At 41.5% G+C, this 1,153,433-nt stretch overlaps 8 protein-coding genes and 3 long non-coding RNA genes across 17 annotated transcripts; 6 read left to right on the plus strand and 5 right to left on the minus strand.

Annotated features, from left to right (window-relative positions):
- Positions 1–76,857: 76,857 nt before the first annotated feature.
- On the minus strand, positions 76,858–84,720 carry rbm7 (RNA binding motif protein 7). Its single transcript, XM_067971025.1, has 5 exons — positions 84,503–84,720; positions 83,761–83,923; positions 82,852–82,942; positions 81,718–81,820; positions 76,858–80,265 (listed from the first exon to the last, which is right to left on the minus strand). Exons 1-5 carry the CDS (start codon positions 84,593–84,595, stop codon positions 79,834–79,836), a joined length of 882 nt encoding a protein of 293 aa, XP_067827126.1. The 5' UTR covers positions 84,596–84,720; the 3' UTR covers positions 76,858–79,833.
- Positions 84,721–95,128: 10,408 nt separating this feature from the next.
- On the plus strand, positions 95,129–103,690 carry smfn (small fragment nuclease). Of its 2 annotated transcripts, none has more exons than XM_067971026.1 (7): positions 95,129–95,462; positions 98,804–98,887; positions 99,019–99,096; positions 100,909–101,020; positions 101,526–101,634; positions 102,353–102,406; positions 103,192–103,690. In XM_067971026.1, the coding sequence occupies exons 1-7, from the start codon at positions 95,172–95,174 to the stop codon at positions 103,325–103,327; spliced, it is 864 nt and encodes a 287-aa protein (XP_067827127.1). In that variant the 5' UTR covers positions 95,129–95,171; the 3' UTR covers positions 103,328–103,690. The 2 variants fall into 2 exon arrangements, with proteins under 2 accessions (XP_067827127.1, XP_067827128.1); XM_067971027.1 differs by having other exon boundaries at positions 95,131–95,450.
- A 1,413-nt stretch (positions 103,691–105,103) lies between these two features.
- On the plus strand, positions 105,104–115,395 carry LOC137301315 (mth938 domain-containing protein-like). The gene is made up of 4 exons (XM_067970770.1): positions 105,104–105,271; positions 108,656–108,797; positions 110,097–110,192; positions 115,009–115,395. Exons 2-4 carry the CDS (start codon positions 108,666–108,668, stop codon positions 115,147–115,149), a joined length of 369 nt encoding a protein of 122 aa, XP_067826871.1. The 5' UTR covers positions 105,104–105,271; positions 108,656–108,665; the 3' UTR covers positions 115,150–115,395.
- Positions 115,396–118,645: 3,250 nt separating this feature from the next.
- LOC137301503 (CXADR-like membrane protein) lies at positions 118,646–210,766 on the minus strand. The gene is made up of 7 exons (XM_067971028.1): positions 210,398–210,766; positions 148,021–148,178; positions 137,634–137,838; positions 133,406–133,573; positions 131,346–131,468; positions 130,179–130,320; positions 118,646–125,609 (listed from the first exon to the last, which is right to left on the minus strand). The coding sequence occupies exons 1-7, from the start codon at positions 210,432–210,434 to the stop codon at positions 125,324–125,326; spliced, it is 1,119 nt and encodes a 372-aa protein (XP_067827129.1). The 5' UTR covers positions 210,435–210,766; the 3' UTR covers positions 118,646–125,323.
- Positions 186,359–189,651, minus strand: LOC137301504 (uncharacterized). Its single transcript, XR_010958303.1, has 2 exons — positions 189,594–189,651; positions 186,359–186,708 (listed from the first exon to the last, which is right to left on the minus strand). It is a non-coding gene; the product is annotated as an uncharacterized lncRNA (long non-coding RNA).
- A 123,158-nt stretch (positions 210,767–333,924) lies between the features above and the next one.
- LOC137301505 (protein Aster-B-like) lies at positions 333,925–892,472 on the plus strand. 5 transcript variants are annotated; one of them, XM_067971031.1, is made up of 22 exons: positions 333,925–334,060; positions 565,502–565,576; positions 606,976–607,002; positions 773,297–773,504; positions 808,889–808,909; positions 847,491–847,575; positions 850,315–850,418; positions 854,137–854,232; positions 856,150–856,230; positions 857,210–857,325; positions 858,240–858,396; positions 861,651–861,828; positions 862,506–862,544; positions 864,436–864,579; positions 867,468–867,586; positions 868,085–868,227; positions 870,228–870,331; positions 871,872–872,075; positions 873,085–873,175; positions 881,416–881,523; positions 882,925–883,045; positions 885,935–892,472. In XM_067971031.1, exons 1-22 carry the CDS (start codon positions 334,035–334,037, stop codon positions 886,019–886,021), a joined length of 2,334 nt encoding a protein of 777 aa, XP_067827132.1. In that variant the 5' UTR covers positions 333,925–334,034; the 3' UTR covers positions 886,022–892,472. The 5 variants fall into 5 exon arrangements, with proteins under 5 accessions (XP_067827132.1, XP_067827130.1, XP_067827133.1 ...); XM_067971029.1 differs by lacking the exon at positions 333,925–334,060 and adding an exon at positions 517,793–518,521; XM_067971032.1 differs by lacking the exon at positions 333,925–334,060 and adding an exon at positions 544,351–544,414.
- Positions 892,473–904,459: 11,987 nt separating this feature from the next.
- On the plus strand, positions 904,460–911,624 carry LOC137301319 (uncharacterized). The gene is made up of 3 exons (XR_010958274.1): positions 904,460–904,510; positions 911,264–911,361; positions 911,540–911,624. It is a non-coding gene; the product is annotated as an uncharacterized lncRNA (long non-coding RNA).
- scn3b (sodium channel, voltage-gated, type III, beta) lies at positions 911,242–931,946 on the minus strand. The gene is made up of 6 exons (XM_067970771.1): positions 931,892–931,946; positions 922,804–922,967; positions 919,625–919,850; positions 917,253–917,391; positions 914,570–914,668; positions 911,242–911,307 (listed from the first exon to the last, which is right to left on the minus strand). Exons 1-5 carry the CDS (start codon positions 931,944–931,946, stop codon positions 914,602–914,604), a joined length of 651 nt encoding a protein of 216 aa, XP_067826872.1. The 3' UTR covers positions 911,242–911,307; positions 914,570–914,601.
- On the plus strand, positions 911,624–942,344 carry LOC137301318 (uncharacterized). 2 transcript variants are annotated; one of them, XR_010958273.1, is made up of 4 exons: positions 911,624–911,730; positions 941,553–941,634; positions 942,066–942,142; positions 942,233–942,344. It is a non-coding gene; the product is annotated as an uncharacterized lncRNA (long non-coding RNA). The 2 variants fall into 2 exon arrangements; XR_010958272.1 differs by lacking the exon at positions 911,624–911,730 and adding an exon at positions 933,113–933,175.
- Positions 942,345–952,887: 10,543 nt separating this feature from the next.
- LOC137301268 (potassium-transporting ATPase alpha chain 2-like) lies at positions 952,888–1,013,219 on the plus strand. The gene is made up of 23 exons (XM_067970726.1): positions 952,888–953,019; positions 962,926–962,985; positions 968,129–968,332; positions 969,604–969,717; positions 972,293–972,427; positions 973,221–973,338; positions 974,492–974,760; positions 976,210–976,408; positions 976,659–976,663; positions 978,897–979,001; positions 981,631–981,765; positions 987,642–987,834; positions 988,604–988,779; positions 994,548–994,684; positions 995,414–995,564; positions 997,286–997,454; positions 999,220–999,374; positions 1,002,251–1,002,374; positions 1,004,897–1,005,042; positions 1,007,539–1,007,672; positions 1,008,235–1,008,336; positions 1,009,895–1,009,986; positions 1,011,994–1,013,219. The coding sequence occupies exons 1-23, from the start codon at positions 952,888–952,890 to the stop codon at positions 1,012,020–1,012,022; spliced, it is 3,084 nt and encodes a 1,027-aa protein (XP_067826827.1). The 3' UTR covers positions 1,012,023–1,013,219.
- On the minus strand, positions 1,013,051–1,019,732 carry LOC137301269 (uncharacterized protein CXorf65 homolog). The gene is made up of 5 exons (XM_067970727.1): positions 1,019,627–1,019,732; positions 1,017,546–1,017,662; positions 1,016,814–1,016,888; positions 1,014,825–1,014,932; positions 1,013,051–1,013,118 (listed from the first exon to the last, which is right to left on the minus strand). The coding sequence occupies exons 1-5, from the start codon at positions 1,019,730–1,019,732 to the stop codon at positions 1,013,051–1,013,053; spliced, it is 474 nt and encodes a 157-aa protein (XP_067826828.1).
- Between the last annotated feature and the right edge of the window lie 133,701 nt (positions 1,019,733–1,153,433).

Below are 1,153,433 nucleotides of genomic sequence, written 5' to 3' on the forward strand. Positions count from 1 at the left end.
ACAGGGTATCTGGGGAAACTTGGCAAAATGTACCAAATTTCAAAGTAATCTTTGGAGTGTGCACGGTATTCCAATAAAGATGTCAGAAGATTGTAAAAATAGAATTAAAAGATCCATTCCAAAGTGCTCATTTTCTCCCAGTCTGATAAAATACACATAGCAAAAATGGAGAACTAAATATAACAGTCAACAATCTAAACTGTGCAAAAGCTCTCAGTTCCTCCTGTTGAACCATCAATGCTTCCATTGAGATCCATTCACATTTCTTTTGGCATTTCCATCAGAACACTCCTGAGAGTATTAGCTAAGCAGTGCATTTGAGGCAAGTATACCCTTGCAAAGAAACAAATGTTCTTTTATGCAATCTATTTAAGTTCAGTCACCTGACTAAGAAAGGAGACCAAGAATTTGTTCCAATATTCAATGCTTTCATTACCTGAAATCAGTGACAACAGTGTGGAAATTATTGTATAGACATTGAGGACAATTTTAACCTAACTTGCCGGGCGGTAAACCCTCGGGATAGGGTGGAACGCCAGTTTTACACCCTGCCCAATATTACTCTCCACTGACTTCAATTCTATATCCTATATCCAACACAACAAAATTACATGTTGCAACTTTAAAGAAAATATTCACTACAGAAATATATAATAGGGTTCAAAATGTTACTATTTTGAACTATTTGCCCTTTTTTTAGGATATTTCCCTCACCCCCATTATTGGGTCTGTTTACACCACACACCATCCTTCAGCCAAAGAGACAGCTAAGCTATCTGCTTCCTTAACTCTATCAGCGCTGGTCTGAAGCCAGCCACTAGGAGGTGCATGAGAGCAGCCTGGGGTGGTGATACCACCTCTCTGGCAGTGAGCAAATGCCTGACCTTCACTCAGTGGGATCGATTTTCACTGCCTTCGCCTGGCGTTATCGGGGCGGTAACAGCTTCAAGATGGGACCAGTGGCCTTACCGCCCCCTTAACATCGGTGATGTGGCCGGCTCCATTTTGAAAGGGGCCTACTGCCTGTTTCAGGTGATAGGCCCCTTTTAATGTGGAAGTCGGGGTCCTATGACTTAAATAGGGTTACTGCCACCTCCAGAATCCCAACCTCTGTGATCACAACTCACCCCCACCCCCTAAAACTTACTTTGCTGGTTGTTGCCCTGGCCCGATTTTAAGGCCTCAATCCAGCGAGCCGCACCGGGACGCTTGTTTGGCGCCTCACAGCCCTCCTTACAAATTTGAATGAGGCGAGGGCCTCAAAACCGCGGGGAATCTCTTCGCCACTGGAACGGGCGGCTGACCAGCATGTTCCACCGGCCGGTTACCTAAAAGTTAAAATCCACTCCAGTTTCTCTCCAGAACTAGGGGCTATAAATATAAGATAGTCGCTAATAAATCCAATAGAGAATTCAGGAGAAACTTCTTTACTCAGAGTAAGAATGTGGAACTTGCTACCACATGGAACTATTTCAAGCGAATAGCATAGATGCATTTAATGGGAAGCTAGATAAACAAATGAGTGAGAAAGAAATAGAAGGGTGTGCTGAGAGGGTTAGATGAAGTAGAGTGGGAAGAGGCTCGTGTGGAGAATAAAAATACCAGCATGAACCAATTGGGCCGAATGGCCTGTTTCTTTGCTGTAGATTCTGTGTCATTTTATGTAACGGGAGTTACTCAGTGTTAAGACTCATGAACAGGAGCCCCTCATAGTATCACCCAACCAGTTTGATTTTAATCCCACCATAAGTAATTTTGCACTATATCATTAATTATAAATTTAGAATTTGATGTCCTTTATAGTAACACTGTAGTTGAGCAGAAAACATAAGAGAACACAAAGGAAATATATTTAATACATTTACTACTCAATCTCTCATGGCATTACTCACAGGGAATCAAGATCAAGTGAAGTGTTGAGGTCAAGTAGGACGAGAAGATAATTGGACCCAGGCAGAGGCAAAAGAAGGGGCAGAGGCAGATGGGAGGGGTGAGGAGGGCAGGGGAGTGGAGCGGCCAAAGAACTCCTCAGTGAGGGGAGGTACAGGTGGCCACAATGATAGCTGGTGGAAAAGGGGAGCCATCACAAAATGATAGTGCCATGGATTCTGATCACCAAGAATTATGGTCAGTGGGGGAGGGGGAAGACACAGAGGGTTATTGGATCTCCAAAATGATTCTCTGAGTTGGGGAGGGGTGGTGTGGGGAGAGAAAACATTGGGTCATCATGTGAACACCTTGCAGGGGGATTAGGATCCTTCTGTGTCATCCAGTAATGAACTGCAAGCTGGCTGACAATATTATTGCAGCAGCTTTGGGTACAGAACTAAAGTTAGCGTGATGGCAGTTTATCATTTTAAATGCCTGTCCAAGCACCACTTACAATTGTTGCATTAATTGCAGCTAATTTAAAATGAACAAAATAAGGAACAATTGAAGTGGAATGTTGTAACCCACCTACTTTTTTTAATATATATTTAATTGATGAATGCCAAATGGGTGAAGCACTCCCTTAGAGACTTTTTCCTTTTCTACTAAGTTTAGTGTTTGTAACAACAATGACATGAAGTAGTTCCAGGTAAAGGATGGCATAGGTTGGTGGTAATGTTGGGGTTGGTAACACTGTATAGTAATGTTGCTTCCATTCCATTCCCCGAGCCATTCAAGCTGCTGCTTCAAATGACATTGCCGTCCCCTGCTTTTCAGTTTGAGTCTTCACAGAATCGTACCATTCTGACATTTTTTTAAGTACTGAAGCTACCAGAGCTCAATTTCATTACTGTTTTTAATCAATCCCCACTTCTTTCTTTGACCCATCCCCAAACCAGCTACTTAAAATATACATACTCGGTCGACAACTTGTCATGTCCCTTGAGTTGTAGGACGTGAGTTTGCACTTGTGTTTGCTACATAATGAGTTACCTGAAAGGTCTGGCACTTTCCCACCAGAAAATTAGAAAAAATGTCACTCTTGAATTCCTAGCAGTTGACTCAAGAGCAGCAAGGGCAGAGGCATAGCAGCAGGTCAATGTTTGAGATAATGGTTGTGGCATAGGAATACTTAAAATAAAAGGCAAAAAAATATTGGGATGAAAAGAAATAATTGTGGAACAGAAGTTTCCATGAAGTAAACCATTGAGTTGATTTATGACCAATGGTGTCCCATCATTATTCTGTTTCAACAGTTTTTATCATGTAGGTTCTCTGAAGAATTTTTGGAATGAAAGAATTTTAAAAATGGGATAGCAAATTTGATCTCATTTAGGGGGGTAAAACGGGTGCAACAAGACCCATTTTCAGGGACCAGTGCCAGCGACCCAAGAACACCTGGAAGATGTCCAACTCGTAATTTGGTCAAGCTATTTCTCAGGTGTCCCTTGCAGCCACCTAAAATAGGTGTTAGGTAACACATATGTAAATGACGGGCCTAACGTCTGTTTTCGGTCCCCTTACAGGTATTGGTTAGCGATGAGCAGGTGCTGGCCTATCCCATTCTAGGCAGAGTGCTCTCCCAATTCCACAGTATTCGCAAATGCCCCACCCACTCTCATTGCTAGCCCCTCCCTCCCTCCCCCCCCCCCCCCACCCCCGTTCCCCTGTTTTGGGAATTACTTCAGGGCTGCTGCCGGTGAGGCAAGAAGCCCGACATCCTTGTGGACAAAATGGGTGAACTGAATGTGGAGGCATGACAAGCGCTGGCAGCTCACCCAAATTAAGCAACCGAGGCCAGTTTCAGGTGAGCCTCAGGCCTCCCGGTTGGGACATGTTAATTGTATCTGTGATTTATATCAATCAGTGGTAATTATATTCAAGTGGTGGGTATCAATTGGGAGTCTCTTATATCCTTTTATAGGAGGGTGTGTAATGTTGAGCTGGGTGAATAAAGGCTTGGAAGCAACTGAAGACCAGGCTCTAGTAGTCTATCCTTCACCGCCTGGCTATCCAATTTATAACAGGGCACACGCTCCATATGCCCAAAAATAGTGATTTTCTACCACCATGGTCTTTCCTGTTCACAGAAAACCAGCATTTGACAGGGTGGCACAGTGAGTTGGACTCCAACTAGCCATGCCATGGACAGGTAGAGTTTGAGGTTTACCTTTGCAATTCCTTACATAGTGACTCCTAGATCTCAATTTTTTTTGTTGTGGTGAAACACCCAGCAGAACTCGGGCACTTTCCCATGAGGAAGGAGCAATAATTCCCTAATCACTCCCCTACACTACCAAGTGATTGGTCATAGAAAGTCATTGCCTGAGTCCTGGGAGTGCATCATCCGACTGATCTTTTTGGTTAGAATGGTCAACCTAGCCTAAGGAGATGAAGAGGGAGGAAAGTGAGACAATACAATACTTTAAAAACCCATCTGAATTCAGGTAATGTGGCTGCCTTGGATATTGGTTAATTTTAAAATTGTTTCTATTCGATTGGACATCTCAGAAACAGTCTGTCCAACCACATGGTCAACTTTTGGTTCAGATACTGTAGTTAACATATTATAAGGAATACTTGTTTTACTATATCAAGCGATCGTACAATGATAGTAGACAATTGCAAGTCGGACTGACTAATTGTTAAAGTTGAATTGTTCCCCATCCCCTCTTCTGTTTCTCTTGATTCCACAGGAGGCCTCCAGATACACATGGTGCGACTGCTGTACCTGAGAGTTTCGAAGTACTGAGAGATCAGCGTGTGCGAAAGCCCAAGAAGGCAGCCCAACTCACTTCAAAGGCACGGCGAAAAAACAGTGAGTGACATGTTGAGCAGAAACAAGGCTGAACATTAGGGATCATTTTGAGGAAGATCTGAGTATTAATGAATAATGCATTCAGACCTCATCAACAAGTTATCCTCCGAAAGATTTTAAGAGTCTGTTTTGTACCTTTAGGATAGCACAGAAATTAATAGCTCTTAGGCCTCAAAATTATTTATTTACGATATCAACACAGAAGCACTTCACACATTCATGTGACATTCCTCTATCCACTATTTTAACATATTGACTAATCCAGTTATTGTAATTAAGTTAGTGCTTCAGTTGAAAGACAGGGCAGAGAAATGTGTTGTAAAGGTATTGGGTGTTCTTATAATAATATCTCAAACAGTTATTCCTAGGCTTTAGTTCTTATTGTTTTGACTACAATCACAGCCCTAAGAATAAGGACAAGATTTATATCGACACAAAGGGCTTATAATGCAGATTTCTTTTGGTATTTTTGCTAAAATAGACCTTTTGAGGTGCTTTGATCAGTTTGGTAGGTTCTACACAAGTATGACTTGCCTTCATCTGATTAAATACTCTGCTGAATTCATTATGGAATAGGGTTTCCAATGGAGAATTGGTCTAACTTTTACTTCAGAACAAAATCTAAAAAAGCATCAAGCAAGCCACATTGAACAAGTCAAATCTGCCCTAGTCAACTATCCTTTAATCTTAGGAATCTATGATTTCTCAAAATTTAAGCAGAAAAATTTGGCTGGGTTTGGTCCACTGCGATAGGTTATGTAGTGGACAAAATTTAATGGCAAAATTCCACTCTAGTACAAGCATCTTCTATCCAATTTTGTACATGTAAGTCTATTGATAGCTTACATCAAATAGGGTACCTATTGAGTAGTTTGGATGTGTCTAGAACATCATGGGGTGGATTTTCATCAGCTCTGCTGGTCAGGAATGGTACTGTAATGCACTAAAAACTGTGGCACATCACTAACCACCTTGTGTGCCATATCCTGGCTGCCAGCATTTTGGTAAGATCCTTGATATGAGCGGCCCACTCGCCCGCCAGAAACAGACAGGAGTCTCATTAGCCCATGCAAACTAGGGTTCTTTGACGTCAATAGGACCACAACGCATGCACTGGCTGATGGTGCTTGTCACTGAACAGCCTAACCAGCGGACTTTAAATGGACCATTGCAGGGCGCTCAGGAAAGTTCAAAACAAAAGGTTTGTCAATGATTTTTGTGGGGTCGTGAGGAGCATTAATGTTCCTCATGGTTCCACGAAAATCAATCCCAGTGATGCCCAACCCTCCACAGCCCTCCCCGGAATCACTTCCCCCCTGCCCCCACTTAACTCACCTGGACCTGCTGAGATCCACAGTCGAGGCACTGGATTTTTGGGCCCCTCCGATCAGCTTGTGCATTTCGAGCAGCTCATCGGTGGAATGGCAATGAGTTCCAACCATGAGAATTTGTCACACCTCTCACCGGTGACTTTGGCCGCTGCCGATATCTACCAAAACCGAACATTGGCCCCTATAATTCCCATTTTGCAAAATATTCAGGGTTTTTTTTTCTGCGTTTCTCTTTCTACCCTCTTGGTCAGAGATTGTTGTATCAGGCAGAGAGGCCTATAGTGGGTCAGAAAAAATGCTTTTAAATGGAAGGAAAATAAGTAAATATGTAGCATAAAAACTTGCAGTAAAAGTCTGTAGCAAAGTATCCACTATAATGTGGACTACTTTAAATGCCCAGCATCATGCAGTTTAGCTGAGTTTTCAGTCTAAGTCTGCAGTTATGCTGCCAATTTTGGGTCAATTTGAAGCAGTTTTGGGTACAAATGTAAGTAGCAGTATAATTTCAGTGTCAGATGCTGATATAAGACCCAAGGACACTAAAAGCAATCAGCATAAGACCCTGGCAGGAGGCTGTCTCACATCAGTTCAAGGTCAGTATAATTACACCCAGATGAAAAGCCAAAATAAGTGTCCAGGTAATCCATTGGACTGCATGGGACCTTTTAAAACTTTGTATGGAATCGATGCCCCCCCACGGAGTTCTCCTTTCATTAAAAATTAGCGACCTAGGAAATAGAGCACTGTGCATACATCCACACACGCATATGCAGAACTCCTTTCTAGATGATTTAAATGTGACGTGGATGGATAAGCAACTAGCAGTATAACTCTGGTCTGCCAGCTGTGCATCGTGCTTCACAGAGGCGGGCTTGAGACTGGAAGTTCCAGTGTAACTGCAGCCTGCATTGTTCCTAAAACCAGACCTATGCGAAATATTCTCAACCCGTCAATTTTTATGGTTTCGGTAGGGAAAGAATTATATTTTCTTTTTGGTAATCCAATAGATCTGCCTGCTCAGCAATTTTTGTAATACATATTTGTGGCCTTTCTCACGTGAAATTCAACCCTACATAATCCATCTGTTCACCCTGGCTAAACCCAATTGTGTTTTCAACATGTTAAAAATCTAATGTATTGCTGCATATTTTTGCCATGCATTAATTGAACAGAATGCTCCGTTGAGTAGAGCAGGGGATGGAATTTCCACAGGGATTCCCCAATCTCCTGGCGTAACTTCAGCAGAAGTTCGATGGAAACCCCTAGAGAAATGGCATAAACGGCCTTTGACACCGATTCTCTGCCGAACGTACAGCGGGCGGTCATGCGAAACCTCTACAGAAATTACTGCCAAAGATCTCCTGATACCATTAGGGCTTCTAACATTTTTAATTTAATGGTTTCACCAATAATTTGGTAGTTTGAGACTGTCCAGTTATATAAATTTTAACCCAAAGCTCAAGGAAAAGAGAAATCCAGTCTTCAAATCATAATTAAGAAAATGATTCCCAATTTTGATTCTTTTTACCTTATGTAACTGGTCTATGGTAAGAAAGGCATAAGTTGTTGTCAAATTAATTGTATTTTTTCACTTAATTCCTCACTGCATCCCTCCACCACGCAGCTTTCAGCATTTCATCTAATTGTTGGCTTCATTTTGGATGCTTAATTCTATTTCCTGAGAGGAAATATATTCCTCTTAGAGTCTGTTCTGTTTTCTTTTTTTCCTCCAGTTGTCCCTTCTGACACATTACTTTCCCAAAGGCAGCAACTCATGCGAGGGTTCAACTTCACAAGTGATGGCAGCCCTTCAATACTTCACTCAAGTGGCTATTCCTCATATGAAACTAGACTATGAGCAGCAGGGGATGATTTAACTATGTGAGCCATCACCGCCTAGTCTAATCCTGTCCTCACCTATAACCATAGAAATGTACAGCACAGAAGGATTCCATCCGACCCATCGTCTCTGTGCCAGCTCTTTGCTACAGCAATCCAAAACTAATTCCACATTCTGCTTTCTCCCCATAGACCTCTCTCTTCCTCTAATTCAAATGTGTGTCTACTCGTCCCTTAAAAAATGCATTGGGCTCTGCCTCAACTATTCCCTGTGGCAAAGCATTCCATGCTCTAACAAAATTATTGTAAAGAGAATACTCCTAATCCTTTACTTTCTTAGTGGAAATTTTAAATAGATGACCCCTCTTTACTGACTCCCCAACCAGAGGTAATAGTCTTTCTTAGTCACACTATCAAAAGTCTTGATAATTTTAAAAATCTCTATTAAATCTGCTCCTAGATTCTTCTGCTCCAGTGGAAATAGTCCCTGTATCTCAAGTCTCTCCTCATAACTATAATTTTTCATCTCTGGCATCATGCTAGTGAATTTAATAGAATCTGACAGCAATGTGTGCAAGCTTACATAGGAACAGGAAGAGGCCATTCAGCCCCTCAAGACTGTTCTGCCATTCAATTAGATCATGGCTGATCTGTATCTTAACTTCATCTACCCGCTTTGGTCCCTTAACCCTTAATACCCTTGCCTAACAAAAATCTATCAATCTCAGTTTTGAAATTTTAAATTGACTGCCCCACCGCCGCAACAACTTTTTGAGGGAGAGAGTTCCAGATTTCTACTACCCTTTGTGTGAAGATGTGCTTCCTGACATCACCCCTGAATGGCCTAGCTCTGGATTCTCCCACCAGGGGAATTAGTTTCTCTCTATCAACCCTATCAACTCCTTTAATCATCTTAAACACCTCAATTAGATCACCCCTTAATCTTCTATTCTCAAGGGAATCCAAGTCTAGACTATGCAACCTGTTGTCAAAATGTAACCCTTTTAGTCCCTGTATCATTCTGGTACATCTGCGCTGTACCCCCTCCAAGGCCAATATATCCTTCCTGAGGTGTGGTGCCCAGACTTCCAGAAAGGGTAACTGGATATTGACCATCAAGAAAACCCTGGCCATTTTCCCCCTCCTAAACTGAAGATGCTGAGACCTACATCATTACCTTTCTTGACTGAAGTCAGCTACTTAATGCAGAACAGGCTTTAAGCCAAGGACCTTCTTGGCCTACTGGTCTCAGAGCCACGTAATGAGCCATCAAATAAAACCTGTTCTCAAACAGGCAGGTGATAACGATTCTGTAAATCCAAAAGTAGATTTCAGAGAGAACAAAGTCTTACTTTTTTATAAAGTAAATAACCAGAACAATTGAAATGGTGCACAAAATTAATTGCTATAGGAAAGTAAAAATGTTGGCTTTTGAAAGCTATTTTTTTAAAACTAACAAGCTACCTGAGTTAACTGGAATAAGTTCAAAATGGATTTGACGTAGTCAATTGTGAATATGTGTAAATACAATAGAAAGAGGCATGTTTAAGACTGCAGAAACATGCCACTTGCAACAGCTTTGCTTAGCTTTGTACTCATCAATACGAGGGCTGCTATTACTGGGGGAATTTATGTCATGCTGCTGCCTATAAGTCTCTCTGTGAAAACTATCATACCATAAGAGTGCTTATTGCTGACATGTTTGGTTCCTCTTTGTACCCAGTATCATTATCAATCACTCCAACATCAGTTGTCACAATTGGTATAGGCAGTGTAGAGCTTCTTCTGTGCTGCCCCTAAAATATGCTTCAGTATTAACCTCAAACTCAGAACAGCACCCTTAACTGCACTGCCATAATAGTTACATTTTCTATATTACCCACTCTTCAGGCATCTCTGGATAAGAATATCCAATTAATTTTGAGCTGCAAGCAATTTTGTGCTGTGGATCTATGCCCGTGAGGAAATACATGAGATTCCGCAAGCTCATTTCATTTAAGACCCTTAACCGCCATCAGATAGAGATTTTCAGTTCTCCCTCTGGGCTGGCTTGAGAGGTTACACTAAGCAATATTGTGTCTTGCCTTCATATTCATGTACATACTCTATACCTCTGCCAGTGGTATTTACATCTGAAAGTCAAACCTTTGCTTGCACCAAGTGGCCAGCAATGGTTAAAGTAAAAGATTACCAATTTATATAACGTTAAAAAAAACATTAAAAATGTGAATTTTGATTAATCAATGCCAAATTGAAAGTTGGAAGTGATTGATTGATTATAGCTAATTATTGCATCTTTCCACTACAGTTGGCCAGTATTTGCTTCTTTGACTAGGCAAGAAGATCTTGACAGCGATGAATGGCTTAGTGAAAGAAATCACAATACAGAGTGTGAGAGAATGGCTCAAAGATTTAACTTCTTTAGCACATTCTCTCTTAAAGGAGATCAGATGGCCGTGGCATGATTTCTATCAGAGGAAAGGCTGTGCAATTAATAGCACAATTCATGTTTTGCAGGCCAAGGTCACATCGCGCGTAAGCACCAAGTTGTACTTCAAACCTTTGGCGATGCGACCAAGGTCTAGAAAATAAGGTATTGCGCAATAATCTCTAGACAGTTTCATCCTTGCATGCTTGCTTACATTATCATTTTTGTTGCAATATTACCATCTTTCCAGTTCTGGGGTCATAAAAAATAGAAGCAGGAGTAAGCCATATGGCCCCTCGAACCTGCTCCGCCATTCAATCAGATCATGGCTGATCTTTGACCTATAAGAACATAAGAAATAGGAGGAAGACACTGTAAATACAAAACAGCTCAATTCATACTTGGAACTCAGTCTTCAAATCAGAACAGAAGTATTTAAACAATTTATGAATTTTCTATGGCTCAAATATATTGAAGCTTAAGTGACTTGCTTTCACTTACAACTCTAGTTGCACTGTTCTCTTATTTTCATGAGATTAAAGTTCACCCCTTTGACTTGAATAATGAGGTCAGCTTGATTTTGCATTTTCATCAACCAGTGAAGGTACTCAGTATATAGTTCCATTGACAGCTCTCTGATATGGTGCACTGTTCTAACTGACTTTGTAATATAATATACGTATTTTGGAGTACATGCTTGTGACCTCAGTCAGTATAAAGTATTCAGTAGTAGTACACTAAGTCCTAAAGGCATTGAATAATTATTGAGGATGTATTCTAACATTTTTTTCTCGCTGTTCCAATTGTTTTTCTCCACCAGTTAAATCCACCAATTGGTATCTGTATTTTCTGATATAGCCTTACAATCGTGTTTTAGTCTTCACCATCAACACTGTGGGAGGAAGCCAACATCATATATTGTTAAGGCAGAGAGCTCTCTGGTTCAACACAGGTTGGGTAGACGTATCCACTGTCTTGCTGTTGTATTTTACCTTCAAAATTAGATAAGAGGCAGGTGTTTGTAGATAATATCAAATAAAATCAGGATTTATCTGTGCTCAAAACTCAACTTTGTTTTAGCCATCCTAAAATATTCCCCATCCTAGGTCTTGCCACCTATTGGATTTTTAAGACATGATAAAGATTTGAGTGACCGGGGGACGTAACAGGCTGGTGAGTTCTCTGTATCAGCCAAGCTATCATATAGAACTGCTGAACAGAAGCTTAGTGCTTCCTTAGAGGGCGAGAGGAAAAGTTGATATACTGGTTACCCTGAACAAGTGTTATGCCTCCCTTCCTAGTAGGCAAATACAGAACGACATTGGCATAAGGTTGGGAACAGACCTGGCCATGAGGCAGGATAAAATGTATGACAAAGGCTAAAATAGAAACAGCTAAATGGCGGAGAATACAATATTACAATATCTTAATAGTTTTTTTTAAAGTAAAATATTATCTCAGGAAAACTTTTACTTTTTCAGTAACTCCTAAAGGCATTGAATAATTATTGAAGTTATTATTCTAGCATTTTTGTCTTGTTGATTCCATTGTTTTTCTCCACCGGTTAATCCATCAATTGGCATCTGTATTTTCTGATATAGCTTTACGATAATGTTTTAGACTTCACCATCAGCACTGTGGTAGAAAGTTAATACCTCCTGGATCTATTCTCCCAATTCAAAGTTGTAAATTTGATCCCTAATTGGTGCAAGTGCACGAATCTTTCATTAAAATAACATTTGAGGCTCCCCAGTACTCAGTTAGTACAGGCAGTGTACAACTGAATTATAGAGCCCCAAAGGTCCTGGGATTCATATGCTAGATTAGCTGACCTCTACCAGGGCAACAGTCGAGACTCAACAATTGGCTTTATCACCCCAGAGGTGGGGAGAGAAAATTTAGTTAGGGTTCCCAATTATGATTACTAATCAATATGCCTCTTTAAATGTTGGATGATGACAGGATTAGTCTTAGTTGTGATGTCCCCTATAATCCAATAATCTCCCAACACTCTATGTAGGCTCATATATGAAGAATGGTCACTTGGGCAAGATGCTGGAGGGTTTCTGGTGCACATGGTAGCCTAACCCAACAGCAGTCAGCACCTTCACCAGAGAAGGGGAGAAAATGAGCAAAAGTGGCTATTGAATATTGATATCTACCAGCAATGTGCATTTGTAATAATCCAACTCTTTCTACCGCAAAAATATTATGTTGCAGACTTAATTCCTACAATTTGTGTTGTCCCTCAACCAGCTGCTATCTCTTAGCAAGGAGATCCAAACTTAATTCCTATCTAAAGCAGTTAAGGCCTACCACACGCACAGCTATCATTGAGATTTAGTTAGTATCTAATTAACTTCTTTTTTTGGTCAGGTTTTCCAATCTCACAGGTCCAGCAGCCCAGTGAATCTCAGGTTCTCCAGCCCCAAGGCATTCTCTACCTCCAAAAGAAGAAGAGACACTCCCGTCAGGACCCTTTTGCTTATTTTTCTGCCATGAAAGAAGAGTTTCACAAGTACAGACACCAGCCTGAGGATGAAAAGGCCATTCTGGATAAGGTGGATCATGAAGAAAACCATGGGCAGGCAACCCTGCTATAGTAATAGTTATTAGTTTAACAAAATTCTTGACAAAATTTGTGAATCTGTGTACAGAATGTGTTACTCTGCTCAGAGAAGTCGAGTACAGACCCTGTGGAAGAAGTTGGCTTTGTGGTCTCAGTTGTGTAAACAGCAGTGCTACAGTGCTATTTTCTTAGCTACCTGCTCCACAATTAAAAGTATCTGCACCGTATTCGTATATATCCCTTGAAAGGTCTACTGAAAGGATGGCAATATTTTGTTTTGCCAACCTACTTAGTTTAAGTGCTTAAAAAAATTGGTGTGAAGATACATATAGTTTGTAATAATTTTATGCCAAGAATATGATAACACATCTAATTGGGGGACATTTCTCTACCCATCAATAACATCATATCCCCTCCAAGATGATTTCATAACATCAATGTGACAGGTCAGTCAATGATGGCGTATATCCTGTGAAATGGTATGTGTGTTTTCACAGATCTTGCTGCTTTTTGACGTCGCAGTTTCTAATAAGTACATGTGCTCAATCTCATTTTACCACTTAAGATGGCACCATGACAGGTGCTGAATTTATTGTTTTTGTACAGCACATCTGAACATTGAAGTAAAACTTCACATACAGTAAGATTTATAATGCAAGTTTAATGCTGAATGGCATATGCTTGCTGTGGTTTATTAATACTCTTCTGCCCCTTATTATTTCTGCTGTAAAGCCCCAGCACTTATTTTGTTAGCCTCTATTGATTAAAATAGATTCAACAAAATTGCCATTGAGCATTAAGCATTTTAAAAGCCACACTGCTTCAAGGTGGTTTTAACTTACTTTTGGGTTTTATGGTTTTCTCTTTTGCTCAACACCACAGTTTTCATAGTTGAATATTCTGTGAATGAGACAAACTGGATTTAAAAGGTGTGGACGAAGTATCAAAAATTCATCCAGTGTTGTAGAGCATTCAGGTAAATACAGATAAGCAGGTGAAGGAAATAATTTGATTACCTTGTTTAAGATGGTGTTAAGACTGTTACGACAGGATTGACAATCATATTCTTCAAAATATTATTCCGGTATTTCTCTTCTAAAGCCTGCATTTAGTCGTGGATTAACCCATTAGCTTCGTCACTGGTACCGGTCAGATTCCTTAATTTTATATTTGGTACTTTACCAAAAGTGTTTGTTGCCAGAGTCAAATGATCATAAATGGGCTAATTCAATCCTTTCACCTATTCCTGTACTTACAAAGATCTGTAACAACCTTTACACAATCATAACAGCAATAAAGGAGGTTTTTGCCCAGGCAACTGAGTTCTATCACTGGGACAGAAAATCCCTTCATTGATCCTGTAACCTGTTTAGCCACGTGTGGCGATCACGGCTGGTATTCGCTAACACAGAATTGATCTCCATACATTAGGAACTGGTAACCAATCTGACTGCTTATGTTCATTTTTTATTAACCCAGCTAATATCCTGTACTTAAGGCTATTGTCATTATCAGTGCCTACTTGTACGGGAACCATAATCCAATTACCTGTTTGGATTATTTGGCTTTCAATATCCAGTCAGAGAATTTTATGTCAAGGCAATTGACTTGATATAGCAAAATCAAAATTGATTCAATGTTGCAAAGTTGAACCTCGTCAAATATTGCAAATTCAAAACTGATTAGATATCGCAGCTTTGAAGCCGATTTGATATTGCAAAAGCAAGCTTAGCCTGTCACTCTCTGACGTGATTCAGACATGTATTAGTAAAATGTGAATGGACAGTTTCCATTGTCACAGGAAATCTGGCGTTTAATAAACTAGCAATCAGAAAATAAATTATTCAGCTTTAGCAGCTTTTATAATTAAATATTTTTGGGAGAAAGTGAAGTGAGAAGAGACGAGGGGGCATTGATATAAAATATAATTGTAATAGCCGGAATTCACTTTTTAGCCCCTTCTATCAGACTTTAGTAATATGCAAGACTTGTTAATGCACATTGACCTTTACACTTTCGCAAACCTATACTTAGGAAGGCCCCAGGTAGCTGTAACCTGTCCCTCTTCGTGATGCTGCCTTTTACTTTTCAGTTAGCAGCATTTCTTTGTGTGGATCCTGTGAACAAAATGTGCATCAAACCGATGCAGTTCGACAAGGATTTTAGCGCAATTCTAAAACAATGCTCAGTAATCAACAGGAAAAAGGAAGTTTCAACCTGCAACTTAATGTTGTATCAGAACTCTTGCACAACTACAATTGGCCAATAAAATGCTAATTTGCAATCATTTTCATCCTTCCTATATACTGGCTGGAAATTGCAAAAGCGTATTTATTCCATTAGTCTGAATAATATTGTCCAGTATGGTGACAATTCACAGCAGTGAAGTCAAATATTCTAATGTTCACTAATCATTTATGGCCAAATCTTGTGATTTGTGAGTTACACTGCAAAACCTCACTTACAATGTAAACATGATCGCCCTTGGAATAATTGTTGATGATGCATTGGTATCCTTTCAATCTGTCAAAGAGAGGTATGAATGAGATGCTCATGAGTTCATGGGAGTGGCCCATTTGTGAAAAAACTGCCGTAACTCAATGTTTCAGGTGGGATATCCAATAAAATAGCCTGCAGTGATTTAAATGTGTGGGAATAGGACTCCCATCTTTTTCTTGGTTCACACTGTTGTGCTATAGACAGCACCTGTTAAAATCTAAACAGTGCAATCTGAGATTTCTTTAACATCAGTGTGGATGGTATGAATGGAACACTTGTTAGTGAATGCTGGCTTGCGAGAGTATCCCACTCATGACATTCTGCAATATTTTTAAGAAACCTTTGAATAATTTAAACCAAGAGACGAGACCTATCCGTCATATCATTTAAATGTGATCAGTACATCCCCAGTGTCAAAAGATAAGTGCAAATGTACTTGAATAATGACTTCTTGCTTTGTATTTAATTTTTTTTGGCTTGGTGTGGAAACATTTTTAAAGAAAAAATGTTTATTCAGGAAAAAGTACTGAAATTGATAAATATGAGATATATTTATAGTACTGTACAGCTAGTGTGGCATCTGCCTCAAAAATGTTGGCTAGGGACATTTTCTCTTTGTAGCAAAAATCTTTATGTACTGAGACGTTCATTTTTACAGATGCTTTATTAATGATGCATGCAGCTCGAAAGTCAAGTATACTTTGAGAGAAAAGTAGAGGAAAATTAAAGTGAAATTAGCCTGGGAAAAATGTATAAAGGAACTAAACTGTAGGATATTAACATAGTTGTTGTTTAGCAGAATGCTTCTGCTGCATGGTAAAGCTTTGGGATGTATTTGCTGATGTGGGAACTAGGGAATGAAATGTAGAAGACATTTTTTCGAGGTGGTTGGCATTTCTTGTTCAACATGCCGACAGCTTGTTGAAATAAATGGAGGAGTTCTGAAATTAAATGTGTATATAACATACGCACAGTGTAATATCCTAGAAATAGAGGATGTGAGTGTGGACAAGACCATCAATCTGGAGGCAGCGCTGGTATCTCAAAGTGATGCCATGAGCTTGAGTTTCAAAGCCATTACAATTGATTGAATTTTGTCTGTTGATACTGAACCAAAATGTGCAGCGCCTTGTGGAATTGCTCGGTGGGGTGATAAAATCACACTCTATCCGCCTTTTCCACCTGCCTGTTCTGGTTATATCTAACCTGACAGTACTTTTGGATTGGAAAATTGCAAATGTCACAACATTATTTAAGAAGGGAGGGAGAGAGAAACCAGGGGGTAAATTTTAACCCGGAACCAGGAAGAGAGCGGAGAGGGGGGGAGTTCCTGATGAAAAATCTAGAAGTACCGGTTTCCCGGATGTCCTGACGATTTTGACGTGAGGATGTCTTTTATTTTTTTTTTTGTCGGTTTCCCGCCCAACAGGCCAGCCAGATTGACGAGCTGGCCGTCAGTCGGACGGGAGAAGAGCCAGGAAGCAGATGCGAGCAAGTAAGTCTTAGATGATGGGGGGGGGGGGGGTTGAGGGGGGTGGTGGGGTCAGTCATGGGGGGATCGGGGTCAGAAGTCATCAGGGGTCGGTCGTCGGGGGTCAGCCATTGGGGGGGGGCAGTCATTGGGGTGTCAGGGGTCGATCATCGGGGGTCGGTCATCGGGAGGGGTCTGGGGTCATCAGGGGGGTCGGTCATGGGGGGGGTCAGAGATCACGGGGGTGATTTTAGGAGGCAATTGCGGGTGCGTTGGGTGCGGGGGGGCTCCAAAAATCACTGAAATCCCATTCGTGTTCGGAAGCCGACTTCTGAGTTTCCTAGGGGCCCACCTGTGTGCACGGGTGACCCAAAAATGGAAGTCCATTCGGCAGTTAAAGCTGATGGGATGACAGTTAAAGAGCCAAATGTACCTCATTGAGGTACTTAAGGCACTTTACCTGTGACAGATTAAGTACTTAGAAATATTTTTAACTTCAATGGGCAGCTTACCCACTGCTTCTGATTCACGCCTGGTGAAACCAGGTGTGAAGGGCCAAATCAGGGAACAAGAAGCTAAATAAATTAAATAAAAAGGAAGTGAAAACACTAAATGAACCTATCTTTGCACCCTGCTCTGATGTCCGATGTCTCCCGCTCCGATGTTCCCCTCTTCACCCCCCCCGATCTTCCCCCAATGTCCCCCTCTTCACCCCCGATCTTCCCCCGATGTCCCCCTCTTCACCCCCGATGTCTCCCTCTTCACCCCCGATCTTCCCTCGATCTTCCCCTCTCCCCCCCAATCTTCCCCTCTCCCCCCCCCCCGCCCCCCCACAACCCAGTCTTCCAGTCCAGCACCGGATCTTCCATTCTCCCCCACCCCGGTCTTCCGTTCCAGCGCTGGATGACGTCTCACTCTCTCTCTTTCTCTCCCCCCACCCCTCGCATTGCAGCTCCTGACGGCAGCCAGCCTGTCAATCAGGCTGGTTGCTGGGCGCGAAACCTGGAGAAGACGTTAATCATCAGCAATCAACATGCGATTGTAAAATCGAGCCCCATAGGTGGGCTTTTGGGCCGAGAGGAAACACTCCTGCTCCTTCGGGCCCACAAGCAGTGCGATAAAGGCACTCACCTGCTGCTTTGGGCCTTCTCCCCTCCTCTCACGTGGTGTGAAGCAGAAGACCCGGGAATCCCAGCCCCCAGTAGTTAAAAATAAAAAAGCTGTAAAAATGGATGCCCGCAGCCTCCTTGACAGCTTTGGCTGACCAACCCGCCTCCTAAGAGTGGGCTGGTCACCTGCCACTCGTCCCACCTCCGTTTAAACCGGAAGTGGATGGGTTGGAGGCAAGCTGGGGTTGGATTTTAATTTTTTACAATTTTTACCTTCCCACCCGCCCCCAACCCACCTGTTCATGGGGTTAAAATTTAGGCCTAGGTAACCACAGACCTGTCAGCTTGATATCAGTTGTGGGGAAGTTACAGGAATCTATCATCAGAGACAGAGTGACTGGACAAGTTGAATTTTTTGAGGTGGTCACTACCATGGTGGACAAGGGAGTGTCTTTGGATGTTGTCTATATGGACTTCCAGAAGGCCGCACAATAGATTATTAGTAAAAATGAGAACACACGGAATTAGAGGTAACCTTGTGACATGGATTGGTAATTGGTTGGGAGGTAGGAACCTCAGGAAGGATATATTGGCCTTGGAAGGGCTACAGCTCAGATTCACCAGAATGATACCAGGGAATTAAGGGTTAAATTATGAGGCTAGGTTGCATAAACTTGGCTTGTATTCCCTTGAGTTTAGAAGGTTGAGGGGTGATCTAATCAAGGTATTTAACATGATTGAGGGATTCGATAAGGTAGATAGAGAGAAACTATTTCCTCTGGTGGGGGAATTCAGAACGAGAAGGCATAATCTTAAAATTAGAGCTAGACTACTTAGGAGTGAAATCAGGAAGCACTTTTTCTTACAAAGGGTAGTGGAAATCTGGAACACCGTCCCCCCAAAAGGTTATGGATTCTGGGTCAATTGAGATTTGCAAGACTAAGTTCAATAGTTTTTGTTGGGTATTGAGGGATAAGGAACAAAGGCGGGTAAATGGAGTTGAGGTATAGATGAGCCATAATCTAATTGAATGGTGGAACAGGCTTGGGGGGTTGAATGGCCTATTCCTGTTCCTGTCTGATTCCTGTGACACTTTGAATAATTTTTCCTCAGTTACACAGGCAACTTGTACTATCCACACACAATTGCTTTCCTCTAATTGAAGTGGTACGGTGAATGGGCAGGCCTGCAGAATGCCATGCTGGGTACACCTTGCAACGCACATAGTGGTGGGCTGAATTTTGAAGGCTGTTGGAACAGTCAGTGCATGCTGTACACAAATAACTTTCACAGAACATTTTATACAAAAGAGGAGTCAATGTATACCACTTGGGAAGTATGAAAGGCAGCATTAGATCCTGAGAAATTATCTCAGCTCCTCCTTAAACTAATACTACTGTAGGGAGAGTAAAACATGTTAAATGCAGCAGCACTGGTCATGATTTTTATATATTAGATGGTCCTCAGCTGAGGAGCGTACGGTAGAGAAGAGAGTTATTATGGAAGTAAACACATAATGAAAAATAAAATCATTTGGAATGGCCTGGTGGGTTTCTAGGTGGAGAACTTATTTCACTATCACAAACTGAAGAATTGATGAAAAGACCACTAGGCTCAGCAATCTCATCCCCTTTTCAGAGATCAACCTGTCCAATCACTGTACCATCAATTCCTTCTCCATCCAGAATGTCTCAGCCTCACTTATACTGTCCACTTTAATGGCCTTACTTGGTCATTTATTTTAGAACTCTGTTATTCTTAGGGTGAGAAGGTTCCACCTGACTTCTCTCCTTACTCCTATACGCCTCCTACTTTTTAACTCATGTCACTATTTGAGCCCTTTACTGTAATGAACAATTTGCTCAGATCTGTTCTGTCGATTCCATTTAGAATCTTGAAAACTTCAATTCCATCCCCTTGGGTTCATTTTTCCAAAGAGAACTTCTTTCGCTATTCCTTCTAACTTAAATTCTTAATACCTGGAATCATCTTTGTGGTTCATCTCTGTACCTGTCAAGGGAAATCATACCTTTTCCTGTAATTGGGTGGCCAGAACTGCACAGAGTGTGGTAAATGTTACTATTTAGTGTTTCCAGCATAGAACTTCACAAGGTGGGAGCACATTTCTGGGATTCAGGTGCAACAGTCGGCATGGTGATTCGTGGCTGACCTCCACATTTGTGGGATGCTCTCCTGTTGCACGAGGCTCTGCGCAGGAATAATTGTAAAAATTATGCCACTATTCATCAGGCAACTTTCCTCCCTCTTCATGAATAAAAGAAAATGTGAAATAACTCTAATATTATTTTAATTGCCGATACCAGCTTCCCATTATATTTTTTAAATGGACCAATGTTTTCTTTCATCCTTTGTTTATTGTGAATAGATTTGAGTAACTTTTCACTGTTAGCTGAGATGCATCTGTTTCTTTGGGCTTCTCTTACTACAGTTTTTGCTTTTTTTGTTATATTTTACTCAATCCTAATTGTACATTTTGAAAACCTTCTGCTTATCACCAATCCTGTTCTTCACATTCCCACTCAACCACATTGGCATGCACTGCCCTTTGACTAATTTTGCCACTTCTACATTTACTTTTCTACTGTAGATCTCCCAACTATTATTGTATGCCAATTGACTAGTTTTAAAATTCATTTTATATTCCTTTGAAGTCTGTTCTTTTAAAGTCCAGTGTTTTTGTGTTATTGTTCTTTTTGAATATCCTCACAAGCATTTCAGCACAAATAATATTATGATCACTGGATCCTAGATGCTTCCTTTCTTCTACATTCTATATTACATATGTATCATTATTAAAGATTAGATGCAGAATAGCTTCTGACCATAATGGCTGTTCAACAGAATAAGAAAGCAATCCTTTACCACCCCTAGAAACATGTACTGCCCCTGAGCTTTTCCTCTGTTTTCCCAGTCAATATTTAGGTAATTGAAATCTCCATGGTTAATGTCCTGACCTTTTTATAGACCTCTCTGATTTGGCCTGGCTTATGCACTCCTCCTGTCCAGAAGATCTATAAAAATAATAAGTACCTTTTCTATCCTTGACCTCAATCCACACTTTCTCTGCAGCATTATTCAAGACACATTTCATTTGAATCTCTTACCATTACCTCCTTCCTTCTTTCTCACACCTCTACTTAGTCCTTCAGTTCCCTATGCTGCACTGTTGCCTCATCAATTTCACCTTCCGCTCTCAAAATAATTTTTGGCTTTATCCAAAATTTAAGGTTGATCAGTGTATCCAGAGTACAAATCCAAGGAAGTCATGCTAACATTCTATAAAGCATTAGTTAGACCAAAGGCCCTTGGTTTCACTGGATCTCCTTCATCTCCCTTTCTATTCCTACACAATTTTCTGTCTCCAGTTCATATAATTTCATGTCAGTTTCACCAATCTGGGAATATATTTTTTTTCATAATTATTGACAATTAATGACAAACAAGAAAATTTCGTTCTCAGAAACTGTATGTTTTAAAGGCACGGTGATTCCAATGATTTAATCAGTGGGTCATTAATTACAAGGAAAAACAGGGGATCCACGTTTTTCTTTAAAAGAGGAATTTCACCCTCTGTCAGACAGAGAGTGATAACAGGGTAGATTTTCAATTTGCCGCCTGGGCGTAAAACTGATGTTGCGGATCAGCCGCCCGTTATAAACACCACCCAATTTTCATTTTCATTAAATCAAAATTACTAACTAGCTTAAATCCATTAAAATTTTTGGTTTATTAAATAAGCAGGTCACATTTAATGTTTCTTCATGCAGCATATCATGGCATTTTGAGGTCATTTTGCCCTTGTATCCTATTGGGTTTCTCATCTACAGTATTAAATACATGGAATATCATTGTGTCATAATCAAATTACTGTACAGAAAGGACAGCAACTGAATGTTATGTGTTCTTTGATGACATATTTCAGAACTCCTTTATTTTCAACAAGAATTGTGTGAGGAAATTGCTCAGAGAATCAGTACTGTTTGCTTTTCATTATTAAAAGAAAGGCATCTGAAATCATAAAACCGAAGGGAAGCTCTTGTTGAATAATGTTTCTCGCTTGAGATGTTTCCTGTGGAAGCTGCCGTTTGTTCAGCAAATGCCACTTGCCTTCCACCTCACCTTTTGTGTCAAATTTAAACCATTGCAGAAACGTATTTAATGTGCAAAGACCTCTCTGTGAAGGGGCAGTCAGTGATTCACTCACTGCCAGCATGTTGGGGATGTTGCCTTGACGACATCATGCTGAAACTTATGAGTTGTTGTTTCTGGAGGGCAGCAGAGGTAATATTTCATGTGTATGTTCCCAGGCTCTGATTGTTACCTTATACAAATTGAAACAGCTGCAGAGTACTGAAGATTATTAAAGGGGGGGAGTGACAGTCACTTTTAGTTCTTATTTTATAAGGCATGAAAGGATAGTGTTTGGCAGAGGCTTAGGAACAGTTAAGCTGCTCAGTCACCTCCATTGGAGAATCAGCTGCCTAAAAGGGGGGGGGAAGGGAATAATTAAAAATGGGAGAAATATCAATTGAGACATCTAAAAACAGTTCAGTTTCTTCAAGGTAATGGCAGGGAAGCTAGCCGAGATCACAGTAGGCACTGTCTGCTCCCATTTCCGATTGAAATGGATAAAAAGGGAGAGTCTTGTGCATTCATGATCTCGATGACAGGCACACAATAGTATTGCTCAGATACTACTTTTACAGCTATTGGACTGTGTGGAGAAAGATCCATCTTGATTCCATTATGCTGCATAGTGACTGAAGAACGACTAGTTGTACATATTGGAGAGAAAAAAAGTATTTTTCTGTTGCTTGTATTTCACTTTGTTCCAGAAATATAAAATCATAATTTATTTTATTTTTCTATTTGTTACTGAAGTTGCTGATTGAAATACTGTAACTTAGAAAAAAGCTAATAATCAGTCACTTTTTGCTCTTGGATATTATTAGCTCATGTGGTGTGTAGGGCACTGTTGGCTTATGTGAAAATAATCACATATCGAAGCTAAGAATCAAAAGCTTGGGATTCAAAAGCAATCCTTTTTATTACTAGTGGAATATTAGTATATTTCAAAGCAAAGCTAGGTTATTTTTGCTGTGTTAGAAGGTGAGGAGTCTTATTCAGGGAGAATGTATAAGGCAATAATATTCTGATGAATAAGTGACCAGGAAATGGAAGTGTGAATGGACAAGGCCTAAACAACACAATGTTCTTCCAACAGTCTTCTCCTGCTGGGTGTTGGACTAGCAAATCAGCTTTCTGCATGACTTTAACAACTAGGCCTTCGGTCAATTTATATCACAAAAGCATACTATGTAGCACTTTTTTGTTCCTTCTGGAATGATTTGGTAGGCAGCATAGTCTGTTAGGTTCCTGTCCTTTAACCTCGGTGGGCTGAATTTGAATCCAGTCAAAAGGTAAGGTGATAGGCACAAGGGTCTTGTAAAAGTATTTTTAGCAGTCGTCCCCCAATTCCCAGTGGACATGTGTTTCCAGCTCAACTCTAATTTTGTATTTTTATTCCCAGAACACCCCAGCCTGTGGCACAAACTCATTAAAGGAATTTCAAACAGCAATTTACTGTAAAAAGCAATGCAACTCAGGTACTGAGTAACCACCTCACCCATTGGACTGGTGGATTGGAAATTGCCAAGTCTCATACTGTGGTTCCTTATTCAGTAAACCTGTACTTACAGTTGTTCATCCTTCAGTCTTCCTTAGTCATGGTGAAACATTTAGGGGGTAATTTTAATCTAATCCGCCCAGCTGTAAAACTGACAAGATTGAATCGGCTGCACGTTTTTCACGGAAAGTAAAAACGAAAGTAAAATGGGCGTCAATCTGATCCTGTCATTTTCTCGCCGGGCAGGTTAGATTAAAATGGCCTCCTTAGTCTTTGTGAGACTTCCATCCTCGTAACAGCCAATAAATGCTGAAGCTCGTCATGCGCAGCTGACAGACTCAAATGTCAGGCAGTCCTGGAACTCACTATAAGGTAGCTTGTGAACAACTGCACCGTCAGGATATGGGATGAATCTCCTCTCTCTGATGGCCGTAAGGGTTCCAAAATTAAATCAGCTTAAGCTGTCTCATCCTAGCTCCATGTGAGGAGGAATTCACAACACAAAACTACCCATAATTTGGTGTTAATCGTGTCTCCAGAAATGCTACATGGTTGACTAGTGTAGGAAATGGAAATGTCACAGATCAATGTCTCACCTTACATTGTCCTTCATTTATAATGTTTTATTCAGCACACAGATTTTTCTAAATGTGTGGTCTTTGTAATCTTTGGTTGTATTGTCATAATGTAAGTTCCCTGAGAGTTTTACGTGGAAAGCTATGGAGGGAATAATGAATGAGACAGGCTAAGCTAGTTGACTGAGTAAAAGAAGCTTCAGCCGCTGTCTGTCATTGTCCATAGGATTTTACTCCATATGGAAGAAAACCATAATGTACAGTAATTAGAATGTAGCTTTTTTTTCCCATTTATAACTTATTTATGTAAATTAAAAATAAGAAATACTTATCTCTTTCTGACCATTGGTAGCGTCAATCTATTTTACAACATGGATCAGGCCTCTCTGTGTTGTAGAATTGCGAAGGAACAAAAGCAGTGGTGTGAGCCTCATGTCTCCTCGTCATCACCTTACTAATAAAAAGCTGACCCCCACCCCCCCCCAACAAATCAGGGATCGTTATAGAGATACATATTGGAAACATTCCTCAGCTTTTGCTCTCATTGCCTTCCTTCCGTTAAGAGGAGCTACTTTGAACGTGATGTATAGAAAATGTTAGATTGTGCCCATCATTTCACGATGGGTGTTATAGGGATCGGTTTGCATGACAGGAATTCCTGACGCTTTTGTTTTTAAGAGAAACACTCTACCACTTCCTTTCGCCAAGAGAAGCAAAGGACCAGTTTGAATGGAAATAGTTAGGACAGGCCCCTTAGAAACTGATATCCAGTGTCTGAGCTAGTGTTTCATTCTTAAGGGACAGTTTAAGGGGTTTGTCTCAAAATGAGATTGCTGTATTCCCACTGTTCTTAGCATTGCTGAAGAAAAAGAATTTTAAGATCCTGGCAGTGCCCAAGCCCCTGCCAATTGGCATATGTTTGCAACAATATGAAGAGTGTATATTTTGCCCTTTTTCCACCCCTTACGCTATCTCTTCTGATAGATACAATTCATGCTGGATTCTATTTCACAGCCTCTGGAACCTCATCCACGTGGCTATTCTTTACATGCCAGTCTGGACAGTTACTGTCGGTGAACTATGTAAATGTGAGGCATCATAGCCAAGCACGATCCTGTCCTCACTTGATGTCCCTACACACACGCATTTCCAGCAAGATTGCTGAATAGACATCAGGAGCAGCCAACTGATTTCTCCACCCCACCCCCCAACCCATGAATGCTGAGACCGATTATAGTGCCCTCCCCTCCCCCTGCACTGCCAATCTGGCTGAGATCAGCTAACTGCTTAGCACAGACCAAGGGTTAAACCTGGAACCTTTCTGGTCTGTATGGCTTAGTGCCTCTCCCCACAATGAGCCATCAGGGGGTACAAAAAAACCATATCTGGATGGGCTTGTACAGTCATTACTCTTACACAGTTTTCTCATACTGATTATCAATTACAGTAACTGATAAACGATGTTGAAAATGTAAAGTTGTTCAGCTAGCGATAATTTTGAACTTGAATTCACTTCCTTAACAGCTATTGTCTGTGTCTATTAAACATTACAGAAAATGTTCTATACTGAGATTGATTTCACAAAGCTGTATGGTTTTCAACTGAATTTGATTTATTAATTAATCTTCTTGGTGCTTGTTGTTATTATAATGAGTCACATAGGACTTTTTTTTTAAGAAAGAGAAACTGTCACCTTTTCTGAGCCATTGAAGCTGTATTTCATTATTTGTATAAAATCTACAGAATTTTACGACTGACTGTTTTAGGAAATTCTCCAGCTTCTTTTCAAATAGCCAGGATCCCTTTGTTGGTTTGTGAGGCCTTCACTCAAAAACTGTTCCAAGTCAGATTGTTAGAAACCATTTTGCGAAGTTCTCCTGCATTCCCTAACTCTTCTTAGCGCGTCTTTAAGGAAGTCAGTTTGAACCCTGGACATCTATCTTTGCAAACCTTTTTAAAAAAGATGGTGATATACTTCTGCAATACAACAAACTTCAAAGTAATTCAAGTATCTGAGTCTTGGTGAGAACGCTGGCATTGGAGCAATGTGAAAAATCCTGATTTTAATAGTTTTAGGGCTTTTAAAGACTGACGAATTCATGGAATAAATATACTACCTATCAGTGTCTTCATTCATTTATATAAACATATAAAGCTATTACAGAATATTATTAGAATAAAGTATGCAGTGTGTGAATTGTTTCAATTTTTGTGTCATGGAGTGCTCTGATGAAATTGGATAGATGGCATATTTATTCTTTGGAATTGGAGGATGGGATTTGCTTCAAAACATTACTATAGTCTACAAAAGCTTTAAAACTCAGCCTGTGAGACCAATAAAGGTATCCTGAATGTAAATGAGTATAATCACTGTTCTAAAATGTTTCTAATGAGTCTGTTTAAAAAGCTGTGATAAAGATATCCATCTATAATTTTTGCAGAAAAGTGAAATTTTGTTTAGCAGCTTACATGCAAATGTGTTTTTGATACACAGTCTGCATAAACCAGAAAAGTGTGTGCTGTCTTTTTATTGTAATCGTGGACTTAATTTTAATACAGATGATGATATTCAGTATCATAATTGGTCTCTTGGAGAAGCCAGCTTGATTTATTCAGGACCTGCTGTTGAGTCACTGAAGGTTTTACTGTTTCATATTGATCCATAGGGAGAGATACTGTTTGGCTAAAATAACACTATCTGAACAGTATATAGACCATATTTTACTGTATGTTATTGAAATAAAAGACCCGGGTTGTTCTTTTGCGTTACTGATGATTATTTTCACTGCAGCCTATCACAACTGACCCACTTGCAAATCTTAAATGAACGCAAGTTCTCTGTTCCCATTATTAACTGAGAAATGTGTTCCAAGTTAATCTATCTAGAGTAAAACTTCTTTATGGTGTTGAAATGTATGGGCTGACACCTCCATTAAAATGACAACTCACACGACTGCGTTGAGCCAATTTTTGCACAGTGTAATTTCAAGACCTCTTTTGTGATTGCGACTTCTCCATCACTGATGCCCACTGCACACATTTCAAGTGTTGCAGTTAGTGTCGCAATATTTGCCCCCCCCCCCAAAAAATGTGGTCTATAGACTTTAATAGTTTTATTTATCAATGCTTCACTCAGAATATCATCACCTTGTACAACAGCAAACTTTTCTAGAGATAATCGTAAGCACAGTTTTGCAGAGACATTAACCCTCTTGATGCTAATGCTTTAACCCCACATTTAGCAAACTATATCATTGCTGAAAATGTCGAAACAAATCAGCTATATTTTCCAAATTCTTTTTTTCAGGAGGATAATTATAAAAAAAAATATTGGTTTAAAATAATTTTATAGTTTTTTCTCTGGTTTATAAACTTAAGCAATGTGATGCACAAATTTTGTACTTTTTAAGGCAGGAGCGAGACACTGTCTGTTGCGTCACTGCATGTGCTAAGCTACCAGGAAGGCTTCACAATGATCTTAAGGGGGGGGAATTCCTGTTTCTGGCTTCCTTAACATTGGCATTGCGCAATAACATTGCCTACAAAATGGCAACTGGAGGGTTAATTGAATCAACTTCAGGTATTACTGTTGGGATCATTTTTTTTTCCAATAAATGCAAAATGTTTGTGTGTATGATCAAAACAAAATGGTGCTGTACCAAAGCCTTATCTGTAGAATATTTACGGCTATATATCCTACTTGGGCTCTTAGCCTCCCTCTCCTTCCCCAACCATATAAAATTGAAATCTATGTGGGAATTATACAGCGGACTGCCGGATTACCTGGATTGGGTGCAGGACATACAGGGAATAGTTAAACAAAAAAATTAGCTCATCATAAGATTTACAAGTAAGTTGTCTAAGTGAATGATTGCCTATCTGGATAGGGTTAGATGAAGAGGGGTGGGAGGAGGCTCGTGTGGAGCATAAATGCCGGCACAGACCAGTTGGGCTGAATGGCCTGTTTCAATGCTGTAGATTCTATGAAATGTTAGGTAATTAGAGATTTTTTTTTTAAAAGAGAAAACTCTTGATACACAAAAAAATGTAAATAAATGTCCAAATTTGAAGAGAGCCATTAGTGACCAGTGGATACTATGTTTATTGTTGGTTTAAAATTGCTTTTAGAGAATGTATAATAAACACATTTACAACTGAAGGAGGAAATGGTGTTTTACAGTTTAATTTGAAGAACAGATTACTGAGATCCTCTCGACACCCTGAAGTTCTCTGTCAATTGATAATGGGGCCTGATATTTTAGTGTGTTTTGGTTTATTTTGTTTTCCTTGTAATTCATATGTTCTTTAATTTGTTGGGTGATTCTGTAATGGAGATGGCTCCAGTCAGTAGTGTGTTTTCCCGTTTCCAGTGAGTGCCATCCTGCGTCATTCTGTCGAGGCAAAGATGGAGTTTTCCTGCCCTTTTTTGCTCCCACTGTCAGCCACAGATAGCAAGTGAGTGGGTGCATTGTAACATTGGATATTGAATAATTAAAAGTCGGATATGTATAGTTGATAGTCTGGTTCATCCCAAATTTTTGTTATTCTGTTTTTGGGAGAGTTACATAAAGATATTTTGTTTTTCCCATTTCTGCAACATGTGCCCATGCCTCCACCTTCAGTCAAGAAGGCAAGGTGGCTGCCTTCAATGCCACTTTGTGATTGGGTTACATGTTTACATGAGCCTAGCTCTGCATGATGGCCCTCCTATTATTTCCCTATCATCACCGTGAATGATGCCTTTCTGCACAGCATTCTGCTTAGTATCCCACCAGTGGTTAACTTGGCACTGAGTGCAACTGAATTCTTGTGATGGAATTATTCTAACTTGAACCCTATGACTGGAACTCCCACTCTCTATTAAACAACTTTAAAAAAATCCAATTTAGACATTTTTAGGCAGAACCTAAGCAAACAAGAATCAAAACATGATCTGTGCACTGAGAAAAACTTGAAGAAGATGTATAATTTAGATACATTTATAGTTTTCACAGAACTGTTGGATCCAATTACCAAAATGGAAGTTGTCCATATAATTGCTATTTACATTTCAGTCTATATTAATTAACAATAATTATATCTGTTACTAACTTGGTATATTTAATCCCAGGTTTTCCAATCTTTGATGTTACCACTTCCAATAATATTTCAAATGCACACAGTCAGTAAAAGTTTTTTTTCCTTCCAAGCAATTTTTGTAATATTTTAATATTCAGACACATAAATGTATACATTTTTTCAAATGTATGCATACTTAACTAGCTACATGTACATATACACATATATAAACACATCATTTTCTTATTTCCTGTAATAGAATCCAATAAGAAAAAAAGAACCAAAAGCAGAATGAGGAGATTTATTAGAAGAGATTGGAACTGTCCATTGTACATTGAATTTCATTGGCCAGATATCCTAAAATAACAAAAGTTGACTAGCATCTCCATACATCCATTTTAAAAGATTTTTGCATTGATCTGTTACACTACTCATAGCCCATTTTTATACAGTTTCTGTCGTAACCATTTCTTTTATATTTTTTCACATGTATTGCTATGGGTTTTGCATTTGATAGCAAATTTGCATTTGATAGCAAATTTCTCACCTTTTAGCAATACTCAAGAACTCATCCTTTCCCTTTTCATGGCTTTCTCCTCCCGAAGTGTTGACATTATAGATTCAGACTCACTATCACTGTTAGCTTCATTGCATACATTGTCTGTATCTTTCATTTGTATGACATAAAACAGACTTGTATTTAACTCTGCAAGTCTTTGTAAATGCACACGACTGCAGACATTGCCCCAAACCAACTCATCAGTCTTCAACTCGAGCCTTGTCTCCCACTGATCTTTGATGTTTAAATTTGTTTAAAGCAATAATTTGCAAACTTTGGACAGTAGTTGACTGCTATTTTTAATCTATTTGGGAATATGTAATTTTAAGACATTCACCATGGAGAAGGTAGACTTTAATAAAACTGGCAGACTCCTCAAACAAGGCTATATTTATACTTGCAAATCCTTTATTTCTAAATACAGTTTTCAGTGTTATTTTCTGAACACAGTTGTGTGTCTCTGCTTTCCAAAGTGACTGGGATTTTTTTTAGTTTATAACAGGTAAGGATGGACTGATGAGATTGCTTTAGTTAGATCCACTTAATGTGAAATTTGCCAAAATAAAAGAATTTTGAGATTGCCCCTGAACATAAACAGGCTATAAATGTAGGACAGCCCATTGATAGAAGCGTGTCACAACACAGTAACAGCAAGTGGATTCAGATGATATCAAACTGCAAGAGAGTAGGTGGAGTGGTTTATCAAACCCGTCTGACACCCAGAATACAATACTGCTTTGGCAGAGCAGGCTTGAGGGGCTGAATGGCCTACTCCTGTTCCTGTGCTTTGATAGTGAGGAGTACTCATCATTTTACTAAACCTAGTGTTGAGTGAGTATTTCCCGATGTGAAATAATTTCTCAGCATCACGTGACTCACACTGCAACAATAATGGACTTTTATTTCCCTGAATGTTAGAGAAATAGCAGACCTCATAGGCTGTGTGCACAAAAACATACACACCTATGGATAATCACAAATAACTCCCTATCTTATGAGTTCTAAGTAAGATATTCAATTAAGAATCGTATCTTCTGGCTGTGGTGTCAGGCACTTACAGTAGCAGGTGGTACTGGCAGTCCAGCTAATGTTATTTTTCAAATACCATTTTATTTATTATGCTCCGTAAGGATGGGGGGAGTCCTGGTACCCAACCATTTCTGAATATTTCAAACCTGCTATGTAATTGATCAGAGTAAAAATGCTGCATGTTCATGACGAAATGTGTGTGCTCGGCTAAGAACATGTGACAATTTGTGCATTGTCAAAGAAACAATAGTGGACATTTAACTGAAAGGTAGTGTGGGAACTACTGTGTGGACATTTTCAGCTGCTTAATTCCCATGTAACATTATACTGCTTCAAAAATGTTTTGTATTTTGATATAATAAATCTTTGCAAAAAAAGCCTTAGTGTGTGTGAAAGTCCCTTTGTTCTTAGTTTTCTTATCAGAAGACATTAAAAATACAAAGTTGCATAGAGGGATTGTATATTTGCCAGGAGAATAAAGTGGCTGTAACTTGGTCCTACCCTACAGTGGATTCCAGGGGCACCAGGGTGAAGGTGACAAATATTTTGTAAAGCTGAATCGGTTTATTCTGCAGTGCAAGCAGTACATTTGCTCAACACTATTCCCAGATTTCACTTGTGTCCTTTAAAGAGTCAAAGCTGGCATGGGTTACTGGGGAATAAGTTCCTGTAATGCACAGGTTCAGTCCACTATATAAAAAAAGAACTTTCATTTATATATCATTTTCTTTTATGATGTACCAAAACACTTTACAGCTAATTAAGTACTCCTTGAAGTGCAGTCACTGTTGTGATGTAGGAAACGAGACAGCCAAATTGTGCACAGCAAGGTCCCACAAACAGCAATGAGATAATGAGTAGATAATCTGTTTAAGCAATGTTGGCTAAGGGATAAATATTGGCCAGGACACCAGGGAAAACTCCCGCTGCTCTTCTTCGAATAGTACCACAGGATCTTTTACATCCACCTGAGAGGGCAGATGGGACCTTGGCTTGATGTCTCATCCTAAAGACAACACCTCAAACATTGCAGCACTCCCTCAGTAATGTATTGAAGTGTCAGCCTAGATTTTGTGCTCAAGTACCTGGAGTGGGACTATGAACCCACAACCTTCTGACCCAAAGGCAAGCATGCTACCACTGAGCCACAGCTGAAAGCTCCACTAAAAGCATCCCACACAGACCACTGAAGTAAATTGGTATTATAACAGTCACACTGTTTCTTGAATTTCAAAGCCTTGGCACAATGTGAATTCTGTTCTTCCCTGGTTTTCAATTAATACTCAAAATATATAGGGACAGATAAATAGTTCTTGAGAAGCACTTTAGCAAACCAAACTACTTTAAACTCCCTGGAGTTCTTGGAACCACCCTTGACAAAGGTCAAGGGTGGTTCCAAGAACTCCAGGGAACCTTGGATGTCAGGGGATATACGAGAATGGATTAGGAAAAAAAGGAGGGCTTTTGGCAGATACAAAAGGCTAAGGACGGAGGAAGCCCTAGAGGAGTACAAAAAGTGCAGGGGGATACTTAAAAAGGAAATTAGGAGATCAAAGAGGGGCCATGAAAAAACTCTGGCGAGCAAAATAAAGGAAAATCCTAAGATGTTTTATAAGTATATTAAGGGTAAGAGGATAACTTGGGAAAAAATAGGGCCCATTAGGGACAAAAATGGCAATCTGTGTGTGGAGCCGGAAGATGTAGGAGGGGTTCTAAATGAATTTTTTGCATCTGTTTTCACTATGGAGAAGGACGATGTAGACATAGAAATACGACAGGGGGACTGTGATATACTTGAACATGTTAACATCGAGCGGGAGGAGGTATTGGCAGTTTTAGCAGGCCTAAAAATGGATAAATCCCCAGGCCCGGACGAAATGTATCCCAGGCTACTGTGTGAGGCAAAGGAGGAGATTGCGGGGGCTCTAACACATATATTCAGAACCTCTCTGGCCACAGGGGATGTGCCAGGGGACTGGAGAACCGCTAATGTAGTACCATTATTCAAGAAGGGGAGTAGGGAAAAACCGGGGAACTACAGGCCAGTGAACCTAACATCAGTGGTAGGAAAATTATTGGAAAAAATTCTGAAGGACAAAATTAGTCTCCACTTGGAGAAGCAAGGATTAATCAGGGATAGTCAACATGGCTTTGTCAAGGGAAGATCATGTCTGACTAATTTGATTGAATTTTTTGAGGGGGTGACTAGGCGTGTGGATGAGGGTAATGCAGTGGATGTGGTATACATGGATTTCAGTAAGGCCTTCGATAAAGTCCCGCACAGGAGACTGGTCAAGAAGGTACGAGCCCATGGAGTCCAGGGTGCCTTGGCACTTTGGATACAAAACTGGCTTAGTGGCAGAAGGCAGAGGGTGATGGTCGAAGGTTGTTTTTGTGACTGGAAGCCTGTGGCCAGTGGGGTACCACAGGGATCTGTGCTGGGGCCCTTGCTGTTTGTGGTCTACATTAACGACTTGGATATGAATGTAAAAGGTATGATCAGTAAGTTCGCTGATGATACAAAAATTGGTAGGGTGGTAAATAGCGAGGAGGATAGCCTCAGTCTGCAGGACGATATAGATGGGTTGGTCAGATGGGCGGAACAGTGGCAAATGGAATTTAACCCGGAAAAGTGCGAGGTGATGCACTTTGGAGGGACTAACAAGGCAAGGGAATACACAATGAATGGGAAGACCCTTAGGCACGACAGAGGGATCTTGGTGTGCAAGTTCACAGATCCCTGAAGGCGGCGGAACAGGTAGATAAGGTGGTAAAGAAGGCATATGGGATACTTGCCTTTATTAGCCGAGGCATAGAATATAAGAGCAAGGAGGTTATGATGGAGCTGTATAAAACACTGGTTAGGCCACAGCTGGAGTACTGTGTGCAGTTCTGGTCGCCGCACTACAGGAAGGATGTGATCGCTTTGGAGAGGGTGCAGAGGAGATTCACCAGGATGTTACCAGGGCTGGAGCGCTTCAGTTATGAAGAGAGACTGGGAAGATTGGGTTTGTTTTCCTTGGAGCAGAGGAGGCTGAGGGGGGACATGATTGAGGTGTACAAAATTATGAGGGGCATAGATAGGATGGATACTAAGCAGCTTTTTCCCTTCGTTGAGGGTTCTATAACAAGGGGGCATAGATTCAAGGTAAAAGGCAGGAGGATTAGAGGGGATTTGAGAAAGAACTTTTTCACCCAGAGGGTGGTTGGAGTCTGGAACTCACTGCCTGAGAGGGTTGTGGAGGCAGGAACCCTCACAACATTGAAGAAGCATTTGGATGAGCACTTGAAATGCCATAGCATACAAGGCTACGGACCAAATGCTGGAATATGGGATTAGATTAGACTGGGCTTGATGGCCGGCGCGGACACGATGGGCCGAAGGGCCTCTATCCGTGCTGTATAACTATGACTCTATGACTCTATAAGATAAGCTTGTATGCAAGGGAATCTTATACTAAATAAACATATAGAATTGTAACTCATCCGGTTTTGGAATATATAATCCAGTTTCTGAAGGAGCAGACAGGAAAATTTCTAAAATGTAAACTAAACACCAAGGTCCAATTTTTCACCCACAGGTGTAAATTCTAAATCCTACCACAATGGGGAATTACTACTAGCACTCACTTTTCCAGCACAAGCTCATTTGCATCAACAGTCACAAATACAATTGCAGACTCGCATAGATGTAAGGAGGGCGAGGGAGCCAATTTTGGCGGGAATGGAGTCGCAGTGAGACCAAAATCATTGTGCAAAACTTACTGCCCAGTTCCCGCCAATGTCTGAGCTGCTGCTATATAGGTCCATCTTCATTAACAGCAGATTCAAAAGTTGCTGAAGAATCTGGAACATCTGATGACTATTTGATCTGTTTCTGGTTACTACTACATTACTAAATTATCCGTTGGTGTATTTCTGCATGCTTAATCAAAGATTAACAGGCAGTCATCGTGCTAATCATTTTAAGATAATGGGGCCTAAAATTCATCGGGCCATTATCTTGTGTTTACACTGCGACTGCGCCCAACGTCCTCCAGTGCTGACCCTGCCGGAGTTTGTAGGGTAAGTGGGAGGGCATTTGTATGGGTCAGACAACCACAAGCGCCCCTATCTCTGGTGCTTGTGATTGTCTGACAAGCGTGTGTCTCTGGCACTCGCCAACCCATACCTGCTGGAAACTCTGATGCCTACCTGCCAGTGCAGGGAAGGGGAGTTGCCCCTGAGCAGGAGGGGCAGCCAGCCAGAATATTAAAAACAATTAAATTCTCCAGGGTTCCAGGCTGTTTGCTTGGCATGGACACTACCAGAGGGGCTCATGTACATCTTTGTAGATGTCATTATGCCGTCACTCACTTGGTGTACTGCTAACCATTTACCTATACATCACTATGCCCTTTAAATGAATTTCTATCTATGTTCCAGTGCCTAGCACCCTGAGTGCCTGGACGTGCTTTGCACTTGATATCCTGCCGATGTCAGGGATTGTGTACAATTCGTCCCAATTTGAATACATTAATGGAATTCTCACTTGTTTCGGATGGGAGCCTCTTCCACTGGATATAATCACATTTGGCTTATATATGCATGGTATCCTTTAAGCAGCTATTTTTGAACGGTGGCATTGAGTTCTAATTTAATCACATCTCTATCTTTCCTTCTCAATGGAGGAATATTAGATGGTTAAGCCATTTCCAGCATCTATTTCTGCAGGTGCTTTACTGCCACCACACCGCTGGCTTCCTCCTGTCTCTTTTTTAAAAAGTATATTGATAACAAGAAGCAATTTTCTTTGGGGATTACAGGTGGAAGTTTAAACCTCAAAGCTGGAGAATACTTTTTGCATTGATTTTTTTTCATTAGTCCTCACCGTTGGAAACCATTACTGCTGATTTCAAGGGCCTGTACTTCCACACAGCCACAGCCAGCCAAGGGAACACTACATCTGATCCACGTCACCTGTGTATACATAATGCTGCCACTATATGCACAACAGAAATCAATTCCATGTCCCACTCTCATCCTCCCATAGGTGATCAGATACATGGCTTCATTTTAGCACCCGCTATCGGGTGCGTTCCTGGCGGGGGGGGGCTCCGAAAATCGGGGAATCCCGCAGTGGGTCGGGAGCCCGGCTCCAACCCGCCCACTTCCGGGTTCCCCACAGACGCGCCGACGTGTGCGCGCGCAGCCCCCGCATGTGGGAATCCCACAGGCAATTAAAGCCAGCGGGGTTCCACTTAACAGTATTTATCTTGCTATTTCAGGTCATTAACAGACCTGATTAAGGGATTATGTGAGGAGGGGTGGGATTTTACAAACAACTAGGACTGTTTCCCGTACTGGGGGAAACACTCCCAGTTGAAATGGACGTGTTGCAGCTGTCAGCCTGTGGCAGCTGCAAAGGTCCATTTGACAGGGGGGGGGGGGGGAGGGGGGAGGGGGGAGACCCTCACTCATTGCAGGAGGCCACTCTGTCACTTGGGACAAAGTTTGGCCTCCACCACCCTCCTCCTGACAAGAAAATTCACCAACTTGCACACTTACCACGGGGTCCAGAGACATGTACCTACCTTGCGGACCCCCTCAGATGCACATCTTCCGGATGGGGGCCTCCGTAGCTGCAGTCATGACTTCCTCGGAGGACGAACAGCATCACCAGCCTCGCCATCCACGCCGTCCACCTCTGACACGTGAAGCTCCACAACAGAGTGCTGTGACACATCCACCTGCACAGCAGGAGGGAGGGCAACCGCAGAGAGAGAGATGCGTCGCAGAGGGCACTACCCTCGTCACAGGGTCCACAGACCGAGGCTCAGCTTCCTGGACCTCTCTGAGCAGCAGTGCACACGGAGGTTCAGAGTCACTCGACATGTAGTCGTGGACATCTGCAGCCTCCTTCATGCTGAGCTGCTCCTGGCTGGCCCGAGCACCATCTTCTTACCTGTCGCTGTCAAAGTCACCACTGCCCTCAACAACTTCTCCTCCGCATCCTTCCAGGGTGCCACCGGGGACATCGCCGACGTCTCTCAGCCGTCTGCACAAAAGAGCCCTGCAAATACACCTACACCCACTCTGAAGTGACGCAGTGGCACAAACCAGACAAGATTCACAAAGATGTGGCAGTAGTGGTGCCAATATAATATGTAATGTGAGTTGGTCAGAAATTCAATATAAGTAAAAACCATGACAAACCCTCAAACACCCTTGTGCATCCCCTTCATGCTCACGACACGTTTGCCTTACGCTTCCTACTGCACATATGTGATGAATGCCCTGTGGCTGCAGCACAGGTAGTGGCAGGTTGAGTGAGGCTGACCGTGAAAGAGATGCACGAGAGGGTGAGTATGAGATAGAGCCATGAGATTGTATGAGGATTGGGTTGAGTGGTAGTGGCGGGATGAGTACTGGCGAGGTGAGTAAGTGCAGGTAAGATGAGGAGGAGCTTTGAGTTGGAAGAGGGGTGATGTGACAGAGTAGTGTTGGCAGTGCAGAAGGAGATGTGGGGTGGGGGCGGTGATGTGGCAGATGGAGTGTAGGGGAATGAGTAATTGTACTCACTTTGGCTGACCTACTTAGGTCATTGGAGCGCCTCCTGCACTGTATGCAGGTGGGCGATATGTTGGTGGTGCAGGTGACCTCCTCTGCCACCTCGAGCCAGGCCTTCCTGGTGGCAGAGGCAGGCCGCTTCCTCCCGCCCGCCGGGGGTGGTGGGGGGGGGGGGGGGGGGGGGGAAATCTCTGTCCTCCCCCTCCTCCTCATCCCATCCAATGATACCTGGAGTGAGGCATCATTAAACTGGAAGCAGCCTTCCCCCTGGGCTGCTCTATGCTGTAATTTTTTCTATTTATTGCAGCATGTGTCAGTGGAGGACTGCCCCTTTAAATAGAGCTCCTCCAGCTGACAGACTTTACTGCGCATGCGCAGCCCGCCCGACACGCAGATCAGCAGTGGGGAACCCGGAGGACCAGGTAAGTGGATCCAATTAGGCTGCGATTGCGCGGGGGGCAGATTGATTTCGCCGGGCGCGTTACGTACGCGCCCAATAGCCCCCCCCCCCCCCCCACGAACCCGCAGCCCTGGTAATATCGAGCCCTTTATGTTCCAGTTAAGTTTGGACCAAGTCAATGCTATCCTTGCTCGAAGTCAACACGTACATTTTGCAGTAAGTGTCACTAAATGTTGATCAAAAATGAGAAAGCTGGCCAATTTCCGCCATCCCTCCCCAACTCCACTCCCTGACCCAAAAGTAATCAAGCCAAATTGCATTGTCCCTACTGCCATCGTGGGTAATATCAGCTAACTCAGCATCGACCAGAGATCAAGCCTGGTCTGTATAGGACTAGACAGACTAGATGCAGGGAGTCCAGAACCAGGGGTCACAGTCTCAGGATATGGGGTATACCATTTAGAACAGAGATGAGAAGAAATTTCTTCACTCAGTGGGTGGTGAACCTGTGGAATTCTCTACCACAGAAGGCAGTGGAGGCAAAGTCATTAGATGTATTCAAGAAGGAGATAGATATATTTCTTAATGCTAAAGGGATCAAGGGATATGGGGAAAAAGCAGGAACAGGGTACTGAGTTAGACGATCAGCCATGATCATTTTGAATGGCAGAGCAGGCCCGAAGGGCCTATTCTTGCTCCTACTTTCTATGTTTTTCTATGTATAGCTCAGTTTCACAATGGATGACAAACTGAGCAGCTGAGCCAATGGGGGAGTCGGGGCTGTAATTTTTGATCAGCTGACCTTCCTGGAAATTTTTTTTCTGTGGTTGTTAGAGCTCGTCAGATCATTAAATAAATTGGAGCACTCTTTCAAAGACCTGGCACAGGCACAATGAGCCAAATAACCACCTTCTGTGCTGCATCATTCTATAATTCCATGATGCTATAAAATTGGTGATGAAACTGCAAATTTTAATTACTTAGAAAGGAATTTCCCAGAGTCTTCTTTTCCTAAATTGGCATAAGATTTTTTTTTCTCTTTTTTTTTGCTTCTCCCAGGAGCTTACATGATTGGAGGGGGAGGGGATGTTGGGATGGTTGCAATGGTGCGTACAAGTTGCATCATGACAGGACGGTCTTGATGGAGGAGCTGGTCTTTTCTGGTCCTTTTTGTATGTTAGTATTAGATGGAGCATGTTCAATTGGCCTTTACTTTTTTCCGTACTTTCCTAAGTATTCATGTAACCCCTTTTAATGAGTACTTACTTTTCCAAATTCAGTGAGAATATTGATGGATTAGAATATAATTACAATATTACCAACATTCATTGAACTAAATGTAAAACCAAAAGAAAACTGATCAAATGAATTACAACAAATGGCGCTTAAATAGAGCCTTTAACATGGAAAAACGACACAAGGTGCTTCACAAAAGAAAAACAGGTGCTGAGCCAAAGAAGGAAAGGTTGGGGGGGGGGGGTGGTGAACTAAAGCTTAGTCAAAGAGGTGGAGAGACAGAGGGGTTTAGGGAAGGAATTCCAGAGAATGGGATCTAGATGGCGAAAAGCATGGCTGCCAATGATGGAGCAACGGGAGAGGGGATGCACACGAATCAGAGGAATGGAAAGTTCAGAGAGGGGTTGTAAGACTCGAGGAGATTATAGAGATAGGAAGGGGGGAGCCCATGGAGAGATTTAAATGCAAGGATAAGAATTTTAAATTTGATGCATTGGGTGACCAGGAACCCATGTAGGTCAGTGAGGACAGGGGTGATGGAAGAAGTGGAGCTTGAATTAGAATAGAATATGAGCAGCAGAGTTTTAAAAGAGCTACAATTTACTGAGGGTGGGAGATGGGTGGGTGCCCAGGAGACCATTTGAGTCTGGGAGTAACAAAGGTATGAATAAGGGTTTGAGCGGTAGATGGGATGACTTGGGGACGGAGACTGTCTTTGTGATGGATAATATATGGGGTTACAAACCCAGCTTGGGGTTGAATGGGACACCGAAATTGCGAATAGTCTTCCCCCCCGGTCTGAGACAGTGGCCAGGGAAGGGGATGGAGTCAGTTAGTAGCTAGTGAGGACAGAGAGGTCAAGGGTGGGTTTTTTGAACAGGACGGTGATGAAATTAGAGGAAAAAAAAATCTTATTTGATAAGCTTCAGGTTATAAATCCACAGATTAGACATGGTTGATTCTAGACTCACATGGATTGATCATTAATGGTGGGGTGTGGCAAATCTATCCTAGCCACAACAGACTGGATCTCCCTCCACATCCCTTTGTACTTTCATTAACTATTTATCCTGTGCTGCATTCCCTAAGGGGACGGCTCATGTTCCATCTGGTTCAGTGCACTCTCCTTTTGTCTCCTTAAACCAAATTGATACACTGCCCCTCTCTATTAAAAAGCACAGGTCAATGAAAAATGTTAAATATCATCAACCTGTCTAATGGCTTTTGACAAATATACAAAAATATTTACATATATGTTATGCGTCTAGCAGTGAATTACAAGGTGGTAATGTGGTTCTGTTGGCATTTAATAACTTCTTAACCTTCATTCTCATAGTTTACGATTAGTTGGTTAAGAATTTTCAGCTATAAAAGTCACCCTATGGTGTAAACACTGTATTCACGGACCTTTTACTGACTGGAGAGCATCATCTGTGAATTTTTAAATTTACACAGGATCTTTGAGAAATGGAAATGATTCTTGTGAATTTTGTTGATCTGGTGGCAACAGGGCATTATCAGTGCTGTCCTCAAACAGTGGAATGAAGTGAACTTCACACCTCTCATTAGCTTTTATTAAAGTCTTGAATCCTTAGCCATAGCTCCCAACTATCTTGTTAGTTCAGAGGTGCTAGTAAACCAATATCACTTATCTCGGTTATTTAGTACGCTGCTGAGGGAAAAAAGGTAAAACTTGTCCTTAAATCCAACCTCCATTTGTCACTGTAAACAACCCAAACTCTCACGTTTTTAGAAGATCACAAGAACATTCAGATAAAAAGAGTACCCTTCAAACCACTTGATCTCATCCTTCTAGAATAACAGCTCTACCATCCTCTCATTAGAGGATCTATTTCTTTCTTATAAGAGTTCTAAGGTCAACCTCAATCATTCTTCCTGGCAATTTGTTACAGCTGTTGGTCTGCCTCTGTGTAAAGAAATACTTTGATGTCTGTGCTAAATTTCCCTTTCAGAATCTTAAACCTGTGCCCTCTTGCCCTTGTGCCCGGGTATATCCCCCACTCAATTGATTACAGGATAGTTGTAATAAATATAAAACGCAAGTTGGCCGAATGATGTTAAAGGCCCAAAGACATTGCTCCTTAACCCAAATCAGAAGCAAGCGATGATTAACACTGATCTGTCCCTAGTTTACATAAAATTCTCAGTGATGTGATGATTCATTACTTTATTATTGTAGGCACACATTGAAAATGCAGGCCAGATGCCTAGTCTTTAAGTCGGGAGGAAACTGTATGAGGATAGTTCCAACATTTGCACAGAACCTACCTCTTTCATCCAACCAAACATTTCTTTTCTATGTGGTATACAATGTCTGGTAATACACTTCCCGCAAGGATGTTCCTTCCTAAATATGACAACTGATGAGAGCTGCTCTCTTATCCTTAAGTTCAACAATTCATCATTTCCTCACAATGATTCATTATAAAAGGCATGGCAGCTGAACAAGTAACTGTCCTCTTCACATTTTCTGTTTAATTAACATCTCCCATAACTAAACTCCAATTGTACAGTTACATGTTAGAACAAGAGAATGTCAGCAAATAAGAAATGTAAGTGTATGGTAACCTAGATGCGGATTGGATTTCTAGCATTTTATTTGGTTTTAGTTCAGATTTCCAGCATTGTCGATTTTACCTTTTTAACACATCAGGTAACAGTGCATATGGAAAAATAATCATTCATGTCGACAGGACTTGATTCTACCTGAGGCACTCATGAATTATGTGGAAGGCATAACTCAGTTTACTTTCCGTAAACAACTAGTTATACTCACGTGTGTGTGTGTGTGTGTGTGTGTGTGTGTGTGTGTATGTAGGTATATAGATATATATATATTCATGAAGGTTTTGGAAAGGGCAGTTTTTAGTGGTAATGCTTTATTGGTAGATAAATTGTAAAATAGGACACCAAGATCTGTAGGTACAAGCAACTTGAGATTTATGTAAAGTAATATAGACATGGATTTAAACTTTACATATGGCTCCTGAAGCTCCATGATATGCATTATATGGTCCACAAAGACATAACGCTCAGACAACTCTGCTAAACAGGATTGCAGTTCCAGATGCAGATCATTGAACAATCTAAATCAATAGTTTGGGAACTGCGATGGATCCAGCATTTCTACATTTGCTTTCTCTCATTTTCAATTCTTTCCCAGGAAACAAAAAGATACAAAAATGTTTAGTAGCTCCTCTTCGCTTGGAGAACATAAGAATGTCAGAACCAGATAATCCTGCCCACCCATCATTGAGATTCTCATTCAAGACTATATTCAAATGGTGAAACTGTGCACTAACTCGTTATATTATACGCCTTCAGTGTTGTGAATCTCCTTCTCAGGTTTGAAGCGATAGGGATGAAATTTGACTTGGGCGGGGATGCTAAACAAGTGGTATTGCATGGGCCACCTGTTATATGCCCAGCTTGATACTCAATTCAATTGCAGTCAACAGAACTAGAGTATAATGGGTGGCTGATATGATACCGTCCATTTTGCATTACCTCTCCAGATAAATTTCTACCCCTATGCCTTCTCAAAAGGTTCCAGTACGGTGGGATACATTCACTGTATAATAACATTGCTCAAGAATTGTTACATAAATGATATGTGCTGCAGCCATGTCATAAGAAGATGAAACTTCGGGAGAAAAATTCTGTAACAGAGCTTCCACAAGCATTTTAAATGTCATTTTTCACTAATCATAGTTGTTAAGCAGTGCTCATTTGTCACTTGAAGGAGAGAAAAAAAAACAAGGCAGAGATACTAGCGGTGACATGTTGAGCCTATAATTATCTAGTCTTGATTTTCTGCAGAGATACCTGATTTGAATATCCTGTCTTCACTGACATCTTAATGGGGTAATATCAGTGCTGGCTTGAGTTCTCTAAATAAGTTTACAATCCATCAGCATTCTTCAAGTGACCAACTTACCCACACAGTTCATCAATGGAAGAATTAATTTAGCCTTTTCAAAAATTCCATGTTTGACCTTCAAAGAAACTCAACACAAAATTGCTCTGCTGTAGCAGTGAAAGAGTATGGATCTTTTAACAGAAGTGCTCATAAAAGGGCTGACTTTCACCACACACTTTGTTTCCATGTTCACCTCAGCTTCTTCCTCCAAAAGGTCTATATTGCACATTTGAAGCAGAAACGGATATAATTTAAGAACATAACAAATCATGCAATAAGGGACACTTAGCTCACAAATCCCACTCTTTCCACACACCATGTACAATCTAACCCATCATAAATTCTACCCTCCACAGATGACAACAATAATACATGAATCATCATGTACCATGAAGTGTTTAATTATTTCAGTATATGTTTATAATTTTACCAACCAAATATTTACCTAGCTCTTTTGTGATGGAGTTAACATGTTATCAGCTGCTTTTACTGAATGCCTATCTCACAAATTCTGTAGAGGTAAAACTTTCAACCTCCACTCTCTCCTTAGATTCATTGGGACTGATTTTCCTCTTTGGGTATAAGTCAGTTCTAGGGTCCATGGCTCAGTTGCTAGCACTCTCACCTCTGAGTCAAAAGGACGTGTGTTCAAGTCCTGACTACAGAGACTTGAGCACATAATCTAGGCTGACACTCCTGCAGTAATGAGGAAGTGCTGCACTGTCAGAAGTGCCATCTTTTGGATGAGACGTTAAATCAAGGCCCTGTCCGCCCTCTCAGGTGGACATAAAAGATCCCATGGTACTATTCGAAGAAGAGCAGGAGGGTTCTCCCCGGTGTCCTGGCCAATATTTATCCCTCAGCCAACATCACTAAAACAGATTATCTGGTCATTATCTCATTGCTGTGTGTGGAACCTTGCTGTGTGCAAATTGGCTGCCAATTTTTCTACATTACACCAGTTACTACACTTCAAAAGTAAAACGCTTTGGGATGTCCTGAGGTCATGAAAGGAGCTATATAAATTAAAGTCTTTCTTTCTTTCGGTGGTTTGGAACTGTTTTTAATCCCACAAGAATCTTAAGCACAAATAGCACTTAATTCTCCAGTCTAAGCTAATTGGTACAATTAATGAGAACTCTTGGTCCAAACTCATATGGGCCTAATGATGATACCAGTAGTGGGAGAGAAAAATAATCTGAAAGCGGAATTTAAAGGGATGGTAGCAATTAAAAGTATGTCATAATGTGGGGACAAAAAAAAAATCAGAAAGCTTTAACCTTAAAAGGTATCCTCAACCCCTCAGTAGTCTTTTCCAAGGTTGAAGGGTAAGGAATTAAGAACTAGCAGGCAACAATGAAGAGAAAGAGAAAGACAACAATATGTGTAGGCATGAGTCTGAAGGCAAGTGACAGAGCAGCCCAGCACCTGATCCCTTGTTTGATATCAAGATTTTGGTGCATGAAGTAGCTACAAGGAGGGATGTCCTCTGTGTCACTCCATAAGTCAGCATCCCATACGTCTTCATTGTTAATTATATGATTTGTATCAATTGGGGTTAATTGTATTCAGGTGGTGGGTATCGACTGGGGACTCCCTTGGATCCTTTTTATTGGAGAGCTTAGCTAGAGTGTGGGGTGTGTAAGAGGAAACTCTGTGAATAAAGGCTTGGAAGCAACTAAAGACCAGGCTCTAGTATTCTTTCCTTCACCACATGGCAATCCAGTTTTAACATTCATTACTGACAAGGAGGTGCAGCCAAGTTACTGATCCTGCAAGTGAACCTGTTGTAAGGTCACCACAGATGTCCTTGCAGCAGGTGGAACAGCTTTATATCTGCCTCTCTGCTGACCCAGATAATCGAGAAAATGGGTACCCGTGCTGTTCCCAGCTAAGTGTGCCAGGGCTTGCAGAAATAATTGATGGTATCTTGGCAGCTATGGCCAAATAGGCAACATTGGCTCTTAATCACCCTGGCATACCTTCTTTCATGCAGTACCATGTAAAACAGGACATGTGATTAAGGAGCTTTGGAAGAACCTTCCATCTAACAGTTAGTGAAGCTACTGGGTCTGCTGGCAGAGTGTCCTTTGGGAAGAGCAACTTCCACCAGCACAACATCTGCCAAAGCATCTCAACCTAACTCCCTGTTGGATGGCTGCTGTAGGCAAAGTGGTGCTATATAAGGTGGTTGCACGGAATGTTGTTTTCTGTGCCTCTCCATGTTTCCAACCCATTAGGCCAACATTGCAACATATCTGCAAGGAGGTAGTTTCAGGTGAAGAGACCATTACTGTCATTTGGTGTGCCAGCTTCATGCTACATTGTAGCTGCTGGTGTCTTAGCACCTGATGGTAGAGCTCTGCTCTGGTTCTCCAGGTTGATGGCACTTTGGTAGCTATGGCCAATCAGGACTGTTGATCACCCTCCCATACCTTCTTCCATGCACAGCCACTGAAAACATGACATTCTGTGATTGGAGCTTCTTCCAACAAAGCATTCAACGTTACAGATAGTCATGTTTTAGTGATGCCATTGGGCTGGATGTTCAAGCTTCCCTTGGCAATGGGTGCCTCCACACACACAAATCATCCACCAAAAAGAGGTGTGTTCACCTCTGTCCGCAAATGCAGGTGTGCAGGTACTTGTAGGTTGACCAGATCACCTGTCACGCAGCTTAACCTGTCTAGGATTGGGGCTAGTAATGGTGTCAGGAAAATAAAATAATTGATGCAAGAAAACTTAAGTGCCAGCAAAAATACATTAAAAAAAGTGAAGAAAAATGGTTGAAAACATTTTTACATTACTGTGTTCTTTAAATGAGCAATCCCAGTTCACATGGACATAAATATAAATGTACATCCCCACCAACATTAATATTTAACTGAAGCACCCATCTGCCCCTGTTGTCCCCAGAAATAGACATATGAGGTAAAGTGGGTGGAAATCCAGCATTATGAAGTTCCACCCACTTTTCCAATCAGGAATTTACACCATAAATGTGGCAGGCCAGCTATATATTTTTTTTCAAATCTAGGCTCAAGGTGTGCAGACTTTTACATGTTTTTATATGTGAATTTTGTTCACTTTATTTTGAGTTTAAATTTTCCTCCCCCAGAAGAGATGTGACAGGTAGGTATCAACCCAGTCATACTGTCCATTATTGGCCTTTAACGATCTTCCTCCTCCATCAGGGAAAGTTCTGGCCATGAAGGTGAGATAGCAACTGAGTATCTACGGAGTTGAACTGGTGCAGTTCCAATGTTGCTAAACGCACCTCACAGTATAAAGGGATCGATTTGGCACAATGGGAACCAGGACAACAACAACATTGACAACCAACAACTCACACTTTTATAGCACCTTTGAAATAGCAGAGCAAATTGGGGATCAGACTCAAATAGGCATTGGGATAAACATTAGAGCAGGTAGTCAAAAGTGCTGCCGAAGACATAGATTTTAAGGAAACTCTTGAGGGGAGAGATATAGAAAGGCAGAGGGGTTACATAAAAACATAAGAAATAGGAGCAGGAGTAGGCCATATGGCGTCTCGAGCCTACTCCGCCATTCAATAAGATCATGGCTGATCTTCGACCCCAACTCCACTTTCCCAGCCTATCCCCATGTCCCTTGATTTTCTTAGTGTCCAAAAATCTATCGATCTCAGTCTTGAATATACTTAATGACTGAGCATCCACAGCCCTCTAGGGTAGAGAATTCCAAAGATTCACAATCCTCTGAGTGAAGACATTTTTCCTCATCTCAGTCCTAAATGGTTGACCCCTGGTTCTAGACTCTCCAGCCTCTCAGCATCTACCCTGTCAAGCCCTCTAAGAATTTTATATGTTTCAATGAGATAATCTCTCATTCTTCTAAACTCCAGAGAACATAGGCGCATTCTACTCAATCTCTCCTCATAGGACAACCCTTTCATCCCAGGAATCAATCTAGTGAACCTTCATTGCACCCCGTCTAAGGCAAGTATATCCTTCCTTAGGTAAGGAGACCAAAACTGTATACAGTACTCCAGATGTGCTCTCACCAGAGCCCTATATAATTGCAGCAAGACTTCCTTACTCATATACTTCAACCCCTTTGCAATAAAGGCTAACATACCATTTGCTTGCTGCACCTGCATGTTAACTTTCTGTGATTCGTGTACAAGGACACCCAAATCCCTCTGACTACCAACATTTCTTAGTCTCTCACCCTTTAAAAAAATATTCTGCTTTTCTATTCTTCCTACCAAAGTGGATAATTTCACATTTCCCCACATCATACTCCATCTGCCACCTTCTCACCCACTCACTTAACCTGTCTACATCCCTTTGCAGCCTCTTGGAATCCTCCTCACAGCTTACTTTCCCACCTAGGTTTGTGAAGAGAATTCCACAGTGCAGGGATGAGCTGGCTGAAGAGTCTGCTAGCGATGGTGGAACAGAAAGATGCATATAATAAACCAGAGTCAGAAGTGTGGAAGTATAGGGTAGGGGAGATATTGACAGAGGTTGGGTAGAATTAGGCCTTGGAGGGATTTGTAAACAAGGATTGGGAAATCAGTGCTCTAGGGAACAGGGACCCAATGGAGGTCAATGGTGACAGGGGGTGGTAGGTGAGTAGACTTGGGGTGACATAGGATAAGGCCAGAATTATGGAATATAAAGGGGAATAAATAGGATAGTAATGGTGACTGTGGTACCCTAAAATCTGCCCTATGGTTTAAATGGGGCAGGTTCCAATGTATTGTGAACTAATTATAGAACTGCTCAGATGGAAGCAGTTCTGCAATATAAATTCAACATTACGAAATAGGCATCAAGGCGTGATCCCTCCTAATTGTCTTCCCCATTAATTATTGTTGGTCTGGAATTCTCTCCTCTCAATATTTAATAAGGTAAAATTCTGTCCCTTGTCTTTAAACTGCCTCCCGTCTTGTAGTAATGAGCATGTTATAACGCTGTGTGACAACAACAAGACGACATTATGCAAAGCAGAGCCATTAACAAAGGTTTCTCACAGATTTACTTCCAAACATTGTGTTATAAGCTTTCAGCATTTCATACTTTCTGTGGCACTAAATTTAGAAAGTAATTTCTAGGTAATTACTGAAATCCATTAACAAAGTAACTAAACTTCAAATGAGTGAGTTCACAATGTTTAGGGTGAACAACTGATGCATAATCTATTTCAGAAGCATGCAACAAAACTAATTGCTGTACATGTGTGAATATAAAATGCCCTGTAGCCACCAAGGATCTCACCTACCCCTCTAATACCCTATTTGTAGCAACAAGCAGCAGCCAAGACATTTGGTTCCCATGATTAGCCATTAAAAAAATTGTGATTTTCCACATCCAAGTTTTTATACCTCATTTGTATTACAGCACTCCAATTTAAATGAAACAACATACAGGTGAACCAGACAGCAAATTTTTTTTAAATATAGATGTCCTTTATTGCATTTTTTTTTTAACATGTCCTATAATGTGGAGATATTAATTATTACATTTTCAATGAAATTTCATTACCACAGCAAATTGGCTTGCCTTTATCCTGCCTTTCTCCTTCTGGTTTTGGGCAAAACAAAAACTGGTGGCCCTAATAAATGTTTCTTGAGCCAAAAGCTGCATTTGTGGCGTTATAATTTTAATAGGGACCCTTCACTACTGCTCAGGGTTGTGAGATAGCCCTGTCTCCATAGCTGCAGTGGAAAACACTCAAAAACCCCACAGACAGATAAACTGTGAACAGAGAATAAGAAAGAAAGAAAGAAAGGACAAAAAAAATACATTAAGGCCACTTGGCTGTCTCCTGCAGCCCACACAATGGACATAGCTCATTGCAATTAGACACATTTACATTTCCAGAAACAAGACAGCACCTAACTTATACAGCTTGCAACTACGTGGATGGTTCAGCTAATTAAGACAGTGAGCAGCTGAGCCATATCTTTCTAGCCACAAGTTTACTTTCAGTTTGGAGCCAGCTGTATCAGTCTTGGGCATCAGGAGCTGACACCACTAGCATGGGTCTTAGCACAATACAGAAGCAGTTCAAGCTGAGTTGGCTGATATTAGTCAGCGTAATAATAGGAGTACTACAGTTAACCTCAGCACCCCTTAGGTTAGGGAGCAGAAATTCACCTGGGTCTCTCCTCCTAGTCACTATCCAGTGACTCTGTGTGTTTTTTGTTGGGTGACAAGATCAGGCCTACCTATGATGCCCTCTCTTTCATCCAACAGCCTGCAGCACACAATATCCAGGCTCAAATCTGGGCTAGGTACTGGAAGATGACTCAACCTACATCCCAGGAAGTAGTCTGGAACAATGGAGGGAAATGAATTGCCAAGAAAAGGAGGAAGATTAAAGTAAATGGCTTGCAGCTGAAAAACTCACCCCTAGGAATTCTCCAATAATGATAGCTCTGAAAGCACTCAGCCAGAGATAATAATGAGTGGAGTGTGAGGATGCCCAATAGCCTTTAAATATTGCACCAAGGGGAATGCAGTTCATGGAGAATGCACAGCTGTTCTTAATTGCCTTACTTTACCATCATTAAGGCCCTGCATGTGTAAGAGCCTGAAGGGCAAGTGCAGTTTTCCTGAGGCTGCTGACAGCTCTGTAATTTCTTTAGCACATAGCAGGTTCACTTAGAAGCTCTGTGCCTGTAACAACGATTGGAATTTCAATAAAACACCTTAAATATATTTACACTGGGTTCTTGAACCCTTCCTTTGCTACAGCTGGAATCTTGAAGTTGAGCCCATTTTTCACTTTGCCATTGATTTCTATGAGATGTAATCATCTGGTGCTAGCTATGCAGTTGAAGAGTTTGGGTCAGTCGGATTACATTGAAGTGAATACCCAAACCAACAGCCTCGCCTTCACAGCACACTGCTGTGAATACCTTAGCAGTAGAAATGCACAGTTATCAAGTTATAAGAATGAGTTTCAGTACAATTATTGGGCAGCCTTACCCTCAACTCATAGGGCTTAATTTTACCTCCGCTGCCCGGCGTAAAACAGGCGGGGAGCAGTTAAAATGGAATGGGAAGCTTATCCACTCCATTCCTGCCCTGATCTGGCCAACTGCAATTTTAAATTGTAGGCGGTAAGGACACCTGCCAAAAGCCGGTGGGGTCCTCCTTTAAATATACAATTGTAAACAATTTTACAACACCAAGTTATAGTCCAGCAATTTTATTTTAAATTCACAAGCTTTCGGAGGCTTCCTCCTTCCTCAGGTAAATGTTCAGGAGCTTAAATATACAGATCGGGCTCCGTTGATGTCATTGGAGCCCGACTGCTATTTTTACCCGCAGCCTGCGCAGGATAACAGTGGTCGCTTCCCCACCAGGCCAAAGCTGTTGTGATCTGGATCCAGGGTCAGAAGAGGCCCATGTAAGTGTAAAACTTTAATTTTTAACAGGCTTCCTTGTGGGCCTGGAGGAGCACCTGACCACGATTCCCCTCCCCGAACCATCCAATGCACTTATGCCAGGGACCATTCCCTCAGGTCCCGGGTGGCAGCCCCCAAGCGGCCTGATTGTAACAGCCAGGCAGCCGCTCTCTGCTGACTTCCCACCCGTTTTGGTTGGGAAGTCAGCAAGTGGCATTCAAATGAGGCCCAGCCGCTAAAATCAGCCAAGCATCTCTGCTATCGCTCCTTCACCCGCTCCCAGACTGGCCAACTGCTCGCTAGGCCGCGTTCCAGCCCAGGAGTAAAAATTAACCCCATAGTTGCAAATTTTTGAAATATTAGAAGCAAGATTGCGACTTACGGTTTTTTGGAAGCATTTTTTATACTGAAATGGTTGCATTTCTCACACATTTTTAAAAATGAAACAGAACAATATGCAATTGCCCTTAATGCAAATATCATATAAATTGCACATACCAAAAATCCTTGAGGCCTTGCAATACTTTGTGCGATATTAATGTTTTATTATAGTTATTTAGCAAATTTGTATGAGATGTTTTGTCCATTTTAGCAGAGGATGTGTTATGTATTTGTGCGCTTAATTTCAAGGCCTCTGAATTTTTTTTAAATGAGATTGAATAGCTGTGGTTCTTGTGGCCTTCTACCCAACTCTCCAGGGTAGGCACTGGTTCCTCTTTCATTATTAAGTTGGTACAGGTCACTAGCCACTAGGTAAAAATAAATGGAGGTTATCGAGACAGAGAAAGACAGGTTATCAATCAGTACAGTCAGGCCACACACCGAGATGGAAGCAATCTCGACAAATCACCTAATGCTTCGTGCTGCATATGCCTGTGCAAGGTAATTTGAGTCAAATAAACTGTCCTGTTTCACAGAAATATTTATGACTTTTTAGAGAAGCTGTTCATTACTGAACCTGGTAACAGTACATATTTTCTGTCAGTTTAACATCATTTGTGGGGAAACTACTGGAGTCTATCATCAGAGACAGAGTGACTGAACACTTATACAGGTCTCAGCTAATCAAAGAGAGTCAACATGGATTTGTGAAAGTTAGGTCATGCATGACCAACCTAGTTGAATGTTTTTGAGGAGGTCACTAGCGTGGTGGATAGGGGACTGTCTATGGATGTTGTCCATATAGACTTCCAGAAGGCATTTGATAAGGTTCCACACAAGAGATTATTAGCAAAAATAAGAACTCATTTATCAAAAGGCTATTGATGCTAGGACAATTGAAATCTTCAAGACTGAGATCGATAGATTTTTATGGGGTAAGGGTATCAAGGGAAATGGAACAAAGGCAGGTAAATGGAGTTGAGGTACAGATTAGCCATGACCTAATAGAATGGTGGAACAGGCTCAAGGGGATGAATGGCCTACTCCTGTTCCAATGACCTGAAGCTACATCTCTCCCAATACCTGGTAATGCAAATTGCGAGAGAAATAAATCACAGCCATATTTGTTGCATTTATCCTTGCACAAACATTATATGAGTGGAGGATACATAAAGAAAACATTTGCAGAGAAGAAACATAAATCTGCAAATTTGAAGACTTTGTTGATGTGGGTTTGTCTCCTTATCGCCTTGATGTGCTAAGAAGTCCCAATTTTTATGAAAATTGCCATATAAAAGCTGAAGATATCTAGGGAACTGGAGTTTTTCCTTAGTATTCTGTGAAGTGCCATGGGTTGTTTTTTCACATTAAAGGAGCTATTTAGATACAAGTTGTTGATGTGGGTTAGCCCCGAGCCTAGATTTTCATCTTAGATGTTTCTTTAATGCTGGCAGTAACCCATATAAAATAATGCCAATTGGAAAATCTAGATTCCAGTTTTTTATTCAGGTTTAAATCTAACCAAGATTGATGGGATGAAAGTTTCCTTAGCCTGCTACTTAACATGGAAAGCTTTTGTTTTCAAATGGGCCATTGGAGATTGGCAGCAAGCAAATCATAGGAGTAATAATTAAAAAAATAATATTTGTATAATAAAGGTTCTAAATTGGGGGAAGGCCGATTTTAATAGGATAAGGCAGGATCTGGCCAAAATGGACTGGGATCAGCTGCTTGTAGGAAAATCCGCATCGGAGCAATGGGAGTCTTTCAGAAGGGAGATTGAGACCATACAATGGCAACATGTTCCCGTAAAGGTCAAGGGTGGTTCCAAGAACTCCAGGGAACCTTGGATGTCAGGGGATATACGAGAATGGATTAGGAAAAAAAGGAGGGCTTTTGGCAGATACAAAAGGCTAAAGACGGAGGAAGCCCTAGAGGAGTACAAAAAGTGCAGGGGGATACTTAAAAAAGAAATTAGGAGATCAAGGAGGGGCCATGAAATAACACTGGCGAGCAAAATAAAGGAAAATCCTAAGATGTTTTATAAGTATATTAAGGGTAAGAGGATGACTAGGGAAAAAATAGGGCCCATTAGGGACAAAAATGGCAATCTGTGTGTGGAGCCGGCAGATGTAGGAGGGGTTCTAAATGAATTTTTTGCATCTGTTTTCACTATGGAGAAGGACGATGTAGACATAGAAATACGGCAGGGGGACTGTGATATACTCGAACATATTAACATCGAGCGGGAGGAGGTATTGGCGGTTTTAGCAGGCCTAAAAATGGATAAATCCCCAGGCCCAGACGAAATGTATCCCAGGCTACTGTGTGAGGCAAAGGAGGAGATTGCGGGGGCTCTGACACATATATTCAGAACCTCTCTGGCCACAGGGGATGTGCCAGAGGACTGGAGAACCGCTAATGTAATACCATTATTCAAGAAGGGGAGTAGGGAAAAACCGGGGAACTACAGGCCAGTGAGCCTAACATCAGTGGTAGGAAAATTATTGGAAAAAATTCTGAAGGACAAAATTAGTCTCCACTTGGAGAAGCAAGGATTAATCAGGGATAGTCAACATGGCTTTGTTAAGGGAAGATCATGTCTGACTAATTTGATTGAATTTTTTGAGGGGGTGACTAGGCGTGTGGATGAGGGTAATGCAGTGGATGTGGTATACATGGATTTCAGTAAGGCCTTCGATAAAGTCCCGCACAGGAGACTGGTCAAGAAGGTACGAGCCCATGGAATCCAGGGTGCCTTGGCACTTTGGATACAAAACTGGCTTAGTGGCAGAAGGCAGAGGGTGATGGTCGAAGGTTGTCTTTGTGACTGGAAGCCTGTGGCCAGTGGGGTACCACAGGGATCTGTGCTGGGGCCCTTGCTGTTTGTGGTCTACATTAATGACTTGGATATGAATGTAAAAGGTATGATCAGTAAGTTCGCTGATGATACAAAAATTGGTAGGGTGGTAATTAGCGAGGAGGATAGCCTCAGTCTGCAGGACGATATAGATGGGTTGGTCAGATGGGCGGAACAGTGGCAAATGGAATTTAACCCGGAAAAGTGCGAGGTGATGCACTTTGGAGGGACTAACAAGGCAAGGGAATACACAATGAATGGGAGGACCCTAGGCAAGACAGAGGGTCAGAGGGATCTTGGTGTGCAAGTTCACAGATCCCTGAAGGCGGCGGAACAGGTAGATAAGGTGGTAAAGAAGGCATATGGGATACTTGCCTTTATTAGCCGAGGCATAGAATATAAGAGCAAGGAGGTTATGATGGAGCTGTATAAAACACTGGTTAGGCCACAGCTGGAGTACTGTGTGCAGTTCTGGTCGCCACACTACAGGAAGGATGTGATCGCTTTGGAGAGGGTGCAGAGGAGATTCACCAGGATGTTACCAGGGCTGGAGCGCTTCAGCTATGAAGAGAGACTGGGAAGATTGGGTTTGTTTTCCTTGGAGCAGAGGAGGCTGAGGGGGGACATGATTGAGGTGTACAAAATTATGAGGGGCACAGATAGGATGGATACTAAGGAGCTTTTTCCCTTCGTTGAGGGTACTATAACAAGGGGACATAGATTCAAGGTAAAAGGCGGGAGGTTTAGAGGGGATTTGAGAAAGAACTTTTTCACCCAGAGGGTGGTTGGAGTCTGGAACTCACTGCCTGAAAGGGTTGTGGAGGCAGGAACCCTCACAACATTCAAGAAGCATTTGGATGAGCACTTGAAATGCCATAGCATACAAGGCTACGGACCAAATGCTGGAATATGGGATTAGAGTAGACAGGGCTGATGGCCGGCGCGGACACGATGGGCCGAAGGGCCTCTATCCGTGCTGTATAACTCTATGACTCTATGACTCTATGTATGTATATAATGCCTTATCACATCAAGATGTTTCAAAACACATCTCACAAAGAATTACTTTTAGAGTGCAGTGACTGTTGTTCTGTAAATACATTTCCTCACAAGTCTTTTTGCTCTTGTGCAGCTTCTTACTGGGTGGAAATTGCAGAATCTTAGGTACCAGCTTGGTAATCAGCCCTCTTCATTGGGGAATGATTAAGTGTCAGCTTGACTCAGTTGATGGCACTATCACCTCTGAGTCAGAAGGTCATGAGTTCAAGCCCCACTCTAGGACTTGAGCACATAAACTAGGCTGATACCTCAGTGCAGTAGTGAGGGAGTGCTACATTGTTGAAGGTGCTGTCTTTCAGGTGAGATGTTTTGCCAAAAGATCCCATGGCACTGTTTGAAGAAGAGCAGGTGAGTTCTCACAATACTCTGGCCAACATTTATCTCTCAACTAACACCGCCAAAAACAGATTATCTGGTCATTTCTCTTTTTGCTGTTTATGAGACTAATTTTCCATTTTTTTTGTTAAGGGTGAGATTTGTTGTTGCAAACAAATTTTTTTCTCCTTTACCTTTGTTTTGGTCTCCCACCTGCTGCTGATCGTAGGGAGATTTTCTTGCTTCCAGACATGTGCCAATGATGTAGACAACCTCATCAAGGCGCCATTCTTTTGATGAAGGGTCGTACCCAAAACACAAACCTATCTTTCTCCTTCAGATGCTGAATGGCCTGCACTATGCTTCTGGTATTTTGTTTTTGTCCAGCCATCTAAAATTCTCTGTGTATCTCATTGAGGTCCATCTGTTAGGTGGACTACAAATGGTGACACTGGATCAAATCCAGATCTCCATTGCCTTTAAGTATGGATGTCCACAGTTTCAAAAACTTAAATGGAAGTAATTTCATTTTTCAGTCACCTGCATGTTTTATTGCTACACTGTCAGAGCTGCCATCTTTTGAATGAGAGGTTTAAACCGAGGCCCCGCCTGCCCTCTCAGGTGGATGTAAAAGATCCCATGGCACTATTTCGAAGAAGAGCAGAGGAGTTCTCCCCGGTGTCCTGGCCAATATTTATCCCTCAACCAACATCACTAAATGCAGATTATCTGGTCATTATAACATTGCTGTTTGTGGGACATTGCTTTGCACAAATTGGCTGCAGCATTTTCTACATTACAATGGTGATTATACTTCAAAAGTACTTCATTGGCTGTAAAGCATTTTGGGACAACCTGAGGTCATGAAAAGTGCTGTATAAATGCAAGCCTTTGTTTTTTTTTTCACAAAGCCTCAAGCTGAATAATAATTCCTAAAAGATGTATTCCTATCACTGGACTGAGTATTATGTTTAAGCACTATTAGATGGCACTGAAACACTTGTAATATGGAATAGTGCGGACCTCATATGGGCTCTGTAGTAGTCTTTCTGCATTGCATCAAATGTAATTACGCAGCCCTGCTCTAGATATGCTGCAGGACTGTAACGCTTGTAAAATTTCAATCAGGACTGCAAAAGGTATCGAGCTGCCACAGAGCTCTGCATATGCTGCATCTTTGTAGGTTCAACCGTCTTTGAGAAATAAATTGACTTCTTAAGATTTGCAGCACACGGCTGTCTCCTGAGGTTCTGGCCCTTGAGAATTTTAGCTGTTACGACTCAAGAATAATCAAAGACATTTATTGAGCATTATTCTAAATGACAGAATGTTAATTGGTTTCTGAATGTTATTTGCAACAAAATTACTAATATACATCCAAAATACTTCCAGGCTTCTGGTGTGATGAAAATTAATCTGTTTATCTTCTATCTTTCCAATTATATATGTTACTCATCTCTGCTGCATTCTGTATTGTTGAAAATAATTGCATCAAAAGATATATTCAAACATTAGGTAAAGTGATTAAATTGTGCAATAATTAATTAATTTTATAAATCAACAGAACAGAATTTTCTACATGTTTCTTTATTGCTCGTGTCTCAATAATGAATTTAGAAGGTTACCAGAGTTCAGGGTGGGCAGTCACTCTGCTTTTTCTTCCTGTGTCTGAGCACCCAGAACAACCATAAAACTGCACAGATAAGAAGAAAATCTTAGTGCGTGAGGTTGGTTTGGGTCTGTTTTACAAAAAAAAAATTAAGCCAATTGGACTTCAGTCATCATTGTTTTAAAATATTATATTATAAATAAATTCAGCAAGTCTTCTAATTTCATATTGCAAACTGTGGGTATTTTCAATCTTGCAACTTTATGATTCCGGTAGCTATGGTAACACACGGAAATTAGAATAATGCTTGGACTGTTAACAGTCTCAAGAGAGAACAAATTTAAGAGCTAACCAAGCTACGTAAACACTCCCGTACCAGCTGGAATGCAAGGAGATCTATTCACCTCCTTCATTTGAAAAAAGAACTATACAGTTGATAAACGTGTTGCATCTTATTTTAATTATATTATGACAGGAACTGATCCCTATAAGATTCAGGTTAGCAATTTGTCCTGCTGGCTAAGGATTACCAACCCATTGATACAAATATTTTGGATAGAGTGCACATTTAAATAGAGCTCTTTTTCAGGTCATAACATGCTCAGTTATTTAACAATGCAAGTTAACATAAAGACAATTTCCGCCCTTTATAAGTTTGACAGAACAATCCAAATGTGTTAGAAAGGCAGAACAAACTTACATTTACTTGCATTTATGTGTTGTCTTTCATGTTCTTAGAACGTCCCAAAACGCCTCAGAGCCAATTAATTACTTTGGGAGTATTGTCATGTAGATAAACAAGGCAGCCAAATTGCACACTGCAAAGTCCCATAAATAGCAAATGAACGACCAATGAATCTGTTTTTTGGTAGTGTTGGTTGAGGGAGGAATGCTGGCCAGGTCACCAGTAGAACTCTCTGCCCTTCTTCGAATACTGCCATATTTTGCATCCACCTGAACAGGTGGGCGGGGCCTTGATTTAACATCTCATCCAAAAGTGCAGCACGACCTCAGCACTGCATTAAAGTTTTAGGCTCGATTCTGTGCTCAAAGTCCTAGTGCAGGGCTTGAATCTACCACCTTCAGACACAGAACTGAGCCAAACTGACACTTCAAGAACATAGTGGAACCTTAGGCTGAGAAATCCCTATGAAGAAGGGGAAGGTGGAGCCCCTTGTATGTGTATTCACATATGCGCATGGAGCACAGCTCACTAGCTGCTGACTGCGGCCAGTTTCTACTGCTTGAGAAGAACTATTGGAACAGTTGATCTTTCTCAATCAATAGTAATCGAAAGGTGCCCTGGCCTGCTGGAGGACTAACATCTTTAAATAAACCTGCTAATAAAAAGCATGCCACTGGTGCAAAGCGAAACTGATGGAAGAACCCTCCTGGATATCAATACCAGCTCACGCTAATCTGAAAGTCACTGCATTGCAAATTTAGCCTGGCACCAACACCAATGTGCAGCTTAAAAACAGCATTAAACTAAGCTGTGAATCTGTAGATGTAGTCAGTATTTTCAAATGAGAAATTGAATGTTTAAAGGGGATCGAAATCCCAATAATGATGCCTTTCCTTTCATTGAATGTTTATCAACTTTTCTTATGCCTTTAGTCAGAACATAGTATTTAAGCCACAATAATGCATGTTTCTCAATATATATAAAAATATGATGTATATTCTATATCTAATAGAATATATATAATGGAGCTATATATAGAATATATATCATTAAAATTATATATAATATATATATATATATAGGTTTCCTGCAATATCAGCAAAAGATTATGGGTAGGTGATTCCATTTTTGCCTCAATTCCTGTATAAACTGCTCAACTCATGGTTGATTTAATTCTCATTTAAAGGGGTAACATATTCATGAAAAGTTACTATGCAAAACTTTGTTTACAAAAACACATTGCAATGACTAAAACTGCACTGTAACAGATCGCTATGTCACTCACATCCTGACGAAAATGATGAATGACCTTCCCCCAAACAAAGACAGGTTTAGCAAATACTTTTTAGCAAATACAGCATCCCTTTAAGCATTGAAACTAATGTCACAATTTTTGGACTTCACAGGAGAACTTGTAGCTCTCAATTAAATCATATAAGTCTATAGAGAGTCTTTTTTTTCCAAGTTTGAAAAATTTCTTAAGAACTGGAGATCAGACCAACATTGACATTTGGTTTCATTTAGGGTTTGTTTATGAGTGCATTACAATAAGAATTTGAAAATTATATGTGGAATTTATAGCATATTATAATATATATATTGAAATACATGCATTGTCATATTTAGGGATTGTTTTACAGATTTCACAGTTTAATCTTTGCCTATTGAATGATTTAACGTATTTAATAATATTTCCATAGGGACCACTGAATCAATTGTTCCTTTTCAAGCTGCTGCGCAGCGCAAACTGGTTTCCGTTGTTGGAAGCTTGAACGTCAAATCACGCCAGTCGGATTTGTTCAGCAGCCCATCTGGACGTCAAGTTCCTTTATCACTTTCTTTGACATTGCTGATCGCCTTATGCTGAGAAACAAAAAAGGAACAGCTGTGTTTTCTTTCCAAAGTCTTTCAAATATTTCTTGTCCAAAAAAATGCAATGTAAGAACTTTTGGAATATCGAGTTGGCAGGATCAGTTTCAAAAAGTGTTTCTCTGAAATGAAACGTGGATTTCCCACTCCTGACAATTAGCCTCAGCCTCCCAGGGCTGGGAAGGGTAAAAATCAGCCTGCTTCCAGAGCTGATTGCTATCCAATGACTTCTATTGGAAAGTGGCCATCTACGGTACCCTTCATTGGCCTCAGTTATAATGCTAGCCACAGTCAAATAGCTATATGTATTAAACTGTGTTTTGATATAATGAATAGGGAAAGACTATTTCCTCTGGTTGAATGGTCATCAGTTTAAAATTATCACTAAGAGAGTGAGAAGTTAGGGGAAATTTCTTTACATCGAGGGTTGTTGGAGCATGGAGTGGTTGAGGCAGGGACCACTGTCTCTCTTAAGGGAAAATTGTATAAATATTTGAAGCAGTAAACGATACAGGGCTATATGGAGATAGAAAGGCAGTGAGATCAGTTTTCAATTGCTCTAGCAAAGAGCCAGCGCAGACATAATGTGCCAAATGACCTTCTCTTCTGTAAATGTTTGTGGTTCTATGACAGCTGATGCTCAAATTACAGCAAAGAAAATGGATGAAGATTCAGCACTAACTGTCTGGGTTCACACATGAAGAGTGGCCAATTGGACAAGATATACATCAGCAAGTGTCAGAGCCTTCATTAGAGGAAGAGGAGAAAATAAATTTAGCAATGTTGTGTGAGAGGCTTAGTCTTAATGTGCTCAGGTTGTGATCTTTTTGATGTTAATATCATGAGTTCTTAGTTTCCTATCTGCATTGTTAAAAAAACTACTCTTTTATCTTTTCCTTCAGAATCTTCAATACCTAATTCCTGCTGCCAGCTCAGTATTTGTTCTTCAAACACTGCAAATCCAATCTCCCAAACCTGTCCCTTAACACAATGATCAAAATCCATGACTCACCCTTGTTGTTCTTTGCCCTCTCTCCAATACATCAATGTCTTTCTGGAACTATGGTAATCAGGAGTGGTTGAAGTATTCTGAGTGCCATTTAAAGTATTATAGAAATTTAACAGATAAAAAGAAAACTGCAAGTAAAGGAACTCTAAAATAAAAAAACAGAAAATGCTGAAAGTGTAAAGAGAAAGAGAGGTTAACATTTAGGTTGTATTCCTTCATCAGAACATCTGTTGTTATGGAGATCTATCAAATCTCCTGTGGCATTGCTCATGCCTTATGCTAAGTAAGAGGATATGCTATTTGTGACAGCAGGACCAAATCATCTAATGCACAACATCTTATTGTATAGTACTAGAATATCTGCAGTTGTGTTGTCCATGATGAATTAGAGAACATGCTGTTTTATAACAAAAGGGGTGTTGTGCCATGTAATATAATGTATTATCAAAGCACTAATTTATGGTGGCAGAATAAAGCAAATTCTGTTTACATTATTTGGTATTCTGGGATTTCCATCAGCATTTTGGGAATTGAATTCTGCAACTGTTCATTTTTCTGCAAAATCTGTAAACTTCAGGTGTCAACCTTGACTCACTGGTAGCAGTCTCGCCTTTAGAGTCAGAAGGTCATATGTTCAAATCCCACTCCAGAGAGTTGGCCATATGATCTAGCTGATATTTCACTGCAACACTGTCGGATGTGCTATCTTTTAGATGAAATGTTAAACCAAGCACCTGTCTGTACTCTCAAGTAGATGTAAAAGATCCAATGGCACTGTTTGAAGAAGAGTAGGGAGTTCCACCAGTTTCCTGCCAACATCTACTTCTGAACCAACATCATTAAAACAGATTAACTGGTCATTTATCTCATTGCTGCTTGTGGGACTTTGCTATGCACAAATTTACTTCCATGTTTCTCTACATTACAACAGTGACAACACTTCAAAAGTATGTAAATCCTTTATTGAATTATTCTTTTATTCATAAATGATTGGCCTTTATTTTATATTTATTCCTGTATCTATATGTATTTACTTTTTATCCAATACCTCTTTAAAGCTGAGGATATACAACAAGTTGGTATGCAGGATGTATCAAGTTGGTGGTAGGTACTTGGGCCCGAAAATCTCAAGGCATCATTTAGGCTGGTGTTGTGCCCTGGAGGTGGGAATTCTGCCTGCCCATCACCTACAGCGCTATCCCCAATTGGCCCCTCACAGGGTCAGCCCATATAAATATCCACAGGCATTTCCATAGCACAACTCCTGTGTAAAACGGGAGAAATGCATTGGGGTGAAAACTATTGGTGTGGCCTTCAAATAACCAGAAATGGCTGAGGATTACAGCAGCAGGCTGGGGGAGCAGCAGGTAAATAGTGAACCTTGTGCAAGACTGAGTTGGTGGGGTGGGTGAGAAACCAAGATGTCTGTTGAAAACAGTTTGAATTTTTTTTTGTGCAATTTGTTTTGTTTTATAATGGTTGGGGGCTGTTCGTTGGTAGTTTTATCTTAACAGTTTATTAAAGGAAATTATTTTTGAGCAGTTGGCTTATAGTCAATGGGATAGTTGAGCCAAACAGTATCATTCACTTAATAAACAATAGTTTATGATTTTCTGGGGTTTTTTGAATATGATATCTGAGCTAATCAGGATTTCTTTCCACTACAGATTCATTCTCCACCCTAAGGACATTTACCACACCCTACAGATATACACTTGACGCAACTGTTTCCATTAAATGGATGTTCACCTTTTTACATGATCTGCATTTCAGGGAATACACCCTAACGTTTACACGGTAACTGACAGAATAGAGACAGTTTCAAGGAGTTCTGTTCACAATCTGATCAATATCTTTTATGAAGACCTTCTTATCATTTCAAGCACTTTTTAAAGTCATGTGTATTGTCAATTGGATAGCTTTCATCCACTATCACAAGTACATTGTCAAAAATACTGCAGTAATCTTGTTAATCATTAAGTCCTTCTCTTAAACCCAGATTTGCTTCCACTTACCAGTTTAAGAGAATTGCAAAAACATGATTTCCAACCATAGAGACTGCTTGAATAGCAAGTTACTATAATATTGGAAGGAATGCAGGACTTTGAACTTAAACACTTGTAGACGAAAACTTGTAAGAACACTGGGATCAATACCCTATCAAGAATATTTATTAAGAGCACCAGACAAAACCTTAACCCCTTCACCTTAACTCTTACATGGAACTGTCTATGCCTAGGAGTTAATGATGCCTAAATTTGGCTCACCAAACTATTTTACATCAACCACTTCAGATTGTATTAGCATATACACTCCTCCGGATCAGAATGCACAAGCCAGTGGGTGAATGAATGAACCTTTTCTTTCCAATTATCAAAGGTCAGAAAATAAAGCCACAAACTAACCATTGTTTTTTTTTATCTTAGTATCATACTTAAACTTAAACATTGAGTATGCAAATAATTAGTAGATAAGGTTAATTGCTAAAACAAATAACATAGGTTAGAAAGGCAGTTCAGTTATGTCATAGTAAGTAATTGCTTACTGTTTATCAATTTACAGCTGAGATTAATTTAGAATTAGACTCCATAGATAGTTGACAAGTTAACAGTATTAGATAGTCAATCTATTGAATACATTAAAGTCTATATGCTTGTAGATAGCAGCGTTTCCAGAACGTATAGGAACCTCATCCTTATGAGCTGGCATGGATGTATTGGTTGTCTTACCTTCCTCTGGAAGGATGGTATTAGCCTTCTGAGACATTAGACTGATGAACCTCTGTCTGTACAGTTCGTGTCCGTTCATCCTGGATCCTCTGCTCCTGGGTAAATTCACCTTTTGTACTGGTAGCTTTTTCTGGATTAGTTGGCTTAGATCTCACCTCCCTTGATCTCAGGGAGATGTATATGTAAGTGACACACTTAAATCTGCCTGTAGCTGGATGGTATAGCTGTACATTCTTAACATCTGTATCCTTTCTCGCTCTCTGTCGGAAACGCACTTTCTGATTTTACGTAGGCCCCCTTCTACACATACTAGACAAAGAACTCCTACACTTTCTACTACAAGAACTACTAAAAGAACTAAAGCTAAACTAAGAACTAAGGAGTGAGAACTGATGACTTTTGCATCAAAAACACCATCTTTTTCTGTAAAGAAATCTCATCAATTCTATTGACCAATCTGAGTAACACATGTTAGAATAGTTCAACCCTTTGGTGTTAAGTACCTCACACAGCCATGTTGGTACCCTTGATGACCTCCAGCTCAATGAAAGAACTGACACCTAGACATTCCAGGTCTCTTGTTTACGCCCTAGCTTCTCAGGTCTTTGATCATAAAAGGTCTCACAGATAAAGCAGGATATCTTTATGTCCCCCTTAATGAGCCATTTTCAAGCCTGTGGTCTTGCTGGTTTGTCTTCAATCCCTGGTAAGAGTTGTTTTGAAGCATAAGCCTTCATGGTTTAATTAGCATTAGCCCTTTCCTTTCCTATCATTCAGTCCTACTACTGACTCCATTTTGAGGCATGCTTAGGGCATTTCCCCTACAAACTGTAACCGAAAATTCTGATCTTATCATTTTAAACTATAGTCATTTTGCACATAAAAGATTTTAAATCATCTTACCAGTTACATTTAACTGTGCATTCTGTAAAGGAGTACAGAGCCTGTCGCCACCTGTTATACCAGCTCCCTTCATTATAGCGTTAACTTTGCTTAGTCATAATGCTTGGTAGAATTGATTTGCTCCCATGCTATTTATTCAATTATGTAACTCCCTCACAGACTACCATCTGCTAACAAATTGGAGAGAACCTTTTTCATAATGGCCCGGATATTCCTCTGAGCAGTGAACGAACGGCACCTGCCACTTGTTAGACTTGCACTTACCCATAAACTTTTCTTGTTTTTTTCACAGCAAGTTCCTCTCATTGGGCGGTGAATCCAGCATGGCGCCCTCTCCCAGGCATCTGGGACCTGTGTGAACTGGACGAGCAACTGTCTATCCCCTTAACCAATCGAATGAAGCATGCAAAGAGTCAGAACCAGGATAGGTTTTTTTTCTTCATTCATGGGATGTGGGCGTCGCTGGCGTGGCCGGCATTTATTGCCCATCCCTAATTGGCCTTGAGAAGGTGGTGGTGAGCCACCTTCTTGAACCGCTGCAATCCGTGTGGTGACGGTTCTCCCACAGTGCAGTTAGGAAGGGAGTTCCAGGATTTTGACCCAGCGACGATGAAGGAACGGCGATATATTTCCAAGTCGGGATGGTGTGTGAATTGGAGGGGAACGTGCAGGTGGTGTGGTTCCCATGTGCCTGCTGCTCTTGTCCTTCTAGGTGGTAGAGGTTGTGAGTTTGGGAGGTGCTGTCGAAGAAGCCTTGGCGAGTTGCTGCAGTGCATCCTGTGGTTGGTACACACTGCAGCCACGGTGCGCCGGTGGTGAAGGGAGTGAATGTTTAGGGTGGTGGATGGGATGCCAATCAAGCGGGCTGCTTTGTCCTGAGTGTAAGTTAGAATAATGAAATCAATGTCCGATTAAGTACAGAAAGTAAAATAAAGAGCGGGTAAGAAATATTGAATTAAGAAACTGAGATAAAAGAGACAGAAAGAAAAAGTAAAAATATAAAAATTTAAAACATTTTGTTTAAATGTCCAACAACCATTAAAATCTGAAGGAATGAAACTCCATGCTTGTAAAAGTTAATTTTCAGTGCCGGTGAGGTTGTTTGGCAGCCATTAAGACTTACCGTGCCGTTAAAAGTGTGCTTAGACTTAAATAACTTGACATACCTTTTTTTGCCGAAATTAGTTTGTATCCATCAGGGCAGTGCAGGAACTTCATGCTGTCCCATTCCTTTGAACGGTGAGTCAGCCGGCGAGATGTCATTCTTGCGGAGGAGCAGGCCATCTGATAGAGCAACTTACGGATTCCAACTTTGACTGCACCTGTGCGGTCGCCGGAACTTGCTGCACCAGATGCACAAAAATAAATGTGAATGCTGTTAGCCTTGCCATTATTTTCAAAGCAAAATCCGACCCATTATAACACCACCAATCACTTACAACAGATATTTTGGATAATAAGTCAAAACTGCCAGTGGTAGTGAGGATGGCAACAGGAATGGATGAAAAGTTGAATTCTCTTAGTAGAGAGGACCTTGTTACATTGCAATCATGACTTTATCCCCAAATGCAGTAGAACTGTGTGACTAGAGCATGAATGGAGGACTGCTTTAAATTTTTGTGCAAAATCAAACATTTTCCCACTCAGTTTTCAGAGATCTGGTAAGACAGAGGCTGAATGAAATTGTTTCCCCTGGCAATCTTCTTGTTTTGAACTTATTTTAGAGTTTGTTATAATCCAAGGTTAATGAAAAGAAATAACTGTTTCAGTTTAAAACAATATATAACATAGAGGAACATTCAGAAGTTCTGAGCCCTGCTAACAAATTGCTATTCAGTCTCTCTGTCTGGCACTGACTCACAAACCAGCCAGCTAGATACTGATTATTAAAGGAATGTCTCTGAATCACATACTCAAATTATATGAAATATCAGTACTCACTGAAGTAAAGGAACTCTATAAAAACTCATAACATATCATTACACTCGCAACATAATTCTGCCTAACCAATACATAAACATAACATTTCTATTTCCCACTGTTTAATTTTATGGCCTCTCTGTAAGGTAAGGGAAAAATTAGTCTCAATTAATACAAAATTTGAGGCCAATTTGTATTGTAGACTCGTGTCTACTGGGAGCAAAATTCAGCCTGCTCAAAGTAATATTACTTAGAGCCTTAATAGCTGTCAGAACAACCTATTGTCTCTTAATAATGAGTTAGATTTAAATCCAAGTACCATAGGCTGTACAATAATTCATTTATAAAGTTAAACCATATCCATTATTCCACAATATTACTGTCCGATGTCACCACACCAAAATCAGCACTTCTCAGTATTCTCCGAGAACAGGCAATATCTTATAATCTCTCTGTGGTTATATGATTGTCTATTTCCTAAAGTTTTATCATACGGGTTTTTCTACATGAGGATATGGTGTTAAACTAAGGAAATGTAATGCTTCAAGGATTAATCTGCCAGTAAGGACTTTATTCCATACTTTGTTCATCTAGTGAGGGATGCAAGACAACAACTAATGGAAAGTATTATGTATTCAGTGAAGAGCGTCTGTATTGGGATTAGTGGTATTAAGGTGGTGCAGTCATTTCAAGGTCTTAGCATGAAACTAATCAACCTTCTATTAGTATTCAGATTGCATAGTGCTAGAATGCAGCGACTTTGGGAATGTTGCCAGCTTTTAGTGAACATCAAGCTGAACCCTTGCAACAGTAGTGTCTTTTCTATGTTAAAATATTACCTCTGTTCCCTTGATGTGCAACTGCAATTAATATTATCGGAGGATTGAGAAAACGTTCATCTATTTTATTGATAAATACTTAGCCAGAATATATCAGGAGGGTAAAATTTGTTATACAAAAGCCTGATCATTTAAAATACCAACTTTGTGTTACAGTCCATTATATAATTTCAAAACCAAACTAGATTTCTTTTAAGGGGCATGTGTATTACAGGTATAAATTTGAGACTGGTACCAGCTTAGAGCAACAAGGAGTTGGCAAATCCAAATTATACTGCTGGCTCCATGAAATCATCTAGTCAGAAAAAGCATGATTGCACAGAGCTCATCCTAATACCATCCAGACTTTAAGCTGACAGATGATCCATTGGTTGCCTCCTAGATGTTTAAAAGCTTGAATTTTCTCTCAGCACCATCTGCAGCTACACTAATTTCTCAAGTTGTAGCACATGAACCAGCCTGAAATGTTATACTGCGGCCAATGCAAAAACAACTTTGCACCACTTGTTAAAATGCAAAGTTGTGACATTTCAGAACTTCATTGTCACCACTTCTTTTGCATTGATTGCGAAATGTGTATTGTAAGTTCCCTATTGCAATATAATAGTGCTTGTTCTCATGTTCTAGTTTCTCAAGGTTACAGCACCATAGACTGGCCTGAAATGAAACCATTTCTTAACTAGCCTAATTGTAAATTTCCTGTTCTCTTATTTAATATTTTATTGCCTCATCTCTGTGAGCCTAAATGGCATCCTATTGTATTCCTGCCATCATTCCATCTGTTTCTCATTTGTTGTATATTTTCTGAAGTAATTTACTTGTCAGATGCTTTTATTTTCCTTTTGTGTATTTGTCTTGTCTTGAATTTTCTTTCATTATTTCTTTTGTATTGCTGTTCATTGTATTAGCCCTGCAGAAATTTTGTCAAATCATTAATTCTGTTTTAATGACTAGTTTAAAAAAATACTATAAATAGATTATATTTAGTACCAATATTTTAATATACAATATTTTACATATTTGTTTTTATTTATCAATTTTCTCCCTTCCATTCTTTCATAAAGGTGCTGACTGATGCTGAGTAAGTTTCCACAGGCATCAGCTACCATGCAACACATCACTTTGGTAACCTATCACCCCTGTGCTCGCTGACCCACATTGGCTCCCCATCCGACAATGCCTCGATTTTAAAATTCTCATCCTTGTTTTCAAATCCCTCCATGGCCTCGCCCCTCCCTATCTCTGTTAACTTCTCCAGCCCTACAACTCTCCGAGATCTGGGTGCTCCTTCAATTCTGGCCTCTTGTGCATGCCCACTTTTCATCGTTCAACCATTGGCCGCCGTGGCTTCAGCTGCCTGAGCCCTAAGCTCTGGAATTCCCTCCCTAAACTTCTCCACCTCTCTCTCCTCCTTTAAGACGCTTCTTAACACCTACCTGTTTGACCAAGGTTTTGTCCCATCTTAATATCTCCTTATGTGTCTTGGTGTCGAATTTCGTTTGATAACGTTCCTGTGAAGCGCCTTGGGACATTTTACTATGTTAATAAATGCAAGTTGTTGTTGTTCATGACAATGCATGTTGGCAAATTATTTGATTGTGGTAGTCATCACAAGGAAGCCTGGTCCTATCCATATGTACATATTACGGCAGGATTCACTGGATAGTAATCAGGAATCAGTAATCATGGCTGAATTTTTTTGTCTCCTTAGTCTTGGGGTATTTAAGCCAAATGTAGTGCCCATTTAAGCAACCTAGCTGAGATAGCTCATTCAGCACAGACGACAAATCAGACCTGGGACCCTCCTGCTATCTATTGTTCAGTTTCACAATCCATAATCTTTTTTAATTAATTGTTCCATCGGGGGTGGAACAGCTTGTGAAACACAGGAGATGGCACATGCAATAGTGTCTCCCAAATATAAATCCATTCAAATGTTATTCCTTTAAAATGGTAAGTTTGTAAAGAATATGCAGTTAATAAAAAAATTCAAAAAGTCAAAGGGGAGAATAACTGGGACACTCATAAAATATGGAATATATATTAAAAATGCATCAAATTATGATACAATTTTACATGGTGCTTCTCAAGACACCTTCCTGTACCAGCTATGCAAAGAATTAAATGCCTCCACATGCCTTTAAAAAATATTTGAAAATCCTCCAAGAAATTTAAGATATTGCCCTTTGGTTGCAGCGCACGATCCTTGCAACTTTCCATTCAGCAAGTGTGTTCTGATATCTAGGATAAGTGTTCTTGAATGGTCAGGAACATGGACATGATCTAGAATATGAAATATGTATACATGTCAACTTATGGTAAGGGGTGAGTTAATATCATTATCCAAGCTAACTGTATCTAAATTATGTTGCAAGGCAGTAACACAGTGGGGTTCAGATCACATCAAATGTCAAAAGCAAATGCAACAAATGATCAATGTGAGACTCTGACAACTACTATTCCCAACGTTGCTTATGCCAAAGCTCATGGAAGCCATTGTGAATGAGAAATCCTTGCAATAGCTCAATTGCAACAGTCTACTACTTGGTTACTAATTTGGATTCAGAGTAAAATCTATTGATTTTCTATCTCTAACAGCTGTAGAGCCTTTGATAGAATATGACATCCTGGCCTCATTGAAAAGTTGGTTTTTGGTGTGCTGTTGAGTTGGACAAGCAACGTGCACAGAGCATTGAAATCTCAGATCGATAAAGAAATATTCATCTTTTTGCTGCAACACCCACGGTGATCTGTCAAGTAGTCTCCTTTGCCCCACTGCCTGTTCTTTATCTTCCTCAGCAATCTGGTGGGTGTCATCAATAGTGACAGTTTCTTTCCTGATGTCGCACAGTGGTTAACTGCCCATCTGAAAAATGGAATCAGTGCACATTAATACAGACAAATTTGGACAGTGGGTGGACAAATGTGTGTTATCTTCGGTGCTAACCAGGCAAGTCAACAGCTCTATCAAGAGAGACTTAGTTGTGTTGCCTGTCCACATCTACTCCATAAGGGTGCCAATCTCTTTTCAGTTACAAACGTTCAGTTCATTGATCTACACCAAGACAAACAACTCACAAAGGTGCTGTAAAAGCTAATAGAAGAGTAGGAATCCAGAAGCAAACTCAGCCCAGTTACCATCATTGTTATCATTGGTATTCTACAAAGTCTGTGTCCAATCCGTGGTGAGATGTTATAATTCTGTGTGGCAGACTGTGGAGGAAAGACATTTTTTTTACTCCTGAACTTATCACTGTACTAATCCATGAGCCTGTTCCATATACCCTCAGCAACACTGAAGGTCTGTGGCCAGCGTATCAGTCCTTCAGAAAATCATAACTACAGCAGTATCACAAGGATTGCTGGTAATTAAACCTGTGCGCCAGGAACACAACAGCTGCTGCGGGCTCACCTCACCAATTGGCAACAATCTGAAAAAGGCAAAATTGAAGACTGGTGAAAAAGCTTCACACACTTTTCCTTTGCTTCTGGAACTCTCAGCCAGACAGTGGTGTCACCTGAACCTTGTCATTGGAATGCAGATGTTCAAAGGCAAATCACTGATTGAACCGAGGTTGCCAGAGCACATGACAAGCCCAGAGCCCAGTACAATCCCTCCAAGTGTACTACCAGGGACCTCCGTGTGAGACATCTATTCTCATACTACCACCTCCAGAGCAGTTTTTTTTATCCACAATATACTTAATATACAAAAAAATAAAGTTACCATTCATGTGTTAAGTCCTTAAAACATAGCCTTACTGATTGTATTCTTTATGATACTTGGTGTGGAATTCATGGGGTGGGTTTATTTCGATATAGTTGTGTGTTTTATTTTCTAACTAGCAGCAAGTGTCACGGTGGGCACCAATGAATAGTTGGCTCCCAAGCTTAGATCGCAATTTGAACTGCAGTGATATCAGGTGTGTTATATTGTTCGTTACTGGTGGAGGAGCCATCTTTTCCTGAGTCCAAAGAGAATAAAGATGGGGCAGAGAACAGCATCGTGGATTGAGTTCTGATGCTTTACTGCGATCAAAATTCATCTGAAACCTTACTAGCATCAATAAGTAAGGAATCATGTCACAAGACAGAGGCAAACTCAAAAAAATGGACTCCTCTTTTAAAAAACAGATTTTGGGTGTCTGACTTTCACCTTAGAATTTGCGAACAGTCCACTCAAAGCTGAACAGGTTCCAGTTCTAGTTATAGGGATACTCTTTTCTATCTGGCAGTGTTATGTCAATTGCTGGCTTGTGTGGTAAAATTTCTATAGATATCACACTGGTGTTGGCATATTATGACTTTACTTCAAAAGTGTGAAAAACCCACATTTCTGCACAAGCAAATGGTCAGTGGTGCAATTATCTACGTTGATTGTCAGCTTGATTTTTGTTAGAATTATTGTCCTGAATTTCCTGGAGACTTGCGCCATTGTAATAGCCCTCCATGGCGTTGGATTCGTTTTGCAGCACAAACGTCCTAGGAAATTATGACGTAAGTGAGTTATGTCATTATTCAGGCTGCGCCATAATTTCCTGGGGCTTTTGCATCGCTGCGCCGAAACCGTGAAAATTTGATTATCTTGGTTCTGCCGCCAGTCAAGTCAATGGCGGTCAGAAATTTCCTGGATTTAGACTAGTTTTCTCGCTGCAGCCAGTCATTGAAAAATAATGGCGCGGGTGAATGTATTTAAATTCATGAGCTCAAAATAATTGATTAAAGTAAAATAAAATCTCTGCTCTTTCCTGATATATTTCATGCTTAACTAAAACCTATCAAGATGCTTCTTCTTCATCATTGTGTGTTAGTTTATTGTATTTTGTGTGCACGGTGTAGAGGGCTGAAGTGCTGATGAAAGTGAGAGTCGAGGAGAAATTTGATTAGGTCTGAAATAGTCCAGCATGCTCCCGGTACGCGCCAGAAGGCAGAGGCCTAATGATCATCTGAAATTGGGCCATGGACCTCAACTGAATAATTCTGGCCAGCTGCCGGCACCCGTCCGGCCTCCTGGGGCAGCTCTCCGATTTCCTCTGGACCAATTTGGGCACAGAACCCAGCTGAGGGGAGGGGTAATTTAAATTCAGAACCTTAACTTTGTGAAGTGAAGGAGGAAAGTAAAGCATCAGTTCAAATTCACAAACCATTCTGGAGCTCACCTATACTGGTTGCAGTTTTTAAAATCTTCACTACATGAACTACATAAGGAGCAATGAATGGTGCTTGTGACAGGAATTCTATCAAGGTAACAACTACAAAATATTCCTCATGCAAACTACCATGAAGTGAGTGACTGTTAAATTCTACCCCCTTTTATGCCATATTTATCATTTTTAAAATGTTTTATTTTTCAATCTCTCCCTTCTCCACTAATCAAATTGAGTTACATTTCACAAGTTATCACCATACACTCTTATGGTTCCTGCCTTTGAAGTGTTATCTGAGAGTCTTTATACAGAAATACCGCAAAGAATAGTCTTTCTTGTTATCACCAATACACAATTACTTGCTCTTTTCAAACCAAAATTATACTTGGTGCAGTATTAGGGATTGAGATACAATTGGTCAACACCACCTCCTAGTGGTTGTTCCTACAAATGCATGCAAAGCTCATTCTGCTGCTAGCACTATTCAGAAAATACCTTCCTATCACCTTTCGAGGTACACAACTTATTTCATACAACACCACAATTTTTTCTCTAAGTTTCTACATAAATGTTTCTATTTGATAACTCTGTAATCTGCTGCCAGAAAATGAAACAGACAACAGAGTATTATTGTTTGCCCTCAGCTGAGATTTCTCCAAGTGGTGGTCAACAGAGCCCTTTCCTGTGCCTCACCCCGTCCTTCCTCTCACAATAAAGATAGGACCCGAGTTGCCCTCGCCTTCCACCTAATGAGCTTCTGCATTCACCAAATCACCTTCAGCCATTTACGCCACCTATAATTGCAACATCAAGCACATCTTCCCCTCTCTGCTTTCTGGAAGGAATTTCGTTCATTTTCATTATTTCACCATCCTGACTGTAAAGGGTGCCAATGATATGCCCATACTGCACCCAGGCTGATGTTATGTAGACACCACCTCCACCAGCTGTGGCTGCCTAAAATGATCCTGTGCCATAGAAGTTGAGCGCAGTGGTGAACTTCATTGCCACTAAGAGAGCAATGTGGGCAGATCAGTATGTGGCACGTCACAGAGATGCCCTATTGCCTCTTTGATGAAGCACACTCCTCTTGGACACAACTCCTCAGAAAGGTCCTCTTAAGATGTGTGCTGCCTGCATATTTGGGGGGAAGAAATATTAATTGGTGGACTGCATTCTCCTTAAATGGTGCCTGACTCTCCTTAGCTCCATCCTGTGCTGCTGCTACTCCTCCATGGCATACAATGGCCATAAGGAATGTTATGTCTGCTCCTGAGAAGCCTTGACTGCACTTTGTCAAGGGGAGGGGCGGGGTGGTAAGGGGTCTGAAAATATGCCTGAAGCTGACAGAAGCATGTGCGGGTATTTGTACTCAGAAATAGACAGGTTAAGTGAGTGAGCAAGAAGGTGGCAGATGGAGTATAATGTGGGGAAATGTGAGGTAATTCACTTTGGAAGGAAGAATAGAAAAACAGAATATTTTTTTAAATGGTAAGAAGCTATTAAATGTTGGTGTTCAGAGAGATTTAGGTGTCCTTGTGCACGATGCACAGAAAGCACAGGCTGTTTCCCCAGGCTGGAGACTCTGGAACTAGGGGGGGGGGGGGGGGGGGGGGGCATTGTCTCAGGATGAGGAGTAAGCCATTTCTTCACTCAGAGGGTTGTGAATCTTTGGAATTCTTTACCCCAGAAGGCTGTGGATGCTCAGTCGTTGAGTATACTCATGGCTGAGATCGATAGATTTTTGGATTCTAAGGGAATCAAGGGATGTGGGAATCGTGCAGGAAGGTGGAGTTGAGGTCGAAGATCAGCCATGATCTTATTGAATGGCGGAGCAGGCTCGAGGGGCCATGTGGCCTACTCCTGCTCCTATTTCTTATGTTCTTAAATCAAAAAAGGGACACCTTAAAAAGCATTCCCAATTCTCCAGACTCAAAAAAGCTCCTCCCTTCCGCTTTCATCAGCTGATCATGGCTGCACCTCATATCCCAGTCTAACTTACCCAATGTATTATCAGTGCAAACCCAGGAAACTCACAGCTGCTGCGCCACTGACACGCACTCTGACAATATACAAATTGAGTCAGTAGGGACTCAGCGAGCAGATAGGCTCAAAAAATTCAATGAACTCTGGGTAAGCATTATAATGGCAGAAATCAGGCAGAAAAACTTCCATCCAATTTTTATGCCCAAAAAAATCTGTGCCGTTTATACATCACTATATCCCTGTAAACAGCAAGGTAATCCACCCCCCACTCCATAATTTTCATAAATTTCTTCTGCACATCTTTTGCAATGCCGTCTGATTTTATATGTATAGTATATATGAAAGAGAATATTCACTGAATTTTCTTCATCCTTGGATTGCCTTAATAAGTTCAGTTAGTTCATCTGCTCTTTACAAAACCAAGCTGACTGCTCTCAATTATCCTATGCGTTCCACTAAATTATAGGAACATAGGAATGGGAATAGGTCATTCAACCCCTCAAGCCGGTTCTGCCATTCAATGAGATCACGGCTGATCTGTATCCTAACTCCATCCCCTCCTGCCCTGGCGCCATATCCCTTAATAACCTTGGCTAGCAAAAATCTATCCATCTTCAGATTAAAATGATTAATTGAGCTAGCATCTACTGCTTTTTGTGGGAGAGTTCCACACTTCCACCACCCTTTGCGTGAAGAAGTAATCCCTAACTTCTCTCCTAAATGGCCTGGCTCTGATTTTAAGGTTATGTCCCTTTGTCCCAGACTCCTCCACCAGCAGAAAAAGTTTCTATCTACCCTATCATTTCCTTTCAAAATCCTAAAAACCTCAAATCAAATCACCCCATAACCTTTGATATTCCTGGGAATATAAGACTAGTTTATGTAATCTCTCCTCATAATCTAACCCTTGGAGCCTTGGTAACATTCTGGTGAATCTGCGCTGCACTCCTTCCAAGGCCAATATATCCTGTCTAAGGTGTGGTGCCCAGAACTGTACACAGTACTCTAGATGTGGTCTAACCAGGGTTTTGTATAGCTGTAGCAAAACTTCCCTTTCTATTCTAGCCCTCTAGCTATAAAGACTAAAATTCTCTTATCCTTTTTGATTATTTTTTGTACCGGACTACTGCATTTTAGTGATCTGTGTACATGGACCCATAAATCTCTTTAGACCTCCATTGTTCCTAGCTTCTCACCATTTAAAAAATACTCAGATCTATCCTTTTTTGGTCCAAAATGGAAGACTGGTGTTATGGGTTCTAAAGGTTTACCCACAAGTGAAATAAACAAACTGGCATATTCCCTCTAAGAGGAATCACTGTCATCAATATCAAGATTTCACAATGTATAGATAAAATTTATTGTAAAAGAAATGTTCTATATTCTGATCTGTGACAAAGGATCACAATTGAAAGTATGAAATATATCAGTAAGATCCATACTTGCATATTAAATGTGCAGGACTAATTCTAATGGAATAGCCAGGCTGATTGATCACCTACCTAGTGAGACAGCTAGTTGTAAATTAGTAGCTAATTAAAACAGTAGGTTTTTTTTCCAGATGACATTTACAAATATTGTATCCAAGTATGGTGAGCAGAGCCTTAGCGTTAAAAGTGCTGTTTCAATTAAAGTTGCACCACTGTGTCTTATTGTTTAAAGTGCAAGTGACCTCAGTACTTCTTGAGAAATAGATATTAACCAACTGGTGTTATTCAACACATGCTCAACTTACCAGCACATTAAACTGGGAGGTGCATTGTTGGAATTTCTAAAGGGAAAAACGTAACCATTAAGGCTATGTTCTTCATACCAGCATTACAATTTGTAAGCACCCACATTTTGAACATTTAAAACAAAGTTTCTGCAGTCACTTGCTTGAGCAGCAGAGATTAATTGGTTTATAGTTGAGTGGCCTGCCTAGTAGATAAAGTATGCAAGGTGCGGTATGTACAGGAGTAAGAGAATATAAATCAATGGGGATTTGAAAATTGGTGATAGATGACAGCATTTAGATTTGGAACACTGGCTCTTATAATGGGGAGAATCTGGGAGGAGAAAAATGGTTGTGAAGAAATTTTGCTCATGGAGAGTTCCTGATTATTCTTGGTATTCAGGCAATTATAGAGTGTATCAGGGATTGCTTCCAGCCTGCAATAATGAATTGTAATACACATACCTTTAACATTACCTAGGGATGGGGGGAAAACAGCACAGGAAGAATGTGTATTCCCATTACAGCTATCAACAAGGATACTAATTGTTAAAGAGTGCACCATATCCTGAATAGGACAAAGGAATCTGTTAATTAACAGCAAGATTTAGATGTAATTTAGAATGTCCTTCCCCACATTCACAATAAATAACTGAAAAATCAGCTAGAGTAAAACGTGAACACAAACTAGATTAACAACAGACCAAAGTGAAGAATGTCAACTGCAGTGACTAGTAGTTAATTAAAATTAAAACATTGGGCATAATTTATATTTAGGATTAGCTGTCAATCTATAAGAATAGCCTTGATACCCCAGCATCTTCAGCTCTAAGGCCATCAAATGTTAACTGCAGGTTCTCTGCTTTTGGTAAACCTGGAGTTACAGAATTAACCTTGTATGTACGATATTGTCTGTATTGCAATGTATATGGATAAGAGCAAAGTATTAGTCACGATCTGAAAATTGTTGAATAAGCAGCACGTATTTTAAGTAGAACTACACTGCATGGCTAGCCATAAGCTGCTCTTAGTAGTTCACGGGCATAAGACACATATCGTCATGATTTATTCTTTAACCTTCGTACCTACAGCACTTGCCTCTTCCATGGACACTGCATAAATATATACATTTTTTAAAAATAGGAACACCTAGCTGAACAAGGCAGAATCTTGGGATTCTACTGACATTCATAAAGGATTGTGCTGCATGTTGAATTATGGTGCTGTAGCTCATTGCTATGAAACTCTAAGCTGGAATTGTATTCAATTCTCAGGAGAAACAACAGTATTCCAACTCACAGTGCCACTCAGGACCAATAGTGCTTTTATTTTGAGTTATATGAATTTTTACTGTTATATGTGGACATGGTCATGAAAGTGTGTTCCACGGCTGCTGTGTAGACAAAGCCATGTAATGTATTTATATATAAAAAATACAAAAACAATGAAGGGGGGGAAAAAACTTTTACTTCCAAAATGTTGCTGGTTGCACAGTCTGTTCACAACTGTACATGGGAGGAAAAAGTGACAAAACAGTTTGGGAATTTTTTCCCCCAGATACAAAAAAAAAAATCACAATATAACTTACAACTTGAAGGAGAAAATACATTTGAATTTCAACCTTTTCTGGCACATGAACAATGCCAATTGACATGACAGTACATTTCACAAGCAAATTTCTTAATGACAGTATATGCCAAAGCTATTTTCAGGAACTAATAAAGTCAGACTGCACTGAACAGGTCTTCCTACAAAAGTGTTTTTTTTTATTTGAAATTTTAAAAATTCTGATATTGCAAATGTACAGAAAAATTACATGCTGTACAACAGCTAAATAGAATGCTATAAAAAAACCTGTGCTAAAATTTAGGACAGTGACAACAGTATTTTAAATTTTTCCTAGTACTTAAAATTCCACCACCTCTTCCTCATTATAGTTTACAATAGTTAACGTCCCCATTTTCACCCCTTTTTTTAAAAAACATGGGAACAAAGTTAGAGACCTCCCAAAAGGTAAAAATGAGATTAAGTAATTAAAGAAACTAAGTTACAAATAGACATTTTATAAAAGCAAAAACATCTAGTTAGGATACAAAAGTGTGAAGTAGCCACCATGTTCCTGGAAAAATTCCAGTCTTTTGTTCATGAATCCAGGTTTTTTTTTAAAAACTCAAAATTTTACTTTAAAAAATCTGCACAAAATTTGCCGTTTTAAAAAATTCTTGTCCGGTTCATTTAGGTTATAAAAATATTTTTTTTGCTGGTGTACTGAAGACCAGAGAATACATTATTCTTCATGTGCAGCTGAAAAAGGTACACAGAACAAAATCACTATACTGCATAGGTTGGTGAGTCCATCAGTTTCAGGTGGGAAACAGTAAAATTTGACTAGACGTAATTTTAAAATCAAGAATGTGAAAATTTTTTAAGACAAAAATGAATAACCAGTGCAATACCCACCAACAGGAAATACTTGCACTCTACAATACAGTTATTGTAACTTGAATTTACCTGCACTAGTGAACTACTCCCAAAACAAACCATACTGCCAGTTTGAAGGCCCATACTGCTTTAAGGCAGCAAAATTGTGATAAACAACTTATTTTCTGAGTATCAGTACAAAGTGGAAAACAAGTAAAACAGCAGGGACTTTTGCCGTATAGGCACTCCACCACCCGAAGACTGTGCACCGTTCTTATGTGCTCATTTGTTTTGAAGTGCGGGAGACTGACACCACATAGTAGCTCCCTACACTTACACATACAAAATGGCTCCTTTACCCGATAGCAGTATCGCAAACCCACTTTGTGGTCTATGATTCTGTCACCTGGATAAGAACTGGATTTAGCAGTGTTCAAACGGATGCTGGATTCCCACCTTCCAAACTGAACAAATGCCAATGCAAATGTGCCTTCTGAAGTCAGGGCTGGGTAACTGCACTCACCTTTACCAGGAGCATGCTACTTTCCAGCTGTGTGAAGCTAAGAAACCACACATATTACAAACATCAGCAGATGCAACATCAAATTTTTGTTGGTCATTCTTGCAATTCCTCACTGCATCTGATCCTTTATACTTTACTGGAGCTCTTTTCACCCCAAACTTGCCCATCTATACCAAACCTAAAATTCCTTCCCATTTAGAATTTTTTTGAAATAGACAATTATTCTTTTGTGACTGAAGATATCGCTAAGGGATATCCAACACAACTTCTATCTTTTAAGCAACATTTTTATAGCACTGGTCATGGTTCAGTGAGTAAATCGCTCATTTTAAAATCAGTTTACCAGATGTACCTGGAAATTATGAATAAAATATAGTGGTCAATATAGTAGAATTGAGTTATAGCAATTGATTTGGCCAGTAGCCCTAATGCTCACTATAGAGAACTGGCCAGCACAGGCAATCCCTCATATGCTGGTGAGCAGCATTCTGCTTAACAGTGCTGCTTGTGTGGACTTGCCAGAATTAAACAGAAAAGCACCAATTGGAAGAATGCTGACATTCTGAGATACTGGTTGAGCACCTCATTAAGCCAGTTGTTTAATGTTCTGATGAATACTGAGCAGCAATGCTCATCCATTCAACAAGAATGGTCACTGCCTCTGGGAAGCATTAACAGAAGGTACAATGGGGTGGAAAATCTAGCACAAGACTGATCTGTATAATTGATCTTAAAAAAAATCCAGAGCTCATACATGGGTGTTGGCACACTCAATTTGGCATCTGCCTGATCACTACAAGTAGATTCCATTCACATGCAATCTGAATGGGATATAAATCATTCATGTGATACACAATCAATCATTTGCTCTGCTTTTTCCCTAATACTTCTAAAAAGTAATCTTATTTCCATTTTACTGGCACTGCAGAACTAGACGTATATGTTTGAATTTTGGTTCAAATTTACTCCCTATGTAGACCACATGGTAAAGGGTCACTGGGATGAGATTGGGGGGGGGGGGGGGGGGGGAGGGGAAGTTAGATAGATCCTTCTCCCCACCCCCAAAGAGGACAATTAGAACACAGAATGTTTTACTACAAGTAGCTGCAGAGGCAGAGACTAGTATCATTAAAAGGGAATTGGCTAGGTATATAAATGGGAAGGGAGAAAGGGAATGGGATTAGACAGCATCAGTTGAAGAGCTAGCACCGGCACATGGGCCAACAGGCCTCCTTCTGTGTTGTAAATTCTATAAGCAGGGAACTTCTGTGCAGGCACTTTATAAAAAAAAATGCACAGTGAACTGGAGATGACAAAAAGTCCAGCACTAGCAGAGTAGAGAAAATTGCAATTATGCATATGAAGTTTTAACAGGTGGGGTTCCAGTTTAGTTCATTTTCATTGAATGTTTCTTCAAAAGGGAAAGAGGACTAACTCTACCACACCAATCAGACATCACCAATCCGACATTGTAATAGTTTATTGCCAATTTCCTCGTCGTCTCCCACCTCTAGAGTGCTCTCTCTTGTAATCATATTCCCAACTTCTGCTGTGATGTGAGGTGTGGTCATGTCGGAACTCAGTCTCACGGTTTCCCCTATAGTGCCGGTCTGAACTGGGATCCTGGAAACGAACATCTCGGGTAAAAAGGCTGTTATCCGACTGATAGGAAGAATGTGCCTGCTGCCTCTGGTTGCCCTGTGATGATTTTTCTGGATGCCTCATCGTCTGTGGATTTGGACTGGATGACCGTGGCTGTACAGGGTTGCTATAACTCTGCGTTAGTGTTTGCTGGTTAGAAGGCATTCCGCGATTTGACTGCTGCAGTGTGGATCGATTGTTTGGCTGCTGCATTGAGGGAGTGTAATTCTGCTGCCCTCCCCTGGCCTGCTGCTGCCACATGTTGTTTATCTGAAAGTTAAATCAAACAGTTTAAAAATCTGCAGAATAGAGTCAGAGCTAAACTGGAGATAGCAATGAGCTGATCAATGAAAAGTCAAAGCCAGGTACTCAACTTGCAAGGAAAACATAAATAAGGAGAAACTTTCCACTGGCAAGAGGGTCGGAAATCAGATTCTATGACTTTAAGTCAATGCAGGCAGAACAGAAAAAACTGTCCCTGTAGAAATTGGGACACATCCAGGAAACTGCTTCACTACCAAGAAACACTGCAAATGGCACAATTGGTCACAGCTTAACAATTCTGAATCAAAACCATGTTACACTTAAAATACTTAATTGTTATCTAGAAGGGAATACAAAATTTTAATCTCAGAGAAGCTCAATCAAAATAAATCAGCTCAACATTCATTTGAACTCTGTAAATTACTGCCCTATAATCTCAGACACAGAAGTGGGTGCTCCATGCAATTACTTCCACACTGGTGGATTAATGATAATCACTGCAAATTAAGTGATCATTTGGTTGATAACCAAGAAATAAATCTATCTATCGTGCAAAAGAGGCTCAAAACATTCATTATCACAAAAATTGGAAGCTAGCCTTTCTCCCCCTTAAAATTATTTCAAATAGATAAATATAAAAGACGTATCATGGACTGTATATTCAATGGAAACAAACGGGAGGTATAAGGATGGGGAAGAGATCTTGTAATTTTGGTGGACAGGTCAACATCAACCTAGTGCTTCCAGGTAAAGAAAACCAAGTTGGTATACACCAAATATAGTGGAACATATATTGCAAACAGGCAATTTGAAAATTGTACATAGCCTTGGTGAGACTACATCTAGATTTTCGTGCTTAGTTTTGGTTCGCCTACTTCAAGGGGCGATGTTAGAGAGGGTTCAACAGAACAACAAAATTATTGCCAGAACATGGTAAATGACGAAGACCCTGGGACTTGTCTCATAGAACATAAGACTGGGGGTGACCTGATAGAAGGCATTATTATAATGGGATTATATATGAAAAGGGTACGGTTTTCTGTCATGTACAGAATTTCAGAACAGTGGTATAGGAAAACTGCTAATGAACCAAGTTTTTTGTAAAAACTGGGCTACAAAAAAGAAAAAATTCTGGCATCTGCAAACATTCGTGGTATCTTACAAGAAAGGGTAAATTGATATATCCACTCAATATTTAATATTGTTTGCTTAAGAAAAGTTTAAAGAGTTAGGTCTCCATCATATTACTGCTCTTTAGTGCCTCAGCTCCACCCAATTTTGAACATTTGCGGTTTTAAAATCCAATATGGTCATAGCACAGATAGATATAATGGTGTACACATGTACAATAATAGATTGCACCTTGAAATCTATATTTCATTTCTCACAGGTTCAGTTTTATTACAATAAACTTGGGATGGAAATAGATCTTTCACAAAAGGAAATGATTTCACCTACCATGACCTGCCTTTGAAGACTATCAGGTGAAGAAAATGACCTCTGTACCAACTGTGGAGTTGCAAACATGGGAAAGCCCGTATTATCCATTCCCCGATCAAACCTGTCAAGAGTGGGGGAGAAACTTTTCAACATGATCCAAGAAGCAATACAGACCTAATACTTCTCAGAACTGCAAGAGTCTGTTCAATCCCAAGTAACTCAAATACTACTAACATGGGTGCAGTATACTGTTCAAATCAGGGCCCCTGGTGCTCCATGATTCCACAACCACATTCATCACCATGAAGTTTCTCCCCTGCTATTTTGTCGTTTTCCTAAATTTTCCCCTACTGCAATTGCATTGGGACGACACCATTCTTCTAATCCCCATTTCTATTTTCCTAATCTCCTACAGATGAAATGTGCAAGGTAAAGAATGCGCAGGTCTTCCTAACATTGATCGCAACTGTTACACGCTCAGTCTAGTTTCACAAGTGTGGTTTACAAGGTGTGAAATGCTTAAAGTGTAATGAGCTGAAAATTAATGGGGACTAAGATTGAATTTCATCCGACATCATTCAAATTCACTGAATGTTAAAACAGAATTACTGTCACAAAACATCTTTTGTGACAAACTTTACTGTCAAGTTTCCTGGCATCACTTCTTTATGCTGCACTTTTGTATTCGGTACAGTATGATACCCATTGTTATAAGACCACCTCCAAGCAGTGATTGTACACCAGCTTTGCTGCACAATAACTGCAGCCAGATGTTTGCTCCATAATACTGTACCAAACACACAACATCCAAAATTTCCCACATAATGAATGGTGCCAAGTCAGTAAAACATCCAGCTCTCTGCCCTAAAAACTAATACCGTAACAGTACCAACAGCATAAAGCTGGCATTTAATAAGTAGCTGATTTTATAGTCTTGAACGGTTGGGTTTCTTCAAGACTTCATTACTTCAAGACAGCAAAGACTACCAATATTCAGAATCTAAATTCTGACAGAACAAGGCAACATTTAGGCTATTGCAAGTTCCACATTCCTTTTTTAAAGTCTGATATAGCAAATAGATTACATCCCTAGCTAGCAACATGCAGAGCTGGAAAAAAAATTGCTGAACAATCACAAAAGGAAGTCTGTACCGATTATTATTGAACTGGTTAGAATCGTGGCGACTGAGAGAAGCAGTTGAATTCTGAGACTGGTTTCCTTCCCGAGATTCGTGAACACTACCTAGGAAGAGAACAGAGGAAATTACTTTTAATTTCAAATACAACAGTTCATTTTAAAGTTCCTGCATGGCAAAAGATATTTTAAATCTATGGTAGTTTTCTTCCCATTGAGATTCAATATCTACCTTTCTGTCCAGCTCTCCTTGTTTTTAATAATTCCTAATTGTCTCCTTGTCTCATATGCCTCTCTTCCCCTCTCCCTGCTCCTTCCCTCAACACATAGTTATCAACAGCAACTCGTGTCTTAAACAAAAGGAGCATCTCCACTCCAGGTAAAACCATCTAACTTATTATCTCTTGCAGAGGCCTGTACCTCTGTGGTGACACTCCCAGTGAATAGTCAAAAATAGTTCCACAAGCATACAAGCTAGTTCATCTTTAAGTGGGTCTATTGCAGAATTAGTGGCAGTAAAGAAGTGAAACCATAACGTGTGCATGTTCAATTACAGGTGGTCTTTGTCCATGGTAAAAAGCAGTTTTAATTGACAAGAACATTTGGAGTTTAATCTTTGCATGAAGTGCTCCCCCCTCCCACCCAGCCCATCAGTTGCCACTAAAACAGAAGGAATTGGAATTCCTACAGTTCACACGCACCATTATTCCCTTCCTAACAACTAGTTCAAATGTTGGATACCTGTGAACAGTTTTGCACTCTCTGATCTGGAGAAATGTGCAGTTGTGGAGTAGAGAATTAAAAATGATGGCACGTGGAAATCGACAGACCATAGATCAAAAACCATGCAAACATAATTTAAACAATCAACGGATAAGACAGGAAATACGTGGCCAAAAAAAGCCAGTGATTCAACCGATCCTGACCTGATCTGAATTGGATCTTAATAGACCTGCCGTACAGTTGTATTCCATTCAACAAGTCCTTTCCATAATGGACCGACTCTTCGTGTTTAAAATTCACGAACGCGAACTGCTTGGATTTTCCATCCTTGTCCTTGGGGATTTTTACTGCGAGGAGAGGGCCAGCCTGGCAAACAGAAAATGAAAGAAAGAAAAAAAGAAAGAGTGATTGGTACATCTTCAATCCGGTCGAAAAGGGAACACAAAAAATAAATCCTCAACAACTTGAAAAAGAGGCATCTCGATTCAGTGAAGCAACCAGGTCAAAACTGCAGAGCGAATTTGAAACAAACCTGGTTGCTAAAATCTGTGCAGCTAATTATCTTATTACATTGGCGTCTGTAAAATCTCTCCTAACCTTTCGAGTGCGACTACAACCAAAACCAGCCGCCATGGGAATCAATGTGTTGACCCCCGGGCCTGATTAGACGGAAAATTTATCACTGCTCGCAAGAGGACAAAACAAGTCATCGTTAAACCGGTTCAATAAACGGCGGGTATTTTAAACTGACGACAATAATCTAGTTAATACGGTTTTTTTTTAAAAAATCGGCTTCAAAATATAATTAAACAGCCCAGAGTTACAGGGCCCCCTGAACAATAACCGAGGCCACTGAGACTAATTAAAGCCAGTCCCCCGTTACCGGGTAGGTGTCAGTAGGCCGCTAAACCCAGCGCGCCCTCTCCAGCCGCGGCCCAGGCTCACCTGTAGGAACAGTTCGAACAGCAGCTCCTCCGTTACTTTCATATCCAGGTTCCCGATAAACAGCGTCTTATCCGCATCGTTTGATACCCCCATGGTGGTTGCAACTCGGGCTCTTCCCGCTACTCCGAAACGCCCCGACTGCTAGGCCAAACTCAGCTCCTTATTCCGATTGAAAGCGCCTTCTTGCCCCGCACGCCTCGTTCTTGGCGCCGCTTCCGCCCCGCCACCGTCCTCCAGGCGCCGCTTCCGCCCCCCTCCAGAGGCCCCGCCTCCGTCCCCAAGCGCCGCTTCCGCCCCTCCCAGGCCCCGCCTCCTCCCCCAGGCGCCAAAATTTGAACTATCAGCCTTACTCTTTCAAGTTTCATGAAGTGGAGCTTCTTAGCCACCAATTTAATTTTGAAGGTACAATTTAAATTTAAATGCTCAGATTCAGCGCCTTATGGACATTGCACTAATGAACTTTATTTGATATAAATCTGAGTCACGTAAATACCAACCTAGAAAACCAGCACAAGCTGACCAACAGCTTCAGAAAGCTGTCACAGCCCCACTCTCATCCCCATTCACAAAAGCTGACAACTCAAGAACTGATTATAAGCCTATGACATGTAAAAACATAATTGCAAGGCAGTTGCAATTTGAATTGTAGGTATACCCATCATTCCTTCACTCCTAATGCAGAAAAAAAACCTTAAATTCCTGTCCATGAAAACCTGAAGGGAAGATACAAACATTGAAGACAGAAAAGATATGTTCTGGGACCCACACCCCAGAAATTTTTGATTTGTGACACTTTATTTGTTGCTTTTTCCACTATTTTGGAATCTACAGTGAACATGGGTATTGCATTTTTCTATCTAAAAAGGGACATTTGCTAAACTTTATTAAAAACTACTCTCTATTTGCCAATTGAATTATTTATCTTTATATTTTAAAAATTATTTCTCCAAGTAGTAGCAAGTAATCTATTACTGGGGGTGCGGAGGAGAGTCTTAATTATTTTCAAAAAGTAAATTACTTAAGTATTGTGTCCAATTCTGGGCACCATACTTTAGGAAGGATGTCAAGGCCTTAGAGAGGGTGCAGACAAGATTTACTAGGAGTGATACCAAGGATGAAAGACTTTAGTTATGTGGGGAGAGTAGAGAAACTGGGGTTGTTCTCCTTAGAGCAGAGAAGGTTAAGGGGAGATTTGATACAGGCGTTCAAAATAATGAAGGATTTTGACAATTTCTCCTTATTTATTCTGTTTCCAGTGGCAGAAGGGTCAGTAACCAGAGGACACATATTTACGGTAATTAGCAAAAGAACCAGAGGCAACATGAGTGAGAAAAATTTACGCAGCAAGTTGTTATGATCTGGAATGCACTGCCTGAAAGGGTGGTAGGAGCAGATTCAATAGTAACTTGCAAAAGGGAATTGGATAAATACTTGAAGTGGAAAAAATTGCAGGGATATAGGGAAGGAGCAGGGGAACGGGACTAATTGGATAACTCTTTCAAAGAGCCAACACAGGCACGATGGGCCAAATGGCCCCCTTCTGTGCTGTATCATTCTATAATTCCCTAATTGCAGAGGGGTTTTGAATCCTGACATTCACCATGGGATCACTGTCATCCGGATTGTAGGCAGCAAATTCAGAATTGTACATTCTTTTCAAAATGTACAATTGCCAACTTATGCTGCTAACCTAGTTCAGGCAGATGGTTTTCTTCCATCCCCAATTAAATTGGCACCCTATATATTCTCTATACTTCCTACCCCCTCCCCAATCATCACTCCTGGCTTCTACCCTCTTCCATTTCCCTTTCACTTCCCCTCAACATTACTCCTACCCGAGTCCTTCTGCTTCTTAAAGTTACTCCAGCTGCTGTATACTGCAGCCAGGAATTCCCATCTACATTGGGAAGCAGCTGTAATCACTTCAAATAACAGCAGAACATGGATAGGAGTGGAGTTCAAGGGAAGAGGTGATGTTTACATAGAAACATAGAAAATAGGATCAGGAGTAGACCATTCGGCCCTTCGAGCCTGCTCCGCCATTCAATATGATCATGGCTGATGCTATATCTCAATACCATATTCCCGCTCTCTCCCCATACCCCTTGATGCCTTGTGTCTAGAAATCTATCTAGCTCCTTCTTAAATATATTCAGTGACTTGGCCTCCACAGCTTTCCGTGGTAGAGAATTCCACAGGTTCACCACCCTCTCAGTGAAGAAATTTCTCCTCATCTCAGTCTTAAATGTTCCACCCCATAATCTGAGACCGTGACCCCTCGTTCTGGACCCCCCCCCCAGGCAGGGGAACCTTTGCTGCACTCCCTCTTTGGCAAGTATATCCTTTCTTAGGTAAGGAGACCAAAACTGCATACAATACTCCAGGTGTGGTCTCACCATGGCCCTGTATAACTGCAGTAAGACATTCTTGCTCCTGTATTCAAATCCTCTGGCAATGAAGGCCAACATACCATTTGCCTTCCTAAGTGCTTGCTGCACCTGCATGTTTGCTTTCAGTGACTGGTGTACAAGGACACACAGGTCCCTTCGTACATCAACATTTCCCAATCTATCACCATTTAAATAATGTTCTGCCTTTCTGTTTTTCCTTCCGAAGTGGATAACTTCACATTGATCCACATTATACTGCATCTACTATGTATTTACCCACTCACTCAACTTGTCGAAATCGCCTTGAAGCCTCTTTGCATCCTCCTCACAACTCACGATCCCACCTAGTTTTGTGTCGTCAGCAAACTTGGTCATTTGGTTCCCTCATCCAAATCATTGATATATATTGTGACTAGCTGGGGCCCAAGCACTGATCCATGTGGTACCCCACTAGTCACTGCCTGCCACCCTGAAAAAGACCCATTTATTCCTACTCTCTGTTTCCTGTCTGTTAACCAATTTTCAATCTATGCCAGTATATGACCACCAATCCCATGTGCTTTAATTTTGCACACTAACCTCTTATGTGGGACTTTATCAAAGTCTCCAAGCGCGGACTGGACCCGTAAAACGCAGACCCGTCCATGGCAAATGTGAATGGTTAGTATGTATGAAGCCAAAATATTGAGTGGCACAGTACTTTTCCACCTGAATTCTAAGGGTTCCACCGCAAATGAGTTTGGACAGTCTCATCAAACGTGTACATAGAGGACCACAACACAAACCTGTCCACAATTTGGCAAACTCTCTCAGTAAAGTCATAAAGCATAGGTAGTATGGGAAATGAGCAAATTTACACCATTGCAGTAGGTTGGAGTTCAAATGTAGTTGGACAAAAGGGGAGCATACTCTGCCTGTGACTGTTATGCTGACAGAGAAGTGTTTCAGGTTAATACTGAGCATCCACAATATTCTATTCCCCAGGACTGACATCCCTCGTCTTCATGGGCAAACAAAAAACATATTAATAAATCTGAAATTAATAAGCTGCACTTTGAAAAGTATTTTTTTTGCCTTTGTTATGAGCAGAGCTAATCAATGATTAGTTACAAACATGCACACCTGGAATCCATCTTCAGTCCCCTCCCATTAATCAGCTACATGCTACCCCTTGGCCACATATACAGTCAATGTTCACATCTGTACTGATGACACCCAACTCTACCACAACTAACTTCAAAGCCGTACTAACCAACTGCCTATCTAACATCAAACCTTCATCTGAACGCTGGCAAACTCTAAGGTACCTCCAACAATGTCAACCCCCCAACTGCTCACAATCCTTCTCAACCCGTAGCTGACTTTCTTGCCTCACATCAGATCAGTAGCCAAGGATACACTTTTCCACCTCTGACACACTGCCTGTCTGCGCTCCTTCTGCACTCTCCCACTTTCCATTGCCAAAACCCTAATTAACATCAACACCTCTAGAATTGACTTCCATTTTACAAATTCCACTGCTCAAGTCCTCTCCCATGCAAATTCCTGCACTCCCACCAGCCTTCTGTTTGACAAGCTCCGCTGGCTTCTAGTTTACCCCCCTAGCCAATAGTGGGTCAAATTCAAAGTCCTCATCCATTCCCAAATTATCAAATGGCAGAGTAGGTTCAAGGGGCCGAATGGCCTATTCTTCTTAATTTGTATGTACGTATCTATGTTCCCCTATCTTAACTGAGTGAAATTCTCAAGTCATATGTCCTCATTCTGCTCCCTCCAGTCCACCATCAGATACCATGGACATGATTTTAGCTCGGAGCTGGGAACCCAGCTCGTCTGCAGATAATCACATGGGGAACCTGGAAGCCAAATGAGTGCCCGCAATCTGCGATTGCAACTCAATTGAAGGTAAGTATTTGTGCTTCCGGGTTTCGCACGCGCAAGGCAACCAGATTGACAGGCGGGCTGCCTTTCAGAAGTGAAAGGAGCCGCGAATCGGAGTGGGGGGGGGGGGGAGGAAAGAGATCGTGGGCAGTGGAAGAAGTTAGAGGGGTGGGGGGGAACGTGGAGGACGTCGGGTGGGCCTTGGAGAAGATCGGGGGTGGCGGTGGCTGATCGCAAGAGTCCTGTGGGCCAGGTGAGCTTGTTGGGCCTGGATGAAACACTCCTGCTCCTCCGGGCCCAAAAGCAGTGCAATAAAGGCACTCACCTGTGTGAATCAGAAACTATGGGAGACCCGAACAGGCAAGGTAAAATTTGTTTGACATTTCTATTGCACAAAAAAATATGCCTCAACTATTGCAATGAGGTACGTTACCCCTTTAAGTATAGGCCTACCAGCTTTAAGTGGGGACTTCCGGGTTTCTGTTACATCCAAACACACCTGGATTAAACTCGGAAGTGGGCGCATTGGAGCCGGGATGCGATCCCGCTCTTAAAAAAATTCAACCATTTTTATCACCTACCCGCCCCCAATCCACCCATTCTCAGGGGGTTAAAATTACCCCCCATTTCTTTAGCTGCTCTTTGAACTCTCTCTCCCTAAATCATTCCACTTTGTTACCCCTCCCCCTTCCTTCAAAAGCCTATCTCTGATTAAAAAAACAAAATCCCCTCCTGCCTTTTTTCACACTTTTCTTCCAACCCTTGCTAAAATGCTTGTTTATCTTTCAGTTCTAATGAAGAGTGCACATCCAAACTATCATAACTTGTCTTTTCTCTTTATAGATGTTGACTGACCTGCTATGTAGATCCAGCATTTTCTGTTTTAGTTTGGTACAATTACTGGACTGGGTTTTGGAATATTCACTGAATCACTCATTCACAATGTTTTCTAGTTATTCTCACCTTCTTTGCTCTTTTGTCTTTTAACAAAAAAGTTGCTTCTACATAAATTGAACTGCAAGTTGTTCAGGTGTTGTGCATCAACTGTCAGACAGAAAAAAAATTTCAACTAGTTTGTCATGCAGGAATTTATTTCAGACAAATAAAGTGGCAATCAGGGCCATTTTCTGCAAAATGCCAATCATTTGAAACAGATCAACATTTGAATGAAGTGTAAATGTCATCTGAGGAAAAGTCATCGACCTGAAATGTCAACTCTGTTTTTCTCTCTCCACAGATGCTGCCTAACCTGCAGAGAGTTTCCAGCATTTTCTGTTTTTATTTCAGATTTACAGCATCTACAATATTTTTCATGTGTTTATATGAATGTGTTCATTTTGTTGTGAATAAAGCTGCCTTTTACATATGTTCAAGTTTTACCATGAGGATCAATGGATATCATTGAAATATGAAAATAATAAGTTTTAAAAATACTTTTAGAACATTTTAATGGCTTTCAGAAAAAAATACTGCAATGCTACCTTTCCCATGGTTAAACCATTCCTATTCCAAGAAGCATAATGCATCACAAACCCTTCCAACTCTGTGAATTAAGCACAATAAAGATGACTGAAAGTATCTAAAAAGTTGACACACTGAACATGCAGGACCTGTTAAATTTAACTTTACATTTACCTTTGGCAGCTCCCATGTCAATAACACAAGCCCCTCTGCAGGTGCTCGGTGGTTTTCTCTGCAGACAGCAATTGTCTATTCTGACCACAGGCAGCTGATGTGATTTTTCTCCTTGCTGGCCTGTACAGACACTCCCAAACTCTGCGGGAATTAAAGTCACCATTTGTGACTTTGAGATGTTTCAATGTGAGGAGGTGCTATCTAAATGTTTTTAAAAAAAACTATTATAGTTCCACCTGCTCAGTGTTAATTCTCTCTCCATCTCCCAAGCTTAGTTGAATCGTACTCCAGACCAAGCCCATTATCTCTATCTCTATCTCCCCTTTTCTTTCTCTTCCCTTTACCCCTCTGGACTCTTCTCTCCTTTCTCCTCCCCTTTCTGCTACCCAGTCATATCTCCCCGCTCAAGTACTTTGACACACCCCAACCCCTTAACCCAACCCTTCTCTATTCTTCTACCTTCCTACTGTCCTGCCACCGTCCCAGGATTGATTCTCTCCTGGATAAGCCCACAGCTTCCCTCTGTGTCTCTCTCGGCATTCTCCAGAGGGCCCCCATCGAGGCACTGATCGCTGCCTCCTTACGAGCAACAACTCTAACTGCCCAATCCTCCTCTTTCGCCAACTTTCCCACCTAGTGTGCCCACTGGGCCTAATCTTGCCAACCTTCCTGTGCCGCTCACCTGTCACAGTGCTAACCCTGTGGACTGTGCCACTGGATCAACAATCATCACCCCTCTCTGCATCTCCCTCCAAAATGTCCGTTCACTTGCAAATAAGGCCCTTGCCATCCATGACCTTATTGTGGATGATTGCATCAACATCATGGCCTTGACAGAAACTTGGCTCACAGGTGATGATATCTTCCCCTTTACTGAAGCCTCCCCACCTGGTTATACCTTCCACCACTTGTTCCACCCAAACCACCGGGGTGGCAATGTGGCCCTTATCACCAAATCTCACCTTGGTCTGTCACCCTAATCTTCTGGCACTTTCTCTTTCTTTGAGCACCTCATCGTGTTCCACCCCTCTCGCCTCTTCTTTAAAATCCTCGTTCTCCACTGCCCACCCAAGCCCCACCCCAAGTTTCTCACTGAGATATCCTCACTCCTTCCCTCCCTCAGCACCAAGCGACTTCTCATCCTCGGTGATTTCAAACCACCATCTCAACTCACAACACTTGCTCCTCTGAGTTCGCTGCCTTTCTATTCTTCCTTAACCTCTCCCTCTATATAAACTATCCTACCCATATTCACGGCCACCCCATCGACCTTGCCATCTCACGTGGCCTCTCTATTCCCATCCTCTCAATCACAGACAAGGCCATCACTGATCACTTTCTTGTATTCCTCACCACTCCCATCCCCGTTCCCCCTTCCAACCCCACTTTTGTCTGTGTCCACTCCTGGAAAAAACTCTCCCCCAAGTCACTAACAACGGCACTTTCAAACACCCAGCTATCTAGCCCTTGGCCCTCCATTTGCCTTGGTACTTCTGCAGCTATCGATCTGTCAATTACACCCTCACCTCCACCATTGATGCCGTTGTTCCCAGGAAGGCCCTTATTCTCTCTCACCCTGGTCATTCCCCCTGGTATGGCCCCCATCTTCGCTCCCTTAAGTCCAAGTGGCGTAGACTTAAACGTACCTGGAGCACAACTAGGTTAGAAATTCATCACCAGATCTGGCTGGACCACATCAAGCACAATCGGGCCCTGCTCTCCGCTGCCAAACCTACTCACTACTCCAGGATCATCCCGGAGAGCAAAGATAACCCCTGGCTTCTTTTCTCCACCACCAACCGTCTCCTTAAACTCCTCTCCCCTGCCCCTTCCACCCTCATCTTTAACAACAAGTGCAAGAAGCTCATGGACTTCTCTGTCACTAAGATTGAGACCATCCACTGAGCTGCCTCTGCCAGGTCTCTCCCTGCCCCTTGCCCACCAAACCATGTTGCCCCCATTGCTTCTGTGTTGTCAGACTGCTTGTCTGATATCCAGCCCTGGATGAGCCATAATTTTCTCCAATTAAACATTGGAAAAATCAAAGCTGCTGTCTTTGGCCCCCACCACAAACTCTGTTCTCTCACCACCGGTTCCATCCCCCTCCCTGGCCACTGTCTCAGTCTGAACCAGACTGTTCTTAACCTCGGCATCCTATTTGACCCTGAGCTGCCTTCCAACCCCACATCCTCTTCATCACAAAGACTGCCTACTTCCACCTCCTTCGGCCATCTAGGCCCTAAGCTTTGGAATTCTCTCCCTAAACCTCTCTACCTCTCCATTGTGCTTTCCTCATTTAAGACCCTCCTTAAAACTTATCCCTTTCACCAAGCTTTTAGTCACCTGTCCTAATATCTCCTTATGTGGCTTGGTATCAATTTTTGTCTAATTACACTCCTGAGAAACACCTTGGGGCATTTTCCCAAGTTAAAGATGCTTATATAAATGCAAGTTGTTGTTGAATTGCTAGTTAGCCCTGTCACCTTTCTCACCCGATTGTAGCCACTCTGAGTAGCATCGACTGGTATATTTCTAGTCAAGAGTTCCTGAAACCATTATTGCCAGACATGCAAGATACCTTCCTCCTCACATCCTTCTTTTCCATGCTTCTCTTTCACTGTTTCCTGTCAAATGATCTTTCCATCTGTCTCTCCACTGTGTTCTTTCACAACGTTTCCTAGTATCAGCTCATCTATTCACTGCTTCCTCTTTTTTTTGCTTTTGTCAGCCAGAACTCCTTTAATACTGGGTAGAAATTACTCACCTGACAACGGCGTTCCTCAATGGCGTTCTCTGTCTCTGACGGTGAATCGAAGGAGCAAGTTCACGCATTTGCACATGCGCACTAAAACCCGGAAATCGTGAACTTGGTCCTATTGGTTTGCCGACGATTTGACGCTGCGAATTAAAGGGGCATCGCATGCTACAATCATCGAAATCAATGAAAAATCACAAACTTGGCCATCTGTCCAGCTGGAACGTAACTACTTACGCCACCAAAAATTAAATTTTAAAAATGTGGAATGTCGTATTGCTCCTTATTGTTATATTTTTTGATCATTAAAAAAAGTTAAAATTAAAGTTATTTTTAAAAAAATTTCAATTCTGTCTCTTTAAATTAATTCAATTATTTGCTTGGCTTTTTATAAAAAAGAGTTAAATTTTTATTTACGATGACATACAGAATAGTAACTTTAAATGAATGAAGTCTGCTTGCCTGCTTGTGGGCGTAACTTCTCTTCCTGACAGATTCTGTGGGTGTGTCTCCTATTCCTATTGTCCCATGCGAATCAGCTTACATTGAATTGACAGCGCACACCTTCACAAAACTTCAAAATCAAGCAAGTGGACATCGTGGAGCACGCAGCAACTATATTCATTCTTTTTACTCGCAGGAGCCACCCGGCTCCGCGAGATTTCTGGTTCATTGACTTACTTATGAATTCTCACCTTATTACAACGAGCAATGGAATATCAGGGTGTGAGCCTCATAATGATTGTGAATCATTCATTTTTGTTTTAAAATTTAAAATAAAGACAAGGTCCATATATTTAAATGGGTCTGCAGTCTGTTTTACTCTTGCCAATGATCAGTTGCCCTCTTAATATTTCTCTAGGTTGACAGATCTGATGTCCAGCTGACTGTTTGTATCAGCTAGGTGTCTAGTACAATATTGATTTGGAATGTCTGGTACATTCCAAATCAATATTGGCACGGTAGCTACCCTTTAAATGGGTCTTGCTGAGGAGAGGAATGATGCCACATCAGAACTAGCAGATTGATAGATTTATGGCTATTTGCATATGGCCCAATGCATATAGTGGGCCTCAGTAATCTCAATAAATGTGCATCGCCCCCTTTACACAAAGATTTCACCGTTTTCAGAAACATGTAAGAATTAATAATTTGGCTCCATGGATGACTCAACAAGTTAAACCGGTACGTGGCTGAACCACGCAAACGAGGAAGGTCCCAGGTTCAATCCACAGTCTCGGCTAATTTAGTTGATCTCTGCTAAAACAGGAACAGGATGCTACAATTGGCATCAGTGCCCCAAGTTAGTGAGAAAATCATCCCCAGCTCTTACTCCTGAGCTCCAATAACCTATGCTAGAAGTGTGCGTGGAGTGACGTTGCGCGGTACCCTCCTTCCCTGCGGCCAAGTAGCCTGCTGACAATCGCTGTCAAGGCTCACATGTTGGGTAAGGTATCAGAAGCCAACAGCACCTGTTTCAACCATAGCCCAGCAGACCCCAACATCTGCGGTTGATGGGGGGGAAGAGAAAACTGACAGGGCAAGAAAACAGTGGTGACAGGCTAAATATAATTTATTGTGTCGATTAACATAAAACAGCATTTGTATGAATGTATTTGACAAGTGACGCCAAACAATCCTTCATTTTGAACGTACACAATCGAAAATACTCTGCTGCGCCTCAACACCAACTGGCTTTCCGCGACCGGTGGGCACCGCAGGGACTGGACTGAAATAATAACATTTAAATTTGACACTTGTTTTGTTTTTTTTGGTTTTTCTGCACATAAACACATCCTAAACCCCCACCACCCCACCTTTTTATAAAAGGGGGGCCTAAAACACACACACAAAAAAAAAACACCAACTGGAGAACTGTCAGGCCAGATGTTGTGCAGTGCCTTGTTTTACGACGTGATGTGCGACAGTGCGTGCGTGCGTGCGTGTGTGTGTGGGCGGCGCCTGTTGCTAGGTGCCGCAGTGTGGATTGGCAGCGCCGGCCCGGGTGATGCTGCGCGTTCACAGCGCGGGACTTAAAGCTGTCGCCCGGCGCGCCGCGCCCCGTGCCTGGAAGCGCAGTCAGCCCGCCGGCCGCCAGCCTCCCGTCACCCCCTCACCTCGGAGCCTCGCCCTCTGTGCCGACCGTCCTCTCTGGGCATTCCCGGGGCTCGACGACGCTGACCAGCCGGTGTCGCGTTCCGGCCTCGCCGCCTTGCTCATGCCCCGGCGCCTCGCTACCATGGCAGCGCCGAGTATGGCCAAGAGGATGATCTGGGTGGATCTGGAGGTAACTTTTCTGGTGCGGCCCCTCCTCCTCCGTGCGGTGCGGTTAGAACTTTTTAATGGTGAATTAATACATCTTCAGGGAGTGGGGGGGGGGACAGGAAACTTTTTTTTTTCCATATCGGGTTGAGGTATAGTTTTGAGGCAAAGTTTATTAGCGGCAACCGAGCAGGACGGTGCTGTAATTTTGCGGCTGTTTTATCGATGCAGCTGTTCATTTACGCATGAATCATTTCTGGGGCTTAACGTCCAGCTCGCCCGCAGAGGCCGATTAACAGCAACCCTCGTGCTTTTCCTGTTAATCTTGTCACTTGCCTCTCTTTTTTTAAAAAAAAACATTTTCGTTAAAGTACGAAACTGCACTAACATGGCCCTAAATACAAGTCATCTTTTTTTTAGACGCAGGCGCTCTTGCAAGTGTTATCTTCGATCTACCGCGTAAAAGAGGTTTATTTTTATCTAAAAATCGGAATGATTGAAAAATATGCGTAGTCCATAATTTCAGTTGAACCGCACTTAAAATTGGGAACGATTTTATGCTTGGTGGTACTGTGTGTGTAAAGTGCCAAAGAGAGATGATGATGCAAGTTTTCCATGTGATTTTTTTTTCCCCTGTTTATGCCAGTTGACGAGGTGTTCAGTGGCGAATCGACTGTTTGGCAGAAGAATGGAGAAACTTGTGTGCAAATCTGTTCATTTCTTCTGGTTCAAGAATGATGTTGCTAAAGCTCTAGATACAAGTTGTTTGCCCTATGTGGGAAAGTGAGGGGTGGAAACAGCTGGGGAACTATAATTGATCAGATGGATTCGATTTATCTCAGTAGGGTAGCGATAGATCCATTTATGTTATGCTGGGTATTCAATAGCTTGTTTCACTTTGTGGATTCCAAACCTATGTCCAAATGGCCCAGAATTTGCTGTAGCTGGTGCCCACCATTAGTTAGTCTCCCCCCCCCCCCCCCCCCCCTTGCCAGTTTAATTTCCATTATATTTTGCACTGTAAGTTGTTGGAAGTGGGAGAGGGAGATAGTGTGGTGCCCTCTACAGGACATCTTTGATCTGTGTGAACAGGGCAAGCAACTGTGTCTGAACAAGAAAGTAAGTTAGAATAGTGAAATCAATGTCAAATCAGGCACAGGAAGAGAAAGAGAGGGAAAGAAAGATTGGATTAAGAGAGAGGAAAAAAAGTGTTTTTTAAAAATTAATTACATTTTAAAAAAATGTTCAACAACAAAACCTGCAGGAATGAGAATCCTCACTTGTAATAGTTCATTTTCAGTGCCAGAGAGGTTGTTTGGTAGTACTTAACACTTATCTCACTGTTTAAATAGGGTACTAAGGCTGAAATGGACAAGCCCTAACTTTCTGTGGTGAGTTTAGTTCATATCTCCTGTGCAAGTACAGGAACTTCATGCTGTTTAATGCATTTCAATGGTGAGTCAGCCAGTGAGATGCCATTAGCCTCAGTTATTTTGACAGCAAATTCTGGGCCAGTGTGGATTTTTTCAGGTGTAGTCAACATTGCAGTCTTGTAATTGATTAACCATAATCCCAATGAATGATGTGAAGTAATAAGTAATTGAAGAATTTTATAATGCTGAATAAATCAAATCTATTGGTTCACTTAAGTTTTTGTAGATGGAGACAGCTTCAGATTCTGCACTGCTTTCAGTTCTGTGCAAACACTTAAAAATGTGTAGAATTGAGGAGATAGGAGCAGAGAATCAAAATAATTCTTTGGCTCAATCATAAAATGGGGCTTTAGGTTTTGAGTGCCATTCACTGACAATGTATTGCAGTACTTGGCCTTTACTATTTTATGGAATTGCTATTTAGATTGGAATTGATGGGAGGAAATTTTTTTTTTATTCATTCATGGGATGTAGGGGTCGCTGGCAAGTCCAGCATTTATTGCCCAACCCTAGTTGCCCTCGAGAAGGTGGTGGTGAGCCGCCGCCTTGAACAGCTGCAGTCCGTGTGGTGAAGGTTCTCCCGCAGTGCTGTTAAGTAGGGAGTTCCAGGATTTTGACCCAGCAACGATGAAGGAACAGCGATATATTTCCAAGTCAGGATGGTGTGTGACTTGGAGGGGAATGTGCAGGTGTTGTTCCCATGTACCTACTGCCCTTGTCGTTCTAGGTGGTAGAGGGCATGGGTTTGGGAGGTGCTGTCGAAGAAGCCTTGGCGCGTTGCTGCAGTGCATCCTGTGGATGGTACACACTGCAGCCACTGTGTGCCGGTGGTGAAGGGAGTGAATGTTTAGGGTGGTGAATGGGGTGCCAATCAAGCGAACTGCTTTGTCCTGGATGGTGTCGAGCTTCGAGTGTTGTTGGAGCTGCACTCATCCAGGCAAGTGGACAGTATTCCATCACACCCCTGACTTGTGTCTTGTAGATGCTGGAAAGGCTTTGGGGAGTCAGGTGAGTCACTGGCTGCAGAATACCCAGCCTTTGACCTGCTCTTGTAGCCACAGTATTTATGTGGCTGGTCCAGTTAAGTTTCTGGTCAATGGTGACCCCCAGGATGTTGATGGTGGGGGATTCGGCAATGGTAATGCCATTGAATGTCAAGGGGAGGTGATTAGACACTCTCTTGTTGGAGATGGTCATTGCCTGGCACTTGTCTGGCGTGAATGTTACTTGCCACTTATCAGCCCAAGCCTGGATGTTGTCCAGGTCTTGCTGCATGCGGGCTCGGACTGCTTCATTATCTGAGGGGTTGCGAATGGAACTGAACACTGTGCAATCATCAGCGAACATCCCCATTTCTGACCTTATGATGGAGGGAAGGTCATTGATGAAGCAGCTGAAGATGGTTGGGCCTAGGACACTGCCCTGAGGAACTCCTGCAGCAATGTCCTGGGGCTGAGATGATTGGCCTCCAACAAACACTACCATCATGCTTTGTGCTAGGTATGACTCCAGCCACTGGAGAGTTTTCCCCCTGATTCCCATTGATTTCAGTTTTACTAGGGCTCCTTGGTTCCACACTCTGTCAAATGCTGCCTTGATGTCAAGGGCAGTCACTTTCACCTCACCTCTGGAATTCAGCTCTTTTGTCCATGTTTGGACCAAGGCTGTAATGAGGTCTGGAGCAGAGTGGTCCTGGCGGAACCCAAACTGAGCATCGGTGAGCAGGTTATTGGTGAGTAAGTGCCGCTTGATAACACTGTGCTGATGATTAAGAGTAGACTGATGGGGTGATAATTAGCCGGATTGGATTTGGCTGCTTTTTGTGAACAGGACATACTTGGCCAATTTTCCACATTGTCGGGTAGATGCCAGTGTTGTAACTGTACTGGAACAGCTTGGCTTCTTCTGTGTACATCTGACATTTTCCTTTTTGTTTTCTAAATAGATGACTGGGTTGGACATAGAAAAAGATAAAATCATAGAAATGGCTTGCATTATAACCGATTCGGATTTGAATATTTTAGCTGAGGTAAGATGTCTTAAAATTTCCTTTAGGATGCACCCCTGGAAAAAAGAGGGGATTTAAAATGGTGTCTCTTCTAGATGTGTTTTATGTTCCAAAATAAAGTGACTGTCACTGGTGTTTCTTTTTGTTATCAGGGTCCACATTTGATTATTAACCAACCAAATGAGCTGCTGGATGGCATGTCAGACTGGTGTACGGAACATCATGGAAATGTAAGGTGCTGCCTAGTATTTTTCAGTTATACTGGCACCTCTGCACAGCTAATAATTCGCATGCATGCATCTGAATTGCTGACCCTGCCTAATCTTTCTTTCTTTCTACCCACTCTCTTCAAAACAGCAATCAGTTAATATCAAACTTCCTTGTGACAGTCCATGTGATATGTCCTGTTCTGGTTCAGAACTTGGGTTGCCCATATATCAACAATAGTCACTGTACTTCAAAGATAATTCATTGTAAAATGCTTTTGAAATATTTCAATTTTGTTCCCTGTGCATTTTCCCTAGTTTAAATAGATTCTTTTTGAAGTCACCTTGGAGGACTATGTCATGTAATGTCCTCTGTTTTTCCACTTCCAATTCTATTGAAATCGCTATTGTAGATCTTACTTATCTAATGTTGTTCTTTGGCTCTGTGACTGCTTTGATTTCAGCTTTCTGTGATGTACCACGTCAAAGTTAATAGTTTTAATTTTCTGTCTTGTGTACCTAAATAGATGATGAACTTGATATAAACAGCATATTTTGTTTTATTGCATATATTGCTTGTGGGAGTCGATGGAAAAAGATATTAATGTAATGGAATTTTTTGTCGATGGATCACTCTGTTTGCACTTCATGTCAACTTTCCCATTACAAATTCCTGTGTTCACGCGCACAATGGAAACTGCCTATTTAAACTTGCCACATTGTAATTACACTCAACAATGGTGACACTACAGCACCACCACTGGTGGGAGAATGTAATTACAAGACCAGTTTAAATGTGTAGTTTCCATTATAAATGTGGGCATAAGAATTTATAATGAGAATATATAAAAATAAGGAAAGAATGCATGAATTTCAGATAGCTCAATGGTTCTAAATTAAATCTGCACACCCTGGTCCAGCATCACTTCACCTAAAAACTACACTTGCACTTCAGTCATGTATAATAAGAACATAAGACATAAGAACATAAGAAATAGGAGCAGGAGTAGGCCAATCGGCCCCTCGAGCCAGCTCTGCCATTCAATAAGATCATGGCTGATCTGATCCTAACCTCAAATCTAAATTCATGTCCAATTTCCTGCCCGCTCCCCGTAACCCCTAATTCCCTTTACTTCTAGGAAACTGTCGATTTCTGTTTTAAATTTATTTAATGTAGCTTCCACAGCTTCCTGGGGCAGCAAATTCCACAGACCTACTACCCTCTGAGTGAAGAAGTTTCTCCTCATCTCAGTTTTGAAAGAGCAGCCCCTTATTCTAAGATTATGCCCCCTAGTTCTAGTTTCACCCATCCTTGGGAACATCCTTACCGCATCCACCCGATCAGGCCCCTTCACAATCTTATATGTTTCAATAAGATCGCCTCTCATTCTTCTGAACTCCAATGAGTAGAGTCCCAATCTACTCAACCTCTCCTCATATGTCTGCCCCCTCATCCCCGGGATTAACCGGGTGAACCTTCTTTGTACTGCCTCGAGAGCAAGTATGTCTTAAGTATGGACACCAAAACTGTATGCAGTATTCCACAGGAAATTTGACTAGTGTCAATCATTTTATAAAGACATTGAGCGGGGGGAGTAAATATGAAGGAAATGTCAGTTGATGAATAAAGTGTTAATTCTGAAAACATAAACGCTACATAAGTTTTTTTGAGATTTCACTGTGATGAGGTGTTAATATAAATTGGTGCAATGGCAGGAGATTGCCACAGTTGTGGATTTTTTTGTAATGGTGTATATAAATGTTATCTCTGCAGCTAAGAACCTGTACACCTGGCTTCAAAACAGTGAATATACTTTTTTTGACCTTTCCTTGCAGTCAGGTCTCACACAGGCAGTGCGGAACAGCAAGATCAGCCTGCAGCAAGCAGAATATGAGTTTCTGTCTTTTGTACGCCAGCACACCCCACCAGGCCTTTGTCCTCTTGCAGGTATGTCAGATTAACTCAGTGTAATATCTGGCTTGCATTGGGTTTTTTTCATTGATACTGTTGGTGCCGAAGAAGCTTTATCCATTACGGTAATGTTGTGCTTCTTGATATCAACAAGTATGAACACTCTTGAATGTGTAGGGATCACTTATGAGTGGTCAAAGAAACAGAAGCCAAAAATATATTTCCAGAACAAGAAGGGTTAAAAGAATCAAATTGTATTGGGGGGAATAGCTTTTTCTAGCAAGGGATGAGCCTGCTCAAAGTACTTGGTCACTTAATTTGATTTATACAAGTAGACAGTCTTGTACTGTAACTCCTGATCATCCTTGCTCAGTTTGAGGATCTATTCATCAGTCAGGCTGCTTTTTAAAATGACAAACTCGAGGCTCCCAGATGAAGAATTACCAGTATGTGCAAACACCCATGGAGCATACGCTTGCATGAGTTAGCGTCCTTAAGGAGAGGAGAGCAGAAAATTAATGTTCTAAACATCTACTTCTAGGAAATTCAGTCCACGCTGATAAAAAGTTTCTGGATAAGTATATGCCACAGTTCATGAGGCACTTGCATTACAGAATAATTGATGTCAGCACCATCAAGGAATTATGCAGGTAACAAGTTTACTGTTTTATTTAAAATTGATGGTTGTTACTGAGTTGGACTTCCAGCACAGGACTAAGCAGCTACAGTATTAAAATACAAAGTTAGTGTTTTTATGTTAATACTAGGGTACCTCTTTAGCAACTTGGGTAAACCACACTTTTTTATTGCTCTGCTGTTGACTTTCATTGGAGCCCACTGCATCCAATGGGTGCCTACCATGGTAAGATTGTTGCTTGTATGCAGCACATAATATAAAGTCCATTTAGGTTAAATTGCAGTAGACAGACTGCAGCTGCCTGATTGACAGCTATTTTAATACAGGGCAATGCACTTTTTACTTTTCTGAATTGTTTCAAGATACAAGACTAATGTTCTAGGCTTACTTTTTGAAAGAGCTACTGGGGGGAAAAATCCTGTATTTCCATTGTTGTATTTTTTTTTGGTGGCATCAAAATTAACAAGCTTCAAAATGGAATTCAGCAAACACCAGATTGTTTAACAACTTTTGGAACTGATGAGACTAAAGTACTGATATGTCCTGCTCACAATAATTCTGTGTTGTAATTAGATCTGTAGTTCTATTCAATAGTGATACAGTTTTTCCATACAAGTTGTACAACTTTTTTTGATTCATCAACTCTAAAAGTTTATACTGCTGACTATCCAACTCAAATCTCAATCTAGGTTTACAGAACAATGTTTATTATTTGCTTTTGATGCTTTCAGACGCTGGTATCCAGATGAATATGAAGATGCGCCAAAGAAGAAAGCTTCACACAGGTAAGTAATGCCTATCATCACTAACTATTTGGAGGAATAATAGAAAAAGAGCAGACTTGTTTGTTAAAACCATACATTTTCAGCCATGAAACTTAAGTTCAAATACAGCTCACAAAAAAAAGTGTGTAAAGTCCTCCTTGAAGGAGATCAGCTAGTGCACTGATAATACCACTCTTTTTGCCTCTGCAAACTATGTATCCAGGCCAGAGAAGTTTTTTTTTAAAATCCCACTGTTCCTCTGATTCCTAATGGCTGAAAGTGTAATAAACCTTGGATAGTCTTGATCCATTTTTCTGTCTCTAGTGACATTCGACACAGTTGCTTCTATTTAGCTGTATTTTTGCAATCTTGTTCTAGAGGGCCATAAAGATGACATAGATATGAAAATATCCTGATGGTATTATTACAAGTGTAAAATGCTGAGGCAAGGTTAATGTAGATGAAAGTAGGCTAACTTGGACTCTGCCGAAATGGAGCACATGAGCACAAAATTAACAAGCTTCAAACAGATGAAGACAATATCAGACTTAGTTGTGAGGCTCTGGTTGAATAGCTTACACAGTGGTTGTTGACAGGTTATAGTTGAACAGTAAATATCTTGTGTAAAGGTGCTGGTGTCTTTGGAATTGTGATACAACATAACCCTTTGCCTTCAGGAGAGGAGGAAGAAAGTTGGGAACACTAATGCATTATTTCAAGATTTAATAATGCATTATTTTGCAGAATTTTTAATAGTTTTACTGCAGAAACTAATTCTAGCTCTTAAATCATATCTTACTTTTCAGAGCATTAGATGACATCCAGGAGAGCATCAAAGAGCTCCAGTTTTACAGGATACATGTATTTAAAGAAACCAAAGCAGATGAGAAGATGATAAAAACTCACTTAGAAAATGGTGACAACAGCAAGCGAGAGAGCTAGAGCAAAGGGACTGACTGATGGTGCCCAGGAAGATCTCTCAACAAACTTGAAATGTCAGTTTGCACAGCTTTTGTGCTCAACCATGTTTGGGCACTTGAAAATTAGCTATTTGTGATGTGTAACAGTTAAAAGCAGAGTGTCTAAATTTTTTTCTGTAGTATTAATCTTTTTATTTGTTACAGCCTTTGCTGATTGAGCAATTGTAATGAAGCCATAGCTAACTGGCTCCTTTTTTGTTCTAATTGGAGCCTTTGGCCTACGAATCAGCACCACAGCATTAATTTAGTGCACAGCTGCTTTGAATTTTGTGATATTCTTGCATTTATATGTTGCATAATAAATCTGACAACACTTTTTTGCTTATACTTTTTTTTTAAAGTTTCATTCAGTATTCATTTCCATATCTTTCTGGGAGAGGGAGAGTAAAGCTCCAAATTGCAAGTAATGGTGTTTGTTACTGCCTGTGCATTGACTCTTTCTAGTTTATCTTTATGATCCCAAGCTGCTTTAAAAATCATCTTGCTAGAAACTGGGGTTTATTTTTTTATCATGTGTTGAAATGTTTGGTATACATAAGACCATGGATAGGGATAAAGAAGGGTTCTGATTGACTGTCATTGGAAAAGCCCCCAGTAGACCTTTTCACTCAGCCTCAACTTTATTTGTTAGCACTTCTGCCATGTAATAAAAAATGAGCAGTTGAAAATGCACTTTTTATTCAAAATAAACCCTGCCTATAACAGCAAAAGGTTGTGTGTGTCTTGGTTTTACCATCACAAATGAGGCTGGGTAAAATAAATGCACACTTTACTCATTGCTGCCCAATAAGGCAAGTAATCTTTGATGTAGACAAGAGCTTTGTCAAGTCTCATAAAATTGCTGAATCTTTTTTCAGATGGAACTTTGGACCAAGGTAATGTAGTGTAGTTTTTAAGGGTATAAAATGGTTCTTTCAACAACAACAACAACAACTTGCATTTCTAAAGTGCCTTTAACATAGTAAAATGTCCCATGGCACTTCATTGTCAAATGTTGTTTGATAATATGCCATTGAGCCATATTAGGACAGGGGCCCAAAAGCTTGGTCAAAGTGGTAGGTTTTAAGGAGCGTCTTAAAGGAGGAGGGAGGCGGAGAGTTTTAGGGAAGGAATTCCAAGTGTCTGTGGACTCAATATACTGAATGGGCGGGAGGTATTCAAAAGGCTGTTTAGTACAGCTGGTTTTCCACAGTGCTGGCTATTGCCTATTAGGTGCAAGTAATTGCATCAGCAATTCCCTTATGTTTTTGAAATGCCTTTGACAACCACCTGCATTCATATAGTGCCTTTAACTTGGGAAAATATCCCAAGGTGCTTCATAGAAGTGTAATCAAATACTAATTGACACTAAGCCAACAAAGATGATACGAGGTGGCGTGACTAAAGGATGAGCTGTTTGGAGAGGTCTTTTCAGAGTTAAGCTTGGGGCCCCAGCTGCAACTGCACGTTCTGAGGTCACTTTCCCCACATGCATTTTGGTGAACTCCATCTTATTTTAGTTTCAGCCTCAGTTCTTGTATGTACTTCCTATTTATACCTTTATGCAGTTTAGTTAATTAAATTCCAAAATGAGAAGGTTTCCAAGGGTGAAAAAACTCAAAAGGAAGGAAGTGCAGCTAAATTTCCTGTAGATTTAGGGGTTGCTGTAGCTTTGAGTGACCGTAAACCCATTTATTTACTCTGATACAAAATATATATTAGGGGCTGGATGGATGAACGAGTGAGATGTAAGCGTACACTGTAAGGCGGTTTGTTCTGAGGTGCGGGTGAGATGGAAGCTCTGTGGTTCCATTTCATGAAAAACTCCTCGATGCATCAATCTGCCGTTTCTATGACAACCGTGGGATGGTAGCTCGGGACAGGCGGTGACCCCGGGCCGGAAGCTTCACTCAGCGGCGCTCCTGAGGTGAGAGGGGCCGGGGAGAGATCTGAGGGTGGTGGGGTTTTTTTTTTGGGAGGCGCTGCTTGTGCACGCCAGGGATTTCTCGGCCGCCGACCTCAGCGCGTTACTCGAGAGCGCCCTGGGGCGGGCCTGCGGTTCGGGTTCGCCCCCAGGCTGGAGTTCACGGTGAAGGCCGCTGATCTGCTCCTGTCGTTTTGTGGCAGGAATCGTCTCTACAAGCTGTCAGTTTCCCGGAATCTCGCCATAGTTGGACTCAGAACCTCCCGTTTTTGTTAAATCAGCTGTTGCTAGGCAATTAGTGTCAAAAATTGAAATTAAATGTGAAATCGGGCATTGCTGTCACGAGTATTTCTGTGAGCAGAGATTTGTTGCCACGTCAGAGTGTTTCTGTCTGGATTTAGTTCCTGAATAATCTGCAGTGTGTAAACTGGACCAGTTCTGGGAGTTTGCCAAATTTGATGTTGCAGAAGTTTCCATACTTGCAACAATGGGATTTCTTTTGTTCTAGTAATAGTGTGTGATGACAACTTGTTGTCCACTCTATAAACCTAGTATTTTATGCTGTTTTATTTAGGATCCATTATTACTGTGCTTAAAACGTTCATAGGGTTGTTACATGTATGGGTCCCAGACCTGCACCTCCTCTGTGGAGACAGTTCTCTTATCCTCTTACCCAGTGACAGTGGAGTTCTGCTCACTGGCTGCTACTTGCCAGTCATATTTTAACGTGTCTTTTGGAAATCCATATAGACAACATCCCTAGATACTCCCCTGTCCACTACTTTAATGACTGCCTCAAAAAATTCAACTACTTCAGTCAGACATGACCTGGCCTTCACAAATCCATGCTAACTCTTTGATTAGCTCATGCTTGTTCAAGTATTCAATCAATCTTTCTCTGATGGCAGATTTTTTAAAATGGTGTTCCGTTTCTATGGGTTGACAAAATATGAAGTAAACATAAAATGCTATATGCAAGTTCTCTGAATAACAATCTTGGCCTTATGTGCATTTCAATGAAAGAGACTTGCAGGTAATCAGATAAAAAGTTGATTGGAAAACTCAGTTTTTTTAAGTTAATTATTAATCAAAGATTCATCCCATTATGAATCTTCTGAAACTACTGTAGGAAGAATGGAACATGAAAATTCATAAGACCATAAAAACATAGCATCACAAACGGTTCTATAAGTAAACTTAACAATTTCAGTATTGGGATGGAGGCACTAGACTGGCTTAAAGCATTCAAATAAAATAAACCCATTGTGATGGACAGTGCATACTTGAGGGTGGTAAGTGAGATTGGAGCCCAAATCAACAAAGTACTAACAGTTGTCATGAAGGAATCAATGAACATGCAAGAGATCCCACTACATTGGAAACCAGCTAATGTATCTATTTTCACAAAAAAGGCAACAATATTAATCTTAGTAACTACAGACCCATTAGTCATACATCAATAACTGGCAAAATAATAGAATTGATCGTTAAGAACAAACTAGAAGATTAGTTGTAAGAAAATAAGCTTACAAAAAAGTAGGAAAATCATGGCATTTTTGAGGAGGTCATGTCTCAAATTGATTGTGGGAAGCCCTGTAATGAAGTCTTCCAGAAACCCATTTAATGATGTTCGGCATTGTAGGCTACTATATTAGGAAGTGGTTATTCATGGTAAACCTGGATGTGGATCAGGATTTGGCTGAAAGAGGTGAAGCAGTGAGTATGAGGTGGGGGGTGATGAGTTGGGGAGATATACTGAGCAAAATGCTCCAGGGATCAGTGCTGGGTCACTACTGTTCTTAATCTATGTAAACAACTTGGATTCAGAAAGAAAATACCATTTAGTAAAATTCTCAGAAGATACTAATCTGGGGGAGGTGGTCAATTGAGTCTTACGAGGCAGCCAATGAACTATAGAAGGACCTAAATAAAATTTGCAAATGGGCAGAGCAATGGCAGATGAAATTCAGAAGGACAAGTAAGGGCTATTGGAAGGAAGAGTGGGAGACGCACTTAATGAATAATAATGGACTCATAAGGGGAGAGCCTGAAAGAGATCTGTCGGTGATAGCAGGCTCAACAGTTAGTATGTACAGTTATTGCAGAGCAGCAGTCAATAAAAATAACAGGCTGCTAAGCAATATTGCCAAATCAGTAGGATTTAAGTAAGGAAAAAAGACATAATAGTTGCATCACGAAGATATGTACAGATGAGGGAGGACATCCATCCCATTTAATTTATCCTCCCATGACTGAATTATAAAAATAGATAAGCTGGAGAAACTTGGACTCAAATGCAAAGGGACCATCTAAAAGCATATGATATGAGTGGAATAGAAAATATAAACCTGGAGCATCATTTTAAGTTAAACCGTCACTGCACAACAAACTAGGAAAAGGCAAGAACAAGACTTATATCATGAAGGACTTCATCACATAAAGAGTGATTGGCACTTGGAATGGAATTCAGGGTAGCAAGTGGAGACAAAAACTCCGGAATCATTGAAGAAACGGTAGGATGCTGTGATTTGGGGACTGTAGGTTTCCATGAAAGGATTGAGTTAGATGGGTCAAATGGCCTCCCTCTTCGGTACTTATTTTTGTAACGTAACTTATCTTTATTTCCATGGCAATTTTTTCCCCTTTTGAAGGGTGGTGACTCGAACTGGAGTCTGGTTCCGTGGATGCCAGCAACCCTTCAGTACCTCACCCAAGTGGCTATTGTTCATGTGTGAACTTAGTGCGTTGGCAAGCTAGTTGACCATCAGCCTGATCCTGTTCTTATCCAACGTCCAAATTTCTATCATTAAGAATCCAAATCTTTAGGCCTATTTACCATGTAATTGGTTTGTCATTGAAGTAATCTATTAATTATGGTAAAAAAACATATGATTGACTTCAAACGCCAATGCCATCTGATGTACTGTACCAGAAAGCTCCTAGTCTGGTCTGTGCTGAGTTAGCTAATTTCAGAAGGGGCAGCAGTAGGGGTGCTATAATTGGCCACATTACCCTAGGCTAGGAAAAGGAAAAGACAGTCAGGTTTCAACTGGTGTGCCCTTCACTCTTCCATAATCGAATGGCCGGCGAACACTCACTATCATGGCTTACACCTGTAGAATGGTCTCTTGGGAGGTCTGCATGTGTGAATCCATACCTTGGCATGAGACAAAGCCTTTAGAGGTGAGAGAAAACCAATGGGAAAGGAAATCAGATAAGTTGTATAATAAAAGATTCTTGTGTTGGAAATGCTTATGGTAATTAAAAGGCCTTAGCCACTTTAATGTTGTCCAGCTCCTTTAAATGCACCAAATATAACCTGAATAGAATCCGATGGAGTACGTAGTTTGCTATGGAAGCTCAGTTTTTGTTTTCCTACCCCAACAGTGAGTGAAACATGACTTCACCCTACATTGCATCATTAAGATGGGGAGAAATGAAGGTTGAGGGCAGTGATACTCTGTACAAGGATTGTAAAGTGTGGCCAGGAGGAAAACGAGTGTGGAACTGGAGAGAGACAGGAACCCGAGTGAGTAGAGATTTGATCTGAGATGCTGAAAATAATTGTAATCTAGCAAATTGCATAGTTTAAAACAGTATAATTTGTATATATTGTCTTCTGGCAGATAGCATAAAAGGGCTTTGTTGTCAACGCGGAAAGAGGTTTCAAGTAGAACAGAATGCTGTGAAAACTGATCCATAAAGGTGCTCTGCAGATTCCATGTCTAGATATTATGATTTTTGCAATGCAAACTTTTACTTTAAATTCAAGAAAATACTTTCAAGAAAATACATTCAGCAAAAAGAATAGACACTTCTAGCAACAGTTTTCAACAGTGGAATCCAACAGCTAAAGGGGATCATCACAACAATATCTAAATGCAAGGCAGAAGTTAATATTGGTACATATCAATAAATTCTTACCTGCTTAAAGCTCTGCACCTCCATTACTTTTGTCCTTGAAAGGTTACATCGCTTCCCATGCTATACATATCAATTTTAAGATCCTTATCCTCATCTTTAAATGCCTCTATGATCTCACTCAGCCTTTTGCACCTACTCTCATCTCTGCTATTCTTGCCCCCTACTCATCTCTCCCCTTTGCCAGCCATTCTTTTAGCCATCTTACCCTGGCCCTCTAGAACTCCTTCCCAAACCCCTTCGCCTTGCCTCCTTTCAGAATTGATTTCAGAAGTCTACTTATGACTTTTTTTAGTCAATTCCTTTTTCGACTCTGCCCCTTTACCCATTTTACCTATTCTTCCCTTTTGGTGTCCATTTTCACTTAACCGATCTCTGAAGCATTCTGGAATGTCTTTCCGACATAAAGAATGCTATATAAATGCAAGTTGTTGGTTGGGATACTTCTGTGTGTCCTCCGTGACAGTTCGTTTTCCTGATGTACTTTGTTTAAAAGACTTCTCCACAGAATCCAGAATACTTTCATTTCCTTTGTGAATCCAATTCCTTTAAAGGGTTATATAATGGTTTCAAACATAATAGGGAGCATGTGGTCAGAACTGCTGCCATTTTGAGTTTCATTCAGTGGTTTTAGCATTTGCATATTGGGTCTGAGTTTGCAAATACTAAAATATTGGCTCTTTCAAGCTGAAATGAGGCTTGATTGCCAAGGATGTTTGAATTCTCACCACTCTTTCCAGCAGTTTATATATGCAACTAGTTAGTGGATGCCTCAGGTCAGGGAACAGAAATACTGCAGAATAGAATACATTAGAACAAGAATTGAAAGATTATACAAAATAAACAGGGACACTGAAAAGACACTGAGGCTGTCAAACTGTTTAAAATTGTTCCCATGTTCTTACAGCATAGACCTGGGGTTCAGCCAGCTGATGTTAATGAAATTATAAACAAAGGTATTCAGACTGTTGTAATTGGAAGAGGGATGGAGGAAGCATTGCAGGTAAGTCAATTTTCAGGATAAACTTTGAACAAAATTAAATCGTCAAGCTTCACTTGCTTGTGGCTTTGATGAGCCCATTACTTTCTTTGAAATGGAACTTTTTCCACCACGATCCATTCAGTAAATAATTTTTCAGATTTGGTGGTAAAAGTGCTCCATTTACAATGGTGCTTATATTAAATACTGTGATTTAATTGTGCGTGTGTCTTAAGAGAGAAATTATGGGAGCATTTTATTTGTGAGTGTTATCAATATGTTGCCCTCATACTCTGGGCGTTTAAAAGGATAACCAAATCAGTAGCAGGATATATTCTGATGCAACAGTGGGATTTGACAAGTTTGTGTGAGTTCTGCAGTCTCACCATGTACCGAAAAGAAGAGTTGTTTAGTGACTGTTTGTTTGGAGCACTGTGATTGGGTTGTGGCTATCATGTGATCACTAAATCTAAGCTCCAATTCATCACAGTACTCTCTTTGGATTGGCCCCTGCTAAGCAAGTTTTTAGCAGCAACCAATTAGATCTGAAATATAGTATTTTTTGACCACCATCTTGCCTTCAGTATGGCAGTACGGTAGCATAGTAGTTATGTTACTGGACTTGTAGTCCAGAGGCCTGGACTAATAATCCGGAATCATGAGTTCAAGTCCCGCCATGGCAGCTGGGGAATTTAAATTCAATTAATTAAATAAAATCTGGAATGAAAAAACTATATCAGTATTGGTGGCCATGAAATTACCGGATTGTCCTAAAAACCCATCTGGTTCACTAATGTCCTTTAGGGAAGGAAACCTGCCGTCCTTACCCTGTCTGGCCTATATGTGACTCCAGACCCACAGCAATGTGGTTGATTCTTAATCGCCCTCTGAAATGGCCTAGCAAGCCACTCAGTTGTACAATCTCGCTAAAAAAAGCCATAACAAGAATAAAACCGGATGGACCACCCGGCATCGGACCACTAGGCACCGGACACGACAAAGGCAAACCAAGCCCAGTCGACCCTGCAAAGTCCTCCTCACTACATCTGGGGACTTGTGCCAAAATTGGGAGAGCTGTCCCACAGACTAGTCAAGCAACAGCCTGACATAGCCATACTCACAGAATCATACCTTTCAGCCAACGTCCCAGACCCCTCCATCACCATCCCTGGGTATGTCCTGTCCCACCGGCAGGACAGACCCACCAGAGGTGGCGGTACAGTGATATACAGTCAGGAGGGAGTGGCCCTGGGAGTCCTTAACATTGACTCTGGACCCCATGAAATCTCATGGCATCAGGTCAAACATGGGCGAGGAAACCTTCTGCTGATTACCACCTACCGCTCTCCATCAGCTGATGAATCAGTCCTCCTCCATGTTGAGCACCACTTGGAGGAAGCACTGAGGGTAGCAAGGGCACAGAATGTACTCTGGGTGGGGGACTTCCATGTCCATCACCAAGAGTGGCTCGGTAGCACCACTACTGACCGAGCTGGCCGAGCCCTGAAGGGCCTAGCTGCCAGACTGGTCCTGTGGCAGGTGGTGAACGAACCAACACAAGGGAAAAACCTACTTGACCTCGTCCTCACCAATCTACCTGTCGCAGATGCATCTGTCCATGACAGTATTGGTAGAAGTGACCACTGCACAGTCCTCGTAGAGACGAAGTCCCGTCTTCGCACTGAGGACATCATTCAACGTGTTGTGTGGCACTATCACCGTGCTAAATGGGATAGATTCAGGACAGATCTAGTAGCTCAAAACTGGGCATCCATGAGGCGCTGTGGGCCATCAGCAGCAGCAGATTTGTAATCCAGCATAATCTGTAACCTCATGGCCCGGCATACCACTCTACCATTACCAACAAGCCATGGGATCAACCCTGGTTCAATGAGGAGTGTAGAAGAGCATGCCAGGAGCAGCATCAGGCATACCTAAAAATGAGGTGCCAACCTGGTGAAGCTACAACTCAGGACTATTTGCATGCTAAACAGCGGAAGCAACATGCTATAGAGCTAAGCGATTCCACAACCAATGGATCAGATCAAAGCTCTGCAGTCCTGCCACATCCAGTCGTGAATGGTGGTGGACAATTAAACAACTAACGGGAGGACAACACTCTGTAAACATCCCCATCCTCAATGATGGCGGAGTCCAGCACGTGAGTGGAAAAGACTATGCTGAAGCGTTTGCAACCATCTTCAGCCAGAAGTGCCGAGTGGATGATCCATCTCGGCCTCCTCCCGATATCCCCACCATAACAGAAGCCAGTCTTCAGCCAATTCGATTCACTCCACGTGATATCAAGAAACGGCTGAGTGCACTGAATACAGCAAAGGCTATGGGCCCTGACAACATCCCGGCTGTAGTGCTGAAGACTTGTGCTCCAGAACTAGCCGCACCTCCAGCCAAACTGTTCCAATACAGCTACAACCCTGACATCTACCCGACAATGTGGAAAATTGCCCAGGTATGTCCTGTTCACAAAAAGCAGGACAAATCCAATCCGGCCAATTACCGCCCCATCAGTCTACTCTCAATCATCAGCAAAGTGATGAAGGTGTCATCGACAGTGCTATCTAAGTGGCACTTACCAATAACCTTCTTACCGATGCTCAGTTTGGGTTCCGCCAGGACCACTCAGCTCCAGACCTCATTACAGCCTTGGTCCAAACATGAACAAAAGAGCTGAATTGCAGAGGTGAGGTGAGAGTGACTGCTCTTGGTAGCATTTGACCGAGTGTGGCACCAAGGAGCTCTAGTAAAATTGAAGTCAATGGGAATCAAGGGGAAAACTCTCCAGTGGCTGGAGTCATACCTAGCACAAAGGAAGATGGTAGTGGTTGTTGGAGCCCAATCATCTCAGCCCCAGGACATTGCTGCAGGTGTTCCTCAGGGCAGTGTCCTTGGCTCAACCACCTTCAGCTGCTTCATCAATGACCTTCCCTCCATCATACAGTCAGAAATGGGGATGTTCGCTGATGATTGTACAGTGTTCAGCTCCATTCGCAACCCCTCAGATAATGAAGCAGTCTGTGCCCGCATGCAGCAAGACCTGGACAACATCCAGGCTTGGGCTGATAAGTGACAAATAACATTTGTGCCAGACAATGACCATCTCCAACAAGAGAGAGTCTAACCACCTCCCCTTGACATTCAACGGCATTGCCAAATCCCCCACCATCAACATCCTGGGGGTCACCATTGACCAGAAACATAACTGGACCAGCCACATAAATACTGTGGCTACAAGAGCAGGTCAGAGGCTGGGTATTCTGCAGCGAGTGACTCACCTACTGACTCCCCAAAGCCTTTCCACCATCTACAAGGCACAAGTCAGGAGTGTGATGGAATACTTTCCACTTGCCTGGATGATGGCAGCTCCAACAACACTCAAGAAGCTCTGCACCATCCAGGAAAAAGCAGCCCGCTTGATTGGCACCCCTTCCACCACCCTAAATATTCACTCCCTTCACCACCGGCGCACTGTGGCTGCAGTGTGCACCATCCACAGGATGCACTGCAGCAACTCGCCAAGGCTTTTTCGACAGCACCTCCCAAACCCGTGACCTCTACCACCTATAAGGACAAGGGCAGCAGGCACAAGGAGACAACATCACCTGCACATTCCCCTCTAAGTCACACACCATCCCGACTTGGAAATATATCGCCGTTCCTTCATCGTCACTGGGTCAAAATCCTGGAACTCCCCACCTAACAGCACTGTGGGAGAACCTTCAACACACGGACTGCAGCGGTTCAAGAAGGCGGCTCACCACCACCTTCTCAAGGGCAATTAGGGATGGGCAACAAATGCTGGCCTTGCCAGCGACGCCCACATCCCATGAACAATTTTTTTTTTTTAAAGTTTGCAATTAGCTCCCTCCCAGTCTGGCTTCATGTTTGATTGCTCACTTCTAGCAGTGATTCCAGGTTGCATACTCCCACTTGCTGCTGGGTCTCCACAAGTGCTTTATTCCTGAACCATGAGGGCTCTGCCAAGTGCTTCAGCTCTACTTCTGGCCTAGGTAGGCCTGGAACCCATTCCCCACCATTTTGTCTCTCCAGACTCTGCTCGCCACCATTTCATTGCTCCAGGTACCAAGTTAACTTCTTATTAAACCACTTCCCTACCTCAGTCTGCCACGGTCTCCCTCCCTGGCTTCAAGTGGGAGAGAGAGGAAGACAACTTGTTAAACAGGAGGGGAGAGAAATATATGGAGAAAAGTGAGACCCTATTAAATGAGAGTAGGGTGAAAGAGAAAGGCCATATTGAGTGGTGAGAGAAACCCTGTTGATGATTGGGGGGAGGGGGGGAGATATGAAAAGAGACCCTGTTGTGATGCAGGGACCATGACAGAAATAGAGATTAATGCTTGGCATTGGAATGCAGGTGAAAATCCTATCAGTCCTCCCATTACAGTGTATTTTCTTACATATTCTACCAATTACAGCATTTTCAATTAAAACACCAAAGAGTGACTAGTTAGCCAGGATTTGGATTTTTTTAAATGAAAAGTAGCCTTAAAGAAATTTGTGACATGTGAGAGAATTTTGAATAAATTTTACTTTTATCAGACTAAATGGTACAATGATAACTTGTAAAGATCTCTTCAGATGTTTTTGAATAGCAGCATTAGATATCATCTGCACTGTAATAAATTGAAGTTTGAAAGAAACATCACCAGATTAGTACTTCAGTTTTGTCAAATTCTACATTTGTGGCTTGATAATCCACACATTTGATCTGTATTCAGATTTGATCTAATCAGTAATGAGTGCAGACTCTGCCATTGAAGTAGCATCATCATAGAAACCTAACTTGCAGTGTTGGTTTTAGGTGCCTGAAGAGACACTGGCTTTCATCAGAAGTCAGGGTGTTGATGCTGTGGTTCTACAAACAGAGAAGGCTGTGCAGCAGTATAACAAACTAGTGAAAGAGGGGGTTGCTGTTGGAGGAATCTTCCATTCGACCTGCTGAAACCTGCTGTTCTAGCACTTAATGACCGAGCTGAGTCAACACCTTGTGTATCACAGGAGAACAGCTAGTTATGTTTGGATGCCAAGTTTTAGCATTCTATTATGATTTTTTAAAATATAAGCAAACTAACTCATAAAAATTAAAGCTGTTCAGTAGCCCATAATTTCTAGTGAAAAAATTATTTGGACTGCAATGATGCAATGCTTGATATTTTCTGTCTGAGCGGTTAATAAACATTCCTTGTTGCCTCCTACTAAAGTGTATGTTGAACTTTATTATATCACTTCTGATGGCTATTGCATACATTGGGTTATAATGAGTGCCATGAACATGGGATATTTACCGTATACATATGTGGCCCAGAATAGCATGTAGTAGGTGCTTGTTATCTTCTTTACATTGGATCTGGAATTGACTCTGTAATTGAGGTAACATGATGACCTGAATTACTTTCCTGCAAGCCACTGGTAATTTGAAAGTCAATGAATCAACTACATGTTAACTGTCCCCATCTGCAGTAACCTCCAGCTGTAGCCATGGCAACTTCTTTGCCATAACTGCCCTTAACAATTCTGGAGCATCAAGAGCACAGAAAACCCCCACACAGTGACAATATGCAAATGATTCATCAAAAACTTATATAACTGACAACAAACTTGTACGAAACATCACCTAAATAAAATGGAGTCAAATAAACTTCCATAAGAGCCCATACTGCATGACAACCAGATTTTTGACCAAACTGCAACTAATGACTTGCCAGACATCATAGTGATAACAGCTTAAAGGATTCTGAGGTACATACAACACCATACAAGGTGTGATGTCACTGTGCTGCAACCCACATAAGTGTTTTTAATTTCTAACTGTAACCACACAATCTATATGCAAATGTTGTAGGAACAGAATATTTCATATGAACTGCTGGATACTTTTTCTCTCTTCTAAACTCATTTAAATGAATTTTTCAAGTCCAAAAATGTTTACTTCAGCCAGAAAAACAGCTTTAATAAAAAATAAATACATTAACTAAATAATGGGATAGACAAGAGCTGAAATAAACCCAAAAGGATCAATTGGAGCAGGAAAGAGGAAGAATTATAAAAACACTGAAGAACTAGAGTTTGGGGAGATTAGCATTTAAGGCATTTTCAAACTTCTTTGGTAAGAGAGTAGATTTCTGAGCCAAGGCAATTTTTTAAATGTCAGTAAATTGATGTCATACCCAGTAATCTAAACTAGGAGTATATTTTCCAGCTGGAAAATTATACTCAGCAACCAGCCAGGCTTGGTGAGCTAAATATCAAAGCAACTTGAAACTCAAACGAGTGAAGAGCCAGACTTTTGGGAAGTGGTCTGTGGCTTGTAGATGAGATGCTTTCTGGTGTGTCAACAATGGCTAGCCTGCCCTTAAACAAATTTTTTGTACATTGTGAAACGCCAATGTAGGTGAAGGTGACCTCAGATTAGTAAATGTGAAGACTTTAATCGGTTCAACGAGCTAACCACACTATACTGCATCAGCATTGTCAGAAAGTAAAATACTCAACAAAATCTTGCATAGGGACTTCATTTTCTACCAAAGCTTGGGCAGGATTCTTTAATCTTAAGTGTACTGTCTTGTCCAGAAAGACTTGCTCGAAAAATAAATCACTGCACGTAGCAATATAATCCAGACAATCTGTGTTGACGAAGTTATCCCAACCACGAGTTAGTGTGGCCTGTTCTCCGCAAAATTAGATTTAAGTGACATCTTGGCCCGGGTGGTAGCACCCTTGCCTCTGAATCAGAAGGTTGTGGGTTTAAGTCCCACTATGGATTTGAACACATAATTAGGATGGCACCTCACCACAGTACTGAGGGAGTATTGTTGAAGATACTGTCTTTCCAATGAGATGTTAAACTAAGGGCCCATCTGTCTGCTCAGGTGAATGTAAAAGATCCCATTAGTAGAGATTTCTTTCTGTGACCTAACCAACATTCCTCCCTCAAGTAACAACGCTAAAAATACATTTCCTGGTCATTCATTTGTTGCTATTTTTGGGTCCTTGCTGTGTGTAAATTGTCAGCCATGTTTACCCGCATAACAGTAATTCTATTTTAAAAGTAATTCTGGTTGTAAAGCGCTTTGGGATGCCTTTAGGATATGATAAGCTGCTATGTAAATGGAAGTTCGTTCTTTTTAAGGCCAGGATGATCCATAACCCAAGCTATTTAGCAGAGACACAACTGATCTCAAAAGCATAAGATATGTAAATCAAAATGGCAGACTCTGTTATCTCTTAGCCATATTCATTCATATGAATTTATACAGCTGTTTTGCCTATACTTTGCAGTGCAGAGAAAGCATCTCACATTTGGACTCGAATTCTGTGAATCAAAGTACAATAGTGTGATTTCACTGTTGCTCAGGAGCATAGCTGTAAATTGCCATTACAAAAAAAACACAAATAAATCAGAATTCTCATCACAAGATACTTATGGATGAGGAAGGCCATTTGGGAACAACCCATCACTCCTCACTTTGCAGCATCTAATTGTTTCTTAAAGGATTCCAGGATTTTTGCCTTTAGCACCCTGCCTGGAAATTCATTCCAAGTGATCACTTTCTGCTTGAAGAAGAACTTCCTGGTATCTGTCCTAAAGATACCTTTTATTCATTTGAATCTGTGTTCTCTTGTCCTACTATTTATTTAAAAGTACTATAATGGATTAACCTTTTCCACACCATTTACTATACTACATACCTCTATAAGATGACCTCTCAGACACCTCCTTTCCAAGCTGAAAAACCCGAGCCTCTCCAGTCTTTCCTCGTAATTCAAACGTCTGACACTAAAAATCTGTCATTTGGCTCGTCTCTGCATTGCCTCCCATGCTTGAATGTCTCCGTTATTTCAGCTCACCTGCCTACATAACATCTTGATACATGCAGCAAGCTACCCTGCATGTTCAAAGCATCAAATGCAATCTCTACTCAAAAGGAAGGAGGTTTTTTTTTCCCTTCAAATGTTCTTCTCTTCCCCCCCCCCCCCCCCTTGAAGGCACTGACTCACGTTGAGGTACAGTTCCAGAGACACCAGCTGACCTCCTGTAGTTTAACCTAGGTGAGACTGTTCTTCGTGTATGAGATTGGACAGTGAGTGTCACAATGGTATTCAACTATGGGGGGGCATTGTTGCAAAGCCCAATCTTCTTCTCACCCTACATCCACACACATACACTTTACAGTTTGAATAACGGGAATGGGAACTTAGCTGATCTTTCTCCTCCCTTCCTGGGGTACTGAAGCCAGTTGCAGTGCCCCCACAGTCACTCAGCTGAGATCAGTATTCTCAACGCTGACCAGGGAATGAATAAACACAGCCACCCCCGGGGACCTCGAGAAAACTGTTCTTATTTATGTATGCCGCTTCCGAGCACTCTCACTTCTTTATCTTTGCACGTTGATGATTGTTTTCTTCCACTGCTGATGACTTAGAAAAAAATAGAGAAGCACAAGATGAATTATGTTTATTATTTTACTAGAGAAAACTTACAACATTCAAACCAGAAAATGCTGTGGTAAATTACAAAAATATACATTTGCACTTGAAATGAGAAACTCTTTACATTAATTTGTGCTGCACTATCCAGGATACAGTGCCATTTCTCTCATGTCATACCGTGTATTGAAATGTGAGCATGCATTGTGTATGACAGTTCAAAGATGATCCCTTGTAGGTTGAAGTGCTTTTAATCTTACTGACTAAGCATTTTGGAGCAGAAGGAAACTTCAAACATATAATTAAAAAGGGCAACATAATACCACAGAGTGCAATAATTACAGATTTTTTGCTATCCCTTTTAATGTTTAGCAGTGGATTTTATTTCAATCAGGCAATTAAAGCTCTTTTCATTCCTTTCTGCTATTTCCCTGTCCTTTCCCCATATGACTATTACTTAGGACTGAGTCACAGTTTTCTGCTGCAAGAAAGATTATGGTCATCTTATCAGTATTTTTTTGTACCGTAGGCAAATAAAATATTTACAGTACCTATTGAGTTAAATATAAAAGGTTTATCTGAACTGAAATATTTCCCACTGAAGTCAGATGTAAGTACTTAGTTACTATTACAGTGCTTCATTTAAATATGTAGTTTGAAATACTATTAAAAAGAATAGCAGATAAACAGAATCTCCTGAACAAAAGAATGCTGGCATTTCATTCACCAACAAGTGTCAGTCCAATATAATATATTCTTTTCATACAGTTTGCTTTTAACTACAACAGCTTGCATTTAATTGAACTAAGGTCCTCAGTGCCTTGAGGAAAGCTGGCTCCAGTTTCCCTAATATCTTTACCACAAAATTATGTCAGGATTTTATATAATCAGATTGATGACTCTCTAGGTTCCATAGTTACAAGCTTTGGACTAACAAGTTGGCTGCAGATTGCACAGGCATTTCATTACCTTCCCTCAGTATGTAAATTTGTCAATGTAAAGCTGTCGAGCACAGCTGGTGAAATGAGAGTTCTGAAACCTTGCAGTACAATATTTGTTATTAAAAAAAGTCAATAAGAACAAAACATAAAACACACATAATAAGCCTGCCCTGTATTTAAAAACTGGAATCATTTGCACCTAAAATGTTTTTCGACATAGTATAAACTGCAATCTTCAAGTGATTCAATGTACAAGCATGAAATAATAAACAAAAAATCTGTAAATACAGAGTAGGCCTATCAACAACTAAAGAGAAAAAAAAAGGTTCAAATTTTGAATGAAGACCCTTTGTCAAAATAGTTGTGACAATTAACCTCTGCCTGGATCTTCCCTTTTCAGATACTAATGGGTCTGCTGTACATTACAGTATGTTCCATTTTTATTTCAAATTTCAGCGTTCACAGTTTTTATTTTTATTTCCACTGCTCAGTATTTAACACTTCAGCAAAACTGTACTTTTGCCTGCTCCTCATGTACATTTTCATTTCAAACATAAACATGCTTCACACTAAATCTGCAGCAGCTGGTATACTTAAGATCGTTTAAAGTTAATATTATTTCTCGGCATACTGGTGCTCCAATATACTGTGCCGCATGGGTAGGATTTAAATCCACGTGTCCGCTATTGATTGTGTCATGTGGAGGGGGGAGGGAGGGAGGGAGGGATGGATGGAGAGAGAGTAGAGGGAGCACCAAATAAAAGCCAAGATCATCTTCACAGGGTGGAAGGGAAATAATCATCCCAAGTTGCTCTCGTCCAACTACCAATTGGCTAATGAGCGATACTGGCTGAGGATTAGGAGGAGGCCACCTGCCCATCCTTACATCTGAGGAATGCTGTATCGTGTGGTGTGCTTAATAGTGAGGAGAGAACTTTTTTTTTAATGGGAAATAAAGTTAATATTTTGTTTTACATACACCTGTGAAATTTTGTACTCCTGTTAGGCTGTTACAGTTCATTATAAAGCTTGTATTTATTGAAAGCATTTTAAAAGCTAAAATTAAATTTATAGAGCAAATGAAGAAAAGCTTCCTGCAAAGTACACAGTTAAGCAGTGTTACTGCACACACACTGCAAAACCAAATGAATGAACGTTACCCTGTAACAGCTCAACCCTGCAGCAAAGAAATCTCCAATAGGTTTTTTGGTTACAAATAATTTGATTGGTTATGTAAATATTGCCCCTCTAATGACCATACTTTCACAATGTTGCTTGGTTAAGTCATACTGGGCACAATAAAGTTTTGTAACTCCAAAAACTACTCTGTAGAAAATGCAAAGCTTGTATAAGGCAATGAGCCAATGGTTTCAATACAAATATCACCAAGTGCTGCATCCAGACTTCTCTCATTAATAACAAAAATGATGGAATTTGGCAGGTTTTTAAGATCTTTAAGCAAATATTTACAGAATAACAAAAACAAAGTTTGCTAACTATTTAAATATATATAAAAATAAAAGTAAACAAAGTTTGAAAGTGTCTGCATAGAGCAGACATCTTAGTTAAGCTTTTGTGTCCCTTTTGAATGGAATGGTATATGTCCAATGTGCTGCGACACTGGGTAATTTGTACAGATGCTTCTGCAGGCAAAAATGTTATCTGCCAATTTTTATTTTTCAAATGTGCCGTTATCAAATTATCGGTTGTCTTTGATAAGATTTTTAAGACAAATAATGCAAAATTTTATCTTGTAAAGTTCCCTTCATTGTTAACTTATATTAAGGACATTGTAGGTACATACAGGATAAAAAAATGTCTGCACATTACAGCTTTCCTGGTTAAGTTACATGGTGAATCTCAGTAAGTGGAAAACATCTGCTTTGAAAGATGTTCTTACTGTGTGAATGACATGAGCACAGTGATTCTGAGCTATTTTTGGCTCATGTCCCTGAATTCCAATATACTGCACCACATCCCATATGTTAGATAAACATGAATTCCCTATCCCCTGCAGTTATGGACTCTGTGCTTCCCAGGTGTTTATACAGTGTTGTTAGTAACTATCATTAAGTATTGTTGTCATATGCCCCCACCCAATCATTAGGGATCAGAAGTCTATGATTGCTTAAAAATGTGCACCATGGTTCATGCAGTTTTTTTTCTTTCAAAGTAATTCTTGGGCCATCTTTTCTACATTAAGCCAGCGTTAAAGAATAAAAGATGAAAAGTAATTGTCAATGATCAGGCATCTTGTGAAATTAATCAGCAGAAAACAGTTTTCTAAAATCCAGTAGACACAACCCATTTGTTCTATTAGACACATTGGGGGTGATTTTAAACCCCAAGAACGGGTGGGTTGGGGGCGGGTGAGAGTTGAAAATAGTTGTTTTTTTTGGGTCGCAACCGCAAAATCTTTAGACTTTGCATTCGCAACGGGAAGCCTGTACTTTTACACGCCGACATTAAACCTGTAAATAAAGCTGGGGTTGCAGTCGTGACCCAAAAAACAACTATTTTCAACTTCCACCCGTCCCCGACCCACCCGTTCTTGGGGTTTAAAATCACTCCTATTAACTCTACCAAAGCTAAGGCAACACAAGTTGAAATGCAGACCCTTTGATTTGGAAGGGGCTGTAATGTCTGTCAACTATAGAAATTTCTTTGGTCTGAAAGCAATATATAACATGTGTAGATGACAACAAAGTGTGCCTTTGGAGCTTGAGGGCAAGAATTTGACGATTAGTGATTACTGAACACTAACAGAATGAATGAGGAACAGGTTTATGTTGATCACTGCCATCAATCATTACCCAAGACCCATCAACAGTTTCTGGAGAAGATTTCCGTCTCGCATTCTCTCAACAAAACTTCATTCTCTTTCATTGGTGTTATTAAGGTAAATAGTATGTACTAGAGTTAGCAGATTAGACCTGCATGATTAGGATCAACAGATGTTTTATTTTCTTTAACAGTTCTGTTGAAAGATAAATTGTGAGCATAATTGATGTTGCTTAACATAGGTGAAGGTGGAGTTTGTAACATAACTGCAATTGAACTGGTGTTATAGCAGTATTATACCACCTAATAGACGTCTTCAAAATAATGGAGGGGTTTGATAGGGTAGACATAGAGAAAATGTTTCCACTTGTGGCGGAGTCCAAAACTAGGGGCTATAATTATAAGATAGCCACTCATAAATCCAATAAAGAATTCAGGAGAAACTTCTTTACCTAGAGAGTGGTTAGACAGTGAAATTTGTTACCACATGGAGTAGTTGAGGCGAATAGTGTAGATGTCTTTAAGAGGAAGTTAGATAACTACATGAGGGAGAAAGGAATAGAAGGATAGATGAAGTAGGGAGGGAGGTGGCTCGTGTGGAGCATAAACACCGGCACAGACAAGTTGGACTGAATGGCCTGTTTCTGTGTTTTAAATTCTATGTATGTAATTTTGTTTACTGTGGAGCCATCCATTTTGGGCATCACTCCGTAACCTACAGGGCTACGCACCAAGTGCTGGAAAGTGGGATTAAGCTGGATAGCTCTTTTTCAGCCAGCACGGAGATAATGGGCCACCTTCTGTGTTGTAACTTTCTATGATTCTATGATTTGTGCAGCCTTGAAACAATCAAGAAGAAAGTAACCAATTTTAACTCTGTGTAAGATCTCCAAGGAAAGCAGCTGTGTAAGTATGCATAGAAGACTCCACTTACTCTACACAGACCACCAGGAAAAGATTAATGAGGACCAGGGAGCGAAAGAATCTCGGATATGAGTTCACTAAAGCAAATCAATTATCTGTGAATGCAAGACTCATAAAGAAAGCAGCGGATTCCTTACTTTCTCAGATGTCTAATTAATTTTCTCAAAATACTTACTGAGATCTTTAAACTCACTCTAACCAACTCACTCCCATGTTATTATTTTTATAAGCATAACATTTTCGGACCATTTTCCTGCCGGGTTTCTTGATTTCTAACTGGAAGTAAGAACTGTAATAATTGTAATCCCCGCCCACAATTTCTAAATTATGACATCAACCCACCTGATGTGACACATTATTCAGAAAAATGGTCTATAAACTATTAAAACTAAGAGAAATCTAGGTGGGATAAAGAGAGAGTGAAGAAAGTCACCATGATGTAGGGGATAGTGGACGAATATTATCATGGACCAGTTACAAAATTTATGGATCAGATCGAGATCAAGTCTTCTGAGGCAACATTATGGCCAGTTAATGTCCAAAGTGGCAGGTGGCAGCACATTATGTCAGGTACACAAGCTCAACAATAGAAAGAATTATACTATTGACTCTTAGGTAAGGATATCAATGGATATGGATCAAAGGCGGGTAAATGGAGTTGCGCTACAGATCAGCCAAGAACTAATTGAATAGTGGAACAAGCTGTAGGGGCTGAATGTTCCTATATGGTGATATCACTAGTCTTTTGTAGTGCATGGCAAGGTTATGTTACTGACGATTACTCACCAATGAATATCAAAGATATTCAAAGTTGATCATGAGACACTCACATCATGGGAATTACAGCACACAACTGTACAACATGGTGTGTCTGTGTTGTACTTATTGTTTTTTGATTTTTAAAAAAATCACGATTATAAACTGTACAGTAGACAATCCTAGGTTTAAAAAAAAATCAGTGAAGGTATCTTACTGGCTTGTGCAGCATGCACTGGGCAGGTAATGTGCACACTTAAACACCATGTACTGCTGTGCACACTTAAACACCATGTACTGCTGTGGAGGAATATTATCATGGACCAGTTACAAAATTTATGGATCATAAATTTGTACAAAGAGACTTCATTTAAATATTTGTAATTTCCAGGATTTTTGCTGCCAGTAGCCCATATCCCCCAGTGTCACTGTTACTGAGCTGATATCAAGATATATCAGTACTGTGGTGCTTGTGTATAATTTTAACACTGATTTTGAAATAGATGACAATGTACTAAACTACTTATTACAAATGCTCACCTCAAAGGTTATTCTCCATTAACGTGCTATTTTGTGAATGCAAGTGCTGCATGTGTACAGCCTGCAATTACTGAGGAATCCTGTTACATGCAGTACGTTGGGATGGACAAGAATGTTGTTCAATATCAGGCTTGGATAATATGGGACTGACTGTGTAAGTGTAAGGAGCAAATTGGGATTTGGCTAACAACTGAACCTGTCAGGAATGTTCACACAGGATGAGTCCAGGGCATATTTTACAAAATCAAAATCAATTGCAGGTTACAAATCAGAGTACAACAGGTTATATAATGTTGAGTGCCTCCCTTTTTCTTTCAATAACTCTCTGGAACATGGCACCACTTACCCAGATCTGAACAATGTTGAAATATCCCTCATATCTGATTGTTCAACAGGTTCAGCAAATTCAGACAGAACTCAGTCAAAGATAAAATGAATCACTTTCTTGTGTGTGATTCATCATAAAAGGATCAGTGAAGCCTGGCTAAGAATTCTGATGTGCAAAATAGATTCATCTGTTTAATGCAAATCTATTTTACTGGAGTTTTTCTCTAACCCGGCCAATATATGAGACGATGTCTGCTTTAGGCAAATCCATTCTGTTTACTCAACATAATTTGCTCATGTCAGAATTAGGAAAGGGGGTGGGGATCAGACTTTCCAGCCTTAAATTTAATGTGTTTACTTAGTTGATGAAAATTCCTTAATTACCCAGTAAAACATCTCTCCTTCCGAATCAAGCCACATTCACACAGTCTGAAAAGCCCTGGTTTGGGCCGGTATCATGACAGGGACTGCTCCCATTCTTTTCATATGTGCCTGGGTTGGTGCATTCCTATCAATCTTGGCTTCCTCTGCTGGTGTGTAAGTAATGGGTGTCTTGTCCTCCTCGGTTGATGGCGTCCGAGGCTGCTGGGAGTAAGGGGTGCCGTTTCTGATGGACTTGACTGAGCAGGATCCAGACTGAGTGCTTCCTGTCCCCACTGAGGATTGTGTGTTGACAAGCTTTGCCTTTGGTGCCTCAGCATCTTCCCTGTTCAGTGCAATGAAAAAAAAAGCAAAGTATAGTCAAGCTTTGAAGTGAGACTGTAAAGAAACAATAGATCCATTTTTATACAACACACATTTTGCATGAGACTTGATTAAGCAGCTCACTGGAGCTGGTTTCCACCTACAATTTCTCATGTTGAGATTCCTGAGTTCAGCCATGCCATTGTGAAGGTGGCAAGTGGACAGCAGTCCTTCTCCACAGAGAGGGGGGGTGAGACGAATGGGGAGTTTCAGTTACATTTCTAATAATAAGAAAGTCTATATATTTTAATATTGTTGAATAGGAATATGACCGCCACTTTAAATGCTAGCTGCTTTGAGAGTACACATTATGGTGTGATATGCAAAAGCTTACTTCAAAGAAGCATTTCCTGACGCCTATTTGCTTAGGTATTGTTCTATTTAATTTGACGCTTCAGTCTGATAAAGACATTCAGGTTGAGCGATGTCTTTGAACCCCACTGTAAATGACAGGTGTACTTGTGAGGGCAAACATTATTTTGATGCCCTTTGTTGTAGGAATGAAGGGAAAATTTAGTTCAGGCTGTGAGAGGGGCAGGGCCATGATTCTTTGTAGTCTATCTGGTGAACAGTTCTGTAGCTGGGAGATATCATGGGTTTATAATTGGCGGCCTTCACCCAGTTGACCAGTCATTCAGAATCTCTGCTAGCTGAGGTTCCATGGGTTGGTCAGCAGTGAACCACCACATGGCTTTAGTCCAGGAACATGCTTCCAGTCCAGATTACAGCACAGGAGAAGCACCCTTGTTGTTTTCAATATTGCAAAGAGAATAGCAACACCTGTAATTACAGTAAATCTACAGTTTGTGTTTAATATTGTTCAATAAATCAACTAATAGTTTCTAAGCTAAGCCATGGTCAGCTAAACTGCTTATTTTCTGCCTTCCAAAGTTGAGGAAACTGGATGGCTACTGACGTAAACATTATACTGCAGCCACAGTGGTTAATGGAATGACTGAGCAGAGTGCATGAGTCATGTGATAGGCATTATACTCTCTGCTTTGAGAACCGGATTCAAAATCATCTTGGGTAGAAGTGATGAAGATCTCTATGGGCTGGTGGCAAGATAAAAACCGTAAATGAAAAGCGTTTGGCACTGGATTCTAGTGGATCCTCTAATTCAGCATTGACTGCCTCCAGTTTGGAAATCGCACACATGCAGTTGTTATGCTGCACTTATTGAAGCAATACCATCAGCATTTAAGCAGTAATGTGACTGGGGAGCGTGGTTGATAGACTGCCTGTTCCCACCACTATTAATTTGGAGGCGGTCATGAGCTCCATACATATGTGCTCAAAGCTCAAGAATGGCGTTGTACCTAACAACTCCTGTACAATCCCTAGGGGGAAGAACTTGCTCCCGAAATAACGGAGGAGCTCAACGGCGCTCTCCGTTTTTAATGGCGAATCGTGAACTTTCTCCTTTTGGCTCACCGGCGATTTGACAGCTGCGAATTAAAGGGCCATTGCACGTTACAATCAATCACTGAAAAATCACAAACTTGCTCATCCGCCCAGCTGGAAAGTAACTACTTACGCCTCCAAAAGGTACGCTTAAAAATACCAGGTCTAAACTAAGTTTTAAAAGCACACTTAGTTTTAATGACTGCCAAACAACTAAAAATTAAATTTTAAAAATGTGGAGTCTCATATTACTCCTTATTTTAATAGTTTATGGTCAGGAGGGCAAAAGGGGGACATGAGATTGCTTTGGCAGATAAAGCAAGGGAGAATCCAAAGAGCTTCTACAAATACATAAAGGGCAAAAGAGTAACTAGGGAGAGAGTAGGGCCTCTTAAGGATCAACAAGGTCATCTATGTGCGGAACCACAAGAGATGGGTGAGATCCTGAATGAATATTTCACATCGGTATTTACGGTTGAGAAAGGCATGGATGTTAGGGAACTTGGGGAAATAAATAGTGATGTCTTGAGGAGTGTACATATTAGAGAGAGGGAGGTGCTGGAAGTCTTAACGCGCATCAAGGTAGATAAATCTCCGGGACCTGATGAAATGTATCCCAGGACGTTATGGGAGGTTAGGGAGGAAATTGCGGGTCCCCTAGCAGAGATATTTGAATCATCCACCGCTACAGGTGAGGTGCCTGAAGATTGGAGGGTAGCAAATGTTGTGCCTTTGTTTAAGAAGGGCGGCAGGGAAAAGCCTGGGAACTACAGATCGGTGAGCCTGACATCTGTAGTGGGTAAGTTGTTAGAGGGTATTCTGAGGGACAGGATCTACAGGCATTTGGAGAGGCAGGGACTGATTAGGAACAGTCAGCATGGTTTTGTGAGAGGAAAATCATGTCTCACGAATTTGATTGAATTTTTTGAAGGGGTAACCAAGAAGATAGATGAGGGCTGTGCAGTAGACGTGGTCTACATGGACTTCAGCAAAGCCTTTGACAAGGTACCGCATGGTAGGTTGTTACATAAGGTTAAATCTCACGGGATCCAAGGTGAGGTAGCCAATTGGATACAAAATTGGCTTGACGACAGAAGACAGAGGGTGGTTGTAGAGAGTTGTTTTTCAAACTGGAGGCCTGTGTCCAGCGGTGTGCCTCAGGGATCGATGCTGGGTCCGCTGTTATTTGTTATTTATATTAATGATTTGGATGAGAATTTAGGAGGCATGGTTAGTAAGTTTGCAGATGACACCAAGATTGGTGGCATTGTGGACAGTGAAGAAGGTTATCTAGGATTGCAACGGGATCTTGATAAATTGGGCCAGTGGGCCGATGAATGGCAGATGGAGTTTAATTTAGATAAATGTGAGCATTTTGGTCGATCGAATCGGGCCAGGACCTACTCCGTTAATGGTAGGGCGTTGGGGAGAGTTATAGAACAAAGAGATCTAGGAGTACAGGTTCATAGCTCCTTGAAAGTGGAGTCACAGGTGGATAGGGTGGTGAAGAAGGCATTCGGCATGCTTGGTTTCATTGGTCAGAACATTGAATACAGGAGTTGGGATGTCTTGTTGAAGTTGTACAAGACATTAGTAAGGCCACACTTGGAATACTGTGTACAGTTCTGGTCACCCTACTATAGAAAGGATATTATTAAACTAGAAAGAGTGCAGAAAAGATTTACTAGGATGCTACCGGGACTTGATGGTTTGACTTATAGGGAGAGGTTAGATAGACTGGGACTTTTTTCCCTAGAGAGTGATCTTATAGAAGTCTATAAAATAATGAGGGGCATAGATAAGGTAGATAGTCAAAATCTTTTCCCAAAGGTAGGGGAGTCTATAACGAGGGGACATAGATTTAAGGTGAGAGGGGAGAGATACAAAAGGGTCCAGAGGGGCAATTTTTTCACTCAAAGGGTGGTGAGTGTCTGGAACGAGCTGCCAGAGGCAGTAGTAGAGGCGGGTACAATTTTGTCTTTTAAAAAGCATTTGGACAGTTACATGGGTAAGATGGGTATAGAGGGATATGGGCCAAGTGCAGGCAATTGGGACTAGCTTAGTGGTATAAACTGGGCGACATGGACATGTTGGGCCGAAGGGCCTGTTTCCATGTTGTAACTTCTATGATTCTATGATTAAAACATTTTAAAAATTAAATTAATTTTTAAAATACTTTTCTGTCTCTGTAATTTAATTCAATTATTTCTTTGGCTTTTCATTGTAAATTAAAAAAAATAATTTTTTTAATGACTTCCAGAATACTAACTTTAAATGAATGAAGTCTGCTTGCCTGCTTGTGGGCGTGACTTCTCTTCCTGACAGATTTTGTGGGCATGTCTTCTATTTTCACAGACTGACTGTTCCGTGTGCATCAACTTATGCTGCTCGGAGGCTGAGTTGATTGCGCACAATTTTTTAAAGGTTCAAAATCAACCAAGTCGATGCCACAGAGCCCGCAATAAAAACGTTTGTTAATTTAATTCGCAGGAGCTGCAGCGATCGTTGCCACATTGCTCTGCACAAGTTCTAGCCCAGTATGTTTTCAGCCTTGTTAAAAAGGGATGGGCAATAAATGCTGGCCATGCCAGCGACACCCACATCCCATGAACAAATAACAAAAAGGGATGACAGGACAGTCTGACGGGGCAGTGAGCTCTTTTCAATAAGTGGAACGGCTGTCAAGGAGCCACCTAAGTTGAAGTTTTAAAAAAAAAAGCAAAAATAAGATGGGCTCAGTTGTTCTGCAGCTGGTGTGAAGCAAGAACATTGCAAGACCATTAGGAAGCAGCCTCTCCTACGCTGGCACCAGCAGCGTCAGATTGCTGTTAGGCACCATGATGGAAATATTCTTGTGGGCCCAATGGCAGAATCAGAATCCACAAGAATAAACAGTATCTGAAACGTAAATCTCACACTGGTGCAGAAGCTACTGCTTTTCCGGGGTTAGAATTAAGTCGCAGTGATGGGGCAATGCACATTTACACAGACACAGATCTCTGTCATACCTCACCAGTGATTAGTGACAAGGTCAGCTTGTTAATATTCCAAATCTAAGGGATAACAGGCCCGTAACCCATGTAAACTACCATGATTGTGCATCTTAGGCCGTTGATTGCAACTCTACCTGATCTCATTTGGTATCTCTTCTTCCTCATATTTATGCTTTCCTTTCCTGTACAGTGTGAACCAGACAATAAGGAAGATTAACAGTAGCCCAACTATAACTCCAATAACAGCACCAGCAATGATCCTAGGATCTTTTGCGTCTGGAAATAAAAGAAAGTAAGCAAATTAATATTGACATCCCTCTCCAATTAAAGTAATTCAATTGAAAGTATTCATGTGCTTATTTTCAGTGGCACTGTTCCTGTAAAAAAAAACACTTTTGACGACATATATTTTCTACTAGCTTCTTGCATTCCTTAGAGTAAACTTATTTCTGTTCTGTGCCCATTACTGATGAACATAATTGTTACTTCAGAATTTCCATTTTGGCCACTCTGTCACACTTGACCTTTGGCCTTCATAATTAAGCAGGCCACACGCAGATGAAATGTAAATAACAAGCAGATTTTGGGCAGGCGGGAGACCAGGAGACGTCCAACTCCACCCCCCAACAATGTCATCAACTTGAGGCCTAGGCTATGTTAACACCTGGGCCTCATTTACATCCCGCCGGCCAGCTGCCCACCTGAAACGGGCATAAAGAAGCAGTTGGCTAGTGGCCAGCTGGCGAAGGTTGGGCAGCCTCCGAGCCGGTTCTCGGGTAAATTGTGAGGGGGAGTTTCGGCAGGGTCTTGCAAGCGGTTTGGTGCGGCACAGGTGCAGACTTTCCTTGTGGGATCCGGAGAGGCACTCCTGCTTCTCCTAGCCCCACAAAGGTAACTTTAAAACTTACCTTTTAAGGCCTGCGCTACTTCCCCGTCAGGCTTTACTGAGCGGGGCAGCCACGGCAGGTACTTCACTAGGAGGAGGGTAGAGAAAGAGACACTGGATCATTGCCACGGACCTCCTTGTGGTCAGTTACTGAGCAATGTCAGCAGATAAACAGGTCAACTGCCACAGTCTTGGCCAAGGTATAGTTCTTGGCACACAGCGATGTAAAAATGGGAAGAGGAACAAGCTGGATTTAAAAATAGATCACATGACACAAATGTCTTCATTCGCCCCATAAAACATTGTAAATGATTCTTCGCCAATATAAACCTGATTTTAGCTGTATTGCTGGCTGCACGCTGTTGAGTGCAATTCCCAAATTCTTTGATATTATTTATTCAGGTAGATAACTCACACAAAATTGTGACATCAACGAAGCAGCTTTCTTGCCCTGCCTCATTGATGGCACTGCACTGGTATAGTCCAGCGTTTTCATGGCTCAAGTTCCTCAGCAACAGCATTTCTGGAGTTTTTGAATCTGCAAAAGAAAGTACAGTTTAGTTATATGGTGAATTCTGCATGGGGCATTTGACAAGCCAACAATTCAAAGATTATCTCAAAGAGTAAGTTGCTGTACATGAAACCTTTATGATGTTTGCAACTTCTGAAAATTTCTATCACATTTTTGCTGAATGAATTCTGGAGTATTTTCTCATGTTATCAGCTATTTTCACTGAACCATGTTCCCCTCCAGAACTCTCTCTTTGTGAGTTTTTTTTCTTTTACGTACGTGACATTTTCTGACCAAGAAGGCAAACAGATGACCTCCTCCCAGGTCTAGGTCTAAGTCTAGGCCGTTTGGTGACTGGACACTAGGAAGTGCTTGAATGTATCCCGAGGTAAGATTCCTTCTGAGTTTCCATCTCTCCCTGTTGGAAAGCACTCAGCCTTCACTCTGTGCTTCCCTTGATGGCATAGCTGAGATCAGGAACTCCCCATAAGGGCAATTGTGACTATGTCCCCCCCCCCCCAATGTTGTATCCTGTACTGTGCAGTCTTTAGCTGTCTGCTGGTATTGAATGTTGCCTTTGTGTATGGAGTGGTCCAAGGAGGGAGAAAACATATGATTGGCTCTGAACCATATTGTTTGTGCTGCTCCCAGGTGTAAGTAATATTTGTGCTAAGGTGCCAAATATAACAACTCAATTATAACAATAGATAAACCATGTCTCTATTTTCAGTACATTGAAAAATCGCAGAGAATTCTAATCTTAATATTTTAAAATCATCCTCAACAAGGTAACATTTAAGAATAGTGAAATTATGAAGAATTAAGGGAACGTGACACCAGAGGGAGAGCACTCTCACCCGCAGTGCTGTAACATATCTGGTTATTTCAGCTACTGTACTGTTGCTCACGTACAATTTTTTCTAAACAAGAAGCAAAAAATTGCAGATGTTGGAAATCTGAAACAAAAAAAAGAAAGTGCTGAAAACACTCAGCAGGTCAGTCAGCATCTGTGGAGGGAACAGATGAGTTAACGTTTCAGCTGCGGATTCTTCATGAGAACTGGGAGATACCATGGGCTTTTCTTTTTACTTCACTTGTAATATCTTCGAGTTCTGACGAACGGTCCACACCTGAAACATTGGGGGTAATATTAACCCCCACCCCCCCGGAGGGGAGGGACAATATCGGTGGGGGGGGGGGGTTAAATTGTTAAAAATGGAAAACACGATCCCAACGTACCTACTTCCAGTTCAACGGGGGCAGGATGGGAATCGGCCGAGTAACCTGCTTTCGAGAGGCGGGTCAGTAATTGTAATATGTTAATGAGGTTACGTGCCTCAGATTGTGTCAGCCATTTGGAATTAATGCCTCCAGCACTGGTTTCCCGGGGCTCAGGAAACCCGGCAGCTTAAAGAGAGGCGAGAGCTGCCAGATCCAACAGGTAATTGCTTTTACAGCACTGCTTGTGGGCCAGGGGGAGCAGGAGTGCTTTCCACCTGGGCCCCCCTCCACCCGGGCGATCTCATCCCTCCCTCCCCTCCAGTCTCTGGCTGCTGCCTTCTACCGCTGGCTTTCTCATCTGGCAGCGGCCGGCCTCACAATCTGGCTAGTTGCTGGGTGTGAAACGGAGTAAAAACATTCTAATGAGGACCTTCCGTTAAATTCAGCAGGACCTCCGCCTTCCCGGTATTTCTGGGCCACTCCCTCCCCGCCCCCCCATAAATATCGGGGCCATTAACTCATCTGTCCTCATGACAGATGCACGCTGACCTGTTGAATGTTTCAAGTATTTTCTATTTTTGGTGCAATTTTCTTTAGCCTTGCAAATCTGATTTGAAATCCCTTGTCCTATCCAGAAATGAGTATAAGCATAGCATCCTGTGAGTTAGCCTTTCATTTGGAAAGCAAATCCTACATGGGTATGGAACACAATCCATGTTAACTGCAAAAGTTAATTCACCAACCTATGCGTGATCTGGGATGAAATTTGGCCTGGTGTCCTTCTGTATCCAAAAGATGATCCCATCTATACAGGATGGGGTTGGTGCCTTTCTCTGATTTACACTGAAGTTTGATATCATTTCCTTGTAGTAACTGCCCTTTGATCCAGCACTTGGGCTTAGAAGGTCTGACTGAAGTGGAAGAGAGGTATTTTGATTGAGGTCATACGTTTTAATCGGTATAATGCATTTTATAACTGGCATCATTAATTCCCTCCATTACAGCTAGTTACAATGCATATTAGGTAAAGGATGGGAATTCAGAATATATTAGTACTGTAGAGGCATGTCTGTGCACTGCCTGGTTCGTGCAACAGTCAATAAATTCCTATTTGAAAATCGTGTGCCTTCCAAGCAGGTATAAGCTGTATATCCCACAGGAGCAGAAATGATATTTGACAGCAAAAGAGCATTAAATGATAAAGAAACTGAATTTGAAAGCACAATAAATTATTTCAGGATGTGCCACTGTTTCTGACACCACTATTCCTTAATGCCTCACTTAGCATGGCACATATACACAAGGCAGACTACCATGAGAACAATATTAAACACCTATTGCCCTTTCCTCATATCCTTTTAATTTTGTTCTTTCATAGAATCATAGAAATTTACAGCACAGAAGGAGGCCATTCGGCCCATCATGTCTATGCCGGCCGAAAAAGAGCTATTCAGCCTAATCCCACTTTCCAGCTCTTGGTCCATAGCCTTGTAGGTTACAGCACTTCAAGTGCACATCCAAGTACTTTTTAAATGCGTTGAGGGTTTCTACCTCTAACATCCTTTCATGCAGTGAGTTCTAGACCCCCCACCACCCTCTGGGTGAAAACATTTCTCCTCAGCTCCCCTATAATCCTTCTACCAATTACTTTAAATCTATGCCCCCTGGTTATTGAACTCTCTGCTAAGGGAAATAGGTCCTTCCTATCCAGGCCCCTCATAATTTTATACACCTCAATTAAATCTCCCCTCAGCCTTCTCTGTTCCAAAGAAAACAACCCCAGCCTATCCAATCATTCTCGTAGCTAAAATTCTCCAGTCCTGGCAACATCCTCGTAAATCTCCTCTGTACCCTCTCTTGTGCAATCACATCTTGCCTGTAATGTGGTGACCAAAACTGTGTGCAGTACTCCAGCTGTGGCCTAACTAGTGTTTTATACAGTTCTAGCATAACCTCCCTGCTCTATGCCTCGGTTAATAAAGGAAAGTATTCAGTATGCCTTTTTAACCACCTTATCTACCTGTCTTGCTACCTTCAGGAATTTGTGGACATGCACCACGCCTGCAGCCAGGGAGAATTGGAAAATGATGGTCAGAGCCTCCGCTATTTCCTCCCTTGCTTCTCTTAACATCCTGGGATACATTTCATCTGGGCCTGGCTATTTATCTATTTTCAAAGATGCTAAACCCCTTAATATTTCCTCTCTCACTATGTTTATCCCATCCAATATTTCACACTCCTCCTCCTTAACTACAATGTCTGCACATCCCGCTCTTTTGCGAAGACAGACGCAAAGTATTCATTAAAAACATCTTCCGCCTCCACATACAGGTTACCTTTTTGGTCTTTAATAGGCCCTACTCTTTCCTTAGTTATCCTCTTGCTTTTTATGTATTTATAAAATATCTTTGGGTTTTCCTTGATTTTACTTGCCAATAGATTTTCAAGCCCTCTCTTTGCTTTCCTAATTTCCTTTTTAATTTCACCCCTGCACTTTCTATACTCATCTAGGCTTTCTGCAGTATTGAGCTCTTGGTATCTGACATAAGCTTCCCTTTTTTGCCTTATCCTACCCTGTGTGCTCCTTGACATCCAGGGGGCTCTAGATTTGGGAGTCCCACCCTTTTTCTTTGTGGGAACATATTTGCGCTGAACCCTCACTATCTCCTCCTTGAATGCCTCCCACAGCTCTGACACTGATTTACCTTCAAGTAGCTGTTTCCAGTCCACCTTTGCTAAGTAAAATTGGCTTTTCCCCAATTGAGAACTTTCTAAAATATTTATTCGCTTTCTATATTAAGAGCTATTACAGATTCTGCTTCCACCACTGTTTCTGGTAGGGCATTCCATCTCCTAACAAACCCCTACATAAAGGAAATTCCCCGAACCTCTCCCCCTGTTCTTTGGGTGATTAACTCAAATTAATGCCCTCTGCTTACTGACTCACCTAACTGACCGACCTTGTCAAAACTTCTTATAATTTTGAATGCCTCTATTGAATTTCCTCTTAACCTCCTTTGTTCTAATGAAAAGGGCCCCAGTTTCTCTCGTCCCTCCTCGTAACTAAAGTCTCACGCCTGAGAGAAGATTGGAAAAAAATACTTTTTTGCAATAATTATTCCATGTAGTTTTTCTGAAAATACAGCAGGTGGCACTGCAAGTAAATGTACTGTTTGTTGTGCAAACACATTCTGCACAACCAGAGACTGCCAGCACTCGACTTCCCCTTAAAGAAATCAAATCCATGACTCGACCAATAGGTGAAATCAGAATTGCAGTCACTCAGTTTTGAAGTTGTGACCTTGATTTTTGGTATGTTCCCTCCATAGTTGAGGAAAATCAGATTCTAATATATTTAAAGAAACAGCAATGTGATAATGACCAGATAATCTGTTTTTAGTGATGTTGGTTGAGGGATAAATATTGGACAGGACACCAGGGAGGACTCCTCTGCTCTTCTTTGACTAGTACTATGGGATCTTGTAGTCCACCCGAGAGGGCAGACAGACCTCAGTTTAATGTCTCATCCAAAAGACGTTAAGTAATAATGGGATAAAATTATGATTGTTAATATAACACAGTGACATATATGTAAACAAAATCTATAAACCAGCATCTAGCATACGTTTGTATGACATTTCACATGTCATCTGTCTCGCACACACAAAAAGGAAAGAAAGCCTGTCTGACTTACAAGGTGTAGCAGTTACACCTAGTGGCCTTAAACAAAGGAAGTTAGGTTGCACACAGCTACACTTTAGAGCAGAATAATACATGGTTCCTTACATGGTATAATGCTCCTGTCCTTATAAAACAGGACATCCTCTGACCTGCCATGGGAAATCACCCAATCTAATTAAAAGATACTTTCTTAGCTTATATTATGCCTATTAGATAGCAGAAGGTTCTGTAAAATGTTCCCCATATCCAGTCATTTTTAATCCAGTAACGAACAGTATGTGTGCTGGTGTCTCTCACTAATGATATATTCTGTCAGTGCCCAAGGTCTATTCAGATATACACTTCTATCAATAAATAGCATTTGATGATACATAAATATGAATCAAACATTAATTCACCTTTAAAATAATAGCAGATCTCCTATAGCATTGCTCATAGTGAGCTAGAGAATACCCTGTTTTATAACAACAGGGATGTTATCAACAAAATGTGACAGGGAAAGTGTAACAGGAAGTAAGTGTAATTGTTACAGGAAGCAAGCGTGACACTTACATGAAGTGTGCACTATATGCAAGACTTTTTATATAACTAGTCAATCTCCAGTGGCATACAAGAAGCCAAGACCAAGTGTGGTCTTTGAGTAAAGCGAAGCTGGAGTGGGGAGGTAATTGGACTAGGGCACAGACATGTAATTCAGACTCCATTCTAAAGTCACATATTCTGTCTTTATTTTTACATAATACTGTAATGTTACATTATTCTTTCTATTTAAGTATCAAATCTTGTGGCAGTTTGGGAAACAGTAGCAGAGTTGATTGAAGCATCGGAGTTTTTCTGCAGTACAGGCTGAGGAGTTGGAAAGACCCAATACTGAGGCGCCACAGTGCTGCCATTGGTGGAAGAGTGTAGTAACAGTGTGACAGGTTTACATAAGCAGTTTTCATTATATGTGTGAACATTGGAGTTTATAATGCGGAAAGTTGATGCAAAAGTGTAACAAAAACATGACAACAGGAAGTAAGGTTTTTAAGTCCGGAATGGCGTGCAGTGTAAGATTTTTTATTATAGGCATGTGCTCAAAAATATTTTGAAAAGTGAATTAATTCAAGACAGCTTACTGGGCTACCATGATTCAGATCAAAAAACATATTGATTAAGAAGGTTTGCCAGATCTTTGTCATGTATTTTGGACATTATTATTCCACCTTTTCAATACCAAGCCCACAAAAAGATTTATCTACTTTATAAAATATCTTCAATATTAAAATAAATACATTTCCAGACACTTACTCAAAACTACAAGATTAATAGCAGGCTTCCAGTCATACTGTCCTCCATTTTTCACTTTGCATGTGTACTGCCCAGAATCTGTTGACTGCAGGGAAGATATTTTAATGGAAGCATCTCCCATCAGGTAATCTGCTGCAAAGGAGATTCTTCCTTGCTGCTCTGCACTTACATTCTCATACACTGAGCCCAATGAATATGTGATCACCTGTGAATCAAACGGAATGGAATTAGATCAATCTCAAACAGCATCATTGCAGCTAATTTAAAAACTAAAGATGAGCCTCTGATGTTTGGGCTCAAGATTGGCGTTACAAGTTCCGCCTTAGATATTCTTTAGGGTACAGTGGTACTGGTCACATCAGTAAGCGGACCAAGTGTCTTATGTTTAGTCATGTGCCTGTAATTTTACAGGATGTAACTCTCTTGTGATCTGATCATGTCTTGGTTACATGCATTTCTCCAAGACGGTCTGAGAAATAGATCAGAACAAAGGATATGAAAAGCCTAGAATATTTAAGATTATATTAGATGATTAGCCATTCATAGGCTGCCAGTTACCAAGGATGTTGGTTGGTCAAGGTAATCTTTGGCATTGTTTGAATCTAAAGTCCTTAACTGTATGATAGCAGTCTAGATAAGTATGACTATCAGGGACACTACTGGACAGAATGACACTAATGGTTCTGCACTCAACAGACATTAGCACATTAAACCACCTCTTGTAACCTACAGACGCATATTGACACTTTCAGCATACCAGACCAGAATGTATGTTCTCTGCAGCTAAGTGACTCAGCCAACTGTACTTAATTTTAACCCTGTGCACTGAGATCAGCATGAAAGAATCCAATAATAATCCATAATAAACAAAAATGCTCTATTTCTGTCACATCTTTGTAAAGTTGTTCAAGCTTTCCTCCTTTTTTTCAAGGTGGTCCCTCACAGAGAGATCATGACTATGCGGAAACACAAAACCACAACTGAAAGACATAAATAAAATCATATTAAACAGAAAAAAAATGACAAAAATGGTAGGAAGAGTAAAAAAAAGACCCGGCAATGATTTGTGCTGAAAGAGAAAATAAACTCAACATATCAGTTTGAGCTCAGTTTTTGGTGTCATGCTTTTAAAACCTGCAGCCAATGGCAAACACATGGTTCTCTCATCATCGGTTGCCGTTAGTAATACAAACTCGCCAAATTCCTTTTTTCTGGGCAGCAGCAGAAATTCACTTTTTCAAGGTTCTTTTAAGAGCTGTTCATGAATTTGTTGGTACTGCTTCTGCCCAGGACCTGATGATGAACGGTGTCAAGTGAAAGTATGAATAGAGGAGGTGTGAAATTGGTATAATTCTGCTCTCCTGACACTGGCACTAAAATATAAAAAAGACCTTTGAAATGCAGCAAAAATAGAGCATTTGATACATTAAGATGCAAAAAGGCTTACTCAATGTCAAAAATTTCGTAAAAGCAGTGGGCCACCAGTTAAGAATGAACAAGAAAAGAAAGCAAATTTCTCAGCTATCAGGGACACTACTGGAGAGGTGCTGATATTGGTGAAAGAAGAAAAAAGAGTAAGTTAATCTCATAATGAAGCCGTATTAGTCAGACACTCGGAAAGAAAGGTCACCTGAGCTCTAGAAAACTTAACATCTTCAAGGGAAGTGCCTCCAAGTATTTATCCTGAAGTAGATGACTAGCAATATCCTACTGGATGAACAAAATGAATAAAAAACAGTTCAGTTTCTGAAAAGGTTCCCTTTGTACTTGCAATTTCTGCCCTATAATGCCATCAGTGCAAAACATCATATTCATTAGCATAGGCTGTGTAACTCATTCCCGCTGGTTGGTGTTGCAAATTTAAATCATTTCATTTAACATCTGGTTGAGTGTCTTAACTGTCTGCTATCAGTAAGTTAAAATGCTGTGGATCAGAATATGCAGAGTTCACAGCTGGCTGTACTGACTGCAGCATAGTTATCTAAAATGCCTTAATGCTCCACACTCTGAAAATTGACCTGTGATGTCTGTTCAGACATTGAGCAATATCCCTAAAATGAATCATAAAATGAGTGGGTTTTGCATGTAGTCATAGCAGTGATCACTGCTGATGGATGGATGGAGGGCTACAAGGAATTTTATGTTGCTCATACTATCATTTCCTCACCACTATTACTGAATCAAGGGGCAAAAAGTGCATTGCTCAGAAAATTTTTGATGCTACAATGAGGTCCTTTCAAAAAAGAATGTGATAACCTCTCAATTAACCAAAATAGCTTTTCTCTTTTTGACGAAAACAAGTTATGTTGTGGGATAATTGCATGGAAACACTTAGGGCCTGATTTTAGCAGGCCTGCGGGTTTCCTGCGGGTTGGGTTTCGGGTGCGTGGCCTCCGCGCCCGTTGAAATTAGTGGGTTGCCCGCGCGATCGTAGCAGGCAACACACTAATAGGAATCAATTACCTGCTCCTCCGGGCTCCGCGCTGCTGGTCTGCGCGTCGGGCGGGCTGCGCATGCGCAGTACGATCTGTCAGCTGGAGGCTCTCTAGTTAAAGGGGCAGTCCTCCACTGACAGATGCTGCAACCAATGGAACAAATTACAGCATGGAGCAGCCCAGGGGGAAGGCTGCTCCCAGTTTAATGATGCCTCATCACAGGTATCATCAGATGGGGTGCGGAGGAGGGGGAGGAAAGAGATCTTCCACCCGGCGGGTGGGAGGAAGCGGCCTGCCTCTACCACCAAGAAGGCCTGGCTCGAGGTGGCAGAGGGGGTCACCTGCGCCACCAACGTATCGCCCACCTGCATACAGTGCAGGAGGCGCTGCAATGACCGCAGTAGGTCAGCCACAGTGAGAACACAAAGTCTTTCCCCTACACTCCGTCTGCCACAACACTGCCCCGACCCCACATCTCCTTCGGCACCGCCAACACTACTCTGTCACATCACCCTTCATACCCACTCAAACCCCATCCTCATCTTACCTCCACCTACTCGACTCGCCAGTACTCATCCTGCCACTAACACGCAACCCAATCCTCATACAATCTCATGGCTCTATCCCATACTCACCCTCTCGTGCATCTCCCTCATGGCCAGCCTCACTCAACCTGCCACCACCTGTGCTGCAGCCACAGGGCATGCATCACATATGTGCAGTAGGCAGCGGAAGGGAAACTTGTCGTGAGCATGAAGGGGGTGCACAAAGGTGTCGGAGGGTTTGCCATGGGTGTTACCTATATTGAATTTCAGAGCAACAAACATCACACATTATATTGGCACCACCACTGCCATGTCTCCGCGAATCCTGTCTGTTGTGTCCAATAATGCCCGCTCCTGGGTATCACTATGAGGACCCACCACTGATGCCACCCATCGTGTTACTGCAGAGTAGGTGCAGGTGTATTTGCAGGGCTCTTCCGCGCAGATGACTGAGAGACATCGGCGGTGTACCCGGCTGCACCCTGGAAGGATGCGGAGGAGAAGTTGTGGAGGGCAGTGGTGACTTTGACAGCGACAGGTAAGCAGTTGGTGCTGGGGTCAGCCAGGAGCAGCTCGGCATGAAAGAGCCTGCAGATCTCCACGACTACATGTCGAGCGAATCTGCGCCTCTGTGTGCACTGCTGCTCGGAGAGGTCCGGGGAGCTGCGCCTCGGTCTGTGGACCCTGTGGCGAGGGTAGTGCCCTCTGCGATGCATCTCTCTCTGCGGTAGCCCTCCCTCCTGCTGTGCAGGTGGGCGTGCAACAACACCGTGTTGGGGGGCTCCACGTCTCTGCGGCGGACGGCGTGGACTGCGAGGCTGCTGGGGCTGGTCATGCTGTTCGTCCTCCGAGGGTGTCCACGCACCACCCATCTGGCAGGTGTTGGTCTGAGGGGTTGTGCAGGGTAGGTGGGTGGTTCCTCGGACTGGGGCTGCGGTTTCGTGTCGGTCTGTCCTCTGGCTTGGCGGGGGGTGGTGGGGGGCAGGGGTTGCCCTATGTGACGCGGTGGCCTCCTGCGTGGGTGAGGGCTCTCCCCCGTGGAGTGCACCTTGGCACCTGCCACAGGCTGCTGGCTGCAACACGCCTGGTTGGAGGGAGACTGTTTCCCCCAGTGTGTGAAACACTCTGCGATGAAGGTGAAATCCCACACTTCCTCTTTTGACAGCTGATTCAGCTCATTAAATGACCTCAACAAGCAAGGTAAGTACACTCAAGTGGAACCCCGCTGGCTTTAATTGCCTGCAGGATTCGCACCAGCCGGGGCCACGCACGCAGCCCCGCACGTCATCGGGGAACCCGGAAGTGGTCGGGATCGCGGCGCGATCCGGTCACGTGACCGGATATCGGGATTTTCGGGGGCCCCCCGCTGGAAACCCGCAGGAAACCCGACCCTAAAATCGAGCCCTTAGTGTGTTGGTATGAAGTTTCCTTCCTCCGCTAGTTAATGGAGACGTTAGGGTGAACCAATTCACATGCCCCATATCCCAAGGCATAATTGCAAGGCCAAAGAACTGTGTTGTTAAATTGAAACAGTGCCACTAACCTTCATCACTTACTCAAAGGATATTAAGGCTAGCCCTACCTGCATAGGATATCTGAAAGTCTTGATATAAGAAACACATTGGGCTGGAATTTTGCCCTTAAAAATAACGACGAGCCTAACGGCACTCTCCGTTATTTCAGTGCAAATGATAGAGCAACTTCTGGCGACCGCACATGCGCAGTTAAACGCAGAGTTCCTCGACCAGATGCCCTGCTCTTCCAGAGCTTTGCGGGAAGGACAACTCGCCGGCTGACTCAATGTTGAAATTATTGCAACAGCGCTAAGTTTCTCTCCCGCCTTGATGGAAGCGAAGTAACCTTTTCGTATTCTCTTTTGTCATCCTCTCCTTTGTTGTCTATGTACTTAGTGTACGCCTTTTTCTTTAGTTTCAATTTTGCCCTTATTTCTTTATTCATCCATGGTGTGTCATTACTGGCTAGTTTGTTCTTGCTTTTTAGTGGGATATATTTCTCCTGGACTCTATTGATCACCGTTTTAAACATTTCCCTACAAATAAATCAACAGTTGCATCTCTCAAGCTGTGTTTATATGGATTTACTAATTGAACAAGCAGGGTGAACAAAACGGTTGGGTTTAACAGAATTTAAAGATACGCTAATGCTTTGTTTAGAACCACGGAACCTTAATACAGGCTCAGCTATAAAGTGCTCAGCCTTGAACTGAGTAGGGTTTATGTTCTTAGCTTTCATCAGGGGACCTCCACGGCCATTTGTTTATTTTTCCACTCTTTTGTGTTTCTATTTTATTGCCGCGCAATGCCTGATTTTCAACTGGACAGATTGTGGGCTGGGCAATTTTTGACACCAATGCAGAATAACATAGCAACTGGAATAATCACTGTCAGCTCTATATTTACTTCATGGGTGTTTTTGCCAGTATTCTGGAAAGAAATAAAGGGAAGTGAAAGAAATAACTCATCACCACATGAAAATGTTTGGTGACTGTTCAGCAGATTCTAAAACTATGGACCATTGTAAAAGGAGTTGAATCTTTCGAATACTTTGAGTTAATGGTTTTTTTTGAAAAGACTGTAATTTATAATGAATGTACTGCTGGCACTCACTTCACTATTTTACAAAAGCAGTTCCCCAAATAATCTTTGGTTAATTTGCAGAGAGGTTAAATCGTTCAATGTTTGCATTTGAAACGTTTTTGCTTTAACAGGTGCAAATTAACATTTAAATGTTAATTATTCTTTTATCCTTTTATATGTTGAGCCGCATAATTCAATTTACGAAAAAATACCAATGTGCTAGGCTACCATTTACACAAGAATCTAAAAAGCACACAAGGTCAGGTCAGAATGCTGCCTTTTTAATTAATAAATAACTTAATTTACTAAAATAGCTTCAACAGCCAATGGAAGGAACTGCAGCTACGCTGATACAATTAGGCATCATTACAAAACTTAAATGATCTACTTATAGCAAATCATGGTGATTCATAAATATTACAAGCAGCAGGATAGAAGGACAGATTTCTGTAGTGAGTGAAAAGGGAAACAGACTAAAAAACAGGAGTAGAGCCAGCAAGTTGGTGGGACAAGGGGTTGAATAAAGTAGGAATAGCAAACAAAAAGCCTCTGGGTTCTGGCTCTGTGATAGGAACCCAGGAGAAAGAGTGGAGACCCACAACAATATAACAGCAACATCAACTTGCATGTTTCTAGCGCCTTTAACGTAGTAAAACAGTCCCAAGGCACTTCATAGGAGTGTAATCAGACAAAACTTGGCACCGAGCCAAAGAAGGAGATATTCGGGCAGGTGACCAAAAGCTTGGTCAAAAAGGTAGATTTTAAGGAGCGTCTTAAAGGAGGGGAGAGAGATGGAGAGGTTTAGGGAGGGAATTCCAGAGCTTGGGGCCTAGGCAGCTGAAGGCACAGCCGCCAATGTTGGGGCAAGAGGCCAGAAGTGGAGGAGCGCAGAGATCTCGGAGGGTTGTAGGGCTGGAGGAGGTTACAGAAATCTTTTTAATAAAGTAAGGCAAAGTGTCAGCATGGAAAACATTGGCTGCTTTCTACACAAGCAAACACAGTGAACATCTATACCTCACTGCATATTTATTGAAGTTTATACATTTTAAACATTTGTTTAAAAATCCTTCAAAACTTAAGCCAGTTCAGCCATAAATATGTGTTAAACAAAATTAGTTTTAGGTTACCTAGGTTCCTGTCACATAACACCACATGCCAATGATGTTTGTGAAAAGGGTTAAAAGATCATTATACATTCCCTGAGGTCACAAGAATGGACAGGATACTGGATGCTGGTCTATTCTGCAGAGTTTAGGGCTGAATTTCATCGACCTATTGCTCCTCTGGCTTTATTTTTAGGCACATGTCACTTTATATAAACTTTCAATTCGCATTTCACTTTTTCTAACTTCAGTACAAAAGTGGATGTGCATTTGAACGTTCAGGGATAGTCCTGTGGATAAAGACAAGCATGCGGATTGTGTACACTGACTTTATTGGATTGGAATTCATTTAAGGTCAAAAGTATCTGTTTTGAGAAATTATCTGTCATTGATCATTTATACTTAAAAAATTGAAAAAATAGCAGTTTACATCATTCACTGACTGCAAAAAAAGTCATATTGCAGTACTCCTGTTTAGCAAAGTGAATTCATATAAAGGCATCACTAACAAGTGCTTGTGCATGTAGAACCACTGGACCAACAAGTGAAGGCACAGTAGAGTCCTATTATTTCCACTTTCAGTTTGCAGCCAGTCAGAATAAGTGCTAATAAGCAACCGCTTGAAGTGACAACAGCATGTTGTTCTCTCACATAGTCACACATCTCCTTGTGGCCTATTTCTGGCAGCAATGCAGGGAAGTGCAGCAACTTACATCTGTGCGTCTGCTGGCAGTGCAGCTTCAGGAGGAGAGAATAGATCGATCCGTCCGAGAACTGTTGCATGCTGTTGGTCTCCAGAGCTGATCCATTCATGTGGAAGTTGTTTTATGCCCATGATACTACCTCATGGAAGTATGCTGTGAGTTCCTTCTGCTCTCGTCAGGCACTCTGTGACATCTATAAGTGTGAAGGCGTGTTTCTGCCCTAAGGGTTATTCAACCTCCTTTTACATTTATTCACAATGTTAAATAACTGGTTACTAACAAAGGAGAGTTCTGCTCGAAAAGTCAACCTGCCTTTTCTCTCTACTGATGCTAACTGATCAATGTATTTCTGCCTTCCAGCATTTGCATTTTTTTTGCTTTTTATTTGACTAATGAACCCACCTGCATATGAACAACCTAGCTGGAACAGCGGCAGAATTTGATCCTGTGTTCATTGAGGTGTGAGCTGAACACCACACAGCAGTTAATAAACTTTCTGTTCCTAAATTAGCATCAAATGTCTTAAATATAGAGAGGGAAACCATTAATATGCAAGTCAGATACTTTCTCTGAGAATCTTAATCATCGAATAGAATTGCACCCTAACCAATAGAAGCCAAATAAATACATGAGGAAGAAAGGAATAGAAGATTATGCTGATAGGGTTAGATGAAGAGGGGTGGGAGGAGGCTCGTGTGGAGCATAAACACCAACATGGACCAGTTGGGCCTAATGACCTGTTTCTCTGCTGTACATTCTATGTAATCTCACATTTACCTATTAATTACAACTTCTGATCTAAGTCTGAGATGAGTTTGATACATTAACTCTGGTCATGGCCAAATTTAATCTAGACCGAGCAGCTTATTTTACATGCCTATCATTTTGTGCAAAACAATTCAATGTGGGTAAAATAAGATTATGTGTTCAACTTATTTACTCGTATTGAATTGTTAACTGGGCTGTGACAGAAAGATATTCAAATGGGCTAATATTATCTGCAGGTTACAGACATCCTGTGGGATGTGGTGGGGGGGCCAGCACACTGGTGATCCCATGTCATTCATTCCCCCCAAAACAGTGAGTTCCAATTTTAGCCATGCTATTGGGGGCAAGATTGAGCAGAGTCTAGACTGCAAGCAATTCCCACATGAAAGGAGGGGAAAATGACAGGCCAGTCAACCCAAACTATTCAAGAGTACCTTTGTCAGAGGCCTAAAGATAGATCACTTTTCCAGTTCCTTTTCAAGGAAATGTGTGCAACTATCAAGCGTAGCATTCAGGGTGACAGAGCAATGTCTTTATAAAAATTCAGCTGTATCGAGGTGGTGTGGTGATACAGAATATTAATACATGAACACATTGTGCCCATGCAGCAAGGAATATAGGTTTGATGTTCACATTTGAAGTTCCTGATATACCCAGCAGTGACCAAGTACAAGGTGGGGGAAGGGACACAGCTCAAAGAAAGGTCATCCTTGGGTTCAGAGTGTCATTGGCATAATATTATTCATTCACCTATACTCCCTCTCAGCCATAGTATATTCCCTGGACATAATTTTTTTTGTGAAAGGACAGGACTGTATCACCAGATTCCTGATCTAAGTAAATTGTTGCCATTTCCCATTGTTTTTGCAACAGTAGACAGGAAAATGTACAGGTAAAATTTCATTGCTCTATAGGACAGACAAGATCTTTTAAAGGGATGATCAGTAAACCTGCTGTGGGCCATAAATGTTCAGGATGATCAGGATCTGGGGGTTGCAGAAGTGATAGAACTGGCATTGTAGCCATCAAAGCGCCATTATTTAACTGAATGGGCATGAATCAAAGCCATTGGGACCTTGGTTCAAATGCTTAGATTATTATTTCCCACCCGGTTTAGGTTATTCAGTGCAATCATTCACAAGTGAGGAACTCGCCAGAGAACTTTTTGCCTCGAGCAACAAATTGTTACTAAGTAAATAAAAAGGCATGGGATCAGAAAAGGCTATTTGGCCCAACAAACATGTCTCTTCCACAACCCATGTGCAATCTATCCAATCAGGAAGTGTACCGTACCCATTTAATTGCCTGGGTCAAAGTTCTACCGAAGCAAGTCGTTCGACCCATCGAGCCTGCACTACCATTTTGTTAGCCATGGCAGCTCCATCTTTTTAATTCTGATTCCCTTCCTTGTCTCCATATCCTTACTTCCCACGTAAATATTTATCTCCCTTTTAAACCCCTCAGTTGACTTTATCTGTGGCCTGCTGGGCTGTGTGTTTCACATTCTCACACAATATAATCCAAGTTTATCCAGTCTCTCATCACAGCTCAGCCTGGTGAATCATAGTGGATCATCTCCAAGGATATCCTTCTAAAGATGGGACACCCAAGAAAGAACAACTTCAGATGGGATCAGCCGCTCTTTATACATCCCACTCGACTTTCCTTTCTATTGACGTCAATGAGCGGTGTGTATCATGGGCCGCCGATCTGCTTCTGCCCGTTTTACGCCCCTGCCGAAGTTGAATTTTACCCCCATATTCCAGATGAGAACCAGCCAGCGCTCTGTATACCAAAGTTGTACTTCCTTGCTCTTATATTCTGCACCTCTTGTGATTGAAGAGTAGAATCTGATTCCTCAAAACATAGTCAAGCAAAAATTCCTCTTTGTTATTTTAGTATAAACATTACCCTGTTTAAAATAAATGGATTAGAGCTCAGAGGCAGGCCTTTCTGAAGTTGGGGAATCTTGTCAAGAATGTAATTGGCCTGTAACAAGGTTATGTTACTATAAACTGGTACCCAGTACTTCCATACTTTTTATAATAAAGGCAATTACAAAGAGCCTTACTGTGTGTTTAAATTTTTAAAAATTGCAGAGTAGGGTTAAAGGTTAATCATGCATCAGCTGACTAAACCACAATGTAACATGATCTATTGTAGCCATCTCATTGAACATTAACACAATTAGAATAATTGACTGTAATATAAACCATCTACTAAAGGAATGCTCACCACTTTCTGATTGGGTTCAGAGTCTTGCAAAAGCCACTCAATATCCAGGTTCTTTGATACTAATCGACCAAAGCGATGCTGACATGGTAGGACAACATCCTGCTCCTCAACCTTCTTTATTTCAGACTGGGCAATTGCAGTCCACAAGTGAGCACAGCCTAAGTCCCAAAAAGAAGGAGCAATGTTAGGTACGGCATTGGAAAGTATGAATTCAAAGTATACAAGTGCAATTCTTCCAAAACACCATGTATGACATGCACTACCATGAGCAACGCCAGTCTGGTTGATCTCCCTAGTGGGGTGAAACTTCCAAAAAGACAAACCTTGTGAATTTTCTCCTTATTCTCTGAGATTACAACAAGGAAACGGGCTATTTGGCCCAAACAGTCCAAGTCAGCATTTACCTTCCATGTGTGCAAATAGCTCTAATCATATTTACCCACCTGTTCCCAGCCCCTTTTCCTACATCCACCTCTCCAATCTATTTTTTCAATGTAGAAATTACATAGAAAGGTAATGAAGTAATTTTGCCAACAGCATTACAATTAACCCTGACTGTTTGCATTCTACATGTGGCATTCCTAGCAGGCATGGATCTACAGTAATCATTAGACTATTTGCACATCTACGATGCGTATACACTCCTTACAACTTTCACTCTCTTTGTTAACCATATAATTGTAAGCCTACAACTAAACTAATGGGATGAAATTTCTGTCTTCACTGGTTGTAAAGAAACAGCTTTCATTCATACAGTGCCTTTCCCATCCTCCAGACATCCCATAGCCAATGAAATACTTTTGCAGTGCAGTCACTGTTGTAATGTAGTCAAACATGGCAGCCAATTTGCAAACTGCAAAGTCCCTCAAACATCAATGAGATGAATGACCAATTAATCTGTTTGGTGGTGATGGTTGAGGGATAAATGTTGGCCAGGACAAACTAACTTGCTCTTTTTCATGAATAGTGCCATGAGATCTTTCATGTCCACTTGAATAGGCAGGTGTAGCCTCATTTTAATGACTTGCGACTTCTGACAATACAGCACTCTCTCAGTACTGCACTAAGGTGTCAGCCTAGATTATGCGCTCAAGTCCTAGACTGGGGCTTGAACCCACAATCTTCTAACTCAGAGACAAGAGTACTACCACTGAGCCGAACCGACATATAAACCTAAATCCTGTGCTAACTTTTTTTGCTCGAATTATTGAAGCCAGGAGCTTCGTTCCCAAAGTGTAGAAAACCGGCTGCTTTGACAAACCTCAATATTGCTATTTATATCACTGTCTCTGCTAGACAATTTGATCAGGATTTTGCGGGTTATGGACTGTTCACTATTGAAAAATAGTTACCACGTCTTCTACCACAGCTACATTGCCACTCTGACAGAGTGCATTGTCAGTATTCAAGTATTTTAATACCTGATGTGGTGAATATTCTTAGAGTAAGAACAGGAAGAGACATCGGGGGTCAATTTGAATTTGGGCTATAGTGTAAAACAGGCAATATCGATTCAGCTGTCAGTAATACATCCCTCCCAATTTTCATTTCTACTGAAGTCAATGGAAATTAAAATTGGGAGTGATTTATAACAAGCAGCTAAATCCATATCAACCAAAGTCAAAATTACCCCCATCCAATCTCGTGCAAATTTTGGGGTGGATGATAAACAGTAAAACTTTTCTCGACCACCTGCTCTCTCAAACTAACAAGTGAATAATGGCAGGAACCTTGCCCTGTTGAGGACGTGAGTTTCAATGAAATGCAATGCAGTGACAAAAGTTGTTTTTTTCCTTTATCGTGGTATACAGATTTGATGAATAAAATGAGCTAGAAGCAGCCGATGATCTGCTTCTGGTCAACTTGGGTAAAAAGACATCAGTTTGGGCACACAATCGCTTCAGCTGGCAGATGCTAAAATCATTTTTTTTTTCAAATTGAGTAATAACTTGTCTATGGGTAGAAAATCCACAACAAAGTTTTATTGCAAAAATATTTCCATTTTTCCCCATGTTACTCTCCATCTCTTAAATGAGACAACTAGCAAACAAAAACGATTGAGGCTCTGAAAATGGGGGATAAACCAGAATGGTGCTCCTAAATTTGGAAAATCATGATCTCAGGAATGTAGTGTTAATCAAAACAAGGAGAAAATTCTCAATTTCAACCAGAGTGGAAAGTGGCAGCTTGATGGAGAACTGCCAGAGGTCAATGAGACTCTCTTTCAGTGGCTCTAACAAGTCAAAGCAAAAAGTAAATGCTCCTGCTGATGGCCAAAGCTTTTAGAGAATGCAGATGTGGGGGATTTTGATGCATGGTTTTGCTTTAGCAGTTATAAATAATGGCACAACTTAAAATAAAAACTGCTTGTTTAAAAAAAAAACTCCAAAGCAGAGACAACTACAGGAAATGAACAGACAGGAGTAATTTTGCCACGCCTTTTACTGTATGAATTTTAAAGCATCATCAGACAAATGCAGTTTGTTGGGCCTTGCCCAATTTTACAGATGCTGATCAGTTTGACAAACCTGTGGAGGTAAAAATAGTTCTCCTAAGTGCAAATGCTACTGGAAAGTAGCAATCACCCCTTCTCCCACTCTTATAAGGAAGAGGAAAAAATACACAATAATGTTCCAAAAGAAATTTAAAAATTCCTTACTCAAACAGAAGCATAGGTTTTTTTTGACATTGCTACATGTCATACATTGGATTTGAACTGTCCCACATTGATTTTATTTCATGTTTCCTCACACAACCTCACTCACACAATCCACCGATCAAGATATAACCCGTAGCTTCAAATGCCACTGTTGAAAGTTGGTATTGCCATACATAAAACTGATATACGGTCAGCATTTTAGATCAAATGCACATTATTGTGGGATACAGTTAAATATGAGCCTGTGAGAAGTTGACATTTAAAGGCTTTTTCAGCACAGTGGATGAAAACCAAAGGAACACTAATAACGACAGTGGTGGTTTATCTGAAAGGAATCAGATTGAGGCTGCAATTGTGCTCTGTACTTGGAGTTGAATAGTTACATCAACAATGGACTGTACTGGTGAGAACAAAATCCATGAGATTGTTTCAAACAGCTGTTCCACTGTATGACCTGAAGTAAAAGATATGGAGGAGGACTTAGATGTGTCATCCGACGCTGAGATACTGGAGAAACTGTCCACACTACACAGATGTTTAATCATAGAACTTTAAGCACAGAAGGAGACCACTTTGACCCATCATGCTATGCTACTTCTAGCTCCACACTGGATATCTCCCAGTCCCATTTTCCTGCTCTTTCTCTGTGCCATGTAATATTTTTCTTCTTCAAATGTTTATCTAATTCCCTCTTAAATATTATGATTAAATCAGCTCCATTGGCCACTTGTGCTAATGTGTTCCAAAATCTAATAACCCTTTGCATGAAAAATGTCTTCTATTCTCTCATTTTATCCTACTAATAATCTTTTTGTTTTGTCCTTTGCTGCAGATTGCTGCAAATAATCTGTAACTTCTTAACCCCCCGCACTCCCCCCTTAAGCTTCTCTGCTCCAGTGAATCAGCTCTAGTTTGTGAAATCTCTCCTCATACCTATATCCTCCTATCCCTGTTATTGTTCTATATCTTTTCCAAGGCTCAAAAATCCATTCTATAATGGGGGTGCTCAAAGTTGCACACATTACTCCATCTATGGCTTAACAGATTCATCATCACTATCTTGCTTTTGTATTCAATATCCCTTTATATAAGACATGTAGAAAGTTGTAGAGGAATGGAATCCAATGGCGGTCCAAGGCAACACCATAGATGCTCGTACCAGTCATTTGGAGGGGGGAGGGGGGAATGTCTTACAATATATCCCAGAGACCATCTATAAAATGGAGAATCATTCTTTCATATGTATTCACATGATGTTCTGCATATAGTTTTTGTTCCACTTCCTTTATTTTTCTGGATTAGTTGAGTTTCATTTCAGAACACACTGATGATGTTGTTATAAAGCACTTTGGCACCAGCGCTATGCCAAAGGTTTTTTGTGCTGCATCCAAAAGTGTGGCATGATGCAGATGGTCTGGCCCAACATTGTCCAGATCAATTTAAGCAAGATGACCTGTATACCTATTGCTGGTTTGAAGCCTGCATCTCATTTACTTTCTGTTTGGCTACCCTTCTATTCTCTGCTGATTGAAAAGAACTGACTGTCATGTCTCATCAGTCCTTTTGGATCAGTAGAAAACACAGTGGTGTACAGGCAGCCAGTAAATCAAGTTCCATGCACGTGTCTAAGTGTGCATGGGTTGAGTTGTACAACACTTCTCCCCACCCCATTTCAACATTACAGAGAGTGTAAGAACAGATCATGGCTGCTTCGTATAGGTGGGTGCCTCAGGTGTTTAGAACTCAACATCCTCCTGACAAGCAGTAAAAATATCTAACAACCGAAAATGTCCTTGTATCGCTTCGTGACAGAGATCTGCAATAACTTATTTGTGCAAAACAAGTAGTGGTTCTGTGATTTAAAATATGTCCAATAGAAAGTAATAGTGCCTGTTGCGGAGCACTGGAAGAACTAGGCAATGAGCTCTTAATGCACTTGTCTCCTTCCCTCTAGTTGCTATTCCGCTTGCGGTAGCTGCTACACAGCATTGTCTTCCTGGCCTTCCATGACTTTTAGGTGCTTCTCATTCAATGATGAAATCTCTATCCAATTAATATTATTATGCATCATGCAGAAGACTTTGACAATTTTGCAGAACTTCTCTAGGGCTTATTGTTAGGCTCTGTTTTCACCTCCCTCACCCTAGGCCAGTCCAAGCATCTGAAGCATTTCTTAGCACCCAAATTTCTGCTCAATGAGGGCTCTGGTCTGCACATATTTGACCCCGAGCTATGGTTTCCGACTCCATATCCTTTCCATCACAAAGGCCACCTCGCTTCACCAATGGAAAATTGCCTGCCTCCTCACCTACCTCAGCCCATCTGCTGCTGAAACCCTCATCCATACCTTTGTCAACTCCAGACTCAACTATTCCAATGATCTTCGAGCTGGTCTCCCACCCCCTATACTGTATACTTTAGCTCATACAAAACTCTGCTGCCTGTATCCTAACCTACATCAGGTCCCACCCACCCATCATCTCTGTCCTTGCTGACCTACATTGGCTCCTGGTCCCCCTGCACCTCAAATTTAAAATTCTCATCCTCCTGTTTAAATCCCTTCATCGCCTCACTCCGCCTTATCTCTGTAGCCTCCTCCAGCCCTACAACTTCCCTAGAACTTTCCATTCTTCTGATACTGGCCTCTTGTACTTACCCCCCCCTCCATTCGGCCCATCATAGGCAGCCATACCTTCAGCCACCTAGATCCCACGCTCTGGAATTCCCTCCCTAAACCTCCCTGCCTCCTCCTCCTTCAAGACTCTCTTTAAGACCCATCTCTTTGACCAGGCTTTGGTCACCCCCTTAATATCTTCTTCTTTGGCCCAGCATCCATTTATTTCTTATTACGCCTCTGTAAAATGTCTTGGGATGTCTTTCTATGTTAAAGACAGTATACAAATGCAATTTGTTGTTGTTGTTGACCTTCACTGTAGTAAACAATGCTAAATATGGACAAATAGTCCTTTAGCACTTACCTGCCTCATTATACCACTTTTTTGCTAAAATTAATGAAGTCAGGAACTTCGGCACCTAGATATTAGAAATTCTAGAACTAATGTTTATTTCTAGATTTGTCAACAAATGTCAGTAAAAGTATGCAGACACAAGACTAGTTGACAAGATACTGGCTGCATTTAAAGGAACTGGAATAATAGTTTATCTTACTGTGCCAGCTGGACTATTTAGTCAACAAAGAAATCAGTATTATTAACTTCTTGTACACTGTGGTACATTTTGTAAAGATTATTGTACACATTTAAAAAAAACAAATACCATAATGCCATTTCCAGAGCTTCAATAAGTACATTTTTTATCTGATGATTTATGATGGACTACACATGGTAAATTGATAAAAACACTGGCTAAATGATAAATGAAATGTAGGTCCTCTCGAATTTGGGGTTTAAAATTGTTATTTTCAGTGTTCATGGTTTATAATTTTTGGCAAATTCCAGTGATCTTTATAGATTCTGACATATGCTAGGCTAAGATTAGTAACAGAACACAGTAGCACAAAGTGTACAGATTTAGATCAAATTTTAATCATACTTTATTTAGCACCAATAATGCGGCAACATGGACATAACTTAGTATATTAAGTGTCAGGAGCTTTATCAGAATATACTTTTCAGCCTTGTGAACAGTTGATGCGTTGGCTCTAATCCAATAAATTGCGTCACCTGAGATAAACTTTATTTGCAACACTGAAGCAATAATACTGTCACTAAAACAATTTCGATGAATTTCAGTTTCATGTTGTAAATTTTTTGTTACAATTTTAATTAAAATTGTAGTAAATTCAGTGAAATACAAAATTATAAGTCCTCAGTCATAGCATGAGAATTATAGCATTTATAATTAGTTCCGTTATTGTTTTTGACTTTTGTTTATATCTATGTGAATCTTTGGAATTCTCTACCCCAGAGGGCAGTGGATGCTCAGTTGTTGAGTATATTCAAGAGTGAGATTGATGGATATTTGGACACCAAGGGAATCAAGTGATTTGGGGATAAGACAGGAAAGTGGAGTTGAGGTTGAAGATCAGCCATGATCTTATTGAATAGCAAAGCAGGCTCAAGGGGCCGTCCGGCCTATTCCTGCTCCTATTTCTTATGTTACTATCTTGAGCCTCAGGCATAATTAACCTCCTCTAATGAATAGACTCAGAGCTCTTTGCACCGATCTATAAGGGCACCAAGCAGGACATTCTTTAAACTTGGCTGAAGGCAATTGAAACGTATAGGAAAATAGATGACTGGTAGTAAGTTACAAGTCAGTAAGTAATTTAATCAAATGATTCTGATAGTCATAAACTGTGTTTATGATCATCAGCCAAACACTGAGCCTGAATTGTTAGCTTAAACACAGTGCCAGACATTTTTATAGTAGGTATTTTGTAGTTGATTTAACATTTTTAAACATCTTTAGTATTGTGCGATGGACATACTGCGTGAGATAGCTTACTATTTGTCATGTGATTAAGAAACCTTTAAGGATACAGGAGGGCATCATTTATTTTTGTGATGGTCACGCTCCATCCAGGTGATCTGCTCCCAATGTTGCTGAGGGACTGGCTCTAGGAAGTGTGAGAAAACTCTTTGAGGATAACTCACTCTTCCCTTTATAAGGATAGTTCCTGTGGTCTTTTTGTCTCTTTCCCACAGCACAGGAGCTGAGATCATGGAGAATTTTGGCACAAATATCCCCAGAATGTCAAGTGTTGGCTCCAACGTGTTAGACTGACACACCTCCTCCCTATTTTGAAATTCCCTATCCCATGCCCAATTCTGCAACATCAGGACAGTCAAGCAACCTGGTCTCAGGTCTCTGCCATCACTTCTCTAATTGGGTGCTAGATGCTGTGAAAGAGTGGTCTAGTTTGACACGTCTTCCAATTTTTCCTGCCAGCTGAAACTCAGTGTATGAAATCATGGTTTATAAACACAAATCCTGCCATTCTGTAGTGGATTGCTACACCAATCTGCTGAGCCACTGGATAGAAGTTTTTAAACACTTGCTGGAATGCAATTCATAAATCACACTGTTAAGTAATAATTTACTACATTTTTTTAGGCATGCAATATTAGGACTCACAAGCTAACAAGTTATTAATTTATAACAAGAAAAAGTTGACCCCCCCCCTTCACTCTAATTGATATGAAGATGTAGTTTAGGAATTAAAACCAGTCAAAGGTGAGGTACACACAGGCACGTGTATCACAGATAAATAGATAGAAAAATAAATAAACTAGTCATAGAAAATGTACTCAAAATTTTGTTTTCCATTATTGTTAGTGTTAGCTTAGCTCAGTTGATATTACTTTTTCACCTGAGTCAGAAAGTATTGTGTGCAAGTTGCTCTTCAGAATTTGAGCATGTAATCTCAACTGACACTTATGTACTACTGGGGGAGTGCTGGATTGTCAGAAGTGCTGCCTTTCAGATGAGATGTTAAACGGTGGCCCTGTTTGCCTGTTCAGGTAGACATAAGCAATCCCATGGCACTATTTGAAGAGGAGCAGGGGAATCATCTTGGCCAACATTTATCCCTCAACCAACATCACTAAAACAAATTATCTGGACAATTATCTCACCTACTATTTGTGAGACTTTGTGTGCAATTAGCAGCTACATTTGCCTGCAAAATAGGAGGGATTGCACTTCAAAATTAATTCATTGCCTGTGAAGTGCTTATGATGCCCTGAGGATGTGAAATATGCTTTAAAAATGCAAGTTTGTTCTTATTATTCTTCTGTTTTCATAGCTTATCCCTTCAGAATGCTATTAGCACTATGAATACATTTACTACTAGTAATTTTGATTTGTTAATATCAAAAGTTGACAAATTTATCTTTATATAATAATCTAAAGTTTTGCACAGTAAATGAATCAGAAGTGCTGATTATTGCTAGTGCTGTGCCATCTGACATTTAACAGTTCAGTATTTCTGGATACACACACAGCCAGTTGCCAGTTTACAATAGGAACCATGGAGGGCGGGGCGTATACAAAATTGTGATGAGGTTTCAGCAGGACATAGATTGACTAGCAGGATGGGAGATAGATGGCAGATGAAGTTCAATGTAGAAAAATGTGATATATTACATTTTGGAAGTAAGAATAAAGAGAGGAAATACTTCTTGAATGATGATATTTTAAAATGGAGTAGAGAAGCAGAGGGGCCTTGCTGTGCAAATGCACAGATCATTAAAAGTGGCCACACAAGTAGATAAAGCCATAAAAAGATCAGCAGAATTCTTGGTTTTATATCTAGAGCATAGAATACAAAGCAAGGAGGCAATATTAAATTTATACAAGAACTTATTGAGGTCGCAGTTGGAGTATTATGTGTAGTTTTGGGCACTGCATTACAGGAGGAATATAAAAGCCATTAAAAATCTGAAGCGCAGATTCACTCGAATGTTACCCAGGATGAGGGGTTACAGTTATGAAGGCGATCCAACATTCCTCCTTACTTATTCATAATTCAAATAAATTATGGCAAGCTAGTACAAAAGAAACGGAGATGGAAAACTTTTATGACAAGGCTGACTTGGAGTACAGCACGCCACAGAACTCGTTAGCTTCTCAAATCAAGACGATGGTGCTTGGTGCCAGCACTCATGTTAAATCAAGTAAGTGCACTGCAGATAGTGCTGAGAGAACCCATGCCATGGTCACAGCACACCAGGTACAATGACTTGCAAGTCATTATGCCAGGATGATGATGTCCCTTTAAATTACATCAATATCTAAATTAACTCCCCCCAAAAAAGTTGGTCTGCCAACAATTTTGTGTTTAGAACATTGGGAGAGCTCTTGAACTTGTAAAATTTCATACAATGTAATTATGTGCAAGGTTTTCTGTACACATTTTGAAAAAATACAGCATTTCCAACACTGCTAACAGGACTTTCCTTTAGTCAGTAGGAGTCCTGGACCCTTCATAGCAGAGAGGCTATGCTGAGCACTGCGTGCAAATGGCGCTCCAAAGTACACTATTTGTTATGAAATGTGATATAATCTCCACATATTTTCCAGTTTATATCATAATGCATGGTTCATAGTTTCTGATGAAGTTATCTGCTTTTCTCTCCAGTATTTCCTGTGATATCACGCACCACTCTCTTTTAATCTGAAAGCACTCACAAAAAGAAAATGCTAAATAATTAAAATATCCACTGAATGCCATCAATGTTCATGGAAGCTGTTTAGATTTTCTACCCCACAGTAGATGCATGTCCAATGCAGTAAGGAACAGAAAGTTTTCTTTTATGCATTCAAGGCCTATGTAAGCAATTTAACTCAATTTTAAAGGCTGGCTTCATCTTCTTAAAACATCTGGTTCTAGGATCTAAAATATTTTCTTTTCTTTGGAAAGCAGAAGGAAGTGCTTTGAGCCAAGAGAGGTCAAGCCTCCCTCGCACAGGCCTGCTGGTGGGGACACGCTGCATTATACTCAAAAAAAAAGACCTGCACACACTCCATCTATAAACCCACTGTGCTACAGTCTGAGTCATTTACAGAAATAAACAGTCACTCTGTGCTCACTTTTTATTCCCTAAAGTACTGTTACTTGATGCAGCAATGACAAGAAAAATCCATCTCGGAATAGCTTGGAAACATGTTCTCTAAAATCAAAAAGCACAATTAAACTCGCATGGATTTATATGGCAGAAGAAACTGGAAAGTTCGCAAACGTACACTTGTGTCATTTCTGAACATTAAATTCAGGGGTGGGGTAAGTTACCTGCAATAATATGGGCAGAAATATTACATTACTCATTTTAGACTAGTAGCTTTGCTTTGCTTTTTTAAATGTTGTCAGTATCTGATTTTCACTCACCTCTTTTCCTGAAGGTATTGACTCCTTGCTGGGGTATAATTCCATGGGGAACAGGTACCTTCTTATACCTTGCCCGAGTGCCCATTATTCAAATAAGTCTTGACAGGGTGTCAGGCTATTTTACCACAGGGGGCATCACAGTTGAGCCTGATCCTGTTTTCCCAAAAAACAGGCATACGAAATTGCAGAAGGGAGTCACTACACTACACAGACACCCAGGATGACTATAATAACCTTACTCCTGCCCCAGCTAACATCGCATAGATCAGGGATGGAACCCAGGACCTTCTGGTCCATAAGCTCAGCTGTTTACTGGATAGACTTGCTCGTCATCAGGGGAGCTCCCACTTGTGTAATCCATCGTCTGGTTTAGTTCTTTTTACCTTGGGAGGGACTCAATGACATTGTGAATGCACAGTGTGACTATGCACTAATGCTGCTCAATACAACAGTGAGGAAATTAAATTTGGCACACTTTCTGTAACAGCTCCAAGAAATCCACCAACAGCACATCCTAAAATAAGTAAAAACATATTTTAACTCCCATCTCAATTACCAAACCTACATGGCACGAGTCCAATGCTGCCTCTGCAGAGCTCTCCTCCATCACTGTGAATTAGTCACAGGATTTCCAAAACGTGGGCCTGTGTGGAATAACTACCAGCACCAACTGTACATCTAATCACTCAAAAAAAACTACTTAGAAACTTTTTTAAAAAAATCAAATTCCTTTCCCCCCCCCCACCCCCAAACAAAAAACTTTCTGGAGACTGAGGAGCGATACTGTTAGTTACAAGTTACATTATTCTATCACTGCTTAGACTGGGGTTTAAATTCAGCCCCGGTTGATGGAGTGAAAGTCTCTCACCCTAATAAACGAAGAGGTCCTTTGTGAAATTAATTATGATAGTCTCAAACCTGTGAATCACAAGATTGACCAACATTTTGTATTAAATAGAGACTTAAAAAAGCTCTTAATATTCTCCTGATAGCTCAGCAGTTTTATACAATGAGTAAGTGAGATACAGCTCAGTAAGATCCCAGGTTCAGTCCTATAATTAGATCAGTGCCCCTGGGTTAGGTTCAGAAAAATCAGCCAGGTTTTCCTGCTCCTGATAATTATACAGTGATCACTGCTAGAAATGCGCATGTGTGGTTGTCAGCTAAAATTTTGCATCTGTGAACCACAAACTCAGACCGTCACAGACGCATGTTATACAAAGTCACTTCATTCAAATTATTGGATAATTCAATTTTTTCTACTGCAAAAATCAACTTTATGATATAAGGAGTAGATCATACACAACATTTTTAGACATATATAAAATGATTTTTGAGAGTCAGGCTTCAATTCACTTTTCTTTGGCGCTTGTCAATAGACCTGAAATCATTTGTAGATTCCTAGTGAATTGCTACTTCCTGCCATATATCATATCCATCTTTTGTAAACTGGATAAAATTAGGTCTTGTCTTCCCTCAGGAAAGTCCCACAAAAATCCGAAGCACAATGCAAAATACAACAACATATTATTGATTGTAAGTCAATGCAAAGCATGAATTAAACCACTATAAATTACAATATGTAGTTGATTCTGTTAATATTTTTTCATTTTACATGACACAAAGTAAACCTAGCCTATGATCACTTTGGGTACATTCACATCAGTTGAAGGATGAATAATCCATATGATTAGTGATATGAATGTATACTCCACTGCTTTGTGCATATTTAAGTAGGTGAAAATTATAATGAGCAATCAGTATATATTAGCCTATAGGGTATTTGTGACCTTAAACAAGAAAAATCAATTTTATAAACCATATAATAATGCTGGAAATCAGAAAGTAACTTAGATAGTAACTTTGAACCCCAGTGACTGTAATTAACTGCCAGCTGTTTTCCCTTCATTTAGTATAATTATAGTGCCAATATTTGAAGCTGAATGTGGGGGAGCTCTTTTTCGCTTCTCCCTTTTCAAGGTTTGAAAGCAGGCATGACTGATTTGTCTGAACAGAAAGGGTAACATGTATGCCCAAACCTACTGTCATAATATTCAGTCACTAACGTGTAACTTTTTAACCTGTGGTCATAGGACTCTTAAGGGATTTGTGACGTTACCAGGTTTGTGTCTGACTATAGGTTTCTGAATTTTCCCAATAGTTATTTCCATTATTGTATACTAGTAAAAAATGGTTTCTGCAATGGAAGCATTGTTTTGCTTTGGATAGCTGACACTGTCTTTCAGAAGTATGGACAGAAGTTCTTCAGGAGTGTGTCAACATTTGCAGGAGATGCCCCCAATGACAAAAGGTTTAAAGTTCACTGAGCTGTTTCACATCTCTCCAAATCAATGGCCCAGAACCACTAAAAACTGCTATGGTTCCTGAAGGGAAGAACAAATTGAATGCAGCATCATAAATGTAGAGGAAAACAGTAGAATTTCAACTATTCCATTGAAAATTGAGAAAGCACTAATATTCCGATTATTAAAATGACAACAAAAATAGGCAGTTGAAAGAGACGATAACTGCAGAAGAAAGGAAATGGGAATTTAAACAAAGAGAAGCCCAAAGAAAAATCATATTCTACTCCAGCAATCATTGCCAATATGGGGGAGTCAAAGCCTCCTCCCTATTTTGGCAAAATAATAGACAGCCTTAGAAAAAGGTCTTTTAAAAGAATCATTAGATTAAATGCAGCATTAAAAACTTTAGTAGAACTCACATTAATTCTTTAATACTGAAGTTTCAAGTATATCATTAAAAATAATGATGTCTACGGCTACTTTTGGCTCAGTCACAATGAAAAAGATAAAATACGATGGATTATAGGGTTGTGGAGCACTTCCTGAAAACTCCTCCGATTTTGAACTGTTTTAGCTTGTTGGTGTTAAGCTAGCTTAAGTTTCTGTTACTATTTAGGCTTTCCCAATTCTCTTTATTCGTATTCACAGCAAAAGGCAGTTTTGATCAGCAGATTTACATCTTACAACATTATGAACACCATGAATTGGAATCTCGCGCTGCAGGACTAACAGTTACCCTTTTACTGTGATATTTCACACCTGATTTGGCACAGGCTACCACATGCACTCCTGATGTTTCCAGAAAGTACAAAACACCATAACTATCAGATTGTGTAATGCAACTAAACTAGCAGTCTAACTCAATTGCAAGGTATATGATTAAACAGAAACATAAGAGTATTACAAATAACCATAAATTTCATAAATATCCAGTAAACTTCACAAACATAATCTTCAGCTGATCCAAAATTGTGCTTCTCTTATCCTATACCGCTTGCCCATCACGCCCATTTCTGCTGACCTGCATTGGCTTAGGGATCCCAACAATTCAAATTTAAAATTCTTATCCTCCATGGATTGCCCTTCCCTACCTCTATAACCTCCCCCAAACTCTTCATTCCTCTTCAACTTCTTGTGCACTTCCCCTTCCCTTCACCCTATCATTGATGGCTGTGCCTTTGGCTGCCTATGTCCCACACTCTGAAATTCCATCCCATCTCTTCACCTCCTTCTCCTCCTTCAAAATCCCTCTTTAAAACCTCAAGCTTTTGGTCATCCCTCCTACTCTTTCCTCCTTTGGCTAAGTCTTTAACTTTTGCGTCTGTGAAACACCTTTGGATATTTTCTAGGTTAATGGTCCTATATCAATGCAAGTTATCAGTGCAGCAAATAGATGCCAATACAATACTGGCTTTACATAATATTTTAAACAGTCCCAAAAATAATAGTCTTTTTCAGGATATTTTAGCTGGTCGTAACATGGACCTCTCCACTGATGCAGGAGGACAAATTGAGAATGGAACATCCAAAGACTGCTGTCCAGGTAAATGCACTGCTTTCTTTGAAGCAGAACTGGCTTCTTCAAAGGACACCAAAGGTCAAATCAGCCGTTTCCCATCAAGCATGCAAACATGTTATTAATCAATTTCATCATCCACACAGTGTGTGGACAACAGCCCCTTAGTTAAAAATTCTTTTATTTTCTTTTGATATCTGACTTGGCATATGAAATAGCTTAGCTATTAAAATAACCCTAGAGTATCCAACAGGTGTCTGCATGTCTTAGACATGTTATATTTCAAAAACACAAGGGAATTTTTGATGCAGTTAACTTAGCAGTATGTGTAATGATTTCCTTCTGGAAAACTTTCTGGCCTAGATAACATCCACTGAAATGTAAATATCCCAGGAAAGTATCTGCGTATTTTCTTTCCCTCATAAAAGAAAAGCTACCCAGAGCCAGTTTTAAAACATATTTTATCTTAATAGTATCTTTTAAAAAATACTGAAACTTTGCATGATGAAGCTCTGCTTCTATCACTTAATCTATGTGTCATGAACTATGACCCCAGACCCACACCTGTGGGAATCACGAGGTAGCTACGACATTGAAATGGTAATCTGCTCCCTTCTAAGACCCAGAGACACATGGCAAATAATCCGGTGGCAGACTCGGGGCCAAAGGACTGATGGGGGCAATTTTGATTTTTTGATCATGTAAAATGGGTGATAGCAAATAGGAAGCCCACTTTACATCTCTCCCGATTTTTATTTCCATTGACGTCAGATGAAATAAAAAATCAGGAGAGGTGCAAAACGGGCTGCCGATTCGCTATCGACCGTTTTACACTATCGCACAAAGTCAAAATTAACCCCATTGAGTGAAACCTCCAGATTTTATATTGGATGCTCACAGCAAGGCAATATCAGAGCACAATTCTCTTTTTTTTGTACATGTGAATATGTGCGTACATTTTTTAAATGCAAATCTAAGCGGTGAGAGCCACAGTTGGTAGATGCAACTGAGTTGGCTGCAGTGCACAGTACTGAGTGGAAATGCAATAGGTTGAACAAACAAACTTGACATTTATAACAAAGAGGTGGGTGATTCAATTCACATGGAATTCTGGGTTTTCTAGAAAGAAGCACTGAATATAAAAGCAACCTAAATTGATGTTGAATTTGTACAAGATGTTTATTAGGCCACACTTGCACTATTGCTTGACGTGTGTGCACCCCTATTATAGGAAGGATATTAGAGCCATAGAAAAGTACAGTGAAGATTAAGATAGTAACACCAGGAGTGAGAGATTATAGTAATGAAGAAAGGTTCAAAAATTGGAGCTTTTTCACTGGAACAGAGAAAGTTAGGGGGAATCTAACAGTAGATTTCAAAATCATTAAAGATTTTGAGAGGGTAAATACTGAAACACAGGAGGTGAATTTTCCTCAGGGCTTCTCCCGTTTTGCCACGGTAACTTCAGCAGAAAGCCCATTTCCGCGCATAAACAGGGTTTCCACCGAAGTTGTGGGGGCAAAGAGGGAGTAGCCATGAGGAAATTCACCCCATGGTTTTCACTGATTGGGGCAAAGAATCAGGATTATCACTGGGAGAATGAAATAGAATGATTTATCACGTTACTATTAAAGCAGATACTATAACATCATTTAAAAGGGAATTGGGTAAGCCTTTAAAAAGAACAATACAAAAAGATTGCGGGAAGGACAGGGAAATGGGATTAGAGTGGGTAGCACCAGTGGAAAAGCTAGCACCAAGGCAACCACAATGGGCTGAATGGCTTCCATCTGTGCTGTAATTTCTAGAATTTCTATTCAGCATCTACTATCTTTTTGGGATTTTACTCCATAAATATTCCTTGGTTCAGCATCTCAACCATTCCTGTTAGTGATCTCTCAACACCTGTGAACAAGAGTATACTCTGACCTGCCCAATATCTAAATAGACTGTAGGAAGCCCAGGGGTCAAACAAAAAGTCCTGAGCACTGTATTTCAGTTTATTGAATCTCATGCCCTCACGTGACTTCCAAACGCAGTAAATAAACACTCCACTAGACCATGGCTTGGAATACAAACTGGGTACGGTAGCATAGTGGTTATGTTACTGGACTAGTAATCCGGAGACCGGGACTAAAATCCAGAGTCATGAGTTCAAATCCTGCCACGGCAGCTGATGAATTTAAATTCAATTAATTAAATAATCTGGAATTAAAATACTAGTATCAGTAATAATGGCTATGAAACTACCGGATTGTCGGAAAAACCCATCTGGTTCACTAATGCCCTTTAGGGAAGGAAACCTGCCGTCCTTACCCGGTCGAGCCGATATGTGACTCCAGGCCCACAGCAATGTGGTTGATTCTTAATTGCCCTCTAAAATGGCCCAGCAAGCCACTCAGTTGTAAAATCTCGCGACGAAAAGTCATAATAAGAATAAAACCGGACGGACCACTAGGCACCGGACACGACAACGGCAAACCAAGCCCAGTCAACCCTGCAAGGTCCTCCTTACTAACATCTGGGGACTTGTGCCAAAATTGGGAGAGCTGTCCCACAGACTAGTCAAGCAACAACCTGACATAGCCATACTCACAGAATCATACCTTTCAGCCAACGTTGCAGACTCTTCCATCACCATCCCTGGGTATGTCCTGTCCCACCGGCAGGACAGACCCACCAGAGGTGGCGGTACAGTGATACACAATCAGGAGGGAGTGGCCCTGGGAGTCCTCAACATTGACTCTGGACCCCATGAAATCTCATGGCATCAGGTCAAACATGGGCAAGGAAACCTCCTGCTGATTACCACCTACCGTCCTCCCTCAGCTGATGAATCAGTCCTCCTCCATGTTGAGCACCACTTGGAGGAAGCACTGAGGGAAGCAAGGGCACAAAATGTACTCTGAGGTGGGGGACTTCAATGTCCATCACCAAGAGTGGCTCGGTAGCACCACTACTGACCGAGCTGGCCGAGTCCTGAAGGACATAGCTGCTAGACTGGGCCTGCGGCAGGTGGTGAGCGAACCAACACGAGGGAAAAACTTACTTGACCTCGTCCTCACCAATCTACCTGTCGCAAATGCATCTGTCCATGACAGGATTGGTAGGAGTGACCACCGCACAGTCCTCGTGGGAGATGAAGTCCCGTCTTGGCACTGAGGACACCATCCAACGTGTTGTGTGGCACTACCACCGTGCTAAATGGGATAGATTCAGAACAGATCTAGCAGCTCAAAACTGGGCATCCATGAGGCGCTGTGGGCCATCAGCAGCAGCAGAATTGTATTCCAGCACAATCTGTAACCTCATGGCCCGGCATATTCCTCACTCTACCATTACCAACAAGCCAGGGGATCAACCCTGGTTCAAGGAGGAGTGTAGAAGAGCATGCCAGGAGCAGCACCAGGCGTACCTAAAAATGAGGTACCAACCTGGTGAAGCTACAATTCAGGACTACATGCATGCTAAACAGCGGAAGCAACATGCTATTGACAGAGCTAAGCGATTCCACAACCAACGGATCAGATCAAAGCTGAGCAGTCCTGCCACATCCAGTCATGAATGGTGGTGCACAATTAAACAACTAACGAGAGGAGGAGGCTCTGCAAACATCCCCATCCTCAATGATGGTGGAGTCCAGCACGTGAGTGCAAAAGACAAGGCTGAAGCGTTTGCAGCCAGAAGTGCCGAGTGGATGATCCATCTCGGCCTCCTCCCGATATCCCCACCATCACGGAAGCCAGTCTTCGGCCAATTCGATTCACTCCACGTGATATCAAGAAAAGGCTGAGTGCACTAGATACAGCAAAGGCTATGGGCCCCGACAACATCCCAGCTGTAGTGCTGAAGCCTTGTGCTCCAGAACTAGCTGCGCCTCTAGCCAAGCTGTTCCAGTACAGCTACAACACTGGCATCTACCCGACAAAGTGGAAAATTGCCCAGGTATGTCCTGTCCACAAAAAGCAGGACAAATCCAATCCGGCCAATTACCGCCCCATCAGTCTACTCTCAATCATCAGCAAAGTGATGGAAGGTGTCGTCGACAGTGCTATCAGGCAGCACTTACTCACCAATAACCTGCTCACCGATGCTCAGTTTGGGTTCCGCCAGGACCACTCGGCTCCAGACCTCATTGCAGCCTTGGTCCAAACATGGACAAAAGAGCTGAATTCCAGAGGTGAGGTGAGAGTGACTGCCCTCGACATCAAGGCAGCATCTGACCGAGTGTGGCACCAAGGAGCCCTAGTAAAATTGAAGTCAATGGGAATCAGGGGGAAAACTCTCCAGTGGCTGCAGTCAAATCTAGCACAAAGGAAGATGATAGTGGTTGTTGGAGGCCAATCATCTCAGCCCCAGGGCATTGCTGCAGGAGTTCCTCAGGGCAGTGTCCTAGGCCCAACCATCTTCAGCTGCTTCATCAATGACCTTCCCTCCATCATAAGGTCAGAAATGGGGATGTTCGCTGATGACTGCACAGTGTTCAGTTCCATTCGCAACCCCTCAAATAATGAAGCAGTCAGAGCCCGCATGCAGCAAGACCTGGACAACATCCAGGCTTGGGCTCATAAGTGGCAAGTAACATTCGCGCCAGATAAGTGCCAGGCAATGACCATCTCTAACAAGAGAGAGTCTAACCACTTCCCCATGACATTCAACGGCATTACCATCGCCGAATCCCCCACCATCAACATCCTTGGGGTCACCATTGACCAGAAACTTAACTGGACCAGCCATATAAATACTGTAGCTACGAGAGCAGGTCAGAGGCTGGGTATTCTGCGGCGAGTGACTCACCTCCTGACTCCCCAAAGCCTTTCCACCATCTACAAGGCACAAGTCAGGAGTGTGATGGAATACTCTCCACTTGCTTGGATGAGTGCAGCTCCAACAACACTCAAGAAGCTCGACACCATCCAAGATAAAGCAGCCCGCTTGATTGGCACCCCATCCACCACCCTAAACATTCACTCCCTTCACCACCGGCGCACTGTGGCTGCAGTGTATACCATCCACAGGATGCACTGCAGCAACTCGCCAAGGCTTCTTCGACAGCACCTCCCAAACCCGCGACCTCTACCACCTAGAAGGACAAGAGCAGCAGGCACATGGGAACAACACCACCTGCACGTTCCCCTCCAAGTCACACACCATCCCGACTTGGAAATATATCGCCGTTCCTTCATTGTCGCTGGGTCAAAATCCTGGAACTCCCTTCCTAACAGCACTGTGGGAGAACCGTCACCACACGGATTGCAGCGGTTCAAGAAGGCGGCTCACCACCATCTTCTCGAGGGCAATTAGGGATGGGCAATAAATGCTGGCCTCGCCAGCGACGCCCACATCCCATGAACGAATAAAAAAAAAACAGGTTTATTAAACAGTAAGTGGATAAGTGAACAGGAGCAATGGCATACTGTAGATTTACAGTAGTAACAGACTTAACTATCCATCCTTGGAAGATAGAAGTAACAAACAGTCACATCTGTAACATTAAATTTCAGTGTGAACTATAGATGGCCCATGATTTTAGCTGAAGTGAAGGTTTGCTGCTGACCTTCCATGGAGTCTTTCTGGCTTATCTCTATCTATCTGATGGCTCCAGATGGACTACTCACTTGGAACAAGACAGAATATACTTTCAAAATTTGACTGGGACAAATGAAATTTAATAAGTATCTGTTAAACTCAAATAGAGCTGCCAATCAAACATATATTAAAACAAAACTCACAGGATGCAGATATTGAACTGAATAGCTTGGCCCCTCCCTTGGATACCTGTTGCTGACATAATATCTGTTCTGGGATATCATGTATCAAATGAAACCAACCCATTTTAGTGAGTGATCCTAGTTTTTAACCCCATATGTACTGTGACAGAAAGAATAACATGATACATCATCGATTAAATGCTTCAGTTTTTGAAACGCAGTAACGTTGGTTACCACTTAAATGAAACAAAACTGTGAGAATTTGAGAATGTAAAATAGACCATTCTAATATATCCAAAAATAACCTGAATTTCTGGTTGAATAACTTTGCTGAATATGAACAAAGAAAATTCTCACTGCCCTATTTAGATATACGAGCATGAAAACAAAATATGACACAGTATTAAAACCTTATGAACATATATGGACAATACAGAGTGAGTTCTGCCAGCTGTAATATGAATATTTGCTTTTTGTAACTCACTGGTCCCTGTCTCATTTATCCAGTCCTTGACATTATCTTAAGTCTGTTTTGAAGTACTTACTTTTTTTGGTTAGTTTAATCACTTTTTATGTTTAGGTGTGGAGTGAAATATTTGACTTTTCTATCAATTTTTCTGACATATCTGCATCTGTTATTGCGAGATGCTGATGTGTCACAAAATGAAAAAAAAATGTGGTTGTGGGAGGGAGGCATAAACTCAAACTATCTGTCTCAATACCACATGTAAAATGTTGAGTCTAAGAGAGTTCAAAAACCAGAATCAAAGGAGTTAATGTCTGGGGGATTGGGCTCGAGACAAAGGCAGAGACAGTAGAAATAAACTGTAAGCAGAATAGTGCCAGACATCTGAGTAAAACCATTACTTGAGCTTAAGGCCTGGCTAAGGTTTAATTACTATCTTAAAGGAGCTTTTTTTTTAAAACCATGTTTGCTACCTTGTGTAATTAGACGTTGAACGCATAAAATCACAAGATTCGTTTGGTTTGTCAGGGTTGAATATGATCTTACAGACACAACCTGTTTATGGAATTGTTGATGAACATACAGAGTATTCCAAAAAACAGAGCAATATGATTTATATCTCACAAGTCAGCTGATCTGTTAATTCACTCAGCATTTTAACTGGAATATAAATCATATCTCACAGGCTTTCATTATGCATTCTGTTCATACCATATGTTTAAAATGAAATTTTGAAAAGGTGAAATTTAATTAGATATAGAGATTTAAATATGACTTTAACTGCTAACCATATTCACTTGAGGTTTGGTTTCAGCAATGTTAGTGGGAGCGTAAATGCCACTATCAGGCATTGGTTGTGATTTGTGGGCTCAGAGGGTGTAGTTTTGGGAGGCTGGGCTCCTGGTGTGGACTCTCACTAGTAGCGAGTATGGGTTGGAAAACTGGGGACACAGTGTTGTACCCCATCTCTATTACTGCATTCGCCAGTCTATGTTGAGCCTCACAAAATTATCTCAAGAATATATTGCTTTGAATATTTTCTTTAAACAAATTTTCAAAGGAAAAATAGTCCCAGTAATTAGCTTGTCATGCAACTTTATCTTTTATAATAGGAAAATTATTTAATGCACATTAATCATTGTAACCACAGATCCTATTAAAAAGAGTAGGCAACAAAAAAAAACTGAGTGGAGTCTAGCAGTCCTAACAGAGCTATTGACAACAGCACAGGGGGGCTAAGTCAGATCAGATGAAGGTTAAATTCTGAATGAGACCTGCATTCAACACCTGCAACCTGGAAATAATGTGTTTACCAGACTGCTACGAGAAAGGCTCCAGGCTAACAGCTTTCACCTTAACTCAAGCCTGCACTACAGTGGGATGTTCTTGTCTCTGACAGTCCACATTAATCATTGTCTAATAGTACTTTCATGTTTGAGTTTATTGATGCTAATAAAGTTAATTAGTTGAACGTTTCATCCTCATCTTTCATTGGACTAAAAATACCATCTACCTAGAAACAGAAAGACAGATGCTACGTTTACACAAAATCCAGCCAATCATCCAACACTTTAACATTATGCATAGCAGGGAGACTACATTTCCAGTGAAGTAACTTAATTACATCACTGTATAAATTCACTGCTGACTACAGCCGTGAGCAATCTCAGGAATATCTGAAGTTACACACCATTCCTAGCTGAATTAGTGTAACGCATATAAAAGACAATGGCAGAAATCATTAAATCTGAGAAGCAGACCAGCACAGTCAACTATTTCAGAATAGAGGTTTGAACAGAAACACCATTTGGATCACAAAAAAGGGAAGAAATCCATCATAGAAAACAGGTTTCTTCCCAAGTGTCTAAAATATCACTGTTTTCAAGGAATGGTGAGAACAAAGGAATTGGTGATTTATAAAGATCTTCCTCAGGAGTAGCAAAGAGGAATGTAGAGAAAAATTAGAGAAGTCAATCAAAATCAGAACAATTATAAATGAACTGTTCAAATCAATATAGGGAATCGACATATAATGGTGTCAGCCTTGGCTTAGTGGTAGCACTCTTGCCTCTGAGTCAGAAGGTCATGAGTTCACGGCCCATTTAAAACCTAAGCACATAATCTAGGCTGACACTGAGGGAGATGCTGTTAAATGTGTCGTTAAACTGAGGTCCCGTCAGCTCTCTCAGGTGGATGTAAAAGATCCTGCAGTACTATTCAAAGAAGAGATGGGGAGTTCTCCCGGTATTCTGGCCAATATGTATCCTTCAACCAGATTATCTGGTCATTTATCTCATTGCTATTTGTGGGATATTGCTGTGTATAAATTGGATGCTGCATTTCCCTACATTACAACAGTGACATTTGATAAGTGCAAAAGTGCTGTTCCAGTACAGCTACAACACTGGCATCTACCTGACAATGTGGAAAGTTGCCCAGGTATGTCCTGTCCACAAAAAGCAGGACAAATCCAATCCGGCCAATTACCGCCCCATCAATCTACTCTCAATCATCAGCAAAGTGATGGAAGGTGTCGTCGACGGTGCTATCTAAGTGGCAATTACTCACCAGTAACCTGCTCATCGATGCTCAGTTTGGGTTCCGCCAGGACCACTTGGCTCCAGACCTCATTACAGCCTTGGTCCAAACATGGACAAAAGAGCTGAATTCCAGAGGTGAGGTGAGATGAATGCCCTTGACATCAAGGTAGCATTTGACCGAGTGTGGCACCAAGGAGCTCCAGTAAAATTGAAGTCAATGGGAATCAGTGGGAAAACTCTCCACTGGCTGGAGTCATACCTAGCACAAAGGAAGATGGTAGTGATGGTTGGAAGCCAATCATCTCAGCCCCAGGACATTGCTGCAGGAGTTCCTCAGGGTAGTGTCCTAAGCCCAACCATCTTCAACTGCTTCATCAATGACCTGCCCTCCATCATAAGGTCAGAAATGGGGATGTTCGCTGATGATTGCACAGTGTTCAGTTCCATTCGCAACCCCTCAAATAATGAAACAGTCAGAGCCCACATGCAGCAAGACCTGGACAACATCCAGGCTTGGGCTCATAAGTGGCAAGTAACATTCACGCCAGACAAGTGCCAGGCAATGACCATCTCTAACAAGAGAGAGTCTAACCACTTCCCCTTGACATTCAACGGCATTACCATCACCAAATCCCCCACCATCAACATCCTGGGGGTCACCATTGACCAGAAACATAACTGGACCAGCCATATATATACTGTGGCTACAAGAGCAAGTCAGAGGCTGGGTATTCTGCATCGAGTGACTCACCTCCTGACTCCCCAAAGCCTTTCCACCATCTACAAGGCACAAGTCAGGAGTGTGATGGAATACTCTCCACTTACTTGGATGAGTGCAGCTCCAACAACACTCAAGAAGCTTGACACCATCCGGGATAAAGCAGCCCGCTTGATTGGCACCCCATCCACCACCCTAAACATTCACTCCCTTCATCACCGGGGCACAGTGGCTGCAGTGTGCACCATCCACAGGATGCACTGCAGCAATTCACCAAGGCTTCTTCAACAGCACCTCCCAAACCTGCGACCTCTACCACCTAGATGGACAAGAGCAGCAGGCACATGGGAACAACACCACCTGCACGTTCCCCTCCAAGTCACACACCATCCCGACTTGGAGATATATCGCCGTTCCTTCATCGTTGCTGGGTCAAAATCCTGGAACTCCCTTCCTAACAGCACTGTGGGAGAACCTTCACCACACGGACTGCAGCGGTTCAAGAAGGCGGTTCACCACCACCTTCTCGAGGGCAATTAGGGATGGGCAATAAATGCTGGCCTCGCCAGCGATGCCCACATCCCATGAATGAATTTTAAAAAATTGACCGTGAAGCGCTTTGTGACATCCTGAGGTTGTGAAAGGGACTATATAAATTCAAGTTTGTTTTTTTCTTCATTATTTACAAACACCAATCAAATATTGGAGGAGTGAGAATTCCAGTGGCATGCTGATTTTTAAAAAATATTATTCAAGGAAGTCTACCTATTTTGATAATAGGCACGGATTTTCATTTATTCAATGGTGGGATATTTCCTTATGCTACTGAGATACTAATTTAAAATAAATTACATTGATGGGAATCAGTGTGTGAGGTCATTGTGAGCAATGGTGCTACATTTATGCTCTACTGTTGGTGTGCTACAAACACACTGTAGAATACATTACATATCCAATTTTTTTCCCATACCACACCCCGCTACCCAGGCACAGGGAACACAGGCACAACACACCAATCCCCAGCATAACCTGCTGCCAAGCCTTTTGCAATACCAACCTTGAGCTACCTGCTAAAAGTTGAGTAAGAAGACCTTGGGTGAATTGCCCTTTAATTTCCCCTCTCTTCCTGAGGGAAATACCTGTCCTCTGATCTGTGTCTCCCTTGACAACAATGTCAACAATTAGGAACTTGTGTGGGAATATTGCAATTGGGTTAGTTTTACAGTTTCCCATCCCTCACGCATTAAACAGAGTCCTGCCACACTGAAAATTGATCTCCCTTTATGTCAGCTTCAGTTTAAATATCAATTTCCAAGCCAGAGATAAGACTAGCTTCCAAATGATCTTGTCCCCACCATCTGCATTACTCAAAAAATTAGAATCTGCATCATTGAATCTGCCAAGCAGCCCCAGGGTTATTGGCACATTCAATCTACAAAACTCCCACTGCTCCAGAAAGACAGATTGTATCCTTAGAAGTAAAAGTAATACAGTGCTTAGTCAGGTTGAAAAAATCATTACTATTGGCTATATGTCCAGTCACAGAGGGCCCGATTTTAGCACCTGCTCTCGGGTGCGTTCTCAGCGGGGGGGCCTTGAAAATTGCGAAACGGAGGAGCGGGACCGGATCGCGCCTCGATCCCGCCCACTTCCGGGTTCCCCGCTGACGCGCGGGCGTGCGCGCGCAGCCCCTGCTGGTGGGAATCCCGCAGGCAATTAAAGCCAGCGGGATGCCACTTGACGCTATTTACTTTGCTATTTCAGGTCATTAACTGACCTGATTAAGGGACTGTGTGTGATTTTTGAGCAACATGGGACTGTTTCCTGTACTGGGGGAAACACTCCCAGCTGGAATGGACGTGTTGCAGCTGTCAGCCTGTGGCAGCTGCAAAGGTCCATTTGACAGGTTGGGGGGGGAGACCCTCACTCATTGCAGGAGGCCACTCTGTCACTTGGGACAAAGTTTGGTCTCCACCACCCTCCTCCTGACGGTCAAAGTCACCAACCTGCACACTTACCCCGGGGTCCGGAGACATGTACCTACCTTGCAGACCCCCTCAGATGTACATCTTGCGGATGGGGGCCGCCGTAGCTGCAGTCATGACCTCCTCAGAGGGCGAACAGCATCACCAGCCTCGCCATCCACGCCGTCCACCTCTGACACGTGGAGCTCCACAACAGAGTGCTGTGACACATCCACCTGTACAGCAGGAGGGAGGGCAACCGCAGAGAGAGATGCGTCGCAGAGGGCACTACCCTCGCCACAGGGTCCACAGACCAAGGCGCAGCCTCCTGGACCTCTCTGAGCAGCAGTGCACACGGAGGCTCAGAGTCACTCGACATGTAGCCGTGGACATCTGCAGCCTCTTTCATGCCGAGCTGCTCCTGGCTGGCCCGTGCACCATCTTCCTACCTGTCGGTGTCAAAGTCACCACTGCCCTCCCGAACCTCTCCTCTGCATCCTTCCAGGGTGCCACCGGGGACATCGCCGATGTCTCTCAATCGTCTGCGCAGAAGAGCCCTGCAAATACACCTACACCCGCTCTGTAGTGACACAATGGGTGGCATCAGTGGTGGGTCCTCATAGTGATACCCAGGAGTGGGCTTTATTGCACAAACCGGACAGGATTCGCGAAGACATGGCAGCAGTGGTGCCAATAGAATGTGTGATGTGAGTTGTTCTGAAATTCAATAGAAGTAACAACCATGACAAACCCTCAAACACCCTTGTGCATCCCCTTCATGCTCACGACACGTTTGCCTTACGCTGCTTACTGCACATATGTGATGCATGCCCTGTGGCTGCAGCACAGGTGGTGGCAGGTTGAGTGAGGCTGACTGTGAAAGAGATGCACGAGAGGGTGAGTATGGGATAGAGCCATGAGATTGTATGAGGATTGGGTTGAGTGGTAATGGCGGGGTGAGTACTGGCGAGGTGAGTAGGTGCAGGTAAGATGAGGATGGGGTTTGGGTGGGTATGAGGGGTGATGTGACAGAGTAGTGTTGGCAGTGCCGAAGGAGATGTGGGGTGGGGGCAGTGATGTAGCAGACGGAGTGTAGGGGAAAGACTACGTGTACTCACTGTGGCTGACCTACTGAGGTCATTGGACCGCCTCCTGCACTGTGTGCAGGTGGGCGATATGTTGGTGGCGCGGGTGACCCCCCCTGCCACCTCGAGCCAGGCCTTCCTGGTGGCAGAGGCGGGCCGCTTCCTCCCGTCCGCCAGGTGGAAGATCTCTGTCCTCCCCCTCCTCCTCACCCCATGTATTGATACCTGGGGTGAGGGATCATTAAACTGGGAGCAGCCGCCCCCCTGGGCTGCTCCATGCAGTCATCTTTGCTATTTCTTGCAGCATCTGTCAGTGGAGGACTGCCCCTTTGAATAGAGCGCCTCCAGCTGACTGATCGTACTGCGCATGCGCAGCCCGCCCGACGCGCAGATCAGCAGCGGGGAACCCGGAGGAGCAGGTAAGTGGATCCAAATAGTGCGTTGCCTGCTGCGATCGCGCGGGAAACCCACTAATTTCACCCATCCGCCTGGAACCCGCACCCCTGGTAAAATCGGGCCCAGTGTCTTTAAATAAATTATACCCAATGTTCTCCTAACAATGTGACTTAGGTTTAAAGTTATACAGGGACGCAAACACTGGCACAGTTAACTGCAATAGACTGGTACCTTGAAATCAGGCTGTTTGTACATTTAAATGTTCATACGAAATTCTGTTGTCTACTATCTTAATGGAGAGATTAATCCACTTATTTTAAACAATTTAACACCTCTGCTAAAATAGCAAATTAATTTCCTATTAATGTATTAAGCATTGCTACACTAATATTGGAAGAGTATTATACTGGTCACAGATACTTCATTTTTTTTTCCAAAGTGGGAAACATCTGCTGCTTGTACATCACTATTGCCAAAAGTGCCTTGTTTTTTCCATACAGGATGATTTCTCCTCCCATGGCTCTGCTTGTAAATCTTCCTAAATAATACTACACTGCAGAAAAGCAATATGTGTTTTTAATAAACAATAGGGCCTTGATGCCAAGGCAGGAGGAAGATAGAAATGATCTGTTTATTGAGTGAAACAACGGGGTGAGTTGGATGAGCTGAGCACTCTTTCCTCATCCCTACCTTCTCCTGTTCTAATAATTTAGTATTTAGGCATGGTGATAACCTGCTAAAGAGCAGAAGTCAATCACTAGTGTCTGTCAACTGGTAGGCCTGAAAGAAGATACTTGGGTGCTGTTTCCTTTCCTTCCTGAGAACCAGGTCAAATCATGACATATCAGCTGCATTTCAACAAGACGCGCCATTTGTACATTCAGGTGTACAACTGATTAAATTGCAAACTAAACACAAATAATAAAAAGAAATAACTGCATTTGCTCGAAATCTGAAACAAAATCATAAAATGCTGGAAATACGCAGTCAACATCTATAAAGAGAAAAGATGGGTTAACATTTTGGGTTTGGCCCTTTATCAGAAATGAAAATTAAATATAAGTAATTTGAGACATGACATGTGATAAGTGTATTATGCTTGGAAGGAACAGGTGACTTTGGACCTATGGTTCCCAAAGCTCTCCACCAATGGGGGTTTCCCTCATGCCATTTCTGGGGTCTGTTGTAGATTAATTGATAGAGATTGATTGCTAAGATTGGTCAACAACTTCGTTATCATTGTATCATGTGGCTACCAGGATGGTAGAAGGCGAACTAGATGGATTTTGGTATTTTTTCATCTAGCAATTCCTACGTTCCGAACAGGGCCACTAGTTGTGTGCATCACAATATGCTGAGGCTAATGTTTACAGGTTCATCAGGTATAGCAGCAATTTTGGGAATACATCTTCCAGGAAATAATGATCAGGTTTAACCCTAAAATCAGAAGGCTTACTTAAATACCATCTTCTGTCGTCACAACCTAGTATCTGTCATAATGATGTATGAAACATACAGGGATGAGCCTATATTGAGAAACCACCTACAAAGAATCCCTCAAGTTAAGCCCAAAGGTAGTTGCTATAAATAGGTTTCACTCTACTGCTGTAGAACTGAGAGGGTACAACTATCAGGAAAGACTGAACATATCATTTTAAAAAGCTTCTGCAGCTTACTCTCACAGCTCTCTACTGTACACAATCTTGAATGTTAAAACCACTGACCTCTGCAAAAAAAAGTCTCAAAATGGTGTAACGATAAAATCATTTAAACATTGTGCGCACAATCAGATAACTCTAGTCTATAATACATTATGGACCTATCTTAAAGTATTTGCCAATAAATGTTATTGTGGCTTTGTCCCTTCAGTTTCATATTGTTACTATACATGGTCATTGTGTGAAATGCATGAGAGTGTGCTACATAACACAGGCGTGTTAAGTGGCTGCAAGTTTAGACAAAACATATACAGCCCTGACATTTACAAAATCCCAGAGCTGCTTGGGCTCTAGAAACAACCTGCACTCCACCACTCCAATCTGAATTCTGACAAACGATTAGGAAAACAATGTGAATATAGTTCAGATAAGTTAAATCAAGTCTCTCCAGATTTATTCCTAAAGCAGACATTTACAGCTTTATGAAGGAACCTGCTGCACGAGTCTCTGTTGAGCCTACGAAAGACATGCTGGCATGAAGATGAAGGCTTTGTTAAAATTGTTCTTTGCTGCTCCGATATTTTGACAATTGCAGAAGACTTTCTGCCTTTGTGATGAAAAACATAAAAGGAATTGAAAGAATTGAGAGTTTTTACGAAGGACACAATTACTATAGTCAGGCATAGATTTTAGGTGGCAAGATACTGATGTATTGCAAACTTGAGTCTGTTGAGTGGATCAAGACCAAGGTGTTGTAGTACATGAATCTCTTAAGGTTAGCAAAAACAAATAGAGAATTAGGATGTATTGCTAGTACTATCCAATGCAAAACAAGAAAAACTACACTGCCCTAGTATAAAACAATGGTTAGTCCTCTAGAATATTGGGGTAGACTTTTAACTTGCGCTTGGACATAAAACTGGCGTTGCAGATCGGCTGCCCGTTTTAGAAACCACGAGCTTTTCATTTCCATTTAGGTCCCTCCACATGGTGGATGATAGAGAGGCCCTGGAAAAGGTTCATAGAAGAGCCACTAGAACTGATAACTAGTTTAAAGGCCTTTAGTTAACAGAATAGCTTTAGAAAGTTGGGTCTTTTTATTCTGGAAAAGCATAGACTTTGAGTAGATTTGATTGAGGTCCTTATAATAATGAAAAGATTAGATTCGATCCATGTGGATAGGCTATTTGAGTTTGGTAGGTTAGGGAGGACTTGGGGACATGCAAGTAAGATACGTAAGCGTTAAACTAGGTTAGGTGTCAGGAGGTTTGCCTCTTCACAGAGAGTTGGCGACTTTGGAAGATATTGCCAGTTTGTGCAGTGAGTGTGGATTCGCTGCTAGTGTTCAAAAGGGAGCTGAATGTGTTCCTAACTGTGGTGGATGTCACAGTGTAGAAAAGATAGGTTGGTATTGAGCAGTGTTTCTCCAAGTGTGTATGGCCTCCAGCAACTTGTTCAATCACCTTGGTGGGGGGGGGGGGGGGGGGTCGGAGAGAAATTTCCCACATTTTGTTTCCCCTGAATTGGCCAAAGGTTTTTTTCTGCTTTTTGGCCTCCCCCAGGAGATTGCAAGGTTGCTGTTGGATAGGGAGCGATGGGGGTGAGCATCATGGTGTTAATTTGCACCTTGACGTGATGGGACAGGCTCGATGGATCTGTTAGTGTTTTCTTGTCTGTCATTGTCGTATGTTTGTAACAACATAATGCATAATAAGGGGAGTGTACAGCCTCGACGTTTCCCAGTGTGGCTTATAAATACACCAAAGAAAAATTAAAACTGCAACACAATAGATACCAAATTATTCCAGGTGGAGGTTTCTGCTTTCCCAGCTTCCAACAAAAATGTAGTTAAGGAAGTTCATGCTTTTTGTGATCTTAATGCTGGATTATTTGTGTTGCATATTGAACATTTACAAACATTTTGCATGGTAAAAATATATATTTTACTTTCATTAAAAGAACTGTGCTGCAAAAGCCTAATGAAAATAAAGGGCATACCTTTTGAAGGATGCAAGATCTGTGCATTTCCAAATTATATTTTTTTTCAGTCAGCCTCCTGGAATGGAGGCATTTTAATAGAAATGCAGGTTATGTATGCCTAATGCATGTAGAGCAGTCTTGGTTTTATCAGATTGAAATGTGTTATCTGTGAGATGATGTATTCTGGTATGTTATTAGCTTGTTATGTATTGTTAAGAGACATTTTAAAATATAATCAGTGCTTAAAGCAGAGTGGTATGTGATAGCATTTGAAATATTGGCTAGGCTAAATTAAGCTGGAAATTACCGGTGTGTTCAGTACTCTGACTGTTTCAGGTCACTGTTCGGTTTTAATATTCTCTTATTTTACATTAGTATAACCCTGATATCTGGTTTTGCCGAAGCTATGATGTGATTAATTATTCCAGGATGAGGTCAGCAGTTAATCTGTACAGTGCTTCTTGAGTTTGATGCTTATGATCACTGGTCCTATTGACAGTGCAGGACCTCTGCAGACTAATAGTTATGATCTTGCATGTTCTTGGACCCAAATGTGCTCCATTTTTGATGGGACACTATTTTCTTGGGTTTTAAAATCCCTTTTTCATATCGTGATTTTTTTTCTCCCATTTTATCCCTTCACATGGTTTTTGGGTGTTTTTGGGCAACAGAGGGGCCTCTAATTACATTCTGAGGACTATCTGTGGATATAGTTTAATTTTTATTAGCAGGGTGTCCTTGTTTCTTCAATGTATCTGTTTTCTTTACCAATGTGGTTTGGGTAATTAGTGGGATTGTTGCCTCCATTCTTCATCATGCATATGTGGAGTGGTTCCTTCACCTTTATTATACTTTTTGGTTAGTTGATTTATCTACACTTGTACTTATTGCAATGTTACAATGGCATGTTTTCCTAAATGGAAACTTGCTGCACATCGGAATAGGTTAGGGAGGACCAGGGGTCTCGCTTACAAATTATGCAAGGGAAGAATTAGATTGGATGTTATGCAATTCTTCTTTTCCCAGAGAATAGTAGACTTATGGAACAGGTTGCCGGCTCATGCGGTGAATGCTGATTCGTTGAATTCCTTCAAGTGAGAGGTGGACCTATTTTTGGCTGGGGCGGAGATCACCTCGTACAAGAAGTAAACATCCTATGATGTAAATCAGGGCCAAGGTGGTCTCCTGGGGTCGGAGAGAAATTTTCGAGATTTTTTTTCCCCTAATTGGCTTGGGTTTTTATCTAATGTTTTGCTTATACCAAGAGATTACATGGCTCCAGGTGGGTGGGGAGTGTGTGTACTGTGATGCACAAGGCATTACAACTGTGTGGGAAGGGATGGATGGACCAGTAGGTCTTATCCTGCCTGTCATCTTCGTATGTTGATCACCTGACTCCAGAACTCTTCAAAAGAACTCTGCCTAGAAATTACGCGATATTAGTGGAGGAATGCATAACGCACTCACATAACACTCCTCAGTCTCCTATTTTAGGAACTGCTAGATGAAAAAAGACCAAAGTCCACGTGGTTCACCTTCTACCATCCTGGTGGTTGCATGATACAATGATAATGGAGTTGTTGACTAGTCATAGCAATCAATCTCTATCAATTAGTCTACAACAGACCCAGAAATTGTACCAGGAAAACCCTAGTTGTGGTGAGCTTTGAGAACCGTAGGTCCAAAACTCATTGCTTTTAATGCAAGAATTGACACATTTATTGCTTTTTAAAATGTATTTGTTCTTGGAATGTGGGTGACATTGATAAGACAGTATTTACTGCACATCCCTAGTCATTTTGAGGGCCGTAACCATATAGTGTGGGACTGGAGTCACATGTAGGCTAGACCAAGTAGACATAGCAGGTCCCTCCTGAAGGACATTAGTAAAGCAGTGGTTTATACAACAGTCCAGCAACTTTTATGGCCATTTTCTGGCACAGGCTTATAAATTACCAGACTTATTGAATTTGTTTCACAATTTGCCATGATGGGATTATGAATTCACATCCTCTGGGTTACGAGTCCAGTACCATAACTACGGGGCTATCACAATTTCTAGGTTAATAAATTTAAGGGTTTGGGTGTTGTTGAGGGCAGAACACTGCCCTTCAGATTACTGGGATGAAAGTCTCCTCATTCTGACAGCTGTGAGGGTTCCATGTGGCATGAGTTCCTAGTGTGTAACAGTCCATAGCACAAGAAGTTCCATAATTTAGAACTAATTCATACTAAATTGGCATCCTCACTCATAGACTAAAGGGATAGCTGGTGCAGGAAATAAAAATATTACAGAAGTGGGTGCTTTTCTGAGGTTGGAATTAAAACATCGAGTTGAAACAGGTTAGAGGGAACTTTACTTGGTATCTGACTCTTCATATAACCTGGTATAGTGCTAGGTGATGACACTGGGCAACAAAAAGTGTAAAATGTTCTTCCAGTCTCCAACACTGACACCTCTCAAATTTGTAATCACAAAAAAACCACAAAAATTAAGCAATGTGTTTCTAGATTACTGTCTGCATTTTTCTAAGCAGTAAAGAATTGCTTTTTCCAATAATCAAATTTTCTTCTCCAACAGTCCTTAAATAAACATCATCTAAAAATAATCAGTTATAAATACATTTTTTAAGATACCACAAAAATCCAATGTCTAAACTTTGTCTTTTATACTTTAGACTATGAGCAGCAATGCTTTACACAACTGGATCCTGTTCAAAGCATCTGGTTCTTTAGACAGACTGTTGCATAATATCAATCATCTGATGCTGCAAAAGGGACCCAACAAGGCCCCAATTTCCCCCTTTTTTGTGAATGGACAAAGTCTGCACATCTCTGATTATATGTAAATTTTGATTTATAAATACTATGGTGTCAGAGCCAACCTTTGGGTTAGTTTGCTGTTTGAACATTGGAGGAAGGGGCAGATGGAAGGTGCCTTTCCATTCCGCTCTTCCACGACAGTTAGAAATAGTCTTCTGTTGGGGAACACAGCGATACAGCACATTGAAGGACCTCAATATGGTGTACAATGGAGTAATAGGATACTGTTCTGTGCTGGTAATTCCCCACACTATTCTTCCAATGTGCAAACAATAGAGTGGTCGAACATTGCACTCAGTGAACGGTTTGTGATCGTCATGAATGACTTTGCACAGTCACAGGCGAATTTTAGCACTGGCTATGCAGTCATGTTAAGATAAAAACTGTGCTTCATGTTAAGCAGAAGCTGCACAAATTTTCCACTGGAAGGAAAGGAAAAATTGGAAGGAGAATTACCCCAAGTTGATCACGTACACATGCTCATACCAATGCTTGCCTGCCTGCTCAAGCAGGGATGGAGCAAAGGAAATTAAATTGGAGAACAGTAAAAAAGGAAAGTACTGATAAGAAAATTGAAAATACTCTTCTGTTGTAGTAACTATTGCTTCCCCAATTTTTTTTTTACACATCATTGAGTTCCTCATAAGTAAGTTGACAAAAGGACATCCCTTTTCTTTTTGGACCATTATTAATGGTCAGTAAAGGAACCCCTCCAGACGGTATTAGCATCCAACTACTGTTTGGAAAAACAAAACTTAATCATTTGTTTTCAATATAAATAAAGTGCAGATAAAACCTGGTCTCAAGTGGCTCTTATCTGTGTATATGTGCTTCACTTTGTTGTTCCCAAATCATATTGGCAAATAAATAAGCTGATGAGCACAGGCTGGAGTTTCTTTGGAAACTCTTCTATATGTAACGGGAAGGCGCTGGAAGAAACCGACTTCTGCATTTGTGGGCTCCTGTAGGAAATTGGGCCCAAGTAGTTTCTTTCATGTGCTCCAGGCCCCATCACTGATCATCGTTCACTTTAAGCACAAAAATCATAAAAAAAGTATTTTAAAAACATAGAAAATAGGCTGATAATAGAAAAAAAATCAGAATTTCAAACCTAGATAGGTATGAACAGTAAGTAGTTAATCCAAGGTGCTAGACCAGCTAATTAAATTGCTAATGTGAAGCTGAATGTTATTCATCACCAGCTGAATTCATGCAGTCCAATAAAACTGCTGTCTCAGACCTCATGAACAAGCATGCAATACCGACTTGGCAGGTTTTGATGTAGAACACAGGGATTTGTAGTTGGGTGGGCCAGGTGTCTTTCATTGTGAAATCTAATTACTGGAGTTCTTTGACTGCTAAGGTTTGTATGTCCAGGGTACTTGCTGATTGAAATAACAAGTAACAACATCTGTGGATGTAACTGGGGCCAAGAGACTGTGTTAAACAGGCACAGAATCACCATGACTGCTACTTCTCCTTAAGAGTGTGGAAAAGGAAAGGAGAAAAGTGCACAAACTAATGTAATGTGCAATAACTTCCACATCTTTAACAAACTGTGCCAAAAGCAGTGATGCCCTAATGGTAACAATACAGTACTTTATACTGCAAAATGTTTGAACTGGGGATTTTAAAACTAACAATCAATCTAACTAACTAAAAACAGCTTACACTTTATTTTGCAGTGCACCCCATGAATCCCTTCTCCTTCCAATTATGTATGAAATATGCACTGGAACAAACTCCCTGGATAGCACAGTTCATAAAGCATCTGTGTGAGAAACTAATCACAGTGGCTTAATAAGACACCTTACACAAGGATCTCTTTAATTATTTGATTACTGAAGCCATATCAGATACATATTTCTGATTCAAGTTCTGATTTATCTTTGACTATTATCAGTATATTTTATTCTGTTTAATTACATTTTTTTGGAAATGTTGTGCTCAAGGTTAGTACTGGGGATTGGTACCACATCAAGCAGTTGCAAGTTAGGTACAAGCATTAATTTCTTCTGCAGTTCTAAAAAAAAATGACGAATAATGGATACTCAGGAATGATTACAATGTTATAATTCAGATGGCATCCTATGCTATCTGAAAAAGTAGAGGGAAATAGTATAAAGAAATGTACCGCACCATAGAACATCTTATAAACGCGAAAATAATACTCGCATTTGTAAAGAGCCTTATCACATAAAACACTTCAAAGCACTACTTTTTGGAGTGTAGTGACTGTTATGTGGAGAAATGAAGCAATGACCCTCATATAGCCATGAAATGAATGACCAGTTAATTTGCTTTTTGGTGATATTGGTTGCAAGAAGAATATTGGCTAAGACACTGGGAGAATTCCATGGTAGTACCATGGGACAATCAACATTCACTTGAATAGATTGACAAGACTCAGATTAATGCCTCCTCCAAGGAGCCGGATCTTTCAAGTCAAAAATGTATCTGTAGATTACTGAAAGATATTCAATAAGTTATGGACAACTTCATTTTATATGAAGACAAACACATCAACAAACGTCAGTCCCCTTCATGAAGTATCTATCAAGCAGCAAAGCTACTCTTTGGATTACAAGCTGAAACTCCAGGCTTGAAAACAAACTCTAATGTTATGCACTCTTCATCAATACAAGAATGAAAAGTACATGCATCCATCCCCCCAATACACTACGTTATATCAACACTGCCTCAGTTCCTAATCATGCTCTTTTTTTAATGTGATTTTGTGCAAGCTTTACAGGAGCAGCAGGCTTAATTTAATACAAACATATGAAAACGAAGAGCAGCAGGAGACCATTTCTATTGGGAGACTTAACTCACAAATTGATGATGCCATTTTTGCATTTATTGTCCACATCCTAAATTTTCACTTTCTTCTTTAGGCCATCTCATACCACCACATCATCCTTTGACTTAAAAAGTGGGGAGGGTCACCTGCTTTTTCAATCGTGCTTTATAACCACTACATGTGGAGCAAGAGGAACTTGGGGATGATTCTCCTTCCAATTTTCCTCTCTTATTAAGGAGAAATGCTTTGGCATCCATTGGTTCCTCTCCAATAACTAGGCTGAGGTCAGGATCAGAAACCCACTCTGTTGGGAGTCATGGATGTGAACCTGCACCATACCACTCCATGATGCAGTGGATTCATAATGAGCACCAGGCTGCTGTTGAAAATGCAGCAGCTAATGTTTTATTTAGCCTCTTGAGACTGATTTGTATGAGGAAATCTCTCTCACGAAGAATACCTGCAGTAATAAAAATCCAACTCTATTAGAATAAACTGCATTGCAACCCATCTCTAACTTTTGCACTGGTTCGTTGCAGTCAGCAGATAGAACAAACCCCTCATAACTAATTGTACCGTCCTCATGAGTTTATAATGAAGTTAGATTGTGGATCATTGACCAAATTGCCCACACAATTGTAGAACAACCATCTATGCTGTAATTCAGAGGTCAAATTTGATTGTATCCTCAAGAGACTGACTATGAGGTGATTTGTCACAGTGGCGTAGACAGAGTGGGTGTTTGAACACCTCCTGAAATTTCTACAATATTTTTATTGGACCACTCCTTCTTCCGAAAGAACGTGCCGTAGATCACTCAATAGAACACCGAAACAACAAATGTTCTTACAGAGCTAGTCAGTTCCGCAGTTCGACCAGTGAAAACCGAATAGCTGGGCTTGCACTTGTAAACGTTCACTGGGATATTGAAATGAATAGTAGCGATGTTATAGATAGACTAGCGACACATAACTAGACTTGGACTTTGTGCTTTAGAGTTTTTGTCAGACGACTGTTTTTTCTTTTCATTTGTTTATTTGAATTGTTAGATTAATGGAAGTAATAATGTTTCTATTTGAACCTTTCTTGTGAAATTCCTATTTGAAAAATGGACCTTCTGAAGTAGCTTTGCTTGGTCTGGCAAGCTCATATCCAAGCAGCTCCTGAAAAAATCCTGAGAGAGAGAAAGAGAGAAAGCGCTACACGTCCACCGATCTAAAGAGAGCTACAAATCAACTGAGAACTAAGCACCAAGGTGCCTTTGCCCAGTAAACCTTCAAGGAAGCTTAGGCATTGGTGTCTTTGCCTATTGAACCCACAAAGGAAGGCTCACTTAAAACAAGGACAACTTGTGGGCCTTGCTACAAGATGTGCTTTAACATTTGGTGAGGTTGTTGATCCAGTGAAGTTCCACACCTGTGGGCTGACAGTTGGTTAATTAGGTATTGTCAAGTTTCATTGTAACCATGATGTTAACCATTGTAACATTCGGGTACAGAATGTACTGAGTATAACAATATTATGATCTATCCGATACAAGGCAAGTGGAGAAAGGGGGAAGGTCCTCTGTCCAGACAAAAGACCAGGACTTGTCTCTTCAATACTGCACCAAGCAAATTGTTGTTTGAAATATGGTATAACATCATTCCATCTTTTGTTGATCAGCTCCACAAATTTGCATAACATAGACTAATTATAACATTACATCAATACACAAACTCAAATGTGTACAGAACATACCAAGCACAGCCGGGACTGGCTGCCAGTATAACATTATGTGGATTATAACCATAGGCGATTTAACATTATGTGGAGATGCCGGTGATGGACTGGGGTTGACAATTGTAAACAATTTTACAACACCAAGTTATAGTCCAGCAATTTTATTTTAAATTCACAAGCTTTCGGAGGCTTCCTCCTTCCTCAGGTGAACATTGTTGGAAAATTTAACATTAGGCGAACTTGACTGTAGTAGCATTTTAATTATTTACAAGATGCAGTAGTTTGAGCAGCAATAACGGTTGATGTAATACCCTAGCCAGCAGCTGAATGAAGGTGCATATGTTTGTGTGTTGATAAAATGACTCTGTAAAATAGAGTCTTCGTTTTTGGCATCTAGCAGGACAATGGCGATGTTCCCAGATCAAAGTTTGGCTTTTTCTGTAGCCTGCATATTTTTTTCCTTTCATTTCCTTAAGTGCTTTTCTGTATTTTTTCCTGGGTGAAAGAACATTAAGAAAAGTAAACAATTAAATTGTTATGATTCATTTTTCAAATAGCCAAGGAATCCATCTGGTGACATTGGCGCAGCTCATTAACTCACAAGAGGCCTCATGCACAGAAAATGGCGACTTTGGTGAAGCCTCAATATATCCCAGATGGATGTCCATCATGTCTGTTCAATTTTATCCTACAATATTTCAGTTTATAAAATCACCACAAACCATTAATGAGCTATTAATGAGCCACTAAAAGTAGTGCCTCTGCCTATTTCTCATTTCACTGTTGGTGACCAACTTCTTTTACGATCCTCCAATATACGGGAACTCCCTTACTGTGAGATTTGGGAACACTATCCATGTGAAGAGGTGCAACTAAAGTGGGCAACATTATACTAGCAAGTGATACAAAACTGCAGTCAATATGCATTATTGAGTAAGAATCACATATACAGAATGAAAATGAGAGAATAAACAAGGCCCCACAGAAAGAGGCATTACTGAGAACTAATGCTAGTCTAGCTTGTTTATCAGTTAAAGCCAACATGCTTTATTTACATTTGTGATCAACAATCAAATCTTCATTAACAACAGCAACAGTAAATATTATATATTAAATAAAAGAATGACGGTTTTGGAGATTTGCAATAAGCAAAACAAAGTTTCAAAGCATCTAGTTTCAAAATATTTAGCGTGGACTGATGAAGGATGACAGCAGTTTGAAAACTACTGCTTCTAAACTGCTGTTGTAAGCACTGTGAATTGATCTTCAAACAAGTAGCCTGATTTAAAACAACAAAAAACATACTGCCTTTTCTCTCCATCAGCTCCACACAGATTATACCTCAGGAATGTACTGAATGTGTTCAAAGACTGAAAATCTGATACTTTCTTTGTGTGGAGCATGCAATAATTTTATTCCTTAGTGTATTACACAACGTTGAAAGTGGCAGCTCTGACATACAGATTTATTTTTTTCACAAAAGGGAATATTTCAAAATCAAAATGACTAAAAGTAGTGTAAGGCAGCCTGGGGACCAGTAACCCCTTCATAAACCAGATGAAAGGAATTATAATTAAAAGGAGCATTGGGGACTCGTAAAGATTCCTGCAAACTGTCCTGTATGCAGAAGTAGGGACGATGTTGCGAATCAGTGATACGCATGTAACATTAGGGCGTAATGTTAACCAAACACAGGGGGTGGAAAACTGACCGGGTCGGGTAAAACACCAGTTTTACACGTTGCCCAATGTTACTCTCCATTGACTAAAACGGAGAGTAAAATTGGGCGGAGTGCAAAACCAGCATCACACCAAATCCCATCAGTTTCCCAATGGGCGGGTTAGGTAAAAATTGCCCCCAACTAGCCACATACACCTAGAATTGTTTTCACTTTTTACAAAAAAAATGCTGTTTAAATAGACAATAGAACTTGTGGTCCAGCAAAGTTGTACTTGTAATGCCAGGTAATAGACCAACATCTGAAAGGACATTTCCAAGTAGGCTGCCTGTCCGGCAGTGCCAGGAGCTCATCAAAAAACTGAAATCTTCCAACACTGGAACACAAACACTGGAACACAAACTATTTAACATTAACAGCTTTTTACACTGAATGAATCTGAGCAATCTCAGTGGCTGCCCTAATTTGTCACTAATCGAGACTAAGTTGTCAGTCTCCTCACGGTAGCTGGTGCAGGAAATGGGAAGATGTCACATTGGTTGGGCTAAGGCATATTGTTGAGGCACATTATGGGTGGTGCTTAGTACAATCACTTCTACCCATTTCATAGCACTAAGATTCCTCATATTGATGAGTGCAAAAAAAATCATCTTTTTAACTGTATACTTCTGTTTTAATTTTAATAGATTTTTTTTGTTAAGTGATTCTGATGACATCTTTGGGGGGCCTGGCTGGGAAATGACTGAGTCTGGCAGTGTGAGAGGGTGAATTGACACATATGGGTGGAACAGTACCTTGTAGTAATGAGACAAATAAAAATACTGGAGTATTGTGTCCAATTCTGGGCACTGCACTTTAGGAAGGATGTGAAGGCCTTAGAGAGGGTACAGAAAAGATTTACTAGAATGGTTCCAGGCATGAGGGATTTCAGTTACGTGGATAGACTGGAGAAGCTGGGGTTGTTCTCCTTAGAGCAGAGAAGGTTGAGAGGAGATTTGATAGAAGTGTTTAAAATCATGACGGGTTTAGATAAAGTAAATAAAGAGAAACTGTTCCCATTGGCGGAAGGGACGAGAAACAGAGGACACAGATTTAAGGTGGTTGGCAAAAGAACCAAAGGTGACGTGAGGAAGAACTTTTTTACGCAGCGAGTAGTTATGATCTGGAATGCGCTGCCTGAAAGGGTGGTGGATGCAGATTCAATCGTGGCTTTCAAAAAGGAATTGGATAAATATTTAAAGTGAAAAAATTTGCAGGGCTACGGGGAAAGAGCCGGGGGAATGGGACTAACTGGACTGCTCTCACAAAGAGCCGGCACAGGCTCGATGGGCCGAATGGCCTCCTTCTGTGCTGTAACGATTCTATGATTCTACTTTTTAAAAAAATTTAAATGATAAAGTGAATTACAATTCTTTGTAATTTTTCAATTTGCAGAAGGAATACCAAAAGCAAAATTCACTTCACTTCTTAAGATTTGACATCTTAATCTATAACACAGGGGACTGATTTCCCTGTGTTGTTTATAAGCAAAAGGATTTTCCGTTTCCTTGCGTTGATTCTGTAAGTTAGCAGGTGTACTCTCATTAATGAAGTTATGGTGATTAAAAAAAATAGCGCATGTGCACTCCATCTGAGTCATTCTTACAACTACCAGGGGATTCAAGAGATGGTGTTTTAATACTGGTTTAAAAAAAGTGCTTACCATATTTACTCACATATAGGCCACTCATACGTATAGGCTGCTCCCCAAATTTGAAACCTACCCCCAGGGAAAAAAATTATCAGTAACTCACATATGTGTTGCACTGTAAACTTAAACCAAGTTTTGCACTTAAAGAAATTGTGACCTATGTTTGAGTAAATACAGTCATTTTTTTATCTTGAAAAAAGGACAAATAAATAACGATTCTGTGACTGGGAATTGGCTATTGGATCACTATGGTGTCAAAACCAGTGGAAAGGCCAGGACAAGTTCCAGTTTTAATAAGGAAAATGATTATACTCTGTACTGATATCTAAAGCGTACATTGCATAAGTAGTGCAAGGTAGACAGTAATGGGTGAACATGGGGATTGAGAATTATCCAATATTCCACACTTGTGTTAAGATTCCACCCACCTATTTGTAGATACTATAGCCCATCTACTCCTAATTAATGGATTCATGCTACCCCAGTCAAGTAACGGCTCGGGTACAAGAAATGGGAAAAGGAAAATGTGAGGGCATGAACCTTCAATATAAAATACTATCCCCACCTGAAAAAATGGTAATAAAGAAACCCTCTAATCTGATAGGAGGTATCTGTTCCTCTTTTCCCTCTTGCAGAGACACACCACATCTCTCTGTCCAGCTGATATGAGCCTCAAGAACATCAATGAATGGCTTCACTGGAAATTCTGACAATTGGCACCCTTTGCAGCCCAGATAACAATTAGTAGGTGCGGGAAATTAGTCGGGAAAATTCAGTATCAGGCAGGTATTGCAGTGTTGTTTGAATTGTAGCTCCAATATACCATTCATGAGATTACATTGATAATGGTTATGGACAAAAAAGTCCATAGTTCGGCTCATCCTCCCAGTCTACATTCACATCCTCAACCACAGTAAAACTTGGGTTCATGTCACGCTACACGTAACCCCACCAGCAAAAAGGGGGAAAAAATTTATATGTTTTTTAAAATTCTCTCTCTCTCTCTGCCATTTTAAGTTTCTTTCTGCTTGCCTGTGTAAAAGACACAATGTATATCGAGTGTACTGGGACGTTCTGTTCTCCGTGACTGGCCTGTTTGAATAACAACGACACCTTTTGATTGGTGTGATGCTGTCCCAACATTGTATAAGATATGCGATTTGAGAACCTTTTCATTCAATCATCTGACGAAGGAGATAATCTCCGAAAGCTTGTGATTTTAAAATAAATTTGTTGGACTATAACCTGGTGTTGTAAGATTCCTTACAGTAAAACTGGAGGAGGCGAAGTGGAGACAAGTGACCTTCAAGTGAAGATGGCTGCTTAAAATTGATTTTATGTTGCCTGCAGTATGGCACAAACAGAACCTTAACAGGCAGCTTTCAGGCAGGCTGAAAAACAGCCGGCTGCTGTGAAAACTTCGCTGAAATTCTGCCATGTTGGCATGCAGGGAAAGTTTATACTGCTGTAGTAAATATTATTGCTCTTGCAACATTAATTTGTGCAATGTGGGGTTTTTTTCTATTGTGTTGTTACAATTAAGGTTTTAGTTAAACGTGAAAGTTTGCAGATGTGGACCATTTCTGTAACAAACTAAGGGGCATCCACTACTTTGACCTTCTTTCTTCACTGAGATTACTTAGCCGAGGTCTAACGATTAACCCTGATTGTGGTCAATTGTGCACTAGAATTTTTGTCAGCTTCTCACCAAGTCTTAAGTTCATGCAGTAGAAAGCAGATCTGTTTATACTAAAACAACTAATCAAATTTATTTACACTTAAATCACATACAGATATGAAACTATAGTTTTATATATTATACAATACAAGGTAATACCTTTTAAAATGCATACATCTAGAAAGTGTACTTAAAAAGTCAATTGCTGTGTCAATTCCTTACAGGCTTTTGTAGTGAAACAGTCATTGGAATAAAAACAGAATCTTGGCAAATAATTGATGTCGGGAATTTCATGTAAAATATGAAAGCCAAATGCTCACTGAGTTCTTTAAGCTGAACACCTTTCAGAAATCCAGTGAGAACTCGGAAACTCACCACCTGTGGTGTTTATACATAACAGCTAGCCTTTTTAAACATATGATACTACTGTCCGACAGCAAACTATAACAAACTCCTTACAAATAAAACATCAGGCACATACATTTATTTGCTGACACGGGATATAAGGGAACCCTTCTTGTTCTTGAGAGAGAAATTTCTCTGCTGATTAGAATGAGGAAGCTGTGCTCCTTTGAAGCACTCAATCTGACCACTGCAGTAATGGAAAACCTAGAACGTATTGCATTTCTTCATTTACCCCAACTAGCTACCACCCATTTTTTTTACTCTCAAAAATGAAGCAGCACAAACTTGTGATGTTTGAAGCATCTGGGGGCAGATGCTATAGTGGCACCTGGTCACCAATCAAGCATCTGCATGCTCCTCTGTGCACAATCTGTTAAAGTGACACTTTTCCAGTCAGCAATGCCCCTTGAATTTATGATGTGGAGATGCCGGTGATGGACTGGGGTTGACAATTGTAAACAATTTTACAACACCAAGTTATAGTCCAGCAATTTTATTTTAAATTCACAAGCTTTCGGAGGCTTCCTCCTTCCTCATTTACCTGAGGAAGGAGGAAGCCTCCGAAAGCTTGTGAATTTAAAATAAAATCCTTGAATTTATGATTCAGCTTGCACTGCCACCTTTAATGAAGGTGAATTGATAAAAATATTATATGGCATTTTTATGAATAAGATACACAAAGATCAGATGTGGTCCAATAAAGAATATGGCCAAATTCCTTTAAAACGCGGTTAATTCACTTCATAGTTAATTCCACTTTAAACTTCGTAACACCTGAGGAAAAACAGAGCCATGACATGAGACTTTAGCCAGCATAATGGGCAGGTGAAATCATTTAAGAAAATTTAGTACAAATCTCCATTTTACAGTTTGCAAATTCTTCTGTATTGTACTTACTGCAAATTATGTCTGCTTTCATTTTGCCTACAACAGAAATTATTTGTAATGAAGCCCCAAAAGTAGAGTATGCCAACAGACACAGCTGCAAAAAATATGAAGAACGCCCAAAGTAGTTGGCCATAATTTCAAGCAAAATCTTATCAGTCATAAGTCTTTGCACAATAAAAATGTCATATCTGAATAGGACACGGCTAAAATCTTGTTAGTGGTGCCTCACCCTATTAAAATCTCATTAAAGGGAAGAAATCAGGGATGTTTTTTTTTCATAATTCTACTAGTTTTACAAATAGAAGTAGATTTCTACTTCTGATTGCATTTCTTTATCAATTCTTACTGATTGGTGCAGTGTTTAAAAAAATGTGTACAAAAATGAAAGGAGATAGATTAGCTGATATTTCACAGAGAGGGAATGGGATTGGTCTGTCAATCTCAAGAAAAACTAGGCAAGAAATCAATCATATGACCTTTAATGACATGTCACAGGAGGAGGGTGTGAACACAGTGGATTAGACCAGTGCCCTTTCATCTCTAGGGTTTGGTATTGAATTCAGCACAAAACAATAAAAGTCTGCTCTCTATCCTAACTCTGAGGATCCTCCTGAGTAAGTTGAATATGGGCCAATCTCAGCACTGTTCACAGTGGGCATGATTCCATAGCATTATTTGGCACAATGGGTACTAAATTATATGGTTCATTCACCGAGATTACAAGAATGGCTAGCATGGAAAATACAAAAAAACCCACTGGTCCAGTAGGTGGGGGGTGCTCTTTTGAGGTGGGAGGTGAAGCACCAGATTGTGAAAGAGCAGGAGCAGCTTTACTCTGCAGCTTTGTGCCTGATCTGGAATGTTCCATGCAGACACTGGGTGCCAAAAATGGAAGCAGCAACGCAAAAATGGCAGTTCAATAAAAATTAAGAAGGTATTTACAATTTTGTTTCCAATAGAGAATGCCGGAAACTTCCCCACCCCCCTCCCCCCAACATCCTGGACTCAAAAGTATTTTATGATTAAATATATAATTGAGAAGGGAACAAACTGCTCAGAAATATTAATAACTACGTACAGCGAAAATATTTCTCTAGGGAATTAAATAACACATAATTAAGAATAGGAGCCAGCATGGCTGTATAAACAAACGTATAAATTTAACAAAAATAGAGAAATAATATTTTGCAGGACGAGAAATTACAAAAGTCTGACTAGTTAAATGTACCAATGACTAACATCTGACTTTTTGTATTAAGTTTGTGGGGACAGAAGGATATGACACTGGCAGGGTGATTTGCCAGATTCTGTCTGTATGTGGAGTATCACTGAGGAATCTGCAATGGTGGAGTTAAAATGGGTTGGTCTGTGGTTTGAAGGCTTCTATATGATTTGTCAAGTCAGGCTGACACCAAGGTAAACAGAACAACATTTTCCCGAGTGGCCTCCGTAGATAACCACATAGGTTGTGCAAGAGCAAAAACCTGGAAACTAGCAAGAATTTGGCCAAGAAGCACTGGATCCTAGATAGAATTCTCAAGGACATAAAGGCCCAATTCAGAATCACAGTGGTGTCTTTTAGTCACCAAAAGAAATTTGCATTATGTCCAGGACATTTGGAATCCCCTCTCCTTCTAAGAAGTCACATCTTCATTAGAAACCATTTATTTCCATTGACTTATAAGAATGCTTTGCCAGAGAGTAACTGAGGCAGAGACCATTGATCTTTTAAGGTAAAAGTGGATAAACATTTGAAGCTGAGGAACATACAGGGTTATGGAGCGAGAGCAGGGCAGTGGGATTAGTTTTGGATTATCTAGCAAAGAACCAGCACAAACACAATGAGCTGAATGACCTTCTTCTTTGCTGTAACCTTCTATAGTTCTATGGATGGATTGGCACCTTCTGTTAGTAGCAGTCTCTGCCATCTAGGGGTTGCATGAAAAAAAAATAGATAGAAAGGAGGTGCTAAATAGGTTGGCATCGCTCAAAGTTAACAAGTCACCCAGTCCAGTTGGGATGCATCTAGGTTGCTGAGAGAAGCGAGGGTGGAAATAGCAGAAGCTCTGACAGCAGTCTTTCAATCCTGCTTGGATATGGGAGTGGTGCCAGAGGACTGGAGGATTGCAAATGTTACACCCCTGTTCAAAAAAGGGGAGAAAGATAAACCTGGTAACTACAGGCCAGTCAGTCCAATATCAGTGGTGGGAAAACTACTAGACACTATTGTCAAGGACAAAATTAATTCTCACTTGGCAAAGCATGGGTTAATAAGTGAAAGCCAGCACAGATTTGTTCATGGCAAATCGTGTCTGACTAACCCGATTGAGTTCTTTGATGAAGTAACAGAGAGGGTTGATGAAGATATGCAGTAGGTGTTGAATATGTGGACTTTCAAAAGGCATTTGATAAAGTACCACATAACAAACCTATTTGGAAAATAGAAGCACATGGTATTAAAGGGACGGTGATAACTTGGGTACATAACTGGGATAGGGATAAGAGGCAGAGAGCAATGGTGAATGGACGTTTTTCTGACTGGAGAGGGGTCCCCCAGGGGTCGCTATTAGGGCCATTGCTTTTCTTGTTATGTATAAATGACCTGGACATGGGTATAGGGAGTACAATTTCAATGTTCGCGGATGATACAAAACTTGGCAATGTAGTAAATAGTGAGCAGGATAGTAGCAGACTCTTGACAGATGCAATTTAATGCGGGTAAGTGTGAATTGATGCACTTTAGGAGGAACAACATGGAGAGGCAGTATAATCTAAATGGTACTATTTTGAGAGGGGTGCAACAGCAGAGCAACCTGGGAGTGCATATTCACAAATTTTTGATGGTGGCACAGCAAGTTGATAGGTGATTAAGAAAGCATATGGGATACTTGGCTTTGAAAATAGGGGCATTGACTACAGAAACAAGGAAGTCATGCTAAACCTTTACTAATCGCTGGTTAGGCCTCAGCTGGGCACCACATTAGATCTCAAGGCCTTGAAGAGGGTACAGAGGAAGTTTACCAGGATGATACTAGGGATGAGGGACTTCAGTTAAATGGAGAGATTGGAGAAGCTGGGATTGTTCTCCTTAGAGCAGAGGAGATTAAAGGGAAACCTAATAGAGGTTTTCAAAATTATGAGGGGTTTTGATAGAGCAAGTAGAGAGAAACTGTTTCCTCCAGCAAGTGGGTTGGTAACCAGAAGCCACCGATTACAATAATTAGCAAAAGAACTAGAGGGGAAATTAGGAGACTTTTTTCACACAGAGGGTTATTAAGATCTGGAATGTACTACTTGGAAGAGTAGTGGAAGCAGATTCCATAGGAACTTTCAAAAGGCAATAGGACGTGTACTTGAAGAGGACTACTTTGCAGGTTTATGGGGAAAAAGCTGGGGGTGTGGAACTAAATTGGGCAGCTCTTTCAAAGAGGCACGACAGGCCAAATTGCCTCCTTCTGTGCTGTAAGATTCTATGATTCTATGAAGCAAGTCTGGTCCCATAAGAACAGAAGAAATAGGAGCAGGATTAGGCCATATGGCCCCTTGAGCCTGCTCTGTCATTCATAGAATCATAGAATGATTACAGAACAGAAGGAGGCTATTCGGCCCATTGAACCCATGCTGCCTCTCTGCAAGAACAATCCAGTTAATCCCACTCCCCCGCCCTTTCCCCGTAGCCATGCAAATTCAATAAGATCATGGCTAATCTTTGGCCTCAACTCCGCTTTCCCACCTGATTCCCATATCCCTTGATTCCCCTAGAATCCAAAAATCTATCTATATCAGCCTTGAAAATAGTCAATGACTCAGCATTCACAGCCCTCTGGGGTAGAGAATTCTAAAGATTCACAACCTTCTGAGTGAAGAAATTCCTTCTCATCTCAGACTTAAATGGCCGACCCCTTATCCTGAGCCTATGCCCCCTAGTTCTAGACTTGCCACCCAGCGGATACAACCTCTCAGCATCTACCCTGTCAAGCCCCCTCAGAATCTTGTATGTTTCAATGAGATCACCTCTCATTCTTCTAAACTCCAAAGAGTATAGGCCCATTCTACTTAATCTCTCCTCACAGGACAACCCTCGCATTCCAGGAATCAATCTAGTGAACCTTTGTTGCACCGCCTCTAAGGCAAGTATATCCTTCCTTAGATAAGGAGACTAAAACTGTACGCAGTACTCCAGTTGTGGTCTCCCCAAAGCCCTGTACAATTGTAGTAAGACTTCCTTACTCTTGTACTCTGACCCCCTTGCAATAAAGGCCAACATGCCATTTGCCTTCCTAATTGCTTGCTGTACCTGCCTGCTAACTTTCTGTGTTTCTTGTACGAGGACACCTAGATCTCTCTGTACACCAACATCTAATAGTTTCTCACCATTTAAATAATATTCTGCTTTTCTATTCTTCCTATCAAAGTGAATAATCTTACATTACCCCTCATTATACTCCATCTGCCACCTTTTTGCCCACACACTTAACCTGTCTATATCCCTTTGCAGACTCTTTGTGTCCTCCTCACAGCTTACTTTGCCACCTAGCTTTGTATCGTCAGCAAACTTGGATACATTACACTCGGTCCCTTCATCTAAGTCATTAATATAGATTGTAAATAGCTGGGGCCCAAGCACTGATCCTTGCGGCACCCCACTAGTTATGCCTGCCAACTGGAAAATGACCCGTTTATCCCTACTCTCTGTTTTCTGTCCATTAACCAATCCTCTATCCATGCTAATATGGTACCCTCAACCCTATGAGCCCCTATCTTGTGTAGCAACCTTTTATGTGGCACCTTATCGAATGCCTTTTGGAAATCCAAATATACTACATCCACTTGTTCCCCTTTATCTACCCTGCTAGTTACATCCTCAAAGAACTCGAATAAATCTGTTAAACATGATTTCCCTTTCATAAAACCATGTTGACTCTGCCTAATCATATTATAATTTTCCAAGTGCCCTGTTACTACTTCCTTAATAATGCATTCCAGCATTTTCCTGACGACTGATGTCAGGCTAACTAGCGTGTGGTTCCCTATTTTCTCTCTCCCTTCTTTCTTCAATAGCGGTATTACATTTGCTACCTTCCAATCTGCTGGGACCATTCTAGAATCTAGGGAATTTTGGAAGATCATAACCAATGCATCCACTATCTCTGCAGCGACCTCTTTTAGAACCCTCGGATGTAGGGCATCAGGTCCAGGGGATTTATTGGCTTTTGGTCCCATTAGTTTGTCTAGTACTTTTTTTCTACTGGTATTAATTGTTTTAAGTTCCTCACTCTCATCTGCCCCTTGGTTCCCCATTATTTTTGGTATCCTTTTTGTGTCTTCTACTGTGAAGACAGATACAAAATATTTGTTTAATGTCTCTGCCATTTCCTTATTCCCCATTATAATTGCTCCTATCTCAGCCTCTAAGGGACCAAAGTTTACTTTTGCTACTCTCTTCCTTTTTACATGCTTGTAGAAGCTCTTACAATCAGTTTTTATATTACTTGCTCGTTTACTCTCATTCTATTTTCTCCCTTTTTATCAATTTTTTGGGCATCCTTTGCTGGTTTCTAAAACTCTCCTAATCCTCAGGCTTACTACTATTCTTCGCAACATTATAAACCTTTTCTTTTAATCTAATACTATCCTTAACTTCTTTAATTAGCCACGGATCAATCGCTTTTCCCGTGGAGTTTTTATTTCTCGATGGAAAGTATATTCGTTGAGAATTCTGAAATATTTCTTCAAATGTCTGCCACTGCTTATCTACCGTCATACCTTTTAATCTAATTTCCCAATCTACCTTAGCCAACTCACCCCTCATAACTATGTAATTGGCTTTATTTAAGTTTAAGACTCTAGTTTCGGTCTTAAGTATGTCACTCTCAAACTCAATATGAAATTTTATCATAATAGGATCACTCTTCCCCAGAGGATCCTTTATTATGAGATTACTAATTAATTCTGTCTCATTACACAAGACCAGATCTAAAACTGCCTGTTCCCTGGTTGGTTCCACGACGTATTGTTCTAATGCCACAGAAAGAAATGCATCCCCAGTCAATATAATTGCCAAGGACTGGATTTGCACTAATCGTGAGCTATGTGATGAAAGATCTTTCATGGCTTTGCAGATGATAGTGAGGGTTTTTTTAAGAAAAAATCTTCAAAATATTTAACCTTTACAAATGCTTGAAAAGTATAAGGCTATGACAACCAATAAGACATTTTAATATTTGGATGGTGGCATGTGTATGTTGAAATTGAATGCATGAGGAAAAATGAAAATGGTAATCTAATATTGGGAATGAGGTGCATTACGAGAGAAATGGAAACTTGGGAGGTGCTCTGTCTGCATCTGAGCTATGCTATGGTTAATTTGAGAGTATTAAACCAGAAAGTTGGCACAAAGAAGAAAACATTTTATTTCCTAGCATTGCATTAGCTCATCTTGATGTATACAAGGAAATTAGTAAGACCTAATTGGGTCCATTTGTGGCTAGCTTCCAGCCCCCATCAATTGAGGCCTGGCATACCTATAAGCAGCTGATCTGTTCATAAAAGAGCTATTGGGGCCAATTTTCCTCTGCTTGCACCCAGGGTATCCTCAGTCCACAGGCACAAAGTAGAGGAATAACAGGCAGAGACCCATTACACCGGGTTTCCAACTCCTTTATGTTGCCCAGGGATCCCTGGAGAATGGGGTGGGGGTTGAAACAGTTATACCCACATCAGGCATAAGCAGGGTTGTTCCATGCAAATGAGATGGGAGGAGTGCCCAGAAGAAGGGAGCCTCTGATTTTGCACCCAGAGCCGGTTAGATTGGAGGATCTTGACAGGACCATGGCTGTTGGAGCCATGCAAGAGGTAAGTACTTTCTATAGCAGGAAGAAGAGGATTGGGGACTGGAGGCCTCTGGCTATTGGTTTTGGATAGTAGCCAGAATACCTCGTAACTTGTGAACTAGTGACCATTACCACTGTCGCAAGCCTCCACCCTACTTTCAGGCAATAGGCCATGCTAGAGAATGGACCTGTGCTGGGGGAGTGCCTGGCCTATGCAAATAACCTGAAGCTGAATATCTAGGTGACATTCAAGTCATATCAGGCAGATTGAACCTTGGGTGCACTTGGCCTCACTCGGAAAGTGGATGGGGGGAGTGGGGGGCGAAAATCGGCACTGGAAGGTGATAAATAAATTAACCAGTATTTTTCAATATTGTATCATGATGAATTATTTTCGAGGTTTGTCAATGTTATTCTATGTTCGTTAACACAGCAGATTTTAGTGCCAACAGAAACAGAGGCCAATTTTCATGCCTCCACCAGGCAGGAACAGGGTGATAATGCTCTGAATATCGCAGCACTCAACTTGCCGCCTTTATTCCTGCAACCAATTTGCCTGCCGCCATTTCAAACTGGTCCTTGAAATGGGTAGCAAGAGTGCCCGCCTATTTTAGCTGGGTGTTTTATTAAGGCATGCAATTTGGGGTCTTCGATGTAATTTGCGGGTAGAAATGGGCAGAGCATTCACTGCTCATGCTGCACCCATTGGTGCTAGGTGTGGAGCAGGCCAAATCAGCAGTACTTAAAGGGACCGCTGCGGGCCATTCTGGAAACCGCACTGTTAAGTTTTCAGAATGATGATTTCTTGGGGACACTAGGAGCATAAATACTCCTCCCAGCCCCACAAAAATCTTCCAGCCCACTGCCAGAGCTTTTGTGACCTCCCTCCCTCCCTTAAAGTCTTGACTTCCAGTCCGACTCTGCAGAGCACCCGACAGATTTCCTGCCCGGCCCCAATCTCAGCGTTAGCCAATCAGAGGCAAATGCGGCCCAAATATCAAAATGGCTCAGGCCTCTCACCGTGGACATAGGGTGGATGGTGCAATATCTCCGCCCACCGTCTGTCGAATGTCTGCTGATAATGAACATTGGCTCCTGAATTTCCCTGTAGTCAATTTGTCAATGTTATTAGAATCTTTGAGTTTTAAGTACTGTGGATTAACAGGGTTCCCTTGATGCCCATGTAAATATGCTGTGTGAGGTGGTACTGAGCAATGCAAAGCAGGGAAGTCGTGGGCTCAAGCCTTACCTGAGCTGAGTTATAATGCGGAGATGCCGGTGATGGACTGGGGTTGACAAATGTAAAGAATCTTACAACACCAGGTTATAGTCCAACAATTTTATTTGAAAATCACAAGCTTTCGGAGGCTTTCTCCTTCGCCAGGTGAATGTGACGAAGGAGAAAGCCTCCGAAAGCTTGTGATTTTCAAATAAAATTGTTGGACTATAACCTGGTGTTGTAAGATTCTTTACATTTGAGCTGAGTTAGATGATCTCACTTCGGGATGAGTGTACTACAAATATCCTCTGTACAAGTAGGATAGTGAATGGAAAATTGGCCAAAGTGCCTGCTCTTGATTATCCAGTAATTCTTAAACAAAGTGTATGTATGTGAACATTGGGTGAGGATAAAGTTGGGTTCAACTCTGATGCAGCCCCCGCCCTCCCCTCACACTCTACACACAGTTAAGTAGCCTACTGATACTCTCTATTTATGCTAGCAGATAAAGAATGATTGCATGTGTTACCAGGACAGCTGTTGACATCTGTGGTACCACATTACAGATGTCAACAGCTGTCCTCGTACCTCATGCAATCAGAAGAGATAAGGGGGACAAATATGGGAGAAACATAATAAATATATTGGATTATTGAATACTTAACTGACTACTAAAGGCATACTGACAGACATCTAATATCTTTGCACAAGGAGCAGCAAGGACACCAGCAGTCTGACCCTCCTCCAGTTTTATTTATTCAGTTGATTTTAATCTACTTTTGCTTGACTTTCCTCCCACTTGCTACATAAATAATTGTGTCGCAACATTCCTTTTATGTTTTCTTTCTGTATACTTTCTTGATTTGTTGTTCGTATGCATACCATTTCTGGAATGTTAACAAGCATATCCATAACCTCAAAACAGGATCTATTAACATTTTAGGGTCACTAAGCACAGAAATGTGTTTCCAATTGACTAAATGCAGCAGAACAGGAATTATGATTCAATCTTGTATTTCAGCATTAAATAGCTCATTCACATATGGTTTTTCTTCTACTATTGGAAGCAGGATTGCTTTTTTTCATGAGTTTAACCTTGGGTAATGCAGACAGTACTTTTTCCAAAGTTTGTTTTGAAATTTCTACTAAGGGATTTCTGCAAATTTTTCAGAAAGGGTAATGCAATAAGTCCCTATGTTATTATGAATGTACAACATATCTGCTGGATATTTCTCAGGGTTCACATTCAATGGATGGCAAAGTGTTTCAGAGCATTGTTGTATAGCACTGCAGTTCACCTCAACATGCCCAGATTGGATTTAAGCTCAAGGAGGGCGCTAGCAATTTCTTTTCATTGGCAACTAATTCGAGTTATAAGTTCAAACAGTCTCAATCCGATCCCACAGGATATCATTTGTGAAAGAAATACAGTGGAAAACTGGCCAAAAATTCGACACATAATTTAGCAATCTTAACTTTGAGGCCTAGGAATGAGGGTCTGAACCTAAAAAATTGCCCAGGAGAAAACATACAAATTTCCCTAAGAGTTTGTACAAAAAGTAGTTGATATTCCAAAATTCTTCAGTTCACTGCCTAACAGTTTTTATAAAATGATAAATTTGTTAACTTGCTTGTGTGGTCTTCATGTCTAACATTTGTTGAATTTTTATTCCCATCAAGGGCGGTGTGTCAGTGCCAAGGATCAAAACATTTTCCACTGAGCAATGCCAGGTCAGCAACTTGATAGGCCAGTTATAGCATAAAGCTCTGTCTATGTGCCGCCACAATGGCCCATATTCCCTAACTCAGTGGAGGTAATTTTGAGTGATAGTGTAAAATGGGCAATATCAATTCAGCTGCCCATTATACATCTCTCTCGATTTTCATTTCCATTGACCAATCGAAAGCAGAGTAAAAAGAAAGGCACTTGCATTTAATATGCAGCATTATAATTTTCTGAGGATGTCCCGAAGTGGTTCTCAACTAATAAATTACTTTTGAATTGTGGTCACCATTGTTATGTAGGCAAACATGGTAACTGAGTTTGTACTCAACAGGATCCCACTAACTGAAAATTAGATGAAAGACTGGTTAATCCATTTTTGGTGGTGTTAATTGAGAGAGGAATGTTGGTCAGGACACAATTTGAATTAAGCACGCTTTTGATAGATGTCTGTTTGTAGCCACAGTGGTGGAAGCAGTTAGTCAGGAAAAAAATACCATCCTCCATGTTCCAGAGGGAAGAGTCTTGTGCCATTTCACACTCAGCCAGGTTCAAAGGACTTTGGAAACAGTATCCATTCCTCTGAACCTCAGATCAGTGGAATTTTCAAGCCCTGACCGTCCTCTTTTGTCACGTCGATTCTGCACTAGTTCTACAAAATGATTGAAGTCATAAGTAACATGCTGTACAGTATGGAGTTGTGTCTTCCATAGCTGAAACTTATTCAGACAAAATTGCTTGAGAATCATCTTTTGTTCTTAATACATTATTGCAAACCAGATTTGCTGACTCAGCAGAACTTAAAATTGTGAATTGTAAAGTCAGAATGCAGTTTCACATGTGGCATACTCTCCCAGCGTATCCTGTTTTGTTATTTTCTTTCCAAGTACACAGCGTACTAAATTAAAACAGCCAGCTAAGTTGGTTTGTGGTGAAGTTTATCAAGGGCACTTTTGGCTTATTGTCCACTGAGTCAGCCAATGTTGGAAAATGTAGCAAATAAATACCATTAACTCTAGCTTTGATAAAAGATTTGCTGGTTTCGAGCTCTTCAAAATGGCAAGCCAATTGACTGATTGTTGGCGTGGTGATAGTATACTGAATGCACCTTTAGGTCAATGGCACAAAATAGGTTGTGTTCAGGATCTGATAAAATTGTGAAATGAGGGGTGAAGGATGGAAAACCTGAATGAAAAACATTTTTTTTCAATTCATTCTCACGATGTTGTCGTCATTGGCAAGGCCAGCATTTATTGCCCTACCCTAGTTGCCCTGACAATTGAGTGGCTTGCTTCACCACATCAGAGGGGAGTTCAGAGTCAACCACGTTGGTGTGGGACTGGAGTCACCGAGAGGCCAGGACAGCAGGACTCCTTCCCTAAAGGACATCAGTGAACCAGTTGAGTTTGTACAACAATCCAACTGTTTCATGGTCACTTTACTGATACCAGCTTTTTATTTTCAGATTTTTAAAACTGAATTTAAATCCTCAAATTTGATTTGAATTTACATTCTCTGGATTATTAGTCCAGGCCACTGGATTACTAGTTCAGTAACATAACCACTACGCTATCTTACCCAACTGTACTAAACCAAATCTTCAGACGCTGTAGTAGGAGCACATAAAACAGGAAAATAGTTCACTTGAATTAGAGAATGTAATAGATGAAGTCTGAAAGCTTTGGATTATGCAAAAATATGTAATTAGTAATAAACTCCACAAACATAGATAAACAAAAAAAAGTGCTATCAGACTTTTCTTAGTAGAAAGAACCACAGCCAGATGTGTAGAATATCAAAGGAAGATTTATTTACGCAGGGAAGAAATTACATATAATCCATGAAACAGCTGACTGCCAGACATTAACTCAGCAAATCAAGGGTACAGTATATAATTTTAGAAGATCTGCTAATTGATGTTTCTTTGTTTTCCAGTCTATGGATTATTCCATGTGTTGCCATGACACCCTCTAGCTCAAATGTAAGTGCACAGGCAAGTCAAGGCAAAAGCCCAACAGAACCTTTCTGTCAGGGTAATTACAGTATGATTTTCAGACCCTCAAGTTGATTCCCTTTTAAACTTGGCTTTGTACCTCCAATGTAAAAACAAAAATCCACCCAGAACCAAGAAAATATGGGAGTGAGGAGCATGTAGTTAAATTTCTGTCTAGTCTCTGCTTTGTTCTCTCTCCTTTTTCACAAGCATTTGCAATCCTCTATGATGATCTGATTTGTGTCAGGTTCTTGGTCTCATAAAAAGCATAACTATGAACTTCCAGATTACAGAGGATAAACCTATTCTTTGGATAAACTTCAGCTTGTAAGCTAATGGTCAGCATGTAAACCTTAAGTTGCACAAACACTCTGCACTTTGTATTTCCAGAGCCTTATCACATCAGTCTATTTAATACTTCATCAAGATGGATCTACTGATTGATATGGTTGATACGTTTGATGCCTGCCAAAGTGTAGATGCCATTGTATAAGGTAGGAGTGAGGAGGGTTGCCCTGTTTGGCACTCCAGGGTACCCTGCCCCCATGACAGCTTGTAAGTAGCATGCATGGCAAAGCATGGCAGCAGAAAATGTTGAGGATGCAGGTGACCTTAACTGTCACAGGCAATGTTGTCATTATGATACAACTCAACTGTAGGTGTCTTCACAGCAGATGACACAGATCTGCAACTGGGTCTATGCTCTGTTGGAGCCTGAAGAGGCAGTTGTCTTTGGCCATTGCCATGTAGGTGTGCCAGAGACTGCAGTATGGTTGGTGGCATAATGGCAGGTGCGGGCAAACTGGTACCTGCTGCTCTCCTTGGCATTCCTTCTTTCATTCTGTATCATTTCTCTTTCATTCTGTATCACTTCAACCATAAATACCATGATCAGGCAATTGAAAACCAACGGCCATCACTACTTTGAATTTGACTTGCCAACTGTTAGGTGCCAAATGTTCACTTAGATGCATGGTAGCTCCTTGAGCTCCTGTGAAAGTTTGTATTGTAAAAGCTCCCAACCAACCAAGCATTTCAGTTTTTTCACCAATACAGCATGTCTTTTATTGATGATGTGGAGATGCCGGTGATGGACTGGGGTGGACAAATGTAAGGAATCTTACAACACCAGGTTACATGTTGGACTATAACCTGGTGTTGTAAGATTCCTTATATTTGTCTTTTATTGAGCCAGCACTGTGAGCTAATCCCAATGTATGAGATGGATGGGATGTGGTATTCTGCAGCACACATCTGGCCTGAACTGAGATAATGTCTGGCTCTTAGACTGGTGGATGCAATACTGACTTGGGTAGTAAATTCCTGCTCGAAACGTTTTGAAATAGCCCTACTATACATTCAAATATTATGTTTAATGTTCTTTTTATAATACCACTGAAACTTTTGCTTGGCTACAGGCCAAGAGTTGGACATGTTAATTGGTGCTTTACTGAATGCTTTCACACAGAGGCCACTGGGAAAGAAAGTACAGCACAGCCCATCTTAATAATCTGGACACCAAGTTACCTACTTCTGCTGCAATGTAATGTGGCCAGCAGTGTCGGTAGAAGATTTCAATTTTTTTTTACTATTTAGATTTTCAAGATTCCAGCTGTACTTGGGAATTGATTGCATCTGGCAAAGTTGCCCTTCAACATTTAAGTTCCCCCCACAGCGCACTTCAAACCTGCACATCAGGAATGCACTGGTGTTCCTTGAACCCAATGGCCTCAATTTTAACCCCCCCCCCACCAACCCGACGGCAGAAGAGGGTCAGGGGTGGTGGTTAAAATATGGGAATCGAGCAACCCGATCCCATTCCTGGCCACTGTAATATGGTGATTCAGGCTTTGGACAAGGCTCCCACTAAAAGCAGGCAGAGGCCTACTTAACATGCACGGCGGGAAGAGCTGACTGGCCAGAAGAAGCCCAGGTAAGTTTCAGAACTTTGCCTGATTTTAAGCTCTCCTTGTGGGCCAGGAGACACAGGAGTGCTCCCCCCAGGCCTCACAAGGAAGTCTTTGGCCATCCCATCCTCAACCTCCACACCCCTCCCCATCGCGGCCTCAGCCTTCCTTCACCCCTCCCCCTCCCAATCACGGCCTGAGGCTTCTCCCCCCCCCCCCCCACCAATGACTACCAGGGACCATTCCCACGGGTCCACGTTTGCAGCTTCCTGCCGCTAAAGTTTTGTTTCCGTCCACCAGCCAGGCAGTGAATTTGGCCGGCTGTCGGGCAGCAGTCTGCACACAATTATTTAAATGAGGCCTTGCCGTTTTGATCAATGGTCCCCAACCAGCGGAAATAATTTCTCTCTATCTACCCTATCAGTTTCCCTTAATATCTTGAAAACTTTGTTCAAATCACCCCTTAATCTTCTAAATTCCAGGGAATACAGCCCTAGTTTGTGTAGTCTCTCCTCGTAACTTAACCCTTGGAGTCCAGGTATCATTCTAGTAAATCTATGCTGCACTCCCTCCAAGGCCAATATATGCTTCCTAAGGTGCGGTGCCCAGAACTGAACATAGTACTCCAGATGTGGTCTAACCAGGGCTTGGTATAGCTGTAGCATAACTTCTACCCCCTTGTGTTCTAGTCCTTTAGATATAAAGACCAGCATACCATTAGCCTTTTCAATTATTTTCTATACCTGTCCATGACATTTTAATGATCTATGTACCTGGACTCTTAAGTCTCTTTGGACCTCCACTGTTTCGAGCTTTTCATCATTTAGAAAGTACTCTGATCTATGTTTTTTAGATCCAAAGTGGATGACCTCACAATTGCCTACACTGAAATCCATTTGCCACTGTTTTGCCCATTCACTTAATCTATTACTATCTCTCTGTAATTTTAAGCTTCCATCTACACTGTTTACAATGCTGCCTATCTTTGTGTCATCGGCAAACTTGAATATGTGACTCTCTATCCCATCATCTAAGTCGTTAATAGATACAATGAATAGTTAAGGCCCCAACACAGATCCCTGTGGGACACCACTAGTCACATCCTGTCAATTTGAGTACCTGCCTATTATCCCTACTCTCTGTCTCCTGCCGCTCAGCCAATTTCCTAACCAGGTGAATAATTTGCCCTCAATTCCATAACTTTTGCTAACAGTCTCTTATGAGGGACATTATCGAATGCCTTCTGGAAGTCCATATAAACAACATCCGTAGACATTCCCCTGACCACTACTTTAGTCACCTCTTCAAAAGATGCAGTTAGGTTCGTCCGGCATGACCTACCCTTTACAAATCCATGCTGGCCATCTCTGATCAGCTAAAAATTTTCAAGGTGTGTTCAGTCACTCTATCCTTAATTATAGATTCTAGTAATTTCCCGACAACAGATGTTAGGCTAACTGATCTATAATTCCTTGGTTACCCTCTCTCACCTTTCTTAAATAGCGGAGTGACGTGCAATTTTCCAAGCTAAAGGAATGGTTCCTGAATCGAGGGAACTTTGGAAGATCATAGCTACTTCCTTTAAATCCCTGGGATTGAAACCATCTTGTCCTGGGGATTTGTCACTCTTTAGAGCCATTATTTTCTTCATTACTGTTAATTTGCTTACGTTAATTATGACGAGTCCCCACGCCTGATTCAAAATTAATTTCCTTGGGGTGTCCAGCATGCTAACCTCTTCCCCTACTGTAAACACTGACACAAAGTAATTATTTAACATGTTTGCCATTTCCTTATTTTCATTTACAATATCACCATTATCAGTTTTTAAGGGGCCCACATTGCTCTTGACCTCCCTCTTTTTCCTAATATATGTGTAAAAAATTTCTGTTTTGATTTTGATATCCCTCGCAAGTTTCTTTTCATACTCCCCTTTTGTAGCTCTTACTATCTGTTTTGTCACCCTTTGCTGTTCTATGTATCTCTCCCAGTGGCTTGGATCTGTGCTTTTTTTACATTTTTGTATGCTTTTTCTTTTAGTTTTATGTTGTCCCTTACCTCTTTTGTCATCCATGGCTTTTGTTTTGGCAAGTAGAGCTCTTGCCCCTTAGGGGTATAAACTAGTTCTGTATCACATTAAATTCTTTATTGAGCACTTCCCACTGGTCGTTTGTCGTTTTACCCATTAACAGATTTGCCCAGTTTACTGTGGACTGTCTCTGTCTCATCCCATTGAAGTCGGCCTTACCTAAATTTAGAATCTTAGTAGTTGTTACGGGTTTCTCCCTTCCAAACACAATTTTGAACTTGATCCTATTATGATTGCTATTAGATAAATGTTCTCGCACCATTAGGTTGTTAACCAAGTCTGGCTAATTACTCATTATTAAATCCAAAATGGCCTGCCCCCTTATTGCCTTTACAAAATATTGTTACAGAAAGCTGTCCTGAACACACTTTCTGACATGAGCTCATCTGCTTATCCCAATCTGAATGAAAGTTAAAATCCCCCATTTAAACCACATTGCCTTTGTTACATGCTTGTCTTAAGCCCTCCACCTTGCCAAATCTCTCATCTTCAAAACTCCCATCTAAACCTATCTTTTCGTCCTTTTCTAACTCCTGCTTCGTAAATGTTCTCTCCTCATCCCTCTCGCCCAAGTTTTTGAGAAGCACCTTTGGGACATTTTGATATGCTAAAAATGCAGTTTCAGTGCAGGTTGTTGTTAATGATGAGTTCACATGCTTGTGTATTGATTTAGGGTTAATGTAAAGTCCAAAGTTTGTGGATGCACTTAAGCAATGTCCTAAAAGCACACAATGTGATACTAAGAGTAAATATCAAAAATACCAATAAAATCAATCTTTCGAAATGAAAAAAAGCAGTGAATCAGCACAACAAAAGCAACTGTAAGTTTTTTAAAAATTCGTTCATGGGATGTGGGCGTCGCTGGCAAGGCCAGCATTTATTGCCCATCCCTAATTGCCCTTGAGAAGGTGATGGTGAGCCCCCTTCTAAGTGAAGAGTGCAGTGAGATTTGGACAGTAAATATCCAGTGATACAAAACACACCAAAAAAGAATAGAAAGCAAAACTAATCTCTCATTTCTTCTAATACTGGTTAGAATTGATATAGAGGGAAATAATTTGATCTTCTGAAAGCAGACTGATCCCTTTTTAAGACCCTTTGGCATTCTGGTTTTGAATGCAGAACGAGCTTGTTTAGCTTTCAGCGACTGTGCCCTGAATGAGTAACAACAAAAGCAGCAACGAGCTGTTCCCGACGTGGTTAACATGCTCTCAAGTCCCTCGGTCTCCCAGGATGGTGCAGGGATAGCGCGCAGGGTCAGGGCAGCTCACCAAGCGCTGCAAAGCGTCCCTCAAGTGGCTCACACCCAACTGCCACAGGCTCACGCGCCAGGTCAAGGGCTTGGGCTCGCGCCAGTTGCCTCGCGACAGCAGAGGCCCGGAGGCCACGCTAAAAAGGCAGGCAGGCCATCAAACACTCAATGGTAAACAGACACTCACAGAACAGTCAAGCAATATTAATCTTTTCTTCAACGTACAATTGGTTTTCTATTTTTCTTAATAAACTCCACCTCCCCCCCATCCCCCCCACGCCGTGTTCATTCATTAACCCAGTCTGCCGCTTTTTTTTTTCTCTGGTCTGGAAACTGTTAATCTAACAGTCCACATCTGGTTCCAATGTGGGTCGAGTTACATCTTTTGGAAACAATGCTGCTTTTTTACTTAGTGAATTGCACTGAAAAAAGTTTTAAACTCAACTAAAAAAAAAACTTCAAGGCTCGATTATGTACATGACAGCATCACCTTGTGTATTTATATGTGGCACATTGAATGCACAACAAAATATTTTGCTAATCTTTAAAAAAAACTATCACTTAAAAAGTTTCAGTAAACTATAGAAAAACAAACCCATAAAGATAAAACATTTCACAAAGTAACACAAGAATTCTCTGAATATAGGAAAATTAGTGCAGGTCTCAAAGTCTTCATGAGCCTCACCCACACTGGTACAAAATAGCCAGCAGACTCCTCAACCCAGACATAGAAACGATCCAAAAAGTTTTATACATATAAAGTTTTACACATATAACTTTTCATTTGGATTAGAGAGACTAAAAAAAATTGTTATTCCGAACCACTTACCGAGCATCAGCACAAACGTGAGAGAGAACAAAATCATGGTGGCTTTTAAAATTCGACATTTAATCCACAACTTGATGAGAAACTTTCGTGCTGCTTTTCTCCGCCTCCTGGATTTGTGGAACTGGAATGCTGGGACAGACCTGAACACATTAAAACATCAGGAGAAGGAATGCCACTGCAGGATATTTACATCTTCCCAATGCACATGTCCCTCATCAACCCATTCGGTTTATTTGAACTGCCCAGATGTGAAGAAGAGTGTGCTGGGTTCGTCTTTATTGGGATCTGATGTGACAGGTCTGTTACGTTGAGGGCTGATTGATTCGTTTCAGGGGGTGAATGGAGAGGACAGTGACCGCCGGAGCTGGCATTACACACATTTTCCCGTCTGGAAGTTGCAGAGCGCAAGTCTAACCACAAGTCTGCAAAAAGTATAGGGTGTTTTTTTTCTTTCTAAGCTAACATCATCAGAATGAATTATTGCTGACTGTGAGTGGGATCTGTTTCTTCGATGCTCGTTTCGCAGTTCTAAACAACTATTTCATGTTAACGTTTGAAGCAGGGTGATTTAAAAACGAAAAACAAAAAGAAATACCACCAGCGTTAGACTTTAAATCTAATATAAATCACATCAGTTTACCGAATCCAACTCAAATGTTTTAGTTATAAAAGCTATGCCTTTGTTTACCATTAAGAGTCTGATTCATATTTGTTGCGTATCTGTAAATAATTATATACCGAATATTTTTCTTCCAATGTGTCACTAGAGCGTCAGTGCCCTATTTTGATATTTGCTCCATTTCAATATGTCAATAAAAATAGGAACGATGAAAAAACAATTTCACCAATGCACAAACTTCATCACATGAAGTCACAAATGTCGGTATTGAAGATTGCAAACCATAGTCTAATTTCCAATGTTAATACCAGATTTTCCTCTTATACGCTTTTAGTTATGTCTTTTTAAAAATCAAAATCTGTTTTAATAATTAGGAAGGAAAGTGCCGTTAAAGAGGCTCTGGCTTCCTGAAAAATGCTTGGCAATGTTTTCTTCTTTTGTTTACACAACATGAGGAATGGGACTCATTGGAAAGCTCTTTCAAAGAGCCAGCACAGGCGGGATGGGCCGAATGGCCTCCATCTGTGCTGTACGACTCTGCGATACATCAACACCCATTGTAACCCACATGCATGTGATGTCATCATGACAAACATAGTTCCTCCCTCCCAAATAAAAAATGGTCAAAGAGGTGGAACTTTGCTCTGCATCTATCTCAATCTACCACAGTTTGATAGGATAGTAGATCCAAAAGTGGGGGGGGGGGGAATTTTCGCACCCAACCACTGACATCCCTCACATTTGATTAAAACAAACATTTAAATACAATTTAAAAATACATTTGCAGAATGTTTAATTTGTAACAGTTTAACTTGGCAGCAGAGAACCTCATGCTTCTATTCAAAATATCTAAACAAGTGAGTTTCAGATTTTTTATAGTTTGATTGGCTATGTGAATTCAAGGTAGGACTATAATTTTACAAACCAGCTAAGTAACACAGTTTAGAAGATACTGCACAGATTTATTTAATTTCTTGCTTAACAGTAAATAAATGCACAATTTTAACATGTAATACGTTATTATCATACAGTATTTATGTGGCTGTGAATGCTTTAAATTATCCGGAATCAATTTTTGCAGGTCTTGGCGATAATTTTTGACATGTACTCAGTGCCAAGCATAAATAATATTTTTGGCATTAAAACTTGTTTTGATGTTTTTAACACATTTTCCAATTTGGGCTTCATTCTACAGTAAATACTTACAAGTGGTGGATGAAAAACACTAATTCAGCCAATTAATAAAGGGTGGATCCAAATAGAGATTTGAGCACAGCATTTTCAGCTGTTATAAAAGTTTTATGTCACTTGTGCTATGAGACCCAATGGAACCAGGATTTAGTACCAACATAGAAAAAGAAAGAAAGACTTGCATTTATCTAACGCCTTTCATGACCTCAGGATGTCCCAAGGCATTTTACAGTCAATTAAGTACTTTTGAAGTGTAGTCACTGTTTTAATGTAGGAAACGGGAGAGCCAATTTGCACACAGCAAGATTCCACAAACAGCAATGTGATAATGACCAGATAAACTGTTCTTGGGTGTTGGTTGAGGGATAAATATTGGCCAGGACACCGGGGAGAACTCCTCTGCTCTTCTTCGAAATAATACCATGGGATCGTTTATATCCACCTGACGAGGCATCAGTCTAATATCTCATCCAAAAGTTGGCACCTCCTACAGTGCAGCACTCCCTCTGTGCTGCACTGTAGTGTCAGCCTAGATTTTGTGCTCAAGTCTCAGGAGTGGAACTTGAACCCACAATCTTCTGACTCAAAGGCAACTGAGCCACGGCTGAATTAAATTCTGTTGAAATAATGGAAAAGGGATGATATTTCCACATTTGTGGCTCCAACTGCAGTGTCAGAAAAGCAGTAGGAGGTAAGGGTGACTTGTTCACAGAGGAGCCAGAACCAGTTAAGGGATGTTCTGGCAATGTCTTACGTAATAACCTGAATATATCAGAGGAGCAATGCATCTGTGGGGTGATGTTCAATACGGAACCCATGTCTGAACTGTGCCAAATGGTGGCACTTGATTTAGTGACTCCAGCTGTTTGCCTGTGGCTTTTAAAGCAGCAGTAACAATCAATTTTCTGGCTACAGGTCCATTTCAGATTCCATGAGGCGTTTTTTGTGATATTAACAGAGGCACCATGGTCACTTCCAGACATGAGCTGACTGATGCACTGTTCTGGCGGACTGGTGAGTTTATTAACCACTCCAGAAGAAATAACTGGTCACACTGCAGCTTTTGGCTTTCCCAGACAGTTGGGCGTGGACAGTACCCATGTGGAGATATGTTTGCTGTCAATTCATCAGTGGTATACATCATCCACGTGTTTCCATTACCTCAATATTAAGGTGGTCCGTACTGCCCAGAAAATACTACTCCTGAAGATTGTCAAATTTCTGGGGGCAACACCAGACTGAAATACGAGTCCATTTATATATTTAATGAATGGTCAATTAAGGTTGAAAGTGCATGGCATGTAATAACTTTTTGTGATATTTGGTCTTTAGTTATTATCATTCACTAGACTCCTATGAACATTGAGGAGCTGGCTGGAAGAACAAGAGAACTGGCCTTCAGGCTTTCAATATCATCAAAAAGAACTGAAAGACAGAGCAAGTAACCGCAAGGCAAGTTCTGTTTAATTTTTGAAGAATAGAATCCAATTGAAATTGATCATTTTTCCCCTTATGGTTCATACTTATGATAAAACTTTAAAGATATATTGTTTTTTAGATTTTTCCTAAGATGACATCATTTGTAATAGAATATAATCATTTTAAGTAATTTATAAATAACATAACTTGTCTTTCAGAACTAAAAGTAGACTACAATTGAATCATCGTGAATAATTGGAAAACTCATAACTAACAAAATGCCAGTGTGACTCCACCACAATGTCCTGATTTCTCTGAATTATGTGATGGGGGCAGAGTGTGGAGAAGATGTTACCCACCTGGACATTAAATGGACCTGGCCTGAAGTTGGAGTTTATTGGTGTATGATTTGGAGAAGGTCATCGATGCTTGAGCCCAATTTGCCTCATTGTGTTTTAAAGCTTCCTTAGACTCCTTGTTGACGTTTATGTAGAGCATCGCTGTCTCCTGGCTTTCTGGGTAAGGTGGGTTTGCCTTCTTGATCTGCCTGGACTGAGAGGAAGTTTTTTTTTATTCGTTCATGGGATGTGGGCGTCGCTGGCAAGGCCAACATTTATTATCCATCCGTGATTGCCCTTGAGAAGGTGGCGGTGAGCCGTCTTGTTGAACCGCTGCAGTCCATGTTGAGAAGGTTCTCCCAGAGTGCTGTTAGGAAGGGAGTTCCAGGATTTTGACCCAGCAACGATGAAGAAATGGTGATATATTTCCAAGTCGGGATGGTGTGTGACTTGGAGGGGAACATACAGGTGGTGTTTGTTCCCATGTGCCTGCTGCCCTTGTCCTTCTAGGTGATAGAGGTCGCGGGTGTGGGCGGTGCTGTCGAAGAAGCTTTGGTGAGTTGCTGCAGTGCATCCTGTAGATGGTACACACTGCAGCCACAGTGCGCCCGTGGTGAAGGGAGTGAATGTTTAGGGTGGTGGATGGGGTGTCAATCAAGCGGGCTGCTTTGTCCTGGATGGTGTTGAGCTTCTTGAGTGTTGTTGGAGCTGCACTCATCCAGGCAAGTGGAGAGTATTCCATCACACTCCTGACTTGTGCCTTGTAGATGGTGGAAAGGCTTTGGGGAGTCAGGAGGTGAGTCACTCACTGCAGAATACCCAGCCTCTGACCTGCTCTTGTAGCCACAGTATTTATGTGGCTGGTCCAGTTATGTTTCTGGTCAATGGTGACCCCCAGAATGTTGATGGTGGTGGATTTGGCGATGGTAATGCCATTGAATGTCAAGGCGAGGTGGTTATACTCTCTCTTGTAGGAGATGGTCATTGCCTGGCACTTGTCTGGCACGAATGTTACTTGCCACTTATCAGCCCAAGCCTGGATGTTGCCCAGGTCTTGCTGCATGTGGGCATGGACTGCTTCATTATCTGAGGGGTTGCAAATGGAACTGAACACAGTGCAATCATCAGCAAACATCCCCATTTCTGACCTTATGATGGAGGGAAGGTCATTGATGAAGAGCTGAAGGTGGTTGGGCCTAGGACACTGCCCTGAGGAACTCCTGCAGCAATGTCCTGGGGTTGAGATGATTGGTGTCCAACAACCACTACCATCTTCCTTTGTGCTAGGTATGACTCCAGCCACTGGAGAGTTTTCCCCCTGCTTCCCATTGACTTCAATTTTACTCGGGATCCTTGGTGCCACACTCGGTCAAATGCTGCCTTGATGTCAAGGGCAGTCACTCTCACCTCACCTCTGGAACTCAGCTCTTTTGTCTATGTTTGGACCAAGGCTGTAATGAGGTCTGGAGCCGAGCGGTCCTGGCAGAAGCCAAACTGAGCATCATCGAGCAGGTTATTGGTGAGTAAGTGCCGCTTGATATCACTGTCAATGACACCTTCCATCACTTTGCTGATGATTGAGAGTAGACTGATGGGGTGGTAATTGACTGGGTTGGAATTGTCCTGCTTTTTGTGGACAGGACATACCTGGGCAATTTTCCACATTGTCAGGTAGATGCCACTGTTGTAAATGTACTGGAACAGTAGCCTATTCTGGAAGAATCATGTATCTTAGGTTATCAGGTAAATTTTTAAGCATTTTGTCCCCCCATATAATTATTGTGTCCATGGTTTTGTTCGCAATGTGGTGTGTTCAGATTTTTTTATGCCCATATTTTGGTTTAGCTCTACTTTTTTATGTTTATTCATGGGATGTGGGCATCGCTGGCGAGGACAGCATTTATTGCCCATCCCTAATTTCCCTTGAGAAGGTGGTGGTAAGCCGCCTTCTTGAACCGCTGCAGTCCGTGTGGTGAAGGTTCTCTCACAGTGCTGCTAGGAAGGGAGTTCCAGGATTTTGACACAGCGACGATGAAGGAACGGCGATATATTTCCAAGTCGGGATGGGGTGTGTGACTTGGAGGGGGACGTGCAAGTGGTGTTGTTCCCATGTGCCTGCTGCCCTTGTCCTTCTAGGTGGTAGAGCTCGCGGGTTTTGGAGGTGCTGTCGAAGAAACCTTGGCGAGTTGCTACAGTGCGTCCTGTGCATGGTACACACTGCAGCCACAGTGCGTCGGTGGTGAAGGGAGTGAATGTTTAGGGTGGTGGATGGGGTGCCAATCAAGCGGGTTGCTTTGTCCTGGATGGTGTCAAGCTTCTTGAGTGTTGTTGGAGCTGCACTCATCCAGGCAAGTGGAGAGTATTCCATCACACTCCTGACTTGTGCCTTGTAGATGGTGGAAAGGCTTTGGGGAGTCAGGAGGTGAGTCACTCGTCACAGAATACCCAGCCTCTGACCTGCTCTTGTAGCCACAGTATTTATGTTGCTGGTCCAGTTAAGTTTCTGGTCAATGGTGGCCCCCAGGATGTTGACTGTGTGGGATTTGGCAATGGTAATGCCGGTTAATGTCAAGGGGAGGTGGTCAGACTCTCTCTTGTTGGAGATGGTCATTGCCTGGCACTTGTCTGGCGCGAATGTTACTTGCAACTTATCAGCCCAAGCCTGGATGTTGTCCAGGTCATGCTGCATGCGGGCACAGACTGCTTCATTATCTGAGGGGTTGCGAATGGAATTGAACACTGTGCAATCTTCATCGAACATCCCCATTTCTGACCTTATGATGGAGGGAAGGTCGTTGATGATGCAGCTGAAGGTGGTTGGGCCTAGGACACTGCCCTGAGGAACTCCTACAGCAATGTCCTAGGGCTGAGATAACCACTACCATCTTCCTTTGTGCTAGGTATGACTCCAGCCACTGGAGAGTTTTCCCCCTGATTCCCATTGACTTCAATTTTACTAGGGCTCCTTGGTGCCACACTCGGTCAAATGCTGCCTTGATGTCAAGGGCAGTCACTCTCACCTCACCTCTGGAATTCAGCTCTTTTGTCCATTTTTGGACCAAGGCTGTAATGAGGTCTGGATCAATAAAGTATTGGTATAACTGACATTTATGGGGAGTCCTTGTAACCCAAGCACAACTATTTAGCTCCATTTATTTTCTGTATCTGTTATGGCACCTTGTGTCAGCCTTAGCCCTTATAAGGTGCATATTTTTCTGTATGTCAGCTTTGCTCCTGAGTCCAATCTCACCCTCATTCTCATCTTCACAGCTTCATATTCTGCCATGTTAGGTTCGACCCATCATAGAGGCTGCATGCTTTATGTTTATATCACCTGCGACCCAGGGAATGCTGAGCTTATGGCAAACCTCTTCTTGGTTTTATGACTGCTGAATGGCTTTGCTGTCCAAGCCTTACACCATGCTTACCGATTTAAGGGTTTATATCTTGTAATAATTCATTTGTGCTTGTTAACCAGACCTTTATGTTGTGTTTTTGTTTTATTTTTTCTCTAAATCTTCAAAAAAAGCTATAAATAAACAACACAAAAAAAACCCCAGAGCTGAAAAACATGTACACTATGGGGTGGATTTTCCTGACAGCAATACCAATGTCCCAGAACAAGACAGCATCTCATAACACCCTGCATCCCTCTCATCAACGTGTGCAAACACCAGCACAACTACAAACACCCTGGAGGATGCAGTTAGTGAACTTGAGAAGTAACACCAGGTGAGTCACAGTGCATAGATGAGGAGAAGCAAGTGATGATGCCAGAGAAGGAGGAGGAACCTGCTGCCCAGATGGCTACATAGCTGCCATTTATAGCCTCTTTGTACTTAAGAATTGCGGCTGTGCAGTGAAACTGGACAGCTGTGTCATGTTCCTGTAGTTGTTCAGTGAAAAAGGAAATGAAAGTGTCGTTCCTGCTGAGTAATGTATCAGTCACATGCTTGATACATCTATGGGCAGCAAATTGCTTTATACAGCAGATGATCCTTACGCTTGCTTGAAAGGGGGCAGAGGCAGAAAAGGTGGGGGAGGGGGGTGGGGGGGAGGATGTGACCATGACTGCTATTGGCAGTGCATCCCTATAGTGGAGGTTAAATCACAACTGGACAAAATGGCAAGTTTTGGTTTTGACACAAGTTTTGTATGATGGAGCTATTTCTCATTCTTATCCCTCAACCAACATCACTGGAACAGATTATCTGGTCATTATCACATTGCTGTTTGTGAAACCTTGCTGTGTGCAAGTTGGCTGCCACATTTCCTACATTACAACAGTGACTACACTTCAAAAAATACTTAATTGTCTGGAAAGCGCTTTGAGACGTCCTGAGCGCATGAAATGTGCTATATAAATGCAAGTTCTTTCTTCTTTCTTTGTAATCTTAGGTTTTAATTGTCAAAATTATACTTTGACTAATAAGACTAACTGCATTTATTCAATGTGCTTATGGAATTATTATCCATTTTTGTTTTAATCCATTGTCAATTTCCTAGTAAGTTACCGCTCCCTAGTTCTGAGCCTGCTGCAGTGTTCCAAAACAAGAATATTTTCCCCACCATGCTTCATTACTAGAACTAAATTTATTTGAATAATTTATTCTGGTCTATGGTCAAAATTAGCAGTAGCCCAGTAGCTCCAGACTAAAAATCTATGGAGCTGGCAGATTTCAGATGCTAAGTGCTTAATGGGCTATCTGTTTTTCCTATTGTATAAAGCTTGTTAACATTAAAGTTTGATCTATAAACTTGACACATTTGGGGGCAATCTTGCCTTTGATTCAAAATGCAATGGATTCAAGCCTCACGTAAGACTAAAGACCAGAAGAATCTTTTCCCCACAGAGGAGATATGCTTCCAACAGAAGCAGTTAATGAGGTGTTGATTCATTCCTTTAAAAAGAACTGGATACATAGCTTATTATATAGAGGACTGTAGGTTAGAAGAACACGAATAGGTAGAGAGAATCAAATGTTGAAGAGAACATAATGGTCTCTGAGCTGCTGACATTAAATTGCATTTGTTGGGCAGAGTCTATGACTAGATAATTGGACATGGTGTATGAAAGGAAAGGCTTGATGGTTGAGGTGGCCTTTTCTTGCTCCATTCCTTCTTATGTCTATCATTAAATAAGTTGAGTCAAGAGAAAGATTTAGTTGTAATAGTTAATTTTAAAAATATAATACAAAATGGCAGCAACTATAAACACAAAAAATTAGCCGACAAAATTCAAGTTGAGAGAATGTCTCTGATACTCTGCGAAGCATCGTTGAGATTACACATGGATTTTTGTATCCCGATGTGGTCACCAGACTTAAGAAAAATTATAAGATGTGACATTCCTCCACTTGCCAACGTTAGCAAAAAAAATCAGCATGATTATAAAGCAAGGAACAACACTTTATATACACATGCTGACTTGACGAGTGGAGGAATTTTAACCCATACTGACAATTGAAAGGGTTGAGGCTGCAGAAACAAAGGTGATTCCAGAATTTAGATAATTGATAAGGTGATATTGAGAGTGCTGAACTACAATAGAAGAACCAGAGGGCGCCATTATAAAGTGAGGCAACAACAAGCTGACCTTAGCATAAGGAACAACTTCATGTCAAGTCATTAATTTATGGAATGGACTGCCATCTAGTGTAGAAAATACTAACTTAATTGAAGCATTCAAAAGAGAATTGATCAATTCTTGAATCAGTGAGAAATGTTCTCTTCAGCATTTGATTATCTCTACCTATTAGTTTTGAGGCAGTAAACATTTTTTGGGAAAAATAACAATTCTGGAGGACAAAATTATCTGAATAGATTGAGTCGGCTTTTATTTCTACCTTCTTATTTTCTCTCTTTTTCTATTGGTTCTTTAATTAATATGGCTACGATACCGATTTCTCTGCTTTGAGCTCCAATTTTAGCAAAATTTGTTCGCGTATTTTGCAAAGGAGCAATGGTCTCTTTTTTCCACATTGTCTTTATTTTCCCCGGCTCTGAGAAACACTTGTTGCTATTCTTTTTAAAGCTTACATCATCCCAACAGATGTCGTTAATTGGTTAATTTGAGTAAAAAAAGACATCCGAGAAACATCTCAGCTGTGACTCATTTATTCTAATGAAGATTTGGCACAATAGTATCTCTCAACAAATACATTTTTTAGGACAACAACAGTAATTCCTACATACATAATTTGTACTTTTTTGTTGATTGCTTAAGTGTCTGACTATGGTTGTATGCAAACTTGTACTTAATATCAATATCCACATGATAGAGAGAGCTTTAGAGAGTCATTTTGGTTGTTTTTTTGTTCCAGAATATTAACACTGTACACATTTCATGATACGTTTGTTCTTTGCTTCCGATTAATTGTTACCTTCCCAGTTCTCATTGAGTTCTTGTTTCTAATCAATGAACTCCATCACAACCACTGCACACATCGTGCTCAAAGCAATATATCCACTGAGAATCTGTAATTAATTGTTTGCATGTGTATTAAAGTGTCAGCTGTGCTGAGTGGTAGCACTCTCGCCTCTTAGTCAGAAGATTGTAGGTACGAAGGTTAACTCATAATCTGATCTATTCATAATCTAAGCTGCCACTTCAGTGCAGTACTGAGAGGTTGCGCTGTCAAAGGTGCCATGGGGAATGATAAACTGAGGCTCTGCCTGTCTGTTCAGATGGGTACAAAAGGCACTATTCGAAGAGGAGCAAGAAAGTTCTCCCGATGTCTGGGCAATATTTATCCCTCAACCAAAATAGATTAACTGGTCATTTATCTCATTTGCTGTTAGTGGGGCCTTTTTGTGCACCATTTGGCTACCACATTTTCCTGAAGAGTATGTTATATATACTATAAACTAATATTAGGGTTTAGAAAAAGGCTCTTTGAGGCCCATTTTGAGGGCCAGACCTCATTAGCATCGGGACGGTAGACTGGCCACCGCAATATCAGGCGGTCCAGTCGGTATCAAGGTCAGAAGAAGGCAGATCCATGAGGGGGAGGATAGTCCGATCACTGGAGAGGGGAGAGCCGGAGCAGCAGTAACCCAGGCTAGTTTTGTGGAGCCTGGAGAAGCAATCCTGATTCTCACCAACTCCACAAAAATAAAGAAGTGCTTATCTTTGGGCTCCTCTTCGGCTGGGACACCAGCTGACACAGTCGGAGCACGCATGGTGCATGCTCCACCCAGTTCAGTCCAAAAAAGCCCTATGAATGGCATATGAACCAATTAGCAATTTAAATGTACCCACCGCCTGACTTGGGGGGCTGCTCTGTCTACCCACCGGTAGGTCCAGAGGAACATTGCCGTGGCCACAGTGATGGTGGGAACGGGGCAGTAGGTCAATCCCCATCATTTTTGGGGCGGTACAGCCCCGGTTCCATTGGGTGAGAGGCCTGAAAATGTTGTAGCTGTACTGGAATAGCTTGGCTAGAAGTGCGGCTAGTTCTGGAGCACAAGTCTTCAGCACTACAGCCGGGATGTAGTTGTCGGGGCCCATAGCCTTTGCTGTATCCAGTGCACTCAGCTGTTTCTTGATATCACGTGGAATAAATCAAATTGGCTGAAGACTGGCTTTTGGCGAGGATATCGGGAGGAGGCCAAGATGGATCATCCACTCGGCACTTCTGGCCGCAGATGGTTGCAAATGCTTCAGCCTTATCTTTTGCACTCACGTGCTGGACTCCGCCATCATTAAGGATGGGGATGTTTACAAAGCCTCCTCCTCCCGTTAGTTGTTTAATTGTCCACCACCATTCACGACTGGATGTGGCAGGACTGCAGAGTTTTGATCTGATCCATTGGTTGTGGAATCGCTTAGCTCTGTCTATAGCATGTTGCTTCCACTGTTTAGCGTGCATGTAGTCCTGAGTTGTAGCTTCACCAGGTTGGCACCTCATTTTTAGGTATGCCTGGTGCTGCTCCTGGCATGCTCTTCTACACTCCTCATTGAACCAGGGTTGATCCCATGGCTTGTTGGTAATGGTAGAGTGAGGAATATGCCGGGCCATGAGGTTACAGATTGTGCTGGAATACAATTCTGCTGCTGCTGATGGCCCACAGCGCCTCATGGATGCCCAGTTTTGAGCTGCTAGATCTGTTCTGAATCTATCCCATTTAGCACGGTGGTAGTGCCACACAACACGTTGGATGGTGTTCTCAGTGAAGACAGGACTTGGTCTCCACAAGGACTGCGGTGGTCACTCCTTCCAATGTTGCCATGGACAGATGCATCTTCGACAGGTAGATTGGTGAGGACGAAGTGAAGTAGGTTTTTCCCTCGTGTTGGTTCGCTCACCACCTGCTGCAGGTCCAGTCTGGCAGCTATGCCCTTCAGGATTCGACCAGCTCGGTCAGTAGTGGTGCTACCGAGCCACTCTTGGTGATGGACGTTGAAGTCCCCCATTTAGAGTACATTCTGTGCCCTTACTACCCTCAGTGCTTCCTCCAAGTGGTGCTCAACATGGAGGAGGACTGACTGATCAGCAGGAGGTTTTCCTGCCCATATTTGACCTGATGCCATGAGGCTTCATGGGGTCTGGAGTCAATGTTGAGGACTGCCAGGGCTACTCCCTCCGGGCTGTATACCACCACCACTGGTGGGTCTGTCCTGCTGGTGGACAGGACATACCCAGGGATGGTGATGGAAGAGTCTGGGATGTTGGTTGAAAGGTATGATTCTGTGAGTATGGCTATGTCAGGCTGTTGCTTGACTAATCTGTGGGTCAGCTCTCCCAGATGCTAGTGAGGAGGACTTTGCAGGGTCGACTGGGCTTGGTTTGCCTTTGTCATGTCCGGTGCCTTGTGGTCCGTCTGGTTTTATTCTTATCTTGACTTTATGTAGTGAGATTGTACAACTGAATGGCTTGCTAGGCCATTTCAGAGGGCAGTTAAGAATCAACCACATTGCTGTGGGTCTGGAGTCATATACAGGCCAGAACGGGTAAGGATGGCAGGTTTCCTTCCCTAAAGGACATTAGTGAACCAGATGGGTTTTTACGACAATACGGTAGTTTCATAGACACCATTATTGGTACTAGTTTTTTTTAATTCCAGATTTTATTTTAATTAATTGAATTTAAATTCCCCAGCTGCAGTGGCGGGATTTGAACTCATGATTTCGGATTATTAGTCCAGGTCTCGGGATTACTAGTCCAGGGTAATCTGATTACTAGTCCAGTGTACCCATCTGCATATAGTTTCGGTCTCCTTATCTAAGGAAGGATATATTTGCCTTCGAGGTGGTGCAACAAAGGTTCACTCGATTAATTCTTGGAATGAGAGGGTTGTCCTTTGAGGAGAGGTTTAGTAGAATGGACCTATACTCTTTGGAGTTTAGAAGAATGAAAGGTGATCTCATTGAAACGTATAAGATACTGAGGGGGCTTGACATGGTAGATGCTGAGAGGTTGTTTCTCCTGGCTGGAGAGTCAAGAACTGCAGGGCATAGTCGCAGGTTAAGGGGTTGGCCATTTAAGACTGAGATGAGGAGGAATTTCTTCACTCAGAGGGTTGTGAGTCTTTGGAATTCTCTACCCCAGAGGGCTGTGGATGCTGATTCATTAAGTATATTCAACGCTGAGATAGATAGATTTTTGGACTCTAGGGGAATCAAGGGATATGGGGATCGGGCAGGAAAGTGGAGTTGAGGTCAAAGATCAGCCATGATCTGATTGAATGGCGGAGCAGGTTCGAGGGGCCGTATGGCCTGCTCCTGCTCCTATTTCTTATGTTCTTTTCAAATCTCCTCTTAACCTTCTCTACTCTAAGGAGAACAACCCCAGCTTCTCTAGACTCTCCACATAGCTGAGGTCCCTCATCTCTGGTACCATATCAGTAAATCTCTTCTGCACCCACTCTAAGACCTTGACATCCTTCCTAAAGTGTGGTGCCCAGAATTGAACACAATACTCCAGCTGAGGCCTAACCAGTGTTTTATAACATTTTAGCATAACTTCCTTGCTTTTATAGCTTGCTTCTCATCCCAGAAACATTAATAAACTTCGTATCATGGTCATATCCAATTGTACTTGCAAACAATGATAACTTAGTCTATCGAATGAACTGTGTTGTTTTCTTTTCCAACTCCCCCCCCCCACCCCCCCCATCCCCCCACCACCAAAAGAGATAATTCATACTGGGGATAGTCCCATGGAGCTGGTGACCCTCTGGCACCACACCCAAGGGGCATCCTTCTTGTGGAAGCCTCAAAATGATGTATGCTCATCCCAAACCTTATTTCTTGTGACTAGCAACATGGTAAATGCACTGTTTGCCCATTGAGTTGTTCATATTACAAGGATGGTAATGATGCCTTACTGAAGCATTTGTAAATAGCCTTATTGGCCAGGGAACAATTTCTGTTCTTTGTAGTCAGATTTATTTGTAATTGGGCATGCAATCAGACGCAGCAGATTTGTTGTATTTTAATATGCAGGAGTACTTGAACCAAATCAAAACAGTATTTGCTCAGCTAAACACCTTCTTCCTATTAGCTGATGCTATTATAACTGTGTCTGGCAACCGAGCGGCCCTTTCAACCTCTAATCAGCAAATCTAGTATTTCCATGTGCAATTGCCAAAGCTTTCTGAATAAGTTAATCAGATCTGAAATCTGAGTGCTGAAGAATTATACCACTCAAACTGAATCAATGTGTATTGCTGTAAGCCATTTAAGCCACTTTCATATTGTTCTTCAGCCACCAGATCCCAAAGTCTGGACTTCATGCAGCCGGCAGCAGATGCAGCTTTTGTTAGACTGGTGTTCAGAAAGTCTTATTTTTCCCCAGATCATAGTACCCGCCACTATATTGTAGCGTTTATTGCTTACTCAGAGTTGCTAGATATTTCTGAGAGACTGTTACAGAAGAAAACCAGTTCCGACCTAAAATGGCAATAGGGGTCCCATTAACATCATAGGACCTCGATTTCCATCTTAAAAAGGGGCCTATCGCCTGAACCTGGCGGGCGCTTTGGACAGCCGGCAGTAGACCGTAAGACCATAAGAGATAGGAGCAGGAGTAGGCCATTCGGCCCTTTGAGCCTGCTCCGCCATTCAGTGAGATCATGGCTGATCTGATTTTTACCTTAACTCCACTTTCCTGCCTTTTCCCCATATCCTTTGACTCCCTTGCTGATCAAAAATTTGTCTAACTCAGCCTTGAATGTATTCAATGACTCAGCCTCCACAGCTTTTTGGGGTAAAGAATTCCAAAGATTCACGACCCTCTGGGAGAAGAAATTCCTCCTCATTTCCGTCTTAAACGGGTGACCCCTTATTCTGAGACTATACCCCCTAGCTTTAGATTTCCCCATGAGGGGTAACATCCTCTCAGCATCTACCCTATCGAGTCCCCTCAGAATCTTGTATATTTCAATAAGATCTCCTCTCATTCTTCTAAATTCCAATGAGTATAGACCCAATCTGTTCAATCTTTCCTCATTAGACAACCCTTCCATACCCGGAATCAACCGAGTGAACCTTCTCTGAACTGCCTCCAATGCAAGTATGTCCTTCCTTAAATAAGGGCACCAGAACTGTACGCAGTACTCCAGGTGTGGTCTCACCAGCACCCTGTACAGTTGTAGCATGACTTCCCTGCTTTTACACTCCATTCCTCTCGAAAAAATGGCCAATATTCCATTTGCCTTCCGGATTACTTGCTGCACCTGTATGTTGACTTTGTGTGTTTCGTGTATGAGGACACCCAGATCCTTCTGTACCACAGCATTTTATAGTATTTCTCCATTCAAATAATATTTTGCTTTTTTATTTTTCCTCCCAAAGTGGATGACTTCACATTTTCCCACATTATATTCCATCTGCCAAATTTTTGCCCATTTGCTTAACCTGTCAATGTCCCTTTGCAGACACTTTGGGCTCGATTTTCCGATCACGTTTCCGGCGGGTTTCCAGCGGGTTGGCCCCGAAAATCCCGATATCCGGTCACGTGACCGGATCGCGACGAAATCCCGGCCACTTCCGGGTACCGCGCTGACGTGCGGGGCTGCGCGCGCAAGCCCCACTGGTGGGAATCCCGCAGGCAATTAAAGCCAGCGGGGTTCCACTTGAGAGTACTTAACTTGCTCGTTGTGGTCAGTTAATGAGCTGAAGCAGCTGTCAAAAGAGGAAGTGTGGGATTTTAGGTTCAACGCAGTCAGTTTCCCACACTGGGGGAAACAGTACCTTTCAAACCAGGCGTGTTGCAGCCAGCAGCCTGTGGCAGGTGCCAAGGTGCGCTCCACGGGGGAGAGCCCTCACCCACGCAGGAGGCCACCGCGTCACATAGGGCAACCCCTGCCCTCCACCACCCCCCGCCAAGCCAGAGGACAGACCGACACGAAACCGCAGCCCCAGTCCGAGGACCCACCCACCTACCCTGCACAACCCCTCAGACCAACACCTGCCAGATGGGTGGTGCGTTGACATCGTCGGAGGACGAACAGGATGACCAGCCCCAGCAGCCTCGCAGTCCACGCCGTCCGCCTCGGAGAGGTGGGGCCCCCCAACACGGTGCTGCGGCACACCCACCTGCACAGCAGGAGGGAGGGCAACCGCAGAGAGAGATGCGTCGCAGGAGGCACTACCCTCCGCACAGGGTGTACAGACCGAGGCTCAGCTTCATGGACCTCTCCGAGGAGCAGTGCATACGGAGGCTCAGAGTCAATCGCCAGGTAGTCGCCGACATCTGCAGCCTCCTTAACGACGAGCTGCTCCCTGATGGACCAAGCAGCATCTTCTTACCTGTCGCCGTCAAAGTCACCACTGCCCTCAACTTCTTCGCATCCGGTTCCTTCCAGGGTGCCACCGGGGACATCACCGGGGTCTGTCAGTCCTCTGCACACAAGTGCATAAGGCAGGTCACCGATGGGTTGTTCCGCAGGGCCTCCCACTACATCAACTTCGCCATGGACGAGCGCAGCCAGATGGAGAGGGCGGTTGGATTCCATGCCATGGCCGGCTTCCCACGGGTGCAGGGTGTAATCAACTGCACCCACATCGCAATACGGGCACCTCTGCATGAGCCAGGGCTGTTCATCAACAGGATATCACTCCATGAACGCCCAGCTCATCTGTGACCACCGCCAGAGATTCCTACACGTGTGCGCCAGATACCCCGGCAGCTGCCACGATGCCTTCGTCCTCAGGGAGTCCACCGTCCCGCCCATCCTGCAGGCACCCAACGCAGGCAACGGCTGGCTCCTCGGCGACAAGGGGTATCCCCTCCACACGTGGCTCATGACACCTCTGAGGAACCCCATCACCGAGCCGGAGCGTCGGTACAATGACAGCCACACTGCTACCAGGTCTACAATTGAGCAGACCATAGGGCTTCTCAAGATGCGCTTCAGGTGCCTTGATCGTTCTGGGGGAGCGCTGCAATACACACCATTCAGAGTGGGACGAATCATAGTTGTCTGCTGTGCCCTGCACAACATGGCCCAACAGAGAGGGGTGCCGCTGGAGGAGGCCCCATCCACACCCGCCACCCACATTGAGGAAGGCGAGGGCGAGGAGGAGGAGGAGGAGGACGCGCCAGAGGATGTTGGACGACCCATGCGCCGAGCCGCGACGCACCGGGATGGTCGCCGGGCCAGGGAGGCACTCATACGTCAACGGTTCTCCTAGAGTCACACACTGCGAGGCGCTCGCATCTCCTCACCTGCACATGCGAGCGGCCATACCAGCCCCCTCCACTGAAGAGTGCTGCCAGTAATCCTGCACCCACAGCAGTGTGCCCAATGGGTGGCAGCAGGTGTTCGCCGTCATGATGGCCTCCACGGAACGCACCTATTGCACAAGCCGCGGAAGAATGGAGAGATGGCAGGAGTGGTGAGAATAGACTATTTAATATCTTGAATGTGACATTATATAAGAAAAAAAGTACGAAATAATAAACACCCTGGTGTTTTCCCTTTGTGATTATAAGGCCTTTGCAATTCTTTTCCGGGAACCCCTACGTGGTGCTACCCCTGTGGCTCCAGCAGAGGTAGTGGCAGGTTGCTCGTCTTCTTGCCTTGAACGGGTAGATGCTTTTGGCGGACGGCCCCTGGGTTTCGGTGCCCGTGACGGCACCTCCACAGACTGCTCCTCCTGCACCGGGGCAGGGGCAGACTCGGCCACCTGGAGAGGAGGCACCATTGCGGGTACTGGTTGAGAGGTGGGCGACGGGTGGGACGTGGGGGCGCCTTGAGAAGCGTCCCCGCTTCCATGTCCCCGGTCACCATCATCCCTCTCTTGGCCTCGGCCCACATCACCCCTTCCACCCTGCTGGACGGCAGTTTGGATGGCATGTGTGAGGCCTTGAAAGGCCACCCCTAGTGTATCCCTCAGCCTGTTGATGGCGTCGGAATGTTGCTCACCCTGAATCCGTACAGACGTTGTCAGGGCCTGCATGGACTCGATCTGGAGCTGTGCGTGACGCTCGAGGGAGGCCAGCCTGTCCTCCACCGCAGACAGTCCCGCACCTACCTGCGACACAGTGTCGCCGGTACCCTCCTGTGCCTGTGCCACCAATGCCCACATGCAGGAGGTGGACTCCTCCATCGCCTGCGCTATTGTGGACAATGCGCGCGGCACCTCTGCCAGTACCGCAGCAATTAGCTGGTGGCCCTCGACGACTCTCCTTTTCACTGGTGGCCCCCTGGGTTCAGCATCTGGGTCCGGCTGAGCAGAGCCTGGAGATGAGTGCTCCCTCCGTCGCGGACCCTCCGCGGCTGCCCCTGCCACCAGGGTCTGCTCATGCTCACTCGTGCGCGGTGACTCACCAAGTGCTACCCCAACTAGTTGGCGAGGGGGACCCACCGAGGTGCGTGTCTCTGCGCTGGTGGATGGTTGGCTCTGATGTGACGATGCACCCTCAGAGACCGCCATGTCCTCTGAGGAATCGCCCTCCACGATCGCTTCACCCAAAGACGGACCTGCAAGAGAACAGAGGGCACTTTGAGGCATGTGGACCAACTTGACAGTGCGCCTGATGGCAGGTGATGAGACGGTAACTCGCGATCATGGGTGTTGAGTGTCAGCTTTCCCTTACCGGCCGTTTCGGCAGCGACACACTCGCCATCGGCCACCGACAGGCAATGTCGCGTGCGGGCGAGGTCGAGCGCCTCCACCTCTGCGTCGGTGAGCTCCACCACTTGCGGCGGCCCACCTCCGGTGCGTGCCCTTTCCCTATTGTTCTTGCTTCTCTTCTCCTGTGAAGGCAAAACACAGATGTGTGAGTGGGTCGTATTGCATCGTGAGACGCATCGAGCATCGGTGTGGTTGGGTTGAGTGTGGCGCGGATGGATGGGAGGATGCGTGGGCCACGTGCCCATCCCATTGCATGGGGATTGGGGTGTGTGGTAGTGTTCGGGTGGGGTCAGGGACGGTGGGTACTTGCGTGCACGGCGAGGATGGTGAATGAGTGGCTGTGAGGATTGCTGATGGAGCGCAGTGGTGGCTGTGCAGGAGGGGGTTGTGATCTGCTTGGCGTGATGGTGGGGACGGGATGTGGGAGGGTGCGTTGGTGTACTCACCTTGCCAGACCTAGTCAGGTCATTGAAGCGCTTGCGGCACTGCTCCCAAGTCCTTGGGGTGTTGCCCCTGCTGCTCACCTCCGCCGCCACCTCTGCCCATGCCTTCCTGGTTGCGGCGGCAGGGAACTTGCGTCCATCTTCTGGGAAGAGTGTTTCCCTCCTCCTCCTCACGCCCTCCAGCATCAGCTGCAGTGCCAGGTCTGAAAAACGGGGCGCAGCCTTTCCCCTTTGCTGAGCCATCGTCTCAAACCGCTTGCTTGTAGCAGGAGGGGCTTTGGGAGACTGCCCCTTTAACTGGAGCTCCTACATCGTGTCGACGGTACTGCGCATGCGCAGCCGGCCGGCACGCAGCTGGCGAGCGCAGAACCCGGAAGCAGGGCTTAATCGGTCCAATTATCCCGCGATCGCGTGGGGGACACACACGATTAGCCGTCCGCGTTTTCGACGCTCCCGGAGGACCACCCGCTGGGAACCCGCATGCCTGCTAAATTCGAGCCCTTTGTGTCCTCATCGCAACTTGCTTTTCCACCTATTTTTGTATCATCAGCAAATTTGGCCACAAGACACTCTGTTCCTTCATCCAAGTCATTGATATATATTGTAAACAGTTGAGGCCCCAGCTCTGATCCCTGCGGCACCCACTAGTTACAGATTGCCATTTTGAAAATGACCCTTTTATCCCGACTCTTTGTTTTCTGTTAGTTAGCCAATCCTCTATCCATGCCAGTACATTACCCACAACACCATGAGCTCTTATCTTGTGCAGTAATCTTTTATGTGGCACCTTATCGAATGCCTTTTGGAAATCCAAATATACTGCATCCACTGGTTTCCCTTTATCCACCCTGCCCATTACTTCATCAAAGAACTCTAATAAATTTGTCAGACACGATTTCCCCTTCATAAAACCATGTTGATCCTCCTTGATTGTATTATGAGTCTCCAAATGTCCTGCTACTACTTCCTTAATAATGGATTCTAGCATTTTTCCAATGACAAATGTTAGGCTAACTGGTCTATAGTTACCTGCTTTCTGTTTCACTCCCTTCTTGAACAGGAGTGTTACGTTTGCGGTTTTCCAATCTGCTGGGACCTTTCCAGAATCTAGTGAATTCTGGAAGATTACAATCAATGCATCCACTATCTCTGAAGCCACTTCCTTTAAGACCCTCGGATGCAAGCCGTCAGGTCCAGGGGACTTGTCAGCCTTTAGACCCATTAGTTTACCTAGTACTTTTTCTCTAGTGATAGTGATTGTTTTTGGTTCCTCCCTCCTCTTTGCCCCTTGATTTTCTACTATTATTGGGATATTATTAGTGTTTTCTACTGAGAAGACAGATACAAAATATCTGTTCAATTCCTCTGCCATTTCCTTGTTTTCCATTATTATTTCCCCAGTCTCATCCTCTAAGGGACCAATGTTTACTTTAGCTACCCTCTTCCTTTTTATATACTTGTAGAAGCTTTTGCTGTCAGTTTTTATATTTCTTGCTAGTTTACTCTCATAATTTATTTTCTCCCTCTTTATTATTCTTTTAGTAATCCTTTGCTGGTTTTTAAAGTTTTCCCAATCTTCGGGCTTACCAATCTTTGCCATGTTGTATGCTTTTTCTTTTAACCTGATACCATCCTTTACTTCCTTCAGTAGGCCCCTTTCAAAACGGAGTCGGCTGCATCACCGGTATTAACGGGGGGCGGGGGGTAAGGCTACCGGTCCCATTTTGAAGCCGTTACCACCCCGTTAACACCAGGCAAAGGCAGTCAAAACTGACCCTACCAACTTTAGGAAGAACTGCAGGGTGCAGTAGTACATCAGACAAAATGTCAATGGGTGATGAACCAAGTTCCTGTCAAGCTATTTGAGAGCTGACACTGTGGAGTAAGGTGATTACTGGAGCCTCAACAGTTAAATCATCTTTGCTGTGAGAAAATACACTGACTGAAAGTTTGACAAGATGGAAAAAGCAGCAGACTTGATCATCATAAACCCAGTCAAGGTCATGCTTGTTTAGAACATGATTGTGGCATGAAACTGACTGCAAGCAAGAATAGGATCTTGATTATTATTTCCTGCATCTGAACTATCATCTCAATCAAGGGCTTCCTGGGTTAAATTGGTAACAAACAGCACTGTCAACATTCACTCCCCTGAAGAAAAGCAAATCTTAGAAGGTCATTGTGACAACCACAATTGGCAAGGCCATCCAATTAATTTGAAGAGTAGTTGTTCTTCATGACTTAGGTGACTAGTTCTTCTAGCTCAGATACTCAATCGCCCTCGTCATGTTTGCATCTTTTATCTTCACATCAACATTAGCATTTTTTCTTGCAACCTGTATTTTGTCATTGATTCAAATGTGGCAATTCTTGTGGCAATTAATTTTCAAGTAAGAATATATTTGTATTCAGTCATTTCACATCCATTGACCTCTCCAAATCATGTTGTGATGGCAGCAGCCGTGTGGGAGAAGGGCTGTCCTACTTTGCCTGTTTCATATGATTCACGTGATAAGGGAATTACTGAACTTCTCCATTTATGGTAGGAGCATATTTAAAGCTGTCACTAAAATTGTTTTCAGTTATGAATGCTCGACTGCATATCTCTCAGGAGCAATTCTAAAAGTGGGCCATTGAAACTCAAAGCTGTTATTGCTATAGGTGTTATCATTATTTTAAAAATGGTTCAATCTTTGATGCCAACTCACTGACTTTCAAGTGCATAAACAAACACAGCTGGTGACTTTAATTATTTAGCCTTAGTTTAATTATGGTATAAAATATTTGTCCTGATAAGTAATGTTACATGTATAAGAACTGGATAGTAGTTCATTTAATACATTAGGGACCATCTTGTCAGTAGCACATCAAAGGCCACACTGCTTCCCATTAAATTTAATAAAATATTAAGATACTGCCTGCGACCACAATTTTAAAGCTGTATGGGACAAGGAATAGGTAAACAGAAAAAATGGATTTACATGATCAGCATAGTTTACATTTAATGTACTTTACTTCATATTAAAATGAGTGGGAAGAGAAGTCACTGCATAAGTGGCAGGCCAGTAGAAGATTCCAGAAGTGTTGTAACAAGTGTAAGCTATTGCCTGTACACTATTAGAACCAACTTATTGGCACTGTTAGCAGCAAGTGAGAATATGCAATTTCTACTTTCCTTATAATGATTTCTATTTTATAAAATAACCTAACTATACAAAACAATGTGATTACATTGTACTATAAACAACTATGGAGCATTTGATTTTATTTAAGTTTCAGATTTATTATCAATCGCCCACATCCTGAATAATTTCAGTAATTAGTGTGCAAAATACTTCTAAATGAGTTGCTGCAATTTGGGAAATTGAGATACCGTGTTTCTATATTCAGGAATCTAGATTGCTTATTTTTAATGATTTTCCTTTAAATGAAAAAGTCTCCAGCCGTATTTGTATAATTTGATTGGAGGTAGCACAGTATGAAAACAAAAACCATCTGCTATTCTGATTTTGAGGTTTCCACGTAAAAAATTTTGAATAAGTTGTGCAAATGAGAGATGTTTCCTGAAGTTTCATTATTGCACGAGTGGATCATGAAATATTACCTCATGGCGTTTAATTTATTTTTTTTAATGAGAGAATTATTGCCTTTTAATCTCTCCTGCAACTTAGCGAACAGCAGGCGGGTAACCCACTCCCAGGCGTCGGGGCCCCAGGTTTCTCCAGTGCTACAAGTGGACACATAACAGCACCTGGCTCAAACTTTTCTATTCCTTCCCCCTGTGGCTTCCACTTAGCACATCCCTACATGAGATTAAATGTGGAGGATCAAAGCTCCATCCCACTATTTTGCGGTGCTAGTAAATTTGTTTTCTCAAACATATGCTTGTTGTTTCAATTATGATTAATACTGAATTGATTGATCATTATGTGAGACAGTAAATTGACCAGAACCAAACCATTGGCAATTTAAGTAGAAAAATGAATTGAACCTCATTTCAATTTGCTTTCACTGTCAGTGACTAAGGCAGCTTCTTTATGATGTTGATGTCTTTTATCGTTCTGAGCACACTGCTTACAGTTCTGCATAGCATAACAAAATGGAGCACTGTCCCAGTTCAAAATTCCAGTCTTCACAAATAAATCTCTTTGTAATTTATAACTAGGAACACATTTTCATGATATAAAAAGAATACTTGCTAGGAAGTGAGTTCACTTTGTCACTCATGAGTTATGTGGTCTTTACTGTTAGAATAAAAATTGTAATAAAGCCTTTACTTCCAGCATTTGCATTCAGCAACTTCATAAGCAGTATCCTTTACCTACTCACTATCTGACTGTCCATGTTATCACTGCCAAGATGACAGGTAATAATTTAAGGAAAATATTATGCTCCTTTCCTGTTGTAGCTGCTGCCAAAGGGCATGAGTTGTGTGCTTGGAAGTGGACCAAATATTTCTACTGCATCCACCAGAGTCTTTGGATTAGAGTATCAGGATACACTTTGATTGAAACAATGTAGAAATTGTCCAAGAATCTTGGCCACAAAGTCATGTCAGAACCCATTATTATTTGAATTACTCTACAAAAGTAATGAAGTTTTATTGAATTCATTGTTGGAAACAGCTGCGTATTGCAACAAGTTTGGACACAAGCTTCTGTGGCGATTATTACCAGAGGTGTTGAATAAATAGGTTTCTAATACATCCAGATCCCATATTCCATTGAAAACGATAGAAGCATAACATAACTGCAGATCTTTTGAATGACTAGTGGTTCTCCTTTTGTTTCAATGGGAGAAAAAAGTAGAACCTCCTCCATATCCTATCAGCTCTACAGATAAAAATATTTTTCTTACTAACTGTTTGATTTTTAAATCATGTGAATGCTTCTATTTATGAACATTATATTAGATGTAAAATGTTTTGCAGAATATTCTATAAAAGCTCTATTGCATTTATGACATTGGCGGGCCTCTGACAAATCAGAGGTCTATGATCCGGTCTGGTGATACCACAGAAAACATATAAGCTACTAATGTGTTGTTCACAAGTATCTCTAGAGGATAGAATGGGGAATTGTAGTTAGGTATGCAAAATGAGAAAGTTAAAGTGTGAAGAATTTTAGGTTTCAGTAGTGAGCTAGACTGGTTCATCGATCATTACCAGTACTGCCAAACTACTGTAGTTTTGCTTGATTCAGAGACTGGTTTACCAAATGTACCAGGGGGCTGACTTGTCTCTGAACTTCCATCACCAAGCATTTAATCCTGGAACTATCTTGACTCCAACTTATCCCTGCCTGTGGAGCAAGAAGCTATTCTCCAGCCAATGTTGTGTATTACTTTACTCTCAGGCTCAGAGGAAAAAGAAGAGATTGTTTCAGAGTGCAGCTCAAAGAGTAATATTTAAAATCCACATGAAAAGATATAATACAGGAATATTTTAAGATATGACACACAGGAGGGAGCCTTGTTCCATCACAAACTGAAGTGGACACATTCATGCTGTACAGAAGTGGGTGCTCATCTGCGGCTGTAGTTAAGGCACGTTGTTGCCATAGAATCCAAGGAGCTATACTCTGCATCTGCCTTCTGCTATTCCTGATTTGGGCTTCCTGATATTGACATTACATGCCAAAAATTGGAAAATGTTCAGTTCCCCAGCAATGATATCATTGGGCCAGAATTTGCTTTCAGAATAACGGTGAGGCTAATGATGCTCACCATTATTTATGCGCAAATGGTACAGCAACTTCAGGCTTGGGGCAGATGCGCAGTTAAACGCGGAAATCCAAAAGTTGCTGTCCAAGATGTGCCACTCCGTCGTTAGCTTTGCGAAAATGGGATCTCGCTGTTTGCCTCACTATTGAAATGCATTGAATGGTGTGAAGTTGCTGTATTTGCGCAGTAGATACAAACTAAACTCACCACAGAAAGTTAAGTCCATTTCATTCTAAGTACCCTTTTAACTGTGTGATAAGTGTTAATTACTTCTAGTCAACCTCTTTGGCACTGAAAGTTAACCTATTACAAGTGTGGAGTCTCATTCCTTCAGGTTTTAATTGTTGTTGGAGATTTTTAAAATGTTAAATTTTAGATTTTAACTTTTTATACTTTTCCTTTCAGTCTCTTTTTTTCTAATCCAATCTTTCTTTCCCTCTCTTTATTTCTCTTTCTGTATCTGATTTGACATTGATTTCACCCACTCTAATTTACACTTCCATCTCAGTCCTTGCACTGTTAATTTCACAATCCTTCAATCTGATTTTTTAAGGAGATACACAGTTGCTTGCCCTGTTCACTCAGGTCCCAAATGCCCTGTTTCCCTCACTATGATGTTATGAGCTCACACTTTCAGCAACTTGCCAAGCAAAAAATTTAAAAACCTAAACATGCAAGGGCAAGTCTAACTAACAGCAGATGCCATTAGATGCTCTGATACAACAAAATTTGGCCCATTATGTTGGGCAAAAGATGTTGCTGAATAGAACTAAATTCAAAGAAAAAAAAACAAGGAAGCAATATAAAAGTTTTTTTTTTATTCAATCACCATCTGGCATGGTTTTCATATCTGTATAATACCAATATTAACTCAATATAATTAGCTTTTGATCTCCTCACATGTCTCCAGGCAACATAAGATAAATATGATGGCTAGAAACATATGTGACAGGATTCAAAATGCCTGATGTCTGTATAAACACTACGGGGCAGAAATCGCTTGCAAAATAACAGTGAGCTCAACAGCGCTCACCATTGTTAGTGGCGAAATTGAGGAGCACATGCACTTCTCCCAGGGTCCTAGCTTCGCTTGAACTGACGCTGGGCTCTTCTCCGCTTCCTATTTGAGGAAGTGCTCCAAGAAAGTTAGTGGGTTAGTATAAATCTATGGAGCGGCGAGCAGTGTTAGTTCGCTGCTCCAAGCAACTTCTTCCCGTATGCATCTCACATTATGCTGAAATTGAGGCTTTCAGGGTCATTCAGAGTCCCAACATAAATGCAGCTAATTTAATTAGCTTGAAACAGAAAGGAAATATTATGGCCAGGAACCAGGATTGAGAAGTATGACTCACCTATATCTATATCTATCCTCACACAAACGCATATGATGTTCTTTCAACACAAACAAATACCTGAGTAATAAATGCTGCTAGCTGAATAGATTGTATACTGGTCCAGCTCAAAGGTCTCTGCCAAAGAATATCTTATATATTTTATCAATAAATCAATACAGTAATATGATTAGAGTTGTGAAAAGGTACAAGTCTTCTTAAACCTAGAACATTTATAATGGCAGTAAGTTGATCAGAAAGCAAAGGCTGGTTTATATGAGCTAAGTTGCAGTAGTGTTGTCTGTCACACTTTCTGATGATAATAACATCTAGGCTTAACTCACACCCACTGAAAGATCAATTATAGTCTTCACTTTCAAACTGTTACACTGAAGGATATACTAAGTGTTATCGCCCCTGTTATATTAAAAAGAAATGGAGACCATAGTGCCATTTATACAAATCAACTACCTGAACTGCCCTCCTGTGATTGATCCACCTGGACACAGTTCCATTTCCTTTCATATAAATTCTTATACTTAAAAAACTATGTTATGCAGAACAGAATACTGTTAGTACTGTGAAGAAGTCAGGTCGACCATATCCCATTGCCTGGATAGTATAATGGACTCCAGAGTGTCAATTTTACAGCAATAATCCAGGATACATTTGCTCCAATTGGAGCAGATAATGTTAAGCTGTCACTTACTCCAGTGATAGAATCATTTTTATAAAATTTTAAAACTCATTCAGATGAATTAATCATAGGAGGGTAGTTACGTAGTTGGCTGCTATAAACACCAACCACACTATAGTCTTCACTTTTCAATAGGAGTAATGTTGTGATGCAAGAACATCTTTCAAGCTAGAAATTCATGTCTGTAAACGTGGACCTAAACTGAACCAGGAAACATAATGATGGCCATGGAATCTTCCGCATTTTAACAATTCACCTGATTTTGAATACTTTTGACATGCTGAATGATGTTGCTGACAGTATTTTGGGAAACTTCATGGTAGCCTCCAACTAACCATTATGTTTACATGTGACAGTTCCTGTATTATAAGCTTTTCTTGGAAAACAGCACAGCTCCTTTAATTGTTACGATGTGCTAGCATGGCTGAGATTTTTGTCATCTAGTCTTATATGGGAAAACTGCTGAATTTTAACAATTAAGCTTTCATCGTTGAAATTGAGCATAAATGATTTATTATATGTTTTTAATGAATATTCCAGCATGTTTTATGGTGGAGTATTAGACAGAAAGATTATTTAAAGCATGAGTGAGTGCCAGGGGATTTAATCAGTTGACAGTGCTCTATTGTAGTGTGAAACACACTAGGACATTTATTATGGCTATATAAGTAGGTAGATAGTGGTGTTAGTGTAAGCTGCAGCAGTTTAGTTCATTCTTAGAAAACTGGCTTTTCTACACGTTAATGTCTGAGTGCTCGGTCTCACAGATCAGCAAAAATCAATGATCTACTAAATTGCACAATGTATATATGCCATGTAATTATCTGGTAATCAGCTGCAAATGATTTCTCAGTAAACCTGCAATAACCATATCACAATTGGTAATCCTTTAGTGATAATATTATCGCTCGCCAGTAACAGAGCACACTGACAAAATATTGGACTATAAATGGAATAAAATCACAGTATATTTAATCAATCTCCCAAGAGGGTCCCAGATCGCCTGCACCAGGCCTGATCCTGTCAGCAAACCTCTTGCTGGGAGTTGGAACACTGGATGTTCATGGCACCTGCCCAAAACACCAGGGCTTAGCAGGTCAGTGTGAACTGGGCACAGGGAATGATCCTTGAGCCTGAATGGGTAGGCCCAAGGCGCACCCGACACTAGGCTGCGGGCCTCATTTAAATTAGATCACCTGCTGGGTGTCCCCAGGCAGCTCGCCGGTGAAAGGGCTTCAAATTTCGGCCTGCTTCGTCGCCAGCATCAACCCTTGGGCAGGTCGTTAAAGGGGAAGCGATCAGGCAGGGGGCGACCGGGAAAGAGAGGGCGATTGGGAGGGGTGGGGGTGGGTCAATCAGGTGACTGGGATGGGGGGGTGGTGATCGGGACACTCCTGCTCCTGCTCCTCCCGGGTCCACACTCAAGGTAGGTATATTCTACAAACTTACCTTTTTAGTGGTGGCCTCCAGTGGTCTCTGTAAGGACCGTCAGTTAGGCTGCATGTAGACCTGGTTTTCCTGAATGCAGGCTCCCTGTCGATGGCTGCGTTCAGGGCAACCCAATTTCCTACAGGGGCCTCTAGCAGGCTTTTGGCCCATATTGGCATCTATAAAGAGCCTGCCATATTGGAGGCTTAGCGCCTGAAAAACGAGCGCCGCACCATCAGTGGATCATCAGTGTTGCGCAGCCTCTTGGTGCTGTGGAAAACCACACTCCTCCAATACCCTGTCCGATCCTATCCCCTGTCTCCCTGCATGATATCAATTGTTGTCTCTTCCTGTTTATTCAGCAAGTGATGCCAACATCTCACCCGAATGTGTAGCTAATTTTAAAAGTGTTAGTCAGACATATGCCTGCTTTCAGCAACAAATTGCAGGCGTTTAACTGCCATACAATTAGTAATTATGCTTTCAGCAACACCGATTATAAATTACTCCAGTCTTTCACATAAACCCATTGCTAAAGATTCCCCCATGCCCATTTATGGTGCAGTTTAAATCAGACACAAGAATGCTTTTATAGACGTTTTACCACAAATACACAGATTTGACTCTGCTCAATAATAATACCTGTTAAAATCATCAGTGAGCACACCCAAAGACAATCAATATTATGACTTAAAATAGAGTATACTTTTAGAGAGTCTGCTCCCGGCACTGGGTCTCGCTAAATGGGAGCATGGGCCGAAGAATCAGGCATTGGAGATCAGTGTGCTCGATTTATGGTATTCCTCAATTTTCATACCATTAATTTAAATACAACTAATATTAATGACCAGAAAACTGAAGCACCTCTGACCTCTGCGTCCATTTCTCCGATCCGTACTCCTATCAAAAGAAACACCACATTAGAAGCGAAAGCTCCAAATACTTACCCCAGACCTATATGAACCTGCTAACTGAATATAGTGTGAAGTCAATCATCTTTTTGAACACTTCATTCTTTGGAGCTTTCAAACTATGTACTTGTTTTCATATTCTATGTGCAAGAATCATTTTCTCGAGTTCTAATGCAAACTATTATAGAGTTAAAAAATGCAGAACCATAACACATTTCTTAATCTTCAGCATTCTTTTAATTAAGTAAACACTCTAATCTAATTATTTTTCTGCTTGATTCCCTCTTTAAACACTCTCCCCACCTCCCCCCCTCCACCCCCACCTCCCTCTCCTCTTATAAGGTCCTTTATAAAGCTGAACTCTTTGACCAAGCCTTTGGTTACCCCCTCCTAATATCTCCTTCTTTGGCTTGGTGTTCATTTTATCTGCTTACAGCTCTGTGAAGTGCCTTGGGACGTTTTTTTACATTTAGGTCGCTAGGTAAATGCAAGGTGTTGTTTTTATTGGTGGTGGTGACCCGAACTGGAAAGTGCATTTTGAGTGAGGGCAGGATCAACCTTCCTTCAATGTTCCCCATAGTCAAACTACCTGCCAGTGCTCACTGTCTAGGATCATACATGAAGAACAGGCACTTGAATAAGGTGTCACATGGCTGTTGAAGCCCATTGAATTATACCCCAGTATGAGTCACTGTTTTACACAGATGAGTGGAGAAAATTGTAAAGAAAAATTTTTTTTTAAAGTGGGAGGTAGCTAATGACACAAGATTACCAAAGTCGGACCATTTAAAATTGTGATTTTTTTTTAAAGAAAACCAGTGACATAGATTGCAAGCCCACTGCATTAAACAGAGTTGTGCTTAATGTTTTTGCAGCAGGATATCAAAAAATGTACTTTACTTTTACAAAAGCCAATGGCTATCGCTGGATAAGTCCAATTTGACAGATATGGTAAAGCATCTTGTAAGGCAGACGTTGTGCTGCCTTTTTAATTTCTATAGCTATAGGGAGATCTGTATCAGTAAAAAGCAATCACTAAATGGCAGGACCTGTGTAGCTTTAGCGCATACCATCTGAAGAGGTGAATTGCTCAAATCTTTCTGCAGTTTTTTTGCAACTGGATTGGTTTCACCGCAGGGCAAAAAATTACTCTTGCAACTATCCTTGCCCTATTTAAACGACCTTCCTTCATCCTTCTTTTATTCAAATACTTTAACATCTTTGTCATGTCTGCCACCTACAGGATTTTTATAGTAGATAATCGCTTTTAGTATCTGAGAAATGTTGTCTTCATTGGAGATTTTATTTCAGTTGATCCAATAATTTTTGCAACTTCTACCCATGAAGTAAGATAATACAGCTGTTAAACATCACAGGTACATGGACACCTGCTGAAAAAGACAGATGGATACAGCCAGTGTAATAGAAATACTGAGTCCATACCAGTCTGATTAGAAAAGCATCTTTTCCTGTTATATAGAATCATAAAATCTTACATCACAGAAGGAGGCCAATCTGCCCATCGTGCCTGTGCCGACTCTTTGAAAGAGCTATCCGATTAGTCCCATGCCCCCTCCTTTTTCCCCATAGCTCTGCAATTTTCTCCCTTTCAAGTATTTACCTAATTGCCTTTTGAAAGTTACTATTGAATCTGCTTCCACCACCCTTTCAGGCAATGCATTCCAGATCATAATAACTCACTGCATAAAAACATTTCTCCTCATCTCACCTCTGGCTCTTTTACAAATTACCTTAAATCTGAGTCCTCTGATTACCGACCCTTCTGTAAAAACACTGGGATTAATGCCCTAAGAAGAATTTTCATCAAGGGTGCCAGATTTATATTATATTGATTACACGCATACAGACATAGGTGAGGTATTTTGTCACATTGATATCAAATATTGTATTGGTTTGAGCTCCTCTGATAGCTCAGCTGGCTAAGGCAGTGGGTATGTGAGCTAAATAGACTAGGAAACTCCCAGTCTCAAACTCTGGTTTATGGTCAGTTAGAATAACGCTGCAATAGGAGCACTCCACTTGGCTTCAGAGCCCTGGACCTAGATGGGGAAATTGGTCATGGTCCCCACTCCTAATCACTATCTAGTGCTGCTGAGACTGTGCAAGTGTGTAAAAACACTAGGGCTAATCCCCTGAGAAGAATATTCATCAAGGGCACCAGATGAATCCTTAAATCTTAACTCCTCATCAAGGAACCATCTTGGGTTTATCACCCAGTCTATGCCGAGTAGTGAAGGAGGCCTAACTTTGGCTTGCTGAGCTGTCTTATTTCAATCAGTTCAAATTATACTGTATTAGCATTAACACTACAAGCTTCCCATAGAATCCGCACAAGGTAAAGCATGAACGAATTAACTCTTTCTGGCCAATTATCAAAAAAGAAGTCAGACAGCAAAGTCATGCACTAACAATTGTTTATTAACCGTATAATCATAGTTTGCAGCACTTAAACATTGAGTATACAAATAATTCCTGCCAAATTTTTATTGCCAAATTACAGACAAATCAATACTTGGGAAACAATACCACCTAAGAGGCTTTGACTGCAAAGCCCAGAAATACTTGTGTAGGTTAGATATCCTAATCCCCCGGTCTCTTAATTGTAATAAGCTCGTGAAAAAAGTCTTTATGGTCCAAAGGAAATTAGGAATTAATTTATACAATTTACTAGGAATTGCTGCTTTTACTGAGGCAGTCAGAGAGGACCAATTTTAACATCTCTGTTATCAGTTGAACTGTGGAGAGCTGTCTTCGCTGCATTGTAGAAGTAAAAACCTTAAATTGGAGTAGCCTCCCATTTTTGAGTATCCGACTCACAGGTAATAATCTATGAATATTGTATATAATTTTCCTATACTCTGTGCTTGTCGAAGATAGGTAGGGCATGGGAAAGAGTATTCCCACAGCATGCCTTATATACTGGAAAGATCCACCTCAAACAAAAGGGCTTTCGAAGATTCTCTGGGGCTAGATTACAAAACAAGGGCATACAAATTCATTGGCGCCAAGGGAGGTTTACAGCCGTAAAACAGGTGCCTGCATGAAACATGGCGGGCGGCGGTGCACACGCTCATTCCGCGCTGGCAGGACCAGTGCAGAGTGCGTGAGTAGGAGGAGAAGGAAGTGGAGTGAAGTGTGGCACAGCAATTGTAGGATCATGTCTGGGCCCCACTGCTGGAAGCTTGTGAAACTAAATAAGGCAACCTGAAAAACTGCACAGCAAATTCAGTGATTCTCTCACAGCCATGGAGCCTTACTAGACAGGTATTGGCTGTACAGCCAATTCTCTGATCCATGTTTCTGACGAGCAAGTTTCTATGAAGGAGAATCACTGAATAAACCCACACTCTAAACCAAGGATAAATAATAATTTTAGTTTTTCTCTAGCATGCAATAACAAAGCTGACTCATTGAAACAGATGACTTGAGAGTTATATAGCAGTCACAATATTATATATCAAAATAATTTCTTAATCATTTTGTTGACCATTTAATTCTTCAGGAATACAGGAAGTCTCCAATTTCTTGGCAGATTCTGCCAAGTTGGGATGAATCTCTCTGTTCCGTTGGGAACATCTTATTCTCAGCTAGCTCATCTTCTTGCCCCGGACTGACTTACGTGAAACAACTCAGCTGAACTTTCTGGCAATGAGATAATGATACTTGTGATTCTGACCATCTGTTTCTGCACTGACAGGCAATGCCTTCTTGTATGTTACAGTACATATTTATGCTATGTATTGAGGATGGTTTACCTTGCTTATAGTTTTTCACTGACACTGTGTCTCCTTACCTGGTTATAAACTTTTGAACGACCCTACTCTTATGTGCACATTCCTTCATCTTATTCTTTGACTGTTTACCTGACTTTTAGACTAAATTGTTCTCCTTTATTTTGCTCATATATGGAATCCTCATTTTCCAATTGCATCAGGCTGTAATGGGTGTTCACCTCTGCTTGCATGTGGAGTCATGATGTGGAGATGCCGGTGATGGACTGGGGTTGACAATTGTAAACAATTTTACAACACCAAGTTATAGTCCAGCAATTTTATTTTAAATTCACAAGCTTTCGGAGGCTACCTCCTTCCTCAGGTGAACGATGTGGAAATGAAGTCCTCAAAATGAAGTCGCATTTATAATTCACAGAACAATGCTTGGTGATAACAGACAGTTTTTTCAACTGCCCGTTGCCAAGGCAATCAGTGTGCAGACAGACAGGTGTTACCTGCCAGGTCTCAGAATATACAAATCACCAAAAAAAACAACAAACAAACAAAAAAAAAAACAGAGATAGAGAGGTAGAAACATAGAAAAGACAGCAACTGACCCGTTATATTAAAAACAGATAACATTTGTTCGCTGGTGGGGTAACGTGTAGCGTGACATGAACCCAAGATCCCGGTTGAGGCCGTCCTCATGGGTGCGGAACTTGGCTATCAATTTCTGCTCGACGATTTTGCGTTGTCGTGTGTCTCGAAGGCCGCCTTGGAGTACGCTTACCCGAAGGTCGGTGGCTGAATGTCCTTGACTGCTGAAGTGTTCCCCGACTGGGAGGGAACCCTCCTGTTTGGCGATTGTTGCGCGGTGTCGGGGAACACTTCAGCAGTCAAGGACATTCAGCCACCGACCTTCGGGTAAGCGTACTCCAAGGCGGCCTTCGAGACACACGACAACGCAAAATCGTCGAGCAGAAATTGATAGCCAAGTTCCGCACCCATGAGGACGGCCTCAACCGGGATCTTGGGTTCATGTCACGCTACACGTTACCCCACCAGCGAACAAATGTTATCTGTTTTTAATATAACGGGTCAGTTGCTGTCTTTTCTATGTTTCTACCTCTCTATCTCTGTTTTTTTTTCTTTGTTTGTTGTTTTTTTTGGTGATTTGTATATTCTGAGACCTGGCAGGTAACACCTGTCTGTCTGCACACTGATTGCCTTGGCAACGGGCAGTTGAAAAAACTGTCTGTTATCACCAAGCATTGTTCTGTGAATTATAAATGCGACTTCATTTTGAGGACTTCATTTCCACATCGTTCACCTGAGGAAGGAGGTAGCCTCCGAAAGCTTGTGAATTTAAAATAAAATTGCTGGACTATAACTTGGTGTTGTAAAATTGTTTACAATTGCATGTGGAGTGGCAGAGCAGTTTGTCATAAATTTCCACAGTTCTTGCTTCCGTGACTTTACTTCAGTTTAGGCTGTGTTGATCTTTTTAAGCATCTTTCTGCTTCTCCCTTGGCCTATAGTAATGTGGCATTATCCTCCTGTGATGGATCCCATGATATTCTGAGAATATTTGGAATTCTGCTCTGTTATGTGGGAGAGTAGTACTGGCATTCCATGAACTGCAAAAATTTTGTTCAGGATGGTCCTACGGCTCGAGCAGATGTAGATCTCAGAATTACAACGTCTGAAAACTTCAAGTAATCATTTATGATCACAAACAGGTAGTCAGTCAACTGATGAAAGTGCCCACAAATCAACACTTTCTTTGTGCCTTCGGTATTTTAGAAGTTCGGGTATCTCAAGTGATGCTTGTTTTCGACTTACGTTGCCCAGCAAGGCATGAAGGACTTCATAACTCTCCAGCCTTCATGTTAATGCCACGGAACTGTATTTTTTTACGCTATAATGACTTTGTCTTTACAATTCCTTGGTAACCATTATGTGCAAGGTTCCTTGAGTGATGTTTATTTTAGGCATGATGATGCTATCTCCTCTGAGAATAGCTCTACCATCAGTTGTTGATATTTCATTTACGTTCCACAGTGGTTTGTGTATCTTTTTTATCTTGTACACTTTACTCATATGGTAATACTGCGTAATAGGTTGTAGCATAGTATCTTTGCTTTATATATGACTTCAAACATGTGAGCCTTTGAAATGGTGTGTGATGAAGCTGATGAACTTACCAGCTAATTTTAAAGAGCAGCTCCAAAGAAAGTTGGAGTATTGTGACATGTAACACACTTTGTGATGATTTACAGTCATACATGATCGTAATTTGAAAAGTCATCCTTTGATCTGGAGCAAAGGATTCAAAATATCAATGTCCAAAGATAGGTACAAGGGGTTTATTAACCTTGAATAGATGACCATATGCAAACATATAGAAATGTTGTAGTTCCTGTGCCATTACAGGTGCCTCATATTTCATCTGGATATTGGAGATAGGAATGACTAGAATAACAAACAAATGAATAACCAACCAATAATTTAAAGAGGTTCAGCATTACATCTTTGCTGTTGTACTCTTCACCTCTATTTATTACACCTAGGATTCCATAAGCTTTTTTTTTGAAGATTTATCAACTTGTCCTCCCATGTTTAAAGATTTGTGTATTTGAACCCCATAGCCTCTCTGCTGCTCTACTTTTTAAAAGTTTTACCATTTAATGTATATGTCTGCTCCTTCCAACATGTATTACCTCACATTTCTCTCACTAAATTTCATCTGATGAAGATTGCATTTGTAGAAGCATATTCCATCTCTGGTCATGTGCATCCTGACAACCTGGTTATTTGACCTGCGAGGCCCCACAACTCAGTTTCTCCCAGCAGGGAAGCCATGCTCCAAGGGAGTGCGGGTCAGAGCTAGGACCACAACAGTGTAACCCCAATTCTTAGATCCACATCTCCTGTTCATGCAGTTCCCTGCTGGGATCACAGAACTATGAGCATACATGTGAACATATGAAAAAGACAGACAGATAAACACCAGCTCATCCATTGTGCCTGTTCCATTCAGTCATGTTGCAACTAAGCATCATGGCCCGCAATGCCCCCCCCCCACTCACCAATAGCCATGTAATCCTCTAGGAGAGGCAAAAAGACAAATAAAAGAGCCGCCCAGCCAATTCAAAGAGAAAAGAATTCTTGGAAATTTCTCTTCAATCCCTGATGGCAATCTAAATCGGGTTCCAGGAGATGGCATTGACCACGAGGTACCAAAATCCCACCTACCTCTCATACGCAGTGATATCTGTCTCCTTCAGGAACTCGTCCAGCTCCCTTTTAAACATTTGCAGCAAATATACATTCACTGCACAAGCTGGCAACGTATTCTGTAAAAAGAAAAGCCTCCTGACATCTAACCTAGTTCTATGCTTATCTAACTTATAAGCATGTCTCCTTGTTCTCCCTAACTATCTAATGCAAATAATCTATCCATATGGACACAATATTTACTACTCTGTTGGTTTCTTTTGTTTAATTTTGTGGGACAGGGAAGTATGAAAATATTTCTTCATTGGTGAATAAAAATCCTAAATATTTTATCTGAGCACTATGATCTATTATAATCAGTAGCATTTAAACATGTCCATAAATCTTGAAAAAACGCATTTAAGTGGTCACGAAGATAAAAGGATTTGGACACTCCTGCTCTGTTTGCTTCCTGGTGCTTTTTTGTACATAAGTATATTTTATTTCACGTGTATGCTGTATGTGACATGTCTTAATTTTAAGTTATTAATTTTAATGTTTCTGTTGTAATTAACTTTTAGAATTGATAGCCTTAATCTAACAAGGGCGCAGAAGACATTGTGCACAATGATGCAGTCACTACAACCAAGATGCACCCTGTCTGCTACCCAGGAGAGTCTGCATTCCAGATCATAAGTACATTCTAACTGTTTAATGATCTCTTCCCTTTTTAAAATTTATATATTTTTAAGATATTTACTTTTCTCCCTTAACCATGTACCATCCTTGGCTGAGAGGGTAGGTAAATGAACTGTTACACGCTTCTGTTTATGGCTTCTACAAGGACGTGCAGTTGGAAAGTGCACAGCGGTGACCTGGTAATAACTTTCGTTCTGATTTCTATTCCCTTCTATGAGGACACACTGGCTTCCATTCATTACTTCCCCATGGCAACGTGGCCAACATCTGGAACTTGGCCAAGTAAGGAATTGAACCTGTGTCCCCACTACGATGGCATTGCACGTTGATGCTCCCACATCTTGCTACTGAAAATCTTTTTTTTTAAATATCAAATTGATTGAATGCTTTATGACAATCCTTGTATGCTCCTTTATACTTCTCTTGTAGTTAAATTTTGGGGATTTGCCGTTTGAATTATAAACCACAGCTTCAGACCGTAGACTGGCAAAGAGAAAATGTTCAGACAGAAAACAGAAACATTAATGTTTTACCTGGCAGACATTCACCAAACAATTCTCTTTCCCTAAATCTGCTGGCTAATCTAGAATGATCAACGATAGATGAGTTATAGGTACAGCTACATTAAGAGAATTAAAGCTTTTCCTATTTGAGTATAGAAATGGAGGGTTGGAGCGGACTGAATCCAAGACATTGAAAGATATAATAGTGGCAAAATGAATCTATTTGCTCTCTATTGGTATTGCAAGGATGTTGTAAAGCTGATATAATCATGAGCAAAGCAAAAGTAACCTGAGAGATGACCTTGGGCATTGCTGATCGATTGATGCATGGGAAAAATAAGACAAAACAAAGGAATGTCAATTTTACTTCCCCAACCCTTAGTGAAATGCTGTGGATTCTCATACTGAGTCCTTTCTATCTTTGGCTTACAAGTACATAGTTAGAATAGCTACTATTTGCTGATATGGATGTGACCAACTATGTATCCCTAATGCAAATAGATAAAATAAGGAGGCACACTAGCATTTTGTGACTCAAATTGGGGTACATCATAAATGACCCCATCCTATTATCAGATTAAGTGAAGCACATAAATATTTTCAGTTTCCTTGAGATTCTGGAAGTTGGTAGCACAGGGAATTGTAAAGCTGTCTACTTACCTTTAATACCTGTGTTTGAGACCATCCCTGACTGACGCTATGAATGTGTCCCCTCTCTGGTGGCTGTAAGTGTCCAAGCAAAATTTCTGTAGGCAGACTGAATTAGTGCATGACACAAAACTGCCTATAATTTAACATTAATTGACCCTAACTTATCAGTGTCATTTAGAGAGAGGTTAGGATGACTGTTGTGAGAGATGAAAATATCACGCTGGTGCAGTAGCAATGCTCCTATAAATTGTTATGGTTAAAACACACTGTTGGTGCAATGTACAGGGAGCTTTATTTTGCATTTTTGTTGTATCAGACCTGCGACTTTTGCCACAGATGTTGAGTGGAAAAACTGAAAAAATATTGCAATCAACAGATTCATTTTGATTCTTACTACATTACAAGAGTGACTACGCTTCAAAGGTACTTCATTGGCTGTAAAGCGCTTTGGGATGTCCTGAGGTTCTGAAAGGCGCTATATAAACGCGAAGAAAGTGTCTTTCTTTCTTCTTGAAACACACAGTAAGAATGCTTTCTCCAGTAGAAATAAAGCTTTGCATTTATATAGTGCCTTAGCACCTCTCTCAGAAACATATAGTGTATCACATACAATTAATTACTTTGAATTGAAGTGACTGTTATTTAGGCAAATGTGGCATCATTTTGCACAGCAAAATCTCACAAATAGTAATCAGATGAATGAACAGTTAATCTGTTTTTAGTGTTGATGGTTAAGAGATGAATTTTGCCCAGAACACCAGGAGAACTTTGCTCTTTTTTGAATAGTGCTGTGGGATCGTTAATGATTACTTGAACTACAGAACATACACGCCTTAGTTTAACATCTCATCCAAAGAACAGCACCTCCAACAATCCTGCACTTGGTCAACATCGCACTGAAGTCAGCCTAAATTATGTGCTCAAGCCTTAATTTGCCTACTTGAGGAGAATGCTGTTTCCTTGGAATTGCTCCAATGGCATCATTGTTGTGTAAGTTTTGCAGAAAATATTATGTTCATTGACAGAGCAATTTGGCATTTACTTATCTCTACCCATTCATCAACCAGGTAGGTGATATGATATAACTTATACCAATACCAGCTTATAAAACAGATGCTTCAATTGTTCTTCATCAACAAAACGGCATGATCAGTCTAACTGGGGCCTACCATTTTCTTTAGATGAGTATCCAAATGGCAGTGCACTCTCATCAATATTTGCAAATTTTCAGTTGACTTATATTTGTTAACTGGGGATAGTTATTAGTTTTACTGCTGAATTTATTCTCGAGAACAAAGTGTGATCAATCTGTTGTATGAACAAGCCAAGTAGCAGAAAACACTTTATTTGCCTTTTTCTGAAATTGATTCCATAAATCAGGCTAATTTTCATTTCTATAATTGCTCCCAAGTGGTGATTTTAGCGTTTAATATCTGGGCAGCGATGTAGCTGTTGCAGACTGATTTCCTGTTTTTTCACAAAAGCCATTAATATTCTGATCTTAATTTATCTTGCAACCTGCCAATATTTATGCCCAATATTTATGGTAAGTAGTTTTTCTTTCCTTTTTTTTTCTCTTGACATTGTAGTTGTTGTTAAGCTAATTTAAGGGTTAAGTCATGGCAGGAGATCCCAGGGCCGTGTCATGTTCCTCTTGTGGGATGTGGGAATTCAGGGCTCCTTCCTGTATCCCTGATTCCTTCACCTGCGGGAAGTGTGTCCAGCTGCAGCTATTGTTTGACCGCTTGACGGCTCTGGAGCTGCGGATGGACTCACTTTGGAGCATCCGCGATGCTGAGAAAGTCGTGGATAGCACGTTCAGTGAGTTGGTCACACCGCAGATAAAAATTACTGAGGGAGATAGTGAATGGGTGACCAACAGACAGAGGAAGAGTAGGAAGGCAGTGCAGGGGTCCCCTGCGGTCATCTCCCTCCAAAACAGGTATACCGTTTTGGATACTGTTGGGGGAGATGGCTCACCAGGGGAAGGTGGCAGTGGCCAGGTTCATGGCACCGTGGCTGGCTCTGCTGCACAGGAGGGCAGGAAAAAGAGTGGCAGAGCTATAGTGATAGGGGACTCGATTGTAAGGGGAATAGACAGGCGTTTCTGCGGACGCAACCGAGACTCCAGGATGGTATGTTGCCTCCCTGGTGCAAGGGTCAAGGATGTCTCGGAGCGGCTGCAGGACATTCTGGAGGGGGAGGGTGAACAGCCAGTTGTCGTGGTGCATATAGGCACCAACGATATAGGTAAAAAACAGGATGAGGTCCTACAAGCTGAATTTAGGGAGTTAGGAGTTAAACTAAAGAGTAGGACCTCAAAGGTAGTAATCTCAGGATTGCTACCAGTGCTACGGGTTAGTCAGAGTAGGAATGACAGGATAGCTAAGATGAATACGTGGCTTGAGAGATGGTGCAAGAGGGAGGGATTCAAATTCCTGGGCCATTGGAACCGGTTCTGGGGGAGGTGGGACCAGTACAAATTGGACGGTCTGCATCTGGGCAGGACTGGAACCAATGTCCTAGGGGGAGTGTTTGCTAGTGCTGTTGGGGAGGGTTTAAACTAATGTGGCAGGGGGATGGGAACCGATGCAGGAAGTCAGTGGGAAATAAAGTGGTGACAGAAACAAAAGGCAGTAAGGGAGAGTGTACAGAACATGACCGGACAGATGGTCTGAGAAAGCAGGGCAAAGACCAAGGGAAGTCTAGATTAAACTGCATTTATTTCAATGCAAGAAGTCTGATGGGCAATGCAGATGAACTCAGGGCATGGATGGGTACATGGGACTGGGATGTTATAGCTATTACTGAAACATGGCTAAGGGAGGGGCAGGACTGGCAGCTCAATGTTCCAGGGTACAGATGCTATAGGAAAGATAGAGCAGGAGGTAAGAGAGGAGGGGGAGTTGCGTTCTTGATTAGGGAGAACATCACGGCAGTAGTGAGAGGGGATATATCCGAGGGTTCGCCCACTGAGTCTATATGGGTAGAACTGAAAAATAAGAAGGGAGAGATCACTTTGATAGGATTGTACTACAGACCCCCAAATAGTCAACGGGAAATTGAGGAGCAAATATGTAAGGAGATTACAGACAGCTGCAAGAAAAATAGGGTGGTAATAGTAGGGGACTTTAACTTTCCCAACATTGACTGGGACAGCCATAGCATTAGGGGCTTGGATGGAGAGAAATTTGTTGAGTGTATTCAGGAGGAATTTCTCATTCAGTATGTGGATGGCCCGACTAGAGAGGGGGCAAAACTTGACCTCCTCTTGGGAAATAAGGAAGGGCAGGTGACAGAAGTGTTAGTGAGGGATCACTTTGGGACCAGTGATCATAATTCCATTAGTTTTAAGATAGCTATGGAGAAGGAGAGGTCTGGCCCAAAAGTTAAAATTCTAAATTGGGGAAAGGCCAATTTTGATGGTATTAGACAGGAACTTTCAGAAGTTGATTGGGAGAGTCTGTTGGCAGGCAAAGGGACGTCTGGTAAGTGGGAGGCTTTCAAAAGTGTGTTAACCAGGGTTCAGGGTAAGCACATTCCTTATAAAGTGAAGGGCAAGGCTGGTAGAAGTAGGGAACCTTGGATGACTCGGGAGATTGAGGCACTAGTCAAAAAGAAGAAGGAGGCATATGACATGCATAGGCAGCTGTTGATCAAGTGGATCCCTTGAAGAGTATAGAGATTGCCGGAGTAGAGTTAAGAGAGAAATCAGGAGGGCAAAAAGGGGATATGAGATTGCTTTGGCAGATCAGGCAACGGTGAATCCAAAGAGCTTCTACAAATACATAAAGGGCAAAAGGGTAACTAGGGAGAGAGTAGGGCCTCTTAAGGATCAACAAGGTCATCTATGTGCGGAACCACAAGAGATGGGTGAGATCCTGAATGAATATTTCACATCGGTATTTACGGTTGAGAAAGGCATGGATGTTAGGGAACTTGGGGAAATAAATAGTGATGTCTTGAGGAGTGTACATATTAGAGAGAGGGAGGTACTGGAAGTCTTAACGCGCATCAAGGTAGATAAATCTCCGGGACCTGATGAAATGTATCCCAGGACGTTATGGGAGGTTAGGGAGGAAATTGCGGGTCCCCTAGCAGAGATATTTGAATCATCCACCGCTACAGGTGAGGTGCCTGAAGATTGGAGGGTAGCAAATGTTGTGCCTTTGTTTAAGAAGGGCGGCAGGGAAAAGCCTGGGAACTACACACCAGTGAGCCTGACATCTGTAGTGGGTAAGTTGTTAGAGGGTATTCTGAGGGACAGGATCTACAGGCATTTGGAGAGGCAGGGACTAATTAGGAACAGTCAGCATGGTTTTGTGAGAGGAAAATCATGTCTCACGAATTTGATTGAGTTTTTTGAAGGGGTAACCAAGAAGATAGATGAGGGCTGTGCAGTAGACGTGGTCTACATGGACTTCAGCAAAGCATTTGACAAGGTATCGCATGGTAGGTTGTTACATAAGGTTAAATCTCATGGGATCCAAGGTGAGGTAGCCAATTGGATACAAAATTGGATTGACGACAGAAGACAGAGGGTGGTTGTAGAGGGTTGTTTTTCAAACTGGATGCCTGTGTCCAGCGGTGTGCCTCAGGGATCGGTGCTGGGTCCGCTGTTATTTGTTATTTATATTAATGATTTGGATGAGAATTTAGGAGGCATGGTTAGTAAGTTTGCAGATGACACCAAGATTGGTGGCATTGTGGACAGTGAAGAAGGTTATCTAGGATTGCAACGGGATCTTGATAAATTGGGCCAGTGGGCCGATGAATGGCAGATGGAGTTTAATTTAGATAAATGTGAGGTGATGCATTTTGGTAGATCGAATCGGGCCAGGACCTACTCCGTTAATGGTAGGGCGTTGGGGAGAGTTATAGAACAAAGAGATCTAGGAGTACAGATTCATAGCTCCTTGAAAGTGGAGTCACAGGTGGATAGGGTGGTGAAGAAGGCATTCGGCATGCTTGGTTTCATTGGTCAGAACATTGAATGCAGGAGTTGGGATGTCTTGTTGAAGTTGTACAGGGCATTGGTGAGGCCACACTTGGAGTACTGTGTACAGTTCTGGTCACCCTATTATAGAAAGGATATTATTAAACTAGAAAGAGTGCAGAAAAGATTTACTAGGATGCTACCGGGACTTGATGGTTTGACTTACAGGGAGAGGTTAGACAGACTGGGACTTTTTTCCCTGGAGAGTAGGAGGTTAAGGGGTGATCTTATAGAAGTCTATAAAATAATGAGGGGCATAGATAAGGTCGATAGTCAAAATCTTTTCCCAAAGTTAGGGGAGTCTATAACGAGGGGGCATAGATTTAAGGTGAGAGGGGAGAGATACAAAAGGGTCCAGAGGGGCAATTTTTTCACTCAAAGGGTGGTGAGTGTCTGGAACGAGCTGCCAGAGGCAGTAGTAGAGGCGGGTACAATTTTGTCTTTTAAAAAGCATTTGGACAGTTATATGGGTAAGATGGGTATAGAGGGATATGGGCCAAGTGCAGGCAATTGGGACTAGCTTAGTGGTATAAACTGGGCGACATGGACATGTTGGGCCGAAGGGCCTGTTTCCATGTTGTAACTTCTATGATTCTATGATTAATATGGATTCCACCTGTATATGTGCTAAATTAGGAGAAAAAAGGGAAAAACTGAAAATACTGGAAATTTGAAATAAAGAGAATATACTGAATATAGATCAGTCAGCATCTCTAAACAGAAAAGGTAATTTATGACATTCTGGGTATCTATAACTTATCCTTTCCCTTTACAGATGCTGACTGAGCTGCTTATACAGAAAATGTTGGAAACACTCAGCAAGTCAGGCAGCATCTGTGTCCATTTGTGTAAATTTGCACATCCATGCTGCTGAGAGAGGGATTTAACATCATGGTTGTAAAGACGGGGAAAGCATTAGGCCTGAAAATTATAATTCAAAAGATTGGGACAGCTCTACATATGCGCTTATATATTGGCAGAGGCAGATGTCTCAAATTAGGTGATGATGTTTGCAGACTAAACAGGAGCGAGTTTCAGATTCAAAATGAATGAGGCATGGGCAAAGTTGGACAATGCACAAAGGGCACGCGGGCGTCTCTGTACTTAAGCGCGCGGCCGGGCGCGTGCCCAACGTTCAGTGCAGGACCCGCCCGCGAGCCCAACGTTCGGGGACAAGGTCTCTCTCTCGCGCGCGCGCGCGCGCACAGCAGCAGCAAAAGCAGCAGCATCACCATCACCACAGTGCCCGGGTGTCTGTGCTCCTCGCAACGACTCACGTTACTTCCCATGTCCTCGGGAGGAGGAGTGGGTGTGGAAATATCACAGGATATTAATCAGAGACAAAGCTTTTATTTTGAATTATCTTGTTTTTTTAAAAAAAAATAAAATAACATGGCTTTCGCCAACCCGGGTCACATCATCCCTCAGCTGAAGCTGGAAGACGCAGCTGAGGACAGTTTGTTAAAGAACATTTCGCTGAGGTCCCTCCAGCAGGTCCATCATCTGAGGAACAAACCGCCATCCCCGGCCGGCTTGAGGCACCCCAGGTAGGAGAGAGCGAGCGAGTTTTTCCACAGGCAGGAGGTGCTGGGTTTCCCGAGGGTGAGATGATGGGTTTGTACTTTAACTTGGTTTGTGCCAATCGGCAAACAAACAGCGTCAACGGTGGTTGTGAAGCAAAGGAGGAGTGTGGTGTGTGAGGCCGGCTGTGATAAGGGGCGTCATAGCAATTGGGCATCATGACCATTTCAGGATTGTGAAAACATTGCTGTTTCATTTTTATATAATGGTAAACTTTTTGACAAGTTGGTGGGTATCATCCCATAAGAAAAAGGTACTGCAAGCTTTTGTTATAGACGCATTTTGCAGAAAGTGTTCCTTCACATCTAAATTTAAAAAAAAACTTTTTAAACGTGGGGAAAATCCAATAGAAATATGCCCTACATGTGTTGAATATGTTTTTAATTTCTACCTTGTAATTGCCTGTCAAACCAACAATATATTTGGCTAGATATTGCTTTGCTTTGTTTTGTTTTGTCTTCGTCATGCCTCCCTGCCTTCTGTGACTGAGCAGTGGGATATTTGCAGATGTGGCAATGGGAATATACTTCTGGTGTGATATCCTACATCCTTTGTTTAAAATATATATTCCAAGTGTTGATCCCCAATGATCTATTGATGGCTTGTAACATTATACTTGTCATATATCATCGTGAATTGCTGTTATGCCGTTACGAGAAATTTGTAATTTACATCTTGGTGCCCCATAAATATTTCTCCAAATATTCCTGTATTCCCAGAACTGGGGTTAAATTTGTAAAACATTTGTGCTCAGTATATATGCCTGTAGGTGCACCCTGTTATGCTACCTAATAGTGTGCAAAAGAATTTCAATGCAAAATTAAGCTTCTTATTACTGCCAAAATGATCACATAAAACAAAATGGTTCTAAACTGTAAAACACTTCAAAAATTGTTATAGGCATCAAGCTCCTGCAAATTCCTTAAGGTCATTCATTCTGATATATTTTTTCTGTTAATAAACCTGTCTACATTTTTAATCACCCAAAACACAACCATTTAGCTGGCAATGAAATTTCTCAGACACAGTTTGTTCATGATAATTGACCAAAGACTATTAATGTGTATGACAAGCACCTGCTTATAACACATCAGCATCCCCCTTCTCACCAACCCCTTTGAAAAAATTACTACCATGAATAACTGAAACACATACAGTAAATCCAATATTAGAAACAAGTTAGGTATATAGATTTTCCTGACAGTCAATAGCTGATTATTTGTTAATAGTTTTGCAGTAATGTCGTTGATATAATTAATTCTTCAGTTTGAATGCCATCATGCCATAATATGGTCATATTTGTAGTTGGAATCCATGCTGTTGGCACACAAATGGACATAGCTGAACGAAACAGCTCATTAAGTTAAAGGTATCTTACTTTTTTTAAAAGGATATCATAGAGTGATTAAAAAGCAGTATTCTAAGCTTGGGGCTTGGAAGTATATCATCCATAGCCTGATGTTAGAATACCACCTTGTAATCACTCCCAGGTATCAGTTACAGTTAATGCAGTTTTATCAGTGGCTTGATGTAATGTTTACACACTGCTCAACAGTTGTTCTCATTTTTTATGCCATCATCTAAAACTCTTGATGGAATTGATGTTTTGTTACTTGCTTCTAGTACCTATGTATAAAATAATACTTTCTGCTAATGAATGTTGTTTTCATTGCCCTAGTAAGTGATCATTCACTTCAATTTAAAAACGCTTGATTATTCTATCATTTATTATTCCTTGGTAGTGTGTAGCGTTCCAGAATGAGTTTCAACACCATGACTATTATTCCTTAATTCTAATGTGCTACAGTTGCAGTGGTAGCAAGAAATATGGAGAAACTAGTGTGCTACATTTAAATTGTGACCAGGAAGTTTAAGTACAATAGAATAGTTCTGTTGATAATCTTATGTGTTGCATTAATGTAATGTGTGAACCAATGTTTTGCAGAAATATTTGGGTTTAATGATTTTTCTAAGTAAAAATGTTTTGAAATATTCTTAAATGTTACGTGTTACTGGACCTGTGCCATTGGTTAAAGGAATCTGGACTTCTAGGAGAAATTTCAGAAAAGCAATATGCAATGTTTTAGCAATATGTATGAATGCTGCACTCGCTTTTAAAAATGAACAGCTTTAAAACTGAATTGTGCTGATCATTGTTCACTTATTGTTAAAATAATGGGTACCTTCAATAGATGGTTAGTAATCTCAAGATAACTTCACTGATATACTCCATATGACGCCTCAGTATTTATCACAGGCAACAGACCAGGATACTGTCAAAATTATTACAGTTCAACAATAGTTATTATGTAAAATGTATTAATGTGTTTCAAAAATACAATAAAATCTGACATATAAGTTGAACCTTCATGCACATATGTTTTTATGTTCCTAAATACAGGAGTACTAACTGTACACTGGATTTTGCAACTGATAAGTCTTCCTGTGTGAAATCATACTCTGATTTTAGTGTACATTCACTTTATGCTTAACACATTCTTATGAAATTCTTGGATCACTATTTAATGGAGGCATTAACCCATTTAAAATAAGCATGTGTATACATGTCCTAATATTGCACAGCACAGTTTCACTCATGCCAACATTTGGATGAATTGCAGACACAGTTGTGCAAACTTGTTGTCTTTTGTTTCTGTGCTTATGTACTTGTTTGACGTTGTTGGACTTTAATAAATTTGATGGTTTCGTCATCAGTGGCTGATAATAAGTACAACTAAGACTTCAAAGGAACATAATGAGAGAACTGTTGTTCATCTTGAATTATTACCTGGGTGAATTGATTGGGGCAGGAGATATTTGCTCCATTTGCCTACATATGACTAGCACAATATAGCCAATACTGTAGAACAGTGCAATAAAAGCAGTCATGAAACTGAAATTGAGGAATGTTTTGAGAAATTACTGTGCATACAGCAAAAACCAAACTATTACAAAAATATAAAGTGTCGTCTTATGTAATAGTTATCCCATACCTTTTTTTAATTCAATCATGGGATGTGGGCGTCGCTGGCAAGGCCAGCATTTATTGCCCATCCCTAATTGCCCTTGAGAAGGTGGTGGTGAGCCGCCTTGTTGAACCGCTACAGTCTATGTGGTGAAGGTTCTCCCAGACTGCTGTTAGGTAGGGAGTTCCAGGATTTTGACCTAGCGACGATGAAGGAACGGCGATATATTTCCAAGTTGGGATGGTGTGTGACTTGGAGAGGAACATGCAGGTGGTGTTGTTCCCATGTGCCTGCTGCCCTTGTCCTTCTGGGCGATAGAGGTTGCAGGTTTTGGAGATGTTGTCGAAGAAGCCTTGGCGAGTTGCTGCAGTGCATCCTGTGGATGGTACACACTGCAGCCACTGTGCGCCGGTGGTGAAGGGAGTGAATGTTTAGGGTGGTGGATGGGATGCCAATCAAGCAGGCTGCTTTGTCCTGGATGGTGTCAAGCTTCTTATGTGTTGTTTGAGCTGCACTCATCCAGACAAGTGGAGAGTATTCCATCACACTCCTGACTTGTGCCTTGTAGATGGTGGAAAGTCTTTGGGGAGTCAGGAGGTGAGTCAGGAGGTGAGTCACTCGCCGCAGAATACCCAGCCTCTGACCTGCTCTTGTAGCCACAGTATTTATATGGCTGGTCCAGTTAAGTTTCTGGTCAATGGTGACCCACAGGATGTTGACTGTGGTGGATTCGGCGATGGTAATACCGTTGAATGTCAAGGGGAGGTGGTTAGATTCTCTCTTGTTGGAGATGGTCATTGCCTGGCACTTGTCTGGCACGAATGTTACTTGCAACTTATCAGCTGCATGCGGGCACGGACTGCTTCATTATCTGAGGGGTTGCAAATGGAAGTGAACACTGTGCAATCATCAGCGAACATCCTCATTTCTGACCTTATGATGGAGGGAAGGTCATTGATGAAGCAGCTGAAGATGGTTGGGCCTAGGACACTGCCCTGAGGAACTCCTGCAGCAATGTCCTGGGGCTGAGATGTTTGGCGTCCAATAACCACTACCATCTTCCTTTGTGCTAGATATGACTTCTGCCACTGGAGAGTTTTCCCCCTGATTCCCATTGACTTCAATTTTACTCGGGCTCCTTGGTGCCACACTCGGTCAAATGCTGCCTTGACGTCAAGGACAGTCACTCTCACCTCACCTCTGGAATTCAGCTCTTTTGTCCATGTTTGGACCAAGGCTGTGATGAGGTCTGGAGCCGAGTGGTCCTGGCGGAACCCAAACTGACCATCGGTGACCAGGTTATTGGTGAGTAAGTGCCGCTTGATAGCACCTCTACAGCTTTGAATAAATATAATTGTTTTAAATACAAACCAGTTTTTATACGATCATGGATAAAACCCAGCAACCCGCTGACCCATATTGAATATATTTCTTTGATAACTATGGCAGTTCAGATCATCTAACCAATAGCAAAATTTAACTGCTGTTGTTTTATAAAGGAAATGCTGTTTGCCTTGGGGAACTGGATAGTAGAAAATGTTGATTCCTGCAGTAATGTACTCATAATAGTTGGGATTTAACTAAAAAATCTAGATTTTCTGATTCGCATTATTTTTACATGGCAGTAGCCACTAGCGTTAAAATAACGCCAATTGTAAAATCCAGGCTATATCATGGAATGTTACAGCATAGAATTTGATTTTGACTTCTGCAGTTAGTACTATGGATTTTTCAATTTATGCATCTTCACTATGCCCTCAACAAATATGCCTTCACCTCCTACTGAACAGCCAAAGATACTGTGATGAATTTAGAGTTTTGGTCATAAGTCTATATATTTAAATATATATGTATAGGAAACTGGCAGTCACTTTAAATGTTGGCTACTGCTGCAACCAGTATTCATCTCAAAATACATATGCTACTGCAGATGAGATCCATGGCTTTCATATTCAACTGAATAGATAGGACATTCTTCCCATGCAAATGCATTTTGTGAGCAAAATTTTTTAAGCACAACTGAGTCTCGCTATCCTCAGCCAAATCATCCTCCTATTCCAAGATCATCCTGGAGGGCAACCCATGGCTTCTTTTCTTTATGATGGATCACCTCGTTAAAATCCTTTCCCCGGCCCCTCCACCCTTACCTCCGGTATCAAGTGCCAAGAGCTCATGGATTTCATCGTCTCTAAGGTTGAAACCATTGTGCAGCTGCTTCTGTAGCTACCTCCGCCTCCTCCCTCGTTGCTCATGACATCCTCGCCAGTCTCATACTACCCCGATCCCCAGTCACTTTTCCGTTTCTCTCCCATTTCTCCCTTTCCCGCTTTCTCTGAGACTCACCTCACACAACTCAACTCCAGACTACTGAACAACTACTCCTGGCATCCATGCTTGCTGATGTTGTAAATAGTTCTCCTTGTTCTGCCTTTCAAAACCACTGCCTCCACCCGCTCTTCAGAAAACCTTCTTCGGTGGCCTATCTTTCATGCTCAGTAGGCTTGCTTTTAAGGAAAAACCCTCATAAGCTATGAAAGAACCCATCCAGATAGTAATTTGGTGTTTCTTCTGTGTCACCATCACTGCTTACTCATGTTCTGCGTATCACCCAGTGCACTATCCTATACCTTGCATTCTAAATTCCCTGGGCGGATGTACCCATGCTGGTATCTTGCAGGGTCAGAGGGAGTTACTCACTTCCTTTTGGTTCCCCAAACTCTGACTCAGCTTCATGTGGCACATTGGGAGAAATAGAACACGTTACAGTGGTGTCTCACTGAAACTGTTTGGATGTAGCTTCCCGTTAAATGACATGGAACTGTGTGCCAGTGAGTTGTTTTCATATCTTTGCACTCTTCCCTTGGAAATAGTTTGAAGTCGTGGAAGGATTTGTAGGCTGATTAACAGTGTGACTTGGACGCTTCTTCCCCATGGTTATGGCTATCTTTATACCAGCCGATAGGATGGTTAGTCCTATACCGCAAGAGGGTTTTATGAGCTCTCACAACCCAAATGATGAGATGGGGGCCACCCACACCCACCGGACGCGAGTATCCCGCAACCAGCCATCTGTATCTGTAACGAGTATCTGTAAACACAGAATTCAGAGCTGGAGCTACAATTTTCCACTTGCCAGGACTGTCTGATTATGGATGGCCTGTTAGCAGCTCTGTTATTGAGGAAAAGCATATGATTCTATTAATTAGCAACATTTGGAAAAGCATTCCCATGCTGTCCTAAAAGAAACAGGGTGAATAATTTATAGCTAAATGTTGTTTCTTAGAAGCAATCATAAGACGAGCATAAATCCAGAAGAGAAATTAGTATGGCTTAGAAATTGGTTTGTGTCGGCATCCCGGAATGATCCCTGCGCCAGAACGGTTTGGCCCCAGGCACATCTGATATTGGGCCTCGGGCCTCATTTGCATGAGACCAGGGAGCTGCAGGTGCTGGCTGGGCGTCCCCAGGCTGCTCGCTGGAGAAGAGGATTTCAATTTCGGGCCGTACAGGGAGGGGACAATCGGGAGAGGGGGCAAGTGATCGAGAGGGGGCTGGCAACAGTTTTCAGCTACCCGTTCAGGTAAGTATTTTTTTAAAAAACTTACTTTTTTGGTGGCGGCCTTCAGCGGTCCCTTTAAGGATTGCTGGTTAGGCTGCATGTCGACCATGTTTTCCTGAACACAGCCATCCCGTCACCCTAGATATTGTAATAAAGTTTAGTATTTCAAATATTGGTGTTGAAATGCATGTGTTTCTGTTACAACTATGTTGACTTTTACAATTAAAAATGCACCCACTACAGCAGTTTTCACCCATACAATAAAGAATGCTGTTAATGTAATTTTTCTGTGGTATTCAGTGAAATTGAACAGCTTTGCTTATATGATGCTTTAGGATTTGCTCATTATGATAATTGAATGATTACTGTATAGATTGGTTTGGTAAGCATATTTATGTTTTGTAGTTGTCATTAATGCTTAGGGCTGCACTAGCTTGAAAGATATGTTTTAAATTTTAGATTTAAATACAATGGGCCAGAAATTTGGCCACGTGGCCTCCTAAGGCCCCAAAATAGTGTTCGGAATGTGCGTGCACGACGTGCGCTAGACGCCATCTTGGTAAAGGGGTTTGCGCAAGCGCAGATAACAAACTCCGGCTACATGTAAAGTAAGGAGAATATGCGTTGGATCAGTGTGCAAAGCTGATTTAAAGGGATAGATACCATTTTGGCACTCAACGCTCCAGCCAACGTATTGTCTTAACCACGACCAGCTGAACGTGTCGTAGATGGCCTGGAGGACCCCACCACCACCCCCCCCCCCCCCCCCCCCGACCAATGCTATTTAAAGGGACCATGCAGGATTTACAAGTTAGTTGCTGGATTAATGCTTCTGGCTGCTGATGCATTTGTACTTGTTTTTGGAGGTCTTCTACGCTTGAATACTAGGACTAGGGGACATAGCCTAACATTTAGAATCTTGCAGGAGTGAAGTTAGGAAACACTTCTACACGCAAAGGATGGTAGAAGTTTGGAACACTCTTCTGCAAAAGGCTAGCTCAATTGTTAATTTTAAATCTGAGATTGATAAATTTTTGTTAATTAAAGGATATGGGGCTAAGGTGGGTATATGGAGTTAGGTCACAGATCAACCATGATCTCATTGAATGGCGGAATAGGCTCAGGGGCTAAATGCCACAGCCAGTTGCTGTCTCCTGTTATGCGCCACATTCTCCTGCAAGAAAGTGGAACGTGTGTCGGTGAGTGTCCTGCAGCAGGATGTTTGAGTGATGTGCCTGTCATGGTTGAATAGCTGCCTGTGAGTTGTGGGTCTGTGGCTTGCAACAGTGGTAATGTGTGAGGGTGAGAGGAAGCATCTGATTGGAAGAATTGAGTACTAATTGAAAGAGTCTGTTGGTATGTGGGTGCTGGGTGGTGTAGTGCATGGAGCAGTGGATGTGGTTAGTGATGCAGTTGGTAGGAGATGCTGCTTGATAGTTGACCTCATTCACCTTGACCACTCATGACAAAGCATTGAATTCTTCCTGCACTACATCCATGTTTGTGGTGCTACGCGCCTGACATTGACTTGGTCCCCTACTGCCTCCCACTGTCTCTTGAGCATATGTCTGGAGGGCCTCTTGTCCCCCTGCGGATATAGGATGCCCCTCCTTCTGCCCATCTCTTGCACCAAGGTCTCTAGTGCATCAGCAGAGAACCTTGGTGCAGGCCTGGTGCAAACTCAGATCGGCAGATTGGTGGATGTGGGATTTCGTAGTGCGCAACCTTTATTCAATGTTTTAACATAACTCATCAGTTTGTAAACATAGGGACAGGAGCCGCATCTGTGTTTTACAGGTGCGATGTCTGATCTCCATTCAGACTCCATGCGGACCCGTATCTTACATTCTGCCTTTAAGAGGTGCAGGCTGCCTTTAAGAGGTGCAAGCAACTCACACGATATCTGGGCCCCCTTGCTAGTGAGAATTGAGAAGCCGGTGAGAACAACACAGGCAGGCCTGGCTGCTCGCGCAACAATCAGGTAAATGAGGAGGCAACACTGCCTGCATCGGAACCACTGGGCGCACAGGTTAATCGTGCACCAATTTAACTAATTTAACCCCCATGAGCTTTGTAGACCATTGCAATTTCTGCATCCTGGTCTCTATGTCCAATATATGGCCCTACAGTTGATTGGGACTTTGCATAGCTTTATACCTTGAAAATATGATACTTTTGAAGGGTGACCAACAGTCAGATGACCTTGTCAGCAATAGTAATATTGCTTCAGAAAAACATGTTACAAATTATTATTCTTACTGCACTGTAATGATCTATGTGCAGAGTTCTATTCTGTGCTTGAAAGACTACCATTTTGAGCACTACTGTCTTTTATATCTTTTAAATTAAAATCTGTTTTCTAGCATATAAGATCTACAAAAATACATTTCAGACAAATTTCTGATGCTCAGTATTGTAAAATTTGAAAATATAAACCATAGAATATTTCTTCACTATCATATTCACTAAATAAACTTCAAAGAGATTACAATCTATTTTGGCACAAAAATAGTTCCCAAAGGGTAATTATGTTTGGAAGAAGTATTGCTGAGTTTACATGGAGCAGCATGAAAAAGACTTCCTTGCGGCTAATTGAATACAGGGTGGAAGAATCAATTTTCATAGTGAAGCTTAACAACCCAGATCCAAGATAAATAGGCTAACACTGTCATCCGAGAAATCAATTCTGTGTCTCCATCAATAGTGGCCCAGATATTCGGGCACGTCCATAGTGGGCGCAGGATTCATTCCCTGTACCTGAATGGTGAATATCTTGGGAGCCTTTGGCCTCATTAAAATGGATCCTGCACGGCATCAGAGCCCGCCGGCAAAGTGTAGTAAAAGGCCTTGGAGAGGGGGCCTCAAACATGTGTTGTGCCTCTTATTTGCATATGGAAAGGGCCTAACGCCTGTTTCAGGCATGGGTAAAGGACGGATTTTTTTGTCCTTGCCCAATGTGGTGGTTGATGCGCTTCTGGCCGGACATGTGTGCTCGCTTCCTGCCTGCCGTATTGGGGTCTTAGTAGTCCGAATAGTGCCCAAAAATGAACCCTGTGTAGACCAATTTCTTGGCGAGGAAGGCTCAGATGTAAAATGAGACAGTGCGAGAGTTCAGTGGTATAACTCCATGCCACTGAAACAAATATTTAGCTGCTTGCTTTGTACAGAATTCTGGATAGTATTTTCGGACAGCATTTGCGTTCAGAAGATACATTTTATACGTAAAACAACAGATATATAGGAGGGAATATAATCTAGGAGGTCAGACAACAAAACAGACTGCAAGACCCGAATTTGAGAATTATACACGAATATATGAAAAGGGTGGGAAAGATCATCAGGCTTATGAAGCCCATCCCATTTAGACCTTCTGGCACTCATACCTTGATGTCTCCCAGACAAATATCTTTTGGTGAATTTAATACTCAAATAACATCAGTTTTGTTTGGTCCATTATTTTTTATTTCTGATGTTTTTGTCATACTCAACTTTGGAGATATTGGAGTAATCTAGCTCCAGACTTTCATGCATTGACCCCATCCCTCACTTTTATGGTCTGCTGCAGATTTAGTTTTGAAGAGTCAGAGTCAATGGGCTCGATTTTAGCAGGCCTGCGGGTTCCCAGCGGGTGGTCCTCCGGGAGCGTGGAAAACGCGGACGGCTAATTGCATGCGTCCCCCGCGCGATCGCGGGATAATTGAACTGCTTAAGCCCTGCTTCCGGGTTCTCCGCTCCCCAGCTGCGTGCCGGCGGGCTGCGCATGCGCAGTAACGTCGACGCGATGTCGGAGCTCCACTTAAAGGGGCAGTCTCCCAAAACCCCTCCTGCTGCAATCAGTAGGCTAGAGATGATGGCGGAATAGGCTCAGATGACGGACCTTGCGCTGCAGCTGATGCTGGAGGGCGTGAGGAGGAGGAGGGACACACTCTTCCCTGCGGATGGACGCAAGTGCCCTGCCGCCGCCACCAGGAAGGCATGGGCAGAGGTGGCGGCGGAGGTCAGCAGCAGGGCCAACACCCCAAGGACATGGGAGCAGTGCCGCAAGCGGTTCAATGACCTCACTAGGTCCGGCAAGGTGAGTACACCAACGCACCCTCCCACAACCCGTCCCCACCATCACGGCAAACAGATCACAACCCCTCCTGCAGAGCCACCACAGCGCTCCCGCAGCAATCCTCACAGCCACTCACTCACCATCCTCGCCGTGCCCGCAAGTACCCACCGTCCCTGTCCCCACCTGAACACTACCACACACCCCAATCCCCATGCAATGGGATGGGCATGTGGCACACGCATCCTCCCATCCATCTGCCCCACGCTCAACCCACCCACACCGATGCTCGATGCGTGTCACTATGCAATACGCACCCACTCACGCATCTATGTTTTGTCTTGACAGGAGAAGAGAAGCAAGAACAACAGGGAAAGGGCACGCACCGGAGGTGGCCCGCCGCACCTGGTAGACCTCACAGACGCAGAGGTGGAGGCGCTCGACCTCGCCCGCACGCCACATTGCCTGTCGGTCGCAGATGGCGAGTCTGTCGTTGCAGAAACGGCCGGTAAGGGAAAGCTGACACTCAACACCCATGATCGCGAGTGACCGTATCATCACCTGCCATCAGGCGCACCGTAACGTTGGTGCACATGCCTCATAGTGCCCTCTGTTCTCTTGCAGGGCCGTCTGCGAGCGCTGCGATTGAGGAGGGTGATTCCTCAGAGGACATGGCGGTCTCTGAGGGTGCATCGTCACATCTGAGCCAACCATCCACCAGCTCAGAGACACGCACCTCGGTGGGTCCCCCTCGCCAACTAGTTGGGGTAGCACTTGGTGATTCACCGCGCACGAGTGAGCATGAGCAGACCCTGGTGGCAGGGGCAGCTGCGGAGGGTCCGCGTCGGTGGGAGCACTCATCTCCAGGCTCTGCTCAGCCGGACCCAGATGCTGAACCCAGGGGGCCACCAGTGAAAAGGAGAGTCGTCGAGGGGCACCAGATAATTGCTGCGGTACTGGGAGAGGTGCCGCGCGCATTGTCCACAATTGCGCAGGCGATGGAGGAGTCCAACTCCTGCATGAGGGCATTGGTGGCGCAGGTACAGGAGGGTACCGGCGACATAGTGTCGCGGGTAGGTGCGGGAGCGTCTGCGGTGGAGGAAAGGCTGGCCTCCCTCGAGCGTCACGCACAGCTCCACATCGAGTCCGTGCAGGCCCTGACAACGGCTGTACGGATTCAGGGTGAGCAACATTCCGCCGCCATAAACAGGCTGACGGATACACTAGGGGTGGCCTTGCAAGGCCTCACACATGCCATCCAAACTGCCGTCCAGCAGGGTGGAAGGGGTGATGTGGGCCGAGGCCACGAGAGGGATGATGGTGACCGGGGATATGGAAGCGGGGACGCTTCTCAAGGCGCCCCCACGTCCCACCCGTTGCCCACCTCTCAACCAGTACCCGCAATGGTGCCTCCTCTCCAGGTGGCCGAGTCTGCCCCTGCCTCGGTGCAGGAGGAGCAGTCTGTGGAGGTGCCCTCACGGGCACCGAAACCCAGGGGCCGTCTGCCCAAAGCATCTACCCGGTCAGGGCGAGAACAGGAGCAACCTGCCACTACCTCTGCTGGAGCCACAGGGGTAGCACCACGTAGGGGTACCCGCAAAAGAAATCCAAAGGCGTTATAAGCACAAAGGGAATGCATCAGGGTGTCTGTTAATTTGTACACTTTTTGTTTATATTATCTCACATTGTACATATTAAACACTATATTCTCACCACTCCTGCCACCTCTCGTCCATTCTTCCGCGGCCTGTGCAATAGATGCGTTCCGTGCAGCCCATCATGACGGCGAACACCTGCTGCCGCCCATTGGGCACACTGCTGTGGGTGCAGGAGTACTGGCAACAGTCTTCATTGTACCGACGCTCCGGCTCGGTGATGGGGTTCCTCAGAGGCGTCATGAGCCACGTGTGTAGGGGATACCCCTTGTCGCCGAGGAGCCAGCCATTGCCGGCGTTGGGTGCCTGGAGGATGGGCGGGACGGTGGACTCCCTGAGGACGAAGGCATCGTGGCAGCTGCCGGGGTATCTGGTGCACACGTGTAGGAATCTCTGGCGGTGGTCACAGATGAGCTGGGCGTTCATGGAGTGATACCCCTTCCTGTTGATGAACAGCCCTGGCTCATGCGGAGGTGCCCGTATTGCGATGTGGGTGCAGTCGATTACACCCTGTACCCGTGGGAAGCCAGCCATGGCATGGAATCCAACCGCCCTCTCCATCTGGCTGCGCTCGTCCATGGTGAAGTTGATGTAGTGCGAGGCCCTACGGAACAACCCATCGGTGACCTGCCTTATGCACTTGTATGCAGACGACTGACAGACCCCGGTGATGTCCCCGGTGGCACCCTGGAAGGATCCGGATGCAAAGAAGTTGAGGGCAGTGGTGACTTTGACGGCGACAGGTAAGAAGATGCTGCTTGGTCCATTAGGGAGCAGCTCGTCGTTAAGGAGGCTGCAGATGTCGGCGACTACCTGGCGATTGACTCTGAGCCGACGTATGCACTGCTCCTCAGAAAGGTCCGTGAAGCTGAGCCTCGGTCTGTACACCCTGTGCGGAGGGTAGTGCCTCCTGCGACGCATCTCTCTGTGTGGTTGCCCTCCCTCCTGCTGTGCAGATGGGTGTGCCACAGCACCGTGTTGGGGGGCTCCACGTCTCCGAGGCGGACGGCGTGGACTGCGAGGCTGCTGGGGCTGGTCATGCTGTTCGTCCTCCGAGGATGTCAATGCACCTCCCATCTGCAGGTGTTGGTCTGAGGGGTTGTGCAGGGTAGGTAGGTGGTTCCTCGCACTGGGGCTGCGGTTTCACGTCGGTCTGTCCTCTGGCTTGGCGGGGGGTGGTGGAGGGCAGGGGTTGCCCTACGTGACGCGGTGGCCTCCTGCGTGGGTGAGGGCTCTCCCACCCGCTGTGGAGTGCACCTTGGCAGCTGCCACAGGCTGCTGGCTGGAACACGACCGGTTGAAGGGAGACTGTTTCCCCCAGTGTGTGAAACACACTGCGTTGAAGCTAAAATCCCACACTTCCTGTTTTGACAGCTGATTCAGCTCATTTAATGACCTCAACAAGCAAGGTAAGTCCACTCAAGTGGAACCCCGCTGGCTTTAATTGCCTGCGGGATTCCCACCAGCGGGGCCTGCGCACGCAGCCCCGCACGTCAGCGCGGCACCCGGAAGTGGCCGGGATCTCGGCGCGATCCGCTCCCGCACGTGGAAATTGACATTTTGGAGCCCGCCCCGCCGATAACGCACAGGAAACCCGACGCTAAAATCGAGCACAATGTTTTTGAGCCTTGAAAAGGGTCGGCACACTGGATAAAATCCCACAGGTCACTTGGGTTTTCTCCTTGCACTTCAGATTTCTCGGTAATATTGCAGATATGATGTGTGGAAAGTCTTCTATACAGGGAAGGAATGGTAAGTCTATGAGAAGTAATTCAAGCCCCAGACAGGAATTTTGGGAGGTGAAAGTAATCTCATTCAGGTTAGAATAGAGTAATTGCATGTGATACAAGTTGAACTGAAATAAATTTGAGGCCATAATGTTTGAGAACTTAAATTTATTGCCAAACTAATTAGTGCTAAGGGAAGGTTTTAATGACCCAGACTTTGCTGGAGTGGGGCGTCTTGAGGCATGCCCTGTTAGTTAGACTTGTTCATGCACGTTTAGGTTTTAACATTTTTTGCCCGCAAAGTTGCTGGAAGTGCAAGCTGAGAACGGCACAGTGAGAGCAACAGGGCATCTGGGACAGTGGTGAACAACGGGACCAACAGTGTATCTCCTTTACCAATGAGATTAAATTATTGAGAAATAAATAGAGGAAGAACTGAGAAGGAGGGTGAATTAGAGTGGGTGAATTCAATTCAAATCAGGTACAGAAAGAGAAATAAAGAGAGGGAAAGAAAGATTGGATTAAGAGAGAGAGGAAAAAAAGAGACAGAAAGGAAAAGTAAGAATTTAAAAAAAAATTGTCATTTTAAAAATCTCCAACAACAGTTCACAACCTGAAGGAATGAGACTCCACACTTATAATTGTTCACTTTCTGAGCAAGAAAGATTGTTTGGCAGTCATTAACAATTATCATGTTAACAGGGTACGTATGTTAATTACTAGATTTAACTTTCTGTGGTGAGTTTAATGGGCAATTAATGTGCAAATGCAGCAACTTCATGAAAATCGTCGGGAAGTTAAGGGCGATGCAGTTTTCGGGAAGCTAACGGTGGAGCGGTGCAAATCACCCAGTAACTTGTGGCAATTCACAATTCATGAGGTATCTCTTCCTCGCGACAAGTTGCTGGCCGATTTGCGTATTAATAACACTGCGTCGTTCACACACAGTTATTTTTCAGCAAACTCTGGCCCAATGATTAGAATTGAGCATTAATGAAATGCAGCTATCACAGTATTACATTTATAAGTAAAATAAATTGGAGAAGGAGCTGAATCAAAACTAAATAACAATATGATTGGTCTCTTATCAAAATTACTTTGTATATGTATGAACTGAGTTAAATTGCTAACATAGTATTGGCTATGGCAAGCGTCTCTAAGGTACAATCTATAATTCTAACATTATTACTAGAATATGTGACACAGGTTGAGAAAAAGGGTGCAATGTTCTGTCCGTGCCTGAAAAATATTAATAAAAAGATCCCCATTTGTGGGTCACGCAGTTAAAATAAAGACAGTAATACTTTATCCGATTCTCCCCATTACATTTGCTTAGATCTGTGAAGAGTTGAGAGATTAAGTAGACTTATATGATGCACCATTCTGGGGCAGTAATCTTCTGTTATGCAATGGTGTGTCAATGAAATGGGGTGAGATTGATAGTGAAAGTGTGTGTGTGAAATTGGGAAAAAACTAAAGGTCAAAAAGGAGGGAGAGAAAATCTAATAGCAAAATATAAATAGAAGGGGAGTAAAAAGGTAACATTGAGAGTTTCTTTTTGAGGGAATAAAGAGACAAAAATTCTGCTGGCACATTTATGATCACAATTTCAGACCACAGCATGTGTGCTCCACAAATAATGCATAAGATTAACCTTTCAGGAACTCTGTTAATCAGATCCCAGTAATCATGTTATTTACCATTTTTCTAATAGAATAGATACTTTCATCCAGGAACATCATTTTTGAGTTCATACTAAAGACTAAGAATAACCATCAGGTTGCAAAGAATTGCAATTTATCATTTCTTTATAATTTAAAAAAAATATTTTATTGAATTATTTTGGAGGAGTTTCTGGTCCTGACTTATGTCAAGAAGCTGAATTAATGCACACAGATGACTTTGGTTGCAGAAGCACTCTGGATTAATAACCACATCCACTTTCTGCTTCTTCACTTTGCAGTGTTCCTTGATTACAGTCAGACTTTTCTGTACACTATGTTGTTTTTCCTATATTTCTTTCTTGTTGTTGGGGATCCAAAGAAACTAAGTTATACAAGGAAAAGTATTGAAACTATAAAACTGTTCGCTTTTTGTAAATAGTTCTTGAATTTTATGCTTATCAAAATGAGGGCAGCATTCAGCACTTGCATGTCGGATATGGCAGAGTTAGGTGCAAAGTAAAGAAAGGAGAAAGAATTTGCATTTTTATAGCATTTTATTAAATCCTCTGGGCAATCCAAAACACTTTACAACCATTGGATTACTTTTGAGGTGCAGTAACTGTTATGTAGGCAAATATTGTAGCCAATTTGCACACAAGGTCCCACAAACAGAAAATGAATGAATGACTCGATAATCTGCTTATATTGGTGCTTTTTGATGGAAGAATGTTGGCCAGGACACTCGGAGAACTCCCTGCTCTTCTTTGAATAGCGAAAGAAAGAAAAAAGAATCTGCATTTCTATAGTGCCTTTCATGACCTAAGGGTGTTCCAAAGTCCCACACCGCCAATGAAGTACTTTTTGAAAGTACAGCCACTGTTGTAATTTAGAGAAATGCGGCAGCCAATTTGCACACAGCAAATGCTTTATAACTGTTTTGCAAACTAAAATGTTAAGATTTATTTTAAAATTTTGGTACATTTTACTGATTTTTACTGAGTAATATTCAGTATTAAAATCAAACAGTTTTGATTAAACATATACTGTGTTTACAAACTTGAAGCAGTGTTATAGGAATTGAGGTCATGTTTGACCAATTATTTGACCAATCTGTTTTGAATTTGAAAATTCATGGTAGATTTTAATTTAAAAAAATACCAGCTGCATTCAGCAGATTGGTTTTTAGTACTTTAAAGGGGCCCACACACTGTACCCTGAATCAACATAATTTGTTAACTCTTTTTGAAAGGTAACAAATTACTTTGAGTGGAATGAACTATTGCATCTTGCCATAGCCATTTGTTCATAGGAGATTTGTTAAAATTTGATGACAGACCAGAATACGACATGTAAATTGATCCTGGTATAATGGCAGTCGAAAATGCAATGTCCAACTGTTGTATTAAAACAGTATAGTTGTGATGCATGCAAAATGCAGGTGGTGGTACAAAAATCCCAATCTATCATCCCATTGTTCAAAGTGTTACATTGTTAAGACTCTGTTGCTTTACAATCTTCCAAGAAATCTACATCAAAGAAATTAAAGGTATGAAACATATAAGCTTTTCAGTGCTAAATGGCTCAGGCATTATCTGATCGACATTTGGTGTACATATAATTCCATAAACAGGTGGCTAATATATTCAAACAAGAGATTGTCATTTCAAGAATTTGTTAGGAGTTGGGAGAACAACAGATTTCTTTAAATAGTGATTCCAGTTGCACTTATATTGGATCAGTATTTTGTCATTTTAGCCAATACAAAATGGGCTAAGGTTACGACACTTCCTGCTGTTTAGTTTGGCCAGAGATGTAGTGGACATGCCATGTGAAATCCAGTAACTAATTTAATGTTATCATGGTTAATTGCTAATTTCAGGTTACATTAGTAGTATGGCAGCAAGTAAGAGTCAGGCTTCAGTTCGTAAAAGTTGTGGTCTGCATATGGAAACTGGAATCTGGCTGTTCTAAAGACAAGAAGGTGTTGGGATAAAGCCTGTCTTTAATTCACCATAAGTACATGCAGAAATGTATTAATGCTATTTGATAATAACTTTAAAATGTTGACTGCTAATCTTTTGAAGAAACCTATCTTTTCTAAATGTATTTTGCTTTTCATTTTCGTTGTGACTAATATAGTACAAGGTGCATTGCTTTTTTTTAAAAAAAGTATCTCATGTTCAGGCATTCTCAGTTAAGTGGTTCCACATTATTTTGACATAATCAAAGCAAGCGATTGTTCAATGTTATGATGAAAAACCTAATAACGGACTGTTATTGTCAGTGCATGTTGTCATTTGCAGAATCAGCTGTGTGTAAAGTTCAAAAGGTACTTATTCTTAGACAAATGCATTACAAAAACTTTTTTTTTAGCATTTTGTGATTGTTCACACACACAACGTACTACTGGTGCTAGGTAAGAATTGATTAAACAAAAATAACTACACTTTTTTTTTGTACACAACTACAACAAATGAGGGGAGTTGCCAAAGGTGAACTTTAATGATGGTTGCCTGTAGTACTGATGCATGCTTTGTAATTTAAAAATATATATTTGCATTGATAAAGTGCCTTTCAATATATTTTCAAAATGTTTTACATAATTAATTACTTTTTGAATTGGAGTGATTATCATGTGGGTGCCAACAACGTTCCATAAACAACCGCACTTTTTTACACAGCAAGTTGTTATGATCTGGAATGCACTGCCTGAAAGTGTGGTGGAAGCAGATTCAATAGTAATTTATTCACAAATACTTAATTTGCTGAAGGCAGCAGAATAGACAAAATATTGAACAGTTCAATACCAAACCAGAAGTCTGAAATCAGTTCCTAAGGGGATAATTGAAAAAAATGGTCTGAATTCTTACAGACCATGAGATTAAGCTTTCCTCAAGAAGAAAATAAGCTATCTCTTTCCTCAACAGAATACAATCTTAGTATGAATTTTGTAAATGTAAGCTTAGGAGTCCAACACCGCCACGTGGCATGGTGAGATACACAGAAGTACTGACACAAAATGTGCTTTTTAAAACAATCCCTTTAAAGAACATGCAATATTTTTGAAAATTAGCTGAAATATCCTAATATTTTCAAGCTATAAACACAAAAGCATGTTTATCGCATGGGGTTCTTGATGAGTTTCAACCTATGATTGACAATAGAGATACCCAAAGTATCTCTAACTTCATTGAATTATTTTTGATCAAAAGCAAGCAGCCTTCTTCCCGCAGCCTATCCCAAACAGCCATTTCCACGTCACCATACTCTGTCTCCTCCAAAGGGATCCTGTGCACTAACCCAGAAATCTCTACAGTGTGACCTTTATTTTGAGTGTGGTGTTTTAAAACCATTTTTAAAGCTAAATGAAAACAAGATAAACCTAGGACAAAATTCAATTTTTGGATCAAATGCCAATCTGACACTGAATCTACGTTTTATCAGTCTTTTTGAGCCAAAGAACGGAGACACTCAATTATCGTTTCAGCAGTAGGTAAAAACAGTTAGCAACTTTAGACTGCAAGTAATCAAAAACCATATGTGTCTGTATTGGTCAAATAATATAATAGCATTCTGAGTGGGGTTGTTTCAAATGAAGAAAGCTATATGCATTGGTTTTCAAATTACAAGTCCATGAAGCTATTTGAATTCCTACTACGGAAGTGGAAAATCCTTGTTGTGAAATGCTACTTATTAGAGCTTTGCTGTACTGTATAACCAGCGAGACATGTCAATTCAAACAGACTAAGTATATCACCATATATATCCCCCAAAATATAGAGCTTCGAGTGTATTGAGAAGAAAAGAGCTTTAATATGAAAATGTAACTAACTTAATGAATTGCTGTACTCTGCTGGAAGGGAAGTAATTGGCAATATCACTAAAGGGTTCCATCAGTAACAATGATTGACAGGAGGATGGTTATTTTCACCAGGGGCTGGGACTTTTGTCAGCAAGAAGCCTGAACCATTTTGATGATTGGGCCTTATTTAAGTGCAATTGGCAATGAGTCTGCACATTTTGAATTCTGATAGGAAGCTTGCTGCTTTGGGAGGGTGGGAAATCCGGCGGGGCAGCCACAGAATATGGACCTGCAGCAATGGGCTAAAGGGGATGGCTGGGCCAGTGGAGAGGGGGGTGGGGGAACACGGAGAGCATTGAAGGTTATTCTGAAGCTGAAAAGTTGCCAAATAAATTAATTTTTAATTCTTGCCAGATCTGCTTTCATGATTCCTTTGTGATACTGATTCTGGCTGCCTCCTCTGTGTAGTAGGTGGGTTTGTCCCTGGGCTGGCGCTGTGCTAAAGATGATCAAAATAGCATCGGATTCCTAACTACGTCATAGTACTAGATTTGCATACCTTAAAGAGGCTGTCACCTGATTTCGGCAGGAGCTCTGGCCGCCTAAATCAAAGCTTGTTTGAAAATTGCAATGGGCAGGTCTCTGGCGTGAAGTCAGCAGTAAGTAACTTTTTGTCTCGCTACTACTCATGCATGCTGTAAAATTGTAAACAATTTTACAACACCAAGTTATAGTCCAGCAATTTTATTTTAAATTCACAAGCTTTCGGAGGCTTCCTCCTTCCTCATTTACCTGAGGAAGGAGGAAGCCTCCGAAAGCTTGTGAATTTAAAATAAAATTGCTGGACCATAACTTGGTGTTGTAAAATTGTTTACAATTGTCAACCGCAGTCCATCACCGGCATCTCCACATCATGCTGTAAAATGGGGTAGAAGAGAGACCAAAATTGGGCCCATAGTATTTTTGTGTCTAGTTTTGGCTTGATGGCTGTCCCTTTAAATCCAGTCACAATACATAAGAAGTTTAAAACCAGCTGTAGTAAGAAAAAACAAGCCCATGTCTCTCCTGAATTTGATAGAATTGTTGCATGGTCAGCTCAAACTAGTTTTTGAATTGTAGGGGAGGAACCAAGCCACTTTTAAATAAACACTGATTGTCAATGACAGTCAATTATTTTTGAACCTGAGTGTCAGTTATGAAAATCTTTTGTTGATGGACTATTCAGGAGAACCTTTCAGGATTGGTCCACGTCAATGGAACTGAATATCGGGTGGGGTGTATAACGGGAGGCCGATGCAAGACCGCCCGCTTTGTTGTACCACCCAAGACGGATTTTTACTCCTATGTATTTTCTTTAAAATTATGCAAAGCAGTTTTACATCATAGGAACAGGAGTAGGCCGTTCAGCCCCTCAAGCCTGTTCCGCCATTCAATTAGATCATGGCTGATCTGTATCTTAACTCCATCTACCCGCCTTGGTTCCATGTTCCCTAATACCCATACCTAACAAAAATCTATCAATCTCAGTTTTGAAATTTTCAACTGACCCCCAGCCTCAATAGCTTTTTGGGGGATAGAGTCCCAGATTTCCACTACCCTTTGCATGAAGAAGTGCTTTCTGACATCACCCCTGAATGGCCTAGCTCTTATTTTAAGCCCCTTGTTCAAACTCTCCCACCAGAGGAAATAGTTTCTCTCCACCTACCATATCAAATACTTTAATCATCTTAAACACTTCAATTACTCTTTTATATTCAAGGCAATACAAGCCTGGTTTATGCAACCTGCTGTCATAATTTAACCCTTTTAGCCCTGGCATCATTCTGGTGAATCTGCACTGCACCCCCTCCAAGGTCAATATATCCTTCCTGAGGTACGGTGCCCAGATCTGAATTCAGTACTCCAGATGGGGTCTAACCAGAGCTCTGTACAGCTGTAACGTAACTTCCACCCCTTTATATTCCAGCCCTCTTGAGATAAAGGCCAACATTCCATTAGCCTTTTAAATTATTTTTTGTTCCTGTCCACTAGCTTTTAGTGATTTCTGTATTTGGATCCCTAAATCTCTCTGCTCATGCACAGTTCCTAGCTTCTCCCCATTTAGAAAATACTTTGATCTATCTTTCTTAGGTCCAAATTGGATGAGCTCGCACTTTCCCACATTGAACTCCATCTGCCACAGTTTTGCCTAATCTACCAATGTCCCTTTGCAACTTTCTGCTCCCATCTACACTATTTACTGTGCCACCTGACTTAGTGTTGTCAGCAAACTTAGATATACAGCTCTCTATTCCTTCATCCAAGTAATTTATAAATATAGTGAAAAGCTATGGCCCAAGTACAGATCCCTGGGAGACACCACTAGTCACATCCTGCCAATTTGAGTAAATACCCATTAATCCCTACTCTCTGTCTCCTACCTCCTAACCAATTCCCTATCCAAGCCAATAGGTTGACTCCAATTCCATGCGCTCTCATTTTCGTTAACAGTCCCTTATGTGGAACCTTGTCAAATGCCTTCTGGAAGTCCATAAAAATAACATCCATAGACACGCCCTTATCTACCACGTTAGTTACCTCCTCAAAAAATTCAACTAGGCTCAGTCACTCTGTCCCTAATAACAGATTCTAGTAACTTCCCTACAACTGACGTTAGACTACCAGGCTATAATTTCTTAGTTTATCTCTCTTACCTTTCTTAAATAGTGGAGTGACATTGACAGTTTTCCAATCCAAGGGGACAATTCCTGAATCAGGGGAGTTTTGGAAGATCATGACTAACTCAGCCTTACCTAAATTTAAAGCCTTGGTTCGTGACTCACCCTTCTCCCTCTCCGATCTAATATTGAATTCTGTCATTCAGTCACTGTTAGCTAAGTGTTCCCTTACTGTTAGATTATTGACTAATACTAATTATTAAATCTAAGATGGCCCGTTCTCTTGTTGGTTCAAGAACATATTGTTCCAGAAAACTGACCTGAATGCACGCAAGAAATTCCCTGCCTTTGGGACTCCAGCTGTAATAAAGCAGGACACATAGCATGTGATGGACAGAATGCATGTGCATACCCTGTTCTATTTATATAATATAAAACTGTGTGTGAATGTGCATTTTTCCACCACAATCCAAACAAACACTTTGTTACAGATGCAAAACAACTTTAAAGAACAAAGAAGCCAGTAATTTAATGCTGTGTGCTTCTGACCTGGGACCTGAACCTGACCAGCATTTTCCAATCTCTATGGTTCCCTCACCAAATAATGATTAAACTCTGACCTGAAATTGTGTTCACTTAACAAAAATTAGACTTTGTGGTCTAAAGGCATACATATTCATCGTAAGAATAATACATTGTGCATTCCATCTTCTAAATCAGTGTATTATTGTTTATATATTAAAAAATTGCACTGCACGTGTTTTATCCCCGTCACACTTTAGCTGCCAAACTTGAGCACCGCACTTTTCTATATGCAAAGTTTGTGTTGCACTTGCACCTGATTGGCTGAAACGTTATATGCCTAAAACAACAAATGAAAACTGTACGGTTCAGGAATATATCAATTAGCAAGTCACAAGCAAGGATGAAAGTAACTAACCATGAAGCACAAAAGACTACAATTCAAAAATGGGCACTCAACAAGAGTACCAATGAAAAAAGAGAGGGGAACCAATCAAATCATTCCAAAAAATTTTCAACATCCTTTCAGCCATTATCTTGGGTTCTTCACCAAATTGAGACTTACTGTTGGAAATAAGGTTTGTAACATATTAAACATAAAATAATTACAACGTTCACAAGCAAATGATTACTCCTAACTGTACACTAATGTTTTCTATAAAGCATTTGGACAGTTACATGGGTAAGATGGGTATAGAGGGATATGGGCCAAGTGCAGGCAATTGGGACTAGCTTAGTGGTATAAACTGGGCGACATGGACATGTTGGGCCGAAGGGCCTGTTTCCATGTTGTAAACTTCTATGATTCTATGTGCTTTAAATGTCTATAAAGCTTTTCCGTTGGAAGTGTGTGCTTATACACAGCCTGGAGTATCTGGAGATTCCCAGAACTATCACTGTCAACTGACTTACTAGGTTACAAGCTAAAGCATTCTGTGTGCACTTGTGCCTACAACTCGCAGAATTTTTTTTATGATAGACACCAAGGGGGTGAAATTTGACTTTGGCAGTAGCACAAAACAGCCAATGGCAAATTCGCGGCCAATTTTACACTCCGCCCAATTTTCTTTTCCATGTCAGTAAGAGCAGTTAAGGCTATTTGAATATGTTTTTTTGTATGAAAGCTCCAAAGCAAGGTAGACAATGTTCTTCAACTTTCTCTCATGTAAATTTGAAAGACAAATTGTTGTATATTGTATTAACTCACCTCTCGCAAATATAGTCAGCAAGTTACGAGAGGCCAGCAGAATGAGTAGCTGCTGAGTGAGTAGATTGGCCTAAGTACTAAATTATATTTATTAATTAGTCGGCTGTTAGAGATTGGTGCCTTGACTGATGAGCTTAGAAGGCAGCTGAATGAGTAGAGTTTGACCTAAGCTAGAGTTCAGCAGTGAAATGTAGTTAGCTTGAAGCTTTTTTCAGTAATTTGAGTTTGAGGCCTGTTAGCATGTTAGGACAGTGAAAACCAGTGTTGTGCACGATAAGGAAGTTTCTGAAAACCATAAGGATACAGTTCAGCCTCAGGTGCAAGAAGTGAGAAATACTTAGAGACACTCCCTACTGTAGGTGAGTATACATTGCAAGAGGTGGTTGTCTCACAGCTAGAGAGGAATTGTGCGGAAAGGGAGTGGATGGCATCTGCTGGTGGAGGAGGTGTGTAAGGCAGTGCAAGAAACTCCTATGGATCTGAAATTGCCTCCAAGTGTACAGTGCTGATTATGATGTAAACAAGGATCGTGACACGAGAAGGGAAACTACAAGCAACATCACATCGTCATGGAGCAAGTGGTTACTGTGGAGGGAGGGGGGAAGAAATCATAGTGTTCGGAAAGGAAACTGATAGTACAAAGGATTCTGTCATTGGAGGGCTAAATAGCCTTTTCTGTCACCACAACCAGGATCTCTGGGGTCTCGTGGACCAAAGTAAGGGACATAAGTGGGTAGAGAGACAGTGGAAAAGGAGGGTGAACAACTGAACTTATGGTTCATATTGGAGCCAAGGGCATAGAGAAGAACATGAAGGAGATCTTACATACGGAGTTTGAAGAGTTAGATGATAGACTCTAGGATAGTAATCTCAGGATTACTTCCAGTGGCATACTGTAGGCCAGTTAGAGAGAAGCAGATTAGACACATCAACAGATGGTTTGACAGATGGTGCAGAAGGGAGGGTTTCAGATTTCTAGGGCGTTCGGATGAGTTCTGGGCAAAGGGACGCTCTCAAACTAGTATCCTGTTCTTGGAGAGAGGGTAAATAGAGTAGTAGTGTGGGCTTAATCTAGCAAGGCAGGTGGGAGGGGAAAAAAGTCATTGAGCACATTGGGGAATCAGTGTAGTAAAGAGGCAAAACAGTCTAAAATAGTAACCTCAAGAAGGGAGATATGGAGTGACGCAGCTTAGAGCAATTATGAAAAGAGAAGGATAGCGAAGGGGAAAAGGGTACTGTCCACCATAAATGTGTCACAGTTGCATTGTTTATATAAGAATGCGCAAAGCATTAGAAATACAGTTAGGGAACTAGAAGCACTAATTATAATAGATAACATGATGTTGTAACCTAGACAGAAACTTGGCTACAGTTAGGACAATATTCCTGGCTAAAAAAATGCATGAGAGATAAACAAGCAAAAAAAAGGATGGGGTGGTCTCATTCATTAAAGACACAATTACAGCCATATGGTGCTCAGATAGATAAATTCAGGTGCATGTCCAATTGCCTTTTGAATGGAATCTGCTTCCATCCCCCCCCCTTTCAGGTAGTGCATTCCAGATCTTAACAACTCTCTGAAAAAATTTCTCCTCATTTCCCCTCTAGTTCTTTTGCCAATTATTTTAAATCTGTGACCTCTGGTTACCGACCCACTTGCCAAAGGAAACCGTTTCTCCCTACTTGCTCTATCAAAACCCCTCATAATTTTGAATACCTCTATTAGAATTTCCCTTAACCTTCTCTACTCTAAGGAGAACAATCCCAGCTTTTCCAATCTCTCCACATAACTGGAGTCCCTCATCCCTGTTATCATCCTGGTAAACCTCCTTTGTACCCTCTCCAAGGCCTTGACATCCTTCCTAAAGTGTGGAGCCCAGAATGGTACACAATATTCCAGCTGAGGCCTAACCAGTGATTTGTAAAGGTTTAGCATGACTTCCTTGTTTTTGTATTCAATGTCCCTATTTACAAAACCAAGTATCCCATATGCCTTATCAACTTGCCCTGCCACCTTCAAAGATTTGCGAATATGCATCCTCAGGCCTTCTGCCTGGTACTTTCTTTTTTTGTCCTCTACCCTGAGTCTGAGTAGGGGCTGGCTACTTATACACTGAGTTAATCCCTAGCCCTCCTTTTCACTGCAACAAATTTAAATCACTTCCCTTATCAGCACTTTTAGGGGCCCATCCATCATTCTTCCTTGATTCCGGAATGTAGTTGCTTAGCGACATGTTCGGACATACAGACCCATCCTTAGTTTCACTGTTTTTGCCTCAGATAGTATGGTTCTTTGTTTTTAACCATGAGTATTACTGCACTAACGCTGGTTCCTGTTGTTTCTCACCCATAACCCCATTAAGTCTAACCATTTGAATTCCTCATACATTTGTCTGAAAACTATATTTCCTTACAGTCCCCACCTTGAGGCCAAGAGAGTCCAGCTCTCGAGTCCTCACACCAATCCTATTTTCCTCTGAGCAAAGCTGTGGTTTCTAAGGTCTGCTGTCTATGCTTGACTTTTGTCAGGGTCCACTTCACACATATTAGTAGTATGATTAAAACGATTATCATGATCCCCAGAACGAGCACAAAGCCATATGAGAGTAATCTTACCCATGGATTCTGCCTGACTTCATATACTGTTTCCCATCATTCATGATTCAAAAGGGTAGATGTCCCCTTTTCAATGTCAACATTGCGTTGTTACATTTCAGTCTTTTAATCATAATCTCCAACAGCCACATGGCCTTGTCTAACATTCTCATCTTGTCAGCATTATATACCTATCTAAGTGGACTGTGGACTTCCAACTGTCCCAAGAGCTCTAACTTTTGGGTGCACAGTGTCCTGTCTTTACACTATTCGGCTGCTGAGGTTGCACATATGCATCTCTGGTCTTAACTCCTAGTCATAAATTATCCCACTCCCATGCTGGCTCTGTGTTCAACAACTTCAGATGAACCGTACCACGTAATGTGACAACCTCATCCTTTATCTCCTGACTTACAAGCTGCTTTTCTTCACACAGAGACAGCAACTTTATCTCCCCCGGTACTGCCTTCTTGCCAAATACCTAGATGCTATGTGAGATGGGATACTTGACTGTGCTCAGTTAAACCATATTCTTACATCTCCCTCTTTTTGAACCTGAATGAAACCTTTCTGGGTTAATTTTCACCGTAGCCTGTAACTTTCTTCTCGGTCTTGTCTAAGATCACCTTGAGTTACATTTTATTACATAAACACACATAGAAATATACATATGGCTTTTAAGTTTCATTTGCTTAATAATACATGTCGTGATATAGACAAAGAAAATCATAATATACTATACAGAAAGTTACAGTGTACCATATTATCAAGAAATCATGGACTTAAAAGATTCTCCAGCTCTCCTTTTATTAATATCCTTCTTGTGGATATTTTTCCTCAGATAAGAACATAAGAACATAAGAAATAGGAGCAGGAGTAGGCCAATCGGCCCCTCGAGCCTGCTCCGCCATTCAATAAGATCATGGCTGATCTGATCCTAACCTCAAATCTAAATTCATGTCCAATTTCCTGCCCGCTCCCCGTAACCCCTAATTCCCTTTACTTCTAGAGATGTCCCAATTTCATTGTTATCTCAAAGGAACCTAACGCTGAATTTTGGAAATCCAAATTTCTATGTCCCTCTTTTATTTCAATCCCCCTGATTGGTACCAGTGTTTCCTGATTGTTTCATTAATTAATCAGTTTCTCTATGGAGCATGTGTCAGTGCCTTGCTTAAAAGGTTTTCTCACTCTCTTGAGCCACATTAACCATTTCATATCATGCTGATGTCAAGTATCTGAGCATGTCTGAGATCTGTTCTTCCGTGTATCTTCATCATGCATTTCCGCATACTGGTTGTCTCACATATCACAGAATATTAACTTTCTTTTTCCTCATGGTATTTCCAAATGTGATTTCCATGGCACATGTCATATATCCAGTAAAATTCAATCCTGTAAGAGCAACTGCTCTGTTTAAAGAGTGATTCCAATAGCTCACCAGGCCATAGGCCTATGTAATCATGTTCTTCATCCTGGTCTCCATTTCCAATTGATGGCAATGTATATTTGTATCTTTTATGTCCACTGTAGCCATTCTTGGGCTTTCAGGTTATCTTATTAACAGATTGGGAGGTGTTTGGAGGTCTTTGCTTCTCTCCTCCTGCAGGGTCCCGATGTCTGGGTAGTGGCCAGGCTATCAGATGCAGCTTTCTCATTGTTCAGTATAGGCAAGGACTCAAACATCTCTAAGAGAAAGCTATCAATTTATTGTTCTCAACTATACTTTCCTGACTTTCACTAGATTGTACATTTGTACCAGATTGAAATCTTTTGGTAAATCATGCCCAGTTCAATGACTTTAGAGAAATTCCCATTTGGTGGTGTAATTTCTCTGTTTCTATCTTTTATATTCTCAATCACTTCCTCTTATCCAATTTTACATATCCCATTATATAACCATTCATGAGCCCTGGAGGAACGTTACTGTGCAATACAATATTTAGAGTATCCAATATCAATACACTTTCGGTTTATCTTAAATTCTTCTTGGACTGCTTTTCATTTCTCAAAATATTTTGCTACGTTATGCCTGAGTCCATTCCATCATTTCAAAATTATCTAGAGAGCAGTATTGTTGGACTGACAGGACTTGTCAATGTACGATTTTATTTCCCCCTCAAAATACTTTCTTCCTTGATACACAGCATTGGGCAGGAACCACTTAGAACTTGACTCCTTTTATTTTAAAATATAATTTGATTATCCCCTTAAACTACAGGTAAATTTTTCCAATTCGAGTGCTTGAACAGCAACTTATATCAATTTATTTTATCAATTCCAATTTCAGAAACAAATTATGTCCAGACTTTGTGGTTTTACAGTAGAGACAGAAGTGCTTGTAATTACTTTTGGATGTAACGCCAATATCTCCTCCCACTGGCCACCCCACTTGAGCACTCTGTCTTGAAAGACAATAAATAATCCTGAATGAGTTAAAACCGGTCCTTTGAGAGGCAAGGTCTAAGCCCAAATCGTCATCATGCTGTGATATTGGATATCCGCCGATGTCTGCAGATAAGGTCTTAAATTCTTCACACCACTGGATCGTTTCCTGCACCAACACTTCTCCAGCAAAGGTTACTCCATAGCTTTGTGAAGCCACTTGTATGACAAAGAACTACTCTTGGTAATCTTGCACCATCAACACTTATATGGTCCCGAGGACAATAATTCCCTGTGTAAAAGAAAAGAACAACAGGAAATCCATCATGGCCCTTGAGAGCCCAAGGGGTTAATAATAACAAAAAATTCATGATTTTATGATTTCAATCTGTCACCATGGGGAAATATCCAATTAAATTATGCCAATTATTTAAAATAAATGCAAAGGGTGTTGTTTGGTAAATTAAAACAGATGTCAATATCCATGGAAGGGGTTAACTTCTTTGCAGAAATAAAACAACGGAGCCAAATATCATCAGACGTACGCAGCATTCTGAGCGTACCTCAATGTCGCTTCTATGTAATTTTTAAAAAGAAACCTTTCGTGTCAGGAGATGGCATTTCCCTTCGTTCATCTCAGTTTTTTTTAAAAAAGGGTACTTGTGCCTGGCCTTTTTATCTACAGATGTTGCAGATTAAATTCCAATTGTTTGTTAAAGCATATAGCATTTATTTAAGGTAATTCTTATTCAAGCAGTCGTTGGACCAAGCTCCCTCTCCTCTGATGTCCTCTGGATGTATGCGTCCATCGGACAATCTTTTTTCTGAGTTCTGTGGGGATGATCATTCGGTTCTGATAAAATACCAATTTATCAGCGTCAAGGGTGATGTCCTCCCCATTTTTAGGACATCCCTGAGGCCATGAGCCTGTGCCCTGTACGACAGCCTGCAGCTGCTGGATCCAGTGATCCTATAAGACCGTAAGAGATAGGAGCAGGAGTAGGCCATTCAATGAGATCATGGCTGATCTGATTTTTACCTTAACTCCACTTTTCCGCCTTTTCCCCATATCCTTTGACTCCCTTGCTGATCAAAAATTTATCTAACTCAGCCTTGATTGTATTCAATGACTCAGCCTCCACAGCTTTTTGGGGTAAAGAATGCCAAAGATTTACGACCCTCTGGGAGAAGAAATTCCTCCTCATTTCCGTCTTAAACGGGCGACCCCTTATTCTGAGACTATGCCCCCTAGCTTTGGAATCCCCCATGAGGGGTAACATCCTCTCAGCATCTACCCTATTGTGTCCCCTCAGAATCTTGTATGTTTCAATAAGATCTCCTCTCATTCTTCTAAACTCCAACGAGTATAGACCCAACCTGTTCAATCTTTCCTCATAAGACAACCCTTCCATACTCGGAATCAACCTAGTGAACCTTTGAACTGCCTCCAATGCAAGTATGTCCTTCCTTAAATAGAGTCACCAGAACTGTACGTAGTACTCCAGGTGTGGTCTCACCAACACCCTGTACCGTTGTAGCATGACTTCCCTGCTTTTCTACTCCATCCCCCTAGAAATAAAGGCCTATATTCCATTTGCCTTCCGGATTACCTGCTGCACCTGTATGTTGACTTTTTGTGTTTCATGTACGAGGACACCCAGATCCCTCTGTACCGCAGTGTTTTGTAGTATTTCTCCATTCAAATAATATTTTGCATTTTTATTTTTCCTCCCAAAGTGGATGACTTCACGTTTTCCCACATTATATTCCATCTGCCAAATTTTTGCCCATTCGCTTAACCTGTCAGTATCCCTTTGCAGACTCTTTGGGCTTGATTCTCGCACCCCGTGGCGGGTGCGTTCGTGGCGGGGGGGGCTGCGAAAATCGGGGATTCCCGAGGTGGGCTGGAGCCTGGCTCCAACCCGCCCACTTCCAGGTTCCCCAGTGACACGCTGACATGTGCACGCAGCCCCCGCATGTGGGACTCCCGCAGGCAATTAAAGCCGGCGGGGTGCCACTTAAAGTACTTAAACAGGTACTTCAGGTCGTTTACAGACCTGATTAACCTGATATTTTAGGAGGGGTGGGATTTTGAAATGAACTGAGACTGTTTCCTGTACTGGGGGAAACACTCCCAGTTCAAATGGACGTGTTGCAGCCATCAGCCTGTGGCAGCTGCAAAGGTCCATTTGACAGGTGGTGGGGGGAGACCTTCACTCATTGCAGGAGGCCACTCTGCTTTGGACAAAGTTTGGCCTCCACCACCCTCCTCCTAACAATAAAATTCACCAACTTGCACACTTACCCGGTGTCCAGACACATTTGCCTACCTTGCGGACCCCCTCAAATGTACATCTTCCGGATGGGGGCCGCCGTAGCTGCAGTCATGACCTCGGAGGACGAACAGTATCACCAGCCTCGCTGGCCACGCCGTCCACTTCTGACATGTGGAGCTCCACAACACAGTGCTGTGACACATCCACCTGCACAGCAGGAGGGAGGGCAGTGGCAGAGAGAGATGTGTCGCAGAAGGCACTACTCTCGCCACAGGGTCTACAGACCGAGGTTCAGCTTCCTGCACCTCTCTGAGCAGCATTGCACATGGAGGCTCAGAGTCACTCGACATGTAGTCGTGGACATCTGCAGCCTCCTTCATGCTGAGCTGCTCCCAGCTGGCCCGAGCACCATCTTCTTACCTGTCGCTGTCAAAGTCACCATTGCCCTCAACAACTTTTCCTCCGCATCCTTCCAGGGTGCCACTGGGGACATGGCCGACGTCTCTCATTCGTCTGCACAGAAGAGCCCTGCAAATACACCTATACCCACTCTGCAGTGACACAATGGGTGGCATCAAGTGTGCGTGTTCACGGTGAACCCCATGAAAGGTACCTATTCCACAAGCCAGTCAAGAATGGGCAAGAAATGGCAGTAGTGTTGATAATAATAGGATTTATTGGGCTTGTGGCAGAAAACAAATATAAATAAAAAACATGACAAATCGTCAGACACCCTTGTGCATTCCCTTTGTGCTCACAAAACCTTCGCCTTGCGTTTACGGGAACCCCTACGTGGTGCTACCCCTGTGGCTTCAGCAGAGGTAGTGGCAGGTTGCTCTTGTCCATGCCCTGACTGATTAGATGCTTTGGGCCGACGCCCTCTGGGCTTCGGTGCCCATGAGGGCCGCTCCAAAGATTGATCCACCTGCACCTGTGCAAGGGCAGACTCGGCCACCTGGAGAGGGGGCAGCATTGCTGGTACTGGTTGAGAGGGGGGCAACGGGTGAGACGTGGGAGCGCTTTGAATGGCGTCCCCACTTCCATGTCCCCTTTCACCTTCATCCCTCTCCTGGCCCAGGCCCACGTCACTCCTTCCACCCTACTGGACGGCAGTTTGGAGGGCTTGTGTGAGGCCAGTTGTAAAGTATCTGTCAGCCTGTTTAAGGCGGCAGAATGTTGCTCACCCTGAATCCGAACGGCCGTTGTCAGGGCCTGAATGGACTCATTACTGAGCCGTGCTTGACGCTCGATGAAGGCTAGCCTTTCCTCCATCGCAGACATTCCCGCACCTACCTGCGACACTATCTCAGAGATGCCTTCATGTCCTTGCGGCACTACCTCGGAGATACCCTCCTGTACCTGCGCCACCATTCCCCTCATGCAGGAGTTGGACTCTTCCATCCTCTGCGTAATTGTGGAGAGTGTGCGTGGCACCTGTTCCAGCACCTCGGCAATGTGCTGCTGCCCCTCAATGACTCTCCTTTTCATGGCTGGCCCCCAGGGTTCAGCATCTGGGTCCAGCTGAGCAGAGCCTGGAGAAGAGTGCTCCCACCGAAGCGGACTCTCCACGGCTGCCCCTGCCACCAGGGTCTGCTCGTGCTCACATGTGCGTGGTGACTCACCATGTGCAAGCCCAACTAAGTGAGGACGGGGACCCACCAAGGTGTGTGTATCTGCGCTGGTGGATGCATGGCTCAGATGTGACGATGGACCATCAGAGGCCGGCAGGCCTTCTGAGGAATCACCCTCCACGGTCACGGCGCTCGCAGGTGGGCCTGCAAGAGAACAGAAAGCAATATTAGGCATGTGGACAGATGTTGAGGTGCTGCAGATGCCAAGTGATGCTAAGATCATTCGCTATCATGAATGCTGAGTGTTAGCTTTCTGTCACCGGCTGCTTGTGCAATCCCAATGTCGGCATCCGCCACGGACAGGCACTCCAGCGTGCAGCTGATCTCCAATGCCTGCAGCTCTGCGTCTGTTAGTGCCACCTGGTGTGGCAGGCCCCCTCCGGTCCTTGCCCTCTCCCGAGCGTTCTGGCATCTCTTCTCCTATCAAGGGATAATGCAGAGGTGTGATTGAGTGATGGTTGCATGGTGACCCGCTGCATGCATTGGTGTGGGTGGGGTTGAGCGTGAGGAAGATGCATGGGAGGGTGCGTGTGCAACATAGCCATGATATTGTATGAGGATTGGGTTGCGTGGTAGTGTTCGAATGGGGACAGGGGAGGTGAGTACGTGCAGGCAAGGTGAGGATGATAGTTGAGTGGATGTGAGGAGTGATGCGAGAGCGTTGTGGTGGCAGTGCAGAAAGGGTTGTGTGGTGGTGGAGGTGATGTGGAAGACGGAGTGTGGGAGAATGCTTAAGTATACTCACTTTGGCTTACCTGGTTAGGTCATTAAATCTCTTCCTGCACTGGACCCAGGTGCGTGGCAGATTGTCGCTGCTGGTGACCTCCTCGCCCACCTCCAGCCAGGCCTTCTTGGTGGTGGAGGGAGGGCACTTCCTCCCATCGGATGGGAAAAGGGTTTCCCTCCTCCTCCTCACCCCATCGAGCAGCACCTGGAGTGAGGAGTCCGAAAATCTTGGGGCAGCCTTTCCTCTGGCCTGCTCCATGGTTCAGAATTGGTTGTTTGCTGCAGGAGGAGCATAGGTGGACTGCTCCTTTAAATAGGACTCCTCCAGCTGACAGACTTTGTTGCGCATGCGCAGTCCGCCCGCTGCGCAGCTTTCCAGCGCAAAACCCAGAAGCACAGGTAAGTGGCTCCAATTAGCCTGCGGTTCCGTGCGGAGCACACTGATTTCACCGGGCACGTTACCCACGCGCCCAGTCGACCCCCTGCTGAGAACCCGCCGCCCTCCTAATATCGGGCCCTTTGTGTCCTTATCGCAACTTGCTTTTCCACCTATCTTTGTATCGTCAGCAAATTTGGCCACAAGACACTCTGTTCCTTCATCTAAGTCATTGATATATATTGTAAATAGTTGAGGCCCCAGCACTGATCCCTGCGGCACCCCACTAGTCACAGATTGCCATTTTGAAAATGACCCTTTTATCCTGATTCTTTGTTTTCTGTTAGTTAGCCAATCCTCTATCCATGTGAGTATACTACCCCCAACACCATGAGCTCTTATCTTGTGCAGTAATCTTTTATGTGGCACCTTATTGAATGCCTTTTGGAAATCCAAATGTACTGCATCCATTGATTCCCCTTTATCCACCCTGCCCGTTACTTCCTCAAAGAACTCTAATAAATTTGTCAGACACGATTTCCCCTCCTTGACTCTCCTTGATTGTGTTCTGAGTCTCCAAATGTCCGACTACTACTTCCTTAATAATGGATTCTAGCATTTTCCCAATGACATGTTAGGCTAACTGGTCTATAGTTACCTGCTTTCTGTCTCATTCCCTTCTTGAACCGGGGTGTTACGTTTGGGGTTTTCCAATCCACTGGGACCTTTCCAGAATCTAATGAATTCTGGAAGATTACAACCAATGCTTCCACTATCTCTGTAGCCACTTCCTTTAAGACCCTCGGATGCAAGCCATCAGGTCCAGGGGACTTGTCAGCCTTTAGACCCATTAGTTTACCTAGTACTTTTTCTCTTGTGATAGTCATTGTTTTTAGTTCCTCCCTCCCCTTTGCCCCTTGATTTTCTACTATTATTGGTATATTATTAGTGTCTTCTACTGTGAAGATAGATACAACATATCTGTTCAATTCCTCTGCCATTTCCTTGTTTTCCATTATTATTTCCCCAGTCTCATCCTCTAAGGGACCAATGTTTACTTTAGCTACCCTCTTCCTTTTTATATACTGTCAGCTTTTACTGTCAGTTTTTACATTTCTTGCTAGTTTGCTCTCATAATTTACTTTCTCCCTCTTTACTATTCTTTTAGTGATCCTTTGCTGGTTTTTAAAGTTTTCCCAATCTTCGGGCTTACCGGTAATCTTTGCCATGTTGTATGCTTTTTATTTTAACCTGATACCATCCTTTACTTCCTTAGTTAGCCATGGTTGGTTCACCCTTTTTGTGGAGTCTTTCCTCCTCACAGGGATATATTTTTGTTGCGAGTCATAAAATATCTTTTTAAATGTTTGTCACTGCTTATCTACCATCATACCATCTAATCTATTTACCCAGTCCATTTTAGCCAATTCCGCCCTCATTCCTTTATAATTGCCCTTATTTAAGTTTAATACAGTAGTTTCAGACCGAAGATCCTCACCCTCAAACTGGATGTGAAATTCTATCATGTTATGATCACTGCTTCTCAAGGGATCCTTTACTTTGAGATCATTAATTAATCCTGTTTTGTTACCCATTACCAGATCCAAAATGGCCTGTTCCCTAGTTGGCTCCCTGACTTATTGGCCTAAGAAACAGTCCATAATACATTCTATGAACTCCTCCTCAGGGCTATTTTTGCCAGTTTGATTTGTCCAATCTATGTGAAAGTTAAAATCGCCCATGATTATTGCATTACCTTTTTTACAAGATCCCCTTATTTCCTGATTAATATTTTGCCCTACAATGTAGCTACTGTTAGGGGGCCTATATACTACTCCCGCCAGTGATTTCTTTCCCTTGCTATTTGTTACCTCCACCCAAATTGATTCGACATCTTGATCTTCTGAGCCAAGATCATTTCTCACTATTATACTAATTTCATCCTTTATTAATTCATCCTTGTTTTGCAAATCAATCAAATTTAACTGTTCACAAGCCACTCGGACAGGAGCCATCCGAGGTCGCTCGCTAATGTGCGGGGCTCACCGTTCACCACTCTGCTGGAAAGCTTTAGCCAAAAATCGGGGAATCCCGGAGCGGGTCCGAAGCCCGGCTCCAACCTGCCCACTTCCGGGTTCCGCACAGACGCGCCGACGTGCGCGCGCAGCCCCCGCATGTGGGACTCCCGCAGGCAATTAAAGCCAGCGGGGTGCCACTTAAGTCTATTTACATTGCTATTTCAAGTCATTAACAGACCTGATTAAGGGAATATGTGAGGAGGGGTGGGATTTTAGAGACAACTGGGACTGTTTCCCATACTGGGGAAAACACTCCCAGTTGAAATGGACGTGTTGCAGCTGTCAGCCTGTGGCAGCTGCAAAGGTCCATTTGACAGGTTGGGGGGGGGAGACCCTCACTCATTGCAGGAGGCCACTCTGTCACTTGGGACAAAGTTTGGCCTCCACCACCCTCCTCCTGACAAGAAAATTCACCAACTTGCACACTTACCCCGGGGTCCAGAGACATGTACCTACCTTGCAGACTCCCTCAGATGTACATCTTCTGGATGGGGGCCGCCGTAGCTGCAGTCATGACCTCCTCGGAGGGCGAACAGCATCACCAGCCTCGCCGGCCACGCCGTCCACCTCTGACACGTGGAGCTCCACAACACAGTGCTGTGACACACCCACCTGCACAGCAGGAGGGAGGGCAACTGCAGAGAGAGATGCGTCGCAGAGGGCAGTACCCTCGCCACAGGGTCCACGGACCGAGGCTCAGCTTCCTGGACTTCTCTGAGCAGCAGTGCACACGGAGGCTCAGAGTCACTCGACATGTAGTCGTGGACATCTGCAGCCTCCTTCATGCCGAGCTGCTCCTGGTTGGCCCGAGCACCATCTTCTTACCTGTCGCTGTCAAAGTCACCACTGCCCTCTACAACTTCTCCTCTGCATCCTTCCAGGGTGCCACCGGGGACATGGCCGACGTCTCTCAGTCGTCTGCACAAAAGAGCCCTGCAAATACACCTACACCCACTCTGCAGTGACACAATGCGTGGCATCAGTTGTGGGTCTTCATTGTGATCCTCAGGAAAGGGCATTATTGCACAAACCAGACAAGATTCGCAAAGACGTGGCAGTAGTGGTGCCAATATAATGTGTGATGTGAGTTGGTCAGAAATTAAATATAAGTAAAAACCATGACAAACCCTCAAACACCCTTGTGCATCCCCTTCATGCTCATGACACGTTTGCCTTACGCTTCCTACTGCACATATGTGATGCATGCCTTGTGGCTGCAGCACAGGTAGTGGCAGGTTGAGTGAGGCTGACTGTGAAAAAGATGCATGAGAGGGTGAGTATGAGATAGAGCCATGAGATTGTATGAGGATTGGGTTGAGTGGTAGTGGCGGGATGAGTACTGGCGAGGTGAGTAAGTGCAGGTAAGATGAGGATGAGGTTTGAGTGGGTATGAGGGGTAATGTGACAGAGTAGTGTTGGCAGTGCAGAAGGAGATGGGTGGGGGCGGTGATGTGGCAGACGGAATGAGTAAGTGTACTCACTTTGGCTGACCTACTTAGGTCATTGGAGCGCCACCTGCATTGTATGCAGGTGGGCGATATGTTGGTGGTGCAGGTGACCTCCTCTGCCACCTTGAGCCAGGCCTTCCTGGTGGCAGAGGCAGGCCGCTTCCTCCCGCCCGCCGGGGGGAAGATCTCTGTCCTCCCCCTCCTCCTCGCCCCATCTAATGATACTTGGAGTGAGGCATTATTAAACTGGGAGCAGCCTTCCCCCTGGGCTGCTCCATGCTGTAATTTTTGCTATTTGTTGCAGCATCTGTCAGTGGAGGACTGCCCCTTTAAATAGAGCTCCTCCAGCTGACAGAGCTTACTGCGCATGCGCAGCCCGCCTGATGCGCAGATCAGCAGTGGGGAACCTGGAACACCAGGTAAGTGGATCCAATTAGGCTGCAATTGCGTGGGGGGCAGACTGATTTCACCAGGCGCGTTACCCACATGCCCAATAGCCCCCCCCCCGCTGCAAACCTGCAGCCCTGGTAACATCGAGCCCGCGAGATATCCTTTATTTAATCTTTTTTGCTTTTCGGTCAATTTTTCTTTAAACAAAGGCTAATCACATGATTAAAGGGTGTATCAATTTTGCTAACAGCTATCACATTTTAGTACAACCCAGATGATTATCCCAAAATTATCAAAATTGATGTCCTCTACTAGATAACAAGATATTGTTCTTCAATTTACAGTTACACACAACATCCTTACACATCAATTCACGCCCACCAATACTCAACAAAACTCCATTCAGATCAATTCACACTCACCAATACTCAACACAACTTAAACTTCAAATCACTCGACATTTGCTTCAAATCATTAAGCATTTAAGAAATTCAAAATGTGATAATCTCATGTCCGGAGTTTGAGACAGTCATATTGTTTTATAAGAACCAGAATTTTACTTGGCCACAATAAAAGTCTGGTTTCTACAATTTAATAGGTTAGTTAACCTCAATACCTCCAATTTTAATTCAGCAATTTCAGAATTAAACACAAGACAAAACAGAATAGATTATCAATATAGCACGTTCTTACTAAAATCCAGTAAATTACATCGTCTTTTGTTTCATTCTTTCTTCAGGCGTGCCTTTCCAAAACCAGTGAAAATACTGGAAAGAACTGCTTTCACAGCTAAACAAATTCTTTGTTGCATTACACAAAAGAGGAAAGCACATAAGCATTAAAAAGGCGGGGGGGGGGGGGGGTGGTGGCGGTGGTAGCCCGCAACAGCGAAAAGAAAACACTCACAATGAGGGCAGGCTTTTTAAGGAGACAGTGCACTGAACATAAAAGAACACATCCTGTAGCTTGTGATCCTCTCCCTTTCTCCTTCATGATTCTATTATGGAAACCCATTCTGTACCAACTCAAAATCTCGAGCTTATAGTCTGTGTCCTCGCCCAAGTCTAGTGTGGTGAAGATCCCTCCATCTTTCTTTTTGCTCTTCTTTCTTCCTCATCTTTCAACCTAACCTTCCGAATTTCAACTTCCTCTCTCAACCTCCCTAACTCCTGTGGCTGAAACAACAAGACACTTACTTTCCAATCTTCTTTAATTTCCTTCTCCCTTAACAGTTTCTTCATCTTAGTCTCCGCCTCACACAAAATCTGACAGATTTTAACTAATACAATACAAGTTCCCATGTTCTCCTCGTCCTCCTGCACAACCTTATCCTCAGTTGCTTGACTTCAAATCCATTTTGTCACCTTTTGACTCGAGTCCCCTTCAGGACTCGTCAAAAACTACACTAAATCTGTTACACATAATTTCTCAAACTTCTTGACTTGGGCTCTTTCAACATCAGTTGAGCTAGCCATTCTTCCAACACTGAAGTGTTAATGAACTGTCACTATACTGCTGGTAGGTCATAATGTTCTACACTCTCCAAAGGTTCCCTTCCTTAACTGACTAGGGGATATCAATCCTAGGATCTCGCTTACAACAAATATGCCAACGGCTATTGTGTCAGTTCTCCTGGCTGGCTCTCGTCAATTTGTAGCCAATTTTGACTCTCTATTCAATGTTCGAGACTGACAACATAATGATTAATAAGCATATGACTTTATTTAGCGCAAGTAAGAATTAATATCTTACAGTATTTAAGCAGTAGTTTACAAAGCATAATTGAGAATTATATTACCCTGTTGTCCTTTGGGTGGAAGCCGCGACCTTGTTCCCCATTCCTTCATGCACGTACTTTTGTTCTCGTTTACCTGCCTAGTAATTTATTTTTTCTGTTCTCTACCCTGAGTTTGAGAAGGGGTTGGTTACATATACCCTGAGTTAACCCCTAGCCCCCCCTTTCACTGCAGCAAATTTGAGCTACTTATAGATGGTTCCCTTATCAGCACTTTTAGGGGCCCATGAATCGTTCTTCCTTGATTCTGGAATGTAGTTGCTTAGTGACATGTTCAGACATACAGGCCCATCCTTAGTTTCACTGTTTTTGCCTCAGATAGCATGGTTGTGTGTTTTTAACTACGAGTATTACTCTTTGAATTCCTCATACATTTGTGTGAAAACTATATTTCCTTACAGCACCCCCTACAAAATGGTACCATTTAGATTATACTGCCTCTCCATGTTGTTCCTCACAAAGTGCATCATTTCACACTCATCCACATTAAATTGCATCTGTCATGTGTCTGCCCATTTCAGCAGTCTGTCTATGTCCTCCTGAAGTCTGCTTCTATCCTCCTCACTATTTACTATGTTGCCAAGTTTTGTATCATCAGCAAACTTCAAAATTGAACGTGCTATATCCAAGTCTAGGTCATTTATATATAACAAGAAAAGCAATGGTCCTAATACCGATCCCTGGCAGATCCCACTGCATACATCCCTTGAGTTAAGAAATAATAAGGGATATGTTACCATCTTGGAAGTACAGACTAGACCAATGAATATTGGGAAAGAAATAGCGAATGAGATTTGTAGGCAATTTTGAGAGGCAGGCAGTAGTATTTGTAGAAATGGGGGACTTTAATTATCCCAAGATAGACTGAGGTAAGACAAAAGTTCGGGTCATATTGGGGAGGGGTTCTTAGAATGCATTTCCTTTTTTAGTGTATTGCATCCCCAGGCAGAAAGAATACTTCTGGGTAACAACGCAGGATAAGTAAGCAACCTACAGGTAGGAGAATACAGGAAATCATGACTATAAACTAAGTTAAATTCACACTGAAAATAGATAAAGAAAAAGAGGAGTTCAAGATAACGATGTTGGACGCAAAATTAGATAATCTCATTGGGATAAAAGGGGACTGAGCCCAGATTTATTGGTTGGAAAAAAATGGAAGATCAAACAGCAGACCAGCAGTTGGAGATATTTAAATATGAGATGCATTTCAACGAGGTGTAAAGGGGGTGCATCAAAGCAAGGATGCCATGGATAAATAGAGAGGTGAGAGCAAAAATAAAGTTTTAAAAAGAGGCTCATGATCAAAATAAGGGGAAAATACATTAGAAAACTGAGAACCATAAAAAGTTTAGAAGGAATGCAAAATGGAAGACTAGAAAACTGAGAGAATGAAAGAAGACTGGCAATGAACATAAAGGGAAATAGCAATTAAATGAATAGTTAAAAAAGGTGGAACAAAAAAGTAATTTTATACTTGAGCATAAGAGAATTGCAGAAATGCTAAAGCATTTTGCATCAAATTTTAAAGAGGAAGGTTAAAGTAGGACTGTAGCAGTACCCAAGAAAGATGTGGGGAAAAATATTCAGAAGGATACTATTAAAAACATATTGGAACTAGGGTAATTTTGTGAGGCTCAGCGCAGTCTTGCTAGCAGTGAGATGATCCAGAAAGTCGGGGTTGCAACGACGTAGCCTTATCTCAGTTGGTATGTTTGCCGCTTATCTCTGTCAGTGTGAATTTGTAAAGAGCAGGTTGTGATTGACTCATTTATTTTGTTTAACTCTGACAAATGCAGCAGCCAATTTGCACACAGCAAAGTGCCATAAACAGCAATGAGATAATTGACCAGTTAACCTGTTTTGGGGGAGTTGTTTGAGGGATAAATGTTGGCTAGAATAACAGGATTGTCCTGCACTTCTTCAATTAATGCCATGGGATCTTTTACATCCACCTGACCAGACAGACAGGACCTTGGTTTAATGTCTTAACTGAAAGACCACACCTCCAACAATGCATCATTATCTCAGTACTGTATTGAAGTGTTAGCCTAGATTATGTACTCATGTCCTGGAGTGGGAGTTAAATTCACAATCTTCTGACTCAGCGGTGAGTGCTACCTCTAAACCAATTTGACAGTTGGATATATTTAAGTATTTGTCTTTGGTGGCCTGTGGGAAAATTCTAGTAAAGTTATTCCATGTTATTATATGTCGCCAATGTATCAAAATGCCTTAAACAAAATGTATATCAGTACAAAAATTTGGTATAGAATGCTTTCCATACACAACGGTATGCCCCCTTGGGAGATTTGAATCGTGGGCAATGTAAAACTCCCATGATTGTAGCAAAGGATGCTTTAGTAAGGCTTTACTTGACATAATGTTGGAACAATGTCAACAGTATTGAGCTTTACAATTGCTAGCACATCTATTCCGTAGCGCTGTTGATAGTATTGCTCAATACACATGTAAATAATCCACCTTCAGGACTTCCTATTTCCTTATATAAACACCAGTACAAAACAGATGAGATGTGTTGACTAAATTAATATGAGGGGATGTTATGAAACCATAAGGGAAGCTTTTTAAAATTAAAAGCAGCCCAGCTATGGAGAATATCATATTCCTGCTTACTATCAGATTACCTTGTGTAAATATAGATCCTCATTTTGTAACATTCAATTTAAGAATACCATAGAGTGATGCATTCTCCAGTCCAATGACTTGATAAATTAATGCAATTGATTCTGTTGAAAGAAGTGGCACACTATATTAATGTGAGCCTTAGAAGTTTTTAAGTTAAGTGTATAAGCTCTCATGGTGGCTCAGTGTTTATATTCACTGTCTTATGTGGTACTGAACCATACTGATAGGAAAGCCTCAAATTCTATCCATGGTCTGTGCTGAGCTAAATGATCTTGGCCTGTCCATGGTACAGTAGCAGAATGGTTCCCTGCAAGAAAACCAGGCTACAATTTAATTTTAAAAAAAGTCCCCAGTTCTCACTGTATCCAAATAAAACATTGTAAGCATAGCTTTACTGTTTGTTGCCTAACTGACTCACTTTGTATTTAAGGCTAGCAAGACTACATTTAAAGGTTTCGGCCAGTAACTAGGTTATGGATTCTGCTACACTGGGGTAGGTTTTACTGAGCACTAGTTTTGAAAACCTTTCCAGTTGAGTGACATTGGACTTAGTGAAGGTCAGCATCCTCTAGGCATTATCTTTTGTACATAGCAACTTGCTAGCCTGTATATTCTATTGATTGATATTGATTAGTTGCACATTTTACTAGATGATATCATGTTCATTGGCTCGATGTAATCTTGTGTGTGACTTTCCACAGTTCTGAAGTAAAATTAGCTGCCGCGTTTCCTACATTACAACAGTGACTACACTTCAGAAGTACTTAATCGGCTGTAAAGCGCTTTGGGACGTTCTGGGTTTTTTTTTAGTTACTACTTTTAGCACTTTTGTAGTTTACATCTTTGATCAGAATTGTCTTAAATTTATAAATTGTAGCCCTGTATGCAGAATTGTAAAAAGGTCTCCACGGTGTATGAAAGTATCTGGAATATTCCTATTGCTTGGATGTAGAATTCACTTTTCTATCAAAGAAAATGAAATAGTATTTAAGTCCTGAAAAGATTTATTTGGTACATTTCCTTTCATAGATAGGACCTTAATGGTTAAAGGAGTGTGCAATTTGTGATATAGCCACTGTTCCATTGTGCTTTGTGGTTTCGTGGTTGCTGTGGAGACCCTTTCAATGCAGCAATCAATTAGCTTTCTGAACAGCACTTGGGAGAATAATATCCATATGAGAATTCCAGTGCTAATTAGCATCTGCATAGATGTATGGATCTAAAGATTCAAGCACCTTCTAGGCAAGAACAAAAAGGTGATTGGATTTTGATACATAAGGAACTAGATTTACATTACACTAGTAAATGTTCTGAAAAACAGTAATTTATGGAATTAATGGAGTGTTAAAGCAGCAAACTACAGAACAAAATCACAAATTGAACGTCTTCCAATTAAATGTGGCAAAATAATGAAATGCTCAAGTTTGCGACAGTCATACAATGCACCACCCCTTCTAGAAAGGCTTATGCTATGTAGTCATAGGCCTGAGTTATCAGGAAATGTGATTTCCCCTTTTGCACTCCCCATCCAGTATCTGATAAATTGATTTAAGTTCTTTGTTTAATAGGTATTAAACTTGTACTTCAGACCTGAGCTGCAGACAGTGTAGGATGAAATAGTTTGGACCGGTTATAAGAGAAAGTGCTACTGAGATGATGGCCTAGAAAATGGCAGGCCGGGTCGAACTGGATGCAGGCAATAATCCCTGCGCGAAACAGTTAGGCCCGAAGTTCATCCGATATTGAGCCTCATTTAAACGAGATCGGTGAGCTGCGGAAGCATGCTGGGCGTCCCCAAGCAGCTCGCTGGAGAATTGACATTGGATTATGGGCCGCTGCATCGCAGGCAGTGGCCCTCAGGCAGGTCTGGGAGGAGGGAGGGGAGGAGGCGATCGGAAGGGAGAGGGACGATCGGGAGGGAGGGGGCGCTCAGCAGTGTTGGGGGGGGATATTGGAGTGGGAAGAAACGATCAGCAGAAAAGGAGGCAGTCAGGAGGGGTGGGAGGCAATAGGGAGAGGACCGAGTGGGAGCCAACAACCAAGCCGGAGGAGTACTGCTGCATTCCCTGGCTCCACATTCAGGAAAGTATTTTTCAACAAACTTTCCTTTTTGGTAGCAGCCTCAAATGGCACCTATAAGGACCACTGGTTAGGCTGCATGTACACCACGTTTTGAGAAAAGGGCCACATACAGGCATTATGTCCCCTATTTTCATATGCAAAGTGTCTAACGCCTGTTTCAGGTGTGGGCCCTGGGCGCCGCTTTTTCTGCCTTTACCAAAATGTCGGGCAGTGCACATCCAATGCGGAATGCATGTGCGCACGCAGCCCACCATATTGGATGCTTTGGCGCCTTATTGTATGCCTCTAAAATGGTGTGGCATCAACCAGTTTCTAGGCCCATGTTTTTTAAAAATTCGTTCACGGGATGTGGGCGTCGCTGGCGAGGCCAGCATTTATTGCCCATTCCTAATTTCCCCCGAGAAGGTGGTGGTGAGCCGCCTTCTTGAACCGCTGCAGTCCGTGTGGTGACGGTTCTCCCACAGTGCTGTTAGGAAGGGAGTTCTAGGATTTTGACCCAGCGACAATGAAGGAACGGCGATACATCGTGTGATGCTGTGAAACACTGCAGTCTCATCAGGTACATTTGTACGCAGTTGAAGATACTTGAGCACGTGGAGGGAGAATAAAAATGCCGAACTTTGGATCTGGAATTTCAATTTTTGGTATCTTTCCAAATCTAAATATCAAAATTTTACCAGCTTTTTATCGTGCCATTTCATTGTAGTTTTGAAAATTTCTAACTGATCACCCATCAGAATCTAAGTTAATCAGATTGGATGTCTGATTAGCTGCCTCTAGGATATTTAAGAACTTTTATGAACCCTGAATTTGAACAAAGTTAATTACAGACCTGAGACATTATGGTTAGAGTATTTACACTTCCTCTAAAACAGTTGGAAAGGGGAGACAAGGCTGACAGTTGAGTGAGCTATGAGGGACTGTTCGGGGCAAACTTTAAAAATCTAGGAATAGGAAATTAATTTATATAGTGCAATGGAAAAGAATATTGGAGCAAATTTTACAAAAGGGTGCAGAGGCGCCATACCTGGAACTGCTCAAACTCATCTTGCATGAGAAATGCATGGCCGAGATCTTGCGAGAGTTTGTGAGGTCTGCACATTTAAATAATTATTCAGTGCTGCCAGCATGGATTGGACCTCATGCTGTAAACATCAGGCCTCGGGTGGGATATCCAATGCAGCAACAGATTTAAAGTGCCGCTGCTGTGCCTTTAAAAGAGGAGATACCGATTTCGCAGTGAAAATTTGCAACCGGAAAATTATACAGACTGCATTGAAACAGATGGCCGAGGGTGCTGCAAGGAAGAAGTGCCTCCTTTACAGAGAGAGCCCTGGTGAAATTAAAAAAGAGGTGCAGCAAAGGAAAGCTGTCATCTTTTTGGGTCAGCGGGGCAGCTTCTCCAGAAGTCAGGCTGCTTGGGAAGAGGTGACAGAACAGGTGAATTTCACATGTGAGGAAGTCATTCCAAAGATGACGAAAAAACACAATCAGGAATTTTGTCAAGGTAAGTGTATCCTTCATGTGTAATGCTGTGGCATGCCTGCAACACTTTCAAATCAACCAACTGTATCTTTCCTTTGGATATATGATCATCATTTGGGAACTCTTTAGTCTTTCTCATACAATCGCAAGGTTGTGCTTATTCATGCATCCAAGAAAACCTTCCAATTGATGTGGCTCACTTATTGGAAATAATGTTTCCATCAGCAACCCTCTTCATGCTGCATGATCATTGACTCATGTTTCGGGAGGCAAGCTGGCTATTTGTCAGAGCTCTTTAAATTTCAGCACTTCATCAACCTGCAGGAAATCTGCAGGTAAAAGAAGCCCGGAAGGCTAAGGCAAGCAAATGGTGGAGTTCCCCCGCCCATTCTGAAGCCATAACCCACTTTGAGAAATGGCCCTGCAAATAGTTGGCCTGGAATCGGTAGAGCCAAATAGAGAGGGTCATGCAGGAATACATCTTGTAACTCCAAGTTCCTACCTATTGTTGCTACTTTTTCTTTTCATCTGCTTAATTTTCACACACTTAGACACTCTGTCAACCACAAATTTAGCATGTATCACAACATCATAGCACAGTATGTAGTGTTAAGTTATGTTACAAATAGTGTGTTGTTTGTATCATTGTAATGCTTGTTCCTCCTGCATTTCCACAGGTGTCTCCAAGGAGCGCCAGCTGCAAAATCAGAGGATGCTGAGCCTACCACCTCACAGCACTAAGTGGCTCCATTTATCATCAGCACAGGAATATCCACTCTGGGGATTCAGGTTTAGACTTTGGGAAGAGAGTACCAGGTGAAGCACACAGTATGAGTGAGGAGAAGCAAGTGCAAGTGACAGCTGAGGAGCAGGAATGAGTTTGCCAGCTCAAGGCCACCTTCTGCTGCTGAGTTCTGGCAAGTGGCCTGCGGACATATTAAAGTAGTTTGTCCTGAAGCAATAGATGCAATCCCATGGGTGGCTAGGGGCTGTAAGGGTTCTAAGTATTCTGCACCTATGTAATACAACAAGTAATACTAATTATGTCGATGCAGAAAACCACCTGGAATTTGCTGCAATCCTATGTTTTAATTACTGTTCAATATAGGAGTAAACAATGATTGGTGTTAAGTAAAAATGAGCAGAGTGCAGCATCAATGGAGCAAATAATGTTGCACACAGAGCTCAAGAGACCTTAATAAGTTTACTTGTGCAGAACAAAAAAAGAAAATTTGAATTTGATATTCTAGCTCTGTCTCGGGCCATCAGAGGTCTGCAGTTTCTATTGGCAGTGCCATTTGCTGCTGCTTACTCAACTTACCGTGTTCTCTGCCAGGTATAATGCCTGTGACAGTGGATGCTATCTGAAAATTTCAGCCCCTGTTAATATTGTAGAAGGGAAACTTTTTTTAAAAAAACAAACAAATATGTTACCTGTGGCAGAGAGTATGAAGAAAACTAGTTAATGTGTAAGCTCTTAGCCACTTGTTAAAGTCTAGTTTCAATTATTTACACTCTCATAGTTTAGTACTGTAATGATTTCCTATTGGGCTTACAAACGGATACTTGAAAATCCAGTTATAATAAATAAAACATAATATATAAGCATTCACTTTATATGCACAATAAAAGAAACATTTCAGAAGAAAAAATTCAGTAGGAAAGGGAAAGAGAGTCAATTGTTCAGTTACACAAGTCACTATAAACTATTGGTCCTGGATCAATAACCTGAAATGTTTTATACTTCATGCAGATGATCTAAGGGGGTAAAATTTCTTCTGCCAATAATCATAATGAAAAAGTCAGCATGAATACAAAGTAGGATTTCCTATTATATTCATACCAACTTTTTTGATAAAATTATCAACCTGAGGAATTTTACCATAAAATTTTTTATGTAGGTTATTGAACAACATTAAAAAAAATCCTAAATCTGACCTTTATTGTAAATTTTGATCTCAGTCTTTTTACAAATGTTATTTGCAGTTTAGATGACCAAATTTTCACAAGCCTCAGGCCAAATTGATGGCACATACAAATTTAAACTCTTCAATCGAATTGTCAGAGCTCAAAATTCAATTGCAAGATTTTAAATTTTTGAATCCAATGAACAGTTTTTGTTGACAGGTGTTACCACAGGTTAACTATATATAGTATTGTAGTAGTAATTTTCTATTAAGAAGATCAATGTGAAGATACAGCAAAGTGTTACTTTAAACATTAGAAAGCAAATTTTAAAAAATTCAAAAGAATTTAATTTAGTATGGGGCCAAAAAGGAGACTTTGCTCTAATCAGATTTGTTCCTCATTGGGATAAGCTGCACATAATTTGCCACATTGCCTCAAGATTTAGGTAACCTAAAAGTAAAATATATTTTAGTTGCTTGATAATACATTGTCTGTAGGCTTCATACATTTTATCTGCCAAGGTAGGGCGCTACTGTTAGACCAGGGGAACCAGTGGATGTAGTATATTTGGATTTTCAAAAGGCATTCGATAAGGTGCCACATAAAAGATTGTTACGCAAGATAAGGGCCCATGGGGTTGTGGGTAACGTATTAGCATGGATAGAGAATTGGTTAACGGACACAAAAAACAGAGAGTAGGGATAAACGGGTCATTTTCAGATTGGCAGGCTGTAACTTGTGGGGTGCCGCAAGGATCGGTGCTTGGGCCTCAGCTATTTACAGTTTATATTAATGACTTCGATGAAGAGACCGAGTATCCAAGTTTGCTGACGATACAAAGCTGGGTGGGAAAGTAAGCTGTGAGGAGGACACAAAGAGCCTGCAAAGGGATTTGGACAGGTTAAATGAGTGGGCAAGAAGGTGGCAGATGGAGTATAGTGTGGGGAAATGTGAAGTCATTCACTGTGGTAGGAAGAATAGAAAAACAGAATATTTTTTAAGTGGTGAGAAACTAGTAAATGTTGGTGTTCAGAGACACTTTGGTGTCCCCGTACAAGAAACACAAAAAGTTAGCATGCAGGTTCAACAAGCAATTAGGAAAGCAAATGGCATGTTGGCCTTTATTGCGTGGGAGTTGGAGTACAAGAGTAAGGAAGTCTTACTACAATTGTACAGGGCTTTGATGAGACCTCACCTGGATTACTGCGTACAGTTTTGGTCTCCTTATCTAAGGAAGGATATACTTGCCTTAGAGGCAGTGCTACGAAGGTTCACTAGATTAATTCTTGGGATGAGAGGGTTGTCCTATGAGGAGAGGTTGAGTAGAATGGGCCTATACTCTCTGGAGTTTAGAAGAATGAGAGTTGATCTCATTGAAACACAAGATTCTGAGGGGGCTTGACAGGGTAGATGCTGAGAGGTTGTTTCCCCTGGCTGGAGAGTTCTAGAACTAGGAGGCATAGTCTCAGGATAAGGGGTCAGCCATTTAGGACTGAGATGAGGAGGAATTTCTTCATTCAGAGGGTTGTGAATGTTTGGAATTCTCTACCCCAGAGGGCTGTGGATGTTGAATCATTGAGCATATTCAAGGCTGAGATAGATAGATTTTTGGACTGTAGGGGAATCAAGGGATATGGAGAATGGGCAGGAAAGTGGAATTGAGGTCAAAGATCAGCTATGATCTTATTGAATGGCGGAGCAGGCTCGAGGGACTGTATGGCCTACACCTGCTCCTATTTCTTATGTTCTTAGACCAGTAGGTATTTCTCTAATAACCTATTGTAAGCCCCAAAAATATTTTTAAAACGTGTTACAGTTCCAGCTTCACATTCATTCTTATAAAATGTTAAAATCCTGTGTCATTATATAATATTCTTGATCTGCTGATGAAAGAAAGTGACATTTTCTCTGATTTACTGAACTTGTGCTTTTTTCTCCTTTTCAGTGAATCTGTGCTGCAAGACATTATTACCACATATGCAAGAGAGAGTAGGATACCTATTTTTGGGCATATGTGCCGCATTGAGTTAGAAATTTATTTGCGCACCATGCCGGTGTGAAGTAGCCGCCAAGAACAATCCCTGCACTCGAACAGTTAGGCCCAAGGCCTGATTGATACTGAGAAGGAAGTAAAGGATAAACCAGGTAACTAAAGACCAGACGGCCTAACATCGGTAGTGGGTAAGCTTCTAGAGGTCATAATTTTATCCTCTAGAATTTAACACTCATTTAGAAAGGGCAGCCAGCATGGATTTATAGATGTTAAATTGTATCTGAGAAATTTAATAGATTTCTTCTGAGGAAATAACAGAACATTGATAAAGGAAATGCTGTTATATTTTGAGAGGGAAAACATGGAGAGGAAATACACACTAAATGGTAAAACTTTAAAAGGAGTAGCAGAGCACAGAGATTTAGAGATTCAAATACAAAAATCTTTAAAATTGAGACGACTAGGTAGTAAAGCTGTAACAAAAGCATATTGGATCCTAAGTTTTATAAATAGCGACATAGCGTTCAAAAGCAAAGAGGTAATACTAAACCTGTACTAATCATTGATTAAGCCACAATAAGAATATTGTGCCCATTTTTGGGTGCCCTGTTTGAGAAAAGGATCTCAAGGCCCTGGAGAGGATACAGAAGAGATTTTCTGAGATGATACTGGGGATGAGGGCTTTAGTTATGAGGAGACCATAGAAACTGGGGCTCTTTTCATTGAAGATTAAGAAGAGATCTGATAGAGGTGTGCAAAATATGAAGGATTTTGCTATGGTAAATTGAGGGAATCCATTTTCACTGGTTGGTCAGATAGTAACTAAAGAGCATTAATTTAAGATCATCACTAAAAGAATGAAAGCGGGGCGGGGGGGCGGTTAGGACAATTTTTTTTAACGTAGAGGGTTGTTATGGCATGGAGTGCTCTACCAGGAACACTGGCAGGAGCAGAATCCATACTAGCTCTTCAAAATGGAAGTAGATGGATATTTCATAAGAAGAATTTAAAAGGGTATGGGGAAAGGGTAGAGGAACAGATCTATGTGGATTGTTCTTTCAGAGGGCAAGCGCAAGCATGATGGGCCAAATGGTCTCCTGTGCTGTAAAATTCTATGATTCTAATGGAGTTGCACTATTTCTTTATGTTTTAGTATTCCACAAATGTTTAAACAAAGGGAATCTTATGATTATTTTGGAGAATTGGACAGTAGTCACATTTATTTCTTTCTGCAGCTTATTCAGCTCAGAGCTTCGACTCAGCTGTTCTGATATGAAATTATGATTATTCCTCTGATGAGAACATTTTGTACTTGCTCATTTAGGCTACCTAGATCACCAAATCTTTTTCCCTGCTAAAAAGTATGGATAAATAGTGTACATTGAAAGTACTCCTATATTAGTTTTTATTTAACTTTAAATTTGATTTAATTATGGTGCAAAAGTTGAGTCTTTACCTTGTATCTAACCTGATTAAAAGGTGTAGCTACAATATTGTGGATAATTATGAATCAACACTTGGACTGAATTGTTTCTGTAAACCTGGTGTCAGTTTTCCTATGCAAATTCACTGATCATCAAGATGATGAGATATTCCTGCTACATTCTCTCTAGCAGTTCTGCACCTGCTCACCCACACTCTTGTGCTTGGCACGGAGTATTGTAACTGAATATCCTAATGGGACAGAGAGTTTCCATTACCATAACCAGCGATGCTGCATTGCATCTCCAACTTTCATCATCTCTCATCAACTGCTTTCCAGGTATTATTGGTTCAGTTAATTGCGTTGAACTAATGTGCTATGTATTTGTAGAGGCAGTTTCCCAGAACTCGGTGGTCAACAAGCACTAGGTTTGATTTTTCATTTTGCTTATAAAATATATGGGGTAACTTCATTTGATATCTTGTGTTAAAGCAATTACATATTTTTAATATGTTCACATTTGGAGTGCGTATCAATTTTTCTTACAATGTACTCTAAGAATTCTTTTAACAGTTTAAATCTCAGGAGCCCAAATCAATTTTTCCTTGATAAAATAAAATAGCCAAAATATTTGCCAGCATTGAACTTTAAAATGGGGAGATCTGATTTTCTTGATCATATATTTATGAAATTGAAACCATAATTTTGCAGCATAAATGTAAGCTTATGCTGTCGCTGTAGCATACATGTTGCATTGATACAATCAACAATTTAAGTACACTTTTGCATAGCAATTTCTCATAAATAAGAACAGAAAATGATGGAAATGTACAACACATTACTAAGCATCAGAAATAAATAGGTTAATGTTTGGAATGGAACCCTACATGAGGTACTGTTGCTTTTCTTGTTTGATATAGACTACATTGGAAATGTTCTGTATTGTGACTTGAGCAACAAATGCTTTTGAGAGCTGATAGGAAAAAATATCATTTTTATCCTTGAAGCTTAAAATGCTATACCTGGATTTTCATCTGTTTGATCACCTGATTTTCTGGCAGGTGGGAATGGAAAATGGGCTGGAGATACCTTACACCAGATTCCCTTCCATTTTAACACTCACCCAATTTTCCACCAAAGCTGTCATCCATTCAAATGAAGTGGTAATGATATGGTGATATTGCATATTAGACATCCCATTTTCTGTCATTTCCACCTCTGTTGCAGCCAGTAATGATCTTACCCATATAAGAATGGCCAGGCTTACTTTGTGCTACAGAAAAGGTGGAAGTGAATTTCAAAGATTCAGCAGCTACAATGCTTCGTCGAAATGTTATTTCTAATGCCACTTGGGTGTTTTGTCATTTTTTTCCACTGCTGATGATTAGTTAAGTGCCTTGTGCTGTGAGGTTGCCATTTGCTACCCATTGTGGATAGCACACAACGGGTTTCCTATTGGGAATTTTCCAGTATTTTTTCTTTGTAACACAAAGAGGAACAAACTGGTCAGGAAGTACGAAAGGCATTGTTACCCTCAAGTGAATGTACAGACAGAGGTGGTCCTATCTCCAGTTGACCCAGGAGCAGTGCTTGCACAGACTACATTTCAAAGAAGAAAGCTATCAATACGTCAAGCCACTTGCTGCAACCCGACCTACAGCCCATTTCAAACATAGTCACAGCACTGCTAGTGGCTGTAAACAGTGGTGGACTGGCTCCCCAAAAGGGCTCAGGAATTGCCATGTAAAATGAAGTGGCAATTTGTTGCGAGGAGCCGCAAAGCATAAAACCTGCTCTCTATTTCTCCATAAAATTTATTAAAAAGAGAAACTTAAACAAGCAACTTTCAGGAAATACATTCATCCGTCTGTTTGTCTGTCTTTATCTTTTTCTTACACAGCAGGGCTTTGCACAATTCTGCTAAGGTGAGAGTTACCCAGATATTATTATGAGGTCCAGTCTGCGAGGAGGGTTCAGCAGCAAGTGCGGGTCAGCATAAAATCATAGGATCATAGAAATTTGTGGCACAGAAGGAGGCCATTCGGCCCCATCGTGTCTGTGCCGGCCGAAAAAGAGCTATCCAGCTTAATTCCACTTTCTAGCACTTGGTCCATAGCCTTGTAGGTTGTGGCACTTCTGGTGCACAGTACTTTGTAAATTTGATGAGTGGTTTCTGCCTCTACCACCCTTTCAGACAGTGAGTTCCAGACCCCTCTGGGTGAAAACATTTCTCCTCCGCTCCCCTCTAATCCTTTTACTAATTACTTTAAATCTATGCCCCCTGGTTATTGACCTCTCTGCTAAGGGAAATAGGTCCTTCCTATCCACTCTGTCTAGGCCCCTCATAATTTTATACAACTCAATTAAATCTCCCCTCAGCCTCCTCTGTTCCATAGGAAACAACCCCAGCCTATCCAATCTTTCCTCATAGCTAAAATTCTCCAGTCCTGGCAACATCCTCATAAATCTCCTCTGTACCCTCTCTAGTGCAATCACATTTTTCCTGTAATGTGGTAACCAGAATTGTACACAGTACTCAAGCTGTGGCCTAACTAGCATTTTATATAGTTCGAGCATAACCTCCCTACTCTTTTATTATGTGTCTTGACTAATAAAGGAGAGTTTCCCGTATGCCTTCTTAACCACCTTATCCACTTGTCCTGCTACTTTCCAGGGATCTGTGGACATGCACTCCATGGTCCCTCTCTTCCTCTACACCTCTCAGTATCCTCCCATTTATTGTGTATTCCCTTGCATTGTTTGCCCTCCCCCAAATGCATTACCCCACACTTCTCCGGATCGAATTCCATTTGCCACTTTTCTGCCCACCTGACCTGTCCGTTGACATCTTCCTGTAGACCACAGCTTCCTTCCTCACTGTCAACCACACGGCCAATTTTTGTATCATCTGCAAACTTCTTAATCATGCCCCCTCTATTTAAGTCTAAATCACAAAAAGCAAGGGACCTAGTACTGAGCCCTGCGCAACCCCACTGGAAACAGCCTTCCAGTCACAAAAACACTCGTCAACCATTACCCTTTTCTCCCTGCCACTGAGCCAATTTTGAATCCAACTTGTGCCTTTCCCTTGGATCCCACGGGCTTTTACTTTTCTGATCAGTTTGCCATGTGGGACCTTGTCAAAAGCCTTGCTAAAATCCCTGTAGACTGCTCCAAATGCGCTACCCTCATTGAATTTTTTTGAGGAGGTAACAAGGAGGATCAATCAAGTTAGTCAGACACAACCTTCCCTTAACAAATCCATGCTCACTGTCCTTGATTAATTTGTGCTTTTCTAAATGACGATTAATACTGTCCCTCAGAATTTTTTCCAATAATTTGTCCATCTCTGAGATTAGGCTGATTGGCCTGTAATTACTCGGTCTATCCCCTTCTCCCTTTTTAAGCAACGGTACAATGTTAGTAGTCATCCAATCCTCCGGCACCACGCCTGTAGCCAGAGAGGATTGGAAAATGATGGTCAGAGCCCCCGCTATTTCCTCCCTTGCTTCTCTTAATAGCCTGGGATACATTTCATCCGGGTATGGCGATTATCTACTTTGCTCACTATGTTTATCCCATCCAATATTTCACACTCCTCCTCCTAAACTACAATGCCTGCATTGTCCCCCTCTTTTGTGAAGACAGACACAAAGGGCTTGATTTTACCACCCGCTATCGGGTGCGTTCTCGGCGGGGGGGCCCCGAAAATCGGGGAATCCCGGAGCGGGACCAGATCCCATCTCGAACCCGCCCACTTCCGGGTTCCCCACGGATGCGCCGGCGTGCGCGCGCAGACCCCGCAGGTGGGAATCCCGCAGGCAATTAAAGCCAGCGGGATGCCACTTGTAAGTATTTATCTTGCTCGTTCAGGTCGTTTACAGGCCTGATTGAGCTGTTTTATTAGGAAGGGTGGGATTTTACCTTGAACTGAGACTGTTTCCCATACTGGGGGAAACACTCTCACTTCAAACGGACGTGTTGCAGCCAGCAGCCTGTGACAGCTGCCAAGGTGCATTCCACAGGTGGCGTGGGGAGACCCTTCACCAACGCAGGAGGCCACTCCGTCACATAGGGCAACGCTTGCCCTCCACCACCCTCCTCCTCGCAAGAAGATTCACCGACGTGGAACCGCAACCCTGGTGCGAGGACACACTTACCTACCTTGCAGAACCCCTCAGACCTACACCTTCCAGATGGGGGCCGCCTTGACCTCCTCAGAGGACGAACAGCATCACCAGCCTCAGCAGCCTCGCAGGCCACGCCGTCCGCCTCGGACACGTGGAGCCCCACAACACGGTGCTGTGGCACATCCACCTGCACAGCAGGAGGGAGGGCAACCGCAGAGAGAGATGCGTCGCAGGAGGCACTACCCTCGGCACAGGGTGTACAGACCGAGGCTCAGCTTCCTGGACCTTTCTGAGGAGCAGTGCATACGGAGGCATCTGCAGCCTCCTTAATGACAAGCTGCTCCCGGATGGACCAAGCAGCATCTTCTTACCCGTCGCCGTCAAAGTCACCACTGCCCTCAACTTCTTCGCCTCCGGATCCTTCCAGGGTGCCACCGGGGACATCGCCGGGGTCTGTTAGTCGTCTGCACACAAATGCATAAGGCAGGTTACCGATGGGTTGTTCCACAGGGCCTCGCACTACATCAACTTTGCCATGGATGACCGCAGCCAGATGGAGAGGGCGGTTGGATTCCATGCTGTGGCTGGCTTCCCACGGGTGCGTCGTGTAATCGATTGCACCCACATAGCAATACGGGCACCTCCACATGAGCCAGGACTGTTCATCAACAGGAAGGGGTATCACTCCATGAACACCCAGCTCATCTGTGACCACCGCCAGAGATTCCTACACGTGTGCGCCAGATACCCTGGCAGCTGCCACGATGCCTTCGTCCTCAGGGAGTCCACCGTCCCGCCCCTCTTCCACTCACCCAACACCGGCAACGGCTGGCTCCTCGGCGACAAGGGATATCCCCTGCACACGTGGCTTATGACACCTCTGAGGAACCCCATCACCGAGCCGCAGCGTCGATATAATGACAGCCACATTGCTACCAGGTCTACAATTGTGCAGGCTATAGGGGTGCTCAAGATGCGCTTCAGGTGGCCTTGATCGTTCTGGGGGAGCGCTCCAATACGCGCCACTCAGAGTGGGACGAATTATAGTTGTCTGCTGTGCCCTGTACAACATGGCACAACAGAGAGGGGTGCCGCTGGAGGAGGCCCCATGCACATCCGCCACCCATATTGAGGACGACGATGAGGAGGAGGAGCAGCAAGAGGAGGAGGAAGGACCCATGGGCCGAACACCGGCTCACCTGGATGCTCGTCAGGCCAGGGAGGCACTCATATGTCAACGGTTCTCCTAACATCAGACTGTCTGAGGCGTCCAGACCTCATCACGTGCACAGAGGAGCGGCCATACCAGCCCCCTCCACAGAAGTGTGGTGCCATTACTCCTGCACCCACTGTAGTGTGACCCAATGGGTGGGACCAGGTGTTCGTCGCCATGATGAGCCCCACGAAAGGGACCTATTGCACAAGCCGCTCAAGAGGTGGCAGTAGTGGTGAGAACAATTCTGTTTATCGTGTATGTGCAGTAAACGACTATAAATAAAAACATAACAAAATTGTCATACACCCTAGTGCATTCCCTTTGTGTTCATAACACCCTAGCCTTACGTTTGCGGGAACCCCGACGTGGTGCTACCCCTGTGGCTCCAGCAGAGGTAGTGGCAGGTTGCTCTTGTTCGTGCCCTGACCGGGTAGATGCTTTGGGCCGACGCTCCCTGGGTTTCAGTGCCCGTGAGGGCACCTCCACAGACTGATCCTCCTGCACCTGTGCAGGGGCAGACTCGGCCACCTGGAGAGGAGGCACCATTGCGGGTACTGGTTGAGAGGGGGGCAACGGGCGAGACGTGGGGGCACTTTGAGTAGTGTCCCCACTTCCATGTCCCCGTTCACCATCTTCCCTCTCATGGCCTAGGCCCACATCACTCCTTCCACCCCGCTGGACGGCAGTTTGGATGACCTGTGTGAGACCTTGCAAGGCCACCTCTAATGTATCTGTCAGCCTGTTTATGGCAGCAGAATGTTGCTCACCCTGAATCCGAACAGCTGTTGTCAGGGCCTGGATGGGTACTCAATGTTGAGCTGTGCGTGACGCTCGAGGGAGGCTAGCCTTTCCTCCACCGCAGACATTCCCGCACCTACCCGCGACACTATCTCGCTGATACCCTCCTGTACTTGTGCCACCATTGCCCTCATGCAGGAGTAGGACTCCTCCATCACCTGTGCGATTGTTGAGAGTGCGTGTGGCACCTCTTCCAGTACCTCGGCAATGTGCTGGTGCCCCTCGACGACTCTCCTTTTGACTGGTGGCCCCCTGGGTTCAGCATCTGGGTCCGGCTGAGCAGAGCCTGGAGAAGAGTGCTCCCACCGACGCGGACCCTCCGCGGCTGCCCCTGCCACCAGGGTTTGCTCATGCTCACATGTGCGCGGTGACTCACCATGTGCAATCCCAACTAATTGAGGAGGGGGACCCACCGAGGTATGTGTATCTGCGCTGGTGGAGGCTTGGCTCATATGTGACGATGGACCCTCAGAGACCGGCATGTCCTCTGAGGAATCGCCCTCCACAGACACGGCGCTCGCAGACGGCCCTGCAAGAGAACAAAGGGCAATATCAGGCGTGTGGACAAATGTTGTGGTGCGGCAGATGCCAAGTGATGCTAAGATCATTCGCGATCATGAGTGCTGAGTGTCAGCTTTCCGTTACCGGACGTTTCTGCAGCCCCAGCCTCGCCATCCGCCACGGACAGGCAATGCAGCGTGTGGCTGATCTCCAAGGCGTCCAGCTCTGCGTGCGTTAGAACCACCTCATGTGGCGGGCCCCCTCCGGTGCGTGCCCTTTCCCGGGCGTTCTTGCATCTCTTCTCCTGTCAAGGCAAAACACAGATGCGTGATTGAGTGGTGATTGCATTGTGAGACGCTTCAAGCATTGGTGTGGGTGGGTTGAGCGTGTGGGAGATGGATGGGAGGATGCGTGTGCCACATGCCCATCCCATTGTATGGGGATTGGGGTGTGTGGTAGTGTTCGAATGGGGACAGGGACGATGGGTACGTGCAGGCACGGTGAGGATGATAGTTGAGTGGCTGTGAGGATTGTTGCGGGAGCGCAGTGCTGTCAGTGGAGATGGGGTTGTGAGGTGTTTGAGGTGATGTGGAAGACGGAGTGTGGGAGAATGCGTTAGTGTACTCACTTTGCCAGACCTAGTGAGATCATTGAATCTCTTGCGACACTGGATCCATGTTCTTGTGGTGTTGCCCCTGCTGCTAACCTTCGCGGCCATCTCCGCCCATGCCTTCCTGGTGGCGGAGGCAGGGCACTTCCTTCCATCGCTGGGGAACAACGTCTCCCTCCTCCTCCTTACCCCGTCCAGCAGCAGCTGGAGTGAGTCGTCAGAAAATCGTGGGGCAGCCTTACCCCTGGGGTGCTCCATGGTGTGCTACTTCTTGTTTGCAGCAGGAGGAGCATTGGTGGTCTGCCCCTTTAAATAGAGCTCCACCATCACTCAGACGTCACTGCGCATGCGCAGGCCGCCGGTGCGCAGCTGAGCAGCGGAAAACCCGTAACCACAGGTAAATGACAGGGGGACGCACTCATTTCACCGGGAGCGATAGCCCCCCTGCCGGTAACCCGCAGGCCTGCTAACATCGGGCCCAAAGTATTCATTAAGAACCACACCCACATCTTCTGCCTCCACACATAGGTTACCTTTTGGTCTCTAATAGGCCCTACTCTTTCCTTAGTTATGCTTTTGCTCTTTACGTATTTATAAAACATCTTTGGGTTTTCGTTGATTTTACTTGCCAGTATTCTTTCATGCCCTCTCTTTGTTTTCCTAATTTTCTTTTTAATTTCACCCCTGTACTTTCTATACTTCTCTAGGCTTTCTGCAGTATTGGGCTCTTGGTATCTGACATAAGTTTCCCTTTTTTGCCTTATCCTACCCTGTATACTCCTTGACATCCAGAGGGCTCTAGATTTGGGAGTGCTACCCTTTTGCTTTGTGGGAACATATTTGCTCTGAACCCTCACTGTCTCCCCCTTGAATGCCTTCCACTGCTGTGGCACTGATTTACGTTCAAGTTGCTGTTTTCAGTCCACTTTTGCTAAATCACCTCTCAGCTTAGTAAAATTTGCCTTTCCCCAATTGAGAATTTTTACTCCTGTTCTATCTTTGTCCTTTTCCATAACTATGCTAAATTTAACCGAATTATGACCACTACCACCAAAATGCTCTCCCACTGATATCCTTCCACCTGCCCAGCTTCATTCCCTAAAACTAATTCAAAGTGATGGAAGATGTTGTCGCAGTGCTATCAAGCGGCACTTACTCACCAATAACCTACTCACTGATGCTCAGTTTGGGTTCCGCCAGGACCACTCGGCTCCAGACCTCATTACAGCCTTGGTCCAAACATGGGAACAACACCACCTGCACGTTCCCCTCCAAGTCACACACCACCCCGACTTGGAAATATATCGCCGTTCCTTCATAGTCGCTGGGTCAAAATCCTGGAACTCCCTTCCTAACTGCACTGTGGGAGAACCTTCACCATACGGACTGCAGCAGTTCAAGAAGGCGGCTCACCACCATCTTCTCAAGGGCAATTAGGGACGGGCAATAAATGCCGGCCTTGCCAGCGACGCCCACATCCCATGAACGAATGAAAAAAAAGTCCAGAACTTCTCCCTGTCTTGTGGGGCTTGCTACGTACTGGCTAAAAAAGTTCTCCTGAATGCATTTTAAGAATTCTGCATCCGCTATACCTTTTACACTGATTCTATCCCAGTTAATATTAGGGTAGTTGAAATCCCCTATTATTACTGCCCTATTGTTTGTGCATTTCTCAGAAATTTGCCCATATATTTGCTCTTCTATCTCCCTCTGACTGTTTGAGGGTCTGTAGTACACTCCCAGCAGTGTGATTGCCCCTTTTTTGTTCTTTAGCTCAACCCATATGGCCTCATTTAATGATCCTTCTAACGTATCATCCCTCCTCAACACTGCAATTGTTTCTTTAACCAATATTGCCACCTCCTCCATTTTTAATCCCCTTTTTTATCTCATCTGAAAACCCTGTAACCAAGAACGTTGAGCTACCATTCCCGCCCCTCTTAAAGCCATGTTTCAGCAATAGCTATGATCTCATACTTCCACGCGTCCATCTGTGCCCTCCGCTCATATACCTTATTCACTAGACTCCTTGCATTGAGGTATATACCATTGGGCACTGCCAAACTCCTTTGTTGTCTATTTTCTAACCTTTGTTTCCTCTGCCTTCCAAACTCGCTTACTAATTTTCTGCCTTCCATTTCCAGCTCTGCTACCCTCCCGTCAGAATTTACGCTTAGGTTCCCATCCCCCTGCCAAGCTAGTTTAAACCATCCCCAACAGCACTAACAAACCTCCCCGCTTGGATATTGGTTTCAACCCTGTTGAGATGCAACCCGTCCAGCTTGTACAGGTCCCATCTCTTCCAGAACCAGTCCTAATGCCCCAGGAATCTAAAGCCCTCCCTCCTGCACCATCTCTCCAGTCATGCATTCATCTGCACTATTCTCCTATTTCTATACTCACTAGCACGTGGCGCTGGGAATAATCCGGAGATTACTACCTTTTAGGTCCTGCTTATTAATCCCTTTCCTAGCTCCTTAAAATCTGCTTGCAGGACCTCATCCTTTTTTCTCCCTATGTCATTGGTACCGATATGGACCATGACCTCTGGCTGTTCACCCTCCCCCCTTAGAATATTCTGTAGCCACTCAGTGACATCCTTGACCCTGGCACCAGGGAGGCAACATACCACCTTGGAATCACGTCTGCGGCTGCGTTGACCCGAAAATTGCGATTCTCAGTACCAGCTCCTCCAGCACAAGCCTAGTGGTACCAATTACATCTCCCTCTCCCCTCCTGGCAGTGAAGTGAAATTGCTGCGTAAGTACTTCCAGCTAGCCTATGCTGCACTACTGTGCTTACAAAATTAATGGGATGTATAAAAAAAGCTGATGATCTGACAATTACCCGTCAGTTACAGGTGCAGTAGTACAATTTAATTCAAAAAACTGGAAGAAAGCCAGGGAAGTTGAGAAGGATTAGAAAACTGGTCTAGTCGAGTTTCGCCCAAGATTGTGACACCCTCATCAGGATCGCACCACAGTTCTGCCACCCTGACTGGAATTTCTACCATATGATGTTTTTTCCCCAGTCCATCACTTAATATGTTGAATATTTCATTTTGTCTAGTTTCAAATAAGTGGCACTTGTCCATTTGTCATTTGCTGCTTTTAACTTCTGAAAATCTTTTCAGCTTTTACTGCTAAGAATAGTAAAATTGGGAGACGTTCATGGGGTGCTTAAGAACCACACGCGGGGCACTTGGGAGATTCCCCGTATACCCAGTTTGCCCCTGGCTGCAAAGCCTACCAATGCTCTGAACTTTTGTGCTATGGGGTTATCCCACTGAGGACATCAGTATCATTGGCCAATCATCTGTGCCAGATGCATAAAGTAACTCATAGATCCATTATTTGCTTGAATAAGTCATTGTATCCACCTCCCATGGACACCGGTGGCAACAGGATAGCTTCTTGCAGTTTTACAGAGTGGGGGATTCTCCAAGGTTCAAGCAGTCTTAGATTTAACCCATATGTAACCATATGTGCTTCCCTGATCAATGTCAGCAGCTACATCAACAGGAAAAGATTGTGCTCTTTCAATGTCAAGCTTATTTGCAACTAACAGCACCACATCATGTAAGTAAATGCTTGCTTCCATAGACGCTGCAATGATGCATTCATTTTAAAGCAAAGCAGCATGTTAGCGCTCACCCATTCCCTCTTCCACCTTGAAAGGGAAGTCTCAGGTGGCTCCTGGGAGATCATCATCCACGGCTATTGACACTTATGTGTCACTCAGGGCGTGAGCTGGACATCAGTACAATGAGGTCCATGCAGACACCAGAATCATAATAGAACCATGGCATGTTTCAGGTGCCTGGATTGTTCTGGGGGCTCAAGGATTGTGGTTGTAACATCACTGGTTTTGAGACTTTTGCACTTCAGCTGTCACACTTCAAAGTATCAAATACATTTTAAAAAAAAGGAAGAAAGGCAGTCACTTCCTGCCGAGGTCCATTAAAGGTTCACTTGTTGGTGAGGGAATTTTGCAGATTTTCCTGGAGACAGAAATTTATATGACTGGTAAACTGCAAACTCCTGTCACCAGCAGCAGTTAAATTGCAATTGACCTCATTATTTGCAGCAATTAGACTTGGTGGCCTTAAAGGGATAGGCCATATTAATACACTTAGAAGCAGGATAATACAATGATACATTGCACAACACATCTGTCATTATAAAATAGCATATCCACTTGATGATAGCAGTGCCATGGGATGTCCACCAATAGAAGTATTTATTAGGACAGTAAAGTGCTTCAAAACAGGATGAAAATAGGGAGGTAATTTAAATTAGTGCACAGTGTGAGATTTAAAAACAGGAGTAAAATATAAGCAGAAATACTAAGTTCCTGTTAAAAAAAAAATTCACAATAGAATGTTTTGTAAAGTTTGCCATGCTTTCAGCAGTGAGCTGTAATAAAATATTCATGTCTGATTACATGAGTTAGTTCATCATGCGGCTCTGGTTACAGTTTTGGTTTTGTCTGGGATGAACTCTACTCGTGAACACTTGCTGTAAGTCTGCAACAGTCGTTCATGGCATGGGTTTAGTTTGGTTTTAATTTGGAAGCTGGAACAGAAGAGGTTAATTACAGACTTGACCAAGTCTGGGAACTCTTGCCATGCAAGCTATAATTGGGATCCAACAGCAACACTTGGTACTCCTACATCAAGATTTAAAATGATATTCTCCCTTTCTTTTTAGCTACGTCACTTTAGATATGATGTCTGATTTGGGGGAGGGAGTTGAATTGCTTCAGATAGAGACACTGTGCAGGTGGATTTTCAACTGGCTTTTGAGAAAAAAAATCTGCACACCATTTTCTGTGCTATTGTCCAGCATGGTGCCCCCCCCCCCCCCCAAAACAAAGAAAAACTGCACAGGTGATTCAGTGTTTCGACTATTTGGAATGTAAAGCTCCTAATCGAATTTGCATGTCATAAATACAGCCAACATGCTTAACTACTGGAGGGTAAGTGTTTGACTTTTTCCTCCCCACTCTGCACATGCAGAAAATTGATCCCTTTGAGATTGTATGTAGTTTAGATGCACAGACTGAAGTTTTCCAGTGTGTCATTAAAAATACTCAACTGTATTTTAAAGCCAAGATTTATTTTTGGACACAAAAATCTCAACCAGATTGGTGTATTGTTGCAAGCAAAGTTTCTACAGTAGTTTGAACACCAGAAGCTGCAGGAAGTGCATCAATGAGTTACATCATAGTAAAAAAAGAGCTTAACATCAAAAGACTCACTTTGAAAGACACAAATTAGGGCTAAACGGGGGAAAAAATGACCAGGGTACAACTGAGGGGAAGTTCATTTCTACCACTGCAAGGATGAAGGCTTGACCCATCCTCTGTCTCCACTGACTCCGGTACCTGGGAAATTTAATGGCTAGATGGGAATGATTTTGGCAGAAACCTATCACCACTTATAGCTTCTCTTGATTTTTAGTAAATATTTCATGAATACATATTTAATAGCTTGTGAATCTTAATATATAGCTTTAATTTTCAATTGGATCATTACAACATGGAATTTATTATAATACAGTAGACCTTCTGCTCGCTGTCTTACAAAAATCATATATTTTCTGATTATGAGGAGCTTTCAAAGATGCATATTGTACCGGAAATCCTGATACCTTTTGATGAGGAATTATTTCTCTCGATACTTGGTATACTGGGAAAACTGAAATCTCTATTTAGATTTCCCATCACTTTATTCCTTAACCAAATTATTTGTCAGACTATTTTTAGAATATAATCTTCAATTACATATATCTTATAATAAAATACAACTGTAGAAAATATGTGCATTTGCTGACATCCTGTGGTAATAAGGTACTATAGCACTTTTGTTTTTAAAGGAGTTTAATGTTTTGCTACTCAAATCGCACACCACTTTGAGGCCCCTGCTAATACTAACCATAAAGGCGATCATGAGAGTAGTTCAGAATTACTCTATTCCCCCACTCCCTTTCTGTAGAGAAAGTTCTGACTTCCATTCAGAGCTTCTCAATGACGGCATGACTCACCGTGGTAACGGGGGTATTTCATTTTCACATTCAACCAGTAGCAGAGTTGTGAGGTCATACTATTGTGACATTGTACTATTTTGGAGATTCTCTTTTGTTGTTGTTCTTTCTGAAAGAGGAAGTATCTTCACTAATAAATTATGTTCATATTAACTATTAATTCTTTTCTAAAGCCCTGTGCGCTCCCCATTTCCTTCAAATAACAGTAAAGGACACAGTCTGGAGTGACATCAGTCAAGGAGTTCCCCTTAGAATGAATGCACGCCATAATAAGTAAATGATTTGATATTTTTGGAGACCAACTAACGACTCTTCTTCCTGTCTCTGTGGGGCTGTTTTTATTGTTTGATCAAAACTAATCCGCAGTGACCATACTTAGCTAACCTTTAACTCAGTGGAATCATCTGTATATTTTTATTTTGGAATTTCACCTTGATAAGTGAGACATCCGTAACAAAGTTTTGTTGTACCTGAAGTGTGTTTACATCTCTTTTTTTGGTCTAAATTTTTTTGAACTGGCCTCAACTTTGGCGTAATATATTTTTATATGAAAGTTTTTGAATGTAGTTTGACATCCATATGCAAAACTTCTTTCCCTTCCTAGCCCTTGGTTCTCTTCTGGACTAGGTGTAATTTGGAATTTATTTTAGTATGTTTAAATTGTGACAAGTTTTGGCCCCCTTATGGTGGGTGATATAGAGGCTTTGGAAAAGGTTCAAAGGAAGGCCGCAAGAATGATTCCCAGCTTAAACAACCTTAGCTTCTCAGGTAGGCTTAAAAAGCTGCATCTATTCACTTTAGAGATGCATAGACTTCAGGGTGATTTGATAGAGGGATATAAAATAGTTGAAGGCTAGATTGTGTTTTCATTGATAGATTATTTCAATTTGATACATTGGGGAAGACCAGGAGCCGTGCGTAGAAATTACGCAAGGGTAGGGCTAGGTTAGATGTTATGCAATTTTCCCAGAGGATAGCAGACATGTGGAACAAGTTGTCGGCTTGTTCGGTGATTGCTGGCTCTCTGAATACAGTCCCCACCATTTGAATGTTCACGTTTAAAACAGGCAGTCGCATATATCGGCCTAAAACAATAACCATTATCTATTTGCATTAACATCAATTTCAGAATTACTGGTTATAGCGCCTTAAGTGCTCCATTTATTTCAGGCAGAAACAGCTGTTCCTTACTCACTAGTTCACACCTCGTTATGGTGTACTGAATGCAAGAACAAACATAAGTAAATAACACCTTGTTAACCTTTTATGTACTTAAGCCCTTCTAATCTCCTCTAAGTGAGCGCAGTTTCAATAAAGCTAGTTGCATTGCATGCAGTTTTATTTAGTTTATTGAGTGGTGATCTACAACATTTTTGTTGATTACTGTAAAGCGCTACCACATTATACCAGCCATCGTGTTTGCACAAACGCGGCCGCTATAAACGGTGGGGACTATCTTTAAAAGAGAGCTGGACCTGCTCCTGGCTGGGACGGTGATCTTGTCTTATAAAAGGTAGGTGAAATATTAGGTAACATAAGCATGGTCAATGTAATCTCCTGGACTAGCTTCAATTGCCTAAGGGGTTTAGAGAGGAATTTTCCAGATTTTTCCCTCCTGATTGGCCTTGGGTTTTAAATTTATTTTGCTTTGCCCAAATGACTACATGGCTGCTTTTGGGTAGGGGGTATCTAATCATGTTGCTTCAGGCATCACGACTATATGGGGCAGGCTTGATGGTCTTTTCTTGCCTGTCATTTTCATATGGCAGATCCAAGGCTTAGCAATCCCCGAGTGTGTGGAGGGAGACTGCTGGAGATGTACCAGCTAAAACTGTACAACTTACCAGTACAGAGTGCTGATAAGCTTTTCCACTGCTTATCCAATTAGAACCTTCCTACTTATTTGAGATATTGGCTTTCCACGGTTGTCTGGAACAGTGTGGAAAGGAACCCAGTTCCCAGTGACAAGTCTACTCCTCCAGGTTTCATTCATGAGCCAGGCTGACTGCTAATCATTGTCAGTGCCCTTCAGTACTCCGGACCTGGGTGAATTGGATATCAGCCCCATGGTTATACAACGAGTACCAGTATGACACCGGTACCATTATTACTGTATATGTTATGTTAACGCTTGTATGTGAATTAAGTATATAAACCATTCTGCAACTCCTAATTTAAAATGGTAATGCTTAGCTGGCTAGACCTTAGTTGATGACCTGTTACATGTCATATACAAGACATAATCACAGGAACATAACGTATGTTAGTTTTATTTTGCATTGGGAATTTAGCCAAACTATGCCACTCCTGGTTTCCCCAAAAGCCAGGGAAAGTAACAACATGCGTGCCACAAAATTCTGGATGCTCAATGCAGTGAGTTAGAAAAGTAAAAGTAATTATTGAATTCAAGCGAAGTAAAACCACACAATGGAGTTAAATATCAAATGCAATAAGCAACCTTTAACTAACTCTAAGATGTAATTCATTCTACCAAGTTCATTCATCCACGTGAAGTAACTGCAACACAAATGTCTATCCTGGGAAGATTGTGCTATTTTTTCCCTTAGGCACTTTGATACCTAAGCATCAAACAAATAATAAGTAATCTGTATCAGTGTTATTTTAAGCTCACCATTCAAATTCCAATCACAAAATTTAAATAGCTTTTTTAGTTTTCCAGGACTAATGCTAAAGTTCTACGTGTTGTACTTAATTTACTTATGTACTTATTCACACAATCTAAATTTAGAACCTTGAAAAGATTTGTCTTTTACTTAACAGTTTCTTTAAAAACCTTTCAGTTTAAATTCTGTTTCCATAAGAGGGGGATATGGAGCTGTTCTTTCCTCCAGCTCAGATAAGTTTATTCAAGGGTGAAACCTGATCAAATATTAAAAAAAACTAGCACTTGCATTCATAAGCAGAACAGGCGGACAGTGGATGGAACAATTGCAGTGTCTGCCTGATAGGACTAGCGAGAGACCCAAACCATTTTTATCATCGGGCCTCATTTGAATTTAGTTGGCGAACTGCCTGCACTCAACGAGCGCTGATAGGCAGCTTTCCAATTGAGGAGACAGGAAATCTGATAGCTCCTCTGTGGAGCTGAGCTGGAAGTTAAATCTTAATCTTAGTTAAAAGTGCTACTAGACAGTGATGGGTTGGGACACTCAGTTCAAGGTCATAAGGAGAGTCTGTCAATTAATTTGGTAAATTCTATTAAATAAACTTTCCCTCCATATTTCAAACAACTTCTGAACAGGGACCGTTGATTTTTCATTAAGGATTATAAACTTTCAGAAAGATCAATTTTTAGTAATGGGGTTGGGAGGTCCCTTTTAAACTGCTAACCCCAGGGAATTTTCCTAGCCTGGCAAAAGTTGTTGGGGAGCTCTCAAATTGAGACTCAGTCTTAGGGCATAGCGCCTTGGGTAATGACTGCTGCCATTCAAAAGGGTACAGCACATTTTAGTTGTTCCCTCTAATTTTTTTCGGCCTTGTGCGGAATGAATTTGGGTTTGTGCACCGATATAAAGGCTGTGTGCGCCACCCTAAAAAAAATCACAACTTTAAATAGAACATCTTTTTAGAAAACACAATAAATGTACAAAATAATGGATAATTGTAACAATTTAATGTTCTATTGGCTGATAAATTTATATAATTAATGAAATGGGTTTCTTAAGTTGCACTAGGATTGAGCAGACCAGTCTTGTTATATTTTATTAAAAATTATCTGATGGGAATGATTCCAATCAGCTTTTTGTTGAATCAGCTTAATGACTGATTGCACACAATTTATTTCTGTTTGAATCAGAATATTTAAATTGAATCAAATACAAAACAGCTGTCAAATCAGTCTGTGAGAATTTGGGGATAGGGATCAGTTTAATTAAAGCCCTCCTCCCTCGCTCTGTGCTGGCTCTTTGGAAGAGCTATCCAATTAGTCCCATTCCCCTGCTCTTTCCCCATAGCCCTGCAGTTTTTTCCACTGCACGTATTTATCCAATTCCCTTTTGAAAGTTATTATTGAATCTGCTTCCATCACCCTTTCAGGCAGTGCATTCCAGATCATAACAACGTGCTGCGTAAAGTGTTTTTTCCTCATGTCGCCTCTGTTTCTTTTGCCAATCACCTTAATTCTGTGTCCTCTGGTTACCGACCCTACCATCACTGGAAACAGTTTCTCCTTATAAAAAGAGGGTTGTAGGGCTGGAGGAGGTTACAGCCATAGACAGGGTTTGGGGGGATTTGACGAGAGGGTGAGAATTTTAAAGGCAGAAGCCACCAAAATAGATAGCCGTTTCCCCCAGTACAGAATGTGACTCAAGACTAACAGGAAGGATGTTACTTTAACTATGAAAGGCGCAGAAAAGGTATGACATTGTCCCCCTAAATATCACAAATCGATGCAGAATGAGGGGGAAATCAATCTCTGAACCTTTAACTAACAGCAATGGAAAGAGGGAAATGAATGTCCTTTAAACACCTGGTCCACTTGGCACTAAAGTGTCTGAAATTCATAATAGGAACTACAGGAAAACAAAATACTAGCAAATGTTAAACTGTTTTCTTGACAAAACAAATCTTGATTTAGCTTTTAAAAGATAAATTGTTTAACAGGGGTTCACACAAACTCACCTAACTCACTGACTCAGGTTCCACCCCTCAAGCACTGCGATTGGTGCAGAACACGCTGCTCTTTTGGACCTCCAGCCTGAGCTCTCCCTGTTGGTTCCCAGGGCAATCAATCACCGCTTGCCAACATTACGCTGCCAGATGAAGTTGAGTGGCTCAGGAAGGAAAAAATGAGACCTTGAATCTGCCACCTCCCAAGGCCGGAGCTGCGGGATCGGACACTCCCCAGCACCAGAGGCAGAGCAGCCCGCTTAGGGCAGGAGCATTGGGGACTGGGGAGGCAGAGCTGGAGAAGGACCTGGGGTCTGGGCAGTGGTCAGTGTGGGAGAGGAGCCTGGGGACTGGTCAGTGTGAGAAGGGCCGAGAGCACTGGTTTGGTGCACGGACGGAATGTTTAAGTGCGCGGCCCACAACAGATTGCTGCATAGCCTGCGCAAGCACGCAGCTTAGAGGGAACAGTGTACGTGACAAGTGCAAACTAGTTCCTACCCACAGGGGAATCCTGGCAGCATTGTCATGAACCGTAAATTGAAAAACTCAGAGAGTGAGAAAAAAACTTGAGTCTTATAAGTCGCAGGTGTCATTGCAAGGTTGATGTTCTTTCCATGCACTGACCTCTTTACAAATCCTCAGAGTCTACTATGTCTAATACTATTTGCCTTTATTTCTGTTTTACTGTTATCTCTTTACTTACCACCGTTCATTTGTTAAATATGTTGCTTTATTTATCTGAACTATTTTTTCTTCCTCCACGTATCTGTTTCTTTCTTGCTGTCTCTCCATATATAGTGTGTGTACATTGTAAAACAATTGCCAGTAGCACACTTGCCTCAGAACCCTGCAACCACTCAGCATGTGGTCCTCTTTGGAGGTGAATCATTTCGAAAGTAAATGGGTGATTCATCTATTTGGCACAACAAACAAGAATGCAAATTAGTCAATTTGTTGCAAAAATACAATTTGGTGGGATTTGTTTATCCTGAACTGAGTAAATGGAGAACACCATTGGGTAAAAATTCATCTGGACCTGTCTTTGGGCTCATGTCCCATGCAGGAGTCTGAGGTCGGCCCAAAGCTGGGCCTTGGGCTTCATCAACATTGTCTGGATGAGCTGCCGGTGCCTGTTGTACCTCCACAGTTAAGGTTACATGGCTATAGCCAGATACAGCCCAATATAAGCATGCTAGCTAGATATACAGGTTTCCCTGAGATCAAATGGGGGTGAGATTTAAGACAGCTAGTCCAGATACAACTACCAGCACGGAAGGTGAATTTACCCAGGAGCAGACGATGCAGGAGGAATGGATAGCACCTCTGCAGATGGATATTCATCACTATGATGACTTAGAAGGTTAACACTCTCCTCCTAGAAGAAGACGAGACAACCAGTTCATCCATGCCACCTTAGAGGGATGAAGTTGTAAAAGTCTTGGAAACATTGCTAACTATAAGCATGTAGATTATAATCTATTCAATGGAGACACTATCTAATGTTGTTAACTTGTCAGCTAGCTAAGGAGTCCAGCTCTAAATTGCCCTCACCAATTTATGTCAATCTCAGATCTCAACTGTAAATTTATAATCAGCAAGCAGTTAATGCAGAATATGCACTAATTGTTTGTATATTCACTTTATAAGTTTAAATGCTGCTATCTTTTATTATTAGGTTAATAAACAATTGTTAGCTCATGACATTATTGTCTGACTTCTTTTGATAATTGGCAAGAAAGTGTGAATTCATTCGCTCTGTAGCTTGTGTGTATCCTGATGGGAGGTTCGTAATGTAAATACAAATATAATCTGAACTGGTTAACGTAAAACAGTTCTGCGAGCCAGATTTTAGGCCTTATTAACTCCTATGCATAGAATAGGTGGTAAACCCTAGACAATTCCTTGACGAGGAGTTACGGTGAATACTTGATGAATATTCCTGTCAGGTTATCGAGCCCAGTGTTCCTACAACACCAAAAGGAAGCCATATTAGATGCCATTCAACCACATTAGCACGTAAAACATTTTGGATAGGAACAACTATTGCTATCTTCAGATAATGAATGGTCCTTCCTCCTTTCTGTATATAAAATTTATACAAATCTGTCATCCAATCCCTGGAGAAGGAGCGGTTTCAATTACTTGGACATTGCTGTCCCTTTAAGAATTTGATGTAATTTGGAGCTATATTGGTCGTATGGTGGGTATGTTTTTCCTTTTGGAAATATTGGCCTATTTATTTGTATGTGGAAATTTAACTGCCTTCAAAAAATGCTGAAGACCATAGCAACAATTGGTAAGTTAACATGTTCATTAATTCTGTGAATTGTCTGGTGGACAAATACAAAAGAAGATGCCCTGGAACAAAGATATTCATAATGTTTGAAACATCTTGCATAAAATATTTGCTTCAAGTATTTTGTTAGACTTGCACAATTTTCTGCTGTCCATAAGCATGAATCTGTCTTTGCTTTGGTGTATTATTAGATTATTAAAGAGATTTTGCTAGGAGATTATAGAGTAAATCTTTCCTGACAGCTGCTAAATTTTTTTAAACCTTTTTCCTAATCCAGTATCTTTTTTTGAATTGAATTTTAATAAATGCTTTTAATATATTAAAACTTTAATTTTCTTTTACCAGAGTCAAAGTGAAAGTGTGGCTATCCAGTCAGTTTCCTTGAAAAGTTCAGCATTATCAATCATGTATGAATGCGAACAATTATATTAAATTAAAACTTTGTCAGTGATCCCCTGTGCACTTGATGTTCTACCTGAACTGTACCTTCACCCAGTTCTGAAAGTGCAATCTGTCACTGTTTTGGCTACGGTCTTTTACTTCTAGTCTTAATATCATTAATTGGATGCCAGTTTTGTATTTTGAGTAACAACAATTCTAATCCCTAAGCAACGAGAATGTAACTAGCAGAGTTTAAGATCAATTGCAAAGTAACATGCAGATGTTTCCTAAAGATACTCATTTAAAAGTAGTTCTGTCCAATTATACTTGCAGGAAGAATATGTCTGGAGAAAATCAAAGCTAATAATTGATCTATATTTTCAGCATTTCAGAAAAATGCATTTTTCTTTGCTTAAGGACATCTATGAGACTTCAGAACAATTCTATTCCTTGCAATAAGTTCTGAAAAAAATTAATCCTTTTTAATAATTTAATAATTAACTTTTTCTCTTAGCAGTAGCCTTCGTTCACTGAACAAGAGTTTCCTTTCTATGCTATGGGTGGAGGCCAGTATGTGAGTGCAAGAGACAATGTTGAAGTGTTTGCAAGAGTCTTCAGCCAAAAGTGTCATGTGGATGATTCTAATCTCCCTCTACCTGAGGTCTTCACCATTGTAAATACCAGTGCCGAGCTAATTCGGTTCACTCCATGTGACAGTAAGGATCATTAGGTGGTGCGTTCGGTGCAGGGTTGTTTTGGAGGGAGAGTAATAGAAACTGTGCTCTGCATCTAGCTCATGTTTTACTTGACCTGAGAGTGCTTGATGCTGGTGGTGAGTGTTAAATATAGAAATCTATTCTGTTCCCAGAACTGGCATTTACCACTTTGATGAGTGTTTATCAAGTTTATCCAAACCTTGATTGTTAATCATCTTATCCACTGGTCTGAAACCATTTGCTTATTAGATCATATTCAGTCTAAAGACCTAATTATCTTCTATTTCAAATAATGTAAGAAAAATCTTTGTCTATTCCTGAAAAGGTTAACCATTAATTAAGATTTATTATTTGTGGTGCAGTGGTAAATTATATGTGTTGGCTTCAGTTCGCTACCTTTAGCTCAAAATCCAATAACTGCTCAGTGTGAGATCTAATAACCTATCAATCAGAATCCAATAATCCTTTAGCTTCTTATTTGCAGTATCTGCAAGCACTCAGAATAGGAACTGTGACTGTGAAATGTTTCTTCAAAATTAAAATAAATGTGAATTTCTGATCAATCCAGGACTTAAGCACATACTCTCCTCTGACACTTCAGTGCAGTACTGAGGGAGTGTTGCATTGCTGGAAGTACCATCTTTCAGATGAGGCATGAAATCAAAGCCCCTATCTCTGCTTGTTCCAGCAGTTCAGGTGGATATGAAAGATCCCATGGCACTATTTGAAGTAAAGCAGTGAGTTTGTCTGGTGTCCTGACCAATCTTCATCCCTCAACCAACACCACCAAAAACAGATTATCTGATCATTTATTCATTTGCTGTTTGTGAGATCTTGCTCTGTGCAAATTAGTTATTGCATTTATCTGGATAACATCAGTGACTAAGCTTTGAAAGTAATTAATTGATTGTGAGGTAATTGGGGCATCATGTTATCAGGTGCTCTATAGAGTCAAGTTCTTTCAGTTCAAATGGAAGCATTGGGTCCATATAGCAATCAAGATGTTTAAGGGCTTTATTGGATTGATTTTCCTGCATGCACTAAGTAATCAAATCTTTCTTAATTTAACAGCACTATTTTAAAAACTTGTAGTCAGATAACTATACTTAACTGTGCCAGTGCAGTTTACGGAGCATTCATTTTTTTGGTGTGGTGTCTAGTTGTGACCACTAGGTTTTCAAGTATAACATGCCATTTTAGATAGTAAACTAGATTCTAGATGCAGATGTGGATGATATGCAAACATTTTTACAAAATGCACTTCAAAGCTTTCTTTGCATATTGTAATGAAAGGGTTAATCAGACTGTTGAAGTCCACTAATGTTATACTACTATTGATTTCTCTTTATATTGTAGTAATGTTAACCTTTAGCCTTTGCCTGTTAAACAGGGAAGTATAAGTCAGTTTAAAGTACCACTGGGCTATTGGGCCCAGTTTCAGGATGAGGTATGATTCAGGATGAGAGGGTTTTTTTTTATTCGTTCATGGGATGTGGGCCTCACTGGCAAGGCCAGTATTTATTGCCCATCCCTAATTGAGCTTGAGAAGGTGGTGGTGAGCCACCTTCTTGAACTGCTGCAGTCCGTGTGGTGAAGGTTCTCCCACAGTGCTGCTGGGTAGGGAGTTCCAGGATTTTGACCCAGCGACAATGAAGGAACGGCGATATATTTCCAAGTCGGGATGGTGTGTGACTTGGAGGGGAACGTGGAGGCGGTGTTGTTCCCATGTGCCTGCTGCCCTTGTCCTTCTGGTTGGTGGAGGTCGCGGGTTTGGGAGGTGCTGTTGAAGAAGACTTGGTGAGTTGCTGCAGTGCATCCTGTAGATGGTACACACTGCAGGCACAGTGTGCCGGTGGTGAAGGGAGTGAATGTTTAGGGTGGTGGATGGGGTGTCCGTCAAGTGGGCTGCTTTGTCCTGGATGATGTTGAGCTTCTTGAGTGTTGTTGGAGCTGCACTCATCCAGGCAAATGGAGAGTATTCCATCACACTCCTGACTTGTGCCTTGTAGATGGTGGCAAGACTTTGGGGAGTCAGGAGGTGAGTCACTCGCCACAGAATACCCATCCTCTGACTTGCTCTTGTAGCCACAGTATTTATGTGGCTGGTCAATGGTGACCCCCAGGATGTTGATGGTGGGGGATTTGGCGATGGTAATGCCGTTGAATATCAAAGGGAGGTGGTTAGACTCTCTCTTGTTGGAGATGGTCATTGCCTGGCACTTGTCTGGCATGAATGTTACTTGCCACTTATCAGCCCAAGCCTGGATGTTGTCCAGGTCTTGCTGCATGCGGGCATGGACTGCTTCATTACCTGAGGGGTTGCGAATGGAACTGAACACTCCAATCATCAGCGAACATCCCCATTTCTGACCTTATGATGGAGGGAAGGTCATTGATGAAGCAGCTGAAGATGGTTGGGCCAAGGACACTGTCCTGAGGAACTCCTACAGCAATGTCCTGGGGCTGAGATGATTGGCCTCCAACAACCACTACCATCTTCCTTTATGCTAGGTATGACTTCAGCCATTGGAGAGCTTTCCCCCGATTCCCACTGACTTTGTGTCAAGGGCAGTCACTCTCACCTCACCTCTGGAATTTAGCTCTTTTGTCCATTTTTGGACCAAGCCTGTAATGAGGTCTGGAGCCGAGTGGTCCTGGCGGAACCCAAACTGAGCATTGGTGAGTAAGTGCTGTTGCTTCCATCACTTTGCTGATGATTGAGAGTAGACTGATGGGTGGTAATTGGCCAGATTGGATTTGTCTTTTTTGTGGACAGAACATACCTGGGCAATTTTCCACATTGTCGGATAGATGCCAGTGTTGTAGCTGTATTGGAACAGTTTGGCTAGAGGCGCGGCTAGTTCTGGAGCACAAGTCTTCAGCCGGGACGTTGTCACGGCCCATAGCCTTTGTTGTATCCAGTGCACTCAGCCGTTTTCTTGATATCACATGGAGTGAATCGCATTGGCTGAAGACTGGCTTCTCTGATGGTGGGGATATCGGGAGGAGGCTGAGATGGATCATCCACTCAGCACTTCTGGCTGAAGATGGTTGCAAACGCTTCAGCCTTGTCTTTTGTACTCACGTGCTGGACTCTGCCATTATTAAGGATGGGGACGTTCACAGAGTCATCTCCTCCCGTTAGTTGTTTAATTGTCCTCCACCATTCATGACTGGATCTGGCAGGACTGCAGAGCTTTGATCTGATCCGTTGGTTGTGGAATTGTTTAGCTGTCTATAGCATGTTGCTTCCGCTGTTTAGCATGCATGTAGTCCTGTGTTGTAGCTTCACCAGGTTGGCACCTCATTTTTAGATACGCCTAATGCTGCTCCTGGCATGCTCTTCTACACTCCTCATTGAAATAATATAACATTAGCTCTGAAGCTTGAGAAGGGGTAGGATATAATATAAATGTATTTTGAGCAAGATAAATCAAAGATTGTATGATATTAAATGAAAGGATATTTAGATATATTTGATATCAGGAAGTCATTATGTAAAAAGGAAAATTCAGTCAATAATGACAGCAGCCATAATTTTATAGCTTGTTGGGAGAAACCTGCAGGGATCTTTAAACCAATGAATTGCAGCAGTTTGTCGAGTAGAACTGCAATGTAACTGATTCACTAATTTCTGTGGAAATATCTAATGTTCCTTAATTATAATTTTGGTTCAAACTGCCAGGAAGACTCTCAACATCAATGCCTGTAATTATCGTTATAACCCTTACTCCCATTCCTAACCACATTAACTGCTGAGAGTCAATTCCACAATCCCACTACTCTGAAGGAAAGGAACTGCAATAAAATTTAACATTCTGTTCTATTTCTTTTCTCGTTGTATCACCTGAAGCTGACTTTGGACTTTGCAAAAGAGATTGTGAACTTGAGATTGACAAATTCCTGCAGTTGTATTGAAATTAATTTTTTTGTGGAAGCGTAAGAGATTATTTGGGTTTTATGAAGGGAAATTTTGAAGCTGATAGTGAAGATAACCAAGTTGCAACATATTAATATTTAATAAAGTATTAACGTACTTGTGTTTAATCCTCTATTCGCAACTGCAAATTTTATTTTTGTTCAGGTTAGTACATTTCAATGATCTCTCTCTGATTGAAGTTTTATTAAAGCAGTTTCTAACTTCTGTTCAGGAGTAATAATTTACTCTGACAAATGTTTAAACAATGAAATTTTGATTGAAGAAATGGAATGAGTACACTGTGTATTTGTTTCTTTTGTTTGTGAAGGTACTAGATCTGCCCAGATGTCAGCCGTGGCTCCATTGGTAGCACTCTTACCCCTCAGTCAGAAGATTGTGGGTTCAAGTCCCATTCCAGAGACTTGAGCACAAGATCTAGGCTGACACTTTAGTGTAGTACTGAGGGAGTACTGCAATGCCAGAAGTACTGTCTTTTGGATTAGACATTAAAGCGAGGTCCTGTCTCGAGCAGGGGGAGATCGCTCTGTGTCCTGACCAATATTTATCCCTCAACCAACGCCTAAAACAGATTATCTGGCCATTATCACATTATTGTTTGTAGGATCCTGCTGTGTACAAATTGGCTGCCGCATTTCCTACATTACAACCGTGACGACAGGGGAAAAAAGTCACCAACTAAACACAAAACATGACATGCATTGTTGGATATGATATACTGATGCTAAAATGTGCAAATCTAGATACTTATTTAAATGCCATTTCCTACAGAAATTGTTTGTCAATCAGAAATTCTCAAGCGTTTGTGATTATTTTCAGTGTGTGAAATTTGTTCGTATATTAAATGTACATTTTATTTTCATATTTCAGCATATCCCATGATCTAGTTACTGGGAAAAAATATTAAAATTTGAGAATGTTTAGATTAATATTCCTGATCTGTATTATACAATAATAAAGCAATACACCCAGGCAGCCTCAAGCTGACAGCTAAATTTAAATTTATCCAGTCCCAAAGAAATCACTGGAGGCAATGCACAATCCTTGAAGGTACTTACTTTCATGCAAGTCTCATGTTTAAATGCATTTTTAAGGTATAAAGCAGAAAATATTATGAAGAACTGGGGAAATACTTCATATTCCACTTATGACGTTTAGGTTTCATGATTTGTGTGTTATCTGTTCAGCCTATTATTGGATTTTTTTTCCCAATTCCTTTTTTATATTCTAAATTTACACAAAGAACAGCAAACAATAATAAAACCAATCCAATCTGAATGTAATCAAATATAAACTAAAAGCGATACCATCAACAAGTAAAACTGCAAAGTGTATAAATGTACAGTTTGCATACACTTGCCTCTGCCAAAGAGTAAGGGCCAGAATTTGCTGTCAAAATAGCGAAACGCAGTAATTCAAAAGTTTCTGTCCGAGATGCGACGCTCCACCATTAGCTTTGCAAAAACGAATGGCGTGAAGTTCCTGTATTTGTGCGGTGGATACGAACTAAGCTTGCCACAGAAAGGGAATATAGAGAGGGAAAGATTGGATTGAGAGAGCGAAAAAAGAGGTAGAAAGGATAAGTACAAGTTTTTTCGAATGATATTGCCGAGGGGCAGCATGCAGATGAGAAATAGGAGTGGGCCAAGGATAGAGCCTTGGGGAACTCCAGAGGTAACGCTGCGGGAGGGGGAAGAGAAGCAATGCAGGTGATTCTCTGGGTATCGACTGATTCAGACTGGTGCTTTTAAAATGGAGCTGGCTGCGCTGCTGGTGGTAACGAGGCAGTAAGGCTACAGAACCCATTTTGAGGCAGTTAGTGCCCCATTAATGCCAGATGCAGGGCACTCAAAACTGACCCCAGGGAGTCAAGACCAAATGTAGTTGCCTCTCCCGGGAGATTACTTGGCTATGGGGAGGGAAGAAGTGTTTAGTCATAATAGTCCAGCCATCATGGTGTGGGACAGGCTCGATGGACCAACTGGTCTTTTCCTGCCAGTCAATTTTGTATGTTTATATGTTAGTCTTCAGGGGAAGCTGGGTTAGAGGGTGAGGGATAATTATATATGCCATTGTAAATTTCCGTGTTCACATTTATCATGCAAACTGCCTGTTAACTTACCACACTATCATGACACCCGGGTGCCAGTGATACAGCACCTCCATTGGCAGGAAATTGTAACAACTGCATTACAAGTTTATATGGTGACTTTCCATTATCAGCGCTGACATTGGAATTTATTACGGAAAAGGTTGAGGGAAAATGCCCGCAGACTTATGATTTTTAATTTTATGTGTGTGTGTGTTCCACTATAATTTCCTGAATTGTCGTTATGCCAGTAGATGTATATAATTGTCAGAATAGAACACGAGTTGCTAACGGTTTGTAACCTCGGCATCTTATCGTTTACCTACTTGCAGCTATCTAATGATCTGATCGTACAGCCTCCTCTTTGGATTTTGCGAACAGTGAGAATGTAGTGAGACTGGGATCTGATGACTCCAACTGAGCGGTGTCCTGTGTGCCTTGCCTCCCGACGTGTGTGTGTGTTGGGCTAGGCTATGTCGCCAGTGGGAGGCACTTGGATCACGAATCCTCCTCCTTCTCACCCTCACTCGGAGACCGCGGAGCGCTCGCCTCTGCCGTACAACCTGACCGTACTCTGGCGAGGAGAAGGCAGCTTGTCCGGTTTGTTCATATGTCCGCACATGGACTGGGCAAATGGTTACGGCGTTAATTGAAAGGCTTTTGTCCAACCAGTCGTAATGATTCACTGTTTCAACAGATCCAGGTATTGGGACTGTACAGCGTTATTCAGCTCTCTTCATTTTCTTGTATTTACACTCCGTGTATTATTTTAGGGCTCTATTTCCATGTTTTCATGAATTTTTGTAAAAATAACTAACGTGCCTCTTAAAGATGTGAAAAACGAATGAAAAGAAATACATTTGAAAGCAAAATTAATTGGATGTAATCAATTGGTTTATTTGGAATATGTTTAAATATGTTTGATATGGAAATGGATGATTACTCTCCCTTACCAGCAAGGTCTGTCAATGGCGACGTGCCACGTATTTTTGGAATTATGTACAGGACTTTGTGCCCCACGCAAGCCTTTGGTTTCCTTTGGATTCATTGATTAAAATTTGGGTCCTGAGTTCTTTCTGTCCTGACAACTACACCTCTGTAAAATCCATGTAGTGTGGAACCACTTTCCTGTGCCAAGTGTCTCCAAACCTGTGAATCCTGTTGCTGGTGTGAAATTACTTACCCTGTTTAAAAAAGACAGTCCCCCCGCAAGAGTGTTTTGCTTTACAGAATTAGAGATCAGGATCTCAAAAAGGAAGCTAATGATGGAATGTTTTCAATTTTCCTCCTAGTGCATTAATTCAACAAAAAGCAGACAGGCAATGTAAATATCACCCAGCCTGAGGATGTCTGACAAAAATCAGTTAAATCAAGATCCAGCTGTCAATGTTGTCATAGTTTAAAAATAAATAACACGTGGGCATGTATTGCACTTAAAAACATTGCTTAAAGACCTTGGGAACCATTCTGTGATTGACATTCAATGTGCAAGAACTTCTTGATGGTTATCGAGGGGTTATTTTCCATTTTATTGTGATTTGTCCATGGCTGGTTCATTGTCAGGCACATCAACTTGAAGTTTGACAGACAACCTTTTCCCTTATTCACCTCTTCCCCCCCCCCCCCAAAAGGTGGATAATGTGTGCAACATATTAAAATCAACTAGTTTAGTAATATGTGCTCATAACTAACCATGTCTTAAGTCTGTGGCTCTAAGCTCTGGAATTCCCTTCCTAAACCTGTCCGCTTCTCTACCTCTCCTCCTTTAAGTTGCTCCTTAAAACCTATCTCTTTGACCAAGCTTTTGGTCACCTGTCCTAATATCTCTTTTTATGTGGCTCAGTGTCAAGTTTTGTCTCATGTGCCTTAGGATGTTTTACTAAATTAAAGGCGCTATATAAATGCAAGTTGTTGTGGTCAAAACTTAACCAAGTCAGAGAAAAGATAAGTCAGGAATCTCACTGAGACTGTTTAGTTTAGTCTAGTTTGTACAGTTCTTTGCTCACATTAGTGTTTTGATCCTGATAATTGTAAACTTGGATTATGTGCAATACAGATAGTGGCTGCAACACCTGTTACAGTAGCAAATGTTCTAGTGCAGTGTTAGAAAAAAGATTATATTGTGGAGGATCATCACACTTAGGCATAAGCACTTGTACATGGCCTGTGATGTATCTTTAAATAAATAGCCCACATCCCTTTTGATTTTTAGTTATAGAAACAAACTTTCCAACCTTTTCAGACAGTTTTGAGTGGTTCTCCAAAAGAAACAGGTTTGAATAGTAGATTAATTGAGCATACTTGGGGATTCCTTAATGTAATGAGGTGTGGGTATTTTTGGTGGAGTTCTTGGTTTAGTATTTGATTATGTAATCACCATATATACTGTGCACCAGGAATGAATTAGACACAAATAAAGATTCTAAAAAATAATTGAATGAATGGTCAGAAGTAATGTTGATGAAAATACAACCTCAGCTCACTGCTGTGGCATTGACTGTGACTAAATGTTACTAAACTATTTTTTGTTGATTGTAAACAATTTTACAACACCAAGTTATAGTCCAACAAATTTATTTTAAATTAAATTCCACAAGCTTTCGGAGGCTTCCTCCTTCGTCGGGCGGATGGTGGAAACCATCCGCCCGACGAAGGAGGAAGCCTCCGAAAGCTTGTGGAATTTAATTTAAAATAAATTTGTTGGACTATAACTTGGTGTTGTAAAATTGTTTACAATTGTCAACCCCAGTCCATCACCGACATCTCCACATCATATTTTTTGTTGTGCTGTATTGGCAAGGCTCAGATTCATGAAGTGCCTCTTTGAGTTTTCTTTCTTCTAGCACTAGCCTTTAAAAATCTTTGCATAAATATCCAGATTATATCTGATCATTTCTATTTTTTGTTATTGGTATTGAATTTAATTATCTTTTTAAAAATGTAGTTCTTAAATGTGTTTTGGAGGCTGTCCATTAGCTTGCATCTCAGTTATAATGGCCGCTGTCTTATTAGCTTAATATTGGCTGCATTCTATTAATATTATGAATTTCAAACATTTGTTTGGCAGCTTCCCAAATTAAAAATGAATGAATCGACTCTGTCTGGTAGCAAATATTTGAATGTGACCAACATTAGCTTTAGAATTATTTTCAGAAAATTCTATGTTGCAGGCCTAACAGATATAATGAAACCAGAACGTAGGATTACAGCTTCTGAGTAGATGGAATGCTCTTTTGCAGTGTTTACTGTATTGTAACATAATACGTGTAGCCTCCAAACCAATAGTTTACGTTAAAGGTAAGCCAAAATAACTTGGTACCTGAGGCACTCATGCAATCGGCATCATTCGAGCGTTTCTTTTTTTGTAAACCCCCAGTCCCTGACTGGTATCTTTCATAGGTCCAATCAGCTTTTATCTTCCATTTTGATGGTAACTCCTTTTGCGTAACAATCAGAGTACCAAAATTGGTCAGCTGACTGACCTAGAATTACAAATTGGTTTTACCATATGGATTTCACCACAAGGTAGAATTAACCAATCAAAATGAAATATTTCTTAACTGTCTCAAACCACGATAAAGCTGTTACTCACTGAGACTGGCTTCACCAGGTTAGGATGATTATTATTTTAAATTGCCTTTTAAACATTTATCACATTACTGCATTTTCTGTCCTGTATTTGCACATATAATTCCAACCGAAAGAAATCTATATTTGCCAAATAATAATTGTGATTTAAAAAAAATTCATGTCAAAAATTAAGATTCAGAAGATAAAAAACAAAGAATAAGACAATAAATCCAAGCTTTAAAAAAAAACATCCATTTGCTCAACAAAATAAGGAACTAGGTATACGAACATATGAATTAAGAGCAGGAGCAGGCCATTTGGCCCCTCGATCCTGCTCTGCCATTTGATAAGATCATGGCTGATCTGATTGCGACCTCAACCCTACTTTCCCGTCTACCTATTATAACTTTTGACTCCCTTGTTTATCAGGAATTTATCTAACTCAGCCTTAAAAAATATTCAATGATCCTGCCTCCACCGCTCTTTGGGGAAGGGAGTTCCACAGACTCATGACCCTCTGAGAGAAAAAAATTCTCCTCATCTCCGTCTTAAATGGGAGACCCCTTTATTTTTAAACTGTGGCCCCTAGTTCTAGTCTCTCCCACAAGGGGAAACATCCTCTCAGCATCTGCCCCTTCTAATCCCCTCAGGATGTTATATGTTTCAATAAGATCACATCTCATTCTTCTAAACTCCAGTGTATACAGGCCCAACTTGTCCAACCTTTCCTCATAAGATAACCCCCTCATCCCAGGAATCATTCGAGTTCTCTGAACCGCCTCCAAAGCAATTATGTCCTTTCTTAAATAAGGAGACCAAAACTGCACACAGTATTCTAGATGTGGTCTCACCAAGGCCATCTGCAACTGTAGCAAAACTTTTATATTCCATTCCCCTTGCAATAAATGACAACATTCCCATTTGCCTTCCCAATCACTTGCTGTACCTGCATACTAACTTTTTGTGATTCATGTACTAGGATACCCAGATCCCTCTGTACCTCAGAGTTCTGCAATCTCTCTCCATTTAAATAATATACTGCTTTTCTATTGCTCCTGCCAAAATGGACAAGTTCACATTTTCCCACATTATACTCCATCTGCCAAATGTTTGTCCACTCACTTAACCCACCTATATTCCTTTGCAGACTCCCTTATGTCCTCTTCACAATTTACTTTCCTACCTACCTTTGTGTCATTAGCAAATTTAGCAACCATGCATTTGGTCCCTTCATCCAAGTCATTGATATAGATTGTAAATAGTTGAGGCCCAAGCACTGATCCCTGAGGCGCTCCACTCGTTACATCTTACCAACCTGAAAATAACCCATTTATGTCTACTCTCTTTTTCCTGTTTGCTAACCTATCCTTTATCCATGCTAATATGTTACCCCCTACACCATGAGCTTTTATTTTGTGTAGTAGCCTTTGATGTGGCACCTTGTCAAAAGCCTTCTGAAAATCCAAGAACACCACATCCACAGGATCCTCTTTTTCTACGTTGCTTGTTACTTCCTCAAAGAACTCTAATAAATTAGTCAAACATGATTTCCCTTTCACAAAGCCTGATTGCATTGAGATTTTCTAAGTGCCCTGCTATAACTTCCTTAAAAATAGATTCTAGCATTTTCCCTAATGCAGATGTTAAGCTAACTGGCCTGTAATTTCCTGCTTTCTGTCTCCCTTCTTTCTTGAATAGAGGAGTTACATTCACTATTTTCCAACCTGGTGGGACCCTTCCAGAATCTGGGGAATTTTGGAAAATTAATACCAATGCATTTACTATCTCTGCAGCCACTTTTTTTAAGACCCTAGGATGTGGTCCGTCAGAACCTGGGAACTTATCAGCTTTTAATTCTAATATTTTTTTCAAAACCCTTTCCCTGGTGATTGTAAATATTTTAAGTTCCTCCCTCCCTTTCACCACTTGACTCACAATTATTTCTAGCATGTTATTTGTATCCTCTACAGTGAAGATGGATGCAAAATATCTGTTCAATTCATCCGCCATTTCCTTATTCTGCATTATTAATTCCCCAGACTCGCTCTAGAGGACCAATGCTCACTTTACTTAATCGTTTCCTTTTTAAAAACCTGTAGAAACTCTTACTATCTGTTTTTACATTTCTAGCTAGCTTTCTTTCGTACTCTAATTTCTCCCTCCTTATTATTCTTTTAGTTATTCTTTGCTGTTTTTTATATTATGCCCAATCTTCTGACCTGCCACTAATCTTCACGGAATTGTATGCTTTTTCTTTCAATTTGATACTAGCTTTAACTTCCTTAGTTAGCCACGGATGGTATGACCTTCCCCTAGAGTATTTCTTTCTCACTGGAATGTATCTTTGCTGAGTATTATGAAATATCTCATTAAATGTCCGCCACTGCATCTCTACTGACATATCCCTTAACCTAATTTCCAAGTTCACTTTAGCCAGCTCTGTCTTCATGCCCTCATAATTGCCCTTATTTAAGTTTAAAACACTAGTCTTAGACTTTTCTCTCCCTCAAACTGAATGTGAAATTCAATCATATTGTGATCACTGCTACCTAGAGGCTCCTTTACCACGAGGTCATTAATTAATCCTGTCTCATTAGACATTACCAGATCTAGAATAGCCTGCTCTCTGGTTGGCTCTAGAATGTGCTGCTCTAAAACTGTCCCGAAAGCACTCTATGAACTCATCTTCCAGGCTACCTTTGCCAATCAAATTCTTCCAATCTACATGAAGATTAAAATCACCCATGATTATCATTGTTCCTTTCTCACAAGCCCCCATTATTTCTTCCTGTATACCCTGGCCTACAGTGTGGTTACTGTTAGCGGGTCTACAAACTACTCCCACGAGTGACTTCTTGCCTTTACTCTACCCAAACTGATTCTACATCTTGGTCTTTAGAACTAAGGTCATTTCTCTATTATATTCATGTCATCCTTAATTAACAGAGCTACCCCTCCACCTTTTCCAAGCTTCCTGTCCTTCTGAAATGTCAAGTACCCTTGAATATTCAGGTTCCAGCCTTTGTCATCTTGCAGCCATGTCTATGTAATGGCTATCAGATCGTACATATTTATTTCTATTTGAGCTGTCAATTCATCCATTTTGTTACGAATGCTGCACGCATTCAGATACAAAGCCTTTAGCACTGTCTTTTTACTATTTTTGCAACCTCTAGCCTTATCTGCTGGCGCACTCTTAAATTTGCATGCTCTGGCCCTTCCTGCCACTCTCTGGTTATCATTTCCCTTATTGCTACCTTGCCCTCTTGCCTTGTCTTCTTTCTTTATTCATCACATCTTCCCTTACTTGATCCCTCGCCCCCATTATTTAGCCTAAAGCCTTCTCTACCGCCCTAGTTACACGATTTGCCAGAACATCGGCCCCAGCATGGTTGAGATGAAGCCTGTCCCAACGGTACAGCTCCCACTTTCCCCAGTACTGGTGCCAGTGCCTCATGAATCAAAACCCATTTCTCCCACACCAATCTTTGAGCCACAGATTTAATTCTCTAATCTTATTTACCCTATGCCAATTTGCTCGTGGCTCAGGTAATAATCCAGAGATTATTACCTTTTGAGGTTCTGCTTTTTAATTTAGTCCCTAGCTGCTCATACTCCCTAAGCAGAACTTCTTCCCTCGTCCTACCTGTGCGGTTGGTACCTACGTGGACCACGACAACTGAATCCTCCCCCTCCCACTGCAAGTTCCTCCCCAGCCCAGAGCAATGCCCCGAACCTTGGCACCGGGCAGGCAACAGCCTTGTTCTCGGCTGCAGAGAACTGGGTCTATCGCCCTGACTATACTGTCCCCTACTACCACTACGTTCATACTAACTCCCCCCGCTTGAATGGCTTCCTGTACCATGGTGCCACGATCAGTTTGCTCATCCATCCTGCAGACCCCGCTTTCGTCCACACAGGCTGAAAGCACCTCAAACCTGTTGGACAATTGCAAAGGCTGAAGCTCCTCCACTTGGTAGAGTCAACTCTATGGCAGCTTTTCCACTTATTTGTTATGTGGAATGTTTACTACCGTGTAAATTCAGCATCTCTACAAATCCTTCAGTGCTACCAAATCTTCTAAGGCTGGTAGTCTGAGGCTATATTGCTTCTTACCTGACAGTAGGCTGCCCTGACGTTAATGTGACACTGAATTATGGAAAAAACCCATTCTGTATATTTTGTTGTCTGCATATTCCATCAGGCTTGCATAGTTACTGAAAATTTTCAGTTGTTCCCATGTGAGAATACAGAAGCCAAGGTGGATCATATGCAGTGTAAAGCTCTGCAAGTGTAAGAACGAACTACCAGGTGAACAGCGCTAACAGCTCTTCGGCAAAGAGTGAGGTGCGCAAGATATTTTGGGATTTCAGGCACAGGTTTCTTTTTGTGTGTTTTGCATAGAATTACATAGAATTTACAGGAACAGGCCATTCGGCCCAACAGGTCTACGCAAGTGCTCATGCACCACCCGAGCCTCCTCTCACCTTACTTCATCTCTCCCTATGAACGTATCCTTCTATTCCTTTCTCCCTCATGTACTTATCTAGCTTCCCCTTAAATGCATCTATGCTATTCGCCTCGACAACTCCATGTGGTAGCAAGTTCCACATTCTCACCACTCTGGATAAAGAAAATTCCCCTGAATTCTTTATTGGATTTATTAGTGACTATCTTATATTTATGACCCCTAGTTTTTGTCTTACTAATCATGGCTGGTTGTTTTCAATGTATCATTGTCCCACATATTATAATGCTATTAAACTCTCTACTGGTGGCTGCAAAGGGAGGGCAGAGAACTATAAATTTAGTAGGGGAAGAGGTTAAACAGCTACAGGCTTGGAAACAGGAGTGGAAAGTGCAGTAAAATAGCCTGTGACATGCCCATTTCCAAAGTACCTCCTCGGGGTTTGTTGTTACTTAACTTAATGTCCAGTAAGCTGAGATGCATAATTGTGGGTGTGTGCTGACAGGCTGACACAATTACTAGTTGTGTGTATAAAAGCCTTTTCTACTTCAGCATCAATTGTGATGAAAATACCTGCTTAATATTTTTCTGCCCTCTTTTGCACAGTGGACATGGTTAATCAAGCTAACAGATTTTTTAATAAATATTTTTAAGACAGGTGACAAATACAGTCTTGTGTTACAGGTTGGCAGGAAATATGGGCACACCTCTCCCACTTCCCCATTGCCTATTCGACCGTTAATCATTTCTGTATTTAAACTTCCTTCGGCACTGTGGTTCCAGCCACCCACCACCAACCATTATACTGTAACGTCAGAGCTTTCAGCCAGAAGTTAGATCAACATTAGGCCTTTTTGAATAGTCGATTAAAACACTGGCTTCAGTATGCCATTTATCTCCCTCATTTGGTTATAAGAACAATCTCTGGCATCTTCTCAATGTATTAAATTCAACATTTTTGTTAAACTTTTGTGGATACATTTACAAACCAAAATAGAACTTTTAAAGACAGACTTTCTACAGGAGTGTTACTGCATAGGAAATCCATCACCGGAAGTGTTAAAAAGAAGTAGTATATCCAGGCATGCCCAGTAAACTACAGTAATTAATACTAAGTTATTTTACTGCCAGCAACAAATGCATTTTTGTGCATTTTATTTTATAAATGACAAAATAATTCCAAAACACTATACATGTCCTGTTACTAATACAAGCATATATATTTCAGCAAAATAACTTTTAATCATCTGTTTATATCACTTATCCTTTTTTGCCTAGAAATATTTAGATTAGTAAATTGTAGTAGATAAAATGTTAAAATTTGAATTGAAACAAAACTTTTATTACAAGAAAAAAGTTATAATCTATAGATGAAGTAGTATGCAATACATTATATTTCAGAAGTAATTCCATGGCAGTTTGAAGTCATTAAGAAGCTGTTTTACAGAGGATTCTTGTCAATTCTTATACTGACAAAACAGTAAAAATAGTCTCTTCCCCATTTAAAAGTTTTCTCTTTTTTAGCTGCTCCTGCATCATCCCCTAGCCAAAAAGTAATCTGCTACAGGACCTTTGCCAGTGTTATTTTGTAACTGACTGCTAGGAGCTCACATGAGCAGCTTGAGTGAGTCATTCACTATTTTTTCCTCCTTCACTGTGAGGAAGTGCCTGGCATCTGCTTGATGTTTTACCTAATTGAGACTGGGAACTCACTGTATGGAGAATCGCAGATGTACATCTCTCATTCTGTGACACTGTGCATTGATAAAAGTTTGTGGGAAACAGCTTAATTAACTAACAGAAATGGAGTGCATGTGAATAAAATTCAGATTGCCATTCCTCCATCCTAGTCACTTCAGCATTTATTTAGGAGAACAGCAATAATATGATCGTGTATCTATTTTTAGAGATCCTCTGCACATTTGGAATGAGATGCAGCACTTTCATTATATTATGCCTACCTGCAACCACATTATGCCATTACTACCCTTTTAATATAATTTTAAAAGTCTTTTATTTTACAACTGGTCTACATTTGGTGTGTTACGGTACATTGCAAATTGCTCAATCCATTACATTGCTGAAAAGCATCAAGTATAGTACAGATTGGTAAGTGGTATATAGTTATGCATGGCTTGTGGATGAGCATGGCAGCTTGTGTTTGGGTTTGGGGGAGGTTTTGAAAAGAAATTATTACATGGATTGCTTAGCTTTTCCTGTCGTGACCCAATGGTTTTCTTCTGGTTGGGTGGGTTGCCAAGTGCCTTTTTGCTTTCTGTGTGTTGCACCTATATGGGAATGTTGTTAATGTGATTGTATGTTGTTGTATTAGGTCAAGATTAGAGAACAAATCCTGAAAAATTCTTTTGGTTCAGTCTGAGTGCACAAGTTTTTTTTTCTAACTGAGCCATCTTCCACTGCAACTTGAGCCACATTGTTTGAGTGGTTGAGGTTCTACAGTTGGGAGAAACCACAGATGTTTGGCTAGGTTAGGATCTATTATGGTTACTATGAGAATTCCCAGTCGGTAGTCTGCTGGGTCCACTTCAGTAGTGAGCTGGGTTTCTTTATTCTAATTTTCTGACCGGATCTTAGGTTACATCCTGAAGATGTTTAGAATTATACTTTCCTCATCACACCTCTCCAACACTCCCCTAGGATTTAAGGGTTTTACTTGCACTTGCTGCCTTAGAGAGTGCTATTTAGACTGGTTTATCTCAATCTGCTTCTCTTTTAGTTTGTTGTAGGTGTAGAGTGTTTATGTTGCTTTATACATAAATCCAACTTGTCACCAGATAAAGTAATTTCATGGCCTATTTTCTACACTCATTGTGTTTTATTTTATAGACACAGTAATAAATATTTCATAGCCTCATTTAAAAAAAACTAGTTTTGTCCTATTTTTGTTGGGGGTGACCCAGTTGGGTTGATGTGACAGGAATATTTGATTTGTAGGTAGTAGGTGTTCTGGATTTGGTTCTCAGCCTTGAGGATCTCACTGGGTTTTCTGTCTGTGAAATTTCAGAATCTCTGTCATGCCACATTTAAAGATTCCTGCTATGCAGCTAGTGGAATAACTGGGTTACAGCATGTGTGTGTTGCCAGTAATAGTGGAACGTGGAAGTGGCAGCCTGCATCTCTCTGGATTCATAGGGTGGACTGGGCTATGGGGTATGACTGAACGGAGGGTAGTATTTTGCAATTAAATTTAGGATAGGTATCAATGGACACAGGTTATCAGATGTCCTTTGTTGTTTGCCCATGGCATCATGGGTATTAGTCCATGCTGCGTATGCTGAGGATTTCAGGCTATTTTATATAAAAATCTATTCAACATAAATGGATACCTGGAGTTATACCAGTGGGAACTTTGATTTCATAGTACATTTCCAGAGAATAAAGATGACAGTGTCATAACTTGTATCTGCTCCCTGTGTAAATGTATTTTTGAATATAATATCTGATTTGTAGCAGCTTATTGGAGTTGCTTTGGGAACAAAGATAATATGTTAGGTTTTTACGCCATGAAAACAAGAAAAAAGAATGTATAACAAAGAAAGATTTAATTTTAAAGTGGCACAGTCTTCATGACAATGTGTTAAGCAACCCCTTTATTGTTTGGGGAGGGAGGAGCCAAAAATTTGCCATTCTGGGAACGGTGATATGCGTAAGAGAAGTGTTGGTGCTTTTCAGTGTAATTAGCATAATTCTGGCTTCTGTTCAGAAACAAAAGAATAACAGCTTCGCCAAACATTTTCTCATGAAGATACTGCTCCTTTAAAGTATTGAAATTAGTTGATTAAGTGGAAGCTATTCATTTCTTTCAACTGAACACATTGTTATGAGATGACGACAAGGTTTGAAAATGAGAAAATTTAAAGCAAAATTAAATGCCTTCCCACATAGGTGCCACCTACATCAGTGAATGCTGGGTTTATGGATGCTTTTTGAATGGCAGCTTCATAGATTTCTGTTGGAGGTGGAGGCAGAGGAGTATAAACTTAAAATAAGGGCTAGATAATGATAAATAGGGTTGATGGAGACTACCTGCAGTACAGTACTACAGGCTATCTTTGAGAGTAGTGTGCTAGCCTCCAGTATCTCTGTTTGCTCATTTACAGATATCTGATGCTGGATTGTGGCAGTTTGCTGAACTTAGGCACCTATTATTTCTTCTAAAAATAGGATGTCAGCAACTGAAATGTTTAGAAATGAGAAGAATATGCATTATGATCTCAGAAATAAGACAGAAATTGCTATCCTACATTTAATAATAGCTGTTCACCTCATGTTAAAGAGAGCTTCATAATTAAAATAAGCTTCAGAATGTAATATACTATAATGGCGATTATCATAAAATGATTATTATAATTTCTCTTGGGGCATGTAAATCTATTTTATAAAACCCATGTCCTGCATTATGAATGTAAGAAGTACATTCAAAATACATTGGAGTTCATGGGGTAGAAATTAGGCCTTGCTATGACCGTTTTACAGGTGGAAGCAGTTAGTATTGATTCATTCAAATGCAAATGAGAGATTACTTTCAGAAAATAATATTTAGGGATACAGTGTGTGAGTAATTTGAGATGTGACATGTGGTAAGTGTAGCGTGCTTGGAAGGAACAGGTGACTTGGGACCTACATTTCCAAAAGCTCTCCACCACTGGCGTTTTCTTGATGCCATGCCTGGGTCTGTTGTAGACCAATTGTTAGAGATTAATTGCTATAATTAGTCAACAACTCCATTATTGTTGTATCATGCAACTTTCAGGCTGGTAGAAGGCGAATGAGATGTTCCTTGGTCTTTTTGCGTCTAGCAGTTCCAATGTTGCTATGTTCTTGGTTGGGGCGCATACTGCCTGAGCAATGCTGAGTCTAGACTAAAAACAAAGTATTTTGAAGATTTTTCATCTAAGAATTTGTACAACAGCAACAGTTAAAGATAACTTTTCTACAATACTGAGTTCTTTGCTGACACTATTATTGATGACCAGTCCCTGAACTACAGTCTTAAGCCAGTAGTGCAATGGATCTGTTGTATTTTTTAAAATAATTATGCAGTGACACATTTATATAGTCAATTAGGGATGAATAAATAGGTTAGTTAAAATGGTGAAGAGTATCCTACATATAAATATATATATATATATATATATATAGATATAATGTGTTTTGATGAGACTAAATACACAATTTTTTGAAATCATAAATAGCTATTGCTAATATATTGAATGAGGGAGAATGAATTATAAGCACTTTGTGGTTTCAAAGAATCTTTGCAATATACTGCAAGAATTGGCAAGTATCTTAGAGCACTGTTCTATCAGTTTGAAGCCAGCCAGGGTGCAGGGAACTGTTATAGGCCCAGACTTATTTGACACTTCGGTACTGAGGGAATGCTGCATTGTTGGAGGTGCTCACTTTTCGATTAAACCTTGAACTGAGACCCTGTCTGCATGTTTAGGTGGATGTAAAAGATCTCAACACACTATTTGAAGAGGAGCAGTGGCGTCCTCATCAACATTTATCCCTCAACGAACTCCATCAAAAACAGATTAACTAGCTATTTATTTCATTGCTGTTGTGGGATCTGCTTGTGCATACATTGGTCCAGTTGATGGTTAAAAAAAATCTAAGGCAGCACATGACAAAAGCACAGCCTGTTTTCATGAAGAAGGAAACTATTCTGCACCATCGCTCTAATTAATTGAACTTCATTGAGCAGTTAGCTGCCCCAAAGCAGTCCAATGTTTTCAGGTATTATAGTGTTTACAATTACTTGTTTAAGGTTGCATAGAATATTGGTGTGCTTCATGGTGTAGGACATTGATTTTTCCTTATCCTCATAGATTGAGTTCCCAATTATGGCAATGCTATTAAGGATAGGACTTGATTGGAGGCTATGCATTTTTCTACAAAAAGGGTGAGTCGAACTGGCCTCCTCTTGTCTATTTATCCACCACTGATAGGCTTAAGTATCATTGGAAGAGAGGAGGATGCATGATTGCCCACCCACTCAGGAATTGCAATAGTACTTGAGAGGAGGAGAAAATACATTTTAAAACAGAAAGTGCATCTATAAATTTAAATTTCAGTACAAGAATGAAATACATATGGGATTAAGAAAGAAGTAATGTAGCTTGAAACAGCCAATGAAAGCTTAATTTCTGAAATTACACATAACTTCAAGATGTACATCTAAATTTTGAATGTTTATGCCTTTGAATTTTGTACCTGTGTTGTATTATTTATGATCAGGTTTGGAGACACAGGCAGATGCATGGTGGTTTGAAACATCTATAGGATCAAAAATGTATTTAAATAATAACGTGAATCTCTTGACTTTGTTCAGAGGTGCTGTATTTATCTGTGCTATATCCGCATCTCCTGCACTTGAGAGCTGTTCTTTCAGAACCAGCTGAAGTAAAAAAAAATGGTGCATTCAATTTGCTCACCAGCCGTTTTCTCTCAAATTTACTGAGTATGATTTAGCACACTAAACACTTGTAGAAAGATACTTTGAAAAACATTCAAGAACAATAGTTCCATGTCAATGGTGATACACTTTTAGTAATGAGTAAATAATGTTCAATGTTGTTAAATTGTTTGACTTTATTCTTGTGCAAATTACGTGTGTGAACTGGCATTGTCTGAAACACAGTACATTATAAATAACCTTGCTTGAATGAGTTATTCTGAATGACCAGTGACATACCATTTTTGTGATTCATCATCTATTTTTGTTTCATTTAAGGGGCTGACAGTAATAAATTTAACTCTAATCACTAATAATTGTGTTAACTGCGTGATATTCCAACATAAATTGAGAATATCATTCTCTCCATGTATTTTAAGAATTGCTATCTTTTCCCCTTATTAATTCTTGAAAGTGACTCCCCAACAGCATCATCCCCGAATAAAGAAGTGATGTGCCTCCAGGCCTGTACCACACTATAACTAGTCACTAGGGCACGCACAAAAGCAGTCCAAAGTGATTTGTCTACCCATATAAAATATTCCCTTCCCTGTGGTGCCTCTATTTGCCATTTTACTAGACAGCTTGGCCAAGTTCAAAACCGTATTCTCCCACTCCATGGTCTAGGGTGTTGCATATGGTCCAATTGTAGTGCTAGTATATTCACTCTTGTTAGCTTTCTTTTGTTGTAATTTTGCAAATGTGTAAGCTTGAATATGCTTTATAGATAATTGCTTAAAACATTTTGAACCTTGCTAAAATACCACCAAGAATTCTGAATTAATTTCACCCAATATTTAGCTATTTAACATCCTAGGCTGTTGAAAATTGAATTCTTCTCGTGCTTGTTCAATCCCATTCCACCTGTGAATTGACTGAGGTTGAGACAAAAGCAGCGTTTATCTATTTTAGGATGCATTTATATAATATGCAGAACCCAGAGAGATGAATTACTGCTATTTACAGTAAGTACTCCATGATCGTTTCTCTCAGTTTCTTTATTATATCAGTGACAAACACATATTTTGCATTGTTTTCATCAGCGGAAGCTACTTAATAAATTAATAGGATGAATGCAAGCCACCATTTAAAACAGAACACTTTGAATAGTAAATGTGTTCACTGACATTACTGGATGAGATATTTAAATTCAGATGCATAATTTCTTTTAAAACATTTCTCTGACCACCAATCTTGATATTTTTGCCACTTGAGGTTTTTGAATTTCAACAATGCAGATTTTTTTCAAGCACACGTATGTTCCTGAGAAAGACTTAAATATTAGCTGAGACACCAGGAAACTAACTATTGAGATAATTATTCTTAGCAACGTAATAAAGAACAATGTTTTCCTCAATCAATTAATAAATGCAGGTATTGACTTAAATACCCCCTCCCATTAATCCATCTGTGATTCGTCACAGAATATGGAGCATAAGAAACAGAAATGTTATATTGGTGCAGTGGAAGATTATTTATTTCTCTCTTTAGATGCTGATAATGAGGTGTGTCAACAGAGCAATGTGGCTAATCTCTAGCTCTACTTAGCACCTTACTAGTGCTCTACATTGCCAACAGCAGGAGTACTTAATGCTGCCTCTAGATTCAAATTTTAAAAAATATTCCATGCCCTAGCAATACTAGGTACAATAAATTCAGATTTTCCCCTTTTCAAACCAGCAGAATGAGAAATAATGAATTGAATTAACTCCCTATTCAGTATGAATAACCTGTTTTTAAAAGTGGACTGTACACATAAAAATGTATAGATTCTTGGTGCAGGAGGCAGAAAATGGCCTTTCAACTCTGTGACTTCGGGTCAAATCTAACTCAGTCTGATGTGATGATAGCCTGGGCTGTAAAGGTGCACCATAAAGTAAGTCTGGGCAGTCTCAATCCAGTTCCATGGGCTTTCAGAACAAAACTGGCACTAATTGGCAACTATGAATTAAAAATCTGACTCAGGAAGGATGGTTGGTTTTGAAGATAGAAAAATATCACAATGATGCAGCACGGAGTGCTTTTCTGAGATTGAAGTTGGAACATGTTGAGCAGGGTAGAGGTAAATTCAATCTCCATCTAACCATGCTTTGAATGTCCTGAGAGTATTTGATGCTGAAATCTATTTTCCAGCACTGATGCGCCTCAGCTTGATGACTGCAAAAAATGTGACGAGGCTAACCAATAACTCAGATTGAATGCAAGGCCATTTTCAGGATAAATTGCATTTTGTACTGCTAAACAATTGTAATCAAATAAATTGACAACATTTAATCTTTGAGTACCAAAGGAAAGCACACATCAAAATAGTACACATTTTATTTTGTATGTTACAGCTCCTGAGGGCCCTTTACAGCATTGAGCAGTATTTGTGTTCTATGTACTGAGGAAACTGAATGAAACTGCCCTGGAGTTAGAATACTGGGCAGCATAGTGGGTTGGCACATGCTCCTTTCACCTCTGGGACTTACCCAGACTGATGCAGTGAATCCTTTTGCTGACTGAAAGGACTATACACAAAATGAGTTTGGGCAATTTCAATCCAGTTCCTGTTGTTCCTACAGTACAAGACGGCCTACCACTGAACAATATTGTTAGTAAATTTGCAGTCTTACTCGGAGGCTATAAGGATGATTAGAAAAAGTCACATTGTCTACTATGTGGTGCCGTTCTAAGGTTGTGTTGATATACTTTCCAGTAAAAAAAATTCTTTGTGTGCATTGTGTAATGAAATTGTAAAGCACTTTATAAAGAACATGTTTATTATTTCACTACGCATAGTGTACAGAGGAATTCTTCGGTAGAGAGTAGAGGAAGCATCTGACCGGGCTTGTTTGACGCTCACACTTGGTGCTAAAAGCAGAAAAGAGTTGCCCAGCGTTAATGTTCCTTAAATAAAGACAGAAAATGTTGGAAACATTTGCAGATCAAGCAGCATCCGTGGAGGGAGTTAACATTTCAGGTCGATGACCTTTCATCAGAACTGGAAGATGAAAATAATCAAAAAGGCTAATGGAATGTTGGCCATTATAACTAGAGGACTAGCCTACAAGGGGATTGAAGTTATGCTACAGCTTTACAAAACTCTGGTTAGACCACACCCTGGAGTACTGTGTTCAGTTCTGGGCACCGCACCTTAGGAAGGATATATTGACCTTGGAGGGAGTGCAATGTAGATTTACTAGAATGATTCCTGGATGCCAAAGGTTAATTTATGAGGAGAGATTACACAAACTAGGGTTGTATTCCCTGGAATTTAGAAGATTAAGGGGTGAGATGATCGAAGTTTTCAAGATATTAAGGGGAACTGATAGGGTAGATAGAAACTATTTCCGTTGGTTGGGAAGTCTAGGACTCGGGGACGTAGCCTAAAAATTAAAGCCAGGACTTTCAGGAGTGAAGTTAGGAAACACTTCTACATGCAAAGGGTGGTAGAAGTTTGGAACTCTCTTCTGCAAACGGCAGTTGATGCTAGCTTAATGATTAATTTTAAATCTGAGATTGATAGATTTTTGTTAACTAAAGGTATTAAGGGATTTGGGGCTAAGGCGGATATATGGAGTTAGGTCACAGATCAGTCATGATCTCATTGAATGGTGGAACAGGCTTAAGGGGCTAAATGGCCTACTCCTGTTCCTATGTTAGAGATGAACAACTTTCAACAAATACAGAGCCAGGGAAAAGGCTGGGGGTGGGGTGGGGGGAGGGCAGGAAAAGAAAAGAACAAAAGGGAGAGGTCTGTAATAGAGCAGAGGGCAGGAGTGATTAAATGACAAAAGTGATGGTGCAAGGCAAAATGAGGCAATAGTGAGTCAAAATATAGAAACAAAGGATGGGGCCAGAGGACTTTAATATTTCTCACCTGGATAAGCCAAAAATTCAACAAAAATATAAATTTTGAAACTGCCCTGGAGTTTTTTCCCCCAATTATTTAGTCTCCATGCAGTACCCCATTACTATGCAGCCATAGATGCTGTGTGTTGATGATATTCTCTTAATGCCATTTTCCTGCAAGTAATAGTCATTCATTTTTGAAAGAATTCACTTGATAATTCTAATCTCCTCCTTCAAATGGGCTTTCACACTAGCTGGTGACCCTAACATCCAAAAAAGATAGAAAGCTATTGGGCTGCCTAGCGCCTGTTTGGTAGGTGCTACGCGGCCTCCTAAGGACCCAAAATGGCATCCGGAATGCGCTGGCACGTGCACTGGATGCCATCTTGGTAAAGGTGTTTGTGCATGCACAGATAACAAATGCCGGCACCATGTAAAGTAGGGAGAATATGCAGTAGATCAGTGTGCAATGCTGATTTAAAGGGACGGGTGGGATTTTGGAACTCAACGCTCTAGCCAACGTACTATCTTAACCACGCATAGCTGAACAGGTCATAGACAGCCTGGAGGACCCCCCACCAACGCTATTTAAAGGGATCATTCAGGTTAGTTGCTGGATTATTGCTTCTGGCTGCTGGTACAATTGTTCGTGTTTGTTGAAGCTTCCTATACTTGGAGAAAGTTGCAATATTACAGAGAGTATGGTCTGGCAGCTCCTGCATTACTGTTGGTAGCATGCAAAACGGTGCGTTGAACGAGCATTGGCTGAAGACTGGCTTCTGTGATGGTGGGGATTTCGGGAGGAGGCCGAGATGGATCATCCACTCGGCACTTCTGGCTGAAGATGGTTGCAAATGCTTCAGCCTTGTCTTTTGCACTCACGTGCTGGACTCCGCCATCATTGAGGATGGGGATGTTTGCAGAGCCTCCTCCTCCCGTTAGTTGTTTAATTGTCCACCACCATTCATGACTGGATGTGGCAGGACTGCAGAGCTTTGATCTGATCCGTTGGTTGTGGAATCGCTTAGCTCTGTCTATAGCATGTTGCTTCCACTGTTTAGCATGCATGTAGTCCTGAGTTGTAGCTTCACCAGGTTGGCACCTCATTTTTAAGTACGCCTGGTGCTGTTCCTGGCATGCTCTTCTACACTCCTCATTGAACCAGGGTTGATCCCATGGCTTGTTGGTAATGGTAGAGTGAGGAATATGCTGGGTCATGAGGTTACAGATTGTGCTGAAATACAATTCTGCTGCTGCTGATGGCACACAGCGCCTCATGGATGCCCAGTTTTGAGCTGTTAGATCTGTTCTGAATCTATCCCATTTAGAACGGTGGTAGTGCCACACAACACGTTGGATGGTGTCCTCAGTGCGAAGATGGGACTTCGTCTCCACGAGGACTGTGCGGTGGTCACTCCTACCAATACTGTCATGGACAGATGCATTTGTGACAGGTAGATTAGTGAGGACGAGGTCAAGTACGTTTTTCCCTCGTGTTGGTTCGCTCACCACCTGTCGCAGGCCCAGTCTGGCAGCTATGTCCTTCAGGACTCGGCCAGCTCGGTCAGTAGTGGTGCTACCGAGCCACTCTTGGTGATGGACATTGAAGTCCCCCACCCAGAGTACATCATGCAGGTCAATGCCCACTACCCTGGCAGCCTTCATTGTGCGGCAGTCCAATGTGCCACCTATCTTTCAACCAGCATAGCAAGTCAAAGGCTGGCTACTGGGCGACAAGGGCTATCCTCTCGTGAGGTGCTTCATGACTCCAGGAATGCACGCTTACAGGCCTACAATGAGAGCAATGTGGCCAGAAGAAATGTCATCGAGGACACCATAGGTGTCCTAAAGCAATGCTTCGGCTGCTTGGACCGTTCTGGAGGAGCCCTGCAGTACTCAGCTGAGTGGGAATCAAGATTCGTCGTTGCATGCTGCACGACCTCGCCTTTATGAGAGGACAGCCCTTACCACCGCCTGTCCAGCAAGACCCAGAGGCGGAGGCAGAGGAACAGACTGAGGGGACTGAGGAGGAAGAGGCAAGGAGCCAACAAGGTGCACAGGCCCTGTCTGTTAGGGCTCTATGTGCTCTCTTTATTCATGAGCGACATCAGTAACCTCAACGACACCTCCCAAGTCACCAATAGTCCTACACTCCTCACCTTTCCTCACCCACATGACCATCAAATTGTCCTCCTTATGATTCACACATTGCTTCCTCCCATAGCTCATCGCATAAATAAAAACCACCACCAACTGTGACATCAAATACAAATTTATAAACCAACACATGAAATCATGCATTCAACATTACACTATTCACCCTTGGGCATTCCCTTAGTGCCTGTCGTTTGTGTGCCTTTTCCTTTCCTAGTGCTCCTATGAGGTGCATCCCCAGTGGCTGAAGCATGGGTGGTGGAAGGCTGCTGACCTTCAATTGAGGAGCGTGCAGATGGCCGTGGAGGATGACCTCGAGCAGCTCTGGGCCGGGAGGGCTCGGCTTCAGACTGCACCATCTCGGCTTGGGCTGTAACAGTTTGGCCTGGCTGGCTGACAGGCAACATCAAGGGCACTGGCGGAGTGGCAGGGGTGGGAGCAGGAATGCCGTCATCCTGAGAGAGGACAGCTGGTTCAACTGCTATGGCGTCACTGGACTCGCACAGGACGGCATCTCAGCAATTCTGGTGATCTGCTGGCAAACAGATTGCTGGAGTGCTGTGACATGCTGGAAGCCCCGTTCTGCAGTGGTATTCAGAGCCACGATAGCAGCAGACTGAGCTGCCATAGTATCAGTCTGAGCTCCAAATGAAGCTTGCAGACCTTTGATGGCATCTGTTTGTACTGCAATGGAAGCTGAGACATCGGTTATCAGACACTGCATCATGGTGGATTTCACTGGTGCCGATGGAGGTGACCACCCGTCCCATGTGGGAAAGGATGGGCTCCAAGCTCTTTGCAAAGCCCTGTGCAAAGCCCTGTGCAATGACAAAGAGAGACGGGTTGAGTTGTGGAGTGGGGAGAGGAGAAAGTAAGACGTGCGTGCTAATACCATCTGCAGCATGTGAGTTAGAAAAGATTGTGAGATGAGAGAGATGTGGGAAATGAGAAGGAGGATTAGGTATGCAGAGATCCTGATCGACGATACCTCCAGCGCCGCCAATGGCCACGGCCGCAGTGACAGCCCGCCCAATGATCCCCAGCACTGTCTCCTCCGTGGGGGTGAGGACGTGTAGGCGTGCCTGTCCTCGTCCGTTCTTTCCTGCTGCCGGCTGTTATGTGCCACCTTCTCCTGCAAGACAGAGGGAAGTGTGTCAGTGAGTGTCCTGCAAGATGTTTGGGTGATGTGCCTGTCATGGTTGAATAGCTGCCAGTGTGTGTGACCTGTGAGTTGTGGGTGTGTGGATTGCCAGAGTGGTACTATATGAGGGTGAAATGCAGCATCCGAAGTACAGCATTGCGTACGGATGGGAAGCGTTTGTTGGTGGGTGGATGGTGGGGGGGGGTGTCGTGCGTGGCGCTGTGGTGCAGTTGGTAGGATGTGCCACTTGACACTTGAATTCATTCGCCTTGACCAGTCATGTCAAATCATTGAACTTTTTCCTGTACTGCATCCACGTGCGTGGTGCAATGCTCCTGGCATTCACTTCCAGCGCCACTTCCTCCCACTGCCTCTGCAGCTGGTGTCTGGAGGGTTTCCTGCCACCCTGCAGATACAGGATGGCCCTCCATGCGTCCACCACCTCCACCAAGGCCTCCAATGCATCATCGGAAAACCTCGGTGCACGCTCTCTTGCAGGTCCAGCCGTTACATTTGTCTTCCACCATCGATTCCTTTCGGAGGTGCAGGCTGCCTTTAAGTAGTACTGGACACGCCCCATATCGGGCCCCCTGCTGGTGTCTGCAGCCACTTATCAGCGCAGGTAGCACTGGCTGCATGCAGAAATCATGGAGATGAATCTCATGTGCTGCCTGCATCTCAATGACCAGGTGCAGGTTAATCGCGCACCATGACCCCCGCGCCCGGATTCGGGGGTTATCCAATTTAACCCCCATTGTCTTTTTACTTTAGAAAAGAACAGAAACTTAGTTCCCAGAAATGAAGTGACTGATTAAACTTGTGCCATATACAGTTCGACCCTACTATCCTTTTAGTCTAATGTGAAGATTATTTTTATTTTAATGCAGAATGTATGCAGTATAATTTTTCCACTGTTTCACTCTCTTTGGTACTCAGGGGTTGACTGCACAGTGGAGGCATGTGGCCTATTTAGAAAGATAGAAAATAGGAGCAGGAGTAGGCCATTCGGCCCTTCGAGCCTGCTCCGCCATTCAATATGATCATGGTTGATCCTCTATCTCAATAACATATTCCCACTCTCTCCCCACACCCCTTGATGCCTTTTGTGTCTAGAAATCCATCTAGCTCCATCTTAAATATATTCAGTGACTTGGCCTCCACAGCCTTCTGTGGTAGAGAATTCCACAGGTTCACCACCCTCTGAGTGAAGAAATTTCTCCTCATCTCAGTCCTAAATGTCCTACCACGTATCTTGAGACTGTGACCCCTCGTTCTGGAGCCCCCAGCCAGGGAAACATCCTCCCTGCATCCAGTCTGTCTAGCCCTGTCAGAATTTTATATGTTTCAATGAGATCCCCCCTCATTCTTCTAAACTCGAGTGAATACAGGCTGAGTCAACCCAATCTCTCCTCATACGACAGTCTTGTCATCCCAGGAATCAGTCTGGTGAACCTTCGCTGCACTCCCTCTATGACAAGTATATCCTTTCTTAGGTAAGGAGACCAAAACTGCACACAATACTCCAATACGCCCTGTATAACTGCAGCAAGACATCCTTGCTCCTATACTCAAATCCTCTTGCAATGAAGGCCAACATACCATTTGCCTTCCTAACTGCTTGCTGCACCTGCATATTTGCTTTCAGTGACTGATGTACAAGGACACCCAGGTCCCTTTGTACATCAACATTCCCCAATCTATCACTATTTAAATAAAACTCCGCCTTTCTGTTTTTCCTTCTGAAGTGGATAACTTCACATTTATCCATATTATACTGCATCTGCCGTGTATTTGCCCACTCACTCAACTTGTCTAAATCGCCTTGAAGCCTCTTTGCATCCTCCTCACAACTCACGATCTCACCTAGTTTTGTGTCGTCAGCAAACTTGGAAATATTACATTTGGTTCCCTCTTCCATATCATTGATATATATTATGAATAGCTGGGGCCCAAGCACAGATCCCTGCGGTACCCCACTAGTCACCGCCTGCCACCCCGAAAATGACCCATTTATTCCTACTCTCTGTTTCCTGTCTGTTAACCAATTTTCAATCCATGCCAGTATATTACCCCCAATCCCATGTGCTTTAATTTTGCACACTAACCTCTTATGTGGGACTTTATCAAAGGCCTTCTGAAAATCCAAATAAAGTGGTTCTCCCTTATCTATTCTACCAATTACATCCTCAAAAAACTCCAGTCGGTTTGCCAAACATGATTTCCCTTTCATAAATCCATGTTGACTTTGTCTAATCCCAATGATATTTTCTAAATGTCCTGTTATCACATCTTACATAATAGACTCTAGCATTTTCCCTACTACTGATGTTAGGCTAACCAGTCTGTAGTTCCCTGTTTTCTCTCTCCCTCCTTTTTTAAATAGTGGGGTTACATTTGCCACCCTCCAACCTGCGGGAACCGTTCCATAATCTATAGAATTTGAGAAGATGACAACTAATGCATCCAGTATTTCCATGGCTACCTCTTTTCGTACTCTGGGATGCAGATTATCAGGCCCTGGGGATTTATCGGCTTTCAGTCCCATTAATTTCTCCAACATTATTGTTTTACTAATACTAATTTCCTTTAATTCCTCCTTCTCACTAGTCCCTTGGTTCCCTAGCATTTCTGGGAAGTTATTTGTGTCCTCTTCTGTGAAGACAGAACCAAAGTATTTGTTTAATTGCTCTGCCATTTCCCTGTTCCCCATTATAAATTCTCCTGTTTCTGACTGTAAGGGACCTACATTTGTCTTAACTAATCTTTTTCTTTTTACATAACCAGAAGCTTTTACAGTCTGCTTTTATGTTCCTTGCAAGTTTACTCTCATATTTTATTTTTTCCCCTCTTAATAAATCTCTTGGTCCTTTTTTGCTGAATTCTAAACTACTCCTAATCCTCAGGCTTGTTATTTTTTCTGGCAACTTTATATGACTCCTCTTTGGATCTAATACTATCCTTAATTTCTTTTGTTAGCCGTGGTTGGGCTGCTTTTCCTTTTGTGTTTTTGCGCCAGAAAGGAATGTATAATTGTTGCAATTCATGCATTCATTCCTTAAATGTTAGCCATTGCCTATCCACCGTCATGCCTTTTAATGAAGTTTCCCAATCTATCATAGCCAGCTCACTCCTCATACCTTCATAGTTTCTTTTGTTTAGATTTAGGCCCCTAGTTTTGATTGGACTACTTCACTTTCCACCTTAATGAAGAATTCTATCATGTTATGGTCACTCTTCCCTAAAGGACCCCGCACAACAAGATTATGTGCTCATTATTATTGGACTGTTTACATGCAGTAATGCTGAATGGCTTCCTCCATGACAACTCTTCTGGACTTCCTTTTAATTAGCTTCATTTCTGGGTGCACTGTTAATTTTAAGATGCTTATTCATTAACATTTTGTTGGGATTCTAAGTGTTACTTTTGTTCAGTGTAATTAGCAGAACAATTCTAATGTCATCCAGTCTATGTGCAAAAAGGTTTAGGCATTTTTAAGGAGGGCAATCTATAATTTTTGTTATGAAGATATTATTGGTTGTGGATACAAAGCATGTTCAAAATAAATAGATTAATAATATGAAGGGACGATTGTGCTTGACAAACCTCACAGAATTCTTTGAGGAGGTAACAGCCATGGTAGATGGGGGAAATGCAGTGGATGTAGTGCACTTAGGTGTTGGCCTTGGCTCATTGATAGCACTCTTGCTTTTGAGTCAGAAGGTTGTGGGTTCAATTCCCACTCCAGAGACTTGAGCACATAATCCAGGCTGACTTCAGTGCAGTATTGAAGAAGCGCTGCATTGTTGGAGGTGTCGTCTTTCGAATGAGACATTAAACCGAAGCCCCATCTACCCTCTCAGGTGGATGCAAAAGAACCCATGGCACTATTCAAAGAAGAACTGGGAAGTTCTTCCCAGTGTCCCGGCTAATATTTGTCCCTCAACCAACGTTGCTAAAAATAGGTATCTCACTACTGTTTGTGGGAACTTGCTGTGCGCAAATTGGCTGCTCTGTTTCCTACATTACAACAGTGACTGCACATCAAAAGTACTCAATTGGCTGGATAGCACAATGGTATATCCTGAGGTTGTGAAAGGTGCTATATAAATGCAAGTTCTTTCTTTTAAATGGACTTAGGAAAGCTTTTGACAAGGTACTACATGGAAGGTTACAAGAGAAGATTAAGGTATGAAATTAGGGGGAGGATAGCAAACTCGACTAAAAAATAGTTGGAAGGGAGAAAACAGAGTAGGTGTTAGGGTCAATTTATCACAGTGAATGGAAGTGAATAGTGGTGACCATTAGGGTTCAGTTCTGTTCACTGTATATATCAATGATTTGAATATAGGCTTAGAGGCATGGGGCTCGATTTTCAAATGGCGGCGGGATGGCAGTGGGGGGGAGGTCAATGGGCACACGGCAAACTCGGATAATAAAATCTTACCATTCCCCATGCGATCGAGTTAATTGGTGGCCCTTAACATGGCTTCCAGGTTTGCCGTCCGAAAGCTGCGCAATGGGCAGACTATGCACCTGCATGACAGGCTGTCAGCTGGAGTGTCTCTTTTTAAAGGGCCATTGCTCCTATGGCTTTTGCTGAAGCAAAGACCAAAACGACACAATGGAGCAGCACAGGGGCAAGGCTGCTCCAAGATTTAGTGATGCCTCACTTCAGGTGCAACTGGCTGGAGTGAGGAGGAGGAGGGAACTGTTTTACCTGGCCGATAGGAAGAAGTGCCCTACTTCTGCCACCAAGAAGGCCTGGCTTGAGGTAGCAGAGGAGGTCACCAGCAGCAGCAACATCTGTCGCACTTGGGTCCAGTGCAGGATGAGTTTCAATGACCTAACTAGGTCAGCAAAAGTGAGAACACTTACTGATTCTCCTGTATTCTGTGCTCCACATCGCCCCCCCCCCCCCCCCCAACTCATTCTGCACTGCCAAGACTGCTCCAGCACATCACTCCTCACACCCACTTAAGGCTCATCCTCAACTTACCTGCACTTCCTCAGCAATTCCTCACCTCCCCATTTGTGACCCCACCACTACCACTCACCCCAATCCTCATCCAATGTAATGTCTCTGTCTCATACTCACCTTGATGTATCTCTTTCATGGTCAGCCTCACCCAGAGCAATGCATTCATCGGTTGGCCACTTCACCATCATTCACTCACTCACACGTCTGTACTTTCTCCCCTTCTAGGAGAAGAGAGCATAAAATGCACGCGAGAGGGCGAGGACTTGTGGGGAGCCACAACAAATAGTGGTCCTCACAGTTGCGGAGGAGGAGGACCTGCAGATCAGCTGGACCCTCGAGTGCCTGTCCGTCAGCGACATCGAAACTGGCACCCCACAAACGTCTGGTGCTGCAACTTTAACATTCATCACATACAACATGAATTGATGATAACAGTGCTTGGCATATTGAACACCTCAGTATGCTTATCGCAACATTACATATCTATGATGATGCTTAATATTGCCTTCTTTTCTCTTACAGACCATTCAATGACTGCAGTGATGGCAGAGGGCAATTCCTCAGAGGCTCCAGGCCTCAGAGGCTCCAGGCCTCTGAGGGCGCACCGTCATATCTTAGCGAGCCACCCACCAGCACAGATACTCACACCTCGGTGGGTCCTAGTAGTCAGTTAGTTGGGTTGGCACCTGGCAAGTCACCACACACAAGTGAGCACGAGCAGACACTGGTGGCAGGAGAGTCCGTGTCAGTGGGCGCAGTCCTCTCCAGCCTCTGCTCAGCTGGACACAGATGCTGAACCCCGGGGGCCATCCTTTAAAAGGAGAATGATCGAGGGACAGCAGCACATTTGTGAGGTACTGGAACAGGTGCCACGCACACTCTCCACAATAGCGCAGAGGATGGAGGAGTCCAACTCCTGCATGAGTGGAATGGTAGCACGGGTACGGGAGGGAATCTCTGAGATAGTGTTGCAGGGACGTGAGCAACTGTCTGAGACAGTGTTGCAGGTAAATGCAGGAATGTCTGCGATGGAGAGAAGGCTAGCCTCTGTTGAGCTTCAAGCACGGCTCACAAATGAGTCCATTCAGGCCCTAACAATGGCCGTTCGGACTCACGGTGAACAACATTCTGTCACCTTAAACAGGCTGACAGATAATTTAGAAGTGGTCTCCCAAGGCGTCACACATGTCCTCCAAACTGTTGTCCAGCAGAGTGGTAGGAGTGATGTGGGCCTGGCCCAGGAGAGGGATGATGGCGAAGGATGACATGGAAGTGGGGACGCCACTCAACGCGCTTCCACATCTCACCGTTGCCCCACTCTCAACCAGTACCTGCAATGCTGCCTCCTCTCCAGGTGGCCGAGTCCGCCCCTGCACAGGTCCAGGTGGAGCAGTCTTTGGAGGGGCCCTCATGGGCTCCAAAACCCAGAGGGCGTAGGCTGAAAGCATCTAAGCAGTTAGGGCATGGACATGAGCAACCTGCCACTACCTCTGCTGCAGCCACAGGGGATGCACCACATAGAAGTAGTAGAAAGAGAAAGGCTAAGGTTTTGTGATCACGAAGGGTATGCACAAGGGTGTTTGACAGACTGTCATGTTTTTCATTTATATGTGTTTTTTGATAAAGTCACAATAAATGTTATCATTCTCACCACTACTGTCGCGTCTTGCCCATTCTTGACTGCCTTTTGTGATAGTGCCCTTTTGTGTGCTTCATCATGAACGGTGACACTTGATGCCGCCCAGTGGGTTACTTTACAGTGGGTGTATGTGTAATTGCAGGTCTGTTTTGTGAATGGAGGCGGGGGGGCGCTGGTGTTGGCGCTGGTCTTTCCAGGTGGTGTGAGGACTGGACTCTTCTCACTTTCTGATCTTACGAGAACCGTTCACAAATGAGTGACTCCCTGACCTCACAAGCAGCCAGGTGAGCCCCTGCTCTGCCCATGGGTTCGTCCTTGTCCTCCTCCTCCTGCTCTTTCTCAATGGGAATTGCAGATGTGGATGGTGGTTGAGGGGATGGGGCCTCCTGAACCGCTCTCTATAGCGCCATGTTGTGTAGGACACAACACACTACTATAATGCGACCCACTCTCGCTGGTGTATACTGAAGTGCTCCCCCAGAACAATCGAGGCACCAAAATCTCATCTTGAGCAGCCCTATCGCATATTCAGTTATAGACCTGGTGGCTGTTGTTGTATTGATGCTGTTGCTCGCTGATTAGGTTCCTCAGACGTGTCATGAGCCATGTTTGCAGGGGGTATCCCTTGTCCCCAAGGAGCCAGCCCTTAAGGGTGTTTGGTGCATGAAAAAGGCATGGGATGTTGGATTCCCTCAGAATGAAGCATTCGTGACAGCAGCCACACACATGAAGGAATCTTTTGCAGTGGGCACAAATGAGCTGAGTGTTGATGGAGTGATACCCCTTTCTGTTGATGAACAGAATCACTCCTGGCTCATGTGGAGGTGCTCGGATTGCTATATGGGTGTAATTGATTTCGCTCTGTACCTTTGGGAAGCCAGCCACAGAGTGGAACCCCACTGCCCTCTCCGTCTGGCTGAGGTCATCCATGGGGAAGTTGACATATTGCGAGGCCCTGTGAAACAAGCCGTTGGTGACCTGCCTTATGCACTTGTGTACAGATGACTGAGAGACCCCGGCGATGTCACTGGTGGCACCCTGGAATGATCTGGAGGCGAAGAAGTTGAGGGCAATGGTGACTTTAACAGCGACAGGTAATGAGATGCCGTTCGGCCCAGCCAGTAGCAGCACGGCATGAAGGAGGCTGCAGATGTCTGCAACCACCTGGCGACTCACTCTCAGCCTCAATATGCAGTGCTCCTCAGAGAGGTCCAGGAAGCTGAGCCTCAGTCTGTAGACCCTGTGGCAAGGGTAGTGCCTCCTGCAATGTCGCTCCCTCTGTTGTTGCCCTCTGTGCTGTTGTGCGGGTCCCTGTGGCACAGCACTGTGTTGTGGAGCTCCAAGTGGCGGAAGTTACCGCCGTGCCTGGCAAGGATGGTGATGTTGCTCGTCCTCTAATGTAGTGGTGAATGCAGCCATCGCGCCTCCCATCCTGATGGTGTCAGTTTGAGGGGGTCCGAAAAGTTGGTAAATATGCGAAAACAGAAGAATTCCAAGTGGAAACCAAGAATTTTCAGTCTAAACACAAAAAATTCCCAGCCAAAAGTTTGTCTGAGAGAACTGAGTGCCCTACTGCAATAACTTATCTTTATGCCCATCTGTCAAACAGGCATTTAAATGTCCAAATGGTTGTTGGCTGAAACACGTCTCCTACAACATGGAGTGTTACCAACAGCATGGGAAACACGCTGAGGCTGAATGAAAATCGCTCCTCTGCCTCAATCACCATGAAATTAACTTCAACAAATTCAACGATGTTAATAAGTGCTTTTAATATCAGCCCACCGGCTTTAATTGTCGGTGAAACTTCCGCATTCCAGAAGCGCGCGCACACAGACACGTCTGTGTGAGACGCGGAAGTTAGCGGGTTGAAGCCGGCTTCCTTACCTGCTCGGGATTTTCCCGATTTTCCAAGCCCCCCCAACCTACCCGCACTTTGATTTTAAAATCGACCCCATGGTGTCAGAATTTGCAGATGATACCAAAATTGGAGGTATAGTCAATTTGTTAGAAGACCAAAGGTAGGGAATGGGCTAAAAAGTGTCAGATGGATTTCAGTGTCAGTAAGTGTCAGGTGATACATATTGGTAAAATAAATACTCTGAATGGAAATAGGTTCAGTGCTGTGGAAGAGCAGAAGGACTTGGGGGATACAGGGTGATATAATAGAAGTATTTAAAATTATGGACGTATGGGACAGGGTAGATAGAAGCAGACTGTTTCCAGTAGTTGAGGGGTCTAGAATGAAGGGCCATAGGTACAAGATTAAATGTAAGACATTTAGAACAGAGGGCAGCAAAAATTTCTTCACACAAGGTGTTGTGACACTGTGGAATTCACTTCCAGTGTTAGTAGTTGAGGCAGAAACTATGTCAGCATTCAAGATTAGATTGGATAGGTGGATAAAGGAAAAGGGGATGAAGGGATATGGGAACTAGGTGGTTAAATGTGATAAGAACTATTTGGTCGGGTGGAGGATATATACTGACACAGATTGGTTGGGCCTAATGGTGTGTTTCTGTATTGTAACACCATATACTTCTATGTACGAAGTTGTTTCCACTTTCTCAGCAATGCTAAAGTTGCAGTATTATCCCACAGTCAGGGTCCTACCTGACTGAGGAGAGAAGGGGTGTGAGACCTTTCGGAGGAGGCAGGCCCATACCACTTGAGTTTGACACCATGAAGTTAATTTTGTTATAGAACTGCTAACGCTTCTTGTTGGATTCTGCTTACAATTGTTGTTAGTTGTTAAAAAGATCTTTGTTGAGCTTAGTTTGAACTATTTACAATTCCTGTTAGATTATTAGATTGTTGACTTTTTAATTTACATTAAACCTCAATAACTAAAGCTTCTAACACCATGACTGTAAACAGAAAAGTGCATTGTCAAACTTTGTACAGTAATTGCAAGAGCAATAATATTTTTCAGTCATATGGCTGCACAGCAACCCCCTGGAGTAGGGAGCAGTAAGAGGAGGCGGACTCAGCAAGCAGACAGTCACCCTACTCCTTCGAGAAACCGTGTACATAGTCTATCTCGCATATTCAATTATATTTCTAATATAAGTGAATTTGTCATCAACAACTTGTAACTTCATCACTCACTGGTTTAAGGAACCACAAATCCTAACCAGGAGTCCTGTGTCATTAATTTATGTATCTGCCCATGCCAAAAATGTTTATAACTTCAATCAAACAGTAAAAGCATTAGCTTACAAAAAATTATTTACAGTATTGTGTTGAGCGTTCTCTTCTATTAGGGTTGTCACCTTTAGCCAAGTCTGAGATGGAAGCTGAAGTTGAACATCACCCCCATAATCTCAGAATTTAACTCGAATTCTAAGATTATGGGGGTGATGTTCAACTTCCGCCCAAAATGGGCGTGAAGTAGGTGGATCGGCTGCGATGCCTGCCTAAAGTAAGTAGGCCGGAACCATTTTCAGACTCGGACCTCATAAGCATAATTCAGATGAACTACTGAACACTCAATGAATGCTAGCGGACAGCTCGCTGCACAGGAATTGGATCTGTTGGCGTTGTTCATAGGAAATGAGAGTGGAAGTATATGCACTTTTATAAGGAATTGGATCTGATATGGCATTGTTTACAAAAGATGAGATAATGTTGTTTGTGGGAGTAGGTTATTTGGTTTGTAAGGATTTTGGAGTGGTGTAATTGAAGGGCTGGAGAAGTGGGGAGTTGCAGGGCAGTAAATATTGGAAAGCTAGTATTGTGGATTTTTGGAAGTTGGCATTTAGGATATAGTGGTGAAGAGGAAGGGGGCGGTGAATAGCTGAGGAAATTAGAGTAATAAGGAGATGGATGTGTCGTGTGGGATACTAAGATCATGTTTTGGTATCTGGAGAAAAAAAGACAATGACGAATGGGAGTTAAAAAAATAGAAAAAGATATTAGGGAAAAGATATTTGATAAAGGAAAAAAGATAGTGACAAAAAGGAATAGGTCTTTAAAAAATATATTCTGTAGGAAATTGGTGTTTTAAACAATCTGGGGAATAGGTCTTTTGTAAAAAAAAATGTGGGGAAATACCTTAAAAACGAATTGTAGTGAACAAGCCTTTATAAAAAAAAACAGAGACAGGGATGGGGAAAAAAAGAATATGCGACAGAGCTTGAAGAAATAGAGTGGGGACAAAAAAGAAGTGTACAATGGGACTTGAAAAATGCAGAGACAGGGAAAGAAAGAAAAGTGCAAAACATTGCTTGAAAACAGAGCAGGGAAGAAAAAACAGCGCACAACAAGGCTTAAGAGAACCTGTGAGAATCCCTACGTGGTCAGTTTTAGTAAAATATTAAAATGCCTACGTGGCAAAGAAGCAGAATGCAAAATGGTTAGAAAGGGTTAATTAGTTAGTAACTGAGATTGGTACAAGTGGCCTGGCCCTCCTGCTGGGCCATATGTTTGCTTAGTCAGCAGGCCTGCATTGTCTTATCAATGATAGGTCTTTGATGTGATTCAAGGACTGGTCTGAATGTCTCCATGTTTATGGCAGATCAATATAGGTAACGAGCTTAGCCAAAGTTGAAAGACATTCCAGGTTGGGAGATAAGGAACAGAAGGAACAGGGAAGAACATTCCAAGTTGGAAAGTGAGGAAGTTATCCCCTTTGATGTCTAACAGCAGCATGGTCAGCACATGATTATTTATGATTGGCCGGAAATAATGTAACCTCGCATGGCAACCTATGCCCGGCTTATGATTGGTGTTGACCCTCGTTAAGTATGTTCCAACCCTATTGATTTGTATAAAAACGTGTGGATTTCTGTATGTTTTTGTTCTTGCTCTGCCAGCATAGAGGGACTCTATCAGGAGTCCAAATCAATGCTGCAGACTAAGAACCCTGCTATTAAAGATGTGTTGAACTTTAAAATGTATTCGACTTCAGTTATTACTGAACCAGACTGAGGGGAAAGAATCCGGATCGTCACCTGTACTGTGCAGAAAAAAGTGAATATTTATACCTCTGACACAAAGAATGAATTAAACTCCCAGAATTTCATTATAGCCAGCACATAAATTAAACGTACAAGAGTGGATGAATCAGTTGATTCGTACAGCGCAACCGTTTATTTATTTAATTTCCAGTCCACGGATCTTGTGGGTGGACTCAATTAATTATTTATTTACATGCCGGCTTCATGTGATTGAGACTTCAATTCATTTAATACTTACTGAATTAAAAGGTCTGTGTGGGACCATGTAGCCAGCACATAAATTGAACTTGTGAGAGGTGACGAATCAATTGATACCTGCAACGCAACCATTTATTTGTTTAATTTTCAGCCAACAAGTCAGGCTTATTTTCAATTTTCAGCCACTGTTTTTTGTTTACAGAAAAAAAAGAAATAGACTAGCAGGAATTTGAAAAATCCCTGGTATTTTGAACTTCCTGTCTTGTTGAGAACAGATAAGGATTTAGTTCATTGAAAAGGAGAGCTCGACAGGGTAAATGCTGAGAGGCTGTTTCCCTGGCTGAAGAGTCTAGAACTAGGGAACGTAGTCTCAGGATAAGGGGTCGGACATTTAGGACTGAGATGAGGAGGAATTCTTCACTAGAGAGGGTCATGAATATTTGGAATTCTCTACCCCAGAGGGCTGTGGATGCTTAGTCGTTAAGTATATTCAAGACTGAGATCAATAGATTTTTGGACTCTAAGGGAATCAAGGGATATGGGGATCGGGCAGGAAAGTGGAGTTGAGGGCGAAGATCAGCCATGATCTTAATGAATGGCGGAACAGGCTCAAGGGGCTGTATGACCTGCTCCTGCTCCTATTTCTCATGTTCCTTAAAAGAAACTAACCTGGGAGACGCATTTGGGAGGATCAACCTGAGTGGAATCATCCAATCGCGAGTACTACAATGGCAAGAGAACTGTCGGACAAGAGGTGAGAACATTAAAGATGCAAACAGGCTTGAAACTGAAGATGAGCTCAAGATAGTAAATATTATGAATAATTACTTCCTCCAAGTATCCAAATTGAAAAGTCACCCAGCCTCTTGTACATTTTCTACTCACTGTTCATAGTGATGTCGGAAGCAGTTTACATCCCCACCATCCTTGTTTACGATTGTGCAAGGTGCTCTAATGATAACAGGTACAGGACAAAACTATTTTAAAAATAATAACTTTAGCTGATTTACTGGAAGTCAGTTTAGATCGAGACCTCAAGTATAATGACCTAATCCTTTTAGTACATTTCCATGATTACACTTCACAGTGAACACTTTTACCAGTTGAACTAGTAAACCTCAGGGAAATAAGAAGACCCCTAGCTCTTCTGAATTTATTTACATACTGGGTTAAGTACGCTGAAAACCTACTTCACAATCTCTCCTCCCAACATCACAGTCATTTCTGATATGTTTACAGGTATTCTCAACATTTAAATTTCAGTAGGTGTGCACAAGATTTGTGGAATAAAAAATTTAGATGCTAAATCTATTTTGCAATCTTCAATGCACCATGAATTGGAACGTAAATATTAGGTGATTAGCAATGTGCTACAAGACATTTTCACTTTCTGGAAGGGGATCTCTCATCTGAATCTAGGATTTGCATCTCATTAGTTGTAATTCACTTTATTATCATTTGTTATTTTGAATCATGTAAGACTATTTTGCTGAAAAAAAGCTTTTATTTTAAAATGTAATTTGCATCTTATTGAAAATGATTTCCTCCAGTTCAACAATCACTTTGTCAGTAAATGGAGGCTGTGTCACTGGGTTCTAATTTGCTATGCCATGGAGTGTTTGATGCAGATGTCAAGTGGAGGTGGCAAATGGAGAAAGTGCTTCCCCACATAGAAGGGGCAGAAGGGGAAGGTGATTTAAGCAGTGGAGAGATTCAAGTTCAGATCATCTTTCAGCTGGGGAGTAGAATTTGGCACAAAGGAAGTAAAAAGAGAAAAAATATTGTTTTCTTAAATGGGAGAGGGGCACGGAGAAGGGAATGAATGAGTATTTGTATGGTTTTTTATGGTAATTGATTTAATTTATTGATCGCTGAATTAAAGAGGATAATATGGTTGGATTTTTCAGAATACTGGCTGATTTATTCACGTGGTTATACGTGCTCATTCTCTATATTTTGCCTTTAATCTAGTCTTAGTGTAGCAAAAAACAATGATACTGGCAATGCAGAATATACTTCCAGATGGTCATGTAGTGATTAAGCACTGTGCAGCCTTATTGAATACTTTGTGCATTTGATCTCCCAGATCTTAAAAATAAGCTTTATTGCAAAATTTGTCTATTAAGCAACACTGAGATGTGCTTCATTACACTGTGAGAGATAAGAATGTCAGGAGGTCCTTCCTCTTTCTGGAATCAGGGATCAAAACATTCTAACAGAGTGTGGGGTGAACTTTAGTCTGGGCCCGATCCGAGAGGCTTGAGGATTGGTGGAAATCGAGACTCGGGCCTAATCAGCATACTTGCTATGAGCTTGCAGGTACTGGTCCCACCTCCACAGGCAGCTCGCCCGAGCAAAGAGATAAATGTCAGGCCGCCTGCCCCATCGCTCCTGCTCCTACTGGCTCCACAGGAAAGTTTTTAAAAATTACAATTTTAACTTACCTTTTATTGGTGAATTAGGGGTCCTTCAACAGGCGTTAGGCCCCTTATTTACATATTTAAGGGGCCTAACGCCCGAGATGCCTAAGAAAGGGCCCCTCGGATTTAGCAGTGGGTCCAATGCTAAATTGGTATGATTTGCCCTTGTTTTACGCCCAAAAAACAGGCACGGTGTATACCAATTTCTAGCCCCATATTGAAAAACTTTTTCAAAATGAAAGCTCACGACAAACCTGTGCATCAAAAGGAGCACTGAAAGTGCCCCTATCTTCCAACTGATCAGGTTATTGCATGTAAGTGACTGTTTCCATAATAACTATTTAATCTGTTATTTCCCAGCGGATTTACACAATGAATTTACCTGCCCAGACCACAAAACTATTAGCATTCTAGGCTTGACAAGAACACTATACTGTAGTGTACTAATAGGTTATGCTGGTACTTGATTTCTGGAGTAATTGGCTTTGATCATTCTGATTGTAAGCCAAAACATCTTCTGCATTTGTTACACATATCTAATCAGTTCTGGTGGTGAACAATCTGAATGAGTGTAATTTTGTGGTAGAATAACCTTAGAGCATACTGAGCAATGGGAGTTCCAAATTTGTCAGCTAATTGTGTTCAGTTCCAATTGTGAGGAAATCATAGGCCATGTTGTTTTGTCAGATTGCCGGCCAAAAACTCAGTTAGCAAATGATTCACATTACAACAAATATAAACAAAAGCCTGTTTTATTTTTCAGGCTGGAATGTTAAAGAAGGCATCACTTTTCATCATAAATCAATGGGTTTACAGTCCAAATAAAGATTAATTAATTTAATTTGATGTGCCGCTGTAGTGAGTGTGGTGCAAGACATGAGGAAAGAGTTTACTATGCAACTTGGTGCAGCACAGATGGTTTTGCCAGTGGCTGTTTTGGCCGTTTGACAACATAAGCTTCTTGGGAAAGTGAGAACTACATGAATAATTTACCAACCTGACACCAATGTGCATCTACAGTTTCAATCTCCTGAGCCAAATTTACTGCAATTAAGAAACTTCCTTAATTAAAGCTGCTTTAGACTATATATATACTACCTTAATTAATAGTGCTTTTTGATTGTGCTAATTGGATACACCAGCTTAAATTAGGTGGGAGATGTGGATTGTACAAATAGTTACACATTTCACCAAAAGTATTTTAATGTAAGTAGCAGTTATTGAAAAAGAAATGACCATTTAATCAACCATTTTGGTTATATAAAGTTCCATGAATTTAGGCTTTAATTAAATAGAATGGAAAATGAACTGATCCAAGTACATGATTTACACTTAAGAGGCATCAACTACAATGAAACCTTTTTTTTAAATACTTGCTTAAAAAATGCATGTATCTAAATTTACGTGAAAGTAAATGAGGTACCATAAACCATATTTAAAAGTAAAGCCATTGCCTCTCTGATGCAATAGGGAATTGGTGTACCAGCATACACCACCACAAGCTATAGGTTTGTGTCCACAGTTCCCCATTCAGCATCCTCCTGATCTCGCACAAGTTGTTCGGGATAGGGGGATGATATCAGATGGCGATGCTTCAGACAGGGAGCAAATATTAATTTGAGAATAATGGACTGCTTTGGTGCATTTCTCAGCTCCTGGTTACAAAATAATATTGGCAGTGGTCTAGGAAGAGATTACTTGCCTATCCTGATAGCCGTGGAATTGTTAATGGAGACCTGAAGAAAAAAAACATGGCCAGGAGGATAGAATAAGAAACATGCTGTAAGTAAAAGATCCTATGGCACTATTTGACAAAGAACAGGGAATTATTCTGGTGTCTGGCCATCATTTCTCCCTCAACTAACACCAGAAAAAGTGGATTAACTGTTCATTTATTATTTATTTGCCATTTGCGGGACGGTACTGTGCCCAAAATGGCTGCTGTGTTTGCCTACATTACAATAGTGACTACTTCAGGAGGAAATTGTTGGTTTTGAAGTGCTTTGGTATATCCTGAGGATGTGAGAAAAAGCTATATAAATGCATATTAAATCTTCCTTAATTTCAGCTAACAATTTAATTGAATTTCAGGCAAAATAATTGTGAGGAAATACAGGAGTTGATTTTCCTTCTCCTACCTCTCCCACTGCTCGGGTGCTGTACAGGGGCAATGCACCAAAGTGTGCTGCTGCACCAGACCTCGAAGCACCTGAATATGGTAATCTGAGTCATTTCCATGGCATGATCACTTTCCCGATGCGATCTGCTCCTGGTTGCCCTTGGAAGTGGAGCAGGAAAGTCTACTGTACTTGGGCCTTCTGCCATCCAAAAACAGCAGCAAGAAGGCCTCCATCTGATTCTGGCCCGAGTCCCTAAAAAGAACAGAAGGGAATTACCTGGTGCTAGTTGCTCTCTGATCTTCCAATTGGAGAGGAGCTTGGGGGTAGGGCTCCAAGACCTGTTTCTTCTGGTGCTCCTCCAAAGGGATACCTAGGTGGCAAAAGTAAAAGAAAATTAGACAGGATGGGTGGTAATGCATTGGTCTATTGTGTACTCAGCCCTCTTGGGGAAGCTCTGGAAATCCTGGCCCCACGTAAAGGGGCAGAGATCCAGCTGCTGATATTTTCTGTCATTAATGCTTAGGGAATAAGCATTCCTCGAGTGCTAGTGACAGGAAAATCGGCCCCATAGTTTTAAGTACCATGATAAATTAGTAGAATTGAAATTTTTTTTAATATTGCTATGATGCTTGGTAAAACTTACTTTCCTCATTTTTATAATATTTGTTGTTGATTTTCCTATCGTTAGAATGAATATCAGCAGAGAATAAAATTATTTATGAATTCAACTTAACAGAAGCTTTTTCATTTAAATCATGGCCTATCTAACTCCTCACTTTGTGCCTGAGGAGCTGCTTTCCCAGTCATTAATAATCCTCAAGACATCAAAGCTTGATGTAGAGTGCCACAAACACCAAGATTTATTTCTGTGTTCTTGCTGCATGACCTTTGTGTTGATGTTCTTTTCTATTTATATAATTAAATATCTCTGAGGGTGCATTATTGTCAGGGGCAGCTTCTGATTTCTAAAGTAGTTTTGCTAATTATAAGCAAAGCCTTGACTATTACCAGCCCACATTAACACCCCTGTCATCCAGTCATGCTTTGTGACCTACAACCTCTCTTTTTATTAATTTTTATAGCTTTCTAATGCTGTAGATTACAAAGTACACCTTGAGCAAAACACATATTAGCATTTTAATTTTTATTATTATTCCCTGAGTGAAATTGAAGTTTAATGAGACTTCCTTTTAAAATAAAGATACTTTCTCCAGTTTCCTTTTTGAGAGTCTCCTTACACCAGGCAGCAGCATTGGCAGGTGACCACAACCCAAATGCCCAGCAGTGCCATTCTGAAATGGCTGCTAGGAGATGCCCATGAGAGGCCTTCCTTTACTCTTTCTTCGTGCATTGGAGCTCTAATCTGTTACAATTCCAAAGTGCCTTCTTGTGGTTAAAATGTTATTTTGGTGGTAAGAAAATCAATTATTTGGAGAGTAATGTTTGCTTTGTGCTTGATAACGATAACAATCCCAGTGCATACTGCTAAATGAATACTAGAAGTCATCTATTTATTTAATTTTGTTTTCAATTTATTTTGTTTCATGCCCTTCCCCTTTAGGGTTCCCTAAATGGGAGACTAAACAATGTGGTCTTAGCCTCTGAAAATACTTTTAAGACCAGGCAGTAAGAAGTGAGAGCAAGTGGGCCATGGTAACTCATGCTAAAACTGTCCCTTCCTTGTGGGATCAAACCTGAGGCTGCACTCTGCGGGGGTAATTTTGACTTTGGGCAATGATGTAAAGCAGGCAATATTGAATCAGCTGCCTGTTACATATCTCTCCTGATTTTCATTTCCTTTGACTTCAATGGAATTGAAAATCGGGAGAGATACGTAACGGGTGGCTGACCTGATATCGCCCACTTTATACTAATTGCCCAAAGTCAAGATTACCCCCTTCCTCTTTGTCCTGCCACATCATACAGCATGTTAGAGCAGAAAAATGATACACCACTGCTAATTGGTGCTGGTCATACATTCTGCTCTTCAAAAAGAAGTAACTTTCATGTATTCTATATTTCTCTTTACTTCTTTTTCTCCTTGTTTTACTTATTTTATCTCCTCAAATATCTCAGGGCAGGTGGGCGGGCAATTTCCTCCCAGCCTTGCATCGCTTTCTAATTGGCTGCTAGGAAATTTGAGATCAGCTGGCATTAATTCCCTATTTTCCCCCTTCTTCCCTTTGGATGAGTGAAAGAAAGAAAGATACAACTTGAATTTATATAGCACCTTTCATGACCTCAGGACATCCCTAAGTGCTTCACAGCCAATGAAGCATTTTGAAGTGCAGTCACTGTTGCAGTGTAGAGAAATGTGGCAATCAAATTTCAAGGTCCCACAAATGGCAATGAGATAAATGAACAGATAAGGTTTTTTTGATGGTGTTGGTTGAGGGATAAATGTTAGCCAGGACACCAGGAAAACTCCCTGTTCTTCTTTGAATAGTGCCTTGGGATCTTTTACGTCCACCTGAGAGGGCAGGACCTCAGTTAAATGTCTCATGCGAAAGACATCTCCAATAGTGCAGCACTCCCTCAGTACTGCACTGAAGTGTCAGCCTAGACTACGTGCTCAAAAGTCTGGAGTGGGGCTTGAACCCATGACTTTCTGATTCAGAGATGAGAGTGCTACTACGGAGCCAAGGCTGAGTGTTTCATCTCTGTTCAGTATCTCCCTTCCACTATATCTTCCTTCACCAATGACTTTTCCAGTGTCAAAAATTTTACATGCAGGATCTCTGAACCAGTCAATCAGAGAGAGCACACAAAAAGTGGAGCTAAGTGGCCCAAAGCAAGAGATGCTTTTAAACTGTGAGATCCGTGCTCATGATACCAGTTACTGATGTATGGATTTTATGTAGCCAGCTACAACTAAAAATTAAACTTGTGGGATTTGCCATGGCCAATGGATAGGAAGATCTTTTTACCATTACTGATCTTCTAAAGTAGGTAAACTGCCCTGCAGCTACACTTGAAGGGGACTAACTGCCAGTTAAAAACCATAATCTTTTTTAAGTGGTAATGGAAGTGACCACTTCCTTGTAATGGTTTCATTGACTCTTCCTCCCATGCATATTTTTCAAAACATTTTCTGTTCTATTAGATATATTTTTGTTTTAATTGCTCATATGAGGTTGAGGATACAATGTGCTGTCCTGTAGTGGTGTGACAATAGGAGCCTTAGCCCCAATTTTAACTCGGGTTATGAAATGTGCGGGTGAGGCCCAAGGCGAGTGGTAAATCCCGGCAGGCTGAGATTCAGGCAACTTTAACGCTCGGGCCCCATCTGCATGCCCCCAATTAGTTGCTCGCCCGAAACTGGCGGGAAGCAGCAGCTGGCCGGTGGGCGCGAGCAGAATGTCGGGCGGCAAGAGGCCACCGGCTGTGACCGAAGGAACAGTCCCTGGCAATCAGATAAATCAAAGGTAAGGGGTTTCGGGAGGGCTTTGCGATCAGGAAGGAGGGATGCCCGGGACAGAGGAAGCCTAAACTTTCCATATGAGGCCCGGAGGAGCCCTATAATTTACCCCTTTGGGCCTCCTCTGGTCTTGACTCTTTTTTCACATGATTAGAAAGCCACAACAGCTTCCCATCTCGGGCCACTGGATAAAATGGCAGTCGGGGCCCGATAACGTTATCGGAGCACAATATTTAAAGAAGGTTCCCCTGGTTTCCGGTGGGTGCCCTTGCTGCCTGCTCAGAAGAGCAGTTTAAAATTGAAGATTGCGCGAAGGGACGCCGGCGGGTAAGTCTCCTGGCCAATTTTAACCATCCGCCCGCCTGGTTTCCGCTGGGTGGAAAGGGTTAAAATTGTCTCTTCTTTTCTCACTGAAATGAGATAACAGCTCATTATGAGGAGTGCTGCTTTACCATTGACAAAATAACATTGATGGGGAGAACAACACTTTAAAAAGAGACTTTGAAAAGCTGTGATACACACTGACCATTGACATGTACCATGAACCGGCAGCAGCAGGAACAAGCTATACCAGCATGATTATTTATCATTCCATTGCTCAATAGTAGGTGTTACTTGAGTACTGTGATATTACTTTTATTGTAACTTTCCAAATTGGAACAAATAAAGAAACTATGGAGTTTTGTAACAACGCATGTTGGATAATGGCCATTGGGTGCATTACATTTTGTTATAGGTGTTTTAGTAATGGAGCAACCTGTTTATGGCTGCTTTTTATACCATGCGGCTCCTAATGGATGGGTCTTGCTGTAACCCGAAAGTAAGCCTACTAAATTTGATAAAGCAAAAGCAATGAATCTTTCTGGTTGCTAATCTTAGCAAATTTCAGCAGGTTTATCTTTAGGTTGCAGCTGGCTGTGCGAAACTCGTGCATTGAGAACCAGTCGTCTTAGCATGGATCTTGCATAGCATAAAACCAGTTTAATTACTCTTAAAATTCAAGAGAGGTTCATTATGATGATATAAACTGCATTCTGCTGTTGGCAGATAGGTTGATGTTTCTGTGTTGTGTTCAAATCCCTCCATGGCTTACCTCTGTAAGCTCCTCCAGCCCTACAACCCTCCGAGATCTCTGCGCTCCTCCAATTCTGACCTCTTGCGCTTCCCCGATTTCCATTGCCCCACCGTTGGCGGCCGTGCTTTCAGCTGCCTAGGCCCTAAGTTCTGGAATTCCCTCCTTAAACCTCTCTGCCTCTCTACATTTCTCTCCTCCTTTAAGACGTTCCCTAAAACCTACCTCTTTGACCGAGCTTTTGAACACCTGTCCTAATATCTCTTTATGTGGCTCGGTGTCAAATTATGTTTGATTACGCTTCTGTGAAGCGCCTTGGGACGTTTTACTATGTCAAAGGTTCTATATAAATGCAAGTTGTTGTTGTTGTTAAAAAAAGATAGTTGGCATTTTGGGCCCGTACCTTAGAAGTGCACAAGCCTGAAACAATGCCAATCTGCTCCCTCTGCATATGCTGACCTACCTGCTTTGTGCTTCTGGCTTTTTTGGTTTTTGCTTTGGATTTCCAGCATTTGCAGTATTTTACTTTTTATTAGGTTAGTATTTCTGACTGACCCAGTCTGTTGAAACAAAGATTGTTTATGAGCTTACCGTATCCAATATTTTAAGAAACTGCAATTTTTCATGTATTTGGGGTGTTGGTCAGAGATGCTGTGTAAGAAATATCGCACTTAAAAAAAACATATTTCCCTCCTCCCCATCTAAATAGCAGCAAGCTGTTTAAAATTGCTGAAACCTGCACAGAGACGCCCTTCTAGTTTCTACATTGTTTTTGAGACAAATGTTAGCTCTGTGAATTATTTTTAATGTAATTTTCCTCTCTGCCTTACAAAGTCACACTTGCTTCATTGAACAGGAGAGTGGGTGTATGATTCATGTCTCCCACCTCAGCTTTCAATGGCTGTGCATTTCTCTACCTCAACCTACAGAAAGCACGCCATACTTTTCCTGCAGGGTGAGAAAGTGTCAGAACTTTTCTCCAAGAGGTGCAAAGATTCAGCTCACAGCCCAGCTGAGATCCAACAGTAATCATCAGAGTTTAATATTCATTTCCTAAGACATTTTTATTAAATATAAAACATTTCACTATTATTACTTGACACTGACTTTCTCAATCTGGATCTGCAATAATGTATCCTTGTTTTTTGCCCTTAACGAAAATGAAGATTTGTTCCAAAATGAAAGGAAAGAGCAATAAGTGAAGTGTAAGGCTTGATAACTGACAAAGATTGTGTCAGATACTATTTAATGTTTTAATACCTATTCCTTTATTCAAACTGTAGTATTTTGCTAGGCAAACATTAAATGAATAAGACCTTCATTTAAAACAATACAATTTCCAACAAAGTTCACTGAAACCCTTTCTGTCACAAGTTTTGATGATTCTCCATATAGTACAGAGTAATTGATCTTTGTTACACAACACTGAGTTCCATCCCCCCGCCCCCCCCCCCCCTCCTTATTCCTTTATCCTTTTTTTCTTGAGAGTATTGACTGAGGCTGGACAATAGTTCAATGCAGTAGCTGGTTGGCAGGCGGAAGCGGGATTTTTTGTCGGCAGGTGGCCGCAGCCGGGGATCTGAAGGAATGGTCACCGGCACTCAGGTAAATGGTTGGGGGGAGGGTTAGGAAGGCCTCGTGGTTGAGGTAGGGGAGGGTAGGCCCAAGGTTTCCTTTTGGGGCTCGGAGGAGGACACCTGCTCCTCCTAGCCCACAGGAAACTCAAAAAAAAAAATCCACTTACCTTTCTGGGCCTCTCTTGACCCCAGCTCCTCTTGCTATCAGGTTGGCCTGGTAGGGAAGCCACAAATTAAAAAAAATATTGAATGCTGGAAATCTGTAATAAAAACAAAATGCTGAAAATGCTGAACAGCTTGATCAACATCTGAAAAATACTGGTTAACGTTTAAGATGTAACTCTTTGTCAGAGCTTAATTTTCAGTTACTGCTTTTCATTTCCAGCATTTTCTATTTTTAACTCTGAATCTTTGTCACATCACTGACTTTTTTTCTTTTGCCGATCATGACCTAAATATTTCAGGTACTGGAACTGAAAGTGGAAGAATATTTGGTGCTTGGTTTAAAATGAAGTGTTGTTGCCTTGTCTATTATGCCTGCCCAAAAGTTACTTGTCTATAGCAGATAATTTGGTGTACAGTTTGGTGCCTAATGTCAATTGTATGTGTCAGCCTTGGCTCAGTGATAATACTCCCACCTCTAACTCAATGTCATGGGTTCAATCCCCATTCCAGAGATTTGAACACATAATTTAGGCTGAGACATCACTGCTGTACTGAGGGAATGCTGCTATGCCAGATGTGTTGTCTTTTGGATGAAACATTAAACCCCCTCCAGGTAGTTGTAAAAGATCCCATGACACAATTCGAGGAAGAGCAGCGGGGTTCCACTGGTATCCTGTCTAATACTTTTCCCTCAACCACAAAAAATATCAGAATATCTCATCATTTATTTCATTGGTCTTTGTGGGCCTTTGCTGTACATTAATTGGCTGTGTTTGCCTACATTACATCAGTGATTATACTTCAAAAATACTTCATTGGCTGTTGGGACATCTTGAGGATGTGAAAGGCGCTATATAAATGTAAGTTCTTTCTTTCTCTTTCTTGTATCTCTTATTGAGGCAATTCCTATTAAAAGTCTTCTGCTGAGTTACCTGACTGGCACCATGAATCAACACACTGAACCACTCTGTTCTGAAAGAGCTTTTAAATCCCATTTCGCTTTGAATGTTACAAAGTGCAAACCTGTATTCTCAGTCTGTAGCATATCACCATTACGTGAACAGCAAAACCAGAGGACTCACCTAAGCAAGGACTGATGTTTAGTACATTACTCAGTGGAACTTGTGCTACTTAAAATTATATTAACAACTGTTTTGAAAACTTGGCTTAAAGGACTGCAGGCTTTACATTTGGAACATTAGCAATTTTTCAGCTCAGTTGTTATCATGCATAAAGTTATACTTTTGTTGGTGAGGACACTTTTAGCAATATGACTATTGTTCTGTATTTCCCAGTAAGTGTGTAACTATTATGCTTAACACTAATCTAGCCAATTATTACAAAGCAGATTCCATCCATTTTAGTTCATCATTTCCAATATTTTAAACCTACACCACGAACACAAGTCGCATTTGAGCCAGGATCTGCCAATAGACAGATTTATGTCTTTTTTTTTGTTTAATTTGACAGAGCTTGCGATGTGACCCTTCAAACGTTACTAATGCATTATGATTCATCGTGCACCCACATAAATGTTCGACACACCTATTAGTGTTATGTTATATAAGTGTATTATTCTGAATAGATAATTGGGAAACTGATAAAAGCTTAGATTTATGAAATAAAGACGACAAAAATGGATTATCACACCTGATAAATAATTTCAAACTGTGGAAAAAGAATGCAGCATAGTGAAAAGGCATCATGCTGTATGAAATAACAACTAGCAGGGAGGAGAAAGTTAGGCACTGGGTAAAGACAGGCGATAAGAAACCATTTAGTCAAATAACCATTTAAAATTTCATGGAGAAATGTCATTAACTTCATTATAATACTTCTAACCTCAAGCAAATCATATAACTGTAAAAAATGAAGTATTTAATTAAATCATGTGAAATAAAACAATAATTCTATTCACTACAATACAAAAGTTAAACCATAAAAATAAAGGTGCTTTTGAATACAATTTAACAATAACATTTTTTCTGTTATAGTTCTATTTAACTATTTCATTATTTGATGTAATGGGAGCAGTCCTGGGCTTTGGGAGTAATGGGAACAGTCCTATGCTGTGGGAGTAATGGGGGAAGTCCTGGACTTTTGTAGTAATGGGGACAGTCGTGAGCTTTGCGGGTAATGGGGACAGTCCTGGGCTTTGGGAGTAATGGGGACAGTCCTGGGCTTTGGGAGTAATGGGGACAGTCCTGAGCTTTGGGAGTAATGGGGACAGTCCTGGGCTTTGGGAGTAATGGGGACAGTCCTGGGCTTTGGGAGTAATGGGGACAGTCCTGGGCTTTGGGAATAATTAGAGCTAGGCTATTCATGGGTGATGTCAGAAAGCACTTCTTCAAGAAAAGGGTAGTGGAAATTTGGAACTCTCTTTCCCCCACAAAGCTGCTGAGGCTAGGTCAGTTGAAAATTTCAAAACTAAGATTGATAGATTTTTGTTAGGCAAGGGTATTAAGTGTTAAGGAACCAAGGCACCCAAGATGGAGTTAAGATACCGATCAGCCATGATCTAATTGAACAACAGAACAGGCTCAAGGGACTGAATGGCCTGCTCTTATGTTCCCATTTATATGAAATATCGACTTTGAGAGCCAGTTTCACCATCTCTACCAAACATTTGCAGCATATGAAAATATATATATATGCAGATATGTTTTTAAATTGCTATGTGACATTGCCTAAGTAGGAAAATCATTTGATACCTAGCAAATGATGACAGTTATTGTGCTTTGCTAGAATTAATTCAAAGGCAGAAATCCTTAGGGAATCCAATTATGTAAAATGATGCGGTCTTAAAATGTAATCAATTTATCACGACCAATTATGTTTGGGCACTCTGCTTTCTTTCCCATTAAAGAGTGCAATTTATAGTTTATTACTGAATAGTTTGCTTCTTGAATAAAAGGTACCAGAAAATGTGCAATATAGTACAGAAAATATGGAGTGAGAAAAGGCCTCTTGGGCCATTAAGTTGTTCCTTTCACAAACAATGAACAATCTATTGTAGACTATACCCAAGTCATTTAATCTTAAGAGGAAATAAAAGTAAGGAATAATGGAAAGGGAAAGCCACAGAAGAAAACAGCAGAAGAGGAGAAAGAGAGGGACAGTGAAGAGAACTGCAAATGTGAGAAAAAATCATCAAAGGAACAAAAGAGAATGCAGCAGAGAAGATGAACAGAATCAAAACAGATAAAATGTAAGGAAAATGAGTAGATGGGGAAAAAACTAAGAGAAAACAATATGTTACAGCATTGCTTATTGTGAGTGAGGAGATACAGTCACACTGGAGAAGGGGAGATAAGGCAGGATAGCAGGGTAATGAGTCACAGATTCAGGGTTGTGAAGGACAAAATTTAGGACAAATGTGAGGAAGTATCTACTTACACAAGGGGTGAGCAACAACTAAGACAGGCTGCCAGGGAGAGTGATTGAGGCCAGGACAGTCGATCCCCTGCTCTGCTTTGCTTTACTATTGAATTTGATGGGGGTTGTATGAGGAATTGTTCTCACATAAGTCACCAGGCCTGCTGTGGGTATGGCCTCCTGCACAGTGCCTTCTTCTCCGAGCTGCTTCTGCTCTCTCCAGTGTTCTTGGCAGCTCCCACTCATCCTCCAGCCCCAAAGGCAGCCTTGCCAGACCATCCATGACTGCAGTAAAACTGTTTTGAAAGCAGCCAAAAGCATTGCAAACACTTCTTCACAAAATTCAGAATTAAGCTTTAGAAGTCAGAAAATAGAGTTTCCGGTGGGGGCCAAAGAAAATGGCTTCAGTCTTCCCAATGTTTAACTGGAGCAAAAAGCAATAGGGGTATTGAATACAAAAACAAGGAAGTTTTGCTAAATCTTTACAAATCACTGGTTAGGCCTCAGCTGGAGTATTGGGCTCGATGTTAGCAGGGCTGCGGGTTCGCGGCGGGGTGGCTATTGGGCGCGTGGGTAACGTGCCCGGTGAAATTAGTCTGCCCTGCGTGCGATCGCAGCCTAATTGGAGCCACTTACCTTGTCTTCCGGGTTCCCCACTGCTGATCTGCACGTCGGGCGGGCTGCGCATGCGCAGCAAGCTCTGTCAGCTGGAGGAGCTCTATTTAAAGGGGCAGTCCTCCACTGACAGATGCTGCAACACATAGCAAAAATTACAGCATGGAGCAGCCCAGGGGGAAGGCTGCTCCCAGTTTAATGATGCCTCACTCCAGGTATCATTAGATGGGGTGAGGAGGAGGGGGAGGACAGAGATCTTCCCCCCGGCGGGCGGGAGGAAGCGGCCTGCCTCTGCCACCAGGAAGGCCTGGCTCGAGGTGGCAGAGGAGGTCACCTGCACCACCAACATATCGCCCACCTGCATACAGTGCAGGAGGCGCTCCAATGACCTCAGTCGGTCAGCCAAAGTGAGTACACTTACTCATTCCCCTACACTCCATCTGCCACATCACCACCCCACCCCACATCTCCTTCTGCACTGCCAACACTACTCTGTCACATCACTCCTCATACCCACTCAAACCTCATCTTACCTGCACTTACTCACCTCGCCAGTACTCATCCCGCCACTACCACTCAACCCAATCCTCATACAATCTCATGGCTCTATCTCATACTCACCCTCTCGTGCATCTCTTTCATAGTCAGCCTCACTCAACCTGCCACTACCTGTGCTGCAGCCACAGGGTATGCATCACATGTGTGCAGTAGGCAGCGTAAGGCAAACGCGTCGTGAGCATGAAGGGGATGCACAAGGGTGTTTGAGGGTTTGTCATGGTTTTTACTTATATTTAATTTCTGACCAACTTACATTACATATTATATTGGCACCACTACTGCCACGTCTTTGCGAATCTTGTCTGGTGTGTGCAATAATGCCCTTTCCTGAGGATCACTATGAAGACCCTCAACTGATGCCACGCATTGTGTCACTGCAGAGTGGGTGTAGGTGTATTTGCAGGGCTCTTTTGTGCAGACGACTGAGAGATGTCGGCGATGTCCCCGGTGGCACCCTGGAAGGATGCGGAGGAGAAGTTGTTGAGGGCGGTGGTGACTTTGACAGCGACAGGTAAGAAGATGGTGCTCGGGTCAACCGGGAGCAGCTCGGCATGAAGGAGGCTGCAGATGTTCACGACTACATGTCGAGTGACTCTGAGCCTCCGTGTGCACTGCTGCTCAGAGAGGTCCAGGAAGCTGAGCCTCGGTCTGTGGACCCTGTGGCGAGGATAGTGCCCTCTGCGACGCATCTCTCTCTGCGGTTGCCCTCCCTCCTGCTGTACAAGTGGATGTGTCACAGCACTCTGTTGTGGAGCTTCACGTGTCAGACGTGGATGGCGTGGCCAGCGAGGCTGATGAGGCTGGTGATGCTATTCGCCCTCCAAGGAGGTCATGACTGCAGCTACGGCGGCCCTCATCCGGAAGATGTACATCTGAGGGGGTCCGCAAGGTAGGTACATGTCTCTGGACCCCGGGGTAAGTGTGCAAGTTGGTGAGTTTTCTTGTCAGGAGGAGAGTGGTGGAGGCCAAACTTTGTCCCAAGTGACAGAGTGGCCTCCTACAATGAGTGAGGGTCTCCACCCCCCCCCCCCCCCCGCTGTCAAATGGACCTTTGCAGCTGCCACAGGCTGACAGCTGCAACACGTCCATTTCAACTGGGAGTGTTTCCCACAGTATGGGAAACAGTCCCAGTTGTCAATAAAATCCCACCCCTCCTCACATATTCACTTAATCAGGTCTTTTATTGACCTGAAAGACCAAGGTAAATACTGTTAAGTGGAACCCCGCTGGCTTTAATTGCCTGCGGGATTCCCATATGCGGGGGCTGCGCACACACGTTGGCGCGACTGTGGGGAACCCGGAAGTGGGCGGGTTGGAGCCGGGCTCCGAACCCGCTCCGGGATTCCCTGATTTTCGGAGCCCCCCCCGCCAGGAACGCACCCGATAGCGGGTGCTAAAATGAAGCCCATTGTGTACTATTCTGGGCACCACACTTTAGGAAGGATGACAAGGCCTTGGAGAGGGTACAGATGAAGTTTACCAAGATGATACCAGGGATGAGGGACTTCAGTTATATGGAGAGATTGGAGAAGCTGGGATTGTTCTCCTTCGAGTAGAGAAGGTTAAGGTGAGATTTAATAGAGGTGTTCAAAATTATGTGGGGTTTTGATAGAACAAGTAGGGAAAAACTGTTTCCTCTGGCAAGTGGGTTGGTAACCAGAGATCATAGATTTAAAATAAATGGCAAAAGAACTAGAGGGGAAATGAGGAGAAATTTTTGCACACAGAGGGTTAAGATCTGGAACGCACTACCTGAAAGAATAGTGGAAGCAGATTCCATGGGAACTTTCAAAAGGCAATTGGACATGTAATTGAAGAGGAATAATTTGCAGGTTTATGGGGAAAAAGCTGGGGTGTGGGACTAAATGGGCCTGATATTAGGAGGGCGGCGGGTTCGCAGCGGGGGGTTTGGTGAAATCAGGGTGCTCCGCACGCAATTGCAGGCTAATTGGAGCCACTTACCTGTGCTTCCGGGTTTCGCGCTGGAAAGCTGTGCAGCGGGCGGACTGCACATGTGCAGCATAGTCTGTCAGCTCGAGGCGCCCTATTTAAAGGGGCAGTCCTCCACTGACTGATGCTGCAGAAAATAGGAAAAATTACAGCATGGAGCAGCCCAGGGGGAAGGCTGCTCCCACGTTTAATGATGCCTCACTCCAGGTATTATTGGATGGGGTGAAGAGGAGGTGCACTGCTGCTCAGAGAGGTCCAGGAAGCTGAGCCTCGGTCTGTAGACACTGTGGCGATGGTACTGCCTTCTGCGACTCATCTCTCTCTGCCGTTGCCCTCCCTCCTGCTGTGCAGGTGGATGTGTCACAGCACTGTGTTGTGGAGCTTCACGTGTCAGAGGTGGCCGGCGAGGCTGGTGATGCTGTTCGTCCTCCGAGGAGGTTATGACTGCAGCTACGGCGGCCCCCATCCGGAAGATGTACATTTGAGGGGGCCCGCAAGGTAGGTACATGTGTCTGGACACCGGGGTAAGTGTGCAAGTTTGTGAATTTTATTGTTAGGAGGAGGGTAGTGGAGGCCAAACTTTGTCCAAAGTGACAATTGCAGTGGCCTCCTGCAATGAGTGAGGGTCTTCCCCCCCACCCCCCCCCCACCCCCCCCCACTGCCCCCCGCCCCCCCGCACCTGTCAAATGGGCCTTTGTAGCTGCCACAGGCTGATGGCTGCAACACGTCCATTTCAACTGGGAGTGTTTCCCCCAGTACAGGAAACAGTCCCAGTTGTTTGCAAAATCCCACCCCTCCGAAAATGTCATGTTAATCAGGTCTCTAAACGACCTGAAATACCTTAATGAGTACTTTAAGTGGCACCCCACCGGCTTTAATTGCCGGCGGGAGTCCCACATGCGGAGGCTGCGCGCACATGTCAGCGCGTCACTGGGGAACCCGGAAGTGGGCGGGTTGGAGCCGGGCTCCAGACCCGCCCCGGGAATCCCCGATTTTCGCAGCCCCCCCCCGCCACGAACGCACCCGCTCGGGGGTGCGAAAATCGAGCCCAATTGGTCAGCTCTTTCAAAAAGCCGGCATGACGGGCGAATGGCCTCCTTCTGTGCTGTAAGGTTCTATGATTCTATAAGCAATCTGACAACACAGAGGCTGTAGGGCAACAGAGACAGTTGGCGGAGTGATAGAGCTGAGGGTCGTCAGCTCACATGTGGAAGCTGACTCCATGGGGTAGAAATTGGCATGAGTTATCCCCGTTTCTTGGGCATAAAATGGGTGCAAATCATACCAATTTAGCAGTGCCCAATCTGCGCAGACATTGGTCCAACTGCTAAATTCATATGGACCTTTTTTTTGGTGTTCCAGGCGGATGCTTAAACAGGCAAAAGGCCCCATAAATGTGAATTTGGGGCCTAACGCCTGTTAAAAGACCCCATCCAGAAATTAGTCGGTGATGAGCGGTGTAAGCAATGGGCCTGCCCCGCACAGGAACTTTCAGCTGCCCATTGCAAAAATTGTACTAAACAAGAAGATTCCTGTGGAGCTGCAGTGTTCCCTTGACTCACAGGAATCATGAGCGACCCTCTCCCCCGCTCCAACCTCTCCTCCAAGCACTTACCTGAGGGCAGCTGCCGCCGAGGGAGGTGACCTGAATTGAAGTCTTCAGTCGGGCAAGTTGCTTGTGGAGGTGTGATCAGCGCTGGCAGCTCGTGCCAAGTATGCTGATGAGGCCTTAGGATCAATTTCCTTCCACCCCGGGCCTCTTGGTTCGGGCGGGCGCTTGGTGAAAATGGGCCCAGATGAAAATCTACTGTGCTGTCCAAGAACTGCTGCCATCTCTCACATCTGTGGATAATTATTTTCAGTCCAAATTGATGTTGCGAGACAAAGCTTCAAATGGAACAAAATTTCTTAACCACTATGCTGCTGGATCGGCTGAACATACATTGGATCTATTTTAAGGTCTTCCCTGGGGCACCTAAGAACATCTGTATAATAATAAGTAGTAACAGACAGACTGTCTGGAACGCAAAAGAATTGTTAGAAATAACCCAATAACAGATATCATTTAGTATAATTATAATCAATAGTAGAAGTAGAATGGAATGTACTATGAATCTATGTATCTATAAATGAGGTTAATTCTTAGAGTATTCACTGGTCCTCTGAATGGAACCTGTAAACATAAGAATATATGAACTGAAGAAATAGGAGCAGGAGTAGGCCATGCGGCCCCTCGAACCTGCTTCGCCATTCAATAAGATCAAGGCCGATCTTCTACCTCAACTCCACTTTCCCGCCCTATTCCCATATCCCTTGATTCCCTTAGTGTCAAAAAATCTATCGATCTCAGTCTTGAATATACTCAACGATTGAGAATCCACAGCCCTCTGGGGTAGAGAATTCCAAAAATTCACAACCCTTTGAATGAAGGCATTTTTCCTCATCCCGGTCCTAAATGGCCGACGCCTTATCTTGAGACAATGACCCCTAGTTCTCGGCTCTCCAGCCAGGGGAAACAGCCTGTCAGCATCTACTCTGTCAAGCCCTCTAAAAATTTTATACGTTTCAATGAGATCACCTCTCATTCTTCTAAACTCCGGAGAATATAGGCCCATTCTACTCAAACTCTCCTCATAGGACAACCTTCTCATTCCAGGAATCAATCTAGTGAAACTTTGTTGCATCCCCTCTAAAGTAAGGAGACCAAAACTGTTCACAGTCCTCCAGGTGTGATCTCACCAGAGCCCTATATAATTGCAGCAAGACCTCCTTACATTTATACTCCAAGCCCCTTGCAATAAAGGCTAACATACCATTTGCTTTCCTAAATGCTTGCTGTACCTGCATGTTAACTTTCTTTGAATCATGTACAAGGACACCCAAATCCCTCTGATTACTGACATTTCTTAGTCTCTCACCTTTTAAAAAATATTCTGCTTTTCTGTTCTTCCTATCAAAGTGGATAATTTCACATTTCCCCACATATTGCTCCATCTGCCACCTGTTTGCCCACTCACTTAACATGTCTATATCCCTTTGCAGCCTCTTTGTGTCCTCCTCACAACTTACTTTCCCACCTAGTTTTGTATCGTCAGCAAACTTGGATACATTACACTTGGTCCCCTCATCTAAGTCATTGATATATATTGTAAACAGCTGACACCCAAGCACTGATCCTTGCTACCCACTAGTTACAACCTGCCAACACGAAGTTGACCCGCTTATTCCTACTCTCTGTTTTCTGTCCGTTCACCAATCTTCATTCCATGCTAATAACTTGTGTAATAACTTCTTGTGTGGCACCTTATCAAATGTCTTTTAAAAATCCAAATAGACTACATCCACTTGTTCCTCCTTATCTACCCTGCTAGTTACACCCTCAAAAACTCTAATAGATTTGTCAAACATGATTTCCCTTTCATAAAACCGTGTTGACTCTTTCTAATCATATTATGATTTTCTAAGTGCCTTGTTACTACATCCTTAATAATAGATTCTATCATTTTCCCTATTACTGATGTCAGGCTAACCTGACCACAGTTCCCTGTTTTCTCTCTCCCTCCTTTCATGAATAGCTGGGTTACATTTGCTACCTTTCAATCCACGGGGACCATTCCAGAATCTAGGGAATTCTAGAAGATCAAAACCAATGCATCCACGATCTCAGCAGACACCTCTTTTAAAACCCGAGGACGTAGGCCATCAGGTCCAGAGGATTTGTTGGCTTTTACTCCCATTAATTTCGCCAGTACTTTTTCTTTACTAATCTTAATTACATTAAGTTCCTCATTGGACCCTTGGTTCCCCACTATTTACGGTATGTTTTTTGTGTCTTCTACTGTGAAGACAGATACAAAGGGCTCGATTTTCGCACCCCCGAGCGGGTGCGTTCGTGGCGGGGGGGGCTGCGAAAATCGGGGATTCCCGGGGCGGGTCTGGAGCCTGGCTCTAACCCGCCCACTTCCGGGTTCCCCAGTAACGCGCTGACATGCGTGCGCAGCCCCCGCATGTGAGACTCCAGCCGGCAATTAAAGCTGGCGGGATGCCACTTAAAGTAATTAACTAGGTACTTCAGGTCGTTTACAGACCTGATTGACCTGATATTTTAGGAGGGGTGGGATTTTGGAATAAACTGAGACTGTTTCCTGTACTGGGGAAAACACTCCCAGTTGAAACGGAGTGTTGCAGCCACCAGCCTGTGAGAGCTGCAAAGGTCCATTTGACAGGTCGGGGGGGAGACCCTCATTCATTGCAGGAGACCACTCTGTCACTTGAGACAAAGTTTGGCCTCCACCACCCTCCTCCTAACACTACAATTCACCAACTTGGAACCTCAACCCCGGTGTGCGGACACATTTACCTACCTTGCGGACCCCCTCAAACATACATCTTCCGGATGGGGACTGTGACACATCCACCTGCACAGCAGGAGGGAGGGCAACTGCAGAGAGAGATGCGTCGCAGAAGGCACTACCCTCGCCACAGTGTCTACAGACCGAGGCTCAGCTTCCTGGACCTCTCTGAGGAGCAGTGCATACGGAGGCTCAGAGTCAGTAGCCAGGTACTCGCGGACATCTGCAGCCTCCTTAATGACGAGCTGCTCCCGGATGCACTGAGCAGCATCTTCTTACCTGTCGCTGTCAAAGTCACCACTGCCCTCAACTTCTTCGCCTCCGGATCCTTCCAGGGTGCCACCGGGGACATCACCAGGGTCTCTCAGTCCTCTGCACACAAGTGCATAAGGCTTGTTCTGCAGGGCCTCGCACTATATCAACTTCTCCATGGATGACCTCAGCCAGATGGAGAGGGCAGTGGGATTCCACGCTGTGGCTGGCTTCCCACGGGTGCAGGGTGTAATTGATTGCACCCATATAGCAATATGAGCACCTCCACACGAGCCAGGACTGTTCGTCAACAGGAAGGGCTATCACTCCACGAACACTCAGCTCATCTGTGACCACCGCAAGAGATTCCTTCACGTGTGCGCCAGATACCCTGGCAGCTGCCACGATTCCTTCATCCTCAGGGAGTCCACCGTCCCGCCCCTCTTCCGCTCACCCAACACCCACAAGGGCTGGCTCCTCGGGGACAAGGGATATTCCCTGCACACGTGGCTTATGACACCTCTGAGGAACCCCACCACTGAGCAATAGCGTCGATATAACGACAGCCACATCGCTATCAGGTCTACAATTGAGCAGGCTATAGGGCTGCTCAAGATGCGCTTCAGGTGCCTTGATCATTCTGGGGGAGCGCTTCAATACGCGTCACACAGAGTGGGACGCATTATAGTCATCTGTTGTGCCCTGCACAACAAGGCACAACAGAGAGGGGTGCCGCTGAAGGAGGCCCCATCCACATCTGCCCACCCATATTGAGGAGGAGGAGGAGGCCGAGGAGGAGGAACAACCCATCGTCAGAACAGCGGCTCACCTGGCTGCTTGTGAGCCCAGGGAGTCACTGATATGTGAACGGTTCTCCTAACATCAGACTGTGTGAAAGTTCCAGTCCTCGTCACCTCATCACACCAGCCCCCTCCCCTGCCCCCTGCACAAAACAGTGGTGCAACTACACCTACACCCACTGTAGAATGACCCAATGGGTAGCATCAAGTGTGCGTGTTCATGGTGAACCTCATGAAAGGGACCTATTCCACAAGCCAGTCAAGAATAGGCAAGACGCGGCAGTAGTGGTGATAATAATAAGATTTATTGTGAATGTGGAAGAAAATAAATATAAATAAAAAAACATGACAAATCGTCAAACACCCTTGTGCATCCCCTTTGTGCTCACAAAACCTTCGCCTTATGTTTACGGGAACCCCTACATGGTGCTACCTCTGTGGCTTCAGTAGAGGTAGTGGCAGGTTGCTCTTATCCATGCCCTGACCGATGAGATGCTTTGCGCGGACGCCCTCTGGGTTTCGGTGCCCGTGAGGGCTCTTCCAAAGACTGCTCCACCTGCACCTGTACAGGGGCAGACTCGACCACCTGGAGAGGAGGCAGCATTGCGGGTACTGGTTGAGAGGGGGGCAACGGGTGAGATGTGGGAGCGCTTTGAGTGGCGTCCCCACTTCCATGTCCCCTTTCACCACCATCCCTCTCCTGGCCCTGGCCCTGGCCCTGGCCCAGGCCCTGGCCCAGGCCCAAGCCCACATCACTCCATCCACCCTCTGGACGACAGTTTGGAGGACTTGTGTGAAGCCTTGGCAGGCCAGTTGTAAAGTATCTGTCAGCCTGTTTAAGGCGGCAAAATGTTGCTCACCCTGAATCCGAACGGCCGCTGTCAGGGCCTGAATGGACTCATTGTTGAGCCGTGCTTGACGCTCGATGGAGGCTAGCCTTTCCTCCATCGCAGACATTCCTGCACCTACCTGCGACACTATCTCAGAGATGCCTTCACGTCCCTGTGACACTATCTTGGAGATACCCTCCTGTACCTGTGCTACCATTCCACTGATGCAGGAGTTGGACTCCTCCATCCTCTGCGCGATTGTGGAGAGTGCGCGTGGCAACTGTTCCAGTACCTTGGCAATGTGCTGCTGCCCTCGATGACTCTCCTTTTCATGGCTGGTGGATGGATGGCTCAGATGTGACGATGGACCCTCAGAGGCCGGCAGTTCCTCTGAGGAATCGCCCTCCACAGTCACGGCGCTCGCAGATGGGCCTGCAAGAGAACAGAAAGCAATATTAACCATCTGGACAGATGTTGAGGTGCTGCAGATGCCAAGTGATGCTAAGATCATTCGCTATCATGAGTGCTGAGTGTTAGCTTTCTGTCACCAGCTGCTTGTGCAATCCCAATCTCGGCATCCGCCACGGACAGACACTCCAGCGTGCAGCTTATTTCCAATGCCTGCTGCTCTGCGTCTGTTAATGCCGCCTGTTGTGGCGGGCCCCCTCCGGTCCTTGCCCTCTCTCAGGCATTCTGGCATCTCTTCTCCTTTCAAGGCAAAACACAGAGGCGTGATTGAGTGATGGTTGCATGGTGACCCACTGCATGCATTGGTGTGGGTGGGGTTGAGCATGAGGGAGATGCATGGGAGGATGCGTGTGCGACATAGCCATGAGATTGTATTTGGATTGGGTTGCGTGGTAGTGTTCGAATGGGAACTGGGGCGGTGACTACGTGCAGGCAAAGTGAGGATGATAGTTGAGTGGATGTGAGTAGTGAGGCGAGAGCGTTGTGGTGGCAGTGCAGAAGGGGTTGTATGGTGGTGGAGGTGATGTGGAAGATGGAGAATGCGTAAGTATACTCACTTTGGCTTACCTGGTTAGGTCATTAAATCTCTTCCTGCACTGCACCCAGGTTCGGGCCACATTGCCGCTGCTGGTGACCTCCTCGGCCACCTCCGGCCAGACCTACTTGGTGGTGGAGGGAGGGCACTTCCTCCCATCAGATGGGAAAAATGTTTCCCTCCTCCTCCTCACCCCATCGAGCAGAACCTGGAGTGAGGAGTCCGAAAACCTTGGGGTCGTCTTTCCTCTGGCCTGCTCCATGCTCTTAAATTGGTTGTTTGCTGCGGGAGGAGCATTGGTGGACTGCCCCTTTAAATAGGGCTCCTCCTGCTGACAGCCTGTGATGCAGGTGCGCAGTGCGCCCGCTGCGCAGGTCTAGGACGGGAAACCCGGAAGCAAGGGTAAGTGGTTTCAATCAAGCTGTGATTGCGTGCGGAGCACCCCGATTTCACTGGGCGCGTTACCCATGCGCCCAGTCGCCCCCCCACTGCCAACCCGCCGCCCTCCTAATATCGGGCCCAAAATGTTTGTTTAATGTCTCTGCAATTTCCTTATTCCCCATTATAATTTGACCTGTCTCTGCTCTAAGGGACTATGTTTACTTTTGCTAATCTCTTCCTTTTTACATACTTGGAGATGCTCGTACAATCTGTTTTTATATTTCTTGCTGATTTACTCCCATGTTCAGTTTTCTCCCCCATCTTCAATTTCTTGTAAGGAATCTTACAACACCAGGTTATAGTCCAACAAATTTATTTTAAAATCACAAGCTTTCGGAGATTATCCCCTTCGTCAGGTGAATGAGTGAAAAGGTTCTCAAATCGCATATCTTATACTAGGCTGGGACAGCATCACACCAATCAATTTCTTGGTCATCCTTTGCTGATTTCTAAAACTCTCAATCCTCAAGTTTACCACTCTTTTAGGCAATATTGTAAGCCTCTTCTTTTAACCTAATACTATCCTTAACTTCTCTACTTAGCCACGGTTGGATCACTTTTCCTGTGGAGTTTTTATTCCTCAAGGGAATGTATATTCGTTGAGAATTATGAATTATTTCTTTAAATGTTCGCCAATGCTTATCTACCATCATATCTTTTAATCTAATTTCCCAATCTACCTTAGCCAACTTGTCCCTCATACCTTTGTAATTGGCTTTGTTTAAATTTAAGACCCTAGTTTCGGACTTAACTACATCACTCCCAAACTCGATATGAAATTCTATCATATTATGATCACTCTCTCCCAGAGGATCTTTAACTATAAGATTACTAATTAACCCTGTCTCATTACACAATGCTCGATCTAAAATAGCCTGTTCCCTAGTTGGTTCCTCAACATATTGTTCTAGAAAACTGCCTTGGATGAATTCCATGAACTCGTCCTCCAAACTACTTTTGCCAATTTGGTTTGCCCAGTCTCTATGAAGATTAAAATCCCCCACGATTATTGCATTTCCCTTCTTACATGCTCCTCTATTTTCCTGATTTATCCTCTGTCCAACACTATAACTACTGTGAAGGGGCCTATAAACTACTCCCACCAGCGTTTACTGCCACTTGTTATTTCTTATCTCCACCCATACTGATTCTACATCCTAATTTTCTGAGCTAAGATCCTTTCTCACTACTGCCTTTATCTTATCCTTTATTATCAGGACTACTCCCCCTCCTTTTCCATTTTGCCTATCTTTTCTAAAAGTCAAGTACCCTGGAATATTTAGTTCCCAAACTTGGTCACCCTGCAACCACGTCTCAGTAATGGCTACTAGATCAAACCCACTTAATTCCATTTGTGCCATTAATTCATCTATCTTGTTATGAATGCTTCGTGCAGTCAGATACAGCGCCTTTAATTTTAAACTTTTTACTATTTCTCCCTGATGTGATCTTAGTTACTAATGCCCTATTACCTTTGTTCAACAGTCTATCCCTTGTGTTGGTAACCACCTCAGGACCAGCCCAAGAAATTTAACAGTTTTGCCATAGAACCTGTGAAATATCGAATGAAGTGTGATTTCTTTCCTGAAAGGGAGAACAATTGAATTAAGATTGTGCAAACAGTACTGCCACAGGGTGCAGGCTGGGATCTATGGTTGCTCAGATAAGTTGGAGTGAGGGGTGGAAGTGTATCAAGGAATGACCATCAACAGTTTGATTGTTAAATCTATTTGTCACGATTTAAAAGACAAAGATGCAATTTTGGGACATGAGGAAGCAATAACTTTCACTGTAACATGAAGAGGCAACATTCTTTTTTACTGCGGTCTCACACAGAGAATAATAATAGGTTCATCTGTTGTCTTTTAATATCACTTCCCAAGAATGCAATAAAACAATCTTCACTGAATCATCAGACACTGGTGATAATTATTTTTACCATTTTACGTTTTAGATAATTACATGTGTTGTATTCTAAGCCAAGGGTGTAATCAGTCAAAACAGCAATGTAAAATTGTTAATATATTATTACAATAACATGTTGCGACAAATAATAGATTTGTTTGCCTTTTGTAGCTTAAAAATTGTTTCGTAAACCAATAGAAATCCACTAGGGTGCAAACTGTAGCTAATACATACGGAAAATAATTTTGCAGAAAGAAATATGTATGGTTTCCGTTCTTTCTACTGTCAAATGCTTAAAAATACAGCAGCAATAACAATATTAGTTACTTGAAGCCAATAAGTTGCTGAGTCGGAGTGATGAATATTGAAATACTACACATTAAATCCAATTCCGACTCAAAGAAAGAAAGAATTTGCATTCTTATAGCGCATTTCATGATCTTAGGTCTTCCCAAAGCACTGTGCAGTCAATGAAATACTTTTCAAGTGTAGTCACTGTTTAATGTAGAGAAATGTGGCAGCCAATTTGCACACAGCAAGGTCCCACAAACAGCAATGAGACAAATGACCAGATAATCTGTTTCAGTGATGTTGATTGATTAGTTTTACATTATGATCACAGCTGCTTTTAAACACAGTTGAAAGTTGTAAACATATTTTGCATATTTCATTGGATATACTAGGTAATAAATATCCTGGCAACATATTGTAAATAAGAATTTAATGAGATTTTATGATAGAGGAATGAATAGAACACAATTTGTACCTGAATTCAACTAGCTGAGCTGCTCTTCTGTTCCAGTTAAATATTGGGGCATGTTTAACAGCAGTGCAAATGGGCAGCTGTGAACAGTGTGGCTGGTTGATGAAATCAATCTCCAGATCTTACTTTGTATCCTCGGTATCTGCTTCTGCTCGTTCCATACTGAAACTGCAGATCCCAGACCACAGTGTAAATGCTGCAGCTCAGATCTTAAAGAGCAAATGTTAGCAGAGCTGGAAAAAAAAATTGCCAAGAAAAGAATGTCCAATTGTTTGTTCCTCCTGGGGATGAAATAACAAATAATATTAAAGCAAAAAAAAGTTACCTGAAATGTTTGGAGGGTGTGTGTGTGTGTGTCGTAATGTCATTACACCATCATCAAAGGAATCCCTATGAGCTCAGATCAGGTTATGGAGGTGCCAGTGTGAACAGGGCCTTCAATCTTGGGAGCGATTTACTCTGAATTCCATCAATGAACTATGAATGTATTCTATAATACCCATATGGAGGCTTGCTCCCAGGCTTCTAATTGCCAGTGACATTTCCAATAATCAGAAAGAACTGATGCGCCAGGCAACTCTTTTTAGTACACTGATATGGCAAGCCATTACACCGGGTCACCAGAAACACCTAGGCCTAGAAATTGCATTTCAGCACCCATTTTTCAGGTGCTGCACAGACACCTAAGGCCCCAAAATGGCAAGCAGGAAGTGCGCCGCCCACCATATTGTGTAAGGACAAACAAGAGGTGTCCTTTACCCATGTCTGAAGAAGGCGTTAGGCCCTTTGCATATGCAAATAAGGGGTCTAATGCTTGTTTGACGTCCCCACTCCAAGATTAGTTTGCCCTGAGGCAGCAGGCGCCATTGCGGGCTACACTCAGGGAAACCAGCCCTCGTGATTGCCTGCAACAAAGAAGGTAAGTAACTTACCTAAATGTGGAGTGGGGAGGAGCAGGAGTTATAATGCAGCTGGTATATATTATTAGTGGTGTGGTGAACCATTTTCTCAAGTGGTATCCGTAATTGACTCCAATGCCATAAGAACAGTGCTGCACTCAGTTGTGTATTGGAGTAGTCTCCAATGCAAGACTTTTCAATATTACTGTGGCATTAAATAATATTGCTTAGATATCCAAAATTATTTTGTTAATCATGTTTGGAAATTTTGATTGAAAAGTAGAAATCTGGGCCTGATTAGAACTTCATGGAAATCTCACTGCAATTGTGATCAATAATTGTTGAAATGATTTTGAGAAAAATTTGGCAAAATTGCAGCCCACTGATAGGCAATTATTTTCAAGTAGCAGGACCTCTTAATATTTTCAGATAGGGTTCCAATGTGGCTTTATGACTATTTTGCCAAATACTTTTAGAGATAAATTTGATATCTTCAAGTTACTTACTGATGAAAGTAAATTTTGAAGTCCCTGTTGGCTGCTAACCTACTCCAATCATATCAAAATCTGGTTGTATAAGCATGTTTTTTCATTTGATGGGGAAGATAAGAACAATTTGACTTTCTGTCCAGTGTAGTTTAAATGGGTCATGTTCCTCATTACTGCTTTCTCCCTCACCTATATTTTAGTCTTCTATACTTCTAAAAGCTCCATCTACAAAACACGCAGTGTCAAAGTACTGTAATTGTAGATCATTTCTTAACTGTTAACTGTCACTTAAGGAATGATAAATAGTCATGTTTATGCAAAACTAAAAGCACTAGCTGAGCCTCCATTAGCCCTGCTGTCATGGAAACCTTTGTGTACATGAAAGAGTCTGATAGATTACTTCTGCCTACTTTTGTCCCCTGATTTTTCTAAAAGCACTTATCAGGAAATATGACAGGATGACTATGATTCAAGGTGAGCAACAGATCACAATTAATGAATATTTTTGAGAAAGAAAAATAGCAATGATATAAATGTGGCTTTTAAATAACTTCAAGGCTATTTTAGTAGCTATACCAAGGGTTCTGCAGGTGATTTAGAAATCATGAAATTTGTTAAAGTAACAAGCCATTAATCATGTAATATTTTTGCTTCTGTAATGCCAATTAGTCCTAATCTACCTGTGGCTGAAGATACTAGTTTATGTGAGAAGCGATTTACATCAAGACTGCTTGAGAATGAAATTGGTGACACTGCTGGAACTATCTCAAAAAGGACAAGTTTACTGTATGTACAGAGATTTTCATGTTCAATTTAAGTTGACCGATTTTTTTAATAAGAAAAATAATATTACAGGCTGAATTTTCAGGCCTGCTGTCTGGTAGAAATGGGGCTGCCACGCCCCAAAAATGGTGAGCAGTGACCTACTGTCCCGCTGTCGCTGTGGACGTGGCAGTGTTCCCCTGAGCCTACTGCTGGGCAGGTGGAGCGACCCCCTGAGTCAGTCGGGGGGCCCATTTTAAATGCTAGTCAGGGTTCTGTGACATGCGAAGCGGTGGCGATCGTGGGGGGGTAGTGGTGGTGATTGGTGTTGGGTGGGTAGTGGTGAGGATCGGTGGGGGGGTTTGCTTTCACTAGAACTAAATATCAAGTGGGGCGTATAACGGGTGTCCGATGCGATAACATCCATTTAGCGCAACCGCCAGACCCAAATTTCTGCCCTCTTGTCACTATTTGCAGTTTCTGTAATGGTCCCCAATTTTTGTTACTGAATTATTGGAGGAGATGTAACTCTTCAGCTCAGCTTTTCTTTTGTCCATTTAGATGCAACTGATAGAAGGAAAGAAAGACCAAGTTATATAAAGCTGATTAGAATCATCTCTATTTTCTTTTCAGAAGCTGAAAAACACAGGTTTAGGTTGCTAGAATTGCTCACTTTACAAATCATTGTTTTGAGCAATGTACTGAACACAATGAAAATGGAATTGTCTGCTAGTCCAATAGAAGTATATTTCTCAATGTGAATAATGTCATTGCTGGTGGTCTGCACCACATGCTCTGTTCAGTAAAAGCCTAGCAGTTTCAAAGACTGAAAGGTTGTATTTTAGTAAAACCTTAATAAAGGAACGTATTTCAACAGCTATTAATGCAGCAGTTATTTTATTTGCCTTAAAATGTTGAAGTTCAACAAGTTCTCCAACATCTGACAAAAAAACCTGTATTTCCACTAATGATGCATTTAAATCTTTATTACTGTATCCTCATTATGACTGTCTCAATTACAGTATTATCTGTTTTATTGGGGGGAATTTTAACCCCCCCAGGATGGGCGGGACAGTGGCGGAGGGGGGTTAAATTGTTAAAAATGGGAAACCCGACCCCAACCCGCCACAAACGTGCCTATTTCCGGTTCAACAGTGGCGTGTTTGGGGGTCAGCTGAGTAACCGGCTGTTGAGAGGCGGGTCGGTAATTATAATATGTTAATGAGGCTCTGTGCCCCAGATTTTGTGATTTGGAATTAACGCCTCCAGCACAGGTTCCCAGGGCTCGGGAAACACAGCAGCTGAAGGGAGGCGAGAACTGCCAGATCCAGCTGGTAAGTGCTTTTCTAGCACTGTTTGCGGGCCAGCAGGAGCAGGAATGCTTCCCCCCCAGCCCCTCAAGCGAACCTGCTGCGATCTTCCCACCCCCCCCCCTCCCCAACCCTCGCCTCTCAATCTGTCCGGCTGCCGGGCGGGAAACGGAGGAAAAAATTCTAAGGAGGTCCTGCCGTTGAATTCGGCAGGACCTCTGCCTCCCTGGTATTTCCACGTATACCGGCCGGTGACGGGCGCCTCCACTCCCTCCCTGCCTCCCCATAAATATCGGGGCCATTATGTCCTATTTGTACTGATTGCTCAAGTGTGTGAACAAATGGCACTTATGGTTGGAGCTACAAAGCAAAATCTGCTGACTGGTATTCTTATGACAAGCATCAGATTTCTGGTAAAGCAAGTATCTGCGGTGGAGGCATATGGCCTGGTGGCAGTAGTGCATCTGTCTGATCCTTGCTAGTCCAGCAACAGTGGTGGATTTATGTCTGTACAAACCCTGGTAGTCTTGTAAGAAGGGTGATAGAGAGCCTTGTGATCATTGTGTTTTAGTCCAATCCCCGAGAGGTAGTAGGGAGCCATGTATTAGTGGTATGCTAATGTAATCCATGACGTGTTCCTCAAGGCAATGCTCCTCAGCATTGGTGTGACAATTCTACACCTTTTCATTTATACAAAGGGTTGTGGGTAAGAAAAGCTATTCGTCTCAATTGTACTTTTTTACATTTGGCCATTGGCTTTAGTCAAATTTTAACCAGAAATGCACAAAAATTTGAATTCTTGAGGTTATCTGAGGCCGTACCCATCCTTTGTGATTTGTTTAAATATTTCTGCATTGAAACCATCCAGGAGATTTGTTTATCTTCTGCTACGTTCTAGACAAACTGAAGTTACTGTCGAATCATATACAGTTGATTAAACTAGTGGTAAGAGAAGTTTACTTCATATGTACATCGAACTCTGGAGTACAGCTAAAATGTTGTAATTCATCTGAAGTTCACTACCTCTGTCAAAGGTTAAAGAGCATGCTGTGAAAAATGACTGTTCCCCAGCATTATAACAGCTCGTTTCAATGAGAACAAGGTTTTAAACGTTAGGAAAAGATCAACAGAGAAAATTTAATTTCATGCCCTTTAGCAAATACCTGTTGTTTATTATCTAGAAATTATTCTCTGTTGGTTCAGTGTCTCCATTGTGAATAATATATAGAGTTGTTTGCTGAGGGTAATTAAGAACTTTTCATATTTCTGTGTTTCCCCACTGTAATAATTGATTTGATTGATTCCGTGGTTCATCGGAACTAGTTTGCCCTGTATTTAATAATTCATCTCAGTATTAAAAAGGCTATCATTGGAAGTAATAAGGTTGCTGGTTGAAGCCCACTTCTGATATAAATATGAAGGGATAGACTTGAGATATTTTACTCAGTTCTTAGCAGAGGAATAAAGAACATGAGACAACCTTGGAGAATCATGGAGAGAAAAGCTAATGGGGCCTTTGCACCAGTTCACAGGGTATTACTGTGCAGAAAAAAGAAGTGGGGATGTGTTATACAAAGTCTCTTCCCCTTTTGCTCATGGTGCACATTGCTGAATGGCCGGGTCAGGTGAGGGGAGCTTCATTATAATAGTCAACTGACACGGGATCGCTGTTAAAATACCTCTCCCATCTTTTTCTGGTTTTTACACTGGGCATATGCCATTTCCAGTGGCTACCCATATAAATGGATGACCAACTTTGCTAGGTGCTAAGCAGTACACAGAAGTAAGAGGACCAGAAAAAAGATTTAGGCCATTTCTGGTTAGTTGTTCTTTTGTATTTTTTTTCCTGTTAGCACTCTCAAGCCTTGATTTTATTTTTGCTTCCAGTACCATTACTGGAAGCAGTCATTTCCCAGAGGGCAGTTCCCTTTCTGCAGTGCTTGGAAAAACAAGAGAAGGGATACCATAAGGATGTTGAACAGGTCAGGCTGCACAATGGGGCGGCGTTGCGGGGGTGGGGGGGGCGTTGCAGATAAAAGTGACAAGACCTCACTCTGGCAGACAATTAGTACATGCAGTGGCTGCAACTTTGAAGGTAAGTTATTGCAGCAAACTTGATGGCACAAATATGTGTGACAGTCTACTTAACAGTTAAGCTGGGTGATTCTTCAGAAGCCTGATTGGGCGCACTCACCAAGATGTTACCAACCATATGTTGAACCTTCCTGAATTGTTTTCACAAGTTCCATACCGACAGAAAGCCAGATGCAGAGTTGCGCTTGATGTAGGAACACCCGATGCTAACGTGCCTAGGGATAACACAGCAAGTGATAGTAGTGGTCAACCGCAGCCTCAATTCTGCCTCCACCTCATTCCAGACAAGCTGCAATGCAGACTTTGTGGGGATGGTGCTGTGGGGAAGCACAAAGGGCGACCTACTTTGCAACCACCTCATGCAGCACCACCACGACTTCAGCTATCAAAAGAGGGGTTGAAAGCAGCTGCTCTGTCACTTGCCTGCAGATTTACACTTCCACATAGGATTTCCTTGCCCTCGTTTTTATCACTTTATCAATGCCCTTTCGGCCTTGTAGCTGCTAATGGGTTGAGATCCCTTTTAAGCCTATCTAAAGGATTTCAGTGTGTTTGTTACCCTATTTCGATATTTCGCTTTGATTGACCCCATCCTTATGTTTCACTTGCATAGAATTTTCTGCTCCCACCAGTGCTGTGCACAATTCTGCAACTGGATCTGCTAATAATTATGCAAATGAATTGACCTAGGAAATTAGCACATTACCATTCAGATGGAATTAGCACCAGTTCTTAACATTTAGACATGATTTACACCATTAGAGGAAAATTGGGCCCAGTGAATCAAAAGGACTGATTCTCTCTTTGAACTTTGTTTTTGTTTAACTTACCTAGATATCAAACTGTAAAATACAGTTATTTTTGGCATAGATGGAGAGTGAATAATCAATAATGCCACAAACAACTGAATTTGTTTGCTGGATCTTTTTATTGTGTTACACCTTAGTAAATTCAGTATTGTATATTTTTATCATATTGTGAAATAAATGTTACAAAGCAAGCTAACATTTTTTTTGTCCACAACATGGAAACAGGCCCTTCGGCCCAACATGTCCATGTCGCCCAGTTTATACCACTAAGCTAGTCCCAATTGCCTGCACTTGGCCCATATCCCTCTATACCCATCTTACCCATGTAACTGTCCAAATGCTTTTTAAAAGACAAAATTGTACCCGCCTCTACTACTGCCTCTGGCAGCTCGTTCCAGACACTCACCACCCTTTGAGTGAAAAAATTGCCCCTCTGGACCCTTTTGTATCTCTCCCCTCTCACCTTAAATCTATGCCCCCTCGTTATAGACTCCCCTACCTTTGGGAAAAGATTTTGACTATCTACCTTATCTATGCCCCTCATTATTTTATAGACTTCTATAAGATCACCCCTAAACCTCCTACTCTCCAGGGAAAAAAGTCTCAGTCTATCCAACCTCTCCCTATAAGTCAAACCATCAAGTCCCGGTAGCATCCTAGTAAATCTCTTCTGCACTCTTTCTAGTTTAATAATATCCTTTCTATAATAGGGTGACCAGAACTGTACACAGTATTCCAAGTGTGGCCTTACTAATGTCTTGTACAACTTCGACAAGACATCCCAACTCCTGTATTCAATGTTCTGACCAATGAAACCAAGCATGCTGAATGCCTTCTTCACCACCCTATCCACCTGTGACTCCACTTTCAAGGAGCTATGAACCTGTACTCCTAGATCTCTTTGTTCTATAACTCTCCCCAACGCCCTACCATTAACAGAGTAGGTCCTGGCCCGATTCGATCTATCAAAATGCATCACCTCACATTTATCTAAATTAAACTCCATCTGCTATTCATCGGCCCACTGGCCCAATTTATCAAGATCCCGTTGCAATCCTAGATAACCTTCTTCACTGTCCACAATGCAACCAATCTTGGTGTCATCTGCAAACTTACTAACCATGCCTCCTAAATTCTCATCCAAATCATTAATATAAATAACAAATAACAGCGGACCCAGCACCGATCCCTGAGGCACACCGCTGGTCACAGGCCTCCAGTTTGAAAAACAACCCTCTACAACCACCCTCTGTCTTCTGTCGTCAATCCAATTGGCTACCTCACCTTGGATCCCGTGAGATTTAACCTTATGTAACAACCTACCATGCGGTACCTTGTCAAAGGCTTTGCTGAAGTCCATGTAGACCACGTCTACTGCACAGCCCTCATCTATCTTCTTGGTTACCCCTTCAAAAAACTCAATCAAATTCGTGAGACATGATTTTCCACTCACAAAACCATGCTGACTGTTCCTGATCAGTCCCTGCCTCTCCAAATGCCTGTAGATCCTGTCCCTCAGAATACCCTCTAACAACTTACCCACTACAGATGTCTGTAGTTCCCAGGCTTTTCCCTGCCACCCTTCTTAAACAAAGCCACAACATTTGCTACCCTCCAATCTTCAGGCACCTCACCTGCAGCTGTCGATGATTCAAATATCTCTGCTAGGGGACCCGCAATTTCCTCCCTAACCTCCCATAACGTCCTGGGATACATTTCATCAGGTCCCGGAGATTTATCTACCTTGATGCGCGTTAAGACTTCCAGCACCTCCCTCTCTGTAATATGTACACTCCTCAAGACATCACTATTTATTTCCCCAAGTTCCCTAACATCCATGCCTTTCTCAACCGTAAATACCGATGTGAAATATTCATTTAGGATCTCACCCATCTCTTGTGGTTCCGCACATAGATAACCTTGTTGATCCTTAAGAGGCCCTACTCTCTCCCTAGTTACTCTTTTGCCCTTTATGTATTTGTAGAAGCTCTTTGGATTCTCCTTTGCCTTATCTGCCAAAGCAATCTCATGTCCCCTTTTTGCCCTCCTGATTTCTCTCTTAACTCTACTCCGGCAATCTCTATACTCTTTAAGGGATCCACTTGATCCCAGCTGCCTATGCATGTCATATGCCTCCTTCTTCTTTTTGACTAGGGCCTCAATCTCCCGAGTCATCCAAGGTTCCCTACTTCTACCAGCCTTGCCCTTCACTTTATAAGGAATGTGCTTACCCTGAACCCTGGTTAACACACTTTTGAAAGCCTCCCACTTACCAGACGTCCCTTTGCCTGCCAACAGACTCTCCCAATCAACTTCTGAAAGTTCCTGTCTAATACCATCAAAATTGGCCTTTCCCCAATTTAGAATTTTAACTTTTGGGCCAGACCTATCCTTCTCCATAGCTATCTTAAAACTAATGGAATTATGATCACTGGTCCCAAAGTGATCCCTCACTAACACTTCTGTCACCTGCCCTTCCTTATTTCCCAAGAGGAGGTCAAGTTTTGCCCCCTCTCTAGTCGGGCCATCCACATACTGAATGAGAAATTCCTCCTGAATACACTCAACAAATTTCTCTCCATCCAAGCCCCTAATGCTATGGCTGTCCCAGTCAATGTTGGGAAAGTTAAAGTCCCCTACTATTACCACCCTATTTTTCTTGCAGCTGTCTGTAATCTCCTTACATATTTGCTCCTCAATTTCCCGTTGACTATTTGGGGGTCTGTAGTACAATCCTATCAAAGTGATCTCTCCCTTCTTATTTTTCAGTTCTACCCATATAGACTCAGTGGGCGAACCCTCGGATATATCCCCTCTCACTACTGCCGTGATGTTCCCCCTAATCAAGAACGCAACTCCGCCTCCTCTCTTACCTCCTGCTCTATCTTTCCTATAGCATCTGTACCCTGGAACATTGAGCTGCCAGTCCTGCCCCTCCCTTAGCCGTGTTTGAGTAATAGCTATAACATCCCAGTCCCATGTACCCATCCATGCCCTGAGTTCATCTGCCTTGCCCATCAGACTTCTTGCATTGAAATAAATGCAGTTTAATCTAGACTTCCCTTGGTCTTTGCCCTGCTTTCTCAGACCATCTGTCCGGTCATGTTTTGTACACTCTCCCTTACTGCCTTTTGTATGTATATTTACCCTTCAAATTATATATCTCCATATATGCCAGTTTGTTACACTGTTCACGATCATGAACATTGTCTAATTTGGGCAGTTTTTTATAGGTTTTTCTTTTACCCAGTAACACTGGTGGCTGGATAATGCAGCATTTGAGCCTGTTGGCAGCTAATGAGTTTATATATCCAGTCTCCAATCTTTTATTTGCGAATCAGATTTGGATTCTAGAATGGGAACCATTGTTTAGTAGAATGTGAGCTTAGTCCATTAAGGACAGCTGCTGGGAAAAAAACCAAATTCACAACAGCTGTTTTCCTAGATTTCTGGAAAGGATTAGAGAAGATTGAGTTATGAAAGAGGTACAAGTTATTTCTATTGGTGCTTTGGTCTGTTTTATGTTTTTTACTTATGCACAAAGATACAAGTGTTATGTAAAGTCCTAGAAAAGGTTGATGGGCTGACCTGTTATCATGTAAACCATTTTTAGCAACAGCCCTCTTCTTTCCTTGGAATAATGCACAAGACTAGCAGTTGGTATGTACTACTATTTGGAACTTAGTGGAAACAGTTCCCAGCATAAACTGCTCAGGACCCAGTTGTTTCAACTGCCAGTTTACCTGGCCATTGCGGGGTTATCATACACTATTTTACGCTTAGCATACCAGTCTCATATTCTGGAATTCTTGGAAATCATACAGGAAGTTTTGGCTGATTATCCTGGCTCCTGCCACAGAAATGAGAGACATACTCTATCTGAATAGCCACTCATGTCTATACCTCAGTTCCAAATTTAATGAAATGGATTTAGGGACACTATTAGTAAACCCAAACATTTTATGGCTTCAACACCCATCTCACAGAAGCAATTTGGAACTGCCTGTGCAAGTTTAAGGTGGTGTCGAGATTCAATACTACACATTTAAGAGTTGTTTTGATAGTGGCACAAAATGCCGCTTGGAGCAAGACCCAGCCTTGGGCTGATAAATGGTAAGTAACACACAAGTTCCAGGCAATGGCCATCTCCAATAATAGTGTCTAATCACCTTCCTTTGACATTACCATTGCCGAATTCCCCACCATCAGCATCCTGGGGGACACCATTGACCAGAAACTTAACTGGACCAGCCAGATAAATGCCCTGGCTACTAGAATAAGTCAGAGGCTGAGTATTCTGCAGCAAGTGGCTCACCTTCTGACTCCCCAAAGCCTCTCCACCACCTACAAGGCAAAGTCAGGAGTATGATGGAATACTCTCCACTTGCCTGGAAGTGTGCTGCTGCAACAACACTCATGAAGCTTGATACCATCCAGGACAAAGCAGTTTGCTCGATCAGCAGCCCATCCACCACCTTAAACTGAAGCACTGTGGCTGCAGTGTGTACTATCTACGGAATGTACTGCAAGTCGTCAAGGTTTCTTCGACAGCACCTCCCAAACCTGCAACCTCCACCACCTAGAAAGACAAGGGTAGCACGTGCATGGAAACACCATCATCTCCAAGTTCCCCTTCAAGTCGCACATCATCCCAACTTGGACGTATATTGTTATTCCTTCATCATCGCTGCGTCAAAATCTTGGAACTTCCTACCTATCAGCACCATGGGAGTACGTTCACCACATGGACTGCAGCAGTTCAAGAAGAAGGCTCACCACCACCTTCTCATGCGCAACTGGGGATGGGCAATAAATGCTGGCCTTGCCAGCGACGCCCATATCCTGAGAAGGAATTTTAAAAAAATAAGTTCTTGGCCTAGAAATTGGTTTGTGCAGCGCCAGTTTATCGGGTGCTACTCAGACTACTATAGCCCCAGTATGGTGAGCAGGAAACATGCGCACATTTCCGGCTGGAAGAAATTAAGTTGTCTAATTTACAAAACAAACTACACAAGCAGATGATGCATACAGATTTTGAAACTTAAACTGTAGTTACATCTTTCTTTAAAAACTCAGGTTAATTGCACACACAAAAGCAAATAAGGTCTAAAAAGTACCACATAATAGACTTGTTAGCAAAATTAAAGCCCGTGGGATTAAAGGGATAGTGGTAGCGTGGATACAAAATTGGCTAAGGGACAAAAAGCAGAGAGTAGTGGTGAACAGTCGTTTTTCAGACTGGAGGGAAGTATACATGGTAAGAACATAAGAAATAGGAGCAGGAGTCGGCCATATGGCCCCTCGAGCCTTCTCCACCATTCAATCAGATCATGGCTGATCTTCAACCTCAACTCTACATTCCTGCCCGTTCCCCATATCCCTTGATTCTCATAGAGTCCAAAAATCCATCTCAGCCTTGAACATACTCAACGACACAGCATCCACAGCCCTCTGGGGTAGAGAATTCCAAAGATTCACAACCCTCTGAGTGAAGAAATTCATCCTCATCTCAGTCTTAAATGGCTGACCCCTTATCCTGCGACTATGCCTTCTAGTTCTAGACTCTCCAGCTAATGGAAACAACCTCTCAGCATCTACCCTGTCAAGCCCCTCAAGGTGTTCCCCAGGGGTCAGTATTATGACCACTGTCCTTTTTGCTAAATATTAATGACCTGGACTTGGTTGTAGAGGGTATAATTTCAAAGTTTGCAGATGACACAAAACTCGAAAATGTAGCAAACAATGTGGAGGATAGTAACTGACTTTAGGAGGACATAGACTGTGAAATGGGCAGACAATTGGTAGATGAAATTTAAGGTAGAGAAGTGTGGAGTGATATATTTCGGTAGGAAGAATGAGGAGAGGCAATATAAACGAAATGGTACAATTTTAAAGGGAGTGCAGGAACAGAGAGACCCGGGGGCGTATGTACACAAATCTTTGAAGGTAGCAGGACAAATAGAGAAGGCTGTTAAAAAAGTATATGGGATCCTGGGCTTTATTAATAGAGGCATAGAGCATAAAAGCAAGCAAGTTATGCTAAACCTTTATAAAGCACTGGTTAGGCCACAGTTGGAGTATTGTGTTCAGTTCTGGGCATCACACTTTAGGGAAGATGTCAAAGCCTTAGAAAGGGTGCAGAAGTGATTTACAAGAATCAGGCATGAGGGACTTCAGTTATGTGGAGAGACTGGAGAAGCTGCGGTTGTTCTTCTCAGGGCAGAGAAGGATAAGGGGAGATTTAATAGAGATGTTCAAAATCATGAACAGTTTTGATGGAGTAAATAAGGAGAAACTGTTTCCTGTGGCAGAAGGCTCAGTACCAGAGGACACAGATTTAAGGTGATCGGCAAAAGAGCCTGAGGCGACATGAGGGAACATTTTTGCAGGGGAATGGGACTAATTGGATAACTCTTTCAAAGAGCTGGCACAGGTACGATGGGCGGAATGGCCTCCTCCTGTGCTGCACCCAGTATGATACTATGAAATATGGGAGCAACATGCTATAGACAGAGCTGAGCGATTCCACAACCAATGGATCAGATCAAAGCTCTGCGGTCCTGCCACATCCAGTCATGAATGGTGGTGGGCAGTTAAACAACAAACGGGAAGAGGAGGCTCTGAAAATATCCCCATCATCAATGATGGCAGAGTCCAGAGTGCAAAAGACAAGGCTGAAGCATTTGCAACCATCTTCAGCCAGAAGTGCTGAGTGGATGATCCATCTCGGCCTCTTCCTGATATCCCAATCATCACAGAAGCCAGTCTTCAGCCAATTTGATTCACTTCATGTGATATCAAGAAACGGCTGAGTGCACTGGATACAACATAGGCTATGGGCCCCGACAACATCCCGGCTGTTGTGCTGAAGACTTGTGCTCCAGAACTAGCCGCGACTCTAGCCAAGCTGTTCAAGTACAGCTAAAACACTGGCATCTACCTGACAATGTGGAAAATTGCCCAGGTATGTCCTGTCCACAAAATGCAGGACAAATCCAATCCGGCCAATTACTGCCCCATCAGTCTACTCTCAATCATCAGCAAAGTGATAGAAGGTGTGGTCGACAGTGCTATCAAGCGGCACTTACTCTCCAAAAATCTGCTCACCGATGCTCAATTTGGGTTCCGCCAGGACCACTCAGCTCCAGATCTCATTATAACCTTGGTCCAAACATGGACAAAAGAACTGAATTCCAAAGGTGAGAGTGACTGCCCTTGACATCAAGTCAGCATTTGATCGAGTGTGGCAAAAAGGAGCGCTAGTAAAATCGAAGTCAATTGGAATTGGGGAAAATTCTCCAGTGGCTGGAGTCATACCTCGCACAAAGGATGATGGTTATGGTTGTTGGAGGCCAATCATCTCCATCCCAGGACATTGCTGCAGGAGTTCCTCAGGGCAGTGTCCTAGGCCCAACCATCAATGATCTCCCCTCCATCATAAGGTCAGAAATGGGGGATGTTCGCTGATGATTGCACAGTGTTCAGTTCCATTCGCAACCCCTCAGATAATGAAGCAGTTCGTGCCCGCATGCAGCAAGACCTGGACAACATCCAGGCTTGGGCTGATAAGTGGCAAGCAACATTCACGCCAGACAAGTGCCAGGCAATGACCATCTCCAACAAGAGAGAGTCTAACCACCTCCCCTTGACATTCAATGGCATTACCATCGCCGAATCCCCCACCATCAACATCCTGGGGTCACCATTGACCAGAAACTTAACTGGACCAGCCACACAAATACTGTGGCTACAAGAGCAGATCAGAGGCTGGGTATTCTGTGGCGAGTGACTCACCTCCTGACACCCCAAAGCGTTTCCACCATCTACAAGGCACAAGTCAGGAGTGTGATGGAATACTCTCCACTTGCCTGGATAAGTGCAGCTCCAACAACACTCAAGAAGCTCGACACCATCCAGGACAAAGGCAGCCTGCTTGATTGGCACCCCATCCACCACCCTAAACATTCACTCCCTTCACCACCGGCGCACTGTGGCTGCAGTGTGTACCATCCACAGGATGCAGTGCAGCAACTTGCCAAGGCTTCTTCGACAGCACCTCCCAAACTCGCAACCTCTACCACCTAGAAGGACACGAGCAGTAGGGAACAACACCAGCTGCATGTTCCCCTCCAAGTCACACACCATCCCGACTTGGAAATATATCGCCGTTCCTTCATTGTCGCTGGGTCAAAATCCTGGCACTCCCTACCTAACAGCACTGTGGGAGAACCTTCACCACATGGACTGCAGCGGTTCAAGAAGGAGGCTCACCACTACCTTCTCGAGGGCAATAAGGGATGGGCAATAAATGCCGGCCTCGCCAGCGACGCCCACATCCCATGAATGAGTAAAGAAAAATACTTCGATCTATGAATCCATTTTTTTTTAATCGGGAGATGGCCACGTCAGTGAATCGGGCTGTACAGATTATTTGCTTAATTCTGCAATGTCCTGCTCTCTGGAGCTAGTTTAACATCTTTGACTATTATAAAATTAGCTAAGTGGCTGTTAAGCCACTTGCGATGTGCAAAATGAACATTATTATCATTAGGTCCCAATTGGATATGTTTCTACCAGTAAAGCTGATGAAATTCCATTGAACAAACTCACTATCAGAAAACTGAAATGATTAGCTTTTTTATTCACTGCCATTAAAATGAACGAAAAATGGAGAGATCAACACGCCATTCTAAAAGTGGAAAATGTACACCATAGTTGTCATTTTGATTTCTTTGCTGGTCCTGTATTTGAGAAGTAGAGATGGTCTTTGATATAAGGCAGGACGGTAACATTGAAGTACAATTGATATTTAATAGACAACTAACTGTGTGGAATTGCAATGAGAAGGAGAACATAGACCAAGAGTGAGTATAAATGGAATCTGTTAAAGTAGACCTCACTGTAAATGGTGCTGATCCAACAGATCATTTTCCATGGATGTTTCTTTAAGCATTGTTCAATTTTGCCCCCCAAATTTCAGATTAAGTTAGATACATTTTACTAGTTTTTCTCTTGCTCATGCACATTTGTGATTTAAACAAAAGCTACAGGAGTCAAGTTAAAATATTTGAGGGCTGAGCTTTCTTGCCTTGCAAATTTGCCAGTGACCAGATGAATGGCTTTGGTTAAAAATAATTTTAAGTCAATTTTTGTGGCACATTATGTACCAAAGAAAATGGCCCAAATGTTGACTAGTTGCCAGTTCAATGATTATGGAACTCCACAATAAGCTTGCAGACATGGCAAAGCCACGTGTGAGTGCATGTAATAGTGGCCTTTGCAGGGTTTCTATAGGCAAGAAAGGATGAAAATTCAGTAGTTAACCAAAATGACAGTTTTTTTCACTCAGATTGCAACATGGGATAAACAGATCTCATCTGATGGAACAAATAAAGACTGAAAAATATACTGTACAGGATAGACTGAGTAATTAAAAAGACAAAATAAAATAATTAAAAATGACTCGAAAGAACAGTAAAGGAATAGTGGTTTACGGTTTTATAAACTCAACCATCACCCCTTTTGCCTCTCCCAAAAGAAAATAGCCATTCAGCAGAAGTAGCACAGCCCTTCTCCCCTCCCTTCTCCTCTGCCAAAACTAACCGAATCAATCTGCAGCTTTGGTACTTTTGAACCTTACATGATTGCACAAATCTGTCTTCCTAAAGAGTAACCAATTCATTTTGATATGGAGCGAGTTGAGTACTGACAGTCAACCACTTCATGTTTCCAGTTTAAGCATTGTGAAGCCTTATGGGAAATATTTAGTTTTATTTGAGTGATCCCAGAAATGCTGAAGAGCTTGACAATGTGCTACTGAGAAGATAAGAATCATGAATGTGGGTCTCAAGAGAGTGTCACAGTGGAGTGTTAATGTGCAAACTGTACAGAGTACACAACATGTAGCAGTTGTTTGGCTTTCTCGTGCTTTAGAAATACAGATTTCGATGCCTTAGTGAGAAGTTGGTGTTCTTTTCACTAAGGAAATAAAATAAGATAGCTACCCCAATTCCAATTACGCTGAGGTCTATTTATTATTTCACATAAAACCCTCTCCAATCTAAGATTTGTTCTAATCCAGTTGCCTGAAATGTTTTATTCTGTAGATAATTAAGATGCCAATGAACTAACCTTTATGTTGTTTCTTCATAGGCTGCAAATAATAAGCTTGTCTGGATATTAAAGAAACACTTCTTACCCACTGTGTTGGAAAGCCCTTTGATCTCTGTTTGTAAGAAGGGGATAAGAAGAGAAACAGGAACACAGGGAGGGAGAGTTTTGAAACAGAATAGCTGAAAGTACAGTTAGTTTTGTTGAAAAGCTGCAAGGATCGTCACTGAAGTGGAGGGGTTAGAAATGCAGGAGAATAGTTAGAAGACCTCTTGTTTAAGTCAAGTAAGATGAAAAGTGTAGTGCATTCTTTATTTTGTATTATAGACAAATATAAGTTGTATTAATTGAGCCAAGTGAATCTGATCATAACTCTTAATCTGTACCTTCACCTGAAGTAGCTTAATGATTTAAACCAGGGCTCACCTTATCCAATGTTAGCTTGGTCTGCCTTCAGAGAAAATACTTGTGCAAAAGACACATATCCAGTTCAGGTTGCAAGGGGTTTTCATTGTTATACCCCTGGTTCCCATTATCACACAAGTAGGTAAAGCGCAGTGTGAGTCAACTCCTAAAAAAGCAAGATGCTTAGACTGTTTATGGGAGTGATTGACACCACTGAATCTGAGAAGGTGTTTACGACAGATCTAAATTCTTGACAGTAATATTCTTTGAAGGAACCAGTTTTGAAGAAATTCATACTGCTGTGACTGAATTGCAGACATAGGTTTATCTGACTGGAGTGCTTTACAGGTGATTTGAACCCAAGCAGACCACGAAGTGAAGTCCAGCTGGCACCACAGTGACCAGAATACTTGGATGCACAGTGTTAAGCAAAATGTCAACTAGATGACCTATTCCAAGGGCAAATAGAGTCTGAAAAAGAAGCCATAATAGGTGTAGGAAATAAGAATAAAATCAAGTTGATAATGATCCCAATAATAGTCTTGATTCTTTTACAATGAAAGCAGAGCAACTAGAAATTATTTAGGTAGTGTTTTATTACCGCTAGGAAATATTGTATAATGTGAATAGTTTTTTTTCTGGACTAAACTTTTCACTGCCAATGACATGATTTCTCATATTGTGTGTATCCCTTTCTACGTGTATCTGTCTTGCAAAAATCACAAAAAAGGTTTAAGATTTTATCTTACCTTTTTTAGAATGCAGTATCTGCACAATGATATCTTTGAGAACTTTACCAATTGCAGCAGTAGAAGTGTTTGACAGACCATTGGGAACTTGCATCATATAGCAGCCAGCTAACATATAAAATCACTCTCTCCACCTTTCCCCCCCACCCCCCCTCACCCCAGTGACTCCCAATGACGCAGTTTGCACAGCATTCATTTAAAATGTGTAGGTAATGACCCATATTCTGTTCATGGACAAATGCCTATGTATTCTGCCTTAATGTCTGCACTTCCTCATTATTATAATCATCATGGGAGACTATGCAGTGTATTTGTATGCGTGTAATGAGACTTTAGAATCTGTATCATTGATCCTAGTTTTTGTCAAGGATACTCCGCCCCTTCTGATGAAATATGTTTCTTGTATTTACTGCGTGATATTTACTAGATAACTCACGAATGAAGAATTTATACAGTTGCTGCAATCAATTAGAATTAGTGATCACGGAGGGAGAATTTCTGTGGGGTCCTCCCAATCTCCCACCCAAACTTCAATGGAAGATTGGCGGAAGCCCTGGGGAAATGATGTAAACTGTTTCTCTGGGGGTTCCACCGAACACCCGACAGAGAATCCCCTTGGAAAGTCCAGGTGATTTCAAAAGGAGGTATTGGAGTATCCTCTTGTGTACCATACATGCTGTGTTTTATATCATATCTAAAAATAATATTCATTATATACTAGACATTGAAATCCATGCAAATTATTGAGCAAAAGCACAAGCTTCACCTGCATGTAGATATTCACTTTTGGGTTAGATGTCATTCAAGGCTTTATTGTGTGTGGTTTTAGTAAGTAAGTGTTATTGTTGGGATGTTATGGAGGGCAAACAAAAAGCAGGTAGTTTCACATTTTCTGCTCGTTGTTATTAGTTTAGCATTTCTTTAATTATGGTGAGGAACTGAGAACTTGCAGAATTATAGGTCAAATATTGAGAATGAAAGATTATTGAAATCAGGAAGCTGAAACCAGATCACAACATAGTTTTGGAATTCCTGAAAGATGTTCCCATTGCTTTCTTGATATATTATCCAGCCTCATTTACTCCTATTCAGGGACATGCTACACTCTCTGAAGGTAGACCATCGTGGAATTTTTTTTATTGGAGACAACTGCAGCTGGAAACCATATTAATCATATCAAGGTGCATATTTAAAATATTTGTACTAGTTGTAATAGATAGGTGGTGTCAAAGTTGACTTTTTTTCTGGATAAGTAGAAAATGCAAATGCTTGAAAACCATATTAATTACATAATTTTTTCTTTAACATTTACCTTTTCTAATTACTTCAATTAAAATAGGAGTAGCCATAGTAAATTATTTTCTATAAATGAAACATGTTAACTCATAGACACATTAATATTAGTTAAAATTTCCTGGGAAAATACAAATATGCAGGAGAAGGTGTTTTTGATCAGCATTGTAGATTTGTTTTTGTCTGGAAATACCCGAGTTTCATTCAGGAGGTTAATGGGACGCAGCACTGAATAAGGGGTTGATTTTTAGGCAGCTGTTGTCATGCGGTCTTGGTAGGATGTTACATATTGCTTTTGGGAGGCACCACAGGTTTGCATTATACTGTGGTTAGGAAAAGATGCATATTTAGAACTGTAATAATGCACAGTAGCACCATGAATAAAAGCTGACAATTTACTCACAACAGGCACTGTGTGTCATGTGAATCTCACTGTCACCTCCTGTACTTGAATACAATGATCTGAATAAGCAATATTCAAAAGAGACAATTTTTGAGGAGGACTCGATGTGCTGATGGTGGTGGCGTCAGTATTTAGCATATTGAATAAATACAGTAGCCTTATAGATTGCAGACCTCCACCATAGAAATTATTTATGTATCCTGTACAAATGGCACTCATCTCCAATATATTCATGAAAACAAATCCCATTGGATTCTGAGATGGGAAGATTTGAAAAAAGAGACATAAAAAAAACATGGATGATGCGTTGACCATGAATTTTCTGTAATCTGTGGGCTATGTGCATAAATTGAATTGTCACGAGTTTTAAAATTAAATAATTAGGTCAAAATTTACTTGCATTTCACCACTACATTTGTGAAAGGCACAAAGTATAATTATTCAGTAAATAATAAGCGTGAGTAGCTCTCTTTCATTGACTTGCATGTTCTGTGCAGGTACTAATTCACATAGGGTTTATTTATGTGCACTCAAATCAATTCAGAGGTGATGCCATGGGATAACATTGACTGGTAATGATATAAAAACATGGTGCAAGGGAGTTTATTTTTATTCAGCGTTGTTAACGTGTGATTGCTTCAGAACATTGTAGCTCGTTATCTTAGACCTTCACGAGCTGTACTGGAATTCAGTAGATCGCATTTTCTTCATGTGTACTTGCCATTGAGCTTTTGCATTGCTGAGTGCTCTGGGTTAAAAAGGAAACCTGGAAAAACAGGAAATCTGGACTAAAAACAGAAAATGCTGGAAATTCACAGCAGGTCTGTCACCATTTGAAAAGAGAAAAGTCAGTGATTTGGGTTCTGAGCCTTTATCAACCTGTCTCTTTTGTTGATTTGTCGATGAAGGAGAAAGCATCCGAAAGCTTGTGATTTTCAAATAAAACAGTTGGACTATAACCTGGTGTTGTAAGATTCCTTGCTTTTGTTGATTGACACAGATAAATGTCTGTTGAAGGCTTGTATTTGCTGAGGAGTGTTGCATTTAGCTTGAGTGTTTTGGTCATTATCTTTTCATTTAGTCTTTCTTTTGCACTGTATTCTTTTGTGGTCTTTGAACAGTATGCCTTGGGAATAAAAGGAAATCCAAAGAAACATTGATCAAAGTGTCAAAAGTTTTAAAGAACTGATTACCAACAATATGAAAAAAAAATAGATTCATTCATGAAAGCATTGATTTCTTAAAAGAAAGTATATTTTAGTTCTTATAAAGGTGAATAGTGCTAACCTAGAGAATGGAAAGTTGTCCTGCAGTACTTTATCCTTTATGGGTATTTTGTATTATAACCCGTCAGCTGCATTCTCAGGGTTCAAGAGTGGTTTTCAAACATGACCAAACTTTTTATTTGTTTTTTTTTTCTATTGATTTTTCTGAGTATTTATGATAAAATGCATTGCCATCCTGGTATCATGACTTAACTATCATGTTACTGGGTTGGCCTCATTAATATTTAAATGTTTGGGCCCGATGATGCATTGAGGACCCCGAAGCGATTTTTACTCCAGATCAAGTCGCAAACAGTGCTGAACCCACCAGTGAAACCTGGTGCTAATCAGGAGCTAGGCCAGAAGAGGCCCAGGAAAATCAGTATTTTAAATTTTTTATGATTTCCATGTGGGCCAGGAGGACAAGAAGTGTCCCTCCATGCTCCGCGAGGAAACTTGGGCCTCACCTACTGCGGGCTTCTCTCTACCTTCCCTAACTGTGATCAACTCCAGACCCCCCCCCCGTTTCCCGTCCCCCTCTTCACCAAATACTTTATGCTGGGGACCATTCCCTTGGCTCCCTGGTGCCCACCTCCTGCAGCCTGGAACGCTGTTCCCGCTCGCCAGCCAGGTAGCGATTCCTGTCGGATTCGGGCGGTAGACCAACTACTGACACGGAAATGATGCCTTGGAGTTAAAATTGACTGGGCCTCACAGTGACCACGTAATAGAGGCTTTCCGCCTGCCCCACCCTTTGCCTGCTCGATTGGCACCCCGAGTTAAAATTGGGGCATCTAATTTTAGCCCAGCTGTTGATAAGCTACTGATGTTGTAAACTGAGTAATTTTGAATTCATGTATTTTGTTTTAAACTTATGCTTGGTTGGAAATGGAGTTCAAAACATTTGTTCAACATGAACCCAGTAGTTCCCAGTCTGTCAATGTTGTTAACCATGGCCAATGACTAACATTAGCATTAAAGTTATGTTTGCATACTTTAAAACACTTGTTCTCCAGTTGAATGAGGGTGTAGTTTCTCATAGAGAAGTTTGTGACTGTGCATTTTTCTCCAATAATTAACTCGCATTCAACTGTGTGAGAACTGTTGTATTTTCCCTAAGGAGTCTTCTATGAAAGGTTACGTGTACATTCTTTGGGACAAAAGTTTCCTTGTAACACCTCGAATTTCCACACGATTAGTTAAATTTGTGCTCAGTATTTCCTTGCTAATAGAAAAAAGCCCAGAAAGAATTACAGACATGCAGTCATGTGATTTCCCATCGTTTATGGATGTCATTTGTGCATGTATGGCCTAAAACCAATGAATGCCATAGTATATTAGTAATTTATTGCCTGCATTATTATTTTCTGTATAGTAAACGTTCTACTCTAATGTTTCTGGTCATAAAAAAAAATCTAGTATCAGCCGCAGGAAAGGTCAGTGTCAAGTGCCAATTTGATACAGTGGGTAGCACATTTCATTCTGAGGTCAAGCCCTACTCCAGGACTTGAACATAATCTAGGCTTCCATTTCAGTGTGTGCATTGTCAGTGTCGCGGTCTTTTGGATGATACATTAAACCAAAGCTGCATCTGTCTGTTCAGATATAAAAGATCCCATGGCACTTTTTCGAAGAAGAAAAGGGAGTTCTTCTGGTGGTGTTACCAACATTCATCTCTCAACCAATACCACCAAAACAGATTAATCTCATTTGCTGTTTGTAGGACCTTGCTGTTTGCAAATTGCCCGCTGTGTTTGACAACATAACAACAGTGATTATATGTCAAAAGTTATATCAATGCAAATTCTTTCCTTATTTCTAATTGCACAGGTGATGACTTGTCAGCACTGAACAATAATGTAAAATACTGCAGGCACAACATGACATTCAGTGGACAATGTTAATGCAAGCAAGCTTGGAATAAGCTCAGAATTAGAGATTGGAGTATAACATTGATGAGTTTCAACCAGATTTGATTAGAAGGATTCTTTTCCCCGTAAAATAGTTGACGTGGAGAACACACACACACAGCTAAACAATTAATAGTGAGTCAATTAACACCTTTTAAAAAAAAAAGCTGGATTTACATCTGGTAAGGAACGGATTGAAGGTTATAAAGGTAAGTAGATAGACTAAATGTTCTGTGAAACATGATGCTATCTCTGTCACTGGGACCATGGAAATGCCATGGCAAGGAAGGTAATCTTCAAGGTTGTACGGTTAGATGGCTATGTGAATTTTGCTAGAATTAACTTTGGGAATGGGGTAGCAGCTCAGAGACACTCTGGAGGTTAAATGAAGTGGGTAGAGTTCATGATAGAGTAGAAGATATGTGGAAGCAGCAGGCCTGAATGATCTTGTTTTATGCTTTCTTATGTTCTTAGTTGTAGCAGTATTTACATAGAAACATGGAAACATAGAAAATATGAGCAAGAGTAGGCAATTCGGCCCTTCGGGCCTGCTCCGCCATTCAATATGATCATGGCTGATCATCTAACTCAGTACCCTGTTCCCACTTTTTCCCCATATCCCTTGATCCCTTTAGCATTAAGAAATATATCTATCTCCTTCTTGAAAACATCTAATGACTTGGCCTCCACTGCCTTCTGTGGTAGAGAATTCCACAGGTTCACCACCTTCTGAGTGAAGAAATTTCTCTTCATCTCTGTTCTAAATGGCATACCCCGTATCCTGAGACTGTGACCCCTGGTTCTGGACTCCCCTGCCATCGGGATCCTCCCTGCATCTAGTCTGTCTAGTCCTGTTAGAATTTTATATGTTTCGATGAGATCACCTCTCATTCTTCTAAACTCCAGTGAATATAGGCCTAGTTGACCCAATCTCTCCTCATACATCAGTCCTGCCATCCCAGGAATCAGTCTGGTAAACCTTCGTTGCACTGCCTCCACGGCAAGGACATGCTTCCTCAGATAAGGAGACCAAAACTGCACACAATACTCCAGATGTGGTCTCACCAAGGCCCTGTATAACTGCAATAAGACATCCCTGCTCCTGTACTCAAATCCTCTTGCAATGAAGGCCAACATACCATTCGCCTTCCTAACTGCTTGCTGCACCTGAATGCTCGCTTTCAGCGACTGGTGTACAAGGACACCCAGGTCTCGTTGCACCTCCCCTTTTCCCAATCTGTCACCATTCAGATAATGATCTGCCTTTCTGTTTTTACAACCAAAGTGGATAACCTCACATTTATCCACGTTATACTGCATCTGCCATGTTCTTGCCCACTCACCCAACTTGTCTAAATCACATTGGAGCCTCTTTGCATCCTCCTCACAGCTCACATTCCACCCTATTTAAAACGATTTAACAGTAGTTAGCCATTGCACAAATACAATGCATGAATCACAATGCAGTACGATGTTTAGACATATCATGGAGCTTATTTGGAGATAATACACTTGCTACTTTGTCTTTTGAGTTATGTAGTTTTCTTTGTTCATTGCTTGAACAATATTGCACAGGTACCCAATGGGCAGTGACCTAGGCCCAACCATCTTTAGCTGCTTCATCAATGACCTTCCCTCCATCATAAGGTCAGAAATGGGGATGTTCACTGATGAATGCACAGTGTTCAGTTCCACAGGATGTACTGCAGCAACTCGCCAAGGCTTTTTCAACAGCACCTCCCAAACCTGTGACCTCTACCACCTAGAAGGACAAGAGCAGCAGGCACATGGGAACAACACCACCTGCACGTTCCCCTTCAAGTTACACAGCATCCCGACTTGGAAATATATCGCATTCCTTCATCGTCGCTGGGTCAAAATCCTGGAACTCCCTTCCTAACAGCACTGTGGGAGAACCTTCACCACACGGACTGCAGCAGTTCAAGAAGGAGGCTCGCCACCACCTTCTCAAGGGCAATTAGGGATGGGCAATAAATGCTGGCCTCGCCAGCGACGCCCACATCCCATGAACGAATAAAAAAAAATCAGAACAAAATATACTGGAAATGAACAACAGCTTGATTAGCAGCTGAAAGAGGAAGATAGGTTAACATTTTTGGTTAAACCTGACCTGTTTCTCCTGGCTTACCTCATCAATTTTTGAATTATTATTATTGTTGTCTTCTTTATTGGTCATTAAATCAATAACGAGAGGACATAAAATTAAGATCATCACTAAAAGAACGAAGGAAGAGATTAAGAGAGAGTTTTTTTTTAACACAGAGGATTCTTAAGGATATGGACTGCCCCACCTAAACAGTGGTGGAAGCAGAGTCCATAATAGTTTATAAAAGAGGAGTGGATAGATATTTGAGAAAGGAAATTGTAAAAAAGGTATGGAGAAAGTCCCATTTCTCTGCCCGAAGTGGATAGCTTTTTCAGAGAGCCAGCACAGGTGTGATGGGCCAAATGGTCATATTCTGTGCTGTAAAATTTTATGATACTATGGGCCCGATTTTAGCACCCGCTACCGGGTGCGTTCTCGGCGGGGGGGCCCCGAAAATCCCGAAATCCAGGTGCGGGACCGGATCGCGCCTCGATCCCGCCCACTTCCGGGTTCCCTGATGACGCGCCGGCGTGCGCGCGCAGTCCCCACTGGTGGGAATCCCGCAGGCAATTAAAGCCAGCGGGATGCCACTTGAGAGTATTTACTTTGCTTGTTCAGGTCATTAACTGACCTGATTAAGGGACTGTGTGTGATTTTGGATAAACATGGGACTGTTTCACACACTGGGGGAAACACTCCCAGTTGAAATGGACGTGTTGCAGCTGTCAGCCTGTGGCAGCAAAGGTCCATTTGACAGGTGGGGGGGGGGGGGGAGAGACCCTCAGCCATTGCAGGAGGCCGCTCTGTCATTTGGGACAAAGTTTGGCCTCCACCACCCTCCTCCTGATGGTCGAAGTCACCAACCTGCACACTTACCCCGGGGTCCGGAGACATGTACCTACCTTGCGGACCCCCTCAGATGTACATCTTGCGGATGGGGGCCGCCATAGCTGCAGTCATGACCTCCTCGGAGGGCGAACAGCATCACCAGCCTCGCCATCCACGCCGTCCACCTCTGACACGTGGAGCTCCACAACAGAGTGCTGTGACGCATCCACCTGTACAGCAGGAGGGAGGGCTACCGCAGAGAGAGATGCGTCGCAGAGGGCACTACCCTCGCCACACGTTCCACAGAGCTCCTGGACCTCTCTGAGCAGCAGTGCACACGGAGGCTCAGAGTCAGTCGACATGTAGCCGTGGACATCTGCAGCCTCTTCCATGCCGAGCTGCTCCTGGCTGGCACGTGCACCATCTTCCTACCTGTCGCTGTCAAAGTCACCACTGCCCTCCCGAACGTCTGCTCCACAGCCTTCCAGGCTGCAACCGGGGACATCCCCGATGTCTCTCAGTCGTCTGCGCAGAAGAGCCCTGCAAATACACCTACACCCACTCTGCAGTGACACACTGGGTGGCATCAGTGGTGGGTCCTCATAGGGATACCCAGGAGCGGGCATTATTGCACAAACCGGACAGGATTCGCGAAGACATGGCAGTAGTGGTGCCAATATAATGTGTGATGTGAGTTGTTCTTTAATTCAATAGAAGTAAGAACCATGACAAACCCTCAAACACCCTTGTGCATCCCCTTCATGCTCACGACACGTTTGCCTTACGCTGCCTACTGCACATAGGTGATGCATGCCCTGTGGCTGCAGCACAGGTGGTGGCAGGTTGAGTGAGGCTGGCTGTGAGAGAGATGCACGAGAGGGTGAGTATGGGATAGAGCCATGAGATTGTATGAGAATTGGGTTGCGTGGTAGTGGCGGGGTGAGTACTCGCGAGGTGAGTAGGTGCAGGTAAGATGAGGATGAGGTTTGAGTGGGTATGAGGGGTGATGTGACAGAGTAGTGTTGGCGGTGCCAAAGGAGATGTGGGGTGGGGGCAGTGTTGTGGCAGACGGAGTGTGGGGGAAAGACTACGTGTACTCACTGTGGCTGACCTACTGAGGTCATTGGACCGCCTCCTGCACTGTGTGCAGGTGGGCGATATGTTGGTGGCGCTGGTGACCTCCTCTGCCACCTCGATCCAGGCCTTCTTGGTGGCAGAGGCAGGCCGCTTCCTCCCGCCCGCCGGGTGGAAGATCTCTGTCCTCCCCCTCCTCCTCACCCCATCGAATGATACCTGGGGTGAGGCATCATTAAACTGGGAGCAGCCTTCCCCCTGGGCTGCTCCATGCTGTAATTTTTGCTGTTTGTGGTAGCATCTGTCAGTGGAGGACTGCCCCTTTAAATAGAGCGCCTCCAGCTGACAGATCTTACTGCGCATGCGCAGCCCGCCCGACGCGCAGATCAGCAGCGGGGAACCCGGAGGAGCAGGTAAGTGGATCCAATTAGTGTGTTGCCTGCTACGATCGCGCGGGCAACCCACTAATTTCACCGGGCGCGTTGAAAACGCGCCCGCTGGCCCACCCGCCGAGAACCCGCACCCCTGGTAAAATCGGGCCCTTGGTCTCTGCCTGGACAATACGATGCAGCAACCCGAAATCCAATGTTAATTCATCTGCAAGCTGCCTGGGGATGCCCAGCAGAGGTCTGCAGCTCATCAGTCACATTTAAATGCGGCCTGAGGCCCAATATTGGGTGAGCCTCAGGCCAACCCATCCTGGTACAGGCATTGTTCCCTGACTTCGGTTCGTACCGGCACAAACCAATTTCTGTGCTCTCATCTCTGTTCAGTACATTCCTATAAAGATGGAAAACATGCTCTAGGGGGAGTTCAGGACAGGCATGCCACTTAAATTGTATATCTTCACATGTATGGTGAGTGGAGGATGTGCTCCTCTTCCTGTTTCTTATAACTCTTGACCGTACATGTTTTTAATTCTACATTTAAAAATGTTTTGTAAAATGAATAGAATTCCAACTACATTTAATGTTTTAATTAAAAAATTGCACTGACCAAAAGTACTTCACTAATTGAAAGTAAATCTTAATGATTATACCACTGGGCCTCACTATCTTTCGTAAATGCAATGGGGTAGAAATTGAACCTCATTGTGCCTGTTTGAAGGGTGTAAAACGGGCGCAATGAGGGTCACTTTTGAGGATCAATGTCCTGTGCCCAAAGTATGCCTGAAAGCCGTCTGACCAGATATTGGGTCGGGCAATTTTTCAAGTGTCCCTAGCGACTGCCTAAAACAGGTGTTAGACCCCTTACATATGTAAATGTGGTTGTCTAACACCTCTTTTGGACCGCCTTGCTGGGCCGGCTCCACTCAGGATATTTTGATGGTGGGTGCTTCCCTGACTCCACAGTATCTCGATCGGCTGCTCCTCGTTGCCATTCCACCCTCCTATCGGGTCTTGCCTTTGGGTTGCAGCGGCTCAATATTCATTTCCTTAAAATGGGCGAGCTGCCTGTGGAGGTGAGACAGGCGCCAGCCACTCGCCCAAATAATATTAATAAGGCCTAAGGCCCAATTTTGAGCAGGTGGGGGACCACCAAGTGTGGTGCCGTATCAGGCCCAAAAACAGGCCTAAAGGAATTTCAACCCCAATGTTCCAATGTAATATTAAAGCATAATGACTTCAGATAATCATTATCTATGATATTTTGTGCTTGGTGAATAAAATCCATAACAATGATTAATTTCAGACAACCAAAGTACACCAATTAATTAGATTTCATGCTGTTAATAATAGTTATGCCGTTGTGATTTTGAAGGATTGGCCTTAAAAAGGATACACATGTTGAAAATTACACATATCATAAAATGTTGAGGGAGGGTGGGCTCGAACCATCATAACACTTTTGTAATTGTGTTAAACTGAAAAAATCTGCTGTAAAATAATGATCTTGAAATGATTACAAATATCAATTTGGAATTAATTGGATCTCTACCACGTTTACTCAGTATTGCTGTTGTCACTCTGCAAGAAATCAGTTTGTAATGGCTTCCCTTTTATATGTGATTAAAACTATTGCAGTCACATCTATGTATGTAATTTACTTTTTTCAAAATATGCTTAATATAATTGTTCCTAAACATTAGTTTTAAAATCCAAAGTCAAATTCCTTCTAGTATTTTAAGAATAATCAGCTGAGTTCTCTAACAAAGTGGCAATCTTATATGGCTAATTATAATTATTTCCAGCACAGTTAAATTTAACTTTGATTCAGTGATGTCTGATTTACAGTAATTAGACTCTTTAAACCTGTATTTTCATTTAATATCTTTAGACACCGACTCAACCCTGGAGACTTATGATTTGTTTAAAGTGCGTTACTGTTCAACTTATTATTTGAAATGCAATTTTGATCAATTTTTAAGGTTTTATTTTTACACTATCCCCTTTGTTGCTGTCCCTACAACACAGCCCATGTTGAGTGGCTGCACAGTGGCCTGTTCTCAGATGTCTGCCAGTGATACACTTGATCAACCCCAGTGTTGAATGTTCTCCTTCTGATTTTCCACGACTTCCTTGTTGGGAAATGTCCATCCTCTTATTGCCACCATATCCCAAACACAGTCACTGTTGAGATTAGAAATTCATCAGAGGTTCCTAAGTGTGAACCGGCACCCTACCAGTCTGGAGGATTTCATTGGCCTTTCAATGTGCTGCCTTGCCCACTGATTGCTAATCAGTTTTGTTAAATATAAAAGGATTTAGGATAGAATTGGTAATCTGGTACAATGTCAGAGCATTGACCCTTTTGTGTTCTTAACCTGTTTTCCTCAAAAAAAATAATTTTCTGCCTTTCTTATATACTTCTCCCCCCACACCTGCCCCATGTAATGCAGCATTACCCAATGGAAAGAACTTGCTATCATGATTCAGTTAATATTACTCCAACCAGCTGCTGGAAAGACCACTCGAGTATTTCTTCCCTCTCACTGCATATATACCTAGTCTGAACATCACTTTTTTTCTCCCCATTTTGTACAATTTTATTTCAATTCTACTCCAGACCATGAACCTTTCATTCTTGGCCATGAAAGCAGATCAGTGACCTGGTCCTGAACTTCTACCAAAGACATTCTGGATCAGCAACTTTAATGTACAAGAGCAGTAGGCGTGACTCTCCCTCTGACTCCCTCTCACTCAGTGACGTCGTGAGAGCCCAGAAGAGATTGGGGGCTCGAATTTAGCAGGCCTGCGGGTTCCCAGCGGGTGGTCCTCCGGGAGCGTCGAAAACGCGGACGGCGAAATTAGTGGGTTGCCCACGCGATCGTAGCAGGCAACCCACTAATAGGAATCAATTACCTGCTCCTCCGGGGTCCACGGCGCTGGCCTGCGCGTCGGTTGGGCTGCGCATGCGCAGTACGATCTGTCAGCTGGAGGCTCTCTAGTTAAAGGGGCAGTCCTCCACTGACAGATGCTGCAACCAATGGAACAAATTGCAGCATGGAGCAGCCCAGGGGGAAGGCTGCTCCCAGTTTAATGATGCCTCACCCCAGGTATCATCAGATGGGGTGAGGAGGAGGGGGAGGACACAGATCTTCCCCCCGGCGGGCGGGAGGAAGCGGCCTGCCTCTGCCACCAAGAAGGCCTGGCTCGAGGTGGCAGAGGGGGTCACCTGCGCCACCAACATATGGCCCACCTGCATACAGTGCAGGAGGCGCTGCAATGACCGCAGTAGGTCAGCCGCAGTGAGAACATGAAGTCTTTCCCCTACACTCCGTCTGCCACAACACTGCCCCCACCCCACATCTCCTTCGGCACCGCCAACACTATTCTGTCACATCACCCTTCATACCCACTCAAACCCCATCCTCATCTTACCTCCACCTACTCACCTCGCCAGTACTCATCCTGCCACTAACACGCAACCCAATCCTCATACAATCTCATTGCTCCATCCCATACTCACCCTCCGGTGCATCTCCCTCACGGCCAGCCTCACTCAACCTGCCACCACCTGTGCTGCAGCCACAGGGCATGCATCACATATGTGCAGTAGGCAGCGTAAGGCAAACGTCTCGTCAGCATGAAGGGGGTGCACAAGGGTGTCTGAGGGTTTGTCATGGGTGTTACCTATATTGAATTTCAGAGCAACAAACAGCACACATTATATTGACACCACCACTGCCATGTCTCCGCGAATCCTGTCCGTTGTGTCCAATAATGGCCGCTCCTGGGTATCACTATGAGGACCCACCACTGATGCCACCCATCGTGTTACTGCAGAGTAGGTGCAGGTGTATTTGCAGGGCTCGTCTGCGCAGACGACTGAGAGACATCGGCGGTGTAGCCGGCTGCACCCTGGAAGGATGCGGAGGAGAAGGTGTGGAGGGCAGTGGTGACTTTGCCAGCGACAGGTAAGCAGTTGGTGCTGGGACCAGCCAGGAGCAGCTCGGCATGAAAGAGGCTGCAGATCTCCACGACTACATGTCGAGCGAATCTGCGCCTCCCTGTGCACTGCTGCTCGGAGAGGTCCGGGGAGCTGCGCCTCGGTCTGTGGACCCTGTGGCGAGGGTAGTGCCCTCTGCGATGCGTCTCTTTCTGCGGTAGCCCTCCCTCCTGCTGTGCAGGTGGGCGTGCAACAACACCGTTTTGGGGGGATCCACGTCTCTGCGGCGGACGGCGTGGACTGCGAGGCTGCTGGGGCTGGTCATGCTCTTCGTCCTCCGAGGGTGTCCACACACCACCCAACTGGCAGGTGTTGGTCTGAGGGGTTGTGCAGGGTAGGTGGGTGGTTCCTCGGACTGGGGCTGCGGTTTCGTGTTGGTCTGTCTTCTGGCTTGGCGGGGGGTGGTGGAGGGCAGGGGTTGCCCTATGTGATGCGGTGGCCTCCTGCGTGGGTGAGGGCTCTCCCCCGTGGAGCGCACCTTGGCACCTGCCACAGGCTGCTGGCTGCAACACGCCTGGTTGAGGAGGGACTGTTTCCCCCAGTGTGGGAAACTCACTGCCTTGAACCGAAAATCCCACACTTCCTCTTTTGACAGCTGCTTCAGCTCATTAACTGACCACAACGAGCAAGGTAAGTACTCTCAAGTGGAACCCCGCTGGCTTTAATTGCCTGCGGGATTCCCACCAGCGGGGCTTGCGCGCGCAGCCCCGCACGTCAGCGCGGTACCCGGAAGTGGCCGGGATTTCGTCGCGATCCGGTCACGTGACCGGATATCGGGATTTTCGGGGCCACCCCGCTGGGAACCCGCCGGAAACACGATCCCAAAATCGAGCCCTGGGAATTCACCATATGGAGAATTGTTCCATGATCCTCTGATGCAGCACTCTATGTACAGCTTGTTGAAGTGTCAGTGTACTGCTACTTCCTTCCCTCCCCTTACCTATGATGACAGTGCTTTTATTTCAGATTTCCAGTATTTGTCGTTTTTTTTATTATGATGACTGATGATGTACTTGACATCATGAAAGTGCAGTCATTCTGCAGAAGTGAGGGTTCTGTATTCTGTTGTAGAATTCTCAGTATCCCCAGCTGGTACTGAGTCTCAGGAGAAAAAAGGGTGTTCATTTCTCTTTATACTTTATTTGCAAACAGGAACTTTATAAAACATTTCAAAAGCAAACCAGTTTCCTTTTTCACTTCTCATTAGTCCAGGAATAGCCAGATTAATGAATTCTACTGCTGGTGAGGCAGCTAGGAAAGATGGCTTTGCCTTATTATCTATAAAGTATTTTTGTGATTGTCATCCAAATGCATTTCAAAATTATTTGTAACTATTTCCAACTGAGCAAGTGGGGAAAATGATACACAAGTTCTTAGAACGGATAGAGAAATACGTGAGAAACATCACAAAGTCTGTTTCCTTTTCTTGGAAATGTTAGTTTCCTCCTATTTATTTTCTTTTGGTAGATCGCTGGCCATCAGGTTTCCTCTACGCAGAAGGGTGGGATTGTCTGGGTCATGGACCTCTCCTTAACTGCTGTTAATGTGGCTGAGCAGAAAGTGGCATTCAATTCAGACACAATGGGCATGATGTTCACTCGGGGCCGGGTACCCCACACATCTGCAGATATTTGCGTGGGGAATCCGGAAGCGAATTGAGTGCGTTGCAGTCTGCAATCGCAACTCAATTGAAGGTGAGTGTTTGAGCTTCCGCGTTTCCCATGTGCCAGGCAGCCAGATTGACAGGCTGGCCGCCTGCCGGCAGTGAAAGGAGCTGTAAATGAGGTGGGAGGGAGGGGCGGGAGGGAGAGAGGGACCATTGGCATGGCAAAAAAATCAGAGGTGGGGGGATGTGGACGACATCGGGGGTCAGCCAACATCAGGGATCCGAGGTGTCAGCCACCATCACAGATCATGTGGGGATCTCAGCCAGATCGGCGGGGTGGGGGGGGGGCAGCAGGTGGCAGAGGATTTAGCATTGGAGATCAGAGGGGGAAGGTCAGCCAGCATCGGAGATTGGGGGGGATCCATCATCGGGGGTTGAGGAGGCGGCCAATCATAGGGCTACCGTCGGCTAGGTGAGCTTGTTGGGCCTGGATGAAGCACTCCTGCTCCTCTGGGCCCACAAACAGTGCAATAAAGGCACTCACCTCATGGATCCGGCCCTTCCCGCCTGCTTTTACCTGACGTGAATCGGAAGCGAAGGGAAACACGAACAGGTACGGTTAAATTCGTTTACGTTTTCCAATTCACAAAATATTAAGTACCTCAAGTATTTTAATGAGGTACATTGCCCCTTTAAGTATTGGCCCGCTGGCTTTAAGTGGGAGCGGGACTTCCTGGTGTCTGCTGTGCACACGCATACAAACCTGCCTGGATTAAACCCAGAAGTGGGCGCATTGGAGCCGGGATGCGGCCCTGCTCCAAAAAGTTGTTATTTTAACCTCCCACCTGCCCTCAACCCATCCGTTTTTGGGAGTTAAAATTACCCCCATGAAGTTAGGTTTTCCTCTCTGTCTGTAGCCTTCAAAATGTCAAGTCTGGCTTCTGCACAGACCTCCTCTGAGCAGCACAGCTGAGAACTGCTGAAACGCTTCAGGAATAACAAAAAGTTATTCCTGTTGTGGAATGGAAAGATGAGCAAGATGTTCTAGTCCTTGCAGCAATGCAGAATTGCAGTTACACCACAATCAGTAATGACAACCTAATTTTGAGGTCTGCGAGCAATTTGTCACGTTCCTCTTGTCTTCCCCTCCTTCATTAACAGATATATTTGCAGTATACTGGTATGCAGAAGATACCAGTATTAATACGATGGCTGAGGTGCTGCTAGAATTTATTTGTACAAAAGCCGTGCCCTGCAACACCCGTCCTACTGCTATTGCACAATTGAATAGCAAACAAGTGGTGAAGTGTTGGTTGACATTAAAAGCTCTATAATTCTGAAAAACATATCACCCAACACACATAGTGTCATTTCATTTATTTTCCTTTCACAGGGTGGGAAGCACAATGTGTTTGTTTCTGTTTAGCCAGAATGAACTGCAGGAAGTAGCAGGCTGGTTTTAGCTTCAGAGTTTCTGTCCAGAATGTGTCACTAGTATGTAATCATTATTTTGCATGACAACTGGGAACAGATTCCAGATCACAAAAAGTAAAAATAAAAAAAAGAAATGGGCAGAGCCAATATAACTGGTCTGAAGTACAAAACTATTCTGGATTCCGGGCATCAGGTTCCTACTATAAATATATCATGAGTTCCCTGATCAGATAACTGCCTTGACTCCAAGTTACGCCCATACTGTACAAACTCACAATTTTTTTCTTTTAGGGATGTTTCTCATCCTATTACAACAATGATTCCACTTCAAAAGTACTTAATTGGTTGTGAAGCACTTTGGGACGTCCTGAGGACGTGAAAGACACTATATAAATGCAAGTTCTTTCTTCTTTTATTCTGCTTCATTGCCTACTGGAGCTGGCAAAGAGCATTGCTTTTGAATTTTTCTTTCTTCTGGAGAACTGCCTGATCTACGCTTGATATTTCACTATGACAGTATGGCTGAAATCAGTAACTCAACATTTGGGGAATCATAAATTGCACTGGACACACATTGTTGGAAATAAATCACATATTTAGTGCATGATGTTCATTAAATCATCTTACTCTGCTGTGTGCTCTTGGCTTGCATCTTCTCTGTGCTCTTCTCTCAAGTATTTTATTGTAATGCTGCTGTTAGCTTTGTAGACTTTTGGGGCTTGATTTTAAACGTGAGTTGCAGGTGCGCTGGGGGCGAGGGGGCTGCAAAAATTGCAGAAATGCAGAGCAGGTTTGGAAGCCAGCTCCAGCCCGCCAACTTCCGAGTTCCCCACAAGAAGCACCTGTGTGCCGCGGGCGTCCCAAATCCGGAAGTCCCGCAATTAAATCTGGCGGGATGATAGTTAAAGGACCAAATGTACCTCATTGATGAACTTAAGGCACTTTACTTGTGACATATTAAGTAGTTAGAACGATTTTTAACTTACCTGGGCGGCTTTCCCATGGCTTCTGATTCACACCTGGTGAAACTAGGCGTGAAGGGCCGGAACAAGCAAAAAGAAACAAAATAAATTAAATAAAAAACCATTGCACGAAGTTAAAACACAAAAGCAACCTACCTTTCCACCCTGCTCCGATGTCCGATGTCTCCCTCTCTGATCTCCCCCTCTTCCCCCCCACCCTGATCTTTCCCCCTCCCCCCGATCTTCCGTTCCAGCGCCTGATGACATCTCGCGCTCTCTCTTTCTCTTCCCACCCCCCCCCCCCCCCCCTCACGTTGCAGCGCCTATCGGGAGCCAGCCTTTCAATCAGACGCGAAACCCGGAAAGAACTTTAATCACCATCAGTCATGGTGTGATCGTGTCGGAAACGGTAAGTTTTGTTTATTCGGGTTTGCCATGCGCACCATCACCCCCTGCTGCCAACCCGCCACCATTTCAAAATTGAGCCCTTGATGTTACTTAACATGCATTAGCTTAGCTCTGTTGTAGCACTCTCGTTTTGAGTCAGAGGACTGTGGGTTCAAGCCCCTGTGAACTTGTGCACTGCATTGTCAGAGGTGCCATATTTCAGATGCGATGTTAAACCGAGATCCTATCTACATGTTCAGTTGGACGTAAAAGATCCCACGGCACTTTTTCAAAAGATGAACGGAGCGTTCTCCTAATGTCCTAGCTAATATTGATCCCTCAGCCAATGCCCTAAACAGACTAATTGGTCATTTATCTCAGTGCTGTCGTGGAACCTTGCTGAGCTCGAATGGGCTGCCGGGTTTCCCTATGCAACAACAGCGAGTTTCTTCAAAAGTATTATTTGAAATGTGAAAGTGTGAAGCACTTTGAGGCATCCTGAGGATTTGAAAGGCATTATATGAATGCAAGTCTTTCCTTCTTTAGAAATATTTGTTGTCTGGGCCTATAGGCGCCATCCAGTGAGCAGCTTTCTGATTAGCCTGGAGATCTGAAATTGCAAGACTCAATTGAGCTGGTAAAATTCTATTACATTTAACTGATCACTTACAAGGAAGGTTATTTTACAGACTATTCTTTCTTTTGTAGCCTAGATTAAAAAGTAGATTAAAAGGGTGATGGATGTATGAGGTGACGGAGTACTTTACATTGCAAGTACTTTCCTTACATTTATTTACCTTTTCATTTAAGTTCATTTATTTCCTTTCATCAAAATGCAAGGTTTCAAAAATATACAGAATGTTTTTTCAGTTTAATCGTTAGATTTTTGAGCCTGATGAGTAGAGTACAATAATACTCTACCCTGGATGCTTGATCTGACGTTCAGTGTGTGTCATTGAGGGTGCGAGCGTCAGCAGGATGCAGAATGCAGGCTGTTTATTTTAAGAGTTGTTTTTGGTTCAGACTAACTACTCTGAGTCCTCGTTGATTTTTTTTCCTTTACCCATTTTTTCTACAATTTTTCCATTTTAAATAAGCCTGTCCTGTAATGGTATTTATAGTTTATCGGTATATTTGAGACAGCAGTAGCAAACTATAATGTTCCTATGAACTCTCCAAAGTAGTAAATAGCTGTCTTCAGCAAGTGGAGCTCACTTTGCAATTGCTGTTCTTGTGTAGATGAATAAAAACGGTTTGTACTTGGACTCAAAGGAATGTTCCGTATATTAAATGCAATTTGCTCAAAGTCTGGAGTATCTTATTATTTTCTACAGCATGTTTATTTTGCAATGCCATTTACTACTAGACCAGCTGCACTATACTCCCACATTGTAGAGGAAACTGAGCAAGGCTCCCCTCCAGGTGTAGAGTCTCTACACATGCCAACCTATATGGGTCCGTGTTCGAAAATAAAAATCAGCATGGTCCAGATCCCCTTCTCGCTTGCCTCCCCATCCTTAGCAACGGTCTTAAATAATTCCTGTTTCTGCTGTATCTGAATTTTGCTTTTGCTTTCTTTGGGCAGGAATTCTCACCAAACCAGAAATTCCTGTCCACAGTATGCAGTGGCCAAAATCAATTGTTAAATGTAAACTTTAAAAAAAAATTAACAAAAATGCACCATTTGAATGTAAAAATTCAAATTTTTCTAGGGGAGCATTCTCCCAGGGCCCCTAAAAATGCAGCATTGGTTGGCTGAGGAGAAGAAGGAAGTATTTTGAAGGAGCGTGCACAATTTAAATTTGCTGCATGCAGCCCTGACTGGAATGATGCCATGGTCTCTATAATCTCCTCCAGCCCTAAACCCTCCAAGATCTCTGAACTCCTCCAATTCTTGCCTCTTGCCCATCCCCGATTTTAATCGCTCCACCATTGGCATTGCCTTCAGTTGCCTAGGCCCTAAGCTCTGGAATTCCCTCCCTTAGCCTCTCTGCCTCGCTACCCCTCTCTCCTCTTTTAAGATGCTCCTTAAAACCTACCTCTTTGACCAAGCTTTTGGTCACCTGATCTAATATCTCATTATGTAGCTCAGTGTCAAATTTTGTTTGATAATGCTTCTGTGAAGCGCCTTGGGACGTTTTACTACTTTAAAGGCGCTATATAAATGCAAGTTGTTGTTGTTGTTGTTGATTGGGGGAAATGGATTCCCTACTTTTAAAAGATGAAGAGTGTAAACATCTTTCTTCCAATGATGAGATTATCTGCTGCAACTGGAGAAACAAAGGGCATGATTTTGACCCCTAGCTGGGAAGGGGGTGTGGGGTCAAACTGCAGACGGGAAACACGGAAGTACAGGTTTTCTGGACGTCTGTACGATTTTGACGTAAGGAGGTCTTTTTTTTTGTCGGTTTGCCACTCGAATGGCCGGCCTGATTGACAGGAGGGTCTCAGTCGGATGGGAGAGCAGCCAGGGAGAGGACGTGAAAAGGTAAGTCTTTGATTGTATGGATGGGGGTGGGGGGGCACCAGGGGCATGGGTGGGCATGGGACACTGGTGGACATGGAGGCACCGACGGGCATGTGTTGGGGGAGTCAGTCATGCCAGGGGTGGGGGGGGGGGCGTGTCGAGATGGGGGTCCGCAATCGTTGGGGGATCGGGGGATATCACGGGGGTCTTTTTTTTATTTGTTCACGGGATGTGGGCGTCGCTGGCGAGGCCAGCATTTATTGCCCATCCCTAATTGCCCTTGAGAAGGTGATGGTGAGCCGCCTTCTTGAACCGCTGCAGTCCGTGTGGTGACGGTTCTCCCACAGTGCTGTTAGGAAGGGAGTTCCAGGATTTTGACCCAGTGACAATGAAGGAACGGCGATATATTTCCAAGTCGGGATGGTGTGTGACTTGGAGGGGAACGTGCAGGTGGTGTTGTTCTCATGTGCCTGCTGCTCTTGTCCTTCTAGATGGTAGAGGTCGCGGGTTTGGGAGGTGCTGTCGAAGAAGCCTTGGCGAGTTGCGATCGTTGGGGGAGGATCGGGGGTCATCGTGGGGTTCCGTGATCATGAGGGGGATCGGGCGTAATCGCCGGGGGTCTGTGAGCATTGTGGGGGGGGGGCGGAGCTTAGGAGGTGTCCGCGATCGATTAGAGGTCGGTCGGAGTTCGAGGCTGGGGGGAGGGGGTCCACGATCGTTGTGGGAGGGGTTTGCGATCGTTGGGGGGTCGTTGCAGGTAGACTTGTTGGGCCTGGGGGAAGTACTCCTGCTCCTCTGGGCCCACAAGCTGTGTCAGAAAGGCACTTACCAACAGTTTTGGGCCTTCTCGCCTCCTCTCACGAGGCATGAAGGAAAAGGCCTGGGAATGTCGGCCCCCAGGGGTTAGAATTGCAAAATCTGCAAAAATGGAGGCCCGCAGCCTCCTTGAAAAGTTTTAGTGTCCAACTCGTCTCCTGAGAGTGGGTTGGTTGCCTGCCTCGCGTCCTGCCCCGGTGAAAACTGGAAATGGGCGGGTTGGGGGGTGGGTTTGAAATGGTTGCGATTTTGAATGCCCTCCTCACCCCCAACCAACCCGTTTTTCAATGTTAAAATTGTGCCCAAAATGTTGAAATATAAAAAAAAATTCTGATGAATTCCTTCATATCTTTTCAACTTATTCTGTGATCAAGGACCACCAGGACATGATCCTCCAAGAGATTAAATCGATTAAGTAGCATTCTGTTTAAGTCAGACAATAACTTGGGTTTGCGTATGTCAGTTCTTCTGGACCTACGTAAAACAGTTGTCTGGATCCAAAGACTGGTAAATTTGAAAGATATATTTGCTCCATTTTAATAAGGTAAAAATATGGCCTCCATTCTTAAAATATGGTTCCAAACATGGTAGACATAGTGGAGTTTCACTAGCCAGGGGGGAGGGGGGAGAGACAGTTCACTATGGGAGAATTTCACCCGGCGGGTAACTATTAGTTCCCTAAGCATGTGTTCTATGTAGTGCCTGTTAGGTAGGTCCTAATCTTTCTGTAACTGTTTTTCTCCTTTCTTTCCTATACTTTAATTTCTTTCCTTACATGGCTTTAGGGGATGAGGCCTCAGATATAATTATCTCTGGCTGTGACTGTTGTGCAATGGTGTAAGACAATACAATGGATTTATTTTTCTTTTTCAGTGCAAATAATAAATAATGTCCATGTGCACCTTCCTCTGTTGATGATACCCTGATTTAAAAAAAATGGGTCTGCTGAAACCTGTCTTCTGAATTATTTAGAACTACATCAGTCTAATGCACACACAATCCTTGGCTCTGGAATATTGCGTTTATACCAAAGGGGTAATTACAGGCACTCTTTGGTAAATCTATTTCATTTTTAAAAATGATTGCGTGCATATAAAACTGGAATTATAGGTGTCAGATTAAATTTAATGGGAAGAAATGTGAGATGATACATTTTAGGAAGAAAAATAAGGAGATGTAATTTATAATAAATGATCAAATAAAAATGAATAGAAGAGCACAAAGATAAGGGTTCATGTACACAAATCGATAAAAGTGGCAGAACAAATTGATAAAGCTGTAAAAAAAAGTGTAAGGGATCCTAGATTTTATAAAGAGGGACATAGAATACAATAGCAAAGTGGTAATGTTAAACCTTCACAAATCTTTCATTGGGCCACAATTAGAATATTATGTCCAGTTCTAGGCTTTAGGAAGGATGTCAAGGCTATTGAAGGTACAGATATTAAGGATGAAAGGCTTTAGTTATGGCAAGCGATAAGAGAAACTGGGGATCTTTTTACTGGCATAGGGTAGGTTAGGAGGAGATCTGTTAGATGTGTTCAAAGTTATGACGGATTTTCATAACGTAAATAGAGTAAAGCTATTTCCATTAATAAAAGAATCAGTAACCAGAGGACATAAATTTAAGATCACCAAAAGAGTGAAGAGTGAGGTTAGGGCAATAGTTTTTATATGCAGAGAGTTGTTAGGACATGGAATGCTCTACCAGAAGCAAAATCCATAATAGCTTTCAAAAGGGAAGTGGATAAATACAATATTTGAAAAAGAAAAATGTAAAAGGGTATGGGGAAAGGGCAGGGGAATGGGATTAAATGGATAGCTTTTTCCAGGGACCAGAGCAAATGTGATGGGCCAAATGGTAACCCTCTGCGCTGAACCTCTATGGCCTAGAAATTTGGCCACGCAGCACCTGTTTTTTGGGTGCTAAATGGTCTCCTAAGCCTCCAATATGACGGGCAGGAAGCGCACACTCATTACAAGCCGAAGTACACTGCTCGCCAATAAATCGGCGTGCGGTACTCATGCCGGAAACAGGTGTTAGGTCCTTTCCATACGCAAATAAGGGGCCCAACGCCTGTTTCAGGCCCCCACTGCAAAATTGGTTTGCCCTGAGGCAGCCTGCACCGGCTACACTCAGGAAAACCAGGTCTACGTGCAGCCTGACAGGCTGTTTTAAAGCGATCGCTGCAGGCCGCAACCAACAAAGTAAGATTTTAAAATATAGTTAGCTATATGTGGAACCGGAAGGAGCAGGAATGATCCTTCCGATCCCGCACTTAAAAGGACGTTGGCCGCTGCTGGACACCAAACCTTCCGCCAATCGCTGTCACGCCTGGCCCCCCTGATTGCCACCATTACCCCCTGTCACAATCGTACCCCTTCCCGATCCAGTCACCACCCCTCCGTGCCTCCCCTTCCTGATTGCCGCCCTTTCTCACTTAGCTGAGGCCTACTGTGATGCCAGCAGCGGCCTGATCTTCAATCGCGCTTCGCCGGCGAGCTGTGTGTTTCTGTCCACAGCTTGCTGGCTTGATAGAAATGAGACCTGAGGTCAAATATTGGGTGCGCCTCCGGCCTTGCTCCCTGCACTCCCCCCGCCGCCCCCCCCTCCCCACCCACAGATGGGCGCAGTTGAATTTCTAGGCCTAATTGCAGGTTTACCTAGTAATTTCTAACGCACTGCAGTGCTTATACTAAACTGACTTTTCAATTGAAAGAAATGCTATTTGTAGATGTGTAAAATGGAAAGGTGATGTTACATCTATTAGTCATTCCGTGCAGTAGTTTTCTGTCTGTTCCCAGAGGCGCCTGGGTCATTACTATTTTTACTTTTGAACCCTGTAGCTTGCGTGCCATTCTCCACTGATAAACACCAGGATTATGATAGCTTTCATGTTGTACTTGTGGTAGTAATCAAGAAAGCTGAAGGATCAAATTGTGCTTGGCTAAATGTTTTAGTCACAAGTCTGGTTTAAGGGGAGACAGGTGTGATTCTTTTAATGCAGGAATTACATTAATACCTAAAGGATCATCTGGTTTTCGTTTAACTAAAGTATTGTGGACATTTTAGTGTTTAGGAAATATGCGTTTAATCTACAATTTCCCCCTTACACATAGCACATTGTGCTTTTGTTAAAAATAAATAACTAAAATCACTAGTTTGCATACCATGTGGGCTGAGAAGCAATTGTTCATTTCCAACCTCTAAGTGATGTTGATGAGATTGCTTGATATTGGGTCACCAGGCCCCCTATTGCTACCAGAATTTTTAAAAGGAGTTTGTTTTTGTGAAAAATTGTCTGGCGAAACTTTTTATTTTGGTGAGAGAGAAAAGCCAAAAGAACCAAGTGTCATGTGTTTGTATATAAGAGGCCAGAAGAGAAGTCATTATAGGAGATTCTCTGGTTATGACTGAATAGGTAAGAGTAGAACCAGGAGAGGGCAGTTCCATTCAGCTGGACAATGGAGGAGAGGCGTTGAAGGAGGATGGTATGATCAACTGTGTTAAAGGCAGCAGAGAGGTTGAGTAGGGTGAGGAGGGATAGTCCATCACGGTCACAGTCATAGAGGATGTCATTTATGACTTTGATTAGGGCCGTTTCAGTGCTGTTGCAGGGGCGGGAACCTGATTGGAGGGGTTCAAACATGGTTGCTGGAAAGGTGACATGGATTTGGGAGGCAACAACACGTTCAGGACTTTGGAGAGGAAAGGGAGGTTGGAGAAGGGGCGTTAGTTTTCAAGGACAGGGGGGGGTTAAGGATGAGTTTTTTGAGGAGGGAGTGATGATGGAAGATTTGAAAAGGAGAGGGACATTATCTGAAGAGAGGGAATCGTTTACAATATCAGCTAGTATAGGATGCCCCAGAGCATGGTACATTGGCGAGACCATGCAGACGCTGCGACAACGGATGAACGGACACCGCGCAACAATCGCCAAACAGGAGGGTTCCCTCCCAGTCGGGGAACACTTCAGCAGTCATGGACATTCATCCACCGACCTTCGGGTAAGCGTACTCCAAGGCGGCCTTCGAGACACACGACAACGCAAAATCGTCGAGCAGAAATTGATAGCCAAGTTCCGCACCCATGAGGACGGCCTCAACCGGGATCTTGGGTTCATGTCACGCTACACGTTACCCCACCAGCGAACAAATGTTATCTGTTTTTAATATAATGGGTCATTTGCTGGCTCTCTCTGCCTTCCGGATGTTTCTGCCTCTCTCTGTTTTTCTTCTCTGTTTTTTTTCCCCTGTTTGTTTTTTTGTTGAATGTGTATTCGGGGGTTCTGCAGGTGACACCTCTCTGTCTGAACACGGTGATTGCCTTGGCAACGGGCAGTTGCAGGGGCAGTCTGTAAACACCATGTATTGTTCTATATGTATAAATGCGTAGGCTTCAAGGAGATCCTGAACATTTACCTGAGGAAGGAGGAAGTCTCCGAAAGCTTGTGAATTTAAAATAAAATTGCTGGACTATAACTTGGTGTTGTAAAATTGTTTACAATTGTCAACCCCAGTCCATCACCGGCATCTCCACATCACAGCTAGTATAGGGGCTGGGAAGGGAAGTTGGGTGATCAGCAATTTAGTGGGAATAGGGTTGAGAGAGCAGGAGGTGTCCATTTAAATAAGAGATTGAGTGGCGCAGTGGGTTAGCACATGTGCTGTTGCCTTTAGAGTTGAGTTTGAATCTAGTCAAACGCATGAATTCGAAATCTCTCTCTGCACGTTGTAAGAGTCCTCAATATCTTGAATGACAATATGAACTCCCATATCCTAGTGTGTAATTGTAGGCAGTATTATCCAAATTGGTAGGCTTACTCAGAGTCCATAAGGATAGCTGGTCTAGAAAATGGAAATATCACACTAGCATAGTAGGGTTGCTTTCTTGAAGACATGAAGCATTATTAGGGCAATAAGGACATTTTTATCTTACATCTAACCCAATGCTATATCTGACCTTGAAATGTTTGAAAATAATACTAGGTGCAGATTGTGGAGCATTATATCCCTAAACATGATAAGCACAAACAATCGCCTCTCCATTTCTTACCAGAACCATGTTTACACTTCATTTATTTTATCTCAGGTTTGATTTCTCTGAACTCCCCCACCATTTAGTCAGGAGCAGGTTTGTCCCTTATGATGTATGTGTCCTCTGATCATTCACAATGAGTGCGTGTGTATGTGTGCGTGCATGTTGGGGAGAGGAAGAACCTCTACCAGTGTAAATGCACCTTAAGACCACCTTTAGAATGCTAATTCATCATCCAAAAAGACAGCAGCTTCCTTCTAAACCATATCACAGGGTAAGTATTTACACATAATCAAAAGTAGAGCATGGGGATGAAATTGAACATGGGCGGAGACGCAAAACAAGCGGAATCGCATCTGCCGCCTGTTATACGCTCCGCTCGATATTCGTCCCATTACTTCAATAGCGCTGAATATCGGGCATGTTACCTGTTTAGTGTCTCCGCCCATGTCCAATTTCACCTCCCATAATTTTAAATTTTAAGGTTATCCTGATTGGTCAATCTGAAGAACCAGAATTGTTTCATTGGGCATATTAAGCCAATATTACAAGCTGAGTATTTGTATTGAACCTGTATTACATATTGGGTACTGAGCCTGTACTAGATGCTGAGTACTTATATTGAAAGTGCACTATGTGGTGGTACTTGTATGGAATCAGTACTACATGCTGAGCACTTGTATAGAAAATGTAAAACTGAATTTGAATCTGTACTACTTGCTAGGTACAGGTACTGAACCTGTACTATGTGCTGGGTATTTGTACTGAACAATTACTCCACGCACACCCTCCAGAACACAGGCATGGTGCTAGTGCTAGAACTCCTACATTAGTTACACAACCAAATTAAATCATGGCAGGACAGCTACTAGCTCAGTCACATCAATGACATGTTTTTGTATGTGTACCAAAGCCAGCATTACAGAGCAGGCCCTACAGTATTAGTAAGATGACCACATCAGCTTAGTCTCACCTTTTATAAATAGGCTCTTAAGACATTCTGAATCTTTTGAAACACAACTTTATGACACTGACTACAGGAAGGCTGAAAGGTCATCTTAGTGGAACGTTGATGCCCAACAGCTGGAAAAAAAATCAACTTTTAAAAAAAGTAAATCCTCTTAACCAAATTAGTTGATTGTGGTTAATTCCAACATCTTTGTAATTGGTAAGTGACTTTACTACCTTCATGACACAAAGATGTTACGAATCTCTTCGGTTAAGTCAAGGTATTGTCTTGCTCTTACGTTGTAGCAATGTCTATATGATGCAATGAATCTGATTTAAGATTGCACTTATCTTTTATTTAGACACACACATATGGCAAACAGTAGAATGTTACAGACCCAATTTATCTTCCCCCTCTGTGTATTAGCCATGTACAACATTTATCAATGATAATAAGCACTTGCAATCATTGCAAGCACAGAAATTTTTTTGAGCATAGTTCAGAATCCCCAGTTTCTGTAGCTGCTATGATCCAAACTCCTTTTCTTTGAGAATAGGGAGGCTGCCCTGTGTGATCACCATGGGACCAATGTACGCTGCAACATTGCTGTGTGCCATTATTCCTGCACCCACTAGTCATTATACAGATTTTAATTCTGACCATCAATAAAATTTACGTGATCTTATCTTTGTAACATCTTTAAAGGAAATTTCCATTTAATACATTGAACATTCCTCCAATATTTACCTCGAAGCACTAACTGACTTTTTAAAACAAAATTTCAGCAACCAGGAAAAACAGGTTTCCACGTGGATGTCTTCCACTCACTGACAGAAGCAGCTGATTGCTGTGGAAACATTATTAGCAGTTTGTCACCAGATTCTGACACTGCAACGGTTTTGCTATTGAAGTTAATGGAAGTCTGAAGTTCTGTGCATTTACAGTTTTCCTTCATCAAAGTGCATTCTAGCTATACTGATATTCTGTTTAATCGCTGTTTTAAAAAAAACTATCGTAATTAATCTCCTAATTGAAAAAGGAATCTCCTATTGACAGATCACAGGGGAATTTCCGAGAATTGTTTTTACCCTAAATTGGCCTAGGGCTTTGTTTTTTTTGCCTGTCTCTGGAGTTTATATGCTTGCTGGCAGAAAGGGAGTGCTGGGGATCCTGATGCTCAGTGCAACATGACTGTATGGGGCAGGCTTGGTGGACCAACTTATCTTTTCCTCTCTGTCATTTTTGTATGTTTGTAGCTACAGTTTCCCAGTGTATTTTAAACAGAACTTAACAAGCAGTGTGACATCTGGTGACAAGTGATTATTATCAGAACATTGAAGTTGAAATTTTCAAGAACTGAGATCGATAGAACTTAGGGTAGCAAGGTCTCTGGATCAAAGGCAGATAAATGGAGTTGAGGTACACATCAGCAATGATCTAATTGAATGGTGGAACAGGCTCGAGGGGCTGAATGGAAAACTCCTGTTCCTATGTGGCCTAAGATGCCTTGCCTCCTGCATCAGTTCAATGTTGGAACGGATGTCAGGGAGAGTTGTGCACATGTTCTTCAGTGTTAGCAACCTTAATCCAATTTTATTCTCCAATGCCATGCTTTTGTTACCCATCTATGAGCATATGGGTACTCCAGATGGGATATTGGCCCTGATATTAGCGGGGAGGCGGGATGGCTGCGGAGGGAGCGATTGGGCGCGTGGGTAACCCGTCCAATAAAATCTGTCCGTTCCCCGCGTGATTGCGAGTTAATTGGAGCCATGTAACATGGCTTCCGGGTTTGCCGTCTGAAAGCTGCGCAGCGGGCAGACTGCGCACCCGCATCACAGGCTTGTCAGCTGGAGGAGCTCTATTTAAAGGGGCAGTCCTCGAATGGCTGCTCCTGGGGCAAACACCCACGCAGCACATTGGAGCAGCACAGGGGAAAGACTGCTCCTAGATTTAGTAATGCCTCACTCCAGGTGCTACTGGATGGGATGAGGAGGAGGAGGGATGTCTTCTACCCGGCGGACGGGAGGAAGTGGCCTGCCTCTGCCACCAAGAAGGCCTGGCTCAAGGTGGCAGAGGAGGTCACCAGCAGCAGCAACATCTCCCGCACCTGGATCCAGTGCAGGAAGCGCTTCAATGACCTAACTAGGTCAGCCAAAGTGAGTACACTTACTCATTCTCCTACATACTGACTTCCACATCACTGCCCCACCCCCCAACTCATTCTTCACTGCCAACACATCACTCCTCACACCCACTGAAAGCTCATCCTCAACTTACCTGCACTTCCTCACCTCCCCATTACTTACCCCACCACTGCCACTCAACCTAATCCTCATACAATGTCATGGCTCTGTCTCATACCCACCCTCTGATGCATCTCTTTCACGGTCAGCCGCACCCAAACCAATGCATTCATCAATTGGCCACGTCACCATCACTCACTCACGCGTCTGTACTTTCTCCCCTTATAGGAGAAGACAGCCCAGAATGCACAGGAGAGGGCGAGGACCAGAGGGCAACAGATCGTCGTCCTCACAGACATGGAGCAGGAGGCGCTGGAGCTGAGCCACACCCTCGAGTGCCTGTCCGTCGGGGACGCCGAGACTGGCACCCGATAAATGTCTGGTGACATTCAGCACCCACAATATGAATTTATGTTAACATGCCTTGCCATCTTCAGCACCTCAGTATGCTCATCGCAATGTGACACATCTGTGATCATGCTTAATGTCGGCTTATAGGGCCTTCAGCGACCGCTGTGACGGGCGATTCCTCAGAGGACCTGCCGGCTTCTGAGGGTGCACCGTCACATCTGAGCAAGCCATCCACCAGCGCAGATACACACACCTCGGTGGGTCCCAGTCTGCAGTTAGTTGGGGTCGCACATGGTGAGTTACCACGCACAAGTAAGCACGGGCAGACACTGGTGGCAGGGGCAGCTGTGGAGAATCCGCGTCGATGAGAGCACTCCTCTCCAGGCGCTGCTCAGCTGGACACAGATGCTGAACCCTGGGGGCCATCCTTTAAAAGAAAAATGATCGAGGGGCAGCAGCACATTTGCGAGGTACTGGAACAGATGCCATGCGAACCCTGCACATTCGGGCAGAGGATGGAGAAGTCCAACTCCTGCATGAGTGGAATGGTGGCACAGGTATGGGAGGGAATCTGTGAGATACTGTCACAGGGATGTGAGGGCATCTCTGAGATAGTGTCGCGGGTGAGTGCGGGAATGTCTGCGATGGAGGGAAGGCTGGCCTCCATGGAGCTTCAAGCACGGCTCACAAATGAGTCCATTCAGGCCCTGACAACAGCCGTTCGGACGCAGGGTGAACAACATTCTGCCGCCTTAAACAGGCAGGCAGATAAACTAGCACTGGCCTTAGTAGGCTTCACACATGTCCTCGAAACTGTCATCTAGCAGAATGGTAGGAGTGGTATGGGCCTGGCCCAGTGGAGGGATGATGGCGAAAGGGGACATGGAAGTGGGGATGCCACTCAAAGCACCCCCATGTCTCACCCGTTGCCCCCCCTCGACCTGTACCCGCAATGCTGCCTCCTCTCCAGGTGGCCGAGTCTGCCCCGTACAGGTGCAGGTGGAGCAGTCTTTGGGGGGCCCTCACGGGCACCAAAGCCCAGAGGGCGTAGGTCCAAAGGTCAGGGCATGAACAAGAGCAACCTGTCACTACTTCTGCTGCAGCCGCAGGGGATGCACCACGTAGAAGTAGTTGGAAGTGAAAGGCGAAGGTTTTGTAAGCACGAAGGGGATGCACAAGGATGTTTGACAGTTGATCATGTTTTTTCTTTATATTTGCTTTTTGTTAAACTCACATTAAATATTGTTATTGTCACCACTACTGCCACATCTTGGCCATGCTTGACTGGCTTCTCTAATAAGGCCCTTTCATGAGGTTCACCATGAACGCTGACATTTGATGCCACCCATTAGGTCACTCTAAAGTAGGTGTATGTGTAGTTGCAGAACCGTTTTGTGCAGGGATGGGGGAGGGCTGGCGTGGGCACTGCTCTATCCAGATGGTGTGAGGACTGGACTCTTCACATTGTCTGATTTTAGGAGAACCGTTTACATATCAGTGACTCACTGGCCTCACGAGCAGCCAGGTGAGCTGCTGTTCTGCCCGTGGGTTGCTTCTGCTCCTCCTCCACCTCCTCCTCCTCCTCAATGTGGGTGGCAGATGTGGATGAGGCCTCCTCAAGCGGCACCCCTCTCTGTTGTGCCATGTTGTGCAGGTCACAACACACGACTATAATGCGTCCCACTCTGTCTGGTGTGTATTGAAGCGCTCCCCCAGAATGATCAAAGCACCTGAAGCACATCTTCAGCAGCCCTATAGCATGCTCAATTGTAGACCCGGTAGTGATGTGGCTGTCATTATATCGATGCTGTTGCTCGGTGGTGGGGTTCCTCAGAGGTGTCATGAGCCACGTGCGCAGTCTATGCAATGTAACGTCTCTCTCTCACTCACTCACTCAGACACCACAGACACACACACACACTTGCTTGTTCTATCATTTTTTTTACTACCTTGGAGTAATGGTAGAAATGGTGCCTTCAGAGTAGGTTTAGCTTTAGAATAATAAAAATGCCAGCAACTTGTAATCGGTTAATAGTGAAAGAGGTTTTTAGATTGCATCTGTAAGATATTTCCTCCGAGTGTCCAATAATGTAATCAAATTGAATTGAAGACTTGCATAGAACTGAAAAGCATTTCTTACTTCATATTCTAAAGAGAAAAATCAACCGTATAGATTTGATTTTGGTGGGAAAATGCTGCTATAATCTGATATTTTCATCGCATTTAAAAAAAATGAGCTTAGCTCTCAATAAATATAAAATGATATGGTGACAAAGAAGAATAACACTCATGTATTAAAATCATATATGGGAACTCCACTCAAATGATTCCTTTACTCGCTAATAATCTGTAATTGCAAAGAATACCTGTTGTGACCTATATATCTTGGGCCTCTCAAAATGACTTTCTACAAATTTATAACACTAACTGCTAATATTAATAGTTCTAAATCTATTACTTCAGAATATTATTTCAGTGAAGTTAAAAAATATAATTTACAATCCACAAAGGATTCGAAGAACATACATGTAGGATGAGAAAAGGCTGTTCAAACTTTCAACAGCTGAAACGGAAGATTTTCTCGTCTCGTGTTGTAGCTCCATTCTCCCGACTACTTAGTCAATGTTCTGCCACGCTTTCCTTCATCAGAAACTCTGTGTTCCTCCTTAAAACATTGCATAGACTGTGGTGATACTTAAAAGTTCTATAACCTGTTTATAATGTGATTTATACAAAAAAATGAACTATGTCAAGAAATGTGGGTTACAAATAATAATGAAAAGAAAATGTTGGAAATATACAGCATAGCTATTAGCCTGAAAGACAATAATCATTTTGGTAAGTAGTCTCATTAGAATTAATCTTTTTTCTTTTAGTTGCTGATGGGTCAGTTGCGAATTAACTAGCATTTTGAATCTTTCTTTTCACCTATACATCATTGGCTGAATCAACCAATTATTTTGGCAACTGGCTATTCAAAGGACTATTTAAATAACGACTAAATATGTAGATATGGTCAGTTCAGAAATATATTTAGTTTCCAAGGAACTCCTGGCTAACATTAAAAATCAGTCTTCCAATATTTAATTTGTATCTGAAATTTAATTTTTATCATTTTATCGACTCATTACAAACAAACTTCAAAATGAATAACCTGTCGATACCATCTGTTAACTGCTTTTGGAAGATTATAAGCAGCCTTTTCGCACCAGGTGAGCACTTCATAATCTTTACTATTACTGGATAAAACACACAGGGCTAGAAATTGGGCCGTCTAGCACCCGTTGTTTCGGCGCTACGCGGCGCCCCGAACGTCCAAGATGGCATCTTGGGTGCGCACACACGCTTCTAGTGTGATGTGTGCCAGACGCCATCTTGGTAAAGGGTTTAGCGCAAGCACAAATAATGAACGCCGGCAGAATGTAACATAGGGAGAATATGCATTTGATCAGTGTGCAAGGCTGATTTAAAGTGATAGACACCATTTTGGGACTAAACGCTTCACTCAACGCACTGTCTTAACCACAACCATCTGAACATGTCTTAGGGTGCATGGAAGACCCCCTACCAGCGCTATTTAAAGGGACATGCAGGATTTACAGGTTAATTGTTGGATTATTGCTTCTGGCTGCTGATGCATTTGTAACTGTTTTTGGAGGTCTCCTATACTTGAATACTAGGGCGAGGAGACATAGCCTAACATTTAGAGCCAGGATGTGCAGGAGTGAAGTTGGAAAAGCTTCTACATGCAAAGGGTGGGATAGGTTGGGAACGCTCTTCTGCAGATGGCAGTTGATGCTAGCTCAATTGTGAATTTTTAAATCTAAGATCGATAGATTTCTGTGAAGCAAAGGTATGAAAGGATATGGGGCTAAGGTGGGTATATGGAGTTAGGTTACAGATCAATCATGATCTCATTGAATAGCGGAACAAGCTCGAGAGGCTAAACGCCACTGCCACTTGCTGCCTCCTGTTATGCACCACCTTCTCCCGCAAGAAAGCAGGACATGTGTCTGGGTGATGTGCCTGTCATGATTGAATAGCTGCCAGTGTGCGTAGCCTGTGAGTTGTGGGTGTGCGGCTTGCAACAGTGGTAATGTGTAAGGGTGAGAGGAAGCATCTGATCGGAAGAGTTGAGTACTGATTGAAAGAGTTTGTTGGCAGGTGGGTGATGGGGGTGTAGTGCATGGAGCAGCGGATGTGGCTAGTGGTGCAACTGGTAGGTGATGCCACTTGACAGGTTGACCTCACTCACCTTGACCACTCGTGTCAAAGCATCGAACTTCTTCCTGCACGGCATCCATGTTCATGGTGCTATGTGCCTGGCATTGACTGCGCCCCCCGCTGCCTCCCACTACCTTTTGAGCATATGTCTGCAGGGCTTCTTGCCTCCCCCCCCACTCCCTGCAGATATAGGATGCTCCTCCTTCTGTCCACCTCTTCCACCAAGGCCTCTAGTGCATCAGCAGAGAACCTTGGTGCACGCACACTTGCAGGTCTGGTACCAACTCGGACCGGCAGATTGGTGAGGTCTGGCATGCAGATTGGAGGACGTGGGATTTAGTGGTGCGCAACCTTTATTCAATGTTTCAACATAACTCAACAGTTTGTAAACATAGGCACGGGACCTGCATCTGTATTTTACATGTGTGATGCCTGATCTCTGTTCAGACTCCATGCAGACAGCAGTCTGTTATTTTTAGCAAATAACAGGTACCAGCTACCTTTAAGAGATTTTGAGATTGGGGCTTCCTTTGCTGGTGAAAAGTGCAAATGTCCTTGAATCCTCATGTCAACGCTGATTTGCAACGCTGCTTTCAAGTAAGGACTGAGGTCGGACGAATGCCTCATCCTGCCTGCGAAGGAAGCACCGGGCGCAGATTAATCGCGTGATACCCACGCCTGGTTTCCAGCCCTATCCAATTTAACCCCCATAGAGAACAATAACTAGAAATGTCAATCACGATTATGTCTTCCTATATCTGGGTCCTGGATTCAAGTCTAGCCCAACTGATGCAATAACTTTTTTTTTATTCGTTCATGGGATGTGGGCGTCGCTGGCGAGGCCGGCATTTATTGCCCATCCCTAATTGCCCCTGAGAAGGTGGTGGTGAGCTGCCTTCTTGAACCGCTGCAGTCCTTGTGGTGAAGTTTCTCCCACAGTGCTGTTAGGAAGGAAGGTCCAGGATTTTGACCCAGTGACGATGAAGGAACGGCGATATATTTCCAAGTCGGGATGGTGTGTGACTTGGAGGGGAATGTGCAAGTGGTGTTCCCATGTGCGTGCTGCTCTTGTCCTTCTTGGTGGTAGAGGTCGCGGGTTTGGGAGGTGCTGTCGAAGAAGCCTTGGCGAGTTGCTGCAGTGCATCCTGTGGATGGTATACACTGCAGCTATGGTGCGCCGGTGGTGAAGGGAGTGAATGTTTAGGTTGGTGGATGGGGTGCCAATCAAGCGGGCTGCTTTGCCCTGGATGATGTCAAGCTTCTTGAGTGTTGTTGGAGCTGCACTCATCCAGGCAAGTGGACAGTATTCCATCACACTCCTGACTTGTGCCTTGTAGATGGTGGAAAGGCTTTGGGGAGTCAGGAGGTGAGTCACTCACCGCAGAATACCCAGCCTCTGACCTGCTCTTGTAGCCACAGTATTTATATGGCTGGTCCAGTTAAGTTTCTGGTCAATGGTGACCCCCAGGATGTTGATGGTGGGGGATTCAGCGATGGTAATGCCATTGAATGTCAAGTGGAGGTGGTTAGACTCTCTCTTGTTGGAGATGGTCATTCCCTGGCACTTGTCTGGCGCGAATGTTACTTGCCACTTATGAGCCCAAGCCTGGATGTTGTCCAGGTCTTGCTGCATGTGGACACGGACTGCTTCATTATCTGAGGGGTTGCGAATGGAACTGAACACCGTGCAATCATCAGCGAACATCCCCCATTTCTGACCTTATGATGGAGGGAAGGTCATTGATGAAGCAGCTGAAGATGGTTGGGCCTAGGACACTGCCTTGAGGAACTCCTGCAGCAATATCCTGGGGCTGAGATGATTGGCCTCCAACAACCACTGCCATCTTCCTTTGTGCTAAGTATGACTCCAGCCACTGGAGAGTTTTCCCCCTGATTCCCATTGACTTCAATTTTACTAGGGCTCCTTGGTGCTACACTCGGTCAAATGCTGCCTTGATGTCAAGGGCAGTCACTCTCACCTCACCTCACCTCTGGAATTCAGCTCTTTTGTCCATGTTTGGAACAAGGCTGTAATGAGGTCTGTTCTCTATCAACTGTAATCTTTCTAAGCGAGAGAAATTTGGTAGTCTAAATCCAATTCTTTGTGATTGCAGCTTCACATGATAAAACTGCTCATAAATCAGCCATTGACTCAATCAGAGAGGATGTGAGGATAGCTGGTGTGGAAAGTGAAAATGCCATACTGGTGCACTAGTGGATGCTGTAATGAGGTTAAGGTTAAGGAATATTGTGTGTCAGTGTAGAGGGAGCTTTATTCTAGTCTATGCCATATCTGACTTGTGAATCTTTGACACAGATGAAGTGTTCGATTTAGAAATGTTATCGATCATGGAAATTTGATGAGTAATACACAGCCAATAATTTGGTTTAATGATGTAGTACCTCAGCCATCCTGCAATAAAATTTCCATTACTGATAAGCCAGCGCTAAAAGCACATACCTCAGTCTGTCATTTGTGTGTCAGCTTGGCCCAGTTGGTAGCATTGTCACCCTTGGGTCAATGGATTATCTCGGCTGACATTTGAGTGTCAGTGTTGTTCTTTGGATGACGTGTTAAATTGAGGTACCATCTCCGGTGTTTCAGGCACTCTTTAAAGATCTCATGGCACTATTCGAAGAAAAGCAGCAAGTTCTTCCCACCTCTTAGCCAACATTCCTGCTAAACTAATATTCCCAAAACGAAAAGCTTAATTAGTTGTTCATCTCATTGCCTCTTTGTGAGATGTTGCAGATGCAGAATAGTTCCATCTCAAAAATTAATTTCAAAAATAACACACGAGTGTTTAAGCTTCCATGGATCAGGGAGGCATGTTTAAATTGAGGCATGATGGTAACAAATGCTTGGACAGCCAGTGTATTTCCTTCCTGCAGAGAACAGTGCAAAATGAAGACTTATAGTATTGGTTTTTACTTGTAGCTTTGTTACATCTGTAACTTGTTTCTAGCATGTAATTAAGCATTTTCCACATGGGTCATGCCAGGTGTTTGGAGTATTTGCTGGATCATCACTTTGTCGTGAATTGAATCAGGAATACAATCTCTTACCAGTGCCAAAATCTGAACACCAATCTGATGTGCTAGGATGAAGTCAGTCAGGAGTCATTACACAAATTTGGGCTGACTCAAAAAATTAGGTAGATGGTAAGTCTACAATTAGTGTAACAGCCTGATTAGAATCACAGCAGTTACCGTTGTGACAGCGTTCTTTGTATTTATTGCAGTGTATTTTTGAAGGACGAAATATATTTTTGCGTTTATTTGCATCTCATTTCATCACAGCAAGGCTCGTTGCAAAGGTATGTTTGAAATTACATCACGACGTTGGTTATAATGGCATCACCTAAAATTATTTAAAACCAGCATTTTCTTTTCTTGCAAGTCGGATATATAAATGACAGAATTTATTAGCAATGCCAGGAAGCAGGTCTGTGCTACTGGAGCACCGATGATATTCTCTAAATACATTCTCCCCCCCCCCCCCCCCCTAAAAAAAACCACATAAATAAATAATTACGATAAAGCTCCTTGCCTGTGATGTAGCAGGGCTTTTTTTTCTAGTTGCATGCTGTTTACCCTGGTTGCTGATAGGCTGCTTTCAGTGGTCTGCTACATTTTGACACAGACCATGTGAGATGCACTGTATCCAACGGGACATCTGAGGTCTTGCCTCCGGCCGGCAATAATTGGTACAGTGGTGCGACTGATCATAGGATTAGGGCCCATGATTGGTAAATACAACTGTCAATCATAATCTCTGGCCCCCGCACACTACCTCCTGGTAAAGCTGGGCTGAATGGAGGCAACTACCATGTTGTGGGGGAGAATTATCTGAGTCACAAATGTAACTTTCACAAACATATAAATTGAATTTACTGTTTGTGTATACCTAACAAATTACTAAAGTATCAGTTCAAACATTAGACATCAGTATTTTATCGTTGAGAAAGTTAAGAAACTTGTCTTTAGTGAGTCAGAGGCCCCCCTCCCCCAGCCGGTAAATGTTTGTTGTATTTGACAGGAAATCTAAAGCGGTGAGAAAAAGACATTTCGAAAGCAGAGGAAACTTGTGTCCCGCTTCTAAAACATTACAGAGCCAAAGCAGGGATTATATTCTTCACTTTGTGGTTGAAGTGCAAGGTAAGTGAAGTGTGTAGAGACTTGCGGGGGCGAAGGGGTTGCTGGAGTTTTGAGTACTTATCGAGTGACAGCTCTAGGCTGATACACTGTGTGTTCACGGAAAGTTACTGCAACATATAGGAAGAACAGTTACTCAGAGAATTAAAGAGCCGTCCCAAGTACCTCTTTCCAAGGTGTAACAGCCCCATCTCTCCACAGGGGCTCTCTGACATTCTACCTGTCAGTGTTGTGAAGTGGCAGGCACTGAGCTCACTTTAAGCTGCATTTGTCAAGAATACCATCTGGGAGTAATAGTTGCTTTGAAACACTGTAATGTTTTTTTTGGTGCTTAGTAAACCTGTGGGAGAATGTTCGCTGGTATTGTTGAGGTATGGTACAAACAACTTTTTGTTACTTTACTATATGGATACAGGACCTCAGCAATTTTACATTTTGGTATAGGTGCTATCATTGTTCTTAATGGTACTGACTTTTATAAAAATGTTATTACTCAGCTTTAACATGGTATAACTGTTAACTAATTATAATATATAAAATGTTTCAATACATTTCCCTGTATTTTCTCCTTGAAGAGGAGGAAGAGAATACACAGATCCTGGTATAGCATTGGCACAATATGAATTACATGATGCCATTTACTTTGGCTCCTGCACTACTACCATCTTGAAACGTTTGATTATATGGTATTGTAAAGCATACAAAATTCTGGTGGTGAATTTCACTAGGCTCTGCTGATAACCACTCATATGTCACTTTCATGGCTTATGGTGTCATCGGAACCACTTAATTAAAATATGGCCATTCAAGTCAGTGCCAAGCGTTTGTTTCCTGTTTGTGACTATTGGGATTGCTAAGTATTAAACTTTAGTTTTGTGAAGTTAATGTTGTAAAAATTATATTTCAGTCATTGTAACCATTCAAAGATTGCTCATCGTAACTGAGATAAAAATAGACTCCTATGGGAAGTACAACTTGAATGGCATTATATTAACAATGAGCATAGCAAAAGTTGGAATTAGAAACAAAGATGACCTGGACAAATTGTTCACATGGTGAAGAGTTCAAACACTAAAGGACACAAGTTTAAAAAATCACAAATTAGGAGTAAGAGAGGTAGACAGACAGTACTTTTTTTTAATCCAAAGGGTAATAGACTTGTGGAGCAAGGTACCAGGGAAGATCTTTGATGTAAATAGATTCAAGAGTTAACTAGATGCATTTCTGGTGGGAGAAGGTATTGACAGATGTAGTGAGAAAGTGGGTAACTGGGATTGACAGCAATCAAAAAGGATGGGTTTGTGAATTTTTCTGCTCCCAGAATATCTTCAATGTGTAAATCAGTTATGCATAGTGAATTCCTGTGCACGTTCATTGTGTGATCCATACCGACATAATAAAAATAGCGCATATAGATCAGTAAGTTGCTACAGAAAAAAATGACTATACTATAGTATCATTTGCACGACACCAATTTCCTTCAGGTCAGATGTCATTAGTGGCTAGTAATGTAGAGAAAAATGGCATGTTTTTTCTATCCCTGTCTGTAAAACAATAAACTTTGCTGCGCCCTTCTGGGCATTTTACATTTTAATTTTAAAAAAAGTTTTATTTTCATCAAATTGAGGGATGTCCGTTGGAGAAAGGCACTTTTTCCATTTTTTGCATCCACTGTCGAGCTCAAGTAGGCCCAGATGATGTGTAGCGTGAGACTGATGCAGGATAAAGGTGTTGCTACACTAGCCAAGTATAAGCCTGAACGAACTAAAGAAAAACATCTTGCTGCATTGATGTCATTTTAATTTCCCACACCATTCATCCTTATTGCCTCGGAGTCACTGAGTCAGACTGCAATTTAATGCCAATTGCAGTCACACCAAATAATGGGCAGTTTTGTGCAATGACCATCAGAGAGGAGGCGTTCATCCCACCAGTCTGGGCTGTGCTCAAATGCAGAACTTAAAGGAGACATGGTGATGTTTACCAGACAGTTCCTACCTCAGGGCAAATTTTATCAAGATTTATGGCTACTTATAACTCTGCAGGAAAATTTATTTACTATAACTTTCATCAGACTTTCCTGGGCTTTTCTGCAAAAAAAATGACACTGTACTCTTGCTGACCATTTCTATTTGGTAGATTAAAGACTTATTCCCATGACTGTATGTTGTACAAATAACAGCCTAGTTGAGGCATGTAGGTGCAAATTATTCAAGATTATTCTGATGATGTCAAGCACAATAGTGATCCCTGTTTATTTTGTTAATCACTATCGTGTGATGCAGCAGTAGGCTGCTTTGCTTTTGTTTTATTTAGACCAAAGTAGCGGCGAGGAGGCGGTAAATACCCAGGAGTATGAAAAACTTGCTTAAAATGGATAATTCATAGGAACATACTCCAGGGACGGGTGACTGTTAACGTTCGGGTTTTCTCATTCAACCGGCTTGATGTTTTCTGGAAACAGATCATGTATTTCTCTCCTTGTAGAGATAACTACATCGAATTTACAGCACAGAAATAGGCTATTCGGCCCGGTGACTATTCTCCTTCAGATGGAAGGAGGGAAAGAACAGGAGGTGTTATGAGCCGGTGTTTATGCTCCACACGAGCCTCCTTCCATTCTTCTTCATCTAATCCTATCTTAACTTGGGTCTAATGATTAACCCTAATTTATTGTGAATTGTGCACTAGAGTTTAAATTGGATTGCTGCTTCAGTCTATTGTATGGTGGAAAATACTACAAACTAAACCGGATCATGCAGGCTAAAGCAATTAATGCAATTTATTTATACCTAAATAATATACAGAAACAAAGCTATTAGGCATATGCCATGGAATACAAGTTGCTATATTTTAAAATAAATGCAAAAATACAGACATGCTGTTCAGAGCTCTCAGCAACCTTTCTCCAGTAATTGGAACAGTATCTTGAAACTAAACAATTTCTTGGAATGAGACAATATTTTCAGGTAAAGAATTCCACATGAAGTACATAAGCCAAATACTAACAGAACTGGTTAGCCTGAACAAATTTCAGAATCCAGTTTAAAAAGAAATGAACAGCGGAGAGAGCCTGACTTTGATCTTAATTGCTTAGGAGACCAAAGCAACAATTATTTTGACACATGATAGTGCAGCTTTTCTTCATGAAGATTCCCCTTATCAATAAGGAGGTAAATAAATATTGATTGGTTTAATATTTCAGGGTCAGTAGCCGAAGAATTGTGACACCTGCTAACATATCATCACCCCATCTCACAATAATTTAAAATGTGCAAAAATCACACCCAGATTAAATAGCATTTCTGAGTGCCTATTTTAGATTTAATAAAACAAATGGAATCCATCTTATATCTGGATTACCATAGGTTTATATTTAAAAGCTAACAGGACAACATTCCTGTATTTGAAACCACAGACAAATCATATTTTTGTGCCCTCAATGCATTAAGCTTATAGTATTTTTATGATTTGTTTTCTTTTAGTGTCACATGCAGAAACCGATACCATGAGAAGAGTCTCCAAACCGAAATACTGGGAAATCCACATAAGCAGAATTTCTGTTTGTTGGAAATGGATTGCACACTCTCTCCCCACAGGGACACCTTACGTGATCCCACAGAACTTTGGCACAGGTTGGCAAAAGCCAGGCTCAGGGACCCAAGTGATTGTAGATATACTTTTGGAGTTTAACCAGCTAAAAAACACACAGTTTACCAGCACAAAGCACTCATAAGCTTCCCACTACTTGCCCAGCTATGACTATCTTACCCATTAGGACATTGGCTTCCAGGGTTATATGGAGCTAAATGGAAGAATCCCAGTCCCCAATGACAGGTTTACTTTGTCTCATCAATGAACCAGGGCTGGTTGTTAATCAGCAACACTGTTTTGGTGCACTGTGGAATTGCCTGGCTTGAGTACCATATTGTTGATTCTGCCACAGATTGACCCAGTTCTGATTTCCCATTGCTAGGCATGTCCTGCTTACCTCCTGTTCTTTCCCTCCTTCCATCTGAAGGAGAATAGTCACCAGTTGGTCATTATGCAACTGCAACTGCCAATCATGGGTTTTGAGTTCTTGCTAGGTGGACAACCAGCATTTGAAACTCTCCCGATTGGCATGATAAGCTTACAATAAAACGTGTCTCGAGTGCATTCCCATCATTCCTTCCACCAACATGGACCTAACACCACAATCTTTTGAATGATGGTTGCACCAGTTGGATATACGGAGCTTCAACAGTAAATACTTACCTTTCTGCAACTCAATCTAAATAGGCGCTGAACTCTAGCTTTGTGTGCATGTGCTCACAAAGCCAGTCTCCAAGTAACACTTTGCAACAGCTGTCGTTTCCAGCTTCAGTGTGTCCTCATAAGCTATTTGGAGGATATTTGTTTTCACTGTGATGGAAGAACCTATGCAGAATACCAAGCTTACTCCTTACCAAATGCTCAATCTAGATTCTCACAAAAGGGGCTTTGGCAAAGAGAGTTACCTATTGTAAGCCTTTCTCCTGTCCAAGGGGCTGAGCGACAGGCTGCGTAGGCCAGAACCCTCCCTCCAACCATTTTGTGTCTTTTGTGCCTTGCACGTTCATCGAAGAAAGTCTTTCTGTTGCATTCTAGGAGCTTCGAACCACGAGAGAGAATTGTTTAAATACGCTTCTTCTATGCCACAAGCAGTTCTAAGGAACATCACAGAGGGCAGAGGGGGAGCCGTTGTAACGCTCTGCGATATATAATTTTTTTGGATTTAGCTGAGTGAATAAGGGCGGGAGGAGAAGCAATGTGAATGGTGTTTTATGCATGTCATTAGCTGTCATTAGCTATGCAGAAGGAGGAATTTGTGCTCATCACTAAACATAGGGCACTGTTTTTTGTCCTGTTGAAAGTACAAGAACATTTTAAAATAATTTTTCAAAGAAGCAATTTTTAAAGAAAAAATTGCATTCATACAAGCTGCTCCAGTCACTTTGAACTGTGAAAGCTTCATATAAGCCACAGCCAACAATCACGTATATGAAAAGCTAAACTTACCTGCATTCTTTTTAATTCTTCAATGGCTACCTTGTGAACTGGAGATGAACGTCGCCATTACAGAGTTCCCAGGCTCTTCTGACTGCTATTGCAAATGAGAATGAAATGCAATACTCTGTAACTCCCCAACTTTGGTGATGATCGAAGTGCTGATTATAAAAAATTATTTGATTACAAGAGCTCTCCAAATGTACAGGACTTCTCGACTTGTCATTATAGGATGACCATTGGAGCATTTAAGGGATAAAATACTTGAGTAGGCTCAGTTTTAAATTTACCTTTTTAATTAAAGCAATACCATTAACAAGGAAAAACTCACTGATATGATCGGTGTGAAGCTTCCTTATTTCTTTAAAAGGCTGAACTATTGAATGTTCAGGACCACTGTAATGTGCACTCCCTTGTGTGCAATCAGTTAAAACCAGTTATGCTTCGCTTGAGACAGCAGTGCTTAATGTACTTGCACTTACAACTGAAAACCATTAATTAAAGAGAGGTCGGCACACTTTAAAAAAAAAATTAAATAATTACAAAGAATTATGGTTTACATTGTATTCTTTCCAATTCAGTCTTTTTCAAAAAAAAAATATTTTTGATTTAACAGTGAGTGCTGAATGAGGTCATCGGTGGTTCTGGCATGTAGCAATTACTGACTCCAACAGTGTGAGGGGACTGTTTTGATGTATATTGTTGCTGAATTGTCCCAGGACTGATTACATCATATCTACTGGTATTATTTGAGCTCTCTTACAGATGGACGCTACTCCTTCAAGCATTGTCAGCTGTTATCAACAGTCGCTGATCAAAACAAAAGTTCAGAAATTGACAGATGGATAGAACATAGTAAAAGTTAATATTAATCATAATTGTAAATCTTTGATTTTATCCGGGGTCCTGATGGTGAGACTCCTTCTTTGAATAGAATAAGGCAAGTCCCTGCTGATAGATTTGTTAAAGCTATTTTTAAAAATCGAGTAAATGGGCATAACATCAGCATTCTGAGGAGATTTTTTTTTACTACCACATACTTTTTTCCCCATAAGATATCCTCCATATTGAATTGCCATAGACTTGCCACTTCTAGTGTTGAGAGGGTGGGCAGACAACATCCAGGAGGTTCTGGGAGCTACTCAGGTGTGACTCTCCTTTTGATATTTTTCACTCCCCCTTCTCCCCGCCCCCCTGCCGGGAGTTATTGCAGCCTCTGCTAACCACCTACTCACTTGGTGCAGGCAACTGAGCGGGTCTGCCTTTTGGAACACTCTCCCTACATCTTGTCATCTTGCCACCTTCCTCACAAGAATCCTTCTCTTCAAGTGTGCTTTTACTTCCCCTTCCATTTTTTATTCCCCTCTCCATTTTGTTCTATCCTTTTTACTCTCCTGCTGAGTCTCTATTTACTTTTCACCATCCTGTAATACACTTTGTTCTTATATTAGGGGGGGCAACAGAAATGTAAATTGTTGTTTAAAGTACTCCCCCTCTTTATAGAAGAAAATAATAGGAGGGAGGGAGATCCTGCTCGAGATTGGCAAGAAAATTGTGCTTTTGTTTTTTTTAAAAGAAAGTGGAATTTGTATTATTTTTTTCTATAAAAAGGGGAGGGATACTTTAAACAAAAAATATCCCCTAAATTTACCGTACCTGTTGAACATTAACGAGTAAATAGCAACATTTTTATACACAAGTAATGTCTCCAGTGCAAGTCTTCAGTAGTAGCTGTCGTCTTCACTTTTTCTTGAAGCTGAAATATGCTTCAAAATCAATTTGGCACACCACTTGGATCTGTTCAGAGAATTAGAAGATTTTTCATGCTTTTAAATCAATTTGATCAAAGTTATTGCATTTTCTCCCGAGGAAGTCTGTTATCTACATTTATTAGGATGAGAGGGGAATGGTGCAGGATGTAGATCGTGAACTTTTTCAATCTAATGACAAACACATCCTTTTTTTGGAGACATACTTATAGTGGAATGAGATGGATAATGTCTTTGGATTTTCCCCTTTTATTTTCCCAAGGTGTTCCACTTAATAGCCTAGGTAAGAATTAATTAAGCTCATTCAGTTCTAGCAAGTAGGTTAATAATGTGAAGATTTGTCTTTCATTTGCTATTGGTATTATCTTTCCAAGATTTATGTAACGTAAATGTTTTCAGAATTACATTAATATTATTGAGTAATGCCAAATATGGAGTAGAATTGGTGTGAATGAGCAGACTGTACATGACAATTAGGTTAGACAATACCCGTAATGTTCAATGATGTATTGGAAAGTCATTAACTTTGGAAGTAGTTAACAAACTACGGACCATTTGTATAAATAAACATTCCTTTCTATTTCTGCATTAAATGCAAACTATCTGTAAATAACCAAAATTTCTCAATGATCAGGCTCTGTGAAGATTGAAAATCAATTCCTCTGACCTATTTTTGGTCAGTAATAGGCAGTAAACTGTAGAACGATTAATGAATTTGCAATTGTGACAATCCTTTCATTTCCCCACCACAACCCTCTGCCCTCAAGACTTTGACCAGAAAGGGGACAGCAGCTAAAATATATTCCTAAATGAGTATCTATCATTGCGTGCGGGTGTGTTGACGTGCTACCACTCTGTATGCTGTATTTCAAATAGCGATACGGTGATGTGAGGTGGGAAGCTTTGCAGTTATGTTCATAATTGCCATTTTAAATGTAATGAATTATGTATAAGATTTGTTTAATATAATTGTTTGGAAGATTTATTCAGCAATATCCGTTAAAATGTATGTATAAGTTGGTTAACTTATATAACTCAGAATTTAACCTGATCCTATTCATAACATATGTTCTCACCTCCAAAATATGGAGTGTTGCTCAAAAGTCTCGGGTGTAAAGGCAATTAAAGGGTTTAAACTTTTTTTTAAGAAAAAGGAGTATTGCAAAGATACAGTAGTGTATACTGGGTAAAATGAAGTAAAAGTAATGTGAAGAATAGGAGAGAAAAAGAAGGGGAAAGCGAAGACAGGACAAATAGCAGTGAAGTGTTGTTTATTTTGATTTAAAGTTGATTTAATGTTTGTTTTAATCTGTGGAGGATTGATATTTTGGTAATGAAGCATTTGATGTTTGAGTAGCCTTATTACTGTAATATTAGAGTTGGTTCAGTGTCCGTGAATGAGCTGAAAATATTTGGAAAAAAAAGTTGGTTTGCACAGTGAGCCTGGAATCTTCCGGCACCTGCCAGCAATCTAAAGGGTTTTTAAAAAAAGTTTTCCCTTCTTGCATCATTCCAACTGGACGGAGCAAAGCTGCACCCAGACTGCGTTGTAACTTGTAACTAAGAGAGTGATCTGGGTAACTGGTACTCTTGAGTTCCATTCTCTTCCTGCCATAGGGTCTTTACTCCAAATCACTTTAATACCTCATTGAATTTACTGATTGCAAACCTAAGTACACCAATGAACTGGTCATCTGGGTCTGGTCAACTTTGCTTGTCTGTTGCAGAATAGGCTCTGATGAAATGGCATGGAGGACATTAGACAATTGAAAAATGATAGAGGTATATTTGAGTGAAATAGACTTGATTTATTTAACTCTATCAGTGATTTCTGTTGTACTTCAGATTGTCAGCCTTGAATTATTCACTGAAGTACATAAAAGGAAATTGTTCTTTCTGACCTCCCAAAATATTTGTATTTGTTGTACTTATTTAGCATAGGACTTAATTTACTCAAGAAATTGGTTGCAATGCACACCAGTTTTTAATTACTGTTTTTAGTGAATTTTATATTCATCAATGTGAGCACCGGGGATTATAACAAGTCACGTAAAGCACAGTTAGATGCAGAGTAAAGCTCCTTTCACTCCATATTCACTCCGTACCTCAGGAATATGCACTGGTTCCAATCTAAGGAGCACCCTTTACTATACAAGCATGTTGTTTTTCCATTTCTTACACTAGCCTCATGTAGCCTGTCCAATTGCCAGGATAGTGCCAATTACTTTTGTGCTATGGGCCACTTTTCAAACTCGTTACAAATAGGATCCTTTCCAGCCCATCAATTTGGGCTGGTTTTGAATCAAGGTCCCATAGGTCAAAGGCCATTGTCCACCATTGGCACCATCCAGTACCCCCCTCAAATGCATTTTTTAAAGTTTAAGCTATTGTGAAAATCTTTAGCATAACAAGTTCTTCCAGTGGGTTGGTGCGTAAAGTACTGTGCAATGTGGAAGTTCACGATATAAACTTGAAAGTTCGTGAGTGCAATCCCAGAGTTAACTGTTCTCTGCCAGGTTACCAGTGAGGATTATATTGGGGGGGGGGGGGGTGGTGGGAAATCAGCTGAGGTTCTTGTGGACAATATTAGACTTGGCTGTGGTGCTCCCCATGTTGCCTAGCTGGCCAACACACTCTACCTAGGCTTACATGTGAAAATTACTAACTTTGGTCTGGAACTGTCTCCCACCCTGGAAGAGGAAAAAATTGGGAGTAAAAAGAAAAATCTTCAACATCTTGAACACTGCTTTATTTCTTTTTAAAACATTTTTTGACTCCATGTCCTGAGGCATTGACTTCTTGCTGGGGTACAGTTCAATAGACATGGGGTGCTAATCACTGTCCAGCATTTTGCCCAAGTGATCATTATCCATTTATGAGCCTTGACATTGTTTTGGGCAAGTGATTTGCCAATAGAAAGCTTCACAGCCAAGCCTAATTCTCTCATCACTCAATGTCCACACAGGTGCACTTCTAGCAGAGGTTACTGGATAAATCAGCTACTTAGTGTCTAAACTCACTGAAGCATCGGGGGAGCTATTTGTGTTATCTTTCAGATTTTAAAAAAATTGAATTGATTTTGAAAATCGGTGGAGTAGTTAGACCAGCTGCGTTTACCTACCTCCATATTTCTGTGTCGGGTTACATAATGGAGATGCAATTGTGAGCCTGTAATCACGTGAACCTGAGAAACGGAGATGTACTGTTGGTAAATGGGAGGTGGGCAGTCACACTTCCCTCAGTACACCAATATTTAAAATTTCAACTTTGGACAGTAAAACAAATGTGGTTCCACATTTAACAAATACAGGATAAAACACCAAGAACAACAACTTGCAATTATATAGGGCCTTTAGCATAAAGAAATGTCCCAACGTGCTTCACAAATGGGCGTAAGAAAACTAATGCTGAGCCAGAAAGGGAGAAATCAGGCAAAGTGACCAAAAGCGCGGTTGAAGTGATGAACTCAAAATCTTTATGGCCTTGTTTACAAAGCTGTAAAAGACCGAGGTTGAGATAATAACATAAACCAAACTGTCACGGTTAATGTCATCTCAATCCTGAGAGGCATTGTTTCCCAGGAAAACAGACTATTACGTTTTATTTAGAAGTGCAGTGCTTTGTGATGTTTCTGAGGCTGTGTCTTACACACACACACGGCTGTAAAGCACTTTGGGACATCTGTATATTTTTTAGCAATGAAATTACATTTTTGGTGAGTCTATCACTAGCAAATCCTGAATATAATGTACACTTCTTAATAGTATTTTGAAAAATGATTTAAAACTAAACATTCATTTTTCATTCTGCATGGCATACTGTTGAAGTTAATTTAAAAAAAATAATTTCCCCCCTTCAAAATAAGTCTGCAACAAAGTTTTGATGTCTTGGCGATCATTTTGGTGGAGGGGAGGGGCTAGTCCTGTATGGCAACTCCTAATTTTCATTGCAAATGTGTGCTACCAGCAACAGCAGCCAAATAAAGATGTGACCTTGTGGGCACATGTTTTAATTTTAATTAGTACTGTTTTAAACTAAGATAGGTGTGGTGCGCAGAATGGGAGAACTGATGTGGTAAGATAAAGGTTTGTGTCTGCTATTCCTCCATGAGCTGAGTTCTCATCTCAGCCATGATGTGGAGATGCCAGTGATGGACTGGGGTTGACAATTGTAAACAATTTTACAACACCAAGTTATAGTCCAGCAATTTTATTTTAAATTCACAAGCTTTCGGAGGCTTCCTCCTTCCTCCTTCCTCAGGTGAACGTTGTTGGAAATGAAATCCTCGAAATGAAATCGCATTTATAAATCACAGAACAATGCTTGGTGATTACAGACAGTTTTTTCAACTGCCCGTTGCCAAGGCAATCAGTGTGCAGACAGACAGGTGTTACCTGCAAGGTCTCAGCCAGTAGGGGTGCTGAGCAGGAACCATCCACTTCCCAGATAGAGGGAGGAAAAAATGAACAGGAAGTCAACTTGGTTTACTTTTAATCACTTAAACACAGAATTGGAGGTAACCTTGTGACATGGGTAGGTAATTGGTTGAGAGGTAGGAGACAGAGAGTAGGGTTCATTCTCTGACTGGCAGGATGTGACAAGTGGTGTTCCTCAGAGATCTATACCGGGGTCTCAGCTTTTCATCATGTATATTGATGACTTGGATGAAGGAATAGAGTTGCATATCCAAGTTTGCAGATGACACTAATTGAAGTTTTTAAAATGATAGCGGGATTTGATAAGGTAGATGCGGAGAAACTATTTCCTCTGGTGGTGAAATCCAGAACATGAGGGCATAATCTTAAAGTTAGAAGTAGGCTATTCAGGAGTGAAATGAGGAAGCGCTTTTTTACACAAAGAGTAGTGGAAATCTGGAACTCCCCCCGCAAAAGGCTGTAAATGCTAGATCCATTGAAATTTGCAAGACTGAGGTCGATTAGATTTTTTTATTAGGAAAGGATATCACGGGATATAGAAAAAAGGTGGGTAAATGGAGTTGAGCTACAGATCAGCCATGATCTAATTGAATGATGGAACAGGCTCAAGGAGCTGAATTGCCCACTCCCTGTTCCTGGTGATTCATTTAACTGCAGGATTGGCATAGATCTAGAAATGAGCTATTTTCCCTTTCAGCTGTAGATGGTTCATGGGGGCTCAGAGAAGGGAGTTGGAAACCTATTTTAAAAAGATGAATGCTACAGAATGCTGGATGTAGGTTTGTGGCTTCTCAGTCCCTGGTGCTGGTGTTGAGGACAGGTGCTGAGCAGAGGCCAGGTACCTGACTATGCAAAGGAACATTCACTGATGTCTACTTTCATATATCAACTAAAGGCTTGTTTAAGAGAGAAAAATGCATAAAAACAGGCAGAAACCTATTACTGAAGTATTTTGTGGGACTTTTCTTATCAGTTTTAGGATAGCCTTCTTCTAAGACGTCTGACATTTGGGAGTTTTTAGAAACTGACTTCCAGCCTGTCATTTTCAGATGGGCAGTGTCTTCGTGGCTGATGTCATGGCAATCTGTAAGACAGCACAGCAACGGTGCCTAGGCTGGAGTTGAGACACACCATTACAATTTTAGCTGCACTCAGATCAGCATTGCTCCATTGATTTTTGACTGTGCCTGTCGGTGGAGAAAGTGGAAGCTATGGTTTGAAGAATTGGTATCTTGTTTGAGAGGTATGGAAAAAAACCCCAGGTATTAAATACAAGACTGCTCCACATAGAATGGGAGCCACGTTAACCAGGCATGAGGAACTTAGGGAACACTATAGGAATTATTGCTTAGTAGTAGACTCTTGCAGGTATAATTTATACTAGTTATTACCATAACTGGTGAGTTTTCCTTTTTGATGACCCATTGCTATTTTATTCAAATGTTTGCTCTGTTTATAAATGTAATTTCTAGTCAAGTGGTATACATTATTGGTCACTTAGTATGTTGTTTCTTTTCTGTCTTCAGTGCTAATTCTCATGATGTATCTGGATGAGATTATGTACTGCACATTACAGTGCAGCATATTTTTTTCATTTTTTCCCTCTAATTAAATAGCAATCACTAGGAAAAAATCTGATATTATGCACCTGTTCTGCCTTTTATCCAACATCTTATTTCCTGTGGTTTTGTTGAAGTGAATTGAAACGTTACAGTGTGCCTTTTCTTGAACTTATTGCAGACGAGGGAGTCTGAGTATCATGATGGAACCATTTATTTATACAGTATTTGTGTGAATTCCGTATCACTTACACCCAGAGCGGATATATCTCTTCCAGCATTACAGCTTTCAGTCCATCCAACAGCTGCTTGATGGATCTTCACTTGCTGCTTGTTCTCAACATTTGGAACTGGGAGAAATCCAGAATCCTAGTGCTATCAATCAGAGTTCTTCAGTGCACTTTCTCTGATTGTCATATTGCAGGATTTTTGAATCTCGGTACTTGTTGCAAACAAAAGAGTTCTTGCTGGTAAGGTACCAGAACACTCCCATTTTCTCACAAGTTTAATGTCATTTATATTTTTTTAATGCAAATATCCACCTGTTGTAATGTTGCTGTGCTTATTAGCTAGTTACACATGGTCCCTTTTTTAAGGAGGAATTATCTTCATAAAAATGTGTTTTGCTAAATTTTTATTTGGGAAGGGGGAAACGCCCAGAGAATTATTGGCAATTTTTGCCCTGATGACATCACCTGAAAAGGACACATAGATGTGTTTAGATGTAAACTGTATCATCACATCATCTGTTTGTAAACTAATGATAAAAGGTAAGGCAAACAATGTTTCTTGGAACTGCTCTTTTAAATTTTTTTTATTCGTTCATGGGATGTGGGCATTGCCGGCAAGGCCAGCATTTATTGCCCATCCCTAATTACCCTTGAGAAGGTGGTGATGAGCCGCCTTCTTGAACCTCTGCAGTCCGTGTGGTGAAGGTTCTCCCACAGTGCTGTTAGGAAGGGAGTTCCAGGATTTTGACCCATCGACGATGAAGGAACGGCGATATATTTCCAAGTCGGGATGGTGTGTGACTTGGAGGGGAACGTGCAGGTGGTATTGTTCCCATGTGCCTGCCGCCCTTGTCCTTTTAGGTGGTAGAGGTCGTGGGTTTGGGAGGTGCTGTTGAATAGCCTTGGCGAGTTGCTGCAGTGTATCCTGTGGATGGTGTACACTGCAGCCACGGTGCGCGGGTGGTGAAGGGAGTGAATGTTTAGGGTGGTGGATGGGGTGCCAATCAAGCGGGCTGCTTTGTCCTGGATGGTGTTGAGCTTCTTGAGTGTTGTTGAGCTGCACTAATCCAGGCAAATGGTGAGTATTCCATCACATTCCTGACTTGTGCCTTGTAGATGGTGGAAAGGCTTTGGGGAGTCAGGAGGTGAGTCACTCATCACAGAATACCCAGCCTCTGACCTGCACTTGTAGCCACAGTATTTATGTGGCTGATCCAGTTAAGTTTCTGGTCAATGGTGACCCCCAGAATGTTGATGGTAATGCCGTTGAATGTCAAGGGGAGGTCATTCGACTCTCTCTTGTTGGAGATGGTCATTGCCTGGCACTTGTCTGGCACGAATGTTACTTGCCACTTATCAGCCCAAGCCTGGATGTTGTCCAGATCTTGCTGCATGACGGGCATGGACTGCTTCATTATCTGAGGGTTGCGAATGGAACTGAACATTGTGCAATCATCAGCGAACATCCCCATTTCTGACCTTTTAAACACTGCAGATAAAACAAAGGATCTGTATTTTTATATACTAGAAAATGAAACTTTTACACATATAACAATCTGGTCTAGAGCTAACCTACAATACGGCCTTTATGCTCGAAAAGCAATGATGTCATTTGTCATTTATTATTCAGTTCCCTAGTGGGTCACACTGTTCCTGAGCAAATAGCACTGCAGCTAGTCACTACATGTTGCTAAGAAACCATCATAGTAGCATCTTTGATTGTTTTGCTATAACATCATAATAGTTAAAAACAAATGAGAAAAATGTTGATATTTAATCCTGAAATCTCAATTGTTTAATTGTAATATTTTACCAAATTCTATGGACTTTTGAAGAATTTAGGAGAATAATGCAGACACGGTCACACTCATTGATAGGGCAGCTCAGCCTTTTCGGGTCTTTGTAATGAAAAGAAAGTGATGATTGTGTAATGATTTCTCGACTTCTGATTCACTAATGAAAATGCCAGGAAAATGCATGGACCATTCAGGCACTTATGACTTATGATCTCAATCTGAAATGAAAGTTGGGATTCTATGGCAATGTAATTCGTGGAGGTACATGACCCTTAGCCGGAAATCCTGGGGTTGGCTATCACTGCAGCTTACTTGTCTTGGTTGGGGGAGTTTTGTCAGTTGTTGCCTAAGCTGTGGGATTGAGCGATATTTTTAAAACTGCGAGTATGCCATGATTTGTATATTGTGTTTCAGGGTATTTTTCTGGTAGACTACAACAAAATATATAAGGACTTCTGCTCATTGTAATGGTAATTTATCATTTATCAATCAATGCACTGTACAATAAGATATTTATACACTTCATGGGCCCAAATTAAGTAAGCACTTTGCTCCTATATTGTGTAACGCACCCTAACATATACAAGTATTGTGATCATGGTAGCTTCTATTTTTATAATGATGCTCCTATGGATTTAGTTCGTTTTTATAAAAGTCTTAGTATTGGTAATGGATTCATGTGTTGCTTAATATATTTATTGATTTTGTGTTCTAGAAGTTTTAACCCAGTGTATTTCTTATGATGCTTTAGGAACATGGGAAGGAATTTAGGAATAGGAGTAAGCCATTCAGCCCCTCAAGCCTGTTCTGGTATTCATTAAATCATGGTTGATCTGTACCTCAACTCCATTTATCTGCCTTTGCTCCATATACTTTAATACTTTACCTAACAAAAATCTTTCCATCTCCGTTCTGAATTTTTCAATTGACCTAGCCTCAACAGTTTTTTGAGGGAGAGTTCCAGATTTCTATTACCCTCTGTGTGCAGAAGTGCTTCCTGACATCACCCCTAAATGGCTGAGCTCTAATTTTAAGGTTATGCCCCCTGTTTTGGACACTCTCACCAGAGGAAATAGCTTCTCTCTATGTACCCTCTTTATGAAAGGGACCGAGTGTAATGTATCCAAGTTTGCTGACGATCCAAAGCTAGGTGGGAAAGTAAGCTGTGAGGAGGACACAGAGTCTGCAAAGAGATATAGTCAGGTTAGGTGAGTGGGCAGGAAGATGGAGTGTAATGTGGGGAAATGTGAGATTATTCACTTTGGTGGGAAGAATAGAAAAACAGAATATTTTTTAAATGGTGAGAAACTATTAAATGTTGGTGTTCAGCGAGATCTGGGTGTCCTCGTACAAGAAACACAGAAAGTTAGCATGCAGCTACAGCAAGCAATTCGGAAGGCAAATAGCATGTTGGCCTTTAATGCAAGGGGGTACACGAGTAAGGAAGTCTTACTACAATTTTTTTTATTCATTCATGGGATGTGGGCATCGCTGGCAAGGCCAGCATTTATTGCCCATCCCTAATTGCCCTTGAGAAGGTGGTGGTGAGCCGCCTTCTTGAACCGCTGCAGTCTGTGTGGTGAAGGTTCTCTCACAGTGCTGTTAGGTAGGGAGTTCCAGGATTTTGACCCAGTGACGATGAAGGAACGGCGATATATTTCCAAGTTGTACAGGGCTTTAGTGAGACCTCACCTGGAGTACTGTGTACAGTTTTGGTCTCCTTACCTAAGGAAGGCTATACTTGGCTTAGAGGCGGTGCAACGAAGTTTGACTAGATTGATTCCTGGGATGAGAGGGTTGTCCTATGAGGAGAGATTGAGTAGAATGGGCCTATACCCACTGGAGTTTAGAAGAATGAGAGGTAATCTCATTGAAACATAAGATTCTGAGAGGGCTTGACAGGGTAGATGCTGAGAAGTTGTTTCCCCTGGCTGGAGAGTCTAGAACTAGGGAGTACATTCTAAACATAAGAGGTCGGATGTTTAAGACTGAGATGAGGAGGAATTTCTTCACTCAGAGGGTTGTGAATCTTTGGAATTCTCTGCCCCAGAGGGCTGTGGATCCTGAGTCATTGAATATGTTCAAGGCTGAGATCGATAGATTTTTAGACTCTAGGGGAATCAAGGGATATGGGGATCAGGCGGGAAAGTGGAATTGAAATTGGAAGTCGAAAATCAGCCATGATCTGATTGAATGGTGGAGCAGGCTCGAGGGCCGTATGGCCTACTCCTGCTCCTATTTCTTATGTTCTACCCTATCAAATCCTTTAATCATCTTAAACACCTCAATTAGATTACTCCTTAATCTTCTATACTCAAGGGAATACAAACCTAGTCTATGCAACCTGTCCTCATAATTTAACTTTTTGTTTGTAAGCAATTGTAAGTGTGTTTTACAGCATTTTCTGACTAGTGAGCTTCAAGTTTCAATTGCAAGGAGCAGAGGTTGTGAAGCATTTCTTCAGAGAGAGCATTATTGTGACAAGGCAGTGGCATCTCTAACAAAGTTAACTGCTTAAAACAGAAGAAGCTGACAAATAGAGTCAGAGTGAAAATAAACAAGATATTCTTATTCTGGAGTAACTTGTAATGATTCCTTTTTGTAGAAAGATGCATAGAAATGAAGAAGTGATGAAGTAAATTTAAAATGAAACAGTGAAGAAAGCCAAGTAAGTGTTTGGCATCAAGGGACCACACAAAACATTGTTAGGTTATGTTCCAGTGAACCTCAACATGTGGATAGATTGATGTTACCTGGGTTGAAAACCATGATGCAGTATTTCTTTTGAAACTGGTCCTAGTAGCAATTTCACAAACTAAATATTAGTAAAACCACAAAGTCAAGTTATGTTAAATTTTGCTGTTGTCATTGGTAAATAACACATGCACACAGTCTCTTCTTACTAGACCACATCCTTCTGGTCAGCTGACCTTCTGGTTTTTCTTTCTATTTTATTACATAAATAAACTGTGCTACAAATAATCTGTGTATGACTTAAGTGTCTGTATTTTTAACAGTGCCATGAATGGAGTCTTTTCAATTTGCTTGCATTTACTTATAGTTTAGAAAACTTTTACAGTTCTGAATGAAGCATTTATTAGTTCTGAGAAAATAGACCATTTTCAGTGTCGAGGCACAGACATGAAAAAACCTTCCAGATTGCTAGTGAGGAATTTCAAGTTCAGGTCAGGCCTCCCAAGATACACATTACAGTAAATTGAAACTAGGCAAAAGTAGTTTGTGAAGGATGCTATTCATAGATAACATTCAAAAGATGCGACTTTCATCGGTTTTGTGCTATGATTATAGTCTGCGAATAACCTCTGATCAGAATTACACACGTTCAGTGATGGTAGTGCCTGGCGATGAGTCATTGTTTTGTATGTGTTGCTTGCAGATAACATATTGAAGTTTGCTTAGCACAGGCTATGTTTATAATCCAAAATTTATACTTTGTGTCGCTTCCCGCTTCTGATTTGTGAGTGCAGATGGAAAAAGGAAAGTCATTCTGATGAGTAAGTTCCTGATTTCATAAGTTGGGAAACCAAGAGAGTCCCCATTTTGTTCCTGGCATAGTTACTTTCCTATCAAGTTTGAAATTTATAAACTTAAAAAAAGTAAAACAAAAAGGTTTGCGATACAGAAATGATAGAGTCTGGTAATTGTGTGAAGCTGCAGAACTCCACAGTACTCCACCCTTCCCTTTGTTCTTGTATGTGGTACTCAGCCAACGATCTCAACGAGTAAGTAATAGGAACAGTGTCTGAGTGATGAGGGAAGTGTTCTATTACTATAATTATTGTGTCTGGCTTGAATTCTCTGCTGTACCAGCAACTTAAAGGTGATGTCAGAGATTGCAGATATTTTTTTTAAAGCATCGAGAGAGAGGAGGAAGAGCTCTACTCCCTGTTCTGAGCATGTTTCCAGCTGCACCTTTTCCACCCCCTCCTCATATTATTCTTTTTCTTTTTTTCTCCCTCACGTGTGATGCCCATATGTTGGTCCTAAAAGTTTATTACTACTTGTAGAACTGATGTTTCAGAACCCTGAAAATCATGTCCAGTACTTTTTTACGTATAAATGTCATGCTGTCCAGATGCCCACCACCTCTGCTGATACCAGCCCTGATTAGGCCTCCTGTGGTTCTCTTCTCCATACTCCCTGTTGAGAATCTCACTACAATACCCCTTTTCTTAGTTTACATTTTTATTTTATTGCCATATTCCCATTCTGCTGCATATCATGTGGCATTGATTTCTTTATTTTAACATTTTTTCTTTCTTCATTTTGTACTTTTCCTTGGGCCTTTTCTCCTTTTCTGTTGTCACTATTGCTATGAAATCCAACATTTTTTGAAGCTACTTGACTGATTTGAAAATCTGTTGGTACAAGATCTGTAATAAATATATTTGACTAATATGAGTAAGTCAGAGTACTGAGCAGTAGCCTGCTGCCATTCAGTACATATGAAAGTATTTGTTCTTCATTTGTTACACTCTGAAAATATAATGACGGTCCAAATTGTGTTTGTGTATGTTTGGAGGGGGGAGAAGGGTATTGCGGGGGAAAGAGGAGGGCAATAATTGAAATTCCTTTCTCCTCTCCTATTTTGAGATACTTCCTTCAGGTCTCCTTTGCAGAAGCAGGTAGGGAACATGTGTATAATGCTTCAGTAAGAACTGTTGATTTCCATAAATGCCACACTAGATGTGATCTGTAGTCCTTTCGGGATCTTGTCTGCTTTCTTGCAGCTCTGTTAAAAACTTGATGTCTGTGTCTATATGCGTGATCTCCTTGGATATCCTTTCCACTGTGAGCCGGCAGTTTGTGGTGTCGATGGTACCATCGACACTAGATGTAACAAGGTTAGATCTTGGTAAATGGGTGTTAACTAATCAAATAGGAAAACCCTACCAAAGTTAAAATCCTACCCAGATGCTGCTTTCCCCACAATTGAGGCTCAAGCAAAATAAATGTTTGCAGTGCAGTTTTGTGTGGGATGGAAAACAAAGTCATTCGAAGTGTTTTCCTCTTCAGTGTATTTTAGCACAATTCCTTTCTCCTTTTAGAATGCTTCAGTCTGAATTTTGGACTTTCCGATAGATTCTCCAGCATTTTGCCTGATTGCCTTTAGTACAAGAGAAAAACCTTACAAAAGGTTTTCAAGAGGTTAGATAAATTGGGTATAGTATGAGGCAAATAGTACATATGTTGTGGGGGAGAAAAATAGGTTTGAAGCATTGAATGGCTTTTATTTATTTTTCCTTATTATCATGTGTTAAAATTCAGTCCTGGTATGTTTCTAATTTTGGAATTTAATTCATGGCCAATGTGAATTCAATCCTTGATTGGCTCATGTCATGTCTTTTGTTGTGGTAGATGATTCATCTATTGTATAAATAGATTCAAATCATTACAAGGCTGCTGCGTGAATCTGAGAATCCGACATGGGTGAAGTTTTAAGAAACTGTTTCGCTGAAAATGTTGGATTCACAGAACCTTTTTCCAGTTTGTTTTCATTACTACTCACTCCTATTAAGTAAAGGGGACAGGGCTTTGGCTCCTTACTGTAAGAGATCAGTTTCCCTAGAGAAATGTTAAATAATTGTTTTTATTTTCTGTTCCGGTGTCTTGATGTGGACCAAAGTGCACCAGCTCGTTCCCATGACCTTAGGTCAACATTCTCTTCTCCCATCAGATTTCCCTCCTCAATCCTAACATAGGATGGTACGCTGACACTCTTCTCCCTCCACGCTTCAACTCAAACATAGTTTCTCTTTTCTGACATTTTTTCATTCAGTCTTGGTCTTCAGTTTTGCCTATTCTCTGTCAACTTCATTCATATCATTCTCTTTCCACTCACAGCAGTTGAATAACTCAGAGTATCTTTGAAGCAGCCATTTCTTTGGAGGTGGTTTCTTTTTTATATATTGCTAATGTTTAACATAAACATTTTCCTTGCTTTAGTGAAAGTTTGAGCACTCCAAACACTTCTTCATTATTTCAAACCAACAACAACTTGCATTTATATGGTGCCTTTAACGTAGAAATACATCCTAAGATGCTACAGAGGATAAGAAGACAAAAATGTACTCTCTGCTAAAAGAGGAACTATTAGGAAGGGTGACCAAAAGTTTGGTCAAAGAGCTGGGTTTTAAGGAGGGCCTTATAGTAGGAGAGGGAAGTGTTTAGGGAGAGAATTTCAGAATGTTAGGCCGAAACAGCTGCAGGCACAGCCACCAATGTTGGTGAGAAGGGAGGGGGGATGCATAAAAGGCCAGAGTCAGAGAAACGGATTGTTCGAACGGAGTTTGGGGTGGGGGAGGGGGGGGCGGAATTTTAAATTGGAGATGTTGAGGGGGACCGGAAGCCGAGGTAGGTCAGCAAGGGTAGGAATAATAAGTGAGCGAGACCTGGTTGGGATAGGACATGGTCAGCAGAGTTTTGGTTGAGCTGAAGTTTACAGAGGGTGGAGGATGGAAGGCCGGCCAGGAGAGCATCAAAATAATCAAGTCTGGAGACAACAAAGGCATGGATGAGAGTTTCTGTGCCAGATGGGGTAATGCAAGGGAGAGGTGGGCGATGTTACGGAGATGGAAGTAGGTAGTCTTTGTGATGGAAACTCGGCTCGGGGTTGAATAGGATGGTAGGGTTGTGAACAGTCTGATTTAGCCTGAGACAATGGGAAGGGGGGTATAATTGGTGGTGAGGGTTTGTGGCAGGAGCCAAAGATGATGGCTTCAGTCTTCTTAATGTTTTATTGGAGGAAGTTGTGGTTTATCCAAGACTGTATTCAGACAAGCAGTCTGCCAACATATCCCATTTCCTTCCCTTGCTAGGGAATGATTCCAAGAGCACTGACCATCCTTTGGTACCATACCCACTTGCCCATGTTGAGCCTTGATCATGATTTTGGCAGGTTATTTGACTATGGGTCCATCATAGTCAAGCCCATTCATAGAGTCCAGTTTTATTCGTTGGGAACTGTCACAATTTGGGATTTTTGACTATTTCTCCACAGAGTTACCTTTAATTGTTGGATTTTTAGTGCAAAGTGTATTTAGAAGATTAAAGATAGCACTGATACAATTGAAGTTATGTCCTTAAAGACTAAACAATAAGTAATTTGTTAGCCTGTCTTGGTATTTGATAAACACCCTAAACCCATTGTGTTGGGAGCTCCCTTCTCCTGAATGCTCGGTTGGGGTTGTCTGGTATGAATCCTCCTCTCAGGTTGTGAACACTGAGTTTAAAACAGACAGAAACAGTCACGGACAGGTTTTTAGACACAAAACTGCGAGGGTAAGCGCTCACTAAACTCGGAAGGTTAGAATGCAGGGAAGTAGTTTAGAAGTTGGGTTGTTTAAGTCAAGCAAGATGACCCACTGATGTGGAGAAGTGCAGAGTGTTCATTATTTCGTATTATTATGCATAACCTAGACAAGTTTTTATTGATTTAATTGAATCCAATCAGAACTGTTGCTGTATACGTTTACTTGTTGTGAAATAAAGCAGTTTAATGATTTGTATGAGGCCTCATCTTAGCAACTGTTTTCTCAGTTCACCTATTTAAAGATTGGAGAAGTGTGCATGTGCAAAAGGCACAAATATCTAATTCAGATCACAAGGGGATTCTACTGTTACACCCCTGGATTTTGCTGTTGTATAGTTAGATATTGGGCAGTTTGGGCACACCCCTAAATGTAAGATGCTCAGACCACTTACGGGTAACAAAGAGAATACTTAAGACAAGACCCTAAACTTGTAACAGCTGTATCTACTACATAAATATCTCTTTTAGACTGTACTGTTTCATTCAGGTAGTTTTTACATTTTTGTATTCTATCGTAATTTGAATCCTTATGTTGACTGGATGTGAAGTTTTTGGTATGTTGATTCATGTTGACTCATACGATGCATTAATACTTTAAAGTTTAATGTTCATACAAAGGAGTTTCGGCTTCATGCTGACTCTAAACTAATGGAGCGTAAATTTTGTGTGACAGCTCAAACTGATTTCAAAGCAAACCAAAGTAAGACTGTCTTCTCTTCTCAATGGAGTCTCCCTTACACTATGGGCAGACTCTGACTCAGCATTGAGACTGTATTTGTACCATCGCTGCAGGTATAGTGTAAAGTAAAATCATTTCGCAGCCAGTGTGGATGTGCCCTTTCAAGGAATATTTGGTGTAAGGCCTTGAACTGTATTTGCTAGCACAGGGATAACTGCTGCATCATGGCATTTGGAGCAATCTCACCAAAAACAAGGGATAGTGGTAAGAATGCATGCCATTTGGAGAGAAACCTCGATGGGAGAAATAAAGATTACATAGAAACAAAGTAAAGTTAGAATGCAAAGGTGTGTTTTACTTTGGTTTTTGAAAAAATATTTCAATAAACTCAGTACTTTTTAAACTATGCATAATTCATTAATTTGCTGCAGAGCTTGAGTATTTTGCTTTTCAATTCCATAATCTTTATCACAGAATTGTTCTCTTTCTGTAGCAATCTAATGAGAGTAACTGCAAGGAACCACTGAAAATCTTTACCACAGAATTGTTTTCTTTCTGTAGAAATCTAATTGGAGTAACTATAAGAAACCATTGAAAATCTGCTATTTTCTGTATGCCTTGATTTCCTCCTGCCCTCTTGGTGTTTGAAGTATAAGAAAAGTTAATCTCTTGCCCTTCAGATATCACCTACTCCTGATAATTTGAGGCCATTTTTTGCACTGAAGAAATTGAGTTATCCAATTATTTGAATTAAACAGGATAAATAGCACTGGGAATTTAGTGCTGAAAGTTGAATATCCAGTAATTTGAATTACGAAAAGTAGACTGTGCATAAAGCATTTGGCTACACAGCTTTTTTAAAAACATTACCAATGTTCTGCTTCTCATTGACCTGAACCGTGTAATTTGGTCTATTTCTCAATCACATAATGGGCTGGATTTTGCTGTGAGCGGTGACCGTGCCTGCCGTTTGGTACACTTGCACTTGCCCATATACTCTCAATGCGGCTTTACATGGCAAGTTGCTGTCAGCGGGAGATCCAAACAGCACGACTCCCCCTCCAGGGCATCTGGGACCTGTGTGAACAGGGCAAGCAACTGTGTGTCTCCTTAACCAGTCAGATTGAAGAATCATTAATGAGTAGTGCAGAGTCTGAACCAGGAAGTGTAATTTAGAATAGTGAATTCAATGTCAAATCAGGTACAGGAAACGAAAGAAAGATTGGATTAAAAGAGAGAGATAAAAGAGACTGAAAGAAAATGTTTTTTTAAAAAAAGTATTTAACTTTTTACTTTTAAATCTCCAAAAACATTTAAAAGCTGAAGGAATGAGACTCCACACTTGTACAAGTTAATTTTTAGCGCCAGAGAGGCTGTTTGGCAGTAATTAAGACTTATCATGCCGTTAAACAGGTAGTTAGAATGGAATGGACAAGCCCTTTTTGTGGTGTGTTTAGTCCGTATGTACTACCTCAGTACAGAAACTTCACACCGTTAAATATATTTGAATGGGGAGCCAGACGGTGAGATGCCGTTTCCACGCAGCTTATGGAGGGGCAACACATCTCTGACAGCAACTTCCGGAGTTTTGCGTTTAACTGCACATCTCCGCTCGCCTGAAGTTGCTGTCCGATTTTCACATAAATAAAGGTGAGCGCTGTTAGCCGTTATTTTGACAGTATAATTTGAGTCAGGAACTAAAACTCGGTCATTGTGATTTAAGTTCAGTAGCGGTTTTGTTTGTAAACAAAATTGCTACCAAGTAGAGTGTAGAAATTCAGGGGGTTTAATTCGACTTCACAGTCGCACAAAATGGGCGATAGCGAATTAGCAGCTCATTTTACATCCTGCCTGATTTTCTTTTCCATTGAAGTGAATGTCTTAAAATGTTGCGGAATTGTTATTTAATCACAAGCGTTAAAATCACAAACAACTTGATTATAGGGCACTTTTACCTCTTTCGACAAACTAGTTATTTCAGATGAGATAATGATGTCTAAATAAAACTAGCATAAATTTAGGTACTATTTTCTTTTGCATATCTCTACCTTATTACTAAAAATTTAGAGATTTATCTGACATTATGTGCGGCACAAGTCCATTTCCTCGAGTTTTTTTATACATATTAAAAATAAAACAGGGTATTGTGGTGGGTGCACCATCAACCCTGTGGTTTAAATCATCTCGGGGATAGCCAGGGAAAATTTCAACTGACGCTAAATGCTTTGATAAAACCGAATTCTCGGATGTCCATTGAGCCTTGTTAGCACAGTGCATACAAAATTTACTTTTGTGGAAACGTCATTGGGCCGGAACTTGCTCCGACCAGCGTAGCAAAGCTGTCCACACATCCTGCGGACAAAGACTACGAAAATATTTACCTCGTGGTCTCTGACATCCACTTGTTCCATTTAAATTTTTTTCTCAGTTCAGCGCTGTAATATCAGCACACCTTCCTTCGTACCGATTGACTCTGTGGGAATGGAAGCCACGCCCATAATCTGTCAAGAAGAGAAGTGTCGCCCACAAGCAGGCAAGTAAAACGCGTTCATTTAAAGTGAAATTCTCTGTTAGTGTAAATAAAAAATTAACATACCTTTATAAAAAGCCAAGCAAATGATTTGATTGAATGAAACTTACAGAAATTAAAAGTTTAAAAAAAAATATTTTAAATTAAATTTTATTTTTTTTAAATGATCAAAAAATATTAAAATGATTAATTTGACATTCCACAGTTTTAAAATTTAATTTTTTGTTGTTTTGCAGTTATTAACGGTCACTGCGCTTTTAAAAAGTAGCATAGGGCTGGTATTTTCCTGCGTACCTTTTGGTGGGGTAAGTATCTTCGTTCAGCTGGGCAGATGGGCAAGTTTACGAATGTTTCCTGATTTTATTGATTGTAGCGTAGGTGGCCCTTTAATTCGTACCTGTCAAACCACCAACGAACCAGTGGGAGGAAGTTCACGATTTCAAGGTTTTACTGCGCATGTGCGCATTCGCAAACTTGCACAATGGATTCGCCAGTGGTTGGAGAGGATGCCGTTATGGAGCGGTGTCCTCAGTTGAGTAATTTCTGGCCCAGTGTGATTGGGGGGCCAGTTGAAAAAAAGAAGAGGAAAAGAAAGAGACTGCAGTGGTGATTGTAATAAAATTGAAGTAACAACATTATTAAAGCATTCCTATAAACTAGTGACTTTTATCCTTTATTTGTACATGTAGGATGCCGTTATCATCTTGGGCCAGGCTCTTACTTACCTTTTTTTTTTCTCTCCAGTATCTTTCTTAACCTACTTTTATTTTACTATCCTGTGTCTTGTTAACTTGACTCATCGGTACCACAGAAGGTTGTGGGTTCAAACCCCATTCCAGGACCTGAGCACATAAGGTTAGGCTGATGCTTTAGTGCAGTACTGAATTGTCAGAGGGTGGCGTCTTTTGGATGAGAAGTTAAACCGAGTCTGCCTGTTTACCTTTATGTAAAAGATCCAATTGCACATTTTCAAAGAAGAGCAGGGAGTTTGGACACATTTCTCATGGTGTCTGATCACATTTATCCCTCAATCAAAACCACCAAAACTGAATAACTGATCATTCATCTTGCTGTTGGTGGGACCTTGCTGTGCACAATTTGGCTGCTATGTTTGCTTACATAACAATAGTTGACTACATTTTAAAAGTACTTCATTGGCTGTGAAACACTTTGGGACATCCTGAGGACATGAAGATCACTATGTAAATGCAAGTTCCCACTTTTTTCTTTGCCTGTGCCTTAAAATGCTCTGTTGTCTGTTACCATTAATTTTCAAGCCAGGCTTTTGCATTTTTATTAAAAATTTGGTATGAAAAAAAATTTTAATCCTCAGTATTGCTTCTTCATTCTTCACATGAGGTTCATTCTGTATTATCACTCAGTCAAACTTGCCATGATTATGTCATTATCATCAGATCCTTCATTGGCAATATCATCATACGTAAACTGCAGGAGCCTCGCCTGGGTGCTGATGCCCATCATGATACCTGACAAAAAGGAAGAGAAAACAAAGTAAAGCTGCTCACCTGACTTTACAATACGCATGTACATACAACAGATCCAGGGGAATTCCCATGGTAGTAGTCACATCTTGGGGCTCAGATAACAGTTAAACTGGTTCATCTTTCCTTTCATGGCACATGGCATCATTTAAATTCAGCTTTTCGGGGCTGTGCCAGTTTTAAAAAAACTGTTGGCCAGCCTTTGATAGTTCACTAGATTGGCCTGTAGGACTGCACGCAATACTCCAATTGCAGCCTTCCTGAGATCTTGTGCAAATTGAGCATTACCTCCTTGTTTTTGTATTCCATGCCTCTGGACATAAAAGCAAGCATTAGTTGTCATGTTTTGTGGTAAACACTGGTGACCAATTTACTGGATTTATACCAAAGTTTGTGTGGATTTTCATGTTTGAACTTTTGTAATGGAACGAAAATTATATTCTGCGGTGGTCTGAAATATATCGTGGAGGTGATGGACGCAAGAGAAATTTAATACAGGCCTGTAACAGAAGTAAACGCACCACTGTACTTGCAGCTGTTATTGTCATCTTGGAAGTGAGGGAGAGTGATTAAGCTTTTTACTAGTCTAGTAGAAAGGTAAATTCTTGGAGGAAGAGAGCGGTATAAAGGCAGAGATGTAAGCGGAAGAAACTGATCAAAAATATTCAGGAAGCAATGGAGAGAAACTGATGAGACTTGTGTGAGATGGGAAAGAGAGGCATCAAAACATGGATGATATTCAAAGAGGGAATCTAAGAGAATTATATCGTGGGAGGACAAGGCAGGAAAATCAATGGAAATCTCTGAAAGAAAGAAAGAAAGAAAGAAAGACAGTGAGAAAAAATAGGTTGAGACTAGAATAATGAAGGAGGAGACAAGATGATAGCTGAGAGTGCATGAGGTAGGCAGAAATTTCATCTGCAGACAGCTCAAGCTGGTATGTACAATGGTCAGAAAATAGTTACAAGATGTGGCTCAACTGTTGAGCATGCAAATGTGGTAGAGCTATAAGCAGTTCCAAGTCTGTTAACGGTTAATGCCATGATGACTAACATTACTTTGAAAGAAGGCACATTAAGCATTTTTGTCTCATTGTTTGGCTCATGATGGACAGGGCCCTAAGAAATTTAGAAATGTTCCAAGGAATGGAATCTAAATAATCTGATCATTAAAACAATTGGATATTTGGGTTTGTCACAGTGTAACAAAAATGGGATTGAAATGCATTTGGATTACATTTTCAGACCATATGTTATCTTTTGATTTATTTTAGATTTAAGGATAAACTCCCTGATTATTTCTTCCCATTTCCTTCATATGCCTTCTGCTCTTTAATCATGCTTTAGATCACCACTCCTAATTCTTTGGTCACCACTGCTTGGTGTCTGGTTATTTTCACCTCTGTGAAGCTATTTGGGGTGTAAAGGCACTAAATAAGTGCACATTTTTGTAAATTGTTTCAATTATGCTAATATTACCCTGTGGAACAGGCTGATATGAATTAACCAGATGCAGTTTGTGTACAATACTGTATCATGGCCATGCTTGATGATGGGATGAATGCTAGTAGTAGTTTGTGCCAAGCAACTTGAGTCTTGCCACATAGTGCACAAAGTATTACTGTTGGCTCATTGCCGGTGAGTGGCTGAAAAATATCAGCATGTGGGCAAACCTAATAAAATAAACTAAATTGTTCTTTTCATTCAATTGCAGGAAAATAATCTGTCATAATTATGCTTTTCATACATAAAAGGATTCAAAATAATTCTTACCTAGTACGGTTAAACCAATTCCTTAGAATAAATCAGTTCGAGGTTGTCAAATATGAGGAAATGTAACTTAAGAATAGCAGAACACTGCTCAGTGCTGGCCTCTGTGTGCCGTGTCTTCTATAAACTAACTCCACATTGACCTGTTTTAGTTTTATAAACTAAATAGAGCTGCAGCATCTGTGATGGGAACTGATGGTATGTTCTGAAAGATCAGTAACTGTTACACAGATGAGAGATTGGGCTAATTTTAGCCATTTATTTTTGGGAATATTCTTTGATTTTTTTTTTCATGCTGTAAACGCAACTGCATCTTTGAGGGGAAATAGCTTAAATTTGCCATGACTGGTTTTAAAAGGGAATCCTGAAGGAAATTGTCCATATTTGTTGAAGTGGAAACTTGTTTTTTTTAAATCGCTCACAGATGGATAATGGGATTTTTAGTGGACAACTGTGAATCTCGCTGAATTCTCGCAGCTGAGCACCTTTTGACCTTTTCATATTAAATATGGTAAAAGCAATCACAATGGTTTAATTTTCTTTTGTGACAAAAAGGACAGATGTGAAATCTGCACAATTAAGGCCTAGTGGAGTATGACCTGAACTTAATTGTTGACAGATGACGTGAAATATTGTGTGAAACAACTATTGCACTCATAACTGGCATCTTAATATAGATGTAATGAAACGTTGGTTAAATGTCTTCTACCAATGATACTAGCAAAAGTAGCATTTTCTTTTCCTTATAGCAGTATAGACATTGCAATGGGATATTTCCAGTTAGTTTATGTAGAACCATTGCTCTGTGTATAGTGCACTTCACAAACACACACAACAAAAATCTGTTGAAAGTGATTCTTACCTTGAAGACCAGATGTGGTCAACTGCATATCAATACTGCCAATATTTTCCCTCCCACTGCTGCTCACCCACTTTAATATTAAGGAATTAGATTACTATGGAAATAATAGCAACCCTCCAGTAAATTATTGCAGCATTGGTAAACCCCACTGGGCTAACTTTGAATGGTTGTTTGGAATTATTCCCTCTGTGCACAATTTTGAGATCCTTTTTAAACCTGAAACAGTATTTCTTGCATTATTTTTTCATTACTTTATTTCCACTCTACTGAACTAATGGCAAAAATTAATTCCAAGGCATGTATATATTGGGGTTTTATCACACCAGCATTTGTTTTATCAGACAGCTTTTCCTTATACCAAAACCATTGCTTTCTGATGTACTGGATTTTATTAGTGCCCAACTTCACCACCTTTTATTTCTCATTTTTAAATTCACAGGAAAGTAGTGAATCACAATGGGTATCCTTCATTACTGTAAAAATGTGTAATGCATGTTGGGTGAAATTTTCTCTGGATGGGTGGTTTGTGCATTTTTGTATTCACATCTATATGAACGTGTATGCACTGGTAAGATTGTTACTGGTACAAATTTTTGCATTGTTTTTTTTCATGGAAAATGGTCAATAATTGCCAAAATAACCCCACACCCCCAAAAAAACCTCATTCAACAGCAAGAAAAAATTATGGAATCACAGGGAGAAGACTGAGACCAGGGGAGTGAAATCCAAATATTGGGGAAAGAAAGGCAGTCAGAAAGAGAAAAAAATCAGAAAGGGCACTAAATTAGCTCTGATTTTGGATGAGACGTTAAACTGAAGCCCCATCTGCCCTCTCAGGCGGACATAAAAGATCCCATGTTACTGTTTTGAAGAAGAGCAGGGGCGTTCTTCTCGGTGTCCTGGCCAATATTTATCTATCAACCAGTATCACTAAAAAACAGATTATCTCGTCATTTATTTCATTGCTGTGTGTGGAAGCTTGCTGTGCACAAATTGACTGCCGCATTTCCTACATTACAACAGTGATTACATTTCAAAAAGTACTTCATTGTCTGTGAAGCCCTTTGGGACGTCCTGAGGTCGTGAAAGGCACTATATAAATGCAAGTTCTTTCTTTGGCATTAACTGATATAAGAGGCTTTTGTTCCTTTTAAACGGCACGTAGTGTTTGTATAATCACTGGTGCAATCTCTTTGTATTCACTGCTGTAACAAAAACTAAAATGTTCTTAAGGAAGCTTGAAAAGCTTTTTTTTAATTGCAAAGGTTCAAAAATTGATTTTGGAACAATAAGAAATCATCGTGTGGGGCTGACAGAAGCAGCTGTGGATTTGTGGTAAGCAAGTCCAGGCTTTCAGTGGGCGAGATGAAGATTATGAAGATGTTATGCTTGTGTTGAAATGTCTTGCGCTGTGCTTTTAAAGGAGTTACACACCTTTAGACCTTATCTGATCAGTGTTACAAAAGTTCTATTTTGACCTTATCTCCCTTCCACGTTCTACAATGTGGACTCCCAAGTAGCTGGCCTATTCTAGTATGCATTTGACATAACCCATGTGTCTATTTAAAGAACTATTGTAAGGAGTCGCACAACACCAGGTTATAGTCCAACAGCTTTATTTGAAATCACAAGCTTTCAGAGCTTTGCTCCTTCGTCAGACTTCACCTGACGAAGGAGCAAAGCTCTGAAAGCTTGTGATTTCAAATAAAGCTGTTGGACTATAACCTGGTGTTATGCGACTCCTTACATTTGTCCACCCCAGTCCATCACTGGCATCTCCACATCATATTTAAAGAACAGTTGAGTTACAACAGTGCCTTGGAACTGCCATTTTAACTTTGGATCCAATCAGAGTAAGCAAGTCATCAAGGATTCATTATAGCCTCATTGTTTCTTTTTGAATTGGCAGGGCAGTGGGGCACCAACAAGCTGTGCCATAGATTGGTTTGATGTAACCATAGAAATATTGAAAAAAGGAGCAGGAGTAGGCCATTCGGCCCTTTGAGCCTGCTCCGCCATTCAATATGATCATGGCTGATCCTCTATCTCAATACCGTATTCCTGTTCTCACCCCATATCCCTTGAAGCCTTCTGTGTCTAGAAATCTATCCATCTCCTTAAATACATTCAGTGACTTGGCCTCCACAGCCTTCTGTGGTAGAGAATTCCGCAGGTTCACCACCCTCTGAGTGAAGAAATTTCTCCTCATCTTAGTCCTAAATGCCCAACCCGTATCCTGAGACTGTGACCCCTTGTTCTAGACTCCCCAGCCAGGGAAGACATCCTTCCTGCATCCAGTCTGTCTAGCCCTGTCAGAATTTTATACGTTTCAATGAGATCCCCTCTCATTCTTCTAAATTCTAGTGAATACTAGAGCAATCCCCCATATGCTGAGATGCCAGTCAGTCTTATTGCCAGGGGGATACAGCAGGGGTGTGGATGATTTTTAAGAAATATACCAGACATAAACAGATATGAGTGTGGCAGAAATGGATAATTGCCAGTGTTGCATTTTTAGCTTGCATTTTGCATTGCTAGAAACAGCATGTAAGGAGTTAATACTAGAGGTCTCAAGATTTCTCAATAGAAAATCATGAGCTATTTGTCTGCAACGGTTTTCACAAGATGTGAGATTATGAGGGTAATATTAACTCCCAAGAACGGGTGGGTTGGGGGCGGGTGGGCAGTAAAAATAGTTGATTTTTGGAGCGGGATCGTAACCCGGCTCCAATGTGCCCACTTCTGGGTTTAATCCAGGCACGTTTGGATGCACGTGCGCTTGCGCTTGCAACAGAAACCCAGAAGTCCCATCCCCACTTAAAGCCGGCAGGCTGATACTTAAAGGGGCAATGTACCTCATTGCGATAGTTGAGGCACTTAATTTTTTGTGTTAGAAATGTCAAACATTTGTTCGGGATCTCCATCGCTTCTAATTCACATCAGGTGAAAGCAGGCGGAGAGGGCCGGATCTATGAGGTGAGTGACTTTATTGCGCTGCTTGTGGGCCCGGAGGATCTGGAGTGCTTCATCCAGGCCTAACGAGCTCACCTGGCGTGATCGGACCCCCCGATCTTCTCCAAGACCCACCTGATGTTGTTCATGTCTCCCTACCGCTCCGATTTCTTCCATGGCCCACGATTAATCTCTCCCTCCCTCCCCCCTCTCCGATTTGCGGTTCCTTTCACTTCCGACAGGCAGCCAGCCTGTCATTCTGGCCAGCCTGTCATTCTGGCTGCCTGGCACATGGGAAACCCAGAAGCACAAATACTTACCTTCAATTGAGTTGCGATCGCAGAACGCGATGCACTCATTTGGCTTCCGGGTTCCCCACGCGAATATCTATGGACACGCTGGGTTCCCGGCTCTGAGCTAAAATCATGCCCTTAAGTCCCACAGAATAGTTGTCTAAGGTGGTCTGCGGCCATCATGAAGATATTTGCCACGGTCAAAGATTGGCTATCTATTCATGTGAACATATGAAAATGATGGACAGGAAAAGACCAACTGGTCTATCTAGCCTGTTCCATTTAGTTGTGATCACCATTCAGATACTCCCTACCCACTGGGAGCCATATAATCTCCTGGGAGAGACGAAAAACCAACTTAAAACCCAGGCCAATTAGGGGAAAAAAATCTGGAAAATTCCTCTGACCCCTTTAGGTGATCAAAACTAGTCCAGGAGATCACTTTGACTTCATAGTACAGACTCTACCCCAGCCAGAAACAGGTCCAGTTCTCTTGAAGGAATACAGCAAATTGGTGTTCACTGCATAAACCAGCAACCTGTTGTACAGATCCATTAGTCTCTGGGAAAACAAGAACTGCCTAACATCCAATCTAGTTCTGCCCTTGCATAACTTGTAAGCGTGTCCCCTGGTTCTTCCTAACTCATCTGGTTGAAATAATTGATTCACATAAACACAATCTACTCGCTTCATAATGTTATAAACCTCAATCAAATTGCAGATGAGTCTACACTTTTCGCAGAAAAACATTCCAAGTCGCTTCGCAGAGGAATAAGGAAAAATGGATGCTGAGCCAAAGGAAAGATTAGGAACAATGACAAGGGGTGGGTTTTAAGGGCTTTAAATATGAAAATATATATGGTTTAAAAAAAAAATTGGGTGACACAGTAGATGACTGTGTTTTCGAGTTGTATACTTGTACTTTGTACTGCTGTTTAGTGCAGATTAACAACCAGATGCATGAGATTGTTGTTTCTAGATAGTAATTAATTTTAGTTGTTATCTGGGTGATGTCTATTGAGGTTTTTGTTTCCAATTGCATGAGGGCAAAGCAGTCTGAAAACATCTTTGGAGTTTAAACAGCACAAAGTGCAGTTTCAACACCATTATAAAAAAAATCACAGAATGTACACAGTCAACAAAAAAAAAACAAACAGAAAAAAAAAGGCAGAAACATCCGGAAGGCAGAGAAAGCCAGCAAATGACCCGTTATATTAAAAACAGATAGCTTTTGTTCGCTGGTGGGGTTACATGTAGCGTGACATGAACCCAAGATCCCGGTTGAGGCCGTCCTCATGAGTGCGGAATTTGGCTATCAATTTCTGCTCGACGATTTTGCGTTGTCGTGTGTCTCGAACACCGCCTTGGAGTACGCTTACCTGAAGATCGGTGGCTGAATGTCCCTTACTGCTGAAGTGTTCCCCGACTGGGTGGGAACCCTCCTGTCTGGCGATTGTTGCGCAGTGTCCGTTCATCCGTTGTCGCAGCGTCTGCATGGTCTCGCCAATGTACCATGCTCTGGGGCATCCTTTCCTGCGACAACGGATGAACGGACACCGCGCAACAATCGCCAGACAGGGGGGTTCCCTCCCAGTCGGGGAACACTTCAGCAGTCAGGGACATTCAGCCACCGACCTTCGGGTAAGTGTACTCCAAGGCGGCCTTCGAGACACACGACAACGCAAAATCGTCGAGCAGAAATTGATAGCCAAGTTCCGCACCCATGAGGACGGCCTCAACCGGGATCTTGGGTTCATGTCACGCTACACGTAACCCCACCAGCGAACAAAAGCTATCTGTTTTTAATATAACGGGTCATTTGCTGGCTTTCTCTGCCTTCCGGATGTTTCTGCCTTTTTTTTTTCTGTTTGTTTTTTTTTGTTGACTGTGTATATTTGGGGGCTCTGTAGGTAACACCTCTCTGTCTGAACACTGTGATTGCCTTGGCAACGGGCAGTTGCAAAGACTATCTGTAATCACCATGTGTTGTTCTGTGATTTATAAATGCGTAGGCTTCGAGGAGTTCCTGACATTTATCTGAGGAAGGAGGAAGCCTCCGAAAGCTTGTAAATTTCAAATAAAATCGTTGGACTATAACTTGGTGTTGTAAAATTGTTTACAATAATGCAGGTCAGACATTGAAATGGTTTAATTTGCTGGCTATTGTCAAAATATGTGAGCTTACAGGCTAATGTATTATATCCTAAATGGCTGAATCATGAAGGGAGTTTTGCTCCAGGAGAAGTTTAAATTATACATATTTTAAGGCATTATATCTTGGGTAACAACTGATATGGGAGCACTTACTCATTGGTATGGAATGTAACCATGTTCTACTATTGTGTCTTTGAGTTTGGTTGCTAGACAACTTTCAGAGGCATTTTGGTCTGGGATATATACTGCAGACTTTTCTCAGTATCTTTGAGTCAGAATCTGAATTGACACTTGGACTGCATGGTTTGGCATAGGAATTGCTGTGAGCACATTGTTGAAGTTCTGCAAAAGACTCTTCATTGAAAATAACTATCATGTCTTGAACTGTGCAAGAAACACATTCTAGAGAGAATATTGTAACTCCTGTTGTGACCGTTTCTATCATTATTTCTCCAGTATTTGCACCATCAGTAACTTTTCGCTGTGCCTTTGTGCTTCTGTATTATATCTTACTTGTAAATACATCTGAGAGGAAGAGGAAGTAGGTTGTTGTGAAACATAATTATCTTGTAATTTTGTACTTTGCATTTTCGCAACCTGACAACAAGAATGTTTTGCCCAGAGCATAGCTATCTGAAGTGTGGTATTTAATGTCTTTCGGAGTAGATCAGAAAATGTGGACAACTCGCATTGTTCCTAGTATGATTTATCGCAGTTGTAAGGTAATTGTTGGTTCTATGTTACACCACCCCATTAATGGCTTGTATAAAAGGTGCAAGTTTAGGTTCATGGAGATTTATGGAAACCGATTTTTTTGCTGTGAACCATGTGCAAAAGTGTAATAGGCACCAATAATGGATTTTTTTTTTTGTATGGTTTATGTTTAATTTAAAAATGGACAGCCCTCTGAAAGAATGGACCGTTTGGCCAGAAACTGAAGTCGAGAAGATGACTAATACTTCAAAAAAAATACTGATTTGTGTCAACTTCTTAATTCCTAATTGCCCTGTTAAATAATGTTTAAAGCCTAAGCTAGTCATCAAGTGGATAGGCCCGTAGCTTTTCTAAGTTCTGTGATAATGAGTTTGCGTGCCTGGCCTTTCTGATATTAAAATCAGCCAACTACAATTGTGATGGTAAATCGGTAACATCTCCTTCTGGTGGGAAGAGGAGGGGAGAGGTGAAAGTAGGCTGCTTTGAAAGATGTTTACCATATTGTTTGCACTTTGGGGTCAGGTTGTGAAAATGAAATGATGTAACTGTGGATCTCCAATCCATCCTCCCAGCTGAAGGAAACTGCGTGTGGGCATGGGCCTGGAGTAAATGTAAATAAAATGATGGAAAATCACTGAAAGTTTTTCTCTGTTGGAAATGATTCACACCCATTCCAAAACTGGTTTGCAAAATGCATTTAACCGTTGTTTGTGAAATTTGCTATTTTCTTCTCCTTATTTCATGTCCTGGGAGTGGTTCAACAAACTCTACCTAACCACAGAGAAAACATACAAGGAACTAAGAATAGTCACTGATTTAGTCTGTGTAAGCATTTCAGTTGATTAAAGGGCCAACCTCTCCATGAAAAAAAATGTTGATGTCAGGCATCTTTTAAAATTAACACACAATGTAATGTTGTAAATTTCATTGATATGCATCATGGTGCTACTTGAATCCCATTGTTGTGATGCAAATAGGGCACAGCTTTCCTGCTTCCTCTGGTCTCAAAAAATGTCCCTTTAAATGTGTTTCCTACATTGCAACAGTAACTACACTTCAAAAGTACTTAATTGGCTGTAAAGCGTTTTGGGACATCCTGAGGTCGTGAAAGGTGCTATGTAAATGCAAGTTTTTCTTTCTTTAAAACTATTAGAACTCTCAATGGTCAACTTAAACAGACAGGCCAGTGTTAAAAAGGAGTAATTCCTTGAAAAACACACACACACACACACACACACACACACCCTAACCAAATAATAGCTGACAGTGCTTTGTTTGAGGTGGAGAGGTCTTACTAATTAAATCCAAATTAGCTTTAATCCTTTCAGTTTTTAAAAAAAATGCCCTTTAATATTTAAATCTTTTATGAAAGGATCTTCTCCACTGATGTTCATGTTGGAGATGTGCTGTTTCATAATATATTGCTAATATCTGACAAAAACATGGCCTCCCACTTTCACCAGTGTGCTGTTTGTTCCCGCCCCCTTTCAAATGGCCTCCCAAACAGCATATGTGTTAACTGTCCACATTTAACATGGACGTCAGTATTTTAGGGGCACAGTCCTTGAGTCTGCATTTAGAAATAAAAATCGTGGGTGTTCTTGGACTCTGCCTGCTGTGCTGCTCTGCAATTCCTGCTCTTCTGTTGCTTCACTTTTGAATGCTGCCCACCCTCTGCCAAGAATTCATGTAAGATTAGGTGTTCCTGCCACAGTGTGCAGCAGCATTCAAAATTGAAGCAGCTATAACAGAAGTTGGTAGTCCAAGAGTAGTGACTGAGAGGGAGAAAGGAAAGCCTGAATTACATAGAATTTCACAGCACAGAAACAGGCCATTCGGCTCAATAGGTCTGCTGGTTTTTATGGTCCATGTGAGCCTCCTCCCACCCTACTTCATCTCACCCTATCAATATCTCCTTCTATTCCTTTCTCCCTCATGTACTTACCTAGCTTCCCCTTAATGCATCAATGCTGCTCGCCTCAACCACTCCACATTCTCACCACTCTGAGTAATTCTTCTGAATTTCTTATTGGATTTATTAATGACTATCTTGTATTTATGGCCCCTAGTTTTGGACTCCCTCACAAATGGAAACAATATCTCCACGTCTATTGAATCCCATCATAATTTTAAATACCTCTATCAGATCACCTCTCAGTCTTCCTTTTTCTAGAGAAAAGAGCCCCAGCCTGTTCAGTCTTTCCTGATAGCTGTACCCTCTCAGTTCTGGTATCGTCCTTGTAAATATTTTTTGCACTTTCTCCAGTGCTTCTATATCCTTTTTATAACATGGAGACCAGAGCTGTGCACAGTATCCGTGTGGTCTAACCAAGGTTCTATGCAAGTTTAACATAACTTCTCTGCTTGTCAATTCTATTCCTCTAGAAATGAACCCCAGTGCTTTGTTAATATGCTTTTAATGTATATATCTGTACCCCATATCCCTTTGCTCTACCCCATTTAAACACTAATTTTCCAAGGAGTAGGTGGCCTCCTATTCCTCCTACCAAAATTTGCCACCTCACACATACCTATATTGAAATTCATTTGCCATTTACAAGCCCATTCTACAAGTTTGTTAATGTCGTTTTGTAATTTATCGCAGTCTTCCTCCGTATTAACTATACCCCCCAATTTGGTGTCATCCGCAAATTTTAATATTGCACCTCAGATTCCCGAATCATTGCTTTCTGTGGCAGTGTCAGTTTTTCTTAAGGTATTGTCGGCCTTTGCTAGTTTTCAGGTTGGTGTGTATGAAATGGGTTCTTTCATTCCATCCCCACAATAAGGTATTTCTTCCTCTCCTGACCGGACTCTTCATCTTCCTTTTGTCCTGCTTCAGTTGCAATTACAGAAATGTAATAATTATCAATGGTACCCTGCTCATTTTTACTTGGTGGAAACATTATTCTATTCCAGCTTTTAAATTTATTTTTCAACCCCATTCTCTTGCATATCCCATTGTGTTATGCTTTGTTCTCCATCCGAGAGGGTTGTAGGCAATTGCCACTGGATCTCTGCAAACGTCTTATCGTTTGCTAGGAGGCGCAGTGGAGTGGTTCAGGGTGATTCACCTTCTGGTTTTCCTCCTTTCCTGCAGTGAAGCCGCTGCTTTCACTTCATGCCATCGTCAATGGCCCAACTGAGATTTGAAATTAGTTAAATATGGAATCACAGGTTTATTCCTTACATTGCAAATTAGTGGATAAGCATGTGGCACCACTTCACAGCTTTTTGATTTCAAAATTTGAATAGAGCAGTTCATCTTGATTGATCATTAATAGGCTTCCACACAGACACGGATTGGTGGTAATACTTATCTCTGACCTATTTGTCCTGACTTTTATCTCTAACTTCATTTGAACCCTTAACTCCACCAATTATGATTTCTCCATCCTTTGCCATGGATTGTCCAGATTTAAAATGATAAAATAGCTGTTATGAATAGGAGTCGGGTAGATTTGAATTATAGAATCGTGCCACTGGCTGAAGAATTATTTATTTAACTATTGTTTATATTGCAATATTGTATGTGGTGATATAAAAAAAAACCTTTTAAAACTAGTGTCATATTAGAGTTCCATACAGTATATCCTTCAGAGGTTACTGATGCGTGCTATAAGGCTGGGCTAGTTTTGAGGGATTTTAGATGACATCTTAAATATTTGACTAAACCTCAAGAATAATTGGCAGCCCTGAGCTGGCCGTTTGTTTTTATTTTTATAACAGTTTTAGCTTTTGAAAGCCTTTTTAACTATTTTATAAGCTTTTTTGTTTGAGTTTTCTGATCCATAGTCTGTTGCTGCCATTGAGACTGCAGAGTTTTGTTCTGTGTTGCATGATGGCTGTTCAGGATCTTTTTCAACATTATGATGCCAGACTCAAATTTATAATAGAGCATTACTGCTTTGCTAGTAGAAAGGTTCCTGCAGTTAATATAACTTTACAAGCATGTCATTCAAACCCTAGACCTCCTCTTTAGGGAGCAAAGTTTATCAGTTGACATATAAATTAAATTTCAATCCATTGAAAGTATAGCATGTTGATAAGCGCTAGATAAAAGAATTCATGAAGCTTCAAAACCTCCTGCATAACAGCCAAATAAACTCTGTTTATTAAAGATTTGGGCCCTGATATTAGCGTGGAGGCAGGATGGCAGCAGCGGGGCAATTGGGCACGTGGGTAACCTGCCCAATAAAATCTGTCCGTTCTCCACCCGATCGCAGGTAAATTGGAGCCACTTAATGTGGCTTCCGGGTTTGCCGTCGGAAAGCTGCCCAGCGGGCGGACTGCGCACCCGCATCACAGGCTATCGGCCGGAGGAGCTCTATTTAAAGGGGCGGTTCTCCAATGGCTGCTCCTGGAGCTAAAACCCAAACAGCACAATAGAGCAGCACAGGGGAAAGGCTGCTCCTAGATTCAGTGATGCCTCACTCCAGGTGCTACTAGATGGGGTGAGGAGGAGGAGGGATGTCTTCTACCTGGCGGACAGGAGGAAGTGGCCTGCCTCTGCCACCAAGAAGGCCTGGCTCGAGGTGGCAGAGGAGGTCACCAGCAGCAGCAACATCTCCCGCATTTGGATCCAGTGCAGGAAGCGCTTCAATGACTTAACTAGGTCAGCCAAAGTGAGTACATTTACTTATTCTCTTACATTCCATCTTCCACATCACTGCCCCCAACTCATTCTGCACTGTCAACACTAATCTATCACATCACTCCTCACACCCACTCAAAGCTCATCCTCAAATTATCTGCACTTCCTCACCTCCCCATTAGTCACCCAGCACTGCCACTCAACCCAATCCTCATACAATGTCATGGCTCAGTCTCATACTCACCCTCTGATGTATCTCTTTCATGGTCAGCCTCACCCAAACCAATGCATTCATCGGTTTGCCACCTCACGCGTCTGTACTTTCTCCCCTTATAGGAGAAGAAAGCCCTGAATGCATGGGTGAGGGCGAGGACCGGAGAGGGTCCGCATCAGATAGTCGTCCTCACAGACGTGTAGCAGGAGGCTCCGGAGCTGAGCCGCACCCTCGAGTGCCTGTCTGCCGGGGACGCTGAGACTGGCATCTGACAAACGGCTGATGACAGAACTTTAACATTCAGCACCCACAATATGAATTTATGTTAACATGCCTTGCCATCTTCAGCAGCTCAACATCTGTCCTCATGCTTAATATTGTCTTCTGTTCTCTTACAGGGCAATCAGCGACTGCTGTGTCAGCGGAGAGCGATTCCTCAGAGGACCTGCTGGCCTCTGAGGGTGCACCGTCACATCTTTGCGAGTCATCCACCAGCGCAGATACACACATCTCGGTGGGTCCCAGTCCGCAGTTAGTTGCGGTCGCATATGGTGAGTTACCACACACGTGAGCACGAGCAGACTCTGGTGGCAGGAGCAGCTGTGGAGAGTCCGCATCGGTGGGAGCACTTCTCTCCAGGCTCTGCTCAGCTGGACACACATGCTGAAACCTGGGGGGCCACCCTTTAAAAGAAGAATGATCGAGGGGCAGCAGCACATTTGCGAGGTACTGGAACAGGTGCCACATGCACTCTCCACAATCGCGCAGAGGATGGAGAAGTCCAACTCCTGCATGAGTGGAATGGTGGCACAGGTACGGGAGGGAATCTCTGAGATACTGTCACAGGGACGTGAGGGCATCTCTGAGATAGTGTCACAGGTAAGTGCGGGAATGTCTGCGATGGAGGGAAGGCTGGCCTCCATGGAGCTTCAAGCACGGCTCACAAATGAGTCCATTCATACCCTGACAACGGCCGTTTGGACTCGGGGTGAACAACTTTCTGCCACCTTAAACAGGCCTTATACTAGCACTGGCCTTACAAGGCTTCACACATATCCTTCAAACTGTCGTCCAGCAGAATGGTAGGAGTGGTGTGGGCCTGGCCCAGGAGAAGGATGATGGCGAAAGGGGACATGGAAGTGGGACGCCACTCAAAGTGCCCCCATGTCTCAACCGTTGTCCCCCTCTCAACCAGTACCCGTAATGCTGCCTTCTCTGCAGGTGGCCGAGTCTGTCTCTGCATAGGTGCAGGTGAAGCAGTCTTTGGAGGGGCCTCATGGGCACCAAAACCCAGAAGGCGTAGGAACAAAGCGTCTAATTGATCAGGGCATGTACAAGAGCAACCTGCCACTACCTCTGCTGCAGCAACAGGGGATGCACCACGTAGAAATAGTCGGAAGTGAAAGGCGAAGGTTTTGTGAGCATTGAGGGGGTCCACAAATAGGTAACTTTGTTTGCACAGCAGAGTTTTGCAGCCAAAATTTTGTCTGAAGTGACAGAGTGCCCTGCTGCAATAAATTACTTTTTCTCCCCACCTGTCAAATAATCATTTGCATCTCCCACTGGCTGCTGGCTGAAACACGTCTGTTGCAACAGGGAGTGTTTCCCACAGCACGGGAAACATGCTGAGGATCCTTCAAAATTGCACCCCTGCCAAAATGTCGAGTCAGTCAAGTATTTCAAGTACTTTAACTCCCTGTCAAACTATGGAAATGATCATCCCTCCAGCTTTTATTGCTGGTGGGAGTCCCGCATTCAGGAGGTGCGCACGCACCTGGACGCGTCACCGGGGAACCCGGAAGTCGACGGGTTGGAGCCGGGCTCGGAACCCGCTCCGGATTTCTACGATTTTAGGAGCCCCCCGCTCCCAACGTACCCACTACACCATCTGAAAATCGGCCCCATGATCTGTCTCATTGAGCAGGTTCTTCCTATATTAGCACTGAATTAAAATTGCACACTAACTTAATGCTAATACCCTTTTTAGAAACCTTAATGGGTTCTCAAGTATGTACATTTGCAATTTATGAATCTGTTATACATACAAGTGGACATTTTGACATGTTGTAAAGTTATTGTTTATAATAGCCACAGGCATGATGGACCGAATGGCCTCCTTCTGTGCTGTAGGATTCTGTGATATGGGTGTACATTCTTGCATTTATTTTATAAAGTTATTACTCATATAGTGAACATTCACAGATATTTTATGACATCATTGTATAGTTAGGTGTACAATATCACACATTACGAGAGTGTACATTCCCATACATAGTTCCTGAAGTCACTGCGCATCTTACTTCACAGTGTTTGCATGAGGAGTGTATTGCTTCATTAGGGTGCTTGCACGAGGAGCAATGCAGATGAGGCCAAAGCCGTTAATAGTGATTTTTTTTTCTTGTTTAAGAAATAATGAGTGCAGAATTAGAAACCTCTTTCTTAGTGTTAACTTAGTGAGTTCTGCTGGAATCTGGTTTAATATTGTCATGCCAAGGTTATCTCACCACAAAATGTGGTCACTCATTGTAGAATATAATTATTGATGGAATAATGTTGCAGATTTGCTTTGTGAAATCCACAAAAGGGAAAACAATAGTTTTAACTACACAAAAAAGAGACTTTATTGTAAAAATCTTTAGCATAAGACCATAAGAGATAGGAGCAGGAGTAGGCCATTCGGCCCCTCGAGCCTGCTCCGCCATTCAATGAGATCATGGCTGATCTGACTTTTACCTCAACTCCACTTTCCTGCCTTTTCCCCATATCCTTTGACTCCCTTGCTGATCAAAAATTTGTCTAACTCAGCCTTGAATGTATTCAATGACTCAGCCTCCACAGCTTTTTGGGGTAAAGAATTCCAAAGATTCACGACCCTCTGGGAGAAGAAATTCCTCATTTCCGTCTTAAACAGGTGGCCTCTTATTCTGAGACTCTGCCCCCTAGTTTTAGATTCCCCCATGAGGGGTAACATCCTCTCAGTATCTACCCTATTGAGTCTCCTCAGAATCTTATATGTTTCAGTAAGATCTCCTCTCATTCTTCTAAATTCCAATGAGTATAGACCCAACCTGTTCATTCTTTCCTCATAAGACAACCCTTCCGTACCTGGAATCAACCTAGTGAACCTTCTCTGAACTGCCTCCAATGCAAGTATGACCTTCCTTAAATAAGGGCACCAAAACGGTACGCAGTACTCCAGGTGTGGTCTCACCAGCACCCTGTACCGTTGTAGCGTGACTTCCCTGCTTTTATACTCCATCCCCTAGAAATAAAGGCCAATATTCCGTTTGCCTTCCGGATTACCTGCTGCACCTGTATGTTGACTTTTTGTATTTCATGTACGAGGACACCCAGATCCCCCTGTACTGCAGCATTTTGTAGTATTTCTCCATTCAAATAATATTTTGCATTTTTACTTTTCCTCCCAAAGTGGATGACTTCACATTTTCCCACATTATGTTCCATTTGCCAAATTTTTCCCATTCGCCTAATCTGTCAATATCCCTTTGCAGACACTTTGTGTCCTCATCGCAACTTGCTTTTCCACCTATCTTTGTGTCATCAGCAAATTTGGCCACAAGACACTCTGTACCTTCATCCAAGTCATTGATATATATTGTAAATAGTTGAGGCCCCAGCACTGATCCCTGCGGCACCCCACTAGTTACAGATTACCGTTTTGAAAATGACCCTTTTATCCTGACTCTTTGTTTTCTGTTAGTTAGCCAACAGTATATTACCCCCAACACCATGAGCTCTTATCTTATGCAGTAACCTTTTATGTGGCACCTTATCGAATGCCTTTTAGAAATCCAAATATACTGCATCCATTGATTCTCCTTTATCCACCCTGCCCATTACTTCCTCAAAGAACTCTAATAAATTTGTCAGACATGATTTCCCCTTCATAAAACCATGTTGACTCTCCTTGATTGTATTCTGAGTCTCCAAATGTCCTGCTACTACTTCCTTAATAATGGATTCTAGCATTTTCCTGATGACAGATGTTAGGCTAACTAGGCTTACTTGCTTTCTGTCTCACTCCCTTCTTGAATAGGGGTGTTACGTTTGTGGTTTTTCAATCCACTGGGACCTTTCCAGAATCTAGTGAATTCTGGAAGATTACAACCAATGCATCCACTATCTCTGAAGCCACTTCCTTTAAGACCCTCGGATGCAAGCCATCAGGTCCAGGGGACTTGTCAGCCTTTAGACCCATTAGTTTACCTAGTACTTTTTCTCTAGTGATAGTGATTTTTTTTTTAGTTCCTCCCTCTCCTTTGCCCCTTGATTTTCTACTATTATTGGTATATTATTAGTGTCTTCTACTGTGAAGACAGATACAAAATATCTGTTCAATTCCTCTGCCATTTCCTTGTTTTCCATTATTATTTCCCCAGTCTCATCCTCTAAGGGACCAATGTTTACTTTAGCTACCCTCTTCCTTTTTATATACTTGTCAAAGCTTTTACTGTCAGTTTTTATATTCCTTGCTAGTTTACTCTCAAAATTTATTTTCTCTCTCTATTATTCTTTTAGTGATCCTTTGCTGGTTTTTAAATTTTTCCCAATCTTCGGGTTTACCAATAATCTTTGCCATGTTGTATGCTTTTTCTTTTAACCTGATACCATCCTTTACTTCCTTAGTTAGCCATGTTTGGTTCACCCTTTTTGTGGAGTCTTTCCTCCTAACAGGGATATATTTCTGTTGCGAGTCATAAAATATCTTTTTAAATGTTTGCCACTGCTTATCCACCATCATACCATCTAATCTGTTTACCCAGTCCACTTTAGCCAATTCCGCCCTCATTCTTAGCTTTTCGTTACTCTTAGCTCGCCCCATGCTAAACTCCGCTGTTTTCATATAGTCTTTTTTGCAGAGTTTCCTTTATTTAGTCACACAAGTACCATACAAACAATTGTAATCTGAGAGCCTGAAACAGTTTACCTGAACTAGCTGACTTCATTTATTAAAGGTAATAACTAACCACTTATGTTCAGAACAGCTGTGTTTTAAGAAAAAATTGCCCCAAACTTCAATTTATTTTCTTATTATATTTATGGTCAAATATCAACAGCAAAGATAATTCTATGTGTTCTATTGTTCCAGTCTAATGCATGGTTATATATCAAAAATTCTGTAAAATTATGTTGAGAAACAATAAGCATAATTTTTTTTTTAAATTGCTTTGTCGTTGTTGCAATGAATGCACAACAATTTATAGCACATATTCAGGCATCCAAGGATCTACAAGCTTCTGTTCCTAGGGGTCCTTTTCAATAGTCTAATAATTATGTTGCTGATGGCAGCATTTCAAAACCGACCTGAATTTACCAATTGAAAAGATTTTGGAAAAGTTCCAGTCGAGAAAGATAATTGGAAAATTGATTCCAATGCAATTTCAATGCATGATTAAGAAGTTTGCAGATGATACAAAAATTGGCTGTGTGGTTGATAGTGAGGGGGAAAGCTGTAGACTGCAGGAAGATATCAGTGGACTGGTCAGGTGGGTAGAAAACTGGCAAATGGAACTCAATTCGGAGAAGTGTGAGGTAATGCATTTAGGGAGGGCAAACAAGGCAAGGGAATACACAGTAAATGGGAGTATACTGAGAGGTGTAGAGGAAGTGAGGGACCTTGGAGTGCATGTCCACAGATCCCTGAAGGTAGCAGGACAGGTGGATAAGGTGGTTAAGAAGGCATAAGGGATACTTTCCTTTATTAGCCATGGCATAGAATATAAGAGCAGGGAGGTTATGCTAGAACTGTGTAAAACACGAGTTAGGCCATAGCTTGAGTACTGCGTACAGTTCTGGTCACATTACAGGAAGGATGTAATTGCACTAGAGAGGGTACAGAGGAAATTTACAAGCATGTTGCCAGAACTGGAGAATTTTAGCTGTGAGGAAAGATTGGATAGGCTGTGGTTGTTTTCTTTGGAACAGAGGAGGCTGAGGGGTGATTTAATTGAAGTGTACAAAATTATAAAGAGCCTAGAGTGGATAGGAAGGACCCATTTCCCTTAGCAGAGAGGTTAATAACCAGGGGGCATAGATTTGAAGTGATTGGCAGAAGGATTAGAGGGGAGCTGAGGAAAAACCTTTCACCCAGAGGGTGATGGGGGTCTGGAACTCACTGCCTGAAAGGGTGGTAGAAGCAGAAACCTACATCACATTTATAAAGTACTTGGATATGCACTTGAAGTGCCAGAACCTATGGACCAAGTGCAGAAAGTGGGATTAGGCTGGGTGGCTCATTTTCGGCCGGTGCGGACACGATGGGCCGAATGCCCTCCTTCTGCGCTGTAAATTTTTCTATGATTCTATGAATTTCAGATTATTAAATTGAAAAAGAATTCTGGCTTATTTGGCCATGATTTCCAAATAAATAAGTAACTTCTGAGGACAATTCTTGGTTCTTGGGTTGTTGCCATCAGCAGAACTCAGTGCTGTATAAAAATTGAAAAGGAAAAGTATGTGGTAATCCACTTGGAAGAGGCTATTTACAAGATTGCCTTTCGAATTTCTTTCTTCACCCCTCTTTCCTCCTCCCCCGCCCCCCGGCAAGGAAACATAAATATTGATAGAAATTGCCAGGATTATCTGCAAGTCACCCATAACTTAACCTAACCTGCTCGGTGTGAAACTGACACGATCAGATCCACTGCACCTTTTACACCGACTTCAGTGGAAAGTAAAATCGGGCGGCCGATCTGATCGCTTCAGTTTCCCAATGGGCGGGTTAGGTTAAAATGACCCATTCCTCCCCCATATAATGTATATCAGCAGTGTAAAGTGGGTATGAGCTGTGACACTATAATTTAAAAAGATGCAAAATTAAAAATTAAAGGCTTAAAATTTGACTAACAATGCTGCAATGAATATAAGAGAGGTTTTAAAAACAGAACATGCTGGAAACATTCAGCAGGTCAGGCAGCATCTGTGGAGAGGGGAAAGCCGGGTTCAACATTTCAGGTCAATAATCTTTTGTAGAAGTTCTGACAAAAGATCACCGACCTGAAATGTTAACCCCACTTTCCTCTCACCACAGATGCTGCCTGACCTGCTGAGTGTTTCCAGCATGTTCTCCATTTATTTCAGATTTCTGGCATCTGCAGTACTTTGCTTTTTATAAGAGGTTTTATTCAAAAGAAAATGGAGGTAGTTTGCATTTTTATAAGTTGGGTAGAGATTAATTGCAATTAATGGTGCCCAGTAATCCTGATATCTTTTTTGGGAGAAGCTTTATTGAGGGGAACACAACCTATAAACATGAAGGTATGATATCTTTGCTTTAGCAGTTCTTGTGTGAAAATGTTTCATTTGAAAGGACTCCTTTTTGGACCAGTGAGGTGGAAGACTGAAAGCTTACATTCCTGTCTCTGGATAATCCTCACAGGAAGTTCTGCACTGATGGCTGCAGCCTCTGATACAGCTGTTCTGTATTTTGGTAGCTACTGCTATGTTGATTGCTTCGGCTATAGCAACTGGTTTGATAAAGGATATCCTACAAATATAGGTGCACAAATTGGACTGGGAGCCAAAGGAATTTCCTAGCTTTGATAGTTTTTATCAATTATCAGAGGTGAAAGGCTTCAGACTTCACCATGGTTAATAGAAACAAAATACATTGCTTATAATAAGATTGGGAGCTAGATATCCTTTGTATCTGAGATAACAGTGCCTGTGATGGGACCTGTGGCATTCCTAGTGTTTGAGAACAGAATGGACTGAGTCACATAAATACAGTTGATACAACCATGCCTGACAACATATTTATAGGACAGTAAATAGTACCCCGAGTAGTGCTATTTTTCACACCTGTAGCATCTTGCTACTTTTTGAATTGCTTGTGAGAATTCTTTGGGAAATTATACTTCTCTAAAATGGTTACCATTTTGATGAATTTGTGGAAATAATTTCACTTTCAGAAAGTTTCATTTATCCTTTCCTTAGTGATCAAATAGAGTTGTCAGCACTGGGCAAATCCTAGGTGTGAGCTTTCCAAATATGAGTCAGCCAGCATACCCAGTGTTGCCTTGTATTAAAATCATAGACAGTTAAAAGCAAGTTGTGACTGTCTCAAGAGTTGCTGCTGATGAGGCTGCTCTAAGTGGTTGATTTTTTTCAATTATTGTTCGAGTAATTACGGGAAGAACTGGCTTCAGCCAGTCACGTATCAGAAATTACCCAAATGGTCTCGAAGCAATGAGAATGGGGATTGGATGTAAAGTAAAAACAATTGATGTAAGGCTCTACAAAAAAAAGGTACATTTTTGAAGCTAAAGCTAACACTTTTTTTTTCCCCACCCACTCTTGCTCTCTCTCCCCTTCTCTTTCATTTTCTCTTTCGCTCTTTTCTCTGATTCAGTGGCATGCTTACACTTATGCAATGAATGTTGGGGAAACTCTCTGTCTTGTGAGGATAAAATGGAGAAACTTTGGACTATCAATATAGTAATTATTGGCACAGTCAGTGCAGTCCCCGTGAGATTGCGGTACTGAGGTAGAAGGGTGGGAGCATGCAGTCATGTGCTAGATGCCTGACAAACGTAGGAAATGCTGTTGAATATTAAATATTCAAAATTTTATATTGAATTAAAATTCCCATTCTGTAGCTGAAGATAATGTCTTGGAAATTTTTATTTTATTTTGTTTAAAAATATTAGCTCAAGACATCTGCTGTGGTAGAAAATGTGCTAGGTCACCTCATTATGAATCTGCGGGAGGTAAGGCTGTCCAAAAAATAAAGTTTTCTACTTCAGGGTTACTTTGGATACCAATCTGCCATCTGGAGGCTATAGAAGGGAGGGACAGCACTTAGCTGCTTTTGGCTCAATGTAAATCTGATCTGAAAATATATTCTTTGAACTTGATATACCTCACTTTTTTTCTTTTATTTCTAAAATATTATTACAATGCTGAATGACTTCCTGGCTTGTTAACAAGGATGAGAGAACAATGTTGGTTATAAATGATAGTTTGCATGTGCAGGTTTTGAAATGTTGACTATGTTGACATTTTAAGATTTGTTCCATGAATAATCCTTTATTATGAACTGCCACCTTCTGAAGTCCATGAGACCTGAACATTGCCCACATTGCATTCAGTGTAGTCTCCAGTTAGGTGCTGTTCCACTTGCCTTGTATAAACTGGACTTTTTAATACTGTAGTAACCTAGTGTATTATTTAAAGCTGCAGTCACAACTTTGAGGTTACATTGGAAATTTAAGATTTCAAACTCATTCACTTAAAATTAAGTAACTAAGCAGCGGCCTGGTTCAAATCCAGCCCACATTGTTGGGATGAAAGTCTGTTCTGTTCTGTTTGCTGGCTGTAAGACAGGGGACTTTCACATAAGTGTCCTATGTCTCAATCCGGTTGCAAGCATGTATGGGCCTACAGCACAAAATTGTCCCTAAATTGGCAATCTTACTCAGAGTGTGGTGTGGTAAATGGAAAAAGCATCTTACTCATCCAGTACTAGGTGCTGTTCTGAGGTTGGGGCTGAGACACGTTGGGGCAGAGTAGAGGGAGCTTTACTCTGCACCTGCCTCTGCTACCTGACCTAGGAATGTTTCATGCTGACCAAAGATCAAAGGAATAGATTAGAAAAAAGTTAACTATAGCAATATAGCTAAGAGATGTAAACTGGGGAAAAATATTGGCAAAGGGGTAGAACAACAGTAGGCAATATTTGAAGGAGAGATCGATAAACAAAGAAAAGAAAGACGTATATTTAAATACTGCCTTTCACGACCTCAGGACGTCCCAAAGCGCTTTACAGCTAATTAAGGACTTTGTCACTTTTGTAATGATAGAGTTCAGGAGAAATATATTCCACTAAAAATAAGAACAAGCTAGCCAAGAATGGCACACTATGGTTAGCTAAAGAGGGGAGGATAAAACTGATTCTAAAGAAAAAGGTTACGCAAAGTACATAAACAATAAAGGAGAGAATGACAAAGGGGAATATGATGAGCTTAGGAAATAGGTAATAAAGACAATTAGGAAGGCAAACAGAAAATATGAAATGAAAATGTCAAAGAATATAAAAAGAAATAACGTATAGAATACAAGTAACGAAAGGAGAATTAAGGTAGTGATAGGGCAACTAATGGATGAGTAAGATAAACTCATAAGAGATGATACGGAAATGGCAGGGATACTGATTAGGTACTTTGCCTTTGTTTTTACTGAAGAGGCTAACAAAGAAGAAATTATGCTAGTAGAAGAGGTCAAGAGGAATATTACAACAGTTAATATGCAAAGAAAGGAGATACTAGACGAACAAGCTAAGCTTAAGGACAAGAGCCCGCATTCAGATGGATTGCACCTGTGGTTTCTCAAAGAACTAGGTAGGAGATAGCATAGGCACTAGCATCAATATATAAAAATTCAGTTAGAAAAAAGAATAGTACCAGAGGATTGGAAAACAGGAATGTAATTCCTATCTTCAAAAGGGGGGATAAAACTAATCCAGGAAACTATAGACCTGTTAACTTAATATCAGTGGTAAGAAAAGGTACTGTAATTTTTGCTAAAAATGAGATAACAAAACATCTAGAGACAGAGAGTACAATTTAAAAAAAAAAGTCAGCATGACTTTCTAAAGGGAAGGTCATGTTTAAGCAACCTTATTGAATTCTTTGAAGAAATAACAAAGATTAAATAAAGGTAATGCAGTCGATGTGGTATTCGAGAATATTCAGGGGCCTTTGATAAGGTGCAACATAGGAGACTCATGACAAACGTCAGGGCATGTGGAGTCAGGGCTGGGTAGCAGAATAGGTTGAAAGGTGGCTACAGAGAGTAGGAGTTAAGGGATGTGGTGTGCTGCAGGGATCTGTGCTGGAACCACTGTTGTTTACCATATGCATAAATCGTTTGGACTCAGGAATTGGAGGAATGGTTTCAAAATTTGCACATACCACCAAATTAGGGATATAGCTAATAATGTGGAAGACTGCTCCAAAATACAGGAAGATATAAACAAGCTTGCAGAGTGGGTGGATAAATGGCAAATGAAATTCAATATAGCAAAGTTGTGAGGTGGTTAATTTTGGTAGGAGAAATAAGGAAAGTAAGAAACTAAATGGGGTAGAGGAGCAAAGAGAACTAGGAATACAGATACATAAATCTCTAAAAGTAGATAAGTTGATAAGGTCATCGAGAGTGCAAACAAAGTTCTGGGGTTTATTTCTAGAGGAATTGAACACAGAAGCAGGGAGGTAATGTTAAACTTACACTGAACCTTGGTTAGACCACACTTGGGAGTACTCTGTGCAGTGCTGGTGTTATAAAAAGGATATTGAAGCATTAGAGAAAGAGCAGAAAAGATTTACAAGGATGTTACCAGAATTGAGAGGATGCAACTATCAGGAAAGATTGAGCAGGCTGGGTTGTTTTCTGTGGAAAAGAGAAAACTAAGAGGAGACCCGATAGAAAACTTCAAAATTATGAAGGGGTTCGATAAGGTGGACGTGGAGAAATGGTTTCCACTTGTGGGTGAGCTTAGAACAAGGGGCCATAAATATAAACTAGCCACTAAGATCAAAAGGATTTAGGAAGAATTTACACGAGAGTGGTGAGAATGTGGAATAAAAACAGAAAATGCTTGAAATACTCAGCAATTCAGGCAGCATCTGTGGAAAAAGAAACAGAGTTAACGTTTCAGGTCGATGGCCCTTCGTCAGAACTGGAAAAAGTTGAAGATTAAACAGTTTTTAAGCAAGTACAGAGCCAGGGAAAGGCGGGGGGAGGAAGGGGAGGGGAGGAAAGAACAAAAGCGAAGGTCTCTGATAAGAGATGGGGGGAGGTGGAAATCATTTGCTATTGTTATTGTCCATTGAGCAACTTCTGGTACTGTTATTGTCCATTGAGCAACCAGCTCTGAGTGGCATTAGTGCAGGACTATCAGCACATTGGCCTCTCAGCTGACAGTGGTGCATGGTCCAGCTGTCTGAGGAGAAAGTAAGTGGATTTGAAAGCCTCACAAAAAGGAAAAAAGGAACACGGTGAATGGAGTGTATTTTAAAGTAAAAACGTAATTGATAGGCTACTGAGTGACATGGTGGCCTTTCACCTCTGGGCTTTCAATTCAAACCTAGCCAAGCAGTAAAGGTGAAAAAATGATGCACAATCTTAATCCACTTCCTAATGGTGAGGAGCCTTCAACTCAAAACAGCACATAATTTGTGCCAAATTATCAAACTTGTTAAATGATGACACTTATCAAACTTAATAAAATGACTTTTGTCATGCTGGGGCAACAGAGGGTACTCTTCTGAGGTTGGAATTGAGGAACATTGCTAGGACAGTTTATGTCCTTTTATTTTTTACACTGTATCTGATCTAGGAGTGTTCAGTGATGGACAAAAATTAGTAAATAAAAAAAAAATTCAAGTTACTGGGCTGAAGATCTGTAGTTCGCGATCCCAATGGTTACACTGGAATCTTGCCATCTGTGCCTCCTAGCACTGATTCCACTGGAGTTTGCAGGGTGAGCGGGTGGGCAACACATTACAGTTGGGCAGGTGGGTGCTAGCGCCACTTAATGTGCCTCTCTGGCACCCACCCTTGAGGAAGGGGAGTGGGGTTTCGCAGGCCTTGACTCCAGCCATGGTCTCCGCAGGTGATTTTAAATGTTTTTTTCTTTGTGGATTCAGGCCATTTCCTTGGCCTGGACCCCACACTGGTGAAGCTCACATTTGCCCTTCTGAAGGCTAGTATGCCTCAACACACTTGGGGTACTGGCCTCCACTGATACAGCAGGCCTCACTTGAACCAAAGGAGCAGGTACTCCCAGCATATAGAGTTTCTGGACATGGCTTTACCCTCTGGTTGCCCATTGTCTTGTAAGGTACTAGAGTTCCTGGGGCTGAAGACCTGTAGTTCGCAATCCCAATGGTTACACTGGAACCTCCATTGCGAATGAAGGTTCCACCCCGTACAAGGCAAATAACAAAACTCCCGGAAATAGCAGCAACCTAGTACAGCTCGGTTTCCATTGCTTTCTGGGGGTTTCTGCTGGTTTCCTGCTGGAGTTCTAGTGGGAGATTAGAAGAAACCCGGAGAAATTTCGACCCTGTAGTGTTTAATGCACTATTCACTTCGTGGGATAAGGCTGTGTAAGAAAAGCACTATACTAGCTTTCTGCATAATATTGTAAACCTTGCTAAGAAAAAAGATTGTCAGCTTTGCTTTGAACAAAGGGGCTTTCTGTAGGCCCAAACAAGCTTTCTACGACCTTGTGAAAGGGAAGTCCTCCATGGGCAAATAAATATTTGTCACCGTCCGTGGTTATCAGTTGGAAAGGGAGGTATCCCTAACTTTGTCATGTTTTCTTTGAAGATGGAGTTAGTACCATCTCAGAGACCACAAATCAATAGAGGGTTGTTAGTACCGCCTGTTGTATGCTCAAGGGATTAGAGACTGATAGCAGCCCCATGGGATAGAGATGGTGATTGTTGGAAGGCCCATACAGAGATAATTGCTTCAATTGGTATAATGTTGGCTGTTTTTCCACACAGTCTTTAGAATATTCTTGAGGCAGGACTGGACTGCCTAATCAATCAAGGTCTTCAAAGTGCACTTTGAGGCTTTGAAGAGTGAACAACTTTGTGTCAGGTTGTATTGATCTTACCAGCATCTTTGATTGTGCTCTTGAATTTTAACCTCTTTGTTACTCGTTATAACTTCTTATTAAAGCCATTATACTTTGGAACAAACCACCTTGCGACCTTTTGATTAAGGACTCGAACAGTAAAAGGCGTTTTACTTAGAGGCTGGTGTTAATGATTTTGCTTTTTTAAAAATTCTAGATTTATTTGGGGTTCAGTGTCTCAGACTTGTCTCATAGGGAGCCTTTGCTCCCTATTTTACCAGAGAGTGCCTTCACTTGCCAAGATCTCTTGAGTAAATTAGTAGTGTGCTGAGGAATCGGCGAACCCTCCACTTTAATTAAGCTTACGAGTTTTATTCCATGCCCTTATTATCATCTTGGGCTTTGAAAGGTGGAAGGATTTTACACACTATTTCATGGACCTTTTAAAAATGTTCAGTGCTTGGTGTTTACTAAATTCACGTGTCGAACTTTAGAAGGGACAACTACATTTCATTTTTACATTTTCCAAATGAATTCAAAATTCTGCTTCAATACAATAACAATTCTGTGACTAAAAGATTTCTGATATTTTAATTCCCTGAATTAAACTGCACTTGGAACTGAAAAATATATTTATATTCTAACGGAATAATGTGAGAGCTATATATTAGTTCTGGAAAGATTATTTCCAAACTAGTTAATGTTTTATTGACAGATTGTTGGTGCTGCCAAATGTGCCAATCAAATGCTTGCACTGAGTTCACAAGCACTCAAATACCTGACACAAAAGTAAGAGGGCAACTGTAGTATTACCGTAGATTATACTCATTTAGATAACTCTGTTTGTACAGTATGGACTGAGCAAACTGCTGCTTATTGATGAGGCTGAGTGGTGAAGCTATAGAAAACCTGGTTTATGTATGGTATTTGTACACAAAAAAAAACCAAAGTTAAAACCCGTATGTCATTATTGTATTGAACTATTGGGAATTCTTTGAGACCAATTTAGAGTAGAGAGCTGACAGTACCCAAATATACAGCCCCGTTGTATTGCTTGAGATTGGAAGAGACAAGAGCACTGCACAAGTACTTACACATCTGGGCAGTGCTCTGCTAACTGGTATCAAAATCCAGATGACATTTGTATTGTTGGTGAAGGAACAATAGTCCAGTCAGGTCTTTACTAACATTAGAAAGTTAGTGGTCTGTAGGAACTTTTTTAAAGTTCAAAAGATTTGCTTCATACTTATTGCAGTTGCACTGAAAATTTATTGTGGAACATTTGCTATCTCTTGTTCCTGCTCAAATTGCCTTACTTTCCATGTGCACTAGGTAGTATGGGGATGCAATTTATAAGTAATCTGGCACATCACTCCTGCCCAGATAGGAGTAATGTTTTTCAGACTGAAAAAATCACATGTGATTCTCACCATCAAAAAAGTGGCGAAGGATGAAACATCAAATTATAGATCTGAATGCCTACATCCATTGTTGAGAAAGTGTTTGAAAATATTATAATATTCTGAGCGATAATATAAGGCAGTATCTTGAGGGGCATCAACTAATCTGAGACAGTCAGCATGATTTTCGGAGTGGGAGGTCATCCATGACTAATTTATTGGATTTCTTTGAAGAGATGACAGACATAGTAAATGATGGAGACAGTGGATGTTACCTACCTGGATTTCGGGAAGGCATTTGACACTGTCCCACAAAATAGGCTACTACATGAGGTCTAAGCCTGTGGGATAGATGGAAATGTATTAAAATGGATTAGCAAATGGTTGGTTGGTAGACAACAAAGAGTGGTTGTGCATAGGCAGGTATCTGGTTGGCATCCAGTTACCAGTGGAGCGTCACAAGGTTCATTGTTGGGGCCACGATTGTTTTGATTTTTATAAATGATGTTGAGGAAGGAATTCTGCCCAAAATGTCTGAATTTGAAGATGATAAGAAAAAAATTGGGAACACAGGCAAATGATGAATATCATTGCACACCAATTCAAAAGGATCTGAACAAGTTTGATCATTGGGCAGAGAAATGGCAGATGCAGTTTAATACAGGGAAATGTAAGGCTATGAGATTTGGCCGAGGGCAGGTTGATGTGGATCATGGTCTAAATGGGAATGTACTTCAGGTATCAGAACAGGACAAAGATCTTGGAGTTTTAGTGGACAGGTCAAAAATCATCAGTGCAATGTCCCAGGCTCTTTTTTTAAAAAAAAAGTGTAAACAGAATGTTGGGATGCATAGCAAGGTATATAACAAAGAAATCCAGAGAAGTCATTTTAAAAATGTATTTGGCCCCGGTATGACCATATCTGGAATACTGTGTGCAGTTTTGGTCTTCTATTTCAAAAAGCATATTCAGTTATTGGAGGGGTTAGAGAGAAGGGCTACACAGTTAATCCCAGAATGTAAGAGAATGGTGTATGAGGAAAGATTAAGACTCCTGGACCTTTTCCCTTGAAAAGTGAAGATTTAAGACTAATGAATATGATAGAAGTGTTTAAAGTTATGAGCGATTTGGACAAATTAGATCCAAGTAAGCTTTTCTGCTGTGTACAAAATTTAAGCTCAAGGGGTCATATCTACAAATTAAGGACAACTAAAGAAAATAGGAAATGCAAGAGGATCTTTTTTACTAGAAGGATGGTAAGTATGTAGACGGGTGGAACAAGACAACATAATTAGTTTCATGAAAGGAACTGCACAGGTTTTTGTCAACAAATTGCATTCAGGGTTATTAGAAATACACTAAGGGAATATTGTGGTTAAAACAGAAAATGCTGGAAATACTCAGCAAGTCAGGCAGCATCTCTGGAGAAAGAAACAGAATTAACGTTTCAGGTCGATGACCCTTCGTCAAAACTGGAAAAAGTTGAACATGAAATAGTTTAAAGCAAGTACAGGGCCAGGGAAAGGCGGGGCGGGGGGGAGGGGAGGGCAGGAGTGATTAAATGACAAAAGGGATGATGGTGCAAGACAAGGAGGGTGGTAATGGGACAAGTAAAGAAACAAAAGATGGGTCTAGAGGAGGTGTAAATGGCAACGTCAGAGCCATTAGCAGCACTCGCTGTCCAAAAAAAAGGGGAGCAGTGGTTATAATCAAAAGTTATTGAAATCAGTGTTGAGTCCAGAAGGTTGTAAAGTGCCTAATCAAAAGTTGAGGTGTTGTCCCTCGAGCTTCCGTTGAGCTTTATTAGAACAGTGTAAGAGGTCGAGGTCAGAGTGGGAGTGGGACGACGAATTAAAATGGCAAGCGATCGGCAGGTCAGGGTCACGCTTGCGGACTGAGCGGAGGTGTTCTGACATTGCCATTTACAGCTCCTCTAGACCCATCTTTTGTTCCTTTACTTTTTTTTAACTCGTTCATGGGATGTGGGCGTCATTGGCAAGGCCAGAATTTATTGCCCTCGAGAAGGTGGTGGTAAGCCACCTCTTTGAACCGCTGCAGTCCGTGTGGTGAAGGTTCTCCCACATTGCTGTTAGATAGGGAGTTCCAGGATTTTGACCCAGCGACGATGAAGGAATGGCGATATATTTCCAAGTCAGGATGGTGTGTGACTTGGAGAGGAATGTGCAGATGGTGATGTTCCCATGTGCCTGTTGCCCTTGTCCTTCTAGGTGGTAGAGGTCGCAAGTTTGGGAGGTGCTGTCGAAGAGGTTTTGGCAAGTTGCTGCAGTGCCTCCTGTGGATGGTACACACTGCAGCCACAGTGCGCTGCTGGTGAGGAGAGTGAATGTTTAGGGTGGTGGATGTGGTTCCAATCAAGCGGGTGCTTTGTCTTGGATGGTGTCGAGCTTATTGAGTGTTGTTGGAGCTGCACTCATTCAGTCAAGTGGAGAGTATTCCATCACACTCCTGACTTGTGCCTTGTAGATGGTGGAAAGGCTTTGGGGAGTCAGGTGGTGAGTCACTCGTCGCAAATACCCAGACTCTGACCTGCTCTTGTAGCCACAGTATTTATATGGCTGGTCCAGTTAAGTTTCTGGTCAATGGTGACCCCCAGGATGTTGATGGTGGGGGATTCAGTGATGGTAATGCCATTGAATGTCAAGGGGAGGTGGTTAGACTCTCTCTTGTTGGAGATTGTCATTGCCTGGCACTTGTCTGGTGCAAATGTTACTTGCCACTTATGAGCCCAAGCCTGGATGTTGTCCAGGTCTTGCTGCATGTGGGCATGGACTGCTTCATTATCTGAGGGGTTGCGAATGGAACTGAACACTGTGCAATCATCAGCGAACATTCCCCATTTCTGACCTTATGATGGAGGGAAGGTCACTGATGAAGCAGCTGAAGATGGTTGGGCCTAGGACACTGCCCTGAGGAACTCCTGCAGCAATATCCTAGGGCTGAGATAACCACTACCATCTTCCTTTGTGCTAGGTATGAGTCCAGCCACTGGAGAGTTTTCCCCCTGATTCCCATGGACTTCAATTTTACTAGGGCTCCTTGGTGCCTCACTCTGTCAAATGCTGCCTTGATGTCAAGGGCAGTCACTCTCACCTCAGCTCTGGAATTCAGCTCTTTTGTCCATGTTTGGACCAAGGCTGTAATGAGGTCTGGAGCTGAGTGGTCCTGGCGGAACCCATACTGAGCATCGGTGAGCAGGTTATTGGTGAGTAAGTGCCGCTTGATAACACTGTTGAGGACACCTTCCATCACTTTGCTGCTGATTGAGAGTAGACTGATGGGTGGTAATTGGCTGGATTGGATTTGTCCAGCTTTTTGTGGTCAGGACATACCTGGGCAATTTTCCACATTGTCGGGTAGCTGCCGGTGCTGTAGCTGTACTGGAACAGTTTGGCTAGAGGCGTGGCTAATTCTGGAGCACAAGTCTTCAGCACTACAGCCGGGATGTTGTTGGGGCCCATAGCCTTTGTTGTAACCAGTGCACTTAGCCATTTCTTGATATCATATGAAGTGAATCGAATTGGCTGAAGACTGGCTTCTGTGATAGTGGGATATCGGGAGGTGGCCGAGATGGATCATCCACTCGGCACTTCTGGCTGAAGATGGTTGTCCCGTTACCACCCTCCTTGCCTTTTGTCATTTAAACACTCCTGCCCTCCACCCTATCAGAGGCCTTCTCTTTTGTTCTTTCCTCCCCTCCACTTCTCCCCCACCCTTTCCCTGGCTCTGTACTTGCTTAAAAACTGTTTAATCTTCAACTTTTTCTAGTTCTGACAATGGGCCATTGACCTGAAACGTTAACTCTGTTTCTTTCTCCAGAGATGCTGCCTGACTTGCTGAATATTTCCAGCATTTTCTGTTTTTATTTCAGATTTCCAGCATCCGCAGTATTTTGCTTTTGAAACACTGTGGTTAGGTGGGCTAGATGGACCAAAGGTCTTCTCCTACCCGAAACTGTTACTATATAAGTAAGCCATCAAACTCAGATGGATACCATTCCATTAAGCTCATTTCTTAATACCTGCTCTATTGAAATTGCAATGCCAGAAATAGAATACATATTTTGAGTCAGCTTACTGGTTGTGTTTTCCTTTTTTAAAAAAAAAACTAATGGAGCACATAAGGACATCAGCGCAGAATGCCTCAGACAGCAATTCAGTGACAATATGCGTCATCCTATTATATAACACATTTCTGGCATTTGGAATCTGGAATGCAAACACATTTACAGTTGTATGGGAGCCAAGTGCTGTTGTAGAGATTATAAGTTCAAGAGCCAAGCAGCTTGGGAGTGAACCGAGGCTGGTTGTACTTTACTTTTGGAAAAGGATCTCCGTCAGATTCACAGCCCTTCTGCTTTCAAAACTGTAGTGCGACCAGTTGTCGGAAATAATGGCAGCCTTCTCCTTGCAGAGTATTATCATGGTTGAATGAGTCGCCTTTCATGAAGAAACATTTATCATTCTTAAAATAATATGTGGAATCATTCCATTTTATCTGTTTGTTTAGTGAGAAGTAAATAGCTTCTAATGCTGGAAGGATGCACTGATCTTGGTTTTTGAAAGTGTTCTCTCTATTCCTTCCTATTTCATTGAACTACTTGATTGATGTACAGTTTATTGTGTGAGCAGGAGCCTCCTGAAGACACTGATTTTGATTTAATACTTTAGTGTCTCACTATCAAAAACAGTTTTTCAACAATGAAAGGCTTTTTGTATTGAACTCATCGAGCTTTCGGAGCTGGTGGCTGAGATATAAAAATAAGTTGTTCTTCCCAGCTCCCCCATTAGCTCAGTGGGAAAAGCAATGTATAACTCAGCCATACTGACAAGAAACTCTCAGATTTCATCCCTGATCTATTGTCGGCCAGGATGGCAGTTGGATGCTACAATTGGCCCCAGTGCCCTATGTTGGGGATAGTGCAAGGGGAATAGTCAGCTCGCACACAGACTATACCGTTTTAAAAAAAATATATAGCTAATATAAAATTTGTTGTCCTTAAGGGTTTTCAGATTGAGGCTGTTAATATAATTGAAGATTTTGAAAACGATTTCCAACATGTGTAACTCATTGCTAAAAGGTTGTAACAACCATGAATGATTGTAACTATTTGAGGTTTTCTTCTATAGTGCCTCCAGTATCTGGTCGGAATTTATGTGTGAGGTTCCAATCTTTTTGCTCAGGATAATTATCACAACTGATGATGGGCACCATTTCCCATGGTGCAAAATGACACAAAGTAGACCCAATCAGCCATATATGGCACAAAGTCACCATGGGAAAACTTTAGTGCATAAGGATTCTGTTGACCTTAACGAACGGCAGGCAAATACTGATCTTTTCAGGAGAAGCAACGAACCTGAGTTGGGATGGGGGGATATTTGTATATGGTCTGTAGTTGTGTCTGGAGCGGATGGGAGAGCAGGATCAGGTGTGGAAGCAGTTGAGTCTTGTTGTTTGCTTTAGCTTATGCCCTCGTAGCAGAATTGTCACCAAGGGAGCATATTGGAAGCAAACATGATCAGCTGCAAGCCTCAGTGATCAGCTGCAAGCCTCAGTAACCAGCAGACAACAATTATCCAGGATAAAACAGTCGAAAGCGCAGCGATCCTATAGAGTAAATTGCAACAGTGGTTCTGATCATAGGCCTATGATATTTTCAGTGATTCTTTCTCGGAACCTTCACCAGTTATACAAATTGAAATTTGCATAGCTGCTGTGTGTTTACTTTCTGCCTTCACTGGTAACAAAATGGAACAAACTTTGGTGTGTACACATGAGGAGTAACACCAAGGGGATGCTGTGCTTAGGTGATGCTCATGAGAATGACACTATTATTGCAAGCCTCTGCAAATGAATATATGTGAGTCGGTGTCTTCTAATATGTCTGGCTTTAATGCTTATTTACTGTAATCAGTGGAAACCATAATTAAGTTTAGCTGAATTTTCTGGTGATGTCTTTGTATTTGTTCTTTGCAGTTTGTAATTTGGAGGATGATTTCTGCTTTCATACATGTTGAGGGGAAGGGGGGAGCAGTATATGGTGAATCAATCTCTCTCAATCATACCCAACACTACAGCAAGTAAGAGAATCTGTTTTAGTGAAGGCCTTTGAAGTTTGACTCCAGTATTGGATCTGGGGGGTGGGGGGGGGGTCACAGATTTATTTATTTGCTCATGCAAAATCTTCAGTTTATTGATGTTCTGTTCCTTCAGTCTTCATGAGGTGGTAATTTGCGAGCCTGCTGGGTTTCTTGTTGGTGCACTGTTCCTCTGCACTCCAGGTCACTGCCTGGGCGTAAGAAGAAAGAGAAAGACAGTTTAAAGGGAGCTGAAAATGAGAGAAAGGTATAACATAGGAGGCAAGGAGCAAGGGATTTAAGTGTCTTGAAAAAGGGAGGAGAGCAAAGGAATAGAAAGAAGGAAGTTTTTTTAAAAAGAACTATGTTGAGAGACAAATCTTCATCAAGTGAGCCTAAACCCTGATCACCACACTGAACTTGGACCTCAATTTCAAGACAGGTTTGGAATCTGGACCTTCAATTTTGCTCAGGTCTCCTATTTCCACTTCTCACATCTCTCTGCAAAGGACTTCCTGGACGCATTGAGTTTTTCTGTTTAACTTATTCATGTGATGAATGCTGTTCCGCCATGTATACTTGTGTGCGCATATTAGTTACAACTCTGGATCTAAGCATATTGTCTCTCTATTGAACACCTTCCAGCCTTGCTTTAGCCACGCTTCATCACTCATCTTCTATGACTTCTGCCTCCCATAATTTTCAGCAACAAGCTCCTCTCGACCTTCCACCCTACCCAATGATACTTAACAGCAATTACTTACAATTCTGTAATGCTCATTACACACAAAGAAGCATCAGTTTTTTACATGGTAGCCGAGGGGAGGTCATGGAAAGGAAAGCGGGTCAGGAACAGGCAACGTTAGGGTCGAAGGGGAAGGTCTTAAGGAGGCTTTTGATGGCTGGGAGATGGTAAAGCAAAGAAGCTGACGGAGGGAATTCCAGAATGTAGGGGTAAGGTGGCTGAAGCAGTAGCTGCTTATGAAGTGGAGGAAGCGGGGAATAAGACGTAGGCCAGTGTTGGTGGACCAGAGGATGTGTGCAGGAACATGGGGCCATAGAGTGATTTGAAAGTGAGGATGAGAAAATTAAAGTTGATTCTCTGGAACATGGGCAGCTAGTGGATCTTGGCCAGGGCTGGTTGTGATGTGGAGGCAGGTCAAGACAGTCTGGATGACTTGCAGTTAATGGGTAATGGAAATGGGGAGGCCAGCAAGTAGATTATTGGAGAAGTCCAGTTAAAGGTGTTAAAAATGCAAATTATTTCAGAAGCAGAGGGGAAGAGGTGGAAGCTGGCAGTTTTGTGGAAGTGGAAAAAAAGCCTTGTTAATGGATTGGATGTGGAAGAGGAAGATAAGGGTTGAGCAATACATTAAGATTCTGTACACTGGGTTTAGCTTGAACTGGCAGTCCACGAGAAAGATGGAGTCGAGGCCGGAAGCATATTGGTGTTTATGCGCCATGGAGGATGCCTTTGGTTTTGCCGATAATGAAGCTGGTACAAGTTTTGACTTAGCTGTGGTGTTGATGGAGAGAAGGTGGCGAGGCTGAGTGGGTATCATTATCATACATGTAAAAACTGACCCCATGTTTCTGGTTAACATTGTGGACAGGTATCAGGTAAATGGTGAAGAGAAAGGGACCAAGGATGCAAGCCTGGGGTGCACCTGGGGTACACCTGAGGTGTCTGTGCAATATAATGCATGCGATGTGACATGTAGGTGTGAACCAGGAGAGAACAATGGCATGGAGGTGGACTGGGGTGGAGAGATGTTCCAGGAGAATAGAGTGGTCAACAATCTCGTTAGGATTTGGAGATGAGTTCATACCTCCATCATAGTAGGTAGTTTTTCACGGTGGTTGGAGCTTCATTGAGAGGGCTAGATAGTAAATGTGGAGGTTGCAGCAGTCCAGTGTCTATAAGGGGCAGAGTTGGAACAGGTTGTAGAATTGTCTGAGGTTTTCGTGGAGGACATAGTCATCAGAGTAGCCCAATGATTTACACGTTGGTTGTTGCTAGGGGAGCAAAAACAATGTAAACAATTTAAATACATGTCCTGCAGGAATCCTTGGGCGTCCACTCAGGATCAATAGTGGGAAGAAACTATGAACACCTTAGGTGCCAAAAATATTTGAAATTCACAGGCTGAGGATCAGGAGATTGTGTTGGACAAGTGGGACAGTACTGGTATTGAGTGCAGAAGTTTCTGGTTGGTGAAAAGGAGTGGTGTTGGTCATACTGCAGGAGCTGTTCCAGTAGTAATTTCATAATCCACATTTTTCTTGCACAGAAGTTATCGGGAAGATAGAGATAGTGAACAAGTTGATGGTGGGAGAGGAGGAAGGGTATCTCTGACAGTGGGATGATAGTGGATTCACTCCAGGAGCTGTATGGCCATCAGCTGACCTCTTCTCCCACCTTCCTTCCAGGCTCCAATCTCTGCTAGATGAGCCTATGTCATCTTTGCTCTACGTTAGATACTCTCTGCCATGGCCACCTTGGCACCTGCTGGTTCTTCCAGAGTAGCAAACCCGATTGCCTCATCTTTTCCAGTGAAAACCTATCGAGTTCATTTACTGGGGTTAATCCTGCTAACTGCCTGCCTCCTTTCCAACCTCTCTACTGGTCAGGTCAACCACTGGTCCGCTCCAGAATGTTCACTCCCTTGCGAACAAGACCCTTCTGATCCATGACTTCGTCTTTGACAAATCTACTATTATCCTGGGCCAAGTGGAAACGTGGCTTACGGGCAGTGACTCCTTCCCCCCTGACCAAAACCAGCCTGCTTGGCTATACGTTTCATCATATCTACAATGGTGACCTTGCTCTCGTAGGCATCTTGACTTCTCCCCTTACTCCTTTAGCATCTTTTCTTTAAACACCATACCCTCTTCCACTCTTCTCCTTTAAAACCCTTGCTGTCTATCGACTTCCCAAACCGCGTGGCGACTTCTTTGTTGAGAGCTCTTCCCTTACATTTTTCTCATTTTTGCAAGGAGTGACTGCTTACCCTTTGTGATTTAAATCTTCACCTAAATTCCCCTTACCCCTCTTCTTCAATTTCTGTGCCCTACGTGCTTTATTTAGTCTCCCCCTACATAGTAACATTCTCACCCACACAATGGCACTCCTCTAACCATGCCATTACACAAGGCCTTGCCACCTCTGGGTTTTGATCATCAAGAAGGCCATTTAGAATCACTTCCTCCCTTTCCTCACCATTTACATCATCAGGTCCACCCCTAATCTCAGATCCTCTCCTTTTTGTCTCTGGAAAAACTTTTCGCAGCTAACACATTCGCTAACTCCCAGCACCCTCTCCTCTGGCCCCCCAGCCACCCTGCCACCGCTGCTCAGAGCCATAAGCAAGGGATAAATGGAGTTTCAGTTTCTGCTTTGCTCAGTTCCTGGTATAAGATACACCAGGTGGGGATGCACCAAGAGATGGCTGTAGTATATCCCAGCAGAGGGAGTGAAAATTGGGAAGAGTGTTACTTCTGGAAGTTCTCCAGCACCTCCCGGCAGCAGGCTATATGTGTCCTTGCAGCTCAGTGGGATAAATAAAAGATTAAATGGCTCAACTTGACCAAAGATGAGGGATAATGTTTTATTGTATGGATTATAAATCGTGTCAATCTCTATTTGCATCTGCACTTACTGCTAACTTTCTAAGTAAGCAGTGGCTCCTATTTTTATTTTATTTATTCTTCACCTATTTTAAAATATTCTCTCTTCATGTCCACACCTCTGCCAATCCATTTTGTATCACTGGGTGTCTGGAAGGGACTGAGAGTAGTTCGGATTAGCTTGTCTTCCGATTTCTCATCCTGACTACCACCTCCCTTTTGCTGACTCCACTGAGATTGCGAACTCGCCATGTAAGGATAATTTTGTAGCAAGAAAAGCTTTTGATAACAGATTCTGTATATTTAAAAAAAGCACCGAATCAATCATCTGCTATCTGTTCCACTGATGTTAGTATGAGTGCAGTCACTGGGTTCTGGCTTGTTATCAGTAATGTGATTCCTGTGAAAGTTATTAAAATTTTGCTTGGTACAGAGAAATTTCAGCTGCTGGAGTTGTGGCTTTGCTTGCCAAGGTCTTGTGAAAATTACAGGTTGGAACAAACACATTTTGAAAGACAACTTCACCGTAATTTTATTTCTAGACAACCTGATGGGCCACTTACTATTGCTAAATTTATACCATTAAGACACATTATGGATAGTTGCTCAGTGTTTTGAAGACCAATGTGATGTAAGGATACGCCCATTCAGTCTTCTGTACTATTGCCCTTTTATCTCATTGTATAAGATATATTGGGTACTGAATAGAATGATTTGACATTTATTATAACAGCACTTTAGCTAATCACCTTTTAGAGACAGTAGACCAAACGTATATAATCAGATGATTCAAAGGACAGATGTGTCAACAACTACTTGTATTTATATAGTGCCTTTAACATAGAAAAATGTCCTAAGGCGCTTCACAGAAGCATAATCAGACAATAATTGACAAAATTGTCTTGTTCAGTTTGCTTTTTAATCTGCCTCTGGCCTATTTGATGTGTTACGTTCACATCTACTCCAATGGCCTTTTTTTGGCTTGGAACACTGGTTCCCTAGCAAATAGTCCTTCACAAATTGTTCTCACCTCCTATATTGTCTGAAGTATCTTTTTGCTTTTTTAATGAAATCAGTTGCAACTTTAATGTTTTGTCATGAAATGTTGCAGAATTTGTAGAGCTATCTGAATGTGACGATGGTCATGCTTGTACATGCACCTTTTTAAGTTGAGTCTGTCAGATTCTCAACTAGTGACACAAAATTTGGTGTTTTAGCCCTCAATGTAGGAAAAGTGATTTAAATAAATGATCTTTGTATTGCATTGTTGCTTTTTCAGCAAAGATTGAAAGTGCAGCTGCAATGATCAGATTTGGCCTTTACCCACAAATGATGTTGAACATTTGAGTTTTTCCATCCCTCTGCATGAAGGCTATGTTTTGCTCCTGAGTTTGTGAGTTGTCCATTTGAAAGAATGTAGTGTTGCAAGAATGGGAATTGTTTTAATTAAGTATTGCCGCAGGCCTTGAGAATCAACATGCAGATTCCAAATGTGGATTAAGTCAATTGGATATCTGTGATAGGATGCCATTTTCTGAGTTTTGGGATACAACAAATGTTTTTTTGGATAGTCGGAAGGACACTAACTAGTGTTCAATGTAGTTGAGAAAATCCAAATATAAATAATTGAGCACCAAACTGAAAGTATAAAAAACCTCACTGTGCTTCATTCATATACATATACATATCCACCGTACGTGGAATATATAGATTTTGCTTTCAGATTACAGTGGATTATTCTAATCTCATATTTGCTTTATTGTAGGTCCTGTAAGGTAACTCTTCTTTTGAGGGTTATCCCAGATAGAAAGATCTTGCACCCTACAAGATTGTAAGTGTGGCTTTCCAGGCAAGAAAAAGTATTAGAACTGGAAATCTCTTGCATGTTCTTGCCCTAGGGAAGATCTATAAATATGGTAAAAATTGCAAGCACCTTTTAAACAAGGCTCACCTATATATTTTCTTCAGCTACTTTAAAATAAAACAATCTCGTTTAAGGAGGATTTTCAAGGGAGTGCTTTGAAAGACACTGTAGTATCCTTCTCCCCCTTCCCCCCCCTCACCCCTCAAAAAGAAAGGCATTTTTATGGTAGATGTGAATCACAACACTGGTATGTCAGCAAAGAATTGTACTGTCTCTTCAAAATGTACAATTATAGTATGAATATAAACTGTTGTATAATCTGTAATATGCTAGATAAACAGAATACGTAACTAGTCGTCTATCATTCATGTACTGAATATTTACAATGGATAAAACAAATCTTTACTCCGCTTTAGGGGAGCACTGCTGGATGAATGAACTTGCGTGTGCATCCTGGTTACTGAGTCACTAACCTCCAATCTCTCTCTTATTCTGCTTACATCTTTAAAAAGAATATTTTGTTAAATTGTTGTGAAAAAAAATTGACACCGTGATGTGGAAGAAGAATGACATTACCATGTAGATGTGGGATTAGGAGGTTGGCCATCCTTCTGAGGAAGGTTTGATAGATTGCCATCCTGCTTGTTGCAGCCGCTTAATAATGTAAGCATGGTCCCACGGGACAGAGAGTAGAATTACATGCTGCAATTGCTTATGCATGTTTAATCTTCTGCGTTATCTAATGTTACAGCTTACCTGACCAGCACAGGTCTCTTCATCACACTGCTGCTGCTCAAATAAACAGGGTCACTCCCTCTGTGGATTTTTGATTGGTTTTTAACTTTTGTTTACAGTACCTACCATCAAAAAGTATGGGTCAGTAGGCATCCAGCCTGCTAATAGCTTGCTGCTGACAGTCTACCTGCTCTGGAGACCTAAAGGACACTGAAGAAGTTTCAGCTATAATATTTCAATTTGGGGACCAGCTAGAAAAGACTACACTTCTCAAAATCTTTAATTCAATACATAAGAACTATTTGACTGGCACAAAACCCCACTTTATTTAAAGGAAAACCACAAATAAGTAAAATGAACGGGTACTGGATCTAATCTTACGATGTGAGTGGTTTCACAGTGACAGCTACGATTTTCTGGTGTGGGACTGGTGAGCATTCAATTTTTTTGTATAAGACTGTTTTAGAACTGCATTTTACAGCACGATAAAGGAATCTTGCACAAACCATAGAGATGACTGATATGCTGCAGCTTCCTGCTGTACAGATCTCATCTTCAGGCAATGGCAGTGTGGCCTGGTCAAGGTCTTCAACTCCAACGCTGCGTAGAAAGCGTTTCAAAATGAAGCGTTGGAAGAATGTTCAGAGTGAGAAAGAACAAATTGTGAACAACATTTACTGTGGCTCGATAACCAAAGAGTACCTACAGCTTCCATCTATTGAAATCACTCCGTCAAGCGATGAGGATACACCTTGGTCAAATTGCTCAACGCCAAGTGCTTCCCCTCGTCGAAAACGCTTCCTGTTGAAAAAATGGCTGAGAGTTCGTGAGAAAAGGGAAGCAAGTGAGACCAGGTAGGTATTGAACATCGAACTGTGAAATGAACAATTAATGTGAAGTGCTGTAAAACAGAAACCTATATAATCATGAAAATCCTGGCACCAAACAATCCTTGTTCTTTTCTGGAACACTTAGCAACTAGAATAACTGTCTGCTTTCATATTAACGACTAACTACGTCCTAAGCAAAACAAGTAGGACATAGAGCTTCATTGCACAAGAAGCTGAGCGCAGTTTATCATTGCTTGCCTCTAGAGAGTGAAATTGTATCTGCCATATAAAGTATGGCTTTCAGACAAGGTTGCCAGTGTGTTTCTAGTTTCTGATACAAATATAGTTATCTCAACCCCCTCCCCTCATTCACACACGTATTGTATGTAAGTAAATATCCAAACATACTTAAAGTTTGTTAGAATTGGCAGTATTGCAGCGAATCGTAGATATCCTAACTAAATTGCTGTGTGTTTTCTAAAATGATCTTGGAAGTTACTGCTTGGTAATGGTTGTGAAAAACACACAGGTTTATCAGTCTTTAATAGGCCAACTGGGAAGTGAAAATACTCTGAGCAGTGGAAGAATCTTAACCTGTATTGCTCATACATATCTCCTAACGGCTTGACCAAAGGCTGTCACTGATGATGTTTTTCCAGTTGCCCCAGGATGGATTATCTTGTCCTTACTACCAAGAGGGGTAGTGTATATTTGGGATGGGATGGGATGGGATGGGATGGAGGAGAGTGGAGGATAAGAAAATGGGAGCATGTAAAAATAAAATAATTAGAATGAAAAATCACAAGTTGCCACATATTCAGCATTGATTTGTGACATCTGAGGGAGTCAAGTGGATACGCAAGGTTCTTGGCAGAACGAAGGATACCAGCATCAATGATACATGCAGAAGGAGATAGCCTGCTAATATTAGAGCATACTGACCTGCATCAGAAGTAATAATTCTTATTAAAAATGTAATGCTATGATAGTGCACCAACGAGTCTATTGAGTAATGTACAATTTTGTACCTTACAACTAGTCTTACAATGTAAGACAGTCCAACTAGACACTATTTTCCATTTAAACAACTTAGCTAACATTACAAGCTTTAGGGTTTTGTAAAGGAGTTAAATCTGGGTTGCACTCTTCATGTGGAAGTAGTCATCATCCGCAAATACAACGTCAGATTCCACGTGTACGCTGATGACACCCAGCTCTACCTTACAACCACCTCCCTCGACCCCTGCGTTGTCTCTCATTTGTCACATTGCTTGTCTGGCATCCAGTAGTGGATAAGCAAAAATTTCCTCCAACTAAATATTGGGAATACCGAAGCCATTGTCTTTGGTCCCTGCCACAAACTCCGTTCCCTAGCCAATGACTCCATCCCTCTCCCTGACCACTGTTTGAGGTTGAACCAGACCATTCGCAACCTTGTTGTCCTATTTGACCCTGAGATGAGCTTCTGACCACATATCTGCTTCATCACCAAGACCGCCTACTTCCACCTCCGTAACATCGCCCGTTTCCGCCCCTGCCTCAGCTCATCTGCTGCTGAAACCCTCATCCATGCCTTTGTTACCTCTAGACTGGACTATTACAATGCTTTCCTGGCTGGCTTCCCATCTTCCACCCTCCATAAACTTGAGCTCATCCAAAACTATGCTGCCCGTATCCTAACTCGCACAAACTCCCGTTCTCCCGTCACCCCTGTGCTCACTGACCTACATAGGCTCCCGGTCTGGGAATGGCTCGATTTTAAAGTTCTCGTCCTTGTTTTCCAATCCCTTCATGACCTCACACCTCCCTATATCTGTAACCTCCTCCAGCCCTACGACTTTCCGAGATCTCTGGACTCCTCCAATTCTTGCCTCTTGCGCATCCCTGATTTTAATTGCTGCACCATTGGCGGCCGCGCCTTCAGCTGCTTAGGCCCTAAGCCCTGGAATCCCGTCCCTAAAGCTCTTTACCTTTCTCTCCTCCTTTTAAGGTGCTCCTTAAAACCTATCTCTTTGACCAAGCTTTTGGTCACCTGTCCTAATACCTCCTTATGTGGCTCACTGTCAAATTTTGTTTGATAACGCTCCTGTGAAGCACTTTGAATCGTTTTACTACATTAAAGGCACTATATAAATGCAAGATTTTGTTGAAGGTTAGAATTTCTAGAAGAGACAGGTCTATTGCTCTAAAATGTATATGTTTAATAAAGATGAATTGTTGGGTGAGGCAAAGTTAATCTGTTAAAGTTTTCTGGCTTGGTATGTTCTATAAATTTAGCAGCAGCTTTAATGTTCCTACAGAATTGTGATACCAGTACCTGAACAGTGAATGTTGTGTTCAGAAGGAATGTTGAGGTTTTGGTTTTGGTTTTCAAGGGTCTAAAACCTGACTGCTCTGAAAACTGCTTGAAGTAGGGTTGAGGTCACAATCAGATCAGCCATGATCTTTTCAAATGGCAGAGCAGGCTCGAGGGGCCGAATGGCCTACTCCTGCTCTTAATTCGTATGTTCGTAAAACTGATATTTAGCAAGCATGTGAAGCGGAGAAATAGAGATGCAATATTAGATTTGCATCTAATCCACCAAAACTGATTATTAACCTGGACATGTGCTCATCATCTACACAGGTACAAAAAGTAATCAAAAATGCCAATGGAATGCTGGCTTTTATTTCAAGGGGGCGGGAATACAAAGGGGAGGAAGTGATTCTTAAGTTATGCAGAGCCTTGATCAGACCCCATCTGGAGTACCATGTTCAGTTTTGGGCGCCACACCTCAAAGGATATATTGGCCTTGGAGGAGGTAAAGCGCAGATTTACCAGAACGATACCAGGGCTTAAAGAGTTATGAGGACAGGATGCATAAGCTTGGCTTTCATTCCCTTGGGTTTAGAAGGTTGAGGGATGATTTAACTGAGGTGTTTAAAATAATAAAAGGACTCGATAGGGTAGATACAGAGAAGCTACTTCCTCTGGTGGGGGAATCCAGAATAAGGGGGCACAATCTTAAAATTAGCACTAGGCTATTCAGAAGTGAAATCAGGAAGCACTTTTTCACACAAAGGGTAGTGTAAATCTGGAATTCCCTCTCCCAAAAGGCTGTGGCTGCTGGGTCAATTGACATTTTGAAGATTGAGATTGACAGATTTTTATTAGGTAAGGGTACCAATGCAAATCTAATATTGCATCTCTGTTTCTCTGCTTCACATGATAAAAAGCAGGTAAATGGAGTTGAGGTACAGATTAGCCATAATCTGGATGGCGGAACAGGCTCAAAGAACTCCTGATCCTATGTTCATCTTGTTCTTACTGTAATAGTACCTGTATTTATATAATGCTTTATCAAGTTGAAACACTTCAAAGTGCTTCACACAATGAATAACTTTTAAGTCCAGTGACGACTTATGGAGAAAACATGGCAGCCATCTGCATCATTTAAGTAAGAGTAAGAAAGTACTTTGGTTCTGGTGATCACTGTTCAATTTGGTATTGTGACTAAGGTCATGGTAAAAATAACAACAGGATTGTGCAAGACTTTAGAATAGCAGATGAAAAGCAAAATACTGCGGATGCTGGAACCTGAAATAAAAACACAAAATGCTGGAAATACTCAGCAAGTGAGGCAACATCTGTGGAGAAAGAAACAGAGATAAGGTTTCAGGTCGATGACCTTTCGTCAGAAGTGGAAGAAGTGAAAGATGTAAAAGTTTTTAAGCAAGTACAGAGCCAGGCAAAAGGTAGAGGGAGGAAGGGGAAGGGAGGAAAGGACAAAAGGGAAGGTCTGTGTTCGGTTGGAGGGCAAGAGTGATTACTTGATAAAAGGGATGATGGTGCAAGGCAAAGAGGATGGTAATGGGATAAGTAAAGAAACAAAAGATGGGTCTAGAGGAGCTATAAATGGCAACATCAGAACCATCAGCAGCACCTCCTGTCTGAGAAAATGGGAGCAGTGGTTATGATCAACTTCTCCCCCCCCCCTCCCCCCTTTACCTGGCTCTGTACTTGCTTAAAAACTGTTAAATCTTTCACTTCTGGTTCCGACAAAAGGTCATCGATCTGAAACGTTAACTCTTTCTTTCTCCACAGCTGGTGCCTGACTTGCTGAGTATTTCCAGCATTTTCTGTTTTTATTTTAGAATAGTAGACTTTGAAACTGTGAGACGTGTTCTAGGAAAGAATAAGTGGTCTGGGAGGTATGTAGAAGGTAAGTGGCTTGTTGTGCTGTGACATTGTGAATTTCTACACATACTATGTATAATATGATTTGCTGCTTGAGTTTTACATAAAATATCCAGGCTGCAGTCATAATACTGATCACTTACCCTTATTATAAAAAAGTGAGTTGAGGCAAACTAAAATGAGTTTTAGAGGAAATATGAGGGCAACAGAAAGCTGAACTGTAAATCCCAGTGAGAGGGATCCAATGAAAATTTAGTTAGGTATGTATTGGTGAAGGATAAAAGACCAGATAGGCCTATTACGAGTGAAATGGGATAGAATAGAGGATCAGGAATTGACAGAGGTGTTCCAAGAGTTCTTCACACCTGTTTTCAGAAATGTAGATAAGTTCTCTTTTATTTGCTTCCCTGACCTCCACTTCTTCCTCTGTCTTTTATGTTCAATTATGTATTAACATTTGTTTGTTTTTTGATCCTTATCTGGGATTTCAACACTGAAAATATTCAGAAAGCCCCAGCATTTAGACCCATTATTTTTTACCCCACTCCTCCAGCTTCCATTTCATCAGCCAGCAACACCAGTTGCTTTTCAGGCAAAGGAAACAATATTTTAAAGACTACAAAGCTTGGAGATGCTCTGTTAGCAGTTCCTCAGACCCAGGGTGTTAGGACGGAGAAGTAAAACATGTAGGTTGCTCTCAATGTTGTTAAAGTCCCTAATAAATTCCTTTTCAGTGCTTATTATGCCGCTTCTACTTAACCCTAGTTTTGTTTTCCAACTTTCCATTTTTTTCCCCTTTCTGTTCTGAAAGGTACAGATTTATGCTGGGTATGGTCCTGTGGGTGCTAACTGCATTGGTACTTTGCCTAAGTAGATATTCTTCATGTGCGAGCCAAGATGATAATTGTTGCGAGGCTATTCAACTTTAGAGGGAATCACGGAAGTAATCCCTAGCACCATTATTGAATTATGATAAGGATCTTGTCCCTATCTATTTTCTTTTCCCTCCTAATCCAGGACACTGAGACCGATTGTAGAACTTCTGCTGCTCCCTGGCTTTTATCAGGTAGCTGCAAGGAGATGTGGATCGAGCTTGGAACCTTCCCAGTCTCTACAACCCCGTTTCACTTACCAAACCAGTTTCACTGCCTAGTTTAATAGGTGTAACTTGAAAAGCAATCCATACGCTCCATCAAAAGCAAAATACTGCAGATGCTGAAAATCTGAATTAAAACAGAAAATGCTGGAAATACTCGGCAAATCAGGCAGCATCTGTGTAGGAACAGTTCATGTTTCAGGTCAATGACCTTTCAGCATCTATGGAGAAAGATGCTGAAAGGCCATCGACTCGATCCATCTCGAGTCCACAGGTCTGTACTGAGGCTGCAAATGCATTGCTAATTTGGGCCAGGTGATGGACATTTCTAGGTTTTTGAGTCATGTCCTAAAGTGACGGAGTTGTGAACAACTGAACTCATTTTGCTTAGAAGCTGTGCAGGCAGTAGAGAGGATCATTTACTCCCATCTGTCTATTCTAGACTGCGACAGATGACGAGGTTGTGCCAACAAACTGCACCACTCAGTTTTTACCATTAATGAGATTTTTTTTTTGGCTGACCCCATTCTGAATACACCTTTTCAAGTACACAAACTGTACAGTAAACACATTTTGAAATATTTATATTAATGGAGTATAAATATTAATCATATTTATATTCTGTCTAATATGGTTTATTATTGTGAATTTATAAATACCTGCAAAATGTGAAGCACAAAAGAAATTGATGACCAAGCTACACAGGCAGTAATGATTTTTGATGTGTATATTTTGATCAGATTGCACTGGTTCACAGCAGTACAGCGTTGGTGAGTAACAGTGCATTCTTTAGCTGTTCTCTTTTTATATTGCTTGTACCATATTCTAAATGATAAAAATAAGGTGACTTGGAAGACAAATAATTCTAAAATTCAAGATCTACAATCCATATATTGCTGAGTTCCAATATTTTATGGAAAGAAAAGTGTTTCCCCTCCCACTAGCTTGCATGAGAAAGAATGGCTTTGCTGCTAATTAGCTGGCCCTTTGACATGCCATGCTCTAGATAAAGTTTATCTCATTACAGTATGCTAGCACTGAGCACAGTTTAAATGTAAACAAAACAAGATGGCTACCCCACTTTTTAGTAAATAAAAATTATATAAAATAATTAGTAGCTTATCACACTTCAAATGTTGGTGCAACAAGGAGTAATACTGCATTTTATATTGGTCACTTACTTTGTGCAGATATAAAAGAAAACAAAATAACTAATGAATAATTTGTAAATTGGAGATTCAATACTCCCTGAGGTATCAATGACAGCCTTAGCATCTTATCCCATTATACAGTCTCAGTTTAAGAAACAGCAATATTTACAAACACTCCAGACCAGGGGGAGAGGAAGGAGGAGGCGAGAACAGTGTGCAACTCCATATAGAATGTTGCAGCACAGAAGGAGGCCATTTGGCCCATCGTGCCAGTGCCGGCTCTTTCAAAGAGCTATCCAATTAGTCCCACTCTCCTGCTCTTTCCACATAGCCCTGCAAATTGTTCCCTTTTTTTATTTATCCAATTTCCTTTTTGAAAGTTGTTATTGAATCTGCTTCCACCACCCTTTCAGGCAGTGCATTCCAGATTATAACAACTGGCTGCATAAAATTTTTTTCCCTCATGTCGCCTCTGGTTCTTTTGCCAATTACCTTAAATCTGTGTCCTTTGGTTACTGACCCTTCTGGCGTCGGAATAGTTTCTCCTTATTTATTCTTATCTCAACCTGTCTTGATTTTGAACACCTCTATCAAATCTCCCCTCAACCGTCTCTGCTCTCAGGAGAACAACCCCAGTTTCTGTACTCTCCCCACTTAACTGAAGTCTTTCATCCCTGGTACCATTCTAGTAAATCTCCTCTGCACCCTCTCTAAGGCCTTGACATCCTTCCTGAAGTGAGGTGCCCATAATTGGCCACAATACTCCAGCTGGGGCCTAACCAGTCTCTAAAATGGGGGGGAGGGGGTGGTGTGCGGGGGAGTCTCTGAAATTAGGTGGGGGAGTTTCCTCGGTTTCCTCTCTTCGTCTGCTCATGGGTGGCCTCCTGGTTCTTGGCATTTGTCTCACAACAGCTGCTGGCATAAAACCACGAGCAAGGGGACCCAAGCTTTATAAGGTAAATGCAATAACATTTGTAGAAGTCGTGTGATCAGATGTCACTTGATCAGGCATCACATCGTCAGTTGTCATGTGGTCCGAATGTCATGTGATCATACTTCCAGGAAGGCCTTCAACCCAAGTTGGCTATCCTAACTCCAACATCAAAGTGGTTGACTCTTAACTGCCCTTTATTGTGCCTAGTGAGCCTGTCAATTGTATCAAACCTCAGGGCAACTAGGGATGGGCAATAAATGCTGGCCTTGCCAACGATGCCCACATCCTGAGAATGAAATTTTAAAAATGTACACTGTAACTTCATATCAGTATATCATCACTTTCATTGTAGGGAATAAAGTAAAGAACACAAAAGTTCAGCATTTGCAGTGGTGCATTTAGAAATTTCTGATGGAGAGTATGAGTACTGAGGCCATGAGTTTTATAGAGGGTTCTGGAATCATCCCCATCCCCCTTCCCCTCTATAAGATTTTGATTCAATTTGGTGCGTTTTCCAGCATTTTGGAACTGACTATAATTCTGCCTTTCAACTCAAAAATAATCTACCCTGCATTATAGAAATTTAAATATGAAATCAAAGTAGTTGTCAAGACTTCAATGCAGCTTTGTTCAATCCAGTAACGTCTGTTTGTAATTTAGCCTATACATGGTGACCACGTGCATTTTGCATGAGCATTTAGCATTTTGGACCCAGAATCGGCAGCTTCATGTTGGTTGATTTTTAAATTCGTGCAGATTGGAATTTCCCACACTCTTCCAAGGGTACCCTGTAAGTCAGTACAGCTCAGTTATTCAGTGCGTGTGCTGTCACATCACATGGTCCCTGCACTTGGCTAGTCAGATTACTGGCCATTAGGTGGAGGGAGAGACACCTGGGTGGAGAGAGAGAGACATTGACTGGATTTATGACTACACTAGAAGTTTTTGTGAGGTAATGTGAATTACTGTTTTATTCTTGTCACATGCCATGAATTACCCTGCAGTGAATTATTGATCTTAATCACACTGCAATTAAAATAATTAACACCTAAATCTTCATTACAATTAACAGTTTTAATCACATGCCAGTGAATTATTGATTTTCATTATGTCACAGTTATCTATTCAATCACTCTGCAAATAATTCCTCGACCTCACAAAAGCTTCTTGCACAGTCTCCAGTTGTATGTTCGGCTCAGCTCTCTGCCTCTTCACTGAAGACCAGTAAAGGTAGAAACAACATTACCCAGATTCTGCGTGCGTGCAGAAGAACTGAACCATGGAACAACCTCGAAGGAGAAATTTGAAACACTGCTACATTTTTATTGGCAAACTATGGAAAGGAAAAATGATACAGCTCAGCCTCTGAGTGACCCGTCCACTGTTCAACTGTTTACAGGCGCAATTTCCAGTTGTCTCACTCACTTTTTAACCTAACCAGGTGAGGTACCTTGGTGTTAAGTGGCGGATAAGCTTGGTTTTTTTTTGTTTAAAAACATAGTATATCATTTACAAACATTGTATCTGACAGTATGGTGAACAGAGCCTAAGTATTAAGAATTGTAAACAATTTTACAACACCAAGTTATAGTCCAGCAATTTTATTTTAAATTCACAAGCTTTCGGAGGCTTCCTCCTTCCTCAGGTAAATGTTCAGGAGCTCCTCGAAGCCTACGCATTTATACATATAGAACAATACATGGTGTTTACAGAATGCCCCTGCAACTGCCCGTTGCCAAGGCAATCACCGTGTTCAGACAGAGAGGTGTCACCTGCAGAACCCCCGAATACACATTCAACAAAAAAACAAACAGGAAAAAAAACAGAGAGAGGCAGAAACATCAGGAAGGCAGAGAAAGCCAGCAAATGACCCATTATATTAAAAACAGATAACATTTGTTCGCTGGTGGGGTAACGTGTAGCGTGACATGAACCTTCTTGGGTTCATGTCACGCTACACGTTACCCCACCAGCGAACAAATGTTATCTGTTTTTAATATAATGGGTCATTTGCTGGCTTTCTCTGCCTTCCGGATGTTTCTGCCTCTCTGTTTTTTTTCCTGTTTGTTTTTTTGTTGAATGTGTATTCGGGGGTTCTGCAGGTGACACCTCTCTGTCTGAACACGGTGATTGCCTTGGCAACGGGCAGTTGCAGGGGCATTCTGTAAACACTATGTATTGTTCTATATGTATAAATGCGTAGGCTTCGAGGAGCTCCTGAACATTTACCTGAGGAAGGAGGAAGCCTCCGAAAGCTTGTGAATTTAAAATAAAATTGCTGGACTATAACTTGGTGTTGTAAAATTGTTTACAATTGTCAACCCCAGTCCATCACCGGCATCTCCACATCATAAGTATTAAGAAGACTGAATAGCCAAACTAGCACTACTATTAGGTCCATATAATCAAGGATTTTTATAAATAATAGTACTGCAAAACAACATTATGATAGTATTAAGGCAACTGCCAAACAAAATACTGTTGAACTTCACAAAGCCTTGTTCTGTTTCCTCTCTCGCCCCCAAATCACGACTCAGACATACACACAAATTGAATAAGATCAAAATCATTACTGTCACATATTAGAATAGCTGCCATGGGATATGGAAAATCTTATGATGCTCAATCCTTTAAAAAGGCACTGAAAAGGCCCTTGTCAAAGTCACATTATATACTATATGACTATGACCATGGTACACTACCCTTTCTCAACCTATCTACAGCCTTTGAACGGTTGACCACACCATCCTCCTCCAACGTCTCTTCTCCAATGTCCAGTTGGGTGAGACTGCCCTTGCCTGGTACCATTCTTATCTATCCAGTCGTAGCCAGAGAATCTCCTACATTGGCTTCTCTTCCCACTCCTGCACCATTACCTCTAGAGTCCCTCAGGACCCAGCCTTGGCACCCAGCTATTTCTCAACTACATGCTGCCCCTCGGCAATATCATCTGAAAGCACAGTCAGATTCTATGTGTACGCTGACCACACCCAGTTCTATCTCACCAGCTCTCTCAACCCCTCCACTGCCACTGATTTGTCACGCTCGTCCGAGCAGAAATTTCTTCTAATTAAATATTAGGAAGACCGAAGCTATTATCTTCGGCTCCCACTACAAATTCTGTTTCCTAGCCACTGATTCTGTCCTCCTCCCTGGTCAATGAACCAGACTGTTCGCATCTTTGGCATCCTATTTGACCCTGAGCTGAACCTCCGACCCCATATTCACTCCATCATCAAGCCCGCCTACTTCCACCTCTGTAATATAGCCCGTCTCCACCCCTGCCTCAGTCCATCTGCTGCTAAAACTCTCATCCATGCCGTTGATACCCCCAGACTCAATTATTCCAGTGCCCCCTTGGCTGGCCTCCCATCTTCCACCCTCCGTAAACTTAAGCTCATCCAAAACTCTGCTCACTCTCACCAAGTCTCCTTCGCCTACCACCCCTGTGCTTACTGACCTATATTGGCTCCCTGTCCAGCAAGGCCTCAAATTTAAATTTCTCATCCTTGTGTTCAAATCACTCCATGGCCTTGCCCCTCCCTATCTCTGTAACCTCCTCTAGCCCTACAACCCTCCGACAACTCTGCGTTGCTCCAATTCTGGCCTTATACGCATCTTCGATTTCCTTTGCCCCATCATTGGCGGCCGTGCCTTCAGCTGTCTAGGCCCCAGGCACTGAAACTCCTTCCCTAAACCTTTCTACTTCTCTCTCCTTTAAGATGTTCTTTAAAACCTCTTTGAGTAAGCTTTTGGGCACCTCTCCGAATATCATCTTAAGTGACTTGGTGTCAAATTTTGTTGGATAATGCTCATGTGAAGTGTCTTGGGACATTATAGTATGTTAAAGGCGCTATAGAAATGCAAGTTGCTGTGTTCATCAAATGAACATGTTAGATTATAAATGTCTTTCTTTCCCATTCTCAGGATGTAGGCATCACTGGCAAGGAATGCATGTATTGTGCATCCCTAATTGCCCTGAGAAGGTAGTGGTGGGACTTTTGCTTGATATATTTGACTAGCTGCTATGCCATTTCAGAGGGAAATTAAGAGTAAAACACGTTGGTGTGGGATTGAAGTCACATATAGACCAGACTGGGTAAACACGGCAGTTTCTTTCCCTAAAGGACATTGGTGAACCAGTTGGGTTTTTATGTTTTTAGCACTTTGAAGGTTTTTTTTAATATATAAAGATCAAAGTGCTAAAAATGTTTTACTGTCGGAGTTACCACTAATTTTCCATTACTTGGAAAGGGAGGAGGTGATAAGTTGGGGTTTATAAACAGCAAGCCCTGGTGTACTCTGTGAATAGCTAGTCTTGCTGTCAGTCATAGGAAAAAATTATGATAGCTCCAGCTAGTTACTTTGTTGAGTCTCTTCAGCTGACAGTAATAGCTCTAGTAACCCCCATGAATTCAAGATTTAGGCTTCTGAGACAAGTACAGGCCTCCAGATGGAAAATGTTGGACGCATTTAAAACACAGAAAATGCTGTTGTGTAGGAGATTGTTTACTTGTAAATGTTGTAATTCTTTATCATCTTATTATGTTATAAACTTAATTTCCAACAGTAAATATGCTTGGGCTCAGCTGTGATACTCGCTGTGACAAAATAGCAACAGCATTTATGAGGTTATTTATACTGCAATAATAGCTTATATTTGAACAGATAGGCTATCATTGCAGTCTAAATGACCTCAAGCCATGAGAATTAAACCATCATCAGAACCCCAGGATAGTTGAAGCTTGGAATTGCTCAGAGATGTCCATTTCTCTTTAATAATGGTGGGTATTCCATGGCGTTGCTCACAGTCATTAAAAGGGTACACTGTTTTACAAAGACAGTGACATTATGCCATGTAAAGCACAAAGTGTTATTCTGCTAGGGTTGGGCGATGCCCTTTCAGGCCACAAAGTGGATGGTGTGAATGGGCACATTCTGAGGTCAGTTACCAGCTAATTCTTCTTGGGGTATGTCCTGAAATCAATTAGGGGATAATTGTTTGTCTGTAGATCAGCCCCAAAATTCCAAGGGGTGTACATCCTGGCATAAGTACTGAGATGCGCCTGGCTCCAGCTTCCTCAGCTGACCCCACCAAAGTTCTTGGGGTTGGGGAGGGGCTGCGAATAGTGAGCCTTTAGGGATTTGGGGTAACTTCTGGAGTGCCTCTTAATAGATTGGCCAGAAAGGCTGCTGGATGCTTGCTGGGGTAGAGGGGAGGATGCCAGTTTTCACCTCTTCATCTTTGGGGTCCAAACCCCGATCCCAGCCTGAACCTCCCAGGTGGGCCCCACATTCACCACTGTTGGCAAAGTACCCCCTCATCAGGTCTCATCCACAGTCAGTTGATCCATGTCTGTTCTAGTCAACATTCACATAGTGGTGTCTGTTTTATTTAAATTCAGCAAGGGTGCATGTGTCGAAAAGATTTTGTAAGCATGGAAAATTAATGTGCTCTGAAAGTCCCAAAAATGTGGCTTGATTCTAGTAGCAACCATTTTCTGTGCTGGTTTTTGTAACTACCATTGTCTCTTGCATGTGTTCCTGTTTTTTTTCTGCTTCAGCATTCACACAGAGGCAACAAAACATCATTTTCACTGGTCACAATCAAAGGTAAACTACCAGGCTCTCTGCTTAAAAAAAAGTCATGTTCAGATTAGGTGCACAGATGACTAAACACTGAAACCTATGTGCAGTAGCACAACCATGCATAAAAGGAAAATTAGATTTCCACAGAACCAAAATCTATCTTTTCCCATCCATTACCATTAAATTCTGCTGAGGGTGGTGAGTGTCTGGAACGAGCTGCCAGAGGCAGTAGTAGAGGCGGGTACAATTTTGTCTTTTAAAAAGCATTTGGACAGTTACATGGGTAAGATGGGTATAGAGGGATATGGGCCAAGTGCAGGCAATTGGGACTAGCTTAGTGGTATAAACTGGGCGACATGGACATGTTGGGCCGAAGGGCCTGTTTCCATGTTGTAAACTTCTATGATTCTATGATCTCTATGTCCAAATATTGCACAAATAGAAATTTTGAGATCCCCAGAATTTATTTAGGGAAAAAGGAACTATTAAATTTGCTAACATTTTACTTATGAAAATAAATTGTTACTAAGATCCATTTTTATTTTGAAACTGAGTGTTTCAGGGCCTGATTCAGGGTAATATATTAGCATGGATAGAGGATTGGCTAACTAACGGAAAACGGAGAGTTGGGATAAATGGGTCATTTTCAGGATGGCAGTCTGTAACTAGTGGGGTGCCGCAGGGATCAGTGCTGGGGCCTCAACTATTTACAATCTATATCAATGACTCGGATGAAGGAAGCGAGTGTACTGTGGCCAAATTTGCTGATGATACAAAGATAGATGGAAAAGTAAGTTGTGAGGATGACACCAAGGGGGAAAAATTCGCTGAGGGTCCATTTTGGGCGGTTGTAGCGGCACCCCGCGCCTGATTGACCCTGCGCAGGCAGGACGCAAGTTTGGACCCACGGGAGCAATCAGCGTTCCTTTCCAGGCCTTGCACGTGGAATCAATGCAATTTGCACTTTCCACCTCCAGAGGGAGCTCAATCTCTTAAAGGGAGGATGTTTCTTAGAAATCTCTTAAAGGTAGCTGGCACCTGTTATTTGCTGAAAATAACAGTCTACTGTCTGCACGGAGTCTGAACAGAGATCAGACATTGCATAGTAAAACATAGATGCAGATCCCATCAAAATGTTTGCACACTGATGAGCTATGTTAAAACATTGAATAAAGGTTGCGCACTACTAAATCCCACATCCTCCAATCTGCACACCAGACCTCACCAATCTGCCGATCTGAGTTGGAACTAGGCCTGCGAGACTGCATGCACCAAGGTTCACTGCTGATGCACTAGAGAACTTGTGTGCAAGAGGTGGACAGAAGGAGGGACATCTTATACCCGCGGTGGGGGGGTGGGGGACGGCGGCGGCGGCAAGAGACCCTCCAGACATATACTCAAAAGACAGTAGGAGGCAGCAGGAGATGCAGTCAATGTCAGGCGCACAGCATCATGAACATGGATGCAGTGCAGGAAGAAGTTCAAAGCTTTGACATGAGTGGGCAAGGTGAGTGAGGTCAACTGTCAAGTGGCGTCTCCTACAAACTGCACCACGCACTACACACCCCATCACCCACATACCAATAAACTCTTTCCATCAGTACTCAACTCTTCCAATCAGATGCTTCCTCTCACCCTTACACATCACCACTGTTTCAAGCCGCCCACCCACAACTCACAGGCCACACCCACTGGTAGCTATTCAACCACGACAGGCACATCATCCAGACACACGTCCCGCTTTCTTGCAGGAGAAGGTGGCGCATATCAAGAGGCAGCAAGTGGCAGTGGCATTTAGCGCCTTGAGCCTGTTCTGCTATTCAATGAGATTATGGTGGACCTGTGACCTAACTCCATATACCCATCTTAGCCCCATATCTCTTAATACCCTTGGTTCACAGAAATCTATCAATCTCAGATTTAACATTCACAAGTTGGCTAGCATCAACTGCCGTCTGCAGAAAAGCATTCCAAACTTCTCCCGCCCTTTGCGTGTAGAAGCATTTCCTAACTTCACCCCTGCACGTCCCGGCTCTAAATGTTAGGCTATGTCCGTGTCCTAGTATTGAAGTCTAGGAGACCTCCAAAAACAATTACAAATGTCACGACAGCCAGAAGCAATAATCCAGCTACTAACCTGTAAATCCTGCATGGTCCCTTTAAATAGCGCTGTGGGGGGTCCTCCAGGCACTCCAGGGCACGTTCAGATGGTCGGGGTTAAGACTGTGCATTGAGTTGAGCGTTAAGTCCCAAAATGGTGTCTATCACTTTAAATCAGTGTTGCACGCTGATTGAAGCCACTTCCTCCCTACTTTACATGATTCCAGCGTGCGTTATCTGCGCCTGCGCTAACTCCTATACCAAGATGGCATCTGGCGCACATCACGCAGGAAACGTGCGTGCGTATCCAGGACGCCGTCTTGGATGTCGGAGAGGCTGTATAGCGCCCAAAGTGTCTGCAAAGCGATATCAATAGGTTAAGCGAGAGAGCAAAAATTTGGCAGATGGAGTATAATGTCGGAAAATGTGAAGTCATCCACTTTGGTAGGAAGAATAAAAAAGCAAAATATCATATAAGTGGAGAAAGACTGCAGAATGCTGCGGTACAGAGGGATTTGGGTTTCCTTGTACATGAAACACAAAGAGTTAGCATACAGGTAATTGGAAAGGCAAATGGAATATTGGCCTTTATTTCAAGGGGGATGGAGTATAAAAGCAGGGAAGTCTTGCCACAACTGTACAGGGCGCTGATGAGACCACACTTAGAGTACTGTGTGGAGTTTTGGTCCCTCTATTTAAGGAAATCTATACTTGCACTGGAGGCGGTTCAGAGAAGGTTCACTGCATTGATTCTGGATATGGAAGGGTTTTCTTATGAGGAACGATTGAGCAGGTTGGGCCTATACTCTCTGGAGTTTAGAAGAATGAGAGGAGATCTTATTGAAACATACAAGATTCTGAGGGGGCTTGATGGGGTAAATGCTGAGAGGATGTTTTCCCTCATAGGGGAATCTAGAACTAGGGGCATAGTCTCAGAATAAGGGGTCACCCATTTAAGATGGAGATGAGGAGAAATTTCTTTTCTCAGCGCGTTGTGAGCCTTTGGAATTCTTTGCCCCAAAGAGCGGTGGAGGCTGAGTCATTGAGTATATTCAAGGTTGAGTTAGACAAATTTTTGATCAGCAAGGGAGTCAAAGGATATGGGGAACTGGCGGGAAAGTGGAGTTGAGGCCAGAATCAGATCAGTCATGATCTCGTTGAATGGCGGGATGGGCAATAAATGCCGGCCTCGCCAGTGACGCCCACATCCCATGAATGAATTTTTAAAAAAGGCTTGAGGGGCCAAATGGCCTACTCCTGCTCCTATCACTTATGTTCTTATGAAGATATAATTTTAAATTTAGACTATTAATTGAGCCATAGTTGATATATTGCCGAAATAATTATTTCCATTTGTAATCAAAAGTAAAAAGCACTATATAAATGCAACTCCCCAAAAAGTACAAAACTGAAATGAAAAGCAGACCTGTATGTAATAATTTCTGACAATTGCACAGAAACTTCTGTAGATCCATCAGAAATTAGATTCAATGACAGTTTTTAGGTGTGAAAATATATTTTTCCTCTGAGTCAGAAGGTTGTTGGTTCAAGTTCCACTCCAGAGACTTGAGCACAAAATCTAGGCCGGCACTCCCAGTGCAGTAGTGCACTGTCTGCGGCGACGTCATTCGGATGAAATGTTAAACCGAGGCCCGAGGGCAGATGTAAAAGATCCCATGGCACTATTTCAAAGAAGAGCAGAGGAGGTCCGCCCCGTGTCCTGGCCAATATTTATCCCTCAACCAACATCACTAAAATATATTACCTGATCACTATCACATTTCTGTTTGTGGGACCATGCTGTGTGCAAATTGGCTGCTGCATTTCCTATATTACAACAGTAAGTATATTTCAAAAGAACTTCATTGGCTGTAAAGTGCTTTGGGATGTCCTGAGGTCATGAATGGCACTATATAAATGCAAGTCTTATTTTTTATTCATCTATGTACACATACACTTCAAAAGAAGCCCCAGTGATTGAACCCTAGTATTCCAAGGTTAACTGGAATGCCAAGTTGATGAGACCTTGGGCTTGAATAATCTATACTCTAGAATATTGAAGGCCAGTTAGTGATGAAGTAACAGAGGCATTAATCATTTTCCCAAAATTCTTTGGAGGCAGGAATTATATCAAAGGCACAGAGTGTGGAAAATGTTACACCTATATTTAAAAATATTAAAGTGGTCAGCCAGGTAATAATTATAGATCAGTTGGCTTCATGTCCATAGTAAGGAAACTGCTGGAGTGCATAATGAGGGATAGCATTAATAAACACTTAAAGGTATAGGCTAATCAGGGATTGCAACACAGATTTGTAAAGGATAGGTGATACATGACTAAATTGATAATTTTCTCTAAGAATTCAATCACGTTATGGACAAACTGGATGTGATATACTCGGACTTTGTAAAAGCATTTGATAAAGAAAGACTTATATTTATATAGTGCCTTTCATGACCTCAGGATGTCCCAAAACTCTTTACAGCCAATTAAGTACTTTTCAAGTGTAATTACTTTTGTAATGAAGGAAACGCGGAAGCCCATTAGCGCACAGCAAGGTCCCACAAATAGCAATGTGATAATGACTAGATCATCTGTTTAAGTGATGCTGGTTAGTGTCACATAGGAGACTTGTGAAGATTAAGGTCCATTGTATTAACAATAAAATGGCAACGTGGATCGAGGGATAGGAAACCGAGAATAGGAACAAATGGATGTTTCTTAGATTGCCAAGAAATAGCTGGTGGTATGCCTCAGGAATCTTGGCCTGACTGAACCTGGCTCACAGACAGTGGCTCCTTCCCTTTCACTGAAGTTGCCCTGTTCAACTATATATTTTACCATGTCTCGTATGGAGAGGGCAGCGAAGCTGTTATCACCAGATTTTATCTTGGCATTCGCATGCCCCGCTTCTCTGGCATCTTTTTCCTTGTTTCAGCACCTCCTTTAAGCTCCTTGTTGCCTACTGCCCTCTGAAGCTTCACGATGATTTCTTCACTTAGATCTCTTCCCTATTCTCTTCTCTTAGCCTTTGCAATGAGCCACTCCTCTCCCTTGTTGACTTCAACCTTCACCTAAATTCCCTTAACCCTTCTCTTTCAACTTCTCTGCCATCCTGTCTGCGCTCTGTGTATAAATTCCCCCACATAGCCTTGCCACTTCTGTTGTGTCCTCCTTTTACTATCTACATCTCTCTGTCCACCTCCAATCTCACTAGCCTCACCCTCCGTCTCCAAAAAAAACTTCTTCCTGCTGCTGCATTAACACACTCTGTAACTCGCTCTCCTTGTCCTGACTCTGCTGATCTACTTGTTAACTCCTTTGGCTTTGCCTTTGATGCTTTATCCCTCGCAAGTTTCTTATTGTCTCTCTCTCATCCCTGCTATTCCTCCTAGTACAATTTTCATCTCTTGAAGCCACTCAAATGTATTGGCACACCCCTGGTCTGGTGATCCATCTCCAGATCATGCTTGCCCATCTCAAGCAGTACTATGTCTTCTCCATGCCAAATTCTCTTCCTACTTCAGGGTTATCCTAAATGGCATGGGCAACTCCAGATTCCTCAATGATCAACAGCCTTCTCCTGTGTCAAGTATGAGGAACTTACGGATGACTTTGCCTCAAAGCTGAAGACTATTCATGCAGTGGTATCTGCTCCCTCCTCCTCTTCATCCTCCCCATTTGCGTAACCACCCTCAGCTTTTTTGTCACCATAGCCCCAATGTGTTATCACTATGTATCTTCACGCTCATCTGTTGCCTTCGCCTAGCTTATCTCTGAGAGCCATGTCCTTGATCCTTGATTCTCTTCTCACCCAACTCCTGACCATTCAGTACTTTGCCTAAATGCTCGCCAATATCCTTATTGATTCCATTTGCGCACGCACCATTCCCTTCGTGAGAACTACCATCATACTCCCCTCCCCTCAAAAAGCATACCCCTTCATCTTTTCTAACTATCCCTCCTATCTACTCTAACCTTCCCTTCCTCTCTAAGGCCTTTATCATTTGCTCTGTGCTCACCTTGCCCAAATTTCCCGGTTCAAATCCCTTCAATTCAGCTTCTACCCTACCCACAGCACCAAAACTGTCCTGGTCAAAGTCACCGACAACATTATTGCTTCTTGTCCCCTTTGATCTCTCGGTGATGTTCATCAAGGCTGGCCATTCCATCTTCCTCCACCAGCTTCGCTCTGTGGTCCGCCTCTTCAAACTGCCCACACTTCCTCCAGTCCTAAACTTAAGATGATCACCAAAAGAGAAAAGTGAGAAGTTAGGACATTCCTTTTGTATAAAAAAATTGTTTTGTCAGAAATGGTGCTAGGGGCAGATTCCACAATTATATATTTTAAAATGGAAGTTGATAAATATTTGAAAAATAAAAATTTAGAAGGGCAGGGGAATTGGACTAAGATACCTCTTTCAGAGGGCCTACACGGACATTAGGGATCGAATGGCCTCATTCTGTGCTATAAGATTCTATGATTTCTATATGACCCAAACTAACCAGTATACCTTGTGCAATGGCTTTTCCTATCGCCCTCGCACAGTTACCTCCAGTCTACCCAAAGTTCCATCCTTGACCTCTTTTCCTTCTTTATATGTTTGCTAAGTAATATCATCTGTAGGCACAGAGTCATTTTCCACATGTTGATGATACCCAGCTTTACCTCTCCGCCATTGCCCGTAATTCTTCAACCGTCACTGTGTTGTCTGATTTGCTTATCTGGCGTCAAGTTTTGGATGAGCTAGAACATTAAACATTGGGGTGATGGAAGCCATCTTACTTCATTCCGGTCAAAAACTCCATACCTTTGCCTACACACACTTTCCTTAATTGCTTTCTAAGGCTGAAACAGATGGTGCACAAGTTTGGTGTCCTGTTTGATGCTGAGCCGAGCTTCAAACTTACACGTCTTCTATCTCTGACCTGACCTCACCTCCATTGCCAATGAAACGTTTATCTGTGTCTTTTTTGCTTCTCATTTTGATGTTAGTCCCTTCTCATTGGCTTCCCAGGCTCTACCCTATACAAAGTCCAACTTGCGCATAACTTTACTGCCCACACCCTGTTCCAATTATTCCTGATACCAATCCTCATTGATCTCCATCGGCCCCATGTCCAACAGTGCACTGAATTCAAAATCTTTGTCCTTGTTGATAAATCCCTCCACACTCTAACTTTGCAATCTCCTTGAGCTTGATGTTCTGATTCATACCCTTCGATCCTGTGCATCCCACTCTGTCTGTTCTACTATTTGACTTAGCTCTATTCTTTAGAACTCCCTTGCTACTTATCTCCCTACTTTTAAGATTCCCTTTTCGACTGTGCTTTTGGATATTTTCCCTAACTCTCCTCTGTGAAATGCCTTGGGACTACATTAAAGGCTCCAAGTAAATGCAAATTGTTGTTGTTTGGACGCCTCTTGTTCTCCATTTACCTAAAAAAAAAAATTTTAGACATGGAGTTTGAGGGACTAACATAAAAATTTGACAGTGACATTATTTTAGGGGTCAAGGCAATCTGTAAGTACGAATGCAGAAAACTGCAAGAGAACGTAGACAGGTTAGGAGAATTGGCAGGTTTGTGGTAAATGCACTTAATTGTTAATGAATGTAAAGCAGTACATTTTTGAAAATAGAAGAGAATTGTGAGACTCTTAATGATGTGGAGGAACAGCAAGATCTGTAGTTGCAGGCACATAAATCTTTAAAATCTGTACTGGATGTTGAGGTTTTATATATAGTGACATTCATTATAAAAGCATGAATGTAATGCAGGATCTGTACAAGACAATATTTAGGCCACAGTTGGAATATATGTGCTGTTCAGGGCACCCCATTACAGAAAGAATATTGGAGTCATGGGAAAAGGTATAATGTGGGCTTATTAGGATGATCCAGGAATGAGAGGTTCTAGTTGTAATGAGAGGCTTGGAAAATCTAAGGTTGTAGTCACTGGAGCAGAGAATATTGAGGGGTACCTACTAGAAGTGTTAGGTGTTTTGAAAGGATAAATAGTGAAAGGTTATTTCATAAATGTAGGATTAGTATTAACAACATAAAGGGGAAGATTAGAAGAAATAATTTTGTGCAGTTATTAGAATATGGAATACAGTGCGACAAGTGACAGTGAAGCTGCATCAATAATAGCAGTTAGGAGGGAATTAGATAAGCATTTGAAAAGGAAAAATATTTTAAAGAATATAGGGAACAGCGTGGCCGTGGAGCTAGCAGCGTCAAAGGCACGATGGGCCAAATAGTTGCCTTCTTTGCTGAAATTCCTGTGATTCTATGGGGGAGAATTTCAACATAAAGCTGCCTGTTTTGCGCCTGTAAAATGGGTGTTAGGCCTCCGAATATCACATCGCAATCTGTCGCGCCTGACCTGGACTGGAAGAGCGCTTGATGCCGTATTGACTCGGGTGACTTTTAGTTGTCCAGGGAACCCATCTGAAATGGGGCAAATCAGGGTCCTACGCAAGTTATAGGACCCTGACTACAAAATTCAGGTTCAAATGGGGGGAGCTTGCACCAAACATTCTCTGCCTAGTTGTGTCAGGTCTTGAGCGGCCTAACCAGTGGCCCTTAAAGGGACTGCTGGAAGCTGCTCAATAAAAAGATCCAAAAAATATTCAGTTATCAATGTGGGCCCAGGAGAAGCAAGGATGCACACACACAAAATTCTGGCCCGCATTCGAGGCTTTCCCTGCAGATCCAAGCTGTTGGCTGGCTGCACGTGAGAGCCACCGATTTCCCCTTGTCCCCAACTGGCAAGTTGTGGCTTCCCCTTTTGCCTGTTTGGGGCCTGCAGCTCGCTGGCGGCATTTAAATGAGGCCTGAAAGCCAAATTTGGCTCAGACCTCAGGCAGCGCGGACGGGTGAGGGGAGCAGTTGCTCTACCGACTTTCTCCCCATTTTGGGCGATGGTCTAGTTTCTCTCGCTTTGATTCCTGATACACATTGCCCACAAAGGCGCACGTTCTAGTAGGAGCTGCTGGACAACAATCAGGCACTGGAATACTAGTTGATTTTTTTTCTTCCCTAGCCCAAGAGGGCAGAGGCCAGTGGTCTGCAGTTGGTACAGTAAACTAGCCTGGTACTTGATCAAAGGTCTTCTGATAAATAGAATTATTTATCCTATCTTCTTTAAGGCTGGGTCGTTGCTGAGGGATTCCCTGATTGTAGCTTACGAACTTCTGCAGTCATGGGGAGCTCAGGATTTTGGCCTTTTAGCTGCCAATTAGCCTGACTCAATTGCTCAGTCATCAGATGAGAAAAAAGATGATTTTCCAAATCCTAGCATACTTTTACTAGGTTGGCAGTCCAAAGAAACTCTTCAGAACAACTGCTCCAAAAAGATTTATTTTTCTCATGTTACTATCATACTTCCAAAGTTCATACTTCCAAAGTTCATTGCCATGACAACAGAGTAGGCAGGGCAGACTCACGTAGTCAACGTACAGCTTTTCATGCATTTTTGGGCATTCGTGTCTTTTTAATTGCTTGTATATCAGTTTCCTCCATGAAAAATATTGCATCTTTTTCAGCAGAGAATTAAATCTTAACCCATTACAAACCATTTTACTTTGTGCTATTACATTTTTAAAAATCTCTGCCTCCCCCTCCCCATAACTCTCTCCTCCTTCAATTCTCTTTCCTGTTCTGGACACCCACCAGTCCCTTGCCAAAGTGGCTATTCGTGATATGTGAGCATAGGCAGTGAATATTAGCAGGCTATTTGATATTGGGGGATGGGGAATGGGGGCTTGTTTCATAGCTGAGTTCAATGCTGCCACACCTAATGTACGCAAAGGCACATTTTCCAGCAGAAGCTGCCGGACAACAATCAAGCACTGGAGTACTGGTTGATTTGCCCAAATCCAGGAAGGCTGAGGCCAATTGTAGCAGCTCTGCCATCGTAACTGAGATTGGCTAACTCCCCACAGACCATAAATCATACCTGGGATCTTCTGGTCTGTATGGCTAAGTTATATACTGTCTTTTCTAACTGAGCAGTCAGGAAACTGTGCTACATTTCTTGTATCTTTAAAAAATTTGGGGGTACAATTTCAAGCTCACTAATGTTTGTGAAAAAAAGGGAGGAAATCATATCCTTATAATCTATGTGAACTGTTACATTCATATTGTATGTTAGCAAGCAAACAATGCAAAGATGTCCCAAACCCCTTTTCATGAACATATTGGAGTACATTTTTCTCTATTGTGCTTGGTGTAAATAATTGCCTGGGCGAAACACAAAGAGGAGAATTGCACAGAGAGGATCACATGCTTGTAATGGAGCCTGCCCGTTTTCCTTCTGTTAATTTAAATGGATGGGAAATTGGGTGGGCCGTATTACAGGTGGGTGATTGTCTCTACGCCCTCTGCAGGAGATTATTTACGCCCAGATGGAAAAGAGGAAATTTCGTACTAATTGTTAATTGTATCCATGTGATTTATATCAATTAGTGTTAATTGTATTCAGGTGGTGGGTATCAATTGGGAACTCTCTTGTATCCATTTATAAGAGAGCTGATCTCGGTTGTGGTGACGGTAATGTGGTTTCTGTGAATAAAGGCTTGAAGCAACTGAAGACTAGGCTCTAGTATTCTATCCTTCACCACCTGGCTATCCAGTTCGTAACACTAATGCCTTTCAAAGATTCACATTAGAATAGGTAATAGCATTTGTAACAATTTAAAGAATTATTGGAATTTCTGTAATTATTTTGAGACAGATTTAAAGGTTCCTTTTATTCCACTTGTTTATTTTCTGCTAAAGCAAATCATTTATTATGGTAGCTAATTTCAAGAACTTTGAGAGGCTTCAAAGCAGGTAAGTTGTTGATGCCATGATCTTGTCATGTATTTTTTGGTTATGTTGTATATAGAAAAGGAAAAAATGATAATTTTCCTCCTTTATGGACTTTGACCCCAGGTCAAATAATCATTCCATGAGTGTGAAAGTGACAGACCCGGGTGAAGGTCACAATACTGATCGAACCAGAAGTGTGTGAGGGTAACATGGGCTTGACAGCCTTTTGATTCCCACTCTGTGGGAAAAGCTTTATTCGGTACCTTCTCCCTGATGGCTTGGGTGAGATTGGGAATTCGATGTGTGGAACGGTGGGTCTCAACTCACATTCAATCACTGTACTGTACAACACTCAGTACACCAATGTGCCACTCCACTAGTCAGCCCCAGCTTAATTATTTAATTAAAAATTGGTCATTAAAGTTCATAGTGAAAAGTGCTGCAGAAAGTGTTTGTTGCTGTAGACATGTCGCCAGAGTGCAGAATGAGCATTTCATAACACACTGTTGTAGAAACTGACCTTATCCACAAGACTCCCAGCATTATGACTTTACTTCTTCTAAAATTATGGGCCAGATTTTGCTGTGAGCGGCGACTGAACAATGCCTGCCTGCTGTCAGTTAGACTTGCACTTGCCCATAGGCCTTCTATGAGCTTTTGCATGACAAATTCCTCTAAATTAGAGATCCAAAAGCACGGTGCAAGTCTAACTGACAGCAGGCAGGCGTTGTTCAGTCGCCGCTCACAGCAAAATCTGGCCCATAATTTTAGAAGAAGCAAAGTCATAATGCTGGGACCTGTGTGAATAGGGCAAGTAGCTGTGTATCTCCTCAACCAAGCAGAATGAAGAATCGTTAATGAACAATGCAGAGACTGAACCAGGAAGTGTGAATTCAGTATCAAAGCAGGTACAGTAAGTGTAATAGAGATGGAAGGAAAGATTGGATTAAGAGAAAGAGTTAAAGGAGCCAAAGAAAAAGTAAGAAAAAAATGTTTTATTTTTTTTAAAATGTCCAACAATAATTAATACTTCAAGGAATGAGAGTCTACACTTATAAAAGTTAATTTTCAGAGCCAGAGGGGTTGTTTGGTAGTAATTAAGATATACTACCAAACAACCCCTCTGGCTCTGAAAATGGTACTAGCCCTAATAGAAGCCTTAAATTTTTTTGGTGCGTTTAGTCCGTATCTATCAGGAATTACAGGAATTTCACACCATTCAATACATTTGAACGGGGAGCCAGACGCGAGATGCCGTTTTTGTGCCGCTTTTAGAGGAGCATCGCATCTCGGCCAGCAACTTCCGGATTTTCATGTTTAACTGCACATGTGCAGCCGCCAGAAGTTACTGTCCGATTTGCACGTGAGTAAAGGTGAGTGCTGTTCGTCTCTCCGTTACTTTTACAGTAAAATCTGGCCCTATATGTTTTGATAGGTGCAGTGACTGCATTTGGGACTGATAAGAAAATGGATTACATCATAAAGTTGAAGTTTATGGTTTCTTAATGGGTGGAATCATAAACCACGTGCATAATAAGGAAGGTCATTGTATGTTGGTGATCATTGTAGTGAACACTGCATGGGTTTCTTTTAGAAGACAAGTTTTCAGAGTTCACAGGGGTTAATTAAAAGAGTGGGCTGGTGAAGGGCACATCAGGGCTTTTTAAACATTTCCAGATTCATACCCTCACTTTTTATAGTCCTGATGGAGTGGGAGCAAATCCAGATATTAAAGAAAAATGATTCCCTCAACCGGTAACTATACCTTTTTTCCCCTTACCTTTGATCTTTGGAATGAAGTAAATGTACAGTAAAGGTTATGACAAGACTGAGCTGGTAATATGTAATTTAAGGCCCATGTGGTTTAAGATGAGTGTGAAACTCTGAGTGAATGCAACTTTTGGACTTAAGAGTTAATGAATAGTGCCTTACAGGCTTAATGCTTAAACTACTCTGGTTACTCTTTCAAGTATTATAGTACCATCTCATAGTGCTATGAACTCCCATACAATAGAAAACCTGCGTAAGCCATGTTTGGTGTTGCTGAATTCAGGTAATGAAACTGCCATTCAGTCACTTTTTCAACAGCAAAAACCTGTAGCACTCTGTTTCTTTAGCCAAGTCAAAACGGCTGTTTTGCCTTCGATTATTTGAATTACTTACATGTTTTCTGTTGTTAAACAGTCATTTTTCCCCAGTTGTTTAGAACTTTTGGGTGATAAATTGGGGGGGAGGGGGAGAAGCATTAGACCAGAGACATGTTTTCTATCCAGTGTATTTAGCTGCAGTAGAATCCTTTAACTTAAAAGTGTGAGCACGAGTAATGTCTTTATAAATTTGTTAAAGTTACTCCTGTTATCTCTAAAAAGGTGATTCAGGTTTCAAGCTGTGTGTATCAAATTCACAAGCCTTTTTATCCTTTTGAAGAATGTGACAACTTGTTAAAATGTTCCTTTTTTGAAAAGCATGGAAGTGTAATCAGGAAAGATTACATTTAATATTTTCCTGTAAAATGAATGTAAATTCATTTAAAATAAATGAGTTATTTTAAATATTGTTCTAAGTATAAAGTGTATTAACATGGACAAGAGATTCAGGAATTAATAATGCAGGCAAGGAGTTGTGTCTTTAAATCATGAAATATTTTAACACCAATTTGCTGGCAGCTTTTATTTCTTAAAGTTTGAAATGATTACCTATCAATCTGCATAATCATCTCCGCTTTCTCTGTCATAAAGTTCAATGTTTCGGGTATTTCAGTCAAATTGATTGTGCCGCTGTGTGTGCCTCAGAAAATGAGTTAATTCCAGATATTTGTTCTGTTTTTACCAATTCTATTTTTCAAAGAAATACTCAATTTAATAATTATTGATTTACAGTGATTATTAAGAGTACCATTTTATGCTTCGTATGAAACTTGTATATAGATAAATTGGCGAAGTGTTACAAATCAAAAATTCTACTAATCAATTCTAATGCAGTCATGGATGGTGAAAATGAAACTCGAACAATGTCGATAAACATTATGATCAAGTTACTGTCTTAAGCTCACTGGCAGTTGTTTATTTGGTGTACTATATATATAGTGCTACTTTAAAAAAAAACAGGTGCTTAATTGATTGTAAGGTCCTGAGGTGGTGAAAGGATCTATATAAATGCAAGCTCTTTCTCTTCATTTTCTTCTTGTGCAGAGTCTGGCATTATTAAGGTAATAGCACAATAAAAGCAGTGCTTGGGGCCCTGAAGTTGTATAGTATAATATCACTGTTTCATAGTACTGTCAGCTTTTTTTTTAAACCGTGGGTTATTGGGAAATAGAGCAGCAAAGATGTGATTTTGCAATTGGTACTAAAAAGAAAAATCTTATTAAGTAAATGATCAATAAAATTTGAAACCTAGTGTAAGGGAGATAAATTAAAAAGGAAACCATTTTGCAAGGACAAGAAAAAAATACAAATACATGAAAATAAAGATAGGAAATAAAATATAAAGGGTAGAAAATCTTTGGGGAAAATACAGAATGAAAGGTAATGAATGATTAGAGCTTTTAAATGAACAGAACAAAGTGCAAACTAACAAAGAAGTATAACAAAGAAATATTTTCTTTGTCTACATAATCCAGGGGAGTAGAGGGTGGTCTAAATGACCCTATTGCACAGAGTCCTGGGAAGTGTGTCACTGACACTGGATAATGAAACATATCCTGGGACAGAGTCAGGAGACGGTAAATGATAGAGAGTGATAGAGAACACCCACAAATAGAATGATGCTGTTCCATGTTAAAAACAGCACGGCTGGGAGAGGCTTCCTATCCCTTACTTATACTTTATTTATAAGCTCATGAGGCAGGAGCTCTACTTTCAGATCTCCCAATGGTGCTGTATCGTCCTGCCAGTCAGGAAGTGTATTCAGTGACTCTCCTGACAGTAAGGCTATGATTGCCACTGCAACCACTTCCTTTTTCCTCCTTCCTTTCCAGACATTTCAGCATTGTCTATACTATTCCATTTGGAAGTATGGGTGGTCAGGATCACTTTTGCCTCAACTGTTGTCACTGCTGTTTTATTGCAGATAGCAGGAGCTGTGGTCCAAGTGGGGTTTGTAAGATCACTGGGCTTTGCTTCCAATGAGAGTGAGCGTTGTGTAGATGTGAGGTGATGAAGCCAAAATCTGGTTAAATGCATCCCCCTACAGAAAGTGAGCCTGAGTAAAGGGATATCTTGAAACTCAAGCTCGTGGCTTGTTCATGAGTCAAATCCCCAACTAAATCTTTTAGGTCATCCCCATTCCCAAACATAATTCTGATCAAAGGGTAGAATTCCAGTATCTTGGCATTTTTTTGTTTATCAGCTTACAGCTTTAATATCAGCTCTGCCTTTCCTCTTGCACACCTCCCACTCATTTTCTCCTCCCCCCCCCCCCCCCCCCCCCACCCCGGCCAAATCAAAAGCCTGTTGAAACCATTAGCATTATTACATTCTCCGTGCATGTGTTAATGATCGTGTTTAGTGAAGTGTAAAATAATGGATGCTTGTTATAGTTGAACATCATTACTCTAGAGATTATAATAAAATTGTCACACCACATGGGCTTCATACAGCCTCCGCTGAAAACTGTAGAGAATTTTCTCATTAAAAATGCTTAGGAGCCAAAGTATGTCGTCACCCATCAACTGTTTATCTTGTAAGTGTGGAGCTTAAATGTCCCACGTGAGCTCTAGCGATTTGTAGTGAACATACCATCAATACCTAGTTCAGAACACTACTTTTGTTTGTTAGTTTCCTCTTAAAGAGCATTACTGACAAACTGGTCATATCTGTTTCTGTCTTTTAGTCTGTCACAAGAAATTTCCAGAGTTGAGCATTTGAATAGATCATTCTGTGCTGTTGAAACAGGGCCTTAATAACATCCCATTATGGAATTGTGGAGATATATAAAATCCATTTTTAAAAAAAGCCACATGGATTGATCTAGAGCAGATTGGCTCAAGAAAATAGTGGGTTGTTTCCATAGCAATGTGACATTATGGGATGTTTCTTTATTTCTGATTGGTTGGTATCCCTGTGGTGCATACTGGGAGCCTGGTTTATAGACCAATAGGCCACTTTACTGTTCAGTGATTAACAGATTCTGTTAATCACTGAACAGTAAAGTGCATTTCTATATAAGGATGAGTTCCTGAATTAATTTACTTTTAATATTAAAAAGAAATGTTAAGATCATTTATATATTTTTTTCCAGAAGTTGAATTATAATCCAATTTGCATAACGGTGATGACAGGCATACAAATGAGGGATGTGTTGCTGTTTGCTAAGAGTGACGCAGGTGAAACATCATTAAACAAAGCCGCTTTCCTTGCGGCAACAGGGTTACATCTGCTAATAGAAGTTCCACAACAATCGCGTACGTAGAGATATTTCTAGTTTCAAAGGAAACTGGAATGTCCAGTGTGTGCGCCTGCCTCACCAGCTGCACACGCTGAACTCTGTTTGGTGTCGGAGTCCCAGAAGGGTCTGATTTAAAGGTCTGCTTTAATTAATATCAGGATGTTGCGGTGTCATGACCTGCATCAGGCATGACTTTATAGGTTTCAGGAAAGCCATATCAGCTACTGTTATTGTACTGAAGCTGGTACAGAACTTCCCTAGCATTATGACACCTCATTCTGTTGGTCTCACTGGAGACATCCAAATGCACTAGCTTTGAATTCACTGGTGCTCCACAATGAATTTTAGGCCAAGTTTCTACCATTAGCAACATGAATTTGGCATCAAATTTATATAATGTTAATTTCACATTACAGTGAGACAAGATTTTCTTTAAATTTTGTTAATAACCTAATCTCCATAAGCAATTATTCAATCTCACAAGTTCTTTAAGATACAGGGGTTCATGAAGAGGTACTGTGAAGTTGGCTTTTGATAATGATTTCTCTTTAAATAGCAAGAATTGGAACAGTGCAGAAACTATGAAGAAAACCAAACTAGTCAAGAATCTACGCGTAGGGTTCCCATCTCTATAGGAATGCCTATAGCTTATGGGATCTTTGGATTGAAAAACTGATTAAAGCACTGAAGAATCGAATGGGTAATATATAGATTGCCCACTGCCAATAGCAACTATAAAAATGGTTGTTGATGTTCTCTGAGAAGATGCACCGTATGTATTTTCTCAACGAATCTTGGTGGTTCTTTGCTACAGGACATTTATTGCTAAATATGTCAGGGCCTGGGGCAGTGGGGACTTGGGGATTCTGAAGAAGAAAAATGGGATGAGAGGAGTGAGAAAGAGAAAAGAAAACAGCAGGAAGAATAAAACAGAGATTGAGAAGAGAAGCAAAGTTTGAGAAAACAGTAATAAATATTGTACAAAAGCAAAATACTGTGGATGCTGGACATCCGAAATAAAAACAGGAAATGCTGGAAACACTCAGCAGGTCAGGCAGCATCTGTGGAGAGAGAAACAGAGTTAATGTTTTGATGAACTACAATAAATATTGCACTATAGTCTGAAAGTATTAACACAAATATTGATGCAGTCCCAGGGAACCTCTGCAAATATTGATGCACTCCTGCTCTTAATGATCTCTGTGATAAAAATAACGCAGTGCTCTTTGACCTTTGACTCTTCTCTTCCCCCCCCCCCCCCCCCCCCCCCGCCGAAATAGAAAAACAGAAGCTTTTTATGAAGATGACGCTCTTTCAATAGAAGTCAGATGATATTTTGGTATGGTTTTCCAAATGAAGTTAGAACACATCAACCGACTTTCCTTTTGTTATGAAGATGTGGAGAGGCCGGTGATGGACTGGGGTGGACAAATGTAAGGAATCTTACAACACCAGGTTATAGTCCAACAGTTTTATTTGAAAATCACAAGCTTTCGGAGCTTACCTCCTTCGTCAGGTGAGTGAGTGAAAGGTTCTCAAATCGCATCGCATATATTAGGCTGGGAGACGATCACACCAATCAAAGGTGTCATTGGTGTTCAGACAGGTTAGCCACGGAAAACATTACATCCCAGTATACTGAATACACAATGGGTCAGATTACAAAGCCAGAGAGAGAAAGAGACCCGAAAGGCAGAGAGAGAGAGAATGTCCAGTTGTATTAAAAACAGATAACTTTTTTTTCCTGCTGGTGGGGTTACGTGTAGCGTGACATGAACCCAAGATCCCGGTTGAGGCCGTCCTCATGGGTGCGGAACTTGGCTATCAATTTCTGCTCGACTATTTTGCGTTGTCGTGTGTCTCGAAGGCCGCCTTGGAGAACACTTACCCGAAGATCGGTGGCTGAATGTCCTTGACTGCTGAAGTGTTCCCCGACTGGGAGGGAACCCTCCTGTCTGGTGATTGTTGCGCGGTGTCCGTTCATCCGTTGTCGCAGTGTCGCAAATTACCCAGCTTTCAGGAGAACAGCGTCCACGACACCACACAACCCTGCCACGGCAACCTCTGCAAGACATGCCAGATCATCGACACGGATACCACCATCACACGAGAGGACACTACCCACCAGGTACATGGTTCATACTCCTGTGACTCGGCCAACGTTGTCTACCTCATACGTTGCAGGAAAGGATGCCCTGGAGCATGGTACATTGGCGAGACCATGCAGACACTGCGACAACGGATGAACGGACACCGCGCAACAATCACCAGACAGGAGGGTTCCCTCCCAGTCGGGGAACACTTTAGCAGTCAAGGACATTCAGCCACCGATCTTCGGGTAAGTGTTCTCCAAGGCGGCCTTCGAGACACACGACAACGCAAAATAGTCGAGCAGAAATTGATAGCCAAGTTCCGCACCCATGAGGACGGCCTCAACCGGGATCTTGGGTTCATGTCACGCTACACGTAACCCCACCAGCAGGAAAAAAAAGTTATCTGTTTTTAATACAACTGGACATTCTCTCTCTCTCTGCCTTTCGGGTCTCTTTCTCTCTCTGGCTTTGTAATCTGACCCATTGTGTATTCAGTATACTGGGATGTAATGTTTTCCGTGGCTAACCTGTCTGAACACCAACGACACCTTTGATTAGTGTGATCGTCTCCCAGCCTAATATATGCGATGCGATTTGAGAACCTTTCACTCACTCACCTGACGAAGGAGGTAAGCTCCGAAAGCTTGTGATTTTCAAATAAAACTGTTGGACTATAACCTGGTGTTGTAAGATTCCTTACATTTGTTATGAAGAGTGTAGTGTAGCTGTTAAGTGGAGAACAGAATATTTTGAGTTGTATTTCAGCTACCTATAACCTACGTGGATTCAACTGGCAAGAGAGCAATGATGTCTGGGATGAAATAAATCCAATCAAGTTCCATATCAGCTAATTTCAGAGCATGCTTGTTGCCTAATTGGCTTTGCCCTGCTTGTGTATTTCACCTATACAGGTTTTCTTAAGTGTGTCATGGAATGTGGATATTTTCCATGTCCTGATTTAAGTCATTATTTGCTTGTGAGCATTTAACTTTTGTTCTCAGTTGATGCTATAATGTCACCTATAAGTTGCAAAAACACTTAGGAAAGCAGAAGTGTCAACAGTAGAGTTCTTTTATTTAATGGAGTATAACGAAAAATAACTTTTAACTGGTGGTTAAACAGAATCGTGTTAACACCCATCCTGCACTCTTGAGAGGGCAGATAATAAACCTAGAGCTCCAAGTTCCTGTGCTTCAGACAACAATGGGTAACCTTCTGAAATCAACATCCAGTAGGAAAATACTGTTTACAATCTCTGCAAAGCAGTTAAGAACTGTTCTTAAATAGATTTTGGTAACTTGATTTTATTATGCAGCTGAAATGACAAATGAATCTGCCAGGAACTGGACATTGGATGCATATCCTGTGTATTAAATAGAAGTTTTTCTTTAAAGCTTTGATTTGATTTGATTTTTCTTGGTTAACTTCTAATGAATACGTTATTCTAAAATAAGTAACAATCCTTGACTACTTTCCATGTACGGGGGCCTCCATAACATTCGAAGAATTATGTTTTTGTTCAGCAGCTTCCCCTGTCGCGTGTTATTTTAGAGGAGCTGGCATTACATTTTCTACATTTTGGAAAATTAGCCCTTCAGTTTATGGTTGTCCATTCACTAATCTACATGATTCCACAACCTACAAGCAACCTTAATGTTATTTAATTCACTGCAATTTCCAAACAACTTCTCTACAGGATAGCTTGGCAACACTACTGCCCAGTATGGTGACTGCAAGTGGTGCAAAAGTTATTTGACTAATACTGAATTAATTCCTATTCACAGCACCCCAGAACAACTTTGAATTTCCACTGAAAATAATTGAAATTCTTATATTTTGGGGTAGGAAAGGGTTAACCCTTTCCAAGTAAGATTGTTATATGGTATTTTTTGGGGGAAGTTCTTTTCTCCTATTTACTTTCTCTCTCCTCCCCACCCTCATCTCTCTCTCACCATGTACTAACTATAGCCAAGCAGATGACCCGATCTCAGGCCTTTGCCGTTCCAATTCTGAACCAAGTGCTAGGATATGTATCAGAGGATGACCTAGTATGACCTCCTTCTGATTTCCCCACCATCATGGGAAGTACATGACCTCTGTTCAAAATTTTTGAAAATAACTTCCAGATCATCCAGCTCATTCAGACTACAAAAACCAATGCTGGGGAATGGACACTTTTTCGGGTTGCACCGAGCAATCCAAGGTCAGGAATAACATAGCCAGATGCACAGTAAAATTCCTACTATGGGTAGATGCTGAGAGGTTGTTTCCCATGGCTGGGGAGTCTAGAACTAGAAGGCATAGTCTCGGGATAAGGGGTCGGCCATTTAAGCCTGAGATGAGGAGGAATTTCTTCACACAGAAGGTTGTGAATCTTTGGAATTCTCTAACCCAGAGGGCTGTGGATGCTGAGTCGTTAAATATGTTGAAGGCTGAGATAATTGGATTTTTGGAATCTAGGGGTATCGTGGGATGTGGGGATCGGGCAGGAAAGATGGAGTTGAGGTCAAAGATCAGCCATGATCTTATTGAAAGGCGGAGCAGGCTCGAAGGGCCGTATGGCCTACTCCTGCTCCTATTATGTTCTTGTGTATTCTGCCATGACAATACCTTAACTACAAAATCGGAAGAACACACTCGACTGCACCAGTGTGACTTTTTCTGTTTCTCACACCCGCCATTGTGGTCTGAGGAAGATTGCTAGTTTATGTTAAGTAATTGACCGTTTCAAGTTTGTGTCATCATTTGGCAATCTAATAAGCAGTAGGAAGAAAACTTCCAATCCATTAGTCTGGCTGGATTCAAAAACACGTCCTATAAATGAAAGGGACAGTGTCTTATCCAATATAATATCCAGACTGTTTTTCTTCTCATTAAATATGTTTACTCTTTCTTGTGCCATAATATTTGTTTTTTGGAAAATGTCCACCATTAATTTGGATAATCTTAGGCATGGCTATAATTTCACAAATGTAATTATTAAAATTATAGCAAAAATTCCTTTAACACATAGAATTACATAGAATATACAACAGAGAAACAGACCATTTGGCCCAACTGGTCCTTGCCGGTGTTTATGCTGCACACGAGCCTCCTCCCACCCCTCTTCATCTATAGCGGATAATGTGAAAAAATATACTGGGAAAGGCAGTGCACAAGATTGCACTGTCGAATGGATAGAGTGAACATTGATGAGCCTGATGCCCTTTCTCACTATTTATGTGGGTGCGTATGTAGTTCACTCCAGATAGATTTCAATTGGTTCTCATAAGTACTAATTTTTACTTTCCTTACTGCAATAAGCTAAATGTTTTAATGCTTTTAATCTGACTTGCCTAAAGTATCCCTGTTTATTTTGTTCAAAATATTGTCACATTCATTAGATTCCTTTCAGAAAATTGTGGTCACCCTCTTTAAATAAATTATTTTGAACATTGAGTGTCTGCAGGGTAATGGACGATTGGCAGTGAGTAACTCAATGAGGTGTTTCTGATGATGTCCAGAATGCTTTACTAATGTTGGCAGAACCTGTAGTTTGAATTGTTATATTAGATTGACTTTCAAATATTTGTTTCTAATGGTGCATTCACGCTCCATAAGAACATAAGAACATAAGAAATTGGAGCAGGAGTAGGCCAATCGGCCCCTCGAGCCTGCTCCGCCATTCAATAAGATCATGGCTGATCTGATCCCAACCACAAATCTAAAGAACACAAGAAGTCGGAGCAGGACCCGGCCACATAGCCCCTGGGCCCTCTCCGCCACCCACAGGGCATTGACCGATCCGAACTCAGCTTCATGTCCAATTTCCTGCCCGCTCCCCATAACCCCTAATTCCCTTTACTTCTAGGAAACTGTCTATTTCTGTTTTAAATTTATCTAATGATGTAGCTTCCACAGCTTCCTGGGGCAGCAAATTCCACAGACCTACCACCCTCTGAGTGAAGAAGTTTCTCCTCATCTCAGTTTTGAAAGAGCAGCCCCTTATTCTAAGATTATGCCCCCTAGTTCTAGTTTCACCCATCTTTGGGAACATCCTTACTGCATCCACCCGATCAAGACCCTTCACAATCTTATATGTTTCAATAAGATCGTCTCTCATTCTTCTGAACTCCAATGAGTAGAGTCCCAATCTACTCAACCTCTCCTCATATGTCCGCCCCCTCATCCCCGGGATTAACTGAGTGAACCTTCTTTGTACTGCCTCGAGAGCAAGTATGTCTTTTCTTAAGTATGGAGACCAAAACTGTATGCAGTATTCCAGGTGCGGTCTCACCAATACCTTATATAACTGCAGCAATACCTCCTTGTTTTTATATTCTATCCCCCTAGCAATAAAAGCCAACATTCCGTTGGCTTTCTTGATCACCTGCTGCACCTGCATACCAACTTTTTGATTTTCTTGCACTAGGACCCCCAGATCCCTTTGTACTGCAGTACTTTCCAGTCTCTCGCCATTAAGAAAATAACTTGCTCTCTGATTTTTCCTGCCAAAGTGCATAACCTCACATTTTCCAATATTATATTGCATCTGCCAAATCTCCGCCCACTCACCCAGCCTGTCTATATCCCCTTGCAGGTTTTTTATGTCCTCCTCACTCTCTACTTTCCCTCCCATCTTTGTATCATCTGCAAATTTTGATATGTTGCACTCGGTCCCCTCCTCCAAATCGTTAATATAGATTGTAAAGAGTTGGGGACCCAGCACCGACCCCTGTGGAACACCACTGGTTACTGGTTGCCAGTCCGAAAATGAACCATTTATCCCAACTCTCTGCTTCCTGTTCGATAACCAATCCTCCACCCATGCCAGAATATTACCCCCAATCCCGTGATTTTTTATCTTAAGTAATAATCTTTTATGTGGCACCTTGTCGAATGCCTTCTTAAAGTCTAAATACACTATGTCCACTGGTTCCCCTTTATCCACCCTATACGTTATATCCTCGAAGAACTCAAGCAAATTTGTCAGACATGACTTCCCCTTCATAAAGCCATGCTGACTTTGTCCTATTAAATTATGCTTATCTAAATGTTCCGTTACTGTCTCCTTAATAATAGACTCCAAAATTTTACCCACCACAGATGTTAAGCTAACTGGCCTATAATTTCCAGCCTTCTGCCTACTACCCTTTTTAAATAACGGTGTTACATTAGCAGTTTTCCAATCTGCCGGGACCTCTCCTGAGTCCAGGGAATTTTGGAAAACTATCACCAAAGCATCCACAATCCCTACTGCCACTTCCCTCAAGACCCTAGGATGGAAGCCATCAGGTCCAGGGGATTTATCCGCCTTGAGTCCCATTATTTTACTGAGTACCATCTCCTGAGTGATTTTAATCGTATTTAGCTCCTCCCCCCCGAGAGTCCCCTGTTTGTCCAGTGTTGGGATATTCTTAGTGTCCTCTACTGTAAAGACTGAAACAAAATATTTGTTCAGCATTTTTGCCATCTCCATGTTTCCCACCATTAATTTCCCGGTCTCATCCTCTAAGGGACCTATGTTTGCCTTAGCCACCCTTTTTCTTTTTATATAACTATAGAAACTCTTGCTATCTGTTTTTATATTTTTTGCTAATTTCTTTTCATAATCTAACTTCCCTTTCTTAATCAATCCTTTAGTTACCTTTTGCTGTCTTTTGAAGAATTCCCAATCTTCTATCCTCCCACTAAGTTTGGCTACCTTATATGTCCTTGTTTTTAGTCGGATACTATCCTTGATTTCTTTACTTAGCCACGGATGGCTGTCATTTCTTTTACACCCTTTTTTCCTCAGTGGAATATATTTATTTTGAAAGTTGTAAAATAACTCCCTAAATGAACACCACTGCTCATGTACCGTCTTACCCTTTAATCTATTTTCCCAGTCCACTTTAATCAATTCCGCTCTCATACCATCATAGTCTCCTTTATTCAAGCTCAGTACGCTTGTTTGAGAATCAACCTTCTCACCCTCTAATTGGATATGGAATTCAACCATGTTGTGGTCGCTCGTTCCAAGGGGATCCTTAACTAGGACATTATTAATTAATCCTGACTCATTACACAGGACCAGGTCCAAGGTTGCCTGCCCCCTTGTAGGATCAGTTACATACTGCTCAAGAAATCCATCCCTGATGCACTCAATGAACTCGTCCTCAAGGCTGCTCTGCCCAATTTGATTTGTCCAGTTAATATGATAATTAAAATCCCCCATAATTATGGCTGTTCCCTTATTACATGCCCCGACTATCTCCTGATTAATACTTCTTCCAGCAGAGTTGCAACTATTAGGAGGCCTATATACTACGCCCACTAATGTTTTTTTTTCCCTTATTATTCCTTATCTCCACCCAAACTGTTTCATTATCTTGATGCTTTGTCCCAATATCATTTCTCTGTATTACAGTGATTCCTTCCTTTATTAACATAGCCACCCCACCTCCCCTTCCTTCCTGCCTGTCCTTCCTGATTGTTAAATACCCTGGCATATTTAATTCCCAGTCGTTGTCACCCTGCAGCCATGTTTCTGTAATGGCCACAAGATCATACCCATACGTAGTTATTTGTGCCGTTAACTCGTCCATTTTATTACGAATGCTACGTGCATTCAGATAAAGAACTTTCAAATCTGTTTTGTGACGCTTAGTTCCTGCTTTTTCCTTTTTTAACACTTTACCTATTACTCCATACCTTCTGTCCCTTCCTGTTATGCTTTCCTCTCTCTCCCTGCTCAGGTTCCCAACCCCCTGCCACTTTAGTTTAAACCCTCCCCAACAGCACTAGCAAACACTCCTCCTAGGACAGCGGTCCCGGCCCTGCCCAGGTGCAGACCATCCGGTTTGTACTGGTCCCACCTCCCCCAGAACCGTTTCCAGTGTCCCAGGAATTTGAATCCCTCCCCCTTGCACCATTCCTCTAGCCACGTATTCATTTGAAATATCCTCCTATTTCTACTCTGACTAGCACGTGGCACTGGCAGCAATCCTGAGATTACTACCTTTGAGGTCCTATTTTTTAATTTACCTCCTAACTCCCTATATTCTGCTTTTAGGACCTCATCCCCTTTTTTACCTATATCGTTGGTGCCTATGTGCACCACGACAGCTGGCTGTTCGCCCTCCCCCTCCAAAATGTTCTGTAGCCGCTCCGAGACATCCTTGATCCTTGCACCAGGGAGGCAACACACCATCCTGGAGTCTCGGTTGTGGCCGCAGAAACGCCTGTCTATTCCCCTTACAATTGAGTCCCCTATCACTATAGCTCTGCCACTCTTTTTCCTCCCAGCCTGTGCAGCAGAGCTACCCGTGGTGCCAGGAAGTTGGCTGCTGCTGCCTTCCCCTGATAAGTCATCCCCCCCAACAGCATCCAAAGTGGCATATCTGTTTGAGAGTTTAGTGTTGGTGCAAAGCTAAAATCACTTCGCCCTGACGCTGAACTTGGGAGTGTAAATCAGGCATGAAGGTCCAAACTAACTCTAGTACATAGTGAGACCCCCCCTTCACCATAGTGTCAGATTGGGCCCTGCCACCAGATTCAGCTGCATCTACACTACAACTGCAGTGCTGGCACAAAAGCAGAACCACTTTGCATTGATGCTTGAGTTATAGTGTGAATGCACCTCCTCGTCTGGCTTATTTTTGTTAAATTAAGTTGAAGTTTATGTTTAACTGTTATGCCTTGGGCTCATTAAATGCCGTGGAAGCAGTGTTATGTGCATAAAAGATTAATACCATGCTGACAAAGATGATGAATTTGCAAGATAGCATCATTTGTTGGAATGCACTGCCTGAAAGGGTCGTGGAAGCAGATTCAATAATAGCCTTCAAAATGGAATTGGATATATACTTGGAAAAGGGGAAATTTGCAGGGCTATGAGAGAAGAGCAGGGAAGCTCAATTGGATAGCTCTTTCAAAGAACCAGCACAGGCATGATCGGCTGAATGGTCTCCTTCTGTGATCAGTACTATAATATACTGCGCTCTATACAATTTACAGACATGATTGAATAGATTTAATTTGTTAGTTTTGCAATGCTATTTTATAAAAACTAACAAAAAGAGTGTAACAATAGCATTTATGCAGAAAGCATTCAGAGACAATGGGCCAGATTTTGTTGTGAAAATAACGGTGAGGCTAACCGCGCTTACCGTCATTTATGCGTAAATTGCACAGCAACTGCCAGCGACGCACATGCGCAATTAAATGCGAAAATCTTGAAGTTGCTGTCCGAGATGTGTTGCCCCTCTGAAAGCTGCATGTAAACGGCATCTCACCATCTGGCTCCCCATTCAAATGTATTGAACGGTGTGAAGTTCTGTACAGACGTCGTGGATACGGACCAAACTCGCCAGAAAATGTTGAATTCACTATTCTAACTTACACATCCTGGTCCAGACTCTGCGCTGCTCATTAATGTTTCTTCAATCTGACTGGTTAAGGAGATGCACAATTGCTTGCCCTGTTCACACTGTTCCCAGATGCCCTGTAGGGGGCACTGTGCTGTTTGGATGTTTGTCTGACAGCAAATTGTGGTGCAAATCCCCATAGAAAGTCTATGGGCAAGTGCAAGTCTAACGAATGGCTGGGGCTGTTCATTCACTGCACACAGCAAAATCCGGCCCAATACTTTTTTACATGGGCTGATAATATATAGTATTCTTTTGGAACTATCAGAACTGTCCTTTTTTAAGTGTTCAATAATGTTTTCCTTGATTTTAAAAAAAGGCTTTGCATTAATACTGAATCTTTTCCCACCCCCACAAAAGCTTTGTGTTGCAGCACATCTTCAGACACTGTTGTCACTTCAGTAACCTACAAACTCTGGATTTTCGTCAGACTGTTAGCTGTTTTGCTGGCACCCGCCTCTGCATTCCTTTCGAAAATGAGAGTAATGGAAAGTGGTATCTATCTGCACTGTGTGCATGTAAGTGTGTGTCCAGAAATGTTTTGTAGCCAGCTCACAGCTATTTTTTCTTATCATATGTAGATTATTTTTTTTCCTGAAAGCTTTTTAAATTCACTCTGTAGGCACTCTATCATCTAGGACTTTTTCTAGCTTTAAGTAAAAAAGCAAATGCAACTACCTCTTTGTGAGTAGCTGGCAACAACAGGGCTCCCAGATCTCTCCAGGAATTAGGCAAGTGCTGCTTAATATTTGCTCTGTGTAGGGACATTTCTCCCAAACACTGATCAAGGTCAGTACTCCCTCAGTCAACACTTCAGTTTGGAAGCAGTGGTTGTGCTTCTAAGTTTAGAAGGTTGGTGTTTTCTCCATATATGTCAACTCTAAGCAATGACTAGCTATGAAATTATTTAGTAGACAGTGTAACAGTTACCTTTTGGTTGCACATTGGATGCTTAAAGCTATATGGAAATATTTTGGTCAGGGATGAAATCTCGTACATATATTTTCAGCTGTGTTAGACGGCCACAAAATTAAACTGATCTTTACTTAGCTGTTTTTTTAAATGCACAATTGGATAATTGCACCACAAGAATGATATTTTCAGTCACCAACATCATTGCATCACATTGAGCATGTAAGGAAGTCTGTACTTCTCTCACACGTGAAAACAATGGGGTTTTCACTTCTTCATGACAAACTGTTTTGGCAAATCTTTTCAATTTTTTTATACACTCTCGGGATGTGGGTATCCCTAGTTGTCCTTGAGAAGGTGACGCTGAGCTTTTTTCTTGCACTGCTGTAGTCCATGTGGTGAAGGTGCTCCCACAATGCTGTTAGGTAGGGAGTTTCAGGATTTTGACTCAGTGATGATGAAGGAACGGCGATATGTGTCCAAGTCGGGATGTTGTGTGACTTGAAGGGCAACTTGGAGGTGATGGTGTTCCCGTGCACCTGCTGCCCTTGTCCTTCTAGATGGTGGAGGTCACAGGAGTGTTATACCTATTGGCATTTTGTTGGGTGTAACAAGAATGTAACCTTGTTACAGAATGAGTGAGGCACAATGTATCGCAGCTGGAAGCTCTGGATTATATTACACCCCACTATACAGTAAATTTGCAAATTTTTTTAGTAAGCAGTAAGTAGATAGAATGGTTTAATTGTTCCAAAAGGGCATGCGATTGTTTGATCATCTCATGGGACTGATTGTAGTCTGAGAAGAAGTTAGATCCTTGTCTTGTTTTGCCACTGCACCTTCATGAAGAGGAAATGCTTCTCCTATCTCCTGTTACTGGCAGTTATTTTTTTGGACCTAGTTTATGTGTCACCAAAAAGCCTACTAGTCATTTAAGTAAATTGCAACCACAGACCAATATCTTACAATGAATGCTTTCTGCACTATTTTGAGCCATGTTTTCAATTGTGCCAATCAGGGTGACCTATTTTATCATAAAGTTGAAATACTTTGTTTTATAATAGCAAACATAGAGCAAATTTAATTACACATTTTTATTCTCCCATAGTTATGGAACAGTTAAAACGAAGTATTAGCGGGGCCTATTTAGTAATAAGATAGCATTGACTCTGTAAAAATTTATGTAGTTAATTGGGCTAAACAACAGGGTTGACATTAGAGCAAAAAGTATTACTAGTACACTGAAATCATTTGCAATTAATTCCTCAGCAGGTTGACTGCAAATTAACTTGGACTGTTGGAAACATGGTGGTCTGAATTCTTAGCTTTGTCATAAAATCATAGAATGGTACAGCATAGAAGGAGGCCATTCAGCCCATCTTGCCTGTGCCGGCTCTTTGAAAGAGCTATCCAATTAGTCCCACGCCCCTGCTTTTTTCCCCATAGCCCTGCAAATTTTTCCCCTTTAAGTATTTATCCAATCATTTTAGCATTGTCAAAATTAATATCTTTTCAAATCACCTCAGAAACAAACTCAATTTGGAATATGTTGGTATTGGGCTTAGGAATATGTTCACATATACGAAGTTAATAATTGTACCTAATCTTGTAATATACAGAGCATAACAAATACACAGCTAGAAATTTTAAACTGACTCCTACCTAAAGTTTCTATTTGGACATTTGACTTTAGTGCTGCTCCCTTGTGAGATAAATTCCACATTTACTATTGAGCTGTACCACTCTCGCTAATCAATCCAAAGGTAAAGCTGTAAAAATGTGAGAGAAACTGATGAAGAGAAATGGCCATTCAATCTATCAAAGCTCATTTCTCTAGTATCTAACTCTGATTAAAGCATCCTGGCTCATTTTAAACATCTTTAGTGGTTTTGCCTTTACAATTCCTTTAGGCAGGAAATTCCACATAAACTTAATCTGCTTTACTTGATGAATAGTTAATGTGATGTGCTGATATAGTGCTGTAGTGTATGAGTGCAGGAAGGTATATTGTAGATTATCTTTGCATCTTGCCATAGGTCCACCTCGACTTGTGTCTCTAGTTCCAAGAGGATGAGCAGCCTGCTCACAGCCGCCTCCTTTATGCAGCTGCTAAGAAACATGAGGTACTTGCTATAGCTGTGAAAAAAGAATTTGATATTTCAAAATGCATCACAGCCGATAAATTACTTTTTTTGAAGTACGGTCACCGTTTTTATGTAGGCAAATACAGCAACCAATTTGTGCATATAAAGGTCCCACAAACAGCAAATTAGATCAATGACCTATTAATTTATTTTGGTGGTGTTGAGTGAGAGATGAATGTTGGCCAGGACACCAGGAGAACTCCTTGCTCTTCGGATAGTATTATGGGATCCAACTGAATGGGCAGGGAGACAGAGCCTCAGTTTAATGTCTCATCTGAAAGATGGCACCTCTGACAATGTACTGCATTGAAGAATCAGCCTAGATTAGATCTTGGAGTGGGTTTGAACCTGTTATCTTCTGACGTAGATGTGAATGTATTACCAAGTGGGCCAAACCAACACTATTGTCAAAAATAAGCAAATATGGTTAAAATGAGCAAATATCGTTGAAATGAATTTGGAGTTGATGAGAAGATGTGTTTGTTGATAGAAATGGCAGAAGGTGATCTGTCAAATGTAGAAGCTGGTAGGGTGGAAGGTGAGAACAAGGGGGACCATTTTGGGAGCTTGGGGCATTGGGGGGACTGTGAGGGCAGAAGCATGGAAAATGGGACGGACGCATTTGAGGGTCCTATTACCACGGCAGAGGGGCAATTCTCAGCTGAGACAAAAGGAGGGCATTTCGGAATCCCTGGTGCGGCAGGTGGTAACATCAGAGCAATGCGATGGAGACCGAGAAACTGGAAGAAAGGAAGAGAGTCCTTACAGGAAGTGGGGTGGGAAGAAGTATAATCCAAGTAGTAACGGGCGACATTCATCTTATAATAAATATCAGTGGACATCCCTACGAAGGAGGGGAGGAAATTTGAAGCAAAATTAATAAAAAAAAATAATGTGCACTGTTGTTTTTCCAGCAAGATCCGGCCCAATGTTTTAGCTGGAGACTCTTCTTCAAAACGGAAGCTCCTCGGGCTCTAGCTATCCTTGTCTCTTTGTAGAATACATTGAACACTCATTGTTCCAGTCCTACCCAGGTCCCTTGACCTCTTTTTCCATTACACTAATGACTCTGTTGATGCTGCTTCCTGCTCTCACCCTGATCTGGAGAATTTCATTAATTATGCTACAAATCACATTGCTCTGATGATGCCACCAGTTTCTCAGTCTTCGTGCAAATCGGCCAGCAAGTTCAGGGGATTGAGAGATAGGCCATAAGATGCGAATCTGCAGAACTTGCTGGTCGATTTACGCTGCTCCACTCTTTGCTTCGCACAAACGGCATCTCACCCTTAGCCTCCCCGGTGTTTTTAAGAATTTGTTGGATTTGTACATTAATTGCCCATTAAGCTCGCTGCAGAAAGTTAAGTCTGGTAATTAAGAGCGTAAGTATCCTTTTAACAATGTGATAATTGTTAATGTAATGCCAATCAACCTCTCTGGCCCAGAAGGGGAATGATTTAAATGGTTCAATCTCACTCCTACATGTAGAGATTTTAAAAATGTCAAATCTCACATTTTAAAATGTTTTTCTTACTTTTCTGTCCCTTTTTTCTCGCTCGCTCTCAATCTAATCTTTCTATTCCTCTCTTTCGATACCTGATTTGATTCTAATTCACCCTCCTTCTCCGTCATACCTGTTTCTTTTTCAATCCTTAAATCTCATCGCTTAAGGAGATACAGTGTTGGACTTGCTGTTCACTAAGGTCCCAGATTCCCCGTTATCTGCTCGAACTTCCAGCAAGGTACGGGTAAAAAAGATTTCAACCTGAAGTATGCAGAAGAAAGTCTAGTTAACGGCGCGTGCTGCGAGATGCCCCACTCCAGCAAGATCCAGCCCATTAACAGTTCTGTTCCCCCCCCACAGAGGCTGCCTGACCAAGGATTGTTTCCAGCATTGTCAGTTTTTGCTCTCAACCCAAAATCAACATTCTGAGTGGAGCAATGCTCAGCTGTTGAAAGTGCTGATGAGCAGAAAGCAAGATTGTTGATAGTTATATCCAGTTAAATTAGTAGCCCATTAGGAATGTCATTACCCATTCATGGTCTAGATGGTGCAGATTAGCAATGTTACAACTGAGGCAATTTTCTTTTAACAAAGGAGAAATGCCACTAAAGTGTTGAGTACAACTAAAATGCATTGATTACAATAAATGGCTGCAATAGTCGCATCAGAAGGGTTGTGATTTTGGAAAGCAGATGTTGATCATTATGAGGAACTGATCACTAAAACAGTTATCATTATAACAGGATTCTACTGTATTGTCATGTAGCTAGAATCCTGTCCAGAGGAGAATATATATTTTTTAAGTTACGATAACTGAGTGTGCTTAATTGAGAGTAGGCAGAATGTAGATGGGGAATGGATGAGTGTCCTGGGTAGAAGTAAACCTGCTCCAAAACAAAGTTTATTTTACTCAATGGTATTTCCAGAAATCACAGCACAAATAGAAAATAAAATCACATGTACATTTTTAAATCAGAAAGGAGAAATTCTGTCATTCATGGTAAACTTGTTAATGGCCAATGCTGACATCTAGTGGAAACTTTCATAGTGACCATCTTGTGGACTTTATAGAAAAGTGAACATACAACAAGCATGAATTTTCAGACTATATAGTTACTTTTATACCAACAGACTTTTGGCATAAAAAACGCCTAAAATTAAAAAGCTACTTATAAGTGTCTGAAAGAAAATCATGAATCCAGTTGGCTACATCTGGCTAGATGATGGTGTGCAAATTGTAGTCAAACATAGTAGAAAATTTCCAAGTATAACATATAGGTAGTGCTACTGATCCAATATATTCTAGCTTTGAATTTCCCATATGTTCCTTTTTTATACACTCTGGTGAAGCAATAAGTGCATCACAATTGACAGGTAGACTGTTCAATTACAAGAATGTCCATACCAATATAACCTGGCTATCAGTTTAATAAATTGCTTATTAAATGATCCACCATATTAAAACAGTGGTGCACAGACTTCCACCAAATTTGACTTCAGTATTACCAAATACTAGGGATTAATGATAGGTATCTGAAAGAAAATGTACAATTATGAATGAGTAACATTACAGTCATTTAATTTTGGGACACAGATGATGGCTTTAAATAGTTTGTGCTAAGCCTAGCTATTTGCGATGTCACCTCAGTTAAATTAGAGCTTTTATCCTCACTACCAGTCCATTTGATTATTTTGTTGGAGGTGGGGAGAGGTTGAAGATGGTGGTGGTGGGGGGAAGATGGTGGTGGTGGTGGTGGTGGTGGTGGGGGGAGGGTGGTGGTGGTGGGGGGAGGGTGGTGGTGGTGGGGGGAGGGTGGTGGTGGTGGGAGGGAGGGGGGGGGTGGTGGTGGTGGGAGGGTGGGGGGGGGGGTGGTGGTGGGAGGGTGGGAGGGTGGGGGGGGGGGTGGTGGTGGGAGGGTGGGAGGGAGGGGGGGGGTGGTGGTGGTGGGAGGGTGGGGGGGGGGGTGGTGGTGGGAGGGTGGGAGGGAGGGGGGGGGTGGTGGTGGTGGGAGGGTGGGGGGGGTGGTGGTGGTGGGAGGGTGGTGGTGGGAGGGTGGTGGTGGGGGTGGTGGTGGGGGTGGTGGTGGGGTGGGGGTGGTGGTGGGGGTGGTGGTGGGAGGGGGGTGGTGGTGGGAGGGGGGTGGTGGTGGGAGGGGGGTGGTGGTGGGAGGGGGGTGGTGGTGGGAGGGGGGTGGTGGTGGGAGGGGGGTGGTGGTGGGAGGGGGGAGGGGGGTGGTGGTGGTGGGGGGGGGGGGGTGGTGGTGGGAGGGGGGGGGGGGGTGGTGGTGGGGGGGGGGGGGTGGTGGTGGGAGGGTGGGGGGGGGGTGGTGGTGGTGGTGGTGGGGGGGGGGGGGTGGTGGTGGGAGGGTGGGGGGGGGGGTGGTGGTGGTGGTGGTGGGAGGGTGGGGGGGGGGTGGTGGTGGTGGTGGTTGGGAGGGTGGGGGGGGGTGGTGGTGGTGGTGGTTGGGAGGGTGGGTGGGGGTGGTGGTGGTGGTGGGAGGGTGGGGGGGGTGGTGGTGGTGGTGGGAGGGTGGGGGGGGTGGTGGTGGAGGGGGGGGTGGTGGTGGTGGCGGTGGTGGGGGGGTGGGCGAGGATGATGACAAAGAGAGAAAAAGCAAGTTTGACGAATAAAATGTTAATGGTACTAAACTTAAAGTACTGTTACTCGCAGTATCTCTGATCTAATAATGATTCTTTTTCAATCTTCATTAGCCAGCAAAGCAGTCAACAAAACAGCCATGAAGATGACTCTTCTCGGTTCCTGACTCCATACATACGAGAGGAAAGGTAAGTGTTGGTCCAAGAACACTGATTAAATTAAATCACACTGAAACTTATGTGCTCGCTGGCATCAATCAATGATAACTGCATATTTTCTGTACCTCAGAGAAATAACTTCTTTATAAAACAGAACTTGTTTCAATTATTTACTGTTGCCACATGATGACAGTGTCTAAATAGTGCAGACACTGTTGTGTACAATATGCCTTTCATATTCAGCCATCCTTTTTGAACGTCAGGGGAAATGTTTGATTCATTCTTGGCGAGTAAAGACTTCATTTTGTTAAAGAAACTTAGTGTACTGAGATGGTATATTCTTGAGAAATGAATGTTACAGTATCTCTTTGGAACTTCAGTGATTTATCTGGAATTCAGTGGTGGAGAATGGGTTTACAAATTATTCTTCATTGGACGAGTAGAAGTTTTAAAAAATTCACCCGATTTGACTTTTCACTCATTTAAGTTGTATTGAGAGCAGATACATTCAAGAAGGAATAAACTGTACCTTGGTATGGTCAAGAAACTAGCAAGAGTTAGAACAAAAAACAAAGAAGGATATATTGGTCCAGAGTTTGCTGTCAAAATAACGGTGAGGCTAATGGCGCTCACTGTTATTTATGTGAAAAAGCTACGGCAACTTCAGGCAAGGGGCAAATGTGCAGTTAAACATGGGAATCCAAAAGTTGCTGTCCGAGATGTGCTGCTCCGCTGTTAGTTTCGCAAAAATGGCATCTCGCTCTCTGCCTCACCATTGACATGCATCGAATGGCGTGAAGTTGGTGTATTTGCGCAGTATATATGAATTAAAGTCATCGCAGAAAGCCATTTCAAGTCTAAATTCGCTTTTAGCGACGTGGTAAGTTGCTGCCAGTCAACCCCTCAGGCACTGAAAATTAACTATTACAAGTATGGAGTCTTAGTCCTTCAGGTTTTAATTGCTGGAGATTTAAAAAAAATTAAATTACATTTAAAAATCCAATCTTTCATTCCCTCTAATTCCCTTTCTGTATCTGATTTGACAATGAATTCACCCACTCTAATTTATACCTCCTTCTCAGTCCTTGTGCTGTTAATTTCTCAATCCTTCGATCTGATTGGTTAAGGAGATATACAATTGCTTGCCCTGTTCACGCAGGTCCCAGATGCTCTGTAGAGATGAGTTTCCATCTCCCGCTTCTAGCAACTTGAGGCACAAAATATCATCAAGATTGAAGGGGCAAGCGCAAGTCTAACTAAAAGCGGACGCTCTTCGTTGCCCTGCTACAGCAAATTCTGGGCCATTAGATAAACAAAGAAAAAACAAAGGATTGAATGTTGAAGATAAACATACTCCTAATACTTGCAGGCTGGCAAGTTACATTGCTTTTCAGCTTGACACAGATAGAGATGACCATGTCCCTGACTGGTTGGTGAGTAGAATTTTTCAGTCCAGCCTGAATGTTGTAACACCAGAAACCACTTGAAGGTCACTGCTTACATTACAAACTTCCAGCAACAAGAACAGAAGGCTTTGGGTCTTAGATTCCAGGTATTACAGAAGAGCAATTTAATTCAGACAACTAATTTATGAATTCCGGAAGCTGACTCTCGAGGGTTCACATTTCACCGCAGAGCCATGTGTCAGCACCTAGTGTCCATGTTTTTCAGCCTGTCCATCCCTTAGGAGATAATGGAATCAAAGTATGAAAATCAAGTGTTGTAATTCAATTGGCAAAATTAAATCTACCATGGATGCAGAGAGCTCTAGTTCCCTCAATGGACATTTTATAGCCATGATAAATGATTGTGTAAGTTTTGATGTAAAAACGTTCTCGATTTAGAAAGAAGAAAATTACAGATGGCTCATATTTAATTTTATAATAGATGCTGTGGTGTGTAATTCATTATACCTTTTAGAAAATCTTTGAATGAAGTCTGATAATGTTCAACAATATAACTTATCTTTCTAGATACAGTATATTTAAATTCATGAAAACTTTAATTATGGTTTCCTCCATTCCTACAGGTAAATTTGCCTTGTAGATAGGGCTGCCAGCATTTTAAAAGCAGGAGTAGTAGGACATGGATTTCGACATCTGGTTTCACTTAACACTAAGTTCCCAACGCTAACAGGAGGATCTTTCCCACAGAAGGAGTAAACCTCCCAGCTGTCATTCACCTCCCAGTGGCAAGTTACAAAGCAGAGGCATAGGAGCATAGCATTGACCCACCCAGTTAGCGAGGGATTTAAAAGACAGGAGAAAATAAGAGTGCAAACATGAAAATGTATCAAAGTACTTGACTGAAATTGTACCTCAAAATTTTAAATTGCAAAATTTTTGTTCTTATTTGATTTTTGGACTCTAGGAGAATCAAGGGATGTGGGGATCAGGTGGGAAAATGGAGTTGAGGTAGAAGATCAGCCATGATCTTATTGAATGGCGGAGCAGGCTTGAGGGGCCGTATGGCCTTCTCCTGCTCCTATTTCTTATGCTCTTAAAAAGGATGACATGGTTCTAAACTTAGAATGGAGCTGATATAACCTTACATGCAAATGTTGATGTTGTACAGGGGGAGAAAATTCAGATTTATTATAGCAAATTATTTCTTAATAGGACTCCATAGAGCAGTGCCCCAGTAAATGCATGTTTCCATACTTTTATAACCTTAATTATTGGAATATGTTAAGTAGGAATAGATGTATGAGGTTTCTGAGGTTGTGTTTGCCCTGAATGAATTATAAATAAAATTAAACTACATGTAAAGTGCACCCTGTCAGTCTGCTATCCTCAGCATCATTACTCATTTATCTTGGAAAATGTTAGTGGTAATGTGACTGACTGTTGTTCAAAGTGTCTTTTTCAACAAAGGCTTTTGTTAGCCCCCATAATGCATCAAACTAAAGACTATGTTCTTAACATCTAACAGAACCTCTTGTCCAGCATTTTTTTTTAGTATGATGCAGTGGAGTGGGGTGAGGGAGAAGACGGGGATTCAGTCACTTGGTAGTATGTTACCATTATTAGTGCCTGTACTGCCCATTTGGAATGAACACTTTTGAGATGTAAAGTCCCGATTTAAGTAGTAAAAATCTTTATTGAAGTGGTTTGTATTCATTAATTGGAGGTGTGTGTGTGTGTGTGTGTGTGTGTGTTCGTTCATGTGTTTAAATATTTTTTCCCCTTTATTTTCTTCCTCTTATAAACCGCTTCTTTGGTTGCTGACTCTGATAATGATGCTCTTCAGCTAACTGTTAGGAAGTTCATAAAATCAGCTTGGAATGCTCATCTGCGCACTTCCTTTTTCCTGTCTCTTTTTGTAAAGGTCTTTTCACCTCTTTCACCCTTCGTGCCCCCAACTTTAACTATCTTTAGAAACTCCTAGGTCTGTAAATTTGGTCACTCATTTTTCAGGTGCTAACTGGCCTATTAAGCCCCCAGTATGGTGGGCAGAATTCCACAGTTTAAATTGTTTCCTTTCTGGGTTGGAGAGGTTGATTGGAATTGCAAGAATATAAATCTGTTCATTAAAAAGGTACGTACCAGCCCTAACTTTCTGCGGTGAGTTTAATGGGCAATTAATGTGCAAATGCAGCAAATTAACCAAACGCACAGGGAGGTGCAAATCGTCCAGCAACTTGTGACGATTCGCAAGTCACGGGGTATCTCTTCCTCGCCACAAGTTGCTGGATGATTTACACCTTAATAACGGCGAGCGCCATTAAATTTGCCGTTATTTTGGCAGCAAATTCTGGGCGTATGTTTCACCACATGTTAAAGCGTAATCTGGATATTTGCAAATTAATAAACAACCAAAGATTACCCCATTAAAACTGAATTTCAGTGCCTTTTATTATAGGTTAGCCATAAGTCATTTGCTGAAGAATTGTTTAAACAGTTTTTTGTAAGCTCCATTATTGAAAATTAAAGGATTCAGAGATTTCAGTGGAGGTTAGCCAATACTACTGCATTAATAAGATGTTCTTTAAGAAGGAATTATACTTGTTAGTATGAATTTTCCAATCATATGAATAACAAGGCTGCACAACAGTGTGTGGGCGATATATGACTGGGAACAAATTATTACAGAAAATAAGTGACATCAAGCCATAAGTGATCTTTTCTATATCATAAGATGGTTTATTTTCGATAATTAATATCCATCATATACAGAATCTGAATTATATTACACCTTTTTAAGGTGCCATTAATAGTGCCCTTGCCTCATAGTCGGAAGGTCGTAGGTTCAAGCCCTACTCCATAAACTTGAGTATCTAACCTAGGCTGACACTTCAGTGCAGTACTGAGATCGTGCTGCATTGTCGGTGGTGCCGTCTTTCAGATGAGATGTTAAACAGGTGCCCTGTCTGCCCTTTCAGATGGACATAAGATCCTGTGCCACTAATTGAAGAAGAGAAGAGAAGTGCTCCTGCTGTTCTGACCAACATTTATCCCTCAACCAACATCACTAGAACAGATTATCTGGTCATTTATCTCACTGATGTTTGTGGAACCTTGCTATGTGCAAATTGACTGCTGCATTTCTGGACATTAAACAGTGTCTGCACTTTAAAAGTAATTCATTGGCTGTGAAGTGCTTTGGACATCCTGAGGTCATGAAAGACGCTATATAAATGCAAGTTTTTTTTTTCTTTCTCTGCTTTCTTTCTCCTCTGTTTCAATGGAGATTATAAACATGCTGTGAAACAGTTCTGTGGGTTGTTCAGAAGGTTTGGCAGTTAGATGAAGTATGGTAGTCAACTTGGGCAAGATTCTAAAATAGCAGCCTCGATCTCTATGATTCAGATAGATGTAAGGTCCTGAGTATATTTAAGTGGTGTGAGGTTAGTTTTGAGGTTGGATAGTTCTGTGTGCCTTTGTGCCTGATTATTATCATGGGGTCTGGATACAATTATAATGAGACTAATTTTTTCCATAAAAAGGGGTAATAATTCAAATCAAAGTACTCTTTCCCCTCCCCCAGGATTTTCCTTCCCCCCTAAAGGATTAAAGACCTTTTGTGTCTGGATCCAAGTGACGGAGCACAGGAAACCAACCAGGTAGTTAGAAGAGGTTTTTGAGTTTGTTTAGTCCCTGAGGTAATTACGTCAATTCTACAACAGGAAAGGGCTGAAGCAAACATAATTTTGACTGAGAGTAATGTATAGTCAGAGATAGAGAGAGAAAAGAAGAGATGGTGATGCTGTGCAAGGGATGAGGTAAACTTTTTAGCCAATTTGTTCCACTGTCCAGCCAACAGTTTAATGGGAAATATATGGTGAATGAGATGGGGAAAAATAAAAATGTTATAGTAGGGACCTTAGGTGTAAACCTGTCTGGATCTCCTCAGTTATCTCTCTAATGTTAACTCTCCACTAGTCAGAATTAATTTGAAATCTTGGTACATTTAGCTGGTGGTGTTTGATAATTCTCAAGTAGTTAGTTCTAAAGAGTCCAAACCTGTAGTAGAGCCACAGCATGAAGTTAAATGGGTAATGTTTGTGGTTTATGAAGTGCTGATTTAGCATTGTATCCTTTTCTAATGCCCCTACAATAATAATCCTGGAATTGGGTGGCTGATACATTGATCATTTTAAACGCTTGATGACCAACCCAGTAACAAAAATCTAGCTCTCCGATTTTCTCATTTAAAATTGAAACTGTCAATTGCATAGTAACCAGATAACCTTGTCGAGGAAGGTGGTGAAAGAGGAGTGGGGCTTGTGGGGTTATCTGTTCTTTCTGTGGCCATTAATCAAGTCATTTCAGAAATGTCAACATATTATAATCGTACTTCAGCAGGATGTGGGCTTTCTGCTGTTGGTATGCTAGAAATATGCTGTATGCATCAAACTTTATAGACGTGGCCATATCAACTTGAAGGGGCACTGGTGTCATAAAAATTGTTTATGTAAATTTATTTTCCCTTTGTAATCAAATAAATAACAAATCTGATCTGAATCTTATTGGAAAGTATCATTGTAACAACAGTGTGTGATGCCACCCTGAGGGGAAAAGATGAGCAGCTTTCAAAAAAGTGTTTGCCAAATACTTTTCTTTTATTAAGGCTGTGCCCCTTTAACTAGGGATCAGCTGATTCTAGTGGGTCCAGCCTCTTCCACCTTCCAACATATTCTGTGATACAGGAAAAAAAATCTGGAAAATAAATGGCAATATCAGTACTTTATAAGCCTGCCCAACAGAAAATCTGGTAAGATGACACTTCTGTTCTTGAAAATTGGATATTGTTCTAAAAAGTAGATTTAGTTGTTTGTCAAATGTCACAAAATCATATTCATGCTTAAAGAAAAAGTTGAATAAATCCCCTTGTAAATGAGTTTTTATTGGGATAATGCTTTCTGTGGTTTAATATGTGTGAGTTGTTTGAGATATTTTGGGGAAATATTTAAAGGACCAGTCTTTCTGTTGGCAAGTGGATATTTGCAAGCATTGCTAACTTATCGTATTATGAAGTAGTGCACCTATAGAAATAGTTAGGGAAAGAAGCTGTTTTGATTACATGTTGCTTTCATTTAACAGAGCACAACGTCAATATTTAGAATTGAAAAGAATATAATACAATGAGAGAAATGTACAGTGCACTCTGAACAAAAGTAACGTTGAAAGATTGCACATTTGAAAAGGGGAAGTAAAAAGCTAAAGAATGAGATTTTTAATTCAACTTACAGGAAGATTAAGTTGAACAGTAGATCTGGAGGCTAAAATCAGGGATTTTGAACGTACATGCCAATCTAGAAAACTAGCAAAACCTGAAACAGCTTCAAAAAAGTTAACATAGTCCCCAAAAGCTGACAACTCAAGAATGGTCCCAATTATAAACCTGTAACATGTAAAAACAAAATGATAACACGGACTTTGTAGATTCATCCAATATTCCTTCACCCCATTGCAGGGGGGAAAAAATTCAGAAGTACACGAAAACCTGAAAGGGAGAGGCAAATGTTGAAAATATAAAATTGGTGATGCATTTCTGGGGGCACTCAGGGGCTTGTTTCTCCAGAAGATTGAGTTTTTCCATTAAAAATAATTAATTCTGGTTAATTTTAAGCACTTTTGTACTTTACAATGAATTGATGATTAACTTTTTTTCAAAAAAGGGGGAAAAAGTGACATTTGGATTTTCAACAGACCGACCAGCCCATCTCTTCTCCAGAAGTTATGTAATTTCCTTCCACCACAGTTCAGAGACACTTTTATCCCTCCAGGCACTGTTCCCCATTCAACCCTCCCACCCTTTAATGCAGACTTTACTCCTCCAGCTCATGTTGGCACTCTTCTCCTCCATTTTACTCCCCTCCCCCACCCCACCTCAATTCAACCTGGCATTCTTGTCCCCCTCCAACCTCATTCAAGCTGGCACTTTCTTCCCCTCAGATCATGCTGGCACTGTTTCCCCCCCCCCTCCCATGCCTTCATTTCAAGCTCACATTCCCTGCCAAGTTAATGCTGGCACTCCTTTCTCCTCTACCATATAGCACCACTCCGAACTTCTGCCCTCTTCCCTTTCCCCTTCATTGCTATCTATTTCCTCCCTTTCCATCTCCCTTCATTACCATTCATTTCTCCTCCTCTCAGTTCTGCTGCTACCCTAGTCTGACTACTAATAGATGGAATCAGGCCCCTCTTCCCATAACGTTGCTCCTAACACTAATGGCCATGATTCTGACCTCTGTATATTGTAGGCGGGAAGTTCTGTTCTCATGAGAATACCCACCTACAGGATACAGAGGTTGCAATCTCTTCCATTAGTGTTTTGAGCAGTGTTGAAGAGGGAGGTGTCTGGTCTGGTCTATTAATCAGCCAGACTGAAGTAGATGTGGGACTGAGAAGATAAGCTTAGATCGTGATGATTTTCGTCAGTAAATACTGACACACTGAAAGGAAATCCAAAATGTGTGAAATTCTAGTGGTTATGCTGTGCGCAAGTAGCTAAAATAATAATAGCACCTTATTGCATTTACATTCTCAAAATACTCCACATAATGAATTACTTTATGAAATGTGGCGATTTTTGTTATGTCGACAAAGATAGATAACCACAGTTTGCTTAAGGGGTTCGCAGACTGCAGAGTAGTTTCCTGAGCTGGTCTATACTTGTGTACCCTACTGCTTACTCTCGAACTACTCTGGATTATACAGGGTTCCCATTGGGTGATGTCACTGACTGGCATGACAGGAGGGAAGCCCTACTTTAGGACTCCATTCCTGATAAGGAAATCCATTTTTAAAAAAAATTCTCAACATTTTCATGAAGCTGATATATACTTCCTCCCCAAGACTTTCCTTCCCCCTCTTAAAGATCAAAGATGTTTTTGCATGCATCTAGCTCACCTAACACAGGAAACCAGCATTTAAGAGGGGCTTCACTTCCTTACCTTCCTGTTGTAACTATCAGTTATTTCTTCCCATATCCTGGTCCAACCACTAATAAGGAGAAAGTTATTGTGCCTTACTTGTCAAATTTAGAGGTAAGATAGATGCCATGGAAAGCCTTCTTACCAAGCAGTTGTTGTTTTTCAAGAGAATCCTCTTACTACCTGCCCAAGGTCGTCTCATTTGAAGGATTTACTCTTGATATTTTGTAGTTCTCAAAAAAATTACCAACCCACCTTTGACCTCAGTCAGTTGAGCATCCAAAAGGGCAAACTTAGGTGATGAGAAAATTTTCTATACAAGTTGAGCAGTACATCTCTTTAAAAAGTAACAAAATTCAACTTTAGGCACTCCGATAAACATAATGGGCCTGGTTTATGCAGTGGGATACTGTGGAGGAACGCTTAACACATTTGTCTGAAATTCCTTTCCCCTTTTGATTTTAAATAAGTTAACCCCTCCATTGAAATAAGAGAAATGACACACACATGCGTTGTGTTTATACAATAATATCCCACAACGTAATTTTTGATAATTCTCAAGTAGTTAGAATTAGCCATTACTGAGAAACTTGTGGTACTTTTGAGGGACATACATGGGGAAGTCAGCCACTGATGTAGTATATCTCAGCGAGCCTGGTTTTAGTTCTCTGATCATTAAAGCTGCCAGAGTTTCTTGTCAGAAAATTCTGCTGCTGCTTTGAAGTTTGTTTCTCAGCATTGTCTTTCATCTCCCTACAAATGTCAGCATAAACCTTAACTCCAATGAGTTCAAAGGTAAGTAGTTCTAAACTAGGACAGTTTACTGATTCCCTTACTGGATCATGACCCTTTTCTTAAGGGGAATTATTCAACTTCAGATCAGACTAGCATGGAAAGTGTGGATCCATTTCTTTTAAAGTACATTATGTTTGGAATTGTTAAACCTTGCCAACCTCTCAAACTCACTCCACTGTCTTAGAACAATGTCTGAAAAGAATTGTGCTGAGTTTAGAATATTCCCCACATCGATCTACTCTGAAAAAATAACAAACTATGAAGTGAAAAAGTTTCGACCTACCTTCCACTTAAGCACATAGTGCCAAGTTGCAGATATTCTTTCATATTTCACTTATGGAAACCAAATCTTACAACCAAATAGATTTTTTTTTAAAATTGTTCGTGCGATGGGCAAGGAAGCATTTATTGGCCATCCGTTGTAACCCTGAGAATGTGGTGATGGGCTTCTTCATGAATGGCTACAGTCCTTTTGGTGATGGCGCTGCTATGATGGTGTTAGGTAGGGAATTCCAGCATATGTCCAAGATAAAATGGTTTATGACTTGGAAGTGAATTTAAAGGTGATGATATTCCTATGATTTTGCTGCTCTTATCCTTCTTGGTGGTAGAGATTGCCTAGCTGGCAGGTGCTGTTGAACTAAGCTTGGTGCATTGCTGCTTAGCATTCTGTAGGTAGTAGTACTGCAGCCACAGTGCACCGGTGGTGGAGGGGTTAGATATTGTGTCTAAGTTAGAACAGAAAATTGGTGCATATTTGTTAAATGATGCCCGCACAATCACTTTATAGCCATAAATTGTAACTTTCTAGTAGTTATGCTTTATTTATAGGACATGTTCTGCTGGAGCCCCTATTAAAGTTAATTCAGCAGCTATTGTAGCTTTCCATCTCTTTATATAATATGTAAAATACATAGGAGAGCAAGATCAGGCCTTTTGTCTGACTGTCAATGCAATTGTGGACTTCAATGTTGTATTAAATTCATGTCTCCTTTTGAGCCTGTGTCATAATTTGGGATTAATTTTTTACTGTTCAAACAGTCACACTACTGGTCTTAGTGGTGGCACATTGTTGACATTTAATGCCTTCTGAAAAGGTCCTCATAAGCTGCTGAGCCATAAATACAACTGCTAGAGCAACTAAGGATGGGCAATAAAATTACCAAAGGCACCCACATCTTGGGCATAAATTTTAAAAATCACATCTGTTAGTTTCAAGCTCTCATAGTAGATGTATTATTTTTATTTGGTATTTAGAATCTTGGACCTCATATGAATATCTTAGTAAAATTGTCTTAACGTACATTTTCCATGTCCTTGTATACCACAAGGTACATTGCATGCTGTAAACAAGCATCGGAATATTGTGTGAGATACTTCGTCCCCGGCAAGGACTCAGAAAATCTGCAAGAGATTGCAGTATTAAAAATCTTTCTACCCTGGCAATCCTCCAAGATTGGATGTAGATTCCAGTGTAAATATATTTAAGAATCTTAGTTTATTACACCTATATAGGACTTAAAATTGCATTAGCGTCATTTTAAACTTTCGGCGGTGGCAGAACACAGGTTGTAGTGGATTGAGTGCCTGTTATACTCTCCACCTGATTTTCCTTTCCATTGAAGTCAAAATCATAGAATGGTTACAGCATTCGGCCCATCGAGTTTGTGCCGGCTTACTGCAAGAGCAATCCAGCTAGTTCCACTTCCCCACCCTATCCTTGTAGCCCTGCAAATTTTTTCCCTTCAAGTACTTATCCAATTCCCTTTTGAAAGCCATGGTTGAATCTGCCTCCACCACCCCCTCAGGCAGTGCACTCCAGATCACAACCACTCGCTGTGTTTAAAAAAAACTTTTTTCTCATGTCGCCTTTAGTTCTTTTGCCAATCACCTTAAGTCTGTGTCCTCTCATTCTTGACCGCTCTGCCACAGTTTCTCTCTGTCTACTCTGTCCAGACCCTTCATGATTTTGAATACCTCTATCAAATTTCTTCTCAACCTTCTCTGCTCTAAGGAGAACAATCCCAGCTTCTCCAGTCTATGCACGGAACTGAAGTCCCTCATGCCTGGAATCGTTCTAGTAAATCTCTTCTGCACGCTCTCCAAGACCTTCACATCCTTCCTAAAGTGCAGTGCCCAGAACTGGACACAGTACTCCAGTTATGGCCGAGCCAGTGTTTTATAAAGGTTCATCATAGCCTCCTTGCTTTTGTACTCTGTGCCTCTATTTATAATGTCCAGGATCCCGTATGCTTTTTTAACTGCTTTCTCAACCTGCCCTGCCACCTTGAACGACCTGTGCACATATTCCCCCAGGTCCCTCTGTCCTTGCACCCCCTTTAGAATTGTAGCCTTTAGTTTATATTGCCTCTTCTCGTTCTTCCTACCAAAATGTATAATTTCACCTGCCATGTGTTCGCCCATTTCACCGGCCTGTCCGTGTCCTCTTGAAGTCTATTACTACCCTCCTCACTGTTCATTATACTTCCAAGTTTTGTGTCATTTCCAAATTTTGAAATTGTGCCCAAATCATTAATATATATCAAAAAAAGCAATGGTCCTAGTACCGATCCCTGGGGAACACCACTGTATTCCTCCCTGCAGTCTGAGATGTTAGGAGTCAGCTTTGCTCAGTCGTAGCATTTTTGACTCTGAGCCAGAAGGTCATGGATTCAAGCCCCACGTTTGGCGATTTGAGCATATAATCTAGGCTGACTTCAGTGCAGTACTGAGTGTGCTACACTGTTAGAGATGCTGTCTTTAGATGAGACCAAAGCCCATCTCCCCTGTCAGGTTGATGTGAAAGATCCCATGGCACTTTTCAAAGGAGAACAGGAAAGGTTTCCTGATGTCCTGGACAACATTTGTCCTTCAATCAACATTCAAAAACAAATGATCTGATCATTTATTTCAATGCTGTTCGTAGGACCTTGCTGTACAGAAATTGGTGGCTGTGTTCTCCTACGTTACAACAGTGACTACACTTCAAAGGTGCTGCTTTGGGTTGTCCTGAGGCGTGACTAGCGCTATGTAAATACAAGTTCTTTCTTTCTTGGGAGTGGTGTCCAACAGTTGGGTTGAAGAGTTGGGGTTTAAGGATGGCCTTTAGGAGGAGGGGAAAGTAAAGGGATTCAAGGAGGGATTAAAGGAATATGGTGCCTAGGAGATGGAAGGTATGGCTGCCAAAGGTGGGACGAAGGGAGGGGGTGGGGTCGAACAAAAGGCCAGAATCAGAGGAACAGAGTTTGGGGGATGGGAGGTATATAGCTGGAGGAGATTACATAGATAGGGGGAGGCAAGGCTATAATAGGATTTAAACATCAGAGTCAGACTTTTAAGATGTTAAGGATTGGGAGCCAATGTAGGTCAGTGAAGACTGTGGTGATGGGTGAGTAGGATGTGGTGCAGGATAGGATACAGGCTGAAGAGATTTGGATGACCGTAAGTTTATGGAGGGTGAAGGATGGGAGGCCAGTCACGAGTACATTGGAATTGTTGCATCTGGAGATGGCAAAGGCATGGATGAGGGTTTCAGTGGAAGTAGGCGGTCTTTATGATGGAGAGAATATGGGGATAGTATTTCAGCTTGGGTTTGAATAGGACATTGAGGTTGAAAGCTGTTTGGTTCAGGCTGAGATAGTGGCCAGAGAAGGCGATAGAATCAGTGGCAAGGGTATGGAAGCAGATCTTCAGATCTACCACTTGTAGAATGAGAGAGGACCATAATACATAAAATGATCAGCATCCTGCAAATGCTTCATAAATTCCACCTCGCCCTAGGAGCTGACTGTTGACGGGACTGTAGGCAGAAAGGCACTTGCTTCATATGGTTTGGTTATGCCAGACACGTTCTTGACGGCAGTCAAGGAGGCCTCAGAGAATGTGAGTGGATATCGATTCCTGTGAATTCAGGTCTGTGCCTACTGGGTGTATTTGGTGGAGAACAGTCTCCCTTTCTCCCACCAGGCAACTCATAAGCTAGTGCATCTATCACTACTAGTTGCAAGAAAGTGCATTCCCTCCCTCCCCCCATTGTGAAGTGCAATCCTTCCCCTAACAAACGTGGCAAAATACCCAAGTTGGAATAAAAACAGAAAATGTTGGAAATACTCAGCAGGTGAGGCAGCATCTGTGGAGAGAGAAACAGAGTTAACGTTTCAGGCCAATGACCTTTTGTCAGAACTGGAAGAAGTTAGAGATTTCACAGTTTATAACCAAGTATGAAGCCAGGGAAAAGGGGGAGGGGAAGGAAAGAATAAAGTGGAAGGCCTGTGATAGGATGGAGGGCAGGAGTGATTAAATGACAAAAGGGATGATGGTGCAATGCAAAGCGGAAGCTAATGGGACTGCTGGTTAGTCAGAAAGTATACCACGTTTTCCTAAATTCCGCCGCATGGCACCGGCTGCGTTTAGGGCCATCCAATTTTGCATAGGGGACCTCAAACAGACATGGGGCCTCAAACAGACATCAGGCCTCCTATTTGCACATGCAAAGTGCTAACTCCTGTTTCAGGCATGGGCCCTGGACGCCTCTTTTGCTGCCTTTACCAATCTGGTGGGCAGCACACCTCCGGCATGTAATGAGCACGTGCATCCTGACTTCCATGTTTGGTGCATAGTCTCCCGTTATGCACCTGAAAAATGGGTGTGGCACCATCGAATTTCTAGGCCATATTGTTGGTCCATCTTTATAGTTTATAATCATGTGAGACAAAATAAACACTGGTGTTAAGCCCCTGGGCACCAGCAAGTGAAGTTAACCCCTGTAGTGTCGAACTGACATTTAGTTCAGAGTGATCCTTGTCAGGCTTGGAAGTGTAACCCAGAAACATAAATAACAGCAGCCATATTGCACCCAGTTGCATAATGCCGAGGCTCAGCCCTCTGAAGAGAGATTTGAAATTCTGTGAATTGAACTGCGAGAGTCTGCAAAACAAAAACAGATGAACAAACAGAAATAGAATGATGCTTGGAACATACTATAGTGGATTCACACCACTTGATGTTCCTGAGATGGGATTGGTCGTCAACTTTTGTTGCTTCTTTCTGTGTTTCTGGTTGGTTTCCTTGCCTTCCTCCTGAGCTTCTCACTCACCGGTTTATTGACAGAGCCGTGTGAATTTTCACCGCTTAAATATTTGCTATCCCCACACAATTTTGTATGGATAAAACCGCTCCCAAACTTTTGATTTGCTAACAGTCTGTATTTTTGTCTCTCTGGGGACCCTGTCGGAGTCACCCTATGTGGATTCGGTGGGAGTGTTGCGTGCTGGTGTCCTTTCGTTGATTGAGAGTGTTGAATGGTGCCTGCTTCCTCTCCCTCTGCCTGTCTGTGGCAGAATTTGATTAGTGTGCAAAAAACCCAGCAATTTGTGGGAAGGAAGATATACGCTGTGAGATGCGAATTACCACAAATTGCTGGACGCTTAGCAAATACTGGAGCTCGCCATCAACCTCCTTATGAGTTTCAAGAAATTGCTGCATTTGCGCAGTAAATACGTATTAAACTTGTCGTACCCTTTTTAATGACCAGATTTATGTTCCTGCAATGCTGCTGTACCTCTCCGGCCCAGAAAAGAGACAATTGAAACTGTGGAATCTCACTCCTGCAGGTGGTCAGTTGTTCCTAGAGGTTTTAAAATTTACATTTTTTTTTCTTATCCTTTCTGTATTTTTTCTGCTCTCGCTCTTAATCCAATCTTTCTTTCCCTCTCTTTATCTTTCTGTACCAGATTTGACTCAATCACTCTCCTTCTCCATTGTTCCTGTTTCTTTCTCAATCCTTAAACTTCATTAGTTAAGGAGATAGACCGTTGGTCCTGTCGTTCACTAAGGTCCCAGATGCCCCATTGACCTCGCCGCGCTGTTATCAACTTGCACGCCCAGCAATTTGCGGTGCAAAAATTTTTGAGCTGTAGGGCAAGGAAAATAAATCCAACTCACTGGGCATCTCACACCGCAAGATGCCCCACTCCAGAAAATTCTAGCCTGCGTGGGTATTTCGGTCTGCCCTCTCCAGTCTGATTCGTTCTCTCCCAGCCCCCTCCTGCTGCGGATTGCCTGCCTTTTCTGCATGAACAGTGTCAACATCCAAGCATGCAGCTAATCTAGTCACATAACCTCTGATAATGAGAGAGTTCGCAAAATGCAAGCACAATCTCATTCTTTGGAAATTGTAATTTTTCGGTGTGATTTATGTTAAATTGTGGTGTTTAAAAGTAATTTTCTGAAAGGTTGCACAGACTTATTTATAGCCATGATTAATGTGCAGTAAAAAATTAAACTCCAAAAAAAATTAACGCATTAATCACAGAAGTTAACTGTGATTAATGGACAGCTTTAATTTCAGCCACTAGGTAGCGACATGTAGACATTTATGTTGCATAGTTTCCACCTAGTGGCTGGAATTGAGTACTGCAAAACTTCAAACATTTCAATATAAAATTTGAACATTTATTACACCATTACTGAGTGATGAGAAGCAATTACTAAACAATCGATCTCCAGAGAAGATTTTGGTGTTGATTAGGAACTTTTTAAAAGGTGAAGGAGAGATGAAAATAAATTAATGAAGTCATGTAAATCTGGAATGCACTGTCTGAGAGGGTGGTGGAAGCAGATCCAATAGTAACTTTGAAAAGGGAATTGGATATATGCTGCACTTGAAAAGGAGAAATGTTCAGGGGAGTGGGACTAATTAGATAGTTCTTTAAAGAGCTGGCACAGACACGATGGGCCGAATGGCTTCCTTCTGTGCTGTATGGTGTGGAAGAAAATTTTAGGTTTTTATATGACTATCTGAAATAGTGACTTTGAAATCAGGTTCGCTGATTTTGGTGCACAATGAGCCTGGACTAGTCAAGAGTTCCAAAAAAAAAATGTTGACCCATGTGAGGAGACTGGTATAAGTTCAGTACCGAACTTTCATTTCACTTAGATCTAGAATTTGGACAGCTTTTCCTGTGAATAATAGATGTATGCCTAATAATTATTACTATTTTTAAGTTTTTATTCACCAACAGCATATGCCATATCATTATGACTGACGCTGTTGATGCCCAGCACATGAACAGGCTTTGTTCTGAACTCTTTTGATGATGACTGTCCAGTTTGTATGAGAGTTGTGGTGCTTCACAGTTATCAGTGAAATTGAGCCATCTCTATCTGTGTTGCTGCCAGTAAAATAACATTAGCAAGACAGGATTTTATTTCTGGAATGTTATCTTTTCAAAAACATTCTGGACAGTTTTTATCATTCGCTGTGCTTGGATATAGATTACATTTGGTGCTTTCTTTTGACATTTGACCCAAGATTGAAGAACTGATTTGTGCTAGGAGTCTTGGCCACCAAGCTGAACTTGGGTATCTTTCTTTGACAGCCAATTCAAGATTGGGGACTTTCAAGGACTTGCCAGTGACAATGTGAATCCTATCCTATGTGGTAATATCATTACAAATAGGCTACCTTATCAGAGTTAATATCGGGTGAATTTGCTGCTGTGTCTTACTCTATCCTTATCCAATATCTGTAATAAAAGTGCTTCAATAAAGGACTAAATACTTAATGAAAGAGGTAAATTAGTCTGTAGTGAACAGGTACAAGATAACCACAGTCATCTTCCTAAAAGTCATCAACTTCTATAATTCTCTCTTAGCCAATGTCCAGCTTCCACGTTCAAGCTCATGCAGCTTACTGTTGATTGTGTCCTTATCCTCTCAGAGTCCTGTACTTTGATTCTCATCGGTCTCCACTGATTCTCTGTGCCCCTTATCAATCTCAAAATTCATTTCCTTCTCTTTGAGTGCCTCCATAGCCTTGCCCCACTCTATTTTAGTGACATCTTTGAGCCCCGTTTTCCTGATCACATTGGGATGCAAAGGATGAGAAACATTGGCGGCCATTCTTTCTGCCACCTGGTTCTCTATCCCTTTACCTTTGGGACATAGGAATGCACTGGAGCAGTAAAGACCTTTGCCTTCTATCTGGCTAATCCCAGTATTTTCTGCCTTACTGCTTTTCCAAAACGTACTCAAAACCTTTTTCTATACCCGCTGTTTTGTATCCCTAATTCAATCTACCTGTTCTTTCCTCCTGTTGGTGTCTGTTTCTTTATTATTGGCACTGTAAAGTGCTCTGAAGCATTTCCCTGACACAAAAAATGCTGTATAAACACAAGTTGTATTACCCATCATCTGAGCACCCCCCCACCCCTCCAAAATAAAGTGGCTCCCTTAAATACCACTCTTGCTCATTTTTATAATGTACATTTTGTAGAGATTGTGGGCAATTTTATTTATTCCATTTATTTTTTATTTTGTTAACAGCAAATGTCATGGTGCATGTTGCATGTTGTTCATGTTTCATGACCCCCATCTTTGAGGACTAAAGGTTGTGATATAATGACTGAAGATTTATTGAGTGATAATATATACACACACTCTGTGTGAGGGTTAGGCTACCTTTGAAATTCATATTCAAATGGAGGTCGAAGCTTCACTCTTTTAGCTATTACATCATCTGAACACCTTGATTGGATTACTGCCGTGCAACTCACTGAGAGATATCCATTATCCTTCTATATCCTCTTCAGTTATGAGCTCTGTTCACAGTTCATCTTCAGTACAGTACCAGCTTGCTAGCTTTTGTGTTCTCTAAGTTGCTAGGTAGCTAGGCCACTAGTATTCCACAAATCTGCATTGTGTTGTAGCATTCTTTTCTCCAGAGAATTCAAAGTACATGCAAGCGTAAGATAGATTTCATTATAGAAAGGCCCATTATTTACACACTGTTCTTGTTCTATTACTCTGAGAAACATACCCAAAGGGTAGGGCTTGCAAGTACAGTGATGGGAGGTCACAAAAGCCATTAATGATTCCTAAAAGTATACTTTTTGTGTAGGAGGGATAATGAGGGAAATTATTCCTTTTGTATTATAAGGAAATACTGTCTAAAAATTAAAATTACTTAAACCTAGAGGTCCTGCCATGGGCTCAGTATATTTTCAATGCAGCTATCGCTTGCTCATTCAGATGCCTGGGTTAATATAGTAAAAGAAAAAAACTTACTTTTACATATAGTCTTTCATGTCCTCAGGACTTATCAAAGCATTTCACAGCCAATTAATTACTTTTGAAATTGCAGGTAAACAGCACACCAAAGTTGTGCACAGCAAGGTTCCACAAACAGCAAATGATATAAATGAGCAGTTAATCTCTTTTTGGTGATGGTTAAGGGATAAATGTTGGCCAGGACACCCTCAGAACTCCCTGCTGTTCTTCAGATAGAGCCATGGGATCTTTTACATTCACTTAGAGAGTAGGATTGACAGTATTGTATTTTTTGAGGAAACGCTTTCAAAATTCTAAAAAATGGACAAACACGACTATTAAGTGAATAATAATAATGAGAACTTTTTTTTAAAAATGTAGTGAAATGGTATAGGATCTATTGGGAAACTTGATGGCCTAGAAATTCTGGCATGCAGGGGAGCACAGGGTGCAATTCCTGTGCCTGACTGGTAAGGTTTGAGGCGCCCCCAATATTGGGCCTCGTTCCTCATTTTCATGGAGCTGGCGATCTGCATAGAGCTGCTGGTGAATTGTAATTAAAGATTGGGCTGCTGCTGGCATCGCAACAACCCACAGGCAAGTGAGGAAGGGTGGACTTTGGGGGTGGGGGGGAGGATCTTAAATTACAGTTTGCTGGCAGCTCTGTGCAGCTCGCTGGCTCCATGGAAAATTGTGTGCGAATGTAAGTCAATCCCTCATGGTGTTCCACATGGGAGCCAAGTCTAAATGTAGTCTTCAGCAGAAGTGGGGTTAAATGGATAGAGCACACAGGTAATTCAGTCCCCATTTAAAGTCATGCATTCTGTCATTATTAGGAACATGGGCGTTTCTCTGCAGTAGAAGCTGGGAGATGGAAAAGAGAGGTGCCTCAGCACCGCCACTGAATGTAATTACAATGTGACAATTTTACATAGGCAGTCTCCATTATAAATGTGGACAGATATTTATAATGGAAACATTGACACGAGCAACAAAAATGTGACAACAGTATATATGCACTTTTAATATGTTATTGATATATTTATGTCGCTGATCATTTTATTTTCTAAATATTATGATCGGGTCTTCATTCTGGAGAAGGCAGTAGATTCATCCAATCTCGAGACATAACTTCCTCGCTGTATTGAGTTTTCTTCTCATTGCTTAGAAATTATGATGATTTTGAACCTGGTTTTGTTAAAATTCTATTTAGACAGGGCTAGTTATTAAATGCTCTGTGGCCTTAGAGTTTCCATGGTATACACAAGGCTGTTTCATAGGGTAGGTCTATGATGACCATGATCATGGTATTAGAGGGAGATGCCAAGTGAAGTTGAGATGCTTCTGTGTTGGGTAGCAGCTCACGAATGGCCCCTTTAGATGTTTCCTGATGGTCAGTTTCAGAAAAGCTTTGGCATACCCCTAAGATCCCATTCAGCCAGAAAATGATGTGTGGTGCAGGCAAACTTTCCACAATTTTCCACAAACTATGCTCTCCCTTCAGAATTACTGTTTGGAAGGTAGGTGCACTAACTAGATCAAGCTGGTGTTTGTAGATTTATAGCTAATAACAGCTTTTTTGTGTCCCATGTTCCTCCCACTCCTCTGTCTTTCTTTCCATGCATGCTTTAAAATAGAAACAAAGGCCAAATATAGAAAAGATTAGATACTGTTAAATTTAATGACATTTCAAATTATTATTGAAGAAAGTCAGGTGGCCCTTTAAGAAAGCTGGAGAATGTTTAATACAATGCAGAGGTGACAGTTCAAGTTGTGCTGTTACAAAATACAAACTATAAAAACTAATATTCCTACTGACTTTACATTACAAATACTATGGGAATATTAGCAGGAAGTAAAAATACTGCAGTGCCCTTTTTGTCTTTGGAAGACCTCCTAGAATGAAGTGCTGCAGCAGTGTGTCATTGAACAGTATACTACTTTTTCTTGTTGCTTCATGTTTCAAGTACTTTGCGAGTACAGCAGTCCCTTATTGTACCATGACCAATTGACAAAACATGGTTGGCTAATCATTACCTCATTAATACAAAACCACACGGAGCGGCTACTTTGTGGAAGATGATGTCTGTTCTGCAATTTAAAAAAAGTCTATTTCATTAATTATGCTTTTAAAAATAGTATTCAGAATTAAAAAGATAAAAGAACAAAAGTTAACCTTTGTTAAGTAGAGCCAAATGTAAGACTTCTTGTTGAAACTATGGATAGATTTTATTTCACTAAGCAGTGTGTTGCCCTCATAGCTGGGATCACAGGTTGGTGACATGTCCTGGAATGTCATTTGATTTAGCAACCATAAATACATTGACTTTTGTTTGTTCTGTTCTTTGAAAAACCCACACTATTGCCTGTACCTTCCCTCACCCCTCCCTATGCTGAGTAGGTACCTTCCCTGTTGGCTGCAAATCTGGAAAGTATTATTTCATAGTATTTTGGCTCTGGATTCAGTGCTGTGGTTGTAATTGATTATGATCATGGATACCGGTGGGCTAATGGGTATCAGTTTCCTTTTCTGGGTATTGGAAGATGTGCATTGAGCTTTGCTGCCAGTAAACTTGTTTATGCCCTTGGAAGTGATCCATTGGTTGTCAAATGCTATACAGATACAAGTTTGTTCTTTCTTGAACTCTAATTTCTCATCACTGGAAGTATAATCAATATAAATATTTTTCTAATACACATGGCTTGAGCTGTATCCTGTTAAGGAGAACATTCCAGTCCATAATAATGCTGGAGAATATTGCAGACTTCTACCTTTATATCCAATCTGTCAGTGTTAAAATCCAAGTTTTTTTTAAAAATGGAATATCAAGAAAAAGCTACATTATTTCCCTTGGCCCTGATGACAGAGACTACTGCAGACACTTAGTGGGATATCTGATGGGGAAAATATCAGTTGCAGGATAGTTTTTTTTTCCTCCAAGTAACTGGTACCATCACTTTCTCCTATGCTGAGACTTTTCACTCCTGCAGAGCACTTCCTCAGATACTGTCCTGATGTCCTGGCTGACAACTGATAATCACGTGTGTGGCGATGGAAAGGAGAACCAAACAGACCTGAGTTACAGATAGACTGCAGGCTCTGCGGCTGCACATTCACACCCTGCAATCTTGCCCCTTTCGTTTGGGTAGATCACAATGCAGGGACAAATCTAAAGGTCATGCTGTGGTCTTCCACTGTGAAACTGACTCAGAGAATAGGTGCAGAGAGATGAGGGACTAGCTGGACTCCAGCTGTAATTTAAATAAATAATTTAAATAAAGCTTCTAGAAGGATTTTTAGAAAGATTAAAAAAGGTAGGGTGTACCTCTGCTTTATTAACTGGCTTATTTCAAGCAAGCTTCCAAACCTACCAGCTGAGGAAACAGATACTGCTGAATAACTTGAAAAAATAGGATTTGCCTTTATCTTTGAGTTTGATGAAGTTCAGTTGGTTCCAAAGCACAGCTTTGGGTTTTCTTGGTTGACTTGGTTTTTCACAACAAAAGACCTTGAAAAATACAGATGCAGTCATCTGAAAATAACCACTGAACCTGGATCCCTAAATTAGACAGATTTTTTTAAACTGTGCTGCTTCCAGATGTGACATTTTGGGTTCCATATTGAGTTACTGAGAATGTGAATGTCTGATGTGTTTGACTCCATAGGGAGATTTTCTAAAGAGACTGCAAATGCTCTAGCTGGTAGTTGTGAAATTAGAATACTTTTCTTCTCTCCTTTTTAAAAAAAAACCTAATTGATGATTGCAGTTTTGTGCTTCAAGTGTTTATAAAAATCGGAGGTTATTTGTACTTGGTGTCTCTGTATTTAAGATATAGAAGTGTATAATTGTTCTTCCATGGGGGAATTGCCTTGTCTTTATGAGGTGGTTATATGTGAATTGAAAGGATTTATTTCACCAAACCTAAATGTCTCCCATGGACTTCATTTGAATACCTGTAAGAAAATATCTGCTTCATTTTAATTAATAGAAAAAAAACAGTAAATTGTTAAGAGGCAACTTTAGTTCTTTGAGCTAACTGCACAGAGTGTGTGATGGTTTGACTATGCTCACGAGCCTTTAAAAGAAATAGCTCACTGCCTGCTATTAAAATGCAGTACAAAAAAAATGCTTATCCACAATTGGGCCAACAGGAAGCTACGCTCAACGGCAGTAACCTTAGTTTGATTCTGCAAGAACAAGTGGCTCTCCATTCCTGCAGGAAGGACTGGTTCTCTGGTTATCCTCATCCAGATTCTGAATGTTGAGTAATTGTGGATAATTGGGGCAGAAAGAATTGTTTAGTCTTGAGGTCGGGTATGATTCGAATGATTGAAGGAACACACTTCTGCAAGTCCTGCAGTCACTAATGGAGCCTGCTATTCGACAGCACAGAAGCAGAGAACAGGTACCTGCAAAAGCACCTGTGCTTCTTCCAAGTCGGAGCATCCATGTAATCTGCAGGAAACAGCACCATGTCAAACCTGAGAGGGAAATCTCTACTATTTCAGAAGAACTGATTTTTATATCCTATTGTATTTATAGCGACACAGAAAATGCACATTTTAGAGCTGCTTGGCTGCTTCCAGCTGTTGGAGAGGTTAGTGTGAGTTGATTAATGATGGTTCAATCAGAGAATGAGACATCGGAACCAATTTCCTGTACATCAGCTGTAAAACAGGGCTGTCATATCCGTGTTTCCTCTCTCAGAAAACGACTGTCATTCAAAAGATCCAAGTAAGTTTTATATTGTACTGTTTTACTTTACTGACAGCACTCTGCAATGAGCAGCATCTCTTCAAAATTGCCACTTACACAAATAATAGTGAGTGCTGCAGGGATCAGGATTGCTTTTAAAGGAATATGTACTCCAGTGAAATCCCCAAATTGCTTCCGAAAAATGAATGTAAAATATACCTGCCTTTTTGGGGTTTTTTTCAGGTCTCGTGGTTTTTTCTGTTCCTCCGTTATTGTACATAGTTTCCAAAAATAAATGCTGAGTTCATCCTCCTCCGATTTAAGTGCCAAGCTGAGTACTTACCCGGAATAAAATATGTCGACATACAGTTCTCCTGAGGAGAGGATCTTCACACTTTTTGTGACTGAATACCACATCTCTGTCATGCCTACTAGTTTCTAGTTAAAGAATGGCATTATCTGAAGTCTGACAGCAAGTTACCTCCCTTGTACTCTTGGTATGGGCATTGGGCTGCTGAAACTAGAAAGAAAAGAAGCATGTGGTTATTTAAAGAGAGTATTAAAAAATACAAATTTTATATATTCAAAATATTTTTGATGCACAGAAATATTTACTTATTAGTCAGTCATATTAGTTGATTAAAGCAGAGATGAGATGACCAAGGGCTGCATTGCTTGTTAAGCAAATTTATTTCTACGTCATTGGCATTTCATTATGCAATCATTATGCAAGTTTAATTTTGTTGCTGTAATTTGAGGACTTTGACCACGTTTATTGCCAAAAAAGTCTGATATTCCACAAAGAGGAGACTATCGGCAGAATTTTAACTTTGAAGAACGGGCAGGGTGGGGGTGGGGGATGGGGGGGGCATTACAAATTGCATCAATTTCAGACCCACCTCCAACCCACGGGTTGGTCACTAAAACCTTACAAGGAGGCTGCCACCCTCCATTTTCAAAGGTTTTATGATTTCAACTCCTGGGGGTTGGGATTCTCTGGCTTTCCCCTTCACGCCACGTGAAAGGAGGCTGGAAGGCCCGAAACTGCAGGTAAATGCCTTTCTGGCACAACTTGTGCGCCCGGAGGAGCAGGAGTGATTTCCCCCAGGCCCAACAAGCCTACCTGCAGTGATGCTGCGCCCCCCCCCCCCCCCCCAAACGATCTTGGACCACTGCGATGACCCGTGATTTCCTCCTCACCCCAAAGATCGCGGACCACTGTGATGAACACCAATCTATACAAGGAAAGACTTACCTTTTCACATCCTCTTGCTTGCTCTGCTCCTGTCCGACTGAGGCCAGCCAGTCAGACGGCAAACCGACGAAAAAAGATAAAAGACATTCTTACATCAAAATCGTACGGCTGTCCGGGAAACCCGTACTTCCAGATCTCCTGTCCGTTATTCGACCCTGACCCCACCCCCTTCCTGGCTCTGGGCTAAATCCTGGCCTACGTGTGGGACAAGAAACACAGCATGAATTAGTTAAAATTTCTGTGTAATAATTTTAATTCGAGACTGTATAATGCAGTGTATTTACGCATAGTTAAAATCAGCTCACGAGAAGCACACATGTAAAACAAAATACACCTGACATTTTATTAAATCAACCTTAGATAAAGTAATGCGTACAAAATGTTTTTGTGTTTTGCCTATGGCATACTAGAAGGCAAAGCACAGTGAATCCACCAGTTTCTTGATGGTGTACCAGCCAACTGATGCTCTTGTTGCTTTCAGCTGATGAGTTTAACTTATCATTTGACGTAAAGAACTCCACTGACCAATGTAAAAAATGTTATTGAATTTTTTTTTGCATCATCTTAATCCAAATAATTAGAGGTTTCTTAAGGTCTGTTAAGCCCATTTCTGTAGTTCTGGCATTGCTTTAATTGTCAATGCTTTGCTTTGGACTGAGCCAACAGTTAAGATTTATTGAAGTTTACATGTCATCATAGATTGGCATTCATCTATTGTGACATCTATGATTGATTGTTTCAGCAAAGACTACATTTTGTGAATTGGAAAGAAAGGTTAAAAGTATAAATAAACGTTACCTTTGTGAACTGGTAAATTAGTTTCTAAATCTGCATACAGATGTTTCATATCTATCACATCACTTGAGAACCCCTATGTGTTACTCTGCTTACTATCAACCTGTTCTATGTTTTTGAGTAACACAAGAGTTCTTTTTGGATTATAGTAGCACTGAGTAGTGATATCTTCTTTAGAAACTATTGACTCTCTTAAGGGGAGTAACTATGACTCTCTTCGAGGCCTTAGTTGGTGGTCTCGGAGTGTTGCCCTCTGGTTGCTGTAGCTGTGATAGTTTTGTAAATTCTCTGTCACAGTGAGCCGTGCCTCCACGTGGTCCCGCTGGAAACAACATAACATCGTTGGCTGAATGGGCTGCTCAAAGAACTTGCTTAACGAGTGATCTGCGTAGATCCACGGAGGTAAGCGATTTCTCTCTTGACCTACCAGGCAAGAGCCCAGATAGATGCCTGGTGTGGAACCAAAAATTGGGGGTAACGACTTGCCCTCAGCCAGTGTTTGTTTTAGTACGTCCGGTTACAGTAGCAAGGTAGTCGTGCAGCTCTTCTGTTAAATCGCGACCCAACTAGCACTCATTTGGTGAAGTCTTCGTCTTACTGTAACTGTGATTCTCTTGTGTGTTCTCGGTCACTGAGTCGTGTTCCGGCTAGCCTCCTTACGATACGTGGCTGTTGCGACTGCTCAAAGAATGCACAAAGGGTGATCTGGCGGAGATCACACTCCCTCAGGAGGGGAACCTTCTAAAACAAAAATATGTGAGTTCGCTCACGTCCAGATGGGTTTGGTACCGGGCAAAAAACCTCCCCGCTGATTGGTGGCAGCCAACCAAGGCGTAAAATACAAAAGCTGCACCGCTAGACTGACCCCTGCAGTTCTAGCATCACAAGCCTCTATCGAGATGGAGGATGGCAACCTGGCAAGATCTACAAGTGCCCAGCTCTAAACCAAATCACGGAAGACTGGACTGGAACAGACTGTCAGTCAATTCCGAAGACCAGGGGACCGCGAAAGTAGTTCTCAGCCAGTGATGTCTAAGAGAGCTCCACAGAACCTCGAGGAAGGCGTTCCAAAAGGAGAGCTGATATACCATTTAATCCCCAGTTCAGTGGGTATGCAAACCAGAATAGAAGCAACCCCGCGAGGGGTTCCCGAAACAAGAGACACTATATGGACATTGAAATGACAAAGTTGATGGGTCAACTAAAGAGCCGCTAATCCGACTCTCTGTAAATATGTTACATATTAAATCCGTTGTTATGTTATTGTACATTGTCTGATGTGTGATAGTTAGTAATAAAGCGCAACCATCAGATGATGATCATGGGTAATCGGCAAATATTGCCGCTAACCAAACGATACTAGCTCAGTCACGTCTCTCCGTTATGGTGGATTCCATGCCTGGTGAACCTGTCCGTAACGTCTGTTTTCCCAGTCACAGATCAACCCCTCCTCCCCACCTTAAGTACCTGCGATTCACTAGCAGCCGGCCCAACTTGGCTGTGGTGAAGCTGGATATTGCAATGTGGACGAGCCACGTAAAACCTCGAAATAGACATACACTCGTGGGATAGTGCCCACTGAATGAATCAAAATTAGCAAATGGGAGCTGAACAAATGCTCTGTTCAGCTTCCATCTACCAGGGCAAACAAAGTCATTCCAAACAACCCAACCTAATTGAAACCTTATCAAAATATTGGCAGCAGAAGGAATAACCTTGCTTTCCCACCAGTATATATGTGGACAGTGTAGGAAGCAGTGAAAGCAATGCCAGCATGCTCAAAAATGTAGCTGCTTTACATCTCATGCTATCTAAGCTCTCATGCTTTTTTGTCACACTACAATTAGTGTTTTTAAGAGCTCTTACTGGTGGTGAGTTGCTTTATCTACAGCTTAAAGCTTGCCCAATGCAGAAGTGCACGAAAAACTTGTGGTGTGTCCATAATCATTATCACAGACTGTTTTAAAAGATTTAAAAGATATTAGTAGATTTCCCATGGTGTTGCTCATAGTGATTCTGGGGTATGGAGTATGGTTTCTAATGTTTACGTGTGATCCCATTCTGAGGTCCCAGGTGGACCCTTACCTCCTGCTAATGTTGTATACTAAATTGTGAGGCCTATGCTGCTTCAGAGGAATGGTATGTTGAATTGGTGCAGTGTATGCTGGGATTTATAGTCTTAGTTACTCGGGAACAACAGTTCATTATAGGTGGTAGCAGAGCTGATTCCAAGCACTCAAGTTGAAGACTGGCAGAAGTCTAGGCCCAAACAGCAGGGAAACTTGGAATAAGGGACTTAGCTGACTGTTTCCTGAATTAAGGCAGTGTTGCCAGCTTTATGTTTGGGCAGAATTTTTTTTTATATATAGAAGTGTGGTGAGGAACTGTGATTTTTTTTGTTGTTGTAATGTGATTGGAGAAATCTGTTGGTAGAATGTGATTAGGGAGGAAAATGAAACATGGGAAAAAGGTTTTGTACAACGATTGCTGAATAACTGAAGTCGAAAATAGCCAATTTTAAAGTGAATATTGCTTTCAGCATTTTTTTTTAAACACACCACCATCCAGGAGAGAGCAGTTCGCTTAACGGCCACCATTGACGCCAGTGTCAGTATCTACCGCTCTGTGGTTATCGTATGTATGATCTACAACTATGCCCTCCAGTAACTCACCAAGGTCACTTCAGTAGCACCTTCCAGCCCTATGACCTCTATCTCACTGAGAGGGACAAGAGCAGCAATGTTGTAGGAATACATCAGCTCCACGTTCCGTTCCAAGTTGCACATCATTCTGACTTGGATATATATCACCGTACCTTCATTGTTGCTGGGATTGGGGGTAATATATTAGCATGGATTGAGGACTGGTTAATGGACAGAAAACAGAGTAGGAATAAATGGGTTATTTTCAGGTTGGCAGGTTGTAACTGGTGGGGTGCTGCAAGGATCAGTGCTTGGGCCTTAGCTGTTTACAATATACATCAATGACTTAGATGAGGGGACTGAGTGTAATGTATCCAAGTTTGCAGATGATACTTAGCTAGGTGGGAAAGTAAGCTGCGAGGAGGTTGCAAAGTGATATAGATAGGTTATGTGAGTGGGCGAGAAGGTGGCAGATGAAGTATAATGTGAGGAAATGTGACTTTATCCACTTTGGTAGGAAGAATATTTTTTAAAAGGTGAGAGACTAAGAAATGTTTGTATTCAGAGGAATTTGGGTGTCCTTGTACACAACTCATAGAAAGTTAACATGCAGATACTGCAAGCAATTAGGAAGGCAAATGGTATGTTAGTTTTTACTGCAGGGGGGTTGGAGTGTAAGAGTAAGGAGGTTTTGCTGCAATTATATAGGGCTCTGGTAAGACCACACCTGGAGTACTGTGTACAGTTTTGATCTGTGTGATAATGTAATCACATGTTTTCCATTTATAGTGGTATAGTTTCTATGACTAATGCTCCTTTTACAACAGCAACTTACACTTATATAACTTACACTTATACACTCTATGATTCTATAGGCAATTGGGACTAGCTTAGTGGTATAAACTGGGCGACATGGACATGTTGGGCCGAAGGGCCTGTTTCCATGTTGTAAACTTCTATGATTCTATAACACCTTTAATGTAGTAAAACATCCCAAGGTGCTTCACAGGAGAATTATCAAACAAAATTTGATACTGAGCCATGTGAGCGGATATTAGGACAGGAGAAAGGTAGGTTTTAAGGAGCGTCTAAAAGGAGGAGGGAGAGGCTTAGGGAGGGAATTCCAGAGTTTAGGGCCTAGGTATCTGAAAACACAGCTGTCAACGATGGAGCAATTAAAATTGGGGATGAGCAAGAGATGGAGGAGCCCAGAGATGTCGGAGTGTTGTAGGGCTGGAGGAAGTTACAGAGAAGGGGCGGGGCGAGGCCACGAAGGGATTTGAAAACAAGGATGAGAATTTTAAAATCGAGGTGTTCCCAGACTGGGAGCCAATGTAGGTCAGCGAGCACAGGGGTGATGGGCGAATGGGACATGGTGCGAGTTAGGATATGGGCAGCACAGTTTTGGATGAGCTCAAGTTTATGGAGGGTGCAAGATGGGAGGCCGGCCAAGAGAACATTGGAATAGTTGAGTCTAGAGGTAATAAAGGCATGGATGAGGGTTTCAGCAGCAGATGAGCTGAGGTGGGGTGGTAAAAAGTTATATACAGAGGTGGAAGGCGGTGGTCTTGCTGGTGGAGCGGATTTGGGGTCTGATGCTCATCTCGGGGTCGTCGAGGTTGAGAACAGTCTGGTTCAGCCTCAGGCAGTGGCCAGGGCGAGGGATGAAATTGGTGGCCAGGGAACGAAGTTTGTGGCGGAGACTAAAGACAATGGCTTCAGTCTTCCCAATATTTAGTTGGAGGAAATTTCTGCTTATCCAGCACTGGATGTCGGACAAGCAGATAAATCAGAGGCAGTGGAGGAGTCGAGAGAGGTGGTAGCGAGGTAGAGCTGGGTGTCGTCAGCGTACATGTGAAACCTGATGTTGTGTCTTCGGGTGAGTGCAATTATCATCAGTGATTTTCTGCACATTTGAATAGCAGCTGAAACATTAGAAAGTTATTTTCCTCAATGGGAATCATTCTGAAAAAAAGCTGTACTGTGCGTCGACTAAAACATCTAAATCAGTACAAAAAAGGGAACAAGTAATTCAAATATGATGACTTTGGATTAACTGCTTATGTAGACAAGTGCAGCTGGTATGGACAAAGTGTTTCGTTTGATTAGGTTGGGGCAAATAGTATCAAGTATATAGAATCAAGTGAAAACCACACACATATTTGGTGATTTTTTTTATTTGGTGAACAGTTGGTGTTTGTGTCTCTTTATTACTAAGGCTAGTAAAGAAAGCACACTCCGCCAGTACCACATCGAGAGACAGAGAATTGGGGGGTGACGGAACAGTGCCTTGACTGATTCTTGTGCCTTCTCATTGGAGATGAACAGAATGGCTTCCGTTCTCACTTCAAAGGTTGTTTGGGATTGGCACCATCAAACGCATGATGCCAACCATGAGAGCCATTATCCTGCTTAAGGTGCTCAAGGCCAAACTGTATAGTTTGCAGAGCTTCCTGGAGGTACACTAATTGGCTCAGACTGGCCTGGGTAACACTCCAAATGATTAATTCTACACACGGCATTGAGTGCAAGCCATTCCAAATGTCAGCTAAATTAACGTAAGAAGAGCCTCAAGCCGTCCCTGTGCTAGTTGTGGTAACTTGCTGAATAGACTGAAGTCCAGTTGGGGATACATCCTATAAACAGATACTGGCTTCCTTCTGGTATTAGTATTGCAATATCTGCTTTCACTGGGACAAGAATTTACTGTAGTAGCCCTGGAGAGGTGGTGTTCTCCATTAAAAATCACATGTATAGTATTAGAAAGGCCTTGTCTTCAGTGATCGTCCCCATGTGAACCTGCGTTTACTTCTGCAGTGCGTGAAGGATGCCTCTTTTTAAATAATGACCAAGACTCTAGAAGGCAGGTAATTTACATTTTCTTTCCTAATATGATAATACATTATTTTGGGAGAGGGAAAACAATGTTTTTCCCCATCCACTCCTGAAAGTGAAATCAGACCTCTGGTACCTCAGGCCTATTACTATTATTCACAGGTATGATTTAACAGTAAATCAGGAACTATTCAATTGGCAGCAGGACTGCTGTTCCTGGTCCTGTCCTCATCCATCGTCTACACGTGCACTTTCTAGTGTGAGTTGCTGGAAAGCAGTGAGGAACAGAAACCCTCAATTTATTTCCCTTGCTAGCCCAGCAGTGCTAAGATGAGTTGTGGTACACCTTCTGTGCCGTGGCTGAGATAAAGAGAAGGCTGAGGAGCATTTAGAACTAGAGGGCATAGTTGCAGAATAAGGGGTCGTCCATTTAAGACTGAGATGAGGAGAAATTTCTTCATGCAGAGGGTTGTGAATCTTTGGAATTCTCTACCGCAGAGGGCTGTGGATGCTGAGTCATTGAGTATATTCACGGCTGAGAGAGATAGATTTTTTGACTCTATCTGCTCCTATTCCTTATGTTCTTATGTCCTGATAGAGGTCTTCAAAATTATGAATGGGTTTGATAGGGTGGACGTAGAGAAGGTGTTTCCACCTGTAGGGGAGACCAAAACTAGGGGCCATGAATATCATATAGTCACTAATAAATCCAGTAAGAAATTCAGGAGAAACTTCTTTACCCAGAGAGTGGTTAGAATGCAGAACTCAATGCATGGAGTGGTTGAGGCCTTTAAGGGAAAGCTAGATAAGTACATGAGGCAGAAAGGTATAGAAGGTTATGCTGATAGCTTGAGATGAAGTAGGGTGGGAGGATGCTCGAGTGGAGTATAATCACCAGCACGGACCAGTTGGGCTGAATGGCCTGTTCCTGTGCTGTACATTCTATTTAATTCAACATAAGTCCTACAAAGCCAAATTCCAGTAGTATGCAAGCTGCCTGCAGAACCTTGAAGACCCGTATATCTCTGTGCACATGGGCAACTGTGTAAGGTTCTAAATAAAAGTTTTTTGTGTCCCGAATGCTTGCTTCCACATAAAAATTAAGGCAAGGGCATCCTTTTGCACCTTGTTCTTTTGCTGTAGATATGGCCTTCGTCCTCTTTAGATTATAAAAAATGCACATACATCTGTTTCCCCTAATCAGCATGTCATATCTTCAGCCACTTTTTGGGGTTGGGATGGTGTGGATTTTGCTAGTAGTAGCAGTAATGATGATGTTGGAATTTCCTTAGGAAGTATCTTCTATTGATAATCTAAACAGTATTGTTGAATTAAGGCCCTAAGATTAATGAACTAATGTGTCTGAATGCGTGTAATAAATATTCATATACTGTTTGGATTAAAATGTTGCTTAGAACGTTCAATGTACAATGGCACTTTATTTATTTATTCCTTATTCAGCAACATGTCAGTTGGTTAAACATTACTTGGATGCTTATCAGAATCATTGGTGTTCATGCTAATGTTATAACAATCAGCTGCTTCCGAAGACTTTGTGAAAATATTTCTGACTTGTCAGGTATGAATAGTTTCTGGCTTCTCTGGAAGTCTGGTGTATATTAACTCAGGGTGGGGTTTATGGTGATGTAAAGATGGAAATTTCATGTCTGTTCCGTGCGCAGAATTCCAATGGACGAAATTTCTTAATATTCATTGTACAGATCTCCTTATCCAAGCATAATTAAACACTGATTTGCCTAATTTCATGTGTTTTCATTGCTCAGGCAGCGGGAATAGTGTTGGCTTGTTGTCTAGTTTTCCTCAGGCAGCACAACACATCAGTAGTCTAATCAGTCACTTGCACTTGAATACCTTTGCACATGCATGTAATTGCTCCAGTTCCACCTCTTTAAACTTTACTAGCCTCTAAGAAGCATGGAACTCATAGCAATTGTATCTTGCAGAATTTTTTTCAAGGGGTAGAATGTGATTACATTGAATTACAGCATGGGAACACCCCAATCAGCCCATGTTGCAAGCAGTAGTCCTAATCCCATGTGCCCACCCTGTTCCCATGTCCCTTTATCCCCCTTTTCTCCTACCTAACCTATTTTTAAATGTTGGCATGATCTCTGTTTCAATTACTAAGTCCGGTAGTGCATTCCACAGTCTCAGAACCCTTTTTTAAAAAAAAAAGTTTCTCCTGCTCTCTGTTCTTAATTTCTTACGTTTAATCTTATAATCGATGATTGGATTTGAAATGGCACTCTGGATACCATTTACAAACCGCACAAACAACCAATCAAAAAAATTCTGTGCGAGATTTTAGACGGGTGGGCAGGACAACCATAAAGAACACTGTTATGTAAGGGTGATTCTGCGCTTCCAGAAGGGAACCGAGCTTACACTTATATCAGGTTCATTTTGGCATGAGTAATGTAAGCGGGGAAGATTAAAACAAATTTTAAAAAAGCTTGAAGCTCTAATTGTCAAGTGGCCAGGTACTGAGTCAAAGTTTATCTTTCTAATGAGTTGCCTAAACTCCTCCAATGATTACTGAATAAACGCACAGCCCAGTGTGGCCTGAGCCACAAAGCTTAGTTTGGCGCCAGGTTCAATCCCTGGTCAGTGCTGAGTTAGCTGATTTCAGTAGGACAACAGTCGGCCTCAATAACAGCAGGCTGGGAGTGGGTGGTGGGAAATTGGTCAGGATTCCTGCTCCTGATTGGTGTACAGAGATCAGTTCTGGAAAGGTTGCACTTGTATTTTGGGCAAGATAGAACTGGGCTGTAATGACCTGCCACAGTTGGATAATCTGTTGACATTTATTGTTTGAACTTGCATATAAAGAATGGCCTCTTGGAGAAGGTACTGAAGGGTTGCTGGCATCCATTGTACCCTGCTACAGCAGGATCCAGCAACCTCTGGTAAGGAGGAGGAAAAATTAGGAAAAGAAACTAGTTTTCTCCTGCAATTGTAAATCTCTGTAATGATAGGAACCATGTGAAAGGTGCACCATTCACCATTTGCATCATTATCCTGTCACTGGAATATTCCCAAAGCCTAGGCTCGCACATCTGCCTGAAATGATACAAGAGTATCTGAAACACCATGTGACCAAAATTCACAAGGTAGGTGCACAATTTCAAAGTCAAGACCATAAGTGCATTAGTAAACAGAATTTATGAGTGACTATCAATTCCCCTATTAACAAAAACACCTGTTCTTTTGAGCAGGACAGTTAATCTCGAAATGTCCTACTAAGTTACATAAGAGTGCTAAAGTCATCTGTCATTTGTTTGATTAACCCGTTGGTCCCAAAGAAGTTGGTGGTTCTTGTTTTTTAAGAAAGATACAATAAACAGATTCAAATTCTTCTGCCTTATACAATGTTTTAAAAAATAATATTTTGAGGTTCATTAAAGGAATGGAACATTTTTTCACTTTGTTACCTGATTGTGGTGGATATAGTATGACCAAATACAGACACACCTTAGATTCTGTCCTAAGAGAGTGCTTTAACCCCCACTCTTGAAGGAGCACAAATACCGCACACAAGAAATATATTTTTTCAATAGCTCTCCTGTCCCTCTGACTGATATTACCAATTTGTGTCTGTGTAAAGAGCAAAGACAGTTTAACATTTTGGGTATAACCCTTCAGCACTGAAAACTGAGATAGTTGAGCCCCTTAGTGGTGTTGGGGGGGAAAAAAAGGAGGGGGGGAAGAAACAGATATTTCAATCATGGATTGAATCACCTCTCTTCCCTCCAGATTCTGACAGACCCACCCACATTGTCAGCACTCCTCACTGTAAAGACAATGGGTGATGGGATAAATAGAAATAAATGGGTTTGATCTGGTAGCCACTACTGAGACGTGGTTGCAGGGCGACCAACGTTGGGAACTAAATATTCCAGGGTACTTGACTGTTAGAAAAGATAGGCAAAATGGAAAATGAAGGGGTTGGGGGGGGGGGGTAAGCCATGATAAAGGATGAGATAAAGACAGTAGTGAGAAAGGAAATTAGCAAAGAAAATCAGGATATAGAATCAGTATGGGTGGAGCTAAGAAATAACAAGGGGCAGAAAACACTGGTGGGAGTGGTTTACAGGCCCCCGAACAGTAGTTATAGTGTTGGATAGAGTATAAATCAGGAAAATAGAGGAGCATGTAAGAAGGGAAATGCAATAATCGTGGGGGATTTTAATCTTCATAGAGACTGGGCAAACCAAATTAGCAAAAGTAGTTTGGAGGACGAGTTCATGGAATTCATCCAAGACAGTTTTGTAGAACAATATGTTGAGGAACCAACCAGGGAACAGGGACTTAAATTTAAACAAAGCCAATTACGTAGGTATGAGGGGCGAGTTGGGTAAGGTAGATTGGGAAATTAAATTAAAAGATACGATGGTAGATAAGCAATGGCGAACCTTTAAAGAAATAATTCATAATTCTCAACAAATATACATAACCCTTGAGGAATAAAAACTCTATGGGAAAAGTGATCCAACCGTGGATTGTAAGAGCTTCTACAAGTATATAAAAAGGAAGAGATTAGCAAAAGTAAACGTGAGGCAGAGACAGGAGAAATTATAATGGGGAATAAGGAAATGGCAGAAATGTTAAACACATATTTTATATCTGTCGTCACAGTAGAAGACACAAAAAACATACCGGAAATATTGGAGAACCAAGGGTCTAATGAGAGGAAGGAACTTAGTGATTAAGATTAGTAAAGAAAAAGTATTAGAAAAATTAATGGGACTAAAAGCTGACAAATCTCCTGGACTTGATGGCCTACATCCTAGGGTTTTAAAAGAGGTCTCTGCAGAAATAGTGGAAGCATTGTTTTTGATCTTCCAGAATTCCCTAGATTCTGGAACGGTCCCTGTGGATTTCAAGGAAGGAGGGACAGAGAAAACACAGAACTATAGGCCAGTTAGCCTGACATCAGTAGTAGGGAAAATGCTAGAATCTGTTATTAAGGACGTAATAACAAGGCACTTAAATAATCATAATATGATTAGTCAGAGTCAACATGATTTTATGAACGGGAAATCATGTTTGACAAATCGATTAGAGTTTTTTGAGGGTGTAACTAGCAGGGTAGATAAGGGGGAACCCAGTAGATGTAGTATATTTGGATTTTCAAAAGGCATTCGATAAGGCGCCACGTAAGAGGTTGTTACACAAGATTAGGGCTCGTGGGATTGGGGGTAATATATTAGCGTGGATTGAGGATTAGTTAACGGACAGAAAACAGAGTAGGAATAAACAGGTCATTTTCGGGTTGGCAGGTTGTAACTAGTGGGGTGCCGCAAGGATTGGTGCTTGGGCCTCAGCTATTTATAATCTATGTTAATGACTTAGATGAAGGAACTGAGTTGTAATATATCCAGGTTTGCTGACGATACAAAGCTAGGTGGGAAAGTGAGCTGTGAGAAGGACGCAAAAGGGTCTGCAGACAGGATAAGTGGGCAAGAAGGTGGCAGATGGAGTATAACGTAGGGAAATGAGAGATTATTCACTTTGTTGGAAAAACAGAATATTTTTTAAAAGGTGCAAAACTATTAAATGTTGGTGTTCAGAGAGACTTGGGTGTCCTCGTACAAGAAACATAAAGTTAACATGCAGATACAGCAAGCAATCAGGAATGCAAATAGTATGTTGCCCTTTATTGTAAGGGGATTGGAGTACAAGAGTAAGGAAGTCTTGCTGCAGTTGTTTAGGACTTTGGTGAGACCACATGTGGAGTACTGTATACGCTTTTGGTCTCCTTACCCAAGGAAGGATACACTTGCCTTAGAGGCGGTGCAGCGAAGGTTCACTAGATTGATTCCTGGGATGGGACAGTTGTCCTATGAGGAAAGATTGAGTCGAATGAACCTTAACTCTCTGGAGGTGATCTTGTTGAATTGTATATGATTCTAAGAGGGCTTGACGGCGTAGATGCTGAAGAGGATGTTTCCCCTGGCTGGAGAGTCTAGAACTAGGGGATATTGTCTCGGGATAAGGGGTCGGACATTTACGACTGAGATGAGGAGGAATTTCTTCACGCAGAGGGTTGTGAATATTTGGAATTCTCTACCCCAGAGTGCTGTGGATGCTCAGTTGTTGAGTATATTCAAGGCTGAGATTGATAGATTTTTGGGAATCAAGGGATATGGAGATCGGGCAGGAAAGTGGATTTGAGGTCGAAGATCAGCCAGGATCTTAATGGCGGAGCAGACTCGAGGGGCCATATGGCCTATTTCCTTACGTTCTTATGATGGAGCTACGGTCTGAAGTTACTCAGATTAGAGGGCTGCAGAGTCTGGAGTAATTTTTGTCCTGCTTGTCCATCACCCCAATCCTTGCTGATCTACATTGGCTCCCTGTTTCCAATGCCTGTAGTTTAAAATCTATGAACTCATCTTTAATTCATTCTATGGCCTCACCCCCATCCTTTCCTGAGCCCAAACTCTCTTACTCTGACTCTGGCCTTCTGTGAATCTCCCTCCGTTCACCTCACCATTGGTGGCAGAGCCTTCAGCCTCCTGGGCCTTACTCTTAAGAAATCACCTTCCATAAATCCCACCACTTCTCTGCATTTCTCTCCTCCTTTTAAAATCCTCATCTTTCGGTTACCACTCCCAATTCCTCCTTTCCTTGTTAGAGTCCATTTTTGTTGCACTTTCTTTGAAGTGCCTTGGGACATTATTTACATTAAAGGTGTTTTTAAATGGATATTATTTTTGGGCCCACCTGAGACAGATCATCTGTGAGGACACAAGTGGAAACACCCCATATTATCACTAACACTGCTGGTCTGGAGGTAGACCTGCAGTACAATAGAGGTGCTGGGCCAATTTGCCCTCACCCTACCTTGCTGCAGAAGTAATCTTGGTGGAAGTGGTTTTAAGCCATGCACAAGAAGAGCATCACTGAAATTGTTAATCTGCCAGTAAAGTAGCTGGTTGACAAGTTCCACATTGTTTAAACACATTGAATTTTTCTTCAAAAGCTTCACTGTTGTGCAGAGATAAATTCAATAATTTACTCCTGGGGAAACCCTATTGCTGAGTGTTTCGAGCAAGGTGTTGGTGGGATATCCAGTGTTGCACCATGTGACACTTTCCTTCTTTTCTGTTTGCAGGGTGATTTGAATTGTGGGCAGTTATCCCAGTTGGAACAGTTTACTTAATCTTATTTGAAATACTCTAATTGCACAACATTTTGCAACCCCATACTCTGGATAATACATGGTTGGTAGTAGGTGCCATGTTCTGGGAATCTGTCTGTGCTGAACTCTGCAGGCTAGGAGGTAATGACCTAATGCTGCACCATGTCTGGGCCAGAACACAGAAATAAATAGATGTCTTTTGTGGTTCTGCCAGTAGTGGAAAAGGCAATATGGAATTTTTTGTGAGTAATACATTTATGGACAAGAGCAGTAGGCCTCACTCAAGTCTAATCTCTTTTATTTAAAAAAAAATCCTCTAGATTTTATAATTCTGCTTCACAATATACTTGACCACTTTTTGCAATGTTCAGTATAATCTTACTGCTCAATAAAAAAATGTACTAAGCCATACAGACCAGGAAGTTTGCTGGTTCAAATTGTGGTCTGTACTCAGTTAGCAGATTTCAGCTGGGATGGTACTGGTACTAATACATTTGGGCTTAGTGTTCCAAAATTAGGGGCTATAAATATAAGATAGTCACTAATAAATCCAGAGAGTGGTTAGAATGTGGAACTTGCTACCACAAGGAGTAGTTGAGGCAAATAGCATTGATGCCTTTAAGGGGAAGCTAGATAAGTACTTGAGGGAGAAAGGAATAGAAGGATATGCCGATAGGAATAGATGAAGTAGGGTGGGAGGAGGCTCGTGTGGAGCATAAACACCGGCGTGGACCAGTTGGGCCAAATGGCCTGTTTCTGTGCTGTAAATTCGATGTAATTCTTGGGCTTGAGGGACAAAATCAGCCAGTGTTCCTACTTATTGCTATCTAATGATCCTAATGTATATAAATGTCACTGAACACGAGATCATGCTAAGCTGCAATGGCTCACATGGTGGAATATCCTACTGATGCTCAGCGCCAAGAGTCACCCATGATAATGCTTGGTGGGTTGGTAGACATAGTACTGAGGGCTATTGATGCTCTTGGACCATACCCCAGCATGAGTTACCACATTCCAGAGAGGAAGGGTAGGTAGAGAAAATAGCAGGGAAAAATACAAGGGGACTTAGCTCATAACGTGTGCAATTCTTTCTACACCACAAACATTTTGAGGAAACACTTAATTTCTTTATTCTTGTGCCTTGATGGTAATTCAGAACAAATCTAATTGACGTGATGCCTGTATTTTAAAATGTGCCAACTTTCTCATCATATTTTGTTTCCCCTCAAAATCAGGTTACTGTGTTAGTTATTTTTATTGGTTCCACATCCTAGCTCAAGTACTTTCACCTCTAATTGGATCACCTGAATGGATGCAAATATCAGAAGTTTTTGGAGCTTCAAAGATTCTTTCCTTTTATCTTAAAAATACAGCCTCTGCCTGGGGAGATCTGGGGAAATGCCAATTAACCTGCGCCACTTTCCTGGAGGCCTGTGCAGCACAGTCTGAGCCCTGGGACAGGAGCATGATATGACTGACCCCGTAGTGGGGGATGAAGTAGCCCAGCCTGATCTGCCTACAACACCATTGCTAACGCCTCATTCATCCTCCCCTTGCAAAATGCCACCAAACCACATTTAGCCTCGCCAACATACCTGATGCATATCTATAAGATATCAGTGTATAAAGTAGCTTGTGAATGAACAGTTGTTAAACTGACTGAATCTGATATATAAATGTGTGTTAAAATGTTTTTTTAGTTCTAAAACTACCTGATAGCTTTGCGAGCTTTTTAAGAAACTTATATGGTTCCGTTCTATGATAAAATCACATTTTCATTAGGATCCCACTTTTGCAACAGCCTAAAAGATGTTTACTGACAAATTACAACATCTCTTTCTGGCATGTTTCCTACAGTTAAGTCTTGACAAGTACATAATTACTTTGCTGAGAGAATTCTGTGATGAGAATTTATATGAATTCCAGATCAAAACAGCCATTTGTAAAAATTGCATCAATTCAGATAATCAATTCAATCTGACAAGAACAATGGAAAACATTAATAAACAAATATTCCATAAAAATGGATGGATTTGTAAAATATTCTGTTTGAAGTGAAATGTGGCAGCAGATTTGTAACTGGATTTGTGTATTGTCCCAGCATGACTCTGATTCCAAGTGTGGATAGAGTACGAGGACCGTTTGGGTAAAACAGAAACAGTTTGTTGAGACCAGGACAAGCAGGTTGTTCAATATTGCAGCATAACACACTGGGATTAAGCTCCACAATGCACATTGTTGCCCTTTTTCAGCTTCACTCGACACACAATTAGGCAAGGCAATTGGTATCGGATATTTTATGTTACACAAGAGCACAGCATTATAGTTACTCATTTTCTGCACAGCTCTTTAGGCTGTGCCTGGCTCAGGCAGCAGAAAGCTGGAGCAGCAAACATTGCTAGCTTCTCCTTGCTGTAGTGGAGAGGAGAGTACATAATTGTCTCCTAATTTAAACCCAGGCTTCTTTCGATGTAATGCCTGAAAGCAGATACCGCATTTCCCATCGAATGGTAGTTATACTTTTCTAGACAGTTTCTTGTCATTGACCACCATCTTAGACTTACAGCAGTCCCATGGTTGTGGTTATAGGGAATGGGGAGTAAACAGCCTGCAGCCTTCAGACTATATCAACAGTAGACCCTCCAGTTGATTCCTTATCCCTCATTGTATCCCTCTCCTTCGTCTTGCTTAAATTAGTATAATATCTATTCTATTGACTTTTGCTATTTAAAAAGCCATTGCTGGTTTTTGCATGGAAGCCATTAGTTCCCTTTTCTTGAAAAGTAGCTTCAATGCTTTTCTATTATTAATGTACTTTTTTAAAAAAAAAACTTTTTTTATCCACTAGAGGTTGACTATGCTGATTGTGCTGACTGAGCATTGAGTATTTTGACTGTTAGGGAATAATTAGGTTAGCTTGTATGCTGGGATGAAGATTCTCAACCGTAATGGTCTTAGATTAGAAACTTGATATAAAATGGGAAATGGTTTTGATAAACTGGAATTCTATGGCTGGATTAGGTGTTAATTCATGTTGAGTCAACTATATTACCAAAAACAGAGGTCTATCTACAGCCAGGACCTCACATTCTCTTGTCTTTGTTGTTGACTAGTTTCCTGTGATGCAAGAAAGTAAATGATTTGGAACTGCTGAATTGTCCATTTGTAAATTGATACGGAATTTCTAACTTTGAGTGGGCAGATGTTGCTCTTTAACAAAGTAGTAAGTCCATTACAATGCAAGAGGGTAGACTATGCAAAGAAAAAAAGATGATTATTTTATTCTTGTATAGTTATTTGCCAAGGCTGCTAATGCTCTAGAATGGAAGCCATAGTCATTGCTCTACATTTTACATTATTATAAATGAAAAATATCTCCACGGCCCCATACCACACATTGGCATGAGCACAATATTTGTTTATTGCTTTCAAATGTTGAAGTGCCTTTGCTACACGTTTGGTGAAATGAGCCATTCAAATATTATTGAAGGTAGACAGATCAACATGGTATTTGATATTTGGCATCTTTCAAATGCAGATCCAGTTTTCTTAAGAGTCTGAAGCAACATACTTTGTTGCTACTGGTTGACCGGAGTTACTGATTTGTATTTAAAATGAATCTTATGTTAATTAGGGCTATGTAAATAAAACTCTGACTGTCTTAATGTTACCAATCATTTGAGTGATTATTGCTGAATAACTTGGTAACATAAAGCATTAACACAAAACCCAAGAAGATAAATGGGCTGAATGTTGTATACTTTATATTTATTTTGAACTATGGTTTTTGTTAAATGTTTTGTATTTTCTATTTCAGGTTAGACGGTGCTACTGACAGGGTTGGGTAAGTGGTCATTTCAACTTATTGTAGTGAAAGAGTGGCATTGGAAACCACAAATATGAAGTTCATTTCAGTGTGTAATAGATGGAGGTTTGCTGCTCTGTACATCAAATTGAGATATAATTTTATTAAGGCCAGATATATTGCTAGAATCTTAACTGCTTGTATTGACTGGACTAATGCAAACATTGCAGTTAAAGGTGAACATTGGTGTGGGAATAGATAGCAGTAATGGTACCCCAGTGTAACTCTTAGACAAAGTTTGTATTTATCTATTGGTTTCTTAATTAATTATAGTTACATGCCTCTTCTGCATTTATACATTTTAGAGGAGCAAACTTCAGCAACTGAGTGATATAGTCAGTAAGAATATTATCCTCTCATCTTTGCAACTTGGTCTTGAATCCTTTCTGAACTGAGCTAATCTCTACCTACTAGTTGCAAGAGTGGTATGTGAAATGAGTTTAGACAAACCCAACTTGGTTTCAAATTGATGCAGGTCCACACCCAAGTCTAGCTGCAATTTAGCAAAATTAGTAACCTCATTCCAGAGAAGCCGCTATGGGAAATGGAAATGCTCACACTGGTGTAGTAGATGGTGCTTGATTGAAGTTGAGGTTTATGGGCAGAGTAGATGTAATCTGCACTAGCCAATGTTATATCTGACCTGGGAGTATTTGGCACTTGGCATTCAAAGTGAAAAGTATTCATTTCCCTCAATACTATCTGTCACCTTTCTAAGTTTAAAAAAAAATATTTGTGGTGTCGATAGGCTGAAAAGACATAGGGGAATTTATTCAATTGCAGCATGTCCTTCTAGTGTAATTATCAGTAATGAAATTGAGTCTGTTTACTATTTTTTGAAGTTTGTGTTTGGCGAAATGTAGACAATACTTGGCAGAAACTGAAAAGTTAAACATTTGAGTACTTACCCTTACACTAAAGTCTATTACTTGTACATGTTTCAATCTCTTATGCAGTAAATTTGTCAGAAATACAAATCCATTTTGTTTGATGATTTCTTCAATCAAAAAAGAAGGCTGTCTGCTAAGGCCCCCAGATTAGACTGATGATATGTGAATTTAAGATTTAATATGGACAGTTGTAATCTGATTTTCTTCAATTTCTTGTACACAAGTGTTGTGATTTTTTTGTTGTGTGTGTATGTGTATATAAAAAAATATTTGGGCAACATTAGTGAAACAATCAATGGTTTCTTCAGTTATTAGCTGACCCATGATTTAATAAGAAAAGTACTATTCTAGGATTTAGTCAATTACCTAAATAGTATATTGCATTTTGTTGGTGAAAGTGCATCTTCTAATATAGAATACACATGACATTCAAATGCTTTGTTGCCTTCTGAAAAATAATCTAAACTGGTTTAAAATTTGGTTTAAAATTCATGTTAGTGTTTCTCTGCAAATAAATTTAAAGATACAGTACAGGGTCCTTGTGTTTTCTGTGGAAAATATTCTTGTAGATTTCTTAGGATTTGACATCGTAAAACAAATCTTTCAACGTAACTCATGGTCCTTACTATATCTCCAGCCTTGATTCCATCTACCTATGTAGCTGGCACTTCAGGCTAAAACCAGAGGTATGAAACTTTAGTATATTGCTCAACTCCAAGACTCACTTTCTTCCCCACACCTAACACCACTTTCTTTGATGTCGGAAGAGTCACCTGCCTCTCCCCCTCGACAGCCAAAACTCTAATCCAGGCCTTTATCATCTTGTGGCTGGATACTTCCAATGCTTCCCTTGCTTGTCTTACAGCCTCCACCTTCCATAAACTACAAGTCATCCACAGTGCTGTAGCTTATCCTCACCAGCACCATGTCCCATATACTCCTCATCCCAGCCCAGTCCTTGCTGGTCTCCACTGACTCCTTTGGCCCATCAAATCAACTTCAGGATCTTCATTCTCACCTTGAAATCCCGCCATGGGCTTGTCCCCTTCATAATCTTCTCCAACTCCATGTCCCTGTGTGTACCCTTGACTTCTTCAACACTGGCTTACTTTTCGTTCCCCATTCTTGCTGCTGTAACATTGGTTGTAGCCCCTTCAAGTGTCTTACCTCTGCCATCTGGAACTCACTCCCTCAGTCTCTACAATCTCTCTCCCTGCCTTTATAAGCCTCCAAAGACTCTCCTTTTTGACTCTGTCTTCTCCCCCTCGTGTTTGGCGAGCACTTGTTATCCACTGCATACTCAAACATCTCTGTATGTGAAGAGCACTATACAATTGTATCCTTCACAAGGACTCTTCCAAAATCTTATTGATAACTAGGTAATGGCAAGCACCTGCATATTTATAGTTCAAGTTCACAGAATAAAACACATCTGCTGTAAATATGAGGTAATGATCTATTGCGACCAGTTAGATTGTACTTAATCCTACCTCACAGACTGTGAAACAATAGAACAACATTCTACTTAATGTACCGGAGGAAATGTACACAGGGGACTGATGTGGTTTGATTCTAATCCTCCAATTTCAAAACCCATTTAAAGAAATTTGATCGAAAGTGAGCTCTGCAATATGTGTCTTCTTACCATAAAGTTTTGTAATATGATATTGTTGACCTGAGAGATACTAGGGATAGTATGGTCTTCCAGGAGATTTGAGTAATATTTCATGAGTGACCTGGTTTCATTACCTGAAATTGCAAAAAGTGCTTCATTTCTATACAGATGGACATTCAATTTTTTTATGAATGTGCTCACAAATGCTGGCACCTTGGCCCATTTATTTTTTATTTTTTAAACTGTTTGGAGGATATATTTTTCTCAAATCCAGCAAATTCCTGTCTCTGCTGGTCAGTTGGAAGGAACTACAGACTGGAAGCTAAGCATTTTCCCATGAAGAGGGAAAGAAAATTGAAAGCTGAGTGAGCCCGTGCCACCGTTGCAGAGTTCCTAACTAGTGCTCATAGAGACATTTTGGCCTGAAAGCCAGGAATGGGGTGTATAAATCCCTTCATTACCTCGTGCCTTCCTTTCTCTGTAACCCCCTCCAAGAACTCCGTATTCTGCCGACTGGCCTCTTGTGCACCCCCCTCCCTTCTCCCACCATTTGGGGCCATGTCTTCAGTCATCTTGGACCTATGCTCTAGAATTCCTTCTTTAAACCTCTCTGCCTTTCCACCTCCCTCTCTTCCTTTAAGACCCATCTCTTTGACCAAACTTTCAGTCAATCCTGCTAAGAGCTCTTTCATTGGCTCAGTATCCATTTTGTTCGATTACAATTGTGGGCTGTTTTTCTACATTAAAGGCACTACTTAATGCAAGTTGTTATCGTTGCTGTTGTCTATTTGTGTAAAGGTTAAAAACACTGAATTATGGGAGTCTTTCACAAATGGAAGAACACCAGTAATTATCATTGGTGAGATCCTGTATGTACTTGAAAGAAAAACTCATTAAGCCTGTATTTAATATTTGGCTAATCTCATGCTTAACTCAGTTCTAATACGTCATTTTCACCAGTATTCCATATTGTTTTCTTTATTAATCTGTAATGACCTCTTGACAACTTGGTGTTAAATGTCACTACTTCTAATTAAAAGAATATTGATATGGATCACTTTTTATTACTGAACCAGATCTAGTAGTTCAGTGGTAGAATTTATTGTTTTTGCAACAGTCCTAGTGCATTCTTAATTCAAAAAGCAACCTCAAAATTAAGGATACACACATCAAGTAAAGATATACAGATGTAGCTCGGAACTGTCCAGTGATGGCTGTAGATTTTATGTTATGCTGTTTCTGGTTTAGTTATACTGATTGTCTAATGTCAACAATATTATTAATAATAACGATATTAGGCAGCATCATACCAGCACAAAAATGGGGAAAAAATTCTAATCTTATTTTAATCTAATGTTTTATCTGAGCATATTACAAAGACATATTTTTGACTGACTTTGCGTCTACATTACACACAGTAACAGCAATCTAAGGTGTGCTAAATGATTACAACTAATCTACTTGATTATTTTGCTGCTGTGCATTATTTCTTCATAATTTCTCGATAACCCACAGTTATAACCCAGCAATTTTAGTAAAGTATACTTTCTTATATTATGATTTGTGATTTTACACGTTTTAAAAAAAAATTAATTAATTTGGCATTGCACATTTATGCCAACAGCATTTGAATAATTAAAAGCTATGACGTCTTTTCTTCTCTCCTTCCAATTAGGAACAATGAATAGTAATTTGTGTTCCTACCCTGTTTGAACCTCTGTCGGGAATTTTCTTTTTTCATAAGGAGTAGGCGGTTGTTTCAGTATTATTTATCAATGGCAAGTGTGTTAGAATCTTGATTCGTAGTGATTATTGTTTGGTTGAATTTGAGTTTACAATATTGACCGTAGTCCAGGTGGTTTGTTAGAAGCATACATTAATCGTGGAGAAAAAAAGGTTCATTGATTTTTACCAAGACTATTTTGTAGCCATTGGTGAGACCTCACTGTACTCTGATCACAGCAGTAGCTTCCATGCACCTGTCTCTGAGATGGATTGCTTGTAATGTTACTAGCCTGTCGACCAGTGATATCTGTAGCTGTTTGAATCTCAGCCGATATCTGCACTTTAACATTTTGAAGCCATGTTTAGTGTAAATTGTTATTTATTTCCTGTTTGTCGAATCATTATGTTTCAATTATTTACTTTAGAGGATACAAGTGTTGGTATTTTTGGCCCAGTGTTAGCTGGCATAATCTCTTAAATATGGCAGATGCCTAACATTATTAATGATTGATCCACTTTCAGTGCAAATCAATAGAAAGAAAGAAAATGCTGCACAAGATGAAACCAGCTCTGCACTGAAGGATAACCTTCATTAAAAATAAGTGAATAGTAACATCTCTAACAATAATTATGGTACAAGTGATGGACTAAGTTTATTTAGATAACTGACAAAATATAAATAATTTGCCAAATGACAAGAATTTTTCTCGTTATTTAATGGAAAACTGGCTAGTTAAATTCAGGAAGAGATGATGAGACAAGTCTATCGGAGAAAGGATTGTGTAACAGCTTGTAGCTAATCCAGTATGATCTAAATAATCATTGGAACATGTAGTGAATTTTATAATTTAATAGCAGAGCTGAAAAAGAAAATATGTAATGTTAAATCTATAAATAAATTTGGAAGAGTGGTTTGGGAAACAAAACAGTAGCAGTGTTATATAAATTTAGAACCAATTTGAATGTTTTAATGCAGAAAAGTATCACGTATATTCACGAATCATAGAGGTTCAGATGGAATGTTTCAGTTATGGTTTCTAAAGATGATTCTCTAAACGTATTCCTTACTTGATTTCTGACTTGCCTGTTTTGATATTGTCGGAGCTACTGATTTTATCTGCTAAACCCCACAATTTCTATTGTTGATAAGGTCAACCTGGTGCATGTTGCCTACTATCTTGCAGTATATCCTGGGCTTCAAAAAAGATCTGATAAAATTAGGTACATACGTAAAGAAACATGTAGTAATAATAACAAAAACCACAGATTACGTTTTACAGAGAAGTAGACAGTGTCCCAGGATAACATCTAATAAAAAGACAATTTTACTTATTCAGTCACAGAAAATACATTGTGCACTATGGGCTCCAAGGGTTAAATTATGAAGCGAGATTACATAAACCAGGCTTGTATACCCTGGAATATAGAAGGTTAAGCAAAAAATTGATTTGATTGAGATTTTTAGGATTTTGAAAGGAATTGATAGAGTAGATAGAGAGAAACTTCTTCCGCTAGTGGGGGAGTCTAGGACAAGGGGACATAAACTTAAAATCAGAGCCAGGCTATTAAGGAGAAGTTAGGATACACTTCTTCACGCAAAGGGTGGTAGATGTGTGAAACTCTCTCCAACAAAAAGTAGTAGATGCTAGCTCAATTGATAATTTTAAATCCGAGATCGATAGATTTTTGTTAGCCAAGGGTATTAAGGGATATGAAGCCAAGGCGGGTAAATGGAATTAGGACACAGATCAGCCATGAGCTCATTGAGTTGGCAGAACAGGCTCGAGGGGTTGAATGGCCTACTCTTGTTTCAATGTTCCTATATAGCACCCACTTGTATAGCATATCCTTGATTCAATGCGATGGAGTAATAATTTCTGCAAGGTGTTAACTGACCATACCAATCGCACTTTTTAAAAGACAAACAATGCAACCTAAGTAGCAAATCATCTCTGAATAGACTCCCAAAATGTTTACTTCACAGCAGTTTGCCTTTGTGGCCGTAGAGGTACAGATTCACTTTAACAACAGAATCTTACATTGTGTGTTACATGGCATGATGTTCCTATCCTTATGAAATGGCATATGATCTTACTGTAAGGAATGTCACAGAGGATCTGCTAATTATACATCAAAAACAGTACACATCATGTGCAGACTATGGGGGAATTGTAACCCTCAAGAACGGGTGGGATGGGGGCAGGTGGGAAATAAAAATAGTCGTATTTTGGGTTCTGATTTCGCTTTCCCAGTGGGGAGCCTATACTTTTACATGCCAACATTAAACTCGGAAGTGGAGCTGCGTTGCGGTCGCGACACAAAGAATAACTATTTTCAACTCCAACCCACCCGATCTTGGTTACTGATGCAGAGCAATCTATGTGCTGCAGTCCGAAAATAAAAAGCACATTCCAATCGGCAAAGTTTACTAACCGAAGAACAATTACACTCTGATTTAAGCACGTGTTTACTTAATAACAATTAGAGTTTGTAGCCCTAATAGGGCACAACTCCATTTTAACAGAATAATACATTGTTCATTACATGGTACAATATTCTTGTCCTTATAAAACACTTACTCTAAGCAATACCAATATGTATAATTTTTTGAAATGCATCTGTGACACATCAGGTTTCACAAATGCAAAGTTCTGTGTCACACATTTGATTAAAAAGTGAAAAAAAGCAAGTAATTTCCTGATGGTTTCTTCTGACCTCTGATTAATGTCAGGATCTGCTCAAGAACAATTAGTCTCTAATTGACCAGAAGAAGGTGTAGCAATTAGACCTTGTGGCTTTATAAGACTCACAAGTTGCACCTTAACAGAAGAGTATATTGTGCTATGCATTGTTGGCCAAGGGCTGCAGAAACTGGTGACCTCCGGTCAACAGCATTGTATAATGCTTCTGTCCTTATAAAACTGCATCTCCACAGATTTATTGTGAGCAATTGGACATGAGATTTGCTGGTACAGTGAAATGTTTATATTGCTACAAAATCCTGTAGAGACAGGTTACTTAAAAAAAAAACATATGTTTGCCACTTGGTAGTAAAATATGGTAGATCTTCTCCCTCTTCAGAGAGTGCTGCTCTCTTCTGAACCATGTGCAGAAATAACCAGCAAAGTCAAGGCCCTTTCGGTAAGGAAAGGAATTTTTTTTTTTTTTTTTTTTATTCGTTCACGGGATGTGGGCGTCGCTGGCAAGGCCGGCATTTATTGCCCATCCCTAATTGCCCTCGAGAAGGTGGTGGTGAGCCGCCTTCTTGAACCGCTGCAGTCCGTGTGGTGACGGTTCTCCCACAGTGCTGTTAGGAAGGGAGTTCCAGGATTTTGACCCAGCGACAATGAAGGAACGGCGATATATTTCCAAGTCGGGATGGTGTGTGACTTGGAGGGGAACGTGCAGGTGGTGTTGTTCCCATGCGCCTGCTGCCCTTGTCCTTCTAGGTGGTAGAGGTCGCGGGTTTGGGAGGTGCTGTCGAAGAAGCCTTGGCGAGTTGCTGCAGTGCATCCTGTGGATGGTGCACACTGCAGCCACAGTGCGCCGGTGGTGAAGGGAGTGAATGTTTAGGGTGGTGGATGGGGTGCCAATCAAGCGGGCTGCTTTATCTTGGATGGTGTCGAGCTTCTTGAGTGTTGTTGGAGCTGCACTCATCCAGGCAAGTGGAGAGTATTCCATCAAACTTAAAGGCAAGCCAGCTCCTGAGAGCATCTTAGTAGCCAGTTTAAAAGTGGCATTGGCAGAAGGGATAGGTTATCTGCCCATCTCGTTTCCTGCAAAAAAAAATTATACCAGGATAAGGAGAAAAAATAATTTTTACAAATTTTGCATTGGTAGTTCCTATGGGCACGATTTTAACATTAAAAAACAGGTGGGTTGGGGGCGGCGGGGCATTCAAAATCGCAACTATTTCAGACCCGTCCCCAACCCACCCATTTCCAGTTTTCACCATGGCGGATCAAGGGGCGGGCAACCAACCTGCTCCCAGGTGGCGGCTTGGTGACTAAAACCTTTCAAAGAAGCTGCGGACCTCCATTTTTGCAGATTTTGCAATTTCATCTCCTGGGGACCAGGATTCCCGGGCCTTCTCCTTCATGCCACGTGAAAGGAGGCAAGAAGGCCCGAAACTGCAGGTAAGTGCCTTTCTGGCACAGCTTGTGGGCCCGGAAGAGTAGGAGTGCTTCCCCCAGGCTCAACAAGCCTACCTGTAACGACTTCCCAATGGTCGAGGACCCCCGATCCCTCCCCCCATGACTGACTCCACCGCCCACCGCCCCCCCCCCCCCCAATCCATACAATCAAAGGCTTACCTGAACACATCCTCTCCCTGGCTGCTCTCCCATCTGACTGAGGCCAGCCTGTCGACAAAAAAAATAAAAGACGTCCTTATGTCAAAATTGTAAGGATGTCCGGGAAACCCATACTTCTGGGATTCTCATCTGCAATTTGATCCCCCGCCCCCTTCCCAGCTTGGAGTCAAAATCATGCCCTATGAGTTTGTAAATGGTGCAATGTAAGTTCTGGTATAAACTCCAGTCAATCTGGAAGGCACACTGAAGCTATAATTGAACAGTCTTTAGAAAAGAGAAAGACTTACATTCATATAGTGCCTCAAAGTGCTTCAAATAAAGTACATTTCTTTCAAATGCAGGGGCTGGTTTTAACCCACCCTCCCAGCAGAAATGGTGTGTGGAAAGGGTTAAAATCATCTGGCTCCATTTACTGACCCAAAATTCACCATTCCCACCTGGCAACATTTTATCTTCACCGACCTTGAAGTTAGCTGAGTTTGCCGCCACAGGTTGCCGGTGGCCTAATTTAAATCTATAAGTTGCGGCCGGATGATGTCATCGGCGCCATGACCCCAATTTAATGCACAGATTCGGGTGACTGCACTGCCAGAAGAGGTCAAAGTAAATTTTTAAAAATGTACTTTTATGTGGAATCCTTGTGGGCCAGGAGGAGCAGGAGAGCTCCCCCAGGCACCGCATGGAGTTGTTGGGTCTCCCCAGCCTAGGCCTTGCATCTCACTCCCCTGACTTGCATCGGCTCTGCAACCCCCTCTAACCCTGCATTTATCTGCCAGGCACTATTCCCTTGGTAGTGCCCCTATTCCCGCTCCTACTCACCGGTCCTGACGTCATTGCTGGCTTCGGGTGGGAGAACATGATTTTAAAATTTAAATGAGGCCTAGCCGCTAAAATTGCTTCCGACATGACCTACGAGTGTGCTGCCGTCTACGGGCTGTCCACGCACCGACCCCGCAGCATTTGTAGGTGTAGGCAGCATACAGAATGTTCACTGTTTGAATAACTGCTTTGTACCTGGTATACTGCAGCACAATTTCTTAGTTAAACATACTTTGTGTATAAGCTGTATGTCTGCATGCCTTTACTGCCTAACCAGCAGATATTGTGGGAGCCTTTTTTTAAAATCAGTTGCATTCTGCAGAACAATAACAAGTTTCACAGTCTTGGTGTAAGTTGGGGGAACCCAGACTCAATGCGGTTTAACAGCAAAGATTTAACGCAAAGCAGACACTGAGTTAAACTAGGTATTGCATCTCCAAGGACTATTAGAAAAATAAATTACCCACTTAACTACTCGGATTAAATTATTCAATTCACTTAATCTATAATCTGTAAAAAGGGTAGTGTTTTTTATGGAAAATTGTATTTATTTCTCACAAATACAAATGAAGATTTTTTTTTGCAGCACATCAGAACTGTTTAAACATCAAAATCACTTAAAGACATGTTTTGAATAAATAGAAAGATTTTCTGGTTGGTGAAATAGATCCCTGTAATGGCTGCCTAGGCTTTTAGACCCAATAGCTATCTATTCAGCTGTTCTATGGAGACCAACAATTACTGTGCCTTAATTTACATTAGAACTTTTGTCTTTCTCCACCCCATGGCTCATTTCCAGATAATGAGGAGATGCTAATGCAGGGTTAGAACAGGAAACAGTGTCTTGTTTAAAGATAGTTCTATTGATCTCCACTGGTGTTGTTTTTTGGTAATGTGTTACTCTGTCAGGCTGATTCATTGGGAACTGATACCCTTCAGAGTTTAGCACTTAAAGTCTGTGATTTAGTAATGGTTTCCACCCGCAACCTTACTGTTCATTAATTTTTCATAAGCCAATTTTTCACAGCTGTTAAGCATGGAGAAAGCATGTTATTCTGAAAGCTGCAAATGAAGTGTCAAACTCGATGGGTTAATAATTAATGTTGTAGAACATCCTTTGGATTCTTACATTCTTGTTGTCAGGTGAACTAATACATTTTAGCAACGTTTAAATTTTCCCTCTGTCATAACTTTATGTGCTACAATTTGTGTGGGCTGCCTCATGGCATATTGGTATTACTATTGGTTTGTTTACATTTGACTTCTCTGTCTTCAGAGATGGGCTTTCCACTAACATCTATTACAAACTCGTACAACTACCTGAATTATACTTCCTATACAACGTTACTTCCTGTAAGGACTCCATTCCTTTCTCCTAGTTTCATTGTCTCTGTTGCATCTACTGTGATGCTACATTCCACGGAGCATATGAAATGTCTTCCTGTTTCCTCGAGTAGGGCGGTCCCACTTTTCATGCCTTATCTTTCATCCCTCCCCACCCCTCTGACAATCATGATCATGTCTCCTTGTTCTCACCTTCTACCCCACCAGCCACTGCATTTGAAAGATCATCATCTGCCATTTTTGCGACATTTCCCCTCCCTTTTCCTCTTTCCACTTTCCAAAGGGACCATTCCCTCAATGACAGTCTGCTTCACTCTTCCACCATGCCCATCATCTGCTCTCCTTTCCCTGGTACCTTTCCAGGCAAACACAGGAGATGCAACACCTGCCCGTTCAGCTCCTCCATATCATTGTAAAGGACCCCAAACACTCCTGTGTGAGACAGCAATTAAAATGTACTTCCTTCAAGCTGGTATACTGTATTCACTGGTCATAGTGCAGTGCCCTCTACACTGGAGAGACTAATCACAGATTAGGTGACCTCTTTGCCAAACGCCTATGTTCTGTCCATAAGTACAACACAAGTTGACTCATGACTAATGCATGTGGAGTTGGGGACAGGTAGCAGAATGGGTAGCAGGTTAGCTACAAAATAGGGAGTAGGAGTTAAGAGTAGCTACTCAGACTGGCAAAAAGTGGGAAGTGGTGTTCCACAGGGATCGGTGCTGGGACCACTGTTCACAGTTTACATTAATGATTTGGACTTGGGAATTGGAAGTACAGTTTCAAAATTTGCAGATGACCCCAAATTGGGGAGTGTAGTTAAAACAGAGAAATAATGTGATAAAATACAAGAAGACATTCATAAACTTGCAGAATAAGCATGTATTTGGCAAATGAAATTCAGCATAGATAAGTGTGAGGTGGTGAATTTTGGTCGAAAGAATAAGGAGGCTACATACCGCTTGGATAATGAGAGTCTAAATGGGGTAGAGGAGCAAAGGGATCGAGGCGTACAGATAGACAAATCTCTAAAAGTAATGACACAGGTAAGGTCATTTTTTTTAAAAAAAGCAAATCATGCACTGGGGTTCACTTCTAGAGGGATAGAATTGAAAAGCAGAGAAGTTATGTTAAACTTGTATAGAACCTTGGTTAGACCTCACGGAGTACTGTGCACAGTTCTGGTTTCCATTTTATAAAAAAGGATATAGAGGCATTGGAGAAGGTGCAAAAAAGATTCACAAGCATGATACCAGAACTGAGAGGATATACTTATCAGGAAAGGCTGAACAGGCTGGAGCTCTTTTCTCAAGAAAAGAGAAGGCTGAGGGGTGACCTGATAGAGGTCTTTAAGGTAATGATAGGGTAGACATAGATAAGATATTTCCACTTGTGGGGAAAACCAAAACTAGAGGTCATGAATATAAGATAGTCACTAATAAATCCAATAGGTAATTCAGGAGAAACTTCTTTACCCAAAGAGTGGTAAGAATGTGGAATGCGCTATCACAAGGAGTAGTTGAGGCAAATAGCATAGATGCATTTAAGGGGAAGCTAGATAAGGAATAGAAGGTATGCTGATGGGGTTAAATAAAGAGGGATGGGAGGAGGCTCGTGTGGAGCATAAATACTGGCACAGACCAGTTGGGCCGAATGGCCTGTTTCTGTGCTGTAGACTCAATGTAACTCGATATATAAGCTGCTTGCTGCTTCAAATCCCTATTTCACTCGCACTCTAACTTGTCAGTCTTTGGCCTTCTGCACTATTCCAATGAAGCTCCATGCAAGCTTGGGGAACAGCAATTTGCCTTTCGGTCAGGTACTTTCCGGCCCTTTGGCCTTAATATTGACTTCAATAACTTCAGACTTTAACTTTAGCTCCCACTTTTTCTATTGCACAGAAATGCCAGCAATGTGGGATGGGCATGCTGATGTTTCAGGGGTGGTGGGGGGAAAGAGTGTGCTTGGATGGGACCCTCTATTGGAACACCGTGCTGGGAGAGCAGTCTGTACTCTTAAGAATTGTCCTGCTTTATTTTCTTCACCTAGGCTGATATTTTATCCACTTTGCCCGCTTTTTATGTTTCCATTTCAGATCTGCCTTACACCCCGCCATCTCACCTTTAATTTATCATTAATACTTATTCCTATTGTCTCTTGTTAATATCACTTTTGCCATTTCACCTCCTGTTTTCCATTTAAGCAGTTTACAGGTTATTGTACTTTCTATATTTCTCAAGTGTGTGTGTGTTACCTTTCCTTTGTTCTGTTTCTTTTTAAATGCTGTTTTTCTTTTTTTCTAGCTCTAATAAAGAGTCTACACCTGATTCGTTAATTCATCTGTTCTTTCCACAGTCCCAGGTCAGCTGCAGCATGGGCTAGGTACAGAGCAAGTGTCCCTCTGTGCTGTTCTATAAAACAGTAGCCCAGCAGAAAGTTGTGAAATTGAATTCAATACAGAACAATAACCATGATTGTCATAAAAACCCAACTGGTTCACGGTCCGTACCCAGTCTGGTTAACATGTGACTCCAGTCCTATGTTATTTAATTGACTCACTGTCCTCTGAAATGTAAACCCAATTGTGAACAATTGTTGCAAAACTCCATAAGAAGAAGAAAACTGTCAATGTCCCAGACATTGTATCAAGATAAGGCTAAGCCAATCTCAACCCAGTTGACCTGCAAAGTAATCCTCACTATGACCTGGGGGGTGAGTCCCCAAGTTGGGAGAACTGTCCCACAGACTGATCAAGCAACAGTCTGACAAAGTCATACTCACAGAATCATAACTATCATCCAACATTCCAGACTCCTCCACTACCATCCGTGGGTGTGCCCTATTCCACTGGCAGAATAGACCCACCAGAGGTTGGGGCATGGTGGCATAGAGCTGGCTGGGAGTAGGCCTGGGAGTTTTCCAGGTCCTGTCGAGATAGAAAAGGGAAACTGAGAGTGGGTGTAACCTTTTACATGAAAGAGAACTTGATTATAACAAAAAATTAAACCCTGTGGATAAGGATGAGAGAAACAAGGGGAAGGAAATTAATTCTGGACGTTTTGTTATAGATCACTAGTTCAGGGGGAGGGACTGAACCAAGAACTTTATTGCAAAAAGGGAAGGCAGTTGCCATGAGTGACCAGAATAATCTATAAAGGTTGCAATCGAAGTGAGAACTTGATCCTGGACGCAATATTGAATTGTTACAAGGAACCTACGTAAACAGAGGTACTATTGGACCTGATATTAATTAACAGGAGACAGTGTCATAAAATGCAATATGGTGAATCTGATAACGAAAAAGAGAATTGTTACAATTGGAACATTCAACTTTAGAGGGGCACATTTTGACACGATGATGAGTGAGATAACAAAACTGGACTAGAAAGCATTGATAAAAGGGAAATGGTTGAAAAACAAGTGGATCATGTTTAGAAATAGTGGCCCAAAATTACAGAGAACCCATCAACCGCTGGTGTGACTGGGCAGGATTTCCATCACCCGTTTGCCCTTGCCCTGACCCCAGCCCGAATCCTGGGGATGGCGTCATTTAAATAATAGGGGTTGGTGCCCTCACCAATAAAGGAGCAACTGGAGCATCTGCCCTGAGGAGTGAACAGGATTTCTGAGCGTCTCCTCACATGTCTGGCCCACTTGTCCGACATGAAGCAGGTATATTAGCTGTGTGAAGGTCGAACATACACTTCACAATGCCATATGCAAATGTCAATTGATCTAAGAAACATCTCTCTCAAATTAGTTGATGTTTGCATTCGGCATTGTGGAATCCACTTACAATGCTTGTACAGCAAGTACACCTGCTACATGCTGGGGATGTGAGACTGAATTGGTAGGATTTCCAGTGGAGCACAGCGCTTACGTCCAAAAGCGACGACATAATAAGGAGAGCAGAAGAAGCATTTACCCCCATCTGAATTTCTCAGTGATGGCAGGAAGAGATGGAAACGCAATGGAAACGTGTTCTGTCCCAAATTCCTGCCCCTCTCTTCCCACTGTGGTACAATATGTCCCTGGAATTTCGGGGTTACTATGCAGAGAGTATAGAAATCATTCATACTCCTAGGGAAGAAGGGTGACATTGGACAGACCAATGTGGACAATAATGGAAGTGATTTAGGGAATAAGGACAAAATAAATGTTATTACCTAAAGAATAAAACTACAGGTACCATGGTGGGCTGAGACACATATAAAAACAAGATAAAGGAGGTTAACAAACTGGTCAGGAGAAGTAAAGTAGAAAATAAGTTTAGGATAGCAGGGAATATTAAAAGAAATATTGAGAATTTCTATTGTTGGATTTCCAGGTGTCAAGTAGGGGCAACAAAGGAATTACTAAAAGAAATGGAAATTTCGAATAAGGCAGTCTTAATAGGCTGGGGAAGTTAAACAAAAATAAGGCCACCACAGCCAATCATCTTCATACAAAAGATGTGGTCAGTTAATTCAGTCACTTCCTTGCCACTATATTTAGGGAATCATTAGAAATGGGAGTAGTGCCCAAGGATTGGAAAGTAGCTAACGTAACACCAGTCTTTAGAAGAGGGCTTAGGGAAGATCTAGAAAACTACAGACAAATGAACCTAACGTCTGTTGTGGTAAACTCTTAGAAAGCACCCTGAAAGCAGGGATAATGAAACACCTAGATATGTATGGTAAGAGGGAGGTCTTGCCCAACAAACTTGCAAGACTCTGAAGAAATAATGGCTGAGAAATTTGACTTCTGCCTGAAACAGATATTTGAGGTAGTAGGTGGTATTAGTTTTTAAGACTGGATAGATGGACTGCAGAGTCTTCTCGGGTCCTGTACATAACTGTGTGCTGAATTATTGGTCATTTTTTGCTGTGGATTTATGCTTTTAGGAAATGTGAGACTGACCAAGCTGATTTCACTTAAAGTGCATTAGAGTGGTCAGAGAGAGGAACTTTATTGCCGCCTTGGTTGGTTCAAAACTGCCGTCAAGAGGTAAAAGGAAAGTGTGCTAACCCCACTGCAGTACCTAGGTCCCTCTCCCCTAACCCGAGGAGTTGGCTTACTTATATTCCGAACTAGAGAACACCTAACACTTATTTATTCCTTTCAGCAACCAAATCAGGCTCAATTCAAGGGCAGTTTTGTGCTGTGGAATAAATTGACTAGAACCAGACATTTAGGGCCCGATTTTACCAGGGGTGCGGGTTCTCGGCGGGTGGGTAACGCGCCCAGTGAAATTAGTGGGTTTCCCGCGCGATCGTAGCAGGCAACCCACTAATTGGAGCCACTTACCTGCTCCTCCGGGTTCCCCGCTGCTGATCTGCGCGTCGGGCGGGCTGCGCATGCGCAGTAAGATATGTCAGCTGGAGGCGCTCTATTTAAAGGGGCAGTCCTCCACTGACAGATGCTGCAACCAATAGCAAAGATGACTGCATGGAGCAGCCCAGGGGGAAGGCTGCTCCCAGTTTAATGATGCCTCACCCCAGGTATCAATACATGGGGTGAGGAGGAGGGGGAGGACAGAGATCTTCCACCCGGCGGGCGGGAGGAAACGGCCCGCCTCCGCCACCAGGAAGGGCTGGCTCGAGGTGGCAGAGGGGGTCACCTGCGCCACCAACATATCGCCCACCTGCACACAGTGCAGGAGGCGGTCCAATGACCTCAGTAGGTCAGCCAAAGTGAGTACACGTAGTCTTTCCCCCACACTCAGTCTGCCACATCACTGCCCCCACCCCACATCTCCTTCGGCACTGCCAACACTACTCTGTCACATCACCCCTCATACCCACTCAAACCCCATCCTCATCTTACCTGCACCTACTCACCTCGCCAGTACTCACCCCGCCACTACCACTCAACCCAATCCTCATACAATCTCATGGCTCTATCCCATACTCACCCTCTCGTGCATCTCTCTCACGGCCAGCCTCACTCAACCTGCCACCACCTGTGCTGCAGCCACAGGGCATGCATCACATATGTGCAGTGGGCAGCGTAAGGCAAACGTGTCGTGAGCATGAAGGGGATGCGCAAGGGTGTTTGAGGGTTTGTCATGGTTGTTACTTCTATTGAATTTCAGAACAACTCACATCACACATTATATTGGCACCACTACTGCCATGTCTTCGCGAATCCTGTCCGGTTTGTGCAATAGTGCCTGCTCCTGGGTATCACTATGAGGACCCACCACTGATGCCACACATTGTGTCACTGCAGAGTGGGTGTAGGTGTATTTGCAGGGCTCTTCTGCGCAGACGACTGAGAGACATCGGCGATGTCCCCGGTTGCACCCTGGAAGGCTGTGGAGGAGAAGTTCGGGAGGGCAGTGGTGACTTTGACAGCGACAGGTAGGAAGATGGTGCACGAGCCAGCCAGGAGCAGCTCTGCATGAAAGAGGCTGCAGATGTCCACGGCTACATGTCTCTGAGCCTCTGTGTGCACTGCTGCTCAGAGAGGTCCAGGAGGCTGAGCCTCAGTCTGTGGAACCTGTGGCGAGGGTAGTGCCCTCTGTGACGCATCTCTCTTTGCGGTAGCCCTCCCTCCTGCTGTACAGGTGGATGTGTCACAGCACTGTGTTGTGGAGCTCCACGTGTCAGAGGTGGATGGTGAGGCTGGTGATGCTGTTCACCCTCCGAGGAGGTCATGACTGCAGCTACGGCGGCCCCCATCCGCAAGATGTACATCTGAGGGGGTCCGCAAGGTAGGTACATGTCTCCGGACCCCGGGGTAAGTGTGCAGGTTGGTGATTTTGACCGTCAGGAGGAGGGTGGTGGAGGCCAAACTTTGCCCCAAGTGACAGAGTGGCCTCCTGCAATGGGTGAGGGTCTCCCACCCCCCCCCCACCTATCAAATGGACCTTTGCAGCTGCCACAGGCTGACAGCTGCAACACATCCATTCGATCTGGGAGTGTTTCCCCCAGTGTGGGAAACAGTCACATGTTGATCCAAAATCACACACAGTCCCTTAATCAGGTCAGTTAATGACCTGAAATAGCTAAATAAATACTCTCAAGTGGCATCCCGCTGGCTTTAATTGCCTACGGGATTCCCACCAGTGGGGGCTGCGCGCGCACACCGGTGCGTCAGCGGGGAACCCGGAAGTGGGCAGGATCCGTTCGGGATCCTGGATTTCCCAATTTTCGAGGCCCCCCCGCCGAGAACGCACCCGATAGCGGGTGCTAAAATCGGGCCCTTAGAATCTGTCTTGCACTTGATTTTCAAAGCCTGTAAATTTTGGTGTTTATAGAGTGGAAGCTTAAGTTTCAGTCCTGCGAATGTGCAATTTTTGGTTTTACCCTCATGCACACCTTTTTTTAAAAAAGGGACAGATCAATTAATGGTTTAAATTGGATGAAGTCTTGATATTCACAAATAAATCTGAAATGGCTTCATTCTTGTTTTATATGTCACTTCATTCTAACCTCCAATGGTAATTGAATTGAGATTGCCATCAATTGTCAAAATTGTCAAACCATAATGATTAGAGAGTGGATTTTTCCGTTTCATTTGCCTGGGCTGGATTCAAACCAAATCCCTACAACTGCTATGACGGTTCTAATTCACTTTGTATCTATACATTTTCATTTTAAGTTATTATTGATCTGTTCAGTCAAGAAAAAAGCAACAGTTTGATACCTTAGCCTCTGAGTTACATATTTTTCCCTTGCTGTTCTCTTCCTATATTTATATTTACTTGGGAAATAAGGGTATTAAGGAATAGGAAGAAAGGAGAATTGGAATTTCAAAAGATGAAGAGCTGCCATGGCTAACAGAATTGTGGAACAGATGGGCTGAAATGCTTACTTCAGTTCCTATGTTCCAGCTGTCCTTCCAAGTCAACCAAGGGAAGTGGAAAGACAGAAGTACTCTAGCCTTGAAGGGAACCAATCAGAGTATTCTCTACTGGTAATGAAGACTGCAAACATTTACGGTTGAAGTGAACAAGTAACATTTTGGAGATGCTTCTAGGACACCCTTCTAGTTTAGTAGATAAGTTTTCTACCATTTGTCTTCAATTTATCATAGAATGGTTACAGTACGGAAGGAGGCTGTTTGGCCCATTGAGTCCGTGCCGGCGCTCTGCAAGAGCAATCCAGCTAGTCCCACTCCCCTGCCCTTTCCCCATAGCCCTGCAAATTTTTTCCCCTTCAATCCAATTCCCTTTTGAAAGCCACGATTGAATCTGCCTCCACCACCCCATCAGGCAGAGTGCATTGCAGATCTTAGCCACTCGTGTGTAAAAAAAAAAAAGTTTTTCCTCATGTCACTTTTGGTTCTTTTGCCAATCACCTTAAATCTATGTCCTCTGGTTCTTGACCCTTCCACCAATGGGAACAGTTTCTTTCTATCTACTCTGTTTAGACCACTCATGATTTTGAATACCTCTCTCAAATCTCCTCTCAACCTTCTCTGCTCTAAGGAGAACAACCTTAGCTTCTCCAGTCTATCCACGTAACTGAAGTCCTTCATCCCTGGAACCATTCTAGTAAATCTCTTCTGCACCCTCTCTAAGGCCTACACATCCTTCTAAAAGTTCGATGCCCAGAACTGGACACAATACTCCAGCTGTGGCTGAACCAGTGCTTTATAAAGGTTCATCATAACTTCCTTGCTTTTGTACTCTATGCCTCTATTTATAAAGCCCAGGATCCAGTATGCTTTTTTAACCGCTTTCTCAACTTGCCCTGCCACCTTCAATGATTTGTGCACATGTATCCCAGATCTTTCTGTTTCTGAACCCCTTTTAGAATTGCACCCTTTAGTTTATATTGCCACTCCTCATTCTTCCTACCAAAATGTATCACTTTGCACTTTTCTGCGTTAAATTTCATCTGTCACGTGTCTGCTCATTCCACCAGCCTGTCTGTGTCCTCTTGAAGTCTATCACTTCCAAGTTTTGTGTCATCTGCAAATTTTGAAATTGTGCCTTGTACAGCCAAGTCCAAGTCATATATCAAGAAAAGCAGTGGTCCTAGTCCTGACCCCTGGGGAACACCACTGTATACCTCACTCCAGTCAGAAAAACAACCATTCACCACTACTCTCTGTTTCCTGTCACTTAACTAATTTCGTATCCCTGCCGCCACTGCCCCTTTTATTCCATGGGCTTCAACCTTGATGACATGCCTATTATGCAGCACTTTATCAAATACCTTTTGACGTTTATTGCTTTTGAGAAAAGGTACAGTAATCTGGAGAGTCTATCGTGAGCAATTGCACCAGCAGAGTAGTAACTGTTAAAGGACGGAATTGTGACAAAAATAGAGCTTTTTCAACTTTTCCGTTGATCTCTTGTAATACATACAAAAAGCCCTTACAAGTTGCCCCACAATATTCAATGGCAAATGTTTATAAATAAGTATGGAAGTCCCATTGGTCAATTGAGTTGCTTTGAGGATGTTTTAGAATGCAAGTCTGGGAAGAGTGTGAGGAAGGAGATTCATTTTTCAAATTGTTTTGAGGAAATTATTTTGCTTTGATCACCTTTCTCTTGTATCCCTATGCCACGCAACATTTCTTGATTAGAAGGGTAGGCAGGCACCCTGCTAACTGGCTTTACAACCAGCTACTTGAAGGTACATGAAATGCTCAGGGTAGCTGACTCGCTATGTGGGGGATCATAGGTGTGAGCCTGTGTCTCCCCCAACACTCTTACATTCAGCTTGGATTTACACTCTTTGGATTTATACTCTTCAAGTATAATCAAGAAGACAGTAGGGTGCAGAGTATTGACACTTTTATTTTTGTGTTTTTGGATTAAGTGATCTTAAATAATATAAAGTAGTTGTAGCCATTGAATATTAAGGAAAAATTACAATTGAATGAAAACTATTTCTAAATATAGCAGATTATAGATCCGTTTGGCTGGGATTGCTTTGTAAGGTCATTGTAGAAGTGTAGGATTTGGAGTAGTCAGCATTAAGTGATATTCCTGATAATGCCCAGCCTCAGACAAAGCTAAGAATCTGTGTGCATCAGTTCTGCTGAGTAAAAGTATACTGAGATAATTTACTGAATGTTTGGGTGATGTTCAGACAAAACTAACAGTATATCATTTGTTTTTATGTGCTAATTATTCTACTGGGGAAGTTGAGACTTTCGTTTTTAAAGCAGTACAAACAACAAATCATAAGACAAAACCATTTAAATACCAGTTATTTTGGTGTGTATATATATATTGGAGCATTACTATCATTTTGGAGAGCGCAAACCCAGAAATGCACCTACTTCAGTAAGTCCTACATCTGCTGTAATGTAAACTTACGCAGTATGTACTTGTTTACATAGTTAAATAAGAAAATTGCCCCTTTCTCCCCTATATATAACTTTTTGCATGATCTTTTCTTTTTTCTTATGAACTTCCAATATCCTTGTATCGTAAAAGGATCCAGAAATTCCGTTGCATCTTTCTGTATGTTTCCTGATGATTGCTATCGTATCTCTTAAAATGTTAGTTGTCAACACTAGCATTGTTGACATGATGCACACTCACCTGCAAATTATTGTGCTGCATGCCCTAAATGTAGACCACATGTAATGCATGGAAAATATACGGCAGGCTTGATGTCTATTGTGCACCCAACATTCCTGATGGGATTTTACTCTGCAGAACTGTACATGAGTTACAATTAAATAGTTTCAGATTTTGTTGTCCAGTAATTTGAGATATGTGAGCTGCACATGGAAAAATGATAGGATTTAAACTCAAAAGTAGTATTTAGGACTCATCTGTTTTCCTATGTGATGTGTAAACAGATCAATGCCTTTATTATCACAAATCTAAGTGAGTGAACCAGAATTTTTTTTTGGGTGTACCAACTTTTAAATATGATGTGGAGATGCCGGTGATGGACTGGGGTTGACAATTGTAAACAATTTTACAACACCAAGTTATAGTCCAGCAATTTTATTTTAAATTCACAAGCTTTCGGAGATTTTCTCCTTCCTCAGGCAAATGTTTCAAGAGCTCCTTGAAGCCTACGCATTTATACATATAGAACAATACATGGTGTTTACAGACTGCCCCTGCAACTGCCCGTTGCCAAGGCAATCACCGTGTTCAGACAGAGAGGTGTCACCTGCAGAACCCCCGAATACACATTCAACAAAAAAACAAACAGGGAAAAAAAACAGAGAAAAAAAAACACAGAGAGAGGCAGAAACATCCGGAAGGCAGAGAGAGCCAGCAAATGACCCATTATATTAAAAACAGATAACATTTGTTCGCTGGTGGGGTAACGTGTAGCGTGACATGAACCCAAGATCCCGGTTGAGGCCGTCCTCATGGGTGCGGAACTTGGCTATCAATTTCTGCTCGACGATTTTGCGTTGTCGTGTGTCTCGAAGGCCGCCTTGGAGTACGCTTACCCGAAGGTCGGTGGATGAATGTCCATGACTGCTGAAGTGTTCCCCGACTGGGAGGGAACCCTCCTGTTTGGCGATTGTTGCGCGGTGTCCGTTCATCCGTTGTCGCAGCGTCTGCATGGTCTCGCCAATGTACCATGCTCTGGGGCATCCTTTCCTGCAACGTATGAGGTAGACAACGTTGGCCGAGTCACAGGAGTATGAACCATGCACCTGGTGGGTGGTGTCCTCTCGTGTGATGGTGGTATCTGTGTCGATGATCTGGCATGTCTTGCAGAGGTTACCGTGGCAGGGTTGTGTGGCGTCGTGGACGCTGTTCTCTTGAAAGCTAGGTAGTTTGCTGCGAACGATGGTCTGTTTGAGGTTGGGTGGCTGTTTAAAGGCGAGTAGTGGAGGTGTGGGGATGGCCATAGCGAGGTGTTTGTCCTCATTGATGACATGTTGAAGGCTGCGGAGAACATGGCGTAGTTTCTCCGCTCCGGGGAAGTACTGGACGACAAAGGGTACTCTGTTGGTTGCGTCCCGTGTTAGTCTCCTGAGGAGGTCTATGCGATTTTTTGCTGTGGCCCGTCGGAACTGTCGATCGATGAGTCGAGCGTCATATCCCGTTCTTACTAGGAGAACGGGATATGTAAGAACGGGATATGACGCTCGACTCATCGATCGACAGTTCCGACGGGCCACAGCAAAAAATCGCATAGACCTCCTCAGGAGACTAACACGGGACGCAACCAACAGAGTACCCTTTGTCGTCCAGTACTTCCCCGGAGCGGAGAAACTACGCCATGTTCTCCGCAGCCTTCAACATGTCATCAATGAGGACAAACACCTCGCTATGGCCATCCCCACACCTCCACTACTCGCCTTTAAACAGCCACCCAACCTCAAACAGACCATCGTTCGCAGCAAACTACCTAGCTTTCAAGAGAACAGCGTCCACGACGCCACACAACCCTGCCACGGTAACCTCTGCAAGACATGCCAGATCATCGACACAGATACCACCATCACACGAGAGGACACCACCCACCAGGTGCATGGTTCATACTCCTGTGACTCGGCCAACGTTGTCTACCTCATACGTTGCAGGAAAGGATGCCCCAGAGCATGGTACATTGGCGAGACCATGCAGACGCTGCGACAACGGATGAACGGACACCGCGCAACAATCGCCAAACAGGAGGGTTCCCTCCCAGTCGGGGAACACTTCAGCAGTCATGGACATTCATCCACCGACCTTCGGGTAAGCGTACTCCAAGGCGGCCTTCGAGACACACGACAACGCAAAATCGTCGAGCAGAAATTGATAGCCAAGTTCCGCATCCATGAGGACGGCCTCAACCGGGATCTTGGGTTCATGTCACGCTACACGTTACCCCACCAGCGAACAAATGTTATCTGTTTTTAATATAATGGGTCATTTGCTGGCTCTCTCTGCCTTCCGGATGTTTCTGCCTCTCTCTGTGTTTTTTTTTCTCTGTTTTTTTTCCCTGTTTGTTTTTTTGTTGAATGTGTATTCGGGGGTTCTGCAGGTGACACCTCTCTGTCTGAACACGGTGATTGCCTTGGCAACGGGCAGTTGCAGGGGCAGTCTGTAAACACCATGTATTGTTCTATATGTATAAATGCGTAGGCTTCAAGGAGCTCTTGAAACATTTGCCTGAGGAAGGAGAAAATCTCCGAAAGCTTGTGAATTTAAAATAAAATTGCTGGACTATAACTTGGTGTTGTAAAATTGTTTACAACTTTTAAATAAACTGAGGTGTTCCAACATTTGGATCTGGCAACAGTTAATCTCCATTGTGTGTTAAGGGATTACTAAATGCTTCAGTGTGCCCAAAGCCCCCAAATTCAGCACATAAACAACTGGAATGTACATTATGATTAATTATAGGTTTGGCCTTTTTAAGAATGAGCTTTTTGAAAACCTTTAAGGGCTCCTGATTTTTCTTTAATCTAACTGATTCTGTGCATGTGTACTTAAGAAAGAGGCTTATGGTCCCAATGTTTTCCCAATCAAGGAAATATAGATTTATTTTTAAGTTGAGCTTTAAAAAGTGGGTCTCCTTGCATTACACAACCTAGAGAAGGGCACACCAGGCTGCATGATCCACTGGTGTACATATAATAACGTTTATGTTTAATTAGTTGAGGTCAAGAACATTACATTTGCAGTACACTTATTCAAAAGTTTCCAATTTTCACAGGTACATAAATCCTGAAAACCATATAAGATACAAAATGTTCTCTCTTTCACTTAATGATTCCTTTATTAAATAATACTAAAAATGAATGTCTCCTATAAAGTGGTATACATAAACTGGAGAGACCTACGTGCATGTTGAAAGGTAAATCTTAATGTGACACTGCACCATCCAACTCACAAGCATTGTAGCTATTACTTCAATAAATGGATGCTAGTTCACTAAAGGATTTATTTCACAAGAATGAAAGTTCCAGTTCTGGTCTATTCATTACATGTTTGTTAATAGAAAACTATTTTAAGTTATAAAATGTAAAATTATGTTTCTAGGATGACATAATTGTTTGCTTCCACAGTGATGAGGCTTCATGATCTGTGTCACTGTTGGTATTCCCACATTGCTGTGATGTCAGTGTACATGGGGATATTGAGCATTGTGAGTGCAACATGTAGAGAGTGATGAGGACTGAGTGATATTTTAACACTTGTGTAATATGACTTATGTTTTCATTGTGTGGAATAACACTGCTGTGGACTGTAAAGAGAATAGTAATGGATGAATGACAAATTTTGGATATTGCGCTGATTACAGGGACTAATTAATGTAGACCGTGATGAGCTATTTCACTTTGTCTAGAACAGTAGAACCAGAGGACACCGCCTACGCTCGAAGGAAGGTAAAGTCAAAACTAATCTGTGGAAACAATGGGGGAGTTTTAGCTCCTGAGGAATGTGGGAGAAGGGAGGGGTGGGGGGTTTAAAAGTTTGAAAGACTCCCACTTCCGGTTTTAACGGAGGTGGATTAGGGGCAGGTGACTAACCTCTCAAGGCAGGCCCATCATTTAAATATTTTAACGAGGCTGCTGACCTCCTCCGCCACCCGCCCCCCTGCAATCAGACTTCCCCCTGATCTCCTCCCGACCTACGATGTCCCCATCTACTCACAGCCCACGATATCTTCCCCGCTCCTGATGTCCTCCCCAGCCCACCATGATCTCTCCCTCCCTGCCCTCCACTCCCCGGCTGTGGCCTGGTGCCATAGGTCTTCCCGCCTGACAGCCAACCAGCCTCTCAATCTGGCTGGCTGCCGGCCGGGAAACGGAGTCAAAACATTTAAATGAGGTCCTGCCGTTAAATTCGCAGGACCTCCGGAAAACCCCCTTTCCGGGTTTCCGACCACTACACCTCCCCACCTCCCCGTAAATATCGGGGCCTCTATTTCAGTTACCAATTGGTCAATCTATGGAACAAACTCCCTAGGGAGACTGTGGAAGCAGTTAGCGTTGATTCATTCAAAATGCAAATTAGATAAATTTCTTTCAGTAAATAACATTTTGGGCTACAGTATCTGAACAATTTGAGTCATGATTTGGTAAGTATAGCACGCTTGGGAGGAAAAAGGTTACTTTGGACCTATGGTTCCCGAAGCGCTCCACCACTGGTTTTCCTCGTGTCATTTCTGGGTCTGTTGTAAACTAATTGATAGAGATTAATTGCTATAACTAGACAAATGTAAGGAATCTTACAACACCAGGTTATAGTCCAACAAATTTATTTTAAAATCACAAGCTTTCGGAGATTATCTCCTTCGTCAGATGAATGAATGAAAAGGTTCTCAAATCGCATATCTTATACTATGTTGGGACAGCATCACACCAATCAAAAGGTGTCGTTGTTATTCAAACAGGCCAGTCACGGAGAACAGCACGTCCCAGTACACTAGATATACATTGTGTCTATTACACAGGCAGGCAGAAAGAAACTCAAAATGGCAGAGAGAGAGAGAGAGAGAATTTTTAAAAACATATAATTTTTTCCCCTTTTTGCTGGTGGGGTTACGTGTAGCGTGACATGAACCCAAGATCCCGGTTGAGGCCGTCCTCATGGGTGCGGAACTTGGCTATCAACTTCTGCTCGACGATTTTGCGTTGTCGTATGTCTCGAAGGCCACCTTGGAGAACGCTTACCCGAAGATCGGTGGCTGAATGTCCTTGACTGCTAAAGTGTTCCCCGACTGGGAGGGAACCCTCCTGTTTGGCATCTCCACATCATCTCCACATCATAACTAGACAAGAGCTCCATTATTATTGTATCATGCAACTGCCAGGATGGCAGAAGGCAAACTAGATGGACCTTGGTCTTTTTTCGTCTAGCAATTCCTATGTTCCTATTATTGGTTTTAATTCATGAATACAACAGGGAAATAATGAATGAGTGAATTAAAATCTGAAAGCTACTAGCCGACAGAGAGACTATGCATCATCACTGCAGGTCATTTTTCCCTTCACACTGCAGTACTGCCACAGATGGTGGCCTTGGCTTTGACAGTAGGCTAAATGAGACAGCTGTAGTGCATCCAAAGGAGTGGATGTCTTCCTCAAGAAATTGTCTTCCTGTATTCCTCCAAAGGCAGCTGTGCTCCAGAAATCAGGGAAGGCTGCAGGCTTAAATTTTTTTTTATTTGTTCATGGGATGTGGGCTTCGCTGGCAAGGCCAGCATTTATTGCCCATCCCTAATTGCCCTTGAGAAGGTGGTGGTGAGCTGCCGCCTTGAACCGCTGCATTCCGTGTGGTGAAGGTTCTCCCACAGTGCTGTTAGGTAGGGAGTTCTAGGATTTTGACCCAGTGACGATGAAAGAACGGCGATATATTTTCAAGTCAGGATGGTGTGTGACTTGGAGGGGAACGTGCAGGTAGTGGTGTTCCCATATGCCTGCTGCCCTTGTTCCTCTAGGTGGTAGAGGTCGCGGGTTTGTGAGGTGCTGTCAAAGAAGCCTTGGCGAGTTGCTGTTGTGCATCCTGTGGATGGTACACAGTGCAGCCACGGTGCGCCAGTGGTGAAGGGAATGAATGCTTAGGGTGGTGGATGGGGTGCCAATCAAGCAGGCTGCTTTGTCCTGGATGGTGTCGAGCTTCTTGAGTGTTGTTGGAGCAGCACTCATCCAGGCAAGTGGAGAGTATTCCATCACACTCCTGACTTGTGCCTTGTAGATAGTGGAATTAATGCTGACTTTCATGGTTTTTAAGCAACTATGCTTGCACAAGGCTGGAAATTGGTGGCTCCTCTGTATTGAAGCCAGTGCCATGTAATCTCACCCACAATGTAAAGGTGCAGGTTGAATAGCGCTGCAAACAGTTCTGTAATATAAAGGGGGAATACAAATAATACCCAACACTCATAGTAACTAGTGTGTTTTAGGACCCAGTTCTGGCATGCTGTGTATTTTGTTTATACAGCATATGCTCTTGGTTTTGTGCAACCATTCAAGATAGTAGCCCACGATACTGGTCACCTGAAAGAGAGAACTTGCATCTATTTGGCACGTTTCACATCCTCAGGACATCACAATGTGCTTCACAGCCAACAAATTAATTTTCAAATATTACCACTATTATTTTATAGGCCAGCCAATTCACACAATTGAAGTCACCATAGAGATAAAAACAAAAAAACGAAATGTTAAAAATCTGGGATATCAACTGAAAAGGATTAGGAACTATTACTGGAACAGATATACACATGCTATTATAATGTTAAAAGTGACTGCCCAAACCACCCTTTCCTTGCTGACCTTTACTAGCTCCCCATTCCCCAATGCACTCCGAACTCCTTCCGAGCCATCACACTACCCGACCTCTGCTAACTCTTCCAGCCCTATAACTCCTTGCAAGTGTTCTCCTCTAGACACCTTTCTGCCACCATTGCTGGCAGAATGTTTAGGCCCCTCAGTTCTACTCTCTGCAACTTCCTCCATAAACCTCTTTTGCTTATTCACCTCATTCGTCACCTTCAAAAACCTATCTTTTCAGCTAAGTTTTTGCTTACCCTCCTAATTTCTCTGCTCCTGACTTGGCTTCCATTTCCTTATGTAAAGTGTCTTAAGTTGTTTTGTTACTTTAATTCAAATTAATTAATTGTTATTAGTTTAAGTTGTTGCTATTAAATGCCTTAGCAGCAATTACATTTTATATATATATATATGTATGTATATCTCAGTAAAATTTCAAAACCTTGATAAGCAGTCATTAGTTTCCAGTAAGGATGTTTGAAATGGAGACAGATTATAAATTCTTGAAGAGAAGTCCTTCATGAAGGAGTTTAATGCCATTAAAAGTGTTATTGGTTGACACAAAAGCAACCTACACTGAGCAAGCTGTGTCCGGCCATCTTTTGAAAAACATTTTTTTTGTTCAAACACTATTTTGGGCTGAATCAGAGCAGAAAACCTGCTGACACAATGCTCAGCTGAAAAGGAGGATTCTGCGAGAGTCAGCACTCCCAGTGTGAGCCTCTGTATTTGTGCTTTCCTGAAAGCCAGGAATCGTGCCGGATGTTTATCTGTATCACTGCGGGCATGGACCTGATCTGTTGCTCATTGAAACATTACAGAGTGATACTGGGTTTATCTTTAGACTGTTGAAGTAAAATTGTATGCAAGGTCATAGGAATTGAAATAAGGTCATGAAATGAGAGCACGCTGATGGGTTAATGAAAATATCAGTTATTCTAAAGGTCAAATTGGAATAGTTTGATTTGAAGTTGTTTCTTGAAGCGTCTTCGTTTTATGCTGTGTCATTAAAAACTGGATCTTGTAGAAATTCTGGATATTTTAATTGTTAGCTTCTCTGTCTCTCTACCACGGAGCCTCTGGGGAATTGGGAGTGCAAAGGCAGGCAGACTATACTACCTGCAGCTGTGCTTAAGATGGATGTTTCTGGTGATGATTGGCAAATTAATTGGACTTGTATTTCTTTGGAGGTGGGGTAATGCTGTAGCTGATCTCCATTAGTTAAAAGACTTAGCATCCTCAGTAGGACCGCTGGAAGCCTGCATTAAAGTTTTAAAAAAATGTTTCTCTCAGAGAGTAATATTTTGCTTCAATTTAATATTTCGGAGTGAACGGTAAACATCTGATCAGGATCCCAGAATCTTTTCTAGAGTTTCAACTTCAAGACCCTCTAGCTATTCAGCAGCAAGAGTGGGATGTTTCGAAACTGCATTAAGCCTTCCATCTGTTGTAGGTGGAACCAGGAGCATCCAATCAGCAGCAATGCTGCATCGCACTGACTACTTTTAAAATTGCTGTGCTATAGAATGTGTCAGTGGGACCAACACTTTCCGGAGGATTGCTGTTACATAATCTGATGGCTTCAGGACATTTATCTTTTCTAGTGATGCTAATGAACAGAGGTGCAGCATGGTCACTCAGCAGTCACTTCCAGTACAATGCACCGACACAAGGTCAGGTATTCTTAAAGCCAGCCTAGCCCTGCCCTTGATTAACTGCGACACTATGCTCTGTAACTGGCACTTTGTGAATGACTGTTTAGCAAGATGTTGTTACTTGGCTTACATGTATTTGTATATGAAAATATTTTAGATAATGAGCTGTTATTAAGTGGCAGTGTTATATAATGGTTTAGAAACAAGCTATACCTAATTATAAAGAGTGCCGTATTAATCATATTTGTTGAAGGGTCAGCATTACTATGGTGTGGCCTGTTTTGTAATCCAAGTAAAATACATACTATGTCCTTTACAATCATTTCTGGTAAGGTAAACAATGTCTCTTTCATCAAATTATACTTAGATTGAATATTTCATTGTATGTTTAATCTTTTTTAAAGCTCTGTAGTGAAAAGATGTATGAAATCCATTGTACTTTTATCTTTTTTTGGCTGCTATATTTTATCCGATGTTATTATGCTCTCGTGCCTGTAAATGTGAAGCACAGGGTTATTTGTAAATTGTACTGTAAAAGGGAGTGTAGAAAGGTAAATTGAGCAAAAAATGATCAACATAACTGAATTTACAGTTCAAATGATTCACTAATACAATTATAGTTGTAGTACTATTTTACAAAAAGAAAAACATTCACAAAATTGTCTACTTCTATATTCAACCCCTGTACAATATTGTACATTTGAGCTGTCTCTGGTTAATATGATAGTTGAAATAGAAAAGGAATGTAATTGCAAACTTTAATTGTAGTGAAAAATGATTAAGATGGCTTAATATCTTATGAACTGCATTAATATTTTATGGGCATTACATTATGTAAAAACAAAATAGCCTACAATTGATTGTAACCTGTGTAGATCAGCAGTAGAAAGGAGACCCTTTTTCCTTGAATCACTCATTCTTATGTTTATCCCACCAGCTATTTTGTACTAGCCTGAATTTATTTTTAAAAATCTTTTATTACTCATTCAGTTCCCTGTCGAGAGCATGCTATTAACCCTTCACCCTCATCATGTTGCTCACCACTTCAGAAGGAAGCTGATCTTTGGCTGACAGAAGTAATCTAGTGAAGGCAAAGGCAAACAGAAAATAATAGTCTGCTCTCCAGAACTCCCTTTAGCTCCTGAGGAGAAAAACAGGGCAATTGTGGTTATTATGAATGAACCACTATGAAGGTGCCAAAATCAAACTCCAGCCTATGTTGACTTAGCTGATCTCAATGAGGCAGCAGTTGGGTTGCCACAACCATTCTCAGCATCCCTGGGCTAAGGAGGGGAACAATCATCCGGGGTTCTTTTCCTGATCATTTCCTAATGACCCCACTCCCCTGCTGGAAAGTGCACATATGTGGGTGTTGGATGAGGACATGATTTGACTGTGATGCTTTCCACAGTTGAATAGTTTGTGATACTATCCAGACTCGCATATATAGGCTGGCTATTTGAGGGAGGTGCTGGGTGGCTGCTGGCATCTGTAGATCCGACATCGTTTAACCACTAGCCCATCAGGGGAGCGATGTTTACAATTCTGCTGCTGCCCCAGTTGAGATCAGCTAACTGAGCACAGAGAGGGAATCAAATCTGGGCCCCCAGTCTGTATGCAGCACAATGTCATGCAATGCATTTAACCATTAAGGCATTGGAAAGCCAAGATTGTGAATTGTTCGTGTAATGAATCTGCTATTAACAATCTGCCAAATATATAATATTTAAAACCCACTGTTACAAATCAAGTATTATTCCTGTCATTATTTTCTAAGTGATTGCATCTGTCAGTCCCGCCTTCCTGCAGCCTGATTCATTTGGAGGTAGCATGTGGTACTCTGACAGCAGTGATAGCTCGCTATTGCATTGGCGTAATGCACAAAGGCACAATTGACTAGATTAGGCAATCAAACTCTAATTATGTAACTATTAAATAATTTTTGTTTTTTTAGAATAGTGCCCTCATGGGGAATAATGGTGTATTAATTTGTTTTGAAAATACAAATACTTCTTATAAACAGGGCACACTAAATCTTTGATCCCATCACGCATCTTAATTCACATTATTCACTTATAGCTTTAAAAAATGAGTGTTTTACAAGAGAATTAAGCAGGCACATGGTTGATAGCAGTCCAAATTTGAAGAGTTTCTATCATTAATTTGTATTCGTGTAGGAAAAAAAATCAGTTTTTATGTAAGATTTTTTTTTGCTGATGCAAGCATGATGAGCATCATGTGACCAGATGAAGTGTTCTCTGCTGAGATTAATCATATCTGTATTAAGTGCAGCATAAGTATGATTTCCTCACTGACTCAATTTGTTATAATGAACAGCCTGAGCTCCACAACATGATTTCTTATATAATGTTATACTGCCAGCTTTGGGAATCCGCACACAGGCAAAAGGGATAACTAGACATTCAGTTGTACCTGACCTCCCCACCTCCACCCCTTTCCTCGTCCAAGTGAGGTAGATGGAGTAGGAGAAGCAGACTGACATGAAATGTAGGTAGCTATAAAAAGCCAACTGATTTTCTCTTCCCATTATGTCATGAAATGCAATCTCCAGATGTGAACAGTCTTGCAGAAGACAAGTTGAAATTCAGGCAGTTGGCAGTAATTATAAAATCCAAGAATGCAAATGCACTCTCTGACACATACACAATTTACTTGTATGGTGAATATAATGCCACAGAATCACTTAAACGGACACCACTTACAATTTTGGCTTGATTAATGACTACTCCAAATTTAGGTATTAATTATGATCCACATCGTTACAATAAACTTAATAAGTAATTTGCTGACTCTGCCCATTTTTTTGCTTCCTTTAGAATTTGCCTTCCTTGATTGTAGTTCAATATGTTAACCCATACGAGAATTTTCCCCAAAGGGAATCTGCTTGGTTCACAATGATTATTTGAAATTAAATTGTGTTTGCTTAACCGATTATTTGTATTTATTTTAACAAATTTGGTCCTCCATAAATTGAATAAATGAAGCCCTCCATAAAGGCCCAAACGCTATAAGCATATTACTTTCTATCCCTGTTGACAACAGACATGCACATTTCTCACTGGTGACGTTACCCTAAACAAAAATGACTCAATCTCCATACAGTTTATGGCAGTAGTGTCCCAATTTACCATGGGTCTTGCAATCTGCCAGTATCTGCCAATTCCTCCAGCCTACTAAACACACAGAACTGATTCTATGTATCTAATAACTTCGGTTATAACGCAAGTGTCATGATGTAAATGCACAAATACATGAAACGTGTTCAACGCCAGTTCCCAAGCCTGCAGCAGATTTGGTGCCTTGTTTTACATTGATTGAACTTTCCATGTCATGTTGGAAAATTCCACAGAAAATAGTCAGTTGATTTTTTTTTCAATGATTTTGGTAGGAATGTTTAAAGGCCAAATAAAGAGTTAGGAATAATAGTTCTTGTGCTCATGTGTTGGTGGGACATTTCACAAATATGCAAAGGAATCAGTCGCTGTGTAGCCAGTTGGTGTCTATGGGCTATTGGAGACGGGTGACAGAATTAAATTGAAACTAAAAGTGACACTTTGGTGTAATTCTCTCATGGACAAGTGCACAGAGCTACCATGTAGAAGGGTCTTAAAACTGGTTAAGATTGATAAACTTATTGGCATTACTGGTTAGAAGAGGTTACTAAATTTCAAGTGTGAGGAGGCTGTAATAATGTCCATAGAGATGGTCATTAACCTAGGATGCTTCAGTTTCAAATGTGCATTGTAATTGAACTCTATTGCACTAAAACATTTGTGTTATGCTGCACCTTTTAAGATACTTATATATTGTGTGAGACCCATGCCAGCACAATCAGATTCCCCAAGCACTAGTATTGCACAGCAAGCTGCAAACCAAATATGAAACTGTTGGAACTAGCTACCAGGAATACCCATTTTCATAGGCTCATAAAAGCACCTTTAATGTGTGTCATATTTTTGCCTGGGACCAACAACTTGGAAGAGTTATGCTGCTGTGTGGCCCCACTATCAATGCAAACCAGCTCCAAAAATCTTCCACACATCAGGTTTATTTTGCACTGACCACAGTATAATGGCACCGGTGAGAAGCCTGACTTCCATCCATGTTTTTAAATCATGGTGGTGCAAGATGCCATCTTTCTATTTTTGACTGATTGAAAGGAGCTGATTATCTCACAAAGAAGCTGAGAGTACATGGGTAGTAGGAGATGAGCACATTGCAGGCTGTGCATGCACGGAGTTTGATGGCTCCACTCGATCGTAATGTGAAAGGGTGCATAATCGCACATTTCCTGTCTGCACAGTTGCTCAAATGTTCTGTGATGTGCTGACACTGATGTAAAAGAAACATTGGACATAGTTACTCAAGCCAGTACCTCTGTCAGTGTTGGCACTCACTGCTTAAACAAAAATATTCAGTAAAGTCAACAGAAAAAAGCAAAGATTGTAAAAGGAGACCTAATGTGTGTGGGATTATTTCAATCCAAATACTGCTCTTGACCAACACATTTCAATCGTTTCAAGAAATTTTTATATTCATCCTATCTGGAATTTTCCCCAGTTATGAGGTAACCTGCTGCATACGTGCCAATCTAGAAAACTACCAAGGCTGACAGACAACTTAAAAAAAAAATGCAAAACCCAAAAAGCCAACAATTGAAAAGCGCCCTGAATATAAGCAGACAACATGTGAGAACAAGTAACGACACAAAGTGCAGTGGGACACAGGCTTGTAAGTTGCAGATGTTCCCAACATTCATGTGTTGAAGGCATAAGATTTATCTTCTAGCAGGGGCTAGGGACTTATCCCTTGAAAATGTTGCATTTTTACATTTCATTAGTGCATTCTAGTTCATTTTAAACACTTTTTTATTTAATTTTATTTTTAATCTAATAAAAATAGGAAAAAGAAGTGACTTATGAGTTTTCAACAGACAAACCAGTCCATCATTTCTGCAAAAGCTACCTTGACAGTCGCTCTGGCTCCTTCAGAAACACTCTCCCTCTCCAAAACCCTCCAAGTTCACACAGACATTCTTCTACCTCCAGTCCACAGGTGCTTTACCTCATTCAATACCTTGCAGTTCAGAGACATTCAGTATCCCTCAGCTCACAATGCCAAGTGCTGTTCTCGAGCTTTACCCCCCACTCCCAACACTGTTCTCAGGCTCCATCTCTACCACTGCTGTCAGGCTATTCTGCTCCCCATTTCCTGCAATGCTGTCTTGGGCTCCCTTTGTCGCCTCCCCACTCCTTCCACCTTCGAGCAGAGGTCTCAGGACCGCTCTTGCCTCTTTCAGCACCACTATGGGCCTCCTATTTCGTGGTGCTGCAGTAAAACGTAGAACGATTGAACACTGCTGCAAACTGTGGGTGGAAATTCCTCATCAATACATTTGATGACATTTGATATTGTCCCAGACCTCATCATTGTCAATGTGCGGTCAGTGCACCCATCATACAATAGTAGGAAAAGCAGAACTTTACTTGCCATAAAATATTCTGCATAGATTATATACAATAGCAGGTAAATTTAACACTGACCTTCAGTTTTGGGGCTCTGCTGATATGTATAAACCACTCAAATGTGACTCATGGCTTATGACATCATTGGAACCACTCCACTGAGCTTGTCATTACCAGCTGTCTTCTCGTAATAACACCCTTTGAAACTTTCAAAATGTATTTATCACTCAACATACCACATTTGAATAAAAGGAACCTTTCTAATGCTAACCTACTAAAGTTTAGGGCACTTAATATAAACAGATTATGTCTGCGCCCACATAGCCAGTAATTTTATGCAGCGGTACTATTACTGGTTCTTAACACTTGCATTAACATTACTCAAATCTACACCCACTCTAAGCCGTGCAAAGCTCTGCAATCCCCTCCCTTCCGAATCTTGCTGCATTATTCTTCAATATTCTAACTGACAAAACAGATTTGTCATAAAAGTAATAAAAATACAACGGTTTAGAAATTGGATGGCACCCGAATTAGGGCGTGATCCCACGCTGCGAACTCTGCACGCACCTGAAGAGGCCAGTTACAGGACCACAGGAAATTAGTCCATTGGCTTCATTTGTTTATTACTGGCGAGCTGCAGGCGCCAGTCACAGCACCAGAGGCAACTTTATGGTCTCTAGAGGCACCAAGATCAGCTAGCTCAGATGCCGGCCGAGGTCGTAAAGAAACCCCGGGAGTGGGGGGGAGGAGGGGAGTGGCAATTGGGAAGACAGTAAGTAGTGGCCGGCAGCAGCCCACGAATTTAATGTGGAGCCAGGGGGAGCTGGTGTCCTCCTCCTGCCTCCACAATAAAGTAAGTTTAAAAAAAATTAAAACTTGCTTTTCAGCCTCCAGCTGGTTTGGCTAACAACCATCTGAGTATACTGAGCGCAGAATGCACATCGCATGCTGTGGTCAATTGCAAGCGAACTTTGCAAATGAGGCCTCAAACAGGTGCGAGGCCCCTATTTGCAAATGCAAATGCAAAGGCCTAATGCCTATTTCAGGCTCGCGCCCTGGATGCCAATACGGGAGCCTTTACCAATATGACAGACGGTGCACGCTGCCTGTCATACAGGACCCTTAGGTGCCCGTTTTACGCCTGTGAAACTGGCACAACACCATCCAATTTCTAGGCCAATATGAATTTTTACTGGTGGAAAAGGGGTTTAACATTTCGATTTCTCAGCTCATCTCCCAAAAAAAAGTCTACCAGGTTCAATTTGCATTCAGTTTGGATACAGGAGCACTTATTGATTTTTTTGAAATCTAGGCCACTGGTGAGCCGCATTTGTCAAGATCCAGCAGACATTTCAGCATCTATAGGGAGAATGCTTGAATGATTAATGACACAGAGTGGTGTTATTTTTTTTCAGCCAATCTAGTGAAGCTTCCCCTTCACATATATGGGTTCTGTAATTCTTCTTTATTAGTGGAGATAGTATGGAAGTGTAGGTGCAATAACAACAATTTGATCATGGATTTTTTTTAATTGATAAGCTAACTCTCACCATGAAGCATGGTGACACAAATTAGCAACTAGATTTTTTTGCACTAAAAGTAAAATTTTGTGGAGGTAATTTTCTTTATCGTGTTGAGCTATTAATAATTTCTTCCTTTTTCTTGGTTTACCAGCAAAGTGTTTACATTTTTATTAATGCAAAAATAAAGCCGTTCCCAAATATATACCTCAAAAGTACAGAAAATGTTTCTAAGCCATATATAATTTCCACTTTTTCTTTGTATAAATTGTATAATCCCACCATTTTTATTGCTAAAATTCTTAATAACCTTTGAAGAAAAGTTGCTTTTACAGTGGAATTATAGGAACAGGTGTAGGCTATTCAGCCCCTCGAGCCAGTTCCGCCATTCAGTTAGATCATGGCTGATCTGTAACTTAGCTCCATCTACCCACCTTGGTTCCGTAACCTTTAATACCCTGAAAATCTATCAATCTCAGTTTTTATATTTTCAATTGACCTAGACTCAACAGCTTTCTGAGGGATAGAGTTCCCCTGCCCTTAATAACCTTTGAAGAAAAGTTGTTTTTACATTGGAATTATAGGAACAGGCGTAGGTCATTCAGCCCCTCGAAGAAGTGTTTTCTGACATCACCCCTGAACAACCTAGCTCTAATGTTAAGGTTATGCCCCCTTGTTCTGGACTCTCCCACCAGAGGAAATAGTTTCTCTCTAGCTACCCTATCAAATCCTTTAATCATCTTAAACACCTCAATTAGATAACGCTGTAATCTTCCATATACAAGGGACTATAAGCCTAGTCTATGCAACCTGTCCTCATAATTTAACCCTTTGAGCCCCAATATCATTCTGGTGAATCCGCACTGCAAGGCCAGTATATCCTTCCTGAGGTGCGGTACCCAGAACTGAATGCAGTACTCTAGATGGGGTCTAACCAGAGCTCTGTACAGCTGTAACATAACTCCCACTCCTTTGTATTCCAGACCCCTTGAGATAAAGGCCAACATCCCATTAGTCTTTTTAATTATTCTGTGATTTCTATACTTGGATCCCTAAATCTCTCTGCTCATCCGCATTTGCTAGCTTCTTGCCATTTAGAAAATACTCTGATCTATTTTTCTTAGGTCAAAAGTGGATGACCTCACACACTTTCCCACATTGAACTTCATCTGCCACAGTTTTGGTTTTAATGGAAATGTACCCATAAAGAGAGAACCTTGGCCTAGAAATTTTATGAAAAGCATCTAATATGGCAGGCGGCATGTGCACATATTCTAAGCCACATATTGGTATCGGCATCAAAAGAGACGTCCAGGCCCCACACCTGAAACAGGTGTTCAGGAAAGCCTGGCCTACATGAGGCCTAACCGTCAGTCCCGAAAGGGACTGCTGCAGGCCGCCATTAAAAAGATAAATTTTTAAAAAATACTTACTTCCCAATCACTTACTCCTCCTCTACCAGTCACCCCATCACTCCAGATCATGTAACCCCCTCTTCCAGACCTTCATGTAGCAGCCCGAAATTCAAATCCTTTACGCCAGATAGCTGGATGATGCAAATGAGGCTCGAGGCCCAATATTGAGTGTGCCTCGGGCCTACCCGTTTGGGCACGGGATCGCTCCAATTGCCGTTACGAACCAATTTCTAGGCCCTTGTCACCAGTAATCCTTTCAAAACTTAAAACAGTCAAAGGGGTACTCCAGAGATTCATTGTCTGTCCAGAAATTTGAAGCTTACATTCATGCCTGGATTCAGGTAGTGTGCTGGTTCCCTTAGGAAAAATAAGATAATGTACTAACATTGCATGTAAAGATACTAGTAACTCCTCCCCTCAATCTGCTCCAATTAAAACCCAGTGGTGCTGATGACTGTGGAAGAAATGGTCTTGACGGAACAAACAGTCTTTTCTTATTCTATACTTCATTAAGAAATTGAGAGTGTATCTCCAGCTAGTTATATCAATAAGTTAATTACTTCTTAACTGAGTTTCAAGCCTTGTTTTATTCTAAAAGGCATATGGGAGCATGATAGAGATGGTCTGTGTACCTTTTACACGTCACATCATATGTAAATAATATGTTATGGAAACTATGATATTCTTTTGTATCATTTGGTTAAATAAACTCCCAAATCATTTTATCAGCTTGGGTGCCACAGCATTACTGCTTGTCAAATTATGTGACTTCAGGAGTCTGTTGGCAAGAAGTGTAAAATGAGAAATCCTTGTATTGAATCTATTGTAAAGAACAACACATCATACAGCATGTCCCAAAGAAATATCACATCACATGATTGATAATCTCAACTCCTTGGTAGGAAAAGAGATAACAAAGAGAATGCTTTGCACTCCTGAGAAAAGGTTGACAATTATAGATGGTGTCTTACTTGTGTTTGCATATATACTGAAAAGATATACGGATCTGTCTAATTGGAAATATATGGTTGTTTTTAAAAATCTTGTACTGAGCAGTGCACTTCTTTCCGCTGTTGTGCTATGGACTACAGGGCCACAATAATACTTAGAAGTATTTTGAAATGTTGTAGAAATCAACATGATTCTGGAGATATTGGGGGTGAAATTTGGTAGTCGTGCAAAAACGGGCGATAGCAAATCGGCTGTCCGTTTTACACCCCGCTCAATTTTCTTTTCCATTCTGGGCCAATGAGAAAGCAGGTGTGTGGGACAGGTTGGCAAGCTAGGAGTAAGTTTCTGACTTTGCACGCTCAAGTTTCTGACCTGCAGGTAAGGCTTCCTTGGTGAGTGCAATGTCAGAACGTTGGCCCTGTTCTGGTCATTCCTTGAAGGTTACAATATTTTGTGATGTTGACCGAAGTGGGTTGTACTTCAAGTATCAGAGGCAAATGAACACTTTAAAAAAAAAATTGCAGTCTATGTTTTTCCCGCAAACAGATGATCTAAGCTACCTAATGAGAAAACTTATGTTTTGAGCATTTTTCAGTTTAAGATTTTAAAATATATTTTTGTGTGAGGTGAAACTCCTCAATCATACATTTCTGTGTTTTGTTCCCTAATGGGATTGACCTCCACTACTGACACATCATGGAGGGCAGAACATAAGGTCAAGCAATTTGATCATCCTTTTTAAAAAAAAATGCACATTTATTTTTAAAACTAGAAATTGTGTTTATGGAGCACAGCAGGCTGATCTGGTGGCACAGTGTGCTCGTGTATACTAAATAATAGGGCATGGGTTTGCATCTGTGAGTATATAGTAAATTCCTGATTTCACTTGGGATATTCCACCACAGGGGGTGAGAACAGAAAAGTCAGTGAGTTATATTTTACACCTCCTAGAGGCCAATTACTGAATAACATTCAAAGGAGGATTTACTTAGTGGATTAAAGAAAAAACCCAAACAAGAATGTATGCTTATGGGGCACTACAGATTTTAAGAATTATTGATACAAAATATATTCACAGCACCCATAAAAAGCGATAGTGATCAAATACTGGGTTATCTATAGATATTGCTGTTTTTGACCCAGCTTTAAGTAGAAAAAGAGTGCTTTTCTTTCAGTTTTAAAGCTAACTTGACATTGTTAACTTTCCAAGTTAAATGTGTTTCTTATCTTTTAGAGAATTCTGCCCATTCACAGCAACTATAATATGAAGAAAACAAATTTTGAGTGATGAGGTTATAACTAATGGGTGTTTGCAATCTTACTAAAGCATTATACTTAACGTAAATAGATTATTAACCAGTAATTCCACTGATAGCATTACAGTGCCCGTAATGTGAGGTGATAAACGTTCAGACATCTTGCTCGCTCTCTCACTTACATTGTGTTGCCTTTATTGCTCTTTGGGTACTTTTCAAATGAAGATGATGATAAAGTCAAACAGAAGAAAACATGTTCAGTATATAGTATACAATAATGAATAGCCGTCCATGAGTTTAAGGCTGTGATTCGGTCTATTATACAATAATGAATAGTTGGCCGTGAATATTATATAATAAAAATAGTTAGCTGTGAATTTAAGGCTGTGATTCTGTTTTGAAGTTTCTGTTGGTGTTCATATCCTACTAGATTACATTACATCATTGTAATGCTCTGCTCCATTACATTATGACCTGTAACATCCTGCTCAATTACATTACACCCTTGTAACACCCGACTTGATTGCATCACATTTGTATTGTCCTGCCAGATGGATGTTTTCCTTCATGTTATTGATAGCAGCTAATGGATAATGAATATCATCTGAACTTACAGGGAATCATTTTAACAGGCGACTGATCCGATATTGCCTGCTTTATGTCACCGTTGAAAGTTAAACTGACTCCCATAGTATTTCCTCAAAATTTGAGGATTTTCTTTTGGTTTTAAAAAAAAGTACAAAAAAAATTTGTTTCATACCACAGTAACTAAATGAAAGATTCTCTGTGGTCCCATTAATTCACATAATTTGGCTGACATTCATCATTTGAAATTTTACAGTGACTTTTTTATTCATTCATGGGATGTGGGCGTCGCTAGCAAGGCCAGCATTTATTGCCCATCCTTAATTGCCCTTGAGAAGTTGGTGGTGAGCCGCCGCCTTGAACCGCTGGAGTCCATGCAGTGAAGGTACTCCTATAGTGCTGTTAGATAGGGAGTTCCAGGATTTTGACCCAGCAACAATGAAGGAACGGCCATATGTTTCCAAGTCAGGATGGTGTGTGACTTGGAGGGGATCGTGCAGGTGGTGGTGTTCTCATGCGCCTGTTGTCCTTGTCCTTCTAGGTGGTAGAGGTCGCGGGTTTGGGAGGTGCTGTCGAAGAACCCTTGGCAAGTTGCTGCAGTGCATTGTGTAGATGGTACATACTGCAGCCATGGTGTGCCGATAGTGGAAGGAGTGAATGTTTAAGATGGTGAATGGGGTGCCAATCAAGTGGGCTGCTTTGGCCTAGATGGTGTCAAGCTTCTTGAGTGTTGTTGGAGCTGCACTCATCCAGGAAAGTGGAGAGTATTCCATCACACTCCTGACTTGTGCCTTGTAGATGGTGGAAAGGCTTTGGGGAGTCAGGAGGTGAGTCACTCGCCGCAGTATTTAATTGGCTGGCCAGTTAAGTTTCTGGTCAATGGAGACCCCCCCCAGGATGTTAATGATGGGGATTTGGCAATTGTAATGCCGTTGAATGTCAAGGGGAGGTGGTTAGACATTCTTGTTGGAGATGGTCATTGCCTGGCACTTGTCTGATGCAGATGTTACTTGCCACTTATCAGCCCAAGCCTGGATGTTGTCCAGGTCTTGTTGCATGTGGGCACGGACTGCTTCATTATCTGAGGGGTTGCAAATAGAACTGAACAATGTGCAATCATCAGCGAACATCCCCACTTCTGACCTTATGATGGAGGAAAGGTCATTGTCGAAGCAGCTGAAGATGGCTGGGCCTAGGACACTGCCCTGAGGAACTCCTGCAACGATGACCTGGGGCTGAGATAATTGGCCTCCAACAACCACTACCATCTTCCTTTGTGCTAGGTATGACTCCAGCCACTGCAATGTGCTACTTCTGCAATTATAACTAAGTCACTTAACATCAGGAATCTGTGCTCAAAACCATTTCCATTCACTGCAATCTAGAATTATCATGAATGAAGGTCAATTCAATATGATTATATTTTGAAGCAGATCTTTAACCTATAGCCTGCACCTTATTTATACTCATGATTAAATCGGTGTTCTGTTAATTCTCTTTAAAAACTAACTCACTTATTTGGTTAAAATCAAAACTCCTGTTGTAGAATCATACAGCACAGAAGGAGGCCATTCGGCCTATTGTGCCTGTGCCAGCTCTTTGAAAGAGCGATTCAATTAGTCCCACTCCATTGCTTTTCCCCAATAGCCCTGCAAACTTTTCCTTTTTAAGTATATATCTACTTCCCTTTTGAATTAAATTAAATGAAATGTGATTTCAATGCACTGGAGATATTAAAAAATGGAGCATTTTACTGAAATGAACGGAGAAAAAATATTTTCTGTGTAAATAGACATTATGTTCAGTGAGGACTGTTGCTTGCACAGGGCGTCCTCCATCCTCTCTGCAGAGTGAATAATCACCATCTTGTTACAGACAGGCAGCTTTTGCAAACCTGTAAATATTATATCATGTTGTTTGATTTTTAAAAAAATTAATAAATAATTAAGATCCATGTCACAAATTGGGCTTTTCAAACAGTTTTCTGATCTAAATAGCCCGATGATGGATTCTGGAAGCAAATTGCACCCCTTGAGATCAGAAATCTCTTGTCTTTCACTTTCTGCCTTGCAGGAATAACATTGTCTAGGTTTAACCGTTAACTCTGATTGCAGTAACTTGCATATTGGAATTCATGTAGGTTTCCTACTACATCTTCAAACTATTGGATGGTGGTAAATATCAACATAAAACCAGAGCTGTGAAGGTTAAATCAACTAATCTAATTTATTTACAGTTTAATAGCCACAGAAATAAAAAATAGTACATATAAAATATATGGTACAAGTAGTTCTTTTAAAAAAAACCTTACATCTAGATTGTCCACTTAACTCTCTAGTTGTTGTATCAATTTATTTCTGACAAGAAAATGCAGACACTTGCCATATCCCTCGAGTAGAGAATGAAATACTTAAGCCAGACAATCTGAGTTATTTAGTCTGAATGCCCTTCCGAAATCCAGTGGGCACCAAAGAATACAAAAAGATCCACTGTTTTATAGCCTTAATTTCTTTGACATAGAAAGGATTGTAAAAACAGATACCATATAACCATATCAGCCATTGATTATACAGCGGGAGATATTTTGTTGTGAAATCGGAACTTGCTACATGCAACTTCAGACCCATAGTAGACGGCCACTTTTAACATGATAATAATCAGAAATCATATTCTTCATAGACATCAAGCCATAAAAAGCACAAATTTCTTAGCCACTACAACATTGGAGATGTTGCATTACTGAGGACAGTTCCTTGCCATAAGAGAAAATTAATGCTATTATATCAATTAGGATAAGACATTTGTGCCCCTTTATGATGTGTAGACAATAACTTCAATCTGACCAGTGCATTCAATGAAAACCCAGAACAAAGCACTTTTTATAATTAAGCCCTGACTAGCCACTGTTAGGGTTTGGACTTTTCTCCCACCCGTTTGTTAGCTTGTGTTTACAATGGAAAGGCAGTTTCCGTTAGCAGACCAAGGGGTAATTTTCACTTTGGGCGTAGGCAGAAAGCTGGCGGTCACACATCGGCCGATCTGCAATTCTTCATTTTCCGCCCAAAGTGAAAATTATCTCCTGAGCTCCCCCAAGTCTCCTGTAAACTCAAACCTGCACCCTTAGTCACAGACGTCACACTTTTGAGTTTTTATGCAAGATATTTTTATGGGTTTGGGATCACCAGTCACACATGTAAGCAGACTTCGCATTCCCTACGATCCGGCGTGTACTTTTTCTGCCCAATGTCTAAGTAGATGATCGTGAGATCCAGAGATCATAACAGAGAATTCTTACTCTGTACACCAGTTACTGGAATAGATCACATTCTGCCACAGGATTTTCCATTTCTCTGAAAGGCAGACTGAATGTACATTCTTACCAAATCGAGATGCAGGCTTTGGAACAGTGTATGGTTTTATTTACATAAGATAGAAAAATGAAGAGTAAACAGTACAGTGATATATATATATATAATTTCTGTATTCTCTTCGATGTGTAAAACAACAAAGACACCACTCACTTTCTGCCTAAGCATAGACTTTAAATGGAAGTTTACTTTCTGTAGCTTAACTTCTCATGCAAGACAGACACTGATAGTTTTAAGAAAACCAAGCCCTCAACTTGCGGCTGCAAAGTTCAAACACAGGCAGCTGTAGGCTTTCCCATATAATTCTATAATAGGAGGCCTTTGTCCACCACACTGCTAGTCAATGGGACAACAGCCAAGCTACGACTTCTCAAAGGTCACAGACAAAACCACTTCCCCAGACTGGGGACTATTCTTCAATTAGTAATGAGTTAGATTGGGAGGACACTCAACTATCTTGATACAAAAACAGTGGACAGCTTCATCCCTCATAAGTATATTAGGTCAAACAATCATTCATCAAAATTGCATATAGGCAATCTTTATTAATAGCTTAAGATGCTCCTCCTTTAATGTGATAGTGACATCCAATTAACACCTTCCATTTTCCTTAGCCTTATCAAGGCTAAGAAGGTGAAGAACACCACAGCTAGCTCATCTGGAATTGAACTAGTGAGTTTCCGTCGAGTAATACCCTGCATGATCCTGTTGTAACCCTTTACACACTGATTCTAGAAATACAAAAATTAGATACTATTAACTACTTTTTTTGTCACCCATGCATAGAATCATTTGACAAGAAAATCTTGTCTATTTGTAATTTGATTAACACTTAGGGCAGACCTTTTGCATCTTAGCTAATTTATCGAGTAAATAACCTGACCTTGTCATGTAGGCAATTTGTCTTCAACTCTCCATCTTGACATTGGGCTGGGGAAATCAGCTTCCATCTTACCTCTGGCTCACCTTTGCGTATTAGCTACCCCCCAGTAGAGACATAGGATGTCCTTTTCAACTACAATCAACTGAAACTAATTTTTAAATCGCATTTAACTTGTCTACTTAAAAGTCATAAAACAATTGCACCAGGTAGAGAGGTTTAGGGAGGGAATTCCAGAGCTTAGATCTTAGTTGGCTGAAGGCACGACTGTCAGTGGTGGGGCTAAAGGAGTGGGGATGCGCAAGAGGCCAGAATTGGAGGAGCACAGAGATCTCAGAAGATTGTAGGGCTGGAGGAGCTTTCAAAGATAGGGAGGGGCGAAGCCATAGAGAGATTTGAACAGTAGGATGAGAATTTTAAAATTGAGGCATTGCTGGACCGGGAACCAATGTAGGTTAGTGAGCACAAGGGTGATGGGTGAATGGGACTTGGTGCGGGTTAGGATACGTGCAGCAGAGTTTTGGATGAGCTCAAGTTTATGGAGGGTGGAAGATGGGAGGCCAGTCAGGAGAGCATTGGAATAGTCGAGTCTGGAGGTAAGAAAGCCTGAATGAGGGTTGCAGCAGCAGATAAGAACATAAGAAATAGGAGCAAGCAGAGGCCACATGGCCCCTCGAGCCTGCTCCACATTTAATCAGATCATGGCTGATCTTCAACCTCAACTCCACTTTCCCACCTGATCCCCATATCCCTTGATTCCCCTAGAGTCCAGAAATCTGTCTATCTCAGCCTTGAATATATTCAACGACTCAGCATCCACAGCCAGCTGGGGTAGAGAATCCAAAGATTCACAACCCTCTGAGTGAAGAAATTCTTCCTCATCTCAGTCTTAAATGGCTGACCCCTTATCCTGCAACTGTGCCCCCTAGTTCTAGACTCTCCAGCCATGGGGATCAACCTCTCAGCATCTACCCGGTCAAGTCCCCTCATAATCTTTTATATTTCAATGAGATCACCTCTCATTCTTCTAAACTCCAGAGGATATAGGCCCATTCTACTCAACCTTGCCTCATAGGACAACCCTCTCATCCCAGGAATTAATCTAGTGAACCTTCGCTGCACCACCTGTAAGGCAGCTATATCCTTCCTTAGATAACGAGACCAAACCTGTACATAGTACTCCAGGTGTGGTGTCACCAAAGCTGTACGTAGTACTCCAGGTGTGGTCTCACCAAAGCCCTGTACGATTGTAGTGAGACTTCCTTACTTTTGTACTCCAACCTCCTTGCAATAAAGGCCAACAAGATAAGCTGAACTAAATTGTCTTGCACAGTTGCCATGTTTGCTTACTTGGGTGTTCCTTAAAAATGGACTGTGGCATGTATCACCCGCTGCTGGCCACAAAGTGATAATTAACTCCTCCTAGACGCAGCAATCTTGGGCAGAGAAGTTATTGCAGACATTCATACACTAAATTTTTTTTTTAAATAACAGGAGCAGGGATTACAAAGTCCACCCCTCAACGCTTACCTGACCATTCTTGCGGGTCCCCGGTAGCGGACTCCTGCTGCCCAAATTCTCGCTCCCGCCCGCCGGCCAGGCAGTGATTTCTGCTTGGTTTGGACGGGAGTCGGGGCCTAGATAGGCAAATGAGGCCCAGCAGTTAAAATCTCCATGGGTCTCAACATGCGAGCTTATTGCTCGCCCAGGCCCCATGGACCACTCCTGCCCTGCAATAAAAGCGGGCCGTAGATTACAGCCTTAAATCAAATTCCTCTGATCTATTATTTGTAATACTGCTGTATAGTTTAGCCTGATACTTGACGTTTGTTAGTCACCATTTTTGGATGTGGTCGTATTGGAAGTTATTTGAAGTAAGGTATTTAATCCACCATCTTTTTCCTCCAAGTGTGTTGCAGTGTGTTTTTTTTTAAATGTTTGGTTAATAAAGCTATCTCTCTCCATCAGTAATAGTGGCAAAAAGAGAGTTGACTGAACCCTAGTTCCATTTGATACTGTTTTTAAGGTTCTGCTGATTTAGGTTCTTGCCTTTTTGTGCTAAGCTGAAAGTAGCTCCGTGTGACATTCACAGAACAGTATCAAGGGTATTTAATATTATTTTAGGTTTCTGGAAAAATAATTGGAGTTCATACAGGAGATGTCCAGTATACATTCTGTATGGAATATTACAGTAATAGAATGAGTGTGAAGTGCTATATTTACAAATTCTGAAGCCTTCTCATGAGTAAAATAAGTCCAGTAATGTCCAACAATATATCAGTAGTTTTATTCTGTGGACGTTAATGTTCTAAAACTCATTGGCAGTTGGATGATATGTCTTGAGTATCTGCTGTCCCTTTTGTTACCAGTTGACCTTGTGACATTAATGCAGTATTGCAGATGGTGGTCATGGTTAATATTTTTGTGTGTATAATATATCTTATTACCCAAGAAATATCACATGAGGGAATAACAAAAATGGAACGAATGTCCACTAGAAAAAACGCATGCTGCAGATGTGGACCATTCTTTCTCAATGTCCAGCATGTGTAGATTTTTTCACATGTAGAACCCTGCTGTAAAAGCATTTTCCTTCATTAAATATGCTCCTTCTTTTCCCATATGGCCTTTTCTTCTGAACATCCCCTTCTCCACTGATCATTGATAGACGAAGCAGAAGAAATGGAGAAAGCTGATATGGAAACAACAAAGGTAAGATGAAAACTCTGCCGAAGTACTGTGAATGTACTTAAATTATAGCTCTTGTCTTTCCAAATCCAGTTAGGTAAGTGTCAGCCAAATCAGTTCAAGAGCAGCATTGGCAGAGTACTGAGGTTTGGTCGCTTGCCTATGCCCTCAACTAGGAAATTGTGTAGCAAGGAGGGCTGAATATGGTCAGGGGGAAAAACACAATTTTCAAAATCCCTTTCTGCTACAAATATTGAGTTTCAACAGATAACTAGTGTTATATTGTACAGGACAATTATTATCACAAAGAAGTACTCAATCTCAGAATATTTCTGGATTGTGTACTATTTACAGAAATCTTTTTAGGTTTTGCAAGTGTTTACGGTTATGGAAGTGAACTACAATTGTGGTCTTTTTGATGAAACAACCGATTTCTTAATACAACTGAGCGATTCAGTATAGAATATAATCATAGAATGGTTACAGCGTGGAAGGAGGCCATTTGGCCCGTCGAGTCCTTGCCGGCTCTCTAAGAGCAATCCAGCTAGCCCCACTCCCCCGTCCTTTCCTTGTAGCCCTGCAATTTTTTCCCCTTCAAGTACTTATCCAATTCCCTTTTGAAAGCCACGATTGATTCTGCTTTCACCACCCCTTCAGGCAGTGCATTCCAGATCTTAACCACTCGCTGTGTTAAAAAGTTTTTCCTCATGTCACCTTTGATTCTTTTGCCAATCACCTTAAATGTATGTTCTCTGGTTCTTGACCCTTCTGCCAATGGGAACAGTTTCTCTCTATCTATTCTCTCTAGACCCTTCGTGATTTTGAATACCTGTATGAAATCTTACATTTTTCGGTTACATAATTCATTCATTATTGCTGAGTTTACACTTCAGCTCTTGGTGTGTGTGATCTTTAGGAAAGCAGTAAATGATGCTAGTGAGGCTGTGGCTGAGAACTAAATAGACTATTTGATTGAAAAATTTAAATAGAGAGCATACAAAATGATCCACCAGGTGTTTTATTGACTCTGCTGCTGCCTTGTTGCTTGAACAGTGCCCCAGCTATGGTTGATTTGGTTGGTCAGATCATTGTAACAGCAAAACAACTTCAGAAATGCATTAAGTCTTCAGTTTATTATCTGGTTAGTGGAATTGTGCACCAGCTAACCTAGCTGTGGTGTGTTACAAACACTGCCTCATTATATATTTGGTGCTATCTGGGTGAATGAGCTTCAGTTGTCACAATCAAAAATTGATTAGAAAACTAATCAATTAGCATCAATACAAGATGATGAAGCACAAAATGAAACCCCTTGCAGCATTTAGAATACAGCATTGCATGCTGTAGGTTGTATCATACGGGCTACGTTGGAGCTGATTTGATGCTTCGGAATCTAGCAGTTGTCTACATTTCTGTGAAACTCCTGATCTGAGTGTAATGTTGATCTGTTATAATATTGACCTGTAAGGCATCAGCCTTGGCTTAGAGTAGTGCTGTCACCTCTGACTCAGAAGGTCATGGGCTCAAGCCTCACTCCAGAGACTTGACCACATGATCCAGGTTGACACTTCAGTGCAGTACTGAGGGAGTGCTGCACAGTCAGAGGTATCGTCTTTCAGATGAGATGTTAAACCAAGGCCCTGTCTGTCCCCTCAGGTGGACTTAAAAGATCCCATAGCAATATTCAAAAAACAGCAAGGGAGTGCTCCTGTGTCCTGGCCAATATTTATCCCTCAACCAACATCACCAAAACAGATTAACTGGTCATTTATCTCATTGCTGTTTGTGGGATCTTGCTGTGCGCAAATTGGCTGCTGTATTTTCCTACACTACAGCAGTTGCTACGTTTCAAAATAGTTCATTGGTTGTGAAGTGCTTTGAGACATTCTGAGATTGTGAAAGGCACTATGTAACAGCAAGTTTGTTATTTTCTAAAGTCTGTTCCTGTTTTCACTGTTAGTATGCTTATTTTTGCCCTCTGTTGCTTGAGTTTTGGTCCGAAATTATTAGTAAGTTTGGAACATTTTATATTACTTGCCCTCTGCCTTGCATATGTGCATTCAAATTTTTTGATTCTTCATTATATGAGGTACCATATTAGCATGAAATATTACTGTATTTCTATGTTTCCTCTGACGATTGCTGGAAAGAAATGATAAGGTAAGTGATTAGTTTTGACTTTTGTGTATTTTCTAATGCTGTTCGTATGTCCAGTCTCCGATCTTGCGTGGCTCTCCTCTAGCTTCCTCATATTTCTCTTGACTTTGTAGGCATGGAGCAGTGGTTTTCCTGCTTGATTTCAAGAGAGTTTCTCTTATACCTCCACCAGTTTATTTATCCTGCTGTAAATTTCATATTGGAAGATTCAAATTTTAGTGCCAAAATCTGCAATTCAAGAGAATTTGAATGCAGGTCTGTAATTTGTTGTATGTGTGCTGTTCTTAGAAACTATGATAAAATGCTTCAATGATCTAAGCTATTAATTTGTTATTAATTAATTTGTCTAGTAATCAATTGTACACTTTTCCATTTCACTTTAGAAAAGCAGCATGAAAACGTAAAAAGTAACTATGAATTTATGTAATTCCTTGAATATTATCTGGAATGAGACTGCTGTAGACTGATAAATTGTGACGTCTCTGAGATTAAAATGCCAGCATTAGGTACAGACTGGGCGCAGCGAGTTGGAAGATTGTCCTTTTCACCTCTAGAATCCACTTTTGAATCCAGTCCAGAAGAAGTCTGTTCTTCCTAATGAGGAACAGACTAAATGCCCAGGCCACAAAAGGCACCCTTGTATTCAGTGCAGTTGGCATTAGTTCATCAGTCACACCATAAAGTTCCATAGTTTAAGAAGTGGAGCTGACATTCCAGTACAATTCGAGGGGGCCAGGGTTGAAAAATAGTCAATTAAGCCTATCTATGTTTGCTTGCGGCGAAAAAGAAAATCAGTATGACATTTTGATGAATGATAATTAGGTGAGACTCACTTGAATACATGCTTCTAGTTGGTGGTAAGCAGTTCATAATTTTCATCAGCGCAGTTCATAATTTTCATCAGCACAGTTCAAACAAATCCAGGGCACTGACTTGGTGGCGGAAATGGAGCACAACTAAAATAATGTGTCAGGTTGGGAAAAACATGTGAGAATGGGAGATTTTTTTTTTCCTTACCGAGGTTCATCGAGAATGCTGTTGCTCATATCCTTAACCACTTAAGTTCCAATACCCTAGTCTTCGTGAGGCACCATTAACTCCTTGAGCCTGCATGAATCCATTTTAAGATCCTTACCTTTATATGCATTCAAGGGCTTACCCCACCCAAACCCAGTGACCTCCTTCAGCCTTATGTCCCCGCCCACATCCTTCACTCCTCACCACTTCAATACTCCTTCCCTATTCTCTTCACTCCAGCATTGCCAGCTGCTCTTTTAGCCTCCTTGCCCCGCCCACTGGAATTCCTTCCCAAAGTTCCTTCACCTTCACTGCTTTCAAAAGCCTACTAAAAACTTTTCAACTGTTTTCTTAGTTCTGCCGTTAATTAATTCTACCTATTCTCCTTCCCACTTCAATTTTCATTCACCTGACCTTTAAAGCATGCTCAGACATCTTTCTGATGCTGAGACCATTAAAATGCAAGTTGTTGCAAATTAATTTCTTGGAGTTTTTTATGGTGGGTGGGGGGTGGAAGCTGCAGATTTCTTGCTTGTTACTGTGATTAGATGGCAGCACACTGTCAGATTTATTGTCCCATCACTACCCTGGCTGTAATAGGCAAACTTGAGGATCAAACTGGGATTGTGCTGTCTCTATGACTCAGTACCACACTCATGGTACATTTACCCATTGAGCTCCTGGAGAATACTTCAAATGTTTGTGTTTCATTTTATCTTTGTGCATTTGACTCTTCATGGGATCCATAATATCTTCCGCAATTGCAAGAGCAACATCCAGCCTATATTCATCATAGGTAGCGCCATTAAGGAGATAACCCACAGATTAGATTCTTCTAACCTTGCAACTCAAGAAGATTTTTTTTTTATTCGTTCATGCGGTGTGGGCATCGCTGGCAAGGACAGCATTTATTGCCGGTCCCTAATTGCCCTTGAGAAGGTGGTGGTGAGCCACCTTCTTGAACTGTTGCAGTCCGTGTGGTGAAGGTTCTCCCAGACTGCTGTTAGGTAGGGAGTTCCAGGATTTTGACCCAGCGACAATGAAGGAATGGCGATACATTTCCAAGTCGGGATGGTGTGTGACTTGGAGGGGAATGTGCTGGTGGTGTTGTTTCCATGTGCCTGCTGCCCTTGTCCTTCTAGGTGGTAGAGGTCGCGGATTTGGGAGGTGCTGTCGAAGAAGCCTTGGCGAGTTGCTGCAGTGCAGCCACAGTGCGCCGGTGGTGAAGGGAGTGAATGTTTAGGGTGGTGGATGGGGTACCAATCAAGCGGGCAGCTTTGTCCTGGATGGTGTCGAGCTTCTTGAGTGTTGTTGGAGCTGCACTCATCCAGGCAAGTGGAGAGTATTCCATCACACTCCTGACTTGTGCCTTGTAGATGGTGGAAAAGCTTTGGGGAGTCAGGAGGTGAGTCACTCACCGCAGAATACCTAGCCTCTGACCTGCTCTTATAGCCACAGTATTTATGTGGCTGGTCCAGTTAAGTTTCTGGTCAATGGTAACCCTCAGGATGTTGATGGTGGGGGATTCGGCAATGGTAATGCCGTTGAATGTCAAGGGGAGGTGGTTAGACTCTCTCTTGTTGGAGATGGTCATTGCCTGGCACTTGTCTGGCACGAATGTTACTTGCCACTTATCAGCCCAAGTCCTTGATGTTGCCCAGGTCTTGCTGCATGCGGGCATGGATTGCTTCTTTATCTGAGGGGTTGAGGATGGAACTGAACACTGTGCAATCATCAGCGAACATCCCCATTTCTGACCTTATGATGAAGCAGCTGAAGATGGTTGGGCCAAGGACACTGCCCTGAGGAACTCCTGCAGTGATGTCCTGGGGCTGAGATGATTGGCCTCCAACAACCACTACCATCTTCCTTTGTGCTAGGTATGACTCCAGCCACTGGAGAGTTTTCTTCCTGATTCCCATTGACTTCAATTTTACTAGGGCTCCTTGGTGCCACACTCAGTCAAATGCTGCCTTGATATCAAGGGCAGTCACTCTCACCTCACCTCTGGAATTCAGCTCTTTTGTCCATGTTTGGACCAAGGCTGTAATGAGGTCTGGCGCCAAGTGGTCCTGGTGGAACCCAAACTGAGCATCGGTGAGCAGGTTATTGGTGATTAAGTGCCGCTTGATAGCACTGTCAATGACACCTTCCATCACTTTGCTGCTGATTGAGATTAGACTGATGGGGCAGTAATTGGCCGGATTGGATTTGTCCTGCTTTTTGTGGACAGGACATAAGCTGGGCAATTTTCCACATTGTTGGGTAGATGCCAGTGTTGTAACTGTACTGGAACAATTTGACTAGAGGCGCGGCTAGTTCTGGAGCACAAGTCTTCAGCACTATAGCCGGGATGTTGTTGGGGCCCATAGCCTTTGCTGTATCCAGTGCACTCAGCCGTTTCTTAATATCACGTGAAGTGAATCAAATTAGCTGAAGACTGGCTTCTGTGATGGTGGGGATATCGGGAGGAGGCCAAGTTGGATCATCCACTCGGCACTACTGGCTGAAGATGGTTGCAAACACTTCAGCCTTGTCTTTTGCACTCACGTGCTGGACTCTGCCATCATTGAGGATGGGGATGTTCCCAGAGCCGCCTCCTCCCGTTAGTTGTTTAATTGTCCACTACCATTCACAACTGGTTGTGGCAGGACTGCAGAGCTTTGATCTGATCCATTGGTTGTGGAATCGCATAGCTCTGTCTATAGCATGTTGCTTCCGCTGTTTAGCATGCATGTAGTCCTGTGTTGTAGCTTCAGCAGGTTGGCACCTTATTTTTAGGTATGCCTAGTGCTGCTGCTGGCATGCTCTTCTGCTCTCCTCATTGAACCAGGGTTGATCCCCTGGCTTGTTGGTAATGGTAGAGTGAGGAATATGCCGGGCCATGAGGTTACTGATTGTGCTGGAATACAGTTCTGCTGCTGCTAATGGCCCATAGCACCTCATGAATGCCCAGTTTCGAGCTGCTAGATTTGTTCTGAATCTATCCCATTTAGCATGTTGTTTGTGCCACACAACACATTGGATGGTGTCCTCAGTGTGAAGACGGGACTTCGTCTCCACAAGGACTGTGCGATGGTCACTCCTACCAATACTGTCATGGACAGATGCATCTGCGATAGCTAGATTGGTGTGGACGAGGCCAAGTAGGTTTTTCCCTTGTGTTGGTTCGCTCACCACCTGCCACAGGCCCAGTCTGGCAGCTATGTCCTTCAGGACTCAGCCAGCTCGGTCAGTTGTGGTGCTACCGAGCCACTCTTGGTAATGGACATTGAAGTCCCCCACCCAGAGTACATTCTGTGCCCTTACTACCCTCAGTGCTTCCTCCAAGTGGTGCTCAACATGGAGGAGGAGTGATTCATCAGCTGAGGGAGGGTGGTACATGTTAATCAGCAGGCTTCCTTGCCCATGTTTGACCTGATGCCATGAGATTTCATGCAATGTTGAGGACTCCCAGGACCACTCCCTCCTGATTGTGTATCACTGTACCGCCACCTCTGGTGGGTCTGTCCTGCCAGTGGGACAGGGCATACCCAGGGATGGTGATGGAAGAGTTTGGGACGTTGGCTGAAAGATATGATTCTGTGAGTATGGCTATGTCAGGCTGTTGCTTGACTAGTCTGTGGGTCAGCTCTCCCAATTTTGGCACAAGTCCTCAGATGTTAGTGAGGAGGACTTTGCAGGGTCGACTGGGCTTGGTCTGCCTTTGTCGTGTCCGGTGCCCAGTAGTCCGATGCCGGGCCATCCGTCCGGTTTTATTCTTATTGTGACTTTTTGTGAAGCGATTGTACAACTGAGTGGCTTGCTGGGCCATTTCAGAGGGCGATTAAGAATCAACCAGATTGCTATGGGTCTGGAGCCATATATAGGCCAGACTGGGTAAGGACGGCGGGTTTCCTTCCCTAAAGGGCATTAGTGAACCAGATGGGCTTTTACAACAATCCGGTAGTTTCATGGCCACCATTACTGATACTAGTTTTATTTATTCCAGATTTTATTTTTAATAATTGAATTTAAATTCCCCAGCTGCCGTGGCGGGATTTGAATTTATGACTCCAGATTCTTAGTCCAGGCCTCTGGATTATTAATCCAGTAACATAACCACTATGCTACCATACCCATAGATGACGTAGCTCTGGGACATAAGAGTAATAGACTTTCAACTCGATTACAGTTAATGTTCTCAAGAATGCCTTTGGACTCTCAACTGTAAGAAGTGACTTTGAATCCCCGTCTCTAGGAGCATTAACTTGGGCTGCCCCTGTTTGTTGCTTTGAACAAAATAGGGTGTGATCCATCCTCCGACTTTCTCACGCATGAGGAACAGAACATTTTTGAGCTTTTAATGCTAAAGAAATGTCTGGACATTTGAGACACTAGTAACAAATTATTTAGTATAATTCTGCTATTTAGAAATTAATGTTAAAAGTGCAATGTCATACTCTGCTTTAAAACAGTTTTTCAAAATATTTTTGTATTATTTTTGTTGCTGTTGACAAGAAGATTTTAATTTCAACAGGCTGTCTTCCTCTTCTAAATAATAATGAGATGAAAATAAAGTGCCTGATGTATGATTACCTCTTCAGCTGGCAAACTTTGAAAATGATTTGTTCTGTTAGGCAGTTCTCAAAAGCATAATGATTGTCATGGCAACCTGCATATATTATGGCGTATGTATTCTCTTGTGACATGTTAGCATCCAATCATCATAATACGGCGTGAGGTTATTTTACCTATAAGATGACCCTTCTGTCTTCTATTAGTTACGCACTCAGATTCGAGTTTTAGAAATGTATGGGAAGGTGTGTGCATCATGTCCACGATTTAAATAGTACTAAATTAGCCAACAAAGTTTTTCATAAGAGACTCATCTTTAGATTAGAAAATTTATCCACAGTAGAAGCTATGTCAGACTTTTCTGATTTATTGTGAGAATGTTTGGTTCACCCATAAAACATAAATGTTGGATTCCATTCTTATGAGAAACCTGTATCATTATTACTTTAATCAACAGCAAAACTCCCAATGCTTAAAAAGTCTGATAACTTTATATGAAATATTATGATCCGAAAGTAGCATATGGAAATGCTCTATTGGAGGTTTAGCTGGAGGTTTGCCTGTTGAGTGGGCAAGTTGGAATACTTTTTACATAATGACCTGGCCAGTATTCATCCCTGAACCAATATTAGCGAGAATAGATTATCTAGTCATTCATATGTTCTTTGTCGAAGTTGCTGTGTGCAATTTAGCTGCTGTATTTGCTTAATTAACAATAGTGATTGCACTTTAAAAGTAATCTATTGTGAAGCACTTTGGGACATCCTGGTGATGCGATAAGGCTCTATATAAATGCAAGTTCTTGGTTTATTTTCCAGAGCAGCAGTACTTATTTGTTTAGAGTTGAAGCCACTCCTGTGGAATGACGTTGATCTCCCTGAAATGTTTCTTCCCCTTGCATTGTAAATCACATGAGCAGTGACAGTACTGATTGATAGCACCAATAATAGTCATCCGTAGCATTGAGATATGAACAAAGTCTAAGCTCCAATCACTGCAGTGAATGTTTGAACCTCGGCCAGATGGAAAAATGTCAGGGCCTGAATAATAAATGTGAGAGGCTCCAGTGTAATTGCAGTTCACATTGAAGCCAGCGTTGGTGCCTGTTTGGCTCCAGAATGTGATACTGTTTGTCCAGCAGAATCCATTGTTTAAATTAAAAAGTATGGAACTTTTTAAAAATTCATTCTCTGGATGTGGGCATCACTGACATCCCTAGCTGCCCTGAGAAAGTGGTGGTGGGCCTCTTTCTTTAACTGCTGCAGGCCATGTGGCAAAGTAAAAACAGCACATTCTGGAAATACATAGCAGGTCCACCAGCATTTGAAAAGAGAAAAGTCCGATTTACGTTTTGGGATTAGACCCTTCGTTAGAAATGCAAACTGCAAGACAGCTCCTTAATGGGACTGAACAAAATGAGGGAGGCGGTAGGGAAAATAACTGGCAGAAGTCAAGTGTAACCATTTGTCAGACCAAAGTTCTGGAAGGGGGTGGTTGGTCTCTGCAGGGCATTGGCCTTTCTTCCAATGGACTTGTAAGTGTCAGCCTTGGCTCAGTGGTAGCACTGCCACCTTTGAGTCAGAAGGTCATGGGTTCAAGCCCTATACCTGAAACATTAGCCTACCTTTTCTCTTTTTAGGTGCTGATGGATCTGCTGTGTATTTCCAGCATTTCCTGTTGTTTAAGTGTTACTACACCAAGTTAATACTTACAATGGCTTGTTATTACTTATCAGTAATATTACCATTGTGATTTGGATGCATATAAATTGGAGTTTTTTCAAATAAATCTGCTATAGGTAAGGGGATTTTGACTTGAAAATAAGATGATATGAATACATATTGATTAAAAATGTTTGATACCATTCAGGTGAAAATATTATGGGGTCATTATTAATTTCACACTGGCCATTTTTATATAATGTTTTACTGTATCCATCGTAGCAAGCTTGGTGAACTGATGCATTCGATGTGGGAGCTGGCAAATCTGTTCATATTTTCAAAAAGTACCAAAAACAGACATTATTTTAATATTTAATTTGAGTTTTCTGGGATCACTAAATTGCTGGTTGCATACCTGGAACATTGAATGATAACCATATTAATGGAATAATTTTATGGCGGAATAAGCTACAGGAATTGTGGAATACTGTTTAACCTTAAAACTGACATAACTGATAGAAACGTACTGTCACAAAGAGCCCCCTCTATAGTATCCTTGCAAATGTGATTATTGCGTGGGTAGAACTGACATTATAATTTCACCATTTTGAAACCGTTATACGGTGTTTGTGCAATAAGATCTTGTATATAAATATTGTTGCCAATTGACATTCATGCTGGATTTTTATTTTGAGTTAATATTTCAGTGAGTGAGTGGTTAATGCATGGAACAGAATGCTTCGGGAGACGGTGGAAGCAGTTAGTGTAGATAAATTCAGATGCAAATTAGATAGATTTCTTTCAGAAAATAACATTTTTGGATACAGTATGACTAATTTGAAACATGGCATGTGGCAAGTGTATTATGTTTGGGAGGAAAAAGGTGACTTTGAACCTATGGTTCCCAAAGCTCTCCACCAGTGGGGTTTCCCTCATGTCATTTCTGGGTCTGTTGTAGACTAATTGATAGAGATTGATTGCTATGATTAGTCAACAACTCCATGATCGTTGTATTATGTGACTACCAGGATGGTAGAAAGCAAACTAGATGGACCTTGGTCCTTTTTTGTCTAGCTGTTCCTATGTTCCTAAACACATGCAGCCGCAAGTGATCTTTGGGAGCGCATTAATCTTTTAGAATTTATACTACCTTCAGAGAGCTGACTTTTTCAGAACCTTTGGGTACCAAGAATCTCAACTCGGATTTATTTGGCTTTTATAATTCCAGGAAACTCAAACCTAGACAACCAAACTTCTTATAGGTGGCAAATAAGAAGTTGAGGAGTTGTTCCTGCTGCTCTGAGGACCGGGTGTATACTGTATTTGTAAATTAATACAAATATATTGTATGGAAACAACATCAAGAAAAATAGCACTTCATTTACATTTGCAACATATAGGTTTGAAATATTGCAACTTTGTTATGCGGTACAAGACCAACGTTGTAATTTTCTGTTTGCGTTATCTTATGAAGTTGATACTAATAACTGGATTAATCTGGCTAAACCCCAGAATCCCAGTTCTGTGAATAAGAGAATATGTGTCATTAATGAATGAAAAGACGCAAATCAAACTAAGCTAAATCCTTCCCACAGCCACCGCAAATCCTACTCTTTCCATATCCTGGAGTTTTTAGTGCAGTTTTTCTTAGTGTACATTCACACATCATCTTTACTGTCACAGTGAAGTTGTTCCTGTTTCGTTGTGACTCTAAAGATGGTGTGTGAACAGAGTCAATGTCAGATCAACAGATCTGCAGACCGAAAGTTGAAACCCAGCACATGGTGGATTGAAATCCAACCTACGGATTTCAGACCACAGAAACATGGGCGTCTGGCTCCAGAGAGCAGGGCAAGGGAAGAAAGAAATTGTAATTTAATGTAAAATCTCTCCCGAATTGGTTGCCCTTCCCGAGGGTAATAGTACAATTTTGAATTGTATCCAGATTTTTCAAATACTTACGATACGTGTTGCAACATCATCAGAGTCATCATTACATAATACCATCAAGTATCTTCACAGCCATTCAAATCTGGAAGTCAGATTGGGTTTTGGACGTACTGTTGTGAATTGGCTCTCCAAACCTGAAGTAAACCCAAGAGGATTTTCCCCCTACTTCACGTGTGAATGCACCACTGGAATCTAAAATTGTGGAGTTGCTGAGGATTGCCCTGTCTGCAGCAGATGTTGGACTGTACAAAATAAACTATTCTGTTATTTGTGTTGGATATCTTCTGCAAACCATGGGCAGGATCCTACAGTTCAGAGTTCCAAGTGAAAAAGGTTGTGCGCGCTTTTTAAATATTCTTACATGCATGATCCTCTACAGCCCCTTTCCCTTACGCTACCACATTAAACATCAGCCAGCTATTCCTGCCCGATTTTAGTTTTAACTTTCCTATGGACATGGTTAAACACTCACTGTACATTTAGATAACTATCACAAGCAATGCAATCAGGAATTATGAGTTACAAAAAAAAATCAGAATGTGTATTTAATCTTAACATCATTGTCCATCAGGAAACCTCATTCAAACAATGCAAGTGTTGGGCATTTCCTTCCATAAACAGACAGAAGTAGATAGACCTGAATCATAGAGCCATAAAGACTTAATTTGAAACTGCATTCTAGAGAATATACTTTTAACCTTGTAAATGGTATAATTTGAGGATGTGAATCTTGAATCACAGTGTGACACCAGTTCCCTCTCTTCTTGCTCAGCTTAAGCACAGAGCTGTATCCCATAGCTTCTGAACATCAGATAAAGGAAGGTTGGTGAGTAGAACAGCTGAGCCACAAGACAAGTCTGTTATTGAATTTTCATGTGAATTACTGCAATTAAAAATGCATTTGTAGGCCATGTAATTGGGGCTGCAAAAACATTGATCTCACGTTTTTATATGCACGCAGTACAACCATTCATTTAACCTGATTGTACAAACTGCATTAATGGAGCAGCTGCTATGATGTCAGTGGATGATTGCATTCCTCTGGGGGTAAAGTCAAATGCAGTATTATATTTAAACCCCATAATAGCTTCCTCAGTCATGAAAACTTCACCAAACATTAGGTAATGTTGATGTACAATGTGTAGCAATATTTAAAACTGAGTTTGATTCTGGTCAAACATCTCAATTCCTTAAAGGTTCAATTTGGAACAGAATATGTAGCACATGGTGCTAAATTGCCAAATTAGGGTGCAAAATAAAGCTTTGTTTTTGGCTGTTTTCTTGGTGTTTTTATACTTTGGAACACTGTTGTGTATATAGTGTTTGTAAATTAATACAAACACAATTCAGAGTCAGAAGAAAGAAAGAGAAATGGATGTCGAATATGTTCACACATTATAGGCAGCAGCCAGAGACCTCTGGTGAGTCTCTGAAAATAACCAGCAAGCAGCATTGTTTTTGAATGACATGTAGTTCTTCATTGCCTTTACTCTCCTGCTTTCTTTTGTGCATTTTTTTCCCTTAATCTGCAGAGGCGTAATGGTATATTGGGAAAAGATTTTCTCTTTGTTATTTGAAACAAAATCAATCTTTTCCTATTACTTGTCTTTACATTTGGAGGACATTTAAAATTTTTTTTAAAAATCACTAAACTTAATCAGGCACATGCCTTGCCTGCTCCTGACTCTCTCACCATCCTGACTTGGAAACCAGTGTGATTTTTAAAAATGCACTCTTGAGGATTGCACTGTGCATTTCTAATAGTGATAAGAAAATGAGCATGAAGTGCTAATCAAATGGACAATGCAGTGGGCTTAAATTAGTTTATGGAGATTTTGTACAACATTATATAAGCATTGGACAAAGAAAGTCTGCTCCTTGCATAGACCACAAGCATTCTGTCTTATTGTAGATTTTACCCTACTGATTTAATTATCTGAAGAAAAGTGTTGTAAAATTTCTCTCTGACCCCATATTACAGTGAGTACACTCAGTACACTACATGTGTTCAGTAGTGCAGACACTGGCTCACAATTAGCCCTGAAGTTAGAGCTACCTTCGAGTTGAGATATCGAGTTGGTAGATTTGGAGTGTTGTATTCAAGAAGTTTATATTGCCCTCTGCAAGTTGGAGATGTGCAGTGGGTGGTTTTGCTACATCCTCTCTTTGTCAACATAAGTGGAATGATGTGCAAAGAAGGAAAGATCTGTTATTTACATAATGCCTTTCATGTCCTCAGGATGTTTCAAAGCACTGCACAGCCAGTTAATTATTTTTGAAGTGTTGTCACTGTTATGTAGGCAAATGCAGCAGTTAATTTGTGCACAAGCCCCCACGAGCAGCAGTGTTGATGGCCATTTAATCTGTTTTTGGTCGTGTTGGTTGAAGGATAAATGTTGGCCACGATACCAGGAAAACTCCCTGCACCTCTTCAAGTAATGTCATGTGATCTTTTACATCCATCTGAACAGGCTTCAATTTAATGTCTCATCAAAAAGGCAGCACCTCTGACAATGTAGCACTCTCTCAGTACTGCACTGAAGTGTCAGCTGAGATTATGCGCTCAAATCCTGGATTGTGCTTGTACCCACGACCTGACTCTGAGGCAAGAACACCACCACTGAGTCAATATTCTTTGTGTTCCACGTGTATCTCTTATCTGTCCTCTAGGGTGATGTGGAGATGCCGGTGATGGACTGGGGTTGACAATTGTAAACAATTTTACAACACCAAGTTATAGTCCAACGATTTTATTTGAAATTTACAAGCTTTCGGAGGCTTCCTCCTTCCTCAGGTAAATGGTGGTCAACTCTGGTTGAATGTACTCCAGGAGGTTTCATCACATGACCTCCCAACTTCAATCAGTGCGGCCCACACTCTTCCCCCGCCCATTGGTCTATCTTCATGGCGCACTGACTTTCTTTCCTGATTGGAAAGTGAACAGACTCTTCATTGCCCGATTAGCTGATTCTGGACTGCTAGTCAAACAAATTCCACCCACCCCCCCACCCCATCACCAATATGTTTTCTAACTAATAGATGAAATTGTTCAAAGAAAATAGAAATAAACACTTTTTTATGGCCCTTTGATTTTTTTTTTACCCAGGTTGTTTTCAGCAGTGTTCTGGAGATTAATCTTTATTTCTTGGAGACTACAGGACAATCCTGGAGGGTTGGCAACCTGGTCCGGTTCTCTTCCCCCCCCCCCACCCCCACCCCCTCAGACCCTCCTGTTTTTCCCCTGCTCTAACAGTCTCTTGCATCATGGTTAATGTCTGGTGTTCTAATTCATCATATGTAACTGTAACCAGATGGAAAGTGTCTGATCAGTATTGTGCAAAAAAAAGATCTGGTGCAGATAAGAGAGGCTGTCTCTATTGCATGGCTTCCTATTCCTTTTTAGTATTAGAAACCAGCCTATCTAAAGCTCCTGACTGTTGGCACTTTCTGTCAGATCATTGTGAACTGATTCCACAGCACGTTTCATGAGTGTTTTAGTGTTTCTTTAAAAATAGAAGAAAATTGAATAATTTGACAAGCACTTTAAGAATGCATGTTGAATATTCCTGCCTTGAATCAACAGCCTGTTAGTCACCATGGAAACAATTCCTGGGGCAATTGCATTGAATGGTGTCAGTAAACAGGAAGCCAGGCCTTGCAGTGTAGTCGTTCTATTACTGGAAAACATTGAAAAAAGTTCCATTACGCAATGGGAAATTTGCCCTGGAGAGAGAAGCAGAAAGATATGGGAAAAAGCAAAAAGATAGGGTTAAAATGGAATGGTCAGAAGAATAAAATAGAAGGTTATTAAATTGTTGGAAAAAACTCCACATAAATTGCAATGCAAAATATGATGATTTAAATTTTAAGCCCTGTTCTAACCCTGTTGCCAGCAGCTACTGCACTTCCTCATGTGAGAATTCCCATGTTCATTTTCCTCCCACCTGAGACAGAATGTTCTACAATGATGAAGTGCCTCTGGTAACGCAACTCAATCATTGAGAGGAATCCAGGGATTTTTTATCATGCACTGGTGCACTTGCAGTGATCTGTCACCATGCTAGTGACTGTGGATTCAAACCCAGATCCTCAAATGGGAGTGTAGCGCTCTACCACCAGAGCCCAGTCAGTCAAAGATACCATATTACTGTTTTCAGGTTCAAGCAGAGGCCACGACCTTCTCCACAGGGACTAAGGAAGAGCAAATCAGAGGATGAGTCATCTGGGCTGCTGATATATACCTCATTGCAGCTGGCTGAAGAGCGGCACCAACAGAAAGGCACCAACAGAAATGCGCATGAAGAATGGCATGTAGACCTTCAACAAAGTAAGAAAAGGGCCAATAGAGACAGAAGAAATAAATGATGGTTCCAAAGTTGTTAATAATTCGGACTAAAATGGAATCTAACATTTAGTTAAAATGGTTGTTCATAATCAAGGGGGACGCTTCAGTGCAGTACTGAGGGAATGCTGCACTGTCAGAGGTGTCGTCTTTTGGATTGAAACATTAAAAAGGGTTCTCTCAGGCACTATTCAGACAAGAGCAGGGGAATTATCCTGGTGTCCTGGTCAACATTTATCCTTCAACCAACATCACTAAAACAGATTATCTTGTCATTTATTTCATTGTTGTTTGTGAGAACTTGCTGTGTGTCAATTGGCTGCTGCATTTCCCTACATTACAACAGTGATTACATTTCAAAAGTACTTAATTAGCTGTAAAGCACTTTGGGACACTCTGAGGTTGTGAAAGCCGCTATATAAATGCAAATTATTTCATTGTTTCTTAAAATGGAATCGAATAGATTAGTTGGTTGAATTTTATTAAGTAATGAAATGTGAATGCTTGTGTACTGTTCCAGGCAATTGGAGATATAACAGATTGGAGGAGATCATAGCTCAAGTACAAATACATTATTGGTATTCAATCGTATCTTTGGAGTTGTATAAAAGTACTCCTTTGATAAAGAAGGTTTTCATGTTTTTGTGTTTAGAACAATAGTTGGTTGTGATTTGAACTTCATTTAGAGTTAGATCAGTGTGCGGAGTAACCTCATGTGAACCCATCCTTAGTTAAGTTTCAAAGGCTGGTATGGATTTGAACAGAATATGGGTATGGTTAAATACATAACTAATTGCTTTTTGGTGACCATCCCAAAGAAGGACTGGTGTCATTTTCTGTTTGTATCTCATCTATTATGGGAGACTTGCTTTATGGAGATGGAGGGCCAATCAAGCTTCACCTTCATTGCTTAAGCAACTGCTGTGCAGCAGAACTTGCTCACACATGTCATCTTTATTGTATCTATGTTTTTATTTCATAGTTAACAACTTTTCAACACATTTATGATATTAAAAATATATCTATTAAAAATGTTGAAGAACATCAGAATTTCAGAACATATTACAAGAAGAGCAGCATATAATAAATTATTCTGCTCTTAAGAAACAGTTGTATGTAAACTGACCTGTTTTTAACGATTCAGGGCCTACTTGCTGTAATATCCTGAGGTCCATCAGAGGCTAATTGCTCTTAGAGAAAAGCAGGGTGACTTGGAGGTGATAATGTTGAAATGATATTGCTGCCCTTGTTATTTATCTCTCATTAATATTTTGTACTGTGTCACTACAAGGTGTCCACTTTGTACTTTTTGGCTTATATACACTAATATAAATTGTCAGTTGTTTTTGGATGTTTGGTAAACGTTAATGATTTATTTTGGCAAATAGGAGCACTAACTTTGTCAAGTTGAGAATTTATGATTAATTTGTTGTAGTGAAGACTATAGTATGTGTTTAGTATCTGTGATATTGGAACAAGTTTATACAAAAAATATCATGTTATGGCAATGGACAGTGGTTTTTCCAGATGCTTATGTTCCAGCTGATTTAGAAACTTCTCAATTGGGAGCTGCCAAAAATTCTCTGTTCCCAAAGAATGAATAGCCCTTGATATTAAAAATATTTTAGACTATATAGGCCCATGAATATTTTTTGTAAGCCATCTTTTTCAAGACTTGTTGTAGAAAGTCAAGTAGTTCATTGGTGTACCTGGTGTACCAAATAAACTCATGTGAGTTCTTGAGCACAATTCTTCATACACCAAATTATTAATCTTGGTCCTGCTAAGAAAAGCACTGAGCAAAAGCTAAACAACAGGAGAGAAGGAATTGGAAAATGGTTAATTCTTCTTCATTGCATCCACACCCATTGTAGAAGTAAAGCCTAGCTTGATTGGTTCTGCTGAGCGCATACATACAAATGTGGTCATGATGTTGTATTTGGCCAATGATGCTTGTTGTCTCCTACTCCTTGTCCTTTCAAACCCAGGACCTACACCATTGTGCCAGTTGTTTTTCCTCAGCTATAAAGGTTGCGCTTCTTTTCCCTTTGCGTGCCTCATGTTATCATATTGTGGCAAGTCCCCAGTTTATCTGAGTAGTTTTGATTAAATTGTCTGTATGAACAATGAAGAAGAATTTACAAGGTAGGTAGTCTGTATAAACTGCCAAATTTAATTTTGAGAAAATAATGCTCCTGTTTTGGAATAAATTGCACAAAACAGTCTCTTTCTTTCTAGGACTAAATGCATTCTTAAGACGCAAAATTGCATGGTTCAGGTCTTTATTCTACACAACACAGAGGAGCATAATGTAGGATTTTGGTACAACATGGTTATTCTACATAATCTTAATTGAAGCAAAACCTTTTTTAGCAAACTTATGTATTTCTAAGTACTACAGATATATATATATATATATATTCCTAATGTACATCTATTTACTTTTGGTTTACAAATGGGAAAAAGAACTGAATGCTCTAACTCTTTGGTCTTGATGGTTCCATTACTATGGAGGTTGCTCTTGGGTCATTCCACTCCATGTTGGCAGCTCTGATGCTCTAGAATAAATCAAAACACAGTATCGGGCTCAATGCAGCTCTGAAATACGATCATATTCAGCAACAACAAGCTTGCATTTATACAACTCTTATTATGGAAAAATATCCCAGGTTCCTTAGCAAAAGAGTAAAAATGGACACTAAGCTTAAATAGAGGATTTAGGAGAAATGAAAGAAAAAGCTTGCATTTATATAGCATCTTTCATGACCTCAGGGTAGCCCAAAGCACTTTACAGCCAATTAGGTACTTTTGAAGTGTAGTCACAGTTGTAATGTAGGAAATGCAGCAGCCAATTTGTGCACAGCTAGGTCCCACAAACATCATTGAGACAATGACCAGTTAATCTGTTTTAGTGGCGTGGTTGAGATATAAATATTGGTTAGGACACCAGGGAGAATTCCTCTGCTGTCCTTTGAAATAGTGCCACGGGATCTTTTACGTCCATCCGAGGGAGCAGATGGGGACTCATCCAAAAGACGGCACCTCTAACGGCGCAGGGCTCCCTTAGTACTGCACTGGAGTATCAGCCTAGATTTTGTGCTTAAGTCTCTGGAGTGGGACTTGAACCTACAACCTTCTGACTAAGGTGACCTAAGTCATACAGGGATGTTTTGAGAAGGTGCTTAAAGGCAGGGAAGAGGAAGTGAGGCAGAGGGATTTAGGGAGGAAGTGCCAGGCCGTCAGGTTGAGGCAGCTGAAAGCTCTTTCACTGATATGGAAATTAATTGTACAAGCTGCTGCACAACACGGCGATCAACACCTGCAAAAACATTTCCACTCTTCGCTACCTATGGTGAAATCGGAAGCACATTCCTTATACATGCATTACAGCTTCCCCTAACATGTTTTGCTGGTGTATACACAGCATCATTATATTTTGGGGGAAATAAAAGAATGCAAAAAAATGCAACTTGTATATCAGATTTTACAGTACTTATTGTATTAGCATGCAAAATAGGAAATATAGTTACATTGCAAAATTTGAGGATTTACCTGTAAGCAATTGACACCCTGGTTGGTATTTAAATAAGGCTATTTTATCAGCTTCAGCTAATATATCTGACATTTCATGACTTTTGTCTGATGTTAAATGGAAAATCAAATGAAACAAGGAGTTCTGTTCAAGCCTTGCTAAAAGCCCCCAAGCTAGGTGGTGGTGATGAATACTGAGGGTGATAGGAGGCTGTCACCTGATCTAACTCTACTGTGGATGAGTGGCTGATTGAAATACACCTGCATGGTTTTATGAATTTTTTTTTGCTTAGTACAATTTCTTGTCACGTTTGTTTTAAAATATTAACAGGAAATCCGTGCTACAAATGTTAATTAGTCACATATTAGTAATATGTTTTGTCTGTTTGGCTCAGAAACTGTAACAAGTGCAGTCTATTGGCTTAGAATCAAAGATTCCCACAATGTGTTTTTAAAAAAAAATCAAAATAAAACGTTGAGAGAGTCTAAAGGATGTTAATTAAAAACCAAGGCAATTGAAATTCTGTGTAATTGTCTGTATGAAATCTACCTCGTAGTCCACTCAAAATGCATCTTAAAAAAATCTGTTTTTCCATTTGTAAGCTGGGTTCTCCTATTCTCCAGATCTTTTATTGGGGAACCCTGGCCTGAATTCCAAACTTTAAGTGACCTAAAGTAGGCCAGCTTTAGTTAATTTGTAGAATATCTGAATTTGGGCCAGTTGAGAGACTTTAGCTATGGATCGGCCTGTTCTGTTCAAACATTGGTGAAGTACCGAGGCCAAAGAACAGGATGTTCCATCCCATCTTTAGTTCAACAGCAACATATTGTGTTTAGGGTCCATGTGGAAGTGCTCTGCTGATTTATTTTTGTTGAAGTTATTTATAATAAATTAATTTCTGCTGCAGTGAGGTCAGTATTTACCTGCCATCTACCCACATACTTATCAAGTGTCCTGATAGTTAGACATGATTCAATTCAAGTGATGAAAATCAAGCATTTTTAAATTTGTGCCAATAATTCCCAGCCTGAGTTAAATGTATTTTCTCCTTCCTTGCTCCCTTAGATGTAAGATTTTGATCTCTTGTGGTCTTTAGTTGAAGTGCTATTGGAAGGAGGGAGGAAATAATTAGACTAGGCGCATAGCTGTGACTCAGTCCCCTTTTTAGAATCATACATTCTCTGTCTGTCTTTTTATTAAAATTACTATATCTGCATTTATAATGGGGTCTGCCTTTGTAAACTCATTATGTTGCAATTATACTCTCCTGCCAGTGATGGTGCTGCTGTACACCTATTGACAGGAGGGTGTAATTACAGCCAGACAGCGTGATGGACAGTTTCCATTATAAATGTGGACCTAGGAATTTATTTTAAAAAATTGATGGGAAGTGTGTGCAGATGCAAGATTTTTAATATATATATAGTGTGAGATAAATACTCCCAGCGAAATAGTTTCTCAGCAGCAGTCGACATCAATTTAAAATGGTTTTATTCTGTACATATATTCCACAAATAGAATGGCAGTTACCTAACATGAATGGATATTTTTACAGCCACCTGACAAGTGGATGTTTTCATGGTCCACTGTAGCGGTTACTAATGGAAGCTACACTTCACTTGAGAACTACATTTCAAACTAGGTTCACTCTGCATATACTGTATAGAACTATTTTACACTGTAAAATAGCAAATTATTACCAATCCTTTGAGGCAGTAGCCATGGGCAGTGATGGATGCCTACTGATAAAGGGTTAGAATCTGTGCAATCCCTGCGGTCTCTACAGCACTGTGATAACCCTTTTTTCTGAGCCTACCTCTAAATGATATGAGCTGCACCATGATCAGCTTTTACACTGCCGCTGTCGCTCTTTTCCAGAGCCAACTGTCAGCAAGAAATAGTCAAAATGCAAAACACAACAATCCTCACACAGACATGCTTTAACAAAGTTAAACATTTGGAAATATTTGAGATTTTTTATCTATCACCAGGATTACTTGCTTCTGCTCAGTGCAGGTACCAGTCTGAGACTAATTTTGCCTTGCATTTCAAATTCATTTCCAGTAAGATTGTTTTGAATGGGGATTTTTGCTGTTATTACCTAAAATTAAAGGTCAAATCTTTGGTGAATGACATCCCAGTCTCCAATGGTCAGAAATAATTATAGTTATTGACCAACAACCTGAACTTACTTATACCCCTTCCCCTTTGACTCTGTAATGTGGGGGATCTTTAGGATTTCCTGACTTATATTTTTCCAACCCAGGTGCATGTACAGTGAGGTTCAAAACATGCACATCATGCCCTGAAATGGTTTCATCTCATAAGCTATTCATGGACGGTCTGATGCATTTCAGGAGCACATGGTGTCTCACTGCAGCAAACAAATGATTGACAAATCTTTCAGACTCTCGGGGTACAAAACCAAACTGCAGCTTTCTATTGAGTTAGGAAATGTCAATTCTAACATTTTCCTATTCTCCACCCCAACTATTTTTCAAACTGAGGGACTTTTGAACACAGCCATAGAGAGCTGCTAATACACCCCTGTCAAGGGAGAAGTAATATTGTACGGACACATTTGGTTTAATTATGTCGCAAGTCTCCTGATGGCCCAACATGGTGGCATTGCTGTTAACATACTGAGTGATTCAGACCAGAAGTTCAGTTCTTGCTCTATGCTGAGTTAGCTGACTTCAGTTGCCCTAAATGCTCTAGATTAGGGAGTGGAATAAATCAGGCAGAGTTCCCACTCCTAACTGTCTTCCAGGATATTGGGTGAGGACAGGATTGGCCCCCTGTGGCCAGATTGCCTGCTGACACTCAGTGTCATGTGACAAAGCTGCCACAGAGTTAATTGATAATGGCACTGTTCTACACCAGTAGTTTGTAGCATGGTGTAGAAATTTAAATTGTATCCGGAGTATATTTGCACACGTGTATCTGTGCCAGTTTGCAGTATTATCTTTATTTCTAAATTTGAATGACCGATTTGCATTTGAAGTTTACTGATTTTAGTGTAATTCTTAATATGTCTATCAGGAAAGACTGAACAAGCTGGGGGTAGACGTACAAAAGATAATTCCACTTGTTGGGACCCAAAACTAGGAGCCATAAATATAAGATAGTCACTAATAAATCCAATAAGGAATTCAGGAGAAACTTCTTTACTCAGAGAGTGGTGAGAATATGGAACTCGCTACCACTTGGAGTAGTTAAGGTGATAGCATAGATGCATTTAAGGGGAAGCTAGAGGGAGAAAAGAATAGAATATGGAGATGAGGTGAGATGAAGTAAGGTGGGAGGAGGCTCGAATGGAGCATAAACACTGACATAGATCTGTTGGGCTGAATGGCCTGTTTCTGTGCTGTAAATTCTATGTAACTAATACGAAAGGATGCACATCCATTTCAATTTAAGATGTTGTGTTCCCAAAACTGGGAGAATCGAGGTCGAAGAGGTAAGTTAGTTCAGTGTTCTAAAGATGTTAAGATGTTGCGGCTTCCAGAATTGTGCCTAATACGCAGCTTTCAACATTGGTTGAAAAATGATAGCCGTGAGGTACTTGGCTGGTTTGGGTAACTGCTTCTTCTCCATGATCCAGCATAATACATGGACTGGAACACACACCAAACAAAATCAGGTGCTTTAAAATACTCTGTTAAGTTTAGATAAATTCGCTGAACCGAACATTAAAATAAAGGCTGGGTTCCTGATCATTGTGTAATAAAAAGCAGATCACAGAAATATGATGTAGAAATCTCATTCGGGCCTCAAGAGCTAAAAAAGCATCAATTACCCACAAAGATTAAAGTAAGAAAAACATACGTCCCCTTTCCATTTTAATCACTGTAAAAAAAATCAAGTGCATGTCTGTGCCCTAATAACAGTGTCAGCTGTTGCAAATCTTTGATGTTTTATGTCTGAATGTCAGCGTGAAGGACAACGCCATACAGCAAATAACAGAATGTAATTTAAACCAGCAGCGTTACCCAGATGAGCTCTGCATATTCCTTACCTGTCCTTTATTGTTGGTGTGCAGGTGAAAGTGTGACTCGACACAAATAGGTCCATGTAGAGCTCGTTTCCGGTGCAAATAAGAGTTTTTTTAAATGCAGGTGGAACATGGTGCAAAAGCAGAACCTGTATGAAGAGTGTAGTGAGTCTAGGGTGGGAAGGGGTGAGAGTAATAGATGGCATTTATGATTTGTTAGTGGTGTACCATTATCTGAGCTATTGCACATCCTCTCTCCGACCTTGTTTGTGAAAAAAAAAGTCTGGATAATCCCAGTGATTTTTCTAAGGTTTTTAGCCTATTAACATTTTACAATGGTTTCAACACCCGCAAGAGCATTAATATTTTTGAGTCCATATGTATTAGTTTTTTCTAAGTTGTGAAAAGATTTGGAGGAAAAAGTGCTAAAAGTGTGCTTCATTACTGTTGGTTCGCAATTAACGTCACTTATCACTTGCGCATGATCTTTTCATGAGGAAAATGGTCACAGTTTTTCTAACTCTTCCTCACTGAACAGAAAAATATTTTGTTAGACATATTTGCCTGAAGATTGTGTCCCTTTCCTAAAAAAAAATCTTGTGAAAGCTATGAGATAAATGATGCTGTTTGCTCACTTCTAACATGTTTGTAATATTGACTAATATGTTTATCAAACTAGGTGACTTGAGGTTTCTGACATAGCCAGCGGTCTTGATACTTTCTTTAAACATTTGCAACATGCTGGCCAGATACAAGTTTGCTGAATCAGTGAGAATTGGAATTCTGCAATTCTGGTGCCCTCCAATGATTCAGTGGGTAACTGTACCACTTGGGAGTGGTGCTGAGGCATACTGACCAAGTAGTTTCCAGGTTGGATGCCTGGTTTGTGCCGAGTTAGCCGATCTTAGCGGGTGTTTGAGGAGGAAATACAAATAGTACTAACTCGATGCCCTTCAGCTAGGGAAGGAAAAACTCAGCCAGGCTTCCTGTTCCTGATTGACATCCAATTACTCCTGCTGCATGTGTGGATGTTAGTGGAGGACACGATCAGGCTCAGCTGTGTTACCCCAGCATGATGAAATGGGAAAAAGGAAAGGAGTTAAGAACCCTTTCATCTCAAGTATGTGTCACAATCTTTCTGAAAGTTTTTAATAAATATTTTATTTCCTCTCCCCACTTCTAAGCCTCCCTGCACCATATTCATAGAATCATAGAAAGATACGGCACAGAAGGAGGCCATTTGGTCCATTGTGTCCATGTCGGCCGAAAAAAAGCTATCCTGCTTAATCCCACTTTCCAGCACTTGGTCCATAGTCCTGTAGGTTACAGCACTTCAAGTGCACATCGAAGTATTTCTTAAATGAGTTGAGGGTTTCTGCCTCTACCACCCTTTCGGGCAATGAGTTCCAGACCCCTGCCACCCTCTAGGTGAAAGAAATTCTCCTCAGTTCCTCTATAATCCTTCTACCAATTACTTCAAATCTATGCCCCTGGTCACTGACCCCTCTGCTAAGGGAAATAGGTCCTTCCTATCCACTCTATCTAGGCCCCTCATAATTTTATACACCTCACTTAAATCACCGCTCAGCCTCCTCTGTTCCAATGAAAACAACCCAGCCTATCCAATCTTTCCTCATAGCTAAAATTATTCAGTCCTGGCAACAAATTTAGGGTTGCTAACTTTGGTTGGACATATTCCTGGAGGTGTCCTCACATGACTTCATGACTTCCTGCCTTCAACCACCCCGCCCCCACACTCCCACTGTTGGTCATCCAACATGTCCACCCTCATGTTGCACCGCCTGCTCACGCCAATTGAAAAGCGAATAGACTGCATTACCTGATTGGATGATTCTTGACTGTCAGCCCAACAGCCTCTTTTCTCACCTCCAATATTTTTATAACTAGTTACCAAAAAAGTTCGAAGAAAATTAAAACACAATTTTTTATTGCTTCTGTGATTTTTCTCCAGGGTTGCTTGCAGCAGTGTCCTGGAGTCTTTAATTCCTGGAGACGCCAGGGCAATCCTGGAGGGTTGCAACCCTAACCATATTGCGTATCCTGGCTGAGCGTGTTGCCATGCAAGTTGCACCCAGGCCTGTGAGAATGGGGATGATGGGTGAGCAGGACTTAATACAGGATAAAACATTTGGTAGCTAAGTTTTGGATCAGTTGGAATTTTTAGAGAATGGAGGAGGGAATTAGAGAAATCAAGCCTAACGCTGGGAAAAGAATGGATAAAGGTTGCAGAGCTGGGCAATGTTGAGATGGGCAGTCAGTGGAGTCAATGGCAAGGGAGTGGACCTTATGGCGGGGGCTGAAAACGATAGCTGTAGTTGTCCCGATGTACATTTGGAGAAAGCTGTGACTCGTCTATGGCCTGATGTCAGAAAGCAGTCTTACACATAGGCAGTCATATTTCAATTAATCACGGAGGATTATGAAACCTATAGAGACCTGTGACTGGTGAAAATCGGAAATAGGGGGGAAAAAATCATTCCACTGGTACTAATTTAGAAATCTCTTGATCTATCACATTGCTGAAAATTTGCACAATGACATATTGATTAAGCAAAAAACACAGGAAACAGCAGAAAAAGATATTAAGCAGCAATCTTTAACAGATCTTTGGAAAAATTTAGAATGTCAGTGAATGGTTAGACATACAATGATTCAGCATGCCCAATAAACTAATTACCCCATTCAATTGCAGTACTGAACCTTTTTTCAGCATTCATTTACTGAAACAATTCTCATCATTTTCCCAGAGTCTGCAAGTTCTCTTCAGTTGACCTACTTGAAGTTGCAGTGCCCCACATTTGTGGTAGTTTTTTTTTGTTGCTTGTGTATAGTTTGGAGCAAAGGAAGCCTACACAGCCTCCTAATTGATCTGGAAGATAATCAAATTCTCTCATTGAAGATTAACTTTCATATATTCCCCACATTTTCTGGCTCTGATTTTCAGGAACCAAAGTGCAAAGAGCAAAGATCACTGGAATAATTACACAAACCCCATATAACTGACATGGAACTCCACTGTAAAAACATGAACATTGTCATGATACTGTTTGGGTTTCTTTTTAACATGTACTAACAAATCGCCTGTAGTGTTCTTCACAGTAAATTGAGAGCAACAGAAATGTTATACCATGTAACGCACAATGTACATTATAAATAGAGGAATATTTATATCCTGGCTCTTTCATAATGAGCATGAAGGGACTGCCTTCAGCAAAGTTGTCTGCTGTTAAAGTGGAGCCGTGTTTAAATTCAGCTGTGTCTTTAAGGCCACAACACATATCTGGAGCAGGGCAGATAACTCCACTTGAGAAGAGACCAGGTTATCAAGTACAGCAGAAGCAAGCAGGTTTATATTTTTTTTAATGTTCTGATTTATGGATGTGATATTTCAACAATTACAACATACAATTGGTGTGTGATGCTTTTGTGGTGTGATAGACATACCAGTGGCACAACTTCTAGTGTGTATATATATATATGTGTGTGTGTGTGTGTGTGTGTGTGTGTGAGACATATATATTTAGATGAATAATATGGTATTTTTGATTGAACACTTTTTTCTACTTTTGGTACCCAGTGTTGTTGCCATGCACCCCCTGAACAGGCATAGCTCAGGATGTAAAGCCAAGACCAGTCTGGCTATTGTGCCTGTGCTTTAGTCCCAATCCCCTGCTTTTCCCCCTATACCTTCTGCTCCAATTTCAGAAGAGCACTTATCACCATTTTTTTATTTCCCACACTCTAGTAAAGGTGTATAAATTCAGCAAAATTGGTGTAGAAATCACCCACTTAAGCTGTAAGCAGAAATTTTTAGCAAATAACCTCTGAAAATTATTTTTGTTTGATGATAAGGAGGAGCAGGGCATTGGGGTTTGGTCTGTGTTGGTCAGTAATTAGACTGAAGTTCGTTCTATGCCTGTTGTCTTGGTTTCAGCTGAAAGCTGAAGAGATACAAGTGACGAATACATCTGAAATAACCAACAGTTTGTTGTCTTAGCCATCCTGTCACTATGTTCATTATTTGTTCTACTTCAGATGTGTTAGTTTTTGTTATTATCTGAATGATATATTTGCAAAGTAGCTACAAAATTTATTAATCCTCACCCTGTTGAATAAACACATTTGTATAACAAATGCAGTGCCTGTTGTTTTAAGAATTAATATAAGCACTTGGTGATATTTTTCAACCAGATATTTATTATTTTGCTTGGACTATGCTCCCGTTTCCTGGTTTTCTTAGGCTTTGTGCTAGTGAACACCAGTGGCAGCCTGAGGTGGCTGACATGTTGTAAGCTCCCACCTCCACTCCATGCTGTTCTGAATCGGTCATTACGCTGCTCTTAAGACCAGACCAAACATGACACTATCCCTTTGGGAAATGTATAGCTTCCAGTTAGCACTTCCCTACAGTAACATATACTGAGATTAGAAACTTGGTTGTATGAAAGATTATGGGTGTGAACTCACACTTAAATGCTGAATATTGTGCTCCAAAATGATTGATTTAAAAAAAAATTATAATAATGCCATTGAACACTGTATTAACGGGGTGAACTGTTAAAATGATCTCAATCATAGGTTAAAGCAAAGATATTTCAAAGTAGACAAAAAAAAACAATTAATTGGTGAATTATGGTATAATTTTATGTCATATTTACATATTGTTCCCAAGGAGTAGTGGTAATGGAGTAGCTGTAAATAAATGGAAGCCATTAATCTCGCCTTGTTCCTATCGTATCTATGCAGTCGTAGCCAGAGAATCACCTGCAATGGCTTCTCTTCCTGCTCCCGCACCGTTACCACTGGAGTCCCCCAGGGATCTATCTGGCCCTCACCAATTTCCCATCTACATGCTGCCCCTCGGCGACATAATCCAAACACACGTCAGGTACCACATGTACAATGATGACACCCAGCTTTACTTCACCACAACCTCTCTCGACCTCTCCTCTCCCTCTGATTTGTCATGCTGCTTGTCCCACATCCCGTTTTGGATAAGAACGTAAGAAATAGGAGCAGGCCATACAGCCCCTCGAGCCTGCTCTGCCATTAAATCAGATCACAGCTGATCTTCGCCCTCAACTCGACATTCCCCCCCGATCCCCATATCTCTTCATTCCCCTAGAGTCCAAAAATCTATCCATTTCAGCCTTGATTATATTTAATGACTCAGCATCCACAGCCCTCTGGGGTAGAGAATTCCAAACATTCACAACCTGGCATGAAGAAATTCCTCCTTATCTCAGTCTTGATGGCCAACCCCATATCCTGCGACGATGCCCCCTAGTTCTAGACTCTCTAGCCAGGGGAAACAATCTCTCAGCATCTACCCTGTCAAGCCCCCTCATAATCTTTTATGTTTCAATGTATTCTAAATGCCAGAGAGTATAGGCCCATTCGACTCAACCTCTCTTCATAGGAAAACCCTCTCATCCCAGGAATTAATCTAGTGAACCTTAATTAAGAACATAAGAACATAAGAAATAGGAGCAGGAGTAGGCCAATCGGCCCTTCGCGCCTGCTCCGCCATTTAATAAGATCATGGCTGATCTGATCCTAACCTCAAATCTAAATTCATGTCCAATTTCCTGCCCGCTCCCCGTAACCCCTAATTCCCTTTACTTCTAGGAAACTGTCTATTTCTGTTTTAAATTTATTCAATGATGTAGCTTCCACAGCTTCCTGGGGCAGCAAATTCCCCAGACCTACCACCCTCTGAGTGAAGAAGTTTCCCCTCATCTCAGTTTTGAAGTAGCAGCCCCTTATTCTAAGATGATGCCCCCTAGTTCTAGTTTCACCCATCCTTACCGCATCCACCCGATCAAGCCCCTTCACAATCTTATATGTTTCAATAAGATCGCCTCTCATTCTTCTGAACTCCAATGAGTAGAGTCCCAATCTACTCAACCTCTCCTCATATGTCCACCCCCTCATCCCCGGGATTAACCAAGTGAACCTTCTTTGTACTGCCTCGAGAGCAAGTATGTCTTTTCTTAAGTATGGAGACCAAAACTGTATGCAGTATTCCAGGTGCGGTCTCACCAATACCTTATATAACTGCAGCAATAGCTCCCTGTTTTTATATTCTATCCCCCTAGCAATAAACGACAACATTCCGTTGGCCTTCTTGATCACCTGCTGCACCTGCATACTAACTTTTTGATTTTCTTGCACTAGAACCCCCAGATCCCTTTGTACTGCAGTACTTTCCAGTCTCTTGCCATTAAGATAATAACTTGCTCTCTGACTTTTCCTGCCAAAGTGCATAACCTCACATTTTCCAATATTGTATTGCATCTGCCAAATCTCCGCCCACTCACCCAGCCTGTCTATATCCCCTTGTAGGTTTTTTATGTCCTCCTCACTCTCTACTTTCCCTCCCATCTTTGTATCACCGCCTCTAAAGCAAGTACATCCTTCTTTAGATAAGGAGACCAAAACTGTAGGCAGTACTCCAGGTGAGGTCTCACCAAAGCCCTGTACAATTGTAGTAAGACTTCCTTACACTTGTACCCCAACCCCCTTGCAATAAATGCCAACATGCCCTTTGCATTCCTGGTAGCATAGTCATTATGTTACTGGACTGGTAATCCAGAGGCCTGGACTAATAGTCTGGAGTCATGAGTTCAAATCCCGCCACAGCTGCTGGGGAATTTAAATTCAATTATTAAAAATAAAATCTGGAATAAAAAAAACTGGTATCAGTAATGATGGCCATGAAACTACCGGATTGTCCCTAAAACCCATCTGGTTCACTAATGTCCTTTAGGAAAGGAAACCTGCCGTCTTTACCCGGTCTGTCCTATATGTGACTCCAGACCTACAGCACTGTGGTTGATTCTTAATTGCCCACTGAAATGGCCTAGCAAGCTACTCAGTTGTACAATCTCACTACAAAAAGTCATAATAAGAATAAAACTGGACGGACCACCCGGCATCGGACCACTAAGCACCAGACACGACAAAGGCAAACCAAGCCCAGTCGACCCTGCAAGGTCCTCCTCACTAACATCTGGGGACTTGTGCCAAAATTGGGAGAGCTGTCCCACAGACTAGTCAAGCAGCAGCCTGACATAGCCATACTCACAGAATCATACCTTTCAGCCAATGTCCCAGACACTTCCATCACCATCCTGGGTATGTCCTGTCCCACCAGCAGGACAGACCCACCAGAGGTTGGAGGTACAGTGATATACAGTCAGGAAGGAGTGGCCCTGGGAGTCCTCAACATTGACTCCGAACCCCAAGAAATCTCATGGCATCAGGTCAAACATGGGCAAGGAAACCTCCTGCTGATTACCACCTACCGTCCTCCCTCAGCTGATGAATCAGTCCTCCTCCATGTTGAGCACCACTTGGAGAAGAAGGCACTGAGGGTGGCAAGGGTACAGAATGTACTCTGGGTGGGGGACCTGAGTGTCCATCACCAAGAGTGGCTTGGTAGCACCACTACTGGCCAAGTCCTGAAGGACATAGCTGCCAGACTGGGCCTGCGGCAGATGGTGAGCGAACCAACATGAGGGAAAAACATACTTGACCTCGTCCTCACCAATCTACCTGTCGCAGATGCATCTGTCCATGACAGTATTGGTAGGAGTGACCACTGCACAGTCCTTGTGACAAAGCCCCTTCTTCACACTGAGGACACCATCCAACGTGTTGTGTGGCACTAACACCGTGCTAAATGGGATAGATTCTAGCAGTTCAAAACTGGGCATCCATGAGGTACTATGGGCCATCAGCAGCAGCTGAATTGTATTCCAGCACAATCTGTAACCTCATGGCCTGGCATATTCCTCACTCTACCTTTACCAACAAGCCAGGGGATCAACCCTGGTTCAATGAGGAGTGTAGAAGTGCATGTCAGCAGCAGCACCAGGCATACCTAAAAATGAGGTGCCAACCTGGTGAAGCTACAACACAGGACTACATGCATGCTAAACAGCAGAAGCAACATGCTATGGACAGAGATATGCGATTCCACAACCAACGCATCAGATCAAAGCTCTGCAGTCCTGCCACATCCAGTCGTGAATGGTGGTGGACAATTAAACAACTAACGGGAGGAGGAGGCTCTGTAAACATCCCCATCCTCAATGATGGCAGAGTCCAGCACATGAGTGCAAAAGACAGGGCTGAAGCATTTGCAACCATCTTTAGCATGCAGCAAGACAGCAAGACCTGGGCAACATCCAGGCTTGGGCTGATAAGTGGCAAGTAACATTCGTGCCAGACAAGTGCCAGGCAATGACCATCTCCAACAAGAGAGAGTCTAACCACCTCCCCGTGACATTCAACGGCATTACCGTTGCTGAATCCCCCACCATCAACATCCTGGGGGGGGGGGTCTCCATTGACCAGAAACTTAACTGGATCAGCCACAAATACTGTGGCTACAAGAGCAGGTTAGAGGCTTGGTATTCTGTGGCAAGTGACTCACCTCCTGACTCCCCAAACCTTTTCCACCATCTACAAGGCACATGTCAGGAGTCTGATAGAATACTCTGCACCTGCCTGGATGAGTGCAGCTCCAACAACACTCAAGAAGCTTGACACCATCCAGGACAAAGCAGCCTGCTTGATTGGCACCCCATCCACCCAATAAACATTCACTCCCTTCACCACCTGCGCACCGTGGCTGCAGTGTGTACCATCCACAGGATGCACTGCAGCAACTCACCAAGGCTTCTTCGACAGCACCTCCCAAACCCAGCGATCTCTACCACTTAAAAGGATAAGGGCAACAGGCACATGGAAACAACACCACCTGCACGTTCCCCTCCAAGTCACACAGCATCCCGACTTGGAAATATATTGCCATTCCTTTATCGTCACTGGGTCACAATCCTGGCACTCCCTACCTAACAGCACTGTGGGAGAACCTTCACCACATGGACTGCAGTGGTTCAAGAAGGCTCACCACCACCTTCTCAATGGCAATTAGGGAATGGGCAATAAATGCTGGCCTTGCCAGCAACGCCCACATCCCATGAATGAACAAAAAAATATTGCCCTTTGAACCTGCATACTAACTTTTTGTGTTTCCTGTACGAGGACACCCAAGTCTCTCTGAACAGCAACATTTAACAGTTTCTCACCATTGAAAAAAAATATTTTTTTATTCTTCCTACCAAAGTGAATAACCTCACATTTCCCCACATTATACTCCATCTGCCACCTTCTTGCCCACTCACTTAATCTGTCTCTATCCCTTTGCAGACTCTTTGTCTCCTCCTCACAGCTTACTTTCCCACCTAGCTTTGTATTGTCAGCAAACTTGGATACATTACACTCGGTCCCTTTATCTAAGTCATTAATATAGATTGTAAATAGCCGAGGCCAAGCACCAATCCTTGTGGCACCCCAGTAGTTATAGCCTGCCAACCTGAGAATGACCCGTTTATCCCTGCTCTCTGTTCTGTCCTTTAACCAATCCTCTATCCATGCTAATATATTACCCCCAACCCTATGAGCCCTTACCTTGTGTAACAGCCTTTTATCTGGTACCTTATCGAATGCTTTTTGAAAATCCAAATATACTACATCCAAAGGCTCCCCTTTATCTACCCTGCTAGTTACATACTCAAAAAACTAATAAATGTGTCAAACACTATTTCCCTTTCATAAAACCATGTTGACTCTGCCTAATCATATTATGATTTTCTAAGTGCCTTGTTACCACTTCCTTAATAATGGAATCCAGCATTTTCCTGACGACTGATGTCAGGCTAACTGGCCTGTAGTTCCCTGTTTTCTCTCTCCATCCCCTCTTGAATAGGGGGGTAACATTTGCTACCTCCCAGTCCACTGGGACCATTCCAGAATCTAGAGAATTTTGGAAGATCATAACCAATACATCCACTATCTCTGCAGCCACCTCTTTTAGAGCCCTAGGATGTAGGTCATCAGGTCCAGGGGATTTGTCAGCTTTTAGTCCCATTAGTTTGTCCAGTGCTTTTTCCTCTAGTGATATTAATAGTGTTAAGTTCCTTTATCATTTATCCCTTGGTTCCCCACTATTTTTGTTCTGCTTTTTGTGTCTTCTACTGTGAAGACAGATACAAAATATTTGTTTAATGCATCTGCCATTTCCGGATTCCCCATTATAATTTCTTCTGTCTCAACCTCTAAAGGACCAATGCTTACTTTTGCTACTCTCTTCGTTTTTTACATACTTGTAGAAGCTCTTACAATCTGTTTTTATGGGCAGCATTTTAGCACCCGCTATCGGGTGCGTTCCTGGCGGGGGGGCCCCAAAAATTGGGAAATCCCGGAGCGGGACCGGAGCCCGCCTCGAACCCGCACACTTCCGAGTTCCCCACTGACGCGCCGGCGTGCGCGCGCAGCCCCCGCTGGTGGGAATCCCGCAGGCAAATAAAGCCAGCGGGATGCCACTTGTACGTATTTATTTTGCTTGTTCAGGTCATTAAATGACCTGATTAAGGGATTATGTGAGGAGGGGTGGGATTTTAGAGCAAACTGGGACTGTTTCCCACACGGGGGGAAACACTCCCAGTTCCAATGGACCTGTTGCAGCTGTCAGCCTGTGGCAGCTGCAAAGGTCCATTTGACAGGTTGGGGGGGAGACCCTCACTCATTGCAGGAGGCCACTCTGTCACGTGGGACAAAGTTTGGCCTCCACCACCCTCCTCCTGACGATCAAAGTCACCAACTTGCACACTTACCCCGGGGTCCAGAGATATGTACCTACCTTGCGGACCCCCTCAGATGTACATCTTCCGGATGGGGGCCGCCGTAGCTGCAGTCATGACCTCCGCGGAGGGTGAACAGCATCACCAGCCTCTCCATCCACGCCGTCCACCTCTGACACGTGGAGCTCCACAACAGAGCGCTGTGACACATCCACCTGTACAGCAGGAGGGAGGGCTACCGCAGAGAGAGATGCGTCGCAGAGGGCACTACCCTCGCCACAGGGTCCACAGACCGAGGCTCAGCTTCCTGGACCTCTCTGAGCAGCAGTGCACACGGAGGCTCAGAGTCACTCGACATGTAGTCATGGACATCTGCAGCCTCCTTCATGCCAAGCTGCTCCCGGCTGGCTCGAGCACCATCTTCTTACCTGTCGCTGTCAAAGTCACCACTGCCCTCAACAACTTCTCCGCATCCTTCCAGGGTGCAACTGGGGACATCGCCGACATCTCTCAGCCGTCTGCACAAAAAAGCCCTGCAAATACACCTATACCCACTCTGCAGTGACACAATGGGTGTCATCAGTTGTGGGTCTTCATAGTGATCCTCAGGAAAGGGCATTATTGCACAAACCAGACAAGATTCGCGAAGACATGGCAGTAGTGGTGCCAATATAATTAAATATAAGTAACAACCGTGACAAACCCTCAAACACCCTTGTGCATCCCCTTCATGCTCACGACACGTTTGCCTTACGCTGCCTACTGCACATATGTGATGTATGCCCTGTGGCTGCAGCACGGGTAGTGGCAGGTTGAGTGAGGCTGACCGTGAAAGAGATGCACGAGAGGGTGAGTATGAGATAGAGCCATGAGATTGTATGAGGATTGGGTTGAGTGGTAGTGGCGGGATGAATACTGGCGAGGTGAGTAGGTGCAGGTAAGATGAGGATGAGGAGGTTTGAGTGGGTATGAGGGGTGATGTGACAGAGTAGTGTTGGCAGTGCAGAAGGAGATGTGGGGTGGGGACAGTGATGTGGCAGACGGAGTGTAGGGGAAAGAGTAAGTGTACTCACTTCGGCTGACCTACTGAGGTCATTGGAGTGCCTCCTGCATTGTATGCAGGTGGGCGATATGTTGGTGGTGCAGGTGACCTCCTCTGCCACCTCGAGCCAGGCCTTCCTGGTGGCAGAGGCAGGCCGCTTCCTCCTGCCCGCCGGGGGGAAGATCTCTGCCCTTCCCCTCCTCCTCACCCCGTGTATTGATACCTGGAGTGAGGCATCATTAAACTGGGAGCAGCCTTCCCCCTGGGCTGCTCCATGCTGTAATTTTTTCTATTTGTTGCAGCATCTGTCAGTGGAGGATTGTCCCTTTAAATAGAGCTCCTCCAGCTGACAGATCTTACTGCGCATGCGCAGCCCGCCCGATGCGCAGATCAGCAGTGGGGAACCCGGAAGACCAGGTAAGTGAATCCAATTATGCTACGATCGCGCGGGGAGCTGATTGATTTCGCCGGGCGCGTTACCCACGCGCCCGATAGCCCCCCTGCCAAGAACCCGCAGCCCTGGTAACATCGGGCCCTATATTTCTTGTTAGTTTACTTGCATATTCTATTTTCTCCCTTTTCTCAATTTTTTGGTCGTCCTTTATTGGTTTCTAAAACTCTTCCAATCCCCAGGCTTATTACTCTTCTTGGCAACATTACAGGCCTCTTCTTTTAATCTAATACTTTCCTTAATTTCTTCAGTTAGCCAAGGGTGGATCATTTTTCCCGTAGAGTTGTTATTTCTGAATGAAATGTATACTTGTTGAGAATATTAAAATATTTCTTTAAATGTTTGCCATTGCTTTTTAACTGTCAAACCCTTTAATTTAATTTCCCAATCTATCTTTGACAACTCGCCCCTCATACCTATGTAATTGGCTTTATTTAAGTTTAAGACTCTAGTTTCTGACTTAAGTACGTTACTTTCAAACTCAATGTGAAATTCATCATATTATGATCCCTCTTCTCCAGAGGTTCTTTTACTGTGAGATTACTAATTAACCCTATCTCATTACATAATACAAGATCTAAAATAGCCTGTTTCCTGGGTAGTTTCACGACGTATTGTTCTAGGAAACTGTCTCGAATGCATTCAAAGAATTCGTCCTCCAAATTACCTTTGCCAATTTAATTTGTCCAGTCTGTATGAAGATTAAAGTCCCCCATGATTATCACATTACCTTTGTTACAAGCTACTATTATTTTTTGATTAATGCTCTGTCCAAAAGTATAGCTACTGTTTGGGGGCCTATAAACTACTCCCACCAGTGTTTTCTGCCCCTTGTTATTTCTAATTTCCACCCATATTGATTCTGCTTCCTGATCTTCTGAGCCAAGATCCGTTCTCACTACTGTCCTTATGTCATCCTCTATTATTAGGGCTACACCCCCTTCTTTTCCATTGTGCCTGTCTTTTCTAAATGTCATGTACCCTGGAGCAGAAATTTCCTTCAATTCAATATTGGGAAAACCGAAGCCATTGTCTACAATCCCTGCCTTAAACTCCGTTCCTTAGCCACCGACTCCATCCCTTTCCCTGGCCACTGCCTGTGGCTGAACCAGACTATTCACAACCTTAGCATCCTATTCGACCCTGAGCTGAGCTTCCCACCCCATATCCTCTCCATTGCCAAGACAGCCTACTTCCACCTCTGTAACATCGCCCGTCTCTGCCCCTGCCTCAGCTCATCTGCTGAAACCCTCATCCATGCCTTTGTTGCTTCTAGACATGTTCTCCTGGCCAGCCTCTCACCTTGCACCCACCGTAAACTTGAGCTCATCCAAAACTCTGCTGCCTGTTTCCTAACTCGCACCAAGTCCTGTTCACCCATCACCCCTGTGCTCGCTGACCTACACTGGCTCTTGGTCCACCAACGCCTTGATTTTAAAATGATCATCCTTGTTTTCAAATCCCTCCATGGCCTCGCCCCTCCCTATCTCTGTAACCTCCTTCAGCTCTCCGAGATCTCTGCGCTCCTCCAATTCTGGCCTCTTGTGCATCCCCAATATTCTTCGCGTCATCATTGGTGGCCGTGCCTTCAGCTGCCAACGCCCTAAGCTCTGGAATTCCGTCCCTAAACCTCTCCGCCTCTCTGTCTCTCTCACAAAATTCTTACTGTTTCTTGTAATGAGACATTAAACGTTAAACGGATGAAATGTTAAAACGAGGCCCCGTCTGCCCTCTCAGGTGGACATAAAAGATCCCACGGTACTATTTCGAAGAAGAGCAGGCGAGCTCTTCTTGGTGTCCCAGCCAATATTTATTCCTCAATCAACATCACTAAAAACAGATGATCTGGTCATTTTCTCTTTGATTGTGGGACCATGCTGTGCGCAAATTGGCTGTCGCGTTTCCTACATTACAACAGTGACTACACTTCAAAAGTATTAATTGGCCATAAAGCAATTTGGGACATCCTGAGGTCGTGAAAGGCGCAATATCAATGCAAGTTCTTTCTTTCTCATTACTGTTACACATTTAATTAATTGTAAACAATTTTACAACACCAAGTTATAGTCCAGCAATTTTATTTTAAATTCACAAGCTTTCGGAGATTTCCTCCTTCCTCAGGCAAATGTTTCAAGAGCTCCTTGAAGCCTACGCATTTATACATATAGAACAATACATGGTGTTTACAGACTGCCCCTGCAACTGCCCGTTGCCAAGGCAATCACCGTGTTCAGACAGAGAGGTGTCACCTGCAGAACCCCCGAATACACATTCAACAAAAAAACAAACAGGGAAAAAAAACAGAGAAAAAAAACAGAGAGAGGCAGAAACATCCGGAAGGCAGAGAGAGCCAGCAAATGACCCATTATATTAAAAACAGATAACATTTGTTCGCTGGTGGGGTAACGTGTAGCGTGACATGAACCCAAGATCACGCTACACGTTACCCCACCAGCGAACAAATGTTATCTGTTTTTAATTAATATAATGGGTCATTTGCTGGCTCTCTCTGCCTTCCGGATGTTTCTGCCTCTCTCTGTTTTTTTTCTCTGTTTTTTTTCCCTGTTTGTTTTTTTGTTGAATGTGTATTCGGGGGTTCTGCAGGTGACACCTCTCTGTCTGAACACGGTGATTGCCTTGGCAACGGGCAGTTGCAGGGGCAGTCTGTAAACACCATGTATTGTTCTATATGTATAAATGCGTAGGCTTCAAGGAGCTCTTGAAACATTTGCCTGAGGAAGGAGGAAATCTCCGAAAGCTTGTGAATTTAAAATAAAATTGCTGGACTATAACTTGGTGTTGTAAAATTGTTTACAATTGTCAACCCCAGTCCATCACCGGCATCTCCACATCACATTTAATTAAAAACAATCTGCAGTTTATTGGGAAATTCTTTGTGTTCTAAATACGTTATTGCAGTAGGGGCTTTATTTCAGTTTTGTTGGATTTACCATGTTAACAGTCAAAATGGACATGACTTCAACGCATTCTGATGGAAAGAGTGGTAATAGCATGGAATTGAATTATTTTTTCTTTCACAATCTGCATTAGCTATTGCTAATGTAAGTTCCCATGTAAATTCAGTGGGAGTGATTTTAAACCCCAAGAACGGGTGGGTTGGGGGCGGGTGGGTGGGAGTTGAGAATTGTTTTTTTTTGGGTCGCAACCGCAACCCAGCTTTGTTTCTGGGTTTAACGTCGGTGTCGTAAAGTACAGGCATAGTCCGAAAATTTTGCGGTTGAGATCCAAATAAACAACAATTTTCAACTCCCACCTGCCCCCAACCCACCCGTTCTTGGGGTTTAAAATCACCCCCAGTAGGTGGAGAGTTAAAATCTATAGTGACTCAAAATCTAAGGCTGGGGGCTGGGAAGCACATCTGATCCCCTACATGCAGCATTTCGACATTGATTAAGAGATTACACTCACAGCTGCCACCAGCAATTTCCAGTGACGTGTGCTATAGATGGCTGCACCAGGTCCGTTTAATCCTTTACTCATTGGAGGACATTCTCAGCGCAGGAAGGTGGGCGGCAGTGATGCCATGGGATTTTCCTTATTGCGGTGACTAGCTCTTGTCAACCTGCTTCAGTCAGACATGCTTGGTGTGGAATGTCAGTAGCAGATTTTCGAGCTGCAGGCTGTGTGCGTGTTGGTACGCACAGAACCGCTGCCAGTAGTGAAGTGTCAAGTGAAGGTGAGACACTTGTCTCCCTTTACAACACAGACTGGAGAACTCTGCTACGTTTGTGAATGACACCTCGATGTTGTATGTTAGCATGTTGTGGAGCACACATCCTGGTGAGTGGGGAGAAGAGGCTATGGGTGTCGGACACTCTGTACTGCACTGATGAAAAGCTTCAAGCTTGCCTGGTAAGTAGAAGTGGCAGCATCCACAACCAGAGCACATTCTGAGAGAATTAAGTCGGCCCAGTTTTTCTGGGAGAGAGGCAGAGTACTGTTAAAGTAGGAAATCACTGCTGGTAATTAGCTTCCCATTGTTTGCATTATAGTTGCAGAATATTATTGGCCATTATCAGTGCAAATACTTTTAACCTGTTAGCTAAATCAAAAGAGAAAGACGTTATTTAGGGTAAAATAGTTATACTTTGTTTCAAGTTCAAAATGCTGTCAGACTCTTAACTATCTGTGTACAGTGATACAGTTTTATGAATGTGTTTGTTGCAATATATTTTACAGAAGTTAAGACTAAGTAAATGTTTATAAAAAGACCCTGATAAAACTTAGTAGTTGTACAGAAATTGAATGACCAATATGGTCCACACCATTCAATTTTGTTCTGGCGTGTGACAGTCTGTTACAAATGCTGTCCAAATATAGGAACTGTGTGGATATTATGTGGGAGTGATTTGTATGAGACAGTACATACAAATTATGGTTTCCCATTACTAAATTTTATGTTTAGGGGCTATACAGATCCTCCTGCTGCCGTCCCTTGTTTAATGAATGTAAATACATGCTGGAGGCTGGATTTTATTTCCTGTAAAATGGTTTGGGGCCAGATTTTTCAAACAGTGCCACTGTGCATCAGGGTAGCCCAGTACATATATGTTCTATGTTTTATGGTTGCCAGTTTCATTTAGCAATAGAGTTGCCAACTTTGGTTGGGCATATTCCTGAAGGTATGATCACGTGACATTTGATCTCGTGATGCTTGCTCGCAAATGTTGTTGCATTTATCTATAAAGGTTGGGTCCCCTTTAGTTGAGTGTCTTTGTTCCCCGTGAGACTGTAATAAGTGTTTCTACTCATTAGCAGGAGTGGACTGAGTATCGGGAAATTTCTTGAGTTCCCCAATAAATGGTTCCCTATCACCACCCCGAGTTGTGCGCTGTGTTGCCCCAATGTTCATTTTATTTTCTATCATGGTACCTGTAATCTATTTAAATGCTCATGTTGCTTGCACTATCTCTTCACCAGGTCTGCAAAGCTGGACTTTGCATAGTTATAGTATTGTGTTAGTCCCAACTACCTCCCATTTAAAGCAATGCCTAGAGTTTTGCTAAATCATTGGGATGTTTGTGCCTTAAAGGAAAATATATTATCACTATTTGAGTCCATTTCCAACAAAACATTAATATTCCCAAGGAATGAAACGGCCGAGGCACCATTGATTAGTAATGAACTACTTTTATCGTGATTTAGATGTCAGATGGTTTTTACTGAACCACTGGGAAATTTAATATCCTCCATTAGGATATTTTCACTTTTTTTCTACAGATTAGTGAATACAATTTACAGCCATGTTATGAATGCACAAATAGACTTTAGAATGAGTACAAGCTTTTGACAAGTCACTAAAGTGACCAAGATACAGTAGAGTAGCCATAAAGACTGGAGCCCTCAGGAACGCCAATGTTAATCATACTTGTATTAGGCAGTAATCCTTTGATGTCTGCCATAAAATAATATTGAAACCATTTTGTTGTTTTATTTGATGAGATAAATCTTGAATTTTATTTGCTGATTGACAGGGTCAGAAACTTTTTTCTGTTCCACATAAGCTAGCTTTGTCAGAGTGGCAGTAGTTGCAGTTTTAAGTAAAGCTGCACCCGGATATTTTGTGGAAAGTGAAAAGTCCAATGTCTGCTTAATTTCTTCTGGGTTGGATAGTTACATAGTTGGATAGTAACATAGTTTATTTAAAAAGGGTAGTAGGCAGAAGGCTGGAAATTATAGACCAGTTAGCCTAACACCTGTGGTGGGTAAAATTTTAGAATCTATTATTAAGGAGACAGTAGCGGAACATTTGGATAAACATAATTTAATAGGACAAAGTCAGCATGGCTTTACAAAGGGGAAGTCATGTCTGACAAATTTGCTTGAGTTCTTTGAGGACATAACGTACAGGGTGGATAAAGGGGAACCAATGGACGTAGTGTATTTAGACTTCCAGAAGGCATTCGACAAGGTGCCACATAAAAGATTACTGCTCAAGATAAAGAATCACTGGATTGGGGGTAATATTCTGGCATGGGTGGAGGATTGGTTATCTAACAGGAAGCAGAGAGTTGGGATAAATGGTTCATTCTCGGACTGGCAACCAGTAGCCAGTGGTGTTCCGCAGGGGTCGGTGCTGGGTCCCCAACTCTTTACAATCTATATTAACGATTTGGAGGAGGGGACCGGGTGTAAAGTATCAAAGTTTGCAGATGATACAAAGATGGGAGGGAAAGTGGAGAGTGAGGAGGACATAAAAAACCTACAGGGGGATATAGACAGGCTGGGTGAGTGGGCGGAGGTTTGGCAGTTGCAATACAATATTGGAAAATATGAGGTTATGCACTTTGGCAGGAAAAATCAGAGAGCAAGTTATTATCTTAAAGGCGAGAAACTGGAAAGTACTGCAGTACAAAGGGATCTGGGGGTCCTAGTGCAAGAAAATCAAAAAGTTAGTATGCAGGTGCAGCAGGTGATCAAGAAGGCCAACGGAATGTTGGCTTTTATTGCTCGGGGGATAGAATATAAAAACAGGGATGTATTGCTGCAGTTATATAAGGTATTGGTGAGACCGCACCTGGAATACTGCATACAGTTTTGGTCTCCATACTTAAGAAAAGACATACTTGCTTTCGAGGCAGTACAAAGAAGGTTCACTCGGTTAATCCCGGGGATGAGGGGGCGGACATATGAGGAGAGGTTGAGTAGATTTGGACTCTACTCATTGGAGTTCAGAAGAATGAGAGGCGATCTTATTGAAACATTTAAGATTGTGAAGGGGCCTGATCGGGTGGATGCGGTAAGGATGTTCCCAAGGATGGGTGAAACTAGAACTAGGGGGCATAATCTTAGAATAAGGGGCTGCTCTTTCAAAACTGAGATGAGGAGAAACTTCTTCACTCAAAGGGTAGTAGGTCTGTGGAATTTGCTGCCCCAGGAAGCTGTGGAAGCTACATCATTAAATAAATTTAAAACAGAAATCGACAGTTTCCTAGAAGTAAAGGGAATTAGGGGTTACGGGGAGCGGGCAGGAAATTGGACATGAATTTAGATTTGAGATTAGGATCAGATCAGCCATGATCTTATTGAATGGCGGAGCAGGCTCGAGGGGCCGATTGGCCTACTCCTGCTCCTATTTCTTATGTTCTTATGATGCAATAGTATCATAGTATGGTACAGCACTGAAGGAGGTCATTCGGCCTATCGTGCCTGTGCTGGCTCTTTTAAAAGACCTATTCAATTAGTCCCACTCCCCTGCTCTTTCCTCATAGGCTTGTAATTTTTTTCCCTTCAAGTATTTATCCAATTCCCTTTTGAAAGTTACTATTGAATCTGTTTCCACCACCATTTCAGACAGTGCATTCCAGATCATAACAATATACAGTATATACAGTACCTGTGCAATATCTATGTATAGTTGCTGTGCAATTTCTGTATGATGCCCAGTTCCTGTGTATTATCCCTATATTACAGTTTCTAAGTAATATCCCTCTATATTACATTCAGTTCCTCTGTAATTTCCCAGTATTACTACAGCAAAAACATCCCTGTACTATTGGCTCATCCTGTCACATGACATGATGTATGTGAGAACTTGTCTCATAATCTGATGAACAGGATGCATTTTACCTCATCATCCTTTTAATCCTTGATCATTTTCTCCTCTTCCCTCCTCTCTGGCAGCTGATGATTCCTTGCCAGGGTATGTTTCCATGGGATAACCTTTTGGTATCTCAGGTAATTGTAAATGCAATAGGCAGCATTATGATACCAGGTTCTAGAGTGTGGGAAACATTGTTAAAGACAGACTGAGTCTGAGAGATCCATCATAGACATAGATTTCCAAAATAGAAATGGTTACAGATGATTAGCTAGCTTTGTTTAACGTTTCTGTGAATCCCCATTGCCTTAAAGAACAAGCATAGACTTAGAATGAATATGTTGAGTTGATTAATCTGTTTAGACAGTCTCATGACATTATTTGAGATGGTGAAGCTGATGTTGGCAAGTTCTCCCCATTCAAATGGAAAATGAGGGTTTGCTCCTCTATTGTCTTGTACCCCATTTAAAATATCAATTTATCACCAACACAGTTGATGAGGCTGGTGAAAATTCACGCCATAAATGCAACGATGTTGTCAGTGATTTCTAAGTGATCCACTTGAGCGCAGGGTTTTGGATGTTGGATGTCCTACCTTTGTTGTCGGTGATACTATAAATAGAAGAGGCGGCCAAAATCCTGGCCACTGCCTGCTCGAGTTGCTGAAGCTACACAGGCAAAGGACCAATTTCACTCTCGCTTACTGTATCGAGCTTCCTCGGTCCTTATTGGAGCAGAGGAAAACAAGTTCTTCAATCATTTCTGAAATTGATTTGTTAATAAGCCACTGCCGCATTGCAAGTGCAGTAATTTTCTGTTGTCTATGTTCTCAGTGGCTGGGGAAGCTCTGTACTAGTAACTAGTGGCAAAACCACTTCACTGTCCGTACAAAAGGGTGTGGAGATGCCAATGATGGACTGGGGTTGACAATTGTAAACAATTTTACAACACCAAGTTATAGTCCAACAAATTTATTTTAAATTTCACAAGCTTTCGGAGGCTTCCTCCTTCCTCAGGTGAATGGTGTGGAAATGAAGTACAAAAGGGAACAGCAGGGTTTCTTTCAGTCATTCAGCTTAGTTGGCCATATTACTTTCTTACCCTGACTGCAGTTAAAACACCCCTTTATTATAAACAGGCCAGTTCCATCAATAGAAAATAGAAATTCTTTAAATTTTATTTTACAATAAAAGGGCTTTCAACTGGTGGATATTTGATAGACTTCAAGATCCTACTGTAGTTTCCATCACTTGTGCTTTTATACAGAAGAGAACTGCTGCTTGTATCCTTGTATAAGCATTGCATATGTGCATTTGTTGCACATTTGTAGAACAATCATAGTCAAGTGGTGGGGAAGTTCAAACAGGGAATATTTCCTCTGATCAGATTTCAAACCAAAATCCACCTCTCCTTACCCTCAATGTTACCTGGGACTGTGGGTATGGAACCAAGACGGATAAATGGAGTTAAGATACAGATCAGCCATGATCTAATTGAATGGCGGAACAGGCTCGACGGGCTAAATGAACCTACTCCTGTTCATATTTTTTTTGTGAAATGGGAGCGTCATAATGGACTAAATGTAATTGCTTGATGCAAACTTCCTGCTGGTTTCAGCTGTGAGTCTGTGTATTCATTAGGCAAGGTAGGCCTCCGTACATGGGAGAGGAAGGCTATTTGGAGAACTGCACTTTGTTTGGATTTTCCCAGCTTTCTAGAAGTTATAGCCCCTCTTCTGTGTTAGTTAAATTCGTTCCATCAGCAGTTGATCTGTAATTTCTGTTTGGCTCTGTATTTCACAGACAGGTAGAAATGTCAACAAAATAATCACAAGCACTGATAGCAGAGTAACTGAAGATGTGGCACCAATCAGCCCCAGTCAGATTCTTAATAAATGTGAGAATAATGATGAGTTTCTTGTGTCTGAACTGTTTGATTAGTGTGCTTAGTTTAGGGTCTTTCATTTCTTGTAATAAACTGTCATTATCAATGTATTCAATTTTATATAAGAAATAAGCTGAAATTACTAGAAGAGAACTGAAGTGATTTACTGTTAACCCAATTACTGTCAGTGTTTACTTATTAGGTTATACTGCTGACTGGCTTCCTTCTGGACCTAGCTCTCAGGATTTTCCAGGTCAGCTCTAATGAATAATTAATTACGTCCCAGCCCATTTTCAGCCTGGCAAGGCAGCTCACCAAAGGTCAGATAGGTGGGTGGGAAATAGGATGTGACAGCAGCCTTTAAAGGGGGCGAAATGTTAAAGCTTTTATAAAGGCGATAAATATTTTAAACGTATATTTCAACCATTTCAAGAGCTGTTTGAGGCTATAAAGTGGCCACTGGGTAAGTGATGGAGTGGCATAGAACCCCTTGTTTGATAGTTGGTGAAAAGGAGGTGCTGCTGCATGACGTTGGAGCAAGGAGGGTTGCCCTTTGGGAAGGGCAGTGGTGCAATGATACTGGACAGCTCTGTCATGCTGAGAAAGGAAATGAAAGTGTTGGTCATGCTCAACTATGCACCAATGACCTATTGAATAAAGTGTGGGCAGTACATTGCCTAATACTGAATATTACCCTTTTCTAGCCTGGAAGGAGCTAGAGAAAAAAGTTAGTAGAAGGGGAACTTGATTCCCACAGGCAGTGTCATCTCTATAGTATAGATGTCCTGACAGCAGATGGCACACATTTGCAGTTGATTTTATGATGACTCTGCCTGCATATCCAGTTCTTCTTGGTCATTGTGAGGTAGATATGCAATGAACCACGGATGTGTTTAGTACCTCGGTGGTAACTGTGGTCAGTCATAGGTGGAAAAAAAAATCCACATAAAATTACTAACAACAATTAATAGCAGTACTGAAGTTAGAAGTCAAAGGCAGAAGCCAGTAGTAAAAACAAATCTTAAAATGGAAAGGTTAAAAAAGGGTAAAAATTGCATAACTTTTTAATGGCTACATCATTCATAGCGCTTTGCTTAGGCCCCTCTGCAAGTGGTTGAAGGGACTGCCTTGCCCAATCCTCTCCTAAGCAGATGGAAAATTGTGCATGGTGTTGTTCAAATCCATTATTATGTTTAAGCTCCTTTTTGGAGAGACTGCTTCACAACTGACAGAAAATTGCAATCAACACTAAAGTGGTGCAGATCTGGTTATATCGGGAATGCTCAGGCTTTTACTCTTCATCTGTTACATAGGTTTGTACTATGGAGCCTCGGGCCACATAAAAAGATTTATTCCAAGCTCCCATACATTTGCATACATCAAGTTGCTGATAGCAATAGGTCTGTGTATTTTGCTTTAGAATTTATCCATCAATGAGGCAATACCATTAGGATCAACCCTTTCCAAACCACCAGGCCCACTAAATTCAAACAAGGCAACCCAACAAATAAGAAATATCAGCATATGTAGAACTAAATTGACCTTCGTGGGCCAGATTGCCAGAATTTGGGGCCTGCATTGTTTGGACATTCCTGGGCTATCCAGTCTAATCTTGAATTTGATGTAGTTTCTGCCTCACCCGCTTAACCCTGGAACTGAATTCTACAGCCTTGCTACTTTCTGTGTAAAGGACCTTCTCTTGCTCTCTGTTCTAAATCTCTTGTATGAATGGCTCCTTGTCCTAGACCTTTTAACTAGAGAGGTCTCAGCTGTCTGCCTTTGAGAGCAATGCAAAGAGTGTGTTATTATGAGAGGTACATGATAAGGGTATTTTGTTTAGTTTCTCTTTGAAGGAAGTTATAAACAATGAATGATATTAGTCAGGTCCTTGTATATTAGTATGTTATAGTAGGGGCATACAGCATTTTTTTTTTCCTTTTAAGTTTGATCTTTCATTTCTTCAGAGGAAATCCTCCTGTGAATAAAGAAAATATCTGTTGAAAATTCTGCAGAGTAGCACTATTTTATAAATAAGTTGGGCTTGTACTAGTTTTCAGTGATTCTTATCTTACTAGGCACTATTTTCTCTCTTGTAAGCAATTTCAATCATAATTCTTTGCCTTATTCTGCTGCATGATGAAATTACACCATCCACATCCTACTCCTTTTTTTGTAGTTGCTTAATTCAGGTTATTTATTAATTTGAATTGAAATAGTGCAAAAAAAGCCCCCTGTACAATTTTAATAAAATTACTTGAATTGTGCTACTAGATAGATTGAATTCCTTCAGCAAAAATGACCTGAATTACCAGGAGTAGACTATATCTATCAAATTCACATTATGAACACACAAGCAGCTGCATTACCTCAATCGCTGCTGGTGTTGTTATGTCATACGAACAACAGTTTCCACCTGCACCATGATTTTATATTGTCAGAAACTTAGTTGTCATTTCAAACATATTAGGTATGATGCAACATTGCTCAAATAAATGCCAGCATTTAATTACAGATACTCTAAATTTTTAATCTACCTTTTAAATTTGATATACACGTTATTACAACAGACAGTGAATCTCAGATTCATGCTGCAGTTCAGTTTTGCAGGTCTCTCAAGGCTCATTAAATTTGATTGGTAGGATGAAGTCGGATTACTGTGCAATGTTATGGAACCAAGTACTGAAGCCACAAGATAGATACAGATGAGGAAGGCCATTTGTCCCATTTTAGCTCACCAATCTTGAAAGACCTACAGTCCCCTCATTACAGTGTCCAATTATTTCTTAAATATTCCCAGGGTTTTTTCTCCACATCCTATTCGTTGTGTTGATCACTCTGCGTGAAGAAGAACTTTCTAACATCAGTCCTAAATTTGCCTTTCACTAGTTTACACCTGTGTCCTCTTGTCTTATTATCACAGTTTAATGTGATGCTGTGTTCCAGAATTACCTTTTCAATACTGTTTACTATCTTTGTAGGTACCTCTTAAGTTGTTCTTTCATTCACCTTTCAAAGCTGAAGTGTTACAGATCAGGTCTAGGAGGGCTTTCTGAGGGCTGGTATTTTCTTTTTCACCCTTATTCTCTCATTGCATATGTTGACTAACTGCCCAGATCTACCTAGGTCTGGAGAGCTGTGAGAATGTAGACCTTTCCATATGCTCCATTCAGAAACGGTCTAAGAAAATTGATTGCACGTTTCAGATGCAAACACATTATTGAAAATGTTTGTAACATTGGAGGGCATACTTGATAATGTACATCAGATATAATTTAACATTACCTTTTTAAATGACTAAACATATAGCAATATTGCTGTCAGCTTCAGTACTGGACAAACCAATTGGGTAGAAGTGAGATTGTTCAGATACAGACTGTTTTTCAACATACATCCTGCAACTGAGATAAGTTGGCCGTGAACTTTTCCAAGACCACATTTGGGGGTGATTCTTGATTGTTCAGTAGGAGGTGCTATTCAAGTTGCATGATAATTCTTTTGCCACTGAGCGTGAACTTCCCCAATACTACCTCCTGGATGTGTCTATGAACCCAGCTGAGAATTGACAAAATGCAACTTTGAGTGCAGGCCGCCAAGTTTAGAGAGGAACACCCTGTGATTTGCATTTGAATCCTTCAGCATTCAACTGGTTGAGCTGCAGAGCCACTCCATGGCTTGGTTGGCACAAAATACAAAAATGACCTATTTTCTATCATGGCCAATCTTTATCCATGATGTGGAGATGCTGGTGATGGACTGGGGTTGACAAATGTAAAGAATCTTACAACACCAGGTTATAGTCCAACAAATTGTTGGATTATAACCTAATCTTTATCCAAGTTAGCACAAAATCAAACTAGAACAAACTTTGGCGTTTCTAGTTTAATTTTGATTTTTACATCCAGCCCTGTCCACAGCTCCTTGCTGCTCTTCCAAAAGCAACTGATTCTTCACTAACCAATCCTACCACTGGTAAAATGTCACAGGTCATCAGCCATGATTTTTTGTGCTGTTGTTTAGTTTCAAGACATCCCAATCCCACCCAACACTGAAGTCAAATAGTTGCATTTTTATCACAATTTATAGTGCCTTTAACATAGTAAAATGTCCCAAAGCGCTTGCATCAATTTTGAAACTACAGTTTGTCACACAAAATGCTCTATCTTGTCTAAACTCTTAGAATTCCTTGCCTTCAGATGCACCAGCCAGCTGCATTGTGGAGTGTGACAGAAGATAATAAATCAGAAGATCCAAAGAGTATGCAATAGTTTGGCACAGTATTCTCATGAAGCATATAAATGATATCTGAAAATTGATCACAAGAGATTGGTCTAAGCTCTAACTTGTTGTGATGGTGGAAAATATTCTTAGTTAACGTGATTAAATAAAAATATTTAAATGAATAACTTAATTTATCAAAGTAACAATATTTTGAGAAGTTAATTACAGAAGTTAATTGTACTGGAGATTTGCTAAAATGTTACTACTGTGTTTTGCAGTCTTCAATAAATTTCAAAAACCCTAACAATTGACTAGGAGAATGTCAAATCTTTATATTTAGAGGACAAGGAAATATAACTTATACACCACATTTTACAGTGTACAAAATAAAATGCCAAATAATAGAATATAGAGGTCAATGAGTTGAAGAGCAGAGCTTCTAAAGCTCTTCACAAAAATGAGTGAGAGACTTAACACCAATGGTGATAGATAAGCTAAATAGTTCATAGAGGGGTTCAGATTACATCATAAACTGCGAGATCAAGTTATTTATAAACCTTATTGAAACCCAAGAACTCTTTCCCTAGGTATCTGTTTAACATGTTTTATTTATTTTTATTTATAAAAGACAACCCTGGCTTCTTAGAGTTGGGAGAGTTTCATTGGGCTCGATTTTAGGGTCGGGTTTCCGGCGGGTTTCCAGCGGGGGGGCCCCGAAAATCCCGATCTCCGATCACGTGACCGGATTCGGACGAAATCCCGGCCACTTCCGGGTACCGCGCTGACGTGCGGGGCTGCGCGCGCAAGCCCCGCTGGTGGGAATCCCGCAGGCAATTAAAGCCAGCGGGGTTCCACTTGAGAGCACTTAACTTGCTCGTTGTGGTCAGTTAATGAGCTGAAGCAGCTGTCAAAAGAGGAAGTGTGGGATTTTACGGTCAAAGCAGTCAGTTTCCCACACTGGGGGAAACAGGACCCTTCAAACCAGGCGTGTTGCAGCCAGCAGCCTGTGCCAGGTGCCAAGGTGCGCTCCACGGGGGAGCGCCCTCACCCACGCAGGAGGCCACCGCGTCACATAGGGCAACCCCTGCCCTCCACCAACCCCCGCCAAGCCAGAGGACAGACCGACACGAAACCGCAGCCCCAGTCCGAGGACCCACCCACCTACCCTGCACAACCCCTCACACCAACACCTGCCAGATGGGTGGTGCGTTGACATCGTCGGAGGACGAACAGGATGACCAGCCCCAGCAGCCTCACAGTCCACGCCGTCCGCCTCGGAGAGGTGGGGCCCCCCAACACGGTGCTGCGGCACACCCACCTGCACAGCAGGAGGGAGGGCAACCGCAGAGAGAGATGCGTCGCAGGAGGCACTACCCTCCGCACAGGGTGTACAGAGCGAGGCTCAGCTTCATGGACCTCTCCGAGGAGCAGTGCATACGGAGGCTCAGAGTCAATCGCCAGGTAGTCGCCGACATCTGCAGCCTCCTTAACGACGAGCTGCTCCCTGATGGACCAAGCAGCATCTTCTTACCTGTCGCCGTCAAAGTCACCACTGCCCTCAACTTCTTCGCATCTGGTTCCTTCCAGGGTGCCACCGGGGACATCACCGGGGTCTGTCAGTCCTCTGCACACAAGTGCATAAGGCAGGTCACCGATGGGTTGTTCCGCAGGGCCTCCCACTACATCAACTTCGCCATGGACGAGCGCAGCCAGATGGAGAGGGCGGTTGGATTCCATGCCATGGCCGGCTTCCCACGGGTGCAGGGTGTAATCGACTGCACCCACATCGCAATACGGGCACCTCCGCATGAGCCAGGGCTGTTCATCAACAGGAAGGGGTATCACTCCATGAACGCCCAGCTCATCTGTGACCACCGCCAGAGATTCCTACACGTGTGCGCCAGATACCCCGGCAGCTGCCACGATGCCTTCGTCCTCAGGGAGTCCGCCGTCCCGCCCATCCTGCAGGCACCCAACGCCGGCAACGGCTGGCTCCTCGGCGACAAGGGGTATCCCCTCCACACGTGGCTCATGACACCTCTGAGGAACCCCATCACCGAGCCGGAGCGTCGGTACAATGACAGCCACACTGCTACCAGGTCTACAATTGAGCAGACCATAGGGCTTCTCAAGATGCGCTTCAGGTGCCTTGATCGTTCTGGGGGAGCGCTCCAATACACACCATTCAGAGTGGGACGAATCATAGTTGTCTGCTGTGCCCTGCACAACATGGCCCAACAGAGAGGGGTGCCGCTGGAGGAGGCCCCATCCACACCCGCCACCCACATTGAGGAAGGCGAGGGCGAGGAGGAGGAGGAGGAGGAGGAGGAGGAGGAGGAGGCGGAGGAGGAGGAGGAGGACGCGCCCGAGGATGTTGGACGACCCATGCGCCGAGCCGCGACTCACCGGGATGGTCGCCGGGCCAGGGACGCACTCATACGTCAACGGTTCTCCTAGAGTCAGACACTGCGAGGCGCTCGCATCTCCTCACCTGCACATGCGAGCGGCCATACCAGCCCCCTCCACTGAAGAGTGCTGCCAGTAATCCTGCACCCACAGCAGTGTGCCCAATGGGTGGCAGCAGGTGTTCGCCGTCATGATGGCCTCCACGGAACGCAACTACTGCACAAGCCGCGGAAGAATGGACGAGAGGTGGCAGGAGTGGTGAGAATAGACTATTTAATATGTGGAATGTGACATCATTTAAGAAACAAAGTACAAAATAATAAACACCCTGGTGTATTCCCTTTGTGATTATAAGGCCTTTGGAATTCTTCTCCGGGAACCCCTACGTGGTGCTACCCCTGTGGCTCCAGCAGAGGTAGTGGCAGGTTGCTCGTCTTCTTGCCTTGACCGGGTAGATGCTTTTGGCGGACGGCCCCTGGGTTTCGGTGCCCGTGAGGGCACCTCCACAGACTGCTCCTCCTGCACCGGGGCAGGGGCAGACTCGGCCACCTGGAGAGGAGGCACCATTGCGGGTGCTGGTTGAGAGGTGGGCGACGGGTGGGACGTGGGGACGCCTTGAGAGGCGTCCCCGCTTCCATGTCCCCGGTCACCATCATCCCTCTCTTGGCCTCGGCCCACATCACCCCTTCCACCCTGCTGGACGGCAGTTTGGATGGCATGTGTGAGGCCTTGCAAGGCCACCCCTAGTGTATCCCTCAGCCTGTTGGTGGCGTCGGAATGTTGCTCACCCTGAATCCGTACAGACGTTGTGAGGGCCTGCAAGGACTCGAAGTGGAGCTGTGCGTGACGCTCGAGGGAGGCCAGCCTGTCCTCCACCGCAGACAGTCCCGCACCTACCCGCGACACTGTGTCGCCGGTACCCTCCTGTGCCTGCGCCACCAATGCCCACATGCAGGAGGTGGACTCCTCCATCGCCTGCGCTATTGTGGACAATGCGCGCGGCACCTCTGCCAGCACCTCAGCAATTAGCTGGTGGCCCTCGACGACTCTCCTTTTCTCTGGTGGCCCCCTGGGTTCAGCATCTGGGTCCGGCTGAGCAGAGCCTGGAGATGAGTGCTCCCTCCGTCGCGGACCCTCCGCGGCTGCCCCTGCCACCAGGGTCTGCTCATGCTCACTCGTGCGCAGTGACTCACCAAGTGCTACCCCAACTAGTTGGCGAGGGGGACCCACCGAGGTGCGTGTCTCTGCGCTGGTGGATGGTTGGCTCTGATGTGACGATGCACCCTCAGAGACCGCCATGTCCTCTGAGGAATCGCCCTCCATGCTCGCTTGATCCAAAGACGCACCTGCAAGAGAACAGAGGGCACTTTGAGGCATGTGGACCAACTTGACAGTGCGCCTGATGGCAGGTGATGATACGGTCACTCGCGATCATGGGTGTTGAGTGTCAGCTTTCCCTTACCGCCCATTTCGGCAGCGACACACTCGCCATCGGCCACCGACAGGCAATGTCGCGTGCGGGCGAGGTCGAGCGCCTCCACCTCTGCGTCGGTGAGCTCCACCACTTGCGGCGGCCCACCTCCGGTGCGTGCCCTTTCGCGGTTGTTCTTGCTCCTCTTCTCCTGTGAAGGCAAAACACAGATGTGTGAGTGGGTGCGTCTTGCATCGTGAGACGCATCGAGCATCGGTGTGGTTGGGTTGAGCGTGGCGCGGAACGGATGGGAGGAAGTGTGGGCCACGTGCCCATCCCATTGCATGGGGATTGGGGTGTGTGGTAGTGTTCGGGTGGGGTCAGGGACGGTGGGTACTTGCGTGCACGGCGAGGATGGTGAATGAGTGGCTGTGAGGATTGCTGATGGAGCGCAGTGGTGGCTGTGCAGGAGGGGGTTGTGATCTGCTTGGCGTGATGGTGGGGACGGGATGTGGGAGGGTGCGTTGGTGTACTCACCTTGCCAGACCTAGTCAGGTCATTGAAGCGCTTGCGGCACTGCTCCCAAGTCCTTGGGGTGTTGCCCCTGCTGCTCACCTCCGCCGCCACCTCTGCCCATGCCTTCCTGGTTGCGGCGGCAGGGAACTTGCGCCCATCCTCAGGGAAGAGTGTTTCCCTCCTCCTCCTCACGCCCTCCAGCATCAGCTGCAGTGCCAGATCTGAAAAACGGGGCGCAGCCTTTCCCCTTGGTTGAGCCATTCTCCCAGACCTCTTGCTTGCAGCAGGAGGGGCTTTGGGAGACTGCCCCTTTAACTGGAGCTCCTACATCGCGTCGACGGTACTGCGCATGCGCAGCCGGCCGGCACGCAGCTGGGGAGCGCAGAACCCGGAAGCAGGCCTTAATGGGTCCAATTATCCCGCGATCGCGTGGGGGACGCGAACAATTACCCGTCCGCGTTTTCGACGCTCCCGGAGGACCACCCGCTGGGAACCCGCAGGCCTGCTAAATTCGAGCCCATTGTGTCTGTGATACAAAGGAGCATTAACAGTCTTTATCACATCAGTATTGCAGCATTACCAGTGAATAATTTGATGAGTGTGACGGGGTGTTGTCTGTAGTGCATGGAAAGTAGACACCTGGGAGTGAGTTGTAAGCCTGTAATCTAAATAAAAAGATAACTGAAGAGAAATTCTTTGTACCATATATCTTAGAAAGTGCTTATTATTTTGCAGCTAGTTCCCCAATGCTCTGGTGGTCAAAGGCATTGCCAATATATCACAAAGCCATACACATCAGAAGTTCCCAATGTCAATTTCCAATTTGTTCTGAATTAGTTGATGTTATCTGGGTACAATTAGCCTCAACATCATTGGGCTAAGGAGGAGAAATCATCCAGGGTACCCACTCCTGATTGCACCTGTGGACATCAGGTGAGAACACTACTTGTCTGGGATATAAGTGTTGGCTGTGGCTCAGTTGGTAGCACTCTCGCCTCTGAGTCAGAAGACCGTGGGTTCAAGCCCCACTCCAGAGATTTGAACACAAAATTTAGGCTGACACTCCACTATAGTACTGAGAGAGTGCTGCATTGTTGCACGTGCTGTCTTTCGGATGAGATGTTAAACCAAAGCCCCGTGTGCCCTCTCAGGTGGATGTAAAAGATCCTACGGCACTATTTCGAAGAAGAGCGGGGGAGTTATCCCTGGCGCCCTTTTTTCATAGTTTGTCCTTTAACTAACATCACTAAAACAAATCATCTGGTCATTATCAGATTGCTGTTTGTGGGAGCTTGCTGTATGCAAATTGACTGCTGCGTTTCCTACATTACAACAGTGACTGCACTTCAAAAATACTTCATTGGCTGTAAAGCACTTTGGGACGTCCTGAGGTAGTGAAAAGCACTATATAAATGCAAGTCTCTCATTTTCTTTCTATAATACCCTGAATAGTCAAACACCCTGCAACATTCTCCATTTAGGCTCACACATGAAGAGTGGCCACTTGGGCAAGATACTGGAACAAGAGTCAGTGCTTTAGGAGATTAGAGAAGAAAATTGGGGAATTTTGTTTTTAAACTGTGGCTGAGCCATTATTGCACCCAGTATAAGGCAAAACACTTCTCTAGGAGGATGTTTACTGTCTGTATTTTGTTGGTGTTTCTCGTAAAATCCTGCAATAATCTACATTAATCCATTGACATATTTGAATCTGAGTGTATTATGATTTATTGGTTTATAGATTCAAGTGGCATTACAAATCAAAAGAACAAAGCTTAATCATTTTTAAACATCTGAACCCCAAGGTGTGATTCTTGAAGTCACCCCATGGCACATATTGTTTTGAATAATATATACTCTATATAATTGTATAAATGATGATCAAATGTGTCACATCATCATTGTAAATCTAGTGAGTGAAAAATAGTAATGATTGCTAGACTATAACATGTCTAATATTTAACAGGAAATAAATGGCTCTAGTGGTTTATCCAGGCAACTGCCCCATAGTGTGTTTGCAGCTTTATAGCATATTCCTGAAAGTCACTTTTTAAAAGAAATTTCCCATTCCAGTTGTTCCTTCTTTCAGTTTTCCTCCTCTACCCACTTCTGGAGACTGAATCATGCTGGATAACAGCTCCAGGAGCAACAATGGCTTCCATCCCCCCACCATTGTTGGCTATTCCTCAGGGTGAGTGAGTCCTGACAGGCTGTTGGACTATGAGAGCCATCACCATTCCTGGCCATGCTTTTTGCACACATGAATGCACTTCTCATCCATGTATGCAATTCCCAAAGGGGTCACTAGATTGCAATCAAGAGTGAGACCCGAGTTTTTTTTTGCAGCTCAGGTCTGCTGACGAGTAGCAGCTGTAGTATGTCAGCTGCAGTGAAATCAGCCAACTTAGAACAGACCAGTTATTGATCCTGGGATCTCCCTTGGCCTATAAATCAGTAACCCAGTTCTATTTTTGGAAGCTGTTGCATTTTTTAAATTATAACATACATAGTTTGATATTTAGAAGAGCAGGGGAATTATCCCCGGTGTCCTGGCCAACATTTATCCATCAACCAACACCACTAAAAAAACCCAGATTTCTGGTCATTATCACATTGCTGTTTGTGAGAGCTTGCTGTGCACAAATTGGCTGCTGCGTTTCCTACATTACAACATTGACTACACTTCAAAAGTACTTCATTGATTGTAAAACGCTTTGGGACGTCCTGAGGTCGTGAAAGGTGCTATATAAATGCAAGTTCGTTCGTTTCTTTCTAGCTTGCTTTTTTTTTATATACCATTTTAGTACTTTCCCATCAGACTCTATCTCTAGTTATTGTTAAGTGCTGCCATTATGGTTACAGTCTTTTTCATGAACTCTTTGTCACTTTGGTTGTGAGAATGGGGAGTTTTATAACATGAAGATGCTGTAATGAATTAGAGTAATAATTTTCTGAATGAATTTAACATTTTGGAGGTTTCTGAATGCTATTCTATTTAATGAGATTGGTGATTTTGCATTATTATATGCATGGCTGCCAGCTTCCTATCTGTTAAATCAACAGATAAAATTAATGTTCATTTTACAGAATCAGAATGTTACAACATTGGTACAGGCTATTTGGCCCAACAGGTCTGCGCCAGAGTTTTTTTTCCATGAGCCAACTGGTCTAATTTTACTTTCCGACTCAATCCCCAGACCTTTTAATATTCCTCTTTCCAAGCAACTATCTAATTCCCTTTTAAAGGGATTTATAACACAGTTTCAATAACAGCTTGTGGCAGAGAATTCTACACTATAACCACATTTCGTGCAAAGATTTATTTTTAACCTCCTCTTTAATTTTTTTTTGTGATCATCTTAAATTTGTGCCCCCTTGTTACCATCTCCTGACCAGTGAAACAGTTTATCACTATGCAATTGTAATTCTTCAAAATCTTGAAGACCTTTATCAGGGCAACCATTAACCTTCTTGGCTCTAATATGAGCTAGTCTTGCTGGTAGTGCTCTTGTCTCAGAAAGTCGTGGGTTCAGGCCCCAGGACGTAGGGACATAGGAACAGGAGTAGGCCATTGAGCCCCTCGAGCCTGTTCCACCATTCAATGAGATCATGGCTGATCTGTGACCTAACTCCAGAAACCCGCCTTAGCCCCATATCCCTTAATACCTTTAATTAACAAAAATCTATCAATCTCAGATTTAAAATTAACGATTGAGCTAGCATCAACTGCTGTTTGAGGAAGAGAGTTCCAAACTTCTATCACCCTTTGTGTGTAGAAGTGTTTCCTAACTTCACTCCTGAAAGTCCTGGGTCTAATTTTTAGGCTATGTCCCCTAGTCTTAGGCTGCCCAACCAGAGGAAATAGTTTCTCTCTATCTACCCTATCAGTTCCCCTTTAATGTCTTGAAAACTTCAATCTTATCACCCTTTAATCTTCTAAATTCCAGGGAATGCAACCCTAGTTTGTGTAATCTCTCCTCGTAATTTAACCTTTGGAGTCTAGGTATCATTCTAATAAATCTACGCTGCGCTTCCTCCAAGGCCAATATATCCTTCCTAAGGTGCGGTGCCCAGAACTGAACACAGTACTCCAGGTGTGGTCTAACCAGGGCTTTGTATAGCTGTAGTATAACTTCTACCCCTGTGTATTCTAGTCCTCTAGATATAAAGGCCAGCATTCCATTAGTCTTTTTGATTATTCTCTGTACCAGTTTTAATGATCTATGTACATGGATGCCGAAGTTTCTTTGGACCCTCCACTGTTTCGAGCTTTTCACCATTTAGAAAGTACTCTGATCTATCCTTTTTAGGTCCAAAGTGGATGACCTCACAGTTACCGACATTGAAATCCATTTGCTACAGTTTTGCCCATTCACTTAATTTATTAATATCTCTCTGTGATTTTATGCTTCCATCTACACTGCTTACAAGGCTGCCTATCTTCGTGTCATCATCAAACTTGGATATATGATTCTCTATCCCATCGTTTAAGTCGTTAATAAATACAGTGAATAGTTAGGGCCCCGACACAGATCCCTGTGGGACACCACTAGTCACATCCTGACAATTTGAGTACCTGCCCATTATCCCTACTCTCTGTCTCCTGCCACTCAGCCAATTTCCTAACCAGGTCAATAATTTGCCCTCAATTCCATTAACTTCAACTTTAGCCAGTTCTTTCCTTCCTTCTGTCCTCCCTTCCCTCCCTCCCCCATTTTCTTTCTTTCCTTCTTCCCTCCCTCCCTATCCCCTTTTCTTTCTTCCTTCTTTCCTTTCCTCCTTCTTTCCTTTCCTTCCTTCATTCCTCTCCTCTTTCCTCCCTTTCTTTCTTCACTTTCTTTATGTAAAAGGCCTACCTTCTCAAGTATCTTTTCAAGACTATAATCCCTCATTCCTAGTAAATCTACGCTGCACCTATTTCCGTTGCTTTTATATCCTTCCTATAATGGGGAGTTTACAATTACACATAATACTCCAAATGCAGCCTAACTTAAGGTCTGTACGAGTTAATTACAAAACTGAATTGTGTCAGACCATTAAAATGATCTTATAGTTACATGAACTTAAGCTACATCAAAGTTGCTTTTTTTTCTCCTCAATTCTCTTTCCACCTCACCATAAGGTGCCAACTCCTGCTGGGTACAGTTCCACGAGTGCCAATTACTCTTGAGTATCTTGCCAATTGTGTTATCCTAGTCAGCAAGTGCAGGCAAGATGTTTGAGTCAGGAGGGCATCACAGGTAAGCCTGATCCTGTCCAAACACGTGCATTTTCCAGAAGGGTTCACTGGACAGTGATCTGGAACAGGAATCCAGCCTAATTTTCTCTCCCTAGCCAAGGGGCACTGAAAGCAGTTATGTGTTCCCCCTACTGCCACTTCAGTTCAGATCAATTAACTCAACAAAAATAACTTGCATTTATATAACATGATTAACGTTAAAAAAAAATGCCCATAGCATTACAGATAAGCATAAGAAGGTCGGATGCCGATTTTGAAAGGGAGAGATGAGGAGTGCTGACTGAAAGCTTGGTCAGAGATGAGTTTTGAGAAGGAAGAGAGAAAGGTGGAGGGACAGAAAAATTTAGGGAGAGAATTCCAAAGAGTGGGACCCAGGCAGCTGAAGGAAACCAGCAGAGACTTGGAATCAAACCTTGGACCTCCTGGTCTGTACGGCTCATTTAAATACTTAATGTTCCAGCTGAGCCTAGAAGGGGAGCAGGTAGTGCTTTGCTGTTGTTTTTATCCATTGTTTGCCGTACACAGGGCTGTAATTGGCTACAGAATAAAAGTTATTCATTCTCAGAGATAATTTTTAAAATAGTTTTCAAGGTCAGCAATAAAATGTTAAGTTTTGCTTTCTGTTTTTTCGGCTAATTGTGTTCAGTAAACACACACAAAACGGGGAGGTCTGCTCCTTCCTTACAGCTTGAAAACTTGTGAACTACCTAAAATGGACTTTCAGGGTATCTTGTCAATGGTACATGTGACATCTACGGATTTTGACTGGGAAACGCTTGCACTGAATCTGCCATTTTGGGGGATTTTAAATTGATCTTTACTGCTGAACATTGATCTCTATCTAGAATAGCAGCTGTAGTATCATCTGGTTGTGGTGTTGCTGTTCTATAAGGTACAGCATTTTGTATAACTGAAGTTTTTTCTTGCAATTTTTCAACTGCAATACGGTAAATATATATAAGCTGCAACATAGTCTTATCATTTGCATGGCTAGTAAGTATGTTTTAAAAATCCATTATCTCTTTTAGCAGTGCAAAGAGATTTACACCTTTATTTTTAAGAAAAATATTAATTGTCCTAATACTGATTTGATACACTGTGCTTTTGACAAGCTAGAAGCTACATAATTAGCTTTTTTTTTCTGGTCACGTATGTTAACCTTGGTCAGATTGTTCTCACTTCACAAAGATAATTGCGTTTTAATCAGATTGTCTAGATCTGTTTATGTCCACTTCCCTCCTCCTCCCCCCACACATGCACTCATGTACGCAAGGATCAATGAGGCATCCCAAGCTACTGCTTTTTGTAGCGCGAACAGATTAGATTACAACAGTCAAGATAGAAGGAAGGTCAGGTTTTGACAGTGCAGGCACTAAATCTGACAGCATTTAGTGATTTAAAGGAAAATTATTCGAGATGCAATTTGAACTTATACAGTTGTACTTGATTCAGGAGCCTGAGAGAATATATTGTATAAATACCACTGATTTGAAGCTCTAGCACACTATGGATGCAGACATTGGCATTTCATTGGGTTAAACACTGCCTCTCACCTCTGAAACTAGGGTACAGTTTCAGCCTGGAGTAATGGGATAGCTGATTTCCTCTTTCTATGACGTGCTGCTGGTTGCTGAGAAGGGAAAGAATGGAATAGCCATTTGACTTTTTTTGCAATACACTGATGTTTGACATAATTGGCGGCATTGCATCCTAGAGTTCAGTAAGCACAGTTTGAGTTTTAATTGAGTTATTTGAGGGCGTTGGTTCTCAGCTCAAAACTGCTCATAAGTCAGTCAGAAATAATTGGTTTGGGAAATGAAAATGTCGCACTGGTGCAGTAGGATATGGATGCCCACTTTTCAAAGCTCGAGATCAAAAAAAATTGTGTAGTGACAAAGAGCCACAAGGTTGCATTTTCAGCAGAGGAGATCTGCTTTTCCCCAATATGCTGCCAGTTTGCTATATTCTGCAACCCTTTCCAAATATTGACTGACAGATATTCTGAGCTTTGCCTCCTGGGCAAAATTAAAATGAAATTGGACTTCAGGGAGCCTAACAATTGGATTAATTTAATACCCAAGTACTGTGTATAAACCACAAAAAAAAAGTGAGTCACTTAACAGCCTAACCAACAATACACGTTAAAACTTCTATTAAAAACTCATAATAGTACAATGAAGGCTGAGAATCCACACATTCTAATTAAGAACTCAAACCTATTTAAGCTCATAAACTTCAAGACAACGTTTAGCTCTGTTATTAACCTATCCAGAGCATTTAAGCTTAGGATTGAGTCCAAATTACAACTCTGAAATGAATCCTAAGTGAACAAATTTCATTTTCTTTCATCTGTTAATCAAATTATGAAGGATGGAAAGAACTTCATCAAGAGAGGAGAGAGACCTGTTCGGTTTTCAATAAGTTCTATCTGGCACTGGCCTTGTGGAAGCCAAATTGAACTGCTGTAAAAGTGTGGTACTGAGTAGAAGAGTTTATTGATTCACTGAACCCCATTGCAGCCAATTGCATTCACTTATCTGTACGCTGAGTGAATGAACAAACTCTTCCATGCTGCACTGCATCTTTCAATCTATGGAAAGACAGGAACTGGGCAGCGTCATTTCCATCAGCTACCATAAGACCAGCGAATCACACTTGCCCAAGAAAATGATGAACTGCTAGTGCATTTGTTCCCTGCTGACTCTTTTATTTCTAGAATGGTGTTCAAAAGCCATTTTTCACTAACTAGAGATCTGTATACAACTCACAAGATTCCAGTTCTATGCCCCTGCAGTTGGATTTTAGAATTAAGACCCATTGTTGGGGTAATTACAGGAAACTTGGCTCCGTATCTGACCTAACAGTCGGTCCAGAAAGTGGAAAGTTCCATTCCCTAGTGTTGTCATCCTTCACTATTATCAGCATAAAATTCAGCCCCCCCTCATACCACAAAATAAAAATGAATCCAGGAGTGGCTATACTCCAGTGCACTACTGAGGAAGTGCCGTCTTTCAGATAAGACGATAAACCCATCTGCCCTCTCAGTTAGACGTAATAGAGCTTACCATTCGAAAAAGAGCAATGGTATTCTCCTAGAGTCCTAGCCGTTATTTATCCCTCAATCAACATTAGTAAAACAAATTATCTGGTCATTTATCTCATTGCTGTTCGTGGGAAATTTCTGTGCACAAATTGCCACGTTTCCCTACATTGCTATAGTGATTACACTTCAAAAATATTTTGTTGGATATGAAACACGTCCTGAGATCAAGACAGGTGCTATGTAAATGCATTTATATCTTTAACTGTTCTCAAGTGTTAGACAAGCTCCAGCCAGGTGTTTATAAATGTGATAATACAAGTTGCATCAATGAAACAGTGCGACCTGCCACCTTAACCTGATTACAGTTTGAAACCACCTGAAAAACGGCATGGTGATCTCCTAAGTTGAGTTGATGGATGAATTCATAGCCTGGTGTGGTACCGAGCCATTTAGACCAGGAAGGATTTAGATTGCTGATTTAGCTGATATAAATTGAGGTGCTATAACTGGCCTCAGCATTCCTGGTCTAGCATGGCGAAATATCAGGCAAGATTTCCTGCTTTGACTGGCTCTCCAGTCATCTCTGCTGTGTGGACATCGGGGTCAACTGTAATGATGCCTCCCCTGCGTCGTTACCCCCCCACCCCACCTTTGTTAAATAGTTTGCTGAGACTTGGGGCCCGATTTTACCAGGCCTGCGGGTTTCCGGCGGGTTGGGTTTCGGGAGCGTGGTCAACACGCTCGGTGAAATTAGTGGGTTGCCCGCGCGATCGTAGCAGGCAATCCACTAATTGGATCCAATCACCTGCTCCTCCGGGCTCCGCGCTGCTGGTCTGCGCGTCGGGCGGACTGCGCATGCGCAGTACGATCTGTCAGCTGGAGGCTCTCTAGTTAAAGGGGCAGTCCTCCACTGACAGATGCTGCAACCAATAGAACACATTACAGCATGGAGCAGCCCAGGGGGAAGGCTGCTCCCAGTTTAATGATGCCTCACCCCAGGTATCATCAGATGGGGTGAGGAGGAGGGGGAGGACAGAGCTCTTCCACCCGGCGGGCGGGAGGAAGCGGCCTGCCTCTGCCACCAAGAAGGCCTGGCTCGAGGTGGCGGAGGAGGTCACCTGCACCACCAACATATCGCCCACCTGCATACAGTGCAGGAGGCGCTCCAATGACCGCAGTAGGTCAGCCACAGTGAGAACACGTAGTCTTTCCCCCACACTCCGTCTGCCACAACACTGCCCCCACCCCACATCTCCTTCGGCACCGCCAACACCACTCTGTCACATCACCCCTCATACCCACTCAAACCCCATCCTCATCTTACCTGCACCTACTCACCTCGCGAGTACTCACCCTGCCACTAACACGCAACCCAATCCTCATATAATCTCATGGCTCTATCCCATACGCACCCTCTCGTGCATCTCCCTCACGGCCAGCCTCACTCAACCTGCCACCACCTGTGCTGCAGCCACAGGGCATGCATCACATATGTGCAGTAGGCAGCGTAAGGCAGACGTGTCGTGAGCATGAAGGGGATGCACAAGGGTGTTTGAGGGTTTGTCATGGGTGTTACCTATATTGAATTTCAGAACAACTCACATCACACATTATTTTGGCACCACCACTGCCATGTCTCCGCGAATCCTGTCTGTTTTGTGCAATAATGCCCGCTCCTGGGTATCACTATGAGGACCCACCACTGATGCCACCCATTGTGTTACTGCAGAGTAGGTGCAGGTGTATTTGCAGGGCTCTTCCGCGCAGACGACTGAGAGACATCGGCGGTGTACCCGGCTGCACCCTGGAAGGATGCGGTGGAGAAGTTGTGGAGGGCAGTGGTGACTTTGGCAGCGACAGGTAAGCAGATGGTGCTGGGGCCAGCCAGGAGCAGCTCTGCATGAAAGAGGCTTCAGATGTCCACGACTACATGTCGAGTGAATCTGCGCCTCCGTGTGCACTGCTGCTCGGAGAGGTCCGGGGAGCTGCGCCTCGGTCTGTGGACCCTGTGGCGAGGGTAGTGCCCTCTGCGACGCGTCTCTCTCTGCGGTAGCCCTCCCTCCTGCTGTACAGGTGGATGTGTCACAGCACTCTGTTGTGGAGCTCCACGTGTCAGAGGTGGACGGCGTGGATGGCGAGGCTGGTGATGCTGTTCGCCCTCCGAGGGGGTCATGACTGCAGCTACGACGGCCCCCATCCGCAATATGTACATCTGAGGGGGTCCGCAAGGTAGGCACATGTCTCCGGACCCCGGGGTGAGTGTGCAGGTTGGTGACTTTGACCGTCAGGAGGGGGGTGGTGGAGGCCACACTTTGTCCCAAGTGACAGAGCGGCCTCCTGCAATGGGTGAGGGTCTCCCCCACGCCCCCCCCTCCACCTGTCAAATGGACCTTTGCAGCTGCCACAGGCTGACGGCTGCAACACGTCCAGTTCAACTAGGACTGTTTCCCCCAGTGTGTGAAACAGTCCCATGTTTCTCCAAAATCACACACAGTCCCTTAATCAGGTCAGTTAATGACCTGAACAAGCAAAATAAATACACTCAGGTGGCATCCCGCTGGCTTTAATTGCCTGCGGGATTCCCACCAGCGGGGGCTATGCACGCACCCCCTCACGTCATCGGGGAACCCGGAAGTGGGCGGGATCGTGGCGCGATCCGGTCACGTGCCTGGATATCGGGATTTTCGGGGCCCCCCCGCTGGAAACGCACACGAAACCCGCTGGTAAAATCGAGCCCTTGGTGTTTAAACTCCTACATAAATAGTGGCCGCTTGTCAACCCATACACCTTCATGAGTCAATGGCTTTATAAGGAGAAGGGAAAAAATTGAGGAAAAGGAAGGAATAGAAGTGATTGCCACCTTACTGTTGTGTAATTTAGACATGTGCTTTTGGCCTGTTTTTGTATGTCTCAGTGTCATCAGACGTTGCTGCACTACTTGGTTTGGTTGGGTACGCAATAAATTTCAGTAGTTGACAGCCAGGCTGCTAAAAGGAGAGCATCCCATAATGAGATAGACTGCCTCTGACTAACTTTATCTAGATGTGCCTCCTGCTTACCAAGGCATTAATGTTGGAATCCATGGAGCCCATATCCTGTTTGTCTTCTCTGCTTGAGAATGGTGGTATTGGACTAAGGGGATAAGATGGAATGAAAAAGGAAGCAAATGCTGTTTATAATGAATGGAAAAACTGCTAGAATGGAAGACCATATATACATTTTTTTCTGATCAAAACTCTTTGCGGAACTATGGCTTTATTAAATTTTTTTGTGATTCATACTTGTTTCTCACCCTCACTTGTTCCACGTTTCACTTCATTTTATGGGTTTCACCTTCAAGAAGTGCCCTTCCCTTCTTAGGGTAGAATCTGGACTTTGCAGCTTACAAAACAACATGCTATACCAACAACTTGGTATGCGGTGAGTTATATTCTAGTTCCTTTCACTCTTTCCCTAAGTTGATAATATCTGTAACAGCTATTAAACCCATCATATGTTGATTGACAGATCTGGTGCTTGAACCCCTGACCAAATATTTGTGAAAGCAATGGGGCGGTTTTAACTCTTCCATTGAATTCAATGGAAAAGAAAATCGAGCAGGGTGTAAAATGGACACCCGACCCGCTGTAGCCCATTTTCTGTCTGGTGGGAATGCTTAAAATTGACCCCCAAGTGTCTGAATTTCTATATATCCAGACAATCAGGGAGTTACTGTGTTTATTAAATGTTGCTATTTTTTCTAGTTCAAAATGGTATTCTTAGGTGAAATTGCTGTGTAGAAGGAATGTGATTATAGAGTATTAAAGTCACTTGTTGGCAAGAACTGTTGACTTCTCAACAGGTGTAATGAGTAGGCACTAGGAAGCTTGCCAAGTACTGCAGTCAAAGTATGCACTGGTGTGGAGCCAAATGTTCTCTGAATACCAGAGACTTGAATGTTTGTTAGATGCAAATATTTTTCCACAGTCAGATTTTCATGTGACAATTTGATGGACAGAACTGATTGAAAAATGATGGTCTTCATGCAAAGATCTGTGAGCTTCCTCAGTACAGGTTTACCCACCTGAGCAAATCTTGTGTATTTTGATCCCTTGCCTAACTTGTATTGATGTATAGTGATATTCTATATATAGATGTATATCTCAAATAATACATGATTTAGAAAGGAAAAATATTGTGTTACTGCAAATTCAACTCAGCACTACTGCACACTTTGAATGTTTTTTCCACACTAAGCAGTGTGGCTCTTGCTTTGCTGGTTAGTTGGTTAATGGATTCTGTGTAAACATTTTATTTAGAAATTACACACATGACCCATTGCACATGGAGAAAAAAAATCTAACACAAGAATATCACTAAGGGGGGAGGGGTAATTACTTTTATTGTTTGCTCCCATTTTCGTCTTCCTTTTTGTAAAAGCATTGACTCATGCTGGAGTCAGATTCCCTAGGCCGGCAGTCCTTCAACACCTTGCTCAAATGACTTTTTTATGTGTTAATTTAGAATAGTGCATTTCAGTAGGCTGTTCAACTGTGGAAGACATCATTGCCAAGCTTGATCATTCAAGCAAGATCACAAGATAGTAATCAGGAGCAAAAATCATGACTTTTTTCCTCTGCTTCTCTAGCACTGTGACATCAAGGTCAACTTTAGCACCTCACCGTGCCTTGTGAGATCAGCTCAGAACAGACCTGAGATCCAACTGGTGTCTTCTTGGTCTGTATGGCTCAACTATCCCTTTCATGTGATCTAAATCATGGGGGAAGCCTGGAACTTTTTTTTTTGTCTGGGTCCAGAAAACACGACCACAGGTTTCAGTGAAGAACAACCAGTTCTTCTGTAGCTCTCACACCATGTTACGAGGCTATGGTTGGGAGCTGTGGATTTTAAGATTGCTCCATTTTACCCGTGATTGACGTCAGAAAACAATTTGAGAAGCAGTGCAGAAGTCACCAAAAGGCAATTTCACAGTTTTTCATGGATTACCCTAGTTTTTTTTATTAAAGTTTTTAGGAGTGCCAGAAATAAATATTGTAAACAATTTTACAACACCAAGTTATAGTCCAGCAATTTTATTTTAAATTCACAAGCTTTCGGAGGCTACCTCCTTCCTCAGGTGAACGATGTGGACCACATCGTTCACCTGAGGAAGGAGGTAGCCTCCGAAAGCTTGTGAATTTAAAATAAAATTGCTGGACTATAACTTGGTGTTGTAAAATTGTTTACAATTGTCAACCCCAGTCCATCACCGGCATCTCCACATCAGAAATAAATATGAGCAACATTCGCTTTTGCATTGCATTAAACCTTCCAAAATTAAGTAATGAGAACTTGGGTTACATTAACTCCTGCTAACATGGAATGTGAAGAAACCGCTGCAAAGTGCAGAGTGTGACTCCAAACTGAGTTGAAGTAGAATTAGGGAATCAGACACATTTTTGTGAACCTCCTCTAATAAACTCATTGAATTGTTGTCTATCTGTAAATATTTCTAGATGAGATTTGTTAGCACATTGATGCTTAGTGTCTGTTCAGTTTTGTGGTTGGCTAGGTATGTGATTAGATTTTAGTAATGTGTATTATTATGCCTGTTTCTTTAAATACTGCTACATATGAATTTTCCTTCTTGCTGTTTCATAGAGAGTGTTGTACTACAGCATGCATGGGTCAATTGCAAATTCAAACTGCAGTGTCTATCAGTGGTGTGTGTGTTAGCACAATTACTGATCCCAATATTTAAGATTAATTTTCTTGTTATAGCAAAACCTATAGCTCACATATTGCTGGCGATAGGTTTTCACCAGCTCGGCCTCCCTTATTCTTCCCCATGATTAGCAGTTTCTCTGCAGCACCTCCTACTTCTCATGTCAGCTATGAGATTACAAGATTACATTGCATATTTTTCATGAAGACCATTGTACAGTATGAATATCTATGCGACTAGGAGTTATCCAGCTGTAGAGGCAATAGTAATTAAATAGGCTGCGTTTAGTGACACCAACCGATGTAATTAACAAGATTTGTAGTTGCACCGCCAGGAAGTGGGAGGACAATAATCACTCCACTCTTGGCTCTGTTTAGTCACACTGCCAGTACAACTAATGAAGAAGTGTAATGTGTCTTTTGATGCAGTCAAGACTGTAGACTGACAGTACTGCATTGAAGTTTTCTACTGAAGTTCTCTACATGACTAAGTGCAGAACTCAACAAGGAGTATAGTGCTTCAACACACACAATACTAACACTCAGGTCGGGCTTGAACAATGTCACGCACTGGCACATCATTGGCGGTGTCAATATTCACTCCGAATTAAATAACACTACATAGTCTACAATAATGGAAAGTAACTGGAACTCATTTCAGGATTCTGCAGCACTACTGCTTTCCATTTAGCAGACTGTCAATATTCTGCATGTTTTGCATTTCCTTCAAAGGGCTAGCTCTCATGCCCTGTATGCCGACAGATTATTTTTGAGTCAATAATTGTTCAGGGCTGAGTAACGAACCGTATTATTACGGGAAACAAAAAGAACAGTTTGTACTGTCAACTGGGAGTGAAATGGTACTGGGTAACAATTTGGAAGGTACCTGAAGGCATCCATGTGTATCCAAATGTGACTGGCTAGAACGTTCTGTAGAATTTAATTAGATCAGCATCTGCAGAGCAGAGAACCAGCCAGCAGTCATGCATATAAAGATGGATTACAACAATAATATATCTGCTACCATGCAGTGTGTCCTTTTATAATAGAAAACAAAAGCTCTCTCCTTTGGCTGTCCATCTGCTAGTGTGTTGGAGGGTTCATGGGAACTAGGGGGCCTTCACATTGTACAATCTTAGTAGCGGTTCAAAACTGAAGCCGCTTTGCACCAACACTAAACCTGAAGGTGCTAAGGCCCGAACTGACCCCGAAGCAAAGCAGAGTCATCTGAGGCATCTCGCTAAGCTCAGTTCTATTATCAGCTCAGCCTGTGATGCCACATTCAGGTTGCACACACACTGTAACTGTTGCATCGGTACGAAGCTGTACTGCTTTGCACCAAAACTACTGTTATAGAGTGAATGCACCCTTAAAAAGGTTAAAGTAGACTACACTGACAGGTTAAAGAGGTAGTAAGCAAAGGCATAACACCTCAGAGGCGTGTGGGTAGGGATTTTTAAAATATCTATTTTAGTTCCCAACTAAACACTATAATCTGCTTTTACATTTTAAAAAATATAACCATGGGTTCTGCTTAGTTTAACCTATCAGAGCTACAGGTATGTTTTATATTTACTGTCCCTTTCATGAAGTTTTATTTAGACCCTGTGAAAATAGTGGTTCTGAACATAAGAGTCATACGAATGGTTTGAACATAAGTACTTGTTCTACTGCTGTTGCTGTAGCCTTTGTGATAACGCACCACAGATGACTGCAGATCGTCCAATAGCAAACGATTTGTCATCCTGAGTGATGTGTAGATTTCTGATGTAGTCAGTATCTTCACATCAGTGTTACGAAAGGAGCAATTTGCCAGAAATTTGTCAATGTTTCATAATGAGAACTCTGGACAATTTAAAGGAAAGTGTATGGTTTCTATAATTTTAAGAAATTAATTACCACAAACGGAAACTGATATTTTTAAAGTTAGTACAGGCAAAATGAGTTGGCTTATCTTTGTCTCTGAAGTTAGTTTAGGAATTGCTGGCTGTCTGGCTATCATTAAGTCTAGTTGAATTTATTCTTCTGCCTCGCTGCCTTACTTTTTCAAGTATCTCTCCCCTGCTTGTCTTGCGTCTTCTCTGCAGTCTGTCAGGTCCCCCCCTATTCTCTGCTCCTCATTTGACATATCTTTTCTCCTCTTTCTAATCCTTAGTCCTGTATTTTTTTAAAATTCGTTCATGGGATGTGGGTATCGCTGGCAAGGCCAGCATTTATTGCCCATCCCTAATTGCCCTTGAGAAGGTGGTGGTGAGCTGCCTTCTATGAACCACAATTGAGTGGCTTACTAGGCCATTTCAGAGTGCAATTAAGAATCAACCACATTGCTGTGGGTCTGGAGTCACATATAGGCCAGACCAGGTAAGGACAGCAGGTTTTATTTAATTCATTGAATTTCAATTCCCAAGCTGCCATGGGGGGATTTGAACTCATGACTCTGGATTATTAGTCCAGGTCTCTGGATTATTAGTCCAGGTCTCTGGATTATTAGTCCAGTAAAATAATCACTATGCTACCGTACCCTAGCTTTCACCTTAGCTGTCTCTGTTTCTCAGTCCCCATGACTGATATTACTGCCCCATTCTCTGTGTTCCTTATTCCTTCTCATACCCTGAAAATACAACTATTTGAAGTTGACCTGTGAACAATGAGATCTATTGCTTCATTAAAAAAAGTTGTATAAACAGCGAGTAAATGGGTTTGGAATAAATATTGTAAACCAGTGGAACAGATGACTAGCCTTTATTATGGTTTCATAGGGTGCAGTCCCAAAGCAGCCTGTCATTCAATTCTGCCTGTCATAGATGACTGAGATTTATTAGAGTTCATCCAAGTCACTGGTGAGAATATTTCTACTGTACAGAAAAAAACTGTTAAATGAATAATGATTTTAGCAGATAATTTTATTCACTTGACCGTTCCATTCTTCTATCAATTTTAACTGTTGCATCAAGTTTGGCAATAAACTAACAGTGGAATGATAACTGGGATGCAATTACAGTACTGTAAAAATAGCCACACGATTGTTATAAATAGCTGAAAGTGTATTTATGTCATTTGCTTCATTACAATATACATATTACAGTGCAGCACAACAAATCTTAAAAAAAACAGTTTGATACACCAAACTGTTTAGCAGTTTCACTCAGGGAATCTGGGAAACGTTTGGCCCATTCATCATCCCTATTACTTTCACCATATCAGCAAGAGAAAGAACCTTTGTCCACAGATGCTGCCTCAGTTGCTGAGCTTTTCCAGCATTTTCTGTTTTTATTTCAGATTTCCAGCATCCACAGTATTTTGCTTTTGAGAGAAAGAACCACCTTCTTTAGAGATGGTGTTTAAATGATTGTTTACAGACAAAGTTTCTGTCACAGTTTGTTGTATAAACAGTGAGTAAATGCGTCACTTAAACATGGGTAAATTATAAATATCACAAAGCTCGACCATTAAAAACAGATCTTCTCTTCAGATGGTGGAGCATCTCACCTGATGAAGCAGTTTTCAAACCGAAAGAAAAGCACTGGTTACATTGATTGCCAAAAGTGCTTGAACTCTAGCACCTGATGAGGTGAAAAAGACTCTGAAACATTGCTGAATTGGTTAAAAGCCATTTACACACCTGGACAAAAATGCTTGTAAAAAGCGCTTAACACATCAATTGGGGGTAAAGGGCTTTCCACGTTGGCTTTAGTGAGAGGCAGCATAACGATTGTATCAATAAGTTCAGACTTTTGCCATTCGTTTAAACATTTTATTCATTTAACAGTTATCCATTTTATAGGGAAAGGTATCATTGGAAAGGATAGCAAAGGGTTTTGTGCATGGAGATTCTATTCGTGTAAACATTTTATTCTTTTATCAGTTATTCATTAAAGTGGGCATCATTATACAAGCAAAATTGAAATTTTTTATACAAAACAATATGCTTATGACTTAACTACAAATAAAAACAGATTTTCTCTTCAGATGGTAGAGCATCTCACAAAAACCATAGGTAACGATGTCTGGTGATTATTGTCGTTTTTATTGAATACAGACACCTCAAAAGGCCATTTTTTAAAACTTGTGTATATATAGCATTATTGTACAGTGAGAAGATTTAATGCTCTGAATTGTTTTTTATGTTTTTATTACTATTTAGAGCAAAAACACATTCAAGATCAACAGTTTGCAAAAGTGTTGTAAGCATTTGGGGAAAATATGAAAGCAGTGGCGTTAAATTTTTTTTTAAAGTGATTTAAAGCAAATTTCTCTATCCAGTTGAAATATCTTGTTACGCTAAGCCGCAAAGTTTGTAATAAGTCAATACAGAACTTTCAGAGAAATTCGTAAAATCTTACTGCACAGAAGGAGGCCATTTGGCTCATCATGCCTGTGCCAGTTCTCTGAAAGAGCTATCCAATTAGCCCCACTCCCCTGCTCTTCCCCCATTGCCCTGCAACTTTTTCCTTTTTAAGTATATATCCAGTTCCCTTTTGAAAATTACTATTGAATCTGCTTCCACCACCCTTTCACACAGTGCATTCCAGATCATAATCACTTGCTGTGTAAAAAAATTTCTCCTTACCTACCCTCTGGTTCTTTTGCCAATTATCTTAAATCTGGTTACTGACCCTCCTGCCAGTAGGAACAGTTTCCCCCTATTTACTCTGTCAAAACCCTTCATAATTTTGAACACCTCTATTAAATTTCAGTTTAACCTTCTCTGCTCTAAGGGGAACAATCTCAACTTCTCTAGTCTCTCAGGATTGGACACAATACTCCAGCTGAGGCCTAGTCAGTGATTTACAAATTGTGCCCTTTATTCCACGTACTTGCAGTGTTAATGTCACAATTGGTGATAGCTTACAAAATTGTTTTCTGTAAGTGGAAACAGGGCTGGTTTTACATTAATTTCCACAGACTTTTGTTGATCTATTGTTGATGATTGCAGCATAATCACAAGCTACATAGAGCTTCAACTTTTCACTTAGATGGAACCTAGAGTATTTGCCAAACTGGATATCTATAACCTATAGGAACAAAACCTTAGGTAAATATATCACTGAAGAGAAATGAGTGAATTGGTTAGTACAATATATCTTCTTAATCCCTTTAAGGGCAGAAGCCAACAGGAGAAGTTAGAACACAATCTACTTGTGCTGTACTCACTTCATGGGTCAATCTTTACAGGATTTATCTTCCCATTGTCTGTAAGGTAGCTACCTGGAGCAACTCATGATTTCACCAAATATTGTCGTCTTTAGTTTATACCTCAGGATGACAAACACTTTGGTCAACAGTGCTACAAGCTGATCTGACATATAAGTCTTCAAGTTCCAATTGTATGTTTAGGTTGAACTACTGTCAAAGAATGAGGAAGGCCATGTCTATCTAACATTGATCAACCATGACACAGCTATATGTATTGGGCCTGAGCTCATGGGAAAAGTTGAACTTTGACATAAATGGTGCAAGTTTTTTGAGGCAGCTTCAAGTGTTTGTCTCAACATTTAGCCTTGTACTTAACTGCAATAGATAGAACCGGAATGCAAAGTCCAACTGGGATTCAAGATGGATGGGAGGTACAGGTATATCAATGTACTGCAATATGGAGTCGAGAGAGGTGAGTATATACCTGGGATTCCTCACATGATGCTTCAAACTCAGGGAAATACTGAATGTTGATAAGGCACTTCACAGACAGAGGGAGGGAATTAAGACAGACTTGTAGAATTCTGTTGCAAAGAAGCATTGGAGAGAAATTGAAGTAGATTACTGGACTACCCTGCCAGTCAGGAATAGTGAATGGGGAGATAAAGAAGTGAAAAATTACATTTTAAACAAGACAAAAAAAATGAATTATGGTTAGGTAAAATTTAGAAACATCTGAATTGGCTCCTTTTCAAACTCTCTTAGTTTAGGAAAATGTGAGTACTCTATTTTAATGGTTCAGTCTCTAATCAAAAAGGCTCCAAGGTGTTTTGTTCCAAAGTAAAATAGCTTTATTCAGTTATAATAAATAGCAAAGATATTAAAATACAAGAGTACAATTAAACATATTAATAAGATGTTCAAATACAACCTGGTAAAGTTTATCACCGTACAAGGTTTTGAGGTGCACCTCTCGAAGGTCCTTGATATTACTTGAGCATGTCCAGCCTCGCTCAGAGAACGTTCTAATAAATACGATTTAATTCTCATCTTATATACGTCTTTAACATATTAGTTCTATATGGGGTATCCCATCAGTCATCTTCCCTATCTCATGAATCTGCCATCCGCTTCACTCCCTTAAATTCCAGATGACACACAACATCTGACATCATGCCTCCCATATGATTAGTTGTCTACAATTTATCAAGGACACTTATCTTTGCTCAAAGCATCCTGTATTCTTAATAAACTATGGCCAACTGCCTTTACCCATCTTATGCACATGAGATAAGAATGACACAGGTTGCTCATTACTCAAGCAGGCCTCTCTACACAAGGTGACCAAAAGCCTGTTGATGCTTAATAACAGAACAGAAAGCCTTGTTCATAGGAAAAGCCTATATAACACTTTTCCTAACGAGGCTAGCAATATTATATAGAAAGCTTGTATAATGTATTTCTTACAGAAAGGACTTTGAAGCTCTTCCCTATACTATACAATTAGAATGTCAATGATGTAAAGTAGGTTAGGAGTCCCATTGTGCTTTCATGAGTGCTATTAGGCCATCTCTGCTGTGAAACAAAAAGCTACTAATGCATAATTTCATAGAATTTACAGCACAGAAACAGGCCATTCGGCCCAACTGATATATGTCGGTGTTTATGCTCGAGCCTCCTTCCACCCTACTTCATCTAACCCTATCAGCTAACCCTTCATCTAACCCTATAAGTATCACAGTCATCAAATAATTGTTGTCCCACTTGTGTTAGCAGACCACACATAGTGGTATACAGGATGACAGTGTCACAGAACATTACAATGTGAAACCACTGCCAGGGTTTTGGGCTACTGATGATTAGTAGGATGTTGTGTAGTTGAACTGTTCTGTAAGTCAGAAAAACCTTCTCTGTTAGCTGATTTTTTTTTGTTGCATTCATTGGTGAGTAGGCTATCAGGAAATGGACATTCTTTTCTGTTTTTAGCACCTAATCTTTCCAAGATCAGATGTAGCAGAGTAAAGCTCCCTCTGCTCTTCCTCTACAATGTTCTTTGAACCCAACCCCACCCCCTACTGCACCAGTGTGAACGTCAGAATTTTCCACAATAACAATCCTTGTGGCTTCCCTCAGTCAAATTGTAAACTTGTCTTTAATTGTGGGCAGATTTTATGCTGTATACTTGTCGTCGTCCCCCCCCCCCCCACTTCCAGGAACTGAATTGAGTCTGCATAAATCCAATTCACATGGAATCCTCACAAAGCAGTAGAGAGAGGACTTTCATCTCATTAGTCTGGACTGCTTTGAAAACCCTAGTCCCAGAGGTGAAGAAACAGCGCATTAACCTACAAAGGCTGATTTAAAAGAAACTTTTTATGAATTGTTTATGAAGCTGATTAAAAAAAAATTCACGCTGCTGCAGATAGATGGACTTCATATTGGTAATTTTTAAATGGACCCAAAATTGTAGGAATAGAAGTAGAGCCACTGAATTTTTTGAGACCTGTGTAGAATTGCACAGTCGACAGCAACTGTTATCACAAAGCTACAGCAGAAATTAACAACTGCAGCCACCTCTCAAATACTTGGTTTCTCTCGTCCCTTTTATTTCAAGCTGGATTTGCAACCAATTGATGTGCATTGAACTGGAAAGCATGCTTGTCAGCTGTCTCACATTCTTCCGGGAAGAAGTTATGCAGTAATGTTTGGCACCAGATTATTCCAGAAGAAACACCAATGTCGAGTCTGATGAATGATGCACTTATTGTGGAAATGGCTCCCAAACTATTTCCATAAAATTGCCGGGCTATGTAGGATGTATGACAATGTTCCACAATACCAATGTTCCTCAATGTGTTTCCAATACAGAATGTGCATTGTCAAATCGCCACCATTCTGTACATATGAAGCATTTAACTTTGCTGCTGCAGTAATGCGTTTCTGTTTTTGTGAGACTGATCCAAATACTGGTTAAAGGTCTCCTGGAATGTCATCAATCCAACACCCTGAGCCTATTTAAAGGACTAGAGCCAGGAAGGTAATCTGCTTGCTGGTAAATTTACTTTTTTTAATATAAATTGGAGAGTGGGGCCAACAATGATGTGATTATTTACCAAGAATGAGGAGAGATTGAGTAGAATGGGCCTACGCAATCGAGTTTAGAAGAATGAGAGGTGATCTCATTGAAACATATAAGATTTTGAGAGGGCTTGACAGGCTAGTTGCTGAGAGGCTGTTTGCCCTGGCTGGAGAGTCTAGAACTAGGGGGCATGATCTCAGGATGAGGTGTCAGACATTTAGGACTGAGATGAGGAGAAATTTCTTCACTCAGAGGGTTGTGAATCTTTGGAATACTCTACCCAGAGAGCTGTGGATGCTCAGTTGTTGAGTATATTCAAGAATTAGATCGATAGATTTTTGGACTCTAAGGGAATCAAGGATCTATGGGGATCGGGCAGGAAAGTGGAGTTGAGGTCGAAGATCAGCTGTGATCTTATTGAATGGCGGAGTAGGCTCGAGGGACCGTATGGTCTACTCCTGCTCCTATTTCTTACCTTGTAATGAAGGTATCTCGTTTGGTGCTGTACATACATAACACAAAGATCAATATGGCATTTCTAAATCTGAGGTTTCAGGCTTGGTTGTTCCAGAAATTGGTTGAACAAATACACCCACTGGAAATGGACTGCTTCTGTGTTTGTTCTAAATGACATACCATGGGAATTCAATGTAAGTATTGGTATATTATGTAATTTGGGCTTATTGAGCCCACCCCACTACCACAAAATTGGCTGCCTATTATCGTAGGTTCACCCCCAGCTATAGTAATATAAGTACACCATTAACATTCCAAAATAACACAGCCGAGCAAGGTGATATATGATCCCTTGATATCGAGAATGCATTTATAAAGCTAAAAGTCCTGGTAGTTCATGTGATACTATCCATATATTTGGATATTCAAGTATGTGTGTTTGACTCCTGGCAATTAGTCAAAATATCTTGCCTACATCTCTACCACATTTGGCAATATTTTAGACCATCTGACTATGACAGTTATATTTGAATTTCATAAGCACTTGACGTTAAAAAGTCAAATAATAAACATAATCTACAGACTTTGTACAAGCAAAAAAAAAATCCATAGAGACATATTACTGATGTCCTGCATCGTTACATTGTGCATCCAGCAAAATGATGACTTTGAGGCTTATATAGGTCTCCCTTTAAAAGAAAGCAAGACTTGCATTTATATAGTGCCTTTAACGACCTCAGGACGTCCCAAAGCGCTTTACAGCCAATGTAATACTTTTTTGCAGTGTAGTCACTGTTGTAATGTAGGAAATGTGGCAGCCAATTTGCGTACAGCAAGCTCCCATAAACAGCAATGAACAGATATATAAGTGATAATGACCAGATAATTTTTTTTAGTGGTATTAGCTGAGGGATAAATGTTGGTCAGGACACTGGGAAGAATTCCCCAGCTCTTCGTCGAAATAGTGCCATGGGATTTTTTACGTCCAACCAAGAGGGCAGACCGGGCCTCAGTTTTAACATCTTATCCGAGAGTGCAGCACTTCCTCAGTACTGCACTGGAGTATCAGCCTGGATTTTGTGCTCAAGTTCCTGGAATGGAACTTGAACCCACATCCTTCTGACTCAGAGGCAAGGGTGCTAACCACAGAGCCACAATTGACACAGTCCCATAGGCCTTCTTGGGTTGGCGAAAGACCACATTGTTAGCAGCTCCAAGCAATTTGTCATTTAGGCCACATTACTGATTCTGGCTAAATACTGCCAAATATGAGCAATTTCTGAAATTTGACTGCTTAATGCAGTGTCTGCAAATGGTGTGGCTATTTAAGTTAGTTGGCTATTCACAATAGTATTATAATTTGAGCCAAATATGAAGAATACAGTTCCCAATGCAAATACAGAGTGTCATTAGGAACTATTCAGAAGCTTCTTCAATTTCTTCTAATTGATAGTTACTGTAAAATATATCCAAAATTCCAGACTGCAAAAAGTCAAATGATATCTCATATAACTGGTGAGGAGATTATCTCAGTGAGGTAAATTCACGCTATGCCAATCTGTTTTGTGATAGAAAATTTATTATCTACTCTGGCTAACGTTCCATAACTCAACTTCAGAGTTTTTATTTATTGATATACGCGTACACACGCACATGCACACACGGGGCCATTTTAACCATACCCACCACGCGGAAACCAGGTGTGCAAACAATTAAAATCTGCTGGGGCACTTACCCACCAACAATTCTGCTGGCTTCCGTTTTAATGTACTCTTCTGAACAGGCATCAAGGTCATCCGCTGAAACTGTTGGGGTCCTTCTTTAAATATGCAGATTGGGGTCCGATGAAATCCAGCGAATTATATGTGCCCAGAGTAAGATATAATTTCCAACCTTTTTGTGCTCCTGCAGTTAGTCAGTATGATTATTTGAATAGACAGGTTTATAATACATCTTCCATTGCTTCTGTTCTGAAAAGTTGTTTCTTTTAACCTTCATTCCTCTCTTAGTTCAATTATTTTTCTTCCCTTTCCTGGTATCCATGTACCATTTGCAGTTGAAAGGACAACAGGAGATCTGCTCCCACTGCAGCTTTGAAGTGGCTACTAGGAGAGGTTCATGGAAGATGATTCTTATGATTTGCTTGCCTCCTGGCAACCCCTTGGCACCTTCCCTGTGGTATAGTTGAAATGGGCAGTTTGGAGGATGGCTCCAGATGTGCACTCCATGACAAGGTATCCTGGATCTCCACTGTGTAGTCTTTGAGCTGAGAGTTTTTATTTGCTTATCTCTGAATCGCACCTACTACTTCTCCTGGTTTCTTTGTTAATGGTCAGTTTAAAATGGTATGAAGTCCATATTGAGTGCCTCCTTTTATTAAGTACCTCAGCTTGACTTTTAAAAAGGCGCGTAGAAAAGGTAGGGCAGCTAATTGTTGCTGACCCTTGTTCTTCCCTGGTGCGCAGCATGCTCATGAAGCTACACCTGAATCTACAACAGAACATCTATCAATATTTCTTTTATATTTTCTTGGAAGAGTGCTGTTGATTAAAAGTAACTTTCTCGGTAGAGATTGTGGATGGAATTCAATTATCCATTTTACTGCTTGCATTGGGAATTGGCTGCAAAGTGGAAACAATACTCCATTCTACTGTTACCCACTGTAATCAGCAGTAACACAAAATGCAAGAACACCCCATCAATTTAATGTGTATTCGTTACCAAATACTTGGTATACAAACAAAATTTCAGATTTTTCAGAATTAATGACAGGATTATCACCCAGCATTAAAATGAAATTGAAGTATTTCTGTCTATATGCATGGAAGTATTCCTTGGGTTAACACATTATACTAATCCAGATTTATGGGCTTATAGATATTCAGCTTTCCCTGTGCCCCAGTTAAGATGCTGACACATTTAGTTCACTGGATAGTTCGAACACATGACTTCATTGCCTTTAGTACAAGGGCTACCACACGTATTTGGCAATGAGTGTACTTCATATTAAAAAGCCATTGTAAATCCAACTCAAGATTGTAATGGATAATAGTCCAGAGAATTGCCCATGGACTCCTTCAACTGCAGCCTTTTTGTTTTGATGTGTGTTGTATTATTTTTCACAACTCGGGAACAAACTTGTGAGAATATTGTTTTTTTGTCACAGAAGTTTCTAGAATAAACTGACCCAGACAATGCTGATTCTGACAACTTTTTTTTCAAAATGCGGTTAATTCATAACATGTCTTTAAATTACTCAGACTATAAATGTAACTAATTTTTAAAAAAAATGTATTGTATATTAAAAAAGAAAAACCTTCAGTGTTTGTGTGAAAGAAATGCGTTTGAATTGGGAAATGATTCAGTTTCCTATACAAAAAAATGTAAATTAGAAAATTGTGCCAGGAATGAATTGAATGGGTCTACTTGTGAATTGAAAAACAGACTGGTTTGAGGGATATATACACAACACTGTGTGAAACAGTAGCATCTCAGTACAAGATGCCTATAATAGGCTAGGTCAGAGAAAGGTCTTTTGAAACTGCTTGCACCGTGTCCAAAAATACAGCAATGTTGGAAGTTTTGTGATTTCTCAAAGTGGTATTATTAATGAGACTATTTTAGTGCAGTTATACATTATCCTACTTCAGGATTGATTTGCTTACACATTACCAGTCAATGTACTTTTGCTGCACATTTCAAAGTCTCTAAGTTCCAAGAACTATGTGGACCAAATGGACACAAGTTCCATACATAAACACATCTAATTTTCTGTATAATCAAGATAGATAGACGCATTTCTGGCAAGCACTGTCCAAGAGATGAACAAGTTTTAGCCACTTGTTTGACTGTCGTGCAGAGTGGTTTTGAATTTCATTCACTAGTCTTCGGCTAAAATGTGTTGGTCAGTCTGATTTATGAGTTGCCGCAGCCAACTAACTCAAAATGTGTTGTAACTGCTGCATATGCAAATCGCACAGAGCGGTTTGTGTCTGATAAGATAAGTTACAAACCACCAGAGAGGAAATCTATATACAGTAGCAGGGAACGATCAACCTAATTCAACTTCAGAATGTTTCCTTATACTGCAAAAAAAAATCAGAAATAAAAATCTGCAGATAAACATAAAGAGAATGTCCAAAATCTAACATCAAATCTGTGCATTTATTTAGGTAATTTCATGTACAACCCAGTGAAAACCATTTTCAGTGCATAAAGTGTAAAATGAAGGGAAGCACAAGCCGGAGGCCTTAAATACAGCGGCTGGAAATTCCAGGGGCCCTGCTCTGCTGGTGTAAGTGCAGCTGAGTGGAACCCCTGCCGCTCTTGCCCAAGACTGGAGATCCCACTTAAGTCCCACTACAGAGACTTGAGCACAATATCTAGGCTGACACTCCAGTGCAGTACTGAGGGAGTGCTGCGCTGTCGGAAGTGCTATCTTTCGGTGTGATGTTAAACTGCCCTCTCAGGTGGACGTAAAAGATCCCAACGCACTATTTGTAGAAGAGCAGGGGAGTTCTCCCTGGTGTCCTGGCCAATATTTATCCCTCAATCAACATCATTAAAACAGATTATCTGGTCATTATCACATTGCTGTTTGTGGGACCTTGATGTGCACAAATTGGCTGCTGCATTTCCTACATTACAACAGTGACCACACTTCAAAAGTACTTAATTTACTGTAAAGTGCTTTGGGATGTCCTGAGGTTGTGAAAGGCGCTTGTAAATGCAAGTCTTTATTTCTTTTATATCAAATTCCTAGGATGGGGTAATTTATTGCAAGAACACATCAGCAGTGGTCACTTCCGCTCATATTCCGGGCTCCCTTCCTCTGTGGCATAAATTTGACTTATGCCCTATGTAACAAATTCGGAGGTGACACCAATTTGTAATCAGTGTTTCATTTATTAATAGTCAAATCAATCATGTAGAGGTATCAAATATTTAAACAACAAAGATCAAAACAATATTACCCCGTTTGGCCTCTGGGCAGAGGTTGTAATTAAGTTGACGATGTGGTTGTTTCGAGTTTTCCGATAGGTAGTCTTCTGATAGTCAGGTGTCCTTCTGACTGTAGTGTCATCTTCGGACAGCTAGGCGTTCTTTCAACCAGTGGTGGTCTTCGCTGATTCCTCTGCCCTGAGCTCAAAAGACGTTGGGTTTTTTATCTCTCCTTCCCCCCCCACCCCCCACCCACCCACCCAAGTAGGAAACTCTCACCATATATGGAACAACACCCTTGTAGATTAACAGAGTTGTTTTTCAAAGAATTCCAGACGGACAGCTTGTTTTGCCACTACTCATTCAACCATGATACCCCTTTTCGAAGAATTCAAGATGGTCCGTTTGCTCTAACGTTACTAATTTAACCACGATTCTTTTCAAGGTAGCACTGTCTAGCTGTCTCATCAAGTTCTGGTCTTGCTGCTATCTTTGGGTTATACTTCCGCTTTTTGAGTTTTTATATAGCTGCTCTGACTTGCAAGGAGGGTGACACGGGTCAGTCACTAGTCAAAGGTTAACAGTTTACAATTCAGCAAAATAGCCGCACACTCAGCAAAATATGCAGCACAGCCTGCAGAGCATGATGGTTAGTAGCTTTAAGAAAAAGATGACAATTTTTTCCCATTTCCAATATTCTTACACCTATCCAACTCCAGGAATTTCATGGCCAGCATATCACAACTAATCACCCCTTAATGAAGTGCTGTGTTATACAGCTAAACCCTGGACAGTGTGTAACTAGCTTACTAAGATGTATCATGCTTTGATCATAATTTCGATAAACTCCAGTAATTGTCAGTTTTGTACCATGATATATTTACAATTCACTCAGCAACTCAGTCGAAACAGCAACAGAAAATGCTGAACCAAAACTTAGACTTTACACTGAAGTTATTATGTAATGTCTCAAGGTAAGGTTTGGCAACAGACTGTGTTTGGTGCTGAGCGTTAAAATAGTATTGCTTGCATTTATTTTGAATGTTATCACCAATCAGTAATTCTGTACTGTGGGAGTGAATGGGATGTTTGGTATGTTTTAGCTTGGACCTGAAACTGGTTGCACAAAGTGATGGATAATTAGGAATAACTCTCAGATGCATATGGAGTCCATTATAGGTTTTGTCACAATTTCTATGCATTGTGGACCAAAATTACCTTAGGAACGCATAACCAATTTTAATACTCAATAAACCATCGATTGCTCTTTGCATTCAATAAAATCCTCTTGTCATAAATTATTCTAATGGAAGTTCTTCATGTACCCTAGTATGGAAGGATTCATAGAATCACATTAGCAATTTGTGTCAGAAATTCTCCTGTGATAAATCAGGAAGCAGCTTCATGGTGACATACTTGTGTCCTTGAGTAAGTCAGGCTGGTGCAAAGTGTACCTCCTACTCCAGTGTGCTGTGGATATTGCATAACAATGCCATGGGAAAAGTATCTAGTAAATGGACATGCAATTTCCATCAAGTGAAATTGCTTTTGATTCCAGTTACCAATCTCAGTGATTCTCTAAGCATCCTTTATCCCTTAAAAAGTCTGCTGTTACTGTTCCGGAAAAGTGAGTTTAAAGCAAGTATATTAACTGGATTGTTCGGGGGCCTCCAGAGAGTTTTAAGATGAATAGAGCACATAATTAGTTATACCAGGTGTAGTTTAATTTTATGTAACCTTCCATCTGCTCCTAAACTGATGGCAGCAACTGCAAAAGAAACATAAATGAGAAAAGGGCATCATACACTTCCTGCTCAGAGTGGATGTGGTCCCAAAATGCCCTTTCTCTTGATTTGTTTAATCCTTTACAAACTTTAATCCTTCGTGGACTCGCGGATACCACTTACATTTAACATAGCATCCAAGAGTGTCAGAGAACCTGTTGTTTCTGGAATGTGTGTTCTGATAGCAATATGATTCCTCTCCAATTGCTTTAAATTTCAAACATTGACAGACTATGAACCACATTACCTATGCTGCAAGAGTTAAGCAGGGTAATCTCTCCAGGAAAAACTATTCTGCAAACTTTTTTTGTTCTGGTTGAATCATTTTTCTCATAATATTGTGAGCGAGTGTCAAGTGGATGTAGTTGTGATTTAGGTCATTGTGTCATCCATTTAGCAAATTATTTCACTTTTGTTTATAGAGACATGGGGCCCCGATATTAGAATGGAAGCAGGATGGCAGCCGGGTGTGGTGGGGGGTGAATGGGCGTGTGGATAACCCGACCATTAAAAAAATATTCATTTCCCACGTGATTGCAATTGAATTGGTGCCACTTCCGGCTTCCAGGTTTGCCGTCAGAAAGCTGCACAGTGGGCAGACTGCGCACCCGCATCACAAGCTGTCAGCTGGAGGAGCTCCATTTAAAGGGCCATTGCTCCAAAGGCCTTTGCTGGAGCAAAGATGCACAAACCACAGTGGAGCAGCACAGGGCCAAGGCTGCTCCAAGGTTCAACGATGCCTCACTCCAGGTGCTACTGGACGGGGTGAGGAGGAGGAGGGAAGTGTTTTACCCCGCGGACGGGAGGAAGTGCCCTGCCTTTGCCACCAAGAAGGCCTGGCTCGAAGTGGCAGAGGAGGTGACCAGCAGCAACGTCTCCCGCACCTGGATCCAGTGCAGGAAGCGTTTCAATGACTTAACTAGGTCAGCAAAAGTGAGTACACTTACTGATTTACTGATTCTCCTACATTCCGTGTTGCACATCACCGCCACCCCCCCCCCCCCAAACTCATTCTGCACTGCCAAGACTACTCTATCACGTCACTCCTCACACCCACTTAAGGCTCATCCTCAACTTACCTGCACTTCTTTAGCAGTTCCTCACCTTCCCATTAGTCACCCCACCACTACCACTCACCCCAATCCTCATCCAATGTCATGGCTCTTTCTCATACTCACCCTCTGATGCACCTCTTTCACGGTCAGCCTCACCCAAAAAGCAATACATTCATCGGCTGGCCAATTCACCATCACTCACTCAGACGTCTGTTCTTTCTCTCCTTCTCGAAGAGGGTGAGGATTGGAGAGAGGCCACAACAAGTAGTGGTCCTCACAGACACGGAGCAGGAGGCGTTGGAGCTCAGCCGCACCCTCGGGGACGGCGAGACTGACACCCCACAAATGTCTGGTGACACAACTTCAACATTCATCACATACAGTATGAATTGATGTTAACAATGCTTGCCATCTTCAACGCCTCAGTATGCTCATCGCAACATTACACATCTGTGATGATGCTTAATATTGCCGCCTTTTCTCTTACAGAGCCTTCAGTGACCTCAGTGACTGCAGAGGACAATTCCTCAGAGGACCTGCCGGCCTCTGAGGGTGCACCATCACATCTTAGTGAGCCATCCACCAGTGCAGATACTTACACCTCGGTGGGTCCTAATTGTCAGTTAGTTGGGTTGGCACCTTGGCACGAGCAGACACTGGTGGCATGGGCAGCTGTGGAGAGTCCGCACAGGTGGGAGCACTCCTCTCCAGGCTCTGCTCAGCTGGACGCAGATGCTGAACCCCGGGAGCCATCCTTTAAAAGGAGAATGATCGAGGGACAGCAGCACATTTGTGAGGTACTGGAACAGGTGCCATGCGCACTCTCCACAATAGCACAGACGATGGAGGAGTCCAACTCCTGCATTAGTGGAATGGTGTCACAGGTACGGGAGGAAATCTCTGAGATAGTGTCATAGGGACATGAGCAACTGTCTGAGATAGTGTCACAGGTAAGTGCAGGAATATCTGCGATGGAGAGAAGGCTAACCTCTGTTGAGCTTCAAGCATGGCTCACAAATGAATCCATTCAGGCCCTTACAACGGCCATTCAGACTCGGGGTGAACAACATTCTGCCGCCTTAAACAGGCTGACAGATACTTCAGAAGTGACCTTCCAACACATCACACATGTCCACCACACTGTTCTCCAGCAGGGTGGTAGGAGCGATGTTGGTCTGGCCCAGGGGAGGGATGATGGTAAAGGGGACGTGGAAGTGGGGATGCCACTCAAAGCGCTCCCACATCTCACCCGTCGCCCCCCTGTCAACCAGTACTCTCAATGCTGCCTCCTCTTCAGGTGGCCGAGTCTGCCCCTGTGCAGGTGGAGCAGTTTTTGGAGGGGCCAAAACCCAGAGGCCATAGGCCGAAAGCATCGAAGCAGTCAGGGCATGAACATGAGCAACTGCCACTACCTCTGCTGCAGCAACAGGGGATGCACCACGTAGAAGTAGTCGTAAGAGAAAGGCGAAGATTTTGTGAGCATGAAGGGTATGCACAAGAGTGTTTGACAGACGCATGTTTTTCGTTTATATTTGCTTTTTGTTAAAGTCACATTAAATGTTATAATCGTCACCACTACTGCCACGTCTCGCCCATTCTTGACTAGCTTTTGTCATCGGGCCCTTTCATGAGGTTCACCATGAAAGACGACACTTGATGCCACCCATTAGGTCACTTTATAGTGGATGTATTGCAGGACTGTTTTGTGCAGGGAGGAGTGGGTGGCCTGGCGTGGGCGCTGCTTTTCCCAGATGGTGTGAGGACTGGAATCTTCACACTTTCTGATGTCAGGAGAACCATTCACATATCAGTGACTCCCTGGCCTCACGAGCAGCCAGGTGAGCCGCTGCTCTGCCCATGCGTTCCTCCTCCTCTTCCTCCTCAATGGGGTGGCAGATGTGGATGGGGCCTCCTCAAGCGGCACCCCTTTCTGATGTGCCAAAGGCACAACACACTGCTATGATGTGTCCCACTCTGTCTGGTGCATATTGAAGCGCTCCCCCAAAACGATAAAGGCACCTAAATCGCATCTTGAGCAGCCCTATAGCGTGCTCAGTTGTAGACCTGGTGGCGGTGTGGCTGTCATTATATCGACACTGTTGCTCGGTGATAGGGTTCCTCAGAGGTGTCATGAGCCACATGTGCAGGGGGTATCCCTTGTCCCCGAGGAGCCAGCCTTAAGGGTGCTCGGTGCATGGAAGAGCCCCGGGATGTTGGATTCCCTCAAAATGAAGGAATCGTGGCAGCTGCTAGGGAATCTGGTGCACGCGTGAAAGAATCTTTTGCGGTGGTCACAAACGAGCTGAGTGTTGATGGAATGATACCCCTTTCTGTTGATGAACAGTCCTGGCTCGTGTGGAGGTGCCCATTTTGCTATATAGGTGCAATCGATTGCACCCTTCACCCGTGGGAAACCAACCACAGAGTAGAATCCCACTGCCTTCTCCGTCTGGCTGACGTCATCCATGGGGAAGTTGACGTATTGCGAGGCTCTGCGAAACAAGCCATCGGTGACCTGCCTTATGCACTTGTGTGCAGATGACTGAGAGACCCCGGCGATGTTCCCGGTGGCACCCTGGAATGATAAGGAGGCGAAGAAGTTGAGGGCGTTGGTGACTTTTGACAGCAACGGGTAATAAGATGCTGCTTGGCCCAGCCAGGAGCAGCTCGTCATGAAGGAGACTGCAGATGTCTGCGACCACCTGACAACTCACTCTGAACCTCCGCATGCACTGCTCCCCGGTGAGGTTCAGGAAGCTGAGCCTTGGTCTGTAGACCCTGTGGTGAGGGTAGTGCCTCCTGTGACGTCGCTCTCTCTGTTGTTGCCCTCTGTGCTGTTGTGCAGGTGCCTATGGCGCAGCACTGTTGTGGAGCTGCAAGTGGTGGAAGTGCACACTGTGTCTGGCAAGGCTGGTGATATTGCTCGTCCTCTGATGTAGTGGTGAATGCGGCCGTGGTGAATGCGGCCATGGCGCCCCCCCCATCCTGATGGTGAGAGTATGAGGGGGTCCAAAAAGTTGTTAAATATGTGTGAACAGAAGACTTGTGAGTGGAAAGTAAGAATTTTCAGTGAAAACACACAGATCTCCCAGCCAAAAGTTTGTGTGAAAGAACTGAGTGCTCTGCAGCAAGAACTCACCTTTTCTCACCATCTATCAAACTGGATGGTGGCTGAAATAGGTCTGGTAGAAAATGGAGTGTTTCCCACAGCACAGGAAACACGCTGAGGGTGCTGAAAAATCAGACCCCTGCCTTAATGTGGACAAAATTAAGTACTTCAAGTATCTAAATAAGTTTCTTAGCTATCATCCTGCCGGCTTTAATTGCCGGTGGGAGTTCCGCATTCGGGAGGCGTGTGCGAACCCGGTAGTCTGTGGGTTGGAGCCGGATTCCGAACCTGCTCGGGATGTCTGTGATTTTTGGAGCCCCCGACGCACCCGCTACTTCACTGAAAAATCGACCTCATGGTATCATACATCATCATGACACTGAAATTAATGATGTCACTCAGGAGGCAACCAGCTTTGTCCATTTTGGATCTATTGAAAAAGATCAGAAATTAGTTCATTTGGATCATTTTGGATTGTTATTTACCTTAGCTGACAAAATAAATGATATGAATAGTTGCAAAACATTCCCCTTTGCATGCATGACAACACTTTCTATGACATGCTATTTTCTGCTCTGCAAGACCCTTACTAGTGTGCGTGTGTTGTTTTGTGGTGCAGTTGTATACTTACCTGGAGTGTTTGAGCTTTGACTTCAAGAATATCAAACTCAAATAAAACCAATTGCTTTTCCCAAGTGGTTCCTATAATTACAAGAGTTTGAAGAGTTTATGATGTCCTCTGTAATGCTCTTATTTTCCTGTCTATATAATGACTACACTTAAAAAATACTTTATTAGCTGTTATGCGCTTTGGGATGCCCTGAGGTCATGAAAGGCGCTATATAAATTAAAGTTCTTCCTTTTGATTATGACTCCTGATTTTTGTGTCCTCATTTAAGAGAGTGAAAGGAAGTACAAATGTTGAAGTGCATCCTTAGAATCAGACTTAATGCTAAGACCTACAAGACATAAATTTAAAACCTTATTCAGCTAAAACTCTGCTTATGACCATGGTTGGTTTGTCAGTCACTACAATGACATCCATGATTTCTCTTATTTGGGATTTTCCCCCTCGCTTTACAATCATAAAGGAAATGGATGGAATGTCATAAGGGACATTTCATTTCATTGCAAGGCACTCTATGATAACATCTGCACATCAAAATCGTTTAAGACTACTTTTTTTTTAATTCTCTGTGATGGAATAATTCCCAATATATGTTGGAGGACTGTACATAGAAAAAAAAAGTGGGAACCTCTCACACATTTTGTGGTTCTGCCTCTAGGCTCAAGAGTATTGGGCTATAATTCTGAATGGAGTCAACTACTGGTGTCATGGTTGAGCCCGATTCCCTTCATTGTGTGTGGAGCTTCTATGAAGGTTTTCTTGGATTCCAACTTGTACCATGTGATCATAGAATGTATAGCACAGAAGCAGGCCATTCGGCTCAACTGGTCTACGTCAGTGTTTATACTCTTATCGAGTCTCCTCCCATTCTTATTACCGCTTCCCACCTGGTCCCCATATCCCTCGATTCCCTTCTCCCTCATGTATGCATCAAGTCTCCTCTTAAATGCTACGGTAGCATAGTGGTTATGTTACTGGGCTAGTAATCCAGAGGCCTGGACTAAATCCAGAGTCATGAGTTCAAATCCTGCCATGGCAGCTGGCGAATTTAAATTCAATTAATTAATTACATTCAATTAATTAAAATAAAATCTGGAATTAAAATACTAGTATCAGTAATGATGGCCATGAAACTACCGGATTGTCGTAAAAACCCATCTGGTTCACTAATGTCCTTTAGGGAAGGAAGCCTGCCGCCCTTACCCGGTCTGGCCTATATGTGACTCCAGACCCACAGCAATGTGGTTGATTCTTAATTGCCCTCTGAAATGGCCTAGCAAGCCACTCAGTTGTAAAATCTCGCTACGAAAAGTCATAATAAGAATAAAACCGGACGGACCACCCGGCATCAGACCACTAGGCACCGGACACGACAACGGCAAAACACCAAGCCCAGTCGACCCTGCAAGGTCCTCCTTACTAACATCTGGGGACTTGTGCCAAAATTGGGAGAGCTGTCCCACAGACTAGTCAAGCAACAGCCTGACATAGCCATACTCACAGAATCATATCTTTCAGCCAACGTCCCAGACTCTTCCATCACCATCCCTGGGTATGTCCTGTCCCACCGGCAGGACAGACCCACCAGAGGTGGCGGTACAGTGATATACAGTCAGGAGGGAGTGGCCCTGGGAGTCCTCAACATTGACTCTGGACCCCATGAAATCTCATGGCATCAGGTCAAACATGGGCAAGGAAACCTCCTGCTGATTACCACCTCCCGTCCTCCCTCAGCTGATGAATCAGTCCTCCTCCATGTTGAACACCACTTGGAGGAAGCACTGAGGGTAGCAAGGGTACAGAATGTACTCTGGGTGGGGGACTTCAATGTCCATCACCAAGAGTGGCTCGGTAGCACCACTACTGACCGAGCTGGCCGAGTCCTGAAGGACATAGCTGCTAGACTGGGCCTGCGGCAGGTGGTGAGCGAACCAACACGAGGGAAAAACTTACTTGACCTCGTCCTCACCAATCTACCTGTCGCAAATGCATCTGTCCATGACAGTATTGGTAGGAGTGACCACTGCACAGTCCTCGTGGAGATGAAATCCCGTCTTCGCACTGAGGACACCATCCAACGTGTTGTGTGGCACTACCACCGTGCTAAATGGGATAGATTCAGAACAAATCTAGCAGCTCAAAACTGGGCATCCATGAGGCGCTGTGGGCCATCAGCAGCAGCAGAATTGTATTCCAGCACAATCTGTAACCTCATGGCCCGGCATATTCCTCACTCTACCATTACCAACAAGCCAGGGGATCAACCCTGGTTCAATGAGGAGTGTGGAAGAGCATGCCAGGAGCAGCACCAGGCGTACCGAAAAATGAGGTGCCAACCTGGTGAAGCTACAACTCAGGACTACATGCATGCTAAACAGCGGAAGCAACATGCTATAGACAGAGCTAAGCGATTCCACAACCAACGGATCAGATCAAAGCTCTGCAGTCCTGCCACATCCAGTCGTGAATGGTGGTGGACAATTAAACAACTAACGGGAGGAGGAGGCTCTGCAAACATCCCCATTCTCAATGATGGCGGAGTCCAGCACGTGAGTGCAAAAGACAAGGCTGAAGCGTTTGCAACCATCTTCAGCCAGAAGTGCCGAGTGGATAATCCATCTCAGCCTCCTCCCGATATCCCCACCATCACGGAAGCCAGTCTTCGGCCAATTCGATTCACTCCACGTGATATCAAGAAACGGCTGAGTGCACTGGATACAGCAAAGGCTATGGGCCCCGACAACATCCCAGCTGTAGTGCTGAAGACTTGTGCTCCAGAACTAGCTGCGCCTCTAGCCAAGCTGTTCCAGTACAGCTACAACACTGGCATCCACCCGACAATGTGGAAAATTGCCCAGGTATGTCCTGTCCACAAAAAGCAGGACAAATCCAATCCGGCCAATTACCGCCCCATCAGTCTACTCTCAATCATCAGCAAAGTGATGGAAGGTGTCGTCCACAGTGCTATCAAGCGGCACTTACTCACCAATAACCTGCTCACCGATGCTCAGTTTGGGTTCCGCCAGGACCACTCGGCTCCAGACCTCATTACAGCCTTGGTCCAAACATGGACAAAAGAGCTGAATTCCAGAGGTGAGGTGAGAGTGACTGCCCTTGACATCAAGGGCAGTCACATTTGACCGAGTGTGGCACCAAGGAGCCCTAGTAAAATTGAAGTCAATGGGAATCAGGGGGAAAACTCTCCAGTGGCTGGAGTCATACCTAGCACAAAGGAAGATGGTAGTGGTTGTTGGAGGCCAATCATCTCAGCCCCAGGGCATTGCTGCAGGAGTTCCTCAGGGCAGTGTCCTAGGCCCAACCATCTTCAGCTGCTTCATCAATGACCTTCCCTCCATCATAAGGTCAGAAATGGGGATGTTCGCTGATGACTGCACAGTGTTCAGTTCCATTCGCAACCCCTCAGATAATGAAGCAGTCCGAGCCTGCATGCAGCAAGACCTGGACAACATCCAGGCTTGGGCTCATAAGTGGCAAGTAACATTCGCGCCAGATAAGTGCCAGGCAATGACCATCTCCAACAAGAGAGAGTCTAACCACCTCCCCTTGACATTCAACGGCATTACCATCGCCGAATCCCCCACCATCAACATCCTGGGGGTCACCATTGACCAGAAACTTAACTGGACCAGCCATATAAATACTGTAGCTACGAGAGCAGGTCAGAGGCTGGGTATTCTGCGGCGAGTGACTCACCTCCTGACTCCCCAAAGCCTTTCCACCATCTACAAGGCACAAGTCAGGAGTGTGATGGAATACTCTCCACTTGCCTGGATGAGTGCAGCTCTAACAACACTCAAGAAGCTCGACACCATCCAAGATAAAGCAGCCCGCTTGATTGGCACCCCATCCACCACCCTAAACATTCACTCCCCTCACCACCGGCGCACTGTGGCTGCAGTGTGCACCATCCACAGGATGCACTGCAGCAACTCGCCAAGGCTTCTTCGACAGCACCTCCCAAACCCGCGACCTCTACCACCTAGAAGGACAAGGGCAGCAGGCGCATGGGAACAACACCACCTGCACGTTCCCCTCCAAGTCACACACCATCCCGACTTGGAAATATATCGCCGTTCCTTCATTGTCGCTGGGTCAAAATCCTGGAACTCCCTTCCTAACAGCACAGTGGGAGAACCGTCACCACACGGACTGCAGCGGTTCAAGAAGGCGGCTCACCACCACCTTCTCGAGGGCAATTAGGGATGGGCAATAAATGCCGGCCTTGCCAGCGACGCCCACATCCCGTGAACGAATAAAAAAAAAATGTGTCAATGCTATGTGCAAGTTCATTGTCATCACTATCAGCCATTGTATCACTATCCTTTGGCATCAGACAGTTAACCCTCAGTGCTCAACCTGGGTCAAGAGGCCATGGAAGATTTCAGTGAGTTTCACTACTTTTAAAGCACCTTTATCTCTTAAATAGCACTCCTGTTCCAGCAACAGGAAATAAAACTGGAAATTGATTCTTCAAGTAGTATCTCTGTCCATGTTTCTGCTTTTCTCAATAGATTCAGCCGCCTAGCCCAATGTCTCTATAATGACCACATTTGGGAATGAAAACTTATTCATTTATCATGAGGTCTAACACAAGATCATCTTTAACCCTACAGCAATGGATGAGTTATTTTATCTTGGCGCATTCATGATACCAGTCACTGCAGACAAGGTAACTCATTCAACAATAACACAGTTCTACTTGACACCAGAAAGCCATATGAAAGACTAAGCTGATCAAATCTATGATACGACTAAGTCAATCTTCAGTTATAAGTTTGGCTAAAAAAACTCGATTGAAGGCCAAATGTTTTGATGTAGCTTCCATCCGTATAATGGATGGTGGGACCTGGAGAACACTGGATAAAGTGCATATACTGTATTTTAAACTATTTCCCTGGACCTGCTGGCAGTGTAAGAGTTACGACAAGTTTTACTGCTGATTATCTATAAGTTGGTTGGCCTTGATCGACAATTGAAGATGATTAAAATTGAAGTTAACTTAATGATGTCATGATATTGTTGCAGTACCATATTGGATTCTGCCTTGAGCACTGTAGGAGAATAGGTGGTAAATGGGGCTACATTTGATAAACTGGCTCAATAATAAAAATGATGAAATCTACAGTTTGAGCAGCAATAATCGATTTTGTGTGCCCTACCTTGTCAGATGGAGAGTTATGTGGATGATAGATCAAGTTGGCTTTTGGTCTTATGTCTTCATTGTCATGCCAGTCCTCAGGCTGGCAATATGATATGCTTATTGCCCAAACAAAATATAATGCATTAAGTAATCTTTATGAAGCTAGAATTGATGTAAGTTCATTTTATTTAGGATCTAACCAACCCTGGGAGGACTGCAATAGCATTTTGGTACAAATGAACAATCTAAATCTTGATTGCAACTTATGCAGATGTCACAATGAATATGTCATTTGGTTTGGTATATATTCTCATTCCTGATTAATAACCATAACGAATGAGAAAATAATATTTGTAGCTATTGTACAATGGCTAGTTATAGAAATATTTTGAAAACCGCTAAAGACACAACACTCCAGGGTTAAATGGGTTATGATCTGTTACCAAATTGCAGTGAATGTCATCTAGGATCTGGAATCACATATTTTACATTCTCTGTTTAAAGTGTACAGAATATTGTTTTCCAAACCTCTGTGCCCTACAGCGAAACAAATCACTCTCTTGAATGGAAATTGTTCATTTTCAGGAACTTATTTGCTTCAGTCAATAATATATTTTAATTATTATAGATGCACTTCAATGGATTCCCCTCCAGTTCAAATTATATTTACTTTTATGGAAATAATTCACTACTTCTTTTGGACCACTAGTCAGTTTAATAAACAACTACAGTAGCCTCTTGCTCTGTATTTACAATAAGAATCTGGGGGTAGAATTTCCGCTTGTTTACGCCAGTACTATCAACATAATCTGGGCGGAATCGACCTAACCAGCGCAAAAAGTCAAGGAATTTTAAATGTAAGTGAGTTACGACGAAAACCACTTATGTTCGTATTTTCTGCAATCTTTTACGCTGGTTCAAAATTCATTTTGCCCGAATCAGGCCCCGCCCTCAAAACTGGCCACTCTTCCATGTTAAAATTGCGATATTCCGCCGAATGTGCTGGTTCAGGAAGGCTCTTCAAATTGCACTCGTTTTCTTAGGCGCACGGGCAATATTTAATTTACTAAGAAACTGACTAGTATACACTAGTGAAACTATTAAATGGTTCAGTATAGTTTTTTTTGTCATTTTCAGTGATTTTAAATCAGGTTATTCGCAGGTGGAGGACTGGACACCCTTATTAAAATTGCCTATTTTTGCTGGTAACCTCATTTTCAGCTGTATTAAAACTGCACCAGGTGACCACTCTTAAATACATCAAGGAATACTTTTTAATGGAAAGAAAGAAAAGAAACGATTATGTTCTATCATGCTGCCTGATTGCGCTGGTTCATGGAAGATTTTACGTTTGTGATTATGCAAATGAATTTTAGCGAAAACTTAAACTATAATCTAACCAATGTAATTTCAAGCACATTTTGGGCACAATTTCCCTATTGTTTTCACTTGTAAAATTCAGCATAAAAATGATGATGGAATTGGTAGCTAATGTGAACTGAGCTGATTCACTGGTGGGAGGAGCATGTGAATATTTAATACACAGAACAAAAGGAAGGCCACGTAATTGAGAGGCCCAAATGAGTCAGAAGCTCAGGGTTTAATTCTTCATTCTGGGCAGTCCCTGTCTTGTATTTCACCATATTGAAAATACCGCACAGGCAGAGGTATCAGATAGAGAGTGATGCCAAAATGAACTACTTTCAGCCGTTGACAGCAGGGTTTGGTGTGGTCATTAGTTATATTCAACTAGTTACTGGTCCAGTTGTACGAGCTACTCCTGTTAATTCAAAAGCACTTAATTCAGATTATTGGCTAATTCAAAGTTAGCACTAAAACCCCTCTATTACTGTTTCAATTCAATTGTTCAATGTAAATTAATGCATAATTCAATTTCTTACTGGAAAAAATGACTGAATTAAAAGTAGACTGTATAAAAGTGGCAATTCAGACAATGTAATTTAAACTACTTGTATGCTACAGTACCTCACACTGAGCTGTTAATAGTATTAATTACACTTTTAACTCCCCTCCCATATTCCCTCTGTTAGCAGGTAGGGGAAATGTTAGTCTAAAACCCCAGATTAAAGCTCCAATCACTTTGGTGGTGTGGTTTCTAGTTCTATCACTGCCCTTTTGTGTAATGATTTATGTAAACTCAACTCTCAGAAGAAAAAAATTGCCTCTTTTGAAACTAAAATTACAGACACAAAGTGGGCAAATCTAATTCAATTTCCATGGGTGCATAAGAAGTATGTTGAATGGAAATGTAATGGAATGTAATGATCAGAAGAGGGACTTGGGGGTTCTTGTGGAAAGATTATTGAAACCGTCACCCCAGTGCATGGTTGTAGCAATAAAGATAAATGAGGTATTGGTCTTCATGGATAAAATACAATTTAGAAAAAGGTGACATTACTGTATAAGGTACTGATTAGACTCCACCTGGAGTTCTGTGTATAGCAATGGTCTCCACGGGATGAGTGTGCTGTGGGAATCCATGAAAAGACTGGGTATTTTTTCGCTGGATACTTTAGATTACTTTCATTGTTGAGTCCCAACTCCCTTAGCCTTTGCGACCATCTTCACTAGCCATGATATCGAGATAAGCTTTTGGCAATGTGCCCCAGGATAATGAACAGAATAACATTTTCATTAATTATTTTAACTACTGGGATTATACCATGTCTCCATAGAATGTCTCTCCCGTTTACAATGAATGATAGAATATCACAAATTCAGACTTTATTAAGGACATTTATTTTACAAAAGATAAATGGGTGAATAACTAAGTGATGTAGAAATCCTTCTGTCTAGCTTCTTGATATAAGGTTGTAATCCAATGCTAAGCCATTCTTTAGTGGAATATTTTTATATACATAGTGTTCTATTCTTTGTATTTCTTACCATGACAGAACCTAATGACAATTCGTTAAATATTCCCGACAACAATTAACGGGACTTCCTGGATTTGAATAACTGTTGACCGCATTCTAAAATAAGCAGGCTGTCATACGTATAACTAAACAAATCATATAGACTGAAAGTAACTTGGCTTCTCCCTCAAGTTTTGCAGACAACTATATGGAACTTGATGCATTTGTATCAAGTTAAGCGTGGCACAAGATTCTGGCTGCTGCTAACTTTGAAGTTCCTTATCATAGTAGGTACAGCACAGGAGGAGGCCATTCAGTCCATCGTACCTGTGCCAGCTCTTTGAAAGAGCTATCCAATTAGTCCCACTCCCCTGCTCTTATGTATTAGTACTGGATTTAAAAGCACTGCCACTAAGCCAAAATGATACAAAAGCCAAGTTTTAACACAGATGCTGTATATTTTCTTATCCTGGGCGTAGTTTATCACACTCTGAGCTGAACTTGGTGAGGTGCCTGTTGTCAAGAGAAAGAATATAAGTACTATCAGAGAGGTTAGTTATGGGATTGCTGATAATGGCATCATATTGGGGGTGGGGTGGGGGACATCAGTTTTGTGCAGTGGCTACAAGTATCCTGGCTGGCCTTGGGAGAGGCTAGCCACAGAACTGTGGAAACTGTCTGTATCTTCATTGATACTGGCAGTGCACCTGGAGATGCCGGCAGTAATGTGGATGCTATGGTAGGACTGATAGTGGAGTGATGAGTGTTGGGATGCCCATGAAAGGTAACCGTGTTCAATCACTTTAATGTATTGTTAGGTTATTTACATACTGGACATCCATTTAATAATTAGGATATCAGATACAGAGTAGTAATCATAGTTCTGGTTTGGCCATAATGTCACGAAAGGCATTATATTTTAAATAAAAGGACAAATTAATGCAGAACTGAACTCTGCTTCTGTTTATTTCATTGCACAGTGTGGGAAAAATTATTAATGAGAAAAATGGGCCCTACACTATGGAAAGTCTGTTGAATACTCTGCTCAGAATTTGTTGAAATCAGTTGTATGCTCCAAGAATGTTCCAAAAGAATCAAGACCTTTTCGAAGTTATGGAATAAAAATCACATTCAAATGGTACGTGTTTACTGTAACAATTTAGAAAAGAAGGTTGAAAACTAATCCCATCAGACTTTTGTACTTTTTGGGATATTATGAATAGTTTACTAATCAGAAAAAAAGATTCTAATTTCTCAGAAGTTTCTGAACATTTTTAGAAATGCAGAGGCTTAAAAACACAAAGCACAATTTCATTCAGTATAAATATGTCCTCGTTGAAAAAACGCTGATTTTAAAAAAGCACAGTGCACTAGAGAATGACCCCCCACAACAGTAGTATTGCTGCTGTGGTATGTCTGAAGATGATAAAGCAAGGAAGTTGTATTTAAATAAAACAGAGAGAAGCTTTCATCAAGAGATCAGTCTTATGAAAAAGAAAATGGATAACTGAGAGGGCTGACAGATTCATCAAGTCCCCAGCAATTGAGTTCATGTAAATAGTTACATTTCAAAACCTCTTATTCATCTCATAAAAGTTCTGGAGTTGGTCAGATATGGTGCACAGGTAGATAGTACACAAGAGCACTGGGAGCTCTCCAGGGTCCTTACTCCCATACAACTCATCCCAGTGAGTAGCAATGATCATTTCAGCTTTTTGTCTTTCTCATAAGCAAGTTTTTCACTTAAAATGGTGGTGATGCGATAGCAAAGTGAATTGTGAGATTTTTTTTCATGGTTGTACAAAATGAAGAGGGAAGTGCAATGATGTGATTGTGCCTGCAGCATCAAATTTGTCTTTGTTTTAAAAATCATTGGTTTTCACAGTAACACACATAACAACAGGATCAGCATCCACATGGCAGCTCAGCAGTGGAGTTTTCAGGGCAGAACTGCTCCCCTCCTGGAAAACTTCCTGGTGTGGGGGCACCTCCCTCCTTAACAGGAAATGACTAGTTAGCAGTGTCCAATCCACATGTCCCTGGGTGTTCATAAAAACACTCATGAAAGATCAGTCCTTAACCAGTTTCACTCAGTCATTGGAATAACAAAAAACAATCTGTGAGAAATTTGCCAAAATGAATTGGTGATGTAGGGCCTCAGTTGGGAACTAGAGAAATAGACAATATGGGCTCCTCTTTAAGAGCTACTTCATGCAGTCACCCTCAAAATTGCTTCAAAACATCCCAATCAAATTGGCATTTCCAGTAAATTGGGAAAAGTGCTGTTTTTCTCTTAAATTAAGTTTCAAAGGATGTACTGATTAATTGCCAGAATATCTCCTAATCACAGGTGTGATTTGTTAAATTAACGGCTCCTAATTTGATAATCCAGTAAATTGTGTGACATTGTACGCCTATCTTTTAATTTCAATATTAAACTATTGCAGGTAGCTTGCATAGCAAAAACAAATCATTTTTTAATATTCTTACAACATAGGCCTTACTTCCTGAATCATAGATACACTGTCAATTCAGGCTGTTTTTTCTTTCCATCAGTGAGGTCTGGGTTCTGTTAGTGTGAGTACAAAAGCTTGTCATGGTAACCCCTGTAAGAACTGCAGTAGCAGCTTATGCACCAAATAGTACTATAAACCTGCCAATTTTCCACAGTAATAACCTGTTTTTCCCAAATGACTCCAAGATTATAAATAATTCTAGATATTGAAATACAGTTTGAAATCAGTGCCACTCTTTCCCCAAACAGTTTAACTCCATCCTTTTTTTGAAAATTGAGAAATTGGTGCAGGGCCAAGACCCATCGTGCAGGATATCATCAATGTTGAAAAGAGTAGGCGAAAAGACAAGTCAAGAATTGGTGGTGAGGTAATACCAAGCTTATTGACTGCCAGAAGAAGGTAAGATTTGAAGGCAGTTAGTAGTTCCTATGCTTTGAGGTTCTGGGAAAGAATGAATTGGAGATGGCGCAATGAATCTTGATTTCAACACAGTGATGGTGCAGGGAGTATAGGAGGAATGAGAAAGGAAAGTTCAAAGGAGCAATGATCATTGTAGTATCGATTAATATAGAGAGGGAAAAACGAAAGGTGGTAACTTTAGGCATTCACACGATTGATTAGCCAAATCAATCCGCTTGTCTTTAATATCAGTTTGCAAAAGAAAGTTTAAAAAGTGATTGACAATTTAAGCACTCCTTAAAATAGTTATTCAAAATTCTGGTTATTTAATACTGATTTTCTTTTTTTTCCCCCCCGCCTGTTAATTTTTGGATATGTTTAAATAAGCTATGAGTAATAATGACATTGTAGGAAGAATAGCTTCAACTATTTATTGAGGCTGACTATGTGAGTGAGCTGAATTATTATCAGTAGTGATACAGTCATTAATGTAAGTGTTCTTTAGCAACAAGTCTACTTATCAATTCAGCTCCCTCAGCAACTCTACCTAGCCAATACCCCAATGTGTCATCAACACTCACCATTCGAACAGAAGTATTCAACAAATTGACATTGCAAAATAAAGGGTGATTCAAGTTAATTAAAAGTATTAAATAGGTTCTGCTGGTGAGTCTGAATTTAGCATTTTCTTGCCTCATGGATAGCTATTTTGTGTTAGTTTCACCAAATTTCTCAAACCACCAATAACCAGTGGCATTCCAACTATGAAAGGACCCATTTCAGGGACACAATGTACGTGGGCTCTATTCAAAATGTTCCATGGAACCATATACCTAAAATCTTTGCATGCATGGAGCACTTTTCATTAAATTCCATTCAGCTCTCAAAGTTAAAACTTGTTGCATTTGGGATAAGGGCAATCTGGCAAATTTACAGACACTGGAAATTCTCAAAATATTGGTAACCTAGATTTTGTTCAGCGGCAAGCTAAAGTTAATTTAATTCATAATTTTTGCTTTTTTTCATTTCTGAGGCTGCGCTCATTAATCTCAAAATGTAAGGAAATTTGATTCATATCTTTAAGAAAGAGTTTTATAATCTATCAAATGACATAATTATAATCACCATCTGCAGTGCTTTAATATTTTCCTTAATCATAGTTATTTTGGGATCATAATTCAGTCTTTCTCTGATTGTCTTCATGCTGACAATGCAAAATTGACCATGTCAATATTCCATGTGGACAGTAGCACAATGGAACAGGGCCTGCTGCTCATTCCCATTACTAACTGAAAGGAACACAAAGCAAGTTTCCCATCCATTCCTACCCCATCTATATTACAGAACCATTTCCAGTGGAAGCAGTTCTGTAATAAAGGCTGAGGTGCTAACATGCCAGATTCATTTACATGGCAGAATTGATTCAAAGCATTGGCAGCAATACTGGAGCAAATGGGCAAATTTAGAATACGGGCATGTAGTGAAATTACTTCTACCGGAAATAGGCCTGCAGTGTGAGTGGGATATAACTTCAACATGAACTTAGATCCTATATGTCATGAAGATTTGGTGTGACCAATGGTGCTTTGCTCCTGAGCGAGGGAACTGAACTGCTTTGGGAACCCAGCATTACCAGGCTCTGAAGGTAAATGTGCTTCATTTAAAAAATATATTACATTGCTGCCTCCAAAAGAAGCGCAGTCATGTTAGTATTTTGTCAATCTATGTAGAAATAAAGTTTCTATATAATAGCTCAAGTCAGTGCCAAGGGATGGCAGCAAGAAATATTATAAACAAGCTGATGAAATAAAACTATCATCTGAAACAAAAATTCTCTGATAGAGACAATGTGGGGGCATTCAGTGGCAATGATAGTGGATGGGACAAAACAAATTCCTGTGGGAATGGGGATCACTCTACGGAATGTGTAACATTTGAGGAATGACAAAGGTCCCGAGTTCGATTACAGATATGGACAGCTGTTGAGCTACAAACAGAGTCAAATGTCTCCTGAACTATTGTGTGACTGTCTAAATAATGTATATTTTACATAAGAAGGGCACAGTGCCTGTCTGTGGTCCCCTGGCTGTGTATATCACCTTTTCCCTTGTCATATGGTGCAGTGATGTATCTAGGTCCCCTAGAAGGTGAAAAAGTTGACAATCAGGAAAATACAGTCTCTGCTTTCAAAAGCTCAATTTCTGGATTGAGTAATTCTGTTTACTGTAGTCACATTGATTAATTGTGTCAACTTGGCTCAGTTGGTAGGACTCTCACCTCTAGGTCAGAAGGTGGTGGTTTCCATGCCTTGCTCCAGTATTTTAGCACGTGTCAAATGAGGGCCTTTGGATGAGACGTTAAACTGAGGCCACGTCTACTTGTTCCAATGATTCAGGTGGATATTGAAAATCCTGAGGCACTAGTGTCCTGATGTGTTAGCCAACATTCCTCCCTAAACATCACTTAGAACAGATGTCTATTCAATTCTGGTGTTTGTAGGATCCTGACTTAAAAGGCAATCTCTGTTACATAGGCAAATGGCAGTCCCATGACAACAGTGACTGTCTTTTAAAGAAATTATATGTGAACCATTTTGATGTGCCTTTGAGAAGTGATAAAGTGCTATATAAATTCAAGCTTTTTTCTGGTGTGCTATTTTCGGTTTTCTCCAACTACTAGGTCTGTGGTTCATGTTAATATTTCTGTCTATCGGGTGGGCAAGCTGCCTGCTCCCAGTGTGACTGGGTAACCAGCTACAAGAAGTTGCAACAGAGACGCCAATGGCACCTCCCCTTTTGATTTTAGCTCTCTCCCGATAAAGAAAGAATTGGCCCCCCACTTGCTGCTTCCCTAGGTTGGCATCACTGACATCAAATTGCCAGGTGATGAATTATGGGTATGAGCCAATGTCCAGGGGCTGCCTTGGCACAGTGTGTTGGAGCATGAATGTGATGAGTTATCCTAAATACATTTCAAGGATTCTTACTACGTTCGGATGCAAGAAGCTTTATGTGCTAACTGCAAAATTGTGTACCAATTTAAGGCTTGACTCCACAAACCTGTGTGATTGCTCCTTGTCTAGATAATTGCCCCTTCAGCTTTGTTGGAAGATTCCTTTAGTTCTGCTAACATTCTAGTTTGAAGCTGCTGAAGCAATAAACAAATTGAAGTGTCTGCAGGGTTGGTGGTTGCCTGTTGCTACATAGAGTTTAGCAGATTCAGATTAACAGATGACCGGGAGTGCGGGTGTGACAGGAACACACTCAAAGGGTGCAGATTGTGGCATAATCACAGCAACGTTGCTGAAATAGTTTATTAGTGACCATCCAACCCTGTGAGTGTGTTCCTAGATGATCTTTATCTTTTCAGTACACGCACATTTGTTTTTTTTAAATACAATATATATGAGTGTGTATTCCGCTTCAAGTCTATTTTACCACTGCTGGCTTTTCACTTTCCAATGACTTCCTTGCTGCTGTTTTATTATGTGAGTCTTTTGCAATGGTGGGATTTAAATTTTTATTTAACTACAAGATTAGGGACTTAAAATGTGTGGACTTTTCACAGAACGGAAAGTGCATACTTTATTGCATTAAAAAACAGGGTTATAATACTATAACCCAGTTTGATAATCGCTCTTGTGAAGAGCCTTGGGAAGTTTTATAATATTAAAGGCACTATATAAATGCAAGTAGTTGTTGTTGTAAATATGGTATAATTCTGAAATATAATTATAACATATTGTAACATTTGAAACTAATATTTTGATCACATTGCAAAAGTATACTACCAGAATGACAGTTATCTGTTGGAACATTCCAGAAACCAGACTCTCTCTCTTATGGTGACATTACAGTATTTGGATTTGCAACGGTTAAAACCAGGGAGGGAGGTCTTGAAGTAATGCAGTTGATGAGGCAGATTGGCTGAGCTAGCATTGATCTGGACATGCAGCCAAACCGTGCTAGAAAGGGGTGTAAATTGACCTGAGGCGAGTGATGTCACCTCCATTCATGAGGAGCATGAATAATTCAACGACTGACAGACTGCACCAAGCAGTAGCACTTTGTAAAACAGCGTGTGAACCGGTGTGTTTTTTTTGTGTGTGAGGAGCAGGACTGGAAAAGCAGCCACAATATAGCAATGATCGAAGTGAACCTGACTGGGCTGCCTACAATACTGAATTTCCTATTCAAACGAGCTTTAATCCAGGTCTTGAGATGGTAGTGGAGGTGAGTACCCTCCCGCCTCCTCACAGACCCTGAATGTATGAATGAAGCTCTAGATACTTGTCAGTGTGGTGCAGTCCTTAATGGCTTCCAGGTTAGTTCCGCTGTTTGGACAATATGTTTTTATATTTTTATTTTACCGTCTAATTGAGAAAGAAAAGGTCCTGAGAACATTTTTGTTGTTTATGTATTTTTAAGACCAGCAGAAGAGAGGACTTTTAGAAATCATTGGTGGTGTCTGTGCATTAATGCTTGTTTTTTTCCAGGCATGTTCGTTGAAGCGATTTAATTCTAAGCTCTTTAGAACGGGGAGAAAAAGATCATTATAATCCTGAGGCCTAGTTACATCGTGCTTTTTCTCCCCCTGGGATATACCACAGTTGATTTATTCACAATGCTGCCTCCATGTTTTCAAAGAAATTAAAATAACTAGGCACTCCAAAAAAAAAAAGAATTCTGAATGCGTCACAGAGTGGGTGCAGGGGCTGGCATCAAGGACTGGAGTCGGAGTCAGTGCTGCGTGTAATACAGAGCATTGTCCATATGTTGTCTCCTCAGTGTGTGGCACAATGTTGAATCCTGAGAGACAAAATAACACCCTCTATTCAGTGTATTAGTATGGGTCACTGCAGAGATAGCAGGGCCAGCTCTCTGTGTGCTTTAGTTTTTAGCTTCATGAGGTAATCTCCCATTTATCCTCCTGATGCACGCACTTAACCCTTGGATGTCTTTACAAGCATTTTTTGTAGCATTTTAAGTAGATCTACTCATTTATTTAAAAATTGTTTACAGGATATTTGCATACCTCATGTAAACATTTTTAAATAAACCTTCCTAATGATTAAATTGTATTGGTATTATTAAATTCTATGCAGTGCAAGGTTTTTCATTGAAGCTAAAACAATAAATTGTATGAGGCAATTCCTCATGTCACCAGGGCCAATGTAGTGAATGGAATGACTGCCACTGCCAGCTATCAGTTTATCACTCAGCCTGTCTATCAGACCAACGCAGTGAATTGTTCGTTGTTGACCTGCACAGACCTACTCAGCCATCATTGAAGGCTGGCCTCCAGAAAACAAAAATGGTGATCGCGCAAGATTGCTTGAGCGCATGGTTTCTCTGTTGCTGTCGGTACTTTGGAATCCACCCTGCAGTGTAAACGGGCAAATTCCAGAGCGCTGGCGGGCAAGGCACTCGGTACCACTTCAGCTTGAAGCAGTTCTTCTATACAATAAGAAGCCCAGTGTAAATTGGCATTATTGTTAAAACATCGTACTCTACCTTCAGCAGCTATCAGAATGCAAACCATAATTTTCCGACTACAGCTGGTGTGTCATTTTCAATTCACAAGTGCTTGATAGCAAGACTGACCATTCACAGAGCATGCTGTTACTTTTTGATGGTAAACCAGTTCGAGCAGAAAATGGCAGCCTTGCATTGTGGGAGACCACCAGAGAGACATACATAGACAGTGGTACATCTGGATATTTGTGCACAGAGTGACACTGGTGCTCTCTGGCTGTTAAAGTCGTCTACCTGGCAGAGCCTCCACACCAGGGGAGATTTTGCAAGCTCCGGCAATGAAGCTGAACTCCAGACCTCAAAGAAGGGGCCTATGGAAATGACATGGAATGCTGTTCTCAGGTTGGGAAGTATGGACAATGCTTTATAACCTATGGCCTACTCTTAAGGGTGTGATGGTAAAGTTAGCTGTGAATTGTTAATATTTTATGTGTTCATTGTTATTTTTACTGCTATATCCTCAGGATACTGAGAAATTAAGGTGACAGCACTTCCAAAAAATATTTTGAGCAATGTTATTGGTTCCCCTTCTCTTCTTTGTTAGTTGTTTACTAACTTATTCTTGATTAGTAGTTTTCCTGTTCAGTAATAATTCAGGCTATTACCATCATTCAGTTAGTCCTGACTTGTTCTTTTTTATCAATATGTTTGAGTCATTAAATAAATTTGACATAAGTTTTGCATTTGTGACATCTGAAGCTTGTTGTCCAGTTTACATGTGTGATATTTTGACATTTGATGGGCACACGCCAAACGCAAGTCCATTAATTATATAGTTTTGAAGCAGTTCCAGTTCAATGAATAAATGTTTGCCCAGGCAAAAATACATCATAGTGAAATGTTTATGTTGCACAATTTTTTATACTATTATCTGTAGAAGGAATATTTTTCTAAATACAATCTATTATGTTACTTTTAATTGATCGTACTTGGTAGATTGTGGCAATAAAAGTCATAAAGTTTAAACAGAATATGACCGTGTTTTTCCTGAACAAGAATTTACAGTTAAGATTATTCAGTTAACAGGAATGACTATAATAGAAGTAGACAGAGAATGTTGTGATCCCAATTTCTATTTACTTAACAAGAAGATTCATGTGCCACATGTACACAAAAGTGGAATATCTTCCATTTATGAGCATTCAGTATTGGATTTCATATCTCTCATTTCCACTGTTAGATTTAAACTTACCTTCACCAGCCACTGTTAGTCTAAGAGTGTAAAATACAATGGGGTTGACTCCTGACAGTATTTTATGACAATGATGTTTTTTCTCTGGGTTTAAATAGTTCTCTAAAAGTGTTACTAGGAGTATTTCAGGGTTAAATGACACACAATGAGAATATCTTCTTTGATTGTGGTCACTGATTGTCATTTTTGTGTAACTATATTTTAGATTTTTGTGCTCATCAAGATGAAGGATGGCAATGCTGGGAAATGGAACCCCTTTCATTTTGGGTACCCAATATCAGTTTGAAATACTCTCGGATCAGGTATGGCGCGGTTGGATGCAAAGTAGAGCACCTCCCATACTCCGTAACCTGAGAACAGCATTCTGTGACATTTCAATTTCCCACATCAGCCACTCCTGTACGAATGAGAGTGACCATTTATTGCTTTTTTAAAAATTGGCGCTGAACTTTTTTAACCATTTTATATCTAGATCACATTTTTTAAACTATTCAAAAACTGGAAATTCCAGTTGACTCTACCTTATACTGGCTGTTCCTGATGATCTCTATAAAGATTTTGTCTTGGAAGATAGTTTTATACATTCCAAGTAAATCACGATGCAACTTAATTTTTCAAACAACCCAATGGCCCAGAAGTTGCCATGAATTGGATTTTTTGCTTCACCCTTCAGATCCAATTATTTTTGCGCCTCAAATTGCTGGAAGTGTGAATTGATAAAAGGGCGGTGAGGGCAATGGGACGTCTGGGACCTCCTGAATGTTAGGACCAGTGGCCTATCTCCTTAACCAATGAAATTTAAGGATAGAGAAAGAAACAGAGCTAACGACGGAGAAGGAAGTAGGGTGAATCGGAGTCAAATTAGATTCAGAAAGAGAAATAAAGAGAAGGAAAGAAAGATTGGATTAAGAGAGAGAGTAAAAAGAGACAGAAAGGAAAAGTAAGAAAAAAAATGTAAAATTTAAAAACCTCTAGGAACAATTTACTACTTGTGGGAGTAATAGTCCACAGTTTCATTGTTCCCTTTCTGGACCTCCAAGTTTGAGCGGCGTGTCAGGACCATCAGTCGTGTCATTAACAGGGTCCTTACGACCTGAATTACGCGCTCTAAATGGCTGTGGCGAGATTAATTTGTATGAACGGCACAAATCTAGCAATTTCATGACACACAATGGGGAGGCTCATTGGTAATTTTTTCGTCGTTTATAGTGAAAATAACACTGGGATAAGTGCAGTTACCCTTATTGACTGGGAGATGGGGTTTGCACTTGTCCACTCTGCCCAAAAGACTTGCACAGAATATTGCAACAAACCTTAAAAGAGTGAACAAGTATTAAAGCGTTCTATCCAATTTTAGAGCAAGCATATCAAATTCAGTAAGTGGGGGAAGACCTTGGACCACAGCACAAAAGGCTGTTTAACTCATACTTTCGATCCTTGTATTAATATTACAGGGAAAGAACTTGTCTACAATGACTGCCTTTGGACTGACTTCAGCTCATTTACAACTAAGGTTCAGGTCTGAATCATTAATATACTGTAAGGACTGTCGTTGAAAGACCCATCTCTATACCTGGCTTAGACAGATTTCATTATAAAATACACAAACTATTATTTTACAGTTGATTATTCAATAACCATCCAATGATGACACCATATCTGTCTGTGGATCTCATCTCAAATAAGTTCCACAGCAGAAAATGGCAATAGGTATCTATCATAAAAATGACTATTAACAAAAGGACCCCAGAAAGAGATAAAACCATGTTCCTAAACTTCAGTTATTTCTATATTAATGAAAAATAATATTGCTTGATTTCCCATGGTGTTGCACACCAAGTGTAGTTTCCAGGTGAAGCAGGGTAAGTGACTGAGAGATAATTAGACCAAGGGCCTGCAGTCATAATTCATTTTAAAGTTATACATTCTGTCATTATTTTCATATTTCAATTATAAATTGATATGTTCATATTTATAATGGAATCTGCCCAGGTAAATTTATCATGCTGTAATTACAGCTTCCCTCAGTGGTGGCCCTGTGGTGCTTCCACTGGCAGGAGGGTGTAATTACAGCGTGACAAGTTTATCAAGCCGATTTCTATTATAAATATGGAGATACGAATTTAGAATGGGTAAAAGTTGACAGGAAATCAAGTGGCACAGACAGAAAATGTGCAAACTTAAGATTTTTTTTGTAGAGAGGCAGGTAGACAGAAGTCTTCATTGCATGACTGGTGTAAATATGCAGGAGACAACCAAATAATTGTGTGACATGCAAGAATTTGCAGCATGTTAAATGCAAGTAGTTCCACCTCTTAGTGTAAAGCGGTAATATTTTTGTGCATGTACTTCATAATGGATTCTCAGTAACTTTATTGGGTTACTGATTTCCGCATTTAAGAGCTTCCATTTTGTGGAATTAATATTTTTGATTTGTACAGTCAAACAGATATACAAACTCAATTCTAATCTGTTATTTCTGCCTGCTTCCCAAGCTGGGATAAGGGATCACCAGATTATGTAACCCAACTGAATTAGCAGCTATGCACATTTTAAATAATGTATGAGTGTATTAGCTTCCTCATACCCATGAGATCATTATTATTGTTGCAGTTATACAGTGAGAAGGAACAGACACCAAGGAGCACAAATAAAGTTCATTTTGTAACGTTCTGTATAAAATAAGTATTTTGGGTGTTCTCCCAATGGCCTTGTAGACACCAACAATGTAGCACTAAGCCATACAGACCAGAAAGTCCCAATCTCAATCTCAATTCCCGATCGGTGATGAGCTAATTGATCATTACAGTTGGTTTCAGCACCAAAAAGTTAGATGGAAGAAATCAGCTGGGGTTCCCTCTCCTGATCATTAACCAGTGAGTCTCGCTGGAAAGTGCACGTGTGGTTATCATGTGGGAATATGATTGAACTCGTGCTCTTATTTTCAAGTGCATTACCTGCTTTTCTCAATAGCTACCCCTTGTTTAAATCTCACTCATGACATGATATGGCTATCTCCACCTGTAATATGAACCATATATGAATTAGAGCCAGTGCTACTTAAAATCATAGAATTTTACTGCACAGAAGGACACCATTTGGCCCTTGAAAACTGTGCCAGCTCTCTGAAAGAGCAGTTCACTTAGTCCCATTCTCTAGCCCTTTCCCAGCACCCTTTAAAATGTTTCTTTTTCAAATATTTGTCTACTTCCTTTTTGAAAGCTGGTGTGGATTCTGCTTCTACTACTGTGTCGGGTAGGGCCTTCCATGTCCTAACAACCTTCTGTGTTCAAAAAAAAGTTTCCTAATCTCCCCCTTCGTTCCTTTGGTGATGATCTTAAATTGATAATCTAGTTACTGACTAGTAGAAATTATTTTTCCTAGTTTACCTCATCAAAACCCCTCATAATTTTGAACACCTCCATCAGATCTCCTCTTAACCTTCCTTGAGCTGATGAAAAGAGCTCCAGTTTCTATTGGCAGAGCTATTTATCCTTTCACACTATAACCAGAATATGTTCGATTCATATTGCACATAAACCTTAAATTCATTTTTAAATGGCGTAGCAGTTTCTCATTTCTCAATCCTTTTCTCTCTCTATGTATGTTTGTGTGTAAAATATATTTATTTATGTGTGTATATATAAATGTGTTTGTGTATATCTTATTATTGAAAGCGGTGAGTGACCGCAACTTTCCTTTGGTATTGTGCCTGTTTGTAACACTGTGAGGGTCACGTTATGTGACCCATTAAATGTAGTGAAGCTCAACGTTTCCTCACCGCTCCACTGTACTGATCCATCCCCTATTTGTCAGCTGGAACAAGTAATCAGAGTGCAAGGATCATTGATTTAAAATTGATGTATTTCTGTACTTAAGTCCAGTGTAGTCTTTTGGCTCAAATTGATGGGCTAGAGATAAGGAAATAAAACATTACCTACCCACCTTCATCAGTTTCGGGTCAACGAAAATGGCCAGCATGATGGTGCCTCTCCGAGACCGTGACAGAAATCTGCACGTTTCCCATGAACAGATAAGAAACAGCGATGTGCCATAATACTGAACAAAGCTTTGGAGAGAAAGTGAACCTTCCCCCACTGAGAGAATTTCTTAGTAACAGGGTTAGTCAAGAACACTGTTCAAAATCTGCCATAATAATTGTAACCTAGAGCAAAAATCTTGTTTCATTTGATCCTTATGCCTGAATGGTAGATCATGACTTGACTTCTTTGTGGAATTTATTGTAATTACACAGAGAAAAATACAGGTAACTATACCAATCTAACTCTTCTAATCATCTCAAATGGTAGGATGTGGCCAAGTTACTATCATTGGGGGAGAAATTCGACTTGCTCCATGCGCCAGTCGTGCTGGTATGAGTCCTTTAAGGACCACTGGTTAGGCTGCTCAATACCTGATATAATTAGGCGGAGCTTACACTGTGCAAGCTTCGCCATTTGTACCTGAATTTTGCATCGGGATCTTACAACCGACATAGAACCGCATCAGGGTCTTACAACCGATGCAGAACCGCAATTTGTACAGTAAAGCAGCCTTACTCCTGTTTCAGGCGGGCAGGCTGGCTGCTCTCCCATTTACAGGCCTGCCCGATTAGCATCAGGCGGGCTTGGGCTTTAATGGTGTGGCCATGGTTCACCGCTTCTCCCCCTGGTGTTTTCAACTGCTGGCTGCCCATTTTTCAGGTGCAAAATGGACGGCTGTGAGTTGAATTTCTCCCCCATCGTGTCTTAAAGAGGAAACTCCCGTACCTTTATGAAGTATAGTTTCACTTACTGTATTCACTTTTGTATTGCTGAACATTGAAATGATGCTTTTGGTAAATGGACGGCTTCTGCCCAGTGTTTCTTGTGCAGCTAATGTGATCTCCTGTGTACAGTTGAATGCAGGTTCAAGTGATTGAAAGCTGCTTGTTATTTAACAAGATCCAAAGACATTCAGTTCCAGCAGATTGGATGACTGTAGGCATTAACCAAACTTGTTCATTTTGTCAGGAGGATTTTGTACATAACAAGGTTTTTGTACATAGATTAAAAGACTGCTGTACAATATATTCACTGGTCTGGATCCAGTAGTTTTATTTTTGCTTGTTTCCATTTGTTCTGGTAAAAACGTCATTGACCTCAGAACAATAAGAGGATTGACAAAGCTCCAGGGTCACACTTTGGCATTGGACATTTCCATAATGGTCCAATAGACAGTTGAAAACAAGGTAATGAATGAAGCTATATTTAGGCACGATTCAGACAGTATGTACTTCATATTATATGTACAGCACAATTGAGCCAAGGCAAACATGTTTCAGCTGTTCATTAGGTTTGTGAAAATGCCTTCTAAGTAGCATAGCCCTTGCCTTTTCCAACTGTGGGTGATTTTTTGTTTTTGTTTTTTGTGATTTGCATTTGGAGCACCATTCTCGGCGTTGAGTAGTTACAGATCAGACATAGCAGGTCAGGTCACGCAAATAAAAAACCATCTGGCATAGCAATGCATCATAACCCCCAAATATAGACAGGCATCGACACACCTCTGTGATGTCTCAATTTCCTATCAAGCTCATCTCTGTAGCGGTTTTGACTTGTTCTGTCAATTTAGTTGTGAAAAGTGCTGTTGCCTAGAATTCAGGGTAAGAATGCCTAAACACATTTTTCTAGCCAACTAGTAGAGTTTCAAGCCAATGCACTTCCCCAAAGAAAGGGGAGGAGAGTCAGGATAGAAAGTCCATAGATGGCACTGCCATGCACCTCTTAACAGCCAGTCCCAGATTCACTTTGACAAAAGCCGAGAGCAAGTTTGGGAGCATTACCTAAAAGAACAGGGAGAAAATGACTTCAAAATAGAAAATAAATATATTGAGTTTCTGCACAAATGTTACCTCAGAGAACTAAACATTAAAAGAGATAGTTTTGATTGTGTCACATTACTTTTTGCATGGGATGACACTAGCAGATTAGACTCCAATTTAATTGACAGATTCTACAGTAATTTTCATGTTCAAACCTGTCCCATCCTCCTGAGTGAGAAGGATAACATGGGTAGGACAGGAAACATTAGGGGAGAACGGATGGGATAGAAAGAGTGGTAGCGGAAAACGTATATAATGCATTACTGTCCAATCCTTGCCAGTGATCTTTCAGATGGAAATATTACACATGTGGAGCTACAATCTACTGCTAATAATTAAAAAACATCCTTTGTGCTAAATAATTTGAATTATCCAGTATATTCTACCAGGCATTGTGTGCTGCATATCATACAATGCTGAGCGTTAATGTATGGATTCATAGACGAGCAAGGCGACACCTATACCTGAACAGATCTTGATGCCTCTTCACCTTGAGAACAACATTTACCATTGATCATATTCCATTAATCATATTCCATAATTGCAAATCTTTCAACAAAATTTCATATTTAAAAACTGAAAGTTGCCTGCCAGCTTTCTACACCTTTAAATGGATGTAAGGAACAGAACATTGGACTAATAGCAGCATATCGTGGGCTTATTTCAGTTATGAGAGAGTTATTATTTACTTACATCTGAGTACTGCTCAGTTTATAGGTCCTTCTCATTTGTAAAATAGACCAGAGATGGGCTACAGTATTTGGGTCACTGTGGAATAGAATGGAACTTTCAACTTTGACATGGACATAAAATGACTTCAATTGAAAGGAAAATCGGTCAGGGTGAATAACGGGCTGCCGGACCGTTACCGCCCGTTTTATGCCCCCCCTGTCAAAAGTTGTAAGTTCTGCCCTAACGGTTTTAGCTTTGAATCGACTCGCATTACATAATATAATTCATGATGTGGAGATGCCGGTGATGGACTGGGGTTGACAAATGTAAAGAATCTTACAACACCTGGTTATAGTCCAACAATTTTATTTGAAAATCACAAGCTTTCGGAGGCTTCATCAGGTGAATGTGGGAATCCCTGAACGTTTCGCATTTATATTCAGAGAACAATACGAGGATATGATGTAAGAACGGGATATGACGCTCGACTCGTCGATCGACAGTTCCGACGGGCCACAGCGAAAAATCGCATAGACCTCCTCAGAAGACTAACACGGGACGCAACCAACAGAGTACCCTTCGTCGTCCAGTACTTCCCCGGAGCGGAGAAACTACGCCATGTTCTCCGCAGCCTTCAACATGTCATCGATGACGACGAACACCTCGCTAAGGCCATCCCCACACCTCCACTACTCGCCTTCAAACAGCCACCCAACCTCAAACAGACCATCGTTCGCAGCAAATTACCCAGCTTTCAGGAGAACAGCGTCCACGACACCACACAACCCTGCCACGGCAACCTCTGCTAGATATGCCAGATCATCGACACAGATACCACCATCACATGAGAGGACACCACCCACCAGGTACATGGTTCATACTCCTGTGACTTGGCCAACGTTGTCTACCTCATACGGTGCAGGAAAGGATGCCCCGGAGCATGGTATATTGGCGAGACCATGCAGACACTGCAACAACGGATGAATGGTCACCGCGCAACAATCACCAGACAGGAGGGTTCCCTCCCAGTCGGGGAACACTTCAGCAGTCAAGGACATTCAGCCACCGATCTTCGGGTAAGCGTACTCCAAGGCGGCCTTCGAGACACACGACAACGCAAAATTGTCGAGCAGAAATTGATAGCCAAGTTCCGCACCATGAGGACGGCCTCAACCGGGATCTTGGATTCATGTCACGCTACACGTAACCCCACCAGCGAATAAAAGTTATCTGTTTTTAATACAATGGATCATTCTCTGTCTTTCTCTTCCTTTCGGATGTTTCTCCCTCTCTCTGTCTTGTGTTCTGGCCGTTTGTATATTCGGTGGTCCTGTAGGTAACACCTCTCTGTCTGAACACTTTGATTGCCTTGACAATGGGCAGTTGGAAAGATTATCTGTAATCACCAGGTATTGTTCTCTGAATATAAATGCGAAACGTTCAGGGATTCCCACATTCACCTGACGAAGGAGAAAGCCTCCGAAAGCTTGTGATTTTCAAATAAAATTGTTGGACTATAACCTGGTGTTGTAAGATTCTTTACATAATATAATTCAGGAGTGACATTTTCCAAATCAAATTTAGGAAAACGGTGTGAGAACTTTTAAACTAATGTTAGCAGAGAACCAATGGCCCCCTGCTCAGATTAACCTCTAACTGACATTCAGTGTTCTGTTTTCCCTTAGCCAGAGAGCAACACAATGTAACACCATCATAATATGTCACTGGTTGTTCTGTATCCTCTGTACTTTTGATATATTCAAGCATCTGTATTGCATTCTTTGTATAAAGTGCATGAGACATATTTGTAACTCAGCGACCTTTTCGTCGACCCAGAAAAAGTTAAGCAGCACACGAATTTCTACATAGCTTTCTAACAAACAATTTAATGCCATAAACTGTGGCATTAACGGAGTGCCAGTTTGTGCTGAAATGGTATCTTTTTACTTTTATCCAGCTGATCAAAGTTCACAGCTGTGTGATGCTAGAATATGTATAAAGTGCCATTGAGATAGATCAGAAGCCATTATTTATATGTTGAGTTGTTAACCTTAAGGCAGCAAAAAGGCAGAGAGATAACATGGGAAAGTTGGATTCATTTCTGTTTGGCCAGGCTTCATCTGACTACATGCCACTGTGTTACTTGTGTGGGTTTGTTGGCGTTTTTCATAGTTACTCACAAATTAGTCGATCAACCCAGCTGCTTTACAAAAGAAATATTTCACTACATTGTAGATCTAATAGTGATTGGAGCACCACTGCTTATTCTGATCAGGAACTTATTCCCATCAAAATACACAGAGAGAAATCTATATGTAGCACAACATCCTATTATCAGGCCAGCTTTTCAGTCGAGTCGACTGTGGTATAAAAACAGTAGATTGTTGGACTTGTTGTTGTGTATCTTCTGCTTAAATCTCACTTGGTATTATTTCAGTATAATTTATCTTGCATCATGCTGCCTCAGCCTTGCAAACATGTGCTCGTCACATGTCAGTACGAAATCAGACCTTTTAATGAAGGTACTTACAAGTGCACGTGGCCCACAAAATAACTTGCGAAGAAGGCAAGTTGGTAGTCCTTAATTTTATGTTAACGATGAAGTTACTAATATTATGACTGTAATATTAACAGACTGCAAAATGTTTTTATTGACCATTAAAAGAGAGAGTGTTTCTTGCTGCTGTATCATGGTCTTGAGACTGAGATACATGAGGCTGAGATAATTGCACCTGTCGAACCACACTTCTATAGCTTGATCCCATTTCTCAGGATGTATGAAGCACCGGAGACCATAGGATCAGTATTGCATCAGTCTATGTACTAGGCCCACAGAATGGGAGGGAGGCTAAGGTTTGGGGTCCTCTAGTAGAACCATCTAGAAATAATTTTTAAAATGTTTTCGGGAGGGAAGGGGATATATTGGAATTACAAAGAATTTACATTCGGCACAACTGGTCCATGCTGGTGTTTATGCCCCACACGAGCCTCCTCCCACCCCTCTTCATCTAACCCTATCAGCATAATTTTCTATTCCTTTCTCCCTCATCTGTTTATCTAGCTTTCCCTTAAATGCATCTATGCTTTTCGCCTCAATAAAGAGTATAGCCTTTTAAAGGCTAGCATTCAATTTTTGGGTTTAAATGTTAACTAGGTCTCTCTGTTGTGCTTTATAAAATCATCTGAACCCCCTGAGTGGATTAAAGCCTTGTATCCCATTTATTTGTTATTCAATATGCCTCAGCCAGTTTCATTTGGCAGTAGCGCTTCTATATAAATCTTGCAGTGAGCTTTCTATTAAAATACGGCATTAGAAAACCATCTTCCAGAGCCTACATTTATGAAAAAATGGGACATTGCAGTGTGTCTGGGCCCTTATGTAGTTTAGTCTATTATGCTCAATAACAAATGAAATCAAGTTTTTAGCTAAGTCTGAGTCTTAAAATGTTCAAAAATCAACACACCTCCTCAAAATCTGTTATGCTCCAAAATATATATTCTAATTTTAATTTGCTCCCTTTGATCTTCCCTTTCTGTAACTTCCAGCCCTACAATCCTCCGAGATCTCTGCAATCCTCCAATTCTGTCCCCGATTTTCTTTGCTCCACTATTGGTGGCCATGCCTTCAACAGCCCACACCCTCATCTCTGGAATTCCCTCCCTAAACCCCTCCGCCTCGCTACCCATCCACCTTTGAGATGGTCCTTAAAACCTACCTCTTTGACCAAGCTTTTGGTCAGCTGACCCAATATCTCTTTATGTGGCACGGTGTCAAATTTTGTTTGCTAATTGCTCCTGTGAAACGCCTTGGGACTTTTTACTACGTTAAAGACGCTATATAAAGGCATGTTGTTGTTGTAGTATGCATTCTGTGCTTCATTTGTACCAATAGGGTGGAGTGCCTACTTACTTTACATCACCTCTCAATGCCAGCCTGCTGTGAGTGAGCTAGATTGGCTGGAATGATTTCCTGACTTCTGTCTAAGGGGAGTAATTTTACCCATCTTCCCCCTGCAGAGTCCCTCTCCCTGATGCCCTTTCTGGGATCAATGCGTAGGCTTCAAGGAGATCTTGAAACATTTGCCTGAGGAAGGAGAAAATCTCCGAAAGCTTGTGAATTTAAAATAAAATTGCTGGACTATAACTTGGTGTTGTAAAATTGTTTACAATTGTCAACCCCAGTCCATCACCGGCATCTCCACATCATGGGATCAAGAAAGCACCACATGGAGAATTGGGCAGGAATACACATTCTGCCGTTCAATGGCATGAGGACACACCACTGTGCCTCTTCCTGCTCAATCCTTTCATTATATTTGAATCATTCAAACCTGTATTATCCTCTATTAGAAACTAAAAAGAGAATCCCCATCTACGTAACAAAGGATTCCAATGTTTGTTTCCACTTCCTTGTTTTAGGAAATGTAATCCTCCCTCTGAGCTACTTTGTGATTTTTTTTCCCCCTGGGTTCTTCCCACTCACAAACATTCTCCTGTCTCACAGCAACAGCAGGTGCACAACTCTGAGTTGTTACAATGTTACCCTGCCTCTGTCATCACCACAATTGACATGCATTTTTATGTAAATATTGGTGAGACAAAGTAAACTCTGCCAGCAGAAGCTCCATATCTTAAAATTACTGTCAAATGCAGGATTCTTGGAACGCAAATTTGAAAGAGTGAGTACTTTTCCAATGCTTGATTTTTTTTTCAACCTTAATGCTAACGACTCGGTATTTGAATTCTTGCCCATGATTTGAGGCCAATACTGGTAGTACAGATAAAACAGCATTTTTCATAGTCAAACGGTTGCCTTGAAGCGACTCCTGGAGCACAATTTATTGAGCTGTTATTCCTAAAGCAGGATTAAGTGATTGACTTCTCAGTGGGTAACTAATTTTCATTGGTGAAAGTTTACTTGGTGAAGATACCTGGATGTTGTGCGTACTTTCTAAATGTTGTATTCATGCTGTTTAATCCTTTTTTTTCAAACTTCTGACTAGAGTGGAAATCCTTTTTAACACACTGTCTACAGATTTTTATTTAAATTAATTGATATAATTTTTAAAAAAATAAACTTTTTCTTTTGTTCGGCAACACAGTCCAATAGTGTCTTAAACTGAAAGAGTTATTTTCAAATTGTTTATGGAATTCCCAGAACTCCTGAGCTTGTGTTACAGTCTGTACTTCACTCCACCGTGACGGTTAACTGATATAATGTATACAGTGGGGAGTTTTATGTTGCAAGAGTGCTTAATTTGCCATAAATTGTGCTGTGCCTGTGCTGTTCACCCCTGGTTACAAGCACTTGGCCTCCTAAAGAAGGGGCACTGGATGAAGATGGTAATAAGATTACAGTACAAGTTACTCATATAGCTTCCCAATGATGCAGTAAGTTTATCCAGTTAGGCACGGAGCCACACAGGCCAGGAAGGTCCCATGTTTGATGCTCAATTCATGCTGATTGAATTGATCTTGGCCAGGCAGCAGTAGGACTGCCACAAGTGGAGATAAATCAGGCAGGGGGTTCATGTTCCTGATCATTACCCTGCGACCTCTGCTGACAATGGCTGTGTGGATATCAGGCACGAATGGGATTGAGCCCAGCTGTGAGGTTGGCCAGTACACTGGGAGAACTCCCCTGCTCTGACTAGTCCAATGACACTCAGCGTCAAGGTTCAGACACGAATAATGTTTTTGGGTGAGATACGAAAAGGTTATCCCATGGAGCCACACCCTAGCAAGAAATCATCATTTGCAGGAGAGGAGGGAAGGGGAGAAAATGATCAAGGACTAAAAGGATGATGAGGTTAAATTGCATCCTGTTCATCAGATTATGAGACAAGTTCTCACAATAGTACAGGGACATTTTTGCTGTAGTAATACTGGGAAATTACACGGGAACTGAATGTAATATAGAGGGATATTAATTAGAAACTGTAATATGGGAATATTAAATGAGAAATGTATATAATATAGGGATATTACACAGGAACTGCATCACAGAGAAATTGCACAGCAACTATATATAATATAGAAGGATATTGTGCAGGTATTGTATAAACTGTATATTGTCATGATCTGCAATGCACTGCCTAAAAGGGTGGTGGAAACCTATTCAGTAGTAACTTTCAAAAGGGAATTGGATAAATACTTGAAGGGAAAAAAATTATGAGGCTATGGGGAAAGAGCAGGGGAGTGGGACTAATTGGGTATCTCTTTCAAAGAGTCGGCACAGGCACGATGGGCCAAATGGCCTCCTTCTGTGCTGTACCATACTATGAATGTAGAGTGATATTACACAGGATAAGTCATATAGAGTGATATTACATATGGACTATAATAGAATGATATTATACAGCGACTGTATCGAGATATTACACAGGAATTTTATATAATAGTTTACACAACAAGAGGTTTATATGTAGGGGTGATAATCCTCCTGTTGATAGTAAAAAAAAAGTCAGCCAGAATTATTAACAGGAAGAATTTCACCCCCATAGAGATTACATAAGAACGATATATTATATGGAGATTATTGAGTAGTGATGTGTCAGAGGCAGATTACCTTGCTGTCCTGAATCATAAAGAGAGATTACCCAGCCAGCCTGTATCATAGGGCAAGATTACACAGAATATATTCCTTTTGCAAGCCGGATCTTATATGTTCAGAATGTGCAGATGGAAATCAAAGTTTACTTATTGAAAAATAAAGGTCAGAAACTTGCTAATCCCCCTGGGATACAGAACGGAAGGAATTTTAAACTGATTAACAACTGAAAAGAAGTGTTGGCACACGGTCTTCAAGTGGCTGTACTCTTGCAGCTTAGAAACTTTCTTACCAGATTCTCCCTTTTGTTTATCATCAGCACTGCCAGTAATTCTGCTCGGAGCACCCCAGCCTGCTCACCCATCCTGAGGAAGCGATCGAGATCCCCGACCCCTCAGAACCTAGAGGGTGAGAACATGGTGGAGAAGGGCTCGGACCATTCCTCAGACAAATCGCCTTCCACCCCTGAACAGGGCATCCAACGAAGCTATTCTTCCCAGTCTGGTCGAAGCAGCAAGAACTCCAAGGTGAGCTGAGTTTAGCGACAGGGGGTGAGGGATTGTTGGTGGGTGGGGGACACCTCTTAAGAGAGTCTGTATCTTTGTGTCAGTACTGCAGGCCCATTACGTAGCAATATAGAAATCTGCTAAAACCTTTGTAATATTCATTCTGAGGAAAGGCACACTTATACTGTTAAGAAATGAAGCTAAAGTGTTCAGACATTTTCTAAATCGTGATGTCAGTTAATATTTTCAACATTTTTACAACTCCTATGAGAAGCTAGCATTATTTTATTCAAAGATGTTCCCTTGGGTGCTGTACATTTATCTGTTCTTGTGAAAACTCATTTCTTTCGCTAATATTCGTACTTGTCCAAAACAAGTTTTCACATTGCTAACTGATAGTAATTTACAGTGATCTGTATATCAGTGAGTTTGCCTTGTAGCTTATCTTGGAAACTCTGTGCGTTCTTTCACCTCACCCACATTCTTGTGGCTTCAAGGCTTGGGTATGTGTGATCGTCCAATGGCTCACATGATTAGGACTCTATGAGGCTGTGTAAAGGCTGGTTGAACTGTGCAGAGAGGAAAAAGTCCCAGGTTTGATCTCTGGTTTATACTAAGTTAACTGATCTCAAACAGGCCAACAGTACATGGGTTAAGATTTACTTCATAACCCCTGGGCTATGGAGGGAAAAGTCAGCCAGCATACCCACTCCTGACCACTATTAAGTGACTCTGACTGGAAAGTGCATGTATGTGGATGTCAGGTGAGGAGAAGATTGAGTTTAGCTGTGATGCACATCATGGTTAAATAACCTGCTGGCACTCACTGCTTGGCTCAAACATAAAGAATTATTACTTGGGCAGGGTGCCTGTGGAACCGTACCCCAAGATAAGTTGGGCTCTTAGAGATAGGGAGAAAATTGGAGTTGGAGGGCAGGCTGGCCTCTTTGCTTTTGGCTGTATAAATTTGAAAATTCTGTTATACTTTTTTTTGAGTTTGAACCTGTAATGTCTTTTAGTAAAAATACAATGTGTGATGGTCAAATGTATCCTAGTTCAAGCTGTATATTTACATTTCTAAAAAAATCTACTTTGCAAGCAAATTTTTCCATTCTTAGGTTAGTTGTGCCCTACCAACATTCCCTATTTGAATATGCAGACAAGATTCTTTGTTCCCCAGTTATGAAAGTTGCATCACTCTCCCATTTTCCCATCCTTTAAGAAAACCTCCTGGCCACCACTGGGTTCCACGCGTTATAGCACAGCTAAGATTGGGAACTCATGAGAATTGCAGTGGGAGACTGCACCCCAGCATTCTATCACAATGCATTGAGCATCAATGTACAGTACAATCTGGGTAAATAGTACTTTTCTTCACATTTTAACGCTCTGTGCACCGTGGACTTATCCAAACCTTTTTGGGCTGTGGACATCACAAGGGAGTTTACTCATTGGCAGTGCTTCCTGACTAGGGTGCAATTTTCACATTAAAAATTGACCTAGTTGCATTTTTCAGACAATCTTCCAAACATAGATTTTTGGGTGAGAAATCACCTTTATGAATGTTGATACTGGTCCAACAGTGCTCACCCTATCCCTTAGATTGTACAAGGCAGCGCACTCACTAACTGTTAGTAATGTTATTAAGGTCATATTGAATGTCATCCTGGGCTCAGTAGTAGCACTCTTCCTCTGAGTCAGAAGGTCGTGGGTTCAAGCCCCACTACAGGACTTGAGCACATAATCTTCGCCGACACTCTAGTGCAGTACTGATGGAACGCTGCATTGTCGGAGGTGCTGTCTTTCGGAAGAATTGTTAAATCAAGGTCCCACCTGTCCTCTCAGATGACGTAAAAATCCCATGGCACTATTTCGAAGAAGAACAGGGGAGTTCTCCCGATATCTTGGCCAACATTTATCCCTCAACCAACACCATTAAAACAATTTAATTGGCCATTTATCTCATTGCTGTTTGTGGGATCTTGCTGTGCATAAGTTGGCAGCTACGTTTCCCTACACTGCAATAGTGAGTGCACTTCAAATGTAATTCATTGGTTGTGAAGCACTTTGGGACGTCCCGAGGTTGTGAAAGGTGTTATATAAATGCAAGTTCGTTTTATCTTTCTTTTAACTTAGGAAGGCAAAATAATAGATTAAAATACCTCCTGACAATTTCAGGAAAATATTGCACTAACTCCAGGGGAGAATTTGTTTTCTGTGCAGCAGATGTGTAAAACCGTAAATGTGTTTATAACAAAAAGGTTTACAATTTCACTACCCAAGGTTTATAGAGGAAATCCTTGCCCTTTTAAGACAATCAAGGCAGCTTCAGGAGACCAAGGCTACCTAGAGTGCATCAGTAGGTAAATATAACTAACCCACACACCTCCGATGCCTTCCTCTCAGGAACTTGCTATTTTCCTTCTGTGCCATATTCCTGATTTTTTAAAAGTTTTCTGAGGTATTTCTCCCCTCCCAAAGACTATCCTCTGGAAGAGTGGTCAGGCAAGATATCTGCTCCCAGGCTTCTGCTACGCCTCTTCAGCTGAGCATATAGGAGGTATACAAGAGTAAATAGGGGTATTTATTTCTTCTCCCTCCTGATGGAGAAGTGCTGAGTCCCTGCACTGTGCTTCCCCAAGTGGTTTAGCGGATTCAGAATCTCAATGTAAAAACCTTCATTTGATTATTCTGTAGCAGTGTGCAGAAGCACTATTGTACTCTACAATCCCTGTAATGGGATTGAGCTCCTGAAAGTCTCGTCATAGGAAAATTTGTACTTATTCCATAATCAGTTCCACATTCCAGTTGCTTGTGCACTGGCCTATACAAGGCCATTACTAAATATAAAACAGTTGTGTCTCCACTTGTGGCAGGAAACAAAAGCTACACTTCTCTTTGTGTATCGAGTGGAAAGGCAGAACAAACCATGCGTATGCAATATTCAATGCAGTAACTATCAACCGAGTTAGACTTGAGGATCATTGTTACTGCATTGGAATTGGCCAGAAGGACCATAATGGTTTCTGCTGGTCATTGGTTGCAATAGAATGTAAAATGGGGCGGGGTGTAAATCGGGTGTCCGATTCAAACTTGCCCCATTCTCGCCGGGCAGGTTAGGTTAATATTGGAGCTTTAATCTCTGACACTTCCCTGTTAATCCATTTTCATTATTTTCACTGGGGGCTGCTGACCAGTTTTGGTTTGTAAAAAAAAAATAAACAAACAAGGATTAAATGCTTCTTACTAACTACTAGAGGGTGGAACAATAAGGAGAGTTAATTGTAATTCCATAATGTAGTTTCCAATGAAACGGAGAGTAGTGCTGGGATAAGGAAATTAATGTTGTGGGAGGAATGAGTATCCGGTTCAGTTTTAAGAACGTAAAAGTGATGCTGCTTTCTGAGCTGGGTATGGAAGCAAAGGAGCATCGACATTTAAATTATGACTAATCCGTTTCATCATCTTGGAATAGTGCAGTGAAATCTGGTTTACTAATCACCTGCTTTGAACAGATGTTCACAGAAACAATGCAACATGGAAGGATGTTTTAGTGTGGAATTTAATTTGACAGTATTGCCATATTTTTTCCCTGATGGGTTTTACATATTTTTAAAATGTAATTTATTGCATCTCCTGTGAGAAACTGAGCTATACAGATCAGGAAGGTCCGAGATTCGATCCCTGGCCTGCATGGAGTTAGCTGATCTCAGTTTGGGTAGCAGTAGGGATGCTACAATTGAACTTGGTGCCCCTAGACTAGGGAAGAGAGAAATCAGCCCCAATTTTTGCTACTGATAATAGTCTGGTCACCCAATGTTGTAAAACACATCTGTGCATATCAGGTGAGGACAAGATTAGCTTGGTTGTGATTTCCATTCCCCCCAGCCAGTGGTTAAGGAACTGACACTCCTGTGAAACTATACCCCAGCTCGGGTTAGTGTTTTCAGGAGAGGAGGGGAGAAAATAAAAAAATGTATACTTTTTTTTAAATCAGAATATGTCAAGAATGGTTAAAATAGGAAAAGCTTCTCAGTCCTCCTGGAATTGTCTGACATGCACATATACCAAACTTCCTGGGAATTATTTTTAAAAATACTTTCTTTTTAATTGTCATTTTTCTTTCTTTCTAAATTACTCCTCATATTTGGTTCTAAATTACTTCTCGTATTGTTTCAGTACCATGACATAACTTCCTAATATATGTATTTTTAGGAAACACAAAAATGATATAGTAACCAAAAGGGAGACAGACTCAATACCTCATGAGTGCATTCTAAATGTTTTCCTCATTGCTGGTATAAACTGGTTTTTCAGTCTTTCCCATTGTATATTCCGTTATACACCCGATGCAAGAATAATTATTTCAATTGAGTTATTGAAAGTGCAGGTGATTCTTTTATATTTTGTGTCTCTAAACCTGACTGCACCATTCAATCATTAAGGTGTAACCCTTGACTGATAGGGACATTAGGAGCAGGAGTAGGCCTTTCAACCCCTCAAGCCTGCTCCACCACTCAATTAGATTTTGGCTGATGTGCACCTCAACTCCATTTACCTGCTACCTACTCAGTGGTAGCACTGTTGTCTCTGAGTCAGAAGGTTGTGGTTTGAAATCCCACTCCAGAGAATTGAATACATAATCTAGAGTGGCATTTCACTACTGTACTGAGGGAAAGCTGCACTGTCAGATGTGCCGCCTTTTGGATGAGAAATTAAACCGAGGTCCCATCTGCCTTCTCAAGTGGTCGTATAAGATCCCATGGCACTATTCAAAGAAGAGCAGTGGAGATCTCCTGGTGTCCTGACCAACATTTATCCCTCAACCAGCACCACTAAAAAGCAGATTATCGGTTCATTATATTTATTGCTGTTTGTGGGACCTTGCTGTGCACAGATTAGCTGCCACATTTCCTTCAAAAGTACTTATTTGGCTGTAAAGCATTTTGGGATATCCCAAGGTCGTGAAAGGTGCTATATAATTGCAAGTTCTTTTCTCTTTCTATTTAACAGGGATGAAGTATTAAATCCAGGAGGTTGGTTCATCCGTAACTAAAGACATGATAGAGTAGCCTAATGGTACATTCACGAGTGATCCTCGCAACCAGTGTGAAGATTTATGTGCCTTCTGTAATTCTATGCACTGCCTGAATAGGACAGATTTATGGTCATAGCCCGAGAGCAGTGAATCTATTGGAGATATTGGGACGTGGATAACCTTTTCATATTTAACAGCATTGAGCAGAGCTCCAGACGTATAAATTAACTTTATTCATATTGTGAGTCGAGTGGCTCAGTTCTGTGGAAATTTGCAAATTTGTATATTTAAAGAAAGAGCTTGCATTTATAGAGAACCTTTCACATCCTCAGAACATCCCAAAAGATGAGTAATAAACAGAAGGAAAGTTTTTTTTTTCTCTCTCCAATTTTCTCCTTTCCCTCCTGTAGGTATTGACTCCCTCACAGGTTATGGTTTCATGGGGGCATTTGCTTTCCCTTACCTTGACCAAATGACCATTATTCATGTGTAAGCTCAGCATACAGCAATCTTGTGCTTGCATAGGCATGCTTCCAGTAGGGGTCATTGTATCATGATTAGGAGAGTAAATCTTGTTTGATTATCTTTTCCCTAATCTTGGGGTGCTGTGGCAAAGTCTAGCTCCTGGACTGCCTCCCCAGCTGAGATGAGCTAACTCAGCTCAGACTGAAGATCAAACCTGGAACCTTCCTTTGTATGGATCAGAGACGAAGGCTTTGGGGGCACTTTAACCTAACTTGCCCATTGGATCAGGTACAATACCAGTTTTACATTTTACCCGATTTTATTCTCTATTGAAATCACTGGAGAGTAATATTGGGCGGGGTGTAAAAAATCAGCATCCCACCCGATCCCGTGGGTTCCCCGCCTGGCGAGTTAGGTTAAAATTACCCCCATTATCTCTGAGACTTCAAGAGAGCTGATAGAAGGTAAACTTATACTTCACAAATGAATTTCCTGATTTACTTGTATTTACATGTTCCCACACATTTCTGAATAAGTACCAAAAGATCATTTATTCTACACTCTTATTTCATGGAGTGGATGAGGAGGATTCTGAAATTGTTGCTGATATTTTGGGTATAAAATGTCCATTAACGCCCAAAATTAAACAGGCTTCGTTCTGAAGGGCCATGTTCCACAGGTTACACCCTATCATATCCGCAGTTATTTTACGATCCAGGATTATATGCCTAATGGTTAATTACTGTCCGTTCACATGAAATCTTATTTCTTCTGTTAACTTATGTAAAACACAATGGCCCTGAATCCGTTCTGCTGCAGTGGCACAAATGCTATTGATGCTGGGCAGTGATAATAAATCTAGCTGTGGAATTCTCTTCCAAACATTTGTTATTTTAATCTATTTAGTTAAAAAATGTCTATAATGATAGAAGCTCCCCCAGGAGGCAGCAACAAAACAAAATCTGCTCTGTTAACCCCCCTCAGATACAAGTAGTAGCATTCAGTGCTGAGCTCCGATTCACCCGCATACAGTATAAATAGACATTCTTGCACCCGCACTCCTGCAGGGAAAATAACCATTTTGCACATAGAGGCAACTCTTGACCGCTTGTAGTGTTTAGTTAACTGATAGCACTAGGCAAAAATGGGGTCTCTGGATTGAATGTCCGGCAGCAATGTAAATACCTCAACAATCAATTTTATAAGTGTAGCATGTTTCACATGAATATGATGTACTGCACCCAGCATAGCTCAGAATGATTCCCATAGGCTCAGTTAGTTAATGAAAGCAATACTGGTTTTTGACATTTTAATCCACTAACATTTTAGCTTGAAGTTCAATTTTTAAGTGTTTTTTTTCTTCTGAACATTTCAACCAATTTTATGTTGTGATTTCTTTGTTCTCTTCTGTGCATGCTCTGTCTCTGCTAGTCTCACAAGCGACTTTCAAAAGTAAGCATTTTCTTTTCTGTTTCTTTTAATAGACTGTGGTTTCTGATTGTATTCTTTGTACTGTTACATATCACGCACCAACAAACGCAGGCCAGTCAGGCCGCTTTCTTAACCTAAGCTCATTCTAAAACAAATCTCGTGTTCTTTTGTGTGCTGAGAGCTATAAGGACTAATGTATTCTGAGATGTACGGTAAACTTAAGCACAGACTCAATCAGGGCAGATTGACCTTTGTCACCATATGCAATGACTAGAGAATTGATGCCTTTAAACATTTAATATCATCAGCTCATAGTATCCATCCTGATATTTTCAAGTGTGCCTCTCCTACAGATTAAAAGAAAAACAGTTTAAAAAAAAGTAAAATATGAAACAAAACTTTGGAACAACAAACTACTTAAAACAAAGTTATCTGACACTTCAGTCTTGTTAAAAGACATTTGAATTCTATTAAAACACAAAGGTAAAAAAAAAACTGCAAATACTGGAAATCTGAAATAAAAACAGAAAATGCTGAAAATACATAAGTCAATCATGCATCTGTAAAGAGAAAAGACAGGTTATGACATTTTGGGTGTGTGTACCCTTCATCAGAGTGGAAACATCATAAAGTGTCTTTTCTCTCTACAGTTGCTGATTGACCGGTTGTGTATTTCCCACATTTTCTGTTTTTATAATTGAACTCTAGTGCTGGTGTACAATTGTTCTGCAGGAATACAACAGGTCTTTATTCTCTCTACATACATTTTGCAATAATTACATTGAATTGTTTTCGGTTTACTTGCCCTTTTGCCTTTTATTTAGAGTGTTTTTTTACACTTGATTGGAGTGTTTAAAATAATTTTGTGTTATTGCTTTGTCTTGTTATTTTTAGTGCTCAATCTAGAGTGTCCGCTATGTGACCACATGAAACTTGATAATTAATACCTGTATAATGGACCATTAATAACATTCTCTTGATTCTTCTTTTCCATAAACATCCAAAGAACAATTCCTGCAAATGGAAAGAGAACTTTTTCTCCTTCCTTTTCCAAACCTGCATTAACCCAGCCATTACATACTTCTGTAGGATAATAAATTGAAATTACATATTACATATAACAATGGATATCTGGTATTACAAGATACTAATCTTATTGAATAAACTACTAGAATGATAATCAGATGACATTATCATTTGAGTAGTTTATAACTATATTGTCTAAACCCTGAGGTAAGATTACAGCCCTCCAGTCTATTCATTGTTTTTATTTTGTGGGACTGTTTTTATTGCACTTTGTATCACTTTCTTGTGCTGAATTTGAATGACCTGGCAGATGCAAATAGCCAGATTTCTACCAACATCGATTTCACAATTTTAATAGAAACACTGCAAATATTTTCAAGTATTCAACTGTGGATTAGCACAGCCAACAACAAAATATTGAATCATTTGCCACATATTCTATTTATTATCGAGCAACACTGGCAGAAAGGAGACCATGATTACAGGTACTTGATCAGGTTGAAGTACTTGGGGAAAATTAACCCCCCCCCCCCCACAGCCTAGGGGAAACCGGGTGAGGGGGCAGTTAAAATGCAGCGGGGGACAAGTGCACTAGGCACCCGCCCTAATCCTGCCGACTGCAATTTTAAATTGCAGACACCAAGGCCACCTGCCCGAAGGCAGTAGCAATTTTGTTTAAATATGCAGATGACGTCATCAGGACCCGATTACATTATTAACCCCAGGCCTGCTCGTGGAAGCCTTCGTGACTTCCCTGCTGAGCTTAAACCTGCTGGCAACAGGAGCCAGAAAAGACCCAACAAGGTAGGTTTTTAAAACAAAAACATTTTTTTAGTGCCCTTGTGGGCCAGGAAGAGCAGCAGTGCTCCTCCTGTATAAAGAAACCTTGGGCTTCCCCTGTCCCGGGCCTCTCTCCCCTTCCCCTCATCCCAACTCCTCTGGAAAGAGTTAAAATCAACCCTGATCGGTTATTTAGGGGCAAAGTTAATTCTGTCTCTATAAAGTTTAAAAGTCACTACTTATTGTAAGCTACCAGCTTCTGCTGAAAGCTTAATTTCCATTTATTTGTACTTTGTTTTCTTAAGTGACCAATTTCTTCTACTCTGAAATGCTATTTATTTCTCAGAGGAAACTGTGACTTGAAACTGTTGCAAATTCACAGCCATCTCTACATTTGGGTATTGAATTATCTGATAAGGTGCCATGTTTCCAATTAACAATATGTGCTATCAAGAAGTACTAAATAAACATATTTATGCCAATAAACATATTTATGGCAATAAACACTGCATTGTGTGGTGTCCTCTATACAGTCATAAATGTTTTATTTTATATTTCTGTATTGACACGTACTTCCTCTTGTTTGGAAACTGAGCCACATTTGCCTGAGATCTTTTGTTATGGTATTGTTCACATTTTCTTTCACTAGATACAGTCTACTCCGAATAATTTGAAGCCATCTTTGTACTAAAAACAATTAATTAAGTGATGTAAATACCAGTGCAAAGAGAGAATTTAAAATTGAATTATTAGGTCATTTGAATTCAGAGCAGTAAACAATACATTATTGTTTTGCATGACTATAAGAATTCTTTACATTTAGTTTTTGCTAAAGACATTCAAATGTTTTATTCAAATGAGCTACAAGTGTGCCTGCTGCAAAGTGTGTGGGTGACGATAGGATTGGGCCCCGTCAAGGTCAAATAGCTTGCTGATACTGTCTAGGCTCACACGTGAAGAACAGACACGCGAGTGAGATACTAGGAGGCAGCTGACAACTATAGAATTGTACCCCAGCATGAGTCGGTACTATCAGAAGAAGAGAGAATATTGTAGGGATTACTGCCAAGGCCTGAACACTTTCACAGATGAAGGTTACTGATCTGGAACTTTCACTGTGTCACAGTGTTCATGTTCTGAGGTACAATATATGGGTTTATTCAGTATAATATACTGCATTATTTGGTTTCTGCCATTAAGGCCCCATATAAATTATGCAGATGTTCCAGCTTCATCCGATGGGGAAAATAGACTTTTCTAACAAGTCTGCTTGGTGCCAAACTGATTCATTTAGCAGGTACAGAACTTCCTCTTCCTCCCCTCGCCTAAAGAAATGGATAGAGCCTATGCCTTTCAACAACCTCATAACAAAAATGTTGTTCACTACCTCAGCATGGCAGAAATGGTGCTTGCACAGAAGGCTGGCCTACTCTCTCAGCTTGGGAAGGGTGTGTACAAATGTGAGGCAGCAGGCCAGCCTGCTTTGCAAGCATCTTGCAAAGGTAGTGAAAGGAAGTAAAGCAGGAAATAAACAGGGAGAGAAGGAAATATTATATAATAATCTTGACATTTTATTAAGTTACATTGATGGTATTTTGAATAATTCTTTGTTCATAATTGGTGGTGCTGATCTTGACCAAAGGCAGAAGACCACTTTCTTTCAAATCAGATGACCATGAGATTGAATGCAACTGTATATGTCACTCAAGCCAGCTGCTGCTATTGACAACCAGTGACTTAATTTTCTGGTTGGCCTACTAGATGGGATAGTTTGTTGTGATGGAATGCCCCTTTTTTGGGAGAGGAGAGGCTGTTGGAGAGGAGAAAGGCAGAACCAGGGAAGTGACGATCATCTTGACTCACAGCGTATATTTTCTGTCAGCCAACAATGGACCGTGAACCAAGCATTGACCATGAACATGTGTCTACAGTTTGTATGGTGTGCATCACTAAAGGAGGCAATGTAATGGACGGCAGATCCCGCAAGTTAAAGATGATCAGATGGCGGGAGGGCTACAAAAATAAACTAAAACTAAAATATATTTCACATCTGTCCTCTCTGTTATTGTTGTTTCTGCGTAAAGATCCAGTTCTTTTGAACAAATCCTCGTTCATTGTTTATCTGATTCATATAGTTTTGTAAACATTTTCTTCTACACACAACTGTCATAAATAGGTGCACTTTGCTATCATTTTTTATTGATCCATTTAGATGCATTTGTTCCTGGCCCCGTCGTTCTCCAAATCGCCGTCTTCCCCTCTCCCTCTGCAGCGTAACTGAAATCTCCCCAAAATTGCAGTAAAAGTCTCAAAAGCAATTTTGATTTACATCAATTTTTAGCAGCAAATAGGATTTGTCTTGAATGTTTCTTTGAGAGGAAAAATATTGTAAGAACTCTAGAGGGAATGTTTAGGAAATGGGAAAGTGTTCCCTCCTGCAGTACCCCTGTATGATGGATCACTATTAAAATTGAATTGATATTCCTCCCATTGCCCAGTGAGAGACACTCCTTGATACTGTTTAATGACCATCAGCTGTTTTTTTACAACTAAAAGATGCTACAATACTTAAATAACTGATCCCCTCACCATTGGCTACATGAGTGTTGTTGTTTGTGAACACGACCTTGTTGCTCTTTGTTAAGGAGTTTTAGGCACTAGTAAAACAAAGGCCATGATCATGTTATATTGGTACTGTTACTTATTAAATCTTTTAAACTAAAATTCTCTGCAGAACAGCCAGACTCCTCGTGCTTTTTGAACATGTTATTATTTTGTTAGCTGAAACCAATGCATGAATATTTCTAACTCTTTGCTCTCTCATTTTTATTATTTGCTTTCTATTTGTGTTTCTTTTTTCAGTATGACCGCCTAAACCTGATAAAAGTAAGGCCGACTCAAGTATGCTCTTCCTCCTTCCCTTCTTTTGTCTAGATAGTATTGAACTGATGCCTCTGAAATGCTTATTTTTCACCAGTGTTCTTGTTTGTGCTTATTTAATTCCTGTCCTTATGCTGGTAGCTTCCAGTTTGTGTCCTTTGCATCTATTTCCAGCCATTTAGCCTTGCAAACTCTGCCCTCGTTTATTTCATTTTAACCAATGTATAAACGCCAACTGCTGCATATGTATCAACCACTCTGGTTACTGCGCTGAAGGAATTATGTCTTTGCAACAGATTACCACCAAAAATCTGGTACATTATATTTGGAATGAAACATGTAACAACCATGGAAAGGGCAGGAAGCAGCTTGTTACTAATCAGGTGCAGTCATTGATATTATGGATAGATTGCTTATACTGAGTCTACCATAAACTAATTCTTATGTAATATATACAGGAGTTACACAACATATATATCCATGGAAAAAGAAGTCCTATTTCTCAATAAACCACCCTTTCCACATGACCTCATTAAAAAAAACAATCTTATGAAACAGCCACTTCAACTGTCACATGATGTTACATGAAACCACATGACAAATCTTGTTAGCCACAGCTCATTCGCAAAGGTCATATACCAAACCAGTAAAATCCAAATCAGTAAACTCCTTTTACCCCTCTGTCCTCCTGTCACCCACAAAGATTATATATTACAACTGAAGGACCATAACACATTCTTTTGGGGTTGGGAATGTTTAAACCACTCAAACTTCCCTCCTGCAATGTTATGGCATCTTTTTGAACATCTTGATTTATAACTGTGTTGTAATGCACTCAAGCATTGTTTGATCTCTGATTTGTTGTTGTTATGATTGATAAGAGGTGGGATGCATATTTTCTCACACACCTACTTAATTAGATTTTTTTGTTTAATTGAAGAGCTGACGCCAAAAATACAAAATACCATCAAAGAACAGGAGAAATAATGAGATTATTCAACAACAACTATTTGCATTTATATAGCATCTTTAATCTGGAAAAACATTCCAAGGCGTTTCACAAAGGCATAACCAAAAAATTGGATGCCGAGCCAGAGAAGGAGATTTTAGGAAGGATGACCAAAAGCATGGTCAAAGAGGTGGGTTATAAGGAGAGTCGTAAAGAAAGAAAGGGAGATGGAGAGGCAGAGCGAATTCCACAGTGTAGGGTCTAGGCAACGGAAGGCACAGCCATCATTGTTGGAGCGAAGGAATGCGGAATCAGGGAACAGAGAGTTCTGGGGCAAGGGCTGGAGGAAGTTACATAGAAAGGGAGGGGCGAGGCTATGAAGGGATTTAAACCTGAGGGTGAGAATTTTTAATTTGAGACATTAGGGAACCGAGAGCCAATGTAGATCAGTGAGGACAGAGGTGATGGGTGAGCGGCATTTGGTGGGGGATCGGATACAAGCAGCAGAGTTTTGGATGGGCTGAAGCTAGCAGAGGGTGGAGGATGAGGCTGACCATGACATCAGTGGAATAGTTGAGCCCACATGTAATGGTAGGGTGACGCTAAGGTTGTATTTGAAAAGCATTTTTTTATCCGTTCATGGGATGTGGGCATCGCTGGCAAGGCCAGCATTTATTGCCCATCCCTAATTGCTTTTCAGAAGGTGGTGGTAAGTCGCCTTCTTGAGATCATAGAAGGTAATGGAGAGCAGGGCTGGGCCATGCTCTTTGATTACCTATGTAAATGCTATATCTAAAAACATTCTGTGATCTCTTAAAGAAATATCATGTTGCCACAGATAGTCTAAGCTTAGGCAGGCAAAGCACATCTGAAGCACTTGGACTTCTTACAGAATGAAACAAATTTGGGTTTTTCTACACATGCAGCACTTCAGAGCCATATCCTGTGATCTCACAAACATTTCCCTCTGAACTTCAGAGAATGTAATGCTTGTGTGCAAACCACAGATCATAGACTTTTCAACCAGGTAACCTGCTGCCAAGACTCTGACACTATCATTCATGATCTGATTGCCAGGGTAAGTCCTGATTTCCCCCTCTTTCCTGTGGGAAGTTCCCTGCCTCTGCATTGAGTCATCTGATGCTGCGTCCCAGATCAAGAATTCCCAGTGTTGAGTTACAGGAATGAAGACATGGCCTCTCTGCAGCATAGATCAATATGCTGCGATGTTGCGCCGTTCAATAACTCTAACATTTGACTTCTATTACAAAATGTAGTTATTTATTTATCTTTCAAGCTGTCAATCAATCATTTGGCATGGCATCAGGCTCCACCAGTTATCTCTTGATTGCAAAGAGATTAATACATTAATGATTATGTTTTTTTTATTCATAATGTAAAAAGCTAATCAAAAAAAACAAAGTGATTTGGTGATTCTAGGTTAGAGATAGTATAATTTACCACCCCCCTCCCCTGCACTTTATCCAGTGGTACAGTAAGGGGAGGAGGGAAGGACAATGGAATGGAAAGTGAACACTCAAAGCGACGCAGCATAACACAGCGTTTATGCAGAAGAGATGATAAGCACGGGGAGAAGTGAATTTAATTTAACTCTGATCAAATCTATCCCGTAGGATTTTATAGCATGAAATCATAATTTCTATGGTCTATGTGTTCTCAGAATTAGGAGGAACTGTAACTCAGAATATTGCAGATTTTCAAAATCCAGATTAAAGCAGATCAATCTTGTTTCAAAATGATGACAGAAGGAGATGGCTGAATGGCGCCACTTGAAATCAATTTCTGGTTAATCTTTCTCCTTGACTTAAAATGGCATTAATGTCACTGATACCCCGTCATAGTCTAAAAACAGAATTGAACAACCTTTCACCGAGTACGGGTCAGGTTTGAGTAGAGGAGGATCATCAACTAAATCAGTTTACTGCTTCAAATTGTGTTTCACTTTTAAAGGAAATGTTACCTATTTTTGGGCATTGTTTTAATTTTTTTCCAGCTGATACCTGCATTTTATCTGACCATTTAATGTACAAAACCAGAATTGCTGTATTTATTATTTTTTCCTCTTGGATCTTCCACTTTTTAGATGGACTTTCCCCACCAGAATTCCAACAATGAATTATGATTACAGTTAATATCCTTTTCTCTCCCTGTCAATTTATTTTATTTTGTTTTTAAACAGTGACACGATATCGTCAGGTGAATTTGTAGGGAGGGAGTTACTGATCCCAGTTGTGTGTGAAATCAAAACTTACATATACTTTTGAAATGACTCAATTGCTAAGTACTCTGATAATTAAGCTGCTTCATATATTCAGGCTCAGTGCCCTATCCAAGTCAGATACCCACTTTTTTTTTGCACTCATCAAAGTGAGGGATATCAGTTGAGGAATTGGACCCTTTTCCATTTTGAGCATCCAATATCTCCATGAAACACTGTCCTGCAACAATTTTGAGAAAATATTGATGGCAGGAATAGCAACCAGAACCCCCTTTATGCAGCAAAAATCACTTATAAGGATTTATGAGTAATTTTGACATCCTTTTGTTTGTTTCAGTCACTTTGTTTTTCAGGAAGTTGTTAAAACAGTGAGTGTAGATGTTCTCCTCAGGGAAATTGGCTAAAAGGAACATCCTGAGCCTGTGTCCAATGGGAGATGAGTTACTGTCATCAAAAGAAAGGGTCATTGATCTGGGGAGCTGATTTGATTTTTGCCATTTCCGTTGCTTCTTATACTTTAGCTTCCTCTCTGCCAGACTCAGCAATAACACCAACTGAGTCTCCCCTAATGGTGCCATTAGCACGCATTGTTTAAAATAAAATGTGTCACTGATATCTAGACAGAGCACTGCATTACACCTGAGCAAAGCTCCACCTCTCTTGGGAGTACTTGATGCCATCAGTGGTGCAAAGTAAACATGTTCCATTTCTCCGATCTGCTACCTCTCCCCTTGGACATGCACTGGAGGTTTAAGTCTACACAGAGATGACATAATAACTAACAGTGTGTTGAATTAGATGAAGTCCTCACTTGGTTGAGAATTTGGCTGTTCCTTTTGTTCAATAAATGGACTTATGAAATGAGGTTCTAGTGATGTTTCGGCATGTGGAAATAACCCAAAAATGGTGAGCATGTATTTTAAATAAACACAGAATAAAGCCAGGAATGAAAGAATATAACCGTGCTAATGCATATCCTAAGTTCTCAGTTCTACTACCCGTGTCCTAATTCACACCAAGCTCCGTTGACCCATCACTCCTATGCTCACTGAACTGCATTGACTCCCGATCTGGCAACGCCTCGATTTTAAAATTCTTCAAATCCATCCATGGCCTCGCCCCTTCCTATCTCTATAACCTCCTCCAGCCCTTCAACCCTCCGAGATCTCTGCGCTCCTCCAATTCTTGCCTCGCATATTCCCGATTTTCATCACTCCTCCATTAGTAACCGTGCCTTCAGCTGCCTAGGCCTTAAGCTCTGGAATTCCCTTCCTAAACCTCTCCGCCTCTCCACCTCTTTTCCTTTAAGTCGCTCCTTAAAACCTACCTCTTTGACCAAGTTTTTGGTCACCTGCCCTAATATCTCTTTATGTGGCTCAGTGTCAAATTTTGTCTGATAAAGCTCCTGTGAAGCCACTTGGGACATTTTTACTATGTCAAAGGTGCTATATAAATACAAGTTGTTGTAAAAGCAAAACTCCATAAGAAGGAAATGCTCCTGTTAGGGCTGTACAATTCCAGGGTTTATCTGTATGCAACAGAGACACTTGATGGCAGATCATTATGGTATTGGAGGTAACAGGATCATATATTCTTGGATGCTTATTAAAGCTAGGTGTTCTGGTTGCTCTCCTTTCACAAACTCAAACCATATTTTCTAGCCAGAGTTCCTTGTAGACCCGAAAGTTCTGAATATTAATACTTGTGTGCAGGACATTGGCTAGGATAGGTTAGTTTCCATAAGGTTACAGTCACCCATCATTTTGATTAATGGGCAGAATTAGTGTCGCCTCAACTGTTGCTCCTCCCATGTGTGATGATTGTCACTGTGTTTGAAGACGAAATCTGGTTTCTCTGGCAATGTTACACTACAGTGAACAGTGTCAGGATTTATTGCAAATTACACTGATTGGCTGGTCCGCCCTTGTGGACTGTGAACATGAACAATGTAACTGTAAGGAAGTTTAAGATTTTGATCATCTGAGGAGCAGTAGAAGTAGGCACAGCATGCAAAAGAAAGTATTTCACCCCTTTTTTGTTCTAAATTTGTTTTTTAAATTGTGAATAACTTTTCCAATCTTTGCTACCTGTAGAGAGTAAATCAGTAAAATACCAAACCTTTGTTTGTTGTGCGGGAATTTGTTTGTGATTCTTTGGAAACCAAACTAAGCAATTTGGGCCGGGAAATTTCCTCGAAGCTACCCCTGTTCCACTGCTGTAACTTCTCCGGAAGTTCAGCGGAAACCCCAAATTCTTCACTAGCCTCTGATCACCAAGAAGTTATTTAGATATGACACGATTACTCAGCCTTTGCTGGTTTGGCCTGATGAAGTTAGGCCTCATTTTCAAAAGTTTGCAATTTTCACAGCTCTGCTTGTCATGCGGCAAAGTTGTGATATTTCACAAATCTGTCACTTGTACAGAACCAATAACGAGTTCACTTGATGTACACATTTCAGAATGTGATTCTAGGCATCTTATTACACTGAGTATATTCACTAAATCATTTGTAATTAGAGATTCTATAGCACCAAATCATGTGAGCTACTCAGTATAATAAGGCGCCAAGTTCTTCGTGCCAAGAATCTGTCCCAAGTTTTTTTTTTAAGAGTACTTCTCTTGTAAAATACATTGTTAAGCCAACTCTCTCCATTGCCAACCCCCACTTAAAGCTTGTGATTGTAGAGGACGTTCAGACATTCTCAACCCATTTGTCACCTCTGTGATTTGTTACCAGAGGAACTTAAATTTGGGAGAATTGTGAATGAATAGCAGCAGATATGTATCAAAAATATTGAAATGCTTAATTGTCACAAGAATTTCAACTTGTTGCAGTTGCTATGCTGGAATTATTTGAAATCCAATAATCCATTCCAAATAGTATTTGTAGCAAGCACCAATTTTTTTTTAGAACATGAGCCCAGGATTCAAAATTCCAGCTATGAATTGTCTATTGGAGAATACTAATCTCTCTCAGGGAAACCACTAAGAGCTTTGTTTTATGAACCTTGAATAAAAGGATCAAAAGCACTCATTTTCTTACAGATCCTTGAGCTGTTTTCACAAGACAGTACAAGGTAGATCATGAAATGTAGCCCTCCTTTGCACTGACGAAGTCAGCTGTACATTGGAGGTTATGGAATCTAAGCTAGAGGAGATTGCCATCCTCGTTCTCTCTGAATCATTGCACTGCAGAGTTGAACCTTTTCCATTAAACAGACTCATTGTTAAGAGGAACCTGGGAGCCTGATCTGAATTGAACTGAAATAAAACGTGTTTCATCAGAGAAGGATTAGGGTCAGAGCAGCCACTGAACATATTGGCCCGGAAGTTGCTCATGAAATAATGGCGAAGCTAACAGGGCTCACCGTTATTTCAGAGCAAATGGAAGAGCAAGTTCTGGCAAGCAGAAACGCCCAATCAAACGCGGAAATTGCTCTACCATTTGCTCTGCTCGTTTGAAAGCTGCGCGGGAAGGACAGCTCACCGGCTGAATAAATGGAACAGCACAAACTTGCTGCACTACCCAGCTGGAAACTAACTAACCTCGCCAGAAAAAAGGTACACTGAGTTATATCAGGTCTAAACCAACGTTTAATGCTGTGGTATGTATTAATGACTGCCAAACAACTTATCTGGCACTGAAAATTAACTTTTAAAAACGTGGAGACTCATTGCTCCCGATATTAATTGTTGTTGGACGTTTTTTAAAAATTTAAAAATTTTATTTTTTATTTTTTGTCTCTTTTATCTCTGTCTTTTAATCTTACCCTCTCTTTATTTTGCTTTTTCTAACTGATTTTATAGTGAATTTACTAATCTATCTGACACTTCCTCGTTCTTAGTCTGCGCGGCTTGTGAGGGATGCTTCAAGCTGATTGGTTGAGGGGAGAGACGATCCTTTCCCCGCTCTCACAGCTCACAGAAGCCTGGGAAAGACTGCTGGATTTTTTGAAGCTCATCATTGAAGCAAGTTGGCACCTAGAAGCCTGCGAATAGTTTGTGGGTGAGTTTATAACTAATGAGCGGCGGGCGACCTCCGTTCGCTGCTCAGTGCAGTTTCCGTGCCAATGTTTTTAGTTTAGCGAGTTTAAGAAACCAGGAAGCAGAGCCCTCTGCAAGTTAGAGCGAAGTATTTCAATCCCTGTTTTCTCATCTTGGAATACTTGGGTTTAAGTAAATTGCTTTGGACCTAGTGCCAACCTGTAATTTGGATTTACAATGCTATACTTTCACATCTGTGTTGGTGACATTTCAATATTTAGAAATGCCAATTAAACAAAAAGTTTATTTAATGCAAAGTGACCTAACTCTGACCAGTAGCTGGTAGTAGACATGCACCACTAAAGTTGCCTCTAGGCTGACCAGTATGGATTCTTACTGCTAGTCATCTTTATGAATTAAGTGAGTGAGTTCTGGGCTCTACAGAGAGCCTTTCAACTATAAATTCATAAAAAATAGAGAAGAACTTTTAAAAAGGGCATCTCAATGGGAAGAAATTTGTGCCCACAGCAATTAACCTTGTAGTGACTTCTCTTGAAAAAACCTAAGTGATAGAAAATAAAACTTCACTGACCTAAGTTGTTTCACAATCTTTAAAGTCCAATTGTAGAATAAATTGGTTTATAAAACTGATCTTCATTATTCAGTGTCAATACATAATTTTTCCCTTCAGAACCAGAGCCATTATTCAACATCATATCTATAATTATAAACTACATTTTTCTCATTTTCTCTGCAATATTCTTCAAATAAAGATGTTCTATATGGTATGGGTTCCTCCTGGGGTACTTTTGTATGACTAAAGGTTTTAAATTCTCAGAGGGTTTGTGGCTCACTTATGGACTGTGAATAAAGTGTCAGATTTTCCCTGCCTGTTATAATTTCTGTACTTCAATTGCTCGAAGCGGCAAACCATCAGTCCCCGTGGATTGGAAGGTAGCAAATGTAACCCCGCTATTTAAGAAAGAAGGAAGAGAGAAAACAGGAAACTATAGGCCAGTTAGCCTGACATCAGTAGTAGGGAAAATGCTAGAATCTGTTATTAAGGACGTAGTAACAAGGCACTTTGCCTAATCATATTATGATTTCTGAGTAAACATGGTTTTATGAAAGGGAAATCATTTTTTTGAACGTGTAGCTAGCAGGGTAAATAAGGGGGAACGAGTGGATGTAGTATATTTGGATTTTCAAAAGGCATTCGATAAGGTGTCACACAAGAATTTGTTATACAAAATTAGGGCTCATGGGATTGGGGGTAATATATTAGCATGGATTGAGGATTGGTTAAAGGACAGAATACAGAGAGTAGGAATAAACGGGTTGGCAAGTTTTAACTAGTGCCACAAAGATCAGGGCTTGGGCCCCAGCTATTTACAATATATATCAATGACTTAGATGAGGGGACTGAGTGTAATGTATCCAAGTTTGCTGATGATACAAAACTAGGAGGGAAAGTAAGCTGTGAGGAAGACGCAATGAGGCTGCAAAGGGATATCGACAGGTTAAGTGAGTGGGTGAGAAGGTGGCAGGTGGAGTATAATGAGGGGAAATGTGACATTATTTACTTTGGTAGGAGGAATAGAAAAGCAGAATATTTTTTAAAAGGTGAGCGACTAAGAAATGTTGGTGTTCAGAGGGATTTGAGTGTCCTTATACACAAATCACGGAAAGTTAACATGCAGGTGCAGCAAGCAATTAGGAAGGCAAATGGTATGTTAGCCTTTATTGCAAGGGGTTGTAGCATAGGAGTAAGGAGGTCTTGCTGCAATTATATAGGGCTTTGGTGAGACCACACCTGGAGTACGGTGTACAGTTTTGGTCTCCTTACCTAAGGAAGCATGTACTTGCCTTAGAGGGGATGCAACGAAGGTTCACTAGATTGGTTCCTCGGATGAGAGGGTTGTCCTATGAGGTGAGATTAAGTAGAATGGGCCTATATTCTCTGGAGTTTAGAAGAATGCGAGGTGATCTCATTGAAACGTACGAAATTCTTAGAGGGCTTGACAAGGTAGCTGCTGAGAGGCTTTTTCCCCTGGCTGGAAAGTCCAGAACTGGGGGTCATAGTCTCAAGATAAGGGGTCGGCCATTTAGAACTGAGATGAGGAGAAATGTCTTCACTCAGATGGTTGTGAATCTTTGGAATTCTATACCCCAGATGGCTGTGGATGCTCAGTCGTTGAGTATATTCAAGACTGAGATCAATAGATTATTGGACACTAAGGGAATCAAGGGATATGGGGATAGGGCGAGAAAGTGGAGTTGAGGTTGAAGATCAGCCATGATCTTATTGAATGGTGGAGCAGGCTCAAAGGGCCGTGTGGCCTAATCCTCCTCCTATTTCTTATGTTGTTATGCTCTCCGCTCCATAGATTTATACTAACCCACTAACTTACTGCAGCCTTTACTGGGTGCACTTCCTCGAATAGGAAGTGGAGAAGAGCCCAGCGTTAGCTCCAACGAAATTAGGACCCATGGGAGAAGCGAGAGGAGCGCGCTCTCCCCTCGACCAATCAGATTGCTGCATTTTTGATACGCTGCGAAGAGTTTCTGCAAGCTTGGAATGTTAAATCCAGGAAGTGAAAGGTACTAAGATCATTTGTAATAACTGTCTTAGACAGCGAAGAAAGAGAGGGTAAGAAAAAATCTAATTAATTAAAAGATACAGAAGGGAAAAGTAAAATAAAAATAATTTTTAATTTTTTAATTTAAAAAACAATTTTAATGACTAAAAACTATTAAAATAAGGAATAATGAAACTCCACATTTTAAGAAGTTTGTTTTCAGTTGTTTGGCAATCATTAAGATTATTAAAAGTTAGTTTAGACCTGGTATTTTTAAGCATACATGTCATGTGGCAATATTAGTTACTTTCTAGCAGGGCAGATGAGCAAGTCTGCACTGGTCCCTTGTTTCCACTAATTCCAAACGGCAATATCCCTTTAATGCGGAGCTGTCATATCACCGGAGAACTAGGAGGAGCAAGTTCTGGATTTCTGCGTTTCACTCCGCATGTGCAAACACGGAAACTTGCTCCTCGATTTCGCCACTAATAACGGAGAGCGTTATTAAGCTCACCGTTCTTTTTTTAATCAATTTCTGGGCCAATGAAATGCTGCCTTCATTATATAATCTCCATTCATCATATTGGGTCGATTTGTGACACGTGTTGTTTCCGTAATCACGAAAGAGGCCAAGCTGTAAAATACTGCAGCTGGGCTGCATGCCAGATGTCCATGCAGATTGGCCTCACCCTCTTCCTGCTGCAGGAGAATCATTTTTAAGTTCTCTACGCTGCTTAAGTAAGATGAGAAACTCATCATAAAAGGAACTGTGTAAATAGACGTATTACACTCCATGTTTTGTTCTGATTCTAATCCATATTTTGTGACTTTGTAGACCCTGCAAAGTCCTCCTCACTAACATCTGGGGACTTGTGCCAAAATTGGGAGAGCTGTCCCACAGACTAGTCAAGCAACAGCCTGACATAGTCATACTCACAGAATCATACCTTTCAGCCAAAGTCCCAGACTCTTCCTTCACCATCCCTGGGTACGTCCTGTCCCACCGGCAGGACAGACCCACCAGAGGTGGCGGTACAGTGATATACAGTCAGGAGGGAGTGGCCCTGGGGGTCCTCAACATTGACTCCGGACCCCATGAAATCTCATGGCATCAGGTCAAATATGGGCAAGGAAACCGCCTGTTGATTACCACTTACTGCCCTCCCTCAGCTGATGAATCAGTCCTCCTCCATATTGAGCACCACTTGGAGGAAGCACTGAGGGTAGCAAGGGTACAGAATGTACTCTGGGTGGGGGACTTCAATGTCCATTACCAAGAGTGGCTCAGTAACACCACAACTGACCGAGCTGGCCAAGTCCTGAAGGACATAGCTGCCAGACTGGGCCTGCGGCAGGTGGTGAGCAAACCAACACGAGGGGAATACATACTTGACCTCGTCCTCACCAATCTACCTGTCGCAGATGCATCTGTCCATGACTGTATTGGTAGGAGTGACCACCACACAGTCCTTGTGGAGACCCAAGTCCCGTCTTAGCACTGAGGACACCATCCAACGTTTGCTGTGGCATTACCACCGTGCTAAATGGGATAGATTCAGAACAGATCTAGCAGCTCAAAACTGGGCATCCATGAGGCACTGTGATGGAGTCAGGAGTGTGAAGGAATACTCTCCACTTGCCTGGATGAGTGCAGCTCTAACAACACTCAAGAAGCTCATCACCATCCAGGACAAAGCAGCCCGCTTGATTGGTACCCCATCCACCACCCCAAACATTCACTCCCTCCACCACCGCGCACAGTGGCTGCAGTGTGTACCATCCACAGGATGCACTGCAGCAACTTGCCAAGGCTTCTTCGACAGCACCTCCCAAACCCGCAACCTCTACCATCTAGAAGGACAAGGGCAGCAAGCACATGGGAACAACACCATCTGCATGTTCCCCTCCAAGTCACACACCATCCCGACTTGGAAATATATTGCCGTTCCTTCATCGTCAAAACCCTGGAACTCCCTATCTAACAGCACTGTGGGAGAACCTTCACCACACGGACTGCAGCGGTTCAAGGAGGCGGCTCACCACCACCTTCTCAAGGGCAATTAGAGATGGGCAATAAATGCTGGCCTTGCCAGTGACGCCCACATCCCATGAACGAATAAAAAAAAACCTAGGTGAATCAGACAGAAAAGAAGTCAGCAAGGGTGTGAGCTGGGACCACATAACCAAGAAAAGTGACAGAATAAACAGCATGCATTGGATTCCTGAGCTATTTTAAACGGAAGCTTATATTGTGCCCTTTATTAAGTACAGGAGTCAGCTTGTATTATGCACTTTAATGTAAGTGTGTGATATTATTACTACTACGGTAGAGAACTGACAACTTTATGTGAAGATATACAATCATACAGTGATGCCATTCTGAATGATAAGTACAAATCTTATGGGGGCAATCTGAGTTTGATCAGATTGACTGAAATATGTTGGAAAGAACTCTCTACCCAGCTCCCTAACAAATTCACTCTCAGATTCTCAACTCCCTCTTCTCTGGCCCTCCATGTCTCACTTCCATGTCACTATATCTCTGCCACTGTTAATCTGCTGATTGAATCCCATGCCTCTGCTTTTGACACTCTTGTTCACATCAAATCACTCATAATCTCCCACTCTTGCCACCCCTTTGGTGCAGCCCCCATCTCAACAGTATTAAGCTCTACCGTATATATCTCCTCAGCCAAACCCTCCTGTTACTCCACGATTATCAAGGACGACCCCAATAGTGAGCTGTCTGTTCAAACTGCTTTTGCCCACACCTCCACTCTTACCTCCAACACCAAGTGCAGAGCTCTTGATGTTGAAGATGAGAATGGAGGGAGCGGTTGAAAAGAATTTGAGGAGGTGATTTGTCATGGAGTTTGAGACCATCCATCATTGGTGGCAAAGCCTTCAGCCACCCCACCCTACTCTCTGGTTCTCCCTCCCTAAACTCCTCTGCCTCGCTACTTATCTGCCCACCTTTAAAAACTTTCTTAAATCTGAACCCTCCTTGCCCTAATACTTTTCTTTACCTTTAAGGCCCTATATAAATGCAGATTGTTGTTCATATGATTTGTGAGATGGGTGCATTCTTCAGTTTGGAAGAAATCTGCATTTAGCCAGAAAGTTAAGTTGTGACTTAGCCAAGGTCTCCATTGTTCTTTTGACAGTAGCTTTATTAACCTCATTTGAATCACATCTTCACAAATACCAAGTCAAAAATGATTGTTTTAGTTTTCTTTTCTAAATCCAAAAGAACGTCAGTTGAATGATGTACACTAAACAACAGAGTGATATTCAAAACAAAAAGCAGGAACTTTCTACAGGAAGGAAGGAGGGAGGGAAATTTAGCATGAAAGTTACTCTGGGTTGCTCTAATGCACATTGAATGATAGAAATGGAGGCTAGGGAGCTGGTTGCTTGTTTTTGGTTAATGCTTATTTTTTCCCATTCATTGTTCCACAATTGAGCTGAGTCAGACAGTTCGAAAAGCAGGGCTGCTAGTTCTATGGAGAGTGCTTAATGGCACAACCTGTGTAATCAATAATCATTGGTTTCAATATTGTACAGTAACTTTACTGGTGTTGTACAAGTAGTTTTCATATATTGCCGCTTGGTGGAGGTTATAGAGATATTGGGCCAGATTTTACTGAAAAAATAAACAGTGCCTGAACGATGCATGCCATTATTGATCTGCAAATTGGCCAGCAACTTGTAGCGAGGAAGAGATACCCCGTGAAATGTGAATCGCCACAAGTTGCTGGCCAATTTGTGCTGCTCGGCCGTTAGCTTTGCGAAAATGACTTCCTGCCCTTAACCTCGCTGTGATTTGCCTATTAATTGCCTATTAAACTTGCCACAGATAGTCAAGTCTAGTAATTAACAGTGTAAGTACCCTTTAAACAACGTGATAATTGTTAATGACTGCCAATCAACCTTTCTTGCCCAGAAAGTGAACAATTATTAGTGTGGAGTCTCATTCCTTCAGGTTGCAAATTGTTTTAGGAGATTTCAAAAATGTCAAATTTTGAATTTTTTTTTTACTTTTCCTTTCTGCCTCTTTTTTTCTCTCTCTCTCTTAATCCAATCTTTCTTTCCCTCTCTTTATTTCTCTTTCCATACCTGATTTAACAATGAATTCACCCACTCTAATTCACCCTCCTTCTCAGTCCTTCCTCTGTTACTTTCTCAATCCTTAAACCTTATTGGTTAAGGAGATACGCTGTTTGTCCCGTTGTTCACCAAGGTCCCAGATTCTCTGTTTCCCTCGCTGCACCATTATCAGCTCGCACTTCCAGCAACTTTGTAGACATAAGTATTTAAAACCTAAACGTGCATGATCATATCTAACAACGAGGCACACCACGAGATGCCCCGCTCCAGCAAAATCTGGCTCACTCTCTCTCTAAGTGTACTTTGAGTGTTGATTCTGTTAAATTAGCAGCAGAGCTGTAGATAATAATCAACCATTATGAACTCGTTTTATTTGTCTTTTTATGTATACTTTAGTCTAATTTCATTGTAGAATATGTTCATAATCAATTGAAAGTGTGGGGTGGGGAATGTGTTACCGGAAGTAAGTGTGACACTTGCAAGAACCTCACCTATTACGCTGGATTTGTAATATATTATGGATAGATATTGTGAGAAACACACAGTTCAGATAGTAATTTAAAAAATCAAAGCTATATAATAGAATTGTTGTGCTGGAGCACACTTGAAAATGAAAATATGTGTTAATAAAAAAGTATCATCGTAATTATTTATAGTAGAAAAAGAGCCAAGATTCGCTGCCTCTACGAATATAAGCCGCCATCTTGTGGCCATTTTGAGCCAATACATTTAATGATGTTGAAATAGGGTTAGAGATTAAAATACTCTACTCAAAAATTGTGTGTGTGTGTGTGTGTGTGTGTGTGTGTGTGTAATAAGTGAATGTGTATATATTCTGAGATTGTTTAGCTATCGAGAAATAAAAACTCCACAGCAAAAGTGATCCACCCGTGGCTAACTAAAGAAGTTAAGGTTAGGATTAGATTAAAAGAAGAGGCCTATAATGCTGCCAAGAAGAGTAGTAAGCCTGAGGATTGGGAGAGTTTTAGAAACCAGCAAAGGATGACCAAAAAAATGATGACAAGGGAGAAAATAGAATATGAAAGTAAACTAGCAAGAAATATGAAAACGGGTTGTAAGAGTTTCTTACAACCCGTATATAAAAAGGAAGAGAGTAGCAAAAGTAAACGTTGTTCCCCTAGAGGCTGAGACAGGAGAAATTATAATGGGGAATCAGGAAATCGCAGATACGTTAAACAAATATTTTGTATCTGTCTTCACAGTAGAAGACACAAAAAGCATACCAGAAATAATGGGGAACCAAGGGGCTAATGAGAGTGAGGAACTTAAAGTAATTATCAGCGGAGAAAAAGTACTTGAGAAACTAATGGGACTAAAAGCCAATAAATCACCTGGACCTGATGGCCAACATCCGAAGGTTCTAAAAGAGGTGGCGGCAGAGATAGTGAATGCATTGGTTTTGATCTTCCAAAATTCCCTAGATTCTAGAATGGTTCCAACGGATTGGAAGGTAGTTAATGTAACCCTGCTATTTAAGAAAGAAGGGAGAGAGAAAACAGGGAACTACAGACCAGTTAGCCTGACATCACTCGTCAGGAAAATGCTGGAATCCATTATTAAGGAAGCAGTAACAGGGGATTTAGAAAATCATAATATGATTAGGCAGAGTCAGCGTGGTTTTATGAAAGGGAAATAGTGTTTGACAAATTTATTCGAGTTTTTTGAGGATGTAACTAGCAGGGTAGATAAAGGGAAACCAGTGGATGTAGTACATTTGGATTTTCAAAAGGCATTTGATAAGGTGCCACATAAAAGGTTGTTACACAAGGTAAGGGCTCATGGGGTTGGGGGTAAAATATTAGCATGGATAGATGATTGGTTAATGGACAGAAAACAGAGAGTAGGAATAAACGGGTCATTCTCAGTTGCCAGGCTATAACTAGTGGGGTGCCATAAGGATCAGTGCTTGGGCCTCAGCTATTTACAATCTATATTAATGATTTGGATGAAGGGACAGAGTGTAATGTATCCAAGTTTGCTGACGATACAAAGCTAGGTGGGAAAGTAAGCTGCGAGGAGGACACAAAGGATATAGACAGATTAAGTGAGTGGGCAAGAAGGTGGCAGATGGAGTATAATGTGAGGAAATGTGAGGTTATTCACTATGGTAGGAAGAATAAAAAAACAGAATATTCTTTAAATGGCAAGAAACTATTAAATGTTGGTGTCCAGAGAGACTTGGGTGCCCTGGCACAAGAAACACAAAAAGTTAGCATGCAGGCACAGTGGGCAATTAGGAAAGCAAATGGCATGTTGGCCTTTATTGCAAGGGAGTTGGAGTAGAAGGGTAAGGAAGTCTTACTACAATTGTGTACGGCTTTGGTGAGACCTGACCTGGAGTACTGTGTACAGTTTTGGTCTCCTTATCTAAGGAAGGATATACTTGCCTTAGAGGCAGTGCAACGAAGGTTCACAAGATTAATTCCTGAGATGAGAGTGTTTTCCTATGAGAAGAGGTTGAGTAGAATGGGCCTTTACTCTCTGGAGTTTAGAAGAATGAGAGGTGATCTCATTGAAACATAAAAGATTCAGAGAGGGCTTAACAGGGTAGATGCTGAGAGGTTGTTTCCCCTGGCTGGAGAGTCTAGAACTAGAGGCCATAGTCACAGGATAAGGGGTCGGCCATCTAAGACTGAGATGAAGAGGAATTTCTTCACTCAGAGGGTTGTGAATCTTTTGAATTCTCTATCCCAGAGGGCTGTTGTTGTTGAGTCATTGAGTATATTCAAGGCTGAGATAGATAGATTTTTGGACTTTAGGGGAATCAAGGGATATGGGGATCAGGCAGGTTTAAGATCAGCCATGATCTGAGTGTATGGCGGAGCAGATTCGTGGGGCCAAATGGCCTACTCCTGCTATTTCTTATGTTCTTATGTATTGTAATCCACAAGACAATTGCTCATTTTGTGATAACCCCATAATACACAATTAGACTGATGAGTATGAAGTGTTATATGACAGGAGGTAGGTAATATTTCTCTGTAAAACCTATCATCTGACCCTGTTATAACATCACAGCATTAAAAACATCTCCCTGAAATGCAGTAATACTTCAATTGGAAACTTCAAAAGGGTGAACCACTAAAAAAGAAAATCAGTTTGGAACTTGTTCAATGCCATGATACAATGTGGGAAGGGAAGAATTGGGGTTGATTGGTTGATCCTATTAACCTCTCAGGATTCGGTCTTGTACTTTATGATCAAACTCCTAGAGCGTGTGTTATAGCCTTACAACATGTTCCAAGCAATTGTTTGTTGTCAACTTAATAAGATTTCCTCTCACTGAACACTGCATTCCTTTTACAAATACATGTACAGCATTATTTTTGTGTTGAAATCTGCCCTGACATATAGGGCTGTTTAGTCCAAGGAATAGAATAAATTAGTTAAGCTGAGAGATCATTCAAAGCAAAATTCTCGTCTTGGAAGAAAGTGGCCCTCTGAATGATATCTCATCCTAATTAACTAAAATATTTAAATTGCATGTACTCTATTTCGTAACAGACTAGCTTCTTACTATGTTAATAAAATCTATTTCTCACAAAAAGCTACAATCAGGGTAGGAGTTTGAATTTATTTACATTCTGCTAAGGATTTATATTCAAATTTAACATGCTTGCTTTATAATTACACAAATTAGTAGTAATTCCACAATTCTTTCAACTTCCCCAAGCACTTTCTGGCTTGTTCTTTAACAATCCATGCTTGATGGTGGTGGTGATAGGAAGCAGATTGGTGGATAGTTATTGGTTTACAAACAATGTAATACAAAGTACCAGCTTCGTGATGTCAAATTGTTAAGCGAGGGGATTTCAGCCATTTTGCAGCTGTAGATTTTCTAATCGAAATAAACAGATAAGAGGAAAATACTCTTTTAAAATATATGCACATGTTGTTTTTGTAAGTATGATAAAGTAGTGCCTCAACAGACAGCAACAACTTTTTAAGTTCAACAATTTGAATTAGCACTGAAAAACAAAAAGTACCTTTTCAATTAAAATACCTTTAATTAGGTGTTTAAATAGCTGCACAATACTGCTCACTTGGTGACATTGAATAGTTTATAAAACAAAATAATACAGATTCTATTAATTAAAGGGTGCATAGGTTTTTGTTCTTTTGAGGCCATATTTGGCAGAGTTACATTGCTGACTTGACATCAATTTTAACCTGTCATCCAGACACAATTCCTCACAGCTTGCAACATTATTACTTCTGTAACCTATCCCTTCAAGACTGAAATTTATTGACTGAATTCTCCCCCGCTATCACAAATGATCTCAACATCCTTCAAACATATTTAGCGGTACAAATTATTTGATACGGGTACAATAATTCAGTTTGAATTAACAGTATGGTCTACATTATGGCTTATTTGGGATATAATTGTTTTTCAAGGAAGAATATTCTCCGACAAAGTGCATCAGAAAGTGGTTTGTTAGATTAAAAGAGAAAAGTGCATGGTCACCATAACCTGACACAATGAGATCAAGGTAATTTCACATGACTGTGTGATACAGATAATAAAAACTCTCAGGTGATCACACTGGTGGACTCAGCGATTCTTAGCTGTTCTGAGAGCTTTTTTAAAATTGAGAAACCTAGCTGAAGGGCTATGATCCGTAGTGCAGAATACTTCTAAGGTAGAAAAGAGAAGCAGAGCAGATAAAATATATAAAGAAGTTATGGTTGGCCAATGCCAAGCTGGAGTTTTAAAAGTCTGAAGATTATAACTAGGAAAGAAGACAGTTGGTGGGGGGGGGGGGGGGGGGCGGTGGTGGGCTGGTGGTAATGATCCTCAACTATGAGATTCTGGATAAGGATGAGTTTGAGTGCAAGATATTGCAGTGGGTCTTGACTTCAACACACTGGGGTAGGGGGTGGAGGAGAGAGTGTGTAAAATAGAATATTTGAAGCTAAGGAAGAACAAGAGAGGAAAGTGCAGAGGAAGCACCTGCCTGAAAACTCCATTGTGCACTGACAATAGCTCCTGTTTCTTTTAATAAAAAGCTTTTTATGTTTTCCTATTGAATTTCCTCTCACTTCAGTCTATCTATTGTGTAGCATAATAACTCAAGATCATCTATGTCATATTAATTGCTCAAAATAAAACATTTTTGGACACGGAACTTCCCAGTAATGATCGCTGATCAATTCTTAGTAAATTGATAGTAATGATGCCACAATCATTTACTCTCCACCATTAATTTAGTCACACCAGGGCATGGAGCACTCTGCCTGTAGGCATCCGCACACAGAAGACAATTAAAATTCCTGCATAATATTGTAAACAATTACAAATATTTCAGTTATAATTAAGTCGTTATCATATAAAGTGGAACTTTGGATTCTAATTTGATGTCTTTTGTCTAAAAAGGGCCAGAGAAGATTACCCCTCACAAATTAATAGTCACTAGTGTCCTCCAGTGTAAAGGGCTGAATCTTAGTACACCAGTTGATTTAATCTATTTGTTATGCTTTTTAAAAACATTCATTCCAATTTAGCTACAGAAAACAGCAAGTTGCTGCACTTCAGCTAATTTTTTTTCGTATGAAGTATAGCCCATTTCACTGAGTGCTGGCCCAGGAAGTCCTCTATATTTAGAATATATATAATTTGCTAAATTGACTTTGAAGTGATGACCTCTAACTGTTTTGCTCTCATTCCAGCCTATCCATTATGATGTCAATGTACTGCTTATTGTGTAAAAGCTTTTAAAAGGAAAGTGGATAAATATTTGAAGAAGGGACATTTAAAAGCATTTGTGGAAGGGACAGGGAAATGGGACAGCACTTTCAGAGAATCAATGCAGGCGCAAGGGGAAATTGGCTGTAAAATTCTATGACTCTATGCTGGTGTGACAGATCAAGCATTCCGTTTAAAAAATAATCTTAAAATGAAAACATAGGTCGCATTCAGATTCATCTGAGATCTCACTGCATGACACCCTGGGTCTGTGAGGGCACTTGTATGTCCAGGAAGTGTCCTTGCAATTTCAGTTATATTTGATAATTAATTTAATTCAAACAAGTTGCCAGTACCGTAACTTTAAAGACAAACGGCAATGGCTTTTAGGAGGTTAGACTGTCCCTTGAGCATATTAATATTAATAAGTCTCCACCTTCTATCACTCTAATAAAAGCAGCGCACTACAGGGCTGAATCTAACAAAATCAGCATCAAGAAAGGCAAATAAATGTTTTTCATAGAAAACACATTAGTGGATTGGTGTTAACATTGGGGGAGACTATCTGAATGTGTCTGGGCCAAGGATACATAACAGTGATACAAGTGTAAACATTTTGTGAAAATTTGGAATTATTTTCTAGGATGCAAAATTTGAACAGTAGTGAATTTTCTTAGTTACCTATTTAAAGAGGGCATCTTGCCACTGGTACCTCTCTTTAAAAATTCAAAGCATTACATGGAGTTTAGGGAATTACAGGACCCAAAAAGTCCATTTAGGTCCATCCAGAATTCACAAACAGAATATGCTGTTCACCGCCTACATAACAACAGCAGCAAATTGCAATATTCTAGTTTCAATTTTTTTTTGCCAAAAGCTTGACCAACTCCCTCTTAAAATTACTGATGTTATCAGCTTCGGCTGCCTCCCGGGGCAGTCCATTCTCAGCATTCACCGTCTCATGTGTAAAATAGTTATATTTGATTTGTCTGTTCACCTTTCCTCTAAATATGTTAAACCTTTTTGAAATAAAAGTGGATGAGGGAAGCCATTTGGCCCATCTGGCTCAGCTTACCATTGAAACCAGAGATTCCACCCATCATAGCATTTCACCGTCTCTTGAATGATTCACAGTTTTTACCTTCTGGACCCTATCCAGAAACTCATTTACTCTTCCTAGCATCAGTTTTTCAGTTATTAGCCGCCTACTCGTGCTGCAGTCCCGGTTCTGCTTAAAATAGTGTTCCAGACTTTACCTTTGCCAAATTCTACCTAGGTTGTTATAAAGTTCTATAAGGTACCCTCTCATTCACCTCGTTTCACATCTGAAATGTCTGAGTTATTCTAACTTTTCCTCTTAGGTCACTGCCAGTTAATGTTAGTACTCATCACTGAGGTTCCACGTCAAGTTTGAAAGGACAATGCATTGTACCTTTTTTCATGCGTACCAATACAGTCTTATTACAACAATGCATATTTTTGTGATTTTTTTTTAAAAACAAGACTGTTCAAGCGTATTATATAACATGTCAAAACAGCTTAATATTTACTAGCTTGTCTCCCATTACATTGCCCATAGGTAGTCTGGGGTCTGCAGCATGGTTGTAATGTTTAGCTGATTCCTTGGCCTGTCCCTTTAAGGCCAGTGCTCAAGTACTACCTGTGGGGAAATGGTCTAAATAGGTCTTAGAGGAATTTACGGACTGCAGGTGTTTATAAATTTCTGACTCCTGAAAGAAAAAACAGCATGCCTTTCTTTTTTCTGTACTTTTGACACTTTGACGTACGATGTCTGGAGTAATCTGGACACTCAAAACTTTTGTATAAATATAAATGTGTGAAATGTGGACTATCATTGTAGTTGGTGTCCTTTGATTCCAAGAACCATGTAAGATTTCCAACCCTCGGCAAATGTTCTGATTCTGCACCGGTGAAGGGGCTTTGATACTATGTCCGCATTAGTGCTCCTATTTTTAAAAAAACTTTCCAGCCTCTAACATTTATTTAAATCATATCATTGACCCTACTCATGCAGAATGCATAAAACAGCGTAGTAATGAATTCAATTAAAGGTGATGAACAATCTAAAACAATTTAAAACTCAGTACAGCAATCCAGTCCAGCTGCGTTTAATCTGGCAAAAATGTGCAAATGATTCTCCATCTACTGTTTCTATCTCTCACTATATTATTACATAGTACCTACACCACAGAAGCAGGCTATTCGGGGGTTGACTGGTCTTTGTCTGTGTGTTTATACTCCACACAAACCTCATCCCACTCTAATTACCTCGTCCCACGATGCCCCCATATCCCTCTATTCCCTTCTCCCTCATGTATGCATCGAGCCTCACGTTAGTTAAATGTGTCAATGCTATCTGCATTAACCACTCCATATAGCAGCAAGTTCCATTTTCTCACCATCTGTAAAGAAATGGCTATCTTATAATTATGCTCTCTTGTACTGGACGCACCAACAAGTGGAAACAGTTTTTCCACATCCACGCTAATGAACCCCATTACAATTTGAAGACGTCTATCAGGTCTCCTCTTAGTCTTCCAGAGACAGTCGTTCCTGAGAGTTGCATCTTTTCAATTCTGGTAACATTCTTGTAAATCATTTCTGAACTTTCTCCAGTGCTTCAATATCCTTTTTGTAGTGTTCCACTCGCCCAGTAAATGCGGCCCTTACCCAACCTAGTGTCCTGCATAGTGGTGTTACTTATCTTTTCTGAGAGATATCTTCACCCATCCAGCTAGTGTCTTGCCATGACCACCATGCACAGAACCAGAAAGTGAATCTCCTTAGCCGGCCATCCCCTCCCGCACCAAGGCAACGCTAACTTGTCTGGTTCATTCTCTTACCAAGACAGCCCGGTTGCTCTACAAGATAAAATTGATCCAACCCCCATTTGTGACCTTCTCCAAGGCGGTCACTACACAATTGTGATCCCAATGCTATATTGCCTCTTCCAAACTTCTGGATCCATTTCCAGCATTGTTGCTGTTCTCATCACACTTGCTCATCCTCTCAGACAGGCCACTGGTGCTTCACTCCAATACCACTCCACCCCTACCTAAAGCTACCATGCCTTCTCTTCAAGCTGCCACACATTTGATGTACACTGCTTCATGTGCTACTTGGTGTGTTACGGTAGTCTTAGCAATAATAATTTCAGGGATAAATACTTTTTAAATGTTTTAAACACATGTAAGCACAATGTAAAACGAAGAGTAGTGGAAATAACTTGTTTATTTTAAGTGTAAGGAACATTTGTGTGTTCTCGTAAGTATTTTAAATTAGATGCTACTCTTTTGTGTACAAAATAAATCCATCTTTCCAGCTGCTTTTCTTTGTGGATTATGGACCACCTTTTACTCCACTATAAGGTTAGATTGAAGTCTCAGTTCTTTCCACTTTAATAGCTGAAATGGAAAAAGTGACATCTGCGTCATATGAACAAGCCTTTCTTTATTGTAAATACTAAAGCTCTTGCTGTTGAAATACACTACTATGCAATTTTTTTTCACTGTGAGATCCATGATCACAGCACAAGTGTTATTGACAAGGCCATTTGTTCCTTTGTCTTTTTGAGTCAAAATGTTCATTAATAAAAGCTTGATCAGCAAGCACCTGCTTTCTTTAAACAAATAATATCTTGTGATAAGGTGTAAGCAGTGTCAGCAATCCTGGTGGGGAAAAGAACGTCATTGGAACTTAACCATTCAACCACCACAAACCTGTGTGAGTTTAGAAATGTCAGATCTAATGAATTTCCTTTGATAAAAGTCATAACTTGTTGATTTGTACCAAGCTATAGATTTATACTTGGTGGAACTCACCCTAATGCCTGGACTAATATTTTCCATGTTTCTGGCACATATTGAAGGGTTAATGGGCCTCTTTTGTTTTGACACTAAGGGGGTGATTTTAACCTAACTTGCCAGGCTGGAAACCGATGGGATCAAGTGAAATACGATTTTATACTCCACGCAATATTACTCTCCAGTGACTTCAGGGGAGAGTAAAATCAGGCGGGGTGTAAAATCAGTGCTGCACCCGTTCCCGTCAGTTTACCAATGGGTTGGGTTAAAATTGCCCTGTAAGACTCTACCAAATAGGGGACAATGTGTAAGTTTTTCCTGTCCTGCCTTTTCCTTGAACACTTTGTTCTCCACTTTTGATATTTACAGTTTTTTTTTTGCTTTGTTCTTTTACAGAAAAGCCAGAGCTGGTACAACGTAAGTCTTCCTGTTTAATATCTATGTTTTCTTTGTGTTAGTCGTCCATCAGAGCACAAATGATCCCATTTGACCGCTGTAAGTGATTTTAGTCATTTCTAATTTTCTCATAATTGCATGCGCTCACAAATTAATAAGCATCAATATAAATTGAACATGCTGCATGAGTGAATAATTTAGATCTAATACATTGTAATGGCAGGTCATTAAAAGACCAAACTCAGATTGAAGTTTCTTTTTCTGCTAGTGTGCAGCGCAAGATCTTTTGAATCAATTTGGGCGAAAAAATTTTGAGCACGTGTTGAGTCTGAAACTTTTCAAGAGGCAGGTTCCTGTTGACCGCCTTAGGCTTATTAGCCTCTTGATATCACAAGGAGGGCCACGTATTTTTTTTTAAAACTTCTGGGATTGAGAGAGATTTTTCCATTCTTGTTGCAGTACCAAGTCCAGCAGTAGCACCCTGCAGGAGAATGTATTGGTCCTGTGGTGACCATTACAGTAGTGGGCATAAATGCCTCAACTGAATTGTTGGTGTAACAGGTTGACTCTGATTGCTACATCTCCCATTTTTGTTGTTGCCTCAGTCTTTCAGGTTGGGCTGCAGTTGCACTGAAACTAGCAGCAGTGCAACATTCATGTGGTCCATTAATACATCTCTGTATCCGGCTTCAATTGAAGGGATTGTTTTAATTTCGTTCACAACCACGGACCATCTCATGCGAGCAGGAAGTTTGGCTATTGTTTAAGGACCAGCTTTGTCACTTATTATTTTTTGTATTCTCTGGAACAGTCTAGAATGTTCACACCATTTCCAATAGTAGCTCCATGTTTTAGAGCTCCCCATCATCCAGCAGCTGAGATAGCTGTTAATTATTAATATTTACCATTGTCAGCAGCAAATGCTGCTGCCTCTCAACAAAGAAGTTTTTTTAGTAATGAGTTCAGAAAGTGAATTTAAATTAGGGGCATTAATGGTGCATGCTGAAATGATGACCTCATCACATTGCATTGTTTACTAACTTTGCTTTCTTGCTTGCATGCAAGTAAATAGAATACAGTGTATGCTTAAAAGAATTTTATTAGTGTCTTGAGCAATGCATTATTGATTACATTAACCAATAGTTATGCTTCATTATTTTCAGCATTACAATGTTACAGAATATAGTTTTTAACACCATAGTTGCATCTCTCTTCCTGTGCATGTTATGTAAATGATGCTAGTGTTAAATTACACTGAATACTTACTCCCTTGATATAAAAATATACATTCAATACACTTGATCTTACAGTAATGGAAAAGGACAATTAAAAGCTGGAGAGAATATTCAGATTGCATGACTAGTTTCTTAAACTCAAGTCTCAAGTGGCACGACATCCAGGAACAGATTCTGTGTTTCTGCACTATTTGCTTGTAAAGAAATCCGATATTCAAGTACTGTAATTTGGCATAAAAACGCTAGAAGTAGTTAAAATGCCAGTTTCTGAGCACAACATATCACATGCCCTAACAATAGTCTATGGATTTACCACGTGACATTTCTGTGCAAATTCAATTTAACAATGTCAACTTTTTTTAACCGTGCTACAACAAATGGTGGAATATGTTGAACGACCACCTATCATTTTAAACAGTATCAGCAAAATAGAGGCTGGCTTTTTAAAGCTGATTGCTATAATTTTATGCCAAACTACAATGTCCCCTAATGTTCCTACTCTATAGTTTGCATCTAGGGTTTCAAAGGCAGGGTTAAGGATTAGAACTAACCAGATGTTATCAAAATTATTGTTATAGTAACTTCAATGGGATTAATTAGTACCTGAGACTGAACTCTTTATAATGTATGTTTAAAGGATCGTTGTCATGAACAGAAGTATCTGTGTTGCATTTTTGCAAATATATAATTGTTGCGCCTGTCTCCAGGACCCCTGCCCTCTCTTGTGGCTCCAAACTAGACCAGTGTCGAAGTATGCAAATATATTTCGGTGTTGGGCAAATCTTTTTCATTTGTTTACAAAGCCCACCACACGGTGCTGTCACTTATGTATGACATCATGGTGATGGAATGCGCATGCCTCCTCTGACTTTTCCTCCTTCCCAAATAAAGGTTTTCCAAAAACATTTTTGTGACCGCATTGGTCCAGAAATCATTCCGAGAGGCGAGACAACGCTCATCATAGCTCCTGCGAATTAAGTTAACGAAAATACTTACTGCGGGCTCTGTGGCGTCGAATTGCTTGAATTTGAACTTTTAAAAAAAAATGTGCACCATCAACCCAGCCTCTCTGCAGCGTGAGTTGACGTGTGGCTGGAAAAGTCTGAGGAGGAGACACGCCCACAAAATCTGTCAGGAAGAGAAGTCACGCCCACAGATTCAGGCTGCATTGCTCAAGCAGGCAAACCGACTTCATTCATTTAAAGCTACTATTCTGTATGTCGTTGCAAATAAAAAAATGTAATTTTTTATAAAATGCCAAAAAAGTAATTGAATTAAATTAAAGAGACAGAAGGAAAAAGTAAATAAAATTAATTTTTTTCTTTAATTTTTTTTTTAATGACCAAAAACTATTAAAATAAGGAGTAATATGAGAGTCCACATTTTTAAAAGTTAATTTTTAGTTGTTTGGCAGTCATTAAGACTAACCGCACTGTTAAAACTTAGTTTGGACCTGGTATTTTTAAGCGTACCTGTTTGGTGGTATAATTAGTTACCTTCCAGCTGGGCAGATAAGCAAGTTAGTGCTTTTTCAATGATTTCTCTGATTGCAGTGTGTGATGGCCCTTTAATTCAAAGCTGTCATATCACCGGCGAATCACTAGGAGCAAGTTCCGGATTTCCACATTTCACTGCGCATGTGCAAAGGTCGGAACTTGCTCCTTCAATTCGCCTCTAAAAATGGAGAGTGCTGTTGAGCTCCTTCGTTATTTCGGGAGTGATTTCTGGCCCATAGTTCCTTTAATATCAATACTCCTGCACTCCAGTGGCAGAAGGGTCGATAACCAGAGGACACAGATTTAAGGTAATTGGCAAAAGAACCAGAGGCGAGATGAGGAGAATTTTTTTTATGTAGCGAGTTGTTATGATTTGGAATGCACTGCCTGAAAGGATTGTGGAAGCAGATTCAATAATAACTTTCAAAAGGGAATTGGATAAATACCTGAAGGGGGAAAATTTGCAGGGCTATGGAGAAAATGCAGGGAATGGGACTAATTGGAAAGCTCTTTCAAAGAGCCGGCACAGGCACGATGGGCCGAAAGGATCCTTCCGTGCTGTATCATTCTATGATTTAGGTAACACGGAGACATCCAACCCCCCTAGATTGTGGCATTTGATGCCGACTTTCTTTAGTGGCTCATTATTTTGTTTCTGTAGAACATTAGGTGAAATCAGACTGTGAAATTAACATACAGATACATTGATATGAAATTCCTCTCTTTGCATCAAACAGCTTTTGGACAAAGGTGTAGACATGTGTAATGGGGAAATGCAAGTGGATCCAGCATCACTCATAATTCCCGAAGATTTCATAGCCTAAGGAATTACATGTGGTTAACGGATGTTTTACTCTGAATTTCCCTCCTATTCGTTTTGTTTTACATGTTGACTTACAAACTAGTTTTACAATGATTAAAACATAATTTCTGAGTCTGTGAAAACTATTAGAGTAAAATTGGTTCAACTGCTTTGAAGTTATGAAGAAGCTGCTGCGATGACAGATCACAGAAAGAAAATATATCAGTCTATTAAGGATGTAGGGAATGGATGATTTTGTTCATTCAGCTCACCCTGTTATTGGGTCAATGTACAAGGTCCACTGCGACCATTTTTATCCCCTCCTATAACAACACCGAACCTGTGCACTACTTCTGGTTGAATCAGGAGCGTTTTGAATGTTTCAGCCAAGACCTGATTAATTTGCACTGTGCCACCAACTACACCTCATCTTCTGGATATATACAGCAAAGGGTTGCAAAATGGTACTATTTCAAACCGAATTCCTCATCAAATTACCTCACTAGGACTTACTCCATTTTCCATGAAAGGTGATGTAAACCCAGCATTTTAAAAGCTTGATGTACTGCACATACAAATCGTGATTGTAATTTACAACAATTCTGCAGTTTGTGAACCCATTCTTTCATTATGCAGTCAGGGTCTTTCAGATATAAATATCATAACTCATCAGTAGGAGATGTGTGTCCCATTTTCATTTATATTTTCAAAGCCACTTGAATTGAAGACAGAATTTGACCTGCGATTATAATGTTATTAAGTACAATAATTCTGTGTTCAATAAGTCTTCGGCTGTATTGACACTGCAACCAAATTCAACTGATATATAAGTGAGTTGCTTTTGACAATGAAATGTCATTTTTGGGAGCCTTGTCTAACAAGTCACAGCTGATGATTTGCTTTAAGTGTTAAAACACATGCAGGACAAAGATGAATGTTTATATTTTGTTTGTACTCTAGGTCTGCATTTGATTCAAATTTTAACACACTGCATGGATCAGAGGCAGTGACTGTTGGCTTGCGATGCTCTTAGGAGTGGTGACGTTGATTAATATAAGTTAAACACTTCCACATTTTGTTGAGTGCAATCAATCAGATAGATGCATCATCACTGAGTTCTGCCCCCTTTTCTCATAAACAATTGAGAATCAGATGAATGTGTAAGTCCCCCAGGATAGCTCACCTTCATACCATTAGACTGCTGGGAATTAAAATGTGCCCCCTTACCCAGCACTGACATCTCTCACCACATTAATTTCCCTTCAACCAAATACAAAATGAATACAATAGAAGTAAGTGAAAGGGAATAGTCTCAATGTCAAGAAATGTTTTCTTTCAGAAGCATTATAAAGTATATGGCGACTTTAAGTCTGGGATGTCCAAACTTTTTGTCTTCAAGGGCTGCATCTGTGCCTGTCATGGAACCTTGGGGACTACATATAAAGTTTAAATCCAAGTTCCCATTAATTTTCGTATACTTAAAGTTGCAGACACTGACGTATCTCAGTGTTCTGATTTAAGATTTATCCAGTAACGAGGCAACGGCGCTCAGAACAGGCCTTTCGAAAACTCCACACCTACAAAATTCAAAGAGGACAAACCAGCAAATAAGAAAAAGTGCAAATGGGGCTGGATTACCTGGGCTTTTAGGGTGGGATTGACAAGACAGCCCTGAGCCTGAAGTTTCGATGCCCCTGATTTAAATGCGCCTGTTAAATGGGATGTACGATATTCGATTGCCAAAAAAATTGCATTGGATAGACCCCGGAAAGTGCTAGTATTTTAAGCATAGCAGCTGGAGTTTTCCACTTCTACTTTTGCCAGTCTACGATTTTCCGCCTGTTCACTTTAGTAGCTGAAAAATCACAGAGTAATGGACACAGAAATGGAAAATCCTGACCAGCACTTTGTGTGGAACTGTATTGGCCGAACAGTAATATTACCATCCACCTGTAGGTGGTGCTGAAGTATGCACTTTGAGGTTGCTGTCTTTGAATCTGTGGTAACACAGGAATAGGAGTAGGCCATTCAGCCCTTTGAGCCAGTTCCAACATTCAGTTAGATCATGGCTGATCCACACCACAGCTCCTTGTGCCCACCTTCGTTCCATATCCCTTGATACCCTCACCTATTGATCTCAGTCTTGAAAATTTCAATTGACCCAACATCCACAGCCTATTGGGGAGCGAGTTCCAGATTGCCACTACCCTTTGTGTGAAAAGTGCTTCCTGATTACACTCCTAAATGACTTAGCTGTAATTTTAAGATGCCGTCTTATTCTGGATTCTCCCACCAGAGAAAATAGTTTCTGAGTAAGTATAATAATGAGAAGTGGTAAATAGATGCATTCGATGACTTTATGTTGGTTGCATTTTTGTTATCATTAGTTCTGTGCCACTCTGTAGTTTAACAGCAGTTTAGCATCTGCTAAAGTGTTCAGATCACTTACTGAATCAATCTGCATTGATCCAGTCTGCATTAACTTTACTCTCGAAGCTGCCAGGCAACAAAGACTGAGTTGATGCCAATCTGTCCCTTTAAACCAAATACAGATTTTCCTCATCTGATTCTGTATTTATGGAGTAGAGCAGGTTTAATTTGTACATTATTCAGACTGAATCTTGAAGCCTCTATTCAGACTCAGCAGTTAATTTAGTGATATTGCTGTCCTGTTTACAATTTTGTTGACAATTTACAACGAATAGCTTGTTCAAATTATGATTGACTCTTTTCACTCCGGTTTTCTCCCTATCTCTCCAAGAAACAAAGACTCATTCTGGGGAGGGGTTCCATAGATTCCAGCCTCCTTCTGACATCTTGCTCAAGTGATCATTTTTCATGTTTGAGCCTTGAGATTTTTGTGCTATTCCAGCATGAAGCATCCCAGTTGAGCTTTGCCTGACATCCTCACACATGCTGTCCGGTAGCAGTGGATAGAAGTGAGCAGGTGTGGATATCATGAATGATTTTCTCCTCCCTAGTCCAGGGCACTGAGCCCAGCTGTAGTGCTCCCCCCCCCCCCCCCCCCCCAAAGCCGTGATCAACTAACTCAGCACAGACTGATTGATGACTGGTATGTTCAGCTTCATACAATCCAAGAACCTCTATTGCTCAAACCGTATCTCAGTACTTGTGTCAGACTTGCCAGTGCTTGTTTGAATAGTATTTGAGAGTGGGTAGCTAATAGTCTACAGTAATCAAATCTAATCCCGGGGCTTAGATGACTGTTAAAAAAATGTTTAAAATTTGTTTACTACCTCTGAACTTATTGTTTATTTTCATATCTTCACACTCTTCCCTTGGAGAATAGCGTGAAGTAGTGGAAGCATTCAAATGCTGATTGATAGACTGACAAGTGAACACTCCTTCCCTGACCATCTTTATATCAGCTGATAGGGTGATTGGTCCTATACGACGGTGGTTGAGGGGGAGGGGAGATTTATGGGCTCCCACAACCCATATGATGGAAGGGGGAGCGCCCACACTCACCAGACGCGAGTATCCAGCTGATTACTGAAACCCAGAATTTTAAAGCAGGATCTCAGGTCTCCACTTGCTGAGACTGTCTGGAGTAGAGTTAGAACCCTGCAGCTTCTGACTCGGCGGTGGGAATGCTACCACTCTGGCAAAGGCTTGTTCCAGTTCTGAACCTATTGATTAGGTTATTGTTGTACGCACCATTTGGTATCCATTATATTGTAGGACCTACTCAGTGATGGTATACTCTTGAAAGTGCATCCACACATTCTAGGAACACGCTTTGCTGAGTCAGTCCAGAACTTGATTGTTCCATTACTTCCTGCTGATATTTAGCCATGCTATTTTCCATTGTAAGATTGTTTTTCTCTAATCCTTGCCCCAGAGCAGTCTTGCTGACAGCAAGCAAATTGCTCAGCATGGTAATTCATTTGGGCATTCCTAAATTTGAATGTGGAAGATGAGCTTGTGTAGAAGCAAGCAAGATATATCCACTTACCTTCATTCCATGAGCTATGTGTTCAGACCTAGGCAGACCTACCTGAATAAATCAGAAGAAATCTGCCCTCATAATCTATGAAGGAGGCAGTTACCAATTTACACTACCCCCTCGAGCTAACCTCCAAACAACTTTCGCCACAGGGGTGACTCAGGGCATAGCTATGAAGGTGTCAATACCATAAAATGTCTATGTCACCGGATCCTTCCAAGCCACCACCAACCATATATGCCAAATAAGGTAGTCTCCTGTGCATCACTGTGCCAACCAGGTAACAGAAGTTTTGTTTGAAAGGGGCAACATGTTCTTCACTTCCCCAGCGAAAGCAGACATCAGTTTGACATGGCACAGAGCTTTTACTGGTAGCATGGATCTCATCAGTGCAGGACCCCTCACACCATCCCCAAGGCCTACATGAACCAAAATGTTGTCTGTTCCAATAATGTCCAGGTGATATCAGACTATAGGAATCTCATCAATGACCAAAATCCGGTGAGCACTCTTGATGCCTTCATTATACAACAGTCCACTGTCAGGATTATTTGAAGGAATAGAGAGACTGGACGGATGACTCCTAGGAGGCCCAGGCTGCCCTCCTCAGCCCTAGCTGATGACCCTTCTCTCCCTCCCTCCTCCCCCCGCCCCTCTCAAGAAACCCCAGAACATCAGCTGAATGCAAATACAATGAAGGACATTCCTTGATCCAAATTGAACACAACATAGGTATGTGAAGCAAAGATTCTGTTGCTTGGGCCAATTAGGTGAGAGGGTTTGGCTATATAACCATGCTAAGGTCTTCTCCTGGAGCATCATCAAAGGGATCCTTGATGAAAGAGATAGAGGAAGGGAGGGAAAACATAAATAGAAAGGAGCAATTGATAGAGTTATAGAGATTGAGGAAGATTTTTCATTCATTCATTTATTTTCATTACAAAGAGGGGACGAGTAAATTCCGCTCACAAAGACAGGATTCAGTATTGTTACCCCAGCATGTTTTGTTCTATTTCCAGCTGCCTACATTAATTTATTCTGATGTTAGCATTGTATTAGAGGCTCCAGGTCCTGACCACAGCTTAGAATTAGTTTCAAAGCAGTTGGATTGAAAACTGGCTGGCAGAAAGCAACTTGATTTCACATTCCAGTGTTTTTTGCTTTCTGACTGCACAGGCCACATTGACACATATCCTGGCTCGGGAGCGAATTTAGTGAGCAAAGAGGAGGTTTTAGATTTTTCTATGTGAACTTCCCAAAGCTCATTGTTTTGTAACTTACTAAATACCAATATCTCTCTATTTCTTTATCTTTAAGCAAGATGTTACAAAAATAGTCATGGAAAGGGGAAGATTTTTTGTCCTCCACTGTGAAAAATAATTTCAGGATGATTTTAGCTTCTAGTATTTTAAAACTCTCTAATTTTAAAGAACAGCTGTTTGTAGTGAAATTTTAAACAAGGCAAAAATGTTTTCACTACAAATAACAGAGGAAATCTTCCCTGTCCCCCAAACAATCTGAATTTCTTTGCAAGTGCATTGTTTCTTATTGCTGTAGAAGTGAGGGGGTCTTTCTGATTGTTTGTCCCCTCCAGCAGAAATTAAAGTCACTGCCAGTGTCTCACATTCCTTTGTTTCAGGCTCTGGCTGACTTTGCGTGGTGCAGTTTCATTTTTATTTAGTCTCTTTTATACCTATCTATGGACCTTGTTTTTAGCTTGAGTCATGTCTGTATTGTTGTGAAACCGTATCTATCTTATGTTTCCTTTCTTTTCTCCCCGATAACATTGCTTGTTCCGTTAGCATGAAAGACAGCACATCATGAGAGTAAGCACCATCTCTTTTTCTATTCGTGTTGTATTGAGACTATGTACTCTTCAGTAACATTGAAAAGCACAATAGTACTGTCACTTTAAGAATATAGTAGAGAGCTTCATGTGATTGTGATCTCTTCAACTTTAAAAATTGGATATTTCTGCTTCTTTAGAATGTTTTGAAAGCTACAGCATTTGAATTGTCTGGTCTTGGTTCAGATGATGTCACATACCATATGAGTGAAACTCAGTTGATTTATGATGTGACATGAACCTCAAGATTGAATTATATTGCCCTCACTTAATCAGCGATAGTTTATTCACATTCTACCATGTGTTATGTTTTGTGACAAAATGAATAGAGCGCTGATGAGAGTTGAAAGTTGACCTGAAATGTCATTGATTGAAGACTGAGGGAGGCTATTGTGGTATCATCACTGCAGGATGCTATAATACGGTTATCTGATTCAGAATAGGGTATAACAAAATAAGTTTCAGTTCTAAAGCAGTGAAATTAGAAGCCTGTTATTTCTTGTATTACAGTTTTGTTTCTAAGTTTTCTTCTAGTTAACATTAGTTGGATGATAATGAATGACTGATTTGGAAAGGGCCTTGTGAGCTACTGGTTATCATACCACAGTGATAGTCAGTTGTGGCTCTTTATTTACTTCAATGAGTAATGGCGCACTTAGAATTATCAATTATTGATTGTTTTATGCAGTGTATTGCATAATGTATACTCATACATACCAAACTGGTAAACATTAACAACTCAAACACAGCACTAAATTTTTGTCATAACTTAATCCGCAGGTATATCCAATGTTCCATCGCTTGTATAATGGAAGATTGTGGCATAATCTCAGGCAGTTTCCTTAATTTCTTGTGGAAAAATTGCAAACTTGTGTTTGTATGTTTTGGTGCTCACTGTACTCACTTGCTGAATATGACAAATTGCCTCAAAATTGTTTATATGGCTGTCACAGTAACTTGAAGGCATTCTACCCCCCCCCCCCCCCCGCCCACTTCCCCGCCCAGTTCATGGAGGCACTCTTCTTCACCCTCTTCAGCCCCCAGCTCACACTGGCATTTTTCTCTAATGCACCCATTAATTCAACCCAGCAATCATTTCCACCATCCCCTGCAGGTCATGCTGGCACTCTTCTCCCCTCATTTGTGGCTGGCACACTTTCTCCTGCTCCTCTCAGTTCATGTTGCCACTCTCCTCCCCCACCCCCCAGTTCACGCTGGCACCACAACCACCACCTCCCTTACTTTACCTCCCCACTCCTACCCAATGCTTCTGTGCTGCTACTCCAAGAGATGGAACTCTGCTGAAAACTGTGGGAAGGATATCAAGATCAGCAGTGGGAGGCACAGCCAGGAGTGGTGTTGAACTTCATCCACAAACACAAGCAAGCAGATGCTGAAGCCAAAATGCTGACTGTGAATTGTAGATGGTTGGCATCTATATATGTTGGGGAGTACCACAAAAATCAAATACTGTATACTTGATAGTAGCCAGGAGGCACAAAGGACCTGCTTCGCAACAAGTTCAGTTGTGTATCTGAGTCTGGGACATTCTAATGTTTAGACTGTGGTGCTTTCATATTCTGTCAGGACTCAGCCTGGCTGATAGAATATTCTAACAGTCAGATGAAAAACCAAGACAGTTACTTTACTTTATTGTTGGCCTATTTCTGGGTGACTGATCACAGAGATCCTGTGATGGCTGTGGAAAAGTCTGAGACCCAGGCTACCCTGAACCTCCTGGTTTGATGGAGTTGAAATGTTAGCAGTAAAAAAGGGTGGGCATCATCGGCAGCCTCCACCAGTACTTCATACTCATAGCTATCAATTAGATGAGGCACCTGTTCCTCAGAACTGCAAGGCACATTTGCAGTAAGGTTGTTATTCCTAAACCAGGCCACGAGGTAGAGAGCAGTAATGCAGCAGAGTGGTGCACCTTTTTATTGATATCCCCTTCAAAGTAGAATTGTCTCTCTGCATCAAATTTTACAACAGTTACGCCGTTCTCAGGAATGGTTGTGCAACCAGCCCTTGATAATGGAGACTCATGGATGTGAGTGGGATTTGAGAGAGGGGTGTATGCCAGGGAAAAGTGTGTCAAATAAAGTCAGTGAGTACCAGTAGTGACTTGATACCAGCAGCATCATAGAGCATTGGCGATTTGTGAGGCACAATGTATTGAAAGAAGCTCATTTTACAAAAAGCAGAAAAACACTATGTTACATAAGAGTACATAGCACCTGTACTACTGTATGAAGCAATGTTTATTGTACCATCTGCCCTTTTCTTTTGCAGAAATAGCTGTTGCTAAATAGGTTTCTGCTTCCCCTGTACTTAGAACTGTTCTCTTGTTAGTATCTTGAAACCCAATGCACTGTAGTATAGAGATCATGGTAGCCAGTACATAAATCTGTATTTCTAGCTCCTCTTTGAATTTTTAACAGTGCCAGGATTTGGAAACAGGGTCTGAAGGTCTGAGGAATGAATCAGAAATGAGAAATTGAAAGTTTGTTGTGTGTCAGTTACTGTAGAAAACCAGAGTCTGAACTTCGATTGTTTCTGAGGGTTGCTGTTTTAGGTTTTGATATTTGGGAAATTGTACCTTTAAGTATTAAATTAATGAAATTGATATTTCTAAATATATATTTTTTCTATCTGCCTGATACTGTTTCAGCTACAAAGCCTGTGTGTTGAAGTTCTGACTCATTCCTGTCAAGCAATGGTGTTTGTGCACTGCAATGATGAGTTTCCATGGCACTGACTGATCAGTGATTGCAGGTTAACCATCCACTAAGTTCTGATCAGATGTGCAAAGGCATGTGCATGTTTCAATCTGGATTTTTGCAGTGTTTTCCCCTGATGAGCCATAGAGATTGGGAAGTCACCATTTGGGGAATTTACCAGCCCATGCAACTAGGCATGAGGACACCTATTATTTATCTTAAAGCAAAATTCCAGACTTGTATAAATGCAAATGAAACACAATATCCAGTTCCCTCTAAAACAGTTCATAGCTCCTGTCAGATAAAAGCAAAGCAACCAAAACTCGTATGTACCAGTGACAACAGCACATTATCGTCATGCCTGTTAGTGGGAAAGTACAGCAGTGGGACTTCTACCCAATACATGCCAACATCGAAAGTAACAAAAGCTGACCAACAGATTTAGAAGAGCTAAAGTATCCAACAGAAAGCTCTAAACTCAAAGGCCCTATGACACGTCAAGATAAGTTGTTATACTATAAATACTTGCCCTACCTTAAGCTGCAGGTATATCCACATTCCATCACCTTCATTGCAGCGGGAAAGAAACTATACTGTGGGGAAAGTACAGAAAAATACAGTTTGCCACATTGGTGAATTCAGAAATTATTGAGGGGATTCGTGAGTGCTGAAGGCACAATCTTTATTTTCTAATAGGGGACTTGCAAGTTGAAAGTTTGGGTGAAGGTATTTTCTTATATATTGGAAATGAAAAAACATTGCACACTGCCATCATTTAAAAAAAAACCTACGTGCACAAAAATGTGGTTTGCAGAGACAGCTGAATTTTGTACTCTCAAGTGGATCTAACTGACTGTCTCCAGTCTGGTACTGGCTATAAAATATGCCCTTATTTATTATCATCTGTCATATTTCCCCGTAAATGTTGACAACTCTAACTTCCGTCACACACAAACAAACAAACTAAAAGCAACTTTCAAAGTTACAAACAAACACACAAATGGTTCACATCACAGTATTAGATTGTTGTATTGCAGTGTCATAGAATCGTAAACATGGGGTTGTAAGTGCACTTTAAATTAAGTAAAACTCAGCACTACCCTAGCCCTACTCCCTGTTTTATTTTGAAACTTTAGCAATGACACAAGTGCAGTGACAGGAGTGCTCAAATAAAGGCAGTTAAAGCATATTAAATAAAAGCAGTTAAAGCGCATCTTTAAAAAAAAAGCTCGACCCATTCTTGAACAAAATAAAAGTTTATTGTAAGACGACAACCAGGAAAGGTCGTTAGAAGATTTTTTTTTAAAGCTACATTTTAGCATTTATACATAACTTTTTAGATTACAAACATTAAATAAAGACACCTGTAAATACAATGCTCAGAAATCATCAGATTCAAGATTGATTGTAATCAGTAGTGGGAGAAATGAAGCAGACCAATTTTGTAAAATAACTTCTGATTATTTCTGACAGGCTCCAGTCCTGCCCTCCGATTGATCTGATTGTTTGATGATGAAAACCTTAAGTCCCAGCAAAGGAATTCTGATTTTTCTTGTGAAATGTGAATAAACTGACACATGGGTTAAAATGCTGATGGTTGGCATGTTTGATGTAAATATGCCTGTTGATCGATTAGGAAGTGAGAGAGGCACTGGGAGGCAGATCAGTGCCACTTTCTTTAATACATGTTAGATAACTTTACCAAACTGGTTATAATTCTTTATTTACAACTTTAGTGATGTACTTCCAAATTACAGTAATGAATTTATTCAATACATTGATTTATAGCAGTATTGTGATAGTTGATCAACAATTGTTACATTTTTGTAGTTATGTTACAATTTTGTGAAACCTTGAGTGTTAATTTGCAGGAAACACTTCACAGTAAAGAGCTTGTTTCAGACCAAAAAGGTTGAATTTTGCCTGTCTTAATAGTGGGGGGGGGGGATGGGTAGTGCGTTGGTGCTCAAATACACTAACTCATGAAGCGGTAGCACGTGTTCTTGCTAACAATTCCCCACATGGCGAGGCGCCAGTTTGATTCTGTGTCATCGGGATAGTGCAGATGGGGAATCTAGAAAATCCCACTTGGGAAGGAAGGGGGAAAGATCAACTGGCTCACACAATAACACTCTCATGTCCCTCTTGCAAGCCTGCTGTAGCAGGATTGGCAAAATCCTGATGGCTATTACCAATATAGGAGCTACTTGGGGATCAAAACAGAGGGTAAAGAAAAATGAATGAGCTGTTTTGTTTTTTATTGAACACATAATCATAATTCATTTTCTCAAAATTATTAGTGCTGATTTTACTTGAATTTCAGATTTAAAAATCAGTCAGTTTTTCCACTTCATATTTCATGCTGTGCTACAACCTGCCTCAGTCATGGGCTTTGAGGGTGTCCATAGGAAAGCACTATTTCAATACATGGATGTGGAGTTTCTGCTACAGGCACAATCGGCAGAATGCGCTGGACACTGCACCAGTTTTTCCGAGCTGAAATAATGCTGAAATTTCTATGCAAACTGATTAGCACAAGCCCGAATGTGTAATCTCCCAGTATTCAGTGCAATCAAGAGGTGCAATTGAACCTAATCGATTTGTGACTGGAGCAGAGTTAATGAGGCCTCAAGGTGCTGGGTGGGGTCGTATAAAAGGCAAGGAAAAGAAATTTCCCATCTGAGTGAGACTGAAGATCACATGGTAAGACATTTACAATTGACTGCTAGTCACTGCTGTCTTCAGTTACTAATTACTGCGGCAGAGCAGGACCCACCTGTGTGACTTCAATTGACTGCTGATCACAGGTCTTTGATGTACTAAGGGTAGATTAACTGACTGAATTTAAACTAATTTAAATTGAATTTAAAGTAATTGCAGCAGCGGGAGAAACTGCTCTGGCTCAGGCTTCAATTGACTGCTGGTTACTGCAGGTCAGGTAATTTACGCTGGATTAACGTGCCTGTACGCCCATGTACCTGGGCGCAATGTGATGAACACCCCCCGAACAGGCGCCCTCGGTAGAAACTCGGCATTCCAACCTGGGGGCGTGGCCGGTTTTGTGGGTGGGGACTGCTTCCAGCGGATGGACCTTTGAACCAGGGTAAAAGATCGCAAATAATCCAGTGTAAAGTGGTTATGGGCGCAACTTACGCTTAAAATTCTGCAATCTGTAGCGCTATTTCTTTTGATTCCGTTCCAGATTAATCTGATATCTGGGCGGAAATCATGCAGAAACTCCAGGCCATGGAATTAAGCAGTAACTGTTCGATATATCATATTCCAGAAAGGCACAATCTGTTTAAGTGTGTTAGAGTTCGGTCATCATGCAAGCTGTAGATTTTACTGCAGATCACTTTTTAAACTCACGTGCTAATTTTTAAAAATCTTTTGACTTCTTTTTATTGAAACCATTGTACACACGGCAGTTGATGTTTACTGATGAACATTCACCATTTGGCCCAGATAATGGCCAAATGTGCCTAAATATGCAAGTTTATCCCTGGAGTATGGAACAGAGCACTGATAAATTAGGTAAATCCCAGTGATCTAGAACAGAATCGGCCCATTCAGGTATGACCGCCATCACTCGGTTGTTTGTATTAGAATCCCCATAAGGAATGTTGAACAGGTTTTGCTTGCTGCAGCTGGTGTGGTGAGTTCTGAGAATGCAAGACTCTACCAAGAATTTGAACCCATTAGTCAGGCAGTTGGAATTGTAATAAACTGTTTATTAATGCTGTATATAAAGTGCCAGAGAAAATAAATGTTTCCATCTGTGATCCCTGGTTCAGGACCAAGAATGGTGTGAGTCGCCAGTACACCCTAGTACTGTCCAGGCATCACAGCCTAAACTGCGCTCATCAAACAGTCCACACCCGAAATGTTAACTCATTTGTTCTCTCAATGGATGCTAACTGACCTGCTGAGTGTTTCCAGCATTTTCAGAAATTGAGAGCAGGGCCCCAAGATATTATCACCGCATTTGAGGGGACCTAAAGAAAAAGGCAAAATATATTTTTTTTAAAAATAGGAGGGAACAATTTTTTTTTTAAAAAACACAGCAGAATTGGATAGAAAGAAACACAATGATAAAATTACTTGCTGATTTCTCTAGAAGAGATCCTGATGTTGAGATTTCCTGTGCAGGTTGTTGGATTTTATTTTATTTCGCATAGTTGAATGAATATAACAGCTGAGAACTAATACAAGACCCAGATGCTCCTTTCAGTAAAAATATTTTCTGAATAGAAATATTAAAATGTGCTGCTGGTAAGCCTTAGATCTTATGAACAAAGGAATTTTTTAATGATTTACATGAAGTGTTGGCTGCTGTGTGTGACAATAAATTACATATTAGAAAGTTGCTTTGTGCACACTAGTATATCATAAATTGAGTGTCACCTTGATCCTATCTTCAAAGCTGGAAATTGTACTAGGATGTTTTGACGTAGTTCATCAAGTCATCTTATTGGATCTCAATTGTGTAGCCTGACTTAGGTACATGCTTGCCAACTTTTATAGGTTTTCTTGTATTGCTTTTCTCGTAGAATAATAAATTTGTGGATCAGACTCTGAGCAAAAAGCAGTTGATACCAAGTTAATTAACTGCTTCACAAAGAGATGGATAAATATCTGGTTGAGAACAGGATTGAAAGTCATTGGGATAGATACAGTATATATTGAAGTGATCTTGATCAAGCTTTTGGTCACCTGTCCTAATATCTCTTTATGCTGCTCAGTGTCAAATTTTGTCTGATAATGCTCCTGTGAAACACCTTGGGTTGTTTTACTACATTAAAGGTGCTATATAAATGCAAGTTATTGTTGTTGCTCAGATACTGTACAGGATATCAAAGTTTCTGTGTTTCTGAAGCTGGGAATTGTCCTCCAGAGTTGAATAGTGACAATGGATTGATATTCTGGAGTTCTGCTTGATAACCTTTAGGAATCGGGAATATTAATACTGAATTTCCTCTCAGTGGACTAAATAGGAAGAGTCCATTTCATGCTTTGGTAGATTGTACAGGGTTTGTGGAAGGAGCAGGTTTTCATGGACTGGGTGACCTTTCCTAATTCCATGCTTTCTTATGTAAAAATGCAGCACAATGAGATAAAGTGAGTTGAAAAACATAATTGTATCATTGACTCCCCAAAACATAAGGTTTGTCTCCTTCCCCCACCCCCCACCCCACCATTGCAATTAATGTGAGACTAGTCAAAAGGTAAAAGAATGAGTTAGATATTTTTATTTTTATATGGGCCTGAAAGATATACTGGGCTTGATTTTTGTGTAGGCAGAATGTTTGCTGCTCAGTGATGTGTAAGATGGTGCACATTTGCTGCCCATATTTGCTGAAGAGATAAATTAGGAGAGAGTTACCAGAATTCTTGTCTGGAGCTTAATTTAACACATTGATGGTAATAGGGGCAAATCGTCCTTATCAACATACTAACAATTATTTTTAGAAACGCATTCACAAAGGGAAAAGGGCTTGTACTGAATTCAGAAAACCTGGGACAGGCATCTGGGAATTGGACTTGGATAATTGGGAATGCTTCTTCTAAAATATTTAATTATTTCAAATGATGCTTGCTGCCAGTAATACAGAATAGCTCCTGTAGAAAATGTAAGACTACGTCTACTGGCAATTCCATGATGCCTGCACAACTGAAGATCCAATTTGTGGATAGGCACATGCTCTGTTTGCTGTTGATACAAAATAGTTGGGTTCACAAAATAAAACTATAATGTTTGTTTAGTAGATTATTTTCAATATTATAAGTGTTATTTCTGGTCTATATTTAAAATGTATGAGAGATCATTGCTGCAGATTCATCCAAGTTTGGATTCTAGAAGATATGATATGCACGAATGAGAAATGACAATTCCTGCTGGTTTTTACATCTTTTGAGCACTTTTAGGAGCTACACAGTTTACTGTCCGGTGTGCGATGTGGAATGTCTACTGTGATGCCTGTTTGAGGATGTCTTGCTCAGAGCTGCAGACTTTTATTTGGCAGCTTACAAGGAAGAGCTGTGATGCTTTGGCAAGTTAAAAAATCAAGTAACTCGCCAACTTTCAAACATCTGCATATTCATCTACCTATCTTTAATCTATTGTAGTTTTCTTTATTTTCTTATTACAAATCTTCCCTCCACTGCACACTACCTCCTTGTCAATATAAAATGTCTATTTCTTTTAAAGACTGTTTTTGACAAAGTCCTATTATTTTGATTTTGGTAGACAATTTTACAACACCAAGTTATAGTCCAGCAATTTTATTTTAAATTCACAAGCTTTCGGAGGCTTCCTCCTTCGTCAGGTGAACGATGTGAAAATGAAAACCTCGAAATGAAATCGCATTTATAATTCACAGAACAATGCTTGGTGAGTACAGACAGTTTTTTCAACTGCCCGTTGCCAAGGCAATCAGTGTGCAGACAGACAGGTGTTACCTGCCAGGTCTCACAGAATATACAAATCACCAAAAAAAAAACAACAAACAAAAAAAAACAGAGATAGAGAGGTAGAAACATAGAAAAGACAGCAACTGACCCGTTATATTAAAAACAGATAACATTTGTTCGCTGGTGGGGTAACGTGTAGCGTGACATGAACCCAAGATCCCGGTTGAGGCCGTCCTCATGGGTGCGGAACTTGGCTATCAATTTCTGCTCGACGATTTTGCGTTGTCGTGTGTCTCGAAGGCCGCCTTGGAGTACGCTTACCCGAAGGTCGGTGGATGAATGTCCATGACTGCTGAAGTGTTCCCCGACTGGGAGGGAACCCTCCTGTTTGGCGATTGTTGCGCGGTGTCCGTTCATCCGTTGTCGCAGCGTCTGCATGGTCTCGCCAATGTACCATGCTCTGGGGCATCCTTTCCTGCAACGTATGAGGTAGACAACGTTGGCCGAGTCACAGGAGTATGAACCATGCACCTGGTGGGTGGTGTCCTCTCGTGTGATGCGGCTCTTTATATATTTGCCCCTTATATTGGAGTTACTTACTTTTGAACAAGGATTATTCGAGAGGCATCAAAATCAGATGACATATGACATACCAGCAGTTTATAACGTTCATGACACATTTTTGTTGCTCCTTCTTGGTATTTTGTGAACGATTTATGGTTTTCGTACTTCTGTTCAATAACTGGAAAGGTGTTGCAAGTTCAAATTTCTAGGCCAGGGCTGCAGTGGCCTTGTATTAGATGTATGCTTGCACTGGTCTATTTCTACATAGCAGAAATTTCTACTGCCAAATTCTTCCCCTCCTGTTTCCCCTCTTAGGATCCCCACTGCTGCCTCTCATCTTGGAAGACATGATATCTGATTAAGTATGTAGTGTGACATCTACAAAACATCAAGTTTCTTGTGATCTCAGGCTGGGGCTCATGGAATTTCCTGCCTTGCTGACTAGAATGAAATCTATAGAGGCTACACAGTGAGAAACAGTTGGTGGCTTGTGAGTTATGAAAGTTTAACTCATGAATGGATTAATTTGGTATTATTACCATGGTTGGTAGGATAAGATAACCCGCACAGTTCCTGGTCTCAACCATGTCGTCAATTGGGGAGGTTTCAGGAAAAGGCTGTCACTTTCCTATAGAAGACTAAGAGAGAAAGTCACTCCTCACTTTTGTGCACTTTCCAGTATTCACTTGTACAGCAGAAACTTGGAAGCAGGTCACATGCTTGTCCTCCCCTGGGGATGTGGTGTGATGCATAGAAACCACAAAAGGGGAAGCTATGAAAATGTACCTAAAACAGAAGATGAAAAAATTACTCATGATAGTGACAGTGACCATCTGTCTCTTCCCAACTTCTAACACGAACCTACCGTGAGTGCTAAAATCTCAGACACCAGCAGAAAATCGGAAAAGAAACACGGCAGATGCAAGGCCGCTGCAGGCATTGCCTAGAAATGTGAACTCGGCATCTTTCCAGCTATGTGGTAAAATTAACACGACCACAAAATGTTGACATGGAAAATTCATAACCTATCCCCAAATGAGACTGTGGCCACTGTGGAATGGACATGCTGAAGAACACTCGCCACCTTCATTTAGAGAGCTTTATAGAGGAACCATGTAAATGAAGATTATTTGAAAGTGAAACTGAGGAAAAGAAAATTGAGGGCAGGGAGTGACTGTGCTACTGGTGATAATATGTACCTGTTGATACCTTCATCTACAATGAAATGGGGAATTGCCATTTTGACTGTCACTGCATAAAATCTGAGATTAGTTTACAGTTTCAAAAACACTCTTTCCTCATTTTTTAATAATATATTTGGGCCCAAAAATTGCTTGGCAGCCCACTGTTAGTGAGATTTGCCCTTGCCCATTTAGTGTCGATGATATTTTGCCCTCCAAGTTGCTGGAAGTGGGAGTTGGAAACGGCACGGCGCCCCCTACAGGGCATCTGGGACCTGTGCGAACAGGACAAGCAACTGTGTATCTCCTTAACCAATCAGATTGAAGGATTGTTAAATGAACAGCGCAAGGACTGAACTAGGAAGTGTAAGTTAGAATAGTGAATTCAATGTCAAATGAGGGGACAAAAAGAGAAATAAAGAGAGGGAAAGAAAGATTGGATTAAGCGAGAGAGAAAAAACAGACGAAGAAAAAGTAAAAAAATATATATTTTTTATTTTTTAAATCTCCAACAACAATTAAAACTTGAAGGAATGAGAGTCCACGCTTATAATTAATTTTCAATGCCAGAGCGATTGACTGGCAGTAATTAACATTTATCACGCCATTAAAAGGGTACTTAGACTTGAAATAATTTGACTTAACTTTCTGTGGCGAGTTTACTTCATAGCTGCAGTGGAAATACAGGAACTTCACACTGCTCAATGCATTTGAATGGGGAGCCAGACAGCAAGATGCCGTTTTTGCAAAGCTAACGGCAGACCCGCATCTCCGACAACAACTTTTGAATTTCCGCGTTTAATCGCGCATCTGCCCTCGCCTATATTTGCTGTGGCATTTGCAGATAAATAATGGTGAGAGCTATTAGACTCGACCTTATTTTGACAGCAATTTTTGGGCCATAGTCTTTGTTTAAATTTTATAGTCTTACTGTTTTGCCTTTGATCCTGTGCTTGAAAGCTTTGTGAATTTGGTTTTGTTTTTACATTTTAAACATTTTTGTGTGCTTTTGTTCTTCTGCTATTGAACCAAACAACTTTCGTTATCAGTAATAGTGACAGAGCTGACGGGTATTTTTGTATGCTATACTTTTATGTGATAATGCTGTTTCTTTGAAGGTATCTGCAGTAAACTCAGAAGTCTGTAGGACAGTATAATATTCACAAAAACTATGACGCAATCAGTGCAGAATTGTTAAAGTCATCTGTAGTTGATTAAAGGGGTATTGTGCACCATTATAAATTTACACACAGAAAAACTATAGGGGTGCACATGAAGGAGTTAAAGTAGTCTGTAAATGAAAAACTATCATAGCCTAGCAGTTTGCCATCTGTTCATGTGTTCTGCATTTTATCTGGATTGGAGAGAAACCGAGCCTGGAGTTCATTCACCCTATGAACTTAGTGCCTTTCCTCTCTTGCAATAAGTATCACATCAGGTTTCAATTTTACCTGGTATCCTCGCCTTTCATTGACTCATTGTGCAGTGTTTATGAAGGTGTCCACCCTTATAACATGTACATGTATGTTACCTGGCTGCTGTCTGTTCATTTGTTCTGCAGGAGAGCAAAGTTCTAGGTCTTTTTGTGAAGTTAAAATAATCTGAGTCACTACGTGCAGGGCAAACCTTATTATGGAGGAGGGGAGAGTCTGTTTGCGTACCAACAGGTCCCAGAGTTTATTGTTTGCCAACAGGTTAATAGTTAATACTGGCGCCCACTTGACACATCTGCACTGCCAGTGTTTGCTCAGGTTGTGGAACCACACCAAGCCCCTCCCAGGGTGAGGGATCGGAACTGCTTATATATCGGAAAGGACTGAAAATACTGTGGTGTGTTGTTAAAAGTACAGAGGGAGACACTTGCCAGTTAGTGTGTAATTGTGTGGAGCTTCGTTAACTTGGTCTTGGAAGAGAGTTTTTCTTCTTTCTTGTTGACAGGAAACATCTGTATTTGCCAATGTTTGAGAGCTGAGGTTACTATAGGACAGTGGAAACACATAGAATCAAGGCAGTCAGATACCTAATTTGTTGCATGTGGGAGTCAGGCTGATCCCATTTTCCAGCATTACTGGTAAACTGCAAAAATAATTAAATTGAGAACAAAGTAAGCATCCAACCTAAAGGTGCTCTTCAGGAGTAGCAGCAAAAAACAGTCGAGCAGGGGAAAGTTTAGATTAGATTTAGGAGTCGAGTTTAATTCATTGTGAATTATGAATGTTGGAAATAAGCTATACTCTGACTGGGACACCCTGTGTCAGCCTGATGAGGCGACTGTGGCTTGGTATCTGGAGAGGATGCGTTATTTGCCAGACGATGTTGATATCTGGATTGACCCAGATATGGATGATGAAGAAATCCCAGCAGTGAGTTAAATGCTACCTGATCTTTGTTAAACCGTTGCCTTGAGACGTATGTAAACTTTCAAAATTTCCCTCATTCAATGAGGAAGTTGTACATTTGAATTAAACAGTACCAGCTACAGGTTATAAAAATGAATTTAGTTTAAACTAAATCGAATATGAAGAAGACATGTTAACTCTTTCACTAGGGAATAATTTGTTTCTGCATTAATATATTGTGCATATTTGAAAATGGCTTAATGTATATCACATATTGGTGTACCCATGCAATGTGCCATGGAGTGGCAGAACATGTGTTTAGTATTGGGGACAGCCGTTCCGGTGAATGCTGCTCATTTCCAAGTTTTCCCTCTAGTACATACGAGACAAATTCACAAACCGGGAACCGAGTCATATTGTCAGACTGTTCACAATATAAATGTAAAACAAAATCCTTCAGGCCGCACAGCCACAAACTGCATTTGGCAGCCAATGGTTAATTCAAGTGCCGCCTTATACTTTTAAATTTATTTTCTCCAACTTTAGTTGTTAGTGACCCTAGAAAAGCTGGCACTTCCTCTATGTGACAATTTCAACCTTCACAAACTGAAGGTGTGACATATTGGACATTCTTATTGTAACCTGAGGGGCAGTAATTTACCATCGAAAGGCCATAGAGGTTGAATTTCCGCAGGGGCTGTCCCAATCATCCGCTGTAGCTTTAGCGGAACATTTGCGGGAACCTCGGAGGAATGGTGTAATTTCTCCAGTTTCCACGGATCTTTCGTCGAAGATATGGCAGATGATTGGGAGAACCCTATGGAAACTCAACCCCCACACTCCATTCCACATTGTTTTTTATTCTGCCTTCAGATTAAGACAGAAAACCATGCTTTGTAGAATAACTTGTATTTTATATAAAGGCCCAGAATTTGCTGCCAAAATAACAGAAAGTTTAATGGCACCCACTGTTATTAAGGTGTAAATCGTCCAGCAACTTGTGGCGAGGAAGAGATACCCCGTGAATTGCGCATCGCCATAAGTTGCTGGACGAATTGCGCCGCTCCGCCAAAACGGCAGCTCGCCTTCAACCACCCCATTATTTTTAAGAATTTGTTGGATTTGCACAATAAACTCAAATTAAACTCACCACAGAAAGTTAGAGCTTGTACTTAACAGTGTAAGTACCCTTTTAACATCATGATAATTGTTAATGCAACGCCAATCAACCTCTCTGGCCCAGCAAGGGAACTATTTAAACTGCTGAGTCTCATTCCTGCATATAGTAAATTCTTCTTAGAGATTTCAAGAAATTTAAATTTTTAATTTTTTTTCTTACTTTCCCTTTCTGTCTCTTTTTTTCCCCTCTCTCTTAATCCAATCATTCTTTCCCTCTCTTTATTTCTCTTTCTGTATCTGATTTGACTCTAATTCACCCTTCTCTCCTCGTTCTCAGTTTCTTTCTCAATCCTTAATTCTCATTGGTTAAGGAGATAGATTGTTGGTCCAGTCGTTCACTAAGGTTCCAGATGCCTCATTACTCTTACTGCGCCATTATCAGCTCGCACTTCCAGCTACTTACAGGGCAAAAAATTTTCACGCTGAAGGGTGCAGGAAAAATTCTAATGCCATGAGATGCCCCGCTCCAGCAAAACCTGGGACAATAATTTTAATGTAGAAAAACATCCCAGGGCGCTTCACAATGACCGACAAGATCAGACACTCAGCTTTTGTGGGAGAGCTAGAAGAGGTGACCAAAAGTTTGGCAGAGGAGATGGTTTTTTGAGAAGGCTGTTCAAGGTGGAGAAAGGGGTAGAGAGGCCAGGAGGATTAGGGAGGGAGTTCCAGAGAGTAGGATCATGATGGCTGAAGGCTTTGCCACCAATGGTGGAGCAGAAGGAGGGGGGCAGTGACACAGAAGACCAGACTCACAGGACCAAAGAGCATGGGAGAAGCTGTTAGTTTCTGTACCATTGCTGATGATGTCACTCACTGATGAACATTGTACCTTGACATCAATTAATAGGCAGTAATTAAAAAACAATTTTCTAACTTCTGTCAGTTGTTCAGCTAATAACGTTTAGTGTTTTAGGCTCTGTAACTGTTATAGCTTGTTACATGGTGGAGGTAAGAGAATTGCTGTGATGATAGACCAAGCACCCATTTATAATGTGCTGATACAAGTATCATAATGGTGTGAATCCCATTGTCAAGGGTGAGTTTTTGCATCCAGAAAGGGGCAAAGGTAGGTTTAAACCACCATGTTCTCTCAGAAGTGCAATCCATAACAGATTCTCTTTGGACCAGTTCAGAATCACAAATCAAATCCCTTGATTAGTCAGAACTTGCTGCAAGCCCATGAGGCATCAACATATTTTCACTTATTAGGGATTTATCTTAGCAAGGTTTGAGGTCCCACTGTATCTGTCTGTGAGGTAGTGGTAGTATTTTGTTAACAGTAATGGAAATTATGGATATATTTAAGAATAGTCAAATATGTCTTACTGAGTGTGTGACAATGGTTAAATTACACTTTCTCAAAAAGAGTTAATGATATCTTAATATTTATGATCTATGTGACCGAATGGAACCAATATGTTCTCAATTTGGATATGAACTCAGCCATAATTAGTGAATATCCGTAGTGTGGCCAAGACCACAAGTTGGGAACTGACCATTTGTCTCTTCAGGCCCCAATCTTGGTATCATACATCTTCTACCTTGAACAAAGCTGATTTTATGGCTGTGAAAAATTGCTTGTGATCATCATGCTGTACATCACAGTGAATTTCTCTGAAATTCTACTACAACTTTAAAACAGAAGAGATATGGCTTAATTATTGCACATGTTGGGATCTAGACCAGTTCAAGATAATTTGTTTATTTTCACTTATATAAACCAAGCCATGTAATACAGCTCTGGGCGGGCAGAGTGAGACTGATAAAATATCCATTCATCAGAAATATTTACATACCCAATATTTACTTAAGTGGAATTAACTGCTATCCAGCTAAGTATTGTATTGTAATAGAGATAAATGGGTTTGATCTAGCAGCCATTATAGAGACGTGGTTGTAAGGTGACTAAGGTTGGGAACTAAATATTCCAGGGTACTTGACGTTTCAAAAAGACAGACAAAATGGAAAAGGAGGGGGGAATAGCCCCGATAATAAAGGATGACATAAGTACAGTAGTGAGAAAGGATCTTAGCTCGGGAGATCAGGAAGTAGAATCAGTATGGGTAGAGACAAGAAATAACAAGGGGCAGAAAACACTCGAATAGCTTATAGGCCCCCTAACAGTAGCTATACTGTTGGACAGAGCATTAATCAAGAAATAATAGTAGCTTATAACAAAGGTAATGCGATAACCGTGGGGGAACTTTAATCTTCATATAGACTGGACAAATCAAATTGGCAAAGGTAGTTTGGAGGACGAATTCTTGGAGTGCATTTGAGACAGTTTCCTCGAACAGTACATCATGGAACCAACCAGGGAACAGGCTATTTTAGATCTTGTCTTCAGTGATGAGATAGTGTTAAATAGTAATCTCATAGTAAAGGATCCTCTAGGGAAGAGTGATCATATGATAGAATTTCACATTGTGTTTGAGAGTGACATACTACAGAGATAGTGGATGCATCGGTTGTGATCTTCCGAAATTCCCTAGATTCTAGAGCGGTCCCAATGGATTGAAAGGTAGCAAATGTAACACCACTATTCAAGAAAGGAGGGAGAGAGAAAACACGGAACTACAGTCCAGTTAGCCTGACATCGGTCGTCCAAAAAATGCTGGAATCCATTATTAAGAAAGTGGTAACAGGGCACTTAGAAAATCATAACATGATTAGGCAGAGTCAGCATGGTTTTATAAGAGGGAAATCTTGTTTAATAAATCTATTAGAGTTTTTTGAAGATGTAACTAGCAGGGTAGATAAAGGGGAACCAGTGGATGTAGCATTTTTGGATTTTCAAAAGGCATTCGATAAGGTGCCACATGAAAGGTTGTTACACAAGATAAGGGCTCATGAGGTTGGGGGTAATATGTTAGCATGGATAGAGGATTGGTTAACGGACCGAAAACAGAGAGTAGGAGTAAACGGGTTATTTTCAGGTTGGCAGGCTGTAGCTAGTGGGGTGCAGCAAGGATTGGTGCTTGCGCCTCAGCTATTTACAATCTATATTAATGACTTGGATTAAGGGACCGAGTGTAACGTATCCAAGTTTGCTGACAATACAAAGCTAGGTGGGAAAGTAAGCAGAGAAGGAGACGCAAAGAACCTGCAAAGTGGTATCGACAGGTTAAGTGAGTGGGCAAGAAGGTGGCAGTTGGAGTATAATGTAGGGAAATGTGAGGTTATTCACTTTGGTAGGAAAAATAGAAAAACTGAATTTTTTTAAAATGTTGGTGTTCAGAGGGATTTAGGTGTCCTTATACACGCAGCACAGAAAGTTAATATACAGGTACAACAAGCAATTAGGATGGCAAATAGTATGTTGGCCTTTATTGCAAGGGGGTTGGAGCGAGGAAGTCTTGCTGCAATTGTGCAGGGCTTTGGTGAGACTACACCTGGAGTACTGTGTGGAGTTTTGGTCCCCTTACCTAAGGAAGGATATACTTGCCTTAGAGGCGGTGCAATGAAGGTTCACTAGATTGATTCCTGGGATGAAAGGGTTGTCCTATGAGGAAAGATTGAGTAAATAGGGCCTACACTTTCTGGAATTTAGAAACATAGAAAATAGGAGCTAGAGTAGGCCATTCGGCCCTTCGGGTCTGCTCCACCATTCAAAATGATCATGGCTGATCGTCTAACTCAGTACCCTGTTCCTGCTTTTTCCCCCATATCCCTTGATCCTTTTAGCATTAAGAAATATATCTATCTCCTTCTTGAATACATCTAATGACTTGGCCTCCATTGCCTTCTGTGGTAGAGAATTCCACAGGTTCACCATCCTCTGAGTGAAGAAATTTCTCTTCATCTCGGTTCTAAATGGCATACCCCATATCCTGAGACTGTGACCTCTGGTTCTGGACTCCCCAACCATCGGGAACATCCTCCCTGCATCTAGTCTGTCTAGTCCTGTTAGAATTTTATATGCTAAGATGAGATCACCTCTCGTTCTTCTAAACTCTAGTGAATATAGGCCTAGTTGACCCAATCTCTCCTCATACGTCAATTCTGCCATCCCAGGAGTCAGTCTGGTAAACCTTCATTACACTCCCTCCATGGCAAAGATATCCTTCCTCAGATAAGGAGACCAAAACTGCACACAATACTCCAGATGTGGTCTCACCAAGGCCCTGTATAACTGCAATAAGACATCCGTGCTCCTGTACTCAAATCCTCTTGCAATGAAGGCCAACATACCATTTGACTTCCTATCTGCTTGCTGCACCCGAATGCTCACTTTCAGCGACTGGTGTACAAGGACACCCAGGTCTCGTTGCACCTCCCCTTTTCCCAATCTATCACCATTCAGATAATAATCTGCCTTTCTGTTTTTACAACCAAAGTGGATAATCTCACATTTATCCACGTTATACTGCATCTGCCATGTTCTTGCCCACTCCCCCAACTTGTCTAAATCACATTGGAGCCTCTTTGCGTCCTCCTCACAGCTCACATTCCACCCCAGCTTTGTGTCGTCTGCAAACTTGGAAATGTTACATTTAGTTCCCTCATCCAAATCATTGATATATATTGTGAAAAGCTGGGGCCCAAGCACTGATCCCTGCGGTACTCCACTAGTCACTGCCTGCCACCCAGAAAAAGACCCGTTTATTTCTACTCTTGGTTTCCTGTCTGTCAACCAATTCCCAATCCATCCCTCAATCCCATGTGCTTTAATTTTGCACACTAACCTCTTGTGTGGGACCTTATCAAAAGCCTTCTGAAAATCCAAGTACACCACATCCACTGGTTCTCCTCTATCTATTCTATTTAGAAGAATGAGAAGTGATCTCATTGAAACATATAAGATTCTAAGAGGGCTTGACAGGGTAGATTATGAGAGGATGTTTCCCCTGGCTGGAGAATCTAGAATTAGGGGAGATAGTCTCAGAATAAGGGGTCGGACATTTAGGACTGAGATGAGGAGGAATTTTTCACTCAGAGGGTCGTGAATATTTGGAATTCTCTACCCCAGAGGGCTGTGGATGCTCAGTTGTTGAGTATATTCAAGACTGAAATCGATAGATTTTTGGACTCTAAGGGAATCAATGGATATGGGGATCGAGCAGGAAAGTGGACTTGAGGTCGAAGATCTTATTAAACGGTGGAGCAGGCTTGAGGGGCCGTATGGCCTACTCCTGCTCCAATTTCTTATGTTCTTATCTGCTATGTGGTTGTTACGGTTTTTCTTTAGTTAAGAGTGAATAGTTCCAGTTGTCACCATGCCATTACTTGGTCCGTTGTATATAGTTTTATAATTGGTTTTCCTCACTGACAGAAATCATATATCAACCTCACAAAAGTGAACTTTACTAATAAAGTATTATGATGCTTTGTCTGTTTTTGAGCCTCTGTTCACCAGACGACCTTTTAGCCTCTCTGAGTTAAACAACTAGTTTCATACCAATAGGTATCATGTTATGGACATGACAAACTGACTCCTTTCGTCAACATATTGACAAGAAGAGGAAAAGGGAACCCTTTACCAGATTAAAAAGTCTTGAAAATGTACTGTTAGATTTTTCTAAGGATCGTTGCTGTCATTGAGAGATTACCCTTGCTGGGGGTTCTCTATTGCATAATATCTTTTCTATTTGTAATAAGTAGAACTTAATGGCTCTTGGAATTTACTAGAATTTTCCTGTAAAGTGACAAACAATCTTTTGCAACACAGTGTGTGCATTAGAGTATTAATGCGGGGCGTTACACAGTAGAGGATCAGCAGGTCATTCTCTCTGCTTTATTTCTGATTTCAGCCAACGGGCACAGTTGTCTGGGAGGAGGACTGGTTGTGAGCTGGAAGCAAGTGGCCACTTTCCCCTGAGCAGCAGTAGAATGTGTGTGGCCCAGAGGAGCCAGTGAGTGAAGAATATGGGGGAGTAACAGAAAATATATGCAGAGTCACCTATAATGCAGATTCTAATCTACTTGTCTCAATATTCAAAAGAATTGCGATTTTAGTTCAAAATATTGTGACTTCCATCAAAACCTGCTGATTTCACTAGATATGCTGGCCTCATAGTTCAAGAAGTAGTTGGTTCTTTTGCAACTAGGAAAGAAAGAACGTGTGTGTGTGCATATATAGCGCCTTTTATGACCTCGGGACATCCCGAAGCTCTTCACAGCCAATGATGTACTTTTGAAGTGTAGTTACTGTAATGTTGGGAAAAGTGGCAGCCAATTTGTGCACAGCAAGATCCCACAAACAGCAATCAGATAAGTGGCCAGATATCTGCTTTTAGTGGTGATAGGTTGAGAGATAAATGTTGGCCAGGAAACCGGGAGAACTCCTGGTCGTCTTCAAATAGTGCTGTGGGATCTTTTACGTCCATCTGAGAGGGTAGACAGGGCCTCTGTTTAACGCCTCATCCAAATGAGGGCACCTCCGACTGTGCAGTGCTCCGTCAGTACTGCACTGAAGTGTCAGCCTAGACTATGTGCGGATGAGTGGTGCAACCATATACCAGTGTGCTGCTGTAAGTGATGTGGAGCAATGGCTCAGTCTGGAAGCATGGCCAACGTTCACGTACATACAGTATGTATAGAGCTACTACTGCCTAGCACTAAATTAATCTCCAAAGGAAGAAGGTCTTTTGCAGTGTCTCTCATCTATCTTGCTGGCTTAATATGCTTATGACCTTAGAAGAAGAGTTACGGTAAAATGTTCAATTTTTTCCAAATATAGGAGTCTCAAATGATCAGAAATATGGTGAAACTAACATATTTACACAGAATTCAACGTGCATTTTCTGAATTGTTTTAATGCAAGAATAAATTTTGCTTATTAAATTTACTCCAAATTGTAATGCCTCTTAGGGTCACATGTGTTTATGAACAGCAAGCAATTCTGTGTATTACAGTTTTCCATGCCCTTCACAAACTATTTTGGAACATCTTCACTTAGTATCACTATCATGTGGGAGTGAAGAGACTCCAAAAGTAGCAGCACTTACACCTCATGATGATGGAGCACTGTGACTCTAAATTGCATTAATAATCGAAAACAAACCACATTAGAAGTCACTGGACCAGGCTACGTGTAGCAATGGATAGTCCTTCTGAATAGTGCCTTAACTTCCAGAACCAACCCCAAAAAAAATGTTTCATTTGCAGATTTTGGGATCAAGGCCTGTGTGGGCTGTTCAGTGGTCAGTTGCAATAATTCACTGATGGTGGTTTCCCTGAAAATAGGATTTAAAACATGAGAATTCATAACTACAAACATAAGAAAGGAGGGATGAAACTTTCATGAAAGTTTAGTCTACATTATGTATATCCTCTACATTCCTAGGCCTGTAGGAAGCTGGTTACTTATGGACTTTTCCTATCTAAGGGTTTGAAATTTACCTAGAAGGTTTTGTGACTTGGATTAAAGATTCAGGTCGGTACAAATTAATATTTCAGAACTGGCATCTCAGGATCACCATTACCTCCTCAGATCCTAACCTTAACCTTTCAGTGTTTCATCAAATAAATACATCATTTAGTGTTTGCTTTAGTCCACTTTCTTATCTTTTATTTTTGCTAATGTGCTTTTTGACCTTTTCACTTTACACCTGGGTAACATTTAGAGGCACTTTTTACACCTGGGGAGTTTATTTGGACCAGCTGAATCTTTAATATCTGGGTCTGTTTTAATTCCTTGTGAATGTACCACAGTTGATTTGGATAGGGAATAATGGGCACATTGTGGATTGCCGATAGCAGCTGCAATGGCAATATACCTGATAAAATGCAGAGTGCCCATTTCTTGAGGCTGATTTGACTATTAATTGGACTGAGTCAACTGGATATGATAAATTGGGTATGAAGGAGTTAGGTTTTGTTGTCGCTCATAGTGTTTCATTTATGGATTGCCTTTCGGCAAATTGAGGATTATTGTTGGCTACATTGCTAAACTGGCTTGAGAACACATTCCTAATTTTGTTTACTCACTCGTGTAAGGAAAGGCTGATAAGAAAATAGTACCAGGTACCAGATTCCACCAAGTCGCATGAGGTAAAATATTAACAGGCAACATACACTGCAATATATGGGAGGCTACCCTGTATCTATTTGTTAATTTGTTACACATGGAAAATATCAGGAAACTGTATCATATGGTACGCAAATAGCAAAAACCACTTTCCCCACCGTGCAGGTCATTTGGTGCTGCCAGGTATCGTCACAATTCCGGCCCCTACAATGCTCAACCAGCTATTGGGATGTTACTGGACATCCCCACTAGCCCCTATACAGTTTTCTTTGCTCTGAATCCTTTTCCTATTGATAACAAGCTACCCTGGCACCCTCTCCGGGGCGCACACAATTCTGTTTGTCACATGATGAGCCACCTTAAGAACCTCCTCATCCATTCTGTCAAAAATTCCTGACGCCCCCTCCCCACCGCATGAACCTCATACTTTCATGTCTCTGCATTCAGCCAACTTGGTGTATTTCAGCAGCTTTATTTCATGCGCATCTTGAAACTTATCTCCCTTATAAGCTTCGGAACGCTGCGGCTACTGAGCACGTGCCTTGCAATGTTACAGACATATGGCATGATCTGTGTTTTTTTTAAATGAGGGATTCTCATCATTAGTAGCCCTTTCTAAAATCATGCAGTTACCAAGACTGATGTTAAAAGGGGACGGAAAGTCTAGGGGAGTACTTTTAATTTGAAGTACTCCCCTGTACATTTAAAACAAATCTATGTGCATACACTCTTGAATGCTTTTCTGGAGTGGTGTGGCTCTAGAACAGCTCTCAATGATTGGAGTTGGTCAGAGTATCACTCTACCAGTGATGTCATGGTGTGGCCTAGCAGCGAAGGGGAGATAAACTGGCAGATTTCTGTTCAGGTAGAGTGGCCAATTTTGTTTAAAGCCAAGGATAATTTTTCTGGATGTACATTTTTGAATATAGAATGGCTGAGCACTTCCAGTAAGGAATACTCCTTCTAGACTTTCAATCCCCTTTAGCCTCAATATTCTTCGAGCTTGTTTTCTGTCACTTTCTGTTGATTTGTTGAGTATTTTTGTTTCAACAGTTGGTACCAATGATCTCATTATGGGAATTGGCTGGGAGGAGTTACTGGGTCCAGCTGTGTGAAGGACCTGAATTATTTAAAATGGGAAGATTGTTAAAGTACCTCCAGTTAACTCTGCCTGTGCTAATCCACCCTTAGCTCCCTGCCGCTTTTGGGCCAAGTAACTCCCCAAACCGGTTAAAACCGGTAAAAACATTAAGAACAATATTACAGACATTGACAGGAAAAACACGTAATTTTTTTTTAAAAGCAGGCTTTGATGGTAAACCTCCCTGTTTAAATTATTCTTCAACTTTTGAACTTCTGCAGTTTTGTTGTTTATATCAAAGTCATTTGTAATAATTCAATTCAAATGTATTTTTTTGCCCTCCATTTTTCTTCCTTTCCCTCCCCTCCCCCTCCTCCCCTCCCAAAGGCCACTCACCCCAAAACATCCTCCTCAATCCGGGAGGGCAAGGCGGACGGGAACGCAGACTTCTCTTTGACGACTTCTGCTGATGGTGCTCCATGTTCAGTTGATAGGAGTTGCGCTTGCTGCGGGGTGAGTTGGACGATGTTTTTCCACCGTCCCACCTAGTCGCCCTGTTGAGAACTAACAACCATTACACATGTGGCTGGCGGATTGGACTGGCAATAGGTGCTGGGACTCCAATCCGTGACCACAGGTGTGCAATGCAAGCGTAGTATTCACTACTCTACTGGGCTAGTTATAAAATCCATGGCTCCATCCTAAGTACAGTCAATTCCCAATTAAGCACAAGTAGAATTTTCCCTCAAGACAATTGTTCTTAATTGAATTGACTCCTTTCTAGAATTTCTCATTTACTAATTAATCAAAAGAAGAGAAAATATTTCTTCTAATAACCTGTGAAATTCTGATGTATATGTCACAAGAGTGTACAAGTTTCACCCTTATCTTTTTGATATAAATTACATGTCTCTACTTAGAGCATCAAGTAATGTTCCTGAAGGTGCGACGTATACATCAGAGTTTACAGTATTTATTTTTAAGTTGTGTTAACTTACGGAGATAATACACAGCAGTAATAGTTTTATAGTACATATTGGATGTACATCGCCAGCAAACACCTGCAGACTGTTTTTCTGTGAAGCTGCAGGAATAATTATTGAGTGTTTTTCTGTGCACTTCAAGCTAAAGGACGGAATGGAACACTTTCTTAGTCTTGCACTCAGTGCCAGCATCAAGCACTCCTAGGCAAAGCTCCTCTACTGTGCCCTGGCGACATGCTTTAATTCCAGTCTCAGAAAAACACTCGCTACTGCATCACGCTTACATTTCTATTCCATACCAGCCATCCTACAGTCCCTCTGAGTGAGATTTCTGATTTAGTGCCTAATTAGTGGCAGATTTATGCTGTGGGCTGATGTCCACTAGGAGCTAGATTGAGATTGTCCAAATTTATTTTAAGTGGGCCCCGCACAGCCAGCAGACTAAGAGTTTGTTATTCTGGCTTAGGTTGAGGCTAACTTCCAGGGATGAAAGACCAGTATCGAACCCACACCAACACCCTATCCGCCCACAGTAATAATGCCAGACACCCTTAATCATGTGAATGTCCGCTTTGCTTTTGCTGTCGTCTTACCAGAAGCTTGTAACTGCTTGAAATAACAGAACCTCAAAAGCTTAAAGAAATTACCTCAACTTCAGACATTATCTTTTTTATACTTACTTACAAGAAGAGAGTTAGTTTTATCTACCAGAAGAAGAAGCACAACACATTTAATTTTTTTCAAAATGATGTCAACTTGAATTGAATACAAGTTCCTAACTCACAGAGTTGCCTGACACGATGTCTAGTAACAGTAATAAACTTAATGACAAACAGAAATGTCCAGCCTGCATTATAAACAGTAACAAATTCAAGAGAAGAATTCCAAAGATGTAATCTCCAGAGTTTTGATGACACTAAAAAATCACTTCAGCTATCTTACTTATACTTTTACGTCACCCCTTAATTAGATTACAGCCTTGGGATCACTCCATGCTTCCTATGATTAAGGAGGTTTTATATAGCAAATGACCCAATAAAACAGACTATGTTTTCCAATAAACAACTGTCTTCCTGTCAACTGATACTGTTGCTATCTTGATTTAGTGTCATCAGCTTCCATTTTAAAAACAAGCAGGGAGCTGCTTATAAATCTAACCCATAATGATAAATGAAAGTCTCCTCTGCCTGCAAGAGTCCTATGCAAAATGAATTTGGAAAGTCTCACCAAGTCCGTACTGGGCCCAGATGGTAACGGTATTGCAAATTTCGCGTTAATTGACAATCTCACTTACAGAGGCTAAGAGGGTGGAAAATAGTGCGTGGGGGGCTACTTCTGCACTTGGGTATAAGGCACATTATTGCACCAGTATAGAGGGATCTTTACTTTGTCTTTAATCCGTGCTTGATACTATCATCTGATGTCAAAATTGGGAAAGTATTCATTATCCAACACCAGTATCTCTTGCCTGAGCACCAAACATCATAAAAAAAACAAAACCTCTTTCTATTGTATAATAAGAAGCCATATGGTGCATATACTTGAAAAGGAAAAATTTGCAGGGCTATGGGGAAAGAACAGGGGAGCTGGACTAATTGGAAAGCTCTTTCAGAGAGTCAGCACAGGCATGATGGGCCAAATGGCCTCCTTCTGTGCTGTAAGATTCTATATAGTATCCACGGTGTTGTTGATTTGCAGCAGTGAAGGAAAATCAAAAGATCTGCATAGGGAATTTCACAAATGGAGGGGCAAAGAAGGAAGACAATGGAAAAAATGGCTGGAAGTGTATTCAAATATCTAACATACTCTCTGGTTTCAAGTGATCATAAACCAATCAGGCTTTGCTCTTGTAGTGTGTGACATCATCCAAACCTGAAGTGTTTGTAACTTCTGCTGTTCAGACTTTTTAAAAAAAGGAAATTTGTTCCCTTAGATAGTTGAATGACATGTACAGTAATTGGGAGAAATTCTAGCTACAATATTTTAGTTGTTAAGTTTCCTGATGGCCTAGTGGTATGCAGACCAGAGGTCCCAGAGTTGATTCTTGTGTTGAGTGAGTTAATCTTAGCTGAAGCAAGTGTAGGGTTCTGCAATTGGCCTCCGTTTCTTTTGACTAGGAAGGGTAAAAAGCAGCCAGGGTGCCTGCTTTTGATCATTATCCAGTGGCAGTGACTGGAAAGTGTGCGTAGTTATTAACTGGCTTGGCTGTGTTGTCCTCCATAACTCTAAAAGCCTGCCACTGCTCTCTGTCTAGACTCACAGATTAAAAAATGATCACTTGGATGAGGTACCCACCTGGTAGCAACTGTACCCTAGCAAGAGGCAGGAGAAAAGTAAGGATATTGGGGGTGGGGGCAGGGGGGAGGCTATGGTCAATAATTTTATCACCTGTCAATAGGTATTTAGATTCTGAAACGTTTGTTTGATTCTCGGTCCTTACTGTATAACCACTTGCTCTTAACAGGAAAATACTGTTAAGTGGAGTTTGCTTTTACCTGACTTGCTTTTAATTGGAATAACTTGTGTATCAGCCATATATTGTTCTGATTGCAATAAGAATTAATGGAAGGAAAAACAATTCTTCTAAAGTGTATGAGATGCTCATACCATATACTTCCAAGACTACTCCAATCTTGTATCCTGTAAACAGAAAAAAATACAAGTATGTTGAGGTATGTTATTTTTCTGAAGCGTTTGTAGTGTTATTAGTGATGCTGTCCAGAATCATTTATTACAGTACTGCAAGTTAAGGATAGGCACTGATGCATGAAAAATGTAAAACTTAAGCAGCAGCTGCAAAATATTGACACATTCTAATCTTGACTTGTCTTATTGAGAAACTCATGAGATAGTATTTTGTAAGTCAGACTCTTTTAGGCTTACATTTTACTTGTCTCAGAATATTATTAAGTTAACTGACTGTTGCTAACAACGTAAACATTATTTGTAGTGTTTGATGATCAGAATTTTGAGGGTGACCCAGGTTTGAACTCTTGTCTGTGCTAAGTTAGCTGATCTTAAGCAGGAGAATAGTTAAAATGCTGCAATTGGCCACAATACATCTGAATTGATGCAGTGTTCCTGTTCCTGATCACCATCCAATAACCTGCGCTGGAAAGTGTATGTTTGTGGATGTCAGCTGAGGACAGGATTGGCTTTGCTATGATGCTGTCCATGGTCAGTCTGCTGTCACTCACACTCAAGTCTGACACATAGAATGGCCATGTACACAACTTACCAGAGAAGTTTTGGTTACTGTGGCACTGAGCCCCAGCCTAAGTCAGCACCTTCAGGGTGAAGTCGCAGCTGCTGTTTGTTGACACCTTACATCAGCTCAGTTCCTTAAGTAGTCCATCGTTTCAACACACTTCAAAATTAATTCCGTGTGGCCCTTAAAACACATTTTGGTGTCTGACATTTTACCTGTGGCTTAAGCCAAATGCACAATTTGTTAGGAAGATGTTTGGAGTCTGACAGTCTAAATGTGCTCCATCTGCATTGCTTGTCTGCCGTGGGCAGGACAAGAGTTTGGGGAACAACCTTTGGTTAATATGTGTCAGTTTCTTGACGTAGAATTCTTGGGGGCTGAGAGAGAAGGAGCAAAAAGGTAGTTCCCTTGTCATCCTCTTACATTTTAATTGTCATAGACAGAAGTGAAATTAACAGACTTATCATGTACTATGGAACACAAATAGATATGAATCAGATAAAAGATTTGAATCATATCAAAGATGTCCCACAGTTCATTATGGGCAGTGCCAATTGTGTCTGTGTTAGTGGTACATTTTTGTGTATTTATATTCTGTATATTTTTGCATCTTGGATGTAGTGTCAAGATATAGTCACAAATTCACATCTTAAAATATCTGCTAGGATTTCTAGGGATCGTATTGTAAACTGGAGGAACGTAAAGCTCACCAAGTAATTTATAAACATGCAGATTTGAATGAGCCTCTCGTGGTTATTGTATATATAGCAATGTAAATATGCTCAAATGCACATGTACCTGATGCATATTTTTACTGCGTTCCAATCTAGTTTCTTACATAGCCTTAGATTGGTTGCATAATCAGTGAAGTTTTATGTAAATATGTTCATGTCCTAATGTATTGCATAATCAGAGTTTCACTGAATATATATTATATATATAATCAGTCCTGTAAGTTAATATTTAAGACAACTGAATATTTGTAGTGTATGTGACATAGTGACTTATTTATTTAATTTGTTTTTTCAGTCAGGAGCTATCTTCCCATTAACCCTTACTAACATATTTGCATGTGGTCTAAAGTAATCAACATTGATTATGCTTCCTCATTAATCGAGGAGCCACGAAAAATATCTAACACAGCCCAACTTGTATAAGTCTCCAAAACCACCTACTAGAGCAGGGGTGACCAGTCTACAGGCCATATGTGGCCTCTAAGCCCTGGCAACTCTGTCCTGTTTGTGCTAATAGTTTGTCCTGTTTCAGTTTTGAGGACACAGAGGTTTTAAGCGCTGTTGCCTCATTAGTGGATAAATCCTAAGTCAGAACACCAAGATCCGTTAGCAACAGCAACTTGAGATATATGCAAATTAATGGGAATGCCGATTTAAAATGTGGCTCTGGGGGCTCCGTGGTCCGCACACTTGTGGTCGACAAAGAGAAAAGCCTTGGGCGCCCCTGTTCTAGAGGAAATATATTGTATTTCTAGATGTCGAGAGAATCTGTACCTGTTTCAGAAAAACACACTTCAAAGTGTTGTTAAGTATTCCAAAAAGGTTTCTATTCTAGAATTTTAGAAATCAGGTTGAAAGAAAATTCTTAACTTGCTTTTGTATTTCAGGTTTTGAGTCCAACCTACAAACAGCGGAATGAAGATTTCAGAAAGCTCTTTAAGCAGCTGCCAGACACGGAGCGACTCATTGTTGGTAAAGAACAAGGATCCACTCGTGTCAACCGCGCGCTGTTTTATAAGCATGCTTTGTAACAAGACTGGCCGCATGAAAAGACTAAACATTTATCATTAGTTAAACATTTACGTACTAAATAAGATATATTTAGATGACTGGAAAGCAATGAATTATTGGTAGACTGTGTTTCCTGTTCAGAAAGGAACAAAACAGATCACCGAGCTCAGTGATACTGTAATATTTCCAGCACTGGATTTGGATTTTGGTTTATATCCCTGCTGCAATTTACAAGAAAAATTGAATGTGTTAAAGGCTTTATGGAAGTTTGTTATATGCTAAAATTGAGTTGAAATCATTCATTTTATGAGGAGTTCAGGATGGAATTCACAAGATAACCACAGTGCTGGTGCAAAGTGGTGTGGCTCCATTTCAATACTGCATACGCCCTGAAACCAGAATCAAAGCCTGAACTAACACTAGGACAAAGTGACTGAGACTCACTGGAAGAGGAGGCAGTTTCACCTCCCTTCGCTTCAGAGTCAGTTCAAGCCTTCACATCTCATGTACACTCCCCAAGCTTAGTGTTGGTGTGGAGCCAAAATCGCTATTACTGCCTGTTCGTAAAAGAGGCATTCCCTGCTCATTAGCAATTTCTATAACTTTTTTTCTATCAAATAGATGACTAAAGTTTCAAAACATAAATCACAAACCTATTCAACCTAATTTTGTAATTAATAGTGTACTTTTGATAATTCAAAAGTTACATTTATTTTTTAAAATGGGCTTGATTTATCTTGAGTCATATAGAATCATAGAATTGTTACAGCATAGATGGAGGCCATTTGGCCCATCGAGCCTGTGCCGGCTCTTAGCAATCCAGTTAGTCCCATTCCCCGGCTTTTTCCCCGTAGCCCTGCAAATTTTCTTTCTTCAAATATTTATCCATTTCCTTTTTGAAAGCCACGATTGAATCTCCATCCACCACCCTTTCAGGCAATGCATTCCAGATCACCACCTTCTCGAGGGCAATTAGGGATGGGCAATAAATGCTGGCCTTGCCAGCGACTCCCACATCCCATGAACGAATAAAAAAAAATTCCAATTCATAACTACTCACTGCGTAAAAAAGTTTTTCCTCATGTCGCCTTTGGTTCTTTTGCCAGTTACCTTAAATCTGTGTTCTCTGGTTCTCGACCCTTCCGCCAATCGGAACGGTTTCTCTTTATTTACTTTTTCTGAACCAGTCATGATTTTGAACACTTCTATCAAATCTCCTCTTAACCTTCTGTCCTCTAAGGAGAATATCTCCAGCTTCTCCAGTCTATCCACGTAACTGAAATCCCTCATCCCTGGAACCATTCTAGTAAATCTTTACTGCACCTTCTCTAAGGCCTTTACATCCTTCCTAAAGTGCTGTGCCCAGAATTGAACACAGTACTCCAGTTGTGGCTGAACCAGTATTTTATAAAGGTTCAACATAACTTTCTTGCTTTTGTACTCTATGCCTCTATTTATAAAGCCCAGGATCCCGTATGCTTTTTTAACCGCTTTCTCAACCTGTCCTGCCACCTTCAACGATTTGTGCACATATACCCCCAGGTCTCTCTGTTCCTGCAACCCCTTTAGAATTGTACCATTTAGTTTATATTGCCTCTCCTTGTTCTTCCTGCCGAAACGTAGCACTTCACATTTCTCTGCATTAAATTTCATCTGCCATGTGTCCGTCCATTCCACCAGCCTGTATATGTCCTCTTGAAGTCTATCACTATCCTCCTCACTGTTTACTTCACTTCCAAGTTTTGAGTCATCTGCAGATTTTGAAATTGTGCCCTGTACACCCAAGTTCAAGTCATTAATATATACCAAAAAAAGCAGCAGTCCTAGTACTGACCCCTGGGGTACACCACTGTATACCTTCCTCCAGTCCGAAAAACAACCGTTCACCACTACTCTCTTTTTCCTATCACTTAGCCAATTTCGTGTCCATGCTGCCACTGCCCCTTTTATTCCATGGGCTTGAATTTTGCTGACAAGCCTATTATGTGGCACTTTATCAAATGCCTTTTGAAAGTCGCTCTACACATCAACCGCATTGCCCTCATCAACCCTCTGTTACCTCATCAAAAAACTCAATCAAGTTAGTTCAACACGATTTGCCTTTAACAAATTTGTGCTGGCTTTCCTTTTATTAATCCACACTTGCCCAAGTGACTATTAATTTTGTCCCTGATTATCGTTTCTAAAAGCTTCCCCACCACTGAGGTTAAACTGACGAGTCTGTAGTTGCTGGGTTTATCTTTACACCCTTTTTTGAACAAGGGTGTAATATTTGCATATTAGCATTTTGCTGTGCAGGGATGAAAACAAGACATGGTGTGTGCCCACTGATGCAAAGAAGGGCTCAATAATAAGTTAAAATTGATACTGGGTAAGAACTATTCAAGTTCTAAAATATGAATAGTTTCTGGAAGCTGAATGTGTGACTCTTGTAGGTGCCCAAAGTAATTTTTATAGTAAGTTGGTTCTTCTGTTTGATTGTAGGTTAACTCATTTAAACTACTCAACTGCCTAAGTTTACCATATAGACTTAGTGCTGGTGCTGAATAACATTAAGACTGGGATGCTGTTGATCTCAAGAGTGTACACTGCTTTAGATATTAGTGAATATATATTGGGTGCACCAGTTTCTGCTAGATGGATTTAAGCATACTAATAATTACTTATATTTTGTTTCTGTTGTCACCTGACCTTTGCCAGATTACTCATGTGCCCTGCAAAGGGACATCCTCCTTCAGGGGAGACTCTACCTCTCAGAAAACTGGATCTGTTTCTATAGCAACATCTTCAGATGGGAAACACTGGTATGGAGTCCTGAACTAATACAGATACCATTTTCCTTTAATTTTAAGAAGACAATGTGCACCATAACAGACAAAATCTTCTAAAGAATGAAAGACTTGCATTTATATAGTGCCTTTCATGACCTCAGGACATCCCAAAATGCTTCACAGCCAATGAAGTACTTTTGATCATGATTTGTATCTCCTGGCAGATTGAATCTTCCTGTAGATGGGTTTATAATTAGGTTGGGTTATGGGGATAGTCTGATGGACAGTATTATCATCCAAGGAAATATTGTAAGATTGAACATTTGAGCACTGATGTTAAAGAAAAAAAGAATTAGATTATGAAACCCACAAGTGTGAACATTGTCTTTTTAAATTGCTGTGTTCTTTCATTATCCCTTGAGTTTTACATTCACTTTTTCATTGTTATTTTAAAAGTTTAGCAATACTGACAAAATGATTATTTAAAATGTTCTTCAAGAAGGTTCTATGTATCTAAACGTAGCCCTAATCTTTACCCTTTCACTGATACAAACATAGTTTTAAACAAAATTCCTTTCAGATAGCAAGCATCACACCAGACATCTTCATTTTTGAACATTTCACAAGCTCTTTTCTGCACACTTTAAATGGCTTTGGACCTTCTTGTCAAAGCAATGGATAAACAATTGAAATGGATCCAGAACTCGGAAGATTCAAAAAATTGATTTTACAGAGTCTGTTTCATAATAAGTGAAGGAAGATTCCACAACAGCCAAAACTCTGTTCTGTGTTGAGATCTTTACAATCCACCACAAGAAGCAGTAAAAGGATTAGATTGCTGGCATAACAGAATCCCGTCCAAAGGAAACATTCCTGGAAGGCTTGGAGTACATTTGTTTGTGGTGTTGCATAATTTAAAGCTCATGTTTCATGTAGCCCATACATTTTAAACAGTGAAGATTAATGGTTCAGAATAACTCTTAATTACCTTCTGAAGAATTATGACATGGGTACTAATTTTCCCTTATAACTTTTTTGGTTACTTTTGTCCTGATAGTCCAAGCAGGGTGACAAGAAAATTGTCCTCAGGACTCTGTAAATGCTGCACTGTAACCAGCCACAGCAAGGGTGCATTAGTGCAGCCTGTAGTGACTTACCCTCTGATTGCTTTTCCTGTGGGAATCGACTGAACCTCCTCTTCATGTTTTGTAATTATGGCTCATTCTGCAGAAAACTATGTAGAAAAATCCATATCCACCTCTCTGTGGTTACCAGGCCATCCTGGCATGTTCTTCAACAATCTACAGTTCAGTCTGTTGATTTTTTTTAAAACACTATCAGAATCAGCTTCTTTTCTAACTGAAGAGTACCATCAACATTGCTATAATTAATCAAATCAGGAATCTAATAATTAGGGTGACTTTTAGAAATCTAACAATTATTACTAACATTAACGTCGGCATCTTTTTTGCTTTGTTTTGTACATTTTTGAATATTTTTTATTTAAAAATGAATGCTGAGGGCAAGCCTGAAGGGTTACTGAACTTGATTGCAAGGTTGCTGAATTAATGTACTCAGTCAATGCTGAATCATCCCTTACAATTGAGCCATAAACCCAAGTTAGGATGTTTCAGCATTGACTGTGTGTTAACTCAGTGCCCTCTGACTCATGACTCACCCAAGCCAAAACTCCAGATGCGGCCATCAATCTCCACTGTTTAAACAAAAATATTGGGCCAGAATTTGCTGTCAAAATAATGGCAAGGCTAATGGTGCTTGCCGTTATTTATGGGTAAATGGTACAGCAACTTCAGGCAAGGGGCAGATGTGCGGTTAAATGTGAATATCCAAAAGTTGCTGTCCGAGTTGCGCCGCTCCACCGTTAACTTAAAAAAAACAGCATCTTGCCCTTAGCCTCCCTGTATTTTTTTTAAGGAACTGGCTGTATTTTCCCATTAATTGCCCATTAAATTCGCCACAGAAAGTTAAGTCTTGTCATTATAGGCATAAGTACCCTATTAACAATGTAATAATTGTTAATTGCTGCCAATCAACCTCTCTGGCATTGAAAATTAACTATTAGAAGTGTGGAGCCTCATTCCTTCAGGTATTAATTGTTGGAGATTTTAAAAATGTCAAATTTAGAATTTTTTAACATTTTTCTTTACTTTTCCTTTCTGTCACTTTTTTCTCTCTCAATTCAATCTTTCTTTCCCTCTAGTTCTTTTTCTGTTCCTGATTTGACATTGAATTCACCCACTCTAATTTACACTTCCTTCTGCTGCTTATTTCACAATCCTTCAATCTGATTGAGTAAGGAGGTACACAGTTGCTTGCCCTGTTCACTCTGGTCCCAGATGCCCTGCTTCCCTCGCTACGAAGTTATCAGCTCGCACTTTCAGCAACTTTGTGGCAAACGTTTTTTGAGCTGAAGGGTGCAGGGGCATGTTTAACTTATGGCAGATGGCCTTAGATGCCCTGCTACAGCAAATTCTGGCCCTTTTAAAATACATACGTTTAAATGAAAATGTTTCAAATTCATTAAACATGAACAAAATAAATAGATGGTGAGACTTTTTAATAAGATCATGCTCAGATTTGAGTGCTTGGTGTTACGCTAAACCATAGTGTTTGTAGTCTTACAAATAAGAAAAAGATGCCAGTAAACAAAGCAAAACATCAGGCTCTGGCTGCTGTGTTATTTGACAGCAGCCTCATCATAATCACATGATAGGAGGTTCTGCTACTCTCGTGATCTGTTTTCTGCCAACTTTAACATTACTAAATACATGGGTGAGAATTCCTACCTTCACTATGGAACAAAATGGTAAAATATCGCTTTTCATTATGCCTACACCGGCCAGTCCATCACCGGCATCTCCACATCATGGCTACTTTTTCACTGTAATTATCAGGGATGGGAATTTCAGCCCCATAGTGATTACAGCAGTCAGGATGTGATCTTTTGTGTAATTTACTGCTGTCTATTTGGTTACTTGTTGGTAAGAAAATAAGCATCACTGAACTTTTTGTTACTCTACACAAGTAAATGGAGTCCTAACCCTCATGAGATGTCCCTACCCTTTTTACCAAGATGTCATGTCCCCTACGCTTTTTACCAAGATGTCATGTTTCCTACAATTCATGTCCATTTACTTCTCCTCCCACACATTCTAGAGGATATAATTTTGTTAAAGTCAAGTTGAAGTCACGTCAGTCATTTTCAAGTTTGTTTTTAAAATGGTTCTTGTTATCATATTCGGGATTTTAATATAATCTGAGTTGCTGGAACAGGCTGAAGTTACTTGAAAATGGAGTGGAAAAATGGCTCATGGGATAATTTTCTGATTCTGCTGATAAGGTAGCATAGTTCCACATCTGTCTAGATAGATATTTGTATGACTTCAAGCAACCTGCAGCAGCAAAGATTTCTGTGAAGAAGTTTTTTGTGGGGAGGAGGGGGGAAGGAGAGGGATGTATTCATTTCCAACTTATTCATTTCTAGAAAATGTAATAACATCATTGCATTTTGGATACTCTAATTGTACACACATCTGCTTCCAGATCTGTCAATGTGCCTTGTAATACACGTTACCAAGTGACAAATGCTCATTTAAGATGTGCAAACTCAGTCACGTTTTTAAAAAAAAAACAAGCTTAATTCCATAAACAGGACATTTGCTTTGACTATTTCACAATAGACTGCATTTTGTTGGCAATCTTTTAAATTACAATCTCTTGTGTGGTCTAGCTCACTGTACGTCTCAAGGACGTCTGCTCAATGACAAAGGAGAAGACAGCCCGCCTCATTCCCAATGCTGTCCAAGTTTGCACTGACACTGAAAAGGTACAGTATAGTCAATGTCTCATACAAGGCACCTCTAGCTGAACAAATAAACCTATATATAGGCTTGAACACAATGCTTCATGGAATGTAATAAATTGGGTTCGCTGGAAAGCCAGCGAAATGGGTTTCCTCGGTCAATCAGAAACTGAAACACACACTTGGTATTTAAGTTTAAATCATTGTAGTTCATGCACTTCAGCATAGATGGAACCATTATGAAGGCCGTAAGGTTGTTTCAGCAATGCTAAAAAGCATGAATAATGATTGTCCTTTGGACTTGCGTACACTTGCTTCTTAATGCTGGTGAAACCACTCTTTATCAGAATGGTTTCAGCTGAGCTACAAGAAGATTGGCTGTTGAAAAGGAGACCACATGCTATCCAAGGTCTAACAGACACGCAGCCACTGTGAAATCACATCACCCTTGCCCACTGACTAACAAAGATGGGATAAACCCTTTCACCCGAAAAAGAATCTTGGCTGGTCAGTGATTAAAATAAAACGGAAATTGAACTACACGCTGTCTACTGACAATTGAAAGTTGTCTTTTGCACGAAAAAATTTAATGATCCAAAAATTTGAATTAAGCAACTTTGAATTAAGAGGAGTGCAAAGGGACATTTATCTACAATTTAAAGGATGGGGTGCATCCATGTCCAAGCTGGGCCAAGCACAAATCACACTTTGGTTTCATTGTTCATTCCTACTGGGAATAATGTTTAACCGTGATTGAAACCTGAAAATAAAACTATTGAGTCATAATATAGTTATAAGACTTTAGCTTGCTTTCTTGATAGTTAAATCTTTATAAGAAATAACTATCACTTTGTTAGCATTTTGAGTACCAGTCACAAGACAATAGGCTGGAATTTCCTCTCCGATCCCGCCCAACGCCAGGCAGGATAGCAGCAAAGAATGAGGGGAAATTTGGGCAGTGAAGCCCATCTGAGTTGCAATTCCCTTCCCCTGCCCTGCTAGGATTGTCACTGGCCACTCCTTCCCTTTCCACCATATTTAAGTGGTTATGGGGGAGAGGGCAGGGCCTGGGTACCCAACAGATTTTCTTCCCGTGCACCCATGCAATCACTGCTTCCCAGGGCTGCCATGGGGAAACTGGCAGAAAGACTTGGGAAGCAGCCCTTACCTGCTGGAGCTCGCGGTCTCGATCGAGGCCCTTGGTGGGGCATCTATTGCAATCTTGGGCGCACTTCTGCCCCTTTAATATTGCACACAACTCGTCTGGCACTGCAGCAGCAGTCCTACTGCAGCACCGGCAGAATTTCCTTCTTTGGCAGGGCAGGCTCCCTCTTAGACATAGCCCACATGCAAAAGAGATGACCTCCAATCGTGAAACTGAGTCGGGGGTCCATTTGGAGAGTGGGCGGAAGTGTCGTTCCCCCCCCCCCCCTCCCTTGCCATATTAGAACACCACCATTGGGAGAAGAATCCCAGCTTATTACAAATTGGATTTTTAGGCCTCATGTAAGAAATACCTAATATCTTTTGTAAGCTGTGCAATTTACTTGTGTGTTTTCCTGTTGATACCAAGCAACTGACAGCTTAAACACTAGTAACTTGGTGTCCCAGTAGGACCATTTCACTTGTGCTGGTGATGTTCATACAGTCCTCACTCGCTGATGGTTTTTAAATATTTGGGAATTATGCTCCGAAATGTTATTGCTTTATCACACCTCTTCACTGCTGCTCTGTAGCTGGGAGTTGCCATTGCACCACTGTGTTGTTAGTGAAATTTGTGACTTCTGTTGCAACTGTGCTGAGAGGATATGATTGCACCAACTGACCTTCCAAGTGCAGTGAATAAGCTGATGTGGAATCTGTTTTCTGGCAGCTCAAGTGTTGAAAGCTCCTTCTTTACTTTGTGTGGCCAATGATTTGTATTTATGTTTTATTTTGTAGCACTTTTTTACTTCATTTGGTGCCCGGGACAGAACCTTCATGATGATGTTCAGACTCTGGCAAAATGCACTGCTTGAAAAGGTAATGATCAAAACTATTGAGAATCGAACTACATATTGAAGAAATGATACTGGATGGTGCAGCATGCTGGAGCATGAAGGTGATTTGCCACAGAGAGGTGGGATGCAGGCTAGATTCCCCCTACTCTGAATAGTTCCCTTTCCTGCCGTATCGTTTTGGTGAGGTCAGAGATCAGATGCCAACCCACTGAGAGAGAGAACAGTCAGTCCAAGGCCAGTTACATGAAATTCAATGTTACCACTTAGAGCAATATTTGCAAAAAATCTGTCTTCATGGCTCCAGAAAGGAAAAAGTTGGAAAAAATATAGGGAGATCAACCTCAAAAAGAATAAAACATAGTCAGTCTCCCGTTGTGTTGAACAGGGGCTGTCGAGACAAAGTGTAGCCTTCATGTGAGACAGGGTTAGAGACTGGGGGATATTTCAGTTTGCGTTTTAAAGTTTATACATTTTGTCCTTATTTTTATACTTCCATTATGAATGTGAACTTAAGAATTTATAACGGGAATTGTCCAGATAAACTTATGCTGTAATTATATCATCCTGCCAGTGATGGCACTGCAGTTTCTCCAATTAGGGGGAGAGGGTAATTACAGTGTGACAAGTTTACATTATAAAAATGGACATAGAAATTTGTAATAGAAAAATTGGCAGGACCTTCATGTAGATTTTTAACATGAAAATGTACCATATTTATTCAGAAGCTATGTATTCACCCAGCACATTTCAAAAGATGTGGTTAGTTTATACAGCCACTCTAATTTGTCGTGTAACACTATTGGCAGTAGAACTGAGGGAAATGATTCTCTGCTATCCATTGTTTGTGAACTAAGATTCAGTTTGATGCATCTTTACTGCAGTGCAATCTCTAGCTGTTATTGTGAACTCAGTTATTTTTTTGTGCAAAACAAAAAATGCATCCACATTCATTTTACAAATAACCTAATGTCACTTTATGGATTTTTATCCCATGTTTGCAGCCTCTTTGTCCCAAAGAGCTGTGGCACTTTGTTCATCAGTGTTATGGAAATGAACTTGGCCTGACTAGTGATGATGAAGATTATGTTCCTCCAGATGATGACTTCAACACTATGGGGTGAGAAACCTTTTCCTTTTTAAAAAAAAAGCCCACCCCATCTCCTTATATTGATTCACCATGATATAGAACAAGGAAGGGGTGGGAACTACTGAATAACTATACTACATCTAAGGACTGACATACACTAAAGCAGGGTAAGGGCATTGGTGACATCACTTTTTCCCCTTTTACTTGAGTTGGAACACTGTACCTAGTGACAACTTATTGCATCCAACATCACACTAAAGGAGAACATGGAATATCTGCACTGATCAAATCCGGTCAACAGTCTATAGTTTTCTAATCTGGAGCCTCTGAGTACGTCAGACATTGTGTCAGACATTTTAAGGCATATCACGATTGCAGCAACTTTTATCCATTTATATGACTTGACTTATCTCGTGAACAAAGGAATTTGAATGAATTCTTACTTTCAGATTCCTAGTTCTGACAAGCATTGGGGTGAAGTGGGAGGGGGAAGAAGAATTCTGAGAAATTTGCAGAATGAATTATAATTGAAAACTCAAAATGCTACACAGTAATTTTATGACAGTTAAAATAAATATATTTTGGAAAATTAGGGAGTAAATCCAAATGGATAACACGTGATATTTAAGTAGTAACTTTGGAATGGGCAAACTTCTCAGCCTAGATTTTCCAATTGGAATTATTTTAACGCCAGCATTAATGCATTTATTTAAAATGGGATATTATCGATCAGAAAATGTAGGCTCTCTTCTGTTCCCTTAGTTGAATCTGAAGAATTTAACCAATGAAAAATTCATGACAAATGTAGTCTTACCATGTCCAAAGCTGTATACTGATACAGACAAAAACAGGGAGCATTCCAAAGTCTGCCTTCCTTGTCTATTGTGAAATATATGTCAGTATTTTATCGTCATATGGAATGGTGTGTGCTCTGTTTCTGACAGGTACTGCGAAGAGATCCCAGTGGAAGAAGTAGAGGTGAATGATAACTCATCTAAAAGCAGCATAGAAGTAAAGACGGATGCCAGTCCACAGATGCACAAGAAGTCAGCCACGAACAGCACACTAACCTCTACAGGGAGCAGTGAGGCTCCTGCCTCAGTATGTGACTAACTCCAACATTTTCAATTCACTGTCAGAAAATCAATTTATTAAAACAAATAGTAACAATATAATTCAGAAATATATTTTTAAAAAACTTCTCCACAAATACTGCAAGTCTTTCTGAAATAATAAAAGCAATGTTGACTTGTCAAACAATATTCATGAAGAAAATTTAATGACAATGCTGGAGTTTAGGAGAATTAATGACTCCGTATTTCAGTGATTTAAAATAATCTGCTCCCTCTCCACGTGTTAATTTCTTTTAAAATTAATGTGACTACCTCCTGTGGCTTACTTCGTAAAGACAACACACAGAGAACCATACAAACCAGAGAGGCTATCCAGGAAGAATGTCAAAAGTGACAGTTTTTTGTCTGCCATCTCACTGGCATCATATGCTTTTCCAACACCCAACCCCACCTCCAAAAGTACATGCAGTTTTGACTTCCCTATCCTCAAAATAATTAATTTAGCCTTAAATGCAATATTTATTTAAACTCAGACAAATCAGATTTACAAAAATATCATACATAAGAAATAATAGCATTATAAACCACTGCCTGGAAGACTGAAAATGGCAACTTAATGTCTTCACCTCCAGTATTCTTCCAGCTACATCTTCAGAACATACAGAGGAACAGCCTCAATATCCCACCTTCTATTTCTAGATTATGTTGAGTTAGAGGATCTCAGCCGGGATGGCAGTAGGGTCATTGGAATTGACCACATTGGCCCTGAGCTAAGAGGTTGGGGGGGTGGGGGGGGAAATCAGCTATGATTCCTACTGCTGATTGCTATTCAGTGATTCTTGCCAGAAAATGCATCTGTGTGGATGTCTGGTAAGGACAGGATCAGATTCAGCTCTGATGCCTCAGTGGTTAATTAGCCTACCAACAGTCAGTGTCTAGGTTTGCTATTAGGGTGAGGTACCAGAAGATGCTTTTGGAACTGCACTCCAACAGGAGTCAATACCTTCTGGAGGGGAGGAATAGAGAAATTTGGCAAAAGGAAACCTTAATGTGACTGACTAGTGCACCAACTTATCTCAAACATTTTTAACTAAAATTTTAAAATGCTTGATGTCTTGCAAGTAGACAGTATGAGATCATGTCATTGCATCAATAATGAGACGTATCCAATAAATCCAGCAAGCTTGTCTGAAAGTAGATTTTAGGTTAAAAATCTCAGTAAAGTTAAATTTGCAGTATATTAAACTGTTCCCCACTCTCACCGTGGTGGAGTTTTAAAGATAAACTGTTTGGCGATATAAGCCTTCCTGAAAAACTTCCCAAAAAAACAACAAATGCCCCTTTAAGCTAGTAATTGGTACTAATTTACCACGTTCAGGTGCTGTTCCTGGCTCTTTTAGTAGGGACTGGGCATCTATTTTTTGTAGCTCTTAGGGCTTCCTCTAGTAATCTTGCCTCCTTCCTCCCTCCCACCACCTATAGCACCGAAGGTAACTCTAGAAGATCTGCATATCCTTCAACCCTTTCCTCCAGGGGTAACCCATCTTACCCAAGAAACCTTATTTACAGCACTTTAGTCTAACTTTGTAGCTTAAGCTTTATTAGTTTGTTGGTCCTAAGCTTTATTAGTTTATGTTAGTTCTCTAGTTATAACTTTGGTAAGAGGAAATAGCTACCCTAAATAACAGCACTTTAGTGTCTGCCCTTGGTTAGTGGCAATGGCGGTTATTTATTCGATGTACAGGATTTGGATGTAAAATCTGTATATTTTGCTTAGAACTCTGATTCAATCTAAGAATCAGACACTGGGCTGGGTTCATGTTGATTCAAAGTTCAGAAGTCTGTATAGTTAATTTACAAAATAGACATTGGATCGGTCTGGATTTATATATAAATCATCATAATCTCACTAGAACTCCTAATTTGGCAATTTAGCCCTTAGAGGCCTGGGTTGAACAGGTGAAACATGGGCATATCATTTAACATACTTGACCTAGAAACAACAGCTACAACCAGCAACTACAACGTAAATAACATTAGCTCCCTACCGCTAGACTTTATAATGGAGTAGACTGTTTGGGCTACCAACAAACAGTGCCATAGAGCAGTCAGATATTGGCTGAATTGTCAATATTGGCTGTACTGTTCTAGCAGCAATGTGGAGGCCAGTGCTTACTTGTAAGTGACAAAAAAAAAGTGGAGGGTCACTGGACCACTCTCACCCACTATCTAGCAGTCAGTTAAAGAGTAAAATGGCAACGGACCTGTGAGTGGGTCATTTCCTCAGTCCTTCTGCCACTGTTGGAGCATGATCTGAAAAATTTTGAATTGGGGCAAGGCGGAAATATAAAAAGGGAATTTGATATCCCAAAAGCTCAGAGATAAGGTTTCTAAGCCTTACATATTAGGAAGGTGCCAGGTTTGATCACTGGTCTGTGCTGAGTTAGCTGATTTTACCCGAAGCAGTAGTAGCAGTGATGTAGTAGGCCTCGGACAGCTAGATTAAGGAGGAAAAAATTAGCTAGAGTTCCTGTTCCAAATTGCCATACAACAATCCTAACTGGAAGAGGCCACGTGTAGATGCGTGGCCGGGACAGGATTAAACTTGGCTGCACCAGGATTACCTGATCTACATATGGCCTAACCAGAGGTCCTTAAAGGGATTGCTGGAGGCCGCCACCAAAAAGATAAGTTTAAAAAGACTTACCTTAATGTAGAACCAGCAGTGCTGCTCCCAGCTCCACATTTAACTAGCGAGCCACTGCCAGCCACAGCTCACCCCCAACTGATTGCCTCCCTACTTCCCCCGGACTCAACCTAGGCCCTTGACAGTACTATACTAATGAGACTGGTTCACCAATTTGCCGTGATCCTGTTGCTGGCCTCATTAGGTGTGTGCAGCGGGCTATGCACACGAATTGTGCCCCTATTCGGGTCCAATCCAATTTCTAGGCTTTAGTTCATTGAAACAGGCATAAAAAGTAAAGAAAACTGTGTAATCCAACATGAGCTTCTTGCTGCAAGGAAGATACTGGCTGATGTAAGAAATTAGTTTAGTTTTTAGTACAGTTTTTAAATGATTGATCATCTTCAGGTAAGTGTTATTAATGGAAGACTCAACAAACCTGAGTTTTAAGGGTACCAGGATAAAGAATGAATACCTTATTGCAACAATGTGCGTGGAATGGAATCATAATCATAAATCTAAACTGTGTTAGATTTCTCAAGAGGTCTTCAAAAACCACACTGCAAGTTGAATTTCTCTTATTTCTGGTGTCATAGTTTGATGCTATTCCAGCAGAGGAGGAAGTTGATTGTCACCTAGAAGGTGAAATTGCAGCCCTTCAGGCCATGGACAAGAACGAAAACAGTTTGCCAGTAAGCTCCCCTTCCCTGGACTTCAATGATAATGAGGACATTCCAACAGAGCTGAGTGACTCCTCTGAAACGCACGACGAGGGTATGTCATTAACCGAGGGTATGTCATTAACCCAGTGTATCCACTGTTACTTTCAACATGTCTCAGGAGGTTTTCTACCACTTCAGGTCTGAAACCTGGATTAGACTGGGGGTGGTAGGGAGATCAGCAAACCATGATTAGAAAGAGATTAGTAAACACTGTGTAGGGCTATGAAACTGATCAGGCGATATTGATCACGTGATTTTGATCGACCATCATGCTGAAAATGTGAACTTTGAGGGGATTATTTTAAATTAGCTATGGCATGTTTTACATAATTTTATCCAGCTTGATCTGCTTTAAAAACTGCATGGGGGCAGAGCCCTCTCAGCTAGGGAGGGAAAAGAGCAGCCAGATATTTTAAAAATAAAATTCAATTCTGCATGTAAAATAGAGCACAACATGCGTTTTTCAAAAATGTGTTTTGATTTCTTTTTAAATTTTTATAAAATATTCAGGAGCAGCTTGGTTTATCTGCAGTATATTTTGATTACCTCGGAAATGTGCACACAAACACAATTTTGAATGCTTGCTCGACCATTCTTTAACAAATGGAATCAGAAGTAGTGACACAAAATACAGTTGGAAGCTGTGATGATAACTAGTCTAAGCAAAGCACTCATTACAAAATTTTGTCCTTTCTTCACTTTTATTTTTCCTGTCTCCATTCATTTCAGTGGGACTAACTACAGCTGATTTTAAAAAACTGAGAACAGGTATGGAACCATTGAGTTTAAAGATAAACAATCTTTTTTTTAAGATATTGAGATTTAATTTTTTTGTGTCTTGTGAGTACTAAAAAATTACAGGTTTCATACCTAAAAGGGGAATTCAACCCAATTTAAAGTAAATGGTAAAGTTTAATAGTTTATTTATAAACAGAAACCTCTGTACTGCCTCAAGATATTGGAAAATTAGTGTTGTTTCACATGTTGTCTTATAAAACATGCTTTCCCAAAATCAATTAATCCTGTTTTTTTGTTGCTCATGTTCAGGACAGGAACCTCAGAATCACATGGCTCAACTATAGAACCATTGTACAACATATTTTATTAGTGTGTGGTACAAACATGGCAGACATACCTTACCATGATTACCTAAGATTCATCCCTTCATTCCTCGAGTTAAACATACTCCTAATGTAGAATCATTCACTTGTCACATAAGTTTTCCATGGACAACCATGGTTTTTCCTCTTCCCTCCTCCTGTCGCTTCCTCCTGCAGTGCCTACTGATTAACTAACTGTTTAGCAATTTTTCCCCCTCCCAAGTGCTTTGAAACCGAGCCCAATTGTATGTGTGGGGGGGTGGGGGTGCAGTAGTGCATCTCAGATGGATTCTCATTTCTGGCAAAAAAAGTATTTTATCGAGGCAGATTTTTAAAAAAATTACTAGCATTAAGAAAGAAAAGATAACTATCACAATCCTTGTGGAAACCTGCAATTATTTTATAAGTGTAGAATAATAAGCAAAGTAAAGGATTGCATTGGTGAGTAGAGTATTCACATTTTCCAATTTTAAATGGGGTTGAAGTTCCCTTTAATTTCTTCCAAATAAAGTGGACTTTTTTCTGCATGTAACAAAAGCCGTTAATAGATTAAGCTATTGCATTTGTAATGCTGCTTTCATTTTTAAAATCTCCTACAGTCCCAAGTGAATTGCAGGTTGTTGTTATAAGTATAAAGAAACTGGGATGCAACATCACCAGTGCAATATTCTTTTTATTTTAAATCTGTTTTTGTGGTGCATGGTCCTTTCTCCCTGATTTAAACTCAGCCCCAAAGTTGACACATGATGTGGATCATTAACTGATAATCAATTGGAGCAAGATGTCAGTTTTTTTTTATTTGCTACATTAAATTGTCATGTTGGAGTAGACTTGCACAAATATTCATAGAGTAAAAGTGATGATAAACTAGAACTGGGTACAGGTGCATGGTTACTGGATAGTACGGACTTTAAAACAAACTGGTCTTTTACTTCTGGGGTATAGGATTAAATCCAACCCAGAGAGGGGGAGTTATCTCCTATATGATAGTTGCTAAGGATGTAGGTGTTTACTGCTAACGCCTATTGTCTAGTACTAAGGTGTGGCCGGTGACCTTATTTACTCATATCTATCAGAGAGGATAATATTGAATGTATATTAATGGTATATATTTGGGTTTCTTCTCTCCTATTTATGTCATCTTTATTATTGCTTCTGTTTGGCAAACAATCCAGTATTTCTTAAGTAACAATGAGATGTCGGAGAAAAGCAGTTTTTGTTCAGTTGAGCAATGAAGGACCCACAAGAAATATTACAAGCAAACATGCAGCTGAAAGGGGTTAGATTGAATTATAAGAACAGGAGACCATACCATCTGAAGCTCTCTGTAACAGGGGTACGGTTTGACTATTTGGTTAATGAACTGTTCTAACCATACATAAGTGATGTTAAATCAGGATATGAAGCTGAATAAAGGAAAATTAGGTGATGTTCAGCACTAACTCTCAAAGCTGTTACTATAATATTCAGCCAACTGTATATCGTTTGTTTCTGTTTTTGCAGGATGAGGTGAATTTATATCTAATTTTATTTTCACATCTCTCCCTGCCTCACTCCAGGAGAAGTACAAGCATTCTATGAAGACCTCAATGGCCGACAGTACATTAATGAGGTTTTTCATGTCAATGTGGACAAGTTGTACGACCTATTCTTCACTGACTCCCAGTTTCTTCGAGATTTCTTTGAGCAGCGGAGGTTCACAGGTAAACTAGTTTCCATTATACCTTACGTAGACTGAAGCTGTGCAGGTATATCTGGATAGCTCAGTGTTTCCATGACAATAGTACTCTTTCGTACGACTGAGAAGAAATGGAAATAGGTTTTCTTTTACTCAAACCTTAATACTACTATTCAGCATGAAGCTGAATTGTATACATTCAAACTATTTAAATTCTGAAGAAAATTAAAGGGGAAAGAGATTCAAATTACTGTCCCACAATCTAATTAATAATAACATATTTCACATGGTATTGATCATGGTAACTTGGAGGATATGGTGTTTTATGAGGTAGCAGCATCACGCCAATTAATAGGCAGTGCATTATTCTGCTGCTAAGCTGCAGCTGTATTTAACCCTTCTAGGTCACCACAACAACAACTTGCATTTATATAGCGCCTTTAACGTAGTAAAATATCCCAAGGTGCTTCACAGGAGCGGTAATCAAACAAAATTTGACACCGAGCCACATAAGGAGATATTAGGACAGGTGACCAAAGGTTTGGTCACAGAGGTAGGTTTTAAGGAGCATCTTGAAGGAGGAGAGAGAGGTAGAGAGACGGAGAGGTTTAGGGAGGGAATTCCAGAGCTTAGGGCCTAGGCAGTTGAAGGCACGGCCACCAATGGCTGAGCCATTAAAATCGGGGATGCCCAAGAGGCAAGAATTGGAGAAGCGCAGAGATCTCAGAGGGTTGTAGGGCTGGAGGGGGTTACACAGATAGTGAGGGGTGAGGCCCGGAGAGATGTGAAAACAAGGATGAGAATTTTAAAATCAAAACATTCCCGGACCAGGATCCAATGTAGGTTAGCGAGCACAGGGGTGATGGGTGAATGGGACGTGGTGCAAGTTAGGATACGGGCAGCAGAGTTTGGGAAGAGCTCAAATTTATGGAGGGTGCAAAATGGGAGGCCGGCCAAGAGAGTATTGGAATAGTCAAGTCTAGAGGTAACAAAGGCATGGATGAGGGTTTCAGCAGCAGATGAGCTGAGGCGGGGGCGGAAACAGGCGACGTTATGGAGGTGGAAGCTCATCTCGGTCCAATAGGATGTCGTGGTTGTGAACGGTCTGGTTCAGCCTCAGACAGTGGCCAGGGAGAGGGATGGAGTTGGTGACTAGGGAACAGAGTTTGTGGTGGGGACCGAAGACAGTGGCTTCGGTCTTCTCAATATTTAGTTGGAGGAAATTTTTGCTTATCCAGTACTCGATGTTGGACAAGCAGTGTGATAAGTCAGACAGTGGAGGGGTCGAGGGAGGTAGTAATGAGGTAGAGCTGGATGTCGTCAGCGTACTTGATGTTGTGTTTTCAGATGATGTCGCCGAGGATGCAAATGAGAAATAGGAGGGGGCCAAGGATAGATCCTTGGGGGACTCCAGAGATAACGTTGCAGAAGCGGGAAGAGAAGCCATTGCAACTGATTCTCTGGCTATGACTGGATAGATAAGAATGGAATCAGAAATGGTCTTGCTGTTGTAATAGAAGCATCCTGAAGTTAATTTGAGGTTAATTGCTGTTGGTAAAGGAAGCTTGTAGATTGGCAGGTACTTGTAATTTCCCAACTCCAGATCAGAAGAAACCAACATGAAACAACTCTCTTGACACTTCAAAGCACTGCATCTGAAGTGTGACAGACGCAAAAGTTTTTTAATATGTATATTTTTAAAAAAAACATTCCTTAGTGTTTTAAGGAAAAGAATCACATTTTATACTTCAGGGGCCCACCATTTTAAGTCCTTTTGCCTTAGGCTGCTGTGGTGACATCACTGATGGGGGGAAACTGCACCCTTCCTGGATCATCTATATTCGTTTTTTAAAAAGAAATATTTAATCCCAGAACAATCAGCAGAAAATACATGGTCAAAAATTACTGGAACGTATTTCTGTACAGAGTTCTTAAAGGGCACTATCTCCATGAAAACATATTTATCAACTCTTCTACAGTTTACAAACAGATGAAGCGGTAACAGATTGTAGCAAAACATGTTGTCACATCACTTTCTTATTATGTAAACATGACAAAAATAAGACGTAGCTCTTTTCCTAGACATTAAAATGTTTACTTTTGATAACTTGAATTGTGATATTTGAAGTGTAACAGACATAATTTGTTTTTTTACACATACTAGCCAATTGCCCATGGTGTTGCACAAGGGAAGTCAGGGCCAAGTGCAGTCTTCAGGTGAAGCAGGTTAGAGAACAGGGAATAATTGGATTATAGCATGTAAGCGTAATTCAGTCCCCAATTTAAAGTCATCCATTCCATCCTTATTTATATATGGTGCTTTGATTTTATATTATTACTCATAATTAAATAGCAAAACTTATGGCAATTTGGAAAACAAAGAATAGAGCTGGTTGGAACATAGGATCTTCTCGACAGTACAGGCTGAGGGGCTGAAAAATACAAACTGAAGCTCTACAATGCCACCATTGGTGGGAAGGTGTAATTACAGTGTGATAAATTTACATAGGCAGTTTCCATTATAAATGTCAACGTAGGAATTTCTAATTGTAAAAATTCACACAAAAGTGTGACTAAAACATGACAACAAGGCTTTGTGGACAGAAATTGCAAACAGATATAAGATTTTTAACATATGATTGATAATACATTCACAAATGTTTCAAGAGGAACAAAAAGCATTTTTTTTGCTTTATCAAACTCCTACCATTTCAGATCATTTCACCTCCAGGTTGCTTTCATGATATCACTGACATAGCTGTTTGATAACTACATGAATCATATCTATTTATGATGAATACAATTTTTACTCATGTTAACACAATGAAACCTATTATTGCATACCTTACATTCCAGATTAAGGCTCTAGAAAGATGAAGGATGGCCTGTAATGCTGATATTTTTTCTTTCCAGACGTGGTTAGTCATCCCTGGAAGAAGGAAGTTAATGGCAATCAGACCCGAGTGATATTGTACACAATTGCTCTCTCAAACCCACTTGCGCCAAAAACTGCCACAGTCACCGAGACCCAGGTGAGACTTACCCATCGATGTTAGCATTAAATGTGATCTTGCTCACATGTTCAACATTTTCCAGAGTTGGCCTTTGTTTCCTGAACCAGTGTTGTTCGAGCAAAAACCTCCTGTCATTTCAGTACAGTTTCTCCAGGGGTATTTTTGCTCCTAACAACTGCCAGGACCAATTTCAAGAGACTACAGTTAGCTACAATATACTGCAGCCTACTTTATCCTAACCAAGATATTAAAAAGATATTTTCTGTTGACAACAAGTTATCTTTTAGAGCACTGTAAGATAATACCCTCCTAGCTGCTGTCAGCTAGCTCAGAGCCAGTAATTTTCACCAGAGCGAGCTAAATATCTTACTAGTTTGAAATTATATTGTTTAATTTCAATTGCGAAGGACTGATTTTGGGGTTAGCAGTTACCGTTTGCAATGCATATCCTCCGAGTATCCTTCCATCATAATTAATGCATTTCGTGCCCATTTAATAGTTTTCTTTCCATGACAGACCTTGTACAAAGCCAGCCAGGAGAGTGAGTGTTATGTGATCGATGCAGAGGTGATCACACATGACGTTCCGTACCATGATTACTTCTACACAATCAACAGATACAGCCTTACACGGGTGGCAAAAAACAAAAGCAGGCTGAGGTAAGGAAGCTACTCTTTTTGATTTTGTTCTTTTTTTTGTTGTACAGAAACGTATTGAGTGGCAACTTTTAATTGTACCAAGTGTCACAAAAGATTCTGCCATTCTTCACTGTTTTGCTTTTCTTCCCTTAAGCAAGCATCATTTAGCACCATCCTCTGCCAAAGGAGGTAATCATGCATTAACTAAATTTAGATTACTGCAATCTGAATGGAGCTGGAATTGATCTTCAGCTGTGCAGTGTTATGTTTTTAGGATGTTACTTCGATAGTAGTCTCATGCTCAGTGCTAAAGACCATCAAATGAGCCATTGCTCTCTAAGAACCAATATGCACCTTTATACGCCCGATATTGAATAACATAGCAAATCGAGGGGTCAAACAGAAACTCTTGTCCTTGTATTTAGCTTACTGGAAATATCATGAGCCCTCTCATGGTCTCCTAGATTTTTGAAAGCAATAGAAGAAGCACTCTATCAGACCATAAAATACTGAAAAGGTTTACTAATAATTACTGATAAGCAACAGCAAAGCCACTGCAAAAGAATTTCCTAGAACATATCTATTCCTCATTGAACACAGAAAATAGTAAACATGTGACCCTTTACTAATATTCTTATTAATTCTGGACCTGAGATAACTTCCCTTAACAATAACTGTGCATGGTATTTTTTGCCTTTTCCCCCATGGAGCATTCTACTTCCCTCTGATGGCCTCAGAAAAAACTGGGCATACACTCCCTGAGAAACGTCCCTAGTGCCCTTTGAAGTTTGACCAGGAGGAAAGGAGATCAAAATGTATCCATCAAAACCAAGTAAAGTTGTCAACTTAAAGGCGTATGGAATGTCTGCAGTTCCAGTGACTGCCCCTTGGAGTATCAATAGTGTCTATCCAATAAGTGTCGGACCCATTTGTCATCTGACTACAAATTTCTTTCGTCTTAATGGACTATTTGCAGAACAAAGCAAGCCATTGTGTCAAATTATTCTAACTTGAGACACATCTACTTTTAATGAATTTTAAAAACAACATGTATTTGTATGGGAATAATGCCCTGTCTTTTCAACTGACTATGCAAGCCATGGATTTTATTTGCAGTGTCAATTTTTAAGTTTTAAGATTAGAACTGCGACCCAAACTCCCTATTCGTCACAGGTGGATCTCTGGTTCCACGTTATTGCGCTCCTACATTAAAGAATGTATTAAATAAAGAGCAATGGCTGACCCCTAAGAAATCTGCCACCCTGAATTGACTGGGGGAATCCAGAACAAGGAGACATAATCTTAAAATTAGAGCTAAGCCGTTCAGTGGTGAAGTCAGGAAGCACTTCTTCATACAAAGGGTAGTGGAAATCTGGAACTCTCTTCCCCCAAAAAGCTGTTGTGGCTAAGTCAATTGAAAATTTCAAAACTGAGATTGATAGATTTTTGTTAGACAAGGGTATTAAGGGCTACGAACCACACCGGGTAGATGGAGTTAAGATACAGATCAGCCATGATTTAATTGAATGGCGGAACAAGCTCGAGAGGCTGAATGCCCTACCCCAGTTCCTATGTTCCTATGAGTTGGGTTTTCTCAGCTCTCCTGACAGAGGAGCAATCTACATTAGAACAGAGATATCCTTGTTTGTCAAACTGCAGGGTGAATGCTACTCCTTGCTTGTATGGTGGTGAGTACAAAGTGGTTTAGGGAAAAAATTGGCAGGTCAGAACTAGATGAACCTCAAAGTTATTTTGTATCCAGAGTGACTTTGAGGCTCCCATAATGTGCATTTTGTTGCCCAGGAGGAAGACTGCACCAGCAGTAGTCATATATCTACTGAGGATAAGATCCCATTCAATCACACTGATCTTTGGTAAATTCAGCAGGGAAATAATTTTCATCACATATTTGCCATGGTGTTAGAGATTGCATGTGTAAATGGAGAACAGTAATGTTTTGAAAGCTAACTGAACTGTAAAATTATTCTTTAATGAATTAATTGTTAATTTCTTATATCCAGGATATCAACAGAACTAAAGTATAGGAAACAGCCTTGGGGGTTGGTGAAATCGTTTATTGAGAAGAATTTCTGGAGTGGTTTAGATGACTACTTTAGACATTTAGGTGAGGAACATTTAATTTTCTCCCCTCCTCTCATATTGCTAGAGTACAGTTTCATGGGTTCTTCCAGACATGTGGTACCTCATCTATGTGTTTGTTTTTCATGTATGAGTCTAAACAGTGAGTGTTGTTAAGCTGTTTCTTAATGGCGAGAAACTGGAAAGTACTGCAGTACAAAGGGATCTGGGGGTCCTAGTGCAAGAAAATTAAAAAGTTAGTATGCAGGTGCAGCAGGTGATCAAGAAGGCCAACGGAATGTTGGCTTTTATTGCTAGGGGGATAGAATATAAAAACAGGGAGGTATTGCTGCAGTTATATAAGGTATTGGTGAGACCGCACCTGGAATACTGCATACAGTTTTGGTCTCCATACTTAAGAAAAGACATACTTGTTCTCGAGGCAGTACAAAGAAGGTTCACTCGGTTAATCCCGGGGATGAGGGGGCGGACTTATGAGGAGAGGTTGAGTAGATTGGGACTCTACTCATTGGAGTTCAGAAGAATGAGAGGCGATCTTATTGAAACATATAAGATTGTAAAGGGGCTTGATCGGGTGGATGCGGTAAGGATGTTCCCAAGGATGGGTGAAACTAGAACTAGGGGGCATAATCTTAGAATAAGGGGCTGCTCTTTCAAAACTGAGATGAGGAGAAACTTCTTCACTCAGAGGGTAGTAGGTCTGTGGAATTTGCTGCCCCAGGAAGCTGTGGAAGCTACATCATTAAATAAATTTAAAACAGAAATCGATAGTTTCCTAGAAGTAAAGGGAATTAGGGGTTACGGGGAGCGGGCAGGAAATTGGACATGAATTTAGATTTGAGGTTAGGATCAGATCAGCCATGACCTTATTGAATGGCGGAGCAGGCTCGAGGGGCCGATTGGCCTACTCCTGCTCCTATTTCTTATGTTCTTATGTTACCCATGTGGTCTTCACAGCCAAACTCGATCCTGTGCTTACTCCACATCCACCAGTGAAGTTACCTGTAAAAGTCACTGGATATCGATCAGGAGTGGGAACTTTAGTAGATTTTCCCCCTCACTAATGCAAAGATGCTATAGCCAAGGCTAGCACCCCAACTGCTACTAAGGTTAAGATCAGGAAAGACTGAGGAGCAAAGCTTTGTCCTTGGTGAGGAACTTTATTCTGAGCAGGTGTGAACAATTTAGGCCCACGTGTATTTTTCTTAGAACAATTGGAGTTTGCAAAGTAGTGCGAAGTACTAGTTGCAAAATGCTTTTAACATTTTTTTGAACAGTGCAATGGTGAATGCTAATTGTTTCCCAAATTTAACATGATAATTACTGAGATAACAACAGGCCTGGACAGTTGTATTGGGATGGCAGTCAGTAAACCCCAAGCCTGTCCATGTGTGTTGTAACTTTGTATATTAGAACTCCTGCACACACTGGACACACTTCCAGGCAATGAGTTAATCAAGGGGTAGTGAATAAATTGGTTCAATTCTGCATAACATATTTAACCAGATAATACTCTCTTTTTGATTTATGGCAGCTTGAAAATATTCTCATTTTGGTATCCACAGATATTGAACTCGCAAAAGTAGAGAAACAATATGCTGCTGAACTGCACAGGCAATCTCCAAAAGAAAAACCCAACAAATCGTCCACAATTCGGCGGAGAAAACGGCCTCACGCACACGTGCGAAGCCAACACCTCGATGAAACTGTCAGCCCCGTTACTACACCGACTGACGAAGAGGTGGTCCAGAGGATTAAACATGTGGCAGGTAAAATCAAAAATGGAGAAAGAATATCAGTGGTGGCAATATTCGTTGCATGTCCTTTAGTGTCTTTGTAACTTTGTGCTTCAGCATACAAGCTCTGAGATCCAATGGGAATCACATTCTTCTTCCTGGTCATTCCAGGTAAACATTTCCCTGAATGAGAATGCACAGGAAAATCAATGATAGCTTCTAACAAAATGCATTTTTAATTGTGTTTTATATGTTTTATCAGCTGGAATAAACACTTGGGAAGGGGTGTAAACTTTTTGAGAAGCATTAAGTTGCACATTTTGATCCCAAACAAACCTATTCACTGGACTTGTGGTTCGAAGGACTCTGGTCCGCTGCTGTAGAATACTTCTGAGCATTATTTGCCACTCAATAATAATTATTTCAATATTCTCCTGTTTCTGCTTACATGTATCGCTCACTCATCTTCTGCCTGGTTTAATCTTCCACTATCCTACTGGATCACAGAAGTGCTAATTCACCATCCATGCCAACTCCATGCAAACAAAAAAAAAATGCATTTTTTCATTAAAAATAAAAGCATGCTTTATGCATAATTTGGGATAGAGGTGAATTATGGGCATACACTTGTGATGTGGCTAAAATAATTTACCTGAGAGTTATGCAACCTATGACCGGTCCATGATTCATTTGCATAAGTAACTCGTTCTCACTATCTATTCACTGTGTATTTCTTAAAGGGATTTCTTCTTCACAAAGAATTGTTTGTAGACCTTTTATTTATTTAAAAATGCTTTATAGGTCATCCAGTGATGACATTATGTCAAAACCCATTGTCTCAACTCAGTGCTTTTGTTCCAGTAAGCTTTTGTACCTTAATTCTGCACTCAGTTTGCCTACCAAGTTATTATATTACATGGGGAAAATGTAACCAGGTCACTAGGAGATGTGTCAGTTTTTAATGTTCAAACACTGTCTTACACAACTATCAGAACCATCACCATCCCTCAAATAAAACTTTCTGTCTTCTGTTTTCCCACAGGTTCCACTCAGACAAAACACATCCCAGAAGAAATTTCAGGAGGAATTCAACTTTACAGTGTTTCCAAGTTGTTGCTCATCATAAGCTTTGTGTAAGTAACACCTTTTAAAAAGTGCTGTCTCTGACAATTTTATTGCCCCAGATTCCGAGAGTTTCGGGAACGTACGACAGTAGTTTTTTTAAGCTCTTAAAATCAATTAGTGAATATGACCCAGGGATTTTTTTAGTTAAGTGGAAACATTTTTTTTCTAATTAAACTTTTATTGGAGTCCCCTGTTATATGCATATGGCATCAAAGAGCTACACACCTAATAAAATGTCACACACTTGGTTCCCTTAAGTAGTAATGTTAGTAACATCTGCCCAATCCCATGCAGTGCACATAGCTTGCAGATGAGTTATTTTACCAGAAAAAGACATTAGATTAACATAGGTTTTGGGGTTTTGGCTCCTAAACTGCCAGTGTTCAAAATTTTGAAGGGTTTTTATTAAGTAAATAGGGAAAAATAATTTCCAGTAGCTCGAAGACATACATTTATCATCATCTAAAGAAAGAAGAGAGGTGAGGAGACTTTTTTATGCAGATGGAATGGTCTCCTGAAAACAATGCCAGAAGCAGAATCCATAAAAACTTTTAAAAAGGAAATGCATAAATAATTGAAAAATAAAAAAATTAAAAGTTATGGGGAAAGGGAATGGGATTAAATGGATAGCTCTTTCAAAGAGCCAGTGAAGATAAAATGGGCAGAATGATCTCCTCCTGCGCTATAAAATTCTTTAAGTACATAAACCAGGATATTAGACCCAAAGCATCAGGGAATTGGGATCCTCATTTCATTTGCTGCTTCCTAAACACCAAGGGTTTACTGTATCATCTTTAGTCATTGGTCAGAACTGTTAGATTTTCAGTGATTATGAGAATCCACTTGTTTGGTTAGTGCAAAAACTGAGAATTAAATTGTTCTACACAGTGGGAAGACATCACAGCTTCCCTCTCAGAGCTATCTAGGCAAAAAGGAGTTTCAGCCACAAAATATGCCAAGCAGCTTAGAAGAGATATGATAGCTTCTATTTTCCTTTTTTTTTTAATCCACAGAATGAGGGCACCAACCCAGGGTTCTTTATTGTGTTTATGTGGCATACTTAAATCTACGTGGTTTCAATTTGCCTGGAAGTTTATGTAAATTCATCTCATGGGTGGTTTGTGGCAGGGATCTGTTACCCAGTCTTGAAGATTAGAACATTCCTCATTTGGATTTGGGTGGTCCATGATTAACAGCAGTAGCGGGAGCTGCTCTATAATAGAATGAATATAAGCTACATTAGGGAATGTAGGAGTTGTATAAATACCAAACTCAAGATTATAGAATGTACCTGTGTTGTGTCAAAGAGATAATTTAAGGTTTCCATAACTTTATGTTGATAAAAAGTGATAAATCCTGCAAAATTATATTTTTAAAAAAGATTGCAAGGATAATTTTAAGATTTAATACCACAATTCAGTACTCCCAGTGTGGAACCAGACTCACAGGGAGCACAGGTCACAGAATGGGGCACAATGATATAGCCTCATCTCCAACCCATGCTCCCCATGAGTGTGTGGGATTGTGACATGACCCCTTGGCATCAAATAATTGAGTTGTATTCTTTCAAAATAAACTCTTGATTAATGCACAAACTGTTGCTATTTTTCTCAGAGGGTTAAATCTGCTCCAAACACTTTGAATGCTGGATTTATGCAGTAAGGTTAAGGTTCTGAATTGTATTTCCCACTGTGTATAGATGTTTAGAAATTGCAGACTTGCTTTTTCTGGGCCATTTGTAGGCCAAAGCACATCATCTATAGCTGAAATTACAGTACATGAATTTGTTTCTAGTCATTTTTCCCTATATAAAATAAGTGCACCTTGATTTGACCTGTTTTCTAACTGGGTCTGCTGTTATCAGCCTGACCATGCTGATTGGTACATTCTTAGTAAATGATGTAGATGAGTCTGTCCATTTGAGACAGTAAGCTTTAGTAATTACTCTAACCTCACTGTGCTGGATCTGCTGAGAAGCTTTCCTTTCTGATCACTATTTTCCTCTTCTGTTTACTGCTCCCTTTAGGATCTGTTTAAGGTACAACCATAGTTCTTTTGCGGTCTCTTAAGTTCTGCTTTCTGTAAACTACTTGAGTTACATAAGGGGCAAATGGCTAACTGGTTTGGATAACTGAGCATTTACTGCTCACTAGAATTAATATCATCTTAAAAAAAGACAAACTAAATCCTAATTTAAAAACAGGGTTAAAGGGGTTTTCAAGTAAGTTGAGTTGTAGAACAGCCTGCTCTAAAACTTTTGCTACAAGTATATCGTCAGGGAAACTCAAACTGCAGCAGACGTTATCCAGTTTCTGTTCTAATAAAAAAGTAATCTTTTTAGTAAAACAAAGATAAAATGATAAATTTGTAGCATTGATGGCTGATTCAGGCTCTGTACATTGTTCTGTATATAAACATGCTGAAATATAAGAGAGAAAATGGACTGCTGTATAGAACATAAGGACATAAGAAATAGGAGCAGGTGTAGACTATACGGCCCCACGAGCCTGCTCCACCATTCAATAAGATCATGGCTGATCTTCCACCTCAACTCTACTTTCCCGCCCGATCCCCATTTCCCTTGATACCCTTAGAGTCCAAAAATCTATCTCTGCCTTGAATATACTCATCAACTGAGCATTCACAGCCCTCTGGGGTAGAGAATTCCAAAGGTTCACAACCCTCTGAGTGAAAAAACAGACCTAAATGTCCGACCCCTTATCCTGAGACTCTGCCGCCTAGTCCTAGATTCTCAAGCCAGGGGAAACACCCTCTCAGCATCTACCCTGTCAAGCCCTCTCAGAATCTTATATGTTTCAATGAGATCACCTGTCATTCTTCTAAACTCCAGAGAGTATAAGCCCATTCTACTCAATCTCTCCTCATGGGACCCTCACTTTCCAGGAATCAATCTAGTCAACCTTTGATGCATCGCCTCTAAGGGAAGTATATCCTTCCTTAGATAAGGAGACCAAAACTGTACACAGTGCTCCAGGTGTGGTCTCACCAAAGCCCTGTACAATTGCAGTAAGACTTCCTTACTCTTGTACTCCAACCCCCTTGCAATAAAGGCCAGCATACCATTTGCCTTCCTAATTGCTTGCTGTACCTGTATGTTAACTTTCTGTGTTTCGTGTACAAGGACACCCAAATCCCTCTGAACACCAACATTTAATAGATTTTCACCATTTAAAAAATATTCTGTTTTTCTATTCCCATGAAGTGAATAACCTCACATTTCCCCACATTATATTCCATCTGCCACCTTCTTGCCACTCACTAATGTAGTCATTAATATAAATTGTAAATAGCAGAGGCCCCAGCACTGATCCTTATGGCACCCCACTAGTTACTACCTGCCAACCTGAAAATGACTCATTTATTCCTACTCTCTGTTTTCTGTCTGTTAACCAATCCCATGAGCCCTTATCTTGTGTAACAACCATTCGTGTGGCACCTTATTGAATGCCTTTTGAAAATCCAAATGTACTACATCCACTGGTTCCCCTCTATCTACCCTGCTAGTTACATCCTCAAAAAACTCTTAATAAATTTATCAAACATGATTTCCCTTTCATAAAACCATATTGACTCTGCCTAATCATATTATGATTTTCTAAGTGCCCTGTTACCACATCCTTAATAATGGATTCCGCCATTTTCCCGACAACTGTCAGGCTAACTGGCCTGTAGTTCCCTGTTTTCTCTCTCCCTCCTTTCTTGAATAGCGGGGTTACATTTGCTACCTTCCAATCCACTGGGACCGTTCCAGAATCTAGGGAATTCTGGAAGATGACAACCAATGCATCCACTATCTCTGCAGCCACCTCTTTTAGAACCCTAGAATGTAGGCCATCAGGTCCAGGGAATTTGTTGGCTTTTAGTCACATTAACTTCTCCAGTACTTTTTCTTCACTAATATTAATCAATTTAAGTTCCTCACTCTCATTAGACCCTTGGTTCCCAACTATTTCTGGTATGTTTTTTGTGTCTTCCACTGTGAAGACAGATACAAAATGTTTGTTTAACGTCTCTGCCATTTCCTTATTCCCCATTATAATTTCTCCTGTCTCTGCCTCTAAGGGACCCAAGTTTACTTTCGCTACTCTCTTCATTTTTACATACATACAATCTGTTTTTTATATTTCTTGCTAGTTTACTTTCATTCTATTTTCTCCCTCTTTATCAATTTTTTGGTCATCCTTTGCTGGTTTCTAGAAGCATCATCTGTTGGACAATTCAAAGGAACCTCACTTATTTTACCAGCATTTTGTTAATTTAACGAACAGCATCTAAAGCAGATCAGGTGGCCATTCATCTCATTGCTGTTTGTGCAACTTGTTGAGCGCAACACATTAAGGGGAAATGGACAACTAGTAATCATTGCACATCAAGATCATTCAGTTTGCTTGAAGTGCTTTGAGACCTTTCTATAAGATGTGATAAGGCGCTATATAAATGGAAGTCTTTCTTTTAATTTTTTTTGAATCTCTGTAGAGGCTGCTGTTCTTTTATCTTTTTGTTTTAGTTGGTCTTGCTTAATTTGGTGCCTCCTTGGGTCGATTTTAGCAGGGATGCGGGTTCTCGGCGGATGGGCAAGCGGGCGCGTTGGTAACGCACCCGGTGAAATTAGTGGGTTTCCCGCGCGATCGTAGCAGGCAACCCACTAATTGGATTCACTTACTTGCTTCTCCGGGTTCCCCGCTGCTGATCTGCGTGTCGGGCGGGCTGCGCATGCGCAGTAAGATCTGTCAGCTGGAGGCGCTCTATTTAAAGGGGCAGTCCTCCACTGACAGATGCTGCAACCAATAGCAAAGATGACTGCATGGAGCAGCCCAGGGGGAAGGCTGCTCCCAGTTTAATGATGCCTCACCCCAGGTATCAATACATGGGGTGAGGAGGAGGGGGAGGACAGAGATCTTCCACCCGGCGGGCGGGAGGAAGCGGCCCGCCTCCGCCACCAGGAAGGCCTGGCTCGAGGTGGCAGAGGGGGTCACCTGCGCCACCAACATATCGCCCACCTGCACACAGTGCAGGAGGCGGTCCAATGACCTCAGTAGGTCAGCCAAAGTGAGTACACGTAGTCTTTCCCCTACACTCAGTCTGCCACATCACTGCCCCCACCCCACATCTCCTTCGGCACTGCCAACACTACTCTGTCACATCACCCCTCATACCCACTCAAACCCATCCTCATCTTACCTGCACCTACTCACCTCGCCAGTACTCACCCCGCCACTACCACGCAACCCAATCCTCATACAATCTCATGGCTCTATCCCATACTCACCCTCTCGTGCATCTCTCTCACGGCCAGCCTCACTCAACCTGCCACCACCTGTGCTGCAGCCACAGGGCATGCATCACATATGTGCAGTAGGCAGCGTAAGGCAAACGTGTCGTGAGCATGAAGTGGATGCACAAGGGTGTTTGAGGATTTGTCATGGTTGTTACTTATATTGAATTTCAGAACAACTCACATCACACATTATATTGGCATCACTACTGCCATGTCTTCGCGAATCCTGTCCGGTTTGTGCAATAATGCCCGCTCCTGGGTATCACTATGAGGACCCACCACTGATGCCACCCATTGTGTGGAGATGCCGGTGATGGACTGGGGTTGACAATTGTAAACAATTTTACAACACCAAGTTATAGTCCAGCAATTTTATTTGAAATTCACAAGCTTTCGGAGGCTTCCTCCTTCCTCAGGTGATTTTCCACAACATTCACCTGAGGAAGGAGAAAGCCTCCGAAAGCTTGTGAATTTCAAATAAAATTGCTGGGCTATAACTTGGTGTTGTAAAATTGTTTACAATTGCCACCCATTGTGTCACTGCAGAGTGGGTGTAGGTGTATTTGCGGGGCTCTTCTGCGCAGACGACTGAGAGACATCGACGATGTCCCCGGTTGCACCCTGGAAGGCTGTGGAGGAGAAGTTCGGGAGGGCAGTGGTGACTTTGACAGCGACAGGTAGGAAGATGGTGCACGGGCCAGCCAGGAGCAGCTCGGCATGAAAGAGGCTGCAGATGTCCACGGCTACATGTCGAGTGACTCTGAGCCTCCGTGTGCACTGCTGCTCAGAGAGGTCCAGGAGGCTGAGCCTCGGTCTGTGGAACCTGTGGCGAGGATAGTGCCCTCTGTGACGCATCTCTCTCTGCGGTAGCCCTCCCTCCTGCTGTACAGGTGGATGTGTCACAGCACTCTGTTGTGGAGCTCCACGTGTCAGAGGTGGACGGCGTGGATGGTGAGGCTGGTGATACTGTTCGCCCTCTGAGGAGGTCATGACTGCAGCTACGGTGGCCCCCATCCGCAAGATGTACATCTGAGGGGGTCCGCAAGGTAGGTACATGTCTCCGGACCCCGGGGTAAGTGTGCAGGTTGGTGACTTTGACCGTCAGGAGGAGGGTGGTGGAGGCCAAACTTTGCCCCAAGTGACAGAGTGGCCTCCTGCAATGGGTGAGGGTCTCCCCCCACCCCCAACCTGTCAAATGGACCTTTGCAGCTGCCACAGGCTGACAGCTGCAACACGTCAATTCGAGCTGGGAGTGTCCCATGTTGATCAAAAATCACACACAGTCCCTTAATCAGGTCAGTTAATGACCTGAAATACCAAACTAAATATTGTCAAGTGGCATCCCACTGGCTTTAATTGCCTGCGGGATTCCCACCAGCGGGGGCTGCGCGCGCACGCCGGCGCGTCAGCGGGGAACCCGGAAGTGGGCGGGATCGAGGCGCGATCCGGTCCCGCTCCTGGATTTCACGATTTTCTGGGCCCCCCCCCCCCCCTGCCGCCGAGAACGCACCCGATAGCGGGTGCTAAAATCGAGCCCCTTGACTCTGGGTGCAGTAGTTTAGGAGATATGATGTTAAGCCTGTCGCATCTCTCAATTTTCTCTCTCTCTCTCTCTCTCTCTCTCCAGCCTTCTCCCTTCCCCTCCACTCCTGAAGGCATTGACTCCCTTAGCGGTATAGCAGTCACCCTCTGCTACCTCATTCATGTGTGAGCCATGACCGAGTGTGCCGACAGGCTATCTGTCTGTGGAACACATCGAGGTCAAGCCTGATCCCCTCCCCTCCACAGCCTGTATTTCCAGTGGGATATCTGATGATCAGCAGCAAGAAACCTGGCCAAGTTCCTCTTCCATAACCACTACTCCAGCTAACTCAGCACAACCTGGGCACATTGGAGACAGGGTTGGGCTGTAGGTCGGCAGGGACACGGTTCTCTCAGCTTACCTACAGTTAAAGCGGCCCTAATGAAAGAAAGACTTATATTTACATAGTATCTTATTACATCTCACAGAAAGGTCTCAAAGCACTACAAATTAAATGATTACTTTGAAGTACAATGGCTATTGCTAATTGGGCAAATGCATAATGATTTCATTAGCTGAAGAGATAATGAAAGTACTCGTTAAAATTTTAAATAAAACATGTTTTCCATCATGGAATCAGCAGATTGATAGTACAATTGCAAGATGTAATTCTATCATCATCAATGTCATGAATTAGGCTCTACATGTGGCCCAACAAACTTATCCAGAGACCTGAGTAACACAGATCAAGAAGCTCTCTGGTTCAATCCCTGATCTGTGCTGAGTTAGCTAATCTTAATCAGGGCAGCAATAAGGGTGTTACACTTGGCCTCGGTCCCATGATTTCGAGAGAATGAGTTGAATGCGTTGTGTGTGTGAATGTCAGCTGAGGACAGGGTTAGGTTCAGTTGTGATGCTCCTTGCAGTCAAATAGCTTGATGTAATTAACTGTTGAGGTTCATGCATGAATATAGGCCACTTGAACCAGGTGCTGGAGGATGTCAGATGCCCATGGAACTGTACCCCATAAGGAGTCCGCACTTTAGGGAGGGGAGAGAATTGGCAAGAGAGGGAAAAAAATCCTTTATATAATATTCAGGGATTATTTTTTTTTAATAATATTTATCATTATCTTATTGAAAAATATGATTTTGGAAATCCTTGTAAAACATAATATTGAAAAGGTCATCAATGAATCCAAGTGAGACAACGACCAGTTGCATGAAATTACTTAAGAACAATGAAGCCACTTAAAGGGGTGATCGTATATAAAACATCCATATTTAATGTGATTACCTGTCCTTGGACTGTAGCCAGTAAATAAACTGTGCTGAGCATCTCTGTCTGTCTGTTTTGCCCTTTCTATACGGTGCATGCCTTCCGAATTTCATTCTTAGTGATGACGTTAACTTTTTTTCTTTCTGCAGCCTGGTGTTACTAGTATTTCTGAATATGATGCTATTTTATAAGCTATGGATGTTGGAGTATACAACGCAGAGTCTCACTACCTGGCATGGAATCAGGCTCCAGGAGAGGTATTTTTACTCTGGCTTTTGTCACCAAGCAAAACGTACCTAAAAGAAACTTAACCAAATAAATGACTTCAATAGGTGCTGGACTCTACTGTGCTTCTCCTCCCTCTGTTCTGCCTACCCTCCGCCCCCAGGTATTTATACCTTGCGACTGTGATGTAGGCAAGGACTGTGTTTGCATTTTCCCTTCCCATGACAGGATTTTGAAGTAAACAATAAAACTCACTGGTGTATGCAGAAGAAGTGAACTAGTAAAGCAGCCAACTGGGCCAATTTTAATCTTCAACACTTGAGATCGATAGATTTTTGTTTGGTAAGGGTATCACAGAACATGGAGCAAAGGCGGGCAAATGAAGTTGAGGTACAGATCAGCCATGATCTAAGGGAATGGCGGAACAGGCTCGAGGGGCTGAATGGCCTACCCCATTCCTATATTCCTATTGGAATTCAAAATGATTCTCTACTGGTACAAAATAATGAGCCTACTGGTGATATCATATAGGCTGTAGCACAAGTCCAGAGATCCACATAATTGGGTCAACCACTCGATTTTTGCATTCATGGTTAGTAATGTTACGTGAACCACTTATTTGTTTTACAGTTTCACAACACACTGCCACCAGCTCTTAAGCCAATCAGAGTATTATGTTGTCAAGTGTATCCCAAAAAAATTTCAGGTTAAAATGGGTGTCATAATAACAAATTCAAGATGGTCGACTGGTCATGGGACATTGGTTCCCAGAATGTTGTGAATATTCACTATATTTTTAAATAGTACTGTACCAGTTTACTTTGAACTGCAGCTTGCATGTGAAATGGTTGAACTGCACTACTTAAGTAACCTGAAAGACTCCTGCACAACACATTATTAGTTCAGCACTCAAATCTTCATTCATATAAGCACAAGGCAATCAGCAATTCTGTGACTTCACTATGAGTAATTAATAATGGTAAACTGCACAGGTGATCAGCACTTAAATGTGACCATTTACATAGCACCAATGGCATTGGGCAGTGGCTACAAAAGTTCAGGAATCTTGTACTCTAATTTCAGTGCTTTGATTTGGAAACAGAGTGCTGTTGTCTAGACAGACTGAGCGCTATAAGTTTATGAAGGAAGCCAGCACTTAGCAAAACTTGTTTGTTCCCAGATCAGAGCCTCGGAGTATAAGGTTTAATATTTTTTGGATTATTGCATAATAGATAATAGAATCATGGGTTAAACAGGGTTGATGGTATATAACTCCAAATAAACATCCCATCACTCCATTGGTGCAATAAACTGCTGGCAGCCAAGCAACCTTGGTGTGTTTTTCACTGCAGCGTTTATAATGTTTTAAAAATCAATAGGTTTTTTTGATTAAACACAAAATCTTTTGTAACTTGTTCTTCTCTTCTATACAGCAAACTTCCCCAGTCACAGGTGGAGTGGGCCCAGCTATTAGAGTCACAACAGCGTTACCATGATGCTGAACTACAGAAATGGAGAGAGATTTTAAAATCATCAGTAGTGCTTCTAGATCAGGTGACTGTTATTTCTTACTGACTAGTGTAGACAATGAAATCAGATCTACACTGCAGCTCCGACAGTGGGTCAGAACCAGCTGGTGTTCTGAAGACTCAATTCAATGTACACCCCACCGCTCAGTGTTTTTTTTCCAAGTTGATAGAATTGATTACAAATATTTGCATTTTATGGCATATTGCAGTGGATTATTTAACCTTGCACTGATCAACATTTTGTATTGTATAAGTCATCATGGAGGACTGAGTAGCCTAGTGGGTTAGTTCACTGACCTTTCACCTCGGGTCTGGATTCAAAGCATGTCCATATTAATGAAATGAAAGTCTCCGCTGTCTATTGGTAGAAAGGATCGTGTGTAAAATGAGATTTTAATCTCAGTGGGCTCACAAAGTTGCCCCTAAATTGGCACGAATTGCCAGTAAATTGTCAGTCTCACTCAGAAGGGCCATGGGAGGCTAGCAAATGGAAAATGACACACTGGTGCAATGGGACGCTTCTCTGAGATAAAGGATGAGATAAATTGTTGAGGAATAGTTGAGAGAGCTTTACTCTGCATCTCAGCAGATTATATATGACCAACAAGTGCTCGCTTCTAACACTGTGGCTTAGGTTTTACAACCCTTCCCCCCAACCCGCCCCCTCTTGATTAAGGGACATCTCCGGCAGAATGGGACTTCCGCCTACATCCAAGATGCCCCCTGACTCCAACCATATTTCCGGCCCAGGGTCATTTACATTCATGGGGCTGGCCCCCTGGCATTTGCACCACTCTGCGGATGAAGTCTTGCTGCAGCAGGTCTTGAAGGGCCTGCCTGAGCAGGAGGGAGAGGCAGCCAACAATCTGCCTGTTAAAATTAAAATTACTCCCTCTTCCCCTGTCCGTCCTGTTTCTCCCCCCCCCCCCCCCCCCGGTCCATAGAAAATCTTACATTTAGGTGATGGAGCCTGTGCATGCAGAGCTCTGAGAGCGCATGCCTAGGCCTTTCTCTTCATGCTGTGTGGTCCTTTCTACTGACCTCCTAACATTGGACGCTAGGGCCTAACAGGGGATCCCTGCATCCAGCATTCAAAGAATGAATTGGTGAGAAACAGGGAATCATGAAGGAGGCCATGTTTCCCTCATATGAATATTTGTCCACCTATATATGGGCACGTGCAGTTTACCCCAATGGGCCTGGTCACCGTAAAATGGCGGGAAGACGAGGAAGACGAGCATGGTCTCGAGCAGCTTTGCACCTCCTCCAACACCAGAACCGCTGAAAAATCAGCTTAGGACTGGGTGTCTGAAATGTGAAAGTGTTCCATTTCCCAGCACTAACATCGTTTAAAGTTGTAAGCACAAAATTCACCAAATTTAGAGGAATTTGTTTTTAGGTCAGAAGATCCTACAATAGTGCAAACTGATGTGTGATCACATTCTGCATCTTAACTGCGTGAGTGCGCAAGTCACAAAGTGTGAAAGACAAGCAGCCGTGAATCCTGAAATGGTTGTACCCACATCAACCTGGCCTTCACGAAAATAGCTGCTGAAGCTGACTAGAGGATATATGGATTAGTGATTCACAATCTGGTGCTAATCGTCTGCTTGACAGAGATTATCAGTTCCAAATTTCATCTCACTCAGAAGCGAGGATGATTAACCCGTGCAGAGCCTGTAAAGTTGTTTGTACTAAGCTGAAAGAGTAAGAGTGAAGCCAATTATTGTGTACTTGGCTGTTGTTACATTTTAACATTGCTATGTCCTCCCAATCAGAACCTTTCTGAGTTTCTACCCAAACACCAAGGGGTAAATTTTAATCCCCAACAACAGATGGGTTGGGGATGGGTGGGAGGTTAAAGTAACAGCTTTTTGGAGAGGGACCGCATCCCGGCTACAATTCGCCCACTTCTGGGTTTAACCCAGACAAGTTTGTATGCGTGTACACAGCAGGAAGTCCCACCCTCATTTAAGGCCAATACTTAAAAGGGCAATGTACCTCATTGAGATACTTGAGGGTACTTAATATTTTGTGTATTGGAAAATTAAAATGAATTTAACCTTACCTGTTCGGGTTTCCCATTGCTTCCAATTCATGTCAAGTGAAAGCAGGCGGAAACGACCAGATCCATGAGGTGAGTGCTTTTATTGCACTGCTTGTGGGCCCGGAGGAGCAGGAGTGCTTCATCCAGGCCCAACAAGCTCACATGGCCAACCTCCAACAACCTCCGATCTCCAAGTCCCGGCCCAACCGATCTTCTTCCTGACCCCCTCATCCCTCCCTCCCTCCCAGGCTGGCTGCCGGGCATGAAACCCGGAAGTAAAATCTGTTGGCCTCATTGATCACGACCCACCAATTTACCTTCTGGGTTTTGCACCGGAAAATCTTCCCCACCCTTGCTCCGTTCCCTGCTCAAAGTGAAAATTCTGCCCCAGGTTTCTGCGAGAATCCTTTGAGAAGATTAAACATAAAACTTCTACCAAAACATAGTCGCGATCTTTAAAGAATACTGCCTCAATGAACCTCTTCTTGATTGTAGCAATATGGTGAGATAGTTGCTTCAAGAATCGTTATATTTCTTGTGCCTGGTGTCATGCTGATGAAGATTGTTTTGCTTCCTCCCTTAAAAAAAAGTTTGGCAAATAGTTCATCATGAAGACAGTGCCCCTTGAATTTTTTTCTGATTGACTAAAGGAAGAAGCACATGCTGCGATGCTTCCCTTTGCTACTTACCACATCTGTTAAAGGTGTAGGTTAGGCTGACAGAAATGGAATCTGGGCTTTTGCTTCATCCTGAAAACGTGGCCTTTAGCCAGGCAGGATTCAAGCCTCCTCTGCATATGATGCTGAAAGTTGAATTACTCATATAGACTTTGGCATTTCATTTATTTTTTTAAAATTCACCCTACAGATGAGAGACTCGTTAGTAACTCTACAAAAAGGCATCGGTTTGCGTGATTACAGCTCTGAAACAGACAAGCGTGATCGGTTTCACTGATGGGCATTTCCAAGGCCGAAGAGGGAATAGTGTGCAATATAGTTATATATAAATTATATATATAGATATTAAAAAAAAGACACTGGAATCACAGGCTGAGTTGGACCTCCAGGCTTGCTGCCCCAGTCAGCGGAATCACAATTGACAAAACCAAGATCCTGTACCAATTACAAACTGTGGCAGAACTAAGTTCTGACAGCACTGAACCATCAAGGGAAGACAACAGCCACGCTAATCTGCCTACACACTCCTGTTGTAAATCCTAGAATGTTGTACTGTAAGCTTTAACATGTAACAATAGCATGTAATAATCTGTAGGCTGTCTCTGTTGTGGAAGACGTAATTGAAGTCCCGTGTGCACTGTGTTAAAATAAGGTATTCATAAAACACAGATAGGAGCAGGGTGAGGATTTTGAAACTATTACAGGTCATTATGCCTGCAAAAAGCACCACTTATACATCTGGTTAATATTAACAAAATTAATCAAATGCATTGATTCTGGCTCGGAGTGAATGGATAAAGAAACTGTGAATATCTGTATTGATAAAACTTGAAGACATTCTAAGTTACAAGTGAAAAGTAACTGGAATCCTGATGTGACTGACTTAGATATTTATTATTGTAAATACAGACTAAACAATCTATCATAGGCAGGTCCGAGAATATATAGGGCGAAAGCGTGTCTCTGTTCCGTTACTCTCATTGCAGCATGTCTAAGAGTTGCAGATTGCTCGCTTGATGCTCGCAGAGTGCATGTGTGCAACCTGACTGTAAAACATTCCATGTTTTATGTTGAAATGGTAACAGTTCATTGGGGATGAGAGTTTCAACATCAGTATACCGTTAATGTGCTGAGGTGTCTACAGGGAAGTGTGAGGCAGCTAAGTGTATTGTCACATTTAGCTGTGCAGCAGAAGTATGGCACGTCAGTCTGTGCAGTTTTTAGTTCTACAGTTGTATAGTAGAAAATTGAAAAAACTGCAGATTAGTGCAGTTTTTATATATATATATAATATATATTATATAATGACCCTGACTGAAATAATTAATGAGATTTAAATTTCCCAACAGGAATCAATAAGCCACAGTTTAATGAAAAAGAAGGAATTAAGGATTTGTCTTAAAGTTCCCTGTGGGATTTAATCCAACAGACTTGGCAGGATCCTTTTGGATTCAGTAGGATTTTTAATTTGAGTGTCCTGTTATTTGGTGACGTCTCTTACTAGAGAAAAGAGAAACTGAGCTGTATGCTTGCTAAAACAGTGCACGGAGGCGACAAGGATATAATGTTTAGTGACCAGAATTCAATGTGGTTGGCTCATTAGAGCAGAAATCCATGTGATAATAAGAGCAGGAACACACATGCTGTGTGGTGAAATAGGGGCAGAGAACTGATAAAACTGAGTGGCAACAGCCAAGCACTTTAATCCACCCAGGCCCCAGAGTCATCACTGAACTTGTGCATGCTGACACTTTAAACATTGGTAGATAACTTGCATTAGTATGTGCAAGAATAAATCAAATTCAAAGTGGATTCCTAAAACAATATGGCCCATTAAAATACAATCTTTAAACATGGGACCTTGGAAATTGTTGCTCGCCTGCGAGCTGTTTGGGTTTGAATAAATTATCTGCTATTAACATAGTCCAAAAACGAGAGATTTAAATAGTTTATTTATAATTATATAATTGTGTATCGGCTTGTTTGTGAGCTGACAGTTGGAAGGTATGGTGTGACAGGTGCTGATTTGGGTATGCCTCTCTATTTTGTTCAAGGATTGACCAATATTGTGACCATTCATTTCAATGGGCAACCCTGAGCTCATGTGTTTAAAGTCGGGTTGGGACAAATTTGGGGGCGGGGCGGTGGAATTCTGACATTTCGGAAATAAAAATTGTCATTAGGTTTCGATGCTTCTCAACATGAAATATGTGATAACTTGGTTTTCACATTGCACAGGCTGCTGCATTTCCCCCCAGAATTGTGGACAGTATTAGTGCGATTTTATTAGTCTTGTGAAAACTGAAATTTCAAAGACTTGCAATGAATTCTGGAGGAAGAACATTGTGCTTTAGAGTTTTTAAAGAAATTGGACTCCAGTAACTAACCCTGTAAGTGCACCTCACCTGAGGGTTTTCCTGTGTGGATGATTATTGGGTGTATAACACAGCTGCCAATATGTACCTTTTCAATGCAGTCAGATACAATAAGATTTGATATCAAATATAAGGTGCTTTTAATATGACTGATACAATTTTTTTAATTGCTTTCTAAAAGAACAAACCTTTGTATTAATTCAGAAGTTTGTGTTGTCAATCAAAAATTATTTAGTAATATTTAATCAGTTAAAGTGAGGTGTGTGTGATCACTCAGCTATTTGCATTGTAAATGTGTGTGCACACATGCCCAGGTACATACCAATGAACTGTTTTCACCTAGCGACAGAATATTTCAGTGCAATGCTTTGTGAAGCCCACAATATTTTATGTTAAGGACAGGCCCAGTGTGAGCAATGTCCCATGATCCACAAATCGTTGGGAGTATAGAAAAAGGCAAAGTCCGATTCCAACATAGACTTCGAATGTTTTGGTAAATGCTGACAAATCCATTTGTAACCGAATTATGGCATCATATTATTCTGTGAACACGTCACTCTCATACAATACTACATTCACTTTGCTTCTTGTCATGCATTACTCAGCCTGACTGGTAGAATTAAATAGCAGATACTTTGCAGTGATGCCACTGATCAGATTCTGTAGGTTGTGTTTGTTTTGTCAGTCACTCCATATAGCATTATGTTGATGAATACAGGCTTTCCTTTTTGTGCTAAAGTAGCAACTTAATTTTTTTTTAAATTCAGAACTCATTGCTACATTTTGTGTTGCCGTTAATATTTGTGTTCGAATTTTCAATTCATGGAATGGAATTCAAAAATAGTCAAAAAATAGATTTGCACTGTAGAAACATAATTTTGGATATCTTGACGCTGTCGAGCTGCTTACATTCGTTCTATTTTTATGTCTGTGCTCGGTATCATAGGATCGCCGGCATGCTAAGAATTGAAACAGTTTTGTTTTTAAACTAGCTAATATATATGGCTAGTTTTGTTTTTAGAGTTTACATTGTGTGTAACACCAAAAATCAGTCAAGCAGGATTTGAGAAAAGTGGCAGGATCAGGAAATAGTTATGCAGGTCTGAGAGCAAGTTTACAAGCCCTGAGAGAGTGAGTGTGTGTGTGTGTGTGTGTGTGTGATGGAAGGGAAGGGAGAAGCTGTATAAAATACACAGAATTTAAATTGCTACATACACCATTGTTCGATAATCCATGAATCAAGTTTGAGTTTCACACAGGACACTGTTGAACAGGTCAGAATGAAAATATATTCCCATTAAAAACTGAGCTATTGTCTTGCTTAAAATATAGGTGGGCCAGTACCTTTCTCAGTGGGCTACCCTTACAGAAATATCCCTCAGCTATCCTATTTAAAAAATCATAAAAAGTCCTATTTGGGTCTTTCAAGGTTTTAGGACAATTCTGAAGAATTCTACAGGAGGAATAGTAAATCCTACCAGATTTTTGGTAAGGGTAGAGTTCTGTATTTATTTACGTCATGGAATTTGCCTGCTTTTCCGTTTGTTTTATTTCTTACTTTAATCTGTAAATCGAGTGATACTTTGAAGTGAAGGATGATTTGGTTGAAGTTTCATAATTCCTTTTTTTAAGGTAGCACGGTGTGTTTTTACCATGATATAATTATCATATTGTAATGGAGGTGGTAAAGTGACCCCTGTGCCTAAAAATAACTTGTGACCAAAAGATTTCTAAAAGTATAGAGCAACAGTAAAATAGATTTGGTCCAGTGAATTAAAGTAAACTTTTTGAAATCAGTTATTTCTAATTATTCTGTATTCATATGGCACTTATGAAATGTCAGTGTAATGACACTACTTAGAACTAAAATGCATTTGCAGAAATGCTGTCCTCTATTACAAAAGATATAAATAATGTGTATGAGTGTTCAAGACCCACTTGTACGTGCATTATCTCTTTTACTCAGATTATGCCCATTTACACTCAAGTTTTTGGGTCATGCATTTTGTCCACCTTTTGTTTCTTGGTTTCTGCGTTTTATAGTTAGACATGATTGAACATGACCTGTCAGTCATTCCCAAATACAATGTAAACTGAAATCTGAGATCAGATTACAGGTAAGGACAGCACCACTTCTGATGGCAGATTGAGCTGTGTTGTACGTCGCCCATCATGCTGTTTTAGTTCACACATATGGGCCTAGAAATTCGGCCGCAAACGGTCTCCTAAGCCTCCAATACGACGAGCAGAATGCGCACGCTCATTACGAGCCGGAAGTGCGCTGCCCACCATGTTGGTAAAGACCAAAAATCGGCATGCCCACGCCTGTTAAACGCTTTGCATATGTAAAGAAGAGGCCTAACCCTTGCTTGAGGCCCCCGCTGCAAGATTGGTTTGCCCTGAGGCAGCTAGCGCTGGCGCCGGCTACACCCAAAACCTACATGCAGCGTAACAGGCGGTCTTTAGATCACAACCAACACGTTAGGTTTTTAAAAGATACTTATCTGAATGTGGAGCCAGGAACAGCACATTCCCGACCCCACATTCAAAGAACTTTGCCGACCACTGCCCCCTCCCCTCCCCTCCCACCCCCCTATTGTCGCTGCCACTCACCTCCCCTCCCTCTTCCCCCCCCACCCCGATCGTCACCACTACCTCCCCCTGACCACCATTTCCTTCCTAACCCAATCGTCTCCTTCCCAGTCGCTCCCCTTTAATCACTTACCCGAGGGCTGGTGTCGCAGCAGCTCGATCTTCAATCCCGCCTAGCCGGCGAGCTGCCTGTTACTGTCTGCGGTTCACCGGCTCGATGGCCGAATATAGGGTGCGCCTCGTACCTCACCATTCAAGTGCAGGAATATATCCCTACGCCCCCACCCCCCCAACCTCGTGGCCTGAATTTCTAGGCCATGGACCTTAGTTTTTGTACCATTCCTTGCTGCATACCTTGTGATGGTTGTATTTGTTGCATACCTATTGTTAAACCTATAACTCGTATGTTGTCAATGCACAGTAGTCATCCTCCTCTCCATTGCTTATTACTCAAGGTAAAAGCTGTATTTTTGTATTTTCTTTTCCTTGAACTCAAAGTTAAACATAGTATTATTTCAGAAGAGAATAGACAGCCTATATAATATCTTGCAGAATCAGTTACCTTTTCATAATCAAACCACGCCGTTATCAAAAGCCAACTTAAATATTGAATTATCTTTACTGCCCTGCTGTGTGGTACTAATAGTAGATTATCAACCAAAACATTTTGAAGGAATTTGATGTTCAAGAGTTTTATGGGCTGTTCAGGACTGTGTGGTAAGAAATTTTCATTAAACTGATTGCTATTGTTTTACAGGACACTGTAATGATCATTGTACTGTATGCAGGATTTGAAAATGTGAATATGACTAGAATATTGTTTAAAAGGGACAGTGTCTGCCTCATGTGGGTTATTCAACTTGTCTTCTTCGTTTCTATTTAAATAATGCAAAGAATCACAAAAGTAGTTATAATTGATTGTTGCATTGGGATTTTTAAACTGACATGGTATATGAAGAATTGAACAAATTTATATATTTACTGCAACAGTTAGAGTCCATTACTAGGAAACTAATTTTTGTTATTGGTTCTACAATGTTATCAATTGAACAATGTGCAAAAGCTTTTCACATGTACAAGAATACAGTGGAAGCTCTTATTGGAAATGCCCTGTTAGTGCAATCTTTTCCCTTTATCCCATTGTTTCAATTAAGTAAACTCTATAGAATGTATGCGGAATGAAGTGATGCCTAAAGAAAAATTGTCCTTTTAAAATGAACCTTCCCATTTGACGGGGGAGTGGGACTAGCTGGATTGCTCTTGCACAGAGCTGGCGTGAACTCGATGGGCCGAATGGCCTCCTTCCATGCTGTAATCTTTCTATGATTCTATGAACAGGGTGTCTGTTAATTGGCTGTTGCTGTACTATAATGTAATTTAGTTCAAATGAATATGGTGCCCACCCTAGGCAGATATTTCTTTTTTAAATAAGATGCATGTTTATCTGATGCTGCCTAATGTTAGCCTGCAGGCTATGCAACCATCACCAGGTGAAATGAGGTAAAATTGGATTATGCGGCTTGACTATGCCATGGCATTATGTAACAAAGTATCACGATGTGCATTCAAAAATAAGGTACATTTTTTTAGAACTGTTTTGATCTCCATATATGAAATCTAACTGTAAACTTTGCGCTGTGCGCGGGTTTAGTTTTAATAACCTTGCCTACTAGAGTTTAGGTTACTACGGCAACCCACCTGTAAGTTAATGTAAAGTAGAAACAAGATATGAATAAAAAGTGTTGAAAAAATTGCCTAACATTTTTGTTACCTCTCTTCCCTGAGTGATGTTGGAAAATTACTCTTGGTCATAAATCTTTTTTCTTACCTCTAAATAAAGACCTTAGATAATGAGTGTTAGGGATTTTCATGGCCACACACTTGGCCCATTCTCAATCTTTCTGTTTGTCTCAGTTTCTTTTCCTGAATGTGCTCATTAAGGGGTGGGATAACAGTGATGGTGCTTTTATTGACTGATAAATTCAAGTATTGTTCTCCAGCCGTATTTAAAAAAAAATAAATATTACACAGGACATCAATTTCATTAAATGTGTTTTCACATTTCTTGGCGATGTCATCTTGGAAATTAGCCATGTAAGTAAAAATGGGTGTTACCGACCTTAGGGGAACCGCTTTTGACTCTACACCGATTTAAGCCATATTTAAAATGAGTATTTACATCTCGCTCCTAGTTACTTACCAAGTTGTAGTATAAATAGAAAATATGATAAGGATCCATGGGAATTGAATTATTGCAGCCATAGCACTAACTATAACTCGCTCCTGACTGAGTTATCAGGTTATCCCAATTGTGGGATAAGTTGCAGCCCATGGGTCTTCATCATGAAACCTCCACTTCTCCTTATTTTAGGTTCCCTAATCCATTCACCATTTTGCAACTACTGTGGAATTGGTCTGAGACCAGTACCTGCAGAGTACACTTTGCAGTAAGCAACACCTGAGTTATACTGCAGGCTGAATCATACTTTGCATTGTCACAGAGAGTTCTGGGTACACATGGTTACACACATGCAGAGAGCTCCTGAATGATAATTTTGGATGTTTTGCAATCCAGGGCAGCAACATCTGTGCTATTAAAACATTTAAAAGGAAAAGTCTGCTTCAGTCTATAAAGTATGCATGCGGTGCAAGCATTTTATAAATTAGCATTTTTAAAATCCAGCTTGATACCACACTGAAGTTATATTTGAACCAGGATGAACTCTGCTTCTCCAAATGGTCTTGAATCATTGTGGTGAGGTTCAGGATCTGATTCTATACTTACATGCTTGCTTATGAGTTACTGTAAATCAGAAATAAGTTGTCAACAATGCAGAAATGATGGTATAACTCTACCCTTTTAGGAAAGGCAGTCACAAGCTCACATGTCTGTACCAAAGTTGCTCTGTAAGCAGCTACCAGGGGGTTCTGATCTTTCCTTTCCCCTTTTCCCAAATGTTCTGAATGGAACTGGGAATTTATATTATGGGTAGTTGCAGGAATAACTGTATATCCCTCCAATCCATGGCACAGTCAAGGACTATATAGGTAGATATTGGTATGAGACCACCTGAAATTCAAAGCTCACAATTATGTGGAACAGGCTGGCTAGACCAGTAGGTCTTTTCCTCTGTCATTTTTCGTAAGTTTGTAGGATGTCTTTTCAAATGCCTGCACATTGGCACCTTCTTAAAACATAAGGGGAGCATCTCAAATGTATGGTGTAACGGTCAGCTCATGACGTAAAAAAAATCTTATAATGGAATTCTGTCTCGAGAAACAAAGGTTTTTTTTTTATATTTGATGGTTTCTCAGCATATCTCTTCCATGTGGTAAGAAATCTCTGGTGCTTAAAAGTCACCACTGTTTAGCCATACTTTTATTCAGTGACTCATTTTAAAACTTTTACATTATTTTGATTTGAAAACTGTCCTTAGCCTGTCTGGGGGAAAAAAGCATCATATTAATGGGGACTTTTCCTATCTGTCATCATTTTCACTGTCCTATTATTGTGTCATGGCTGGAAATGATTTTGTATTTCATGGAGATGATTCCATAACAGATATGAGATGACACCGAGAGGAATTAAAAATGATTTACATCAACTTAGTAGAATCATCCCTCGATCAGCATTGCAGGACAGTTCACATCTCACCAACATCATCAACAACTGACGGCATCTGTAACTGGAGCTGCAGCACCAAAGGTAAGTGGCTTTTCTTTTGTGATTATGTTTTTTTTGATTATGTCTTATTTATTAGAAAGCTAGTATTTGATGTCTGGTGGCCTATTGGAAGAGGTCATGCCAGATCATGTTGGTCAGTACAGTGGCTGTGCATCAAACAATCTATGGTAATAAGGAAGAATTGTACGTAATCACTGCTAGTCTCGTGCACCAGTTGTTGAAAGGAAGCGTTTAGACTGTATGAAGACCTCAATTAGAGATCTTTCAAACTCAAAAAAAAAGTTCACTAATAATGACATGTTGAAATATTTACCTATGTTTTCCTTTACAGACATTGATGGATCTACTGTGTTTTCCCAGTATTTTCTGTTTTTATTTCAAATTTCCAAGCATTTCCAGTAGTCATGTAATGGAAACATTTTGCTTTTATTTTGAAATAAAAACCCTACCACCTCTGATGATAGTTTTAAATCTGCATTAAGCTGCCACCTACATAATAACAGTTACAACAGAGGAAAGTAAAAGCTTCTGAGAGCGCATTTAATTTAGACTAGTTGATCTCCCATGGTGTTGTACACGGGATGTCAAGACCAAGTATTCAAATGAAGTGGGGTTAGAGAGCGGAGAATAGTTGAGCCAGGACGCAAAGATATGATTCAGTATCTATTTTAAAGAATTCATCGTCTTTTTAAAAAATATTCCATTATATGTTCCTTTGTTCACATTTGTAGTGGAAACTGCTTTTGTAAGCTTGTCATACTGTAAGTACACCCTCTGCTCAGTGGTCGTGCAGCAGTGCCTCCACTGGTGGGAGAGTATGATTACAGGATGACAATGTTAAATAGAATTACATAGAATGTACAGCTCAGAAACATGCAGTTTCCACTATAATTGTGGACAGAGAAATTTATAATGGAAAAAGCTGACAGGAAGTACATGCAGACGTAAGATTTTTAATATATTATAAATTATTCTGCTCTGAATTGAACTGAACAGGGTCTGAGTGCAAGCAAGTCAGCAGTAGTTCAGTAGGTATATAAAATAAAATTAAATACTGGACTGTGGAAGCTTAAACATACAGAGTAATGGAAAAGTATGAAATATGCATTAATATTCATTATTACCAAATAACTTGAGAGTGATGGTGTTTTAAAGAAAAATTCTGGTGATTTTTACCAGTGAAATACAGTTAGTTACTCCACAGATAGTGTGAAAATGTATTTTTAGAAAAGTGAGATTTATTTAGTTAAATTGCAAAAATATATGATATCAAAAGAGGAAATCTGGGCACCTGAGATTCAATAAATACTGATTATAACTGGAAATTAGCATAAATAATAATTAGCACTGGAAAGGGATGATGGTGACAGAATCTATTTGGTTAGAATTAAGGAACAATAGAGGAGCTATTACACTACTGGGTGTATTCTATAGGCCACCCAAATAGTGGGAAGGAGACAGAGGTGCAAATTTGCAGGCAAATTACAGAAAGATGCAAGAGCTATAGAGTAGTGATAATGGGGAACTTTAATTATCCCAATATATACAAGGAATAATCAAATGTGGAGGAGGGCAAATTTCAATGAGTTAAAAAGGGATCTTGCCCAGGTGGATTGGAGTCAAAAATTGGCAGGCAAAACAGTAATTGAACAATGGGAGGCCTTCAAGGAGGAGTTGGTTCTGGTACAGAATGGACACATCCCTACGAGGGTGAAAGGAAGGACATTCAAAGCTAGAGCTCCCTGGATAACTAAATATATAGAATTTAAAATGAAATGGAAAAGGGAGGCTAATGATGAATGTAAGGTTCATAATACAGTAGAGAACCAGGCTGAATACAGGAAGTACTGAGGAAATCTAAAAAAGGGAAAAAGAGGGGCAAAGAGTATGAGAATAGTTAGCGGCTAACATAAAAGGGAACCCAAAAGTCTTTTATAAACATATAAATAGTAAAAGGGTAGTCAAAAGAAGCATGGAACCGATTAGGGACAAAAAAGGTCTTCTTGTGGAGGCAAAGGATGTGGCTGAGGCACTAAATTAATACTTCGTATCCCACTTCACTAGAGAACAGGATGCTCCCATTGTAGGAGGAGATAGTAGCGACATTGGATACAATAAAAATAGATAAAGAGGAGGTACTTAAAAAATTAACAGTACTCAAAGTAGAAAAGTCACTTTGTCCAGATGGGATGCATCCTAGATTACTGAGGGAAGTAAGGGTGGAAATTGCGGAGGCTCTGGCCACAATCTTCCAATCCTCCTTTAGATATGGGGATGGTGCCGGAGGACTGGAGGATTGTAAATGTTACATCCCTGTTCAAAAAAGGGGAGAGGGATAAACCGGGCAAATACAGGCTAGTCAGCCTAACATTGGTGTTGGGTAAACTTTTAGAGACAATAATCCAGGACAAAATAAATTGGCATTTGGAAAAGTATGGGCTAATAAATGAAAGTCAGCTTGGATTTGTTAAAGGAAAATCGTGTTTGACTAACTTGAGTTCTTTGATGAAATAACGGAGGGGCGTGATGTGTATATGGACTTTCAAAAAGCATTTGATAAAGTACCACATAATAGACCTGTTAGCAAAATTAAAGCCCATGGGATTAAAGGTACAGTGGCAGCGTGGATACAAAATTGGCTAGGGGGCAGAAAGCAGAGAGTAATGGTGAACAGTTGTTTTTCAAACTGGAGGGAAATATAGTGGTGGTCCCCAGGGGTCAGTATTAGGACCACTACTTTTTTTTGATATAAATGACCTGGACTTGGGTAAAGAGGGTATAATTTCAAAGTTTGCAGATGACACGAAGCTTGGAAATGTAGTAAACAATTTGGAGGATAGTAACAGACTTCAGGAGAACATAGACAGACTGGTGAAATGGGTGGACACGTGAAATTTAATGAAGAGAAGTGTGAAGTGATTTATTTTGGTAGGAAGAATGAAGAGCGGCAATATAAACTAAATGGTACAATTTTAAAGGGGGTGCAGGAACAGAGGGACCTGGGGGTGCACATACACAAATCTTTGAAGATCGCAGGACAAGTTGAGAAGGCTGTTTTTTTTTTAAAAAGCATATGGGATCCAGGGCTTTATTAATAGAGGCATAGAGTACAAACGCAAGGAAGTTATGCTAAACCTTTATAAAACTGCTGCTTAGGCCTCAGCTTTAGTATTGTGTTTAATTCTGGGCACCACACTTTAGGAAGGATGTCAAGGCCATAGAGAGGGTGCACAAGAGATTTACTAGAATGGTGTCAGGGATGAGGGACTTCAGTTATGTGGAGAGACTGGAGAAGCTGGGGTTGTTCTCCTTAGAGCAGAGAAGGTTAACGGGAGATTTGATAGAGGTCTTCACAATCATGAACGGTTTATGATAGAGCAAATAAGGAGAAACTGTTTCCAGTAATTGGTAATCAGAGGACACGGGTGATCGGCAAAAGAGCCAGAGGCGACATGAGGAAACATTTTTTTACGCCGTGAGTTGTAATGATCTGGAATGCACTTCCTGAAAGGGTGGTGGAAGCAGATTCAATAGTAACTGTCAAACAGGAATTGGATAAATATTTGAAGGGAAAAAAAATTGCAGGGCTATGGGGAAAGAGCAGGGGAATGGGACTAATTGGATAGCTCTTTCAAAGAGCAGGCACAGGCATGATGGGCCAAATCTCTTCCTCCTGTGCTGTACCTACTATGATACTACAATTGTCCAGGACAATGTGTAGCAACAAGCAATCCTAGTGGTTCACAATTACCTTTAACAGACTAATCACTGAATACATGAGCTAAAATAGACTGTTAATATGAGACATAATTTTTTCAAAAATGTTTATTGTAATTTGTATTGTTCTGATGAAATAAGCCTCAATATTTCAAGCCTTTCCTCGTATTTATATTTCCCTCATACCAGGTAGCCTCCTAGTGAATCTGTGTTGCACCTTTTCTAAAGTCTCAATATCCTTGCTGAGGCGTGGAGCCTATTACCTCTTGGCTTTTATGTTCTATACCTCTTGAGATAAACCCCCAAGGCCTCCAATTTAAAATTCTCATCCTTTTTGGTTGGAAGTTTCCTGACTGAAATCACTGTGCGTCTGAAATGGCAGTTATACAATCCAATCACCTGGACCAGATTAAATAATAAAAATTGAACAAGGGAACATTTCGTCAGATAATGAATCTTAAATTTGTACATTTTGAAAGATGAAAACTATATTAAATATCCAAAAGATTAAGATTGCAGAATAGATATATTTAATCAGGCAATCAATCTCTTTGTGGGCTACTTCATTGGGAAAACAAATTACTGAACAAGGATGCAGATTTTACATAACGTGCTGCTGCCTGTAAGACTCATATTGGAATGGGTTGATAATATCTTGTATGCAGTGCATTAAAACCTGATGATCAGGGGACTTGAGGCTTTTATCTTAAACTATCAGATCTCCTGTGGTGTTGGTTATAGTGAGTCAGAGGACATGTCCACAAGGAGTTGGAAAGAGATTTGTAAGAAATTTGCTCACACATGGGGCTCAATTTTAAACTTAAATTGCGGGTGCATTGGGGCCGGGAGGGCTGCGAAAATTGCAAAAATGCAGAGTGGGTTCGGAAGCCAGCTCCAACCCGCCGAGTTCCCCACCTGTGTGCGCGTGGGCATCCTGAATCCAGAAGTCCCGCCGGCAATTAAAGTTAGATAGTTTAAGAACCAAATGTACCTCATTGAGGTACGTAAGTTACTTGTGACATATTAGGTAGTTAGAACGATTTTTAACTTACCTGGGCGGCTTGCCCACGGCTTCTGATTCACGCCTGGAAGGGCTGGATCAGGTGAAAAAAAAAAAAATTAAATAAATGAAATAAAAAACCATTGCACAAAATTAAAACACAAAATCAACCTACCTTTCCACCCTGCTCCGATGTCCGGTCTCCCTCTTTGATGTCACTCTTAGCCCTTGATGTCTCCTTCTCCGATCTTCCTTTCTTCCCCTGATGTCCCTCTCCGATGTCCCTCTCAGCCCCCGATGTCCCTCTCCGATGTCCCTCAGCCCCCGATGTCCCTCTCAGCCCCCCCCCAATCTTCCTCTCTGCCCCACCCCCCCGATCTTCCCCTCTGCCTCCCCCCATCGTTGTGGCGCCAGATGACGTCTCACACTCTTTCTCTTCCCCCCCACCCCCCGGCGTTGCAGCTGGGTCTGAAACCCAGAAAGAACTTCAATCACCATCAATTACATTGCGTCGGAATAGCTAGGTTTTTTTTATTCGGGTTTGCCACGCGCACCTTTACCCCCCGCTGCCAACCTGGCACCATTTCAAAATTGAGCCCGTGGTGTCATTTAGGTGATCAAATGGGCACTCTGCCTCATTTGTTTTGGGTACAGGTTTTTAACATAAGGACAAAAATGATAAAATTTAAGAAAACATTAAAATAATATCCCTCCTTACAAAATATTTCTGTAACAGTACTTAGTTTTACTGAAAGATTCTGCTTCTCTAAACATGTTTAAATTTACAACTTTTGATCAAAACTTCCATTCAAACTTGAATAATTATATAATGATTCCAGGGTTTGCGGCTTATTATTAATTGTTTTTTTTCTGCTGTACTTCCAGTTCTCTCAAATAAACATGGATAGAAGAAATGCAGCTGCTATAACCATATATTACAAAATGTAAAAAACCCACTAAACAATAGCAAAATTGCAACAGGAAAAATTTTATTTGTCACACATGGAGCATGCTGTATTTTCTAAATAAACAACTCCCATCAAATTTTAGTAACTTGCGTTGTTTGCTTCAGCAAAGTTGCTTCAGAAAATGTTGCATGGTTCATGCTTTAGCTTGTATTGATGTTATGTACTCTATAAAACAAATTCAGGTCAGAGGGTCAGCTTGGTAGAACTCTTGCTGCTTGTGTGAAAAACTCATTGCTTTAAACCCCAATCAAGGACTTTAACATAATAAGGCAGTACTGAGGGAGTACTACATTGTCAGAGGTGGGATCCTTTGGATGAGATGTTAAACCCAGGCTACCTGTTAAGGTGGACATAAAAGATCCCATGGCACTACTTGAAGAAGATCAAGGAGTTCTGTCAGTGTTCTGGCTAACATTCCTCCCTCAACTGACTCCACCAAAAAGAGATTGGTGGCCATGCCTTCAACCATCTAAATCCTTCTGCTTTCCATCTCCCTTCCTCCTTTAAGACTTTCTTTAAAACCCACCTCTTTGACCAGGCTTTTATTCATCCTTTCTAATATTTCCTTTGGCTCAGCATCCATTTTTTAGCTTACAGCTCTGTGAAGTGCTATGCTTTTTCTTACATTAAAGGTGCTATATAAATGCAAGTTGTTGTTGCTGTATATAAATGCACGTTCTTTCCCTGCTGGTAAAAATGGTTTCCCTGGGGTTTTTAGTCCTCTATTCACAATTTTCCATGATTAGCCAGGAGTGGAGAGCTGGGACTTAAAAACAGCAAGTTCTGGCATGCTCTGTGAATTGCCTATTGTTGTCAATCATAAATCAAAATTCTGAGAGTTATAGGCACAGATGCACGCTGTGAGCTGTAGTCTGTTAGCTTGTTGAATCTCTTCATATAGCCGACTCTTGATAGCTCTAGGAATCTCAGGATCCCAAGGGCATAAGCCTCTCAGAGAGGTACAGGCCTCCAACAGAACTTAGTTTAGAGATATTTTAAATACATTAAAGACATAGGGATAGAAATTCACCTGGGCTGTTTTTGGGCCCAGACTCAGCACTGTGCAGGCAGTGCATGCACCAAACAAGAGTCCCAAGGCCGGCCCGAAGTTGGGCCTTGGGCCTCATTAACATTTTATGCGTGAGCTGTTGGTGCCTGTCGCGCCTTCACAGGCAACTCACGCAATGCAAATGCCGAATGTCGGGCCTAAAGGTGAGTTCCGGGAGGGGGATTGAAGAAGTAAAGGGGCGGGGTGGAACGATCACGGCACGGCAACTATGGAGTCTGGGTGTCCACAGGAAGGGTTTTTAAAAATTTCTTTGGGGCTGCTGAAGAATTCTAAGTAGGGTAGGCCCGGCACTTGAGGGGTCCTCTGTAGCCTGCTGCATGTGGATTTCTGTTGTATATTCAAGTTGATTTTCAGCTGACTAAAGGTTCACAAAGAACACTTGTTTTAACTAAAGCCGTACTTGCAGTGTGGACCTGTGCTCCTTTATGCCACACAATTATGGTTTAAAGCTGTAAAGACATTTATTTCACTGAAAAACACAACATAAATATACATTGCATAATACATCTCATGAATCGGCATTAACTATGACCATACAGAGAATCTGGAAAAACAGCATTGTTGCAGGACAGTGATCACTTTAATAATCACAGGCCAGTGTCAAAATATAAAAAAATCTTTAAAATGTATTCTTTGCATCAATAATGACCATGGTTTTACATTTAATTAATAAATTGTCCAATATCATTGTCAGTTATTTATATTAATGTTTATATAGATATTTGCATTTCAGTTAAATATTTTTGCCTTAAAAAAAAATTGGATATTTTACAAAACAAAACATCCAGCCCTCAAAGTAGCCAGATAATTCTGAATCAGATATAAGCCTGCTAATCATTTCTGTCCAACCTTAAGGTGATGACTTAAGGGCACCATTTCCCAATGGGTGTTTGATCTACTTATACTAGCAACAATGGTGATTGGTCTGAGCATAGGCAAAACAGTGGGGTTTTATATATATAACATATACACACACACAGAGACACCATTTAAAAATTCAATTAAAAAATTCATTTGTGAGAAGGGATTGGTCCCAGGTTGTATCTATTACTCTGTGCAACTGTTCCTTTCAGGCGCAATCCACAAGAGCCCAGAATGGTCGCATAGACCAGTGAAAGGGCAATACTAAAAATGTTCCAGCATCATTGGTACTCTTGTGAGCCATTCCATTATTGTTGCAGTTGAATGCAAGTTTGCTGCCAGTGGATGCAGAGGATGAAGCAGTAAGACTTTTATCAGTGCACACTGCTGCTGCGTGCAGACTCTCGGTATCATTCCAGAATAATCACATTTGGATATTCCACAACAAATTAAAAATTTAAAAAGTAAACAGCAAGTCATTTCAAATATTACATTTGTTCTTACATTGTAATTCAATTTGATACAGTTGACATAATAAAGTACTATTTAGTAGTTGGAGTCCTACAGTCAGTCTATTTTTGGGGGGGGACAAAGGATTCCAGAAGTTGGGGAATCATTTTTCTTGGAGGGCTATTCTTTTAAAGACCTTCCATATTCAGAATCCCATTTAAAGGCAGGATAAAATCCAGGTTGATTGAATTAGATTGGAATTGATGCAATAGACCTAGATTTTACAATGTAAACTCCACCTCATTATAACAGTTCTCAGGAGTCAGGCAGCTTGTGTTTTATAAAAAAAAGGTACATATTGTAGTGAATATCTCAACACAGCTTAAAATGGAACCTGAAAAAATCAGGAGTCAGTATCATTAAAACATGGATAATACAAGAATTGAAAACCTTATAATGTGAGTCAGGCTTGTCTTACTAACACAGTTAGTTCATATGTTGCACTTCATCAACTTATATAATCTGATGCATGGGCTGGCAAGTACTATGGGATTTAAATCAGTTGCTTATCTGAGTAATTTCCTCACAAGTTAATATTTCTGTAAATAATGTGAATCTAAAATTCACAAGCTATTTTCTATTTGTACTACTTCACAAACTATTTTCCTATTGTACTACTTCTAGCCAATCTTATCAAATGATTAATTTGGCTGTAAACTTGTTATGCTAATTTTTTTGTTGTTGACCAGGTTTGCAGCTCCAAATAAACACCTACACCTTTGTATTACATTACAAAACTTATTATTTCTACAATCTGTCAAAGCACACAGTAAATCAAGACTTATAACAACATCAAGCAGTTTGTATTTTATACTCCTTACCCAGTTAAATAAACCTCAACTCAATGCAATTAGCACAACCCCCGACCAGTATGACTGAAAATCCTTACTAACATCTCATTGTGAGTTATTGACAAGTAAATACCATATTTATGGAAAATTCACAAAGTGAAGGCAGTCAGTTTAGAATCATAAATCAGCCGTGGATTATCACTTGCATTGATTAAGTTATAATTATTAATCCCTTGATATTTGTGGCTGAGGGGTCATCATGTGTCAGCTGGTATGGATTTGGCTATCAACAATTGCCTTGATACCTAGCAGTGGTGGTGATGAAAATGGAATAAAATTGCCTTCACCAACCACATATGTACAAAAAAATGCCTGTTGGTGAGTTTGAGACAATAATCTCATCTGTGATAATGATTATAAACTGCTCAAGTTCCACTTTCATGGCTTATAATATCAACGAGGTTAAATAACTGGTTTCTAAGCATTCTCCACTTAAAATGGACTCTCCATTTAAAATTGGGTTGGGTGCTGGAAACTCATTACCAGGAATTTCTCTGGGGCTTCTCCCACTCCACACTGTAATTTTGAGGAAATTCATTCCAACTACCCTGGGATCCACAGCCATCCAGTAGATAAAAGTGTAGTTACATAGATCACACATTGATCAAATTAGAGAAAATGATCAAATAAATTATGTTGGACCATATGTCGCAGTGCAATAGACAAGTAATTTGTTTTCTATCATAAATTAGCTCATTGCTGTACACACTAGGGATTTAAAAAATTGCTACATTGCTATTTTTAGGTCAAATTAGTTTTGTTTCAAGTATTCATCCACAGTGAGAAACCCTGTCACTTACATTGGCATATTTCTTGAATGTTATGCTATAGTCCCCCATAGAGATAACTTACGATATGGTCTTGTAAGAATCCTCTGGCTGACACACCAGTTTAGAAAAGAAGTGCCAGCAGTCGCTCTTGGGACGTGCAGCACAATGGCCCGGAATTTGCTCCAAAAATAACGGAGAACCGAACAGGGATCACCATTATTTAAGGGCAAATGTGCACTCACCGGAAGTTGCTCTCCAAGATGCTCTGCTCCTCCGAAAGCTTAGGAGAGCTCGCCGCTGGAATGAATGAACCAGCACGAAGTTGCTCTCCTGCCCAGCTGAAAACAAATTGAACTACACAGAAAAAGGTACGCTTGGTTTTTTAGATCTAAGCTAACTTTTAACGGCATGGTAAGTCTTAATGATTGCAAAACAACCTCTCTGGCACTGAAAATTAACTTTTAAAAATGTAGAATCTCATTCCTTCTGATTTTAATTGTTAGACATTTTTTTAAAAATTTTTAAAAACTTTTTCTTTCTGTCTCTTTTATCTCTGTCTTTTAATTCAAATGGGTAGGTTTAAATCTAATGAACGGTGGGCGTGTTTGTTCGCCACTCAGTGCAAATTCCAGGTCAATATCTTGCAAACTACAGCCACAACACTACCAGATCCAGTGTAATTACAATCACATGCAGGCATAATACACAATGTACAGAAATGGTCTGGGTCCCAAATTATTTCACTTGCTGAGTTCGATGGGGGAAGAAAAGGATTTTTTTCTCCTTCCCCCTCCCCCCAGTATCTTTTTAAAAAAAATGTGCCAAATGCTTTTCAGCATTACCTAAAAAAAACATCCGACTTTCATAGAAACAACATTGAAAGTTCTCCATTAAATGTTTTTAAATATTTAAGTGCAGATAATTTCCACACAGAGAAGCCTCAACTAATTAAATAGTGTATCAGTTCGTGGCCTTAGAAGTCAGTGCTTGCAAGTCGGAGTTAGAAACAATTTAAGTCATGTTAAACGAAACAAACTGAAAATGAAATTGCTGGTGCAGACTTTAATTAAATGAATGTCTTGTTCATCAAAGTGAGTGGTGGGGAATGAGATGCTTTTCCCATTTTTTTGCGTTGTTGGCCTCAAGAACCCCTTAGCTAATAACACTATCATTTTAATTCCACGTGCATAAATGATGGATAAAGATCTGCTTTTAGTTAAAATCAGTTTGTGAATTTCTGGTGAAGTCATCAGAGATGCAGGGGGCTGATCCTCTTAGTCCTTCTGATCTTCAGCATGTTTTAATTTGTCATTGTGCTTAAATGTTAAATCTTAAATGTTTTTTTTATTGGAGAGTGCTATCCGGGGAATAGTTTATCTCAATAAAGTAGACAATGCTACAGTCTGATTAAATATACACGAGGGTGTCACACTACATTGGAGGATCAGTGTACAATGCAATGGTAGTAGCTGAGGCACAGCAGGTTTAATCTGTTTTTTCTGCAAGCAAATCATTAGTTTCATTAACCCTGCATTCTGAAATGGGGGCTTGCAGAGGTTGTGTAATTGCTAAAAACCTTGGATTTCAAGAAACTATTGGTTTACCTGGTCTTAACCATAATTTTCTAAGAGTAAAGTTCAAATCCTAAGGAGAGTTAACGGGCAAAAGAATAGTTCACTTTCCAGGCACTTCCACAAATCAAGATACAACAGAGTGTTTCACAATTGAATTAGCCTCCAAGGATGGATGGTAAGCTGAGATAACTAAATGAGTTCACAGTCAGCTTGGTGACAGGATCTATTTCAGCAGCATCTATAAATAAAACTCAATGGCTGGTATTCTAACACCCTGTGAGTTAGCACCAAAGGATGAACCTTTTCCATTTAGTGTTATGGACTTTTAAGATATTCCTAGATCTGAGCCTCAAAAAGGTGCTGTACAGCTGGGACATTCCTCCAACTACATATCTCATATCAGTATATCTCCTTCATTACAGAACTCCAACACATCCTTTGGAGCGCCTGTTGCCTAAGCAATACTGGATCATAATCCTTGAAAAGATTAACTTGACTTGTATCACCATGGACTCATTCCCTCAATATTATTAATTGAGATTGCCAATGACAATCTTCCTTGGTTTGTGCTTGGGGAATTTGCTTGATTTCTCCCGTGTACAGCCAATGGCATATCCTAGATCCAGTTGCCCCTGCCAAAACAGACTTAATGGATCCCGAAGCTGTAGCTAACTGTGCGGGGAAGGTTGGGGGGGTGGGGTAGTGGGTGGATGATGATCTTAAAAATATCATTCCCGTTATTAAGGTTTCAGTCCAGGATGTGGGGGCAGCTACCAGCTGTTTAGGCAGCAAAAGAGACCTAGAATTAGAAGGCTGTTCAGTATCCCCTGTGAAGTTCTTAACAAAGATGCGCTCTCTCAGCTTTATAAAAGAACAATCCCACTGGGCTAATCATTGCAAATAATCTATGTATTCAAAAGATCACAAAAATTATTTAAATGGCAGTTATTCACACAAGTGAACTGAGATCTATACAGTTCTCCTGAGTGTAATTGTCTATACAGTGTGCTTTATTCCTTTTGGTCTTCAATCAAATGACACTTATTGGTTGCCATGGCATTCTTTCAGTAATGCTGACTCAGTGGTAATGTAATCACCAGAGAATCTACATTATGGGACAATGCAAAATAAAGTTGATCTGAATTAAAAGCTGTTGAGAGGAATGCTATAAATATTATGCCTACCTCATTCTCTGGGGGCAGGTTAGGTTATATGTGTGTAAGTGGTAGAGCAAAAAAACAAATGTAATTTGAAAACACTTCTTAAGAGTTCATTTCAAATTAACTTAACAGTATCTTACTGTAGGTCAGCTCACAGGAATAGACACAACAAGCTTTCAAAGATTGATTACAATGTTAAATAGAATATTTTTCTTGTCAGAATTAATGACAAGATATCTACAAAATTAAGTTCTAAAATTAGTTTTGTTACTTGCTGGGATTTCTGGGTTTTTTGCAATTCCCACTGTTCCCACTCTCCTTCAGATCCATGTCATTGTCATTGAGTAGCAGGGTGGAATGGGCTGGAGTATGGGCATCTCTCTATAAATACTGTGAGAAGCACACCTTTGGGCAGGGGCAACCACAATGCACACTTCAGCAGTGTAGGAAAGGAACACCTGGTCAGTTTTCCATTCCCTCGTCTTTGTATTTTGTTTAAGATTTATCAACTCTCCTCCATGAGAAGCCTGGGTACTAATGTGAGTCATGACTATAATTTAAGCCCAGCCCCAACTTAATCATCTAAACCTTAACATTAGATTTGGGATTAGAATGATGAAGCATTCTGATTTTCTCCATTGTAAAAGCCCCAATAATTTTGCAGCTGAAACTAATCTCAGTTTCATTTGATTTTATTATCCAACTGAAGAGGAGTGTAGGCCCTTAGTGAGTATAACAACTGAAAGAAAACCTCAAACTGCTACCAATAGTAAACAAGAATGTGCACCACTAGAATCTAATGACAATCATGAGCTACAAGGTATGTGATTTAGCCTTCTCAGTATGAAGTTTAAAGAAATGAAAACTCATTTAATTCCCACTTTAGAGGCTGTGATTACCTTACCAAAAGACTCCATTGTTGATTAAGCAACAATGAACTCCAAGGTATCCATATATAGCAGAAGATTTTACAATACTTTGGCACAAACTGAAACTAAGAAACATTATCTTATCATTCTATGTCCCAGCACATTTGAGCACCTAGGAGTCCCAAAAAGAGAGGTTGGTATTAGAAATGAAAAAATCTCTCTAGTGTATTCTGAGGTTGGGTTAAGGCACACTTTTGGTACAGAGTTGAATGATCTTTTTTGTGCTTACAGTCATGCAATATCTGACCTTGGTCTGCTTGATGCAAATATTTAGTGCTCAAAGTTCTATTCCCCAGCACTGACATTCCTTACCCTAATCAATATAAAATTCCCCAAAATTAAATTAGCACTATGTTGCATAATTTTTCAGCTGACCACTTCTGTTTCACTTTAAATTGACCAAACCTTGAGTAGAATATTTTCCTCCTTATGCATCATGAGGGAACAATTCTAACCTCTTCAGTCTAATTCTGCAAGCTGATCTATTGAAATATTCAAATAGTAGTCAAGACTGACCTTAAAAGAAAATAAGGAATAAAGCAGTGAAAATGATTAGAGGAAGAACATGAAGAAACTGAAGAAAAGAGAGAAAGAATAAAGGCACAGTATTATCTTTTTGTGACTAGTCCATGGTTTTTATATCTCTTTCTCATACATCCATCATTATATTTCAAATGCCCAATAAACTTTACCACTTTAAACATATTTAAAGTGGTACTTCACTATGAAAGCCAAACATTGAAGATTAAGACAAATAATGGCCTGATATGCACCTGTCTTGTTAGCAGTCAGATTATATCAATTTGTAGTTAAATAAGTAAACCATAAAATTTTCAAGAGAAAAAACTATTAAATTACATGTTTGTTTTTACTTAAAAACTATTGTCAGTATTATTTAGGTATTACTGGGTGCTTTATTTTCATACCATTTTGAAGTGAGTGGATTTCAAAAGAATATTTCTTCTGTCAGCCTGCTTAATCTGGATTTGAAAAAAAAGTCTCATTTACTATCCTTATCATTGCATGGCTGAATAAAATTAATGCTTCTGGTTATCAAACATTGACACCAATTATTGACATTAGTCATTCATTTTGGGTCAAGGCATTTGGTTTGAAGACTTTGATCAGCTTAAGCAATTTTGGGCAGCCTTCATTATTTGTAAATTCATGTGTAATTTATGGAGCACTTTGGGGCATCCTGAGGATGTGAAAGATGCTATAAAAGTTCAAAGTCTTTCTTTATCATCTTTAACAGTACTACTAGCAAGACTTTACTCTAGGCGAATTTAACCTAGGAGTTTAATAGTTGATTATCAAATCCCAAATAACATTTCCAGTAGTTGTCCAAAGAATATGATTGTGATTTACTGATATCAGCTTTTTCTGATTTTGGACTAAAAAAATGACTGGAGAGTAAGAATAATTTTTAAAACCCCAGGAAAATAAGGATGCAACTAGCAGAAATATCCCTACTTGATTTTGATATTAGGAAGAGGGAAAGCATTCAGATTGAACCAGCACTTTTGAGCCATGTAACTGTGACTGTTCGTTGTTTGCAAGGGGGACATGCCAGTAATCATGGGGAGGCATCAACCAGGGTTCTTACAAAACCAGAAAGAGCCTGAAACGGATTAAAGAAAGACTGTCTGCTGCTACAACATCATTTCTCAGCAACCTCCAGCACTTTTTCAGCATGTTTTAATGAATGTTATCATTTCCAATGAGGAGATTATAAAAACTCCTTCAGATTTAAGCAGAATCAGACAACTGCTATCTACATGGAGTTGGAACATAGCTGTTGCTGTCACATGTTGGGACACTTTACATTCTCTCTGAATTTCTTTTAGGACATGGGACAGTGTGCTCTTTCCAAATGCCTGTGCAAGTAATTCCAGATGAACAGCTCTTTCACTGAAAGTGTCCTGTACAATTTGTCACAATGCATTGTATTTCTTTGATTGTACAAACCCAAACAAGTTGGGCCACATTTTGTATACTGCACCCACCTCTGGTGATTAGATCTCCAAAAGCATACTGATGCATTGAGATGGTATAAAGGAAGATAACAAGGATGGGTTTAGTATTTTGTTATCATTTTATGGGCACAGCCTCAGGGTGTTTAGATTCCTTTCATTAGAAAAAAAAGAAAATTAATGGGAAACTGGAGTGTTTAATAAGTTAGAAGCTGAAAGCTCTTTATATTGAATTCAAGAACAAAGAGCTAATAGGTCTGGTTTTATAATTAATAGCTAGCAATGCTTTTAAGAAAGGACACTAAGTGCAGTGAGTGTTAGAAGAGCTGAATTGGTCCAAAAGAGCTAGTTTCTTGATTCACAACGGGGTGAAGGGGTATCAGTCTAGTGGACTTGTGTGGAGTAATAACTCAATATGGAATGAGCTGGATCAGCTAAAGCTCACTCCTATGCCCCTTATATTCTTCTGTTATTACTGTTTCTTACTGGAGGATTGCTCTGTAAGTAGGATTTGATGCCCTCACTAATCTCCTGGATATTTAATTACACATGTATGTATAAGATAGCTTAAAAAATTGTTCTATTTAAGGAAATGCAGCAATTAAAAGTACCAGCCCATAAAATAGAACCTATCTTGCAATGATCACATTTGGCGAATGATTTATATGTGTGCATTTTGAAACATGATAAACACAAATAACACTTGATTAGCAATGTATCCAGGCACTGTACAAGACACTACTGAGAGTCACTGATTATTGTAAAGCTTTTGAGCAAATATCTCCTTTTAACACTTTGCTACAAAAAGGAGTATTGAAAGCTGAGCAATAGTGGTCAATAATAGACTTTAAAATTATATAGAAGATCAAAGTAACCTGGCCTTAAACTATTCACCAAGAATGCAACCCGCTTGCTCCTTCACCCACTAGTATAATATGTGAAATATTCCAGTTCTTTAAGCAGACAGTCTCTCTTTAAATGGAGCCAAATGCATGAGATTTGCTGCAGTAAATGATATAAAGAATTCATGTTTCACCCTTATAGCAAAAATTAAATTTATTTGTCAATAGCCATTAAGTGAACTGAAAATTTGAATAAAACTGCAGGGTATTGGTTAAGACATGTTGCATATTAATGATTCAAATCTATTTACTCAGAAAAGCAAATAGACTGTCAATTAGCCTGCAGTCCATTTGCAAACTTATCTCTGTGTATACTATCAACTGGGAATGAAATCTGCACAAATGGCACATTTGGCAAAACAGTACAGCCATTAACTTTGGAGGTGGGCTAAATCAAACTTAAAAGATTCAAAAAGACATACAAAGAACCCTTTGTATAACATGCTACAAAGGGGAGAGTTCAGATTCCTGTTGATAACTTGCCTATAGGTTAGTTGTTGTGACGAAAATAATGAATGCTGCATGGAGTCCAAGCCAAAGGAGTCCATACACTGTTGCTTTTCTCTGGTTTTCAACATTTCAGTCCATCGCAATGCTAGTGGCTGATCTTCCTGGGGATTGCAGAACCTAAACAAAGGAAAGCCAGTCAACGAGCTTGAGAAGAAAAAAAAGTTGGACAAGGTACCGAATGTAAATTCTCTCCATATTCCAAGGCAAAAGGTCTGTGAAAAGCGTTTTGTAATTCCATGGAAATAGCCCACTAGGTCTATTGAATTTTAACTTTATGATGTGAAAATGGTTACATTTATGGTTGATCCTGTTTATTACTTACTGCAATTAAATGTTTCCATTTCCTTAGAGACACGGTTAACTGAAGAAATAAAAAGAAAAACTGCAAATGCTGAAAATCTAAACTAAAAACAGATGAGGATGGAATCGTAGCATTTAAAGCACAGAAAACCATTTGGCCCATCAGTGCTACACCCTCAACTACATCTATCTACTCTAATCCTATTGCCACTGACCTTTCCCGGTTGAAATACAAAGCAGGTCAGTCAGCACCTGAAAGAGAAAGGCAGGTGAATGTTTCCGTTTTATCTAGACCGCTTTTTGGCTGAGGCAGGTATTGCATTTATAAAAGGTAAGTGATTTAACAGTTAACATATGCGCGGTCCATGTGATCTCCTGGACTGGTTCCAATTGCCTGAGGGGGTCGGAGCGGAGTTTTCCAGATTTTTTTTCCCGTTTTGACCGTGGGTTTCTTTTTCTGTTTTGCTTTTGCCTCTCCCAGGAGATTGCATGACTGCTGGGGTAGGAGGTGTCGAGTCATAATACACCATGCATCATGAATGTGGGGCCGGCTTGATGGACCAGCTGGTCTTTTCTTGCCCGTCATTTTTGTATGTTCGGAACGCAACCATTAGTTAAGGGAATATTTCCCAAAATACAGGGGTTAACTTGGCCTCTATGAGATGAGGGTCTCTAATTCTGTCTGCTTGATATACGTTCTATTATTGTCTCACTCTGCACTTATGTATGCTAACTATGACTCTTTTATGTATGGCTTTTCTCATAGTTTCCTTATTAAAGGATGGAAGATTTTTTTCAGTAAATATATAACCAGTCTGAACCAAAGGAAGCATCGTTTCCACAGTGCTCATATCATTTCATTTTTTGTACATGTAAGTGAAACGTGTCTGTATTTGGTTTAAGTTGGCTAATTGTTGACCACACACTAACTGAATTCATCAGCAGAGAATCTCACACTAAACATAGGTTCTATGAAAGAAAAAAATGTTTCTTTTGCAATCGATTACCAGCAATTCTGTGAAATAGCACAAAAGGTCCATTTCAATTTTGGGTTCATTTCATGAATTTATTCCGATTTATCATTAAAATATTCAGGTAATTGATTTTTGGTAGCTTTGACAATACTGGTCCATGTATACAAACTGGAGCAGTAGTTTAAAGGGGCATTGTCTGCACATTGCCAGGAATATCCAGCACTGAAAACTGTGTTGAAAAGGGTGCTTAGATGAACAAACTAACAGTACATATGCCTGCTACAACACAGATCTCCACAGTGCACCGCTGAAATTTTTTTGTCTATTTTGAACTAGTTGTCGCAGATGTAATTGATATTATTGTGCCACTGCGCACACATTGTTTTGCAGACCTGATAAATGACTTGTTAGACACTCTATGAACAGCAGTGGCCTATTCAGAATATAACTAATCCTCAATCCATGCTAATGTATTACCCCAATCCCATGAGCCCTAATCTTGTGTAACATCATCACTCAATGCAAGAAAACTTACACAAAAGAACAATTAAATAACACTTAAATTACTGCTATGTAGTGACTTTGAATTAACAGATACACATTTTATGAATGGCATATACCCTGGAAATATTGTTACATCAGTGAAATTGTTACTGATCGCCTCATTGAAGTGTTCCACTGTTCAATGCAATGCCTGCTTGTACATGAAAACAAGCAGCACATAAAGGAATTAGAAATGTGTCTCTACTTTGTTGCAAGAGAGTAACACATAAAGGGGTTGATATAATATAAACCTTGAGTGGTTTATCAACAGGAAGTGTTACTGCCCTGATACAGGCGAGAGTATATTATTTTAATTCGGACTGTTTGTTTTCCATGGGGCACATTTGTTGCAGAGTATGTGAAGTCAGGAAGCCCCATAAAATTCAGCAAAGAATTTTATACGGTCTCCCACTTACTTTAGGAGATATTGATAAATTTCATGGGGGGCTCCTGACTTTTCAGAAATTCAAGGATTTAACACAACTGATGCAGCATAAGGAAAACGTGCAGCCCTATTCATAATATAGTTCAGAGGTTCAGATATTGAAAACCTGTTGAAGACCTGTCAGAATAAATGAAGTAAAGTGAATGGGAGATGCAGTCATCTCCGGAAAGATCATTACATGTGCTGTTAATTTTTTTTAACCTTATTCACAGATGGGAGTACATTTTAGCCATTGAGCCCTGTTAGCATTTCCAAGTTTAGTTTGCATCTAAATTTTCTTTAGCATGAATGGTTTGATGCTGGAAACGTGCTCAAGCTTCAAGAATGTAAGAAAATGTGCAACAAGAAAAGGTCACTTGTCTTTTTGGGCTCACTTCTTCTGACAGACCATGTACAATTTTCATTGTCATGAGCTCTTTCTAACCTAATCTGAGGCATGTAAAACTTCCAAGAGAAAACTCTGGAATTCCTTCTTCTACCCACCAAGGTAATCAAGCAGAAGCCTTAGTCTAACATTGATCTATATTATTCCGCTTTGACCAGTTACATTCTACAGATGACATTCCAAACAGGGCTACAATCATTATGCTCAAAGGAATACTTGATCTCTTATTTATTCTACATGCTTATTTCTGTAACCTTTATGCCTCTGAACATTACTTTGAAATTAATTAACAAACATAGTATGACCTACTTTTGATGGGAGTTAATTCCAAGTATGTACTGCTCTGTTGGAAAATAAAACTGCCATTATTTTTCCTACATTTAATTGGAATGAATTTGCTGCTGTGTGAATATAAACTTAACATGTAGAATAACAGAGCCTAGCAATATGTGAATGGAGATATTTTCAATGTAGACTGTTTCAATAAACAGCTGCTCCTACTGTGTATCTGAATCCCTTGTCAGCTTTCTGCAGAAATTATATGTAGATCACTCGATCTCCAGTTTAAGTAAATAATGCACTTAGAACTAAAAACTTTTTAAAGCTCCCCTCAACATACACTATGATAAAACCTTGTACATTACCTGGTAATTCTCCAGGTTTCTCACTTTTGAGCCTTAAATTATTCAACTATTTTTAAAATCTTATTCCAGCCTCTCGTGTTGTTCTTACCAAACTATCCACTGTTAGAAGTGAACAAGTTCCTACTCTTCCACAGGAACTATTGAGCGGTTCTCTTTGTTTCCAGACGGTATCGCCAGGTAGTCTGTTCTGTAATGATAGAATTGGAACTCAGTTTGAATCTTCAGAATGTCCTGAACAGTCTCTACATTTCATAGCAACTGCCTTAATAACAGCGAAAGACAGCCATGACCTTTTGCATCGTTACCCAGTAAGCTCCATGAAATACCCATCCTCATCTCTTTATATGGTGCAATTTCAAAGGAACCAAGAATAATGAAACTGAGCATTTACAAGGAAAATAACCAACAATGGTCTTGAACAAAATAAACGAGGTAAATAATAATGCAAAAAATATTATTTTTAAAATTACTTTTAAGCACCTGACTTTAAGAGGCAGGCTGGCTCCTAAGGCCTAGAAATTTGAACATGCCCAAGGCAGCACAGCGCTTGAATGGATAGGCCCAAGGTACATATGATATTGAGCCTCGGGCCTCATTATCATCGAGCCAGCGAGCTGAAGACACCTAATAGGTGCCTCCACACAGCTCGCTGGCAAAGAGGGATCAAAAATCAGGTTGCTGCAATGCCAGCAGCAGCTCTCAGGTAAGTCCTTAAAGGGGACCAGGAGGCAGGGTGATCAGGTCAGGAGGAAGACGATCAGGTCTGGCTATGTTCAGGGCAATGTAATATTGCAGAGTGGGCTTCAAACAGGAGTTAGGCTCCCTTATTTGAACATGCTAAGGGCCTAATGGTGTGGGTCTTGAATGGCAAATAATTTTTTTTGCTTACACCAATATGGTGGGTGGCGCACCTTTGGCTCATAATAAGCGTGCGCTTTCTGCCCACCATTTTGGAGGCTAAGGAGACCGTTTAGCGCCTGAAGAAAAGGGGCGCTGCGTGGTCGAATTTCTAGGCCTATGTCCTCGGCTCCTGGTTGTTATGCAGAATTCTGTGTGTCTAGACTCACCCATGGTCGTGAGATTTGTTCTGGGATACTTTTTTTAGTTATATTTACATATCAAAAAATGGCGTCATGGATGCCGATACCACAGCCTCACTTTTGTCCATAAATTGCTCATCAGAAATTTGGGCGCCCCACAAATTGGTGGCATTGTGGACAGTGAAGAAGGTTATCTAGGATTGCAACGGGATCTTGATAAATTGGGCCAGTGGGCCGATGAATGGCAGATGGAGTTTAATTTAGATAAATGTGAGGTGATGCATTTTGGTAGATCGAATCGGGCCAGGACCTACTCCGTTAATGGTAGGGCGTTGGGGAGAGTTATAGAACAAAGAGATCTAGGAGTACAGATTCATAGCTCCTTGAAAGTGGAGTCACAGGTGGATAGGGTGGTGAAGAAGGCATTCAGCATGCTTGGTTTCATTGGTCAGAACATTGAATGCAGGAGTTGGGATGTCTTGTTGAAGTTGTACAGGGCATTGGTGAGGCCACACTTGGAGTACTGTGTACAGTTCTGGTCACCCTATTATAGAAAGGATATTATTAAACTAGAAAGAGTGCAGAAAAGATTTACTAGGATGCTACCGGGACTTGATGGTTTGACTTACAGGGAGAGGTTAGACAGACTGGGACTTTTTTCCCTGGAGAGTAGGAGGTTAAGGGGTGATCTTATAGAAGTCTATAAAATAATGAGGGGCATAGATAAGGTCGATAGTCAAAATCTTTTCCCAAAGGTAGGGGAGTCTATAACGAGGGGGCACAGATTTAAGGTGAGAGGGGAGAGATACAAAAGGATCCAGAGGGGGCAATTTTTTCACTCAAAGGGTGGTGAGTGTCTGGAACGAGCTGCCAGAGGCAGTAGTAGAGGCGGGTACAATTTTGTCTTTTAAAAAGCATTTGGACAGTTACATGGGTAAGATGGGTATCGAGGGATATGGGCCAAGTGCAGGCAATTGGGACTAGCTTAGTGGTATAAACTGGGCGACATGGACATGTTGGGCCGAAGGGCCTGTTTCCATGTTGTAACTTCTATGATTCTATGATTCTATGCCCAATTTTCCAACCTGCATCCACTGATTGTGAGATCTTTGCTGCTGGCATGGCCTTGAAAAATCAGGTTCAGTAGGCAAAAGTAGACCGAATTTCAACTCTCACTCTCCTTCCCTAATGAGCTCCTCATTATACAAAATATTTTAAGCATTGTCTGTTAAACTCATTACTTTATTGGGAATAATTTATTCCTTGCTACAATTGGTGAATTTATATACGACACTACGCTTCCAACACAAAAATAGCCCGTAATTAACACATGGCAAAAAAAACTGTGACTATTCACAGACTTTCAAATGAGCTTGTAAAAATAGCCCCAAAACTGTGAGACTCAAGAGCGGGAGAGAGGCTTGATTTATCTGGAGAGACTGTTGGGTTCTCAAGTGTCTGGATTTCAATTATGCTCATCGTGTCTGAGTCCGACTGCTATTGAATAGAAATGAAATGAACAAATGTGGGCTGACTCCACTTTGTATACAGAAACATGGCCCGTACGTGGGTGTGCTAAAGGTAATGATGGCAAAAGTTAATAACGCCTACGCTTCCCATCTGTATCTATCAGCTTTTACATGCAACACAAAAGAATATAAAATTCCCCAGCTCTTCCTCAATGAACTCATGCCCAAGGGCGCACACAAACAGTGTCCTGAGGTAACTTACGCATTTTCTTGTGCAGCTTTTTCCGATTTTGATATCTTCCTATAGCAATATATCATTTCTATAACAAGCCATAATGTGAGGAAAACAAGGAGAAGATACATCATGATTTCTGAAATGTATGAAGTAAAATCTTCAAGGGCTGGAAAGAAATGGAAGTGAAACCAGTTAGCTTTTGGAAAGCTCATCCTATTTGAAATCCTTTCTCCTTTATCTGGCTAGACATTCCTCAGAACCTAAGCTCTATATCTCATCTTTCTGGAAAGTCTATTTTCTCACTTTGTCTGGTGGGAACAAATCTTGTTCAAAATGTCAGTCTGAAATGTAGTCAGATCCTAGATGAAGTCTACGAAGGGTGTGAGACACATTTCATCGCCAAGTTTATTTCCTATTTAGTCAGAGATGTGTCAGTTCCTGGGGTTATTAGGTTGGGACTTGATGTCTAAAACACCTTAGCCACTGGCAGATTGTACAATACTTAATGCCTCTCATAAGTTCTACTTGAGGTGCTTCAGCTAAGAGAGATTTTAATTTGAGGAATTTTTATATGGTTATTATGTAGGGCAACAGTTCTAGAATTCTGCAACTTCATAGCTGCTATAGAATTGGCTTCACACCTCAAATCTGTTCTAATTTTTCCTCTTTTCTCCCCTACGCATGAAAGTGGTGGTGTATCGTTCCACAGGCACTGGCAGCCCTCCAACACTTTCTATTTAACCAGCCCAATCCCATCTTCGCCCTATATCTACATGTGCATTTTCCAGTGGGGCAGTGTCATTGGAAAAATGCCTTGGGATGTTTTACTACGTTAAAGGCGCTATATAAATGCAAGTTGTTGTTGTTGTATGGTGATCAGGAGCAAAATCTCTAGCTTTTTTCCCCCTCCTCCTTGGCCCCAGGATTACTGGGGCAAATTGTAGACCACTATCACTGCCTGACTTAAATTATCAAGCTCAGCAAAGGCCTAAGATCAAACCTGGGACTTTTCTGGTCTACATTGCTCATCAGGTTATGAATTTACCTACTAAGCCATCAGGAGAGCTAATATATGACCTAGTTTCTCTTAAATTCTATAAGAAAAAGCTGTTCCTACTTTTCTTTCTCATTTTTGTCCTAAGTTCAGTATCACACATGTTTTGCACTGTGTTTATTTATGACCTTGCATGTTGACTACTCCTGTGTCTCAGAAAGGAGACCAACCATCCAAGGAAATATACATTCTGTGAATGAATCCAAGTATATCTGGGATAATATAGTTTGCACCTACTCTTTTGCCTCTGGGATATTAATGCCCTGAAAGCTTCCTCTAGTTGCTGCCTATCCAAAAGCTCCTTATGAGGCAATACTTCCTTGGTTGTTACTTTGGTTCAGTTACAATTTGTTCTTGTTCTTATTTATCTTTGTTTACTGACTTTTACAAGACTTCACTTTATCCTATTCTGAGTGTTTTCTAACTGCCCCCTTTCTGCACAGTTTCTCCTTTATTAAGATGCCAAAATGATAAGAAATTAAAGCATTTTTACACTCCACATTTCTTAAACTGTTTGGTAGGTGCATCTCACATGGTCTTGATGACTGTGGTAAGCATGTACAGGTTAGCATACAAAGTTAAAATGAATGATGATTCACCATTGAAGTTATTGCAGGTCGGTTTAACTATTCATCAATTAACATTAAACTATTTTATTCAGTATAGTTAGAATTGATCAAAAAATTTCAATGTAATGTTCTGTTAAATTAACATTCACAATAATATAGATAATCCACTTAATTGAATGATATCATTGCTTTACCCAAATTAAAGATAGAACTTATTCTTTTTCCTGTTGCACATTTGTTGGTGACACATTGCCCTTTCTATTCTAACCTGAAAAAACTGTAATAGAGTTATTACATTTTTAATTACAGTACTTTCTTCCCTTGAATTTTCTCCCCTCTCCTCCTGTAGGTGCTGTTCTTGCTAAAGCACCGTTTAATGGGCATTGTTAGCCCTCTGGTATCAGTGAAAGTGGTCATGTGTGAGCCTAGACAGTGTGTGTCAGGAGGCTATCCACCGTGGACAACATCACAGCAGGAGTCACTGGATAGCAATCAAAAGTAATATCCTGGTTTATTTTTGTCCTTGCTTGCCCAGGGACACTGAGCTCAATTGTAGCATCCAGCTGCTACTCGAGCTGAGATCAGCTAAATCAGCACAGGCCAGGAATCGAACTTTGGGCCTTCTAGTCTGTATGGCTGATGGCAGCACCAAGCAATGCCTTTACCGACTGGGGGTACTCGAAATTCTGGTACCTTTTAAAGGTTAAACAGTATTAACCATCAGTGCTGTGAATTAAATTCTGCAATTCAAAGCACACAGAACTTAATCTCCTCACCGTCTTCATGCACTGTTAGCTGCACCTCTTTCACATTTTTCACAGAAGGTCTGTGCATCTCATAATTAAAATGCCGTTTGATCTTGCACTGGTACAGACCGCTGTCGTTAAGTGTAACATTCACTATGGTTATGGATACATCTTGCAGATCTTTACTTCCATTCCACAGAATTCTGCCCTGAAAAGGTCCTTTTAGCTCTCGTGGCTCTCCGTTGTACTCATAAATCTGTCACAAAGACACAGATCTCATCAGGCGATGAATTGCTAAAACGCCAACGTTATACTTCAGAGTTTTTTCCCTTAGTTTTATCCCCTCTTACCCTGAAAGCGCCGAATCTTGCTGAGATGCAGTTGCACAGATCCTTTTCGTACCTCACCCACATATAAGCCAAGACGGTGAGTGTTGGCAGGCTGTTTGACCATGGAGGGGGTCACAGCCAAGCCTGATCCTGTCTTCGCCCAACATCTACACACATGCTCCTTCCACCAGGGACTTCCCTTTAGTGATCAGGAGTCGGGAAATCTAGCTGATTTTTTTCACTCCCTAGCCCAGAGGTGCTGAGGTCAATTCTAGTACCTCACTATCACCCTAATGAGATTAACTAACTGAGCACAAACCTGCCTTCAAATCTGAGACCTTCCTGGTCTGTCTGGCTCAATTCCATAGTTAAGTAGGATATTCAACATCTGAGTCACTGGAAAGCTCTGGGGAGTTTTAACCAAAGGGCTTACATGATGAGTGAAAACTCACGAAATGGTGCAAATACTGACTTGCTAAATAAAATATCTAACAGAGCTGGTCCTTAAGCGTTCCTGAAGATCAGAACTGAGAAATAAGGACTACTAGACATTAGATCCACACAGAAATGTGTGTATAAATGAACATAAAGAAACTAGCCATTTGAAACATAGCTCTAGGAGTAAAATCAGTAATATAATTATAAATGATAATCATTGTGTAACAAAATATATTACATGAGGGATTAAGTATTGCAACCAGTTAGAAATCTGTCATTTCATCTGAGACCTGATTTCATGTGAAGCTAAAACTGATGGGATGAACATTTTCTCTCTCCTTAACACGGCATTAACTGACACTAAATTGATCCAGCCGACATGAAGATTAGTAAATGTTTAATGTGTATCATAACTGGCCAGAGAGTGTTCCATGCTGACACTAGTTATTAAATGATAAAAATATGCACCACTGTTTGAACACAAACTCAATACCCCCATTAATATTACATATATTTATATAGTATGAAATTGTATTAAGTTAATATGGAATATGTACAGAAATATTTAAAATATGTTGTAGATACTGATTAAAAATATATTCAACAAAATACAGTAGAAATACATATTGAGACTGTTTGGAACGCCCACTGATTTTTTGGAAGAATTTTGTTTAGGTAAAGGCTGCTCAATGAAGTAATGGCCAGGTGGATTCTGCCTTATTGAGAAGGGCCATAATGATCATTTTATATTACAGCCAATGAACCAATTTTAATATTCTAGGAAATATACTTGACCTGCATGACTCTTCTCTTGTGGCCTTTAACTTTGAAATATTTCTTTAATATTATTTAATTTATGCTCTTAATTTTTAATAATTGCAAGGGCTTTCTGTTTTATGCCATCTTTTCCCATTTGGTATTTCCATTGTAGGTAATTATTTTTTATTCCTTTCTGATTTTCAGCGAGCTATTTGATAATGGGGACGTCATATTTGTACTTGTTCATGATTTTATTATCCCGATATCCCCATCCACTTTTCCCATCAGGAGACACTGGATAGTGATTGGGATTAGGCTGATTTATTTCCTCCGCAGTCCAGAGATGTTGAGGCCAATTCTAGCACCACTTCTGCTGATACCAGCTAATTCAGCTCAGACCAACGATTTAAGCCTGGGAGCTGCTTGGTCTATAAGGCTCAGAGCCACCCTCGTATTCATTTACTCACTCAGAAGAGTTGGTTCATAATGTTTTAAAAGGAAAAGCCTTTTTATAAAAAATTGTACTTTTTATTTGCTGTTCAAGAGGGGGAAGGATCTCAATGCTTGGAGATGGAATACTTTTTTCCCTACTTTTGACGGTCAGTATGAAGGTCTCCCAGAGCAGATACATCATGCCCAGATGCAGAGTAACCCCCTCCCCTTCATTCTGCCTACCCATCTACTGAAGAATAGTCCCTTCTGCACCATTTTCCACGCCAACCATCCTTGTGGTCACTTTTAATGAGATTGCCAATTTAATGTTTAATTTGTGCCCTGCTATGAACAGCTTTGCTTGGAATTGGAGTGATATTACCCGAAATTATTTAACGTAGGGGCCTTACAACTGACAGTGAAACTTTCATCCAATCAGTTTTGGCTGGGTTGACAAAAGTATTACTAAGAATGTTATTAAATATTACTTCTTGATTCAGGACATCTTTATTAAATAAATAAAAATAAATCTCATAATTTAGTCATTTTTGGTGCACATATAAAGACTGCAGCACTCAAAGGCATAAATACAATGTATAATTGTTTGTCAACAGTGCACAACTTCAGCTTCAGAAGTATGACTGTTTCCTCAATATACTGAGGATACAACAGGTGATGTAGACAGTGAAGTCCTAAACAGCACTTTTATAGCAGAGACCTGAAAATGAACCTATCAATGTGCCGCTCATGTTCAGGTGTTTTGCCTGCTTGGTTTGTTAAAACAATTGGCACCCAGCTCTAGTTAACATTATAACAATGCATTGTAGATCAAATAATATGACCTAGTGAGCTAGATTTGGCTCCAGGATCATATGTTGTAGAATACTGATCTTTCTGCATTATAACACAACTATCATTCTCTCTGTCTTGGTAGTTGTCAATCTGCAGTGGTTCTCATTAATTTATCAACTTTATGGCTGATCAGGGTTCATTTATTTACAATGTGGAAAGAACCTATGGGAAATGGTGTCTCCTCAATATTGTAGTTTTAGCTGATGTATTCAGTTTTGCAATCTTTTTTAAGAAAAACTTTTCGAAAACTTAATAAAAGCTATGTGAACAGGATCTTTACATTGGGCCATAGTACAACCTTTATGCATGATCATTTACCCATATTTGTTAATAGGGATCTCTGTTACTTACTACATAATCTATTTACATCTGTATTTTTATTTTAAAGTAGACACATACTGATATCTCTTTTCCACCATTGGCGGTGTAGGTCCAATCAACTATGGTGTCTGTATTCACTTCTTCTCTCTTCATACAGGAAATGCAAGTGAGTTTCATATTGGTTCCATGTAGGGCTTCAGTGTCTGAAGGAACCTCAACACAGACTAACCAGCAACAGCGCACTGTAAGAGACAGAAGCACAAGTTAATCTAAATTCACCTCAACAAGATAGCATCCCCTCAGTACTGAGTATAAGTTCCAGCAGATCAACCCTGACTACATAACATAATTTAGATGCATGGTAAAACTCTGTCCACTTTGCACAAAGGGTCTCCCTTAAACTCAACCTCAATTAGGCAACCCCAATGCACCATTCTGACATTTATTTTTCCCACGTTGTCAAACCTTGTGACCTTTGTGATGAGATGGTTAATTTGGGTAGAATTACGAACAGTTTTGAACTACAGACTTGCATGACTCCAATTAATGCATTTTCAAAATGATTATTTTTAGAGGAAAAATGAGAAAGGGAGGTTATTTTTTGTTAAGGAGGACTTGCTCTGGTCGTAGGTGTAGGAACATTGTAAATATGTACTTTTAAATGCATTTATACACTGACCAGATCATTTTTTCCCTTGCAGTATTCATTTGAGAATCTTTATTTTTTCAGAAGCATTTGGCAATTTTTTTTTTCAAAGACTTGGCACTGATTTTATCTGACTTTTAGCTCAATCGGAAAGTAATGTAAGCACATCCATGCATTATTACAGCCAATCTTTTAGAGGTCTGAGCTACTGTCTCATTTAACTTAATACAGCGAGCAGCTGATGTGATTAATTTTAATCTCAGACAAAATACTCTAACTTGGTTTATGCATATTCCAGAAAATGAACTACAATCAGCTAATGGAAACAAAATTGTAATTGGGCATTTAGCCGATGGTAGTGCAGAAAATGTTGTTGGAAATTTAATTTTTGTTAAGAAATTGTCTAAGCATACACAATCCCTTTGTACAGCTTTATTGTTCTATGCTTCATTCCTTTTCATCCCTGTGATCCTTAGTGCATTCCAGCTTTAGATGTACTAGTTTATTCTTTGTTATGTGGGTCAAAGGCACCTTTATTTACAATATATATTTCTTTATCTTTCAATATGTAAGATACATGATACATTGATATACTACAGGTCCAAATAAAAATCTCAATTTTTTTGGTCCATTTTAAATGCGCAAAAAAATTGTGTAAAAAAAAATATTTAAATTACTTTAAATTTTTGAACATTTCATCCTCAGTGGTTTCCTTTTACCCCTCTATATCCATCTCAGTACTCAACAGCTCATCACTGCATCTACACAGTTCATCCGTTGATGCCCTCCAATTGTACCTGATCATAAAAGCTTATTTCCACTCCTTGATCTTTCACTTCATAAAAAAGGAAGATTAAGAGACTGATCAGAATAGATTTAATTTCCTTAGCCTCTCTATATAACTGACCTAAAACCTGCAATCGTTGATGTCATCCTTTCCTGAATCCCTTTCACTGCGTATAATCCTTTTCTGAAGTATGTTGACCAGATTGTATACTCTGACTTAGGTCTTTTAAAATGCCTGTTATACCTTCTTTATTTTATCTTGGTTACATAAGCTTGGGCGCTGTTGCAGATGCTCGCAGAGATAAATCCATCAAAGCGGCAAAGGAGATTTAAGTGAACAGAGCATCATGGAAGGTCCTCAAACGCAAATTTTGCATTGTTGCTGTTTAACAGACAAAGTAAAGAGCATATATAGATCTGATCTTGCAAGTTTCAACCAAAACCTGCAAAGAAAAACTTTAAGAAGGAGAGATTATTTACTTGTCCAAAGAGGATTGGTATCACAATATTATAATTAGTGGGATAGAAATTCTAAACGAATAATGACCTGTAACAGGCTGCTGGGAGGTGCATGAGAGTTGACCACAGTGCACGATGACGACTGAGGCCAGAAGCTCACTGTATGGAAAACAAGGACATGAGCCCGTGTCCTGGTACTCTGTATTACACCTTTGTCCTATGTACTAGAGGGTATTACAGTGAAGGGCATGGTTATGGAGAGGGTTGACAAGATAAATAGTTTTATAGTGCCCGCTGTCCTAGGCATGAAGATAAGTCAACTGAAAAAGCACCTAAAGTTGCATTAACATAAGAACATAAGAAATAGGAGCAGGAGTAGGCCATACGGCCCCTCGAGCCTTCTCCGCCATTCAATAAGTTCATGGCTGATCTTCGACCTCATCTCCACTTTCCTGCCCAATCCCCATATCCTTTGATTTCCTTAGAGCCCAATATTAAACAATATTCATCATAAGCTTAATTAAAAAGCTATATCCCCATGACCTCATGCTGATTATCAACTCTGCGCCCCCTCCAAAATGACGAATCAGGTCTCCTCTATGAATAAGGAAGAATATTATTACCCACCAAAAGATATTCACTCATTATTAATAAAATAAATTAGACAATAACAACTGTTCAGACTGTCTTTGGCATCATAAACTCTAACATTAAATATCTCAGCTAGTTATCCTCAACTATTATTCTAGTTAGTGCAGTAACTCCACATCAATGGAAGTAACTTTCAGTTCTCGCCAAGTTATCCAGAGATGGCACATAGAGAAAATGTTGTCTCTGTGTGCTAAGTGTAGAGAAATCCTAATTGCATTCTTTATAAATGCCACCCTTCCCCCTCTGTTTTCTGAAAAAAAGCCAAAGCACTTGAATTGTATCATAAAATAGGTCAGTTTGCTGCTAGTTAGCTTACTCAACAATTTAATAAGTGAATCAATTATAGACATTCAACACTAATTTATGCAGTGAATCTATAAATAAATGCCCGTGAGGATCTTGAAATTTCATTATGAGATTTATACTGATTGCTTTGGGTGTTGTAAAATCATAGAATCAGCTACAGCTTGTAGGGAGGGAAGAGGCCATGAGGTAATGGGCAAAAATGTAGTTACTCCTTTTCTGTGTTCAAATCCATTGAAAATCGATGTATGAAAATATACATAACAGCCAAGTCGACAGTAATTTGGGAAAACATTCCATTTTACTATGCTGCTATTGTATGAAACTCCCTGATCTTGGACATAAAAGTTCCATCAGGTATTAATTTTGAACAAAAGGAAAAATGTTAACGTTGACAAATTTTTCTGTGCTTGTTTGATGAGGTTTATCAATGTGGAGAAACTTGACATTCTCCACTTATTGCGTCTAATTAATGCTGAATTATTTTCTGTTTTGTGGAATTATGTCCAGTGGAAATGGGATTGAGACTATCTAAATGTAATTTATGTTGCATTCTTGACACCCAATAGAAAGAGAGAAGGCTTTTGTCCTACCATATTGGGTAAAATGTGAAAAGGCAATTTGTAACCCACCTAGCCCCCATCAATCGTGTTTTTTAAACCAAGGATATTTGCACATAAAGTAGATACAAGCTTGTGGTTTTCATTTTGTTTTCTATTTATAATTGTAATTTATGTATTGATTTTACACTATTATCTGTACCTCTAATAAATTATAGTCCAGATCTAAAATGTTTCTTCAGCTGGATACAAATTAGGTTTGTTACAATAATGTAAGTACCTAGTTCAATGTAAAATATGTCATTTGTACACAGCAGAGGAAAAGTTTTGATCTGGACATATATTAGTACTCGTATAGATATAGTGTAAAAATAGATACATAATAGATACAAGGGGAATGTTCTCAGAAGCTTCTAGAATGTGTTAAGTGCGGAAGCTGAGAGTGGCATGTAATAGCTCCATAGTGACGAAAGAGGGTACTAGAGTGTAAAATACTTACAGCTCATTACTTTAATAAGTGCACTAGTTCTGTGCATGTCGGTCAACCATATGAATAATTAATATTTTTGTATTCAGAAATATTAATAGGGGAGATGAAACTTGAGGCTAAGTTGATGGAGAAACCTCAAATGCAATTTGCATATGGATTGAATGCCTGGAAATGCCTGTTTTTATATGTACCAAGATTGTCTAAAATGATTACTGAAAATATGCAATCTAGTGAATTTTCTGCATGGCCTGAATGTTGGCAGTTCATTAAGAAGAGGATTTTGTTCTTTCATGCGTTTTAATTGCCTCACTAGTTGGTCTCCATATATCAGACAACAGGTTTCACCTCTTACCGGCTTTCAAAAAACCCGTTTGGGTTTTAAATCCCAATATCACTCTTTCTCCTTCCTCCCCTTTTTTGTTTTATTCACTTTATCTTCCAATTTCCAGTTCTGACAAAGGGTCCACACCCCAAACATTAAACTGTCTTTTCTCTTCACAACTGCTGAGTATTGTGAGCAGTTTTCTTTTGTCCTCCTTTCTTTGCTTTCTTGACAGTTCAGTGAATGTGATTGAAGCCTAAGATGTAGGTTCGAGCCAAAATATATATATTCAATAACAAGTTCAGTCATTTCTAGCTCCTGTAACATGAAGTAGATCTGCCAATAACTTAAGACATGACTGATCCAGGAAATGGAAGAATTTATTTGGTCCATATTGTCTTGCTGAGCTACACCGTTATCTCCAGAATGCCCTCTGCTGAAATAAGACCTTATTTATATTGTCAGGTTTGCTCAGAATATGGCAGATGGCTGTGTGTTGAATGATAAACTGCTTTGTTTTAGTCAACTGTGTCCAGTACCCTATATATGACTATAATATTTCAAAATGGGGGTCAAGGATTGACATGGAGAAATTCAGGCTTAGAGGCTGCTGGGCTCACTTTACACACCTAGTTGTGTACGTACAAGAAAACCAGCCTCACAACTAAAAAAAAGGTACTGTATTTCAGACAGTTAGTTAATGATATGGAGTGTTCATGTCAAGGTATCACTGTGTTGGCCTGTTTATATGGAAACACTTCTGAGGTTAACTGAGAACATCACAGGTTGCCGAAAATTGCAGTTCTGAATTACTGAAGTTAACTTACCAGAAAATCACTAGAATAAATGAAATGTCTCCATAGTTAGTCAAATAATTTTAAAAACATTACAATATTTTTCACTTCCTGGTAATTATTTTCAAATAACCTTTTGCAAAATACCAAAATGAATTCAGAGATCACTACCTCATTGTAAGACACTTTAACAGCCCCTAAGCAGAGTGACCAGTGATGTGATAACGTCAGGCTGTCTGTCTGGTTCTGAACAGCCACCAGCAGTGGGAAAACCAGAATGAACTGGAATGCTCAGAACAGCATTCTGCTTCTTGAAGAAAGGTAACTAAAAAATTGAAATGCTGTTTTGGAGAATGGCATCACACAGTAACTACTGGCTGCAAGTGGCTACTAATTGAAATATGATATTTATTCCACACTATTCTTTTGTTAGCATTAGACTATAAAAGTATTCTTTATATATTACAAAATAAACATCAAGAAAGTACTTGTGTTAGCAAGGAGTAACAAAACAGCAGTTGGCAGATCAGGCAAAGTGAGTGGTATTATGCATTGAGCTGTATAACACGAGGTCTTTCCTTTTTACATAGTCACATATATGCTGTGGGGATAAAATAATGTTCCTATTATATCAGATAACGGATAACTAACTAATGCCATATTTCAATTATAACCTTTTGTCCTTTCAGCTTAAGAAAGGCGGGGCCTGGTTAAATAGAGCACTATTTCTTACCCATAGTGTTCACATTTTGATTATATCTGTGCATTTTTTAAACCTAATTTCTTGATTGGTTTTTGCCCTCACTACCTTTTCCAATTGTAAACAATTTTACAACACCAAGTTATAGTCCAGCAATTTTATTTTAAATTCACAAGCTTTCGGAGGCTTCCCCCTTCCTCAGGTGAACGATGTGAAATCGTTCCTCAGGTGAAGGGCTTCCCCCTTCCTCAGGTGAAGGGCTTCCCCCTTCACCTGAGGAAGGGGGAAGCCTCCGAAAGCTTGTGAATTTAAAATAAAATTGCTGGACTATAACTTGGTGTTGTAAAATTGTTTACAATTGTCAACCCCAGTCCATCACCGGCATCTCCACATCATGACTACCTTTTCCAAAATGGTTTATAAGAATTGACTAATTTTATCATCCTTTTGTCTTTCTGTTTAAGGTATGTTTGTTGAGCACTGAGTGCTAATAGGGGTGGGAGTAGGTGAGAGGTTGGGGAGATCGAAATCACAGATCACAGCAGTGGGAGGACACTGAAATAAATGTGCGTTTACATTGAAAAGAGCCACACTCTTGTAATATAAACGCACTAAGTTTTCTGCTATTGGCTGCACTCCTAAATAAAATGAGGGGCAACTGATGACAGCGCCGACCTCCCAAAAATACAGGGGGTTATATTGGATAACCCCCAAAACTGGGCGCAGGGGTCGCAGTGCGTGATTAACCTGCACCCAATTGTTGAGATGCAGGCAGCATGTAACATTCGTGCTGCCTGGTGATTTATCTGATTGCTGGGAGCAGCTAGGCCTAGCTGTGCTGTTGAGTGGCTGCTCACCAGCAGGGGGCCCAGATATCGCAAGTGGCTAGCACCACTTAAAGGCAACCTGCACCTCTTAAAGACTGTCTGCACCAATTATGTGCAAAATACAAGATACAAGTCCGCACGGAGTCAGAATGGAGATCAGACATCGCACACATAAAACACAGATGCAGGTCCCATTCCTATGTTTACAAACCGTTGAGTTCTTTTAAAACATTGAATAAGGGTTGTGCACTACTAAATCCCACATCCTCCAATCTGCACGCCAGATCCCACTAATCTGCCGATCTGAGTTTGTACCGGGCCTGCGAGGGCCACCAAGGTTCTTTGATGATGCACTAGAGACCTTGGTGCAAGAGGTGGATAGAAGGAGGGGCATCCTATATCTGCAGGGGACAAGAGGCTCTCCAGACATATGCTCCCGAGGCAGTAGGGGACGAAGTCAAAGCCAGGTGCATTGCACCACGAACATGGATGCAGTGCAGGAAGAAGTTCTATGTTTTGACACAAGTGGTCAAGGTGAGTGAGGTCAACTGTCAAGAGTCATCACCTACAAACTGCACCACTAGCCGCATCCACTGCACCACACACTACACCCCCCATCACCCGCATCCCAATAAACTCTTTCAATCAGATGCTTCCTTTCACCCTCACACATTGCCACTGTTGCAAGCCGCACACCCACAACTCACAGGTCACACACACACGCAGCTATTCAACCATGACAGGCACATCACCCAAACATCTTGCAGGACACTCACCGACACACGTCCCGCTTCCTTGCAGGAGAAGGAGGTGCATATCAGGAGGCAGCAAGTGGCAGTGGCTCCATGGAACATGAACCTGCTGTACTCTCTCAGGATGACAGCATTCCTGTCCCACTCCTGCCACTCTGCCAGTGCCCTTGCTGTTGCCTGTCAACTAGCCAACCCACTCCCTATAGAGTATTGAAACTTTATTGTAGGAACATAGGAAGATAGGAACAGGAGTAGGCCATTTAGCCCCTCGAGTCTGTTCTGCCATTCAATGAGATCATGGTTAATCTGTGTCCTAACTCCATATACTCGCCTTAGCCCCATATCCCTTAATACCTTTGGTTAACAAAAATCTATCAATCTCAGATTTAAAATTAACAATTGAGCTAGCATCAACTGCCATTCGCGGAAGAGAGTTCCAAACTTCTACCACCCTTTGCGTGTAGAAGCGTTTCCTAACTTCACTCCTGCAAGTCCTGGCTCTAATTTTTAGACTATATCCCTAGACCTAGTATTCAAGTATTGGAGACCTCCAAAAACAGGTACAAATGCATCAGCAACCAGAAGCAATAATTCAGCAACTAACCTGTAACTCCTGCATGATCCCTTTAAATAGCGCAGGTGGAGAGTCCTCCATGCTGTTTACGACCAGTTCAACTGTGCGAGGTTAAAACAGTGCTTTGGTTGGAACGTTGAGTTCCTAAATCGCTTCTGCCCCTTTAAATCAGCATTGCACACTGATCTAATGCATATCCTCCTTACTTTACGGGCTGCCGACATTCATTATGTGCGCGTGCACAAATGCCTTTACTAAGATGGCGTCCGGTGCATGTCACGCTAGAAGTGTGTGCGCGCGTTCCAGATGCCAGTTTGGGTCCTTGGAAGGCCGCGTAGCGCCTACAAAACAGGCTCAGTGCGGCCTAATTTGTCTGTCTATGAATGTGACATTGGGGTAAAGCCGTTTGTTCTAGTAGAGTAAACCTGTTGTTATGTGTTTATACCCTGAATGTTACAGGATAAAACTTTTACATCTCTCTTACTATTCTGTCAAAAGTATAAAAAGTTCAAAGATGCGATGGATGTGTTTCATGCTCATGGTGAGATTCAACAACGAATTTTATGTTCGTTATTCTAGATGAGCTTCAGTTTTCTTTATTGAAATAATATGTCTCTGTGTTATCCGATGAGGACGACCCCACCCCCCGGAGCTGAAACTTCATCGAACAACGCCCTGGAGAAGAATCTTGCTTAATAAAAACTACACAACTTTTTTTTAACTGGACACACAACAGAGCCCAGAACCTGACGTTAAATATTGACGTGGAGAGGTGGAGATCTCCAAACAGAAACAAAAATAAATCCCATAAGTGCAAAAGCAACTTAACATGTTCAATTAGCTGATGTTAATTCTATTCCCTTTGTACTGATCGACTCAGTGGTGCCTTTTCACTCCCATCAGGCCAGCAGTACTCACTATTTAAAGAAATAAAATGATAGAATAGTGATAGAAAATTGATATTGAAGGCACTCAGTATCATCTTTGGAACTTTGATTTTTGAGGATCTGACCCTATATACAATGATAGATTAATAATGTGATTGCATCTTCCAATACTTCGCAGAAAATTACGGCATTGGTTTGTCCTATTTTTAATAAATTATTTTTATTTTAATGTGCCTAGTTTTCCACTAGGACGCGACTCAACTCTAGTATTCGTAATTGGAAAATCATATTAATTTCTTCCATCTTATTTTAACGATTGATATTATGGCTCGGGTATCCTGTTTATTAGTTAAACCAAATACAAATGGCTAGTAAGATAAAATCAATCTATATTTTTATTAAAAAGTGAACTTACCTATCAGAATGAATAGCAATGGAACAGAATAAAGAAACGAGTTCAAGGGACTCATGGCCAGGGAGAGTCAGACACAGGTAGGTACAGCTGACTTTAAAACCTTGTACGAAATCCACTTGTAGCTGTTTACTGGGAACTCTACTCCGCCTGTCGATGCACAGTCCACAGATTGATTTTCGCACAACAGTGTTAAAGCAGTCGACTGGTTTTCAATATCTTATGTTTTTACAATTGCTCCCAGTAGCGTTTTAAAGCCAGTCTCCAACAGGTTTCCATCCGCCTGTGTTGGATCCCTTTGTGTTGTTGGGTCTCCGAGTAGACGATTCACTTGGGATTTCAGCACTACAGACAGCGCCAGCGAAGCACACCCAGAGAAACAATAGGCGCCTCAAATTCTGTAATTACATGTCGAACACTGGCACAGCCCGGAAATCGATGCAATGTTTACTTTCAAATCAACACGTCCAATGTCATAAAATGTCCAATCTATTCATTGCATCTTGAGATAATAGTCAAGTGAGAAATAATAATTTTCTTGCAAAAGAATCAATCTGACCTGCAACAGCAACTGATCAGCACTAATATTTCTTGATGAATTTAAGAGGTAGTTATTATTTCTGGCCGGGCTCCTGATGAAGGATGCCTATTGGTTGTGTGTCTTCTGTTTGTCCAGGTTCCTCTATTAATATTCTCACGCTTACTCCATCCTCCTTCCAGAATGTGTAACAATACAGACACGCATGCGCTGGCCGCCTACATTATGGCCAGACAAAGTCGGTGTTTATTTCATCTGTCTGTACTGGTTGTTGCAGTCACATTTTGCAGACAGATGAAATAAACACCGACTTTAACTGGCAATAATGTACGCTGAATGACATGGAAAAGCATGTCAGTCTCAGCACGTATTTAAGCCAGACATTTTTTTTAAGTGTGTCAATTAGAAGTTCAGATAAGAGAGGTGAAAGGTGAGTACTGGAATCTGTACATCTCCCAACCCGAATTCTGTCCTTTTAGTTACTTCTGGTGTATTTATCAATGTTGTTTTTTCTCTCCATGACAATATGGTATTTGTGAGTAATGTTCCACCCACTCTATCCCGGAATCAACGGGAGCTCTCCAGGGATAGAGGCAAGAAAAACAATGCCAAGTACGGTACTGGATGTTTGTTGGAGGAGATCAGTGCCCTTAGTGACAGAAACCAACTGCCTGCCTTCGTGCTGGCATTTTCTTGTTAAATGGGAACAGTGTTGCAGTGTCTATAACCAGAGGTCCAGTAACACTGAGGTGAGCAGACACTCCAACTTTTTACTGTTTCCTGAAAATCATTATTTGATTTTAATTTTACCTTCATTGTTAAGGAGATTTTAATAGATTTCTTGATATGCAGGTGTTTGAATAGAATTGACTAGTTGAATATAGCGTTTGACCTATATGGTAGGCTGTTTTCAAAATATTTAGTTTTTAAAAAATCAGAAATGGGGTATTAATGTAATCAGTTACATAGTGACATTATTTAACACGTTATTATTCAAATCTATGGCAATCGTTTTTCAATTGAATACAAAACAAACTTTGTAAAAGTCCATGCTGCAACAGACATCTATAAAGTTACCTCAGTAGCTAAACCTACTTTCCCATAGTGCCTAGAGGGAATCAGGGCTATTAATGCAATATTTGCTATGCTATTGATATTAAGGCTTGTCCTTCATCAGACCTTCAGTAAGGTATTTAAAACATGTTCTGTTGAGCTCTGCATTGTTGCTTCCAATCTTCCCCATACAACTGAAATCCATTGTATCATTACAGCAGACACAAGATAATGGTTCCACATTTTACAGTAGTGACTCTTGGCAAAGGAGGTTCACTGTTGACATAAGAGGGCATCAATAAGGACAAGATAATATTGGATTAGGTGATAGATAGTAGCTCAGTGAAAGCTTCATATGTGATGTATCCACGGAGGTTAGCCTAAAGTAATTTAGTTTTACTTTTAGTGAAATGTGACGACAATTATAATAAATAACATTTTTATAATTTTTAAGGTTTTTTTGTCAACCTTTCTTTCCTTTTTTCTCCTGTTTGTTGATGATATTGACTTTTACCAAGTATGGCTCGACAGTCACTATCAACCATCCAAAATCTTGTCCAAGTGTGCATTTTCCATGAGTAAGGTTAGACAGTGAATGTCTGCAGGCTATTGGACAGTGGATGCATGTTAGCCGAGCCCAAACCTGTCCTCACCTCCCATCCACATCTGTGCACTTTCTGGCAGTCGTTATTTAAGATGGAAATCTGGACTGATTACCCATTCCATAGTGCAGGGGCACTGAGGCTCTTCGTAACACCTTGACTGCTACTCTGGAGGAAAGCAACTAACTTAGCACAGAATTGAACCTGTTGTTCATGGTTCAGCTAAACTTTGCCTTTCCCAACTGTTCAATTGAGGGTGCTACATTATTTCCTCTATAGGCAATACATTGATTATACTGGTTAGATTATAGCTCCAGCATACAAAGCAAAGTCAGGTTACTCTTCCTTAATGGACAGGAGACAGTGTTGTAAAGCTTTGCTTTTATTTTTTTCATTGTAATAAATCTAGCCATCCAATCAGATAACAAACCAGTTTCAATCATCTTGATAGCAGATGAGCTTTACTCTTTGTTTTACATCTTCTGCTCTCCACAGCAACAAAGCCTAGTCTTATGGCATGCAGACAATTTTTTAAAGTTTTGAGTAGGTGTCACCTTTGGCTAGAATACCTCAGCAGCACAATAAAGTCCCTAATATTAAACAATTCCCACTTTTATGTGTTCTGTCTAATGACAGAATGTTGAATTTATTAAGTAGACTCTATGTTGGTGCCTGGTCATTTAATAAATCAGTATGCATTATATTCAGACCTTCACAGTATGAGCTCACTGTTAGTGCTTTGGCTTGTATTCCCTGGAATATAGAAGGTTAAGGGGTGATTTGATTAAGGTTTTTAGGACTTTGAAAGGAATTGATAGGGTAGATAGAGAGAAACTTTTTCCGCTGGTGGGGGAGTCTAGGACAAGGGGACATAAACTTAAAATCAGAGCCAGGCCATTCAGGAGAGAAGTTAGGAATCACTTCTTCACACACAGGGTGGTAGAAGTGTGGTATCCTCTCCCATAAAAAGCAGTAGATGCTAGCTCAATGAATAATTTTGAATCTGAGATTGAGAGATTTTTGTTAGCCAAGGGTATTAAGGGATATGGAGCCAAGGCAGGTGGATGGAGTTAGGATACAGATCAGCCATGATCTCATTGAATGGCAGCACAGACTCGAGGGGCTGAATGTCCTGCTCCTGTTCCTACTTTCTTTCTGATGGATGTAAGAGATGTGTCTGACAGTCTTGCCCTACTTAGTGGGAGACATGTGACAAGTCCTTAATCAATTCATGAATCATTGCTCCAAGAAATTATAGGAATTTCCTGTGGTTGAAATCTTAAATGCCATTTAGAAAGAACTCAATAATTTTTTTTATCTGTTCAAGGGTTGTGGGCATTGCTGGCAAGGCCAGCATTTATTGCCCATCCCTAATTGTTCTTGAGAAGGTGGTGATAAGCTGCCGCCTTGAACTGCTGCAGTTCATGTGGTGAAGGTTCTCGCACAGTGCTGTTAGGAAGGGAGTTCCAGGATTTTGAACCAGCGACGATGAAGGAACGGCGATATATTTCCAAGTCGGGATGGTGTGTGACTTGGAGGGGAACGTGCAGATGGTGTTGTTCCAATGTGCCTTCTGCCCTTGTCCTTCTCGGTGGGTTCGGGAGTTGCTGCAGTGCATCCTGTAGATGGTACACACTGCAGCCACGGTGCGCCTGTGGTGAAGGGAGTGAATGTTTACGGTGGTGGATGGGGTGCCAATCAAGTGGGTTGCTTTGTCCTGGATGGTGTCGAGCTTCTTGAGTGTTGTTGGAGCTGCACTCATCCAGGCAAGTGGAGAGTATTCCATCACATTCCTGACTTGTGCCTCGTAGATGGTGGAAAGACTTTGGGGAGTCAGGAGGTGAGTCACTCACCGCAGAATACCCGACCTCTGACCTGCTGTTATATCCACAGTATTTATGTGGCTGGTCCAGTTAAGTTTCTGGTCAGTGGTGACCTCAGGATGTTGATGGTGTGGGATTCGGCGATGGTAATGCCGTTGAATGTCAAGGGAAGGTGGTTAGACTCTCTCTTGTTGGAGATGGTCATTGCCTGGCACTTGACTGGCACGAATGTTACTTGTCACTTATCAGCCCAAGCCTGTATGTTGTCCAGATCTTGCTGCATGCGGGCACGGACTGCTTCATTATCTGAGGGGTTGCGAATGGAACTGAACACTGTACAATCATCAGCGAACATCCCCATTTCTGACCTTATGATGGAGGGAAGGTCATTGATAAAGCAGTTGAAGATGGTTGGGCCTAGGACACTGTCCTGAGGAACTCCTGCAGCAACGCCCTGGGGCTGAGATGATTGGTCTCCAACGACCACTACCATCTTCCTTTGTGCTAGGTATGACTCCAGCCACTGGAGAGTTTCCCCCTGATTCCATTGACTTCAATTTTATTAGGGCTCCTTGGTGCTATACTTGGTCAAATGCTGCCTTGTTGCCAAGGGCAGTTACTCTCACCTCACCTCTGGAATTCAGCTCTTTTGTCCATGTTCAGATCAAGGCTGTAATGAGGTCTGGAGCCGAGTGGTCCTGGCGGAACCCAAACTGAACATCGGTGAGCAGTTTATTGGTAAGTGCCACTTGATAGCACTGTTACCAACACCCTCTGTCACTTTGCTGATGATTGAGAGTAGACTGATGGGGCGGTAATTGGCCGGATTGGATTTGTCCTGCATTTTGTGGACAGGACATACCGGGGCAATTTTCCACATTGTCGGGTAGATGCCCGTGTTGTAGCTGTACTGGAGCAGCTTGGCTAGAGGCGTGGCTCGTTCTGGAGCACAAGACTTCAGCACTACAGCCAGGATGTTGTCGGGGCCCATAGCCTTTGCTGTATCCAGTACACTCAGCCATTTGTTGATATCACGTGGCGTGAATCGAATTGGCTGAAGACTGGCTTCTGTGATGGTGGGGATATTGGGAGGAGGCTGAAATGGACCATCCACTCGGCACTTCTGGCTGAAGATGGTTGCAAACGCTTCAGCCCTGTCTTTTGCACTCACGTGCTGGACTCTGCCATCCTTGAGGATGGGGTTGTTCACGGAGCCTCCTCCTCCCGTTAGTTGTTTAATTGTCCACCACCATTCACGACAGGATGTGGCAGGACTGCAGAGTTTTGATCTGATCCGTTGGTTGTGGAATCGCTTAGCTCTGTCTATAGCATGTTGCTTCTGCTGTTTAGCATGCATGTAGTCCTGTGTTGTAGCTTCACCAGGTTGGCACCTCATTTATAGGTAAGCCTGGTGCTGCTCCTGGCATGCTTTTCTACACTCCTAATTGAACCAGGGTTGATCCCCTGGCTTGTTGGTAATGGTAGAGTGAGGAATATGCCGGGCCATGAGTTTACAGATTGTGCTGGAATACAATTCTGCTGCTGCTGATGGCCCACAGCACCTGATGGATGCCCAGTTTTGAGCTGCTAGATCTGTTCTAAATCTATCCCATTTAGCACGGTGGTAGTGCCACACAACATGGATGGTGTCCTCAGTGTGAAGATGGGACCTCGTCTTTGCAAGGAATGTATGGTGGTCACTCCTACCAATACTGTCATGGACAGATGCATATGCGACAGCTAGATTGGTGAGGACAAGGTCAAGTAGGTTTCTCCCTCACCACCTGCCGCAGGCCCAGTCCTTCAGGACTCTGCCAGCTCGGTCAGTAGTGGTGCTGCCGAGCCACTCTTTGTGATGGACATTGAAGTCCCGCACCCAGAGTACATTCTGTGCCCTTGCCACCCTCCGTGCCTCCTCCATGTGGTGCTCAACATGGAGGAGGACTGATTCATCAGCTGAGGGAGGGCGGTAGGTGATAATACAGCAGGAGGTTTCCTTGCCCATGTTTGACCTGATGCCATGAAATCTCATGGGGTCCGAAGTCAATGTTAAGGACTCCCTGGGCCACTCTCTCCTGACTGTATATCACTGTACTGCCAACTCTGGTAGGACAGAACATACCCAGGGATGGTGATGCAAAAGCCTGGGATGTTGGCTGAAAGGTATGATTTTTAAGTATGGCTATGTCAGATTTTGACTAGTCTGTGGGACAGCTCTCCCAATTTAGGCACAAGTCCCCAGATGTTAGTGAGGAAGACTTTGGGTTTCCTTTGTCATGTTTGGTGCCTAGTGGTCCATCCGGTTTTATTCCTATTGTGACAACTTTCTGTAGCAAGATTGTACAACTGAGTGGCTTGCTAGGGCGATTAAGAATCAACTACATTGCTGCGGTCTGGAGTTACATATAGACCAGGTAAGGACAGCAGGTTTCATTTCCTAAAGGACATCAGTGAACCAGATGGGTTTTTACAACAATCCAGTAGTTTCATGGCCACTATTACTGATAGTTTTTTTTAATTCTAGATTTTATTTAATTAATTGAATTTAAGTTCCCCACCTGCTGTGGTGGGATTTGAACTCATTATTAGTCTATTAGCATTATTAGTCTAGGCCTCTGGATTACTAGTCCAGTAACATAACCACTATGCTACCATACCCTATTATTACTGATCATACCTAGAGATGTGTAATGCTCAGAATGCACATCATAATCTGCTGGATAGCAGAATCTCTGCATCAAACCATTTTATTGTTAGTAAAATAGATATCCATCATGCTGGATTCAAGCTTAGACTACTGCTTTTTTATTTGTTATCAGGATGTGGATGAATCTGGCAAGACTTCATTTATCGCCCATTCCTAGTTGCCCTCGGATGGTGCTGATGTGTCTTCTCCTTGAACCACTAAGTTCTTGTGGTGACGGTGCTTCCATGATGGTGTTAGGTAGGGAATTCCAGAGTTCTGACCCAGCAACTATGAAGAAACAGCAATATGTGTCCAAGTCAGGATGGTGTGTGATTTGGAGAGGTACTTGAGGTGATGATGTTCTCATGACATTGCTACCCTTGTTCTTCTTGGTGGTAGAGGTCATTGGGGTAATCTTGATGAGTTTCTGCTGTACATCCTGTAGATCATGCATACTGTAGCCACAGTGTGCTGATGATAAAGGAGGTGGATATTGAGTCCAGTGGTAGGGACGCCGATCAAGCAAATTGTTCTATCCTGGATGATGTTGAGCTGCTTGAGTGTTATTGCCGCTGCACCCAACCAGGTGAGTATTCCATCACATTCCTGATGATCCTTGTGGATGGTGGAGAGGCTTTGAGTCGTCAATACCCAAAAAATTGTGTTGTCATCCTGTTTTTATCTTTTATGATCATCTGGATTACTGCATTTATTGCTTAATCAATACTGTTTTTGTTTAACTTTTCTTGTCAATTTTTGCCACCAATTTTTGACCCTCTGCTGCTTTCCTGAAGACATTGACTCCTTATGGGGGTACGTGTTCTATAGTGCCAAGAAGGAGAGGAAAGGAGCAGAAAATAGCTAGGTGCTGTTGAAGAACTTCTTATTATGGATTTCCAGAGTTCAATACAAGATGAACTGGATAGAACAGCAGGAAAAGAGTAACAGTAGAATCTAAAAAGCATAATACTACGTGTCATGGAGCAAGTTGGAAGTTGTTGTGACAACAAATGAAACAAAAGTAATTGAGGATTTTGCTGATGGAATACAGAATCCAGCAACGGTGGAACAAAGTGTCATTTGTTAAGAACAACCTAGCACAGAACAACCTAACACCAAACATTAAAAGGATAGAAATGATTATTTATTAATATAAAGAAAACACGGTGACTCATAAGGGAGGTCAGAAAAGATGATCACAATAGTATGGACAATTTACCACTGGGTTGCAGTAGTTATTAGGAATGTTTTAAATTAACTGTGTAGTATTTTTCTGTGCTAGTACAGCAAAAGTTTAAGAGATCTCTTTGGATTGCAATGATCCTACCATTGTGACAGGTTTCTGGAATTTATAGTTCTGCGAGGATTGACCAGACTCACCTCCTCGTGATATTTCAAAACTGATTTCGGTGAAATAAGGTAATCAGAATGTTACTTTCTTCAAAAACCATCGTCTCACATAGCTACGTTTCATTACATTTTTGTAAAAATCGGGAGGGGCAATAAATATGGCCTTGCTAGTGTCATCCACAGCTCAAGAACAAATATATAAAAGAAAGTGTACAAGGTAATATATTGGTGAACTGTATCATTGTCATTGTGGCATTCGCAGATATGACGTGACAATCTATATCACTAATTATTAGTCATTTTGAATTACTGGTAAGAATGGGTGAAATAGCCAATTGTTGCTGACTTGTCAGTCTCTTGGTTACTTGTAATGATTCCTTGATAACACTGATCACTGATGAGGTTCATGATGTGTGGGCATCTATTCTCTTTTAGTGATGTATTTTAAAGAAATTAGATTAAAAGGCAGAGTGAGAACCAGTACAGTCCAACAAAAAGCATCATTTTTCCTACAATGAAAGAACAGGAAAAAATTTTAAAAATTATTTATATATATTATATAATATCTACATTTATTGTTATATAATACCTATATATCGCACACATATATACATGCATCACAAAACAAAAAGCGTATGTTGCAAAGTGGTTTTCTTTATAAAGGAACCAGTGGTGGAACTTTCAGACTGGCAGTAATCTTATTTGCTTTGGACGGAACAAAAGGTAACACTCAACAACAACAACAGCAGCAACAACAACCAACAACCAACTTTTATAAAGCACCTTTAACATAGTAAAACGTCCCAAGATGCTGCACAGGAGAGTCATCAAACAAACTTTGACACTGAGCCACATAAGGAGATATTAGGACAGGTGACAAGGTAGGTTTTAAGCAGCGTCTTATAGAAAGTAGAGAGGCAGAGAGGTTTAAGGAGGGAATTCCAAAGCCTAGGGCCCAGGCAGCTGAAGATATGGCCGCCAGTGGTGGAGCAATGAAAATTGGGGATGCGCAAGAAGCCAGAATTGGAGGAGCACAGAGATCTCGGAGGATTGTAGAGCTGGATGAGTGCAGAGATTTCGGAGGGTTGTAGGGCTGGAGAAGGTTTCAGAGATAGGGAGGAGCGAGGCCCTCTGGGCATATAGGGACAATGGGGGAGGGGTATAAATATTTTTAGTTTGATGCTAGCAGAAAATCTCCAGTACTATTGCTGTCAATCAACATTTTTCAACTAGAATATGAAACAGCATTAATGAGTTGCTCCTTATTAAATAAAAGTGTTAATTTAACTAATTATCATGGGGCATATCTCATTTAATTTAGTCAAATTGCCATTTTCCAATTTTTAAACAATCCTTGCTCTGAGTGCTATTAGTCCAATTCCAAATAAGTTTTAAGACTGATAGTTTCAGTTTGATATGTTTTCTATCTAAAATAATTGACAGATTGATAAATACAAAATTATTCAGGTACTTGTGCATATATTTACTGCTGATAACATCAAAGTATCCTGCATTTATGTCTGTTACATCTATATTATATGACTGTATTAATCAATAGCTATGTAAGAGAAGGTTCTAATCTCAATTTATTTCCACGTTTCACATAATACAGGGTAAGGCGCTTTCTACATGAATATATTGATGAAATCAGGACACAGTGGAAGAGTCACACGTGACTGAAAATGCCAGAAATTGTAAGTGCTGTATGGATCATGGAGTAGACTGGCTCACAGCCCTAGATAAACCACTATTGGATAAGTGTGTAGCAGTAGCCATCTAGTCATGATCTTTTGTATTATCAGATGATTGTAGATCATTGAAACCAATTGAACTATTTGAAAAAAACTGTCACTAAAACCTTTGACATTGAAAACTCAAAATGACAGAACTATATGATGCCAAAACTAATAGGTATGAGATACGGTTAGAAATCTGTTTTTAAGAATGAGATGTGCAATAAGTATCTTGCGCAGAATGTGGTTCCCAGTCTTTTGTTAGGTTACGAGGGGTTATTTGAACTTGATGTAGTGATGCAAAATATACCCTGTGATTTATTGAGGTCTCATGCAACCGTCCCTGTTGTAACAATGCAAGTACGAACCTGCCTTGCTCTAATTTATTATAGGAGTCATTTGCCACAAGTGCCAGGAATGTTCTGTCAGTACTGCTGCACAATTGACATCTTCAGGTACCAATTCCAAAGTAAGATTATGATATTAACATTTTTGTTTACAACATAAATTGAACCAAGTGATAGGATCAGTTTGTAACTTCTATTCTCATGCCTTCCAGATCCAAGTACTGCTAACGGACGATCACACAACAATAAATCTGTATCACTGGGCAAATTCTAAAAATGGTAAATTTCAGTAGATCTTTATATATACGATCATTTGTGAAGACCTGAGTAATGATGTTTTGTTGTAGAAAATCACTGTGTTACATTGAGTATGTACACCATCATTGCTTCTCCTTCCTGCACTACACTCTCAGTTGAGTCTTTGTGCTTACTCTTTCACTTTAATCTTCAAAGTTATTCCCCAAGTGGAATATGGTTCTATTCTTTCAGTTAATTTGGCTATTTTTGTGTAATAAAGAAAAATACAAGACTATACATTTTTAGCTTGATGTTCAGTATCTTGTACTTTAATTATTCATATTATAAATAGAAATGACAGAATAAGTGTTTCTAAACACGGTAACAATCTTCAAATTCATGTTGAATTATCTATTTAGGTTTTTATTAATTTTGCCTGTGCAGGTGCACAAAATGAATTATTGGATGCATCTTATGTCAAAGTGCTATAAATAGAATAGCTGATAAAACACTACAATGTACTGATATCTGACATGAGCATCATTTGTATTAGACCTGTCTGGGAAGAATAGATACTGATTCATTTCTTCCTAACAAAGGTATTTGTTTAATCAGAAGACTCAACTCAAGTGCAAAATGTGTACATTCCACACCTCAAAAAACAATTGCTTATAATTATAGCACTTATATTATCAATATGATGTGTGTTTGGCATAGGTTAGAGTAGATACAAATGATACATAGATACAAATAAGCAATAAATAGGTATACTCACCCTTACTATCCAACTGTAAGCCCTCTCCCCTTTTTAATGACATTTCTGACACACCCATGTAATTGGGTCTCCAACATATTTAAATATGTAGAAATATATCTTACAAAGACAATTGTACACAATGCTTGAAGCATGTGGTGCTGTTCTGTTGAAAGCAGTTTGTAACACTACACAAGGGATGAATATTGTATGACCTTTCACAAGTTCATTCTTTGTAATTCTTCAAAATGACCTCATGACCAGGGTTGAGAGAAATCTGTCTGAAAAATCTACTATTTAAGATTGATTCCAAACATTTTAAATTACTCAGTCTACACAAGAAGGCAATGATAGATCTTTTGCGTCATAGCATTTTGGTAAAATTGGGAAATATATACTTACTGAGTACAGTTCTTTGGATTAAGTATTTAGGCTTCCTATTCATACCCCAAAGTTTTCATCTTCTCCAATGTATTTACACAAAGTTCCTAGCACTCTCAGATCCTCTCAACTTTAATAATTTTTGGTGCACAAGGACTTGCCGATTCTAAATTTGAACAGCTCCTTGGTTATAAAGGTGGGGTGAGCCATCAATGTTGACTTTTTATCATGAATCAAATGTTTTTGTTTCTGCAAAAAGCTACCTTAGTAGACAGTGATCGTGAACCAGGTAGTAAATTTACATTGGTAAATGTATTAAACTGCAGCTATTCTGGTGGGTTGGAGAGTTTTTCCAGTGAATAGCTGAACCATTGAGTTGGCTGATCTCGGTCAGGATGGTGGTAGGAGTACTACAATTGTCCTGGTGCCCCTAGGTTAGGAAGGGTGAAGTCAACCAAGGTTCCTGTTCTTGATGTCTGTGGTGCAACACCTGCTAAAAGTGCAGAAGTAAGGTGATAATGAACCTCCCTACAGTCAGATAGCCTGCTGATGGTCACTGTCAAGTGTAAGAAAAAGCAAATAAGGTAAGAAACGATTAATTATGAAATTAACTGTAGATGGGTTAAAGAAACTAAGATTAAGCAGCCAAACCAGGAATGTGCAAAAAAGCCACGAACAAGCAGCCTCATTAACCCTGCTAAAAGGAAGGAGTGTGTAAAGCACTATGAATCAGCAGGCCATTAACCCTGCTGAAAAGAAGGGGTGTGAAGGCACCAGAAATTAGCAGGCCATCAACTCACTGGAAGAAAGAATGTAGACACACAATGAGTCAGCCACCTGGGGAAATATTAAAAGAGAAATGTGATGGTGTATCAAAAACCTGCAATGGAGACACCCAAGATCAGTTTAGAAGAAACACCCCCTACCTGGCCAAATCACCTACGAGACAGTACATGCAGGACTGGACACGCCCCAGCCAGAAGCACAGTCAGAATATTGAAAGGACCAGATACTTCCAGGGGACGTAAATGCTGGCAAAAATGGCCTAACCCTGTGTGGTCCTAAAAGGGGAAGAGTAACGGAAGCTGACGTGGCAAGGAATATAGAAGTGTCACCCACGCTGGTTGTCCAATCCTCGACGGGTAATATATTTCCATTCCGGGGTGGTTAGTTATCGCTCAATGATGTGTATATCATTTGCAGTTTGTGAACAATAAAGCCTCAATTCTTTACCAATATGGTGTCAGGTCAAATTGATTTAAAAGGAACTACCGTACCTTGTTACGGGATTCCAACAAATTTCAAGTCTCACACATGAAGTCTATTGATCCCCATTTGGTGTCCTATTTGACTCTGAGCTGAGCATCCGACCGCATATCCTCTCCATCACAAAGACCACCTACCTCCACCTCAGTAAAATCACCCGTCTCCACCTTTGCCTCAGCCCGTCTGCTAATGAGACCCTCATACATGCCTTTGAACCTCCAGACTCGACTATTCCAATGTTCTCCTGGCTGGCCTCCCATCCGCGCCCCCCTCCTCAGCTCATCCAAAGTGCTGGTGCCCACACCAAGTCCCGCACACCCATTACTCTTGTCCTGGATGACCTATATTGGCGCCTGTTCCCCAATGCCTCCAATTTTAAATTCTCATCCTTATGTTAAATCCCTTAATGGCCTCATTCCTCTCTACCTATGTAAACTCCTCCAGCCCTAACTCCCCCCATCCCCCCTCCCCCCAAGAACTCTGTGTTCCTCTGACTCTGACATTTTGTGCAACCATCCTCCCTTCACCCCACCATTATTGATTGCACTTTTAAATGTCTAGCCCCTTTGCTCTGGAATTCTTTCCCTAAATCTCTCCATCTCCCTCTTCTCCTTTAAGAGCCTCCTTAAGGCCCACCTCTGTGACCAAGCTTTTCATCATCCCGCCTAATATCTCCTCCTCTGATTCAGCATCCATTTTTGACTGATTACACTTCTGTAAGCACCTTGGCACATTTTTCTACGTTAAAAGCACTATATAAATGTAAGTTGTTGTTGTTTTGAAGAATGGCCATTTGGAAAAAGTTAACTCTAATTTAGAAATTTGTTCGGAGAGATTGAAAGTAAATCAAATTCAGACATAACATCAAATTTGGTTGACCCCCACCTTCCTACACGTAAACTGCATCTCCTGTATTCCAGTATATAAAATCAGTACGGTGCCTCTTTGAGGTACAGAAAATTAGTAACAAAGAGGTAACAGTAGAAACAGATTCTACAGATGGTAGAACCATCAATTCTACAATTAGCAGGTTTATTATTGTGTAGGACTCTGCCAACTGGTTAGTTTTTTGTATATTTGATTAGACATATGCAGTTTAGATTATGCAAATAGTTAACCTAGCCACTCCCCTAGCCAAGTTGCTTCAGTAGAGCTATAACACTGGTATCTATCTGACAACATGGAAGATTGCCCAAGTATGTCCTATCCAGAAAAAATAGGACGAATCTAATGCAGCCAATTACTGCCCTATCTCCCTCCTCTCAATCAAAGTGATGGAAGGAGTCATCAACAGTGCTATCAAACGACACCTACTCACTAATAACCTGCTTACCAATATTCAGTTCAGGTTCCACCAGAACCACTCAGCTCCAGACTTCATCACAGCATTGATCCAGACATGGACATGAGCTGAATGCCAGAGGCGAGGTGAGAGTAATGTCCTCAACATTAAGGCAGCATTCAACTGAGTAGTCACCATGGAGCCCTAAACAAACTTAATCCATTGGGGGTCAAAGTGAAATCCCCTGTGACTGGAGTCATACCTGATGCAAAGGAATATGGTTGTGGTTTCCAGAGGCCAGTCATCAGAGCCCCAGGACATCACTGCAGGAGTTCCTCAGGGAAGCATCCTCAGCCCAACCATCTTCAGCTGCTTAAACACTACCTACCCTTCCATTATAAGATCAGGTGAGGGGATGTTTATTATCGATTCCACAGTGTTCAGCTTCATTTGTAACTCCTCCAATAATGAAGCAGTCAGTGCCAGCTTACGGCAGGACCTTTATAACATCCAGGCTTGGGCTGATAGGTGGTGCAACTGTTACCTGCCACTTGCGTGCCTTCTCAGACAAAAGAAAGCCCAGCCATCTCTCCTTGAACTTCAATGGTACTACCATTACCAAGTCCCCCACCATCATTATCCTGTGGGTCATCATTGACCAGAAGCTGAATTGGTCCAGCCATAGCAACACTGTGGCTACCAGAACAAAACAGAGGCTGGGTACTATGCAACAAATGGCTCATCATCTGACCCTTATAAGCCTTTTCACAATCTACAAGGCTTAAATCAGGAGTGTGATATAATACTCACCACTCGCCTGGATGGGTGCAGCTGGAACAACACTCGAGAGTCTTGACACCATCCAGGACAGAGCAATTTAATTAATTGATGCTCCTGCCACTGGACTCAATATCTACCTTTCCATTATTGGTGCACTGTAGCAACAGTATGTACGATGGATGCACTGCAGCAACTCATCAAGGTTACTTCAATAGCACCTCCCTCGCCTGCGATCTCTGTCACCAAGAACGACAAGAGCAGCAATGATGTGGGAACACCATCGCTTCCAAGTTCCCATACAAATCACATACCATCCCGACCTTGGACTTATATCACTGATCCTTTATTATCCTGGAATTCCTTACCTAAGACCAATGTGGGAGCATAATCATCACAAGGACTGCAGTGATTCAAGGAGAAGTCCCACCACCATCTTCTCAGGGCAGCTGTGGATGGGCAATAAATGTGGCCTTGCCAGCACACCCCAAGAACAAATGCAAATTGTATTGAGATTGTCTTAGGTAATGTAACTTTTGCAACTGCTGACTGAGGTCTCTGTCTGTTTTCTAGTTAATATGGATCTAATACAGACACTCGATATACTTTTTTTATGTGAGGAGAGGCATACATTAAAAATGTCTGACTATCTTCTCTACAGCTGGCTATTGACCTAGCTAAACCAAAAAAGGCAAGATGAACTAGTTATTTCATACAGCTAAGCACATTTTTTATAGTCGGATAATTCTGCTGATGGGTACATTTTATGTTGGACCTATAATTCTGCTATCTTTTTTAGCAGCCAGGGAATCACAGAAGACAATGCGTGCTGGAGTCGAATGAATAATGAGACGGGGATGCCTGATATCCATTTTGTGACATGAGTATAGCATTCCATCAACAGCAGAAGGAGCAGCATAACATGTTAAAAGTAAAGTTGAAGATTTCAAACCTTTTGAGCATCATTTTAATACAGCGTCCACTGCTTGTCATAAGGACATAAGAAATAGGAGCAGGTGTAGGTCATATAGCCCCTTGAACTTGCTCTGCCATTCAATAAGATCATGGCTGATCTTTGACCTCAACTCCACTTTCTCGCCCTATGCCCAAATCCCTTGATTCCCTTAGAGTCCAAAAATCTATCGATCTCATTCTTGAACATACTCAATGACTGAGCATCCACAGCCCTCTGGGATAGAGAATTCCAAAGATTTACAATTATTTAAAGGTCAATTTGGTTGGGGATTAACTCAACAAATATCAAGAGAAATATTGTGTACTTCTGCATGTTTCTGCATTTATAACTTTTGGATGTCAACGTGACAAATGCACAGAGAGTCATTCTTGCAGCTGTTAACAAATATTTCAAGCAGCAGAAAACATTGCACTAGCGATGTGAATTCACAGGTTCTGCTCTTAATTAATAATGTTCCCTCCCATCATATAACAGTATTTGGGGAGTGCAATGGCTACCTTGCACCTGTTCCCTTCTTGTTTACTGCTAATCACAGAGTGCTCTTATCACAGAGGTCACACATAGCTGCATTCAGACATAACGTGGCAGAGCTCACGATATTGTTTCAACTCGAGGACCTAGATTCAAATTCAGTCTGGAAAGAGGGCAACAGCTGCTATAATTTACAACTGGAATGAAAGTTTGAAGCCTCGGTTTAGTTGCTTGCAGAAAAGTAGTACTCTGAATTTAGTGCTAACTGGGCATGATTTTTTGCACCGTGCTGGCAACGGGTTTTCTACTGTCAAGAGAATTCCACTACTCCTGGCTATTTCATTTTCCTTAGCTGGTAGTATCCTATATTTTGTTCATATTGTATTCTATCAGCAGGCTTTACACGTGGCAATGGCTTATTTTATTTTCAGCTATCATGTCATCAGGGGGAAGGCGCCAAGTTGAGGCGAGACGATTCTGCACAGGGAGGAAAAGATAACCAAAGAGTGAGTCATTGTGGATTGTTTATGCTCAGCTCTTAACTGCTTGCTCAAGGGACATTGGCAGAGGGCTGGCAGCTAGTTGCCTGCCTGCCTGCCCTTTAGGCTGCATAATGGTATATTCAGGGGAGGCAAACTAAAAGGGGTCCAGAATATAAATACAGGTAGAACAAAGAAAAAATACCAATGTCATTCTGCGAGATGCTGTCATTGCAATAGGTTGAAAATTCTATTGCCCAAAATGATCATCCCTCATCCAGATGGGCACAAATGAAAAGCGAACATAACACTTTTTTAGACAGTCAATTGGAAGAGATAGTTCTATCCAAAGATCTGTGCCTACAATGGCATGATAGTCTATTACTGTCATCTTAGATCATGCTGAAGCCACAGCAGTCAGGTCATTTTCAACTCTTCCCATTGCCAACACAACACTGAACAGGTAGTCATTACTCTATACACACAAGACTGCATACAGCATAATCACTCTGAGGACTCTGAAGTCAGGATTGTTGGGATTTCCAGTCTCTAGGTAGACTTATAACAGATCAACCAATAAGTTTATATCTTGCTCATAAAGTTTCTCCTGTTCTATTTTTCTTTTGTCTATAATTGCGAGGGTATGGATTCAGGAGTGTGCTCCGGTGACAAGTCCAAGTGCCATTTTTTATCTGCCATCATTGACGGTGAGTTTCGGCAGTATATTCAGGCATCACAGTCATGGTGGATCCTGAACTCAATCAATGTACACACACGCGCACTTGCAACTGGAATTCTGGATGATGGATCAGAAATGCTAACAGTGGCCAATTTTTCCCCCATAACCAGAGGCACCTCTATCAGCATTCAGCTAACACAGCAAAGAAATTTCATAACTGTTCCTTAGTACTCTCTTTCTTCAGTCTCATTTCCAAATAAAGAATCAGAATTTAGAAAACATTCTTGTTTGGTGCAGGAAGTCTCCCAGTTATTGACTATTTTAGGCACAGCAAAATACCAGAATTTTAAACAGTCTATAGATTGATATTCAAAGCCATTGCATTGAAAACCTTACAGTGCTAGGCAGCTGAGGTGATTATCTATTTACTGGTGGATTCACACTCCATTGGTTTAACTTTGGTGTGAAGCCTAAACTACTTCACATTGACGCTAAGCTTTGACTGTAAATCAGGTCTGAAGGTCTGAACTGACCGTTAAATGATATGGAATGAGACTGCCCTCCTCCAGGGAGACCTGAATCCAAGTTCAGTCTGCATTTAAACCATAAGTGCGGCATTGGTGCAAAGCAAAACTGAAGCTGCAGTTGTAGCGTAAATGCAACCTGAAAATAACAGCAATGGGTAAGTCATGCTCCTGAACTGATGCTAAAATAAAATCACTATCAGGATCAGTGTGGATGTCACTCTGATTTCTCATCAGCTGATTGTAACAGGTAACACACTCAATGAAGACCTTAATGCCTGCACTGTATGTGATAATTTTAGAGTGGTAGTTGTAGTGCAGGAATACTCTAGGACAAGATTGATTAATAGCTTATTGTTGAGTTGCCTTCTCAAAATTAGGGTTCTGTAGAATTAAAAAGATACTTTTGTTGTTACCTCCTTTTTGGTTCACAATTACAAAACTGCAAAATAGATTCCTTGGAATTGAAAGGAATAGAAAGAAAGAACTTTCATTTATCCAGTGTTCTATCACATCCTCAGGTGTCCCAAAGTACTTCATATCCAATTAATTACTACTGAAGTATGTTCACTGGCTGCCATGTTTGCCTAAAATAACAACAATGTGTGCACAGCAAGATCCCATAAACAGAAAATTAGATGAATTACCAATTAAATCTGTTTTAATGCAGCTAGGTAGAGAGAGGAATGTTCACTACAATGCTGGGACAATTCCCTACTCTTCAAATAGTGCCATGGGATCTTTCACTGAACCATCTGATGAGGCAGACAAGGCCTTGCGTTTAACATTTCATCTGAAAGATGGCACCTCCAACAATGCAGCACTCCTTCAGCACTGCACTGAAGTGTCAGCCTAGACTATAAAGAAAGACTTGCATTTATATAGCGCCTTTCATGACCTCAGGACATTGCTAAATGCTTTACAGTCTTTACTTTAGAAGCGCAGTCACTGTTGTAGTGTAGGAAATGCGGCAGCCAATTTGTGCACAACAAGCTCCCACAAACAGCAATTTGATAATGACCAGATAATCTTTTTTGTGATGTTGAGGGATATATATTGACCAGAACACCGGGGAGAACTCCACTGCTCTTCTTCAAACAGTGCCATGGGATCTTTTATATCCACCTGAGAGAGCAGACGGGGCCTCAGTTTAACGTCTCATCCATAACGTCTTATGTGCTCAAGTCATGTGAGAAACCCAACACAAATGTTCATTTCCATGGGAACAACAACCTCTTAAGCATCGAGGTCAGTAGATGGCATATCAATCTTGAAGACTAGTAATTTGTTTTGTCAGTAAACTCACTTTTTAAATTATGCACGTTTTTTGCAGCAAAATTAGATTCTATCTGTAAGATCTTTCTTTTGAGATAACCTGTCCTAAATTATGAGCCTGTGACATCTCATTCTACATTCAAATGAACAACGAATTAAGAGTTTCCTGAGTGACAGCCAGACATGTGAGTCTATCTTACCTCTGCCATTTTTGTGCATCGAAATATCGAACCTGAAGAGAGTTCTGACAATTTTTAAGATGTGGGGGACAACAACAGTGGAATTTAATTCATAATGTGCTCCTGGGAATGGTGATCCTGCTTAATTGAGGCCACTTAGAAGCTGCAATATTTCTATCGCATGAGCTGCTGATTAAAAAGATATTTTGAATCATTTATTAAATGTTTTAAGTATGCCTGGACTGCCTGCTCTGAATGAAAATATGTATAATTTACGTGGAGCATTTTTGTTTTGCAAGGTTTTTATGGATATGGAACAAAGCATCTATTGTTAATAACTCTGATACCATTGCAAGCAGGTGCCTTACATAAAGCTGGCTTGATCCCGGGTGTATTCAATGCTATTGGCTTTTATGTCTCTGCTTGTAATGTCTTTATTTGGCTGGGGCTGGCACATGCTCACAGAGATAGGTCATCAGCTTTTCCAGTTTTATCTCTCGCTCACATGGAGCAGCTGTTCGAGATAAAATACAGCCGAGTAATTAATGGGTAAATACCTTCTGGAAGAAATAATCGCGGATCCTTTTCTTGTTCCAGCAGACAGCAAATAAAAGAGCACAATCCAGAATGTTACTGTAAACGGTAAAAATTGGGGAACGAGAAGGGAATGAGCTGTTAGTCTTTAGAAAGCTGACTTCACGGCTTTCAAAATGCACATATTTTGTACTAATGAAAACTGAATGGGGATATCGAGAATCATTTCCTCCTTCACCATTAAAAGCATTGGAGAACTGGGTGATGCAATGGACATAGACAGGCCTTTTGTCTCTGGAGCCTGGATTCAAGTGCAGCACAGACATATGGGATGACAGTCTCCTCTGTCTGCTGACTGTAACGATCCTGTGTAAAATGAGCTTGGGCAGTCTCAAGTCAGTTCCTAGTGGGCATAGGCCTACAGCACAAAACTGTTAACACTAATTGGCAATGTCACTCAGAGAGGCCACAGAATGACCAGTGTTGGAAACGGAAAAAAAGGCTGCTTTTCTGAGGTTGGGGCTGAGGCATGTTGTTTAGGGTAGAGTAGAAGATGCTTCACTCTACACTTCGCTGAGTTATATGTGACTTGGGAGCGTTTGATGCTGACGTTGGGCGGCAGAAATGGGCAGAAGTCCAAAAGAACCATAGATCAGTGACTTAACCACTTCACAAACCCAACTAAATATGCCTGTAGGTTATAGATTGTTCTTTAATGTTGAATTTTATCTGGAATGCATTTATAGAACCACTTCTCATTTCAATTTATTTATTTTTTATTTAAGCAGTTCTTTTTTTTTCCACCTATTCCCTTTTTTAAGTCTCCTTATTTCACATGGCCGATAGGATGAACTACTTACCTGCTCCAGAGTACCTGCCAATGGTGCCAAATGAAGATATCATCAGGAGGCGTGTGATGACACTGTAGAGTGACTTCCCTTCTGACATTTTCTCTGTGCCTAAGGGAAGATCCTGAGCACCACACAGCACTTCCCCATGATGACATGGTTGTGACCGGTAACTCACCATGAGAGAAACTATGCATCAGGATCCATGGCAGGGTATGCTGTGGAAAACTATAAAGACCACATTAATGTAGAAATACGTGAGCAGTTACTTGACCATAAAAGAGAACAGCATGATGGGGATTTGACCAATGTTAACTCCTTGACTCCCATACATAGGGTAGTTACAATTTCATACACACTCACAGAAAGACACAATTGTCCTTAGTATGTTGATAATTAAGTTGGCTGTGCAGGTGCTTGGTACCGTCTGGCCTTCCCTTCCTCCCCCCCTGTAGATAAGGACATGCTGGCTTATAAAATAATGAGAATACAGTTCTTGAAGAGGCCATGTAGCCTTGATACTGACTTCATCCCTGTGATCAGCTAGCTTTGGAATTTAGGGAGGCAGGGTTCTCTCATGCCTGCAAAGCCTACGTGCCAAAACAGGAATGAGCTATGGAGTCCAGAGGAGGCAGGTTCCCTATTTTTGATTGACTAACCACTTGACCACTGAGAGTGTACGTGTACGCCCATATTCAATGATAGACAGACATTACTGAATTAAGTGAATAAAAGAAAGTTAATTCCTTTGTCTTTCGAAGGCGTAGTCTCAACTGTTGCTTGAGCTACCTTCCAACTTGTACAAGTTTCTTAATAAATTCTTACTTGTCTGAAAATAAGTGTTTGGAGTTAATGCATTGTGTATAGTAGGTAATTAAGTTTTCGACAATGCTGACCATGGCTGTTCAATTGAAATGAAAAAAAACTGCAAATCATAGAATGGTTACAGCACAGAAGGAGGCCATTCAACTCGTTGAGCCCATGCTGGCTCTCTGCAAGAGCAATCCAGCTAGTCCCACTCCCCCGCCCTTTCCCCATAGCCCTGCAAATTTTTTCCCTTCAAGTACTTATCCAATTCCTTTTTGAAAGCCATGATTGAATCTCTCTCCACCAACCTTTCAGGCAATGCATTCCAAATCAAAACCACCCGCTGCGTAAAAATATTTTTCCTCATGTCACCCTTGATTCTTTTGCCAATCACCTTAAAGTGCTAAAATGCTGTAAATGTGAAACAAAAATAGAAGATGCTGGCAATACACAGCAGGTTCACTGGCATCTGAAAAGAGAAAAGATAGATTAACATTTCAGGTGTTGGACCTAGCTATGTAGCTCTCTTCAACCTAGGCATCAGTTTGTGTTTATCTGAAACAGATTGAACAAGCAGTATCAAATTTCCTCAAGCTCCTTTATGGAGGTGAGATAATTACATTCCATCCCATTTCCACCACTCGAGCTTTTTTCATCTCGGTGCCATCACAAATCTCTTTCTTCTCGGAGGATGGATGGTCTGGGATACGGATTTGTCTGTACCTGATATCAGTGGTTCTCCAGGAGTGTCTGACAGCAGGAATGATTCAAATGAGATGAGTTTGGTAGTTTATAAAATCTTAGTGTTGCTGACTTTATGCAGTATTATTTAATATAAAACACATTTTGACTAATTATGGCACACCTGCACCTTTACGTAGCGTAATAAAATGGATAATGCCATTGTGTTACCATAATTTTCCATTGCCAATAAATAAAATGTTATTTTTTTTACTCAGACAGTCCTCTCAGTTGCCTCAAGGTTAACTGACTGTGAAGACTCACATTGTAGTTCTGGGTAATTACTTCTTTTCCAACCAATGTAGAACTTCTAAGAAACAGCAAATGAACTATTACTTCCCTCTGCACATGTTATCTTCCATTATGTGACTTTAATTAATGGGGGTGGCACAAAATACTAATGACTTAGAACTTAAGAGCACCATGCTTGTGGATGAGCTATGATTATGTATTTCTGGAATTCATTGTTCCCAGTGAGATTTTTTTTAATGGGACAGAACCATCCCTGGACTCCCAGTTAATTTTAACATGCTGCAGGCAGCTACGGGCTCTAAGGTGATTATTCAACAGGACACTTTTTTAAAAATCAGTGGCTGTTGGAATTATCATTCACCGATAGAATAAATAGACAATAATGGATATGCGGGAATGATTGGCATAATCTAATTGAAGGTTTCAAATATCATAGGAGCACTGAGATTTATAACAGGTTGATAACTGCCATTAGACTAAGATTAGATTACTGCCTTGTTGCAGAGCACTTTAGGACATTTGTTATTTTTTCCACTCTAAAAGAAGGGTTCGATGTTTCTCACAGACCAACGGAAACTTGTATATCTGATTATTATTATCTGATTTACAGGGTGGCAGCCTTGCCTCAGTGGTAGCACTCTTGCCTCTGAATCACAAGTTTGTGGGTTCAAGCCCCACTCCGGGACTTGAGCACAAAATCCCAGGCTAATACTTCAGTTGAGTACTGAGGGAGTGCTGCACTATCAGAGGTACCGTCTTGTGGATGAGACATTAAACCAATGCCCTGTCTGCCCCCTCAGGCGGATGTAAAAGATCCTATGGCACTATTTGAAGAAGAGCAGGAAACTTCCCTGGGTGTCTTAGCCAATATTTATCACTAAAAAAAACTATCTGGTCATGTATCTCATTACTGCTTGTTCCATTTTACATAGTTTACCGAGTTAAAGGCTATTACAAACAAATACTTCAGATAAATACACTTACAACAAGCTGCACACTTGAGTGCTAATTTGGAACATGCACAGTTGAAGTGATAAAATCACTAAAGTATCCCATTCAATAATGCAATTCCATCGACAATAATACAGCTCCCTCAAGTGCAAGAGCTCCTCTTAGACTGTTCCCTGAATTAAGTCATCAGCAGTTAATGTATGGAAAAAATATTCAGAAATTCAGCAACAACAGATCAAATAAGAGCATGATAAAGTTATTAATATGTTGTAGTAATGTAACAATCCAGTTGTAACCTTGAAGTGGAAAGGGTCATTTTTGCTGAAAGTTTTTCCTAATGATATTTGTCACTGTGTTTTAAAAGTAGTGCTACTAATAATTATCCACTGTGGTGGTATAAAGTCTTGTGGCTAAATTGAAATGTGGGCAGTCGACATTGTTAATTATTAAACTCTGCAAATATTTTTAAAGTGCCCTGACTCAAGAGTTGGCAAGACTGGTTTTGTCCAGAATTAACCCCCCCAGCACTGTTTTCTATACATTGGCACTACAGAGCTGCCAACTTCCTTTCTGCATGTACAGCAGAGCTACCATAGAAGCTGTAAAAACAGTAGAAAAGAATATCTGATAGGGAAAAGTTCATTCTGAATGGCATTTAGGTGTGCAGGTCATGTTGGTTTACAGGGTGGGAAAGGTGAGAACACTATTTTAAACTAGTATGAAGTTTCCTGCACTTTTTCTGCATTAAATGTAGATATGGGAGTGTGATTTAACTGAAATCCACCTTCTGTAGCTTTATTTAAACAGCCAACAGCATCAGACCACATCCTGAAATAGCAGTGACAAATTTCAGACGTGCTCCACATATTATTTTACAAACTATGTGGAGGCTCCATTTTTAGCACAGCTGCATTTTGGAACAGACGGTTGATAAATTCTGTTGTTAAACTTTACAGTAAGGACATTACTTTCAAGTTTAAAAAAAAAATTTTGCTTCATAAGCAGTTTGTGTTCTTTGTTTGCTGTTGTGCCCAGGACTTTATTTAAAGGGACCATCAACCTGGTGAAGCGTAGGGGCATTTAGGATATTTGAAAGCAGACTGTGGATGATAGGTGGCACAACGATGATGCTGAGTCACTGATCACATGTGCACTAAACAGTATTTATTTAAAAGAAACTGATTTCAATCATTTGTACTTCACAGCTGTATGATGTGAGCTGGATGAGGGCCCATATAGTGATTGGATGATTATGTTCACTTTGATTTCTTTTTTCCCTTTCTTAATCAGAGAGCAGCAGTGTGAAACCTAGTTGGGTGGGACAGTTTTTGGGGTGGGTGGAGAATCAAAATAATTGCTATGGAGAGATAGCAACACTGAACAGATTGGAATTCTCTCCTTTGATCAGAATTATGTTTGGATTGGGCACTCATTTTATCTGTGGTTGACTGTATAAAATCTCCAGTATAAATAGGCTTTTGCTTACCTTACACTCTTTCAAAGAAACACCAAAATATAACCACATCCGACTGACCTCAAAGCATTTAGTTACAACCCAAGAACATCTAAGAGATGAAACAAGGAGGAGGAGGAGAGAAAATCATGGGGAAATTGGAGTCTTTCCCTCGGTAAGAAAAAAAACCCCAGCAACAGTTGCCCCTTCTGATTACATGGGAGCTGACTCGAATTATCCTCGTCTACCATGAAGGGTCCAAAGGCACTAGGGGTGATACGGGTTCACGGACTAGTAAAACCACATCCTTTATCGGAATCCTGTTGATCGAAATCTTTATTGACAGGAAATCCCCCGACCCTTGATTCGCGAGATTTAGTCTGAATTTTAGAGGGAATGGATAATGAAGTCGGTTGACCCAGCTCGCCTATAGATACACGCCGTGAGTTGCCTTGTCCAGGAGCTGAGTGCAGGCGAATGTCTCAGGGACGAGTCAAAGCAGCGAGTGCGTAACAAAGGTTCTGTGGGCCACGTTTCCCCAACTTGTCATCCAGAATGAGAGTGAAGGACTGGTTACTGTCCCCATACCAGGAGGGAACTGCACAGCGAATTGCTTCCCTCCTTGTGGAAGCATTTTAAATCCATGAGAAGATGCTACACTTGTAGCTGGAGGCTTTGTCAGATTGACATGTAAGTCCAAATTGACGGAAAAAGACATTGTGAACGGTTTATTTTACACAGAGAAAATGTTTGCCCCCCCCCTCCGCAAATCATACTCATCAGTTTCTAGCAAAAAAACTATAAACCCAGAGATGAACTCTGACCAATTTTTACTTAAGCTTCTTTCTGGAAAATGAATCATTTTTCAATCTAGTAATGCTGTACAGTCTAACAATAAATAAGATTTGTGAAATAACTGATGATGAATTCAGTTTAATATTTGGGCTTTTCATACTTGCAACCAAACAGATGGACTGCGGTAAAAAAAATCTTCGATATATATTTGGGTTTAGCCTCCAGTTCCTGGTTCCTTCAATTCTTGAAGCCCGCAGGAATCATAGAACCATCGTGCCTCTTTGAAAGAACCATCCAATAGTCCCACTCCCCTGCTCTTTCCCCATAGCCCTGCAAATTTTTTTCTTTTCAAGTATATATCCAGTCGCCTTTTGAAAATTACTATTGAATCTGCTTCCACCACCCTTTTTGGGCAGTGCATTTCAGATGCCATTGGATTATGTTTGCTTTGGTATTTAATTCTAATAACATTGTATTGTTTATGCTAAATGTGATTCTAGGGCTTGTGTTGAACCAGGAATGAGATTGGCATCTCTACAATGTGTGTGACAGATGTGAAGAAGAACTTTTCACATCATTTTGACAGGTCACTGACTGACTGAAAGCTTCACACACACATCCTATCTGACTTTTTATTTGTCACTCTCAGTAATTTTCCATCGGCCTGGCCAGGAATGTGTAGGAAATATCTACAACAATTCACTGACTACATCATTCAACAAAAAAGGAAACCATATTTGAAGGAATTTAGACGATTTTTTTTTAAAAAACCAAAGATTTCAGTTGACCACATAGATAACGTCACCAGGCATTGCCTGACCGGAATGTATTGATCTGTTGCAAATAGGACTCAAGACTTGTAGAAATGAAAATTGAGTAAAAAGAGGAAGATTGACAATGGGCTAGAAATCGCTTGGCGTGGCGAATCAATACTGCTCTCCGCTCAATAGATTAATACTAACCCGCAAACTTACTTTTCTTCGGCCACTTCCTGGAATAGGAAGCGGGGGAGAGCCCAGTGTCAGTTCAGGCGAAGCTAGGACCCTGTGAGAAGTGATCACAAACTCCCCTCGACCAAACAAATCGTAGCATTTTTGACGGTTGCCTGTGCAGGAAGTGAAAGGTACAACATTTTAAAATCAATTATACTCAGCGAAGAAAGAGAGGGTAAGAAATAATTGAATTAAATAAAAGAGACAAAAGGGAAGTGGAGTCTCATTGCTCCTTATTTTAATGACCAAAAACTATTAAAATAAGGAGTAATGAGACTCCACATTTTTGAAAGTTAATTTTTAGTTGTTTGGCAGTCATTAAAACTTACCGTGTTGTTAAAACTTAGTTTAGACCTGTATTTTTAAGTGTACCTGTTTGGTAGTGTGATTTGTTACTTTCCAGTTGGGCAGATAAGCAAGTTTTCACTTTTTCAGTGATTTCTCTGATTGCAGTGTGCGATAGCCCTTTAATTCGAAGCTGTCATATCAGACGAACCAGTAGGAGCAAGTTCTGATTTCCGCGTTTTACTGCGCGTGTGCGAACGCTGGAACTTGCACCTCCATTTCACCACTAATAACGGAGAGCGCTGTTTAGCTCTCTGTTATTCCGCGAGCGATTTCTGCCCCATAATCTTTGATGCAAAGGGGTCCAGTGTTGATATTAGATCCTTAGCTAAACCAACTATAATCCATTTAGATGTGCAGCACCTTGGTTTATCAAGAATTCACTAAAGTCTCTTTAGTATCTCACCTGCCTTTTTTATCCTGGGGAAAACTGGTTACGTCGGAAAGGATGAGAATAGAAAGATTTTCAAGGAAAAACCATACTGTATTTCTTTGAGGTAAAATAAATTATTAAACACTGAATGTTTATTAATTGTGATATAGGATGCCTACACAAGGGAGATTTACAAATAATTCTTGTATCCTTAAAATATTTTTCTCACTAGAATTGATTGTACAGTACTATTATAACTATGTGGGTAAAACAAACACTGGATCCAAACATGGAATTACCTATCCATGCATTTGCAGTGCTTTTTGACTTGCAAGAGGGTGTGGAGTCAGTCGCAACAGCCTTTCCCTCTGGTTCTATTCGTCCATAGTATTCTGACTGTCTGAAAAACAATGTGGAATTTACAGTTCAATGTGGGATTAACAGTGTTTGGATTTCTTTAGGTGACCTGGGCCTAATTACCATGTTAGTTATAGTGCAAATGCGCCTTAAGTATTGGTTTAGAATAAATATCCAATGACTACTATAAACACTCTATGTCTTATAAATCATTTGAACTAGTTTAGCAGACCTGTACTTTTATTAGACTGTGGTGAGACACTTTGCATTATTCAATATTATATATTTTCACTTTTAAGGAATGACCCTAATTAATAATATAAATCCCAAAGTTTATTTAGTATTCTGAAGTGACTGTAATATTAAGGGAATAACAATACATTACAAATCCAGCACAGAATATATTGGTCCTCATTCCCCCTCCCCATAATGAGGAGAAAGAAGAGCCCACCTCTATATTGATATACTGTAGTTGCCTGTTTTAGCTAACAGGCCTGTAAGACACTGCAATAGCTCCTCACCTGCATAGTAATCAATTATAAATACTGTAGCAACATTCAGAGTGGCAAATGAGGAGAAAAAAGGGAAACATTCAAGCTGAGCCATCTGTGACCTCCTGAACTGTTAATCAACCCATTCATTGCAATTTTGCCACATCACCTAGACAGGCAAACAATGGGCTGCTAAGCAACCTCAATTGAATATGACACTAGGACCTTATAATTGACAGCAGCTAATAGGGGCTGTAAAGCAAAGTAAAGTCATGGTGGGTCGGCTCCTCTGAGGAGTTCAATTCCAAAAATGGAAGGTTCCACTGTGGGCCAGTTTTGGTCCATGGGCTTGGACAAAGATCCAGTAAGGACTGTAAAGGGGTGAATCTGTTTCACGTGGAGTTTATCCAGGAGTATTTCTTCTGCAGGACATAATGAATTATCAAGAGACAATGGACATTCAACAGGTAGTTAGAACTCTGGAGTTAGGAACTCGGAAACTGTTGTGCTGTAGAGAAGGATGTTAGAGCCTTATTAAAATGGGGACTCAGCCTGGTGCACCTTACTCTGTGTTACATTAGCGTGACCGTCACAGCATTGAATGTTCAACATGATCCATAAGATTTTGAAATACTTGTAAATTGGAATGTATTTCCCTTTCCTTTAGAGATGCTACTTACTGTTCAATGCTCACATGTCAGTGGTAGTTCTCTGCCATATTGTATTCTTGCTCAAGTTACAGTAGGCACCACCTTTGAAAGCAATGAGCTTATAGTGATTACAGAAATGGAGACATCAACACTGACGCAGGCCCATCAGGGTTAGTCACAGATACAAATAGAGCCACCTTTATTCCATGCAGCTCGCTAGTTTGCTGTACAGCCATAAACCAGTGGTACTTTCTCAGCTGGGGAGCAATTATTACCACGGGACATCTACAACTAAAACGCATTAGCTCATGACACATAGGGGCGAATGTGGCGGCCAAACACGTTAAATATGTACGCAACAAGCACTGCAACAAATAGTTAAAATGATTTTTTTTAATGTATATAGAGTTTGCCCTTTCATTGTGCTGAAAATAAGGCATTAGTTGTCCCAAAGTCAAAATAAACAAAGTGGATAACTCTTGTGATGTCATTTGGGGGTATGTGGGAGGCCACTGTGGAATAAGAGCTGGGAGCAGTAGTGACCTTTGCTACCCCTGGTAGTGTGACATAGATAGTTTACTGACCCTGTAGGACCTTATGGACCAGGTGGCACAACTCAATTGCACCCTGTTTGGTGATCCTGAGCTTCCTTGTTCTTCACCATGCCCAGGTCGATGACCTTGTTACAGTAGATTAACTTGCACACTGTAAGTTATGCACCTCCTATTCCCTCTGCACTCTTGAAACACCCTTCTCTTCCTGATCCACTGCAGTCTACCCACCAATAGCTTTTGTACCCATGTTCTTGGAAACAAAAACTCCTCTGTATAATTTATTTCTATCACTGTTTTGAAATGTCTCCCTCTTGTTATGCTCTTTAACTCAGAGTTGATATGGTCAATAGAAAACTCACTCCTGCATGAGTTCATCGTTAGTGAACTTTAACAAGGTCTTGTTACAATTTTTCTCGACATTTTTTTATTTAACTGTTTTTAATCTCAGAAGTTTCTCAGCAGCTCCTTAAGTGGACCTATAATCTGGAAGCTATACTTTCATTGTAATCTGCTCTTGCAGAGTTGTATGACCCGAGGGTTTTACATAAAAATGCATAGAAGTTACAACATGGAAACAAGCCTTTAAGCCCAACCAGTCCATGTCAGCATTTACCCTCCAAGCGAGCAAATAGAACTAATCATATTTACTCACTCAGTTCCTATATCCTTTCAACCCCTTTTCCATCATCATTAACAATCACCATACTCACAGTAACTGTTAACTGGATGAAATGTATGCTTGCATTACCACACTCACTTTTGAATGGAAATGTGAGAAACTCGGATTAGATTTTAGAGGGTAAAACAAGTAATATACTTACAAAATACCCTTTGAAAGAATATTTTTGGATATAAAAAGAAAGTATTTGAGACTGATTGGAAAAAAATCTGTCCCTGAATAGCAAATTGTGCCTGTTTTCAGTATTTCATATCACTTTCAGTATGGTTTAATTGATTTGAAGTATAGTCTGATTTACATAATGTTATCCATACGCATGGAGCAGAACAGAGTACTTTATCTGACCAGATTTGAGAACTTAGAAGATACTGCCGAACTAGGATTGGTAAAGAGGCGAATGGCAGTCCTTAGACTTTCAAGACTACAGATTTCAGAAGTTGCTGATAATTTCTATGATTGCCACTTCTATCATAGAAATATTAGGAGACAGGAGACAGTCTGGCCATCATCAGCTATTATTCTGTAACTTGAGAGTAATGCTCTTTACAGTGAGACTGATTATAATCAGCATAAACTCTCAGTTTGCTGCATATGTTGGCAAAATGCAGCTAAACAATGATTAGAAATAGACCTGTTACTGTTGGATAAATATGTTAAATTAATAGAGAAGTTTAGAAAACTAAATTGTAACTGAAATAGTGTTCAATAAAGTGTAAAAATTGCAATATTACAAAAGGAAATAATGGAAACTCCAGTTTAAATATTTTTGATTGTTGATATTTTACGTATTCTGTTTTTTTCAGCATGACCACAAACTTTCTATTAAAGAACTGGTAAAAAAATATGAAAGTAACCTTGTAAAAGTGAGTATATTTAGCTTCGCAACTCAACCTTTAGTCTTTACTAAAGCAAGGCACTTTCGCAAAGAAAATCACTACTTTTAAGATCAGCTGATTAGATGTGCAATATAGCTAAGAAAGTGGTATGTTTTATTACAGTCCAATCTTGATAATTCAAAGGTTTTTGTGCTAAAAAAATTGAATTGACCAATAATTTGAATGAAGCAACATTAGTAATGCAGCACAATGGGAATTTGTGGCTAAAAAATTGATCAGATGTTGAATTAAGCAACTTTGAAATTAAGAGTAGGCTATTGATTTTCTGATTTCCTTCTGTAAAAGCAAATGATTTATTTCGAGTCGTGTGAAAACTCAATTTTGCAACATTGCAGCCAGTAGAATAAAAACAGTTAAGTTCTAGTCAGCATCACAGAATGGTGTAACTGTCCTGGACAAAATGTTTCTCTTCCCGTCAGTTCATTTAAAATCATATTTCCTTGTGTCAGATTTTCTACAGACTTTAGTATTACAAAGGAACAAGAATAGGCCATTCAGCCCCTCGAGCCTGTTCTGCTAATTGCTCAGATCATGGCTGACCTGTACCTTGACTCCATTTACCAGTCTTTGATCCATATTCTTTGATACCCATATGTAATAAAAATCCTATCAATCTCAGTATTGAAAATTTCAATTGGCCCAGCAATGATAACCTTTAGGGGAAAGAATTCCAGATTTTCACTGCCCTTTGTGTGAAAAACATAAAAGCATAGAAAATAGGAGCAGGAGTAGGCCATTCGGCCTTTCGAGCCTGCTCCGCCATTCAATATGGTCATAGCTGATCCTGTAGCTTAATACCATAGTCCTGCTCCCTCCCTATACCCCTTGATGCCTTTTGTGTCTAGAAATCTATCTAGCTCCTTCTTTAAATATATTCAGTGACTTGGCCTCCACAGCCTTCTGTGGTAGAGAATTCCACAGGTTCACCACCCTCTGAGTGAAGAAATTTCTCATCTCAGTCCTAAATGTCCTACCCCATATCCTGAGACTGTGACCCCTTGTTCTGGACCTGCCAGCCAGGGGAAACATCCTCCCTGCATCCAGTCTGTCTAGCCCTGTCAGAATTTTATATGTTTCAATGAGATCCCCTCTTACTCTTCTAAACTCGAGTGAATACAGGCCGAGTCGACCCAATCTCTCCTCATACGACAGTCCTGCCATCCCAGGAATCAGTCTGGTGAACCTTCGCTGCACTCCCTCTATGGCAAGTATATCCTTTCTTAGGTAAGGAGACCAAAACTGCACACAGTTCTCTAGGTGTGGTCTCACCAAGGCCCTGTATAACTGCAGTAAGATGTCCTTGCTCCTGTACTCAAATCCTCTTGCAATGAAGGCCAACATACCATTTGCCTTCCTAACTGCTTGCTGCACCTACATTGCTTTCAGTGACTGCAGGTGCAGCAAGCAGTTAGGAAGGCAAATAGTATGTTGGCCTTCATTGCAAGAGGATTTGCTTCCTGGAAAGATGCTTTGATTTCACTCCTGAATGGCTTAGTTCTAATTTTAAGATTGTGCCCCTTATTCTTGATTCCACCACAATAGGAAATAGATTTTCTGTATCTACTTATCAAATCCTTTTATTATTTTAAATACCTCAATTCAATCATCCCTCAACCTTCTAAACTCAAGGGAATATAAGCCAAGTTTATGCAACCTGTCCTCATAATTTAACCTGTTAAGCCCTGGTATCATTCTGGTGAATCTGTGCTGTACCCCTTCCAAGGCCAACATATCCTTTCTGAGGTGCGGTGCCCAGATCTGAATGCAGTACTCCAGATGGGGTCTAACCAAAACTCTGTATAAATCAAGCAGCACTTATCCAGGAGTACAACTCAGAAGTAAGGTTAATCACTCTTTCTTCTGGGAAACTGAGGAGTTAATTCTTTGTCGATGACTTCTTTAAATGCTTCCACAAATCACTGTAAAATGGCTATTTTTATACCCTTTTGTTACTGCAAAAACAGCCTGTTAGTGTTTATGCCAAGGTCCAGCAGACAAATGTCTTATCTCTTGTCGTTATTAATCAATGTCTTTTGAAAGTATAGCAAAGCTCTTTCCCTCAGAACAGTCTGAAGCAACAATAATATCCATGATACCTTTTGAATTTGGTCAAACTTCCCAAAGTTCTCTGCTTCATTGGTGTTTCAATACAAATGATCCATTCCTTTATCCATTTCGCAGTTCCCAGGCGAGTGCCACCCTGACAGTTACCTCTCAATAGACCCTGCTTAAGAGCAGACACCAAAAAGATTCATATCTAGGGTTTCAGGTCCATTCTTTTAGTCTCCCTTAAAAAACAATATTAAAAATCTGTATTAAAAAGTCCAAAATCCTTCACACCTAAATCATTTTGCTCCTCCACAGTTCCTAATCACTCACCAATAAGAAAATATTCCGATTTGTCTTTCTTGGATCCAAAGTGGATGACCTCACACTTCCCCACATTGAACTTTATCTGCCAGTTTTGCCCAATCGCTTAATCTGCATATGTCCCTTTGTAATGTCCGGCTCCCATACTCACAACTTAATGTGCCTCCTAACTTAGTGTCATCTGGAAACTTGGATATACAATTTTCTGTTCCTTCATTCAAGTCATTGATATATATGGTAAAAAGCTGAGGCCCTAATACAGATCCCTGGGGAACACCTGTTGTTACGTCCCGTCAATCAGAGTACATTCCCTTTATCCCTACTCTCTGTCTCCTACCTTATCAAATGCCTTCTGGAAGTCCATATAGATAACATCCATAGACATTCCCCTGTCCACCATGTTAGTGACCTCCTGAAAAAATGAAACTAGATTAGTCAGACATGACCTACCCTTCAGAAATCCATGCTGACTCTCTTTGACCAGTTCATACTTGTTCAAATGCTCAGTCACTCTGTCTCTGATGATAGATTCTAGTAACTTTCCTACAACTGATGTTAAACTGACAGGTCTGTAGTTTCCTGGTTTCTCCCTCCCTCCTGTCTTAAATAATGGAGTGATGTTTGAAATTTTCCAATCGAAAGGCAGAACTCCCGAGTCTAGAGAGCTTTGGAAAATTATGACTAACGAATCTGCAATTTCCCTATCTGTTTTTGGTCATTACGCTGTTTAAGGTTTCAGTGAGTAACTGAAACATTCTCTGAACAGCAGGAAAACATGATTGAAGGCATTTTGAAAAGCAAAGTATGGAGCTGACTGACTCTATGTCCACATTTCATTAAATTATTCGTGCTTCAGTGACCGAGTATGTCACTGAGGCCATTGCTAAATACAGCAGCTCGCACCATCCATGTCAACCCAAAGTACAAGCTTTTTAACCCATTGAAAATGTGAATGAACTATTGTAATTTTACAGCAGTGTGGACTTACTGTGGGAATAATAGTATGGAATTTAATGTCCCAGTTATTCAACATGCTCAGTGCTGATGCTGTACAATCTTTCGAGTAATGCCTCCACTTTTTTTTCTTGCCATTCTTTCTCTGCCAATTTTTTTCCTTCTACTCCTTTCCTGAAGGCATCGACTCCTTAAGTTTCCCGGAGTGGTGGGTGCTCTCCAGTTTTATTACGCAGAGAGTTGTTATGATCTGGAATGCACTGGCTGAAAGGGTGGTGGAAGGAGATTCAATAATAACTTTCAAAGGGAATTGGATAAATACTTGAAGGGAAAAAAATTACAGGGCTATGGGGAAAGAGCAAGGGAATGGGACTAATCGGATAGCTCTTTCAAAGAGCCGGCACAGGCACGACGGGCCGAATGGCCTCCTCCTCTGCTGTAACATACTATGATACTATGAGATCTGACAGTGAGTGACAGCAGGCTATTTGACCGTTGGGATCATTACTGTCCAGGCTGATCTGACATCCACAAATGGGTGCATCCAGTAGGGATCCCTGAATTACAACCAGGAGTGGAAACTCTGGCTGACTTTCCTCATCTTAGCTCGGTGGTTCTGAGGCCAATTTTAGCACTTTGTCCACCTTCCGCTATCAACTGCCTCAGCAGAGACCTGGGATTGAACCTAGGAACTTTCAGGTTTGTATAGCTCAGCTACACAATGGCTAAATTCACTAAGTCATCGAAACAGCAGGAAAGCGTTCAATGTTGTATAATTATCACCAGCAGCCAATTTTTAAAGTTTGAAATCTAAAGTTTAAAACAGCTTGCATGGATTAATGTTGGAAAAAAACTGACTATTCTTGACTTAAAAAAAACTCAGTAATTTTGAAGGCCAGTGAGCAGAGTACTGTATGTAAAGTTAAATACCTATTGGTGGATCTCTGCTAAGAAACAATGTGAGTGGGAAGTGTAATGGTAGTTCCTGGTACATGCTACTGATACAGCACTGCTTGATGCAAAATAACTAGGTTATGAAGCTAGTGTTTCTTATATTTGCACTGTAATCAATTTTTACATTGTCTGGGTAAGAACTTAAGAACTAGGAGCAGGAGTAGGCCATGTGGCCCCTCGACCCTGCTCAGCCATTCAATAAGATCGTGGCTGATCCTTGACCTCAACTCCACTTTCCCGCCTGATCTCCATATCCCTTGATTCCCCTAGAGTCCAAAAATCTATCTATCTCACCCTTAAATATACTCAACAACTGAGCATCCACAGCCCTCTGGGTTAGAGAATTCCAAAGATTCACAACCCTCTGAGTGAAAAAATTTCTCCTCATCTCAGTCTTAAATGGCTGACCCCTTATCCTGAGACTATGCCCTCTAGTTCTAGACTCTCCACTTTATAGGGGCCACATAAAGAACCCTTCAAGTCTAAACATGTCTTTCTGGCACTGTTTGTACAGAATATTTTTGAAAATTCACAGTGGAACTACATGGGTTGCGCACTCTTATCACTAGGCTTCACTGTTTACTCATGGCTTCCTGCCAATGTCAATGTTCAAACTCAGGCTTAAGAACAGAGTCTCAAAGATAACAGTTCTCATTGATCTTTAATTGAAGAAAATAACAATTGATAATAGAAGGAAATTACTCAGCAACCATAAATAGTTCTTAATCAATTAGCTTATCCCTGGTATAGATCTTTAGATCCTTTTGACTACTGTCACTTGTAGTATCAAGTACTGTATTACTTTTGTAGCTCTTCAGTGATTTTGTTACAGGGTCTGACCAGTGCAAGAGCAGCAGAGATCCTTGTTCGGGATGGTCCCAATGTGCTCACACCTCCCAAACGCACCCCTGAGATTGTCAAGTTCTTGAAGCAGCTGATTGGTGGTTTCTCCCTTCTGCTTTGGGCAGGAGCAATACTTTGCTGGATTGCTTATGCTATTCAGTTAGTAGAAGGCAACACCTCGGCCAAAGACAGTGTAAGTGATAACCTTATACCGAGACTTTGTATGTAAAACTGGGAAGTGACTATTTTGAAAATTAACTGCTTCCATACTGATTTCACCTGAAAAGTTAACGTCCTAGAAATTTGGTCAGGCAGCGCCTGTTTTTTGGGCACTAAACGGCCTCATAAGCCTCCAGTATTGCGGGCAGAAAGTGCACACACATTATGAGCCAGAAGTGTGCCACCCACCATATTGGTAAAGGCCAACAAATTGCCCATGCCTGAAACAGGTGTTAAGCCCTTTGTGTATGCAAATAAGGGGCCTAATGCCTGTGAGGCCCCCACTGCAAGGCTGGTTTTCCCTGAAGCAGTTAGCTCGCCCCCCCTCCCGATTGCATCCATCCCTTTCCCAATTGCTGTCTCCCTTCCTCTCCCGGTTGCCACCTTTATCCCCCCCCTCCGCCCCCGCCGTTGCTACCCCACCCCCCTCTGCCAATCCCGGCCACCACTCACATTCCCCATTCCCGGTCACCCCCCCCACCCATGGGGCCGCCTTTGGCGTCATAGCTTTACCGGTGAGCTGACTGTTACTGTCCGCAACTCACCAGCTCAATAGAAATGAGGCCCAAGGCAGAATATCAGGGGCACCTTGGACTTCACAATTCAGGCACAGTGAAATGGGCGCGCCCGAATTTCTAGGCCAACCTTTCTTTTCAGATGCTGGTGAACTTATTGTACATTTCTAGCACTAATCTGCATTTCAGTTTGCACTGTAATTTATTTTATGAGTTAATGCAGGTGATTGCTATCATCCATATAATACGAAGCATCAGTTTTTAAAATTAAAAATGCAACATTCAAAAGTTTGCTTGATGACAACTAGCCTTTACTGAGAGGTACTGCAATACCACAATTGGAAAGCATTAATGAATGAGGGTTTACATCAGAACCCTGACACTGTGGGCACCCGTACACTTGAGGTTACAGGGAACTGAACTGTGGTCTAAGGACAGCTAGAACAGTCATGGTAGAAGGAAGTGAAATTCTAGCTCAATTGAATGAGATTTGAGTCGGAGGAAGTTTTAGAGAAATGAAAGCGGGTTTGAAAAGTGCCCAAGTAGCTCTGTGGGTCAAGCTGGGGGAGGAGGAATAGAAACACCAAAACATTCAGACTTTTAAAAAAAAATCACAATTTGATTTAATTAATGTCATTTCTAATATATTTAGGGGTGAAAGAATGAGTAAAATCAAACTTTTAGTTTTCTGAAACTGGAATTCTGCTTGGTAACAGTTTTGGCTCCTCAGTTGTATTTAGGTGTTGTACTTGCTGGCGTTGTCATCCTCACTGGCTGCTTTGCCTACTACCAAGAAGCGAAGAGTACCAATATCATGGCAAGCTTCCAGAAGATGGTTCCCCAGGTATTCTATGTCATTTATTAGTTAGTTATTGATGATGTTTATGGATTTATATAAAAATAATAATCTTTAATAATAAAGAGCAAACCTGTATTTTGTGAATTCTGGTGAATCTCCCATGGACTTGACTTGCTTAGTCGGAGGAGATGGCCTGTCATTTAGCTGCATTTGTAGTAAGAGGCTGCAGCACCTCTGAAGCAAGTGAGAATAACAGGCTTTCATGTCGTATTCAAAAGCAAAATACTGCAAATGCTGGAAATCTGAAATAAAAACAGAAAATGCTGGAAATTTCACATCGTAATTGTTGTTTTGGTATCTCCAAAACAACAATTACGATGTGAAATTTCCAGCATTTTCTGTTTTTATTTCAGATTTCCTGTTTGTTTTTTTGTTGAATGTGTATTCGGGGGTTCTGCAGGTGACACCTCTCTGTCTGAACACGGTGATTGCCTTGGCAACGGGCAGTTGCAGGGGCAGTCTGTAAACACCATGTATTGTTCTGTGATGTATAAATGCGTAGACTTCAAGGAGCTCCTGAACATTTACCTGACGAAGGAGGAAGCCTCCGAAAGCTTGTGAATTTAAAATAAAATTGCTGGACTATAACTTGGTGTTGTAAAATTGTTTACAATTGTCAACCCCAGTCCATCACCGGCATCTCCACATCATGAATTAAGAACAGCAGCTGGTACCTTTACCATGTTACCTATTCATTTCAATGGCCTGGTGTCACAATCACAACAAACCAAGAAAAGGGAATTTCCTGCTTCCATAACATGCCAATATTGGATGTAATTTTTTTAATGTTCTATTTAACAAAAATTTTCCCAAGATGAAAACATTATTGTTGAAAATTGTTAAAAGGAATGTTCTTTTCATAAAATTACATAGAATATACAGCACAGAAACAGGCCATTCGGTACAACAGGTCTTTGCCGGCCGGTGTTTATGCTCTACATGAGCTTCCTCCCACCCCTACTTCATCTGACCCTATTCTTGTGAAGGGGAAAATAGTTCAATATAAAGCACTTTCCTCTAGATCTGGAAAAAGTTACACAAAGAGGGGATCTGGACAGGTTATTCCTATTTCTAAGCATTCCCCCCTCCCTCTGCCTGCTCCTGCTCAGAGACCTGTCAGAGAGAAAAAGAGAAAGGTTGGTTAAAAGCTCGTACATGACCATACTGTGTCCTATACTGAGAGGCACTGTGCTGACACCTGTACCAAGGAGATCCCATAGATTGACATGCAGGCCAGTATTGAGTTGGGAGATGCTTGATCCAACAAGAGTTCAGCATCAGTGCAACACGCAGTAGCTTGAGATGGCCTTTTGGACACAGTATAGTCCTGTACGAGTTAAAAGCGAAACCCGAAGAATGTAAATTCACCGAGGCTTTTAACCAACCTTTCTCTTTTTCTCTCAAACACACACATCTCTGATGTGAAAGTCAGCAGCCTTCGTAACAAGCATCCCTCTTGATTGTGTTCCACTGTTAAAGTTTACCAGGGAATAAAAGAATCCCAAAGTCCTTTACAGTGGATGACATCAGCCCTTTTGGAAGGTTCCTTCATACAAGGCTCCTACTACCCAGTGATGGGTTGCTTCCTGTCCTAATAGTTTGAACTCAAAATTTTTTTATGGCATTGCATATTTCCCATTCACACCACTATTGCAAAAAACAACTATTGTGTGAGAAAGTCGGCAGTAGATGCTAACTGAACAAAAGCTTTATCAGGTGTAGAGCTTTTGAGATTTATTTTTGATGTCAGATGCTCATTTTTAAAAATTTACTCTCGTGATATGGGATCCTGGCAGGGTTACATTTATTGCCTGCCCCTAGTTTACCCTGAGAAGGCGATGGTGGGCCTTCTTCTTGAACTGCTGCAGTCCTTGTGGTGATGATGCTGCTATGATAGTGTTAGGTAGGGAATTCCAGGATTTGACCAATGACAATAAAGGAATGAGGATTATATATCTGTCATACGGTAATGTAATGGTTACGATACTGGACTAGTAATCCAGAGGCCTGGTCTAACAATCCAGAGAATGTGAGTTCAAATCCCATCAAGGCAGTTTGAGAATTCAGTTTAAAAAAAACTTGGAAATAAAAAGCTGGTCTCAGTAAAAGTGACTTTGAAGCTGTCGAATTGCCGTAAAAAACAATTGGTTCACTTATGCCTTTCAGGGAAAGAAACCAGCCATCCTTCCCTGGTCTGGCTTATATGGGAGTCCAGACCCACACCAAAGCGGTTGACTCTTTACTGCCTTCTGAAGTGGCTGAGCAGTCCTCCCAGTTGTATCAAAACCACTACCAGCAGTTCAAGAAGGCGGCCCACCACCACCTTCTCAGGACAACTAGGGATGGGCAATAAATGCCAGCCTTGCCAGCAATGCCCACATCCTGAGAATGAATTTAAAACATTTTTAAAAAAAGGATTGTGTGTGACTTGATGGGAAACATATCACTGCTGTTTAGTCAACCAACATTTCACATAACGCATTTTAAATCTGCACAAAAATGAAGAATAGTAAATTCTTGTTGAATTAACTTGGTTAAATTGTTGAATGTTATATTTCAGCAAGCCCTGGTTATTAGAGACGGTGAGAAGCAACAGATTACAGCAGATAAACTTGTTGTCGGTGACATCGTGCTGATTACAGGTGGTGACCGAATTCCAGCAGACCTCCGACTCCTTTCTGCCCAGGGTTGCAAGGTAGAACATCTATTTTAGATTAACTGGTAATCTGACTCTAGGTTGCAGCAGCAATTTTAAAAATCCTACTTTTAAGAGAGATCTTTGATTTCAGATGGCAAACAAGAAAGGCTGGTGTCCTGATGGCTCTCGCTGCCTTTAACATATAGCGGTCTACATTTTCAGCTGATTTTCTTTGCTCTTCATGTTCCCCAATATCACCAAGCATTCCCTGGTTGAGAAGACAAGCAGCCAATCTGCTCCCAGCCAGTCCATCATCTGCTATCAGATACTGTACAACAGAACCATAGGCAGTCAGTCTTATTTTTCCCTCTCTTCCCATCTGCAATTATCTCACCTTCCCTGGTACTTCAACAGTGATAATCAATACAGATTAAATATGTTCAGCAGAGAATTCTTTGAAGGAAAAGTCTAAATTTCAAGACACAGATTTCTTTATCATTGTTCTACATCATTTTTAAGACTTGTAGTGACATTTTATAGAAACATACAGCACAGAAGGAGGCCGTTGGGCCCATCGTGCTTGTACCGGCTCTCTAAAAGAGCTACTAATTAGTACCACTCCCTTGCTCTTTCTCCATAGCCCTGCAAATTTTTCTTTTGTAAGTAGAGATCCAATTCCCTTTTGAAAGTTACTATTGAATCTGCTTCCACCGCCCTTTTAGGCAGTGCATTCCAGATCAATTTTATTTAAAATATTTAAAATTAAAAATAATCTAGATTATTTTACTGGTAAATAATTTTTTTAATATAATTATGTTTAAGACATAATTGATTTGTTACTCCCTTGAAGGTGGACAACTCCAGCCTGACTGGTGAGTCTGAAGCACAGTCTCGTTCCACTGAATACACACATGAGAACCCACTTGAAACAAAGAACATTGGGTTCTTCTCCACCACCTGTCTTGAAGGTAGGCTACAGCTAGAATCATAAATGATACAGCTCAGAAGGAGGCCATTCGGTCCATTGTGTCTGTTTTCCAATCTTTCGACCCCTGTGCAACTGAAGTCCCTAATCACACTGGGGTATGATTCCACTGGCATTAACATTACTCTGCCTAAGTGATTATTCTTCATGTATAAGTTTACACAGTGAATGAAGTTTCAGCTGTTCAAGGACAAGGGAGCTCATAGCTGAGACTGATCAAAATTATAATATTGTTTGTGGTGTCACACTTTGTAGTTGCTTCAAATGTGTATGGAAAATTAGATATTTAAAATATGCTGTATGATTAAACACTTATAACGTGTTTTTTTTTATTCGTTCACGGGATGTGGGCGTTGCTGGCAAGGCCGGCATTTATTGCCCATCCCTAGCGAGATTTTACAACTGAGTGGCTTGCTAGGCCATTTCAGAGGGTAATTAAGAATCAACCACATTGCTGTGGGTCTGGAGTCACATATAGGCCAGACCGGGTAAGGACGGCAGGTTTCCTTCCCTAAAGGACATTAGTGAACCAGATGGGTTTTTTACGACAATCCGGTAGTTTCATGGCTATCATTACTGATACTAGTATTTTAATTCCAGATTTTTATTTAATTAATTGAATTTAAATTCGCCAGCCGCTGTGGCGGGATTTGAACTCGTGACTCTGGATTTTAGTCCAGGCCTCTGGATTACTAGCCCAGTAACATAACCACTATGCTACCGTACCCCTCAGTGGTAGCACTCTCACCTCTGAGTCAGAAGACTGAGGGTTCAAATCCACTCTAGATACTTGACCACATAATCTAGGCTGACACTTCAGTACAGTACTGAGGGGGTGCTGTACTGTTGGATGAAATATTAAACCGAGGCCCCGTCTGCCCTCAGTTGGACGTAAAAAATCCAATGGCACTGTTTTGAAGAAGAGGAGTGGAGTTCTCCCCGGTGTCCTGGCCAATATTTATCCCTCAACCAACATCACTAAAAGGGACCTTGCTGTGTGCAAATTACCTGCCGTGTTTCCTGCATATTACATCAGTGACTACACTTCAGAAGTATTTCATTGGCTGTCTATTGCAATCAAAAATATCTTCCCACAACTGTACCTATTAGTATAAATTGTTTTTTTATTTCAAAAGGCACTGCTACTGGCATGGTGATCAGCACAGGAGATCAAACTATCATTGGACGAATTGCATCCCTTGCATCAGGAGTACAAAATGAGAAGACTCCCATCGCTATTGAAATCGAACACTTTGTCCATATTGTAACCGGTTTAGCTGTAACTGTTGGAGTAATGTTTTTCGGCATTGCACTGTTTATGGGGTACAAAATACTAGATGCCATCATCTTCCTGATTGGCATCATTGTCGCTAATGTGCCTGAAGGCCTACTGGCCACCGTCACTGTAAGTTCATGCCATCCACGCAAGGCCTCGTTCTTTGATGCTTTATTTTCCTACTGAACTTGAAGCTTTGGGGTGGGGCGGGGGCGGGGAAAGCTTCTGGCTCCATAAAAATCTTAAAAAGTTAAACCAAAACTTTTCTGAGTGGCCTCCAGCAGTCCCTTTAAAGACCTCTGGCTAGGCCGTTCAATGACCTGGGCAACTGGGACCAGCATGCACGGTGCGTACTCCACCCATTTGCGCATTAAAATTGCATATTTAAACAGCGCCACGCCCCACCCCTAGTCTTTTTTGGGCAGAAGTGCTGGGCAGCAGTTGAAAATCAGCCCTCACCCCATCTGTGTGCCAACTGAACCAAATTAAGTGATTATTCTGAATTTCGTAATAAAAAAACCTCTACTAGTAGGTAATAATCCATTCATCCTACCACATGCTTACTGCCTCATCCAATGTCATAACTAAACCTTTCCTTGCTATTCACAGCATGTTTCCGTTATTTGTTTGTAGGTTAGTAACTTACAGCTTCTTTGGCAAATACAATAAAAGTTTTCGCCCGAGGCAGCCAGATTGGTATTTGGTACCAGATACTAAACCTAGAACCTCCTGATTAGGAAGCATGCACTTTTTTGCCTACAAGCTGCAATATAGGGGCCGTGAATCCATCCTAATGGTTACAATGCCCTCCGCCGCTGACCCCACCGGAGTTTGTGGGGTCAGTAGAAGGGCACCTAATTACCATGCGACTGGCAGACGCAAGATCACATCAGGTGCATCTCTGGCGCCCATCTGTCCACGGCTGTCACAAACTCCAGCACCCATTTCCAGTTTTCATTTGACCATCAGTGCAGCGTGGGACGACACAGCCTTTGTAGGTCCCTAAGGAAGGCTAGTTTTCCATGATATTTGATGGAGATGAAGAATTAGGTGAAGCGCCTCATCCATTTCTAAGGTTTTCAGAATTGGTACATTCTACAACAGCAACATTTGAAATGTTGGGCTCTGAAATGTAATTGTGGAATACAATGTGTTTGTCCCAAATTCTTATTTCTGCTAAAAGAGCATAGCGAGGAATTTCAGATTAATGTATTACGTATCCCCAGATGTAATATCAGAGTTCATAGAATGTACAGCGCAGAACCAGGCCATTCGGCCCAACAGGTCCATGCCGGTGTTTATGCTCCACACGAGCCTTCTTATCAGCATAACCTATTCTTTTCTCCCTCATGTGTTTATCTAACTCCCTCTTGAAATGCATCCTGGTATTTTTTCATCAATGTGATAACTCTCTAAAAATGTAATATTCTTGTTCTTTAATTATTACATTTGGTCCAATTAGAATCATTTGTTATTTTGAGTTATTGAATGACATGGTTTCAAATCTCTATTGCACATTAATATGACCTTGCATTGCAAACGAAAATGTTAAGTTCATCTTTGTCCTTTGATTCACAGGTTAGTCTCACCCTGACAGCCAAAAGAATGGCCAAGAAGAACTGCCTAGTAAAGAACCTGGAGGCTGTCGAGACTCTGGGCTCCACATCTGTTATCTGCTCCGATAAAACAGGAACACTTACCCAGAATCGAATGACTGTAGCACATCTATGGTTCGATAATCATTGCTATACAACGGATACCAGTGAGGAGCATTCAGGTATATTGGAAGCATGTGATTGAATGTGTGTTTACATTATCCTAATGACAATTATTCTGATCCAGCAGCCTAACTGACTGTTTTTAGATCAGAGAAGATATGCAGTTATTGGCCCGTAAATTGCTCCGAGTGGTGAACCAGCAGTGCTCGCCACTCATTAGATTTAAATTCACCCACTAAGTTACCGCGTTCTTTTTGGCAGCAACTTCCTTGAACTGCGAGTTTAAATAAGTTCCGCGTTCTTTCCCAGGCTGTGTGAGTGGTGAAAGGATCTCTAAGGGCCCTCAACCAATTAGGTTGAAGCAAGCCACGCGGTGAGAACCAGGAAAGTGCAGTTTATTCACAAACCGCGCAAACTAAAAACCTGGATGTGCCCGATAAAGTATTATAAAAGAGAGGATAAGATTACAATACTGGAAATAAAAGAGACAGAAGGAAAAAGTAACAAAAAAAATTACATTTTTAATTACATTTTTAAAAAAATGTCCAAAAACTATTAAAATCAGGAGCAATGAGACTCCGCATTCTTAAAAGTTAATTTTTAGTGCTAGAGAGGTTGTTTGGCAGTTATTAAGACTACCACGCTGTTAAAATTTAGTTTAGACCTGATATTACTGAGCGTATCTGTTTTGTGGCAAGATTAGTTAGTTTTCAGCTGGGCAGGAGAGCAAGTTGGCGCTGGTCCATTGATTCCATTGATTGCGGCCGGCAATGTCCCTTTGAGGTGAAGCTGTCACATCGCTGACGAACCAGGAAGAGCAAGTTCTGGATTTCTGTATATATGCGGTCACCAGAACTTGCTGTTTGATTTCAATTTCTGGGCCATTATGTATTTTAGTTTTACTATCCCTTTTGAGAAATAAGCTGTCAAACAATTGCCCAAAGATGACTTCAGACAGTCATTTTGATCTCTGTATTGTCACTTTTTACTAGGACAATTGTTTGAATTCTGAATAACTTCAAACGTCAAGAGGACTTAAATCTTCTCTGAGCGCTATTTTTAGCGTACCGGTTAATTCTTGATATGTTCCTGCCTGCTTATTTTAAATAGGCTAACAGCTATTAAAGTAGCACAGGCAGGAGTTTATTGCAAATGTGTTTATCAGTGTCACTAAAATTAACCTCCCCGTCTAAGAATTTATTCTAGTTTATTGAATAACTTTTCATTATTATTTCATGGGAGTCCTTTTATGCTTGTGCTTGTCATTCTCAGCCCATTGCAGTGCAAGTGGAGCACTGAATCCACTGTAGTGGATCCTTAACGCAATTGCCCATTTGAACTGTGTCTCTGCTGTTGCCTGACCTGTAGTGTCGTACCTGGAAATCTTCATCCCGTGTGGCAGGAGATATCCCACAGAGTTGTGTAACTGCGTTGTGCTAGAATGCAGCTTTACGTTGCTTTTTAATTTTTGGCTCATTTTAAGAAAAATAAATACTCTGTATTGTAGCTCAAATTTTTAGCAGATCAATTGTCAGTGCAGCCAAGCAGTCTGCTGCCTCTGTTGCAACATGGTGTGAAATGAGGGTTAAGTACAGACCCATATGTGCAATGAAACCTTGGAAAATGGTACAAGTTATATTTAAGCACCGGTAATGCCATCATTATTTAGGTCAACTTGGCTAAATCATGGTTTCCATGCCCATAGTGATGATCAGCTATTCCCTCCCAACAGTACTCCTGTAGTTACTGAAGCCTAAACCACAAATTGCACTTCTGTTCATTGTAAAACCACCAGCAGTTTCCAGGCATATATATATATATATATATATATATAAATATATCTTTAAAAACAACACACATTACCATGGTGAATGCATTCCTGGCATTTTTTGACTACCCATTTTTACTCTATAATACAAAGGAGTTACAACAACTTGCATTTATATAGCACCTTCAACATAGTAAAACATCCCAAGGGTAATCAGACAAAAATTGACACCTCAGAACTGAGTTTGTGGCAGGGGCCGAAGACAATGGCTTTGATCTTCCCAATGTTTAAATTGGAGGAAATGTCGTCTCATCCAAGACTGGATGTCGGACAAGCAGTCTAACACCAGAGGCAATGGAGGGTTGAGGGAAATGGTGACGAGATAGAGCTGGGTGTCATCAGCGTACATGTGGAAACTGACGTCGTGTCTTCGAATGATTTTGCCGACTCCATTAAATACTCTGAAATGCGCTGCAGTTGCAGTGCAGGCCGGAGGTTTGAGCCTGCCTGAGTATAGTCATTATAGCAGCTGCCATTTTTCTTAGTCACTGCTTTCTTTCTTCTGTTGTTGAAATTGCCTCCCAGTGTGAGCAGCTTAGTATTGTGAGCGTGGTGTGAATGTGTAGAATGTACATCGAGGACACATCTCCAGTTAGATTTACTCAGTGGTTTGCAGCAGTTGCAGTTTAAGTAATTTGTTCTTCTGCTGAACAAGTAAATGTAAAAATAGAATGGATCACTGATGTACACGTAGCGTATTTTACTCATTCGCAGTTCAGAGTTTTGACCAAATATCACAAACATGGACAGCTCTGGCCAAGGTTATAACACTCTGTAATCGAGCAGAATTCAAAGCAGCGCAGCAGGATGTCCCAATTATGAAGGTAAGGCAGATTCAACTATTTTCTTTCCAAGCAACTTTACCTTATTTATTAGCAGGCTTTTTTCAGTATCAATTGGACATAGGTGTGGTAGGAACAAAGCTGCATCATTGGAGCAATGGGAATAAATGAAGCCCATATTGTTGACCAGTCGTTTCACCCTTATTATTTGAACAATTTTACAACACCAAGTTATAGTCCAGCAATTTTATTTTAAATTCACAAGCTTTTGGAGGCTTCCTCCTTCCTCAGGTGAACAAGCTTTCAGAGGCTTCCTCCTTCCTCAGGTGAACGTTGTTCACCTGAGGAAGGAGGAAGCCTCTGAAAGCTTGTGAATTTAAAATAAAATTGCTGGACTATAAATTTAAAATAAAATTGCTGGACTATAACTTGGTGTTGTAAAATTGTTTACAATTGTCAACCCCAGTCCATCACCGGCATCTCCACATCATTATTATTTGAAGCCTGCCGACTTGGTGAGAGTGACTGTGAGGTTTGTGCAGTGGTGGAAGCACCGGTTAGTGGCCATCTGTCCGTCCGTAATGTGGGGGGGGGGGGTGGTCGTTGCCCACTCTAGCGCATTAGAAGTGCATTGAGCGGGGCAATGGCATGATACGGAGTGAGGTGGCTCTCCGCAATAACATGGTAAAATGAGCCAGTGTGCAAGCAATGGGTGCCTGGCACCTCCAGCAGTGGCCACCAGCAAACCCTTTACCACCTGGCTCTACTAGTAATGGGAACTTTTAACTTATTGTGGTGCATTCTTCCCTCACTCACTGTTTGGTCCTTGAAGATGTTGAATTGGAGCATTCTAACCGTAACAGCATTGCCCATCCACCATCAGTTGCCGCCCGCCCTAATTCCCATTGCTAGCTACATCATTGCTAAAGCCTGCAGCATGGTTTCCTGAGAATGTGCATCTCTGGAGCATGTGTCAGGCTTGCGCCTTTACTGAAACATTAAAAATATTCTGAGCTGATTGTTACTTTCTTCCATAATGGTGCATGATGAACAAAACGTATTCCTCAGGACTCTCCTTCCCCTTTAACGTTTTCTTTAAGTTTGAGTTTGTTATTCCATGTGATTCAGTATGTCTAGTCTTTCAATGATATTCTGTGCCTATTGTGCTTTCTTTGCACATTGCCATCAATAATTGTGTAGTATTATGCAGGCCCTATAAAATCTGGTTGCCGACCAGTTGAAAAATATACATTTGACATTTTTCCAGCTGCTAATCTCACTCCTTGGTTTGTATGTCATGAAAATGTATGAAATTATAATTTATATACCAACTTTTGTGGAAATGGTTCAGCAATTTCATTTGCTTGGAGGTGAGAGGGAAATGTCAGAGACGTAGAGGGGAAATCACAGGCACAAGGAGAGGAGAATCAAAGAGGCGAGGAGCTGGGTGAGGTAAGGGATCGCAGGTGTAAAATGGAAACATTTAGATCATTTCTGATGATCCAGAAACTTTGTGCTTGGTGGACACTAAGGCATTGAACTGAGGGACAGCATTAAACCATCTGCAGGACCTATACTTTTGACACCTAAATTGAAAATGTGATTTTTGTTTTTACTAACTCATTGAATAATATATTTCCGGTATTAACAACATTTAATACATTAGGGTGGCTCACTAGGCCTTTTTAAATTTAAAATCACAATTGCAGGGTCTTCACTACAGGGTATATTTTTTCTGTTTCGTTAATTTTATTAAAAGTGTACACATGAGTTTAAAGCAGAGAACACCACTTTCTCATGAAAATATATCATCCATCAAACATGGATATCTGGATATCTCAAGCAGAGTGAAAGTCAAATTTGGGTGGAAGAGTCGGTGTCACACAAAATTACAAGATAAGAACAGGTGAGGGAGGTCACACCGTTTTACCTCATCAATGCAGGGGGGAGAAACCCCCTGTCTTCCAATTGCATCTCAGGATTTCAGCTCCATTACCTTATCTGGCAGACTGTTCCAAATATTGCTTATTTTTTGTGTGAAGGTTTTTTTTAAAGACATAGATCCTAAATTAATGTTTCACCAGTTTTAGCCTACGACCCTTTGTTCTACTGTTATACCTTATCTTCTAGTAACTTACTCCAAGTTTACCTTTTCTATATACAATTTAATATCTTGTGTACTTTTAGAAAGTCCTTTCTCATCACCTTTCAAAGCTAAAGAGCCCCAGTTTCTTCAGTCTTCCCTCAAAGCTCAATTCTCTCGGATTCATGATCTGCACCACTGCTGAGGCACTAATGATCTTTCTTGTGGCTTGGTGACTAAACTTGGTCACAGTGGTGCAGTCTGACCAGCGGACTGGAAAGTTTCAGCATGACCTCTTCTGACATACTTTACTGATTTAGCAGTACGCTTCAGCGTTCTAAGTGCGCTATTTGTCACACCTCTCTCCCACTAAATGTGGTTTTATGACTCATTAGCAGTTTAAAGCTTCCAGTAAGAGTTTCAATTGCCATCAATAAAAGCATGAGCCAGTGGTGGACAGGACCAAGCCAGTACTGAACAATTGCCCTAGAACAGTGATCTGTTAAGGTACCGTGCCCTAAATATTGATGACGTTTCTATGAAGAGGTGTTAACTCAATCAATGTTATTTTGCTTTTTGTGCACATAGCGAGAAGTGGTTGGAGATGCCTCAGAAACTGCTCTTCTGAAATTTTCTGAAACTGTAATTGGTAATGTGATGGAATTCAGAAAAGAGAATATCAAAATATTTGAAATACCATTCAATTCTACCAACAAATTCCAGGTACTGTACAATTTGACAGGAGAGTATGATTTTGTTAAATTTCCAGATCTCTGTCAGAATAGCGCATAAATACAGGGACGTCACAGTTCAGTAATATGACTGAATATGTGATCAGTCTCTAATCTGCTTTTCTAACCATTGTTAGTTGTTAAGAACGAAAGAAAGAACTTTCATTTATATCGTGTCTTTCACGATCTGTGGAAGTCTCAAAGTGCTTTACAGCCAATGAAGTACTTTAGGCCTGGAGTTTCCTCCGTAGGCGCAACCCGGAAATTAGACCCGAAAATGTGGCCAATGTCACACCCATTTTGCCGATGTTGTTATGCCTAAACTCAAAATAGGGCGGAAATCAGTGTGAGCAATCGGGGCCAAGGACAGTACCGAACCCACACCATGGGCACAATTTTAAAAGGGCAGCGGGATGGCAGCAGGATGGGGGTGGGTGAATGTGGGCGCGGGTAACCCGAATAATAAAAATTTACCGATCCCCACGCAATCGCAACTTAATTGGTGGCCATTAATCTTGTTTCCGGGTTTGCTGACCTGCTGTCAGCTGGAGCGTCTAGATTTAAAGGGCCATTGCTCCAATGGATTTTGCCGAAGCAAGGAGGAAGGAGACATAATGGAGCAGCACACCTCGCTTCAGGTGCTGCTGGCCGGGCTGAGGAGGAGGAGGAGGGAACTATTTTACCTGGCTGACAGGAGGAAGCACCCTGCCTCTGCCACCAAAAAGGCCTGGCTCGAGGTGGCAGAGGAGGTCACAAGCAGGAGCAACATAACCCGCACTTGGGTCCAGTGGAGGAAGAGTTTCAATGACCTAACTAGGTCAGCAAAAGTGCGTACACTTACTGATTGTCCTGCATTCTGTGGTGCATATACCCCCCACCCCCTGCCCTGCCAAGACTACTCCATCACATCACTCCTCACACCCACTTAGGGCTCATCCTCAACTTACCTGCACTTCCTCACCTCCCCATTTGTGACCGCACCACTAGCAATCACCCCAGTCCTGATCCAATGTGATATTTCTGTCTCATACTCACCCTTTGATGCACCTCTTTCACTTTCAGCCTCACCCAAAGCAATGCATTCATCGGCTGGCCACTTCTCCTTCACACACTCACACCTCTGTACTTTCTCCTCTTCTGGAAGAGGGCACAAAAAGCATGCAAGAGGACGAGGACTGAAGGGGGGCCACAACAAATAGTGGTCCTCACAGAGGCGGAGGAGGAGGCCCCGCAGATCAGCTGCACGGTTGAGTGCCTGTCCATCAGCGACGCCGAGACTGGCACCCCACAAACGTCTGGTGACACAACTTTAACATTCATCACACACACCATGAATTGATGTTAACAGTGCTTGCCATGTTGAACACCTCAGTATGCTCATCGCAACATGACACATCTGTGATGATGCTTAATGTTGCCTTCTGTTCGCTTCCAGGCCCTTCAGCGACCGAAGTGACGGGAGAAGGCGATTCCTCAGAGGAGCTCCCGGCCTCTGGGGGCGCACCGTCACATCTTAGTGAGCCATCCACCAGCGCAGATACTCACACCTCGATGGGTCCTAGTAGTCAGTTAGTTGGTTTGGCAGCTGGTGAGTCACCACACACAAGTGAGCACGAGCAGAAACTGGTGGCGGGGGCAGCTGTGGAGAGTCCGCGTCAGTGGGCGCACTCCTCTCCAAGATCTGCTCAGCTGGATGCAGATGCTGAACCCCGGGGGTCATCCTTTAAAAGAATGATCGAGGCAGCACATTTGCGAGGTACTGGACCAGGTGCCACGCGCACTCTCCACAATAGTGCAGAGGATGGAGGACTCCAACTCCTGCATTAATGGAATGGTGGCACAGGTACGTGAGGGAATCTCTGAGATAGTGTCATAGGGACCTGAGGAACTGTCTGGGATAGTGTTGCACGTAACTGCAGAAATATCTGAGATAGTGTCGCAGGTAAGTTCGGGAATGTCTTTGATGGGGAGGAGTGTAACCTCCATTGAGCTTCAAGCACGGCTCACAAATGAGTCCATTCAGGCCCTGATGATGGCCATTCGGACTCAGGGTGAATAACATTCTGCCACTTAAACGGGCAGACAGAAACTTTAAAACTGGGTTTACAAGGCACCATACATGTCCTCCAAACTGTTCTCCAGCAGGGTGGTAGGAGTGATGTGGGCCTGGTCCAGGAGAGGGATGATGGCAAAAGGGGATATGGAAGTGGGGATGCCACTCAAAGCGCTCCCATGTCTCACCTGTTGTCCCCCTCTCAACCACTACCCGCAATGCTGCCTCCTCTCCAGGTGGCCGAGTCTGCCCCTGCATAGATGCAGGTGGAGCAGTTTTTTGTGGGGCCCTCATGGGCTCCAAAACCCAGAGGGTGAAGGCCAAAAGCATCTAAGCAGTCCGGGCATGGACATGCGCAACCTGCCACTACCTCTGCTGCAGCCACAGGGGATGCAGCACGTAGAAGTAGTAGGAAGAGAAAGGCTAAGGTTTAGTGATCACAAAGGTTATGCACAAGAGTGTTTGACAGATGATCATGTTTTTTCATTTATATTTATACTGCCATGTCTTGCCCATTCTTGACTGTCTTTTGTGATAGTGCCCTTTCATGTGCTTCACCATGAAAGGAGAGACTTGATGCCACCCAGTGGGTGACTTTACAGTGGGTGTATGTGTAGTTGCAGGACTGTTTGTGGGGGGAGGGGTGGGGGTTGGCGCTGCTCTTTCTTGGTGGTCTGAGGACTGGACTCTTCTCACTTTGTGATATCCTTATGAGAAGCATTCACATATGAGTAACTCCCTGGCCTCACGAGCAGCCAGGTGAGCCGCTGCTCTGCCCATGGGTTCCTCCTCCTCAATGATCATTGCAGATGTGGATGCTGGGATGGGGCCTCATCAGCCGATACCCCTCTCTGTTGCGCCATGTTGTGCAGGACACAACACGCTGCTATAATGTGACCCACTCTCGCTGGTGCTTATTGAAGTGCTCCCCCAGAATGTTCGAGGCACTGAAATCGCATCTTCAGCAGTCCTATCACATGTTCAGTGACCGATCTGGTGGCGATGTGGCTGTCGTGTATTGACACTGTTGCTCGCTGATGGGTTTCCTCAGAGGTGTCATGAGCCATGTGTGCAGAGGGTATCCCTTGTCCCCGAGGAGCCAGCCCTCAAGGGTGTTCAGTGCGTGGAAGAGGTCCGGGATGTTGGATTCCCTCAGAATGAACGAATCATGGCAGCTGCCAGGGAATCTGCCTCACAGGTGAAGAAATCTTTTGCGGTGGTCACAAACGAGCTGAACGTTGATGGTGTGATAACCCCTTTCTGTTGATGAACAGTCCTGGCTCGTATGGAGGTGCTCGGATTGCTATATGCATGCAATCGATTACACCCTGTACCCGTGGGAAGCCAGCCACAGAGTGGAATCCCACTGCCCTCTTCGTCTGGCTGAGGTCATCCTTGGGGAAGTTGACATATTACGAGGCCCTGTGAAACAAGCCGTCGGTGACCTGCCTTATGCACTTGTGGGCAGACGACTGAGAGACCCCGGTGATGTCACCGGTAGCACCCTGGAATGATCCAGAGGCGAAGAAGTTGAGGGCAGTGGTGACTTTAACAGCGACAGGTAATGAGATGCCGCCAGGCCCAGCCGGGAGCAGCTTGGAATGAAGGAGGCTGCAGATGTCTGCAACCACCTGGCGACTCACTCTCAGCCTCCCTATGCACTGCTCCTCGGAGAGGTCCAGGAAGATGAGCCTCGGTCTGTAGACCCTTTGGCGAGGGTAGTGCTTCCTGCGACATCAGTCCCTCTGTTGTTCCCCTCTTTGCTCTTGTGCAGGTACCTGTGGCGCAGCACTGTGTTGTGGAGCTACAAGTGGCGGAAGTGCACGACGTGCCTGGCAAGAATGATGATGTTCCTCATTCTCGGATGTACTGGTGAATGCAGCCATTGTGCCCCCCTCCCCGCCCCATCCTGATGGTGTCAGTATGAGGGGGTCCGAAAACTTGGTAAATATGTGTGAACAGAACAATTTTAAGTGGAAATCAAGAATTTTCAGTCTCAACACAAAGATCTCCCAGCCAAAAGTTTCTCTGAGAGAACTGAGTGCCCTGCTGCAATGACTCACCTTTTATGCTCATCTGCCAAACAGAGATTTAAATGTCCAATTGGCCACTGGCTGAAACCTGACTACTTTTCCATGGCATGCTTCACACAGCACGGGAAACACGTTGAGGCAGCGTTGAAATCACTTGTCTTTATTCTTAATTAGATTTATGTACATTTCAAGTACTTGGATTACTGCTTTAAATATCATCCCGCCGGCTTTAATTGCTAGCACGACTTGTGGGGAACGACACGTGCGCCCAGATGACTCTGGGTTGTGCGCTTTCTTCAGTGTGTTGGAGCCGGGATTTCTGCCCGCTCCTGAAAATCCCGATTTTCTTTGCCCCCCGCCCCAATGCACCCGCACTTTTTTAGAATTGTGCCCCATACATTTCTTCTTTAAGTATGAAAATGTAAGTTTCAACTCATTTAATCATCATTCATGCACATTGGACACAGCACGTTTAAGAACCTGCAATTGGGGAAGCTTTTCAATTTTTAATGTGACATACTGATTCCATAAAAATGCATTAAAAGAATCAGAAAATATAAAGTAGGTCTGAGCGAGGATAAATTAAAAAAGAAACGCTCAAAAAAAAATTGCAGAAGAATGACTTTCTTTCCTGCTGGGCCTGAAAATCTGGTCGCAATGTGAAGAAACCCTCTGAACAAGTCCAATTGGAAGATACTCACATTTGAGATTTGGGGCATGGGCAGGGATTTGTGCGGACAAAGGCTTTGATGGACAGCAGTAAAAGATTGAGGAGACTTGGGCGTATTGTAGTTACACGTGTAACTCACTTACGCCCAAAATTCTGTGCTCTTTTAATCTGATTTTTAATGTTTTAAGGCAGGTTGCTGGAGACCTGTCATTTTGAATCTCAAACTTGCTACAGAGACGACAATAGCCATGGGCATCATGAAGAAGTAACTCTATAGAATCTAGCAGTGATCAGCCTTGTGTTTGATCCAGGGTGGTGATCACAAGACATGAGGCACTGATATATTCAGGGCAACTTGGTGGCATTTGAAAAATGTAATTTCTCAATAGGGCTGGAGATGTAGGAGTGAAAATTGGTTATAGATCATTTTTGAGCGCATAACCAATGATGCGCAGAGAGGGCACGCCCAAAATGGAAGGTCCCATGGCTCATCCTAAATTGGGTTTTGGGCCTTATTTCAATACTTTTCAAGGAGATCAATTTCTGGCTGCTTTCCTCACAAACAGCGGCCATCAGGTAAGTCCACGGGGGTGGAGGGGGGAGAAGGACAAGAAGGAGAAGGGCTAATCGTGGGCTGGCAGTTGCTCCTCCTGGCTCCACATTAAACTTTTAAAAAAAATGTAGTTACTTTTTTTTGTTGGTGGCTGCTGCTTAGCCGCAGCAACTGCTGAAGAATCCTGAGTGGAGCAGGCCCAACGCCTCATTGCAGTCTAATTTAGGAGAGGGATCTTGAAACAGGTGTTAGGCCCCATCATTTACATAATGTAAGGCTCCTAATGCCTGCTTTGAGCGGCTGCCAGGGAAGCCTGAAAAATCATCCGACCCAATTTGGGGCTAGACACATTTCAGCCGCCCTTGGTGAAATTAGTGTTTTTTGGGCTCTGTTCTGCATCCAAAAATCAGGCACAACAGGGTCTAATTACTCCTCTGTATTTTTTTGTCCCCTATCTAGAAAGGTGGCTGTATATAAAGTACTCCACCTACATCTATCCTCCTTTGAGCAAAATGAAACCAATACAGTACATGTTTAACTAATGCCTCTTTATTTTTAGCTGTCCATTCATAAGACCAACAATCCATATGATAAGCGTCTCCTCATAGTGATGAAGGGAGCACCAGAGCGCGTCCTGGAGTCTTGTTCCACCGTAATGATTCAGGGCAGAGAGGTTCAATTGAACGATGAAGAGATAGAAGTCATTCAGATGGCTTATATGGAACTTGGAGGACTGGGTGAGAGAGTTTTAGGTAAGAAGACTACACCATGTACTATTCTTGGAATATTTAATTTGAATAAAGTATCTTATTGGAATTTTATCATCAACTGGAGAGGACAATAATTAGCTCATTGAATCTCTCTAACAATACTGGAATGTAGAAGTGAGAAAAAAAACATTCAGTTCATCCAGGGCCCAGTCTAAGACTTAATTTTAGTGTTCTAATTTTTTTTTCCTATCACAATGCTTCCATTTCTTGCCAATATCAAGAAATTATCCACTTTCTTTTGAATGCATTAACTCAGCTAATATTTATTTCACTAGATGACAGTCTGTTTCATAAGTCAGTAACTCTTAAGTATGAAAACATATTTCTGAAACTGAGTTGTTGTACTTCTCTGAATCTTTTCCATCTTCATAGATACAGTGACCACATGACGACACACAGCAACCTAGATTTTCCTCTTTGGCATTATTACAGCCAGAATGGCTCTTGGTGGGTTTTAGACAGACTCAAATGGAAGTGAACACTTTATACCTAATTTTCGTAGGGCCTGTGTGGATTTGGTCGGGTCTAACGAGGCGACTGGTGCTACTTTCAGCATATATATGTGTTAATTTACGTTTCTTGTGTGTTGAATTTAATTTGTGATTCTTGACCTTTGTGCCTTAAATCTACCAAATTGTTTTTTTTTTCTTTTTTTTTTAGCTTCCCTGTTCCATCATCTAGATTTTGATATGAATTCTTTTATATCAATTATATTTTGTGATTTTTGACTGACTATTTTTAATTATTTTAGGATTTTGTCATCAATATTTGCCAAAAGACAAATATCCAGATTTGCACATATTCGACACAGACAGCAGAAACTTCCCAATCTCCAATTTATGCTTCGTCGGCCTTGTGTCTATGATCGATCCACCCCGCTCGAGTGTGCCAGATGCTGTTCTAAAATGCAGAAGTGCTGGAATCAAAGTACGTGTCTTCTATTGTATCCAGTTTGCATTTAGTACTTGTAGCATTTCCACCAAAGGCTAAATTGGTGAGCACTGGTACATTTTTCCCTCTTAAATCGTTCACTGTAACTCCATGGGGATAATAATGTAACTTTGGTTCTGCCAAACCTGCTTTACCCTACAATTTATTTGATTAAAATCACTATCAAATAAAAATATGAACCAAAATAATCAGCTAATATTTTAAAATGTACCCAAAGCATATTTTACTGTGTTCTGTTGGTATTAGTCCCTGTATTCCCAACCATGGCAATTTCAGGAGAAATTGGTGTGGAATATGAACACAGTTTTTAAAAAAATGGATACTATATTTGGATTGCCAGTGATTTTGATTCTCAGTTATAGAGAAGCAGGAAGTGAGAGAGTGCCTTGAAAGGCGTAGAACTGAGTTATTTACTTCATGTACAGAAAATGATAATGGATGTATGAGGTTTGTAATAATCTACTAAATATTACTGAAAACATTGTATTATATTTATTATCTAGGAATATGTATATATTAAAAAATCACTACATATCGTCTTCACAGTTAGGGATTTTCATCGATTTGGCCGGAAGGGCTTTTTGATTTAATCTATAATGGGGCATAAATTGCTCACCCGAGGACACCATTCATCAATCGTGTCCTCTCTCTCCGCCGACGAATCCAGAAAACAAGTTCACGAATGCGCACTAAAACCCGGAAATCGTGAACTTGCTCGCATTGGTTCACTGGCGGTTTGACAGGTCCGAATTTAAGGGCCACGCTTTGCTTCAATCAATAAAATCATTAAACATTCGTAAACTTACCCACCTGCCCAGCTGGAACGAAGGTACTTATGCCACCAAAAGGTACGCTGGAAAATACCAGCCCTACGCTACTTTTTAAAAGTGTGGTGACTGTTCACAACTGCAAAACAACAAAAAATTAAATTTTAAAAATGTGGAATGTCAAATTACTCATTTTAATATTTTTTGATCATTAAAATTTTTTTTAAAAATTTTTGCTTTTAACTTCTGTAAGTTTCATTAAATTAAATCATTTGCTTGGCTTCTTATATGTTATTTTTTAATTTAAACTAACATACAGAAGTTAACTTTAAAGGAATGATTTCTACTTGCCTGCTTGTGGGCGTGACTTCTCTTGACAGATTCTGTGGGCGCGGCTTCCATTCCCACAGTCTCTATCGGATCCGAATGAACCTGCACTGCATTCACAGCGCTGAACTTAAAAAAAAATTTAAGAGGGAGCACGTGGACGTCCGAGACCACGAGGTAAGTTTCTTTGTCGTGTTTGTCCGCAGTACGTGCGGACAGCCTTGCCACACTGGTCGGAGCAAGTATGGACCCAATATGTTTTTAATAGGAAGTCAAATTCAGGATTCTAAAGGTTAATCCCCAAGGATCCCTTGTCCTTTCCTTGACAGTGGAAGGCAGGCTTGGAGCCATTGGACAGAGGGAATAGGTATGTTTATGAGCTCTCCCGAAAGCTAATGAGCCAGCCCTTGAAACGGTTATTTTTAACGAACGGACAGTTGGTGGGTTGTTAGCACGTTCCAACACTGTAGGCATTCATATATGAATGTGTTGGAAAGGGCTAAATTCATGCCTGTACAGCATGAGATTGTCTGGCTGATTTAACTGGCAAATCCATGGACAATGAGACCTTTGAGGAGATCAGAGGTCATGCCTATGGTTTCCTGTCCAGCTAGGAACCAAAGCACAGAAGCACAGAGTCTACAGATCAGGTCTAGAAGGTCTGTTGAGGGAGTGATAGTGGCTGGTCCTCCTTAAGATAGAGCTGATCAGGATCGGGAGTGGGAAGGAGGCTGACCAGAAAAGTGATATTTAAACCGTTAAGAGTGATGTGGCATTTTGTATTATTTTCTTTCTTACGAGGAGTGATGCTGAATTAAATCAAAGTATGTTGAGATTTACTCTTGATATTATTCTACTGCAGTTAACAATTGCAAATAAACCAGTTTGTTGATTTCCATTCAACCTCATCTCACTAAAGATTGGAGAAATGCATGTGGCGGCACGTGGAGAGCAGATGCAAAACTTGTAACAGACATTTACCAGAATTGGAAGATAGTGTTTTGGCTATCTTTTTTTATTAATGAGATGGTAATGGTTTGCCTACATGAAATGGGAAAGGACTGACGTCAAAGTTATGTAAACTTTAAATCAATTGGCTAAATTAAAAGAAAAAAACATTATATTCTTATAAAATAAATCTGTAGTTAACACCAATTCTTGATATATGTTCATCAAAAAAAAACAAAGAGCTTTGGGATGTCACATCAGTGGAAGGATCCCCCACAGAGTCTGCCCCTCAATGAAGTGATACAGCAGCCATAGCAGCACTCGAAGTTTGCCCAACAAAATGAAGATTCCTCATACATTATTATTGTTAAATTGAATTTTCAACACCTTGCTGGATACTGAGAAATCATTCTAAAATAGGGCTTGTTGAAGAATTAAAATGGTTATTTTAATAACACAGTAAAAACAGCAGAATTTAACATGGGTGGCTTTAAAAAACTCATTATAAAACCTGAACCGGAAACAACATATACATCATGCCTCCTCTGTAATCCCTTTTATGTCACAGCATTTACCGAAATTCTGACAAAGTTGTTGTGGCAACATATAAATTTCAATACCACACTCTGGCACTTGTTAATTGGGAGAAGAAAGTGGAAGGTGCTGAAATATATTTTCAAGTACATCAACATCTATGGGAATGTCCACTGATGACCTGTAAATGGGCGATGCCTGATTGAAAAGTGGTGTTTCTTGTGACTGACAAATATCTACTGTAAAATTTTCATGTAGATTTCATAAAACACGTGTGCATGCACTCACAAACATAGAAACATAGAAAATAGAAGCAAGAGTAGGCCATTCAGCCCTGCTCCACCATTCAAAATGATCATGGCTGATCGTCTAACTCAGTATCCCTGTTCCCGCTTTTTCCCCATATCCCTTCATCCCTGTAGCATTAAGAAATATATCTATCTCCTTCTTGAATACATCTAATGATTTGGCCTCTACTGCCTTCTGTGGTAGAGAATTCCACAGGTTCACCACCCTCTGAGTGAAGAAATTTCTCCTCATCTCGGTTCTAAATGGCATACCTCTATCCTTTTTTTTTTATTCGTTCACGGGATGTGGGCGTCGCTGGCGAGCCCATCCCTAATTGCCCATCCCTAATTGCCCTCGAGAAGGTGGTGGTGAGCCGCCTTCTTGAACCGCTGCAGTCCATGTGGTGACGGTTCTCCCACAGTGCTGTTAGGATTTTGACCCAGCGACAATGAAGGAACGGCGATATATTTCCAAGTCGGGATGGTGTGTGACTTGGAGGGGAACGTGCAGGTGGTGTTGTTCCCATGCGCCTGCTGCTCTTGTCCTTCTAGGTGGTAGAGGTTGCGGGTTTGGGAGGTGCTGTCGAAGAAGCCTTGGCGAGTTGCTGCAGTGCATCATGTGGATGGTGCACACTGCAGCCACAGTGCGCCGGTGGTGAAGGGAGTGAATGTTTAGTGTGGTGGATGGGTTGCCAATCAAGCGGGCTGCTTTATCTTGGATGGTGTCGAGCTTCTTGAGTGTTGTTGGAGCTGCACTCATCCAGGCAAGTGGAGAGTATTCCATCACACTCCTGACTTGTGCCTTGTAGATGGTGGAAAGGCTTTGGGGAGTCAGGAGGTGAGTTACTCGCCGCAGAATACCCAGCCTCTGACCTGCTCTCGTAGCCACAGTATTTATATGGCTAGTCCAGTTCAGTTTCTGGTCAATGGTGACCCCCAGGATGTTGATGGTGGGGGATTCGGCGATGGTAATGCCGTTGAATGTCAAGGGGAGGTGGTTAGACTCTCTCTTGTTGGAGATGGTCATTGCCTGGCACTTATCTGGTGCGAATGTTACTTGCCACTTATGAGCCCAAGCCTGGATGTTGTCCAGGTCTTGCTGCATGCGGGCTCGGACTGCTTCATTATCTGAGGGGTTGCGAATGGAACTGAACACTGTGCAGTCATCAGCGAACATCCCCATTTCTGACCTTATGATGGAGGGAAGGTCATTGATGAAGCAGCTGAAGATGGTTGGGCCTAGGACACTGCCCTGAGGAACTCCTGCAGCAATGCCCTGGGGCTGAGATGATTGGCCTCCAACAACCACTACCATCTTCCTTTGTGCTTGGTATGACTCCAGCCACTGGAGAGTTTTCCCCCTGATTCCCATGGACTTCAATTTTACTAGGGCTCCTTGGTGCCACACTCGGTCAAATGCTGTTTTGATGTCAAGGGCAGTCACTCTCACCTCACCTCTGGAATTCAGCTCTTTTGTCCATGTTTGGACCAAGGCTGTAATGAGGTCTGGAGCCGAGTGGTCCTGGCGGAACCCAAACTGAGCATCGGTGAGCAGGTTATTGGTGAGTAAGTGCCGCTTGATAGCACTGTCGACGACACCTTCCATCACTTTGCTGATGATTGAGAGTAGACTGATGGGGCGGTAATTGGCCGGATTGGATTTGTCCTGCTTTTTGTGGACAGGACATACCTGGGCAATTTTCCACATTGTCGGGTAGATGCCAGTGTTGTAGCTGTACTGGAACAGCTTGGCTAGAGGCGCAGCTAGTTCTGGAGCACAAGTCTTCAGCACTACAGCTGGGATGTTGTCGGGGCCCATAGCCTTTGCTGTATCCAGTGCACTCAGCCGTTTCTTGATATCACGTGGAGTGAATCGAATTGGCCGAAGACTGGCTTCCGTGATGGTGGGGATATCGGGAGGAGGCTGAGATGGATCATCCACTCGGCACTTCTGGCTGAGACTGTGACCCCTGGTTCTGGACTCCCCAGCCATCGAGAACATCCTCCCTGCATCTAGTCTGTCTAGCCCTGTTAGAATTTTATATGTTTCAATGAGATCACCTCTCATTCTTCTAAACTCTAGTGAACATAGGCCTAGTTGACCCAACCTCTCCTCATACGTCAGTCCTGCCATCCCAGGAATCAGTCTGGTAAACCTTCGTTGCACTCCCTCCATGGCAAGGACATCTTTCCTCAGATAAGGAGACCAAAACTGCACACAATACTCCAGACGTGGTCTCACCAAGGCCTTGTATAACTGCAGTAAGACATCCCTGCACCTGTACACAAATCCTCTTGCAATGAAGACCAACATACCATTCTCCTTCCTAACTTCTTGCTGCACCTGAATGCTCACTTTCAGCGACTGGTGTACAAGGACACCCAGGACTCGTTGCACCTCCCCTTTTCCCAATCTATCACCATTCAGATAACAATCTGCTTTCTGTTTTTAAAACCAAAGTGGATAACCTCACATTTATCCATGTTATACTGCATCTGCCATGTTCTTGCCCACTCACCCAACTTGTCTAAATCACATTGGAGCCTTTTTGCATCCTCTTCACAGCTCACATTCCACCCCAGCTTTGTGTCGTAAACACACACACACTTTTATAGCAAAGGCTTGAAGAAATATTTGGATATTAAAAAGAGTGGCAATAAATCAAAATATTCTGTGACACAAGTATATCTGGTAAAAATGTATAAAAGTTATTTGAATTTTAAGATTCATCAATATTTAGTGATTTTATGTATTTAACCCGACTGATTATTTTTGTGGAACCTATTAAATTACATAAAGTTACGTTTTTGGAAATCCTTGAATTTGGATAGATTTTTTTTAACCTGTTAACATGAATAAATGCAATTTTTTCCCCGATAGGTCATTATGATCTCTGGTGATCACCCAATCACGGCGAAGGCTATAGCAAAGAGTGTTGGCATTATCTCAGCTGGTAATGAGACAGTGGAAGATATTGCAAAGCGCCTTAATGTCTCAGTCAACCAAGTGAATAAAAGGTAGATTGAGGTAATCTGTGTTACACAAAAGACATTTTCTTTAATATTTATTGAGATTTAATTATTGCAGAAATTGCACTGAGGAATCAACAAGCAGGCCACTCATTTCTCACAACCTAATGCATGTTCTAGCACTTCTGGTTCAGCAAACTCTGTGCTTAAACCTTTGTGTACAAAAGGGATAATTCCATGGTAACACACTCCCAGCAAGGGGGGGACATATTTGCAGGGTGCGTAGGTTGGAGATAAGTGTACAGCATTGTCTAACCTGTGCTCCCTATCAGCACAGCTGGCAGTGCAGGATTGTGGAATTACATCTAAATTTCCAGGTGATGGCACTGCCTGGAGAGAATTCCAAAGGCAGGGGAAACAACGTGAGGCTCATTCACAGCTGGTATCCTGTGTGGATTTTTAAAGAGTTGATGCAGAGTGTTGAGGTACTGGTGTAGCAGCTCTTGTATTCCTGATATAGGCATGGAAAACTGACCAGCGCAGGCAACTTCTCTCTGATGTTGAAGAGGGAAGACTCTAGGCATAGATTTGAACTGTGCTGAGTGCAGGAGCATCAGATGGGTTTTAACAAAAAAGTAGACGTAGAAGGTTATGAAGCAGAATACCTTACGATAACTGCACATTCCCATAGATCCTGTGATACGAAAATTTGTCAAATTATAAAATGCAATAAAATATAACTGGTGTAAATGTTCTTTGTATTTTTGAATACTGAAGGACTGTCAAAGCTGCTGTCATAAATGGTTCAGAAGTCAAAGACATGAACTCCGAGTTCTTGGAAGAAATTTTAGTCAGCCACAATGAAATTGTATTTGCCAGGACATCGCCTCAACAGAAACTAATTATCGTTGAAGCCTGCCAAAGACAGGTAACTGTTCACATGTTAAGCTCAACAAGTTAGCTTGGCCTGGTGGTAGCACACTCACCTCCAAGTCAGAAAGATGTGGGTTTAAGCCCCACTCCAGGGAACTGAGCACATAATCCAGGTTGATGCTCCAGTGCAGTACTGAGGGAATGCAGCATTGTTGAAGGTACCATTTTACAGATTAAATATTAAGCCATTTACCTGTTTAGGTGGATGTAAAAGATCCCATGATACTATTTGAAGAAGAACAACAGGGTTCTCCTGGTGGCCAAGCCAATATTTGTGCCTTAATAAACACCTCCAAAAAATAGTTAACTGGATAATTTATCTCACTGCTGTTTGTGGAATCTTGCTGAGTGGAAATTAGCTGCCACATTTACCTACATAACAACAGTGACTAATTCATTTGGCTGTGAAGTGCTTTGGGATGTCCTGAAGATGTGAAAGTTGTGATATAAATCCATCCTTCCCTCCCTCCTTAGCAGATCTTGCTAAATGTATTTATGCTTGCAATGGCTAAGCATAATTAAATCTACACCTTGAATTCATTTCAAACTCATTTAAAGTAATTTTTTCATTTTAAGTTGATAAGTGAGCTTTTGAAACTGTTTCTTAAAGGAAGTCCTCCAGTTAGAACAGCGGCTACTGGCGTTTCCCTCCTCCCCCCGCCCCCTCACCACAGTGAAACTCTGCCCCATCCATATCAGCTGAACTACTCGATGCAGGCCAGGGAGCCCATCCACTGCATTTTAATGTCCCTGAGTGAGAAGTTGGCTGGGACTCAGGGGTGCATTTCCATGGTTGGTGGAAGTCCAATCATGTTTCTCCACCTGGAGATAGTAACAGTTCCTGGTGCTCTGATTTGAGATTTGTACACCAATGAGGCAACAGCATTAAGCACATCCTTTTTGAAACCTTCAGGCCCACAAAATTCTAACAGGGAAAGCGAGCAAATAAGAAACATGAGCAGAAGTAGGACTGAATTGCCTGGATTTTGCTACATTGCCAGGGCTCGGAGGCTGCACATGGTCCACAGGTCATAGCTTAGACACCCCTGGTCTAAAGCATCTTAATTTAAATCTTGACTATGCCCATTTTCCCCAAAGCCCAGCCAAGGAAGTGGCCGGGTTGGAGTAACTGTGTGACAACTTCAATTTAGCAACTAAATGTAGTATAACATCCTTGAGTTCAGTAAGCATCACAACATATATTGAGGTCATTCTACATCTTTGAGGGTAACCCCGCAGTTGGGTAACCTGTATGTGGATAGAGTCAACTAGTTTAAAATGAAAGAGTCACTTGTTAACCCTGGGTACCATGCACTCATGTGCAAGATCCCTTGCTGCACATTGCAGACCCTCTATGCATTGAATGGAATGGACTGTGGAGAATCATATCTTCAGTTCTCAGTGATGCCATTGAGCTTACAAAGACATAATAAGTTGGTGCGACATTTTTGTGGCCTACTAGTTTTGATGATTCAGTAAAACGTTTAGTTAACACTGAAAAATATTTCTAGTCTTTGTGTTTTTAATTTCTACAGGTGTCTTTGATCCCTCTGTAACTTGACCTCAAATATTGCTCCTGGTGACTAAGTGCCGCTATTACAATAAGTTTGGCATTTACTGTAGAAGACTAGGGAATATGGAGCTTTGTAGCTGTCTTCAACTAGAAGGTATCTGGGGACTTGATATTCTCATCAGATCCTCCTCTTTGTATAACAGGGATCGATTGTGGCAGTTACAGGAGATGGTGTCAATGACTCACCAGCTCTGAAGAAAGCAGACATTGGAATAGCTATGGGGATTGCAGGCTCAGATGCAGCCAAAAATGCAGCAGACATGATTCTACTGGATGATAACTTTGCCTCAATAGTCACTGGAGTGGAAGAAGGTATAAGCCACTAAAATACATAGTACTAAGATATAGTTACAGATGAGATGAAAAGCAAATTATTATCACAAAGATTAGAAAACTGGTCAATTCAGAAATTAACTTTCTTTCCTTATAGACTCAACTTCCATATATAAGTAGACAATGCTGCCACCCAGCAGGTAGGGGAGATGAGGGGTAAAGAAACGCTTTGAACATGGCCCCTTTAAAAATGTTGCAGCACACACTGCCACCTGGGTCAGGTGCTTTTCTCCACTCAGTTACATTGTTACAAAGTCCTTGCTGCATCTCACCCTCTATTCCTTTCTCCTAGTAGGATTCCTGACTCTCATCCTGGCATATCGAGAAAAGATTACTTTTTGTTCTTTCACATTCTGCAGTCTGCGTTTTTGTTTTATTAGTACTGTAAAGGTTCTGATTGATAAGTGTTTATTTATGGTGAAGTTTTGATTCCAAAAGTCACTGGGAATCAACAGTGCTTCTCAGAGTTTTAGCGATGGGTTTATCTAAGGCCTCATTCCCAAAGGAAACAAACAATTGCCTGGCTTGACAAGGATTCTTACTTCTGTCTACACAGAGTTATAGCTCTGTAAACATCAACAAAGTGGCATTTACTTTCATGAGACATATATAGATGAGAAAGGACATTCAGTCGATCTTGGCTCATCCATCCCGAAAGACCCAGTCTCACATCAAAGCACCCAACAATATGTTTCCAGGGTTTTCATCTCCACTACTCTACCCAGAAATCTATTCCATGTGTTGATCACTCTTTAAGTAAAGAACTTCCTAAATTTACGTTTTACCAATTTGAACCGATGAACCAATGTTTAACTCTTATTTAATTTGTAGTAGTATTCTGGAACTTCCTTCTCTATTCTGTTTACTATCTCATATACTTCTATAAGATCACTCCTCACCCCAAGCTTCTTTATCCTTTCTTCACAATTCAGTATTCTGATATGTGGAATCGGTCCTCTGGCTTATCTCTGAACTGCCTCCAGGACTTGAAAATCTCCTTGAATTCTCAGTGACTAAGATATGCACACAGTTTTCAAAACATGTAGTTTGACTAAAGTGCTACACAGTTTGAATATGGTTTCTAATAAATTACATTCCACTGTTTAACTATATAGCTCAGCATTCTGTCTGGACTGTTAATTGCTGCTTTGCAGTGATTGGGCACGTTCAATGTTGATTCTTCTAAAACCCCTGCATTGCAGAGACATGAAGTCTCGGGCAATCACTTATGATTTCCTAAGATAAATACATGGAGATATAATTTTTTGCAATAAAGGGAGACGTAGCCTTATGATTGCCGATTTAGTTCCAATTGTGGAGAGTTTAATGCTGTGGACTTGCACCTACTCGGAGGTGTGTTGACACTGCCTACATTAACTTCATGTTGGACTCTAACTGATGAATAGATTTTCATCCCATCAGTATGGGCTGGGTTTGAATTCAACTGCAAGAGATGAAAGAACAGTAATGTCATCAAGTATGGGGAGGAGTAACTACACTTAAGGAATAATGGTCGTCACACCGTAAATATTTCCAGACCAATTATTCAACTATAGTTAGGGTTTGTGGGAATTAAGTTGGGAATCTGGAAAATGATAAATGTCTACATTGTGCATTCAACTTTCCCTTTAGGTCTGTGTTGTTATGATTTGCAGATGTTTACATAAAGATCATAGTAATATACGAATTCATGTCAGATTGTAGATTTTTTTCATTAAATAAATCTGTTTAATGTGTTCAAAAGGTCGTCTGATTTTTGACAATCTGAAGAAGGCAATCGCCTACACCCTGACCAAGAACATGGCTGAATTGTGTCCATTCCTTATTTATATCATCACCAGTATACCCCTTCCCATTGGTACTATTGCCATCCTCCTCATTGACTTGGGTACAGACATTGTAAGTAATTACTAATGATCTAGAATCAGTTACACCAGTTTCCTTCTTTTTTGAATTCCCCCTTTCCTTACCATCGTTGCTGACTAACGATTGCTTCATTCTTACTGGATTGAAAAAAAAATGGGTAGTTTAGACGTAATTCCAGGTTACATTTTCCCTTTCACACATTGCATTATTCAGACTCTCCCAGAGAATTAATTCATTATTTTCAGCCTACATATTAAAAGAGGGAAATCTGACTAGAATGTTGGATAATTGGAAAATAGTGGATGCGCTTTTATTGTTCAAGCAATCTTACAGTAGGCTGTAGAGGGAATTCTGGTGGTGTTGCCATGAGACCATCACTGCAGCATTACAAGAGATGGCAAGGGACCTTAAAAGGGCAGAAAAAGGGAGCCACAGCATTGTAGGCCTCGAAAGAGACTGAAGCCCACAAAAGAGTAACTAGGGAGAGAGTAGGGCCTCTTAAGGATCAACAAGGTCATCTATGTGCGGAACCACAAGAGATGGGTGAGATCCTAAATGAATATTTCACATCGGTATTTACGGTTGAGAAAGGCATGGATGTTAGGGAACTTGGGGAAATAAATAGTGATGTCTTGAGGAGTGTACATATTACAGAGAGGGAGACGCTGGAAGTCTTAACGCGCATCAAGGTAGATAAATCTCCGGGACCTGATGAAATGTATCCCAGGACGTTATGGAAGGTTAGGGAGGAAATTGCGGGTCCCCTAGCAGAGATATTTGAATCATCGACAGCTACAGGTGAGGTGCTTGAAGATTGGAGGGTAGCAAATGTGCCTTTGTTTAAGAAGGGCGGCAGGGAAAAGCCTGGGAACTACAGACCAGTGAGCCTGACATCTGTAGTGGGTACGTTGTTAGAGGGTATTCTGAGAGACAGGATCTACAGGTATTTGGAGAGGCAGGGACTGATTAGGAACAGTCAGCATGGTTTTGTGAGAGGAAAATCATGTCTCACGAATTTGATTGAGTTTTTTGAAGGGGTAACCAAGAAGATAGATGAGGGCTGTGCAGTAGACGTGGTCTACATGGACTTTAGCAAAGCCTTTGACAAGGTACCACATGGTAGGTTGTTACATAAGGTTAAATCTCACAGGATCCAAGGTGAGGTAGCCAATTGGATACAAAATTGGATTGACGACAGAAGACAGAGGGTGGTTGTAGAGGGTTTTTTTTCAAACTGGAGGCCTGTGACCAGCGGTGTGCCTCAGGGATCGGTGCTGGGTCCGCTGTTATTTGTTATTTATATTAATGATTTGGATGAGAATTTAGGAGGCATGGTTAGTAAGTTTGCAGATGACACCAAGATTGGTGGCATTGTGGACAGTGAAGAAGGTTATCTAGGATTGCAACGGGATCTTGATAAATTGGGCCAGTGGGCCGATGAATGGCAGATGGAGTTTAATTTAGATAAATGTGAGGTGATGCATTTTGGTCGATCGAATCGGGCCAGGACCTACTCCGTTAATGGTAGGGCGTTGGGGAGAGTTATAGAACAAAGAGATCTAGGAGTACAGGTTCATAGCTCCTTGAAAGTGGAGTCACAGGTGGATAGGGTGGTGAAGAAGGCATTCAGCATGCTTGGTTTCATTGGTCAGAACATTGAATACAGGAGTTGGGATGTCTTGTTGAAGTTGTACAAGACATTAGTAAGGCCACACTTGGAATACTGTGTACAGTTCTGGTCACCCTATTATAGAAAGGATATTATTAAACTAGAAAGAGTGCAGAAAAGATTTACGAGGATGCTACCGGGACTTGATGGTTTGACTTATAGGGAGAGGTTGGATAGACTGAGACTTTTTTCCCTGGAGAGTAGGAGGTTTAGGGGTGATCTTATAGAAGTCTATAAAATAATGAGGGGCATAGATAAGGTAGATAGTCAAAATCTTTTCCCAAAGGTAGGGGAGTCTATAACGAGGGGGCATAGATTTAAGGTGAGAGGGGAGAGATACAAAAGGGTCCAGAGGGGCAATTTTTTCACTCAAAGGGTGGTGAGTGTTTGGAATGAGCTGCCAGAGGCAGTAGTAGAGGCGGGTACAATTTTGTCTTTTAAAAAGTATTTGGACAGTTACATGGGTAAGATGGGTATAGAGGGATATGGGCCAAGTGCAGGCAATTGGGACTAGCTTAGTGGTATAAACTGGGCGACATGGACATGTTGGGCCGAAGGGCCTGTTTCCATGTTGTAAACTTCTATGATTCTATGATTCTATAAAGTAGATGCATGGCAGTCAGATTGGATGGAAAGGAGGCCTTTACTTTGCCCTTTGCCTCCATTTTTGGATATTGGGGTCATTGTCATTGCTACCTTGGACCTGACACCATCTTCCATCAGACAATTCCGGGGAGCAATGGTAATGGATCAGATGAGAGGAAAATGGGATAAAAGGCTGGTCCCCATCTTTGCTCCATTAACATTTGTGTTAAATGGGCGGGGAAAGGATGGCTGGCAGCATTCCTGGCAAGGGTTAGGGGAGGGAAATTGAGTTGGGATAAGGTGGGCGTGGTTGTCCTCACTGCGCCATTTTCCCACACTTTCTACTGCTATTCAGTCCGGTAACTTCCATGGGATGCTAAAGGAAAAATTGAAGACCGAAAGGAACAATGCAAAATATTACTGCAAAGAGGCAAGTGAAACTTAGTAGTGTTCGCCAAAAATATATATATGCCAGTGATATGCACAAGATTTGAGCCAGAAAGATCACTTCCTTTTGAATTGCAGGCAATTTTAGCTACATATAAAGTCCTTTGTCTTATTTTGTGTTACAGGGTATCTGAACCCTGTAACACACAAATGCATTGATTTTTGAGTCACCAAAAGGCTTCTTCTTAATGTTTTGCCTCATCAACAGATCCCATCCATTTCATTGGCTTATGAGAAAGCTGAAAGAGATATAATGAATGTCCAACCTCGAAACTCCAAAAGAGATCGACTGGTGAACGTGCAGCTTGCATCATATTCATATCTGCAAGTTGGTGAGTAGAGAATCTTAATATTTGTTGCATTTACTTGTGACCTCCCACTCGCTGTACACTCATGGGGCTCTATTTTAGCACCCGCTATCGGGTACGTTCCTGACGGGTGGGGGGCTGCGAAAATCGGGGAATCCCGGAGCGGGTCGGGAGCCCGGCTCCAACCCGCCCACTTCCAGGTTCCCCACAGATGCGCCAACGTGCGCGCGCAGCCCCCGCACGTGGGACTCCCACAGGCAGGTGCCACTTGACAATATTTATCTTGCTATTTCAGGTCGTAAACAGACCTGATTAAGGGAATATTTCAGAAGGGGTGGGATTTTCGAAACAACTGGGACTGTTTCCCATATTGGGGGAAACACTCCCAGTTGAAATGGACGTGTTGCAGCTGTCAGCCTGTGGCAGCTGCAAAGGTCCATTTGACAGGTGTGGGGGGGGGAGACCCTCACTCATTGCAGGAGGCCACTCTGTCACTTTGGACAAAGTTTGTCCTCCACCACCCTCCTCCGAACAATAAAATTCACGAACTTGCACACTTACCCCGGTGTCCAGACACATGTACATACATTGCGGACCCCCTCAGATGCACATCTTCCAGATGGGGGCCACCATAGCTACAGTCATGACCTCCTCGGAGGGCGAACAGCATCACTAGCCTCGCCGGCCACGCCGTCCACCTCTGACATGTGGAGCTCCACAACACAGTGCTGTGACACATCCACCTGCACAGTAGGAGGGAGGGCAACCGCAGAGAGAGATGCGTCACAGAGGGCACTACCCTCGCCCCAGGGTCCACAGACCGAGGCTCAGCTTCCTGGACCTCTCTGAGCAGCAGTGCACACAGAGACTCAGAGTCACTCGACATATAGTCGTGGACATCTGCAGCCTCCTTCATGCTGAGCTGCTCCCGGCTGGCCTGAGCACCATCTTCTTACCTGTCGCTGTCAAAGTCACCACTGCCCTCAACAACTTCTCCTCCGCATCCTTCCAGGGTGCCACCGGGGACATCGCCGACGTCTCTGTCGTCTGCACAAAAGAGCCCTGCAAATACACCTACACACACCCTGCAGTGACACAATGGGTGGCATCAGGTGTGGGTCTTCATTGTGATCCTCAGGAACGGGCATTTTTGCACAAACCAGACAAGATTCGCAAAGACGTGGCAGTAGTGGTGCCAATATAATATGTGGTGTGAGTTGGTCAGAAATTAAATATAAGTAAAAACCATGACAAACCCTCAAACACCCTTGTGCATCCCCTTCATGCTCACGACATGTTTGCCTTATGCTTCCTACTGCATATATATGATGCATGCCCTGTGGCTGCAGCCCAGGTAGTGGCAGGTTGAGTGAGGCTGACTGTGAGAGAGATGCACGAGAGGGTGAGTATGAGATAGAGCCATGAGATTGTATGAGGATTGGGTTGAGTGGTAGTGGCGGGATGAGTACTGGCGAGGTGAGTAAGTGCAGGTAAGATGAGGATGAGGTGTGAGGGGTGATGTGACAGAGTAGTGTTGGCAGTGCAGAAGGAGATGTGGGGTGGGGGCGGTGATGTGGCAGACGGAGTGTAGGGGAATGAATAAGTTTACTCACTTCGGCTGACCTACTTAGGTCATTGCAGCGCCTCCTGCACTGTATGCAGGTGCGTGATATGTTGGTTGTGCAGGTGACCTCCTTTGCCACCTCGAGCCAGGCCTTCCTGGTGGCAGAGGCAGGCTGCTTCCTCCCGCCCACCGGGGGGGGTAAGATCTCTGTCCTCCCCCTCCTCCTCACCCCATCCAATGATACCTGGAGTGAGGCATCATTAACCTGGGAGCAGCCTTCCCCCTGGGCTGCTCCATGCTGTAATTTTTCCTATTTGTTGCAGCATCTGTCAGTGGAGGACTGCCTCTTTAAATAGAGCTCCTCCAGCTGACAGACTTTACTGCGCATGCGCAGCCCGCCCAACGCGCAGCTCAGCAGTGGGGAACCTGGAAGACCAGGTAAGTGGATCCAATTAGGCTGCGATCGCGCACGGGGCAGACTGATTTCGCCGGGCGCGTTACCCACGCGCCCAATAGCCCCCCCGCCGCGAACCCGCAGCCCTGGTAATATCGAGCCCATGGAGTTTTAATGCTGTCTTCAGTACTAAGGTGGTCAGAGTTGTTCCTAGTTAAATAACAAGACTAGAAATGCAAGTTTAAAGGTAGTCAGAATATTTTCTGTAGTTTTGTCATTTCATGTTCAATATATTTTTCTCAAAGTACATGTTACAATATGTCAATTTTTTGAGCAATAACTTGATTTAAAGATTTTTTTTTAGCTACTTTCGCTTTTCAACCATGTGATTCTATTTGTTACAAATTATGATGGAAACTCCCTTAATGGATGTTTTGGTTTGTGAGGCTGTATGTGTTTGGCTGTATTTTCTTACAGTTTGAATAATTTCCATTGTGTCCATGTCTAGGTATCTGTTTTTGCATGTGGTCTTCAGTTAACTAGTTTCTAGATCCCAAATTGATTCTCTGATTCTACCTGTATGTGCAGGAGTGATACAGTCAATTGGTGGATTTCTCTGTTACTTCACTGTCTTGGCAGACCAAGGCTGGCTTCCTTCAAGGATTATTGGCATACGTTTAATTTGGGAAGATACCACAAATAATGATGTTGAAGACAGCTATGGACAAGAATGGGTATGAATTTTGCTCTGTGTGACATTATGAAGACATTTTCAAAGAATGTGCATTTATATATCACGTTATCATGTCCTGAGGACATCTCAAAGCGCTTTACTAGGAATAAATTACTTTTTGAAGTGCAGTCACTGTTATGTAGGCAAACGTGGCAGACACTTTATGCTTTCTGGTAACAAGATATCTCCTTGTTGGTTAGAGTTACATTTACCAAACAAGTTTTATACTAAGGCCATTTTGGTTGATTGTGTGTTGGGATCAGCTTCCATAAGTACACTGATGACACTTGGCTCTACATCTCCACAACCTCTCTCGACCCCTCCACTGCCTACGTGGTATCAGACTGCTTGTCCAACATGCAGCCTTGGATGAGCTGCAATTTTCTCCAATTAAACACTGGGAAGACCAAAGCTATTGTCTTTGGTCCCCACCACAAATTCCATCCCCCTACTTGGCCACTGTCTCAGGCTGAAACAGTCTGTATGCAAATTCGACATCCTATTTGTTCCCGAGCTGAATTTCCAACCCCATATCCTTTCTATCGTGAAAACTGTCTACTTCCACCTCCGTAACATTGCCTACCCCTACCCCTACCTTGCCCATCTGCTCCTGAAAGCCACATCCATGCCTTTGTCACTTCCAGACTTGACTATTCCAAAGCTCCTCTGGCTAGCCTCCCATCCACTACCCTCTGTATCCCTCAGCTCATCTAAAACTCTGCTGCCCATATCCTCTCTCACACCAAGTCCTGATCATCTATCATTCCTGTCCTTGCTAACCTAGATTGGCTCCCAGTTTCCCAATACTTCCAATTTAAAATTGTCACCCTCATGTTTAAATCCTTTCAAGGTCTCACCTCTCTCTATCTCTGTAACCTCCTCCAAGCCTCCAAGAACTCTCTGTTCCTTTCATTCTGCCCTCTTGTGCATCCACCCATCCCTTCACCTCACCATTGTTGGAATTGCCTTCAGCCACACTCTGAAATCCCCTCCCTGAACCCCTCCGCCTCGCCACCTCCCTCTTAATGCTTCCTAAAATCTCTTTCTTTGGCTTAGCATCCATTTATTTCTGATTACGCCACTGTGAAGTGCCTTGGGATGTTTTTCTATGTTAAAGGCATTACACGAACACACAAAATTGACGGTCAGGAAATATATATGCAAGTTGTTGTATAATAAGCGTGCTGAAGCTGAACCAAATACTGTGGCTGAAGTTTCTGTTTTTGGATGCAGTTTATTTCTAAGCATTTATTTTTACACTGATTATTTAGATGTTCAGGCTCTTATTTTAGCATTCAGCCTCAAGCATCCCTAGGTCTGGTTAGCAAAGAGAAAGAGTGAAGCTTTCTTCATTTGCTGGCTTAACTTCAATCTCAGTAAAGCAACCCTTGCTGTGCCAGTGAGAACTTTTCTATTTATTACACCAATCATCCTGTCCGGCCTTTCTGAGCGAGTTTGCAGGTTTATATGTCTCATTTCTTGAGGAGAGAAAGTAGACAGTGTGTGGAAAAGAGATGGTGGTGGTGGGTGAGTGTTTTCTGTTACAGTTACTTTTTAAGCCGCTTCTTGAGATTTTTGCCAATTTTCCGCTGAAGTTACGGCAGGAGATTGAGGAACCCGCCTGGAAACTCTACTGCAGGAACCTTAGAGTCCTAAAACATAGTACCAAGTTCCATTATTCAATATCGTTCATCACAAAGAACAGTGGGGGAAGATTCCCTCTGCATGTTAAGTACAGTAAAATTGTATTTGTTACGAGTTTGGGGTCTGTCGCAGGTATCTACTCAGGCCCAGTGGGATCAGTCACACCCTTAAGTGGCCTGGTTGCCTACCTTTTTGTGGAAGTTGCCTCCCACTGCCCAGTATCTGCTAGCACGGTAACAGAACTTGAAAATGTACCAATGAAACTCCCTTGTGACCTATACCAGATTTCCTTGCCTTAAACACATGTACTCCTTTAATCTCGCCAAAGGTAGACTGAGTTCGCGTTTAGGTAAGGTGTCATTTGGTTTGATTTGTCAGTTGCTTTATTCCATAGTGGACAAAATCCTGAGAAAGTCACTTGGTACAATAAGTTCAATTTCTGTTTCTGTACCATTACCAAACTAAAGAACACGTGTACCCTCACTCACTTGGGAGGGAGAGTCTTACTTAACGTAGAATAGATTCGCATCGCTATCTGTCCTACCGACAGTCTAAAAATTATCATTTCTCCCTCGCAGTCTTTGTACTGCCTGCTGACCCTTTCACACCCGTACTGCTGCTTTCCTGTCTCACTTTTGCCTTTCTGCTGCAAGGTGCTGAGATGTCTCCTGAATGACCTGACATTACTAATGTTTGGGATCTGTGTAAAACGGCTGCCAAACTCGTACTTAAATCACCTCTCGTCAGCTTATGGATGGCCAACTCAGCATGGGGCTGTCTGGGGAAACTGCTCCCTCCCAGGCAAGCTTCTGCCCAAAACACACCTGTAAATGTTCAATTCTCTTTTCTACAGACCTATCGGCAGCGCCAGTACATACAGTGGACCTGTTACACGGCTTTCTTTGTTGGGATTGTGATTGAACAGCTTGCTGACTTAATCATTCGTAAAACCAGGCGGAACTCTATTTTCCAGCAGGGTATATTCGGGTACGGCACTTGATTTTCTACAGTACTTATACAGTTTACTTTATTAACTTTATGAAGTGATATTGTACTTTAAAGCGGACCCTGGCTGGTATACTGTAATTTTTTTTAGGAAGGTGAAAGAATGAACTTATGTTTCAAGTGAAAGACTAAAAAGGATGGTACAGTTATTTGGTGCTTGTGTAGAAATTATTTCTGAACTGGCTGTGGGGAGGGACTTTTCCTGCATCACTCAAGTTTATCTCCTAATTGTTTGACCATGGAGGGGCATTTTTGATATCTGTATGTGACAAACAGTCCTACTGTCTTGACCAAAGGGGACAACGTGGATATTGGGAACAGGGACATGGATACTATTAATAGGGGCATGGGTACTGGGAATAGGGACATGGATACTATTAATAGGTACATGGGTACTGGGAATAGGGACATGGATACTATTAATAGGGACATGGGTACTGGGAATAGGGACATGGATACTAAGAATGGAGTTTGGAAGCTAAATAGGGGAGTAGTTTCTTTTTAAAGTTTCTGTACCTATAATTTTTTGTTTTGTATTTTCTAGAAATAAAGTGCTCTGGATAGGTCTTCTCTCTCAGGTTGGTATTGCTGTTTTCCTTTGCTATTGCCCTGGGATGCTAGAGAGCCTTCACTTCATCCCTCTCAGGTGAGGAATTCACACTAATGTTGTTTTCTAGAATGCTGAGAGCTTCTGTGCCAATGTTTATTTTTCCAAAATATTGCAGAATCATACTCATATTTAAACTATGCTTTTGCTGCACTACTCAGGCGTGATATCTTGATAAGTGCACAGAAAACACTGAACCAGACTCCAGCTTCCTTTTATGATAGAATATTTAAAGTTCACGTGGCAGTCATAATACCAACTAAAAAAACAATGTAGTAATAAGAACTGAATAAATTAACAAAGAAAATTCTCAATTGTAAAATTAGAAAGTTCTAAAAATTGTTCCAACTCCACAAAGCAATTTTTTTGCTATAAAGTCGTCGATTGATTCCCTCGATTTATTTCTTGTTAAAGGGTATTGAAAATCTGGACCTGTCTCCCCCAAAAAGCTGTTGAGGCTAGGTCAAATCAAAATTTCAAAACTGAGATTGATAGATTTTTGTTAGGCAAGGCTATTAAGGGTTATGGAACCAAGGCAAGTAGATGGAGTTAAGATACAGATCGGCCATGATCTAACTGTATGGCAGAACAGGCTTGAAGGGCTGAATGGCCTACTCCTTGTTCCTATGTTCTTAAATAGGAACATACTATTTGGGAAATTTAGGGCCTGTCCTCTATTGATCTGACAGTTTTACGATGGAAAAGCACCAGCTACTACAGATGTGAAGTTTGCTTTTTGTACTGCTTTATATTGGACAGTGCTGAATAATCCTAAATCTGCAGCTCATACGCTCTGTTTAAATAGCAAAATCTCAGACTTGATAAGGCACGACAATATGAAAGATGGTAAACCATATCATGGTGCTGATAGTGGCCCACTTAGTCTATTCTCAAATCTTCATAGAGATCACTCAGTTCAGCAGCTGGTGAAATTTATAATGTTGGAAAAGAACTGGTTGGGAACTTTATAACTTAAAATTTAAAATGTCACCCTATTTGCAGTCATACTGTGACCTGGAGTAAAGTACATAGGACTAGTGATCTCGTGCTCAATGACTGACCATATAGAATTACGAACATACAAACAATGATGGACAGGAAAAGATCCAGCCTGTCCCACACAATGTTATAACTTGTGTATCACAGTATATACACTCCCTACCTTACCCAAAACCATGTGACCTCCTGGGAGAGGTGAAAAAACAGATTAAAAAACCCAGGCCAATTTGTGGGAAAAAAATCTGGGAAATTCCTCTCCGATTTCTCCCCCCCCCGCCTTAGGCGATCAAAACTAGTCTAGGAGATCACTCTGGCCCTGATAATTCTATGCAGTGCCTGCCTTTTGTATGAGGTGATCTCCACTCCAGCCAGAAACAGGTCCAGCTTGAAGGAATTCAACAAAGTGGCTTTCACCACATGAGCTGGGAGCCTGTTCCAGAGGTCCAGTAATCTCTGGGAAAAAGAACCACCTCCTGACATCTAACCTACATCTGGCCCTACACAACTTAAAATCTAAGGGATTCACTATTGTAGAAATTAGTCCAATATGCTTAGTTACACAATGCATTCTAATATTAAATATTTTTATTCTTTTCAGGGTTGAGTATTGGTTTGTGGCCATGCCTTTTGCAATTCTAATTTTTGTATATGATGAAATCCGTAAACTCTTCATTCGCAGGCACCCTGGAAGTAAGTCTTGGAGCTGGTTCTCAATTTCTAATCTTTTTCGTGCAAATGATGAATTAATTTGTATTAAATACTCCTGACACCATGGGCATGATTTTAACAGTGAAAAACGGTGGGTTGGGGATGGGGGGGCATTCAAAATTGCAACCATTTCAGACCCACCCCCAACCTGCCCATTTCCAGTTTTCACCGGGACGGGCGACCAACCCACTCCCAGGAGGTGGATCAGGCCTAAAAACCTTTCAAAGAGGCTTCGGGCCTCCATTTTCCCACAGTTTCCGATTCAACCCCGGGGGGCCGGGATTCCCGGGCCTTTTCTTTCACGCTTCGTGGAGCAGGAGTGCTTTCCCCAGGCCCAACAAGCCTAACTGCAGCAACCGCCCATCCCCATTCGTGGACCCCTGAACCCGATCCCCCCCACCCCCACCCCAATGATCGCAGACCCCCGACCCCAATCGCCGATTCTCCCCCCAAAACGATTGCGGACCCCCACGATGACACCTGATCCCGACCCCCCCCCACCTCGATGACTGACCACCCAATCCCTTCCCCCCCATGACTGATAACTTCCTCGCCAACTCATGCCCCCCCTCCCCCCCCATCATGCCTCCCCCCATCTATACAAACAAAGACTTACCTGAACATGTCCTCTCCCTGGCTGGCCTCCCGTCCGACTGCCGTCAAAATTGTAAGCACGTCCGGGAAACCCATACTTCCGGGATTCCCGTCTCCAATTTGACCTCCCCACCCTCTTCCCGGCTCAGGGTCAAAATCATGCCCATATAACAGGAAAGGAGTGGACAATTCAAGAAGCAACTGACTTCGAATTTTGTACTAATAACTTTTCACTAAATTAACCATCAGCAGGAAATCACATGCGCCGTGAATCGGATGAAATGACCTCTGTGCTTGAGTTTTCAATCCATGCTCCTGTTGAGCACTTCAAGTAGAGCCTCACAAAATTTACCCTTATTTGATCCTAAAAATCACATTACAGTTCCTCCTTCAACGATTTCTATAACTTCATCACTTCTATAGGGGGAGTGGAGATTTTGTGAAAGTTGTCTTTTTTTCAAATTAAATCATGCCCTGAATCTTCCTCATTTATTATGTATGGATAGTCTTATCATCCAAAAAGGTGGGAAACTGCAGTAGACTCTCAAAGTGGCCTAATGAGCTGTGTGATACCCCACAGGCTCATAGTGACTATAAGGCCTCATTCTGCAGTCCCTCCTGAACCTTTTTCTTTCTTCACAGGTAGCAGTGCCCTTACTTTTGTTCCACACAGAAGAAAAAGTTCTTCAGGCTTCACACTCTTATTCTAGTTTAGTCATTTAGGAATACATTTTCTGAGGCTCTGCCAGCAGTTTAGAGCTTTGCAGGAAGCATGTAGGGATTGGGAAATAGAGTTTCCTGGCCAGCATTTTTTGGAGCAAACGTTATGCTGTGCTACCAGTAGGTGTGAATGTCATTAGTATTGTATGATCATGGAAAGGCAGGAAGATTCCTAAGGGTGTAGGGTCTAAGGAGGGTGCCCGACAGTGTATGGGATCATGTAAACATGGCCCCTTGTGGAACTTCCCAACTTCAGGTGAGTGCTCACCTACAGTTTGCTACTTTCATAAGTTGAAATGGGCCCCATCAGGGTTCTTGGGGCCTGGCTCGCTCAAGCAAGCTTCTTATATGCAAGTACGTTAGTGTTAAGTTAGTTGTTAGTGTTACGTTTTACTTTGCATTCCTGGGAGAGGATTTGCTGCATTTCGCCACATGTGTTATTTGCGTTTTTTCAGAATTTAAACATTTTTTGCGGGCTTTTGCTTTTGGGGGATTTTAATTTATTGACTGAATTTAAATCACGCCATGCAAAGTGGTGAGCCTGCACATTTATTTCTGGACATGCTGAATCTTTCCCTGTTGCCAGGGAAATCGTTTAATTCAGTTAAATTTATTGCACATACAGAGTTACAAAATCATGATAGTCTTAATATTTGAACAACGTGATTTTTACAGGTTGGTGGGATAAGAACATGTACTATTGAAGGTCTTTTTGTGATTCTATGCGCAACCCCTCCACCACTGGACTGAAGATCTCATGTGTGGGTATAAAACTGAGAAGACGAGGTCTAGCCAGCAGCATCAAAGAAAGTGGCACGTGGAAGAAGGGAAGAACCGTCACTCTGCTAAACAAGCATTAAAACCACATAGAATTCTATCTTCATCTTTTGCTTCTACATAACTGTAAAGTTGGATAGCAGTAATTTTGGTATTTTACACTTGGAGAGATTCCAGTTTAAACCTACCAATATTTGCTGGTTACTTAACTCTACAAGTTCTCTAGAAGCAACTCAGGTTTGGGATTAGTGTAAAAATTACAATCATATCCCAGCACCTTGGCCGTTTGCACAAATGAATTTCTAATTAAATACTCATATATGTGGCCTCTCATCTAATCAGCACCTTATTAATTGTTTAAATCAAGTTATTGAATCAACAGAAAATGAAAACGTTGAATATATTCTATTGTGCATTTACTTCACAATTTTATACTCTTACATTCTCTGTATAGTGTAGAATTAATCTGAGCCAGGAAGATTCTGAATGGTGAAAATAAAGCACTTGACAATAAACCTAGGGGGAAGAGGAAGAAAGTTAACTGAGAGGGTCAGAAACATAAACCTGTGGGCAATGTTATTGTACAAAGACTTAACACGTTTCTCTCAAATTCTCTGCTATTTTAATGATATTAACCCATTTATTTTGAATAGGAAAATGCCTCCAGTAAAATGGCTGGGAGAGAAATTCGATATGAGTATGACAATTTCTGGCCAATAATTTGCTTTGTTTTGTTGATTTCCAAGACTGGTAGTTACTTGCCCTGTAGAACAATTTCAAAAGCCACGGTTCCATCATTTTTGTGACCAGAAAATAGCTCTGTTTACAAGTTATTATATCTTCAAAATATAACTCTTTAATTAAATTGGTAAATGTTTTATGATTTTGAACAATTAGAATGACAAATAAACAATAACATCACTGTTAAGTAGACAGCCTCGTGTGTACTTCAGGCTCAGTGCTTACCGGATCGAGGTGTTGGGGTATGTTTGCGTCCCCCATGAGGTGAAGTACTTTGCTTACCTGACAAACAAAATATGGGGGAAAAAGCATTACCTAACAGGAAACAAGCATCATATTTATAACACAAAGCTGCAGTAAAACAACAGGGACTAATAAAAACCAACATTCACTTGCTGACCTGTACACTTGTCCGGACTTTTTAATTCGCCAATTTAAATTTTCCCCTAATATAGTTCCATGCATCATGTGTCAGCCTTGGCTTAGTGGTAGCACTCTCACCTTAAGCACGTAATCTAGGCTCACACTTCAGTGCAGTACTGAGGGAGTGCTGCATTGTTGAAGGTGCCGTCTTTGGATAAGACACTAAACTGAGGCCCAGTCAGGTGGACATAAAAGATCCCATGGCACTATTCGAAGAAGAACAGGGGAGCTCTTCTGGTGACCTGGTCAACTTTTATTCTGAACCACCATCACTAAAACACCATCTAGCCATTTATCATCTTACTGTTTGTGGGACCTTGCTGTTTGTAAATTGGCTGCTGTGTTTCCTACATTACAACAGCGTCTAAACTTCAAAAGTACTTAATATACTGTAAAGCACTTTGGGATGTACTGAGATCATGAATGGCGTTTTATAAATGTAAGTTCTGTCTTTCTATCACATACACTATTCCCTGATTGAGAAGGTGGACAGAATGTGACAAGCCTCTGCCAATGCTGTTTTATGCTTAATGAGTAGGAGATGTTGGTGAGTGGTCGAGGTTGACTTGCCCTTTGGTTTTTTTTTTCTCTCTAACATTTTAAATCTTTAACGCCTGGTTGCTATACATAGGAGTGTGAAAGAACTTGCATTTATTTAGCACCTTTCATGTCCTCAGGCCTCCCAAAGCATTTAACAACCAATGAATTACTTTTCTTGAAATGTGGCTATTGTTACGTAGGCAAAAGCAGCAGCCAATTTGTACAGAGCAAGGTCCTGCAAACAGCAAGAGATAAATGATTAAATAAATTGTTTTTGGTGGAGTACTTGATTATCTAAACAAACCTGTCCACAGGTTAGTCAGTGAGAACAATACTAGTTTGTCGCTAAGCCAGAAAATAATCAAGGCGGCTAATGGAATGCTGGCCTTTATATCTAGAGGACTGGAGTACAAAGGGGCAGAAGTTATGCTGCAGCTATACAAAACCCTGGTTAGACTGCACCTGGAGTACTGTGAGTAGTTCTGGGCACCGCACCTTCAGAAGGACATATTGGCCTTGGAGGGAGTGCAGCGTAGGTTTACTCGAATGATACCCGGACTTCAAGGGTTAAGTTACGAGGAGAGATTACACAAATTGGGGTTGTATTCTGTAGAGTTTAGAAGGTTAAGGGGTGATCTGATCGAAGTTTATAAGATATTAAGGGGAACGGATAGGGTGGATAGAGAGAAACTATTTCCGCTGGTTGGGGATTCTAGGAGTAGGGGGCACAGTCTAAAAATTAGAGCCAGACCTTTCAGGAGTGAGATTAGAAAACATTTCTACACACAAAATGTGGTAGAAGTTTGGAACTCTCTTTCACAAACAGCAATTGATACTAGCTCAATTGCTAAATTTAAATGTGAGATAGATAGCTTTTTGGCAACCAAAGGTATTAAGGGATATGGGCCAAAGACAGGTATATGGAGCTAGAGCACAGATCAGCCATGATCTTATCAAATGGCGGAGCAGGCACGAGGGGCTGAATGGCCTACTCCTGTTCCTATGTAGAAAATGAGATTTCTTACCATCTGTGGTGGATGAGAGAGATGGAGATGGCGATGCAGATTTTTTGAGTGGCTTCTTTGCTTTTACTCGGGACTCATTTCGAGAGTCTAGACGGACTCCTAGTTTAGCTTCAAGAAAAGAGAAACAAAAAGATCCGTGAATCTCTACTCACCCAGGCTGGCTGCAACTATTCTAAATGTTGGGTTTTTACTTTCATTATTAAACCAATTTGTATTGTAGCAGTGGTGAAGCAGAGACCAAAACAAGCACAGATATCTCAAACACCTACTCAAGATGACACAGCGATTTAGGCTTTTCTAACAAGACACCCTTTGTTGCCTCAGTAATTATTGGAGAAATCAAACTGTTTGGAGGTTATTATGGAAAACTAGAGTCATCAGGCTGATTGATCCCATGGCACTTTTCCAAGGAAAGACTAGAGAAGTTGGGATTGTTCTCCTTAGAACAGAAAAGGTTAAGGGGAGATTTAATAGAGGTGCTTAAAATTATGAGAGTATATAGGGGAGAAATTGTTTCCACTGACAGGAGGGTCAGTAACCAGAAGACACAGCTTTAAAATAATTGGCAAAAAAGTCAGGGGGAGATGAGGAAAAATTTTTTTAGTCAGCCAGTTGTTATGATCTGGAATGCACTGCCTCAAAGGATGGTGGACACAGATTCAGTAGTAACTTTCAAAAGGGAATTGGATTTCTACTTAAAAGAAAGGAAAAATTTGCAGGGCTATGGGGAAAGAGCAGGGAGTGGGACTAATTGGTAGCTCTTTCGATCGACGAGTCGAGCGTCATATCCTGTTCTTATGTCGGATGAACAGGCACCGCGCAACAATTGCCAGACAGGAGGGTTCCCTCCCAGTCGGGGAACACTTCAGCAGTCAAGGACATTCAGCCACCGATCTTCGGGTAAGCGTTCTGCAAGGCGGCCTTCGAGACACACGACAATGCAAAATCGTCGAGCAGAAATTGATAGCCAAGTTCCCCACCCATGAGGACGGCCTCAACCGGGATCTTGGGTTCATGTCACACTACACGTAACCCCACCAGCGAAAAAAGAGTTATCTGTTTTTAATATAACTGGTCATTCTCTCTCTCTTCCTTTCGGATGTTTCTCTCTCTCTCTGTCTTAGGGTTCGGACCGTTTGTATATTCAGTAGTCCTGTATGTAATGTGTCTCTGTCTGATTGCCTTGACAACGGGCAGTTGGAAAGATTATCTGTAATCACCAGGTATTGTTCTCTGACTATATATGCGGTAACCTTCAGGGAAACCCACACTCACCTGATGAAGGAGAAAGCCTCCGAAAGCTTGTGATTTTCAAATAAAACTGTTGAACTATAACCTGGTGTTGTAAGATTCCTTACATTTGTCCACCCCAGTCCATCACCGGCATCTCCACATCATAACATTTATCTAATATACTGTGACAACTTTTTTTTATCTCTGTGAAACTGATTCCATACTGTGAGCATTGAGATCTCTAATTGGATGTTGTTATTAATGGTTATGCTTCCGGAGTGAGGTTCCATCTCATTTATAGCATTTTTCCTGTTTCCCTTCCTTGTTTCTCAAAAGAGAAAGTGAGCAAATGACTTGCTGCCAATCCTCCACCACTTCCACTCTGCAGCCAGCCTGTAGGGGGTGCCAGAGAGGTGACGTCCTCCATTTTTTTCTTTCTCCCTGTGGGCCACTCAGAGTGTCTCCACTGCAGAGTGGCTGATATCAGGAACTCAGCACATTGAGGATCACTGAACGAACATCCTAGCACCATACAGAGCATTAGGCTGACTCCATAATATGCTGCTTCTGCTTCTGAACAGGTTTTCTAACAGGTTGGCTCCTCTAGTTGTTACTTACATGGGGCAGTTTGTACTGTAAAATATATTACTAGGATATATTTGTTAGAAATGGATTCTCATTCTATAAGCTGACGAGCAGAGTTGCTTTCTTAATTCCCATGTGAGGAATGAAAACTGTGAGCCCTTTTCAACCTACCTAAGAATTTTGAGTTGACAATAGTATCATTGTTCAGTAATGGTACATAAACAGATGTGGAGGAACTGGCAGGCTCTAGAAGATACAGAAATACAGACTCAGGGTGATAAACATTTTTCCAAGGCACAAAACAAAATACTTGCAGTTCTTAAACATTCTTCCTTTTGTATCCCAACTAGCGCTGCTTTCTTAGCTCATTGCTTTCTTCCTCCAGTTGGGAGGGTAGAATGGTCTGGATCAGGACAGCTATGGTTCCCATGTGCCGCTCTGTACCAGTCACCAGGGCTAGGTGCATTACAGGATAAGGTAGGTTCCTTTATCTTCCCTTCCAGGAATGGATGCTACCTCAAATTCTACTAGCCCATATTATTTTTCAGTTTTGCCTTGCTGTAAAACTCAATCATCAGTTTGCAAGTAACAGTTTGTTTATCTCTCCAGCTCCCATCCTTTACTGCTGCTTTTTCTGCTTTCATGTGTACCAGATCCTTTGTGACTGATAGCGATTCCCTCAAACCCCATTTGAAAATCCATATAAACAACATCCACTGCATTTCTTTTATCAACACACTATTATTTCCTCAAAGAATACTATTACATTTTCAGATATGAATTAATCCATCTCATTCTAGGTGTCTATTAACTTTACCCTATATTATGGCATCTAGAAGCTTACCCACTTAGGTTGACTGGTGTATAGTTACCTGATTTATTTCTTTAGAGGAACCTACTTACTGTTCACACCAACAAGAACGTAAACCTCTCGTTCAGTCAGGATGTCAGAGGCGTAGCAATGTTGGTTTTGCAATAAATTCTTCACCAGTCCACTCTCATCTGATAGATCAACCTCGCCTGAAGTGCAGACACAACAGAACAGAACAGTGTCAGTGCAAAAACTACTGGGAAAGGGAAATATCAGCTTTTGCCCACAATGCTACAGATTTCTTACACTCCTTTACAAACAGCTAGAATTAACTATTTCTCAAAACCTTTTACTGCTGTGTTTTTTTAACCCTTGGATAGCTGACATCACATCATTCCTATTTCCCCCATTTTGTTTTTTTTCTATTCTGTCTCCAGCATATTTATTTTTTTTTTAGCTGTAATTTTACCTTTTTGCTACCTCTTCAAATATATTCCAACCTTTTTTTCACCTAAAAAACAGACATTTTCACTTATCTTCTTTCTCCAGCCTCCATGTTGGAGTTGGGAGCTAGTTTTAGAAATGTGATTTTCATTGGCTGGCTCTGACAGCTGTCTTTTCAGCTAATTGAAAACCTGGAATTGAAAGATTAATGGTTATACTTGTAATAGTACTCCATGGTGACACCACAATAGGAAGAAGATCTGCCAATAATGATACTCAATAGTTAATGGATGGGTTAATTACATAGAATGACATTAAATTTACAGCACAGAAACAGGCTATTTGGCCCAACTGGTCTATGCTGCACACGAGCCTCCTCCCACTCTACTTCATCTAACCCTATCAGCATATCCTTCTGTTTCTTTCTCCCTCACTTATCTAGCTTCCCCTTAAATGCACCTATGCTATTTGCCTTAACTACTCCATGTGGTAGCAAGTTCCACATTCTAACCACTTTCTGGGTAAAGAAGTTTCTCCTGAATTCTTTATTGGATTTATTAGTAACTATCTTATAGTTATGACCCCACACTCTTGGACTCCCCACAAGTGGAAACATCTTCTCTACTGCTTTGGTTCTTGCAGCTGTCCATCAGAACTTCGGCAGAAGGAGCCACGTTTATGTCATTTATCCGGGGTTTTCATGGCTCTTCCACCAAAGTTACAGCAAACAAGCGGGAGAACCCCTCTGGAAATTCACCCCCTATTTATAATCACATTACAAACTGCAATGAAAGTTCTTACAACCATTTTTACGTTGAAATCTCTTGGTCTCTCAAGGTACTTTGATGATTGCAGTGAGAACAAATAAATGATAAATTTAAAACAAAGGTTTGAAAGAATGAACTTTTGTTTTGACTGGCTCTTTACTGCCCAGTCTTTCTTTCCTCTCTTTCTGTCTTCTGGACATCACTACAATACCTGGCAAAGAAAGTGGGTGCAAATCCTACTCCCAGGCCTCTGCTGATATTGCTCCAGAGCCAGCTTCTAGCTGGTACACAAAAGTGGTGCAGAGTGACAGATCTTCCTTCTGATCCTCCTCCTAGTTCTTCCCCGTAGAACTCCCTACCTAACAGGACTGTGGGAGAACCTTCACCACACGGACTGCAACGGTTCAAGAAGGTGGCTCACCACCACCTTCTCAAGGGCAATTAGGGATGGGCAATAAATGCTGGCCTTGCTAGCAACGCCCATATCCCATGAACGAACAAGCAAAAATAGTATTTGACTTCAGCTCTGCCCCTCCTTAACTACCTGGCTGAGATTGGGAATTCACTATGTGGCGAATTATTGACACGAACCTTCACCGATCATTTGTTGACCACTGTGTCAACCTATCTTTTCTTTCAGTGTGGAAACCATGCACACTGTATCCAAGCCCATTTGTACGCATTTGAACAAAAAATCTTAATTGTGTCATTTACTATAAAGAGCTCCAAAATTTACACAAGGTCAATTTTTGACATGCAAAGTTCATGTAATTGTACCATTGACATTTGGTAGATTTGTGTCAATGGTGGAGTCAAACTGAGGGTCAAAGAGCAGAACATATGAGTATACAAGTAGCACATTGGTTACAAATGGAGCCATTTCCTACCTATACTTATGGGACCCCTTTTCTTTGGTGAAATGAGAGATGTGAAAAATGGCAACTTTGGGTAGTTTCTCTTACCTTCAGTCTCAAGGTGACAGTTCTGTTTAATGCAGTCCAGCAAAATCAGGGTCTTGCAGTATGTATTGAAGAGACCATGTTCATTATCTGTAGTGAACATGTACATAGTTCCATCATTAAAACCATAGAATAATTCTTATGGTTCTTATGTGCCACAAAGAATGAATGAATAAGAACAGGAGAATTTAATGTCTTGACTATAATCAATATTTCATCTGATGATTAAATATTTAACTTCTCCCCTAATTTCTTCCCCTCCTTTTCCTGATGGTGCCAACTCATGCTGGAGTATAGTTACTTGATGACCTTGCCCAATTGGCCAATCCTCATGTATAAGCCCAGTCAGTGAATGTGGATGAGATATTCAATCACTGATATCTGCCCAGCCGAACATTGGCATCCACAAGGGCACAGGACTCAACGGTTAGCACTTGGGAATGGGAATTGTGACTGAGCTAAGAGAAGTCAGTTGTAGTAGCCCTACCTCCTACTCATACTGAGATAAGCTAACTCAGCACAGACCATGGATTGAACCTAGGACTTTCCTGGTCTGTATGGCAATTAGAGTACCAGCCTGGTCAGAGTCTAGAAACATAGGAACAGGAGTAGGCCATTCAGCCCCTCGGGCCTGTTCCGCCATTCAATTAGATCATGGATGATCTGTATCTTAACCCCATTTACCCACCTTGGTTGGATATCCCTTACCTAACAAAAATCTATCAATCTCAGTTTTGAAATCTTCAATTGACCTAACCTCAACAGCTCATTAGAGGAGAGAGTTCCCGATTTCCACTACCCTTTGTGTGAAAAATTGTTTCCTGACATCACTCCTGAACGGCCTAGTTCTAATTGTAAGGTTCTGCCCCCTTGTTCTGGACTCCCACACCCGAAGAAATAGTTTATGTCTATCTACCCTATTCTGACTGGTGCAAACATGCGCTTCAGCTGTATCATGTTACCTAATGTGGCCAGAAAGAGAGGGGAGCAGGGGGAAATGGGCACCATACCTCCTTTTGCACCTTTGTATACCCCCCTTTTGTGCCAATGCAAATTGCATTTGTACCTATAAACTGGGTGGAAAATGGTCCAAACGTTGGCAGCGTTCAACAGTGCCCTAAGTTATAGAACCTAATTAGTTTTAAATAGAAACATTCTTTTACATACACCATGCAATTAACAGTTTAATCATTTGAGGGGAAAAAATGTGGATCATTTCTTACTTTTAATCAGCAACGTGTCAGTGTCCAACAGCTGACCACTATGACAACTATCCATAAATTATCAACTGTAATTCATAAAATCCAAAATACTATGGAAATAAATATAAACAAAACAATATAATTTAGATGTTCTTCATAATTATTATTTGCACAGAATACTGATATGAATAAATGTGACAGATTACATTACAACTATTTCTGTTACTGTAAACCTTCCATTTCGTGCTCCTGGTTGAAGATCCATTGTATTTAGAAGAGATGTTTAAATCGTAATTGGTTGAACCTTCAGTCCCAAGGAGTCTGTAACACTCTGGTCTGACTATTAATTTTTACCACATACAGCAAGGTTTAGAAACACAGGATTCTGCAGTTAAAACTAAACATTTAAGGAGTGAGGCAATTATTTTAATTGTAAAAGATTTCTCACACTTACCTCCATATAACACTGTAATAAACATGATGAGTTACAATCACTCCAGTAAAATTCTAACAAGATTCTGAAACTTTGACAGTTAAAATCCATCGGAAGATAATTGCAACATTCATGTAACTATAAACAGCGATGCAAGACTGGGCTTGTTGCAGTGTGCTCCCATCACAAAGCAAGTAAATAAATAATTCAGCTGAGGCAACATATGCTCAATGAGAAAGGTAAATATGGTATCCCATTACTTATTAACAAGCAATGGCTCAAATATTTATTGGATACTTTTCAGATGTTAATGCAGAGTAAGAAAAGGTCATTGTTGAGAAGCTTTAACCTGCCAATTTAAGCCACGGTGCTTTTATCATAGTATTTTATTTATTTTTTAAAAGGCCATTTACAATGTATTACTAGCATGAAGGAACATGCAGTTCTGTTCCTTGAAGTGGTTAGAACTTGACCTAATTTTACACAGGGTAATAAATCATGTTTATTACCCTATCTCTTTTCTTCTGCTTTTCCGTCAAGGTGTCCAGTCAGCCTTGGCTCACTGGTAGCAGCTCTAAATCAGTGTTATGGGTTCAAGCTCCACTCCAGGATTTGAGCACATAATCTAGGCTGATACTTCAGAGTAGTACTGAAGGAGTGCTGCATTGTTGGAGTTGCTGTCTTTTTGGGTGCGACATTAAACCGAGGCCCAGTTTACCCTCTCAGATGGACATAAAAGAACCCACGGCACTATTTGAAGAAGAGCAGGGGAGTTTTCCTGGTGTTCTGGCCAATATTTATCCCTCAACCAACACCACTAAAACAGATTATCTTGTCATTTATCTCATTGCTGTTTGTGGGACCTTGATGTGTGCAAATTGGCTGCTACATTTTTCTTCATTACAACAGTGTGTACCCTTCAAAAGTACTTAGGAGTGTTCTGAGGTTGTGAATGGCGCTATATAAATGCAAGTTCTTTCTTGTTTCTTGTTTGGAAATATTTGTATTCTAGAAAAAAATTTTGATTTTCTAAATTTTGAAGGAAGATGTGGAACAAGCCTCCAGACTTGGTCAAATACCCCCAGTAGATCACAGAGACTCAGATATAAAACCATTGCTAGACTGGGGGGGAAACTCATGTGGGGGCACTCAGGTATGTACTTCTGGATGACCAGAGAAGAATGGATGCAATACCCTTATACGCTGGACTGTTAGGGACTCAATACCTCACTGTTGGAGGTACCTATCTGGCAGGGGAGAGACCTTGATCATGAAGGAGGTTCTCTCAGGACGAGCAAGTAGAATCAGCTATAATCATTTGGAGCTTTGCTGACGTAGAGGTGGATCCTAATGCTGGCCGGAGACCGGTTTAACTCCTTTTTCCAGTAGGGTGATAACTATTTTTTGCAGCGGACATGGCGGCCAGAGCCCCCCAAGCACCTGAGCACGGGGTGCGCAACACCGTCAGGTTGACTGCAAGGACTGGTGAAGGAACCTCGCTGTAGCAACGGAATGTCTTCGTGAGGAAGGTTCTTTTCGAAGCCTGTGGATTCGAGGCCGCAGACATCTGCTTGCAGGACTTCCCGAGGAGTGGAGACTTCGACGTGATCTTCAGGGATGGCGCAGGATGCCTAAAGATGATTCAGGCCTTCAAGGAGAAGGGGAAGGAAGTGCTGTTGTCGCTTCTCACCGCGGAGCCGCTCTTCACGCTCCCACAGGAGAAGGAACAGACGCTGACGGTCCACATACTCAACTTGCATGTGCTGATGTTCCTCGAGAGCTACATGGACGGAGCGGATCGGAGCATCGACATCGCGGACATGATAGAGCAAGAGAAGCATCAAGGCGACGCTGAGGGTGGATGACAAGAGAAACATCACTCACCTCCCTTCAAGCTTCCCGATTGGGATGAGTCGTGGGTATGTGGCGTACCAGGGGCAGCCCAGAGTGTGTCGATCCTGCGGCAAACCAGGGCACGAGGCGGCCTCCTGCAAGGCGGTGATCTGCAGGAAGGAGGGCCACCAGACTCTGGACTGTCAGGAGGCTAAGTACTGCAACCTGTGTGGAGAGGCTGGTCACATGTACAAGACCGGTCCAAACCACAGCCACAGCTATGCACAGGCAGCGAGAGGCGAGGCAATGCAGGAGAGGAGAGCAGCAGTCATGGCTACTCCAAAGGAGACCAGGCCCCTCCCTCCCTCCCTCCCTCCCACCGTGGACCCCTGTGAAAGAGCCAATGACCAGGATGAGGACAAAGAGCCGGTAGGGAGTGTCAAGGAAACCAGCAAAACCCCGACACCCAGCCCCGAGACTTTCCCTGAGCACGCAGAGTCGATGGAAAGTGAAACAGTGGTGGAAGAAGGATGGATGACACAGGAAAAGAAAAAGTCCCATTGGATCAGAGGAACTAACGCCAAAGGTGGGACCAGCAGCAAGAGGTGCTTAGAGCCCCAAATGGACAACAGCGGATACTCCTCGGCTGACAAAAAGGGAGAGGCAAAATGCTACAGTAATCAGTATCAGGAACTCGAGTGCAGTAACACCCAGCTCCAGGGTACCAGGAGCAGCAATGTGCCCAGCGCACCCCAACTCCCGGATGCTGACAAAAGCAAAGCAGAGAGCAAGGTCCCCCAACTCTGGGCAACCTGGAGAAGTGACATGGAGAGCTAGGTCCCCCAATTCTGGGCAACCTGGAGAAGTGATGCGGAGACCGAGGTCCCCCAACTCTGGGCAACTGGGAGCAGTGACATGCCCAGTGCACCCCAACTCCCAGATGCTGGGAGAAGCAACGTGGAGATCGAGGTCCCACAACTCCGGGACGCCGGGAGAAGTGACATAGAGAGCGACGTCCCCCAACTCCAGGCAACTGGGAGCAGCATGACCGATGCGGAGAGCGAGCCAGCAGCGAAGGCCAAGGAGCCGGATCTGGTTGTGGATCTCACAGGCATACCACCCCACGAAACCCCACCGACGACCCCCGAGCACGGACACTCCCCCACTGGGAGGACCAGGCCTCGTTCCTCAGCCCAAGGACCATCCAGCAGTTCTTGCGCACCATGCAAATGCAGAATCTGGAGCAAGGGTTGGAAACAGAGGCTAACATAAAACCTGGACCTTAATTGTTGTCCTTTTTGTATTTTTAAAATGGCTTTAAAAATTGCATCCATAAACATGCATAGTATTAAATCGACTACACGATGTGCTGCGACCCAGAACTACCTGTTCTTGCAGGATTGCGGGATCCTGTACCTCAGCAACTACTGGCGATGGTCACGCATGTGGATCCAGCAGATTGGGAGGCAATGGTAGTCCTTCCTCGGGCCTGGGGATTCTGCTGCGAGTGGGCCAATTCACCATCAACAAGATCGTAGCCGACGTTCTGTATAAGAATGCCCTGCTCCGACTGATCAATGTGTACGTCTAACCCTTGAGCGAGCGGCTCAAGGTCTTCCAGCATTTCCCGATGCTGCTGGCGATCCACCAAGGTCGACAGAATACTGGACACCATGTCCAAACTCCTGATGAAAGCGGTGAAAGACGCAAAGCTTTGCGACGTCTTCGGCAAACCTGCAGATAGAGCGCCGCAGAGCTATACCTGGTCCAGGCCAGACGGGTCCTTCCGTTCCAGGATAGACTTCCTATTTGTGTCCCCAATGCTTAGGGTCAGGTCCAGCCGGTGTTCTTCTCTGACCACTGCCTCCTACTGGCCGACTGTCAATCGCAGGAGGACCAGAGGGCGGGCAGGGGGATATGGAAGCTGAATGTGAGACTGTTGACCCCGGAGAACATCGAGGAACTGAAGAGGGCTTACACAAGTTGGAGGAACGAGAAACCCCTCCTTGACACCACGGTGAACTGGTGGGAAGTGATCAAGGCCAACATCAAGAGGTTCTTCATTCTCAAAGGTGTTCAGAGAGAGAGACGGAGGGAATTGTCCCACCTCCAGAAAAGCACGCGGGATCTGCTCCAGTTGCAGTCGATGGGGGGTTGATGTCAGGGAGGAACTCAGAAGGGCTGGCAAGCCTTGCTCTTCACCTCTGAGGCCTGAAAGATCATCTTCCGCTCCAGGGAGGGAATCTGCGATTGGATCCAACTGCTCTACGCGGACATCCGTAGCGCAGTCCTAATCAACGGGTGGGAGTCGGAGAGTTTTCCGATCACATCTGGAGACAGGCAGGGCTGTCCTCTCTCCACGTTCTTGTTCATGTGTTGTATTGAGCCATTTGCCGTGTCCATCAAGAAGGACACAGGTATTGGGGGGTTGGGTGGGGGTGACTCCCAGGCAGCGGAGGCTCTCAGGTTAAGGCCTCCCTGTGCGTGGACAGCATCACCTTCTTCTGCTCCGACCAGCGATCGGTCCACAGACTAATGAGCATCTACAACCAGTTCGAGCTGGCCTCGGGGGCCCAGAGTGAACCGTAGTAAGAGCGAGGCCATGTTCTTTGGCAGGTGGGAGACCCGATCAGGTCCGACTACCTGGAAATGCTGGGGATCTGGTTTGGGCGGCCCCAGGCCTGCACCAAGAACTGGGAGGAGTGGGTTGCCAAGGCCAAACAGAAGCTTGGTATGTGGTGGGGAGGGTTGTGTGTTCGGGGGGGGGGTGCACTTCCTCTCCATGGCGAGCAATGAGGTGCTTTCAGCCAAGGTCTGGCCCATTCCCCTCCGCTCCACCATCACAGTCACCTGAGCTAGCTTCCACTTTGTCTGGAGGTCCAAGGTAGAACGCGTCCGCTGGGACACCATGTGCAAGCCCCCAGACAAAGGAGGGACAAGCGTCCCCAATGCCACCCTAATCCTGATGGCCACCTTGGTGTTTGCATACTATGGCTCCACACACGTCCTGAGGCAGCGGTACACAAAGTGTCACTACGTGCTGAGTTTCTACCTGTCCACACTGGGAAGACTGGGTCTGGCCACGCTGGCTGAGCAGATGCAGGACATCCCAGGTGGAGAAGTTCCTGAGGAGGAAGCCCTTCGACCACAAGACTGTGGTCGACACGCAACGTTCTGGGGGTCCTGCAGGGAAAAGAAGAGGGTGGATCCGATCGGGCAGTTCCCCGACCAGACGATCGATGCCATTTGGCAGAACGCCTTGTCTCCAGCACTGATCAACAGGCACTAGCTTGTAGCTTGGATGGTGGGGCAAAGGGCCCTTCCAGTGCGGTCTTTCCAACGCACAAGAAACAATGTATTAGAAGATATGTACTGCATTTGTATTGTAATGATGGGATCAGAGTGTGTACGATCCGTATTGTTTTGAATTGTAATTGTGCATTTACAGTCATAAAATTTAAGAATACAATTTAATTCAAATAAAGTATATTTTGAAATAATAAAAAACCTCACTGTTGGAGCATCAGGGATATGATGAACACCCGTGTACCTGAAAATGGCAGAATATCCAAGTTTTGCAGGTGCCCAACTCATGGCTCTCTCCGGTTCCAAACTGCCAGCCCTCTGTACTGAAATAGGAGGTCAACCCAATCTCATTCAGAAAAACAGCCTCTCCAAACTACTCCAATAGGCTTTTGGGATTCTGCAAAATCAAACTGTTCATGCAGATGGAGTGCACTCTTAGAATGCTGTCTAGAATTCACAAGCATAACATTTGGGGGAAAAAAAGTTAGATTGCTTGATAACAAATATCATCACAACTATTATGTAAAGTATACACCAGACCGCCAGTATTTATTTAAATACAATTTACTATATTTTTCTATGAGCACGGTCATAACTGTCCACATTAAAATCCAATACATCAACAAACTCATACAAGTTTTCAGGCAGAATCCAAACACTTCAAAACACCATAATACTGCATAATGCTTCACATTAAATGTTGCAGTCAGCTATGCAAGCTGATTTGAACTTCTGCTGTAGTGTTCCCTAGATCATTATTTTGCAAGTTGAAATTGAATCTAAACAACACCATCTTAAACTCTCCACAGGCAGAGGCTTAGGAGAAATTTGTTTACACGGGCCCAAGTTGCCCAAGCGGAAAAAAACAGGAAGACTGAACAGATTGCATTCAAAAATAGTCAACAATATAATAGGAAAAGCATGTTCTAAGATGTTCCCAGAAGAACCAGGACTTTATGCTGTACTGAAATCTGAATCATAACAGGCTGGTGAAAGATTCAACAAACAGGAATGACAGGCTTCGTTGTTGATAAACCAGTAATATCTGACTCTCCCAGTGTTAATCATCAGAAATGATTGACCAGTGCGATACAATAATACTAATCACATTTGAGCAGGTACTCTGTAAAGTACAATGAATCCCATTGCCTAGATTATCTTTTAAATGGATGAGAGTTTTCTCTTATTTTACTCCACAGAATAAATGTTAACTCTTTTTGCATCCTGTTGAAAGGAATTAAAAGACGAGGAAGCAAATTAATCACTAAATTTTCAGAAAAACTACTGTAAAGTAAAATTTAAATTACATCACTTTTTTATTTGAGTGACATTACTAATTGGCAGGGCCAGGGTCCAACCTTGGTAGGTGACTTGGGTTGGGTGGGAAGAGGAATCAGGGTCTTCTGGGGCATTAGGTTAAGGAGCGCACGGTGTCCATGAATAATTAGGGAGGGCAGATGGGAAACTTTTTTCTCTGTTTACTCAAATTTTTAAAATATTATAATCATTTGAGCTTCATGTTACAAGTTCTTCAGTTTAATCTTCCTGGACTTTATGTCTCACTTTCTAACTGTGCTTTTGTTTTCATGTTTGAGGTGCTGGATGGGCTGCTTTCCAGCACTGTGCAAAGTTCTGCTAATTCAGATTCCAGTTCTGTCAGCCTGTTTAGTACACAGCGTCTCTGTAGATGCAGCATCAGCAGTATGTCTCGGACTTGTGAGAGATTTTTCAACAGGTTGCTGAAATCTTCCAGTGGTGACTCAGGTCTGACACCAGGCTCCTGAAACATGGAAACACATGAAAAGGTTATGGTACAGAAAAGACAAACACAAAAATCTTTGTTGTACACCTGAGATTTCAGAGAATGTCAGTCATGGTATTTACAAAAACTCTATAGAACCCATGTAACTCTATAGAACAGAACAATAGTTTTGGATGAGAAAACATTGTAAGCATCATAAATCAGGCTCCCATTGACAGGACAATAGGTTTGTGAGGAGGTGATAAAATGCATCTTAGGAAGGGCTTCTGACACTTGCTTCTTATGTATCTCCTTCCCTTCACCCCACTATTGGCAGTTGTGCCTTCAGTCACCCAGGACTGCATATTCTGGAGTTACCTTACTAAACCCTTCCATCTCTATCCAAGATTTAGGTCACCCCTCCTAATATCTCCTTCTTGGCTCAATGTCAATTTGTTTTTTTAATGATGCCTTTGTGAAACACCTTGTGACATTTTTCTATATTAAAGTCGCTACAAAAATGCAAGGTGTTGTTTTTGAGAATCAAAGGAATATCCAACAAGATGAGCAGTCCCTCTTCACCTCAAAAACAAAACAGATTTACATGGACTGTATTTATTTCATAGAAAAATAAATTGAAACAAAATATAGTAGGATGTTTTGTAAAAATATTAGCTCACTGCACTGTGTTTTGGGACCGTCATAGATATTGTAACCCTGGAATTTATTCTGACTGACAAGTGAGTAGACATTTTAATTCAGAAGTGATGCAATGTCGGTTCTGCTTAGGAGCAATCAGAATGACTGTTCCAGTGAGCTCTCATCATGCTTTGCCTCCTATTCTACCATGGAGCCTGTTGGGTCACTTCTAACGTGTGCAGGGGCTCCAAAAAGAGAGCAAAAATAAATACCATGGTGGTAAAAAATGAATATACTGTCTTCCACAAAAACAAATTCAGGGCAAAACCTATCTAGTAGCACCTTGTATCTATCCTCATTATTTACACTCTGTCCATACCTGTACAAAGTTGTCCTCAATCCTTAGCTCCTGCTCCAAATGTTCAATCTGTTGATTGTACTCTGCAATCTTGGTTGTGCAAAGAGAAAATTCTTCATTCATTTTATCCACTTCCTCCTCAAGTTCTACAATTCTGATCTACAACAAAAGTGTAATTGTGTCTTAGCACTTAATTGACTTATCTACCAGCATGCCACAATCTGCTGGTAGAAATTATTATCTGCAATGCATGGCACTGAAGAGAATCTGGAACACATAGATGTTTACACAGGGTGGGTTAAAGTTACAGCTTACAAAGATCTGTTGTCCTTATACAATTTCCCAGCAGTTACATTTTTCTAATTTTATTTTTTTGATATCGTGAAAGTATTTCCCATTGAACAACATATTTGGAATGTAGTGAGATGCAAGTTGCATAGGTAGAGTTTGATTTCCAGCTTTGTAGCTTGGCACAGTTGGACAATGATCTATTTCCACTGTGATTTTTTTTTTAATGACTTTCCTCCTCCTGTCCTGAGGGTGATGATTTATGCTGCTGTATGATCCAATGGTACCAGCGGCCCTCTGGCATCTCGCTCAGGTGGCCACTTTCCAAGAAAGGTCACTGGGTCAAGATCAGAAGCGGGATTTTTGGCTGAGTTTCCTCTCCCTTGGGCAAGGTGCCAAAAGGAATCTGGAATCCTGCTGAGGAACCCAATACTGGTATGCAGCCAGTCATTCTCGACCTGGAGTCAAGTATTTATGTGCATCTACTGAGAAACAGGCTGACCTACTTGGCAGAACTCTATGCCTTGATAACATTGGTTTAAAGAAACAAAATCATGTAGCTCTAAATCACACAAAGTGCATATTTGTGAAAAGAAGAGTGGTCCGGGGTGGGGGGTGAGGGAGGGAGATTCTGGAGGCAAGGAAGAGACCAGGGAACACCGGGAGAAGGAAGATGTTGCTCAATTATTTTTTTGTAGAAAATCAATTTTAACAGGGTTTTTTTTTCTTTGTAAGCAAGACAAATCTTAAATGTGCAGTTTTTGTGCTACCTGGGAACTCTCAATATGTATGATGACAACCCCAGTATATGTCAATGTAACAGCAAATTAGCAACCCCTGCATCAGGCTAGTAACATGACATGCGTAGATGATTCCACACAATACTGATTGAAGCCAACTACATCACTGTCTGCCAGTGAAATCTAAATATCTCTCTACTACACTCCACACTTCTAACCCATCTACATTAATTACTAGATGGCTGTTTATGCAAATTGTCTACTGTATAATTTTGGTGAAAGATTTAATTGTTTCAGTATAATAATGTGACAATGGTTTGAAGAACTACAGTTTAATAGGAACTTCATCAAACCATTAAACAATACACAGCACCAAACCTGACAGATCACTTTTAGAACAGCCAGATAACCTCAATTGTCAGTCAGCATGATTGGGTGTGGAAGAGGTAAGATAGTGTTCACAATCTGCATTATATTGATGGAGTACCTGTGTGTTGGATTCTGCAATGCCTCCATCTTTATCTTCAGACTCTGATATAAGAAAGTCAATTTTAAGAGATTAATCAGAAATCAGTAATGTTAGCAGTGTACTTGAAATAGCAACAAGTTCTCTTAGTACAGAATTAACACAGCCTTTACCTCTTCTAAAACTCTACCCCTGGACCTCTCAGAGTTGAAGTCATTTAATTAGTGCCAACAAGGACAACGGATGAGTTTCTGAAGAGATCTTTTAGATCTGGTGACTGATATTCAGTAGTTACTTTCTGTTCATTTTTAACAACACGTCATTCTAAATTCTTCACTAGAAATGTAAATGCTCGAAACTCCGACGTTATTTCAATCTGATCTAGACACCAAACTAGAGGTAATTTTATTGTGACACTGGTGAAAGAATGCTTTTTCTGGGCTAAATGAGAACACAGGTGACCTGGTAGCAGTGAAAAAGTTTGATGTTCTATACATATCTGTTTCAATGTTCCCATGGCTTACCTGTTTCACTATGGACTGTACAAGTCATGTCATCAGTAACCCTCCTTTCCCCTTGCACTGAGAATCTCCTGTACATCCCTGTAGGCCTCGGGATTTGTTGTAGCACATTGTGCAGTTTAAAGAATGTGTATTTCTTAAGTCTGGAAATTAGAAAGCAGCGTTAATGGCCTGAAGGTGAATATATAAAGCAATGCAGATTGTAATTAGATTCAAAAAGCTACCTCCTTTTCACAGAGCTGTTTGCAATAGGAACAACTACGAATTTTAAGTTGTTTCATTTTTTCTGCTTGACCAGAGCTCTCTGTTCTGATCTAAATTTACACATTGGGTAACACAACAACTTGTATTTATATAGCGCCTCTAATGTAGTAAAATGTCCTAAGGTGCTTCACAAGAGCGATTATCAAACAAAATTTGACACTGAGCCACATATTAGGAAGGGTGACCAAAAGCTTGGTCAGAGAGGTAGGTTTTAAGGAGCATCTTAAAAGGAGAGAGAGGTAGAGAGGCTGAGGGGTATAGGGAGGGGATTACAGAGCTTAGGGCAGGAAAAAGCAAGTGCCTTTAGGTAAGTGGGCAACATTTCGTATTGTGTTTGTGTTGAGAGAAGACAAGTACCATGGCTGGTCATCCCTCAAAGGGAGAGTCCATCATTGCTTATGAAGATCTTTATTTGATAGAATTCCATGCCATTTATAAACTTCAATAAATCTCAGTACCATGCTATTTACTACTTTTGTTAATTTTGAAAGGTTAGGCTTAGGCCATACTCTAGTTAAATTTACACTCAGAACTGATGGTTTGTCGTACTGGTCCAATGCAAGCAAAAGGAAGGATCATTTGACACTTGACAAAAATGCTGATAAAATTCCTACATTCAACTTTAGGTGATTTCAAACCTGAAAATCAGATTGATAAACTGCACCTCCAAACTGTACGTTTAACACTGTGCTAAAACAATGCAAACAGCAGCCCCACTCAGGGCTGCCTCTTCCATTTCTTCAGCAGCATAAAATGGGGGAGAATTTATTTCAGTTCCATTTTCTATCTGCTTTTTATTACACTCTCCAACACTTTATGCATGGCAGCTTCTTTCAGTGGACATAATTAACAGCCAATTTATTCTAATTTTTAAACTGGTCTAATTCACAATGGCAAAATATAATTTCTTGATGATAAAAGCTTGCCTTCTGAATTGCAAACCACAAACATGGAGTAGATTTTGCAGAGCCACACCACCTGGTGGTGGGAAAGGAGCACTGCACCTAAGTGTGCTGTTCCTCCTTAAACACCGTGGCCCACGATTTGCTGGAGTGGGGCATCGCGCGGCGTGCCCCATTAGTTAGACATTTTCCTCACCCTTCAGCGCGAAAAGTAAGGAAAATTGCCCTTTAGAACTTTACAATATTGTGCAGACATAAAAAATTGCCGTTGATAGCATTTCTTAACCAGGTATGGCTCCCCACAATTTTTAAAACAAATTTCAGGTAGAAATATTTCCAGTTAGACGGAACTGGGCTTTTGACCAAACCAACACAATGAGGCATAAAGGAAGTTTGCTTGAATCTACTGGCAGCTGTTTGCCCTCCACTCGTCCCTGTGACAATCACTGAATAACACTCAATGAAGATGAAAGTAATCTTTACAAAACACTGCTGGGACACATTCTGTTATATTTACATATTTTACACACACTAACCAATCTCCAGTGGTGTTCACGGTGAGGTGAGAGCCAATCTGTTTTATAATAATAGGGGTGATATCAACAAAGTGTGACAGGCAAAGAATTACGGGAGTTACACTTGCACAAACATATAATATAAAAATATATATTATTATGTATTATTTAAGCACTGGACCAGTGTGGGTCTGAATCACTTTTTGTTATGGCAAACTAACCCTTGCACACAGTCATAAATGAGGAAAGAAAAATGACCACAGTCAAAACCTTGACAATCACCTTTGCCCAACACCCATCCCATAATGACCGGAAGATGGCATTAGGTGTACTCCCCCTTAATCAATTTTTTCTTCTTGTCATATTCATTTTGCAATAATTTGACGAACAAATTCTGTACAGGGGCCAACGTATTGCACAGGGGGAGAGGGTGGAAAGGACCAACAACAACCTGCATTTATATAGCGCCTTTAACATAGTAAAACTTCCCAAGGTGCTTCACAGAAGCATTATCAAACAAAATTTGATACTGAGCCACCTAAGGAGATATTAGGACAGGTGACCAGAAGCTCGGTCAAAGAGGTAGCTTTTAAGAAGCATCTTAAAGAAGGAGAGAGAGATAGAGAGATAGAGAGACAGAAGGGTTTAGGGAGGGAATTCCAGTGCTTAAGGCCTAGGCAGCTGAAGGCAAGGCCGCCAAAGGTGGAGTGATTAAAATCAGGGATGTGCAAGAGGCCAGAATTGGAGGAGCGCAGAGATCTCAGCGGGTTGTAGGGCTGGAGGAGGTTACAGAGATAGGGAGGGGTGAGGCCATGGAGGGCTTTGAAAACAAAGATGAGAATTTTAAACTCTGTGTATTGCCGGACCGAGAGCCAATGCAGGACCAGGAGAGTTTTCCCCCATTGCCATTAACTGGTAGTTGGAGCTTGCCAACATTGACAGGTCATCCCAGTTAGAACATTCAAACAAACGAGTCCCTCCAAAGTAATGGATTGTGTTTGTTCCCAATGGGCTAAACTTGTGACGTTCATATTTAAAAAAAGAGAAGCCAAATTGCTCAATTTATTTTGGGGGGTAAAGAAGATATTAGCATAAGACCTGTGAATATTAGTTAGTGCTTTGAGGTATTTAAGATCTTCATGTACTTACATTTAACATCTTGTTAGTGATACCTACCTTTCATTTAGGATTTCCTCAATAAACTTTGTTTCAGGTGGTACTTTGATATTGATAAGATCTTCAAAGAATGACTGAGCAGAAGGAATTTGTTCAGTTTTGTTCCTGTTTTCAGAGTCCTGTAAAATGAAAGCAGCACAAGAGTTCACACCCAAACTGGGCCCACGATTCACACCCAAACTGGGCCCACGATTCACACCCAAACTGGGCCCACGATTCACACCCAAACTGGGCCCACGATTCACACCCAAACTGGGCCCACGATTCATGCCCAAAGGGCCCACAGTTCACGCCCAAACAGCACCCAGAAGAGGAATTTGAGAAGTAGGTTTCACAGCATAATTAAATCTATCAACAAGATCAGGTTGGGTGGCATACTGTGAGGAGGAAGCAGTTACCGCACATAAGGAAATGGAAAAGTGGAGCACCTGAGAAGTGTTAACAAACAGCTTCTAATCTTGGAAAAGGTGAGGCAATGCACGTTACTTTGTAGCACAAAGTGGGGCAAACACTAATGAAAAGAACAAGTGAAAGATTTGGGAATGGGAGCATGATTGACATATAGCAAATAATCAGAGTACAAATGCAGGGAGGTAACACTGAATCTCCACAGAGATCACTTGGAATACTGCATCCAGTTCTAGATGAATATTGAATACCCAGATAAATGACAAAGATCATAGAGAAGAGCAACTATGGTGATTTTAGGCTTGAACTCAAATACTATGAGGACAGACAGAGAAAGCTGATTACTTTCCTCAGAGGAAAGTAGAAGAGAAGCTGAGAGCCAAGTATTTAAAATTGGAAAGGAATTGATGGAACAAATGAGTTTTTCATACTTAACACAGATCATAAATACAAAGGGAGGAAGGTATTCGAGTATGGGATATGGAAATTAACCATCAATATGGTTAATGCAGAAATGGTAGATTCATTTTAAGAAAAATAAGAGATTTTTATTGCAGAGGGTTAAGGTGCATCCGATAAGGTTTGGCAAACTTCAGGTTTTAAGTTGGAGATTGTTGAAATTGAAATGTTTGCACACCGGAGATGAGAAATAGGATAGAGATGTCGGTCTGTGAAAATAATGCAACGAGCTGAGTTACAGAGGAGCAGTCTAGACATTCTTTAGTATCAATTACTGATTGTTCGTAATTCATTTTTAGCCCACAGCTGCTCAACTGAAGAACTGAAAGGAAAGCCAACAAAAATATACTAAATCACCGTTACTAAAATGTAAAGTACAAAAAGATACAGCAGAGAACTGTTGTGATGCATAGTGGATAAGAACAGAAGAAATAGGAGCAGGTGCAGGAGTAGGCCATACGGTCCTTCGAGCCTGCTCCGCCATTCAATAAGATCATGGCTGATCTTCGACCTCAACTCCACTTTCCTGGCTGATCCCCATAGTCCTTGATTCCCTTAGAGTCCAAAAATCCATCAATCTCATTCTTAAATATACTCAACAACTGAGCATCCACAGCCCTCTGGGATAGAGAATTCCAATGATTCACAATCCTCTGAGGGAAGAAATTCCTCCTCATCTCAGTCCTAAATGTCTGACCCCTTATCTTGAGACTATGACCCCTAGTTCTAGATTCTCCAGCCAGGGGAAACAGCCTCTCAGCATCTACCCTGTCAAGCCCTCTCAGAATCTTATGTTTCAATGAGATCACCTCTCATTCTTCTAAACTCCAGAGAGTATAGGCCCATTCTACTCAATCTCTCCTCATAGGACCCTCTCATTCCAGGAATCAATCTAATTAATCTTCATTTCACCCCCTCTAGGGCAAGTATACCCTTCCTTAGGTAAGGAGACCAAAACTGTGTACAGTACTCCAGGTGTGGTCTTACCAAAGCCCTGTTGCTTGCTGTACCTGCATGTTAACTCTCTGTTTTGTGTACAAGGACACTCAAATCCCTCTGAACACCAGTTTCTCACCATTTAAAAAATACTTTGTTTTTCTATTCTTCCTTCCAAAGTGAATAACCTCACAGTTATTTAGAATCAAAAAAGCTTATACAGTGAGTAGATAGTTAATGACAGCACTTCAAAACATTTGAGTGAAATAAACCCATTGAAAAAATAATTTCAAATATTTAAAATGTAGAATGTCTGAAATGGCATTGCTGTTCAATTGATAAAAATCTGTATTCCCTGCCACCACACATATTGCTAACAGCCTCTCCTTTCAGTCTGTCAACCTCACAGCTAATGGGAACAAGGTAACTGATTGAGGAATCACCTGGAGAACTAAACCAGTTAAAACAAAGGTTAAATCAAGGTTTGCATGTATGCTCTGTAAATTCGAGCCCACGACTAATTTATCCTTACACCACAGGCTGTGCAGTTCACACCCCTGGGAACAACTTCTACAGTATTATTTCATATCCTTATAAGAATACAGAAGAACATATTATACAGTAAACTTCCAATAGCTGTTCCCCTTTCATCTCAACTCTATAGAAAATCCCACATTAAAGTAAACATACGCCCTTGGAACAATGAACAGGAAACCTAAACTAATCAATCAAAATGCTCCCTGCTGTCACAGCCTTGAGGATATTATTAAAACTATGAGGACAGCAAAGGGCTCTTCAATGATGAAGCATCCTTTTTGCACCATACGGGCGTGGCCTTTATCAGTCGTCCCAGCATGGGAGGTTCAAATGGGCTTTCCAGTATTTTCAGAGATTGGAGTTCAAGCAAACCTCAGGCAGCAGCAGGGAGCGAGCGAAGTGAAGAATAGCAGAGGACCAGACCAGTACAGGCAGTAGAAAAGAACAGCAGAGGAGGAGACCGTATCAGACTGAGAAGTGAAGAGCAATAACATGAGATATAAGCAGCCAGACAATTTTTTCAGGGGAGCTTTGAATTTTTGTGTATGGAAGGCTCGGATGTTATTAACAATAGAAAACAATGCACAGTATGACTATCCTGTGATTTTTGAAAGTACTTTGTTTAAATGTTTGAAATTCACATGGGAAATTTAAAAGTTTGTTTTCTACATGTTTAAGTTTCTCATGTGAATATTAATAGCACAAAATCTAACAAGCATGGGGCTCACATATGAATCACAAATATTGGCAATGCCGATATTGTGAAAGTGTGTGTTAAAGTTTCTCCAATAAATGTGGAAATGTTTTAATACTAAAGAAAGTGATTATGTTGAATATGGCGTTTAATCATGACCTGACCTCAGATGTTTTAATCATATGCAAATCACTCACTGGATGTTGTGACATATTATGCAAAATATTGCCTATCTTTTATATTTGCTTAATTGTATTACTTTAAGTTAATTGCAAACTGCAAAATCAAATGAAATTGCAAGAACAAGTGCTTGTGCTCTGTGCTTTTACATTTGTAATGGGATGATTTTCTATCATGTTGTAAAACATTAGTAATACCTTTGAACTATCAGATAGGAGTTTACTAATCTGGTAACCCTAACGAGGTAGGAAGTTTTTTTTTACAAATAACCTTGGAGGAAAAGACCAATTAACCCTGAAACACCATGGATCACTCTCAAATATCCAGGTTGTGCGTCCCATTGTTGAAACTGTGAAAATTGGAACATGAATATCTGCTCTAAGGAGGCGCAGATAATGACTATCCAGGTTGGCAGTCTTGTTGACAGATAAACAAATGGGACATAAGTGGGAAGCCTAGCCTGCAGGTGTTTGTTTAAACTAGTTGAGATAAGCAGGTGAGTGAACTATAAAAAAGATGACTTTTTAGAATGTAGCAGGACTTGCATCCTTTCTTGATAAAGAGTCCTCTGCTAGCAGAAGATATTGTCCCTGCTCGAAATTGGTGACTGAGTGTTAAGTATAACAATGATATTCACACTTTCCAAAAAATTAAGTTTGATCAATAAATGTGAGACAAAATAAATAAAAGTTGTTTTACAAGATAGAGTGGTCTGGTGTGATTGGGTTAGATTTTGATTTTGTGCGATAATGGATGATAGCGAATCAGCAGCCCGTTTTACATCTCTCCCGATTTTAAAACGGGCGGCCATTATCATCCGTTATACACAATCGCATAAAGTCAAAATCTACCCTGTTGTTTCTGGGTCCGAACTAGGATTACAGCTCAGTGCTGGACTCTCAGAACCAATGTTACAAAGGAAACCCTTAACAGAACCACCAGCAGTGTTATCCTTTAATGACTTTTCTTGCTATTGTTCGATTATAGGATTCCAATGACCATAGGTTGAAAGTTCAATTTTTTACCATTATTTCAGTATCTTTGTGCTCTTCTGTCACATGAGCAGTAGTGTCACAGCACATTAAGAACAGAGTGGTGCACAAGGTGGCAACTGCCCGGTCAAACTCCTCGGTGAAGATGGGGTGACGATCATTTATTTGGATTCCTGAAGACAGACAGACAGAATTTAAGAACCAAGTAAACTTTTGCCAGTTACACTCAAAAATACACTTACCCCAGAATAACAGTTCAAAATTTATGGAACACATTCATATAGTCTATATTGTAATCTGCTAATATAGGGCTTGCAATTACACCATACGATAATAATACAAGAATGCTTAACATATCGAATGCTTTGTCTGATATGTTAGTGGAACTTTTAACTACTTTTAAAAGTAGTGGACAAAAGTATTTCATATGCATTGAGTGCTCATACCCTATTACCACACAGCATGACTTCCAGGCTTTACACCACATAAAGAGATTAACCAAAACATGATAGATTTTTTTGTTGCATTGTTTACTTTCATGCAGTACTATATTCTAAAGCCGTAGATCACGTGGCCAAGTTCAAGTGCTCTAATTTCTCCTTCCTCACTGCCGTTATGCTGCATTCCCTCCATTTCTTCATTGAGTTTTATCAGCTTCCTTCAGATTACACACTCTCAGTTACCACAACCTTTACTCCTCTAACAATGAAATGAATGAATCACTACATCTTGATTTCCTCATATCCTTCAAGGGCCAATAAAAATCTTATTTTGTTCAATCCTTCAAATATGCAGTTTCTTCTTGTCACTCATAGTATTGATGTCTCTATGCTTAGTCTTTCCTCATCCATCAACATGTTGGCCTTACTCGGATCGCAAATGGAATTCCCACATCCTTTCCATTGCTAAAGATGGTAGGAGGTGAACTAGACAGACCTTGGTCTTTTTCCATCTAACAATTCCTATCTTCTTCTGTGTTTTGTTTTAATTGCCACTTGCCTTATCCATTCACAATAGTTCAAATGTATGAGAACATTATTTTGAATATGATTACATTATTGTATATTAGATTAAATGCGATGGCCATGAAATGGCTAAATAATTAGTATATTAATATTCATTAAAAAATATCTGGTGAAGTTGGGGATATGGCCTCTATTTGAGTCTTTTACTCTGGTTTCCCACACGAACAGAGCTTTTCTCATCAAGAGCTCTTAACTCTTTTTAAAAAAAATCTGTTCAAGACTTGAATTTTGCTCTCATATCTGAGGAGGCTCTTCAAGTGCCTCTCACACATTCCTGAATAGGATACAAGAAAAAGATCGCCAATTGACAGATGATCACTTTCTCATCTCTAACTCCCAACTTCTTACTCTCTCCAACTTTTCTTGTCTTTCTTTATTTTTATCAATATTACTCTGGTTGGTGCTCATCTAAACTTTCCTCTTGTTTTTTTTACACTCCAAACACACCTTCCCAAATGCTGTCCCACTCGCTACTTTTTGTTAGGCAAGAATATTAAGGGTTACGAAACCAAGACGGCTAGACGGAGTTGTTACAGATCAGCCATGATCTAATTGAATGGCGGAACAGGCTTGAGGGGCTGAATGGCCCACTCCTGTTCCTATGCTATTGTTGCTGAAATCAAAACTCATCTCACACTCTTCTACCTTAACTCCTTTGTTCCCCTAGACTCAAAACTGTGGAACTAGACTTCCCCTCAAGTCATTTCTTCCTCCTACAATCTTCAGGCCATTGAAACCCAAGCTTAACAATATCGAATCACTAGCTCCTGAATTACTGCATCTTTTTCTTTTTTCAACCTTAGAGGAGTATTGGCCCTTTCCTCTGGTTTCCCACACAAACAATCAAGTCTATATGATTCTCTTTGATAAACCCAGGTCTACTGATAGAAGGCCCCTTATGATAGCAAAGTCTTGTTTAATTCCCTTGTTGCCAAGATATTATATCACGGGTCTAATACAGGCTTAAATTTTAAAATGAGCTTGATATTAGATGGAGGAACTTGCCCATGTTAAAACTGCCTTTCATTTGAGATATGTTCTAGTGTATTTTGTACATGTATCACATGCTGTCTTAGAAAGTGAACTGTAGCAGGAAGTTACACAAAGAGCAATGTACAATTTTTTGAAGAATTATGTGATAGCATGCTAAAGAAAAATTCTGTATGGGGACAGTCTTTACCTAGTAAACACATACCATGTTAACCATTATATTTAATCTAGTATACAATAATGTAATCATATTCAAAATAATATTCTCATATATTTGAACTATTGTGAATGGATAAGGCAAGTGGCAATTAAAACAAAAAACATAGGTTGATAGGAATTATTAGATTAAAAAAGACCAAGTTCCATCTGGTTTGCCTTTTACCATCCGGATAGTCGCATGATACAATAATAATGGAGTTGTTGACTAATCACAGCAATCAATCTCTATCAATTAGTCCACAACAGACTCAGAAATGACATGAGGAGAGCTTTGTGAACCATAGGTCCAAAGTCACCTTTTTCCTCCAAGCATGCTGCACTCAATTGAATCTGCCTCCACCATCCCCTCGGGCAGTGCATTCCAGATCCTAACCACTCGCTGTGAAAAGAAGTTTTTCCTCATGTCACCTTTGGTTCTTTTGTCAATCACCTTAAATCTATGTCCTCTGATTCTTGACCCTTCCGCCAATAGGAACAGTTTCTATTTACTCCGTCGAGACCCTTCATGATTTTGAATACCTCTGTCAAATCTCCTCGTAACCTTCTCTGTTCCAAGGAGAACAACCCCAGCTTCTCCAATCTATCCACGTAACTAAAGTCCCTCATCCCTGGAATCATTCTAGTAAATCTCTTCTGCACCCTCTCTAAGACCTTCACATCACTCCTAAAGTGCGGAGCCCAAACTGGACACAATACTCCAGTTGTGGCCGATCCAGTGTTTAATAAAGGTTCATCATGACTTCCATACTTTTGTACTCTATGCCTCTATTTATAAAGCCCAGGATCCCATATGCTTTTTTAACCGCTTTCTCAAACTGTCCTGCCACCTTCAATGATTTGTGCACATAATCCCCCAGATCTCTCTGTTCCTGTACCCCTTTTAGAGTTGTGCCCTCTAGTTTATTTTGCCTCTCCTCATTCTTCCTACCGAAATGTATCACTTTGCATTTTTCTGTATTAAATTTCATCTGCCACGTGTCCACCCATGCCATCAGCCTGTCTATATCGTCTTGAAGTCTATCACTATCCTCCTCAATGTTTACTACCCTTCCAAGTTTTGTGTCACCTGCAAATTTTGAAATTGTGCCCTGTACACCAAAGTCCACGTCATTAATATATATCAAGAAAAGCAGTGGTCCCACCACCGACCCCTGGGAAACATCACTGTACACCTCCCTCCAGTCCGAAAAACAACTGGCATTTCAGAAATGTCAATGCCCAATTATTAATTAATTTATCCCAATGTTTGCTGCAAACAGTAATGCAGGAATTTACTAAATACATATTTTTATTTTAAAGCAAAGGTTTTATAATTATTGTTCAGTTTTTTCTTAGGTAGCACTATGTATTAACTGCCCATTACTGGCACACGTAGAATGAATGAGCTTGTGCGACTTAGCAGTTAGCCTGAGGCTACAGTACAGACCCTAACTGTGAGATACTTTGAATAACTCACCAAAAGTTCTTCCCATCTTAATGCTTAAGATCACTTATGCACTTATACTGATATAGGGATAACAACAAAATTCTGACAAACACAGTAATTGGTTAATTTACCAGCTTTAATATGTGCCATTGTGTGGAGAATGATGACGATAAACCCTCCTACGTTGTTGAGCCAGGTTGACCTGATGTATAATATCCTGTTGTTAGTATCGTAGTAAAAGCCGTTCCTGTATGAATTGTTCTGGCAGCGGGTGCCTACTTCAGTGGGGACACTGTCAGCCAGCAGGAGGGTCACAGGAGAGTGATCACAGCTACTGCAGAGCAGACGGGCGATGTAACACCCAAATCTGTAGACGACGAAGTGATGTGGGGTCAGGCTGCCCAGATCAGCTGGAATGAGGCTGCCATCACTCAAAGGAATGGCATCCAATAGATTAACATCACGGCTTTCTATAAAGAAAAAATACATTAATGAACACAGTTAAGAGTTTTTAATGACTACTGCATGGGAAAATAGAACTAATAATCAGATAAAACAATGCATATCTTTCAATCATATTATTTCTTTGCCCATCCCAGGAGAATATGTGATTAGGGGGTGGGTCAATAGTCTATGTGGTTGCAGTGTGTCTGGATAGGGCAGTTTGATGGGTCTGATGGTTGTTTCTCATCTTTCTTTCCATATGTTTGTTTAATTCGCTGAGGAACGGTGCAAATCTGCCAAATGTCTGCGCTGTTAATAATTTGCAAATCATTCCGATGCAAGGTCCCACCTGAAAAATTAAACTCCCTTTTTCTTTCAGATGCCGACCAACTTTCTCTGCATGTCAAGCATTTTTATTTAGAAAATATATACCAATAATTCATCGATTGAGCCAAAATTTTAGGACTTGGGTTCAGTTTTAAAAAAAATCGGTCATTGAAAACAATGAGAGTACAAGTGCCCAGTGCAAGCATCCTTTCTGTGATGAGATTCATGTTTTTTCCCTTACATAAGAATTATTAACTAGTGGAAATGGGTATTTTGGTGGGAATGTTTTTTTTCCTCTCTATTTTCTCCACTAATTTTCCCCCCTCCCACCCTAACCTTTCGTACTGGGGCACAGTTCCATAACTTGCAGTTGCTCTCCTGTGCCTTACCCAAGTGGCCATTATTCATGTATGAGGCTTGACAGTAAGTGTTGTTGTCAGGCTATTTGACTGCAGATGGCAACACATTCTTTCCCCAACATCCAAGTACACAGGATATTGACCAGAAGCAGTCACTGAAGCTAATTTTCCTCTCCCTATTTCAGGGGCATTGAGGCCAATTACAGCAGCCCTATTGCCCACCATCTGGCTGAGATAAGCTAACTCAGCATAGACTGCAGATTGAACTCAAGACCTTCTCAGTCTGTATGGCTGAATTACTCGCTGGATAAACTCGCTGAACTATTATGTTAACTGTGTTGCACAATCAGCATTGTTCTAGGAACCTGGACCTTATTTCTCCTTCAAACACATTTCTAGAGTTCTAGCATTAGATGAAGTTCAGCTATATTCCCACTCAAGGTCAACTATTTATAAAGACAGTGGCCCCAATTTTAACTCCCCTCCCACCACCTGGCAGAAACTGGGTGGAGGTGGGGAGTCAATTAAAATGAGGGGAATTACTTACCCCCTCCAATCCCTTTCCCTGTCTCGATGTTAACCTGGTCTTTTGTGCGGACGAGCAGGACACCCGTCCCAAGCTGGCGGGGTCTTGTTTAAATATGTAGGTTAGGGCCCAATGGTGATCATTATGCAGATCGGGGCCTTATGCCTGCAATCTTCCGATCCTGCCCGCCGGCCAGGTAGTGCAGCTATCTGGCTTCGGGCAGGACTCTGATGAAACCGGGCTGTTAAGATCGGCGGGACCTCCATGTCTCCAGACTCCCTGGGTGCACCGTCTGCGTCGAGGCTCACGTGCATAATACCTGCTTCCCCTTTAAAATAGGGGCCAGTATTTTTTTTTATTCTTAGGATGTGTATGACACTGATAAGACCAGTAGTTATTCCCTCCCTAAACCTCTTCGCCTCTCTTCCTCTCTCTCCTCATGCAAGAAATTCCTTAAAACCTATCTCTTTGACCAAGCTGTTTGTCCCCTGTCCTTATGTGGCGCGGTGTCAAATTTTGTTTGAAAACGCTCCTGTGAAGCATCTTGGGACATTTTACTACATTAAAGGTGCTTTATAAAGGCAAGTTGTTGTTATTGTCCAACCCTAATTGCCCTGAGAGCATTAAGAGTCAAACAGAAACTTAACTGGACCAGTCACATAAATACTGTGGCTACACGAGCAGGTCAGAGGCTGGGTATTTTGTGGCGAGAGACTCACCTCTTGACTCCCCAAAGCCTTTCCATCATCTACAAGTCACAAGTCAGGAGTGTGATGGAATACTCTCCACTTGCCTGGATGAGTGCAGCTCTAACAACACTCAAGAAACTCGACACCACCCAGGACAAAGCAGCCCACTTGATTGGCAACCCATCCACCACCTTAAACATTCACTCCCTTCACCACCGGCACACTGTGGCTGCAGTGTGTACCATCCACAAGATGCAATGCAGCAACTCACAAAGGCTTCTTCGACAGTACCTTTCAAACCTGCAACCTCTACCACCTAGAAGGACAAGGGCAGCAGGCGCATGGGAACACCACCACCTGCACGTTCCCCTCCAAGTTACACACCATCCTGACTTGGAAATATATCGCTGTTCCTTCATCGTCACTGGGTCAAAATCCTGGAACTCCCTAACAGCACTGTGGGAGTACCTTCACCATACAGACTGCAGCGGTTCAAGGCGGCGGCTCACCACCACCTTCTCAAGGGCAATTAGGGATGGGCAATAAATGCTGGCCTTGCCAGTGACGCCCATATCCCATGAATGAATAAAGAAAACACTTAAGTGCGGGACTGGAGTCGCTCCCTGAGTGACTCAGGGGTCATGATTCTGGACCAGCAACCCAGAGGTTATGAGTTCAATTCCATGGCATGATTGCTTCTGGATTATTGTAAAAAAATCTTAATGCCCTCTTCACCTTCTGTGCTTGGATAGCCCAATCCCATTGTAATGGCCAAATTATACACAAACACAGGGTAATCTCAGTGGGCATTTGGCAACCCCCCTCCCCCACCCCCCTGGCCCCTCTGCCCGCTTCTGGTGGGCTGATCAGGGAGGGAAATAGTGGAGGCTATTTTTGGGGCGGAGGGCTTCCTTGCCTCATTTTACTTGCCAGGCTGCCTCAAAACTACCCAAAAACAAGCAGTTTTGTTAAGAAAGATCCAGGCCATAGTGTCAGATTTCTGTACATAGGTAGAGGCTTTCCACAAAGTTTGAAACAGATACTAATCACAGCCATCACAACAAAACACAATACATTAGACAGGATGAGCCAAGAGAATTGAGCAGGCTTTGACCAGAAATTTTGTGCAATTAAACTAAGCTAATTTTAAATTAATTATTTTATTAAATACATAATAGCTGATATTAATCCAGCTTTAAATTATCAATTTGCTATTTTAGGAGCAGAAAACATTGACTATTTTGTGATTTATCAGCTCCCGTTCCTACCTGCTTTAAGGCCAATGTTATGCTTTATTAATGCTTGTTTAATCTCTTTCAGTCTTTTCAGGAGTGGAGAGGAAAGGAGGATCTCAGCAAACTCCTCATGACGAGGACGGGTTGACACGGTGAATAAATCTGGCAATGACAGCTCTTCTGCCAAAAGAGAACATTTGTAAATACAGTGGCAATGGATAAACATGCGACCTATCCAACCACAATATAAAATCCCCACTGCCTATCACCGACACTGGGACAAACCTTCCCTTCGTGTTTCAGTTGCACCCTCTGGTGGGTCAATCAAGAAACAGCATGTAGTTTATGGTCATTATTACCTTTTCAACTAATGAGAGCGTGGATTAAAGGAAGAAAGACCTACCCTACGGCTTCCTGTCCCTCTCTCTGGGAACGTAGTAAGTCTGCACTCCACCTCTCCAATGATGGCATTGAGAATTTGTTGTGTAGTAGATTAACATAAAACAATGTGCTACACCTTTATTGCGGAGCATATTGGAGCACAGACACACTACACTACAATTAGCAACACTCACTAAACCTAATGTTTCATCAATCAAAAACATTGTTTAGATTGAAAGCAAAAGCAAATAAAGTTATTAAAAGTTTACAAAAAGTGTACAAATCTGGTTCAGGTTCTAAAGTGAAATACATATTTGCCAACTTGTGCTGAGGGTGAGTTCTCATTACTTCAATAAATGTGGCGATGTCACCTTTTTCAATATTGTTGCTATAGAAGAAGCATTACGGAAGACATTTAAAATGAAGGCAAAAATTAGTTGACATGGAAGGACCAATTCTCTTCCCAGGCTCTTGCAATTTCAGAGCTTTGGTGGAGCGAGACTTCCACCTGTTCAGTGCCCATGCCTCTGATTCCATCTGATTTCCTGGGGCCAGGGTCATTTGAATATGTAGGGTAAGCTACCGATGGGTTCCTGCCTGCATTGGGGAGCCCCCCATTCTCAGGGAATGAAGGGAAATCGTTATGGCGTAAATGATGGGACATATACTGTATGACATATTCCTGTCATTTGCAGCTCATTCTAATACGTATGTATCAATTCTAACTTCTTCCTTATACATTGCTCAGAGCATTTCAACATACTCTTTATCTAATTCGTGATATACGTCTAGTGGTTATGGTACCAGGCCAGCGATCCTAGAGGTTGTGTGTTCAAATTTCCACCATGGAAATTTGTGAAATATGAATTCAATAAATCTGGTAATTGGTGGGATGGCACCAGATAAAATGACCAATGAAATCTGCTGGATTGTCATCAAACCCCAACTGGTTGACTAATGTCCTTCAGGGAAGGGACCTGCCACCACTACCTGGTCTGCGCTACCCATGACTCCAGTCCCACTCTGGCCAGGACTTTCCTCAGAGCTGCTCCCGCTCCACTGCTGTATCTTGCACACGAACAGAGTTTCCGCTGCACTTCAGGTGAAGTTACGGGGTGGAGCAGGAGCATTTCCGGGGAAATTCCCAGCCTAATGTGAACGATTCTTCATGCCCTCACGACAACTTGGGATGAGCAATAAATACAGCATTGCTGATGTCACCCACATCCCGAAAATCCATTTAAAAAAAAATGTCAGCAATAAAATGCCCAGACCCATTCTTATTCAAAAAATATTATAAAGCTCCCACAAAGGCTCAGTAGCTGAGTCATTCAGATTAGAAGGTCCCGTTTGTTCTGTGCTATTAGCTGATGTCCACTGGGATGGCGTTACAGTTATCTTCAGAGTTCTTGGCCGAAAGCAGGGAAATCAAGAGTCCCACTTTTGATAGGTACCCAGTGACTCCTGCATGTGCATTCATGTATGGACATGAGGCAAAAACAGGTTGGTCTTGGCCATTATGATTCCAGTGTTCAAATAATCTCCTACTGGGCTCACACATGAAGAATGGCTGCCCGGGTGATGGACTGACGGGCACCCAGTGGCCATGAAGGGGCCAACACTTTTGGGAAAGAAAAGAAAATTGACAACAAATTTGATAGCTTTCAGACCATAATTTATGGGAGTCTAAAGGCAATTTTAAAACCATGTGGATAATTTTGCTATAATGAGAACAAACTAGAATAAATGATAATTTGTGATTAACTCGTGAAGGTAATGATGTTGCAAATATTGCGTGTGATTTCAGACTCACCTTTCACCGAAGACAATGTTGTTCTTTGTTCCTCCATATTGCCTGATATTTCTGCACCGACGAAGGCAAATTGTTCAAGAGGAATCATTTCCTACAGAAAAAACATTGTAATGAAGAGGGCTTTATGTGCTTTGTGTGTTAAGGGGTAGTCTTTTTATGACTTAGCATTATTTGAGCAGTCTGTCCATCTAAACTGGCTAGCAAAAAGGGCGGTTGACAGTTGAAAATCAGCCCACTGTATGTGAAAAATGATTTGTTTTAAAATTATGTTAATAAGTACCTACTGCAAGCTTTAAAATGTTCAACAGTTGCTTTTAACGTGATGCACCACTGTGGTGTTCCTTTATGCTCTGTGAACTAGTGTGGCTCGTTCTTTCTATGTACTATTTTTAAGTGTTGCCCTATTAGGACGATGTGTGGAGGATCCCTGGGAAGTCTACTGGAGGGGCCGACTTGTGATACCACTGGCTGCCGACTGCAGAGAAATCCTATTACGTTATATATTTAACCATAAAATTGATTGTACCATTTGTTGTGCGGAGTTCTTGTTTAAATACTAAACTATGATCCTTGTATAACGTTTTACCTCTGGTTCTGTTTTGTCTTGAGTGGGTGTGGTCAAACCATCTGGAAACCCATACTGTCTTTGTGCCTTTGCAATCATTTCTTTGGAGATGGTGATGCGTCCAGAGTTGATTTTACAAATCAAGAGATGTAGATTATTAAAAAGTTCCTCAAGATGCTGATTAGATCGGTCACCTAAAAAGAAAAAAAAGGAAATTAAAAATATTAAAAATGATTTAGGGTATGAACAACATTGCATGATGAGGTTGGTTGCCATGGGGGCTGTACAGTGTTACTATACACAAAAGATTGTCACTTTCCTAGTAACTACATCATATATCCCATCATTGTGTCCTTCCTGTTATATGGTGTTCGATCGGTAAAAGAGTTTCCATCAGACTGTATTTGCATCAACTTTCTTCCTATCTTGTGATGTAAATATCACAATCTGATTGAATTGGCTGATTGGTTGTGATTTAGATGATCATGGCATATTGTGGTTAATCACCAAACCTGATCATTTGATCAATAAATGCGATGATGATCTCAGATCAACTAAAACTCATATTATTGATATTTCCAGAAATTTTTAAATCTATAAAATCCTCAATTGATGATGCAAAGCATTTTAAAACCTGTTACATTATCAACATGGGATAATAATGTTTCATCAAGTTTTGACAGCCGGCTCAAACTTGGGTTTTGGTGGCCTGTTTAAACCTGGTGTAAGCACCACGCAAACTTAAAGATTTGAAATTTAGGGAAAATTTCACCAATAAAATGAAAATGGAAATCCTCAAGTTAGTTTGAAGATTCTACAGAGAAAATAGTTAGATCAAAATGCTGCACATTCTCCTTAGCTAAGATGGAGGTTCAAATTCATAACACCTCAATATCCCCAAACAACTGAATGTCCACTGTTGGAAGCTCAGTTGTCTTTTCAGTTTAACAAAGCAAATTTCAGGAGAATCTACAATAGTTTATCAGATGAAAATCATTCCCAGCTGTAGAGATCATGTGACGCAGGACATAAATTGTTTTGGTGGATTACTAGAATTAATCTGTAAGGGGCACAACCGGTCTCCCAAACTAAACAAATACAAAACAGCAAGCTGTATTCGAACTTTGTTTTTGTTCCATGTTTGTCAGCTGCTCATTCACATGTCATTAATAGTAGCAGATTGCCTTGCAGGAAATTGGTCAACCAAATGTTATTTGGGCCAGATTTTCCTGCAACAGCGTAACACCAAGTTACACCAAAATTTACGCTGATCTTCCCGTTGGCAGCTTATGCCAGAATTATTAACATACGCCGGAACATAAAAACCGGCATAAATTAAGCAGAAATCAGTGTAAGCAATCAGCGACTGAGGAAAACGTGGAACTTTTGCCATATTCTTTCGTTAAATCCCTCAACTTGTTTGAAAATTAAAGTTTGAAGCCATCAAATCATCATTTATACACATTAGGCACAGCACGTTTACGACAAAGCAATCGTGGAAGCTTTTAAAATTTTAATGTAACTTATTCAGATGACATAAAAATGCATTCAAAGATGCAGAAAATACAGGTGGGGGGTTGATTTTCACTAGGCAGAAGGGTCGGTAACCAGAGGACACAAATTTAAGGTGATTGGCAAAAGAACCAGGGGTGACATGAGGAACCATTTTTTTTTTTACACGGTGAGTTGTTATGATCTGGAATGCACTGCCTGAAAGGGTGGTGGAAGCTGATTCAATAGTAACTTTCAAAAGGGAATTGGATAAATACTTGAAGGAAAAAATATTACAGAGCTATGGGAAAAGAGCAGGGGAATGGGACTAATTGGATAGCTCTACTAAAGAGCAGGCACAGGCATGATAGGTCAAATGGCCTCCTTCTGTGCTGTACAATAATGTCACTTTAATCCCGATGATGGGCCTGCTGTAACTTTCACAGAGGCCTACCGCTGGGCGGCCAAAGCGCCTGCCTAAAACAAGCGGTTGGCCTCTTACCCGTGCAACAAGGGGTCCTAATGACGTAGTTAGAACCCCAATTGCAATTTTAAGGGAATTGTGGACAGAATGTGACACGAATGCTCCGCCCAAGTGTACTGGCATTCCAACCTGGAAATGAGCAGAAAAATTTTAAATATTGATTTTTTTTTTGTGGAGCCAGAAGGAGCAGGAACGTCCCGTCCCCCCCGCTACTGCGGGCTGCTCTCGGCATGGCCTTGCCCCACCTCAGCATCGCGTCCTCCTTCCCCCCACCCTCCCCACCTCTCCAAGCACCTACTTGCGGGTCTTTGCAGGTATTCCAGTCGGTCAGCATTCCTGAGGCCAAGGAGCGGCGAGCTGCATCAGGACCCCCGTTTGACGTCCGCAGCTCGCCTGCCACATTCAAATGAGGCCGGGGCCGGAATATTGCGGCTGCTCCTTCGCTGCCGGAATGGGAGACTGGCCAAAAGTCAAAATTGTCCCACAGATCTCAGTGAGGAGAAATCTTTTAAAAACTCGGCATAAAACACCAATGACATTGGTTTCTGTTGCGCCTAAAATTTTAGGCGTAAATTTACAGTCCATTTAGAATTGGCGTAAATGCAGGAAATTCACGTGAGTTTTTTTTGCGTAGGAGGTGGTGCTATGTTAACGAGCAGCAGAGGGTTTTGGTGGAGGTTTTGCAGAATCGGTGCAAACCATTGTGGAAACTTGGATGTAACGTAAGAAATGAGCATACACTTACATACAAACTTCCTCGATCGTTTGTGCTGAAAATTGGCATTACGCTGTGCTTACGCCGTTGTTTCGGCGCAAGTTTTTAGGAAAATTTGGCCAAATGTATTTTGCACTGCACTTGCACCAGGAATGAAGAGGACCAGAAGTCTTCCTTACTCTGTATAATTGGGCTCCTCTCTTGGTAGTTAATGGTGGCACTGCTCTCATTTTTCATTACATTCGGAGGTTCAGCCTTTGATCTGGTAGCGGTTTCCAGCTCCTCTACTGTTACCCATTTTCCTTCCATATTTTGGCATTCGTAAGGATTTAAACATTCTAACATTTCCTAAATATAAAAACAACATTACTGTTGAGGATATAATTTCTCAAACCAAAACCATTCACAGCCATTCAGGAGTCAAATCAGGAAGCAATTCTTCACACAAAGGGTAGTGGAAATCTGGAATTCTTTCCCCCAAAAGGCTGTGGTCAATTCAAGACTGAGGTTGACAGATTTTTGTTAGGTAAGGGCAAAAAGAGATACGGAGCTAAGGGAGGTAAATGGAGTTGAGGTACAGATCAGCCATAATCTAATTGAGTTGGCAGAACAGGCTCGAGGGGCTGAATAGCCTACTCCTGTCCCCATTTAAGAAATATTGGGCTGATTCCACAATCCAATGCTCCCAGTAGGGAACTGCATTTGCAGGTTATAGCATCAAGATTTCAGCATCAGCAACATTATTTTAACTATAAATTGGCGCAATGACTGAATTGCTTCACATTGTACACTCTTTCACTAATGTTATTTACTATTACTGTGCAGGATTTCATTTAAAATTAACTGTGATCTTATGATTTTTGATCCTATTTTTAAAATTCACAATAAAAGTTGGATTCCTCCAGTATACGGTCCTTGTCTGTATTTCAAACCTTTAGCTCCTGAGTCTGTTGGCTGATGTGTCGATAAAAGGCCTGCAGGTCACTCTTGTGTTTACTCAGCTGAGAAGCAAGGTGAAGATTCTGGTCCTCCAGTTTGTCGTACAAAGTGCGGACACTAAAATCCTCCAGTTCAGCCTCCCCTTGCCTTTTGCCTGATAATATATGAAAGATTTTTGACATTTTTCTTGGACATCAAAGAACATATTTAATGGACTACATAATTCAGTGTTCTTTTTATTTTATATGTGTATATATCCCTAGATGGCACTACAATGGGAGACTGGCTTTAATCCTGATATTTCATTCATTTGGGAAAGAATATAAAAATAATAGTTGATGATTAATAGGGGCACGCAAGGAATGAACAAAGAAACAAACTTGCATGTATATACCGTCTTTCATGTCCTTAGGATGCCCTAAAGTCTTCACAGCGAATTGAACGTAGTCACTGTTGTTATGTAGGTAAACATGGTAGTCAGTTGGTACACATTTATCTGCTTTGATGATGTTGGTTTTAGGAACGAATGATGCCAGAACACCAGGAGAACTCCCGACTCTTCTTTTGGAAAAAATGCCATATAATCTTTCATGCCCACCTGAACAGGCAGATGGGTCTTTGGTTTATTGTCTCATTCAACAGGTGGCACTCCACTGCATTCCCTCAGTACTGCACTGAAGTGTCGGCCTATGTTATATGCTCAAGTACTGAAATGGGGCTTGAACCCAGTGCTGAACCTAGGCCCTGCTATTAAAAGGATTTCATTTTCATAAAAATGTGTTTATAAACAAATGGGAAAAGTTTTGCTAAATAGATGAGGCACTGAATAAATTACTTGATAAATGTGAGAAATGGATCACTGTACAAGGCTGTGAAATAGAAAATATTTTCATGAGAGAACCTGTTAACCCAAGAGCAAGAATGAAAAAAGAGTAAGGGGGCGGGGGAGAAGAGCAGAGATGTTGCTACCTGCGATTAGGGTTGACTCCTCTTCTGCTTCTGCTCCTTCTCCAGCACCTCGAGGCCCAAGAGCTTCATAAAAATCCAAACTAAGGAAAAACATTACATCTTTCTTCACTGTTCTGAACCAAAGGTTTAGTAGCAGGAAAATCTGTGACTACACGTCATACAACTAATCTGTAAAATATACATTAAAGCATCATTTTGCTTTGTGTAATTAGTTTTTGTCACTCCCTTTCTGGCTCCCCCATGAGATGCTCGAGGTGGTGGGCAGATGACCTGCTCAAAGGCTTCTGCCAACCTCTTCTGAAACTGACCATACACAGGCCCATGGTGGCTCACCCTTTGATTTTCCTTTCCCTCCCTTTTGGGAGGTGCTGCCTTCTACTTGCTGCCCTCCCTTGGTGGCAGAACTGAGACAGTGAACTTACCAGATGGAGAGATGCAGGTGAAAACCAGTACCACGCAAAGACACAGTGCAATGGGACACAGTGTGCCACATAACAGAGCCATCCTTTAGCAAGGGCATTTGCAAACCTGAGAGTTGTCATAATAGGGGAGTCCCTCCAATACTCAAAGAAGTTTGAACATTTCAGTTGTAGCACCAGATTTCCTTACTAAATATGTATTTTTTAATACTAAACAAAATGAACAAGTATTCCACCATTTTACAAAGAACAGGTACGGGATCTTGGACTTCATCCCCAACATATGAAGTGTGTAGTATTATTTACTGACTAGTAGATCTGTTTGTTAATATTAAACACAGGTGATATATTTCCATCTTGCTTACCTGTCCTTTAGTATGACATACTCAGGTGGGATATAAGGTTCCCCCAAGCTGCGCCATTTTGGTTTCCATTTCTGCATGGGGTTTAATCCCGACTGAATAGGCTTGAGCACTAGAGCAGCTGTTGTAAACAGTGCAGTAATTACACCAAGGAGACAGAGTGTACCTGAAGCAAACAACAGCAAGACCTACTGAACTTATTCCAGTTTCAGATTAGCATGAAAAATAATCAATGGTTCATTAAATAATCTGTATAAAGATTTAAGAACTGAAGAAACCAAATTCTAGTCTACAATTCATGAGTTACAAAATGTTTAAAAATCCTAGCCGATATCCCATGGCATTGCTCACAGTAAGTCAGAGGACGCTCTATTCTTATACCATGTAACACAATGCATTATTCTAGTGCTAAAATGTAACTGTGTGATGTGGCCTGGCCCTTTAAGACCACAAGATCTATTTGCTGTAAATAGGTCAATTAAATGTTAAACAGACCTTGAGCTCAAATAGTTAAAATGTTTCTACAGATTGTGAGAGGCACTATATAAATGCAAGTTCTTTCTTTTCAAAGGTCAGAAGAAACCACCAGGAGATGACGTATTTTTTTAAAGTTCTTTTTTTGTGCAGCCCAAAATTTTGCATGTGAGATAAAGGTTTTACATATACTAGCAGATCTCCTGTGTCATTGCTTATGAGTGGCCTGGGGTCTGGAGCATGGTTGTGATGTTTAACCTCTAGCCTGGCCTGTCCCTTTAATGTCAGTACTTACACACTCCCGGTTGGAATCCAGGAAATTGTAATGGCTTGTAAATTTCTTAGGTCCATTAGAGATCAATAGATTGCTTTCAAATTTTAGGCTCCAGGTTAATAACTGGCTGTGCATAGATTATTTTGCATCTTGGACAAAGTATGATCGATGCCCAGTGTGTGAGAGATATGGTTGCTCGATGCTGGAGGTTCAATAATAATAAACAACAACTAATACTCCATACTACCATTGGTGAAGAGGATCCCTCTCTTTCCTGTTCCCTGCTTCTGTTAACACTTCAACTCCATCTAGGTCAGTGGGAAGATGGCTGGAGCTGATTTTTATTCAGCGATTCTAGATGGAGTTTTTGTGCTGTATTTAGGATCGTAAATGTGGTGGAAAATTTCTCGTAACAATGTCAACACATCAGGTTTTTTTTTCATTTCATAAATGTACCAGCAAATTTACAGCAGTTAAACATAAATACAGTGGGATTCTGCTTATATATTACATCAGGATAGATACAAATCATGTGCTTTTACTCAGACTTACATATAACAGGATGGCTGCACTAAATCTGGAATAAGCTAACTGACTGGTGTTTATACCATTTCAGGTGTGAAGAATGTACTAAAGTTTTAAAGATCTGTGTGACAGATACCTCATATCTTTATATTTATGAGACCAACTATCAGAGACTTTAATTTAGAGTTTACATTACAGTCATAATGCTAGAACAATATTCTATACTTACCTATAATGAGGATCCAATCGGGTCCCAGGTTGAGTTTTTGCTGTTTTAGAATTCGATGTCTTATGAGCTGGATCGGAGAAGATGGCTGGACAAGTGAGGATGCAGTGTCACACTCCGCACTAAACTTACTGACACTCGCTATTAGGGCTCGATCAGGTTCTGCATTATCATGAAAGACGTATTTCCCAGGTTCCATGAAAGCATGAGCAAACCTAGATTCAAAAAAGGAAATTAGGACAATATATTGTACTTTCCGACAATATCCAGAAACAACACTTTGCATGGGGTTGTTCCTGGTGTCAGTGAATTCTCTGTCTGGTCTCTGCCAGATTTTGTGCAGGAATCTGGGTTGTGGTTATTTGTGTGTGAGAGTGAGTGCGTGAGTAAGAGAGGGTGAGTGTGTGTGAGAGTGAGAGTGATTGTGAGTGTGAGAGCACGAGGGAATGAGTGTGAGAGTGTATGTGAGAGAGAGTGAGGGAGTAAAAGAGGGTGTGTGTGCATGACTGTGCATGTGAAAGTGTGTGTGGGAGAGTTTGTAAGAGTGTGTAAAAGAGTGTACAAGAGTATGTGAGTGAGTGTGTAAGAATGCATGTGTGTAAGCATAAGAGTGTGTATGAGAGTGAGAGTGTGCGAGAGTGAGCAAGAGTGTGTGTGTGCGCGCGCGCGGGCGTGCGTGTGAGAGAAGAGTGTGTGTGGATTATGAACCTTATGTTAAACTGGGTGAAACATTTTAGATAATCACAAAATCTAATTATCACAACGCATATTCTGTCTACTTTAAAATCAAGGCACGACTGCAGCATTTTCTCAGATGTGGAAATTAGATCAAATGAAACGGGCTGAATGAAAAATGCTGAATGAAAAATGCTGAAAAGGATCAGTTGACTGACAGTAAATAAAACTCTGCTTATCTTCCATCTGCCAATCAAGGACAAACATCTGAAGCCACAGATTCTAAATGTACTCACCTGGCAATGTTGAAATTGGTTTCCCTGATAAAATGATCCAACTTCCTGAAGGATCCAAAGTCCCAGTCTGGATTTGTGTTGAATAGATGGTTTTTCTGATAGACAGGGTAGTGGCTCAAACTGCGATCTGTTAAAGAGAATAAAAGACTGTTTACTGCCCTTACTGTAGAATAGTACAGACCCACTATTCTGAGATACTTGGAAACCAACCATATAGGGAGAAGCACACACACCTAGAAATGATGGCTTGCTGTAGCAGCAAAACAAAACTTAACACAGCTGTCTCGACATTCCTCTGTCCGCTATTTAAATTGAGGCATTAACCCATTTAAAAAAAAACAATACTGGGGGTATCATAGGCAATTAAGCTTTCCGTGGCAGATAATTTCCCCAGATGTTGCTTTTGGCAATGATAAATGCCTACTACTGCCAGCACCTGCATGTCCACCATCTTGATTCTGGCCATAAACATAATTTTGACCAATTTTGTTCCTTGAATTAAGATATCAGCACATTAGCATTTCAGGCTCACAAGCTATAATGTAACCATTGCATGCAGCAAAGGCACTAGGTACCATGCCCTGAAATCATCATTAATTAATTACTGATGGATGAGATGCATCATTCCATGACAAATTGTGTGATTTTCATCCTAAAGTGCAATTTTCCCTGTTAATTTTTCAGTGCATTGACATTTTGGTTTTAATCAGGAGTAAGTTTTGAAGCTCCACATTCTGCCCCTCTCAGCTTGTCTAAAATCAAAGGACGTTTCCAGCTGGTTGCTGTAACACTCACTGCTCAAGCTCTACCTACCAGCACTTTAATTTAACCTGTAATTTTAAACAATGCCATTGAGCTAAGCTTGTTGACTATATGACCCTCTGTTGCAGTAACCAGCTAGAAACGTCCTTCATCCTGAGACAAGGCAGTACAACTGACACTTCAAAATATGCTGGTGAGGGGGGAAAACTGACTGGCACCGCCAGAAAAGTATCCCGCAGAACTTCCAATAATCTTAGCCATTTCCCCAACAGCTATGCCAATTCACTTGCCATAATGAAGGAGGAGGAAAGAAAGTGAGAAGAGAGATCAAATAGTTTGGGATCTCAGATTTCAATGATGGCAAAATCCTCGTAACTGAGAGTGAGAGTTTGCAGAGTTAAACAGGTAAGTTGCTTAATCTGAACCAACATAATTTTTTAACAAAACAGAGAAGTTATTCAGCACCAAAAGGAGTAACATGGAATATCACCAGAAAAAGTGTAGTAACGTTTTTTTAAAATTGAGAAACACGGGGAAGAGGTAAGACCCACGGTGAGACATGACCTAGGCTGAAAAGGTGTAGAAGAGAAAATGGGTAAATCAAGCAGGAGTTGTTAGGAAACACCAAGCTTGGTTCCTTTAGATATGAGCCTGTGTATCACAGGACCCAGTGATACACTCACTGCTCCGATGGATGCTGAGCTTGAAGAGGATCAAGTCATTTGGTCTCAGGCAGACAATGGGGTTTGGAATTTTGGGAATTCCAACATTCATCGCAGTGGAAATGGTCCTTTGCAAATAGCTTGCTGTTTTTGTCAAGAATCGTGGATTTTCAAACATATCAGGCTGCCCAGTCTCTGCATAGAGAGAAAAGAAGACACCACTTGAGAATTATTGCCGATCAGTGTGATACTAACGAAAGCCCCGATTTTAACCTAACTTGCCTGGAGGGTACGGGTTGGATACCCGTTTTACACCCTGCCCGATTTTACACTCCGACCAATGTTCCACCTGGGCAGGTTAGGTTAAAATCGGGGCTTGAATATATAATAAAAGGCGTTCAGTTAGGTATACAGCAGCAATTCAAACATGTCACACAGCATCATAAACAGAAAGAACAATCTTCATCTGGCTTCTGAACATAACAAAACCCTATAACTGAATAAGTCTCTCAAATCCACACCCAACTACTTCCCATTATTTACATTGTGAAGTTGTCTGGCAGGCAGATTATAATACAGCAGATGACTATCAGGCAGTAAATACACCATGTAATAAGACTGTTCTGTTGCTATTTGATTAAGATTACAAGTGATCTCAAATGTTTATTTTACTGAATTATTTAATTGTACTAAACAAACTAAAATTTGGGAACGATCATAACTCACTCATGCCACGGATACTCGGGTGGTATGGCACATTCCAAAACGTGCCATCTCGTCAAGGCGATTTCCCGTGTGCTTTGTTGAACTGAGAAGCAAGCAACTGATGGCTTGGGAGTGATGTGTAACATCACCTTGTTTCCTCTTCCCCCCCCCCACCTTAGCTATTCTTCTGTGTCTGACCCTTTGGCTTACATTTTCCGATTGATGTTACTTTAACAGTGGCAGTAACCCATTTATTTTACTGTTGGTATTAAAATAAGGCCGATCGTAAAATCTTAGGACATTCCCACCTCAATCACCAGCTACTCATCTGCACCAAAGGTCTATCTTATTCATTTTAAAAACAAACTTCTTCTATTTGAAAACCAAGTTATAGTGAAGATTATTTAAGTTCACTAATAGATCTACAATGGCATTGCTCACAGCGTGTCGGAGGAGGCAGTGGTACAGGATATAATGGACATACACCTTCACCTAGTGGGCACAGCCTACAACTACAGCATTAATGGGACCTGTTTACATAGCAATTTCCCATTATAACTGATTACATAGACATTTTCAATGTTAAATGTTGACATAAAATCATGACAACAGAAGATGAAGTTTATAGATAAGGAAACATATGCATACACAATTATTTCAAACAAAAGGGTTGAAAATCTTGCCTTAAAAGGCCTAAGGAGTAAATGGTGAATAAATTAAGTTTTCTAGGATCAGCTTTTTTAAACTTGTGGAAAAACATTTCAATATATCATCAGAGCATCATTTAAAATGTATTTTCTGTTCCTTAATGGTCATATCTTAATGTTTGAAATATTTGTTAAGAAAATTCATTCCTGAGCCACAGCAGTATATTCTAGTATTTTTCATGTGTCTCTGATTGCCGCATATATCCGGTACCAGTAACTGCCTTAGGGCTTGTCTTACTTTGGTCACTGACCTGTCAGGAACTTGTCAACCACATTCTTTCCAGACAAAATCAAACCAAAAATTCCAGCAGGCTCAAAGTGGATAAAGTGGACTCGAGGACTATCTGAAATGTGTTCCTCTGGACCCAGCACATCTGCAACAACCTGAGAATGTAAAACACATCAACAACAGTTACCTAATCAGTCAGTCAAGTGATTGTTAAGTATTTTAACTGAATCCTTTATTTTAAACGATTTTCTACCATTCTTGAGGTAACCAGGAAAATAAACTGCATTTGATCAAATTATTGTATTAATTCAATTGAATGCATGACTGAAATCCATTTCTACTCAGGTGCATTTATTGCCAAATGCATATTGGGAAAGAAAAATCTAATCTTCTGTTGCATTTGACTGGATAAATGCTGCTGGCTTCTGGGATCCTACCTGTTACTATTGTACAGTTTTACAACAATAATAGAACAATTACTCAAAACCATCAACTTGGCCACTGAGGCCTTGTAATAGTCTGAAACCTACCTCTTTGACCAAGCTTTTGGTCTAATATCTCCTTATGTGGCTCGGTGTCAAATTTTGTTCGATAATGCTCCTGTGAAACACCTTGGGACATTTTACTACTTTAAAAGCACTATATAAATGCAAGTTGCTGTTGTTTACCCATCCTCTTACCTATGGAATAATTGTAAACAATTTTACAACACCAAGTTATAGTCCAACAAATTTATTTTAAATTTCACAAGCTTTCGGAGGCTTCCTCCTTCCTCAAGTGAATGTTGTGGAAATGAAATCTTCGAATCCTACGCATTTATAAATCACAGAACAATGCCTGGTGATTACTGCCCGTTGCCAAGGCAATCACAGTGAGCAGACAGAGAGGTGTCACCTACAAGGCCACCGAATATACAAACCCCCCCAAAAAAAGAGAGAGGCAGAGACATAGAGACATCTGGAAGGAAGACAGCAAATGACCAGTTATATTAAAAACAGATAACATTTGTTCGCTGGTGGGGTTACGTGTAGCGTGACATGAACCCAAGATCCCGGTTGAGGCCGTCCTCATGGGTGCGGAACTTGGCTATCAATTTCTGCTCGACGATTTTGCGTTGTCGTGTGTCTCGAAGGCCGCCTTGGAGTATGCTTACCCGAAGGTCGGTGGCTGAATGTCCTTGACTGCACGGTAACCTCTGCAAGACATGCCAGATCATCGACACAGATACCACCATCACACGAGAGGACACCACCCACCAGGTGCATGGTTCATACTCCTGTGACTCGGCCAACGTTGTCTACCTCATACGTTGCAGGAAAGGATGCCCCAGAGCATGGTACATTGGCGAGACCATGCAGACGCTGCGACAACGGATGAACGGACACCGCGCAACAATCGCCAGACAGGAGGATTCCCTCCCAGTCGGGGAACACTTCAGCAGTCAAGGACATTCAGCCACCGACCTTCGGGTAAGCATACTCCAAGGCGGCCTTTGAGACACACGACAATGCAAAATCGTCGAGCAGAAATTGATAGCCAAGTTCCGCACCCATGAGGACGGCCTCAACCGGGATCTTGGGTTCATGTCACGCTACACGTAACCCCACCAGCGAACAAATGTCATCTGTTTTTAATATAACGGGTCATTTGCTGTCTTCCTTCCGGATGTCTCTATGTCTCTGCCTCTCTCTCTCTTTTTTTGGGGGGGTTTGTATATTCGGTGGCCTTGTAGGTGACACCTCTCTGTCTGCTCACTGTGATTGCCTTGGCAACGGGCAGTAATCACCAGGCATTGTTCTGTGATTTATAAATGCGTAGGATTCGAAGATTTCATTTCCACAACATTCACCTGAGGAAGGAGGAAGCCTCCGAAAGCTTGTGAAATTTAAAATAAATTTGTTGGACTATAACTTGGTGTTGTAAAATTGTTTACAATTGTCAACCCCAGTCCATCACCGGCATCTCCACACTATGGAATAATGCAACGGCATGGAAGAACTGACACAAAGGAGGAGGAGAAAACCAAAGATTTTCAGTTTGCCGACTCACCCACTTTTTGTGGTCCTTAGACACTCCATTCTGAACAGTTAAAACAAGCTCTCCAGGAGGACGGATACTTGCAGAGATATTCGAAGTTCCAGCCATACAGAATCTGTCACAGAGCTCTTCAGCAGAGATATATTTTTTGCAATGGCAGCTGAGAAAAAAAGAGAAATCTGATGCACTGGAATTCCAATTGAAGTTTAAATCCAGCACTTATACATGGGTGACAAATAACTCGGTATATGAAGGCTAGGATGAGTGTTCAGGATAAATGTTTATTTTCTTTCCTCACCAGTTATCTCCCCTTCCCTTCTCCTCTCCTGAAGGCATTCAGTCCTTGCTGGGGTAAGATCTTATGGATGCTCAACACCCTCCTGTACCTTACCCAAGCAGCTACAATTTGTGTATGACGAGGGAGTGTTGGCAGGCTATTTAACATCACAACCAAACCCAATCCTATCCTCATCCAGTGTCCAGAGACATGCACTTCCAGCAGGGGTCACTGATTAGGAATGGCCACCATGGTCGATTTTCCCTCCCTCTAAGCCAGGGGAGCTGTTGCCATTTGCATTACCCCAACTTCTGTCCCGGCTAAGATCAGTCAACTTAACTCATAAGACGAATATAAGAACTTAAGAAATAGGAGCAGGAGTAGGCCATATGGCCCCTGGAGCCTGCTCCGCCATTCAATCAGATCATGGCTGATCTTCGACCTCATCTCCACTTTCCCGCCCGATCACCTTATCCCTTGATTATAAGAACATAAGTACTGACTGGGATTTGACTATGGGACCCCCAGATCTATATGCCTGAGCTATTTGCTGGATAAACTAACTGAGTCATTGGGGCAGCCAGTGTTTGCTATTTACACTCACTATAGCACAATCCATCCAGATTTATTGTAATGTAGCAAAGTACAACAAATTGCTCAATCTGTATTATTCTCAAAACACTCATCAAGTTGGGGATAATTTTAAGTATGTGCTCGGGGTGGGGAACCTCACCCGCTACCATCACTAATCAGGCACTTGCGAGCATTACACCCACAAGTTTCTGATTTGCCCTTCCAGCAGGCGAAGCTCCCTCCCTGCAAAAATAGTGAAGAGTTCCGATCCACTCAGTGGGGGTTAAAGTACAACTGTAGATGACTTTTATTTTGACCTTCAAAATTATTAGAGGGAATGAGGAGAAACCTTTAAATCCTTAGGTTTCAGAATTCAAAGACTGAGTTTTAACATGGTGCAATCAGGTGCTTTGGACAACTGGAAAAGGCTAGACCGTAGGACTTTCCATTATATGGTTCAAAAGGGAATTATCCAGAAGGTATATATTTAGTAGGTCCTCCATATGAATGTTTGACTGTTTTATAAAATTAGTCAATCTTGTGTGTCATTGCACACAGAAAATCAAGATCAAGTGTAGCCTTCAGGTGAAGTGGGACTAAAGGCCAGAGGGTAAGTGGACAAGGGCACACTGATGTAATTCAGCCCCCATTTTAAAGTCATGCATTCTATTGTTATTTTTATATTTCTATTATAATTTCCTCTGTCCACATTTATATTGAAACTACTTGTGTAAATCTGTCACTCTGCAATCACACCCGTCAGTCACGACACTACAGTTTCCAGAATGAATGTGGACATAGGAATTTATAATGGAAAAGTTGACAACAAATGTGTGCAGATGTTAAGATTTTTAATATATTATATAGAGCTGTAAGATAGCTATTTAGGAGGTTTTGTATTTAGATTTTTTGGCATTTCTCCACTTTTCACACCTGATTCTGAACAAAGCCCTCCTTGGCAGTCATAACTATTCTTAACCAATGAAAACCCTCCTTTAACTTTCCCCATGTTTTAATATTTATCCTATTTGCTCATCCTGGATTAAAAGAAGGGACTTTTTTAATGTGTTCTTAGGATATAGGCAACATTGGCAAGGCAGTTAGTTTACTTTCAATATTAGTTTAATTGAGCCTTTGATTATTCAAGATTTTTATATCTTTATTCAATGGCAAGATATTCAGCAATATACTTATTTTATGGCCCCTTGTAGTGTTAAATCATGTATAGTGACAAGAATAAATTCAAAAAAACAAATTAAATGTTAATCAGTTATTGGGCCCACTGGGATTAAGTAATAGCAATTAAACACTGTAAAGCTGCAAGATTTAATTTTATCAATTAGATCAATTATCATTGAGGTTAAATCAATCTCAATGTGGCTTCAGGGCTCAGCCTGACACTGGAGTGAAACAGAATAAGTCACCTGGGGGAGGGAGCTTCACATCCAAATCAGCTCAGGCCTGGACACCCAATTTACACCACACAAACTTAGCTTTGTATGGACACTGAACTTGTACTGCGAATGCACCACAAAGCTTCTTAGAGGCTGGAAGGTATTGTATTCCATCAAGCATTCTCTTCTAGTTTTGATTTTTGTTTAAAAATTTTATTTCCTCGGGTACATAAGCCTAGACTTTCCAATTGGTTTATTTTAACACCGGCACTGAATCACTGCCAGTCAGTAAATCTAGGCTATGGTTTATGCTAAATGGCTTTCACGGCAAATATGATGATTCCATTAATTTATGTTCAACTTCACAAAACCATTATATAACAGCGCCTGTTAATATTGCAAATGTCTTTCTCCTGAGTTGTATCAGGTAAGTGTTTCTGCGTGACTGACATTCCCAACTCTACGTCCAGCTTGCCCCCATATTCCCCACATGCTGGAGTGCAGTTATGGTGCTCAGGAAGAACACATCTTCTCGTAGAAGCCAGTCGAGCCTCACCAATGCTGCAACGGTCATCCACCTGGAGGGATACAGTACACAAACCCAGGTCACAAACTGAAATACGTACAGCTCTCAGATCTGCAAGAAATGAAAAAGAACCAAAACTAGAAGATAAGAGGTTATCTCCACACAAACATTAATTACTTATTAATGTCTGCCTGTAACAGTATCATTTGTACCAAATCTGTACCAAATTTCTAACGAGTTTGAAAGGAAACAAGTCACCTTTCAATATTCTTGGCCAGGAATGATACTTTGATTGGGAAGATCTAAAACTGGGAATAAACAACTTTAAAACTAGTGAAAAAGTATAATTATCCCATAGGACATCAGGTTTACTTGCGGTTTGGGGGCTCTCAAGAGTTGTAATTATTTCTATTTTGCCCATGTTGCTTTGAAACATTTCTCCATCTCAGAGAACTGCACGATAATGTCAAAATTAAGGGTGTGAAATTTCGATGGGCTGTAAAAGTGCTTTCGGGGTTTGTTTTCAGCCTAAAAACACCAATTTTCTGTTGGAAATGAGTGTTCAGAGAAGAAACCGCATAAGAATAATGTTTTAAGAGGAGATTTTTTAGGAAAGGAAGGATATAGAAAATAGATTCATTAGAAGAAAAACTTAAAGTAAAGTTGAAAATTGATATTGTGTGAAATATGAACGAATGGGGATAAAGGAAAAAGTCAAGTGCTATGTGTAGAAGTGCTTAAGTTTTCTTGTTGTTTAAAATTATTTTTAGGTGTTTAGTTGTAAAGGATTAATGTTGCTGAAATCGGAATAGCTTTATCACTGTAATATTAGGGTTTGTTTCAGTGTCACAAAATGTAAATCCGACTGGTCCAGGGAGAGAGATATCTCCTTAGATCTGCTAGCAGTTTAAGAGTTAAAAATAAGGATAGATTATTCGAACACACCTTCCCTGATACTGATAGCAGTCAGCTGTTTCCAAACAACAACAAATCATGACTAAAATTTAAAATCCATGTGGTAGATTTTACCTAGTGGTCACATTGTCTGGACTTGTTCAATGGCTGGACCTGGAATACATTACCTGAAACGGCAGTGGAAGCAGATTCAACAGTAACTTTCAAAAGGGAATTGAATAAATACTTGAAAGGGGGATATTTGCAGGACTATGGCAAAAGAGCAGGGGAGTAGGACTAATTGGATAGCTCTTTTTAAGAGCTGGCACAAACATGACGGGCTGAATGGCCTCCTTCTGTGCTCTATGATTCTACGTGAATGCATCTCAGGAAATTGGGCACAAAAGTCAGTGCATCCTGCATGATATTCTGTCTGTTAAAATTGATCAGGCCTCTGCATCTGAAACCCTGGCATGTGCTTCTGTCATGTGATGCTCTACACTGGGAGCACCAAGCCATAAAATCTATCCCCATACACAATAGCAGTGCAAACAGAGGCAGAAAACCTTGCCAAATGAAAGTAAGGAATTGAATCAATAGGCAAAGCTAGAGTTTTAATGCATTGCTCTCTAGTTGAGGGCTGAGCTCCCCATATAGAGGATAACTGGCCACCTCAAAATTTTACACAAATTTTCAAGAATGCAATGATTCATGGAGTTGCAGAGTCATCCCTCAAGAACCTCCTCTCACCTCTGGGTGACAATCCATGTCACTGTTGCTGTTTGAACTTTTCTGATCTGCCTCATTGTAATAAATATGTCCAGTCTTACATATACATGATCCGTCCGATTCCTGGAAAGCACGATTGAAACCACGGCATTTGCATGTTATGGAGCCTGCAGGAGATAAAGATTGTTAAACAAATAACTTTCAAGCATTGTCAAAACTCCAGATCTCTTATAGCACCTTTGAGTTTGTTTTTATTCTTTTTTTCAGGTATTTCTTTCCCTAATTTATTGGAACAATCCTCAGGATCACTGACATTTGTCCCTCTTTAAGAAAACAGCGATGACAGTAAGGCTGAGTTTACGCTGCAAGTTCAGATTCTGTGTGAAGTGATTTCAGCTCTGCACTGTACTAAACAGGCAGTGCAAATCTGGAGTCAGGCCCTTAATTGGGTCTGGAATGAAGTGGACTGGAGGGAGCAGTCTCATATCACTTTGTTCTGACACTGCTTGGTGCGTAAATCCAGCGCCGTTAGACTCTCTTGGACACTTTGTAAACCTACCTGGCCTTACTTTAAATGTTTAGAGAGCAAGGATTCTTCCTTCTCCACTCTCTAAACATACAAATTTCTAACTTTTGGTAGATCCTCTGCATATGTTTATATCCGGAGCATGGACAGCAGCTTACTTGAAGCCTTGAAGGGACAAGAGAGGGAGGTTCAGAGCAATATTGACCATAGCAATAACGATAAAATAAAGTCAAGAAAGACCACAATAGAGGAAGAGCTGGGGACTTGATGTTTGACAGGGATTGCCTATTAGATATGGGAGTAGTATTCAAGTCTTGGCTGGAATCCAGACCTACTAACAGCACATTTGTATGTGAAATATAATGAGGGCAATCACGTGAAGTCATGAGGCCATCTAATTTTGTTTTAGAATTTGTATCAAAAATTGGGTGTAATCAAGTGTGAGTAAATCCTCCTTTTTAGGTCAAAATGAAACCAAATAGGAAACAATCTTTAAAAAAGAGCAAATAACGTACTTCAAGTTAATAATAAATGTCTTTAATAATAAATATCTTCATAAATTATGATGTTGAGTTGCATTGTCTCTGCTACTCCCTGAAGGAACTTCATTACATCATCTACACATGATGCAAGAATCTGAAGGTGCACTATTTCCCAATGCTGCCATTGGTACAGAGAGATGAAAGGGCAGATTTTCCTGCCCCCCACCTCCCACCCCATTCCCCGATGCTATATAGGAAAGTTGCACTTGAAGTGTAGTGCTCCTGTAAAGGCCCAGGATAACCGAGAATTCGTATCCTAGGCCACTTCCATGGCTCATGGGCACCCGACAGGCCTGCCTCCCCGGTAGGACCTAGCGCTGCAGGCCTCGCAAGTGTATTGGGTCTCAGACCCAGGACCTTCTAGCTGCCAATGGAGATCAGTAGTCAGAAGATCCCAATTTGACTGGAAGATACTCAGTAGCACATTGAAATTTTTAGAAATGGCCCTACCATCTAGTTTTGACCTGTCCTGAGACCTTTGTCATCCCTCCAGTCACAGCACCATGTTTTCTGGGCACCTTTGCCCTTGGATGACAGCCAGCAAGTGATTCAAAAAATGAAGCTACAGGACATGCTCTGCTCTCTCAGGAATGCCTCAGGAAATCCAGGGCAATGTAAAAGGAGCAGAGGCTTGGAGATTTGGGACTTTGCCCATTTTTTCCCTGATCTTTGAACCCAGGAAACTGGGCATTCCCTGGGGGGGCAAGAGTAAAGAAAATTGGCTCTTACGTGCTCTCTGCATCAAATCTGAAAAGTGGCTGTGCTTGCCTTTAGATTAGTGGGTTGATGGTCTTTAATTTTAGAAGCCCCACTCATTACTCACCCAGTCCTGAATATGAGGTACTTCCACATGGAAAACAAGCTCTCTGTGCGTACAGATGGTTAAATGTGTTTTCAGGACATGGGTAGCATTCCCTGTGATGTTTAGCATGGCTAGTGTTTCCATAAGTCCCTGGAGGGCAAGGCTCTGGCAGTCTAGTCATTTCAGAGCAGTAGTAGCCAACTGGGCAAGGAGTTGATAAGTAGCTTTCAGAACCTAAGAAGAATGAAAGTGAGAGGAAAGAAAATACGATTAAAAGAAAATAACAGGAACCAGGTTGTGAAAATTCAGTAACACTTAACATTAACTCTTAGTCTGTTGTATCAGGATCACAGACATTCATTATCACTAGGTGCTTAGTTTGGGAGTTGTGCCTTTTAAAGTCTGTAGAAATACATAGAAGCTACAACATAGAAACAAGCCATTTGGCCCGAACAGTCCATGTTGGTGTTTACCACCCACAAGAGCAAATAGTCCTAATCAGGTTTACCCGCCTTGTTTCCATTTACCTTCAACCCCCTGTCCAATCTAATCTTGAATGTTGACATAGTTTCTGCCTCAACCACTAGCCCTGGAAGTGAATTCCATAGCATCACAACTCCCTGTGTAAATACATCTGTCTTGCTTTCTGTTAGAAATTATTCAGCGATTAAAGATCTGTCCTCTCTATGATGAAAGACAAATAATTATTTTAAACCACTTATAAAAGTTGGGGTTATATTATATTGTGATGTGCCTGCTTTATACTTGGATGCAAGTTGTAATCTGACCAATGCTGCCCTGCCTTGTGATCAACTCACAGCACAGACAGGGATTAGATATGACTTTGTATTACACTGGTCAATGATTTCAATGCTTTTTAGGTGGTGTTTAGCTTTTAAAAGCAACACAGGAACATTTTGGTAAAGGAAAGAAAACAACTTGTCGCCCTGCACTGGGAAAGTACTCTCCAACTGAATAAAATGAACGCTGAATAAACTAACTCCCATCGTCCTCACTTGTGCATGAACTTTGGTGGTAGGCAGACGGAGTCCATTACTACAATCAAAATTCTTAGCACTAAATTCCCAATTTTTTGCACAATATAAAAACAGAACACACAAAGGAGCCAAGATAATTAAAGAATCAGTTCAAAACCACAGTCTACTCCTCATACTTTAAAGTTGTTTTTTGTGTAAAAAGTTGAATTATCCACTAATTTGAACTAACCAACACAACAAAGTGGGAATTTAGTGCGCAGAAAAATGAAACTTTCAGATAATTTCAGTTTAGCAACTTTAAGAGTAATAGATAGTACAGCAATCTCAATGTTTTAAAGGGCAATTTTAACGCCACCTGCCCGGTAGAAACCAGGCATGTGAGTAGCTAAAATCAGCCAGTTGACTTACCCACCATTGGCCTGGCTGGATCCCATCATCTTCAATTTTAACCAGCTTTTCTGAGCAGGCAGCAAAGGCACCCACCTGAAGCCAGTGGGGTCCTTCCTTAAATATGCAGACTGGGGTCCGATTACGTCATTGGGCTCTGTCTGTAATTTTAATTGTGGCCTGAATGGGGAAGCTGTTGTGGTTTTCCTTTCTGGTGAAGGCAGTGGGAAGAGGATCCGGGAACAAGTACTCCTCCAGGCCCAACAAAGGAAGTTTAGACCTCCACGCCCCACAAGGGAAGTTTAGACCTCCACTGCCCCGTGCTCCCTCCCTTCACTCCCGCATGACTCTTACGACACCCATCCCCATGACTTAGCTTCTTGCTGGCGAGCCTTCCTTTGGTGACAGTTGGTGGCCCTCTGCTGCCCGAACGTCCCCTCCCGCCCACTGGCAGCTGCCACCTTCCCACCCTGCAGATGAGGCCTGGGAGTTAAAACCACCCAGGCCTCACGCTGCCAAGTCGGAAGGGTTTACCGCTCGCTCTCCCCAGCCCACTCAAAATCCGCTCCAAGTTAAAATCGGGGCTTTAGTGTATGCAGTGGTCCTGATCTGACATACCCTGCGGACAGTGGAAGCCTGCTGGACAAGGGCTACAGTAGAGTTCAGCGGCAGAGCCTCTCCGATAAGTCCCAGCCTCACAGATTAGACAGGCTTTCTCCAGATGGTTCCTCAGCCCTGTCACATTGACTGGCATGTACCCTCCTTCGCAAGGCAGCATTGAGGAACTATTTTCAGGACAGAAGTATGGGAACACACACCTGCAACAAGAAGGTAATTATCCCACTACATATTTGTCAGACTTACAGGGTTTGACAAAGCTTTTGTAGAAGTTTGTTCTTATTATTACCATAGGTGCATCCCTTTTGAAAGATCCTCCTACACTCAAGGCAAATCAGAGTGATGTGAAACTAAATAAAATCAAAAGTGCTACTTTTACTCTGTAATTGCTAGTTTAGAACACATCACTGTACTTGAGGTTACAGAACTAATCATCCATTATTGCAACATTATGAGTGGCAACTTGTTGGACCTCATCAAAGACTCTCACACACCTCAAACAGCATTAACTTTTGAAGGGCATACTTTTCCCCAGTTTTTTCTTGAATAAGGCACCAAATGCCCCATTTACATTGGTTTTAGTCGATGTAAATCAAAATGGTGAGTGCATGTGTTGCCATAGTAACCCAAATATTAGCTCAATATTCTCACATGTCCATCATATATTTGATCTCTGGTGAGGTGTGAGCTATGAGGAGTGTGCAAAGGTGAAAACACTGCTATTTATTTGCCTACACAACAGTCATTGCCCTCAAAGTAATTCCTTGTGGGTGAGGTGTTCAGAGATGTTTCAAGGCACAATATCAGTGTTGTCTTTCTTTCATATTCATGTCCGGTGAATGTAATGGTGGAAAGTGGAAATTTTGCTTTTCCTTCATACAACTAACCCACAGGGTGCATGTGCGAGTACTATACTAAATTTTAATTTTTATCCTGTCCCATACACTTTAGAGTTTCTCTAAAATGACCTTTAACTAGGCCTTAATGGTTCTGAACAAGCAATTTTATGCCAATTTCTGTAAACGTATTTTAGCATGGGAGCAAGATTCAGAACAATAATGATGGAAGAAAAGTCCATTACCCGTCACCTAGTGGCCTTGCTTACTGACATTTACTTTTCATAAAAAAACAATACACAGAGAAAATTAAATGGTTAGAAAATAAATCAACCCTAAAATATGATGTTGAAGAAAATGGGAGCAGGATAAAAATCAAATCAGAAAGCGAATCAGAGCATTAAGAAAGCTTGTGAGACTGGAGTCAACACAGAAGAGATGGCAGTAAAAATAGCCAGGCCATTCATATTCTGTCTTCAAATCTAATATGTAGCATTGAACTCCTACCTTAGATTAGACAAGACTTGGCATGTGTGATTTGTAACTACTAGGTTATCAAAAGCTGCAACCAAATTATACCATAGCAATATAACACCATAACATCATAGGGGCCATACCTGGTGGCAAATATATCTTCCACTTTTCTCCTCTGCAACCCATTAATCGGGTGCAAAGTCTTGAATGTGCAACGGACTTAGCAATAAACTTGGTGCTGATCTAAAGTGACATTTTCCTTTCATATCACCTAATTCATGCATTACCTAGTTTTTGCTAAAAAAATTCATGAGCCGAGCTGGGTGACACTTGTAAACAAAATGTCACATTAGGTTAACTGCTAATCTGTCGCTTCAAATGCACTGAAATGAATTTACAAATGAATACATTTCAGAGGCGGCTGCTATACTTTACACTAAATATACTGATACTGAACAATTCTAACAGAAATGGTCTTTTTATAGTGACCTTATTTGTACACTGGTGACAGAATCATTCAATGTTTATAATATGAGAATGGCAAGTCAGAAATAGCCAAATTCAGAGATGAACACTATTTCTTTTGTGAAATTACTTTCATTGTGGTTCTATTTAGTTTCAGATGGACTTTTTGATTTGTATTATATAAATCTGTGCCTCAATGTGTTGTAATATTTTGTGTTATTTTTGTGGGCTAGTCTTTTCTTGTACTTCTAGATCATTGGAGACAGGTAGCTGTATACAGATATCCAACTTCATAAATTTTTGTGTTCCCTTAAAAAAAAGCCACTTTGTTTGATCTTTGTGTTTGAAGCTTTTTAAATTAAGTATTAGAGTAGGTATTGTAATGCCAATAGTAACCTAGAGAGAGCAGTGCTAGTCTATAAAAAAATACTTTTGTGGTTGAGACTGTTAACTTTATCCATGTGATTTGTATCAATTAGTGGTTAATTGTATTCAGGTGGTGCGTATCAATTGGCAACTCTCTTGTATCCGTTTATAAGAGAGCTGATCTAGGGTGTGGGGTGGCTGTATTGTGGAGCTCTGTGAATAAAGGCTTGGAAGCAACTGAAGACTCGGCTCTAGGATTCTATCCTTCCCCACCTGGCTATCCAATTTGTAACAGAGACCACTTTGCAACCTACATATCCCCAGTGGATGAATACGGTTCTCAAAAATATAAATCTGGAGTCTCTGGCATATTATGATGCATCGAAGGTAGAAACATACAACCAGATTTGGGAAGGGATGATGCAGGCCCTTGGGGTACAAGCTGAGGAGACGTGAATCTCTCCTGGGATTGGGCAACATGAGGAACTTATGATGGGGATGCTCTTGTATCTTGAGATGGAGCATTTACTGTCTTTTTTTTCTTTTTGTGTCTTTCCCTTTTCATTACTAAGGGTAAGGAGAAAGAGGAATGCAGGGGCATTTTAGGGGTTCATTGGAATATTTGTATCCCATTTTATGATATTAACATTTTATATGTTGGGTTGGCTGTTAAATTATATTCCTATTGAACCATTTCCTATTTCAGTTTGTAGTTCATTATACCATTTTTTAAAAATAAGATTGTGGAGAAGCAGATTAAGCAAATCTCTACAAGCAGATTGGTGATTTCATGGCAGAGTCTATTCCACACACTGCTCTTCCTTACTTAACTCCCTCACTTGATGATATTATCCTTTAATAGGGGGACTTGAATTGTTTAAGTTGATGCTATCCCATTTAAAAGCAGTAGTTTTCAAAATTTTCTGTGTAACGGAACCCCTTTTGCAAATATTGACATGTTTCCAGGAGCCCACTGGCCTGAAAGCCAAAAGTAAACAGCGTCATCATTGCAGAAAATAATTTACGGATATGCAGCAACAGAACTAGCATGTTAGTGAGTCAACAAATACAGAAAGCTGGTGACAAAGAGATAGAAATCTGACCTCGGGGAGGCTTGGGGGTTTTCCTGCAGATCCCCTAGGGTGCAGGGACCCCAATTTGAAAACCGATGTATCCAAGTCACAACAGATCACTGGTGAAACAGCACTGTTGTTGACTCTTAGACCTACAGCTCTTTTGCTATATTCATTCAGAACATTTGAATTTTAATTATATTTCTTTCTGGCACCTCTTGTTTCTTATCCTGGGTTGTATTTTCCTTCGCTGCTTTTAGCAAAAAAGTAGACATGAGTATAATTAAGGGATTGGTACTTTATAGTCAGGCCTGTTTTTCCACTACAATTAGTGATTAGGGGAAAAAATATTATTTATCATCAAATTCAGACTTTCATTATTACACGTCATTAATGATACGTGAAAGGATGTGATGATCAGTCTGTGGATTTAATGCCAGTAATGCCTACAGTGCTTGGTTTTGTCTGATGCTAAGACAATCTCCAACATAATATACCCTCCCCCCTCCCCACCCTTTGCAATATATTCACATCTCACTATAATTTATTGTCCCAGTAATAAAAGACATCTACTTAATGTAATTGTAGGAAAAGCTGTTGGTTGATACGTACAACTGCTCTGGAGTGTTGTATGTGTGGGAACCAAGTGGACAGAAATAACCACCGGGGCAGGCGGGTGGGACCCCAGTCATAACACCGCAGTATGAGCCTGGCCTGCACAAAGCCTCATTTACTGAACCTGCAACAAGGAAAAAGATAATCACACCAGTTATAATCAACTTGTTGAAGATTTAGCTCCAGTTCAAAAATATAAGCTGTAAAAAAAAAACTAGCATTTATATGGTGCCTTTTGTCCAAAAGCACTTCACAGCCAATGAAGTACTTTTGAAGTGCAGTCATTATTGTAGTGTCAGGAAAAGTGGTAGCCAATTTGCACACAGCAAGATCCCATAAACTCCAATGAGATAGATGACCAGATAATTTGTTTTAGTGATGTTGTTTGAGGGATAAACATTGGCCAGGATACCAGGAGAATTCCCCCTGTTCTTCTTCAAATATTGCCATGGGATCTTTTATGTCCGTATGAGAGGGCCCTTGGTTTAACATCTCAACTGAATGACAGGCCAACAACAATGCAGCACACTTCCTCAGTACTGCACTTAAGTGTCAGCCGAGGTTATGTGCTCTAGTCTGGGAGTGACAGCTACTTTACTAAGCAGAAGGTGGAAGGTGGGATTTTTTCAATACCATCCAAAAATGAATGGAACTCCCTTGCTCTCTACAGAGCTAATGGTAGGAACATGGGAATAACTAGATGAAAAAAGACCAACATCCATCCAATTCACCATCTACCAGCCTGGTAGTCGCATGATACAATGGTAATAGAGTTGTTGACTAATCATAGCAATCAATCTCTATCAATTAGTCTACAATAGACCCAGATTGGACACGAGGAAAATCCCAGTGGTGGAGAGCTTGGGGAACCATAGGTCCAAAGTCACCTGTTCCTCCCAAGCTGCTACACTTACCACGTGTTATGTCTCAAACGAATGGTGTCTATGAAATTCTAGCATTCATGGCAAGTACGTTTATAAAAGTAAAACAGCAGATTTATTACACAGGCAAATCCCAGGATTTCTTTCATAGGTGGCCAAGGGAAAATGGGCACTGTACAATAGAATAGCCACTTGTCAGGCATTAATATTAAACTGAGATAGCATCATTTATTGGATGCTAGTGGCATTTTCACCAAAAAACTAGCAGCAAATCGGATCACCACCCGATTGGTTTTTAAGTGGTGTTTGCCAGAGTTTCTAAATTGAAAACCAGAGACTAAAAATAGGATTTTTAAAATCAAAGTCCATTTTCCATGTGTTTTTGAGTCTTATGACTTGTCGCCATTAGTTACTAAGGTTTTCAAAGGATTTTCACCACTAGCAAAGTAAACATCAGAAACAAAGTCCTATTTTACACCTTGTTCAATTGAGGACTTGACAAAAGGTCAAAAAGCACATCTAGTGCCAAGTAATGGCCTTAGATACTACTTGCTATCTTCATATATTGTAGGGTAAATTTTTGGCTTGCGTGCTCCCAGTCAGTGTTAGAAATTGGAAAATTGCATGCATGCAGCACATCACCTTCTGCTCACTAAAATTAATGGCAGAAGACTGTGAGCTTCATTCTTGAGATGTTTTGATGAGGCGAGGCCCTGCTCTGGAAGTGCATAAGCAGAAAATTTACCCTTCCAGTTACAACTTGGCCTGGATTTTATTTTAATCTCACCTGTAGGGCACTCATGAGCAGCTCGGCAAGGCAATTCGTTGAAATTTGGTTGACCAGTTTCTCTTGGATCGGGGCAGTGGTAACCAGGTGGGCATGGTTGACAGTCCTTGTAAAAGACAGCACCAGTCTGGTTTCCCATAGTTCCACCGGGACAGACAACAAGGCCACCTTTCCCCGGGCACCAGTACCCCAATGGGCAGGGGTAATTTTCATAGGTGGTTAGTCCTAGTAACAGTTACATTAGTTACTGCAGTACACTGTCATTTTCGAACACCACATAATCAATAGCATTATTTAAATACTCAATGTCATCAAGGAAAGTTGCAAATACAAATTAATACAAGCATATAATTCCTTAGGGAAACACTCTAATGCACAGAACACTTCTACATATACTACTGAAACTTCCACAGTTATCTCTTTAGTTGTGAATTCTGTTCACACCTTTATGTAGGTAAAACCGATGCATTGGGGTGTAGTCAGTTAGAACACTATCCTTTCAATTCTTCAACCGGAGTTTAAATCCACTCTAGCCTGAAACATTATTAAAGGTGCTTTAGCAAAGTTGGGGGGGGGGGCGGGGGGGGGGGGGTGGTGCGGAGCGGAAATTGTTCCTATCAGTGATTTTAGTGACAAATTAAGGTGACTTAAGTGAGTGTTCCAGTGCATTATATGGAAAACAAATACTTCTGCATTGCTGCATAATTCCTAAATGTTATAAAGGAAAATGTCTGTGCATTAAACTAGTTTCTTTGAATCACAGCCTGGGAAAAGAAATTTTCAAAACTGATTAGGGAGCGTGGCCCCCCGATCTCCATTCGTGGGGAGTGTGGCCCCCCCATCTCCATTCGTGGGGAGTGTGGCCCCCCCATCTCCATTCGTGGGGAGTGTGGCCCCCCCATCTCCATTCGTGGGGAGTGTGGCCCCCCATCTCCATTCGTGGGGAGTGTGGCCCCCCCATCTCCATTCGTGGCGAGTGTGGCCCCCCCATCTCCATTCGTGGCGAGTGTGGCCCCCCCATCTCCATTCGTGGGGAGTGTGGCCCCCCCATCTCCATTCGTGGGGAGTGTGGCCCCCCCATCTCCATTCGTGGGGAGTGTGGCCCCCCCATCTCCATTCGTGGGGAGTGTGGCCCCCCCATCTCCATTCGTGGGGAGTGTGGCCCCCCCATCTCCATTTGTGGGGAGTGTGGCCCCCCCAATCTCCATTCGTGGGGAGTGTGGCCCTCCCATCTCCATTCGTGGGGAGTGTGGCCCCCCCATCTCCATTCGTGGGGAGTGTGGCCCCCCCATCTCCATTCATGGGGAGTGTGGCCTCCCCATCTCCATTCGTGGGGAGTGTGGCCCCCCCATCTCCATTCATGGGGAGAATGGCCCAAAGGTCCCTGTTCAGCCTCCAGTTCCCATTTACAATAGCACAAACTGTCTCCCCCAAACAGTTTTTCACCAGCAGTTCTAAAGCGCAAAAGCATGGTGATGAGGAGTGACTGAGAGACAATGATAGGCAGGTGTAGGTGTTATACTTAACAGTATTTGCAGATTTTAGGCAACCCAGTGGCTTGTACCTTTACTTTTTGAGTTGAAAGTGTGGGTCGTTAGAATGTTTGTCAAAACAATAGAAAAATAATCTCAAGATTATTTAACCTAAGCATCATTTCTAGAAACTCTTTTTCAGATTCTAAGCTTCACTCACTGAACTGCTGGGCAGTCCCATTAAATAGTGCTGGTCCAGGATAGGAGTGTGAAATGTACCTGTCTCATTGCAGTAGTATCCTGGAGGGCAGGGCTGGCACACTTCCTGACTGGCCGCTCCACTGATATTGGAATAGGTGTGGACAGGGCACTTCTGAGGTCCCCCAGGGGACTTAAAGGGAGCCTGGATAACTCCATCACAGAAATACCCCGCAGGACAGCGATAAAGAACAGGATCACCTGAGTTCAGGGAAACATTTACTGTAACACACTACAGAAGAGACTTGAAACATTTACCATAAAATCATAGGGTAGTAAATGCATTAGTAAAACTTTTTAAATGTTTACAGATGCTGTAGGAATTTTAAATTGAATCCCACAAAGGATATTGTACTAGAGAAAGGCTGATACAGTTGTGTTTTCTAAAATGCAAAATCTCATATTGCTTTCAATATGTAATAAGTTCAAGTGAACCCAATATGTTGTTTTGACTTAATAAGCTCAAGTGATACCTTCTTTACACCAATGCCCAGGAGGGCAAGGTTGGCAGTCCTCTTGCTGTCTGCCACCAGGCAGTAATCTAATTGTGTTCGCTGGGCAAGCTGCGGGTGCTTCAGTCCCCTCAGGACAATAGAAACCTAAAGGAGCAATTCTGATGATCACATTTAAATTGGAATTGAAATGTATCAATTTTGCCAGACCCCACATTTCCCAATTCACCCAATAAGATGCTTTCCTAAAAATCCTAGAGGATGAATTTCCGGAGGGGATTCTCACCCACTCCTCCATCGTAACATCAGCAGAACAGTCGCAAAAACACCGGAAAAATGGCTTAAACGCTGCTCATGGCATTTTCTCCAAGGTTTCCGTGGCTCTTTTTCTGAAGTTGCAGAGGACGATCGGGAGAACCCCCTGTGGAAACTCAGCCCCGCTGTCATTTTAAAACAGACTTTGATTCATGAAGATGTATATTTTCACTGGGTAACAGCACACTTTGTTGGAATTTGAAAGTCATAGCTTTGGGCAGCAGATTTGCTGCAGTAACGTGAAGGTCCTCCCAACTCTACAGCAAATTAATTAAATGCAAAAACAGATAGGGTGTGAATTTCCTCTCCGTTTTTGGCTTCATTCTGGTGCATAATCGGGTCAAGTAACTTCTTGCGGCAGGAAAATGGCGCAGAAACCAATCCCGCTAATCTTCTGCCACAAAAATTGCTCCTCATGAATTCTCTCGTGCTTTTTGGCCCTTTCTGTGACACGCCTGCTGAATTCCGAGTGCCCTCTTTTAAATATATTAAGAGACAGTAAAGCGATTTTTCTGAGCCTGAAGCATGCGGAGAGTTTCACTAGCAATTTCTTCAACTGGGAAACACTTTTTTGAAGGCAATTATTTTGCCATTCTGTTCATACAGACCTGGATTTGCTTCTCACTGCTTCTGATTGGGTAGGAGGTGCCGATCTCACTCTTAGTCAGAGCTTCTCAGGAGCAGGTATGACATTCCCTATGGGAATACCCTTGCATGCCATTGTCATGGAGGAGAAGGAGGACTAGCATAACATGGAACAGACAGCATTTATGGAGGATGCACCTCACCAGATATTACCCCCTCCCCATAGAATATACAGGCAGCATAGAACATATGAAGACCTTAGTGAGGAAATGTGTATAAGAGTGAGCTGCCCCAAAAAGGCAACAAGGTGCTACATGATGACCTCAAGCCATGCTCATTGTCTGCACTACTCTCTCTGCACAGAATCCCTGAATCTTTCCTCCACTGCAAAGAGACCATGTATGAAGGTGACCATCTGACTCAACTTTTATGGCACTGGCTTATTTCAGGGAGCCACAGAGAATCTCTGTAATATCAGCCAGGGTACAATACGGGAATCAGATCACTAACGCTCTTTACAGGAGAGCTGGAGAATTCATCATCTTTGGCATCACAACAAGCAGCAAGATAGGGCCATCCATTTTTACACGGTTACTGGCATTCCCAAAATTCAGGGTGCAATCAATGGCACCCATGTTGCTTTGCAAGGTACGACAGAAAACCCCCTCAATTAGCTCAGCAGGAAGGACTTCCACACCCTAAATGTATAGATTGTGTATAGGATCCTGCACATCAACGTCAGATATGCTGGAGGTTGTCACAATGCATTCATCTGTCAACATTTGGCCCTCTTTGAGCTCTTCAGGGAAGAAAATCAGGTCAATGGATGGATTCTGGGTGATGCAACCTATCCCCTGCTCCCTTGGATAATGACCCCACTAAGACTGACATGAACAGCAGCAGAGGAGCATTACAACGAGGCACGTGCCCCTAAAAGATTCGTCATTGAGAGGAGCTTTCGCTACCAGTGCAGGTTGGGAAGGGTCCACATCATGCTCAAGATCGTGTGCAATGCATAGTTGTAGCCTGCTATATCCTTTACAATTTACCACAGAAAAAGGGCTGGACTTTAACATTGCTGGGGAGGCGGCCCTAAAAGAAAGAAAGACTTGCCTTTATTCTTTTAGTGCCGCCTCGGCCCTAGCTTTGTTGGAGCCAGATGTAAATGGAGGAGAGCATTGTGATGACCTGCACTCAGAGGACTCCTCAGTGTCTGCTGCAAAGTGCATCAGAGAACTTCTCATCACTGAAGTCTTCTCTTTTGTGTAACATAGTCTACCTTTGACACCATCACCGTACCTCCTTTTCCTCCACTTTCAAATAAAGGGACATTCCATCAATCCACTACCCATCCTACAACATGACAACACATCTGTCCTGTTTGCCCCTACATGAGTATGACAATAATCATCACCTGATTAAAGAAGTTAGCAGCAAATAAGTGCACCCTTTTCAGTATAATTCTAAACTCTATGACTAACAAACCACAACATCAATGTACATCAATGTACATTGTATTTTATTACAATGTGAACACAAATCAATCTATTCTTTCTAATACCATATTTCCCCAGGGTGGCTGCACATGCCTTTCTTTCACCTATTCTAGTGTTACTCCTAGGTGCAACCTGAGGGCCAGTATTGTCATAGGTGGTTGGCTACTCGTGCTCTACAAATGGGTCATGAGACTAAGATGGCCTTCCTCTCATAGCAGCTTGCTCCAAGCAGGAAACCTCTACTGGCTGCTTGCCTCTTTGGTATTTCCAAAGGTGGACTGAAACAATTCGTGAGACGAGGCCAGATACGAATCATTAAGCTGCTTTATTTTACAGACAGCAAGTGAACATATTGAATAACAGATGTAATAAAATGTCATCTTGATTCAACTAATTACAAGAAAAATGCCTGACCAGCTCTGGGCTTGATGTGATCGAGTTTCCTCTCACTAGGTCAAGCTTTATCCCCAGAACTATCTGTCTGATTGACCGCCCATGAGTTTCATTATCAATTGTCTCTGTGTACCCAGCCAGTAGGAGGGCTGACCCTCTGACTCCTTCTCCGATCAGTGATTCGCCAGCAGGCCTGTCAATAAAACAAGATTCCTTCCTCCCTTGGAATTCGGTTTAAAGAAAATACCTCCTGCTATTCTGAAAATGAATGAGGGATATCCTGAACTAATTTGCCCGAGATTGAGACAAGTGATTCTTATTGTATCAGTTTGAGGTAGATGATGAACACAAACTGGCTCATCTGGTTTTATTAATTTTCAATGTCTCGGAATCCACTTTGTTTTATTACACAACACTTAAATATAAGTCATTTCTAAGGCCTCTCCGTTAAGAAATTCCAAAATGCGACATGGCCTCACAATACAATTGCTAACATTCTCAAAATAGAACCTAAGGCTACATGAATAAACTTTGCTATTAGCATTTAACAGAAACACAGACCACAGAAATGCAACAGGCGTGTTTGTTAATAAATTAAAGGTTCTTTTAATATCATACCTGCAGGGCATGGTCCAGCACACAATTGCCCCCACTCACATAGATGATGATTAGTTGTGGCATTAGCAAGAATTCCCTGAGGGGTAAAATTATGACTTCCAGCAAGGCAGAAGTAACCAGCAGCACAGAATCCCTGAATCTTTCCTCCACTGCAAAGAGACACAAGGTTTGAATTTATCCAAATTCACAAGCACAAAGGGTGTGTATGCATTTTTTGGAGCAAGAGCATGAGATGGTGATCATTAGAACCTTATCTTGTGGGCAACATTATTGGATAAATGCTGTTCAAATAGATAGAGAGAAACTTTTTCCGCTGGTGGGGAAGCCTAGGACACGGGGGCATCACCTTAAAATCAGAGCCAGGCCATTCAGGAGAGAAGTTAGGAAACACTTCTTCAAGCAAAGGGCGGTAGAAGTGTGGAACTCTCTCTCACAAAAAAACAGTAGATGCTCGCTCAATTAATCATTTTAAATTTGAGATTGATAGATAGTCACTAACCAAGGGTGTTATGGGATATGGAGCCAAGGTGGGTGGATGGAGTTCAATGCAGACCAGCCATGATCTCATTGAATGGTGGAACAGGCTCGAGGGGTTGAATGGCCCACTCCTGTTCCCATGTTCCAATAATTTTCTGCCCGCATTACCACTTCCATGTACGTCAAGAAAGTAGGATCAAAGGGCAAAAGTGAAAATGAGTGAAAATTAGATTAAAACAGATATCAGGAAAAAGTTCTTTATCGAAATGTAATAAATTTTTAGAATAACCTACTAAACAAAGCAATGGAGATAAAAGCACTGGGTTATTAAAAGCACAACTAGATGCCTTGATGGCATACTAGAAGGTTGAGCTTCAGTGAGTTGAATGGTCTTTCCCTAATCCTGGTTTTGTTCTTATGTTCTGCTCCAGCATGTATTAGAAAGTTCTGGTGGGAACTGAGGAATCTTACGGAAGTTTCTAAATGAAAGAAATTAAAAATTGTAATTATAGCCCTAATTTCTGGCATTCTATGCAGCAGTGAAATTTTTCCTGTTGAATTTATAAATTTGCTAATAATGGTGATTATGTGATGAGGTCAGTGCTTTATTAAGTGACTCAAGTGGATATAGTTTTTTATGGGATGCAAATAATCTAATACATTAGTAATGCAATTGTAATGATTGCGTGATAACTGTAATGTCTATATACAGTTTATGTACAGCCTAGTGCACTTAGACTAAAACTGCAGCAGAGAGTGTCAGAACCTTTGAGAGTGTAGTGATGTTTGAAATGGAAGTGAGTAAACAAACAGATGCTGACTGTTATGCTAATCTGCCCTTCTGACAGCACAAAACATTTGGGGCAGAATTTTGATTTTGAGCTGGGAAGGAAGCGGGGGCGGGGTGGGGTGGAAAGATTTCCGGGTGTGAAACCCGGAAGGTAAGTTGGCGGGTCGCGATTGCCAATAAATTTTACTCCTGGGCTTTGCACCCGACAGCCAGCCTGATTGACAGGCTATCTGGCTGTCGGGCAAGAAGGCCTGTGGCAGTAGGCCGCAATTGGGGATCAAAGGGAGGGAGGGAGAAAGGAATTATGGGCCAGGGAGGAGATCGGATGGGCCGGGACTTGGAGATCGGAGGTCATTGGAGGTCAGGTGAACAGTCAGAGGTAGGTGAGGGTCCACCATGGTGGGGTGGCCGATTGTGGAGTTTCTGTCGGCCAGGTGAGCTTGTTGGGCCGCGATGAAGCACTCCTCCTCCGCCAGGCCCACAAGCAGTGCAATAAAAGCTCTCACCTCATGGATCTGGCTCTTCCCACCTACTTTCACCTGATGTGAATTGGAAGCGATGGGAAACCCAAACAGGTAAGGTTAAATTCACTTTCATTTTCCAATAAGCAAAATATTAAGTACCTTAAGTATTTCAATGAGGTACATTGCCCTTTTAAGTATTGGCCCGCCGGTTTTAAGTGGGGGCAGGACATCCTGGTGTCTGCTGTGCACACGCAGACAAATCTGCCTGGGTTAATCCCAGAAGCGGGCGAGTTGGAGCCGGGATGCGGTCCTGCTCCAAAAACATGTTATTTTAACCTTTCACCCATTCCCAACCACCTTTTCTTGGGGGTTAAAACTTAACTCTTGATCTCTACATTGAACTGAAAAGATTTTTAGTTATCTTTCAATCCCAAATCAGAATAGAACAGTTATAAACTTGTGTCTGAACAGGATCTACTGTATTAGCTGACCTGCAGTACTTGCCAGTGGGACAAGGCAAGCATTCCCTCTCCTCCTTCAAGCCTGACCTTTGTCCTGGATTAAATGTCCCACTACGACAAGGAAAAGGAATCTGGGTACCTTAAAAAGTTGTTACAAACAGCAGTAAATATAGATGAAGATACGAGCTGACAGTGAATAAAATGATCATCTTTCTCTGATCATTATTCTCATTACAGCTTTGAAGAACATGACTGGGAATAATGCTGTCTAAATTATTTGGACTGATTAGTAAAATGAATAATAAACAGCAATGAGATAATGACCAGTTAATCTGTTTTTGGAGGTGTTGGTTGAGTGATAGACGTTGACCAGGACACCAGGAGAATTCCCCAGCTCCTCTTCAAATAGTGCAATGGGATTCTTCACATCCACCTGGGGCTACGTTCGAACTCCTCATCCAAAAACAGCATTGAAGTCAATGGAGAGTAAAATCGGATGGGGTGTAAAACCAGCATTGCACCCGATCGCATCAGTTTCCTGATGAATGGGTTAGGTTAAAATTGACCCCAGCACCTCTAACATTGAAGGACTCTTGCAGTACTACACTGAAATGTCAGTACAGGTTAGGTGCTCAAATCCTGGAATGGAGCTTGAATCTACAACCACTGAGTCAGAGGCATGAGTGCTACCATTGAACCAAGGCCGACATTACGTACACCAAGACCTTCACCTGTCATGCTATTTGACCCCAGTACCTGCTTTACTGTGTTATACTGCTGGCCCAGCACGGTTCTGTGTCAGAGAAGGTGGAGCTCTGCACATAGGTTCCCAGGTGGTTTCTTAAAGTTTGTTCTGCACCAGTTGCAGTTGTAGATTGCAGTGAGTGTAAAGGTCAATGAGCTGGAGACTACAGCAGTCTGACTATTTCTTGAGATTGTCTCGGTGTTTCTGTTATACCGTATTGAGAAGAAACTCATGCCAGAGAGCGAGTGACACTATCAGGCTACAACTACTGTGTACAAAAACCATTATCTACATCACCGAGTAACAGTTCTAAAATTCTGTGAAATAAGAAGTTTAGTCTGTAATTCTGAGCCTGCCTACAAAACTACTTAACCATTTTTGACTCTTACCTTGAGGTTGATTTTACATCTGATTCAACACAAACTCTGCAGTGTAACTGGGTCATAATTACAGCACTGTGGCGAAAAATATGATTGAATCGTGACCTCAACACCTGAGTTCAGATTGGAACTGTTTATCCTGCCAAACGATCCCAATACAATCTGAGGTGATCATGTGAGGCAGCCCATGTTCCACAGCTTGTTTTTAATACCCTGCTTTGGAACTCGGAGCCTGCACATTGTTCCATTGTGAACAGAAACATGAATCCCAAAATGTAAACTGTAGAACTGCCTGACTAACAATCTTAATAGAGACAAATCTGTCTAGTGGTAATGGCCTCAGCTAACAATCTTAATAGAGACAAATCTCTCTAGTGGTAATGGCCTCAGCTAACAATCTTAATAGAGACAAATCTCTTTAGTGGTAACGGCCTCAGCTAACACAAGTCAGTATTTCAGATAAAATATAGTCCTGGATCTCCTTTTAAATCAGGAAGCATTACAGTTAAAGCATTACAATCAATCTATTCTTAGATTGGAACATTGAACATGTCATAAAAGTTATGTGATAGAAGTTAACAGGAACTCTTGACAGCATTCACAGTGTTTATTATAATAAGTGTGAAATGCACCATTGCAAAATGCACAATGGAAAAGTAAACTTAATACAAAAATCATTACTGCAACAAATCTTTGAATTACTAACCTTCCGGGCAGTAAAAATGGGGCGGGCAGGGTTTGTGGTCTACTGTCGCAGCTTCCTCACAATAAAAGCCTGCCCGACATGGGATGCACACCTCAGAGCGCTCATTTGGTTGATATTTTCCTGCTGGACATGGGATGGGAGATCCTGAACCTTCAGGGCAAAAATGTCCCTGGACAGAAAAAGAAGAGCAAAATCACACTTAACCATTCCTCAGAAACTGTTCAAACTTATAGAATTTGGTTGCAAGAAGAGATGATCTAATCATGATGAGCATCTCTCAGATCCTGTTTCATAGAACTCAGTGTTTGTCCCAGATATCCTACACAGAAACTGGTGCAGGATATGAAAGTACAAGATGGAAAGAGATTATTATCAGTGCAAGACCACAATTCTAAGTGTGCAAATGTATAAAATATGCTGACCATGTTATTTTTTGGTAATCAACTATGATCATTCTACAAACTTAACGCATTACACCAGAATCATTAATTGGTCAGTGTGAATAGCAGCAGAAAAATAGATCACAATATGAATAAAGCAATCTCATGAACAGCATAACCATTTATGTGAGAAAATTGGTACCATAAAATGACTTCAATGTTGCATTACTGTATACTGGCTGTGGTAATACAATACCATAACCTAAATATGATGCAAATTAGTTTGCTTCAATCATTAAAAATACTTCAAATTTGAAAAGTAACATGCTATACATTTTTATTGACATGCTATATAGTAACATGCTATACATTTTCAAAGGTAAATATGTTTTATGTCGTTTTAGGTATTTTATTTTTGCATAATACAAATGGCAGAACACTTCAAGCAGTCACCAAATTGTATTTTTCAATATTCTTAAGCTAAGCTTACCACCATTACAGGTGTGGGGAACCATCCTCAAAGACTCAATATTTTCAGGTATGAAGTTATATGTAGTTATTAATAATCAGATCAATAATTCCATCAATGAAACATGGCTGTCATTATTTGAATGCCCTATCCATAAAAAGGTCAAACTCAACAAAGTGAACTTTAATAATAATTTTGCAAAGTGAACTTTAGGAATAATTTACTGGAAGGAACTCAGGGACAACAATTATTTTCAATAGGAACTGACTAGCTGTCTTCAGTCTGAGTGGTATAGAAGGTTAAGACAGAACATATAACAGCTGCAATCAGTGCTGATTGATTCAGAGACAACAGAACTCTTTACTGTCAAGTACCAACACAAACCTTTGGGCAGGAGAAAGCATTTGGATCGATTGAGCTGTGATTGGCAGGACAGTAGAACCCAGCGAAGCATAGCCCATTGGGATGGCTGAGACCTTCTCTTGCACAGTAATAGCCAGAATAGCATGGTGTGCAGCATTCTAATGCAGCTCCTCCTATTAGCAAAATATAATCAGGTCAGTTTGAATAGCCATGTAGCACCAGCACAATATAATCAGAACAGACTTGTTACAATTTCCCATTTGATGTCCTATTTTCCCATAACCATTTGAGATAGAAGGTAATTGAAATGCCAATTCCAGAGAAAGTCAATCTGTTAGAAATTGAACAACCTTCCACATACTTATATTAAAAGTGCAGAATAATTGAAGAAATACCTGGTAATATATAGAGGTGGGAGGATGGGTTCAACTAGATACAAGATTTACTTTCTCAGGTTACAAAAGTTCCCTTCCACCGGTGTACGATTATGAAATGAGTATGATCAAAGCATAGTTTACTGCACTGACTGATTATTTCTCAATGTTGTAAGGGGAATTTACAGTACACTTATTGGTACCTTTCATCCCTTATGTTGGTGCTAAAATGGTGGGTGGATATGTGTCTCTAAGCAGACATTTTGTATGCAGCTTCCTCCTTATAGTGAAATCCCAAATTTCTAATCAAGTGACATTGTGAATGGGTGTGCTAATCACAGTCCACTGTTCCTGTCTGTGATATCACTGGAATGCATCTTTATATCATCACAGAAAGAAGAGTTAGGCACCTAACGTTGGCTTCTAAGCTACATCTAGCCTGCAGATCTGAATTATAAAACACTGTACATACTCTCATTACAATATTTAGCATTATAGGGCCATTCAGTAGGATATGCTCATCTTTAACTGGTAAATCTGTATTGTAACCAGAATTTATCATGCTAGCCCCTTACTTCAAATGCCAAAATTGGCATCACGTGTATCCAGAAAGGCACCTCATGCCCCACTATCTTCTAATAATACTACTATTCAAACTTTTGCACAGAATACAGGAGTCAAAGGAAAGAGTGACTCAATAACTGAATTGCTTTTCTTTGTTATATACTTTCTTACACACTTAAACTAATTGAACAATAATTTCACATAGAACTATACTTTAGAACTATAGTTTACGTAAATTCACTCAGTTTACAATGTCATAACAGAGGTTAAAAATAAAGGAATATTAGGATTGTCAGAAATAGAAAACAAGGGGGTATTGTAGGAGCTAAATGACAAGAGGAAAGTAGGGGAAACAGATACATTGTGAATCAAGCAGGGCAGTCTTTATGGTACTACATAGTTCTTTGTCTACATGGGTACAGATATTAAATCTGTTTTAAAATAAAATAACTTTGGTACCATTTCAACACCTGTTGTGGAGATTCTCTTTGACTTAGTGCCCATTACAGCTACACAGCTGGTACAGATTTGCATAAGCCACATTTAATTTTCATATTTTTACCGATTTTAGTGTCACTCTGGTCAAGCTGAACGTGAACAGTGCACAAATGTCAGCAGTCGCTATACCCAAGTGAAAACCCTGGCTTAATTCCTCCCTTCCTTCTCCCAGGAGTGCAGAGGCTAACTGAGCACTTTTGAAATGTTTCTTCTTGTGTCAAAGCAAAAAAAAAAAAATCACCAAATCTTGAATAAGTGATCAGACCATGGGTCCCCAGGCTGGCACAGGGAGCCTCATCTGCTGGGAGCTGAGATCCAATGTTGCACATGATTTACTGACCCTTTTTACCTGGCCAAATGGTCAGAACACTATGCACAATGTACGGCCAAATTTCCGAAATGCGCTTCAGGCCGGCATGGCTCCTCCATCGGAGAATTACCCGAGAAGCCAGTATGGATATCACTTGAGACCTTAAGGTCTCTCAATTAGTTTACACTTCAAACTGCAGAATATTAATTGCGGAAAAACTCTGCACTACGAATTATGATCAGGTTCATTCTCTTCACTCACCAGTTGTGTTCTTAAATGTTCCCTTTGGGCATGGAATTGGTGCTTCAGTGCCTGTTGGACAATAATAACCTACAGCACAATGGCCATTCATTGGAAATGCTGGATTGCTCTGCGGGACGGGACCTTTTGCTCCTCCCTGGCAGTAATATCCTCCCACACATGGACCTACAGAAATTTTAAAGCAATTCATGTCATCAGTACGCATTCAAACTGATCTCTATTGGAAGAATCACACAGCTCATGATAACTGATGATACTTTATATTTCATTGACTGCAGGTGGTACATTAATACGACTAGAGCCCTATAAACAACTAGGAAATGGGCTAGAGTAAGGTGTGACAAGAGTTCGCATGTATAATATTATTGCACCTGGCTAGGTCATTATTGTTCCTGATTTCTACTTTTGCACCATTACAAATAGCAGCATTTTCTTACCCATACCCTTTGGTGTCATTTCTGTCTGGAACATGATAAATACATTTTTATATCAGGCACTGATACCCACCATCTGGCTCAGAGCTTGCCACTCCTTGGCAGTATAACCCAGCTGGACAGCTTACACATGCAGCAGAGGAAGAGGCCCCATCCAATGCATTATATGTTCCTTCTGGGCATGGCATTGGGAAACTTGTCCTTGATGAACAGTAATAGCCTGGATAGGAAAATGGTCACAGACAAAACCTGTAAAATGTATCGATTACAACTGATGCAGCTATATTTTTTAAAAAGTGTAATTTTATCTTGTAGAGTGAGAGAGAAAGAGAGAATGGGAAAGAGCGAGAAAGAGAACGAGAAAGAGAGCGAGACTGATTGATTCCTGACAGATTAGTGGGACGAGGGAATGTGTTAATTTTCCCTGCTAGTATTAAGGGGCAGATTGGTATGGGGGTTGGGTTGGTGGTAGAGAGACGAGTATATATGTGTATGTACTGTGGTGATCTAGTGGCAAGTATACACTCATTGGCGGTAAAATTCAACTTCAGTGGGGAAAGGAAAATTGGGTGGCGTGGAGAACATGTGGCTGATCCATTACCGCCCATTTTGCACCCCTGCCGAAGTTAAATTTTACTCCCATTGCATTTTCACACTCCCAAATGATCTAACGGTGTAGGTTGTTCCGATGTTAACGTGAACTAAGGAAGTTTGTATGCCAACCAATTGGATCACGATCAACTTCAATTTTAAGACTACATAAATTTCACAGGTTTGAAGCCAACCACCTCCCCCTTAAAAAAAATCCCGGCTCCCTTACAGTAGTGTAGTATGCTGCAACATGACCTTCAAGAGGTTTAGCACTGGTTTGGACCTCTTTCATTCTCGTCAAAGTGGAGATTTCCTTTAGGAATCTAGTTAAGCACCCCAAATATCAATGTGTTTGAGCACTGTACACAAGTTTTTCTCAATGAAACTCCATACTTTTGTGCTGACACAATAACCATCAATTGGTAAACTTGTTTGAGATAAATCAGTAAATCTTACCTCTGGGGCAAGTAGCAGGTTCCACTATGCTGCTTTTGTCACACATGGTACCAGCAGGACAAGGCAAACAGATACCAGCTCCAGGGAATGGATTGTATGTACCAGGTTTACAGGGTAACTCACTGATAGTACCAGGAGGACAGCGGAAACCACTGGGACACACATAACCCCGAATACCATCTGAGGGACGAGGCACGGTACTTCCAGCATGGCAGACGTACCTGTGAAAAATCCACAGTTGAATATGTAAAGTGCAAATATTGATTCTCAGGTTACAGTTAAAGTATGCTGTTGAGTACACGTGTATATAAAGCATCTGTATGAACATAGACCTTCTGGCAACAGCATCTGAGGTACTTTAAAATGTAAAAGCTTCAAAGCATATCTTATTAGGAAAATGATTCACAAAAAACAGGTCACTGTACTTTCTTGCAGATAGCTGGTGGAGTAAGTAATACAAAAAAAAATCAATCAGTGCTGCTTCTGGTGAAAAACTTTTAGATAGACAGATTGACAGAGGACAACATACCCTCATATAACAATTATATCTCTCAGAAACACTTAACATACAATGAATTACTTGAAATGCATGCAAACTGTTAGAGCTACTATCTACAAAACTTTGTAACTTTAGTTACTTTAATATACAAGCCACTTTATCAGAGCAGCCTATTTGTTACTGTCTCACTAATCGCTCACATGCTATTTCCAACTGAAGCGACATCCTGGATTAACATGGCAGCAAATTTTTCCTTCTCTTTTACTACTGGATTGATCAATCACTGTGAAAGAGTAGAGCAATATCAATACTGGCTATCTAACAGCTGCTCAAACCTTCCGAAGTACCATCAATCTTTAGGTTAACCAGTTCGAAAGTTGTTCGGATAAGTTTCTTTGAGAAATGTTTTGCTTGAAATTAAAATAATGGCCTAAAGAAGAGGCCAATTAATAAACCAGAAATATCAGAATAGAGAGAGAGATAGGGTGTTCAGAAGCCAAGTGGTTGCAGGTTTGACTACAGCATACGCTGCATCACAGATTGGTGCTTAAGAATTTGTTAGTACGGAATAGATAACCTTTACACATGAATGTTTAGGGCAGAACTAGATTAACACTTACCCAGGGTCACAAAGTTTAGCTTGGCTCATGTCCGTCAGTCCCAGTTGACTGCAATAATGCCCAAGAGGGCAGGGTTGACACTGGGCCTCTCTGGCCAGCCCTGTGGTATGAGAATATGATCCTAGTGGACAAGGCAGTGGATACACACTACCCTCTGGACAGTAGTGACCCACGGGGCAGACGTCATTACCAGTAAAAGTGCCATTACCGGATTCAATCTATAACGCAGAATATTTTTAATATAAGTGTAATGCTCACATTGTGTACACCACACCTGCCTCTACCAAGTAATATTCGATAATCCAATCCACAACATAACTTCAAAAAAGAAAAACAACTTCAGAAGTAAAAAACAATTATAAAAATGTTGCTATAGTGATATCTCCTTACTGGAACAGTATGAGGTCACAGGACTCAATGTAAAATACTACAGTACAATTAATTTATCCAGTGATTGTAGATATTTGGTCAAAATATTCTGCTTAAATATAATTTTAAATAATTCTAATTCCAATTTGTCTGTGCCGATTGTACCAAATGCTTGATAGGAGTTGAGCTGATGGCACTTCCAGTACAGTAGTAGCCAGCGTGACAAGATCCAGTAGGATTGGACAGTCCATCGGCAGCACAGTACATACCTGTTAGGGAGATACACAAGGGTTTGAACAAACAGATTAGCAATTGAGAGGCACCCAGAATGACAGAAACTGAGCTCAGCTTTACCTTATTTACTATATGGGTACAGTAGTGTTGTGGTTATGGTAGTTGACTAGCAACCTAGAGGTTGTGACTTCAAATTCCACCATGGCAATTTGTGAAACTGAATTAAATTAATCTGCTAAAAAATGGCCACGAAAGCTGCCATTTTGTTGGGAAAAAGCCAACTGGTTCATTAATGTCCTTGAGAGAAGGGAACCGGCCATGCCCAAATGACTCCAATTCACACTACTTGGTTGACTCTGAATGCCCTCTGGAGTGCCTTTGGCCCACAACACCTTTTCAGGGCAACTAAGGATAGGCAATAAGTGCAGTCTTGTCAACATTGTTTATTTTTTTTCTCTCAGGATGCAGACAATGTACCCAGATCAAGATGCATTTATACAAGAAAATCACACTGTACAACATGAAATATTTATCATATTTAGTACAAAGTTTTCTTTTGGCCAGTCTACAATCATGTTTTGACTTCTCCCCATTCAAGGAAGGTGCTTTAGGTAAAACATACAACTTTTGTAATTCTGTACATATAGACGTTGTGATGTTATTTGTGTCTTGCTAACAAAGGCTTCCAAAAACATCATTATATAATCTCAGTAACATTAACTTTAGATTTCCCTAACTTTGTGGTTTAGGCCAACTACCATATTCTCATTATAACAACATCCATTGCTATTAATTGAGTCCCATGATTTTGTTTTGTGTTACAGACACACTAATCAACGGCAATTTAGTATTTCCCTCTACGCCTTTCTATTATTTTTCCCATGCTTGAATCATTCTTTGTCATCGGTACAGGTGGGAGAGTGTGTGTTGTAATAGGAGGTGTAATTTAAATAGAAAAATATGGGGAATAAAACTCAACTTTTTACACCTATAATCGACAGCGCTAATTCATAATTATGCAGTGGCTTGAAGGCACTTATCTTTTAAAAAGGAATTCATTATCATTTTCTTATGTGCTATTAGCAATAATTAATTTTTAATGTCGGATAGTGTACTTTATCTTAATAAATCTTTAATAAAAGGTGCATAAGCACTTACATACCACTATCTCAGAAGAACATATAGCACTTAAGGCTGCTCCCTCTTGAACAGAGAAATTGCATACAACACCCTTTCTACACACACCCCTAAATATATTGCAACCTTTGCCTATATTTCTACATCAAATTGCAACTGTAGTCTTCAAAGGGTTATATTTTCTACAGTTCTCATCATTTCTTATCTCTGCACATTAAATGTTATTACCAACCTGGTGAGCAGGGTACACAGCCTGAGTCACTAGCTGCACCAGGCCGAGGACCAAATGTACCCTTTGCGCAGGGATGCTCCGTGCCCAAAGTGGTGCCAACTGGACAGAAGGAGCCTGCGGGACACAGTTCAGGGAATCTCCCACTAGACCCTTAGGTGACAAAGAAAACAAGAAAAATGTATAATAGTTACTGAAGAAGGGGGAGGAAAACACAGATGATTTGGTGATCTGAAACACTATATGTTACCATATAATTTAATTTTATTAGATATGATATTCTGCATAAGTGCATTGGATCAGCCGTTTCAAACATACCTCATTCTGCTGCCTGAGGCACTTGACAAGCTCATTTTACAAAATGGCCTTCCATTGCCATCATCAAAGAGAAGTCTAGTTTTATTCATTCATTTTTCTGCTGGAATGAGGATCATGGATAACAACAGTCCATGCAAGATGCAATTCTAAATATGTGTTAATGATTTAGTTCAATACAAGAGCTTGCTTCAGAATCCTCCTTGAATAAGTCTTGTTCTACAGCTTATGACTTTGTGAACTTTCCCTCTGCAGCAGCAGTCACGACAGGAAGGTACTGCAACCAGGCGACTCCCAACCTTCACTATAGGCTGGAACTTGCAGCAGGAATGGAATCAGATTGGATATGAGACTCACTGTATCCAATGCATACAATGGGCAAAGCTGAAAGTATAAATATTGGCACAGGTAGTGCTAACGCTACCAACTGACATGCATTGGAAGTGAGAGTCACCCATTAAGCAGAGGTATCACATCCAGCAGTTGGATCATTAACAACAGTAGCTATGGGACTTGATTCCTCTCTGATCTGTCTTTCTTTTTCTCTCCTTCTGATATCTGCCTGTGTAAATATGTCTGCTTCCTATTGCTCTCAGAGCAAGTCAAGGAATGCATCTGGTGGTGTGGGAGAAAGGGGAGATCACCCTAGACAGATTTATTGTCCAAAGTCAGAATAATCTGGTTTCATGCAGACACAAGGATGAATGTAAGGATGTGAATGAACAAGAGTGTGAAAGAAAGAACTGCACAGCCATTCAGATTACAACATAAGCAAGCCTTGATAAACAATTACCCTCTATTTTCATTTTCAAGTAATTTATATAAATATATGTAATCTGTTGTGTAACTTAGAGACTGGTTAGAATATTATATTGACTTTCTCACCATTAATGAACTGACAAAAGAAACCAGCTGGACATGGGTCACAGGACTCTTGCCCTTCATTTGCTTGGTAAGTTCCTCCCTCACAAGGCAATGGAATGGAACATGCGCCAGGACAATAGAAGCCGAGTGGACAGAGAAACGATATGGGACTAGCTGAGCTTTGACCTGGGGGGCAATAAAATCCCATCGAGCAAGGACCATCCGGAGCTTCATTACCTGGTCCTTCAAAAGGAAATAATATCATTTTAGAGAATACTACTTAAACAACCCATTTGTTTCAGATAATAAACTTGCCAGTAGACTTTACATCGCCTGGTGTTACAGTGGAGAGATTCACTGGATCACCAATGCACAGCGGCATGTAAAGACACAAGAACTATTTACACACCCTTTGTTGAGTTCTTGATCTTGGTCATGCTGCAGTGGGGACCTGCCGACTAGAGATGAGGTGCCAAGTGGAGGACAGATGTGTCTCTGTGAGGAGAGGGACATTCAGAGGCAGTGCTACTACCAGGCTGCATTGCACATCCCCTAGTGGCCACATGAACAGTGGGACTCGTGAAGTCCTAGAGCAAGAGACTCACCTGCCCTCTTTACTGCAAGAGGTCTGTGGTCCAGAGACACCTTCATGGGGAGGTAAAGGGAAAACATTGATAAATTGGATTCAATTAGGTCTTTTTTTAAAAAAAAATGTTTGTGAATGAGGAGAGACATGTTGAAAGAAACAATATAATCTGAAAGAAGTCTATAATGTAGAAATTACTGTTGGCAATATTAACAGTGGAGCCCTTACTGTGTTCATTTGCTAGTATTCTGAGTGTTGCTTTAACAAGTGCATTAACCCACCAAAGAACAGCAATTAAGCCTTTGTTGAAGTAGTGGACAGAGGAATGCTATATGAACGTGTTAAGCTTTCATTCACTAATACTGCCAAAAGTAATTTCTAAGCTTATCAATACATTTTCTCCCTTAGATGGAATCACTTGGGGTGCATTCACACTGCAATTTTAGCATTTGTGCAAAGCACCTCCTAGTGTTGCAATGCCAACCTATTATGCCTAAATTCGCATCATTTCTCAAAAGATTAAAGCCATTTTAGGTTTAATGGCTCTTTCACATTATCCTGCCTCATAAGTGTGACTACACACGAGCTTTTACAGTGATCCAGGATTAAGTGCAACACTCTTAGACATTTTTACCATCACAGAACTGTCCACTGAGACAAGGCTGGCAGTCTGATTCATTTCTGTTTCCAGTGCTGTTGCTGTAAGTACCAGATGGACAAGGCGTGGGAATGGCTGTGCTGTTTGGGCAGTAAAAACCAGCAGGACAGATGCGTTGGTCAGGCTGAGTGGAGGCAGCATCGCAATAATATCCCGCATAACATTCACCTGCAGCAAGTGGAGGGATTAACATAAATAACACAATCCTCCTTTGTATTTTAATCCAGAAACATAACTTTTCTGCAACAAACTTGTTAATCCCAGCTAGAATCCGAGAGAGCCATTCATTTAAAAATCATTGGGGCATTTGTCATTTGTGTAAAGTACAAATGTCCTTACAAGAGCTACACCAGGAAAGTTTAAGGGCAGCAGAAGAGTAGCAAAGAAACAGAAAACTAACCTCTGATCTACATTTGACGGAAAGGGAGACTTAAAGAATACTAGAATAGATGGTTTTTCTTTTTAGATAAACCACTTTTCCCTACAGTCATAGATTTTGTAAACTATGTGAAATTATACTGGCACCTAATTCTACTGTAATTTACGTATGAAATGTTAAGAATAAGCATACCTGTTGGCATGGTAAGTCCTGGATTTGAACAGTATTTTCCTCCATCACATGGCACTGGAGTGGGAGATCCAGTTGGACAGTAATAACCAGCTGGACAAAGTCCACCAATCAAATAATATTGCTCTGGACACCACATGTGCCTAATAAGGTAATTAAAATAATATTATGGTTTGTAAGTTGTACAGTTTATACTTATTTAGTACTACGAGGCTAAAAAACTAGGTTACCAAAGCTGATACAAAGAGTATCTGTTCCCTCGGTTTTCCAGTCTATTACTAAGAAACTAACAGAAGCATGAAAGGCAGGATTCTACAATCACAAACGGAAAATTAAAACTAACACTAACATACTGAACAATCCACAAAACTGATTCTCCTGCATCACTGCTGCCATTCTAATCGGCACAATTAAATTGGACATTTCTAAAATGGAAACGCATGATAAACACTTCTACGTCTAGTTTTTTTTTCTTGTTCTGAAAAGATTGTCAGGTTAAGACCAGATTAGGATGTTGGTTGACAGACAAATCAAATCGATAATGGACTTTGAAAACTTACAATTGAATTATGCCTCTTAAACTGATACTTTGATTGTAAATTATCTTCGTTTTTTGGAAGGAGAAGATCAGAAAGAAAAGAGTTTAAGACAAGCGTGCATCACAATACATTGGACAAACTACATGAAGCAGCTCTTTAGTTATAAGGTTGAGTCTTAGTAGAGTTGAACCTAATTTTTCATGAATTTTCTGTTCAGATTACAAGAGGGCATTCAGATTGCATCCATAGATCAGCACAGTGTTCAGTCAGATTCAAATGAATTCAGATCCAGATTCAATTAGAAGTTTGTGTGTAATTGCTCCAGATATAAACATTATCTATTCACACCTTAAAATTGGAGAATCTAGATCCAACAAGCCAAGGTATTTATAAAGTATATATAATAATAAAATATATGTTGATATTTTGAACACAGGGGGAAAAAAAGGTTAAATGGTGTTCTTACTCTGAGGTGGAGTTCAAGGAAGCATTAAAAGTTAAACTAGTCAGAGTTGGTTTGTCAGTTGCTGATCCCCCAGTACAGTAATAACCCGCAGTACATGGCCCAGAAGGTCCTGTGAGGCCAGATCCACTACAGTACTGTCCTGCCGGACAGACCTGGCACTCCTTCTCACTCCTACTACCTGAAGAAAGATAAATTAAGAAATTAAGTTTATGGGTTGGTGCAGAGGTGCGTCACAAAATTAAATCACTAAAAGCTCTTTATATATACAGAAAAACCTTTTCTCATTAGGCCGGTCAACTCACCAAAATGTTTTCATTAATTCAAAATTAATTCCAAATGGTTTTCTTTGAAAATTAATGCAATTTCTCTACATGGACCGATTTTAATTCACACCCTCATATGAAATCATGAACTGCACACAAGAGGCTCAAAAAATGTGAGAAACGCTTGTTTACAATGTTGGTAATTACAATACCTGACTGGCCATTGTATGTTCCTGGAGGACAGGGATACTGAGTGGCTTCCTCTGTTCCAGTGGGGCAATAATAACCTGGCAGGCAGAGCTCAGGAATCACCAAAGTGGACAGACAGTAATGTCCTGCAACAGCCATTAATGGTGAGATAAACATTAGAAAGCTTGCATTAGTTAAAAAGAACCAATGGTCATTTAGAGTTCTAGTCTGAATTATCAGCTTACAGATTATCGTTCTGTTCATTGCATAAAAATGTGCCACCCACTTAAAGAATTTGCTTTGTCTCGATTGTACTGTCAGTGAAATGATAACATGTGTAACTGGGACAGATGCACCAGGCTCACGACTAATCTGGTTTCTGTATCTAATTCTGCTCACCAAGACCAATCATTTAAAGATCTGCTACCTTAAATAATAAGGGCGCTAAATTGGGCCGTGTAGCGCCCGTTGTTTCGGCGCTACACGGCCTCTCCGACATCCAAGATGGGATTTTGGCTGCACACACGTGTTTCCAGCGTGATGTGTGCCGGACGCCATCTTGGTATAGGAGTTAGCGCAGGCGCAGATAAGGAACGCTGGAAGCACGTAAAGTAGGGAGAAAATGGTTTCGATCAGTGTGCAACACTGATTTAAAGTGATAGACACCATTTTGGGACTTAACGCTCAACTCAACGCACAGTCTTAACCCCGATCATCTGAACATGTCTTAGAGTGCCTAGAGGACCCCCACCAGCGCTATTTAAAGGGACCATGCAGGATTTACAGGTTAGTGGCTGGATTATTGCTTCTGGCTGCTGAGACATTTGTAACTGTTTTTGGAGGTCTCCTATATTTGAATACTAGGACATGGGGACATAGCCTAACATTTAGAGCCAGGACGTGCAGGAGTGAAGTTGCGAAATGCTTCTACATGCAAAGGGTGGGAGAAGTTTGGAACGCTCTTCTGTAAATGGCAGTTGATGCTAGCTCAATTGTGAATTCTAAATCTGAGATTGATAGATTTCTGTGAACCAAGGGTATTAAGGGATATGGGGCTAAGGCGGGTATATGGAGTTAGGTCACAGGTCCACCATGATCTCATTGAATGGTGGAACAGGCTCGAGGGGCTAAATGCCACTGCCACTTGCTGCCTTCTGATATGCGCCACCTTCTCCTGCAAGAAAGCAGGATGTGTCTGGGTGATGTGCCTGTCATGGTTGATTGGTTCCAGTGTGTGTGGCCTGTGAGTTGTGGGTGGGCAGCTTGAAACAGTGGTAATGTGTAAGGGTGAGAAGAAGCATCTGGTTGGAAGAGTTGAGTACTGATGGAAAGAGTTTATTGGTATGTGGGTGATGGGGTGTGTAGTGCGTGGTACAGTTTGTAGGAGACGCCACTTGACAGTTGACCTCACTCACCTTGACCACTCATAACAAAGCATTGAACTTCTTCCTGCACTGCATCCATGTTCATGATGCTGTGCGCCTGGCATTGACTTCGTCCCCCGCTGCCTCCCACTGCCTTTTGGATAAAAGACAGGAGGGCCTCTTGCCCCTCCCCCTCCAGTGCGGATAAAGGATGTCCCACCTTCTGTTCACCTCTTGCACCAAGGTCTCTAGTACATCAGCAGAGAACCTTGGTGCAGGCACTCTTGCAGACCTGGTACCAACTCATACTCAGATCGGCAGCTTGGTGAGGTCTGACGTGCAGATTGGAGGATGTGGGATTTAGTAGTACACAACCTTTATTCAATGATTTAACATAACTCATCAGTGTGTAAACATAGGGATGGGACCTGCATCTGTGCTTTATGTGTGCGATGTCTGATCTCCGTGCAGACAGTAGACTGTTATTTTCAGCAAATAACAGGTACCATGTACCATTAAGAGATTTCGACGAAACATCCTCCCTTTAAGAGATTGGGCTCCCCTGCTGGTGGAAAGTGTGAATTCCACGTGCAAGGCCAGGAACGGGACGCTGATTGCAGGTTAGTACTCAGGCCGGCTGAAACTCGCGTCCTGCCTGCGCAGGGGTCATTGGGCATGGGGTAATAGCGCATCAGTCTACCCGTTCCCAAAAACGGCCCTTATCCAATTTTTTCCCCCCTGAATGTTTAACCTACAAATCATGATGACAGCAGTTAGAGAGGCTGCATGCAAGTATTTAAAAAAAATTAAAGACATAATCAGGCCACATCCACATAGGGCAGCTCCTTTAGAAACAGAGAAAAAATTATGGCACAGAAGGAGGCCATTCAGCCCATTGTGTCTGTACCGGTCGAAAAAGAGCTACCCAGCCTAATCCCACTTTCCAGCACTCGGTCCGTAGCCTTGTGGGTTATAGCATTTCAAGTGCATATCCAAGTACTTTTTAAATGTGATGAGGGTTTCTGCCTCTACCACACTTTCAGGCAGTGAGTTCCAGACCCCCACCACCCTCTGGGTGAAAACATTTCTCCTCAGCTCCTCTCTAATCCTTCTGCCAATTACTTTAAATCTATGACCCCTGATTATTGACCTCTCTGCTAATGGAAATAGGTCCTTCCTGTCCACTCTATCTAGGCCCCTCATAATTTTATACACCTTACTTAAATCACCCCTCAGCCTCTTCTGTTTAAAAGAAAACAACCCCAGTCTATCCAGTCTTTCCTCATAGCTAAAATTCTCCAGTCCCGGCAACATCCTCATAAATCTCCTCCGTACCCTCTCTTGTGCAATCACATCTTTCCTGTAATGTGGTGACCAGAACTGTACGCAGTACTCAAACTGTGGCCTAACTAGTGTTTTATACAGTTCTAGTATAACCTCCCTGCTCTTATATTCTATGCCTTGGCTAATAAAGTAAAGCATCCAATATGCCTTCTTAACCACCTTATCTACCTGTCCTGCTACCTTCAGGGATTTGTGGACATGCACTCCAAGGTCCCTCTCTTCCTCTTACACCTCTCAGTATCCTCCCATTTATTGTGCATTCCCTTGCCTTGTTTGACCTCCCCAAATACATTACCTCACATTTCTCCGAATTGAATTCCATTTGCCACTTTTCTGCCCACCTGACCAGTCCATTGATATCTTCCTGCGGTCTATAGCTTTCCTCCTCACTATCAACCACACGGCCAATTTTTGTATCATCTGCAAACTTCTTAAACATTCCCCCTACATTTAAGTCTAAATCATTAATATATACCACAAAAAGCAAGATCAATTAATAAGACTGAATGCTACCAAAATAGCACAATTATACTTATTGTAACAATAATGAGAGTGTAACATGAAGACAGAATCACAACAAAAATGTAAATAGCGTATTAAAAATCAATGCTCCGTCCACAAGGGGCTGAAGAAACCAACGTAAATACTTGAATTCAGCTTGTTCAGCAGAGGGACATGAAAACTGCTGCAGATGTCACAACTCCCCAAGCCATAGCAGGACCAATTATAGGGGAATAAGAAATGGGGGAAACCTCTCGTGTGCGTGGGAGAACAGAGACGGTTTTTTCATAAGGAAAACATTTTCATGCACAACATTATTATTTATTTCAGAACTTCTACATTGTTAACAGCTCATAGATGCTAAATAATCAGGAATGTTTTACCTGCAGGGCACGTTCTACAGTACTCCAACCCCTCTTCTTCAGCATAGGTTCCTGATGGACATGGTTGTGGTTGAACTGACCCTGTAGGACATTGTTGGCCAACACCACACTTACCACCTGTTCCCAAGAAGAGCTGAGTTGGGTCAGGATTGGGAATGTTCACTCCTGCGAATAAAACAGAATCTAAATTCTTCTCAATTTTCTCCAGAATGTTTCTCTTCAGTTGTCTCTTCATATTACTGCTTTTCTATCTGAAATGTTTGAATTTGCTCTCAATAAACTTTTACAACATTCTTCTTTTGTACATTACTCCCCACTGGAGTATGATCCCATGGTATCTTACTCCTCAAGTAGGGGGGACTATTCATGTGTCAGCGTTGGTTGGTTGTGTGATCATAACCAGGAGGAGGGAAACTGGGGGCATCATGTCCACATCCAATCCTGTTCTCACCCAATGTGCACACGTATCCTCTTCCAGCAAGAGTAGCTGGATTTAATCAGAAGTGGGAGGCTTGAGTAATTCTACCCTCCCTAACCCTGGGGTACTAAACTGGGACCTTCCTGGTCTGTATGGTGCAGCTACTCGCTGGATAAACTCACTAAACCATTGGGAGGCTTCTTTTATAATTTTCATCATAAAAAGAACAACCATTGGCTGTTTTTTAAAAAAGTTTGTCACAATCCATACCAATAAACTTTTATGGCCCTGTTACGTTCCTTGGCTATTAAGTATCAATGATATTATTATACTGAATTTCTGGTATATATTGAATTCTCAGAGGCATCAAGATGAAAATAGCCTTACGAGGTGATAAAAGAGGTTTACTTTTTGCTCCTAAGACAGAAGACCAACAATTTGATTTCTGAAAGATTAGCAAGAACATCTGCCCCATGTGGACAGCCATATGTAATGTTAAATTTAAATTTAAAAGTTTTTATTCATGGTGATGCACCGTTGTTTCCTTCTTGGATGTGGTGTATTTTGCAGTATCGCGATTTTAGCAGGTGCGGCAACTAAAATCTACTAGGCCTTTGTTGTGGTGACTAATGTTGCTTGTGACTTCTTCATGCTACAAACAGCGCACTGAAGGAAAAACAGTCTGAAATATACTGAAATGATTCAAAATCTGCTAAAACAAAGTTTTAAAAAAGCACAAGTATAATCTAGCAATTCAATTTGTTCAACAGGTAAAATATTCAATGAGGGAACGGGACCTATTCAAAGGGCTAAAATGTATTGTTTCAATTACTTTTCCCCACTACCATTGGTGAGGTCAAGATTCATCATTGTTTTAGAATATTTCACATTGTGTAAATATTGAATAATTCACAACTATGTAATTATTGTTATTTTCTGCATTGAAAAGTTGTGAAGTTTCTAACAAAAGGCAAAAATGATTCACGTTTGAAAGGTTTCCATGTCAAAATTCTGACAGCACATTTATTCTTGAGGTTTTCTCCTTTAATTTTTCTTCCACAGATTGTGCCCTGATTTAGTGACCAGGTTGTGTTTACCTGAGGTACAGTAATGTCCAGGGTCACACTTCTCCTGAGGCCTTGAAAGTCCATCTTGAGCACAGTAGAATCCTCCTTTACATGGCAGACAATCCTTCTCTTCCTTCAGACCTACACGTCCTCCATATGTGCCTGAGGCAAAAGTACATATCTCTAAAATGTTTAAATACTTCCTGAATTTTAATTCAAAACAAATTAATACAGAGTTGAAGGATTCAAAATTCCTGTCCTTCAAAGCAGAATCTAAAGTCAAGCTTTCAAGTTAAGTAGGCAAGTCAAAATGCAATGGCTTTAACTAATATATCTTAGTGTGAGTGAAAGCAAGAGTAATTTGATTTACATGAAGAGCGTGGGCAAGAGTTGCCACCATTTTGACTTATGTATGCATTCTTATTGTCAGAATACTTAACCCTCAATGTGTCGACTTCAAATACCCCACCAGTGATATTCTGCCATTTTAATGCCTAATAAAATGAACATATTGGTGAAAAAATGAGAAGAAGGACATTGGACAGTGGATAGCCATGTAACCACATTGTTTGTTACAAAAGCATCATTCTGACCATGTCAAGCAAAAGAAGGACATTTAAAGTACATATTTGATAGAGCAGTGACAAAGACTGTCTTGGTCGGCCCTTAGCTTTACCAATTATTAATATGTTGAAAACAGGTTGGGTGCTTTTTCTGCCAACCCACCCAATTACCCTTTTCCGGCCTCACTGGCAGTAAGCAAAATTGTGAAAACAACTATATCAGCTAGGCACCGTCAACAGTAGATAAAATTGTTGGAATAAATTAATCCAGGAAGAGTACAGCCAGCAGGCAAATCCACATCCAAATGTATGAAGGTTTAATTTTGAAAAAGTTTAAATTCTATTCTATAACTTTGAGAATATATTTCATGAAGCAAATGCTATTGTGTGAAATAATCATATGCTTAAAAAGATAAATGCATCTATTTATTTGAAATATCTGAACCCTGCTGATCACTGAGACTTTAAAGCAATGTCATGAAGCAATTTTGTTGTATCCTACTCACCAGCAGGGCAGGCTGGGATTTCTGCCCCAGCACCTTCTGGACAATAGAATCCCAATGGGCATGGGTCAGCCCTGTTGCCATGGATACAGTAAAATCCAGAAGGACACACAGCACACTTGGCACCGCCACTATGATTAAGGAATGTTGTAACTGGGCAAGGGGCAGGGGTATGGGTTCCACCTTTACAGTAAAAGCCCTCAGGGCAAACGCCACCAGTTTGGCCATCTGAAAAAAAACAATTACATTAGAAATAAAAACAGAAAATGCTGGAGAAGCTCAGCAAGTGAGGCTGCATCTGTGGAGAAAGAAACAGAGTTAATGTTTCAGGTCGAAAACCTTTCGGCAGAACTGGAAGATGTTAAAGAGTTAAAGTTTTTAAGCAAATACGGAACCAGGGAATGGTGGTGGTGGGGGGGGGGGTGGTGGAGGGGAGAGGTGGAAAGAACAAAAGGGAAGGTCTGTGATAGGGTAGAGGGCAAAAGTGATTAAATGACAAAAGGGATGATGGTGCAAGGCAAGGAGGGTGGTAATGGGACAGGTTAAGAAACAAAAGATTGGCCAGGAGTAGCTGTAAATGGCAACAGCAGAACCATTACCAGCTCTCGCTGACTGAAAAAATGGAAGCAGTGGTTATGATCTGAAGTTATTGAAATCAATGTTGAGTCCAGAAGTTGTAAAGTGCCTAAACAAAAGATGAGGTGCTGTTCCTCGTGCTTACTTTGAGTTTCATTGGAACAGTGTAAGAGGCCGAAGGCAGAGAGGTCAAAGTGGAAGAGGGACGGGGAATTAAAATGGCAAACAACCGGCAGGTTCACGCTTGTTGGCAAAGTGGAGGTATTCAGCAAAGTGATTACCCAATCTGCCTTTGGTCTCCCCAATGTAGAGGAGACCGCATTATGAGCAGCAAATACAGTATACTAAATTGAAAGACATATAAATAAACCACTGTTTCAGCTGGAAGGAGTGTTTGGGGACCTGGGTGGTGGGAAGGGAGGAGGTGAAAGGGCAGGTGTTGCATCTCCTGCGCTTGCACGGGAGGAGAGTGGGTGTTGGGGGTGATGGAAGAGTGGACCAGGGTGTCGCGGAGGGAGTGGTCCCTTCGGAATGCTGGGAGGGGAGGGGAGGGGAAGATGTGTTTGGGGGTGGGATCGCGCTGAAGGTGGTGGAAATGGTGAGGGATGATACGTTGAATGTGGAAGCTGGTGGTTGAAGATGAGGACAGGGGGGGGGGCCTAGCATGGTTCTGGGAGGGAAGGGAAGGGGTGAGGGCAGATGTACGGGAAATAGGACGGATGCGGCCGAAGGTCCTGTCAACTACAGTGGAGGGGAATCCTCAGTTGAGGAAGCACTGGTGGGAAGGTGGCATCGTCAGAACAGATGCGACGGAGACGGAGAAACTGGGAGAAGGGAATAGAGTCCTTGCAGGAAGTGGGGTGGGAGGAAGTGTAATCAAGGTAGCTGTGGGAGTTGGTGGGCTTATAATAAACATTGGTTGACAGATTTCCAGCATCTGCAGTTTTTGCTTTTGAATTTCATTAGAAAGTTATCGAGAATACAAACAAGGGCTTTATCTATGTTTACTGATTTTATAGTTTCCCACATGCTTTGATTGGTTTATAAATGTAAACATCAGGCGGGATGTTAGACATAACTTAGCAAGAGTGACACAGGTTGCAAATCATTCGAACACAAGACGGATGAATCTGCACTCCAGTGGGGGAACCATGCTTGCTGGGAGCATGAGATTGTGGGATCACCCCTACGGAGTTATGTTTCTCTTTTAGAGTAACACACATACAGCACAGGAGGCACTAAACAGAAAAAAGACTTGCATTTATATAACGCCTTTCACGACCTCAGGATGTCCCAAAGCAGTTTACAGCCAATGAAGTACTTTTGAAGTGCAATCACTCTTGTAATGTAGGAAATGCGGCAGCCGATTTGCACGCAGCAAGCTCCCACAACCAGCAATGTGATAATGACCAGATAATCTGTTTTTTTTTTAAAAGTGATGTTGGGTTGAGGGTTAAATATTAACCAGGACACCGGGGAGAACTCCCTTGCTGTTCTTTGAAATAATGCCACAGGATCTTTAAGGGCAGACGGAGCCTCGGTTTAACATCTCATCCAAAAGACGGCAACTCCGACAGTGCAGCACTCCCTAAGTACTGCACGTAGTGTCAGCCTGGATTATGTGCTCAAGTCTCTGGACTGGGACTTGAACCCATAGCCATTGGACTCAGAGGTGAAAGTGCTACCACTGAGCCACAGCTGGCACCTAAGTAGGTATCCACCTAAAGATAGGGGAGAAAAATAAATAGAGAGCCTCCATCGAGGTGCAGGTGGTGCCTAGCACTGGTAGCCCATTCTTCCCACTTGACACAAGATATCCATGGGTAGTGTATGAAGGAAGACAACAAGAAAAACGGTATATTTTCTCATTGGAGGATATATATCCTGTTCTATACATCTATCTATATATAGAACAGCCCATTGTATAAATAGAAATGGCATGATTCGATCATGTTTCCATGTGTTTCAAACCTCAGATTATTTTGTAATGGTTTTATATCACATACTGATTACCCAGTCAGTTACCTTGAGCCATGCACTTCGTGTGGCCAAGTGGGAGGTGTGTTCTACCTTGACACCACTTGGCAGAGCATTATCACACCTCAGTGGTGACTCCCCATGTAACTCTCCATCCTGTGGGCACATGTCTGCTTCTGATTGGTATTTCCTGCAGAGGATGCATGTTACTCTTAAAAATAAATTGAACAACTCCAAAACTAAACTAGTCAGATTGAGGCAGAGACTGTTCTCCTTGTTTAACAGATTTAACCTGCACTTTGGGGGCACATTTTGTTAATCAATCACTACTGCCAAGTAAGAGTAATGGAATCAATCCAAAGAGCAGTTAGTTACGACACACAGCACCAGTTAGGAAGGTTTGCTTGGTTCGGAGCACAAACCTAAGCTCAACATTTAAATGAAAGATTTCAGAGAAAAATGCTACAAACTGGTCGAGTAGGATAAATTGCTCTTTTCTGATTAATATAGATGTTAATGGAAAATCCTGGCCTTAGGGCTCAAGCACTGACTCACATCTACTTCTGTCAGATCCACTAATGTAAACGTCATTTGTCTGGTCTGCAAGAGGCTCTTGATTTCACATTCTATCATGGGATCTTTCGACTGTAAAAAGGCTGTGAACGGTTACACTTTTACATGGGATGGAATGTTGGAAAGTCCCTTTGGTTTTTGAGTTGGAAGAATTCATATTATAATCTTAAAACTTTTACACATACCACGTGGGTTGGGCTGGGAAGCATTTCTGGTGCAGTAATAACCCTCAAAGCACAAGCCGCTCGGCTGGGTCAGACCAACATTGGCACAGTAATGCCCTGGATCACATGGCAAGCACTCAGCCAATGAACCCCTTCCTACAGAAAGCACAAGAAAATTCGCCCGTTAGAAATAATCAGTGTGACAATGTAAAATGACATAATTTAAATCATGGCATTTGTTGAAACCAGTAGTGGAGATTTTCCTGGGTCTCATACTTGATTGTCTGGGGGCAATAAAATTCACTGGGGTCAGGCATCAAGTGCACCCATATGCAGATCTAGGAAAATCTTCCCTAATATGTTTGCAATTCAATAAATTAACCTCCCCCTGCAGTATACTTTATAGATGAGACACTTCATCACGAGTGCCTGTGCTGGGAGTAACAATTTCCTGTTGCTGTTAGTGCATTCTTTGGTCATGAGTATTTTACAATGCACCTGAGCTGACGTCCTGCTCCCACCCCTGCCCCCCACCCCTATCATCGTACCATTAGATCTCAGAATGAGTTTGGTGTGGAACTTAACTAAAACCAGGATTAACTTGAGATTGCAAAATGCATCAAGCATTAATGCTCTGTGCAGTAGATGGGAATTTTCCCATTAGATAATTATAATACAAATTGACCATTACCACACCCAAGCTCTCTGGTATTTAGCTCTGGTACTTTCATATCCTCAAGTGTCCCCAATTACTTCACAATGAATTACTTTTGAACATGGCAGCCAATTTCTGCACAGCTAATGTCCCACAAATAGCAATGAGATAATGGATGGCTAAGCTGTGTTGGTTGAGGGATGAATGTTGGCCAGGACACAAGAACTCCCTGCTCTTCTTCAAAAAAGTGCCATGGGATATTTTATTTCCACCCGAACAGGCAGATGGGCCTCAGTATCAGCCTACATTATGTGCTCAAGTTTTGGAATGGGATTTGTGCCCACAACTGAGAGGTGAGAATGCTACCAACTGACTCGAGGTGACACTTATTTTTATATATAAATGTAAGAACAATATCTATATGGATGCATAATGGTAAATTAATATCAAACAGATGAACTGGACCAAACAATGAACATTTTTAGGATTTTGATACAAAAGCAGTCCATTCTAATGAGTCCAGTCCATTCTGCACCCTATTTCTAAATATCACAATGCCACAAAGGCTCTCTCTTACACATATACTAAATAGGAGGATGGTTCATTTGAGCAATTGTTTAAAAAAAAACAAGGATTTACTTTGCCTGATTTCAAAATTAAGAATTTCAATTAAAATTTTAATTTGTACTGTTCTAATATTTCACCCAACTAAGAGCACCAATAGACTGGTGTCAGTTTCAAGGCATTACAGTAGCAATTCCTCTCAGGCCATGTGAAATATTCTTAATTTTGTAGATCTACAGGGTGCCAATCCATTGGTAGCCAATTAGAGTTTGATTATTTCCATGATACGTTGATGAATGAGAGGAGGAAGATTTCATGTGTGTGCAATGTGTAGTGAAACTAAACATATTCTTTATCAATATTGCATACAGAGGAAATTCTTCCTGAGGTTCCAGGTATCAACAGGTAGAATATGGTTTCGATTTAAGGTATATAAAGTATTTATACCTATTGAAGGATTGTAGGTCCCAGTTGGACAGGGCATTGGCCTTGTAGTTCCACTTGTACAGTAATAACCAGCAGGACAAAGGAAACCTTCAATCTCATTAACTGGATTGGGTGTTTGAGCACCTGTGAAGATCAAACAATGCATTGTAGTCCTAATTAATCAATGACCTTTGGTTTCATCAAATAACCCCAAAGTGAATTATAATTAAAAGGTGCAATATTCTCCAGAAGTATTTATCTAAGTGATCTCGATGATTCACTAATAAAATATTCATTTTGTTCAGCATGGTTTCAGGTTCTAGTCCCTGCACTTGCTAATACTCCGAAATGCTCCTACCAGATTGGAGAGATCTGCTTTTGACTGTCTCACTAAAGATACTACATTTTGTGTCCGACAGTCATGGGAAAGCCTTTCTGTTGATATCAGGGTGATGGCTGTTGTTGAGTACCCCTAGAATCTGTTGGGATCAAACAATCTCTCTGATTCTGAATTAATGATTACTGGTTTTACTAACAAAATATGTAGTCGGGTTATCTAAGCTAGATAAACCAGAGCCTAATCATTTATATTTTACAATGCATCGTTGAATAATATTTTAAAATGGGCTTGCCACGATGCAGGCAGAGAGCTCACAGCATGGTGTGAGTGCTACAGCCACACACACATTATTCCAATCATGGTTAAACAGACCTAATATTTAATTTTAACGCTTTCCAAAGTTGCCTAGCAAGCCATTCAGCTGTGCAAACAATTGCTTTTGGCCAACGAGAGACAGGCAGCAAATGTGACCTTGCCACCATTGTCCACATTCCAAAAAAAATTAAGTCTGCATTTTCTTACCCAGTTTGCAGTAGTGTCCTGCTGCACATGGACCTTGAGGGGATGTCAACCCTGGGCGATTACAGTAGAACCCAGGGTCACAAAGGGTACAATCACCTGGAGAGGTCAAACCAGTTTTATCACTGTAATGACCAACAGGACAATCAACACCTGTTTAAAAAAAAACACATTTTAAAGCTACTGGTTACCTTGGTGATTCAAATGAAAAGGTCAGGTTTTTTTTTGTAAGTTATTAGGGTAAATTTTACCAGCCTTCATTCCCAGCACAAAGATTTGCTATGTCGGTACACAGATTAGAAAATTAGCCGCAGAGATCCATATGCTTGACTTGTGACGCTTCCAATTTTCTGGTAATTCATTTTAATGACTGGAAAATCAGGACCATCAATCATCAGGTGTGCCCAATTCTCCAAGCAGCACTCCTCTCGATTGAGGCACTGTTGTTGGAATGGGGGCTTGCAAATTTTATCCTATTGTGATCTTATATTTAAATTGATAGAAAAAATAGGGTTCGTATTTCACTGTATGGATCTGTGTAATCATTTCTTATAAATGCTTTTACATTTTATCCCATATATCTGAATGATACTTTGGAAAATAGAAGCACAAGGGGTTAAAGGAATGGTGGTAACTTGGGGATGTAATTGGCTAAGGAATAGCAGGCACAGTGTTTTGGTGATCGGATGATTTTATGACTGGAGAGAAGTATACAGTGGGGTCCCCCAGGGATCGATATTAGGACCATTGCTTTTCTTGTTATATATAAATGACCTGAACTTGGGTAGAGGGAGTACAATTTCAAAGTTTGTGGATGATACAAAACTTGGCAACGTAGTAAACAGTAAGGAGGATAATAGCAGATTTCAGGAGGACTTAGACAGGATGGTGAAAGGGACAGACAGATGACAGGTACAATTTAATGCAGATATGTATGAGGAATGACATGGAGAGGCAGTATAATCTAAATGGTACTGTTTTGAGGGGGGTGCAAGAGCAGAAGGACCTGGGGGCACATATTCACAAATCTTTGAAGGTGGCAGGGCAAGTTGATAAGGCAGTTAAGAAAGCATATGGTATACTTGGCTTTGTAAATAGGGACATTGAATACAAAAACAAGGAAGTCATGCTAAACCTTTAAAAATCACTGATTAGGCCTATGCTGGAGTATTGTGTACAATTCTGGGCACCACACTTCATGAAGGATGTCAAGACCTTGGAGAGGGTACAGAGGAGGTTTACCAGGATGATACCAGGGATGAGGGACTTCAATTATGTGGAGAGATTAGAGAAGCTGGGATTGTTCTCCTTACAGAAAAGAAGGTTAAGGGGCGACCTAATAGAGATATTCAAAATTATGAGGGGTTTTGATAGAGAGCAAGTAGGGAGAAACGTTTCCTCTGGCAAGTGGGTCGGTAATCAGAGGTCATAAATTTAAAATAATTGGCAAAAGAACGAGAGGAGAAACGAGGAGGAATTTTTTCACATAGAGGGATGTTAAGATCTGGAACGCACTACCTGAAAGGATGGTGGAAGCAGATTCCATAGGGACTTTCAAAAGGCAATTGGACATGTACTTGAAGAGGACTAATTTGCAGGGATATGGGGAAAAAGTTGGGATGTGGGTATAAATTGGACAGCTCTTTCAAAGAGCCATCTCAGGCATGATAGGCCGAATGGCCTCCTTCTGTGCTGTAAGATTCCATGACTATGATTCTACCTGTAGTCCACACTAATGATGAATGGAGCACCATGGGGAAATCTATTGTAGGAATAAAAAGTGTGCTGCTAAAGGAATACCTCCTTGACGCCTTTAATAAAAACACATAAATATTTATGAGAAGTAATAAAAGATATTTATGTTAAGAGGTATTCTTTTGTGCAGCCATTTGGTGTCATGGTGATGGGATGCCTCATGGGGAAGCAAGCTGTGACAAGTACTTGCCTATTGCTCTAAAATGGTGTTGACAATCAATTGACTGTACTGTTCCTTTTAGCACTTCAACAGCTCATTGTCAACACAATTTAGCATTTTGAGCAGGAAAGCTTAATTCTGTCTTCCTCATAAGAGTTTCACAATGAGAAGTTATTTATGTCGGAAAGTGCTCATCTCCTACACTTTTCTAATTCATTAAATGAAAATTACAAGCACATTTATTCACCTGTATTGTTATCTGAACTATACATAATTTCCAGACTATGTTCACAACATATACATAAATGTGGCTTATTTCTAAGGTACATCTGTACAGATTTTGTACAAAAGACTTAAATTTGAAGGTTTCTTACCTGTGACAGAGCCAGCCTCACAGTACTTGCCAATTGGGCAAATGTCACCAGTGACGCTATCAGTTGGATGGGGGGACTTTGCTCCTCCGTGGCAATAAAAGCCAGTCAGACAGGAACCTGAGGGCTCATCCAGACCTTCTAGACTACAGAACTTGCCGGGAGGGCAAAGATCACACTCAGCTAGAATCAGAGGAAAACATTCCTTTAAATATTATTATTTTTTCATTCAATATTGTGTTTTTGTACACAAGGAGGTATAGAAGAAGGTACAGTTAACTGTAATAACTATGTCCTGTCCACAAAAAGCAGGACAAATCCAATCTGGCCAATTACCGCCCCATCAGTCTACTCTCAATCATCAGCAAAGTGATGGAAGGTGTCGTCGACAGTGCTATCAAGCTTCACTTACTCACCAATAACCTGCTCACCGATGCTCAGTTTGGGTTCCGCCAGGACCACTCGGCTCCAGACCTCATTACAGCCTTGGTTCAAACATGGACAAAAGAACTGAATTCCAGAGGTGAGGTGAGAGTGACTTCCCTTGACATCAAGGCAGCATTTGACCAAGTGTGGCACCAAGGAGCCCGAGTAAAATTGAAGTCAATGGGAATCAGGGAAAAACTCTCTAGTGGCTCAAGTCATACCTAGCACAAAGGAAGATGGTAATGGTTGTTGGAGGCCAATCATCTCAGCCCCAGGGTATTGCTGTAGGAGTTCCTCAGGGCAGTGTCTTAGGCCCAACCATCTTCAGCTGCTTCATCAATGACCTTCCCTCCATCATAAGGTCAGAAATGGGGATGTTCGCTGATGATTGCACTGTGTTCAGTTCCATTCGCAACTCCTCAAATAGTGAAGCAGTCCGAGCCCGCATGCAGCAAGACCTGGACAACATCCAGGCTTGGGCTCATAAGTGGCAAGTAACATTCATGCCAGACAAGTGCCAGGCAATGACCACCTCCAGAAGAGAGAGTCTAACCACCTCCCCTTGACATTCAACGGCATTACCATCGCCGAATCCCCCACCATCAACATCCTGGGGGTCACCATTGACCAGAAACTTAACTGGACCAGCCATATAAATACTGTGGCTACAAGAGCAGGTCAGAGGCGGGGTATTCTGCAGCGAGTGACTCACCTCCTGACTCCCCAAAGCCTTTCCACCATCTACAAGGCACAAGTCAGGAGTGTGATGGAATACTCTCCACTTGCCTGGATGAGTGCAGCTCCAACAACACTCAAGAAGCTCAACACCATCCAGGACAAAGCAGCCCGCTTGATTGGCACCCCATCCACCATCCTAAACATTCACTCCCTTCACCACCGATGCACAGTGGCTGCAGTGTGCACCATCCACAGGATGCACTGCAGCAACTCGCCAAGGCTTCTTCGACAGCTCCTCCCAAACCCGCGACCTCTACCACCTAGAAGGACAAGAGCAGCAGGCACATGGGATCAACACCACCTGCACGTTCCCCTCCAAGTCACACACCATCCCGACTTGGAAATATATCGCCGTTCCTTCATCGTTGCTGGATCAAAATCCTGGAACTCCCTTCCTAACAGCACTGTGGGAAAACCTTCATCACACGGACTGCAGCGGTTCAAGAAGGCAGCTCACCACCACCTTCTCAAGGGCAATTAGGGATGGGCAATAAATGTCGGCCTCGCCAGCGATGCCCACATCCCATGAACGAATAAAAAAAAAAAGAAGAAATGCATCAGGGTTCTAATTGTTGGACTATAACCTGGTGTTGTAAGATTCCTTACATTTGTCCACCCCAGTCCATCACCAGCATCTCCACATCAGGGTTCTAAGCATTAGGGCTCGAATGCTCAGGACCACTGAACCGCCTAATTTTAATAATGGCTGCTGGAAACAAAATAATTACACACATAAGAGGCAATTCTGTGATGCAGCACTCCCGGTGGGGAGCAATATTTGCAGGGAGCACACCGAAAAGCTGGAGGTGCACAGCACATAAAGTGAATGGACACAAAATCACAGGTTGCACGCCCATCAAGTACTGTACCCTTTTTGGAATCACCTCAATGGACTCAACCAAGCTCTTGCTGGCAAACCCAACTTAACCTGACTCCAGCTGGCAGCTTGACACAACTTAACTTGACTCCCAAGCAAGATGCCAACATCTTCAGAAGAATGGACAGGAGAAAATTGGACTGAGAAAAAGATTGATTCACCTAGATTCGGTATAGCATTACTTTGTAAATTTTTTCTTCAATCAAGCACTTTATTTATTTGTTGCTCTATTGATCACACATGTTGTTAGATTTAACTCAATTTTCTGCAGCAATACTGGTTATTTCTTCAAAAGGACTGCTGATCTGAATAGGAATGAGCATGTACCTGCTGAGGTGCATCCTTCTTTGTTGTTGAAAGTTCCACGAGGACATTTGTACTGGGTGGCAAATTCTGTTCTCAGTGGACAGAAATGCCCAGGTGGACATCGCTGAGGGGCTTCCACTCCCCAGTTCTCCAATTCAGATGTGTAGCAATAGGCTCCAGCAGGACAAGGATTACAGTCAGGCTGGCCTTTCAGTGCTTGATAGAAACCTATTGATCACAAAAATCATTGTGAGTAAGTATTGTTAGCCAAAAAAAACTTAAAAAGAAATCTATGTTGTGTTTCTTAACAAAAGTGCTGATATGGGATAAAGGGTACCCAGTCACTGTTGATGGTTTCTGATAGCTATACTGGGAGTGAAGCTGACCAAATAATCATGGGCAGCACCTCCCAAAGCCACAACAACCACCACCAACTAGAAGAACAAGGACAGCAGGTGCATGGGAACACCATCACCGCCAAGATCCTCTCCAAATCACACACCATCCCGACTTGGACACATATCGCTGTTCCTTCATCGTCGCTGGGTGAAAATCCTGGAACTCTCTACCTAACAGCACTGCGGGAGTACCTTCACCACATGGACTGCAGCGGTTTAAGAAGGCGGCTCACCACCACCTTCTCAAGGGCAGGAAATGCTGGCCTTGCTAGAGAAAGTCATATCACCAGAATGAATTTTTTAAAAAAGTCACAAGTTGGTTTATGGCAGTCGGATTCACAAACAGTATGAAAACCATAAATTTCCAGCAGGAACTATGATGTCTGGTTATACCTTGTGGGGAACTTGAGTGTTTTATTTAAAATGAACATTTAAATGACTGCAGGATTTGAAGAAACACACTTACCCAAAAGACACAGTACGGCAGAGTGCTGGTTTGGTAATTAAAAATAGCGAAGTGACCACTGGTGTCATCCCATCGCTACAGATACTGCACGCAACTAAAATATAGTTTGAATGCTCCAATATATTTATAATAAAGTAGTAAAACGGACATCTCAAGAGACAAACAATGCTCAGGCGCAAGCACTCTTCGTACATGAATTGGGTTTCAAATGTTGCAGATTATTTATTTTGATACGTGATCATTAGGTAAATGAGAAGTAATTACTCCCAGTGATCCGAGATGTGACTTAAACCAACCAGTTAAGGGTTCCAAGAGTACTGCTGGGGGTGGGGACATTATAAGAAATGTCAATCTAGAAAACCAAGGAGATAGTGAAGAATCTGTATATAATATTAATTGGGCCATAGTTGGAATATGGCGCATAGTTTTGGGCCATATGAAGAATAATGTAGCCATGGATAAAGTGTGACATAGGTTCAGTAGGATGATACCAGGGATTAGAGGATATCATGACGAAATGCTTAAAAAAAGATTTTATTCTTTGCAACAGAGACCCACTGAAAGTGTTCAAAATTATAAAAGGTTTTGAGAGTGTAAACAGTGAAGGATTATTTTCATTTGTCAGAGAATCGGTAACAAGGGGCATAGATTTAAGATTTAATACAAGAATCCTAAAATGGGGAGGGGGATCAGAAGAATTATTTTTTGCAAAAAGGCCTACCAGAATAGGGGTTGCATTTCCACAAGTGGTTATTGAAGTTAAGCCAATCAGGACATTTAGAAAAAGTATTGAAGAATCAAAATATTAAAGGGCACAGGGAAAGAGCAGGGAAAAAGGATGACAGTAGGTGGCTGCATTGTGGAGCTAGCACCAGCAAAGGCAAGATGGGCCAAACAGTTCTACCCCCAAGTGTACTGGATCACCTGAGTGCAGCCAATAGAGGAAAATCAGGCAGGAAAATGTGCACGTCTGTAAGGAAGCTCCTTCGATCCAGTTAAATTAATGGTGGAAAATTGGGTGAGCCCCTTTACGGACATGCACACCTCGCTACTGGATTTTCCTTTATTCGCTGTGCCTGGACAGTCTAATCCAATTGGGAGTAGGACTAGGACAATGTTCCCTATCACTCTACTGATGAAACAGCAAGATTGATTGACATCTTGGATCTAACAATTACTCACAATGAGTTTGGGCATCTCCAGATGAGATACACTGGATATCTCATCTGGGGAGAGGAGAAGCAGATCATGTCATCTTGTGCCATCAGAACCATGGTTGAGGACAGAGCTAACTCCATCTACTAGACAAAGGTGGATGGAGAAGGGGGTTAGAAGGGATGGCAATGATAACTCAGAGAGGAAGAGTGAATGCAGAAATGGGAAAAATATAAATTGGCAGCTTTGCAAAATTCTCAATTATTACATTTAATAGAATCACTTTACCTTTTGGACAGGGATCAGGACTGGGACTCCCCGCTGGACATCTGGACCCAGCAGGACACAAGAAGTTTGCTGGGGTGGGAGAGCTCTGGCCTCCTGGGCAGTAGTAACCAGATAAACAGACACCTGTAGCATGAAGCAGCCCAATGCCTTCGCAGAAAAATCCTAACAAAAGACAACCATCACTATAAATCTTATTCAAACAAAAACAACTTTAGTTTACTAGATGATTTGTTAAGTAGACTCTGCAAATACATTCACAAGCCCTCATTAAGTGATTAGTAAAAAGAATGTTTAGCACAAACAGATTTTGCAAGCTTGTTAATTATTTTGAAGTAGATTTCAGACAATACCGTGCAATATCAATGTTAAACACATATAAAACAGCTCAAGAGACTAGTACTGTTTTCATACCTAGTGTACAGGGCAGGCAGTTTTCTGATGCCTTGTTCCTGGTGGTGTTGGAGTATGTTCCTTCAGGACATGGTTTGGGGGATGGTGAGCCTTCAGGACAGTAATGCCCAGCAATACACCTGAACTGGTCTGGAGCACACTCAGTACTGCCAATCGGACAATAATACCCTGCATCACAAGGACCTAGGATATGAAGAAAAATATAGTAAATAATGCTTACGCTTTTCTAATGTTATCACCTCACTGAATTGTAGTGATTCTTTTTGATAACTTTAAACTTAAAATCAATGCTGTTTGACATTGATGAACAACCAAACATGGTGATTTTGTTGCTAAATGTAAACATTTATCATATAACATACCCATGCTTTAACTTTACATGATAGTACAGAGAAGAAATCTATCCTATTTACAACAAAATTGGAATCCCATTCTTTACAAACAAGTTTACCATTTTAGTAATGACAGCATACAGAGGGAATCTTCCCATATAAATAATGGTGTTTTATGTTGTACATTTTAGCTGGCACAGGCTCGTTCTGTGCATTAAGATTCTATGATTCTATTTGATTTGGGTTATTCCAATAGCATTGGAAATGCAGCTAAAACAGTCTCGTGAAGGCATATTGCATAGTTTGGACTGCAGCAGGTATCACAGTTGTGCTAGGAATACTCCTTGCATTCAATATGATAGGAGTGACAACAGAGTTTTGGGAAGAGACAGCTCCAAGGGTCTTCCGAAAAACTGCCTGAAAGAACGATGATAGCTTTTTAAAGTAAATCCAAACCCGAAATGCATAATTTTAAAATTCTGGTTCCTAAAATAACAACTTGCATTTCTATAGTGCTCTTCACATCTGGAAGGTGCAATTATGAGGCAACAACCCTTTGCAAGACTTTGGTAAGAAAGAAAAACTTGGAGATACAGCAGTAATTTGAGAGAATGGATGGGATGATGGTGTTTTTTTCAGGAGAAGATGTGACAGTAACAGTTTTGAAAGGGTTTGAGAGTCTGACAGAATATACAGACAGGTTGATGATATTGGTGAGCATGGGGTGGAGAAGAGGAAATTGGGTAGTCAGGAGTTGGGAGGGAAGGGAATCAAGGGGGCTTCATGAAGAAAATGAGTGCCATGAGAGTTAAGTGGAGAGGGAATGGGAGACACATTGCAGTATGTAGTGACTGGGGGCTCGATTAGCAAGTGATCAGGAGAGACTATTTGGAGTTGAGAGGACAGGAGAGTAGAAAGGTCATAGGAGGCAGTTGGAGCCATGTGGATGGCCTCAATTTTGGGCATGAGGAATTCCATCAGTTCTTCACATTAAGCGTCTGAACTGTTACATCAAGTTACATCAAAACTCCAGCTTAGAAAGGGGCCATTCTGCCCAACTGATCTATGCAAGCATTTATGTTCCACACAAGCCTCCTCCTTCCCTAATTCATCTAACCCTATCAACATACCTTCCCATTCCTTTCTCCCTCATGTGCTTATCTACTTTCCCCTTAAATGCATCCATGCTATTTGCCTCAACTGCTCCTTATGGTAGCGGGTTCCACATTCTTACCACTCTTTGGGTAAAGAAGTTTCTCTCGAATTCCCTACTGGATTTATTAGCGACTATTTTATATTTATGACCTCTAGTTTTGGACTCCCCCACAAGTGAAAACATTTTCTCTATGTCTACCCTATCATTTATCTTAAAGACCTCTATCAGGTCACCCCTGGATGGAGCTTGCGGTAAAGGGAGGTCACAGAGACGGTTGGTGTTGGAGGTGAGGAGTCTGGGGTTGTTCTTGCACCCCAGGATGATCTTGATGTAAGTGGATTTGGCTGCAGAAAGGGAGCAATTATACACTTGACATGTTCAAGCTAGATATGGTGGTGAAAAGTCAGGTTGGTCACCTGCTCGGAGCATTCGAATTTTCAGCCCATGGAGGTGTCTGTTATAGAAGGGGGAAACAGTGGGGTGAAAGAATGTCTGGAGATATATGAAGGTGTCAAGGGTGGAGGTGACTAATGGGTTTGGTACCTAATTGCAACCCAGTATAGAAAAATTCTGTCATAAAACTGCCTATATTTTAATACATTTGTAAAAAGTACAGTGCTAATATATTTCAATTTGAGATGTTTTCCTAAGTATTATGAATTGGGGATACATGAGAAGCTTGACTAAAATTTAATGATAATCCTTCTGCGTTAACGGCTTAAATGACTAACAATCTTAGGTATTCATTTCCCTGATGATCTAGGCAATTGTGTATCCAATGAGATGATGATCTAGCAAAGCTCTCCCTGCCAACTCTCCTCGTGTGCTGTTAATTTTACATTAGAATTTCCTCATCTGAAATTCAAGGGTCCAAATTTGAACTTAGAAAAGTGTGAAAGCTCATCTCCCAATCTGTAGTGGTGAATGAATGGTCTGCCAGAAAGGAACGTTATAGGTAAAAGGCAAACCGAATATCATATTATGAAAAATGCACATCCACTGCTAAATGTGGAGATGACCTGTAATGAAATGGTTTGTCCTGTAGTTTCACCTCTGAACAAATCATAGGATTTAAGCAAAATCACACCTGTTGGTTCAGCAAGCTCATATTGATCACAGTAATATCCCGGAGTACAGGGCAGAGGGAGAGATGATCCCTCGGGGCAGAAAGACCCAGAATAACAACGGTTTCCTGGGAGAACATTTTCAGGGTCGGCACATTCCGAACTGTTTGAGGATTCACCTAAAAAGAGATATGATTTTAGAACAAAATGTAGATTTTTAACTGTAGCTTTTGAAAAATGTTATAAATATAATAGTTTAAGATTCTTTTCAGTGAAAACATCACTGTTCACTTTTTAAAAAAAATATTTGTTCTTGGGATGTTGGCAATACTGACAATTATTGCCCATTCCTAGTTGCCCTGAGAAAGAGGTGTTTGGCCTTCTCCTTGATCTGCTGGAGTCCTTGTAGTCATGGTGCTCCCACAATGGTGTTTTCTAGGGAATTCCAGGATATTTATCTAGCGATGATGTGTTTGTCGGGATGGTGTGTGACTTTGAGGTGATAGTGTTCCCACTAGGTGTCAGCCTTGGTTCAGTCGGTAGCATTGTCATCTCTGAGTCAGAAGGTCGTGGGTTCAGCCCCATTTCAAAGACACAATCTAGGTTGGCACTTCAGTGCAGTACTGAGGGAGTGCTGCACGGTCGGTGGTGCCAACTTTGGAATGAGGCGTTAAACTGAGGCCCCATCTGCCCTTCCAGGAGGATGTAAAAAAAAAATGGCACTATTCAAAGAAGAGCAGGGGAGTCCTCCTAGTGTCCTCACCAATACCTATCCTTCAATAAACACCTAAAACAAATGATCTGAGCATTTATTTCATTGCTGTTTGTGGGACCTTGCTGTGCACTAATTGGTTGTCATGCTTCCTACATTACAACAGTGATTACATTTCAAAAAGTCTTTCATTGGCTGTACAGCACTTTGGGATATCCCAAGGCTGCAAAAAGCACTTTATAAGTGCAAATTCTTTCTTTCTTTCTTCTTTCTCGGTAGTAGAAGTTGCAGGTCAGGGAAATGCTGTTGAAGTACTTTGATGAGTTGCTACAATTCTTCTTATAGATTGTACATACTTACAGCCTAGTGCACCTTGATGGAGTGGGTGGATATTGAGTCCAATGACAGACAAACTGCTTTGTCATGGATGGTGTTGAGCTTCTTGAGTATTGTTATGGCTGCATCCATTCAGGCAAATGGAGAGTACTCCATTGTACTCCTGATTTGAGCCTTTTAGATGATGGAGAGGCTTTGGGGGATCAGGAGGTGAGCTACACATTGGAGAAACCCCAGCCTCTGCCCTGCTCTTGTAGCCATGGCATTGATATAGCTACTCAAGTTCAGTTTCTGGTCAATTGTGAACCCCAAGATGTTGATGGTGTGGGACTCGATGATATTGGTACCATTGAAAGTCAATGGGAGATGACTGAGCTTCTCTTGTGTGAGATGGTCATTGGTGAAGTGGTGCGAATGTAACCTGCCACTTGTCAGCCCACTTGGATGTTATAAAATCATGCTGTGGCCTGACATGGACCATGTCATTATTGGAGGAGCTGTGAATGGAGCTGAACACTGGAAGCATCAGTAAAGGGTAGTGAACAGACCTACTTCTGACCTTATAACATAGGGAAGGTTGTTAACGAACCAGTTGAAGATGTTTGAGCTCAAGACACTTTCCTGAGGAATTCCTGCAGTCATGTTCTTCAGGCTGTGATGACTGGCCTCCGACAACACTTTGTGTCATGTATGACTCCGGCCACTGACTTTAGTTTTGCAAGGACTCCTTGGCGTCATACTCAGTTGAATGCTATTTCTCTGCCATTCAGCTCTTATGACCATATCTGGATTAAGGCTGCGTTGAGGTGGGAGCTGAGGAGGTCTGGTGGAACTAAGGATCGGTAAGCAGGTTATTGGTGAGTGAGTGTTGCTTGATGGGAGGAGGTTGAAGGTTGATAGGGCAGTAATTGATTAAAGAGGGTTCGATTACCCTGCTCAGGAATATACTACAAAAAGAAATGTTCCACATTGTCGGCTAGGTGGCAATGTAAAAGCTGCCCTGGAACAGGGGGGCAGCTAGCTCTAGTGCACAGAAAAACAGCCAGAATGTTGTCAGGGCCTAGAACCTTTGCTATGTCCAATGTACATCTGGTCATCTCTTAATGTTGAATTCATTCAAATAAATATTCAGCTTTCAGAGAAAGTATGATTTTTAATAAAATTTGATGCTAGGATGGTGGTTACATTTTCTCCACATTGCAGTACAGATATCCAGGTCAAACTTGCTAAGGGCATATGGGACATGCATGTACACACAGAAACTGAGAGCACACATTTCACTTTTGAATACAAAGTATATATTCCACGATATCTTAAAGGCTTTAAAATGCATTAACTTCATTATGGTGCATTGCTTAGACAGGATATCTCTGGTGGCCTCATACCTGGAGGTAAGAGTTTGCTTGTGGCTGAACCTCCTGTACAATACCAGCCTTTAGAGCAGTTCCCACTGGGCATGCCCAAACCACTCCCTTCACAAAACTGACCTAAAAAAATTACAACGTTTTGAAAAGTATCAGAACATATTTCGATAATGATTGGTTCTATTTTTAACTAGATAAAACTTAACAGAGGAAATTTTGCAAGGTCCTAATACCACTGGTGGGGATTCCCACACAGCCTGTACATATCAGTTCATGATTGTCCATCCATTGATATTGCTTTGCAAAATTTGCCCTTTTATCTGATGAAGGTCTCAACCTGAAATGTTAAACAACCTTTACTCTTTTCCTATTTTTAGCTTTTTTTGTTTTATTTCAGATTTCTAAAACTTTCCAGATATTTTATATTACTAGTAAATCTCCATCGTATTGCTTCCTGGTCATCTGGGAACTGGGATATGGTTTCTGCTATTTATCATTGTCCTCAGATGCTTAAACATGACAGCAACATGCCCAATGCAGCAAATTTACTGAAGCAATTAGTCACTGTCATGAGGTAAAATTATTACATGCATTACAGATATTGAAATATACACAGCTCACAGATATGTTTGTAATACTACTAAACTATTAATTGAGAAAGTTCCATGAATGCAAGTAACTTTATCTCTTCTTCCCTCTCCAGAACTTCTTATTCTCAGTTATTTACATATTTCTTGCCTTACTTCCCATAATTGATTTGTATTGTTTACCTAAGATATGAATATTTTGTTTATTTGATTATTCCTTGCTTCTTCCTCCCCAAAGCATTTTTTCCCAGTTATTTACATGATTATAAAAATATATTTTCCTTCCCCTTACTTCTCCTGATTGACTAGGCAGTTTGGCTCACCAATGGAACCTGGAGAGGGGTAGCCCGGTCACTGGAGGCTGAGATTCTCACCATTTGGCTCCAGTTAATACTGTGGGGCAACAATGATTGCAACAATGGGTCCTATTGTAGTTTCTGTAATTTAGTAGTCATTAGGGATTAAACCATCATTATATTTTGGGTTAAACAATATATAAACTAAATGAAGCCATTGTTACTCAGGATTAGTCAAAGGACTTTTGAAGTTATAAACTGTTCTTCTTAATTCTGTAAAGAAATGGTGTTATTTAATATGAAGCTGTGTGCTTACACAATGTTAACTTTATTATTTTAATATAATTTGATAACCTCATTCTGAAAGCATATAGTTTGAGCATGGAAAAAAGTTGCACTAATTCATATTGTGAAGATAATGGGCTCGATTTTGGGATCGTGTTTCCGGCGGGTTCCCAGCGGGGTGGCCCCGAAAATCCCGATATCCGGTCACGTGACCGGATCGCGACGAAATCCCGGCCACTTCCGGGTACCGCGCTGAAGTGCGGGGCTGCGCGCGCAAGCCCCGCTGGTGGGAATCCCGCAGGCAATTAAAGCCAGCGGGGTTCCACTTGAGAGTACTTACCTTGCTCGTTGTGGTCAGTTAATGAGCTGAAGCAGCTGTCAAAAGAGGAAGTGTGGGATTTTCGGTTCAAGGCAGTGAGTTTCCCACACTGGGGGAAACAGTCCCTCCTCAACCAGGCTTGTTGCAGCCAGCAGCCTGTGGCAGGTGCCAAGGTGCGCTCCACGGGGGAGAGCCCTCACCCACGCAGGAGGCCACCGCGTCACATAGGGCAACCCCTGCCCTCCACCACCCCCCGCCAAGCCAGAGGACAGACCGACACGAAACCGCAGCCCCAGTCCGAGGAACCACACACCTACCCTGCACAACCCCTCAGACCAACACCTGCCAGATGGGTGGTGTGTGGACACCCTCGGAGGACGAAGAGCATGACCAGCCCCAGCAGCCTCGCAGTCCACGCCGTCCGCCGCAGAGACGTGGATCCCCCCAACACGGTGTTGTTGCACGCCCACCTGCACAGCAGGAGGGAGGGCTACCGCAGAGAGAGACGCATCGCAGAGGGCACTACCCTCGCCACAGGGTCCACAGACCGAGGCGCAGCTCCCCGGACCTCTCCGAGCAGCAGTGCACAGGGAGGCGCAGATTCGCTCGACATGTAGTCGTGGAGATCTGCAGCCTCTTTCATGCCGAGCTGCTCCTGGCTGGCCCCAGCACCAACTGCTTACCTGTCGCTGTCAAAGTCACCACTGCCCTCCACACCTTCTCCTCCGCATCCTTCCAGGGTGCAGCCGGCTACACCGCCGATGTCTCTCAGTCGTCTGCGCGGACGAGCCCTGCAAATACACCTGCACCTACTCTGCAGTAACACGATGGGTGGCATCAGTGGTGGGTCCTCATAGTGATACCCAGGAGCGGCCATTATTGGACACAACGGACAGGATTCGCGGAGACATGGCAGCGGTGGTGTCAATATAATGTGTGCTGTTTGTTGCTCTGAAATTCAATATAGGTAACACCCATGACAAACCCTCAGACACCCTTGTGCACCCCCTTCATGCTGACAAGACGTTTGCCTTACGCTGCCTACTGCACATATGTGATGCATGCCCTGTGGCTGCAGCACAGGTGGTGGCAGGTTGAGTGAGGCTGGCCGTGAGGGAAATGCACGGGAGGGTGAGTATGGGATGGAGCAATGAGATTGTATGAGGATTGGGTTGCGTGTTAGTGGCAGGATGAGTACTGGCGAGGTGAGCAGGTGGAGGTAAGATGAGGATGGGGTTTGAGTGGGTATGAAGGGTGATGTGACAGAATAGTGCTGGCGGTGCCGAAGGAGATGTGGGGTGGGGGCAGTGTTGTGGCAGACGGAGTGTAGGGGAAAGACTTCATGTTCTCACTGCGGCTGACCTACTGCGGTCATTGCAGCGCCTCCTGCACTGTATGCAGGTGGGCCATATGTTGGTGGCGCAGGTGACCCCCTCTGCCACCTCGAGCCAGGCCTTCTTGGTGGCAGAGGCAGGCCGCTTCCTCCCGCCCGCCGGGGGGAAGATCTGTGTCCTCCCCCTCCTCCTCACCCCATCTGATGATACCTGGGGTGAGGCATCATTAAACTGGGAGCAGCCTTCCCCCTGGGCTGTTCCATGCTGCAATTTGTTCCATTGGTTGCAGCATCTGTCAGTGGAGGACTGCCCCTTTAACTAGAGAGCCTCCAGCTGACAGATCGTACTGCGCATGCGCAGCCCGACTGACGCGCAGGCCAGCGCCGTGGACCCCGGAGGAGCAGGTAATTGATTCCTATTAGTGTGTTGCCTGCTACGATCGCGTGGGCAACCCACTAATTTCGCCGTCCGCGTTTTCGACGCTCCCGGAGGACCACCCGCTGGGAACCCGCAGGCCTGCTAAATTCGAGCCCAATAAGTGGGAAAACATGTTTTGGGGAGGGAGGAGAAAGGAGTAATCAAATAAACAAAATATTCATATCTTAGGAAATTGTTTAGACTGATTGGATATATCCTTTGTACTGTGTTAATATTATGAGCCTAGATAATTGCTTGTAATCTGTAAGTTTAATTAAAAAAATAATGCTTAAACAAAATCCATGGTGGATGGTTTTGAATGATTCAGAGTTTTAAAGAGATGTACACACATTATACTCAGTTCTATACAAGTGCCACAGTGAGTACTTTCCAGCTGTAACTCTCACTTACCTGGAGGGCAAAGTAAGCAGCTAGCAGAGCTTTCTTGACCAGGTGAAGTACTATAGGTCCCAGGTGGACATGGATATTCTTCTCCGAAGCGGGTGCTTTCAGGACAGTAGTGCCCTGATGGGCATTGCAGTGGAAAGGGGTTGGAAGTGCCACCCAAACAGAAATATCCAGCTAAGCATATCTGGCAGATTCTCTGACCTGAATTTTTTCAAAAGCATGTGCAGTTAGATAGAAGCATACAGAAAGAGTTTCTGACACTGGCAGAAAACTTCCATTCTTATTTGTTATTTAGTGTCACTTGTTCACATGGTGATAAAATACTTTTGCATTTCAACTCTGAGGTAAAAGTTATATTATGTTACCCAGATCCCTCAAGATGCCTCTGTGATTTTTCTTCAAAGTATGTGTTTGATGGTAACCTAAAGAACACTGTTCCCACATACCATTTTCATTAAGCTATTGCCATAATAATGTGTGAAAGACAATGCTATAGGGTTGAATCATTAAATAAGCCAGTGAAAGGGATACTGTCCAGTAGGCCGACAGCTCAATTGGTCACATCATTTGGTAATATTAACAAAAAAATACGGCACACAATATTTCAAATATAGTCTCTCCAGTGAATCCTATTTTGATTTATAATCAGATGCCTTCACGATACATTTTGGTATTAAAAGGCCATGGTGTGATCATTAAATTTCACACTTAAAAATGAATACCATAGTACAACACGATGATAGAATGTCCAATTTAGCAGTGACGATTCAGCTGGACCATATTTTTTTATATAAAAAGAAAGCAAAATGCTGGAGCATAGATTTCTCCAAGGCACAACAGAAAGTGACTGAATTAAATATTAAAACAATGAAAAAGTAGAGAAGTGTCTGTAACTCAAATTATTTTAACTATTCATAGTTACCAAGTTATTAAAGTGTTATTGTGATGTGATTCATATTGTCATGTTTCAAGATGAATACGAGTTAAAGACAGAGTGTCATCTCCATATTTTACACAAGAATGCTCTGTACCTGTTTCTGAGTTATAGGTTCCAGGTGGACATGCTATAGGCACTGTAGAGTTGCTGGGACAGTATGCTCCTAAACTACATTCGCCACCATTCCCTGTATGACCCAACAGCGTTGAAGGTCGTGGAGAGTTCACTCCGGATTCACAATAAAAACCAGGATCACAGGGACCTTCAACCTTTGTGAGGCCTGACCTACTGCAGTAGAAACCACCTGAGGATGAAGAGACGAGAGATTTTTTTGTCGTATTATAACACACTACATTAGGAATGGTACAATGGGCCAGATTTCGCTGTGAGCGGAGAACGAACGGCACCAGTCGTTCATTAGACTTCCACTTGCCCATAGACTTTCTATGGGGTTTTGCATCACAGGTTACTTTCAATGGAACCGCCAAATGGAGTGGTGCCCTCTACAGGGCATCTGGGACTTCTGAACAGGGCAAGCAACTGTATGGGCTCGATTTTTGGACGTCCGAGCGGGTGGGTTCGTGGGGGGGGGCTCCGAAAATCGAGGATTCCCGGGGTGGGTCTGGAGCCCGGCTCCAAACCGCCCACTTCCGGGTTCCCCAATGACACGCTTAGATGCGTGCGGGACTCCCGCTAGCAATTAAAGCCGACGGGATCCCACTTAAGGCAATTAATGCGATAGTTCAGGTTGTCTGCAGACCTGATTTGTAGGATATTTTAAGGAGGGGTGGGATTTTCAACTAAACTGAGAGAGTTTCCCTTACTAGGGGAAACACACCTAGTTGAAATGGACGTGTTGCAGCCACCAGCCTGTGGGAGTTGCAAAAGTCCATTTGACAGGTGGAGGGGTGGGGAGACCCTCACTCATTGCAGGAGGCCACTCTGTCACTTTGGACAAAGCTTGGTCTCCACCACCCTCCTCCTAACAATAAAATTCACAAACTTGCAACCTCAACCTCGGTGTGCAGACACATTTACCTACCTTGCAGACCCCCTCAAACGTACATCTTCCAGATGGGGGCCGCCAGAGCTGCAGTCATGACCTCCTCGGAGGACGAACAGCATCACCAGCCTTGCCGGCCATGCCATCCACCTCAGACACGTGAAGCTCCACAACACAGTGCTGTGACATATCCACCTGCACAGCAGGAGGGAGGGCAACCGCAGAGAGAGATGCGTCGCAGAAGGCATTACCCTCGCCACAGTGTCTACAGACCGAGGCTCAGCTTCCTGGACCTCTCTGAGCAGCAGTGCACACGGAGGCTCAGAGTCACTCGACATGTAGTCGTACACATCTGCAGCCTCCTTCATGCCGAGCTGCTCCCAACTGGCCCGAGCACCATCTTCTTACCTGTCGCTGTCAAAGTCACCACTGCCCTCAACAACTTCTCCTCCGCATCATTCCAGGGTGCCACCAGGGACATCGCCAGCATCTCTCAGTCGCCTGCACAAAAGAGCCCTGCAAATACACCTACACCACTCTGCAGTGACACAGTGGGTGGCATCAGTTGTGGGTCTTCATGGTGATCCTCAGGAAAGGGCATTATTGCACAAACCAGACAAGATTTGCAAAGATGTGGCAGTAGTGGTGACAATATAATATGTAATGTGAGTTGATCAGAAATCAAATACAAGTAAAAACCATGACAAACCCTCAAACACCCTTGTGCATCCCTTTCATGCCCACGACACGTTTGCCTTACGCTTCCTACTACACATATGTGATGCATGCCCTGTGGCTGCAGCACAGGTAGTGGCTGGTTGAGTGAGGCTGACTGTGAAAGAGATGCATCAGAGGGTGAGTATGAGATAGAGCCATGAGATTGTATGAGGATTGGGTTGAGTGGTAGTGGTGGGATGAGTACTGGCAAAGTGATTAAGTGCAGGTAAGATGAGGATGAGCTTTGAATGGGTGTGAGGAGTGATGTGACAGAGTAGTGTTGGCAGTGCAGAAGGAGATATGTGGTGGGGGCAGTGATGTGGCAGACGGAATCTAGGGGAATGAATAAGTGTACTCACTTCGGCTGACCTACTTAGGCCATTGCAGCGCCTCCTGCACTGTATGCAGGTGGGCAGTACGTCGGTGGTGCCGGTGACCTCCTCTGCCAACTTAAGCCAGGCCTTCGTGGTGGCAGAGGCAGGTCCCTTCCTCCCATTCGCCGGGTGGAAGATCTCCCTCCTCCTCCTCCTCCTCCCCCCATCCAGTAAGACCTGGAGTGAGGCATCACTAAACCTGGGAGCAGCCTTCCCCCTGGGATGCTCCATGCTGTAATTTAGCCTATTTTCTGCAGCATCAGTCAGTGGAGGACTGCCCCTTTAAATAGGGCTCCTCCAGCTGACAGCCTATGATGTGGGTGCGCAGTCCGCCCGCAACGCAGCTTTCCGATGCAAAACCCGGAAGCCAAGGTAAGTGCCTTCAATTAGGCTGCGATCGTGTGCGGAGCACCCCGAATTCACTGGGCGCGTTACCCACGTGCCCAGTCAACCCCCCGCTGCCAACCCGCCTCTCTCCTAATATCGAGCCCTATATCTCCTTAACCAAACAGATTGAAGATTCATTCATGAGCAGCGCAGAGTCTGAACCAAGAAGTGTGAATTCAATGTCAAATCAGGTACAGTAAGCGAAGTAAAGAGAGGGTAGGAAAGATTTAATTAAGAGCGAGATAAAAGAGACAGAAAGAAAAAGTAAGAAAAAATGTTATTTACATTTTTAAAAAAATGTCCATCAAAGATTAAAAGCTGAAAGATTGAGACTCCACACTTGTAAAAGTTCATTTTCAGTGCCAGAGAGGTTGTTTGGCAGTAATTAAGACTTATCACACCGTTAATAGGGTATTTACACTGGAATGGACAACCACTAACTTTTTTTGGTGAGTTTAGTCTGTATCTATGAAGTAAGTACAGAACTTCACACCGTTCAATACTTTTGAATGGTGAATCAGCCGGCGAGATACAGTTTTCGAGCAGCTTTTGGAGGATCAGGGCATCTTGGACAGCAACTTCTGGATTTCTGCGTTTAACTGCGCATGTGCGGTCGCTGAAAGTTATATCCAATGTCCGATTTGCACATAAATAACGATGAGCGCTGATGGCCTCACCATTATTTTTACAACAAAATCTGGCCCAATGTAATTAGCAAGTTTTATTTCCTATTTTGTAAGTATTTTTCCTGCAAGTTTAGGTCTTTGGACACAACTTAATCCCACAGCAGAGAAGATTGTCAATGAATCTGTTTCCAGGCTTCTATCGATGTTACTGTAATATTGGGAGCTAGCAAAAGCACCCATTTTTGCTCCTTCCCTCCAAGAAGCAATAACCCCAAGATGGCCAAACCAAGATCAGAAACTCACTATGTGCAGGATTGCAGTAGAGAAGCTGTACCTGTAATACACGTGTTAGTGCACCAAAATACTCCAGCTTCAGGGTACTGAAGTGCAATTTTTCTATAGAGTACTCACCTAGGGCCTATAATGTTCACCCAGAACAGTAGGATCTATAGTGGTCTTCATGTCTTATGGATTTAACTCTTTCAAGATCAAGAAATGATCAAATCAAAGGTTCACCCATCTACAAGATCTTCATTTTGGCATATTTTAAAGTTTCATTCAATGTTGCAACCTCTTTACAACCCGAGCTCATATTTTAGAATTTCCACCTCTAACTGTGAAGCAATACGGAGAAATCAGAATTATGCTGGGATACAATGATAAAAATCTCAATTATACAGCTATCATATTTTTTCAAACTATTCTATATGATGATTCTACAAGAGTGGGGGAATGGGACTAACTGGATTGCTCAAACAAAGAGCCGGCACAGGCTCTATGGGCCGAATGGCCTCCTTCTGTGCTGCAACGATTCTATGATTCTATTCTGAAGATTGAACAGTCTAACAAACAGTTTTGACCTGGAACCAAGAATTACAGTAATTTACTAAATTCAGTGAATAAAATGCACACTAGACACTTCCTTGATAAATATATAATTCATTTTCTGAGTTGTGAAAGTCTAACGGTTGTACCAAGGACAATGAGGAAGATTATAAGTGACTCCAAAACATTAAGGAAGTGGAAGCAAAATCTACACAGTCAAGGACCACTTGGTATTTCTCTCACCAAGGCATGGAGTACAGTCAGATTTCTTCCCCAGTCCCCAGGATGCTCCAAATGTCCCAACAGGACAAGGCTGTGGGGATGTGCCAGCACCTTTTGGACAGTAGGAACCTCGAGGACACGGTTCAGCACGCTCTCTGTACAGAAGATGAAAATAAAAATGATTGGAAATGCCCACTGTTAATCTTAAAGAAATAGGGGGCAAAATTGATCTTTAGTGATGGTGCGAAACAATAGCTAGCAAATTGGCAGCTCATTTTACTCTGTCTCCAAAAGATCATGCGCAATATAAAACAGGCTACTGATTCACTATTGCCTGTTACACACTGTTGCTGAAGATCAATTTCACCCCCTCAAACTTCAATCTTCAGTAAGCAACAGAACTTTATTGACCTATAGAAGTTGTAACTTCAAATTACTAGGTTTTTTTTTTATTCGTTCATGGGATGTGGGCGTCGCTGACGAGGCCGGCATTTATTGCCCATCCCTAATAATAGCCAAAGTTAAGCCTTTTATAGTTCTGTGCAGTTCTTGTGAGAATGAAACACTGAAAATTTAAAGAAAGGCACTAATGTGGGTTAAGCTGATGTATGCACGAAAGGTACAAATGCCTTTTTAGGATTTCAAATTCTATGTAGGTTAACATGGAGACACTGCATTCTGAATTGCATTTAAAGGCTTGGGGACCATTTACAATATTAAATACTTGTTATTGTACAGGCATTTGTAAATTTTTGTTCCATTTTGTGTGTGATGCTTCTTTCCTAAGACGTTAACATACTGTTTACCGATCTTTATATAACTTTAGAAGAACAAATACACCCACATTTCTGTCAAAAATATCAACTAGTTTATTTTAATTTCTCATCTGCTCTGTGCTTGAATTTATGATGTCTAATTTTTACATAGGGTAGTATAGCAAGTTACCTATTGGAAAATGATCCCATTTCTTTTTCCTCACCAACACACCCTCCTTTCGAGTTTTCTTATTTACTTAATGGCTCTTTTACTTTCTGGAATCTTTTATTCTTCATTTTTTCTTATTTTTCTTCCTTCAGTTAAGTTCTGATTTTATTTTGTGACAGTTGTGGATGAAGGTTACAGTATTATGATTTGAAAGGTTTACATGTACACATTCGCCAGACGAGGCAAAACAATGTTTGCATCCCTTTACTTCGTATCTTACCTATTTGTGCACAGATGCCCTTCAGGACAGACAAAACATTCTTCTGCTCCCGTATAGTTCACGAATGTCCCATTCTCACATGGTATGGGGCCAGAAGAACCCAATGGACAAAAATGACCAACAGGACAAATGTCACCTGGATTCACAAAATATGATAAACAACTGCTGAATCGTGCTAAAGAAAATAAGTGGCATTAAATGATTGCTCTGGCTTTCTGTAGTGCTATTGATTACCTGGCATTATTATTTTACCTTACTGTACATTCTGTAACCACTCAGAGTTGCATATAACTTATTGAACGACATTTCTGTGCACTCTCTGAACATTTGTCAATTGTCCACATTTTATAATTTTATGCAACTTCAAGGTTTCATAAATTTATTAATGTATTAGGACAAAAAGTGGCAAAGGCGATTGGGAAAGCAGATCGAAGAGTGAAAATCCTTGAGCTGTCCTCGTTATACTGGTTGCGTCCTATTGGAACATTAGGAACAGGAGTAGGCCATTCAGACCCTCGAGCCATTCCCTTAGATCAAGGCTGATCTGTACCTCAACTCCATTTCCTGCCTTTGCTCCACATCCCTTCATATCCTTACTTAAACAAAAAATCTTGTGATCTCAGTCTTGAAAGCTGCAATTGTCGCAGCATCCACAGCCTTTTGGCGGAGAGAATTCCAGGTTTCTACTACCCTTTGTGTGAAAAGGTGTTCTCCGATTTCGTTCCTGAATGGCCTAGCTCTAATTTTAAGATTATGTCAACCTCGTTTTTGATTCCCCCACCAGAGGAAATAGTTTCTCCGTATTTACCCTATCAAATCCTTTTAACATTTTAATGTTAAATGTTGCTACACCACTTCCTATACAAAACAAGACTATTAAATCACAGCCTGTCCATCTGATGTCGAAAAAATCAAGAATACTACAGGGAGAAAATGAAAAGACTGGCTTCTGCTGTAATCATTTTAAAACACTCAGTTTCCACATGACATGTTCATACATATTTTTCAATTGAAAACTGAAGTTGAAACTGAGGTTTTCAGGTGGGTATTTACTTCTGCAGAATGTCCCGGAAGAAAAAGTGGCAGGAGCAACGTTTATATAGTGTTTTAAAGTGATAAATTTCCCAAAGTGCTTCACAGAGGAGAAACAGAGAGCAAGCAGTGGTGGATGTGTTCAGAGAAATGACTGAAAGTATGGTCGAAAAGATAGGCTTTTAAAGGCAGGAGAGAAATAGCAAGGCGAAGGGGTTCAGGGAAGCAATGCCAGAGAGTAGGATTGAAATGGCTGAAGGTTCCGCCACCAATGATAACGTAAAAGGTAGGCAGGTGGAGAGACTTCGAAACAAGGCTGAAATTTTGAATTCAGTGCATTGGGGGACTCAAAGCCAATGGAGGTCAGAGTCGGAGGACTAAACGACGCCGGTAGGAATGTAGGGTTGGAAAGTTAGAGGCAGGGTGGGGCACAATGCTGAGGATTTTGAATTCAATGCATTGGTGGACTCGGCCCCAACGCAGGTTGACAAGGACAGGGGTGATGGCTGAGTAGTACTCCAATTAAGGACAGGATTAAGGTGGCGGGCTTTTGGATGCTAACTGAGGAGAGTGACGATGGGGTGATGAACGATTAGTAAGTCAATGTAGAAAAGGATGAGCAGGTGGTTGAGTTTTTGACAAGTTGGAGATTGTGTAGGGTGAAGCTCAAGCCCAGTGGGAAAGTTGTTGGAAAAGTTGAGTCTGGAGGTAACTAAGGCCCTATACCTTACTGTGGATAAGGATTTCAGTGGTAGTATGGATACGGTAGGGTGGAGATAGGAACATATAGAAACATAGAAATTAGGAGCAAGAATAGGCCATTCGGCCCTTTGGGCCTGCTCCGCCATTCAAAATGATCATGGCTGATTGTCTAACTCAGTACCCTGTTCCTGCTTTTTCCCCATATCCCTTGATCCCTTTAGCATTAAGAAATATACCTATCTCCTTCTTGAATACATCTAATGACTTGGCCTCCACTGCCTACTGTGGTAGAGAATTCCATAGGTTCACCACCCTCTGAGTGAAAAAGTTTCTTCTCATCTCGGTTCTAAATGGCATACCCCATATCCTGAGACTGTGACCCCTGGTTCTGGACTCCCCAGCCATCGGGAACATCCTCCCTGCATCTAGTCTGTCTAGTCCTGTTAGAATTTTATATGTTTCGATGAGATCACATCTCATTCTTCTAAACTCTAGTGAATATAGGCCTAGTTGACCCAACCTCTCCTCATACATCAGTCCTGCCATCCCAGGAATCAGTCTGGTAAACCTTCATTGCACTCCCCCATGGCAAGGACATCCTTCCTGAGATAAGGAGACCAAAACTGCACATAACACTCCAGATGTGGTTTCACCAAGGCCCTGTATAACTGCAGTAAGACATCCCTGCTCCTGTACTCAAATCCTCTTGCAATGAAGGCCAACAAACCAGAATTGTATTCCACCACAATCTGTAACCTCATGGCCTGGCACATCCCTCACTCTACTGTTAGCGTGAAATTTGGACTGTTGAATTAAAGGCAACGATGAAGTGACTAATGGGTACATGGCAGTGGTATTTACCCTAAAACCACACTGAAATGCACTTTGTGTAGATTAGACTAACCTTAATTAAAGGCTTAAAAATAACGCTTGACTACTAACAAAATGGACACTATTAAATAAAATGGATTCTGTGACTGTGGGAACGACAGTTAAAAAAGTGTTGAGTTTGTATATTCCAGAACTGGCTTACAGTCTGGGAATACAAAAGACATTTCACAACGAACTGATAAAACTATAGAACCAGACTGCGTGAAACAAAGGCATACTGTCTTAAGGCGATAATAGTTGTTCGGACTCAATTGGTTAATGCGTAAGCAGTTGGGGGCTGCTTTTACATCATTAATCTTGATTACACACATTAACCAATTAAGCCCGCACAGCAACGACGGACAGTTTACACATTAACCAATTAAGTCCGCATAGCAACAACGGACTGCTTACGCATTAACCAATTGAGTCCGAACAACTATTATCGCCTTAAGACAGTATGCCTTTGTTTCACGCAGTCTGGTTCTACAGTTTTATCAGTTCGTTGTGAAATGTCTTTTGTATTCCCAGACTGTAAGCCAGTTCTGGAATGTACAAACTCAACACTTTTAACTGTCTTTCCCACAGTCACAGAATCCATTTTATTTAATAGTGTCCATTTTGTTTAATAGTGTCCATTTTGTTAGTAGTCAAGCGTTATTTTTAAGCCTTTAATTAAGGTTAGTCTAATCTACACAAAGTGCATTTCAGTGTGGTTTTAGGGTAAATACCACTGCCATGTACCCATTAGTCACTTCATCGTTGCCTTTAATTCAACAGTCCAAATTTCACGCTAACACTACCATTACTAACAAGCCAGGGGATCAACCCTGATTCAACGAGGAGTGTAGAAGAGCATGCAAGGAGCTGCACCAGGTATACCTAAAAATGAGGTGCCAATCTGATGAAGCTACAACACAAGACTACATGCATGCTAAACAGCGGAAGCAGCATGCTATAGACAGAGTTAAGCAATCCCACAACCAACAGATCAGATCAAAGCTCTGCAATCCTGCCACATCCAGTCGTGAATGGTGTTGGACAATTAAACAACTAACAGGAAAAGGAGGTTCCGTGAACATCCCCATCCTCAATTATGGCAGAGTCCAGCACGTGAGTGCAAAAGACAAGGCTGAAGCGTTTGCAACCATCTTCAGCCAGAAGTGCCGAGTGGATGATCCATCTTGGCCTTCTCCCGATATCCCCACCATCACAGAAGCCAGTCTTCAGCCAATTTGATTCACTCCACGTGGTATCAAGAAACGGTTGAGTGCACTGGATACAACAAAGGCCATGGGCCCCGACAACATTCTGGCTATAATGCTGAAGATTGTGATCCAGAACTAGCCACGCCTCCAGCCAAACTGTTCCAGTACAGCTACAACACTGGCATTTACCTGACAAAGTGGAAAATTGCCCAGGTATGTCCTGTCCACAAAAAGCAGGGCAAATCCAATCCGGCCAATTACCGGCCCATCAGGCTACTCTCAATCATCAGCAAAGTGATTGAAGGTGTCATCAATAGTGTTATCAAGTGGCACTTACACACCAATAACCTGATCATTGATGCTGAGTTTGGGTTCCGCCTGGACCACTCGGCTCCAGACCTCATTATAGCCTTGGTCCAAACATGGACAAAAGAGCTGAATTCCAGAGGTGAAGTGAGAGTTACTGCCCTTGATATCAAGGCAGCATTTGACTGATTGTGGCATCAAGGAGTCCTAGTAAAATTGAAGTCAGTGTGAATCGGGGGAAAACTCTCCAGTGGCTGGAGTCATACCTAGCACAAAGGAAGATGGCAGTGGTTGTTGGAGGCCAATCATCTCAGCCCCAGGACATTGCTGCAGGAGTTCCTCAGGGCAGTGTCCTAGGCCCAACCATCTTCAGCTGCTTCATCAATGACCTTCCCTCCATCATAAGGTCAGAAGTGGGGGTGTTCGCTGATGATTGCAGTGTTCAGTTCCATTCGCAACCCCGCAGATAATGAAGCAGTCCATGGCCTCATGCAGCAAGACCTGGACAACATCCAGGCTTGGGCTGAAAAGTGGCAAATAACAATTGCGCCAGACAAGTGCCAGGCAATGACCATCTCCAACAAGAGAGAGTCTGACCACCTCTCCTTGACATTCAATGGCATTACCATCACCAAATCCCCCACCATCAACATCCTGGGGGTCATTATTGACCAGAAACCTAACTGGACCAGCCACATAAATACTGTGTCTACAAGAACAGATCAGAGGCTGGATATTCTGTGGCAAGTGACTCACCTCCTGACTCCCCAAAGCCTTTCCACCATCTACAAGGCACAAGTCAGGAGTGTGATGGAATACTCTTCACTTGCCTGGATAAATGCAGCTCCAACAACACTCAAGAAACTCAACACCATCCAGGACAAAGCAGCCCGCTTGATTGTCACCCCATCCACCACCCGATATATTCACTCCCTCCACCACTGGTGCACCGTGGCTGCAGTGTGCACCATCTACAAGATGCACTGCAGCAACTCGCCAAGGCGTCTTCGACAGCACCTCCCAAACTCGCGACCTCTATCACCTAGAAGGACAAGGGCAGCAGGCACAAGGGAACAACACCACCTGCATGTTCCCCTCCAAGTCACACACCATCCTGACTTGGAAATATATCGCCGTTCCTTCATCGTCAATGAGTCAAAATCCTGGAACTTGCTACCTAACAGCACTGTGGGAGAACCTTCACCACATGGACGCAGAGGTTCAAGGCGGCAGCTCACCACCACCTTCTCAAGGGCAATTAGTGATGGGCAATAAATGCTGGCCTTGCCAGCGATGCCCACATCCCATGAATGAATTAAAAAACAATGTTGCAACAAATAGAGTGGAATGTTGTGATGTAAACACACTGTTTTGCTCCAACAGATTGGTAAAACTATTGCTACAGTCATGAAGTTAAGAGCAAAATGGCCAATTGATTTTAAATGGATGGGATTGCAGAAATTCATTTGTTAAATATTAATACAACCGTAGTTTTATTTGTTATTTGGTCAGTACATATCAGTAATGTAATATGGACACTGCTGCCAACTCAATGGTACCAAGATCATTTACCACAGGCTTGGTACTTATTTGCAGCCATGTCATCACCAAATATAGGCAATATGGATATGTATTGGTTAATGCTTTGACATTTATTCTACTGACAGAATTAGTTACATTATAACTCTGAAAAGAACTATCAGTTTACATATTATTATATATTAAGTTGGTAGGCATTTCAATATTTCTTAACTCTCAGTGAGACTAGTTCAAGAGACATTAACATTTGCTTGCATTGATTATACAACATGGGTTAATAATAAATAGTTGATAATGAGATGTTGTACCTGTAATGCCATCAAGAGGGGTTGCAGTCTTTGCCCCCTTCTTACAGTAGAATCCTGGGTCACACAAATCTCTGGCACGGTCCTTGCCTCGTTCCTCACAATAGAAACCTACAGAAAAAGTCAGGTAAGCTCATCACACAACATCAGGCTCTGACATAGGCTCGCAGATATCAGGCTATTTTGGATATTGACATATAGGAATCACTGTCCTTTATTGATGTTATTCACTTCGATCCAGTGCAGAATAAATTCAAATAAATTTAAATAAGAACAAATGAACAATCTGTTGTTTGAAAATACCAGCTCCAATGTTATCAAAAGCACTAAAATGACAGTAATAATAAATACTGCTTGTTACACACTAACCTGAAGGACACCATGTGCAGTCTTCCTCACTTTTCCCCCCCGTTGTTGATCGGAATGTTCCAGATGGACATGGGACAGGAAGGGCTGTAGCATTGGGGCAGAAGTGACCAGAAGTACAAATGTCGCCAAAGGCTACTGCAATGGGAGTTGGAGTTTTAGATCCTTCAAGACAGTAAAATCCTAAAGAGGAGGAAATAGTGATTGGAAAGTGATAACGAAGGATGGAATTATAGTCTCAGCTTTTTGGTTTGGCACTGAACCCGGACATGGTTTAACTTTAAAAAATACAGCAGTAAGAGAGGTTGAGGCATCTTATAAGGCCACTGCTGCTTGTGGGCTGAGTTCATAGACAGTTGGAACATTCCCCTTCCACCTTTGGCTCGGTTTACCCTTGACTTTTATAGGGTCAGAACCAGCTTTTTCTTTTTTGAAGTCTGCTTCAGCCATGTACACAATGGGCAGGAGTCAGTGGAAACATAAAATATTTATTTCTAGCAGGCCAAAGGAATACAAAATGCTAAGGTATTTTATGGCAAAATGCCAACTGTGGTATCACATTACGCATGAGATGTTTGGTTGGCTAAAATCTGATAGATTAGAAATGGTAAGTAGAAAATTCTGCAATTTATTTTCAGTTGACTTACCTGTAATTTATTGGCAGTCACAGGAATCCTAAAAATTAGAAATCACTAAGGCTAATTGTGATTTGTGGCCTTCAGCTTAATATTACCTGCCCAGCATGGTCCCGACACAGCAGTAAGTCCCGTTTCTGCACAGAAGTGTCCAGGAATACAAGCCTGACAGTGGGAAGCTTCAGACTGTCCTTGTTGCTCACTGTAAAAGCCACAAAATCAAATGGTACATTCTGACAAAGACAGACAGGAACTCCACAGAGTAATGGTATTGCTCTAAATATTTTCAGAAGAGAAAAATATAGTGGAATATGAAATCAGGCAAAAGTCAATGGGTCTCTTCCCATATTTTTAGAGACTTTGGGAATGAACAATTTGCAAATTTGAAGTCAGAAACATCAATTTTGCTGATTTCTGAGTGAAAATTATGAGTAAAACACTAAAATGGTGCAATTTACAGAATACATCAAAGGTATTATTAAAAATAAACAGCCTACAAACAATGGCTGAAACATCACAAAGTGAAAGACATCTCATTGGGTGGCATGGTTTATCTATTTGACTATTTGCAATGATACTTGACGGCTTTTGTGATATTTTTCCTCCACAAAAGAAAAGCGCCAATTGACCTGCAGCAAAAGATGTTTCGGACAGCCTATTAAAGGCTGCAGGTCCACTAAACATCCTTCCAGAATTGGGGCTACAGCAAGTGGTGATTAAGAGGTATGGCTAGTGTCACTCCTTGTGGGAGCACCCAATTGGGGAATCAACCCTCAGCAATGAGATCGAAATTGAATACATGAGCAATACTGTTATGAAAACAGTTGGCCATTTTGATTTAAGTTGCTAATAACACTACACTTTCCACAGTTATATAGCTAACATCTAAACTAAATACTCTTAAAACTGTTTCAACAAGGATTTTTTTTTTACTTAGTAAAAATACCTGAAGGTTCCCTTTGGACAAGGCTGTCCTGTGATACTACCAGTGGTACAAAAGAATCCTGGCAAACATTTATCTCCTGTAATGCCATCGGTTGGGGTTGGTACAGCAGCACCCATGATGCACATATATCCAGCACTGCATGGCCCTGTTGGCTCAGTGTTTCCTTGAAATAAAATAGCAAAAAAAATCTTCCTTTACAGTTTTCTTCCTTGAGACAAAAATAAAACAAGCATTTTTTCCTGCATAGATTTTGGCAAACTCAAAGGTAACTTACAATTTAGCACTCCTGACAGAGCTTCATTGTGAAGCTACAGACTAAAATGTACCCCAATGTTCCCTAACGAAGCAAGATCAGAAGTAGAATGAAGTGAGTTCTGCAGGTTATTCATTGTTTTGTGTGTAAAATTCGAGAAGTTAAAGTTAAATTTGAAGAGCACTCAGTATGGGCAGAGCTAAGGTCGAGGGATTGGGAACGTCCAACAAAGTCAGATTTGGCTAACATATGGCCGAGCATGCGGATTGTTCAAACTGTATTCACTTGTCCGCTGTAAATTCGCAGCCGATTTGTTTTAGTATGTGGGATAAAGTTAATCAAAGACAAGGGTGGAGCTTCCCCGATGCCTCAGAGAGTTTGCCCAGCCAGTAGCTGAAAGAGACAAATGGGGCGGATGGGGGATCCCGAGCCATAGATACCAGGTCCAAGTCCCATAATGCTTCCTGCAAACATAAGTCAGTCCCTTAAAATTCTGGACTATCTGCTGCAATTTCCTTTCCCCCACCCCTTCCTGTCCATTCACATGAACTGATACTACGGAGATCATCACCCACCAGGGATTAGATGCATGTCTACTACCCTGTCCAGTTTAGTCAGGCTAGCACGCCAAATTGTTAGTGAAATATACAAGCAACATTACCCATCAATTAACTTGATCTGAAGATGCTTGATGCTCAATTCAGGGTGTAAACATTTTTTAAAAATATTGCATTCAAAAAAAAGCATCTAAACCTGAAAAGGTTCAAGTTCAACAAAGTCTGGGTATGTGTAACAAATTGGAAATGGTCCAATTTGAATCGCTTTGGCTTCTTAATTCAGTTCGGCATTCATCCCTCATGGATTTTACATTCTTGTTTCTAAACATGGGTTTAGAAGTAGTGTACTGTATCAATGACACAGCTGGGCAGTCACTAAATCACTGCATGCAAGTTCACCCTGTGATTCTGGAGATATCTCTAGTGAAGTTAAGGTGCTTCCCTGTGGAAGGAGTGGAAGACAGTGTAAAGTTAAGGTGAGAGAAAGAGTAAACAACTCATGCACTTGTTATAGGCTGGTTTAAAGAACAAATCACTCCCTGCTGCCCCCAGGTCTCACTCTCTCAATATGTGGAATGTTGCATGGGGATCTAAAGGATGGGAAGAAAATAATGTGCATCAAGGATTTAAAAAAATTATATGCCAAGATCAATTATATGTCTGGATCATTCCTGACAATTATCACCTCTCACTTGTCTTGTCAAGGCTTTGACTTTGTGTTGATGCACAGCTCTATGGTCTTCAATTTCCCCGGTACCTCAGCTAAGTAACCTTTTTTCATGTGTGAGTCCAGACAGTAGGTGTTGGCAAGCTATTGTTACAGGTTTTACTTGGCTGCTCAGTATGCCATTAAAATGCCATTGGGATCCAATGTGCCCTGATTAGCATATGTTAATGAGGCTCCCACCTGAGTCAAGCAGACTCCTCAGCCACTGGCGGGAATGGAGCGGAAAACAGAGTTGCTCGATTTTAACCTCTGTTCCGCCCAGTTTCTACCAGGCGGAGGGAGTTAAAATCCCACCTAGTGTATCAGATCATTAATGCATTGCAAAAGGAATTCACTACCACCTGTTGAATGTTAATAAATATTTATCAACAAGTGCAAAAGGATTGGAGGATACCTGAACCCCGACAATACATTCCAGGATCACAAGGCAGGCAGTCCGATGCCTTGTGTAAGCCAATTCCATTTCCATAGGTGCCCTCAGGACAGAAGTATTGGTTTGCAGATTCAGTACCAGGTGGACAGTAAGACCCCAATGGACAAATGACAGGTTGGAGTGCTCCTTGGAAAAAGGGACACAGAAATGAATACAAATAGTCCAAAACATTAACTATGGAGAGAAGGAAATTTAAAAAAATGAAATTACACTTTTTAAAAGAGTAGCCAGTCATTAGATTCTTTCCCCAGATTTGCTTTACGACAAATACTCTTATCGTCATTTTATTCAATTATTACCTAGAGTTTGGCAGTAGAATCCTGGAGGACAAACCTTGCACTTTTCCTTCGCCCATTTGGGCTGGTAATGACCTGGTGAACATCTGGTTTGATTGGCACTTCCCTGCGAACATTGAGAGCAACATTATGACAGGCATCCAAGGCATAAATCTGCAGGCAAGTGAGAGTGCAGTCCCCCCCACCACCCCAGCATCTGATGGCTGCTGAAGGTGCTGCTGCAAGAGGGGCTTTCGAGGAAGCCTTCCTTGCCAGTCCACAGCACCATCCTCCATTGATCCACATTGCAGCATGCTTGAAAGAAGGTAAGTTTCAGCCTGCAGCTGACTGGCAGCGTTACTGGATGTGCCAGATGTCTGCTGTGTGGTAGCTGCAAGTCTCCTAGTAGCAGTTGATACTACTCTGCATCTGGCTCTCTGAAGACACTGGCACTGCTATGAGTTCCCCTCTATCGTTGCCTGGTAGGAATGATAACAACTGCAAATATGATTGGTGACATCTTGGTGGGTATGTCCAATTAGGTTATGCTGTGCCCTTTTTCATGCACACAAGAATCTAAGGAACAGCAAAACATACCCAAAAACAGGCCAATAAATAACTGAGAAACACTGACACTTACAGTACTGGGCCCTTTAAATGAACTTCCATCTACTTACCATTACCTGGAAACCCTGGATGCCCACTTTACATGGCATAATTATTAATGAGTATCCTGTATGCACAAAGTTTGGGAAAATGCATACATGACATTGGTTGGCAAATTTACATATTTTAATGAAATTCCCAGCACTCCTGCCCCCGTATGTTTACACACTGGACTATGCTCTGACATAAGTGAGCGGAGATTTGGCATAACATATCTCTGTGCCTTCTTCCTGATTGGGTTTGCCCAATCTATGTGTGCAAATTGGTCGAACCCAGTCAGAAAATGTCTCCATTTGTGTCAAATTTGTTCCTCTTAATTGGACTTGAGATTTAATAAAATTTTTCATAAGGTACAATATAAGGCTATCCTCATTGTACATTTCAAAATGATGGAACAATAAGGGTCTTTCAGTCCAATTTACTATTTTAAGACGCTGGCTTGGAATTTCCTCAAATGGTGTGACCAGCAAGCGAAGCCAAAATTTATGCAGGTTTCTACTCAGATATTGCTGTTTGGTAATACGCTGAAATTTCCAGCCAATCTCAACAGCACACGCTGGAATTTAAAAACTGGCAATAAACAGTGATCTCCTTTCATGATCACCATCAGACACTGTTACTAAAAACTTACTGATAAGGATTGCAATGATTATTTTATTATAAAACATTTCATATATTGCATAAGTTTGCTTATTATGCTCTTTTAGCATCTTGCTATGTCTTGCTCCACGTACATATTTCTTCTGCAAATAAATCTGACCAAGTATTTTTAGCCACTACGCATTGGTGTGACATTATATTATCTTCACCTTTGGAAGTAGTTGGAAAATATGGTAGGTGGGTATCCTACGTCTTCTCCATTAAGCGATTTACGCTGATTAGGGGCTGATTGTTAAACCTGGGTACACAAATCCTTTCACAGCTGTCTATAAAGACTCTGGGTCTGTCTGCTTTTGGAAGCTGTAGTAGAGCTGGGATCACTGGAACAAGTGATGGGAAAAAAGCCAGAACCGTGACAGTAACATGTAATTTATATATCATAAGGGTATTAAATCAATTTATTTAATTCCACTTTTTCACTACAAGGTTAGAAAAGTAAGAAATAATATATTCTGCTGACCTCAGGACAGAAATGACCTGGAGAACATATGTGATCCAAAGGTTCTGATATACTTTGTCCTCCTGGACAGTAATATCCAGCAGAACATAAGCCTGATGGAGTTGACAGGCCATATGTCTCACAGTAATGACCAGATGGGCAAGGACTGCAGTCAGTCAATGTAACTCCTCCCGGAACAGCTTTGTGTGAGGAAAATGACAAAGAAAAAATCAACTAACAACGCAAAACATCCATACTACCTTACAGTAGTTTATACATTTTATTAAAAGGGACTTGTACATCTACATATTAAAAATCTTATGTAGGGTGCACACTTCCTATCCACAAACCTTACTTCACATATGATATATATGTCAACATTTACCCCTCTACATTGTTACGTCAATGTTTCCCATTCAATTTTGCTGACAACTATCACAATGTAGTTGCTGGTTCTTGCCTCTAGAAGGCTCTGTGCAGTGAATGTGTGTCTCTGTCCCCAAATTTTATATTAAAGAACATATTCATCAACTGACTGTGGGCAACACAATGCGTAATTTACTAGTAATATAATAATTACACATTGTAGCATTTGGCATAATCGAGCTTTTATGTATTCTGAGGTTTCTCTCTGACCTTTTGCTGATTTTCATCCGCTATAAGAAAACTGAACCAGTGAACACAAAAAATACACGTAAAATAAAGAGATGCTGCCTGTCTGCCATCTACTGGCATCTTGTTAACAAGCACCTGAAACAGATTTGAAATTATTCAAAGCTTATAAAAAGGATCTACTTATCTCCTTATGAATAAATCATGAAATATTATAGGGCAAAAATGCAGCACCTGAAACTCAATCTGTTTGCTGCATAAAAGTACGATGTTCGTATCTCCTATAAGACCAAATGATTCTTAAAGAGTGGGCTGGGGCATAAGGTTTCCTGAATGAGGTTCAGTAAATACAGCAATCTATCATACTGATGTGAGAATGGCAGTATAACTGCAGCCTAGAATATGCTATTAGGAGAAAGCATAGAATATTCCTTCAAGCAGCAGTTTAAAAATTTGAATTTCGGAGAGTTTTTTTTCCTCTTTTTTTGCCTCTCCAAGGAGAATGTGTGGCAATTTGGTGGAGATGATGGGGAAAGGGATGGGGGTCATGATGGCTCTAAGGTACAGGCTTGGACTAGCTGGTCTTTTCCTGTCTTTTGTTGTTGTACGTTTGTGCATTCTTAAAAAGAAACATTAACTGGAAATACAGCTTTTTATTGACATAATGCAAACCTCTTATAAAACCAAAACAATAAATTAATATAACTAACAATCTTACCTGAGAGGGTTCCAAGAGGGCAGGGTTTGGAATAACTCGTTCCCTCTGGACAGTAATGTCCTGCAGGACACGGCTTTGGGTTGGGGACTGATGCATTGCCATCACACAGAAACCCAGCAATACATGCTCCAGTTGGGGTTGACAGGCCAGACTGCTCACAGTATTGACCAAGATCACACGGAACTGGCTGAGAAGAACCTTCAGGACAATAGAACCCTGAGGAAGAAATAAGTTAGTCATCTGTCTCTCTATCAATTAATCAATCAAAATAGAAAGTAGTTCTCGACTCAATAAAGTAGCAAGGAAAGGATTGGGTGATGTAATGGCTTAAGACACTAGGGTGATTTTATGAACCCACTTGCTGGGAACATGGGGTGGAGACTGGGCTACAACACTGTAACCCTGATTCTCTGACCTGCACTCCCTGTGAGCGTGGCTCTCTGCTTGGAATGTGGAATTATCGACTTTTCTTTCATCTCTAGGGCTCGAGTTCAAATACAGCTTATACCGATAGGATGAAAGCCTTCTCTCTTTGGCAGCTGTAATGGTCTCATGTGAAATCTGCTTAGGCATTGTCTACCCAGTTGCCAACGGATATGGGTTTACGGGCATTTGGAACAGAGCCATCCATAATGCAACTCAAATTGGCACAGACACAGGTTATGAAAGGAGGTGTCATAGGAAATTGATGATGTTCTTCACAGATTGAATTAAGGCACAATGTGGGGGGAAGATTCCCACAGTTTGCTGTTTATAGTGATATCGTAAATACACAAAAAGGATGCTTAATATCAAACAGCAAAAATTCTCCTCAATCGTTGGAGCAGAATAAAAATGCTTGCAAGTGATAAATGTTGACACCTGGCACCAAAAAGGGCAAGAACCAATTTAATGGTTACCAAAAGGGGAAGGTGTCCTCCAGTATTAATATTCTTCAGCTGGATGAGTGCAACATTTACCTGATTTTGCTTAAAACAATAATAATATAAAGGCACAGTAGGTTTTTATTTTATTCTTGAATGACTGATGTATGATTCATATTTGATATTGTGTCATATGAGATTTATTGTAATGGGGCTTTAGAGTGGGATTTAATTCAATTGAAGAGTTCAAATCATATTATTCAATTGAAGGTTTGAAATGATTTGATAAACTAGGAAAACAGCTGGTTTATCAACATTAGCAAAGCAATGTAACTAAATGACAGCCTTTAAATGCATTCGAATATTTATTTGATATATTTTTGAAATAAATGTTTTAAATTGCAATATCATTAAATTCTGGAAAGTTTCACTTTTTATCAGTTCTATAAAATAGTTAAACAATTTTGTTTAAACATTTTGCTGCAGATTAATAAAGAATTTACAGGACATTATATATACTGGGTTTACTCATCTCCTTGTTTTTATAATAAATGCTCATTATGTACTTTAAATTTATTATCTGTATAGCCAGGTTTTTTGCCATTTTCCTGACAGTGATCACATTTTAATTAAAGTAATCTTTCTATTATTGTGCTGCTTTGATCCTTTTAATTTTTAAAGCTGATTGAATAGTGTGCTTAAACTTAAAAAGATCAGAATCAGCATTAGTGTCCACAATACAATTGTATCACAGAAATTGTGTTTTATATAACGTGTACCAGTGTTCAACAATACAATATTACGAGTCTTGGCAAAAAAAAAGTCAGATCCTTTGTTACCTCATAATAGCTGAATAATTGGCTACAGTGCAGTCTAAAGTCATAATTGGAGAGGACTGGACAGTGTAATTTTGTGGCCGTATTGGCTACGGCTCAAGTCAATACATTCAGATTATATTGTATCGGATCACATTTCTTTATTGTGATCCAGCCTTTAAGGATAGTAATATCAGGATTAGTCCCCGTACGATGTGCTGGACCTACCAGAGAAAGACGGAATAGGCAGGTCAATACATAGCTCACAATACATAGGGGTCGATTTTAACCCTACCCATCCTGCAGAAACCAGGAGGGCAGGCAGTTAAAATTAACCAGAGTGGGGGAAGCCAGGCTGGTGAATTTAAGTCAGAAGAGAATCGGTGCGGAATAGGCCATTCATGGCAAGTTTTTTTTACTTACCTTTGTGGGGCCAGGAGTGTTCCTCTGGGCCCCACAATCTAGGCCCCACAAGGAAAGTTTAGGCCTCCCTCGCCCCGGACTCCCCATTCAATACTGCGAGACCGCCCCCCCCCACGGAACCCCAGTCCGCACACTTACCTGAATGCTGGCGAGCACCCAAGGGCCTCCCAAATTTTGCCAAGTTGGCAGCTGCTTCCCATTCACCGCCTGCCCATTAGTCAGCTGGCAGCGTAGTAATGACAGGCCTTCACTTGGCGGAAAAGCTTCCCCACTCAGGCCGGGGTTAAAATTGCAATCGGGGCCCGATCACGTTTTCGTACCCCGATCTGCCTATTCAAAGGAGGACCCTGCTGGCTTTACGCTGGTGGCTTAGTCGCCTGTCCAGAAATGCTGGTAAAAACCAGTAACAGCGGGATCCGGCTGGGTGGGCAGGGTTCAAATCCCCCGTATTAATTAGAAACAAAATGAAAATAATATTGAGTAGGAAAACATTTTAGTAAGGCTATTATTCTGAGCATTTATAAAAAAAGTTCAAAGTCTAGGAGATTTTCTTTATTAGGTTAACAGTTACATGATTAATATAATCAAAAACAGTATCCAATGCCTAATAATACAATGTATTGTAATTATGAACATGAGCTAATGAGAGTACCTGGAGGACAAATGTTTCCTGTAATATTTCGGCATCGGTCAAGGCAGTTTGTCTGGATCCCAGGATAATCAGATATGTTGGCATGAATTTGAGGTTGACTGTTGCAAGCTGCACCTGGGCAATAAAACCCTGGGCGGCAGGGACCTGAAGGGGCACTTAGACCTTCTCTGTCACAATACTGACCGGCTGTGGAAGACAAATTCAAAAAAGAAAATGGAGTTAATAATGATAAAATTCAAGCTGTTGAATTTGTAACATATTCAAACCTGGCTGAAGGTTATGGTTTAAAATCTATCCAAAATATATGACAACCAACACTGACATCACAGTTCAGCGCTGGGGCAAAGTTCTGATCATTGCAAAATAAATGTAGTAATCAGATTCTGGTGTCATGGTGACTGTCACATGGCCAATATTCATCTAAAAAAATGAACAACTATTATCTTAACCTCTTTGGTTTTAATAATCAAGTGCTTTTGAATCAAAGAGTGTCACAATGTAGAAACAGGCCCGTCAAGTTTGTTCTGTTAATTTTTTTCCACAAGTCTTCTAGTCTAATCCCATTCTCTTGCTCATTCCCCATTTCTCTTTTGTACACAATTATCTAAATGCCTTTTAAAAGTACTGTTTAACTTAGAAAAATGAAGTCTTATGCACATGGGGAGGTCTAATGCTAGAGAGATCTACACCCTACAGGGAACAGAACTGAAGCCAGTGATAAAAGATAATGATCTGGGTGTTATAATGCATCACTTTCTAAAGGTTCACGAACAATGTCACAAAGCTATATCTAAAGCAAACACAATACTAGGTTGTATTACAGGACGATTCACTACAAAACAAAACATTTCATTTTGACCTTGTATGAGATTTTGGTCTGGCCTCAGTTAGAATACTGCGTCCAGTTTTGGCCTCCCTCACATGGTGGAGGATATTGAGGCTTTGTAAAGGGTGCAGAGGAAGCCCACAAGATTGATTCTCAGTTTAAAACACCATAGTTACCCAGATAGGCTTAAAGAGCTGAGACTGAATACTTTAGAGAAACTTAGAATTAGGGGCGATTTGAGTGAGGTTTATAAAATAATGAAGGGACCAGATTGTTTTTAAGTGGACAAATTATTTCAATTGGATAGTTTAGGGGGGACCAGGGGACATGCTTACAAGTTATGTCAGGGCAGAACTAGGTTGGATGTTAGGCTGTTCTTCTTTTCCCAGAGAATACTACACTTGTGGGACAGATTGCTGGTGAATGAGGTGTTCGCAGATTTGCTTAATTCCTTCAAGTGAGAGTTGGACCAGTTTCTGGCTAGAGCGGAGATCACGTTGTACAAGAGGTCGTTACATTATAAATATATGTCAGAGTCAATGTGGTCCCCCTTGACTAGTTTTGATCGTCTAAAGGGATCTGAGAGGAATTTGCCAGATTTATTTTTCCTAATTGGCCTGGGTTTTTATCTGTTTTTTTTCACTTCTCCCAGGAGATTACATGACTCCGGTTGGGTAGGGAATGCCTGTATGGTGATGCATAAGGCATCACAACTGTATGGGATGGGCTAGATGGACCAGTTGTTCTTTTCCTATCTGACATTTTCATATGCACTTATGGACTCTCCTCAGAAATGTTTTGAGCAGAGAATTCCACATTCTAACTACCCTTTGTGTAAAAACATTTCTGGGGGTGCCTTTTAAATTTTTTTTTGTGATTATTTTAAATTTGAGCCATATTATTACTGTTTCACTTGAGTAATGGACACAATCAATCACTATTGACAATATCATAATCTTTCACAATCTTGACGACCTTGAGGATGTCACCTGTTAACATTCTCAGCTCTACTAAAAAGCCATGACTTCCCAAGTCTCCCATCAGAACTGTGACTCTTCATCCCGAATGACATCCAAGTGAATCTAGTAGAAGTTCAACATTACCTTTTTGAACCCACCCTCCCTCCCCCAGCCATTTGTCGCATGAGCATTTGTAGAAAGTTGCTGCTCACATAACAACAATCACTTCACTTCAAAAAGTGATTCACTGTGTATGAAGCGATTTCAGGTTTTTTTTGGCATAATAAAGCACTGTATGAGTTTACTGCAGAAACAAATCACTAAACTTATTTACAGTACCAGACCTAAAATCAGCTAACTCCTTTATTTGTGTGCCTACCAGACTCTTTTGTACATTGTTTGTTTCACTAACCTGGACAAGAAAGGCAGTCCAAGACACTGTGAGCCATTGTTCTGTTGTTGTATGTCCCAAGAGGGCAGGGGTATTGGGCAGGATGTGTAGTACCTCTAGGGCAGTAATAACCTAAACTCAAGCAGCCAACAGATAAATCCATAATCTGTTATCAAATCAAGGCAACAGACATTGTCACCATGAACTGAAATAAGCTATAAAAAAGGCATCAGGTTATAGAATGTACTATCAATAACAATACAAATTACATAAGACAGATTTTACTATAGGCTTTTCTTTTAAACATCATGTAGGTGAATAATAACAGGATCTTTAGATGCTCATTAAAAACCATTAAATTATGAAATTACCTGGCCAACAAGGTGTCAGTAGAAATGAGGTGGAGTTTGGTGCACAATAAAACCCAGGCCTGCAAAGATCACACTCTGACTGATGACTTCTGTTGCTATAGCTACCAGCGGGACACCCAGTTGGCCTTGAGCTCCCAGGTGGGCAGAAAGTTCCTGCTAAACAAGGCCCTAAGAAGAATATGAAAAGAATTAAGTGATCACACCCCTGTGATGACCATACATAATTACTACAATTGTTCCATTAACATCTGTGTCACAATTGTGCAACATTCATTTATCCTCTATTTGCTGTTATTGCAATACATACAACACATATCATCAAGCGGTCTCAACAGAAAGAAAAAGGAATATAGTTGTAATAACTATAATTACGAGGAAAGACTTACGATACTGGGACTAGTTCCACTAGGGAAGAGAAGAGGTTGTTAGAATTACGTAGAGTTTTGATAGAATGAATAGGGACATAGGATTTCCTCTGGTTGGGGAGTCAGTGATGAAGGGTCATTAATTTAAACATGCCGATAAGAAAGTGAGGAGAGAAATTAGGAGAAATTTCTTTATACAGCCGTTTATTGGAGTATGGAATGGACAGACCACTGTATCCTTTAAGGGAAAATTGCATAAATATTTGAAGCAGAGGAAGATACAAGGCTCTGGGGAGAGTGCAAGGCAGCGGGGTTAGTTTTGGACTGCTGTAGCAAATAACCGCATCGAAATGATGGGCCAAATTACCTCCTTCTGTGCGGTAAACTTCCATGGCTCTATGATTAATCTTGCAAGAATAAGATCTCCAAAATTTCAAAAGGTAAGTTCAGTCCATGTTCAATTAGGATCAAAATCGATCCTCTCTTTTCCATGCCACAATTGTAGAAATTTCAGGAACTGCAATCCATTTTCTCTGAAGTTTCTTTTAAATTTCCTTACAAGACTGACAATTGGTATTTTATGATATTTACAAATTACAGGCCTACATAAAGATACATCCATTGCTTTGTAAGCTTAGACAAAAGGAAACCCGAATATTTCACTACACCAGTTGTTACCTCACCTCCTTTGCTTGTGTTGCCCTCTGGTGTGGGAGTATCCACTCCCACCTCACAATAATATCCGGATGCACAGGGTCCAGTCACTTGATCTGCTCCTGCTTCACTGCAGAAGAAACCAGCATCACATGCAGTGCATTCAGACACATCCTGTAGTCCCATAGTTGAACTATATGTACCTATAAAAGCAATATGAAATATAATATATTGAGCTACTGTAGCTGACAAGTGTCATAATGTTGCCTGTATGCATATTAAAAATATTATCCAAATGTCCATTAAAATATGTTTAATTCCATGTTTTATTGATATTCCAGTTATGAGAAAGTGCAACTCTCTGATTGGGAACTTCCTCAAGATCAGCATTTAGAACAGGATTGGTAGGTACGAGCACTCTCATTTTCTAATTGCAAAGCCTCTAAAAACTCAGCTTCAGTAATAACTGAGGAGAATCTCTCGAGACTAACAGATAAATAGACCCTGTCTCCAATTAGGCTATAACAGAACTCACTTGGACACACGTTCTCATTGGACTACTTGGAAAAAGTCTGACTAGGACACTCTATACAACACTTGACTGAACTCCAAGGCAACCCTCATGCAGCCTGCATCCCACCAGAGAATGAGCGGATACACAAATATTAAATATCATTTTTGCATAACATCAGTTGCATTCTGTCTTGAGGGTCCTCATTTCCATCCAGTTACTGACATTGATCTACCAAATATAAAGAGATGAAAATTATTGGTAGGACTTCCAAAATAATATCAAATATGGACATGCCAGACTGGAAAGGTATTCAAAGGTGCATGCTATTCTGATTATTCAAGCTAAGAATTGCTCATCTCTTATGTTTAGGTACTGAAGCTCCAATCAGAAAGCAAAGGTAAGGCTTTCTGTTAAAGCCAATTTATCATTTAAGGACAGACACACAGAAACACACACATATACACATACATATGCACACACATACACACACCACGGAACTCGGTTAGTATTCCTTGCTATGCTTCAGGTGACATAAGTGAGCAATTTTTTCCCATTCTTTGTAATCTACCACCTTAACATGTACAAAGAGATGTATGTGGATTCTGGCTACTAATATGTCTCCTATGTAATTTTAAAAAAAATTGGAATTCACAATCATATCAATTATCCTGTAATCTGTATATTTATGTTACATTTACCTTTTGGACATTTTTTCCAGTTGAGACTAGTTTGAGCTGGACAGTAATAACCTTTAGGGCACTTCTCAACCCTGTCACCGTGGATACAGTAGTGGCCTGATGGGCAGATGTCACAGGCAGCAGCTTGCTTGGAGAGCATGTATGTTCCTAGGAAGAAAAAGATAAAAATATTCCTTAGTTGCAGACCAGCTACTTAGTTCTTCTGTGAAATAATTAAAGAATTGGTCCAGTTGTTATGAGTTTCAAAAGTCAAGCCAGGTCATCTGTATGGTAAAGGATAAAGGATGTAGGCACCATGAAATCCTTGACTTAACTTTCAATTTTTAATACATATTGGAAACATTTTTTTGTTTGCTTATGAATATTCATTTATATTTGGGATGTCACTGCTGAGAAATAGAGCCCATCTCAGCAAAGAACATTCCTGGGCCAAGTATTACATGTTAAATGTAGAGTAAGTATCCCTCAACTCTGTCCAACAATGTTCCATCACCCTAACCTCAGAAAAGCGCTGCCCACTGTGCATATGTGGGCCTAGAACATAGTCAGGGCCCATTTTCGGGGCCCATACAGCGTTGCACAATCTGTATGGTTGGAAATTAGTTCTTGGGCCTCACCAACATACTCAGTGCAAGCTGTCACCACTGGTCACGCCCCTACACAGAGCTCACCCATGCAAAGACATCAATGTTGGGCTGCCTGCCTCTTCGGCTGGGGTCCTCAGGTAAATCCCAGAAGGGGGGTTTGGAGCGGGCAACGGGGGGTGGGGGGGGGCACTGATCATGACTCCTGCGGAGTCGGGGAAGCACTCCTGCTCTTCCTGGCTCCACAGGATTGTTTTTTTTAACAATACATTTATTTTTAAACTTATCTGGAGTTGGCAGCCGCAGGGTCCGCTGAAGAATCCTGAGCTGATCATCCCCTATGCCTGCTCCGTTCATCGCCGACTAGTTTCTCAACAGGGTTCTTCAACAGGCATTAAGACCCTAATTTACATATTTAAGATGACTAAAGCATGTTTTAGTTGTCCGTCCGGGGTGCCTAAAAGAAGGCCCCTATGTATTTAGCAGTGTGACCAACTGAGCAGATTAGGAGCAGACAGTCCCACTGCTAAATTGGTGGAAATGTGCCTGTTTTACACGTAAAAAATGGACGCAACGCATACCAATTTCTACCCTGTAAGATTTGGATAATTTTAACACCAGTTATCCAATTGACTGTCTCAATAAGACTGTCTATTAATGCTAAATAATTGGTAGTTTTCAGTCACAAACTCATGCCAACTAGCAACTAGATTTAGGCTGCTCAAATTCATGAGGCCCATACAGTTGACAGAGGAAAGATTTTTATGTTAAACTTCCTGAGCTGGGTTCAAGCCCTGATCCTGAAAGTTATAGATCAGTGTACCATCCTACTGCATTTCCCAATCCCTGCTATCATGATTTACAATATTAAACAGAATGCCCTTTACTGCTGATAGCTGAAAATCACTGAGGCCATGGATAACATTGTTTTAAGGCTTCTGAAAAAATCTATCTGGTGTTTTATTTAAAAACACTTCAAATCGTAATAATTCCAAATTTATAGCACTTTCATATTTTTTTAAACCTACCTAGAAAGGATAGGGATAAGGTGGAGTTCCATTACATTAGAACAAAACCATTTAGTCTGCAGAATCACAGCACT

The sequence above is a fragment of the Heptranchias perlo genome, chromosome 33 (genome assembly GCF_035084215.1).
Source record: "Heptranchias perlo isolate sHepPer1 chromosome 33, sHepPer1.hap1, whole genome shotgun sequence".
Taxonomy (NCBI): domain Eukaryota; kingdom Metazoa; phylum Chordata; class Chondrichthyes; order Hexanchiformes; family Hexanchidae; genus Heptranchias; species Heptranchias perlo.

Coding starts and splice junctions, on each gene's coding strand:
- LOC137301503 (XM_067971028.1), bottom strand. CDS start 210,434: ATGATTTTGTTCTCTCTCACGTTTGTGCTGATGCTCG. Junction 137,839..148,020: donor CTGAACCCAATCAGAAAGTG/GTGAGCATTCCT, acceptor TTTGATTCACAG/GTGATCACATATTCATTGGG. Junction 125,610..130,178: donor GAGATACCAAATGAGATCAG/GTAGAGTTGCAA, acceptor TGCACTGAACAG/GGAAGATGCTGAGGCACCAA.
- LOC137301315 (XM_067970770.1), top strand. CDS start 108,666: ATGACTTCACCCTACATTGCATCATTAAGATGGGGAGAAATGAAGGTT. Junction 108,798..110,096: donor GGAGAGAGACAGGAACCCGA/GTGAGTAGAGAT, acceptor ATGTTCTTACAG/CATAGACCTGGGGTTCAGCC. Junction 110,193..115,008: donor GGATGGAGGAAGCATTGCAG/GTAAGTCAATTT, acceptor TGTTGGTTTTAG/GTGCCTGAAGAGACACTGGC.
- scn3b (XM_067970771.1), bottom strand. CDS start 931,946: ATGAGTCCCTTGAACTCGTTTCTTTATTCTGTTCCATTGCTATTCATT. Junction 922,968..931,891: donor ATTGCTATTCATTCTGATAG/GTAAGTTCACTT, acceptor TGTCTCTTACAG/TGCGCTGTTGCTGGTTAGTC. Junction 914,669..917,252: donor AAAGCTGCACAAGAAAATGC/GTAAGTTACCTC, acceptor CTATCATTACAG/AACAGACTACCTGGCGATAC.
- rbm7 (XM_067971025.1), bottom strand. CDS start 84,595: ATGGGGGTATCAAACGATGCGGATAAGACGCTGTTTATCGGGAACCTG. Junction 83,924..84,502: donor TGTTCGAACTGTTCCTACAG/GTGAGCCTGGGC, acceptor TCTGTTTGCCAG/GCTGGCCCTCTCCTCGCAGT. Junction 80,266..81,717: donor GTCTTCAAAGGCAGGTCATG/GTAGGTGAAATC, acceptor TTTAACTTTCAG/ATAAACAACATGTGGCAGCA.
- smfn (XM_067971026.1), top strand. CDS start 95,172: ATGCTGCGCGTTCACAGCGCGGGACTTAAAGCTGTCGCCCGGCGCGCC. Junction 95,463..98,803: donor ATCTGGAGGTAACTTTTCTG/GTGCGGCCCCTC, acceptor TTTTCTAAATAG/ATGACTGGGTTGGACATAGA. Junction 98,888..99,018: donor ATTTGAATATTTTAGCTGAG/GTAAGATGTCTT, acceptor TTTTGTTATCAG/GGTCCACATTTGATTATTAA.
- LOC137301268 (XM_067970726.1), top strand. CDS start 952,888: ATGGCAGGGTATGCTGTGGAAAACTATAAAGACCACATTAATGTAGAA. Junction 974,761..976,209: donor GCCTACTGGCCACCGTCACT/GTAAGTTCATGC, acceptor TTTGATTCACAG/GTTAGTCTCACCCTGACAGC. Junction 995,565..997,285: donor TTGAAGCCTGCCAAAGACAG/GTAACTGTTCAC, acceptor TTTGTATAACAG/GGATCGATTGTGGCAGTTAC.
- LOC137301505 (XM_067971029.1), top strand. CDS start 518,181: ATGACTGATATGCTGCAGCTTCCTGCTGTACAGATCTCATCTTCAGGC. Junction 850,419..854,136: donor TCTTCAGATGGGAAACACTG/GTATGGAGTCCT, acceptor TGTGTGGTCTAG/CTCACTGTACGTCTCAAGGA. Junction 862,545..864,435: donor TTTTAAAAAACTGAGAACAG/GTATGGAACCAT, acceptor GCCTCACTCCAG/GAGAAGTACAAGCATTCTAT.
- LOC137301269 (XM_067970727.1), bottom strand. CDS start 1,019,732: ATGTACATGTTCACTACAGATAATGAACATGGTCTCTTCAATACATAC. Junction 1,014,933..1,016,813: donor TGTCAACTCAAAATTCTTAG/GTAGGTTGAAAA, acceptor CTTTTCTTGAAG/CTAAACTAGGAGTCCGTCTA. Junction 1,013,119..1,014,824: donor TCTCTCATCCACCACAGATG/GTAAGAAATCTC, acceptor TTTGTTTGTCAG/GTAAGCAAAGTACTTCACCT.